Below are 1,139,575 nucleotides of genomic sequence, written 5' to 3' on the forward strand. Positions count from 1 at the left end.
TATCGTTTTCAAAAGTATGTAGACACCCAGGAGTCCCACTTAACTGATGGGGCTGGGTGGTGAAAACTTGTGAGGTTGGCACCTTGTTACGACTTTTACTTCCTCTAAATGATCAAGTTTGGCCATCTTTCCGGCAACGGCGGCTGAGCGCCGCGCACCAGTCCGAAGGCCTCACTAAATCATTCAATCGGTAGTAGCGACGGGCGGTGTGTACAAAGGGCAGGGACGTAATCAACGCGAGCTTATGACTCGCGCTTACTGGGAATTCCTCGTTCATGGGAAAAAATTGCAAGCCCCAATCCCTAGCACGAAGGAGGTTCAGCGGGTTACCCGGGCCTTTCGGCCAGGGAGGACACGCTGATTCCTTCAGTGTAGCGCGCGTGCGGCCCAGAACATCTAAGGGCATCACAGACCTGTTATTGCTCAATCTCGTGCGGCTAGGAGCCGCCTGTCCCTGGCATCTTGGTGGCATAAGAGTGAGAGATGCAAGAGGCAGGAGGGACGCTTTATGTGCCAACCTCACAAGTTTTCACCACCCAGCCCCATCAGTTAAGTGGGACTCCTGGGTGTCTACATTCTTGTAAAAACGATAGTACCTAGTGTTTTGACATAATAAGCCATCGCGATCATTTATATCGGTTAACAGCCCTCATCATAATATCTTTGCCCGTGAAATTAGAATAGTAGTGATGGCAACGACTTTGGTAAACATATTTAAATACGCGGTGTGTGGCAAGCATCACGAATTCAAACAGGGCCGGAACTAGGGCGGGGCAAATGGGGGCGGGGGCACGTGCCCCGGGCGGCAGATTTCAGGGGGAGGCAAAATATGAAAAGTGAATTTTAAATTTTTACGCAGTTGCATTTGAGTTAAAATACAAATAAATCATGAGTGCATAGCAGTGTATTAATATAAGTGTTATTAAAAGCGGATCAGGCGCCAAAATGATCTTTGCCTCCCCTGACGAAACTCTTAGTTCCGGCAAACAAATACTGATTAAGAGACCCAATTATGCATAGGAATTATTCTCGGGCTATGCACCGCTTTATTGGCCACATTTCCGCCAACTTTAAGGAAAATGACTTGATTTAAATCTCCGTAGGTACTCAAACATTTTTTTCATCCAGTACTTTCACAAATAATGCATGAGCACTCAAAACCCATATCTCCCAATGAACACTCAATATACAGGCGTTATTTTTAGAGTTTCCTGATTTCTTTTAAAAATTTACTTGCATAAAGATAATTGTTACAATTTCGCAACAGTGTATAACAGCTCAAAGATTTTAACTGGCAGTTACAGCATTTTTGGCCTTGATTGAGGGACCATTACATCTTCCCATGGTGAAATACCAATTCATAACATATTTCCTCTTCACGAAAAAAATAAATGTGAGCTATAAATTTGAGGGACAGAAAAATAATTGAGAGATTTAGGCTTTAAAATCGGAGAAGCTTAGTTTTTTGGGCAGTTTGCGATAACCAAGTAAGTCTTAGTTCTCTACTATATTATAACTATTGTACATCTCAGTAGTAGCAAACATAAAAAGCTGTTGAGCAATCGAGTGTATGAACTACTATATGGCCACACACGTAAACAAGGGAGAGTTTTTGGGGGTTCAAGTCCCCCCCTCCTCCCCAAATTTTTTTCCAAATGGTGAATGCCCGCAATAGTCTTCATACCCATTGAAGACAACTAGCCATGGGGTACTTATCCCCTTCCTTTCTCTGTCAACTTATTTTATTTGTGGATTGAGATCAGGGTCAGACATCCGAAATTTGCCCAAAATCTATAATGTTAAAATATTACAGTTGGTGCTCCTAAACTTTAGAAATTACTTAAGAAAACAATTTTTTATAAAAATAAGACAGATTTTGAAAAAAAATACCAATGGAGCCAAGGACATCATAACTAAAGCTTTTCCAGTACATATAAGATAACTGTGCATTTTCATTTTGGTACTATGCAAACGAAAATTGTGGTTCATTCAATGAAATTTATGGTTTTCCAACGTATGGACAATGTCCATTGGACATTGACAAAACATTTCCAGGACATTTATACATATACACCAAGGATGAAGTTCAACAAGAAAAAATATTTGGCTTAGCCGGGACCTGAACCTGGATTTCCTGAATGCCGTTCAGGCATGTAATCCAGTAACACCACCAAGCCATCTTCCCAGAGCGAACTTCGGCAATCCCAATACCACACAAGGAACCCCTGAAGTAAATTCCTGACTATGTGGGTGTACGTGACTCGTGCAAGTCAAAATACCAGTTGATCGAACAAGGAAGGACTATCAGATAAGGGTGAATAAGCATAGAAGGTGCTTCCAAATGTGGGATTTATGACACTTCAGTGGTGGCCATGAAACACCAGGTTACATGGGTGCTGTAAAATTACTCCTAGTGTTACCCATGGATTATTCATTGCTAATTCTATCTATAAACCCAGATTAAAATGGCCATCAAAATCAGTAACAATTGTAATAAAGTACTGCAGTGGCGTAGCCAGGGGTGGGCCCGGACTCCCCCGAAATATAAAAATACAATTATTGTCCTTCATAAAAGAAAACAAAATATTGAAAAATCAGAAATTTACAAAATGTTTCTTTAGCAAATTGAGTTTTTTCGATTATGAAAAGTCTTTAAATTAGTTTAAAACTCATGACTTATTGCCCGGTTTTTAAAAAATTTTCCTCCCTGATTTTGGACCCCCACCCTGGTTTTGGATCCCCCCCGAATAAAATTCCTGGCTACACCACTGAAGTACTGTATTTTATTTGCAAAATATAGAAACCCTTCCGCAACTGCATGGCATAAGCAGAGAGCTAAATCAAAGCTTTATGCATTTTCCTGGAAACATATGTAGACCATAAGTGGCATAACTATGGGGGGATGATGAGGGGATACATCCCCTTCCCCCCCAAGGCCTCAGGGAAATAAAAATGATATTTAAAATTATTGTCTAGTTTTGACATATAATAACTGCATCTGCTTATAGTTCAATTTTTAGTGCCAAAATGATGTAGTAAAATGTATTTCCAGACATGTCATTTTTCTAAAAATTTACCAGATTTCGCCACCCCAGGCCATCTCTTCCCCCCCTTCCCCTAGGCATATTCCTGGTTACACTACTGTAGACCATTAACGAGTTCACTGATAAATTATTTCTAAACTTAGCGCCTATTTCACACACTTTCAGCACATTCCACAGGACAGCCGTTTCTGAGCGTTTAAAATCCAAAACTTACTGGGAAATGAAATACTGTACTCGTCAGCAACTTCTCCATAATATTGAAACTACTTTGAACTACACTGACGTCCCTCATCAATCCTTGCGTTCACCTAGACACATACATCTTCTGACCACCTTTGTACAATGCCTTTATATTTACGCATCCTGATTGCTAATGATGTATGGCCCGTGATGCTGCCAGTGCAACACTTTTAATTTAATGCAATGCAGCTTGCCATTTCGAGGTATTAGTAACGAAACAGTTTCCAAATAATAGAACCAGGGTTTTGGCCCTCATCAACAGGAGTAGCATCCCCAATGCTGTTAGAGAAGGACCCTCACCACCACGACAACAATGAAAGGAAAACTGAAGTCCATGGCCAGAGTTGAATCAAATGAGTTTAGCAATACTAGACTGACTCTGACATATTGCGTGATTAACTTATGTTCATATTTAAAATTCAGTTCATTCGCTCAACTAGAGCATGCTCAAAATCATCAGTGAGTTACCCATCTGCAAAAATGCTAATGTGTCCCCTTTTTGGAGCCTTTTGCACATTTTTGAGACAGGAGTGGGTTTTATGGAAGAGCCGAGATTGCTTGTACTGGTGATGGTTGCTGGGAGACACACCATATCCATTAAGCTCAATAACATTTCGGAAGGGAGGTAATTGGCAACTGGATTCAAGTTTTGTGGATGGAACAGGTTTTACTTTATAGATATCTCCACAGCACAAACGCTCAACAATTGCCCACCAAATCAAATCTGCTGATCTAGTACTACTAGGGCCACTAGACGAGCCGATTTGATTCGGTGGGAGATTGTTGAGCGCTTGTGCAGTGGAGTTACCGTTATAGATGAGTCACCCGAGAAATGATCAATTAATGTAATAAGTAGGACTTTTCTCCAGCTGTAATGGTAATATTTGGTATCTCTCATACCTTATACTTAATTCCAAAGAGAGGTATAGCTCAGACTATGAAAATTACATCGCCCCTGAAAACAATTACGCATTTATGATCTCACTTCTTCATTGAAATGTAACTTAGAAAGTCATGTTAGCTGTGCTTTATAAATGAGACTAATGGTCTGCACAAACCTCTCGGCTCCTCTATCAAAACGGGTCTTGTGCCCTGTGGCACCATCTCAGGTCATCACGGAATCCAAAAATGCAAACATTATGAACAATCGTTTAATAACCAATTTCCATAATACAATATGGGATTGAAATGACTTACACATTTTACATCAACAATAAAATAAAATGCTTCATACAAATGAAGAAAATGTATAAATATAAATAAATTTTTAAAATTCTTAAAAAGTTCATAGATTGAAGAGTAAGTGCAATTACATTGCCATTTAAATGTAATTGATCGTCAATTCTGCGCATGTACAAATAAATACCAATGACCTTACTGGGATCAATGAAAATAAAATTGATGATTTTTAAAAAGTACCTAACTGAGTTTCCTTTCGTTACAAGTATAAAATGCTCAAGTTACAGATATAGAGAAGAGCTGGTGATGAGTACTAAAGGATTGGTTCGAACAAAGGTGACCGTTTTATAATACGTGCATTCCAGAATATCTTCAACAATGAAATCAATGTAATTATCAAAAGTAAATGCATTCCGTGCATATCTAATAGTCAGTAATGATACATTAATATATATGTCACGAGATACAAATTTAAACCTGAACCAACAAATATAATTGACGTCCCTTGCTTTTTCTAACATATATCCGTACCAGGGCATTGAATTTCAAATAACCAAAGTGCAAAATATGATCTCCTCTCTTTCCCTCACAAATAACATACTACACAATTACATAATGGCAAATATATCTGTGCAAAGTTCATACTTACAAAGGGTAGGTACTTGAACACACAATGCACCAGTGGCAGTGAATCAACTCAAATGTATCTCTCGTTAAAAATTCTTTTTTGGGTTAAGGTATGTACACATTTAGTATTAGTCTTTTACAAAATACTCAAAGGTTATTTAGAAGTATTGAAAATGGTGAAAATATATAGGGGCAACAAGGCTTCATGATAATTGCTTCCATTTTACTACAAAAAAATTACGAACACTAAAACAACTGTAGATTTTGTGATGCAGGTGAAAACACCATAGCCACTGCCATTTCGTCACGAGTCTATAATATCATTCAATGATTTGGTTCACACAATAACATCTTCATCTTGACTTTCGCCTAGGCCTTAGAGTATTTTGCGATGGAATCTCGTGGCTGCCAAACCACATGATATCTGAGGCATTAGTTCACAATTCACTTCGATTCATTCATTTATACATATCTGTTTCAATTCTCAATCACTGGATAACAAGAGTTTTATACACAGAATTATTTACATATAGCAGATTAAAATTAACCCAAGTAGGTATATATTTATATATACACAGCCATTATAAATTTACACACTTTCAAAATGATACCAATAAAATGACAGATAATCTGCAAAATGTCGACAATTATTTGCAAAACTGTCCTTTGCGATTTCTGGCAACATAAGTTTGCAGAGTGTTTTTTTAAAGCCATTGATAGGGTGCACATTAAATATTTCAATAGGGCAGTAATATTGCAACAGTGGTGTCAAATGTGTTTTCTCAAAGCAATTCATTGAGTCGTAGTCACTTGAAGCTACTTGTCTTTGAAAAAAAATGCTCAAATCTTTGAACAAACGATGACTGAATTCAAAGAAAAATATTCCAATCAACAAAATAGATTATTTGGGGGAAGATATCAGTTGTTGTTACAGCAAAATGCAAAGGATATCCATGATTAACTTTTTGGAGCCATATCAAACGTTAATGGAGATGATTTGCCAAAAATTCAGGCACATACCCCATTTAACAATCACAAATTTTGAAGCAATACTGTTTTATATTCATGAATCAACCCAAAAGAAAAGACTACCAGATTGATTTTCACAACACCTAGAGATTTCAACGTTGGCTCTTTCCCCTTCCCTGAGAACTACCGGGAAGAACTGCAATAAACATTTTCCATGAAAGACAATAATCTTTGAAACATCCCATTACTTAAATGCCATAATTATTTCAACTTTAAAATTTAAGCTTTTTTGCGCCTTTCAAGCACAGCTCAGTGTTTTTTTTTCATTTAACGTTTTACATACAAGAGATCAAATTTTGTAATTCAATACAAATAAGCTCCAGAGACACTTATTAAACCATTCATCCACCCATCTGCGTTTAAATGCAATTGTCTTTATCTTTCAGATAGCTCATGCATGCAAACATTGTATAGGTACTACTACTGAAATTCCTTTAGATAAACAAATGAGTTTTGCACATACACACACATTAAACAAGGTACTTTCTAATTACCATTTCATGGTAACAAGCAAATGTCAGTCTTGGTTGAGAAGAGTTGAATTCTTATAGATTAATATCAATACATATAACGTGGATTCAATCAATAATTTTTTGAAGAAACATGTTAACAAAGAAAGTGGGAAACAGTAAAAAAAAAGGTACAAAGTACTCAAACACTCTTAAAAAGGAGAGTTTCGATTTCCTCACCATAGGTATAGTATTTCTGGGAAATAGAAGCAATAATTTGGAGCATTTTACCTATTGCTCATGGGCAATAACAACATACAAAGTACAATGATACCTAACAATAGGAAAAATAATTTCAGTAGAACTTCAATTAATGTTTTTTCAAAGATTAACACATTTTGGTCCTCTTTAGATATAACTGTTCTCAAATTCTGATATAATATTATATGTATCTTATACCCTTGAGATGAATGTGACAGTTTTAAAGCATGATACTACAAGTTCAACAGTTCTTATCTAGCACATATTTATTTTAGGGGGTGCCCAAGTCTAATGCGAATCCCACGGTAATTTGTCGAAACTGAGAGAGAGAGAAAATGTCACATAGACCACATAATTGAGAGATTTACACAAAATATGCCTCTATGAACAAAAAGGGCTTTTATACAAATGGCCATATGCTAACTATAAATTGTTGTGTTCAGTACGTCGCACACATGATACTTGTAAAAGCTCAAAAAATTTCAGGAGCACAGTGGTAAGAGAGCTTACACTCCTACAGTGTATCACCCTGCCTGGTTACATTCCTCGTACATACTTATTTCATCGTTCGATTTGAGTGAAATCAAATTGTAAATAGAAAATTGCATTTTGGGAGCTGACCACTCAATTGACAAAACTTTTGGGAAAGCTTGAAAAAAAATTGAAATACTGATTAGCTGAGCCAGTCAGTTACACGTATTGTAACTATAATATGAGCGATTATTTTTGAATTTCACAACCATGGCACAGAGCTTGAAGATTCGGAAAAAATGCTCCTATAGGATTTTTCAAAAAATCACCACACCGTTCCTTAATTTCACCAGTCTCCTAAATAATTCACAGAGTTCAGCTTCCACATCATAATTCTACCCAAGAAAACTGTTATTTAATACGGTCGTTGACATGAATAACAGTTGTCAGGCATGTAAGATGACAGCAGTTTATAAATCAAGGTTGGAAGCTTTTAAAATATGGCATTATGAAAGAATGATGAAGATCAAATGGATAGATTGTGTGGGTGATGCAGAAGTTCTGAGAATGATAGGAGGGAAGTATTTTTAAAACCTTAGATAGGTAGAAGGTAGAAAAATTTAATTGGCCACATCATGAGATGAAATCTAATGAAAATTATTGATGAAAGAGATGTGGAAAGGAAGAACATCAAATATAGACCACAGATGAGATATACACACCAAGTGATGAAGAGAGAAAAGCAGAATTAATATGTTGGTGTTAAAAGATTGGCCGATTGGAGAGCTACATCAAACCAATCTTAGGATTACCGACGACTGGTGACGACGATAATGAACAGTGGGGTAGCTTACGGGTAATCTGAGATATGGACGGGACGGATCCAGGATTTCTTTCTGGGGGGGGGGGGGGGGTTGGCACAAGCAAGGACATATCCAGGATTTTGTTCTGGGGGGGGGGAACAAGGATACCTCGTCATACAAAACAAGAGCAATGATAATGAGACCATATTAAAAATCTTGCATATTTTTTAAGGGTCTCGGGGGGTAGAGGCGGGGGGCACGTGCCCCATGCTCCCCCCCCCCCTATATCCGCCTATGGATATGGAGAATATGTTAGGTGACCTAAGGGAAACTTTTATTGCATGCAGGAGCAAAATAATCCATATTGTGCAGGTAGCCGAGAAATATCGAGTGTAGATCGTCAGTTAGGGTGATTAAAAAAATCATTCTTTGCCAACATTTAGGAATTCAATGAATTTCATCTTCAGAGCTTAGGACGTGATACATGGGTACACGGGCAGTCTGCCCAGTTCGGCTGACCAGCAATCGCCAAGAGCCTATGCATGTGGCCTACAGAGGATAAGACGGGATGTGAAGAGGCTGACTCAACATTTATGATAAATTATCGCTGATGGTGTTATCAGCTCATTAATATTAACTGGAACATTAATATAATTATAAGTTGTCCATCTTACGCATGTGCTGGAATATGTAATAAGATTCCCATTGCTCTGCTGCTTGTAAATGAGAGAATCTTCTAAGTATCGACACAATTTAGGTCTTCTGATCTCAACATCAGTGCCAATGACTCTAAACTAGACCATCATCAAGTGGACCCATAATTAATATGACACACTTTGTCATTGGCTTTGGTGAAAGAAAATATTAAATACCTGCCAGAGAACGCAACATTATTGAAAGGAGTTTTTTCAGCTAATATATTTAAGTGGCATATTCTGTTCAGTTTACATAAAAAGGAAAAAATATGCATAGCAAAATAATATGAATCTAGTTCACAAACACCCTAAATAGATAGTAAGTAACAGCAACAAGAAATTGTGAATGAAAAATTATTTTTTAAACCCATCAAAATGAAATGCAGGATATAAAATTTTCAAAATAAGAAGTTAAAAATAAAAATAAAATGCATCAAAAAATTGGCATGCAATCATTGCATATACTGAAAAATGCCACACGCTGATCAAAATAATAAGGCTAGCCCAAGCAAAAGAAATAAGCAAGTATGGAAACAATTCAAAATAGCAATATTATTGCCAAAAACAAAAAAAAAACTCTTTTGAGAATACTGAAGACTGAAAAAAAACAATCAGGGAAGAGAAATTGTTGTTCCCATAGGAAATATGTATCAAAAATTGAGCAAATAACCTCCATATTGGAAACAAGGAATTAACTCCATTTGGCACAAAATACCATCACGGCCAAATTGAACCTAACACTCCAAAGATAACAAAGCTGTATGCTAAACAAGACGAAAATAAACAATTTTTCTCCTGGGCGCAGCTAGGCTTCCTAGGGTGTTGTCCTCAGCATTGATTCATCTTCATGATGACACAGATCAGTAGGTACCTCAATGCCAACACTCACGACCAGCCACAGCAAAAGAGAGCCATCTTTAGCACTCTTTAGTGACATGCTTCTACAATTTGTGACAGAGATTCAATTAAGAAGGAAAAATACCACATCATCAGGACATCCAAGAAAAATGACTTTTCCCTCAGCAATAATGACAACATGGTTGCAAAGGAAGAGAAGAAGCACAAGGAACAGACCCTAAAAAGGACCATTGAGGAAATGGAGAGAGAGATATAGAAGAGAGGAAAAGCTTCTTTTATGCATTAATGCCCTATGAAACTGGGACATTGGAATAAAATCGCAAGGATTCTTGCGATAAAAGCATGGTGACATGCCTTAACTGTGTAACGAAGACCTCATATGCAAGGACAAGGACTCTGTGCCCATGGAAATACAGAGTGGAATATACAAAGTCAAGTACTCTTACGGAGACTCACGGATTGGCCTAACATCAAGAGACATGATGGAATACCAAGGGGCCACCGAGAAAAGATGGTTTCACCAATCTGCCATTGCCAGTTCTCCAAACATGTAACCAGTAGAGTACCTTAATAATAATAAATGCTACATATTGCCATGGGTATGAATGAAGATATACAGCCAGCAGGAGGCCATGGAGGGACAGCTGTATATTTTTAGCCTATAGAATCTTTGAATGAGTGTTTAGAGTACACTTCAGGCACAATACAAGGTATTTTTTCTAGAACAGAAGAGATCAAATCACAATTAATATTCCAAAGAATTTTGAGGAAGTAAAGATTAGTGGTGATCATTTTAGGATTTGTAGTTTAACAAATAAAAATATATGGTCACTGGCCATTGAAGGAAGTAGCCTCAGAAGTGGCTCAATTGACATTACTATACAGAGAAATAGGTTTGGTTCACGGGATAATGGGTCAGTTACAGGCAACATTGAATGTGCAGTCATTCAAGACAAATACAACGCTGCTGTGAGCTCAATTGGTACTTGCAAATAAGGCTGCTGAGATCAGGCAATGAAATGAATTATGCACTTACTTTTAGGATATATGTACATCCTCTTCTATAACATTTTTTTGCCATTAAATCTGTCTCGTACAGAGGCAGAAGGATTTCCAATGTATCTATTCATAAAAATCTTACTGACAACATTGGTATGAGCTAACAAATTTCTATTTTTAACGAATGAATGTCAGACGAATGAAAGTAAACTAGATGCATTGAATATGCAAGCATAGGAGAGCTGAAATACTGGCACTGGTGTGCATCTATTTCTGGATTTAGATTATGGGGACGTCCAAGTATTACATAAGAAGTATATATGGGTGACAAGTTTGCTTACTTTTGCTGAGAATTATGTCTGGGTGAGTTTTACCCTTACCCATCCAAACCAGCCTTCTGGTTGAATCACTGATTAGTGAGTGATACAGAAAAAAATCATAATTATATATCCTCCGTGAATTCAATATGTTTATCAGTTGGAACTCAAATTATGTACGCATCTGCCACACCGACGAAATTCCTACAAGAACCTAATTTGTCTGTAACCAAGGGACTACCTGAACGGCAACAATGGTGGATACAAGTATACACGGATAAATAGAAAAATATTGGCAATGCTAATCAGGACTGCATTCAGCAGCTGTAGATTTTGAAGTCCGAGCATTGGCACAAAATAACTTGTTATCTAAGGCTCAGAAAACTGACCATACAACATGTAATTACACATCAAAGGTCTGAGCCTAACTATAAGTGGATTTTGAAAAAAACATGTAATTGAAGTTCTTCTGCTTACAAGTTTACATATCACTGGATTTACTTCAAAGCACGATATATAAATACATTATAAAAAGAGCTACCATGAATACTAGTGACTGAACATAAAACACCAAACAAAAATCAATAGCTCAAAAACTGAAAAACCAGCAACAAAACATAAAAACACTTGAATGGTACAAAAACTGTTTCAGTAATAAAACATATCAAAGGATATTTTCGTTGAAATAACCAGCAAATTAAAGTGATTTGTTTCCACAAAAAACTTCAAAGAATTTTTTTGGAAGGGGGACGGTGAGATCAGTTTTAAGAATTTGAAAGTTATATCCACGAGAAGGATGATTTAAGCTGCCGTCACAGATGTGAAATTCTCCAAACACACCCCAAAACCAAAATCCTAAAAGTGCCCGAGGGATGCCCAAGGAAAGAAACTGGAGGGATCAGAGAGATCTGGAGGCCACAGTGTTTGTTGGATTCCCATCCAGACAGTTCAGGTTCAAATCCCGGCGGGGGCAAAGATTTTTCAGAAACTGCCCGATCCCTACTTGAGAGGAGGTCACTTCAAGTACAGCATACTGCCCATCACTTGGGACGTTAACCTCCTCGGCCCTGGGGTATTGTATACAATACGTACAGGGGTAGATACAGGATTTAATTTTGGGGGGGGGGGGGAGGAGACAGGGGTCTGGCACCTATCTTCTCATACTTGACGTTAAAAACAAGATAAAACAATTACTGTATGAAATATTCTCTCTATTTAATATGAAAGCCATTGATATAAAATTAAATGATTGAGGCTCCATACTAAACGAAACAAAAATAATGTAATGGTTACCATGTAAAAAATTTTGTCTATTTTTTAAGCATCTGGGGGGGGGGGACATGTGCCACATAAATCACTAATGTTATTTGTTAACATCTAATTAACCAGAAAACATGACATTCAGACCAAAAATAACGGTAGATATGTCCTGGGAGTGAGGAGGTTAAGCTGTGGTCCCCATGGTGCCTTTCGTTAAAGAGCAGGCGCTTATGCTGACGCCGGGTTTCTCTCCACCCTTACTTTCCGAACCCTTCCCTCGTGGCAAAAATGACCTCATCCGTTGGTGACCTCCTCCAAATGCCATACCATAGCTAAGAAACTGGTCCCCACATCCAGAATAAGTGAATTTCGCAGGCCTGTGACTCAGTCAGAGGTGAGCTCAATCTAAACCAAGCTTACAAATTTAATCACAGAGTCAGTGAGTCTTTCAACATCCAGACGGCAACTTCATTTCATTTTCATAAATTTTCATCGACTCTAGGAACAGCTTTTGAAGTAGGAGGGCCTCACAACAAAAATTTTCATAAGAATGGAAAACAATTGATGCAACCAGTGTTTCACAGCTCATGTTTGAAATAATCAGGTTTCAATGTATTTCATGGGATAGTTGACTTTGCTTTCGGCCAAAGATAGAGATTGGTGATTTAGTGTTCATAATTTCCGGTAAATTACCTTCGGGAATTGGCATTATGCAGAAATTTGGCACGATTTTAAGGTAATATTAAATTCCGAGCAATTCATTTCAATATTGGACTTTGTAGGAATGGTCGGGAAATTATACTAAAAGAAAACTAGCAGTTTTTCTTTTAACACTGCGTAAGCCTATGTGTTGGAATTGGAAACAATATGAATATAAAATAGTAAGGCAGGAACACTCATTTTACCTTTTGGAGGACTTTATTTTTGGCCTTCAGTTACCTACAGCCTTTCAGTATGGCCCGCAAGGTGATAGTTGAAAAAGAGAAATACTCCAGTGCAATATGGCAGAAATGATTCCGCAAAAAATATTCTACGCATGAGTTAAATATTCCAAAATTTATACCAAACCACTGGGCAATATTTTGATTGATGTCAAGGAAACAAGACGGCACTCTTCCACAAATTCATTAATTTGTACAAAGCGTTTCAGCCATTAGGCCTTTGTCAAGTACTTTGTGATACAATAATGTTTATGAGCTACTTACCTAATACTGCTAGGTGTGGGGTGGTATACAGAAGGATTGATTACGGAAGAGGCAAGCTGATTGATTATTGGGAGGCGTGCTTGGGAAATTGCATGGAAAGGAATGACTCGTGAATTTTCACTCACTCACTAGAGACCTGGCGCCTTTTTGCGCAATTCCTAATTTCTCCACAATGTCCAGTCTTTGACCTCTCCTCTCCATGTGAACATGTCGTAGTGCAGTGTACTTGGTAATGGTGTAATGGCTGAAACTCATAATAAGCACTAATTCATTTGTGGAAAAGTGCCATATTGTTTCCTTGAGATCATGATGTCTTTCCACTATGTCAGACCTGCCGCTGTTACTCTTATTATTTTGGTTCCTCAACAGATCATTGAATGAAACACCAGCAATATAAAACACTGGCCGCATCACATTACGACATAGAGACAAGACCAATTCCAATAGCCAGTCCATTTTCTTAAAACAATATAGCTATCAGGTCCTTGACAACAATCAGCTAGCAATACAATACGTGGCTCTTTGACAGAGAGAAATACCAAATGAAATACCGAGCTTCATATGAGCATTCAGTGAATGCATGCATAAACCTATTTCAAATTCACACAGCAGAAGGATTGATACCATTTTTAATGAGTATTTTTCTTGCCACCAAATGAGACTCATTGACAAAAAATTAAGAGAAGTTTCACTCTGCTCGTAGTTTATTCGTGGTAACGAACATGGAAGGCTGCTAGACCCAGAAGGAAAAATGACCAATATTGAAGAGGTCAACACCAAACTATTAAATCTCTCATTAATAAGATGAAAATTAATTCATTTGTACTTCAGAATATAGTTAAAAGTGGAGCAATTATATCTATAACAGTTGAATTTGGCAAAACCTTAAGAGAAAACTGGAAGAAAATTGGAAAAAAATCACTTCGTATCTTCCTAAATGTGCCTTTTTTGACAAAGGAATTGCACGTGAAATCTAAATAATATTTTTAATACACATGACAATTCATGATTCAAGAACCGATTTGAAGATTATATTAAAAATATTTAAATTTTTTAACACTTATATTTTTTCCCACCGACCATATTAAATCTTTTAAAATCGCGTTCACACAAAACATTACAAAATTTTCAGAAATCATTTTTCAGCGGGAACCAATTTCCTAAACACTGAATTTTCCCGGTCTGTGAGAAAAGAAGTACTCAAATGATATCATCGATGCCTTTCAGTGGTGGCTGCTTCCGTTGCAAGGATCTCTTCAAACACTTCTAACTTCATTGATATCCTACCGTTGGAAGGCTTTAGGAATATAAAATAGAAACAAATTAAATTCATTACTCAAGTTGAAATGGGCACTCAGAAACTGATGAAAATATGTATACATAACAATATAAAGCTAACAAGGGAATATGTAGTGAAGAAATGAGGACATTTAATTTAATACAATGAGATGAAAAATGAAACCTGCAACCTTTTCAAGCAATGAATATTTATAACCAGTAGCATAGCCAGGATTTTAAAATGGAGGGGGGGGGGGTTTACTGGAGATTATGGAAAACACCACAGGGCAAAGGGGGTCAGAGAGGGAGAAATTTGGGGATTTTTGATGTTGAAAACGTGATTTTTAGGACTCAAAACCAGTAATTTTTACTGAGGCCATCCTACTCATTTTTGGTGCCTTTTTTTTTTTGTTGCAACCCAGAAAATCCCCACCCTCTTTGGCTATGCCACCATTTATAACTCAAACACACAATTATAAAAACAAAAGGGAAGCTCAAACACTCACTCACTTACCTTGCAGATTTGCTTTGCAGGAGGATTCCTCACAAGCCTGCCAAGCGTGACCTTGAGACCAACTACACCAACGTTTGTTCCTTGGAGCAAGGCTGCGATGTGAGTGAGTGAGTGAATATGTTCGCATTTTTATTTCTACTTCTTGTCAACTTTGATACATTCCATCCCCCCCCCTTTTTCACCCTTCAATCCCTTCACTTGTATACTACATATACAGGGTGGAGAAATTTATTCCCATATTCAAGGGCGGAAACAGAATTTTTTCTGGGGGGGCACCAGGGCCTGACAAGCAAACAGTCTTTTTGTGTTTGGGATTAAACACAACAAGCAACAATTAATACACGAAATATAATCTTAAATTTAATATAAAAGTTATTAATATGTATGTATTTATAACATTTATATTAAAGTGTAAAATTATTTAATATGTATATATTAAAACTCTCATCTACCTTTCGAGCATCTGGAGGGAGCATGTGCCCCTGTGCCCCTCCCCTCTGAATCCACCTATGCCCATATTAATGAAACAGCTCATGCTGACCTTTGCATCAGTTTTTTCAACAATTACAACAATTACATTAAACATTGAATGAGGGTTCAAGGGGGACCATCATTCAATGTTTAAATTCAATGTTTAAATTTAAAAGGATGCAACCCACCCGTACCCAGGAATTCAACTGGCACGCCCGATCACCCAGGGCAGCGAATGGAATGGTAGGGAAGAAAGGAGGGAGGTGCTGCTAGTTGTGAAAATGAGGAAAACATCAACAACCAAGTCAGTGTATTTTCCTCTAGTGCCGTATGGAGATTAATTGTTCGAGCTTCCACTTCAAGGGCATCACAAGCTAGATTGGGAGCTCTCAGCCATGCCTACGATTGTTCACTTAGCCATAACGGGCCCGTCACCCAATTCGCGTCCTCGATCAATTGACGAGGAAGGGCTCCTATCGATGCTGTGATCGAGCCCGTTGACGCCTCCTGGGAGAGGAGAGGGATGGAAGGGAGGGGGGATAGGGAAAAACCTGTGCCGCCATGAAGGATGACGGGGCCCACTTCTCGTGAAACCGTAACTAAATTTACACAAACAACCACTGTCCTGGATAGGGGTGACCTCCCCCGGTGGGACTCTAAACTGTAACCTCTTGTTTTACAGGCGAGGACTTTGCCCCACCGCCACCGAGGCCAGCACATTTTTCCCTTGTTCGTTCTATCAGGTGAAAGGCATTTAAAACTGAATTACAGCACTCGAACTATCATACCACGAAATTTTAACCCTGGATAGCTGATGCCAGAATGAACCAAAATAGCCAATTATGTTTAGGTCAAAAATAACAGTTTTTTAACTACAGAAACTTTGTGCCAAGCACACCGATTGTCCGTGAGTTAATCTTGTTACTGTGCGACTGCTGAGCTAGCGAGCTGCCTTGGATACTTCACTATCTCCAGTAGGCAAAGCATTCGGGGCCATGAATTGTCCAGGACACACGGTCAATCAGAGTGCTTGGTGCAAAGTTTCTGTTCTCAAAAAATGCTCTTAATTCTCAACCTAAATATCATTAGTAAAATTTGCTCTTACTGGTATAAGCTATCCTGAGTTAAAATTCCCAGACACAATTTTCCCCCACCCTATCCTTCTGGAAGCCTTCTGGAATAAAATTCTGTTTGACTTTGATGGGATCACAAAAACATCACAAGGTCGTAGTCTGAAAAAAATCAGAGGGGATTCAGATACAGCAGCTACATAGGTGCAAAGAAGAATCAATTCCTCACTAGATTCCTCACTCCCTTAAAAAACCAACAAAAATCAATCTGGAAAAATTGAGGCCACCCAAAACTGATACAGTGGAATAGCCCATGAGTTTTTATCCCTATGGCTACCACCCGCGGAAGTTTCAATGAAGAAATAAACCCTTTGTCCAATGTTTCAACCATAAGAGCTCACCTACCTCATTTATACAATTTCCTACAATTATGGCTGCAGGGGATTTTATATTCCAGTCATTTCATAGGCCCTAAAGGTCACAAACTCATTCCAGAAAATATGAAAACTCTAGTGTGGTCTGCTTTGAATTTATGAAACGTTGAAGATGAAAAGCCAAGTCTCAACACTACACATGTGAGCTACATAAGCATTGAGTTACTGATAGCATATTTCACTACAAACATAATTACTTGAGAACAAAGAATCAAATAAGAAAGCTTACCTTTAAAAAGTCCTCAGCAGTGCTGACTGGTTGAACAATTTTCCACTGGATCTGCCAAACAGCTGTATTGTCACAAAATATTTTGGCTTGCCTTTCATTATTATCGTTTCGTTTACAAAGCTCATCTTCATATTTTTTTAATCTTTCGTAAAAAAAATCAAATTTCTTGAGACCTAATAAATGTATACAAATAGCATAAAATAGCCCATCCCCACAAAAACTCCACCGGCGATGGATATTTCCAGAGAATGGGACACGTTGAAATGTTCCTTGGTGTTATATTTACATTTGATCCATTGATAATGCGTGTTTTCCGAAGCACTCCATTCCTAGCCATGATCACTCGGGGTTGAAAGCACAACAAAGGGCACAACGGGGACAACAGGGGTCCCCATTGTTTCTCGGAGGCATTCTGAAGTACAGAATGACAACCAGATTCGGTGGGAACGAATTGAGTCGAAAAGAACAATTCGTCAGTGAAGTCTTTTTTTTTTTAGGCAGGGAGAGAGAGAGAATCATTAATATCCATATAGAGCGACATTGTTTGATGAAAAATACTGAGGAAACTTTGAGGAAACTAATTGGTAGTACGAGGAAGTGATGAGACAGAGAGGCAGAAGATGATGAGAGAAATGGGGAGACGACAGACTCTGACGAGAGCGCTCCGAATTTTTTGTGCTTATTTTTTTCATAATCGCCTTTTTTTCCCTTTTGCAGCTCCTCTCTTTTGCGTAAGTTACTTGTTTTTTGCTTAAAAATCTCAGTCTTTTTAGGTCACTTGTGAAAAAGGTTTTTTTTTTTCAATCGCCCCCTTTTTCGGGGCACAATTCAGCATACTGGTGGTTGAAAAAAAGATTTTTTTCTTCTTCTTCCCGTTTTTCTCCTCATAATATCATATACATCATTTATATCCTTGGCTTGTAAGTCAACGTGACGTGGTATGTTTGCACATCCATGTCCGAGTCTCTCTCCGACACATTCCCACTGTTCCTCATCACCGTCCCACCCCCCTCTTCCCCCTCCCCTCCCCCCGCCATCCCCCCCCCCACCCCTTCCCCCCCTCCACGGATCTCCCCGCTGCCGTGGCAACTCCCTTGCCCCGTCATGTCCATGCTGTCCCTTGCGCCCACAATGTCGCTCGCCGACGTACTGCCCTTCCCGCTCACCATTCCACTCACTGCACAAATCCCCTCCACCGATCCGCCGCTCAGCATGCCTCCTGCGTTGTCGCCACCGCGCCCACCGCCCTTGGCACCGTTCTCCTTGTTGCGGCACCGACTCGAATTGCGGTGCACCAGGCGCCTCTCTCCACCCCTGCTCGACGAGCGCCTCACGATGCCCGGCTTCACCGATTCTGCACTGGCGCTCAGGCCTGCCCCCACTTGGAGAAAGAGTGAGTGCGTTCTCGTGAAAGCTTACGACAACTGCGGGATATTACAGTGATTAAGGAGGGAGGTGATTCTGTAGGGTGATAAGCGTGGAATACAAAGGGCCAACTACCTTCAAGGAAAGTACTGTCGCTGCAGTGGAGGAGCATCACAATATACCGTGAAACCTATATCAAGCGACCATCAACTGAAAACTGGTTGATTTATGAGGGACTGTCTGTAGAAAAGAGCAGGGTGAATCACAAAAAAAAAAGACTTATTTTCAGGGAAAACCCATTGAAAAGAAAATTGTGGACTTCACTCTAAACGATGACCACAAAATAATTTGAAACCCATAGGTCAACTGTTGAACCTTGCTCTATGGTCTTTTAAGTGGAGGAGGAGTATTGAAGATCTATTTGATGGTTACATTTGATAGATTTGCAGAGTTACCGACCTTCAGCACAAAATGTTGCCATATCCGTGAATTTTTAGCCACAAATTAACTGTTTAGGGCTCTAATTTATTTTTTTAAAAACTATTTACCCTCTGATTACTTTCTAATTATTTTACTTAGAGCATGTGAGTGAGGGACTTAAGACAACCTGATCGCAGCATGGCTTCATGACAGAGGAGGGTGAACAACAAGCTGTTTGCATCTCCTACCTACACATTGCAATTGGAGCAAAATTCATGTATCCGAGTGAAGAATGGTCTTTGAAAAGGGATATTGAATGCCATAAATCAGTGGACAACACCATTGGTTCAGTGAAATACTGGTGTTTAAAAGGGGTGGTCACTTCATAGGAGAAATCTCGACTTGTAATTAACATTGGCACCAAGGCACTTACAATGCTTATTTAAATAATGGGAAAATATGTAACTGAGCAGTCATTATGTAGTCCACCATGGGACTTATAAATGTCACAAATTCAGGTAAATAATGATTGTTATAATTATAAACACATTTCAAGTTTTTTTCAATAACACATGTGTTCACAGTACTGGTGAAAACAATTCGAAACGTATGTTTCTGTGCTCCATAATGTACTAATAATTCATTGATACAGTGCAGTACTGCACTCTGTTTTCACGCAAAGACAAAGTGCCAATCGCTGCTCTTACTTTGTGCTTTCCGCTGAGGTAGGTGAAAGTGAAGTATTGCCGTGCTCTGAGGCATTGAAAGTTAAGTACCTCCTGTTTACAGGTGCAGGATATAAGTGACAGTAGTGACTTGGATGCAAAGTGTATTTTCAACTCTTACAAGAAATTATAACCACTAAAGACTTGGTGAAACAGTAAGCAGGCTGCTCACATTGGTTGTTGGGCAACCCCAGTCCAACATGGTAGACTGCAGACACCCACAAATGTCAAACAACAGGAGTAGAGATTTTCAATTATTAGTTAAATGAAACAATGCCATATTTCCACTGAATTTATTCAATCACAATGCATTTCGTTGTTACAACAATATTATTAAGACCCAATAAATCACAGTTGCAAAAACAAAATGTGTAATGTTTGAATAAATCCTTTGGAAAAATATGTATTTCTATGTTTCATTTAACTAATATTAAGAACTTCCATCGTATTGTGCTGCATATCATACAAGATATTATCAATTTTCATACACCCTTAAGGAACTCACAAACCTTCCTGGTAATTTTTTTCTAAAACTCAATAAGGCATGAAGTGAACCACAGATATGTATAATCTGCAGCAAAGGGCAGAGCAGAGAAGATTTGTTTGATATCGAATGATGAAACAGCTGATAAACACACTTATGCATATTTGCAATAATCCGAAATGAGTGATTCCAATTTTTTTAAATTTTATTTTCTTCACTACATGGCCGCTAGTAAAATCTCTGAAGTTAGATGATACATCAAGAATTTTAAAAAATACAGTAAAAATAATTTTAAAAATGGTGAAGAAAAGATATTATCACGACTAACAAGCAACTCCCTATTAACCCACACTACACTGATTGAAGTTGCAGTGAACTAGTGATAAAATATAAACAACAAATAGTAATTTCCACACTTATAATATACCTATATATCCACTACCGAACATGCTTTCGACACTATGTATATGTCGTTTCCAAGGATATAGAGTGTCAAAACCATGGTCGGCAGTGGAGTTTTATATTAAAGAGTAGAAATTACCATTTGTATTATTTATCATGGATATATGTATCGCAATTCCACCACGTCAAGCCTGAAACGATTCCATGCGTGAACCAGTGACCTAAAATACCATTTCCAAATATGTACCACGAAAACATCGCTAAAAGAATTCGGTAGGTGGAAGCAAAAGGCAAGTTACAATGAATAAGAAATTCTTCCTCGTTCAGTAATTCTCTCACATTTTAAAAGGAAAAAAATTTATAGTTGCAACACAATGAGCAACAACAATGGAGCACGCGAGGCCCATGCACAAGGCCATGGAGTAGATAAGTGGTAACACCTTCTAAATGAATTTGTGACGTTGACATCTGTGAAATGGTTAAAACCATTGATATTTCCAGGAATGGCTTCAGAGGCAGGTGACAGATCAAAAAATGGAATAATATTGGTCTATTTCCCTAACATTGCCAAATTCAAGAGCAAAAAAAATTAACATGTAATGATTTTCTGCCCACCTTAGACTCGATGACACTTAACTTCATTTGCCTATGAATTCTGTCCAACGAATACCCATGCAAAGATTACAAAGTGCGCATCCCATGCTCTGTTTCACCAAGCCTCGAGGTTACTCACTAACCTTCCATGGCAATTTTTCCAAGATTCAATATGGCATCAAATGAACCATCATTATAATCAGCTGCTAAGAGGGAATCATAACCTTGTCTGTAGAAATTAATTATATAATACATGGTAACAAAATATACAACAATCCATACTGCTAAGACTTCCATGTGTGTACCACAGACATCTTACCTAATAACAATAAGGAATAGGTAAATGTTTTTTGGCGATAACATATGTTTTCCCAATACATATTTTCCAAAGCAAAAGAAAAACATGCATTGTCTGAAACAAAATTTTTGACTCTTCAAGCACCCAGTTGTACCAAATGGTACTAGGCTACGTCTCCAGAAGTAGTAAGTCATGAGCATAAAATTAGGATCTAATGGATTAGAAACTGTTGCATATTAATATGTATTAGAAAAAACACAAAATTCAGGGAAAATTTATTTCACGGGCATTACCAGATTTTAAATCTTCACAATGAATCACAATTGTGAACTCCACACTAACTTTAACATTAACAGACCAGAGTTTCGGCATATCAGAGTCATTTCACCCAGAAGATGGCCCTGAGCTGCCAAACCCAGGTTGGTTAGCATTAAAATAAGTGTGGAGTTTACCATACTGTTTTATTATGAAAACTAATTACTTCCATAAAGTATCACCAGGGACCTTCCTTATATTCAGGGTAATTTTTAGGGATATATTCAGGATAATTAAGTTTTGAGCCCACAAAGGACTTTCGACTCACGCCTTGATATCTGAGGAATTTAGACTCACCAATGTTGCCCGAGGATGAGCGGTTGTTTGAGCCCCTGAGCACATGGATGGAGGTGGGGTCGCTGTCAATATCGATGGGGACGACCGCCATGCTGCCCATCACCATTGGGTGGTCCTGGTGCTGCGAGAACCCCAAGTGGTGTTGCTGACAGAAGCTGGGCGAGTGCAGGTGGTGATTGGCATTCTGGTGCAGCAAGTAATGCGGGTAGTAATGCTGCAGGTGCGGAGGCTGCTGCTGTCGATGCTCCTGAAGCGCAGGGGACAGGAACCACTCCGAGCGCGTCCTCATCCGCGCTGTCTGTCGCTCGTGAACCTTTGCAATGAAGCCACGGAGGGAGGGAGTCTATTAAGCCACAATCTCATGGTATTCCAACTACGGTTCCCGTAAGTTCGAGATTTTGCGGACAATCCACAATTTTATTCTAGCAGATGAAGGCGTCCCGGACGAAGAGAAAGAATTCTGCATAAGCAGTGAGTGCTAAAAAAATGTTTTTATTATAAACTTGAGTTTTACTGCAAATTGTCGTTCGAGTATTTCATCATAAGCTGCACTGCTTTTCACTGAGTCAGAGAAAATTCCTTCCTTCCATTCAATGCTAGGAGAAGTATGTATAAGATACAAAGCTTAGAGCAAAATAGATCTCAATTGTTGAAAGAAAATAAATTCCCCAAGGTCGTACTCTTTGCTTAAAGCAAGGCAAAGAGTACGGCCTTGGGGAATTTATTTTCTTTCAACTGTTAAACAGCCGTAGATCGTTCAATCACCAATAGTTCTCAACTATAGTAACATAATTGTGTATATTTCAGTAATTTGTTTTGAATGTAATAATGTTTCCATTAAAAGAAATTAAATGCAAACTACATAGCACTTATTTTCTTCATCAGTAACAGTCCAATCCTGACAGTGTGCTCACTTTTGCTCACTGAAAAAGGGAGCACTTCGACATCATGGGACTTACCAGAGTGATGTCACGAGACTGAACAGTTGCGATTATAGTGAGCATAGAATTACTACACTCACTTCTGATCACCACAGAGTAGAAGAGAGTAAAACAAGTGAGAGCCATGATGCACACTGTTGCATTCTGTACACCCTCACCGCATGATCATGACGTCATGATCAGCTGACCGCAGAGCAGAGTGCAGCTGAATGCACCCATTAGTGATGATTCTTTTTCCCACGGCATGAAACCTTGAGTATGCCCTTCATTTTGGTTCTGGGGCTTTGTCAACCCTAATTCGATTAATCAACATTAACCATATCAATTGATTGAAAATTACAGGCAATTAACCACTTAAGGTTTAACCTCATGAATGGTTTCAATAAATTTTGTATTATTTTCAAACAAATTGCAAAATTAAACTACCTGTGGAAAATTGACAGTAAATTTTACTTCATTAAAATGCCATTGGAGAAACATTGCCGACAACGTGAGCACAAGCGGGGATGGATTACAAAAGTCATTTCCACATTTATTACAATCATTCAGGCATTCCATCAATAGAAAAGAAAAGGAAGAGTCATCTCAGAAAGAATTCATTCAAGTACATACAACATAAGCATTCAGTAGAGGAAGGGGGGTTATGAGTCGTCTCACTTTGGCTGAAAATTGTGCACATAAATAGTACAATGAGGTAGACTAATGCAAATACTTGAGAAGCTACAAGTACCATCTGTGGGCAGCCAAGCCTTCAATAACACTGAATTATTCTGTTCAAGAAATAGTTTCCGACAAATTGTTTTCCCTCAACTATCTTTCAGCTCATTTAAAAATTATTCCATTTCATAGTAATACATCATCTCCACATCACCTACATTCATAGGAAACATAAACAAAAAGTCATCTTCAAGGTATAAACAATGGTTAAGCTTGTTTGTTATTGAATAAAGACCAATCATGGGAAATTAAACATTAGTCCAACTAATACTAGCATGTAACGATTAGCTTCCCATTAGTTTGGCTATTTTTGGACAAAAACATCATTGAAAATGCACCAAATTTAAAAAGATGGGAATTATTACACCTAGGTACATCCCAAATTCTTAATCAATCGGCACACAGCATTCAGCACATGCTTTGCCAAATAATTCATAAGTCTCAAAGCATATTAATGGATAACATACAAGAGTATCACATGCATTTGCATACCAAGATTAAAGTTTGCTCCAAAAACTCGCATCCAAGGGAAAAGGGTGAGATAACTTGACGCTAAATAATACAATTCAGCAGACGTTTCTTTTTCCTAAAGCCCTAATCACATGATCATTCTTCCATCCCTCAGAATAATAGCTCAAGTGATAGCTTTCCAGAGCCCTAAAAAGGGGTCACTAGACCCATCATTTCCTGAATCACATGGTCATTCTGCCGTCCCTTTTGTCCATAGTATTCCAAGTTATTCCATCAAAAGCCAAACCTGGCGTTACAATCACTTTTAGTAGCCATGTGCTCTGATTGGCTGAAAGGCAGTGCCAGTAACGGTTTCAGCGATGGAAAAAGAGACATGTCGAGCAATGGAGAAAAGGATTGGATTTTCATTCCTGAAGCCATTGCGGAGAATGATCATTTGAAACTAACATTTTAATGGTTGGGATTAATTAAAAATTAATCAGAGGGATTATCTATAATTAATCCCAGGAGAAATACTAATGAAACATTGCTGTTAATTCAGCTGTTGTTACTTCACCCATATCCCTTGATGCGACGGACTTATACTTTTCATTACTAGTTGGATATAGCAAGTTAGTGAGAAAAATGCAACCAATTAGAAAAAGCTCGGCATTATTTTTAAACCAACATCCAAACAGAAGAACAAAAAAATAATTTGCATCAATTACATTAACTTCTTTTAGTAGCAATGAAGCAATTTAGCCATTTTGACAATCCATCGGTCTTAGACTTAAAACATTCACATACCATTCCAGCAACATAAAATGTTAGCCTACATTGTGTCCAAGCTCACCTGAGGCAGGTAAGAGAGACTTTTGGTGCTTTCAGCGTAACGATTGACGGCTCGAAGTTCCTCCAGCGTCATGCGGTGGCTGTTGGCACTAGTGGAGGACGATCGACTTGAACCCTGATGTGGGGCGAGGACGAACCATCAATGCAAGGGTGCCATCAAGGACACACAGGGTGGAGGGGAGGGGGGAAGAAAGGGTGACCAGACCTCGTGCCACAATTCAAGGGCCTTGGAGGAAACACGGGGTTCTTCCTAAAAGATTCCAAAATCCCTGACTATTCCTCACACAAACATCCTCATTTCTACTCTTTACTTTTTCCAACTTTCCTCTTCATCACTACATAACATTTTTGGTCATACAATCAAGACCAACTTCACCATGATTCAAGTTCGCCCGGGAAATGTAAAAATCACAGTTTTTGTGGGTTATTTGGAGGAGCTCGCATCGCAACCAAATTTTCTACAAGCGAAACATAGTGTAGCCGACAAGGTGAGACAATGAAAGTTGAGTCTGTGGTTTGAATGTCGCATTTTTTGTTTTGTACATAAGGCGAATTGAAATTGTTATTTTATAGTTATTTCAGCCAACTCCTCCCAGTCTCATTGACTTACATAAGTAAAGGTCATGAAAACAGCAAATTGATTGTCATTGGCCCCCCCCCCTTGCCATTGTCAGGTGATCAGCCTAGCATACAAGAAAAATATTTTAATTGAGTCAAATATGCATTAAAAAATAATTGTTAAATATCTTTTGCAATATTCATGATTATAAAAGTTTAAAAAATTACTTTGTTGGGGCTTGAAGCACAGCAGGGTTTTGAGTGCATAAAGCTAACCACTTTCCAAAAGCACTTTGTTATTCAAATCTACCGCGAGGGACGGATCCAGTATTCCTTTCTGGGGGGGACACCAGGAAGGCCGTATCCAGGATTTTGTTCTGGGGGGCACAAGGATAGTATCTCGTAATAAAAAACGAAAGCAATGATAATGGGACCGTATTAAAAAAATTGCATATTTTTAAGGGTCTGAGGGGGGGCCCCTTCCCCCCCCCCTGGATCCGGGTATGTCTACCACAATCTACTAGTACAATTAAATTGGTGAATGAACCCCACACATTGAGCATCAGAATGTTTCACTGAAACTGCTTTGGGTATTCTCTTTGGTCATAGATCAGTTATTCCACCATTTAACTTATGCACATACGTAGAAGGGCAGGCAGTCTTTTTGACTTCTGCTGATGAGGGGTACTTGAAATCCTGTACTTAAGATGAAATTTACGAAAATCAGGCAATTAAGTTATATAAGTTTAAGCATTGACGTCTTCAAGAAGAAAAGATAAACATATTGCAACCTTATTCCCTATTTGCATGACTATCATAGGAAACTACATCACACGATGACCTTGAAGTGAAAATGCTTGCATGAATGCAGGCAATGACTCGGCACAGGGACACTTATTTTCCGGTGATTGCATAGACCTGTCACAAATATGTGCATCTTTGGGGAGTCTGGTCACCCTGATACATTGTCTTCAGTTGTGGAAATAAATACCAGAGCTGGGAAACTCATAGAGGTAAAAGCATAATAACAGAATGCTGAAGAAACTCATAAAATAACTTGAAATCAATAATAATGGGAAATACTAATGGGAAAAAAATGTGCACTAGACATGTCCCACTTCATGGTGCGATTGATTTACGATGCATTCGAAATATGATCTGATGTAATCACATGTGAACTTTTTAACCCTTTCGCGCCAGACGTCGGGTGGAGCCGATGGGCATTTTTATATGCAGAACACCTGACGTCGGGTATAGCTGTTGCGGATTTTTCAATGCAGACGACCGGATGTCGGCTCTGGCCGACGCGAGGGAAAGGAAGTGACCGCTGAGGTAGCAATTGTCCGATGCATTCAGGTCCGGCCTGAGACCCAGCTTAGCGAGTCCTTAGGGTCAGTCCTAGGCAATAAAGCCCGACCCTCCCACTCATTTATGACCATCCTCACCGCAGGAATCCATTGCATAGTAGCTACGTTTTCAATAGTTTTTTTAATGATATGTTTTATTGCATACTACTACGTTTTTATACTTTGAAATGAATTCTTCTTTTTGTTCTGCGCCCAAGCAATTTTTAAACGGAATTTTAGCATTAAAATAACGGACTTCCGGACTTATAGTCTCATTACCTTTTAATTACTAACTTTGTTGTTTTTAACACTAGAAAACGTTTAAATTCCACCATGCTTAAAAAAATGTTAGTAATTCTTTTAGAAGAGTAAATAATTAAAAATCAACTACAGTGTTTGGTTGAAAAAAAACACTGGTAATGCAATAAGTTGACTGTGGATTCGTGCTGTGATAGGGTTAGAAGGTCTTGACCAGTGGGCGGGGTAAAGGACGGGTGCCCCGTTGAGCTGGGCCCCAAATCTGGGGGACGAAAATACCCAGGCAACTCACCTCCAAAAAGGAGCTCCTCACGGAGAGGTTTAAAATATTCTTATGCTACTCGTAGCACGAAAACGTTTTTCTATAGTAGGTGCCGGCTGGAAAGGGTTAAAATTTCAATTTCCACGAATTTTGTTTCCTCACACAAAATATGTCACCAACTATTTTATTCTATGCCTCATTTGTAATCTAAACACATTTCTGAAATAGCCTCTCCTTGTTAATATTGATGCACACCATAGTTTTGGTTTTGAACACGTAGTCTTTTATCTGTAAAATAAAACGCGTGGGGCCTATGGCCACGGTTTATTTCCTTCTTCTTTTAGCTTGAATAAAAACATGGGCTTTCAGATAATTTTTTAATTTATAGCAGTAAATTCTCCTTTTTAGTTTATTAAAAAAAACATGTTTTCTTTCAATTATTTTTTATCCATTTTTTCATTATTTTCTCAATTTTACTGCATAAAAGCGAGGCGTATAAGGCCACAAAAACGTATGCATGTATAAAATAGTGCAAAGGTAACTTGTAAAAAAATATTATGAAGTACAGGGAAAAAGTGTCGACCCCACCACAATTCAAAACTGAAATCTCAGGATCATTAATCAGATGAGTTATCCATCAAGCCATAGAGAACCTTCTTGAGTAGTAGAAATTTTAGAAGAATTAAACCTTTAAAATTTATGCCGCAGCTAAGTGATCAAAAAAATGATAATGATTGAAAATGGTGGCTCGTACTGTCACTGAAGAACTTGAAATATGGTTAAAGAATGCATTAGCATTTTGCTCTGATCTGTACTGAAAACTTTAAACCGATAGCTAATCAGAAAGTCGGTTACATTTGAGTAGCAAGATTTTGTCCAGAAGGACAGCAAAAAAAAAAAAAAAAACAGACAAGAACGTGAATTTATAAAAACATGGTAAAATGGGAATAAAACAGGATTATTTAAATGTCTCCATGACATATCCACAGCTCTGAAGGGCAAGAATATCTATAATGTTGCAGAAAGCAATCAAGCCTGGCTTGGCAATTTATGTGACATATGTATATTAAAAAAATGTGAGTATATATGCAGGTGACAGATTATAAGTTTAGTGACTAAGAAGCACATGACCAATGAGTCAATGATTAATCACCATAGTTGAACTAGGACAATCAATAACTGATCGGAATTTTCAATCTTCTCGGAGAGACAGAGTTTTCAGAGTATATATAAGGAAAATTTTTCATCAAACTTAACAACAAGCATCATTCAAACTTACTGATACAGTGCTCCAACTTTTAAAAACAGATATATGTACATATTTCCAACTGTACAGCTTAAAACTGAGAAGAGAGAGTTCCAAGTTAAGTTATTAATGGTCTTTTAATTAAAATACTAATTAGAATGTAATTTTAGTTGGCAAAAAAATCATTCTAAAATAGAATGCAATACCTATATTAAAAGCAGACCCAAACCAATAAGTTAAAAAGCTTTTCTTAGTGTATTTTGATTACATGCTGTGATTCCTTATCCAAAAATCTCACATTCAAAAATGAAAAAACCTGTATCTAAATTGTTATTAGCTAAACAACGAAGCAGGAGTGTATGTAGTATGAATGTATGAGGTTAAATACCATAACTTGGAATTCTAATGAAACACATGGGTACATACATGACTGAATGACTATAATGAGGAGATAAAATCAATTAATCAGTATTGAAGTTATTAGTTAGTCAATCACTTTTATTCCTTAACCATCTTACTATAACAAAACCTTGCATCATAAAAAATATCACAATAAATGTATATGTACTTAAAATTATTATGTAATATTCGTGAAAACCATCATAAAATAATTAATGTAACTTTATTTTTATTTACATGACCGGGACCGACAGGTACAATGTGGGAAATAAGCATCCTAATAAGGTTAGTGCCATCACAATCATTGTGCAAGAAAATTGGTTTTCTTACTGACAGCATGTTATTCTTCAGCTACATTCAGGCGAAACAAACAATATATATTATTTATTTATTCAGTTATTCCGTTATTTTAGAGTGCTTCCCGGACTCAATGAGAGCTTTCTTTACCGGTTGGCAATCTTTTTAGTGGCGATAACATGGTGACACTCGTATAATTAATGCTCCATGTAAGGCCTGGTTTCGAAGCCCACACATCAGTGGCTGTGTGATCACGGATACAGCAAAGTGGTTTGCACGAATGCTTCAAAACCACTGCTCGACATTAGAAACTACACTGTCAGGCACCACGCCACATAGTAGAGTCTGGCGATAACATGATTGTACTCGTATTATTAATGCTCCATGTAGGGCCTTGTTTCAAAAACCACACATCCGTGGCTTTGTAATCTTGGATATAGAAAAGTGGTCTGCATGAATGCTTCAAAACCATGCTCGACGTCGGAAACTAGATTGTCAGGCACCACGCCACGCAGTCGCGTCTCGCACAAGTGGCCCGGGTTGCAACTGCTGTCGGATGTGTATCCGTGATCACAGAGCGCGGTCGCTCACTGCGAGGCTTGGAAAACAGGAACACAGTGCTCCCGTGAATGCAGCTAGCGTGCGGTCGCTTCCATTTCACACAGAGGGGATTCTAACGGAAATAATAAGCCTGGTGTATCGTTAGCATTAAAGCAGTAATTCCGATTATTTTGCGTCTGATTTTTTTTTTGTAAAGATCGCGGAAAAAAATGAGCAAGAGTGAAAATCATGCACGGATAATCCGCAACCCGGATAAACCACAGCCTAATAATCTGGAGTCTGCTGTACTTGCAGCTTTCCTGCCCTGATTGCGACCTGCAGAGGTCACCTGAATGGTACGCATAAGATAGTCTTTGTTCGATGCCTCTGAAATGCTCAGTTTAATTCTACCGCCAAAACTTCCCCACACACTTCCTCTTCCCTTGTTTTTTCTTCATAGTACCTTCCTTTGCACTCAGCTGTGGTCAAATAATTCATAAGGACTCATGGACATACAAAGTCTCCGACTTATATGGTGAAAAAGGAAAGACAATGCGGCACGTTTGAATTTCCCTTGTTAGAATTTGGTCTTAACATAGTAAAATGCCATCAGAAAGGAAACAGATTTTCTCACCATAACAGTGGCACAAACTTTGATGGGATACTTTTTTCTTCGACAATATTTCCTACCCTAATATGAACAAAAATATGTATTCAACTGATTAGTGACATGCATTCAAAACAGTAAGTGAATTAAGTCTTATGAAGCAAAAAAACTGGCAAGTGGACAAGAGTGAAGTGAATCAAATGCATGCCAATCTGCTACAGAGTCAGCATGGGAGAAAGGCAAATGAATTTACATTAAATTCCACTGGATACCCTACATTCATTCAAATGCCTCGAGTATTTTTCCTGACATTGCATTTTGATAATTTAAACATGCAATTTTAATACCTCTGAGTTGGGAAATATTGTAAGATAAATTAGAGTGAATTGATGAAATATGAATGGGTCGGAAGCCTAAGGGTATAAGTGATTTTTTCTCAACAGAGTTAAGTAAAGTTAATTTTTAGAATAAATACACAAAAACCTGGTTGCCAAGGGAAACGAGTGAGTCTCTGTTCTGTGCTGACATCGAGTGGAAAATCAAATGCACTACTAAACATCTAATTGATCTCGTTTGTTTCCTACCTACCTATACCTAATTTCTGTGCCTAACTCTGCATAGAAAAGAGAAATCACTTATACCCCTTGTCTTCCAACCCACTTATATAAGCAATGAAAATCGGGGCCTCAGATCACAAGAGGCAAAGTGAAAATTAATCTCATTTAAAATTAAATCACGGAGATTGAGTGATAGTTATGCTAAAGTAGCAAATGCAAGTTGACACTACTTAAAAATACAAGTTGACACTAATCCTAAAATGAATGTACTAATTTGAATTAATGCTCATTTAAAGTTAAATGTACTCTCTCTATACTATCCATTAGGATTCACTAAATTACTTTAAAAATGACCCATTCCAATGTTTTGGATGCTAACAACAACCATAGCATCTTTTAATTTACATTCCGCATGGATGATAACTTATTCAACTACACAGGTGAGTGGGAAACAAGGTCTATAGAGCAAGAAGAGTTCTCTTCCATGATTGCAGGTGCTCAGAAGGAAATGGAAGATGGTAAGGGTATTATAAGTAACTGAGCACTCACGTAAGTAAGCAACACAGTCAAACTACCAATAAACTGAATTTGCTCTCTGAGAGAAATGCTGGTTCTATTGCATTGGAGAATAGACAATCTATGTTTCTCTCAAAAGTACTACACATACACAATGATTGCCATGCGGGAAAATAATTCTCTTGGACCCACAGACTTCTGCCTTTTCACATGACAGTAATGCTTGATTACTCACACATCTTCACTTTGGGGATGACACCTTCACAGCTAAAAAAAAACTATTTAGTGACAAGTTTTTTAAGCCATTCCCTCTGATTTTCCAATATATAATTCCATTGGCAGAGTGTCGAGAAAGCAAAATGGCACTACCACTTGGGATATTGGTATCAAACCAAGGGATTAATTTGCAATTCTCACATCAAATTATCATACAACATATTTGCCCAATTTTTTTGATACATTATGTCATTAGTGGTGGCGTTAAGCTCTTAATTGTTTCTTTTACCTCATTATAGCATCATGCACCGTAAAATAACCTCACAGTCTATGCATCAAGTAGTGAATCCATGAGATATATTTATCTAATGGCCTTGCATACAGAATATCCCTGGCTGCTGTGTGCTAACGCAACAGGAAAGATGCTTGGGCTTACTGTTTCAATATTTGGGCAGGCTTCAGGTGCATTTTGAAACAAGTGAGTGGTACCTCAAGGGAATGTTATGTGACCTCTAACAAGCAAGGTAGGTACAAGTTAGAGTAAGAAGGGAGGGTAGTTAATTGCCCTAATAATGAAAGGAAAAGTTTGAGCCTTAAAGAAAAGAAGGGCCTGAAAGAACAGGGAAGAGGAGATGGTTGAGTGCACCAGAATATTTTTCCTGCAGTCGCAACAAAAAAAGTCTTTTGACTGCGTAAAAAGTTACTTGTATACACATTTCTGGGTTTGAAATCACATATAGTTTGAAAATCTTTGTTCAAGGCTCTATAGATGGAAACTTTCTTCTGCAACATGTATGTTACAAATGAAGAAACAGAGTGGATGTCAAACTCACCTTGAAGAGTCCGTTCTCTTCCAAACTGATGGACAGCCGAGTGTAGCTCTCGAGCAGGTTGTTCTCGGGAATGATGCCTAAGGACGTGGTGGCCTCACCAGGGATACTACTGACGCCTCCCGTGCTGCTACCGCCCGACAGCGTTGGATCCGTCGGCATATGAAGCAGAGCCGGCGTCGATTGGCTCTCTTCTTGGTGGGACATTGCTGCATGGGAAGAATTTGTACGTTCATGGCACAATCAGAACATAAATACTTAATGTTTCTAAGAGTTTTCAACTTAAAAATTAGACTCAAAGTGATAAGAATCCCCAGTATCAGTGGTGGATCTATGGGGGGAGGGGGGCTAAGGGGGCCATAGCCCCCCTCTTGGGTATCCAATTAACACTAGATAGAATGGCAATTTTTTTCCCGACTCCCACTACTGCTGGAATTTTTTAACCCCCACTTGTCCCTACCATGGATATACCACTGCCCTGTATAATATAAAAGCTGTCCCTGTTCAAAATTCCTATGTGATGGTCATAGGGTATTGGTATTCATAAACAATGACCGTTAATGGGATGTGATGGATTTTTACAGGCACATAGCGAGAGCCATGAAATGCTTTTAAGCCTAGAGTGCCACAACAAATGAAATACCAAAGTACATATTTTTATTCTCACTTAAATTCGATTACCAAACTGAAATATTTCATTTAAAGGCAACTAAATGAATATTTTTGAAGTGGTCAACCTTTTATTTCCCCACATCCAATTCCCAATAAATCCGAAGACAGGATATCCAAATGTCATTTAAAGTTGGACAGAAAGAAATCTCTGAAACTGGTTTTTTGAATATCTCAAACAATCATTAAAGGGGAGGAGAACATATGTTATCCTGCAGCCCAAGGGCTTGTGTCCGATGGATCACAAAATGACTGAATATGTTCGAAGACAGGATATCCATGTGGCACTTAAGGTAGGATGGAAAATAAGTCCGAAACTGGTTTTTAGGCTGTCTCAAGCAATCATCCTCAGGGATGAGAACCGGTCGCCCATGGCTGCGCTATGTTCAGTTATGGCGTAAAAAAATTCTTCCCCATTCTGCCATTCTCTTGTAAGTTAAAATTACTAAACACATAACTTACCACCCACTTTTTTTTTAGAGTTGGTAACTTTATGTAGAGTTACTCACTAGGGGAGAACATTTCATTTAGGGAAGGAATTGTCCAGAGGAAAGTAAACTAAATCAATTAGGAAAATCAACAAACCCCAGGAGGCAAATGCACAAGGTCAAGAAGCAGCTGATAAGAGGGGGACAACATGCAATGAGCGCATGACATCAATTAATCTGCTAAATGGTCAAGGCAATCGGTTTCTGGTTGCAATTAGCTCCTGACATAAGCTATGCATCAAAAAATGGCAAAATTCAGGTCACCTTGTTTTCCACTCACAATCACTATTAAAAATAAAATTAAATTTCTGAACAAGCCAATTGAGAACTAACCAATCAGGAGTCTGATAATTTTCTATGGAAATTGGGCAAATGGATAAACTGTCTGCAAAAAAAAAGCAAGTTTTTCTGTCTTTCATGGAGAAATACTCCGAGAGTTAGACAGAGAGTTGTTTTATCAATTATTTCATCGACATTAAATAACATGGTAACAATTAAACTCTCTGTAAATTTTGTAAATAACAAAATTTTAACATTAAAACTTAAGAGACTTATAACGGCACAGAAACTTCACACCTGATATGATGATGAACCCTGACAGAGATGGGTAGAGTACAAAAAAAAAACAACTCGGTTACAAGTACCAGTTACAATTTCAAAAAGTTACTAGTTACAAATTTTCCTAAAACATTTTTAAAACTGCCTCAGAGGTTCATACAGGAGTATATATTGAATATTTTCTCAAAGCACATTGCCTTTGGTTGGTACTTCGGTAGATTCACACGCAGAGGAATATGAAAGTTCACACAAAGCTGAAGGCAGATGGCAGTTAGCACAGTCATAATGGCAAAGTAATAACTACTTTCAGTAAGAAAATGAGTAGATAACACGCCATAGCTACAGTTTTTCAAATGCAATGATTAAAATTAAAAGATACCTGAACTGTAATTGCTACCAGCAACTCGGGTCACTTTTACTCGGGTATCTCCGAACACTGCACACTCGACTTCTAAAATATCCAATATTGCTTTCATACCATTGATTTTGCAAAGTGTACTATGTATTGTATAATGGAATAAGCTTCCCTTCAGTTTACGAGAACTTCTCTAAATATATGAATAGAATAAACATAAAAATTTAAATATCAAGCCATGAAAAGCCAAAAACAAAAACATTAAAAATGAGTGCATAGCAGCATGTAAAAAGTATGCATATTTTGATCATCCACACCAAAAACTGTTTTCCACGGACATCGCTCCTTGTGAGCAATCTCAACTACTTCATCCAAATGATCCCTTGTGCTTGTTTTTAGATGTACATCTATCATAGATTTCCTTTAGCATTTCATTTAAGCATAATGCTGTTAGAGCATCAAGCATTCCTTTACCATGAAGTGTGAGAGAAGAAAAAGCAACACAATGGACCCAAGGGCAAACATACATTTATTTGACTTTTGTAATTTTGTTTTTCAACCAAAGGATTGGAATCCTATAAAGCATGCTGTTATTCGTGATGGTTCGTCATCCCTGAAGATGAAAACCCCAGAGTAGCATAATTAAACCAGAGAAAAAGCAGTGAATTAATTTGTTTGCTTGTACGGGGACGTTCAAGTATCACGCAAGCACTCCTTGGGGGAGAGAGAGTTACATAAGTTTACTTAATTTTCCTGTAAAGAGTGAGGGGGTGCACTGAATAGTAGAGGCCTTCACGTTGTAGAAATCCATCTTACTGATTTGTGAATGAAAAACTTTGCTGTTTCTACAATTTGGAACTAGTCAGGAAAATAAAGTTCCAAATTGCAGAAACAGCAAAGTTTTTCATTCACAAATCAGTGAGAGTGAGGGGGGTTCATAGCATATCCTCCGTAAGACAAGAAGGAAACTCTTCCCGTTTAGCATAAAAAAGGAGAAATGATGAAGTAGAGTATATTGTGCAGTGCAGAGAATGCCCAGGTAATACATCGAAAAAGGTGAACTAAAAATTATTTGTTCTCATGGATTCCTGGCTTCTACCATATTGTTTCATATCTGATGACAGTAATTTCGTGGAGTTGCAAAATGTAGAGCATGCCAAAGTGATTTAAGTGGCAATAGTTTTTCAGCCAGGTTTACTCTGATTGGATGAAGTTGCTGTTTTTGGGCTTTAGGGTGGTGGAGGGGGGGTTCTGTTTAGAGAGTCTTTAAAGTCTTTCTTTGACAACAGATAACGGGAGTCACCGAGGACTGAACATCTAAGAGTCACCACGAAAAAAAGACTTCCATATGCATGCTCAGCATTTGCTGAGCATGCATAAACTGCACCCAGACTAGTCAAAATGCTAAAAAACTTAAAGAGAATGGGTACATAACCACTCCACCACATGAGGAAGATGCTATCACCTAAGTTCATAAATTGAGCATCAAACTCCACTTCTGACTTATGATGCTGGTAGGATAGCCAGCAAAACTGTCATCATCAGATATGAAACTATGCTATGAAGACCTAGAAATCATGACAGAGGCCTTTGATATAAATTTTATTATTATTAAATATTACTTTAGAACTTTTACAGTAGATACACTATTTTAGAATATTCATTGCTGACATTGCTAAAAGAAACGCTCCACAATTTTTAAGAAATGTAGTTTTCTTTGCTCAAGCAAATGAAAAAAATCAGGAAATCAATTCAGTAACCAAGGGAGTGATGGAGGGGGAAGGTGCTTGGCAAATGCTTAATTTTGCTTACAAATAGGGAGGGGAGGTCAAAAATATCCAAAATGAGGCGTAGTAAGTAATACTTGAACGCTCCCTGAATGCCATAATCTCAGATAAGAGTTTCCAAGCATTTTTATCACTAAAAAATGAATTTCAGAGCTGATGTTCCTCTCGCCATATTTCAAAACAGTGTCCTCCCTTGGAACCACCTTTCACTTACGACCCTAGGTTACTGCCAAGGCAGAAATTCAAAGAACCAATGTCCCTTAAACTATGCAACAAAATGATCAATGGATTCTTATCATTATGGATTAATCCTTCAATTTTGTAGGCATATTTAATTATGGTTTTGCTAGTGTTGTCTCTGTGGCAGTGCCAGTTGCCATGAATATAATGTCCTTGGTAATTATGCAGGGACGGAAAACAAACCGGTAGTATAAGAAAGGGAGACTTATGCTTTGAAATAAGTTTCCCCGGCTAATGGACAACAGGAAAATAAATAAATTCCTAGGAATTGCAAGGATTCGTTGGATTTTTTTGCATTGTGAATGCGCTGCGGAGAGCAGGGAGCTCTCTCTCTATCGGAGAAGGGATAAAGCGGGTAGCGCTCCCCGTGGTGAGGGTGCCCAGTCCTCGAAAGATGCCTCTGTGCTCTCTGCCACTAGGTTGGGCCGAGTTCAAGCAACCGCGGAAAGGACGGCAATAAAATCCTAAGGAAAGGCTGCCAGTGGTAAGAAAATCTGGTCAAACGTAGAAAAACGTTTTTCCCGCACTCACCATGGAGACCGTATTAAAAACGTTCCCGCAGCCCAAGGGTTGAAGAATAGATATTATATAAATATTATAAATAGGAATTCTATTTATATAATATATTATAAATTACATAAATATTATATAAATAGAATTCCCCATAATAGTATTTTTTCAAGGAAAATGTACTCTAAATCCTTCAAAATCATCTGAAATAATGCCAATTAAATAAAAAAATGATTCAAACCCTAAGATTAGTTTGGATAGGAAAGGGTAGGGGACAAGTCCTTTCCCTCTGGCCAATTTTTGAGGATTTTGGACTAGGGTGCCCCAAGACCTTTCAATCACGACTAATCCCCAGACGAGCGTTATTTGGCTTTTCATCTGACCACAGGGACTGGACCGAAGCCATTGGACACCACTCAACACGAGGACATACACAATGTGCAAGGTCTTCCTTGAGAAAGCTTATTCGACATAATTTCAAAAGAAAAAAACTCAACTGACATATGGTATTATTCCATTCTAAGATGCCTGGGGTTCAGGAATAGGCCTGCATAATAAAAACAAATATTTAAAAAATGATATCTATATTCTCTTAAACTTGATTTTGTGGTCTAGAACAATTCTGAAAAATATTTTTCTTAAAAAAACAAATTAGTAATAGAAATATAGTTAGCGAGCCTCTTTGCCATCAATGCAGAATATAAACCTCATCTTGTGCTCTTTTGGTAAAATACATTATATTTCACCCTAAATCAGTAAATGTAAAACATAATTAAATTACATTATTGGATTTAAGTAAAACATGATGGGGGGCCATGCTATGTTAAATAATCCTTGGTTGAATACAGTTGATTTGAAAAGAGACTCCAGACAATTTTCCATAGGCCTATTTCATGGGACAAGCAACATTTCTGACAGCAGATTAGCAGCGTTATACAACTTAACATTAATTTAAATGTATGTGATTACCTTAGTACGGTTGGGCGTTTTGTGTCATAAAACTAAAGATCATACAATTGAGAATGACTTCCTATAGAAATACATGTATTTATGCAAGGCAAAGCCACATTCGTCACGCAACTGATGGATGTTCAGCTGAGGTTCCATGACATGATGTCTACTCGTATATGTAACACTAGAACAACGTAGTGAACCATTTTTGCATTGGCGTACAGTCCTTCTTGGCAAAATTTCATTTATTTCCTAAAAACATTTCCACGGCAGATACCCGACTTCACTAAAACTTAAGGTCTTTTCAGTGGATGAAAAGTCACGGAAAGTCAAATTCATTAAAAGAAATTGGTGAATAGAGCAAGGGAAAAAATTTCATTGGCTCACTCCATCATTCTAGAGTTAAACAAGTTGAACAATGCCAAGCCCTGGATGGTGGAAACTCACCCACGCTGGATTCAAATCCACGACTTATAAATTGGCAAGCAAGGATTACCCAGCTGCCACTGAGGCCACCAAAATAAGTACTATGTAAGGGTGTGTTCATGTAGAATGCTAGTTGCCAGTGCAGATAAGTGCGAGTAAAAGTTTGTTGTTTCGTATGTGTCTGTTCACAGACAAAGCTTGTTCCGACTTGCCGGCACCAGCTGTAAGCGCCTCCTGGGAAGCCAGAATGTTTGAAACATTATTTTCAGCATCTAAAATGCCGGCAGACTCTGACTGTATAGGAGTAAAGTGCGGTGTGGTTCGTGACTCACTTGAAGAAGACATCTCGACTTGTTTCCAGCTTTTTACATGAAAGACCACAATAATTGTCTGCACTTGTAAATGCCGGAAACAAGCTGCTGGTTTTCAGTCGCTTGTAACCAGCATTTTATGTGAACGCACCCTAAGGGGAGGGGAGAATTTAACGCATGGCGTTGGAAGCTTTGAGAGCCTCCTGCTCTACCCACTAGACTAAGGTTTCACTTTAATGTATGAACCCTCCCCTGAATAATGTGTGAGATGTTCAAGCTACTGCACCTCTGTCTTGGGTGAGCTCTACCTTCACCCATCCAAATCAACCCACAGTTTGAAGGATATAATGGTTTCCTATTATTTTTTTATTGCCTAAATCAAAAGATCATTACTCCTGGAGTACGTATTTTACGCTTTCAGATTTTTAAATGACGATATCTATTTTTAGTGATGCAATGAAAAGTGAAAATTTTCAAGCACGCGAAAACGCGACAGCTAAGTATGAATGCTGGGACAATCACGTGTGACGCCATTCTGATTCCGGCTGCCGAGGTGCGAGGCTATGAGTGCCGCCACGATGCAGGCTGCTAGCAGGTAGCGCTTGGCTTAAATAAGGATTATTAATATCCTATCAAATGAAGGAAACTTTCCGACCATAGGTAGTTTTAATGGGTAATTATTAAGAGATGTTTCCCTGAGCTCTGTGCCTCATGCATTGGTAGTCTCAGATAATGTAAAACTCCTATCTACTCGTATAGCATCTAGGTCCCTGTGACATCACATGGAGTGGCATCGCATGGGTGCTAACGCTAGTGCTAGCCTTTTTCAAATGCGGTTAAAATTGACCATTGCCATTCGTCTAAACTGGGATTTCTAAAACCAAATAATTTTATATATTATGGAATACAGTAATGATGGGTAACAAATCGCAATCAATGCCTTTCGTTTTCTTTGATGAAGTAAACTACCCTATTGTTTGTGTGACGGAAAAACCATGATGAAGAATTTCCAAGCATTTCTAAGTGTTCAGTCACAGAGTCCAAAAGTGGAGGAACTGCAAGCATATTCAAACGAAACATTTTTGCTCTCTAAGTGCAGGATTTAAGTAAGCATTCAAAGAACATCTTACCACAAGCCAGAGGAAAGATGAAACAAAAAAATCAAAAATGCTCCAAATCCTTAATCTAGGCATATGAGTAGACCATGCAAAACAGTACACCATAGAAAATGAGCCTTTTGACTACCAGTGGAATCAAAATGACGTGCCCCCATCATTTAAACATATGCATCCAAGTCTGTTGCCACGACACTATCATAATGTGCAATATATTTTAAATGCAATTTATTGTCCAAGTTAACTTATTTTTGTACATATAATTAATTCAAGGATACAGATGCAAAATTCCTATGTCAACCTCTGCATATTTTACAGTTAGCAGTCAACTTCGTCCACTTAGAAACTCATTATAGCCAGAATCGCAAAATATAGAGCTGTAATACTTCTTAGAGAGCTGAAAATATAAATCACGATACAAATAATATGGAAATAAGAATTATGCTTTCAGCATAAATAATAAAAAAATTTAAAATATTCACTAGTTTAACATTTTTATCAATACCAAAAATTAAAAGTTATGGAACATGACGAATTTATTTATTCATAATTATTCTAATATTCATTAATATAAGTTTATAATTATTTAAGGGTGTAACTAATTTTCCATTGATAATGCAATAAATGATCTCTCTTTCATTATTTACATACAATGTCATTTATATTACGAAGCAATGATCAATTTTCAGATCATTGGAAAACAGCAAACTTTTTCATTTTCCCTTAATTTGATTTTTTGATATTAGTAAAATGTAATATGTAACTAGATGTTTTGACATTTTTGATTATTTATTATAAAATTATACATTATTTGTTATACGATTATATATTATTTGCTATAATTATCATAAAAACAACTCAATGCATTACTCTGGTTATGATCTTATTTGTATATTTATTTTTTCAGGTTTTGGTGTTATGTGAATGTTCTAGGCTTTGGACTTGTTGCTTCAAATGACTTTCAAGGTTGAAGAAATTGAGAAAATGGCTAATTTAGGGTTCTCAGACTTCGTAATTTGATTGTTGCATCAGTAACATTGGATCAATCATACATTTGAAAACATATTGACCATGACAACTAATTTCACTCCAATGAAGTGCACATTTTGATAGAATTGAGACAGCGTATAACAAGTTAGGAATGTTTTAAGCACTTAAAGCACATAATTTTGACAGTGACCATAAATGTATATAAAATAATACCTTCACAACATTCTACTTAACTATGGAAAGGTGCAAAATTAAAGATTCAAAGTTGAAAAGAAAAATCATGAAAAAATTCAATTAGAAAATCTACCATGAGATGATATAAAAAAATGGGATTTCTCATGGTATGGAATTAAGTTATCAATTGTCAAAATTTCTTTCAATGGTCCAAGGTGGGATAAGAGAAACACAACCACATTTGGCACAGTAGGTATTCAACATTAAACTCTAGTGTGATCTTACCTTCAAGGTTAAAATTGAGCCCCCACCTCTCACATTGATAGAGTAACCAAGTCTTTTCAGCTTCCAAAGAAAGTTCACCTGTTTCATAGTTTTTGGCAATTGGAGAGAGGTTGGAAGAGATGGGCAATAATATGTGGTAAAGAAAGGTTCAGAATTGGTAAGGATGGGATGGAAAAACGTCATTGAATCAGCAAGATTTTTGTTTCTTTCTGGGCCATAGCTTACAACAACAAGACATTACTTTTTGTTCTGGAAAACTCAAAGCTTTCTTTAACAATGGAAATCCAACGGAACCATGATCTTGAAACTAAGAAAGCAAATGAACTAGAGTGAAATTATAAAAAAAACATTGAAATTGAGCAAGAAATGAATTCAAAATGGAAGATCAGAAAGACCACTGCCAGAAATTCAAGGTTTTGGGTGAGAAACAAGAGAAATCATAATAAATCAACACAATACTTATAGTTTTTTGCATAATATATTTGCAGGAATGAATTGATAATAACTCACTAAAATGATCAGAATGATGAAATAGTGCATGTAAAAAAATAATACAGATCTATAATAGGAAACATTTAAAAAATGAAATATGCAGTTCAGCTGCCAAAAATATCCCTTTCAAAATATTTTAGGAGCTTTGAGGAATTTCAAGATTTCCAGTTCCTGTACACCACTAACCGATAGGGGAAGGGGCATCTCGAAGGGAGACGCCCTTCCCAAAGCACTCCTTATCCATACGCGGACAACATTGAAAGTTTCTCTTCACAGTTTTAAATTTAAAATAGCACTACATGAAATAATTAAAACCATGTGATGGTAATGTGGGGATTATACAAAAGCTGTGAAGTAATAACTTATTCAATAAAAAGGGTAAATAAACATGCACTTGAGTTCAAGCCACCTGGACCATGCTAAAACAGGTAAAAAGTCTCACACTAGAATATTAGTAGAATTAAATGAAATGAAAATCATAATGTGCACGAAGATATAAATATCTGCAGGCATGAATGTGCTGAACGCACGGACCAAACAAAGTAGCACAATGTTTCGTCTTTCAAATGAAAAATAAATGAACAGTCTCGGTTTTTTGTACTCATTAATAACAGTGGTGGGTTAGTTGGGAATTAGGATGTCATGAGTCCTTCACAAGGGGTTGTAGTGCCACTCAAATAAATCTCCTTAGGGCTCCCACCCCTCAAATAAGTAGACTGACATGCCAATCATATATCTACATCCACAACCCTGAAAAATATCAAGATCTCCCAACACCACCGACCACTCATTAGAGAGCTTCATTTCCAGCACAGCTACAAAATATGGTGCGACACTAAATCATTCTCTATAGAGCAGTCCATGTCTAATAAGTATGCTAAAAGCATTTCCATAAATAACTTCACTGCAGTGAGTGCACCAAATGGAATGCAAAAATGCGATCATTGTCTCAGCCAGGGTTAGAAGTAGGGCACTCAGCCAAACGGAAACAGCAAAACAAAAACAATTTGTGCCATATGACTCGACAAGGGTTCTCAGCCATCCAGATAATTCTTCACCATTACAGCATGAGAGAATGGAATCATTCATACAAATGCATTTTCTGTTACAGCGATAATTCATTCAATTCTCGAATACTCTTTCTCTCTTGTGAACACCAGCATAATTACAGCATGGGGAACACAATAAAAAAGGCACAACAGCAACCATTATGTGGGAAAACAGGTCTTTTTAGGTATCATGCACTGCGCGACGGCTAGCTCTTACGCAGCCGTCGCTAGAGCCCCATCTGTGGCAGATGAGTACGATGCGAAACTGCTCCATGCCAGGGAGGGTGTCCCAAGGGTTGGGGGGAATGTAAGGGACCACCGAGCCCCCAGCCAGGGGGACCACATCGCCCTTACGTGAGACGACCGTGTCTGGGGGGTAGCGGAAGCTGAAGATCCAATCCTCCTCCACTTTGAGGATTCTGCCCGTGATGCGTGCGTAGAACTCATAGTTCTCCCGACCAAACAAGTTGCTCACCCCAAAGTTGTCGATCAGGAATTTCATTATCCTCGTCGCAACCTGAAGAAGAAAAAAAGCACAACATTCTCAGTTTCATGAACATGAACTAACGTCTACACATTTCAAGAACAAAAAAAAGAGGAGAAAACAGCACAAACAGATTATGAGATAAAAAAGATTCCACTATAGACAAGATGTTACCGAAGAATTTACAGAGCTTCCAAAGAGATTAAGATTCGAACTTTCATGAGAGACGAAGTATCCAGCCAATGGATGCCAGAACGCTAGGGATGAGTCGGATCAACTCTTACATTCATGGTTACACCACCTCAAGCTCAGAAGCAGAACCTAGGCCAAAAAGAATCTGTACCAAATTTTAACCCAAGACTAATGTAAAATAATCAATAAAAAAAAGGTGGAGTGATATGCTATGGAACCAATCACTTGTCAGAATACTGCATATTTGCATTAATTATTTTGGGTAGTTTTCATAATTAGTATAATGAAAATCATTATCAGCTTTTGGAAATAAATCTATAGAAATGAAACACTTGATAAAGAACCAGGACCAAGAACTGATGCCAGAAACCAAACCAGAATCAGAAGGCAGAAGGACCTCAGAACAATCATTTGAAACACATACCAACAGTACCTATGAATTGAAATAAATTTAAAACAGATGATCAACATAAACATCAATGAAACTCCTTAGTTCAAGGTCATTTAATAAAATAATGAAGAGTTTCAACTATCCCAAATCAAGAGTCATAAATACACACTTTTTGAATAATTATAATAAAAGGTTAAATTTAAGTGTAATCATGCATCAGATAACTTCCTCCTATAGAGGTAAGTGACTGAATGTGAAACTCACAAAGGTATTTCCACAGAATGATGAATATGTAATGCAAAAACAAGCACAAGGAGCTAAATGTCCCATGAAATAGATAAAAGAATAAGCAGCCTCCAGGAGAAACAAGGATAGAAAACCCACGAATAAGGTAGAAAGTCAAACCTCTTCACAAGAAAACACTTCATTGCATTACAGTTGCACACTTTCAGGTATTATTCATTGATTAGAGATTGGGACATTTCAGAACATGAAAAAAGTGTCCGAAGAATAACAGAAGACCACCAAGGAGTAATGAAGAAAGATCGCGAGTTTCAAAAATGATGTTTGAACACATGAAAATGTTAATGGTATAACAAGAAGGGACAGCCACAATTACAACCATAGTCTAGCTTCCTGAAAGTTTCCAAAAAATCAATGAAATCATAGAAATGAGAAGAATCAGAGGCAGATTGAAATTGAAACGATTGTCATGCTTTCAGGTAGAACCTCTATTACAGTAAGTACCTTCAATAACATGCCCTAACAGTATTCCCTCAAAACAGCTACGAAAACCATAGGTGGAAACAAAATAATTTCAGTACAGAAAATGCTTCAATAAGCATCTGAATGCAAAAGGGATTTTAAGATGAAATAGGAATGAGAAAATATTTTATGGTTCCATAGTCACACCAATACAAAATAACCTTCGCAGTATTACAGTACATACTATATGCACTTACTGACCTCTGATAGCAATATCACTTCAGTGATCTCTAGTTTAAGATTCATTAAATTAAAAATACATACACACTGCCTATGTTTAAGAATTTTATTTCTTTCAAGGTCATGGTATGGATACCAATTCACCTGATTCTGAAATGGTTTTACCAGATTCAGAAGAATATTCAAACCCCAATGAGGGGAGAAATTAAACTCCAAAAGTTCATAGGTAGGAAGTATTTTTTAAATTAATAGGACATTAACTAGAGACAAAGTGATCTTGGTTTAATTGGTATAAGAACAGGTCTACTACTAGCAAAATCCATTTTCGTTGATCTGGGTGAACTCTTTGGGGCACAATATACATAGTAATTACATATTCATCACATAGTCAAGGTAGTACACCACACATTGTACAGTAAATTTAACTAGTATGTAATCACTCAATTCTTGCGCTAAAGAACAGTTACTTACAACAGAGTTTGAAAAGCCTCAACCTAGCAAGAACGTATCTCTCAACACACCATTCAAATCAATTCATTATCAGAAATTCTTGCGTTAGCCAACAAGCCTGAACGATACACAAAGGACTTTATAAGTAAAAAAATGTTATAGCTAAGTAGAGAAAATAATTCAGCAAATTAAAAATGCGTCCAAAGATAAGCATTACTCAAAAGTTCACTTAATGCGAATATTAGAGATTTATTTACAAAATTCTAGCTATGTATTAATTAGGAAAAAATAAAATGATTTGAAAGAGTAGAACTTCAGTTTCAATGGCAATCTTGAGGTAAACTAAAAAATAAATAAATAAGTGGTTACATTTCTTATAATAAGAATTACAAGTAAGATATAAATTAGAAGTATTGGTAAACGGTAACTCTATTACTTCCCAAGTATGGCTGTGTACACCCCAAAATTACACAAAAAAAGCCTGCCTACTCATTCAAAATTTCTTCTGTGGAGTAGACTTGTGCCATTTTGGTATTCTTGGCTTAAATTATTCCACAAATACATTGAATAATGTCCATTCATGAATAAAATCACCATATTCACAGTTTGGGTTAAGCACAGTAAACCAATTTATGGAAACTTTAAGTACAACAACTACCACATAAGAACATTAATATTAATATAAGAACATTAACAACAACAAGAACATAATACAAAATCAATGCATGCAACATGCAATCAAAAACGTTCTCAATGGTTAGGGGCTCCTCAGGCATGCAAATAAGTACCTATATAAATACTTCCTTAAGTTATTCATGCAATGCAGAACACAATGAGTAACATAAATGTTGGATGTTACCACACAGCCCACCGCATTCTAAATATTAGCTCCCAAGCATAAAAAAAACGTACTTTGAAGAGAACAGAAGAATATAAATTACGTATGAACACCATCACAGAGATAGTATAGAGCTTTGTCTGGTGGATTGGACATAATAGTTACAGTTCTACAGATGACAAAAGCCGTTAATTAACAGACATATGAACCCAAGGATTGCTCGGCAACCTTAGAAATTTCAGCAAGCCTCCAGGAAATAGTATTCTCACTACATACAAAGATTTTTCATTCTCCATAATAATAAACTGAATGCAAGGCAAACAAAAAAATATCGAAAAGAAAAAAAAAAAGAGGGGGATAAAGCTGTGCTGACATCACTTTGAGATTGACAAAGACAGGGCAGATCTCACTGCTTGTATTTTCTTTTACAAATGAACGTCTAAGGAGTGGTACTTACACTGACTTCAGCCTGATTTGGGGGATGTTGCCGGGTTGGGGAGGGGGGGAGGTTGAGAGGGGGTGGGAGGAGGGTGAGGGAGAGAAAAAATGGTTGCCTCGTAAAAATGCGATCGAACGTTAAAATAACTGGATTTTTTTAATGCAGCCCGAATCACACAATAGCTTTCTTTTCTATCTCTTCTCAGGGATATCTCCAATGATAGCTCAAATGATCCCATTACAATGACCATTTGACGAGTTTAACTATGTCAATTGATTAATACCACAAAAGACTTCGTGATATCATCCTGAATGCCCATTTCTCCATCTCTGACGAGATCATTCAGCCTGCTCAACAGTAAGCAGCCACAAAGAAGGAATCAAACACCCCTTTAAAAGATATTAAAACACTAGAGTGATAGATAATCTCATTTTCACAGTTCTAGAGGGCTCATCATAATACAAATTCCCTCAAAAGGACAGAACAAATTATTGTGTGATTCAGACTCAACTAATAATTGTGTTAAGATTAACTCTGCAAAGACATTTCACAATAAAATATGTACAAGTTACCTCCACTGATTTTTCACGAGCATTTGTCCTATTCATGCTAGTGGTAAAAAATTTATCGTACAATCCAAAATGCAAGTTTCTAGTATCCACCAGAGTGGCTAGAAGTAATGTTTTAAACTTCAATTAACCACAGGTCACGCAAGAGTGAGATTTACAAAAAAGTTTCCATGAAGATACAGAAAAAAGAAAATGTTTTTAAGAAATAATTATGGAAAATTTTAAGAATTCAAGTTACCAATTACCTAGTGACTTCTCAATAGAACTGAATGTCCAATACCTTCAGCTTAAAGTTGCCTTACTAGAAAGTATACTTAAATATTAACCTGTAATGTGTGCACAGTAAACACAACACCCATGTTATTAAATATGTACAAATTACGGAGATTTAAATAACTCCATTACCACTGGGATAGGTGCTCAGACCATAACTAAATCAAAAGTTACTGGCAATTTTCAATAATAAGTTTAAAATTATTTTACGACCAAGCTCAATATATTTTTTATCACCTTCAGGTAATCCGACTGAAGATAATACAAAATGTATTGAAACTGCATGCATATGAAGTAAAATTGAAGTAAATGTGGAAATTTTCAAGTAACTTTTAATTCACAAATACATTAGAACTCCACCAGATTAAGCCTGAAACAAGTCTCTTTAGGTGTTCAGATCCATTACTTTGAAGCACTTAAGTTATTTTTAAAAATTACAAAAGGAAATATGTATAAATATTTTAATAAACCCCATAAGTTTGACACTTGAAAAAATTATTTTCTACTGAACAAAACTCAGAAAGTGAAAATATGAACTTAAACTTGAATCTTATTAGGAAAATCAAGATGTCATGGAAAGGCTGAGTCTGTTTTCTTCAATTGAAGACGTTATTGCAAAAACTAGATAATAACCAAAGGTGAAGTTTCGAGAATGATGAGAAAAAAATGGTTCTTGCACTTAGAGAGATGAACATAAGATTTCAATGTTGCTTGATGAACTTATTTCGAACTTAATGTAGAAAACGTCTGCCAGTAAAGTGGAGGAGAGGCTTCATTTGTTTGTGGAAATTTCATTTCTGCAAAAATTGGTCATTATCTGGTTCTTGCAATCTGTCTTCATTGCAGCACGAATCAAATATGTACCAATCATGAATACTGATTTTGCGCCTCTATCACACAATGATTGAAATTTATTTTTTATGCTATGAATGCAACTTAGTGTGATCTATCATTAAGTCTGGAATAAAAAAGCAAGATGCATCATCTTTTTTTCTAAATCATCTTGGCGAATAATTATTCTGGATAACAGAAATATTGCATTGTGCTGACAAATAGAGTACTGGGGGACAAAAGCAAGACTTGCAGATGCCAAAATATTAAAGGCTCACAAACAAGAAAAAACGTTCCGATTGCTCAAAAGTTTGTGCTGTGCAAATTCAATACGGCATAGGCTTTTGTGGGGCTTCAATAAAATGCTGATAATCTTTAAGGTTTCCACCCGGTACATGTTAACAAATGTACAACAGTTTCACTTAGTACCCTCAGAGCAGCAGTGCAGTTCCTGACCAGATCCTCGCAGGACCACACAGGAGGATATGCCACCAATCGAGGCTCTCTCAGAGAGAACACGGATTCATAAAAAAGAAGACAATGTACGTGATTCAGGCAAATCAACCTGAAGACGATTTTCGGTGAAATTACCCATTGCCTTCACATCAACATTGTGGAATTTGGGAGCCCAAAAGATGATGAACCCTTCATTGCACACAGAGAGCCAGGGGTTTGCTCCGAGGGGTGCTTGGCTAGAGGGTAGGTTGCCTCTACTGGTAACTTTTCGGACAATAAAGTGGTTTCATATTATTTTTTTATTGCCTAAATCAAAATGTTATATTACTCCTGGAGTACACACTTATTTCACACTTTTAGATTTTGAAATGACAATATCAATTTTCACGATTACATGAAAATAAAAAATTTTCTAGCGCACGAAAACGCGACGGATAAGTATGAATGCTGGGAAAACCCCGCGTGCTGTCATTCTGGTTCCCGCTGCCGCCATGTGAGGTGATCTTGGGGTGAGCTTTGAGCGCTGATACAACGCAGGATGCTAGCAGGTAGCAGAGTACCTGCTAGTAGGTATCGCTTGGCTTAAATAAGGATTATTAATACCTTATCAAACGAAGGAAGCTTTCCGACCATAGGCAGTTTTAATAGGTGATTATTAAGAGACGCTTCCCTGAGCTCTGTGCCTCATGCATGCATTGGTAATCTCAGACGATGTAAAACTCCAATCTACTAGTTTAGAAACTAGGTCCCTGTGACATCACGTGGAGTGGCATTGCATGGGCGCCAATCTGGCCTTTTTCAAATGCGGTTAAAATATACCATTGCCATTCATCTAAACTGGGATTTCTATACCCAAATAATTTGTATATTATGAATACACTAATGGTGGGTAATGAATCACAATCAATGCCATTTGTTTTCTTTGATGAAGGAAACTACCCTATTCCTACACATCTAAATACATATGTATCATAAATTTCATTGAATATGCTATACATTTCCTTTGATTAATGCTAACAGTCATTGTTGGTTTTTACTGACATGGCTGTAGTTATGTTGGCTTGCTCTATAGATGCTTGTTTCCAAAATCTGCCCGTTTTTTTTTGCAAAATATAGGTGATAGAGGCCTAGAAACAAATGCAAAACCCAAACCTTCCCCCTTCCGTCCCCCAGGCGGTCTGACTTCATGTTTGGAAGCAAATGAATGAAGGTGGTAGCCAGTAGCTGTACAACACCCATAGTTTGCATTTCTAGCATTTGAATGGGTCCATAATTACGGTAAGGCAGGAAAATAGCTTGGGGTCCAATCGCGTTGTAGCAAAAACCATTTTTAGTGAATTCATGTCACGTGAGAGATACCTGCGGTTGTTAAGCACTCTCCTTAGCTTATGAATGAAAAAAATAATCAAACGGTTGCAATTTAAAATTTTTCCACAGGTCATGCACATGCGGTTGCCGCAAGTTGCCAAAAATTGTCTTGAACTCTTAGATATGACTGCAAAAACCTTACGCTAAATTTTTTAGAAACCTAAAAATGACTTGCTTGTACTATGTAATTATTTTGGAAAACCTCTTAACAAAGACCTCACAGCTCTGTTTACTACCAAATCCCTCAAATATGTACACACTTGATATACAACCAAATTCGTACAATACAGTTATCACATGATTTTTACATTCAGTATTTACAGAGAAAAGAAAATATATCAAATCGGGAATAGGATATTCATTTGGAACGTAAAAAAGGCAAATTGCTTCCTATGTGTGTAAATGATCCAACTTTTACCAGATATATAAATGAAGCGTTATATATGTAAGACCTGCATTGGTTGGACACAGTGAAAATTAACGCAGTGAAAAACTAAATGAATACTTCCATCAGGATTGCATACATCATTGTGACTTTAACCACGTAGAGTATTACTATTAATATTAAGTGGATGTACTTTTTGCCCTTACTCTCACACATATGTTTCACATGATGTTGAAGTTTGGTCAATTAAATTATGTGCTTAGTTCTGTGCTACCAATTCATATTTGATTGATGTTCTTGTTTATCAAACAACAATCAATGGTCCAGACCAAAAGCATAAGGGACCAGGGAAACATTATCCTAACTCACTACCTCAAGCTAGCACAAAATCTACTTGACCTGTTCACAAGGCCGAGAATTCTATTGAGCAAATTACTTCTTGGATCAGGAGGCCTGGAATGCTTTCAACTGTCCTTGAATACACTTTGACATCTGCACGCTTCAAAACAGTCGAGCCAGACAGAGATGTCTCATGACAGAAGAAATGCAGTGGAGAAGTGTTGCAAATGCACATGTTGCCCGACAAATCACAGTCCTCCATTTGCAACCCACACCCTCGCCTTACTATTTGCCATAAACACATAAATTGCCAGAAACAGCATGATTTACCCTTTCTTTAGTTATCATCTCTCTTAAGATTGTATCGAACTCTTCCATTGCTTCAGTCCTTACGTTCATCTCTGAGACCTTGGGCGTTCTAATTTCTGATATCATAAGCTTTAATTGGTTGATGTCCGAATAAACAACAGCAGTTTCACAGGCACTACTACTAGCGATTTCAGGTCTAAGATGCCAGTCTGCGATCTTGGCCCTCCTTATGTACCGACTATTTCCCACCAGTTCTTGTTGCCACTCTCCGATTGGTCTGTTTAAGTAGCCTCCTCCAACCAGTGTGGTAGGTGGCATCTATCATCTCCATTTAGTGTCCATCTGGGAAAACTCAATCCATGGGGTCCGGGCGTGAGGGTAGGACATGAAATCTGACGAGGCCAGGATTATAGTCAAAGGAGACAGATATTACTCCAAACTCAACAGCCAATTAATTGAGATTTCCCGGAATGGTGAAGTCAACGGATTGTGCGAAAAATCCACAGAGGAAAAATCATTCACCTTGACCGGGATTCGAACCCGGATCCCTCGATTAATGGACGAGTGCTTTAGCCAGTTAAGCTACCGAGGCGTCATTCTCCCCTGTGGAAATTTATATATTGTATAGTCCACAAATTTCCACAGGGGAGAATGACGCCTCGGTAGCTTGACTGGCTAAAGCACTCAGCTGGCTATCGAGGGATCCGGGTTCGAATCCCGGTCAAGGCGAATGATTTTTCCTCTGTGGATTTTTCGCACAATTTGTGCATTGCGGGTGACTCCGTAAAAGTTATCACCGTGGCTAGTCCTGGTAGACTTAAATAAAGCAGTCAACAGAGGTGATGGACACCATCAAGAATGTGGAAGGTGGAAGAAAGAAGGTTGGAAGAGACTACTTAAAACAGACCAATGGGAGTGTCACCACAATAACTGGCAGGAAAGACCTGGTATGCATAAAGAGGACCAATACTGGACTAGTACCTTTGACATTAAGACTCTGGAATTAGTGCCAGCAAAACTGCAATCTTTTGATAAACGGCATCCGATGTGGTAGCAATAAAACAATGGAGAATTTGGAATCATATCACCGTGGAATAGTTCATTCTCACCTCGCATCACCAGTCATGTGAACTCTTGCAATCTTGACTATAATCACTGACAGCAAAACAATGGAATGCTGATGCACCCACCATAATTGCAGCCTAGAGATTGTGCATCTGGCCATCTTGAGAAGAACTTCAAGAATTGTGCTCCATTAAAACATATTGGAAATCACACAAATTTAAAATTTTTATCACCGCTCATATAATTCAGAGGAGAATTGCACTTGCAAGATAGATTACTTGGATACCAATCGACAGTTTTTCTCCACCATACTTTCAATTGAATTTGCACATTTTCCATTGAAAGTACATGGGAGTCTGACATGCTTGGAGGGCCCACATGAGCTTCAGCCTGGCTGCAATTGCTGCCGTGCGCAGAGACCAACATTGCATTGCTTTCAGTCCAGTGACTATAATTTGTGATTGAGGCTTCAGATCCACAATAAATCCACCATTTTGAATGGAGTCCCTAACCCAAACATTAAGAGTGATAGAGATGAAAATGAAAGAGAGAGAGGAAGAGAGAAAGAAAACTAGACGATGGACGAGGCGCTCACCTTGAAGCGCAGCACGTCCTCCATGCGCGCCGTCGTCCGCCCCCAGCCGCCCCCTCCTCCGCCCCCCACGCAGGACGTCCCCCCCGCCACCGCCTCCCCCACCCCCTGCTCCCCCCCCACTCCCCTCGCCCCCACTCACGCACGAGTGGAAGAACGAGGGCGCCACCGAGACACCCAGAGCCTCCGACGTCATCCCGGTGTGAGCCCGCTCCGCATTCGTCGCGATCACCCGAAAGGTCCCAAACAGAAGAACAAGAAGGCGTTGCGTGTGGATTGGCAGTGAGGTGATAAGCCTACAACAGCAAGAGAAACATGGTGGTCAGCCACAGTACACCCGAATTCCTTAACCCGTCAGCGCCCAAAGTTTTTTTTAAATCACACAAACTTCATTTTTATAAAATATGATACATCTGAGCTCAACACAGTGAACACAATTCACACTGACTGAATAATAGAGGAAACCTTCTACTAAGTTTGTGCACTGAAATGTACGCTAAAATTCACATATTATATGCATTGCAAAAGTATTGGTTCGGCACTGCACTGGGTACCATATGTTACCCGAGGACGTTGATGGGTTAGTTTTTGTCAAAACTTGGCAGGGATGTACAAAATAATACACAAAACAAAGTGAAACCTCTGGAAATGGAATCGGAAGGAACCAAAATTATGATTCTACTAGATAAGAGGGGTCACACTAAAGAGATTACACAGACTGGCATTTTTTAAACACATAGATGACCGAGTTTGGGGAAACAAAAGTCATTATGCATCACTGGAAATGGCACTACCCAATACTCAACCAAAAAATTAATTTTTGATGTGCAAACATTGTTGGGCATTTAACGATTTACCTAACATTTTTTAAGCACTCAAATAACATAATAAATAAATACACGGAGGAACTTCAGTACTGAGGAAGTTATTAAGCTCAAAATTGCTGGTTGCTTCAATTTAACACATTTCTAAAAAAATGATCGTACCAACGCAAAAATGCAAAGTATCAAAATTATATGACATAATAATTTTAAATATTCAAGATTTGGAATTAAAAATAACAATTAGCTCAAAATAATAACCTCATTGCGGGTCAATACACTTAGCCTAGCATAAAGGTACAAGAGAAGAAACAAAATACAGTTCAACCTCTTTCAATTGGAGCAGAAGACACCAAAATGTTGGGACTTCCATTTAAAGCATGGCAAATAAACCCATTCAACCCCAAAAGTTGATAATGACCATTCTGCCTATTATCCCAAGCTGTCGAAAATGATCTTTAGTATATTTCTCAGTTACACTCACAATTTCTCTTCCTACGTACATAAAAGCAACCTTTAATATAACTCTGCTTATCAACTACTGAGGCTATGCTCATATACTTCAGATAAGTCACTAAAGTTTAGCACAGAAAGTATGAGGGTTCTGGGTGAACCCTTCGAGGGTACAACACACCGGGGCCGGGAACCAAGCCAGTAAAAGTTTAGCACAGTGGACGATGAACTAATGGAGGCATTTTCTGCATGAACATGTCAAGACAAGTTCAGTTCCTAAAATGGCCACATGTAGGGATTTGGCCACATGTAGGGATTTTTACGGTGCATGCAAGCTGGGATAGGTTAAAGCAAGGGCTGATGATGCATTAAGGGTTGCTTTGCTGTACAGGGTCGACTCGGAATACAGCCCTAGAACTAGCTTATTCTACTTTAAGGAATTAAGAATTGACATTCAATGCACTACTATATTGATGAAAGCATTCCGTGACTAATTACCTGTGTATCTGGTCCCTCTGTTCAACAATGTCCATCACCGTGGCGCCACCCTCATTACCTTCGAGGCAGCCCTCCCCAGGCACAACCGTTGAAGCCCCTATCACATCAAAAAGCCTGCGTTCACCCTCCCATCCAAATATGCCACCTGGGAGCTTCCGAAGGAACTTCTTCAGGACAGAGGCGATGGTGTACGGGGAGAAGTTGTCTATGTTCACCAATCTGCCATTCTGAAGAAAGTGAACCAACTTCTTCATGTTGCCTTGGTGGCCTGGTGCTCGGAACACATCTTTCTTGAATGGAGCTTCTTTGTTCAGCTTCAGAATGAGCACCTGGAATGCAAACAGGCGGAAATACATCAAAACACAGATCACAATGGGTCATCATAGTTTTAATTTTTTATGAGTGAGGCGACAGCTATGTTTGTTTTTCGCCTCTCAGAGACACATATGTATAAATAAAACATATTAAAAGGTATCTCCAGGTGATAGCTTGTATTTTAAGATACTTTTCTATTCCTCTAAGGTATATTCCGAATAGTTTTGTCATAAGGCCAGTTTATTTCAGTAACAATATAATTATCCAACACATTCAATGATATTGCCAAGGACTTCTGTGAGATTCCCTCTTCACCATGAATAAACAACCAACTCATGAAATAAAAATCTGCCTGTGGACTAGAGGAGGAGTATATAACATTACGAAAAATACACGGATTTTCTCTGATATAAAAATTGCCACTGAGAAATTTCTGCTTTGGTAAAAGTATCAAATTTAAGATATAGGAACACGCTGAGAATCTTGTCAACATTTTCCTGTGTCTTTAACATTAGGGCAGTCAACTCTTCCGTATTTTCTATCTTTAAATGATCTACTGATTTGACACCTCAACCAGATCACCACTCTTAATCCTCAATATTATCCCTTGGCAGTGCTTCAACCATCGACTCATACGATATGGAGTGTTGAACTCAACCCAGAGTAGTCTACAAGCATGTAAATATCATCATGCATTCAGCAGGCACGTGGCCAAAAATTACCAACGACGAGTGCTTGGGTGGTATGTGGGTTGCTTGTGGAGGTAATTTTTTACAAATTACATGCATCAGAAAAACATTAATTTCATTAAATAAGCTATAAAATTCGTTCGCATAATGTTGAAATTTGTATTTATCATTGGTTTTTACCAAAATCTGATGTAGCTATTATGGCTTGGTCTTCATATGCCTTCGTTTCCAAAATTCGCCTGATAATTAAAAAAAAATTAAACCTTAACTAAAAAACCTAAGGCACTGGCAGTAGCAGTTATTGATATCAGATTTTTATAAAATAACTTATGTCCCTGTAAGGGGGTGTAGGGCAGGCAGTCGCCACAAGAGAAACATTAATGGGAGGGAGGGCTGGTGGAGCATAAATGAGCGGGAAAGTTAACGCGAAACTTTGGAACGCGTCGAGCCGTAGGCATTTTTTCAGGTGATTTTGCATCCGTGTTTTGCTAATTCTAACCGCGAATCGTGGACGAAGACACAAAGGAATGAAAAATAAAATAATATGGAACTGATAAGTAAACTCCGGCAAGAAATTGATGCGGTTAAGAAACATCTTAGTTCAATTTTAATAAATTTTGTGCGGCAAGAAAAAGGATAGAGGGCGTCCAGATAAGACGCTAATTTTTCCTATCATCGCCCCAAAGCTGTGAATCTAAGTTTGTAATTAATCTGGATTATTATTTACTCCTATTTATTCTAAAACACGGCCACAATAAGTCAAGAAAAAATGACAGGTGGAGTGATACTCGTCCTTCCTCTTATTCGTCGAGAAGACCAAAGGGCGGCACTCCCACAGTTAACATCGCCACTGCGTCACGAGGAAGCATTTTTACACCAGGACACACTCACGATGTCAAGGGTCAGAGGCGGAATTTCGGGAGGAAGTGAGGGCGAAAGCATGGCTTAATATGGCCGCCTTGCGCAACACCAATACCACGAAGTCGACTTCGGGCTGAGTCACGAATATAACAATGGAAGATTTAGCTCTCGTCGGCTCTTATAATTTTTGTCACCTACCGCGCATTTAAATGGGTTAGCAAAACTTGCCACTCGCATCGCTGAGCATAAATGAGTCCAACGTTTCAAAACAGATATGATGCGAATCGGTGGAAAATTATAGCTTAGGTGGAGATTTGTTTTTAAGCCGTTGGATATTCAAGAGTGGGGTTTTTACTGACTCTGGATTGAAATTACTTCGTAACTGTCGGGAAGTATTTAATGGAACATTGAAAAAATTGCATAGATGAGTTCTAAAACACGGCCACAATAAGTCAAGAAAAATCAAACAGGTGGAATGACACACGTACTTCTTCTTATTCGTCAAGGAGACTAAGAAAGGTATGATGGGACTCGGTTGAAAATCTCCGTGAGCAGTGCATGGCGCCATAGGGGATTTGCTCGGCGCCATTACCTGCCGACCCGCGCGCCCACGAATATTACAAAAGAGAATCCTCAAGTCGGCCTCAAAAAATACTTTGTCGCCCACCGCGCATTTAAATGGGTTCACAAAATTCGCCACTCGCGTCGCTGACGGACAAATTGATCTGATTTTCAAGGGGAAATATGGAATAATTAAGGGCACAAACCGAAATTTATATACGCGATGATGTGATCTATCAATTTCATTACTTTTCCATGATGTTTCTCGCGATTATAAACGTTGTAGTGCAAAATATTGAAAAAAAAGAGGATCGCATTGCACTCATCACCGCGCCGCGAACATTTTTGAAAACCGATTAAAATATGACCGAAGTGGAGACAGAAATCAGCCTTATATGGGGATGGAATTGGGTCTCCTCTATGCAGTCCCTTTGTGCGCACCAAAGGGGAACGGACTACGGGGGTGGATGGAGGGGGACAGGAGAGGGGGTGAGGAAGGAATCCTACGCGCGCAATACGCGCGGAAGTAGGGGAGCGTGGCGGGGCAGGGTTGAGTGCTCAATTCACAAAGACCTTCCGGTTGGGCCACGCAGGGAAATTAAATGCTCCGAGCAGCGTTACCTCTCGCTCCGCAGTGCAAAAACTTACTTTTACAAAATGTTATCATTTCGTATATCTTAGTGAATGCTTATAGTAGTTGTGTTTGGATTTTTTTTAATAATAGTATTTTAGCAAAGTTCTTTGATTGCCAACTTAAAAAGAAAGTCTGCCGACGAATTCTGCCAGGTGATTTCCCAAATACTTGCATTCAGCCTTTCAACTGTGACGATTGTATTAATTTTCCACACTGAGAGAATAGGTTTGGATGCTACACCCTAAACGCTTTTGGGCGGGGAGGTTTGGATGCGCCATTAAGAATCATGCGACGTCAGAATTAACTCTTTGGATGTGAGAACCAAAGACAAAGAATGTCACACCAAACACGTCCAAGAACTTTCAGGGTTCAAGGCGAACCCTGATGAGGGTACAACGCACCGGGGCCCGGAACCAAGCCAGGGGCTTATACGCCAGGAATCCCGGGGAGGGGGAGGAGAGAGGAAGGAAAAAGGATGGAGACGCCGTCGCGATCGGAGCCCGCCGGCGCCTCCAGGGAAGGGAAAGGGTTGGAAGGGAGGGAGAGAGGGATAAAACACTCCAGTGCTATGGAAGCAAAGGAGGCCCAATCTAGCGAAACCAAGCAAAGCTATTTCCCTGCCACCATCCCGGAAGGATTTTCCTATGAGGAAGAAAAATCCCAGATAGGGACAGTGGGAAACCAAACACGTCCAGTAAACGTCCCTTGGATGGGAGAACCAAAGTTATGGTTAGTGCACTCTACCGGTTTAGGTGCGAAATCTAAATCTATTGTTACGTGCCGGTGCACCATGCTAGTTCCAAATTGTTGATTTTTCTATTTAAGTTGCTCAAAAATTTATATTTCTTGTCCTTGAGGGGTGCAGCCCCAGGACAATTAATAAATTTCAGCCATTCACACAAGTTTTTGCGATACTATAGCCTGAATTTTTTTTTCGTCCCTTCAGCAACGATATCTCCAATAATGGTGGAAAAAATTGTTCCCACGCAATGATTCTCCACTATAGCTCTAGAGATGACAATCCCAAACTTTTTCCTATCACATCACTCAGCGCGTCCCTTTTTCGGTCGCAGAAACCATCGCTGGCACCGACTTTCAGCCAATGTAACGTCATTCTCGGCTTATGACTTAATGACAGTTGTAATTAATGAAAGCAATGGAGCGGAAGAAGCGATGGAAAATGGGCAGGTGGGAATGACTGCGTGAATCGGGAAATGATTGGTCGATAGATCACTATTTTGGTCCCACAAAACCTATAACACTGGAGCTATAAAATTATCGTTAATTCATACTTAAGATTGTCCACTGAAGCCCTCCATTCCTGCCTATCTTTCCCCGAGGCTCTCCTTCCCCGTATCTTTCATCATCGGTCCCACGCACTTGTTCGTTGGCTTCCTCTCAGTTTGGGCTACTCAACGTTTGATGCTTTTCGAGTGAGGTTGGCACCGCCAAAATATATAATCATCCCACTATTATTATCAACAACGTATTATAACGGCGAAGGCAGCTTTGAATGGAATACGACTAATTAAATTTAACAACAACACCTGCCTGCTCCACTTGGACCTACCAACTTGTAATTCGTATTAAGGGACAAACGAAATTCTCCCTCTTTTCCTCTTTCATATTCCTCCTCGCCCCTTACGAAACAACTCTCTGCTTCACATTCCGCGATTCCGTCTCTCCATCTCTCAACGCTCTCTGTTCCACCGAATCCCCTCCTTGTTTAACTCCCTAGCTTCAAAATCCCTTCCCTGGACCTATTTTCCTCTGACACTAGTTACAAAGCTACCTTAAAATGCCATCTGAATAATTCACCTATGTCTAATCAATAGTGCCCCTTCTTATGTTTGATAATTTTGTTTTCTGTTAGTTTTTATTTTTGTGTGCTATTGATTGTTATCTTTTAGTTATTATTTATTTAATGAACAGCCAATGTAAAAGCCTTTGTGTCGTTTTTGGTGATGAAATAAATAAATAAATTACATTCGATTTCGTATCAATAAATCCTTTTCTTCCTCTCCTCATCCTCTCTCGATTACCTGAATGTAATTATGCATCCGGTTGTTATTATTATTATTACGCCGTTATACGCGTGAACACGAGTTTGCGTGAACCATTGAGTCAATAACTTCGGTCTGATCTTCTCCTACATAAAACTTCTTCTCCTCAACATAGGATTAGGACAATTCAAAGGGAAACTCCCCGTCACTGTATCTTGAAATCCCATTCTCCTGCGCCTCCGCTTTACCTTACAGTCTTCCCTTTAACATTCTCTGCCTGATCAGTGTTCGTTCCATACATACCTTCATCTACATCTACATAATACCCTGCGAGCCACCTCTAGGGTGTTTGGCAGGGGGTGATCAATCACCAGCATGCAGCATGCATTTGGACTCCCACATGCACACCACACCGTCCAAAAAACGTCCCGTATAATAACAAACTATACTACTATATGCTGTTAGAAATAGAATATAGAATAGAAATTCAGAAACATGCTTTAAGTTTTACATAGGTTAGTAGGCTACACTACAAGTCATGCAATCTATTTACGAGTTCTATTGCTGCCGTTATAATCTCTTATTGATCGTGGAAAAAATGACATTCGGAATCTGTCTGTTCTGCAATCTATCTCTCTTATTTTATTTATATGATCTGATCTTCCGTAGTACGTTGGCGTCCGCAAGATATGGTTAACTTCGTCAGAAAAGACACTGCTCTTGAATTTATCTAAAAGGTTTAGTCTATTTTTCAATCTACGGTCCGACAGAGATTCCCATCCGAGTTTATCTAAGAGGTCAGTTACACTAACAAGACTATCGTAACGACCTTTCACATACCTGGCAGCTCTTCTTTGCACGCGTTCTAACTCTGTTATTAACCCTTTTTCATGAGGGTCCCAAACACTGGCAGCGTATTCCAGATGTGGCCTAACGAGGGAAAAGTAGCTAATTTCTCTCACTTTGTCGCAATTATTCTGTAATTCCAAATGAAAATGGCCAAATACGATTTTCTAATGAACCTTTCAATGATTCATTCACGCGAGCCATTACTAGCGCGCAATGGGCGGTCACTAATGGACTTCCAAACAATGCCGGTATTTCGGTACAATCTGCGACGAAAACAGAATCTGAGCAAAAATTAGGAAATAGGGAATAACACCATCCACGCCGTCCTTATTTGTCTGTTTTCCCTCGGAATCCCGATTTTATAAAAATTTTCGGATTCCCGACTATTCTCGTCTATGAGACACCTTGCAATATAACAAGGTTAGTGATACAAATCAGTAGGGCAAGAGGGTGGCCGCGACAAATCCACGCCTTTCCCTCACCGAGGAAGACGCGCCACAGAAGCGAACATTTCCGGAGGCGAGGAGGGCTCTCGTCCGCTGATCGAAGCCGCGGTGGTGTTCGCGGGAGATGAACCTCGTCCCCCTTCGCATGTGGTGCACGACCTCAAAGCGGCGGCGAAGCAGACCTGCGCGCAGCGAAACACTGAGCGCAGGTGTGCAGAAAAATACGCTTGCAACAAATTTGAAATCAGCCCCTAACGAACGCTTTGAGGCTCCAACAGTAAATATTAACGCGTACTCGATGCCATCCATCATTCTTCTAACAAATTATAACAGCCAAATCCCGCACACAAGACATAGAATTTGAGTTGAAGTGGTTCTTAGCAGCATCGATGTCTTTTCCTGAGTTTAATTCTCAATTCCATATTATTTATTGTTCGTCGCCCATACTTGGGACAAAAGGGGACGTTTTATAATTTCAGGTTGGCTACCACTAAGTAAACGGTGTGATTGGTGAGAACGGTATCAATTGGTGCATAATAATACTGTCTTCAAAGAGTAGTGTTGATATTAGTAAAATTAAGCATTGCAACATTTCCACAGTTTTATTTTGACACTTCACGTTTCGTTGTTACAAACAACATTATCAAGTTTTTGCATTTCTTCGGGGTTTTCTTCCTCGTCTGGTTTCTGCCTCGCATATATACCGCAGGCTGGATGGGAGCTGCTCTGTGATTGGCTGCCTGACTGAGCGCTTCTCTCTTACCAACAGCCGTCACCTTCGACCTGAAGACGCTGGCAGTGTAGCCAGCGGAACTGTTGTCTATAAACAAGCTGACGCCGAAAAAAACCCTGAAGAAATGCAGTGATCAGACCATCGCCGCGGAAACCTACGTTCTAACAACATTATAAAGTGTCTGTCTGTCAAATCCAAAGGACAAGACAGAAATATTTTTAAAAAGTGGGGTGCACTAAGTCTCATGTGGCTCGCGCAGTACGGCTTACGCGGGGCAAAAACTAACTGGCCGTAGTTTCACCATAAGGGTAAAGGAACATGAACGATATTTCAATAAAGGGGACGATCGGTCAATGGTAGCCAAACATCAAATGGAAACAGGTCATAATTGTAATTTCGACGTAGAAATTCTCCACTTAGAAACAAAATGTTCATGTGTTTTTTACAGCTAAGTTTTGTTGCTGTTAAATGTAATAAAAACCCTACTACAGTGTCCCAAGTTAGGGTAATTTAGTTTTAACATGGTAGAGACACTAGAAAACGAAGGTGTGCCAAGTAAGGGGAGGTATCCCTAACCGCTACAAAACAAAATAAAAATTAATAAAAAAGAATGGTAGTTAACAATTCCTTAATTTCACAGTGCTAAGGCTCAACGGTTTTGTTTCCATTCCGAGACATCTTCTCCCACGATTCGCGTCAAAGGGACTGCATAGAGGAGGCCCCAGTTTGTCCCGAGGAATCTTGATTCATCTTGCCACTTTAGACGCATTTTAATCGGTCTTCAAAAATGTCCAAAGCGCGGCGACGAGGCGGTAGCGATCCATTCATTCCTATTATTTTCTATAAACTTTTTGCACCCGCGATGAGTAGCATTCGAAAGCAATGGAATTGATAGCTAATATAATCTCGAATTCAAATTTCGTGTAACAGCCCTAATTATGTTATACCATTTCCCGTGCAATTCGATTCGGTCCACCGTCAGCGATATTTTAAAACCGGTTAAAATGCGCGGAGGAAGATAGTGCATCTAGAGGCGACTGGAGGATCCAGCATTGTAATATTCGCGAGTTTGACTCGTCAATTCGGTGATTGAGAGGAGAACTGCGTCGAACAAATCTCAGGACCGCAACGCATAACGGTGATGGGCATAGGCGGATCCAGGGGGGGGCACGTGCCCCCCCCAGACCCTCAAAAATACGCAAGATTTTTAATACGGTACCATTATCATTGCGTTCGTTTTGTATTACGAGGTATCCTTGTGCCCCACCCAGAACAAAATCCTGGATACGGCCTTGCTTGTGCCCCTCCCAGAAAAAAATCCTGGATCCGCCCCTGGTGATGGGCCTGTTAAGCTTCCTTGTGGGACTCCATGCGTCTGTTTTCCAAGTCATTATTTCTTGTAGGTTAGTTATGTTCTCCCCAAAGTTTTTGAAACAACAAGTCTTTAATTCAGAATTATGCCGTTTCTGTGAATATATCTGCTTTTGATATGGCCTATACTGTTTTTTTTTTAATATTTCGATTCAATAAATTACTGTGAAACTGTCGTTAGAAACTGTTTGCAAATAAACATAGAATAAGTCTCTGACATTTACCTCATGATGGAGATGGATGGAGATTCACTGAAACGCTAGCGGAATTCTGAATTAAAGAATTATTATTTCCCGATCAACAATACAAGGAACAAAACTAAATTAATAAAAAATGTTGGCAATATCTCATTGCATTCCCTTCAGGGTCCTGGTTTTCGTCAAATGTCCTTGGCCCACCCCTGCAGAAAGCACGGGTAGTGCTGAGTGCACAGCTGGGCGTCGCGTCGTATCACGGGCGCGTGGGTTAGAGGCGTTCGAGGGCCCCTGATGGGGGAAGAGCCTTTCATATGGGGGGAGGAGACATCATTGTGCACGCTACCCGCAGCGACGCCACGGAATACGACGACGCGTGGGGTTGGAGAGAACAACCCCAATGACGACGGCGGCGGCCGAGGCTACAGCGTCCGACACGATGGACCAGCCCGCGAAGAAAGAGGAATCGACTTGACAACTATATCGTCGTTGCGAAGGCTAATGCGGAGAGCAGTAGATACTGCCACTGATTCCGGGTTTCCAACGCGTTGTGTGATATCTGATGACGATAGTTACGGTCCAGCATCTTCTGGCCCGAAGATTCTAAATCTACATAATACCCAGCGAGCCACCTCTAGGGTGTTTGGCAGAGGGTGATCAATCACCAGCATGCAAGAGGATGCCCACACGCAGATTCTGGCGAGAATGCAGGCGAAACTGCAGTCAACAGAGATCAAACAACGGATTACAAAGCCCGAAAACTATGCCAATTCCGTCGAATTTACATTAAAGAAGTACCGCATACCCACCACTAGATTTGTCTTTTCTTGGTGACGATTTACTCGCTTTGAACTTGGTTGACATCTTGAAACTTTGAGGGTGTATACAGAACATCCCTTGTCAGCATTTTCCAGTAGCAGCTGCCTCGGTAGGGGTGACTAGGTGGAGTTATTAAGACTTGCGTTTGGATTTCGAACCCAGAGCTATGAAAAGATACGAATGAAGATCTTTAAAAACTGTCTCCACGATTTCGTGAATTGTGCGGAATGAGGAAAGATTTCTTCTGCCTGCTTCGTAGCCATAAGTTCAAAAGCAAACCAAGGAGAACAGAAAGGGCGGAATTTCTCATGCTTTAAATATTTCGCAACATATTGCTCTCTTCCTGACCACTTCAAAGATATCACGGGGCATTTCCACTTAAGCGTAGTTTAATAAAGTTAATATTCAAGGTCAGAGTTCCATAAATTTAATTTAATCTACATTTACATTCTACCCCGCAATCGGCCTCAATAGCACCTTAGCTCGGTCTTAGGACACCAGCCGTTAACAGATCATAAGGAAAAGTAGAGCGCGACCTGAGTTCCGCCTACAATTTATTGAAGTCCCTCGTTATTATCTTGGGGAAAACGAATTATTAAATCTATTCGTTCAACAAAATATCTCTCTTAATTTATCGTTTTTGTCGGTCCTACTCAAATACAACGAGCTTCTCACATGTTCTCCGCGTCGCTCTGAAAGATGCCTGTTCATAAGCTTTTTATTTCTCAGGCAATCTATTCATAATAAAACCGATTAATAAAAAATGCTTTTCTTAAAAATAGCATAAGATGGTGGAATCAAACGAGAAGTTGGTAATTTCGTACTTATGACTAAAAAAATTAAAATGGTAATTTCACCTTTGCTAATTACAAGTCTGCAATTGCGTCACGACTGTACATGGAATACTATTAGCAGACACTACTTCGGGTTTAAAACGCATTTAAATGTAAAACGCTAGGGCCACCACATCCTACGAGAGTAAACTTAGCGCTCACAGCCTTACTTTTTTGACCAATGTGAGATTTTTGAAAAGGGATCGTGAAAACTGAAACCTTTGCAGTATTTCGATGGCTTAAAATAGACGACCATTATCCACACCCTACCTTATTCATGGAGGATTTTTATATTCAAGGAAGAAAAAAATGTTTCCCGCGCAAAGCAACGAGGAGAGGCCATTTTATTTATACCTTCACCCACATTTTTCCTAAAAAAGAAACAAAGGTTTCATAATAGCATCATCGAGATTGAACCTGCCTGAAATAAAAGGCTATTTTGGTGAAAGAATAAGGTTTAGTCAGCCGCTTAGCATTTTTATTTTCATATTATTTCGAGGAGAGTGCTAGTTACCCACACAATCACTACACTCGAGCCAAATGCTTCGAGAGAAGGGGCGAGTATGAAAAATTAACAAGGTGAACTTTCTTCTTTTCTCGACCGCGACTTGATCACGTAGCTACTAAAGATAGGGAGCCCACTGGTCCATGAGGAACTAACTAGGGGATATCGACCAAAAGCAGTCAAGCCAATACTGCACCATTCAAATTCCAATATTTCCCGAGAAAATTATTGCGATTTTTAAGAGAAATAATCCTTTCACGTGAAGTATTTTCTCCGTCATCACTGATTATTATTTTAACATTCAATTATTGCGATAAATTTTTGTTTCTCTATTACTAACCGGTAGTCATATTTTCGTGGTAGCAAGTTCTTATCTTTAGCACTCTCCTAGTTTCTGTTCTGACCCTTAAGGCTAGGTTAAGAGCTGCATTCCTGGCGTGGAATCACCACGTGCCACACCAAACCCTGGCGGTGGCTTGCATGGTACCTCGATGATATATATCGTGGATCGATATTAAGATCGGGTGACAAGATCGATGTTATCAATGGCAGCTCGACTTTACGAAGTACAGTATAGTACTCTCTCTTGCTGAGCATCTCCATGGCTGCGACTTTTCCTTCCGTCTACCTCATATCGCGCGCACCCCACCTCACCTTTTTGTCGCTTCGGTGCGTCGCTCTTCTTCACGCTGTGCCTGCCACAGGTCGAGTTTCCACCAGTGCCTCCTTTTAAAGGGGGTGGGCTCGATGCCTCTACGTCACAACCAACTCCTCCTCCGCTTCTACCGTGCGAACACACTCAAGGATGTGCATTCAGGATGGTGACGTTCACAACATATACTTTTCTCTTATCCTACAGTACACTCTTCGATAACACTTTCAGCCCAAAGGTAAAATTTTTAAAATTGTACGGTTCCGAAAAATTTTTAGTAGCGTAGTCGACCGTCATCTATAGATGACCCTCGGTCTCAGAGTGTAGTGGCCTAATGTTGATCAGACTCGCCCAATCACGAATGTAACAACAGAGAATACTCCAATCGACCTCTAGATGTGCTGTCCTACTCCGCACACTAAAGTGGGTTAATAATAGGTATCACTTTCACAGCCGACGGGAAAAGCCATCCTAATTTAATGGAGAAATAATAATAATTTTAACATTTAAAAAATAATACAATTTGCAACAAAAATGTCTACGTTAATATCGGAAGAAGGTGGTCGTATGCTCTTTTCTTAAGTCTTTTGTATTAAGTTTTGGTCGCGTGATAATATTTCGGGAAAAACAATCAAGAGTTATAATAGTTTCCAGAAAAAATACTTCAGCTATGCCAATGACTTACTGGTTCCACGCCTATCAATTCATATTCAAATATTATTGATTTCCCAGAACTAAAATATTTGAAGGACACAAAACCATGCAAGGCCAGAGCGGAAGAACTCGGAGAAAGTCGAATCTTTTCCATGGATACGACGCAGGAGTGAATCATGGGCCACGCGATTGGGCGTCATTTGAATAATTTCTTCCGACAAAATAACACGCTTCGCGCAGAACATAATGGCCCCGTAAAACAAAAAAATAACGGGCTCAGGACAGACCCTTGAGGAAGACATAATCACGGGCGTCATGGCGACCGAAAACAATGCGCGCGCGCCCAACTACAGTTCCGATTTTCCGGAATCGGGGAGTCGTCACAGCGTAGACAACGAGATCAAGCAAGCAAAGGCCGGAACACCACCTCCCCCACTTCTATTTAGACTGCCTACGTGAAGCGCGCTTTCAATCGCAGAGTTCAATAACGTTATACTTTCGTACCTTGCCGCGGGCTACATTTTATGTGCCGATGCAATCTCATTTGAAATACATATACACTAAGGAAACAATTTTTATTATTCAAGACGGATTTTTACGCAATTATTACAGTGCAATAGTAAAATGTTTCGTCCCTTACTACAGCATTCTTACGGCAGAGTTCGAGAAACAAAAAATCACAAACATTCGAACGGCTCATTCTATGGGCCACTTCTCTATCATTAAAAAAATCATTCATTATTGTATCCTAGCGAAAAAAATAACCAGATTAATGGTACATAGAGAATATTCCTATCAACGTGTTTCATAGAAGGACTGTCTCACATATAGGATAAAATCGCATAGAACGCTTCATGGGCCTTAAGCAGCAATTACTTGATAATCACAATAATTATTAATTAGATATGTTCCGTACCAACCAAATATCAGCTGCCTAAATAACTTAATGCAAGAAAAGTTTCAATGTACTCCCATTGGGACGTAAACAAAAACACGCATATTAATTAATCAATAGATGACAATCGAAATTCGGGTGTTCAGGCCTCTACATCTCAGGGGTTAAGGTCATGCAGTGCAAGTGCCGTCACGTGGCGCCTTGAGTAGTCCTACCAAGACCGTGGAGAACAATAGGGGGAGGGGTTACCCCTGCTACCCCCTCATCCCCCCTCCGGATTTTTATTTCGAGTAGAGAGGGAGGCGTCCACAATGCGGGTTGGCGAAAGGACGAGGCGGTTTCTTCTGCCTGCCCGTCATATACAATTTCAGGAGAAGAAAAAAACCGCTGTTACCACACGGAGGGACACTGCAGTTATCATAAAGGGACTGAATGAAGCAGGAACTACCTCGGATGTCCATAGGCGAAATCCTGGCCAAAACCCCAAAATGGAACTAACGTTCAAAAATAACAAGATAAGTTCAATGAACTGAGAAATTATGATCGTAAAGAATCACTATGGATTAAATGCCGATTATTAATCCCTATAGCATTTTTAACAAAAGTTTGAAAAAATAGATTTTATAAAGTAAATACATAGCTCCAACAAATATAGACATTTCATTCCAAACAATTGTTCGCTGGGAGTTCTCATCAAAATTTGTCGGGGAGACCGCTCATTTGGACTATCGGACGAAGAAAACTTTCCGACCTTAGCCAGTTTTCATAGGTGATTATTAAGAGACGTTTCCCTGAGCTCTGTGCCTCATGCATGCATTGGTAATCTCAGTCGCAAGCAACGAATCGCAATCAATGCCTTTCGTTTTCTTTGATGAAGGAAACTACCCTATTGCAAAATGACAGCTTCTGGCCTATTACGCCAGTAGAAAACTACGGTCACTCAATATGGCGGAGGGTTATTTCCACTCGTCTTCACCCTCCCTCACAGATAAGCATTGGCAGCGCCATCTCTAGTACTTTAATAACTCTATGGTTAAAACGGCCGAGGAGACAAAAGAGTGAAGAAGGTGATCCTCTCGATAGGGCCACTTCTCCACTTCAGCCACGGTCATTGATAGGCCTTCGATATTTCGTATCATAGCCGCGACAGTATGCAATCCATTCAAATAACCGCAAGGTTCGACCCAGTAAGAATGACTGTGCGCAGTGGTCAAGTTGGAAATATATACACGAGGACATGGGCACGCGGACGAAATAATGCGTATACATTACATTTAAATTTGACTGGTTGTGGTGAGGTTGGCTCACCGGTACGGTATACTCCGACGCGCCTTCGGCGCGACCATTTCATGTGTCTTTCCAATACCAACTCCTATCCTTGATCTGAATTCAAACTGGCCGCAAGTTTCACGTTCTTTTGGCATCTCTCAAAAATTATTTTCAAATTAATATATTTTATCAAATTATTTTTCATTAATTTTATTTTCTTCCTGGAAGTTCCATATTTTATGTTCATATTTATGTAACATGCTACCCGCAAAACGGTGACCATCGTCAATACTGCATATTTCAGCAAAAGGATGTAATAACGAGATGGCGACGGAAAAAATCAATAAGTTTTACAAGTTTAAAGTATACCGGGACTAGCCGCGGTGATAACTTTTACGGGATTCACCCGCAATGCACAACCGTGCGAAAGATACATTACACGATACATTACACGATACATTACAGATACATTTCGCACGATTGTGCATTGCGGGTGAATCCCGTAAAAGTTATCACCGCGGCTAGTCCCGGTATACTTTAAACTATTCTAGAGCGAACACCTCTTTGTGTTCTATGTCCGGGCCTGCTCTAGTGCTCTCGTGCGCACGATTTGGACTGCTTGTGGCATCATATGCTCAGAAGGCCAGTAACATCTTGTCCGGTAGTGTCCGAAAATATCCACAGGGAAGAATGACGCCTCGGTAGCTTAACTGGCTAAAGCACTCGACCGGAAATCGGGGGATACGGGTTCGAATACCGGTCAAGGCGAATGAAGTTTTACAAGCCTACATCAGGTGCTTTGTGGAGGCCACTTAATGCACAGTAGTCCGTCCGTCGGTTGGGACGTTAAGCCGAAGTCCCTTTGTCGCCTTTCGTTCAGAGCATGCCAAATCCGACGCCGGGTTTCTCTCCTCCCTTCCTGACCTAACTACCATCAGGGCCAAATCACCGAAGCCTTCCGTCTCCTCCTCCAAATACTATGCCATAGAGTAAAGAGGTTAGATGAATACTTGACTGTAGAACACACAGATTCAGAAAGTTGTTTTTTTCCGCGATAGATAAGAGACTACAACGGCAGTGTTAGGACTTACTAATGGTCTAGTTGACTTTTAGCGTAGCTAACTTATGTATTCTTTAATGCATGTTTCTGAATTTCCACATAAAATCTAAAAAGTATGTCTTGCATGTTCTAGCTTCATAGGTAGAATACCTTAATGAGTAGTTGGCAAGTTTTGCCTTTGCATGAATTTGGCAGAATGATTTGGTAGTTTGCGTAAAATTTTTATGACCATGTGATATGCATGCGGGAATCCTCTTGCGTGCTGGTGTTTGATCATCCCCTATTATTAAAAATATAATACATATATAGGAATATTATACAATGTTAAGAGTGAAAAGACCATGGTCATAGACAAAGCATTTGGCAATGTTATCCAAAGCCTTATCAATCGACACAACAGCCATAAGGCATTTTGGAAAGGAAAATTATCAGACAGAGTGTCACCTAAAACACACTACCCTAGAGGTGACTCGCAGGGTATTATGTTGACGTAGATGTAGAATGAAGAGGTCGGATGAGAATGGGCGGCGGGTGTGGAAACAATTTAAAGCCTATTATACGTATGTCTATGGAATCTGTTAGGAAGTCGATATCGTACAAAAATATTTCTAGTTGTGACCGCACTCAGCCAGAAGGAGCCGGACGGCGAGAGAGAGATAGAAAGAGGGCAACCCTTGGCGAAAAAACTGTTGAAATTTCAACAGTTAATTCCGACCACAGTTCAATCCAATAGTAACTGTCAAATCCAACAGTAACTGTTGGATTCAACAGTAAATTGGGACAACTGTTAAAACTAACAGTAAGTGTTAAAACTAACAGTAACTGTTAAGACTAACAATAACTGTTGACTCTAACAGTAACAGATAAATCCAACAGTTATTGATGAATTCAGCACTAAGGGAAGGTGCACCTAATATGTTTTCGCGTCGCACCGGATCCAATGAAAACACTTTCTCGCTTCGTTTTGATTAACTTCATAGGTTTGAGATAAGCAGCCATTCCCCCGACGACCAGCGACGCAGTAGTTTGTTATCAGCGACATCCGCTTGGGCATCTTACAGCAGAGCAACGAGTGGGAAAGAGAAATATTTACACCACGCCATGTGCGCTCGCTCCCAACCCGGATCTCATGATACGCGATCCTGACGACCAATCGTCATTGCCACGCGACGAATTAATATGACGCTCAAAAACAACTCAGGGGTGACAACGGCTCCTAGACTGATACAATTGATGACGTCACCCCCTACGACTAATTGCATACTCTATTTTTCCCATTTCCATATTCTTGGTCATACCGAAAAAAAACGACATTCTGAATCACTCTGCTCTACAATCTATATCTATTATTTTATTTATATAATCTTATCTACCGTAGCATCTACATCAACATAATACCATGCGAGCCACATCTAGGATGTTTGGCAGGGGGTGATCAATCACCAGCATGCAGAATGCAATTGGACTCCCACATGCACACCACACGGTCCAAAAAACGTCACGTATTATACTAAATAAATTTTACTACCATATGCTGTTAGAAATAATAATAAAATTAAGAAACATGCATTAAGTTTTACATAGGTTAGTAGGCTACACCACAGGTCATCTAATCTATTTATGAGTTTTATCGCTGCCGTTATAATCTCTATTTGATCGTGGAAAAAAGACATTCTGAATCTGTCTGTTCTACAGTCTATCTCTCTTATTTTATTTATATGATCTGATATTCCGAATTATGTTGGCGTCCGTAAGATATGGCTAACTTCGTTAGAAAAGACACTGCTCTTGAATTATCTAAAAGGTTTTGTCTATTTAGTATGTTGGCGATCTTATCACAGATATATAATCAAATCTTACGGTTTTTATGTGGAAAAGCATTCGCAGTCATGAGTTGACCAGAACATCCGGCAACAGGGAAAATTCTCGGCAAATCGGAGCGCTAGGCTCAAAGTTCCGTAGTTTTAAAAATGATGCATTTTCGAAATGAACATCATTATTAATGTTGTTTATACTGGCATCAGCTATCCAGGGTTAATATTTCTAGACAATTTTTCTCTACCCTGTATTTTGGTGTTAAGGGTTCAAGCCTACAACGTAATTTTTCCCGCGTAAATGGAGACTCATTCCTTTTCCGATATCCACAACATTCTCCCACGCATGCATTTTGGTAGGGGAGTGGACTGTTACGGTTACGGAGGCTGCGAATGGAGCACGAGATGTTCGATTTCTCGCCGGAGGAACCACTTTCTCGCTCACGCCCGTTATGTGTCACGGGGCATCCAAACTAGCCCTCATTCACTCATCAGATTGGAAAGTGATTACACGCTTTCAAACGTCTGGGTCCATTCACGGGCCGCTACTCGAAATTAAACACTTGATTTCCACTTGATAGCATCTCGTGCGGCAAGTAATGAAAAAGACGAATGGACGCAACCCAGCTCTGGCAAATCGCCGCTGGAAAACAGCAGCGGATTACCGAAACCGAGTTTTAAATGTGATCGCAAGAAATACCGATACAAAATCGCGAACGTAAGCCTGGTTTAAACGAACAAGTTGAATGCTATAATAGCAGCTCAATAACGATGATAGCCTGCTCTTATCGAAACTTAAGTGCGCTTTGTGAAGGCGTGGTAGGGAAAAAAACCAAACAAATGAAGGGTGCGAATTTTTGAAGAAAATTAATGAGAAAAATTTATCCCATGAAAAATAGTGACTCCAAAGTACATATTTCACGAACGTGACATCAGATAGTAGAGTCCCGTTTGCACTGTAACTCCTCCTTGAAGATATGCCCTTTTCCTCATAATTAGTGACCATTTGGACCCCTGTGCAAAATTAATTCCAACTGCCAAGTAGTAGACCATTCATTAATTGTAGCGGGGTCCCTTTCTAACGGACTCACCTTCAATTTTTCAGAACACAACAACATCATCCGAAGATACTAAGCTTGCTATTGTAAAGAAGGTACCAACGAAAAAGGTATTATAACATTATAACATTTCCTTGGAGTAAATTTTACAGTATTTACATTAAATCCATACAAAACAACTCTCTGATCGAGATTGAGAATAAAAACATCGGTTTTTCACGTTGTCATCGCATTGTCCAATAACTCTTTTAATATATCCTAATTTATGATTTGACTGCCCGAAAAAATCCTAAATTTGCTTTCCCTTTGTAACTACTAAATTCTACACGAACTTTACATTTAATTACTTTTCTCCATTATTTTAAAATGTTTCCTTGGCAAAGTCTTTTTCCAAAAATTCATTATTACGAATTAGTTACGATTTAGCTCTTATATACGTCTACATAACACCCTGCGAGCCACCTCAAGAGTGATTGGCAGGGGAGATCGGAGCGGATTTTTTTGGAAATCAGAGACTTAAATTGTAGAAGGTTGTAGAAGTGTAGGTAGACTATGTGTGCGTTAAAAACCCAGGAAAGAAAGGCGTTGCACATATTGACGCGCTCTCAGTGCGAGGCTGTGAGAGCTGCTGCTGCAGCAACTCTGTGTCCTCATTAGCGAAAGTGCGGCTGTGTTTCGCGCGCTATAATCGAACCGCGTCCCTCGCGGGAAAGTGACGACCTCGATGCAGGTGGGGAGAGCACTCACTTCCTCAACCCCCCTTCATCAGCCTATCGCATCCCACGATCGCATATATATATTCGCAGCATATCATGACAATTAGTATGCACTCTTTATATGATTCCACAGAATTTCTTACTTCGAGTGAATGTACAACCGAGTTCACAACTAGGGCATAACACACATGCCCTTGTTTATGCTGAAGTTTGTACGCGTGACCAAAAAAATAAATTAAGGTAAATTGGGCGAATAAAATTTTCGTTATTCGCGAATGAATGCAGTAAATGAAGTCAAATCAATCAGATTACAAAAAATGGCGCAACGGAAATCTCAAATAACTGAAATGATAACGAGTAAAAAGTAAAGATTCAATGGAATCAACCGATTCTGGCGTGACTTAGTGGAACGAGGAGGTATCTCATAATACCCTGCGAGCCACCTCTAGGGTGTTTGGCAGGGGGTGACCAATCACCAACATGCAGCATGCAAGAGGACCATGTTCATGGTAGAACAAAAAACAGTACAGTTCCACCAACTTTATGTTTCTGTCGACTAGTTCCGAAGGCTATAGAGAAATTTTCAAGACAAACAACTGTGGAGAATGTCGCTATAGCTGTCGAAACTAGTCGACGGCAACATAAAGTTTGTGGAACTCTACTGCGTTTTCTGGTCTACTATGAATAAAGATTCAATCTTTCACGTTGTGCGAATTATTGTTTTCGTATGTAACTCCATAGAACTCGCCGTCTACGACGAGGTAACTTATTAAGCATGCATAATTTTTCTCATTCAAATCGATTAAAGACAACAGCGACGTTATACCTAAGTCTCTGGAATTCTTAGAGGGAAAATTAAAAAAAATAGTTAATTTCAATGCTAGCAAAAAAAATTGCCGGACGAAAAAAAAATCCGCGTGGGCGATACGCGTGGGAAAAATGAGGGTCTCTCATGATCAAAATTCAGTCCAGCTGGCATTTTGTACGACGATGTAGTTTGTCGCCGAGGTAACCACCGAAGAGGATAAATATCAAGTTAAGTAAAGTAACTCTTTAATAGAAATCCTAAAAATGCATAGAAAATTATTCATGCGAATAAGTTCCTTAAAAGGCCAGATACATATAAAAGGAATATTAAGGGTATTTAAATGGACTCTCAAGGACATCGACATAATACCCTGCGAGCCACATCTGGGATATTTGGCAGGGGGCAGGACGACTTTTTGCATGCTTTTTTTCTTCCATTTGTATCTTATTTTTTTGTTCTCACTGCCATTTCTTATGACCATGTAGTGTGCATGCGATGATCCTATTCTGATGATTGGTCAACGCCTGCCAAACACCCAATAGGTGTATATGATTAAACACCCAAAAGGTGACTCGCAGTGTATTTGGTAGATGCACCTGAAGCAAGGACTAAAATATGCAGAGAGAAGGAACCCTACAAAAGAATAATTTGGAACCGAGATGTAGATACCCTCATTGAGACACAACAACAGCACCCAGTGTTCGTATAGGAACTTGCGATAAACTCGGCCTTTTTACAGGAACGGAGGCAATTTTTCACATAATTATTTCGTTTTCTCTCATATTTTCTAGTCCCTATCTTACACAATGATTATAATTTTTTTGTTGGTTTGGTACAAAAAATAAATAATCACTCTCTCATATGAATGCACGATGAAGCATACATTCTACGTTCTGACTCACTCATTAATTCCCATAAATGCGACAAAATATTTACTGTACGAAATCTTCTCAAACTAAGACGCGAGACGAGTACTGAGAAATTTGGAAAATGCTCGACGGGAAATGCCATAAAATAGTTAAGCTTGGGATGCACTCAAACACACGGATTTTGAACGACGACCTCTTTGTAACCGCAATCTCCTCGAGCTATAAGCTTCACTCTGGTGTGGTCGGTAGGTAAGTATGACTAATGTTTTGCATGCCGATGGTGAAAGAAAAGAATGGAAAAAGGGGGGATGAGGGAGGATATTAAGTGAGGCATTTAGGTGATCTCCTCTGGGAAGCGAAGGTGAGGTCTATGCGGAACGACAGGAGGCCAATGGGTACGAGAGTGGTGTAATTAAGGAGAACCCTAGGTCCCCTTCTCCTACTGCACTTCCGTGTGAAACACGATGCCTACGAAGAGAGTGAGTCCACGAACATGGGTTCACCACACGACAGGGGTTTTAACACAGAACCTGCAGTGAACCAAATCCTACCACGATAGTTTGCGCACAAATCTCAGCACAATTACGGCCTATGCAGAGAAGTTTCTCTGCCAGCTTGTACAATCTTGCTAATCAATCAAGTGCGAGATGAAACTTATTTTATTTGAAAGATACCTCTCAAAACGACATATATATTCCACCATCAATGTAACTTTTTCGCATGCTAGGACAATTATAACCACCATATAAACCCGTGATATAATGGACATTTTTGAGTTGGCCGCCCCGCTATCAGTTGAAACGACGTGCAATTAGAAGATAATCCTTTTGAGAAGATGACGCACGCGTCGTTTATCGGGCCTAACTCTTTAAAAACACATTTCACGAAACTTTGCAATTTGAACGAGAGAAGAAAGCGAGGGTGTGGACGCTATGGGCGATGGAGACCCATTGACACAGGATCCGTAATTTGAAGAAGAGGGATGGGTGGCGTTAAGTAGGGTCAGGATGTGTGTGGAGAGATAAAAAGCCATCAAAAAGCATTCGAGAGGAGTCATTTGCACTCGCACAGAGGAATAGATCAGGGAATACACCCAGGGGGAAATCCCACCCTGATCGCTTCCATTAACCACCCGCCGCGCGGTCGAGGCACACGCATCTTAACCCTAATTAACGTTTCTTTAAGTCTTTTCTAATTACGCATCGTAGTCAATGGCTCCTCCCAAGCAGCTAGGGCCTTTCCACATAATTACAGAGCTTGGAGTCAAAAAGTCAAATGTTTAGTCTCAGAAAAAGCTTACCCTTATAACATCGCAATAATATATGATTATGTAGATGGGTATTTCCATGTGAGAGTACCTTTGAATCGTGGCCCAGGGTTTCAAGGAGCAATGGGTGGTGGGAGCTCACAATGACAGCATGAAAGTATATGTGCAAGTTATGGCTCCCTTATACATAAACTGAAATTAATGAGAACTAAAAATATGGAAATACCAAGTATACACATTTGGACAACGTGATTTTACGAGAAAAAGATACGGTTACTTTTTGAGAAAATATTAAGGATAAGAAATACTAATGCGCACAGGATATTTAGAAGAAGTCGATCCATCGCACAAATAAACGATCTCAAATATGATTGTTGTAGCAATGATTACTTCGTTTGGAGGATCGTCATCACCATAAGTCAAAATTCCACAGATTGGTTTGACGCAGCTCTCCACACCGCTCTCCTATCTGCTAGCCTTCTCACACGGGCATATTTCTTCTCATTTACATCCTTTATTACCTGTCCTACGTAACACATTCGGAACCATCCATTGCCCTTCTTCCCTTCCACCTGTCATTCGACAACTGTTTCTACCAGGCAATCATGTTTCATCATTTGACCATTTCACTGTCGTCCCTTCTTCTTCATAGTTTTTAGAAGACTACTGTACTCCCTCACTCTTCTTTTGACTTTCTCATTACTTACCCCGTCGATCCATTTCATCTGCATCATTATTCGCTAGCACCATATTTCGAATACTGACGATAGACCTACACAAAATCGGGTGTCTTGCTTTTTCTGTGACAGACAGTAGCTAGGGTCTTTGGTTTACAGTCCGTGAGTTGAAGGGTCATTGAGGAGGGAGGCCAGAGGGGAACATGGCGAGAGACGACGAGAAAGAAAGAGAGAAAGGGCCTGAAGAGAGAATGAGGGGATGTTGAAGCCTCGCCGCGCCACACGGCACCCCGGCTGCTGCATGTGGAGATCGATCACCGCACCCCGCGCTCGCTTAAAGCGTGCCTCGACGAGTCACGGCGTGCCCTCGTTTCGAACACCACACTCACCTACATCTACTAATTACTCTCATTATCACCTTCAAGGTGCTTGGCAGGGGTTGAATAATAGCGAGGTAGCAATGTTCAAAAGAAAAATATTAGGCGAATATTTAGAAGACAACCCAAAGGCTTTCCGGTTAAATGTAGTCAAAAGGTGTGTTCATGCACTGCAAACAAATACAAAAGCGAAACTGCATTATCTTGAACTATTGTTAACAGCAAAACAAGAGTTTCTTTTTGGCTTATGATTTTCCGGAAAGTCTCGGGTTTTCCACCAGGTGTTATGAGTAGGTACAAGCTCCCAACATTTCCACGGATAAATCATCTTGCCCCTCAAGAAAATGGCAAACTTGACCGTCGAAGCGTTAGAAGCATATTATTAACCACATCAACGCACACGAAGGAAACCCAAGAAACTTTCCCGCACTGCTTTAATTCTTGTACAAGCATATTTTAGTCCACACTACCCATGGAATTTCGTTAGAGAGAGAGAATATAACGAACGCGATGGTCGCCGAGTGACCCATCCCAACTCCACCCAAACGTTCCCCCCCCCCCCCCCTCCGCCGAGAGGCGGTGAATGGGATCGGCCCCATTCAATCCCCAAGGAGGGGGTGAGGGAGTGGGGGAGGAGAGAGGGGAGGGCCTTCCCCTTATCGCTCGACATCCATCTCATTCTGCAACTCGTCTCTTAAAAAGTGGCACGTAGCCAGGGGAGGGGGCGACTTTTCACTCTTCCACGCCGACCCCCCCCCCTTTCCAAGGATTTTTTTCTTTTCGGCGACTGCCCGCTATGCATCCGCTGAAGAGACCACTATTCTAAGGGAACCTACTCTCTGACACTCCATTTCTCGATATTAGTTACACCTATCTATCGTCTGTCACCGAATCACTTACATCTATATCTACATAATACCCTGCGAGCCAACTCTGGGGTGTTTGGCAGGGGGTGACCAATCACCAACATGCAGCATTCAAGAGGACCGCCACATGCACACCGCACGGCCATAGAAATATTACGCATACTAGCAAAATAAAATTTTGAAGAAGAAAAAATAAAATCTCCTTTTAAAACATGAAAACATTTGAATTCAATTGATTCGGCTTTTACTTTCTGAAAATCCATGTTGAAATGAAAATACACAGCCTTGGTAACTTTTCACTGGAGAAGAATTTGGGTATTTATTTGATTGTTAGTATTGTAAACAGTGTACTTGAGAATGACGCCTAAGCGTCGAAACGCGTCGTACCAATAAATAATTCTCCAGTGAAAAGTTACTAAGGTTGTGTATTTTCACTTCATGAAAACATTTAGTTACAAATTCACGGAAAGAAATTAGAGTAACGGAACAAACTTACTTCTCACTTTCATCTACATCTACGAGGTACAGTGCAAACCAACGCCAAGGTGTGTGACACGGGGTGATGCAGTACTATACCCTTAATCGCACAAGCGCTCGTTTGCCGGACAAGGGCAAACCATTCAGGTCAACGACACGTGCACTTTCACCACCCCCGTTGGGACCAACGATATTTTATAGAGTGAGTGATCAGTACTAAAACGTGGTGGTGGTTATGATGCGTTCGAGACGAAGAAAAGGACGGAATTAAGGCGGGCGTCACAAATGGTTGGACTCTACTCTTCAGTCGCCCTTTCAGGTTGGAGGAGGAATTGATCGTCTAAGGAAATGTCGCAGTTTGCAATTAAAAAGAGAAAAGAAATTCGGAGATTCTACGGACGGAGAGAGAGAGGAGGTAGATAGGGCACGATTCCAAGAGGATGGAGTTCATTGATGGGAGCACGACTCCCTCTCTCCACCAATGACAGGACACAGCCACCGCCACAAAGACCACCCCCATCCCGACAACGGATTTCAAACACCTCCCCGACGCTACATCAGTATTTTTTGGTGACGAATTAAACGCCATGATTTTGAACTACCTAAATTATAATTATTGTGAGAAGGGATATGTTTGGTTTCCAGAAAGGGAAAACTGTCCCATTCCTGTTCAGTTTGTATTTTTCGTTCTCACTGAATTTTAACCATATTTTTTTCGTCTTATCATTGAGTATGTATATTTAATATCATTATTATATACGGGTACGAATATTAGGCGAGTTAGGATGGGAAGCTTTGTAGGAGCGCGGAGAAAAATATAGGCTTATTTGACTTATATAATTCGGAGGGGACTTTTTATCAGGCGACTTGAAAGACATCCTTCGTTTACCGTCGTACTATAGTAGACCTGATCAGGAGAATAAAATACAGAAAATTGACCGTAAAACAGATAAATTTAAAATTTAAATATTTCCAAGTAATATTAAGGAGCGCAACAGGACGACTCATTGCATGTTTTCCAGTGTTTTACCCTTGCATCGATTTACTTTAGAAATTACTAACCGTGGGACAATATTGCCTTTGAATGAATTTGGACGAATATTTTTTTACAAGGTCCTGCATCTGCATCAATCTGCATCAACATGAGAGATAGATTGTAGAACAGACAGATTCAGAATGTCATTTTTTCCACGATCAATAAGAGATTATAACGGCAGCGATAGAACTCATAAATATATTGCATGACTTGTGATGTAGACAACTAACCTCTGTAAAACTTAATGCATGTTTCTTAATTTTATTATTATTTCTAACAGCATATAGTAGTATAATTTGTTAGTATGCGTGACGTTTTTTGGACGGTGTGGTGTGCATGTGGGAGTCCAATTGCATTCTGCATGCTGGTGATTGATCACCCCCTGCCAAACACCCTAGAGGTGGCTCGCAGGGTATTATGTAGATGTAGAATACCCTGCGAGCCACCTCTAGGGTGTTTGGCAGGGGGTGATCGATCATCCCCCCAAAAACCCCATAAGTGGCCCGCTCATGGTGTTATGTATATGTTTTGAATATTCATCATTAAAACTTTCACGGGTGGTCGTCATGGTGATTAAAAACTATCTATGCTGATGGTATTTCGCCGTGTCGTTGCGGCGTACCAACCCAAGGCAGTAGAGACGAGAGAAAATAACTTCCCATGGTCTGTGCACACAAGAGGATGATCTATAGAGACACACAATGGGGGTCTGGTTGTCGCGTTCACGGCCGGGTGCGACGAATAACTGTCGGACATAATCAGAATAAATATTACGCGGCAAAAGACATCCGCCTGCGGGTAATAAGGCGGTCGCCGACGGACTCTGTCCCCCGTGGAACAATGGACACAAAAACGCAACATCAATTCCGACAGGAAAGACATTTGATGAGACGACATTCCTAATATGGTGACGACATCACCAAGATTTGGGTCCAGCTACTCCGGCTCAATCGATGTCCGGGAAAAATACTTGTAGAAAAGCGCAGGCGAAGAGGGCAATCTACAAAAAGGCGGCTTTACTCATAGCTGAGAATGCAGAGAAGAACTCGATCAGAAAAGTGCCTGCAGCCAAAGATGTAGTGAAAAGAACGGCAACGAAATATTTTAGCGAACTTGAAGACAATGGCAACGAAGCGATAAAGGAAATCATATCCTTTAAAGACACTTACAAAGACAGGTTTCGCATACCGGAGGATATATTAAACATGTACATAATAAAAGATGACGAACGCAAGGATGTAATAAGTAAAGACACGGATGAAAAGAAGTCAGAAGACAAGTAAATATCCATAAATAAATTCAATATCCAAGTAAATCAAGACCACACGCCTGCTGAGAATGCATAAAGGAAAAAATTCATCAGATGCTGCTTATGGGGTATATTTCTGTATGGAAGTGAGGCGTGTACGTTGACAGCAGCAGAGAAGTCAAGTTTGGAAGCGTTCTTTCACATAAACAAACAGTAAGCACTTTCTACGTAGTAAGTACTTCAGTAAGGACTTTCTACATTTTCAAGTAAGGACATTCTACAATCCGACATTTTAAACATCCCCTCCCCGCTCAGTACTCCCTCCATCCATACCGTGTCTCCTGCCTACCTCATCTATAAGCTGTCTCTCCTCACCCACCATGTCCAACACTTCGTCGTTCCTACTCCTCTCCGTGCACTTCACCTTCTCCATTCTTCTCCACATCCACATCTCTGTCCACCTTTTTTATTACGGGTGTAGTCGTAACATCCCCCGCCATACGCTTATAGAGGTGGCTTGCGGGGTGGTATGTAGTACGTTTGAGAAATGTTACAAAAAGTCACATCCCCGTACACTTACATACGAACGGCCAAAAAAATAATTTTTTCAGTATAAAACAGTACTGGGGTTGATGAACACCTGGTGTTGCGCACTGGTACTTCGCACCTAATTTACTTCAATAAATATTGTGGAGTAATTATCCCAGAATTGCTAACAGGTTGATGCGCCAACATGACGCTCGGTGGCATTGCGGTAGGGACGTTCAAAGGAGAACTACCGATCTCAGCCAATCACCACGGGAGAAAACATGGGTTTAGCAACCATGGAGACCTTCTTAACATTCCACAGCATTCCGCAGATGCTTCAAATGGCGCTCCAAGCGCGCCATTCCGCTTCGGCGAATGAAAGGCCACACCGAGATTTTATGTCATTCGACCGACGAGTGAGGATCACTCGTGACGCGGACACAGAACACGTCGAGGGGATGAGCAAAGCTTGGTTGGCGCGTCGAAGATGACAGAGCTCGAAAACGGTAGGAGACTTGGTAAAAGGATTTAAATGGAGGTCCTTCTTAACCCTTAACCAGTGACGTGAATAATTTGTTACACTACCAGTGGCGTGTGGTCTGGAAGACCGCAATAAATGAAATATTCATATGTTGCGACGGCATTTTTGTGGCTAACGTTTCTGTTTCTTTATCTTCTAAAGTACTCTAAACTTTATATTTTATGCGTTACCAATACGAACCAATTTTTCGGTGAAAAAAGTAATTTAAAAGAGGATCCAAAAACTGATATAAAAAACAATTGTATTATAATTATAGTTTTTAGGCGTCAATATCTCGCCATAATTCAAAATAAGGCCTTAAATATCAAAGAAAGATGGCTAACTAATAGGAAACAATTGAATTTATCTCATTTATTCCTTTTCTTGATGCATTTAGCAGGCGTGACGGGAGGTCTCTCAGACCTCTAATCGAATTTATTTGTAAATTTACGGAATTAAATTATAAAAACGTTTAATTTTAATAGTGTTATATCCTTCATATACAAAAATTTGAAGCCAGCGATGATTTTAGATATTTAAATACAGCCAATTTGAAAATATTTATAATTTTAAATACGCAGAGGACTCTCAGACCGCACGTCACCGGTTAAGTGTTAATATGCCCAGACGCGCTGTTTTTTTTAAAGCCATGGCCTCTATGGCGTTTGGCAGGGGGTGACCAATTACCAGCAAGAAAGAGCACTCCGACATGTACACAACACTGCCATATAAATATTATGCATGTTAACAAAATATTCGTCCACATTCATGCAAAGGCAAAATGTACCAATCGTTAGTAATTCCTGAAGTAAATCCATGCGACGTTAGAGTGAGTCGAAAAGGAAAGAGTAAGTGGAAAACATGAAATGAGTCGACGCTACTAATTCTTATAATTGAGACACCGTTGCTTTCATTAATAGTACGAGGAAAGAATAACATTTTACACCAGTTCTTCAGTCTATTTCCTATATTTTCTTCTCGTGATCACGTCTACCAAATACATACAGTGTAACTGACCTCTTAGATAAAGTCGGATGGGAATCTCTGTCGGACCGTAGATTGAAAAATAGACTAAACCTTTTAGATAAATTCAAGAGCAGTGTCTTTTCTGACGAAGTTAACCATATCTTGCGGACGCCTACGTACTACGGAAGATCAGATCATATAAATAAAATAAGAGAGAGAGATTGCAGAACAGACAGATTCCGAATGTCATTTTTTCCACGATCAATAAGAGATTATAACGGCAGCAATAGAACTCGTAAATAGATTGCATGACTTGTAGTGTAGCCTACTAACCTATGTAAAACTTAAAGCATGTTTCTGAATTTCTATTCTATATTCTATTTCTAACAGCATATAGTAGTATAGTTTGTTATTATACGGGACGTTTTTTGGACGGTGTGGTGTGCATGTGGGAGTCGAAATGCATGCTGCATGCTGGTGATTGATCACCCCCTGCCGAACACCCTAGAGGTGGCTCGCAGGGTATTATGTAGATGTAGATGTACATCTACTCTTAAGATTGAAAATTTGCGATGTCTCAAGGCCGTTTTACACGTTACACGGAATTGCGCAGGTTAGAGCTGCATTAATTTCCAAAATGGCGTGGAATTGCGCGAATGCAAGAACGAAATTAGAACGGGCTATTTTGCCGTCTCGCATCCACGCATTCTCGCATGTGTTATAGCAATTCGCCGCTTTACACGACGCAATCTTGAATGCGCCTTCGCACTTACGTCAGATTGCGCAATTCCGTGTACCGTGTAAAACGGCCTTCAAAGATTACAGGCATCCCTCACTTCCTTTGAAGCGGATTGAGATGTAGCGTATCGCGTGCCAGCGACAGTGTGCGAACGAAGTCGCTGGGGAGTGAAGGAGACGCGAAATTATGTAACGGGAACCGAATGAGGGGTTCGGTTGTGGGGGGAGGGACAATCGTCAGGAGGCATAAATACATCGGATTGTAGGGGGGAAGGTGACCATGGAAATCAGCGGAAATATGAGACGACCGTGGACACGCCACATAGAGTTCAAGGCGACTTCCACACGAAACAGATCGGAGAGTCATGCAGCAGCTCGCCATTGAAACTAAACGATACATTTAATAACTTCTATATAAACTATTATCAATAAATATAAATTCAGCAATTAAGGAAAAATTAGATGCATTAATTAATTGATTAAAATTCGATGGATGGATAGAATTAGAAAAAAATGACAACGACACTGCGCATTCCTAAGTTTCACGTCAACTTTCTCTTTCATTAAATATCGACCCGAATTCCACCCTAATTTCCAATCTAATTCAACCAGGATGTCCACAATTTTTTTCTACGAACGATGCAATTGACATATGGAGTATTGGTATTCCATAATATTATTGTATTCACACAATAAATGATTCTCCAAATGCAAAGGGATTATCCGCTAGAGTTATCAACCACCGAGCTTACACATGCGTCGATAGAAGTCGCACTCGCGTCGCTGACTGACAAAGCGATCCGAATTTCACGAAGAAATCAAGTAATTATTATGTGGCAATAAGCAAAATTTAAACCCATGTTGATATATTGTAACAAATTAATGACTTTACAAAGCTATTCCTTACGATTTTACATATTATCGAGTACATATGGAGAATAAATTGATCGTTAAGACCTCATCACCGTCCTGAAAACTTATTAGGAAACCGATTAAAATACGCTGAAAATGACAACATACATCAAGCATCACCGGTTGGGACTGGTGCGTCCCTTGATCTCCGTTTTCGAATCAATTTCCCTGATTTTAGTTTAAGATTAGTCGTTACGATAGTCTTGTCTAATAGACAGCCATCTAAAAACAACTCTAATGGGAATCTCTGTCAGACTGGAGAAAGAAAACTAAACCTATCATGGAAATTCAAGAGCAGTTTATTTTCCGACGAAGTTAATCATATTTAACGAACCCCAGCACTACGATAGATCGGATTATAAAAATAAAATAAGAGGGGTAAACTGCAGATCAGACAGATTCATAATGCCACATTTTCCGCGATGGATGAGAATTCCGAGTTCGATCGATAACGGCAGTGTTAGGACTTACTGATACGTTGGTTGACTTTTAGCGTAGCCGACTAACTTATGTAATCCTTAATGAAAGTTTCTGAATTTTCATAGTAATTCTAACAACATGTTTTGCATGTTCTAGCTTCATAGGCAGATTTCCTTCATGAGTAGATGGCAAGTTTTGCCTTTGCATGAACGTGGAAGTATAATTTGAAAGTATGCGTAACGTTTTTTGGACCCTGTAGTGTGCATGTGGGGATCCTTTTGATTGCCCCTTGCCAAACACTCTTTGAGGTGGCTCGCGTGGTATTGTGCAGATGTAAATTTTGTGTACATCATCCAATCTACCGCAATACCAACGTAGTTATAGCCACGTTCGACCATATATCGCACTTTTTGCGACCATTACCGACATCCACCACCATTTGTTTATCGCAGCGAGGCAAGGTCGTTCAGACGGACGGCAGATGCACTGAATTCAACGATAGACCTGATTCCGGGTATTACACGTCTCGTTATGAGAAAGAGACGAATTCACACCATTATCAGATTCATCCACCTGCCAAGGAGTAACGGAGAGAACATTAAATTGAGCTGCGTCCCACATCACTCTCGGAACTCTCGCAATAAACGTTAAATTGACGCCATTAAAGCAATTTTAAATATCTGAGACATTAACCATCACTTTAGTCGCCGCTAGAATTAAATTCAGAATTTTTACCCGATAACTGGCTCGGTTTTTTTTGTTTCGGCAATAAATACCTCCATAAAATCAAAACAGCGATTGGGGTAACTTAAATAATAACAACACGTTTGGAAACGGGCTGTGTGTGCTCGCGACCTCGGGAAAAAAAAGGATGTTTACAACTCGGAACTTCACGAAGATATTTTTCTCCTCCTCAAAAGATCCTGATGAGTAAAGGGTGAGTCGTCGGCAGATGAGGCAAATTTATGATTGCAGAAGATTTACGATTATAGAGGATCGCATTCAGGTCAGAGGCATTTCAAGAATAGAATAGAGGCCAGAGTAATACTTTGATGACGATTAAGTAGCCTCAAGAATATATTGGGTAAAGGAAGTCTAAGCCTGGTTGCTACGGTTTATATCTTTCGTTGAAAAGAAAAAAAAATGGAGAAATTGGGACGTAAAATTACATTGATCAGAAGAAAAAGTAGCGTGTTTTCAAATAGTTTGTCACGAATTACTTAAAAACTATGTATAATGTAAAAAATATGCAATAAACTAAAATATAGCTTAGAAAAACAAAAAAGACAACCGTTTTTAAACGGAATGACCAAAGTGGGATATAAAGCGAGGTACATTTTGGAACTTTTTCTTTTGATGATTACTAGAATCGATGTATTCGAAGCCAAAACCACGGAGAAATGATGGTCTTTACGGGCACAGGTTTTTAATCGTAGATATCTAGAAAAGTATTGATCCACCAAAATAGCTGCATTCGAATTTTTTTACACATAATTTGGTCCTTCATCAATTTCCGAAAAAGAAGTCCACTCCCAATGCGTCAATCGTCTATCTAATCTAATCTATCTAATCTACATAATACCCTGCGAGCCACCTCTAGGGTGTTTGGCAGGGAGTGATCAATCACCAGCATGCATTTATTCGCATTATTGTAGGCAATTTCTCTTCCTATGAACAAAATTTCAAGCCAATTGTTTTTATTGTTTCAAGTAATTCTGAGGTTAGAGTTTGTTTTCAGTTTCAATGCCTGGACCGAGATAACCTGTTCATAAGTTCCGCTCGCCATTTACGACGCGGAAGCTGCTATCGCACAAGAATGGAGACGAGGGTAACTAAGAGGAGCAGCCAATGGACAAAATCGCCGGAACGCATTGCAATAAATGACGGCAATTAAACGAGGCACCCTGAAGAAATAACGGCACTCGACAAAATCAGTCACCGATCCCGGTGAAAAGACACACAGACATTGCCAAAGCTATAACGACTTAAGGCAGAGTTACAGATAAAATTAGCTATGAAGACCTTAAGTAGCAGTTAAGTTATCGGAGAACGAAAATAGGTTCCAACCAATGGGAAGAGACCTCAACTGTAATACAAGGAGACAGGCCACGATTATGGAGGCAGAATCATTCCCTGACGACGAGGAACGTGTCGGACATCGAAAAGTAGGAGAAAATAGACGTTATTACCCGGCTGAAAACCCGAGAATTCCATTGCTAATGTTTTTTTTTCAAAGGAAGGCATTTTGGGGAACCTCAGTGTACATAGAATCACAGTCATGGGTGGTCGGATTACTGTCCTAACATGCACTCTTCATGCCCTATAAGGATATACAGGTCTTAAACCCTTTGCGAGGCTAATGACGAGTCTAGCTCGTCATGAACTTTCGACGCCAAATCGCTCAATGACGAGTGTATCTCGTCATCGGATTTTCATAATTCTAGCACTATTTAGAGGAACAATATAATTATTTTGAAAGCTTAAAAATGTTAAAAAATACATAGTATACATAAATAATTAATATTTCATGAAACATGATGCATTGGAAGGATTAAAATGATTTTATTCGAGTAGCGATACCTGTGTTCTCCTTGTTTAATAATAGCATTTTATTTCACGGTTTTACGCTCATTACAAATTACAAAATATCATTTCATTACCTACCATTCAAAAGAGAACCACAGAAAAAATAAATAGAGAATAGGAGCACGATATTCGGAAAATTAATCGAATTGGAAGGGGTTAAATATCCAAGAGGGGTCCCTCGGTTCACTTTCCTCCAATATTTATTGGCGCATTTGATTCTCTACGGAAGAAATCGTCGTCACCCGCAGTGACAGGTGTTGCCGATTAGACGCTGCTAAAGTAATCATGCTTTCATTTCTTGTCTCAACTTCCCAGGAAGTTTCATTACCGCCACTCTTACCACTATCTCTCTTACGACTTCCTTGAAATAATGTTTGGGCCTCGGAGCGTCAACATCATTGTCCTCCGCGCCCTTCCTCGCCCAGATAACAACGGCCTCCGATGGAATCCTAAATTTTCTTCTAATCTAGAGTAAATAAAACGGATGACAAGGAAGCGGCCGCATGTGATCTCTGAAAAACTGTTGTCACACAACGTATGAGCATGATGTATAGATATATCATCTGTGCTTTCGTCATCATCCGATTTCATGCATTTCCAGTCGAAAGTTACATTCTATCATTTCGTAACGTTTATGTTTCCGACAACGAAAATTTTTCCGAGATAGCCCTTTCTATCACGAAATATTTGTTAAACTAGGTTTGTTTTAACTTTAGGCTTAAGTTTAGCATTATATATGTGGTTTAGTATTACAAAAACCATGTTATTATTATTATTTTAAAATATTATAATGTTTTTCACATTGATGATTGATTTTTCATTGTTAGAGGGTTGCTGAAATGGACGTATCTTTAATGATAATATAATCAAACGGATATTTTGTGGAAATATATTTGCTGTTGAAAACTGAATAAGCAATCGGGAGTAATACGCTTACCTAGAGGATTAAAAATATAGGTACATCTTTACCTAGCGCATATTATTTTTCTAGGAAGTGTGTTCCCATTTTTCTACCGCAAAAATGAAATCATTTTATCGTTGTCTACCTGACAAATATGTGGGTCGTTCGCAATTGTGGGCATCTTCTCAACCTGCAAAATTCCGACGGGAGAATTTCCACGCATGGTGTTCTCTACACAATGGAGCATCGAAGATGACGTTCGTGAAGACAGCCATCATTTTCATTATCAACTCAAGCATTTAGCTTGGGTAGAGCATTAAAAAAAAATTAAATGGGTGCTCAACATGGGTTGCTAACACACCGCACATTTACCTGGGATTGCAAATTTCGCCACTCGCGTCGGTGACGGGCAGAGCAATAAAAATAGCCCGGAGAAATAAGCATTAACTATGGCATTTTTTTTTTTTCAAAATTTACATTCGCGATCACGTGATCTTTTGAAATCATAACTTTACTACTATCGCGACTGTGAATATATGATTGAGGCAGTGGCGCAGCGAGAGAGGGGGGAGGTTTGGGGGATAAAACCCCCCCAGATCTCAGAGAAATTTTTAAGTTTAACCCATTTTACTTAATTGGATTGATATTACTAATAGAATAGTGTAAGGATTAATAAAATATCCCCCAGAAAGCCGTAAAACTCACCATTTTGAACCATTTATCTTAAAATTCAAGAATTATTAATCTCGCACCTACCGCTTATTCTGGTGGCTATTCCATACCCGCACAAACCCCGGTATTAGTTGCACCTATACCCTCCAGCCTTAATTCCGAGCTGCGCCCCTGGATTAAGGCTCCTCTCATTCAAACTCATGTAGGCCACCATGGAAAGTGCTACACACCATCTGTGATATCCATAAAAAGTATACGATGTAGACCTCTTAAGAATGATTAACACTTGGGCCACTTTTAATTTTCCCAGAATAAAAAAAATGAAATTACGGCAATTAAAAGAATAACGAAAATAATCATTCTGGCGAGATACTGGAAAATAGTCCATTTTCAAATCTCAATAATTAGGCCTATAATAAGACTAGATTTAACTTACAATTAGATCTAGTAAATGGCAATAATAAAATGAGATATTGAGAATATACTACGGATTACTCTCGTCGATTTCTCAAAATCCTTGGGCGGGCTGATCGTGTGGGTGCCTTTGACGGTGGCACATATGAGCCACACCCTCTGCTCAACACATTTCGAGGATGTTGGCTGTAAATCACTCACGCTCTTTCGAAGCGGTCTAACCTCAACTATCACTCCGCTAACTGAATTAAGCGTATGACATTAATGGCACTGATCACAACGGCATTCACGACACTGACGACATATTCTCCTGAGCTAAGTGCTTAGTTTCGATAGAAAAAATCTGTCAATTACCCTTCATTAAATAACTTTAAAAGGGCATCTTTCTGCGTTTAAACATTGTCTACATACATATCCGTAAATCACCGAGACCATGGTGGACACTAAGATGAGTATTGTGCAATAAAATTTATTAAAAATCGTGAAAGGTGAATCGCGAAAAATCCCACAATATTTATAACAAAATTTAATTTATTATGTCAATTTCTCGAAGCCTGAATGGATCTTTGGGAGTCATTTTAAGAGGCGATATAACGCCGTGTAAAACAATTACTTCTGCTTCCGTCTAAATCAAGTATTACATTTAAAAGTAATCAAAGTAAAAGGGTTGTCTACCCAAGGGGGGAGACAATCGGTGGTAGAGTTAAAATATGAAAAACATAAAATGTGAAAACTGAACTGAAAAGAGAGCGATATAGGATACCTATCCCAAAGTATCTTGATGATTATAATTTTGAGAGCGTTGACGAGTACGAAAAGAATGATAGACGGGCACTCTGCAGGGGTCTAGCGGGTTCTTTCAATTTACAGTTCACCCATTTGCAGGGTCCAATAGTGGTTGGTGCCGAAAGGTCCCCGAGTTTTCCCAGGCTGTCCGGGACTTCAGCCGTGGGCCCCCCGGCATTACCATTATGATTTTTGAGTTGTTTTACCCACGCAGATAGAATTTCATGAAAAAAGAAAGCCACGGTCCATCGGTCACGCATGCGATGACAGCTTTAACGTGACACTTCATCACTGCTTCATCGGTCTTAATCTCAAAGATTGTTAATTATAATTTAATGCAAGACACGAAAGGAAAAAAATGGCAATTAAAACAGTTGAAATGCCATACTCACCAATAACGGCCCAGGAATGTCATTTTTGCACACTTCATCCAAGGGAACACCGAACTTCACCCTGTGAGCGAAAAAAAAGAGGGAATATGATAAGATATGTGTAATAACACTACATATGCCAGACAAAAGAACAGAATTAAAACGTCTCCTAAACGAAGAACGGCAACAAGTCAAGCGAGGATGAAATTACAATATAACAAACATTAAAATAGTATCCGTATATGTGACAACGCGAAGGCATTCGACTGTGGGTTACGTCCCAGCCAGAACTCTGTACACAGGTACTTACTAGTCAATTTTTCTAAATAATACCCAAAATTTCTTCTTCGACGCCAGTAGGTTAGTTTTTTCCACGACAATGAGATCGCTTAATATTACCATTAATTCTTACCGCATCCGATTTTTGTTTAGTGGGACGTAGCTAGAGAAATGCTTTAATTAATTAGTAATAATGCCATTAACTATGTAAAGGATCATGCGTAATGCGTACTTGTACTTCACAGAGCGAAGCAAATTCAGTCGAAAAATAAACTTATTAGTCTATATTTTGGTCCGTAGGTGATTTAATACCTTTAAATATTTGTCATTTCTGTCTAGCAACCAATGCGACCTACCAACAAGTATTCGGAGCGTATTCTGTTCGTAAGACAGAAATTATTCTGAAGTTTCACCCTTTATTATATTTATCGGCATAATTCTCTGTAAGGTCATACCGCTTCCAGAAAATTACGTGCAATAGAAAGATCGCAGATTATGTTTGTTGATATAGTTTTGCAGAAGAATGGTAGATGCTGATGACGCGGTGAGATTTCATTGTTTTTATATGAAGACGAATGATGAAATAGATGAAAATCTGCGAAGCCAGTTTTTCGTCGATTGCATAACTTGTATTTATTCCCATTTTTTATTCTCCATAAACTCGCCATAAATTTCACGAATATTCTAAACGTGTCATCGCCTCTTGCCACCCTCTGCATTGGAACCAAACCAGTTTAGTTCCATTCATGGCACACTATGAGGGAGGCGACCAGCCTACTTCACCTCCCACCGATATGTGGATCTACCAATACCATACTCCTGCAATGGGTGGAAATGAACCAAATTAAAGAAATCAGATTCTACACGTCAGGAAGTTTAAACAGAAGAAAAAAAAACTTTTTATAGTTAAAACAGACAGGCGACAAATGAAAAGTTAATTAGGTATTATTGGACACATTATGCGACAATTTCAAGGGTAAAGTAAATATCTAAACACTGTTTCTGTTGACTAGAGTTTTTTATGACCGAGCAGTTTGCAGAGGGTATCCTGTAGCATTCTGGTGATTGGTCACCCCCTGCCAAACACCCAGGAGTCGGCTCGCAGGGTATTATGAACATGTGGATAAAATAAATATTTCGCGCTGGTATTGGTAGCTGATAAACTCTAGTACTCTTTCATTGTTCCCGGAAAATATGAATTCCGCATCTCCCTATTCTAGAATAAACTCCATAAAAGATTGCCGATAGCCCAATTTTACGTCGCAGGTCGAGTCACGTGACCAATTGGAATATCTAATATCTCATGTAATCCGACCATATGGCGAACGATGCGATAAGACGACCTTTCAGATGGGACTCATTGAGACTCATAAACCAGGCAAATCCGTATTGCTTCAGTTAATCGCGGCAGGATAGGAAAAAAAAACCTTTATCTTATCATTGATGTTATCTGCCAGCGACATCGGAAATAGCTCGCAGGAGGTTGGCAATCAAAAAGACGCATCCTGAACGTCTAGCGAATGCAACAATATTTTAAGAGGGTCGCCACACTTTAAATAAGGTGGTTTCCTATTATTTTTTATTGCCTACATTGAAAGATTATTACTCCTGTAGTACGCATTTCACGCTCTTACATTTTCGAATGACGATACCTATTTTTCGCGATTAAACGAAAACAGAAAATTTTCAAGCGCGCGAAAACGCGACGGCTAAGTAGGAATGATGGGAAAACTCCGTGTGACGTATTTCTGGTTCCCGCTGCCGCCCTGTGAGGTGACCTTGAGGCGAGGCTTAAGCGCTGATACGATGCAGGCTGCTAGCAGGTAGCAGAGTACCCTGCTAGAAGGTAGCGCTTGGCTTAAATATGGATTGTTACTACCTTATCAAACGAAGAAAACTTTCCGACCCTAGACAATTTTAATATGTGATTATTAAGAGATGTTTCCCTGAGCTGTGTGCCTCATGCATGCATTTGCTATTTCAAACGATGTAAAACTCCTATCCTCTCGTGTAGAAACTAGATCCCTGTGACGTCACGTGGAGTGGAATCGCATGGGCGCCAATCTGGCCTTTTTCAAATGCAGTTAAAATTGGCCGTTGCCATTCGTCTAAACTGGGATTTCTAAAACCAAATAATTTGTATATTATGAATATACTAATGGTGGGTAACGAATCGCAATCAATGCATTTCGTTTTCTTTGATGAAGGAAACTACCCTATTGGTCGTTTCCGGCGATACTTTTCGGAATATGCTGGACATTTTGAATGGATAACTTTAACTTTGGTTTTATTTTTTTGGTGACAAGACTGGACCATCACAACTAGCCGTTCATAGGCAACTAGTCATCGTGAGCAGAAGATGAAGTGAACCGTCGACACAATGGTTGTGATTTAATACAAAATTTGAGGAAAAACAAAGTTTAAGTTATTCACTAAATAAATCAATAGACTTACTTTTGGCGCACGTTATCAACACAAAATGTAGCCATCTTCGTTGAAACACATCGAGGTTTAAAATTCAAATAAAAGTAAAAGGAACGATGATAATTCACAGTTTTTAAGAAAACTAAAATTTTGGCAACTCCTTCTAGGAATCGCTTATTGGGCGCAGGTCACGCGCAGAGGACGACGACACGCGGTCAGACCAGAAACGACGAGAGTGTTAAGAACACGAAACCTGCTACAATGCAGATAAAACTACTAGTTAGTAATAGGAAAAATGAAAACTTAGAGTGGTCAGTGATGTCATACGGCGCGTTTGGAGACTGCAGACTGTTGAAATTATTGAGTCCTTCGTCCTTCGATAATCTAACGTAAAAATTAGGCCAAGTAACATGCCGAATAGACAGTTTTCTTCCACAACGACGACTTTTACCGATCATTTGAACATCCCGTGATTCAAGATTCATTTACCAATATATTTTAAAATAAGTTATCACATTATTTCACTATTACCTCCAATGGTTTGCAGTTCGTGTCTTACTCGTAATTATTACCATAGATTAGCTAAGCGTATTATTTAACTTTCACAACAAAATTTTCGTTATTATTACGTTATTATATTTAATTATAATTAAAAATTGTAATTAAACATTGACTCACACATTAGGCCAGAATTATAACTATATTCAAAAGCAAGTCGCGGATTCTAAAATTTATTTTTCAAAATCTATAGATTGTAAAGTTTTAAAAACACAGATATCACATAAATATTTGTAGTCTTGTTCGAAAGCAAAAAAAACCATGCAACTTCATTTTGAATTCATTGGATGAGGAAGAAAGCGATCTCATTAAACAATCTCCGACGGAGGAGACAACTAGCAGTCATCGCAGAGTTAAAAAAATTAGTATAGAAATTCCAATAATACCTATAGTGCAGTAGTCAATGGATATCGTTTTCCTACGTCATCAATTGAACTTGAAATCAAGTTTACTTTATCATTGGCGCTTTCGAAAACGCCCTTATGATGAAATTTAGACGAAAATATTTTCTACTGCGACTTTACAGGGTGTCTTTATGTTTTTTATTTATGAAAACCAGAGGATTTGCGCGAAGCATAGTTTTTTTTGCTATTTGAGCGTTAAGTTCGCAGCGGTGGGAAAAAGCGGCTCAGTGGTGGCGAATTATAACCTTCGTGGAAGAGCACCCGTGCAGCGGAGCAAACACGCCAATTCGCACGCTCCCAAGGCGAGGGAGGGCTTTCACGCGGAGAGGCGATGCAGGCGAACGACGGGGGAAAGAAAGACAAGCGAAGGAAATTCACACGACGACGGAACTTTCCCGGCTTTCCTCGTAACAAACAGGAGAAGGAAACTCTTTTCACTTTCGAAATTCGCGCTCATTATCGCGTTTCGTAAAACACACTGAAGAAGATCATGATTTCCAAATGGACCGTTTCTTCTAAATGCAGCAACCACTACCCATTGCAAAATACCGTTACCTGAGTTTGAAAAGACTATACATCAAACACACCTTTGCTTATAAAAAAAATACACCATGTTAAATTTCTTTTACTCTTGCGTTTACTGATTTCTAGTAAACTATTTCAGCATTAATAAATATTTCGTAATGCGCTCGGAAACGGAATTTCAGCGATGCTTCTAGTCGGCGCACAGATCCATCGCGATTACGGCTTCGTAGCAACAAAACTGATCGAGATAACAGAACATTCTTTTTAATACATAGTTGCTAAGGGCTTTTCATAAGTCATAGTTATTTCGTTCACTAGTGTATTTTAGCCATTGTTGCAAATGTTAAAACTCGCAATCACCCATGCCTTGCACCCGACGAAATCGCCGTTTAAACCCCATACAATTACATGCGTATTCACACATCATGCATTAAAACAGATTCTCAAAAGTCGTCACTCGTCTCCTCGATAAGTATGATCATAGAGTATGTATATTCTTTCTCTATGGTATGATTACCTCTTATTACATTGTATTTCATAACCCCACAAAATTGGTCAAAGGAATACAAATCAATATTCAAGCTCGCATGTAAACGAAGCATTCCGTCGTCTGCGACTTTCGAAATGACTGCATGTGGTCGGAAATATTGTTAGAATCCATATGTGTCTACCATCGATAGTCCCACCATTGCGCATAGCTTCCGCGCCGAAAATTCGCCGAATTCACCCACAGAGTAAAGCAGCCGTTTCACGCGATCACGTGAATGAATTCGAATGATCATCATCGCGTAAAACGGCCTCAAGGTACAACTGGAAGGGCTATTTGCTGCCATCGCAAGCCCTCGACTGGGCTTTGTGATGCCTTTTGTCGAACGGTACTTAGCAAGGAAGGGCCTCGTGCCACAATGAGGAAACTTTGAGCGAAAACTTTTGGACATCGTCCCGATAAGAAGCATCGTCCTCAAGAGACGCCAAGGTCGCGAGATCCTCCACCACCCCCTTCCCCGTCTCGCGAAAGTGGCGCCGCACCGCGAGCACAGGTGAGACCTACAGCCAGTGTGAGGGAGTAACAAGGGGGTGCTTTTGTTACGTCTCCGAGCAACACATCCCCTAACCAAACTCACCAACACGTACCATACTCCACCCTAAAAAGGAGAACGTCACCGGAACTCATGCACGAGGAGGTGAGCGAAAAGACATCACACCTCGCGCACCCTCGGCAACCACGGATCCCACACCAAGGAGCTAAAGGCAAGACATTCCGAGACGATAAGGGGCAATAGAAATTAAGGAGGAACCTTGGAAAACGGAGTCTAGGGAGACGAATGGCTTTCAGGAGTATAATCAACAGATTTAGGCGTTACTTGGTGGAACGATGAGATATTCATGGTTAAATAAAAAAAAAAATGGCTTTCAGGAGGACTAATCGTGACGATGGTTAAAATCCGAAGATTCAAGCGTGATGGAGTGGAATTTTTCAGTATTCAAATGAATACTAAATATACTAGTTTCTCGGGTTTTCCACCGGTTGATGTCGTCCATGCCTCCCAGCAGCGACTTTCTGATCATCCTCAGGGTATCTTCCGAATGATTTCATTCAATTCATTCGGAAGATCCCCTTCGGAAGATTCGGAGGATGATCAGCAAGTAGCTGCTCGAAACGTTGGGAGACTTGGACGACATCAACCGGTGGAAAACCCGAGACTCTTTTCTGCACTAAATATACTAGCATTTAATAATTTCCATGATTATTAATGATCGCGGAAAATTGCAAGTATTTATTTCAATATTACTATAGAAACTATCACACGGATAAGATTGGGGAAATACACTGCAGAACCGATACCTTTAAGATGGTGCTTTTCCCGCGTGCATAGGGAGGCCACTATACGTGCGATAGCTAGGAAAAATAGGCTCTGCAAGTATAGTTAAAAACATATTTCATTTGAAAATAATGAATATCATAATCAATTTTCGGCATGCCATAAATCGAGCATGAATCACTTACTACGCTAACTTTACATTTTTCTATCAACTACTAATAGTTTTTTTTGCACGGTAGCTTGATCAAGTCCGAAGCAATCACCTTAATTCTGGTCTGACCGTGTGTCGTTGGCCCGGCGAACGAGTCGATTCTGATTAAAGCCGTGTCCCAGCTCGTTAGCCACTGGGGAACATGTATTTGGGCAGCCAATCAAAAGGGAGCATGAGCTAGAGCAAGTATATAGTTCAATCCCATAAGTCCTTTAATAACTCTAAGAGCATGAATTGGGTCATCCTTACGCAGGTTGGGGCATCCCATCTGCTGGGCACTAGGCCAATTCTAAACAAAAAATCGGAATGATTCGGGAGAAAAACTTTTAATCATGATTTTAGCACCTTAGGCAACCTTTTTGTTAAAGTAATAGTAAAGTATAGGTATCTTTTAAATTCATTGATTTAGTTCAATATTAATAATTGTCAATTAACAAATATTTCTGACAAGTAGTTAGTAGCTATGTTTCGAAAGTGTAGGGTATATTCCTCTTACTTCTTCCTGAAGATAGCGGAAAATTGCAAGTACTTATTTCAATATTACTATAGAAACTATGACAGGGATAAGGTTGGGGAAACACATTGCAGAATCGATACGTTTAAGATGCTGCTTTCTCCGCGTACACAGGGAGGCCACTATACGAGCGATGGCTAGGTAAAATACTTAATAACATATTGCATTTGAAAATAATGAATGTCAGCATGAATTCTTGACATGCCATAAATCGTGCATGAATCACTTACTACGCTAACTTCCCGCTTTGAACCATGGGAGAATGTGGAAAAAGGATGCACTCGTCGATGCCCAAATCTGGCGGCCAAGTTGGCAGCCCAAGTTTCCTCCCTTATGCTGGCTAACGAATTGGGACATCCTTCCAAGACGGCGTCATGCCCAAATCCTGGGATTGGGCTAGCCGACTGGCGAATTGGGACACGGCAATTCTTGCACTCATTGTTGTCACTATATTCTGAAATACAGTGAGGTTCTAATAACATGCTTTTGATGTCACTTGAACTAGTACCCGTTCTTAATTGCTACCCATGGGAATATGCAACTATATTACCTGCAGCCATTACACATACAGCTACTAACAATAGGAATCTAAGAAGTATCGGCTGAATGGAATCGCCCGTTCGTGCGTTTGAGAACATCTCGTCTCCCGTGCCTCCGTGACACGTTAATTGCGGGACGATTAAGTCACCCCGTACCCGTGACTCCCCTGACCAATTCCCAACGCTCAAGAGAGGAACCTCAGCAGCAATTACGGTCAGAGGGCGTAGCTCCATCATTATCATTCAATTACAACCCACCCCACTGCCACTCGAGATGACGTCAACCTCCGCCCCACGCTCCATTGTTGCTCTATTACGAAATACTCCTCCGTCTAATCTTACGTCACATTGCACTGAGGAGGAACCTGCATTATGTAGGCATCCCCGGATTCATTCAACAGTATCTGCAGCTGATTCTGTTCGTTTGGGAAATTAGGGGGCAACCGCTTACTCCACCCATCCAATCCACAAATTGGGGCTCCGAACAAGAAGAATAAATACGATTTTTTCGAAAAATCGAAGAGGAAAGTTAACGACGATGTTTAGACAAAAGACAATCACCTTCCACTAGCGATTTCGTCACACGTAATAAATAATTTCTACATCTCCACAATAATAAATCTACATTTACACAATGCCCTGCGAGCAACCTCTCGGGTGTTTGGCAGAGGGTGATCAAACCACCAGCATGCAAATTATTTGACCAAATTCAACAAAAGGAAAAACTTGCGAAAGGTTAGTAATTCCTTTAGTGAACCCATGCAAGGTTAGAACAATGGAAAAATATCAATATTAGTCATGCTATCGAGTGATAACATTACTTTTATTGATCGGGACACCGTTGCCATCCCTGACAGTTCGGGGAAAGAATAACATTTCATATCCCTCTATTATGCAGTCTATTTCATTTATTTTCTTTTCGTGATCACGTCTAGCATACGACGAATATCCCAGCCTGCCTCGCTCTTTGAAGTTCACGATAAGGCCTATCCCCCTTTATTTCATCAAAGAATCCCTCCATACGCTTGCCCAACGTTCTTCCCTCAAGCTCCGTATCTGACAGTAACTCCCGTGATGGATAAAATACCTCAAAAATCAACAATTTAAGGAGGGAAAAATAATATTGTTGCGAAAAAGATTGTAACATTTTTGAGGCTGGTAGAAAAATAGGTACTAAGGGAATTGAGACACGAATTTGAATAGAAATGGCTAGAATGATAACGTAAATTTATTTAAAATGCGAGGGAAAAATATATGTTTGAAATTCTGAGAAATTACCCCGAATTTAAGATTTTTTTGTCATTCGATTGATAGTTTGCTATAAAAAAGTTTACAAAATTCATTTTCTCAATTTGAAAACATGGGGGCTGCCTTACTAATTAATCCACACATTATGACATTCAAAATGAAGAACTAGTCTTCGCTTATCCCCGACGCTAGATAAATTAAAAAAAATGATAATTTACGTACAGCAATTTTAATTAAGCTTCAATGAAACATTCAGATATTAGCTTTACAACGAATAATGTATACTGCCTTTGCAGAAGGGCTGAGGTATTTTCTTAAAACTCGGGAAGAGCAAATTCAAAATCGTGATGTAAAATAAACCGGTTCCATTTTACCGGATTAATGGGTCCGAGTATTTGTTTCCAGTCAACGCAGCCAAGGCTTAGGGGAGACGTAGGCGCACCCAAGTTCATATCGGGGAGATTTCATCGTGACGTTTAGAAAGCGTAACCAAGGCAGTGAGATAATAATCTTTTGTTTTCGCGTCGCTGCGAACGCACGGCAGAGAAATCTGAGGTTTGAGAAATTATAATAGCGTGCCCTAAAAGGACGTATACTTCTCGCTAGACTGTTTTTTGTTCACGGATTAATCGCGATTGATCAGCTCCACGACTAGCCTGAATCTGACTAGGTGAAATAGTCTATAATCAATAACTTGTTATATTTGACAATACCATTTATCAGCACGAGTATTTTGGTAGGCTATAACTCATGCATGAATCACTTACTGCGCTAACATTACGTGTTTCTATTACTAACAAACAGTATTATTTAAACATTACTAAAATGAAGACGCAGAAACGGTAGATCTGGAGTGGACTACAAAGGACAGTTGTTGAAAAACCACGGATACCTAAGTACAGAGAGGAGTACGGAGACGCCCAAGATCAGATAGAGTGGAATTCTCTTACATACCCATCATATGATTTTAACCAGAGAAGACTTTCCAAGTGCATCGCACTTTCAAAAAGTTAAAAGAAAAAATAACGATGTTAAGTCCGTTTGGAGTGAGAAAACATCAACAAATGGCCATCAAGATAATCTATCCGATTAAGAAATTTATTATTCCAGTTTTTCATCAACCACATAATCTCAACAATGCAGCAGATTAAATCGATAGGCAAAATATAACGTTAAGTTATTTAGATAAATATTTCTTACACCGCCTAAGAAAAATCTCGGAAGGTTGAAATCAACGAATGGGCCTGTTTCAAAAAAAGATCTGGATCACTACAATGCGAGCGCTAATGAATAGGAAGAAGTATGGCAATAAAAAAATTGGAAACAAATCGGCCCTCGCGCCTCTAAGGAAACTTGAAATGAGGTATAATGTCCTTGTGCAGGGGATTAATCCACCACGCTTAAAAGGCACACACAAACAGTTTATCAGCAACCTTGGGTTTCTATTTCCACTGCATATGCCATGCAATTAAGGTATTTTTTGTGAGGATCTTAATGCACAACAAGAACGCGAGGAAGCGATTTTGCGATGCTGCAGGGACGAAGGATGAAAGACTTTCCCGCCAGCCACCATTTCGAAATACTTCCACAGAACACTTCGTGCGACAAAAAAACAAAACAGTAACGGCACATGGAAGTGAGATGGCTGAGAAAGAAGTGTTCCGCAACACGAGACGGCGGGAATGATAGAAAGAAAAAAACAAAACACAACTCGAAGGGATGATGATCTCGCGGCGAGGGACAAAAAATTAACTCTCAGAAGAGAAAGACGTGAGATTTTGATCCGTTATTGCCGAGGTGTAAGTTGAGGAGGCAACCTTGAATTAACGGACGAGAGAACGTAATGAGAAACAGGACTTTCAACACATGTAAACAATAAGAGATTCACGAAGGATCTTCGATTTTTCCCGGCTAATTAAATGTTACATTGTTTCTAGGGATTTGCATCGGGTTATGCTTCGCATTCTTTTATATGCGTATTCTCCCTGCTCGGACAGGATCCACATGGTTGCAAAGTAATACTTTACTGCCATCCAAAATGGAGGTTCAGGAATTATGCTATAGGCTAGAGTATCGGAATATTAACCCGTATTGTATAGCATTTCTAATTCATTTATATTACCGGTTTTCTAGGTCGTGGTTCGAAACGTTTATGTTTCTAAAAAGCAACACGCGGTGCGGAGCCCGTGACATATTTCTACAACAATAGGTTCGTCTAACAATCGCGCGCCTAGAGACGTCGTTTGAAGGGACCCCTCCCTCACGCTCTCCTCTCGCGGCGAGGCCATGATGTCAGTGCTTGCTGTTTTGTTTTGTTATTTTTGCACTTCAGTAGCTTCAAATTCCGATTCAAAAGTCTGCCAGGCTGTTTTTGGATTCATGCTTAAATTCAATAAAATAAATATAGTAAGAGGATACACACAAGGCTAACATTAGCCGAAATAAAAAATATGAAAATTTTTACCTCTGTATTATGCAGATACCGATATCTTTTTAGTTACAAGCTAATGTAAGAAAGTGTTGACTCCTGTTACCGTGATGATTTCAAGACGACACCCCAAGTCCTCTACAAGAATTAAGCTAAGGGGGAAGGCATAATACCATCGGTTGAGCGGGGAGTCAAGCTGTCTCGTAATTGGATTAAATTGTCGAATGAGTATGAATGAATATCGCCGTAATCCGACGCCGAATTAAGTAGAACCGTAGTAACATTTGCCAATATCTCAGATTTCAAACCTTCCCCGTAGTATTTTATTGTTGAGATATCGACTCATGAAGGCAGCGGCCTCCCATTATTTACCTGAAGATACCAAAGATATGATAGGGGAGTATAAACTGAGTATTTCTTCACCAAAAAAGTAGGGATACGACTGGTCGACATACGTCTTCAACTATCCTTCCGTAAAATTTCCTCATAAAGGCTTAGACCGAGAACTCCATGACATATAATGGAAAGCCGCCCGATTCGCCAATAGCTACCACGGGCGAAAACAGTTCGTTGCACTGATGACAAACGAATACGACTGGGAGCCGCAAGAGATTCGCAGGCTACCTGCTAGGCTTCGACTGATTAAGAAATTATGAAAAGATATCTTTCAGAGGGAAGCAGAAAACATCATCTTAGAACTTCACTATGTCCGAGAGAAACGATAATTAATTGCGATATCCTACCCCATGGATAGGTATGCGAATTCGTTTTTCCTCCGATAACAATAAAGGCCTTTAATAAAAGCAACAGGTGGGACTCAGTGCGCACATTTCTGTTTCTTTTGTTACGTTAACGGCTGGTGTCCAAACACCCTCCGTCACACGCCTTCTGAAGCTGCTTAAAGGTAGTTGTATTCCATCGACCCGTGATACAATACAAAAGAGCTTCAGCCACAAACCTTGGCAAGGGATTGAGAGAATGCTGATTGTGCTAATGCACCGTGAGAGGCGTGATTCTCATATAATTACTCAATAGATTACTCAGAAGAGATTAAGAAACACACCACAGCCACAATAAGAAACGGCATGGTATTTTTGATCACATAACACGGCAAGTGGATTTTTTCCTAGGAGAGGAGAGGGCTTAAACGATTTTGACTGCACACGTGCGATTAAATAATGGAGTCACGTCACGCAATAATTGCAAACGCGCATGAATCGAGACAATGACCGCAAACGGATAACGTCTACCACTGCAACACACGATTGCATGAATGAGATGATAGATCAAATGTGTAAGGCACGGATGAGTTAGACCCCGTGCGAAACTCTGTAGGGCAGGTGGCAGCTAAACGAGTTAACATTCTTGCAAATAAAATATCAATAACAGTTAGTATAATGACACCAGCAGATGACACCGTTGATGGTCAAGGATAAACATAGCTAGTATAATCGTAAGTGAAATATTTTTTGCAGGTACCTACCACATAAAATATTTATTCGCGACACAACACGACGTTATTACATCATAATTAAGCATAACAATTAGCACTTGACAATGACGTAAAGGCGTTTCAAATGCGTCGTGTGGTGTCGTTACATAAAATTTTAAGTGGAACCTGCAAAATGCATTTCATTCAAGATGGTATGCTTCCGTCATATATAACCTACAAAATACAAGTACAATACAAGTTCTAGCGCACACCCCGTAAATAGACACTGATAGATATTTCGACCTCGAAACAATTTATTTCTATGGAAAAAATCCTGTTTAGCAGTTAAGTTTTTTCATTTGTTTCATTTTTCATTTCATCTGTTCAAAATTACTCACAACTATAAAGAAAAAATTAATCTTATTTCGGGCATTTATTCTTATTTTCATACATTTATTGAAATCGGCACATAAATCCAGATGATATGAGACAATGACGACAGTGATGATATAAATTTAAGGCAAGCATTGCACGAGTCTTCATCACACGAAGCAGGCGCAAGAAGCAAAAGAGCTCGCGGAAGAAGCCACAAAGCACAACCACGATTCCTAAGAACAGATTTCCCCTGCCAATGACAAAGCCACTTCTCGCGATTCAGCATACACGCGATCCCATTTGCAGGGGAAAAAAGACTAGCGCACCGCGAAGAGACGCTAATCACCGCCAAGGCGAACTTATTCTCGGGAGAAACAGGCATCGTAGGAGGAGAAGAACCTTCGAGGAAGCAGAGGCACAACAAGTCGCGAGGATGAGACAGCAGCGGTGTTTGTGATCTATGCCTTCCGAGCACAAGAAAAAAGGATCGGCCACAAAAAATAATGCTCACACCGCCAAACATGGCGAGCAATTAAAAGAATCAAAAGGGATTCCGGATGATCTGGAGAGGATTCTCAAGGCTCTTCCCAGAAAACTGAAGGGGTAGCTACAGATTATAGAACTAAACTATGCTATTGGTATGGTGTCTGAAAGGCGGCGAACGACAGATTAATTCATTAGCGCCATAGTGGATGAGTACGGAGGGAAGGATAGAGAAATTCCCGTCGTCCGCATTAGCCTGTTCTTAAAGCCGTTTTACACCGGGCACGTGATTGCGCAGGTTAGAACTGCATTAATTTCTCATTATAGCGAAAAATTGCATGAATGCTCCGACGAAATTAGATCAGGGGCTATTTTGCCACCTCACGTCCATGTATTCTCGCATAAGTTCAAGCAATTCACAGCTTTACACGACGCAATTTTGACTGCGCCTTCATGCAAACGTCATATAGTTCAATTACGTGCCCCGAGTAAAACTGTCTTTACCGAAAGGCGCCAAGGGGACCAAGGATTATCGTCCCTTCCGACGGACGGAGTAGTGTACATGAAATGACCTTCACAAAGCACTCAAGTATATATCGGGAAGTTTCTAAACCGCCGGAATTTGAACCCGGACTCAATAGATGGTAAGCTAACTCTAACAACCACACTAACCCGATCCCCTAAGTAAGTAATTTTCTTGAAAATTTTTACACATCCCACTATTATTACCACCCCTGTAATGGCTCTCGAAGTTTAATGATCGTGGAAACAACAGAATTCTCAAATGGGGTCGTGCACTCCGATCCAAAATCGCCCAATCATTCGAAGAGATCGGTGAACGGGATGTTTATAAAATAAAATGGACGAAGTTGACACAATTTAGTGATTTTTAGAAAATGGTGAATTTCTATATTTCGTAAAATAAAATAAATTACTTCGTTCTATTCCACACTTTATTTTAAATAGCAACACGAAATGTTATCATCGGGATAGCACAAGATGCAGTAACACCTGATGATAGCATAAGATGCAGAAACACCTGGTGATAGAATAAGATGCAGAAACCCGGGTCGTGCTATTTAAAATAAAGTGTGGAATAGAACAAAGTAATTTATTTTATTTTATGATGAAGCAGTTCCACAAAGTAACGCCTGAGACCGTCTTATATTTATATTTCGCCTCCCATTTAACTTTTAAAAAATTTCTTGGCGATTAGAGAAAATAAATCAAGAATAAAGAAATTTTCAATTTTACAGATTTATTGTTGTCCTAATAATAAACATTCGACATCTGACGGTCCCGAGGAGGCAAGACGCGACGCGAAGTAAAAGGGGCATTACTAGTAGTGTTAAGGCCGATTTCCTCCCTTACTCGGAGAAAAGCAATCGACAATCGTAAACAGTCAACTACCACTTGCTTGCTAACAATAGCCATACTAAGAGGATGCAGCATAGAACAAGCAGGAGAGGCCATTTTTAAATTTTATAACTTGATTGGAAATCAACTTAGAAAAATAAAAGTGGTTAATTTGTTAATCACTCATAAGTATAGGTCTGCAACACACATTCAAGTATCCTCGATAATTACACCGCACCTTCTGCATGAATTTCAATGGTATCACATACATTTCCGACAAGTTATGATTTAGTATTTGTTTTGAGTCGTGGGTTAAAAAACTTTGGGGCATTTCCGTGGGACTTTTCATGGACCTTCCTTGAGTGAACGCCGCGTAATTCACGGCGGCGGCTGCATGTGACTTCGTCCGATCTAGGCGAGAAACGAACCCGGAACTGATGGAAAAAAAACTCGGGCTTTCACTGCGAACGAAGCGACATAATCCCAGCATTGCGGAGAATCGGTTTTCGGAGAAAACAGGAATGGAAGGAGCGAGAGTTTCCATCGGAGCCAAGGAGATCACGTCTTCGAAGCGACCCGGAACACAGCTCCACATCCACGATGGCGAAGAAGAAGATGAGGTATGTGCGCGTACGTAATTCAATGCTGCCGAGGATGGAAAGGGGGAGAGTATAGCGAGCACTGCAGAAGAATTAAAGAGATGGGGAAGGCAAGGAATTAATGGATTTATGCAGTCGGCGAGTCTTTAAGATTTTTCCACCTCGCAGGCATCTAGAGTTCGAAGCAAAAATAGGCGAGAAGTAACGGCAAAGTAATCAGAGGTAAGACGCTCCGCGAAGGATACGTGGCAATTAGTGTTAATGCTGATTTCCTCCCTCACTCAGAGAAAAACAACCGACAATCGTAAATCGTCAAGTACCACTTGCTTCCTAGCAATAAACATAATAAGAGGACTAATACCGCCCACTCTCTCCCTCTTGATCGGTATCTTTCATTCACCATTAACTCGTACTAAACTTAAGCTATCTACCTGTTAGGAACTTAGAAATGTCTGCCATCTATTCACAAATAATTTAACTTATTTCACAATCGGTTTGAATACATTTTGTATTACGTTTGGGCGACTTCTTCTCTAAACACTTCGTCTAAATTCTCTGGAGCAGAACAAGTAGGAGAGGAGGCAGAGGAGAATGATGAGATTGGGACAACGAGGAGGAGTGAGGTTCGAGAATGGAGGACCAATCTACCTCCACATAATATGTATCGCAAGCCGCCTCACTGGGCGAGGTGTGCTAGAATACCACCCATTAGCGAATAGAAAGGGTATGCTCTAAGAAATAACCCCTAGAATTGATGAGTCCTTTATTGTTCGAGGAAAACGAATTCCCATATAAGTATCCGTTTGGCAAAGCATCTCTCTTAATTTATCGCTTCTGTCGGACCTGGAAATAGAATGGTATTCTAATATTATGTACTCCACGTTGCTCTGAAATATATGCATTCTCAATTGCTCAAGCAATCTAAGCCTAACGCGAAGCCTCCGAGTCGCTTGCGTCCCCCAGTCTATTTTGTTTGGAATCTGTGTAACGCTTTCTGTACGGCCGTAGCAGCTTTTGACGAATCGCGCACATTTACTTATTGTTAGTATATTAACGTTGCAGTCTTTCTGCGCATGAGAATGTCTCGACCTCATGTCGGGGAAGAAGAAGAGCGAGGGTATGTATACGATAATGGAAACACCAAGAAAGGGTTCAAAACGGACACAAATGAATAAAACACCCTAAGGAAATTCCGGCTGTTGGGACAAGATGTGACTAAGCTGCCCTGAAAAGTCCAACGAGAAGACACCTGCAGATAATTTATACTGGATTGAAACCGATGGTGAAGTCAAATTTAAGCATTTGTGGAAAACTGCTAGCAACCTATAATTTACTACTAACCTATCCCCTTGCAATTTCCAAAATGCTTAAGGAAAACCTTCGTCAATATTTGCCTGCATCACTAACTTATAAATTATCACATTATTTTCTCAGGGGCAAAAACATTTCCTCACGAGAGATGAGACAAATCAGCTTATAGTTCGTACATTTTGTAATTTTATCTTTCGCTCACTTTTTTCTGTAAATCAACCGTTTTACTTCTTCTTGCAAATGAAATATTGGCTGGTATTATGTACAACGGCATTTGCGATTCAATTAATATGCTACCAACGCCATAAGGGAAGTTAATCCTGACATGCACTGTGAATCGCCATTTATTGGCTCGATATGTGGTATGACGCATCTGAATTAATCCTTCTCGCAAGCGAATAAATATCCAGCAGAAGCAATTCCTGTGAGCCACCTCACCCACGTAAGCAAAGCGCAGATTGGCACATCAAAGCATGACTTATTGCAGGGTCAAAAATAATAATAACCAGCTGGTAAAAGCATGTCCAGATGGCAAAAATAATCAAGCAACACCCAGGACTAACTGATGGGCTCTTGCAGAATAATATTATCTCTCCAAATTACAAATATCATCTATTTGCAGTAGTGGAAACAGAAAACTAAATTTCGGAATGAGACCGAATGATACTCGGTGATAAAACCCTAAAAGAGACGGGATACACTATTAATCATTTTAGCCGAGTAATCATAAAGCCGAACCGTAATGTCCAATGAGAGAGCAAAAAGCTAAGTAGAGACATTTAGCAGAGAGCTAATACAAATGGAAATAAAGCTATGTAAACTTTCACCCGTTATTAATTCCTGCACAGTTATCAATATCACATGCGTTTACAAAATACATTGAAAAGCTTGAAATTACAATACGTATACATTGAAGTTCAGGTAAAAAGCGGAGTTGCTCGAAACATCCGGCATAGTGAGGTGATTCCTTAGCCAATAAAAATCGGACCAATGTACCAATGGGTGAACCTTACTTCCGTGCTTAACCCTAATCCATCTATTTAGATTTGGTATAGAGAAGCAGAGAAAGTATACGAATCGAAAACTATTTTTATCCCAAGATCCAAAAATTTGGGGGTAATATAAAATGAAAATATTAAAAAAATATATAAATCACTGGCAAACAAAACCACTGCACTTCGGAAATAGGAAAGAGTTACAATGATGATGACTATTCCCAAAATGTCCTCGTCATTAGGATTTTTGAACAGAAACAAGTTGCACTGTCTAATTTGTCCTGTTTGAGGATAACTAAGACGTCGGACCATTTTAAAATAAATTCTTCAGTCACATTAGTTTATTTTTGTGTGAATTTAAAAAAAATATACACCCTAATTTGATGTTTTCATCCATTTATAAAACCTCTACGTAGTCTAAAAGTACGTCTGGTGCCCCGTTGGATACCCTACTTCCAAATTTATAGCTATTGTATAAATTACTTTATATTTTTTGAAAAAGAAATTTTCTTTATAATCATTAAACTTTTTAGGCGTCCTGCGGGAAGCAGTTAAACCAACTTACTTGAATGATAACAAGAATAACTGGATTGACCTAATAAATTTGTGCGATTAATCAATGCCTACCTCTACTGAATACTTTCTGAACATGATATATTGTGTGGTTGAATGGCAAAACATTATATTGAGAGAGATCAAGGGAGTCATGGGGCCAGCATGAAATAATAAACACCCTGCACATGAACCGGGAGAACTCTTTCTGAACAACGAAGTTCATTTTTAAACAGTTCCCCCAAACGGAGTGAAAAAGTCCCTCACAGCAATCGCCATTTGCAGGGATCGTAAATGCTGACCAACCGATCGCCATATACATTTCCCTCAGTCTCCGAGGGTATTTTAGTTTCTTAGAAGAAACAAGTCCCCCTATACAACAGCTGTCTACACCTTAAAGGAGCGATTCTACCGTAATTAAAAGGTTTCCAACGAGACACCATAAAAGTTTACGATTAACACACATTCATCCGAAGCCATATGACTAAGAGTTTTCCAAGATTTTCTGGTTAAACGATAGCGTATCAATTTTTTTTCCATTCAAAATAATGGTAATTGGGTACTGAGTCATTCGTGTCAATTTACTATATAAAAACAATACTATCGCCATTGCAAGAAAAGAAATCGTTTATTAATATATAATAATAATTTAAAATTTTAATAACTATTTTTACAGAATAACTATTATCATTACTGTATGGTAATAATTATTAACACTACCGACTTTTAAAACAGTATGCATAAAATGCTCTCAAAAAGAACTCCTAATACGAGTATATCTCTATATATATATAGTATATCTCTATCTCGATATACTCTCGTATATCCGTCCATCCATCACGTTCTATTTAGTCGTGACACTAATTTTCACAGGACACAGCTCTATACTTTACCCCATAAACCCATTAAGTTGAAGAAATTAAATTTTCTTTCCACATGGATAACTGGAATAATGTGATTAAATATATAATATTTTCACGGAAAAACCCAGGGATTTACACATATATCACTTTACGATCCTGAGCGATGTAATATTGCCATAACTACAGCAAAATAAAATCTTAATGATACCATCAAACAGCTTCACTGGCTTAAATGTCATCAGTATATACATCCACGTGAAGTTATTCCCGTCGTACTAAAATATAAATATGCGGAGACTACTTCTTAGGTCTAACACATATGATACGTAAAAAATGGCATGGTATTCGGAGGACGTAACCAAGAGTTAAGGTCATACGCGCCATGAAGGAAGAGGTAGGGGATGAAGAGTGAAGAAAAACCAGGCGCCGGCAGAAGCCTAATCTGAACGAGGACACCAAAGGATAAACGTCCCATACGACGGACGAAGCGCTGCACTTTGAGTGATCATTAATTCAGGGGAAATTATTGCAATGCATTATTTTACCAACAGCGGTATTTTGTTTTATTATTAACATAATACCAACTCTTCAAAGCTAAACATTGAAATTTTCAGCGTAGGAAGATTTTTGACAAAATTTGCCTTCATCTAGGATATCAAATATTTGCACCCAAGAAAATACCTAGATGACATATTCAAAATACAAGCACAGGTGGACCAAATGTGTCTAAACTTTTCAACCCCTGAAAATTTTACGATATACGCGTAAGGTTTATTCAAGAGTCATCAAAAATGCCACGACGAGCGGTGATTATGAGCTCTCGTCGAAAAAGTCACACTTTCAATATTACACGAAAAAACTATAAGAATGAATAGCTTCGTCGAATTGACCCCATAATGCCTTAACAAAACTTAAGTTAACAAGAAATTGTTGGATCAAAACGAAAAAAACACTAATTTATAGCGCCAATGATTCCCTTGATATTTTTCCATTTTTTACAATGTATAGCGGTTCAACTAATACTAAGAACCGTATCAATACATCCAGATAAATAATGTCTTGCATCGTGCCCAGCAAGGATTCGACATTTTCTTCGCGACTATTATATGACCCTCGTCAGTCTCTCATTCTACTTTTGTTGTGAGCAGTGAGTGACCTCAGAGATCATGTTACGATTGGTCCCTGAGGGATGAGGAGGAGACCGCGACGCGGGCATTCGAGACGCAATGAAATCACAAGTGGATCAAAACGATGAGCCAGACACATTCACCCAGAAATTTTCATCGGCAGTTGCAGTGCGTCGGTTGCTTACAGTAGTCATTTTCATCCATTCCCAAGCGACGGAAAGCACAAAAAATTAATCAAATGAACTATAAATTCCGTTTGAAGAATAATGGCATTCATTTTCATTGTTGAATATTACCCAAACGGCCGTAGTTATTGTTTGCCGTAGTTATAGTAGAATTTGTTTCTGAAATCCACCTGTTAGTTCGTTTCTAACTTTCGGGCATTAAGGTGGCAGCAATTAATATTATTCGATTTTCAGAAAATTTCGGAAATAGGGCCCTAATCTCTGTCCAAAACTTTCTGCGTTTCTGAAAATCCGAAGGTCAGTTCCTTTCAGTTAGTTTTCATGTCTAAGGGGATGAACGACGGGCAGTCTCGACAAAGAGAAAAAAAATCGGTGGAAGGGGCGGGGTAATGACATCATTAGCTGATTTGAAAGGAAACGGATTAACGTAAGCACTAGGGACGCTTTTTGATGGGGCTTGAAGGGTACCCATAGCGGCGATTTATGGGGAGTGATGGATTTATTAACAAATATTTACAATATCATATTAACAATCGAGGGGAATAACATTGAAAAGTTACGAATTTGATAGGGTTAAGTTGCAATATCAGTGGCCTTTTCACAGGTAGTCCCGAGATGGGTGTAGCCCGCCCACTCACCCAACCCTTTCCTCGAGTCTCCTCGCTTTTCAGAGAGGGCTCAATCCAGAAAACTGATCGCTCTCACTACAATTTTAGATTTTGCAGCATGATTGTTTGCAACGTACGCACGCCAATCGACGATAAAGTACGTAGTCCAACCCTATTTCTTCGATCAAAATTAACTCTTTTCCGAACTTGGATAAATATGCGGCTTTGGACCGTCTTTTTTTTCGACTAATTTTTTACCTTATCCAAAATTCCCACACCGCGGCAAAGAGAGTTTAGCGATCTATTGGTTTCTAATATTGATGACAGATAATTTGCACTCACCGGGAATAGCATTGAAAAGTTGAGTACTACTTTACGTCACCATGAAATCATACTACAGCCTTCATAAAAGCTTACGCAAAGCGTAATCTGGCACACTCTCCTATCGCTGAGAGTTCAAGGCATTGACGAGTATAAAACAATTCTAATTATTCGAAACATTCGAGTCATCCCTGAAGCCATATCGTAACCCTTAAATGCGTAAAATTAGTCCTTGAATGGACAAAGGACAATTTGGGCACAAGAAGACTTCCAATTTCCAGCAGCGTCAACAAACCAATCCAATTTTCACTTGACGGTGCCAGTCCGTCCTTCCTGAAACGCTTGGCTTGATTCCGGCGACCACACCACTAACAAACTGAAGCCGCCTCCCATATGAACGATAAAAAAGTCCCGCATTTATCCTTCACTGTTCAACAACAAGGTGTTCAGTCCCGAGTAGTTTAGTCCGTCTTCTAAGAGACGGATCGTTACAGTCATTCGAGTTCGAACCTGGGATTTATGGCAGGTAAACAGAAAAAATGGCAATTAATGCAGCACTTGACGAAAAATTAGCTTAACAGCTTATCAGGGCGTTTACAGAAAACTTTAACGCGTACTGAACAGCATCTACCATCGTTCTTTAGAATTAAAAGCAAAATGCCGCTGACAGGATATTGAAATTGAGTTGCTTCTTAGCTCCTTAGATCTTGAAATCCGTTACTTTTCATCCAGAGGTATCATCTATCGTGATTCACGGTGACAGCAAACAAAACACGGATTAACGGCAAGCTTATGACAAAATTACTACGAAACTGCGTGTTCCATACTTTCACTATCCTCTTAATTAAAAAGGGGAAAATCCTAAACTAATTTTCCCATAACTTTAACCAGGTTCCACGTCAATTTTTTCTATGCGATACAATGACGCAAGAGTACAGAACACTCACCTCATGTCCCACATTCAAGATTCATTTTGTGCTATTTTTTCCATAAACCGACATTAAGGAGTTATTTAAATACAATATTGTTCTAAAATTATATATTTACATTCATTTTGATGCTTCTTTATTCATATGAACAAAAAAAACTTCACATTAACTTGAATTCCTCATTAAAATCAAATGAAAGCAAAAATATCGTGTTAAAATAATTTTAAGCTCAATACGCATCACGTTAATTTGCATCTACATTTTGTGGGAGGAGAGAAGACATAATTAATACAAACAATATTAAGTCACTCAAAGCAATGTTATCGGAACTTGACACCATTTCTTCGTGTCGTTCCGTGTATTTCCATTCCACGGTGAAGGATTAATACTTGCAGATTTTATGAGCCATTTCTCTATTTGGGGTCAAGACTGCATGGACTCATGTTGAAAAACGGGGTAAAAACGATAGTTTTACGTCCAAATTTCCTGAAAGCCAAGGCAAAAATGAACCATGTCCCGTCGTGACTTCACTAATCATTATTACCTTGAGATACATAGAATTATGTAATAGGGTCGTTTCCTTCATCAAAGAAACGAAATGCATTGATTGCTATTCGCTACCCACCTACCTACCCAGGGTTCTCATAATATACATTTTATTTGGTTTAAGAAATCCCAGTTTAGGCGAATGGCAATGGTCAATTTTAACCTCATTTGAAAAAGCCAGATTGGCGCCCATGCGATTCCAATCCACGAGACGTCACAGGGACCTAGTTTCTATACGAGTAGATAGGAGTTTTACATCGTCTGAGATTACTAATGCATGTATGTGGCAGAGAGCTCAGGGAAACAGGGTACAGGGTACTCTGCTACCTGCTAGCAGCCTGCGTCGTATCAGCGCTCAAGCCTCGCCTCAAGGTCACCTCATAGGGCGGCAGCGGGAACCAGAAATACGTCACACGGACTTCTCCCATCATTCCTACTTATCCGTCGCGTTTTCGCGCGCTTGAAAATTTTCACTTTTCGTTTAATTTCGAAAAATAGATATCGTCGTTGGAAAATCTAAGAGCGTGAAATACGTACTCCAGGAGTAATAATCTTTCGATTTAGGCAATAAAAAAATAATAGGAAACCACCCAATTGCACTTGGACCAACACTGAGTATAGAAATAGATGATTTTCCGCCACTAAGCATGCCGAAAAGGTCGTGACCCCCTTACGCAAAACATTTGATGCACGAAAGTAATTTTCCTCCATTCATACCGCAGTGATTCTTCGTCAAATGGACAGACGAGTCCTGTGATTGAGGGCACATTCGATTCTGCTCAATCTACGCCAAGCGTAAAATTGATTGGACCTACGGTCTTTTAATGATTACCTCCCCTTGTTCGAAAGGAGTACACTCAAAGGGTTACACAAGTGCATCGCAGCGGACGCTGGAGAACTAAAGACAACAGCTTAAATGGACTGAAAGTCTTACGTCACTACATTAGGTTGCATTATCCTCATTGGAATTACAACAGTTGCTATGAGAAGAAATTCTTGAATATAGAATAGTTATTTGAAAGGTACTTCAAGGCATTTTCATCACTAGTGAAAGTTGCAGTAGGTAGCTCACCGAATTTTAAATCCGAGTCGGGAGTAACTGTCCATAGATTTAAGAGTTCATTTCTCATTTAGTTGCACAAAATATGATTACAAGCCAAAATAACCAAGGGAAAAATGACGCTCAACGGAGTTTTCATAATTTGAAATCTAATTTTCAGATTCGATATTAGCTCATAGTTTGAAATAAAATAAAAACACTATGTTCCATTCCACACTTTATTTTAAATAGTACGACTCGGGTTTCTGCATATCACGCTATCACCTGATGATAGCATAATATGCAGAAACCCGGGAAGCATTATTTAAAATGAAGTATGGAATAGAACAAAATATTTCTATTTTATGATGAAGCAGTTCCACAAGTGACGCCGAAAACCGTGTATTATATATAGATAGTATGAGTTCAGAAATAACACATTCCATGTCCACAGATACCATTTCAGTCCAATGCAATGGTATGAATTCCGCTGTCGATATTGGATAATTGTCTAAACTATCACTCAATCCATATTGATAGGTCAAAAAGGTTAACTTGGGAAAATAAACGGATAAAAAAGGGATATGTGACGTCTCGACTTCAGTAGGCTACCATGCAGCTCTGTTCTTCGAAATGGGTTACACGATCGGCGAGGGCCCCAGGAAAGCGTCCCAAACTTCAATGCATTTCTACGTGATCATTGGCAGCATTAACAGAACCAACAGAAGTCGACCAAATCCAACTATTATGCTCTACGGACATTGACTGCGAAGGGAGTACGAATTGATTGCGGACGTGGTCAATCTTAATTGGAAATAATGGCGAATGCGATGTAATTCAGCGTGGAGCGAATCATTCGATTCGATTATTATGGACATGTAGTGATTGACTACGAGTTCACGGAATAGGCATGACAAATAGCAGCTATAGCCATATTAGAACACACATATATTATCTTTGAGGTAGCATTGGCACGCAAAAATGAAATTATATTTTCTCATTAACTGAGAGGAGATGAAAAAACTTCTCTTTCGCAACCGCCGTTTGTTTTCTTCCTGTTACGCTTACAAAATACGTGAAATTAGTCAAGAATTTACGGGACGGAATGGTACTTTCTCTGTGTTGTCTTCTTTGCACGAATGCTTTCCACACAAGCACAGTTTCCAAGGAGAACTTTATCCATCATTTACTTAACTTCTTCTTCACAAAACACAGCAAAATAATGCTTACCTCTTCATTGATTAATTCTAGCGTTACTCAAAGATTTTACGAAACAGGAGAGGAACTTCTAAAATACTAGTGAAGGATCATGAATTGGACTTACCTGGAAAGAGAAAGAAAATATAATAATTAGTAACATTACAATACTAAATTAATATGAGTTTAATAATTATGATTTACACAAATTGGCCAACGAGAAAATTGTATGGACATAAGAGATTTCGTAACCTGATAAAATCATAAAAGCTACGAAATATATACGAACACACGCAGAATGTATTGATAAACATGTGCAATTTACGAAACGAAAAAACCTACTTTAAGTCTTTATCGACCATCATGAGCGCTAAAAAAATTTAATTCTGCATAATCTACTTCTTCAAATGATAGACGCTAAATATGATATAGAAAAATAAAACAATTACATATAAAAATGCATAAAAAATTACTCAAATATTACGTCTACGACGTGCGTTAAGAAAATAACGGTACATAATAAATGTCGCGGGTGAGGAGAGCCCGAATGTCATTTTTTAAAAATTATTTCGGTATAAATACCTTTTAAACATGATAAAATTTTCAAATGCATTAATCGTTTAATGCGTCTGCGGCAGCCGTTATGTTAAGAAGTGTTTTATAATCCTGGCGATTTCCGTTTGTTAAAGAAGTGGATCAAAGAATTATTGCTAATCAAAGAATGATGAGTAGAGTAAGTGCTACAAATCGTGCGAAATGTTAAAAAAGGCTATGAGCATAACGAGAATTAACGAGTGGCATTAAAGTTTCCAAAAACGCCGTGATATACGAAGAAGATGACAAACGACCCAGACGCCGATAGCACATCAAAGAGCGATGAAAACGTGGAAAAAGTGAAATAGTCGGTTATCAGTACCTAATCCAACAATCTTAATACACAATTACAATTTCTAGTTCTTCCCTCCCGTCATTTTCTGAAAACACCGCGTATGTAACAGCACAAATAAAACTTCTAAGGGAAGGTTTGGAGCTTCATCTATAATTTCATTCCTCCATAAAACGAACGCAGAGTAAAATACATAGTGAGGAGGAGGGGACACGTAGCCATGGGGAGGCGCGCGGAACTTTCATTCATGGATTCCATCCCACTCATCCCTACCCCACGACACGAAATCGTACAAGCGCCTCTCTCCTTCCCCTAACAACATCCCCTCCCCTCCAACGCCTAGCCACCTCTAGCCTAGGATCCCCTCCGCGGAGACTACCTGTTGATGACGACGAGCGCGTATGAATGGTGCAATTCGGATGCGTCTTTGGCTGAGGCAGGAAAAAAGAAAATCGCCCCCCCCCCCCACACTTAGGAGAAAGGACATCGGAGGAGCATGAGGGCAGACACTTTTTCCTTAGGGAAACTTCGAAGGGAATTCCGGAGCAGCATAAGTTAGAACGTTAAAACAATGAAGAATTCTCCAGTAGGCAATAAATGTGCGGTCACCTGCGGTTTACGAAAAGCACCACAAGCCAGGCTGTCAGGCAGAGCGATTGGAATTTCAAAGGTAAATAAGCTAAAATTAGCGCTGGTAACAGAAATTTTTATAAAATATGCTTATAGACATCACATTCGTAGCATTGACACGCTACTTCTAGCGGTTGTAATCATATTCTTACGTATATATCTTACAAAGATAATGTGAACAAAAGTATAGTTCAGTGCTCATCGTCGATGTTCGGAACATTTGAGAACCGATCAAATGAGCCTAAATTGGTCGCATAAATGAAATTTCTACGTGAAGGACAGGGACCTCCACAATGTGTAGTGCACTTGACCGTACGCCAGAGAAGAACGCGGTGGGTGGGGCACTTTAGAAGGAAGAGTGACTACGATGAAGGAAAGGTCCTCCGAGAAAAGCCAATAAAGAAGTACTAAGAGTAGATGAATAAGGACAGAAGGCGGACAGGATCGGGGAAGAAGTAGGTATCCACCAAGCGCGTTTGGGGAATGTTCTCTGCGGAGAATATGAAAGAGGCGAGGCTTTAACTCATCTGGCAACACCTCTAATACGAGTCGAGCTTATGGGATGCGTTGAAGAGATATTTCATCCAAAAAGTTAATAATAATGCGACACCAACAAAGAAACTGACAAAGAAGAGAAAATAGCGTTATTCACACGGATGACATTGGGAACCCCTGGAGACTCAAAAGGTAAGTAGTAGCCTTAGATTGCTGGCAAATTTAAGAACTGTTCATAGGTCATCTGAGAACCGCACAGAACATATCTCCATATTCCAGAAAAAGCAATTAAAGAGATACATTTTATCCAGTTTTAAACTATAGATATTAATATTCCCCAGGCGCAAAAAAGAAAAATAGTATATGCTAGGCCGTAGACTAGGTACCATCAATGCACGTTAGATACACGATATCAGCCAGCCCTATATATTCCTGGAAATATTATTTATGAAAAGCCAACACCCTGCCCATTTACTTACATCCATAGAGCTCATCTGGAGTGAATTCACAATGACAGGTCTTGACTCCATCGTAGATACAATGTTGAATAATGGCTTATGATAGGCAAAATCGAATTATATATCAAAACACACATTTCTATAATTTATAATTACTACAACATGTCACTTATTTCCTATGGATTTGAAAATTAGTTCTATTTAACGCGCATCGCACAAGAAAAAGGAAGAAACTCGAGGAAATAATGGTCTTTGTGATGGCCTATTAATGTCCCAGCCTGCCAGAACGAAAGTCGCGGGTTCGAGTACCAACCAGGTACAGAATGCCTCTCCTAGGCACACGTGACCGTACTTGTAATTTGATTAACAACTATTTATCGAAGAATTAAACACTTCTCTTCTATATTTTCCCTGATCACAATGATATTTTGTGATATTTGGGGTCTATGAATGTATTTAAAATAATTATACGCGACCTCAGAGAGATAAACAGAGAGAGCACTGCTATAAACACCCTTATGAATACCTGGAAATACCTTAAGATTAATTGTAAAATTTGAGTTTCAAAAACTCCCGACTTCGTTAACTTTCAACAAACAAAATCACTGCCGTTCACTTAACACCCTACGAAGCCTACAGAAAAGCCAGTCAAAAATGCCTCAAATAATTATTCCACAAATACTCACAGAACCGTAAGATCACCAAATATCGTAAAATTGCATAATAATTTAACAGCGCACCTTCTAAGGTTTAATTGGTTATTGCGAAGTGTATTCCTATGGATCCGGTTCTAGGCAACGATGGTGTACAACACGACAGGGAAAATAATTAAGTATGACTGGCGGATTCTGCGGATTGCATTCCACAGCTTCAATTGAGGGGCAACAACCCCACACTCAGGAGCACACAACGCGACCGCGGCTGAGAAACATTTCAAATCTCATACCATTTAACCGTTTTTTTTAAAGCCGCCAAGGTCGGAGACAAAACGACTGGCATTGGCAGAGGAGCTACGACAGCGCACGAGGAGATAACACATGAATGTATCAGCCGAAAGCGGAAACGCTTTCCGAAGAAGGGATAAGGACTACGGCTGGAAGAAGAGACACACCGCGTGGCTTTCTAGGAAACGCACAATTCACACGCCGCAAAGGAGGTTCTATGATTTAACATCTTTTCCCATCGTCTGACCTCTGCTACTTTGCGATTTTGCGTTAGTCTAACCTTTCAAGGACTAACACTGATTGTAAGTTTTGTGAGAGATTGTTGCCATGATTGATTGCCAGTGTACGGAAAACATTTCTAGACGCAAAAAAATTATTAAAAGATGTCACCCCGAATGATTTTTTTGGCGCAGTTCAGCGTTTACGTTGTTGTGTCGAATATTTAAGGGATAATTCGGTTGGCGTCGTTTTCACGATTCAATTCCAGTGACGCGAAGTTTAACCCTAATCTACTAGTACATCAAAGGGGCTGGAGTCGACTAATTCTTTAAAAGTAAACCGTTTGCTGTCGTCCCCTAGCTCATAATACCACCCCCATATAGTTAATAAACTATTTTTCCCATAGGCTGCCTATTTTAAAACTTTAAAATTAGTCTACCTACAGGATCACAAAAAAGTATTAACATAATGCATCACGTTTTTAAATTATGCAGAAAAAAAGAACAATAAGTCCCACTAAAGCAAAAAACGACGCAACGCTTCACACTAAAAAACCATCACGAAATTGAAAGAATAATAAAATTCTGCCACACTTCCCCATCGTAACTTTCCCAGCAGGTAGTCGGGCTAGATGGTCTGCGAACAACGATAAAGTACTCAAGATAAGTGAACGCTTCACGGCAAGGAAAAACACGGAAATCGACGAAAACGTTATCGTCGCGTGAAGTTACGTCCCTGTCAAGGTGTGCACTCGAAAGCAGACAAGCAAAAGATACGTGGACGAGAAGGGCCCGCATTCAAAGACGTGCATGCATTCGAACAGGAAAAGGCTTTCCTTTCCGGAAATGACTATCTCTGTAAGAATAAAAGCGAGTTTAGAAGAAGGGGAGTAGGAAGGTGGAAAGAAAGGACAGGCTGGCCCCCATTGCGACAGTGGACAATCCACATATTACACAGGCGAATTCAAAAGGATTGCAACAATTTAGGCGGCGCCACTTTCGTCGCAGACGGAAAGTGATGTTTCCGCATTTCCTATTGTCTGGTAACGAAAGCACTATTACCTCACCCGATTAATTAATGGCGTCATCAGGAAGTCATGTCCCAAAGAAGGTAAATTGAGTCTCATTGACTTAAAAAAAAAGGACAAGGATAAAAATATTGAAAATGATAATTACATACCATTTTAAGGAAAAAAGGCATCTTAAAGCAGCCGTTTCATGAAACAATACACCTATGTATTTAAAGTCTGCACGAAACAAAAAATTAGCTTCACGCCAATTGTGCTTTCACGCAAAAAAATAAACACGTAACTTAACAGTATTCTGAAAAATCCTACAGCAAACAGCTGCACAAAAAAAATATTGAGTTGATTCATAACTATCTCAGTGTCAATTCAGGGAACATGTTATTATAATAGCAAAACGGAATGGTCGACAACTTTTTTCAATTATTATTTTAAACTTACGAGAAAATTTGTAATACGTATATTTTTATCGTCGTAAAGTACCTCTCGCTTTCAAAGATCGAATTATTACATTTAATTCGGAAGCAAATGCGCTACCCCGTCGGAATTTTCCATCGATACAGACATTTATTCATTATTCAAAACAGTGATCGATATACCATCACCAATACGCCCCTAAATGCTAAAATCCGTCATTATTTCGCGAGGCCAGAGAAAATCGATTATTTTTCAGCTGAAGCTGATTCGTTGGCGGCGGGTCATGAGCAGGCGACTCGACCCTCGACTAAAATTCAAAATTTATCTCACGGCATCAGCGGCGATTCGCGTGTGGCTTCGCTTTCCCGTGGTCACGTGACCGTGCCATTGCCCTCGCCACATATCTTAACTCCGTCGAAAAATGTAGCTCGGAGGGAAATAATATAAAGTCAAAGAGACTGAAACAAAATTCCAGAGATGAATATCTTTCCAACATTCTTCCGCATAATCATTGTGGCCACGAAAACCAATGCTTGCCAGATGCCTAGGGTCGAAAGCATTTGCGAAAGAAAGCCATACCCTGCGCCTGTAGATAACAACTTCAGAACACTGCTCATTCACGCAAACCGTCATAATTATTTTCACAGCATTTGTTTATGGCTTCCATACGGCAGTTCGCACCATTAAATTGATTCGAGAATATAGCAGTGAAACTATAGCCAACAGATGTCTATTGTACGGCTTTGGATAAGTCGAATTTAATTATGTTACTTGACGACAATGCCAATAGCCAATAACGCCTGCGTACAGGAACTTCTCGCAAATTGATATGTACGGTTAATTTACCGCTATGTCCTTTTTTTTTAATAAACCTACATATATGCCAACGTCTTGAAAGTTTCAGGATATGCAGAGCTGACAAAATTCGCTACGCCACTTTCTCATATATGATAGCTGTACGTCAGAGAATATATCCAGGTTAAAATATCATAATTTAGAAACATGCTCGACCTCTTATAAAGAGCAGAAGGCGGCATTCCAGTCCACTTCAAAGACTTAAGGATAAGGAGAGAAATAACAGCGGCTGACGTCCTACAAACCACATCCCGCGCCTTGTCCGCATGCGTCACTTGCAAGAATGGCAATTTTGAAATTAACACGTGCGATGGAAGATAGGAGCACGGGATGATGTGCTCCGGAGAGAGAAATTGCATCACGGATAAAATAACAAAAACGAGAGAAAAGAATGAGAAGATAGCGGTACCCGTAAACAAGGAAATAGTTACTTCCCTCATTTGCCGACAATTTGATCCCATGGCAACAACCACTTTAAATGCTTATGACTATTGTCCGTTCAAATTTGTCACTTACATGGTATTCATATCCACCCATGCCTATCATTTTTCAAATTAAATGTTTAAATGCCAATGTGATCATTAAAACGCAGAGTAGGGAGACGAACCAAGAAATATTAATTGTTTAAGTTAATATCCGTAAAAAGTAACTAGCTAAAGTTCCATTCCTGAAAAATTAATTGAGTTAACATAGTAACTTTTACGTCGAAATGTATTCATTCAATAAGTTTAAAAAAAGATGCTAAAACAACCTTTAAAATTATTTTTTCGCGATTCCGATAAAGTTAGAATTCTACACAAAGTTAAAAAACGTAAGATTTCTGAAGCAGCCCCTACATCCGCAGAGAGCATTTTGCGCATATCCTTTGGCTGAATATATCTGAATAAAAAAGCAATCGATGGTGGACAACTAGGATGTCTCACTAACGTGAGTCGTCTCTCGCACGATGGACAGGGAAGTTGGAAACTTAGCCCGTGGAAAAATCACAACATTCCTTGGTTTACAATGAAGGTGATTTTTGTGGTGAAGGCGAGGTGAATGCCTCAATTATATGCGATTTTTCCGCTTGGCGAACGGTGGTAGCCCGACGAACTATAACATCTTATTTTCGATAAAGGGAATCGGGTATACAATTCAGATGAAGAAATTCACGTCTTCCTGAGTTGGCTTAAAAATTATTTTTGACCGGCAAATTATTTTTGGCCGGCATGCAGGGATAAAGACCCTTACTCGACTCTCGGGAGGTATATACTCGTAGTTGTTGGTAGTGAGGTCGTGGCTCAGCCGCACTGCGGCGTTGATGCTAGACTTTGAATACCTATTCTTACCACCCGCGATCCGAAAATTTTCGGTATGGGACAGAGCATTCGTCTTGCGTACACATTACGCAAAGCAGGCGAACGTTTCCGCGATACAACAGACCTTAATGGCCCAATGCCGGAATCTGCAGAAGACGTACAAGTGGTAATCGACAGCGACGGGGAGACCGCGTTAGCCAATGCGCGAGTAATTGAGGGTTCCTGACAGCAGCCACCAGAAACGAGGACACGGCAATTCGCCCAACAAATTAATGAGCACATTAATTGCTAATTAGAAAACGCACTCCGATGAGGGAAAGCAACAATCAAAACGTCAAGAGAGGGGCATGTAGGAAAATGATTCAAATCGCAAACATGAATCAATATGGCCAAAACGTCGTAATTTTAAGAATGTCCGTACAAAAAATAAACCTCAAAATAGCTAATTAAAATAATAATATAAACTTAGCACTCATTGGAATGGTAATTTGATATAACTCCTAGATTTATCCTGATGACCAAGATTTTTACAACCGATCAGGAAAAAACCTGATTGTTATGACTGTTAATAGGTACTGGTTAAATTTTTTTTAAAGTTACATTAATTAATTCACCCTGATGACGATGGAGTAAAATATTGGCAGTATAGAACGATTTAAACCAGCAGGAATCCCGAAAAGATCTCAAGCATTGAATTCGTCAGAAAGAATCACATAACAATACATTGGAAAACATTACAGTCGTCTTCATACCTGATCACTCGAGGAATTGCGTAAAAAACTATTATTATTATCTATGCATCACACAAATGAACAACGTCGAAACAAACAACAGAGCCAATACACTATGAACAACATAATCCTTGAAAACAAAATGCCTGGTCAGAGGATGCATAACTGCCGCTGAACCAATCGAATCTCGCCTATATTCGGAATGAATCATGTATTGGTTAAAAAATTACGCCATAACCAAGACGATTATTACGACGACGATTCGTCTATTAATCTTGAATTTGAATGGAAAACTTTGAATCAAAACAAAATCCAAACGTCTCGACGCCTTCGATTCACCTAGGAGCCATTAGAGATGAACAAAACGTTGTTGGGCGGCCACGATCTCACTCCGTAGCAATCTAGATCAATCAAATCTTCCTCAATGCAGTTAGTTCCCTTGTATATTCATCAGCGACGTGAAAAGAAAAAGAAGGCATAAGCCCTCAAAAGCCAGCAAAATGCTATAAAGAGACCATTGACGTGTTACACGGAACACCGAGGAGGGGAGTAAATTCAATATGCATTTATTAGATTGCAGCGGCAAGGCGGGGAGAAAAAAAATAACGCCAGGCGCTCGCACAAAATAGGCTCAAGCACATTTCAATTGTGATCCTCGCTTGCTTTTTTTCCCGCGACTCTCAGCAGAGGCGATTGAAGGCCCCGCTATTTACTGCCGAGGAAGGTCAGTGATCACGTGATGCCACACCGAAACAACGCAAACGCCGTCACCGCGAAAACCAGCAATCCTCACTACGCATTTTGTAGTTAATCACTGTGTATTCCACACACTTTATACGGTACCCTTGGACAGATTTCAGCTCTCCCAAGGCACCTTCCAGTGGAAATACAACCTAATCCAGCGGTTCCCAAACTGGGGGTCGCGACCCCCAGGGGGGTCGCGGGCCGTTCGGAAAGGGGTCGCGAGATGTGCGAATAATAAAGTGAACTATGTACTTAAACTTAGACAACCATTTTTAGGGGGTCGCGGCTAAAACGTATGGGCCAAAATGGGTCGCAGAAAGAAAAAGTTTGGGAACCGCTGACCTAATCTAATACATCCTCGTCACCCTTCCCCTCCACAACTCTCCTTCCTCTCTTCTCTGCCTTCCACCCCTCACATAAAGATTTATTAATGAAACAAAATCGTTAGCTTTCCCGTCGAATAAGTGGAAGCATTATTCTAGGGTTCAGATTCTCCATGACCGACGTTTCAATGCATGACTCGGACATCGTTCTCAGGGGAGGTGATTGAGGACGACCTGTATTATCTCAACCGGTGAAGAAACTGAGAGAAAAGCTCCTTCAGAGGTATATTTATAACTCGTCTTGAAATAAAAAGCTGTACGTCCTCTGGAAAATGACACAGGAGTTCAGAAATCGGTTAGGGTGTACTAAATAAATTGTGCAGAAACGCTAAAGCAATCGGCTTATTTAATTAATTGTGAGCAAATTCCATAAATACAGCACGCATACAATTGAAGATGTAAGTATTTTGTGATTCTTAACTAGTTATTTAAAATTTCACTGGACAAATTCCAACTTTTCCTCTTCAAGGTGTTCCTCTTCCTCTCAATGGCATTCTCCGGCTGATGGAACGAGATGGCCAAGTTTGTAGAATAAATGACACAAAAACAGCAACAAACCAAACACACCTTGGACAACTAGACCGGCTTACAAACGTCAATCACAACAAAACGAGAAGAAAGATGAACTGCCAAAACGGCGACGGGTAACGATGAAGAGGTTTAATCCTCTCCCAAAACGAATGACCTCTACAGACATCCAATTATGCGACCGGCTGGAAAAAAATACCTCACGCCAGATGGCCACACGCGAATCTCCTTCAAAGGCAGCGATTAACACCTCCAGCCGAAATCTTTCAGCCGCAACTCCACGTCCCCTACCTCTTAATCAACGCTTATCTCTTTTAAGTTCTTAAAATATTCTCATAAAGCGCAACAAATTGAAATAAAACACACATGAAGTGGAAATCGCAATTGAGATAATCTACACCTCAAATTAAATGTTAAAAAATCTGATGCACATTTAGTTGGAAAAGATAATCTGAGTTAATCAATCGCATAAATTCCTCGCAATTAGGCCATATACAGAGGGATAGAGAATTATTATAATCAATGACAATGCCATTATGCCGTCCACAAAGTTACGTTCGTCTCAATGGGTTTGCAATCGTTAGCGCCAACTCTCAGTCTATACGCAGTATGATAGGAATGGATACAACTTAAGAATTAAATTGTCAGTTGTCCAGATAAAAACGCTGAAGCATTCAAAGTTTTCAAAATAAATAACTATTAAAGACATTACAATAGATTACTCATTTATTATAGTTAATAGGGAGTTTTTATTTATTTCCCAACATCGTTTAACTATAATATCAAGAAAAAATTATGTCCACCGCCTAGTTGAGATAACCTATGAAAGGAACCGTTAAAAATATATTTAACTAGGGCACGCAATAGTTACATTACATAAAAGTTAACCATTAACTAATATTCGTGAAATCTTAAGTCAATTGCCTAAAAACTAACTTCAGAAAATTTTTCTCGTCAATTTTTAATGAATGTCGATCCTTCCAAATAGGGCAAGTAGTTATACCAACAGATAAAGGGGAAATAAAATAATCGAAGGAACCAATAGAGCGTGGTAGTTGTGCAAGAATGCAATGAATGAGCCCATATAAATAAATTCTAAAAAAAGTGAGGTTCAGATGATCGCCGCCGCCGTCCAAGTTTTGGAATGATCCCTCAGACAAAAATACATGAGACCACTCTAAGACAATGTCCGGGATACATTGAACGAATGCCTACTCCGCGACATTATGTCGTGCATATCAGAGAGCCGACCATGGTAAAGGAGTCGCCAAAAACCAGTGGTTGGTGAAGGGGGGAATGGGATAATTCAAAGTAACGTATCAGTCAAATGAGTCAGGTTACTTACACTGCGACAACCCGTCGTAAGCGACGTTTTGACGTTGATTGGAGTCTCAGACAAAGAAACTCGACACCACGCGAAGACATTGGCCCGGAGGGGACATACAACGTTTTTTGACCTCGCAGCCACAAATATAAGAAGAGGGAGAAATCAACAAATTTTTTACCTACAGCTATAATCAGTTACTGTTCAATAAAAATAACCTCCAACATTAGAAATTTACTTTCTCCCAATATAAACTTTAACCTACTAATTCTTGGTAATTCTGCCACCTCTGATCCATTAAACGGCAAAAAACAGCCCATTCGACGGAGCAAAACACAAAAGTCGCTCCTGACCTTAATAATTCAACACTCACACAGAAGCGACTATGATAGAAATGGCGTTATGTTGGAAATTATGAACTCTCCTGGTGATAACGCAGGGGCGTTGAAACGCGTCAAAATAAAAGTGCCATTAAGGACAGTACAATAGCTTTTTTAATCATAACATTTCAAAGAAGTTCAACTCCTCTCCGCTAACTTAAAATCAACCATAAACTAAAAATTCTTGGAGACCTCAACGGTCGAGCAGCACTATTAGCACGAGGCGAAAATCATTCCAAATTAACTTATACGAAAAGTAATAAACAATGATAGAGAAAAAAAGGATATTGATGAAGGTAACAATAATTTATACCGGAAAGCTTTCAGTAACCATTCACCCCCAAACGAACAGTTACCCAAATACGCGTAAAATAACTGATATCGGCGTATAACAAGGCAAGTCATTCGCAAGGTAGTGATGTACATGCATTGATTGGCACAGCAATAACTCACCTTACCAACCGTAGTAACGACTGACACCCAATTCTGATATCACCGAGAGGATGGTTCGTGTGAACCAGAGCTCTCCAGTCGTTGAAAAATGCGACTTTCTTTCCACATCCCACGTGTAATTGGAAGAGCACCTTTAAATATTTGTGATTAAATAATTCCTAGAATATATAATGCAAAAAGTTGTTAGCCAATGTTTCGGTTTATTTTAACAAATATGAGCAAAACTAAGCCCTGATGAAGGTTTTAAAATAAAACGAAACATTGGCTAACAACTTTTTGCATTATATATGGCCTACACTCCAGGAATCATTTAATCATTAAATATGAGAGGTCAAAATGATGGTCAACAGAAAATGAAGATCTAACTATTTAAGAATTTGAAAAAAAAAGAACACGTTGGTGAAGTGGTTTCTTAACCGCATTTCAAACCACGTCAGTAGAAATGAGCTGCTCTTCCTCAGCAAAACCCCTGTGAAGATTGTACTCATCAGTCAAACAGGTAAAAATTGCAAAACCACGTGAAATAATAAGCTGTATTACTTTCGAATGTATATAGACCAGTTTAGGGGAAAAAATAAGAAATTATCCATATACTCGACATTCCATAAACCGTCCGACAATGTCGGCGTTCATAGAATCAATTCGCGTGAAAACTAGCGAAATTAACAGGAAAATAACGGCAAGGATAGTTTGACTTTGGATGAATGGTAAAAACAGGTGTGAAACTAGAGAACGCGCAATTCCGTAGCCATTTATGTTCATGCCGTCTTCATCCGTGTTCTGCTAGATGAAAATCAACACGTAAGTATACTATATGGAATGGAAAATTTACTTCGAAAAAGACATTGGCGCGGCCAGCAACAATTCAAATCACTTTCAGTACATTGTGTGCGGCGTTTCCCTTTTTGTTATTACTGCAAAAGAATTAAGGCCAGCGTGCGGGTTCATTTCCTTAAGCATCCCTCAGCTGTGGGCTTATTTAATTTCGAAGGTTTTAATGTATTTCTACAGTTGATTTATTATCAATGAACCGGCCTTAATGCTCGCCGCCTTCGAAGTTATTGACGCGCACGGAAACCAGAATATGTCAACGACGCCTCCCTTCATATCGACGAGAAACAATTAAATGGAGCTCCACTGATAAACAACACCACCGCAACGACATCGAGATTATTGCCATGCCGACCTAGATAAGACACGAAACACAAAGAGAAGAAAAAATCGATCCAGAGAGGTTGAAAAAGGCAAGGAAACATTCTTACATCGATAAACACATTCCCCAATGGAACACACAGCAAAAAAGCGTGTCCTCATATTTCTGAATTAATCGATCGTACGGTACTACTATAAAGAAGCCCCAGCAGTAGGGCCTAAAGATAGTAGTGAAAGTTGAAGCAAAATCGAAAGAAAAACATATTATATATTATTATATTGTATTACTTATACTCATCATATTAATTCGAAAATTCATTAAACAAAGACGTAAGGTGCATAGTCGGGGTGCGTAGATTTCTCGCCAGTTCATGGACCTTGATCACTTGACCGTTTCTTCACGGATAGCCCAACAAGTTATTAGCTTCGACAACGTAAACATATACACTTCAGTACTTATACTACACTTAAGGATGCACATGGGACTAAGAGAATCCTGACGAATTGATGGGGCTTACGGCACTACATGCAGATAAAAGGCCCGCTGAAGCTACATAGTTGTTGCCACTAAAAGGCACAATATTTACTACGACATACACACAATAGTAAGGAGAGCTACTGAAAACTTTAAAAGGTGATGTATTAATTATCAAGAATGTAAATGACGTACATTAGCCCTAGATATTGCACATTTTAACGTGAAATTCGCATCTCTCAGGCGCCAGAGACGCACAACGCGACTATAGCACACCCGATTCTCAATGTGCAGTAATCTAATAGAGCCTGACTAGTGAAACATCTAATGTACCTGGTACATCCGTGATGACATCCCCGATTAAAATACCTCCGCCTACCATACGCAACAGACACAACTCATTACTAAGGTGGCAACCACCACTGCTTGCAATCTGATTTCACTGGCGCTCAGTCTCACGGTTAGTTATCAACCAGCAAGAAAGTCAAGGAGGGAATTCGTTCGGAGCGCGACCCAGATATGACGGCCGATAGTTTCCTTCCATTCGTTGTCTCACAACACGGCCTTATGGTCAACAAACAGAAATTAACACCACCTCCTAAACAGCCAAGGCTACTTAGACAAAAGAAAAATAAGCACGGTACACTAAACAAACAGATGCCGGAGGTATTAATGGCGACCATTGGCCACTGCACACGTAAATGGAGTAGAACTTGAATTATTGGAATTTAAAAGGCAATCCCGGAGCACAAGGAATGCAAACAGTAATAATAAATGTTAGCTATTCCGTTACAGCATTGGAGCTGTTTTGTGGAGGTTAATTACATGTGGAAATTAACCATGATATTATAGAAGACTGATTTTTTTCTTTCATATTGCTAAACCTTAACAACTAGTACATGGGAAACAACTCGATGCATGCATCCCTTAATTAATCTAAGCTCGGCACCTACAATTACGAGGTAACGTCAACCCCTCATCAATGGAACGTTTTAAGTTCAAATGCAAAACTTCACGGGGACGATATGGTTGAGCTGGGGAACTAAAAAAGTAAGAGATAAAAAATAATCTGAGGGAACTTTGATCTAATAAAAAATATTCGAAGACAAGGCATCCACTGAGAAACTACTGCATCACATCGTAAACACAAAGGTCGATTACTAGCAACAAAATAAGTTTTTTTAAGCTAAAAAAAGTAATTCTACAATCCCTATCCTATTCGAACAAAAGTATGAAATTAAAAAAGCTACACTATTAAAATGTATCAATCTAACTAGGATAGTAATGACAATGCACCTCGTGGCTAATAGCCGTCAAACCATTCACCCAGGTGGTGCGCGGATGAATGAGGACAGCCACGTACTATTTGACGATACACCACCCTGGAAGCACGTTGCGACACCGTCAGCAGCCTCGTCGCCCTGAGTTTACAAGAGGAGCTCGCACAATAAGAGAACGCTTCGTGAGCACACGCACCAAGGGACCTACTTACGCGTGTCTTTGTCCTGTGTACTTGGCCTGTGTTAGGCGACCGAGCGCGTCTCTAATTTAGGCTAGGATGAGTGCTGGTATGGAATCAACCCCCGAAGCACACCCTAGTGGTGGCTTGCGCGGTAACTAGTTCTTACAAATGAATTGTAGTATTTTTCTTCGTGAAATTCACATAGCTCCCCCGCCATAGTCACAAGTGGCGGCCTCTGTTAATTCAACTTACTGCGCTATGTGTGAAAAGAAAATTCAGTGGCCGCACGAGGGAATCCTCGATTATAATATTCGTGACCCTCCCACGATGTGTCCCCACGCCTCTATTAGAAGAGAACCACGCAACGGTTTTTCCCACATAATCAACCCTCTTACCACTTACATGGAAATAAATTTCCATGGCATTTATAAGACGAACAATGTCACTTTCCCTCGCAAATTCACAGAAGAAGAGTGTTTTTTCAGAGAGCACATCGTAAACACTGAATGAATTAATGTCCTCTAACTACCCAAGAGTTCACTGGAAATTGAACGTTTTAAAACCAGCATTCGCATCCGTTTTTCATCCACTTAAGCAAAGCGACTGAACAAAAGACAAGGATTCTCACGGTAAAAATGCGTGCAGCAAATTAATGTAAGAGACTCAAAAAATTCCCGGGAATTCAAGGAGAAAGAACTGGTATGATAATTCATTTGAACTAACAAAAGAAAGTATGAATTCATAGAATAAAAATCATCCATCAAATGAATTGAAAAATTCATAAAGCGAGGTAACACGAGTAGAAATCTATTTTTCCATGATACTGGGTTAATATCTACCACACACAAACTCAACCCTCACCCTCAGTCATTTCAATCCTGTTGGTTCCTTTAAGGGATTATTCACTATTCAGTAACACCCCTTAAAACATGCCCCCATCCAACTTAACTCATCCCAGCGTAGTTGTTACCAATATGCAATTCCAACCGAATGAAGATGGGGGACGAGCAAAAAATATCACCATTGTATTGATATTAGATTTATTCTTGAAAATAACGAGGAAGAACAGAAAAAATGCAAATATTTAGGAACTAATAAGAGAAAAAAATACAACAGCTAGAGATGACGTTTCCGAAAAGTAATCGGTTGTAGCTGACAGCAACTGAAAAGAAAGACAATAAATTTGGGTATCGAGTACTAGATGACTGCCAACTCCTATTTAATTAAATAAGTCAATTACCTTCTTTACTTCCTGGATCACTTCGAGTAAACGAAAGCCATATACTCAACCCTGCACGGCCTGGTTACACGATACATTAACACGTACGAGTTAATGTCGGTTGAATGTCGGCATGAATGATTTTTGTGGACCGGAACGGGACATTAAGAATGCATGAACCAAATTAGAACAGGTTCTAATTTCTGTGCATGCATTTGCACAAGTTGGGTGGTGCATTTTGGCGTCCATTCTCGCGTTGATATAGTTAGACATTAACCCGTGCATGTCAATGCACCGTGTAAAGAGGCCTTTAGGCATCAGTGAAATTCATTCATTGACTGAATCTCATGCAACGCACCGCCCAACAAATATTTAATCATAGTTGACCATAAAGGCATAACGGGGGAAATTACGCCAAAGAAGGTTTCCACTATTTATATCCACAACAATTAGCAATAGGCCGATTGAAAGTTACCATTATAAGAAAGCTTGCAGCGAGAGTTATGGAAGCTGTTTTGAAGGCGTTCTGCTTTAAAAATATTTTCTCCTTCCCTAAAAAACCACGACAAAAAGAGATAACAGACCACAACGGCGAGATTAATATCTATGCCGCACCGTATGCAGGTGGCGAGGCTACTTTGAACTCAATTCTTCAGCACACAAAAAGGTAAGGACTCATTTCAGACGACCATTAATCGACCTCTTACCGAAGAATTTTTTAAACTATGCCCAGCAGTACCTATTAAACAAATGAAAATAGATCTTCCGAGTGGCAAAGAAATCGAAGTCATCAACATTGGAGCTTCAATCAATTTGCAATATGCGGGGAAAACAAAATCTTGGCGTCGTAGAGTCGCTCTACGTGCCTATGTAATCAATACGTTACTGATATATAATTGGTAATTAGGTCAGTAAATGCATATACTTACTTCGTATCGGTTGATAATTATACAGGCCGAAATGAGTGTATTAAGCAGACAATTTAATAAAGCTTTGGCATACGGATTACAACAACACTAACAATGACGACATTGTTACCGTGACTCAACAGCAGACGGGTTCCAACAATGAATTATCAATTAGTGAGCTATTTGTTTTAGTGTTCTTCTGATGGCCACGAAATAAATACCTTCTACTACTAAGTAAAAACTTCCATTCGCGGTACAATAAATGACTGATTATCATATAGTGATGCTTTTTGAGGAATTCATCATAGTTCTTCATCCAGGGATAACATCTTTTTCGCTGCTCTCCGTCACGAGACTGCTACGCTCGAATTTTCAGAGATGAGAGAGGGAATGAGCTTGGTGCGCATTTGTAAAAGCAAAAGCGTAAATGCAGAGCTTTGAAGGGAAGGAGGTTGAGAGGGAGATATTAGAGAAAAGGAATGTCTGAGAAGGAAGTCGAGAGAGTTAAATAAAACGGAAATTTTAAAGGATATCGAATGCACAACCCCCATTCTACTGAAGAGCGCGATTACGCTGGGGGCAGGTGGGCAGGCAATTTTCCTTCACAAACTTGGTTTGCGAAAAATAGTATATTTGAATTCCGCTTGTCTCGTTTCCAAGAGTGAATATACCGTCGGTAAGAAAACCAATTGTCTAGCAGGTAGAGAGTGGGGGCACACATTTCTTTGGGATAAGTTACCCCCAATAGTACGTAGTTAGTTACGCTTGTCTATGGGTCATGCAATGACTATTGTCCTGATAAACCTCTTTTATTACAGTATTCGAGTGTTCGTGAGAGCCGACTACGGTCACAAGGGTATAGTGTTTCGATACCTCCACCGCATAAATGCTCAACAATCGCCCTCCGAATAGAATCCGCTCATCTAGATAGCCCTTATAGTACTAGATGAGCGGATTTGATTCGATGGGCGATTGTTGAGCGTTTATCGATACCTTTTTTTTTTCTTTTTTATATGAGTGTATCAAACAACTTTACTTGACATTTTTCATGAACTTTTCGCTTTGATGAGCCATTTTATTGTAAATTGTGTTTATGCTCCAAGGGTTTTTTCCCAGAGCATAATATATATCTATTCTATTCTATACCTCCACTGCAAAAACACTCAACAAACGCCAGCCGAATCAAATCCCCTCACTTAATAGCCCTAGTAGTTCTAAATGAGCGGATTTGATTCGGTGGGCGATTGTTGAGCGCTTGTGCAGTGGAGGTATCGGTTTGTTCCCGCACCCACATACAACAATGATGGGGATTTGAATGCTCACCACCACCCAAACAATAGAGGCGGCTCGTTGGGAATAAATTTGACAAAGATAAATGCAGGACTACACACGTAACGTACAACTCACCTGGCTATCTTCCACTTTGCGTCGCTCCTACAATTGCAACCCATGTTCCCTCGAGCGCACCGTCATTCACTAACAAACAACAGACCGGTGTCCGGGGATGGACCAAGCTCTGGCCTGCGACAAACAGCCTTCAAGTCGCAGGATTAAACGACGAAGGCTATCGGGGTGCAATAAGACTTTAGCATTAATCACTCGAGGAGCAAGTCTTCACGCACGCCGCCAGTCTTCAGCGGCATCACGCGTGCACAGGGGGACCCGCGTAAACACAACGCGACACGGCAGACGTTTTTCCCGATGGACGCGTTCGGGCGGCGAAACGAAAACAAAACAAAACGACGATGCGGCGGCGACTTCCAAGACCGGAGGTTAAAGTTTTCACTCGGATTTGTAAACACACGCAAGATGGGAATTCGAGCACAGAGACGTAAGCGGGACACCCTCTCAGAACGAATGAGGGATGAAGCCGGGGATGCCGAAGACGAACGCCGAGGGCTCTCGCAGCGGGAACGACGCGTCCAACAACTCGTGCTCACTACCACAGACTGCCACAGACTAACGGGAGGAGTAAGAACTTCCCTCCCCTTCACAATTTCCCCTCCGGCAATCTTCCCCCTCCCCTCCACTACCCGCACAGCCGTCGAGTACTCTCTCGTGGCCTCCCTCCCCCTCCAGTGCTCATGTTAGAGCAGGGATCGGGGGTGACGGCGCGCCGTCTAGGGGCTTCCGTGTAACTGAACAACAGCCACCGACCCTCACATAACCATCGCATCATACCCTGCTTCGATGGTGTCGGGCAGGGGGTGGCAAATCACCAGCATGCATACAAAATCAACTTATTTGGGCGTTATTTGGTGGAACGATGAAATTTTCATAGTGAAACAAAAACCAAGTACTGTTCCAAGAGCTTTTTTTGTCGCTGTCAACTAGTTTCAACGTCTATAGCTTCATTATTAGGACAAACAGTTTTTCGTAATTTTCCGCTATTGTGAGGGCATGTTCACATAAACTTACCTTGACTTAATGATGGAGACGAAAACCCATAAAGATTGTCTGATGGTTAACCACAACAAGGCTTAACACGACTGAGGATAGCTCTGTATAGCAAGGCTCCGTTTGTCTTGATAATGACGCTATAGACGTTGAAACTAGTTGACAGCATGGAACAGTACTTGGTTTTTGTTTCACCATGACCACCAGCATGCAGTCCCATTCACAACAATTCAAACTTGACGTATTAAGAAATAACAATTAATTGAATTTCTTGATTGATATGTGGCACGACGTGGTGGAAGTTATTTATAACAATTAATTACGGCATTGCAACTTTAACATGTTGTAAGAAAATTGATTGTTTGAGGCGTAACTTGGTGAAAGCGATTCATAATTAAATTAAAAAAGAAGAACTTGGTAAGAATAAAGAATAATGTTGTAAGAACAAAACGTGTCGTGCGAAAATAAAATCAAAGGAAATATTACGTCATATTAAGCTTAGAATTATTAAAACTTAGAACAAACCTTTCATCAACCGCGATAACTATTTCATAGATTATTATATTCAAAATTTCTTGATATATAAAAAAACATTTTCTTAAACCCAATTACCTTTAAGAGAAATTTGTAATTTCCTCTATTATAAATGGCTATCCTTAGTCGAGTTAAGCCTTGATATGCTTAACCAGCAGACACTATGCGAGTTTTCATCTCCATCATTAAGTCAAGGTAAGCTTATGTGAACATCCATTCACAAATGCGGAAAATTACGCTGATTTAGTACTTTTTGAGTACGCTGAATCGTACTTTAAGGCTGGGTTATACGGAAAGAACTATAGTCCGAGACGTTGATCAACACAACTTAACTTGACAAATTAAAAAAACATCGACTCCAGGGGCGGTGTGGCCAGGTCGGCTGGTAGGCGATAGCCGAGGGCCCCGAGCTTAGGGGCCCCCCACAACGATCGCGTATAACGTGAAGCGTGTATAAAAGGGGTAACAAAAAATACTCAAAATAGTTGAACCAAAGTTTTTTTTCGGAATAATTAAATTCTACGTTTTCATTAACTGATTTACTTACAACATAATGAGTGTAAAATATTAATTAAAAATAAAATAAAGGTGTCAAAATAAAAGAGAATATGATGCTTTTTTTGAAAGGATTATTCAAAATGGCTACTAATTAGGTTTTTTATAATTTAAGTGCAGTTTAAAGGAACAAATTCACTCAATAAATAATAGAACCATAACACATTATCAAATTTTATCATCATCATAGGTGGGCAATGTTAAGATTGGTTTGACGCAACTCTCCATTCCTCTCTCCTATCCGCTAGTATTTCCATTGAGACGTATTTCTTTTCCAAATTTGATAACCTGTCCTATGTAACTCATTAGGGGCCGTCCCTAGCCCTTCTCCTACTCAGTTAGCGCTTTTCGCCCACGATATTTTAGTCTCCGGGGAAGACAACATTCCAGTAGACGCGATTTTTCTTGATTTCAAAAAGGCATTTCATAAAGTACCCCATGGAAAGTTAATAATAAAACTGAAATCTTATGGTCTACACGAAGATGTCATTTCCTGGATAAGAGAATTTTTGAGCGACCGCGTCCATTGAGTAGTATTAGACGGTGCAGCCTCCAATGAGGTTAGAGTCACTTCTGGCGTTCCTCAGGGTAGTGTCATAGGCCCACTCCTATTCCTTCTTTATATAACCGACATTGGCGAAGTAGTACACAGTAAGTTACGATTATTTGCAGACGACGCTGTAGTTTACTGAGAAATCCGTTCCAGCAAAGATATAGATGAACTAACGAATGACCTTGCTGCTATCCAAGTTTGGTGCGATGCTTGGCAGTTAGAATTAAATTTGAAAAAAATGCGTCGTAATGAATTTCTGGAAGAAGAACAACTCCCTACAACGTAGCTGTATAATTCGGGGTACCCAATTAGAGACTGTTGAATCCGTGAAATATCTAGGAGTTAGACTCAATAATGATCTATCGTGGAATAAACATATTCGAGAAATAACCGGTCAAGCTAATCGTAAAATGGGTTTTGTTAAAAGAATATTAGGAAAGTGCGACGACAAAGTGAGAGAAATTAGCTACTTTTCCCTCGTTAGACCACATTTGGAATACGATGCCAGTGTTTGGGACTCTTATGAAAAAGGCTTAATAACAGAGTTAGAACGCGTGCAAAGAAGAGCTGCCAGGTATGTGAAAGGTCGTTACGATAGTCTTGTTAGTGTAATTGACCTCTTAGATAAACTCGGATGGGAATCTCTGTCCGACCGTAGATTGAAAAATAGACTAAACCTTTTAGATAAATTCAAGAGCAGAGTATTTTCTGACGAAGTTAACCATATCTTACGGACGCCAACTTACTACGGAAGATCAGATCATATAAATAAAATAAGAGAGATAGATCGTAGAGCAGACAGATTCCGAATGTCATTTTTTCCACGATCAATAAGAGATTATAACGGCAGCAATAGAACTCGTAAATAGATTGCATGACTTGTAGTGTAGCCTACTAACCTATTTAAAAATTGATGCATGTTTCTTAATTCAATTATTATTTCTAACAGCATATATTAGTATAGTTTGTTAGTATACGGGACGTTTTTTGGACAGTGTGGTGTGCATGTGGGAGTCCAAATGCATGCTGCATGCTGGTGATTGATCACCCCCTACCAAACACCCTAGAGGTGGCTCGCAGGGTATTATGTAGATGTAGATTAAACCTGTCCTACGATTGTCTTCATCAGGCTATCATGCCTCATAACGTGGCCTTCTAAGTTGTCCCGTCCTATGCTTGAAGTTTTTTTTTTGAAGAATAGGTCTCTGGACAAAATTTTAATATCCCTTCAAATACTAACTAAAAATCGTAAAATATAGTAAAATAATCATAAAGGCCACTTTAACGCACTTATTTCACATATTTTCTTAAGAATTTACAAAAGAAATGACCGAAACAGTTCCAAAATCACACCCACTTCAAAACGTAATTCCATTGGCCAGCCGTAAAGTGACGTCAGCTCATGCAATCGTGTGGGAAATCCAGTGGCGTTGCGCATTGTCACCAAATTTCTCGGTTTATTTAACGACTTTAAGTGAGTTTTTATTTCTTATATATCTTTCGGAGGTTTTATCGTAAAAAGCAAACGCCACGGAACCTGGTTTCACCAAGGCTGACACCGGAAACTTGCCGAAAATTACAACGGCAGCAATGTTTACTTACATAAGCAACAGAAATTGCTACATGCATGCCGAAAGCCGGGGAGTGAAGATGCATAGCTATGGAAATATAATATCACCGGCTCTTGTAAAATACATACTAAATGTGTTTATGAAATTTAACAATGAAATTACATTTATTAGGGTCGGACGAGAAGATTACGCTGACGACGTCATTGGCAGTTTAAACCACAGTGTCTAAACATATGTTTAGGCTGCCATTGGTTGCGTGCAAATTACGAACAATCAAAACGAATGTATCGTTCGAGCCCGTGTGTGCCCCGAGCACAACCTATTATGTGGAGGCACGAGTTTTTGAGGAGGACGGTGAGGTGGAAGTTAACAGCCTTTCTTGCAATGATTGCATAGCTAGTTCTGAGAGCAGTTCAAGTATTACGTAAGTAGGGCTGAGCAAAATTGAAGTGCACAATACCTGTGACTTGGGAGTTTGAAATTTAAAACAGTATTTGAAATACTTTTTGAAAAAAAAAAACATTTGTAAACTTATTTCAGTTCCAAAAAATGTCCTCAAAAAGCAAACCACGGCATCACCTTATTCATTAATCTCCAGAATTTTCCCTACATAGTGAGCAACTGACTTTTTGCTGCTGAATCTATCCAGAATCCAATCTCCACTTTGAATGTTAGTCAGGACCGTCGCGAGGGCGGGGCAACCAGGGCATTTTGCCCTGGGCGCAGCAAGTTGGGGGCGCACCGTGTTCGCCGACGAAAAAAAAATTTAAATATCCTTGTATGTTTTACTTTCATAATCGATAAAATATCCTTATTACGAAAAAATGTTTTCAATTATATTTTCAACTCTCCCGATTGCAGATATATCAATGTTAAGGGGGGGGGGGGGGCGCACGATCCTAGTTCGCCCCGGGCGCCAGATCAGCTAGCGAAGGGCCTGATGTTAGTCACCGATTTTGTTAAGCTTTTTCGACTCATGCTATCTTGATTCAGGCATTAATACCATGTCGTCTACATCCTCCTCGTCAGAAAACATGATATCCAATGCCCTATCATAATCAATCAACAAACTGAAGTAAGCTATCTTTATCAGATAATCCTTCAAAATAAGAGTTAATGAGAAGGCTCTAATTAAAAGACCTTGTTTTATAAACTTCGGTGTTTTGAAGAAAGTTTAACGCAAGAATTGCCAGACAGAAACTAAAAGTTTAACGCAAGAACTGTTAGACAAAAGCTAAAAATTCAATCCATACTTCAACCTCGTATCCTGGGGTAAGTGCGGCAGGGGGTCGCACTTACTCCAGGCAACGGGGTCGCACTTGCCCCGGAAGGTAGGAATGAATAATGGTTACGACGGGGAAAGTGCGACCCCCCATCTAAACTAAATATAATGACCCGAGTTCCTAAATTTAATGTAAAGCAAGGAAAACTAATCCATGAAGAAGAGAAAATAAGATATAGTTCTTACCTAACACCTCCGATGCGTTGATTCAGAGGGAACTGCGGTATAGCCTCTCCTCACAACCAACTAAGACTACGAGATGAACGGACGGGTATATTTCCTAAGCATGTGGAACGAGAAATTAAGGGATAAGTATTACAAAGTCGTTGGTTCTGGTTTCATAACAATGTGTGGAATATGTTGCACGACCGCCACCTGCTTCGAGAACGGAAATACGATTTACCTGAAGGGGGGTCGCACTTACCCCGCAGTCGCACTTACCCCACCTCACCTTATGGAAACTAAGAGATCTTAAAAAAATATTTAACCTGTTTTTGCTCGTAAGGATAGTTACAAATAGTACACGAGAAAGGTATGTTTTAAAAATATATATTTTATTTTTTAAAGTGAAACTTCTCAAATGTTGCTCTGTATGGTAGCATTAGTCTCCTTGAGGAATACAAATTTTTCAAAAAGTGTCGGACAGAGATCCCCTCGAAGTGGATAAAGCCAGCAAGTGAAAAAACTTTCCACTGGTGAAAATGAGTAGGTATAGGATTGTGTCAAATCTGATAAACAATGCGTTAATATTCGAGTTCATTTTTTTCATTCATTCACATTCGTCGGCACTTTCTCATCCGAACCAATCTTCGTTCTAAGTCTTGGGTGACCGTATGAAAATATTTAGTTGGAGCATTTCTAGTCGTATTTCTGCACTTAGGCACAATGCAGTACTTCAAGCTATACGCTGCGACATATCGAGGAATAACTACGACACGAAAAATACGGCGTAATAACCACAATATCTCCACTGTAAACTTCAATAATGTGCACGGTCAAGGTGGTGAAGAACAACACTATTGCATGAGCTGACGTCATTCAAGATGGCGGCGGTGCGAATTACGTTTTTCCTTGATGGCTTGTAAGACGTATTTTAAATGCTCATTATAAAAAAATAGATGACTTTACAGCCATATTGTTATAACTTTTAGCTTAATAATTACACCTACTTTTCAGAAACGTCTTTACCTACATAGGTGTTCAGAGACCTATTCTCTTTTCTCCCACTCCTCTTCCCACTTCCTCATTACTTACTCGGTCAATCCATCATATCTTCATCATCCCTTCTGACTTCTCTGATGCTGCTAACGCCCGAGCCGTGCTCTTTTGCTGAAATATGCTCCATATGTAGCTCCACAGGTAGCACTATTTAGCGTGAATTGTTTCCATACTTCTTTCTTTGTATAGTAAGGTATTAGTTAATTCCCCTATACGAGAATTCATCAGTAATTCAAAAATCACGGATGTGGAGAGTTCTATTGGCAGTTCTTTTATTATGTTGGTACACATGACTCTGAATTACGATAATATTTGTAGCTGCATTAATTTTTTACTATCACTGCGGCAGCCACTAATTTTTGACGTGTTTTCACGAGCTCAGCGATTTTCCTCTGTCAGAAGAAATGGAGTAAAAGAATTATTGCCAGGAAAGGAATAATCAGCAAATAAAGTGTAAAAAATTGTGCGAAATGTTACGTTGGTGATTCTGCTAAAAGTACAACGAGAATTTATTTATAAGTTTTTTTTTAAAGGCATAATAGTTTTATAAGCGTTTCCACGATGGCCGTGACGACGTTGAAGATGACGATGCCCAAGCACATCAACGGCCAATGCAAACGCGGAATAAGTGAAAGACATGGCTATGGACATCTAAAAAACAGTGGCGTAACTATGGGTGGGGGAGGATGAGGGGCTATATCCCCCCCAGTCTCGGATAAACCAAAAAATTATTTAAATTTCTTGTCTGGATTATATATATACTAACTACGTCTGCTTAAAGTTAAATTGTAAGAGCCAAAATGATGTAAAATTCATTTTCTGACATGTTATTTTTCAAAATTTTTCCTAAAATACCCGTTTCCGAGGGGGGTTGCCCCCACTAACCCTTCTCATCCCCCCTAAAGCCCCCTTATCCCCCCTAAGCATATTCCAAGTTACGCCACTGCTAAACAATGAATATCAAATGGGGACTATCAGGAAGGTAACAATAGTAATGTAGAAAAATGAATATATCTTAACAAAAAAAAACTAAAATTCCCGTTATTTTCTGAACAAACCTCGATACTGCTATAAACTACCCAGATTTTTTGGTACGGTGTTGACTGCTTCGCTGTAATCTAAAGGGAATGGGACCATAGAGTCGAAGAAGCGGCGCGGCGTGCGTAGCAAGCGGGTGGCGTAGTCTGGGCGTGAATCACACACATTGGGGCAGTCCGTCAACGGCCTTGGGGCGACGAGGACTCACTCACTTTGGGAAAGGAAAACATTGGCCCTCGTGGAAGGAGAGGAGGGGCGGAAAACCTCAATCGAGGCGAGGAATACGCTGCGAGAGATATGGCGAAAGACAAGTCTCGTCGAGTCGGTCCCTCAAAGGGAGACCCGCTTCAACCATGCGAGGCGATGCCAGCGAAAATAATATAGAGGGATTTTGAAGAGTGGGTGTCACGATCAACGGACGTCATTGTCATACAATTAAATTGAATCAAATATTATTTCTGTATAAAATCGTTTCAGTCTTAATTTTGTGTAATAATTCCATGATAAAACACAAATGGTAATTTCCACACTATTTTATTTAACACTTAACGACCGACCATGGTTTCGACACTTTGTGTCATTTTTAATCATAAATATTATTTCACTCTTCTGTAGATATTGATGTTATACAACGACAAACGTTAGTAATAGATAATTCCAGAAAATAGATAACTATTACATCAGTATTTTAGATAAAAAATGCTTAGAAAATTCAAGATAACAAAAAATATTATCCGAAAAAAATAAATTATTTTTGGATAAAATCACAATTACGCCATTAAATTATAACATGGCTCCTTAATACCTTCAATCATTTAGTAAATTTGAACACGCAATTTATGTTCTCATTCCATCAATAAAAATGTCTACCAGTCGAGAATAATAAGACAAATAAGACCAGTGGAGTTGGATATGGCACATCATCCATCTTTGGATATGCTTTCAGTTCTGGCTGTAGTACTCAGACAACTTCTACAAGAAGATACATTCATAATCGAGCGACTATATATTTGAAAAACAGGCGAAAATAACTGATACTATCCATTAATAGCCATCATGAATTGAGTGTGCTCTGTGTATTATTTCATTATGATGTTTAAAAGGCACGGGGTCGGTCCACAATTTGAGGTTATCCCCAAAGCTATTTATCAGATCGAAAAGGAAGGGGTGTCATTCTAAAGAGGGAATAAGTGCAGATGGAATGGGCATATTTAAAATTTTCGCTACACGATGGGAAAGAATTGAAAAATAAGAGTGAAATCTGGGTGTTTTCCCCATATTTTAACGAGGGAAGGAGTTGCTATGTAAATTTTCTCGCGTTGCTATTTAAATTTGTTTACAATTTCTGCAATAGGTGAATTGAATTCTGCGAAGAGGACATAACATCAAAAAGCGGATACATATTTTATCAATTATTCATTCCATTAGTGCAATAATTATAACATAATACTATAAGGTATGTATAATTTTATTATTTCAATTTCAAAACTTCACGTGAGCAGAAAGAACTCCACGAAGCGAAAGAAGTTTCAGAAAGCTAATTTAATAAGCGTACTACTTTTCACATTGTCAAACTACACAGTCTCTATTCCTAATTCTATGTAAAACGGACAATGTAATAGATGCCTTGATAGCAAACGTTTAATGGACCGATGAGATGATCAAATAAGTTATCCTATTAAGGCAATTGAGTGAGATTAAATGAAGTGATTTCGGACCGCCTCCGGTACATACTAGAGCTATATCAGCGAAGATAGAACCTACGGAGTGGCATATGACAATGAACGTCCCCATATAACAGAATGGATTATTTAATTCCTTGCGGAGTTCCGCCTCACAAGTTAGAGGTACAATGGTATTATCTAACAAGCAATACTCAAGTCTAAGTTGAAATCGGTTCATTGGTCAGGAGCGTTAAGTACATTTACTAATACATCTATAAAGGTTAAGGGTTGCGCTTCAATGAATTGGCAACCCGCAGGGATGATCTTATAATGCCAAAAGTAGATCGTTGGTAGATACTTAAACTCCCCCGAAGCGATTTCACCACAGAAGAAACGAACACAGAGGGCGCTGAAAGCGGTAATCACTCGATGTGCAATTTACCACGTTCTAAGTAACGAATGGTGGTCGCGAAGCATACGGAAATTTAAAAAAATAAGATATTTATGCTGGCGGTGTCTAATGTCAGATTGCTAGAATTTTTAATATTCGGTGATATTGGCTGCTCTACTGGGAAATTGATGAGGCGTAGAAAGATAAGAAAATAACACTAAGAAGAAATAAAAGTACAGTTTTTTCAGGTTCCCGAAAAATCCAGTTAGGTTGTGTATCTCGTACATACTAGCTATTCTTAATACGTAGACGGAGACATTCATTTTTCTTCGATGTTTTTTGGTGGTGGATGGCAATCATAATATCAGATGCGTTATAATTTGCTTGGGCTAAAGATTCAAGATATACAAATGAGTGATTCGTCGCCGTACATGGTGCGGATACGAACGAGATGTGTTCGGAAAATAACGGGTACTAGCTTTTTCAATTTCTCAAGAGGTTGGACAGTGAGATTGTCAAAATTATTTTAACATGTTGGCAAACATGCCCCTGAAGTATGACAACATTTTTAGCCGCATTCACTATTTACTTATCCTGTGGCAGCCGCTGAGGTTAGGCGTTTTTTAATGAGCTCAACGATTTTCGGTTCACAATTCATAGCTATTTCGAGAATTTAAGGTCAAAAAAATAATGCTACGATGCCCCAGCCTCCTTATTGGCCATAAATGGCTCCATGTGAACTTTCCCTATTTCCCAAAATAAATAGATCCTTAAAGGCCTGTCTTCTTTCAAGCATAGATGAGATTAAAAGAAATTGCTGACATGGCTGAATGCTATCCCTAAGATTGAGTACGAGAAGTGTTTTGAGTATTGGAAGAAGCACACGCACAAGTGCATAATATGTAATGGGGACCATTTTGATGGCTAAAAGGCAATGTAGACGAATAAATGAATTGTTTTGAAATTGAAATTCCCGGTATTTTCTGAACACACATAGCACGCAGAAATGGTTTCGTTACCAGCATTTGAAAGCGTTTTCTTACTTGAGAATAGCTACCCTGAATTATGACTGGATTCACAGGCAAGTACAGATAATTAAGAGAAATAAAGTCTTCGATTAAATCTTACTGAGAACTCTCACACTGAAAATTACTCCGGCGTACCCTCAGGGAACCATCTTGTGCCATGACAGGCAATGATAAGAGAGAAATGAACGAAGTCAAGCTACAAGTAAAATCTGAAGACCTTGTCGGATTGCTTTCTCGACTGGGGCAGCCAGCGAAGTCCGCGGTTGTCGAACACGCAGCGCTGGGCCACACAATCGACCTTAAGGAAGCAAAATTTGCTGCCAAAGTAAAAGGTTTTAAACAGAGACTCGTCAGAGAAGCCATAGAAATATCTAAAGAGGAGAAGTACAATTTCAAGAGGGACACAGGCCTTAAAATTAGCCGTACTTGGCAACCCGTAATCAGCAAAAACAATCAACAACCTACAACTCCAACCTCCCGCTCCCCTCCCCCCACCACCTGAGACGGATACATATATATGAATTTAAATTCGCACCTCTTCAGAATCCCTTGAGAAAGCGACCAGAATAGGTCGGGAAACGTTGGGGCCACCCAAAAATTGACGCGTCGACATAGCCCAAAAGGTTTTTATTCAACATGAGAGTATCCACGAAAGTTTTCACGAATAATTACCATCCATCTACATAAAACCCCACGAACCACCTATAGGGTGTTTGGAAGGGGATCACTATTCAGCAGCATGCAAGAAAATCCCCACATGCACACCAAACGGTCATAAATATATTACGCATAACAACAAAAAAATTCGAACATATTCATACAAAGGCAAAACTAGCCAACGATTAGTAATTCCTACAGGAAATCCTAGCAATATTAGAAAGATGGAAGAAATAAAAACATGTAGGTCTTAGCGAGTGACGAAATTTATTTTATTAATCGAGACATCTTTGCAACCATTGATAGTATGATAAAAGAATGACACTTTAAATCTTTCTATTTTGCTGTCAATTTCAATTATTTTCTTCACGTGATCACGTTCATCATAGAACTATGGCAAATGATATGTTTCACGTCGTCTGAGAAATATTTTCTACGAATAAAATTAGTAAATTTGGCCTTCTCTACGTTCCTGCAAATATTCTCATCCTAACTCGCCTAATTTATTGTAAACGCTGCACTTTTCATCGCAACCACTCATCACGAATCTGGCCGCCCTGCGCTGTACTCTATCGATTTCAGCAAGGAGGATCGCAGAGCATTATGAAGACGTAGTAGAAGTATAAAGACAGTCAATCTCTAAGCAATCACACGATACGATTCGAAGGTGAAGTGCAACACAAATACTTTCTTTATGGGGCCTATCACTTCTTCCGCAAATCACACCTCAGCCGTAAACCATCGAGTTTCTTATCAATTTCGCCTACTATATACTTTCAGTGGACACATGAAGAAGACAGTGGTCTACTGTGTCATTTATTTGCTTTACTCCCATCAAAATATGTTCGCTCAAGAGATAAAACGTTACTGATCCAATATTTAGCCTGAAAACGTAAATGGAAAAGAAATACCGTAACAGGACGGTATAAATTTGAACACGCAGTGAAGCGATCGCAATGGTTCCCAGAAAAGGAGACGATATGGTGTCTGCTAAGGCGAAGGAAAACGTATACAATATACCTACATCTATATAATACCCTGCGAGCCACCTCTAGGGTGTTTGGCAGGGATGATCAAACACCAGCATGAGCATGCAATTGGACTCCCACATTATTACCACACAGTCCAAAACACGTCACGCATGCTAACAAATTATACTACCATATGCCGTTAGAAATAATAATAAAATTAAGAAACATGCATTAAGTTTTACATAGGTTAGTGGGCTACACCACAAGCCATCTAATTTATTTATGAGTTCTATCGCTGCCGTTATGATCTCTTATTGATCGTGGGAAAAAAAGACATTTTGATTCTGTCTGTTCTACAGGCTATGTCTCTTATTTTATTTATATGATCTGATCTTCCGAAGTATGTTGGCGTCCGTAAGATATGGCTAACTTCGTTAGAAAAGACACTGCTCTTGAATTTATCTAAAAGGTTTAGTCTATTTTTCAATCTACGGTCTGACAGAGATTCCATCCGAGTTTATCTAAGAGGTCAGTTACACTAACAAGACTATGGTAAAGACCTTTCACATACCTGGCAGCTCTTCTTTGCACACTCTTTGCACGCACGCATCTACATCTACGTATTACCCAATAAGCCACCCCTAGGGTGTTTGGCAGGGGGTGATCAAGCACAAGCATGCAACTGGACTTCCACATGCACACCACAATGGAGCTCTTTAGATGCGTAGACACAATTCGCAACATTTGTTAAAACTCAATTACAAACACTTTGATGCCGGTGACATGCTACAGTATTATTTGCACCCAAAAATTAATCAATAAAATAATTGTCGATCGTGCGAGTGATGTGGAAGTTCTCAGAGGATTAAGAGAGTAGCCTTTTGAAAATCATGGGTAGATGACGGTATAATTTAATCCATGAGACCCGATTGTACAACGAACACTATCGTCGAAGGGCAGGTGGGAGGCAGAGGAAGACAAATGATGAGATACTTAGGTCACTTGATGAATGATGTAAAGCATAAAAATCATATAAGTTATAAAATATTAGCCGATGCGAGAGTTGAGTGTAGGGCTGAGACCAATCCCAAAATTCACTCTTCATACAATACATTCGCGGGTGGCCGTCAAGGTAATTAAAACTCCTTGAATGTCGCGATAATGTTTAGATTGATGACTGTTGATGATGATGAAGTGACACTCGCCTCATTTGAAATTGTATTCACAACAATGATAGGCTAACGAGTTGACTATTACGGAGGCTTCCGCGGTGAGTTAATTGGCGATTGTTTTTCGGGTTCATTCCGCGTTGACTCATATTTTGCGGACGACAGTTTCGGGCACGTTCCAGCTCCCGTCTTCGGGTCCAACAATATGAGTCAACGCGGAATGAACCCAAAAAACAATCACCAGCTAACAAGTTGGTATTCGCATAAAAAATAAAGACATCAGAAAATTAATACAAGGGATTTATTGAAGTGTTGTGAAGAGATAACTGAAGAAAAATTAATAATCCGCTGGCGACGCGATGCCAAGTTTCAGGTACCTACATCGAGAAACGTCATTTTATAATTTTTTCAGCTGTTTTTCTATTTCAGCTCACTAATCAACCAGGAAATGCATATCTAACTCGAGCCAAGTGCAATGGCAAACTCACGAGACACTCGAGAACGATTGCGGCAACAAAAAGCAAAAATGCATCGCAAGTGTTTGCAAAAAAAATCACACACAAAATGCTGACCGCGACGCACGACTCATCGGAAATATTAGTGAAAAAAAATGAAAACAGTTGAAACGGCTTGACCGAGGTCAGAGACGATCCGGGGTCATATTTCACATGATCAGCACTTAGTCATTCACATACAATTCGCATTGACTGCTGAAGGACGAAGAAAGTGCGTCATTCGTTTGGCAGTGCGCGGAAAAGTGATTGATTGGGCGCTTTCGGAATGCCAGGTGGCGTCTCAAAGCTCACACGGCGACGACGAAAGAATTTGCCCTCTCTTTTCGCTGAAGTTTTGGCGATTTTTGTGCGACTCGGCAGCTTAATGACGAACACAGGGTTTATATTACTATGGGAGGCTCCACTAGAGAGCAGTTGCCGCGTCACTGTGAAACCGGTCTCCCCGCATTAATTCGCATTTCTAACTTCATTCGATAGTGGCGCAAGGATCGGTAGCTGTCGATACATTCCATTCCCTTCATAACTCCATGTGAATTTATAGGTACTTTTTTCATAATTTCTTTCTACTTTTTCTATTACAGAAGCAATTATTTTCATGGTTTTCATTGAAATTTTCACTTATTTTGGGCGAGGAATTTTTTTGTGCGAGCATGCGGCACGTGATGTTTTCCCAATTTTTCTCACGGTAGCTTCCTTCGAATTATTTTATTTCCATGTGCAACACGACGCACTTGTAAGATACACATGTAATTGGATCCTTTTATATTGCAATACAGTATTGTGGACTTTTACAATTCACGACTAGTTTTCGAATCGTTGGTAAAGAATCGTTGAAATCTTGAGAGAGCGAGCCAGGGAGGGAATGGGTTCTTCCTCCGGAGTTGGTGACGGTCTAACATCTTCTTAGCGAGCGGTCACTCGTCTGAATGCAAGCCATCTGAAACAAGAGGCTTCAGGGAAGCGTCTGGTTGGTTAATTTTGCTTTTACATCTTTCAATAAGAGAATTATCAATTTTAATCATCAAGGAATATAGCTTTTCTGGTTTTGTTTTTTTTCTACTCCGCATGGTGTCAAAAGTTCAACTTTCGACATCCGATTCGAAAACTAGACGTGAATGGTAAGAATGAGCCCACAATATAATACTGCAGCATAAAAGGAAACTATATACATGTGTATCTTAAAAAAGCGTCGCGTTGCGACACGAAAATGAAATAATTGAAAGGAAGCTTCCGCGGGAAGAAATTGGTAAATTCAGATGTCGCAAGTGTACAAAAACATTTCCTCGCACAGAATTAAGATTTTCAGTGAAAATCATGAAAATAATTGTGAAGAGCAGGTTTCTTCAAAAGAAAAAGTTAAAAGGAAAGTATGAAAAAAATTAACAGCGACGGGAATCGATCATTGAACTCCAGAATGGTGTTCCAGGACCGTATCCACTGGACCACAGTTGCAAGAACTTTTCAGAAGTTTTGAAGGGGCCAGCTTTCACTTGTTAATTCTTAACAGGGTTTTTTTAACTATTAGATACGTAATTGAGCTTGAGTATTAGCAATAAACGATTACATTCACCTCGTAGCGTATCGCTTACGGGCTAGTACATTGTTGATGTGTGCCCTAGCGACTGGAGCGCCGCTGTTTAATGCGACCGGTGGGAATCAATGGAACCGTGGGAGTGGAATATCGTGTGTACAGTGTTTACTATGACAAGTCTCACCGCCGAAAAGAAACTGCTGTGCATTTTAAGAGAGCATGGATTACGATTGACATAAATCAACAGATACATTTATAACTAATGATTTTGGAAAATACCATTGATGTGCCGCAATAATGTAGATAGCCAATACAACGGGTGGCGTTACTTTGTGCAGATCCGCTGGGCAACATGGACCGTAACGCGAGGATGGCCGAAGGCCGGCACTAGCAAGTATGACGTAGAGCGACTGAAGAGAGCTGTTGACGTCATAAAGAAGGAGGAAAAGAGAGACGTTGACGTCATAAAACGCGTCGTACGATTTAAATAACTGTGGAAAAGTGAAAATACCTTTCACTTCAACTGTAACTCAAACATGAAAATAGTGGATAAGTGCAGCTAGTTTCTTTTCAATACGCCGAACTTCAACAATACCACGCCTCACTCGGTTTAACTTATTTCAGATGGAGGCAAAGTTTGGCCAGGGTCGTATTTTGTTGAGTGCTGGGCATTAACATAAATAACAATTTAAAATAGGGTGGTTTCCTATTATTTTTTAATGCCTAAATCGAAAGATTATTACTCCTGGAGTGCGCAGTTCACACTCTTTAAGATTTTCGAATGACGAAATCTATTTTTCGCGATTAAACGAAAAGTGAAAAATTTCAAGCGCGCGAAAACGCGACGGCTAAGTAGGAATGATGGGAAAAGTCCGTGTGACGTATTTCTGGTTCCAGCTGTCGGCGTGTGAGGTGATTTTGGGGCGAGGCTTGAGCGCTGATACGACGCAGGCTGCCAGCAGGTAGCGCTTGGCTTAAATAAGAATTATTATTCCCCTATCAAACGCAGGAAACTTTCCGAACTTAGGTACTTTTAATGTGTGATTATTAAGAGAGCTTTCCCTGAGCTCTGTGCCTTACGCATGCGTTAGTAATCTCATACAGTGTAAAACTCCTATCTACTCGTATAGAAACTAGGTCCCTGTGACGTCACGTGGAGTGGAATCGCATGGCCGCCAATCTGGCCTTTTTCAAATGAGGTTAAAATTGACCATTGCCATTCGTCTAAACTGGGATTTCTAAAACCAAATGATTTGTATATTATGAATACACTAATGGTGGGTAACTAATCGCAATCAATGCCTTTCGTTTTCTTTGATGAAGGTAACTACCCTATTCCAGAAGTTTTTATAGACAACCTGATATGAAGAAAGGCGTGACGAATTCTACCGGGTTTTAGTGAAGGGGGCATAAATGGACATGTGATGACGCCCCCGATCGCACTGGGCTTCTCGCCCATATGCATCGAGTGGGGGCTATCACAGAGGATCCCATATTCCCTCCAGACCGGAAGTTATTGAGTGTTCTTTATCATCGGGTCTCCTTCAACGAGCATTCTTTCTCAATGAGCAATGGTAAAGGAATGAGCTCGCCGTATATTTTTTTGAGGGTACTCGCCCTGGGCCGCCAATTGCAAAATGAACGAACAATTCATGCCTCTATGTTGAACCGCTGAATTAAATCTCTTAAAAATCAATTAAAAACTCTTGAGCTCCAATGACAGGTAAAAACTGTGTGGAAATATAATCCACTTTGTGCTTTCCACAACGAATATTAACCCGGTAGCGCCTGAATTAAAAAGTTTTTTGGATTTTCGTGCTGACCATGTGCTTAAATTTCAATGAAATTCCGAGTCATAAGGCGCGAATTGTATTCTTTTACCACTAATAGTTACGCTTAGCGGTACTATGTGGTGCCACCAGAATATTTTGCATCATAACATCCCAAATATTAGGCTCACATCAAATAACCATACTTTATATGAGATTTACATGTTATAAAAATCATAGTTTCATAATAAAACCTTTGTATTAACAGTACATAAGGCGTAAGTAAAGAATATCGAAATGCTCGGTCTAAAAATTCCGTTTTTTTTGGGCTAGTTGATAATTCACAAATTTCATACCCCTCTAAATGCGTTAATTACGGCTTTAAAATAGCAAATTTATCGGATAAATATTATTAAAAACATTATTATCAATTTAAAACTCTCAAAAACCCTAATAAATTACGATAAATGACGAAAAAGTTACGTTTAGCACTGCACTACTAGCTGGTACCATTTGGTACCGCTAGGCGTTAACGGGTTAATAAATTTCGGCCATGATTGCGATACAGTTACATCATAATCAAGGATGCCTTAACCTTGAGATTACTTTGACAATGATTTAAATAACTTGAAACCATGGTAGTCAACATTTCCATACGTACTGCACGTGTATTGAGACTTTTTACGCAGTAAATCACACGGGTGCGGAGATAATTACACCTAGGATCAATTTTGCAATGAAAAAATCATTTGGCCCAGCCGAGATTCGTACCCGGATGTCCCGATTCTCCGTCAGGTACACCACCAGTAACATCATCAAGCCTTCCATTTTATTTCATTTTTTTCATTTTATTCTCAAACCACCGAATACAGCTCATATTGGCCATTTTATATCAGGGTATGCAACAAATTTAACAAGTAAACGTACACGAACAACCATGCCCTGGACAGTAGAAACCTAACCAGGCGGGACACGAACCCGCGACCTCTTGTTTGGCAGGCGACCCCGCCGCCACTGAGGCCGGCAAATCTAGGGTATGCCAAATTATGTTTTCATCATGAAATTACCCTTATAATACATCTCCGCCTCAAAGATGAAAATTTTAAAATAGGGTGGTTTCCTATTATTTTTGAATGCCTAAATCGAAAGAGTATTACTCCTGGAGTACGTATATCCTGATTTTAGATTTTTAAATGACGATATCTATTTTTCGCGATTAAATGAAATGTGAAAATTTTTAAGCGCGCGAAAACGCGACGGATAAGTATGAATGCCGGGAAAACTCCGTGTGACGTCGTTCTGGTACCCGCTGCCGCAAGTGAGGTGACCTTGGGGGGAGGATTTGAGCGCTGATACGACGCAGGTTGCTAGCAGGTAGCAGAGTACCATGCTAGCTGGTAGCGCTTGGCTTAAATAAGGATTATTAATACCCTATCAAACGAAGAAAACTTTCCGACCTTAGCCAGTTTTAATAGGTGATCATTAAGACATGTTTCCCTGAGCTCTGTGCCTCATGCATGCATTGTTGATCTCAGACGATGTAAAACTCCTATCTACTCGTATAGAAACTAGGTCCCTGTGACGTCAGGTGAAGTGGCACCGCATGGGTGCCAATCTGGCCTTTTTCAAATGAGGATAAAATTGACCATTGCCATTCGTCTAAATCGGTATTTCTAAAACCAAATAATTTGAATATTATGAATACACTAATGGTGGGTAACGAATCGCAATCAATGCCTTTCGTTTTCTTTGATGAAGGAAACTACCCTATTGAGAAACACTTGATAACTTTATAAATGGAGATAAAGCGAAGACGGACAAGTGTCTACGATGTGTACCGTGAATATTTCAAGAATCACTACCTTTTACGACAAATAGGCAAGAAAATTCATCTATATTTTCTCACGCAAAAAATGGAACTCATTATTCATCAGAATAAAATCAGTAAGATCTGTCAAATTATTCAACGATATGTGAAACTATTTTGATCAATCTTTAGTCTCATTATTACTATTTTTATCCTCTGTATTGCCGGTAACTATTTCATTTAAAATTTTTACGCGATGTGTATCGTACCCCTTAAAATTAATTATTCCTATTAAATTATTCTGTATAAGGCTACGACCAACCAATTTAATCTATGTTTGAATGTTCAGCTTTATCCAAGGGATGGAGTTGTTCCAGACTAAATAAAGATTATTTTAATTATTAATATTAATTTTTAACAAAGCTATGCGTCGCGAAAAAAATACCGGTCAGGCGGAAGTGATGCCTCCTCTTAAATGCGTCTCCTAAGCTACTTTCGGGCGGAAAGAGACTTGCATGCATATCGTTTGAGGGGAAATGGAATGCTTTGTGTAATATGCGACGCGAAGCCATTGTTCACATGACGCTGAATACGTCACACACACATACATATACGGGAGCGAGTCTTCAGCCGTGACGTCAGCCAGGCAGCCAGCCACCTGGCGGATCCGAGTGCGCGCAAAGAGACGAAATGGTATTCGCCGCCGTCTTTTGTCTATGAGAAGCGAGGCGTCGCCATCCGTCTTTACACTCGTCCGGCTGGTTGGATATAATATACCATGAAGGGTCGACCCCTTAAGTGGGGCTCCGCAAGTACTACAGTGAAACACCCCCTGCGTTAGTTGCTCATGTAGCAGGGGAGAACTGGAACAAATGCAGTGGGGTAATGGAAGGGTGGACTATATCGCATGGATACTCATTGCGTTCGCTCAGCACGGCAATTTACGATTTAAGGAGATTTAGATGCTAGGATAAAAAATAAATGAATAGCAAATAATCTCTGAAACCTAAGACTTGCTGAATTTAAGTATACCGGGACTAGCCACGGTGATAACTTTACGGTAGTCACCCGCATAGTCCGGTTTAGTCCACAAATTTCCACAGGGAAGAATGACGCCTCGGTAGCTTAACTGGCTAAAGCGCTCGGCCGGAAATCGAGGGATCCGGGTTCGAATCCCGGTCAAGGCGAATGATTTTTTTTCCTGTGGATTTTTCGCACTAAGACTTGCTGGTTAAAACTATAATAGAGGACGTCTCTCTGAGTTTCACCTCGTGGGATTTGTTGGTGACGAAAGTATCGCCGGGGTCCAACCGGGTTTTTTCGTTGACTGTCATATGGCAGAGAATAAGGACCCAAGGTGGGTCCTCTTGAGAGTTGCAACGCACCGGGGCCGGGAACACGGGCGTCTCTGACTTATACGCCCGCGCTCCCGGTGTGGGGTTTGGATGGGAAGGAAAGAGGGGCCGCCGCGATAGAAGCCGCTATAGAAGCGGAAAGGGCCCATAATAAAGAAGCAGGAGTAATTATGTTCCGTTTCCACTCCATCTCGCCTGAAACCTCAGATTATATACGGAAAGGGCCCACTAAATATCATATTGTCAATATCAATGTGATAGGGCAGTGGAAACGAGACTCCAGGGCGGGCTCGCAAGGATGCACTCCTGGGGCAGGGACTATAAGCGCGAGCTTTTCTCTTCTGCACCCAGAAGGGAAAGGACGGGAAGGAACAAGGAAGGAGGCGCCGCCGCGATGGGAGCCCGACGGCGCCTCCTGGGAGTGGATAGGGAAGTAAGGGAAGGGACGAGGAATCCCGCACCGTCACAAAGGCGGGCGGGTCCTACTACTAACGAAACCAAGCTTACGCAATTAATATTCTACCGATCCTAGTGGATTTTCCTATGAGGAAGAAAAATCCATCGATCGAATCGGTAGATAATGTGACAGGGCAGTTCGTTTCTTTCTCGTATGACCCTTTACCACGAGCTGTGTAGAGGGCAGCCGTCCTCTCGGTTCATTTAGTTAGGTATCTTACGCCGAACAATATGAAAGGAGATAGAACCAACCGACCACTCATCTACCAGCGCGAAGGAACTGGCGCCAACATGAAAGTCCACGGAAAACCCTCATCCCGACACTCGACCTGAAGACGCCGGCAGGAATACCGGCGAAACTATCTTCATCAATAGATCTCAAGCGGTGAAACTAAGAAGCCATGGGGACATCTGCAAATCAACGCCCCGGCAAACTTCATGTCAAAGGACGATTTGTGCCACCGTAAAAATACATAATAACGTGCACAATTCCAATCCATGACATTTCGCCATCAGCACCACCAGAGGGCCGGCTACATCAGCATTACAAATGACACCAAGATAGCATCTAAAGACACCACAGCGGGCACTTCATCTCTCCAGCAGCTCAATGGTTTAATAAAATCATAAAGGATCGGAGACATAAGAAAAAGCAGCTGTATCTTCGGGGAGATTATAATGTTGGGAAATCAACTTTTATTGAAAGTCTGTTAGGTCGTGACATGTTGACATACGTTTATTATCCAGACGTTAGTAAATTTGCGTACCAAGGCCTTTCGCACGGTGGTCTAAGTGGGGTTTTGTCCTTTACCCTTACGCCTCGGACGAATGCGTAACTGCAAGACATCCCTAAAAGAAAAAAGATCTACTAGTAGGGAGTAGGGAGTTTATTCCCAAAACACGCTTGGTGAATCCTTGATCCTTCAGCGCTTTGTCACAAATATATACTATCATCATCAACAGTCATCAATCCGATAATTGGTTTGACTCTTCACAACATTCCCCTGTTATCTAATTATTTAACTCCTACTAACTCAAATAATCATTAACCATCTTTCTCAATAACTTCCACTGTAGATCAGGAATTACATTGTGAAGCTTAAAAGGGGAGGAAAATATGGAGGGTGTAAAATAGCTGAATCACATTAAAGATAGTGGAGGGCTAATATTCACTAGGCATTGACGCCGAAGGAAGTCGTTGCACGTAAGGATATGAACGTCATAAGCTTACTCCATTGTTCGATCAATCGAAAGATTCCACGAAATATTCGGCTATCGATCAGGCCCTGGCGATTAATTGACGTGGGGGTCACGCTGAGATCAATACAATGCAATGAAGATAGCGTCGCCAAGCTTAGCATTTCCCATCCGGCCAAATCCTTCACCGGGACTTAAAAAGGGTGCTCCACCACCCACTGACGCCAGAATTCCTATGCATGATTACTTGTTCTCTATAATTAAAAATAAAATAATCAAGTTACATCGAATAGTTTTTGTCACGAACCAATGAGCTTTTCTCCTAGTTTTACTCACATTACGTTCTTCGCTGATTATAACTCTAACATTAAATAACTCAATAATTGAATACATCTTCGAAATTGTAAAAGATTCGAAATTGCACATTCTTAGTTCTGAGAAGATTAAAACATAAGCAAAATTACTGGCTTATAAGGTGTACACAAAACATAGTAGCACTTTAAAAATCATTTATCTCACACTCAAAATTTTTAAAAATTACTTTTTGTAGTACATGAGAAGCATCCTTATTTCGAGCATTGCCGCAATGGCCGACTTGACGAAGTAATTAGCGATTGCCAGGCTATTCCATGGTTGGATTGGTCGCGAATATTAAAATACAATTGCCTTCAAAGTGCATCGCATATATCGACGTTTGCATCACAATAGTCGATTGTAAAGACTGTGCCATTGATCGTGTATCATTTCCGATCTCTAATTTTACGCTTTTAAAATCGCGCGATTTTGATAAAATTCGGCACACACACACACGCATGAGAAGAGGTTTCATGTTTCGCTTAGTTAGGACAAAATGTTAAAATTTTGACCCTGCGAGCCCTAGATGTGCGTCGAACAGCAAAATCAAACTTTTTAATGCTTTTAAAAATAAAGTTAAAAATGCAGGAATATTTTGTAACGCTGTCATTTCGTAAGTTTCTGAGCATAGGAAAAAACGATGTAATTACTTTTATTTGCAAAAAATCTACTTGTGGCCCTTATTAAGTCCCTCTTAACATTAAAACCCGATAAGGTAAAATTTGATTTCTAGTTTGGACCCAAATTACGGGATCAAAATGTCAAAATTGTAAAAATTTTGTTCGCACTCAAAAAATATGCAACTTGCCATCGCGTGTATTAACAAAATTAAAAAAAAATTCTGCCATGATAAAACAAAGTCCTATGGGATGCACAACAACAAATCCAATCAAAATTTGCTACAATTGTCCATAAATCGTAAGATTCGTGCTTAGGCGGTATCGAGAATTCTAGTTTCGTTCCTGGATTTCTAGCTCATTTAGGTATCTGAAATTCTAGTTTAGTCCAACTGGCACGCATTCTTTCCATAGAACCATAATTTCAAATTAAACCTTTAATTTCACCAACTGAACACAATGTCAATTTTTACCTATGCTCACAAATATGCTTGATTCACTCACAGATTTCACAGAGGGAATCCAAAAACACCAGTTATGAATCATGGTGGGACTTACCTGGAAAGAGAAAGAAAGAAAGAAAGAAACATAATTAGAAAACAGCATGGTAAGTGACATATGATTGATATAAAATGATCTTTGCGCGAATTACATAGAGAGGAAGGATTTCTTCACACATAAAAATTCAACATATACATTTATGAATGCATGAAGGCCACAAAATATATATTACAGCACTTCGCATCAATCAAGAATTAGAAAGTTTTAGCGCTTATGATACCATTTGGAATTTATTGTACTTGTATTAAAAAAATTGAGCATCTTAAGACACTACAACAATTTCTCCACCATTACTGATTAATGGAAAGCATTACATTGATATAATTTCCAACAAGTTTGGTTTCATGGTTTTTATGGAGCTGCATTTACAGTTGGCAATGTAAGGCTAAACATACCTTCTGTAATCGATATACGACGTATATTTTCTAATATTTTACACGATTTATGCAAGACGCTTATGTCCACTTCACACAACCTCGATCTTAGCCGAAATCCGTACCGTGGTAGCCCTAAACCACTACCTGAACGCGCGTTGCTTACCGAAATATTAGTACTTAGTGACTCTGCCAGGTAAGGCTTAATCCCGGTTAGCGCCAGTCCCGCGGAAAAAAACCATAAAAGGATCTAAGAAGAGAGGGACGATATGATAATTTCGAGTCATTGAGAGCGAAAATGGATCTGCGAAGAATCTTCAGCGAGGAGTTGGATCTTCTCCTTGAGTAGTACAAAGCCTTTGAAAGGTGTGTTTATTTGCATGGTAGTGGATTTTTTTTTTCATAATATAACGAAATTTCGGAATACGGGAAACTTCGGGGGAGTATTGGATTACCACGGTCGCGTGAACAAAAGTTGGTTGGTAACATGGTACTGACTGTGGTCGTAAACAGGGCTTTGGCCAGGTAGGCCGGTCGGCAATCACTCATGGACATCTCGTCTATCGTGCATGATATGTACCTACTATGAAAAAAGACTCACATTACTCGAACAAAAGGTTTTATGCTATTATAAAATAATAAGTTTTCGTTAGTAGCCTTAAATAAACCATACTGAGAGCGCAATTTTAAATAAAAGTATAAAATAAAGGAGTAAGGAGATAAAAGAGAAACTGATGCTTTTATGAAAGGGTTATTACTTAGAAGTTATTTTTTTAGATTTCAGTGCAGTTTAAAGGAACCAATTCACGAAATAGATGATAGAACCTTAAAACATAATTAGGTTTTACAAACTGTGAAATTCTCACTTTTCATAGTATTTTCTTAAGAAATTGCTATTTTTGATCAACTTTAATTTAATTTTTATGAGCCAAAATTGCGTACACATTCATTCACAGGCATGCAATTTCCTAACATTTTCCAGGGGGGGGGGAGGGGGGGACAGAGTAGGACAATAAAATAAAAGACTCAGATTACTTGAACCAAAACCTTGAATCCATCATGGCCCCCAGTCGAGGGCCCTCAATCACCCCAAGCCACCCCTGGTCGTACAAAACGGGAATGTAACGGAACTGAATAGTGCGCTATTGAACTGAAAACATTAACTACCAACTCCCGGTGCGTCCTACTTTACATCTACATAATACCCCGCAAGCCGCCTAAAAGGCGTGTGGCAGGGGGTGTTAGGACACCAGCCATTTACAGCTTTAAAAAATGAAGTGCTCTAACGAAGTTGGGACTAGCGTTTATTAAAGTCCTTTATGGTTCGGGGAAAAAACGAATTCCCACATCTATCCGTTCGGAAAAACATCTCTCTTAATTTATCGCTTCTATCGGACCTGGAAATATAGTGTGGCTCTAATATTATGTTCTCTGTGTCGCTCTTAAAGATATCTATTCTCACGAAATAGATAATAGAATCCCTTGAGAAAGCGACCAGCATCGGTCGGGAAACGTTGGGGCCACCCAAAGCATTGACGCGGCGACATAGCCCAAAAGTTTTTAAATCATAATATCTATTCTCAATTGTTCAAGCAATCTAAGCCTAGCGCGCAGCCTCCGCGTCGCCAGCGGCTCCCAGCCTAATTCGCTTAACATCTTGGTAACAATGTCTGTACGCCCGTAGCAATTTTTGACGATACGCGCAGCCTTCCTTTGTATTTTATCCAGTTCGCGGATTAAGTCTATCTGCACCGGATCCCATACGCTCGCTGCATATTCAAGGTGAGGTCGGACGAGAGCGAAATATTTTTAACTTAAGATCTTTCACTAAGCATTTGCGAAACTCGCAAAATAAATTGCCAGTAAAATTCAGCTCAAAGAATATAGAAACGAGTCTTTGACTCTTTAGAAACGTCCACGTCCAATCATTTCATGACTTTGTGACATTTATCAATGGTCACTTTCTTCTTATCACTTTTAATAATATTCGATAGCGGCGTGTGAAGATAACAAGTACTCAAAGGTAACGGCGGGGACCAGGAAATGGCACCTCTAGGGATTTCCTTGGTAGCCTCAGAGCGTTTTCATCAGCTTTGTCTAATCCTCATGACGTCAATATCCGCAACATAACTTCGTTTTTTTTCCTACCACTCATTACTGCGATAAGAAATCAATCAACATAAAATCGACAATTTCCTTTAACTTACACTTTACAATTTTAAAGTAATAGATCCCTCTCTATTCTTACCAACTCAAACAAGAACATTCTACGTCATTCCACTTTGGTGAAGAAGTTGTTCCAGAAAATTCATTAAAAAAAACATTTCCATGAGGGATGCGTTGGCGGAATGTTTCATAACGACAAATAGATTCTTCGGGTTGCCTACCTCATAGAGGTGTGTTGTTGGGTTTTCAGGAGTACTTCGCTCGGATATAATTCCTTATGGCTCCTGGATTATTCGTCTTCACCTGATCAGAAAGTAAGTTAGAGGGGGCGGAATACGCTTCTATGTCGCATGCTGAATTTCTGGGCAAGGGAAAAATGGTAACGGCGGCAAATATTCCCGCATTGTCAAAAAATGAACCACATCCGGTAATCAGTCCATAACTTAAAGAAATCAAAATGTATTGGAAAAGTAACTAGAAAAAAATTATCCACCATTAAAACGTAAACTTTGCTGTAATTTTCATCTTTGTAACATTTCAGATATTCCTTCCTGGTGCCTAAAATAGTTTTCTAACAGATTTTACAGTGAAAAAATGATTGCAACTCTGTTTTAATTATGTAACGAGGAACCATCTGACAGGACAATTTTAGAGGCTTAAGCGAACCAAATTGATTTTACTATGCTCTTGATTTTCCATGATAGTGAAGCAGCAAAATGTTAGTGTTATCCATTGCGCAGGTTGTTGGCAATTTTTTTGCAATAAAGTGTACAGTCCTGGACACAAAATCTTGTCACTAAGGAGCAGTATATTTGCCAAGTCCCAAATTGACGCCGAATTGCCCTTGCTGCTGAACCACGCCTCCGCATCAGAGAACAACAAACCCTATGAGAGAGAGGGAGCGCCTTTTCTTCGAATTGTCCTAAGAACTTTTACGCACTGTCATTCAATTAACACTTTGCGTGCCATGGGCGTAATATTACGTCCTGCTAATCCTTCTTAGGATTGCCGTGGACGTAATATTAAGTCTATCTATTTTATTGACTTTGTTTGCGCGATGCTGTAACATTTCGACCATGGTACTTTTCCAGTTTACTGCTTAGTGGTTCTGTTATTTCAAAAATCAACTACTCGATGGAAAAAGAGTTCTTTTAATGTCTTGAGGACGAAAAGTCCTCTGTAGCAACCGGCACCCTTATCTCAGCCTACTTTGTGTGTAAATTCTTTGGAGGACCCGTTGAAGAACCATTCGTTGAGGGTGCAGTGACCCTTTTTGTCATCCAGGATTTTGAATGATGTGCTTGGAACAATGCTTTTGTATGATTTTCATGGTTTAAATAGTTTAAATTGAGCGTAATAAAAAAATATTATGCATTTTATGGCGGTATATCATTTGCTGCAACTTTTTTATTTAAAAAAACAGTAGGTTTTCATTATTAAAATATGTGTTTAAAAATTAGTAATAAATGTTATTCAACGCATTCATAAAGAAGAACAAAGTCCATTTTTATTGAAATACACATCGTTATAAATATAACTTTTAATGAAAAAAAATTGCGAATTTATTAAAAATGGCTGGATTTCTCAGTAGGGCTTTAAAATTAGCGGGCGGCACTCAAAGTGTTTAAAGCCATGCGCTTTCAACGGGCGTGCGTGGCATTGCGGAAAATGATTGCGTGAAACAGTCCATTTTCCAGCATCATTGGAGCGATCGCTGAAGGTATCGCTCGGAAGGGCCTTGAGAATGGAAAAGGGGAGGGGCGGTTAGGAAAACAGAGAGAGAGGGTGTGATATTAGAGGGGGGATGAGGAGGGTGGAAGCCGGAGAAAGGTGGTGAGAGGTGAGAGGGGAGAGAGAGGAAATGAGAAAGGGGCGGAAATGGAAAGAAAGAGTGCGTTGGCCACGAATATTACAAAAGAGGATACTCCTGTCGCCCACTAGATACGTTGTCACCCTACGAGCACTTCAATGGGTTCACAAAAGTCGCCACTAGCGTCGCTGAATGGCAAAACGATCCGGATTTCACGGAGAAATAAGCATTATAATCAGAGATGTTGACCAAATATTATACTCCTAATACATCAAATCCATAACTTTTCAAAGTAATTCCTCGCAGTTTCAAATACTATTCTGCAAAATATTGGAAAAAATTGGATCGCTCAGCAACTCACCGCAGGTCTAAGGACATGTTTGGAAACCGATTAAAAAGCAACCGAAGTGACAACAGAAATCGACATAAAATGGAATGGAATAGGTCCGCCTCCAAGAAGTTCCCATAATGGTGGCAGTGGAGAAGGAAAGGATTAGAAAACATCGGGGCTCACACGCGGGGAAGACATTCACTATTATGAGATTTGGTTAATTTGGTTAGTGGGTGAGGATAGACAGGGGGATGAATGGAAAAAGTACGCATGTGCGTTTCAGGAAATTCTGATCACACTCACAGATCTGAAAAAAAGTTTGCGAAAAAGGACTTTGATGCACCCATTCTGTTGGCCGAACCGGTTTTTTTTCTAAATCCGTTTTTCCCAATGAACCGTTTTTATTTTTTATCGACCAATTTTGCTCCCACTGAACCTTTCTTTGGCGAGATTCCATGCTGAGCAAATTTGATTCCAAAGAGAATATTTCTGTCAAGCGATAATTTGTGAGTAACTTTCGCTAGGTTATCCGAAGGAGGAGTTCCTTGTCCCCATCACTGGATTTGCGATGCAACCGCGAATATTATCACAATTATGGTGGTTTCTGTAGTCGGCCTCCTAATGTGTCGTCACCCCGCGCATTTACTGATCGCGTCAAAATGATATGCCGCTGTACTTTGCAACTTTATGTCTGGGCTTGTGAGCATGCTAAAATAATGAATAATACATCATTTTCAATGAATTTTATTTTTAATTCCAATGTATTATTTGTTTTATGATAAATTCAAACATTTAGACACACCAGAGAAATATGTGACTCGGCGCAACGTAAAATTAGCCGTTTTGTCAACTTCATGAACTTTGTAACTCAACCTAGGGAAAACTACTACGTCTACAGTATTCATCTTCCACAAAAAGTTGCAAAAATTTGTGCAAATCAAGAAAATGGCTTTTTCGTATTTTTAGAACGTATATTTTGTCGAAATGTTTAAACATTATTACATTTTTAGTAAATGGGTTTAAACAAGTCACCACTCACGTTGCTGACGGACAGAGGAATCTGAATCCAAAACAGAGAAATCCGAATTTCGCAGGCTATGATTACGGCTGTTAACCGACACTTACATTCGCGACTATATGGTTTATCGAATTCATAACTTTTCAATTCCATTCGTGCGATTTAAACTTTGAATATTAAAATTTTAGAATAAGTGAATCGCTCTGAACCCATAACCGCGCTGTGGGCATTTTTGAAAACCTATTAAAAAGCGCCACAAAATGGTAACAAAAATCAAGATTCAGCGGGACGCACCGGTGTCTCCTTCATGTAGTCCCCTTAGATCAGGGGTTCCCAAATTGGGGGGCGCGCCCCCCTGGGGGGGCGTTGAGAAAGTCCAGGGGGGCGTGACACCCAAATGAAATAAATAAAAAAAATACAAAAATAATTTCCTCAGATCTTTGAAATAAAGTCTTCCTATGTTTTCATAATTGTTTTTGTAAAGTTTCAATAAAGTTGTAAACTTTGTCAAAGAAGGTTACAGTACTGGTTAAAGTACTTAAAAGTTTACGCCAGTGTTTTAGAGAAAGCTGTTCGGATGTACTTGCCTATTTCAACAACATACATCTGCGAAAAAGCAATTACAACTCTTGTGGCGATCAAAACCAAGTACCGCAACAAACTTGATGTCGAAAGTGACCTATGCTGTGCTTTGTCTGAAACTCAACCCAAGATCTGTCAACTTATCAACATGCAAGCGCACCCATCTCACTAAATTACATTTTATGTTTTGTTTTTGTAAGTAGGTAGGTCTATTGTTTCACCTTCCTTAAATTGAAAATGTATCTGTGTTACAATGTTAAATTTTGTATCAGTAATTATATTCGTTTTTCATGTAATACTTGTTTTAATTTTCATCATACGTACAATTATTGAATCTTTCCATTCTGCGTTACTGCATTCAACAGTGAACAAAAAAATCTACCTACTCACCGTATCAAGTAGGCACATACTTGTACGAGTACAAGTACTTGTACAAGTAGGAGTTGGTATGTACGGCACCGTGGAAATAGTGTATTGCAAAATGGAAAGCTGATCTGTGTAGCGCGGGGGGGGGGGGGGGCGTGGTACAAAAAAAGTTTGGGAACCCCTGCCTTAGATGAAGCATTAGTGGTCACTGAAGTAATCACAATGCAAAGGTAAAGCGCGGTTTTTTCGCTTATGCAGCCACGGTTATAATTAATATTTCCAACGTCACGGATTTCGACCCGGAAACCTTCAGCGGGGGTGTCAGAGAGTGTGTGTCTGGGCACATTAGTCACACCACCGCACGTCCGAATCGATTTCAAAAGAGCGCATTCTAAAAATTAGACCGGAAGACCGTCGGCTCGCGGTGTTTGATGAAGGGTGGCGCAATGGGACAGTCGCATCGGGAGCGCGTCAAAACGATGTCCGACTCAGCCGGAATGGAATCCTCTTCGAGAGGCATTTCACGAATCGGTCACAAATCTAGAGCGTAATTAAAGTTGTCCTGACCGACTCTTCGACTCACTAAACTCAACGCACAGCGAAAACTACTCAAAATATACAGCCATGGAATTTTCAGGATGCATTTCTTGTGACATGTAAATGGACACAAAGTGAGCCCATACGCAAGACACAAGAATGTAAGGATATTTGAAAAAAAAGTTTTTGACTGGTTTTACTCCATCATTGTTGACTTTTTGATTCCCATAAGAAACGCACTGAATCCCGTGCAGACCGTTTTTCGTTTACTGTACATCTAAGACATAGGTTGAAAAGATTTATCACTGCGCGGATAAAGAATGATGCAACTTGATGTAGCTTATCGAATTTGACCCACTCACCTGATGTAAACAAAAGCAACCATATTTTTTCGTAAGGGGACCCTCCTGTTAACTCACCCCCACTAGGTATACCCAACCGGCATTTAAATTCATCTCCAACTGGCTGAATTTATGACGGCCAAATGATCTAACTGCTTGCTGCTACCATGATCATTTAACGAGGCAACTACTTTGTGTGAGTAAACAATTTGCAGTGTGCGTTCATTTGCCAAATTAAAGGAATACCACAGCAAAACCACCGAAAATGATGAAGCAGCCACTTGAAGAGCTAATTATTTGAAAACATTGTGGTATACCCAATACATTTCCCGAGCCAACACGTAAAATGGCATTTGATTACTTATATCTTAAGGCCTTTGAGAATTTAAGCGCTTTCTAACATTTCTGTTGACTAGCTTAAGTTACCCATTGTAATTCAACGGAAGATATGGACTAAAATATGGCATACTAAAGCAGTGACGGAGGGAAATTTAAGATTGAAGTCGTTAGCGACAAACTATGATAAACATTGGAATTAACCACCCAATCAAAAGGCGGCGTGGTGGTAAATTTAGTGATAATTGAAACAGCAGTAGTGTTTTTCCACACATTTTTTATTCTTTCTCGACCGGTTTCAATGCTTACGCATCATTATCAAGAGCTGTCTCTTGATAATGATGCGTAAGCATGGAAACCGGTCGAGAAAGAATAAAAAATATGAGGAAAAACACTACTGCTGTTTCAATTATCACTATCTTCATGGACTTCCACAAAGTCACCTCGTCAACAATCAGTTTGAGTGGTATATTTAGTTCTTAAAAATATTTAAGTCAGGCATTCAACCTATAGATTTAAAATAGCGATGACATGAGTACAATTCCAAATATAGTAATCGCTAATAAGCAAGACTTAAATGCATGTTTACCATAGGTTGCTCTAACTACGTCGTTGAAAGGGAAGAAAATGGAACAATTTGGATAAAAAATACAATAATCAGAAGAAAACAAGTTATCTAGAAAAATTGAACCAAAGAATTGATTACAGCACTTCTTTTCCTTAAAGTAATACATATTTTCACCCAATATCTTGAACGTACGCAACTTTAAAAAAAATCAAAAGAAAAAATCCTTACACGGAAATAAATACTTTCCTTACGGGCGTAAAAAACTTATTGTTAATGAATAAAAACTTTCCCAATGACTGCTACCCGAAAAAATTCAAACTTAGAGCCTCATGTAGTATTCATGATGAAAGTAAATTATATGCGTTAAACAATGAGTGAGTGAGTGAATAAGTCAAGAAATTTTGCTTTATATGTATGAGAGATATCTGCATGCAAGTAATGGTCAGTCAAACAATGCACACGCAATAAAAAAGCTCCCAACGGGGTGTGCATCATAATTATTGGAACGTCCTCCAGAATTCGAGGCGCGAGACTCGGCGGAGAAATTTTGAAAACATTCTGGCGAAAACAAAAGGAGAAAACAGTTGTAGCGCATTATAATATTCTTGATCGACTGCAATTATAATGCACCGGAGGAGATGGAATATCACACGGGATTGCGCGCAGAGATTCAGAACGCGAAAAGCACACGGACTTTCTCTGTCCGAAACAGGCCGAGATGAGTGAAAAGCGTAATTCAGTGAAAAATAAAATACCACCTTCTAGGCTCCTCTCCTCATTGGATTGCACCTGAGAAAGTCTACGCCAGCAAGGGATTCCCATCGACTGCACGAGGGACCTCCCACAAAAGCGGCCGCAACGAAAACAAATGCAAGCTAATCCGCGCACTCCACATCGCGTCCTAACCGAATACGACCAGCGAATATAAGAAAAGAGGATTCTTAAGTCGTACACTGGATGTGCTGTTGCCCTGAATCACGTCCACAGCGATTCTGATTTCATGGAGAAATGAGCCTTCATTAAGGATGTTGACCGAAATTTATTCATTTATTATCAACTTCCCCGTAAACAGAACATGGCAGCCTCTTACGACGAGGGTTTCCAATATTAACAAAGTACAGCATCCATGCCCTGGATAGGAATCACCTACCTAGGCGGGATTCGAACCCACGACCTACCGTTTGGCAGGCGAGGACTATACCCCACCGCCACCGAGGCCGGCACCATTAATATTCGCAACGGCGTGATCTACATATCTCATCAAATTTCAATGCAATTTCAAGTGAGTGCAAATACACTATTGCAAACATTGAGTGTAAAAATGGATCGCTTGATCATCAATAGATTACGCTCATTACTAAGCCGCGGACATCTTGGAAATCCGATTAAAATACGCGGTAAGATACTTAAACGAAGCCAATGCGGGATTAACTTCGTCAACGTAATCCCCTAAATATAACCACACACCTTCCCGCCGTTTAGAGCGAAAAGTACCAATACACAGGAAATAAAATCGGGGCTCACGGTCGCGAGTGACTAAGTATTAGTTTCGAGGGGACTACATCTACATTCTACCCCGCAAGCCGCCTCAGTAGACGTGTAGCGGGGGAGTTACCATACCAACAGTTAACAAATAAATAGGAAATGCTCTAACGCATTTCCGACTTTATTTTTTATACATTCATTATACATGTATTTATTAAATTCCTTCACTGTTCGGGGGAAAAACGGATTCTCACACCTATCCGTTCGGCTAAATATGTCCCTTAATTTAGCGTTTCTGTCGGACCCAAAAATATACGTATTAGGTTTCTAATATGATTTTCTCCGTGTCGCTCTTAAAGGTATCCACTCTCAATTGTTCAAGCAATCTACGCCTAGGGCGCAACCTTAGAGTCTCTAGCGGCTCCCAGCCTAATCCGTTTATAACATCAGTATAACGCTCTCTACGCCCGCAGCAGTTTTTGACGAATCGCGCAACTAACCTTCGCATCATATTAAGTAAGTCTTCCTGCGCCGGATCACATGTGCTCGTTGCACATTCAAACATACACCAAGACTTCCCCATTCATTCAGATCGATTTCTTCGGTTTTTATTCGTCGCTTTTTAATCGGTAGTCGAAAATGTCCATAACGCAGCAATGAGTGCAGAGCGATCTATTCTTTACCAATACTAACAATATAAATAGCATTTGCAATTTCGAGGAATAGCAAGGCAATTCCATTTGTTACGGAATTACCTTTAGAGAAAACTATGCCATAGGATATTTCGATAAAATTGTAAAATACAAAAAATGTCAAATTCTAACTAAGCATGATCAAAAAACATTTATGAATGTGAATTTTCATATATAGAAAAAAAATAAAATATCTAAATACATTCTAAATATGCCCAAAATTAATATGTGACGGAATTAATTCCAGGTCAACCGGGCCCTAAGTGTAATATTTCAAACATCTTCAAAACTCTGTGAATCGAAGTATAATTAGAAAAATTTTAATAAGGTTCTGAATAATGTTTCAAGCACATATTTCATAAAATAGAATCATTCAGCCGTATATTTATCAAGATAAAATATCATCATCATCATCACTGGTCAACAATCCTAGGATTGAAGTAAAATCTGATGCTTTCCCGGCGAATATGTTCAAAAAAGGCTATTCGGGCTTCCAGCCGGGTGGTCTCCCGCTGGTGGTTCCACTCACCATTAGCCCTGAGGATGGAACCCGACTCGTGTTCCGAAACGTCGGCAGAATGGAGGGAGACCACCCGGCTGGAAGCCCGAATAGCCTTTTTTGAATCCTAGGATTGGTTTGACGCAGCTCTCCACTCAGTTCTCCTATCAGCTAATCTTTTCACACCTACGTATTTCTTCTCTTTCACATCTCTCTTTACTTGTTCCATATATTTTGTTCGGGGTCTTCCTTTTCCATTCTTGCCTTCCACTTGCCTTCATCAGGCCATCATGTCTCAAGATGTGGCCTATAAGGTTGTTCCGTCTTCTTATTAAGGTTTTCATGAGGCTTCTCTTCTCTCCTACCCTTCTTAGGACTTCCTCGTTACCAAATAAAATATCTATAGCCTAAATATTAATTTGAGATATAAAGTTGACATTTTCATGGAAATGCCCAGCACTTATAAATTATGACTTTGATAGGTTGCATCATCAGGTATATATTTTGGCTAAAATCCCAATTTATGGTTTAAGTTTTTCTTCGTGAAATTAGGATATATTTGCCAGTCAGCGACGCGAGTGGCGAGTTTAGCGAGCCCATTTCAATTCACTATGGGAGGCAACAAATTTAGTGAGCGACTCAAGGGACCTCTTTGGTAATATATCGCGGTTTGTGTGTTCATTGAGTGGGGAGGCACTCTCCAAAGAAGAGGAAGCGTGAGAGATATTCGGTGACCGTGAAACGACGCGTCCCCTCGCTCATCTCATTCCCTCTCCCCTCCGTTTATTCCCACACTCACGCATCACCGCCAAGCACCCGTGGAATGGCAGCATTCTCCCCGCCAGGGACAGAACAAACCCACCGCGGTGACACTGCATAAATAATAGCAATGAAATATACGTTGGGAGCACTTGCTTATAGCGAGATTCCAGCACCCATACGCAGTCGTGGTTTAAATGATAGCAGCGACCAAAAACGTGGAAGGGATACGTTTGGTGTATTATTAATTGAACGATGTGTATCCGCTTTTCGAAAATTATGTTTGTTATACTGATTTTTTGAGAGTGTTTGGTCTCCATACTCTGCAAAATAGAAGAATCATAAACGATCTGCTGTTTATGCATGATGTAATCAATAAGGGCATATGCTATGAGTTACTGAAGGAAATAAAAATAATAGTTCCAAATGTTAATAGCCGGTTTAAAAGAACATTTTACATAACAAAGGTTAAAACAAATTATTCTTCCTATACGCCAATACGAAGGATTTGTGTACTATATAACAAAAATTGCAACGATCTAGATCTAGATCTATAGAAAGAAATACTGCTTTGTAAAAGGTGTTAAGAATATGTTTCGCGACTGTGATAGTATTTAGTTAATATCTTTCAGCGTTTCTTATCATGATTGTCACTATTTTGTGGCTGTGACTAATTTATTTTCAATTTTTTGTAGTTATATTCTTGCATTGTTCGCCCTATAATTATGTATATGTTGGGCGAACATAAAACAATAAATAAATAAATAAAAACAATTGAGGATGTGTATTTGATCAGTGATAGATCCTAAGATTATATAGAGTTAGGGATATTCATTCAAACAACGAGGAATGTGATTAATAATCAAAAAGCAAACATAGTTGACAAAACGATACAATTACGCGGAATTATCATAAAAGTGAATATATATTCATTTGATAAGTCAGGTGCCAAGATTAAAAGCTAATCGCAATGAAAAAGTAGTCATGTAAAGATGGCTATGTAATAATGCAAACTTGCTTTGGCAACAACTGCATATAACTGCAACTACACTACATATAATAATAGCATACTTATGACGAAATCTTCTCGTTTTCTCAATAAAAAAAATGAAAACTCATCGACGTTGACATAACACCTGATGTAAACAATAGCCGACTTTTTTTTTAAGGGTTCCCTTCGGTACCTCACCTCACATCATCCAATCAGCATCTAAGGCCTTTACTGATTGGCAGACTTTATAACGGCCGAATGATTTCATATAGCCGTCAGACTTTTCAGTCCTAATTATCACGATAAATTCTGCACTTGATGCAGATAGCAGATTGCCGGGTCGTCAGGCTTCTGCAGCCGCGAAGAATTTACATAATTCGTCGTAATGATAATGAGCTGCCTCAAATGTCGTGTGGTGGTAGGAAATGGGAAACCAGCGGTAAAGCAAATTAAAACGGTAAAGTTCTCGGGATCGCCACCGGGTCAAGAACTGCATCGAAACGTCGGCAATAGAGTGGTTTCCTATTATTTTTTAATTCCCTAAATCGAAAGATTATTACTCCTGGAGTACGTATTTCACGCTTTCCCATTTTTAAACGACGATATATATTTTTCGCGATTAAATGAAAAGTGAAAATTTTCAAGCGCGCGAAAACGCGACGGGTAAGTATGTTTGCCGGGAAAACTCCGTGTGACGTCGTTCTGGTTCCCGCTGCCGCAAGTGAGGTGACCTTGGGGCGAGGCTTTGAGCGCTGATACGACGCACGATGCTAGCAGGTAGCGCTTGGCTTAAATAAGGATTATTAATACCTTATCAAACGAAGAAAACTTTCCGACCTGAGCCAGTTTTAATAGGTGACTATTAAGACATGTTTCCCTGATCTCTGTGCCTCATGCATGCATTGGTAATCTCAGACGATGTAGAACTCCTATATACTCGTATAGAAATTAGGTCCCTGTAACGTCACGTGGAGTGGTATCGCATGGGCGCCTATTTGGCCTTTTTCAAATTAGGATAAAATTGACCCTTGCCATTCGTCTAAACCGGTATTTCTAAAACCAAATAATTTGTATATTATGAATACACTAATGGTGGGTAACGAATCGCAATCAATGCCTTTCGTTTTCTTTGATGAAGGAAACTACCCCATTATGCAGTTCCTGACCCGGTGGCGATCCCGAGAACTCTTCACTAAGATGGTGGAACTTTGACCACGCCAAAAACTCGGAAACAGCGCCTCCAGATATTCCGAACTCCTTGCTCAGCCGCAAATATTTCTCACATGGAATCGGAGAGATGAAGAACAAAGACTCAGTCGAGGACCACTCGGATGGAGAGCACAGAGACGTCCCGCTGCGTTCCCTTCGTTCGGCCGTTTAACTCGCAAGTCGCCTCCTCGCCTGAGAGATCCACTCGCATCGCTCCAGTGACGTCGCGACGCGTCGTCGCCTCGCTTCCGTTAGCGTTCGTCACGTCCGGGCGTGCAGTTATAACGGTCAGGTGACAAAAAAATCACGGAAGAGTCACCGGCGCACGGTCAGGGAGGCGTCAGGATCAGCTATGGCTCTTTTGAGGCGAAAGTGTTTCACCACCGTTCGGTCGTTCACTAACACAACCGTAATCACAACTAAATCAAAGAAAGATATTAACGAAGAGTCGCTATCACTCGGAGGGAAGGTTAAAATGACAATGTGATTCTACCTTAACACGTAGGCCTTATCGCAATAGCTTGCATTGCGCTCAACACACTCGGGCGTGATATTGTGGAAGTTTGACACATTGGGTGCTTTCCATTCATTGACACACGTCGACTTGCGTCGCGGTTTTCGTGTTCCATTCGGTGTGTGTCGCCGACTGTTGTGACACAAGTCAACAAACGGTAACGCACAGGAATAGGAGAGTTATAAACAAATGCCGCGAGCCGACACAAGTCGACTCATGAGTCGCATGAATGGAAAGCACCCATTGTAATAAAAGGTAGTTGCACTTTTCCATGCGGACGAATCGTTTCTGTCTTGTACCAGAAGATGGCTCTGTAAACCGAAACGCGTCGTACGCATTACATTATTGTGGAAAACAATACCACAGCACCGAAGTCATTTGAAAGACAAAAAAAATCAACAATACGGATCCATTAACTGCAAAATTGGCTTGGGCACCCTTTGCATCTTATGCATCGAATCTTTATTGGTATGCCATTCTTTTTGCCACCCCTATGATTGCGACCTCGCTGGGTAAACGGTTGAATTTTCGAAAATATAAGTGTTATTTTCGGTTTTCTCGCGTCCGGAAACCTATGAATTGACATCTTGGTCAGTGAAATTAAGACTTTTTCTATCTCGATTTTTTTACAATGAAACCCCATAAGGCTAAGTCAAAGTTTTAGTTTGGACCCACATTTTGAGGTCAAATGGTCAAAATTGTAAACTTTTGCTTGCACTCAACAAAAATTATAACCGTTCCCCATAAGTACGCTAATTTTCATGAATATTTCTAGAGGCGAAGTTACTAAAATTAGAGGTCAAAAATGACACACAACCTGTGGAACAGCCTGTATTTATGTCCAAATCTACATTCATCACATACATAACGCGCCACAGGGCCTGAAGTGGGCCGCCGAGCTGTGGAACGTGAAACTATTCGTAAACATACCAGCATCGTATCTTCTTTACGTAAGCGAAGTCTGGACGATGATGGAAGCAGAAAAATCAAGGGTAGCCCCACGCTTCTCCACCCTCGGTGTAACGTCAGCTGCGTCAATAGGGTGGGTTCCTATTACTTTTTTATTGCCTAAATCGAAAGATTATCACTTCCGGAAGTACGTATTTCACGCTTTTAGATTTTTAAACGACGATACATATATTTTTCGCGATTAAAGGAAAAGTGAAAAATTTCAAGCGCGCGAAAACGCGACGGCTAAGTATGAATGCCGGGAAAAACTCCGCGTGACGTTCTGCTTCCCGCTGCCGCAAGTGAGATGACCTTGGGGCGAGGCGCTGAGCGCTGATACGACGCAGGATGCTAGCAGGTAGCTGAGTACCATCCTAGCTGGTAGCACTTGGCTTAAACAAGGATTATTATTACCTTATCAAACGAAGAAAACTTTCCGACCTTAGCCAGTTTTAATAGGTGATTATTAAGAGACGTTTCCCTGACCTCTGTGCCTCATGCATGCATTGGTAACCTCAGACGATTTAAAACTCCTATCTACTCGTATAGAAACTAGGTCCCTGTGACGTCACGTGAAGTGGAATAGCATGGGCGCCAATCTGGCCTTTTTCAAATGATGATAAAATTGACCCTTGCCATTCGTCTAAACCGGTGTTTCTAAAACCAAATACTTTGTACATTATGAATACACTAATGGTGGGTAACGAATCGCAAGCAATGCCTTTCGTTTTCTTTGATGAAGGAAACTACCCTATTATAAGGACAACGGCCCCTTCGAAACACACGGAGACGAATAACACGGGAGCGCTCAAAATTCATTGAGAGCAGTTGACCACGAGAATTGCGAGCCGTCGGCGCAACCCTTCCACCAGCGACGGACTAATTTCCAAAAATACAGTTTTCTCCAAACAATCCACGTATGGGTTGCACTGAGAGGAGGATATAGGAGGAAAAAACTAAAACAATCGTGGTCGCAAGTATAAGTATTATTTTCCATTAGATTCATAATTTAGAAGCTTAATAAACCAGCATGGCAATGGTCACTTGGCGGAACTCAGCAGAAGTACCTACTTTTTATCTACCTATTAAACGAAAAAAATAATAGCTAAAAGCAGCCTCAGCTATTTTTTAAATGTATTTCTGGTATATAAAAAATAAATTATTTGAAAAAAATTGAAAAGCAAGAACTGTTAATTGAAACGGTATAATATTTTTTCAACACAGCAACGCATTTAAACTAGTGCAAGTAGGTACTTTTTAGATAAAATCGAGAGTGGTTGCTATTCGCGAAATTTGTGCGACTTTGACATAATATATGTTGTTAGTGCACGGGCACAGGAACAAAAAACCGGGAAATTTTTGCATGAATTATTAATTAAATGTTATGCGAAGTTTCAACTTCCTAGCTGAACATTTCAGAGGTTTTTTGGCCATAGTTTTTTTATTCCAGCACAATGCACGCCGTGAACTATCAGTGGACTGTAACTCGGGCGTCACTGAGATTCGGATTGGCAAACAACGGCGCACGACATGCTCTCAGTCGTCACGGGTCATCACGGAGAATGGCTTCCGACCTGTGACTCATCCACATTGTCTGTTTTAACTTTCCGCCGCATTTCAAAGGGACACTCACTTCCTGGAAGGACGAACGGCAGCCGTGACTCGCTCGGTTGGGCAACCCCAATTCGACGGGCCGCAATTTAACTGTCCGTGCGACGCCCCCATCCCCCCTCACAAAAAAAAACAAAACAACAGCGTCACTCACCTACATTCCACGGCGGACGGAACGGAATCGCAGCGACCGAAACAGAGGACTCGACTTAATATGCAAGTTCATCCTTTCATTCATACAATTGGAACTGTTACACACCATACGGTCGCAAAGAAATTCCAATGTCACTCACATTGCATTGGAAGAATAACTTAAGAAGACGCATCACTGCGATTTGCCCAGCTCGATTTCCTCAAGTGTGAATGGAGTACATTACCATTGGAGCATGCTGCTACGGTGAGGGACCTTTACGAGCTACGACACATCGCTGAAATCCTTGAGTTCAGAGCGCAGGATAGCCAGACTCGTGATGAGTGGTTATGAAAAAAAGTTCAGCGTTTCCCGTATGTTAGATGAGTTAGGATGGATATTTTAACATGAGGATAGAGCAAAACATGGGCTTAATTAACTAAATAAATTCGGAGAAGAGTTTTTCTCGAACTAGGAAAATATCCTTCGCTTACCGTCGAACAACGGTAGACGAGATAACGATACAAAAATAAAGGAAATAGACTGCAAAACAGAGTGATTAAAATGCCATTTTTTCCACGTACTATTAAAGATAGCAACGGCATCTTGATCGATAAAATTAATGGTGTCACTCACCAGGGCGACTCATTGCATGATTTTATTTTTCTATTTTTCTAGCCTTGCATGGATATCTTTTAGGAATTACCAACCGTAGCGTTAGCAAGTTTTGCCTTTGCATGACTTTGGACGTATTTTTTGCTATTATGTGTATTCTTTATGAACTCGTGGTCTGCAAGTGGGGATCCTGTTGCATGCTTCATGGTGGTAATCGGTCACCCCCTGCCAAACACCATATAGGTGGTCCGCAGGCTATTATGTTAACGTACATTACTCATTTTAAAAACTTTTTCGTTTTGACATTATCAGGGTAACTAGAATATATGCCCTTTTCATCGTAAACTGTACCTACCTCAAATATAGAAATTTACATCCGCGAAAATTGTGGCGAAAACTGTAATTATTAGAGATGTAGGTAAATTTTGACAAATTTATTCTATAGACTGAAAAATTCAAGACTTTACTGTACGTTTTCACTATGATAAAATTAAGAAAAAAAGACAAAATGCCACCGCATAAGTAGAGATAGTTTTTTTACACGTCGATATGCGTGACCTAAACTTCCACAATTATTCATAATTATCATCCATAGCTATGGATAATTATTAGCCATAATTAGCTACGGAACGCTGTCAGTCGGAATGAATCGGAGACTCTTAGTAAACATTGCTTCGTCTATAAAAACCACGACTTAGAAGAATTGAATAAATAAAAGATCGTAGCACTTTTCCACAAGAATATTTAATGCGTACAACGCGTTTCGGCTCACTGAGCCATCATCTGATACAAGACCACCACAATACAAGTCTTGTACCAGATGATGGCTCAGTGAGCCGAAACGCGTTGTACGCATTAAATATTCTTGTGGAAAAGTGCAACGATATTTTATTTATTTAAATATAATAATAATAATATTAATTTATTACTCCTATATTTTTTTATTACACCTTTATACAAAAAAAACAAGACAAGGAGCTTAAGGTGGTCTCCAAGGTCATAGGACCAGAATTGAGCCAACGTCAAATAACGAAATGTATGCCAATAAACATAAAATGCAGTAATGATACATGAGTGTTTTCGATAAATATCACCGAAATAAATTTTCAACTATTTCTTGAGAGAAGAGCCAGTCTTCAGCAAGTCTTAGCATTACATTTGAGGTTTTATGTCTAACTTCCACCAATTGAAGCCTGAATCTGTTGAACTTAGAATTGAGTGTTCTAAAGGAGTCACAGAAAACAAAATGGATAACGAAAACGAATCCAAGCATTACATCATGCGGTCATTTACCTCGTCAGCAAACTTTTGTGCGTATCTCATTTTTTTTAAACAATGAATACATAGCAAACTTCAGCAGCTACAAACTAGTTACACAACTACATATTACACTGAAGAGACACAATTGCATGAATCCCATCCAATTTCTCAGCTGAAACCAATATCAAACTAAATGTCACGAACTCTTAAAATAACAAATGTGTTTATGAACGTGTTCATCCGTATGGTTTTCCACGGCCAAGAGTGCACCTGGCCACTGAAGCGAAATGCTGAATATTTGAAACCATAAATATCAACACCGCCTTTGTCCACTTGGCAGGGATGAACAGTTTTTTGTGCGTTTTGCCTCGATTATTTGTCCATTGCGAGTAACATACCGCGATAAATCTAATCATCGGTTGGGGTAGTCGCGATGGTTTTCGTAACTTAGAAGTTCACAAAAAAATTCGCTTATACCATAACTTCGGAGAATAAATTTGTGCAGTTTTGGAATTCTTGGCTTAAATAGTGACCACGTATGCAGCGCTTTCCCGAATGCGTTCGTTTGAGGATTCACAAAAGTCGCAGTGCAGGGAGTAGAGCGATCAGAATTTCACGGGAAATAAGATATAATTAGAGATGTTAAACGAAATTTACATTCGAGAAGACGTTACATCGAATTGCTAACTCATCATTGCTTGCGGCCTGCAATTGCACCTGGCGGCCGCAAATACTCCATTAGATAATATTGAGAATAATTGGATTTCTCTACGCACACAATACGCTTAAAGCAGCAACAAAAGTTACGGATCAGCGGGTCGCATTACGTAATCCCCTTGCTTAAAACAATTCAGTGCCACTCCATTCTTCGGACAGCACTTTGACAAAGGGACAGCTAACATCCCTGCAAGTGGTATTCCGGTCATCCACGCATCCGTTCTTCGACCGCGTGACCGTCTCAGAACATGGAAGAACTTGAAGAAGCTGAATCAGAAGTCTGACCATAGGACAATTTCCCACTCCTCTGGGCTGGGAAGGGCAAGACGGAAGATCTAACACCGGCCGGCATCCTCCCATTGGCCGATCCAAGGGCATACGGCCCTTGGTACGAAGGAGAACCAGAAGAAAACCCCTAGTCCAGTAGTGCTGAGCAGAAAATATCCAGAACAAGCTTAGACAGTGATACCACGTCTCTCTGAAATGGGCCAACTCTTCGCTCGACAAGAGACTGAACTAGTCGACTTCAATGTCATCTTGGGGATCTGGACAGCAGCGCCTCAACAGAAATCTTTCCGCCTGAGCAGAGAGAAGAGGATAGCGATCAAGTAGCAAATAACCGAGGATCTCCTCACCCTTCCAACTAGGAGGAAAGGCGATCTGAGATACAAGGATGGCCATGGGGGCCGGTTGCCTTTTTTCTTTCTTTCCGTTGAATCAAGGGGAATTCATGGAGGAGGCCCCAGTCCTTCACGTTGAAGCTTGATTCCTTTCCCACTAAGGGCGTACTTACTTAAATCGGTTTCAAAAATGTTCGCAGTACAGCGATGAGGTGAGAGCGATCCATTTTTCCCAATATTTATTAAATAAAAATCTGGAGTAAGAGCATTGAAAAGTTATGAATTGCATTCGTTACGTCGCCACGAACACAAAGTTCGATGAAAAACCCTAACTTCAGCTTATTTCTCCATGATGAAGTTCGGATCGCTGTCTATCAGAGACGCGAGTGGTGTCTTTTGCAAACCTAATTAAACATGCTGAGGTTAAAACACGTTTACAGGCCGATTAGAGAATCCTTTAATGTAATGTTGACATTTTCTTGCGTCATTTTGTAGAACTAAGAACTCACATTGGATAACTTTAAACTTTGAATTCATACTCGGGGGACATAAAGATGACGTCCTGACGTCGAACTCATGGTCGTAGAGAAATGAATTTTCCGTGGAAAATACAATGTTAAAATACTATTCAAGATATGCCCAGCGGGATAGCGATCAAGAGGCAAACAACCGAATATTGCCCCCCCCCCTTCCGATTGTGCAACAAGGAAGGAGGCGAGCTGCTCGGGACAAGCAAGGATGTCCTCGACGGCCAAGAGTCTTTTTACCTATCTTTCCGTAGAATGTTGGTGGCATGAATGTTACAATAAAGCGTTCTCCAGTCGGCTTCTTAGATGAGTTGTAACACAATGCACACTTAGTGGGCTTACGTAAGTCGCTACTCGCGTCGCTCACGGGTAGAGCGACTCGAATTTCACGATGAAATAACCTATAATTAACATAACGAAAGTACTTGTCTGATGCCACACTTCAATATTTCACACGATCCAGGTTTCTGCACATAATGCCATTTTCGAGAATGCCTTGAAATGGGATTATGTGCCGAAACTAAAGTCAGAAGAAATAAAGAAGAGTGACCAGCGTTTTCATTGTGTTATATATAAAAGATGTCCACCGAATTACGCAGGAAGCTGTATCTTTTAACCTATAATTAGGCTGCAAACCGAAATTCATGTTGATGAATTCATAATATTCAAATTCTATTCTTCACACGTGGAAGCATTATCCGTAGTAAATATTCAGAATACTTGGATTGTCGACGGATAGGTATGGGAACTCGTTTTTCGCCACACGATAAAATTCTTTAAGAAATGCAAGGGAGACGTAAGTTAAAGCATTTCCTATTTATGTTTAAAGGCTGATGTCTTCACACTCCCTGGCAGATACCCATTGCGGCGGCTTTCGGGGTAGTATGTAGATGAAGTGTGTCACTAAAGCCACCACACGCTGACGCTAAAGCGATTCGAATTTCGGGAAATAAGCTATGATTGGGGCTGCTAAACGAGATTTAGATAGGGATGACATAACGATGGCTAAGTTCTAACAACACGTATCTGAAATTCGGCCGGTTTGAGACGGGTCTCTTAAACAAAGTGTAATAACATTTAAAAAAATAAAATAAAAGCAAAGAACAACTCTTTATTTGAAAATGAATGCTTCTTTTTCAGTTTTATGAACATTTGGTTTTAAATTTCAGCGTGCAAGTAAGAGAAATTAATCGTTTTTATGCTCTCCTGAAAAGTTGCAATTTCTGAGATACATGTTATTAGAACTTAGCCATTGATAATGTATTGAGTTCCAAACTTTTCAATGCTACACCAACCGGCCGCAAATACTCTACTTCAAATATTGGAAATAACTAGATTGCGCTGCACTCTTCGCCTATGGACATTTTTGAAAACCGATTAAATTGCGCCAGAAGTGGCAGGAACATCAATCAAACTTAAACGCAAGAGGTTGTAAATAAACTGGAAGGGGCATAACTGGTTCCGAGCGTGGAGCGAAGTGTGGCAGGAATGGGAGTGCTTGGGTAGAATCGGTAGCCACGCCTACTTTGACCAAAATATTTATAATCCCATAAGTGTCAATGCTAACTATTTGGTGAAATATTCGGCCATAATGTTACGTTAAAATAAACTATCGCAAACTGACACAGTAAACCTTTTTTCTATCATTATGGGAAGGCTCCGTGAAAATATGCCTCGAGTATCTTTCCCAAGGAAAAATTATCGTCAATCACCACGGTTCCGCTGTGCAATTTTAGGCGACAATAACATTATACAAGTGTAAAACATCCATTCACCTGCAACTCTACTGGTAATTAATAAGAGTACAGCCAATGGAAATCTTAAGATAGCGGACCGGTCGCAATAATAGTATGAAAGTATGTTCACGACGATATATTATCACGATATGACTATGTGGACAGTTTAATAGGCACAGTAGTATGACGAATGATCGGAAAAATCCTCCGACAACGAAGAAGTAATTGCTGCATTTTCATTTTATAAGTCAGAGGCGATATAAGGAATAGGATACTTGATTATATAAGTACACTGTTTGACACTAAGTCCGAAAATGGTCAAACCAAGATGGCGGAATTCTGACCGCGCTTAAAACTCGAATACAACGACTCCAGTGTATTTACAACCTCCTTGGTTAAACGTGACGGACGGACTAATGCATGTAGTTCCCTTGACCACGCCCCCTTCTGACTGACAGTGAGTGACATGGGAGGGGAGGTACTCGAGACAAGCAAGGATGGACACGGGGGCCGAGCGTCGCCTTTTTTCTTTCTTTCTTTGCGCAGAATGCTGGGCGGAATTAAAATCACGGAGGGCGCGAGACCTTTCCGCACCAGTGAACACGGAAGACCGCCCAACTGGTCCGCTGATTGCGCCGCCGATGGAGTTGACGTGATGGACTGGAGGCTGCTACCGCGGTGAACCGCAAACAAAAAAATCAGCTCTCTTTTAACACGGGCAATGCCGTCCATGACTCAATTACCACAACCTGATTCTAACCCTGAAGTCATTATTGAAGTAATTTACTCAGAGAATGCGACTGAGGATCAGTGACACGTATCTTCTAGTAATTACCAGAAGAAGAAACACCATTTTTTTACATTTTACACAATTATGAGAAAACGACTGATGGAGATGTTATTTTTTCATTCCATATTTTCCTTCCTCACACCGAATCATTAAAAAAACGCGATTTCGAGTCTCAGGGAGCGAACCTATTTTATAAATATCTTCTTATTCTTCGTTAAAACTTTCGCGGGTACTCGTCATGTTGGATAAAAACTTTTAGGCTATGTCGCCGAGTCAATGGACCATCCCAGAATTGACGCGGCGACATAGCCCAAAAGTTTATATTCGACATATCTTCTTATTTTTTGAGATGATAATAATAATAAATTATTTAACTATTTTAACTAATTTAACTAACACGTAACCCCAATTAAAAGTGTTACACTAATGTCAAGTACAGAGTACATAAAAGTAGTGATATAATAAAATAAAAAAATTAAAAAAATAATATACTATAAATAAGGAATCCCAACGCTCGCACTAGATGAGTCGAATCCCAACTCACGATCAGATAGAATAGGGTGGTTACCTGTTAATTTGGGGAATGCTGGGAAAAGCCCGTGTGACGTATTTCTGATTCCTGCTGCCGCCGTGTGAGGTGACCTCGGGGCGAGGCTTTGAGTGCAGCTACGATGCAGGCTGCAAGCAGGTAGCAGAGTACCCAGCTAGCAGGCAGCGCTTGGCATAAATAAGGATTATTATTACCCTATCAAACGAAGGAAACTTTCCGAGCTTAGGCAATCTTAATAGGTGATTATGAAGAGATGTTTCCCTGAGCTCTGTGCCTCATGTATGCATTGGTAATCTCAGACGAAGTAAAACTCCTGACTACTCGTATAGCATCTAGGTCCCTATGACGTCACGTGGAGTGGCATCGCATGGGCGCCAATCTCGCCCTTTTCAAAAGAGGTTAAAATTGACCATTAACATCCATCTAAACTGGGATTTCTAAAACCAAATAATTTGTATATTATGAATACACTAATGGTGAGTAACGAATCGCAATCAATGCCTTTCGTTTTTTATGAAGGAAACAGCCCTATTGCCATGTTCCCATAAGCCAGCAGCCGCCGCCTCAAGTTCATGAAATGTAATATCTCTCGTAACAATATTTCCACGTGTTATCTCACCAAGTACACTAGTGTTTGATAAGAGGGAGATTACGAGTAACAAGAGGTTAGGTAAATGATGTTTTTGTAGATGAAAATCCTAGATAACGATTTATTTTTCACCGTAGCCGCTCGCCATCAATATATTTGAGGTCACATTGGAACAAATTTAGCGAAGAATAACCATCTTTGATTTTAAAAAAATGAACGACACCGGCCCCCTAATGTAGTCAGTACAATTCAAAGAAAAAGCACGCTAACTTAATATTCAGATATTTCTCTTCCATTAGCTGCTTCTTCAAAGATTTTGAATCATTATAAACCACAAAAATATTTTTTTAAATTGGCGAAGCCTGTTTTCATGCATCTTGCTGCGTCGTCGTGCGGTCATTGTCGCTGGCAGCCGCGGCGTGTCGGGCAGACTGATTGGGGCCAGCGACGAATGCGGAGAAGACTAGAGAGGAGATCGCCCGAGAAGGCTCTCTCGCGGAGACAGACAAGGATATCGAGGCCACCGATGATGCGATTGCTCTCTCTCTCTCCCTCTCTAGTAAGGAGCTAAACATTCATTGGCGGGGATGAAGCGGAGATGTAGGGGAGACACCGAGCCACGTTCAAACTCGGAGTACACAAGCTCACACACACAGATCACTGCTCAAAAACCATGAGGTCGCACCATTAAGTCAAACTATTCTCATGCTGTTTCCCGTTGGACCTTTTTCCAACTTTTACAGCGTCATATTCAAAAGTGTTTCAGTTTGAGGAGAAGATTTACATTTTTCAGCCAAGATGTTTCGTTGCATTTATCGGGGTTTTTAAGTAGGTCACAACTTAAAATACTTGTTGACATACATACATTAAATTGCGTAATCATTCGAAAGAGAGAAAAATCCTTGCTAATTTTTCATAATAATCATAACTATAAGCATTATAATTATCATTCAGGTTTGTAACGAAAAGAAAAAGTGGCGATGGAAACGTATACAGACTATGACGCCAAAACATTTTTTCATAGCAAACATCATTACGTAATTTCATCGAGCGTATAGGTTAAAATTTTCAAATTCACGAAATATTTTGATAAAATCCTAGTTGTGAATGAATGTCAACACAATCAAAACGCTGTTTTGCAAATGTTTTACAGAAAAATACGTAACTTATTCACGTTCAAACAATTTTTAGCCCCCATCAAGCGTTTGATTACATAGTACCCAGATGTTTTCGTCTGAAGATTTTCACAGCTTCTTTTATCAATGTTGGTGGTGGTTCTCGGGTATTGCTGTGTAGATAACATTTTCACCTAACGTTTCACTCCTACTGGGAGCGTTATCAAGAGAATGGCATTCATTCTCTTGATAACGCTCCCAGGAGGAGGAGTGAAAATGTTATCTACACAGCAGTACCCGAGAACCACCACCAACATAGATACCCAGATGTTTAATAATAAATTTTTATCGTTTAAAAATGGCATATAATACTTTGCTTCTATTCCATAAACAAAACCCAAATAATTAAAAATGTGTAAATTTTCCCAATGCAAGGGGGAAAGATCACACACATGACTTGGGCTGACTAATAATTCGGGGGTTCTGATAACATACGCGAAAAAATAAAATAAGCCAGAAGATAGCCAAAACAATTGCTCCGAAATGCTGCGTACTTCAACGTGTTTTTAAAAAAGTTTTTGAGATAAAATACAAAAAGTAAAAACCTAAACCACTGTAAAAGTGCCCCGGTTTCCCTAGCTAAGGAGAGAAGGCGATGATGCAGGGATCAATAAATCTTCCCTTGACGACGAGAAAAGGAAGACCACGAGGGCAATGGTAACGGAGATCGTAAAAAGAAGGTGGTCCGCCAGATGAACTCAACTCACCCCACACATTCACAAACAATCCGGTGAATTTGACTGCATAGAAATTTTAAAGTATCGCATACTTGGCAACGCCTCGTGCATTCCCTTGTCTCGTGATGCTACATGCACAGAACTGTGGTCCGTAATATTATCTTCAAAAGGTACCTATCGAAGAGAATTGTCGACATTTAATTCATCCAAACTTCCATTTCCTCAATTATAAAGAGAGCAAAATGTACCCGACTTATTACCCTCACCTTGGCCGAGGGGATCTTTCGCAGAAAGACTCAATCGGTAAACTCAATTACATACATAAGGACAGCCGCGCGATACGTCAAAAAATGACACGATAAAAAAGAAATCGTTTCAAAAATTTTACTGGAATTAGGCTGGAAGCCGCTAGACACACGGAGGCTACGTGCTAGGCTAAGATTGCTCGAGCAATTCAGAACACATTTATTTCAGAGCGATACAGCGAACATCATCTCGGTACCTGTATGTACCTAGGTCCAATAGAAACGACGAATTGAGAAAGATTTTTGCAGAGCGGATAGGCATAGGAACTGGTATTTCCCAGCAACGATCAAAGACTAAAAGAAAGATAAATGGTACTCACATCTCATATACCGTATTATTTCCTGATATTAGAGCTGATTTATAGTTAAGAGAGCTATGATTAACTGACTCGTTTACAATAATCGCGAGAAGGGCAATGAGCGCCTGACAATCGGAAAAAAATAATACGCGTCTTCTATAATGCCACAAGGTTCGGTGGAAAACCTTGAACACTCATCGAAATCACAAGCATAAATTAAAACCGACAAAAAATTGATCGTTTGCTCCCGTTGAATGATTAAGTTCCGAACACGAAGCGCAAGGGATGAGGCTGCCCGACCGGAAGTCCGCTTGCCAAGTTCGTCCAACGGACGAGATGCCGTAAAAGGTGGCGAACTCTCTCATCGAGGCAGAGGGAGGCGGGGGAGGGAGGGACGGGACAGGACTGACTGAGTGAGTGAGACAGAAATCAGATCAGTGGGACGACGACCTTTATCGAAGAGAGGCACTTTTCTGTCTAAAAAAGACGACAATGCGAGAGAAAAAAACTACGATGACATCAGTGGCAGCAATGATTGAGTAATGGAAAGAGGGAGGATTATTAAGGCGCAATCTGGAAAAACCATATCCTCAAAACAGAAAGAAACGTACGGGAAAATGATTAAAAACACAGCAGTGATGTTGGTAGGAGAGTAGCCTAACCATGGGCGTACCCAGCGAGGGGCAGGGGGGGAAGGGGCAGCTACAATCAAAAATCGCAAAAGTCTTTAATCAAAATCAGTACTGAATTGAAACGAAAGTATTCAACAAATTTTATCAAAACCCACGAAAAATGATGTATATATTATTATAAGATACGTAACAAAAAAAAACTATTTTTTCAAGGATATCATCTCATTAATCCCATGGCTTGCCCCCCCCCCCCCCCAGTTATGATCCTGGGCACGCCCTTGAGCCTCACATTAATGACGTGGATTCAAAATAAAAACAGTGTAATATTGTCAATAATACTTATTTCAAAACGGAGTCATGTACACCGCATCAGACATTTTTAGACGAATACTATTCAGATTATTTTTGGAATCCAGCGATGGTTTTAGGGAACATAAGAGTGCTTGCTCGACTAATCAATTTTTGAATCACACGGTTATTCCCACCGTCACTTTTTCTATCCTTTATTCCGTCACTTTCCGTATCTTCTACTGTAGTTCAACTTAAAAGCAGAGTGGCGTTACAACAACTGAATGCGTCTGTGCGTTCTGATTGGCTGAAAATCGGTACCGGCGATGTTTTCAGCGAGGGAAACAGAGAAGTGCCGAGTGATGAAAAAGGGATTGAAATCCCATCCCTGGAGCCATCTTGGAGAAGGATCGCGCAAAACTGTCATTTTTCCGCCATCATTCGATCGAAGGAAAGGAAAAAATGATGCTGTGAATCAGTGAATCAGGCTTAAAGTAGCTGATACGTCTCGGCATTTATCAAGGCATTCTATACTTCTCAGAATCAGATTCGCCTAAGAACGTTTTTAAATCTCTAGTGGCCTTGCCTCGGGGGTCGGGTAGAATCTCGAGAAATTTGGGGAGAAATGAAGAATGCCTAGGTAAGACTTAGCAGATTGTATTCTTACGTCAAATTTGCCCTTTCAAGGCACAGAGGCCAGAGGTAATGCCCGAAGTTCGACCAGAGTGGAAAATTAAATTGCACGAAGCGACGGGACCGACTTTTGAAAGAGACAGTGCCTAATTGAATGAAAAATTTTCTTAGTTATCCAATGATGACCCGTCCACGAAGATTTGAGAGTTTTCAACCGTTCTCCCTATCTGAAATAGATTCCCAACGAAAATCAGACAACTTCCCTCAAGGAGCGAAATACCTACTCATCAGCTAGCACGCAAGATCCAACACGTAGGAACTTAATTAAAGCAACGTGAGCCAAATGGTATGTATCCTAAGCCTAGTAATGCAGGGTGCATAATACCTACTTTATTACTATACCTAGATTTGTAAAGGAAATGGAGAACTAAATACACCAGCGAAATAGATTCAATGGTAAGAGATTCTATCCATTTTCAGGTGAGTCACCAAGTAATTTCAATTTTCATCACAAAGTGTGCAGGTGATCACGAAGTTCTCTAAGAGACGTGAAGGAAGGAGAAAGGAGAGATAAAGACAAGGAATCCGACTCCCGACTCGTGAAAAAAAACTAACTGCGGCGCGGACAGCCGCAAATCAAACGTAGTTCCACACTTTCCACCCAGTTCGTATGGGATCAACAGGTGCTCCACTTGGAGAACTTGGTGGCCGCTTAGGAGCAGGCAGCGATATCTGCACGAGGCTACGCCGCTATGGTCACGAGACGAATAACTTAGGATATATACAACATATTATCTTTATATCTTTTTAAACATCTTCACATGTATATCACCAAATAGCCGTCACTTGCCCTCAATCATTCATACCTTATCTCCTAAGGTAAAAAAAGGTCAGTAATTCTTAATTCATTATATCTTTTATCCCTCAAGTCACGAGCCAGAAAAATGAGGTTTGGTACTCCTTTACAACTGGCTTTTCTGATGTTTAATATGATGGCTCCGCCTTCATGGTTTGGTTGCAATTTGAGAATTTCGGCGGTTGGTGCGGCAGGAAAAATGCATACGTTTATCTGAGAGCATAATCTATTTGTTAATGATGTCAGCCACAACAAGGGTTATTCTTCATGGCTACCAAAAATAACTTTCGTAAGTACATATATAATCCAGGTTCCATTTTGAATGAATTCTTTAGAGTGACATCATTATGATGTTTATGACTACCGTATTTTCACTTAAAGTTAAATGGCTTATTCTAAGTTAGTGAGAGCTTCATTGAATTATACAACACCAGCAGTTTTCTTTAACCAGTTTATTCTAAAATAAAATTGTCGACAGTTGCTTCAATCATGAAATCTCAGTAAGCGTATATGCCCCACCTCTCATTATTAATCCATAATTTATTCATCACTACCCGTTGAGTCTCGACAGGTACATTTCGCAAGTAAAACACAAGTCCCTATTGGTTTTCCAGAAGGGTGGCCAGCCTGGTTTTTAACAGATAGCACGGTTTGCAAGCGAAGGTATGTTGAGGACTGGAGCGGTGCGGAGAGAAGGGGAGAGATGGCGGGGGAGTAGATGGATAGAGTGATAGAGAGAGAGAGGAAGTTGGGCAATAGGTAGGGTGGGTGGGGTAGGGGTGGAGGGAGGGGGTGTGGAGATGGCTGGCGATCGAACGACGGATGGATGGTAGTGATGACAAGAGACGAGAGCAGTTACGTCTCCATCGATAGCAGACTCTCCATTGACGTCCACGACGGCCACGAGGCGGCGATAAAGACCACCACTGAGGACCTCCGCATTCCACAACCTCCCTCAATCTACAGTCCTACCTCACCCTATCTCCGAGGTACAGATGAAACTCAAGACTCAAGTTGAGTTTGAGTATATTTTAACCTTAATTATTTAAAGATATTAAACTTCCCGCAGTATAGGTCAAAGAACTCTTCTTTCTTAGACCTTTATTTCGAGACGTTAATCATCATGAAATTAAAAGTTACGAACTGAAATTATATTTTTAAAGGTAAGGCTTTAACAAATCCCAATAGAGAGTTTGTAGTTATGTTCAACGGTGAATTTAACGAAATAACAAATATACCTAAAGTCTATCCAATCGTAGGCTCCCGCTCATCAAGAACTAGCACTACTAGAGTACAACATTACGCGTAGAAGTATTGTTAGGAGAGATAATTCACTCCGAAAACGAGAGGCGACAGCGGAGGACGCCTTGCGAATCAATTTGAGTCGGTGCACAACTTATGAACAGCGGAAAGCAAATTTTAAAATTCACAACCAGGATGAACCACTAAATTAAAATTATAAATGGTCTCATAGAAAACTTTTCTCGCGTATTATTATCTTTTTCGCCACTGCTAGGTTACGGTACTTTCCATCTAATTGTAAGAGAAGAAGAGAATTTAATCATTACACAAAGTGAGAGGAGTGTTCAACAATACAGGGATTTTCGTTTGAATGACACGGGCCTCTATTATTTCCTTGAAGTGCTAGAAAATTTGTGAACGTGTGAATCGTGATTAACGCTACCGCCACCAAGTCATGAAACAAGAGAGATAATGAAAAGATTGAATCTGAAGGCGCGCAATAACAGTAGAAGGATTAATTACCGGCTAATTAATTTATGACGCGGACTCGTAACAGTTACAAGACGGCCCCGCACAATTTAATGCGAAGCTCGAACAAGGCGGATCGACCGCCGTCGCGCGCGCACTCATTATCGCGAAATCTCACAGGGATGAAAAAAAAGAAATAACGAGATGACGATCAATCACTGCCTTGGCGACGATACCCCACCTCATTCAAAAAAATAACCCACTCCTGTTTCTTGCCTTTTCCTTCCCTTCGGAGTTACAACATCTTCTAAGAGGACGTTTACACCACCTGTTCGACCGATCTTCTCTCGTGACGGATTACTCGCTTTAAACTTCAAATTTTATTTGCTATTACTCGCTCCTGTGTAATATAATAATTATTACTCGTTATCATCTTCAAATTTCAAAGGTGTATAAAGCACACACTTTTGTAAGGCACGGGTTCGACTATCCAACCGGTACAATCTTGACATAGCCGCCGACGTTAAGGAAATCGAGTCGCTTGCCATCTTCACGGCTGATCATCAGGACATCATAATGCCGACGTTCATTAAACCACCTCGGTTTACTAAACGTCGGCAGTCATGTCAACATTAACGCGGTGGGAAACCCGTGAAGCCTCCCAAGGATCGCCACGAGAGAATACTTTTAGGAGACCGCTGACAACATTCGCCTCTACCTCAAATTGCCCTTTTACCCTCTGATTATTTTCTCGGCTGTTATTTCTATTATTTGAGACGCAGGAATGGAACAGCGTATAATCTGCTTACCCTAAATTTTAAAGATTTTATCCCACGCAAGCAATCCGTCACCAAAACAGACCGATCGAGAGGGTAGTAACAAATATTACTACCCACATATCACGTTTCACGAACCTATGGCGTAAAAAAAAGTCAGCTCGCAAAATTCATAAGCAGTTTTATTTTCAATCGTGAAAACATTTCGAAAGGCAGGGTTGGATAAATTTAACACCAGCAGGCCGTATCATATACGTGGCTTGGTACACTGGACACCAATTAACTTAAACTTTTGCACATTGATTTCCTGCTAAAGGCTGGGCAAAAATCATTCTTTAAAATCATTTTTATTTTTCCAAATGAAATGTAAGATAATTCGTCAACGACAAATGTTTCTTATAACTCCATAAATGAGTTTCACTGTTTTTACTATAACTCCGAAGCTCCCAAATTAGTCACGCCTCAAATTTTCATTTCGAATCTTTCAGGCTTTGGATACACCTCAACCCTTCACGACTGCACGAACACCTTAATGCGTTCAATAAACCTTAAAAAATTAAGAGAACTGTCCGTTTTACAACATTTTTCTTAACTTACTTTCGTGTCTTTCTGTTTGTTACGTTGGAATTTTGTAACTCTATTTTAACACACTCAACGACTAGCTAGAGCATTGAAACTTCATATCTAGCTCAGAACTGGATGACAATGAAATTTACTTACTCTTTTACCACGATCGGAACAGTATTTCGCGTAATATTTAGGAATAAAAATTAAATCTGGAGTTCCAAAAATGGTCACCAAAATGCAGGCGGAGCAGTCACGCAGGAAAAATATCTCTCCTTATTTCTGCTCCATCCATTAGAACCGTCCGTGGTGTACGGGTAACGGTGGGGGGCTACCGGAGAAATGTAACCTTACATGCGCCCAAAGTTTTTCGTTTTGGTCGTAATGATTTTCATAGAGTATGTCGAGTATCAATTCATATCGAGACTCAGATATGGGCAGAGAAATTTATTTTCTCCTTTTTAGTTGGCGAGAAAAAACGTTGTTTTTAATTTTTTAAATTTATAATATTATTAATACTCTAGGATGCTTTTAGCCTTACTATGGCTGATAACCTTCCTTTAGTAGAAGCGCAAACGACGACTCGACGATGAAGTACGCGGTAATCATAAAATAACGGTGCAATTTTGAACATGGTTTAAGTGAAAACAAACCTACTAGCAGTTAATGTTTTTAATTTGCAAATATGCCGCCTCGGTTTATTTTTAAAATATTAATAAATTTCAATATATAAGCCCTTATTCCCTCGACAAGAAAGAAACCCGGCGTCGACAGTAGTCTACTCCTAACTAAAGGCGCCAAGAGGACCACGGCTTAACGTCCCATCGGATGAATTATTGAAACAGCACGATTCTTTTACGGTAACCCCGTACTTTCGAAAGCGCAATCCAGCGGAATTCGTCAACTTCGACACGATAAACCCAGGTTAATTTGTAATACTCGTTTGATTGATATTCAGGGACATTGGCAGGGAGTGATTCAGAGGCTCGCATCGAGTTGGTGGCGCGGGAGGAGGTATCGATGGCCCGATTCCTTTTCGGCGCGTTTTAATTAAGCAAGAAGCAAAGCGCTTTGGAAGAACAGCCATATATGGCTACGGTTCGACTTGCCCGTTCGCGGCGCCGTTTTCTTTTTTTTCCCTTCTTCTCATTCTCTCCCCTTCCTTCGAGCCTTGAGCCCAAAGACCGTGGAAAATTTAATTTTGCACGGTTGCAAAACATAAAGGGTAGCCCGTTGGTCGATCGAGACACGAGTAAGGGAGACAGGCGGATATTTGGGCCACCACAGCTACTCAAGCGCGGCGAATTTTAAATAAATGACTCATGTAATCCGATGAAGCGACCGAAGAAAAATAAAAATGTCCACGTCCAACTCACTTTTTATCCTCGCATTAAAAGTGTTGTGAAATGCAATTTGAGAATCGTGAAAATAATTTTCCATCATAAGCCACATATGTTGACGCTGCCAATTAAAACAGCTGTTATTTCTCCCAAATATATTACTTGTATATTTCTCCCAAACAGATATATCGTTTGAATACCTTTCGAAAGATAGCCATCTAGATTAATATGAGCTGACTAAGCGACAATATGAACTACGCCACCACAAAAAATACAAATTCTATGAGGGCACTTCATCAGATCACGTAGAGGATATTTCGGCAAATAGACAATGCCATTGACTTCATTAAGCAGTGCGACCTCATATCGGCCATGATTAAGTTAATTAAATAGCTAATGGAGAGTATTTTTATACTATTTATTGCGTACACGTATTAAAACAAAAATGTTTAAAAATAGCTCATTCAGGAGAAAAAAAAGAGAAAGGACTTCTTTTGAGTATGTCTTCCTCAATAAATTGCAGTTGGTGTTCCGAAAACAGGAAAAAAAGAAGACGAAGAACACTCCTGAAATTTTCTTATTAAGGAGAGAACGATAATCCGTTTACTGATTGAGAAAATAAACGATTTTTTAATATAAAAAATATATTTAGTAGGCCCTAAGAAGAAGACGGGACATCATAGTCGGCCACCTAATTAGACATGGTGGCAAGATGACGACAATCTTAGGAGGAGAGGTTAAAGGGAAGAGGGGCAAGGGATGGCCCCGAATGAATAACATGGGACAGGTGGAGAATGATGTTAAAGGGAAGAAATTCATCGTTATGAAGAGTTTATAAGACTGGCATGGAGAGCTGCGTTGAACCAATCTTACGGTTAATGATTAAAGGAAACGATTTATGATTAATGTTGACTTATGATGACGAGGCCTTCATGATAGCAATAATTCCAAAACGTAATAAGATAATGGGAGCAAGTTTCAAAAGTAGAAGAGATGGCGAAAAGATAAAATAAAGATAATCTATCGAGCAAATTTGATTCCATAGGGGAACCACCGCAGGATACGGTTCCCACTATGAGATAAAATGAATTAGTAAGTTTTTTTTCGCGACTTTCGCAGGAACTAATGTGCATATAAATTTTCTAGTCAGCAGGAAGGCATAACGCCCTTACCTGCCTAATAACCAAATACTTTTAGGATACTATGAAAAGGTTTACGAATAACACTTGTTAAAATTCAAGAGGTATGTATGTATGAAAAAAGTATGTTTTTGATCGAATAAAAATTTCTCATTGAAGGTAGTCAGCATAATGTGATTTTTCATTGGAAGAGAAAAGGATTTCCAATTTTTTTACATCTTAAATTGAGAAAATTATAAAACAAATTATAGGAAGATTCATTCATCCAAAATAAAACTAACCAAACAATTTTGCGAGGCATTTAAATTAATTTTGAAGAGAGACTATTGATAAGGTTTTTTAACAACTCGCATTTCCACTTACTACGAGATATAACTGCCCACACACGACTTCCACAGAAGTAGTTAATCACGGCCGCGGGAAAGAAGGATTGAGACGTCATTAAAAGACTGGGAGAATGGAGGGATATAATGAATGGGAATAACACTGTGAGAGAGAAAGAGAGAGACAGAGCCTCAGGCATTTGGGAAGGAAAGAGAAAAAAATAAGACCGAGCGCATAACTCTCTCTCACAAATGGCGATGGGGTTAATACGGCTGCCAACCAACGGGAGTACACGTAAGGGAGGAGACCCCAGATCGTTCCGTGGTAGCTTCATGAGAACAGACAAACACTTTTCTGTCATTACGTTCCCTAAAACTAAGTGCTTTCGTGGTGCACGATGAGGATGAATTCTTCACGGGATTCCTACCAAGTGAGCTGCTCAGTCAAGAGCCGACGTCTCAATGGACAACTCCACCATCGTCCTCAGCAGTGGCGTAACTAGAAATATGCTTTGGTGGGGGCGATGAGAGGGCTTTGGGGGTGGGATGAGAGGGGTTAGTGGGGGCTACCCCCTCAGGAATCGAGTAGTTAAGGTAAATTTTGAAAAAATGGCATGCCTGAATAAGCATTTTACACCACTTTGGCACATAAAATTCAACTTTAAGCAGATGCAGTTATTATGCATCAAATCCAGACAGGATACTTAAATATTTCTTTGATTTCTCCGAGGGTTGGGGGGGGGGGACATCCCCTCATTCCCCCCCATAGTTACGCCACTGTTCCTCAGGAAGTTGAGTGCATACGAGTAGTGGGACAAATTTTGTCGCCCTGAGGACGATGGCAGAATTAATTAACATTACGTTAGCTTTTCAAAGTTAAATTACTTTCCTGTTATAATGAATTATTCCACAAAGTATCGGGCCTTGTAACCACTCCTTGTTTTGACGGACTGAAAAGAGCGACCTCAAGATCAAAATACACTTGATGTGGGGGAGGCGGCACGGGGGAGTTCATCGACCGAGAATGGCGAGCGTGCGCCACTTTGAAAGAGGAGTCGCCGTTCGGCGTAGTACGCACTCCGCACGAGTCAAGTCACGAGCGGCAAATGAACGGCACACAGTCCCTTCCCTGGACGATGGGTGGGAGGGGGCGTGGCCCCTCCCAACTGCCCCCATACGAAGAGAGACGCACACCAGTCTGTCTCGGCCCCCGACGACGCATCCTAATTGAGTCACGCCACTCGTGAATCATACCAAAAAAGCATTTAAGACGAAGCACATCTCCCTCTTCACCGATAACGTTCTCTATTTTTTTTGGATGCGGATTGTTCTGGGGTCATAATGACAGAAAAACGGTGGTATGGTGCACAGATTTTTATTTGCAGGCACGTGCTTCGACGAACTGTCATTTTTCAAGGCAGGGTGCAACCATGAAGGTGACACAGTTTGACGAAAGCTGGATAGTTAAAAAAAACAGTCTGTGGACCATACAAACGTTCTCTTCCATCATGTTACCCGTCAAACGGTAGCACATAATATCGCCAACTACTCTGAAGGACGAATTAGTCGCTTAAAACTTAAGCTATTCACTTTAAAATTTTACATTTGCAAAGGAAATGTAAAATTTTAAAGTGAATTTAAAGGAAAGGGAGTTTAAAGGAAAAGGTAGAGAAGAATCATTTGGGATACAGGGATTCAAGGTGTGGAAAAATAGACACTTAGGAAGGAGGACGAGAGAAAACTGGGGGTGTTCAAAGTGGAGAAAAATGGAGAAGGTGAAGTGGGTGGAGAGGAGCAGGAACGACGAAGTACTAGACATGGTGGGTGATGAGGGGCAGCTTCTACATGAGATAAGGAGGAAAGAGAAGGTATAGATGGAGTGAGTAATAAGCGGGGATGTTGAAAAGAGTGTTGGATGGAATAATGCTTGGTAGGCGGGGAGGAAGAGAAAAGGATTCACGGATACAATAGGACAAGGCCCTCTTGTGAACTGAAGAGGTGGGTCCACGATGGGACGGAAGATGGTCGGTATAGCTCGCAAATGCTCCGTGGCCTTGCTCGTTTACACTTAGGCTATCTTCTTGAAAATTACAGAACTTAAGAAAGTGGGCTCTTATCAAGATTTATCCGATTCAAACTTATATTTTTCCCTAATGACAATTTATCGAATATAAAATTTGATATTAGGCGATAGTCAATACTTTACAGAGTGACACACTTAATTTCCAAGAGATAAAGACGATCTTGATGTTTTCCCGGTAGGCTTCCGCCGGAGTGAGGCTCACCATTTCAACACACGTTTCGACGAAACACTTATCCGTCATCCACAGGGCTGTTTGCTGAACGAATGAGTGAATGGGATCCTTATTAGCATTACATTCACCCCGTGAAGTGATCCATAGGAACGTCGGCAGAAATGGAATTACGCCAATAAGTACTAAAGAGGCCATATAACCTCCTTCCATCGACTGCTCGTATTTTGTCTTTCTTGACCACGGATTATTCGCTTAAAACTTAAGCTGTCAACTTCAATCAGAAATAGATGATTAAAGGCGGGCATATAGAAAAAAGTGAAAGCACGAAATTTTTCTTCAAATAGAAATTTTTTAAAATAAATTATCCGTACGGAGCACTTAGCGAGATATTCCAGCACCCATGGCGGCGTTCGAAAAAAATTGCGCATAATCTGGCGAGATTAACGTGAAGATTAGCGTGAAACTGTGAAACGCAAATTGTTGTACTCATTTCTTGCGCGCGGATTGCGCTTTCTCGTTTTGTCAGCTATAAACGCGAATGGTGGAAAAAGAAACCTCGGAATGAAAACACATATGAAATTGAGAAATAAACTCCAGAAAAGAAATCGATGCAGCAAAGAAATACATATATTGCAATATCTCGACAGCGGCAGTTTGCTGTATAGTTCTGAAGAAGAATGATAGATAGAACTAATTAAAATTGGACATTGCAATATTTCCACAAAGTTTTATTTTTGACACTACGCGTTTCGTTGCTACAAACAACATTATCAACATTATTAAAGCGACAGCCAGGGCCTTTTTATCCTCTGTTTCTACAATATCGGGCACAATTTCTAGGGTTTTGAGGAGGTATAACATCGAAACCATCCATCGGCCTATGTCAAGTTTAAGAGACCGCCTCTTTTGTGTAAAAGATCCAATTGGCCTTATGACTCCTGGAGTTCATAAAATCCCTAGTGAGTGTGGTGATGTCTACGTGGTGGAGGTTGGGCGAACAATATCTACTCGACTCAAAGAGCACAAATGGCATTTCCGATTTGGTCAACCGGAAAAATCAGCCATAGTCGAGCATAGCCTGGATGAGGACCATAAAATAAGGTGGGATGACACAGAGTTTTATGGCGATCAAATCAATTTTGGGATCGTTCAACTAAAGATGAGACGCTACAGAGATAAGACTGGAAAATAAAAATGTCAACAGAGACACCGGATATTCGATCAGCGGCTCTTGGAATAGAACTCTTAAAATAATTATGATTCCCAGAGCTAAGTCTACGCTGGTCCACAGTCCTCCGCGAAAACAATCGGGACTCGACCAATCCGGCCCCTCCTAATGCTGAGCTTCAAATGTCACTTCAAAATTTCTGTCAGTAGCCGTGAGAATGGGTAGCGAGTCGGTACCCGAAACGTCGGCGCTCTTACAAAATCTTACCCGCGCGAAATCCCGAGAAAAGTTTAAATATTATATTAAGAATTTCCACCACATCGTGCCTAACAGACAAGATATCGATGGCTAAGTTCTAACAACACGTATCTCAAAAATTGCAACTTTTCAGGAGAGCAAAAAACGATTAATTTTATTTACTTGCACACTGAAATTAATACCCAAAAGTTCATAAAACTGAAATAGAAGCATTAATTTGCAAATAAAGAGTTGTTCTTTGCTTGTATTTAATTTTTAATGTTATTACACTTTGTTTAAGATACCTGTCTCAAACCGGTCGAATTTGAGATACGTGTTGTTAGAACTTAGCCATCCATACGCTGGGTTTAAATTTATCTCAACATTTTCAAAAATCCTGCCTTAAACCTGGACAAAGGCTAGAAGGCATGTTTTTCCACCAACACTGTTCGGAAAGAGCCCTCAGCCGTCCTCGCTAAGCAATTTGTCGACAACGTCCAATCCCTCGGAATAATACCAACTGCCATGGACTGATTAACCGAGGCACCGACTCGGGCTTTAATTGATAATCTCCAGCAAATTATATAAATAATCCCTCACTCAAATACGGGTTCCCGCCTCTTCATATCCACACCCAAAACGCTCAATCCATAGGATTCGAACTGAAGGAAACCCATTCTAATGACCCAACGATGCATTCACCCAATGGGACCACATGGAGGGGCAAGGCGTCCGACCTATCGACGCTTAATTATGCGGTCAATTTGATCGCTTTCTAATAGGTTTTTTTTAAGTCCTCAGCAGGCCGACGAGCGAAGGAGAATCCATTTACTCTCAATATTTCTGTATAATACTCATGATGCATCACAGCATCGCGAATACGAATTCCGGAAGAGAGCTAATTCTAGTTTCAGTCCCCGTGAAATACGGATTTTTGTCGCGTCAGCGTCAGATGGAATAGCACAACACAGCGGGTGATAATACATGAACTTGATGCTTACGAATATTCGCAACAAAAAAACGCTCAGGGTAGCGACGAAAAGAAGCAAATGAAGGACGTAACTGAATAAATTTGAACGGCCAAATGACAGCCAAAACATTCGATTACTGCAAATTATCAGGATTGCTGTAATACGAATATTTTTTAAAATTTTAATGGCTCCGAGAGAGGGGGGAGTTTTATCCCCTTCACCCCCACAGTTTGGCCTCTGGACTAGAGTATCCCCGACTGTAATATATGTAAATGTCGGTATAGGCATGTAGATGTTTTAACACAGCCACCTTCACACTCGCATAGAAATATAGGCGCATGAATTTAAAATCGCTGACCACGCTGTTCGTACCCTTAGCGAAAAAAATGTAGAAATTTTCAGCATTTAATTGATACCACTGTTGAATCCAACAGTAACAGCTGAATTCATCAATAGCTGTTGGATATATCACTTACTGTTAGAGTTAACAGTTACTGTTAGTTTTAACAGTGGTCCCAATTAACTGTTGAAAATTTCAAGTGTTTTCTTGCTAAGGGTATGGACAGCTCACATTCTACCAATCGTCTCCACACTAGCAGTCGCATGCGTACACAGCACGGAGCACCACACGATATGATGAACACTTACGGCTGTATCCTCCGGCAGCATTTGCACCTCCTGTCGGTCAAATCCCACAGAGATCGAAACAAGAACATCTTGAAAAGGGGACGACAATATCCATCCACTCCTGTTGAAGGTTTTCACAGTCCGCGCGATCCAGAAATCCGTGAACGTGGATAAAAAAACATGAACAAACATATATCCAGACGGAGAGATGAAGAACGCGAGTGCAGAAACCCGGTGGAGATGTCGACCGCCACTCCGCGAGAAAGACACTGCCCGCGGAAGCACCGAGGAGCTGGAGGAGGAAGCGCCACTAAGGGGGTGGTGGCTCTTATGAGGACGAACACACACCCCCACCCCTCTCCTTCCCCCACAACAATGCGTGCATTCCTTGGAGAGAGTGCAGTTCGGAGAGGGGGACGACTTCCGATGCCTCCCCTACACGCCCAAACGGGGCACACTGGCTATCCATAGTGCAGCCACTACAGGCTCGAAGGCTCCGCGCTAGGCACTATGTTCTTGCATAAACCACCCGAGTTTGAAGCGATGCATCTCAGTACCTAACCAATCGGTTGCACTGAAATAAGCCTTGCTTGACTCGGCGTAAATATGGAATTGAAATCTTTTAAAGGGCGTCTGGTTGTTCGCAACAAACAAAAAACAGCGTTGATCAACTTTACATAGCCATTGCATGATCTAAGGTTTTCCCGGCGTATCAGTTGCAGAAAAGTTTCTTGGGTTTTCCACCGGTTGATGTCGTCCATGTCTCCCGACGTTTCGATTAGCGACTTGCTGGTCATCCTCAGGGGATCTTCCGAAGATCTTCATTCGGAAGATCCCCTGAGGATGATCAGCAAGTCGCTGATCGAAACGTCGGGAGACATGGACGACATCAACCGGTGGAAAACCCGAGAAACTTTTTTACATAGCCATTGATTGAGAAAAAATAAAGTTCTCTCATAATAGTCCGGCAGCAAGGAAGATAGTTACGGCAACCAAGAGAAATATAAGCTATAGGAAGCCCGCTATATCATGATATCATGATTGATACGCGGTTTGTGCTGTAACTAGGAGAGCATGCCAATTATAGGTCTCCATCACAATAAGTTAAATTGGAAATAAATTGGAAGTGAAAGTGCCATTATTTGAACGATTCCTCAATATTATCAGAAATTTATCCTCACACGAAAATATTTTTATCTTGCATTTCATGAAAACGTTATCTCCAACTTAAATGCTACTTTCACAATAACTTCTCCATTTAGTGACGAGGTTTCAAGCAGCGATGGAAAGGATTCATATTAATTTCTGACCCAGAGAAAAATACTATTATTATAACAATAGTATTAGAGCCAAAAACGGTACTGCTGAAGAATAGATATCTTTCAGAGCGGCAGGGGAAGAATCACCTTAGAGCCCCTCGAAATTTTTCAGCTCGACAGATACGAAAATAAAGAGACATTTCACGCAACGGGTAGGTATGGAAATTCGTTTTCCCCGATAGCAATAAAGGACTTCAATAAATTCTACGCGGAACTCATTCAGCGCGTCTCCTTTTTTGTAAACTGCTGGTGTACTAACACCCACACGCCTGTTAAGGCGGCATACGGGATAGTAGGTATGCATGTGTTGTTACCTGGAGACCACGTCTTCCGCCATTCAACGCCTCGATGTAATAAGTTGTAGGAAGCAAAAGGGATGTGGTATACCCCCTAGAGGAATTCGTGCATTCCCAAGAGAGAATGCAGTTAGAATATGGGAGGAAGGGTGAACTCCTCGCTACTTCCGATGCCTTCCCTCCACGCCCGAGCTTTGCGCATGGGAGTCACTCGCATTCGGAAGGAAAACAAGACCCAACAAGTTCTCCGACTTTGCATTCACGATCCGAAACTACGGTAGGGTATTTGGAGGGGTTACCATATCGTATTTGGCGATTTGGGCAACCGACGACTGAGGTCATATGCGCCATGAGGGGGGGGGGGATGATGAGAGAGAAACCCGGCGTCGTCATTAGCCTGCTCTTAACGAAAGGCTCCAAGGGGGACCACGGCTTAACGTCCCATACGAAGGACGAAGTGACCTCCACATAACACTCAAGCAGGGATCAGGCAGACTCCAGCAGAGATCAGGCAAATTTCTGCCAACACCGGGACTCGAAACCGGCCATCTAATGGAGTGAGAAGCCACCACACCAATAGGGTTAACACCAACTTTGCATTTTCGATTTTCCTGGCCTTTTGCTGGTTTTCGGTTCCGAATTAATATTTCTCTAAATTTTTATAAATACAAAGCACTGCATATCAGTATTATGCCGAAAAAATGCAGCAAGGTCCATCGAAGAGTAAAATTTATTCACTTACGGAGTGTAAAATACTCCAAAAAATGTGAAATATAAGTCGCCATTGCTTGAAAATATGATATTACTAGCTGACCCGACAGACTTCGTCCTGTCAAAAAATTTGTAATTTGGCAGTGTTTTGTTCCTACCTTTTTTATATTCTTTGCAAAAAATTATCCTGAACAGAACCGTCACCCTGGTAATAATTCGGTGTGAATTATTGGGATTATGCCTGAACGCCTCTAAGGCAGAATCCCCTCTAGCCGATGAGGCAACGGTGATTTGAGGAGACCCGAGAGCCGGCAGGCTCGAGACACTTTTCTTGCTCTTAGTCGACGCGCCTCGCTTAGGGGTGCGTCGGCATCCGAGCCCACTTGCCGATCGGGGAAACCGGGGCTCCCGGGGCGTATCCAGCGCCGACGGGATGCCTCCCCCAAGCGGTCGAACGTGGGTGACCGACTGAGGACGGCGTCGGGTCTCGGAATTGTCTGTAGACGACTTTGGTACCGAGCGGGGTGTTGTACTCGGTAGAGCAGCTGCCACGCTGCGATCTCTTGAGACTCAGCCCTAGCTTGGGGGATTCGTCTTGCTTTACTCGGCGAGACCCCCGCTTTCGAAAATTTTTCAAAGTCCCTCCGTCGTCTCGGGTCCGGCTTCGGACTTTGAAAAATTTCGTCCGAATTCCGTCGTCCCAGGTCCGGACTTTGGACTTGGAAATTTTTCGGCACTTATTGTTAGATTTTTTTCGAAAATCGTCAAAAAATTTTTCTTCCCTTCGAGCGCCTGCAGATACGTAGGTCTATTCCGTAGTATGATCGTACTGGTGCCGTAGCCTGATCCCGCCGTGGGTTGATCTTTTTTCGAGATCCGAAATTCCGTCGTCCCAGGTCCCGACTCTGGACTTAGAAATTTTTCGGCACTTTCCGTCGTCCCAGGTCCCAGGTGTGAAAAAGAAAAGGGCTGTTTTTAGGGTTTTCCCGGCGATTATTCGATTTTTTTCTCGCCGTAAGAACCATCCTTGGACTTCAACGAACATTTTAAAAAAAGAATTGGCCAAATTGGTCCAGGCGTTGTTGAGTTATGCGCTTACCAACACATTTTGCGATTCATTTTTATATATAAGACTCGCACGCTCCGCGCGCTCGTTAAGGGGCTCCGCCCCTTAAAAACCCCGGTTCCGGCTTCGCCGTCTACATTTGTGGTCGCTCGAAGACTTATAAAGTTCGAATACTCTCACCTCAGCTAGGAGCCGGCTTCGCCGGCCAGGGGGTAGGGAGGCGCCCCACTCATTCCTCGAAACGGCATCGCCGTTCCTCGCTGGAGGGCGGCTTCGCCGCCCAGGGGTTGAGTGTGAGTTGAGATGGGTGGAGTCTACAGCGGCTGCGCCGCTTGAACATCGGGACGGCTTCGCCGCCCGAGGGTTACTGAAGCTCCCCCTCGCCTACGCCAGTCACTTCTCGGAACGGCTTCGCCGTTCCTCGTTGTGGGGCGGCTTCGCCGTTCCTCGTTGTGGGGCGGCTTCGCCGCCTTAGGGTCGAGGAGCCCCCCCGCGGCTGCTCCGCTTAGTCTTCATTAATGCTCTTCTCCACCGAGAGGGGTGCCCAGGGGGATTCGGGGGTTTTAATGTGTTATGCATGCGGTCACTAATCGTCCACAGTGAACACGTAGCGATGATTGTAAAGGATAGTGCAATGCGGAGTAATAGTGGCGACAAGTACCCATAAAAGAAGACTTAATGGCAAGTTTTTCATTTTTTGCGGGGGTTCCAACGGAATACCGGGGGGTTCATACTTGTGTTAAACCATTGGTCACAAATCGTTCTCATAAATTCCGTGCCGATAAGTCCTAGGGGTCCGGAACAGTGGTCTGACGATTCTTTTACCTGGAGAGGCGATTTATTAGACATTTTTTGGGAGGTTTCACGGGGTTATCGGGGGTTTTAATAAGTGGTTGGGGCACCGGTTAAATTGTGACGAAAACTACTCGGAAAGGCGACTCGGCGGAAAAGCGAAAGGTTTCTGGTATTTTTTTCCCGTATGGTTTACGGTTGCTCGCCCTCACCAAATATTCCGGATTTAGAGCTCAGAGGGGACGGGTAGTGTGGCGTAATGTTTGCGAGAAGTACCCAAATAGGAGACTAAATGACACATTTTACGATTGGGAGGGATTTCAGGGGGATACCGGGGGTTTAAATGTGTGTACTCCTGGCAGTCACCATCCATTTACATAAATTCCGTGGGGATGAGTCGTTGGGGGCGGTGGAATAGTCACGAAAAGTACCCAAAAAGTAGACATATGCAAAATTTTAATTTTTGGGGGGGTGTATGAGGGTTTACCGGGGGTTTATAGGTTTTTACTGCCAGCGGTGATCAATCGTCCACATCAATTCCGTAGCGATGAGTGGTAAGGATTGGAAAAGCGGCGGAATTATGAGGAAAAGTACCCGAAAAGGTTACTTATGTGCAAATTTTAATTTTTTAGGGGGTTTCGGGGGGTTTAAAGATGACGATACTATATGGTCACATTCATTTACTGTCATATCTAACAGAAGTGTGCCCTATGACATCCATATTTCGAGAGTAATACAATAAAGAGCAAACCAGTCCCCAAAAAAAGTGAGTAGTGCCCGCCATTTTTATTTTTTTAAGGTTAAACACATTGAATCATTTATTAAAAGTTCATGTTTTCTGAAAGACAATAAATAAGTGTATGTAACTACAAAGTTTGAAAGAAATCGGTCAGGTTAAAATTGACATAATCTTGTGTTAATCTTTTAGAAATCGTAATTTTCGGTGATTTTCGGAATATTTTAATTTTTTTCTGAGTAACCAAGGACGACGAGAGAAAATTGTTACCTACATTTCGTAGACGATGTTATGAGCATATATAATAATCATTTTTGTTATCATACACTTGAAATTAAGTCGAGGGGAGCGGAAGGGATGAAATTATTTTCGAAAAACCAATTTATGGACGCCATTTTGGCTACAAGTTTCTTTAACAGAAACTAAAAACATTACAGAATTACGTGCCCACGTTTATTAGCTTTCAAAAACTGCATTAACCATGCATGTGGCACGTACGGTTCGCGAGCAGTAAAATTAAAACCGAAAGACGGTCCCCGGAAAAAGCGCGATTTCGGCCATTTTGTCGACCTAGCGACGACACGTGGCGGAAACTTCCGGTTTTCGGATTTTTCCTCCGGATCATTTCGGGTTCCCCGAACGTGTGCCAAATTTCAGCTCTCCAGCACTTCTAGAAGTGGTCGGGAATTTGTATCCATGAGTGAGTCAGTCACCACAAGGGCTGTATATAGATAGGATTTAAAATCACAGAAATCATGAGACGACGTATACAATAGACCTCCTATTATTGCACCATTCTGGTAAAAGTTTAAACTTACTCCCGCAAATTAGCCCTCCAGGTCTTCCTCCCAAATTTTTGTGCGATGCGTCTTCGCCTTCCCATTCATTATTTTTCAACGCAAACAAAACACGAGGTCCTTCCTTCGCTCCCTTAACGCAGCAATGCTCCGCGAGTACAACTACCTTTTTCACCTTTATGCTGAAATCCTGTAACTTTTTCTGACCCTAATCTAATTTTTCCTGACAGGCATGAACCCTGACCAACTCGAAACCTCATCCATCGTTACGTTAAGGATAGCAGCGGTGTCTCCATTAATAAAAGTACTGTCGTCACTCGCAAGGGCGTCCAATTGCTTGTTTTTTATTTGCACATCGTTCCACCGTCATAGATTTTTAATAAGAATTACTAACCGCAGCCTTAGCATGAATGTGGACGTATATTTTGCTATTATACGTAATACATTTATGTTCGTGTGATGTACATGTGGGGATCCTCCTGAATGCTTAAGATTGATTGATCACCCCCTGCCAACCCCCCTCAGATTATATAGGTCCACTGAAAACTACGGGTATAGCGTCGCATAAAAAAGGGGGGGAATCCTGGGGAAGGCGGGGGAGGGGCGTGGGTACGAAATTGGGATCGGGGGGTGGGGGCCACGGCGAAAGACGGACGGGGTAGTAGTTAGCGAGGCGCGACCCGTGACCTTACCCGGAAGCGACTCCGCCCACGGCGAAAGGGGGGAGGGGAAGGGAGGATCATCACAAACAAACACACGTAGAAGGCAAACGCCCATTCAATCGCCTTGCATTCGTTATTCGCGTTCATCCACTGCCAGACCCGAAATCGCAATTCATTTAGAGAATTCCATCAATGCGGGAAGGGACATATACGTGACCGCAAAATATGATCCACCTGAACTTGAGGATATGAGCTCTAAGGCCTTGACGCGCTAGGATACGATATTTCTCCACTACCCGTAAGGTTTTTAACAAGCCGTTCTGCACCGACCAAAATTTTACCCCAAACCAAGGCAGTAAATTTGGTCGTTGCAAAACGACGAGCTCAAAATGTTACGGGTTATTGGAACGATTCCGTATTTTAAAACCAACCTGTTTATTGAAGACGGTATTTAGACGAAGTAGAACACATGAAACATGTATACCGCTTCCAGAAACAGACTAGCACGTAATGAAAATTGCATTAGATATCTAACATTGCAGTTGGCATTCTTCTCTGACTAAATAAAAAATGTAACCACATCGTCTTCGAATTGAATTTACCTATACAGGCCACAAACCATCGACAGGTACTCCTGCACAGGAGTTATCACTTACAGAGCATGTAATTTATTGTTTGATCGGTAGTAAAAAATGTCGTGCCTTCAGTCATAGGTTGCCGGCCAACATAAATTTATTTTACAAGCTCAATTATCGACGCCATCTCATAGTTAAAAAAATAAATAAACACCAGTTGTCAATACGTCATACAAATAGTTGTCTAAACCTGATCACCTTTCCGCCGGCCATGGACCTGCAATCAACGGCAATTGGATTAGCCAATGGAAGCGATAGTGTTGGCATTGAAAGAATATCAGTTAGAGGGGCTACGGCATAAAAGGCGTTCTGATTTTTTTTAAATTGACTGGTAGGCATAAAATGAGAATGGTTATAGCAAAATGGAGCGTTGGCACCTACCAGAATACTTGATGAGTTATACCATAGAGTAAGTATATTCTTACTCTATAGTTATACGCCAAATATTCTGGATAATCTGATGGCGCAGCAGACGTAAGAAATACCTCGAACAAATATGAATAGAAATGCCCACGTTTTCTTGGCAATATTTTTAGTAAAACGACAACTTGAAACTTATGGACAAACTGGGAGATGGAATCAGTCATTTTTGGGAGTCTACGGGCATTGCGGAATTCAGGTAAGCTAAATAACTGGTTGAGGTGAAGAAGGGAAAATTAATTTATTCGTGTTAAATTTGAAAAATTGTAAATTTCACAGATGATTGCAGTAACAACCAGTTTCGTTGCTGTGCGACATAGATTCAAATACGGTAGTCGCACAGCGGTGGAAAGTGGTTGTTACTAAAATCATATGTGAAATTTACAAAGTATTTTATTTCACATGAAACAATTTCACCAAATCACGCCTCAGATTATCACTTGTATTTATTTGTAAAAGATTCCGGTTCTTTGTGGATAGTACCAGTATTTGCAAAATCTTGTTAAGCGTAGACTACCACTGGCCAAATAATGCTGGTCCAAAGCCTATTTTACACCTGAAGGAGAATGAAGTAGAAGAGGAGAGAAAAGAAATACTTAGACGGAAGGTTATTGAGCAAACATTTTGTCAGACAGAAATTTCAAAAGTATTTATTTTGAAACCTGCAATCAAGGGGTAGATTCTCCAAGAGCTGATTGGATTATGAGACTCAAATGTACAAGAGAAAGCACATCTCCTTAATGAGAATGGAATCTGTTTCCGTCACACAGGAAGGAATTTGGTAGAGGGGTCCCGTTTGGAAGAATGGCGAATGGAGAAATTCGACCTCGCAATGGTTAATCACCGTCTTATAGATTTCACTCCAAGGGGTAATGCACTCCCTTCCCTCAATCCAATCAGCACTCATCGGAATTCCACCGCGGAATAATTAGCCAATTAATCACGAACAAAATACATTCACTGGATATTCTTCGGGAAAGGGCCTTACAATGCCTCACACGACAAAATAACAGAAAATAGTTTACAGTCAACAAATTTTTATTAACCTACCCAGATTTAAAGGAAATAAGTGATTTTAATGGTAGAAGTGCATGTGGTGCGAGCCAGTTTAAAGAATTTTTGGAGGTGATAAACCTGAGGAGGGGTTATAAGGATTATTGCACAACTTTGTCAGCGACAAATAATTAAATTGATCGGCCTGAAATAGAGTAAACACGGAAGTAGGGGTAAGGAGTGGGAGGAGTAAAAAAGATCATTCACTACACATAAATTTTTGTTTCGACGCACCATTGATATGTCAAAATACTTCAAAAAGTCCATCTTTTTCCCTTGACGTTAAAATTGCCCGTAAGTCTAAGATATGCCTAGCGAACGCTCGGGTATGATCAACTAACAATATCGCTATCCTTAAACTATCACCCTATGGTCTTAAGTTTCCTACAATACCCCACCTCTCGTAAATGTATTACTTCTTTCACAGTCTCCTCAATTTCAACCATGTCCGACCCATATCTTATGTATTCTCCAGGAAATCGTGCTTCTGTTGCTCACCAATTGGATCGTTTACCATTTTTTCATATTATTGATTGCGAGAGAGTTTGAATAATAAAGAGAGACTTTTCATTTTTCGACTTCTCCCCTGCTTCTTGGGATAAACTCTTCAAATACCTTAACCCTTTCACAGTTAAATTGACGAAGTGACGATATCATTCTCAGCCCCCATTTCTCGTGGACCTTGTGCAAGGACCTCGAGTGGTCCATTGTTGTTTACTTTCTTAAGAGTGATTTCTTCCCACCATAAAAGGTTCTCCATGTATGAATAAATGAACTTGAAAGCTAATGACGCCAACAACTCATGAAAAGCAAACTAACATTATTCCGGGGGGGGGGGGGCTTATATAAACCCTTGGGAAGGCGAATATGTGCGGGAGGGAGGAGAGGGAGGAAACAGCTACTCGCGAGAGATGAGTGTTACGCGGAATACAACACAAGATAAAGCAAAGCCGAAGGAATGAAACGAAGTGAAAATGAAGAAGAAAGGTCGCTGATGGCACAACACACGACGGAATCACGAGCACATCGGCATAATGCTCACAGAAATTGAAAGGTCGTTGAAGGGCTAGTCACGTGGCCTCGGCCTGCGATGACAGATCGCCTAAGAAGGAATGAGGCACATACTTTAAATCATCCGAGGGAAATTGAACTTGGGTTACATGGCGGCATGTAAACGTCGCGAACACCTCAAAACACGTCTTTAGATACTAAATTAAAACGGTTGATCACATCCATGCATGCACTAACCTTGCTCTCGTATTTCGATAATCTATCATTGCCAAAACCTAGTAATGACTCACTCTTCACATAAAAATGACCACATTCACGAAAAGTTAGCATTAAGAGGAGAATGCCCGAGAAGGAGAGACCAGAGGAACAGATCTGATGCAGAAAAATATTATTTTTGATCGCATTGTCTTGGCTGCGAAACCGGGATTTAGCGGATCCGGGCGAGGTGGCCGAGTAAGGACAACACGCAGAGCGACCCTTGCCCTACTGTCCCCCTTTTCCCGAAAAACCCTAACGAAAGGGGTCGCTTGCCGGGAGCGACGAATATAATTCAAGATGAAGGGGTAGGCACTCAAAACCAGAATTCCGAGATCGCAGGACACCCCACGGCTCTAGTGAGGGAACGGCCGCGCGAACCGTAACAATAAAAATCAACACATTCGCCCATAAAGCACAACAATCGTGAAACCATTGGAGACAAATGGCTCAGATACGTGGACTGAGGGCTACGAATAACATATTCAATCTTCCCTAAACTTGTTTATGGAGATCTGGTATCAGAGGAAAGGAATCGCTCACCAGAGTGTCAAACAAATAAACACCGCGAGACCCATACAGTGGCACGGGGAGAAGCAGGAGACCCGTTATCCGTTCATTTAGAGTGCTCGTCGTCATCAACTTATCTGCAAAAGGGTTACGGGATTTTTCGTCGGGAAAATATTGGCATATTTATTTCTCACAATCGGCATTAAAATTATGTTGGAAAGCGAGCCCACTGCTCGGATGGAGGCTCTCAAAAGGTAAAACGTACGCAGCACAGAAATCGAGCGCGAATGCATAAACAGGGGATTAAATTGCTCCAACCACTAACATTGATTCAGTTCATTAATGGGCTCTAAGGCATCAAGGGCCCCCACTCCCTATCATAGAAGTTCATTGGTTCATTATTGCGAAAATTTACGCAGCGCTGTAATGAGACTAGAGCGATCCATTTATTGCCAATATTTATACTATTATATTTGCAATCGTGAGGAAGCAGCACTGAAAAGTTAAGCTTTTGATGGATCATATAACCAAGATTACTTATATGTTTTTTATAACAGCCCTAATGATAGCTTTCATTTACTGCCCGCTAAAAATAAAAAATAAATCGCCAAATAAAATGTTAAGACTTGCCAAAGACTGGCTTTTCTAACAAGAAATAATTGAACATTTAGTTTGATGTAATTTCTTTAAAAAAATCATGTATTATTTACTGCGTTATTATCTTCTTTTATTGACATGCACTTTTCTTGTTTGATGGTGGCTCAATCCTGGTCCTACGACCTTGGATACCACCTAAAGCTCCTTCTCTTTGTTATCTCTGTTATTCAGCTTTGAAACCAAAATGTAGGAGTACATAAATTATTATTATTATTGTTATTATATTGTTTATTCGTGAAATTCGGATCGATCTGAAAGTCAGCGACGCGAGCGGTGACTTTAGTCAACTCATTTAAACGCGCGATGGCTGAAAACACATGGTGTCAACGAGGACAAAATATAATCTGCTACAATATGGTCCATGTTATCACACACACACAAACTCTAACGCATCATCACGTATCGTGTAGGGAGGGCTGATTTTGTTCGACATGGAATGAGGGTGCGTCCTTGGCGGGTCGGTGACCTCCTCTCTCTCTGGAGCACAACACAAGTGTCCCTTCCTCATCCCTCCCCGCCCTGCTCGCGATCAATTACTCTCGGGGGAGGAGAGCGCGAGTCGAAAGAGGCGGATGTGCTTCGATTCGCCTCCACTGCGATGTGCAACACGGACGGCGAACAATCAAACACCCCTCGCTCACACCACTCTCGCGGCTGATATTACGAAAACTTATTACTCGGGCAGCAATGATCGGCAACCCTAAAGGTCGTTTTACACAGGGCACGGAATTGCGCAGGTTAGAACTGCATTAATTTCTAAAATGGCGTGGAATTGCGCGAATGCATGAACGAAATTAGAACGGGCTATTTTGCCGTCTCGCATTTGTTCTAGCAATTCACCGCTTTACACGACGCAATTTTGATTGCGCCTTCGCACGTACGTCAGATTGCGCAATTCCGTGTAACGTGTAAAACGGCCATAAGAAATTGGAGTGTTTCATAATTGTCCACAACGCATGTAAAAACCAAATAGCTTTTAATATAAGACACGGTCTCCGGCGTTACTTTGTAAAACTGCTTCATCATAAAATAAAAATACTTTACTTTAATAAAATAGCTATCACCTGATGATAGCATGATATGCAAAAACCCGAGTCGTACTATTTAAAATAAAGTGTGGAATAGAACAAAGTATTTTTATTTTATGATCAAATAGCTCTTATTAAATCTGGACCAAGTTGCGAAGAAGCAAGAGTCACGACATGATTGAAACAGGGGTATTATCTGTCCCCCATATTTATGAATAAGTTCATCCATGAAATAAAGGAAGAATCGTCCGGAGAGAAAATCCCTGGTAAGAAAATTAGCATGCTGCGATCTTCCGATGACATAGCAGTCATAAAAGAGACCAGAAAATATTCTATTCACTACGGAAAATATAAATGCAAGATATAAGCCGAGATTCAATGCAGAGAAAACAATAGTATTGGATAGAAGAGAGAAGACGAACCTGAAAATAGGAAACCATTTACTAGAGGAGATGAAGGAGTTCTACTGCTTGGAATGCCGAGTGACCAAAGATGGATGAAGCAAGAAGGAAATAGTCAGTAGAATAGTCCAAGCGAAGAAAGCATTTCTAAGAAAAAGAGGAGTCTTCTTACAGATGAAAATTTAAGTGTTGATGCTGGGGATAAAATTTTTAGGACCATACTTCTTCCCGTCGGTGAGGCATGGACGACGTCAGCAACGAAGAAATAAAGGTTGGAAGTTATAGCAAAGTGGTGTTCAAGAAGGATAGCGAAGATCAAACGGATAGTTCGTTAGAGTAAAGAGGAAGTTCTGAGAGGAGTATGAGAGTAAACCGTGGGTAGAAGAGGGGAAACTCAGATCGCGCACATCATGAGACGGGACGGATTAATGAAAATTACCGATGGAGGGAAGGGTGGAAAGGCTGATCAGAAGAGGAAGGCCACGAACGAGACGCATGCATAAGATGGTTAAGGATGGAAAACGGAAGAATTATGCAGGCATCACAAGGTTAGCCGAGAGGAGAATTGAGTGAAGAGCTGGACCAAACCTATCTTCGGATTGATGACTGCTGATGATGATTAACCAAAACATTTTACCATTTCACAAACAAGAAAGAAGGGATTTTCTAGTAAAGAAAAGCCGTATCGTTTGAGAAATTGTAGGCCTGCCCCACAACATCAGTTCCTAATTTTTGGTCAAGTTTTCCGAATAATTACGTGGGAACGAGATAGAATACTTCTGTCGCCACAATTGGGGTTGCCTGAGGGTGGTATCAGGATGTTGAAAAATCCAAAATTAGTCAACCCGAAGGTTGAATAAGAAAGGTCAGGGTAGAGCTCGTCCCAGACTAAGCCAGGGGCATTTGAATATCACATATTCAGGGTAGGTGGGCTAGAACGTTTACCTGAGCCACCTCTTACTCCTAGGAATTAATTTTGGGGTGTCCCAGGGGTTCGCTCGGGATACAAACCCGTGAACCCTTCAGCGGCAGCCAAGAGTTTGTTCCTCCACGAAAGGCTGCCACGCTTCCCACTTCACTATATAGTAATACCATAGACACAGTTTTTAAATTTGGATACTCTTAAACAGAAAGGCCACTAAATTCTTAAAGGTTACGGGTGTTCGATAAAAAAGAAATAGCACTAATTTTAAACCATAAGGAACACTTAGCGTGAGATTCTACTACTCTCGTCAAAACTCATGCGTCAATGGTGGCAATCGTGGAAAAAATTAGCGTGGATCATGATGAAATTGGGTTCGGTCGACTTCGATTTGACGGGAAAATTAGCGTGAAAATTTGGAACGCGCAGTATCATAGTCATTTTTTCAAGCGCTTTTCACACGTGTTTTGTCAAATTAAACGGTAAAACATGGTAGAAGGTATCTCGGGATGAAAATTAAAATAAATATAAAATGGAATTGAGAAGTAAAACATGAGAAAGATACATTTGCGGCTGGGAAACAACTCAATTCAATTTCAATACCGCGAGTGGGGAAGTTTGCTTTTAGCTCTGCATAGATAACACTCCTCAAATCAGTTCTTTCCTTATAAGAGTCTCGGCTTCCGGGCGTTCCTCCGCGTTGAGTTGTCCATAGGTGACGACAATTTCTCCACCCATCCTGCTGGCGTCTTCAGGTCAGACGTGACTTCTGTCCTGAAGACGCCAGCAGGATGGCTGGCGAAACTGTCGTCACCTATGGACAACTCAACGCGGAGGAACGCCCGGAAGCCGAGACCTTTAAGAAGAAACGCCGCGGAAACCTCAGATCAAACAGTTCCTTCCTTTTCAAGAACACCTCCTTTGCCGATGCAATTCTCCTCCTTATTTCCTCACTGCCGCTTTCCGTTTTTCTCTAATATGCTGCCCAAATAGTTAAATTTTTCAACTAACTCAGGTTTTTGCTTCCCTAATTTTATCTCGAGTCTCACTTTCCTAGCTCGCGATGCTTTACAAAACCGCATAACCTTGGTCTTCTCGTGATTAATCCTGATGCCACAATCCCAGCAACGCTTGTCTTACGCATCCGCTTATAAAGCCTGCAGCCCTCTCCTTGATGGCTAATCAACGCTTGATCATCCGCGAACCTCACTGAACGCCTAATTAACCAAATTAGGACTAAGGACCAACCCACAACCACCTAAACTATGACCTCCTCTCGTGGGCGGGGACGCCCTAGAAAAACACTCCCAGCACTGGGAGTGATGTTCCCGTGCGTAGCAAGGCAAGGGTATGGACCACGCTACCGTATGCTTCCATGATCCTCCAGCACGAGATCGCGACGACAATTTCGCAAAATAAATAATTCGCGAATGGGGCGGCGAGCCAAATACGTTACTGTAGGCTTATACATTGTCACTGCATTCATAAAATCCTTTAAATATTTTAACCACTGAATATGTGACGGACTTTTCGCGATAATTGTACATTTTACTGCAATTTCGCGAATAGATTTTCGTCAGAAAATATAGCACATCGCGACATTTTTTGCCGTGCGTTTTTTATCTAGGTCACACCAATAATTACATCCTAAACGTCACCTTTCAGAAAAGATACAGTGAAACGTCAATATTTGGCGACTATTTTCACGCGGAAAAAAACAAAAGCTGAAGCATGTTAGAGGGCGCGTCCGGGGTGTATCAGCGGTAAAAATCGACAACGCCCACAGCTGATGGCTGGCGATCGCACGCTTCATTTATGTATGTATATATATAATATGTATGCACATATCAACCTATTTTTCTTAAGCAAATACTTATCACGACAAAGATAGCGAAAATTCAGGGCGATTCTAGTCTATTCGTTGTAGTAAAAGTAGACCATTCAGTGCCGTTCGTAAATAATAGACAAATTGATTCAAGTATGTCTCAGGTCCCCTTTCCCGTTATTATCAATTTATAAAAGGAATTTATCAAATATACTCAAATCATTCGGTTTTCATCCGCTAGTTTAACACTTATTTACAGAGAAAAATGAACTATTTCACCAACCAGTATTGAATATCAATCTGGATCAGCAATAATAAATAATCTTCGACGACTTTGAACGACGAAATGGCACGGCGAATGTCAGTTGTGGCTGAAATATTTCCCACAGCAACAAAAGAAGTATAGCTAACAACAGGGGCGGATCCAGGATTTCTTTCTGGAGGGGGCACAAGCAAAACCGTATCCAGGATTTTGTTCTGGGGGGGGCACAAGGATATTTCATAATACAAAACGATCGCAATGATAATGGGACCGTATTAAAAATCTTGCATATTTATAAGCCTGTTCACACGGTACATTAACACGTACGGGTTAATGTCTGAATGTATGAATGCGAAAATGAACGCCAAAATGCACCCAACTTGTGCGAATGCATGCACAGAAAATAAAACCTGTTCTTGTTTGGTTCATGCATTCGTACATGTTCCGTTCCGGTCCACCAAAATTTCACTCAAACATTCACGCAAACGTACATTAACTCGTACGTGTTAATGTATCGTGTAAACAGGCCTTTAGGGTCTGGGGGGGGAAACGTGCCCCCGTGCCCCCCCCTGGATCCGCCTATGGCTAACAATATAGAATAAAAGCAAAGGCTACCATAGCCATAGTGCACTGCTAACAACTATGACATATTCACATAAAAAATTGTCAGCAGCATAGACGGACGCGAACGATGACAAATATCTTCGTTCACACCTACCTGGTACCTATCGGTTCATGAAATTCCATGAAAAAAAGTTGTTCAACAAAGAACGATTCCCTCATTTAAGAACCAATTACACATTATTACAGCGGTATATAGAGAATAAGACATATATCGACCACTAAGTATCAACCGGATGGCAAAATTTTCCTCGTTTACAATTACTGCACTCGTTAACATAGAAATTTCGATACCCATATTGGAGTGACAGCAACACAGTATGTCGCCGTAACGATTGTTTGAGCGCATACGAATATATATCGCGACCAGAAGATAAGAACCATTCCAAAAACAATAGTAAAGGAGTACTCACTTCTCGAGCCTACGAGGGTAGGGTACAGACGGATGGCCACACGAAGTTACCACATTCCCAAATGTGGCAGCTCGACGGTGCATTCTCTCAGTCCAGCTGGTCATTTCATCAAATTATCCCTAAACACAGGCGTACGCCTTCTTGGCAGCTCCTAACATCCTGCATGAACGGAAAAATATCACCATAAGATTGATAGGCAAGCAGCTTGGACAGCACACTGTGAAGGCTTGTTTAGATTTATGTAAATAAAGATTTGAAAAAAAATTCCAATTGAAAATAATTTAAATAAGCGGCAGCATATGCTGACCTGAATTAGGAGAGAGGAAAAGGCGGGCAGATACATTCTTGTTGAAATATATCCATCACAACAAAACATTTTGATGAAAACAGAAAGCTAAACAACCATAGAGACAGATGAAAATTGCGAATACACATACCTTTGCGATCAGCCATCCTACTAAGCACGCTCCATATGGCCACTATCTTAACATTAGGAACACCAAATACAGCGATAAAGACTCCAAAAAATATATACCACTAATCATCTCAAAATTGAAAATAACCACACCTTCCTCTTCATCTTTCAAAAAATCAATATGGCTTCCGATTTTAGTGCCATCTGCAAGTGGAATGGAGAATCACGAATAGCGACAGGAAAAGTGAGAAACAAAAGACATTCGAAATGATTGTTGTGCTTTTGAATTTGAAATATTTTTTCTTTCCAAACTTCCTTCTCTTTTCAAACTTACCTCAAATATTTCTATTTTTATCATCGATTCCAAATTTTCCAATCGCAGTGGACTCCTCCTACCGAAATCTACTGTAATTTTGTATTTTTACGGTATAATTTGAAATTCATGTTTTATTTTCTTATAAACCTCCAGATATCTTGCACAATTAGGACCACCACAATACTTGGGGCACACATGGACACCCTTTTGTGGTGAGTGAAGCATGTTATAGCGCTCAGTATGGGACTAGTAAATTTTTGAAGAACCTTAAACACGCCGTAAACTGAAAATTATAATAATAATAATACTTTTATGTTTAAACAGGAAGAAATTCAGTAAAGAATTTAGAGCTGCTTGATGAAATTGTTAGTGTAGCAATGAAATTCATAATGAAAGTACTTGTGGAAGCGTGTGATACTGAAGTCTTGCTAATTTATTCCCTAAGTTTCTTTTTTGCATCCTGCTTAATTAATATATGGTATGTCTCCGGCTGATTATTTACAGTTCTGAGCCATCTTCTTTGGATTCAATGACACATGGAAAATGTTGTGCCATTATTTGACACCTATGTTTCCCATTCATATTTTTAGGTCATCAAGATATTTCATTGATGAGCTGTTGAATTGTCATTGCAATGAATAAAAGGGGGCGAGTGAATCAAAGGAAGCAAGTTATTCCTATCTTGGTTCTTCACACCCTAAATGGGTTTTTGATATATAGTGCCTATTCAGCACTTGAGTTTGTGTAGAACTGTCGTATATGATTGAAATTAGCATGCGTTACAGGTATTTAAAGTCATGAATATGATGAAAGGATACCCAAGAAAAGAAATATAATTTGTTTTGGGATTCTATTTCATTTTGTTTTGGATGTTACACAAGATTACATTTCAATGAGGGTCTTTTGATCATTACAAATTTCCTTCCTTAACATCTTCATTGTAAGGACCACGCACTATTACTCTCTTTGATTCATTTCAACTACCCTGCTTATCAAAACGTTTTGATTTTGCGGTATAAAACATTACACTTCCTTAGGTGCTGCACAGTTGTGTAATTTTTCTGTTCAATTTATACTAGTACCTAGCTTTCAATTCTTTGCACACACATTGCACCCAGTACATCAATTTCGTTATCCCACATAAAATCACTAAATTTATGCCACATTGTGCGTTAAATCTCTTAAATTACAGTGCCTCCTTCCCACCCAGCATTATTTATCACCACTGGTAAGATATTTAACAAAAATGTGATGAAAATGATCCATTAATTGTATACATTGAGCCTCATTTTATTGACAGTTATTGGAAATTGGATATAAATCAGTTTACCATTGCCAAGGAACATTCAGTTAGACATTAAAGCTACAAATGACAAGTGTGGATCTTGTTCCAATATGTTTATGGCTTATACTGTCTTGATTCAGGTTTACTAACAACCATGTGCAGTATATGACAAACTTAAATCTCTTTACGAATTTGAAAAATACAATATTATTTTTCTTTATAATATCTTCCATTTTGACATAAAATGTTCATAATATATATTTATATGTATATATATACACTCGTTACATATATTTCATTTACAAAATTCCTCATCTCCAAGACTTGTCCTCAAAGCAAATAAAAACTTATCTACGATTCATTATCAGGTGAAATGTTCTCGGATGGAACAATGAGATCGTGTGTGCATTTCTACACTGAACACTGGGTTACAAACATAAACAAACTGCCAAATTTGCAGTCATGGAACAAAGGTACTTATAAACACAACATGAATCACACAATAAATCACATGAGTATTAACCATTTTTGACTTACAATGGAACCGTCAAATGGTTTGAGTCTTTTTCTTTTAAAAATACTCATCACTTTTTCAGTCATTGAGATAATCAGGACTTGTTTATAGTAACTTGATAAATTCATTTGGCATCAGATAATGCTTGATAAAAAGCATGCGGACACATAGAAGGTATCATTATGTCTCTCTCTCTCTCAGTTATGATTTAAGTACCGCTATTTCTCACAATCAGTACATTGAATTCAATCTTTACTTTGTACACATATTCAAAATGAACTGATAAACTCTCAAGTTTGCTTTTGAGATGTAAATACCCTCATTTCATGCCTTATGAGCTGTAAACTATGCCTAACAACAATTCTCTCATCAAACGTGTGAGATGCCAAGACAGTACATAGTTTACCGAAACTGTGATATTCACACTGATCATGATTGAAATTTTTCCTTATTTAGGGGGTGAATCTCATCCGGCTTTGAGGCTGATGCTGTCCAATCTCTGTGGGGGCGTTGGAGGGGGCAGGGGTTGCGGTACGATGATGGGTGGAGTGGCTGCCCTCTCCAGGATCACGGACGGACCCATCAAGGGCACGTCCTTGTGGTGAGAAGGTTGCCTCTCTTCTGGCAGCTCATACACTCGCTCCTATGAACACAATTATTATGAGGATAACTTGACCATTATTATTGGTAATCAAGGATAGCAATCAGACTGAAATTGATGTGTTTCGTTCCACCCTGTGACTTAAGTTATCCTTCAGTGGTACCAATTCAAATCAGGTGAAAGGAAACCATAGTTCATTGTAATTTGCACTTTCGTGAGTGATTCCTTCACTTATTGAAAAGTTCTCTCTCAAGGAATAAATGAAACTGAACTTCAATGATGCCACCGACTCATGAAAAGTGAGCAGCAAATTGGATGTTTTCTTTTTTTTCTATTTTTTTACTTACAAGAGAATGGCTGAATGAGGAACTTCTGCATTTTATCACAACTTAACATTTCCTTCCATCTACCATAGTCCTTGAATGAATTATGATTTCCACTCTGAGTGAACAACCCTTTTGTGTTATTGTTTAGAGGATCATTAATAAAACACACCCTTAAACTCTCATAACTCATTTGAATTCCAAAAACTTCAAATTGATTAGTGAAACCTAAAGTCTGAGAGAATCTCGCCAGCATGGGCTGCACTGATAATCTTTTGATGTGAAATCATCCTTGTCATTACTGTAGTGGACACTGACCATCTGAGACCATAGCATCAATGAGTGAAGTGACATTGGAGATATTCATTTAGGAGGCTTTTTGTGTACTGGTCCCCATTCATCAGCTGCTGAATTCCGTTCTTTACTTTTTGTTCAGTAACTCTCCAGATCAGTGTTAACATGTTACATGCATCCTGTTTTTGTGATGGAGTGCTTCACTGAACAAAAAGCAAACACAATGCAATTCAGCTACCAATGAATGGAGATGAGTATATGGCATTTAAAAATCGGGTGAGCGAATAATTTTAAAAGCTTTTTTTTATATTGCTAACTTATTGTACTTCCCTGAATCTAGTCCCCGTTTTCTCCAAAATCTCTGGAGGAAATTTATGTTAGGGACTGTATTTGAGTGAAAGTGACTAATTTTTATTCCAAATTGAATGCTCAAAAACTGGGTGGGGGACAAACACTTTAAGAAATATGGTATTGGACTCTAGTGCTAAAAATTAACTGATTAATATTATTTTTGAATAGTTACCATTTTCATAATTCATGAAAAAAATGAGGTATGAGGTTATTATATTTTCATGGGATTACAATCTGAAATGCTACATATGGGGCATGCTTCTCTATGGTAGCGAGGCATGGACATTGACAACAGCAGAGAAGTCAAGAATGGAAACATTTGAAATGTGGTGCTAGCGAAGAATGATGAAGTTAAATGGTTTGATGGAAGCATGCTGGGTTCATAACCTGATGAAAATAATTACAGTATTTCTCCGAATATAGTCCCCCCCCTAATTTTGAGGCTTCAGTTTCGGGAAAAGTAAAAAAAATGAGTTTGAATATAGTCCCCCCCTTTACTTTTACCACAGGCATTTTCGGAAAAAAGGGGGGACTATATTCAGACATATACGGTAATCAGGAGGACGATTGTTAGAGATTAACAAGGAATGATAAGTGAGAATGACCACACGTGTTGAAAAACATGGCGAAACTGAGGTTTAATATATATCTTCACAATCGGTCTCCCGAGTAATTAATTACAACAGGTTATGGGTCCAGGACGACATCCATGAAACGCCGCTGTTTTTAGATATTTTTTTTTTGTGGTTATCAGTGTGGTAGCAAACATGTTCAAATCTCAAGTAACATCGCAGGCCTATGGTTTCGAGAAACTCGTTAGTTGGGAGATTAAGGGAGAGTGTTGTCATTGTTGTTTTTGAATTGATGGTAATCTCCCAACTATCGAGTTTCTATACTCACTTGTTTTTTGTGTTATACCGGAAGTTGTATTCTAAAATAAATTGCAGTTTTTGCCATGTTTTGACACGAGATGGTCGTTATCATTGATCACTCCTTATTTATCCCTTGTAATCGATCTCCTGAGTAATTAATTACAACAGTCATCAACAGGTGAAACATATTTTCTGTTTGCACCAGATCAAACCTCTGCTGATGATGCCACCATTAGCCATTGGATGTGATAGAAAATGGAAGCTCACCTGAGATCTGTCATATTTCAGCTTCTTCCACAAGAAAGGCTTCTTGTCGGCAGCCACGTCCACATTGGAAGCGTTGTAATTGGGATTGGAGAAAGTGAACACGCTCGAGCATCCCCCACTCCTCCCCTCCTCGCCCCCCTCCGCACTCTCATGGTCGCCATAAAGAAACTTCTTCTGAGTCCTCGTTCGTTTCTTCTGGCGACTCACATATATTATTGACAGCCCAATAAGGCAGGATACCACAACAACAGCCAGCGTAACCACTGATAGAATTTCTAGCTGAAATGACAAAATTGAAATGCATCATTCAAAATGATACTCAGATTTCTTTATTTATCGTAACTTGCTTGCCAACAATTAGGATTTTTTGAACACACCCACTATATTGATGAGCACAGTGCAATTTCGTTAACCTGACACACATGCAACTGTGACATGGATTATCAAAAATGCCACATTACAAGAAATGTTCTGGGAAAAAACATAATTCACCAAAACTCTTTATAAAATATTAACTTATGAATTGAATGTTGCTTTCACGGTAAAGTGGCATGTAGAAAGAGCAATTGTTTGGCAGATAAGGAACTCTAAACAAAGTGCACAGTCTTGTATTCACCGAAGGAACCCTTACAGAGAGAAATGATAATAAGATTAAGTTTTTTTTTTAATTGTTCAGAACATAATATAAGATAATAATTCCAAATTGTTTTCTTCTACATTGAAGACTATTCAGGTTTAGGTAATCCATTACACTGTCATAATCTCCTTTCTTTTTTGAAATAGAAAACTTGATTCATGCAAACCTTAAAAATTTCTGTCGGACCCTCTCCACGGATGATTCATATTTCCCATAGATTCCACACCTTTGAACAGTACTCTAAGATTGATCTGACATGAGACATATATAATAACCTTAGACAGTGGATGTTTTTAAAATGGCCCACTCTCCTCTACATATTCAACACCACTACTAGACACAGAGAACAGGTGTATATACAGCAGACTCCTGATTATCCGGCTGCGGTTTATCCAGGTTGCGGATTATCCGTGCATGATATTCACTCTCGCTTAATTTTTTCCGCGATCTTTATTCAAAAATAAAACCAGACGCAAAATCATCGGAATTACTGCATTAATGCTAGGATACACCGCACTTATCATTTCCATAAGAATTCCCTTCGTAAAACGGGAGCGATCGCGCACTGGCTGCAGTCACGGGAGCACCATGTTCGTGTTTTCCAAGCCTCGCATTCAGCAACCGCGCTCCGTGATCACAGATACACATCCGACAGCAGTTGCAACCCGGGCCACTTGTGCGAGACGGGACTGCGTGGCGTGGTGCCTGACAATCTAGTTTCCGACGTCGAGCATGGTTTTGAAGCATTCATGCAGACCACTTTTCTGTATCCAAGATTACAAAGCCACGGATGTGTGGTTTTTGAAACCAGGCCCTACATGGAGCATTAATAATACGAGTACAATCATGTTATCGCCGCTAAAAAGATCACAAACTGGCGAAGAAAGCTCTTATTGAGTCCGGGAAGCACTCTAAAATAGCAGAATAACGACATAAATAATAATGTATTGTTTGTCTTATTTAAATTATGAACATTACGGGACATTTAAGTGAAAGTTTGGGTTATCCGTGTTTTCCGATTATTCGTGCCGTCCCTCCCAATCATTAGCCCGGATAATTGGGAGTCTACTGTATGCATATAGTATTTACTCAGTGTGTGCCTACCTAAATTTTAGTCTGTGACAATGTGGTAAAGTCTGTGTATGTACAGTCGAAAACTATGTGCAAACGTGGCAAAAAACACTAATGCGTAATAGTAATCTGTTGTACACAGTTTTTATATAGTTTGTAAATAGAAATTTTTGCAAGGGTTGGTCCAGGGTGTACCTTCTCCCAAGGAACCCATCCGAAATGTACCCTCTCTCCAAATAAGTCCTCCCTTTCCAATGGGGAACTTATATGATTTTTTTAAATTTCACAGGCGGACAGAAAATTATTTTCTGAATTAAACAAAGAAAACCACACGTAAATCGTAACGAGTTTTCCTTCGCGAGTTATTCAGTGATAAATATAACAAATTTTAAAGCACGCCAAAAACTCCCTCTCCCCCCAAGCCACTACCGACGCAGCTTTGATGACGGCATAGGTGCCGAAACATCATTGAAATCTACAAAAATCTCAATAGTCAATCAAAATCAAGATGTATATCTGTGGGTGGAAAATCAGTTTTGTTTTCTACTTGCTTTTTCTTCAATCTAAATAAAGGGCATGCAGCATTTGACATAGTATATATCATGGATACGGCTGCTTACCGCATTTGAGGAAGAATGTTTTCCGTGGTTGGATGCCTCATCTCCATGATGCTCCTCCATGTCCTCATCATACTCTTCATCATCATCATTGTAGTCATCATCTTCTCCATCAATCATCTCAGGCCTCTTCAATGGCACTTGGAATCGAGGCTCTAGAAGTAAATGAAAAAGAATTAAAATTGCTCTCTTAAATTAACCCCATCCTTTAAATGATGGAGGAACTCCTTTTCCAAATTTATTCATCATTATGTTTCAAGCACACATAAGCAAAGCTCATTTAAATAAATTCATGCTATTCCACATGCACATCTTATGTTGTGATATGAGCAGTTGCTTGATACTATTTAAAATGTCAATATCTGTCGCAAAGAAGTGACCATTTTTAAAAATTTTGACATTGTCTTGTGATAATAAGTTGGCTGTATTTCTGCGAACAACTGTAGGTTACAAAAGATGGACGGAGTGGACTTGAGTAATCGTACTGTAAAGTATTTTTATGGAGAAGAAATGTGTGGTGAATGAGCATGTCCTAAGTAAAGATAATTGCAGACATTTTACCAAGCTGCTTACAGGACCACGACATCAATTTAAAAAAATTAACTTTTAAATTAATTAATATAGTAGTTGGTCATGTTTCTCAGCATACATAAAAGAATCATATATTCATCATTATCTTTGTACTAAACAGCCTATTCACCATAATGGGATGAGTACTGCATAACTTGAAGTTAAAACCTTGCATTTCCTTTCATAGTGGGAGAGAGGAGTCAAAGGTGGTATAAATCTAAGATTAAATTTTCAGTTTATAATTTTCTTCTTACACTGTTTGGCCTGTGACTATAGCATTCATTATCATTACTTGGCAAAGTTATGCACATGGGAATGTACTCGTTCAAACGGCCCGGGCTTTTTGAACTACATCCTATAGTTGCAGAGTATGTGTCAAAAAGTAATGATTACTTTAAGAAAGCAATGTGAAGATTACAAGAAATAGTTGCATTTATTAAGAAAATAGATAAGGTTATTCAGTGGTAGTTCGATCCAACTTATCTTAGTTTCATTGTAATAAATTATTTAAAATTGTAAAATCAGCTTAACGATTGTAATCCCCCCTTCCATCGCCCTTCCCCTCGGAGAGTGGAAGGGCGATGGAAGAGATGTTAAACGGAAAATTAATGAATGAAAATGGAAGAAAATGAGAGAAAAAATGATGAATAAAACAAGGTGGTGATGAAAAACTTTTAAACCTTTTAAAAAAACCGCCCTTATAATAATAATAATAATAAACAGTGGTCAGCAAACTGACTAAAAACTTAAAGGTCACTGGCTCGAGGTCTCATTAAGTAAATTTTTTCCTTCAGTAATCATGAATATTTCAAAATATATTTCAGCACTCGTTTTTTACGTGTATATGTCTAATTTAAAATATTGTTTATTTATGCAAGCTGATCACTTAACAATGGCAGAAGGGCAGTAGCAATTGTTAGCCTGATTATAATATTTTAAATACATAATATAATTGCAATGAAACTAGGAGTTGGACCAAATAGCTGCTAAATAATCATTTGCATCTATGTACTTTTGACACCAAACAAATATACAATTATCAAATCACGGCAGTGACGTCATGGCAAAATTATCAGTGCCGGAATGCACTTCCCTTGACTTTTTTCGAAGTGAAATACATATTACTCTGTTTTTTGTTTTATTACAAGTTATTATTTACATTTTATTTCTGCATTTTTTGTTTTGGTTATGAATGTATAAATTAGTAATTTTGAGGCGACCAAATTGTTAAAAGTGTTATTTGACTATTATGTCTTTTGTTAACCCATGCCGGAGCGGCGATCCGGTGCGTAGAGGGCACTGTGACACCTCTGAATGACAGGTTAAACTTTCCCCAAGTCAATCACTCCCAAATCAGCTTCTGACTTGCGTACTTAAGAAGGGAGACTTGAAAAGCATTCATTCAAAATCATCCTCATGTTATGAGTTATGTATTAGTTAGTGCATTCTTACCCACGGAGCAAACTTCTTCTGTTTCCATTTCATCTGGACAAGCACAGACGTAGTCCTTGCCTCGGAAGAAACACAGGTGGGAGCACCCTCCATTCTCGTGAGCGCATGGGTTCCAGCCTGTTTGACGGTTTGCTGCCACTGCCCTTATCTCCATCACTCCATCTAGATCCGTCCGAATCGCAACTCGATTCTCCCCCGTGATTTTGTCTGCTCGTTCCACTGATTTTCGATACCAGTCAGTCCAGTAGATATGAGGGCCATACTAAGTAAGGGGAGAAGAAAATGCCTTAATTTCACATTTTCCTTAGTTTATGTGACAAATGCTAAGCTTACTTTTGCTTCGAAACCATTCACTAATATTAATAAAAGCAAAAAGAGCCTCAGAAAATATCATAAATTAGCATCAAGGTTAGGTTTCATGCTTAAATGAGAAATAAAACCCGATTGGCAAAATTTTCCTCTACAACTGATGTTAGAGAGAGCTGTTTATTAAAAATAGGTAGTCAACCCGTAGCACATTCCTCCGCTGTCAATTCCTTGGAATATATCTATACAAATGCAAACCTAACAGGTGGAGGAACTAAACATCAAATTCCATTCAAGCTGCTACTTTTTTAGACAATTGAGACAAACGAATATCATTGATGTCCCATTAAAATTATGTAGGTATATGGACTACTCCATTTTAGGGTGTAGATCAGAGTTACATGCATTGTAGACTGATTTACCAAGGCTTGGAAGGAAAAACTCATTAAGAAAATCAATTTTGGTCTGCAAATTGAAGAATATTTTTGGTGGAGATGAAAATGTGGAGAAAATTCATGAAAATTAGGGATTTTTAGTGCTAGAAGGAAGTGAATTCGGCTAATAATTATTTCTTTCTCAAGTATGTGGAAGGATTCCATAGTAATTAACCAGAAATATACATCTAAATCCTACCCTGCAAGCCACCTCAATAGGTATGTGGCAGAGGTTGTTAGGGCACCAGCTAGTAGCGGATACAGAAAAAACTCAAGGGGGGGGCGCAAAATATATCTTGAGTTGTCTTCACTTTTATCGTAATAAAAAATGATCAAGTCACAGGCAGAGTATAAGAAAATTTTTTTATAAAGAGATTATACACATGTAAAAGGCAATGCTGTCTTTTGATATTAAAAAGTTTCAATTGTGGTTTGGCAATGTTCGGCAATATGGGAGGACCCGCAAGGGGGGGGGGGTGTGCCCCCCCATCTGTATCCGCCACTGGCACCAGCCAAAATTGACTCTCATGAATTGATTACTTTGGGAAAGTATTTACAATAGGGTGGTTTCCTATTATTTTTTTATTGCCTAAATCGAAAGATTATTACTCCTGGAGAACGTATTTCGCGCTTTTAGATTTTTAAATGACGATATCTATTTTTCGCGATTAAATGAAAAGTGAAAAATTTCAAGCGCGCAAAAACGCGACGCGTAAGTAGGAAAGTCCGTGCGCCGCATTTCTGGTTCCCCCTCTCTCCTTGTGAAGTGACCTTGATCGAGGCTCTGAGCGCTGATAGGACGCAGGATGCTAGCGGATAGCTGAGTACCTTCCTGTCTGGTAGCGCGTGGCTTAAAAAAGGTTTATTAATACCTTATCAAGCGAAGAAAACTTTCCGACCTTAGCCAGTTTTAATAGGTGATTATTAAGACATGTTTCCCTGAGCTCTGTGCCTCATGCATGCATTGGTAACCTCAGACGATGTATAACTCCTATCCTCTCGTGTAGAAACTAGGTCCCTGTGACGTCACGCGGAGCGGAATCGCATGGGCGCCAATCTGGCCTTTTTCAAATGAGGATAAAATTTGACCCTTGCCATTCGTCTAAACCGGTATTTCAAAAACCAAATAATTTGTGTATTATGAATACACTAATGGTGGGCAACGAATCGCAATCAATGCCTATCGTTTTCTTTGATGAAGGAAACTACCCTATTGGACATATTTTCTTTACAGTGACTGAACTGAAAAATCTTATTATTTTGTGAGACAGTTGTTGGCTATAATTAGTACATGGGCCTTGTGATTACCTGCGTCAGTCCAAATGGATGAGTTGCTTCAGGAACAAGTTTCTTACGGTTCTGCCCACGGAGATCCGAGGTTTCAATTCGGTCCTTGAGAGCATCGACCCAAAAGAGACGCTTTGCCGTGTAGTCGAGGGCCAAGCCGTTTGGAAAGCCAAGGTCATTGGAGACCACAAGGCGGCGAGATGACCCATCCAATGATGCCCTTTCAATCTTGGGATTTTCTCCCCATTCCGTCCAGTAAAGGTAGCTATAGAAATGGATGAATAAAGAATCACATAAACAAGTTGCTCTTCTTTTGAAGCATTAACTTACTGAAGGTATTCAAAATAATTTTTTATGAGAATGGTTATTCTAAATACACTTCTTGATGTTCTATTTCTCAGAGAAGGTGGATCAAGATACTACTCGGACCTAGAGAGGTTGCATTCCTATTTCATAAGTTGACAATACATATATGAATGTTACTAGGGAATTGTATAATTCATTCAATGAGTTCTTAATTCCTTATTGCATCCTTACTGCAGGTTACTTATGTTGTTACATACATGGGTCAGATCAGCATCTTTCTAGGTTGCATATCTGCCTCCTAAGTCCACACCACAAAGAAAATAGCTTGGTTCTTTGCAGAACGTAACATCTAAACTGGTAAGATGACAGGTAACTAAGTAAAAGTAATCTGCCACATGCACAGTATGTTGTGACTCATTTTTTAATTTTTCTTGGATCCTGGATTTCAATCTCTTAAAATATGGTATGGAGTGTAGAATATGGTTTTTAAAATAATGGTTCATTTGCCCTATACATATTTAGTGATCCTGAAGACACCAAAATTCAATATTCAACAATTACCATATATGTCTGAATATAGTCCCCCCTTTTTTTCCAAAAATGCCTGTGGTAAAAGTAAAGGGGGGACTATATTCAAACGCATTTTTTTTAATTTTTCCCAAAACTGAAGCCTCAAAATTAGGGAGGGGACTATATTCGGAGAAATACGGTAATTTCTCAAGTCGTCAAAATAACATTCTCTCTTTGAGAAAAACGAAATTCACTCCATTTTTATTTCCCAGCAACTGTTTTCCATGAATGTAAAATTTTAATAAATAATACTTACCGATTAAAAATTTATTATTTAATCTTAATACACAGAGCAAATATTTGTAAATATGTTTTGAATTATTTTAAGAAATTTGAAATATTCCAACATAATGCCAAAAATGAAATTCTCATATTTCCTCGCAAAAAGGAAAAACATGGAGTTGAGGCTGCACTTGCTTGCCCTGCCTATAGCCCGGCTGCCGAGAGTTGTCCGATGACTTTTAGAAGGGTCTAGTCCGGGGTGGGGGGCAAAGTTGCCAGGTAAGAAAGGGAAACTGTTGTAATTAATTACTCGGGAGACCGATTGTAAGGGATTAATAATCGTTAGATATCTCGTGTCAAAACATGGCGAAGAACTGCAATTTATTTTAAAATACAACTTCCGGTATAATAAAAAAAACAAGTGAGTATAGAAACTCGATATTTGGGAGATTACCATCAATTCAAAAACAACAATGACAACAGAAACGGCCACCTGACATGTAAACAAAAGGGTTCCGTGAAGAAATGAGCCAGAAGGGACGACGAGTGTGAAGGACCCAAAGGAAGCAGGGATGCCGACTTCCAAAAAATATTGGGGGTGCCAAACCGGGGATCTTGCCCTGAGAAATTTTATAAGTAGTGAGTTTTCGAGAGGAAAAATCATTTGCCCAAACCGGGATTTGAATCCAGATCCCTTGATTTGCGGCCAAGTTACTAATTACTCTGCTTTTTGAAGAAATGTTTATTTCTTTCCAATAAAATATTCATAGTGATTTTATGCCTTCGGATTTTTTTTTTTAATGTTTCGATGATATTCCGTTTCAAACCAGCGAGTTGAGCGAATTTAGTCCTATAAATCAACTTCTTTCTTCAATTGTACTATCTTGAAAACTGCTGCCCATTCTGCTTTTGAGACGTCAAGATGGGTCAGCTATCTTAGCTTTAGAGAACGAGATACATAAAACAATAAATATTTATTAAAATTGCTTGAAAAATTATCATAGAGTAGCGCATTGTAAATATTATGGAAACTTTGGAAGGAGGACAAGAAAAGACTGGAGGCATTCGAGATGTGGATGTGGCAAATAATAGAGAAGGTAAATTGGACGGAGAGGAGGAAGAACGATGAAGTGCTGGACATGGTGGGTGCGGAGAGGCAGATTGTAGATGAGATACGGAGGAGACAGAAGGTATTGATGGGGCGAGTACTTAGCAGGGAGGGGATGTTGAAAACAATGTTAGAGGGTAGAATCAGAGATGCCGACTTACAAAAAATATTGGGGGGGCCAAACCGAGGATCTTGCCCTGAGAAATTTTATAAGTAGTGAGTTTTAAGTTTTTTAAGCATTTTAGAAGAGTCATATGATCAACATTAGAACCGTGATAACTCGAGTCTTGGTATCTGGATATTCAGGGGATAATCAACAAGCCTGACACATTTTTTCCTCACACCCATAACGAATTTTTGAGGGGGCTCGGGCCCCCTCAGACCCCATGGAGTCGGCGCCACTGAAAGGAAGAATCACTTGTTTTGGTGATTCGAAGAATGGGCTTGTTTTGGTGGCTCAGGCTTTCTTCAGTACTTCATATGCATGTGACAAGGTCGTATGACTAGGCAAGGGTGTGAGGTGGGTTTAGGGGACAGCGATTGGTTGCAAACAATGCTGGTGCAAGGTTCTCCTCCCCTACTTTTGAACTTCTATCGGACAACTCTCGCTGGCTGGACTGTAGCTAATTTTTCTCGAACAGAAATTACTCAGAGTCCATCAGTGATTTTGATGGCTCCTTTCACCAAAGGTTATGCATGTGTATGAGAATTTCATCATTGATCAAATGCATTGCTCTGTACTCACCCCCTCTTTGGATAAAGCGCGATGGAGCGTGGCTCGTCCAGACCTTGCTCCACCACCACTTTACGACATGTCCCATCCAAGCGGGCCACTTCCAGCACTTTCCTCCCCGTATCCGTCCAGTATATGTTGTCAGCAATCCAATCCACTGCCAGACCATCCGGTGTCGTGAGGTTGGTGGAAACCAGGACACTTGTCTGCGACATGTTTTCCATATCCACACTCCTGAAATGATAATACTCGGTGAGGCATGCTTACTGAAAGTAAATCCAGGATATAACCGTAGAGATGGGTAAAGTTCCAAAAAAATGTGACTGGGCTCAGTTACAACTACAGCTATAAATTTTTAATCAAATAAATTTATCAGTTACAATTTCAAAAAGTAAATATTTAGTCGCAGTTAATTTTCAGAATTTTTTGGCCCCCCCCAATCTCCTCAGTAATTTCTGGAAAAATTTAAAAAATGACAATCTTTAATGTGACTCTCCAGTTAAAGTTTTTATTTCACCAACTTGAAAAACAATGTTTAAAAATAATTTATGAATATCTAAAAGGTAGTTGTTAATGCACATCATACCTTAGATCAGTGGCATAACTATGGGGGGGGGGTTAGGGGATTGTATCCCCCCCCCAAAGCCTCAGAGAAATCGAAAAAAATTTCAAAGATCTTGTCTGGATTTGATTTATACATAAAAACTGTGCCTGCTTAAAGTTAAATTTTAAGTGCCAAAATGATTTAAAATGTATTTTCAGGCATGTTATTTTCCAATATATTTTCTGAACTTCCCGTTTCCTGGGGGAGTAGCCCCCACTTAACCCCCCTCATCCCTGCCTAAATCCCCCCTAACCCCCCAAAGCATATTGCTAGTTACGCCACTGCCTTAGATGCAATATTGCTGAGAGGTGTTGCATACCCTCAAGGCACCAGGTAGATTAATGAACTGCCCCCCTCTTCCCCACGAAAGCAACACCCTTATTCCACCCCTGACCTCTAGCATAAGACATAGCTTTAAGAAATATGGATACACACACACCTGATTATATCGAGGTGAACGTCTGTGTAATATATACGCTGGTGTTTCCAGTGGAAGTCCACTGCAATGGCGTTCCGGACTCCTGGTATGGGCAGAGTGACATCCCACAGCTCTGGAGTGTCGAATGATATCCTGGCCAGCGTGCGCCTTGTGGCAAAGAGCAGAAATGACGAAGGAGGCACTGAGCACGTGTGGTGATTCTCCTCGGACAGCAGCGTTCCCGTGGGGCAGGCACACGAGTATCCATTCGGACTGCGCAGGCAAAGGTGGGAACAGCCTCCATTGTGCCCTTCGCAAAGGTTCTCTGGATATGGAGGCTGAAATGGATATAAAAATTGCATGTTCACACACTATTCAAGCATACCAATCATTCAAGTCATTAATTACGTTGGATAGTTCAACACCATCCATGTCTTCATTCATTGGTATTACGTGAAAACCACAGGAGTCCAAATAACTATTAATGAAACATGATAAAAGATACTACTTTGTACTTCCCACACAGCTTTTTAATGCATTGCGGACAGGTCAGGAGTTTTCTCTTGTTTCATACAGCATCCGTTACAGAGAGATAATGAGTTTACTTGTGTTTTCTACATTCCAACATTATATGTCTCCTGTAATGAAATATTGTTACAACTTGGTCCACTATGTTTACATCAGTAGACTATGTATTAAACTCGATTGCCTTTTTATTTTCTTCAGTTATTGGGGTAGTAAAAAGTAATTATAGTTCACTGCATGTAAAAGAGAAGAAATACGCTATAAAAAGGTTAGCGGATAGGAGAGAGAAATGGAGAGCTGCGTCAAACCAATCTTAGGATTGTTGACTTATCATAATGATAATGAGTTCACTGCAAAAAAACCAAACTTTTGAAAAATATACCAGGACACGGGGTTAATTTAGAAAAATAAATCACCTTGTCTATACTGTGTTAGCTACGCCCATCGATTTCAACGACAATGTGCCATTTTCAAGGGGGGTGAGCTAACTAACAGAAGCATTTCGTGCAAGGCTTTTAACCCTTTTACTGCCAGCCCATTTCGGGTGGGATGTGCGAAGACTGCCAAGGCTATTTTCCGGAATTTGCAACATTTCAGATTTTAAAATTTTTCAGCTACATACTTAATTTTATTTAATACATCTAGATTTTTTCCCAATACTTAAGATATATATTTATATCTTATAACCACAGATAGATTATGGGGGTTTACTTAATTAAATTACAGCCGTTGAAAAGGCCACAATCACGAAATAAAAAATTCAAATAAGTTGGGCTAAATTGGCCCCTGGCAGTTTTTGCTCAACCAGCGAGGGCCGATATATTGGCTCAGTGGCAGTATAAAGTTTAAACTTCTATGAGGATTGGGGGGAAGGGGATCAAGCCAAGTGAGCAAGAGCATTAAAGATAGGAGAATGGTGTGAGGAAAGAGGTGAGGCATGGATGGAGTTGGATTTCATGGTACCAAAGACGGCAATATGGGGACATACGGCAAATTATTTATCGAAATTTCCAATTTCAATGCTAATTTTGATAGCTGTCAAAATTCCAGGCATACATTTTCAACACAGCATGATAGGATTAAAAAAATGCCACAAAATTTTGTCTTCTTAGCTTCGATGCTCAAAAGAGGGGTGCGCCTCTTACACACACTTATACCTTAATTCATTTGCCAAAACTATTTTCATTCATGGTCTCCTGCTGTTAAAGTGAAAGCATCTTATAAAAGCAAAATGCAAACAATATTGGCGGCACCAAATATCGTATGTCTTTTGTTTCATATCCTTTGCATAGCAGTAGATGGCATTGTTCATTTTGCATGACACACCCAAAATTTCCCCCAAAAACTTCCAAATACATAATCTGAAAATAGAAGTCGTCACCTGCTCATCAAAAACTGGCCTCACTGGAGTACAATATTGCATTAGAGAGTATTTTTATAAGAGAAGTTTCATTTTTAAAACATGAGGCAATGGTGGTGGAGATCTTGGCAACTCAATTTGAGTTGGGACTCAAGTAAGGTCTCGTAATACCAACATGGCAACTAGGTTGAGTTTGAATTAGGATCAAGACTTAAGTACAGTTCTAAGTATGAGGCTAAAACAATGTGAAAATCCTTACCGGGGGAGTGTGATCTTTCAGAAACTCTTCCATTGAGTCTACTATTATTTGGTGGTTTTCTCCGCTGTGCTTATTGGCTCGGTGGATTTCCTTGTTCTCCTTATCCATCCAGTAAACATAGTTCCCCACAATAATCATCCCAAATGGATGAGGATCTTCTCCTTTGATGATGATGCTCCTTTTACATGATTTACTTGTCGAACCCTTAGCTGCCAGCTCACAGCTCTCAATGGTTTTTTCATGACGATCATTCCAATACAGCCTCCTTGATGCTCGATCAACAATCAGGCTACTCGGTATGCCAAGCCCTTCAGAAATTAGGGTCACCCTGAAAGAGATTTTGATTACAGACCTTTGACTAATTAAGTTTTTTGACGGATGAACAGAATAACATCTATGGCTAAAACAATAATTTTTCTCCTTCCATGTTTTTGATTTTCTAGGCTGGGAAAATATTATCAATAACTCTTGTAATTTCCTATAAAAAATGCTTTAAGGTAGGAACTTGACCTGAGGTGAGGCAAATTCTGACACACTTTATGCTATGGTTGCAAATTAAAGTACGGAGCTGATGAAGAGACATATTAATTACGTCTGCAATGGAAATTTGCTGAGTTGGGTTGCCTTTTATGTAATTAGGACTGGTAAATTTTTAAATCAATTTTACTGTTAAAGTTGCTGTTTACATAATTAATCTGATATCTGCTAAATTCAATCATTTTAAATCTTGGATGCTACAACAGCAATAATCATGACTTTAAAGAATTTAAGAATAATGAAATCACAGAGTCATGACACCAGCCCAATCAATCAGCAAGGTTTATTGGGAAAATTAGATAATCACTATCATAGTGAGCCAATATACCATTATGCAGAATCATGAGATTTAATTTCATTTCATGATAGATTCATCCAACTTTCTCTATAGAGACACTTGGTGTATTAAGAGGGATTATCTCTAAGTCATATGATTTTTCAAGGCAAATTTCACTCCAGGTGCAAATAATTGATTTATCTACCCGAAGCATGAGAAAATGCAACTTAAATCGTGGGATTTTGAGCCAATGAGCGTGAGCATCCTAGTGGCTGAAGAGCAATTCTCCTTGTTGCGCGATCCCACATTATAAAGAACACCAACACACCCAAAGAGTTAAACACACCGATTCCTCCCATCCATGTCCGCTTGCTCGATTCTCGGGTGCTCTCCCCAGTCGGCCCAAAACATGAGTCCTTCGTCGTAGAAGAGGCAAATGGACTGCGGGCTCTCCAATCCGGACCACACGAGGACCTTCCTGTTGCGACCATCCAGCTCAGCCACTTCGATGCTGTTTCGACCAGCGTCCGTCCAGTACAACTGCAGCAAGAAGATTAGGGTTAGAGCTAAGCAAAATGCAAAGTGAACATACTTTGCAACTATCAGGAGGGAAAAAAAAAACAATTCAATCAGGTCTTACTTCGTTTATCTTTCCTATCTTGACAGTAAAATGAGAATACTTGTCCAGTAACAATAGTAATATAATTAAAATGCAGAAAAATTAGAAATAAATTACATACGTGTAGGGATCACTTACAATTAGCATGAGATTTCATTTCATCATCATACATAAAAAATTATTGAGGAACCGAGTAAAATTAGTACAAAAATTTTGCATGTGAATTGATCTACATATTTTGAATTAACAGGAAAAATCAGTGTGAAATTTTAGGAATGCACAGATTTCTACTCACAAGTTTTACGTGCTTCATGTAATTTTTTCCCTAGTTTTGTCAATTTAATCTGTGAATAATGGAAGAAGACGTCCTGGGATGGAGAACAACATGAACATACCTAGGCAAATTTACTGGAGGGCACGTGCTACTAGAATTCAAAGAACTGCCCTTATTGATAAAGTATTGCCAATTTGAAAACCAAGGGACCAAAGATACAAATTAGCAAAATATACATATATGTAAAGGATTTTCTTTGACTCATGTTAATAAGAATTACTTTTGTGGTTATGAATTAGGTTCTTTGTTACAAATTCTTTGCGAGTGAAATAAAAAATGAAGCATGAATTAGATCAACAAAGAAAGCAATAATAAAAACATGGAATTAAAAATATTTAAGAAAAATGGCACTGTCAAAATCATTAATAAACTTGATGGTTGCATCAAAATACAAGCAAAATCCATTCATGTAGGAATTATTTAGGCGATTAATGAATTTTCTGCCTGATATGTTACTACTCAAAAGTAGAGAGCACTTTTTATGAAGCTTCCTGTTTGGTTTACAGTCAACTACTTTATCAGATACTTAAGTATCTTAATCAGTAATGTGATACAAGACATTGGAGAGTATATTTTAAAAGCATTGTTTAATACAGTTCAAGAGTAACTTACTTTTCTTCCCACAGAATCTATTGCAATTCCATCCGCCGACTCCAATCCATCAAATATTACAGTCTCCATGTGATTTCCATCTCTGGTAGCCTTGATGATCACATCTTCAGCTGTATCGGTCCAATAGATTTCTCCTATTGAATAATGTTAATAAATTGTCATAGGAATTTTTAAGAACCAGGGATGCCATGAAATATCATCTACATATTTTGGTGTTAATCAATTGGTTTAAATATTTGTACTCCATGTTGTCGACCGATGCCATTTAGGTGAAACCCTTATCACAGTTTTACAATGCACACCAACAGTTTGCGTCAGCTGCTGCTTACCCTGAAAAGTCTCCTGCAGTGGAGATAAATCTCTTGCTGTATATTTTTAAGCTGTGTTTTAGCTATACCCAAAAGCACATTTCTGGATTTTGCAGCTCTCATTAATACCACATTTATCATACAATAATGTTGGAATAGCCAGAGGGATACCAATATGGATTTACCTGCAGTATTATTCCTTTGATTAATGTCTATGGTGAATGCCCAAGCATTCAAAGTTCTGGCTCTCACCTCCAAACTGTGGCGTTATGCACAATTAAACCACAGACTTTCTGGAAAATTTTCCCGTGGCAATTGTCATGGGAGTGCTTGTTAATGTATGCATACCTGTCTTTTCATCGATATCTGCAGCCACAGCATTTCTGAGTGGAGGCAGAGGCAATACAACATCCACAACGTACGGAACATCGAGGGAGAGTTGATGGATTTCCACACGGCGTGCATGAAGCAGGTAGTTTCTGGGCCCCAAGGCACAGGTCATCTTATTTTCCTGAAAGGAAAACAAAGAGAACTTCTGGTAATCCTTCGATTCTGAGTTTAGATTCGGTGGGAATGCACATGTATTGATGGCATCTTTGGAGGAAATGTGGATGATTTTGTGAAATTCATAAAGAGTATTATTGTATCATTAATAGATATTGTGAAACAAATCATAGAAATGATTTCAATTGTGAAAAATATGAAAATAATTTTGAAAGAATTTAATTTTACTGACCTGCATTAGAGCAACAAAATACATATTCATATAATTTGAGAAACTTTGAGAATGGTATAAAGGATTAGTCACATTACCACATAATAGGTGAAATAACTGATTTTGTAGGTGTATAAATGTCTCCCAATTTAAGATGCAGATTATAAATAATCCGCCAAAGAAATACCCAACAAATAAAGTGGTGCCACAAATGCTAAGATCAACAATTTAGCCTCCTCTCTCATGGACTATCATTCATTGGTATGTATTACTGTAACGACAAAAATTCAAAACAGTTCAGTGTTTGAATGTTAAATGGTAAGATAATGCAATCTAGTGAATCGATCGACTATTTTCTGATTTCATAACCTGCCAATGGCAATTCAGAAAAATTGTATGTCAGAAAGATAATTATTTATTCACTTATTGCGTTGTGAGGAAATTATAGCTCAATGTTGTTTTCTCCTACTTGCTCAGAATCAAATAATACATGTTTAAGATTAAATTAGCAATGAATATTTTACTGAAATCAATTGCCAAATCAATGTCCAGCTTCTCTGCTACATATTATACTTGGTGTGATTGACTCATCTTGCTTATAGTTATAAGATTTTCTTTTACCATGAGCTGAATTCCAGTTGGGCAGGCACAAGAGTGTCCATGAGGCAAGGGAGCCAGGAGACAGAGATGTGAGCATCCTCCATTGTTGCCTTGACAGAGCGACGGAACTTGCTGTCTCCCTCGGTGGAATATCCTCAAGTCCATCAGCCCCTTGATGCCAGACCTAATCAAGTTTAAGGTAGGTTATACATTAGATGCAATAAGGATGTTATTAATGTACAAGAGCACATAGATTTTTTTTCTCTAAGAAATAACCCAGACGGCACAGGAATTTTACGTATCTGAATACGAAGGTGGACCATCAAGATATACATAAGTGGATACAAGAAATCGCAATTAGGAAGTTACTAAAAAAGTTTTGTTTCTTATTTCCTTTAATGAAGAAAAAAGATACAAGAGGACTGGCAAATTCATATGCATCTATAAAAGTGTATCTCATCAATAAAACTGTATTCGGTCTGGGACTATTTTCTTTCACGGGTGGTGCCATTTCCTCCTAAAGAAGGCACACACAAAGAAATAAAAGATATTCTTATTCATGTAGGTATACGCATTGGAGGTGAAAAAATGTATGAAGTTAGTCTGAGGATGGAATATTGCATTCCCAATACTTTTGAGAACATAGGGACCCCCAGAATGCAATAGCGTCATGCCACTGATGAATGTTATTCATACTCATCACTTAAATCATGCCACTTGACGTTTCAATGCCTCATTCTCCTCCCAGTAAATGGCTACCAACATACGCAGTGACAAACAGAGCTATGATCCTTTTCAAGTATCTTTGCGACTGGCCCAGTTAAGCAAGCTCGAAATTTTTCGAGCAGCACTTTTAGGCCTGAATTTCAGTCGCAAATATATTTGAAATCAACTCTTGTGCAGAACAGCATTAGTTAATCATTGAGTAGTGGTACGTGGAATACATATATAACCACTACCTCGTTAACACTCCCAATTTGTTCAATGAAAAGTTAGCAGTAATTGAAGCAGTGCTATTTGAGCCATCAAGTTCCATACAGTCTAATGTCATGGAGTACAATTTGCCCATGAGATGTTTCTTTCACAACTTTCATGCTGAAGAAATTTTATTATCACAAGAAATGGCCGACTATCCAAAACTCAGCCCACCACTCATGATCAGAGAAAACCCATCTGTGTGCTATATTGTGGAAGATGCAGTGTGCTACAGGACTCCAATCCCTGATGTCGATCCAGAATGGAGTTGGACAAGTAAAGTTGCATACTGGCCTCACTCCTAACTCCCAGGTTGCTAAGGCCCAGAAATTAGTAGTGAAGAGTCGTAGAAGAGCAACTGCTCTGGGAAGGCCTCTTAATAAACGGCCTCCAGCATGATCCCAAGCAGCAGTGGGCCCAAATGGTGGCTCTCTCATGTTCCTCCACATACCCTCCACCTGCTCACATTGATGGAGTGTAGCACAACCACAACAAGGCAATGGCTAGAAGATGAATCTTGGCTTGAAGCCCTGGTGGGTCACATGGCATAGACTGAAGTACAGTCAAACCTCTTTCGAAAGAACCTCTGCCAAGCAGTGGTGCTGACTCCATGGGGCATGAGGGGGCCGGAGCCCCCTCAAAATTCGTTATGGCTGTGAGGAAAAAATGTGTCAGGCTAGTCTATTTTCCCTGGAGTGTCCAGATATCGAGATTCGAGTTATCATGGTTCTAATGTTGATCATATGACTCTTCTAAAATGCTTAAAAAAACTTAAAACTCACTGCTTATAAAATTTCCCGGGGCAAGATCCCTGGTTTGGGCCCCCCCAATATTTTTTGTAAGTCGGCATCCCTGCTGCCAAGCACATGTCCTCCCAACAACAAAAAATAAATTGCTGCTTTTCCTCCCTTATAAACAATCCATTTTCATCCTCCAAAAAACGAGCATCTTTACTGCAAAAAATTCTGTTGAATGAAAGAAATTCTTAGTTCTGAGTTGATTTTCTACCTCTTCAGAACAAAGTAATGAAATATACAGATGTATATTAGCCCTCTTTATCGGTAACGTGATTTGCAACAGAGGGAGGTAGTAATGCTAGCAGAAGAATTCTATTGAAGCTTACGTCATTTGAGGGTCTACATATTTCATTTCATTGCCACCGCAAGGCCCTAATATTTTCTGGAACTGGGATAGGTTCATGTTTGCTGAGGCATAGTCTGCAGTTTAGAGTCAGAAGTAGTCCACATTTCACCTATCAAATCTCTCTCTCCCTTCAAAACCTCATCCTACCATTCCCCTCCCCTCCTTGACTACCAATTGCTTACATTCACCCCACTGGGGAACTTATACCACTGAGGAGATTGTGGAGGAGGAGGTGTTCCCCACCAAGAATGGTATTTCCCCAACTATGCTTGGTTGATGATTCTCTGTTCTCGAGTTTCCTGTCAACCCTGGGTGCTGCAGGGAAAATTGGACTCTTTAGGCTGACTAGTCAACTCCCAGCTTGTGTCTGGGGCTGCCTGTTACCTCATTCGCTCCGCCTGGAGTTCGAATTCAGCCACGTCTTCCCCTAAACTACCTCCCCTCCTCTGCTGGAGTGATTTCCTCTCCATCCACCACTGCGAGATAGCCTAGGTGCGAGTTGGTGCTCTCTTGAATTGGTTATTGTCAGAGTAACATCACTCGAGCTTTGACAGAGATGTTCTACATAGTTTTTGGTGCTGATACACTCCGTTCAACTTATTTTATTGCATGTTCAGTGGCGCTGACTCCATGGGGCCTGAGGGGGCCTGAGCCCTCTCAAAAATTCGTTATGGGTGTGAGGAAAAAATGTGTCAGGCTTGTCGATTTTCCCCGGAATATCCAGATATCGAGTTTTGAGTTATCAGGGTTCCAATGTTGATCATATGACTCTTCTAAAATGCTTAAAAAACTTTAAAACTCACTACTTATAAAATTTCTCAGGGCCAGATCCCCGGTTTGGGCCCTCCCAATATTTTTTGTAAGTCGGCATCCCTGTGCATGTTTAAGGTTTGTTTTGGGGAATAGCTTTTGTTATATGTTATTACTGAAAGACTTATTGAAATTGAAAAACCTATTGTATTTGAAATACTAGTTCAATGAAGTTTTTATGTACCTATGTAATAATTGTTCTCTCATTCATTATATACTTTACTTGTCTTTGTGGAATTTTTCCCTCACTTGATCAGCGGCAGATGAAAAGTGTCAGGGCTTATGTTAAAAATTGGGAAGATTTTAACAATATAACACCGCAGCTAAATGAAAGTTTTAATTGTTTTATATGGCAAATTTTAGTGCCTTAAAATTATATTATTATAGAAAGCAGTTCCAGTGATTTCAGACCCAAAAATCACATAAAAACTGATGTGTCCTAATGCAAAGATGTCCCAAAGGGCATAGCCGAATAAGAGGGTGAAAAGTCCCCCCTCCAGGATTTTTCCCGGACTTGGGGCATAGGATTTGGGATCAAAAAGGACTAAGTTCCTCACACTTCCAGCCCCCTAGAGGCCCACCAGGGCCGGCTATCTTGAAAATTCGATTTCCACTGTTTTTTTAAAATAGGTATCTCGGGGTAGAAATCATATTTTTCAATGCAATTTGCGGCATTTGAGGGCTCTCTAAATGGAGCAGATGCCCAACTTTTTTCACAACTCTTTAGTCGCATAAGGAGAAATGGCGTCGATTTGAAAATTTCAAACGCTAGTATCCATAAAATATTTTTGAGAGGGCCACAAAGAAAAAATGTGTTTTGAAGGTGTATTTAAATACTTTTCGGCTAATGTAATGCAAAAATAATATATAGGTGGTGGAAAACCGCGAAAAAAAATGCAATTTTGACCATTTTTTGCTGTTTTTTACATGACCTGTGCTCCCATAACACCCGTTTAAAATAATGTTCCCCAGAATAATCCTAAATCAGGATTTTAGTAAACATTTCATTTAATTTCAACATTTAACGAATGCATATTTTATTATTTTATTTATAAAGGTAACTTATATACTCACAAAAGTTATTTCATAACGTGACAAAGAAAGTTAATTGTTTTATTTAAAAGGTTAATGGAACATATACATGTATTTTCATTGTATCTTGTTATGATAGTACATAATTATTTCATTGATTTTATAAACTTGTTTTTCCTAAAAATAAATCTATTTGATTTTGAAATAAAATTTAACAAAATAAAAGTTATTATAAAAAATCTGGCAGAAATTTTTTTTATCTGAGAGAACACCAGTTAAATTACTACTTAAAGTCAATTCTTTTCTTAGTTAGCGTTTTTTGTGCACTAGGAATGGTCATACTCTTAAAAAAAATGTTTTTGCTGCCCTAAGAAGTTTGTTATAAAGAGGTTTGACTGTTTACATGTGTGACTTTCTGGTGGGTCCCACCACAGCCTGGACAGGAGATTCAGCTGTGCAGCAAACATGCTAATGGGCACGTCAATTAGGATTTAGGGTAGAAGAGCGAAGTGAACGTCCTAGGATGAGGTGGGGATTTCCCACCCCACATCGTCCTGAATTAACTATCCTCTCAGCCCATGGTGAATGAAGACTCAGCGACCCCAACAGGAGCCAGCGGAGGAGGTCATCCCCCATTCAAGACCAAGAGCAGGAGAGCCGATATGTAAAACTGTCATCCCACATTACGTCCCCCCCCAAGTTAAGAAGAATCTTGAAGAAATCCCCTTTATCCCTAATCAAGAATAGAAGAAAGCCCCTTTATCCGTGGAAAAGACCTGTCATCCAGTAATATTTGTCCCTTGCATTTTTTAAAATCTCATTTGCCCTCCCGTTTTCCCCATGAATGAGTGTATGTTTTAGTATTAATGTATTTTGTATAGTGTTTAAGATTAATGTTGGCTACGTCACTTCATTTTTTTGTATTCACACCAAAGACTGATTAGAAGTGAAGATTCTTGTTCCATTTTATTTTATTTCTCCAACTGTAATTTATTTTGGGTAAAAGCTGATTGATTTTGGTTCTTTTCTCTGGCCAGTAGTGTGCTTAAAGTAAAGATGATTGGTCAATAATTTCATGTAAATCTCTGTATTTATCTTTGTTGTTTTTTTTATCACACAAATTTTCTGTCATACTAATAATCTGTGCAGTAAGCTATCGTTATTTCATGCACGCCAGCCACCGGCAAAGAGCCCCACCCACAACACGTCTTCCCCCCTCTCCCTCACCAACCCACATCCCACGACTACTTGTCCAACCCCCGACCCTCCAGCAAACCCTCCCCAACAACCCCCAACCATGTCATCACACAATATACATAATGACCAGAAACGAGGATGTTTTCCGATACTTAAAAAATCCACCTGGACACCGGGCAAACATCTAAAAAGGGGGACATGTTTGGATTGTTCATCTGGTCACCCTAGGCATACAAATCCCAGGATACATATTATTATTTCTGAGTGTGCTTTTTTGCCATAACTGGGCACGTTCTCAATCCCTCTGGGTCTTAATCTCTCCGAGACTTAATCCCTCCGAGACTTCATCACGAGGAGACGATTCGCAAGCGCATGAGTCCCAATCTTGCGAAGCGCTCGAGTCCGTCGCGCCAGCTTGATTCTCGCGTGCCGCTGATTCTCGCATCTAGAGAAGTCCTCCTCAATTTATAGTGAATTTATCAACGGTGTCGGCCTCTTTATGCCATGTGTGAACTTCCATTACTCTCTGCCACCACCTCTCTAATTGTAAGGTGAAACGTCAGAGTGAAACCTGTTTTCCCCTCTTCTGCCTTCACCTCCCCTCTCATGCCTGCTTCGAGCGCGGTGGCTCTGCTGTAAGCCGGCCGGCTCGCTCTCTCTACTTCGGACACTGAACAAGGAAGGATCTCTTCGTGCCCGGCATTTTCCCAACTTCAAGACTTCAGATAACCTCAGGCAACTCGGTATTATATGTATTGTGTACCTACAGCTTAACTTGCATATTAAATGTATTTATACTGTTGGAAATCAACACTATTGTTTCGTTATTTTTCACTCCTAACCGCCTATTTCTCATCAATTCATTTCTCGCAACATGTATGCATTGCAGCTTTTGTACTTACTTCATAACAGTTCTGTTCCTCCCCGTGAACTTGTCTGCTGAGTGGATGCTTGACGTGTCCCAGTCAGTCCAATATATTTTATTTTCAAATATTGACAAACCAAATGGATGGGGTAACTCTCCACCTGCAATAAAAAGCAATTGTAAACCACCAAATAATAATACAATTGTCGTCCAGGGATCCAAAAGTAATCATCAAATGCCATCAGTTGTCATAATATGTACATTTTAACAAAACTACACCAGTCTTCAATATATTACACCCATGACCACTTGCACTCAATCACCTGTCCGTCAATGATGGTGCTGCCACTGGAGTAGCAATGATTAGTTATGTGATAGAAATTTTATTTAAGTTTTTTTAATCCTTTAGAGGGACAAATTCTTTTTGGCATTAACTAAGGATGAGTCGGTTCCTAAATTTTTTCGGTTCTCGGTACCGGTTCTCCCCCATCGGTTCTCAGTTCTCAATACTCGGTTCCAAGGATGAACTCTTATAATCTGATTAAAAGCAAATTTAAATGAACAACCACAAGAAGTGAATGAAAATAATTTCACTAAAGATGTAAATCAGCAGAAAAACTCTGTAAAAAAAACTTAAGATCGTCTCCATAATTTATTTGCCCAGTAAAAGTTTTAAATAGCATGTTGTACAAGAATGCACGATCGACTAAAATGTCACATTACATCAGGCAACCACTGGTTCTTTCTCCAGATTTTAATTTTAAAAATTCAAAATTTTTCCCCTATCTATTCTTTTTTGGCAGAAATATTTCCTGTAGTGCTGTACAGGCTTTAAATAATTACAGTAAAGTGGTAGATGTTGATTTTGAAGGGCCGCGCAAAATATGCTAGGAGCACAGTTTACTTATGTACTGCATAGATAGTATAGCAGCAGGATCAATAGTGAAGCTCCCCCAACGTCTGGCAACATCATCTGTTAATTTGTTGCATCTTGTGAGTCGGTTCAAATATATTCTGTATTCTGTGATGTTGCTTAAATTGTTGCTTTGATTAACAACTTATTCTGATGCTTCACTGTCACAGTTCTTATAACCTCAACAATAAACTGCTCAACATGCCGGTGCAGCGACACCATGGATAAACTGAGCAGCCGTGAGCTAACGCAAAATTGTAATACAGTGTTGCATTCTGCAGGATAGCCACTCTTTTTGATGCCTTGCTTAGGTTATCAACTTACGAACAAGCTCTTGCAATGTATCTTGCTCATTTGTCGAAGAATTACTGCATGTGTACATAATTCAATCGAATGACCACTTCCAGACGAAATGATTTTCTGCCGACCGCTGTTCATGGCATGGCACACGGGTTGCAGAGAACCGTCTCGTCTGAAAGCCGCCTGAATTTCACGTGAACGGCGGCCGGCAAAAAGTCATATCGTCTGAAAGCGGCCTCAATGTAGCATTTGTGTGTTTCACGCCGTAGACATAGCATCGCTGGGCCAGATTGAAATGGGTGCCATGCCATCAACGGTATGAATTGACTCATTTGACATAGAGAACTATGGTAAGTTGAAAGAACAGCGCAGAACTGTGGACGGCGGCAGGCAAAAAGTCAGCTTGTTTGAAAGCGGCCGTGGCTACGGAAATGTTATAATATTGGTGAGAACGACAAACTGACGAATCCTTAAATGCGCGTGTTGGCGAGCAACTCTCAAAAGAAAAAATCGAGAACGCCATGCAATCGGAAAGTAATACATACATATATGCGTTTTTTCATCTTTTTTTTCACTTTTTGGCTTTGAATACGCTGCAAACCATTTTGGCTTTGAGCGCCAAATTCAAATCCTCGCCACCGCACTGAGCCGGTTGCAAAGTACCAACTTGATGCGATCGGCTCTCGATACCGGTTCCATTGCCAAGAACCGGCCGTACCGAGAACCAGAAACCGGAACCGACCCATCTCTAGCATTACCCCTTTATTGCAGCACGCCGATGTATCGGCTCTTACGTAGTCCATTATTTAATTTGCTATCACTTATTACATTGATACATATAACCTGTTTCAGTAAACTTAAAAATATATATGTTGTCCATATTAACCTATTATTATGTCGATATTAAATCATCTACCGATTCGATCGATAGATTTTTCTTCCTCATAGGAAAATCTACTAGAATTGGTAGAATATCAATAGCGTATTGCTTGGTTTCGCTGATGGTAGGATCTGCCCGCCTTTGTGACGGTGCAGGATTCCTCGTCCCTTCCTTCCTTCCCCGTCCTTTCCCTAGAGGCGTCGTCGGGCTCTCATCGCGGCGATGCCTCCAATCCTTTATTCCTGTCTGTCCTCCCCCTCTCGAGAGGCACGGGCGTATAAGTCTCTGACTTGGTTCCCGGTCCTCGAGTTGTATCCCCGCGGGGCCCGCCCTGGGACCCCCGAACCCACTGTCCATATTAACCAGTTTAGCCTCATCAATTAAACAAAAACCGCACATGGATATGTAATAAAATAGCTTTGTATTGTTTTTTTTTCCTAGTTGCTACATTTAATGAAAGTGCTCTCCGCATTTCTCGCCAGTACCCTAGGAAGAAGGATATATAGCCTTAAGAGGGTTAATTCTGATGCCAGTTTTAAGCTCAAGTATGTATTGGCAGAACAAAGAATCAAAGAACTAAACTGACCTATTTTTAAATACTCATTGATGTTTTACCTATTAATGTTTTTCTTTGGCTTCCATCCAAGGAAACATATTCCAGGGATTTAGTTCCTCCATCTACCCAATACAGAAGTCCCCTGTCGTGATCAACAGCCAAACCATTGGGCCATGTCAGATTTCTGGTCACAATTGCGTTGCGACGGGATCCATCCATTCCAGCACTTTCAATCTTGGGAACAGCTCCCCAGTCACTCCAGTACATGTACCCACCTGAAAGAATGAGAGTTTCATGCACATATATGTGTATCAGTTTTGTTCTCAACGGAATGAATTACACCTTAGCACAGCAGATTGTATGTAGAAATTCCGAATCCCTTTTGTTAGATATTCAGCATCACACTCAAGATGTGAACATTTATAATTATCTTCTATTGTCTTCCAAAATTTATGCTCACTGCTCATCTGTTTGTAGAGTTATGAGAACTAAATGCTCTCAGAAAAAAATATTACTTTTCAATGGTAGAGGTATGATTATCCACCATTTGGTTAACTGTTGATTGGATTATCCTCCTATCACTTCCCTCATTTGTCCTCTTTAACACTCCCCTCTGCTAGCCCTCATATTTTCTCTCTCTTTCTTACCCTCCTCGACCTCAAAACTGAATTTTGAATTGTTCAAGTTCAAGTGGTTGAAAATTTTAACAGAGCAACTATTACATTAATGAAGTACATTTTTCAACATCAGGACTTATTTTTTGGCAATAAAATAGTCCATAATAACAATATACAAGAGGGAAAACTTGAATAACATACCTATTCACTGATTGTAAGCTGTTGAAACCTCTCCCTATCACATGGGAGTAAAAATACACAACCGTATTATGGGCAAAGCAAGTATTGCTGTGTACCAACTACGGAGACAATATTAAAAATTAAGTCTACGATACTTTAAAAAAAGTTATTTGAATTATTTGCTAAATGAGTTTTAAAATGACATGACTCATTATTTGATTGCTGCATATATGCTGTTGAATGATTGTGCTAATACATATGTACTTACATATATGCTTTTAAAATTTCACTAGTGCTCTACTTTCGTATGACAAGACATCAATTTACATGTAGCAGTACATGCTGCTGTAAGCTGAAAATGTTATTCATCAATAAATTATTATTTTCAATTACATAATTTCACAGCATTTTAATGTTACAGATATAAGAGGTGTAAAGATGGCATGATTTTTAAACCCAATTAAAATTTCCTTGGAAATAATGGTGAATATATAAACAGGCTCTATTAATTCACTGTTTGGGTTTTCTCTCACTTTACAAAACATAATCAAATCTTTACTGCATTCCTAATCAGAAATTCTTAGCTGAAACTAATGTTTTTAAAATAAAATTTATTTACCATTGCTTAGCCTTCGAATTTTTGTTTTAGGTAATTTAGTAGGTACAGCCAATGATTGGAGGATCTGTGGTTCAAACCAAAGGTGAAGCCTTTGAATACCCTCAGACAAAAATACTCTAAGAGCATTTTGGCCTAGGTAAACGCATGGGGGTAAACAAACTGGCCCCCCTACCCTGAATGTGTGAAATGCACATACCTGTGGTTTAGTCTGGGATGAGCTCTATCCTTACATATCCAAATCAACCTTTGTGTTGCAAGTGAGTGAGTGATGTTACATATGATGTTATTGCATATTTATGTACCAAGGAGACCATTATGTAATATGATTCTCTCACTTAAAAGCAGAAATATGTTCCCGAAAGGTGTTGTGTTAAGCAATTGCATGCACCCAAAATTTCATGTGTCTCTAAATTAAGGCCATTTATTGACATAATTCTTACTACTGGATTTAAAGGCCTTGATTTCTTGTCTTCATGACAATAATGCTATCTTCATGAATTCCTTAAATCATAAAATTATATAACTACATTGATAGATGAAAATAGAAACTGAATACATATAGTAAAGACATGCCTGGAATAAATTTTTGCTCATACCTATTGGGTCGACCACAATGTCTCTCGGCTTGTCCAAGCCCTGCCAAATCAGCAACGACCTCATTGAGCCGTTCAAGTTTGAGACTTCGATGCGATTAGCACCAGCATCAGTCCAGTACAATTTGTCGGTCACCCAGTCCACGGCCAAGCCAGCAGGAGATTCTGTCGGGAGAGAAAAAACAAAATGTTAATTTCTCACATTATGTATGTATGTATATGAAATACAGAACACTTTTGCATTGTATGTAAAAGCAAGATGGAAATTGTCAATGAAGAGCATAAGCCCAAGCGAAGGAATTCATCAAAAGGATGGGTATCCCAACTGCTGGGAATAAAAGCATTCAAACAAGGAAGAAATTAATTAGGACTTAGATTTGGAGCTTGCTTCTCCATGGTAGTGGGACATAGACCGTTTAGTAGTGACTTTTGGGTTTTTTCTCAATGACAGTGGCTAAATAAGCACGTCCTCAGTCTTCTGTGCCATAATGTGGATGTGAGATATCAACAATTAGTTTGGTAAACCCAGTTTTAAGATTTGCCTTGGAAGATGATGGCTTGGTGGTCTAACAGGCAGTATGCCCGACCCTCATTCAGGGGATCCAGGATCAAATCCCAATTAGGCCAACTGATTTTTTCAAAGTAAATTTCACCTTAGGTGTAAATTTACTTTGAAAAAATCAGATAAAAAATTGGATAAGGATGATAAATAAATTTTATTCACTTACAATCTAATATGTAGTATGAATATGGAATTGCATGAAAATAATGGTAATCATACGAATTGAAGAAGCATAGCTGAGAAATGAGAGGAGTCCACCAAATATATTAGATGAAAAACATAGATTAAAAACAGCCAAAAAATCACAGCTGCTGTATAAACTTGTGTAAGAGATGCACCCCTATTTTGAGTTAGAAAAGAAAAAATGTTTTTGCCGCATTTTTAAAAATCATATCGGGTAGTGTTGCGTGTTGCAGACATATGCCTGAATTTTCAATAGTGATCAAAATTTCCACTTTCAATACAAAAGATTTACGTGGCATTTTTCAGCAAAATTTACACCTTTGGCGCTCAGAGATAAGTAGGTATTCACTTGTAGTCTTAACCTTATGATGGTTACTAGGGATGGTTGCATCAGATACCTGGGATAAAAATATCAATGGATAATGCCCTTCACCTTATACTTCGGATCCAAATTCATTGAAGAAATTGAATCTAAATCCAAAATTTTAAATCAATGCTTTCATGAATGCAACATCCCATAAGAGGGAGTGGAAAGAGTTCCAATCCTCTCTTTGCATGTGCCGTTGCACTGCGATGCTTGTCCTACCCACGAACTATTTTCTTAACAGCTCTCTTAGGAGTATTGCAATAGAATTTCAGCCCTGGAAAATTTTAAGGCAAAACACGACAGGCACATAAGCGTGAATTTTCCCAAGAGATTGAACAACAATATGGGGAATCTCAGTGCCGTAAGATAATAACCACTAACACGCACACCAGAGGGTATATAAAAAAACCCATGCAATCTTTTCCAAGTTCACCTCCAAGGTATCATCGCAATGGCTTGATGCTTACAAGTATAATTACGAGTAAGAAATGCAAACAGGAGCATTTTAAAAATATGTCAATAAGGGAGAAACTCCCCTGCCTCTCGGTTGTTTTTGACCTTGGTTTTTAGATGACTGACTCACGCTGAAAACCAAGGCCACTCAGTTCCCCTTGGACTTTAGGCCAGGGAAGGGGAGCGGTGAATATAAGAAGTTTGTGTAAGAGACACACCCCCATTTTGGCTGTAATTTCAGGAAAAAGGTGCGTCTCTTACACGGGGTTATACTGTAACTAAACCCATTGCAGTAAAACCAAACAATGACTGAAACTTTCAGCATTGGGCAAGCAACATTTATAACTAATTTGATAAAAAATATGATTTCTCAATGCATGGAGTATAAAAAAATACTAGTGTAGGCCACTGCATACTATTGCACCACCCGAAGCAAATATGTGTATATGTGGCAGACAATTATTATTGTAGTTGGGTTTCAGCTTGCATTACTTACTGATCACAGTATAATCAAGTGAAGAAATATCTGAGATGTATAAAAACAGAGAGAGGAGGATTGCTAAGTCCTCAATAGATGAGAAACAGACCTAAATTTGTGCCAATGACAACCCTTTGATCTCGCTCGTGGAGAGATGCCCTTCCGATGATATCCTCCTCCACATCGCTCCAGAAGACGGTGTCGGATGGGGCATGCCACGCTATCGCCACAGCCGACCGTATTCCGTCAATGGGCAGCACATTGTCCACCATCGGGCCTCCACCTTCCTTTGGACCTTTTGTCTCCTTGTTGCCGTCTTTGTCCAGTTGAATGAGCCTCAAATCCTTGCTCCTCGAAAACAGCAGCAAGCGATTTGGGTTTTTATCACAAGTGTGCCTGCAAATGGGGAAGGAGAAAAAGATTTATCATAACAACTCAAAGCTATTGACATTTATTTCCATGGGAATAAATTCCGTTGAACCACAAATGGAACAATGGACCTATGGCTTCATGGGTCACTGTGCAGATCATTTTGCAAACTACTGTCCCTGCAAAAAGCCATTATATGTATCTGAGTTTGAAGTGTTATATCTTGGTAACTATTTCACTGGTTGTAATTGAATAACAGGAAACGAAAGGAAATGTAGGAAACGAAAGGAAATGTATTTCTATGTTTTATAAATATCATCATAAACTCATCATTACACTAGCAATGTTTTTATCTGGCTACGCATGAAAGAAGTATGGTTTTGTCACTCAGAAAATGATAGCTTCACTTTGGCCACTATTATTTTCACAACTTCTCCATGTGTTTCCATGAGAGTCAATGAAAGTCTGATAAAAAATTTGTTCATGCAAGCATGAGTTTATGATGATTTCGAGGTAAAAAGAAATAAATCATCACTTATTTCCTGTTTAATTAATTGGACCCATATCTAGTAGTTACCAAGATACAGCACTTCAAAGTCGTGTCTCTCATCTTTTTACAAGGGCAATAGGTTCCTCTTATTCTGATGGTAATTTTAGAGTTCGCTTTGATGGCCAGAAATCACACACCCACACTTGGGCAATGCAAGGCTTTTATTTCAAAGTGAGTGACACAATGAATTGAATACAACAATGCCAATAAAAAGTCGGCATGACAGAAATGACGCACTCAATCAGCTGGCACGCACTGAGGGGGAGGAAGGTTTGGGGTCTTCAGCCGCCTGAAAATTTTTATCCTCGTCCCGACTACCCACATTACATTTGCTGAGTAGACCACTAGCCCAGGGATAATTATTCACTGACACTACAACTTTTAATATACAGTACACTCCCGATTATCCGGGCTCCTGATGGGGAGAGACGGCACGAATAATTGGAAAACACAGATAATCCAAACTTTCTCTTAAATGTTTTGTAATGTTCATAATTTACGTAAAACAAACAATATATTATTATTTATACAATTATTCTGTTATTTAATAGTGCTTCCCGGACTCAATGAGAGCTTTCTTCGCTAGTTCGCAATCTTTTTAGCGGCGATAACTTGGTTGTACTCGTATTATTAATGCTCCATGTAAGGCCTGGTTTTGAAAACCACATATCTGTGGCTGTGTGAACACGGATACAGAAAAGTAGTTTGCACGAATGCTTCAAAACCACTGCTTGGCATTGGAAACTACACAGTCAGGTACTACGCCACGTAGTCGCATCTCGCGCAAGTGGCCCGGGTTGCAACTGCTGCGGGACGTGTATCCGTGATCACGGAGCGCAGTCGCGCACTGCGAGGCTTGGAAAACAGGAACACGGTGCTCCTGTGAATGCAACTAGCGCATGATTGCTTCCATTTTACAAAGGGTATTCTAATGCAAATAATAAGCCTGGTGTATCCTAGAATTATTGCCATGATTTCGATTATTTTTTGACAGATTTTTTTTTAAAAGCTCGCAGAAAAAATTGAGTGAGCGTGAAAATCATGTACGGATAATCCGCAACCCGGATAAACCGCAGCCGGATAATCAGGAGTCTGCTGTAGTTCAATTCCATAATTTCTGTCCTTGAAGAACATTAAATTTTACTTTTATGCAAATTAGATAGCATTATGCATATATACCTAATTTACTGAAATTCATGGTATTGCCTTGGGTACTAATTGACAAGAGAAAATCAGTATAGGCATCTTCCATACCCCCTGAGATCCCTACCCCCCCTGAAGCAAATTTCTGACTGTGTGTGTGATGAGTAGGCACGCTCTAGATTTGCCTTGGCCTGACTGCCCACGCATGCTCCTTGACCATGTTGCCTCGAGACCCTTGGGTCAGTGGCGCAGCAAGGGGGGGATTTTCGGGGTAAAAAACCCCCCCCAGAGCTCAGAGGAATTTTAAAGTTTAATCCATTTTACTTAATATGATTGATATTACTAATAGAATAGTGTAAGGATTAATAAAATATCCCTCAGAAAGCCGTAAAACTCACCATTTGAACCGTTTATCTTAAAATTCCGCAATTTATTAATTTCGCACCTATCACTTATTCTGGTGGTTATTCCATACTATTTTATTAGTATTACTATGGTATTAGTTGTACCTAAACCCCCCCCAGCCTCAATACCTAGCTGCGTCCCTGCCTTGGGTAACCACTTTGTCCCAGAATTTTTGTCACAGCTGAGGGAACTTGAGATCTGAGATGTAACATCCCTTCATTCATGACAAAACACTGGGCATACCAATGGGAGGAAACATACAGTTTATCTGCCATGCGCAAGAGCCACCAAATTCAAGCAACCATATCGTCATGAATGGTCAAAGGGTTGCAAACTTCCAGGATACAACCGGTCAGAACTACTGAAGAGTTTGTGAATGAATCAAATAAATAGTACAATAAGGATGTTCCTTAATAAATGTTTTAAAAAATATTACACATCATGCGAAAAAAATAGAAGATTTTAGAGCTGAGACTAGTACTAGAATCGGTTTTATCTGAATTAATTTTAACACATAATTGATCACATTTAAATAAGAATTCACAAAAAAACTGTTTGGGCTCAATAAATTTCTGGAAAATATAATATATGCACAATCAGCATACTATTTGGAAGTTAAGCACTAATTACTAAGAAAGAAGTCCAAATTAGAGGCCAAAATTCAAGTGCAAAAGTTTTAATGATCATAAATTCGTGTATTCAGTTTCAATATACGTACATAGTAAAGAGCTTAAAATTTTGACAGTAGCCACATCAACTAGCATTTTATGTATATTCATATCCTGAAGGTGCATAAGTCAAAAACTTTGCCTCCAAAAGTAAGCAAATCTACTTGTCTTCAAAAGTCCAGAAGGGTAAAAACAATGTTAAAAAAAACTACATAACAGCTAAGTTGCAATTTATATTCTACAAATCAAAAATAAATGTAACAGATTACATCATATGCCAAAGAAGCAATGATACGTGAGCTAATAAAACCCTTTGTAAAAAGCTGTTGTTTTCCTCCTAATATTTGAAATTTGTTTATATGTGGTATTGTCCAATAATCACCCACTGTAACTGGGGAGTGAATACTTATCACTTTGGGCTTCAGTGGCCTACCCCACATATGTGATCAAATGGGAAGAATCGAGGGAAGCTAATTTGATAATTCAAGATGAAGGGTCCAGAAAAAAACACAAGTTATAAATGTGATATATACAAGTTATATATGTACATATTTCTTAAAACTGATTGAAGAAAATCCTGGAAGTATCATGCGTACATCATTTTTATATCTAAAAGATAACAATTTCAATTTTTCCATATTTCCGGTGCAACCGCGTCGGTTTGTTGGTGATGACAACAGTTTCGCTGGCACTGCTGCCAGCGTCTTCAGGTCGAAGATGATGCCGGTCCACGATTTTCGTCCTCCTTATATAGGGGGTCAGTCCCGCCAGTTGTGGCTGCCGCTCTCCTATTGGTCCGCCTAATGAGCCTCCTCCAATGGGCATCCAGATGGTAGCCGTCGTCTCTGTTAAAATTGTCCGTCCGGGCTATCTCAATGGATTCGCGGATGAGTCTGGGAAAATATCTGCCTTCTTTCACTATTATCTTGGCGTCGTCAAACTTAATGTCATGTCCAGGGGTCCAGGCGTGCTCATTTTATTTCATTTCATTTTCGTGCTCATAACAATTTCATTTCACCAATTTCACTTTAACGTCTACATCCGTTAGGTGCTTTCATTTCACTATCACTACAGATGTGAAAATTTGCTCACTCAGCATTCGATGAAAAAATGATGCTAAAAATTAGCGTGTTTATCCTTATTCGATATCACCGTTAATAGTGGCGAACAGTCATGCCAATAAAATATCAACAACTGTAAAGTAATAACAACTGGTCAAAAGATGGCCATTTTATATTTTTCATAGCAGTGTATTAAGCATTTTTTAGATATTGATGACAAAATGATTTCTTCCTTCAGGTATTATCACGGGGCTGTAGTAGCCAGGGGGAGGGCTTTGGGGGCTTCAGACCACCTGAAATCTTTTCCCTTAGTGGTGACTGCCAGTGATACACCCTCTAAGGAAAAAAATAGCCCAAGCTCTCCAACTTTCTTGCAACTTCTGAAAGTTTAGGGCTGATATCAGGGCCTCAGATTAAAAAGTTGCTCAAAATTGGATAATGTTAAGTACAGTCGCCAGAGTCCTGTAGTTTAAAATAAGTAAAAAAATTGGGCAGATTTAATGAAAAAAATGCCTTTGTAAATTAGACCATAATAACTATAGCTCTTTCAGTCAAAACCAGTGATGACTTAAAATTTCTGAACTATGCAAACAAAATTTATAGCTTAATTTATTCTTTTCCAATGTTTGGGTATTGGCAACAAATTACCAATGTGGGCAACCTACTATGCTACTAGGGAACTTTTGCCTGCCCAGGGAAATAACTTACCCATCAGGTAGAAGCCTGAGGGTCTCAGGACAGACACAACGATATGACGTCCTGTTTGGAAGACAAAGGTGTGAGCATCCACCGCTGTTGTTTCCACAGCGGCTGGTGTATAACGGCTGCCTCTGAGGGTGAAAGCTGAAAAGTTGATGAAAAAAATGCTGCCTCAGACTCTATGATATTGAAAAAAACATTTCTCAGTCCCAAATAAGTACAATTAACCGGTCAGAAGACAATTTTCTGGAGCAGATACACAATAATAGTGAAGAATTACAGCCCAGAGCAGGTATCAGCAATTTCTTACTTACAATTTGGTGTAACAATACAATGGAAGTAAATATGCTGTAGTGTTTTCATGAAATAGTTTTATGAATGAATGGGTTTATTGTATATGGTTATGTGATTATATTTATTGAATTTAAACAATTTTCTTCTCAATAAGCACTGGCATAGCCATCCAGTCTTAATAATCTTGCAAATTGACTGGTTTAAACAATTTTTTTTGAAGATTCGATTAGTTTATGATTGATTTTTGTTGGTATTTACTAAAGCAAGTAAATTTCAGTACTAGCCAAAAGTGGCTGCTATGCTAGGATCATTTTCATATCAGTTACCATCAATGATGAATTCCTACAATGTTGATACCTACCAGTTAATTCTATTTTACTCTAGTTAAAATGAACATAACCTGGACTAGAAATTACTAGGCAAAAGGCTATCTTAAGGATTTTTCCACATGATTATGTGCATAGGTGGATTTAGGGAGAGGGGCACGTGCCCCCTCCCCCCCAGACTCTTATAAACTAGACAAGATTTTCAATGTGGTTATCATTACTCTAGTTTCATTTTGTGTACCATGGAACCTTAATCATTTAATTTAATATTAATAAATTCCATATCAAAATAAAGAGAATATTTTCTAAAGTAACTGCTGTACTTTGCCTTTAATATCAAACATGAGAAGACCTGTCAGACCCTTGTGCCCCCCCAGAATAAAATCCTGGATCTACCCAAAATTATTTGCCATGCCCCCAATAATTGTTGAGTATCCAAATTTCCTACAAATCCTTTAATGTTAGTTGGTGCTACTTTGCTGTAATGCTACTCTTTTTTGGTGCATCAAAATATTATCCCTGATTTACCAGCATTATGTCTGTACTTGACTTTTATGTCTCATTTCATTTTTGAAGTAGACCCACAATATTTAACAATAAAATTAGTCATATTTAAGTATACTGGAACTAGCCACAGTGATAACTTTCATGGAGTCACCCGCAATGCACAATTGTGCAAAAAATCCACAGAGGAAAAATCATTCATCAAGAATGATTTTTCCTCTGTGGATTTTTCGCACATTTTGTGCATTGCGGGTGACTCCGTAAAAAGTTATCACCGTGGCTAGTCCCGGTATACTTAAATTAGTCTAGAGCGAACACCTCTTCGTGTTCAAAGTTCGGGCTTTGCTCTCCGGCTGTGGCACGTACCATGCGCACGACCTGGACTGCTAGTCACATAATATGCTCGGCAGTCCATACCACCTTGTCTGGTATAGTCCACAAATTTCCATAGGGGAGAATGATGCCTCGGTAGCTTAACTGGCTAAAGCACTCGGCCGGAAATCGAGGGATCCGGGTTCGAATCCCGGGCAAGGCGAATGATTTTTCCTCTGTGGTTTTTTTGCACAATAATATTAGTCTCTTATCTGAATAATGATTAAGTAAGTGTTCTATGGAATATAATAATAATAATAATAATAATAAAAAATAATTTTTGATAGTAAATATGCCATTCATTTTTCTGCAATTCTAGCAATTCTACTTTCCGTTTACCTTGATCATTCTACATTATTTTGGTTTTCAAGGCTACTTTTACGATTTTTGGAGATCAAATACGGTTGCCATAGCACCTACTTTAGACATGTCTGTGGGCTCAACAAGAATATCATATCAGAGTTATTAATATGTAACAACCAAAATATTTGGGAAGCAAGATAGCTAAATGGGATTGGGCACTTGAAAGCTAATAAAAGATGAGTTCACATCTCAGGGGAAGCCTTTGAATGCTCAAATAAAAATTCCTTGTAGTGTACCAAAAAGTTGGCCCAGGGAAAGGAACAGGGTCCCATGCCCTGAATGTGCAAAATTCAAATGCCTGTGGATAAGTCAGGGATGAGGTAGGTACACTCACACATATCCACCATCAACCTTTGGGTTTTATCACTGAGTGAGTAAACCAAAAAGTCATCTTCCTAAAATTGAATCAAGATTGATACCAAAAATTTTCATATTAATTTCCTTGAGAAAAAATTCCCCTGGCCAGGGAGTCAAACCATGGACCTATAGTTTTCTGGGCTACTGAGTGGACCACTATGCTATCTAGAATCTAGATTCTTTAATGTCCATGGCAATTTTACCAATGTTCAATGGTGCTAGGTGTTACCTACATCAATAATGGCAACTCAAAGGAATATAGGCTTCACAGAAGCAAGAATCGAAAGGTGAACCCCATACTAGGGCTAAACAACTCTCTTAACCCAGTATTTTACATGATTTTTATGCAAAATATAAAAAGGAATTATTTATGCAAAAAATTAAAACAAGGAATTCACAAGGGTACTCAAGATTGAAAAAATATCTAAATTGGAGAATAGATTGAGTGAAATATTTTTTCTATTACCTTTGAATTCCCATGGGGAAATGCAGTCCAGAATGTACGGTCTTGAATCCACTTCCTGTCACCTTGTTGGCCATTGAAATACTTTTGGTGTGCCAGTCCGTCCAGTATATTGCATCTTCAAAGATTGTCAATGAAAATGGATGGGGCAAACTTTTGCTAATTATCTGGAAAATAAGAAATTTATTAACTATATTTTAAAGTATACCGGGACTAGCCGCGGTGATAACTTTTACGGGAGTCACCTGCAATGCACAATCGTGCGAAAGATCCACAGAGAAAAAATCATTCGCCTTGACCGGGATTCGAACCCGGATCCCCCGATTTCCGGTCGAGTGCTTTAGCCAGTTAAGCTACCAAGGCGTCATTCTTCCCTGTGGATATTTTCATACACTACCGGACAAGATGTTGCTGGACTGCTGAGCATATGATGCCACAAGCAGTCCAAATCGTGCGCACAGCGCCACAGCCGGAGAGCAGGCCCGGACATAGAACACAAAGAACACATCCCCCCATCCATGATGATAAATCAGTCAGAAATAGTAGCTAATACTGATTTCCTACCAGGGCTGCTGACTTATAAAAATATTGGGGGAGCCCATACTGGGAGTGTTGCCCTGGGAAATTCGAAAAATAGAGAGTTTTTAAGTTTTTTTAAAGCATTTTAGAAGAGTCATATGATCAGCATAAGAACCCTGAAAACTCGACTCTCGATAACTCGACACTCCCGGAAAATTGACAGGTCTGACATCTTTTCTTCATCCCAATAATAAATTTTTGGGGGGGACTCAAGCCCCCTTCAGGCCCCATGGAGTCAGTGCCACTGTTTCCTACTTGAAACTCCTGTAGAACACTTTATTAAATGAAAATGAGAAAAAAATCAAAAGCAGAACCACAGGAAGAAATTTTGATGGCCCTTATAACTCTGGTACTTCCGACTCATAACGCAAAGCAAACAGAACAAAGCTGAACCCAACGGCAGTTATGACGTCACTCACCCATTCCCCAAATTGGCATGTGGAAAGCTGCAATTGAATCTATGCCATGATTCATATTATCAAGAGTTTTCCTTTATTCCACAAAAATACAACTCGATACGTCAGACTTCCACCGGATACAGTCCAAAAACACACTCTATACTGCATGCATCAAGGCTTTCTCCTCAAATACATACCTTTCTCCTTCCTGTTCCATCGAAATTTGCTGACTCAATCACATGATGTTTGGCATCTGCCCAGTAAATTCGATCCACAGTGTAATCGACAGCTAATCCATTTGGCCAGAAGAGAGATTCAGTCACAACACTTCTTCTGTCACTTCCATCCATTTCAGCCCTCTCTATCTTGGGATTCGGTCCTACGGGCAGGAGAGAAAATTTATTTAATTGCCTCAGAAAACACATTACTGTGCTAGTTTTGAGTTTGAGGACAAAATGATTCAGCCAGTAATGTCCAAATTTCACTGAGAAATGAGCCATTATTAGGGCTGTTAACTGAAATTTATATTCACAATGATATCACTTATCAAATTCATAACTTTTTAATGATATACATCACGATTGCAAATATGCAATTGTAAATTTTGAGAATAAATGGATTGTTCTGCACTCGTTGCCTTGCAGCAGATATTTTTGAAAATGAATTAAGAAGAGTGTGAAATGGCAATACATGTAAAAGAAGCTTCTACAGCAACAACTGGAGATTCCTTTCTGTGTAATCTCTTCTATGTAATAAAATCCAATCAATGAAAATATCAAGTGAAGGCTATTATTAAAGTACCTATGCAAACATTTGATTTAATTTTTTTTACCATAAATAAGCTACCTTCAGATTTTTTGATAAGGGAACTCTTAAAAAATACATAGATTAGTTTTCTGTGTAAGCTACAGGTATAATCAATAAATATGTATAGAGCACAATTGGTAAATTGGCCCCCTGAAATGTTTCAGTAATAGCTACCTACCCCTCACAAATGACTCCCTATGCCCCCAAAATTTTTCTGTTTATGCCCTTGGTTTACCATCTTACAATTTGGTTCAGTAAACTCCTGATGATTCCAGTCTAATGATGGGGAGAGGCAGAATATGTTATCGGAAATCTCAGATAAACACTTTTGCTTTTATTTCTCATAATTTTTATACAGTAGATTCCGGTTAATTGGGACATATCGGGACTTGTGCACTTTGCCCCAATTAAGCGGCTGCCCTAATTAGGCAAACTCTCTTGTACATGGGTATGAACAAACGTTGAAATGATATAAAGAAGACTAAAGAATGTTTATAATGCAACATAAGTTTATTAAACTATTCATTTGATTAATAAATCAGCGAGTTCAGTTAATTTATTATCATGTTAAAGAATTATAACATTTTTGTTAAAAATATTTTTCACAGCCTCGGGCAACACTGAATGAATGTCTTTTACTAAGTCCTATCAAAGAAAAGTCCTATCCTCTTGCAGATAGTATAACAACAAGAGCTTCCAAAATAGGGCAAGAATAGGAGCATTTGTGAAAAATAAGAGTAAATCAAAGGAGGAAAAAAAAAATAGTATTCTGAAAACAAAAAAATTTTAATTTCGTCGCGAGTATAGAGTCTATGTTGCCAACTCATGGCCCAATAAAGCGGCATGCTGTCCCAATTAAGCGGAGAATACTCTGGGATATTCCTCTATTGGGTTCTGTTCTTCAAGATTTGTCCCAACTAAGTGGCTGCCCCAAGTAACCGGTGGACCCATTAAATGGAAGCTACTGTAATATGTAATGCAAACAATATGTGTATCACCTCTAATACAAATAGTCTGTTATTTTAGATTGTTTCAAGGGCTCAGAGCTTTCTTCTACCAGCCATGGATCTTTTTGGTGATGATAATGTCATTGCACTTGCGTTCACACTGCTCCATATCCTGCAGAAAACTGTCTATGCAGGTGAGCACCCTGGCCGTGACTCATGGCTTGGCTCATTTTTGTCTCTGTACTCCCATGCAGTAGCTGATTAGTTGCTGACTGAGTCTACTCCTTTGTGTCAGAAAAAAATAATCATCACATTGCGAAAGCTAGAGTGAAAATGAGTTCTCCGGACAATTCATGCCTAAGTGCGACAAAAATTCCTGTTTCCTAGGGCTGTACTCAGCAACATGCAATGCTGCATCAATAGTCGAAACTACTTGTATGCCATTTGCAATATGAAAATATGTATATTTAAATATCATGATGACATTTCCTTAATCTACGATTGGCTATCCATCGAGGAAATCTTCTAAAATTAATAAAGTGCCTTCTCCATCACTAACTGTTTCTTGCAATACTAAAGCACATGTTCAAGTAAACTCTACACATTCCTTGCTGGCAGCTACAGAAAATAAATCTGCAATACAGATGGAGTTCTAGTGAAAATAATGAGCCTCCTGTTTTCTTGCATTAAAATATGATAATCCTGGTGTCGCTGCGAGTGACTTAATTTTTTAAAGATTGTGGAAAACACTGTGGGAGGGTAAACTTACCCACAGACAATCTGCAACATGGATATGTAATAAGTGCAGGCATAATCCCAGTTTACTGCAGTGGTGAACAGTAAATAATTGAATCTATCTAAAGTAGGATGTTTTATTATACTATAATTGATTACTTTAAAAATTTTCTTCTAAAATTATGCACCAAATACATAACTTCTTTTGAGAGTGGCACAACTAGCCATGGAGAATATATAAAATTGGCAATCCTGATAAAATTACATAACATGGCATCCTTACCCCAATCTGTCCAAAATATCAAGGCTTGGCCAGGATGTAAAGCAATGGCTCGGGGCTTGTCAAGGTCAGTGGATGCCACAACATATCGAATGGTGCCGTCCAACCTCGATACTTCCACTCTCCTCATGTTGGAGTCTGTCCAGAAGAGCAGTCCATGAATCCAATCGATCGCCACACCACCAGGGCTGTCCAATCCCCAACGGATCACATCTTGAAAGAAAATTTTAAAAATTGGTGAGTACATTTGTACTTATTATGTAATTGGAATGTGGTCATTTTTTATGAGCTTGTGTTGTCATTTGTCACAAGAATTCAGAAGATGGAAGGAAAGGCAAGTTATGATGGGAATGATTATTTACTCATCTATCCATTCTCGCCACGTGTAAAATAAAAAAGTGAGAGTTTCTGTCCATTTTTCATGCATTGGTCATTAAAGTTATGGTTAATTTCCTCATTCACCAAGAAGCTTTTGTTGAGAGAAGGAATTGCATGTATCTCTATAGTATAGTACATAGAAGGAATGAAACACACTTTATAGAGAGACCAAGCGTATTGCTAACCATTTGAGATGATTATCAAAAAATGAATTATGTAATATCAAAGTGAATTACTGTGGAAAATGGATATTTCATACTTAAATAATTTGAAATAATCTTGTTTCTAATACCTTCACTGGGTCTGGGAAACAGTGGGGCAAGGTCAATTCCATGTTAACTTATTGAAAAAAGTAGCATTATCAACTGGACCTTGTCCAATTTCTTTCAAATTCGGTGAAATTGATGAACCTTGTTAGTTATGAAAAAAATATCAAATTATTATGAAAATTAACAAGAAAGTTTCAAAAATCGAGTATGGTGTTATTTGTGAAATTTGAGCATGTACATTGAGGATACAGATCTATTAGCAGTGGCGCCGACTCCATGGGGCCTGAGGGGGCTCGAGCCCCCTCAAAAATTTGTTATGGGTGAGAGGAAAAAATGAGTCAGGCTTGCCGATTTTCCCCGGAGTGCCCAGATATCGATATTCGAATTATCAGGGGTCTAATGTTTATCATATGACTCTTCTTAAATGCTTAAAAAACTTAAAACTCACTACTTATAAAATTTCCCGGGGCATGATCCCCGGTTTGGGCCCCCCCAATATTTTTTATAAGTCGGCGTCCCTGTCTATTAGGATGTCAACAACTCTATACGTAATATAGCTACAGAACTTATAAGAACTCATTTCAAAAAGAGAATACATGCATGAATAAAATAATAAATTACGTCTCAAAATCATCGGTTAGCATGATTTTTTCAAACCAATTCCATTGACTCTAGACTTTGAACTTTAATATCTCGTAACACCAAAACTTCAATTTAACTGAAATTATATATTTTATTCCTCAATTTTTTGCTATAGCCTCTGGAAATGTTAGAAAGAAAAAAGTTATGTCTTCAAAAAAAAAAAAAAATAATAATAATTCACAAACAATTTACTTTAGTAATGAAAAGCCATGAGCAGCACAAATATGTAAAATATTAGAAGTAAGTGAGAAATATGCATATTAGTTCTGAAAGGATTAAGTAGAGTCGATTCCCTACCTTTTTCCCGAATCGTTTTTTCCGACGACCTTTTCCCCGAATTTTTTTTCCGAGTCCATTTTTCCCGAATAACCTTTTTCCCGAAAGCTTTTTTCCCAAAACCCTTTTCTCCGAAACATTTTTTACCGAACACCTTATTTCCCGATTGTATAAAAAACAAGCTATTTATAGTAAAATTCAACAATTGTAAGGGACTCCAAGTCCCTTACAATGACCCAACAGATAGAACCCTCAAAACGACAGTTCATATGATGGCAGCTTTAACGTTTGTTCCAGTTGAAGACGTTGAAACAACTTTCGAGCTACAAAAGCAGGTTATGCAACAACAAATAATGCATCTGAAGGTTGGAATAACCGCTTTAGGTTACTAGTCGGGAAAAACCACCCGGAAGCCAAAAGAGAAATGGTACGACATGCACGAGAGGCTGAAATCGGTTGTAGAAGAATATGAAGATTTCAAGAACGATAGGAATTTTCTTTAATTTCTTAAAGCTATCGCGAACAATATAATTTTCTAAAAAAATGATGTATCTTGTGTATGAATATATTTGGTTATGAAAAATATGAACTCATTTTTATACAATCGGGAAATAAGGTGTTCGGTAAAAAATGTTTCGGAGAAAAGGGTTTCAGGAAAAAAGCTTTCGGGAAAGAGGACGCGTTACGATTCGGGAAAAAAGACTTTCGGGAAAAAGGTCGTAGGAAAAAACGATTCGGGAAAACGGTCGGGTACCAGTAGAGTCTTTTATTTGAGTGTAGGAGTTTGATATGAAGGAAAACATCTCACCCACGGATCCCGTTCCATTAATGTTCGCCCTCTTGATCACATCAAGGGAGACATCGGACCAGTAGAGCAGTCCCTGCTCATAGTGATAATCCAATGCAATAGCATTCTGTAGTCCTTTGAGAATGGCTGTGTATTTAATGTTATTCAGGCTTACCTACAGGAAAAGAATCAATTTTAGGCATTTGGTTCTTGAAATTTATACAGGGTGGAGGAAAATTATGTGATAAAATTTTAACCCGGGATAGTTCATGCCAGTACAAACCAAAATGAATAATAACGTTGAATATTACATTTACATTCTGAAACTTTTCTTTAAAAAATAATATGCAATTTTTATTTTATATTTCAGATAAGAACATGTTAAACAGATGACTATAAAATAATGAACATGCATTATCACCATAATGTAAACACATTGCTATATTTTTTTATAAATTACTTTAAAAGAGTATTCATGTTGTTTCTATACTGATACAAAATGGTGTATGTATTACTGATGCCCATTTTTATAAGTTTTTTAATTTTATTTAATTGGGGTCTTATCCGTACATGCATGCATGTATGCATGGTGCAAAAAATATCAATCAATCAATAGGTCTGAGATTTAATTTTGATAGGCTAGTGGCTTCTAGATATTCATCTATTATTTTAAAATTTGTTTGTGAAGCTGGTGAAAAAAGTTTTAATTAAAGAGCCACCTTAAAACTTACCATCTTTTCAATTTTTCCAGAAATTATTGTAGGTAAAGTGACCTCTCCCTTCATCCATGAGGGGAAATTGGATATAAATATGTCAAATTCGCAAAGTGACCAAATCTATTCAGATAAGGTTGCCACTTATGTACATACAGATTTATTGAAGTCAAGACTTATGTAACTCCGGGACTACCAGCATATGTGTAAGGTAACTTAAGGTCCAAAAATAATAAGCAATAAGTTTTCAGAGTTGTATTCTGGGCCATATTTGTGAGTAAACAACGATCATGGAAAACCAAGCATTGGACAACGGGGAGATTTAAAATTCACACCAAATAGTGACAACTCAAGTTTATGCTTCTGGTGGTCCCAATGTGGGCTCCACCAATGTGACCCCATTTTAGCAAAACATACTGACCTGCCGGATATCAATTCTATTAGCAAAAATTAGCATTGGTGGAGGTCCAAGTGCTTTGCATGATTTTCCATCTGGACGCAGGACGTAGCCATCAGCGCAAGAGCATGAGAAGGAGCCCTGGGAATTCTGGCAGATCTGACTGCAGGCCAATCCAAGCCACTCGCCAAACACCTCCTCATCATCCTCCAGGGGCGGAGAGCATTCGTCTATGTCCAGGCAGCTGGAAGAAATAGATGACACTCTGATAAATAGAGGTATGGGAGCGGGTGATTTCGATACGCCTTGTTCTAATGTAAAAAAAAACTGCTGGAATACATAATTCTCCATGACAATGCTAGGGTGACCCCAAAGTTTGCGGACTGATGGTGGTCACTTTTTCAAGGTAATCTAGCAAGGCAGGGCTATATTTTCATTCATATTTGTATGTTGTCTCCACTTAAGGAAAATGAATTCAGTTGTAAAGGTGTCTGGAAGAGAATTGCATTAACAAATGAGGTGTTCATGAACAGGAAGGAGCTTATGAGAGCAGTGGTGCTGCTAAGAATTTAGGCTAGGGGGGGTTTTAAGTTTAACAAATACTGGGGGGTAGGCAGGGTCAGGGTAGTCAGGGTAGGCAGGAGGTGTGGGGGCCCTTCCCCAGAAAACTTTTAAGATAAATGGTTCAAAACGGTGAGTTTTACGGCTTTCTGAGGATTATTTTATTAATCCTTTCACTATTCTTTTAAGTAATATTAATCCAATTACGTAAAATGGATTAAACTTAAAAATTACTCTGAGCTCTGGGGTGGAGGGGTGTTTATCCCCCAAAATCCTCCCTCGCTTTGCCACTGTGTGAGAGGATCGATATGAAAAAGTTTAAAGAAAAGGCTAGTAAAGAGTAGGGTACAAAGTGTAGTGCTTTAGAGTGCAGACACTTAGGAAGGAGGATGAGAAAAGACTAGAGGCATTCAGGAAATGGGTGTGGACAAGAATGGAGAAGGTGAAGTGGACAGAGAGGAGGAAGGATGAAGTGCTGGACAAGGTGGGTAAGGAGAGGCAGATTTTAGATGGGGTGAGATTTTAGATGGGGAGGCAGGCTAAGATGATCAACATAAGGGTACATGTAAACCAATCGTGTTGGGTCAAATACTTTAATAGTATGTTGTCTTCGTAAGGTGGAATAGAAAGGGGAGGGGAGGAAAATGGGGGGAGGGGTCGATTGGTCCTGGGCATTGAGTTATAAAAAATTTACACCTGAGAAAATCCCAAGGTAAATTTTACTGATTTAAGATTGAGGAAAATGTTGTAAGGGGTCATTTATATACCCGGAAAAATTCAAGATGATAGTGTATGTTGCAAGTGAGAGAGATACATATGTATTACCAAAATAGATTTGATTGAGCATTGTTCTCTTTGGGGGCTGATGTGTGACTAGACAAGGTCAAAGATGAAGAAGGATGTGACTTACGTGTACCCGTTGGGTGCTAGTCTGTATCCAGGGTTGCAGGCACATGCATCTTTCCCATCTGCATTTGTGATGCACAACTGAGTGCATCGAGTTCCTTTCTTGCACTCTTTTTTCACCGGGCACCTCTTCTCATCTGCAAACCAAATTGAATTCAATCAACTCAAATGAAATTTATAATTAATGGTCTCCTGCATGACTCCATGGAACCTATTCATTATGTAAATAGTAAGACTGACTTTGTTGTTAGACACAAACAACTTTACTGAATAACTAGGTTTTGTAGACTTCATCGTTCAGCAAAAATGAAGATACAGTAGAACCTCGGTTATACGACCCTCAGTTATACGATGACCTCACTTATACGCCGATTTTTTTTGGTCCGGTGAATAACCCCATATGAACCCATGTATTTCCAACCTCAGTTATGAAACTCTTCACCTATACGACGACCTCGGTTATGAATCGTATTTTTCCAGTCCAATGTGATAAAATACCTCACTTGTACGACTTGTCAGAGAACTGATCTACGAGAAGATTGCGGTAGGCGCGCCGATTTTAGTCACAGGAGCGGGGGTAGTATGCGCTCATTACATAGATATGTCAATGAAGAATAATAAGTTTTAATTATGAGCGATGCTGTTTATTAGATATTAATTTTAACTGCAGTAGATGATCGTTAATCCGGAATATCTATCTCTAACGGAAGATTGTGTAGAATTTTCCAAGGTTATGCTTCCCGTCGCCCAGCGAAATAACACCTAAATGAGCCGTTAAAAATCCTCGCGTATCAAAATTTTGGCTTCCAAGGTCATCCAAAAAAGATTATCGAATTTGTAGTATGGACGTAAGCCGTTGGTGATTCAACACGATGGCGAAAACAGCATGCGTGGACTCATTCCGCGGGCTAATCCCTCATCCGCGGGAGGAATTGAGCCGGAGGAAAGTTGCTTACGCGGCGCGCAGATCAAAACTGACCCAACTAGTATCTGCGGGTTTAAATGAAATATAGTTTGACCTTGACTGCCTGGTGGCAAGCGTTTATTTTGTAACTGAACGAGAGTTAGTACGAAAGCCCTCGGAGAATAACTCGCGTCGTCAGTAGTAACGTAATCATTAAAGTCAAATTCAAAACGCGAGAGATAAGGCAGTTCCTTTCGGAATGACTTATAAGCATTATATCGAAGTACAAAAACAGTCTGGTGTTGTTTTCAGATATGGGGAAGCAAAATATTACGTGAAGATGAGTCACACGGCTTGTGAGTCGAAGTTCCCGGCGCTGAATTCGCGGAAGAATGCCGGCAGAGAAGCTATACCCGGTAGATTCAATCTATTATTACTAAAATGTCATGGGAAAATTCTTTTTTAGTGCGTAAACATTATTGAGAGGGGAGATTTTTCCGGGCTCTTAATCTATTTTTGTCCATTCATCACTGACAGCAGTTGCGCGATTATTTCAAATGCTCACTTAAAAGTTTTCTAAGCACCGGAAAAGTTAACTTAGTCACGGAATATCCGGGGTACCAGTGGCGTAACTAGGAATATGCTTTGGGGGTGACGGTAGTACCTGGGGGGCGGCTTCACCCCCCACCCCTCGGAGGCAATGGGGATTCCCGTAAAATTTAAAAAAATGGCATGCCTGTAAATATGTTCTACATCATTTTGGCACATAAAATAACTTTAAGTAGATGCAGTTGCTGTTTATCAAAGCTAGACTTGTGTTTAAATTTTTTTTTAATTTCTCTGAGGCTTTGGAGTGGGATCCATCCCCTCATCCCCCAACCATAATTACGCCACTGCCAGGTGCTCCATATTATCTATGGCATGGTATTTAGAGGGAGAAAACTGACAGCTGGGATCATTTGCGCCATGAGGTAAGAGAGGGAGTATAGAAACCCTGTGTTGGAATTAGCCAGGTTGTAACGATAGGCTAAACCAGGGCTTAATGTCCCATCTGCCAGACAGTGTGTTGCACTGGAAGTTCCGTCCACACTACTCTCAAGCAGGGATAGAGCCATCTCTGAAAACTTTCTGCCTCTGCCATTAACCCGGGTCCATAGGGTGTGAAGCCTTCGTGATGCATTAGTGAAATTTTGCTCCCTATACCATTTTTTCGAACTGACGGCGGCTGGGTGGAAAATAGAAACTAGCCAATGAGAAGCGCTGCCCCTTCCACCCCTCCATCCCCTTCCCTTTTCCCCTCCACTCCCCTCCATCCGGCCGACCGGCGTTGCCATCCTTGGGAATAACGGTACTTTTGGGGGCGGCAGAACGAGTGCTGTGCGATCTCCAAAGATTCGGCTTGGCAACACTGCTAGCTGGAGAGCGATGTGCACTGCTCGGAGTTCAGAGAGAGACTGTGGGCTCTTCCACACTTTCTCCTGACGCTCTTCTGTGATTGGCTAGAAGAGTGGGTGGGTTTCGAGCACGCTCAAGGTCAGCCGCCGTCAGTTCAGAAAAATGGTATAATTACGGGGTTAATTTGGATGACTTTCCTCAGGTATTTCATTTCTTCAATCTCCAATCTGGGGTTTGCCTATAGGTGGTAAAATGAATTTCCTGAAAACCGCTTTTTATGAGTCAACTTTTTTAAAAAATTGGCTTCTCTGTGAACATTTAGTGTCATCATTCCGAAATCTCTCCAGTGTGATAGCCTTGCAGCTTAGTACCAGAAATGCTAGTTGTTCAACCGTCGGTAAAGTTGTTCAGGAATGTAAAATTATATTTCTCTTAAAGTAACACATCATCTCGGGTGTTACTTTTGAGAAAATAAGATCATTAGGCTTCAATTTCTTGCCTCCAAATGAGTAATTGCATCCTGGAGACAAACCAGCCTCTATAGGAAAGGATTTCATGCTAAATACCAAAAAACCTCACAAATGAAACTTCCTCACTTATGAGACTTTTTTTGGTTTTCCGCTGAAAGTTTCATAAGTGAGGTTCTACTGTATATATTGTCTCAATATGGCTTTTTTTGTGGAGTAATAAAGCCAGCCTTATCATTTACAAATGACATTAAATATGGATAGGTAATGTTCTAATTGTTCAATCATCCAATAATTCAAATAATGAAATATTTGCACAATATTATATCCAGAGAAAAATTTTATAAGATCACATCTGAAGCATGGACCATAATTATTCTCAGTTCTGCACATTTTATTTCGCTCAATTCTTGATACAATATTTTAGAGAAAACATTAGTTTTAAGTTGATTATGAATGCATGAAATAATTTTGTGAGAATATCATAAAAAGGCATTTGAATGAATATGCTTTCAAATACGAAATTGGGAGTTCCTCATTATGGCCATTTTCTGATATACAGATAAACTTACACGTCTTCAAATTTTAAAGTAATTGCCCATTTTTTATTCAAGTTTCGTGATTTATGTTGGAAAATAATACTAATAATGAAAAAACTTCCTTCCTTCACTGGGGATCCCATCTTATCTGCAGGTCTAATTGATTCATATCAATTCAAATGAAATTTAATATGGATGGAACACATTCAAATTGTCAAATCATCCAATACCCTTTCCAACCTGAGGATATGGGTTCAAATCCTATAGGTGCTGGAAAATTTTCAGAGACTGCCCGATTCTTACTTGAGTGCTTTTAAACGAGAGGCTTTTGTGATATGCTCGTTTGCCGAAATTGAAGGAGGTACAACATTACCTTCACCTGCTGGGCAGTCCTTCTGTCCATCACAGACCCTTCTTCTCGGAAGACACAGCAATCCTCCCTTCATCTTGGGAGCTTTCTTGATCAACGATTTCCCATTTCCATTGGGGCTGAGTGAGTTGCTCGTTTCGTTCGCTTCGTGAAGTAAATTTTCAGTGCACGTAAACTGGTGTGAGGGGCAGGTTGCAAACACGCAGGCAGATGGCGCTTCATCCTCACCTCCATCGCAATCTCGGACACCATCACACAGCCAAGATTTCTGCAACAATTATACATTTTCACTGAGAAGACAGTCTGATGGAAAGATATTGCAGGATTCCAGTAGGGCTGACATTATTTAATGCATCAATATCCTCCATCCAAAAGAAATCCACTGGCTGACAGTAACACTTAAGTGAGTTCCTGAACACATCTCCAGAATTTGAAAAAGTGGTAAATTAGAGCTAATATTATTTGTCAGTTCATAGACCGAAGGGAAACCAGGTAGGCAGTCTTTTACAAATTATATCATCAAATATCAGATTATATTAGATTATCCAATGTAGTGTTTATGAAAATAGTGCAATTATAACATCAAAGGAAACCATGTATATAAACCACAAGAATTTATTCTTATGCCTTCCACAGCCTTTTGAAACAAAAGTTGTGCCAAGACAGCAGGAGTAAATCAACTTGAGGCTTTGTCATAAAAAATACAAATTATATGAAGCACTTTGTACAGATCATAAAAAAGATGTAGAATACAAAAATCTTTTGTAAGAAAAAAACACAAATACAAATACACGAAAGCCCCTATTCTATCCCTATTCTATCATGAAAGCCCCTACCTATTCTTTTTGTTTCTTTCCCTGCATTAAATTAATAGAATATTGTAATCTCTTTACATTTCATAATTAAAGATATTTTCTTCTGTGCTTTGGTAAACCAACCACTTTTTTACTGGATTAAAAATAAATGTTTACTTGATGTGGAAAATTATTTTAATGGCAATAAATTAAAATATTTGTAGCACAAAAACTTAAAAGGTTTGTTGAATAAATTTCTTGCTTTTAACTACTTAATGCTGTCTTCCTGTTGGGAATATTCTTTTCGTTTCTTTTCCTTATCATTGAAGCAAGAATAATACCAACTCTATGATTGCTAAGAAAAGATAAAGGTTTCTGGAGAGTGAGGTAACTAGCTTCAGATTTTCTTTTCATTAAAGGAAGTTAAAATAAGTGAGAAAGTGGACTTCATGGCCTCAGAAACACAATAGAATATAATTGATGTGATATAAGTCCAATTGATGTGATTCAAGCATCTAAATGAGAATTTCTTTAATTTACTTCAATACTATTACAGCAAAAGTAAAACTCTAATGATGCAGATAGGATTATAGTAATAAAATATGATATCAACAATATCAATGTAACCTCTATCATTATGGTTTTTGCTGAAAATCCTGCCATGTCTAGTTTTCCTACATTCCATTGCTGATGTCTGCAGGTACCTGATACAGAGCCTGGGGGAAAACTGCATCAACTACATTATGTGTAGATCTCTAACAATGCCCCAGAAGAGAGAGGTATTTTTCGCAGGAATGAAATTTTCATTTTTTGATGAATAAAAAGACGTTTTTTGACAATGTAACATTGAACAGTGAGAAATTATGAACTCCAGGCATTATGGACTTCTAATAGAGACAAAAGAAAAAAGCTGTATGCTGCCCTATTCACTGGATAAATATAAAATCAATTATTGCGTGTACAGTGAAACCTTTTACTAATGGACATTAATGGTTCTAGCAAATGTGTCCATGAGTGAGAGTTGTCCGTAAGCTGTAGGTGACCCAAAGATAAACCCTTTTTTGCCATTAATTTTACCGCACAAATATTGCTTTATAGGATTAAAAGGCAGCTGAAAGATGTACTGCAATTTTAGATATCACCTTTGAATAATTAAAAATAAATTGGAAATTTATTTATTTATTTATGTCACACCAAAAACAGCACTAAGGCCTTTACATTGGGCTTATAAACAAAATAAATTATATAAATATAATAATGAACATGTAAAAAAAATAATAATATCATAAGTAACAATCATTTTCAGCTTATACAACAGATACAAAAGGTCAGTGTCAGAAAGATAGACTTTTCACTTGGTTATTGAAATTAGAGCGGGAGGCGAAGATGTCAAGAGAGGAAGAAGTATTGGAGACTGAATTGAAAATAGAAGGTAGGCGGGAAAAGAGGGATCGTTGAGATATTGCCAGACGGAAGTTGGGCTGGTGTAGAAGTTCAGTATTGCGGGTTTTGCGAGCAGGAATGCGTAGTGAAAAGAAGGATAGGAGATCACTGGATCTGAAGGACCCATTTAAGATGCGGTAAAGAAATTTGATGTCTAATGTCAATCTGCGGTGGTTGGGGTGTAATAATCCAAGTGAAAGAAGTATTTCGGCACGTGAAGAGAATCTGAGGTGAGGTATACGGTGTCGAACTATTGCTAAGAAGAAATTGAGTGGACGGTTGATTAATTTTAGTGTGGTGGGAGAAGCAGTTGACCAAATGGGGGAGCAATATTCGAGGATGGGTTGCACACATCCAATGAATACTGATTTTAATGCACTCGGTTCGGATATCTCGCTCATGCGATATAGGGTCCCAACCACTGCCGTAGCCTTGTTAACAACGGTTTTTATATGTTCGTAAAAGGTTAACTTTTGGTCAAAAGTGACGCCTAAATCGGAGTGGGATAAGACAGAGGGAATGGGTTGATTATTTAGTGTATAAGTGGAGGTGATAGTGCTCTTCTTCAGCGAGAAAGACATCGCAGTAGATTTTCCAGGAATTGTGAAATAACATACAGTGCAACCTCGATGTAACGACACCCCACGGTGCACTAATAAAAACTCGCTATAGCGAATTGTCGCTTTAGCGGAGGTGGAGCAAATAATAGCCAATATACCTGTTACGAACAGATATACAGGAACAGGAGTGGTGCGGCGACAGATAAACATCTACCCGATAAACGTAAGCATAAATCCAGACGAAAGGCGATGTTTTTTTGCATCACTAAATTTCCTTACTCAAATAACGACTAACTATTCAAACAATTTATAAGCGCCGCACTGAATAAAAATTATGCAAAGCATTGTTTCGTCAATCATTATATTTATCGAACGACAGTTTACCACATAAATTTGAGACTGAGCACTCCATTAACTTCATTTCTAACAGATCGCTAGCAATTACAGAGGTAAAGGAGTCTTGATGAAAGTCTTCCGGCGGTGAAACCCTCGCTATGGCGAGAGCCAACACCGAAAGGGTCTCGTAAAAACGAATTTTTTAACGCGCTTATTATAGGGTCAATTGACGGTGCATCGGCTATCTCTCGTAATAGCGGGGGTGTCGCTATAGCCCGTACTCGCTTTAACGAGGTTCCACTGTATTTACCCACATACCGTATATGTCCGAATATAGTCCCCCCTTTTTTTCCAAAAATGCCTAAGGTAAAAGTAAAGGGAGGGGACTATATTCAAACGTATTTCTTTTAACTTTTCCCGAAACTGAAGCCTCAAAATTAGGGGAGGACTATATTCAGAGGGGGACTATATTTGGAGAAATACGGTAAATACATTATCTATTTAAAAATTCTCAAAGCATTAATACATTTTTGCATAAATTATGGTCTAAAAAAGCATAGCTCATTGAGGCATAAAGAAATCATTTGTTTTGGTTCGTTCATTTATTTTCATGGTTAAGTATTAAATAAAATCTAATTGTACATCAATAGGCTTCATACTGCCTCACTTTTGCCTCTTGCAACGATTGAGAGATTAATAAATGCTATTTTTTAAGGGAGAAAAATACCGATTTGTGAGATGGGTGAGAAAATCCAAGGCGATGGTATCCATATATGAGGAGAATTGTGGCGAAAAAGGTGTCCTTGAACAGAGGTTTCCCTGTGCATAGTATTGTGTCCACCACAACAAGTGTGCTTACCAGTATGCATACTCCTCCTGCTCCGCCTCTGCCGCCCGTCGTGCACATGTATTCGTGGGGTCCGCACGCCCTCGGAGGGGGCCTGGTCCTCTGCTTCGACTCCCCCCCCTCCTCACCCTCACCAGGAGTGCCACACTCCTGCACCGATTCGTCCTCCCCACCAGCACAGTCCTTCTCACCATCACACACCCAGCGCTCAGGCACGCAACTGCCCGAAGCTCCCGGACACCTGGAAAAAGAGCAAGCAAGATGTTTACAAGTGGTACGGACAACACGTCGAGCATTTTGGTTCGATTTCGACAGAAATTAACAGAGTCAATGTATATAACGAGAGTTGGCATACCTGATTACATTAAAAAATACATATGACCTCATAGTGACGCACACTTATGCCTGATATGCGTGAAGAACACCAGAGCAATTTTGGTTTACTTGTACAATTTTATTTGGAATTTTATAAAAATTCTCATATGAATGTTTTGAAGCTATTTTTTGAAATTTTACACATTTGATGGTTACCACTTTGATAAAAATGTTCAACTATTTTGTGAAATCTTCTGAACAACTCGGATAAAATATTTAATTTTGAAATCAATTAAAAAACAGCAGGCTGATAGATCTTTCTGTAGAATTTCTTGCATAAAAGCTTTGAACCACTAGATTGATAGGCTGACACTTTGAACGATGATAGATGCAGTTATCAATGACTCATCGAACGATTCATTTGAGGTACCAAAAGCTCTCTGAATGTGGTCATATTCATTCCGAAATACAAAATAACCTCCCAGACATAGAATTACAGCAATACTTTACCCTAGCATGGCATATATGTACTGTTTATGTGAAATTTAAATAGGAATTATACTATTAAAATAATCATGGTCTCAGAGGAGGCATTAAAAACCAGGTTAAAATTTGTGTACGGCCAATGATATTTTCATTTTGTTTGATTTTTCAAATGTTTAACTGGTTGCTTGCTATGCTTGTTAACACAGAGTGGCGATAGAGAATAAAACAAGCTTTTAGAGTAATTCGTTGCATCAGGCATCCATGGAATCGACTTAACATAATGAAAAGTGTTTTTAAGTAAATAAAAGATTGTAGCTCTTTTCCACAATTTTTTTTTTACTGCGTACAACAAGTTTTGGCTCATTGAGCCATCATCTGGTACAAGACACTGCAAAACAAAAGAATGAAAAGTAAATGACTTTATCATTCTACATAAATTTGAGACTGTATGAACTAGGTTTGGTTGTGGCACATAATCATCTGGTGCATTTGCATTGAATACACAGAACTCTAAGCTGAAGAACACATCAAAGGCACATTTTGTGTCTTTAGTGCAAATTTACTAGATGATGACATACCAGGAGGAAACGTAGGATGTACAGTATTAAATTTATATGGAATTATAAAGTAATTTTTTACATTTCATTTCGTTTTTAGAAGTTCATACTTTGATGGATTTAATTATAGGTCTCATATAATGATAGATATGTTTTTATTGCTGGGAAAAAGACCACACACTTAGGGGCTGTCTGATCAGGTCAGGTGGTTGTCGAGGGCCCTGAGTTTAGGAGGCCCCTCACAATGCTCTCACCTATCGCTAAGCGTGCATAAAAGGCATGGTAAAAAAGACTCAGATTAATCGAATCCAAGTTTTTTTTACAATTATTAAATTCTACGTCTTCATTAGTTGCTTTATGTACAACGCACTCTGTGTAGAAATATTATAGAAAATAAATAAAATGATGGCTTTTAAAGATAAAAGAGAACGCGATGCTTTTTTGAAAGGGTTGAGAGGTTATTTCTAGATTTAAGTGCAATTTCAAGGAAAAAATTCAATAAATAGATAATGAAACCATAATGCGTCATTAAATTTTATAGCCTGTACAATTCTCAATTTATACAGTATTTTTTCGTTAGAAGTAATTTATTTTTATTAACTTTTATCTAGTTTTAAAGAGCCAGCATAGCGTCAAAATCCATTTCCACCAATTTCCTAAAATGTAAGGAGGGCCCCATCAGGATCCCCAGCCGAGGGCTCACTCTCACTGCTAATAGTTTACGTAAGGTGGAATGTGGTTTGTTGAAAAACAAAACACGAGAGAGAGGGAGACGCACGTACCTGAGTTCCCTGGGTGGGCACGTGATGTGTTCGTCGGTAGGAGGGGGCGTGGTCTTCGCGGAAGCGGCGCTCCTGCCCTGTCCGTGGAGGCCCTCCCCGCCCCCTCTTCCCCGCTCCCCACCCCCCCGGCCCCCGCGACAATCCTCCTCGTCGCTCCCGTCCCCGCAATCGCTGTCGCCATCGCAACGGTACTCGCGTTTGATGCAGCGAGGCACGGAGTGCGGAGACAAACAGGCGAAGTCCGAATCGGCGCACGGCGTCGGCCCAGAGCCACCTGTGGGAGAGGAAAGGAATTAGTCACTGCAACCACGACTATTACATTGGAGGATTCTCAAGTCCGCCGCTAGAATTTTTGTCGCTCCGCGCGCTTTAAAATCATATTTCAAAATCGCCACTGGCGGCGCTACCAGTCATCTATATCCACTTTTCACGGCAGTAACATGTAACTGAGCCAATAAATCATATACACTACACATTAACGCATGTGAGACAATTTTCAGCTAAAAAAGACCATTTCCACTACGGTTAATGTCGAAAGTCACACTAAAAGAGATACAGCTGGCTAGTGGCGCCGCCAAATAAAATGGGCGCGAAAAGGCAACAGATGTAACACTACCGGCCATGTGCTTGAGCCTCCTTTAATGGAGTTTCCTTTTATATTTCAATACATAAGAATTACAATATTCTCTAGTCGGCCTCTAGCTTTGCTGTCAACCACCGCGCATTAAAATGGGTTTACTTAAGTCGCCACTCGCGTCGCTGACGGTCATAGCGATCCAAATTTCACGAGGAAATTAACTATAATTAGGGCTGTAAACCGATATTCATATTCGCAGTGGTGTAATATTTCGAATTCATAACTGCTTCATGCTATTCCTCAGGACTAAATATATTATTTCAAATGTTACTATTAAATCGATCGCTCTTAACTCATCGCCGCTATGCGGATATTTTTGAAAACCGATTAAAATGCGTCTAAAGTGGCAACAAAAATCAAGCTTCAACGAGACGGACTGGGCCCTCCATGTAATCCCTTTGCTTTATTCAATGCAAACGCTTCTGTCCGTTATATTTCAGGTAACATGGTGACAGAAAATCTTTTATTTTATTCCACATAATTTTATTATAAACTGACCAATGTTTCGAAAACTTAAGTTCAATTTTGCCATATACTTCCAAGTTTGTTTCGTCTCCATAGGGACTGGATGATCACATGATTAGCACTGGAGACAACTCCAATCTGGTTAAAAGCCCGAGAGAGTGTTTCAGAGACGACGACTTAAAGACGACGCCTGCCCCCTCTCTTTGGCAAAAGATTAATTGCGTAAAATATATGCTACTGTCTTGAAATTTCCCACGAGACACACTTTTAACACTGTCTTGTACTCTCAAGTGTGACGGAATCACACATGGGAATATAATTAAAAGGAAAACCATAACATTTTCAAATTTGAGACACAGGCAAATGAATCAATCGTCGCTGGCTCAAATTGGTCAAATTTCGTCAACCTTGTGGCTAGAACCCTTAGCATCATTGGAGTTGTAGCCTTGAAAATGACACAGAAATTGTAGTAACCGGTTGGATGGAATGAACGTTGTTTGGAAAACCAATAAGTCGTTATTACTCCTATAAAATACAGAAAAGTGTTGACACAACTGTTTACTATAAATGTTCTGAAAATTTCAAGACGATATCTATATTGTGAGTTTTAAGAGAGTAATTCGTCACCAAAAATAATCGATGGGTTTCCAGTCGAGGGAAAGGGAAATGTCTTCTCAGTATTTAACATAGGGTCTCCAAAGCGATGCTTGTAAGTACTTCCTGGCGTCTTCTATGTTCTCCCTCTTTCATTCTCAAATGCGTGAATTCTTCTATAACTTATTCACCCACACTAGTGTTTCCCTCAGAAAAACCGGGTCAGGCCTCAACCATCTCCACACACCCCAAGCCCGTACCAACCAACACCTGAATTCCTTCCAGATTTCCTACTGCATCCGAGTTTTGGCATTAAGTACCCCATTATTAAAATACTTTTCTACCCTGGAATATTTTAAGAGGAAAGTGTATGAATATTTCAAACCCTAACACTGTTGTTTGAGTTGCAAGAATCATTGAGTCGATTCATATGATTTTAGTAAAATTGAATAAAAGGGTAGTTTCCTTCATCAAAGAAAACAAAAGGCATTGATTGAGATTTGATACCCACCGTTAGTGTATTCATAATATACAAATTATTTGGCTTCAGAAATCCCAGTTTCGACGAATGTCAATTTTAACCACACTTGAAAAAGGCCAGATTGGCGCCCATGCGATGCCACTCCACATGACGTCACAGGGACCTAGTTTCTATACTAGTAGATTGTACTTTAACATGGTCTGAGATTACCAATGCATGCATGAGGCTCAGAGCTCAGGGAAACATCTCTTAATAATCACCAATTAAAACTGTCTATGTTCGAAAAGTTTCCTTCGTTTGATAAGATACTAATAATCCTTATTTAAGCCAAGCACTACCTGCTAGCAGTCTGCATGGCAGCAGCGCACATATTTTCGCCCCAAGGTCAACTCACAAGACGGCACCGGGAACCAGAATGACGTAACACTGGCTTTTCCCAGCATTCATGCTGAGCCGTCGCGTTTTCGTGCGCTTGAAAATTTTCATGCATATCGTCATTTTAAAATCTAAAAGCGTGAAATGCGTACTCCAGGAGTAATAATCTTTCGATTTAGGAGTTAAAAAATAATAGGAAACCACCCTATTGGCGATGAAGTGAGAGAACTATGCCATCAACACGAATTGCCCGAATGTGCTGAATGTTGGAGGCGCTCACCTTCAGCCGGGGGCTCGACGCATTTCTCTTCGTCCGATCCGTCGATGCAGTCCTCCTTCATGTCGCAGCGCCAGGACATCGGGATGCAGCTGCTGTCAGAGCACTTGAACTGGTGAGGGTCGCAGGAGCTAATGTCACATGCAAGAGAGAGAGAAAGAGACGAGTTAAACGAGTTAAAAGCTATACGAGTTAAAGTTAAAATGAAATTTTTGAAGAGTACTTGTAAATATTATCTTTGTACATTATTTTAACATTGTATGTTATCAGTCTGATTTCTGTTATTTTGTGTCTATTTTTAGTGACTGTGTTTTTAAACATTCGTATGGAATATTTCTATGTATAAAGGTAATTAATGCATATTTTTCATTTGCTTTTATGTTTCAATCCTTTACAATGTTCTTAAGGCAACATACGTTAAGGATAAACGTACTTTGACTTATAAGTTATCGCATATTCTTTTGTTTTGGCCGCACCAGCCAGCTGTCAGTTTCTAATTTAAGAGGTGGAAACCCTAACACTGGTCCTTACCACAGGGGGGCCTATATTCCACCTTGTAAAAACTAAGCTGTAAAAATTTCATGTACCATAATGTGGAATAAAAATATATTATTATTATTAATATTATTTTGCACGAGTCCACTTAATTATCTACTCAGTTTACTCGATGCAAAGTGAGGGAAAGAAAATCCGTCGAAAGAAATTTGGTACATCGAGAATAAATCAAATTAATGCTTATGGTTTTATGATCCATGATATTTTTCAATTTAATTTGAAAATGATATGGTTCTAATGTGAATATATGGTAATTTACTGAGATATTTCTTTTTAGAGATTCATCACCATCAATTTATCTAATCTTAATCAGAGAGATGTGCCGCTGATTGGAATTGGCGTTGATAAGTCGATGATTAAAACAATTAAAACTATCGCTGAGTCAAATTTATACATGCTGAGATTTGATGAGCATTTTATAGATTTTAGGAAATATGCGAGATGCTTAGTTGTACTTTACGACGGAGATGTCTCCAAATGAATTCAAGGGAAGACATTCCCCGGAGGAATCGACTTGTTGGCAATGACAACTTGCATTCACACGCGTATAAAATGTCAGAGAAGATCGGGAAATAAGTCAGAGGCCAGCAGGAGAACACTTTACCCTTCAATCAGATGGTTAGCCTGGCCAATTACACCGTTTCTTTCCTCGCTAAGGATTTGCTGAAGCCAGAACCACAGGATAATTTTTGTGCGTTCCATGTGGTCGTTCCAGGGATAGGTTTTCAGTGATCGCTCGACATTTGAATTATCATTACATCTATCGCTAAAAGGGATGGGAAATTGATCACGTGATTCAGGTTTAACGTTAGCTATCCGTAAGAGGAAAATTCAACGATCGCAGCGATTATCGATAATTTGTTTGCAAATTCGTGTTATCGACATCTACTTATAGTAAAAACAAACGCCCATATCTGTATTGTTGGGAAACGACGGCCAGTTTACATTTGGTCTTGTATCTAACGAGGTAGAGAAGATGAAAAAAAGTCGTCTATGGAGGCGTTGGCAGCATTAAAAAACGTAACGTATCGCAAATAAAATTTCGAGAAATATTCTACATAAAAGAGTTGCATATTATATGAATATCACAAAAGTAAAGAAAGGAATGAAAGGAATGCGAAGCATTCATCGAGTGAACCGGGAGAGCACATCTCTCGGTGCACAATTCGGTCGAACGATCCATTTCATTGAAGCATGGCCAAATCAGCGAAACGATGGAAAATTAACCGTTGAAAAGCCAGGATACGTTATTGATATCCATGTATAATTTCTACGTAGACTTCCACGATGAAAGGTGCTCTAATAATAGTAATCCGGATCGTATGGAAGGGGCAAACTCTATTTATGTAATTGCCTAGCTGAATGAAGGTGGGGAGACAGTTACCTCGTCTCAATAAAAAATTATTGCGCAGAGTTCACTATAAGCAGAGACGTAAAGTTTCTCAAGGGCCTCGGACAACGGCGACGTGGTCAACGGGCTCCAAAAGTCGAATTCCCCCCTTAAAAAAGTGAGATGAAATATTTAGATGAGCGTTATTTAATGAATCAATCAAAATAAATCGATGCTAATTAAAGTTATTAAAGCAACATCGTTTGCGCGCTAAAAGTAATAATCCGTATCCTTCAGATACGTTTGTTGTTTAATTGCCATCCACGCTGGGCATTAAGTTATTAGCAATAGTAAGTATCAGCAAATGTCAATAAAATGAACAATAAGTATAAGTACAATGGGAATGAACAGCTGGAAAGCGTGGATTCAAGCTAAATTTACTTTTGAAAAATAAGGTTTTCTTCTTGCTATCAGTTAGTATTTTTCTACCTTACGCGCACGCGAATAACAATTAGGAACCAAATGATTGGAGGCTTCTACCACAAACTTAATTGCCATAGGTAACGTTACGATTTTCCGGAGCGCCGTATATTTAGGCTCCCCGCATATCAAATTTGGCATATTGGTTGCAGGTGTTCCAGGATGCTCCAATAGTATTTCAAATACCATATTTTGGAAATGAGGTCGTTCACTAAGACCTGAAATTGGCAATAGGGTGGTTTCCTATTATTTTTTTATTGCTTTAATCGAAAGATTGTTACTCCTGGAGTACGTATTTCACACTTTTAGATTTTTAAATGACAACATGTGCGAAAACGCGACGCTTAAGTATGAATGCCGTGAGATATCTCCGTACGTCGTATTTCTGGTTCCCCCTCCCGCCCGGTGAGGTGACCTTGAGGCGAGGCTTAGCGCTGATACGTCGCAGGATGCTAGCGGATAGCTGAGTACCTTGCTGAATGGTAGCGCTTGGCTTAAAAAAGGTTTTTTAATACCTTATCAAACGAAGAAAACTTTCCGAACTTAGCCAGTTTTAATAGGTGATTATTAAGACATGTTTCCCTGAGCTCTGTGCCTCATGCATGCATTGGTAACCTCAGACGATGTATAACTCCTATCCTCTCGTGTAGAAACTAGGTCCCTGTGACGTCATGCGGAGTGGAATCGCATGGGCGCCAATTTGGCCTTTTTCAAATGAGGATAAAATTTGACCCTTGCCATTCGTCTAAACCGGTATTTCAAAAACCAAATAATTTGTGTATTATGAATACACCAATGGTGGGTAACGAATCGCAATCAATGCCTTTCGTTTTCTTTGATGAAGGAAACTACCCTATTTGACAAGATAATTCAGAATAAGAATGGGAAATATAAGTTATGACGAAAATAAAGTCTCCCTCATTATCTCGTCTTCCTGGAACTTTAAAAATATAATAAAATATAAAAAAATGAAAAAAATGAAATAAAAAATATGGAAAAGTATCCGCCCACTTTTCATGAGTTAATGTCATCATTTAAGTTCTAGTTCATTTAGTCCTTCCTTAACGGAAAGAATCGCACATTAGAGTGTTTATTACAACGAATAACGCGAGTCGCATGCACGAGGTCCGGTAGAAACGAAGAGCCACTCGGCAAGAGTCAGTGACGTCATGGATTATTCAGTGGAAGGTTGATATTTCGCCGCTAGTAGGACGAAAAGTAGACGACAGATCGATGACCGGAAAAACACGGGTCTCTTTATTTTTCAAACTGTAACGCAATCGACAGCAGTAAAATAATAGAGTAGGAGCCCATTCCAGCTAGCAGGAATACAGTGTCGTTTCGGCTCCTGGCAATGTAAACACTCGTTTGCTTAATTAAGACTTTTAGCAGTCATTTAAAGCCGTAAGCCCTTTGTTTCTTGCTTATTTTAGCAATCAAACGGTATAATTTATCATCTAAACATTCTGATGCATTTTTATCACCTTAGAAAATAATTTCTGGAGGTTGCTGTGCTAAGTACTTGAGCCAAATAGGTACATTGTTTAGACTTCATGGGATGAGTCATCGTAATAATCCAGCATGTGAGTGAGTTACATAACGTCCAATAAATATTTTCTATTTTTTGACCTCAATTTAAAAAAAATTACTCAATGGATAATTGAAACAAAAATTTGCACGAGTCCACTTAATTATCTTCCCAGTTTACTCGTTGCAAACCCATGGAAGGAGAATTCGCCGAAAGAAATTTGGCGCATCGAAAATAAATAAAATTGATGATTATCGTTTTATGATCTATGATATTTTTAACTTTACTTTGAAAATAATATGGTTCTAAAGTGAAGATATGGTAATTTACTGAGATATTACTTTTTAGAGATTCATCACAATCCATTTATCTACAGTCTTTTTCAGTTAGATGTGCCACTGATTGGAATCAGCGTTGATAAGTCGATGATTTAAACAATAAAACTATCGCCAAGTCAAAATATTACATGCTGAGAATTTGATGAGTATTTTATAGAAAATGCGAGATGCTTAGTTGTATTTTACGACGGAGACGTCTCCAAATTAATTCAAGAGAAGGAATTCCCCGGAGGAATCGATCCAATTCTGAAATCGGCCAAGGTCGCCCTGATGTTCACCGCACTAACCACGTTAGCTATCGCACAACTCATCCTCCTTCGCGGATTGCATATGTCTTCGGATGACAGCCTCTCTCTCTCCCACGCTACCAGAAATTTTAAAGCCACGAAAGGCCGCGGAGCATTGTGAAATGAAGGAAAGAGAACTCCTCCTATCTCAACGGTGATCTATTAGATTACACCTTCCGGCCCAGTGTCATTTAATTCTGGCCCAAGAGTGGGCAAAAGCGAATCATTTTCCCCTCGGAACTAATGCACTAATGTTCTTTCTCAGGTTTATGACACTTTTTATAGTATTACTTAATCTAGATGTATACACTACCCCGCCGGCCGTATTAGTCGTGTTGCGTGGGTTACTTGGACAACAGCCGTTATCTAAACAAGAAAATATAGTAACGAAATTCTGCCTAGCATTTATTTGTTTTCTCGGAAATTACACTATTACTTATACCACTTCTTTTTTAGAAGGCGCGACCCGGGTTTCGATGAATTATCATCATCCTCAGGCGAAAATTATGATTTGTTTATCTTATTATTGCTACCTAGTTACTTGATGAATTTTAAAACGGACGCCAGAATAGGGGAAAAGGATGGGTCAATATATTCATTTATCAGAGTACTGTCCTGACTTTTAATAATTTTTAAAATTTCTCACTGCTCTCTCGAGTCCAATTCACGGCGGTCATTGCATAATTTTAAAACATTCATTTTAAAATCGCTCCTATGGCAGTTGCATATTTAGTGCTTAGCAAAATGAGTGAATTTTGTTAACATTTATTTATTACAATACTTAATTGCTAGGAGGAAAACGAGCGTACCATTCTAAAAAAATATGGAACTTTTCTTTTAAAATATTTGTGTCTGATAAATTTTAAACTATTATCCTTCCAAGTAATATGTATTTTTTGTATTGTGGCTATAACAAGGTTCATTTACATCTACATCCTATCTCGTAAGCCGACTCAATAGATGTGCGGTAGGGGGTGCTTGGGCATAAGCCGTAAATAAATAAATAGGAAATGAATTTGTGCTTAGCATTTATTGAAGTCCCTCATTGGCATTGGAAAATAACGAATACAGTCCTATCTCTCTCAATTTATCGCTTCAGTCGTACTTAAAAATATAATGAGGTTCTAACATAATGTTATCTGAGTCGCTCTAAAATATTCTATTTTCAATTGCTCAAGCAATCTAAGCCTAGCGCGTATCCTCTGAACCTTTTGAAAATTCAAGCTTAGTAATTTTCAAACTAACGCTTTCTATGTTAGTTTTTGATGAATCGCGCAGCTTTCTTTTCCCGCATTAAGCCTTCATGCGTCGCGACGCATCGGATACCATGCGTTCGCGGATTCAAGGTGTGAAAAGTTTGAAGCAGCACATCCCTTGTTTTTCCGACCGAAAATCTTCCCACGATACCCTTGACGAATGCTAGCTTCTTTAGAGCTCCTCCATAAATATATCTTACATATGTTTTCCACGATAGGTTCGAAGTTATCGTAACTTCCAGATATTTTACTTTATTTGTCGCCTTGTAGAATATATTCCATCATACTACCAACTTTAAAATTTAGTCTCCTGCCTGATTTATACTATGTGGCTAATAATGTTCGAATACACTTAGTAACTAGTAAAATTAATGCAATTATCTGCCCGTAAAAGAAAACGGATTACAATATCCAATTATTTTTTTCGTGCTCATCGGAAAACATTTTACCTTACAATTTGTCTTGAGACTTACGGATACTGCGGTTTCTTTGTTAATGGGGAAAAAGGACAGTTTCCCAGCAAGATCTATCATGTCTGAATCCATAAACGTATGAAAACCCAAGTATTGTTTTATTTTTAAAAATATGTGGCATTACTTTAACTTTATTAATGTTTCCAGTAAAAATAAGCTTTCGTTTACCATGGGTACTATACAACTGCAATAATATATCCATCGCTGTATTGATGGTCTATTCACCAAGTATTCAGAATTTCACCTGGGATTATGTGGTTCATAAGGGCTTATGTAGCAAATATTAAACCAATAATTCTGGAAATTTCTATTGCATTAAACATGAAAAGGAATTTATTACGTGAATCAATGAAACGTATATAAATATTAAAGAAATTCTTCGGTTGTGTTCGGTTTACGTGGAGTATTTTATAAATCACATTTTTAAAGTTTCAGCTCGCTTCTCCAATTAATATTGAATTTTATTTGCTTCCATTCTGACGTTAATCCTTTTTTTTCTCCCTCTTCATAACCTTACTCAACATCCCCGACCACGTATTAATCGAAACTGTATAGCGATAAAACCTTTAGTCACCTATAGTATCTAAGAATATATGTACCTTATTAAGTGCCTTTTGATCTTTATACCACATTCAAGAGAGAACGAGCCTTTATCTGTCAGTGAGAAGCAATTGGCTGGCTTTTTAATCGATCTTTTATTCGTACCAATTAATTTAAGGACAAAGGTGACCGTTCAAAGTGGTTTCTCGCCATAAAAGCGCCTTCTCTTAGTTATCAAATGAGAAAGAGAAAAGTTGAAAAAATTATATAATCGCTTGGAGGCAAAACGTTCAAGCTCACTCACGTGAGATGAAAAACATAATTCCTTTTTCTGTTCAGATAAGTGAGAGGAGTTGGCAAAAGAGCAAGACATGCTCTCCCCCCTTTTTCCCCCCTCCCCGATATTTTTTTTCATTCCCATGGCGACGTCCCTTCCTCACCTCACATCTTAATTACAGCGCTTTTCTACGGATGTAGGTCACCATGGGAACGGTGATCTTTAATTTATCTCCCCTTCCTTTTCGCTCGCGCGCCACCTATAGATGGCACTGAAGAGCAAGGCATGCACGTGGTGAAATGGGAGAGGGGAGCCCCATTCAACCCCGCTCTCTCTCTCTCTCGGGCCCATCTGAATTGGCGGTGGATGGGGTTTGGTAGAATGAGGCGGTCTAATGGGGCAGGTTTATAGGAGAGGCACGGATCCCCATTTGGCGTCACCTGCTGCACCTCACTCCGGTATTTCTCGGAGGCCGCGTTCCATTTATATGTTGCTCCAAGGGTGCATTCTGATCTTTGCTCGAAAAAAATTGATGGATATTTTAATTTGTCCGTCGCAAACTGTTGTTTTGTGATCTTTTCAGCTCTCCCAAACTGCCCGTTTCCTTTCATTAACTCTAAAGAAATTACTGATAAATCCTGCTAGCCCTAAAAAATCAAAGACAGAATCTTTTTTATATTGAAACATGTGAATTATCATTTTTGGCCGCTTTAGGTTCCCGTGTGGTCTTCATACTGATTTCTCTGTTTAATGCACCATTTTTCTATTCTATTTGAGGCAGTGGTAACAGCTAGCTATAAAGCTCTTCGATATTTTTGTACCAAAGATCTTAACTCCAGAAATCCCCGAATAAGAAAGCGAAAGAAGATCTATAATCGGTCGTAAATCGTATTCTAATGCGGATAATATACCATTTTTCGCAAATTTGTCTTATCTCACATTTTATCCCATATTTTACTTTTATATGAGATCCGGAGGTGACTACAGGTTATGAAGGAGTGAATACGTAGAGAGTAGGCATTAAAACGCAGTGTCAAACAGAAGAATTTAAGATAAGCAAGGAAGGGAAATATAATTTATGCACAAAATGAAAGACATGCCTTTTTGCGAATTGAGCAGGGATGTAAAAGTTGAAAATGGAGATAGGTCACAATAACTCGCAAAAGACTTCATGCTAACGGGCCTCAGCCGTTAGAGTACTATAATTATAAAAGTTTCCTATAGCAAAATATGAATACTCAATTTTCGTCAGAGGCTGCTGGTAAACGTTGAAATTATGATCCTCAGAAACGTAAATTACGTGAGCGCTCAGTATATGTTTCAGACTCCAGTTTCCGCAGTGTACCTATGATTTATAGTTTACTATTATTTTAGCACGAAAGCTTGTCTCAAGCTACAGAATAAGGTTATTTGGTATGCATATGTGCAGCATTAAATATATGGGCCTTTCCATGAAAATGTCGACATTATATCTCAAATTAATATTTAGGCTATAGATATTTTATCTTGATAAATCTACGGCTGAATGATTTTATTTTATGAAATATGTATTTGAAACATTATTCAGAGCCTTATTAAAAATTTTCAAATTATACTTCGATTCACAGAGTTCTGAAGATGTTTGAATTATTACACTTGGGAGGTTTACCTGGAAGTAATTCCGTCACATGCTAATTTTGGGCATATTTAGAATGTATTTCGATAATTTATTTTGTTTATATACATGAAAATTGACGTTCATAAATATTTTTTGACCATGCATAGTTAGAATTTGACATTTTTTTGTTTTTTTACAATTTTATCGAAATATCCTGTGGCATAGTTTTCTCTAAAGGTAAATCCGTTACAAATGGAATTGCCCATATATGATTTTATAATGATATACCCTACTGCTCCCATCAAACCTTTTAGAGCTAAGTTTCAAGTATTTTTGGAATAGGCTTTCACTAAGGAGCAAAACTTTCAGGAAACGTCCTGTACTGAGTTTTGATATTTTTAATCAAAAGACTTTAAGCTTTGTTGAATATGATTTTACCACCTCCGATTATTTCCTCTTACTCCCGTATGGAAAAGCTCAAATATCTTCTCTTTAGCTCCGTAAGATATGCTTAGGAGCGTTCCAATTCTCCTTTCCAAGGCATGGCGGCATTTATTGCTTCTGCGGTTCGTCTGAGGCCAATAAAACGATAGTCATATTTGAGTGGCGTTCAGCGCTTCGGAAAATCCAATAAATCTGGGAGTCTTAATGTCAAGCGAAGCGACGAATAAGGCCTTCCGAGATGCGGACTATAATTGCGAAAAGTGATAATCAGATTTCATGTTTCCGCTCCGCTGGATTTGGAGGTTACGGTCGCTTTTAAGCACAGGCAATTTAAAATGCAACCTTTGACTAGTGTGATGATGTAATGATGATTTACAATGTCGAAATGGATGAAATGGATTACTTAGAATGCCAAAATATCTTTCATTTTTTTAATTTAATAAAATTTGAAGTAAAGTTAAGGTTTTTCACGCTTCGACCAATGAAAGCTGTCTAATTACAGCTACATAACTGAAATGTATCAATGACAATATCAATCACGAACGTATATTTCACAGAATACCTCTGAGTGTGACGTGGCATCAAAAAATATCTAAGGAAAATCAGAATTTTGATCAATTTTATTTCGACAGAATGTATCGGCACGGTACTTAGAGGAGGCAAGCGAGAGGTGAGGTGATTTGCTCCATGAGGAAAGGTTATGGAGACGAGAGTGGAAGAAAACCTGGCGTCTACATTGATCTGCGAAAGGCGCCCAACGGTAAAACGGCTTAACGTCCCGTCCGATGAACGGAATGCTGTTCTCGAAGTGCCCTCCACAAGGCACTAAAACAGGGACCGGGCAGTCTCTAAAAAATCTCCGCTACCGCCGGAATTTGAACTTAGACCTGCTATGTAAGAAGTCAACACTCTAGCCACAACACAGTCCCCGATCCCCCTTGAAATTTAACGGAAGGATTTCTCCTTAAGGCTCGAGAATATTAATTTCTACATTGCAGCATTCAAACACTGAAGGAAAACGCTGATTATAATCAGTCATTCCCTTCATTAATAATTATGATAATCACCAATAAATATGAATATTAAAATAATACTTGCAACAGCTGAAACCTGTGTTTATTACAGTCTTCAAAGTTGAATCATCAAAAATTTTATTCCATTCATATATTTATTGACACTCGCATATTACAGTGGAAAAGTAGTGTTGATTTAAAATGTGTTCAGGCTGAATATATATTGCTCAAAAAGTGTAGTCTTTTTTTATAAAAAAAATCATATCGAAGAAAAAAAATCGCAATAGTTGCATTTACCTTAATGCTGTGATCAAGGACACATTATTTCAATTTTCAATTGTTTCCTAGTAATGTTACTGTTAACAATTCTTTTACTTATTACATAAAAATGAAAGCTATAATAAAATAATTGATGCATAATTCAACACATATTTATGTACTTCAACTAAAACTGTACATTTTGCTAATGTTCGTGAACAAAGAAATATTCAATGGCAGATTTCACGAAAGCTGCCGAAAAACCGACGCGGTTTGTTGGGATTGAAATCCTACGAAGCTTTTTCATCGTTTTTTTCACCCTTGTATTACTTCAGAAAACATTTCTCTCCGAGTAACTATTCGCAATGGTCCTTCCTTGTTTGTTCCGTACTATTATATTTCAGGAGTCTTTATTCTGTGCGAACTTACCATTAGTGTTTCAATTACAACATTTATACGTTGAAATCAGTAATATCCTATTATTGACTATAAAAACATTTGGGAATTTGTTTTATTCTCATGTAAAATAGAGACTACCTTGGGCTTAAAAATATGTAAGGGGTTGATACTGAAATGGTTTTCTTTTTTCTTTTTGATTTACCATTTTATTTGAGGACATTATGCGAGCCATGCAAACGGTTCTTTTAAGACAAACTGAATCATTAAAAAATTAGTAATTTTCCACCAAAGAACTTCATTAGCTACGTGCATTATAATGGAACAATTGTGGTTTTCGTGTCGAAAGTAGGGCGCCCCCTGATTACAGCGTAGGCGCCACCACCGGAAGTCGAGGAGAAACGAGAAATTTTTCAAACTGTGAGATTTCCCAATGAAGGAGTAATTTGCTAACGCAGCCAAGTGAGGAAATTATTCGCGCGATTAAAATCCTGATGTAATTCATTCAATTATCTCCAAACTTAAGAAACTCGCTCTTGTTTTTTTCCTCCATCTTCGAGTAAATTTGATAATTGATAACTTCACTGCAAAGACGCTCAACAATCGCCTACCAAATCAAATTCGCTCATCTATTACAGTGGGGGCTCCTAGATGAGCGGATTTGATTCAGTGAGCGGTTGTAGAGCGTTTGTGCAGTGGTGGTATAGCAATGGAATTTATTAATGAGAGCATAAGAACATAAATAAATATGTAGCTGAAATTCATGTAATTTTAATGTCATTAGCAGCATAAGTATTTACGTTATCATTCCCAGAAACAATTATTGTGTAAAAAATCGATCTTAAGTATGTAAAATCTAAGTATGAAGCTATATACAGGCATTATGAATACTTTTTTTTCTTCAATGGATGTTTGTCCTCCCATAAAAGACCTAGAGAGCAAATTATTTCCCACTTATGTACATTTCAAATGCATCATTAGTTTTAGACAATAAATGTATGATTATACCTTCACGTGAATGGAGAACCAAATGCACTTTTATCTTCGCTGAATGTGGTGAAAATGTTTTCCTCAAGCCTCAAGCTGAAATCCTTCGGTCAAATTCCTTTGAAATATAATAGATAAGAATGCTGAATTCCCTCAATACTCCGTAGCCACGTCACGTCGTGTGCAGAGCAATCCCATCAAATATCTGAACGAAGAGTTGATACGTCCCTAACTTTACTTTATAGTTACTATATCAAAGTATTTTTTTTATTTAATTAAAAAAAAAAATTTTAAAGAAAGGGAACCACATACAGCATACAGGCTCCATTTTATAATGGCCAGGTGACAGTACATAATTTACAGGACGAAAGAGCAATATAACAATTAGAAAAAAGTAATTACATTTTAAAAAACAAAAGGAAAACAAGAATCTAAAGGTACTGTAGCCTGCTTTGGTGGGAGATAGAGGATGAGGCTTATGAAGGATTTCAATGGAAGTGCAAAGGGGCCGATTTGTGGAGGGAGTGAGTTCAACACAGGAGTAATGCGGTGGGAAAACGAACCTTTAGTAAGTGAAAGTCTAGGAATGGCCATGTGGATTAGGGGATGAGAACGAGTAGGGCGGGGTGGAACTTTAAAATATACGTCGCTGAAACTAATCAACTTAAATTTAATTTAAGAAACAAGTTTACAAAACTTCAAGCGAAGTTCTTATTACTAAGTACTAAAACTCCAGAGTATCAGTAGAAATATTTGAAATTGAAGAGAGATACAACAAAAATAATAAAGTTAACAAACCAGCAAATTTTCCGTAACGACTCCATCGCTGCTGGCTCAACGTTTTGGAATTTCGTCACGTTGATGGAAACAATAACTACGTAGTAATTTTCAGTGATATGGAAAATTATCTAGTCGCTAATAGCCCGGTCAAATTAGCCCAAAAAAAAGGGGGTACCCTTGAATAAATTGCCAACAAGCTGAAAATTTCCAGGAACGTTAGGAATACCACGCTAAAGAAATCCTGAAAAGTCCCCATCGATCCCGTGTGTGCAAAAATTTTTATTCAAGGTCAAAGGTCACAAAAATGTTTTTTTTTGGATTTTTCGGCCAAACGGTTAGTTTTACGATAAAAATTGCTCAGTTCAAAATTGTAGAGCAGTTAATTTTCTACAAAATTGTTACCATACTTAATTCTATAAGATTCATCATTTCTGAGATAGAGCCATTCGAAATTACCCGTAACTGTATTCTCAGTAATATCCATATCTATATTATTGCGCTCTCTGAACATTATTGGACGCGTAACACGCGTATTGCTCGAATGGCTCTATCTCAGAAATGATGAATCTCAGAGAAAAAAGTATGGTGACAATTTTGTAGAAAATTAACTGCTCTACAATTTTAAACTGAGCAATTTTTATCGTAAAACCAACCGTTTGGCCGTCCAAAAAACCCATTTTTGTGACCTTTGACCTTGAATAAAAATTTTTGCACACACGGGATCGATGGGGACTTTTCAGGATTTCTTTAGAGTGGTATCCCTAACGCTCCTGGAAATTTTCAGCTTGTTGGCAATTTATGCAAGGGTCAATGTCTATTTTGACCGGATTTCTATTTTTTAATACATCATCTATACGAATTCTGGGAATAGTGAGACTGAATTAAGAGTTTGAGAAAAAGTTAACACAGCTCTTTCAATAAGTGATCCAAGAATATACTTCACTGAGGCAAAAATATATAGGCAGGTTGGAATAAATATGCCGGGTTTTTCTGGCAGAGAATAAAGTCTTTCGGCATTAAAAAAGAAACTCGTACGGATGGAATTGAAAAGGAGAGAATTCGTAGCCATTCCTGGGATCTATTTGTCACTCTTTTACGATTTTATTTCGGTGACCGGTCATTTTTTTTCCAGGCGACGGCTGGCGATTTAAAAAGAAATAAAAATGAATGGAAGACAAGATTGAACGGTGGAGAGAACCAGGCATTCAACGCTCGGGTGGACGGAAATATGCGTCAAGAGAAAGTTGAAAAGAAAACATTAAAATTCACGCGACGATGGAGGGGTGAAAAGAGAGCTCAAGGGACTTTTGTTGTACGCAACTGAGTGGTGAGTAGAGAAGGTGATAAGGACGTCGCGTCATTTTGACCGAACGGCTAGCGGGGACACGCGATCATTTCGAGGAGAGATTGAAATATGAAGAGGAGTTGACAGAGAGGAGTGGTGAGCGTTGTTTTGAATGACGTGAAGGGCTTTTAAGTCTGGGATGCTTAGCGTTTATGGGCGACTGCGAAAACGCGGGGATATATATTACATTATTAAACGCGCTAATCCCAACACCCGTGTTATGTAAACGAGGAGAGAAATCCTGCTGTTAGATTAACGCGACACCTCAACTTAAGCACTTGATCCGAGCCATACAAGCATGGATATAATATCAACGTCTATGTTGAAAACACACCATTAAAAAGGATATCACGTAATTTTTGCTGAATGTTTCTGTGTAGAGCAACTTCATCTGCGTGAAAGAGGAAAGAAACATTATTCAATTAAATTCGAAATAAGGAAGCATATTTACATCTTCCTTACGCATATATTATAAGTCAGTAATCGCCAGAGAGATTTGTATAAAAATAGGCATTCAGCACTAAACCATGCTTAAATAGAAATGGTATTACATTTCAAACTAGGTCGTAAATAATTAATCAATGCTAAGTAATGCATGTTATTTCGATATACTAGTCTCTTTTACTTTCCCAATAAAATGCGTCAATAAGAATGGGATATCATGTGATTCGCTTAAAACAAAAGAGGACTAGTTATTTTTATGAACTAAAGCTCTCGAATCTCAAGCTCAAGAAATGGCATTACCAAAATAGCCGCCCCGTCTCTTTTATACTATTCACTATTATTGATCAATGGTCGCCAAGGGGATGTACGGTCGTTGATTTATTTTAGCGAAAAATGTGACAATTTTTCTGTTAAAAACATGGTTTTCAGCTGCATACAAAGCGTACAAAGGTAATCTATCGGAAGAAAGATCTTCCAAATTCCGATTAAATACTCCTGGCCCCAAGCAATGAGCCAGAAATTTATTATTATTAACGACCACCTTTTCCCTTTCCAATCCGACACCCGGACATTCCGCTATTACACCCCGAAAAATCCCCCTCACGTCAACCCTCGCCCCATTCCCAACCCTCCATCACATCACCCTCTTGCTTTCCTTTGCCTTACTCACACCCCAACCAACCGTAACCACCACCCGACCTGCTATATACCCTGCTATATACCAATATGTTTTTGTGCAATTAGCCTTGAAAATGATACAGTGGATTGAAAGTAGTTGACGATCAAAGATAAATTTGTAGAAAGCAAAGTTTTTTATTTCTCCCAACGTGAAATTTCTCGTACCACGAAGCCTGTATGGCGAGAATATTCGCTTTCGTTCGCTCCACTCATTTTCCGCCCATCGCGGTAGTGTAGTAAGGCGCCTGGAGGCAAGAGCACAGGAGGACGCACCGTTTGGGACCTTCCCGCACTGACGGATGGGATTTGTGAGACGAGAGATGAGGACGAGAATCGTTGGCGTGATTCCTCTCCTGACTAAAATCCTAAATACAAGGCTGCAAAGCCAATTATTGAGTGTAAGAATGGCAAAATGTGGTAACCGCCGCGCTCATTCTATACGTAGAAGTAGGACCTCTTACATGAAAAGTGCTTGCGCATCGTAGAACAAAACACTGGCGCACTTTAAGCCGTAAATTGTGTATCTTCCTTAACCTTATATCAGTTTAATTCACCATTTTCGAATTCCTAACTCCTGAGGAAAAAGCTATATATTTTGTTCAGCGGCTGCATCATCTTAAGCGTCCGTTGAAGTCCCTCGATAATCCTCAGCACAGAAAATTATCTAAATAACAACGCAAAACATTTTCGGAGAAAGGAAAACTGTGAAGCCACAACCGGTTGAGATCCTCAAAACTGCCCTAAAGCCAGGCATGTCGGTGATGTAAAATACGAGTTATATAATATCGTACTTCTATGTTTTAGCGTAAGTTACGGTGAAATAAGGAAGAATTGCCACGATAAAAAATTCTCCCGGACCGGGAATCGAACCACGGGCCACAATTCATTTGGCTTTTCGAGCCACTGCGCAGATTACTACGATATCCAGTTTCCTGATTCTCCACGGCTTTAGTGCCGATTTGAGGCGCCACGTAGAATTTGGTCCTCTGACCAATTTCCGGTGTTTCTTTGAGAATAAATTTTTATCCCCCAGAAAAGGTGAAAACCAACCCCAGGGTGGAAATGTCAATCTGCATCATGCCACTGACGTTTCCACCTCACCCATTCTCCACCTATATACAGCATGAATCGGTTTGGCTTCAAAGAGCTAGGAGCTGATATTCGGCATCAACGTCTGGATTATGATAATGTTTCGCGTCACCGTCACAGTGGTATCGTTCATCCCTCATATCGATCGCTAATCCCGACTCATCCCCAACTCAAAGGGCGGAGGCGGACGTGGTGACGGGCAGGTTCGATTTCGAAGGGCCGCGGACGAAAGGGCCAACTTCACGGTCGTCGCTCCTTGATTCCTCGCCTCCGAGTGAAATATGCACGAGGCACCGGAATTGGATCCGCGCGCCGAATTCTCAAACACACCCCGCGCCGAAGAGTGTGTGTGTGTGTTGTGTACACATTTAGGAGAGCGGCCGCGGGCACTTCGGCGGGAAGCAGAGAATGAAACGGAATAATTCATTTAGATCCACGACGCGAGAGAACCGGGGATACATTTATAGTTACGGCGATACCAGTGTTCCCCAAACATCCTGATTAAAACTCCCTCTTGCGATATTCAGGAGACTTCATTCATCTTCGAATATCTGCATCCTAGTAGTAACACTTTTGTTTTTAGGGTGCGTCGACAGCGTTCACCATTTTGAAATTTCTGAATAAGTTTTGCCCAGAATAAATTAAACGAGATTATTATGAAATTGGAATTTTCTCAAACAAACTCCGGCATGGGTATACGAGGACTGTTCGAAAGGCAATGACCAGCATGTAAAAACTCTTCTCGGGTTACCGCACGGGTAAGATTATGTAAGAGCGCCGACGTTTCGGGTACCGACTCGTTACCCATTCTCACGGCTTGCCATTCTCCCATTCAGTAGCCGTGAGAATGGGTAACGAGTCGGTACGCGAAACGTCGGCGCTGTTACATAATCTTACCCACGCGGTATCCCGAGAAGAGTTTATACATGTTGTTCGCCGGGAAAGTGTAAAATCTTACATAATGATCAGCATGTCTCCACAGATTTGAGCGGAAAATTGAGTTCAGAGAACATCCAGAAGTCGCGAGGAGCCATATTTAGACTTAAATGTTCGATGGGAAGCAGTTGCCATGCTTGGAGCAAAATCCACTACACAGCGATCGACGTGCTTTAGGCGAATGGTTAGTGAGCACATATTTAACATACGTAACGTGAAGAGCCTTGTATGCTTATTTACAACACCGGTCGACTCGGTATTGTTGGCGAAGCAAACAGGGTACACTATGGTATTCAGTGCTGACTCTTATTTTTCCCTCAGGGTCCTTGCTATCAATAATTTTTGAACAGTCCTAGTATGTTAAAGATAAATAAATGAATTTAGCACTTTAATTAGTTTGCATTATTTCGGCGACCATGCCTCTCCATAACACAATTGCCACACAACAAAAACGCCTCAGTTGGCTTTAGCCATTGATTGATTTCTAGTCTGTAGCCATACAGCTCGCCATCTATTTTCCGGCTCCTTTATAGTCAACTCGAATTCTCCACTAGTAAAACGGTGCGCATGCGCAGAGAAAGTCACGTGACTTGATTGGAAGGAATAATTGATCTTATGAACAGTATGCAGCGATATGTGATCTGATAGCAATTTTAAAATTGATAGACTCCGGTTTTTGTGTCCTCACAATCACAAACATAAATATTAGTTCCAAAGCCATCGCAGGAATTTGTGAATTAATTTATTGAGGATATTATTTTCAGCTCATTTAAAAAATATTCTGAATAACCGCAACTCTCTCTGATGTTGAAATTCTCGGAAAACGATGGAAACATATTCAAGCTTTTTAACTAAAATCTCTTCCAAAATTATTGGCACACACTGTAACCATGAATAAAAATGAAAAAATACTACAAAGAAACTGCGATAGAAAGAGCAACATTTTCCTCATCATACCCTGGGACGCTTTTTTCTACGCAGAGAAAAATAGAAAAGTACTTCCGCTATTATCTAACTTAGGAATGATATTAAATAATCGTTAAATCATGAAATACTTCAATTTATTAATTTTTACGAACAACTGATGACCGACTTGAAAATGCTGATCGTGTAAAATTAATGAAGTTAAGGAGTACTTAGTCCATATGGGAGAAAGAATGGTATTTGGACCGCACCTACGCTAAGAACTCATACACCAGCTTGGATGAAATACTTTCAGCTACCTTGCTTTGCATCACACGACACTTTCACAAGTCCATGAATAATTGCTACAAGAGTAGATTAAAAATACCTTCGAAGCATTTTTTTTTACTTGCAAATGTATAAATTTTGAGATCTATTTGTGGAAATCAAGGATTACAGCAAACTGTAAGACTGGGTAATTCACATTTAGAAGGGCCAATTTTCGTCCAACCGATCATTTGTGTTGATGGATTACTCAGTTAAAACCTACGCCAATATTATATTGGAACAGTTAGAGAGCATCATGGTCAAAATTTTGCCTGCATCTCAAATTTGAAACTTTTACCCCTGAATTTTCTCAAATAAAAATATTTTATATTTGATATCAGATAAATGTTGATATTTTTTTATATTTTATAGATCTTCATTGACTTTTTGTAACCAAATTTTTCCATTTACCTTCAAAACGAACAAATGTTGATGCATTTTGACGGTAAGGTTTGACTTTGTTTGAACTATGGTTGCTCTGAATTTAATTATATTCTGACAAAATATAGGCCGATATTTCGATCCTTGAGGCATTTAGTACCCATGGAACGATCATAAAGTCACGATATGGACCGTTCGCGAGAAGGTGTTCTCACATCGAGACAATTTCATTTCTAATGGCTGAATACGACCAAAAAGGTATTCGTTTCAGAGATATCTGAGCCGCGATCACACGACCTTCCAGTTGCGGTAACAAGTAGTTACAGAATGACATTTGTGTCTATATAATCTGAGCATTGCAGGGTGATAGAGTAACTTATCCAAATCTACATACTATCCCGCAAGCCGCGTCGATAGATGTGTGGTTAGTACACTAGCCGTTTAACAAATAAAAAGGAAATGATATGACGAAGTTTCACCTACTATTTATTAAAGTAATCTACGCCAATCCTACGCGCATCCTCTGAGTCTCCAGCGGCTTCCAACCTTATTCGTTTAACATCCGTATAACGATCTGTACCCCCGTAACCGTTTTGGACGAATTGCACGGCTTTCCTTTGTATTTTATCAAGTTCTCGGATTAAATCTTTCTGCACTGGATCCAATATGCTCGCTGCACATTTTAGGTTTGGCCGGACGAATGTGAAATAGCATATCCCCCTTACTTCTTCATCCCGCGTTATTTGGAAGTATAGCGTGACCTAGACGGAGCGATGGGTCCATTGAAAGCACGTCTAAAAAAAATAAAATGATATTTTTGTTCAAACTATTGGAATCACCCCATTTTTCCGTTTCGATGTCCAATATTGGAAAGCGGGATTTCGTAATATCAGAAGAGCTGCTTTCATCTGAGAGAAAAAATTACGCAGTCAGTGGTATAAAACTTGAAAGCAAACAAGGAAAGTCTCTCTGCACCATGGTGAACGGCCCATACAATATCTAGACTTGCAATTACGGAGCCCCATGGCATCGATAATGTAACCCCTTTGACTGAGATGGTTTATTACCATAAAAAATGATATTTTATTTTTTTCTTTCACTATCCTGTGTAAGAATTTCAAGGAGAATTCTTGTTTTTTCATTTTTCATCTACATACTCTCGTCTCTCTACATGTCTGATACTTATAAATCATTACTTTTTTTTAGCTCCTGACCTCTTTTCCCGGCAGTCGTTGTCAACTCGACAGCATCCATGCTCAAACGTTTCCGAGCGCGCGGAGTAACGGCACAGATGAAAATGTGAGGGTGAGAAGCGAAAGTTCTCAAATAAAATGGTGCACGAAGAGAATGATTTCCGAAAATAGCTGGTCTACGCGGAAAACCTAATCCATGCGCATGACTATAAAGTGGAAAAAAGTGTACCTTGATTTGTTGCAAAAGTGGAAATTTTGTGTTTTCAAGATGCAACTTCACCAATTTCATCAAATTGAAATTTAAAAAAAATACTTGTGTAATAGACGGTACACACCGCATTCGAAGACCCGCCGCTATAGGTAATATATATTTTGCACAAGTTTAAGGAGGACATCGATATCGACCAGCGAAGAAATATGCAAGAAGATCCTCACGAAAAAATAAAAATGAAACCACGACTTGCGTCGAATTCAAGGTATTTGTCTTGCAATCAAAAGTAGCACAAGAATGCCCTCCTTGAGTTTACGACTGCCCCATTTGCTTTCCCTCGCAAGGCGTTGAGGTCGTTCCTATTTGATAATCTTCTTCCACACCCAACAAATGTGAGGGTGTGACACAAGGTTCAGTGTTGGCACCACTTTTTCTTCTTCAAACTCCCGACTCGCTCGCACGAGGGAGCTTCGTCTCGCCAGTCAGCCTCCAAGACTTCCCGTTACAAGGCCCAAGCAAACGCTCGCACGGTTTGCTTGCCGACGACAGCGGAGCGAACACATCCCTCCCTTCCGCACATATCCTTTATTCCTTGGCGCGCAAATCCCATTCCACGGCTCACTCCCACATCCGTCTTTCCTCCCTTCCATTCCCTCCTATCGCTTTCCCCGTCCATCCTTTGCCGCCGAAATTTCACTTTCCATCCTCCGACACTCAACACATCTTACTAAAGCGGACATTTCTCGTGGATCATGAGTCGGAAGCCTTCACGATCTCGCACGTACGATATGCTATCTGGCATTTGGAGACGGCGACAGACAGCTGAGGTCATACTCGCCACCAGGAAAGGGTAGAGGAGAACGGATTGAGAGAAACTCGGCGTTGGCATTAGCCAGCACCTGATGAAAGGCATCAAGAGCCTTTTTGCTTCCTCCATTTTCTCCATTTTCATCTCAACAATCTCCCCTCCCGCTAGCTCTCGCATCAAAACGTCAACAAACATTGAAGAATCCGACTATAACAGGATAATTTTAATAAAAAAAATGATAGATAATATCAGAACATTTAACATTATATTTAAAACACTAGACGATACAACTGCAAGGTTGAACTTAACGCCTAAATGTATCGTATGGGATTGGAGAAGGCGACTTGCAGCTGAAGTCATGTGCGTCACGGAGGAAGGGTGGAGAAATACCCGGCCTCGGCATTGGCCTGCTCTTCACGAAAGGCGCCAAGGGGATCACGGGTTCAAGGGGACAGCATAGAGGATGCCCAATTCCATCCCACAGAAGGTTGATTTCTGTTGCCACTTCGGTCGCATTTTAATCTGTTTATAAATTTCCACGGCGCGATGATGAGTGCAATGCGATCGATTTTTTCCCAATATTTTGCGGCACAATGCTTGCAATTGCAAGGAATAGGACTAAAAAGTTAGGGATTTGATAAATAACATCTTCATGGATGTAAATTTCGGTTGACACCCCTAACTATACCTTATTTCCCCGTGAAACTTGGATCAATTTGTCCGTCAGCGACGTGAGTGGCGACTTTTGTAAACCCATTTAAATTCGCGGAGGGTGACAACATATTTAGAAGCTGTCTTGAGGATCCTCTTTTGCAATATTCGTGCATGGGCTAACGTCCCATTCGACGGACGGAGTGTTGCTCTTGAAGTGCCCACCAAAAATCACCCAAACAGCCATCATGTGGATAGAGTGAGTACCGAGCGGGAAGGGGATGTTGAAAACAGTTCAAAAGGAAAGAATTTTCCACAGCGCACCACGGAAACTTTTTTTCACCGGTAGAATACATCCAAAATAATATCAAAGCACAATGATTATTGGAGAAGAACTATAATATCACATGATCGATACAATTCAAGATGTAAACTGTGCGTTCAATATTGACACGAAATATTGAGACGAATATATATTTCAAACATTTCACTGCGTAGGAGGAAAGATTTTTTGACAGACACATTGTAATTAAACTTATTTCCCAATGAAACACAGATCAATGATACATTTGGATAGGTCATCTAAAAACATTTCTGAAGAAGAATATAATTATCTAAAGTACTGATGTATACCATGCATGATATGAAGTCAGGTTAATGTGAAAAATGTTCCATTTAAACCTCATTTGGTAGATTACCTACACAATGATGTGCCATCTTCAGCAATCTATCTATTCGCTGTCTCCTTCTCCGTGTTTATGCGATCAGCTTACACATGTATCTATATATATCTTCCAACTCATCCTCAAGATTTCACATTCAGATGTCAACTGTTTTCCCTCCACATCCACCCCTACTCCCCCCTCTTCCCCAAGCCGTCTTTTCCGCACGAGTTCATTTCGCTACATTTCCGCCGAGGCACCCACACCCCATCTGGTGTGAGGAACCCGAAATATCCACAGCGAAGAGCGGCAGCGAACCCTTCTGGCATTAAAGCGGACTTTTCCCTGTGAGAGTGCGACTGAAAGCTACAGATGACAATCCATTTGCCTCGGAATGTGCGAAGAGTCGTTTTTGAAAACTCCGCCAGTCCCTCTGTGCATGACGAATCGCGCCACCAACCGAATGAAAAAAAAAGTCGTTCCTCACCCTTTTTCGCGCTGTTTATTGCTTGCGAGAGCTGGCTGCACGACTCAGCTGTGCTACTTTCTCCCTTAGAAAAAAAATCATACACTAATCAATTTTTTAGCTGAATGCGTACATGGTTCATTAAATGCACATTTTACTTACGGTGGATTGAACTGCTTCGCATTGCCTCACTGAGTAAATAAATATATACTAGCCATTGAATGGTTTTATGATTCATGTTTCTTCAACGATAAGTTTAGTTTATTGGTTATTTATCATTAATTTCCAATTTATTAAATAGATTTTGAATTAGTAATTGCTAATATTTAACATTTGTAAATGTAAACATGAAAGCGATAGTGCTAATTCAGAGGGGCATTTAATGAGCTTGAACACTCATTACAGTATTAAACACTGTGTAGTTTTTGAAATGCAATGCCTAATTATTATGTTTCTTCATGTTTTATATCCACTGGCTTGGGAAATAACGCTGATCTGGCGATATTAATGAATGTAATTTTTTATGCACGAGATAGAAATTACCATTGTATAAGGGAAAATAACATAACTGTCAACAATCAACTCTCAAAAACTTGAATGCTCTGTGTTTTTTGAAATGCAATGCTTAAATTGAGTTTTTCTTCATGTTTTGCGTTGCGTGTTTCTTCATGTTCCATGATTTTACCACCTTAAATCGTTTTAAAAATCGTCAGTTATCTAATTAAATTGATTTCCAGTTCATTTGATGACAAAGGACAACGATCTCATTACGACGATTGACGAACTACCCTTAAAAGAAGAGACATCTGGCACTCATCAGACAGTTAATAAATGAGCATCAAATTTCCAAGTGCACCCTTAGTACGCAAGTCATTAATCGCTACGACCACTACATGCCCCCTACGTTGGTGTTAGTTCTTATGATGTCATCTTAGATCGTTGCTCTGCGTCAACAAGTGGGATCGAATTCAAGTGTATTAAACTATTGACGTTTTCGTAAACGCCCGAAGATGTACCTACATTTTACATGGCGGATCTTCACTTAAAGTTGTTAATTTACGATATTAAAGACACACCGTCTGAATTTAAAATAGCAAAGGCACACCGTATGCATACTCCATTTTGTAGGTCAATACTTATGAATTCAGCATTAAATACTGTTTTCATTCAATGATAAATAATCAATCTTAGCATATTTTCCCTTTGGAGCCATAAAATGTTTTGATTCATCTTAAAAAATGAAAATAAAAAGCTGAAACAATTTTCTGAGCCCTTTCACCTCAACACCAAAACTGCCATAAGAATACCTTGTGAATGAAATTGAAGTAAATGGAAGTAGAAATCGTTCTAGTGACGAAATTAACCTCAAGCATGAACCTTATCGATTACCTTTTTACATGACAATTCTTTCGTTTGCCTATTTATTGATCATTGGATTAGAATCTCAAACTTAGACAGTTATATTTAGCGTGTCTATCTAAGTTTGAGAATCAATTACAATTTCAAAAAGTAGACTAACGACCGAGCCGCAATGTAAAAAATGCAGTACATGAAGGCAAGCAAAGTTGCAAGATTTCATAAAAAAATGTGATGATTTTTCAATTTCTCCTCTTCAACTGAAGTTAGAATTTTTATGAATGATTAACGAGATTTTATTAACGAGAATAAAGAACAGGGGTATGCCCAATCAGCAATTCTCAAGAAACAGGGGAGATAACAGACAGCTGAGGTCATTTGCGCTATTAGTCTCGTCTTTTGCCACTTTCACTTCAATTTATTTTCAGAACATCGTGATCCTGTCCTCTATATATTTTTCTGTGGTTCTTTATAAAAAATTATATTTTATAGTTTTATAATCAACGTATAACAGGGAAATAAAAAGTGGTTATTATTAAACATCGAGAAAACAGCTATCGAAACTCGTACATAGTAATTTTATTACTTCAAATGCATCATATTTCCTGAAATATGAGTTCTCTATGTGCATCAAGGATGTTTAAACATTGTTAAACTTTCAAAATATTTATATTGTTCCCTTAAACAGTGCTTAAATTATGAAATTCTGAATTATTAATCGAAGTGACAAAATTATTCGCGTCATTTCAGCGCAAGGAATTAACTAAAGCCGTCAAGGTGTCAACGGCTTAACGTCCTATCTGACGGACGGATTGCTGTGCTTGAAGTGACCTCCAATAAGCTGGGACAGTCTCAGACAAATATCAACCACCGCCGGGATTAGAACTCGGACCGAGAGAGAGGGAGGTCACCACTGTTCATACCAACGCCATTCCTGGAAGCTGATGGAAAAATAGCAAATGCCGCGATGTATCCGATATAGATCGGATTTAAACGTGCTCGTTGACTGTTTGCAGCCGAAAGATAGGAGCGGAATGGGGAAAAAGGCATAAGAAATTCTGGGGAATAGAAGAAGAATCCTTGTGCGTGCAGAGACGAGAGGGCGTCGGGAGAGATTGATGTGGATGGATGGAGGAATACGTCGGAAGTCGAAGGGATGGATAGCTTGGTAGAGTTAAAAATTATGCTAAAGCTACGGAAGAAGCCAATAGAGGGAATTCTGTGCTGCTTACCGAAGAGGAAAATCGAATGTTAATAAATGGAGGAAATTTCTAAGGCAAGAAGCCAAAAGGAAGCATCTCCTCAGGACAGACTCGTTGCCAGAAACTAGCTTCGGGGGAGTTTGTGCGGAATGCGGGAAGCCTATGCTGACCTGATGCCTGATCTGAAGAGGAATTATTTATTTACAGCAATGGACATATTAGCCACCATGATTACCATAAGGAACATCGCTGGGATCAATGCATTAACGGCTAAAGTTATAATAACCCGAAATGACCCGTTTGATACCTGTATTTTCGCGTCTCTCGATCAGTCGTCCACTTCTCTCGTCTTCCGCGGCGAAATAACTACGGTCACAACCATTTTGCAGATACTTTGATGACGTCACAAACTCATCCCAAGCGAGCCACCATATCTCAGTCTCGCGCATCGGCCTCGTGTGGTTTACCGTTATTCCTGTTGTTGTGAGAGATTTTTCTTCATCAGAAAGTTCTTTCTGAACGAGTGATGGGGATAATTCGGTCAAAATTACGTCACCAACTCACGAAAAGTGGGGGCAACTTTTGTGTTTCCCTATTCAAAACTCACGACAGATCGGCTGTGTGGGAAAACATTTTTGCCGTTGCCACGTATCATTCACTTTAATATCGACCGAATTCTAGTAATGAGTTGTAATTTCGGGTTTGAGATAACGACTATTTTCTGCGGAACTGCTATACATTGATGGCGATTGACGGCATATATGTCTTCAATATCTGTTATCCATCAATGAAATGTTTCTACATTAAATTTGATGCTCGAAATGTTTTTTTCTGGGGCCTCGCGTATTATGTAAGCTTGCTTCCCGGATTGCAGCCACAGGGAATGCATGCATTCATTAAATGCTTACAATTTTTGAATTATGATTGCAATATTTAACCGTGCACATCGATTTAAAAAGGTTCATTCAGTTTCATTCCAACACCTCGTATTCATCGGTTTATTGGTTTTAGGTTTTGCAAGTTGAATAGCGCGCTGTTGTGATAAATTAGCTGCCGCTGGAAATATGCCAGCATATTCACAGCTGAATCGGCTGTACATATATACTCTGGATATTAATTAGCGCCAGCTTTGAAAAGCTTTCTCCATTTTATATCCTCCACATTTCTATCCACTCTTTCTAAGTAAAAATGAATTACAGTTGCATCGTCCAATTCAAGCGACGAATATCGAAATTCCATCGCGCCGTTATTCACCAGCCATAAAAAGGGATAACGCGGCACATCCTGAAGTTGATATATTTTGGCAATTAACAGTTCGGACAATTTTTTCCTCTTCCCAGTTTTGATGAGTTGTAATTAATATCCCTCTATTCATCAACGTGGCGTTACAGTATTCCGGTTTAATTGACTGAAAAATGGATTGATTCAGGGAATACGCTTAGCCGCGACTTTCAGTTTAATAAAATAAAAATATTTGAGATATTAATAGTTCAATAAATTGTCCCGCGGGGAAATTTTTCCGGATCATTAATCCAATTTATTTTCAAAGTTTAAACTGAATGCATTGGATGCATCTTTTATGGAAAGCGTTTCATAACGATGACAGGTTAATCAGTGGTGGCTATTACGAGTCTGCGCTCAGGCGCGATGCAGCTGTCATATATTTTCCGCAAAGTATGTCTTCTTTTTTTAAAAAAAACATTGAATGTAGGATAAATTCACCCCAAAAAATAATCACCCTTAAAAAAAATATTTGCAACTATTTTTTTCACTTTTACCATGACATTATTCTCATGTATTCATATATTTTTAAAGTTAATATATATGAATGAATACTATTTCATGAAATTTATTTTGCCGATTTGTCTTTCATTTCCGTATATATTATATTTTTCCAAACCTCTTCGATATTTCAGCAGCATGGTTATTCCTCCAACGGCTATGATATCAATTATACTTTAATTCAACAACTTTTTTATTTGAACATTGTCTCACCTCTCTTAGAATAGAAAGCATCATTAATTTAAAATTTTCAGGGCTGTTTATCTAAAGGTACGATTACATCGCGGGACAATTAAATTATTTTCTCATTTTTATATAATTGTACCCGCAATATAAACATTAATTCTCCTTTAACGTTCCTGGGATAGATATTTTGGAATTTATAACTAGATTTCAACGATTGGGTACATTTTGCAAAAAAATATCATCATATTTACCTTTTATATTTGAAATATAAAACAAATATTGTAATGGTGACTGTACGGATAAATATATTTTTATTATTATCATGTAATATTTCAAAGTCCACCTTTCTTTCCCAGGGGAAATAAAAATGCCCCATCTCCAATTAATCTCCCACAGTAAATTTATTTCCCGGCGAATCATTTTCATGCAGCCTTCTCGGGATTTCTACTGGTTTAACTCGTTGTTTACCACCAACTTTTCAACGGACGACTAGTTCGTCGTCATAAATGTGAATCAATTAGTTTGAAAGGATAATAAACTGTCTCATCAGGTTTCGTTCCACGTGTCAACAATTTTTTATCCACTCAAACTTATTCATTCACCCTGATTACAATGGACGAGTCGTCTGTTGAAAAATTGGTAATATAAAACGATTTAAACAGGTAGAAATGTTTATTTTTTATTTATGTGATTAATTTTTCACTTATAGAGTTTCTGCCAATTTACAGAGAAACAGTAACATGATATTAGTGAGTATAAGTAAGAATGTAAGCAACAAAAAAACTTAAGAATACAAAATTACAAATAACAAAATTCAACGAGAATATGAATGGGGAATGCCAGAGAATTACTTTCATGTAATCTTATTGCTTCCTAGTTAATTCCTGCAGAGATATTATTTATCGTTAATTTTTATTTGTTACACAATTTTCATAATATTCTTGGGCGCTTACCAATTCTCTGCTTCAGTATTCAAGTTTTGCATCACATGTATTTTGTTTCATCTATACATGAAAAACAACTAGGTAGAGCAGATAATTCTATTCTACCCAGTTTTTTTGCGTTTATTTGTGTCCACCAGATAAATTTTTGTCGAAATTTTGGGGTCCACTGGTATATAATCAGGTAAAATTATGTCAACAGTGCTAAATTGCCATCATTATATAATAAAGCAGCAGATTAAGTTAAATTCTCAGAGATCTTATTGAAATTTCTGCTGGCGTTCTATGTAAGAGGCTTCTTTGACTAATTTCTAATCTATTGCATCAATTCTTCTTCATATTCCCTTTGGCAACCATTCATTTAATGTCTGCTGACATTAATATAGATAGAAAATAAAAATTTGAAAAAAACCATATCCAATTAGTCTCAATATTTGCAATGTAACAGTTGCAATCAATAGGATTAGCACTGAAAATCTATGATTTTAGTTGACCACATCGTCACAAATATAAATTTCCCTTTACTATTTCCGTACTAGGCTGCAGGTTTTCGATTACTCCGCCAGAGTGTGGGCTCTTCGCCGATTTCTTCGTGGTGAACGTGGGATGGAAGACGATTCCCTCCGACCAACTGTGGTCCAGAATGGGAGCCGTATTCAAGGGCTCTAGCGACAACACGCATTTGTTTGCAAAAAAATCTCACTTCTCTATTCTAAATACATCTTCTTCTTATTAATTCAACAGTAACGCCTCAACGTGGACAAGTATGTGCATTCAGTGTCTCATTAGCCCTGTTCCCTCATTTAAACCCTTTACCTCGAAGTCATATTTCCTCTTCTTTTGCATTTAATTAACTTAATTCATCTCGGGATACCCAATTCCATACGTCACTTTCATTTTCTTAAAATCTTTCAAAAATTTTCACGAAAACTTCCCCCGTGGTAGAAAAATGAAATGTGACAGCCTACCTTCTAGAAACCTCTTTCATACCGATAATATCACCGTCTTTCTTATTATTCACAAAAAAGGCGAAGACCTGGGTATGAAAGAAAGATAATATGTGATTTATTACAGAGACCTTGTTTTGTAAGAGACATTAAGTTAAACTGCGGGAAATAAAAAGAAGAGAAATACTTCATGATTAGAGTTTCTGCTTTGTTCATTTTTGCTTTATCCCTTTGGCTACAACCTTGTCACGGTGGAAAGGCTTGCGCGTTCCTATGATCCCATAGAGCTGGCGGGATTAATCCTAAATTATTCCCGGTAGGGCCACCCATGCCAGATAGGTCGAAGGGTAAGAGCCAAACGAAAGGTAGTCCACGTGATGGTGTTACGTAAAAAACACTGTTGGGATGGAAGGGGGAAGATCTAACAACTATCTCTTCCCTGAAAACATGGAGTATAATCAAATGAGCCTCAGAAGCTCATCGAACGGGGTCCGTACAGAATGGGTGTCGTTCATGGCAGAGAGGTCGGTAAGGTCCTCGAGGTATTCAATATGTGAAACCCTTGCAGTTATATCATCAACAGCTTCATCCAAAAAAGAAGAGAAGAAAACCAAGGAGATGGATAATAAGGCAGCAAGTCCCTTTCGCGCGGCAGAGGAGGGCATTCGATGTCTAAAATAAAGGCTAAGGATGGGAGGATGCTAACCGAGCGAGACGAGGTTCAGAGTAGATGGAAGAAGTATGCGTAGGATCTGTATGGCATCGGGAATAGGCTGAAAGGATTGAATTTAGAAGAGGAAAATGCAGCGGAGGAGCATAATCTTGGGCAAGAGAAAACAGTGCGCGGGATATATGAGGAGGGACGTTGGCCGGAGGATTTTGTGAAGACGGTTTTAATTCCGCTACCGAAATAGAAGAAAGCTATGTAGTGCTAAGATTATAGGACTATTTGTCTAATATCGCACGCAGCGAAACTGGTACTGAGGATATTAAACAGACGAATATAGACAAGAAATAACGAGTATTTGGGCGAAGATAAGTTTTGTTACTGAAAAGGAAAGTCAACTCGAGATGCAATAGTGGTAATGAGGTCCCTAGTAGAGAGTAACCTAGAATACATCGACATAATACCCCGCGAGCCACCTCTAGGGTGTTTGGCAGGGGGTGATCAATCACCAGCATGCAATTGGAGACGCGAATGCGTGCATGCAGATGCGACTTGAATATAACCAGTACGTGTACGCCAGCTCTGTGGTATTTGAAAAAGAATTTGATGGAGTGGATTGGATGAAGTTAATGGAAATAATTAAGAAAATAGGCAGATTTGAGATCCTTTGGAGATATAGGCAACTCATTTGTAAACTGAGATGATATAGCAGGCGTGAGATGAGTAGGAAGCCGGAGTTGAAGGGTGTGGAATGATGTTTAAATCGGCAAGGTTCGCGGATGATCAGGCATTTAATAGCCAGTCAGCGTGAGGGTTGCAAGCTCTAGTGGATGCGTCAGAGAAGCGTTGCGAGGATTATGAGATGGGGATAAATCACAAGAATATCAAGGTAATGCGGTTTTATTTACGAAGTTTTTTTTTAATCCACCCTGAAGATCAATTGTCGCTAGTGAACTACATGGTGGACTAAAGTTTTTCTCTTTTCCGTGAAAATATCCTAATACAAGGATGCCAAGTTTGGACCATTCAATTTATGTTATTTCATGAAGTTTTTTTTGTACTAAACGTGTTCTTATTTAGTTCATTATAAAAGTATATAGAAAATTATTATAAAAAACTACTATTTTTTACTTTAAAGTTTTGTTCTTAAAAGGTATGATTTTTATGTATTTACCACCGAGGATAGAACTTATTGATTTTTTACATCGCAGTTTAATCGACATTTCAACAATTACACGCAACAATGTTATATGGGAAGGTAGTACATTTTTATTAGGAACTTCAACTTTTAACTTCACATAGGTTAGTAAAAACTCTTTAATCCTTTTTTGCGGACAAAGTTTGTTTTTGGAAATAAATAAAAACTTATTGTATTATGTTACCATAGTCACTAAAAAATACTCGCTCTTTTTTCTTCTTTCCGGCTATTCAATTATTTCGACGCAACTCAAAATTTCGAACAACAGAAGACACCGTCAGATGAGAGCTCTGCGAATGTTTTTCTTCCTCGGAGGAGGAGATTCGAATGATTAAACTACTGCCGGGCAATTTTCATCGGAGCGTTTTCTCTCTCTCTGCTTACTTGCTACTTTCTTTCCTTGCGTTTCCTCTCTCTCTCTCTCACTCAGCGGAGAGCCCTGGGGATCTCTTAATATTCCCTAAAAGCCCGTGCGAGGGGAGAGTACCTCCCTCTAACGGCTTGGTTAATTTCTCGAGTGGTGGGATGAGGAATAACTTCAGAACTGCGTCTCGAGAAGTTCTTCTCGCCCTCTTAGCAAGAGCGAGAGGGAGGGAGGAAATCTTTGGAGTGAATCATGTGATCATCGGCAGGGGGAGAGAGAGAGAGAGAGTGCGTCATTTCGAGTCTTCGGTCTCCGAAACTCCACTTAAACACGGCAGAGAAAAGAAAGTCGTCGTGCACAAAGCTTCAAGGAGATGGCATTTCGTCGCACAGAAAAATAGAATTCCTCGTTCAGGCACAAATAAAAATGGAAGAAAAGTAATAGCAGAGCTGCGTTTTTAGGGGTGCGTCGACCACAGGGTCATTTGCACCGTTCATAGTTCCTTAACATTAAGGAAGCTTATTGATTTCTATTAAGCGCTTTCAATAAAAGGGGGTCTCCTATTGTATGGAGTCACAAGAGTTTAATTATGCCTGTGTTGATGATATATTGTATTACATTAGTGATGTTATCCTGACTATTACCCAGAGCGGTTCGTTTAACTTGGTTCCCAACTAGTTTCCTACGTTCAAGAGAGTGTTTTGTGCATTCCTCCATAACGTGTCTCACAGTAAGATGGCAATAACAGCTATCACAAGGGGGAGGTTCCTTCTCTTCGGTGAAGGTGGAAGAAAACAGCTGAAATATGTTCAAATTATTGGATCGCCGTCTTCAGCTCCTTTTCTATTATAATACAGTTGAGATCGCGAGGAAAAAATAATCTCTCTAAAAAGATGCTATAATAATAATAATACGATAAAGATACGTTGCTTTTCTGAAAAATAGTTTAAAAATAGTAACTGGTAGTGAAGGCGAAAATAACCGAATTAAAGCAAGCAAGGTTCTACCGCATTTGGCCGTAAACATATGTATACTTCAAACTTTATAAAAGCTAATCCAACGCTTGCTAAATTTCAAAGTTTGGTGACTTTAATTTGCGTCCTTTTGGAAAAAAAATGCGTTGCAATGCACTAAACCTTTCACAGTTTACCGAAAATGAAAGGGCAGTGTTGAATAGGGGGAAAATATTTCTCGAAATTCGATGAATGCTCAGTTCTAGTGAGGACCTACAAATATTTCCTAATATAAAAAGAGGGGACGTGAGTGTAATAAAAAGGCGATGAAGAAAATTAGAGCAGATAAGAGATGCTTAAATACATTAATCAAGGAATTAACGGCGGGTTAACCAGCGACGTACTTATACAGAGTCACCCGCAAGCGAACAAAAAGTGCGAAAAAGTAATTTTACATAGGCAATTGTTTGACTGAGCAATGGATGATGATAATAAAATTAATCGCCATTGATGTGGTATATGACTTCGCATCCATACCCATAACTGCATGCTTCACTTGTTTCATAAAGAACTTTGAAATACGTCCGTCGTTGAATTACGAAAAATTAGGGTTTATTTCTCCGACAGTGGCTTAGGTAAGCACGATCTCCGTATCCTGCGTCACCGTGTGGACTTAAGAAGTGAACACCATGTTCGATAAACTCAGTATGAGATTCGCAGAAGATGGCTTGGTGTTGTAGCTGGTAGCATAGCTGACAGACAATCCGGATATCTGGGTTGGAATTCCGGCTGAGCTAAATATTTTTTCATCCCGAATTTCATCCTTGATTTCAACTTTGCACCCGTGCGCGTGGCTGCAAATCTACTTGTTTCATGCGGTGATTTAATTAATTACTTAAAATAAAAACGGCGCGATATTTCAAGAATTTGTACCATTGACAAAGAGATTAACATAGATAGACAAGAGAAGATATTACACGCATTAGGCTGCGTAGCGAAGGAAACTTAGACTTTATTGGGTAATTGGAAAAAAAAACGGTGCCGTTTGCAGGGGCGGATCCAGGATTTCTTACTGGGGGGGCACAAGCAAGGCCGTATCCAGTATTTTGTTCAGGGGAGGGCACAAGGACCCCTCGTAATACAAAAAGAACGCAATGATAATGGCACCGTATTAAAAATCTTGCATATTTTTTAAGGGTCTGCGGGGGCACGTGCCCCCGTGCCCCCCCTAGATTCGCCTATGGCCGTATGGAATTTTGAGGAGGCTACCGAAATCTGAAATGATTTGGTTCAAAAGGGAAGGGTAATGAAGGAAGAGTGGAGAGGAGCCCACGGTTGACTTAAACTGCCCTTTACGAAAGGCACCAAGGGGACCACGGTTTATCGTCCCATCCGACGGACGGAGTGCACTTAATCAGGGATCCGACGAATTATGAAAAATCTACTTCATCGCTGGGATTTGAACCCGGATCCACGGGTTGCGAAGCCCACACCCTAGTCACCACACCAAATCTAACCCCTTGGAAACAAGCATCCTTCAGTTCGACACAATTATATAATTTGGAACCACGGTATACTTCCAGATTCCGTAAAGACGATAAAATATGCATTATATACAGCCTTAAGTTACTGGTTGTAAGTTTGAATCATTGTGTCAAGGAAATTGGGTGATAGCATTATTAAGAGCATCCAATTTTTGATTGGACGTACTTTTTTTCAGGTAAATGGATGGAGTCCAATCATCCTCCATCATACATCTACAGGGGTTACAAACAGTACAAGAATATTAACATGGAGGTAAAAGGGTAGAAAAAACACTAAAATTTGGAGATCGAAAAGCAATTGTGATGGAAATACAAATAAAACAATAGCATACCATGCTGGGAAGCGTGGTATAACATTCAGGCATGAACAAAATAAAAAATTAGGCATGTCACACGTAAATCACATTGGGATATTAGTATAAAGTTTCAACTTACTTGCTATAAAGTAATGCTTATGAGTTATTTGGCCAGCCTTTTTCGATTCCATCCCAGTGTTGGTTGGCGACGGCCGCAACTTTGATGCCGAGCGTCAGTGGCGTAGCCAGAAATTTCGTTCGGGGGGTGGGGTCAAAAAATAGGGCGGAAATTTTTTTTGAAACACAGGGTACTAAGTAGAGGGCTGTAAACTAATTTTAACTCTTTCCATAGTCGAAAAAACTTCCTTTGTTAAATGAACATGTTGTAAATTCATGATTTTTCAATATTTTGTTTTCTTTTTTGAAGTAAAATAGTTGTGTTTTTATATTTCGGGGAGAGCAGGGGAGACGGTGAGATACGACAAAACTTACCACAGTTACATTACACATTGGACACGCATTAGGCTTCGTAGTAAAAGAAATTTTTTGAAACACAGGGTACTAAGTAGAGGGCTGTAAACTAATTTTAACTCTTTCCATAATCGAAAAAACTTCATTTGTTAAATAAATATGTTGTAAATTCATGATTTTTCAATATTTTGTTTTCTTTTTTGAAGGAAAATTGTGGTGTTTTTATATTTCGGGGATGGGAGGGGGGCCCGAACCTCCTCGCTCCATCTGGCTACGCCACTGCCGATCGTTGTGTACAAATTATGGTTCAGGGCAATCATAAATGCAACACGTTGGAAAGAGCGCTTAAAAATATCGACTCGACTCGAGAGCGACTGGAGGAGGCATAAGTGGGAAGGAACGCTGTAATTGGGCCATAAATTCGGTGCACGACTCTCGTAACTTCCGCTTGGTGGTGATAAAGTCTACATCGATCGTCAATTCTTCGTGGTACCAAAAATGTTTTCCGAGGAATAATGGATGTCGTATTTGAGGCTCGGTGTAATTAACCCCAGCAGACGGGTCTGGTTTCTGGTTGAAATCAAGCCCGCCTAAATCACGAATGCGCCGCTAATATCGACGGAAATAAATCGACGACATGAATAGACGTGTTTCATTTAATTATGCAGAATTAAAGGTCGTTGAATTGAGTTCTTCCGATGAGAGAAAAGCAAGGCGCAGCCCTCAACTCGATAGTTCAACGACTCAATTTATTTTTAGCCAATGCAAACTTCAGCGGAAGGAAACGGAACCGCTCAGACGAATTGAGGGAAAACGAACGAAATTTTTGTTCTATTTATTTCCAAGTACTAGAGATGTCAAGTTTTCCTTCACAATCCTGAATTAATATTCATGCATTACTTCGAAATAATGACTTAAAATGAAAACGGCGAGATACGTCAAAACTTACAACAGTTGCACAAGTAGCATTACACATTTTACACGCATTAGGCTTCGTAGTAAAAGAAACTTGGACTTGCTTGGGCAATTATATATTATACTATAGTATTGAGAACAAACGACACCGAATGGAATCTAGAGGAGGCGACCGACAGCTGAAATTCAAATTTTCAACAAAACAATATGAATACGGAACTATCCCAGCATTTCGGAAGAGAAACTTTGATAACAAGAGCATAAATGTCAAATGAAGCACTGCATTTTTACATTAGTATTTTAATGTAAGATCTAAGATCTTAGTATGCAGCATAAGAGAAGAAGTCAAGACCAACATTAAAATAGGGAGGCAAAAACTGATAGAGGTGGATGAATTCTGTTATTTGGGAAGCAAGATAACTAGTGACGGGAGAAGCAAGAAAGAAATTATCAGCAGAATAGCCAAGGCGAAGAGAGCATTCCACCAAAAGAGAGACCTGCTTACAGCGGGAAACTTAATTATGGAAGTAAAGAAACAATTTATAAGAACCTACATCTGGAGTATGCTCCTATACGGAAGTGAGGCATGGACAATGACCGCAGCGGAGAAAGCAAGGATGATGAAAATCAAATGGATCGACCGAGTTAGTAACGAGGAAGTCCCAAGAAGGGTAGGAGAGAAGAGAAGCCTCATGAAAACCTTAATAAGAAGACGGAACAACCTTATAGGCCATATCTTGAGACATGGTGGCCTGATGAAGACAATCGTCGAAGGACAAGTGGAAGGCAAGAATGGAAAAGGAAGACCCCGAACAAAATATATGGAACAAGTAAAGAGAGATGTGAAAGAGAAGAAATACGTAGGTGTGAAAAGATTAGCTGATAGGAGAACTGAGTGGAGAGCTGCGTCAAACCAATCCTAGGATTGTTGACCAGTGATGATGATTTTAATGTAGAAACCAGGTTTTACTAGGGTTCTATTAAGCATTACCAGGCTTATTCTGTGTCCATGATGGAAAAATTACACCGAGTGACCTCGGAAACTATAGCATAAATGATGCTTCAAAATACTGTAACGTTCACCCTGAAAATTCCACTGGGCTTGCCTTAACCGGCCGGTTCCACGGTGACTCACTCACCCATTTCCCCGTATTCCCTTCGCTGGGTGTGCGGAGTCATGGTTCAGGCAACCACCCCTCCCCTTCCCAAATAATCCTTCCCCTACCTACACACCCACCTCCCCTCCTGGATAGGTCGGTGGGCTGGCCGGGAGAGCCCAGGTAACCATGCGTCAGCCAGGAAGCGAGTCTAGGTGAGAGAGGCGAGCGAATATGCGTGTGTGAGGACAGGGAGACGGAGGACAGACAGAGAGAGAGAGTAGACAGGAGACCGGTCGACAGTGGTCGACTCAGAGAGTGTCCAGCCTATGTGTAGAGAAAGCGCCCGAAGGATATTAAGCCGTATCTCCCGACGCTCTTCGGTAAGTGGATCAGCCTCATTTTTGCAAGTGCACAGCATTGGGTGCAATTAACTGGTTTCTGGCCGGTTGCTAAGACATGGGTCGATCCTATCTCTTGTTCTCTCCAGGGCAAGTACTCTGGGGCTGTGGACACCACTCAGGTGATTTCCTGGATATACGTAGCTGAGATTCGGCTGCCTTCTGGCACAGATATGAGCCGAGATCCAGCATTCTCCTGTCTCAGAGATCCGGCAGCCTTTTGGCAGATATGAGCCGAGATCCAGCATTCTCCTGTCTCGAATCTTCAAGTTTGGTACCAGAAGAAAAGACAATATTATCATGGTATCTTGTATGTATGCTGCATTGTAATTTATTGGTATTTGTTTAAAAGGAAATTTTATGTTTGTTAAAATCTGCAATAAATTAATTGCCATGTTAAGTGTGACAATTGTGTGAAGCCTCCCTTCAGTGCTGTCCATAGGAAGGCAACTCTGGTTGCCTGGCGCCCATAAAATTGAAATTCCTATGAGGTCAGCCCACGACTCAAGAGATCGGAGCCTGCCGAGAGCTGCCGGGTATTAGCTTATGGTAGGCGGTCCCATCGGATCATAGGCCGAGGGATGGCGTGACAATACGTTCCCTGTGCAGGATAAATAAATTTCTTTAACCAAACGAAGTTTTACATTAGGAAGCGTTTGCACAAGATTGGCCACTTTTGACCCACCTCTCATGTACCTAAGCAACTATCTTGGACGGTGTTCATAATTTGCCTTGAAATTATTTTCTTCCTTCCTTAACGTCGGCGGAAGTAAAACAAATAACCTGATATAGAGCCTGAGAATAATTCCTAAATGTTATTCACCAGGGAGAACGTAAAAAATACACTTCAATTTCACTTCACGATGTCTTACTACAAATTTGAAAACGAATAAATACACCTACGGATAAGATATAATGAATTGAAAACGGTCACGATGTATTAAAATAAAATTTGTAAATGAATAAATACACCTAAAGATAATATAATAATATTATTAATTGAAAAAGGTCGTAATGTGAGTAAAATATTTTTGGAAAATTGTCTCTGAATTTTAAACAACTTACATGAAAATATGAAACCTTAATCACCAACCTTACATCTCGTTTTGAAGTAGGGAATACGTTCCATTTTCCTCCGACGCTGTTGAAAACAAAAAAATGATCCTTATGAGTACTTACTTCATTATAAGGAATAAGTGGAAAGCTGCGGGTAAAGCCATTTTCATGTTTTTTTTGAAGACCACATCTGGCATCATTTGAGAAACTTCTGCGTTGCAACTGATGTAGTTTCCCACCCCCCCACTACCCCATAAGGATTTTTAACCTCATTTCTGAAGCTCTTAGGCGAGTGCAATCGGGAGTTTTTGAAGTACCGACGACGAGAGAATGTGGAAAAGAGTGCGGAATGAAATTCATGAGCGATGGCGCTGTGCGCATTGTAGATGCCATTGAGAACTATTGGAAGGGGGGAATAGCATTGAGATAATACACTCTTGAACACACTGACAGCGCCGCCGTGGACGCGGAGCGAAACTAGCGCGGAAAGGCTTCCCGAGTGAGACAGACAAATGAAACAAGAGAGACGCTCAACCCAATTAATAAGTCACCGTTCTAGGCGCTCGCCGTTTCGCGATTTGAAATGAAATTGCGCATTGCATTCTCAGAGATTTTTTCCGCACGCGACTCCGCGAGTTGCAGACAATGGCGGAATGGAAGAATTCATTTGTGTCATAGGCTGCTTGATAAAACAGTATTTTTTCACGTGGACGACGTTTTTAATCATACGCATGAAACGTTTCAAAAACACTGCGTAAAAACACGCTGAGTCGCAGACATATTTCGAAAAGGCATCACATTGTATTATGACTGACTCGCCTTAGTCTCATGTTGTTAGTTTTTAGTGAATTTAATTCTGAATTTAAAATTTATTAAATTAAGTCTGAAGTCAGATATCTCGGAATTAAAACAAATTCAGAATGTGGTACTGAATATAGTACGAATTAAAGAAATATTTGCGACAAAGCCTAGCTTCTTTGAACGACTAGTTGGAAGGTTTTTCGGATGAAAGCAAGGGCTTACCCAGGAGAGGGGGAAAAACCGTGGTCCTTCACGTTTATACAGAAAAGGTTAAGGAAACTAAAATTTCAAGAAAATTATAACAGTGCTTTATTAGTTTTAAAAATTATTTGCGCGAAATTTATTTTTTATTTTTATTACGTTTTTCATATTAATATCACTTTTATTGAATTTAAAGAAAATTTAGGCTGGGAGCCGCTCGAGACTAGAAGGCTGCGCGTTCGGCATTGATTTCTTGAGGCATTTAGATTAAATATATATTTCAGAGCAACTCGGAGAGCAACATCTTAGAACGGCACTGTGATTTTAGGTTCAACAGAAACGATAAAACATGAACGAGATTTTGTCGGAAAAGTGAATTCGTTTTTCCCCGAGTAATAAAGCAGTTTTATAAATGTTAGGTTAACCTCAGTGCAGGGGTGCCGGCTCAGAAAAAATATTGGGGGGCCATACTGAGGGTCATGCTTCGGGAAATTTTATAAGTAGTGAGTTTTAAAGTTTTTTTTTTTAGCATTTTGGAAGAGTCATATGATCAACATTAGTACCCAGAGAACTGGACTCTCGACAACTTGACACTCCGGGGAAAATAGACAAGCCTGACACATCTTTTCCTCAACCACATATATCAAATTTTTGAGGGGACATGGGCTCCCTCTAGCCCGATAGAGTCGGCACCACAGCCTCAGTGGTCAAATAACTCTAACGTGCTGAAACCCTTTTTGCTAACGTGTGGTCCCCAAAGAGAAAAGCTGATAAGAAACTAAACCTCAAATTACACAAAAAATAGTTTTTCTAGAGGTCAGCAACTTGAACATATGAAATTATTAACTAGTGGAAGTAAGGAATCAGCTAATTCGGACTTGTATTTAGAGTAAGCTTTTTCATGCTAGCAATGTAAATTGACGATCACAGCAAGAGAGAAGCCGGGGTTGGAAGCATTTGAAATATGGTGCCAAGGAAGTATGACGAAGATGAAGGTGGTATGAGCAGTTAGATAAGTTCTCGGGTTTTATCCCAGAGTACAGGAGTTTATTACACCGAAGTCTCGAAGGCGTATTCTGCCAACGCCTTCAAAGTGAAACGAAGAGCTATGTAAAACTCATCTTTTTCAAACATCGAAATGTCGGCAGTGATGCAGTTCCTGACCCGATGTCGATCCCGAGATCTCTTCACGCGCATGACTTTAATTAGCACACGAGTAAATTAGAGCTATAAGACACGGTATCAGGCGTTACTTAGTGGAATTTCTTCATCATAGAATAAAATAATATAAAATTACTTTGTTTTATTCCACACTTTATTTTAAATAGCACGACACGGGTTTCAGCATCTAATGCTATCACCTGATGATAGCATTAGATGCTGAAACCCGGGTCGTGCTATTTAAAATCAAGTGTGGAATAAAACTTAGTAATTTTATTTTATTCTATAAATTAGAGCTGTTTGGGTATTAATGTTTTAGCGAATATAGACAAATTTCTATTGTTGCCGTAAAGAAATTTCTTTCTTGGCCCTTGCCTTGAAGGTTGCGAGGGCAGCGCATTACAAAGGCGGTCGCAGGACCAATCAGCTGATAATGAATGCGGCTCGCGGGCTCACGGCGCTGTGTATCAGGGGTAAGCAGGTGGCCGTGGTGGACGATAAATACTGTATTTCTCGGAAACCTGCCCATGTACGTAAAAATGGTATAAATTTTGGTCCTTAAGAACTATAAACCTTGTATTTTAACTTTAGAAATGATACCTACATGTCTAACGTCTATTTGAGAAAATACACAGTTTTTTTTCATTTCCTGCCCTTGAGCGAAAATTTACAAAAATCAAACTAATTTTTTTTACCACATTATTTCTACAATCCATAGCACATTATTTTAAGAAGTTGAAATCGAGAATCACAGAAAAATAAAAAAAATAGCCACAACCTTTTAGGCAGCAAAAAACAACATCACCCGATGCAAAGCAATAAAAACATTTGTACAGTACTTTACATGCACTTAAACTTTGCTACGGTGTGGACGACATGCTAATCGATAGGAGAATTTTTTCCCGCAACCATAAAAACTAAAATTTAGACTAGGAGATGTTCCCGGAAATTCGTTGGATGACTTCAACTTTCTGCGGGCCCCACTGAAATTGTTCCACTCCATTAAGGACTCCGTCGAATTTCACCGCGTGATTTTGGGAACCTTTCACACGAGAGTATCTTCATTTAAATTACTTCCACGAATAAAATACCCACGTCTTTCCTCGAGAGAAAGAGAGAGGGAAGAGTTAAAGTCGGCTGTATCCACTCCAACTTTGATACGGCTGCAAACCTTCTCCTCACAGTCTCCCAAGCTCCCTTCCATCTACCACGCCCCGACTTTCCCTTAAAATATTTCTATACTCTAACCCTTTCAAAAGTAACCAACTTGGAAATGTGCCATTACTTCTGGGAGAGTGATAAATATACATGAGACTCCCAGCAGACTTCCGCGCCACGCTTACCACGGCAAGCTGAAGGGGTGAATGGCTCGAGGGGGAGGGTGTGAGGGCGCCCAAGGGTAGAGGGGTGAGGAGGGGGAAAGAGGGGGGGAGAGGATTATCATTTCTAAGGGAGTGAAGCGGGGATACGGCTGAGGATGAGAACCATTTCTCACGCGAAGGAGAAGGTGGCGGGGCAGAGAGGAACTGAGTCGCTAAGCAACTCACGGTAAAGGGGTTTTGCTTAATTCGTCAACAAAAAATGTATGGGATAGTAAAAGAAGAAAAGAGCTCCGTTTACAGACAAAAATAGCGATAATTTTAATTCAGCACTCCAAAAAAATTATCTCAATAAGGAATTGAAATATCTACGACGCGTTTCATTGTTACAACAACATTTTTAAGTGCATGTAATTTCCAAGTGATATCAAGAAATCGCGAAAAAAAATTGAGTGGAAATATTGAAATGACTTATTTAGATAATATAATAACTTCCATCACATACAACATATCGTACAAGATTAACTAAACGAAAAATTAGCTTCGCAGCTTTGGGGCGTATATGGTAAAAAATTAACGCGTTCTAGACGCCATTCATCTGCAGAACTAATGACAGCGAAGTGCCGCACACAAGGTGTTGTAATTGAGTCAATGCTTAGCTGCATCAAGTGTCTTTCTTGTAGTTCTATTGAAATGAACTTTTTTGTTTCTTAGTTGCCTCGGTGTCTTTCTAATTGTTCACTTCTCAATTCCATATTATATTGACGTTATTATTCGTCCCTGATTCATTCTCGCATGATTGCCGCTTTGAGAAAACAAAACGCAGATGAAAATCGCATGAAGAACTATGACGCGTTAAAAAGTTCCTCGCTAATTTTCCCATCAATTCAAAATCGACCTGATTACCCAGTTTAAAAGCTTATTTATTTTCCTACGAAAGCCACCATTGAAGTGGGGGTGAGGCTACTTAATACCACGCTAAGATACGGATAATTTTTTAATAATTTTTTCTGTAACCAAATTTAACTCTAAATTCTACATAAGAAAAACGATTTTCCTTGAAAGGGAATCAAACAACGGAACTCCTGAATTAGCATTTTTCATAGGGATTTAGGAGGTGGGGGCATGTGCCCCCTCAGACGCTTAAAAAATGACACGATTTTTAATACGGCTATCATAACGTTCGTTTTGTTTTGAGTATTACGGAGGAAAATTACTGGAAGGAAAATGTTGCTGTAATTTCATATTTAATAACTTTCACATCAAAATAAAGAATATTTTTTACAGTAATTGTTGTATTTTGTTTTCAATCACAAATATGAGAAGACCTGTCAGACCCTTGTGCTCCCCAGAAAAAATCCTGGATTCACCCCTGGCATCAGTTATTCCACCACTCGAACTACCAAAGAATTTTCTTGCTCTGCGGAGTTTCGTTGGCTTTCAGAGGAAACTGAGGTTATTATGCTGCATAACTTGATACCAATGCAATTCATCATAGTGCATGCACCCATGCGCATGTTAAAGGCAAAACGCGAAAATTGCCTCCCCATCGAAAATAGGGGCAGTGTTCGGTGCGTATCTTAACTCCTATTCAGAAGGGATAGAATCATGGAGTGCTGCATCTATGGCCATTGGACGGAAGCTGCCCGTGACGTCAAAAACTTTATGGAGTAGTATAACAAGGCATTTCCTGCGAAAGAAAAATTAAAAATCTACTTTTTGTCGCCGAATGGTGGAAATTAAAAATAAACACAGAATGGGTTTAATGTTGTGTTAGGAACGAATTCAGATGCGGGAATGAATTAAATTGACGATACGAGCATATTTACAAATACCGCAGCTTCCACTCACCTCAAAAGAAGGGAAAAGGAGAACATAAAAGTTGGCCAATTTTAACGATTTACCACACTCTCAAAAATCTGAGAAAGAGAACTGAAGGTTTTTGGTTGAAACGCCATTGAAAATAGTGCACAGAATCAACAAGTGAAAGGAAGGTGCTATTTTGCACTAATCAGGCCGTAAATCGAATACTCAGCAAGTACATGGGATCCGACGCAGAAAGACTTAATCCATGAGCATAATACAATGAAAAGGAAAGCGGCTAGATTGTTTTCACAGCTGCTTCGAGCGAATAGATGCGTTACACAGCTTTTACAATAATTAGGATGGTAGACTCTAGGGACTCGGAGGCTACGAGGCAGGCTTAGATTGCTTGAGCAATTAAGAACGGATATCCTATAGAGCGACACGGAGAGTATCATCTTAGAACGTCAGAATATTTGAAGGTTACAGAGACGATAAAAGAGGAAAGATAATTTTCCGAACGAATCATCATCATCACTAGTCATCAATCCTAAGATTTTTTTGACGAATCTTTCCTCTAAATTCTCCCATCAGCCAAACTTTTCACTCCTATGTATTCTTATGTCTTCTCTCCCAAAGCCGTCTTTTCGTACTTCATATTTTTTATTCGAGGCCTGTCTATTCCATCCTTACCATCTCCTTGCACCTCGACGAATGTCTTCAACATATCATCATGTGTTAATACGTGGCCGATTGATTGTCGTCCCCTTCACAAGGTTTTCAGGAGGATTATCTTATTTTTCTCCTACTCAGGACTTCATCATTACCAACTCGGTCGATCCATTTGATCTTAATCATTCTTCTGTAGAACCACATTTCAAATGATTCCACCACTGATTTCTTCGCTGCCGTCATTGTTCATGCCTCACTTCCACACAGAAGCACACTACAAATGTAAATTCTGTAAAAGCTGTTTTCTTTGAATCCCAAGCATTAATTTCCAGCTGTAAGTAGACCTTTCATTTGATTGAACGCTCTCTTCATATGAGAAATCCTGCGATTAATTTTTTCCTGCTTTTTCATTCGCTAGTTATTCTGCTAAGCAAATAACGGAATTCGTTCATCACTTCCGAATTTTTCTTCCCTATTTTAACGGACATGGTCGAACGGGTAAGTTAAATAATTCTGCATTATAGCAAAGGACTCAATAACAGCTAAGTTAAACTCGGAAGAGAAATCACTCCAACGTGCATATTTTTGTTGGAAGCTGCTATTCTAACACCCCCGCCACACTTGAGGAGAAATACATAGCTATAGAAGAGCTGCATAATCCCGGAGTTTACCCGAAAAAACCTGGTTCGATATCGGACGAATTATTCCCTCCACAGAACATGGACCTTACCCTTGAAAATGTGAGAGAACTCCAGCCGATATGGGCTGTGGAAGAAAACGGATAAAGGCACGTGGCTGAGAAATGGGATTGAAATCGTCGACACTGCAGCTCGCGAAAAATCACGAGGTTATCCGAGGGATTGAGGCGCTCAAGAAAAGGCCGCAGGCTGAACAATTCAATCTAGAATTCGTGAGAGATTGACGCTCTTTTACCCCAGGATATATTTCCTCTCAATTCAGCAACGAACCACGGCGGAACTCACCCACTGGAGAGACGGAACAAGTGGAGTCTACGAGGCGACTGTATTAATTGGGTGAGTTCCGCCGTGGTTTTTTTTGTGGTAATTAACAATTAATAAAACTGTATGTAAATGTATATATTAAACTGTAAAAAAATGTATTAATTGTTAAACAGATTGCCCTGCACGCACTTATTTATTCATTTTTGTAGTGCTGAATTTCGTTTATTAAGATGCTGAACCATTCTATTTGAGTTAGGGTCATAATGATGAAGGAATATAAAGAAGGTATTTTTGGAATGAAGATCTTAGATGAAGATGGAAAAGTTAAAAATTGTAATTGACTTGAAAATTTATCAGAACGAGTGCATAATATTTGATTTGCAGAAGGAAAGTACGAAACATCATTAAAGAGAATCGATTTGGCTCGATGCGGTCAGAGAATAGCACGTAGTGCGTAGAGAATAGTAGAGATATGTACGAGAAACAAAAAAAAATATATTGGGCTGGCTCACCAATTTCATTTTTATTGGCGAGTGCTTGAAAAATGAAGAGAATCGTGCTTTTCTGCTTTTCGATCGGTCGCAACTTCTCGAGCTATTCTCGGTGAAACTCCGACGGCCTTTTCCAATTCAAGTTGATGACATCGACAGCATTTACCATCGATCCAAAGAGCCCTTTACCGGAAATATGATTTGATGCTTTCCTGGCGAATAGGGTTGTTTCCTATTATTTTCTTATTGCCTAAATCAAAAGATCATTACTCCTGGAGTACGCATTTTACGCTCTTAGATTTTCGAATGACGATATCTATTTTTCGCGATCAAACGAAAAGCGAAAAATTTCAAGCGCGCGAAAACGCGACGGCTAAGTAGGGATGATGGGAAAAGTCCGTGTGACGTATTTCTGGGTACCGCTGTCGACCTGTGAGGTGACCTTGAGGCGAGGCTTGAGCGCTGATACGACGCAGGCTGCTAGCAGGTAGCGCTTGGCTTAAATATGGATTATTACTACCTTATGAAACGAAGGAAACTTTCAGACCTTAGCCAGTTTTAATAGGTGATTATTAAGAGATGTTTCCCTGAGCTCTATGACTCATGCAGGCATTGGTAATCTCAGACGATGTAAAACTCCGATCCTCTCGTGTAGAAACTGTCCCTGTGACGTCACGTGGAGTGGAATCGCATGGGCGCCAATCTGGCCTTTTTCAAATGAGGTAAAAATTGACCATTGCCATTCGTCTAAACTGGGATTTCTAAAACCAAATAATTTGTATGTTATGAAAACCATAATGGTGGGTAACGAATAGCAATCAATGCATTTCATTTTCTTTGATGAAGGTAACTGCCCTATTATGTGGGTAAACTGTTCTCGAGATTCCCACCGGGTTAATTCTTTCATAATGGCCAACGTTTCAAGCTCCGTCTCGGCGCTCATCATTAGGGCTGAATATAATAATAATTTCAAGTGCCGAGACGGAGCTTGAAACGTTGGCCGTTATAAAAGAACTCGCCGCGCTGCGCTTTTATCTTTCTTTTGGTGCTTTTCCCATATTATGCGTAATCGCCTTCCTTCACTAAAAATTCCGGCTCTTTAGCTGTAGTCCAAGCATGGTTTTGCGACAGTCGCACACCTTTAAATTAAACATTCCGTGTTCTCCAGGTAGCGGCACACAGGGGAACATAAAAGACACCACTCACGTGAATTTGGTGCCCCTACCTAATCGGGAAGGGGCCAAAACAAATTCCGAAAAAAATCTGAAAATTGTGTGTTGGTGGGATGCAAACTTCACGGCGGATGTGTTGTAAGTTACCAAACGTTGTAGGAGTCGCGATTTCGATTAATTATTTTGAAGTAACCGTGAGGGTTACGGGAAAACTAGGGTAGACCGTTAGGGTGCGAAGCACCATAAACGATTTTTTTACCAGGCCCTTTACCTGTTGCAGTGGGATCTATGTGGGGGTGGAGATAATAAAAGAGTGAAGGGCTCCTTATCATTCAGCAAGAGCCTCGGCCGACGATCAACTTGGAAATGCGAAAAGTGATGAATGGGAAGAAATCACGCAAAGCTAAGCAGTAGCGGTTTGAAGTATATTCAGAGAGACTTCCTTACTAGGAGATGCAATACGGCTGAAAGTGGTCGGGTGTTGAGAAAGGGAGGCTTTTTTTGTATGCATGAAGTTTTCTTAGGTTCCCCACCGTGGTGTAAATTTATTTTCCGAAATAACCCCGAAAATAGATAGAGGATCAATTCAAGGAAATAATGCGGAGTATATTTTTTATAAATAAACAACATAAAAATACCCCAGGTTAGGCAGAATCACAGGACACAAAAAGAGATATAAAAAACGCTCACAGTACTAAATTTTCGGTGGCGCATTACCACCTTACTCAGAGTTAGGTAGGAGACTGTCGGTAAAGTTTCCAAGTAGGCTTCCGCGGAGATTATGATGGTATCCAGTTGGCGAAATATTGTCCTACAAAATGGATACACGCGGAAGAAGACCCGGAAAAATCACCAGATACCACTGTTGGTAAAGGTTGAAAGATAGCTGAGGGAAGGGGAAATAGTGGGGAGGTAGGGTCCAAAGTGGGGGGGGGGAAGAGTGTGCTAAGGCAATTAAGGGGTTATCCGTTAACATTTAAGCCGGGAGGAAGAAATGCTTTAAATAGCCATATAAATAATAATTTTTAAATTATAAATAATAGATAGCCATATCCATATAAATAGTCATATGAATAATAATTTGATAGCCAAAATAAATAAATAATTTTCGAGTTATTCACGATTGAAATCAACATTTCATGAAAAAAACCACGTTTTGAGTCGTTTTACGCGAGTAACTAAAAAAATCCCAACATTATCAAATAATGAGTGATTAAAAAAATGTAGCATAAAACAGCAACGAGGACAGTATTTCAAGGAATGATCTAAGTGGGATAGAGAAGCAAGATGGTGGAAGAGAACTTTTTCTTGGTGAATACTATAATTGATGAATTTGTCGTCAAATGACGGAAAATGATTGATTTTACGGATACAATGACCTCGACGTGTTTAATGGTGCTTGAATTTATCTTTCACACGAGCACGAATTCTATCGACTATTATTGAAATCAACTGACTATATCGAAATGTTTATGAAAAAATATGCATTAAATTATCCCAGGCATGCCTCCAGGTGAGAAGGAAGCCGAGGTGTCGGGCACAGACTCGTCGTCCATTCTCTACAATTACCCGGTGGCACGCCCGAAATTACAGGGTAGTTTCCTTCATCAAAGAAAACGAAAGGCATTGATTGCGATTGGTTACCCAACATTAGTGTATTCATAATATACAAATTATTTGGCTCTAGAAATACCGGTTTAGACGAATAGCAATGATCAATTTTATCCTCATTTGAAAAAGACCAGATTGGCGCCCATGCGATGTGACTCCACGTGACGTCACAGGGACCTAGTTTCTATACGAGTAGATAGGAGTTTAACATGGTCTGAGATTAACAATGCATGCATGAGGCACAGAGCTCAGGAAAACATCTCTTAATAATGACCTATTATAACTCTCTATGGTCGGAAAGTTTCCTTCGTTTGATAAGGTATTAATAATCGCAGTCGAGCAGTCGTTGTGAACGGAAGTGTCTGAGCACAGCTCGCTGTTATACACTGTTCGCTCGTTTCTTCTCGTCGTAAAATGCCATCTCAGTGTGATTCCTGCGGAAATGTAATAAAACGTGGCCAGACGTCGGTTCTCTGCAATGAGTGTAACAAGAGTTTTCATGCAGTGTGCCAATCAGTGTCGAAGGATGTATTGAAGTTGCTCGAGGATGGCCGACAACAGCGGAGGATTTGTCACAATTGCGATCCTGAGGCTCTGAGGAATCGTCCAGATTGCGTGGCGAATGAAGCTACACAACAGATGGCATCTTGCAGCACTTCAGAGGATTCATCAGTGATCCTGCTACGTGAACTGTTGGAGAAGATATCGGTGATGCAGAATGAGCAGAGTGAGTTAAAACAATTAATTAATTCGTGGAATAGCGTCATTCATGATCACACGAAGACGCTAAGTGAGCAAACAAAAGCTATAGAAGCAGTCCAATGTAACCTTAGTAAAGTGAGTGATGGATTAGATAAATTATTTGGGGAAAACGTTGCCTTGAGTAAACGAGTTTGTGACCTTGAGGACAAGTTGAATACTTTGGAGCAAGAGTCACTCAGGAATACTATCGAAATACATGGTGTTCCGATGTCAAATGACGATGCTCCTTCAGCAATCGTGTGTAAAACAGGTCTTGCCTTGGGTATTAAACTCGATGGGAGTGATATTGAAGCTGCGTATAGGGTAGGGAAGAAGCATTCCACCCGGTCTAAGCATCCGCCGCTAGTTGTACGTTTTGCCCAGTCAAGCATAGCGGAAGAATTTGTTCGATCCAGGAGGGTGAAGAGAAATCTTTCACTCTCGGACCTTCACCTGAACACAGGGAATGTTAACGCGGCTAGCCCAATTTTTGTAAATGAAGCTTTAACACAAACAAACAAAAGGTTGTATGCCCTAGCAAGAGACCTTAAAAGAAATGGTAAGGTAAAGTACTTATGGGTGCGCGGAGGTCGTATATTTGTTCGCAAAAGTGAAGGCGGGGATAGAAAAAGCATTCGAAGTGATTCTGATATAGAAACCTTACAATGAGGAAGCGATCCTTGTTTACCAGGGACGGAAGATCGGAATGGAACAATTTTTGCATTAAATCAACAACTTTCGATCTATTATCAGAATGTGAGAGGTTTGAGAAGTAAGTTAAAAATGTTCAACATCTCGTTAGGTGATCTTGACCATGATATAATATGTATAAGTGAGACATGGTTAAATAATTACATAAGTGATTCAGAAGTATGCATGAGTGGCAGATACAAATTACATCGGAAAGACAGAAATGAGACTTTGACTGGAAAAAAACTAGGTGGTGGAGTAATGGTAATGGTGAAGGATACGTATAAGTCAATGAGGTTAATAGAATTAGAGACATGTGATGAAAATATTTGGATCAAGGTGCAGGTGAAAAATAATAAATGGGTGTATTTATGTGTTGTCTATTTCCCTCCAGATGCTATGCTTGAAGTATATACTAATTTTTTTGACAAATTGACCTATAGTGAAATTATTAATAATGAAATATTTATCCTTGGTGACTTTAATTGCCCCTCATTCATGTCATCTATTGAGACGAAAACGCCATTATGTATTGAGTTGTTGATGTTCACGAACTTATTGGGTCTGAAACAGAAGAACAATGTGGAAAACAGTTACGGAAAATTTCTTGATCTTGTTCTTACTAATGTGGCCGAGAGTAATATTGAGGTGATTCGCTGTACGTTGCCAGTGATTAAAGAAGATCACTATCACCCAGTAGTAACCGCTCATTATGTCTGTGGTATTACAAAAAAAACAAAAGATGATTTTGCCAATTCATATAACTTTAAAAGAGGTAACTACTTGAAATTATATGAGGAGCTGCGGAGTAAAGATTGGAACGCAATTTCATCTACTAGTGATGTCGATATTGGTTTGGAAATGTTTTACAGTTACCTAAATGAAGCGATTGATATATCTATTCCAAAATGTAAAATATTAAAGTACAAGTATCCTTCGTGGTACAATTACGAGGTAATTAAAAAAATAAAAAAAAAAGAAGAAAGATAGACATAGACTACTGTTCAAGAAAACTGGGTCAAGTTATCACAAATCAAAATACAATACTTTGAGAATAGAAGTTAGAGAAGATATTAATAAAGCTCTAAGTGTTCACTTGGAAAATATCAAATATGAAGTTGTCAACGGGAACTATAGTAGTTTTTGGAAATTTGTGAGAAAAAATAAGGCTAGTGGTCATATCCCTGAAGTGCTTACACTAAATGGTTGTGAATTTGCCTCACCAAGAGAAATAGTTAATGCATTTAAAGAATATTTTATGTCTGTTTATGTTACTCAAGTAGATCCCTCTAAGATAAAGTATGCTAATGAAACCCTTGCCCAAAACAATGATAATATAATCATTATTAGTATTAGCATGGATGAAGTGCTTGAAGCAATCCAAAGTTTAGATACCAAAATATCTATTGGTCCTGACAATATCCCTACGTATATTGTGAAAGGCTGTAAAGAGATCTTAGCTCAACCTTTATGTCAGTTGTTTAATAACTCTTTAAAAAGTGGAGTATTTCCCACAAAATGGAAAACTGCCAAGGTGTGTCCTATTTTTAAAAAGGGAGAACGAAACGACATAAAAAATTATAGGCCTATAAGTATATTGTCTGTTTTTTTCAAAAATATTTGAGGGTATTTTATGTAAGCGTATTAACTTTCTATTAAAAAATCGGATAAGTGATACACAACACGGCTTTATAGCTAATAGGTCAGTAACGACCAACCTAGCTATCTTAACTGATTATGTTATGAATTCCATGGATAGCGGTTCTCAGGTGGATGCAGTCTACCTAGACTTTAAAAAAGCCTTTGATACTGTACAACATAACATATTGCTAAGCAAACTGAAAAGTATTGGCATTGCAGGCTCTTTGTTAACTCTTTTGAGTTCATTTCTAAATGAAAGAAAACAATACGTAGTGTATCGAAACGTGGTGTCTGACAAATACTCTGTTGTATCTGGTGTGCCTCAAGGCTCGAACCTGGGTCCACTTCTGTTTTTGATATTTGTTAATGACTTGCCACAATGTATCCATCATTCAAGATGTCTAATGTTTGCAGATGATGTTAAAATATATAGAAAGGTGAACAACTTACAACATTGTCTCCAGATACAGTCAGATTTAAACAGTCTGGTCACCTGGTCTCATGAAAATGGTCTATTTTTTAATGTTTAATTAATGGTCTCATGAAAATGGTCTATTTTTTAATGTTGATAAGTGTTTTGTTTTATCTTTTTCACGGAGAAAAAATGTAATCAAATGCAATTACCATATGGAAGAATCCAAATTAAATAGGACTGACGAATGGAAGGATCTAGGGGTCACCTTTGATAGCAAAATGTATTTCACCACACATATATTGAATATTAGCATAACTGCATGTAAACTTTTGGGCTTTATACACCGTATGTCAAAATATTTTGACTCTGAGATGGTACTTAAGACATTGTATTACTCTTATGTAAGAAGTAAGTTGGAATATGGGTCAGTTATTTGGAATCCCTATTTAAAGAAACATATTGTACTGCTAGAGCAAGTTCAAAAGAGATTTTTAAGATTTCTATATTTTGTATTATATCATGTGTATCCGCTTTTCGAGAATTATGTCTGTTATAGTGATTTGTTAAGAGTATTTGGTCTCCATACCCTGCAAAATAGAAGAACCATAAACGACCTGCTATTTCTGCATGATGTCATTAATAAGGGTCAATGTTATGCATTGCTTAAGGAAATAAAAATAATAGTACCAAATGTTAATAGCCGGTTCAAAAGAACATTTTACATATCTAAGGTTAAAACAAATTATTGTTCCAATACGCCAATACGAAGGATCTGTGTACTATATAACAAAAACTTCAATGATTTAGACCTGTATCAAAATAAAAACTGCTTTTTAAAAGATGTTAAGAATGTGTTTCGCGACTGTGATAGTATTTAGTTAATATTTTTACCATTTGTTATCATGATTGTTACTTTTTTTGTGGCTGTGACCAATTTATTTTCTATTTTTTGTAGTTATAATCATGTATTGTTCGCCCTATAATTATGTACATGTTGGGCGAATATTAAACATAATAAATAAATAAATAAATAATTCTTATTTAAGCCAAGCGCTACCAGCTAGCAGGGTACTCTGCTACCTGCTAGCATCCTGCGTCGTATCAGCGCTCAAAGCCTCGTCCCAAGGTCACCTCACTTGCTGCAGCCGGAATCAGAACGACGTCACACGGAGTTTTCCCAGCATTCATACTTAGTTGTCGCGTTTTCGCGCGCTTGAAAACTTTACTTTTCATGTACCTAATCGCGAAAAATAGATATCGTCATTTAAAAATCTAAAAGCGCAAAATACGAACTCCGGGAGTAATAATCTTTCAATTTAGGCAATAAAAAATAACAGGAAACCACCCTATTTCCTACAGATCGTGCATCATGAATCAGAGATTAACTTTAATCAACCTAACGAGATTAGAGTCAAGATTTATTGAAGAATAGACGTCGACCGTAAACAGGAAAAAAGAACCACTTTTCTCGATTCTCTCGAGTCTAAGTCACAGCAAGGAACATCGCAATAACCAGGAAGGGGTGTTTTTTTGGTGGTTTCAGCCCCCGAAATGTTTTCCCTGTGTGATTACTACCCGCGGTACATCCCAGTTAGTCCAGGGGCACCTCCCGAAACAGTTAACTAAATGACACTGTCCTGACTTCTTTTCAACTATTAAAAGTTGTGGACTGATATTAGGGCCTCGAAATTTGCTCAAAATTGATTAATAATGAGTACAAATGTTACAGTCCTACACAGTCCACAGTAGTTTAAAATGTTTTAAAAATATTTCGGGAAAAACACCTGCGAAGACCGGGACATATGACCCGCGGCCCTTTTGTTAAAAACCGACGATGACTCTAAATTTCAGCAATACGCGAAGTAAATTTATAGTTTAATTTATGGTTATCCAATGCTGGGGAATTGACAACAATTATTTCTATAGACAACCCGCATACCACACAAGCAACCCCGTTTTAAGCCCGATGAAAATTTTGTGGCTCCACCCCTAGCAACAACATCTCTATAATAGTCTTTCATCAATATCAGAAGTCCTCAAAAGTCACTTCCATCATAGAGGCGCTGTCTGAGTTGAGATTAAACGATTAATTCATTTGTTGGTCTGAGAAATATAAAGCAAAGTTACATGAAGCTGCTGCGAAAAAGATTTTCGTCTTCCATGAATTGAGGTAAGAAATAATCGTTACAAATGATGAAAATGACTCCATACTGACTAGGATAAAAAGCACAAGCTTGAATTAAAAGAAATTGTGACGATTCCTCGCCATGGAAATTCATTGCAAGAACTCAAACCACATAGTATTCCCAGATATTTAAAAAATGTACTGCATAAAATACTCTTTCTAATAAGGATTTATTACTACATTACAGTTACATGAAGAAACTCACAAACCAATTTTAAAAAATAATCCATTTTCCAACATTTAATGGATCACTGTAGATATCATAAATTTAAGAATTATGATTAAAGCACTATTGACATGCCTAAAAATCGAAAGAAAGACGTTCACAACTGCACAAAAATATATTGAATCGATGATAATGATGCTTTTCGATTGTCAGAAACGAAATCAAGTTGACGTCACATATATGTACGTAGCGGTCTTCATAATTCAGTATTGCCTTGGAAGACAAATAAATAGGGTCCTACAATTCATCTCTGCGCTCTTAATACTTTGAAGAAGGACACACGTCTTAATATTTTAGGACCCATCGTGGGGAACGCATATAAGAAATGTTTTTCGGCGAGCCCTGAAGAAGCCATAATTCGACAAGCAAATTGAGGGAAGTTTTACGGATGAAAAAGTAAAATAGAGGTGGTATTTCACTCTCATCTGGGGACAACCTGAATATGCAGCGAGCACTAGGGATCTGACGCAGAAACTATTAAACCGTGACCTTAATAAAATACGGAGGAAAACTGCTACGGGCGTAAAGAAAGCGTTACAAATATGCAAAACGGATTAAGGTGGAAGCCGCTAGAGACTCGGAGGGTGCGCGTTAGGCGTAGATTGCTTGAGCAATTGAGAATGGATATCTTTCAGAGCGAAACAGAGAACATAATATTAGAACCCCACGATATTTCCAGCCTCGAAAAAACGATGAATCAAGAGATATAGTTCTCCGAACGAACAGGTATGGGAATTCGTTTTTCCCCTTGAAAAATAAGCGACTTTAATAAATGCCAGGTGGAACTTCATTAGAGTATTCCGTATTTATTTCATAACGGCTGGTGCCCAAACACTCCCCGCCACAGCCCTATTGAGGCGGCTTGCTGAGTGGTATCTAGATGTAGAAGTAGACTATTTTACAATCATTTAGTTTTTCCTATCTATATTTACAGATGCTTTCGATACTCACAGATTTCACCAACTCCTCACTTTTCCCAAAACCCCTTCAGCGTAGCATTAGCTCAAAAATTGATGAAAGTTCATGGGATACACTTACCTGGAAATAGAAGGAATGCAATGATTACTAATTGGAATCCATATTATTATAAATACGATTTCTACTTGCTAGTAAAAGGATATGAATACTTATGTATAGTGGCAACAAAAATCATTACACAATTCGTCAGCGAAAGTGATAATACTTCGCGAGAAAGTATTAGATGTGTAATATTTTTTACATTTCATCATATTAACCCGTTATATTTTACGTAATAACATTATTATCATTATATTAGCAAAAAATAGAAAAAAAATGACATGGAAGTAAAATTTCCAGAAAAAAATCTGGTCCGGTGAAAGAACGGAGTAATTGAAGGAGAAGAAAAATGGAGAATTGAGAGAATTCCACTTTAATTGGAACCAGGTATTCTCTGTTTATTAAGAGGCAAAAGATAGAGATGACTGACACATATATCGAGGGATTTTGGACAAATACGATGGATGGTAACGCTCAGAAGGAAAAACTGAATGTGAAAACATTTATTGGAAGGCTCAGAAGGCAAAAGGTGGAGAGGCGAAGTGAGGAAATGACTTCAGAGAAGATTGAAGAAGTTGGACACAGGCGGCGATAGAGGAAGGTGTCGGTGAGGACAAACACAAGTAAGGTTTCCAGTGCCCACAGAAGGATTTAAGTATTATTGCGTAGGTTTCCACGGCGTTGCTGGTGACGAAACAAGATTCCGGACTCTTCAGTCGCGTTGTTTCTCTATGAAATACATCATTTTCAAAATCAATCTTGCTTTCGTCTTTAGGTCGAAGGTGAGGGCCTGTATTGTTTGCCGCCTTATATGGCACTGAGCGCTGATTGCTCAGCTCTCTCTTCCTGTTTCTGATTGCTCTCTGTTTAAGGTATGGGTTTTGTGGACTTCAAAGCCTTTTCTGATCTGCCTGGGAAAATAGCGGCTCCCTGTTGTGACTACCTGAGCTAGGGAACGCAGAATCTTGCATTCATTCAGTACATATTATTAACAATAAATCATTAAACACTTTCCCAGCGAATAATATGGACGAACGTCTCCTGGAAACCTCACCGAATGAGAAAATTAAAGGCAGCTGACGTTTCTGGCTCCTAATGGTCGCCTATTCTCATGGTGACTTATTTGGGTAGCCTTGACAATGGACGCCGAGTCGGAACACGATGAAAGTTACCATCAGTGGCTGATCTAAGAGGATTACCCTCCCCCTTGGGTATCCAATTTACACTAGATTATTATTATAGTATTCTACCGATTAAGGTAGGTTTCCATGGAGTGTTCAAGAAGTGATCTGGAGGCCTCCCTTTCCTTCCAGCACTGCCTTAATTAAGAATGGTAATTTTTTTCCGACCACCACTACTGCTGGAATTCAACCCCCACGTAGCCCCCCTCCCCCCCTTGTCCATATCTTGGATCCGCTACTGGTTACCACAAAAAAGTTTTTCCAACGCCGGTATTCACATTTATGTTGAGTGCTCAGTTTATGCTCTCTTCGAGATAAGTTTGCGAATATGTTTCTCGAACAGCCATAAGTCACGTTGCTCCAAGGGCAAGGAAGAAAAACTTGCAGATTGCCCGAGGCTAGCAGATCGATAGAATTTTATAGATTAATAGGGGGAGACACCAGTCTCTATCATTGGCGAGACAATCTTTGGTGAGGAGCACTCGCCGTGAGATGATGTTCCCTTGGAGATAAGCGCACCCGAAGAAGGATGCTCTGCCTCCGTGATGACGTCATTACGAAGGATACGTGCTTGATGTAAGCGGCGCTGAAGCCATACAATGGGCCTCTCACTGATACACCTACGATAGATAAAGAGCAGATGGTGATGCATGCATCGTCTAGTCCTCAAAGTGGATGAATATCTAAAGCCACTATTCTGTGGACGGAAATTAATAAAGACGAAATTATTATAATTTTTTTCCATTTTACGTTTACCTCTGAATAAAAGAGTTCCGGAAAAATCAAAGCGAGCTAGAACCAAGTCATACTCGACTATGTCACTGCGGCGTTTAATAAACATTCTTACAACATATGTTGTCATGTCAGAGTTCGTATTTTTATATTATTTTATTCCACATTATACCATATTATATTATTATCATTTTCGATTTTTTTCACTCTCTAAGCTTGTTCGTAACAACTGGAAGTACTCACCTATCCTAAAGATAAATCAGGATCAGGCCCGGGTGTTAAGGCAGAGATTTCACCATATACTACATTACCGGATCACACCCGGCCCAGAAACCTCCTCACAATCTGGCAAGTCTATGGCAAGACAGCTTTTTGTTCGATATTAGTCAGGTGTTTTTGTATCACCAGATTTTCAGCTTATTTTTTGAACCTTATTGACGACCCTTCCCTCCGAAGGGATACGAGATAGTGGTATAAGTTATAGTGTAATATCAAAGAAAACTTATAATGTACCAAAAAGTTAATCATGAGTTTGTGAATTAGTTTGAACTGTCATATACAACAAATCATTTACCGTTACTTCATATAGGGAATGGAATAATCTTAACCTTTCAACTAATAACTCATCATCATTGGCATATTTTAAGAGGAGGCTACACAAAGCACTTTTCACTTCACAACTAGCTGGTAAATATACATGACACTGAGCAGCACCTATGACAAAGTGATATGTATCACTAAATGCTTGTATATATATGTTATATTTTATATCTTAATTGCATGTGTAATATTTGTGCATACTTTCAGTGGCGCCGACTCCATGGGGCCTGAGGGGGCCCGAGCCCCCTCAAAGATTCGTTTGGGGGGGCGGAGCCCCCTCAATAATTCAAGAAAATAATTAAGTTATGTTATGCTTTGTGAAATCACAAAAATATATTGGTAATTTTTATTTCCCATGTTTGACGATAGTTACCTTTTAAATAAATTTAACAATGTGTGTTGAAACAAATAATTATAAGGTTAAGCAGGTTAACTGAATTAGTAGTGTGAATCATGGTAGTGTTTGGGTGCTGCGACAAACTTTGAATTTAACCTCTTCCCGGGGAAAGACCTCCGATATGGGCCCCCCAATATTTTTTATAAGTCGGCGCCCCTGCATACTTTGTACCTCATTAACCATGTTGTATTTGACAAATAGCACGACTTTAGCTTTCACTCAGTAGGTTTTCGCAGGTTTTTCTTCTGTGGGCGTTTTCCTGCAGTGGGTTTTTTCGCTGAAGGATACTACACCCTTATCCTCATGCTTTTTCCCACAAACAGAAATCTTTTTTCCACAAAATTTTCGCATACAGTTGTTCATATTTTTGACATCTCACAAATATTGAATATTGTATATCCTTTGTATTGTAAACGTTTGTCTACTACTTTTTAATATGTTTGCATTGACGCTATCGATGGGTTAGGTGGAAGAGGGGACTTCTTAGTCTCAACCTCACCCGAATAAAGGAATTTTGTTATTATTTTATCATTATTAGTCACGAGTTCCATTTGCTACCTTCATTTTCCAGCGCTGACGTCTTCCCAACAGCAGATTGATTGATCTCGCCCTCTTGAGCTTCGTCAACACGGTGGACGACGGGCGATTTCCGATCTGTTTGCGTCCAAAGAATCCACTTGCGCCATTGCATTCATTTCCCTTCCAAGAATCCCTCCAACCAGCCTCCATAAAGTTCCTACCCTAGCATCTTCTTCGAAAGGCAATCCTCTCCCACCAAGAAGCCTTCAAGGAGCACCGATGCCTGTTTTTATTTGGTTTCAACCGTTTTTCCCCTCTGTTCATTATCATGGCAATATATTCCTATTCCACGAAAACCTCTCTCTTGTTCAACGTTCCTGAAGTATATATACTTCATCTGATGGATCGTGAGTCATCGCTTAGGGCGTGTTCAAAAGCACTAAAAACCACGTTTATTTGATTTTGAGTTCACTTGATGCCATGTGTCACTTCTTACGTCATCAAGTGAACTCTAAATCACTTTACCTTGATTATCAACGCTTTCAAAAACTCAAATGAGATTTTTACCCGAAGTGGAAGGTTCAAATTTTTGCCAATAAATATTTTAATTTTAAATTTTTTAGAAAGGAATGTGACGAACCAACGGCCAACCAGTAAGAGATTACAATTTAAAAAAATTAAAAAATTGCACAGATGGGAAAAAAATGATACGTTTTGAGGGGGACTTATTCTCATTCAGCATTACCAGTAGTATAAATTCAAGGGAAGCCATCAGTTTATTCTAAAAAGTAATAGTTGTCATTATCGAATTTTTTGACTTCTGAGGCGGCGAGGTAAAGTTCTCGCCCACCAAATCGAAGGTCGCGGGTTCCAGTCCCGCCTGGTACATTTCCCAGCTATCCAGGGGATGGGTGTTTGTGTAAGTTTAATCGTTAAATGTTATGAAAACCCCAATTTAAAGGCCATATAGCGCTGTTTTCGGTGGTGTGGAAATAAAAAAAAATAAATTGATAGATATAAAATATATCCAAAACTATAACCAAAGCGCAAGGCCCAAATATTGCAATGGAAATTGCCCCATTCGGCCTCTAAATGTATTGTCACCCACGGCGCATTTAAATAGGTTTCCAAAAGTCTCCACTCGCGTCGCTAACGGGCGCAGCGATCCAAATTCCAAGGAGGCATAAGCAGTGGTAACGATTTTTTGCTTAAATTTGTATTTGTGATGATATCATCTTTTGAATTCATAACTTTTCTATGCTACTTTTACTATTTTAAATATAATACAAAGCTTTGCTGTAAATTTGATTCGGCAACAATGGCCGCGGCCGACTCCCTTTACTTTTATTTGAGCTTGACGAGCTGTCAGTTACTTTGCTTGCTGTGGCCGTGGCACATCTCATTACTTGGCGGTGAATTCTTCTCGGGTTTCCATCCGGTTGAGCTCCATCTCCATCGCTGCCGACGTTTCGATAGAATCCTTTTCTATCGTCATTGTTTCTATTCTATCGAAACGTCGGCAGCGATGGAGATGGAGCTCACCCGGATGGAAACCCGAGAAGAATTCACCGCCATCATACGCCGGGAAAAAGTGAAATCTTACATCTCATTACTTTTTTGGAACCTTATTGGAGTACCTCAGTGTACTGTTGGTGCGAGTTTTTCTGCAAGTGAGTACATTTCGTTTTCGGAGTTTTATTCGACATTCACCGAAGCGTTTTTACACTGGATTAGTTACGGGTGAACTGCGAACTAAGGAAGATGTTTTAAGTGAGTTAGCTCGTTCCTCTGAGTCTGAGAATTTTGAAGTTAAGCCAGAAAGTGAAAATGAAGAAAGTAGTATCAAAATGCCGAAGCTGGGACAAGGTCAAATTAAGCGTTCCCTTTCACTCCCGGTGCATTCCAGACACGTGCCGAGCCCATAGCTTCTCCCACTCGAGTTGGATATGTTCCCATTAGCAGTTACCAAGGTCTTAACACGTGTGGTTGCAACGTGACTCCTCCCACTCCTGCATATAAATGACTCCCGAGTGATTATTACCTCATTCAACGTTAACATGACCTCCAGAACTGTTGCTGAGCTGCGAAGAGATCCCGAAGCCTCCCTGGAGGACACCAATCTCCGGGTGGAGAAGCAGTCAGATCCGGATACTTACATCGTGTACATCCCTCAACGAGGCACAGATTTTGTGCTCTCGGTACTTTTTAACGAAGTTTACTACTGCGTATTCCGACACCAGAGAAAGATATTTGAAGTGATCGGACATAAAGTGACTTTCTCCGGCTTCGAGAATGAGAATGGTGTAGTGGAGAGATTTAACATAACGAACCAGGATGACATCACCGATCCGGAAAAGCGACGCCTCGCGGACAAGCAGCACCCAATCATCTGGTTGGATGTGTACGAGTGCTACCAGCCCCGAGTCTACGCAAAAGGAGGAGTAACGAGGACTCAAAGTGATTGTATTGACGGACCAAAACCTGTTTGTTATACAGACCATAGAAAATCAAAAGTGGATTATGGTACCACAGACGCCATTAAAGGTACCCGTCTGAGAGTGATAAAGTTTATACTCAAAATTGAAGTTGATATGTATATTTATTAACAATAAATATATTAAATACTATACTATGTGTTTTTTATTTCGAAATGAAAGACCAGGGTAAATTTTAACAACAAAAGTTTATTTTCTTCAACCACACACAGATGAGTTTGTTACATTGTTCACCATATACATGGTTTCATAGTTCATTTCCCCACTCATACTTATGTTATAATCCTCTTGAAACAATTGAACAGCACGTCTGAGCGCAGACAGTTCTCTAGCACTCTCGTTTAAATAACCACATTCGATTAAATATCCCCAGATACAATCATATTGTCTCAATTGTATAGCATCGTAAATGATCAAAGTGAACATGATGATGTAAAACAATAAAATGATACATTTGACTAGAAAATCTAACATATTTTATTTCGTATACACCAATCAGCTAGCTTAAAACAATTTTTTCTGGCACATTGTAGATTACCATCCATATGAATTTCAATTAAACAACCCTCATTCGTGGTCAATTTCGTGAATGAAGGACACCCATAAAGTTCCAGATTAGCCACACAAATTCCCTTGGGAAGAAGACTTGTTAAGAAGGCAGCTTTTTGAGCACCCTTTGTGAATAGATATTTAAAATTTTTAGTATAATTGTGAAGTATACTCTCCAGTTCTGAATAATCCACATCTCCAGAGTATTCGCACAAGCCGTGATAGTTGTTTCTCAGCCAAGAAGACTCTTTTGTAAAGAGCAATCTCTGTGGTGATTTAAATAACCACGTATTACAGCATTTATTCTGGACAGCGATAATTGCCAATTCTTTGACAATAAAATGTCCATTGCTACCCGTAAATCCTTGAAATTCGACAATGGCACCCATCGTGATGTATGTCCAACTTACAAGGTTTTTACACCCAATGCCAGGGGTTGAACTTACATCAAGACTCTCTAACTTACGGAACTTTCATTCACGCCAGAGGTTAGAAAGCCTTTCACTCACACAGGCTATTCATCAGCCGAACCATACGCTATGAGTACCATCTCTAATTCAAGTCTTTCAAAATCACAATCTGTGATATTCTTTGCTAATTTTGTGGCGAGAAAATGTCTCACTTTGTCACGACTAGCTGAAAGTCTCTGGAGAAATAAATCAATCAGCTTGAAGAGTTTCACCAATGCAAACCACTCTTCTTGCTTTAAATTAAAGGTCTTTTTAATAACCAAATGAGTCTTCCCAAAGTAATTCGCGTAAGCCAAACAGGAAGTTAAAAAATGCTTTTCTCCTTTGTAAAAGAACAAATCCACATCCTTTTCACAGTTCAAGATGTTTGCCCACTCGCTTTGTGAAACAATTACACTTTTTTTTCCAACTTGATTAAATTGCACAACTGATTCAAAGTCTCTACCAGGATCGTAACCAATACACACACTCTTTGTCTTTGTTTTGTTCAAATAATACACAGTTTGAAGAAGTAAATTGTCCGATTGTCCAATAGAAGGAATAAAATTTCCAGCAGGTTTCTTTCTCTTCACCGGAGGAGACTGATGGTCTGCATCCACCGATGACTGCATGACGACTGGCGTATGGTGACGTAACCGTCCTTATTTAGAGGTTGATGTAGGAGGAGGGGTGGGGGAACAGTCATCCGGGCAAGGATCAACTTCGGTTTTGAGACGGTTATACTGGAACCACTGGGCGAGAGAATGTGCATCTCTCAATGCGCAAGTGCTGTTGCGCAATTTGTGACAAGGATTGAGGCAGGAAAAGGCAAGAAAGGAACATTTTTCGGGAGGGGGACAGTTTAACTCTTTTTCGAGAGAGATGAAAGTGCGTCCCGTCAAATCGGTCAGGAACTCACACTCTGCTTCGCTGAATGCGTAGAGAGCGGTTGCACCCTCAGTCATAGCTTCCAAGGTAGTTGAAAGTTCGGTGTGTGAAATGAATCCTTCGTTGAAGGATGTCTCATCTCGTTGTAAGGGGTCTGGGAAACGTAGCTTCTTTCCTCCAGCGATGAGCTTCCCATGTTTCTTGAAACTGCCCCAAAATAAACGATTTGAATCCACGTCGACGGCTGCAAGCTCCGTCACCCCACCTTGGCTATAAGTCACAGATACCACGATCTGCATTCTGCGGCTGTTTCTTCTCAAATAATCACCTCCTCTTCCTGCTCATCGTATTTATTCGGGAACAGCACCGCTGAGCTCTGGGATGACATTTGGCCCGCCGAACCCGCTTGAAGGTCTGATGAAACAGCTTCAGGGCTCGACAGTCGTTGAGATGAGGGATGGTGTGATGAAAGTGTGTGAGGAATTTGTGCAGTGTTTGACCTAATGATTTACTAGCGGTATAGAGGCAGCAGTATTCACCGCAAATATCCGAACGAAAGCTTTGAATTTGAACGTGATTGCGAGTGACTGAGAATGACTTTAAAAAATTACTTATATTTGAAACAAAAGGAGGTAAGCCGTAGGAATCAAAATACTCTGCATAATTGTTATGTAAATAGACTGCAACCCAGTGTGAACCCGGTAATTTAGATGGATCTAAATTTATTATGTAAACTCCATTTCGTGGTGATTTTGGTAACCTATCGGATGCGTAAACTCCGCGAAATATATTGAGTGGTCTTAGTAACCTGTTAATTTGAATTCCATCCATGACTAAAAGTTTGTGATAATGTTTCTGTTTTTATCAATTTCCACTGTTGCATCATACTCTGAGAAAAGTAAACACGTAACCGTTCTCGATAATTCGTTTTCAAATCTTGCCTCTATTCTCACCACACCTCTATCTCCTAAACTTATATAGTCCTCATTACCCGAATCATCGGGTGTTAGATCGAAGACTAGCATAAAATAACCGTGTCCAAACATATCGTAAGTGATTTGATTGCCCCGATTGTAATGCTTTATCCCACTTCCTGAGAATATTGTGTCATACGCTCGCGCCCAATACTTTTTACTTGAAAAATTGCATTGTAATCCCTCGGACGGAATTTGCACACCGTTCACAAAGAGTGAAAAATTCTCGAGCGAATAGTGAGAGAGAGCAAATGGATTCTTATTCAAACTTCCCGCATATGCTTCATTATCCACCATTGTAAAAATAATTACATTAGGTATTCGACCCACGATCGCATTGTCAAGGCTTAAAGTTCGTCCACCAGAAGGAACAGTAAAGGTTTTCAACTCGGTACGCTTGTAGTGATATTTGGCATTGTTGTTTTCCAGGATTTTATTATGTGCAACTAAAATGGATGGGTTAATATCGAAATGTTGAACGTATAAAGTTGCGTCTAAAATTTTCAATAGTCCATCATCATTCCCTCCCATAAGATGGAAAGCATGATTAGAGAGCAATAGTCTTATACCGATGTCTACTCGATCCATCATTAATTGTATCTGATTAAAAACATCTACGTGCAGTTTACCATACAACTCAACCTCTGCACTGTTCTTAAACCAACCCTTACGCCTTGTATAGCCAGAATTTGAAGTATCTGTCAAGTTAATATCGTCTCCCGTGTCCAACTCCCACCCCACATTTCGTAAATGTGTTTTGCTCGCATCTGTTCCATAATTTAACACATTTTCCAGGTAGCTTCTGTAATGGTAATTATCCTCTGATGGTGTGACCAACGTCCCATTGAAATAAACGTTACACTGCTCGAACAGAGAGTGCAGAATATTGTTCACTACTCCCGGTTGATTGGTAGCGGATTCATTGTAATCAGTCCCGTCTTTTTTGCAAAGTTTCACTTTAAGTCTAAGATATATACTATTCAAATCCTTATACGCATCCCCAGAGTCTTTGATCAGGAATTCTATAACCGATCGATTATCTAGCGAAGATATGGGTTTGTAGGACACGAGTCTTTTTGCCAAGATGTTAGTTTGCACCGGCGGATTGGGCTGAAATAAATCCAACGAAGTCAGCATATGCTCTGCCATTATCGCGAAAAAATATCTCCTCCAACAACCTTCTTTCCTCTTCGACTCCTCATCGACTGTCGCTTTTTTCTTACGCAGCTATGTTTTATTTTATTTAACCTTGGACGTTTCGCGATCCTCAACCCACCCCCAGACATGCCTTTTATCTTTTCCTCGGCCTTGCGTTTCAAGTTCTGACCTGCCTCGTTTATTCTACTGCGCAGTATCTCCTTAACCGGTTTTGTTCCAAGGTCTCCAAGAGCTGCTGCCCCAGCGCTCGCGGCCTCCTTACCAACAGTCTTAAGCCCGCTAAATAGCAAAGGTTTTGCAAATCGCCACAATCCCGCGAGGAAACTCCCGATACCTCGTCCCTTTTGCACCCTATAAGAAGCTCTATACAAGGATCCAATCTCTCCTCCCACCTGTTTTGAATAATAACTATAATATCGATCCATCACCGGCGCCATCTCGTCGTAAAATGATGTACTAACGTGAATCAATTCTTTTTTATAAAGTGTAGCACAACTATCGAGCTTTGCTCCCCACTATGAAAAGAAATTGCTTCACCGAGTTTATCTGCAAAAAGAATTTCAACACTCTCGATATTGTTTTTCTCCACGGGAAAATAATAAATCGGATTGAAAGTTTGATATTCACCAATTTTGACATTTATGATGCGGATGCATCGACTCAAAGTGTCACCCACCAACTGCGGTTTTATTATATCTGTGTAAACGTAAACATTTTTTGAGGAGGTTGCAATGCTTCTTTTTCCTCTGTTTCCTATGCCGTCTTTAGTGTAAATCTCTACCCTGGCATCATCGATGATTTCAGCTAACTCATCATCTGTCAACGTTGAATCTTTAAATGATAATCTAATAAGAACAGCCGATAATAATGATAGGTCATTTTTTATCTTTTCCTTGCCTTTTCCACTAAAGCCTGACAAAGTTCTATTGAATAAGTTAGCAAACGAATCATACGTTCCCGGAGACAACGAGTATTTTACTCCGCTCGCAAAAATTTGCGCAGACCGTGGTAATATGCGTTCATCAACTCCAACCTGGTTAATCCTTACACTCAGTTTATCAATATAACGCATTACTTCATTTGAAATGTACGTTTGTTTTCGTGTACTGGAGGTAATATATGGTTTTGAAAATGCCGCCGCAATACTGTCATAAGTACCAATGGGGATTGTAAAGTATGAATCATCTAAAAGTTTCACATTTATAACTTCTTTATCCCCTCGAACTAATCCCTCTTCACTCCGGGTCCTATTATCCTTAGGAGGCAATTCGTCTGCTACGCGAGGCGCTGGAGTAAAGTTTTCGATAACAGCTGGTGTGTCTTTGGAAACTTTTTTTACCTCAATAGAAGGAATCGAAATCTCAGCTAGACCGACATACCACTCGTTATTTTCTAAATCGATGCGATGACTCAACTTTGTACGATAATGAGCGATTGTATTTCTTGGGAAAAAATCCCTCGAGCTATCGCTGGGTAGTGTAAGATAAAATTCGTTCATATTTTACGCACGGAAGAAGCTGAAATCCACGAGTTAAAAGACGGTGGGTATCCGTCCCACTTGATAAAATACTCCAAATTAGGACCACTCCCCCGACGTCTCAATATTTTCTCGATCCTGTACTCCGTGTCAGGAGACACGTTAACTTTGACTAATTCTTCCGCATAGAAACTACCCTTTATATCCTCCCCGTTCAAATCATTCAATTTATAGGTTGGTATTAGTTTCATTCGATCAATGTTTGTAACTTGAAATATTTCCTTGGTATAATTTGGTGTGTATCCTTTGGTGAATGGAATCCTCTCTTTACTAATCCTCACATAATCACCTTTATTAAATTTTGCATCCGTCTTCTTTAAGCTTTTTCTCCGACTAGCAATGATAAATGCATTTTTAGCATTCACTTGAGAGGGAGCGATCCTAATGCTAGAATGCGTACTATGGTTATAAGAACTGATGAGTTTTGGAAGCACATCGATATATTTGTAAGTTGCGTATTTTGTAAAATATTTATACATTTTTGTCTTGAGAGTTCGATTAAAGCGTTCCACGAGGCTAGCTTTAATTTCTGGATTATTTGTAGTGTAAAACTTTACACCTTGATTCGAGAGAAAACTTTTAAACTTGCTATTAACAAATTCCCCTCCCTTATCGCTCTGAATTTTCAATGGTTTGCGCTCGCGAAATATGACCTTAAATGCTTCTATAATTTCCTCTGGTCTTTTTGACTTGAGAGGACTAGCCCACGCATAACGGGAAAATATGTCTATTACGGTTAAAATGTAACAGAACCCATTGTTGTATTTTTTCAAACTTCTCAAATCATTTAAATCACATTGCCAACACTCATCTATATAGTTTACTTCGTAACGGTTTCTAACAAACTTTTTTCTCACCGGCTTGTGACGCGTGTACGCTTCTTGAGATTCCAACCACTCGCGAATTGTTTTTATAGGGATTCCAGTCGCTTTATTTAATTTTTTATCTGTGGAAAAACCAGCAGGATGTGCGGGATTGTTGTACACGCTAGCTATTACGTCGTGTCCCACTCTGCCCCGAACATTTTTGGTACCCTTTTTCGCTTGCTTCGCCTTGGAATTGGTCTCGGAGATGTCCATCGCTCCTTTGGAGATGTTCTTTGCTCCCTTGGAGGTGTGCTTGGCTCTCTTGGAGTTGCTATTATACGCTTCATTTTTCTCGGTGGAGAATCGCTTTCGATTTGTTCCTTTATTCGTGCCCATGTCGAATCCAACTCTGAATTTGTCCTCCTAATTTCGTCTAACCGCCTTCTCATTGCATCGCTACCCTCATATAGCCGTGTTGGTGGTGAGTGTTTCACTATCGGAACGTGTACGGGAGATTTAAAGTCTGACACTGAGTCGAGATATTTATCGAGTATTCTTTTATACAAATGCCACTTGTCAATATCCTTGAGCCCTTTACTCGCTAACACAAGTTTCATTTCCTTATCCAATTTACTCAACCTAGCCTTTGCATGACTTCGATCAAAGACTTCGGGACTCACTACGAGCATTTTCTGCAAACTCATTTTCCCAGCAGGCTACCGATCACACCGCTTAAAATCGAACCCAGTAGTAATGGCAAAAAGCCACCTTTTTGTACGAGAAGTGCTCGTTTTCTTTTTACACTCGTCCTCCGTTCAGCCAACTTTCTCAGTGTGTTACGATGCTTGGATAATTTTCGTTTCAATCGCTTATCAATCTTATGATTTCCGTTTAGAGTATTGAGGCAACAATCGCAAATTGTTTTAATCAACTCCTCGTCCGAGCTATTCAATATGGCAGTACGTAATTTAGGCTTTGCAGATTTTAGGACGTGGAGCAAGTGTTTATTGTTCTTCAATCTTTTCATCGCGTTGGGGCATGTAAATGACAGTGGCCCCGTCTTGGGGAAAAATTTTGGTTCTAAAGCGGAATCTGTCGTCCGTGTCCTGACCAAGATCTAGAACCAAATAACCGAATGGTTCTTGCGTAACCTGTTTATATACCCTCTCCAATTCCCCCGATTTTTCCGGATAGACCTGCCTAGCTAAATGACCAAATTGTAACTTATCTCTGGGATTTTTGAACGCTACAATATACTTTGAATTCAATGATATGTTTCTCGATTGCTGGCTTTGATAGAAAATATTCTGCGTGATCAAAAACACCGAAATGTTAAAATGATGGCTACCTCTGGTGAATAATCTACACACATCTTTGCTGTAGGCTCCCTCACTCATTAAATCATCTATAACGTACAAAGTAGGAACACCACCAAATTCTTCGAAAGGAGGTATTTCAGAGTAAAATTCAACTGGTATTCGTATGTTAGGCTCACTTCCTGGGGCACAGCACCAAACCACTTGCTCTATTGGACTATCTATCATATAATCCAATTTTTCCAAAAACTGCGTGACAAATGTGGTTTTTCCACAACCTGACGGACCCGCGCAGATGCATGTAAAAGGATGTTTCCAGGCTAACGTCATGATTAACACTGAAATTATGATAACTAGGAAACTAGTTTTTATCAATATCAATCGTTACCAAATGCCTGATCATGTGTACGCTTTCGCGGAATTCTGTAATGACCCCAAGCAAGCGTATTCATTCCATCCTCGCAAATATATCGTTTATCATCGGATGCATTTAGTGTCACCTTATTTATTTTAACAGTGTATAACTCGTGCATTTTGCTACGGATTACGTTCATCTTTCGAAATTGCGTCGAGTTCTCTTTTAAACAATTAATATAATCACCAAATTTTAGGCATTTTTCCTTCACAGATTTCGTTATCCCCTTTGCCTTCTTTTTTTCTTTACCCGATTCCATCTTGAATGAGTACAATTTGCTTCTTAATCCAACGAAAGCCGTCATAATGAGACCATCGCATTCGTCTTTGAACTTTCCAATAATTTTTTTATTCGTCTCAGAATAACACGGATGTTCTTTTGGATAATTCGAGGTGTCGAATGCATCTAGGTATTCTAGCATATCTCTGTATACATCATCCGTTCTAATCTCATAAATGAAGCTGTCAGTGTCTGTGTAGGCGAGTGACAATTTATTTTGGTACTTGGGCAGCATGGTACGGTAATGAAAGTCGTACATTAGAGTTTTGCTGAGATCGAGAACGCAGAAACCAATGTATATTGGCTTAACCATTTTGATGGTGGCTTTCCGCATGTGAACGGCTACTAAAGACTCGTTGAAAATTGTCCTATCCAAAAATGTCGATTTATTGATTAATTTTTGAAGTCTTTTTTCGCTTGTCACTAATTGCATATTCATCCGTTTCCTTACATTCTCCATTGTCTTGCCAAATACGGCGTTATTCATGAGCTTGTAAAAGTCCTTCTCAAACTCATTTTTAGCAACTTTTCGACGATCTGTATTTAGGTCAATATAGGTCTTTAACCACGAAGACTGTTTGAACTCGATAACTCTGTGCACTTTTTTGAGTATGATGCCTAATTCTAATGCCTGTTTCAGGTTCATGTAATGAATTACATATTTACTTTTATTTTCGAGGGTGGTCAAAAGTTTTTCATGTTTACCGTTAGGTGGTGTCTTGTTTTCCGGGCAAAGAGGGAAATCTGAATGCGTATCGTGCAGCCGATGTGGGTACTCAAGATCCACTTCGAGAATATATCCTTTTTCACTGTCATCGGGAACATTTTTCACGCTAAAATCGTCAATTTCCTCCTGAGTTAACCACCGAAATTCACCGTAAGGAAGGGGTCTGGAGAGTGCCCATCCGTAGAGATTATTCGCGTCAAGATAGGTTAAAAATATCGAATCTTTACCTGGGTCATAACCTGACATGTACTTATTGTTCGATTCACAGTATCTTTTACAACACTGTGAAATTCCACCACGGATACCGTTCTCAATCATGAGTATCATATCGTAATCAGTCAAAAGCTCTAGCTCTATTTCGGTATATTTTAGCATTGCATCAAATGTCAAACCTGGTGCCGTGTAATACCACGCAGGATCTAACTTGTAGGCTCCGTAGCACACGTCACGAAAGTTCTCAAAAACATCGGCGAGAAGAGTGACGTCACTTTTCAAATACACATCACTGTAATCACCGAGTGTTTCACATCCAAACGAAGACCATACGTTCAAAGCGTGACCATAATCTTCGTCTGACACATGCTCATCGTTCAATCTGTTGTAAAACTTATCCTTGTCCGGGAGCAAGGTTTCATCGAGCTTATTCAACGAATCAGTGTAATCATAGGGATAAACCCCCTTTCGTGTAACTAGTCGCGTCTTGTCACCAAAAATTTCTGAGGTATTTTTAAATTCAGTCAGGTTCGAGACTAGAGAAGCAAGAGAAGCGGGCATAAATCGAAAGGTATCGACAAAACGAATTTTGAAATTATCCTCTATAGACTTGGAAAAAGTGATATATTTTTCTTCAGAATTTGGAATAATGAATATTTCCCTCTCATCATAGTCTAGCTCTCGTACAATGAAATGACCATCATACGCGGACAGGTTATGAATAAAAATTGGAAGAAATTGAGGCATCTTATACTGCACATTGCAAAAGGAATGAGCTGGACCTCGATACTGTCCCGTCAGGTGATCGTGATCCCTAACCCTATCCTCGTTCAACTCATTCCCACAAATGTGGCACGTCGATGCGTTTTGGAAAGCGCTCTCTTTTTCCTCTGTGAGTGGTGTTATAGGAATAGTATTTTTGTACAACTTGAAAACCTTCTGGGCTTCATCTTTTATACTTTCAATAAAAACACGTGCTGCATTAGGCCCTCGATACAATACTGGCTCCTCGCATCCGTTTGGAGTCATCATGATATAACAAAAGCTGAATGGTTCATGCTTCTGTATGATGTTAGTGAACGAAGTATTAGAACACGGTTCGCATGTGCTTACATTATTAAGTAGACATTCAAAATCGGCATATATCACGTAAGGTACACGGAAAGTGCGATTAATGTTGGTAAATTTTAAGAATTTATTGTCCTCGTCTGGTAGCACTATTTTACTTGGTGTCCCCGTTCCTCTGCATAAGTCTTTGTGAGATTCGAGATTTTCTACGTCATGGTAATAAGTTAGACACCGTTTGCAAATAAATATTTTGTGTTGGTGTTTTGTTATTTGAGAGCCTACGAGTTTTTCAAAATTCTTTATCCAGCAATAGTGAGCAGTGGTTTCATTGGTAATGTAGAGGAGGTCGCGATGATCCTCGAGCTCATAATCTACAATTTTTATAGGATACACATTGTTTTTATCATCTAGTCCAAACACATTAATTGAAATGTTATTTTCACGCTCGAATTTAGGGATATCCTTCAGATCTACTGGGTAATCAATGCAGTTCCAAGTATAGGTCTCCCGAAATTCCTCACAATCGTATTTTGAAACTCGTTCGGGATGATTGGCTACATATTTTGCCCATATAGCATACTTAAAGCAGTATTGATCATCATTTTTGACATTGATAACGGATTTCGTGTGCCTAATTTTTGTAGGTAACTCGATGAATGTAGAACCTCGAAGAGGGGTGTACTTGTTAATACGTAGCTCTAAACCTATAACTTCAGCTAGAGTCCATCCTGACCCCTTTGCTTGAAACTCTGACTTTTCTTTTAAAAGTTTAGAAAATTTCTCGTCCACAATCTCATTTAACTGATCAACAAGTAGGACACGGTGATTACTAGTTTTAAATGAAGTATCTAGCTCCTCATGTTCTCCTTTTCGAAATTTGCAAATTAATACAAGGTTGAACTTTATACTTCTGTTCGTCCTTATTTGCTCTCTAATTTTCTCAATCAATAGATTTTTTATTCCATCGAGAAAAGTTACGACGTCCTGAGCATCCCCCTCGGGAGTTATCCAAAAGGTTTTAAGCCTGGATCTAATTGCTGATTCAATTTCATTGAACCCTCTCCCTATTTGCTCGTTAATTTTCATCCGGTGTGCATTGGTATTCTCATGAGGCATAGCATCATCAATGTTATAGAAGATTTCGCAGTAAGAGCAAAATTTTCTACCATGTGCCTTATCTAATGCATCTTTCATTTCATGATAAGTTTCCATTTCATCAATACTATCGTTTTCAAAAGCTACTTTTCTGTAAATGCACGCTAACGCTTGTTCAAGATCCTCTTTAGTTGTGTATGCATTGTTTTTAAAGTTAAAAATGATGTCTCTAATGGATGACATGATTGATTTGTAATCTGTAATAATAAAAATAACAATTAATCCTTTAATGAAACCATCGAAAAATTTCTAGTGCGGTGTTTTCAAGATTAACAAATATTTCACGAGGTAGATTAATATATTCATTGTCATATAAAATTTGTCTTACTTCATATTCCAACAAATCATAGTAGTGTTGTTGATTCATTGGCATACTTATGTATCCCTCAATACGTAGTCGTTCTTTTGCTACAGAAAATATATTGTTGGTAATCGTTTTTAAACAAAGTTGAAAAAGAGAATTCATTTTAAGTTTTGGATTAATAATATGTTGTGATTGGGGGAGAAATGTGGTGGTGCTTAATTGAAATCTAAATGATTCAGCTCACGTTTTATGGTTTACTGTACCTGGAAATGTTTGAAAAATCAAAATTTTGATATATTTTCAATATCTTCATAAATTTCTAAAGGTAAATTTTGGAATTCTTTTTCGCACAGCACTATATCAACGTAGTAATTCAAAAAACGCCAAATATTCCTTTTGGAATGGTAATTTGAATCAGTGTCTTCTTTCAAAAGTTTACCCGCCATATCGTAAATTTTTTCCCTAACAGCAACCAAACAAATTTGATATAGGGTGTTCATTTTCGTGTCTTTGTATGACTGAAATAAAAAGAATTATAATCTCAATTAGAAAAATCAAAATTATGATTTTACTTTGCTAAACAATAGGTCTTTTATATTAAGGGGCTTTCTAGTAGACTTCACTCTGATATTCACCGATCCTAACCTGTTAAATATAGCAGGAATATTCAATCTAGAGCTGTCATCAACAATTACAAGAGGGTTTGTGATGCATCTTGAGCACCAGCAATTGAAATTTTGTATAAAGTCTCTAATTAGAAAATCTATACTAGTCACAATGTATCTATGATATTCCTGTGATATGTTGTAATTAGAAAATCTCATGTTATAATCATCCACATCTTTTATTGAAATCAAAAATGCACTATAACAATCAAAGCAAAGGAAATATTGAGTACCACCAGGAATTGTCACTTCATAATAACTTTTCCTAACTGTAAAAGGAGCCCTAATATTTAAGTTATCCCACAGTTCCCTATTGGTGAAATCCTGCAGGCCACGAGTCATTAATAGAATAAAATCATATTCATTTACATTTTTCCTTACGTCACGGATAATAAATAACGCAAGAGCTTCATTGGCTTTGTATTCTGTATGCTTATCGATGGGAGGAATCAAGCCAACAGTAAAAAATTCACGTTTACTTATCCCTAGCCGTGAGAGAAACTTTAAAAGATCACGTATAGGTGGAGTTATATTCTTTTTTGCAGTCATCCAAGTATTCAGAGGAGCATAGTGTGGCTGATACATAGACAATAGTGCTGTTAACGTTAAAGATTTTAAGGTAGGTACTTTAAACATGGTTAAAAAGTTGGACTTACCAAGATGTAGATGGTGATGATGTTGTAAAGAGTAGATGATGCCTTCTTTGAGGAGTTGTCTCGAAGAGTAAGTTCTCGGCCCTAATGACGAGATTGCAATGAATGTTTCCGTCTTCGTTCTGTATTTATAATGGAAAATCTCCTCCTACTCCTCAACGGATGGCTGCCAAGTGGGTTGAGAAGACTGTGCATGATGTCAGCTGCAGAGGTACTCCAACTAAGTGGAAAAAAACCTAGGTCAATCCTCACGGATAGTTGGCAAAGTTATACATTTCCTTTCACCCCAAATAAGGTAAGAAATGCACCAAGCTTGCAACTGAATGACGCCAGCAGTGTGGAAAGACACCTAGCTCGATTCTCCCCGGGAATATTGCGAAGTCGTTCCATATTTCCTTTCACCTCAAAGGAGTGTTCAGAGTAAGTTTCTGAAGGACAGCAGCAGCGTGGAAAAATCTGGCTCAATTCTCCCGGGTATATTGCAAAGTCACTGCCTATTTCCTTTCACCCCAAATAAGGTAAGAAATGCGTCAAGCTTGCGACTGAATGACGCCAGCAGTGTGGAAAACACCTAGCTCGATTCTCCCCGGGAGTATTGCGAAGTCGTTCCATATTTCCTTTCACCTCAAAGGAGTGTACAGAGTTTCTGAAGGACATCAGCAGCGTGGAAAAATCTAGCTCAATTCTCCCGGGTATATTGCAAAGTCGTTCCATATTTCCTTTCACCTCAAATAAGGTAGGGAGTGCGCTGCGCTAGCAACTAGGTGAGGTCACCAGGATGAAAAAAAAAACCCATTCGCCTAGGCATCTTGCTTAGTGCAAAGTCCTTTCGGAATAGAAAAAATCCCCTTCCCAGTCTCCGCATGTTGCATGAAGCTCTGCAAAAGCGCTCCTGTATATAAAGGCTTAGCTTTGGGACAATCTCCATCATTAAACGTCTACCAGTGAGACTGTCACCAGTGAGAATTTCAAGTTCTTTCCAGTAGTCGCTCCTGAACACTCATCCACTGAAAGTGAGTATACTCTGATACTAGCCTTTAAACTTTAGTGTAAGGTCCTAAATACCGCTACAATATATTCTTTTCCTTATTGTTTCATGTGGAATTCTAACCTAGAATGTACATCACGTTCAAGAAATTACACCCGTTCGCAGTCGTTCCCTCACCTAGCTACACTTGTCCCGCTGGATATGATATCAGTGCTGTTCAGTGGGACATAATTCCTAAGCGAGGGCGGGCTCTAATACCTTGCGGTTTCTCCCTTGAAATCCCCAAAGGATTTTACGGGAGACTCGCATCCCGCTCTAGCCTATCGGTTAAGCATGGGATAGAAGTGGGAGCGGGTGTAATTGACCCGGATTATAGAGGCGAATTAAAAGTACTCCTCTATAATCACGGTGATCAAGATTTCTTGATACGAAGAGGCATGAGAATATGCCAAATAATATTTGAAAAAATTGGAACGGACGTATCTTTTATAATAACGGAAGAAGCCCTTGGTAACACTGACCGAGGGGAGGGTGGTTTTGGTAGTTCCAATCTTCAATTATGTAAGTGCAGTTTAACTTACTTTTTTCGCAATTTATACACATATATACATATATTTATATTTATTTGAAATTATAGGATGGAAACCACCACCACCACCACCACCGCTCCTGTCAATGCTACCACCACCACCACCACCACTCCTATCAATGCTTCCACTACTTCAAGCGATGTAACTGCCAGCTCCTCCTCTTCGTTTTCTTTGGTAAACTTATTTTTCGTTATGTTTCTTTATTAATCAAAGGTGCATTTATATCTAAATTTTAATTTATGTATTTATTTATAATTTATATTTATTCTTACAGGATAAACTGCGCGACAGGCTGCGCCGCGCGCAAGAAGATCGCGATTATTTGAAGAAAGAGGAGTTGGAGGAGGGACATTTGTATCGGGTGGAGCGTTTGGAGAAGGTGACCACCCGGTACGGTGAGGGTTTGGTGGGGACTATTGTGTTTAGGGGGAGGAATAGGCAAATATTCCTCCCCCAAATATTTAAAATGAGTGGAGCGGAGGTGATGATGTATAATTATTCGGATGATAAATTTGAAATTTATCGTAAAAATAAATTAATTAAAATAAAATAAATTAAAATATGCTTTCGATTTGTTTATTTATTCCTTAGCTTTAAGGTACATCAAACCTGAATAGATCTTTTCTCCTATTTGTTCAAATAAGGGAATAATAGACCATGGCAGGAATTATCTCCAGAGTATAGGGACCACACCCTTGGAGTGAGGTGATTTCTTTTACACGCAAAAGATTAGTGGTCACTTACTAATCAACATTCAAATTTAAACTATGGTCCTATTTGTTCAAATAAGGGAGTTATAGACCATCGCAGGAAGTATCTCCAGAGTATAGGGGCCACGCCCTTGGAGTGAGGTGATTTCTTTTACACGCAAAAGATTAGTGGTCACCTACTCATCAACATTCAAATTTAAACTATGGTCCTATTTGTTCAAATAAGGGAATTATAGATCATCGCAGGAAGTATCTCCAGAGTATAGGGGCCACGCCCTTGGAGTGAGGTGATTTCTTTTACACGCAAAAGATTAGTGGTCACCTACTCATCAACATTCAAATTTAAACTATGGTCCTATTTGTTCAAATAAGGGAGTTATAGACCATCGCAGGAAGTTTCTCCAGAGTGTAGGGGCCACGCCCTTGGAGTGAGGTGATTTCTTTTACACGCAAAGGTTGAGTGGTCACTTACTCATCAACATTCAAATTTAAACTATGGTCCTATTTGTTCAAATAAGGGAGTTATAGACCATCGCAGGAAGTTTCTCCAGAGTGTAGGGGCCACGCCCTTGGAGTGAGGTGATTTCTTTTACACACAAAAGTTGAGTTGTCACTTACTCATCAACATTCGAATTTAAACTATGGTCCTATTTGTTCAAATAAGGGAGTTATTAAAGATTTTCTTACAAAGATACCTGCTACTAACCTATATTCTCCTAATACCATCATTCATATATTGGCCCACCGAATCTAAACTATTTGCTCTATCAAAATTTTTCAAACGGAATTATTCCTTTACTAATCTCCCCGAATTTTAGAGGAGAAAACGAGAGTACTAGGACCAGGATTTCTACCATACCCTTAGTATCCTAGGATACTTAAAAAATTTCATCCTGTTTTTTGACCGGGAGTCGAAGGGGGGTATTGAGCATAACATGCTCATGAATTTTCTCGGTTCCAGAAGCAATAGAAAAAATAGAAAAAAATCCGAAAAACTCAGTTTTACGGATCATATTTACCTTAAAGCGGCAAACTCCTTCGGTGTCCGGGTCTCTGATGATTCTTCTGGAATTCATGCAGAATTCATACAGAATTCAAGCAGAATTCACTTCTTGAAGACCTACGCGTTGTTTACTGTTGGGTCGATGGGCTCAGACTAGTTCTGAGCCCGCTGACGATTTTCTCAGAGACTTCACGGCCTTATATACTGCTTTGAAGGTACCGTGGAAGGGGCAAATCTAGGCGTAACCTACCCATCCCACTTAGATCGCTTGGAAACGCCTTTCACTTATAGCCTTGCCTCATCCCATAGACAATATGTGCAGTTTTTGAGGAGGGTTCTGAAAATGAGTATTTACCGCTGTGGTGACGAATTTTTGGAAATGCTAAAGTATTCTAGATTGAATTTGATGATGATAGGAATTTGAATGGTGATCATAGCATAAATATTAACAAAGTTATTGCGATTTTTAATAATCAACAATTGTTTATAAGACAAGATACTATTTATCTCCATAACTATGACTTGTATCGAAAAAGTGCAAGAGACCTTTTTTACTGATAATTACTTGCTCTTTTACTTAAAAGGATTTATTTTCAAAAAATGTTCAATAGCAAAGTAGTTAGAGGTATTATTTCAGTTATTTACTATGCCGAGACGGGGAAATACGATTCACGTTACCTCCACGGATGAGGAGATCTTGCTAACTGCCAATGGGAACATATCCAACTCGAGTGGGAGAAGCTATGGGCTCGGCACGTGTCTGGAATGCACCGGGAGTGAAAGGGAACGCTTAATTTGACCTTGTCCCAGCTTCGGCATTTTGATACTACTGAAGAACACATTTTGGAAGAAGATGATGTCGATATTGAGAATAAATGCATCGCTATGCACTCAATCCCGCGGACGTCTTTGAAAGCTGATAGAAGTGCACACACAATAGCTGCAGAAATCAACCTTCTACGGGACGGGACTCCACTGTGCAAATCAGGAAGGAAAAGAAACTTCGCCCCACTCCTACACTCAAGCCATCTCACACCTCCACCCCCTTGGCGATATAAAACATCGACGCACAGCAATGTGCAATAGGGTGGTTTCCTATTATTTTTTTATTGCCTAAATCAAAATATTATTACTCTTGGAGTACGCATTTCACGCTTTTAGATTTTTAAATGACGATATCAATTTTTCGCGATTAATGGAAAAGAGAAAATTTTCAAGCGCGCGAAAACGCGACGGCTAAGTATGAATGCTGGGAAAATCCCGTGTTACGCCATTCTGGTTCCCGCTTCCGCCGTGTGAGGTGACCTTAGGGCGAGGATATTTTGCGCCACTGCGATGCTGGCTGCTAGCAGGTAGCGGAGAACCCTGCTAGCAGGTAGTGCTTGGCTTAAATAATGATTATTAATACCTTACCAAACGAAGGAAACTTAACCGACCACAGGCAGTTTTAATAGGTGATTATTAAGAGATGTTTCCCTGAAGTCTGTGCCTCATGCATGCATTGGTAATCTCAGACGATGTAAAACTTCTATCTTCTCGTATGGAAACTAGTTCCCTGTGATGTCACGTGGAGTGGCATCGCATGGGCGCTAATTCGGTATTTTTCAAATGAGGTTAAAATTGACGATTACCATTCGTCTAAACTGGGAATTATAAAACAAAGCAATTTGTATATTATGAATACACTAATGGTGGGTAACGAATCGCAATCAATGCCTTTGGTTTTCTTTGGTGAAGGAAACAACCCTATAGCCATTGCCCTGAAAAAGTCTCCAGCAGTGTAGAAAAAACTGTCGCCCGTTATGTTGGACCAGGGTAGGGCAAAAGAAGACGTCCACTGGCTCCAAGCAGCTTGAGGGGGGTTGCAATCACGTGCATGTTCAACAGAGTGATGTGGTCCCTCTCCCAGGAGCGCGAACGATAAAGCGGTCCATTTCCAACCGCCCCTGGCGCACTCAACCGAAATCGCCTCAAGGGGGCGTTATCTCACATCCTCTACATCTACATACTGCCCCGCAAGCTACCTCTATAAGCGTATGGCGGGGTATGTTACGACTACACCCGTAATAAAAAAAGGTGGGCAGAGATGTGGGTGTGGAGAAGAATGGAGAAGGTGAAGTGGACGGAGAGGAGGAGGAACGACGAAGTGCTGTAGATGGTGGGTGAGGAGAGACAGCTTAGAGATGAGATACGGAGGAGACAGAAGGTATGAATAAAGCGAGTACTTAGCGAGGAGAGGATGTTGAAAACAGTGTTAGAGGGTGGAACGTTATATATATACGAAGGATAGGAAGAAAAAGAATAGGATTTTTAGATAGAATGAAAGGGAGTAGGCCCTATTGTGAAATGAAGGAGGTTCATTAGGAGAGGGGAGGCTGCCAGAACACTTCTAAGTACCTACTCCATGGGAACCTACCCTTATCTGTAGAATTAGTTATTGACAAGTTCGTAATCGGGGAGAATACGGGGGTTTAAGCTACCCACAGAAATTTATTTTTCTTGTGGCGACTAGCCGAGATATTTTTGCTGAGGAGACCGCTAGTCCATGGTTGCATATCTTCTGAAACTCCGTTTTTAGATACATAACATTGCATTTCATAATGTCTGTCAGTACCCAGCAAGGAAAAACTGATTTCCATCAGATTTGACACTGATTTCCAACAGGTTTGACGCACTGATTTCCTTCTCCTTTGAATCTGTTTTGAAAATTGAAACAGCTGAAAATCAGTTGGAAGACAGTGGGAAATCAGTTGTGAGGGTCCAACATGGCGGCTATTTTCCTACTCATTTCCATGAATGTGGTTTGACTCTGGTTTCCGCTGTTCAACAGATTTGAATCCGGTTTCCCCGTTTTAGCTATTTCGAATCTGTTTTCTACCTTCATACCTATCTGAATCTTGTTTGCGACTCGATTCTCACCTCCTATGACCTGCTGATGCATAAGTTAACTTCGGATACATGAGTTAACCGCTGATACCCGAAGCGGAAATAATTATTTCCGCCAATTCCAAGTTTCGCAGAGCTGCACTCAACCAACGTTTCTAACTTCACATACTACATCATGCAACATCTCTATCATCAATCCTGATGTAGACTCAGCTGAAAAAAGTTTACAAAATACAGCCTAACAAAATGAACTTCATGTAAGTCTCCCACCACAACAAAATAACACAGGCTCTATTAACGTATTTATTAAGAATGCACAAACCCTGTTAGAAGTACATATTCAATTGAAAATACATAGTCATCTAATTTGGTAAAATTCTGCGGCAGAATACACTTAAAATCTCAATTTCATGCGTTAGAAATAATTTAGGGAAACAGAATTTACAGATGAAATCTCATTTGAAGGAGAGTTAGACAAACTAGTTGTGCTTTTTGTAATTGTTTATAAGTTCTTGAAAAGTCATCGAAAGGCAAAAGTTTTGCCAAGAGTAACAGAACAGTCACTGCACCAGAACAACAACAACTTACATCAGATTCCACAATCTTGAATTATCAAAGAGCACAAATTTTTCCGTGATTAACAGAAAAATCACAACACTAGAAAATATTTCAGATGCCTTTATGAAAGAAAGACTTCTTTACGTGACTTATGAAAATAATTCTGGTTCAGTATTAAGCCAACGATATCTGTATGTTACACTACAGAAACTTGCCATTAATGTTTAAATACATGAACACGGTCGTTTCACTTAGCACAAACAAACCAGCAAGATACACAATACTCTGAAAATCCTGGTAGGTTTTCTTCGGCGACGTAACGCAAGTACATATTATACATATTGCATACAAAAATATTAGTAATCGCTCAAAATCTGTTGACACAAGATAAATTATTCAATGAAAACACTAAAGATCGAAATCACATCAGGCCTCCACTGTCGCTTGAAGACTGAAGAGATGCACGAATGGCTTAATTCAACGCTGCGGGAATTTAGCTCTGGTTAAATAATACTGATATGATTATTTTTTCTCCACGCCCTATTACTTTAGCACAAACAGAACCACAAGCACGTAAACAGAACGGAATCGTCGTATCGTCGTTGCTACTTTGGTTTGCTATCTTTTGTAGTTAGGTGGCAGCACTATGCCCGCTATATTTTTTTAAAGGCGAAGTCGCAAAGTGAGGTTTAAACGTGCTTAAGCCGTATTAGCCACTTAAATTGCATGGCCGGTGAGCTCCAGCAGGTGAAATGATGCACAATACAAAATGTGGATGATGTACAGTAAATTTTTTTCATCACCCGTGAATTTTTGCAAGACGGCAAGATAATACTTCCTCTACGTCATTATTTTATTTCTGACCATGATTTTGAACTAATTATACTCATTGATACCTCAGAAGAAGTAATTTTCCAATCAACGCAGTCGTAAAGCCTGTGTGAGATAGGTTTTTATAAGACACTCATTTCAAGAGAATTTCAAATTCATTCTACAATTCAACTCTGTTGGAAATCACTTGTGGAAAACACTTTCAAGCCAATAAATAAGGAAAAGAGTTTCAAATGACATTCAAGTCAGTGTCAATACAGTCCATGTGGAAGACGGCTGGAAACCAGTTACAATGGAAATGAGATTCAAATCACTTCCTTCCATTCCCTGTCCGCTGGAAACCAGTGGAAATCAGAGTCAAGACAGAGTCAAATCAGATTTTAAGGATTCAGATCAGATTCAAATGAGGTTCAAAACTGTTGGAAATTGGTTTTTCTTTCCTGGGTAACCAACGATGAAGTTAACTCTCAGAATTTTTGTAAACGCAACATATAGCTGATTTACGGACATACACGGTTTTCCTATGCTTGCGAATTGACAACAAATAACAGAGTACGCAACCCGCATGTGCACACCTCGGAGTATATTTTTTCTACGTGCCTGGGCGTTGGAGTGATTTGACGACCGAGTAAAATACAAGGTTCCATTTATGATAGATTTTATTATTAGATTAAATTGTTTGGAATTTTATTTTTTAATGTAATAAATTGATTGCTTTCCACTCATCTTCCTGCTGCGGTCATTTTTTATAACCGATTAAAATGCAAGAGGCAAAAACATAAATCAAGCTTCCACGGAACTCCTCCTCAAGTTTTGAGTAGGGCAGAACTTTCTGCCCAACTGCACGCCTCCACTATTGGTCGTTCCTCACCAAGAGAGGGAGCTCTCGTTGCAAGTGCGCATATACCTCCTCACACACCCTTGTTGGTGAGATAAGGAGGGGATCAGAATAAAAGACTGGAGCGTTCCTGTGCTAGCGAGTGACGGAGACAACCCTGGGGCGGTGGTCCCTTATCCCGGCACCCCTAAGGAACCCCAAGTACCCTTTTCCACAGCCAGCCACGGCCGAGGCGCTTCCCTTCGCCTTTATCGCGAGGAGGACATTTATCCTCTCTCCAGAGACATCTATCGGACGCAAGACCGAGGTTTCTTTTCAAGTGAACTGCTCGAGGGAGAAAATCTATCTACATCTACATGCTATCCCAGAAGACGTTTCAACAGGCGGGCGGTGAAGGACGTTGGGATACCCGCCGTAACTTTAGAATGGGGAACTTGCATGGGCCGTCGATTGCTCCAAAAACTATTTTGAATAAGTGAAATGGATACATTTGCTCTCAAAAATACCTAAAGTTTCTCCATTCATCATCAAAAGAAATAAAAAAATTGTCTTTAAAATCGAGAGAAATTTCTCTGAGCCGACCACTGCGCGAAGACACCCGAGAGTTGCCGAGGCCAGGCGTGACGTCATAGGTGCCTAAACAACCGTAGGGAGTAGGAAAATACGCTGAGCGCATGCTGTAAAATTTGTTTTGAGGGAGTATTTAGCCGCTCATCGTCACTTTATTTTGTTCTGTTATTCTTGGGCAAGTTTTCCTATTGCTATTATGCCACGATTATTGCTTGGGTTATTAATAATGCAACATCGGGATGATGAAGTACAAGCGTTTCACTTCGTATGTTTTAGTTATCAGGAAAATGGATAATAACTTGCTGCTCGTTGGAATAGTACACCTGGAATTCATCTACATCTACATAATACCCCGCAAGCCGCCTCAATGGCGTGTGGCAGGGGATGTTAGGACACCAGCCTTTTTTTAGGACAACCAAAATTAATGCCACGACCCCCATGGAATTTGTTATGACAAATTATTGCGCTACGTCGGCGGCAAATCGATGTGTAAAAGAAACTTGTAATACCGGAGGATAACGATCGTCAGCTTACGAGCTGTGCTGTTGAATTTTGCAACGCCGTATTAGCGGAGAAGGTAGTCCTATCCGTCCTACGGTACGAATTCACAGCAAAACAGTCTGCACACAATTCACATGTGAGATCGCGAATCGGTTCCACTGCCAGCACACACACACACACAAGCTACAACCTATTTCAATAATATAGGTAAATCCATAAACAATATACTAGCGTATACCATTAAAATATAGTGGGAAATAGGCAAATACTCTTATCAAAAACTGGAAGTCACTCCCATTTTTATATTTATCACGTACAACTTACAATAACAGAGCTCGTTATGATGAAAATAACTCTTTATTTACTGATTTAAAGCCTTAAATTAGCCCACGCAAGTGACACAGGTGACTTTCCTCACTACCATTCGTTGAAATAATAGAATAACAAACTTCACATACAATTTTTATCTTTATAACTTCATCGTGAAATGTCATATCTACGGTGAACTACGGAGATGAACACACCACTGACAATTTTTATACTACTGTTAGACATTTATCGATAGCGTAATAGCACTTTTTACAATTCAATCACGATGGAACACTGATAACTCTTGGCCGGTATTTTTTAACGTTTTCAAACTTTGTGCTTTGCAATCACTGGCACTATGATTATTAGCAGTAGCTTAACGGGAGATGTCACGATGAAAATAACACTATTTTGGCACAAAAGATGTTCCTACAAATCTCCAATTAGCGAGCAAAAGTTGCATTGACTGGAATTCACCTCGTAATACAAGCACAGGCAGTCCTAAACGACGAATTTTCCGGTACCTACGAATAAATGGATGAAATTATTGTATATATAATCATAGCGGACAAAACATCAAAATTGTTCTAATTACATACTTAAATGAAAGAGATGCCGTCGATAACATCAACTTACAATCAACGTATCTATCTCCAACGGCCGTGGCTCAGACTCCAACAACGATGTTAATAAGGTAATTTAAATTTTTGGTTTAACTGCTCCAGTTTTATTTATATGTCCTTACTCAGATTATAAAAAATATATTAATGTTATAAAAAATACAAAATATGAGGGCTTCCGAGTCTCGTCGGATATTTTGCTTTAAATTGACAATAATCAACACGTCTCACAGACGAAGCTCTCATAACTGCTGGAAACTACTACAAACAATCACAACAAGTGCTTCGTGTGATGTTTAGGCACCTTTGACGTCATCGATGTTTCGTCGGCAGTGGGTTGGGGGGTGAGGGAGTTTTTGGCGCGCTTTAAAATTCGTTATATTTATCATTGAATATCTCGTGAAGGAAAACTGAGATTTACATGCGGTTTTCTTTGTTGAATTCAGAAAATAATTTTCTGTCCGTCTGTGAAATAAAAAAAATTCATGCAAGTTCCCCATTGAATTATCTTGAGGGAATTATAGAAAGCACTAATAATTAAGTTAACTTGAATTCGAGTTCACTTAACCTCACCATTTGCGAGGTGAATAGAAACACCATGTTTTTTTTCTTTAAAATCAAATGCAATTTAAAAAATTAAATACTATAAACAAATAGGTCTAACAGAGACCTGTGTTTGGGCAAAAAATTGTTTATATGGAACAACTACAAACATGCAAAATTTCAAACCAAAGTTGAAAATTGTTTCTATTCACCCCGTTTTACTGGTACTACTTTTCTCGAATCGAAAACGATAGGATTTTATAGTGATAAAATGTAGAAATCAATGTTTATGAATATATCGTCAGCGGTAAACGCTGATTGGACCACGTGGGCAAAGAATATGCTGATAACAACTTGAATTTATTCAATTTATTACTGACTCGCAGGTCACCCGGCGTTGCTCGGCAAGGGTATCCAGAGAAGGAATAGTATCCAAAGAAGTGGGTAATCAGGAACTTGGAATTCATGGTCACATAGGAGGATTTTATAAAAGAATGGGTTTATGTATATGAAGAAATGGCTTGGCTCTCAGTGATTTGAGGATGATGAAGAGCTCACTCACTGGAAGGCTCAAGGTACATGTGGGCGATTATTTTGCGGAAGGGATTTCAAATTTCTTTTATAGGTATGACAAGTGCCTAAATGTCCATAGAAATTATGTTGAAAAGTAATTATTATTATTGTTCTTTTTTCCTCTTCTATTCTTGACCTTGTTTAATACATTTAATAATATTTCTTGGAGTTTTAGGTCAATGTAAAACAAGTTATAGCCAACGTTTCGATTTATTTAAAATCATCCTCAGGGCTATGAAAGAGAAAACATGAACAATATAAAATACAAAGATGACAACGATATACAATATTTATACATAAAAATTTTACGATCGCGTTTTTTATACAGTAATATAATTTAAAGTATACACATATATATACACACATATATATAAGAACAGAATAGAATACACAAAAAATTTTGACATACCTCTTAACTTTGTACATATTTATTGATGTTTTGTTACTAAGGTATTTGCCACACCTAGTTACCATTAATTTTGATTTTTTTCAATTAAGTGAAGCCATAGTGTTAAGATGTATATAATAAATTTTGTAAATCTACTTAAGCGTTTAATTATTAAAATAATAGGGTTACTTTCTGAACAGCCCTTGCAGATTCACACCTCCCTTCCTATCTGTCCCCATCCCCTTCCTAACTTATGGCCCAAACTCTTTCTTCCTTGAAAAGGAAAAATGGCAACCCCGCAAGAGACATACCCAATTATCACTACAAAGGAATTGATATGCACTTTTTTTAGATGTACCTAGAACATTAAAACCTAAGTATCAAGTACAAAATACACGTAATTACTACATATAAGTGGACATAACACGGGATATTTTCACGTTGGATTATGGGTATTTATGGATATTTTGTACACATAAATGAATGCATAAATGTTTTTCTCTTTGAACTTGAACATATGTGTGCCTAATATATTAGAATAAGCAACCGTTTTAAGAACTTTATTTGGCATTTTCTAAAGTCATCGAGCAAACCAAGGGGTGGCATTTTGTCCTTTAATATGTGCCCCAATTTAAATGTATTCAATATAAAGAAACCCCTATTGTATATTTATTTAATTTAGTAGCCTGAATCTAAATATCATATGAAGACTATAAAAAGCAACCAACGGGTATAGAAAAGGGTCATGAATTAATAAATGTATACGCATATATAAAATGAAACTAATATTATTCTTCGACGAATTCGTCGACTCTTCCCTTACTAACAATTCAGGGAGAAAGTAACGGTCGCTGTTAACTTGGAAAGTGGCCGATAGTATATTAATGCTTAAAAATTATTGCGTGTAAAATCAAACGTTTCGCGATATTCCAGAAACAGGCAAATTGATTCGTTGCTTTCAGTACGGCGGTGTTCGCAAGAAATATTCCTCGTTTCATATCACGGGAAGGGTTCTACTCAAATAGATAGATACTTGATGCCTAAGTTTTAATCTTCTCTCAGAGAAAAATCTACATATTCAGGGAATATTTCCATGTTGATTACTGTCACTTTATATTCAGTAAAGTTTCTCCGAAAAAGTAAAAAGAATCGTGTCGTATCATTTATTTTGATAACACTATTTCTACTTCGTTGATGTTAAATGCTTAGCGATATTTAGGCACAAACTCCTGTAATGCAAGATTCACTTTCTTCACCAAGAGGAGAAAAATGTTAATGAAGACAAGGTTAAAAACACTTTACAAATGAAAAGGAGAAATATTTTTTATTTCGAATGAAAAAAACATGACAATAACATGGAGAGTACAACAGAGTCAAATCTCAATTTTTGCACCAATAACCAACCTCTCTTAGAGCAATATAAAAACAAAGCATCGTGAGAGTTAACAAACGGGTTCACGCCGTGAAAGAAAGGCAAAGATTAAAAGCCTAACCGAGAAAAGAGCGAAGATAAACTTGGCGGAACAAAATAATGACGCAATTAGCGTCAGGAAGACAGGAAAAAAAAATTAAAAGAGGAAACGTTTTTGTTCCTCTCTACGAAAACGTTTGAGAGTGCGAAGATTTTTATACACGCCCTTTCTCGCGAGGCAAATGATATAAACGAACGACCTCAAATCGAGTCGACTAACCTGTGTTTCACTTTGCGCCATCTCTCCTTCTTCTGTCTTTTTTTTTCCTCATTTCCCCCCCTATTTTTTAACCCACAAAATCCCATTGGAAGGCGTCAAAGGACACGGATGCGAAAAATAGCAGTGGGTGATTTACGAGGAAGGACGAGATACGCAGAGTTCGCGGAGGAGAGAGAAAAAAAGAAGAGAATCTCAAAGGAAAGGATACGAAGGAAGTGAGTGAGAGCAGGAGGGAGAAAAAATACGTAAAAAACGGTCTGGAGGGTGGGGGAGGGGGGGTGAATTGATGTCAATCGCTTTAGAGGGAGAAAAAAAAGAAGAAGATCGGGGAGCGTGCGTTTCGATGGAGAAGGATTTGGGTGGTCGTCGTAGCAGAAGAGGAAGCAGCTCAGGGAGAGAGAAGAGGGGGTAAAGCTCATTTTAGAGATGTTAGACGGGCAAAGGAGGGGTGTTTCTCCTCTAAGGAGGGTGGGATGGGGTTTAAGGACATCTTAGAGAGGATGGGAGGGATACGAAACACGGTGAATGAGTTTGAAGAGGTACAGAGATGAAAGAACAGCGGAGTTTAAAACAGGAGAATGTCCAATCCAATAGACTATAATGTCAGCACCATCATCGGCGAAGACTCAATCGGGTGCAAGCAGTCATGTATATTACAACTACATCTACATACTAGCCAGCAAGCCGCCTAAAAAAACCATGTGGCAGGGGATGTTTTTATGGGTACGTTCTTTGCATCATGTTGTTTTGCAACCATTTCATACTCTTGGATTTATTAGAATATTAGGCCTTTGTTAGCATTTCACACACTTTATTAGACTTTGTTTGCTGGTTATTATGTCCAATCATTCTTTGATCTATTTTTTCTAACAAACGAAAAGCTCTAAGCTCATAAAAATGCGTCTAACTTTAGCGGGAGCTACAGACAAACTAAAAAATGAATACATCTTAAAAAAAAGTTAACATACATCAGGATCATATATGCGAGCATAGTAAAAAGACTTCGTTGAAAATTGGACTCTCGAAAACAGAGAAATTATAAAAAAAATCCATTTACTTTCTGAACACATCTTGTATAATCGACTAAATGAGAGGTGGCCCAGGTAAAGTTATTTGCCTAAATATGTGATATTCACAAGCATTTGGCTAAAGGCCTGTTAACACGAAGCATTAAATTGTACCCGTTAATGTCTAGATGCATAAAGTCGTAAATACACGCAAAAATTCATTGAGTTACTAACAATCAACTTGTGCCGTTGCTTACACAGAAATTAGAACCTCTTATTATTGGGTCGTACTTGTTCCGTTCCATTAAAATCCTTCATGCCATTACGCATTAACTCGTACAGGCTAATGTACCGTGTAATCAGGCCTTAAATGATTTATTTGACTAACACATTATACACATCGAACGGTTTCAAGGGTGATTATTTGCAAATTTTCAATGATGAAAATAATTTTATCTTGAGAAATTCACTTCATGAATTTTAATCACAACCAGATCCGGGATTCAGTGCTTCGTGTCGCCTTAAGGTGGTGTTGCAAGGTTTCAACAGACCATATCGATGGCTAAGTTCTAACAACACGTACCTTAAAAATGGCAACTTTTCTGAAGAGCAAAAAAAGATTTATTTTTTTGTTGTATATAATTGTAATTGAAATTAAAAATCAAAAATACACAAAACTGTAAAAGAAGCATACATTTACAAACAAAAGGGTCGCTTTTTGCTTGAATTTAATTTCTTATTAAGAGTATAAGCAGTCTTAACTCAGAACGGGCAAATTTTGAGATACGTGTTGTCAGAACTTAGCCATCGATATATAGTGGATTGAAGCTATGAAAATCAGCTGGAGATGAGACGGAGAACCGAAACCCGGGTTGTGTTACAACGAAAATTCAGAAACTTAAATCTTCGCAGGTCTGCCTTATTTTCTGAGACGGTAAAGTTGTAATATTATGGCGGCGGAAAACCAATTTTCCTAAGAGATGCACAGATCCCGAGGGATGGCGAGAGGGGGACGGGGGGCGGAGAAAGAGGGGTTGAACACAGGTGGCTTTGGTGGTAGTGGTGGTGGTGGTGTTATTGGGTTCGAGGCCATGGTGAATGGAAGTGGGCGGTGCGTTGGAGTGTTCCATTTAGCCGCCAGAGGGGAGCACGGTCGGTTCGATCCGCAAAAGGGGGGAGGAACTGCGTGGGAGGATGGCTCAAGGCCACATCCCTTACTACTGCAATGGGTGGAGTGGGAGGGGAGGTGGTGGGGGTGTACGTATTGGAGTCCCCCCCTCTTCAAATGCAAGGAGCAGTGGCTTCGAGTTGGAAGCCGAGGCTTCGGAAACGTGCCGATTCTCTTGAGACTCCACTGTCCCCAAAGCGCAGCATGAAACGAGTTAATTTGTACGCAGTCACGCGCACTGTCCCAAATCTAAACCGAGGATGCAATTAGCCATGAAAAAATCAACGGTGATCACTATGAAATGGTAATGTCAGTGTTAGCCCATCGACAATTAACACTTGGGGGAACCATTGTTATTGAAAAGCAAGAGAATCAGCAATGTAATGGAAACAAAAGTTGCTCAACAATAGAATAGCAATTAAAATCAGTAAAAATAACTCAACAATCGCATCGCACTTGGTATTACAATCGGCGAAATGGCTCTACAATGGAATACAAACCTTGACAGCGTATAGGCTCCTCCTGACCCACTACATCTCAACCAACCTACCCCAGCACTTATGATGATATACCGTAACTACGATGGGTAAGTAATAATGATAACAGATATTAGATTTGAAGTTTGGGAAGTAACGGAAGTATCGTTACCAATCCGTAAGTTACAAATTCGTCAAAAACTGCTACGAGCGAACGGAGAATGTTAAACAACTTTTAGTCTAGTTAGGATAGGAGCCGCTAGAGACTCAAAGACGCTTCGCGCTAGGCTAAGACTGCTTGAGCAATTGATAATATGTATTTTGCAGAGTGACAAAGAGAGTATCATCTTGAAACATCAATATATTTCTACGTAGACCCGACATAAAAGATAAATTAATGGAAATATTTTTCCAAACGCATAGGTTTAGGAATTCGTTTTTGACCAGAACAGTAAAGGACTTTTATAAATGCTAGATGGCACTCAGATCGCCCATTTTCTTTATTCCCTAATTTTTATTTATTATTTTTTAATTTTAACTGCTGGTGTTATAGCACCCCCTGCCGCTCGCCTATGCAGGCGGCATGCGGGGTAGTATTTTGATGAATTCTGAGTCTCATGAGCACACCCTGGTGGAACAAGATGTGAAAAGTTCAGAAGGGTGGAACGATTCGAGGTCTGAATGGGGCAGGAGAAAAAAAAAGACAAGCGACACCATTCAAATGAATTTTAAACGAGCCGCCTTTGTTACCATGACATCCGTAATGAGAAAAAATCTAATTCTCCGAAAAGGAAGTTGATGAATTTATGATCGCCTTGAGTCAGTTCGTATTCAAGGGGCATTTCCCCCTCCGCAGAAGGAACCTTCAGCCTCAACACTTCTACTCGGACTTGGGAGGCCGCAGATTTTTTGAGAAAAAATCTCAGCATAGCAACTTAGCCAAGTACTTTTCCTATTTTGAGTCAAAACACAGTTACCATTGTATCTCTTCCTTTCCGTCTACCTCAAGTGTACTCAAAGCACTTGTAATATTTATCTTTAGTGAATCATTCTGTTTCCCGTCAATTTGTACGAAACGAGTTTGACCACGACCATGGTATAAATACCAGATTTAGAAATACCACCACATGACGTCCCAAAATTGTTGACACGCCCTCAAAACTCTTTACATAGGCACTCTCTCAATAAGCAAACTCAACGATTTTATCGAACCTTCACGCAAAAGCACGCACGCATGAGAAAGAAAAAAAAATATCCGCAAAGCATCTTACCACCATGCAATATTCCTCCAAGGTGGCCTTCTCGACCCGACTATCGGGATATCCCGGGTCGAATTCTGGCATATACAAATTGTTTATTCAAGGCGTTTCTGTTCAATCTTGTTACATGTTTGCTCCCATACGCTTGATTCCGAACATGGTCACTTTTATGTGCAGTGCTTTGGAAGGATTTAACTCTAAAAAAAACTTTTAAAATACCATATCATTGGGCGACCTTAACGTTTTTATTAGTAAACGATCCTCATACTGATATATTTTATCTTTTTCGGAAGGAAAAGCTGCAAGTACAACTCTTTCAATATATCTTGTAATTGCAGTGAAGTTTTCGCCGGGAAAAAAAACAAAAATTTGATGCATGTATATTTGTGACCAATATCACTTTTGTATACGTTTAGTTTATTTTCTGTTTTTAAGTTCATTTGTTGTTTGTTTTGTTTATTTGTGGGCATATTTGTTTTTATTTTTATTTTTTTTATTTCTGTCTTTGAGACGATGCTATGATGATAAAAGATAAATAATGGATTGTTAATGAGAGAGCCATCTTGAAGTGGATGTAAAAAATAGGATTGAGAATAAAACCGAGTGTCAAGTGATATTTACATTGAATTTAATCGCTGTGATACGTTAAATTACATTATATCTTGTAATTCAATCCTTTAAGTTAGTTATTTGTCTCCATTGCAAATGTTTACTCTAACAGCTTATTGACCTACCACGCAGCTATGAGAAATGAAACACTAAAAAAATGGCATTTATGAATTATCTTCAAAGCATAGGTTGGAACAATGGAAATGATATTTTACTTAGTTACTAATTTCCATGATAAAGTTACATTTGTTCCGCATTCGACGTTCCGTTGTAATTTGAGGATTAGGAACTGATTGCAGGTTAAAGATGTTTGGAGTGGGACAATATAGCCAGGATAATAAGATTACGGAGCCTACTCAAGTAGATTACAAATAAAAGATAAGGAGCCAGTTCCAGCTTTATAAAATGTCGACGTAAATATTAGCTTTCCTACTTTTTTCTTAGTTATTTGCGACATCTGGTTTTTTCGAAGATAAATTTCTAGCCTAAGGATTTTGGCGATTTCTTACGTAACTGGAGAAGTTAATTCGTTATGGGATCTTGGAAACAGGGCCCATGACCCTTCATCGTAAGCTTTTCGTGGGAAAGTCGCGGTAAAGTGGACGATGAAAACAGTAAAATATCACTTAGACGCAAAGCGAGGGATTGATTTCCAAACTAACTCCTCTTTTCCGTGAAGAAAATGTTCCAAGAAATACCTGAAGGGAACTTTCAGTTCCTAGAATTCCAAGGATATTGAAAAGGATTAATGGACTAGAGAAATAGCATCTTGTTTTTTCATGAGACTTCTTACTTAGGTATCTTTACCTGACACAATGGAATTGACACACCTAGGATAGGATTCATCATTTAAAACATTATTTGGCGTGATCGGGATTCAACGATGTATTTCTCATATGGCTGAGTGTATCTTCAATATCACTAATTTTATTTTTTATTTACATCGTTTAAAAGTGACCTGGCGAAATGCAAAAGCATAGATAATACCAAAATTGCAATTTAAGGAAACTTCCATGGGTCTAATTTTAAATTTTGACTTTCAATACAGAGGTGATAAGTAATATGAAATCCCCAATAATAGGAAATGGGAATATTTATCAAAATTGATTTTTTAAATACTACCACGTCATACGTTGAGGACAATAATACATTTATTTGAAGTATATGTAATGATATATTGTATCGACATAAGAATACTAGCCACCGCAGCCGAAATTTCAAATAACAGTAGATTTCGTGCTATTAAAGTTAGACTGCTCAATGATCTTCTTTAAGTTACTTCCCCGCCCTCACATAGATGGCGCCACACCACTCGCATTTTGTTTTTCCGAAATGTGCATTTCCATCAGAGCCGCATACTCGTAATACGCATCAGAGCGAGGGAACATTCTTGGCTCCCTTGAGCTAAATCATTGCGTCGTTGTTTTCGGCGGGCAAGACGTGTTCCCCAGGGTCCGTGATGGACGGACGGGATTTTTAATTAGCGCACCACGAGAGAAGTTTCCCCCGAGTATTCAGCATGGCAGCCGTCGTAATTGGGCGATCTGGCAACAACGCTCTCGCCAGAACTTTAATAATAACGTGGGGAATGGAGTCGTGCGGCAATCACAGACTTCTATCGCATCCATACACACACTATTCAGTACATCGGAGAGCAAATTACTACATTCGTTGAGCTGTGGAATCTTCAAATGAATCATATATGATAATGCTCTTTCTAAGGGTATGATACGGGTGAAATCTTCTCGGGGTTTCCACCGGGTGACTTCCTTTTAGGCCATCGAAACGTCGGCCTACAAGGAAATGGATCACTTTACGCTCAAGAAGAGCATGGTAGATTAGCCATGTAATGGGTCAAAAGAGATGAGGAACCGCGTGGGAAACATAATGATGTAGGCGATTAAACTATCCCGTCTTCTGCCCAAGACTTCCAAAAGATTTCTCGTCTCTCTTAATCTTTTTAGAACTTCCGAAATACTCTCATGGTCCATCTATTGGATCTCCATCATTCTTATGTAAACCGTGCGTCGCAAGATTCCAACCTTGATTTCTCCGCTGTTGATATCGTCCATTGCGCATCACCATAAAGATGAAGGCTCCTAAGTCCTGATAAATTGATTCCTAACTTCCACGATGCAACGTAATTTATCACAATATAAAATAAAAACATAAATAAATAAGAAAAATAGAGGAACATAAACAAAAGATTCCGTTTAACATGACACTATCTATTAGGTTCTCTTATATTATCACTTTTACGTAATATGGGTTACGTAACTTCTCAACACTTTAAGGTTCAGAAGCTTACACCGTGAGAAAAAGTGATCAGAAAAGAATAGCGGCCTTCGAGAATTGGTGCTGAAGAGAAAATGGACGGAAAGTGTGATAAGTGAGGTCTATATAAGAATAAAGAAGAAAGGACACTATAAATAACTGTACGCAAAAGAAGAACACGGTGGTTGGCCACAGAAGTTATGTGGGATACGTAATGGATGAAAAAATATAAAAAAAAGTCCCCACAGGAAGACCAAGGCACATGGCACTTGAGACAGATTAAGAAGGATACGGTGAAGAAGAGCCTGAACGGAGGCAAAATAACTGTGATGGGAAGGATAAGGAGAAATGGAGGGATGAAGAATATATTATTATTATTTTTAGGGCATCACTACGGCGCATACGTTTCCAAGGTGTAATGCATGGCATCGTATGACAATGTATAAAAGAAACAACTACAGAATGTTAATTAGAGAATTATAATAAACTTAATACATGAATTATAAAATATTATTAAATAAATACACCAAAGGATGAAGTTCGCCATGATAAAATATTTAACTTAGCCGGGATTCGAACCCGGATCTCCCGATTGCCGGTCAGATTCCCCAAGTTCGCTTTGAGGAAATTATTAAATAGCCTGTAAAGCCGATCACTACATCCAACGCTGTGTATTTTCCACTGAACGTGTATTATATTATCATCGTGTTAATTTGCATTTCCGCACGAAAGAATTCCAACGTCCTCTGGCATTCTCTCTCTCCCTCGCGTTTATAGCATAAAGCGAGAGAGTGGCTTCTGAACACGGATGAAATGCGTCTGGCGGACGACAGATGTTAATCTGAGATAGAGCGGTTTGTAATTATAACTTTTATTCAATGATTCCGAGTTGCGGTGAATATGCAAAAGGGAGAACGACAAGACGCCAAGATCACGCCTTTGAGGTCACAATCAAGCCTCTGCAGCAGAAAGGTCAATCTCAGAGGTCAAATCTGGAGAATAGGGTAGTTTCCTTCATCAAAGAAAACGAAAGGCATTGATTTCGATTCGTTACAGACCATTACTGTGCTCATAATATACAAATTATTTGGTTTTAGAAATCCAAGTTTAGACGATTGGCAATGGTCAATTTTATCCTCATTAAAAAGGCCAGATTGGCGCCCATGGGATTCCAATCCGCGTGACGTCACAGGGACCTAGTTTCTATCCGAGTAGATAGAAATTTTACATCGCCTGAGATTACCAATGCATGCATGAGGCACAGAGCTCAGGGAAACATCTCTTCGTAATCACCTATTAAAACTGCCTAAGGTCGGAAAGTTTCCTCCGTTTGATAAGGTATTACTAATCCTTATTTAAGCCAAGCGCTACCAGCTACCAGGGTACTCTGCTACCTGCTAGCATCCTGCGTCGTATCAACGCTGAAAGCCTCACCCCAAGGTCACCTCATTTGTGGCAGCGGGAACCAGAACGACGTCACACGGGCTTTTCCCAGCATTCATACTTAGCCGTCGCGTTTTCGCGCGATTGAAAATGTTCGCATTTCATTTAATCGCGAAAAATAGATATCGTCATTTAAAAATCTAAAAGCGTGAAATACGCACTCCAGGAGTAATAATCTTTCGATTTAGGCAATAAAAAATAATAGGAAACCACCCTATTGAGGAGAAGAGGTTCTAACGAAGAAGGTGTTAATATCTATCAAAACAACCTGCTCTTTTCATGAATTTCTGTGCATAAATAAATTATAAAGTCAAATTCATCATCATCAGCTGGTTTTCTTCCTATCACTGGCAGGTGTGTCCCAAACATCAAAGTCGTCTCCACCTCACTCTTTCCAAAGCCTTCCGTTTTGTTTCCTGATAGTTTCCTCCTAACCTCACCGCGACTGTCATCTTCAGAATTTTCTTCAAAATCAAAATCCTTACTTGATCTCTGCATTCTCTTCGGGTGTTCACCGCGTCAGTTGTGTTTTGGCGACAACAGTTTCGCTGACATTGCAGTCAGCGTCTTCAGGTCGAAGGTGAGATAACTCATCTAATCAGCGCCGCGAAAATCTTCGAACCATCAAAATCCTTACGCCTATCTTGGAGGAAAAATGTAAACATATTCCAGTGGTTTATGTCTCACGCAAAGCAACCTGTCTCGACTTATTGACTCACTTCTCCAGTAATCCTCTCATCGACGCACTGCCCAAACTACTCGATTTACAACCACGAAATTTTCATGTATTTTCCTTTGTAATGTATTTTTGGGATCAAAAAATTTTGGGGTGATAAATCGTCATAAAGTACTCTTAACTTTACGCACTAAAAGAGCACAGTGGGTTAGCTATGTAATGAGATAAATGGGAGTGGAACTACATGGAAGCATTAAAAGAAGGAAAAATTGGCGTGAATGTCCCCGGAAGAATACCAAGGGACAAGTACCAATAGAACAGATGAAGAAGCATTCGGAGAAGAAGAGCTTCAGCTTCAGGGAGGTCAAAGAACTGGCATTGGAGAGATATGAAACTATGTAGAGCGTATGCAGAGGTACCTATACGAATCTTACGATTGCAATTTATACCACGAATGAACAAAATCACCTACCAGTTGAACTCAAGAGGCATCTTCTACCTTTATGGGCTTTTATCTGGCTCTCACAATTAGAGGATGAAGATGATTTATGGTGTCCACGCAAGCATTGCCAAAGGACACAGCATGTGTGTAATTACAGCGCCATAGTCCTATAGGCTAAAGTAAGGACTTTGCATGCTAGGGCGTTGACTAAATTCAATTCAGAAGACCCGGGTTTGAATCCCAGTCAAGGCAAATGCTATTTCGAATTTGAGGTATTTTTGCACTAAAAAAGCACTTGAGGATATCTCCGTAAAGGTAAACCGTTGGCTACACCGCGATCATTTCCTCAAAAATTCATTTAATCTATTGAGCTGCGAAAAATCCGGGGTTTGGGTTGGTGTGGTAGCTACAGTGTTAACCTCCAAACAAATGCGCCTGATTGCTTTGCGGAGGGCACTTCGAGTGCAACACTCCGTCCGTCGGATGGGACGTTAAGCCGTGGTCCATTAGGCGCTTTTCGTTGAGAGCAGGCTAAAGCCGACGCCGGGTTTCTCTCCACCCTTCCTTCCATAACATTTCCTCAAAGCGCAAAGGAACTAAGCTGTTGGTTTCCTCCTTAAAATATCTACCTATCTACGAACAAACATAAGCTGGCCTATAAAAGAGCTGTTTTATCCTCAAAATCTGTAGTCAGTAGTTAGAGGCATCACATAGTGAACTTGATTCAAGTTAAATAAAAGAAAACCTTTATAAATTTGTTAAATATAAAATACGTGTGAAATTTAAAACAAATTTTTATAAAAACGCAGGATCTGTACTGAAATGAACGATTCTCATGATAACAGCGCAGATTCATCCGTTACTAGGAATGCACTTAATAAATATTAAGCCACGTAAATGGGTGTTTTGATGCCACAAAAGTAAAGCTTTTCGCTAAAGTAAAGCACTCTCCTGACTCTAGAAATTCCAACTGACGGAAGAGGACCAAAGGAATTTCACTCTGCTGTGCAGCTTTCTCCGGTTGAGTTTAAACATGTTCCTGATCGTGTATGAAAGCCTCGGATAAGTGTGTATAGCCGAGAGATGCCTTTGAATTCTCGAGGGGAACTCAAGTTTCTTTTGGTGCGAGGCCCGCCATACGCAGAGTGTTCAGGTGGGTCATTTGAATGTTTCAGGAGGGCGACGGGCGGCGGCTGTTTGCAGAGCGGGAAAGGAGAGAGAAATCTAGGCGGGCCTAGGGTCGCTGTTAGTCCTCTCCTGAGGAGGGATAGGTAAAAATGGGTTTGGAAGGAAGGGGAGGATGAAAGGAAGACGTCGTTCCTTGCGACGGCGGAGATTGGGGTGGGGGAGGCTGTGTCGCTCTTTGCTTACCCTGGCCACACCCATTCAAGGAAGTGAACGGGGAAAGAAGGGACACCATATCAGACCTTTTCGTGAAGGGAATCCCTCCCCACGCACGAGAATATTCGATATAAATAGAAGGTTCAAGACCCCCTCTACAGTAAGTATCATCAGAGTTAAGGTTAAGGGAGATAAGCGCGGTCATTATATAACTGTAACGTCCCGCGACCCGTACCGAAGTTGCGGGTCGTATTTCACGTGGGTTATTGTCTAGAAGCGAACAGTCACACACGCCTATTGAAAGTCTTTACCCCAAGTTTATTCCTATTTAAAATCCCAACAAACCAATTCAATGAACAAAAATCGAGTAAGAACAAAAGTAAAAATAAGTAAGTTATGCTGGAAGTGTTCAGGAAGAGAATTCCAAAACTTTAATGCCGTCATTAGAAATTATTTTTTTAGTACGATAGATTTTACTATCAGAAATATAAATTTATGTTAACACGCCTAATTATGGTTCATTTTTCCGTGCAATTCGGATCGCTTTATCAACACACGCACGCCTATTGAAAGTCTTTACCCCAAGTTTATCCCGATTTAAAATCCCAACAAACCAATTCAATGAACAAAAATCAAGTAATGAAATGGTGTGACTAGAATAACCAAAATTTAAGATATTGCCAAATTTAAGACATTGTCTCGGGAAGGAGAGGAGCCACTGCAGCGGATATTCACGCATACATAAATTGATAGGAGGGGCGGGGTGGCAAATTGGGGCAGGATTTTTCAATTGATAACTTAAGTTGATACTTTATTTTATAATTTGGAGCTAAACACTTCGTGAAGCAAAGTGAAAAACATAAAGTTTTTCTCTACATTATGTTAATAATATGTGAAAAATAGGACATTTTAATTGTTTAAATAAAAGAGATAAAATTTATCGATAGAATAAAAACTTTCACTTCAGCGGATTCTAAAAATGTTCATTTTTATTATGTAACGATTTAAATTTAGGAATGTTAAAACATAACGCAACAGTAGCAAAAAAACTTCGGTCATTTTTTTCAAAAAATGGGAAAAAATTTTGAGATCATTCTTCATTAAATTGACAGGCGTCTCCTGCTTAAAAAAATGAGTCAAAATAAAATTATTTCAGTAATTTGGTCACTGATTATTCTATAATTTTAAAATATAATAGTTTTTTTTCCAAATTCAAAAGTGAGAAAATCATTTTTGGCCAGCTTTTTTTCGATTTCAGCCCACTGTGCGCTGGTAATGTCACGGGCGGATATTGAGACGCTTCCGTAGCACGGGCCATTCTGCCCAGGCCTGTGAACTTTTAAATATAATTTATATAATTTTTAAATTCGATTTACTGATTATTTTACAAAGCGAAAAAATCATTTTTGGTCAGCTTTTTTCGATTCCAACCCACTGTACTGTATTAAACACTTTCCATCAATGCATAGACTAAATATTGGAGTAGTACCTTGGACACGGGTTGTATGCACTAGTTAATTATTTGAATTTTAAAAGCTAAGTTTAAGAACAGAAACGATTGAAATGGAGAGCTCGAGATAACGAAAGGATTATTTGATAAGGGATTTAATCGATTAAGAAGAGCATTCAAACATCAACTAGCTAATCAAACCGGACAAAATCCTTCCTAAATACATAATATATTATTCTTCACATAAAACGGTAACTTTGAAAAGTTATGAGTTTCTATATTATAGAATTTATTATAATATGGGCAACACCCTTGGAGCAAAACAGAACATTCAATTATTGGCTAACCAAAACGGTCATTTAGTGCGTGAAAAATAAAACATAAATAACTGTTGATACAAAAATATATATAACAGTTTGATACAAAAGTAGTTTACAGGATAACAAAGAAAAAAGATGTAAATTTTACAGCATTTGTAATTTGTTAGTCGTGATTTATTTAGCGCAATAAGTTTAAGTTTGTCTGCAATGAGTAGAGCTTTGTAATATTCATTTTTGAATTCATTAATGGAGACTTTACGCTGGAAGTGTTCAGGAAGATAATTCCAAAACTTAAATGCCGCCATGAGAAATTATTTTTTTAATATGAGAGATTATACTATCAGAAATATAAATTTAAGTTAACACACCTAATTATGGTTCATTTTCCCGTTCAATTCGGATCGCTTTATCAACAGCGTCACCATTGGTGAGCATTGAACTCCTATTTTTAATGCACAGTGAGGCATGTCTAAAAAGTGGCTTACAGAAGAATCCTCTATTGCCGTAATATTCGTGGTTTTTTTTTAATGCTGTCCGCGTTCGAAGAAGCCAAAAATCGCTCGCTCATATCCTCATCTGAGTTCCCTAATTGTTCAGAGAAAGACAATGGACGAACGAAACCGCGGGAGTGTGGAGGAGTATGAGAATGTATTACGGCGACACTTCGCGAACGTGCGAATACGACACGGTCGTTAGGTTAGCGGTACGTTGGACTAATCCCCTTTTAATGAAGGCGTGCATCTCAACCGTTGAATCCTTTAGGAAGTCCTTAAAGTTCCCACGAATTCGTCAAAGAACTAGGAATCTCAGGGTAGGGGACAATGGCATCAAAGAAGGAGACCAAAAGAAATTTCTCGGATTCCAAGATTCCTCTTTTTATAAGCAAGTACTAAGTGAAAAATAGAACTCCTGGGGAAACCTGTTTGAAAGCAAAGTTTGACAAAAGACCCACGCATATCGTAAGAGTAGTCGAGCATAATATCCGACTTGATATAAAATAGTAGTGTTCTTTGCTTTAAGGGGCCCTTTCAGCGGAAAGTAATATAGGTAAGTAGACGGGAAACTTGCTGTTAAAAAGTTCGATTTAACTTTTTTATCGCAATTCAAAAGTTTCAAGTATATGAAAAAATTTGACGATTTGGCTACTTGGAGTTCCAAGCTCTAAAATTATTTTCTCGATATTCATGAAATGCTGGAGAGAATAATTCATCCCAAGTCAAAGAGGCGTTAGAATCTTTAGAACTTTCGAAATCTTTCAATCGTGTTTTTTATCATCCATCCATAATTTTCCACACATATTATAACAAGGCTAAGATTAGTATACTGTATACTCTCTAGATTATTTCCTATCCCATGCAAGTTATGTTATCACCTTTAGGCTCTTCATCTCCGCATTCTTCTACATCTGTTCTTCGCAATTGTCCCTTGATCTTTCTCTGGGAACTATTCCATCAATTTTTCCTTCCATTATGTTTGCCACGAAACTGCTTTTTTTCATTACGTTGCCAATCCACCGATTTCGACTAACGAATGACCTTGCTGCTATCCAAGTGTGCTGCGATGCATGGAAGTTAGAATAAAATTTGAAAAAAAAATGCGTCGTAATGAATTTCTGGAAGAAGAGTAACTTCCTACAACGTAGCTATTTAATTCGGGGCACCCAATTAAAGGCAGTTCAATCCGTGATATATCTAGGAGTTAGACTCAATAATGATCTATCGTGGAATAAACATATTCGTGAAATAACCGGTCAAGCTAATCGTAAAATGGGTTTTGTTAAAAGAATATTAGGAAAGTGCGTCGACAGAGTGAGAGAAATTAGCTACTTTTCCCTCGTGCGAACCCATTTAGAATACGCTGCCAGTGTTTGGGACTCTAATGATAAAGGCTTAACAACAGAGTTAGAACGTGTGCAAGGAAGAGCTGCCAGGTATGTGAAAGGTCGTTACGATAGTCTTGTTAGTGTAACTGACCTCCTATATAAACTCGGATGGGAATCTCTGTCGGACCGTAGATTGAAAAATAGACTAAACCTTTTAGATAAATTCAAGAGCAGTGTCTTTTCTAACGAAGTTAGCCATATCTCACGGACGCTAACATACTACGGAAGATCAGATCATATAAATAAAATAAGAGAGATAGACTGTAGAATAGAAAGGTTCAAAATGTATTTTTTTCCACGATCATAAAGAGATTATAACGGCCGCGATAGAATTCATAAACAGATTAGGTGACTTGTAGTGCAGCCTACTAACTTATGTAAAACTTAACGCATGTTTATTAATTATATTATTATTTCTAACAGCACATGGTAGCATAATTTGTTAGTATGCGTGACGGTTTTTGGAATGTGTGGTGTGCATTAGATGTAGATTTCTTATTTTTCGGCCTACAGTGGTTCATAGCGTCCTTTCTTCCCCTATTATTCTATATACCTCCTTATTTCCTCATTCATTCTACAACCCTCATTCATCACTTATAAATATTTGCGGCATAGGCCTGAAGAAATTAGGATTCGTCAAGCGCATTGTGCGAAGATTTTCGGATAAGAAAGTAAAAGAAAGGTGCTACTTCGCACTCGTCCGAACGCACCTGGAATATGCAGCGAGCGTATGGGATCCAGTGCAGAAAGACTTCCGCGAACTGAACAAAATACAAAGGAATGATGCGCGTTTTGTCAAAAACTTCTACGGGCGTACAGACAGCGTTACCCAGATGTTAAGCGAATTAGGCTGGGAGCCGCTTGACACTCGGAGGCTGCGCGCTAGGCTTATATTGCTTGAACAATTGAGAATGGATATCTTTAAGAGCGTCACGGAGAACATAATATTAGAGCACCACTATATTTCCAGGTCCGACATAAGTGATAAATTAAGCGAGATATTTATCCGAAAGGATAGATATGCGAATTCCTTTTTCCACCGAACCATAAAGAATTTCAATAAATGCTAGTCGTAATTTCCTTAGAGAACTTCCTTCGTATGTGTAAACGGCTGTGCCCTCACACCCCCTGTCACACGCCTTTCAGGCGGCTTGCGGGGTATTACGTAGATTTCTCACACCATACGTTCATTTATCATCAACATCTTCCTCCAGAACCAGGCTCAAAGGCCTGTATTCTTTTCTGATCACTTTTCCCAATGATCCAAGAGGCATTCTATGGTCTTTTGAACCACAAAATGATACTTCCCAAATATTGGCTATACTTCATTGAAACGCCATGAATCTTCAAGATAACATAAAAACAGCTGTACGAATAGAAATGTGGTTCATGACTGTTGGAATCCAAAGATATGCTCACTATCTTATTTATCTGTCCCTCTCGTTTTTACCGATGCGTGAATATACCTATTCATCGTTCATTTGTGTGAATTTATTTACTCTTATTTCTAATGCGTTATCGGTGTGATTCTTTGAATAGCATAACATTTATGGTTATAAGGTTCCAAAATTTAATCCCTGTTTAGGTAAAAGAATGGACCTATCATTTTAATGACATTGATACTGAAACTGGTTGTCATACAAAAACCCGTAATGCGAGATCTCAGAAGGGGATTGGTGGATTTGCAAGTACCTACTCTATTCATAAGGAGAGTTCAAACGAGGCCTTATGTGTAGCGCACTGGATAAATATATGCTAAACGAAGGGTCATGGGTTCAGATCCGGGTGGAGCCAACCGACAAGCTCCCAAAACAAAAATCAGAAAGAGGAGGCCGGATGGGAAAAAAACTATATGCGGGAAAAAAATTTACATGGAGCTTTCGAAGCATCTGTATCCAACAACAACAGTAGTCAACAGTCGATACCTCCACTGCAAAAACAAATAAACATAAACGCTCGGAGCATGAACGCTCACCTCCAATTCCTCGAATTCAGAGGTAAGCGTTTATGCTCCGGACACTGCCAGCTGAGCGGATTCGTATTGTTGGGCTACTAGATGAGCGGATTTGATTCGGTGGGCGATTATCGAGCGTTTTTGCAGTCGAGGAATCGCAGTGTCCTCTTGGATGTTGAGAATGGAGCAGATGCTACGAAAGCTCCAATGTAAATTTTTTCCCGTATGAGTATTTCTCTATTTTTAGTGATAGTGAACTCCCTAGTGAACTATTATTTTGTGCTATTTTAGCTATTGATTAAATGTCCGTTTTTCCCGACGATCAATTTTAGCGAAGATTTCTTCGGTTTTGCACCGGGTAAGATATTCATTGCCTCATGAACATGTCATTATCAAGGAACAAACTTTTTCTCTATTCCTCCATTAAATTCCCTGGGAAGGAATTGCGGTGGGGGGATTACGTCATTTAGGTAGAGTGTGGGGTGAGGGAGAGACAGAGACGACAAAGTAGACGTGAAGGCCACGCAACATGATCATGGGGAAGCCAAAACGGTTAAATGAAGGCTTCTTTTAGTTTAAAGAAAATTCCATCGCAAAATGTAGCCGAGTTATTTCATATGGCTCAAAGAAACCCAACTTGGACCCTTATCAAATAAATGGTTCGCGAATTCACCTTGTGGAATAGCGACGTGATAGAATGAAAAATAAAATTTTTTATATTCCACACATTATATATTTTAAAAACTACCGCTTTCGACCTTTTCAGGTCATTATTGTGACAGAAACATGTTCTGTTGATAATGTTCTCTTGATAATGATCTGAAATGGTCGAAAACGATCAAATAAATACTGTGTTGAATATTAAGAATAATAATTTATTTTTGATTCTTTATTGGACCCTTTTTCAAATTTCGTAGTAGTACAACCACAAAAAATCGCTAAAATGATTAAAATATTTGCTAAAACAGGATTTACCGTATTGGATCATGTGTTTTTGGGACTCAACAGACGCTAGATATCTGCGAAATACGACGGATTTACGAATTTCTGGGTCATTACGCTAAGGGTGCGCTAGCTGCACGGGCTCAGTATCTCATTTGTTTACCCTCCCTCGCTTAGACCATTTAAGTAAGTAGACGTGCCATTCGGGCGGAACGCTGTGGCCAACATCGCACGGCGGGGAAGTGAGTGGGATGAGGGAGCGTGACGTCACGGTTGGGACTGCAGACGATATTCCGTATGCGCGCTTGAGATATTTTAACGCTCATTCGCTGCAAAGTCGCTGAAAAGTGACGATATTGGGCACGCAAAATGATTATACACTTAATAAATATATTTTTACGATGAACTAAGGCATTTTATAGCCTTGACTGTGCGCAAAAAGCTAAATAAATCAAGATAAAGCTAGAAGCGATCGTATTAAATAAATTGATTAAGAATGTCATATGTAAACATGGGCGTACCCAGCAAAGGCCAGGGGGAGCAGCTGTCCCCCTAGAAGCAAAAATCGCAAAAGTCTTTAAGCAAAATCAGTACTGAATTGGAACGAAAGTATTCAACAAATTTTCTTCAAACCAACGATAAATGATATGTATTAATATAAGTTAAGTAACTGAAATAAAACTATATTTTCAAGGAAATGATCTCATAAACTAATAAAGCGCTGTTATAATGTTCTTACAATGTTGGTTTCATTCATCTTTTCCATGCTAAAATGTCTCAACTTGGCTTCCCCCCCCTCCTAGAACATAGCTTCCCCCCCTAGACCATGGTCATAGAGTTTATGACCATGGCTTTCCTCCCTCTAGATGATGCCTTTTCACCCCCTCTAGGTAAAAAGAAGGGGTCCTGGCAAGTATCACGTAATTTTTTCCGCAAAAACCAGTTTATTGCGATCTCGTTAATCTTAAATAAAAATAATTAAACAAATCGTTTTATTTATAAGCCCAGTACAATGAAGCCTAGATTAATGTATCAACACTGAAAATACGCATTTTGAAAAATCCTACGTGAGATTAAAAAGAAGGCGTGGAGCAAAATCCCACGATATTTCACAAAGGGTGAAGGGAGGGGTCCATAAAAAGGCAAAATTATTTTCGAAATATTCCTTATTACTAGTAGATTAACCTAACGGTGACATTCCTAGAAAATGAATATTAAGACTGTCCCAACGGTCGTGTGTCATTTTTGACCCGTAATTTTAGTAACTTTGCATCGAGCAATATTCATAAAAATTGGCACACTTATGGGGAAAGGTCCTAAGTTTTGTTGAATTTAAGGAAAATTTTTACAATTTTGACCTTTTGACCGCACAATGTGGGTCCAAACCAAAAATTTTAATTTGCCTCATGTGGTTTTAATGTAAAAAATCGAGATTGAAAAATGTCTAAACTTCATTGACCAAAAATGTCAATTCTTGGGTTTTCGGACACAAGAAACTCGAAAAAAAAAAACACTTTAATTTACGAAAATTCAACCGTTGACCCAGTAAGGTCACCGTCAAGGTCATAAGGGTGGCAAAAAGAATAGCATGCCAACAAAGGTGTCGATCCATGGATTTTATAGGGCACCCAAGTCATTGGTATTGTCCAAATACCCGTATTATTCACTAATTGACCTCCAAGGTTAATACGGAGGTCAAAGGCCGTAGAGGTAAACGTCCGGCCATCGTGACACCCAGGTTTCGAACCATATGTTTTCAAGGGTGCCAAAGTCGATTTTTCAGTTAATATATCCGTATTGTTGATTTGTTGACCACCGAGGTCTCAATGGGGGTCAAAGGTCATAGAGTTAAATGTCTGGCCATCATAACAACCAACGTGTGAAACCATAGGTTTTGAAGGGTCCCAAAGTCGGTTACGCAGTTCATTCATCCGTACAACAATTTATTTTGACCTCCGAAAGTCATAATGGGGGTCAAAGGTCATAGAGATTTTAGTCGACCGCTTTGACTTTCTGACCGCTTTTGTATCAGATATTTTAAACTTCATTCGCTACTTCGATTACCAAAATTTTATCTCCCTCAATAAATTCAATAGCATTTTAAAAAAGGTGATTGTTTGTTTTTAAACTCTAGCTAAATTTGAGGATTCTTTTTCAAAACTCTCTTCTACAATTCTAGGACATTAAGCCTGATATAGAAAGTAGGAATTCATGGTGTGGTATAATTTAAAAATTCTATCTACAGCTGACGAAAGAGGTAACTAGCGCGTTTTACAGTAACCAAGTATTTTCTTATACATGCGACTACCGCAGTTTCACAAAATTCTTTCAGCATTTGAAGACGCACAGTGTAATGTAGAAATAAAAATATATTTAAATGACAATATTTTCCACATCTGCGGGCAACAAAACAGCAGCTGTTTGAACGGCCTTACGTATCATGTGCGCTGCAAAACCGATTTGATAACTTGTGATGTACAGACCTTAGATCTGAAGGAATGACTATAAAAAATCGAATGGAAATACATCCTTCTGCTAACACTAGTTTCTTTTCTTCGTTTTCATAAATTGTTTTTACTTAAAATTTCTGTATTTTGGAGGAAGATAGAGCAGTATTTAAATATCTTTTATGGTCTTGCGTCTCCAAGTGCTTCGAAATATCATACTGCCGTGAAAAATAGAAATTTATCCGTTACATTTCACACATTTGACAGAGTAATCGCGTCTGGATTTTTTTAATAAAATGAGATTCACTTCTTAGATGATCTTTGAATCCACATCCTCTTTTCTTACGTATTGTGATAAGAATATAAAAAATTAAATTATGTCGTAAATTGTTTAAAAAAATTTAATTGAAAACTCTGTAAGTACATAAGTACAAAATTACATAAAAATATTTAATAAGTTATTCAATATATTAAATATAATCGATTGTTATAAAGCAAATTTATTTTTAAAATTATTTTAATCCAATCCTCTCTTTCTTTCTAATTATAAATATGTTAATAGGTATTATTTATTCCCAGAATTTTCCGTAGCGTACGTAAATCGTAGGTGTCACTTGCAAAGCCGGCGCTAGACCTTTTTCCACCATCGCAAAATATATATAACACGAGAGCTGTCTGCTAAGTAAAAAATTATGCATTTATGAAATAACTAAATTACTTACCTAAATAATATGAATGCTGATTTGTTGACATCCCTTTTTAGTAGCTCAATTTGCATCGCATAATTGACCGTTTAAAAATTACTATATGCGAAGGCGTTGCCGCGTTACTTCGTGGATGACCGGCAAATTCTTTACACCATGACCCTTTTCCTCTCTAAAATTCCCCCCGTTTACAACTTTTGTACAAGATTTCATGTTTTTATAACGATGTTCCGAATGATGCTAGATCGCTAACGAGATAAGAAAAAAATCTGCGGAAGTTTACAAAGGGCTTTGTCTTCATTTTACTGCCACAATATTTTTTCGTCGCTGCCAATGCCGAAAAATGCCAATGTTCATTAATTGTAAGTTCACCAATCCAACCATGGCTGAGAGAATACTTCTCGTGCATAACGCAATAAATATTAGTAATTTTCATTGAAAAATCGCGAAGAAAATGGTCAGAATACCGCAGTGATACAGTGAATCCCCATTCGTAGCCATGCGCTACGACGATGAGCGTCCCAACCGTTACGTCACGCCGCTTTAAAAGTGGGTGGGGAAGGAAGGGAGCGGAGGGGAGATGTTGGCCACACGGCGAGACATGGGTAGGGGTGGGGAATGGCGGGTCTAGTTCTTATATGGTCTAAGCTCCCTCGTCACGTGATCCCATGTGCATTCACGGATGAACACCAGATGTCGTCGCAGTGATTCTCCCCACGGCCGCAAACTCGGTGCAGCGCGCGGCAGCACAATCGTGGGTGTTGTCTTCCTTACAGGTGTGGACGCGACCTGAATACTCGAAATTTCTATTTACTCGTCCTTGCGGGAGCGGGACTAATTGCGCGTCAATCAAATCAATAGCGTATCTGTCTACAAGGGACCAATGGCAAGCAGATCGTCTCGTCTGGTCCAAGTCGTTTAATTGGACGATATTCCACACAGTGAAATGCTGATTCATGCGAACTGATCCGCATTACTTCACACCGGCTGCTCTGCAACTCAGAATCCAAGCAATATAACAGACACATGTGGCATCCACACTAATAAACCGCTCAAATGTTACTGAAATATATGCAGAGCACGGATTCGTGATTAATTAGTTCAAACAATCACCGTACACGTGCATCTACATGTGCAGACAACCACGCACGCTTATTTTGGGCATTTATTATTATTATTTGCAAAAAATAAAAAAATTTGGATGTAACATATTTTAAAACTATTTAGACCATATTTAAATAAATAAAAGATTTTAGCACTTAAAAAAAAATGTTTTACTGCGTACAACGCGTTTGGGCTCACGGAGCCATCATGATCATCGCCTTGTGCCAAATGATGGCTCTGTGAGCCGGAACGCGTTGCTCGTAGTAAAACAATTTGTGGAAAAGTGCTACCATCTTTTATTTATTTAAATATGTCTAACTTCCACTAATTGAAGCCTGAATCTGTTGACCTTATTTAGACCATTTGTTTCCTTAACTTCTTTGGAGTAAAATATAAAACTTGCCTTAATCTGGCTATTCTCAGCAGAAATTATTATTGCTCATAATCTGATGTATAATTTAGGTTCACGTGGAGCCTTTCTTTATTCTCTCTCGTGACCTCATTTGGAGTTAGCCGCAGGTGTATGGAATCCGTATGAAAAAGGAATGGTTTCATACACATAGGCGAGCAGCAAGATTAAAAAAAACTACGATAAACATAGCAGTGAAACTGAATTAATAAGGATTGAATGATAGGGTAGTGTAGCCGTTCGAAGGGAACAATTTAGATTAAATCTTTTGCGGAAATTGAGATTAAAATACTTTTGTCCTGATGTTAAAGGTACCTATATTGAGAGAACCTATTAATAATGGTTGATATGAACATATACAACAGTTTATGTTCATATGTTGATATGAACATATACAACAGTTTAAAGACAACGTTTCTCCTCGTAGAATAATTGATCACAATCCTCGCGATAGATTAGCTCTATGATAGCCTTACTTCGACTAGGTAAAATAGGCTTTGCATATATAGTAAATAACGTATTATATTTGAAAAATCTCACTACCTACATGAATTCCTTGGTATGTTATAACTGATGCATGAATCACTTGCTACGCTAGGTTTTCATTTTTCTATTTCCTGTGCAATCACCCCATGCCATACACCCTGGTGGTGGCATGCCTCGTAGGTGTAGATGAATCGTCCCACCTCCTCAATTTGCACTTCTCTCTTCAGTTCCCAGAAAAGTCCATTCCATTCCATATGCTCCCTGAATTTTCAAGGTGTGGCCAGTCGAGAGCGAAATAACACCTCTCTCCAAAGCACGCTTGACGAATTCTAGCTTCTTCAGAGCTCTGCCACAAATAATTTGTCGGGTCGACCGTAAGTATTGCGATGAAATTGACAAAAAAGCTATGTGATAAATTCCAGAGATGATACAGAGGTACTGCTGTTCAGTTTAATCTTCAGGGTGATGTCCCATTGAGTGCAAGCCGAGTTTCATAAAAGCTGTGTTAATGAATGCGAGAATTGTATCAGAAAAAGTGTTTACAGGGGCACAATTCAATTTTTAGGCACTGCGGTAACTTTCTGCTCTAATGAAATAAGATTTGATCTTCATACTTAGGAGAATATATAATCCTTTAGTTTGTTGTCTACTTAAAACTGCATAGTAATATAGCAGCAAAATGACAAGGTCCTATGCTATTTATTTGACTCACTTATGCAGCAATATACTATTGCATTATTAACTAACTATAATCTAAGTATGTCTGGCAGGTTATTTTTAACAAATTTTACCGGATTCATTTTGATCATTTGATACTACGTTCACTGTCCACCATCATTAAATCTCTCTAGGTATATTCTCCTCATATAGCAAATAGTTCAGAAAAATATAGTGTGCGATGCTTATAAAATAAAAATTAAATAACTTATTTAAAAAAATCGGGTGTTTTTGAGCCCATAAGAGAGAAGTGTTAACTTCTCTGGCGATATTTTGACAAATATAAAATATATTATGGAAAGTGTTTTTAATCTCTCTTTCTCTATGTACAGACACATTTTAATTAGCGTTGGGTTACATTTTAAGGTATCGGAAAATATCGATATTTTCACGGTGAATGTCGGAAGTTTTGCTTTTGATATACCCATTGTTCGATACTCCGATGTTTGATATTTTAACCCGATATCGACATGCAACTCGGCATAGTAATTCCCAAGTAGCGATAATTTCGTCCTGCTATTTTTACGCGCCGAATTATCAGCATTGGCTTTGCGCGTTGGGCTCTCTTCCACGCTCTGCTACAGCAATATCGATATTGTACATACATGCCACTTTTTTCTCTATGCAGCCAAAGTGTCCTTTAATAGCAACCATTGACGTGGAATACGTTTTCGCGCATTTGAGCCCACCCTTGACAACCGATAAACAAATAATTCACTTCAAGATAATTCTGAGGCCATTATATTTTATAAGGAATTTTTTATTTATTTTAACACGTTAAGTCTTATTTTTTCACTCCCCGTAGAATTTCAAAGGGTACTCACGCTAGCATTCAATAAGTAGTTTCAAGTTTCTACGATTAAAAGGACCGTGTGATATTAATTAATAATGCGTCTCCTTTCATTGAGGAACGAACACCCTTCTGAGAGTAGAAGATAGAGAAAGAGTGGAGAAAGGAGGGTGGGAAATGAGGAACGGCGGAAAAAATTGACCCCGGCACCCCCTCCACAACCCCCGGCACCCCCTCCGAAATGCTTCCCGCCCAACTTTTTCACCAACCCTCCTCCCACACACTACATCACTCGCACCCTGGTCGACCCTGCTCTTTTACCCTTTTTCCCCACGCTTCCCAAAAAACCACCCCCTTCCTTCATCCCTCCCTCCCACTCTAGTCCTTTACCCAGGGCGACGGCACCGCCAGGGTCCAGAGGGAGGGAGCTATATTCTGCCTAGGGCGGAAAAAAACCCTTATTGCAAATTCTCCATTTCACGCTCAAATAAAGAAGACGTGGTCACACAAAAAAAATAAATATTTTCTCAACAGCAACAAGCATATTAAAAATGGCAAAATGTTTTCTATTTCATGAAAAATAGCATATGACCTTTTATCAAAAATTTAAATTTAGAGTTGTAAACAAATAACTAATTCCTGATACTCGAAGTAATATTTTCAACTAAAAGTTACATAAATCAATCATTATTCAAATGGGATTGTTTGAAGGCATAGTTGTTAGTTATTTGAATACATTTTTTTTGCTGAATACAATGTTATAAAACTAACGTTTCTAGTGGCTGTTACTCATAATAAAATATTCGATTGAAAGGTTCATAACATCAACCTTTTTTAAAATGAGTTGGTTAAAAATAGAAACGGTTGCGACAACAAGGTTGCCTAATGAAGGTGACTAGTGATAAAGTGTTTAACGAAGAATTTGAATTTTAAAAACCTTTCCAAAGCCAAGCCATTACCATTCACTAATAACAGATTAAGATATATTTTCCACTTTTTAATTCACCTTAAGCAATACTGCTGTTGCTTTTAGCGATTTTAAAAAGTTATTTGCGTCCGCACGCGACGGAACACCTGAGAGATGTTCTCTATTTTTCGAAGCAAACTTTCGAATTTTGGGCCTTAGTTTCCCAACTCAAAGTGTTTTTCGCGGCTCAGAAAATTGTCATTGGTTGCCTGTTTGTAGGAAAGCATTTTAGATAATTGAAAAAGAAGATCTCTGTTGAATTTTACTTCTGCCGAAAAATATAATCTATTTTTATAATATCAACAATGCATTTTGCGGAAAACATGGCAACGTCTAGGGGGAAGATGTGGCAACATCCGTACTATAGGATCCCAAAAGAAAGGGCCCCAGAAGGAAGGGCTCTTTTTCACCTCCTCCAAACCCTCTCCCCGTCTCCTCGCAACCCTCAATCTTCCCGCTCCAACTTTTTCCGTCACTTGCAACCCCCTCCCATTCCTCAACCCCCACCCCAGTCCGTTCATTTCCCTTTGACCTGCCACCGCTAACTCCTCTCCCATTTCTCACCCCCCAAAACCATAAAAAACCACCTACCTACTCTAGAAACTCCTTATCCTCTCATTCTTACCCTCCTTACATCCCTCTTTCCCTCCATTCTTCTCCGCTTTTTCTTTCATCCCTCTCTTCCCTACCTCGATGAACGCATGGGATATACTGTGCCCTGCTTCAAAATTAAAGCAAATTAAGAGTTTGAAAGCACTGCTTGAAACGAGTGACACTGTACGTAGCCACATGTACAGGTGCAACATTTTTCATTCTCTTAAAAATGCTGTAAATCTAATTCATTGAAAAGGACTTTGTGTGATACGAGACGGAAATTGAGCTAGGAGTCAACAAAACTGCATCCTTCCGCCGCGTAATTTAAAAAAATAATTTTTAAAATTCAGTTTTAACGCATGAAATAGCTTAGATAGTATGAAAAGTTATGAATTCAACCACTTAACGTAAAATTATACACCCTCTCCGTTGATACTACGCAAAAGCTTTTAAATTTGATAATTACACCAAAGCTGAAATTCACCAAAAAAGTCATTGAAACAGAATCTTGAGGATATAAACAGATCAAACGGTACCTGAAGTGCCATTGGACTGCGATGGTCTTTCAAAGCTATAAATGAATTCAAAATTACGACTTAGCGCTGGAAATGTAATATCATAACGCAAAAAACGATAAATATTATAACAAGATGCATGAAACAGAAAGACTGCTTATATATCAATGAAAAATAAATAATCTACATCTAAATAAAACGTAAAAATACGTAAAAATATTTTTTTGTTCTAAAATATTGTAATATCAGGGTTTTTCTCTTTTATCTTTTCTTGCCCAATAAGTCAGAATATGTGTTGGTTATATAGTGAATAGGGTGTTAAGAATTTGTAAAGGGAATGTTTTTAATGTATAACATATATTTTAATATTTGAGATATGTATTTTTGATGTATTGTAATGTGTTTATAAACATCGTATTAAAGATTTCACATTAAAAAAAAAAATTTGCATAAATCTACTGCTGAAAACTAATAAATAATGTTTAAAAAGACTATACCAATATAAAATATTGAAATATAATATATTCTTGATGGGAATAATTTCTTTTTATTATCGTAGGGCATGAAAATATTGTCGTAAAATCCCGAAGTACACATATGTGTGCCATACTGTAAAACAATTGTTAATAAATATTTCTTTCTTAAAAAAAAAAAAAAAAAAAAAAATACTATCCCGCCAATGTGGGGTGTGGCGGGGGCTGTCAGGACCTCAGCCGTTAACAAATGTAGCGGCGTAAATATAGAGAGGTTCTAATATGATCCTCTCCATGACGTTCTGATGGGTATCTACTATTAATATTAAACGAGCGTGATGCGCCCGCTCCCAGCGGCCTTCTCCCGCTGTTTATAATTTTAAAATGTAGAAAAAAAGGTAGGGTCTTATGTACAAATTTAATTGGAATGTTCATGTACAAATTGAGGTCAGAGGACCTCTTTAAACGCAACATTGGAAGTAATTACACTTTCCTCTGTTAAACGCACATGATGAATCATACTTACGTATCAACAGGAGACTTGAATGTGGAATCAGCCGCATTTGGATAAAAGTTATTTAAAGAATGCGAGATATTGTTGCAAATATGAGTTTGTGCGGCGTTAACGTCAGGAATATTTACTGGTTTTTTTAATAGTTTTTTTTTAAATATTTAAAAACCAAATTTAGGAAACAATAGCAATATTTAGGAAGTAAGATATGCCGTCGCATGTGCTCTGATAAATTCTGTGCATTTTGGTACCTCATTTGTAGAGTTTGGTTGCGTATAAGCTGAGAAAAAGGTATCTATACAGTAGAAATAATATAGAAGATTATACAATCATGATAGTGAGGTATGAAGAACGTCAGCAGCGGATAGATACAATGGTTTATGCATTCTAAATGTGGTGCTACAGTATAATGATGAGGATCAAATGGGTCGAGCCGGTAAACAACGAGGAAGTCCTAATAAAAGTAGGAAGCAGAGAAGAGAAGCATTATGAAAACTTAGATAAGAAGGCGGAACTCGTTAACGCCTAGCGGTACCAAATGGTACCAGCTGGTAGCGCAGTGCTAAACCTAACTTTTTCGTCATTTATCGTAATTTATTAGGGTTATTGAGAGTTTTAAATTGATAAGAATATTTTTAATAACTGAAATTATATTGGCCCAAAAGAAAAGATAAAAAATGGACTGTATTATGATTATAAGAATAGGAGAGAGAGAGAACGCCCGATGTCCACCTACCTTCCGCTGCTCTGCCTTCTCCCCTCTCCCCCGATGAGTTCGGCTCGCGGTCCGCGTCGCACCACGCACAACACCGTACTGCCGCGTATTGCCTTGCCCACACGACAATACAACTCAACAATCAGTTCCTGGGAGGTCTTGTGTTATAGGCCGACACCTAGCGGCCTCTCTCTCGATTATTATCAAACAATAACATTTATCCGATAATTTTGCTATTTTAAAGCCGTAATTAACGCATTTAGAGCCGTTTGAAATTTGTGAATTATTATCACCTAGCCCAAAAAAAACGGAATTTTTAGACCAAGCATTTCGATTTTCTTTACTTACGCTTTATGTACTGTTAATACAAAGTTTTTATTATGAAACTATGACTTTTTTTATAACATGTATATCTCGTATAAAGTATGGTTATTTCATGTGAGCCTAATATTTGGGATGTTATGATGCAAAATATTTTGGTGGCACCACGTAGTACCGCTAGGCGTAACTATTAGTGCTAAAAGAATAAAATTTGCACCTTATGACTCGGAATTTCATTGACATTTAAGTACATGATCAGCACAAAAATTCAAAAAACTTTTTAATTCAGGCGTTACCGGGTTAATCGGCCATATCTTAAGTTCTTCCAGTCGGGCGATTCGTTTAGTCCCATCATCCCCCTTTGCCTCTTCTAGTTCACCCTCCTTCGGCCACTTCAACTGCTTTCATTCATTCCCATTCTCCGCCTCTGCACAAACATTTGTGGAGACATTTCGGGGGAACATTATTTCAGGGGGTATGGAGGTGGGCAGGAAATGTCTACTTGAAACCTTCGTCTCGGATTTTTCATATTTCGGGGCTGATGCTGGGTCAGACTAGGGGTTGAGGCAGAACAGGGGGCTTTGGCGAAAACGAAATCGCAAATTTTTCCTTTATGCACGGCGAATGATTACATTCGCAATATCATTCGGCATGATCATTTGCATGATATTTCACTGTATATAGTGGCCTTAACAACAGGTTTAACCGGGACATAAAAAATTATAACGAATTCCAATATTTTCTAATTTTAATACCCCCATTCAGTACAACTTCACTTAATATGCCTGCCTCGGTGGCGTCGGGGTAAAGTCTTTGCCTGCCACACAAGAGGTCGCGGGTTCGAGTCCCGCCTGGGTAGGATAAGTTACCCATATCCAGGGAATGAATTTTTGTGTTATACTGTATGTTAAGTAAAAAAATGACGCAATGTAAAATGCAGCTGTTTTCGGTAGTAAAAATATAATTGGAAAATAAATCACTAAGGGGTTGTATAATGAATATGGAAAAGGTAGCTATTGGTTCATAAGAAATTAAGTGGCTTAATTTCAGTCGGAATGGTGGTCAGTTGAAAAAAGAGCAAGCATCTGTTGGAAGCAGCCATTAGCAAGGAAAATAATAATTTACATCAACAGGAATTTCAACTCTTCTAAGTTCTCTAAAATCTATTTCTCGTCTGCAACGCGGCCTGAGCTTTGATTACTGTAATAGTTATAGTAGCCACATATAGAAACATATATGACAGAAATTATATAGCCACACATCTTGGTGAAATTGCAACCAATTATGCCAAGTGACGCTGTTGTGAACGCTGATTTTAGAATTCACAACAGTATGACATGAACATAATATACAATTTTTTTAATGAACAACCCTGTGCAAAAATAAGCCTGGGCCGTCATCCCCTATGTCGCAGGGACCACAGAAAGGATTCCCCGGGCCCTGAAAAAGTACGGCGTCACTACGAGGTTCAATTGCACGAAGATAATTGGTGACTTGCTGCCCACAGCCAAAGGTATAATCCAGCATGACCTTCATGAAGGTGTGTACCAGGTGACTTGCTCTTGCGGGAAAACATTTATTGGTGAGACTTGTCGTTCACTGAAGGTACGAACACAAGAGCAACGAAAGGCCACGAAGAATAGGCAATTCCAGCTGTCGGCCATATCGGAGCATGCCTGGACACCGGGACATGACATTAAATTTGACGAAGCAAGGATAATAGTAAAAGAAGGCAGATATTATCCCAGACTTATCCGAGAAGCAATTGAAATAGCCCGGACGGTCACTTTTAATAGGGACGATGGGTATCACTTGGATGCCAATTGGAGGAGACTACTCAAAAGGACCAATGAAAGAGCAGCAGCCACAACTGGCGGTAATGAGCTTCTATATTAGGAGGACAAAAAATGTGTTGTCTGTTTATTTATTTATTCAGAGTATATTTTATTGTTAAGTAACCACTGTAATCTACCTTGGCACGTTGGTGACTATTTTGTTGAGTTTATTATATACATATTCTATTTTGAGCCGTGGTGGTCTGACGGTGGTTTTACAGATTTCCCACCTCCTTAGGGCGAATGCCGGGCAACACCACTCCCGTACCAGTGACAAATCCCCAGTAATGCTGAAGAGGCGGAAGCCTATAACAGCTTCACGAGCTGTTGTTATGTTGTTGTTGTTGTTTAAAATTTTATGAAACTGTTAATAATTGCTCGTGAAATAAACAATTTTTGACTTGACTTAAGGACCGGTATCTTCGACCTGAAGACGCTAGCAGCAGTGCTAGCGAAACTGTTGTCATCAACAAACAACCAGACGCGGTAGCGGAAGAATGGAGATTTTGAAGCCCTTAGGATGGTTTAAAAATAAACCGAAACGTCGGCAAAACACTTTTGCATCATTTGGTCTTAACTCCAAGAACTTTTGATCATTAATATACAATTAATATTATATAAAAATTCGAACTAATTCGATTGTTTCGAACTTCATTTGTCATTTGGATATTTTGATCTTCGGACATTTGAGGGGGGCTTGGTATTTCTATGATTGATTGATCCACTCGACTTTTACATTCAGAAGAGTTTTAAAATGTCGGCACACGAGAGCAACACTAGGTTACCATGGTAGTGCGAACGCACGTTAGTCAATAGCGAGGTCGTATGAACGGGACACCAGCAAATAGAGTTGCGCCACATTCGCTATCGTTGAAAATTCAGCTTTATCTCTCGCTTTATATTATTCCTAGGTCTCGTAACGACGACGAAAAATTTAGCACAGTAACGCGCGTAAATGTTTAACGGTAGGCTAAAGTAATTTTGTTAATTTACAAACCAAAACTTTTACAAAATGAAGCTTCATGTGTCGCGACCATAATACTCCCTCTAGCTGACTTATGATCATTATAGGATGGGTTACCGATGCATTTTTACCCGTTTATCGAGTGTGTTATGGGTTATCGAGTCGCTAAGAAACATTTTGGGAAAGGTTGGCGAGAGATAAAATTGAGAGCCGGCTTCAGGAGAGAACGCTGAATTTCATAGACAGCCTCAGCAATTCATGTAAGCTCATGCTGAGGAGGATCCAAGATAAAAGACGGGAATCGGAGGACCAATCATAGTTAAAGAAAGATTTCGGCTTTCCCGGCGAATAGACTTAGTGAAAAGTTCTTGGGATCGCCACCGGATCGCCATAAATGCCGACGTTTCGATGCCCTACTCAGCCATCGTCCTCAGGGCAGGAGTTCACTCACAGCCCTGAGGAAGATGGCCAAGTCGGGCATCGAAACGTCGGCAGTTATGCAGTTCCTGACCCGGTGGCGATCCCAAGAACTTTTCACCAATCATAGGTCATCTGAGCCAACATTTTTCTGCAAAAATAACGGAAAATTCCACGACACTATGTAAATGGACGATGTACGACTATGGAATTATATATGGCTACGTGGATGGATGGTTCCTGAGGACGATGGACGACAATATTTGCTATCGAAAAGTCGGCAATAATATACATCCTCACCAGGCTGAAAACAGTTCTCCACCGCCATGAAGGCACAACTTTACAAGCAACGCTCCGGAATCCATAAGCCCTGAAGAGATCTACGTCACAGGAAAAGAAGCGTCGCATATTTTAACAAAGTATGCGGGTAACACCCGGAGAAAAGATGAACAGAAAAGTTTTCACAATTTTGCCGAGCAAGGGAAAAGGAATTTTGGCAACAAGACAAATGCCCTTTTCATGAAGGAAAATATCCGGATTTTACATTCGTGGAAAAAAGAGAGGTTTGCGGAGTGAAGCGAGGATGTATGTATCCACGCATGTAGTGTGGTGAGATGGTGTGTGGAGGAAAAGAGAAGCAGGAAAGAAAGGACAAGGGGTCTTTAATTGGATTAATGGGAGGTGCGTTAGCCTTTCCTACATTTTCAGGCATATTTCAATTATTTCGCTGCGGTGTTGGAATCCCGGCAAAACACAGGCCGTCGCAGGGTATTACTCCGAATGAGACCCTTGTCCGACGAAAATAATAAAAAGCGAAGCCTTCATCATCCCCTGTTATTTTTTGTGTTAATTTATTTTTTCGTAAGAAGGCGACTCGCTCCGTATTATGAAACGAAGGACATTTCTGGCACCCTTTCTCTCTTCTCCGCGTGCGCGTTTGCGAAATGAGACACACAGAGTTCGCAGCTGGAGAAGAGAGAAAATTTTGAATGCCAACGAATTGTGTTCCAGCTTTTTTTTCCCGGAGCTATAAAGAGGAGATTTAGCGGGACGCTGCATAATCCTCCTCCTCGCCCGCTCTCCGTAGAAAACGCAATGTCCACTCAGGACCAATTAATCTCAGATAATGATTGGCCGCAGCAGTGTTAACCCGCATCCTCACAATAAACTTTGCGCCCACGATTGTGAAATATTCAGGCATGTTACTGCTAAGGTTATCTTTAGTAATCTAGTGAAATATTCTGGTGGTGCATCAATTTGTTTCTTCAGAATGAACCGTAGCCATATACGAGGGAGGTTTTTTTTCAACCTTGGATCGCTCGGCAAAAACAAAATACAAGCGACAGGCAGGTACTGCGCTGGTAGGGCGATTGCTCGTCCTCCGCACCACACGCTCAAGACATTTCTGACCGCAAGTTGTTCGTTTAACATTAGTGGAAATCTCATTAACTAATCTACCTCATTTGATTCTCCCGCCAATTGTGCTCTGCGGAGAGACAGCCGGAAAACTCGCCGAATGGCTTCAGCATTGACATGTCTTGATCTGCAGAGTTTCTCGGGTTTTCCACCGGTTGATGTCGTCCATGTCTCCCGACGTTTCGATCCGCGACTTGCTGATCATCCTCAGGGGATCTTCCGAATCGGATCGAATCCCATTGGGATCCCCTGAGGATGATCAGCAAGTCGCGGATCAAAACGTCGGGAGACATGGACGACATCAACCGGTGGAAAACCCGAGAAACTTTTCTGCAACTGATACGCCGGGAAAACCGAAGATCATACATGTCTTGACCTTATTGCCGATAAGAGAGAATTTTTCTTTGATGCCGTGTGGCTAGAGTATGAAACAGCGCGAAACATTACTTACATTCCCAATCAAACCAAAAAAGAGACATGCTGACTTCTGGAAGTGTTCCGATCCAAGACAACGCCCGTCGCTGATGCAGCTCAAATGCTCAATGGCATATTTTCGATCACCCGCCGTGCAATGCTGGCCTAGTGCCGGGGGCTTTCATCTTTACGCTGAAATGAAGACGTGGCTAGATGGCAAGCGTTTTCAAAACGGGCGATGAGCTTCAGGACAAACGCATTATTCATTGGAAGTCACTGGCGGCAACATTCTATAAATAAGGTATAGTATAGTTTGTCCACAGATGGGGATCGGGTTGGTGTGGTTGCTAGAGTGTTGGCTTCCCACCCGGTGGGCCCGGGAACAAATCCCGGCAGCGGCAGAGAATTTTCAGACTGCCCGATCCCTGCTTGAATGTTGTGTGTAGGACATTTCAAGCGCAACACTCCGTCTGTCGGATGAGACGATAAGCCGTGGTCCCCTCGGCGCCTTTCGTTAAGAGTAGGCTAATGCCGACGCTAGGTTTCTCTCCACCCTTCCTTACCTACCCTTCCCTTACGGGGCAAATTACCTCAGCTGTCGGTCGCCTCCTTTAAATACCATACCATACTTTGTCCACAGGCACGACCAATACCTCAATTTCCGAGGCGATTATGTCGGAAGGACACCGCAAGTGTGCTCAACATTTAGCAGTGAAATAATTTACAAACAATCACCTCGTCTTTTGATAACACAGGCCAACAAAAAAAAACTTTTTTTTTGGTGCCGGGAGTTTTTGAGCTGATATTAACAATATTAGAGGTGCTGAATCCAAATATGATATCCGTTTTTATGTAACAGCTCTACTTTTTTAGATACGGCGCATTTTATGGTTATATTCTTTCAAATTTTTGATATATTTCAGAAAATATTTTTCAAATTTAAATCAATCTATGAATAAACTAATTCATAATCACTCTGCAGTATTTACTTTGAAAATCACCTTTATACCTTTGAGAAAGGGGTTGGGGAGGATTTGGCGTGTTTGAAGAAGGGGGAGACAGGCGTACAGAGCGGAGGCAGTGGGAAAAGATACAACTAACGGATGTGGGAAACCCATAGTGGAAAAGGACCCTAGTCATAACTGTAGAATAACGACACGTGGGAAGAATCACAGATAAGTGGAGAAGAGTAAAAAAGGGGGTATAGGGTAAAGAGAGAGTGTGTCTTTGAAAATGGAGAGGCGGGAGTAAGTAAGCAGTAAGGGGATTTCCGAAAACAAATGGTCAAATTCTCAAAGTTTTTGTAAAGCAGCCTCTAAAAATGAGCTAAAAATCGAAGAAGCTGTGTCAATCATTGTGATGTGTTTTGTTACATTTGTGGGGAATATACTTTAAAAGAAAATAGGAAAAACATTACAGACTTTGTGAAACGTGCATACCTAGGATATTTTGGTGTTCAGCTTGGTAACCAAGGTAAAAAGTAGGCACCGCATGTTGTGTGTAAAACATGCACAGAACATCAGCGGTATTGAACTACAGGAAAAAGGAAAAGTTTAAAGTTTGGTGTGACAATGGTTTGGAGAGAACCTACAAACCATATTGACGACTGTTATTTTTGCATGGTAAATGCTTTGGGAATTAATCGAAACAATCGCCACAAATGGAAATATACAGATTTGCCTTCAGCTAGACACCCAGTACCCCATTCAGAAGAAATCCCGATCCTAATATTTCAGACATTACGAGATGTATGTGAGGATAAATATGAGCCATGTGAACACATTCCTGATTCTATTGACGATAGTGACAGTGACTACGAGGCAGTATCAACAAATCCTCAACTATTTAATCAAGATGAACTAAGCGACCTTGTTAGAGAATTGAACTTACCGAAGGAAGCATCTGAACTACTAGCTTCAAGGATGCATGAAAAGAATTTAATGGAACAAGGTACAAAAATTAATTTTTATCCCACAATTGAAAAGGATCTGCTACCCCTCTTTACTCAAGAAGACAATCTTACATTTTGTTTAGACGTTAGAGGTCTTCTGAAAGGAATGGGACTACCGCAATATGAAGCTAGTGATTCGCGTTTGTTCATTGATAGCTCCAAGCGTATTTTAAAATGTGTTCTTCACAATGTTAACAAGTTTGGCTCAATACCAATCGCTTATTCCACTGAAATGAAAGAAGAATATGATACAATGGTATTGGCCTTACAGAAGATAAAATACTAGGGACATCGCTAGGTGATTTGTGTAGATTTAAAATTGGTGAACTTTCTTCTTGGGCAGCAATTTAGCAACACAAAATATCCTTGTTTCTGGTGCCTCTGTGCTAGCAGGGACAGACAAACCACTGGATTAAGAAGGAGTGGTCAAAGAGAGAAAACTTAATTATTGGGTAAAAACATTATTGCTGAGTCTTTGGTGAACGGGAGAAAATCACCTTACCGCCCCTTCACGTTAAACTAGGCTTAATGAAGCAATTTGTAAAGGTTCTTGACAAGGATGGACCATGCTTCGGCTACTTTAGAATAAAAATGCCGCAGATAAGTATAGAAAAACTTAAAGCTGGTAGTTTTGATGGGCCACAAATCAGACAACTTACAAAGGATCCTGCTTTTGTCAAGCCATTGAATGAGATTGAAAAAAACAGTTGGCTTTCATTTGTTTAGGTAATAAAATTTTTTCTGGGAAATCACAAGCGAGATAAATTATATTGAGCTGGTAAACAATATGCTCTCCAACTTTAAACCACTTGGATGTAATATTAGCATAAAAGTTCACTATACACAGTCACTTAGACTGTTTTCCTGAAAATATAGGCGACACAAGTGAAAAACAAGGCGAATGATTTCACCAGGAAATCAAAACAATGTAAAATCGCTACCAAGGAAGATGTAATAAACATATGATTGCAGATTACTGCTGGTGCTTAAAACGAGACTGTTTTAACAAAGTGCACGCAAGAAAATCGCGCAAAAGGAGCTTCCATAGTCTTGAGTGACGTTTTTACGTCTTTTTTTTCTGTAAATTGTTTTATTTCAGTAAAAATGTTACTATTTGTATTCAATTGTATTGTAAAACTATTGTAATTGTAGGTAATTTAACATTCCTATAAATAAATCAAGTCTTTATATATTGTGGGTTTTATCATTTATGTAATATCATCATATTGAACATTTTTTTACGTAAATAACAACATATCTGTATCTGGAAAACTAGAGCTGATAGGAAAAAACTAATATCATATTTGGATTCAGCACCCCAATTATACTTAGAATCGGCTTTAAAACCTCCGGCACCAAAACCACTGTTGACCTGTGTAATGATTCATCGCTGGTTGAAAAAAAACAGCCCTCGTAGTTTCATTGGTGTGGTATTTGGAGGAGGCGACCGACAGCTGAGGCTATTTGCACCATGAGGGAACGGTAGGTAAGGAAGGGTGGAGAGAAACCCGGCGTCGGCATCAGCCTGCTCTTATCGAAAGGCTCCAAGGGGACCACGGCTTAACGTCCCATTCGATGGACGGAGTATTGCGCTTGAAATGTCCTCCTCACAACATTCAAGCAGGGATCGAGCAGTCTCTGAAAATTCTCTGCCACCGCCGGGACTTGAACCCGAGCCCACGGGGTGGGAAGCAAACATTCTGGCCACCGCAATAACCCGATCGCCTAGATACATTGGATGATAATGGGGTCAGAATCAATGTTGTTCGATTTCTACGAGTAACCTTGATGGAAAGGATGCATATTTAGTGGGAGAAAATATTTGGACGGAGGAAAGTTTAAAATAATTATAAAGTGCCATTTTATTTTTACTTTTATGATACTATAATGTAATTTACAGAGAGTAGGCGTCCATATGGACTTTCCGTTTCGCACCGGTCTGTTTCACCAGTGTGCATATTCCGACCGTCATTACGAAAAGTTCTCACAACGGGATTAAGTTATTGCAAGCTTCAGCAACATATTTTGACAATTTGGCAGCAATAAGGAGTGCAGATTTTCTTCAAGGGTTTTCTTTTTATATGGTCAGAATGGTAAGAGGTTGCCACATGGCTATGGTGGGCGGATATGGGTTAAAATAAAAACTTGAGGGAATCTTCAACTATTGTTGCCTCATGTTGATGTAGCTCTACCGAGTTTTACTCCACGTCGGACCATGTTTATTCAAGAGGAAATAGCAAACGTTTTCTTCAGGTCACTGAAGGAACAATGCATCCTGTTTTTCACCCGATTTCTGTGCTAACCGTCGGTCAATTTGCTCCTAAGTGGCTATTTAAAATTACCCCTTTCCTCAAAACACGTGTCCATGACTAGGGGAGGGAACTTGAACGACAGTTAGGATATGTATAGGACGGAAAATTTTAAACATTGCGTCTTGAGTGCCATGAAAAAGCAGGTTGCCATATCGGTGAAGCTGCCGTCCCGAAGAAATATTTAACGACGCAAAGGAAAGCCCGAAAGAGCTACATCTTCATTTATGTCAACCCTTGGAAGCCGTCCGTAGGATTTTCCGTCTCATTGCTATTATTCGTTAGAAATGGTCGAAGGAATCAACAATGGACAGAGGATTGTTTATCCCTGAATGTATAAAATAGGTATTAAGATAATAGCTCGAATATTGTTTTGCTCGCAGACAAGAAGAACAATTCATTTATTTATGGTTTTCAAACCTTCGGAGGAGTCGCAAGTAAACAATATAAAATTTTCCAGCACTTTAAATCGAAGTGATGGACAGCTAAAAATGTATCGTATTTACCAAATTTACACAATCAATCTTCCATTTTAGAAGCATAAAATATTCAGGATGCCCGATTTTGGTGATAAAGTTAGCATGTTTCATCTGAATCATATCATCTTTATTTGAAAATGTTCATTAAAATTACCAAAGTGATAAAGTTTTGTTCTCGAACATGGATTGAAAATGATAAAAAAACTTGATTATGCTCTAAAATGCAGTCAGAGAAATAGTAGTTGCACGTAATAACTTAAAAATATGTATACCTCCTGTAATATGGAGCTCTGAGTTGAGAATGACTATTCTCAAATAATTCGATTAAAATTTTTGTGTCAAAAAAGATTGAAACTTACCCGAGAAGATACTTTGATGAAAGAAATTGGAAAATAAGCGTCGGTATTGGCCTAAAATTTGTCATTGCTTAAATACTATCTCTGGATTTAGAATTTAAAAATGTTTCTTATAAGGTTCAATGGATCTCATTCGATATAGAATTATATTTTTGGCACTACACGCGATTATTGATATCAATTTTTTACTTGCGCATCGCATTCACGATGGAATCACCGCGGGACTAAACAGCATCCATTGCATCGCCTAAAATCTACCCTCGTCTATTCGTAGATCGCAGATAATTCTTTTTATCATCAAACGAAGTAAAAATGATTATCATGCAATCGGCAATTCAATAGTGATAAGAGGAATTCCTAATTGTGGATCGGAATCATATTTTAAATAATCAGATATATTAATGTTCAATTCAAGTTTTACATTTATAATTTTACTCCGAATTTGGTCAATGCGCATAGATGTTCCAAATTTAATGACCACGGATATTCACTTTTTAAATATAGCACTTCGAATCACAGGCTCTTAATTAAAATGGGGAAAGTTGCAATGATTCCATTTTACTGGGCTAACTAACAGCCTTTTTCCTGTCAAATTTGAATACAAGCCACCCTTTTCCATTGGAATCCTCTGCCTCTTCACACGACCTTTGCCGCTGAGGTCGAATTAGATTCCCAAGTCATTGAACCTGCGTGATATTACATAATGATGCTTTTGTGATGTCAATTATTGTCCTCCAATCCTCCACGGAGAATAAATGAAAACGGTAACGCTTACGACGTCACAAAGGCATTACCATCACCATGGAAACGGGAAACCATCGCGAAACCTAAAACAATGCATTAATTCGCTGCTAAGCCTCCCGGCCGTTAAGTAATGAATGTAGTCTGGATGAAGGTGGGAATTAGTTAGCAGCGGGGAAAATTTTTGCGCCGAAAGCAGGACAATGATTCAACAATCCCGGATATTGGCCTCGAATTGCAATTTAAAAGTTCTCTCGTTCATAATCACAAAAAAGATGAAAAAGCGAAAGAAGCGCGATATTTCGCACGCGTGTGACCACACCTTGAACCAATGGCGAACTCATGGGATTCAGTGCCGAAAGACTTTTTCCGTTAACTCAATAAAACTTCTAAGGGGGAACAGAAAACGTTACCCAGATATTACACGAATTAGGTTTGGAGGTACGAAAGACACGGAGACGAGGTGCTAGGCTTGTATTGACTGAGCCACTAAGGAATAGACACTTTTCCGAGCGACACGGAGAACGTCATTTTTAGAACCTCACTATATTTCCAGGCATATTTAAATGAAAGGTTGTTAAACTTTTCTACAGTCGCTTTATGCATACTTACGACGCGTTTCAGCTCATAGAGCCATCATCTGGTACAAGACATTGTAGTATGAGAGAACACCACACTTATTTTTATGTGGAAAGCTATTATTCCTTTGGGCATAATTAAAGGTATTATTCATCATATTTGACGAGGGGTATTATTTGAGTAAAGGTATACATTTTCCTCAAAGGAATTAATGTGATATTCTCATGTACCACAGTGTTCTGAACTAGATGATGGCACTGTGGGCCGAAACGCATTACATTATTGTAGAAAAGTGCAAATACGTTTTATTTAAATATGTAGAACTTCCACTATATCACGCCTAAATCGGTTGAACTTATATTTCTATGCCTTACAGGTACGATAAAATAAAAGAGATGTTTTGTCGAAATTATAGGCAAATGATTTTGTTTTTCTCCGTACAACAAAGGACAATAAATATTAGGTGGGACTTGGTATGCGTATTTCCTTATCTTTTATTTTTTTGCTAACCGCTGGTGACCTAACACTCCCCACCACACGCCAATTACTGCGGCTTGCAAGAAAGTACGCAAATGTATAGATTAAATTTTATTTTTACTTGCTCAGTATCACTGCGGGATAGCTCGTGAGGTGGAATATATTTAGATTGTACGGTTACCCTTGTGTTGAGAGCACAATTGCTTTAGCTGATATCTTGATACAAGTTTACATTTCTCGACATTTCCTTTTTTCAATCACTTCCACAACCAGGATGGTAAAACCTGTTATTTCCTTATCGAAGTCATCACATATCTAGACAAATCTTTAAAGTGCAATGTACTAGAGAACCCCTAAGCAAATCATAAAACTGTGCGTGATAGGGTGACTCGCTATTGCATATCGTTACCTTTTCGGTTTTGTTTTTACAATTAAAATAACATACATGAGTGTTCAAAGACCTAGCTTTTATCATTTAAGTATTTTACCTATCAAGGTAGTATTTAAGATTACGGAGTACCTACTAAGTATTCTGGCAGTCTCCTCTCCATTCAAGGACCGCACTCTTACGTTCACAATAAGGCCCTTTAATTCTCTCTGAAAATCCTATTCTGTTCCTTCCTCTCCTTCGTTTACCCAACATACTACCCTCTAACACTGTTTACAACATCCCCTCACCGCCAAGTACTTTCCATACCTACTTCATGTATCCTCCGTATCTTATCTAAAAGTTGCCTCTCCTTACCCACCATGTACAGCACTTCGCCGTTCCTCCTCCTCTCCGTCCACTTCACCTTCTACATTCTCTCTCATTCTCTCCTCCTCTTTCCTAATAGGGTGGTTTCCTATAATTTTTTTATTGCCTAAATCGAAAGATTATTACTCCTGGAGTACGTATTTCACCCTTTTAGATTTTTGAATGACGATATCTATTTTTCGCGATTAAATGAAAAGTGAAAATTTTCAAGCGCGCGAAAACGCGACGGCTAAGTATGAATGCTTGGAAAATTCCGTGTTCTGGTTCCCGAGACGTCTTTCTGGTTCCCGCTGCCGCAAGTGAGATGACCTTGGGGCGAGGCTTTGAGCGCTGATACGACGCAGAAAGCTAGCAGGTAGCAGAGTACCCTGCTAGCTGGTAGCGCTTGGCTTAATGCAATAAGTGTATTGCAGTATGGATCTTCAATAGAAAAACGTATGGAAACCAAAGAAATCGTGTATCCCATGCATATGAAGTGCCCCGTCATCTAGTACCTCTATTTACTCGCCGGAGAATTGCTTGTGTTCCAAAGGACAAAAATAAAAGGAATAAGTGGTTGATGATCAACAGAATGGAGTAAAATACATTATCTATATTGTCAATGGGATATTCTCAACGTACACTCTTAAATCAGGGTTACCGTAGAGTTTTATCGAGTCGCCAGTTTTTCTCGGATGACCACCAAATTAAGGATGTATCACTTATTTCACTTTGTAAACAATCCTATAAATTTACCTACTATTCTGCCCATTGTAGGATCAAATTATAAGGAAATTGGCTGTTTACGAGAATAAATATTGATTACGATTAAACCACGGGGAAAAATAAGGAATGGAATGGGCGGCCGGCCTCTCGTCACAAGGAGCCCCTAACAAGGAATATTCTCAAAGTGTCTTTCGCCGATATCGTTCAAATTTGGCGGGATAGTAATGTTCCATAATAAAAGCACTTTTTCAAAATTTCTCGTGTCCTCAAGCCTTGTTACATTATAAACAGGACATAATAAAGGCAGTTGAGTTTTTGACCTGAAAGCGAGTGTGTCGTGATTTCTCTCCATCCTTCTCCTGTGAATCGGCGCACGCTACAGGAATATACGAGAAATATGAGGCTTTTGGCAAGGTAAATTCAATATTTATTACTGTGATGCCCATAACGTTCGCTGCAAGTCAATGCAAAACCTAAAATGTTGACTCATTTTTGCAGTCGGTCTCGGATCAAAAACAGGAAATCGAGTAAGTACAGCTTAAATAGTGCCTGAAACTTATTTCTTTGTCTATCAAATGCTTTTTTTTTATTAGGTTTTTACGATCATTTGGATCTCAATCTTGGACCATTCTCGCGGTTCATACATTCTGCGCCTTTTCATCTGATCCTTCCTTTTACCCATCCGCTTTTCTCTTTTCCATCCTTTCGCTACCCATATCCACACAGTGAAACATCCAAGACAAGCAAGACGTCAAAATCCAAATAATTATCGGAGCCGTACGTAAACAGAGAAGTCGCCAATACAAGCCAGATAAACTGAATGTGTCGTTTTCGTAGTCAGCCACCGGGTGACTCTGAGTTCAAATTGTATGATTGTCTGAACGAAATTATAACACATTCTAATTTCTCTTCAGAAATTCATACATTCGTACATTTTTGCGTCGTTACACGGTGCATTCTCGCGTTCATTCTGAGATTCAGACATTCTCACATTTTCTTGTACATTCTAATGTACCGTGTAACCAGGCCTTTAGAGACTAGACGGAAAAATTGGTAAAAACCAGGGATGACGAAATCGTTCTTTTAATGTCATAAAATACTTTTCCATAAAGAAAACTTGATGTAAGCCTCAATAGAAGTTCCTTAAAATTTCCTCTCTCCTTTTCATATTTGCATTTTGGCAGTGTCCTAGATGGAACAAAATATTTCTCCGGCCCTTTCCCTCTGAAGATTTCTTCATGCTAGCATTCTATACTCACCTCTTTAATATTTAGCGTTCACCAAGGGTTCATTGAAAGGATGATACTTTTCCTGAGAAGAAAATTAACAAAGTTTTGGGAAAGTCTCCGGAATGGTTATTGCGAAAATTCAATTTGAGTCAAGTCTTAGGAAACTTTTCGAAAATCCTTTAATGTAGAGTACAAAAATCGCCTACCATATTATAATGATTTCCTGAAAATATCCGGTCCTAAAAATCCTTTCCTGCGAAAGATGATAGCATTTTTGATCCACTTTTCCAACATTATATCTTGAATGACTTCGCAGTTGAAACTTCATAACATTATACAGCAGAATTACTCGTTTTTTTTAGCTATTTACTCATAAAAACTGAAGATCAACTTATTTTTAGTCAAAATTAAGGTAAAGGCATAGTTTCTGTATGCCAAATATGCCTAGTATTAAAATTATCAAAATATCCTAAATATCGATGCACTGGTTGATGAGCATATTCTAACAGTGATTACTGAGATGTTTAGATAATCATTTCGCATATAAAGTGAGCCAATTTACGATAACTGAGGTTATTTTTGCGAAGGTAAGGAGGTTGTCACGCCCCTGCGAAGTAGAAACGCATCCACATGAATTTAACTCATAAATATTGTTTCCGAGAAAATTCAGAGACAATTTTTCCACGCATGAAATACAGGGAAGTGATGAGAATAGTTTATATTAGATGTGCCCCGGAAATTTTAAGATTAACGCAAAAGTTTTGAAAGTATAAAACGCCACATAAAAACGTTCAAACGGGAGGGATTTCGTGATTGAGATATGAAATTTAAAAAAAAATCCTCCCAGGGCATCTGGGTAATACAGTAGATTCCGGTTAATTGGGACACATCGGGACAGTCGCCCTTTGCCCCAATTAAGCGGCTGCCCCAATGAGGCGAACTATCCCGTTTATTTATTTATTTATTTATTTATCACATCCCCCGTAAACAGCACATAACGGCCTTCTACAACGAGGGTTCCCAATATTAACAAAGTACTACACAAACATCCATGCCCTGGTTAGGGATCACCTACCCAGGTGGGATTCGAACCCACGACCTACGGTTTGGCAGGCGAGGACTTTACCCCACCGCCACCGAGGCCGGCAAAACAAACGTTGAAATGGTAGAAAGAAGACTAAATAATGATTATAGAGCAAACAATGTTTATAAAACTATCAATATACGTAATAATAACTCTTATAGAATAGTTAAATAATTAAAACGATTAAGAATTCTGTAAATCTTAGTTGAAAATATTTGTCACAGCCTCAGACGACGCTGGATGAATGCCTTTTACTAAACGATTAAAGAAAAACTCACGGGTAATTAGTTAAAAATATGTGGTTCCTAAATATTTCATTTACTTATAAACATACGAGTACTTACTGTTCAAATGGTATCTCCTCGTCCGAGGAATTTGTCTAATAAATTCGTACAAAATCGAATAAATTCGAACAAAGTCGGCACTGACATACAATGACAACATTGGGCTACCTTCGTCGCCGTTTTGCATAAAGAAGAGCTGTAAACCCTCAATGAACCTCCGTGCATTCTGAGATGGCTTCGCTCAGGTGTGATTTCCACTCCATCACTATCCTCACTTTTAGCTTGCATGTAATTTTGCAGTCGATATTATCGAACTCTTCATTACTTGTCATTTGGTGCAGTTTCGAGTTGAATTCACTTTCAGATTATGCTAGAATGTTGAAAACAGCTTTGGAATGTTTGAAACTGCAATGAAAAAAATTTTTGAATGTTTGACAGGTGACATCTTGCCAGCTTTCAGCCGAAAAAATTATAGCCTGCAGAATGTTCACCTTTGAACTTACTTCGTAGGCGGTGGATGACGATGTCAGATTATCTTCTCTAGATTCTAGAATACAATCTACTAATTTCCCACGGAAAAGTGTTTTCAAATTATCAATGATCCATTATCCATTAGTTGCACCAAGGAGTCCCGTTTCATCGGTGCTGTAAGTGTCATCAGCACAAAAATTCTCGTGTAACCTGGGAATTTAGTTCAATTTCCACTCCTCTGCACTCACAACTTCTAATGGCAATAGCTCAGTTGTATAGCGGAAAGGGGTGAGAGGGGATAGACCACATGTGTCAGTTGAATTCTGTGCAAGATGTTGGAAACAGAAAGCTCTTGGTAAGCAACATTGTTCATCTCGACCAGTCTCCTCTGCTCAATATCAGCCTGTAATCTCTAGAAATCGGCCTGTACCCGATCGTATACCCTCATCACGGATGTCGCTACTTCTTTCTCACTATCCCGGGCTCATTCTATCATCCGCATGGTTGGGAAACAGAATCCGAATCCTCTAACGGATATTATAACTTCAAGAGCGTTAATAATAAAGCAAGAATAGGTACCCTTTGTGAGAAATAAGACTAAATTAAAGGAGGAGACTTTAAAAAACCGTATTCTGATACGAAAAAAATTAATTTCGTCGCGAATATATAGTGAAAGTCGCCAACTCATGGCCCAATAAAGCGGCATGCTGTCCCGTTTAAGCGGAGAAAACTGTAGGATATTCTGCCAATGGGTTCTATTCTTCAAGATTTGCCCCAATAAAGCGGCTGCCCCAATTAACCGGTGGACCCATTAACCGGAATCTACTGTATACGGAATATCACTGATATTTTGGGTAAATTTCACCTTCTTCCCGATGCTCTACCGTAGGTCATTATGTAAGGCTCGCAGTGGGTTGGAAGGTTTTCTGAGTGAAGGAGATGCAGGGAAATCATATATCTCTCAGAACTTAAGTTTTTAAAAAGGGTTATCACACTTAGCCATAATGTATTTTTGATCTTTTGAAGGTAGAGATAAAAAGAGTATATAAATGGTTGAGAATCGTGACTGGTGCAAGTGAGCCCAAATTTTTGCGGAGAATTCTATGATTTGACAGCATTCACGAATGAAAGAGAAAAAGATTTCCCAAGCGAAAACGCTTACTTTTACCGGTTTTGCATGGGAAATTTTTCCATAAATTTTGGGCCTCTAGCTGGCGGGAGTATTTTAGTATGGGCGGAGAAGTTGCAGTCTGAGATCCTACTGCAATCACGTGGTGGATGCTGCTTCAGTGTTTAATTGCCTAGCAACCAGAGTGTGGGATGAAAATAAGCTTGCTGCTGAGCAGAAAAATTATCCTTCTTCTTCCTTCCAGGAGTAGCCTACTAAGCCTGTTCCGGCTCCACATTGCCATCTTTTCCTTGGTTTTCCTATACTTCTCTTGCCAAAAGGTTGTTATTCCATTGCTTGTTTTGGAATTCTTTCACTTGGCATTCGAAGTAAATGTTCTTTCCATCTACGTTTGTAGTCTTTTATTTTCTCATTGACTGCCTGGACACCTAGTTCATCTCTTATTTGGGTGTTTCTTATTTTATCCAATATTGTGCAGCCTTTTACTGACCTTAAGAATTTCATTTCCGATGATTCTATCTGCCTTGATTCATTCTTTTTTGGTACCCAACATTCCGATCCGTAGAGTACAGTAGGGATTGCCATCACTTTATAAAATTTTATTTGTGTTTCTTTTCTTGTTTTGTTTTTTAGAGTTCTTCTAATTGTGCCACATATTCTCTGGAAAGTGTTGACCTTATTTATAATATCTTTTTCCTCGTCGTATGTTATATCGCATCCTAAGTACTGGAAGTGCGACACGCTCCGAGACTTGATCCTCAATAACAATTTTTGATCGTTTTCGGGTTGCTTCCTAAAAATGCCATAGTCTTTGTTTTAATTAAAAAATTATACATGGGAAATAAATATGCTGATAAACTTCGCGAAAGTAATTACTAGCCAAACTCCAGGCATATAATACTGGTACAATGTATTTATAAAATTGTCAGAAATGCTACCGTGGACCACGATTTTACGCTAGTATTGTAACCGGGGAGTATAGGTAGCAGCAAAGTGATTTTTTCCGCAATGGACTATTTATACGAAATATAAATCGAAATGCAATAGCATAGCTATGCGTTGAATTCCATAGTTAAATATTAATCAACAAAAAGAGAATTTTAATTCAAGAGAATGGATATTGAATTGAAAAAGGTGATTAGCATTATTTCAGTGATATTAACTGACGAAACAAGATAATCTGTATTCACCATGAATAATATAATATATGAGCATTAACTTTCACCATGGAAAATACAGATTAGTATACATGAAAATAATACGTTTTTTAATCGGCGTTTTTCCGCTCCTGGGAAAAGGCAGGACCTTGTTTTAACCCGGATTATATTTTGTTTCTCGACCACTTTTGAAAGCCCTTTGAATATGCTATCGTTTCAGTTTTATTTTTATTACATCACACGGATAAATCTGAGTTTTTTCACCAATTTAATTTTTTAAAGGCCTTTTGGTAAAAAACTAGGTCGAGTACCTAGCCGTCATTGTTGATCGCGGCGGCCTATTTGGAAGAGCCGCACTCGAGTGGATTAGCATGGAAGACTTTGAAACGGAGAGAAGCCTCAATGCTGGATTACCTTTTTTGCTTTAGAAAAAAAAAGATCCATCAGAATATTTGGATGACGTTAAAAATACTCCATCCTTTGCAAAGTACAAATAGGCACTTATTTCTAAAGATAAAAAAAAAATCACATCAAATAAACGTTTCACACCATGGCGTTGAAATTCACTCATCATTACTTATTTTAGAATTATATATCATGAATCTGCTGAAGACTTGGGGTAGAAGAGAGTTTTGGACTCAAATAATGACCTATTTCATAGGCTTGTAGAACTTACAGGCATCTTTTACAAGAGCATGGGACGAATGGAAGTTATTCGGAACTCATTATAATTTTCCTCTGAAATCTTTGGAAACTCTGGAACTCCGATTATTATTGCATTAACTTCTTGTACAGTCGTTGCTATTGTTCGCTGTGGTTGCTGGCTGATGTCATCTGAAACTAACCGTCCGCGACGAATAAGCCGTAGAGAATGCGTGCCAGGGAGACTATACAATTTGCAGATCACGAGATCAACATCCACTGCTATGACAAACACAAGTAACGAATACTATGCATGTGACTAATTCTTGAATCGCAGGGAGTTAATTATCTAACTTAATAATCTAAGTTACTAACAATTTAGCGATCGCTGAACTAAGTTAGCGCAGAAATTAGCCACTGCCTGTTATTGCTGCATTATTTTGTTTTGCCTGCTGGTTGCCACTCACCAAAGGTTGCTGTTAATGAGTGACTGTCACCATATTTCCGAATGATTACTTGTTTTAACATGGGAAATTCCTGCACGTGACGTGGGCATATCATCACACGACCTTCTCTTACTCCCATCCGCCCTTGAGACCGATTCGTCCTTGACCTGCCTCGTGGTCGCTACATTTTCTGGACACCATATTTTGTTGAAGTGGATCTGCTGTAACTCTAGACGTGATTATCAGACTGTAATACTTCGAAAGGAAATATCATTTTTACCCGCACTACTTCCTATCTGCACAGTGAGCTTTCTTTTGTTCACAAAATTCGTCCTCTTAGAAATACAGATATGCTTAGAGTCCTTTGAGACTGAAATTGAAGAAGAAAGAGCAGATATGCAGACCTAAGAGGAAATATTTACAAGATGGCGCACGATGGCTCTGCTGTAACCGAAAGAAGAGGGCAACAATTGAACCCCAACATCCGTATTCAGGACATATGTCATTTTGTGGAACACAATATTTTTTTTATTATTCTTCTATTTTTAACGATATTCATATTAATTTTGACCAAATTTTCTTGCTTGCAAATGGAACTAACCTTAAATTTTAGTTTAGTTTTTATTGCAAAGAGGGACTTAGAGTACATTTTGTCTTTTTTTGGAGCATATGGATTTTAATTATTTTTTCTGTGTGACATTTATTTTGATTTTGACAAATTTTTCTTACTTAGCGATGGAACTGACCTTAAAATTTAGTTAACATTAAGCTTATATATAACTCTCATATATCTTAGCCATTGTTAACCCGTGGCTACGAAAAAACCAGCAATATTTCCTAGGAGTTTATTCCGATTGCTATAAATAGCAATCACTTAACACAGTTAACGTAGATATTAGAGAGTCTAGCATGGGAAGAGTTAATATGCCATAGAAACAATAGATTCCGTGATCAACATACATGGCAATGAAACGCAATCCATTGATTGTGATTCTTGGCTGCATGGTTCAGTGGCGACCAAAACCCCATCATATCTACATCTTTTCACTTACGGCTCTGAAGCGAAATGCAAGTTGTGAAGCCCACGTAACCGGAGCGAAGAGAGGCGACAACTCTGATTTCCTAGTTATACTCACCTGCAAAGAAATAGATTCAAACTTCAGTAAAAGTAAAATAAAATTCACTGCCACCAATATGCACTTATAATTACAGTAATTTAAACAATCGATTGCATTACAAGTGCAAATTCAATTGAAGGATGGAGAGGTGATCGTGAGCAAGCGAATACACGTATTGCGTATTCACGACTGGTATTTGTTTATTAAAACTTATATATAACCATGATAATCAACGTCTTTGAGCTCATGAATGTATTAATGTTGATTATTAGTCTTTAACTGAAGGCATGGAATACCTCAATTCCGATCAAGTAACCAATGACATGCGGTGTCAGTCATTGCTTGTCTGCTGGAGCATCTGCTGACTGGTGAATTGGTAAAATTTTCGATATGGCCAGCGAAGGTTGTTAGCTTCAATGCTATGTCTAAGGAAACAATACGTGTAAGTCTGGTTGGAAAAGGTTGAAACATGTTTGTGATGTTCCCAGATGGTCTCCGAATGTGCACGCGAACCGAATGCCAGTTAGGCATAACTATAGTCGATAGAAGGTTATTTCAGTCGCTATTAATTCATTAGAGCACAAAATTAATTAATTTATTTATTGGAAGCCATCTCTTATAATGTTAATGAAATCAATCACAATCTTCCCGGACAGAGTCAATAAGCCACGAGAATTAAAGCGCTTAAACAGCTACATTCACACAATTTCCATAGCTTCGAATTTCGGTCGACAGGTGTCAGTCACTTCGTTCGGATTTGCGAACATATTTGGCGATCACACGTGCACCAAGAATGGAACATAGTCGACTGGTTTCACAGGAAGTGCGTAACGATACCACGACATCGCTTGCATCGCAATCCCAAGCGTTCGGTATTTCATGCATCGCGGAGTCCATTGAGAATGGCATGATGGCGCCGCTGCGCACACATGAATCAGGGCGTGGGGTGGGGCGGAGGTGGTGCCATCTCTCGTGCGTTGGCGGAAGGAGGAAGAAGAATGGGATTGGGCGGGCTGTTTAGTGAATGGGACGAAGGGGTGGTACGGAGACAGAGAGGGTGGTGGTGAGTGGTTTGCGGGGGATGAAGGGGTGGAGAACTGGGGCAAAAGGGAGGAAGAAGCGACTAGCAGCTCCATAGCATCATCCCTTATTCCACTTCAAGGCCTTTCCCAGCCACTCACACGAAGCCACTCAGATGGATTTCATTATTATTTAAGATATTACACTGGTAGAGTGAAAGCCATATAAACATTTTTTGAATCACCTTGGCCTGATTCCATCACACACATCTTCCATTCGCTAGAAAGTCTATAATCTTCCACTCTATCTTGAAGTCCTTTTCTCTTCCTCCCACATCCTAGCTTCTTCTGAAATTCTACCCTTCAACACATATTTGAGATTCATATTAACGCTTAGTATTCGCTCTAATGTTGTACTTTTAGTATGGAGGAGGAAGGAACTGAAAATTACGGGGGACAGGGCCCACCCTTGTCGCACTCCTCTTTTATTATCTGCTACTCCACTGCTACGCCCAGATTTCATCATAACTACTTGTTTTTTTGCTCACAATTGTGGATAATTTCCCGAACATAACTCTAATTAATTTCATAATTACAAGCATTGCGGTTCAAACCTCGTCGTAAAAGGCCTTTCAAAGGAAACAAATGTGTTGGATATGAGTTTGTCCTTCTCCGCTATCTCCACAATTTGAAAGTATCGTTCATCATCAAAGAATAGGGTGGTTTCCTATTATTTTTTATTGCCTAAATCGAAAGACTATTACTCCTGGAGTACGTATTTCACGCTTTTAGATTTTTTAATTAAAATATCTATTTTTCGAGATTAAATGAAATGCGAAAATTTTCAATCGCGCGAAAACGCGACGGCTAAGTATGAATGTCGGGAAAACTCCGTGTGACGTCGTTCTGGTTCCCGCTGCCGCAAGTGAGATGACCTTGGGGCGAGGCTTTGAGCGCTGATACGATGCAGAATGCTAGCAGGTAGCAGAGTACCATGCTAACTGATAGCGCTTGGCTTAAATAAGGATTATTAATACCTTATCAAACGAAGAAAACTTTCCGACCTTAGCCAGTTTTAATAGGTGATTATTAAGACATGTTTCCCTGAGCTCTGTGCCTCATGCATGCATTGGTAATCTCAGACGATGTAAAACTCCTATCTTCTCGTATAGAAACTTGGTCCCTGTGATGTCACGTGGAGTGGCGTAGCATGGGCGCCAATCTGGCCTTTTTCAAATGAGGATAAAATTTGACCCTTGCCATTCGTCTAAACCGGTATTTCTAAAACCAAATAATTTGTATATTATGAATACACAAAAGGTGGGTAACGAATCAATGCCTTTCGTTTTCTTTGATGAAGGAAACTACCCTATTCAAACGGTTAAGGTTGGTTTACACGAATAATTTTTGCAGATAATCCTAGCCTGTCTTCCCTCCCTACTTGGACCTCCCTCTAAAACCCACAATAAACCCGACTCCCTTTAATTACATCAAAAAATCCTATTCTTTTCTTTTTTATCCCTCTTTTACCCAAAATTCTACCCTCTAAAATTGTTTGCAACATCCCCTCCCCGCTCGGCACTCCCTCCATCCATACATTCTGTCTCTTCCGTATCTCATCTAAAATCTGCCTCTCCTCACCCATCATGTCCAGCACTTCGTCGTTCCTCGTTCTCTCCGTCTACTTCACCATCTCCATTCTTCTCCAAAACTACATCTTGAACGCCTCCAGTCTTCTCTCGTCCTTAGTGTCCACATGTCCGCACCTTAAAGCGCTACACTCCAGATCAGACTCTTATATATCCTTTTCTATGAACTCTTTCATAACAATCCTCTCATCAGCACTTTCTTATTCATGAACGATTCTTTTGCTACTTCATTTCTGTTCCTGATGTCATTGCGGTATAATTGTGCAGATTTAAGTGATTCAGCAACGTTAACAATTATAATAATTAAAACATATACCTAATTGAGGATTCCCAATCTTATGTTATATCTGATCATTCTTAGTTATACCTATTTTCGCTACCCCCGTTCGTTTAAGTCCATTTCGTACCTTCCCACCGTAGGCATGCCCTATCGCTTAAAAAATAATTCGTTATTTTTTCTCGCTCTGCCGGTCCCATATTTTCCCCCTAACCCCCTCGCTATATCCATCACGGTCTGTTTATTTCACTCCGGCTGAGAGAAAATGGAATCTCCAGAGAAGAAGGCGCTTAAGCATTATGAAGGCGCGGTGGCCGGGCGAAACAGCGGCGCTGTACTCGCTGCTCACATAATTCGTTTTCCTCCCTCCCTCCCCCTTTCTCTTCGTGTTCTCTCTCTCTCTCCAAAATCCTCCCCCTGCCCCCATTTTTATCTCCCTACTCCCCCAAAACCTCCTATTCACCCCGGAGACTCGATATACAAGTAGGTGGGCAAAAAATTGAGTAGTCAGAGCAATTCAACTATTTGGGCAGCACATTACAGGAAAACGGATACAGCGGTAAGGAAATTAGGAAGAGAATCCCTAGTAGGACCAAAAGGATTATATCTGTATATTTTTAAGATTTCGAAATGCATAGGCATACAGATTTGCAAATCTGTATATTATATATATTTTATACACGTCTGATGATCCATGGCCCTATGATGTATACCAGAATCTTTAAAATATACAAATAATATCCTTACGGCGTAACCAGGGATCATCAGACATGTAAAAGATATGTATTATATACAGATTTACGACGAGTTATACGTATTTAATCTATATAAAATCCATATTATGGCAGCAGATATAATACGCATAATATCTAGATATTATCTGCGTTGTAGAGGACATTTGCATGTATTTAATACAGATATAATATGTATACAGTGTATGCTATGATACGTATTAAATCTAGTTCTAAGCCTTTTGGTGCCACTAGGGATGGCGTTAGCAAAGGAGACGTTCATGAATAGGAAGGAGCGGATGACAGGATCGTTATGAACAATTTTAAAGAAAAGGCTAGTGAATACTTCGATATGGAGTGCATCGATTTACAGTGCGGAAACATGGTCACTAAGAAAGGAGGACGTGAGGCATCCAGATGTGGGTGTGGCGAAGAATGGAGAAGGTGAAGTTGACGGAGAGAGGAAGGGAAGACGAAGTGCTGGATATGGTGGGTGAGGAGAGGCAGCTTTTAGATGAGATGCGGAGGAGACAAACGGTATGGATGGAGCGAGTACTTAACGGGAAGGGGATGTTGAAATCCATGCTTTATTTCATATTTCGTAGCCTTCGTGAATTTCTTACGTCAGAGGTACCGAAATTTTGCGAGTGGCAATTTAAGCACTGCTTATTCTAGCAATTATCACATCCATAGTTGTAAGAAAACGTAAAAAAATATGCATACGTAATGCACGAAGCATAAGTATGTGTAACATTTCCATGTTGTGTACATCACAGTCATGTAAAGAACAATCGTTTTTACTTAAATCAGAGATTTCCCTATTCGCGAAAGTTCGGTGCTCACTAAACAAATTCATGCGACCATTTAACTCATAAATAGAGATACGTGTTATAGCACTTTAATTTTCATTTTATAGCCCTTTTAATAACAGTTTATAGCATTTTTTATTTTCATAATGTATGGTCAGTAGTTGACGACAAAATGCGATGAAACTCATTTATTTGAAAAAGTACGGAATAGTTTAAATAATTATGGGGTAGAACAATAATAAGGAATAAAATATATAGTAAATAATTAAAAAATGACATTATTAGAAACCTCTCTGCATCCACGATGCTAACGAGTGTCCAGATTGAGTAGCGTGCAGCATTTCCGAACTCAGTTTTTTCTTGGCATATGGCAGGAAATATTTATTTTATTTATATATTCTTTACGAATAGAATAAAATAAAATAAAATAAAATGAAATAATGAGTGAATAGATTTAAATGTAAATAACGTCAAAAATGTAATAAGTTTTCAGCGCATGTGCACATAAATGAAGTGGTGAAATGGTTGATGGAAAACTTTTTCAGTCAGCAGAGGGTTTTTAAAAACTGGTTTAATAATGGAGCCGTGGCCGAAGCACGCTGAAAAAATGACTAGAACAAACTCAATTCGATCTCAGCCGTTATTTCCTTGACCACAGTCAATCAACAGCGCTGTGGGCTGTGACACGTGGAAGAAGAGAAGCGACCCGTGGAAATGTGAAGGGGCGCGAAAATAAAATGGCGAGGCGCTATCTCCAGGGCAACGGTCGATCAATATTGATACATAAACATCGCTCCCGTAATTCGTTTTCCCTCCGACATCCTCCGAGTGGATAAAGGTGGAGGAAATACGAGAAAATTGAATGGCGAAGGGAGGTAAACTCACGTGACATAAACATAGCCTCGTATTGTGTGCCTCTGCGCTTCAATACAAACTTTGATGGCGTCCATGTTATGGGACGGAAGACATTTTATGGGAATGGACGTGCGAACATTTAACCCGATTGATTTTCACTTGATTTTTTCCATCAATTTGGTCGTGATAATGATTATTTACGGGGCTTAGTACTCTGCCATGTCTGCAGTGCAATGTTTGCATGTTGTAAATGAGATGTGCATTAATATTAATTCTCAAATATTTGGTATGGCTTACTATCTTTATCTAAATGTAGTATTGTAGTCATAACATTGTGTACACTTATAATAAAGATTACTTTTTCAATGCTGCAATCACTTCGAGTAAATAGAACATAATTAGTTTTGTGGCAAGATTCACACAATTGGGTGAAAGGTAACATTTCAACTTATTTAAGTCAGTCTGAATTTGTTAATGAAGAACCTTTACATTTGAGGTTGAATGACATGGGGCTGTGTAATCTGCGAAAGACATTAACCTTCCATTAGAGTTACCAATACACAATTTATTAGCATAAAGAAGGAATAAAATTGGCCCCAATACTGAGCCCTGTGGAACCCCACAGGAAAGTTATGTCGCTTTTCCAATACAGATTTTAATACGAATACACTGTAGCTAAGGTTGCTGCTGAACCTGGCAAATAGAACACCTTTAATCCCATCATCTCCTAATCTACTCAGGAATATTTTTCAAAAGCTTGTTGATAGAATCACCCATATTGTTTTCCACTTCTTTAAATTCTCACGATAATTATTCAAAGAGCATATGAATATCACTATAAATCTTCACATAATTCACAATTTTATGACATTCCACATCTTTGACATCGGCTTGTCGACTCCGTTTAAAAAAATATATTTGGCAATCATTGCACTTCACCACTGCACCAGTTTTTATCACTTGTCACAATGACTTCGATATCGTCCTTTAAAGGAGGTTTCTCTATAATAGCTGCTTTTACACTTACAAAATGAAATAAAGTGTTGTCTTGAGTTGACTTGAGCCCTCAAACACGGAGAAATGGTAGAGGTTATAACAATAACACTAGTGATTCACTTGGAGCAAACCAGCAAATTTACATATGGTTAGCTCTGCTAGTTTAGTTCCGACGGATAAGAATCACCGTGAAAGCAAAATTCGCTCTGCATTCCTACTTCACAGCCTTGACTGTTCCGGAGCAGCATGGGGCACCTACGCTCTCGACAAGTGTGAGTGATTGGCAGTCATGAAATGGTGAGTCATTTCTCAAAGTTCACACCCGTTACTTAGATACAGAGACTTAAACACGACCTCATTTCCAAAAACAACGCCCGTTATCATGTTTCGTCAAGAATATTTAAGCTGACCTGAAAATGGAGTAATGGAAGGGTAGTCATAACATGGAAAGAATATTACAATTTTTAAGCAGAATACTTAGTCTGTAACACGGCAAAACATCAGGCTTTTGTCAATGTTTGAGTGCTGCTACGTCACAAAAAATTCGGAAACTTTCCTCAGGAAAAGTTTTGCATAAAGTAGAGTAAGTAATCCGAATTAGGAAAATCTTGCATATTTCATCATAGTTTTGACTTAAGATATTTCTAGACTATTATGCGATGTAAGTTTGCGGAGCGCTAACATAAATTTTCGCCAGAATTTCGTGTATACTCGAATTTGTCGAGAAGGCGCCCTTGTGTGCAATCCTTCCTCGTGCCACTTTTTCGCTGGTGCAAAACGATATTCATTTGTTTTACACGAGGCCGCCGAACGAATCCAATTTCCTCAGTTGCTTCCCTCACCCCAAAGATTTCGCTCACATAATTTGCTTTCCTTTTCAGCGCAGACTCCGTCGAAGAAAAGAAGTGGAGAGAAAATCTGGCGAAAGTCTCGGGGAAATAAGACAGCAAAATTGAGAGAGATTGAGCGCTCGGAAACGGGTGAAACAAATGAAATGTAAGAACTCGTCACCCGCTGCTGTGCCCTCTGGTATTTCCTCTCACGATTCGTGTTTCCGGCGTGCGCTTTTACCGTTTTTAGCACTTCTTTTGTCCTCAATTCCCCCTCCCCCCTCACCCGTTTTCTTTCACTCGGTCTCTTAGCCCGTGGAGTGTCGTTTCCATGACTACTCTTCCTCCACGGAGATGTCGACGCCCTCTCAATGAGCAGCGGAGAAGCTGCGTTCCACGAAGCGGCACCATCATCCCATAATGTGAGAATCGACCTACATCTTGAAGTATAAGTGAGCTGATACTTCAAGATTTAGGGCGTCTGTGCTTTTATAACAGGCAAAACAGTTAGTGAAAGGATACAGATGCTAGTATTTTCCCAGATGACCTTAAAACTGACTTCCACTTGATATAGATACATTCTACATTCTTTTCGGGTTTTACGCTAGGATTAATTCTCCATAGTTGCCTACGTTTCGATATACTACTTACCTAACGTCCTCAGGGTGGAGAAAGATGGCGTTCTTAAGTTAGTCAAATATATCTATCTGCATTTAGCACGCTGGTTGCCGATTAGCTCCCGTTTTTCCCTTTAAAATAGGTAATCCGATTAAAATCTGACTGCTATGGAGATTTAAACCCAGTTTGTAACCCGAGTTGAACTTATTTATGTCATCTGCCGAGAAAAGCTGGAACTACATAATTGGTTTTTGTTTGCATTCAATTACGCAAATATTTTTGAAGATTTTATTTGACCATTTATTATTATATTTGAGTAAGAAGAGGGAATTTTCGTGCCAATATAAAAGAACTTTTTTTTATAGATTACGGTTTCTGAATATATCTGAAAAGATAAACACCCATAAAAACGGTTTTTCGAATGTCTAAGGCAATCAAGAACGGTAGGAATGGCAGATGTTAACCTGCGGATGGCTAGGCTAACATGAGCGAGAAATCCACTCTATCATTATAAAATCAAATTTGTATTTCCTCACTCCTTAAAAGTGAATCAAATATAGCATTGGAGATCGCATTTTTCACTGAAAATCGAAACATTTTACCTCAAGTGACGACAACAGTGTAGAACCTGAGAAGAATTCGTGGATATTATTTGCAGGAAATTTTTAAATGGTTTAAGTTTTATTCAGTTCTTTTTGTGATCGATACTCCTACTTATTCAGACTACATTTAAAATTGCTTTCAATCGAAATATTCTGTCGTTTCGTTTTGAGTGCAAAGAAAGTAGTATCCAAGAATTTGTTGCACAGAAACTCAGCTGATACTTTTGGTGAAAGAGGTCGATAAATTCTTATATCCATGGGATTAAACACAAGATGCGACGCGGAGTGCTGTAGTCAAACAGCTGGCGTTATCTCAACGATTTTTAACCATCGCTAGCCAACCGCAGTTAGGCCTCTGGCCGTAGTTAGCGCTGGCTGCCGTTTCCGCTGCAAAGTTCAACCCAGGGGATGAAAACCACTTCACTCTACCCTAAACTCGACTTACGACTGCCAGGAACTGCTCTTTTGGTTCATCTTTAGGATTCCAACTCGATCCACCCGCTCGCATTCCAAACTCCATCCACCGATCACTCCATCGAACCGTTTTATTTATCACGTAACACTTTCAGCATACATGTAAAAATATAACGTTTGTGACATAAAAAATTATAGGCCTATAAGTATATTGTCTGTTTTTTCAAAAGTATTTGAGGGTATCTTATGTAAGCGTATTAACTTTCTCATAAAAAATCGGATAAGTGATACAAAACTCGGCTTTATAGCTAATAGGTCAGTAACGACCAACCTAGCTATATTAACTGATTATCTTATGAATTCCATAGATAGCGGTTCTCAGGTGGATGCAGTCTACCTAGACTTTAAAAAAGCCTTCGATACTGCAAAACATAACATATTACTAAGCAAACTGCAAAGTATTGGCATTACGGGTTCTTTGATAAGTCTTTTGAGTTCATTTCTATATGAAAGAAAACGATACATAGTATATCGAAACGTGGTGTCTGACAAATATTCTGTTATATCTGGTGTGCCTCAAGGCTCGAACCTGGGTCCACTTCTGTTTTTGATCTTTGTTAATGACTTGCCACAATGTATCCATCATTCACACCCGTTCCCACCCCCTTCCTCAAACATGTCAAATCCTCTCCTACCTTTCTCAAGGGTATAAAAGGGATTTTCAAATGTTTTGAATAGTCTTGTACCAGATGATGGCTCAGTGAGCCGAAACGCGTTGTACGCGTTAAAAATTCTTGTGGAAAAGTGCTACGATCTTTTATTTACTTAAATATGTCTAACTTCCACCAATTGAAGCCTGAATCTGTTGAACTTAAGATGTCTAATGTTTGCAGATGATGTTAAAATATATAGAAAGGTGAACAACCTACAACATTGTCTCCAGATACAGTCAGATTTAAACAGTCTGGTCACTTGGTCTCATGAAAATGGTTTATTTTTCAATGTTGATAATTTTTTTGTTTTATCTTTTTCACGGAGAAAAAAATGTAATTAAATACAATTACCATATGGAAGAATGCAAATTGAATATAACTAATGAATTGAAGGATCTAGGGGTCACCTTTGATAGCAAAATGTATTTCACCACACATGTATATTATATATATTAGCATAATTGCATGTAAACTGTAGGGCTTTATATACCGTATGTCAAAATATTTTGACTCTGAGATGGCACTTAAGACATAGTATTACTCTTATGTAAGAAGTAAATTGGAATATGGGTCAGCTATTTGGATTCCCTATTTAAATAAACATATTGTATTGCTAGAGCAGGTTCAAAAGAGATTTTTAAGATTTCTATATTTTGTATTATATCATTTGTATCTGCTTTTCGAAAATTATGTTTGTTATAGTGATTTGTTAAGAGTGTTTGGTTTCCATACCCTGCAAAATAGAAGAATCATAAACGATCTACTGTTTCTGCATGATGTCATCAATAAGGGCCTATGTTATGAGTTACTGAAGGAAATAAAAATAATAGTTCCAAATGTTAATAGCCGGTTTAAAAGAACTTTTTACATATCAAAGGTTAAAACAAATTATTGCTCTAATACGCCAATACGAAGGATTTGTGTACTATATAACAAAAGTTTCAACGATCTAGACATGTATAAAAAGAAATGATGCATTGTAAAAGATGTTAAGAATATGTTTCGGGACTGTGATAGTATTTAGTTAATATTTTTCAGCATTTTAACCATGATTATTACTATTTTGTGGCTGTGAACAATTTATTTTCAATTTTTGTAGTTATATTCTGGTATTGTTCGCCCTATAATTATGTGTATGTTGAGCGAAAATTTTACATAATAAATAAATAAAACATAATTAATAAACATGCTTCTGTTATGTTAATTCGTATTTCATTTTACCGTAAATTTCCGCTAATGCTCTGCGGGAAAACTGTTTAAATCAAATCGATTGTCGACGAGGTCCCTTTTTTGATTTACTAAAAACAAGCAACCGTAGTATTTTTGTTTTAAATTGCTGTGGAAAAATACTGCTACGGCTGTTGGGTACTTGTTACTATTTAAAACGAGCGTGCTGCGCCCGCTCCCAGTGGGCTTCCCCCGCTCTTTTCAATGCAGGTCCGCGGAGGGATAGGCGCGTTTCTAATTTTATAATGTAGAAAAAAAGGCAGGGTCTTATGTGTAAATTTAATTGGAATGTTGATGTACAAATTGAGGTCAGTGGACGTCTTTAAACACAACATTGGAAGTAATTACACTATCCTCTGTTAAACGCACATGATGGCTCATACTTACGTATCAACAGTAGACTTGAATGTGGAATCAGCCGCATTTTGATAAAAGTTATTTAAAGAATGCGAGATATTGTTGCAAATGAACAAATGTATAAGTTTGTGCGCCGTTAACATCAAGAATATTTACAGGTTTTTGTTTTTTTTGTTTTGTTTTTTTTTTAATTATTTTAAAACCAATTTTAGGAGAGATAGCAATATTTAGGAAGTAAGATATGCCGTCGCATGTTCTATGATAAATTCTGTGCATTTTGGTACCTCATTTGTAGAGTTTGGTTGCGTATATGTTGAGAAAAAGGTATTTATTTAGTAGAAATAACAAAGAAGATAGACGATTAAGTAAAGTTATAAAAGATTAGTGAAGCAGAATTGGAGAATTTCTTTCGAGACCGTTTTTCAAGTTGCGTTCGTAGCTCCTCCTCTGGGTGCGGGCGAAGGATTTCCGTGTCTTGTGGAATACCCTTGGAACTGCGCCTTACCCTCCCGATGACCCTTAAACCCGGCCGAAATGGTATCACGCATAAAAAGGGACGGCGTCCATATATGGGGTCGTTGACGGTGACCCCATCTGGTTGCGGAACTCGAGAACGACTGGAAGCACTCGAAGTGGATCTGAACAGAGAATATACTACTATATTGCTAGAGGACAGTAAGTTCCCTTGACATTCAGCATGGGGTGAAATTAATGGATCTATGCGTTACAGATTTAAAAAAAATGGCATTAAAATATTCTGGAATAAACATCATATATAATGTTTAAATTGATTTAAAAATTGAAGGCAAGAGTGCAAGAACTGGATTGTTACCACAGGTGAAGTTCTTAGAAAATTAGTTTTTGCACTCAGAAAGTAGAACGTAAGATTTTACAGTGCCTGCTGAACTTATTTGGCACTTATAGATGAAAATAACAATATATGCTGGTAAATGAAAGAATGGGCTTCATGTGTTTGTAGAAATCTCATTCTTGCAAAAATTGGTCACTATCTGAATCTTACACTATAGTCTTCAATTGTCTTTAGTGCCCGTTTACGCCTGGTTGTAAAGGTTAGATTTTACAATGAAAAATTACTAGCATACAGTTATTTATTTGGGCTGCTAAAATTTGATTAGTACCATACATTTCTACACAATAATTATCATAGCTATCAATAAAGCTCTACTGATGGATCAAAAAGAGTTGTATATTATTTTATCCAATACATTATTACGTCTATCAAAACAAGTTGATTACATTATTCAAATTATTTAAGTTATAATGATCCAATAACCCCATGATACTAGTACAGTCTGTAATGTGTCTTAAAGTGAAAAAGAAGTTGTTCATAAAGTAAGCCGTGCGAATATACATATATTATTTTTTAAGTTTCTCGAGCACCTCTATAAGAATACCTACTGCAGGAAGTGAAGAATCCTCTACTGTTTTATGTCTACACTTTAGCCATAAATATTACTCATACTTTCTCTGGGGGATAAATATATGAAATAAATTTGAATTGTGACATAAAATGAGTACAGAAGTGAGGAAAGAATTCATCGGATTGTTTTAAATTACTGTGAAAAAATACTGCTACGGCTGTTTGCTTCTTATTACTTTTTAAAATGGATGATAAAGTAAAGTTTTAAAGGAAGAGAGAAGCAGAAAGAGAAAATTTCTTAATATGGAGCATGTTTCTCTATGGAAGCGAGGCTTGGACGTTGACAGCAGCAGAGAAGTCAAAGAGTGGAAGCATTCGAAATTTGATGCTACGGAAGAATGATAAAGATAAAATGGATCGACTGTGTAAGTAACGAGGAAGTGCTAAGATTAGTGGGAGAAAAGAGAAGCTTCCTAAAAATCTTAAGCAGAAGACGGGACATCTTTGTTGGTCACGTAATGAGCAATGATGGCCTGATGAAAACAATCGCAGTAGGACATGTGGAAGGGAAGAAGGGCAAAGGACGGCCCCGAATGAGTTGCGTGTGCCAGATTATAAAGGACGTAAATGAGAAGAAATGCGTCGCTATGAAAAGGCTACCGGATAGGAGAGAGAAATGGAGAGCTGCGTCAAACCAATCTTAGGATTTTTGACTCTTGTTGATGACGTAAAATGAGGCGTACTAAAAGATATAAATGGTAAACTTTATTTAAAAAATGTGCCGTTAGAACACCTTTGGAACCGAATTTACCGTATAAATGAAAGTGGGGTAGGTAGTGTTCTGATCTTTACATCTCGGCGGATCCGTTCCAATCAAGCCCATAAAGGTCAGAAGACTGAAGACTGGGGCGATAAAGTTAGGGAGGAATTTCTTTCCACACTCTTCCAGGAAAAGTCAAGGGAGGGTCAGGCGAACCCACTTTAGTATTAAGAGTATCTGGGACGGGGAGAGATGGCGAGAGAGTAATATTGGAAATCTTATCCACATCTTCCCACGACAAGGGTTCAAATTGTATTCTCAGGGTGACGAAGAGGAAACTAGGCACTATGAATTTTTTTTATTCGGCAGGAAATCCAATTTTACCACTCGCGAAAGGAAGTGGAAATAATTTTCCCAGTAATTCTTCAGCCGTGGCGACAGCATTAGTGGTTCCAGTGAATGTGATACTAGTGGTTCCAGTGAATGTGATACGTCCACTAAGGATTTCCAGGTCTTATTTCGCATCTATCCAAACCTCTAGCCCCTCGGCCAATGCCCCGTGCACCATCAAAAACTGCGAATACAGAAGAGAAAGCATTTCGCGGCGGGCATTCGGGCTCGGAGTTGCAAGGGATTCGGAGGCTACGTTCTCGCCTCAAGGTAGTCAGCGTGTAAAAGTTTAAACAAAATTTGATGAAACTTTAGTCACATATTCTTTGAAACACACACATTCAATGGTCCAAAGAAAAAAAGATTCCCATGTGTCGTTTTTCAGATATTTGACAGAAAATATTAGGATAATTTAACATGGGCTCTCACGGAGAAATACAGTTTTTTCGAACCAGTAAAGCTATTTGTCACAAGACGTCGTCGCGATGGCATTCATTAAAAGCAAAATTTTGCCACAAATCTAAATGTGTACGGGAAAGAATGAATTCATGATAAAATAAGAACCGACATCTCAAAACGGTAACCACTACACCAACTTCGCCTAAATTATGCAAATATATTTAGTTAACCAGCTGTTAAATACTTCATAAATATCTTCTGTTTATAAATAAATATGTTTAGTTACTAATTTCCACTTAGAATGTAAATATTTAGTCACGGCTTGTCGTCAACAGTTCAGCGTGCAAAGGTTCGAAGCGGTGTTGACTAGCACTTATTAAGTTGACCACAGTAAATGCCATTTAAAAAAATAACGTTTTGACGTTTACATTTGTGCTGAGTTGCAAAATTGCACTCACAATTCATTCCTAATCATGGTTTATTTTGTTTGTTATTTTTTACTACTCTTTTGCGTAAATAATTATTATAATAGGTAAACCGAGTATATTACCTACATTCAGCCGATACCGATCTAACTACTTTAAGCCCCGTTTACCACAAACTTACTCGACTAAAATTGGCGTTACTATGGAGTAGAACACCTAAGAGAAGCGCGGATGGTTCTCAACGGCGTAGCATGATTTGGTCACTAGCTGAAAAAATATTTCTTGGAAGTGGCCAGTAGCATGGACAATATACCTGTAAATGTCTATCGATAGCCATATGAAGTCTTAGTTCACATACTTCACATATTTCGCGATTGATAGTTGGTCTGATCTTCGATTGGTGGCATCAGGGGGATAAGTCATATCGAGTTATAAGTTATGACCAGTTAAGTTGCTGTAAATAGGGCTTAAGATTTCTTTGGCAGTTAAGAACGGATATATTTAAAATATTCTGGGTTTGGTTATATTGAAATTCTAGAATAATTTCAATTGATGCGCCTCTTTTATTTAACTATCCTCATCATCTGATCCATACAGTAATTACTTCGACAAGTAACTATCTGGAATTTAATCCGCATCCAGCTACGAAGGAACACGGATAATGAAAATAGCAAGACATGGATGTGCTCTGTCCCCAGTAACATTCAATATCGTCCTCCACTGGAAGAGTAAACATAACATTGTGCGCACCACCAGCACATCTGAAGTGAATGGAGAGGAGAGAATATATTTTCTTTCCATTCGGGTAATTAAATCCTATATTTTTCTTCACCAGCACTCCCAAATAGGTTCCGGAGGACTCCCCACGTTTTCACGGTTGTTTTCTCCAGCCTTTTCACATCGCACATTTAATTATAACCGACTTACTGTTTTTCTCCGGACAGCAGAAAGTCAAAGTGCCTCCGAAACTGTTCCTTACCGAGTAACAACTAACAGGTTTGACGGGCCGGAAAACGGCAATGAGTCTATATGGGGAGTTAAAAAATCAACGAAAGGGACACAGCGGTCGTTCCCATGGCGACAGGAGTGATCCTTTCTCTCTTTCACTGTTTTCATATTTGTCTTCCATATATTTCTCTCTCCCCGCTATGCGTCCTCTCCTTTATGCCAACGCTGGGAGTAAGGAGAAGATTGAATTATCCAAGGGGGTGGCGGGCATTTGGGGGATGGAGGGGGCGGAATGGAGGGGGTGGGTCTGTGGTTTTGGGTCGGATTGGACCCGATAACTTAAGGAAAACATTTCTTGCCCAGAGATCGACTCCGCTGGACAAAACAAACCGCAGTTGATTATGGAAAGACCTCTTCCTACCCTTGCTTCCAGTACAACACGCTGCGGTTGACGGAAAAATCTCTCTCTCCTCAGTGGATGATAAAATTTTACTCATTCAAAATCTGCGCCAAGCTTACGCTTTATAGTATTTCAGAAACAACAGATATATATCTGCCACGTTTGACATTTATTATGAAATTGAATAACAGCAACATCTTGTCCTGCATAAAGCAATGATTCCAGACTCAGTGACTAATGCAGTCACCCATCAAAGCACAATTATAATAGGGTAGTTTCCTTCATCAAAGAAAACGATTGATTGCGATTCCTTACCCATCATTAGTGTATTCATAATATACAAATTATTGGTTTCAGAAATCCCACTTTAGACAAATGGCAATGATCAATTTTAACCTCATTTGAAAAAGGCCAGATTGGCGCCCATGCGATTACACTCCACGTGACGTCACAGGGACCAAGTTTCTACTCGAGTATATAGGAGTTTTACATCGCCTGAGATTACCAATGCATACATGAGGCACAGAGCTCAGGGAAACATCACTTTATTATCACCAATTAAAATTGCCTAAGGTCGGAAAGTTTCCTTCGTATGATAGGGTAATAATAATCCTTATTTAAGCCAAGCGCTACCTGATACGAGGGTACTCTGCTACCTGCTAGCAGCCTGCGTCGTATCAGCGCTCAAGCCTCGCCTCAAGGTCACCTCACAGGGAGGCAGCGGGAACCAGAACGACGTCACACGGACTTTTACCATCGTTCCTACTTAGCCGTCGCGTTTCCGCGCGCTTGAAAATTTTCACTTTTCGTTTAATCGCGAAAAATAGATATCGTCATTTAAAAATCTACAAGCGTGAAATACATACTCCAGGAGTGATAATCTTTCGATTTAGGCAATAAAAAAGCATTAGGAAACCACCCTTTTATTGAAGATGCAGCCAGGGAACTTTTTAAAATTTGACCCATTTATCATAGGCATACTAAGAAAAGATATTTTGCGATAAAATGTTTTGGGTTTTTTTTTGCCTCATATTACAAAACTTTGTTACTCCCATAAAGAAAGCATCGAATCGAATAAATTTTTTATTTAATGTTTTAATAAACTTATACTCGAAGTATTTGGCGGGAATTAATAGCATTGCGTGGTAAAGCGAATACCGTATTGAATTAATTTATTCTCTCATTTCTCAATTTATTAAAAAATGCTTGGCTCTTCATTTAATTCTGATTATTGCAGTTTTAGGTCGAATTCCATATTTATTACATACAAGATTTGACCCCCAGTGACTTTTTCTCATTTCTCAACTTGAAGCAATGGGCTGGTGGACATAGGTTTACGGATAAGGAGTAGGTGTCATAGCCCAAAATAATGCCTATTTTGAGGAGATTCCGAAATTATACTTTTTGAACGGCTTAAAATGCTTAGCTATAAAATAAATACCAATAAAAATTGATTGAGCTGAAAGTTGACAAAGTTGAAAAATATAAAAAAACTGATGCAAAACAATTTTTTTCTTACGTTTTTCTAAAGGCTTAGTGAACGACCCTCGTTCATTCACAATATACTGATGGTCGTCAAGGGGACAGTAAGCCGAAAACGCTCAAATATCAGCTTTTTATGAATGTTTTTTCAAAATTCACCGTAAATCAAGTGGAAAATGGAATTAGATTGCATAAATAAAAAAAGTGTATTTATTTTTCTTTCCAATGGCATATATTTCAACTATATGCGATCATTATTACTAATTGAAATCAGTAAAAGAAAAAAGGCCTGCATGCATCAAAAAGGAAATTTACATGAATTTCTCATAGAAATAAGTCAGAGCCCATATTAGAGCCTCATGGGCCCTCCGGAAAAATATTTTCACAGTTAAAATCTTCCCTGAACTTTCGCGAACACTTTAAAACCATAATGAGCGAAATCGTTCCAGTCGTTCTCGAGAATTAGCGAGACTAACGCAGAGCAATTCATTTTTATTAAATAGAGAAGATATAAAACATGAATTAATGTAGCAATCATTCGTGAACATATATGCAAAAGTGAAACTGTTAATTTTTCGCGATTAAATGAAAAGTGAAAATTTTCATGCGCGCGAAAACGCGATGGCTAAGGATGAATGCCGGGAAAACTCCGCGTGACTCCCAACTTGCGGAGTACCCTGCTAGCAGGTAGCGCTTGGCTTAAGTAAGGATTATTAATACCTTATCAAACGAAGAAAACTTTCCGACCTTAGCGAGTTTTAGTAAGTGATTATTGAGACATGTTTCCCTGAGCTCTGTCCTCATGCATGCATTGGTAATCTCAGGCGATGTAAAACTCCTATCTACTCGTATGGAAACAAGGTCCCTGTGGCGTCACGTGGAGTGGCATCGAATGGGCGCCAATCTGGCCTTTTTCAAATGAGGATAAAAATTGCCCATTGACATTCGTCTAAACCGGTATTTCTAAAACGAAATAATTTGTATATTATGGATACACTAATGGTGGGTAACGAATCGCAATCACTGCATTTCGTTTTCTTTGATGAAGGAAACTACCCTATTGGCCGCGAGTTTGCCCTGTTGCCGGATGCTCTGGACAGCTCATAACTTCGAATGCTTCGTCTGTTGGAGATCGCGATATAACCAAGGCACCAGGCAACAGGGAAAACTCGCGGCCAATCGGAGCACTCGTCTAAGTCTCTCTGTAGTTTAAAAACGGTGCATATTCGACCTAAACATGATTCGTAACTTTGGTTCCTACATGCATGGATGGAGGAAACTACCCTATTTAATGGCACCGCAGCTGTATTCGGTTATGTTTCTTTGATAAATTGTTGAGAAACAGATTTACTGCACGGGGATTCGAAGAATTACCGTAACCCATGGTAACACCGTAATGTATGCATAATCGGTGACTTAGTCCGTGAACTTGATAAAATACAAGTTAAGAGGTGCTACTCCTCAAAAAGTGCTAAGGGCCGAGCAGGAAGAGTTACTCAGCTTTTTCACGAATTAAGCTGGGAGCCGCTAGAGACCCAAAGGCTATGCGGTAGGCTTATATTGCTAGAGAAATTTAACATAGATACTAATCAGAGCAACCAGGAGAACATCACAACATTTCTAGGTCCGAGAGAAACAATGGATTAAGAATAGGAATTAGTTTTTCCTCCGATAACAATTAAGGACTTCAATAAATGCTGTGTGAGACTCAGTACATTCATCTCGATTTATTTCTGTAAAGGGGTGGTATTCTAACATCCCCCGCCATAAGCCTATTGAGGCAGCTCGCGGGGTAGTGCATATGTAGATGTAGATGCGTCCGACGGGAGGAACAAACCCTTCTAAAATCCTCCCTTCACGCCTTTACGCCACAAATATTAAGGGGGACTCCATTGCGTTCGTGTCAGCGCCTGAAATGCGCCGAAAATACCAACGGAGAGCCAAAACCTCATCAATAACACTTAGCAGCAGAAGCGAGGATAAAAAAGAAGATCACGAAGCGGAAAGATTTTCCGTCAGAAAAAAAAATCGCTTAATGCTTCAGCTCATATTACATCATTATCGCTAATAGCCAACCAGAGTCGTAGGCAATGCTGCCATCACAATTTTCTTTTTCATGATCATTATCAGTAGACGGTTTTGATGTTTTCTCAGTGAACCACCGGAATGTATCTTTCTCGGGCTTCCTTCCGGGTCGGGCTCTTCATTTCTGCCGACGTTTCAATGGAATACATTTCGTGCATCAATACACTAACATAGTACTCAGTTGCAGTGAAGTTTTCTCGGGTTTCGCACCGGGTCAAGTCCTCCATTTCTCCTTCCAACGTTTCGATGGACAACTCGCCCATCGTCTTCAGGGATTCAGGAATCCAATCAGGGATTCAGGAGTTCAGGAATCCAATTCCTTGGATTCAGGGATTCCTAGGATTCAGGGATTCCTGGGATTTAGGGATTCAGGAATCCAATTAAGGAATCCAGGGATTCAGGAATCCCTGAAGACGATGGGCGAGTTGTCTATCGAAACGTTGGAAGGAGAAATGGAGGACTTGACCCGGTGAGAAACCCGAGAAAACTTCACTACAATTGTTCGCCGGGAAATAACCAAAAATTATATAGTACTCAGTTCTTCAATCATCGCTGTGGATGATGGAAAAGTGTTCCGTCGAAACGCGGGCGAAAATCGAAAGCCTGACCCGATAGGAAGCCCGGGAAAGATTGTTTTGTTAAAAAATTTTGACCAATACTAAAAAAAGAATTCATTGCCATTTTAGTCATGAGTAGGAAGCATGGATAGATCATTTTTGGCCGTATTATCTAAAAGGCTTCAAAATATTGAGAAACAATCCAACTATGACCTGAGTCAAATCACGTTTGTAACGTAAACCATGCCATGAAAAAACAGGCTTATCAAATACTCCATTGTAAAATTCCTGATTTATCAATCTCCTCTTTTCGTTTTTGCTCTCTCCTCTTTCTTCCCACTTTTCCTCTTCCTACTTATCTTATGCTTCTTTTGTTAGTAAAATTTAGCTGAAAAGATCATTACATAAACTCTGATGCCAACAAATTGGTTGCTTTGATTTTATATCATTCTCCTTCCTTCTGTTAGAAGATCGCAGCGCTACCATGGCATTTTGGTGGCCATTTTTGAACTTATCTCAAATCTATTTTAAATTCTGAATAAAAATCGAGATACTGTTAAAATCATAATGAAAGTGTTAAAATATAGCATCGTCATCTGGTTTTGAGTTATTCTGAAAATTTTAGCTTGATAGCTCATCGGAAAGTAGATTAAAATTGAGTCGCAAGATTTGACCCGCACAAGACGACAAACAGGTTCATTAAAAGGTAATCAAATGCCATCACGGTCGGCTGAAATAGCTTGAAAAGGTATTATCTTAATTACACGGAGACAATATCATCTCAGTTTTTTGCGCCATAACTTCTATTTTTAACCTCGTTCGAGAAGTCCTGCGTGTAAGCAACACATTTGGAAAACAACGTGCTTTAGAAGTTTTTGTTTCTTAAATGCGGAGCCTCGGTCCTTAAAATGCGTCGAAAAGAGCCGAGGAGAGCAACACCTCGTCAATAACGTTTAGCAGCAGCAGCAGCAGCAGCACGAGCGAAGGAGAGAGATAAAAAAAAGAAAAGACGATCACGAAGCGGAAAAATTTCCCGCTCGAAAAAATTTCCGAGTGCGGGCTCCCGCGTGTACTCGCATTGCCCCTGAACAATGACGAAATAAAAAGAAGAACGCCCTGCGAGCCGGAAAGTCGCAGAAGCAAGAGGAAAAGATCCGGTTGAAGACAAATCGTCGCTCGTTAGAGCACACAATTCTGACGCCATGGCGCCTCCTGCTGGAAGAGAGGGGTGGGGGAGAGGGGGTTGTATTTCAAAAGGGGGGCTTCGGGTTGAGTGTACAGGAAAGGGAACACGAAGGAATTTGGAATGATTCTCACCCCGCTTGCCTCCCCCCCTCCAGCCTAGGGTCCCCGCTTGAGACTAAAGCTGAGTTTGACGTCTTTGGCAATACCATGTGGAAATCGAGAATCGATATCATGATGAAGATAAAACAGTTGTTTTTTTTCCACAGATTTAATTTCTTGACCGACAATAATTTCGGCAATATGCACTGTCATTATCAAGGTAAAAATCTCACAAATATCAACATGCTTATACAGAATATTTCAGGAATAATCTGCAATATTTCAGGTGGTGATAGGGCAGAAAATTCTAAGCATTTTTCGTTGATTAACATGGGGTTGCGACTCCTTTGTTACTGAGGTATGTCAGCGAAAACTTTGTTGGATACACTTTGCAGTAACCATGAAAACAGTTTTTCTTGGGTGTCGAGCCTTTTCGACATTTTACAAAATACTATGGATTTTGAAGAAATTTAAATATTAAAGTTGTCGAAAATGTGGGATCATTATTGTCTGAATTAATTAATCTTTGAGCTTAAACGAGAGCTTTGGGAAAGTGTAGATAGTGCAATTGCGCAAAATATCCAGTTTGAGACAGTTCCAGACGATTTTAATCACATGTTTTCGTCCAACCTTAATTATTTAACGTTCTTAAAAATTCAGAGCATTAAAAAATGTCGAAAATGCTGGAGTGCAAGGTGCATCCAAAACACTGTTTGCGTTTCCGTTACTCAGTAGCTAAGGAGTTGCGACCCCATATTTATGGACAAAACATTCTTGAAATAGTTTTCCCTACCACCTGCTGAAGTATTGCAGATTCTTCCTGAAAACCCCTGTGTATATTTTCAGCGGATCTGTAAGAGGGAGGAGAGTGGCAGGGGGTAGGGGTGAACGATGGACATCGAGAAGGAAGAGTGTGTACCATTGACGTAATCAGAGGGGAGGGAGTCATGATTTGTTCTGGGTGAGTAACATGAAAAGGAATAGGAATATATTACCAGGATACAATACGTCATTGACATTGGGAGCTGCATTAGCGCTGGCTGAGGATATTTCAAAATGTTTTAAAAAGTCGAGCTTTTTCCATGACATTTACTATGTTACAGAATAGGATTAAAAGTTCTTTGAAGGTTTTCATTGACAAGGTGCTTCGAGAAACTGTACTTCGAGAAAATCGTATTCTCTCCTAAAACCCTAATCCCAAATATCCTAGTCTACGCTGGGTCAAGGTTTCAAAGAGATTTACAATGAAACTTACAGGATGATAACGATTGATTACTAGAGCAAGGCGTTTCAGTCATGCGCTCCGCGTATCTGTCATGTTACATGATTGAAATGGAGATCTATGCCAAACCAATCCTCCGATTGTTGATTCATGATAATGATCTCAAAGAAGAAAATATTTACCTCAGTATGTTCTCTAAAATTAATTTTTTATGCTTACAATACATGAACTTTTGTTGATGAGGTTTTTCAACAAACATCTTAAAATTTTCAAGATGATGGCCCACCCAGTGATGAGGGTGGAGCTACACCCCAGACTTAAGCCACCGGCACTCGATTACGACGTATCCTATTCTCTTGAAGTTTTTAAGAAGACCTTAGCGAACATTTGAGAGTTCCATTCCATTAGGAACATTTTACGTCTGCATTCTCTCAAATACAATTTTGTATACATGAGAAAGAGGAATATGTAAATGTTTATGACATCTGAAAATTTTAAAGATGTGTTATGTTATAAATGAGTCACCAAAGAAGAGAGAATACGATCGGTTTAGAAGTGAAAGATGATAAAGAAATTCATCATCTTAAGTTTTTAATAAGCAATATATACCCGACGATAGGTTATGGAAAGCATATAGATATTCACACGTTGGGAGAAATGTATTGATTAATTTATCTCAACAATTTTTCCTTATCTCTTCGTTATCAATATGTTTTCAAAAAGATATTGCGTAGAACGTGAAAACGATTCGAATGCTCTAAGGCTAAGGGTGCCGATAGATTAAGTGGAATACCGCGGAAAACAAATGGCTGGCAAAACTCGGGGAGCGATTCCAAACCTTATTTCAGGTAGCCGGGAAATCAGGAAAATATCGGTATTTCACTAATCCAGCGGAAAAATAAGCAAGGGTTGATGGGAAAAGTAATCTAAATTCAGGAAAACACGAGCGATAGTCATTTCCTTTTTTATGCATTGTACATGTTGAAAATGATTGTTATTTATCAGATTAAATTTATTCTTGTTTATTTAAAATTATGTTCACATAATTTATTTTGTTTATAAAATCCAATTTTAAGGCCTTAGTGCTGTTTTTGGTGTTAAATAAATAAATAAATTTAGCAAAGAGCTGAAAACATTGGAACTCTCAGCAATGAGGTGAAACAAGAGAACCGGTCGAGTAGGAGTGATGAGTCTCCCGCAAGGAGACTTAATTTTGATTTCATTCCCATTCCATGGAAAACAGAACTATATTGAACAGAATTGATTTTGCATCGTGATTTTTCAGTATGTTAACCCTTAACCAGTGACGTGCAATTCTTGTTACACTACCAGTGACGTGCGGTCTGGGAGACCGCAATAAAACAAAAATTCGTAAAACGTTGAAAAGTTATTTTCATTGCTCAATTTAATGTTCCTTTGACTTCTCAACTATTATAAATTTCATATTTAATATTATGCATTCCCAATACGAACCAACTTTTTCAGTAAAAATTGTTATTTGAAACAGGATAAAAAAACTGACATAAAAACACTTGAGTTGTTATTATTCTCGTACTTTTTTAAATTAAGTACTTAATTATCCACGCTATGCAACTGAAAATGCTTTCTTACAAATTATTAATTACTATTGTTATTCATGAAAAATCACTAGGAATTTGTTTTTAACGACTTTTTGAATCATTTCCACCAGCATTACGTTCATAGCTTTTTTCAATTTAGTGACGTGAGGTCTCACAGACCGCTACCAAAATTCACTTTCTAATTTTCAGAAATAAATAACAAGAATGTTGAATTTTAAGAGTGCTATGTCCTTATTATACAAAATCATGACGCACACTAGGATTAAAGATATTTTGAAGTAGCAATTTTGAAAATATTAATAATTTTGGAAACGCAGCCGTCTCTCAGACCGCACGTCACGGGTTATGGGTTAACGACCAAACGTACACGAATATCAATGCCCTGGATAGGAGCAGCCTACTAAGGAGGGACTCGAACCCGAAACCTCTTGTTTGACAGGCGAAGTCTTTAACCCTCCGAGGCCAGCTGAGATGAGGTAAGGCGGCGGTGGGCGAACGAATTTCTTTCCCCGCGAAGCGAGTTAGCCGTTGAAGCGAGCGCCACACAGGGGGAGATTGGCGGAAGGAAAGAAGGATGGCGTGGTGCGAGAAGGGTGGGATGGAGGCTGCAAATAAATACACACACAGATAGGCGACGTCGCTCGCCTTCCACCGCAGTAACGCAATCACCACGGACGCCCAGAGGGTCTCCAGGGCGAGCGAAATGAAAAACGCGGGCAGAGGGGAGAAAAGTTTTTCAAGGAAGCGTGAGTGATAAAACTAACACAGATATATACTGGCTTAGTGATTCTACCCGAAGATTGGTTGGTATAGGTGAGGGTAGAGATCACCCCACACTAAGCCACAGAGCACCAACGGTGCAATGCTAATGAATAGTAGGAATACAGTTAAAGGGAGTATGATGCCATTCAGATCGAGACAAATCCTATACAACGTATTCGGAAACCATATCGTAAGTTACGTTAAAATATTTCTTGGAGTGTAGGCCAACGTATACTATTCAATTTACTGAAATACTTTGTACATATTTACCAATAAATATGTACAAAGTTAAGCCCTGATGATGGTTTAAAATAAACAAAAACGTTGGCTATAACTTTTTTGCATAACATACGTTGACCTACGCACCAAGAAATATTTTAACATGAATTAGACGAGGTCAAGATAAGGAAAGAAAATAATTATCGTAAGTTTATAAGTGGAACCGAATTAATAATGTCGCAACATAGAGGCAATGACTATATTCACTGAAACTGTGATTCAACCTCAGGGTCAGTTTGATTGCCGAGGGTATAACTCGTCATTCACCGCGTATTTAAATTAATACGCAAAAGTCGCCTCTTGAGCAATGCGACCCGAGTGACGAATTTTACGGAGAAATAAACTATGATTACTGCTGTTAAACGAAATTTAGATTCGAGATAATATAATCTATAAGATTCACGACTTTTAAAATACTTAATTCTAATAATTTGTACTTCTTTGCCTCATTTATGGCGTAATCACTGAATAAAACCAATTCCTTACTACATAAATATACATATTATTCTATCATTGTCTCCGGAGTTGTAGCATATATTAAATGAACAAACCATTAAAAGATATCATTCATTCTTGAATATCAACCATCATTTTTTTCGCATTTTTTTCTCTTTTCCATACGTCAAATTCATATTACGTTATCTCCCTATTCACACGTTTCCTCATTCATGTTTAACCCTGATTTTTAGGTTGTTCTGGTGTTCATATTTTATGTAGTCGGTAGGTATACTAATGCCTAATTGGAAGGGAAGAACGGCAAAGGTAGGCCTAGGATACATTCTATAAATAGAACATATCATGGAGGATGTAAAGCAGGAGAATAATCATCATCATTAGTTAAGCATCACCATTAGTGAACAATCCTAAGATTGGTTTGACGCAGCTCTCCATTCATCTCTCCTATCCGATAGCCTTTCCATGGCGACGTTCTTAGGACATAAATTCTCCTTGCCGTTCCACGAAAATCACAAAAGAGGACTTTCCAGACTGTCATTAAATGTGCTGTATTCACCTGAGGTCAGGAGAAATCAAGGTTGGCAGCTTCCGAAATGTGGTGTTGCAGAAGAATGATGAAGATCAAGTGGATAGATCTTATGAGGAACGCGGAATTTATAAGACGAATGGGTGAGGAGCCTTTTGAAAACCTTGGTGAGAAGACGGTACAGTTTAATCTTCTCATGAGACACGATGGTCTAACGAAAATTATTGTCTAGAGAATAATTGGAAGGGAAGAACGGTAAAGGTAGGCCTAGGATATTATGCATAGAACAGATCATGAACGATCTAAAGCAAGAGAGTTATCACCATCATTAGTCAACAATCCTAAGATTTTTCCTTATCCTTTTTCACCCCGACAGTGGCTTAGTAAGCACGACCCTCGCCACATGTGCCACAGTGTGGACTTGTGACGTCAACATCTTGTTCGGTAAAATCCATCCCGAAGTTCACTCTGAAAAAATAGCTTGGTGGTGGAACTGGTTAACACACCTTACCGGCAATCGCGAGATCCGGGTTCGAGTCCATGTTAAATCAACTATTTTTTCATGGCCAACTTCTTCCGTTGCTGTATTTAATTCTAAAACTGGTTTGACGCAGCTTTCCATTCCTCTCTTCCATCCGCTTAACTTTTCATAGCGACGTATTAATTGTCCTTTACACCCTTTATAACCTGTTCTATGTAACTCGTGTGAGGCCGTCCCTCACCCTTCTTCCATTCCTAGAGGAATTATGTAAATGTGAAAATACTAGCTGATATGGAAATTGAGTAGAGAGCAGGGTCATGCCAATACTCGGATTGCTAACTGATGATAATGATGATATCAAATAGTCAAAAAAATAGGTGTTTGATATCTATCGTCCCCCACCCTTCTTCCATACCCAGGCGAATTATGTAAATGTGAAAATCCTAGCTGATAGGGAAAATGAGTAGAGAGCAGGGTAATGCCAATACTCGGATTTCTAACTGATGATAATGACGATATCAAATAGCGAAATAAATTAGGTCTTTGATATCTATGGGTAAAATATTAACTAGTGATATTTTTCCCCTCGACGATGAAGAGAGATGTATTTCATTATAGCGTCTTTTTTTTGTCATGGCAGCGTTGAATTTTCACGGCTTATCGCTCCCATTTCAGTCACCTCCCTTCTGAGATATTTTTATCTCCACCTCCAGCCTCCCTCAAGCACTCGATTCGGGGCTTAATTTGCCGCCGTGGAGCTGCGAAATCTCATTTTCCCCGTTTTCGCACCTCGCCGACGCAGCGCCACCTAGCGGCGGTGAGCAAATGGCCTCCCTCCCCTAGCAACCCCATCCCACCCCCTCGCAACCTATTTGTGCCCTGCGCCGAAACCCCCCCCCCCCATTGCACCATCGCATATTGGTGATGGATGTGCTAAAGTGAATGCCTCTGAATGCTCCTAATAGTTATTATATATTTATGCTCGCAATAATGTCAATGCCTCACCATGTAAAGTTCGATTATAGTTTATAATTTGTTTCCGAAGTTGCAATAGTTAATAAAGGTGAAAAACAGTAAGTCTAATAAATCCTTCTTGAATTTACTCACATTTTGCAATCTTTCTCATAATTCGTTTATCTTATGTTATATCCCCATTTATACGTTCCCTCATTCAATGTTAATCCTAAACTTTCAAGTTGTTCTGGTGTTCGTATTTCACGTAGTAAGCAAGCATTAGTAGCTAAAAGTCAGTGGAGAAATCTTTCATCTAATACTATCTCCTAAGCTAGCTATTTCCTCATTCATGTTTATCCTTAATTTTTCTTTACTATCGACCGTCGCTCCACGAATATTACAAAAGAGGATTTTCCAGACTATCACTAAATGTGCTATCATTCACTTAAAGTCAACTTCATGCTGAAGCCAACTTTTAGTCAGATTCACAATGGAGTCTATTTTTAGTCAGTTCATACCGAAGTCAATTTTTTTCTGGAGAGATATCGTGGAACAGTATAGTCAAATGATACTCGGAGATATCGTGCTGTCTACTTATTTTAAATTCATAGCTTCGCAACACGTTTTTCAACTGGCTCGCAGTAATCATCAGGTATTACCATCACACCTATTTAATCATAATCAGGTACTTTGTAATTACCGCGAGCAAATTAAAACAGGTATTGTAGAGTTTTGAAAAGAAAATATGCGGAAAATACGATGTATTTGTGTCTATTTTATTTCAAAAATAATGTCATAAACATTTTATCTAATTATGTGTCTACGATATGTGTTATACGATATTTTTCATGGGTATCTTTTGTTTTAATAAGAATATTTTGAAAATTAAATCTAATTATGTGTATTAATTTTCAGAGAGGTATGAATCTACGTTAATGTAATCCATTTTCGGGTTGACCGCTGCGTGGAATGAATTTTCAACGCTCAACCATTCGTTCCTCCTGCAGGATACATAGTCGGGAGAGTTAATTACATTAATCCGAATTCATTGGATGGACCGTTGGAATTGCTAATGGGGATGATGGCTATTCACCTGAGCAGTGTATGGAAAAGATACCTCTCCCAAAACATACGAGTGCGGCAATCAGCACTCAGTGACAAATTTTCTGTTTTATTCTTTTTTATCCATTAAATCCATTGCATGATATATTCAAGTCATACACTTCAGTGACAAATTCCATGAAATCTATAAGCGTCCCTCTAAATCATTACTTCGGCAGAATTCATTATATTTTTTTCAAATCCAAGGTACAAAAAAGTATTTGCTTTATTACCCATCGGCATTATTTCCAACAAAAAAATGAAATATTTTGAGAAATGCTGAAAAGTCCTGTATTGAATTGCGTGAACTTGCAGTGAATGATCCCGGATAGAAAGTATTTTGTTTGGGGAAAATATTTAGCTTTGCGTAATTATTACCTTATTTCGGTTAACTTACGTTACAAATGCTATCCCATGAATTAAATTCTTTGAAAGATCATCTAGGAACTCATAAGTTGCGGATTCCGGAGAATATATTTGTGCATTTGGAGTGGTTCAATGAACATTCTCATGTTATCGGGATGAATTTATCTACCCCAAATGTACTTTGTTCCACCAGTCGGGAAAAAGATGAAAGTGGTTCCATCTCTATGGCGAGGTGAATGGTTGAATTAATTTCGATAGTAATTTCAATTACTCCCATCATGGAGAATCAAGATGAGTTTCCACCTTATTGCAGTGATAACTATCATCCTTTTCATATCCATAAAGTTTATTTAGAGATTCCCAACAATTTTTATTGCATCAAGTTGAAGTATTTATCAAATAATAACTGTTAAAAATATTTTGAAGATTATGTCAAGATACAATTTATATTGCATTTTAGGATGCTTTGACTTTGTTGAACGATATTTTTCCAATCAAAGTGAATTTTTATAACATTTCACTGAAAATGGAGCAACAAATGTATATTTAATTAATTACTTGAAGCGTATGACTGATTTTCTGACCTATACATACAAGATTTACCAATATTTAAGCTCTTGACCACGCCAGTTGGAGATTATATCCTCCTTCTGAGTTTTAATGCGATTAATTTGAAACCTGAAAGCTTTTTCAGCTTTTCAAGTGTCTCCCATCATGTAGAATGATTACTGAATACTAAAAATGGCGTTAATTTGACAAACCAGTTTCCCTGCTCACAAATTCAATGTAATTTACACTGTGAGAAAAGGTCACCCGATGACGGGGTGAGATTGTACCACTGAAACAAAAAATACTAAAGGCTTATGGAAATAAATAAAAATTTTAAATATTAATTTATTTACCTAATTCTTGCGCTGTAAAAATTATAATGGTATTAAGATAGAAGAATGCGAGGATTATTTGAACACATTCACATAATTATAACCAATAATGAGTCAAAATCAAAGCAGTTGACAGTTTTTAAATTAGTCTTACTTAAACATACATTTAATCAAGACGAGCGATATACAACAGTTTTGGATCATTAAGTAAACTTTTCAGGGTTAAATCAGGTTGGTTTCATATAAGCGGGAGAGGTATATGAATAATTAAGAAAGAAAATATGAACTAGTCTTCTTCATTGAAGTGAATATCATAGCTTGTGTCAAACTTTCTTGATGTACATGAATTTCTCTCATCCGAGAAATCTTAGCTTCCTATCGAAAGTTGGGTCTCAAAGCGGGAGAAGCCGATGTCTCTTCATTCTCAAAAACTCATCAATATTCAGCCGATGGCAGAACTTAATAGTCTCCGGAGCGAACGTCTTTGCCTCGTCGATCATCTGAAAAACAAACTTCTCATCGACGGAATTTCGATTGAGCTGTATCGAGCGCTACACATCTTCATTATCCCGATTCTAACAACTTAAAATTCTTCTTTCCCGAGGACACCAAGTACCGCGAACTTTAAATTATTCATCAGATTGATCTGACTTAAGTTTTCAAGTGGAATGGAGGAAAGGTTTTCTATTATATTTTATAAAAAAAAGGCCTAGCGTTAAATTTATTTATCCTCCTTTCCACAAATACTGCATTTCCAAATCACGGCCGGTGTTATTACATTTTTTATTGTCTTCAAGTCATACAAGAGAATGCAAAACAAAATGTTTATGAACCCATCATGAAGTGAAATGACAGCATTTTCGGATAGTTTCCATTAACTTAATTTCCCAATATGTTACAATACCACCAGATTAAGCCTAAAAAAAACTCTTAATATCCTATTCCACTGAACCTTTTCGGAACAATATATAAATCATATAAATTCCCCCAGCCTTTTTTCAGCGATTTCCTGAATCGTGAATAAATCTGTCTTTGTATTCATAAGTGATTCACACAACCCTTTAATTTAGATATGCATATTTTAATGTGTGCCGCATGGTTACTTGATGAAGGCGGCTTCTACCGACCAATCGTAATGGGTGAAAGTTATTCCTACATCAGAATCAACTTCTCTGGTGTAATCATTTAATTCGTGAATGAATTCCACCAACAAATGGTTAGATCACTAAGTATATTTGGCGCGCGGGAAAAGGCTATGACTAATCGAGAAAGGAAATTTAACAAGTTTTTCTTAGATGCTGCATTAATTTTATTTAGCCATTAAATCCTAAGTTCTTCTTAAAGTTGAACATGAAAGGAGAATCCGATGTATTTTTTCAAAAAATACAATCATCCTTCGGGTGTTGCAAAAAGTTATCATCCTTCTGAATTGGCTAATTGAAGTAAATTTATTTCGTTACTATTAGTTGAGTGGGAATTACAGGCAACATTAAGCAAACATATGGCAGATTACTGGCCTAAAAATTTCTAATTCCACCAGATAAAGTAGGAAACACCTCTCTATATCCTTACTAACTAAGCCTATTCGAACCAAGTAGTGAGTATTTGAAATTTCTTCAGCCTTTTTCTAGCTATTTCTAAACTCACGGAATCCCTCCGCCACCTTCGATTCAAATCTGTGGATGAATGCATTATTTTTTTTATTTAATCCTAATTTACTCTATAAAAATTGACTTGGTACAGGAATGCCTAATGGGGGAGTTAGTGACCACGCATAAAATTTACTACAAATCTTTAGATAAATTAATTAGTTTACAAATAAGCCATTGCAAAGTTTCAAAAAGTTAGTTAACTCATTAACAATTTGGTGCCAACAGTACCCTTTTAAATTTTACAATGAAAGTAATATTGTATCGATTGAATATTATTTTAAAGTATTTCAGGGAAAAATATGTTTTCATGTTTGTTTGCAATGATATCATTTTTCGATGCAGATTTGTCAAGAGGTCATTGAGCGACAGGTCTAATAGTTTATTCCTTAAGCTTTTTTTCTGAAATTATTTCTTTTTTGGAAACAAGAGTAATCTGTATTTTCTCAAAAGTATCTTCAGTCTCATTATTCTTTGTAAATAAGCAATGAAGCATGCCCTAATCAATGCTAGTTTGTTTCTGCTTAGGTGTCCAGTAATAGGGTGCTTTTTGCACCTGCGTGCTTTAAAAAAAATAAAATTCCGTAGTTGAATGCATTTATGCTTCGTTTAAGAAAATGTTTGGGCCTTAGTGGGTTAATGTACCCAAGTTTACGAGATTCTGCGTGGCCTGGTTATTCGATGAAGGCGGCTTTTAGCGACCTGTCTTCACGGTGACAGTTCCTTCTGTTTCTGCCACTCCGAATTCTCCGGTGTTATCATTTCATCCTAGGATGAACTCCACTCCCAGATGGCGCGGTGAACTAAATAGCACCCTGGCGCTGCTGTTGCTTTGAATGGCGTGTCGCTGTTTTAGAAAGCGTGCCTCGGAGGGCTCTCTCTTCGCGAATCGACCGGTCGCGTGTCAGCCCTCCTCAAGGTCTCGCAAAAGCGAAAGGGCTCGCGCACTCACTTCATTCAAGCCGCTCTCGTTTTTATATCTGTCACGGGTTGGGCAAGGGTAAACACGAACGGAAACTGCCCGGGGGGCTACACCCGATTATCTCCGCCTTACCACCCTCCTTCATCACAACCAGTGCAGTGAAATAAAGGAAGAAAACAGTGGGGAGAGAAATCAGTTCGTAAGATTTCCCGGCGAACTAGTTCAAAGAATTCTTCTCAGGTTTTCCACCGGTTGAGATTCTCCATGGCTCTTTGGAAGACCTCAAGGGCCATTTGGAAGGCATTCTTCTCGTGATCTCCACAGGCTGAGAATCTCCATAGAAGACCTTTAAGGCCATGGAGAATCTCAACCGGTGGTGCACCCAAGAAGAATTCCTTTAAATAGTAAGAAGAAAAAAATAGAGTTTTTGCCAAATCGAGTCCCGCCTTAAAAGGTTGCCCCTACACAGGGCATGGTTGTTTGATATCGTCCAACGTCGTTATTCGTTAGATTTTCGCGCTGTAAAGGTCTTAAATGCGCTGTTTGCTGGCCGTTGAAGAGAAAAACACTCACGGCCGTATTCACAGTTTCCTTAGTAAGCTACTAACGCCTGAGTAGCGTTCTTAGTAGTATCATACTAGCACAATGGTATTCATAGATAGTTAGTAAGGGCTACTAAACTTAGTATGCTATTATCTTAGTAGCCGGCTCTAAGTCGCCCTCCGGCCTTGTCTAAGGGAGCTACCATATATGGCGGACCGTTGTGGACCGCACAATAACCTTAGCGTTATTTTCTTTACGATTCATTTCTGCATTGTAAATTTTTTCGTTTATACTCCGACATTGAGGTGTATTTCTGCTTTTAGAATATTAATGTGTATAATACTGACGTTGCTAGTTAGTAGCTCTTAGTATCTCACTTAAAAGAATCCATGAATACCATATCTTAGTGGGCGACTTCAAAGGTCTTAGTAGCCGATTAAGTTAGTCACCCTACTAGCTTGTTTTAGCGGAAATCTATGAATACGGCCGTTAATGTTTATAATAGAGTACGTCGGTGGTGATCAAACTACAGCTGGCGTGGAAGATACGGCTCCCTTGAGTGTTCCATAAGGCCCACGTTGAGTCGACGAGAAAAATTCAGGATTACGTAGGCTTCCGCGGGTAGTTTTTTTGTGTAGATACGAGTCTTACGGGTTTGATTTCGCGTTGGTCCATATTTTCGGACGAAATTTTTGTCAGACATGTGCTTGGATGAGTTGCTAATGTAGCCTCTTTTGCCAACTTACACACCTACGCGGACTTAAACCCGGAAGACATGCATCTTAAAAAAATACAGGCTTTAAATTGACAGTCAAATAAGCAATCAAAGTTCACTAAACACACTCTCCATAATCCTTTATTTTTTAATAAAACTTAGTTACATGATAAACAAGAGTGTTGGACTTGTATTATATATGTATCATAAAGTAATAGCCTAGTAAATACAAGCGGTTTACATGGACCTGACGGTTGCAATTTCTAACAAATTAATCCTTATGCACACCACAAGGCACATACCGATGTATGAGTGAAATGAGTTCTTTCCGAATCGATATGAAGTTAATGACCAATTAGTAGAGATACGTGAAATTCGCACTTTCATTTTTACTTTATCGCAATTCGAATTGCGTAAAAAATAGCGGCAATTTTCGAAACATTTCTATGAATGTTACTGTTGAAAGTCAAAATATTGAGTTATTAAGTCGATTATTTGACCCAATACCCACAGTTCAAAAGTTCACTCTACTAAATGGCCCTACTCACTGGGCTATCAAGTCCCCTTCATCTATATTTACATACTACCGCGCAAGCTGCCTAAATAGGTGCTAGGACACCAGCCTTAAGGTAGTTTGAGCGAGATAGATCCGTAGTCACAACAGCGACTGAATCTTCTCAAAATTTACAAATATCAAGAGTTGTTAAGGTTTTTGATACAATTTTATAATTTTTTGTTGGGAAAATATTTGCTTCAGTTGCTTATTTTTCTCGGTAATGAGCAAAATATACGTATTTTAAACTCTATCTTGACTTATTACCAAAGGTACCAACCGTACTTTTAGTAATATAATAATAAGTTTCCTTAATATAGTATGGACTTAATCCCGACTTGGAGTACGATATCCTGGCATCTGAAATGTTCAAACATAAAACTATAAGAGTTACTTATATTAGAAAGCAATTTTAAAGCATTGTATCGCAAGAAATGACATATGTCTAAGAGACGTTCGACTTGGCAACAACGTCAAATTTCTTAGGTTGGTGCGACTCTCAGAGAAACAAGTGAATGGCTTGAAGCGTTACAGGAGTGCAGAGATTTCGGTGTTGAAATATACTTTAGAAAGTCGAGTATTTCTCTAACTTTTTAGTGAAATATGCCAGTTTTTCAGCCTTCTCTGCTTCAACGATGAAGCCATCCACTAGTAAAGCGGGGCGGTTTGTGCGGAAGAAGGAATTTACGAAGGGACAGAAGAGTTCTTCTCGAACGTTACGAACGAACGGCTCCTGAAGTTAATCACAATCAAGATCAGCTTACATAGCTAACATTGGTAACATATTCCCTTTCGTATTATATCTTTTGCTCTTACAATGACTTCGGGAACAACCAAAGTTGGTTCACAGGGACTGTAACTTGCCTCCTTACTGTAGCCTTCATTTTTTCTTCTATTCTGCTGGAGTGGGGCATATGCAGTGTTGAATGCTAGCAAAGAAATGTTTCTTTTTAAGACTAGCCTCTGCCCATTTCTTCAAAATTTACTGTGAATGCCTGAAGTGTATTTTTTTAACACTGATTTTAAGGAAAAAATCCCACTACTATGTTGGAAATATGAGGGAACATTATCACAAGCAAGTTAGAGTGATAAGACAGCAGAGAAATACCTCATATACAAACAAATAAAGTATATAGTAGCCAATTTAATGTCTCTTGGGAGCCCTGGCTCTCCTTTTTATGTTCTTAGCCAACACTGAGTGAAACTGAAATGTGTATTGCTGCATTTATGTAACATTGTAGAGTGCTTTTCTGTAAATATTTTGTAATTTTTGTTATGTATTAATAAGAAATATGCATACCAGAAGTGTAGTAATATATCATTTTTTTGTCTGATTCCTTCCTACAAACCCTAAGTTGGTAGCTATGTGCATATATTTCCAGAATAGGGCCTTGAGATGAAAAGCAGAATATTGAAATTGTATCCAGTTTAACTAAAGGTAAGGGGGTATTGCAGTAGGCATAAAGGTGAATGGCAAGCTTCATTTAGAATGGTGTTATGGAGATTTTAGTAGTTGAAGCTCAATATTGCGATTCTTTAGCTTTTAGTATCTCTGTAATGATGTAAGCAGAAGTCCATTTGGTGTGAATTTCTTGTTCCTAAGGGATTGTTGTAAGGAAATGGCAAGATGCACTTCCTTTTAGACTCAATATGACTATTATTGGAAGATTAATTTATACTTCGGTTACGTTCTATCTAAAGATTAGATTCATTTGATTGCTTCGTGGTTAGTAGTCAGCTCTGCATTCATGACGTGGAAATCTACAGTTACTGGAGCAAGAACTTTCCAACAGAGCAATCTTGTAATTTTGCATTACGTGGAAGAAAAGATAGGTAATTTAAAATCGATGTCGGCCAATGTTAATATATTCGGAGGGCTGGTTCTACATTCATTTTTTCGAAAGGTTTCCTCAAATTCGGTTTAGGCAACAAGATTTAGTAGGTTTTATGCATTGTGGGATGAATTCTGATTTCCAAAAGGGAGATGATTCGACAGAATTTTACCATAAACGAAATGTGTTGTTTGACTTAAGTGTAAACGCATGACTACACTCATAATATCTCGCTTTGAATCCTATCCTTTCGTTTATGTAAGGTTCGGACTGCGTTGACTTAAATATGAAAAGTACCTGTCAATAACTACCTGTTAACGTTGTTCAATAGGTTTCACGCACGGCTCATACCTAAAAGATGGTTTGAGCCACTCGATTTCACCACAAATAGCAAGTTCATTAATGCGGATGGAGAATCGTACTTGTGAAAGTAAATATGCAGACACCTTTAGTATGCGTAAAATCGGTAATATCTTTCCTCCCAAAGCATGCCAAATAATATTTACGTACACATAAGAAATCTCTTTATTCGAAGTTTACAGAAACCCAAATAGTATTAGGAATCGCGAATCTCATATTTCACTTCCCAATGTCCACCACGAAGTAATTTTTGTACTTGGAATTTACTGCGACAATATGGAAAGTCAGTACACTAAACTCTTACGCAATCAATTATATCCAGTAATGCTTATTCCTTGTATGCTGTCGTATGCGATCATGTTTGTTTACGTTTAATTCTAAAGCAGCGTTGCCAAGCCGAATCTTCCGGCATCCGGTCGTCTGCAGGAAATGCCTGTTCGACGAAAAGTTTTTCTTTTATATTTTAATTATACTACCGGTGACCTATAATTTTAATGCAACCAAAAATTCATAAATGAAGTTTACTACACTCAGTTAGTTTTTTGTCGATTTCTATAAACGGGAAATAATTCTTTTTAAATAAATTCTGTCGCCAAAGCGCATGGCTCCTATCTATGCCATGTAAATCAGCTTCTCTTTGCTCACAAATATCTCTGAATTTAGCCCGGTAAGGGGTGTATATTATGATATCACTGGAAAGATCAAGACTTTTTCTTTACAATGAGATAAAAATCATAGAATTCTATGATGATTGATTTTTCGCTCAAACTACCTTAAACAAATAAAAAGGTAGTATTCTAACGTAGTTCCACCTAGCATTTATTAAAGCCTCGGGGAAAAACGAATTCCTAAATCTATCCGTTTGGCAAAATATCTCTCTTAATTTATCGTTTCTGTCGAAGGCGTTCATACCATTCTAAAATACATTAGACAATCTTTAATATAACTTTTCCGTCTTCCTTTTTCTTGGGTGGTGTTAGAATGAGAATTTCTCAGGAAGTTCCTAACACATCGTTTCCACCTGCTTGAAATACGCAGCGCGAAGATTCTGAGCCAACTTCGTGACGGGAGCCTCTAAAAGCGCTCACCCATCGATTTGACATCGCTTTGCTTGACCCCGGAGCGCACGGGTGAGCTGACTAAGGAAAAAAATTGTGTCCATGGCGGTATTTTTCTGGGCATGACCAGCCATAATGACGTCAGCGGTGTAAAAACTCTTCAACGGCTCGAAATGCATTCCGGATGATTTCTAGGAACCGATCACAAACTAAGCGAAGTGCCAAATAAAATCAACGTATCTTCGATATTGACTTATGAAAAATACGGCAAGGCGTCTATTACTTGCCGGCATTGCAATGATAAATAGGGTAATTACAATAACTTAATAACGCTGAGATAAATGAATAAAAAATTACCAAGTACCCCAAGGCAAGAATGTGGCTATGATGCAGGATTTCCAGCATTTTGTTCTGATTCACACGATACCTATTTGTTTTTGTACAAGTAAATAGATACTCGCTAGGGTACTCTGACATGGGTAAGGTCTAGTATTGCGTGATTTAAGCTTACGACTGTTGGAAGATTTACCGTCGCCTATCCATACACATAAACCGGTTGATGCAATGAGTAAGGGAATAAAAAAAATATGCAGGATTATTCAACTATAATGTGTGTTATAGTAACGGAAGAAGACGAATTAAGGAAAAGATTTGAGTTAATTATGCTTGCTACGAAGCAAGTTAGCTAACTGGGCGTTCGTTTTGGTTTCTTTGGTGGATGATTATGAGCTGCAGCTAGCATTTGAAAAGAAAAAGAAGATAATCTTTCAATGAGAGCAAAATTTGGTACTTTCTTCGCTAACTAGTACGGTCAACCAAAACAAATAACCCGAAGGAACGCCCTGGAAAGATTAATTATTGAAGCACTCTGGGTGTCTCCACGCAGCCTGTTGATGGGCGGCTATTCTCAGTTCGCCAGAATCCTGAATAATGCCTCGTAAACGCCCCTTGTGGGATGAAAGAGGTGGCCATTGCACCGTCAGCCCGGAAGGGACATAAAGCGGTGAAGATGACCTTCCTTCGCCTTATACAAGAAGCGAACGATCCGACCCTTTTCCCTGAGGTTGTGAATCTCTGGCGAATTGTAACAATGATCCAGATTCTTTCGGCAAAAGCCAGAAACGCAGTAAAACGATTTGAGGATAAGTTTTGCATTAAAATGTGCCACCGTCGGAGAGGACGATCAGGCTGTCAAGTACTTAAGTTGCGGCAAATAACGAGAAAATGTGCTATTTGAGGAAGGAATGAGTAGTTATTTAAGATAATATACGGCTGTCATGAATTTGTTCCTATTGTAATCCACTGTACTCCCTAATTAATTCGATTCGGGACCGGTCATGATTTTCCAGTGTCCGTCGATGACTTTTAGGCGTCATCATCAATGATAGTGAAACCAAAATAATGGATTATTTTCACGCAAATTATAAAAAATAGACTTATCTTACAATTAGTATTTAATGCATCTTTTGGACAGCAATTATTCATATTCTGAAGAATTTCACTTGTTTTCATCAGAATTTCACGATTGAAAGCAATAAAACTCTTCCGAAAGAAATAACAAGAATTGTACTCATCGTACTTTGCATCGAATTTTTGAAAGAAGACAGGCAAGATCCCAATGTAATTTACACGCAATTTATTAATACGGTAGGATAATAGTCTTATAAAACGTGTTGTACAAAAATTGGTTGTTAAAAACATTATCAGCGTTCTTTGTTTTCTTCATTCTAAACTATTTTTACATTTGTTGCATAAATAAAAATGAGTTTTAATTAAAAATTAAAAATTATTATAAATTAAATTTTTGATTGATTACATTTGTTGTATCCAAGTTAGAATGAGGCTATCGGTGTCATGGAAACTTCACGTAACCCCAAAGAAAAACATAAATAACCACGCTGCGGAGATATTTTGCTCTAAAAAACCTTGGATTCTTCAGCAGAAAAACTCACCTTAACACAATGGGGGCCGAAAAACAATCCTTAGGCAGATATAAATCGGAAAAAAAGAAATAAAGTATACCAGTAAAATGTATTATAAATTCAGACACAAAAAATGTGGGTGGCGGGCTGGCAGGTAAACAACTTCAGATCAACTTTTCATCCGAGACGAGTCGCGACGCTGCGTAGTTACCACCAACCCCGATCCAACAATGTAGCAAATAGGCGTATCATCGTTTGGGCGCAGCGGGGGCGGAATTTGGATATTGTGAGCGGAGAGGGTGAAGCCATCGCGCTGATTCCTGAGACGGACGAGGCGACCATCCATCCGTCTTTCAAATTGATGCGCATATTATCCCGGCCATTTTTCTCATCAGTCCATAAGTCAGAGTATGTGAAGAAGAGAACTAATCGGATAAATCGGAATGTACAGGGTGAACGAAAATTATGTCACGAAATTTTATCCCTGGAGAGCTGATGCGAGTAGGGACCAATATTACTTCGAAGTTAAGACGTCATCATCAGGTGAACTCTACAGAGGTCTAACAATCCTGATCACATGCGCCATTATTTCTGATTCCGATCATACCGATGTACTTGCAGGTTGGAGGAATTTTTGTCACGAAACTTTAACCCAGGAGAGCTGATTCCAGTGGAGACCAAAATTACTCATGATGTTTCGGTGGAAAACGCACCATTTTTATAATACAAAAACTTTGAGTCAAGTGCTCCGATTGGCCGCGAGTTTGCCATGTTGCCAGATGCCCTGGACAACTCGCGACTTCGAATGCTTTTCCTGCCGGAGATCGCGTTGTATCCAAGATATCCGGCAACAGGGCAAACTCGCGGCCAATCGGAGCGCTCGGCTCAAAGTTTCTGTAGATTAAAAGTGGGTGCGTTTTCGACCAAAACATCATGAATTTAATCAATAGTAGTGGGCGTAACTTGGTGGAAATCCATAATCGCAGGAATAAAAGGATCACAACTTTGCTATTTCCACATGGTAATTTATTAAGACAGACCATGGTTTCGTTACAGAGTGACATTATCACCTTGATAATGCTACTCTGTAACGAAACCATGGTCGGTCTTAATAAATTACCATGTGGAAATAGCAAAGTTGTTCATCCTTCTATTCCTGCGAAAACATTATGAGCAATTTTGGTCTCCACTGGAATCAGCTCTCCTAGGTATAAGTTTCGTGACAAAATTTCCTCCAACCTGTACGTAAATGGTAATGATCGGAATCGGAAATAATGGCGCATGTTATTAAGATAGTTAGACCTCTGTAGAGTTCCCCTGATGATGACGTCTTTCGTTGGAACCATGGTCGTGTAAATGTGAGAATACGTATTTCATGTGAAAGCACTTAGTTTATTCTTTTTCATAAAATGAAGGTCATGTGATGGGTGGACATTACTTTTGATTCTTTGGTCGCTGAGTATAAGGTAAATCTAAAATTAGCATACTATATGAAGTTAATACTACGATGTTTGAGAAATTTGATAAATTCTTCGCTAACTTGTGCAATTAATAACCAGAAAGAACGCCCTGGAAAGTAAATTTGTTGAAGTGAGTGGAGGATAAGTTTTACTTTAAACGAAAGATAAGTTTTGCGTTCTGCTTTTGATGGGTAAATTGGCGGAGACCGGCGATAATGTTTGTTCGCAAAACAATTATATTTTTATACTGTATTACGTAGAGCTTCATTAAAATATGGTCAAATGGCAGCCGTAATGGCTGTCGTATAAAAAGTCGGTTGGAACTTTTAAAAAATACCGAAAAATAAATCTATTTAGATGTTATACTCCGCAAGGCGCCCCAAAAAGGTGTGTGGCGGGGGTGTGATGATCCGTATGGGAATTATTAAGGGATTTATGCGCGCGTTTGCTGAGGCGATTTGGCGTAACATGTGATCAAATCCTTCATTGCTATAAGGATAATAGCATCCCTATATTTCACTTCGCTCGGTTAATTTACCTCCCTTAAGTTACCATACGGAACGGACCTAGTGCGGATCTAAAATTAAGTTCACTTTGGAATAAATAGAGACGGACGCCTAGGAAAAAAACGAAAAGTTGAAAGCGTCTAAAACGGCTGACAAAATCGATTTGTTCATTTGGGCGGAAAAAATAGAGCATTTTTTTCATTATATCCTGAGATTGAATTCTTAAGGATTATCTAATTTGATTGCCAACGTGATTGGTTACTTTTGCGGCTCTCCTGACTCAATGGCTTGAAAGAAAATGTGATCAATCTATTTTTACTACACCAGCTACATTTATTTTTTAAAGTGGAAATCTTATTATGTAACTATTAAAGTTAAAATTAGAGAATGATTTACTTTCGGATCGCGCGTGCTTAATTGATGAATGCAGATGAGGAGCGGAAGGGAAGTCGCTTTTTGTGGTCCGCCACGCCCCGAATGAACCTGGGACATGTCAACCCCGCGGAATAAGGTGGATGGGAAAGTTTATCGAGCGGCAAGGAGGTGGTCCCCGGCCGGGAGACGAACCCCGCGCCCTAAGGAGCAGAGCAGGGTCCGGAAGGCGATAACGAAAGGGAGGCCCACGTATTCCGGTGAAGAGGGTCTGGTCGCCTGGATGAAAGGGGGTGGGGGAGGGGGGAGGAGGAGGAGGGTGGAGGGGGAGTGGAGAGATCAATACGCGGAGGGTAAGCGGCCCAGATGGGTGAGTCGACGAAAGGGAGGGGGTGAGGGGGCGAGGGTACGGCCCGAGGGGCAAGCCAAGGGTGTGAGGGGAGGGGAGGGGATGGGAGATATACACGTGACTTGGGAGACGACCATTGAGTAGGGTAAGGAAGAAGAGGGGGGGGGGTTATGTCACAAAAGTCGAGCCGGAAAAAAAATCAAATGGCCATGTACTCGAGTCACGTGACCACACCGAAATGTTTGATTACATTGTAGACACTGGCCGATCTAGCAGAGTGTAACGGGAAGATTTTCGGATGACAAAAACCGAATGAAGGGTGATATTTCGCACTCGTCCGGCCAAAGCTGCAATAATTTTATGTTTGACGAGGGTTTAAGGTGCGTTGTCACTGGTGCGGCCAGAGCGATAGTCGTTGAACGATTATCGGTGGACGATCATCGCCGAGCGATGATCGTTGCAGTGGTCATTGTCACTGATGCGATTAATAAACATTAGTTCAGTTGAGGTTTGACTGTTGCTAAGTGAAGTACTGAATGATGAGTTTAAGAAAACGGCTACTGAGTTATTTGTTAGTTGAAGATTTAGAAGATGAAGATATTTTAGAAATGTTAAGTGTACCACGACTTAACACACATAATATATTCACAAAGAGAACAGAAGAAGGTTACTTCAAAATATTAATAAACAATCATTTGCAAGCTGATGAGAGAATGTTTTCTGAGTTCTTTAGACTTTCCAAAGTTCAGTTTCAGTTTGTGTCTAGTTTAATCAATGAGGACCTTAAGAAGTTGTCTTCAAACTACATTCCATATCCAATCACAGGAGATGAGAAGTTAGCTCTTACGTTAAGGTAGGATATATTTTTTATTCTTATTTAATTTTTGTAAAGCAATGATTTTTTAGAATGATTATAAAAACCCATATATTGTAATAGGAAAAGGTTCAAGTAGAGCTTTTGTTTAAGGAGTGAGAGTAAAAAGGTTTTATGCTTCGGTTAGGTTTAAATACATCTTTGCATATAAAAACCCAGCCGCATCATGTTGGATTATTTAATTGCAAAGATTACCTAATACACCTGAAATTCAAGAATATTTCATAATGTATGGGACTAGCAAAGGAGGGAAGGTTGAACAAGGGAAAGTAAATTCATTAACTGAGATTGCTCATTTTGAAAATAACACAATTTTATTAACACAAGAATAAACAAGCAGACGCATAAGTTCTGTTCTGGTGTTCAAAATGATAAGTAAAAGTAATTTGAAGAAAAATAAGCCTGATGTGAGATATAAACTCCGATAAAATAATTATCAAATACACTTAGTCTCTTTAAATCAAATTAAGTCTCAATAAACTAACTCATGAAGTTAGTGAACATTGGAGATTTTCCACTGGGCATATTGTATGGATCCATAATTGTTGTACTCTGATCATACTGCTGGGTAGATAAAGTTTGCCCACCACACTGCTGAGTTTGGCCATATTGGGACGTTGATGACATTAAACTGGCATCAGAAGACGAAGGCGAAGAGATCATAAACATTTGGTTATTTGCAGATGTTCCCTGACGTGACGCCCACATATCGGATTCTATATTTGAAATTAAAGTTAATGTTTCCAACTTAGCTCGCTGTTGCAAGCTAGGGGGCATCTTTTGAACAGTTTTTGCAATGCTTTTAAAAAATAAAGTTATATCGTCTGTTTCTTCATCCTTCTCAAGCAGATTCTTGATCATTGTATCTCTCTCTTTGGAGCGTTTTTCGATTGCAAAACAAACTTTATCGCGGAAAGTAGTTTTCTTTGGCAGAGTAGTTTCGTTCTTAGACAAGACTTCTTTGGTGGACACTTGTTTCGGAGGCACAGGCTGAGGCGAGGATCGAGCTGCTGCATCTGTTTGCGTTTCTTGCTCAATTTCAGATACATCGAAAGGAACTGAGTCATCATTTTCGTCATAAGCACTCCCTTCGTTGTCCTCGGTGATGTTGCAGAAGCTTCTGAAAACAAATAAAAAATACTAGGTAACCTGTTGCTCGTAATAAAAGATTTAATAATGAAAACATAAACTGCTAGGCCTTTACAGTTTACAGTTGGCCCAAAGTATCTGTGCGCGTGGAAGGTACACTACTAACCAGAATAAAACATATTCTCAATACAAATATTGATATACCATCAACGTTAACCCTTAGTATATTATTTAACTTACTTTCGTTTAACATCCGCAGAATGGAGGAAAGCAAGTTGTTCTTGTAACTGCCACTTCTTCCCTTTTTTACATGGTGGGGCCTCAGAACCAGTTTTGTTGTTTTCTCGCATCTTCCTGTCATGTGTATCTTTTATATTTCTCCAACGTTTCTTGCAGTCAGCAACTGAAAAAGACAAATATTTTTATGCAAGTTTCCTTTTAGATGCATAATTTAGATAGTATGTCATAGTTACAAAATAGTTGTAATTACAAAATTACTAAGAAATTTAACGTTACTTCTTGTTTTTTCCAGATTCTTGGCTACTGGAGAGTCATATCACTCTTTAAGATTTCAGTACAGGATTTCAGTTAGTGAAATAAGCCGTATTATAAAACAAACTCTGGCTGTTTTGAAGGAGAAGCTAGTGCCACTGTTTTTACCAAACATTTCTAAAGAAGGACTGGAAGAGAAGTCTAACGAATATTATGTAAAATGGAATTTCCCAAACTGCATCGGAACCATCGACGGAAAACACGTACGAATCAGGTGTCCTATGAAGTCTTCCTCTTTGTACTACAATTACAAAGGGTTCTTTTCTATAGTATTGCTTGCAGTTGTTGATGCTAACTACAAGTTTATGTTTATTGATGTCGGCTCCTACGGGAAAGAGGGAGATAGCGGGATTTTTGAAAAATCTACCTTGGGGAAAGCGTTTTTCAATGGCACTCTACTTCCACCTCCACGAAGGCTTCCAAACAGTCAACTTTTGCTGCCACATGTGTTGATAGGAGATGACGCATTCAAGCTACATCCTAATATGATGAAACCTTACCAAAAAAGAAGATGCTCTTGCAAACAATATTAAAGGCACGTTCAATTACCGGTTGTGCCGTGCTCGCAGAACCTCTGAAAACGCCTTTGGCATTTTGAGCCAGGTATTTCGAGTTTTTTATACTCCAATCAATCTACTCCCAGAAACTGTTGACAATGTCATAGTTGTCAGTTGTTGTTTGCACAACATGATGAGGGAAGGCTATCTCTCTCGTAGTGGAAGAGCGAACTACGAACTTGACCCAACCGAGGCCCTACCGACAGAAAATTTGATCCCCCTAAGAGCTACTGGTGGTTATGCAAACGTTAAGGGTTTCACCGAGAGGAGCACTTTTGCCTCATACTTTGTGGAAGAGGGGAAAGTAAGTTGGCAAGAATCAAGTGTACACAAAACAGACAGATCCTAAACTAACATGTCTTGAGAGTTTACGCTATTGGTTTATTAACGAAACAAACATTTAAATGTTCATTTTTATGTCTTAATAAAAAGGTTTTGCTGTATTTTTGTTTCTTTACTATCACAGTTATTTCTTGTAAATTGAGTGATCACTTGGCATACCGCTTAAGGCGAGCCACTAAGGCCTACCTCCGAATTGTTAAATTCCTCTTTAGGTACTCTTGTCTAAGAAACTACTTAACCTATAGGTAAAAAAGGTATAAAAGGTATAGGTATAGGTATAAAATATCATCCAAAAATTGGTAAAAAAATCGCCCCTATTTGCTTCCCGATAGGAATAATTAAGTTTGGAGACCTCCAGATATAGAAAACGAGTATCATCAACTACAGTTATTTTTTATTGCTTTTTTAAATTTTGTAAGGCAAAAAATATGATATTTTCTGAAAGAAAGTATTCTAAAGTATAAAAAAGAGCATAATCAAACTGTGGGGGTTATTAGTTTGTTATATTAGTTAATTATGTGAAATACACTTACCTGATCTTCCAACTTCTTCAGATATAACCACCCAAACATTGTCTTTAGCCCTTTGGTCCTTATACTGGGGATTTCTCAGGTCATAAATCAAAGGGTGAGGAGAAATCGCCTCTACTAGTTTCTCGTCTTCCTCAGGTGTAAAATTTAATTTTAGAGCTGTTTTGGATGACATTGCACAAACACACTTACGCACTCAATCAAACTCGCATGTGCACCCCTCGAAAATCGGCCAACGACTGCGATTATGACTGCTCCAGCAGCAGACCCGTACGACTGCAGTCAGCGACTCTGGCGACAGTTGCGTCAGTGACAACGGCGCCATTGAAGACAATGCACAGCAGGCGCTCTACGATTATCGTCCAACGACTGTAGTTCAACGATTATCGTTCCAGCCGCACCAGTGACAACGCACCTTTAGATGGAAGATGGGACTTTTTAGTCCCAACCTCGCCCAATAAAGGCGCATTATTATACCTTGAATACGCGGAGAGTAAATGGGATCCGGCGCAGAAAGACTTATAACGTGAACTTAATATATGACACCAAAACCTGCGCGATTCGTCAAAAATTGCTACGGAAATAGAAATAGAAAATGAAATTTATTATTCCGGGACAATTTTGTTCCTTAGGAACATATATGGTTATAAATATAATAGAGTCAGACATATTATAATAATAAGTAGATTTAAATTACACATCAATTTCACAGAATGCGACTAAATATATAACAGAGTAGAACAAAAAAATACATTATAATTACCGGCAAGACAAACGTATGAACTCATAAATACATCTAATTTTATTGACTTTAGCATCAGCACAATAATAAGTTAAGTTACAATATTCAATTTACATGTAGCAATATTTCATAATATTTCTTTTTGAACTGTCTTACATTTTTAGATTTTTTTAAATCGTATGACAATTGATTCCATATTTCGCAGGAGGTGATAAAGAAAGATCCAGCGTAAATGGATGTTCTATGGTATGGTATGTAAAGTTCTTCCATATGGCGTGTCGGACGTTTATTCATTTTAGCATTATATTGTATATTTTTGTGCAAATATGTGGGAAGTTCAGTCGAAATTAACTTGTACGTAAATGTTGCATAAATGTAGAAATACATAAGGAGCCACAACGCTTTTGGACGAATTATTCTGGGAGCCTCTAGAGATTCTGAGGCAACATAATACACTTATATTCAGTGGCGTAGCCAGGAATTTTGTTCGGGTAAGGGGGTCCAAAACCAGGGGGGAAATGTATAAAAAAACAGAGCACCAAGTAGAGGGTTTTAAACTAATTTTAACACTTTATAATCGAAAAAACTTCACTTTTCAAAGAAATCTTTTGTAAATTCATAATTTTTCAATATTTGGTATTGTTTTATGTTGAAAAATTAGTTTTATTTTATGTTTGGGGGGGGGGGGCGAACCCCTCAGACCCACTCCTCGCTACGCCACTGCTTAGATTCGTGGAGCAACTATGAAAATATATCTTTCTTACTTACACAGAGAATGTCATAGTAGAACCTCACCAAATTTCCAGGCCCCATAGAAACGACAAATAAGGGAGATATTTTACCCGAACGGTTATGTAAAGAAATTCATTTTTCTTCCGAGCAATGAAGGGCTTCAATAAAAGCTAGGCGGAACTTCTTACGCAAATTACTTCTTTTGTTAACGGCTGGCTTTTTCTAACAGCCCCGCCACACGCCTTTTATGCGTGAAAATTTTAAATTTTGGACGGATTCTCTTTATGAATCCTACATTCCTTACAACTTTACAGACAGTTTGGTCTAGTTTTAGTTTCAGCACATGAAAACGTTGTTGTCCTTCCCGTCTTAATTTCCTGGATTTCAATTTCCTCACCCTGTCACGTCTTCAGTTGTTAACTGGCAAAATTCCACAAAGGGGGCAGCACTGAGTTAAGACAGTAACTTTAGACGTGTAGACGCGCGAATAGTTCCGACCGTGGTCGTTACGTGTGTAACGTAAACGGGGAATAAGCGATAGGTTAGTGGGGGGGGGGGGGCGGGCTGCGAAAGCATGTGAAGTTGAGGGCAAGTTGAGGGGCCGTGGAGGGGATGGAGAGTGTTCTCCGGGTTTCTACCTTCCTATAGCCTGTTCACTTTATGTCTGCGGGTGAGCGTTCGTGAGAGCCCGGTCACTCTCGGATGGTTTCGCTGGTAGGGGAGGGGTAGTACCGAGAGAGAGGAGGAGCGAACATAACGTTGCCAAATGTACATAGCTGCCCTACTTTGTCACTGAAAACGTGTGAGTCATGAGTGGCCACAGGCATTTTGGCCCCGGCGCCGAGACAATATACCTACTCATTTGGAAGGCATTGGGGATAATCCTTTCACAGAAGCCCATGACATTGTCTGCTACCGTTCTGAATGAGGCACCATTGGTGGAAGGCACTAAGTAAGATAAAAGGAGAACGTGTGAGGTTTGGCAACACTGCTCCAAGAGCAGATTCACGATGTTAACTCGACGGAGGTATGAGAGCGACTCACTGAGGCCACGCCTACTGTTTGCTGATTGGCAAAGGCTAAGTAACATGTTGAGAAATTTTCCCTCTCTTCATCTCCACTTGCTTTGGCCACACCAGCTCACCCGCAGAGATAAAATGAACAGAGTATAGCAGCGATCTACTGGAGAGAATACGGACAAGGGAGTAAGGGCCTTTGCACACTAGGCTCCCATTGTGGTGCCATATGGTGGCGCCACTTTGGAAGCGCGTTTGGTGGCGAGTAACCTTGAGTGGTGAGCCACTTCATCATCCACCACGCTTGCTCAGTTTACTGTTTCCTATTAATCGCGATGGATGTGGAAGAAGCTTGTGGGTTTGCTTTTATGTATTTTTTACATGCGGAATAATAGGAAAATAAACGAGAAAATACTGGATACACCAGTTTTTACGCTTTACATCTCTGTCCTAGTACACTTCACCACTCATGTCCCACAACCCTGGCATGGATTGGACTTCAAAGACAAAACGTTCCACGTCTCTTCGCTTTTTGGATGTGGCTTAATATAGGAACTAGTGATTCGTTGAGAAATCAATAAAAAAAGACATAATCATGATTAAAAAGTTAAATTTCGTCGGAAATACGTCTCATAATAAAGGACTCATTCTTTTCATATTTGGTGTGTATTACTAATCTTGAAATAATACCGAAATTAAACACTAACGGCGGAAAGTTATTGGTCATCACCGAAGAACAAATTATGTGACTCGTGCTATCAGCGTGCTTAAAAAATTGGGGATCAGGAAGTCAGGTCTCCTGTAAAGAGAGGAGCTGGAAAAAAGGAGAGGGGGGAGAGGCTCTTCGAAAGAAGCTACTTCCTCTTGCTTTCATGTCACTTGAAGCTTTTACTCGAAATCAGTGAAATTTTCTCCGGACATCGAACTCCGGTCTCCATCCATTGCTATTCCACATTCCGCATACAATTATAATTTTTCACGGGAAACTACTTCTTCACCTTTCCCATCCATACAATAAGCCATTTTAGGAAGAGAAATTTCACCCTGGCGAGAGTGTGTGAAGGCCTGCAGACGCCACCTCGTGAGTTCAGCGGGCTTCCGCAACAATGTATGTCGGGAGTGCTTGAGTGTTTCAAGCGAATCGGGGGTAAGAGAGTTTGAATGGAATTGGAGGGGACGGGGAAAGGTAAGTGGCAGTGGGAGAGGATGGAGACAATGGCTGCGATTGTTGGCGCCGCTAAGGGGTCATGTGGGGGAGGGGGAGGGGCGGAGGAGAGTGGGATGATAGGGGCGGCCAAGGATGGGAGAAAGGAAAGAAAATACAGGCAAAACATTCCAAGTCATCTTCTCAAGAGCATCTGGCTACGTGGCAAACTCGTGCCCAATAGGAGTGCTTGGCTCAAAGTTACCGTAGTTTAAACATGGTGCGTTTTCGATCTAAACATCATTTGTAGAGATACGTGAAAGTAGCACTTTCATTTTAATTTTATAGCACTTTCAATTACAGTCCATAGCATTTTGTAGCATCTATTTTTTTCTGTATTTTCATAATGAATCACGAGTAGTTGACGACAAAGTATGACGAAACATAGTTATTTGAAAAATACGGAAAAGCTTAAATAATTATGGGGTACAACAATAATAACTTAAGGAATAAGACACAAAGTAAATGATTACAATTGATATTAGAAGCCTGAATATCATTTACGCCAGTTGAAAATCAACATTGAACAAGTTTCAAAATACTCTTTTTTCTGTCTGTCAGTCACAACTAGATTGTACTGGCTGAAAAACTCTCTGCAAACCTGTCCAGATTGTGTGGTGTTCAGCATTACCTAACTCAGTTTTTTCACGGCAGATGGAAGGAAATATGTGCTTAACATTGCAGAAGCTACCAGGGATTTCTCTCAACCTCTCTATTAGCTGCCGATGAAAATACACGTAACCATTTATGAAGCAATAAGTCCCAGCCTACAGTGGCGCAGCGTGGGACAGGCTCGGCACTAAAGTAAAGAATTTTGCCATCGGAAAGGCAAATTTGCTGTTTGAATATCATAACGGCCCAGTCATCGCGCTCATGTTGCATTTATTCACGTGCATCGCATCAGTATCGCATTTATCGCATATGTGATTTTCACGTATCACTAATAATTTTTAATTCTGGCTTCTGCTTGTATCAACTATCCAGGGTTAAAATTTAGTGGTAGAATTTTTCTCCACCCTGTATGATTAAGTGACAGTATATACCTACAGAAGTAGACAGAAGTGAGTCAGGACATGAGTCTGTAGAAAAGTTTCTCTGGTTTTCCACCGGTTAATGGTTTCCATGTCTCCCGACGTTTCGAGCAGCGATTTGGTGTTCATCCTCAGGGGAATCTTCCGGAGATCCGCTGAAGATGAACAACAAGTCGCTGCTCGAAACGTCGGGAGAGATGGAAACCATCAACCGGTGGAAAAACCGAGAAACTTTTCTGTACCTGATATGCCGGGAAAACCTTAGATCATACTGAGCATCCGGTCCGGTTCGGGAAGGTATAATTATGTTTTTAATGTCCACTGGCAGTCTCTTGAAGATTTCGCGTAAATAATGGTATTTAGGCTGAACTATAATAAAAATAATATACATCTGTAAACATTTATTTATGATAACATCTTTCGGAAGGCAATTCATAAAAATTGATTGAAAAGAATCAGGAGATCCAGATGCGCTCAAACATATAAAAATCACCTCTCCAACAACACGAATCCGCTCAGCTGGCAGTAGCCGGAGCATAAACGCTCACCTCCAATTCTTCAAGCTTCAATGTTGTACTACTAAATGAGCGGATTTGATCCGGAGAGCGGTTGTTGGGCTTTTTTGTGGTGAAGGTATTGAGTTTCCTTTTCACATTTTTGATAGCGATAGTTATAGAAAAAAAAATATGAAAATGAAAGAAACCAGCATACACTTCCATTTTTCCAACGGCCCACTTCTAAAATTTGACGTGATAGACCTTATCGAAAAAAATATATACGTAATTAATGAACCTATCAGTAAGGGCACCGAATTTTTGTGAATATAAATTTTAAGAACAGTTTATTTCAACAATATTCGTACCTTTATTTGCAATAAACCGTGCAAACTAAGCCTTTCAAGTAATGGCATTTTCGTGCAATGTTTATTACATTTGTGTTAAACAAATAATTTAGCTAGATTCTTGATCAAAATTCAATAACTCTTGATTTACTTTGTGGTATTACACCATAAGGTATCCTGGATACAATTACTTATTTTCAACAGAGCGCGACCCGGGTTTCAATGAATTATCATCATCTTCAGGCGCAAATTATGATTTTCTTTCTAATCAAATCATAATTTGCGCCTGAAGATGATGATAAGTCATTGAAACCCGGGTGGCGCTCTGTTAAAAATAAGTGGTATAAGTAATTGAATCCAGGAAAACTTATTGGGCCCTTGATATTTCGCTATTCGCGAAACTACGGATAGTCTACCTATCATGTACGTATGGGCACCTCAAGAATGATAGGGAGTAGTTTGACGTCAAGGTGACAGGATGATGCTGAAACCAGGTCTGATTAGGGGAAGAAGGGGGACGATTTGGAGGCAAAGGGTGCAAATAGGATTGTGTAAATGTGTCCGGAATAATTCAGGGATCGGGTCGGTTAAGAGTGGGAGACGAAAGAGTCGCGCTTTCCACCACTGTGACGAGGGGCGTAAGCAATCGATTAATGAAAGGAGAAAGTTGAACGGGGTGGAATACGCAGTAAGCCAATACGGGTGACGAGCAGGTGCGGAACCAAGGAGGGGTGGAGTAGAAACAACCCTTATGTATCACATGAGGGCTACTATTTCAGCAACTTCCATCCAATTTACCGAAAAAACTCCACGGTTTAAAGGACTTTCCTGCACATGGGGCCTAAAGTATGGGGCCTAAGGTATGTCTAAGCAATGTCTTTTTACCAGAGACTTTAAAGAACTATAAAATGCAGGGAGGAGAAAAACTGATTCACGAAATTTTAACACAGGATAGCTGATACATGTAGGAACCAAAGTTACGAATCATGTTTGGGTCGAATACGCACCGTTTTTAAACTACAGAGAGACTTAGCCAAGCGCTCCGATTGGCCGCGAGTTTGCCCTGTTGCCTGGTGCCTATAATATATTCATTTTATGTCTCCGGGTGAGCTTTCGTGAGATCCCGAACACTCTCGGATGGCTCCGCTGATAGGAGAGGGGTAGTACCGGGAGAGAAGAAGAGCGAAAATAACGTTGCCAAATGTACATAGCCGCCCTACTTTGTCACTGGAAACGTGTGAGTCATAGGTGGCCACAGGTATTTTGGTCCCGGCGCCGAGACGGTATAGGTACCTACTCATTTGGAAGGCATTGGGGATAATCCTTTCACAGAAGCCCATGACATTGTCAGCTACCGCGCAGAACGAGGCACCGTTGGTGGAAGGCATACTAACAATTTGTCGCATGCAGGAGAACGCGTGATGTTCGGCAACACTGCTCCATGAGCAATTTCACGATATTCACTCGGCGGAGGTCTAAGAGTGACTCACTGAGGCCACGCCTACTGTTTGCTGATTGGCAAAGGCAAAATTACATGCCGAGAAACTTTCCCTCCCCTCATCTCAACTTGCTTTGGCCACACCAGCTCACCCGCACAGATAAAATGAACAGAGTGTAGAATACATCGCGATCTCCGGCAGACAAAGCATTCAAAGTCATGAGTTGTCCAGAGCATCCGGCAACAGGGCAAACTCGCGGTCAATTGTAGCGTTTGGTTAAAAGTTTAGGTAGTTTATAAATGGTGCGTTTTAAGGTGCGTAAACATCATTAGTAATTATGGTTCCTGCTGGCATCATTTATCCATGATTAAAATTTCGTGACACAATTTTTCTCCATCCTCTATGAAAAATATATTTCTTCACATTATGTCGGATTGGTTACTAACTCAGCCTAATATTGTCCATTTACTTAATATTATTGCATGGATTTTTTGCATTTATTGTGATCCTAATCAGTTGATTGTAAAATACTTTTTATTCATAATTATTCTTTTGTCGTTAGAAAAAAATAAACATAAGCCGTGTTTTCCGAGAAGACAACCTCACCACAGATTATTTTTAATAGGCTACCAAACGCTTCCAGATTTTTTTAGTAGGGATATGGTAAATTTATTGCGAGCACTGTTTCTTGGGAAGCAAAAAGGAATTATTATGATTATTATGAACTTGTTTAAAAAATACTGGTTATTAACAGGACTTTTATCTTTCCTCCAACATTGATAGCAAAATTCGCAGATTAACTTGTACACAAAATCCACTTTTATATGCACCCGAATACTTGTCCTCAGCATTTCTATTCGAGAATTATTGATGTCATTCTTGGTTACAGATTAACGCTAACCAATGTAGGTACGGTTACTTTTTCACATTTAGATACAAATTAGTTTGTGAGTGGAAAAGAATGTAGTTATACTAGCAGTAGAAATAATCACCACAATAAATGGGAAGATGAATGTGCGCAGCAAAGACTTATCGGTGAGATTTCCACGCATGAAAATCGATAGTCTACAGCTTTGTGTGGAGGCGGAAAACCCGGCCTTAATTGTAACATGATCAGAGAAGGAGTTTATGGCATAGGTGAAGAGAGGCTTTGTATCACATAATGCCTCCGCCATTGCTAATAGAATGTAAATTTCCTTTAAGTTACGGGGCCCTTATTCATATAGAGAGGGATGCTTGCAAGCGAGAGGAAGGCTCGGAGAACAAAGGGAGTTGCCGAGAGGGTATTAGAATTCCAAAGCGGTTGGATTAGTCAAGAACGGGAGGCACACTCACACCAAAAAACACATCCATCTGATGAAAGGGAACGGCGAACGCGGGTACTATTGTAATCGCATTCACATCGAGAGAGGGAGAGAGAGCTCAAATCTGGGATTTGGTCCATCTTTTGAGGCTTTTCTCTCATAAAGGGCGAGATATGAGCGGCCACACTTGTAAAAATCCAAGAAGAGAGAGGAGAGGGCTAGTGTAAAACACGCTTCGGATATTTTTTTATGCAGGTAATTTTATTTGTTACCTGCATTCTAATTATTTTTCTTCTGCTGCATACTTTGCAAATTAAATTCATTGAAAATTCAAGCCACACTTTCAACTCACGATTTTTAATAAGTTTAACCGATTCAGGCATGATTTAGCGAATGTTCGACGGATTGAAATTAAAGGCAGTCGCACTTTTCAAAAATAATGTAATACGTACGAGGGGTAGCGACACACTTAGCCATCACCAGGTACAAATCCAGGAAGTTTGGCCTGAGATGCTATGCTAGCACTCCGAATAGCCAACTAAGGCGTGATATAATGGACGTACGACATTTTGAATTTTTAATGGAAAACAATGACGATTTTTAATAAAAAAAAACAAATGTGAAAGTAACATCGAGCGTGGGGCTTCGTGTGGCTTCTTTGACATTATTTTTCTTCAATCAAACTATCAGACTAACGCATCCACGAGGAGAATGATCGTAGGCTTTCCCGGCATATAGAATTGTGTAAGGTTACACGGGATTTCCACCGGGTCAGGTTCAGGTCAATCCCTGAAGACGATGGACAACTCGCCCATCGAAACGTCGCGTCGGCCGAGATGGAGTTGGAGAACCTGACCCGGTGGAAATCCCGTGTAACCTTCCGCATCCACGAGGACTTGCAGCAGTGAGTAGAATAGCATAATCAGAGATGGCCTTCTGTAAAAATAAGAATCTACTTACAGCCGAGGATACGAACGGAGAAGTATGGAATCAATTCAGCAGTGCTACATACGGGGAATAGGATCTTTATAAGAGCGAGGATTGAGTGTCAACTGCAGCGGAGAAGGGAAGGGTAGAACCATTCGATATGTAGTGCCGCCGAAGATTGATAGAGATATAATATATCGACCGTGTGAGAAATGAGGAAGTACTAAGAAGAGTGGGTTAAAATAGAAGTCTTCTGAAAATCGTAAGAAGAAGACGGGACAAATTAGTTGATCACATTAAGAGACATGATTGAAGATGAAGACAATCGTAGAAGGACAGGTGTAAGGGAGGTAGAGAAAGGAGTGACTCCGATTGAGTTACATAGGACAGGTCATTAAGGATGTAAAAGAGAAGAGACACGTCACTATGAAATGACTAGCTGATAAAAGAGCGGAGAGTCAATCTCACGAATGTTGACCTGTGATGGTGATAAGTGACTTTCCACACAATATTTAGTGGAAAGCTACTAACTATTCCATTTGGAATACTCATATAGAATATCTACCAATTCAAGACTAACGCGCTTCTATACAACCGTATCTGACTTCTGTTACCATGTTTTTAAAATCTCCAGTCGGTCATAAGTATGCATTAGGTATCCTGAAATTAGCACAATTCTAAAAATACACAACAGCGTTCAGTTTCATACAAGGAGCTCCATGTTCAGACAGTGTTAGTGAGGAACCACAATCATCATGATATAATAACACTACTTTCTAGTTGCAAACGATTACTCTGCTGCCTAATGCATTGGGAAATCGTACGCTAGTATTTTTTTAGTATAATTATTCGAGGATACTTGGGTGAATAACTTCACATTATTACCCATATTTACAAATTATGACTTAATCTTGAATAAAATCACCCATATTCCGCACAAACCAGGGATACTGTTCCATTAGTAATATTGTTCACTTACAGATATGAAGATAAGTGGACACTAGGAGGGTTTTCGGCGATCTAGGTAAGTCAGCAAGTGCAGAAACGCATTTGATTCATATACTCACCTGTAAAAAAAGAAATGGAAGTTTAATTAGTGGCATACAAAACATCTCCGTTTGTGATACTCTTAATACAAAATTCACTTGAGACCAAATATAATTGCAAACATAATTTTGAAGTTGAAGTGGATTCGTAATTAGTTAAGAGTAGACCTTTGAATTAAGTTATGGGACGCATCACTGATATATGTCCAATTTATTTTTTTCGGTGATAAAACGAAGTGAAAATCATGCCATAAATGACAAAAATAGTACTTAAATTTTTTATCTAATGGCGTGGTTTTGAATTCTTATAAAGTGTGCTATAAGATAATATATGATAAGATCATCCTTTATTAGCTTTAGGAATATCATCTTTTGCAACACGAATAAATAAAAACAGCTGAGTGTGGTCTGGTAAAAACCAGGAAAAACAATAAAACAAAGAAATAAAATCAAGCTTTCATAATAAATCAAAACAAAACAGACGAAATTACGCATTTAATATTCTGGAGTTATAAAATAAGGGCAATAAAATACAACCATTCGTTCAGGTGAAAATTCCACAGAGAAAAAAGTTATTCGCTTTGACTGGCATTCGAACTCTATATAGCTACTTCTGGTCGAGTGCTTTAGCCAATTAAGCTACCGAGGCATCTTTTCATCGGGTGTCTTAACACCCCCTGCCACTCGCCTTTTTAGGCGGGTTACGGGGTAGCATGTAGACGTAGATCTTTCCCTTCTGTGGAAATTTGTGGACTATACCGGACAAGATGGTGTGGACTGCTGAGAAATGTGCGCATTGAGGGTGAATCCGTAAAGTTTTCGCCGTGGCTAGTCCCGGTATACCATTACCATTATCCATTCGTTTTTTTTATATTAAAAAGTCAAATTTCATAGGGATAAATCACAAAATATTTTTAAAAGTCTTTCTATTGTCTTACTATTCCTAAAATCTTGATGAATCGAATTCAATATTAGGAAAAATTTAACGTATAGGAATTACGATACATATTAATGGTCCTATGCCATGGTGAAATTAATTTATTTTTATTTCCAATGTTCCTCGCTTTGAAGATAGCGGCGATGGCTATCATTTCCGAAAATAGCTCACGTTACAGGAATGGGAGGCACATGTTTCATTTCAATCCTTTTTAAATCCGCTATTCGGGTATGCTCCAAATGCTCAAGCTATCCTTGAAACATATGATAAGAGGGTTTGAAATGTTGCATCTCGCTTATTATACAATCGATTGTAGTAAGTTAAGTGTTAAGTTGTTGTTTTTTAGTGAGTTAGGCTGAAAGAAAATTTATCAATACTTTTCCACGTATCATGAGTAACTCATCCCCACGTAATCAATTTTTTTATTCGGCTTGAAAAAAGTTTCGGTTTTTGACTCTAGGAAAACGGCAGCTTCATTTTGAAACTTATATTTTCAAGAAATTCTCCAGTTATTGGAACGAGAATCGATACAAGAAAGTACAGACTCACATAAATGCATATTCAAGAGAAAAAATGAACACTAAAAATTGTTACTGGAGAAAAATCCTCTTTATTCGTTACTTCAAGACCTACAGAGAAATTAAAAACACTGTCAGCATCGCAAGCAAGCACAGTTGACGAGCACTGAAAATAAAGTTGTTAAAAATTATTTCTTATTTCTATTAGTTGGCGTCGCTGGTCCACGCCGTTTATTGATTGAGGCCATATATTTATAAACCGATCGACCGGACCCCTATCGGCGAAATACGCATCACCTTTGTTCTTACTTTCTCTCGGTTGACTTGGCGACAGCTTCCAATTTTAAAGCCGAAAATGACAATAGCGCGCGTCATCGAAGGGATGGGTGATGGACAGCGGAGAGCCTCATCTTCTGTCTGTCCATCATCCCCCACTCCAAATGGACTGAACATCGGGGAATTGCTTCGTTAAAAAAAACAACTCATGCAAGTGACAGTTTCGATCCATAACATCCAGGATGCAGACTGCTCCATTCATTATCGAAAATTCACCTGCCGAGACTGTCAACGAAAACGACAAACTTCAATCAATAATAAAATGGTGGTAAGTCCAGAGACTGATCAATGGAATTGATAACTAAAATATTCGGAGAAGATGATTGTTTTACGCCTGTTTAAAAGTTGCTTTTTTCATTTAGATAAAATATTGGGGAAATTTATATGTTGGCCAAAACCCAACAATGAGGTCAAATACAACTCCTTGTGCTATCAAGATAATTTATAATTGTATATCGGTAAGCCAGTTAAAATAGGAATTGAAACCTTAGAAACAGACTTTTATGTTGGCCGGGGAGGAGAAAACACATTATTCTCTCCAATTATGGTTGCCAATCTAACCAAAAAACCATTTCGGAGATATTAATCCTATTTATTAATCCTTCGCACTTCTAATTCACCGTGGCAACCAATTAACAGCTTCACACACTTTTGTTTTCATTGGCAAGAATACTCAGGCAGGATTTCAATTAACTGCCTAGCCGCCATACCCGTGCCAAAACAGGCTCTACAAAAAAGACAGAAAATAAAAACAATGCACCAACGATCGAATTTTCTAGTCTAACTAAGAGAACTTAGTAGCAAAAATAACAAAATAACACCCATTTAAAATGATTGAAAACTAGGCAAAAATATATAACGAACTAACTAGAGCTAGATAATTACAACGAAATACCAGCGAAGCAATCAAAATTTAAATAAACGTATAAGATTATGTTAGCGGGAGTTATAAAGAATTAATGGTTTTCCACACGACGTTTATTCAACCAAACTGATTTCGGCACTTATCGCGTATAAATCTAATGTTTTAGGAGTGGCTGTGATATGTTTACTAGGGGTGGTTGGCTAAACGAATGAGGGAGTGTAGCTGATTGGTCATTTAAAGTCTAAGGGAGTTGAGGTGATTTGACATAGGGCATTGTTGAGGAAGAGGAACAACAATTGAGTGCGAATATTAGGAGGAGGGCAGTGGTATCGGATCATGTTGCAATGCGGGGGCGGAAGCGATCATTTTAAATAAAAAGAAACCATTTTAAAACTGAATCGTGATGAAAAATTTTCTGGGTTGATACCGATTGAATTATTACAAATTTTGTGAAATTTAATACGCCGTTAGATGTTTTGAATGTCGCTCTATGTTTACAAATATTTACATTAAGCAGGAGAAAACATTTAATCATATTAGTAATTAAAAAACACGAACGAACTAGTGAATTTTTTGGTGAAACATCATCAATATTTCTTCTTTATATTGCATGGAGAAATGCATTCTAAACTCCAAAATATCTCATTTCAGCGATCACTCCTGCCTCAAGACTAAACGAAGATCAGAGTCAGTGTCCATGTTGCTAGAACACGACACTCTGAGGTCGAATGATATTCAATGAAGGTGAAGTTCACAACTGTGTTTCATTAAAAAATGAATAACTATCCGAAATCACGCGAGGTTGAAGGTTAAAAAATATAGAAAAAGTTAAGGTTTACATGCTTTTCTCATGAACTTAAAAGGAGAAACGAACAGATTACAGTATAAAAGTATGAGATACGCCATGACAAAATCATTGGGCTCAGGTGGGATTCGTAGCCGGAGCTACAGACTGCCGATCAAGTACAGGGACACAGCTAGGAATCAAGGGTTTTAGGCGCAACTAATACTGGGGGGTCGGAGGGAATACCCGCCGGGGTAAGCGGGAGGTGTGGAGACCCACCCCAAGAGGACTTTTAGGATAAATGGTTCAAAATGGTGAATTTATAAGCTTTATGAGGGATATTTTATTTACTCTTACATGTTTATAATAACATTACTCCAGTTAAGAAATATGGATTAAAACTAAAGTATTTTATAACGATAACAATAATAATAATAATAGACAAAGATTAAATAGATATGAAGAATAATTATAGTACACTATTAAATTACTATAATAATGCTTCATATCTATTTAATCTTTATCGTTATCGTTATAAAATACTTTAGTTTTAATCCATATTTCTTAACTGGAGTAATGTTACTTATAATCATGTAAGAGCAATTAAGATAAAAGTGGGTGGTAAAAAACTTGAGCAGGTTGAGCAGTTTAACTATTTAGGCAGTACGTTAGAGGAAAACGGATACAGTAGTAAGGACATTAGGAAGAGAATTGCATTAGCAAAGGAGGCGTTCATGAACAGGAAGGAGCTTCTGAGAGGATCGTTATGTAAGAGCTTAAAGGAAAGATTAGTGAAGAGTTTGATCTGGAGTGTAGCTCTCTACGGTGCGGAAACGTGGACACCGAGGAAAGAAGACGAGAGAAGATTGGAGGCATTCGAGATGTGGGTATGGAGAAGAATGGAGAGGGTGAAATGGGCGGAGAGGAAAAGGAACGACGAAGTGCTGGATATGGTTGGCGAGGAGAGGCAGCTTTTAGATGAGGTACGAAGGAGACCGAATATATGGATGGAGATAATGCTTAGCGGGGAGGGGATGTTGAAAATGGTGTTAGAGGGTAGAATGTTAGGGAAACGAGGGAGGGGAAGGGAAAGAATAGGATTTTTAGATAGATTGAAAGGGAGTAGGCCTTACAGTAAATTGAAGAAGGTAGCGTTGGAAGGAAAGGGAGGCTCCCAGATCACTTCTTTAGTGCTCCATGGTAACCTACCTTAATAGTTAGAATACTGTAATAATAATTAAATTACTCCGGTAATATTTATTTAAGATAGCATAATTTTATTTAAAAAATTCTCTGAGCTCTGGGGGGGGGGGAGGGGTTTATCCCCAAAAAATCCCCCCTCGCTGCGCCACTAGTGAAGTATGCTACCAGTTATTCATATTCACCAAGCCGCCTGAAATATTTCCTGCCGTCAATCTCAGACTGAGTTTACCGAGCATATTGTTGATCTCTCAAGTCCACTCTGTGTCACTGGAGACGGAGGTCGTGCTCACTAAACTACTACAGTAGATTCCGTTTAATGAGTCCACCGGTTACTTGCGGCAGCCGCTTAATTGGGGCAGACCTTGAAGAACAGAACCCAATAGAGGAATATCCCAGAGCATTCTCCGCTTGTTTGGTACAGCATGCCGCTTTATTGGGACATGTGTCGGCGACATAAACTCTATACTCGCGGCGAAATAAAAATTTTTTGTTTTCATAATACTATTTTTTTATATTTTCCTCCTTTGATTTACTCTTATTTTCACAAATGTTCCAATTCTTGCCCTATTTTGAAAGCTCTTGTTTTTATGTTATCCGGGAGAGGATAGGACTCTTCTTTAATAGGACTTTGTAAAAGACATTCATTCAGCGTCGCCCGAGGCTGTGAAAAATGTTTTTAACAAAAATGTTATAATTCTTAAAAATGAAAATAAATTAACAAAACTCGCTGATTTATTAATGAAATTAATAGTTTAATAAACTTATGTTTCATTTTAAACATTCTTTAGTCTTCTTTCTACAATTTAAAAGTTTTTTATGCCCATATACGAGAGAGTTCGCCTAATTGGGGCAGCTGCTTAATTGGGGCAAAGTGTACAAGTCCCGATATGTCCCAATTAACCGGAATCTACTGCATTAGGGAATAAAGCCCTGCTTCGTCGCCAACCCGCGATGGACGTTCACTCACGTCAATAACCGCTACGAGGGCTCGTCTCCAAGTAGCTATGACGGTGAGTAAAACTCGCCCCCACCAGCCAGTTAACAAAAGACATTAAAAATTTGTCGCATTTGTTTCCGTTGCTGGTGTAATGTGGTGTTTGTGTGAGGAGGATGCGTAAAATTAGTGAAGTGATAACATAATCATGAAACAGTTGGAAAAAGAGTAATTTGTAACGAATATTAGATATTTTTATACTTGTTATGTGCCAATTTAATAACATGGTTTGATTTAATCATTTTTTTCAGTTTTGCACTTCAATTTGATGTTTTAAATTGCTAAGATATTTTGAATTAAAAAGAATTCTTTTACACATGATAAGTACCTATTTAAAAATTACTAATTAATAATGCATGATTAGAAGGAGGTTAAGACGCACGAAAGATTCATAGAAGAGTAGCAAGTTAGGGAAAGTTTACTTTGCTGAGGCACTTGGATTGTATGAAAATCAGAATTAAGCCTATTAATTACATTCAATCGTAATTAATTATAATTATTTTTTTTAATCTTACCCGCACGGAGTCTCGAGAAAAGTTTACATATTCTGTTCGCCGGGAAAGCGTAAAATCTTACACTTTGATTGTAATTTCAAGTGTCTTTGAAAAGTGTTAAATATTTCCCTTCTGCCTGGACGTTCATTCTGCTTTCAGGAGGAGCAGTTGTGAAAGGAGGAACGATTTATTCTCAGTGAAAGTGCGCTTAGAAGAAAGTCGGGAAGTGATACCCCTAAACCATGAAAACAGTTCATGGCTTTCATTGGTGGTTGATACTATGGACGTTTAGCAAAGAACGAACGTGATGGGGAATTCCATCATTTGTGTGAATTTAACCCTCGTGTGCGTGACTGCGAACAATGTTACTTGTTTCATGCACTGATTCAAGCGATGATAGCCATATCAAATGCTCATTACGAAACCCCTCCCACAAAGTGGCTGTACTCACCAATAAAGATATATTCCCAAATGTTACCGCTTTCTTTAAGGGACCGCCGATAAGACCATGACAGGGCCTCAAAAAACACATTTGCTGATCATATTGATCTCTCTAACGGGAAGCCATGTCTCCCGCATAACACGGAAGCTGCGGGGCTATCGACCATCGCCGACAAAAAAGGTCCTTATCGTGCAATCAGGGTCGGAGGGAGAGGAAAGGTGAAGGGTTTTGGGGTGGTAGCGGATGCGGGTGGGGATACAAGCGGGGTTAGGACCTGAAAGGCACTGAAAAAAAGGTTAAAGGGAGGAAGTGGGGTGGGGAATATTTGTGAGGGGCTGGGGACACTAGTGACTTTTTTTTCAACAATCAGGGGAGGAATAAAGAGGTAGGGTTCGAGCCTTAGAAGGCTAAAGAATGTTTCGCATAACTCACGCGAGGTGGATCCTGATATCCAACGTCAGAATTCCCTAAATAATTCCTTACCCACCAAAGGGCCAGCTTTACAAGAAATTAGATCGCAGAAAAAATAAAAGATAATAAATCTTTGGAAATTCATTGATCAATATCACGATCCCCTATCACCTAACCCCTATTGCAGGTGATGAGAGATGTAAGAAAAAAGAATTTTCCAAGTGTAAATAGATTCGCCGATTAGAAACGAGCAGACAGCTGCGTTTAGCCAATCATGTCGTTGGTGACTGGTGATAATGATGATGGATATAGATTAACGGTTGTGATAAAAATATTCTCAGTTCATATATGCTCGTGCCGGTGAAAGATCTTATTTCTTCGGTGCGTATTCTAGCATTGAAGAACTGGAAAGACATGTGGACTAGTTAAAATAGCATTACCGTGCAAATGAACCGGAAATAATAATTCAGCCCTCTTTGGTCAGACAAAACAGGGCGGAGTACATTGAAATTGCTTAATATAGGATTGGGCTCCCTGCCCTAACACACTACTAATGTTTTTACCGAAGAAAAAATCGCCCCACTTTCTATATACTGCGATTGTCTCCTTAGCTTCATGTATATATGCGGACGGAATGCGATTGTATATATATTGTTTATATTATGAGGGGGGATCCAAAAATAACCGGACACAATTATTAAAAAAATCAACATTTAATTTTTGCTAGTCACCTTCGAAGTACTCTCCATTTCAACTGATGAATTGGTTAAAACGTTTTTTTCACCGCACTAAACACCTTTAGTACTCGTTGTTCCCGATGCCTTGCAGGACCACCCTCGAATCTATTTTCACCTACGTAATGGGATGAAAACACATCCCTTTCATCGCCATTTTCATCCAGGGGAACAACAGGAAATCACAAGGTACGAGATATAGGCTGTAGGTTGGGTGAGAAAGCAGTGTCATGCAATTTTTTTTACAAAAAACTCAAGTCGCGGTAAGCAGCAACACGTGCCGCATTTTGATCAGAAGTCAGCAAGCGGGGGATGAATTTCGCCGCGATTCGTCTTATTGCTAATATTCAGCTTAAGTTCATTGCAATGAACTCAAAGAAAGACAAGATTGTTCAGCGCGTTCGTACATAGGTGGATCTAGGGGGAAGGGCACGGGGGCACGTGCCCCCCCCCCTTAACACTAACATGCCCGACCAAACCTTAAGTCCTATTATACCCATGTGGGTCAATTTGACCCAATATGAGGGTATTGAGAGTATTTAATTCAATATTTTATCCATGGGATAAAAAATTGAATTAAATACCCTCGAATGCAAAATTTTCGAGATACTGGATCAGAATGATCTTACTTTAAATCGAAGAGGCATAGTTAAGAAGACAGAAAACAAGATAACACCATTCCAATTAAAGAAAAAATACTGAAAAAAATAAAAAACTCCATTTGAAAAAGGTTTCATTTCCCAGGTTAAAAAAATAATACGATCAGGCGAAAATTGTGCACAGAGGTAAATCCATAAAAACAATTAAAAGTCAAGGAACGTGAGGCTATAAATTTTCATCTGAAAGGTGTGAGGTTAAAAATTTTCATCGTTTAAAAATTATCAACATGAATATTCTCTATTGGGTCAATTTGACCCGGTCGGGCATTCTAGTGTTAAAAAATATGCAAGATTTTTAATACGGTTCCATTATCATAGCGTTCGTTTTGTATTCCGAGGTGTCCTTGTGCCCCCCCCCCCCAGAAAGAAATCCTGGATCCACCCCTGCGTTCGTGAATAGCTTGCCTCTTATCCTCGTGCACAAAAGCACGATTTTTTCCACATTTTCATCAGTTCTGGACCCGGAAGGGTGGCCCGAGAGTTGAATGTCTTCGATCGACATTGTGTCGCGTTTGAATTCCGAATACCACTCGTGAACTTCAGTTCTTTTTAAGTCGTATTATTTACAAACTGTAGACAAAAGATTAACCGTGTCCGACAAGAGTTTACTGAGCACAGAACAATTTTTCAACGACGCACGCTGTTCTCGAATATCAGCCATTTAAAAATTTAAAGGGATCAAAAAACTCTTCGAATGTAAATTGTTATAGGGGCTCGCTGCATTCGTCTAAAGCCACGCCGTTTCGCGTAATGACTCAGAACTGATGAAATAACACCCATCTAGCGGGAGAAGTCCAAAACATAAGAGTTACGTGCGCAGCGATTTCCGTCCGGTCATTTCTGGGTCCAACCTCGTACAATAGGGTGGTTTCCTATTATTTTTTTATTGCCGAAACCAAAGGATTATTACTCCTGGAATACGTATTTCACGCTTTTAGATTTTGAAATGAAGATATCTATTTTTCGCATTTAAATGAAAAGTGAAAATTTTCAAGCGCGCGAAAATGCGACGGTTAAGTATGAATGCTGGGTAATTCCCGTATGACGTTGTTCTGGTTCCCGCTGCCGAAAGTGAGGTGACTTTGGGGCGAGGCTTTGAGCGCTGATACGATGCAGGATGCTAGCAGGTAGTAGAGTACCATGCTAGCCGATAGCGCTTGGCTTAAATTTGGATTATTAATACCTTATCAAACGAAGAAAACTTTCCGACCTTAGCTAGTTTTAATAAGTGATTATTAAGGCATGTTTCCCTGAGCTCTGTGACTCATGCATGCATTGGCAATCTCAGACGATGTAAAAATCCTATCTACTCGTATATAAACTAGGTCCCTGTGACGTCACGTGGAGTGGCATCGCATGGGCGCCGATCTGGCCTTTTTCGAATGAGGATTAATTTGACCCTTGCCATTCGTCTAAACCGGAATTTCTAAAACCAAATAATTTGTATATATTATGAATACACTAATGGTGGGTAACGAATCGCAATCAATGCCTTTCGTTTTCTTTGATGAAGGAAACTACCCTATTTCGGTTGGGATAAAAATACTTCCATGCGATTCAAACGAAGTTGGGTGCCTTCAGGGTTCTCAACAATGAATTACAAGTTCATCAGAGAGAGGCATATGTATCCTGTGTACTCACCTATACCCTTCCTAGGAGGGGCGAAAGTTTTTGCGCCAGGATTGTGGCGTTGAAGTGAGTGGGTAAGAGTGCATTGAATAAAAAATGATTAAAGCTACTCGAAGGGGTGTCTCTCCTTGAATGTGCATGTAGAGGGTTAAGTGGTCTTTCTGCAAAGAAACGAAGAATGGTTGGCACTTGAAGACTCATGAAGGTTCACTTGGCTCGTCGGCGCCAGCCAGTCGACGTCTAAGAGCACCAGCAGAAGGGGGGGTTGAATTGCCCGGGCGACAGCGACAATGTATTGTTCCCCATGAGCCCACCACGATGACACGTCACTTGCTCACCTACATCTGCCTACCTCCCAGCCAGCCGCCACAATAGGCGGTTGGCGGGGGGTGTTAGAATAAAACGGAAATGGGCATGCGAAGTTTCGCCTGGCATTTATTAAAATCCTTTATTTTTCAGGTGAAAACGAATTCCTATACCAATCTGTTCGGCAAAATGTCTCCCTTAATTTATCGTTTCCGTCGAACCTGGAAATGCAGAGTGGTTCTTAGATGATGTTATCTCTTATCGGTAAAATTGAATCATTATACTACCAGCGTCAAGCAATGTGATATGTATGCGTGCACCTTTCTGTAGTGTCACCTGGCATTCGGACGAAAAATCTAATCATTATTTTCATACGTGAAAGATCACTTTACGCTGCTCAGAAAAAGGAGAAACAAATGAATGTAACTGTTTTTTTTTACAACGGTTTGGTACAACACAAATTACAAGCCGGATGATCACGAATCGGATCCTGAGTCTATTTCCCTGGTTACCCCACGTTGCTGTTTAAATAAGGTGGCAACAGTTCCGTGAGCACTGCTGTTCGTGCCTTCAGGTCGAAGATAAACTTATCCAATTCATGCGCAGTTACCTTCGACCTTGAAGGTCGCGTTTATACTATGTAACATGTTACATCAAAAAGTTACATATAGAATGTTTTACGAAAAAGTTACAAATCCGTGTATCAAGTCACATGTAACATTGTGTTACAAAACAAAAAATCGTGTTATATAAAAGGTTTTTGGTTTCCCGCACGGAGTGGGAAAATGTGCCACATGTTACAGAAGGTGAGGTGCATGGTGGGAATAGCCAGTTGACGGGTGGGCTATAGTCTGTTCACTTTATGTCTGCGGGTGAGCTTTCGTGAGAGCCCGGACACTCTCGGATGGCTTCGCTGATAGGGGAGGGGTAGTACCGAGAGAGAGTAGGAGCGAACATAACGTTGCCAAATGTACATAGCCGCCCTACTTTGTCACTGAAAACATGTAAGTCAGGTGGCCACAGGTATTTTGGCCCCGGCGACGAGACATAATACCTACTCATTTAGAAGGCATTGGGGATAATCCTTTCACAGAAGCCCATGACATTGTCAGCTACCGCGCTGAATGAGACACCGTTGGTGAAAGCCATACTCAGTCACATACAAGGAGAACGCTTGAGGTTTGGCAACACTGCTCCACGAGCAGATTCACGATGTTCACACGGCGGAGGTCTGAGAGCGACTCACTGAGGCCAAGCCTACTGTTTGCTGATTGGCAAAGGCAAAATCACATGTCGAGAAACTTTCTCTTCCCTTATCTCCACTTGCTTTGGCTACACCAGCTCACCCGCCGAGATAAATTAACAGAGTATAGGACTAAATCTGTAACATGTTATTCAGTGGCACCAACTCCATGGGGCCTGAGGGGGCCCGAGCCCCCTCAAAAATTCGTTATGGGTGTGAAGAAAAAAATGTGTCAGGCTTGTCGATTTTCCCCTGAGCGTCCAGATATCGAGATTCAAGTTATCAGAGTTCTAATGTTGATCATATGACTCTTCCAAAATGCTTAAAACTCATTACTTATAAAATCACCCGGGGCAAGATCCCCGATTTGGGCGCCCCCAATATTTTTTGTCTGTCGACATCCGTGATGTTCTTTGTGCATATTTGGCTCCGCTGGACTCTTTTCATAAAAAATGTAACATAAAACAAATAATACAGGTAACTTGTTACACATAACATGTTTATATAACATGTTACATAGTGTAAACGCACATTAAGACGCGAGCAGCGGTGCTCACGAAATTGCTGCCTTCTGATGGACAGCAACGCGGGAGTAACCCGGAAGATGGACTCAGCATTTGAGCCTCGTGTAAGCCTTTGTTCCTCAAAGTACTCGGAAGCTGAAATAACCATTGTTGTAACTACCATATCACTTTATCTCCCAACGCAACGTGAGTTCTGAGTCGTGTTCAAGAAGCAGAGCCGTTCGCCCTTTGTGAGCACTTTGAATACGACAGGAGGAGAGGCAAAGTTGTTTGCCTACGACTGCGGTGACTCTCAACTCGGCCGCAAGAGGCGCTCAGAGAGCCGACGAGAGGGGAGTTTAAGAAGTGCTGGCAACCGGAGCGAGCGTTAGGCAGCGCCTCGTATCCCAAAGGGCGCCTCTGAAGACGACTCCAGCCACCAAGTAACTCACCTCACTTTAAGATGGTATTTGGTTGACAAAAAAACCACTACGACTCACTTTGCTACCTTCGCTCAACATTTATTCGGAAAATTTCCCAAAAAAGCGGTTAGGGTTTGAGTCGAAGAAGAATGAAGAATGCATGACTCACATTAGGTGGCTACTGGTATCCAATCGCGGAATTCCACAGACATTCCAAGACTAATAGCACACTAAAGTGCCACCTACACTAGAAAAAATAAATTAATATTTCATGAGTATTCTATCATAAAATATTTACACTTAATTGGGTTGTTTATAAAACTCCGATTTTATACTTTATCGCCTGTTTTCATCATCCGAAAATTCTTTCAGACAAAACTTAATCAGAGACTACAAATTATTGAGGTACAAAATGATCTTCGCTGTCGACGCACCCTTAAACACAACCTTACTACTACTACTTCGAGGAATTTACTTGGGGGTGTCCACTGGAGGAGAAAATATTACTTTTACTACCTCGGAGATAAATCAAACAAGACCCCGCCTCAAGATAAACATATTTTTCTTGCTTCATCATCGACACTTATGGTTAGACATATCGAGTTGAGATGACTGAGTGCGAAAAAAATTCTAGCGGCGGACTTGAGGATCCTCTTCAAACAAAATATCATAAAAGTAAGCAGGAAATGTCTTTGTATGCATTAGTTATACTCTCCAGCATATTAAATAGGCTTTCCCTGAAGATTCATCCTTTTTCTATCAAGTTCACTCAATGAAAATGAACAACATTAGATTCTGGCCTCGTTACCACTAAGTGCAGTTACATGGCTACGGGCCATTCCGAAGAAACGAGTTGGTACATTACTAGAATATTTCACTAGATTGCCAAAGATGACCATAGGAGCAACTTGCCTAAATATATTCACAATTGCGAACAGGTTTCATCTCGTCGGAATCGGGTTACGTAAGAATAAAACAATCACGTTAGCTCAAGCATGTAAACAACCGGTTACCATAAGATGTTTGGGCGACATTTCAACTATGTAGGGTGGATAAAAATCATGTCGCGAAATTTTAACCCTGGGTAGCTGATTTCAGTACGAACCCAAATTACCAACAATGCTGAGGTCGAAAACGCCCCACTTTTAAACAGAAACTTTGAGCAAAGCGCACCGATTGACCACGAATTTGCTCTGTTGCTAGATGCCTAGAATACATTGCGATATTCGGTAGGCAAAGCATTCCAGAGTATTGAGCTACCCAGGGCATCTGGCAACAGGGAAAACTCTGGGCCAATGGGAGCGCTTGACTAACAGATTCTGTTGTTTCAAAATGGAGCCTTTTCGACCTAAACACCATTAGAAATATTGGTTCCTTCTGGCATAACCTATCCAGGGAAAAAATTTCGTGACATAATGTTTCCCTATCCTTTATAAAATTAAAATAAGAAATGAAATAAATGTTAGGAATAACCGTATAAAGTTTGAGTTTTTTGTTTTTTGAGTTTGTTTGAGTTTTGAGCTTCTAGAATAGAAGCGTGCTAGTGAGGATTAAGTGGTGCAAACTGATGTGTCTCATCTCGTTCCCCTCTTTTGACCCTTTCCTCTGAACATGGCCACGCTCGGAATGTCGGATCCCCTTAATCCCACACCCCTCTACCCCCCCCTGCGGTCTCCGCCGCCCCCAAAGTGTACCTACGCACAAACAAGGGTCTCCTGAAATCCCTTTTCCTCAATCCCTGCTTCCCCGCAACGCAGCGTCCCTCGCCGCTTCGGCCAATCTCCGAGGACGAAGAATCACTCCCATTTTAAACTTATTTTCTTTCATAAATCATTTCAAAATATTATACTGGGAAAACAAGAGCTTGGGGAAGTGAACGAGTTTTGTTGTCAAGGAAGCTGAGTGACCAACAGTAGAAATAATCAGCAGAATAGTTGAGGAGAGGAGCGATTTCTATTTTAAGAAGATTCTACTCACAGCTGAGAATACACCCATTGTCAAAAAACGCCGATGTGAACGCCGAAGAGTGCTGTTTTCAGAGGAGTGGAAATAAAGAAATACACACTTCCGAGTTTTGATTTAAGAGTGTTTGATAAAATTCAGCAAAAGAAAGGAAACCAGGAAAAATATTACACTAGGAAAAGGAAAACTGGAAGACGTGAGCAAGATGGCCCAACAACAAGCGATGGAAATGGTCAGTAGAATGTATGATCTTAGGTTTTCCCGGTGTATCAGTTGCAGAAAAGTTTCTCGGGTTTTCTGGTCAGTAGAATATCTCAGGTGAAGAGAGCATTCCATGTTTAGAAGGATCTACTTGAACCTGAGAATGTAAACATAGAAATCTTACACCTACTAGCATACTTCGATTAACAGCAAAACAAGAAGACAACGAAAACTATTGCATTGTTTTGCTACGTTGGAAGCCAAAAAATCACCAATGGACGGAACAAGAAGAAAATTGTCACAAAATATCACAGGTAAAGAGAGAATTATACATAAAGAAGAAAATGAAAACGGCTTAGAATAGAAACATATTAGTAAAGACAAAATTCATCCTACGGTATTTAAGGAGCGTGTTTCTCTACGGGAGCAAGGCTTGGACAGCAGCAGAGAAGTCAAGAGTAGAAGCATTCGAAACGTGATGCTATCGAAGAATGGAGAAGATAATATGTATCAGCAACTTAAGTTGTGAAGTAATGTAATGTTAAGTAAGCAATGAGGAAGGGCTAAGAAGATTGAGAGAAGTGATACGCTTCATAAATACGTGAAGAAGAAGATGGGATATCTAAGTTGGCTAAATCACGAGGCACATTGGCCTCATGGATACAACTATCGAGGAACAGGAGGAGGGGCAAGGGAGGACCTGGATTTTTAAAAAGATAAGGCCTTACTCTCAATTGACCGGTCTTTTCTCGTGTCTTGCAGCTCATTCTTGAATCATCTTGAATAATTCAGAATGTGAGGAGTATGCCTTCCCAACAATTTTCCTGTATTATAGCTTAAAATATTGATTTTAATATCAAAGGAAATTTTTTTATACCAAATATGAAGATAAGTTTTGAGAATTTTGAACGGTCGGAAAAGCTAAGCAGAAAAGAAGTCTTCGAGATCTGATATTCGAGAAGAACAAATGGATTTAATGAGTAAGAGAAGAGATGTACCAAAGGATAGGAGTGGATGGGGAAGAAGTGTGGAGCAACGGTCGCCAGCGAAGAACAAATACCGGCAAATGAACTACATTATGAGACAGTGAAATTACGTGAGAAATGCATGGTCGAGGGGAGAGGTAGACGAAAAATTCCATGAGTATGACCAATGGATAAGCATTCTAGTCAAGTCAAGAAGGCCTCAATATATATAAGGATATTAGTGAACTGAAGGCAGCGATTCTTCCGGGTTTCCTTCCGCGATTATCCATTTTACTGGAAAATATATCGCCAACGTTCCAGTTGACTTTCTCGGGTCCACTGAAGTTTCGACGCAAAAATTTGGTCGTCTTTATATACTCCCTTTGGCGCTTATTTTGTGGAGGTGTGCCCTGATTGGTGGAGATCTTTGAAGACCCGTTTTCGAGTCCGCCTTCAAAGAATCAGGGCACATCTCCATAAAATAGGCGCCAAACAGGGTGTATACAAAGACGACCAAATTTCTGCGTCGACATTTCAGTGGATCCGAGAAAGCCAACTGGAACGTTGGCGAAATATTGCCCAGTAAAATGGATAAACGCGGAAGAAAACCCGGAAGGAAACCCGGAAGGAAACCCGAAAGAAACGCTGCCTACCGTCATAATCTCCAGCCCAGCGGGAAAATATTGGGGAACTGAAGGAACTGGCTTGTGAAATGAAGGGCTGCAGTGCGACAACCTTAGACTTGTAGTACTAGAATGAATGTATGCAAGTTTTTTTAAAGCCTTTACAATATTTCATATAGGTCTTAATTTTGATTCTGCTCATAACTGTAAATGATTAAGATAAATGAATTCTATAAGTGAATAAAATGAAATTGAAAGAAAGTTGTCATTTCGCACAAGTCCGGCTAAACCTTGAGTATGCAGTAAGCCTATGGGATGGTATATATATTGGTGGGACGCATAGTAAATGAGACTAGGATTAACTTTTAACTAGGAAAACAAACTCGAATGAGTGAAAGAGTTTCATTACCTCGAATGCCGACTAACCAACGATGGACGAGGCAGGAAAACAAATAGTCAGTATAATAGTACAGGCGAAGAGGATACTCTACAAAAAGAAGAATCCTCTTACAACTTAGATCACAGGCATAGAAGGAAAAAAATTCATCAGATGTTACATATGAAGCATGTTTCTCTATGGAAGCGAGGCTTGGACGTTGACAGCAGCAGAGAAGTTAAGAGAGGAAGAATTCTAAATGTGATGCTACCGAAGAATGATGAAGATAAAGTTGATCGAGTGTATAATTAATGAGGAAGTTGTAAGAGGAGTGAGAGAAAAGAGAAGTCTTTTAAAAAACCTTAAGGAGAAGACGCGACAACATAGTTGGCCACATTACGTGACATGATGGCCTGATGAAAACAATTATTTACGGACAACTGGAAGGGGAGAAGGGCAAGGTACGGCCCCGAATGAGTTACATAAGACAGGTTATAAAGGATTTAAAGGAGAATAAATACGTCGCTATGAAAAGGCCAGCGGATAGGAGAGAGGATTGGAGATCTGCGTCAAACCAATCCTAGGATTGTTGTCCTATGATGATGACGACGTGTTTTCCATGATGCGGTGGACCTTTTCTTAACTCGCAGATATTTGACTTCTTTTGACGCCTTTACATGTAGTCTTAACTTAGTCCACAAACGGGGCACAATAGGAATTATTTCATGCTTCAGATATAAGTCGTACATGATGTTAGTTCTATTCGCCACACTAGGAAATATATAATGCAGAAAAAAGAGAGCATTTGCAGCATTTTAAATTTTTGTACATCATCTAAAAAATAAAAAATAGACAGATTTTTAAATGCTCATTGTGGGAACGGATGAGAAAGGTAAACATTTCATTCAGAAATTTCCGAGAAGAAATTTGAGAAAATGGGGCAGAATTTTCCTCGGTTAGCTTTCCGAATAAGGAAGCCTTTTGACACGGAAGCCTCGTCCAATAAGCTCCAAGCACAGAAAGTGCCAGGCAAGAGAAGGAAGGAAGTCGAACGGAATGCCGGGAAGAGCACGAATCTATCCCCCACGGAAGGATGGAAGCGGGAAAGAAAGCAGAAAACTCGTCAAAGCGGCTTAATTGGATGGCGCGGATATTCAAAGCAATTATAAGTTGTGGAAACAGTGTAAATTGCGATGTGTGCACAAGAACTGGATTCTGCGAGATTTAAATTGCACCAAAATGATTTTTGTTAATGAAGGCAGAGGAGATATAAGCAGAAAATGAGATTTGCGCGGAGAAACACGGATTACCGAGAAAAATGAATCAACCAGCGATGAAATGAGTTTAAAAATAATTCCGAGAGAGTAATGAAAGAGAATGAACTCTCGTGAGCCATTCAGGGTGACCCGAGCTGGAAAAATAATCGATCGAATTGATTACAGCAAGTATTTCAGGGAATAAGTAGAGAACTCAAAAATGACCTTTTCGTTATTTACGTGACAAGCTAGTGATAACAGGAAAATAAGATTTTCAAATTTAGCTACCAAATTTTCACTGGAAAATGGCCAAGGTTAATACCACTGAGTTTGCCCACCGTTTGCGGATGTAAGGATGTCCTATAGGTATAAGGGTTAGCTGCGATAAAAACGAGATCAATTATCGAATAAACAGTCGTGGACAAAAAGCGGCGGCGTTCCGAGGTGGTATGGGTCCATCCCTGGGTAAGATAGGCCATCTAAACGATACATTAAACCTGTGAAGATACCGTGACTTGGCGATGGGAGGCCGCCAACAATTATGCCTCGCATCGCCCGGGGGAGAGGGCAGCAGCTCTTCTTCATATGAGTTAGGGTGGAGACCACGGTGGTCAGAACAGCGACACTTATTTCACCGCAGGCTTGGTAACATTTATGACTGTAGTACTGCTATTTGGAAGGCAAGGGGAAACCACCACATTATTATCCCGAGGAGTCGCAGCTACTCCACTCACTTTGAAAAGATTAACAGGAGAATTGTGTGGAGAACTGCATCAAACCAATTTTAAGATAGCTGACCAGCGATGATGACGACTGATACCTTATGGTAAAAAGAAGAGAATAAATTGCTAACTCAATCGAAAATAACCGAGCTGTTCATTCAGATACGAAATATTAATTAATTAAGTTAAATATTTCTAGATGAAAAGAAAAGAAAAATCCTCTTCAGTTATTTTGTCATTGTAATTTTAAATGAAAAAATCATGAAAGTTGGCTTCTTTCTTCATGAGTTGCTGAGGCCATTAGAGCTACGATTCATTCACTCGTTCAGGAAATACCCAATTTAACCCTTAACCAGTGACGTGCAATTCTTGTTACACTACCAGTAACGTGCGGTCTAGGAGACCGCAATAAATCAAAAATTCATAAAATATTGCTACGTCATTTTTATTGTTTTGTTTAATTTTTCTTTGAATGCTTAACTATTTTAAAACTCATATTAAAATTTTTACACTCCCAATACGAACCAATTTGTCATAAAAAATTGTGATTTGAAGCAGGATCAAAAAACTGATGCCAAAAACAATTGAGTTATAATTATTATATTTATGTATCAATATTTCGCCAGATTCAAAAAAGGCCTTAAATGTTAAAGCTGGAAGGCTAAGTAGTAAGTAGCCACGAAATTTAATCCCGCTTATTCCTTTTCTTGATGCATTCTTAGTAAGTGACGTGCGGTCTCACAGACCGCTAATCGAGTTCAATTGCAAATTTACAGAAATTAATGAAAGGAACGTTAAATTTTAAGAGTGGGATGTCCTTGTTATGCAAAAATATGAAGCTAACGAGAATTATAGATATTTTGAAATCTTAATTTTGAAAATATTCATAATTTTAGAAACGCAGCGGTCTCGCACGTCACCGGTTAAGGGTTAAGGTAAAAACCTTACCCTAGAGAGTACCTATGTATATTTGTACACATATAATACATTCTACCTCCCCATTTTTCAGCGCATTGGAAGCCGCAAGTTTATGACAGTAATCGCATCAGTGTGGGCCCAAAAGCGAATTTTTACCGACATCAAAATTGCCCAGAGAGGAAAAATTGTGCACTTTTATGCACTGAAAAATTGTGCAATCAGAGTACAACGTATAAGAATATGGGTCTCGCATATTACAGATATTTAACAAAATCGGGTACTCGTGCGAAAGATCCACAGAGAAAAAAAATCATCCGCCTTGACCGGGATTCGAACCCGAACCCCCATTTTCCGGTCGAGTGGTTTAGCCAGATAAGTAACCGAGGCGTCATTCTTCCCTGTGGATATATTTGGACACTACCGGACAAGGTGGATCTTTCGCACGATTGTGCATTGCGGGTGACTCCCGTATAAGTTATCACCATGGCTAGTCGCGGTATACTTTAAAAAAAAATCGGGTACTATTCACGCTGCCGCCCGAACCCTAGAGTTTGAACTTTTTTTGTACTATTCAGGGGGATGCAATGAGAAATGAAAACTCAAATGGCCGTATAACGTCTCCCAACTCTCAAATTTGAGTTGGAAGTGTCTTTTTTCTTTCACTTCGCTGAAGAGGGCCACTTTGTGAGCCGAAATACCTGTCCATCGTCCCCTTTCGACCGTCGACTGCGCTCTTATCAGAGCTAATTTCTCGTGGAGTGTTGATTGTTGAAGCCGTGTATGTTTTTAATAGCTCGGATGGGAATCTCTGTCAGGCCATAGACTGAAAACTAGACTAAACCTATGTAAACTCAAGAGCAGTTTTTTTTTCGGACGAAGTAAGCCATATTTAAAATACACCAACAATCTACGGTAGATCAAACAATTAAAATGAGAGCTATGGATTGCTGAACAGTTAGATCCAAATGTCGTTTTGACCACGGTCGTTAAGAGACTACAACGGCAGGGTTAGAACTCATAAATAGATTAGATGACTTGTAGGGAAGCCTAATATCTTATGTGCTCCTCAATGCCTGTTTCTTAAGTTTCTTATTATTTCTAACAACATGTTTTGCATGTTCTATCTTCATAGGCAGATTGCCTTCATGAGTATTTGGGATATTTGGCCTTTGCTTGAATGCTGAAAAATAATTTGTTAGCATGCGTAACATTTTTGACCGTATGGTGGGCATGTGGGAATCCTCTTGCATACCGGTGATTGATCACCCCCTGCCAAACACCCTTGAGGTGGCTCGCGGGGTATAGCGTTGATGCAGACTTTTTCCCGAGCGCCTACGTTAGCGCATCTGCCGACAACTAGTCATGCTTAGCAGGATCTCTGCATCCCAGGGAAGAATCCCGGGTTGTAAACCAGGAAGCCTTATTTTTGTCCCTTCATCCCTTGCGAAGGATCTTGTTTTGGTTGCTTGGATACAGGTAGGAATCTTGATACAGGATGATACAGTTGGCTTGTAGGCGAAAGTGCGTTTGTAAGTGAGTTTAGCGATTCCAGTTGAGAGGCTGTGGTTTGGTTCCTGCGGTGAACCTCTCTCCTTCACGAACACCGACGCACTGATTTATTTTTTGCAAGGTTGACGAGATTTGAGAGATTTTATACGCCCATTTGAGTTTTTCATAATGCTTCATTAAGGCTTCAGAGGTCAAATCCTAACCTTTTAATTCAAGTTAAATTCAGAGAAAAACACCCACTGAGTAGAAGCCACTATAATGTCATATCGATTGAAACCAACAGTGGATATAACTTTCAAAATTTTATATACGATATTATGAGTTTAATTATTGAAGACTTCTATGGTTTTGCGATGCGTGTATGTGATATGAATTAAATGCTAGGACAGAATGCGATACCTTGATACCTCCTCTGCACAAACGCTCAACAATCGCCCACCGAATCAAATCCGCTCATCTCGTACTATACTAGGGCTACTAGATGAGCGCATTTGATTCGGTGGGCGATTGTTGAGTGCTTGAGTTGATTGAGAGATTGTTGAGTTGAGTGTGAGTGAGTGTTGGTGCAGTGGAGGTATCGAATGCATTTTGGGACTCAGAGTAATGAATTTTTGTGAGAAACAATTTTTCACACAGTTTTCGATAATTTTATGTTAAATGTTTTGACTCCCATAAGATTGACATTGAATTTTGTGCACGCCGTTTTTATTTTGATTTCCATAAATTATTTTTACTCAAAATATTGGGAGCAAATTTATATTACTTCGCGGGGAGTTGAATGCTGCAGTAGATTTTTATTCAATTTTTCACTCTGTTTTCAAGATATTGTGTACATGAGATAGGATAAAAGGATACAATTAATGAGGAATGTGTCTTGATTAGTTGTCTTAATCAAAAGATGGAATATATCTTCATTAAAAGAGAGGCAAGATATATTCGAAGATGAGGAATGTGTTTACAATATTAGAGCAGGTAACAAATGTAGGCATAACATTGGTGGTGCGATAGTTCGTAACTATAATTTTTACCTAAGCATACTGTACAGTAAAACAGTAAACAGTAAACCACTGCTTCATTATATGTAAAGCCGTTCAGTTTTTCATTCCCGTTGATAGTCAATGGAAATCTTTTGCTAGAAGCTGTATTAGGAGCACAATGAAACAAGCGATTTAAATACAGAGCATAATTTATTAAGGCTGACATAAAACATGAAGCTATTTATAGTGATAGAACGATGTGTAAAGTCCCCATGCCTGGAAATTATTGAAAGAACGATGTAATTGACGAAAAAAATTGAATCGGGTAATAGGCAGCTGTCTGCAGTTCCAGTCAACAATCCCATGCTCAAAAGACTGCCATGCAAACAATAGGGTGGTTTCCTATTATTTTTTTATTGCCTAGATCGAAAGATTACTACTCCTGGAGTACGTATTTCACGCTCTTAGATTTTCGAATGACGATATCTATTTTTCGCCATATTAACGAAAAGTGAAAATTTTCAAGTGCGCGAAAACGCGACGGCTAAGTAGGAATGATGGGAAAAGTCCGTGTGACGTCGTTCTGGTTCCCGCTGCCGCCCTGTGAGGTGACCTTAAGGCGAGGCTTGAGCGCTGATACGACGCAGGCTGCTAGCAGGTAGCAGAGTTCCCAGCTAGCAGGTAGCGCTTGGCTTAAATAAGGATTACTACTACCTTATCAAGCGAAGGAAACTTTCCGACCTTAGACAATTTTAATAAGTGATTATTAAGAGATGTTTCCCTGAGCTCTGTGACTCATGCATGCATTGGTAATCTCAGACGATGTAAAACTCCTATACTCTCGTGTAGAAACTAGGTCCCTGTGACGTCACGTGGAGAGGAATTGTATGGGCGCCAATCTGGCCTTTTTCAAATGAGGTTTAAATTGATCATTAACATTCGTGTAAACTAAGATTTCTAAAACCAAATAATTTGTATATTATGAATACACTAATGGTGGGTAACGAATCGCAATCAATGCCTTTCGTTTTCTTTGATGAAGGAAACTACCCTATTGTTGGCAGGGCAGTAAAAAAAAGACTATTGTCCAAACGCGGAGAGTATATGACCGAGAGTACAAAAAGCGATGAACTTCCCCTCCATTAAAACGGATCTCTAATGTTTTTTTTCCGATATGAATTCAATACCTTTCCATGTCACAACCGCGATGTCGGAAAATAACAAAGAGCAACGCGTATCTGTTTCACAATAACGACGCCCACAGGGAAGAATTCTTGCAGCGATAACACAAACTTTCAGAAATCGAAACGTGACATTTAGGAAAAGGTGGAGGGAAGCCTTTTCGCTCGAAACGGAATTGAAAGGGAAAAGAAAAAAACATGAACCTGAAAACGAGACGTGTACGCAAAACAACAAAAAAATGACTCCTGGGCTTTTTGAGATTTTTCGTATGAAATCAATACTGAGTTGAATACAACCAAATTTTGAATCCATAAATTCCATTTTTCAACTTCAAACTAATATAGCGCAGACGGCATCGATTTTAATACATATATTTATCTACCTCGGTATTTGGTAAGTGTAAATAATAATAGAAAGAAGCGGATACATTTTTTCTCAGAGTCTGAATGAAATCCGACAGGTATTGCTATTAAACCTCAAACTCGCGCCAAAATTTTTTATTTATAGCCAAAATGACTGTTTATTATTATCTCAACCGTTTGTCAAGGAATAATTTTCAGGGAAAAAAAGCGATATTCAACTATAAATCGGCCTTTTTGCTAGAAAAAGTCCACTATCTTAATTTAACGTATCGCCCAAAATTATTTATCGCCAAAACCGTTTCCTAAAGTGCCTATACCATATATACCATTAGAAACATTTATTTCTCCAGAAAGTTTCATGGCTGTAACCTGAGTATTTTGGGCAGTGCGCTAATGAATGAGTGAATCAGTGAGCATGGGAAACGGTTCACTTCCACCCGTATCATCATTGTAGAGGTGGGTTAAACTGTTCATTTTTATGAACCGTTCACTTTGATCCTGTTCAGTAAAAAGAACAGTTCAAAATATCGGTTCATAGTGAACAGGTAGGGTCATTCGGTAGAAAATATTGTTTATCATACGTTTAGAGTACATAAAAGCTTAGTGTGGTATCGTAGGGCGTTTTAAACAACATTTTTGGAGATGCATCCACATTGCACAATACAGCGCACTTAAAAAATTAAAATTTCATCGTAGGCGCCAAAAACTAAGTCCAAATATCAACTTGGTAAAGGGACCGAAAAAAATGTCCCACAATCATGAGTTCAATCGTTTCCTAAGTTCATGAATCGCATTTTAAACAATATTTTTGGAGATGCATCCACATTAAAAAATTTCATCGTAGGCGCCCAAAAGTCAAAATATCAACTTGGTAAAGGGACCGAAAAAAATGTCCCACAATCATGAGTTCAATCGTTTCCTAAGTTCATGAATCGCGTTTTAAACAATATTTTTGGAGATGCATCCACATTAAAAAATTTCATCGTAGGCGCCAAAAAGTAAGTCCAAATATCAACTTGGTAAAGGGACCGAAAAAAATGTCCCACAATCATGAGTTCAATCGTTTCCTAAGTTCATGAATCACGTTTTAAACAATATTTTTGGAAATGCATCCACAGATCCACAAATGTTCAAAATACGAAATCAAAATGAACGCGATATCCCAACTGAACGCCCCGAGGAAACTAATATTTGATCTAATATTTCGAACGGTTCGAAAGAACTGATATTTTAAATATCAGTTTAAATATTAGTTGGAACGAACGGTTCGAAAGAACTTATATTTTAAATATCAGTTCAAATATTAGTTGGAACGAACGGTTCGAAAGAACTAATATTTTAAATATCAGTTCAAATATCAGTTGGAACGAACGGTTCGAAAGAACTAATATTTTAAATATCAGTTCAAATATTAGTTGGAACGAACCGTTCAGTGGCTATCGGAGGGGAATAGTAGAGAAAGAAGGGGAGGGGCTCGGTCGTCTACGACGCACTTCGGCGGCCTTGGATGGCCTCCCTCGTAACCGCCATCTGTTGTACCCACAACGCACTTGCTCGAGTAAGCTGCAGTTCAAAATGCCTCTTGATGATCATACCTACTGTACCGAGTACGCCGCAATTGTGCAGTGCCGACATGAACAGTGAACAGGGTGTTTTAGAGAACGGTTCATTTTCGAACCGGTTCATTTCAGTGAACAGTTCGTTTTGGCAGTTCGGTTCTTATTGACCCATCTCTACATCATTGTTTCTTCGAGCAATGAATGATTCATTAAACGAATCGTTCAAAGACCCTAAAACTTTCCGAATGAAGCTCTTTTCATTCGTATGTACAGAATAACCCCCCTGAAGACGAGACAGAGGAATAAACATAGAAACTGGTGAGCTTCGCGAAATCCAAACGCAACCGTTTTCTTTATTTTTTGCGTTTTTCTTTTGTTCAATCCACTCTTTCGCATGACGCATGGAGGATAATAAGAGTGTAGCCTAGGGGAGGAACGAATGAATAAGTAAGGAATGAAATCGCAGCGAAATCGACGAATGGCTAGCCGCCTTCCCCCCCCCCCCGGAAGGGACAGATCTGTATAGACAGATTTCTCGATCCAACCCTCCCCTTCCATATAACCCTTCCCCACTTAAAAATTCTGAAGTACCTCCCCCCCCTTTCCCCTTATCGCTTCAAGAGGAGTGAATTGGAGAGTGAAAAGTGACAGCCGTTCAGCGATTACTGCAAAAAAAAGTTGAGATACTCGTTTATGAGGAGTAGTGATGGGCAAAGTCGATCATTTTAGTGATTCAATCATTTTGACTCGAGTCACATAAATGATTCAATCAATTGATTCAATCATTATGATCGAAAAGACTCAAATGAATCAAGATCGAAAAGACTCAAAGGAATCAAGATCGAAAAGACTCAAAGGAATCAAGATCGAAAAGACTCAAAAGGAATCAAGATCGAAAAGACTCAATCAATGGATGTAATAAATCACTTTGAATATTCGAATAAATACTGCCTTATCAGCGAAGAGCATTGGTAACGCTGATTGCTATCCATATTATCATTTCATATACTATTTTGATTGTGAATTCCTAGATGAGTGAATTAGATTGCAAAAATGAAGGAAGTAGTGTCATGAAAATATTTGGGAAGGCAAAACTTCCACAGTTTCTTAACACTAATAGAATAATTTCTAACTATATATCTCAAAATATAACACAAAATACACCACACACTATGCATGAATCTGATCTGCAGGATAATTTTATGAACGGCACAATAAATTGTTAACAGCTTTCACTTCTACTTCTTAACGTTCTCCTACAGGAGTCATCTTAATATTTTCCTTTTACGTGTATTTGTGTAATTAATACTGATAACTGCTGGAAAACATATAAGAAAAAGATTACACAAGCATTCAGTTCTTTATAACATAGTATTTAATTTTCTCTCAACTATTTCTTCCCTGTCGAAAAGAGATCAAGCATCAATCGTTCCAAATTTTGAAATAAACCGGAAACCGGGATGATTGATATGAAACCGAAAGTCGGAGTGATTGATGATTGATGATCGACTTGTTTAACGAAATAAATCATGAGTCATTTGATTCACCTAGTGATTCAATCTTTTTGATCGAATCGTTCATGATCGACCCATCACTAATGAGGAGCCATGATAAAAATATAAACAAACAATTTCAAAACTTTAATCTATAATTCCATTACCGACCGTGGCTTCAACACTCTTATGCCAACTTCAAGACCTTGAAATTGACATAGAGAGTTGAAACTATAGTGAGTAGTGGAGTTATACATTACAGTGTGGAAATTACCATATGTTGTTTACATTTTATCGTGGATATATAGCATTTCCAATGCGTAAAATCATATCATATCGGGCATGAAGGTTTGAATCATGGTAACTATTCGAATAGTTGTAATAAAATATACTGGAATTCAAAGGACATTTACTTCTACGACTACTCAATATCCATTAAATATATCGAATATAGATCTTCAGCTGACTAATTTACTAAGAGTAATATACAACATAACAGAGCTTTAAAACAACATTGTATCACTAGGAACCATCAAAAGAGACCTTTATGAGTCAACAACTCATGACTCAACTTTAACAAATTGAACAAATCCTCAACTAAGTTGACTGATAGAGGTCTCTTTTTATGGTTGGTAGGGGTATCATGCTAACATTAAAAAAAAGTTATATTGTCATATTAATTACGCTTAGTATGAGAGATGGGAGATTCATCCTAATAAGGAGTAGCTATACAGATGTACTCATATAACAAATTCTAAACCCCGCAGATGAAATTCATTCAATTCCGAAACTCTGGCTAAGAATGATTTTTAAAATCACCCTCGCGATTTTTACTCGATATTTGTAATTATATACACTAATCCAGAGGTTGAAAAGGAAATCACTATCTTGTGCTCAATATCATCAGAAAATAATTCTTTAATCATCATATTTTTACTCGGCTTTTTGTGAAAAAATGAATGGTATTTTTACGCTTTGAAAACGTTTACTCCAATTGGAACGCTTTTTTTTGCAGAACTGTTTTATGTATTGGTATAAGGTTTCATGAGTGATGGACCGGACTATAATAAATGCATGTCCAAGAGAAAAACTTTGTGGTGCCTGTATCGAGGCTAAAATTGTCGCCAAAGAAAACTCCACTATTTTCTTAATTTCAAAACTCGGAGAAAGTTTAAAAACCCTGCTGACTTCATATGCATGCACAGGTGAAGAAATTCGCAGTTGCTATCTCAAGACAATCATTGATTTGTTTTTTGGCATTACATTCGTACTAAAAATTTTCCGTCGCCAAGGGCTTCGCTTGGGAAGAAGAGAGAGCGTTAGCTTGCAGCAAGGTCGATGCTTGTTAGTAACCCGCTCGTGTGGGAGTCAGACGGCGAACGCTAAGGGGGTTGTGAAATTCAGAGGAAGAGGCAGATATCCGTGGTTGGGGTCCACTCGAGCGGTGCCCGAAGGGCGAATTCCCATTCAAGGGTGAATAGTCGAGACCATTCCGCCACCCAAACGACAAGGCATATGACGTCATTATGCCTCCAGCTATTCGCGCATCGAATGCCCGTCAGTGGCAGCACCGTCATTGGCGGAGTATCGAAGGCCATTTGTGTTACACGCTGAAGAATAAGTTACGGGGACATACAATAATAATAAAGAAATTGTTTATTACTCCAAAAAGAAATAAAAAGTACAGAATAGAATTAATTACATAAAACGGAGTAACTTTAGGTAGCCGTTAAGGACAACCTTTTTTATGGCTACCATCATTTACATAGGGTCATGCTGACATATAAACATTTTAGGCACAGTATTTGAATTGAAGTAAGTACGTACATGTATTACATGGTATTATATCATAGAAATATATCCTCCATACTTTGCATTTTCAACAACCAAGACTGTATATTTTTCATAGTTGCCTTATTATTTTTTGCTTTCAGACATGAATCAGGTAATAAGTTATACACTTTTGGGCCTATGAACAAGAAACAACGTTTATATTGCGTAAGGTTAGGTCTTGGTAAAGTAATACGTGGTCTTCGTAGGGTGAAGGAAGGACGGTTGTATAATAATAACTCCGTATTTTCACTACTCATGAGAAATCGACGTAAAACCTTGTAAATAAAAAGATGTCTTAAGGGAAGCAAGCCTATACTACAAAATAAAGGAAAGGAACTTTCAAGACCGCTCTTTTCAAAAATTACTCTAATAAGCCTTTTTTGCAGTACAACAATGGATATTATAGAATTTTTGTAAGCTGCACCCCAACTAAATACACCGTAGTTTAGCCTGGTATTTACTAGAGCGTTATAAATGAGTTTCAAAAAATATGTTGGGCATTTGTTGCGGATGAAATAAAAATTAGATACAGTTTGCCTCATACTATTTGCAACATGTCTACATGTTGCTCTAAGGGCAAACAATCCGAACACTCATTCATGTGACAATCCTTTGACAATAACAATCACTAGCACTGTATTTACCGATGATCTTGTCATATTCATTCAATAATGTATCAGCATAAACTAGAATTGTTTAAAGATTGTTATTGAATCGATACGACCAAAATCATCTGCAATTTTAAAGCCAATGAATGCACTTATATTTTCTAAAGCTTTTTCGTGGATGTCGGCGAAAGGTATAATTAATTAAAACTCAGCGATAATTAATAGCCCCGGTAATTTAAGTCTTTCAGTTTCTAAAACACACTCATGTCGGCCTGCAGTCTTTTACTGAAGGCACAAAATCCTTCATGTCCGCACAAGTAATAACTTACATGCGGTATAAATGATACCTGATCTGCAGGAGTATCTGTGGACGGGTATGTGCTTCAGACAGGTAAAGTCACCCGGAAACCACATTATATTCAATTTTTAATATTATCAGCGAAGGACGCTATGTCTATATGCTATAATGAATGCAACATTAAGTGCACATCTGGTTCTGGTTAGGTGTATAAACACGTTGATGTCTCTGTCCAGGGGCATCAACGTGTTTATACACCTGCTAGCAGGGTACTCTGCTACCTGCTAGCAGCCTGCATCTCAGCGGCGCACACATCCTCGCCCCAAGGCCACCTCACTTTCCGGCAGCGGGAACCAGAATGACGTCACACGGGCTTTTCCCATCATTCACACTTAGCCGTCGCGTTTTCGCGCGCATAAAAATTTATACTTTTCATTTAATCGCAAAAAATAGATATCGTCATTTAAAAATCTAAAAGCGTGAAATTCTTACTCCAGGAGTAATAATCTTTCGATTTAGGCAATTAAAAAATAATAGGAAAGCACTCTATTGCATCCAGGCAGGAGTACGATGCAAACAATCATTTTTTGATGATCGGATTGATTGGTTGATTTCCAAATTGCAGTCAGAGTGGTCACTTTTCGGGAGGGAGGCCCCCCGCTCGGAGGGTCCAAGAGACGAGCCAGCGAGGGTGATCTCGTCGCGGAAAGGGTACCGGATTAGCGACCCTTCGGAGGTTGTACCACGCCCATTCTAGGAGTACCTGCTCCGTGGTCCCACCAAACGCATGTTAACCTGGATCCGCCCAAAATATATTTTTTTTAGATTAATAATTGATATTCAAGGGGAATGCCAAGGACTTCTTTTTACAACATTCTGAAACTATTACTTTGATCGGTTGAGTAGTTTCCGAGATACAGGCTGTGACATAAATGTCACATCGGGCGGATCTGTTGTCTTTTTGTGCAAGGTAATAATTCCTCAGATAAAACAAATATTTTTCGCATTTGTGCTGCACAGTTCATTTAAATGATCAAAAACACTGGAAAACATAATTATTTTGCACATACTTTTATTCATATACAGTATTGACAAGCTTTTGCTTACATTAAAAGTATATTATTGAAAATATAGCTATAATCTTCAGTGTTTCATTGTTCGCGATACATTAATTTTTCAATATAAAAACATATTAATGTATTATTAATAATTTTTCATCGTTATGTTGGTATATACCAAAAATTGTCGCAGTAGCGTGTATAGTTAATGAAAAAATTAAATACACAAAGCCAACGTCCATTATTAGTGTCCCGGGAAGGCACCTAAGTACCACTGGTTAAAGGATAGTTTTTTATTCTCAATTGACAATTCTTACCCTGAATTGAAGCCCATATCTTCGTCTTTGTAACAAAGTATAAAACACAACAATGTACCGTGCCCGAGCGATGCAAGAGCCATTACAGTGGAGCGATACAGGGTGTGACATTTTTGTTACATTGGGCGGATCCAGGTCAACCATTGTTCCTTTCCCTCTTGCACCTTTCTTGAGATCTCACCCACTTCTGCCATCTTCTTTGCCGCCTTATTCCGAATCTCATCTCTTCTTATTCTTACCATTATCCATTTCGGCACTCTTATCTCTGCCACATCAATTTTATTTTCGTGGGCTCCATAAGCAGCCCAGTTTTCACTTCCATAAGACAAAATCAGTCAAAATCAATTAATGAGAGCATATTTATTGGAAGCTATCGCATAAAATATCGATTAAATTAGTTTCAATCTTCATGGAGACCGTCAAAAAAATCACGAAAAACAAATGCACTAAAACAGCTCTATTTTCTCTAAACAGCTCAGCTGTTTGACTTGGAGACTACTAGATGAAAAGAGCGACCCTAAACGGGAACAGCTGAAGAGAAAGAAGAAGAATTAATTTTGACTGAAATAAATTTTTATCGACTACATTACGCTAACTTTAGGGAAACGAGGGACGAGAAGGAGAAGAATCGGAATTTTAGATAGATTGAAAGGGATTAGGCCTTACAGTGAATTCAAGAAGGCAGCGCTGGAAGGAAAGGGAGGCTCCCAAATCACTTCTTTAGTACTCCATAAAAAACCTACCTTAATCGGTAGAATACTACAATAATAAATTACTCTACGCGCGATCGCTTTCCCTAAGCTTCGGTTTTTGACCGCCAGGTGATGACCATAGAATTGAATTCTTCAGAGCAGCGGAAACCTCCTTATAAAGGCTGTGAGTCGCCTCTCAATTTCCCTCAACTCGTATGGCAGGTTGAAATTTCGAGAAAAATGATTTTGATCAATAAGTCACTGAAGCCATTACGAACAAACACTTTTTCGAGCAACTTGTAGAACATCATTTTATAATCTCACCGTGTTTTTAGGTATAGGAGAAACTATTAAATGAGAGAAATTTTTTTTCAAAAGCATAGGTATACGTATAATTAGAATTTATAAATTCTAATTCTATAAATACATCATATGGAGTCATTGCAGTGCGGAAGAGTGAACGTCTGCTGATCCTCGTGAAAATGAGATATATTTTCATTTCTCGTTAGAGGACTTTGCCTGGGTGATGGGCGTAGGGGAGCAGTTTCCAGGGCAACGGTAGCGAAGGGGGGGGGGAGGAGAGGGACGTTAAACTGCTTGGAGGAAGTTTTGACAGTTGACGCGCGTTTTCCTGACGGTAGCGGATATGCCGGAGATTGTTACAACCTAAACGCTGGCGGCCATTTTTTTCCAACCGAACTGATGTCAGAAATAGTCCCGAATATTCCGCGCAAAACGGTTTATTCGTGAGTGACTCCTAAGATGAGAAGCAAGGAGGATTTGACATATATAAGGTGCAAAGTGAGCTGGTAAGGGATTTTTTCACTCACTTGCTATTAATTATTTCAGGGTTTCTTTTGTCTAGGTGCTGAAATAGAGGCAAAGCCAAAGACAGCAGCTGTGGAGTGCTTCATAAAAATAGGAATTATTTTGATCGGTTATCACAACGAGCGATTGATTCTGATTAGTTCCCAACACGGTTAAAATTGACTGTCCGTAAAATTTAGTTTCAAACAAGAAATATGACGGCTCATCTCACCTTTGGAATGAAATTTTCAATCACCTCCAATTCCCTGTCGCCAACCAACCGGAATCGATCCCCAAGTTCAAGTGACAACCGATCTAGATATAAATGCGACCAGTGTCAAGAGCAATCATTGGCCTTTCAATAGATTGCGAACTTAAACAAACTGACGAGCAAATTCCCATTTATTCATATGGCATGATACATGGAGGAGGCGACCCACACCTAAAGTGAGGGAAGGCTTGGAAGGGTGGACCCGGCGTCAGTATTAGCCTGCTCTGAAAAAAGGAGCCTAGGAGACCACAGCCAAACGTCTCATACGACGAACGGAAAGCTGTAATCCGCCCACAAGGCACCCCAGCAGGGATCGCGTAGTCTGAAAAATCTCTGCCACTATCGGGATTGGAACCCAGACCTACTCACATTCCAGCAACCACATTCACCCGAACCCCTCTATTTATTCACACTAGAAAAATTAACACCGATATATTCGCAATACAATAGCCTTCCGGTTGCACGGTACATGAGTACTTGAAATACCAGGCACTGCACGAACGCTTATTTCAATGAGCTAAGAGAAATTTTTAACGATAACACTGAATATAAAGACTTTCACCATTAACCGGGCCAATTCTTAAAAAAATTAAATTTTGTTTGGTAAATGTGTATGTTACAGTAGTTACTTAACCATTCTGAGTTACAATAGTAAATTTCGATTAATTGACAAAGATTTTCAATGTATTTGTTTGAATATTAAATTTCCTGAATGACCGAGGATTTCGATGGAAATTAAAAATTTGCAACTTCTACAAGCAATGGCTATCAGTACCAAATAAATAAATAGAGCATAAAATTCTGTCGCAATAAAATGTATGATGCTCTTCCAATCTATATTTTTTCCGCGCATGAATAAGCGTTGGCGACGAACACATGACGGGAAGAGCGACTGAAAAAGACAATGAAAGATATCGGACAAGTTTTTAAGTACGAAAAATGATGGAGGTTAACAAGAAACGCTTAGCAGGTAGGAGAGCGGAATGGAGAGTTGCTTCAAAACAACCTTAGGATTTTTGACTAGTGATGATGAATCCACATTTTTCGGCGCATAAATTAGCATTATTACCATGATGTATCTAAATTTACAGCTTTTTAAGTAAGCAATATGTAAATTGAGCATGAAGATTCAAGTTTTTCGCAGAATATGATCATGGAAGAAAATTATGCGAGTGTATTCTGTAAATTTCACAAAAAGGGTGTGTTTTTCGTCATCATGTAGGACCTACTCAAAGGAGAGATAGACTTCCCTCATCGTTTTTCCATTTCGAACAAATTTCCGAACATCATTGAAAAGCCATTATAAGAGTCAAAGAGGAAACATTCTACTATCCGTTTAGAAAGCTATCAACCTCGCATAAATTTCTGTCAAGGTTAATCCTCCATACTGTCACGGAGGCAAGATTCTCTTTCACCAAGGCGATCGTTTTTCATTCTAGCTTAAGGTTTCCGCTGGATCCATCCCCACTTAGGCCTAATGGCATTGAAATTACCCCTGATTTACGAGGCGATGGTATTACAGGAAAACAACTGGTCTTAGCGTCGGGACAGACACAATATTGGAAGGCAATATTCAGGGAAAGTGCTTCGCAAATACTATCAGAGTCTATTCCAAACAGAAATAAGGTTTAAAGGGTCCCCAACGAGAAAAGGATTTAATGCCAGATTTTCAAAGATACATCCATAAAATTTCCTTCGCATTAACTTCTACCGACAATTCACAAATCTCCTTCTACTGGTATTCAAACCAGTGATCCATCGATAACAAATCAAACAGTCTACCCAACCACCTCACAGACTCCCCCGAATAATAATTAATTATGAAAATAAGATGCATCCATAAAATTTTCCTCGCATTAACTTCTCCTAAAAATAGGGTGGTTTCCTATTCTTTTTAATTGCCTAAATCGAAAGATTATTACTCCTGGAGTACGTATTTCACGCTTTTAGATTTTTAAATGACGATATCTATTTTTCGCGATTTAATGAAAAGTGAAAATTTTCAACCGCGCGAAAACGCGACGGCTAAGTATGAATGCCGCGAAAACTCCGTGTGACGTCGTTCTGATTCCCGCTGCCGCAAGTGAGGTGACCTTGGGGCGAGACTTTGAGCGCTGATACGACGCAGGATGCTAGCAGGTAGCAGAGTACCCTGCTAGCTGGTAGCGCTTGGCTTAAATAAGGGTTATTAATACCTTATCAAACGAAGAAAACTTTCCGACCTTAGCCAGTTTTAATAAGTGATTATTAAGACATGTTTCCCTGAGCTCTGTGCCTCATGCATGCATTGGTAATCTCAGATGATGTAAAACTCCTATCTAACCGTATAGAAACTAGGTCCCTGTGACGCCACGAGGAGTTGCATCGCATGGGCGCCAATCCTTTATCAAATGAGGATAAAAATTGACCATTGCCATTCGTCTAAACCGGTATTTCTAAAACCAAATAATTTGTATATTATGAATACACTAATGGTGGGTAATGAATCGCAATTAATGCCTTTTATTTTCTTTGATGAAGGAAACTACCCTATTCCCAAGTCTCTTTCTACTAGTTATCGAACCAGTGATCGTTCGATAAAAAGCCAAGCAGTCTACCCAAGCAACTAACAGACTCCCCCGCATAATAATTAACTATGAAAATAAACTTAAAAATATTCGAGCAAAAAAAATCTGAGCCCAAAAAACTTTAGGTGATACTAAGACGATTTAAACAGTTTTAGTAACTTATTCAAAGACAAACAATACGTAATAAAAATGGTTGATGAAACCAGAATCACTCATATTTGAATTTATTTCTTTTCCAGTTTTTCACATAGTCAAAATATATTTCACGATGTATTTTATCCTTGTTGTACAAATAAATATACGAATCTGGAATGTTTTGTTTAACCAATAGAAAAAGCCCATTACCTATTATTGACCTGGGAGTGAGCTGGGGTTGGCCGAAATACCATCACCTTAATTGAAAGAGGTCTTTGGCATATATCGTCCCATTAATGTGATGTAACGGATTTAAAAATATATAGTATTAGTGATTATATTATTGGTAATTTGTAATTGTAATCGATACATGGGAAATAACGAAATTTTTACTAGTAAACCAATCCAAAGCTTGGGCTTATAAACGTTACATTTTAGAAACCGAAATTGAAAACATGAATTCCACGCGCGCTGACCTTAATGCGGTTCCAGCTACATTAACCTTTTCTATAGGGATAAATGTTTGGTAGAACATATTTATTTATTCCTGAACAGCCGACTAAAAGCATTATAAATATTGTTTAATGCGATTGAATTGAATAATATTTAAAATTCTGATTTGCATTTTTGCACTCCTTGTTTGTAAAACTTGACGGCAATTGCATTAAGTGCAGGAGCAAAATTAAAAGTTATTGTTATCGTAATTGTAACGCTACCGATTACTTTTTGAAAGAGCAATTTGTAATTGTAATAAATTACAAATTTGACGTTGTGATTGTAGTTGCGCCCGGTTTCATTTAAAAAATACTTTTTTAAATACTGATTATAACAAAACTATGTTGTCCTGACAATACTGATTTTAGATAACAGCAAAGGTGGTTTTATGTATTCAAACATCCCCATAAATTTTTAGGGGATACGGTTTTAGGCGTACGCCTGACAACAGAAGCCCCCAAAAAATAGCACCCCATCTGATGAACCCCCTTTCGAAACGTATTCTGTTTAAGGTCTTCATTAGAGACGAGTGAACACATTTTTTTGCAACTTTAGCAACACACACACATGATTTTGATCTTTAATATCATACTCAGGCACCTTTACATACTAATATCCGAGTTCTGTTTAAATAAAACCTTTATGGGAGGTCAAAATAGGTGATAGGTGATTCAAATGAATGAGCCGCACAATTATACATTCGCACTACATCTACATCTACATAATACCCTGCGAGCCACCTCTAGGGTGTTTGGCAGAGGGTGATCAATCACAAGCATTCAGCATGCATTTGCACTCCCACATGCTCACCACACCGTCCAAAAAACGTCCCGTATACTAACAAACTAAAGTACTACTATATGCTGTTATAAATAATAATTGAATTAAGAAACATGCATTAATTTTTATATATGTTATTAGGCTAAATTACAAGTCATGCAATCTATTTACGAGTTCTATTGCTGCCTTTATAATCTCTTATTGATCGTGGAACAAATGACATTCGGAATCTGTCTGTTCTACAATCTATCTCTCTTATTTTATTTATATGATCTGATCTTCCGTAGTATGTTGGCGTCCGTAAGATATGGTTAACTTCGTCAGAAAAGACACTGCTCTTGAATTTATCTAAAAGGTTTAGTCTATTTTTCAATCTACGGTCTGACAGAGATTCCCATCCGAGTTTATCTAAGAGGTCAGTTACACTAACAAGACTATCGTAACGACCTTTCACATACCTGGCAGCTCTTCTTTGCACGCGTTCTAACTCTGTTACTAAGCCTTTTTCATGAGGGTCCCAAACACTGGCAGCGTATTCCAAATGTGGTCTAACGAGGGAAAAGTAGCTAATTTCTCTCACTTTGTCGCCGCACTTTCCTAATATTCTTTTAACAAAACCCATTTTACGATTAGCTTGACCGGTAATTTCTCGAATATGTTTATTCCACGATAGATCATGATTGAGTCTAACTCCTAGATATTTCACGGATTCAACAGTCTCTAATTGGGTACCCCGAATTATATAGCTAAGTTGTAGGGAGTTGTTCTTCTTCCAGAAATTCATGACGACGCATTATCACAAATTTAATTCTAACTGCCAAACATCGCACCAAGCTTGGATAGCAGCAAGGTCATTAGTTATTTCATCTACATCTTTGCTGGAACGGATTTCTCTGTAAACTACAGCGTCTGTAAATAATCGTAACTTACTCTGCACTACTTCGCCAATGTCGTTTATATAAAGAAGGAATAGGAGTGGGCCAATGACACTACCCTGAGGAACGCCAGAAGTGACTCTAACCTCTTTGGAGACTGCACCGTCTAATACTACTCTTTGGACGCGGTCGCTCAAAAATTCTCTAATCCAGGAAATGAAATCTTCGTCTAGACCGTAAGATTTCAGTTTTATTACTAACTTTCCGTGGGGTACTTTATCAAATGCCTTTTTGAAATCAAGAAAAATCGCGTCTACTGGAATGTTGTCTTCCCCGGAGACTAAAATATCGTGGGCGAAAAGCGCTAACTGAGTTTCGCACGCTTTTCGCCCTAGCAGTAATCAACATTACTCCTAAGCAAGTACGGCATGAACAACCTTTGTCTTGGGCGATACCTTGTGGAAATCGTGAGCCGATATCATGATGAAGATGAAACAGTTTTTTTTTAATTTCACAGGTTTTTTTCTTAGCCAACCAAGGTTTCGACAATATACACCATGGTAATGACAGTGTATATTATCGAAACCTATGTCGATAAAGAAATTAAATCTGAGGAAATAAATAAAAACTGTTTTAACCTAAGTAAAATGAGGAGTAAAAAAACAAAATATGCATAAATTGTAGCATAAAAAGCCTAAATTTTGTGTTTTCTTGTTGATAGAGGCGCAATTAGTATTCAGAAATTTTTTGACAAATATTTTGAAAAATTTCGTCGGCATAACAATCAATTCCTGTATACTACCAGCCTCCTTAAGCTTAACGGTTTCCTTCGGAGCGTAGAGTGCCCTCTTGATGTTTCCCAACTCCTGCTCTCACGACCTTAAAAAATGCAAGAAAAAAATATAATCTGCGGGGGCCAAAAGTGCTTAGGGTCGGAATTTCGGCGATGGCTATCAGCAAAACTCTATCTCCCTCAAGAGAGAGACACTAGTGAAAGGCGACTTGGGTGGAATATCGAGAGAGAGAGAGAGAGAGAGCGGGCTCTGGTGGGATACGCTCGCACTGAAAATAACATCTGAAGTGGATGCTTTCACTCAACACCGACCGAGCAGACTCGGCCCGAACACCGCAGGCCGGCCGGCCCTTTCGATCAGGAGGAGAACCAAAAGGGCCCAATTCGACGACGCGTGAAATTCACGCATCAACGAAGGTCGAATGGGGCACCCCACGATTCCCAGGAAGCATAGCGCCATCTCGTGAAATCCTTCAGTTCGGCATTTTAGGAGGAAATATTCGGAGCTCTCAAATAGAAGGAGGCATGATGGTCTAATTCTGGCCCCAGCCTCGGACATCAAGCAAGTCGCCTAAGGATTCACACGCAGCTGAGTTTGATAGACCTTTCACCTATTGTTTTTCACTATTACCCACACGGATAACAGCGTTGCCAAATCTGTATTCATTCCTTTCCTTCGCCATCTTGAGGAACGTTTATAAACCAAAAAGTAATGCTATGAAAAATATTAGAACTCATTTCTCACCTAAATGGATACGAAAGAGTTTATTAAGAGTTCTAGCGAAGTTGAACCTAAAAAGCCTTTGTTTAGACTTATAAAATATTTGTCAACGCTTTGATCTCCATATCATGAGATTAAGAATAAAGCGGATTTCAATCAAGAGATGGTAGCACTAGAGCGGCGACTGTCAGAACAAGGGGTTATCGAGAATAGGGGTAGCGAGAAATGAAAATAACCAGTACCTATTCAAAGTTTAATGACTTTAACACAGTGCTAAAATTAGTATTAATTCGGAAAACTGTCGCTGGACAGGTACCAGCAGCAACACAATAAGGAAATCAACACACTAATTCAACACATGACATTTTAACCGAAACCATGGAAACAACGAACGATAGCGACACACAGTTCATGATGAATCGGCTATAAAAGGTTTCCGAGATCGTAAAAGGCCATCCAAAATAAAATCGTTTACATGAATCAATAAATGAAATATTGGAATTTTGAACGAGTATGATATTTTTGCAATCGACAATCGCGTGCTAAGTTGTATTTATTTATTTCTAAATGAAGAGGGGGATGAAGCACACTGTGTTAATAAAGGAGTTCTGTTCATGAAAAACCTGCGGGGGTTGAAAAAATTCTCTCTCTTCATCATAACGGTAGAGCGTCGCAATCAGGTCCTGATTCAAATATTGCAGTACTACGTGTGAGTTTCGCCGGGATCCAGACTCCCATTCCGCCGTATTTAGCACGAGTCAACACTGGATTTTTAATTTCAGCATTTGGGTTTTATTTCCGCCAATCAGGCGTGAACCTCCCGAGGCAAAGCATCGCGCGTTCATTCGTCTGCAAAGCACTTTCCACGGATACCACTCTGAATCACGGACATTCAAATCATTCGCCATGCCCTGTCCGCTTTCCCTGACAATTCTCTTCAATTACGAAGGTTCTCGGAGAAGAATGTTTCCAACAGATGGCCTCAAATTTCCAAGCTTCGCTAAAATCTTTGACATACGGTCTCTTAAGACTGGCAATTCCATCTTTCTGATATTTCAGAGGAATTATTACAAGTCCTGGTTCATTTATAAAGGTGTTATTTTACGTGAATTGAAAATATGGTTGGTCTCCATAGACAATACTGTAGATTACTTGTAAATATTATCTGTGTACGTTATTTTAATATTTTATGTTATTAGTCTGAAGTCTGTACAGTGTATGGAATATCTCTATGTATAATGGTAATTAATGCATTTGTTTTCGTTTGTTTTTGTTTCAATTCTTCGCATACTCTCAAAGGAGCACACGTTAAAGAAAAGCCTACTTTGCCTTATTAGTTATGGCATATTCTTTAGTTTTTGGCCACACCAGCCAGCTATCAGCTTGTTAATTTAAACCTATATTCCACCTTGTAAAAACTAATGCTTAAGTAAGCTGTTAAAATTTCATGTACCATAATGTAGAATAAAATATATTATTACTATTATATTATAGTAATTTGCTGCAGTCTATAATTCTTCGCTAGTATCCTATTTTCAACTTCTTCTCAGGTGTGTATATCTACGCACTACCCCGCAAGCCACTTCTGCAGACGTGTGGCGGGGGATGTTATGGTTGTAATACGGGCATAAACCATTTGCACATAAAATGGATATGCTCCAATAGAGTTCCGCCTACCGTTTATTAAAGCAATATAAGCCTAGCGCGCAGCCTCCGAATCTCTAGAAAAAACTAATCCCGATACCTATCTATTCGTCATATAGTTTCTCTTTATTTATCGTGTCTGTCGAGCCTGGAAATGTGGTGGGGGTTGGTTAGGGTTCTAATGTGATGTTCTCCATGTCACTCTGAAAATATGTGTTCTTCTGTTCATTTATTCCGGTTGAAATTATCACAAGTTCTGGTTCATTTAATCGTTCAGAGAGAATAATTCATTAAGGGAAGGAATGGTTCACAATAGTGACTACAACAATGAAATACGCGAGGCCTTTCCATAGCAGTAAGGATTATTCGTCACCAGATTGGTCCCAGAAGATTCCCAGCGTCTCAATGGCAACGTGGGGATTATGTCACGTGATTTGTGTACGATTAGCGAATTGGTGATTTATTTCAGTGCATATGGATGCCAAAAGAATAATTCATTGGAATCGAAATGACCTCTCATGGGCGAGTAAAGTTGAAAAGTATACTCATAAGCATTGTATTTCATTTTGATATGTGTCTAATTTTCCTCATGGGCCCATTTATGGCTGAATTCCCCACGCCATGTGATCATTTTGTGATGGGTACTCGTGTTTACTGAAGAGGGTGCCCTCTACCAATCTAAGCGTGAGGTCCGTGGACGAGGCCGATAAGTAGCTGAGAAGCGGTAACACATTAATAGAGATACGTGAAAATCGCACATTCATTTTTATTTTATCGCATTTTCAATAACAGTTTATAGCATTTTGTAGCGTTTATTTTTTATTTTCATAATGATGACGATGAAATGCAATGAAACACAGTTATATGACAAAATACAGAACATTTTAAATAATTATGTTGTAGAACAATAATAAATTAAGGAATAAGACATATAGTGGCGGAGGTGCAGCTTGCCCACGCCCAAATGTAGTTCGCGGCCACGTAGAGTCCCAGCCAACTAGCAGCTGGCCAGTCGCTCACATGCTTAAGCTGTGAGTGACGGCGATGTTAAACTGCGCACGGTACAAAATCTACGAATTTTGCCGTCGAAAAGGCAAATTTGCGTAAAAATATCATGAAAGTCCAGTCATCGCATTTATCGCATTTGCGATTTTCACGCATCGCTACACATTAAGTATTCGCTTATGACGTCATCAACCTACCAGCAAAAGGGCAATAATTGACTCCGCCCAAATAGGGTAATTACATATTTTGTGATCAATTACCTCTTCACCTGCACGCTGAACCGCAAGCCGCCACGATAGGCAAGTGACTGTTAACCAGTGGGAATATTCTGTATTTCGAAACGAAAACGTCCATACATTCGGGAGTCGCTTTTTTACCTGAGGCATCAACGGTAGAAATTATCTGCCCCAGTAAAAGTGTGCCTAAAGATCTAGATGCAGAGAGCCGTTAAAGTGCGCCATAGACAGCCACGTATTGCAATTCCAAAAAAATGCCTTAAATCTGTACCGTCATCCGATTTGGCGCCCTTATTCGCAAACACAGAATAACCTCTTAAGTTAGGGAAAGCAAAAAAAATAAGGGGTGAGTTCAGAGAAATTTGAGCGTCTGAGTTCGTTTAATTTATTTAATATTTATTAAGTCCTTGCACTCCTCGCGATAAAAAAGAATTCCTACGTCTTTTGCCAAAATATATTTCTTATTTGATCGATTCTATCGGACCTCGCAACAAATATGAGCTTATCTTTATTACCCTAAAAGACATGAAGAATTGAAATTGAAAACCCGCAGCCATAACAAACCACCTTAGCGAAGACATTTGAAATCATTGCATTATTATTAATAACAGGCACTTGGTTACTTCCGCAAAATATTCGTACAATTTCTATTTGATAAATATTTTTCATATTTTTTGTATTTGTTAATGGTGTAACAGTCTAAACCGGTCATAAAATAGAAATTTTTATAAATATTTTGTCGAAGTAACAAAATGTCTGTTATTGATAATATGGAGCCCTTTGACCACGTAGAAGCTTCAAGTTTCGGTTTCATTTCAATTTAATTATTGAATAAGTTTAAGTGTATTGAAGTAGTAAACGAATAAATATTTTCTTTTTCAGCATGTTGACTTACTTCACAAAGTGGAGAAACGAAGTTTTTATTCTTTAAATTGGTACGATAGCACATGTCCACGAAGTTACGTACGCTGCTATCATCTAAACAAGTGATTGAATTCATTTGAACTGAGAGAATGGAGGATAGATGCTTATGAGTGGTCATTAATGTACTGAAGGTAGTTTAAAGTTTCCTATACTTATTCGCTGTTAAGTTTTCACTTTTGACTATTTTTGTGTACCACATTTACTTAGTACAGTTACGATGTATCCTTATCGACCCAAATTACATTTATTTTTAGCGTGAGATGCGATGGTGCGTTGTTGAATCATTAGTAATTACGGGAGGACTGCGTGGGATTACTGTAGCTCGATAATGTGGCCATCTGTCGGGCTCATCACGTACCAAATTACGGCAGATTCAGCCACACTTGAGCTCCTATTCCGTTAACCACCCAGTGTGCTCGAGTGCGCCGTAAATCCTTCATTTGTTCCATCTGTCCCACCAAGTCTGTTCCGAATTCAATGGAAACCTGACAACCCTCCCCATTTCGCTTCCGAAGTAATTACGGCAGTGCTAATTGTTTGAAACTGCAGCAGCATAGACCAGGTCAGATAAGGAAGCGAAGCTCTCACGGAATGGAAAAACAAATAATTTTCAATATTCTCTACCTTGGAACCAAGAGAGTTGAAAATTTTCGATTTTATAATAAAAATCTCAGAAGGAAAAATCCCACCTTACTATAAATAATACCACGCTGCGCTTGCAGACACAATATTAAAATCGACCCTGTAAATAATTTTCTTTCAGAATTTCAACTTTTACACCGAAATAAAACGTTTGGGGATGATTAAGAGGGTCGCATCCGTATTCCGTATATTTTATGACCATCAAAAAAGGGTCCAAAAGAGGTCCATTTATCCATACGTCTGCATTCCGCAAATGATCAGTAATTGGTTGTTCGTTGTGTAAAAATAATTATCGGGAAGTGCGAAGGCTAAGTTAGAGGAACTGGCAACTTTTCCCTCGCGGGACATACTTCAGCGTACGCACACGGTACATGGGATACTCGTGAGATAATCAATGAGCTGGAATGCGTGCAATTGTTTTTGGTTTGGTTCCTTTATGTCTAATATATGCGCCGACTAGCTAACAAACAACATTTATCCACTGCAAATAAGATGTTTTCTATCTATAGGTACCAGTCTTTCATAAGATCCGAAAGGTGTGTAAGTGTAAATATGGAATTGGACATATGTATACAACATACTTTGAGCAATTCATTCACTGAAATATGTTTTGATTCAGTTTTAAGAAGAAAAGGAAGAACGTTGTTACGTGAAATTTAGTGGTGTACAATGTAAGACGTGAGCATCCAGATCACAGGGTTACGAGGGGTGAGCATTATTATTATTACATAAATTGTTACAAGTCAACAAAAATGTCGGGTGGTAACATAAAATCAGGAAGTACATCAAGAAAAAAATATAAAATGCAAAGTACCAGCTTGGTCGATCACTCACAAAAATATGCAAAAACCAAAATACTAAGTACAAAAATATTTTTTAAAGCCCTCAAAAAACCATTTTTTACACAATAAATGTCCCCATGTACATATCACCAATTCAGCAAAAAAATATGTCCACATTTACACAGCCCTCAAAATCCATTTTTACACAATAATATACGAAGACCAAAGCAAAAAAAAAATGAAACACCAAATTAAAAAATTAAACGTTTGGAGAAGCCCTCAGAATTCAATTTTGTTTAACCTATTGATAAATATCTTGGCGTTAGTTGGGAAGGGCTCAAAAAAATATTTCCTCCGGTTAACCATTCCAATCCTCTATCCCCCGATGTTGGAAGGAAAACTTAAGTCTATTTGACAGCTGCCTTGGAGCCTAAATATTATAATTATGATCCTTCCTCGCCAGGTAACTTGGTCCTTCTAACCGCTTTGTTAGGTCCCTCCACGCATTGAATGCTACATGGACACAGGAGGCGCTGAATTTGATCCATACGTACGTAGCAGACGCAGTATAAGCTGTAAATGTTGACCATCTCTTTATTGATGCTGCTACCCATTGCGTCTCTGCCAATATGTCAGCGGGCGAAGGTACACCTCATAGCTATATTGGCCTCTCTAGTTCACCTGTCGCGTTAACTTGGTCGAGAACTCCGACATTCCGCCGTGGCTATAAGCAGCTTTTCCGTCGGATATTCGCATTAGACACGATTTTCATTGCTTTATTCGTACTGTTTATTGACTTTCTGACTTGAAACTGGAGTACTGAATTCAAAGCGGGAACAAGATAGAGTGCTTGACATATATCGATGGCTAAGTTCTAACAACACGTTTATCAAAAATAGCAACTTTTCAGGAGAGCAAAAAAAAAAACGATTTATATTTTAATTGCATATAATTTTAATTGAAATTAAAACCCGAAAATGTTTATATAAAAGTAATATTTCTGCGTTCTATTGTTTCGTAATAATGATTTCACGATTACTCAATTGCTGGGGCGATGCAATAATGATTCCATGGCTCCTATTGTTGGAGTCGCAAACGAAATATGGCAAAACTTAACTGGTAGATCCCCTTCCTTCCAGCATTTTTGGAGGAAGGGAGGGGAGGAGGGCGAGAGGGGAATTCGTTTGAATTCTGGTCTCCCATTCGACAAAGCTTTGCGATTCCTTTAAAACAGCCGTTGAGGACGCTTAACGAGATTACTCGATGGGGTGAATAAATTACTCATCCCCTTTCTCCTTCTTCTTTGTCTGATAGTGGGTGTGTACCCCGAAGCAGCGATTGTCTCTCCCTTTCAAATCGAACTCTCTCCGCAACATTGAAACTAGTGTAAGGAGAACTAAGAGAAGGAAGGCTGTTAAGAGTGAGACAAGGAACACGAATTATTCTCTTTTCCGTTAAGATGCCCGGGGGAAATATAATAATATGAATTAAAGCTGAGTAATAGAAAATATTAGCGAACATTTTAAATTCAGAAACTAATCACAGAACACGTGAAAGCGTACTCGATTGTATCTATCATTGATCTGTAGAGGTATAATAGCAGAAGTATGATAATATAAGGAAGCACATAACGTATTGAAATTTAGTTGTTTCGTTGCCTGATTGATGGCTATTCCGGAGTCCTTTTCCCAATTTCATATTGAGCCTAAGTTATTTTTCATTCCGAGATATTTTCTTCCATGGTTAACAGTTAAAATTGAAATAAACATGATTGAATAAAACGAATGAAAAAAAGATAGTGCGGAACAGACATACTGTTCAGCTTCACGGTAATTTTCTCGTTCATTCAAAATAGGACAAGCCCGCGCTCATTTTCGTGCTGATTTCACCGAGTTCCTTACTACTATTTTTTACGAAGGCCGCCATTAACGCATGGGTACCGGATATCACGCCAAATGCCTCCTAATCACTAACTGACCGTACATAGAAAACTGTTCTAAACCTAATTTAGAGGTAAAGGTATCTTATATTCAAAAGCAGTTTATTTTCTGACAAAGTCAACTAAATCTTACGAACGACAAGATACGAGAGTAGATCAGACAGTAAAAATAAGGGAGATAGGATGCACGAACTGATGTATCCATAACGCCATAATTTCCGCGATCGATAAAAGATTATAACGACAGCGTTAAAACTTATAAATAGGGTTGCTGATTGGTGGTGTAGTTCAGTGGTGCAGCGAGGGGGGTTTTGGGGGTAAATCCCTCCCCCCCAGAGCTCAGAGAAATTTTTAAGTTTAATCCATTTTACTTAATTGGATTAATATTACCTTTAGAATAATGTAAAAAAATAATAAAATATCCCCCAGAAGGGCGTAAAACTCACCATTTTGAAACATTTACCTTAAACTTTTTCTGGGGTCGGGCCCCGCCCCTCCCGCTTCCCCTGGCGGGTATTCCTTACCCCCAAACTCCCAAGTATTAGTAGCGCCTAAAACCCCACCTTGACTTAATTCCTAGCTGCGCCCCCGGTGTAGTTTACTAACTTATCTATTCCTTAATTCACACTTAATAACTTTTCTAGTATTTCTTACCGATTGTTTTGAATGTTCTAGCCTCATAGGCAGATATCATTCTTACGTAGGATATGCACCACTTCAAGAGCTTATGTGTCATATGTGGCGTGTGAATTTTAGACGAAGTAAAATTAAATACTCTGCTTCATTTCGGTGATGTTCCACCCCGTTATCACAGCAATGTAAGCCAAGCTAAGTCGTGGGGAACAAGGCTGTGGCTGTTAATTTCCTTTTTTTTCAGTGTACTGACCATGCAAAAAACATCTTAGAAGGTATTATTGTATTGCATAACATACTGGCACAAAAAAATTGCATGAACCGCAGATATTTATTTGCCACGGATTTTTGCATTTTTTCGACAAGCAAAATCTTTTTTTAGATAAGCGTGGTAACGTAGTGGGTAGGGTGCTTGATTGATGATGGTGGGTTCCCAGGTTCAAATCCCGGGGGCAAGCCTTATGGAAAACCCACAAACAAAATCCTTAAAGTGCTAAGTGGCCCAGGGAGAGGTACTGGCCCCCATTGCCCTGAAACTGAAGTTCGTACGCCTGTGCCTTAGCCCTCGACCTCCGGGTTGTATCGAAGAGTTATGTCATTCTTTAAACGATTGCTATAGTTAATAGAAAACTAATTTTTCGATAACTGAATACTGTGGACCATGAAAAGGTTATTTCTGTCACTCTGCACGTGATGCAAAAACGACAGCTAGCTTCTATTTTTCTCCTCGCGAGTGAAGCCCCTGTAACTCCAATGAAAGTTTCCTCCTGGGAACCAAACAAGCAATCAATGGACTCTGCCTGCGACCGGGGGGGCGGGGATAGGGGTGGAATGAGAGGTATGGGGTCGTGGGCACGTGTTGATCTCTTGCACTGGTATCGATGCGACGGGGGGGGGGAGTGGGGGTGGGATACCGTGTGGGATGCAACGAGGGGATGAGGAAAGGGGTCGCCCGTGTAAATACATCAATTCGCTCATCACCATGGAAACGGAATCCCTCCCCTTCCATCAGCCTCAATTCACCTCTAGACGTGGAGACAAAAATTTGTTTTACCAACCAATTCTTTAAGCGCAGCATGTAACAAGTATTTTTTTACGCAGTCACGCGCACGTATACACCGAGGGTAAATTAAAAATGAAAAAAAAAATCATTTTGATTTACAGGGGTACGAGCCTAAGTCTCATGATTGAAGGTTAGGTGTGTCACACAACCAAGCCATCTTCTTCCGAAGAGGGTTTCCGACTGCATTTACCGAACTTTAACGAAAGACGCCGACGAGGCCTCAACATCCTAAGGAAGGTGTGGTGTGTTTAATAGTAACAAGATGTCTTTATTCGGGCGAGGTTGAGACTAAGAAGTCCTCTCTTCCACATAACCCCTCGATAGCGTCAATGCAAACATATTAAACAATGGTAGATATACGTTTACAATACAAAAGATATACGTTATACACTATAAGTGAAATGTCAAAAAATATAAACAAATATACGTGACATTTTTGTGTAAAAAAGATTTAAGTTTGTGGGAAAAAACATGAGGATAAGGGTGTAATATCCTTCAGCGAAAAAACCCACTGCAGAAAAACGCTCACACAAGAAGGGGGGCGTGAAAAACCTGCGAAAACCTACTGAGTGAAAGCTAATGTCATGAAACGTGTAAAATACAACATTGTTAATGAGGTACAAAGTATACACAAATATTACACATGCAATTAAGGCATAAAATATAACATATATATGTAAAAACATTCAGAGATACATATCACTTTGCCGTAGGCGCTGCTCAGTGTCATGTATATTAACCAGCTAGCTGTGAAGTGAAAAGTGCTATGTGTAGCCTCCTCTTAAAAGATGCCCGTGATGATGAGTTCATAGTTGAAAGGATAAGATTATTCCATTCCCTACACGCAGTAACGGTAAACGATTTGTTGTAAATGACAGTTCGGTGATGAGGTATAACGAGATTGTGATTCCCTCTTGTGTAAAGTGCTTTCCACGCAGCACTCAAGCTGGAATCGTACAGTCTCTGAATAATATCTGCCACCGCTGAGATTCAAATCAAGGCCCTTGGGATGAAAAGCGTACACTTTAGCCACAACGCCAATCTAAATCCCTCTACATTTGCTCCAAAGTTCAAGTATTGGATACACCGGGGATGAAATTCAACCGGAAAAATTATTTGCGTTGTCCGGGAAAAGAACCCGGACGTCCATATCGCAGGCATGTATGGTATGCTGTCAGTTTACCCATTAATGCCCAGAGAATATTTTTTTTAGTTATTCATCTCAATTTAGAATGTTTCTCTCCATAGGTAGGGGAGTGTGTTATATCACGTAACACTTTTTCAATTTTTTTTAGATAAAGCAAAATATATTTACTTATGATTCAGTCTTACTTGAACAATTTAATCCATTAGGATTACTTAACATAAGTTTTAATTTTTAGACTTGTACCTTTACCATTAATGGATCTAATTTAAACTTCTAAAAGTGTTTATAATTGTACATCATGTTCATGTACCTAAGAACACAAGTTATATTAGTGGGAACAGTAATTAAAACGTGAAAAATGGGAATCAAGATATAGTTTTTATTAAATTTGAAAGTACATTTAAGTGTTGCATAAAGAAAATAAATGTAGCCTAGGTAAACACTGAATTTGAAAATATAACTCCTTTCAAGTAAAAATAAACTTAGGTTAAGCCCTCCAAAATTAAAAGCATTCTCTGAAGTCCAATTATGCAATGAATGTAACACAAAAAAGTAAATTTTAGAATATTAGACCATAAATTACGACTGACAACAAAAATCACAAGCATAGGAAAATGTTCCTAGGCACATCATGGGCTTGTGTTCCTTGGTACAACAGGTAGCCATATTTAATTTCCATCGATTTGACTGGTTAATACCAAATAAGTAGCTAACACTACTTACAATTATATGTCAATTTCGCCTGTGCTACGATAACCACTGTTGATGTGATAGATTTTCGGTAAAAGATTTGGATAAAAACTAAAAATATTTACCTTTCAGCGAAAAAAAAAACTTCAAACTAGCGTCTTCTTTGTAAGGATAGCCAAAATGGACTCGTAATTGACCTGTTTTGCACTCTAGTGAATCTTTCACATAATAGCTAAGTTTAAAGCCGCTAGGTCGCAGAACTTGCCGGTAGTTGCAAATGTTCCTGGGTACACTGTGTCCTAGGTGCTCCACCCTCCCTTACCTTATTTAGGAAAAAAATTAAGATAAATGATGCAAGTGGAACAGTGTTTTTTTCTGGCAACTTAAGTGTCAGAAAACAAAAACATCGTTGCAGCTAAGTTCCACAGTTCATAAATCACAAGTACAATAACCAAAAAGAAAAACTTTTTCGTGAGTAAGTTAGCTGTTAGAAGCGGGTTTTTTGAGACAGCCTTTTGTTTCCATTCACTGAAAAAGACTATTGAGAAAACATGGCAATGCCCGCGACTCTATCCCTCCATCCCCTATCCCCAGTGTCCCACCCCTTGCTGCGGCGCCGCTCGAAACATTCCGAGCTTGCACGAATGGGACAGATGCAAATATATTTGATAAGGACCATAACGCAAAAATATGAAAACGATTCACCAATACTTCATCTTTATAAAAATACCAATAAAAATGAAATAAAATATGGAAGCTAACACTATAATCTCGATAACAGCTTACTTTTTAAACATACGATATTTTAATGCCTAAACTTCGTCTTCCTGAATACCATATCTGACCAGCAGGGAAGCGATGCCTTATATTAACTCACGCACAAGCTGATCAGCAGTAATATAGCATTTCTTGTAATTGAAACAGCGAGTAAATTGTTCTATTCCAATGTCTTCTCTTAAAAAAAGGCCGTCTGTATCTTGGATGTATAGCTTATAACACCTTTAAATACAGCTTGAGCATAATAATTCATTTGGAAAATATGAAGGTGATATATAAAGTGAGTATTGATTAAAAATCACTGAGGCCCCCGCAGTGAAAAAACAAGGTCTCCTAAGGGCTAAATTATCCAAATTTTATCTGAATACCTTAGGAATTCAAAATTTGAGTGCTCAGTACGCCATGGTTTACTATACTCACGGGGAAAAAGATCCTACAACGAAAATCTCCGACCTTAAAAGCTCGGGAAGTATGTGATCTAGAATCTCCAATTTAAAATAATGTGTCGAAATTCCTTATGCCCGTCCATAACATTCCCTCAAGGGGCAAACTCGATTTGGGTAAAACAGTCTTTTTATTTTTAGATATCCGCCCAAAGGCAAATGCATATCAAAAGGCTGAATAGTTAACCAAGGGCTATTTTTGGAAATGGTTTCCTTTACTTCATGAAATAACTAGGTTTTGATAAATGCTTGATAGTTATCATAGATGGGGCTCATGAAAATGGACTGTCTATTTCTAAGGAATTCGCCCCTCAAAATACAAAGCAAAATCACCGTGAAATGCACTTAAAGTAAACGAGGAAATCGATAAAAGACACGAGATTGTATTTCACTCCATCGTTTAAGGTTTCATTTAACGTTGACACCCTTTCTTACACGGTTTGTCACTTCCACATTTTTACGCTCGCCATTGAAATTTATTGCGGGCTTTAGCTCGGTAGCGATTTGATGGCACTGGCGATTCATGTAAGGGAATTTTGCCGAAAGATAACTTCTTTTTAAGGTTTTCCTGGCGACGAAGAATATGGCGGACCGTTCATGAGTGATGTGGAAATTGTGATTTGAGTTCCAATCCATAAATCGCGATCAGCTGTTCGTTCCTCGTATCGTTCTTCTTCTTTTTCTTCTTTTGGAAGGCAATACGTGAAAGGCGACGGGCGATGGATTCAGCTTCGCGTCGTTATTCGAGCAGACGCCCATCTAGGAAGAAAAAACTATTTCCAAACTTTCTCTCAATTGTCAGGCTGCTTCATATGTAGTACATAGATGCCTGCTTCCTTCCCATTGTGCCTGCCAAACTCTCATATCCCTCTTTTTTTATATCGCTCCGAGGGCAGCGTATTGGCAATAACGTCGTCCCTAGTGTATCCTCTTAATAGTGTTCGGTCGTGTAGCTTGTTGCTTCCGAAGAGCTATAAAAACCAAGCACCAATACGACTCCCTCCCTTACACTTTTACTTCCCCCACCCCCATCCTTCACGTCCCCCTCCCTCGTTTTTCCTCGTCTTGTTATCTCACCCTCCCCACTCTGCCTCACATTCGAAACAAAACATGCCTCTCCGGCGTAGAGATATTATTTGCTATTGTTGCTAGACGTTGTGATATTTTTCAGAAAACGCAGGTCTTCAAATCAAAGCAAATCCTTCACAAATTTGAGAATTAAATTTCTGTATTATGTTCGCCAAACAAACATTGAGGAGGAAAGCATAAGCTTGAAGAGGTGAAAGAGTTTTCTTACCTAGGAAGCCGAATTAACGACCACGGACGAAGCAATAAAAAAAAGTCAGCAGAATAGCGCAGACGAAGATGGATTTTTACAAAAAGAAAAGAATCTTCTCACAGCTGAGAATACAAGCACAGAAGTCAGGAAACAGTTTATCAGAACTTACATATGAAACTTGTTTGTCATTGGAAGCGAGGCTTGGACGTTGACAGCAGCAGAGAAGTCAAGAGTGGAAGCATTCGAAATGTGGTGATGAAGATAAAATGGATCGACCGTTTAAGTAACAAGGAAGTGCTAAGAAGAGCGGGAGAAAAGAGAAGCCTCCTAAAAACCTCAACTAGAAGATGGGAAAACTTAGTTGGCCACATTTTGAGGCACGATGGCCTGATGAAGACTATCGTAGAAGGACAGGTGGAAGGGAAAAAGGGCAAGGGACGTCCACGAATGAGTTACTTAGGACAAAGGGTTATTAAGGATGTAAAAGAGAAGAAATACGTCGCTATAAAAAGCTCGGCTGTGTAGGCGGATAGGCGAGAAAGTGGATAGGCGAAAGGAATGGAGATCTCGTCCAACCAATCTTAGGATTGTTGACTAATGATGATGAAATTTCAGGAATTAAAATGGAATGACTTTTTCCGAATCGAGTTTGAATTGTCCGAGAAGGATATGGACGGCATTTTGGATATTTTTTCAGTAAGATTTTCGACGAAAAGTTACTAAATATTTCTTTCAATTTATGCATGGCCAATTTTTTTCTAAAAATACTTTATAATATTTTTTTAAAAGAGTACTGCCAAATGAGCTTTTAAATGAAAACACTCATTTGTCTGAATGAAAACAGAATTTGCGGTCAAAATAAGGTGAAAGAATGTTCTCATCATTGTAATTATAAATAAAAATGCTTATCATAAACATTGAGTAATTTATTTGAATATTTCAAAACACACGTAAAATCATATTTGTTGTTTTCTCTTTTTTTCATACTATCAATAAAACCCTCTTGGTCTGCTGGTTTTATCTCGAAAACGTATCTGGTATAGAAGCGAATGGGAGATGGGATTTGTGTAGAAAGTTTACCGTTATCATTTTCCTCAAGCAAAGGACGTTTCAAAAAACCTAGGCCAGAGCACTATCTCGATAGGTTGGTTTTAATTTTTCCTCGACTGATTTCGTTCCTAACACAAGCGTTCCTTCACGAAAAATCGTTCTCCGCAGCTGAAATGCGAACAAACACAGCCGCCAAAGGAGTTTCCTCATTGGATCCTTTGAGGAGTGAGTAATTACATTTACGCCCTCATACACCCTTCATAATCGTTTACATTTCTAAAAAAAAGACATTTAAATGGCCTCCAACTATAAGGCAAACAATTATAATGAACCGATCCGATACGGTCCGGTGAACATTTTTGGAAAGGGTGAAAGCCCTTTATGAAAAAAATGAGCATGCATAATTATCATAAATTTGCATCCCTTTAATTTTACCCTGGCCACGTGTGGGGTCATTGGGAATAAAATTTCAGGGCGTGGCTTGCGTTAATGTACGAAAGGGGGATTCATCTACATCTATAGACTAACCCGCAAGCCACCTTAATTGGCGTGTGGCGAGGGGTGTTAGGACACTATTCTTTCTAAAGAAAATGCTCTAACGAAATTATGATTAATTTATTGAAGTCCTTTATCCTTACGGGGAAAAATGAATTTCCATACTCATCCGTTAAGCAAAATATCTTTCTTAATTCATAATTTCTGTAAGACCTGGAAATGCGGTTCTAATATGATGTTCTTCGTGCCTCCCGGGATTGTGTTGATGTGGCGGCTAGGATGTTGGCTTACTATCCAGAGGGTCCAGCTTCAAATCTTGGCGGAGGCGAATATTTTTCCACCGACTGATCCCTGATTTAGAGCTTTGGGTGGGGCGGTTCAAGCACAAAGCACCACTTCTGTCGTGCAAAAGATCCACAGAGAAAAAATCATCCGCCTTGATTTTTTTCTCTGTGGATCTTTCGCACGATTGTGCATTGCGGGTGACTCCCTTAAAAATTTATCACCGCGGCTAGTCCCGGTATACTTTAAACTACTTCTGTCGGATGAGACGTTGAGCCGTTTTTGGAGCCTTCAGTCGCGAACAGGCTTACGCCGGCACTGGGTTTCCTTCCTCTCTTCCTTCCCTACCCTTCCTTAATGGCACAAATGAAGTATTGGTCCCCTTATAAAAAAACCCTATCTATGAACAAGGGGGAGGACGGGATGTAGGGATTTTCAGGAAATTGTAAATATTTGTAAAAAAAAAAGACTGAGATAAATCATGGGATAAGCATGACTCTTGAGAAAACCATCCTAGATACAGGTATATTTTCGAGTAAATCCGTGTCTATATTGTAGCTGCAATTAATACATCATTACTTTTCCCATATGTACATTGAGACTTGCACCGCAGCATATATATTTCAGGATCCTACATAATGGCTTCCAGCAAAAGGAAACGCTTTTATTTTAATTCCACTGGATATTTCGAGATATTTTTCTCATATCTGTGCTTCGTTATAAAAAAAAACTCAACATATACGTCATTTTATGTACAATTATATTATTCACACCAGGGTGTAAATTTACCATTCGCAATTTCATCGCTGATGTAAATTGAACTCGTGTGTATGACTGTGTACTAACTTATTTGCTTTATGCATTGTTTTAACAAGCTCCGTTATTGAATTGTGACCAAGAAAATTTTATTTATTCTACAATGGCTTAGTTGGCAGGACCTCAGTATCTTGCGTCACGGTATGAACAGACGTCAGTACCTAGTTCGGTAATCCCAGTGTAGGATTCATCTTGAAAGAAGATGGCTTCGTGGTGTAATTACTAAAATACCTGATCGGAACTGTGGAGATCCTACTTTGAATCCCCACTAAGCGAATGACAGCGTAGTGGTTTCTATATTCTATAACGTAAGTTTATTCAATAAAATTTGTGGCATTGCAGAGCGTTTCCATGATTAACAGAGAAGCAATACCGGCAATTAATTTTCTAACATTACTACTTAAGGTTCAAGTGCTGAGAACGCTTTTTTCTGGTTTAAAGTTATGTTAGCAATAAATTTAATTTAAAAAATTAGTGAAAAATTAAATTCACAGCTTTGGGGCATTACCATAATAGTGTCATAAGATATGAATTGATACTGCTTTGCACTTTTCCACATAAAACTTTATTTCACCTGAGTCAACATGTTTCACAGCACAGCAGCATTATCGAGACTAACAAAAAAGTTAACCATGCCAGAATAAATGGTCCAGTACCAATTTGCGCACTCACAAAAAAATGAGAAAGGTGGGGGTGGGAGGAGAAAAATACCCTATTGCTTGGTTTTTAAGGGTGGGGATGAGAGTTGAGGGTGAAAGTGTGGGGAGGGTGGGGAATTTTGAGGTGACCATTGGTCTGAGGTGAGGCAGGGGATGGGAGGGGGATGGTGACTCTCTTCTGGTGCTGGGAGGGTATTCGCCGGATTAGCTGAGGGAGGTCAAAGAGCGGGGAATGGAAGTGAAAAACACGGTCATTAGTGATATTTTCATTCCCACCAATGACCGAAACGATGCACAATAGGGTAGTTTTCCTTCATCAAAGAAAACGAGAGGCGTTGATTGCGATTCGTTACCCACCATTAGTGTATTCATAATATACAAATTATTTGGGTTTAGAAATACCGGTTTAGACGAATGGCAATGGTCAATTTTATTCTCATTTGAAAAAGGCCAGATTGGTGCCCATGCGATGCCACTCCACGTGACGTCACAGGGACCTAGTTTCTATACGAGTAGATAGGATTTTTACATCGTCTGAGATTACCAATGCATGAATGAGGCACAGAGCTCAGGGAAACATGTTATATAATAACCCATTAAAACTAGCTAAGGTCGGAAAGTTTTCTTCGTTTGATAAGGTATTAACAATCCTTATTTAAGCCAAGCGCTACCAGCTAGCAGGGTACTCAGCTACCCGCTAGCAGCTTGCGTCGTATCAGCGTTCAAGCCTCCCTCAAGGTCACCTCACAGCGCGGCAGCGGGAACGAGAAATACGTCACACGGAGAGATTTCCCGGCATTCATACTTACCAGTCGCGTTTTCGCGCGCTAGAAAATTTTCACTTTTCATTTAATCGCGAAAAATAGATATCGTCATTTAAAAGTCTAAAAGCGTGAAATACGTACTCCAGGAGTAATAATCTTTCGATTTAGGCAATTAAAAAAATAATAGGAAACCACCCTATTGTTCCAAAATGCACATTTTTTCCCCTTTTTTAACCAGTGCAGCATTTCTGGGATGAAATCAGCCTTATGTCCATTTTCTAGAAGTTGTGCCGCGAACTCGGATTTTCCTTCCCTCTTTTCTAAGTCCCTTTTCAAAATGCTTATTCCATTAAATTTATCATAATAGCGTCGACTGGACGCATCAACCATTCTCCATAAGACCCAGGTGCAAACTCCCACACACAAACACAAACACCTAACTGTCGGTTGGTTTGTCAAAAGCATCTGGTGGATTTTCCGAACTCTGCCTCCCAATTCCATATTATATCCTGTTATTTTTCAGTCCACAGTGTCTTCTTACATGAATCACAGTTAGAGTAAAACAATACGGGTAAAAACTTATAAAACACTTAAAAAAATTACAGAACACTACGATTTTCAAAATTCTCACGCTAATTCGCCCGTCAGTTTAAAATCGGCCAAACCCCGAGGTAACCCCTCCGGGTTCCGCGCCACCGTTGAAGATTAAATGAGTGAGGGTGTATGCTACGTGGTATTTCTGATTTTGCCTCGACGCACAGTGGGCTAGAATCGAAAAAAGCTGGCCAAAACCTCAAAAACATTTTTTTTGAGCTAGGAAGTTGAATCTTCACCTACATATTTTTAAATAAACTGTGCATAACTTGCCAGATTATTTCATTCCTGTGCCTTTACGTTAAAAAAAATTGAGGTGTTATTTGAACAAATTTAGCGAAAAACGACCACCCACGATTTTTCCTGAAAATTGCCAAATTTATCCTCCTGCAGTGGTTTCATGAATAGTTTTATTGACAAAAATGTTATACCATTTTAATTTAAACTTCTTTTACTTCAATTTGGAGGGTTTTTAAAGATTTTTTCTCATCATTAACCATAGATATATAACAAAATGGCGAAGCTTGTTTTCAGCCAATTTTTTACATAAACGTACAGAAAAAGTAGATACTTCCGCCGAATTCCGCCAAGTGACCTATACCACGTCGTTTTATGAAGCTTCAAAATTGTGAATCTAAAGTAAAATCTTGCAACAACTTGCAACCCCGAATTTTACATCATATTTTCGAGCGTGCGGTCGACCGTCAGGCCGGCGGCGGATGAGAGTACGTCGACGCGGAAAGCGTGTGGATGCGATATGGCCACATTCACTCTTATATCTGGATAATAGATATAAAATGGATAGAAAAGAATCACCAGAAAGAAAAATTAATAAATATTGCTACGAATGACTCTTATTGTGCAATCGCTGGGCACTGCAAGAGGTACGCTGAAAGGCTTTCTTTTTTTTACTGCATTCCATATACTACTACGGAGAATGGCGTGCTTAACGTAGGGAAACAGATTCTTTTGTTAACAAACAAGCTCTCTTTCTCATCAAGAGCTGTCTATGATCCATGGCCTCCCCTTCCCAGCCTCCCATACCTCCCAAATCGTTTTTGAGGTTTTGGCCAGCTTTTTTCGACTCTAGCCCACTGTGCGACATTTCGTGACCGACTGCTGGTCACTTCTTCAAGGGAATGGTGGTGGTTTTTTTTCTCAGCCCTGAATTTGCGTTGCTGCTTCCGTGCGTATCCATACCACAACTCCGTTTGGCGCTGCTGAATTCATATATCGAGTGGTAGGGGAGGTGGGTGTAGAGGATGAGGAGTGGAAGGGGAAGGTTGAGAAATGCTGTGGATGATCACTTATCGCTGATTCTCAATCCGGTGTCTCTGTTGAAATTCTTTTCGTTTCTCTTCATCACGATGACTTCACGATTGAGTCTACGTTTGAAACGTTTCACCTTCGCGATGACTCTATATTTTTAAAAATTGTGTCCTGTGGTTTCGTGTTCCACTACGGCCGACTTCGTTGTGTACCCCATTCGAATGGCCCAATCGGTAGAATTAATTTATTAATTTATGTAAGTAATTGCTCACATTCAGCATTCCTCCCAATTTACAGTGAATCAGTTTCAAACGTGAAATATAAACGTAAACAATTAAAACCAAGGGTACAGTTTAAAAATAGTGAAGTACAAAAGTAGAAGACAAGTGGAAATGGAAGCAGAGAAAGAGATTTATTTATTCGCTGGGGAATGGGACATGGCGAGATTTAAAAATGAATTTAAGTGCCCAAAAACCGGAACAATATTATCCGCCATTGAATCATGGGCACTGGAATATTACGCTAAGGCCTCCGTTAGGATAAGTTATTGCTAATTTCTTCCATAAAACGGCTTTTAGTTAAGGCCAAATACTTCTACTTCAGAGGGTTTGAAGACGAGTCGCCTTCATAAGCGCCAAAGAGCCCTTCCCCCAAAATGTATTTGGGGAAGGGCTAGGTAGCTTAGCGGACGGAGTGGTACTCGGCAAGCCGACCCGGGGATCATAGCCACATAATCCGGTAGATGTCTCTCCGGTTGAGGCGGTGCGTGATTTTCTGTTTACCGTAGCTATGTGGGACGCCGCAGTTCAAACCGTCTCCACACAATTTCTCCTCGTCTCTCCCGCCTCGAAGTGAGCGAATGTATCACGATAAAGGGTTTTGCAACTTACACGACCACGGCTAACCAAACAAAGCCCTAATTCCGAGTACCATGAAGTCCGACTCTCTTCCACGATTTATCTCTGAAAATGGTTTTAATTACGGGGCTATTCTGAAAGTGGAAGTAGCACTCGTAGCTCGCAGCTTCAGCTTATAATGATGTGAATGACATGTACATGTAAGTAATGATATCTACATGAATACCCTGAATAAAAATAAATCTGCGTGGTTCGTCAAAAACGTCCAAGCATTCGTTCGAGAAAAAACATACGCAAATATTTTTATAATTGAGGTGGGGGAAAATTTAGAGAGGGAACTTAATTAAAGTTGGAATTTTCAAGGTTATATCGTATGCTTTATCCTGTTCCCCTCATTTCCTATTCGTTCGTTCGTTCGTTTCGTTCACCCTATTTCATGGAAATTCTGAACCTATACCCCTTTTATATTTTTCCTAAGGTTTTCATTTACCTATTATTTTATACAATATGACATTTTATGGCAAGATTCATAGGATTTGCAGTGGTATAATTTTAGTTGTTTTTTTGGCGCATGATATTTAACTTTAAGATAATATTCATTCAATGAACAATTTTAAAATGTAACGAAAACAATCACGCTACCGGCAGTTCGCTGGCTCTTTACATTAAGGAACAATCGGATCCAATACACTAATCGCCGGCTATTTACCCGAATGGGTTAAACAAGTAATTAGCCAAGAAAATATAAAATTTGAGCGGTATAGAGGGAGTGGCGTGTGTCTTCAATAACAACAGCTAATCACAAATTCACAACGAAACGCTTCTCTGAATTGAAAACAAAACTTACGTTGGAGATTAGTTTCCACCAATCGATTTGAAAGTCTTTCCGACTACACGGCACAGTGTTGAATATTCGTTGATGCCTTAATTTTAGGCGACATTTCCATTTGAACTCGCTCGTGGAATCACATTAGTAAAGTTCAAGTGGGCGTCTCCCTCGCCGATTGGCCAGAAGTTCGAGGATCTTTGATGACGTTAAAGGTGGTGGGCGTTGGGAATATTCGGAGACGCATGTGGGGGCGATTTGTCCGTCGGCGGCAACCCCATTCCACCCCCATGTAAGGGGTGAAAGTGGGCGAGTCACGGAGTAATCGAGGCCCCAATCGTGTGGGCGACTGCTGTAGACGAGGGGATGGTCACAAAAGAAACAATCTCCACCCTCACGTACGAGAATCATTCCGATTTCCTTTCCGATCGCCACTTTCGATTTAGAATGACGCATGCCAGACATACCATGCAAGGTGAGGGCTGCTCAGTCAAAACCTTAAGAATTCCTCTCTTACTATTACAGTGAATCCTTCAGGGACAAAAAGAACAGAACATTACAAAAGTGTTGGTGGTGGTTCTCGGGTATTGCTGTGTAGAAAACATTTTCACTCAACGTTTCACTCCTCCTACTGGGAGCGTTATCAAGAGAATGGAAGGAATTTATTCTCGTCCCGAGCTTATATATGTTTTTCGCTACCCATTGTTGTGCCGGATTTGAATTTTAGGCGATAGCCGTTGGTCATTATATTGTGCTAGGAACCCTCTCCATATGCGGCTGAGGTTATACCCATCCTCCCTATTAAAGTTATTAGGCCTTTTCGCTATCTCGATGGATTCACGTATAAAACGCGGATGATATTCTTCCGTCTTCGCCAATACCCGTGTAGCGTCAAACATTATTCTATGCCCAGGGCTGGAGGCAAAATCTTCAGCGACAGCTGATGCGTCCCACTGATGTAATTTTAACGCTCTTTCGTGCTCTTTAAGCCTTTGGGAGATTGAACGCTTGCTCTGTCCCACGTAGCTTCTGCCGCAGCAGGAGGGAACCTCATACACTCCCATAGATTGAAGGGGAGGATGGCTATCCTTCGGTGAAGGTAGGATATTTTGAATCTTCTTCACGGTGCAGAAGCGAGTCTTATTGTTGCCTTTATGGAGGATTCTGGCGATTCTATCGGTGACCCCGGAGATGTATGGAATTTTAGCGTATGTAAGTGGCTTCTTCCCCTTGTGGCCGTCATCTTGAGGAGGGTGTTTTTCTTTCATTGCTCAAAAGTGATTGATAAAATATGTAAAAATAGTACTTAATAACCAAGATAAAGTATGGAAATGATTATAATAACGTGGAAACCATTGCCGGTGTTGTTTTATTTTAAAGTGTGGAAATTATCATTTGCAGTTTATATTTTATCATGTATACATCGCATTTCCACCACTTCAAGCCGAAAACGATTTCATTCATGACTTAATAACCTCAGGACTCAGCGAGATATTTAATTGGGAAAAAATACAGTATTATTATTCGAGGAAAAAATCATAATTTTCAATTTTCTTTTCAGCGCCAACTGATTGACGAGTTACTGGCTCAATTTTCAGAACTTTAAATGCATTGGTCAACTTTGCTAACACTACTTCGATGGTTTAACTGAACTTGCACGGCATCAATATTTTGGTTATGGTCTCTATTAATTGGTGTCAACGACTTTCGGTAGTGGCTGCGTATTGCGCTTTGCCACACGAGATTTCGCGGCCATAGCAGGTGGCATCATAATAATATAATTTTCTGATTCATCGCCTGATGACGCGATCTGTAATGGCCGCGAAAGCTTACGTGTCAAAGGGTAATACGCAGCTACTCCCGAAAGTCGTTGACAACAATGCATCTCGCTGCAAAATCCTGTTTCGTTGCTATTAATGATTTGTCTAAAGAGTTGGGTATTACTTTTGCAGAAATAAATAAATTTTTGTACGTTCAAAATTCCGGAAATTAATCAAAGAAAGGAAAGTATCCCGCATAGATTTTGGATCACATTCTAAAGCCAAATTTAAATTTCATCTATTCTAATTTGAACTACAAAATTAAAATTGTCATTGTGTTGTTAGCCACTGTGTTGCACAATTGAAAAAAATCACAGAAAAAATGGGCTTTTATTATTAATTACGTAACTTATCTTAATGCTTCAAATTTTCTCACTGCTGGCGATTTTTTTCTACTCACAGAATATGAAAACTCTCCTGTAGGGAATACGAGCAACCACTCTAGAAGATTCGTGGGTAACACTTACCTGAAAAGAGAAAGAAAGTGCATTTAAATTAGTCAACGACGCCGAAATAATTAGGAGAATTGAACATGTTTTTGCAGAGTGAATAAAAAATCTATTTATCTCCTGGTTGGAAAAAGGAGATGAATATTCAACTGCTTAGCAGGCAAAAATTATTCATCAAAACCACTCCAGCAATCTGATGATATACTCAATAGATAGATGAGGTTTCTAAAGGAAGAAAATCCTCGTTCCTTCCTCGCGAGTAAATTGCAATGACATTTAAAAAAATAACAATGATAATAATTGAACTTCTCATTCCACCACGCGAGTCACTCTATATTCTTGGACAATACAACAAAAGATGAATTTCGCCATAAAAAAAATATTTGACTTCATCTACATCATCTACATAATACCCCGCAAGCCGCTTAAGGGGCGTGTGGCCGTTAAGTTTAAGTAAGTGTTAGGACACCAGCCGTTTACAGCTAAAATAAATGAAGCGCTCTAACGAAGTTGGGACTAGCGTTTATTAAAGTCCTTTACGGTTCAGGGGAAAAAAGAATTCCCATATCTATCCGTTCGGCAAAACATCTCTCTTAATTTATCGCTTCTATCGGACCTGGAAATATAGCGTGGCTCTAATATTATGTTCTCTGTGTCGCTCTTAAAGATATCCATTCTCATTTGTTCTAGCAATCTAAGCCTAGCGCGCAGCCTCCGAGTCTCCAGCGGCTCCCAGCCTAATTCGCTTAACATCTGGGTAACACTGTCTGTACGCCCGTTGCAGTTTTTGACGAAACGCGCAGCCTTCCTTTGTATTTTATTCAGTTCGCGGATTAAGTCTTTCTGCACCGGATCACATACGCTCGCTGCATATTCAAGGTGCGATCGGACGAGAGCGAAATAGCACCTTTCTTTTACTTTCTCATCCGAAAATCTTCCCACAATACTCTTGACGAATCCTAATGTCTTCATGCCTATGCCGCAGATATTCTTTATATGTGTTCCCCACGTGAGGCTCGAGGTTATCGTAACTCCCAGGTACTTCACTTCGTCTGTTGCCTTTATGTTAACACCATCCACTGCACAAACATGGTTAGAGTTGGACGAATTCCGCAAGAAATGTACCGCCATGCTTAACTTAACCGACTTAACTGGGATTCGAACTCAGATCTCCCGATTGCCGGTCAGGCGTGTTAACCAGTTCCACCGCCAAGCCATTTTCTAAGAGCGAACTTCGGGATGTGTTTTACCGAACAAGAAGTTGACGTCACAATTCCACACTGTGGCAAATGTGGCGAGGGTCGTGCTTACCAAGCCACTGTTGGGGTTAAAAACCCTTATTTTGTCGCTGGTATGCGACGACGAATTTCAAAGCACTGCAGGAACAAGTGACTTTGTACGAAGACCCGTATCTCCCGATTACCGTTACATCGTTCTTGTTCGGTAAAAGCTATCCCGAAATTCGTGCTAAGAAAATGGTTTGGTGGTGGAACTGGCTAACACACTTGACCGGCAATCGAGAGATCCGAGTTCGAATCCCGGCTAAATCAATTTTTTTTTCATGGCAAACTTCATCCTTTGGTGTATTTAACTTTGTACCCGTGCGCGTGACTGCGTACAAAGTCACTTGTTCCTGCAGTGCTATTCTTGGACATTTCGATTACTAACTCGATAACCATGCGCAGGACTTCCGGCCCTAATATGGAGAAGTCAAAATAACGGCATATGCCATTCATGTCGATGATTTCAATGACAACGGGTCGGTAATTGAAAAGTCGTCGAAGGAGTTACTTACCCGGTGGGAGACCTGAGAAAAAACTCACTCAGATTTGCGTGAACTCTTCTCGGGATTTTCACCGGTTTAAATCGTGGTATATCACCATCGTTTCAACGGGCGACTCGTCAATCATCGTACAAGGGTAAATGAATAATTTGTCGGGTTAGATATACGTCATATTTCACGCAGGTCGCTTTATATTAATAACATTTTATAGGCAGTAGGTGTGAAAATGTTTGGTAGCAAAATGGAAATCAATACAATGACCTCCTTTACGTTTTGCATTCCAGGAAAAGTTTGGGCATTATAAGGCAGCTTTGCATTTTTCGACAGGAATTGTGACTTCCACCCCAACTATTGGAAAGTCGGGTATTCCGTATGAGTTTAACGATCCCCTTGGCAACAAAGTAAAACCTCAATTTAAAATATTAAATTGGATTAAAATAAAAAAGAGAAGAGGGAAAAGGAGACTTCGTTGCTTTCCACAGATTTATTTCGTCCGTACGACATGTTTCGACCATAGAGATCATTATCAGGTACAAATATTTCGAATTTTAAGCAAACATATATACTCTTGAAGGGATTGGGGGAAAGAGTGGAAGGAGTGGGCGTCAGGAGAGGGGGAAGGTATTGGGTTGGAAACCCCAAGTGAAACCCCAAACCTCCGGAGGAGTCCTCCAACGGTTGTATTCTCAATACAACCCCCACTTGGGGTTTCCATCCCAGTACCTTCCCCCTTCCTGACACCCATTCCTTCCACTCTTTCCCCCAATCCCTTCAAGATTATATATGTTTGCTTAAAATTAGAAATCTTTGTACTTGACAATGACCTCTATGGTCGAAACATGTCGTACGGACGAAATCTGTGGAAAGCAACAAAGTCTCCTTTTCATTTTCGTGCATCAATTTCCACAAAGTTGAGCCGAACACCATTGAATGTAAGAGAAGAGGGTATCAATTGCATGCTTTTCTTTGTCATTTGCTCAAAATTTATGTAGCGGTCTTACCACAGAGAGATTACTTTGATTAGCACCAGTGCAACGATTATCACAAGAAATTCAGATACACCGCTGATCGTTCCATACCGCTGAGTCACCACTTATAATTAATTGCTCCAATTCATCACGTGCAGGATAAGGAAATCTACCCCATGCATGAAAAAAGTCCCCTGAGAAAGTGATTTAAAAAATTACATGAATGCTCGAGAGAGATTATTTTTTAAAACATTTATCAGCTTATCAAATTGTACAGCATTTTCCATCGTCATCTGAATCGAAACGTATATCATATCTATAAATCTCTACCTTACTTGTTTGTGCTAAATACTTATTATTATTTACGAAATCATATGCAAAATCTCGGCGATATCAAAGTCATAATGTATTACATAAAATTGCCTGTCATTTCATAAATAAAAATCAAATGTATTCCTTCCTTGTCCATGTTGATAACGACATTAATTCTCATTTTTATGTCTGTATTCCATGTCACTAGGGATTAAGTCCTAGAACACCAAAACCTTTTTTTGTCCTTTTTCATCACAAATCGGATATTCGCCAACAATTTGCAGTGAATTACAGTTCCCGGAATGCATGACAAGTTAATCCTGAATTTATTCAGGAGGAGTTTATATTCATTTCACGAGTGGTGAAGTCAAATATTTCCCTCCCGTTGGAGTGTGGGAGCACAATTTCCTCATCAGAGACTGTGGCCCACGGGCAGATTAACTTGAAAAAAGTCAACATGCGGGTGTTTCCTTATCCACTGGTACAATGAAACATAGCAGGTTTTAACGAAGGCTATTCATATGCTGTGCCCAGAATTCCCAGCAAATAATTCATCCATTGTCTCTCCAATTACCAATTGCGAATGTATCCTATTTTACATAATCCTTCATTTTGGCCATGGACTCGTTCAAGAGTGTTATTTTACTACCGATTGCAAAAGAGTCTGAAAAAGAAAGAGACAGTTTCGACCAGTCTAACTTTCGTCCAGGATAACACGTGCTCGATTCTTAAATCCTTACCATGGGGTTGATAATCAGGGACCCGAATTCGCAGTTTATTTAAATAATTTGGCAAATGAAAAGCAATGAATACTAATGAAGAAAACAATGCTCATCATTCAGGCACTATTTCATAACTACAATATGAAAAAATGCGAAAATATACGCCCGCTTTTCATTAGTTGGTGACGTCAAACGATTTTCAGCTAATGACCGCGTCCAAAGAGGGAAAGAACGCGTAAATCGAGGAAAAGAATAGCTCGCAAGAGTGGCAATGACAACAAAGCATGAGACGGATGCTTGAGAACGAAGTGTAGCTGAGAAGCGATAATCCACTCGACACGAGCTCGTGGCGTCATCAACTTAACCTCAATAGGGTTAAGATGTATTTGCATGGTTACGACGACCTTCGGAGTCCGCCAATAAAGTGATGGAGAAAATCTATCACGCCATTCTTCCCGTTCACCAAATCTGTTGCTAGGTGACGCAGAAGACGATGTGTAGAAGCGTGGGTAATTAATTGAACGATTTAAAGAGGGCGATTAAACGGTTGAGTGAAATGTGACTTGGTGGCGTGCAGAAAGAAAGTGAAATGCGCTTGAGAAAGGAAGATCACTACTTGAAGGCTGGTCGGTATGTGCGTGATTAAGGATCAGTGAGAGAAGAGATAGTGTTGGTGCGATTGTGCTGTGTCTGCTTCGAATTAAATAAATGGCCAGAAATAAAAAAACAAAGGGGGCAATTTTAATGGTCTGTTTATAGCAAATCCAATGGGGAGAGAAATATTTGTTTCCCTTTTAAGTGATTAATTTAGAAGTTGAGTACGTAAGGGAAATTTTGTATACTGTGCTCGTTTTGAATCAATAAATTTAATTATAGGAAGTAATTTGCGCTGAAAGCCGTTATTCCTCCCAAGAGTCCTTCTTAACTTGTTCCATGTATTTTTTCCGCTCTTGCAATCTACTTGTCCCTCGACGATTGTCTTCCTCAGGTCATCCTGTCTCAACATGTGGCCTATAAGGTTATTTCGTCTTCATATCATAGTCTGCATGAGACTTCTCTCCTCTCCTACTCTTATTAGGACTTCCTCATTATTAACTCCGTCGATTTATTTGATCCTCATCATTCTTCTGTGATACCACACTTCGGAACCCTCTACATTTGATTTCTCCGCGGCTGTCAATTCCCATACCTCACTTTCGTTCACTCAGAGAATCAAGAAAAACAGCGTCAATATATGAAAATCTTGGGAATGAGGACCAGCCGTGCTTTCAGAGAATTATAAATACTCTGAATATTAAATTGAATTCCTGCTGATTTTCCACTAAATTATCCTGCGTATTTTTTCCTCACCCGAGGTTTTCCTCAACATGGCGGGTGGGCTGAAATCCCGCGTCTCCATGGTTACCCATGTCAACTGCGGTGGAAGCAAGCATCAGCAAACGCCCTCATCATGCAAGGACCTCCTCGCTGGCGTCAAAGGCGGACGGAGATGCGACTGATCTAAAGGACGGAAGCCATCGCCAAGAAATCCGGCCGAAAAGTCTTTTTCCGGTAACCTCACTTTTTTTATCGAGTCCTTTTTTCTTTGCGGGAGGCGCCTACGAATTTGAATTCCTATCCTCACTTGTCCAACGCCTAGACGCCACACTACGTCATCCGTTCCCTTTGATCCATCCAGGCCTTCAATTCTTTTTCCATCTTCTCACCAGACCTCATTCGGAGGAGGGTTTTTGACTGAAAGGAAACGCGTTGGAAAGGACGAATTCATTTACCACATTTCTCTTTGAGTGGACCAAAATAACTAGCCAAATAGCCAGTAAATGTTGCCAACCCATGGTGATAAGGATTTTTTCCCCCAAATCGATATACGTCTGCAGTGATAAATTTTGCCACAAAGTATCGATATTTCGACTTATGAAGTGAAAATTGCTGTAATTTATTTTGCTAAAGTGCAAATATTTTTACAAGGATTTAGCATTTGTGTTCACTAGCTGTTTATTCTTAATATACCCGCGAATTCTTCTTTTTTCACCCTCTTTCGTGTTTTCACGGTAATTTTAAGCATGAATCACCACAAAAAAAACTTGCCCACGCAAAATTCCGTTGGCAGGAGCGAGTGCGCATGTATTTGCGCGAAGTGAAGTATCGTGCGATTCGAAGCCGGCATCCTAGATATCTTCCATCACCTCTGGCATCCTACCTGGTATGTTAGTTTAGGTCATGGATACCGTCCTATTTTTCATTGTATCTCATAGTATCTATCATCAGATCAAATCAGACATAGTTGCCATCGACAGATTCATTTGGCTCATTTAAATAATAATATTTTTTTTTTCCTTTTTCTTGACCTTATTTAATATATAATATGGTTTTTCCTGGAGTATAGGTCATTTATATAGGTTTGATCTCATTTAAATATTTTTAACCGTTCTCGTTATTTACTCATTCATTTATTGCAGCATGTTTTATTAAACTCGCTCTCTTGTTGGCTTGTGTGGCTGTCCTGCAAGGCAAAAATCTTGAAACTCAAATTTCGGCAACTTCCTGATTAGCTAGAGCGCTAAAATTTGCAGGATAGCTCAGAACTGGATGACAATGCAATGTTCTTACACTTTCACCATAATCGGACAGTATCTCGAGTAATATTCAGAAATAAAAATTAAATATGAAGCAATTCCAAAAATAGTCAGTAGAAGTCAATGCAGTCGCTGGAGTAAGTACAGTGATCATGAAGTCTCTTCAGAACGCAAACACGTAAACTTGGGCCGTAGTCCAGACGCTGCAGTCAGCAACTCCTGAACGGGGAAGCCTGAATCGAGGTTCATTCTAATACAACTTGATTTTATAAAATGATGAATGTATTTACTATTGTATTTTTTGTTCATCTTCTCTATGACGAAAATGGATCCGATGAGCAGCAACAAAGTACGATCTTAAACAGCTATGCTCTAGAAAGAGACAATCTACGCAGGCGGACTCGAACCCGTGATCTTCGGTTTTCCAGGCGAGGATTACACTCCGGCAACACCGCGACCGGGCTATAAACGTCAACAACATTTGTTAATGAGTTATTTTTTATGCCAGAAAAATATAATAAATAAATTTACATGTAATCACACGTCAATAATTCACGGTAATCACATGATTTTTTCATTCTATATCATAGAAATAATGGTTGCATCAGCGTTCCATTTCTGTTCGGCAGAAAGTTTTCAGAGGTTACATAACAAAATAAATCAAAAAGAGCAAAGAGAAAAAATTAAATGCGATTGCCATTATTCTGTCATACCACTTGAAAAATGTGGTACTCAAAATGCTGACTTAATCGCATTCAGGGATTTTTTACAGTTCGAGTACCCCGTGAAATTAGCAAGTAAATTTGACTTCTCCTGTATTCCCCGAGTTATTACTGGATGAAGGTATTTTTTCTCATTTGACCCCAAAATACATGAAAGATAGCTGCAGATTTAAAAATAAAAACTGTTTTTCAATTAATAGCAAGAGTCCTTTACATGGCCATTATTTGTTATCACTATATTTTTTGACAATTATTTCATGATTTTTTAGCAAAATGAAATAAAGAGGCCTTACTTTAAGAGAAAAGCTGAAATAAATCAATTAAATGTACGAAGAATATGTAAAAACATCATAACAGAAGAAGAATATTATCCAAACGGCGGTTACTGGTCGCACCTGGAAGTTGTATTTTTTACAATAGGTTAAAAGTAGACAACGACAACTAGGAAATCAATTTATAACCATGCTGTAGAAAGTGTGTCCTAATAATTTGAGTAATAATCGGCGGATTAAAAGATATTTTCAGGGGTGTGGGCCCGTACGTAAAAAAGACACATTTTTCTTCGTAATTATGGTATCACAATCATCATCATCACTGGTCAAGCATCCTCAAATTGGTTGGACGGAGGCAACTGGCCAATCTTTGTAACCTATATATTTACTCTCTTTCGCACCATTCATCACCTGCCCCATACATTTCATCGTAGATAAGGAATTTGCTGTTCTTCCCTTCAATCGGTCCATCAACGATAAATTTCATGAGATAACGCCATCCGTTTAAAATTTAAATTAGCAAGAAAAACAGCAGAGAGAACTGGTAGGTAACACATTAATTACACTTGAAAAACGCTATTAGAAATTTCAAAGAATGTCCAAATATGCAGGTTTTTACAAGCTATAACTTTGGTGAAATAGATATTAGCTAGGTGACAACTCATATTAAGCGAAGGAAATGACTGGAAAACAGTTGAAGTTTTGGAATCTGTGAAGACTACCAAGATATTAAAAAAATCCGATTATATGTAAATTTAACATCTCCTATGAAAAATAAACTACCCGATAAAAACTCGACCTTCATATATTTGAGGAGGGAATGTGGAACGAAAAAGGAAAAAAAATGAAGATTTGTAGATCAAAAGATGTTTGGGAAAGACTGGCGGGAAGAGAGAAGAGAAGAATGGGATGAGAGGTGTCTGTGGTGGTGGTGGTTGGGAGATGAAAGAAAGACTTTGGAAGGGATTTTGTGCCCGGGGATAGAGGGGTTCGCAACACGGAGAAATATGTCGCAGGAAATGGGGTACATCGGAAGGTACTTTTGCGACATTGATCGATCAGTCTAATCCCCAATCGATTTATAAATAAGTTGTACACGAGCGTGATGCGCCCGCTCCCAGCGGGTTTCCTCCGCTCTTTTCAATGCAGGTCCACAGAGGGAGAGGCGCGTTTCTAATTTTAAAATATAGAAAAAAAGGCAGGGTCTTATGTACAAATTTAATTGGAGTGTTCATGTAAAAATTGAGGTCAGAGGACCTCTTTAAACACAACATTGGAAGTAATTACACTATCCTCTGTTAAATGCTCATGACGACTCATACTTACGTATCGAAAGGAGACTTGAATGTGGAATCAGCCGCATTTTGATAAATGTTATTTAAAGAATGCGAGATAATTTCATGAGAGAATGCGAATGCGAGAATGATAATTCGATGAATGAGTAAAAGGAGAGAAAAAAGGATCATTAATGTTTTGTTGCAAATAAATTAGTTAAGTAGAGAAGAAATGTGGGGTTCAATTGAACGCTTGAATAGGGTTTATTTTGGGATAGGCTTTTAGGGTTAAAAAAATGTAGGCGGACAGACCCAAGGGGAAATTGACAATGGAAAAGCAGTTCAGGGCAGTGCATGAGGGAGTTTGATGAGGGAGGAAAATGAATTTGAAGTCTGATTTTCATCTTCTTACGGCTGAAGTATGAGTTAGATAAAGAGGATAATAGCAAAGGAGCAAACGTAATGCGATAGTGGAGAACTCTGTCCCTAACAATGTTTGAAAATAACTCGATCATAGTATTGAGGTGAAGAAAAGGATTTTGGGGCTGCGAACTCTTTGGTTGTGGGAGGGAAATGCGGCTCTGGGGGTAGTAGTTACAATCCTGGACAGGTGGGCGTGGTCTCGTCAGAGAATTGCGAACGCAAGGGCGGAGGATATGGTTCTAGGGTTCAGGGTTTTTTGCTCCTGGCTGACGTGCGTGGGATCCCTTAAGACGAGAGCAAATAAGGGATCAGGGCAGGAGTAGGGGTGGGGGGTGAAAAAGGGTTTCCAGTCAAAGGGATCTTTTTTTTTCTTTGAAGGGGGTTGGAGTGATCTTTCCACCCTTTCGCGACGCTGTATCCCTGCTAATAACAGGGAAGACTGCCGCTATTTTTGTCATCGAGTGTCGGATGGCGTTCCTTTCCTCGGCATTCCACAAAGCAAGGGTCAGGAAAGGAAGCGTAACTCCAAGTCCGCCTGAATACATCGCAATAAGACTCCTCTTTCGTCAAAGTTAGCGACTTCCCTTACTCTCGTGGATGACTTTGCCTCTCTTTTTGCTTGAGAGAACCGCATGACCTTCGCACAATTTCGGTTTTTCTCGGTGAACGATTTGGAGTAATTGCTTTATAATGCAGGGGGAGATACTATTACCATTAATTGAGGCGCCGAAATATCATGACATTCACATGGCATGGTTTGGCCTAGTTGTTATTATTATTATTAAAAGAGTTCAGGGATGCCGACATGCAAAAATAATGGGGGGAGGCCAAACCGGGGATCTTGCCCCGGGAAATTTTATAAGTAGTGAGAGAAGTTTTTTTTAGTATTTTAAAAGAGTCATATGATCAAAATTAGAACTCTGATAACACGAATTTCGATATCTGGACACTCCCGGGAAAATCGAAAAGCCTGACACATTTTTCCCCACACCCATAACGAATTTTTGAGGTGGCTCGGGCCCCCTCAGGCCCCATGGAGTCGGCGCCACTGAATGAGTTATAAGTCTGCCTACTTAATTACGAAAATACTAGACAGGGACCAGTTACCATCAAAAATCTTCCAGTTGTTCCCAAAACATTTAAAAACTTCAAGGGAGTACACAGGATATTGAGTATCTTTTTTTGTGTTTTGATGGCCCAAATTTTCTGTTTTGTCTTGAAAGCGATGCTATAACGACATCGAAAATGGTGTTATGTCGACACCAGTAGGCAGATTTAAGCATTTCGTGGAATTGTACAAATTGATTTCGTCATCTTTGTAGCGACCATAAATGGTGTCATCATCGTTACCGAATGCTATCGTTGGCTTGTATATGTTTATGTTACCAAAATTAGGATTCAGATTATAACGGGAATAAAAAAGGCTCCAATAAAACGGTGTGAATAACATGGAGATAATCTCATTTAACCATCTCCTCATCTTCCATTGAAATAGTAACGCCTTATCCTTTTTTTTACAAGTTCAGGTTTAATGATGTGAAATTTCTCCATCCTTTAAGCAATCAGTTACGGAAATTTCAGCTTTAAAGGATTTTTTAAGACTCAGGGTTTTGATAATTCATGCCATCTTCAGGTTTTATCGAATATATTTCATTAGATATTGAGTAACGCGATTCAGTAAGAAGCGTAAGTTTACACTTGGCAGTATCCAGATCTGCTGCACTGCTAATTTTAACAAAACACGGTAGTCGAGGAAACAAAATTTTGGAGGGGAAACTGAAGTTAGGACACCAGGCGTTGGCGGAAAAAAAGATTTGAAAAAAGAATATGCGCCCACTAAGCCCCACATAGTATTTATCGAAGTCCTATATTGATCGGGGGAACCTGTATTCCAATAACTATCCGTTCGTCAAAATATCTCTCTTCTTTCATCGTTCCCGCCGGGCCATGAAATATATTGCGGTATAATCTAAGGTAATGTTCTCATATGAAACATGTCTCTCCTAAATTACTCAAGCAATCTAAGGCTAGCAGATAGTCTTCTAGTATCTAACGGATCCCAGCCTAATTCATCTAAAAGCTGGATAACATCTTTGTTCGGTCATCGCAGTTTCTGATGAATCGCACATCTTTCCTTTGTATCGCATTAAGTTCACGGGTTAACAATTTCAAGATTCATTGATATAACGAAAGGAAATAATCCTCCTGGTGATTTAAAGAGATGAGTCCGATTTAAGAAGATTGGACAGACGGGAGTAATATGTAGAAATGCTCCATGCGAACCTACCAAACTCCCATTTAATACCTTTAATAAGAAAACAGAACATGAAACGGAGCCCATTTACCTTGAGCGTGTAGAGAAAGCGACGAAAACTAAGTTAACATCACTTCCAGTTCACATGATGACGAGGGAAACCTTATAATTAAAAAATCCACGAGCTACCTCTGTTGAAGTTAATAGTAATTATTTTAACGAAATGTTAATTTAAATCACCAAAATTAAGTGTTGAAGATTATAAATAAGCAAAGGGTTGTCAAGGGTATGAAAAAGTTGTTGACTAGTTACCAGTGTAGTTGAATAAATAAGTTAAAAGAGACAACAACATCGTGTTTAATTAAGAAGAAATAATTGAGTTACTTTAGGCTATGGGCTCGCAAGCACTTCATCAAAAGTGAAAAATATGGATTTAGCAAAACATATCAAGCCGCTTTCGGGTGAGAGGGACTGGCCACTATGGAAAATAGATAGAAGAGTCATCTAATGGTTACTAAATATGAGCATCGAATTTCTAATTGTGTTTGGAGAAAGGGTCTCATTGTGAAATGAAGAGAGAATTCCAAGTCGGGAAGGGACACGGGTCGGGTGATTGGCAAAGTACTCCACGTAAACCTACACACTGTGACCGGTTCGATACTTCAATGATAACTCAGTGTACGAAGGTAATTAAGTGAAGCGGCCGGGTTAAAAGAGTGCCATCAAACATTTCTGGGGTAGTGAGATATTCACATTTTTAAGTTTGGTTAAAACCAAAAATCTCCGTAATTATTTAATTACCAATTGCAACACATCAGTATTAAGTATATTCATTTAAATATTAAATTATATAATAAGTTGGAGCTTGTAGCTCATATTTTTTCTTAAAACATAGCCTAGGGAGCTCATTTCGGTCAAAATTATGTTGGCATTTTTTTTTTCCAGACCCTTTTGAACTGACACATGATTGCTAGTCGTCTCCTCAGTTGAAGGCACTCCGTAGATTGTGCTATTAAATATTTGCCCTCCGTTATCAAGCTAAAATCGAAAACAAGTTAATTTAATCACAGGCACTTACGAAAACATCCATTGTTCAGTAATTGTGACGTCTCTTACGGAATTTTAAATAATCATGAAAACACTAGTAAGGAAGAAGCCTTGCATTTTAAGTGATTGTATTACACCTGGGCAAGGTTTTCTTGAGTGGAGGCAGTGACCTCGAAAGGTCGTGGCCTTTTGTTCGTTCAACGACCCAGCCAATGTTCGCATTAAGCAAAAAAAAAAAAAAAACGAGAGGACCTCGTCAGGAATAAGTCGCTCTTTCACCTCGTCCTGTCGTGGAGTTTTACGGCCTATTATACGACTTCGTCTCCCACCGCTTGCAAACTCCCCTTCCCTCGTTTCCAATGGCCCGACATCTCTCGGATAAACGGCAAAAGCTCCAACAATTCCGCACTTTTTTATTCGACGGCGTAAGTTTTTCGTACACCACATCCGCAACTTTGACGAACGCAAAACTTTTTTCACTGCCAACATCATTTAATTAGCCAGGAAGTTTTCCTCATCGTGGAATTGCCGCGATATGGCATAAACAACTTTTTCCAAGCATGCACACATATTATGACGCCGCTGATTATTCTGGTAGAGAGAGCTTTGGGGCTGCAAACTCACTGGCTTATTTATTGCCGCAGAAAATTGAACGAGGAAAAGTTTATGACCTTTTAGTAACAACGAAATCAGATTTTTATGCCATTATTACTATAAAAAGGTCGGATCACAGGCACCTTACTGCATTGGTTGAACCTTACAGCTCAATGGAGACTTGTGCCAAATTATCGAAATTTTCGAAAATCGTCGAAAAGATGTATGAAAACTTGAAATCATGATAAAGACATGGAGTTAAGAGAGTTGTTTTAGGCTTAATCTACCGGAATTATAGCATATTAGTACATTAAAAGTTATTCCAATTTTCATTACACTTTAACTTCCATTCCACTGATATCAATACATCTTGTGACTGGTGACTGACTTATTCTTAAAATCATGAAAAGTCTTCAGAACCCTTAAGATACACAGGATAGACACCATTCGTGTACCACTCTCCCATTAGGGTATTTGCCTTCATCAAAGAAAACGAAATGCATTGATTGCTATTCGTTACCCACCATTAGTCCATTCATAATATACAAATTATTTTAAAAGGTTTTTATTAATACAAAGGTTTTAGAAATCCCAAACGAATGGCAATGGTCAATTTTAACCTCATTTGAAAAAGGCCAGATTGGCGCCCATGCGATTCCTCTCCGCGTGACGTCACAGGGACCTAGTTTCTACACTAGAGTATAGGAGTTTTACATCGTCTGAAATTACCAATGCATGCATGACTCACAGAGCTCAGGGAAACATCTCTTAATAATCACACATTAAAATTGTCTAAGGTCGGAAAGTTTCCTTCGCTTGATAAGGTAGTAATAATCCTAATTTAAGCAAAGCGCTACCTGCTAGCATCCTGCGTCGTATCAGCGCTCAAGCCTCGCCTTAAGGTCACCTCACAGGGCGGCAGCGGGAACCAGAAATACGTCACACGGACTTTTCCCATCATTCCTACTTAGCCGTCGCGTTTTCAAGCGCTTGAAAATTTTCACTTTTCGTTAATATGGCGAAAAATAGATATCGTCATTCAAAAATCTAAGAGCCTGAAATGCGTACTCCAGGAGTAGTAATCTTTCTATTTAGGCAATAAAAAAAAATAATAGGAAACCACCCTATTGCAGCACCAATTTGTTGAAATCAAAGACCCTCTGAAGGTGAAGGCCGTTTACGGTATTCCCTGTTAATGTTGGGAATCCTATTTTAGAGAAATGGGATGAACTGCTGAAACAAGACTCAAAGAGAACGAGCGCTTCACCTGACTTAGACAATCAGATAAGTTTCAACTGTCGTCGCCTTCTTCGCGGTCACAATACGCTTGGAAAAAAACGGAAGTTCTCCGCCGGTCCATGGGATACTGAGGCCTCAAAGGCAAGGAAGCTATTGAAAGCTGATTGGAGGAAAAAAAGAATGAATCGCGACTCTGCTTTCTAATAAAGCCGCACTTCGATGCAAATCATGAACGACATGACAAGGACGAGGGAAAGAAGGGGCAATCAGGCGGCGTCTCCTCTAACGTCCCGAGCTATACATACAAGCATACACATACAAGCCTAATCGAAACTGTAAGTGCACGTTTCGTTAAAATACACTCAAGAGGGGAAGAAGTAGGGGAGAAAAAAGGCTGAGGGGAAAGAGGAGGGAAGGAGAAGGAGGGATGAGATGAGTGGGGTGGGTAGATTAGGGGACCTCACGTTGGTCGCGGAAGAAGGAGAAGGCGTATCGCTAATGGCGGGAATACAGTGGAACTTGGTTATAACGGCATCGGCTGTTACGCCAACTCGGGTTTAAAGTCACATTTTATACAGACCAGCCAAAATTGAACATTTATGTTGTACGAAAAACCCGTTTATATCGTCGACAAATATTGCGCCGCTCGGATACAGCGTCAAAAATTTTGCGATTCTTAGGTTGCAAAAGTGCTTCACTGCTGCACTGCTTCAACACTCAGCATGCTTCAAGACGTTTGTTGCACAACGGAGAGAATTTATATTTCTGAAAGGACCGTTCAAAAGAAGATCACAGATTTTTTTCCACAGTAGAGTAAGGTTTTTATTAGGCTATAAAATATTTAATTGTGAATATAATTTTTTTATAAACGTTTTTTATTATACATATTCCAATGTACGAGTAGATTTCAATAAACAGTGTTGTATATAGAAAAACATTTGCGTCTTTACTTTGTCCTTTTACTCAGATTAAAGGCTGCTTTTTTTATAACCTCACTCGGATATAACGTTTAAAATCTTCTGGTCCCTTTGATGACGTTATAACCAAGTTCCACTGTATCGGTTAATGGTTCGAAGCAAACACAATGTGATAAAATCACTCTTGTGCTTGCGTGATTCTGTTGCTAATTCAAAAATAGTATTATTTACTTTCGACAGTATTATTGCTATCGGCGCGAAAAAGGTAGAACGCTGAAATTTAAGCATTTGTAAGAAATTCAGCCGATGCTCCATATGGTAGCGTAACATATCGTTTGACTCATTGTTTATTTGACTACAACAATGAATCATTAAACAGTGTTTAAATGTAAACGTTTAGCTCCCACGGTTGAAAAAGTGAAGAAGAACACGTAAAAACTATGAGAACGGCGAAAGGGTCGTTTTCTTCATCTCGCAAAGGGGAAAAATATTTGGTTGGTGCACTTCGTTGTTTCTCCATTTTGGTAATGGGGCATTTCTGCGGGGCGATTTTCGTCACTGTAGTTTATATTAAGTTAGAGGAACAATCTCAAGATTTCCCTACATGGAAAGTTTGGAAATATTTTTTCCATGTAGCATGCGTAGCATAGATATTCACGTTATTTTCTACACTTTGGAAATAAAAATCTACCTTTCGGCCATTTATAAAAATCAAAGAACGTGTAAAATTTATGAGAATAAAATAAAATGGTAACCTTCCACACAATTTTATTTACTAAAGAACCGGTTTCTTGATAATGACACTACGTGTCGAAACCGGGTCGGCACTTCAGTAAATAAAATTGTGTGGAAGGTTACCATTTTCTTTTATTATCATGGATATAAAACATTTCCACCTGATATCGCCGGACCCTGTGAATTATGTGTAAAATTTAATTTAAAAAATGCATTTGTAATGTGAAGATGTCTTTCTCTCTATAAAAAAAGTGCTGAAATGATATGATGCTTATGTCTGAAGTGTGACGCTTAAAGATGCGGAAACATGGACACTTAGGATGGAGGATGAGAAGAGACTGGAGGCCTTCGAAGTACGGAGAATAAAGTGCACGGAGAGGAGGAGAAACGACGAAGTGCTGGAGATGGTGGGTGAGGAGAGGCAGCTTTTAAATGTGATGCGGAGGAGACAGAAGGCATGGGTGGAGCGAGTGCTGAGCGGGGAGGGTATGTTGAAAATGGTGTTGGAGGGTAGAATGTTAGGCAGACGTGGTTTGATTTGATTTTATTTATTTCTTTTACCGGGCCCAGATGAGGCCACAATCCGGCCCCCTCTTCCTCTGGACCAGGACTCTCTTCACAAGGTTATAGATACGGAAATGAAGGAAGGAACAGTCACCAGTAAAAGAAATTAATATGATGATAGATAATTTATATTATTATGTAGCAAGGCCACATTGTATGTTTTGCCACCTGTCGGATCACCTTCGTCCTTGACCAGTCGCGTCTCTGGTCATCCGAGAGGGCGTTAAATGAGCGGGCGAAGGTGCATATAAATGAACCCGCCGTACGCGAGGACCTATGGATTGGGACCAGAAATTTGTTTCCTCCATGTCGCGTGTTCCACGTGTGGATATCGCTGAGCAGAGCCATGCTGTTGTGGATGAAGGATGGAACACGGTGCTTCCACATTTTTCACCCGTTTTTGCGTGGGTGAGGAAGGAAGAGAAAAGAATTATTAGATAGAATGTAAGGGAGCGGATCTTACTGTGGATTAATTAGGAGGACCGTGATGAGAGGGGAGACGGTCGCAGTAATTCGCAAACGCTCCATGTACGCTCTCTCTTACCTGCAGAACACCTAGTAGCAGTATGGAGAAGGAAGGAAAGTGTCTGGACATAAGCTTCAAATAAGAGGAGCTGCCCACGAAGGCATACGCTATAATAAAGTAGAGCATTGGATTGTAAAGGGTAATCAACCAAATGCACGATGTAAATATTGTGGTCGTCGAACAACATTTATATGTGAAAAATGTAATGCTGCTTTACATCCAGAGTGCCACAAACTGTACCATATTCCTATTTAGAGTGAAATTGCTTGATAATGAACATCATTGTGTGAAAGCCATAGTGTTCAATAAAATAACATGGAAATCCCACGTATCAAATTTTTGATACCTTTATATCCCAGTGGCAAGAAATCCTGCCAGTGTAAAAAACAGTGTTACACATTTCTGATGACAGTAATTTTTGGCAGGTATGTATTTGAAGTCATTAAGGCTGTAACTGGTAAATTTCATTAAAGTCAGAGCAAAAAATAATTCTGGGCATTAATGGGTTAATGATAATAATAGTATGGAGTCATCGCTCACGTACGCAGACAACTCTTTGCATTTGGCGTTTGAGGAAAATCAAGACGCAATGCGTGAGGCCAATGAGGAGCAGCTTCGCTTCCAGGCTAATCCCCCTCCCCTCCACCCCCACCCCACCCCCCTTCCATACGGCCACGCCCACAAATTCACAATGGGAATGGGAAGAGAGCGCGTGACTCGGGGGCGAATCCGTCGCCAACGCAACCACACCCTCGCTGAATCCCTCTTCTCTTTTTTTTTCCTCTTCCTTCCGGCTTAAGAGGGTGCGTCACTGCCACTCGATCGGATTATTTCTTTGTTTGTACGGATTACCTGCTCCTAAGCTGTTGTCACCTTGAAATTTAATGAGCGGATGGAGTAGACCATGGGAGAAGCGGTGAAAGACATAGAAAAAGAAGGAATCAAGCCGAATGGAGAAGAGAAAAACACCCTATGATGCGTAGATAGCAAAACAATCATCGCAAGCAACGAGAAAATCCCTCAGGATTAGATGAACAAAATGGAAAAGAGTATTTCAGGGATATTATATGACAATAAAAAGGAAGGAAACAAAAACACTTGTATTTATGTTTGGAAGACAGAAAACCATGGCCGATATTCTTCTCTTGGGAGGCAGATTGGAGCAAAGGGAGTCATTCACCGACCTTCGGAGCACCATTACATGAGACGGTAGAAGCATGGCGAACACCAAGCTTCGAATAGCTCAAGCTAAGGCGGAGTTCATTGGAAAGATGCCGCTTTTATGATTGTAAAAATTTAAATGTGAACTCTGTCACGCTATGGCTCCGAATCTTGAACGATCGGATAAACAATCAGAAGAGAATACAGGCCTTTGATCTAATAAAGCTAAAATAAGAAAAAGAGAAACGATTATTAGTCAGGAATAATGTGGGGTAAACGAATTGACAAACGGTTCTTCCTAATTTAAATATATGAAAGATCGTAGCACTTTTCCACAAGCATTTTTAATGCGTGCAACGCGTTTCGGCTCACTGAGCCATCATCTGGAACAAGACAATTCAAAACATTTTAATATCTTTTTTATACCCTCGAGAAGGGGGTTAGGGGAGGATTTGACATCTTTGAGGAAAGGGGTGGGAACGGGCGTACAGAGTAAAGACAGTGGGAAAAGATAAAACTACGGGATGTGGAGAACCCACGTTGCTAGAGTCCTCCTTCCAACGCGTTGGAAGGAGGACTCTAGTGTCATAACTGTAAAATGACTACACGTGGGGAAGAACCATAGAAAAACGGGAGGAGGGGGGTTGAGAAGTGTGAAAAAAGACCAGATGATGGCTCAGTGAGCCGAAACGCGTTGTATGCATTAAAAATTCTTGTGGAAAAGTGCTACGATCTTTTATTTATTAAAATTAGGAAGAACCGTTTGTCAATTAGTTTCCCCACAATATTCCTGACGCATAATCGTTTCTCTTTTTTATTTTAGCTGTATTAGATCAAAGGCCTGTATACGATCTTTTATTTATTTAAATATGTATAACTTCCACCAATTGAAGCCTGGTTCTTCCTAAGTGTGTGTTTCGTGGAAAACTTGCGTCTTTATTCTGTCAAATATTTAGAAAGGATAGGAATTCATTTCTAGGATAACAGGTCTAGTTTCCACTGCGTTAAGTTTAGTATTCGCCTTTCGAAATTACTTAACCTTGTATGATTGTATAACAATCCTCTTACCTCCGAGACGAGTCTCCCGCACAGCACTAATCTGCAGGCTCTGAAAAATCTCCGCCACAGCCGGGTTTTGATCGCGGACCGACTGGGTGGGAAGCCGAAGCAAAAGCAATCACATCGACCCGATGCCAATGAGGGTTAGCTCAAATTTCTCGTAAATATGAGCGGTATAAACAGATATTAAATATAAAGGGTTTGTAGTAATAACACAGAAATGCAATAATGAACGAATTGTGCCCTATTCGGATAAGCAACTAATATTAGTATTGATGCACTAAAAGATTAAATATATTAGAATTGGTAAGACACTTTACACTATGAAAATAAATGAACTAAATTATACCTTGAAAATGACACAAAGTGTTGAAACCACGGTCGGTCGTTGAGTGTTGAATTAAATAGTGTGGAAATTACCATTTGTGTTTTTATCATGGATATAGGAAACTTCCACATAATCAAGCCTGAAAAGATTTCATAACTTATGACTTGTATTCATTTCATATATGTATCTATTTAAGTGGTATTTCCGCTCTCGTTCTAAATTTAAGCACACTTTCACTCAGAATCACTTCCTTATTCAACCGACCGCTGTGCAGGCGAATATTTCCGGGTCCATTAATTTTACGGTTCGCCATTCGGAATGGATAATTGGCCGAAGAAACTGGGGGCCATCCTCTCGGATAAACCAACAAGGTGAAGAAGCTCCCTCTAATGTACGTTTTCAGTCGGGGTGGATGGGAGGCAGCGTCTAACCAGACATGAGGGGCTGTAGCACTTCCGGAAGAATGGCCTTAACTAAAGAACCGCTCAACAGAGGGACGAGTTGATCTCGCGTTAGAAGTTATATCCAGAGAGAACGGCTAAAACCGACGAGGTGAAAGTGAATTCAAAAGATGACTTAAGGTCAAGGCCATTTCAATTGTTGACCGTGGTCAACAAAAACAACGCTAACTAATCGTAATGAGCTCAAATAATCATTCCTACTGAGAGAAAATTATTTTTTATCAAGAAAATGTATGTTATCAACTAATTGCTTCATAATTTCACATATATATATCTTACGAACGTTATTACACACACACTATGCACAGAAAAATCTTATAATAAATTACATGTTGAAGTGTGCTTACATAAAATACAAATAATAAATCTTAGCCGTCGATAAGTATTTTTAAGTGCGAGTAATATAGCTGTGTAAATTCCCTTATAAGTTGAGCCGCATATTATTTTACTGTAAAATCAAAAGTGAACCATACACACACACACATATGGATGGCCAAGTTCTAAGAACACGTATCTCAAAAATAGCAACTTTTCTGGAGAGCAAAGAAGGGATTTATTTTTTTAATTGTATGTAATTTTAATTGAAATTAAAAACCAAAAATACATAAATCTGAAACAGAAGCATACATTAGCAAAAAAAACGTTGTTTTTTGCTTGAATTTTGAGACAAGTTTTGTTAGAACTTAGCCATCGATACGTATTTTTAAGTGTGAGTAATATAGCTTTATAAATCCCTTAATGTGTTGAGCCGCATAATCTTCAACTGCTAAAATAAAAAATGAACCCTAACTTAAATGACGAATGAATACCTCGAAAAAAATTCGGAGGCGTCGTGCACTCTCTTTTTTAATTTGAACTTGCGACAAAGTAGCTGAAGGAGAAAGATTTTTCACATCCGTAACATTTTTTTCCCTTCCATCTACCAAATTCTTCTAAAGACTTAAGATTTTATAATTACGTTGATTCCGGCTAAGAAAAGTGTTCAACTCTCGCAACGAAACGCCTAGCTCAATAATATTTGAATGGTGACGGCATTAACTGGTAAAAATGACTGGCATATAAAGACATCGTTCTCAATTCATTCAGCGAAAGGAAAATTTGTAAAGGCTAAGGCCATTTCAATGTCCTCAAGACTTCACGAAAGCAAAATTTTCGAAGTCATTAATCAAACGTGAAAGGGTGTGCCGTTCTCTCCGAACGAGTTAATTTTTTTTTTTGACACGAAGGGATTTTTGATACATCGGATACTACGGAAAATTTTGAAAAGAGGGGCCATAATGTGGAAAGAAAAACGATATTCAATTTATCTTACAGAGCACGAAAATTAATATAACGCTACAAGCTGGAATGAAAGTGGACATGATTGAGCGAATATTTGACACTTCAGAAATGACTAAGCAGAGATTACACGAAATTCTTAGAAAAATCGTTTGGTAGGGGAAAGAGAGATTCCTTAAAAAATTAAAATAGCCCTTTTCGCTTAATTTTGGCGCTTAAAAAACAAATGAGCGTGATAGTGATTTACGTCAACAAATATAATAATGTTATATATTTGAATATGATATATATTATGATATTTTTTGCATATATATACTATGTATAATAAGATATATATTTACTCCTACTTTGAAAACATAATAAAACACAATGTTAACATCAGTAATATCTTCTTATCTTATAAATTACGGAGAAAAATGGTGACAAGTAACAGTCGAATTGAACTCTGTAATTTGTATCACGTTTTAGATATAGGAGCATATATATGATATAAGGAAAAAGTTCCATAAGTCGTTAAGTTTTCCCATCACGAGGACACATATATATATATATTTTTTTCCGACTGATTAAACATTCTGAGTTTCTCTGCCTCAATGAACTCGGAAATACACCTTTGATCAGAGACCGAAAAGAGTTTTACGGAGCACTTCTAACTTCAGGGAAAGCGAAGAGACACGAAGTGTAAGATCGTGGGTGAATGGTGACCTGGAGTGAGCTATAAATGCTAACGCTAAAGTGAATGTTTACCCAAGGTTCTCGGAATGATATTATTCGACCTAAAACCACTCCTTACTTCGGATTTATGCGACGCTGAATCAGTAGAAAGGAACACGGGGGCGCTGTGCGAGCACTCAAATTTCGGGAAACTTCGATCAGAACTCCAAACTCAATTCCGGCTGACTGATATTCGGAGTTCAACCGGCGCGGCGCCTTGGGATGTTTGAGCCGCTTCCGATCCAATCCTCATCGCTCGTAGTCATGGTGAACCCTTTGTTACCTCAAAACGTTTGCACAAACGCGATGAGGCCAAGGAGATGCGTGGTAATGCCAGGTAAGGGTGGATTGCCGTCATTAGGAGGGAGACCAATTAAAAAAATCCGTAAATGCACATAATAGGGTGGTTTCTTATAATTTTTTATTGCCTAAATCGAAAGGTTATTACTCCTGAAGTACGTATTCCACGCTAATAGATTTTTAAATGACGATATCTATTTTTCGCGATTAAATGAAAAGTGAAAATTTTCAAGCGCGCGAAAACGCGACGGCTAAGTATGAATGCTGGGAAAACTCCGTGTGACGTCCTTCTGGTTCCCGCTGCCGCAAGTGAGGTGACCTTGGGGCGAGGCTTTGAGCGCTGATACGACGGAGAATGCTAGCAGGTAGCAGAGTACCCTGCTAGCAGGTAGCGCTTGGCTTAAATAAGGATTATTAATACCTTATCAAACGAAGAAAAATTTCCGACCTTAGGCAGTTTTAATAGGTGATTATTAAGACATGCTGAGCTCTGTGCCTCATGCATGCATTGGTAATCTCAGACAATGTAAAACTCCTATCTACTCGTATAGAAACTAGGTCCCTGTGACGTCACGTGGAGTGGCATCGCATGGGCACCAATCTGGCCTTTTTCAAATGAGGATAAAATTGACAATTGCCATTCGTCAAAACCTATGTATCTAAAACCAAATAATTTGTATATTATGAATACGCTAATGGTGGATAACGAATCGCAATCAATGCCTTTCGTTTTCTTTGATGAAGGAAACTACCCTATTAACTATTTAAGCGATTCTGTAACAGATATGATCTCATGTGAATGGAATATTTTCACGTTTCCTCAAATCAAAGCACATATGACAGAGAAGAACCTTGTGCATAGGCAGCATCATAACTTAACGTAACGACTAGGCGATGAACAAAATAGTAAAGGCTATAAGTCTCCCAAGGAAGGCAAAGATGCAAAAACCAGTTGCGAGAAATTAAGAATGCAAGGAAGAACAGCCTCAGAAAACGAAATATAAGGATAGGGAGGATATTATTTAGTGCCTGGTCCGTTTTCTCACGACTATGCTAAAAGCCATTGCCGGGTAACGGATGGTGGGTTGATCTCTAGGTATTAAATGTTCAACTGCAAGATAAGCGAATTTAAACGAAAAATAAACAGTCATGGACCAAAACCGACGGTTTAGTGAGAGAGTATTGGTCCACCCCTAAGTTATATAGGACATTTAACTTATACATTAAGCCGGTGAAACCGTGACTTGGCGACTGGAGTCCGCCAACAAGTATGCCTCAAATCACCCGGGGGAGAGGGTAGCAGCTCTTCTTCATATAAGTGAAGGTGGAGACCACGGTGATCAGTACAGCGACAGTCATTGCATTGCTGGCGTGGCAACATATCGATGGCTAAGTCCTAACAACACGTATCTCAAAATTTGGCTTGTTTGACGCAGGTATTTAAAAAAAAGTGTAATTGCATTAAAAATAAAATTCAAGCAAAAAAACCACTCTTTGTTCGCAAATGTATGCTTATTTTTCAGTTTTATGTATTTTGGGTTTTTAATTTATATTAAAATTATGTACAATTAAAAATAAGAAATCGTTTTCATGATCTCCTGAAAGTTCCTATTTTTGAGATACGAATTGTTAGAACTTAGCTATCGATATACTTTAACGGCTGTAGTACTTTCATGTAGAGGGCAAGTCAAAGTTATTCCACCAATAATGTTAAAGATATGATAGCATTCTCTGGAGTAACACATTCCAGAGGTAAACTAGTCTCCAATTCTCATTTCCCGAAAAGGAATACCTGAGATTGTACATCCTTGATGCCAGCAATTTTTCTGATATGCGAGAGTCGATTTGAAATAAATTTCTACATTAGAGGAGTCAATAACGTTAACTTCCACCAGCTTTATAGATTACACTTTTTCATTTATTTACGGCTAGTCTATTCAGGGAGGAGAAAATTTGTATCACGAATTTTTTTCCCAGGATATCTGATGGCGGTAGGAACTAAAATTACCAATGGTGTTTAAGTCGAAAACTGAACTGGCATCAGCTATCCAGGTTTAAAATTTCGTGGCACAATTCATCTCCACCCCGTTTAACAGAAGACACTTTCCTATTTTTAGGGAACAAATGCCATTATAAAATGAATTTGGTGCCTTTAATTTCGCGGCATTATCAAGGTGAAACCTGATTAAGAGCGAAAAAAACCAATTTCATCCTGGGAGAGCCTTTTTTATAGGAATCGTTATACACCAACCGGGATGGGACATTTAATTCACTTTGCACGAAAATTAATTGAGTTTTCTTCGCCTTCCACCGCTTTGATTAAGCCAGTTCCCATTTTAGCACGAACGCTGCAACCCTTCGGCAAAGACCCTGGCCAGCAACTCCTCCTAGCGCCCCCAGTCCCCCTCCAATGTCATGAAAAGGATATCAGGGGTCGCGCAAGGAAACATCTCAAACCCCGAGGGTCTGCGCTAGTCCCCAAGGCAGCCTAGGAGTTATTGCACGCAGCTGTAGCGCCGCCGCCGCCGAGTTATTCCCCAAACTACATGGTGTCATTGTGAGATAGAATTTTATTCTTTCCTTGACAAGGTTTCCACTACGTTGTAGCCTCCCTCGAGGGTCTCCATAAAAAGGTGATGAAAGAAGAGAGATCCATTTGAGCTAGGCCCAAGATGTGTGTCGACCATCTTCATTGGTATTACTCCACACTGGATTAAGCGAAGGAATTCCCAAAGAGCATTACGGAGGGTACTTCGTGATGGCGCTGTGATAATTATTAAGGTATATTTCGCGTTTCTATAGAGTATTAATGAAATATTCAGGCAGCCTCCCCTCCCTTCATGGACTTCCCTCTCAGGTTCACAATAAAGCCTACTCTCTTCATTGTACCTAATAATGCTATTCTTTTCCTTCCCCTCCCTCGTTTACGTAACATTCAACCCTCTAACGATGTTTTCAACATCCCCTCCCGGCTCACTACTTACGAGTTCCACTTATCATTTATTCAAATCCTTTACTATTATGGCGAAAAAAATTCCTCTGTTCATCCGTTCGACAAAGTATCTCCCTTAACTTATTGTTTCCGTCTGACCTATAATTACGACGAATTTATAAAATTAATGTTCTGTGGTTCGCTCCGACAGGTACTTTTTTTTGAATAACCAACGATGAATGAAGCAAATGAGTGACTCTCAGAAAAATAGAACAAGGGAAGAGAACTTTCTATAAAAAATAGAATTTATTTTCCGCATAGAATTCATGCATAGAGGTAAGGCAGCAATTCATCCGATTACTACATATGGAGCATGTTTCTCTATGGTGAAGAGGCTTGGACGTTGACATCTGTAGAGAAGTCAACAGTGGAAGCATTCGAAATATGGTGCCATAAAAAATATGTAGATAAAATGGATTAATACATAAATTGGCAATGGCTCAGAAGAATGGGAGAAAATATTTTTTTTCCATTGAGCCAGTAATAATTTTTATTGTTTAAATATATTACAATATATTAAAAATGCATAGCTAAAAATTAAAATACATATAATACACTAAAACATTCCCTTTACAAATTCTTAACACGCTTTTCACTGTATAACCAACACATATTTTGACTTATTGGTCAAGAAAAGATAGAAGAGAAAAACCCTGATATTACAATATTTTAGAATAAAAAAATATTTTTACAATTAGGAGACCTTCTGAGCCAAAACAGGCTCATCAGCAGGTTCTCCATAATTCATTTGCAAGAAGTTAAAAACATCTAAAACAATAAAAGAAACAATAAAAAAATTTATATTGCCTTAAAATTAAAAATTAAAGTCCTCAAGTAGATAATTTAAAAGTTTACTTTTGACAGCCGAATATGTGGTTAAACCATGCATTTCTTTTGGCAATTTGTTATGGCAAACCACCATTAGTTTTAGTACCACTAAGAAGATGGGACAACTTAGTTGGCTACATCATTAGATGACATGATGAAGACTATCATCGAAGAACAGGTATGGTATGGTATTTGGAGGAGGCGACCGACAGCTGAGGTCATCTGCGCCATGAGGGAAGGGTGTGGAGGGAAGGGTGGAGAGAAACCCGGCGTCGGCGTTAGCCTGCTCTTAACGAAAGGCGCCAAGGGGACCACGGCTTAACGTCCCATCCGACGGACGGAGTGTTGCGCTTGAAATGTCCTCCACACAACATTCAAGCAGGGATCGGGCAGTCTCTGAAAATTCCCTGCCACTGACGGGATTTGAACCCGAGCCCGCCGGGTGGGAAGCCAACACTCTAGCCACCACAACAACCTGATCCCCCTCGAAGAACAGGTAGAAGGAAAGAAGGACAAGGGCCGGCCCCGAATGAGTTACATAGAACAGGTTATAAAGGATGTAAAAGAGAAGAAATACGTCGCTATGAATAGGTTAGCGGATAGAAGAGAGGAATGGAGAGCTGCGTCAAACCAATCTAAGGTTTTTCGACTTATGATGATGGAGCAATCAGTGGCGCCGACTCCATGGGGCCTGAGGGGGCCCGAGCCCCCTCAAAGATTCGTTTGGGGGGGCTGAGCCCCCTCAATAATTAAAGAAAATAATTAAGTAATATAATGCTTTGTGAAATCACAAAAATATATTGGTGATTTTTATTTCCCATGTTTGACAATAGTTACCTTTTAAAATAAATTCAACAATGTGTTAAAACAAATAATTATAAGGTTAAGCAGGTTAGCCCATTATAACCCAATGTTGCTTCAAAGCAACGTCAAAAATGTATAAATTTTCAGCTCTATTTAGGAAATATCTAAACTACGCATTATTTTGTGGTGTAAATGTTAGTGACGAAATATTGATCTGCCTCGATAATTATGATCGAGTGCAAAATTTTCATGTTTTCAGAATAAAACATCTATAAATTTGATTTCTACCTTAAGCAGCTCTGGGTTATAAAGGGTTAACTGAATCAAGTGGTGTGAATCATGGTAGTGTTTTGGTGCTGCGACACACTTTTAATTTAACCTCTTCCCGGGGCAAGACCTCCGATATGGGCCCCCCCAATATTTTTTATAAGTCGGCGCCCCTGGAAGCAATCCAAGCTTTGCACGCAGCATCGAATTCTATATAATTGGTCCCATCAATCCAAATGACGATCTTTGGGTGGAGAGCGGTGATGCTGTACCCATCTTCCTCCTTTGGGTCGTTTTCCTCGGCAGTGTAGGTGAGGTCGAGGCCATCCCATTAAGGGTGAGCAGATGAAGACATCAGTTTAAGCGCTCGCCCTCCATTTAACGACCCTAATTGAGAGATCAACCGGTGTGGGGTGAAACTGAGTCGTCCAGAGGCGTCGCTTCATGAGGCGTTTTTAATTTTTCAACCTATATACTAGCTCGCTACTCAAATACTCTTCTGAAGGGCAAGTACAGGTCATCATTAAGGATCCCATCCGCGAAATAAATGATGCGGTTCTATTCGCTAATGAGAACTAAAATTAAACTTGGATTTTTACCTCTAGCTTGCATGGGGGAGAGCGCGGTAGCCTATTTGTTAGAGCGCTCGGCTGCCGATCGATGGTTTCCCGGGTTCAAGTCTAGGCTGAATTCTTCGGACTCTCCCTGATATAACCGAGGCCCAGGGAAAGGAACAGGCCGCCTTACCCTGAATTTGTGAAATTCACATGCCTGTGGATTTTCTCGGGGTGAGCTCTACCCTCAACAATCCAAACCAACCTTCGGGATGAATCACTGAATTATACTAATAACAATTCATAAGAAACTCGAATCACGATATTTTAGTATAAATCATGCCCATAAAAACGCATAGCAGTAGATAAGCTGCCACCTGGGTAGTATGGTACCTTCTCGTATTTGGAGGAGGCGAACGACAGCTGAGGTTAGTTTTACTATGAGGGATGGGTAGTAATGAAGGGTGGAGAGAAACCCGGCGTCGGCATTAGCCCACTCTTAACGAAAGGCGTCAAGGGGACCACGGATTAACGTCCCATCCGACGGACGGATAGTTGCGCTTGAAATATCCTCGGGGATCGGGCAGTCCCTGAAAATTCTCTTTCACCGTCGGGAATTGAACCAGAGCTCACGGGATTGGATGCCGACACTCTAACCACCAAACAAAAACTGACATTTAGCGCACCCAACGTAATTCCATATTATCACTAAATCATGGCGTGATTCTAATGGTAACTGGTACCTCTAGCTCCTTTATTGTGCTAACCAAGATATATTAGATAATAATTCCAAGGTAGCAAAAGTATTCATCGTTTGCTACCATCAACTTTTAAAGGCGTTAAGCTGCCGTGTATAAAAAAGCTCCAAAGGACTTAACTTAAGAATTAACTTCACAATTATTCATTTATTTTAATACAAAACTAAACTGATTTCAGCAACAGATACTTCATTATAATTTTTCGAGGTGCAATTTTTTAAAACTCATTCTTCTACTTTAAAATTTTGTTTCTCAGTAACGGTTATTTTGCTATAAAAATACGTGACAACATTTTTCGTGTCTCTGTATTCTGATTTTCGTTGCCGGTTAATCGCGAGCACAGGGGGAGCAATAACGACAGAAAGTCATCAAGGAACACATTTAAATAACCGTTTCCTTATATTTTTCCAACATAATGAGGTGAAGAATAGAATATGCTTTCGATTAATTACAATTTCGTCTTAGAAAGGGAAGTAGCGTTCCCTTAAAAATACCGAAATAATTATTTGGATATCGAAAAATGGAGCGTTTTCACTGCAACTGAAGATTTAATTAACATAGAAAACAAAATAATGTTGTAGACTTTTAAAATATATTTTGGTTTATTCTGAGTAAAAAAGCAAAATGGTGCCCATTAGCCGGGGTAAAAATCTAGCATCGTGAATAGCGCTGTTCCCTGCAAGCGAAAGGATAGATTCCCTCATTACGCTCCGATATGATTTTGGCAGATATAAAAAATTAAATGAAAACGTATGAATCACGGTGAGTGCAGATTTTAAGAGACAAAGGAATAAAGAAAGAAGCGTGGAAAGTAAACCGATACTTCTTCAAATTTCCCAAAGTTTCACCTGCAAAAACAAAAAGCATAGTCCTTTCCTCAAAACAACAAATCTATTACAACAATAGATTTTTACAACAATTTGATCATTTTCAAACAGAGGTATCAAAAAAATCATGAAATATTTCTGCTAATTGGCTCTCCTCCCTTTAAAATTACACATTCACGTTGAAATTGATTTGGGTAATTAAGAAGCTGTTAAGAAAGGAAAAATTAGTTTCTTTTGACATATTTAACGTACCACTGTCTATCAATGATGAAAAAGAGCTCAAACAAAGACCTACGCCCCTCGGATTTTTCAGACAACAAGCACAAGCAGCCTCGTTACTGCTTCCAGTTTATCAACGATATCGATCTAGAAAATGAGGAAAACGTTTATAGGGTCATATTCTAGCGTAAGCTGGCATATATTTTGGTTTATTCTGAGTAAAAAAGCAAAATGGTGCCCATTAGCCGGGGTAAAAATCTAGCATCGTGAATAGCGCTGTTCCCTGCAAGCGAATGGATAGATTCCCTCATGAATGGGGTAGAGTATCCGATTCAAAACAAGCCCAGAATCAATTGAAATGGGAAATGCGCAACATTCATTCCGAGTATTTTTCCCCTTACGAAATTCCACGACAGACGACGACAATTAGAGGATTTTGATTCCGCTTCAGCAGAGAGAGCTCTCCAGCCTCTACTATATGGATCAGAAGAAAAGCATCAATAGCACTGGCCAATGGTAGTAGTATAAATGAGGCTATGATGTTGAAAACTGATCGTTAACGACTTCTCTCGCAATGCAGCGAAGGGACGAACATGCCTGGTAGAATTTATCTCAGAGTTACATTAATAAATTAACGTTAAGTTTAGAGTAAACATTAATTAAATAACATTGAAGTTAAGGCTTTATTTATTTACGATTTTTAACGAATTGGTATATAGAAAATGAGAATTTTCTTACTGTAAAAATAAGCAGTTTGTATTATGTGAAGCAGGAGCATAATGCATAAATATTATCTTTACTAAGAAGCGAAACATTTTTTAGCCTCACGTCAATTCCACCGATATTGCTGTAGTGTTTCAGGAGAATCAGGCTGAAATTCCTGCATTATCAGAATAGTTCACGTGCGAGTACAATATTCGCTCCGAGTGGGCCCAAGGCCATCAGCCAATCAAGTTGTCTCTTGGTTACAATTCCATTGCAATCGTAAATAACTGACACAAATTAAATTTTAATGATTTTTTTCTGAGCTTTCAAAATGTGAGTGAGGAAAAGATTGGAAAAGATGAAGCGAGCGAAGAGAAAGACGACCGTCAAAGTGCTAGACAGGGTGGGCGAGGAAAGAAATGTTCTAGATGAGATACGGAGCGGACATAGGGCATGGAGGTACCGATTACTAAGATGGGATGGGGTGCTAAAATCTGTGATAAAAGAATGCTAGGTTATCGAGAGAGGGGAAGGAAGGGAATGGGATTTATAAATGGAATGAAACGGAGAAAAAGTTGAAACTGGGAAAAAGTTGAAACCCATAATTTTTTTCATTTCAGCAAATAGCTATCATTAACTTATCATGAAATCACAATGGTTTCGCATAGGTGAGGTAATTTCAATGAATTTATATCTGATAAGGACATTGAGGAAGTTCAATAAATTCTCATGGTGCGTCTATTACGGTAAAATCAAACCTATTCTAGCGTTTGAAAGGAATGACGGAGGGGGGTTGGAGGCCGGGAAATTCTTTTTAGCTTACTCGGGCGCTTTCAAGGGCCGAGAAGCCATTTTCGGCACCAGTATCCATACAATTCTGTCCCTGTGGTGGGTACCTTAATCGGTAGAATACTATAATAAATAAAAAGGGGTTTAAGGAGGGCCAGAGCATAGAGCCAAATGGTCAAAATCGCATGTTTAATCGCATTTTTCGCGATGTTTCTCCACCTAAAAGTTAAATTTTCAATACGCCAGACGAAAGGCATTAAAAACACCTCCAGAAAACGTTTTTTAATTTTGGCCCTCTCAAGCATATTATATGAAAACATGCATTAGAATTTTCAAATGGACGCCATATCTTCTTGTCCCGCTCAAAGTTCTTGAAAACAATAAGAAATCTGCTCCATTAAATAAGATCTCAAATTCTGCAAACCGCATTAAAAAATATGCATTCTTGACCGAGATATTTAAAAAAAGAGTGAAAATCGTATTTTCGATCTAGCCGGCCCTCTAGCGGGCTGGAAATGTGGGAAGGTTTGTCCTATTTGATCCCAAATTGCATACCCTAAGTACGGGAAAAGTCCCGGAGGGGGGACTTTTCACCTTCTTATCCGGCTATGCCCTTTGGGAGGCTAGACGCATAGAGACCCGTATATCGTTTAGTGCTCCATGCAAAACCTACCTTAGAAGACACAGAGAAAGAATAAAAACGCAGTTTTCACTTTATGTTTTTGTAACCTATATCAGTTGACGTTTCCACTCTGTTATACAAAAAAACAACATTCCCAAGGTAATACAGCAACGAACTCAAATAAACCAAGTGCAATTCCAAGTAGGCATGGTATGATTTAGGCAAGGACGTTTTCAAGAATTGAGTGCTCAGCCCTGGAAATTCTGTTATCACAACCATCCCCTCGGAAGAAGGCCCATTTTTATGTGAATCACACTTAATATGAGAGAGAAGCATTTATGAGCGGATAAGAGGTTATTTTTCCAGAGACATTAAGGGATGTGGTCGAAAGCGCCAATAATCAAATACAAACTACGAGTTCACTTGGTGACGTAGGACAACGATCTCATATGAAAATTTACGGAATGCCACAAAAGGAAAGGGCATATAGCAATCATCTTCGAGTAAAAAAAATGAAAATCGAAATTCCAACAGTACCCAATGCAGTGAAGTCATTAACATGGACATTTCCGCTAGAGTCCTCCACATTATACTCTCAACACAACTCCGTCACCACGTCAAGTGGTTGCATAAGCTTCCACCACAGAGTTTATGAGACTGTTTCGTTTATATTTACCATATTTTTGGTTTACTTTTATTTAAAGTTTACATTTAATATGGCTTACACAATTCGGAAAGGTGGTGTCCCCTATTGCTCGGCACAACGCCTCTAGTGTATTATAGGGAAACGAACAGATATCATGATTTTTTTGAGGTTTATTGAACGCACGAAGATCGCCTGTAACTCATGAAGAGTTGTGATGTTTTCCGGAGCCTGTCAAAACCAAAGTGCAAAAATTTGAACAATGAGCACGTCGGAAATAAAGTGAAAACCCTGAAGTTCATTTATGGAGTTTTTATAAATATTTGTTCTAATGGCGGATTGAATTGTCCATTTATCTTGATATTCAAATATAAAATGAAGAATAAACAAACTTTCCTCGACGCCTGTCAAAAATTCTTCAACACAGTACGCCGTAAGTGCTGTACAATTCATGTGCCAAACGGGACGAAGACTCCACTTTGTCATAATAAGGTAATCTAGAGAAAAATCCACGGAGAAAAAATCATTCGCCTGGACAAGGAATTTGTTGCCTGGACCAGGCAGGCATAATTTTTGCATTGCGGGTGACTCCCGGAAAAGTTATCACCGATTTATTTTATTATGTTATAAGATGATTTTTCTTCGTCATCATGTGAATTTGAAATCGAGTTTACCTGACAGTTGGCGATTTTGAAAAAGTCCAAAGATACCAGCATAAAAACATATTGAAATAAATACAATTTTATACTCATTACATTAATTTATTGAAGTACACTTATTCAGGATGAAGATATGTATCTCGCCACATGTGCAGTAAGGCGCTTCAAGGGGCAGTGTGTGTGTGTAAACAGAGGGATTGTTTTCAAAATGAAAGGGAATTAAATTAGCACTTCTAAAGCGGAATCTCAAATGTTTTGAATTTTAAAATGGGGTTCAACGAGGAATATCCTGTTTGCTGAGGCATTTTTTTTCATTTTACGGGAAATTAAGCAGAGGATAAAATAACTGCAGTCTAGCATCAACTGAAACTAAAACCCAAACGAAGAGTTTGATCACCAATGGGATTTGGATGATTGCACTGGGAAAATGATAGCAGTAATTACGCCATGGGAGATAACTGCCTTCTCTCTTAAAAATATGGTCATTCAAATTTGTAAACAAGTCAAAACACGTGAATGCATGACTTTAAAGGTCAACAAGGAAAAAAAATTGCAACGGAAGTTTTACAATCATTTATGAGGAATAAAATTAAAGCAAAATTTATCTGGATAACTATAAATTATTACAAATATAGATGATAAAAAATTGAGGGAATGACAAAATTAATTGAAAATGGTAAGCTGGAAATATATTTTTTCGAACTTCATGAAATTTAATCCCTAAAACATAAAACTACGCACCTAATAGTCATCGATGATTCAATGAAAATGTAGTGAGCTTATCAAAACCAAACTATGTAGTTTGGACGCCTCATTGAGATTCGTAACTGTTAGAAAATGCCAAAACCTCACAGAGAAGGGAGAAAACACGATTGGATATCGAGTGTAGGACCTTTTCCGATACATGACTAAGTAGAAGCCAGGAAAATATATGCACGCTTATTAAAATATCTCTATTTAGTGCATTTCACGATAATACTAGTTGTGCTTTGGAAATTCATCACAAATTCTTAGATTGTTTACATCGCCACGGCAACAATTGAGCACAAAATGCCTAGACAGGTCATTTTGTTCCATCGCACTGTCAGACAAAAAATAATGTATGTTGAAAAATGGAATACACTTGTGATTCCAACTTGTATTTCAACCTTTCTCTCAATCAACCTTTCTCGCTAGAACAATAACCGCTAAACCCCACAAGCTAACCTAAGGAAGGCTGTCCCAATGTTCCGAATTGTTAGTTGCTTGCTCCCAATTAATGGTGCTAAAACCTGTCGGACAAATATTATTAAATATCATATTATATTATATCACATTAAATTAAATTACATAATATTATTTTATATTATATATTACTAGCTGACCTAGAAAACTCCATACCGACTAATAATCAACGAACAGTTTAGTTAAACCATTCATATATCAAGAGCAGCTGCACCGATTTTTAATAAGTTTCGACTTATTGTAACAAAATAAAAAAAAATAATAATACTACAAAACAAGTATAACATTGGCTTGCTAAAAAGACACTTTCTTTATTCTATCTACATTGGGTAAACCGGGGCAGTTATACGGAGATTTTTTCCAATAATTTTTCTAATTTAAGGAAATATTATATTTGTGGTTTAATAAGCCGTTAAGAAAGTAAAAATTGCATGCATTCAGTTGTGGGCCTATTTGTGTTTTAAACAGAAAAAAATTTCTTAGGCTTCAAGTCTGTTGCGTTATCTTGCCCCATTCTCGGAGCACGGTAACGCAACAGACTTGGAGCAACGCTAGACCGATGCGCTATGAACTAACGCTCAAAATCTCATGAATAGCCCCTAGGGGTATGCTATGACTTGTGGCGTACTAGCTATAAATCGGAATTCTGCACTGCGTAAACGTACCCAGGTCAACCCTACACATTCGGCCATTCTCTGTTGAGTCAAGTACCTTCTGATATACAACAGTTTTTGTTTCGTTACCAGGCGTAAGAACAAAAAAAGCGGGTAGTTAACCAACACGTGAACATGCCACATGTAACCATGAGAAAAACATGGGATTCCTAGATTTAGACCAGAAACACTCACCTCGTGATATGTTAATTGTCATCGCAGATGTCATGAATTGGAAATTGAATTTGTTTAAACTCAAATGGTATATCGGTTGGAATCATGGGAATCCTCGGATTGTGAACTTCTTTTGACTTTGTCTTCGTTCTTTACACGGAGATCAGGACACCTAGGTGGGTCCTCTGAGGGTTACAGCGCACCGGGGCCGGGAACCAAGTCCGAAACTTATACGCCCGCGCTCCCGGGGAGGGGTTTGGATGGGAAAGAACAAGGAAAGAGGCGCAACTTCAATAGATTTGAGTGAGTGAAGAATACCCACGATTTGAATCTGAATTACGATTAGTTTAAATCATCCACATCTTCGTTCTTAGCCACCAAAATTGCTCGCTCACAAAACAATTTATGATTTTTGTGGCTATCAATCATGTTCGGGAACACTTTGTTGACGAGCTCATCTTTCGATGACACGAAATTGCAAAAATTCCGAGGAAATGAAATCAAACTGCTCAATTCGTCTATAGGAACATCCGTTGCAAAACCGTTACCGCCATCACCGTTAGTCAACAATTGCTTGGAGATTTGTTTACTCACCCAGCAGTTACGTGTTTGTTGACGACTCAACTCGAGTTCGGCTGGAATTTAATAATTTTAGTATATTTATATTTTTTACCTATTAAGATGTTTTTATACAGTTGCAAAGCTCAGTCATTAAGCAGATAATAACAAAACAAAGCATCTAGTTTTGACCAACTTGACAGGTTTTGCAGTGTTGAACTCCTAAAAAAATGCCCCTGAGATAAAGATTAGTTTTTTTCGTGAACACTTACTATTTTTTAATTTTTATTCTATAATACGAGGTTGAGAGGAATCCAAATACCAAATATTCTCATTAAAATCGTAACAGCCGTTCTCGAGTTATAAATGGTGGTAAGTAACTCGACTTTCGACATTGTTTTATACATATTATATTAAAAATACTTTTGAATGGCACAAAATTAATTTTCCGAGTGCTAAGGACTTCCATATAATTGCGACAGAAACTGTGTGTGACAGAAAAACACTATGCAACAATTTTCAATTATATAAAAACATTTTTCGAAAATCTAACACAGGGGATCCCAAACTTTTTTGTACCACGCCCCCCCCCCCCCCGCTACACATATCAGCTTTCCATTTTGCAATACCCTATTTCCACGGTGCCGTACTTACCAACTCCTTCTTGCACAAGTACTTGTACTCGTACAAGTATTTGCCTACTTGATACGGTGAGTAGGCAGATTTTTTTGTTCACTGTTGAATGCGGTAACGCAGAATGTAAAGATTACAATTATGAAAACTTAGAAGGAATTTATTTCAAAGATCTGAGGAAATTATTTTTGTAATTATTTTATTTATTTCATTTGGGTGTCACCCCCCCCTGGACTTTCTCCACGCCCCCCCAGGGGGGCGTGCCCCCCAGTTTGGGAACCCCTGAATTCTAACAGGTCTCGGTGTATTTTGACCTAATAAATACGAACATGATTCTCAAAGCATCGTATCATTCATGGTTTTTTCACTAACCGCACCAATTTGCAGTAAATGATAATATACTCTATAGGGTATACTTTGGGAACTGTAACTTTGGAAAAGAGTGAGAGCTTCCATTAGAATATCAAGGAAACGGAACAGCGATACCAGAAAATTTTGGACAGTGAAAGCTTGGACAGTGGGAGACTTCAACTGGATGTTTCACCGTGAGCACATACAAAAGCCCCATTGAGAGATTTAGACCATGATAACAAAAAAAAGCACACGGGGTGAAAGGTGTTAGGGAATGTTATCTCCATTTTCATTCCATGTATCAGTTTGTTTTGCGCACATTTCCATGTATTGCAGGTTTAGCATTGTGAAATGTAAAAAAAATTGTAATTTCATATATATATTTAATACAGTACGGCCTAGATTTCGAACTGGCACGCCATCACCACTAGATGTCGTATCTAGGTCGAACCTAGGTCGTGACAATATTAATTTATGTGTAATTACAAAGTTTTTTACATTTCATTATTCTAAGTAGATTCCATAAATTCACGCCCAAGACAGCGAATTATTTGATTTTTACGTTTGAACTTATACTCTACTTTAATATGCCATCGCAATAGGTACAGTATATGGTATTCACCATAGCTATTACAATGTTTAGAGTATCATTTTCAAGTTTTGGGCGTAGAAATACATTGAGAATACCTACTGTAATGAAAAAAGTTTTTTCGCCGTTTCATCGTGCGATTCTTGCTAAAAATGGCGTCTCCAAGTTGGGTGGTGGATCTGAAATAGTTAAGCTAATTATGCGAAAGCAAAAAGAAATTTCAGGGGTGGATCAGCGTGGGTTTTTTTCCGGCCGGAAACTGAACGGCGGATTACGCTCCGGGAAAATGAGGGTGGATTAGGGGAGGAAATTGGGAAAAGCCCTTGAGGAAAACCCCTCGTGAGCAGAAAGAGAAGAGCGAGATCTTAAGAAGAAGAGAGAAAGATAAAAAGAGGTAAAGGCAATGAGTAGATAGACATAGATGAGCTTCTCCAGTTTCACATGTGTTCAACAACACCAATTTTCACTTCGAGGAATAAATTGTACTCAGAATTAGATATTCGTACATTTCCACTAATTGCTAACTTCAGTACAGCGTGTTTCACCGATAACCGGTGTTATCAGGTAGATTTGGTTTTCAAATGCTTACGTGGATTTAAATAGATTAAATGTACCTTAGAAGGAAACATGTTGTATTTAAACTAAAAGCTAATGTGAATACTCCAATATCAGCTATAAATATTTTCCAGCTGCATGAATTTATTAAGAAAAGATGGATTAATTTCTAAAAGTTGAAAAATGAATGCCTCATTAGAAACAAAACAATGGGGAAACAAATCAGGTTGTACACGAATTTAATGTGCATTAAGAAAAACGAATACAATTGATTCAATGGCGCTTACAGGCTTCCTACCGGCAATGAGACCACGTGAGATAGGAATGTTGACCAACAACGATAATCGCTGAAAATTGCTCTAATCATTGCATCGTATCACCAATTTGGTTGTAATAAGAGAAATTGTATAGCATTTTACACAAAATAAATATGAAACTGAAAAAAAACTTCAGGAGTGCATTATGGATTGCCAGAACATGAACCAGAATTACGGCAAGTGAAACGCAGACCACATCAACGCAATCACAATTTTCCGAGTTATTAAGGCCTTAAACTAAAGCTGAGAGTGATGTGAAAATACGGAAACTCCTGAGGCAATCTCGCTGAATGGACGAGCCGACAAAATGAGAGCGTGTTCACTCCAAAGGGGATGAGGGCGAAAGAAGAGGGAAAGCGCGGACGAAAGAGCCAGAGCGAACTGGGACGTTAAAAAAAGAGCCCACTGATATTTTTTGACAGAAAATGGAGCGCTCGAAGGAGAGAAGATGAAGAGGGAAAGAGATGGAATGAGACGCGAGAATGAGCGGAGGGAAGAGATGAGGTAAGAGGGATGGGAGGAAGAGATAAAGGTGGGTGCAGGAGAAGGGGGATGGAAGACGTTAAAGGGGTTGTAAGAGGGAGGGGACCCTCCCCAAGGCCACAGGGGGAAAGGGGCGAGGAAATTGGGGTGGGGGAGGCGCCCGGATTGGCTGGTTGCAGGCAAACAACGTTAAGAAGGCTCGATACCCCGAAGAAAAGCGTCGATTCAATGCACCGCAATTTCTCGTTTCACTAATTAACCTTGGCCAATGGTGCACGTTGCTTTTTCAGTACATGCTCTAAAATAAGGATGAATTTGTTCGGTCATTACGAGACACTCAACTAAGGCCAGAGAACAGAAAAGATTAATAATATTCTGCGGGTTTACTACATAAAAAAAAGAAATATAATTGCCGAATACGACCCATACGGATGTTTTCGTTCATTTATTTAGGTTATTATCTGATTAGATTAAAATAAATAATAAGTTGCACCAGAATAGAGTAAGTAGAGACCAATTATGCCATCAGAAAAGTTATTTATTTGTCCCGGTTATTGATAATTATCCGTAGTAGCTTGGAAAAAGAGTAGGTTCTTAAGTTACTGGAAATTTCCCATAAATATTTTAATTTCACTTTACCAGCTACAACTTATTTCGTATTATCTAATCTATTGAATGGAGAGTTGATAGAATGTAGGAGAGGAGAGGAAAATGAGAGGATAGGGAAGGAGGGATGTGAGGAGGTGGAAACGCCAGAGGGTTGAGAAGGGGAATGAAAAGGCGGATTAGGGAGTGGAAGGACAAGGATCCATCCCCAAGGTCACACGGCTCGAGCCGAAGGAAAAGCAAAATATCCACTAAAATAATGTTTTCCGACCTTCATCACATCAAATACATAAAGCTCATGGCTCAACCAGTGAATTCAGGTCCCTAAGTTTATACTTTAGAACTATATTTACATAACACTCAGGTTAGTTTTTGTGAAAACAGTATTTAAATGCTAATACTGAACAATATATTTTCCAAATTCTTGGTCAAGTTTCACAAAATAACCTATTTTTATATAAAAATACTCAAGTTCAAACGCCATTTCGTTTTAACAAAGTATGAAGTGACAATTTTTTTAACTACCTACGACGAAGAACTGATAAAAGGGCATGCGTAAAAAGTTCATGAAAATGGCATCAACTTCGCCGCCCGGTGGGATCGACTTGAGTTAACCTTAATCCAAATATATATAAAGACCTCACTTATTCTTTTTCCGACAGAAAAAGGGGCGCTAGGAGGAGAGATAGATGGAGAAGGGGGAAATATATGGAAGAAGACAGGAGAATAAAGGAGAAGAGAGGTAAGGGCTAAGGGGGATGTGTGGAGGAGAGGGATGGAAGAATCAGGTGTCGAAAGAGAGAGAGGGGAAAACCTCCCCCAAGGCCAAACTTCGGCAGGAGGGCGAAGACGTGGGAGAATTGCCCGGATTGGCTGATTGCAGGTGAACAAAATTCCAAGACGATCGATAGCCTTGGTCCTTGGTTTGATTCCCAATTGAGGGGAATTTTATCCCAAGGCACTTAATCTGATTAAATCGCTCATTCGATTGCATATTTTTTCACATTCCAGGATGAAAATCCTTAATATGTTCCTGTTTTGGTGCATGTTTAGTCGGATTCAAGAAATGAATCACTTTATCGCAAAATGCGAGTGTAATAACCATGTCCGAATGCCTCGCAGAGCATCTTTACTCTTTACTTACGTAGAAAACTTCTCGAAGCGCAACAGTATGGAATTTAAAATCTTACAACAGCTAGTCCGGAATCCTTAATTACCACGAATTGTTTCTACTGCTCTTACCATGTACTGGGTGTATTCGTTACCTTCTGTATGCATCCGCAAACACATTGGCTCTTTCATAGAAGATTCTCGTAGTTTTTTAGAACACATTTTTTTGTGAGGGTGTTTATCTGCAGTGGTTTCTTTTCCGAAAAGTTCAATTAAAATCCTAAAGGCTTTCCTACGAAGGCATTTATCTTTTGAGGCATTAAATAACAAATTTGCTCTATAAAAGTATGTTGTCATATGTCGTATTTTTGTATTTCTCTGTGGCAGCATGTTTTTTTTAATGATATTACTCGTTGTTACCTTTAACTGTATTTAAAATTTTCGCATTACCGTATTACTTTTGACGACGCAAATCGCTGTAATTCTTTAATTTTAGTCCAATTACGAGAAGTCAGATGGAAGAAAACATTCCACAGCCTCGTTGCCCCCCAATTAAGTTTTTTAAAATAATAATAATAATGATGATATTAATATTAATATTATTATTTAATATATTTTCACAGCATTTTTGCTGGTTTTGAGGCAAGGTACGGGTATCACCAAGCACTCTCATCTTTTTACTCACAATCAGTGTTGAAAAATTTTCTGACAATCCGACAAGTATTTAAAATTGCTGCTTTTTGTTTTGTAATAAACAAGTTTTTCGGCAGTCCAATAGTTTGAAGACCTTGATGGATTGAATGAGGCACTACTCCTGTGGCAGAGATAATGATTGGTATTATGTGCACTTTATCTGATTTCTACAATCTCTTTATTTCATTTTTGAGTTCTTCATACTTTTCCATTTTGTTGGTGTAGGCTGTAGTGATATTATGCGAATTAGGTACGGCAATGTCTATATCAAGTACGTTTCATCGTGAGTTTTTAGTATTATTATTAATATTATTATTATTAATATTATTATATTTTTTCTGTAATGGATGCTATTTCTTGTGGTTGAAGGCATTTTTTTATGATGGAATTTATACTACTTAACTGAGAGATATTTTGCTTGTTGTAAAGGAAAATATTATGCTGTATATTAATTGAGTGTTAACTCCATATAAATGGTTATGTTTCTTTTGTATGAATTGATTGTTTGGAAAAAACAAATCAAAGGTAAAAATACCAGTGATTTTAAATGATCTACCTGAAAGCCTTAATTGCCTATATCATTTGAGTGAATTAAAAAGGAAACTAAAAGAATATCTTAGAACAATATAGACATTAATCTTTCTGGACAAAGATTTTTTCTGCAGTGGATACTATTTATTTGTGGGTGAAGGCATTTTATTGTTATGGAAATTGTACTAATTAAATGAGAGATATTTCGCTTGCTGTAAAGGAAAACATTATGTTGCATATTAACTGAGTGTTAATTCCACATAAATGGTTGTATTACTTTTTGTTAATTTTTTCGCCTGTGGACGCACTCAATATGTACTCTTATGGATAATTTTTATGTTTACTGTCTCGATCCACCTTAATTAGTCTAACACGGCATCTGCTGACAAGCCTTGATTGGCTTAGCAGGACCGTGAGGATGAATTGCTGCTAATGTTATTAGTTTTTATATTGTTATATTGTTTAAAGCTATTGTTTAAAACTATTGCTATTATCAACATTATATACATTAGTTTTATTATGAAAAATCCCTGGCAATAAAGCTATTATTATTATTATAAAAAAATTATTAGTATTATTATTTGTATTATTATTTATTAGTTGGCACCTGCTGACAAGCCAATTTCGGCTTAGCGGGACCAGAATGTTTGTTTACATTTGAAAATTTAAACTGTTGTATAAACATTATTTCTTGTTTGTACATAGTTATAAAATGAATAAATAAATAAATTATTGAAATATTAAAAAAAAATATTATTATTATTATATTAATAATATTATTCATGTCATTTTAGAAAATTATTTCACTCAACTCAATCGAGCTATATTTAACGAGATAAAATTCACAAAAAAACTGCAATTACCTAAACTATTTTCATTTATGGTCTCCCGCTCACCAAAAAAACTATTATAACTAGAGCACAATATCGCACGAGGAATTATTTTTTAACGGATGAAATTAATTTAGAAGACGTGAGGCGATGGCAGAGGGTTTCTTGAAACTTGGAGACTCGATTTGAGTGAGGTCTCGTAATATCAACGTGGCAACTATGGCGAGTTTAAATCGGGATCAACATTTGAACAATATTCTGGAATACGGTCCCAATCCCTTTTAATATGGATTAAATTACACTCATAAGGTATTAAAAAGATTTTCATTTGCTTTTGTACTCCATGAGTTTTATTTAATACTGAGAATTTATTTGAGTCTAGTGAATGAAAATTAGTCTATCCTACGTTCAGATTTATTTCTTAATATTTAAATTAGAAAAAAAACAGGTTCATAGCAAATACCTTTCACAAAAATACACCTACATCCCGATGATATGCATTAAGAATTGAAGAGAACGATAAATAGGAAATAAAACTGATGGGGAGAGTTTTAGATAGTAAAAATTTACATTATTGTCATATTTTTGTTTTAAATAGGTTCGCTGAGCTTCGATTAAAGTTAATAAATGAACTTGAAAGCTAATAAGTAAGTCATTTTACCAGGTTATAAATAATTATCCCTGCCAACATCAGTTTAGAATTTCTTAATAAATTACACGCACGCATACATTTTAATTGAAACAAGATTATTTTGGATTCCTCAGCTGAGTTCCGCGAGAGGCCAACGCCCCCTTCCCTTTTCATCCCCCATACGTCACTCCCTCCCTCCTTCGTTGCCATCCATTTTTCACCCCGTGCGACTCCTTTCCCTCGCAAAAGACTTCTCTTCCATTCACCCCAGAGCACACTCCTTACAGAAAAAATAAGAAATAAAATCCTCACCCTCTCTCTCCTTCCGGGACCTTTACCTCGATGGCACCTCGGCCAGAGATCCATTCCCCGCTGTACCCATGGCAACGCGGGCCTGGGAAACCCTCCATCCTCACATACATATATATAGGGGATGTGGCAGGGGGACTCTCTTAAGAATCCGGAGTCGGCCAGGGAGAAGGCGCCCACGCCCAGATATGCTTAAGGAGGATCACCTCCTCGAAGAAAAATGTTGCTGGTTGCAGAAAACCACATTTACACCATTAAAACCAACGATTCCGATATTGGTTCGTGAAAAAAATCCTAATTTCGTTCTAAAAGGAGATCAAACCTCCAAAATAGCTGTTAAAATATATTTGATAGTGCATGAATGTTTTAGCTATACAAAAAATAAATTGACACGCATTAATTCTGATACTAGAGCTAATTTTTAAATATCTTTGATGCTACAGTACTTCTTTGCTGAATGTATCAGCAATGCGGAACTCTTGAACCTTTTTATATAAATAGATATTAAATGATAGGTTTTTAAAATTTAATTTACGAAAATAAACCTTTCGGTCTAAGCTTACCCTTTCCCCCAATCAAGGAAACTTAATCCGGATTCTTAAAAGGCATTCTACTCGGACCGGTAACGCATAGTTTCAAAGCCAACTGTCCATAGTTCATCCGGGTCCATGGGATTTTACTCCCACGGGACGCCGATGAATGTCAACGCCGTTTACGCAGCAGGATTGAAATATAACACCATTATAAACTAAGCTACCTTTTTCTTATGCAAAGTGAACTTCATACCGTCTATACCATTAATTATAATCATGATGAAAATTGTATTACTAATCATTTATACTTCAGCCCAAACCGACCCGGCATTCAGCACCACCGTGCCATCATCTGCGTCTGAAGATCTAGTCCGGGTAAATGAATGTAGGGTAAAAAATTAATAATTCTCCCTATAGCTGTAAAGTACTTAAATACATGCTGGGTGAAACTTCATGAGCATTTCCTATTCTTCGTTAGCGGCTGGTGTCATAGCAACCTCTTCCACACGCCTATTTTGGGGGCTCGCGTGGTATTGCGTAGATGTGAGAGTCTATACCGCTGCAATATAGATAAGATAAAGCGCAATAATCACGCTATATTGTTAACAAAGCAAATAAGAATCCTAGGCCGGTGTTTGGGGTAGATTTCAATCGGAATCCGATAGCAGTCATGGAAACAAAGCATAAATATGCAAGGTTGCTTTTCTCTGCAATTTAATGAATGTATTAACAACAAATTGACGAAATTTTATCGTGTTCTCCATAAATCAATGAAAACGTACCTACGTTGACCCTGTCACCTAGTGAAAGGATAAGTCAGCATATTTGTTTCACAAGGGGTTCCATCTCCTTTTACATAACCGGCATCTAAGGTCCTCATCAGCTGACTTTTTTTATAACAGTCAAACTTGCTTATGTAATATACTGGCAGTACTGTAGGAAAGATATTTTACCAAACGGAGAAGTATAGGTATTCTTTTTTCCCCGAAAATTAAAGGATTTAAATATAAGCTAAAAGTAATCGAGTTGGAGTAGTGGCTAGATTGCTGGCTTCCCGCTCCGTGGGCTCGCATTCAAATCCCGGTGATTTTGAGAGACTGCCCGATCTATGCTTGAGCGTTGTGCGGAGGACATTTCAAGCGCAACACTCCGTCCGGCGGATGGGACGCTAAGCCGTGGTCCCCTTGGCGCCTTACCTTAATAGCAGGCCAGTGCCGACGCCGGGTTTCTCTCCGACCTTCCTTACCTACCCTTCCCTCACGGCGAAAGTGACCTCAACTGTCAGCCACCTGCAACAAATACCGTACCATACCACAAATGCTAAGCGGAATTTTTGTTCGCGCGTTTTTGTTTGTTTGTGACTAGCTGTTCTAGCACCCCCTGTCATACACCTATTGCCGAGGCGAGCGAGGTATTATGTAGATGTGGAAGCCATCGTCACTGCGTAGTTTGAGGGGATAGGAGCGAAGGGTGCAAAGGAGGGAGGCTGTAGGAGGGGTTAAGTTATTCTTGATGGGGGATGGTGGAGAATTTTCGGTCGCCTCTGGATCGAATGGGAGTAAAGCCCATTGGAGCGTGGACACGGCGGCAGCTGCTGCTTATATATACACGCGCTCCGCCTCAGTGTTTTGTTTTCTTCTCTCTCCCTCTACGTGCTTCCCTTCCGTTTAAGCCCCTCAAGGTTGAGACGAGACAAGAAGGGATAGGTCGCGGGTTCCTCTTCTTCCTCTTATTTTCTTTCACCGATTTAAAAGCACGACCAAAATAGACGATCGACTTGCTCTAAATTTAGTACATAGCATCCCCATCGGTATTCTGGAAAATTTGCTGAGGAATACGGAACCTCTTATTGGACAAATTTAAGCCATAATTTTTCCTCAACAGCACTTTCCTTATTTTCAAGAATTTCCGCAAATCGTACATGGTTTAAAACAATATCTTTTTTCCACTATTGACGGATATTGGCGGACGGTATTGACGGATAGTGTTTTTCATACACACATGACATCTTTCGATGATTAACTGAAATTTAGCGTCTGAATAATGTGGAATTAAGGTTTTAATTGATAACAACCCGTTTTTCAGCTAACCATAGTGCCATATTAATTAGAATATTGTTTTCGGCATTCATTTCGCGAAGAGTTGGCATTCAGACGTGGAAGGAAGGAAGAAAGTCACAATATTTGAGCCGCATTAACCTATGAAAGGATCGAAATCAAAATAAAGTTGGTGATGCACGAAGAAAGAACAAAAATTACTAAAACGAGGCGTACACAAAACATGGCGTTGATAGGCAATTAGTGCACGAATTCTCGGTTTAAAAATCTTTTTAAAGTACATCGCAGTTAAAATTTCATCAATTGATTGAAATTTAGTCTACGTTTGTTTAAAATGAGACTTGCTCTAGGATGCTATAATCAGCACATGGGATTTGAGAAGGATATTTATCACGCACGTCTTGACTAACGTAAATCATAAGAATATTCCATTCTCGATTTTCATTAGTTTATAACAAATTGGTTCCCATAATGCAATTGCGTATTGTAACCTTCATTATTTTGCCATGGTTTGACGCATATTATTTTAAATATATATCTCTTTGCTGCTTGTACTAGATATTAATTTCTTTTGATTAGTAAGTGAAACGTTTTTTATGACAAGAATGTCCTTCCTTTGTGCTTCTTGTAAATGGTGGTGATATCGCTGTTACCTATCCATGAAGACGCCATTTTACCTGGAGCTATTATATGTGCTGTTAGGGCTTTTGTTTTCAGATTTAAATTGTAACCATTTCAAAGCGATTCTTTTGCTTAAATTCTAAATTTCAAGGGAATAAGTTCGCGGCGACTATAGAAGACCAAAGTTTTGCGGTTCTGCAAAGGATAGCGAGCTAGGAGTGCGATGCGCAATTGTAGGTGGGAAAAAACTTGAGCAAGGAGAGCAATGCAACTTTTTGGGCAGGAAATCGCGGGAAGGATATCAGGAAAAGAATTGCGTTAGCAAAGGAAGCGATCATGAACAGGGAGGAGCTTACGAGAGGCTCGTTATCGAAGAGTTTAAAGAAAAAGCTAGCGAAGAGTTTTACCTGGAGTATTGCGCTTTACGGTGCAGAAACGTCGAAACTTAGGAAGAGGAACGAGCAAAAAAAGGAGGCGTTCGAAATACGGGTTTGGAGAAAAATGGATAAGGTTGAGTGTACGGAGAGGAGGAGGAAAGACGAAGTGCTAGACATGGTGGGTGATGAGAGGGAGCTATCAGATGAGATACGGAGGAGACAGACGTTATGGATGGTGCGAGTACTTAGCGGGGAGGGGACAATGGGAAATTTGTTAGAGGGTAGAATGTTTGGTAAACAAGAGGGAGGAAGGAGGAGACTTGGGTGGTTTCCTATTATTTCTTTATTGCCTAAATCGAAAGATTATTACTCCAGGAGTACGCATTTCTCGCTTTTAGATTTTTAAATGACGATGTCTATTTTTCGCGATTAAATGAATAGTAAAAATTTTCAAGCACGCGAAGTATGAATGCTGGGAAAACTCCGTGTGACGTCGTTCTGGTTCCCGCTGCCGCAAGTGAGGTGACCTTGGGGCGAGGCTTTGAGCGCTGATACGACGCAGGATGCTAGCAGGTAGCAGAGTACCCGCTAGCTGGTAGCGCTTGGCTTAAATAATGATTATTAATGCCTTATCAAACGAAGGATACTTTCCGACCTTAGGCAATTTTAATTGGTGATAATAAAGTGATGACGTCACGTGGAGTGGCATCGCATGGGCGCCAATCTGGCCTTTTTCAAATGAGGGTAAAATTGACCATTGCCATTCGTCTGAACTGGGATTTCTAAAAAGAAATAATTTGTTTATTATGGATACACTAATGGTGGGTAACGAATCGCAATCAATGCCTTTCGTTTTCTTAGATGAAGGAAACTACCCTATAGGAGTTTTAGACAGAATGAAATGGAGGAGGCCTTATTGAGAAATTCTATGACGGAGGGGGAGACTGCCAGAATGTTCCTTAATTACTCCATGGAATCCTACTTTAATCGTTAGAATACTTCAATAATAATAAGTGGTGACTACCCACTATACATTTGGTTTAGAGATTGCTAACAAAATTTCGTAAGTATTTCTGGGAGTAAAATCGAGTTTGAATCCAGGGCTCGCTACTCAAGAGAAGATTGAAGGGAGCGATTGTCCCAAATGTAGCAGACAAACAAACACCTGCAATAGTGGAATGCTTTTCGAGAGTTTTTTTTCGCGTAGCCGCGTTTTTCGCTGAGGGAAAGAGAAAAGTGTAGTGCAAAGCTTTTAATCCACTTTCCTACAGTTTTCCTGATGATAGTGAATCGCCATCACCTTTTTCGGAACGGCACGAACACTTTTATGGACCTATACTTGAGCTCAGCCATATCCACTTCCATTCGCTGAAAGACATACCGGAAAAAGTCCAGAGGGTACTTTCGGTACGTTAGAAAAGAAACTGTAAACATCTGTATAGAAAATTTATTTAAAGTTTATGTACATCTAGAGTTGGTTTAACTCTAAAAATAAAATCGTCTCCTTGGTAACTCCACCCTTAACAGTTATAGCAGATATCAACAGTTGAAGGATTTATGTCGTGAATTTTTCGGTTAGGAGTAATCAATGGTAGAGCTATCAATTGAAAGTTATATGCTTAAAATATCCACAATTTTCAAGCACTAATTTTGGATTTAACATCGAAGAATGTCATGTATGAATGAAATACTCACCAACATTAATGCAAAATTCTTTTTTTTTAATTGGGCCTTATTTGCGAAAAGTTCTTAAAAATGATGAAGTTAGTTCTAAAATTGTCGTAGTTCAAATAATTTTAACGTCTCCTCAAGTACTCCACGCTTTGTGGAGATCAAAACTGAAGGCGAGATGCTGAGAAAAAATCTGATGATAGCAGTGTAGGCCCTTAAGTCAATTTAGGCCTTTAAACTTCCATTTTATGCGCTGCATGCTACGAGTGACTTTTTACGCAGGAGGCCACTGGAGCACATAAACAAACCACATTTTTACATCAACGATGAAGATTCATCTGCAGAAGTGGAAGCTATTTTTGTGCCGAGCCGTGAATTAGGCACTCAGAGGAGAATAAGGTCCATAAATCACGTCTAAAATGTTGGCAAAACTTTATTACAGTTCAGTCTTTCCCTCTCTGTTGCAGCGTATTGACTTAAATATACTACGGCTTTCACAAATTTTATCACTTGACATCCATAAATGTACAAAGCGGAATCTCTTAATCTTTAATGATCAAAAGGTTTGGCTGATCAGTCGCGGCAGAGAATCCGTGAGAGAAATTGCAATAACTCTGCTCCCATTAAAGCTCATGCTGACAACAATGGGACATCCTGGTCATCGGTGGATAGCATTACTTACGCCAACCGCGGGTTGACGATTTTTCAGGATAGGTGATACTCTTAAGAAGGCCAACATTTCGCATTCATGCGGCCGATCTCTCAGTGAATCAACCCAAAGGGTGGTTTGGATATGTAAGGGTAGAGCTCTTCCCAGACTAAGCCACAGGCGTGTGAATTTCACACATTAAGGGTAGGGGGGTCAGTTCGTTTACCTGAGCCACCCCGCGCTTAGTAGATAGTAGATAATAATCAGCTAATCCCATATCCTAAAAACCTGTGAATTAAGATTTAAAAAAATCATTCACTATCATCTTGTCATTTCCCTCCCTTAAGGAAGTTAGCCAGAAAAAAGAAACGAATGTACTTTTCACGAAAATTCCAAAATAACCTCAACTACTACATTTTTTAAATTTATAAAGATATAAAATACTATTGAAAGTATTAAATAAATGCTGCATTTCTCTCTGAGAAAAGCTGGGGGTATTTAAATCGTAAAACAGTTTAAAATCTCTTTACGCCATGCAAGCCGCCAAAAATTGCTCATTCCTTCTCCATTGTCCATTGTATTCTTGCTTTCAACAATTTAACCGGATTTCACGTGGCGTATGTTTGGAACTGATAACTAGGGATGAGTTAAAACAAGAGAAGTAACTGGATAACAACAAATTTAAGTGACGTTACACACCTTAGCACGACGATCACTTAAGCGCATTTTCCTCGTTATTATAGACTATCACAAAGAAAAAAGCACTATCAATTGATAGTTCTTAAAATTAGCAGATATTGACTCTAAAAAAACTCGTTGGATTCTAAATTCATGAACTTAAGGTTCAGATAGGTAAGCATGACGTAGTTCATTGATATAAAATTATTAAATTAAAAATCATTTTGCTCGACTTGTATGTACTTGTACTCAGCGGCTACGATGACAGTACGAATCAGTTCCGCACTGCGCTGCTGCAGGCTTCGTGAGGCGTTCAATGAACAGCAATGGTCTTCTTACTGATGATAAATAATTTCGGCAGTTGATAAAATCATTACTTTCTTGATTGAAGCTTTCGCGGCTCATGGTGATTAAAAAAGGTGACATACGGGTGTATGCCGCGTGACGTAGTGGAGATTGCCCCGACGTTTCGCGACCAACTGCTGGTCACTTCTTCAAGGGATTGACGCTGGGATTGGCTTTTGCTGCCTCTTTTATATTTCAGGTGGGAGGGGTGGGCGGAGGGTATGAGGAGTGGGGACTGGAGGGGGAAGATGACGAAATGTTGCGGATGACTGGGTTCCATGTGCTGCCATTTCTCAATCCGGTATCCCTATTATAGTTGTTCTTGTTCTTCTTTATTTTTATGGCCTCGCGGATGAGTCGGGCTTTAAAATGTTTTGCCCTCGCGATGACTCTGCGTGGGGAGTTACGCTAACTTTACTTAAATACATAAGGGAGTTTCGAGCCATCATTTCCCTTAAAACATTGTGATGTATCTCTTCAATTTCAATCGCGTTTCGTACGAGTCGTGGAAACCGATATTACTGCGCACGATGCCATTACGGTAAAATTCATGAAAACCATCGGTCAAAAAAAAAAAAGAAGACATCAATTGTAGCCGTTTTCACTCGGTGACATTCTGTTCGAAACGTATTCCAATTATCCTGACACGTTATCGCGGCTACATTCTCACACGATAGCTTATTTTTTTAAAGCCAAACCATTCATCAGGCTCGGGGCAGACAAACTGACTAACTGTCTGCGGCTGCCATTGTGTCTCAAGCACACATTTCCAACCAAGTGGCACACGGCCGTATCCCGCGGTGACGTGACGCAGTTAATTTACGCGAGTGAGGAAATATCAATCATGTTGCCATGACAAAAACGGATGCCTCGACAAAACGCTACTGCATCATAGAGGGAGACACATTTACACTGATTTAGGTTTTTCTATCTTTTTTCTTGAATATTTAAAAAAAAAAGCTAAATTCACACCCCAATAAATAAAAATTCTATGATTACTTTTTGTGTGCTTGTTTTTCATTTTTACTATTGATAGCCACTAAAAAACATATTTATCTACCCAAGTTAAAGTTTATAAACCGCGCGCAGTTTATGAGGTAGGTTTAACAGCACCTATAGCACGTTAACGCATATTAATAAATTGGGTTTGGGATACATCTTTTATAACGGATTTAAATTATGAAAACTAGTAATTGATTAGCGAGATATTTAAATAAATAAAAGTAATCTTAAAGATTACATATCTATCACTATCTTTAAAGATTAAAAATGGAGTGAATTCAGAATGGAGGAAATGAAGGTAAGCGGTTGGTGCGAGAAATTTCATGGAATCAGAATAATCAGATGACAGAGTAGGGAATGCGAGTGGGTGGATGGAGTTGGTTTTTCTGAAGTCGAAGAAAAAAAAGCAGTACATACGAGTCAGTAGTAAAGTTTATGTCATTGTGAACTAATTTTAAATCCATTTTAATTATAAGGTTCTGGAGGTTATTTAAGGAGACAGAAGGCAGTGTGTCTTACTCAAGATACTGTCATAAGATGATTTCAACCGCAATTCTGGACATAGCTTTGATAGGTCAGTGGTTACAGCTTTCGTTTAAAGTCTTGTGATATTTAGAGAAATCCAAATACCATAGAGCCTGTTCCTGTCTTTCAACCGTCAGATGTCATTTAATGATGAAAATAATTACATTTCTTTTCGTTTGGTATCGCGGGCAACTTTTGATAACGTCATAGTGTACTTAATATGTTTCCTATCGGAGGATAAACTCCGTAAATGGTATAATAAAATATATTTTCTTCCATACATATGCACACGCAGTAAATTATTTCCATTCAGGGAAGTACGGTAGCCTGTTAGGCAATAGGTCTGTAATTAGGCTAATTTCAAAGCTCTTAAATGCGGAATTGAAGAACATAAAAGCAAGAATACTCATAAACGAAAGTAAAAAATTGAAAGAATTATGTGCGCTGAAAAATTTCAAAACTATAGTGACCGTAAAATGAGTAACAATGTGGGATGAACAACACATATGAAAGTAAGCATAATATACTCAATACATATACAGATCCTTTACAATAACGTTTCAATATCATCAATAGCTATTATGCATTTTCTCTATCAGCCTTAAGTAACTACCCAAAAAAACATTTCTCTAATTTTATAGGGTGGGTAATCAAAACCCTTTATTATAAAATTATAATCAGTATGTAACCGAACCCCGCGTGTAGCCGTACCACGGACGCTGCTGCATATAATAAACACGCATAACAAATATCGGGAAAACCAAGGGGGGAAAAGGAGCGGGTAACCGACACTTTAATTTACGGCGAAACGAGAGTGAGCAGCGTTGAAAAGTGGACCACCAGTTTTTCAATTTTCCTCGCCTCGGTATTTCTGCAATTACCCGTGAGAAACGACGTCCTGGCCACCTATCAAGGGCTGTCCAGTGGAATAACAGAAACTTAGTGTGCAACAGAGAGAGAGAGAGAGAGAGAAAGGCAACGATAGAAAGAAAGACAGTCGGTTGATTAATAACGGGGAGACATTGGTTAATCAAACACCATAGCGACCTGTCAGCGGAAGACGGCGAAGTCTGGGTAACCGAGGCGACCTCTGGACGTGCAATCAACTGAGAAAAATGATCCATTAAAGCCATCCGCTAAACGTAAAAAGATAAGATTGAAATGATAAAAAACATAGATGATAAATAAAAATACATGATAAAATCTTAATAAATATAGATAATATGGCTTCAAAAAAATAAAAAATAATCACTCAAGTAAATAATGAATAAAATACTAACAGGAAAGACGTATTAAACTTAACAAAAACTTTGTTCAAACATCTCTTTCAACTTAATTGTTTATTAGTACTAAATATTGATTCGCTGATACTTGACCAGAGTATATAATCATAGAGTGGACTACGTTCAGTGGTTGTTACACGCAATAGTTATTTATTTCCATACCACCGAAGACAGCTCTAAACAGCTTTTACACCGGGATTATTAATATTTTAAGAGTTTAACGTACATAATAATACATGCCTCGAAGACTGGCTGGACTCGAACCCGGGACCTAATTTTGGCAGGCGAGGACTTTACCCCACCGCGCCGCCACCGAAATTACAACACGTAAGAAAGGAAACACAATACAGATTGGGCGTAACTACGCCATTGAATAAAAATTTATAATTATTAATTTTGCCGTAACAGGTTGAAAATTTATCACTAACATAAACGGCATTCTTCCTACCAAAAAAACAAATGTAAAAAAAATGAAACGTGTCCTCTGTATGTTAATTATCTTGGCAGCGACGTGACAACTTTCACCTTTCGCGTTTTGCGTCATCGCGCAGACTATTAAAATAGCAATTAGCTAATTAATATTCTAATAAAAACATGGGAGCAATCGAAACGTACTTTCATTTATTATGCAAGTGCTTTTAATGTGAGTTCTGAGAAAAAGTTTTAGTGAGCTACTGAAGTGTATAAATAAAAACGGTGCGGTGAATGGCTGGCGCGTCTTTTTTTTCCATTCGCAATCATAACAAAATCTTTCCACCTCATTTTTCCGTGATTACGTGTAGATTCTCATTTTCACCAGAACGTGAAATCATGGGAGTACCTATTATTCCTCCTCTGACGAGAAAAATTCAAACAAATGAACCTCGCATCACCCAAGAGTCGAACTCATCTCGCGAAACATAACATTCAGAGGTGATTCGTATCAATTCACTCACGAATAACCCGCAGCTACGAAAAATGAGTACCGATTGGATGCCGACCCTGTAATCTTGGAGGTAATTTTCCACTCAGCAAAACACAACACAATACGAGTTTACTCCGTAAACAGCGGAGAATAATATATCATAATATTGCTCTCTGCTGAAAACATTCTCCCGTCTCCGAAAAATTACATGTAAACACTCGTGATAGAAGGCCTATTATGGAAGGGTGATGGGAATACGATTGGGTACACTGGGTAAAAAAGATATGAAAGCACGTGGGCCTACATGATTGTTCGTACAATGCACGGCGAATTTTCGAAAATATGTACAAAATTGTAGAGAGAATAGAATCTGACGATGAAAAACGATCCTATTTTTAAACACATATGGATGCGGTAATTGTAACATTTAAAAGCCAAAATTTTACAACTACATTCAACCTGGTATTGATAAAGATAACGGCAATGTATTTTCGTTTTATTCACACTATTTATGTGTTGGAAAATATGAATTCATACATTTGGTGATGTATGTATTCCCTATGTATTTGTGATACTGGGTGTATCGATACCTTTGATCAATACTATCGATTGTTAATTGTCGGTGCGGTCTGGTTGGTAACCAGTAAATAAGTTGGTGTTCTTGGAGATATATGTAATGCAATCCTAAACCACACTTAAAAAGAGACAAATATGAATGCCTTCTGAAACACTATAACATAACTTTCTACTGAAGAAATGTCTCTATAAATTTGAGTAATTATTTATATGCATATTTCTGTGTAAATATGTTTTTTATTGTTCTCATTACATCTTTTGAAATGTGGCGCGTTATATACTCATCTTCCTCGTAATGTCTCTGGAAAAAATAAAGAAATCGATATAAAAATATGCCTTTTCGTAGGAGGCTGGAATAAAATATTGAACGAGAAATTAACGGTCTCAATAACACAATTGAATTCATTTATAGAGATAAAAGACTTTGTTAAAAGATTTTATTAAAAGATGTTATTAAAGGATGAGAAGACCAGACATAGCTTCACATTTTTTCCTAAATTTCTTTACACCATAATTTGAACCTATTTCGAATATTTTCGTTGGAGTGACAATGAATATACACGTGGTAATTTTATCATATTATTCACGCTTCAATATAATTTTAGGATACAAAATATTCAATCCATAGATTACATTACCCAATCAGCGTAACCTTCATTCAGAGTTTACGCGATGATATTGCGCTGGAGACTCGGAGGCTGCGCACTAGGCTTAGATTGCTTGAACAATTGAGAATGGATATCTTTAAGAGAGACACGGAGAACATGATATTAGAGCCACACTATATTTCCAGGTACGATAGAAGCGATAAATTAAGAGAGATGTTTTGCCGAACGGATAGATATGGGAATTCGTTTTTCCCCCGAACCATAAAGGTCTTTAATAAATGCTAGTCCTAATTTCCTTAGAGCACTTCCTTTTTTGTAAAAACGGATAGTGTCCTAACACCCTCTGCCACACATATTTTAGACGGGGTATTGTGTAAATATCCTGGGCATACACATGTAGGTGATGGATGACAGAAGCTGATTGGGATGTATTGAACGCTTGCGTTCTTCAGCAATAGATCCCATGTTCACGGAGTCATTTTTTTCATTATCCCATATTATTCGAGGATATGACGGCGCAGCCTCAAATGCAAGCCTTTGTTAGTTTCCCACGCATCGACAGAGGGCAGCACGGGAACGTACAGGAATGCGAGGCCCCACGCGCATTAGATGAGGCATGCACTTCAATTTGTTCTTGCGCAGAAATTCAAATCAATTTGTACGCAGCGCCGATCTCTGCTCTAGTTGCTAAGCTACGCATATTCTGTGAAACGCAAACAGACAGTAGAACGCTTCCTCACTTACAGCAAACTGCGTCAAAAATCTGGGCCAAATTTCAAGTCTTAAGTCCAGAGGAGATATCGTTAATTTATTGTTAAATATTAAAAATAAACGAAATAGTCATTGCGCGGAAACACGCGTTTTCCGATACGTGACGTCAACTTGCACGCATAAAACGGAATTCGCTCATTGACATTTGTTTGTGAATTACTGTATCTCGGTATTTAGTGATTCTCATTCCTCTTGGGAATTGTCGAAAAGAATTTCATTTTTGACAATTCGATCAAATCTTCTTGGAGTAAAGGAAAAGTTAGCCCGACAAAATTATTTTTGATAAGAAAAAATTACATCACAAAATGATTTTCAACTCAAAAAGACTTTAAGAATGTACGGTTTTATACCTTGATACTCTGGTGCCAGCATTAACAACCCGAGACAATTCTTCGTAAGCGTGCCAATCAATCCCTTATTGTGAAGAAAGTGTATGATATGGATTTGAATACGATGCCTCTACATTACCGCATTTGTGCTGCTGTGAAGATCATTTCAACTTAAGGACAGGACAATTTAAACTTATCATGTAAGTTGTGTGCAAGGTGATTCAACGATTCTAAGAATTAATGGCTGGGCGCAATGGCATCAGTTTTAACAATTCAAATACAATGCAAATAAAACGTTAAAATAAAAATTAACTAGGCTCTAAACGATCCGGATTTTTTCATTAAGATCTTTTAAAACCATGCACAACCTACTGCTATTAATTTTACGGAAGTACGCTATAACCTACGGTCTCGGACATCAAGAAGAGTAATTTTTTAAGTCACATTTTTGTGAATAAATAAGATTTAAATCTTAATGCACATCTAAAAGGATATTTTTCTGGGGAATGGCGTCAAATACTCTGTTAAATAAAATTGTAAAGAACCAAAAGAGAATATTGAAGTTAATTGATACAGAAGGTTTGAACTATTCTTGTACTTCTGACCTAAAATCACTGTGTCCTAAATATAATATATTAACTGCGAATTAAATGCTGAATTGGCTCATTATTATAGAGAACTATTTCAAAAATGAGCACAAAATTAAATGTAATAATACACATTCTATGGACAAACGCAACAGTCCTTTGTTGAAAACTTATCTTTATAATAACATGTACGGTAAAAGGTTGCTGAAGTATGTTGTACCTCATACCTTTAGTTGTATGCCAAATGCTTTATGTAATCTCAAATCTTTGGCCAACATTAAAAGAAAAGTGAAAGATTGGTTAATAAGTGATATTGTAAACTTGTAATTTCTTTATTTTAATCTGAAATGTACAAAATATTATTAAATTATCATAGTTTTGTTTAAAAGCCCCTAAAGTTGAAGCTGAAACTTGTAGTATAAATGCTATGCTCTTAATGTGCCACATGTTGTATCGAATAACTGGAACCTTCTGACAAACCATATGGCTCAGAAGGACCAAGTTTGTATATGAAAATGAAGGCAATTATTATTTCTCAAATGCCCTGAAATACTTTCCGAGAATTTAATGTAATTTATCAACAATTCTATGAAAAAATTGGTGGTTCGAGGCGTAACTTCGTGAAAGCGGTTCATTATGAAGAATTAAAAAGAAGAACTGTTGTGCTTTCACCTGATGTAGGCGTGTTACGTTGAAACCATGATCGTGTAAATGTGAGATTAAAATAGATCATGTGAAAACACTGAGTTCCTCCTTTTTCATTCTTCATATTCTACGAACTTTGGAATTAAGGGTATCACAAACATCAACGATAAATCTCAAATATCCATAGGTGAAAATAAAAATAACCAGGTGAGTTTTACTCCTCTTTAAATTGCGCAATAAAGTGGCTTGTTTGGTAGAACGTATGGCAAATGAGTGAATGGTCCCGGTTTTACATCCAGGATGGAGCTCGTGGGCAACTTCAGCAAAACTCCTGCTGTTCACGAAAGCATAAGGAGAAGAACTGGCCCTTATAGCATGAATGCGGGAGCTAAACACGCATGTTAGTCTAGGATATGCTCTACAGTCACCTATCAAAACTAGCCATCGGGGTTGAAGTACTGTGCGAGTAATTTCCCTTCAAGGCCAAACAGAATGAAAAAAATACATGGAAATTTTTTCCATCGCCGTCAGCTATGACTAAGAAAAAAATCCTATGCAAGAGGAGATTAGGCACTACTGTGGAGGATAAATTTCCATGCCGCTAGTTTTTGAGGAAAAAATGAAGAAAAACCGCATGCCATGCGGATTCTTCCTCTGCCACCGTCAAATATACTACACGACGCGACGGTTCCGCTGTTTCAGAAAAAATTCACCGCAATAATTTTTACCTTCGCGACGAAGCTTACTTGGATCGTTGAGGGACCAAAATACATGAAAGAGTAAAAAAAAACACCATTGGCCAACTAGAAAGGTAGGTAAACTTTTTATTCCCGGTGTCCCACTCCAAATGAAACACGAAACGAAAATAATAAACATTAAAGAAAAAACAAAATTTGTAAGCTCCGTGCTCGCAGAAACTTTAAATTGTGGCAGTGACCAATGATGTTCTACTCTGGCAATCGATACTTTTTTTACCCTTTTTTCGTTACCCAACCGAAAAAATTAGGGAAAAGTCCGCCGGGTCCTTCTTTATGCGGCTATTTTTTACCCGCAGAAAGAAAACTCCGGAACTCGCCGTCGCGTCGGCTCGAACAATGGCTTACAGCGGATCCCCACGTTGCCCTGCTAATTTCCTCTCAAACCATTCTGCGCCTCACAACAATCTCGTATTTTCTTTCCTTCCGTCTCTCTCATCTTTTTTACTTAGCCACTTTCTTCACGCGCTACGAACAAACCGACACAAATAAAACAGAAAACTGTTTCCTTTTCTAACCACTCGTGTCTAACCGAAGAGTTACAAAATTCACAGTCATTATCGGAAAAATAAATTGGTGTAAGTTTCTAAGCATTTAAATAATGGTGGGCATTTATTACTTTAGCTAGCTTATACTACTTTCGGTCGTGAAATATATATAAATGTTTTTATCTCCCATGTGAAATAAATATATATTTTTAAAATATATATAAATAAAGCCGTAATTTTTAATACCCGTAATGGTTAAATAGCTCTTGGAGTATAGATCCAGCATATATGATGCAAAAACGTAAATGTTGTAAAGTAGATGTTGTTTATCAATAAATATGTGCAAAGCTAAGCCCTGATGATAGTTTAAAATAAACTGAAACGTTGACTACAACATTTTTGCATCATATATACTGGACCTATACTCCAAGAACTATTTAACTATCAATTAAAGAAGGTCGAGATAAGAAGAAAAAAATACCCGTAATGATTCAACTAAATAGAACCGTATTTTTTCGTTTATAGTTCATTCACATACTTCTCTTGCCTATGTGGTAAACACATTATTTTATAAATTTTAACAGCGGACCTTATCACAATAACTAAATAATTTCTAAATCAGTTTCTTAAGGAAACGTAAAAAGTCATAAGTAAATGCACGTCAATTCTCGGTTGAAAACTGCAGCGAAGCAAAAACATCTTCCATCCTCAAATCTCCATTGTCTCCCATGTTGCGGCGGTCGCCTCTTTTTGCAGCCAAAGCACACGAGCAAGACCCACGTATATCCCTGTTCCTGCCTGGGCTCACCTCACCCATCTGCCCCATATATATCCCAAACAGGGCGGGATGTAGGTCACGGATCATAAATCACAGCGCTGACGCTGCTCCTGGATTTCATCGGTTCAATTACACCACGACAAGATTATTGGCCCTCCTTCTTTTTTTCCATTTTTTTCATCGGGGATAGAGGGGTGGGGGGGAAGGATTATTTTGTAAGGAAGCGAGAGGGATGGAATGCTGGGAAATATTTGAACATGGCGAGCCCCAACAGTGTACGTTCCTGGAAAACGCGGTCAAGTACAAACAATGTCCGAGGTTTGATGTTTTGGCCGCAAGGGGGAGCACGACAAGGGGTCGCGGTATTTTTTTAAGGGCCGGCAACGGAACGCAATTCTGGGCCACTGGGTGGTAGTACTGCTGAATTCGCCCCTGCGCAAGAGTTTTTCATCATTCACCTCGTTTGTCGCCCCCTGTCCACGATGCCAGTTTTCCATTCTGCGCTTCAGGGAAACCAACTTAGTTCAAAAACATTTGATACTCAAAGGACATAGAAAGAGAGGCATTTCCACCGCTGCAAAACATGTCGCAGCAAAAAAAGGACTCGAAAAAAATCACAAAAAACCCGGCTCATTACCTGCATTGCATCCAAGTTAATATTAGTTAATTTTCCCCTGCCAAACACCCTAGAGGTGGCTCGCAGGGTATTATGTAGATGTAGATTAGATAATTTGAGAATTGCATCTGAGTTAGCTCTTCAGGTGACGAATTGCTTGTTAAAATACTAGACTATCATCTTGAAATAAACATTATTCAACGAAGCTTATTTCTCAAATATAAAAAACACGAGAATTACCGAAGAAAAATGTAAACATTCTTGAGCTAGAGTTGTTGTGATAATGTTCAGTGGTGAAAGTTAGAATACGTTTATGTAAACTCTCGCCACTCATTATCTCCCGCTTCTCAAACATAACGGGAGTATAATAACACACTTATCAGTATTTTTCAAATTTGAATGCAGAAAAATATTGAACACAGTGTTCTCTATAATCCCTGAAAACTTCCAGATGATCTAAAAATTTAATGCGAGTAATCAGTTAGTATCGAATATGTCGGGATATAATCAGTCAGAATCGGATAAATTGAGAATCCCATCTTAGGTGGGCGACCATCACAAACGAACATTCAAACGTAAAAATTTTAATGCGGTGACGTAAAATTCGAGTGATTTTTATGGTTAGAAAATGTCGAATCCTAATCGAAGAGGGACTGAGACGTTTGCATACTTATCGGCGAAAGTTGGCCACGAAAAGAAAAACCATTGACAATCTCTTCCTTTGCCTCCTCTGAAAACTAAAGTAACATGCTTTCCTGTTTATTTTTCCTAGAAACATTTTAGCTCTGATATATAATATATCGCTAGAGTTATGACAATCTCTATCGAAGACAGCAGATTTTCAAAGTCCCTACTACATATTGTACGATACAAAACAGGGGAGAAGCCTTAAAAACCATTGAAAAGAGCTTTAATCCAATTGTGTTTCAATGATATCTGGAAAAATTCACAGCAGTCTGAGGCAGTATAACATCAAAACTATACATATAATTAAGAAGTCGACTGCAGGCGAAGGATTGTATCGAACACCAAGAGTTTACCAGATGCCATGTGAGTGCGGAAAAATACATAACATCTACATCTACATAATACCCCGCAAGCCACCTAAAAGGCGTGTGGCACGGGGTGTTGGTACACTAGCCGTATACACATAAAAAATGAAGTGCTCTGACGAAGTTGGGACTAGCGTTTATTAAAGTCTTTTATGTCTCGGGGGAAAAAACGAATTCCTATACCTATCCGTTCGGCAAAACATCTCTCTTAATATATCGCTTCTATCGGACCTGGAAATATAGTGTGGCTCTATTATTATGATCTCTGTGTCGCTCTTAAAGATATCCATTCTCAATTGTTCAAGCAATCTAAACCTAGCGAGCAGCCTCAGAGTCTCCAGCGGCTCCTAGCGTAATTCGCTTAACATCTGCGTAACGCTGTCTGTACGCCCGTAGCGGTTTTTGACGAACCGCGCAGCCTTCCTTTGTATTTTATTCAGTTTGCGGATCAAGTCTTTCTGTACCGGTTCCCATACGTTCGCTGCATATTCAAGGTGCGGTCGGACCCAGTGCCAAGTAGCACCTTTCTTTTACTTTCTCATCCGAAAATTTTCCCACAATACGCTTGACGAATCCTAATCTCTTCAGGGCTACCTATGCCGCAAATATTCCTAATATGTGTTCCCTTATAAGTGGGGGAGAAGAGGCTAAAAGGGCATGCATAGTATTTTTGATTAGCGCAACCACAGACATCGGAAAAGGCAGGACATGGCATTAATGAAGATAATTCTATTGAATGGGGAGATGCCGAAATTCTTTGCCACTCACAGCGTCAATGGTGCTGTATGTTCAAGGAAGCTATCGATATCCACCTTGATCAAAAAAATTCAATCGTGACGTTGGTTTTCATCCGAGAAATGCTAGGAAAAATACAGCAATTAACATAAAATACATAAGGGAAGAGCAGGATACATTGCTAAGGCAAATTGTGAACATCAGCCTATCAGATGACACCTAAACTTCATTGTTGAGCGCGAACAACGGTAAATTTAATTAAGTTTGGAATCTCATACTGTTAGATAAACATTTGTTGAATATAGGACTCAAATCGTTTTCCGAAATGCCGAAAGAAATGAAGTCTACTAACGTTGTGCAGAGCTAGAGGAAATATCCTACAAAATAGACTCCTTCACTAATATTTCATCATTGCGGATTGTTATAGTGTTTGAAAAAGAAGTATTTCGATATGTTTTCTTTTCAGCCCTATTAAATCCTTCACATACTTCTAGAACTAATTGCACAAAGAAAAATCAACAGTCTTAACCCATTTGCAGATAAGTTAATGACGACACATTCTGATGTCGAGCGCGTCATCGCATCTCAGCTACTCCTCGGCGTGGTCCATGGGTCTCGCGTGGTTCGTGGATGAAACTCATCCCCTATGAAAAAATTGTATAAAACTGTTTCAAATTTTTATACATTCTTATACATTACCATGGCAATGTATAAAAATTTGAAACAGTTTTATACAATTTTTTCATAGGGGATGTGAGCGACTTTTTCCCTCCATGATCGCTTCCCGCTGAGCGAGTTTATGACCCAAACTCATGACAAGTAGGCGACTCGAGTTTGAACGTATATAAAAAAAACATACCTTTTAATATATTTTCATGGCATTGATACCGATACTTTTCTTGTTATATTACGTGTTCTTTATCATGGCTGAAAATTTTTGATCCTACTGGTAGAATATAGATGTTAGTGCATACACTAAAAAAGTACTGGTTTTTTAAAAGAATTTCTGAGTAAACCTCAACTTTAAACATTGGTCAATGAGGCTGCAAATTAAAATTGATTAGCAATTCTACTTTGATTAGAAATGACTGTATCCTTCTGCTGACACAATTAGGAGAAATGATTGTTACCTCCCTTAAATTACTTCTCTGTTAGGTATGCATTTACTTTGATGCGCAAATCGAGGGATAATGTATTTTTATGCCGCATGATGTGAATATAAATAATTCGTGCGGAAGAAATAGTAGCCGTAAAGAGCCATAGATGGAGAAGAAAAAGGCAGAACGGAATTTTCAGGCATGTTAGCCACAGAAATAACATATAATCTGGAGAAGTGAACTGCACATGAAAATTTACCGAGCAAACCTGCAAATTGAAGTTAAGGACCAGAACTTTCATGAGTTTTATACCCCTACGCATATTTCCTGAGTAATTTTCGCAATCTAGAGATTATTTAGAGACGTTTGTGGAGTGCATCTGAGGTAGTGGGGACTCCGAAGCTCTTGCGGATCAAAATGGGGACGAAATGAATAATTCAGGAGCCGTAAACGCACGGAGCTCACGGCATACGTTCTCCGTGGCTAAATGGTCACGGCGCGGACCGTACGGAGGACGATATCAAGGGCTGCACGAGGAAAGTTAAAAGGGAGTCAGAGATGAAAGCACTGCTGGGGACGCGAAGCGAAGGACTCATTACGAGGCGGTACAGGCGTCTGTTAGGATTCGCCGGCTTTTGTTTTTTGGCCATGGGAACCGCAGCGGCGAGTTTCGCGACGTGAAAGAGAAGACATAGATACATTTATTTGAGTACTAGGACAACACGTCCCTTGTAACATTAGTAAAATGTGAAATAAAAAGACAAACAACAACCTCGAAATCAACAGCCTCATTTTAAGTGAAAAGATATACAAATTGCAAAAAAATAGTGCTTAAAATAATGCGCACGATACAGAATTCACTTCAATAAAATATGTTGTTCCCTGAGAAAATAATTGTAAATATATTTTACACGCCCTTCAATTTTCTGCCGATATCATGCTAACTATCCAACGAAATATTAAGAATAAAAGTGAAAAACCTAAGCGGTTACGAAGCATTTATCAGGGCAATAATCACAGTTCAGTCTTTACTTATTCAGGAAGCTCAGTGAACAAATGACGCCCTTGGTATTCGTAAAAGTATTCACGGATCTTCGAAATCCAAATGTGATATACAAATGTAGTAAGTGGTATATGAGCATGCCAAGGGAAAATAAAATCCCTTAAATAGCGTCGTAAGTCCTCATCCGGAAGCCCATTAAAAGTCCATAATTATAAGGTGAAAATAGAAAAAAAACTAATTTAACTTAGTTAAATGAATGGGGTTGGGCTGTAACAGTGAATACTTAAATTATAAGACAGAAAAAAACCTTTAGTTCTATCTCTCACCGTGAGGTGGCATCGCATTATGGACTGGTTTACAGTAATATTCTATTGATGCCTATAAGAAGCAGACGGCGACAAGTGTATAAATTATATGCTATCGTCGCAAACAAAGTTTAAACGATTAAAAGTCCAACGATTTGATCGATGGATTTTTCTCTTATATGGGAAAATCCTCTAAAATTGTTAAATTAAACATAAATGGCTGATGCCGGGTTTCGGTAGTGAGTGGGCCTTTTCTTCTTCTATAGCGGTAAGGTGTTTTACCCCGTCCCATCCCTTCCAACCCTTGCCCTACCCTAGAGGCGTCGACAGGCTCCTATCGCGGCGGCGCTTCTTTCCTTGTTCCTTCCTCTCCTCCCCCTCCCCGGGTGATCGGGCGTATCAGTTGAATTACTTGATCCCGGCCCCGGTGGTTGTATCCTCGAAGGGATCTAGCGATTTGATCGATGGATTTTTCTTCCTTATAGGAAAATCCTCTAAAATCGCTGGCACATTAATGGCTTTGCCTGGTTTCGCTATTTAGTTGGGCCCTTTTCACTTCTATAGCGTTAAGGTGTTTTTTCCCATCCCGTCCCTTCCTTCCCTATCCTACCCCAGAGGCGTCGTCGGGCTCCTATCGCGGCGGCGCCTCTTTCCTTTTTCCTTCCCATCCAAACCCCTCCCCGGGTGATCGAGCGAATCAGCTCAATTGCTGGGTCCCGGCCCCGGTGCGTTGTATCCTCGTAGGGCTCCCCTTGGGCCCTCATTCTCTGTCTCAAACAATCCTATTCATGCACACGAATAGTACCCGAAGACAAAACTATCACTCAGCTATTACTAAATGGATGCAACTGTGATTTGTCTTCACCATTTTATTTTTAAAAGAATTACTCATAATCATCAGCCAGCAATCCCAAAATAGATTTAGCGCAGCTCGCCACTCAGTTCTCCAATTAGATCGTCTTTAAAACCAACAATTTCTTCTTTTTCCGATTCTACATCATTCATTCTAGTGATGAGCGGCAGTGGCGCAGCGAGGGGGGGGGTTTCGGGGGATAAACCCCCCCCCCCAGATCTCAGAGAATTTTTAAAAAGTTTAATACATTTTACCTAATTGGATTGATATTACTAATAGAATAGTGTAAGGATGAATAAAACATCCCTCAGAAAGCCGTAAAACTCACTATTTTGAACCATATATCTTTAAAATTCCTCAATTTATTAATTTCAACCTACCGCTTATCCTGGTGGGCATACTATACCCCCACACACACCCCGGTATTAGTTGCACGTAAACCCCTCCCAGCCTTAATTCCTAGCTGCGCCCCTGATGAGAGGAGCTGTGAGATTCCAATCACTTCGATACCTGTGACTGCTACTCATCAGTAACGGTGATTCTTAACTGTAATTGCGATCATCGACGAGAATCACTCTTAAAAATCAGCGGTGATTTGTGGCGCTGCAATTTCTGCTTCCTTGTCCGATACCAATGAATTAGCTCTCCGCAAAAGGAACTGATAAACTTAAATTGGAAATTTTAAAATTAGCCAAAATATTTTTTTGAGGGAATAGTTCTGATTCTGAGTTCATATGATGATAATTAAGTAAATTTAATATGGTAAAGGAATTGATAAGTAGCAATTATTAAAATCCCGTCGGTATTTTTTTAAACATATTTTATATTCCATCCATCATAATTGAAACCTTTAGATTTATATTTCGTAGAGAAGGTCTTATTCACCATAAAAGATTAATAGGATATCCTTTATTACACTGTTGGCAGCAGTGGTAGCAGCCGGAGCTATCTTCACCTTATTCACATTTGCAGTGATTTCGAGTATTTAGTGATTAAGTCACCGGCAGTTACCGGCTTCTTCTCTTCGATCACAGGTAGCGATATATCGCTTATCACTTGGTAGCAGCCTGAACTATCTTCACCGAATCCAGTGATCCAATCACAGTGATTTTGAGTATTAAATCACCGACAGTGACTGCTACTTTTCAGTAACGGTGATTCAATCACAGTTATCGACATATCGCTCATCAATAATCCACTCAATGCTTCTTATCCATGATCCATCTCAACCATTCTTCCCTTCCATCCATCTATCAGCGATAATTTTAATTATTTCATCGGGTCCCATGATGTTTCCGGTAAAATTCTCCCATCTTCTGCTCAAGATTTTTGTAAAGACTTCTCTCCTGGTCTTTTTAAGACGTCCACACTAACCACACGATCTATCCGTTTTATCTCATTCATTCTCCCATAGCACTACATTTTGAAAGCTTCCAGCATTGTGTTCTCCGTTGTTGTCATAGTCGATGCTTCACTGCCGTGTCACAGCATGGTCCAAATTTCATGCCAATGAATTGCCCCAAAGGCTATATTTTCATCTGTGAAGAAACAACTCTTTTCCTGGAATTCCCTCTTTGCTTGGGCTATCATATTATTTCCATTGACGAGCATATTTCTACTTGTCACCAGGAAAACATCATCTTTTGCTGCCCACAGAAATGACGAGGAAAAATCGGGAGCTTTTGTTCATGCATGAATGCGTCGCCATCGAGATTTCATTTTTTTCTGTCTATTTGTGCCTTTTTTTCCAGCTCGTGGGGACGGATTCCAAAATAAAATTGGCCAAGATTTTTCCGTGGTTCAATGGGTGTGTAGAGATGAAAACAGATCTTTCTTAGAAATACGTGTGTTTATGTTTTTTCTCAATAACATTTCCTTCCTTTCTGAGCATGAATTTCCTTTACTTATAAAAAATTCAAAGGGATTTTCCTTTTCCTTTCTACGAATGCGTTCCCGCATTTTCCAATGTACCACAAACTAGCAATCCTCCTATTATTGCCGTCGTTTCCTGCATGTACAATGCACATGCTACACCGGGAACAGTCTCTACAGAAGTGGGGGTTTTTAGGATACCATCTGTTCATAAAAAAAAGTACAGAAGTTGCGCCTCGGAGTGTTTTCAGTGCAGAGTCTCAATAAGCATTTCATACACTCTGTTATTCAATGTGGGAGAAACAAATTCCCACAACCATCTGTATGGCAAAATATCTTTTTTATTTAATCGCTTGCGTCCGATCTAGAAACGGAGTGAGATTCTAAGATAAATTACTCCCTGTTGCACTGAAAGATTCTTCATCGTGGGAATTACATAAGCCTATCACGTGGCCCCAGAGTCTTAAGCAGCGAATTATTTTGCCCGTTTTCATCGTTTGCGGTATTTTGATAAAAATTTGTATCCATTTCAAAGAAATTAGTACCCGCATTCCCTTAATTTTTACCCTTTTGTTTATGGGTGATGTGGTAATAATAGTTCCCTCAATTTGACAATTGAGGTGGCTTTCGGGGTAGCAGGTAGTTGAAAATTGTTATTATTTTTAAATTTTGATAACATGGGCGTACTAAAAAAGTTAGTGTGGAACTTACTAAGCAAATTTTCAATTCATATTTCGTGGCTCCACAAATCAGAGCCGTAAACGTTAAACGCTTATCATCCCCCATTTGATCTTACCATCGTCCGAATTGAAGCTGACTTTAACATTCTCCAAAGGGGGATAAGGGTTTAACCTCAAAATCAGGGTGACTTCCGGCCCTGCGGCAGTGGGAGTGAAGGGAAGGACCCTTCGATCTTGGACCTATCTTTCACTCTAGCAACTGTATAGGGTCCGTGCGATTTGCGAATACGTGACTTAGGAGAAAGGAGAAATGGGTAATGATAGATAAGTAAGCTCATTAAACTCCCTTTCTAACTGTCCTGGATTCCTTTCACTAATTTATTTGAGAGCCACATTAGATCTATACGTTTAGATTCCTTATTCCAGTCCCGAGATTATCTCTTGTCAAGATCTCACTTCTTCCCTATTTAATACTTTGCCTGACGACATTCATCCCCCTCTTATCTTCAAAGAATCACCATTGCACTCCCAATGATCCATTTCCAATTAAACAACTGAGCATCTTCCGCTTCTTCAGATTTTTCCCTTCTTTGCGTTCGTCATCTAGTACGCAAAGGATAATTGTTTATTAAAATTTTTTATCGATTATTACTGGAGTGTTTCCATTTTGTTTTATCTGTTAATTTTTTACTCCGTCGATTTAAAAGGACAGACTTTATGTGTTCGGGCTTTCAATAATAATTATACAAATTTCTGCTATGCTAACATTTTATGAAATATTGTAGACGATAACTCATTTAAAACCACTCATGCTGCGGATACACGGACGAGACACGAACCCGCGACCTTCGAGCTAGCAGCTACTTATACTTATTTCCTTATATACTTATTTCCTTATATTATATTATTATACTTATTTCTATACTTATTTATACTTATTTCCTATATTAATACTTATTTTCACCGCCACCGAGGCCGAAAAAAATGTACATCGATATGTTATTGATAATCACATAACATCGATATATTATCGGTACAATATCGGTACTGATATAATATCGATAATTAAATAGTATCGATATAATATGTATATAATATCAATTACAGCATAGTATGTATATGATATAATTGTTTACCGGCCTCAGGGACAGCGGGGATATCCTTGCATGACAAACCGAAGGTCGCGGGTTCGAGTCCAACCTGGATATCCAGGCCAAGGGTGATTTATAATGTATTCAGTTTACTTGTCTGTAAATTTCTTATATTAATTGCTTGCAATTGAAGCACCTGTAAGATATAAAGAAATCATTATTATTACATGAAGGGAATAGGAGTCAAGGGGTGGAGATTGAATTCCGCTTGGGACTGCGGGAGTCCCCGGTGTAGCCGGCCCTGCGGCACTGAGAGTGAAGGGAACCCCTTGATCTCCAATCCATCTATCTTTCACTCTTGCTGCTAGGGATTTGTGAATACGTGATATAGGATGTAGGGTGAAGTCGAAAGGGAGTTGGAGAAGCCCTCGGAGGCGGTATCCGATATCAAAGATAGGGCGAAACCCCTTTTGGGGCGAATGGAATATCCTGTAAGGGTTTTCACAATCTCTGATCGTTTGATTCGATGGACGTGCCCAAAGAACATTTCCCATCTCTTCTATTACGTATCTACCAATTCGACGACCACATCACAAAATCTATTCCAAGCTGTCGGATGAAATCTTTGGAGAAATCATAATTTTCGTGGTGTTAAAAAATCCATAAAATAATTACCAACTCCTTTTTTTAGCATAATATGTCTTCTCTGGCTTCTTTGTCATGAAAGAATTCCTTTCTTTGTGATAATTCCGATGTATCCTATATTTTACTCACCCTTCATCGGGGATATTTTATTTGATAAAATCATTTAGTTACAGTGAGAAAAGTATGTCTTTTGAAGAGAGCAACACAAAAGCTTTTTTATTTTTTGCATTACGCGAGACATCTAATTTTTTATCAGTAAATCAATGAGATCTACAGATTCGGGCTTCAATTGGAGGAAGTTAGACATATTTAAATGAAAAAAATAGAACTTTTCCACAACATTTTTTACTGCGTACAATGGAGAGATTACGGCATTACGGCTCACGGAGCCATCATATGGTACAAGACACTGCAAGGTTTATCATGAAAAATCAAAAAGAAACCCCAGAGAAAGTCGAAGGAATACGCCGAAACGTTTGAATTATTCTGCGTTTAAAAATTATTTCCCGACCAGAGACTCCGGAGAAGGCGAAAACAAACGTTGTACAAAAAGGTATATCTACATTGAAACTCTTCAAGACAATGGACTGTAACTTACTACTTACTTTTTATAAAAAAAGTTTATGCTATTTCAAATGCGCTCAAATTTTTTTCGCCTCCATTTTTGTTATTAATTTTCAGTATCCTTAACATTTTACAATGGAAATAGAATCGACTTTCAAACATAAAAATACGTATTGAATTATACCGGTTTCACCTGTTGTACCATCGCTAGGTACAACGCCATCTGCGTACTGGTTTATACAGGGTGGAGACGAATTGTGTCACGAAATTTTTACCCTGGATAGCTTATGCCAATAGGAACCAATATCACAAATTATGTATTGGTCAGAGACGCACCATTTTTGAACCACAGAGACTTTGAGCCAAGAGCTCCGATTGGCCGCTAGTTTGCACAGTTGCCGGTTGCCTTGGATATATCGCAATCTCCTGCAGGAAAAGCATTCCAAGTCATGAGTTATCCAGAGCATCCGGCAACAGGGCAAACTCGCTTTCCAAGGTTAATGTTTCGTGACAATATTTTCCCACCTTGCACTTGTATAAAAAAACATATACCCATGTGATAACGTTGTTTTACCAAATTTGATGACATATTCTCATTGTCCAACAATATTTGCAATGCATGATTTTGAACACCACATTGAGCAAGAATTTAAGATTCTTTTCACATGATTTTCCGTAAGAGGTGGCTTTAAATTAAAATTTAATAACACATTAAATTTGAATATATTGTCTATACCCTTGTGCCATAACGTTTTGGTTAAATAATATTTACCTTGCTCGATCATCTTTGATAAGGGCACTTTGTTAGGGATGAAATTTGATGCAAAAATCTAGCGGCAACGTACATTTTCACATTTAGGTTGCTTTTTGCGAATTGTAATCAGTCAAACGTCTTGTATAGTTGTCATAAGAGAACGTAGAGGGAGTAGAACAAGGCTTCGTGCAATTGCACTCACGTTAGCCGTAGAATCAACATGCAATCCTCAGAAGTTAACTGCGCGTTGCAAAATTTAAGCTAGCACGCAAAAGTGAAGGTGAGGACCAAAAATTTCATAATATTTATGCCACTACGCATCTCCTGTGGGATAATTTTCGCATTTAACAGAATATTAGAAGACGGAACAACCTTATAGGCCATATCTTGAGACATGATGGCCTGATGAAGACAATCATCGAAGGACAAGTGGAAGGCAAGAATGGAAAAGGAAGACCTCGAAGAAAATATATGGAACAAGTAAAGAGAGATGTGAAAGAGAAGAAATACGTAGGTGTGAAAAGATTAGCTGATAGGAGAACTGAGTGGAGAGCTGCGTCAAACCAATCCTAGGATTGTTGACCAGTGATGATGATGATGATGAACAGAATATTTATATAGTATTTGCATGTTTGTTATCAGAGAGACCGTAGCGCTTAGGGATGGAATTGAGAACGAAATAAACTGCTTGCGAGCTATGAACACTTCTCCCTGAAGATTTATCTCCTTCCTCCTCTTCTTGTCATTAAAATTTTACGATTATAATTGGTGTGGCGGGTAGTACGCCTAACGAATAGATAGGCGGGAGTAGACGGCGGTGTTCGGTAAATGTATTTTCAGCGTGAGACACATAGCAGAGGTCATTTTCGCCATGAGGAAAGGGTTGATAAAAACCCGTTATCGGAATCAGCCAGATCTATAGTGAAAGGCGCCGAGGGGACCTCGGATTATTTGTCAATCTAACGGATGAAGTGTTGAACATGAGTTTTCTCTCAACTAAACTAGGGGTCGGGCAGTCTCTGAAAAACCTCTGCCACCACCGGGTTTTAATCCCGGAACAACGGATTAGGAAGCTGACACTCTTGCCATCAAACCCACTGCATAAACATCTTTTTAAGCGGCACGGAGAACATTTTGTTAGAAACTCATTATGCTTCCTGGTCTGACAGGAACGATCTTCTATATTTTTTCTACTGTATGGATACCTTTTTCTCAACTTATACGCAACCAAACTCTACAAATGAGGTACCAAAATGCACAGAATTTATCAGAGAACATGCGATTGCATATCTTACTTCCTAAATATTGCTATTGTTTCCTAAAATTGGTTTTTAAATAAAAAAAACAAAAAGAAACAAAAACCGATGAATATTCCTGACGTTAAGGGCGCACAAACTGATATATTTGTTCATTTTCATAAATATCTCGCATTCTTTAAATAACTTTTATTAAAACGCGGCTGATTCAACATTCAAGTCTCCTGTTGATACGTAAGTATGAGTCATCATGTGCGTTTAACAGAGGATAGTGTAATTACTTCCAATGTTGTGTTTAAAGAGGTCCTCTGACCTCAATTTGTACATGAACATTCCAATTAAATTTGTACATAAGACCCTGCCTTTTTTTCTACATTTTAAAATTAGAGACGCGCCTATCCCTCTGTAGACCTTCATTGAAAAGAGCGGGGGAAGCCCGCTGGGAGCGGGCGCATCACGCTCGTAAATGAAAAAAGGTTTAGCCGAACGCATTGGTATGGGAATTCTTTTTCCCCAAAAATTGCAAAGGACTTCAATGAATAAATAGGTGTGACTCAGGAAATGAAGTCTTTCACAAGGAGGACCTAAATTTTTTGCATTCTCTTACAGGTATAAAGATGGTCTCCTAACACCTACCGCTACACGCTTATAGAGGTAGCTTACAGGGAAGTATTTAGATCCCAGTAGACGGATTTTCTCCTTAGGTTGAGAGATAGAGGGGTGTGAGGGTGATTGGACCCTTCCACGGGATAATTACCTTGACGCAATTAGCGTCTCGACGTGGGTCGCTATCTCCATGGCGATACCCCAAATGAGCGCTCCTCTCAAGGGACTCAGCATCAAATCGACCGAAGCGTTGCTCTGCACTTCTCCACTATTCTATTTTCGGTCAAAAACACTTAAGATTCGAGTCTAATTGTTAAAAAAGTCCAAAGAGCCGATTAATGCATGTTGGTTGTTTCTAGGGACAAGAGCGTACCAAGGATCATAACTTGGGGGAGGGGGCAAGCGATGGTCTAGGGGAGGCAAGCCAAGTTTTAATATTTTAGCATGGAAGAAAGTGAATGAAACCAGCATTTTAAGAAAATTATTACGCGCTTTATTATTTTATGAGATTATTTCCTTGAAAAAAACAGTTTTATTTTAGTTACCATATCTTTTACTAATACATATCACTTTACGTGGGTTTAAAGAAAATTTGTTGAATACTCATCGTTTCAGTTCAGTACTGATTTTGCTCAAAGACTTTTACGATTTTTGCTTTGGTCCTCGCTGGGTACGCCCATGCCTAGTGACAGAAACACAGTTTCAGTCCGTTTGAGCACTTAAAGCCCCAAAACGGGCACTGAAATGCTTACCTTAGCTGATACTATTTGTGAAGATATTCAAAATAATTGCCATGGAAATAAATTCCCTCGGACCGGGAATCGTACCACAGACCTAAGACTTTCCGGGCCGTCATTCCAATTTATTCCCGTCAGCCAACATGTTTCACTGCGCAGCTGAATTATGCATCGGCAGTGAAAAATATGTTAACTAGATTAAGCTATTAATATAATGGGAGGAGTTTTGAAAATTTTAATCTAAAAATTTTTCAACCGGTTAGCAACAAAAGTTTGAGGCAAAATTTAGCCTGGGTTGACCGAACAAGATGTTTACATTTCTAGTTTACGCTGCGGCGTAGGAGACGGAGGTCGTAGGTGCTAACTTTGCCGCTATTCGAGAGAACAACCCTTCATAGCTGATATTCTGCGGAGGATGTTCTCCAAAGCACCGAAGCGTGACGCTACAAGTGCCTTCGTATGCATTCACGTGCACGAGAAACTCGCCATGAAAAATTCAAATTCGCCCGAGGTGTAAAAAACTTTGAACCCGTGCGCGTGACTGTGTCGAAAGTCACCTTTTATACAAAAAAGTCATGCTTACTCTTTAATGTGAAGAAATTAGGGTAATTTTAGAGCTTGACATGAGCAAGGGAGCGAATGTTAATTAGTAATTTTAATTCACATGCACAGAAAAATAATCTTCGCTCCGCAATCAGGAGTATATGTTGAGGATGCCTTACAGAATTGTTGAAGCATGACTGCGCCCGACCGCATCCAGTCCGTTTGGAAGTTAAGACTTTAGAGAAATATTGGTTTTAATATCTTATTCATCTACTTCATTCAGTGGCGCTCGTTTTCAGTGAATTTCAATTGTTGGAACACCCATAGGCGCAATGGTACGAAGACATTTCCAATGTGATGAAGAGATGAAAATGAAGAGTACACGAGTGGTTACGGATGCCATGAAAAGATTTCTTCCAACGTGGTATCTATGCACTTCCTAAGCGAAGGAAACATTATAATGAATAGCCGATATATTTTATGCAAAGAGTTTTTCCCAGTTGTATAAAAAAATCACTATACTTTTGAGGTTTTCATATGAATATATTCACACTCGCATTAAGTTGCGCCACTAGGGTATCAATTCACATTTGCGACGTGAATAGAACAAGCAAAAGAAAAATCTCGTTGCTTCGAGTATGATGATTAATTTCCATTCCATATATAAATACCCTATAATCTGATTTGACTGTCTTTTTTCTTCTAATTCCCATGATGTTCGTCCATAATTATAAATATGTTAAAATAACCATTAATTTAGGCGTACAGAAATATATTCCATTACTTTATGAGGTGTTTTGAGAATGCTAGGGTCGCATTCCACACCGTCACTGGAGTCTCGATCCGAATTCAAACTCAACTTGGTTGCTACGTTGGTATTTCGAGAACTTCAGCTCGATCAGATTATACTCTTTTGTTGACAAGTTGAGTCCACTTTGAACGTAGGTTTTCGCAGCGAAAGCGCAACACGCAGCTGCACTCGGAAGCCACTAGCAACGATGCCCCTCGCTGCGAAGACCTACGTTCAAAGTTGATTCCACACTCACATTGAGTGGCCAAGTTCCAAGGTATCTTCCGCCATCGTCTCACGGTTTTGAAATGTATTGACCCGAATGAAAATATTCTCCCACATGCATGCTGTTCCACATGCATTAAGGTGTGCTGCGATTTGCTGACTACATAGCAGTCATAGACGAGACAGAAAATGATTCGAACAAGATTGATAAATATGGAAAGGAAAATGGTGAAAATAAGCTCAAAGTAAAAAAGGCATATATATTTGTATGCAGCAGAAGAGAGGAGGCTAGGACGAACATTAAGCCAGGAAAACAGAAGCTTGAAGAGGTAAAAGCCAAACTACCAACAACGGACGAAGCAAGAAGGAAAAAATCAGGAGAATAGCGAAGACAAAGAGGGTTTTCTACAAAAAGGAGAATCGTTTTACAGTTTATAATGCAAGCACATAAGTAAGGAAACAAGTAATCAGGTGCTACATATCGAGCCTGTTTCTCTAAGGATGAGAGGCTTGGGCGTTGGCAGTGGCAGAGAAGTCAAGAGTAAAAGCATTCGAAATGCGGTGCTACCGAAGAATTATGAACATAACATTATGAGACATGATGGCCTGATGAAAACAATTGTAGAAGGACAGGTGGATGGGGAGAAGGGCAGCGGACGGTGCCGAATGTGTTACATAGGACAGGTTATAAAGGATGTAAATGAGAAGAAATATGGCCGTGTGAAAAGGCTATTGGATAGGAGAGAGGAATGGAGAGCTGCGTCAAACCAATATTAGGATTGTTGACCATTAATAATTATGTGGTATTGTTCTCCAGCAATGCTATTTTTTATGATCTCGAGACCGTGCGTAGCAAGAATTATTTAGATAAAGGATATTTTATGTAAATTTTACTTCTAAATGTTACCAAAATTACACAATTCGAAGTGAGTTGAGCTGAAGTAAGTTTCTGAGGTAGAGTGTACGGGTACCGAGGTAGAGTGAGGACTCAAGATGGAGTTCTGGAATATGGCTCTAAGTAAAGAAACGACGCATCCGGGATTTCATTTGTTAGTCCGCTGTGTGGATTAAAACGTGCAATAGTCACCATTTCCAAAGGGTTGGCCGTACGATGACGACCTGATGTATAAGGACAAGTTGGAGACAGCAAACCTGGATTGAACTCAGTCTGTCTCCAGTCCTGCACTATCTAGCACGCTCTTTACGAACTTAAAACGGATTAGCACCCATAAGGTAATCCGAAAATACGAACACAAGCGAAACACCGTGCGATTCCAATGAGGTGAGGTCCAACTTAGCCACACCTGACAAACTTCCGTCACAGTCTTGGGGAAAACCTGGAACACGTGATAGCAGGAGTGGGTTTAATTCGATGGAATTTTGAATGGAATGCATGGAACTTTGGACGAATTCTAGCCAATGGGATGAGGTGCTTCGGAGATGACAGCCCAAAGTAATTCAATGACGATGCATCTCCAATGGCTGTGGTCAAATTCACTCGAGATGAAAGGAGCCGAGATGGCACAGAATTTTCTCCTGCTGTGAATCGGCTTATGAAATCCTTTTTTATAATATACTAGAGACTGAACCACTTTTAAAGGTAGTAATGTTCAATCTGAAGTGCTGGAAATAATAATTCTTTGCTTCAGTATTACGCAAACGTTTCAGTGAATTAATTCACCTTCATGTGGGCTAATTATTGTTTTTTATATAAGACTCGTCAAATTGCTGCTAACAGTCTGTCTATTATTAATTCAATATGTTGATAACTTTATTCACACACTTAATTTGGCGCATCTATATTGGTTTCAACACTCAAGGGTCATTTATTTTTAGGTATTTAATAGCAGTGTTGAGACCGATAGTCAATTTCCTTTTGATGAGACGGCAGTGTTGGAGCTTGTCGAGATGTACCAAAAATAGCGTGTGAAATGTATAAAGTTGTCAGTTTATTTGATACACTACGAGGAAGTTCCATAGATTCAGCTTGCACAAAATGAAGATACATGAATAATCTGCCATTTTAAGCAGCTTGGAAATTAAGATATGGCCATAAGAACAGTTTTTAATGATATTTTTACACTCATAACATTTTTCACAGTAATTTAACGAGTCTTACATATAAAAAAATAAGAATTATTATTCCATATGAAAGTGAATGAATTCATTGCGACGTTGGAAAAATTCTGAAAAAAGGCATTATTATATCAGGACCACCAAAAAGAATATTACTAAGTTAAAAAGTGATTAAGCATACCATGAAATATAATATAAAATTATTTTCTAAGCCGATTCACCGCAGGAGAAAATTCTAGAGTTGTCGGAGAGTGAAGAATTATCATTTCCCAACAAACACTCGGAGTAAATGTTACTAAAATCCTTACGACTCTAAATATCAATATAAATGGTACGTTATCCATTGGTTAAAGTAGGGTTAAATTAAGCATTTTACGAATCACTCCATCTGTTCTCCCGAACAGATTGAACTATTCTCTCTCTGCGTATATAAATGAGCCCTGTACGTTGATATTGTCGTCTGGGGATTCAATTGATTCATTGGGAAAATAAGTCCGAGTCTCTTGATTTTTCCTGCAGCACTAAAGATCGGCGGGATTGGATTGAAACAAGTGAAGCGTACTCACGTTGTCATGGTGCAGTTCATCTCGTCGGAGGCGTCTTGGCAATCGTTGTCTCCATCGCACTGCCAGTCGTGTTGGATGCACTGGCCGTTCTTGCAGATAAAGTCGTCCTCCGTGCAGTTGACCGCCGCAGCGTCTGCCGGCAGATAAATGAAAAAATCCCTTGGATAAATAGAAGGAGATTTTTAACTTGTACTTATTTTGAACTCGAAGGAAATAACAACTACCTCGTAGAACAATTTAAACAGAATCCAGATTTTGATACCGTCACCAACACTAGCTAATGAAATACAATGGTGCATAAATTTCTTGACCAGCAATTTCTCTTGTTGAAGTTGTATTTCAGCTGTTTTTTATTATTTATAATTAGCAATGGTATACTCCTTTTAATTAGTTTAACTATTTTGTATACATTTCTATACAGCTATGGCATAGTTGCTATACAATTCCTGAACATAAGGCCTCTGTATCTGTGTCATCTAAATGAATGAAATACAATTTGGTACTTCGAATATACGTTTTCTACATATAATATCCGAAGATTCATCAATATTTTTCTAAGCTTCCATCAAAAATTTCTACTTAAAAAGTCATTATCAAGGTATAACATGAAATCTTGTAGAGCAATAGCATTTCATTTAAAGTTTAGACTATTCAATTATTGTGTGCAGAGACCACTGTAGAAAGTTGCTCCAGGCTTAATCTGATAGAATTTTGGCATGTTATTAAATTAAAAATTATTGGAAATTTTCTTAAAATACTTCAATCACACGTCATTGCCAGTTACAATACATACTGTTGACATGGAGATAACGCAAAATATATTCAAATGGGTCGAGGAGTAAAATTCAACTATTTGCGATAAATTCCCATTAACTCTTAATGAGCTTGATTTAAGTAGGAGTTAGACACGGCAGCGTGACTGGACTCCATATATTTCAAATAAGGGAGATAGTAAAAGAAACGAATTTATGAACTTGACCCCACGACCTGCACTGGCGGAGTTGATAGCGCAACTTCACTTTTGCATAATCATATAGTACCACGGATATTACAATAGAGAAGTTTCCTTCATCAAAGAAAACGAAAGGCATTGGTTGCAATATTAGTGTATTAATAAAATACAAATTATTTGGCTATAGAAATCCCAGTTTAGACGAATGTTAATTGTCAAATTTAACCTCATTTGAAAAAGGCCCGATTGGCGGCGATGCGATGCCACTCCACGTGACGCCACAAGGACTTAGATGCTATACGAGTAGATAGGAGTTTTAAATTGTCTGAGATTACCAATGTATACATGTGGCACAGAGCTCAGGTATAAATCTCTTAATAATCACCTATTAAAATTGCCTATGGACGGAAAGTTTCCTTCGCTTGATAGGATAATAATAATCCTTATTTAAGCCAAGCGCTACCTGCGGGCAGGGTACCCTGCTACCTGGTAGCAGCCTGCATCACAGCGGCGCTCATAGCCTCGTACCAAGGTGGCCTCACACAGCGGCAGCTAGAACCAGAATGACGTCACATGGGCTTTTCCCAGCATTCATACTTGGCCGTCGCGTTTTCGCGCGCTTGAAAATTTTCACTTTTCGTTTAATCGCGAAAAATAGATATATCCTCATTTTTAAATTTTCAAAATTCAAAATTTAAAAGCGTGAAATACATACTCCATGAGTAATAATCTTTCGATTTAGACAATGAAAAATAAATAGAAAACCACCCTTTTATGGAAGAGTCTCCTCTAAACATGCTGTCACACACCGCGCATTTCAAAGAACTTACAAAAGCCATCATTCCTGAATGCAATAGTTAGGCGATGAATTTCACGAGGAATTAAGCTATAAGACGGGCTTTTAACCCAAAATGTATTTGCGCAATGTAAAGTACTGGATTCATAGCATCAAATTCATTCCTTAAGAATGCAACAACTATTTTTAAATTATGAGATGAAATGGATTAATCAGAGCTCATAGACGCGACGTGGACATTTTTGAAAACCCATTAACAAGTGCTCGATGTGGTAACGTAATTTTAGCTTGGGTATATGGTACGAACTGCGGATTTCTCTCTGTATTCCCTTCGGTATATAGCCACAATATTCGGGTCGTGTGTCCAACAAGAAATTATTACATTTTTCTCAGAATTTTTTCACATTCCCAACTCAAGTTTCTACTGACATGGTCATTACCTAAGTATTATTGTAGGCATTTTGCAGCAATTTTTTAATATAGTAGAGTATTTGGTTGTTAGTAATATGTATCCTTCCCAGGTTTCGGCAGTACACACTGTCATTATCAAGGTGAATATACACAAATTTACGAGCTTATATATATACCTTAGGGAGGGGGTTAAGACAGGGAGGAGGTGGTGATGGTGGGAGGGGAAAAGCTAACGAGGAATAGTTTCCTCAAGGTCAGTGGGTTTACTTGCCGAGTCCAGCAGAACTGATAATAAAGGGGAGGAGTGGGAGGGGTACAAAAGGTCGTTTACCACCCGTACCTTTTTGTTTCGACATTCTCTTAAAATTTCTAACTGCTCAAGAAAATCCAGCTTTTTACCTTTACAAAGATTGTGGAGAACCTTGACATTGAAATCACTGCTATGGTTGCAGTCTAACAAATGTTTAGCAAAATTAGAGGTTGAATTGCCTCTTACCCAACACTTCATATGTTCATTTGCCCTAGTTTTTATGGCACGTCCGGTCTGACCAATATACACAGAATTACAATCAGGCATTTTGAAATACAATTTATACACACTGCTTTGGTCCTTGTCAATAAATTTTGGTTTTGAATTAAATAAAAAATTGCCAACAGTTGTCATATTATAAAATGATAATCTTACTTTATCTTTCGGGAACATACCAGTCACCCGATAAGATAGGGGTCCAAGGAATGGTATTTTCCCCCAAGATGTTACAGGTCTATCACTATTAGGAGATGTTGAGGGTAAGGTTGTGACGGTCTTCATTGCGAGCTTTTTAAGTTTCCTATTAAGGATTTTGTCAATTGTAATAGATTTATACCCGTTTTGAACAGCAATTAACTTTATAGTGGATAGTTCTTTGTTTAAATTTTCATTTGACATGGGAATGGCGACCAAGTGGTGTATTAAGGACTGAAATGCCGACATTTTATGCGTGTGATGATGGCACGAATCGTTGGGTACGACAACATCACTGTAAGTTGGCTTCCTAAAAATTGAAAATTCATGTGTACCGGAGTTAATATCTATGGTCAAGTCTAAAAAATTCAACGTTTGCCCCCAATTTCCATAGAGAAATGAATGGAATCGTGAAGGCTATTCAAGAGGTCTAAAAATATGTCTAGTTGTCGGAAACTACCTGTCCACAAGCCTTAATAATGACAGTGTGTACTGCCGAAACCTGGGTCGGTATTAAAAACTCTTGTGGAACATACAAAAGTGTATCTTCAATATGTTTCCTGTCAACAAGTTCCACCAAATATCGCCTTCCAACCTTAAGCTGATATGTATCCTTGTTCAAGTTATTCTTCATAAAAAGCATTTTATAGCCTTACTTATGAATCCATTAAGTCTGAAGATTAGATTAAGTTGGGGTTAGGCAAGGTTGCATGACTGTATTCACGAAATTTCATTTGAGGGAAATAGTAAAAGTAACACTTCAGAGAACTTGACCTCACGGCCTACATTTGCAGAGCTCAGAACTCCACCCCATCGCTATTTTGGTGATTCCAAAGTCCCATTTGGCTGGAGTTCAACAGCTAGGCACAATATAGCACTCAGTTATAGAGCAAGAGTAGGTATACGGTACCAAAGCAGGGATTAGATTACGTTCCTGTGGAATATGCAGCCATTACCTGATTTCACACTCTCTAAAAAACTTTTCAACTCCCAAGTTTATGATTATAACTAGAAGAGATTTAAAAAAATCAAAAATACGAATGCCCAATTATCTACAACAATGAAACATTCACAACATGCAATAGTAAAGGTATTATTAGGCGTTTTTTCCAAAGATATGGAACGCAATAACTCATTCAATATAGGATGTCAATGTGTCGCAGTATTTTAATTATCAATTTATATCGTTCTCAATCCATTCAGGAATCTTTTTCTGTTGAAAATAATTTATCCACGAGTTCAGTATATCACTGATTAAAATGAGCCCAAGAATAATGAAAATTGAAATTACCGTAACGAAATTGTGAAAAATTAAATTAAGTACGAAAAAATCGCAGTAATCAAAAGTTATGGAATTGGATCAAATTAATATTGAAACGAGGCGAGAACAAAATGCATGCAGCATCTTCTGGCGATAAGACGAAATGTATTAAAACCAGCTGTGTTGCTTGAAGTCTTGTGGAAAATCACCAGTCAATTAAATTGATATAATGCCTCTGTTGTTTTATACTTTTTGACCGAAAATAAATATCAATTTTATTTACAGTAATAACTTGATATTTATAATAAATTAATATTTTTGGCCGCCAGGGGTCAGATTCGAATGCCGACCACTTTTCTCGTCAATCTTCAACGTCTGGCGGTCGTCCATGTCTTTCAAGCTTTTTCTCCCACTTCTCAACCGACATACATATATCGCTCATCGATTCCACATTCAAGGAGCGACTTTATTTTCATCCGCATCCATTCATCCACATTCAATAAGCATTCATTGGAGGGCATTACGCTTCTCGATAAGCATTTCAATTTCATATTTTTCCTCCATCTTACAATGAGACTTCGCTTCAATTCGTTCTATGGAGCGACTCAAAAAACTTGATTTTCATCCTGCATTTCGCTGCTTCTCCAACGGACGCCGATCAAAAGAATATACGTCTCTTTTGATATGCTTTCCTTGATGAGAAATGTCGCATTGAATCTGCATTGATGCTCAGGGGCGGACGGTCGTCGAACCCCGCCGGGGACCCGAAAGGTCTTTTGGACCTTTCACTGCCTGAGGGCTCAGTCGATGGTAAAAAATGCACCAAGTGTCTACCTTGCGGAAATTTAACTGCTCCTAAAATACCTTTTTTCTCCTTATATGTCCCTGTAATACAAAACAGGTCCTGTATGGTCCTTTCACAGACCTTGTTAACCTATTTGGAGTGGGAAAATTAGCGAGTTACTATGAGCTCTAGAGCTACACTAGATATAAGAATTCTCAGTTACTCCCGGTAGCGGCAACTACGCCAGTGGGTATGAGCCAGAGGAAAGGTAGTCCACGTGATGGAGTCACGTAAATAACACTGTTGGAATGGAAGTGGGAAACACTACCAAATATCTCTTCCCTGAAAACAATGATCCGAACGGGACCAGTTCGCAAAGGGCGGGTGTCGTTCACGGCAGCGAGTTCGGTAAGGTCCCCCAAGTCATCAAAATACGATACCATTGCAGAGACTTATCCTAAGTATTAGGAAGGGGAATCTGCCGGAATGCATCGAAAATAACTCCATGCTAACCTACCGTAATGGGTAGAAAACTTAAAAATAATACACGTGCTATAAATTTGTGCTGACTGTTTCGCGCGTGATGCTTTCGTGTAGTGCTTTGAAAGCGAGTATTCCAGAAAGTAGAAAATAATTGATTTCATATTGCGTTGAAACTTTGAGAAAATTTGAGCCCACAGGTTTTAAGAGAGCTATATGACTGCAAACGTTTAAGACAGGCATAAACAAAATTGTGTACCGGTTTACTCAGAGGGAGGCCAATAGTTTCAACATTAGGATGACGGGTTTTTCACACTGCCTAGAGGGACGGGCATGAGTAATTTTGACCCGATGAGTTTTTCAACCCCATGCACAATTCTGCCATCAATGTGTACAATTCTGCGGCATTTTTTTGCAGACTCAATGAGTTCATGAGAGAGGGAAAATGTCAATAATATTTCTGTTTCATATGCATTATTTAGTTGAACGCATGAAATATAAGCCTTTCCTTCCATATTTGTCACCGAAGTAACTTGTTCCTGCAGAGTCTTGCTGTCTTTTTTGTGAATTGATTTCTTATTTCTGCTTGTTATATTACTCGTTCATTCTCTAATTTATGTGCTGTTTAATTTATGTAACCTGGACAGTGTACGCGATAACATGGCAACACTGCTGTATGTGGTTCTCTATATTTAAAATAAAAGAAATGTTATAAACATTGTGATTTGGATGACCCGCAAGGCAGGATGAGACAAAATATCGAAGGATAACATACCATAATGGAACAACAAAAAAATTTTCAAATATTTATATCTATGTATTCTGAATGTTCTCCTATCCATTTAAATACTCAGGATGAGAAGGAGAAGAAAATAAAGAGAAAACCTCAATGATAAGTAATGGTACAGAAACAGTCATGTGTTAAAGTGACCCACAGGCGTCCTAGGATCCACATTCATTTGAAAACTTCCTACGTGCACTTACGAAATTTCTTTTGATGCTGGCGTGGTTAGTGTAGGCCTCCGCAATGTACGAAATTTTAGAGGAATAAGAGCGAAAATGAGAAGCTTAATTTGATTTAGATCAGAAAATACATGTCCAAATGGTAAATTCCGTCCTTCTAGTTTTTAAATTGCTTAATTATGAACTAGGCTTTTTCGTTCAAAAATTAAAATTGGCTAATCAAAATGTATTATTCTCTTACTACCTCTATATGGTAGAGAGGGGTTCGTGGCCGTTGGGTCCCTCGGGTAACCAGTCCGGTCCTCGCCGTTTCCATCGTTCGCGTCAAGCGCTTGCTTATTCAATGCACACAATCTCCCAGACAACCTATTCACCGAGTAACCTAGGAAATGGAGCTCATGATTTTTTCCTTAAATAAAAGCCCGAGAAATTCATTCCTCAATTTTCTAGCTTAAGCTTTTTTTAAGCTAGCTTAAATTTCAAAGCGAGCTAAAAAGTGTGCTCTGGTATTACTTTTTTTTAACTCATCAAATTTTGATTGCACAAACACACAGGGATTGAAAGACGCGTTTTTAATTTTTCTTCGAGATGAAGTAGGTGAATTTGCATTCAATGCGCTGAACAGGAGATGATAAAATAAGGACACTTTATTGCCACATATATTCAGACGTTGAAACTTTCGGCCCTTGCAGCCGCTTCGATTAAATGAATTTCAAAGGGATATAATAATAATGACGATCTGTACCTCTCTCGCATTTTGCGTCGATTAATTTCGAGCTTCGAGTCTATTATATTCGTCTAGGATGGCTGAAGACTGTGCCACGAAAAGTTGCTCGTCGTGGTTGCGGTAGCATTTAAAAATCCCTATCCAGTTGAAATCACCATTCAAAATTGGATAAGAAACGAGTCACAATTACAATGTCCCTGTTTTATATTTTGGAAATTCTTCAGAAAGTTAGTGGAGATATTTTCAACCATTTTGCACGATTATATGCGCTCCTCCATAAATTTAACTCCTTGGGAGGACTAAATAGTATTTAACTTCCCATTTTCAGGGAAGGACAATATCGATATCAGTTGCGCGCTTTGCGGACTCAAAATTGACGTAATGTTTGTGAACCTAAAATTGCTCTGGCTCCTTGATAATTTATGCTGAGACGATAGCGTCGTAGATACTGAGAAACTTCGATTTGGATTTCTTCATTAAGTACGAGGGTTGCCAAGGAAGTAATGCACAACAATTACTTTCTCAGCCGACAACAATGGTGCGGATTCGAAACAGCATATCGATGGCTAAGTTCTAACAACACCTATCTCCAAAATAGCAAATTTTCAGGAGAGCAAAAAATCGATTAATATTTTTGATTGTTCACTATAATTAAAAACCAAAAGTTCATAAAACTGAAAAAGAAACATTCATTTGCAAACAAAGAGTTGTTTTCCACTTGTACTTAATTTTGTAGTGTTATTACACTTTGTTTAAGATACCTATCCCAAACCGGCTGAATTTGAGATACGAGTTGTTAGAACTTAGCCATCCATATATGAATTATCTGAAGTTTCATGGGTGTCCGCTCGAAATTCCTGCCTTTAAAAACGGATAGCATAGCCGCAGGACCGTTTCAAGGTGGGGTCTGCAAGTGGTATACGTTTCAAGCAGCGTGCCGTCATTGAATTTCTCGCTGCAGAGAATAAAACTGTTGGCAATATTCACAAACGTTTGAGAAGTCCATGGAGTATTTGCTATCAACAGGAGTAGAGTTAGTCGCTCGACTCGGGGGATGAGGACATCATAAAGCCGTTCGGCGATCCTCCAAGATTTGCAATGGTCGGGGACTGGAACAAGGATTGGTATCGGAAGGGCAAACACGGCCTTATTTCTCGCTGGAGGACGGCCATCGAACGGAACGGAGATTACATTGAAAAATAGGCTGTGTTGTTCAAACATCATATATTCACATGTGTAATTCTCATTAGATTCAATTAATAAATGTTGAAGAAAAAATATGGTCCATTACTTTCTGGGCATCCCTCGTGTATACGTGATTGACGATACAATTTTATATTATTGTACCTTTATGTGCACGAAAGTGTTCGAAAGACACCGTAATATGACAAATGAAGACATTTTTTAAATTAACTGACGTGAAATAACAGTGAGTTACAGTTCATCAGTACTATTATGTGCCTCAGAAATTTACTTAATCAAGGCGACCGCAACGACTGAAAGTGTCAATATCTGTGGCACTAAAGTAGCCTTATTTCATCGTCTCCCTTTTAGCATGTTATACGCGAATTACCCCACTTTATCTCAAAGTCGAATTACAAACGCGTCTACCAATTCTACGCCATAGCATTCAAAATGTTATGAGTAAAAAATAAATAAAACTGTAAAATGTGCAAAGCAAGAAAGAAATAGTCAGTAGAATAGGCGGAGAGGGCTTTCAACAAAAAGAAGAATCTTCTCACAGCTGAGAGTACAAGCATAGAAGTAAGGAAAAAATTCATCAGATGCTACTTATAGAGTATGTTTCTCTGCAGAAACAGTTTATCAGAACTTATGTATGAAACAGGTTTCTCTATGGATGCGAGGCTTGGACGTTGACAGCAGCAGAGAAGTCGAGAGTGGAAGCATTCAAAATGTGGTGCTACCGAAGAATGATGAAGATAAAATGAATCGACCGTGTTAAGTAACGAAAGAAACAGTCACTAAGTGGACCAAGGAAGGAAGTGCTGAGAAGAGTGGGAGAAAATAGAAGCCTCCTAAAAACCTCAAGCAGAAGACGGGACAACTTAGTTGGCCACATTTTGAGACACGATGGCCTGATGAAGATATTCTTTGAAGGACAAGTGGAAGGGAAGAAGGGTAAGGGACGGCCCAGAATGAGTTATATAGGACAGATTACAAGGGACGTAAAAGTTAATTTATTCGTCGCTATGAAAAGGTTAGCGGATAGGAGACCTGCGTCAAACCAATCTTAGATAGTTGACTTATGACGATGATGATTGTGCAAGCAGATTGATCCGTGAATTGTGACGACATTTTTTGGCCTGGAAATACACTTTCGGATAAAATCAGCGAAATACGGAGATTTTCACTTGGGCGGTTGAACATTAATATCAAAGGTAGAAAATTAAAGCAAAATTTTACAGAGTATTTAGCTGGATATGCTCATTGTATGAACGCAATATTCACATCGCACTTGTACGTTATCCCCAGCAGTTAGAGTGAAAAGTGCTGGTTTATTCCTTGCATATAATCTCCAAGATAACTCCTTTCAAGGAGTATCCTAGAAAACGGAGTTTATTTTTTTCTCTAATGAAAGGGCTTGAAATTCGTTTCTAAAATCTCTTGCTTGAATTTTAAATCAAGCTAAAAAAACTCTGTTTTGGAATGGAAGGACGCATAGGGTAAACAGATGAAGAATGATGGCTTTTTGCGGCATATAATCCGTGCGCATATTGCGGCTATATTTAAAGCTTTAATTTATCTTGAATTATTCATGCGGCAAGGGAGTCTAATGGCCGTCGTCGGGCTCAAATATGCATCTCAGTCACCCGCAGGCTACCGTAACGTGAGGGGGTAAAAATCAACAAGTTAACTGGCATAAAAAAGAAAAAACTGTTGAGAACGAGGACGAAAATAAATGAGGCATTCGCATTTGAGAGTATAAACGCCTTCTGAGGATATTTTTATCGTGGTATCGAAAGTATGAGTACATCAATTTTGTCACGCTTGGGCAATTTAAAATGAAATCCATCTACTCACTTTTTTCATGCTCCTTAAGGTAATTATTTAAAGGAGACTATATCTTTTTAACTAGGATCGTAATTATTGAGAGCGTGGTTGCTTATTAGGTGAAGCGTTTGGCTTTTGGCCCAATGATTTCGTGTTCAAACCTCGCCTGAGGCTTTCACAAACTCCCAAAGATAAATCGAGCTGAGCAAGGAAAAGGAACAGGCTCCAATCCCATGAGCGTCTAATCTTCACTTGCCCATGTCATTGTACAAGGGAGTAAGGTCTACCTTTTAGGATGTATCCCTAAGAAAGGGTGTGCGATGTCTTTAAAGAATGAAACGCCGCATAATCATGTGCTAGACTCACCCTCATAACAATGCTGAACTATTAACTATGGAGTGTGTTTAAAGAGCCTATATCTTGAGCTAATGTATATCTGTAATCTACTCTGATGGCCAAGTGGAGTTGATAGGTCAATCGTAATATTAAAAAGAAAAACAAGTCAAACACTTCAAAATTCTCCAAAATTGACAGTGTAGTTTCTCATTTGTAATTGGAAACGTAAGGTTTTGAATTGGAGAAGTTTTCAAGATATGTGCTGTGTAAATGCGAGAAAATAAATAATTTCACGAAAACGGCGAACGCTTTCAAAGCAGTCGATGTTTTAAAAATCTTCAGACTCCATTGCTTTCCAAATATGAACTTAAGTTGATATAGATGTATACCTGTGCCATAATTTTAGGATTGTATTCGAATTGCGTCGTTATGTTTTTGTATCTCCATGTATTTCTAACGTGCCGCGTGAATAATGGTGGGATTTTCATTAATTTCTATGGGAATATACCCCCCTGAACTAGAAATCGAACCACAGACCTTAGGCTTAGAGGTTCACTGCACAGACCTTTAAGCCACCCAGGCTCCTTCACTCCATAAATTGCCAAGAACATTAGTAAATTGCCATGAGAATCTTACAAATATGATGGCATGGTGCTTTGAGGGTGCAACCAACAGCTGAATAGGGTGTTCGGAGGAAAGGGTGGAGAGAAACACGGCGCCGGCATCAGCCTCTGTTAAGCGCCAATGCATTTTAATTCCCGCTCGAACAGAGTGAAAAGTGAACATTAGGGCGGATCGGAAAAAGTGATTTTTTTTCAAATCCATCTAGCCCAATGAAAAAAAGTTGTGAAACCGAACAGAAATAAGGCCTGAAAAATTTGAAACGTCTACGTGAACCCCTGACCCTCGCTCAAATGCGATTTAGGGGGGGAGGGTCAAAATTAGAAAAATATAATATTTTATGTTCATTCCCTATAGATTTTGCCAAGTTACTGCTCTTCTAGGGAAAACATTTCGTGCTTTTTAACGTATCTACCACCGTTTAGCCACAAAATGCCTAATTTCAGTCCGCGTACGTGAAGATTATTCCAACGCCCACGCAGCGTCGCGGATAAAAGAGTGGCAGGCCGATTCCGTCCCCTCCACAAATTGATTGGCACTGATTGGCGAAAATCGAATAAAATTAGGCATTTTGTGGCTAAATGGTGGTAGATACGTTAAAATGCACGAAATTGTTGCCCTAGAAGAGCAGGAACTCGGCAAAATCTATAGGGCATGACCATTAAATATTATAATTTTCGAATTTTGACCCTCCCCCTCTAAATTGCATTTGAGCGAGGGTCATGGGTTCTTCTAGAGGTCTCAAAATTTTCAGGCCTTATTTTTTATCGGTCCACACCTTTTTTTCATCGGGCCAGTTGGATTTAAAAAAAAATCGATTTTTCCGATCCGCCCTAGACTGACAAGATAAGCATTGTAAACACAAAAAAATTGAACGACGCAAAGTTAGGCCTGGGTGTACTATTAAAATAAAGCTGTTATAATTCACTATCAATGAAACTGAACTATTTACTTAATTGAATAATTTACGGAAGTCTCATTATAATAAATTCCACCGATTCAGGCTTTCTTCAGTGGAAGTTCGATATTCTCAAATAAAATGTAATTGCAATTTTAAAAATAATTGAAGAACAGGGATTTTAAATTTTATTTATAAGAAGCAAAATTATAAACTAAATATTTGATCATACTATATTTCAAACAAATAGAATTTCTGTAATGAGAATAGGTATTTTTTGTTATTTTTAGGGGTTTCATTCCTCATCCCTCCTCTAGTTACGCCACTGTGTGTGGAAGGGTGGTAGTTTTACGTCGTGGAGTCGGGGAGAGGGACAGTGTAAGAGTCGGAGTGGAAAGGTCGATCGCAGACCTGTTTATTTCTATGCTCCCTCCGCCGCCAGATCACGCGAACTATTTTTATCTCCGCTTCCAAGGGGCGTGTCGTGACCAGAATATTTACGCGTTCGCGGTGATTGTGGTCCTATGCTAGCAACGGGAAGGAACACCACGCCATGGTGGTGCTTATTGTGCATTTGTTCATTCATTTACATAGAGACAGGAAAGGACGAATAGCATTCGCGGCCGTTCAAACACGCGACATGACGTATGCGAATAAAGTGACGACAAGCAAAATGGAATGAAAGTTGAAAAAAGGAACTATTTTCGCAACTCTCCCGCTGAGGTCATCTGGTCGAGCGGTAGGTTTGAAATAACGCTATGAAACAAGTTGCAAGGCCACAGGCATTTGTTTCGAAAATGCAAGTGTTCATTAATCTATTTTAACCTAAATGCGACAAAGATAACCACAACATCGCCCTATTTTTTACCTAACAGTCAATCTAACTTTACACGTTTTAATGCATCGCCAAGTTTTGCAATTGCAATATTTTAATGATTAATTTGGACTCTGCAGACAGTATATCTCATTTTTTGGTTAACTCTTGATGAAAATAACACATCATTGTTAATTTCAATAATAAGATCCCCTGTTCTTTATTCGCGATGAAACTACTTGAACTCATTGTACCACAGGTTCTACAGGTTGTGTGAAAGAGTTATTTGACGGTGGGAAGATGGACATAAGGAGTCATTATGATTTATGTAGCCCAAATAATATTGGAGAAGGTTCCTATTTAATATTCCTAAAATTTTACAGTACTTACTTTAAAATTTCTACATAGGAACATCTGGAAATTAAAGCCGGTTTAAAGAGAATATTAAAAACATATTTAAACTCAGCAGTGTACAAAAATCAACTTTATAGACAGTAACGGAAAACTTAGCGCTGACTGGAAACTTTCTTTCATTCTCCTCAATTCATTCCCTTCAACAAACTGCAAACTGACCCACAAAGGGTATTAAAACATTGCCTTAATTGGTTTATTAGCTGTTTTGGGAGTTTAATACTCAATTACATGTTATATCTTTGTTTATATTAATTCTGAGATGACTTCTCCCGTGATTCACGATTTGATAAAACAAAACGCGGATGAAAAGCGCACAAAACGCTCAAACAAATGATTATAACACTGCGCGTTCCAGAGTTTAACATTAATTATCCCGCTAATTCAAAATCGACCAAACGCCACGCCAATACCACTATGATCTGCGCTAATTTTTTCTATGGACGCCGCTATTAATTTGTTGGTGTTGGAATCTCACGCAAAGTCCCTAGTGATAATTAATGCACCAAATCTGCGAAGCTAATTTTTCTTACACTGCCTAGTTCAAATTTACTTCTAATACTTTTTTTAAATTCTTTAATTTCCAGATGTTACTCTTTAGAGATTTTCAAACGCTATGCAATCTTTAGGGATATTAAATAGGGATTTTCTCCAACATTATTTGGGCAACTTAAAACCATAATAACTTCTTCATATCCTTCTACACACCGTCACCGTCGTAAAACTGCTACACGCAATCCGTGGTACTTATAGTCCATTAATTTCTAGTAGTATCACCCCGAACAGGAATGCGAGACCTTATTATTAAAATTAGTATTTTTTCGTCTATTTATTTTCAGCAAGAGATAACAAAAAAATTGAGAAATACCGTCGGGAGAGTCTACAGAGCTCATTCATTTATTATAATTATTTTAATGCATAAAATGTGAAAAATTCGTGCTCAAATTTAAATGGTGTTTAGGTAAAAATTAGGGTGGTTTTTTGGTTAAGTAATTACTAGTTTTTCTATAAACCGACATTTAGGCCATGGACTCTATAGTCCTAAGGAAATTTTGACGGAAAATTCTTTTCCCGCACGAACGTGGAAATAAATGCACGGAGGGATGTAGTATCTTTTTCTCGTTCACAGGGTGGAATGCGGCCGACTTTTATTCCGACGGAAATGCAAACCCGTCGCACGAGGAGTAAAAAAAAAGAAAACAGTGCCTGCCTTGCGATTCTCGTCTCTAAAACGGGCTATGTTCCTTTCCCTTCTACGATGTGCGTGTGTCTATCTCCCTTCACAGATATACATAAGTACATAGATACCACCAATGCCTGTTCTACACCCTCGGATCACCTCATCCTGCTTAGCTCAGCCAATCGCTCAGCGCGAACCCATTCTTAACGAGAGGCTTAAGTTGACCCCTCGCCATCTGATGACAATAACTGAAAGCCTTAGAACACTTGGGAATCGGTGAGCACTGAAGCATTTTATGGGAAATGTCGGGAAAAGTTCTAGCAAAGCAGATAATTACCGGATTTATTTTGGCGGATCAGTGAATTCCCGAGTTGATATCTGAGTTACTTATACGGAAGGAGATGAATTTACAGTAATTAAGATGATTTTTCGTCGGCTAGGACGATAATACATTGCTTCCTCAGGTTTTGTTGTAGGTTAAGTAGAGAATTTTGAAGTTTTTATATCGAAAAAAATCCAAAATATATATTTGTTACATTATGACTCCGTTAATTAAATATTACGACTGTTTTGGGTAATCAATGGAATGGTTATGAATGTGACCGCGAGAAGATGGCAAGAACGCTGATGAGAAGGCGACGACGGTAAAGGCTTTCAAATTTCTTGTTCACTGGGAACATATTATAATATTCCAGTAAGGACGTTGGTCTCATCCACAATCCCATTTCGAGCACGCTCCGCTACCTTTGTCTTTTATGAGCTCAGTGAGAAGAACCACACTCAGAAGAATACCAAACGCATCCAAATGCACGTGCCATGTGAGAGAGAGTTGACGACAATAGCACAGCGTTTAACTTAAGCTGGGGGTCCCGGGCGAGATGATCCGACCCCCTCGGCTGAGCCGTGGGTACGTTTCTACGCGGCAAGATCAGCCGCCAGGACGGCTGATCCTAGGCGCTGATCCGAGCGTGTAGAACAGGCACAAGAGTGGTGCCACCAAGCGGCTCGTCACGCAAACTACATGAGCATCTCTACGCGAAAGTGCTGAGGTACACCAGTACGTTAGGGTAGGGCTATTTTTTTTGGCTTTCGTGAGATTTTAGATTTCAACTACTTGTAATATGGTATGGAGTATTAAATCGATACGCTAAAAAATCGAGCCAATTGAAGACATGAGTGTAAGCAACAGATAATCACCAGAGGTGAATTCATGGTTAAAAAAGTGACGTTTCTTGCACACAGAGAGTAGAAAGTAATTTTTCCAAAATTTCTTCTGAACTCATTTAAAACTTAAGGCTGAAAATAACAATGTCTGCTGGTAAAGGGGAGAAGGGACTCCATGAGTTTGTGGACATCTCATTTTTTTCAAAAATTGGTGCTTATCTGGTTACTGCGTTCAATCTTCAAGTTTTTAATATTCAGAACTTGCTTTATAGAAATAAATACAATGATAATTAATTTTTCCAAACCAATAAAAGAATTCTTGAGAAAAAAGGTTGCATAGATCAAAATCGATCGGTAACCAAAGATTGTGTTACATGAGTAACCATATACAAACATTGCAGAAATGGTATGTGTCAAAATTCTATTTATTTTTGCTAATTTACTACTGAATTTGATTTTTATTTTACTCTGAATTATTGCAAAACACTCTAATAATATTATATTTTGTTTATTCATCAGAATTACATCCATTCTCATTTCAAGGGTTGACGAAGAAAAATAAATTTACCGAAGCGTTGGCAAAAATTACATTTTACTTTTTTCAACACATGACCTTCCTCCAAGAAACACATTTACGATTAGGTGAGATTTCAAGAAAGGAAGAAATAAAAACTCATTTTATATAATCATTTTTTTGCATTCTAATTTCGTCCCATTTAAATTTATGATAAATTTTGGTGAACAGTGTTATTTTTTCGGATATCATTTACGCTTACAAACAAATCTGTAGAAACTCGCCTTCACCAGAATATTTGTTAGTTTCAACTATAAGTTTTGAATAAGCTCAGTAGACATTGTTGAAAACTTACTTTCTACACTCTGTGTGCGAGAAACATTACTTATTTCTAGAGATACGTGAAAATCTCACTCTCATTTTTTATTTATCGCATTTTCAATAACTGTTTATCGCATTTTGTAGCGTCTATTTTTTATTTTCATAATGAGGTAGATGACGATCAAATGTAGTGAAACAGTTGTATGACAAAAGACAGAATATTATAAATAATTATTTTGTAGAACAATAATTAATTAAGGAATAAGACATGTAGTTGCGGAGGTGTAGCTTGCCCGCGCCCACTTGTAGTTCGCGGCCACGTAAAGTCCCAGCCAATTAGCAGCTGGCCAGTCGCTTGCATGCTTTAAGCGGTGAGTGTCGGCGGAGCATTTAAACTGCGCTCGGCACAAAATGTACGAATTTTGGCGTCGAAAAGGCAAATTTGCGTAAAAATATCATGAAAGTCCAGTCATTGCATCTATATCGCATTTATTTGCGCACATCGCATCTATATCGAATTTGCGATTTTCATTTGCATCTCTACTTATTTCTCATTTCTATCGAAACTTCACCTTTGGTGTTACTTTCTGTCTCGTGCACAACACGGACAGACTCGGTGGCGAGGGAGGCAGGTCGAGAGAGGGCACCAGTCACGTGATGTGCGCCATGCGACGAATCGGAGCGGAGAGAATCCTGCGTTTTCAGTTCACCGCGACGACATCTCCGAGCGTGGAGAGAGGTTCGATCAAATAAAAGAAGATCGCTTCTCGTTACGATTCCCGTTCGCTCGCTTGAGGTTACCGAGTGCGCCGCCGTGAAGTTATCTCTCTAGTAGGAAAGAAGAGAGAGAGAGAGATAGTCTGGGGTAAAAAGGGAGGCCATTTTGAGTGTTCGTGCGGTCAGGTCGTTGAGGAAATAGGGATCGTTCGCTTCTTTCCTTCGTGTCTCCCATCATGCCTCCCGCTTATTTCTGATTCGACGGAGAAGAGAGTTTGAGTTCGGCGAGGATCAAATCAAAAGTGTCTCTTCAAAATCAAAGGGCGAGCTAGAATACGAGGTGTGTTCATAAAAAAAACGGGAATTTTAGTTCTTTCAAAAATGTATTCATAATTACATCTTAATTACTATTGTCACCATCCTAATAGTCCCCACTAGATATTAGTCTCATATTAGATTAGCTATTAATTGCAATTTCTTACACTTTTTCTACATTTTCTTGGGATTTTGATGTGCTGGGGCGTTCGTCACCTTCAACGTCTTCACGGCCACCTTGGAAACGCTTACATCATTCGTGAAATCTTGTTTTATTCACAGCAGACTCGTCAAAGTCGAGTTAAACCTCGTCATTAGTCTTTGCTTTGCGATCACTCTTTTATCCATTTCTTTTAGCTAACGAAAATCTTTGAGGTCATAAAAACACGTCTAACCTTAGCCGCTGCCACAGACAAACTAAAAAATGAATACAGCTGAAAATTTTATCTCACTTCAGGGATACCAACGTCAAAAAAAAAACTTTTGGCAGTCAGACTCTCTTAAAGAGCAAAATTTAAATATTCCCCTAATTTTTTTGACACTCCTCGTATGCCACCCATCTCGTTTACTCACGTAGTTCTTTCCTGATTTCGACGTTTTTTCGTTCGTTTCTCTTGTTTTTCTAAAAATGTTATGTCGTTTCGAATTAAATATATTTTTCTCACGCCAAAATTGTGTCTCTATTATTCCCTATTTTGGCAATGCATAACATTCACTATCAATAAGAATGCTTTGGTGCTTCACCGGCGAATCAACTACGTAAAGTTATATCGTTTAATCCAACCGGGTTAGAGATCCCATTGTGTACGACGTTTCCTACCCTTCAGTTTCTCCTATTTTATATTTCAGGGTACTTTGGAGCGTTGGATTTAATGTCTCATCCAGTTGGAAACCCGAATGAACGTTATACTTCCCCGACCAAACAAACTAAAAAAAATTAAACAACGCGTTCATGCCCACGTCCTTTTTTTACGGATACAAAAATACTGCATGAGAAATAACCTCAATCTGAGACAGCAACTGTGTCTGTGGTACGCCTCACTTGAGAATCCTTAATGCCAATCGTTTCCAGCAATTTCACGGCGATCAGGTTCATTTAGAGCAGAATGTCAAAGAGATGGTCGGCGCAAGGGGAAAACGGAATCTGGCTATTCTCTCACCGTCGAAGCAGAGTTGATGAACAGATTGAAATTCAGGACTCCAACCTCTTCTTAATGAATTCCTTTGGAGTGAATTAAATCCGGTCCGCCAGGTGGCAGCAGTGGAGTGAGGTCCAAGGACTCCGTGGAGTCAGTCGTCCAAATTCGGATCTTAATGAGATTTCGTGAGCAGAGGAGTGATTCTTCGGCTGAGGAGACGGGAGAGAATTCACGACTGAACAATACGTGAATGAAGACAGCCTCCCTTCCTGTTGCACAGGACAAAGTATTAATTGCTCACTCACTCATTCCACTTTCGGTGAAATCCATTGCCATTCCAACTAACAATGCCATTGTCCTTCACATTATTTGATTAAAATTAGCTCGTTAGTGAATAAAATCCAGAGTTGTTGGATCTATTTTGTGGAATATTTTAAAATTCTTGTGCAAACATTTTTTATGATTGGGTAATTCCATGGTGTCGGACGTGGAATTCGTACATATATTTTCACGTTTTTGTGCATTTTAATATACGTATTTCATTTAAAAAGTTTATCTTTTGAGCAATTACGTAACAAATAACTCTGTTTACGTGCTTTGAAATACATAAAAATTTAAATATATCTTTAATTTACTTAAATAATAACATATGTTTTTAGTGTCGGAGGAATAGCGCTCAATGTAAATGGATGGGTAAAAATATTAACATGACTATAGTGAAATCGATTCAGCAAAAAGAAAAGTATATGCATAATGACGTCAGGGAGTGGTGGTTTGAAATAATTTTTCTGGATATTATAATTTTTCAGAAAATAATGCGGAGGTACCTTTTTAAACGCGTCGGGCGTTTCAAAGCAAATAAAAACGTAGAAAACTACAGAATGTTTTCGAAACGGACAAATTTCGCGAGTACTTCAAATTCATTCTCAAATGCTGATGTTAATGGATACAATTCTTGCTTGACTTCTTAAGTTATTGCTCCCGAAAATTTCGTTCCAAAGGAGGCATTAACAGTGAAAGAAAATGTACAAATCTCACTTTGCTTGACATAAGTTAAAGTTCATCAACTAATGCCTTCCCTAATTTTTGCAAGTGTAAATATTCACGCGAAGAGTTCTTGAGGCAACAAGGAAAACTCGTGTCCAATCGGAGCGCTTGGCTCAAAGTAGCTGTAGCAGAAAAATGGGACATTAATGACCAAAACATCCTGAGTAATTTTGTTTCCTACAGGGATTAGCTACGCAGGGTTAAAAGTTCGAGACAGTTTTTCGCCATCCTGTATATTTTGACCCACTTATTCATGCTTCATTCCCACAAAAGTCTTGTTCTAACTTCCCAACGACTTGGGAGTGAAGAAGTCAGAGAATTATTCTAGAGGTTAACCCCGACGAACTGAAATATTCATCCCCGCAAAGTGTGCCTGCATCTGGCGTAGCAATCAGTTCTATTTATCGGCTTGCGTGTGATCGCTTCATCGCTGATTATCCGTTTCGGATATCAGATTTCGATTTATTGTTCTCGACAGCGGGAGAAAATGTAAAAAACCAGTTCGATAAACGGATGGAGAACATACAAGTCTAGAGAACACAGAGGCTGAAGCGCCGCGACTCTTGAGCGGATCCTAGACGAACGAACGAAATCGGTACGAGCAAAGGAGTCCCGGTCCGTCCCGCTGAAGCCACGAATATTACATCAGAGGAATAACCAGAATTCTCACTGGCATGGAAAAATAGTAACGCGTCTATTGGTTTCTCCCCTGCACTCTAGATGGATTGCCAATGGCAAACAAAGCAACTTGTTCTGTGCGGTACCCCCTTCCACTATCTGTCGAATGCTCACCGAATTCTCGCTTCGGGTTCGCCGTCTGACCTACGTGTATCGATAACCGGGAACATTTCAGACTGGATGATCGATGGAAACCCGCAGCGAGAAGTTGGCGGGGCTAATTAACAGATATTGTAAGGGGGTACTGCTCCGTGCGAACTAATATTACATTAGAGGATTCTCAAATTCGCCGCTAGAATAGGGTGGTTTCCTATGATTTTTTTATTCCCTAAATCGAAAGATTACTACTCCTGGAGTACGTATTTCACGCTTTTAGATTATTAAATGACGATATCTATTTTTCGCGATTAATTGAAAAGTGAACATTTTCAATCGCGCGAAAACGCGACCGCTAAGTATGAATGCTGGGAAAAGCCCATGTGACGTCATTCTGGCTCTAGCTGCCGCTGTGTGAGGCCACCTTGGTGCGAGGCTATGAGCGCCGCTGTGATGCAGGCTTCTACCAGGGAGCAGGGTAACCTGTTCGCAGGTAGCGCTTGGCTTAAATAAAGATTGTTATTATCCTATCAAGCGAAGGAAACTTTCCGACCATAGGCAATTTTAATAGGTGATTATTAAGAGATGCATACCTGAGCTCTGTGCCTCATGCATGCATTGGTAATCTCAGACAATGTAAAACTCCTATCTACTCGTATAGAAACTAGGTCCCTGTGACGTCACGTGGAGTGGAATCGCATGGGCGCCAATCTGGCCTTTTTCAAACGCGGTTAAAAGTGACCATTGCCTTTCGTCAAAACCGGGATTTGTAAAACCAAATAATTTGTATATTATGAATACACTAATAGTGGGTAAGGAATCGCAATCAATGCCTTTCGTTTTCTTTGATGAAGGAAACTACCCTATTGCTGCCGCTCAGCGCACATTAAGATAAGATGGTGGTTAAGTAGTTGTTGGAGTATAGGTCCAATGTATATGATGAAAAAAAGTTGTATCCAACGTTTCAGTTTGTTTTAAACTATCATCAGGGCTATTAATGAAAACATGAGAACAATATAAAATACAATGATATACAATTTTTTACATAAATAAATGTTACAATAGTTTTTTACAATAATATAATTTTTTAAACATATAAATAAGAAGAGAATAGACAAAAAATTTTGACATACCTAGGTACCTTAGCTTTGCACATATTTATTGATATTACGTTACTAAGCTATTACCAAACCTAGTTTCCATTAATTTTGATTAATTAAGTAAAAATAAATTCTGCTAAGGTTTTCAATGTCTGTTTTTTTATTACAATTGTTTATTGATTTAGATACGTGAACCATTTCTTTGAAAAGTCTTATTCTCAAATTAACCTCAAGATCTAAAATTACGGCGTTGCCAAAATCAAAAACATGGCCATAACTTATGCTGTGGCTTGCAAGAGCACACAGTGATATACCTCCTTTTACGGATGACTTAGGTATGTTGTGAAATCCTATCTTTTAAATATTGTGATGTTTGTTCTGTATAGCAAGTGTTACAATCGAGACATGAAATTTTATATATTATATTACTTTCCAGATTTTTAGGGGCTTCTGATTTTATTTTTGTGTATAGAAGCTTGTTTAGAGTGCTATGATTTTTGTGTGCAATTTTATAATTTATTTTATTGAATACCTTCGTAATAACTTCGTAATATTCTTGCATCATATACATTGGTCCCATACTCCAAGAACTATTTCACCATTAATTAAAGAAGGTCAAGCTAAGAAGAAAAAAAAATTGATTAAGATAAGATTATAAAACCGCCACTCGCGAGGGCTGCCAGTCAATGATAACAGCTTTTTACGAGGAAATACACGGCAGTTATACGTAACTGAGTCAATAAATCATAAAAACCAAATATTTAACGCATACGAGATGATTATCAACTAAAAGAGACAAATTCCACGACGGTTAATGGCGACAGTCACACTGAAAGAGATACAGCTGACTAGTGGCGCCGCCGGACAAAATGGGCGCGAAACGGCAACATATACAACGCTAAACCGCCATTTTATTGGGCCTCCTTAAATGGTGTCCCCTTGGTTTAAGAAACTGTATTTTGGCTACCCATTTCAATCGGTTTTCAAAAAAGCATTGATTAATTATGAACTAGATAAACAAAAACATCCACGAATATAAATATCGGTTAAAAGCTCCAATTACTTATAGCTTATTTGTCCGTGGAATTGGATTGTTCCGATCTGATCGGAAGCCTACACAAGGATCACAGTTACGAGGAGAATATTTGAAAACGCACAAAGCATTTTTCTAGCACCACACGCCCAAATGAGAGACATTTTCTTATCACTAATCCGTATCATAAGAAAATCATACCTCAGCTAATACACTTACGCAGAATGTATTCGAGTAATCGGTTGTAAAGTAAATTGAATAAGGTTGTTTTCTCGGCTTTACTACTAGGTGAGACTGTTCATTTTCTCCAAAGTTTCCTGGTGCAGCTCCTTCCTCGTCATTAGGTAATGATGCTGATGCCGTTACCGTGCCCTGGAATTATACATTCATCGCAGTTGTGGTCTCTTCCCATTGGCTGACGCCGATTTTCGTCCTCCTATGACTTCAAAGTTTTCAGTACTGGCCCATAAGTGATGCTCAGCGCATTCCCGGTGTCTTCAATGAAATGCCCGCTTTCTAATCGTATTTCCATTGCATGCTTAGAAATTCTGTCCCAACAATATCCAAGAGGATGAGGAAGACCTGGCTTCATGATGTGTAGGATAATTTGAAGGCAATGGGAGTTACGAGAAGGAAGGAGAAAGCAAGAAGAATAACTTAATGGAGGCATTCGTGTCCAGAAAATAACGGGATTTTAGTTTTTTGGAAAAAAATTCATTTTCCCGTTGATATTTATAATGTTGTCACCTTTACAAAGGAAAAAATTAGATATTATGTAACCACATGTGCCAGCACTTCTTCCAATCCTCGAAATACGCCTCAAACTCGATCTTTGGGATAGCCTTAGGTCTCTCACTGATTTCTTGTATAAAGACAGCCCTTTAAAAGTTCTTTTTATTTCTGGTAATAGGAAAAATTCACACAAAGCCATGTCTGGAGAATATGGAGGCTAAAGAATTGCTATAGCAATGCTTTCGACCAAAATATCACCAACAATCAAGGAAACGTGAGCCAAAAATGGCCGAGCTCGTAGAAAAGCGTCTAACCTTAACGGCTGCCACAGACAAAGTAAACAATGAATACAGCTCAATATTTTATCATACCTCAGAGGAAACTTTTCCAACACAATAAAAAAATTGACAAACGGAATCTCCGCAATACAAGCCCACGAAATTTAAAAATTCCCTTTATTTTCTGAGTAAACCCCGTAATAGAGGAAAACAAGGTCCACACGTGGATTTAGAGCCACAGATGGTGATGAATATGAGTTGTACGGCCTGGTTAATCAATATATTAACCAGTACCTACGAGTAGTATCTAAATACGTGAACCATTGTTGTGGGCCGGAACGGAACATGAGCGCATTTAATTACAGCAGGATCTATTCTCTATTGGCACAATATGGGTGGTTACACGCAGAATTTAGGCCTTTATTCTCGCATTTTGACTCGGATGTGTTTACGCACAGCGTAAACAAGCCTTCAGGTAAGTAATACAGGGTACGGCAACAGAACTTCCTTTTCTAAAATGCGCGCCACACAGCCGGTTGATATGGTAGTGGAGCGCTAATGGTCTTGTTCGAGAGGCGTGACTATAAAGTGTTGCTCCCATAAAGTTCAGCAGCATCATACGTTGGAACATTTAGCGGTGTGTTTGGCCGTTGAGGATTATTTTTCGAGTGAGCGATTTGTAGTGGCAGACACGCTCTCCCGGTTGCCCCCTCAAGATTTTTTCATCGTTTTTTCAAGTCCATTGTTTATGCGAATCTTCCGAGATCCAGCAACCTTTGAAGACTAACATCCAGGAAGAAATTGCCAACAGAGTAGAGCTGTGCGAGAGTCTCGTCTCGGCGGTCGAGACGAGAATTTCATTTCTCGGCATTGTCGGGACGAGACTCTCGGCGCGGCGAGAGTCTCGCCTGGGTCGAGAGTCTTGACGAGAGTCGAGAAGTCTCGCCCCTTCGAGATTTCAAGACACCCATCGAGACTCCCGGGCAAGGCGAGAATTTCCGATGAATACCGCAATCAGTCGATGATAGAGTTTACTAAGGTATCCCTTACGACTTTTGTGGATTTATTCTCGTTATATAAATATTTTATTTAATGATTTACCCTCTGCATCCAATTTTTTAAAGAGTGTGCACGATGCTAATAGAGTTCCCAACGAGGGATTTGGAAAAGAATATTTCCTTTTCCTGACCTCAATATGTAATATAAAATTTGAATCTTGGAGTGTAGGTTTTTTAATTGAAATTTAAATTTTGCCGACGTTTCCGTTTATTTTGCAAACCATTATCAGGGCTTAAAATAGAATTGAGCATAGAATTTTGATACATAGGCATGTTATAGGGTTACATCAATGTTTCTTATTATAGTAATATAATAAAAAAGAAGCATTCATTTGTAAATTAACAAAAAAGAAGAGATCAGAGTCTAATTCTACAGAATTTTATACATATTTTTGCAATGTTTATTTATGGTAACCAAGGTTCATGGTTACCTGTCAATTTTGGTTAATTAAATAATAAAATATGCTTAAGTTGTCAATGTTGATCTTATATTACAACTATTTTTGGTTTTGGAAATATATAAGATGTCTTGAAATAATCTTTTTGTTAAATTATTTTCAATGTCTAAAATAGAAATAGTTTTATTTTTTTCGAGGAGCCGGGAGTCTCGCCGGGTGACGAGAAATCTCGATGGGGCGAGACTTCTCGACTCTCGATCCAGGCGATCGCCGCGCCGAGAGTCTCGTCCCGACAATGCTGAGAAATGAAATTCTCGTCTCGACCGCCGAGACTCTCAGGTGGTTGAGTCTCGCACAGACCTAAAACAGAGCAGGGGCGCAGCCAGGGATTAAGGCTAGGGGGGGTTTCAGGCGCTACTAATACTGGGGGCTTGGGGGTATTGCATACCCGCCAGGGTAAGCGGGAGTTGCGGAGGCCTTCCGCCGGAAAAAAATAAGATAAATGGTTCAAAATGGTGATTTTTACGGCCTTCTGACGGATATTTTATTAATCCTCACACTATTCTATAAGCAATATTAATCCAATTAAGTAAAATAGATTTAACTTAAAAATTTCTGTGAGCTCTGGGGGGGGGGGTTTATCCCCCAAAACACCCCCCTCGCAGCGCCACTGCAACAGAGAGTATGCTATGATGGTAAGAGTCAAGAGAAATGCCAGAAATGGGTTTTCTAAGTGTATGAAGGATGGGGGGAAATATTCCAAACTGTGTAAAAGAGAACTTTAAATACATGCCTAAATTATGAGAAACGGGAAAATTTTCTAATTCATACAATGGGTTTTATCAATTATGGAAAAAAGAAGTTATATTTTCACACCCTGTATAATATACTTAACTCACTAAAAGAGAAAAATAAACTTGCATCACCATTCTCCCGGCTGTATTTTTATGTTTGCAAGCGATATTTTCTCAAATTAGCTATTAATTTTCTCAATTTTTTCAGTGAGTTGCTATAATTTTTTAAAAGGGATAATTTCATAAGGATAGGGATACTTGTCCCGTTGAATGAAACCAATCTATCAATTTTCACCTGCGAAGAGACCCTCAAGAGAAAATATTTTCTCATGTGGCAGGGAATATATCTCGAGTTCCAGACTGGTCGACATTATCCAGATTATCCACATCATTATGAAGGCAACAACATTAATGTAGACAATTAAGTTAGTATAAAAAACTGAAATTTCCGTTATTTTCTAAAAACATCTTGCAATGCGCCTGGGAAAAAAGAGGTCGGTTGAAAAGATATGCATTTATTCATCGGTATTCGAAGCGGCAATATTCGCGAGGGAGAGTAAGATGAAGAAAAGGAGTCATGAGGGGTACGCCGAGACATCGAGGCGATATTCTGTCGTACACGGGATGTGATCGAGTAGATACAATTAACGCCATTCACCATTTTTGGCTGTCATTCTTTGGTTCCCTTCTTCCTATCAGCCGAATCCGTTAATAGCCATCGCTGGCGTTACAAATGCCACCTGAACAATTCACCGCTCTCTAACTTAAAATTCCCTCTCTTAAGTCAAAATATTATATATAAACATGTACACAATGTAAAAGCAATTCTGAGGTTCTCGGTGAAATAAAAAAAAATAACAATAGAAAAAAAAGTAATTTTTGACAAAAAAAAGTTTTTATCGCGAACTGAGAAGAATAAAAGTATATATCTGTTCAATCAGTTTTTCAATGAACTTCGATGTAAACAAATTTGTTGCTATGACTCCATTGTTCTCGTTCCTTTAAATTATCGTAGCGCTGCCATCGGATTTTGGTGGCCAATTTTTAACTACTGCCATATTTAATTTTAAATTCTGAATAACAATCGAGATACGGTTAAAATCACGATAAAAGTGTCAGAATGTGTCCTTGCTATGTGATCCTGTGTTATTTCGAAAATTTCAGCTTGATAACTAATGGGGAAGTGGGTTAAAAATGAGTTGCAAGATTTGACTCCATTATTCTCGTTCCTTAAAATTATCGTAGCGCTGCCATCGGATTTTGGTGGCCAATTTTTTAACTACTCTCCATATTTAATTTTAAACTCTGAATAACACTCGAGATACAGTTAAAATGCCGATAAAAGTGTCAGAATGTTCCATTTCCATGTGGTTCTGAGTTAATTCGAAAATTTCAGCTTGATATCTAATCGGAAAGTGCATTAAATTTGAGTAGTAAGATTTGACGCGGACAACATGACAAACAGCAAAGTGGGTTTATGTCAGCCTTAATAATAAGTATAAATACGTGCGGGTGAAGAGGTCGTTCGGTAAAAGCGACAATCATCGCGAGGGAGTGGATGGTGGTTTCAATACCTGGGTCTCCGCACTTGTCCTCGTCCCAACCGTCGCCGCAGTCGTTTTCTCCGTCGCAGATCCACCAGCTGTAGATGCACTTCCCGGACGGACACTGAGGGAGGTTGCGGCAGTCCTCCAGCGCTGACAGTCCGCTGTTCTCCTCGGGCCAAGTGTCCGTCGTACAGTCCGCTTCGTCCTCGGCGTTGCCCTCGCAGTCCACGTACGAGTCGCAGCGCCACACGTCCGGGACGCAGAAACACGACGAGCGGCACAGGAACTCCCCGGGGTCGCAGGAGCACATGACCTCCCCTCTCCTCTCGCCCTCCTCCCCCTCCTCCTCGTAGTCCTCGCCCTCGTCAGAGGGGTGGAGCATGTGGTGGAGGTCCGAGTCCGCCTCCTCGCTCATCACGGACCTCCTCGTCTTCTTCTTCTTCGAACCCGGGTCCCCGGAGAAGGGGGAGGACACGCGGACGATGTCCGCCGGGCGCCCCTTCCTCCCGTCCTCTGTCGTTCTGTCCGCGTCCCGTTTGCGTCTCCTCATCGCTGCTGGCAACGGAGACTTCTTCTTCTTCACGGGCGCCATTGTCGTCGACGTAGCTGGGAAAGGAAAATAAATAATAGTTGCATAAACGAATGAACTTCTGACATTGTACAAGGTTTTGAAAAACAGGGAAAATTAATAAAGGCCGATTTATTATTGAAATGTAAACATAAAAGAAATTTATTAACGTAAGAATAAAATTCTTTGTTCTATTCTACACTTTATTTTAATTAGTACGACCCGGGTTTCTGCATCTCTTGGTCGTTCTAATTAAAATAAAGTGTGGAATAGAACAAAGAAATAAATAGAGGAAAGACTAGAATATTTTTATTTTTATTTTATGATAAAGCAGTTCCACAAAGTAACGCCCGAGACCGTGCCTTATAATAAAAGAAATTATCCATAAGGAGCACTTAGTGTAAGATTTCAGTACCCTTAAGTATATAGCAGAGTCCATCGAAAAAAAATGGCACGAAACTTGGTGGAATTAGTGCGAAAATCAGCGTGGACTTCGCTCGATTTTGAATAAACAGGAAAATTAACGTCAAACTTTAGAACACGTCGTGTAGTATTAAGGCCATTTTATACGGGGCACGTACTTGCGCAATCTGACGTGTGTACGAAGGCGCAGACAAAATTGCGTCGAGTAAAGCGGTGAATTGCTAGAACACATGCGGGAATTCGTGGACGTGAGATGGCAAAATAGCCCATGCTGTAATTTCGCTCATGCATTCGCGCAATTCCACGCCATTTTAGAAATTGATGCAGTTCTAACCCAGGCAATTCCGTCCCCCGTGAAAAACAACCTTAAACTTTCTCATATGCTTGAAAAATAATTCGATGGACAGAAGGGAAAATAGGTGGCAACGAAAAAATATTCTCCATTCATCCATTTTCTCGTAGGTTAAATAAAGAAAATACGCGAAGTTTCCCCCCAATTACCATGAGTTGGTGACGTCGTTTGAGTATCTAAAAATCGATTAAATTTTGGGGAGAACCACTCATTGAAGGTATGAATCGCATTCAAGAGTGTAAAGAACAAAGGACCACGCGAGGCCGAAGCGCGAGTTCGAGGAGTAAATAAAAGCGATTACCTACACGTCATAAGTCAGTGATATCATCAACTTGTCTGCGAAGATGCTTAAGCTGACGATTTTTCGTCGTGAATGGCTCGAGACGCTGATGACGGTTCAAAAACGAGACTAAAAAACGAGAACGACCGTTACCACACCAAACTGCCAAATATTCTAGCCAAAATTGCCCCAGTATCATTCGCACATCCATCCACATCCACATCTACATTCATGGAAGGCCTCACGACGTTTTGCTTCAAAAAGACTTTCGAATTTGCAAGCTAATAGGATAGTCAGTCGAATAGCCCAAGAAAAGTGGGCATTCCTCTAGAAGAGAAGTTAACTTTAAATAGATTAACCAGTACTTACATGCCAAGTATGCTTCTTTATGGTATTGAGGCATAGAATATGGCAGCAGCTGATAAATTAAGACTCGGAGCTATCGAAATGCGGTGTTATAGAAGAATGATGAAGATTAACAGATATACTACGTAAGTTACGCCAGAGTTCTAACAATAAGACGAATCAGAGAGCGGAGATGACTTTTCAAAATATTCGGAAGTGAAAGGGACGATTTATTCGGCAACATCGTCATAGCGACGGTATTTGACCGCGTGAATAATTTCTGAGTCGCCACAGAAATTTGATTGTCACAGGGATTATGTGGGAAAGGTATTTCGTGAATTCCAGTGTGAAAGATGAAGGAAGGAATGCAGGCGATTCCACTTAAAGTAATAATAGCGGTATCCTGGCGACGATCAACGGGGAAGGGATTGCATCTCCAAGGTGACAAGGTTTCCTATGGAAGGTGATGGGCCGAATCGAGAAGCGACAATGCTTCAGCTTCTCCATTCAATGCAGAGCTTTCGCATCGGAGAGTAGCAGTAATATACTACAGGGAATTAACGCATTTAAGAACTGATTCGCCATAGCAATCTACTTTTATGAGTTAACCTAAATTTAAATATAGAACGACGCTAATATTTGAAGTGAACGACAAAATTCCGTGTCAAATCTGCGTAAAAAAGTAAACAGGAGAAATTGGCAGACCCTCACGGAGTAAAAACCCTCACGGAAGAGTATTGAAGAGCCATACAAGCGAGGAAGATGGAGAAGTCCGTGCCCCCGACAGCCGGAGATGCTGCGCTGGACCAATCTGTCTCGTATCGGGCTCCTTAACGCAGAATGCGTGGCCAGAGTGAAAGTTTTTAAATGGAAAAAAATAAAGGAAGCATTGCAAATTTAAAATGAAGGCAAAAATACTTTCAACAGGGACAGCTACCTCAAAACAAATCGTTCATGGCAACCAGTTCTCTAAAAACCAACCGATCTAACCGACCAACGAATTGCATCTTCTTTAGTTCATCCTATTCCACCTCTTCATCTACATCTACATAATACCCCGTAAGTCGCCTAAAAGGCGTGTAGCAGAAGGTGTTAGGACACCAGCCATAAAAACATAAAAAATGAAGTGCTCTAACAAAGTTGAGGCTAGCGTTTATTAAAGTCCTTTATGGTTCGGGGAAAAAACGAATTCCCATATCTATCCCTTCGGCAAAACATCTCTCTTAATTTATCGCTTCTATCGGACCTGAAAATATAGTGTGGCTCTAATATTATTTTCTCTATGTCGCTCTTAAAGATATCCATTCGCAATTGTTCAAGCAATCTAAGCCTAACGCGCAGCCTTCGAGTCTCAAGTGGCTAAATACGCTTGACGAATCCTAATTTCTTCAGGGCTATGCCGCAAATATTCCTTATGTGTGTTCCCCACGAGGAGTCTGAGGTTATCTTAACTCCCAGATACTTCACTTCACTGTTGCAGATACACTCTACCAGCCCTTTGACTACGGTAGTGACCACCACTGTGACCTAACAAGAATGATGCCAATAAATGACTTTACCCTAATTAAGGTAGTTCCATTGCTTTACTCAGTCCCATGTATCAAGGAACCGACATTTTCACGGAGAAATTCAGACTTTTTCTGCCTCCGTATTGTTAAAACTTTAACCCCACGCGGCGACATCAAAATTTGCGTTTGGACACTCATTGGCCAGTAGGTCAAAATTATAAAACTTGTTTTACTTTAAACAAAACAAAACCTTTCCTGATATACGTTCCAAATTTTATCAAAATTGCGCAAATTAAGGTGTCTATAATAAGAGATCAAAAATTAAAATATCACTTCGCAAATTTCTTTACTATGAATTCATCCTTTTTTTAAGCTAAATGCCTTCTCATAGCGATTAGATGAATGAAATGAATATTTTTCAAACACTAATTAGCATATCGGCACATATTTAGTAAATAATAACTACAGAAAACAGGATATTACGTTGGAACGAGTTTTTCAAAGAGTATTTTGCAAATGAATACGTATTTGTGAAACTATCTGCAGACATTATTTTCGTTAAGTTTTAGCTTTTAATTAAGCAGTTGTAATAGAATCGCCTGGAGCCAAGAAAAACACAAGTTTACCTTTTTTTAGTGCAAAAAGGGCAGATTTATCATTACCTCTCTTTTCTTTATTTCTAAAAAATAATTTGTCATTCCCTAGTATTATCATAGTTATTTGTTATTCCTAGTGCCACTCATAGGAATATTGCAAGAATTCTTCTGGAGTTCTCCATAGATATGCCCTGATGGCCTAAGTTGACAATCGAAACGTCGGCAATAGAAAACATAATTCGGTTTTCCATAGCCGACGTTTCGATTGTCGACTTAAGCCATCAGGGCATATGAGTGCTCTGCCCTGATGGCGCGAGTCGAGCATCAATATGTTGACTATGGATAAACTTAATACCCGGTGGAATACTCGAGACGAAATCATGAAAATAGTTTAGAGGTAAAGCTTACGATTTTATTTTATTTAAACCATCATTGTTTCGCTTGTTTTATTTCCTCATATTCTCTTATATCTTTGGCTCCCTTACTGTTACATAGCCATTAACATCAATTTTGTTTCGGAAGGCTTCACATGGGAAACTAAAATTTGTGCAAAAAAATTCAAAGGCGGAGTGGGTAAATTCCAACCAATTGTATGTCTCTCAGGAGTGAAATAAAATATGATTAAAAATAGAAAAAGAGGGATATTTTTTTAACGACGCAAAATTCTGTTCAAAATTATCGAGCCTGATCTCGGCTTTTTATCGAAAAGCTGATCAATTTCAAGGCCCTGCCTCATAACCTGGTAAGGGCTCCAGTAGCGATCATAAATCTATATTTTAAAAGGGGGCTCCCGTATATCTTTCTCTCAGATCTCAACGCACAGAAGAAAGGAGTGCCACAAAGTATAGCACTTGCCACAAAGTGGCAGCTTTATCTTCAAAATACAGCGTCATGAAAAAGAGCCAGGTGCGATATAAAAACGGACAAGAAGGGTAACGTATTGTGCGGCAGCTCCACAAACATTCTAGATTGCTGTGTCTGCGCTCGTGTACCGTCATTCAGGGTGGAGGAGAATATTGCGAAACATCAGAACTCGTTATAGGAAAAAAAACCTCGTCACATTTTCATCCGAAGATCACAAGGATAGATCGTGCGAGTAATGAGGAAGATCTTAGAAGAGTATGAGAAATGATAAGAATATGATATTTCTTTTGAAAACCTTGTGTAGAAGGTGGAACAATTAAATTGGCTACTTCATTAGAGAAAATGGAATTAATCTAATCTTTGCTCTAAAGAAAATGTTACACAGGCGGCAAGAATTCAAATTAAAGTGCGCTAAAAACAATTAAAATCAAATTAAGAAGCAAACTAAATTACAAATTAAACAGAAACAAAAAGAAAACAAGCCGGTGCCATGGCCACATCCTAAGTATTTAGTAAGTTAATTTTGCTATTTTTCATTAAATTAGGAGATGACAAGGCAGTAAAATTTTTAACTGATTAATTTATTATTTTTTGCAGGGAGAGAAAATGAAAGCGATGAAAGGCGGTAGAATAGAGAGCGATTAATTACCGATAGACTAAGTTTTGGCATGTGGAGTAGGAAGTTCGCACGGGTGTGGCGGGATGGTTCTCTTTATACTGATGAAGGAAAAAAATATCAGGAATGTCAACCTAGGAATTAAGGGTGCTTGCAAATGAATTTAACATCCGATTGAAGTCGGAGACATCATTTTCTTTGAACAAGCGACCAGCAGCGGGTATCAAAATGACGGCATAAATCCCTATGTAATGCATCACGTGAAAAACCCCCGGGTGCCAATTACGTCCGAAAATTAATTTTTTTTCATATTTTTTATGAAAACCTGAGTTCGAGTTAAACAACAACTCGTTTCAACGATTTTTTAAAATTTTAACTGCCTGGCCCAAAAATATTTATTCCGCATCGCTGTGAAAATAAATGACGGGCGATACAAAAATTTGAACGTAGTTGGTGAGATTGAGAATTTTCGAAGACAAATATTTTATGCGAAATATTTTTTATCTCACACCATGTACTCTAACATAAAAATTTATACTTCAATTGAAATAGTGCAATAATAGCGAGTAGTTTTAGGGATTTGCAGTCACCTGTCAGTCGATTTTATTTACTTCACGATCATCGTCACACAGAATGCAATGCTAAAATATTCCTATGACACCATTTTGCAAGGCATTTACGCAAGTATTTATTTTTAACTTTTTGCTTCTTGAAAGAAAAATGTAAGAATTTTACTGACTGTCGTCGCCGATAAGCTTAAGCTTTGTGATGCGCGGCTCCGAATACCTACTTTGTTTCGAAACACAATAGAATTGTAAGCTAAAGCATATTCGACGAAATAAATTTTTCAAATTTTACCCGAGTTGACACATCGTGTATGAAGTTCATTCGGGATGTCATTATTTTCGAATAATGCAATCATCAGAAAGACATCTCTCAGTTTTAAACGGCCGTGGAACGTTCATTTAATTACATAAGTCATCTACGGCTTAAGTGGCTGTCAAAACATGCGGATTGTAACGAATGGTCATTTCTCATTAAATTGAATATCACTCATCACAAAATTTGGTGGATAAATTAATTATTCTGTGTTATTAAAAATCCATTATAGATAGAGCTGATGTTTTCATTCAACTTAATAATTGCCTCTATTAAGGAATGTTACATTTTTTATGTCACATTGGTTGCATAATAAAATGAAATTACTATAATGTTTTGTGCTTTCAAATTTATATAATATCCAAAACAGCCATTTCCATTTTGCCTTACAAAAATAGCCGAAATTACTCATTCCATTCAAAATTCATAGTGACACCCCGAGAACCCACTTCACTCCGTCTGTGATTTACACACAGTATAGATCTTTCAGTATATAGATATTTCACTAAGTAGCTCTCTGCTAGCTTCTTCACAAAACTAGCAGAGAGAGCTACTTAGTGAAATTCTCGCTGTTCAGGTTCTGCTCTTTCTCAACCTTGGCTGAATTTCTTGCTGAAAATAGCTCCACGGGTACGTTATTCATCATTATGATTGATGTTAATTTAAAATAATTTACCTTATTATAACTTTTTGTGGAATTATTTACTACCATATGATGACTTAGTGGCTAAAAAATAAAATTCAATCAAAATAAATATTACTTTATCTGCGATTCAGCCCCCAAAATGAAATTTTAGAAACGTAGGTCAAAAATGAGTTGTGTTGTGCGTAAAACTTCAAATTTCATTTTTATTTATTCATAGTTTATAGTTTATAAAAATGAAATAAGCTTCAAATTTCATTTTTATAAGCTATAAACATGTATCCACTCTTTAATATTATCCATTATCCCATGTTTTCATAACATCCGTCTTTATAACCGATTGATTCTGAAATCAGCCTGATTTTTCGCAAAATTTTAAACTTTAGAGCTCGGGCGACAGTGGGTAATATGATTCGATTTGAAAAAAAAATTGTGTGTGAGATCCTTATATCATTTCGCAACTTTCCCGCACAGGGCAAATTTGGTCAGGAAAAAAAACTTTTTTCCGGCCCACCCTACTATACTACACACACAGATATGCTAACACTCTTCTCCTATTCAAAATGGATAATTTTCCAAATGTCGTAATATTTAGTGGGCCAATTAGGATGCATATCTATAATTAAAAAGGTTTATTTTATATCTTGTTAGTGCGTGATGAGGTCATTGTCAAAATGGGTAATTACCCTAATTCTGAGTGCTTGTGTGAGCCCTTGAAACCTACGCAGAAAATTTTTCCATAGAGTGAATCTGCGCGTTGGGTGGTTTAATGAGCTTCTGGCCGCGGTTTTTGCAGCTACTCTTTTCTAGGTCCCTGAGTCTTAATTTTAGTCTAGGAAAGAGAAAATGTCGATTCTTTTGAAAAATTTGCAATAAATTTAAATTCAGTACTTTCAGAAAAATTAGCTTCACAAACTTCGGGCGTTTACGGAAATATTAGCATGGAAAGTACGATATCTACCGTTCATCAAAATAATTACTGGTAAAATGTTGCACATACGGTAATGAAATTGAGTTCCCACCCCTCGGTGTCTCTCCCGGACTCAACTTCTCAATCACAAGTTATTTTTCATCCCGAAATGTCTTCTTCCACAATTAACTATTAGAGTAGACAAAACACGAATAAAAAGCGCACGAAAAAATTGCAAATACACTGCGCGTGACAAAGTTTCACGCTAATTTTTCCCCAAATCAAAATCGACCCGACCCAGCACTCATTTTAAGTGGCGTTAGGGTTAAGTCCTCGCCCGTTAACCCGGAAACCGTTGGTTCGAGTCCCACCTGGGTAATTTCATCTAGAGCAAGGGTGCTCGTGTTTGTGCAGCGGTTAATTATTGTGATCCTCGATTCAAAGACCATTCTTGCAATTTACAGTTTCCGTGAGAATAAATAAATATTCCCTTTAAAATTTAGCCAGGTTAGCCCTTACTTTCTCTACGAACGCCAACATTTACATACTGGTACTGGAATATCACACTAAGTGAATCCTAAGGGCAAGTTATTATTCCAGGAATATCCGCGGCAATCCATCAATGGACATTTATGGAGCAACCGTCAAGTATACTCCAGTTCGAAAAACCACGCAGGATGAATCATTTTCCTTGGCCTGGATTCGACCTCGGATCTCCGAAGACCATTCTCTATTCTTCAACGCGGTCCACAATTGCTGATGCGCTAAACAATGATTAGCTACGATGACTCCACTTTTTAGTTATGATATGGAAATGTAAAGGACTGTGGTTATTCTTTCAACAAACTCCCCATAGCTGCTAAGGCTAATTTTTCGTGGACTTCTTTATTGAAATTCATTGCTAATCTTTCTACGAGCCGGTCTTGAGTGGAATAATAATTAATTTTAATTGTGGCACGATCATTCGTAATACACACGCATTAATCTTACCTTTCTCGTCGCACTTGTGCTCATCCCAGCCATCTCCGCAGTCGTCGAAGCCGTCGCAGATCCACGATCGGTGTATGCACTGCCCCGAGGGACAGCGGGACAGGTGCTGGCAGTCGTCGCCAGGGGCGGCCGCCTTGGCCGCCAGGGCCTTCCGCCGACCGGGCGCAGGGGTGGCCCCGTGCGGGATGGAAGGCCTCCTGCCCCAGGGGCAATGGGCCTCGTCCTCGGCGCTCTCAACGCAGTCCACGTCGTCGTCACAGCGCCACGAGGCGGGGATGCACTGGCAGGTGGAGCGGCAGAGGAACTGGGAGGGGCCGCAGGAGCAGTGCGGCCCGCCGGCCTCGTCTTCGTCCTCGTCGTCCTCGTCGTCCTCCTCGCCGTCTTTGGGGATCACCTCGTTGGAGATGATGGGGGATCTGGCGGGCGGTGGCCAAGCGGATCCCCCTTCGCCGCGCCTCCCGCTCCTCAGCGCTCGACTGCGGCGATCCGCATTGGGCGGAGAAATCTCGGGGGACCCAGGGGGCAACCCTGAGGGAGAACTCCCTCCCGGAGACATTCCGCTGCTGGAAGTGCCCTCCGTCGATTCCTGACCTCCAGACTGGACGGCTGAAAGGAAAAAAGGAGAGGATTATCATTAATAGGGCTGCGAACAGAGGCGTAGCCAGGGGGGTCCGGACCTCCCCCCCCCCCCCCCGAAATATTAAAACACAATTATTGTCATTCATAAAATAAAACAAAATATTGAAAAATAAGGAATTTACGAAATTTTTCTTTCACAAATTAAGTTTTTTCGTTTATTAAAAGTGTTAAAATTAGTTTTAAACCCATTACTTAGTGCCCGGTTTTTCAAAAGTTTTCCCCCCTGGTTTTGGACCCCCCCGACCCCGAACGAAATTCCTGGCTACGCCACTGGCTGGGAATCAATCCGGGAAGAGAGACTCGATACAAATTATGAGAAAAACCACAGATAGACATAAGTAAATGGAGAAAAAGTAAAACCACCCGCAGAGGAAAACGCTATAATTTTTCTAATAGCAAAGAGAAATTGTACGCTCAAATGTATGTTAGGTTGGCAACCACATTAGGTTGCATATTTTTGTTGGGCTGGCCACCAGGCATATATGTTGCAGGAGAGACGGTCTGTTGCATACTGTAAACGCCCAATGTAATGGCATCACTCACTCGATCAGCCTTTCAATCCAAGGGCTCAATCAGGCTTTCAATCCAATTTCAATTCAATCCAATTCTAGTTTTGGATAGGGTATAGATCACCCCAGAGTAAACCTTAGGCGTAAGGCGCTCAGGATAGGACGGACTCGTACTTTCCCAGGCCACCTAGCCCTTACGGTAAAATTTTCTACACACTTGGTGAATTAATAAAGACACCAGTCACCAATTTAGCACCTATGCAGTGAGAATTCTGTTCAGAGAAGATAGTTCAGTGAGTAGATGACTGTAAAAAAAAGGCTTCTAAATTCCTCACATCAACATAAAATCAATGAATTTAATTGTTTCTGATGTGTAAATGATATTGTTTTTAAGGATGGGCACCATAAGAAAATTTGACATATTTTTTAACTTACATGAACTATATATGAGCATTAATTTTATAATGTAACTAGGGAGCCGAAGCATTAACATTTTAGTTGACGATTAGAGTTGTAAATGGATGTCGTTGGTTTTTGATTGTCCCTAAACCAACATTTATGGACAGTTATTCCGAGTGATTCCCAACATCAGCAAAGCCGTAAACTGGCTTCTTTTCGCTCGCTTATTCATTAATACATGTATATTTCCATGTCTCAGTAATGCCAAAACAAGGAGCTTTCAATGATTTATATAATACCTTCAAGGAATGATTATGACAAGAAGTGCATTAAAAATTGAAATATGATTTGATGCTTTCCCTGCGAATAATTAAAACTGTAATAATTAATAAATGGGTAAACTATTCTCAAGATTTCCTCCGGGTTAATTTTTTTCATTATGGCCAACGTTCCAAGCTCCGACTCGGGGCTCATCCTCAGGACTAAATCCGAGTCGGAGCTTGAAACGTTGGCCATTATGGAAAAATTAACCCGGTGGGAATCCCGAGAAGAGTTTACCCACTGTATTAAAAATTGTTAAAAAAAATCAGAGCGATTCAATTGCTTACACTTCTCACCCCGAAGGGAGATAAAAAAGAAATAGTTGTCCCTCCAATTATTGCCTAAGGCTTAAAATGAGCTTAAGCCTTAATCATACGATATTTTTTTTCTTTTCCTCACAGTGGTAGCCCCTGCTAAACGTTATCATGGACTAAAAGAGTGATCGCTCGAATTTCCCCTCTCCTCTTCCACCCTTAACCCCACAACCGCCCCCTTCCTCTCTAGCTATATATTTCAGCGGTGTCTATTGTTTTTACATCGCTCGACCATTGTTGAAGTGAAGCTTAAATCCTTAGTTGCGTTGAGAAGGGAATCTTGGATTCCGAAACCAGTACGCTTCTCCCGTAGAGATGATAGTTCCATCGCTCGTTTTCAAGCAATTCTTCCGGAGTATAACCCACGGAGTAAGTGTTGTGTGTGTGCGATTGATTGTGTATGTGATTTCTTAACTGAAGCAGCCTTAGCGAGGCCCTCCCAAAAACTCTCACGAAGGTTCCTTCGGAGTCGAGCGAGTGAATGGGTGTGATTTTATTCAACGGAAGCAGCCTTTAAGAGGCCCCCCAAAATCCTCGCGAAGGTTTCTTCGTTGTTGAACGAGTGTTTGTGAAGGGTTTCCGGTGAAGAGGCTGGGGTTGGTCACTGCTGTGAATCTTTCCGTTCCAGCATATCAACACAGTGTTTTGTTTATACCTGCGACGAGGTCCCCTGGTACGGCCTTTGGTGGTTTTTATCATTTCCCAGTTTTCGTTCGAGTTTTCCGAATCACGCGGTAAAATTCCCACCGTCCCCCTTTCCATTGCCTATTCCGTCACTTTCCGTATTTACTACTGTCATTCCATCGAAAGTCAAACGTGGTGTTAGAATCACTGTCAGCCGCCGCGGCCGTTGGATCCGATTGGCTTAAGGAGTTTACAAACTTGCTTGCATTGACAGTGATGTTTGTCACGCGGGAATAAAATTTAAATACAAAGTCGAAGCACACGAGTTTTTCCTCAACAGCGGAGGAATTTCTAAGTTTGCATAACTTCTCTATGAGTACGGCATTTTAGTGATTTCCATATCAAAATTTCACAATTCAATGACAAGGGTGCTATATTGTATTTTTTAGGACAATTTGAAATTGTCAATTACCCCAGTGCTTTATCAATTACTCTTATCTCTCCTCTCCTTGAGATAAAGCAACCCCATGCTTCTAATATTGACGTTATCAGCAACTCCAACCCATCCCCATACTATCCATTTAACTGTTAAAATTCCATCCAATTCAGATATTGCTACCCAGTAGATGGCACTAAATGTGATAGCCCGGGTCGATGATTTTAATAACCTTTTGAGGAGTAAAGCCAAGGTATTTTAATTATTAACGAATTAAGTAAAAAATGAGGATAATATTTGGCAATATTTAGTTTAAAATTGTTCGAGTTATTTATCGACGGGAGCTTGAAATCCTCTCGCGAGGGAATGGATTACAAAATAAACAGGTAATGTCCCTGGACGCGTTGAAAGAGAGTGGAACTCACTCCACAAGTGCACCTAAATTATAGATGTTTAGTGGCGTGCAGGTAATAATGGCCCGTTTGAAATCCCTACTCCGTTGCCCGGGGATGGAAAAGCCCTCGCGTGTGGCAGACCAGCGCAGCTCATAAATTTAACGAGGCGCTTTAATTCCGACCCGGGAGAAAGGGGAGAGAGAAAGTGCTCCCTGTGGAGGGAGGGAGGTTGAGTCGGAACGCGTGTTCTCGTGTCCAGAATGGCAGGACGAAAACGCGCGTTTAACTCTCCTTCGTTGAGAGGGATGCCTGTTGACTGCTGCATAAAAAAAATTAGATAGGATCGTATTATTTCCCGACGAAATAGTTGTGGGAGTTCTTCTCGGGTTCTCCACCGGTTCAGGTTTTCCAAGGCCGACGTTTCGATGCTCGACTCACGCATATTCATTAAGGCCGATGAGCGTTGAACTGAGGTTTCTAAACACCTAATATTCCCTTACACAGATGTCAGGCACCATGCGGGAATGGAGAAGGTGAAGTGGACGGAGAGGAGGAGGAGCTACGAAGTGCTGGGAGGGGGTGGGTGAGGACAGGCAGCTTTTAGATGAGACACGGAGGAAACAGAAGGTATGGATGGAGCGAGTATTTAGCGGGGAGGGGATGTTGAAACACAATGTTAGAGGGTAGAATGTTGGGTAAACGTGGGAGAAGAAGGATAAGAATATGATTTTTAGATAGAGAGAAAGGTAAATTAAAGGTAAATTAATAAGGTAAAAAAGGTAAATTAATGGTAAAGTGAATAGGGTCATCAAATTTGGGAAGTGGGACATCCAAAATACTTCTTCAATATATTTGAATTAATCTTCTTAAATAGATTATTCTGTCTTCCACAATACTTCATAGAAACCTACCTAAATCGGTAGAAAACTTCAATCACAATTGAATTGCAGTCGCTTCTTTTATGTTTATATCCTTAAATTTGGAGGATTTTGAGCCGAAAACGTGCTTTATATCTCTCCTTCGACGAGACATAAATAGGAAGCATGTTGACTATCGCATAAAAGAAACGCTGAGAAACGAAAGGAGCGCTGATTTTATGAGACTGAATCCACTATGGAAAATATAAATGGTGGACGCAGGTTGGCTCATTCGTCTTGACTCACAGACTAGGCGCTCGAGTGCGCTAAGAATCGAAGAGAAATTTGGCAACACTGACACCCTCCTTCTACAGAAGTATCACAAATGTCCAATAGTAATTGGCTGTGTGACATCCAATTATCCGTTTTGGATCGGTTGCAGTAAATTTTAGCAGTTTTTTCGAAGAGCTGATATGCACTAGTATTCGGCAGTATAGCCGTCGAATAGTAAAAATTTTAAATCTTTTGATTTGGCTATTCCATTAGAACACAATACATCATAGTAACTGCAGGTGAGTTCATGTGTACTCTTAAATATGACGATAGGGAAGCTTGGCTCACTGCAAACAGTAGGCCATACGGGAGAACGTGTCTCCTACATAATTTTAATTAATATTAATGAGTGTACTAGCAATTTTATGCAGCAAAAAGATTATGTATAATTTTTCTACACTATAAATCATTCCTACGCCCAATTAATACCATAAATTGTTTTGAGGGAGGAATCTTTGGAAAGGGAGGGGTTCATTATATTTTAGAAGGAGAGATTTCATTTTATTAGAGCTGGTCTACAGTGAGACATATGCAGACATGGGCCGTCACGCAAAAGACGTAAGCCGCAATAAATTACTAGTATCGGATGAGAGACGTAAGCCGTAAGGAGAAATTCCAAATTAAGGCGCAGACGTAAACAGTTGAGTTCCGATATTATGTCTGGAACTCGAGACTTGTGTTTTCATCGCGTTTTTTCACATAATAACAATGAGCTGCATTTTGTAAAATATGTTCTTTCATTTTCTCAATGCACGTCTTATACGCGCATAATTATGTATTACCTAATTTTTCTGTGTACATAGTTCAGAATGTCGATAATTTTTCTTTATTTTTGTTTGCTAGTTAAAATCAAAAACAAAATTCACTAATATAAAATGCAATATTTCACTCTAAGTAGCGTAAACATAATATTAACTCGGCCATATGTTTATTTACGTGATATACGCCGTGCCTTTCCCGGTTATTTTTAATTTTTTGTGCATATGAATGTAGTCAACTGAATTACTTATCACCTACTTCCAGTTTAGCGAGAAGCTGCACGAACATCAATTAAAACGGGTTCTGATTGGCTATCCTGAAGTCTCTAGTAAGACTCAAGGATGAACAATCATCATCATTCTTTCGGGCTTATGCCTCATTGTAGAACAGTCCTTAGAATTAAAAGCAAAGGGATGTAATTAAACTACTGTTTTTTATACTAACTGCGCTATATAACCACCGCAACATTCATGTAGTGAATAAAGGAGTGTTTCTTATCTCGAAAACACAGCGACAGTCTCCCGGGAGAAAGGTATTCTGAGATATGAAGTAAAACACTTTGCACTTTCCACACAAAAATTTATTAAACTACTGTCGACATGTTTCGCTGCACTATAGCATTATCAAGAAAGGTATTCGTTGCACTGAGAGATGAGGAGGCGAAGAACACACATTGCCCAAATTTTTCGACCTTGAACTCTCTCCACTGCCTTATTCGCCCTCCGTCTCCTCCGCATTTCATCTAGAGGAATTATTTTGCTCTCCTCTCCAACCTGCACTACAAGATTTCTGATCCCACACATCCACTTCACCTTCTCCATCCTTCTCCACACCTATATTTCTAACGCTACCAGTATTTTCTCGTCCTTATTTCTAAACTTCCACGTCTCCGCACCGTAAAGCGCTACACTAAGAATTAGGCTAGTCGCTATCCTTTGATTAAAATATCGAGTCAACTTGCAAAAATTAAACTGAAAAACTGCGTTAGGGAGTACTTCAAAAATTTTCTGAGCATTCGTCATGAAACAATCACGAATGCGTCAAATTGCTACGGGCTCCGAATTTACGCGAGTTTATTTCGGCTACATTCGTACGCTCAGTTTTAATGAAGCATACAAGATATGCCAACATAGTAAGATTAAAATTTCCCGGCAGTCCGCCACTCCACGTGACGTCACAGGGACCTAGTTTCTATACGAGTAGATAGGAGTTTTACATCGTCTGAGATTACCAATGCATGCATGAGGCACAGAGCTCAGAGAAACATGTCTTCATAATCACCTATTAACACTGCCTAAGGTCGGAAAGTTTTCTTCGCTTTATAGGGTATTAATAATCCTTATTTAAGCCAAGCGCTACCTGCTAGCAGGGTACTCCAATACCTGCTAGCACCCTGCATCGTATCAGCGCTCAAAGCCTAGCCCCAAGGTCTCCTCACCCGGCGACAGCGGGAACCACAATGACGTCACACGGAGTTTTCCCAACATTCACACTTAGCCGTCGCGTTTTCGCGCTCTTGAAAATTTTCACTTTTAATTTAATCGCTAAAAATAGATATCGTCATTAAAATATCTAAACGCGTGAAATACGTACTCCAGGAGTAATAATCTTTCGATTAGGAAACCACCCTATTCGTGATAATTCGGATCCTCCACTCATTGGTAAGTGAGCTTCATAGTGTAAGCACCGCTACATTTACGCGCAAAATATAAGGTTGTTTATGTTCCCTAGAGCAAGAAGGTGACGAGGTCTTAAGGGAGAAAGGTGCTCGATGCGTTGAGAGAGGGAGAAAGCGGCGCACACAGTCCGCCCAATTTATTCGGCCTTCAACGCCCTCCCCTGCAACCCCCATCCTATCCTATGCATCGCGTGATTCTTATATACGAGCGAGCGGAGAGAGGAGGAGCACAATACGTAGAGCGGTGGTTCCCAAGCCTTTCTCTTCCTGAGGGCTGCATATTTCGTCGGCCACATCACATGCAAAATGTACGCATGAATACATATTTTACGAACTTATCATCCATAATTTTAACACAGATGCCCTAAAATAATTTCAAGCTAACATGTAGTCGAGCAAGCAAACGAATGAAGAGAGTTGTTGCAGGCTTAACCTAGAGGAATTCAGCATAAGTGAAAACGTAACTACATGCATAAACATTCTAAAATCTTCAAGTATATTCTAAGTACAGTAGATTCGGGTTAATTGGGACATATCGGTACTTGTGCACTTTGCCCCAACTAAGCGGCTGCCCCAATTAGGCGAACTATCCTTATTTGGGCATAAACAAGCGTTAAAATAATAGAAAGAAGACTAAAGAATGTTTAAAAAGAATGTTAATCAAATTAATAGTTTAATGAACATATGTTGCATTTTCAGCGAGTTAAGTTAATTTATTGTGATTTTTAAGAATTATAGCAATTTAGCTAAAAATATTTTCACAGCCTCGGGCGACGCTGAATGAATGTCTGTTACTTAGTCCTATCCTCTTGCGGATAGTATAACAACAAGAGCTTTCAAAATAGAGCAAGAATAGGAAAATTTGGGAAAATAAAAGTAAATCAAAGGACGAAAATATAAAAAAATAGTATTCTGAAAACGCTCTCGCCGACTCAAGGCCCAATAAAGCGGCACGCTGTACCAAAGAAGCGGAGAATACTCTGGGATATTCCTCTATTGGGTTCAGTTCTTCAAGATCTGCCCAAATTAAGCGGCTGCCCCAAGTAACCGGTGGACCCATTAAACGGAATCTACTGTATTTGAGAAAATTTCCATAAACTTTTAATTTGCTTTTATGGAAACAAAGGGACAAACTAAGATGCCCCATTCTCGTTATTTTACACCCATTTAATTGGAGATTAAGCATTCGAGATGTGGGTATGGAGAAGAACGGAGAAGGTGAAATGGATGAAGAGGAAAAGGAACGACGAAGTGCTGGATATGGTTGGCGAGGAGAGGCAGCTTTTAGATGAGATACGGAGGAGACAGACGGTATGGATGGGAGGAGTACTTAGCGGGGATGGGATGTTGAAAATGGTGTCAGAGGGTAGAATGTTAGGGAAACGAGGGAACGGAAGAAAAAGAATAGGATTTTTAGATGGATTGAAAGGGAGTAGGCCTTACAGTGAATTGAAGAAGGCAGTGCTGGAAGGAAAGGGAGGCTCCCAGATCACTTCTTTAGTATACCATGTAAACCTACCTTAATCGGTAGAGTACTATAATAATAATTGGAGATTGTAACTTTCCAAAAACAAGTTTATAAATTAGTTTAGCACTCATATCATGTAAGACCTTACAACAATGATATGCCGTTTTCAAAATTCACCTTAGGAAAGAACACCTTAATTTCCCAGCACATTTTTTACGGGTAACAACACCTGCCACAAGCCTAATAAGAAGGATTTCCTGCACATTTGGCTTCTGATTTGTGCGATTTTTTTTGTCTTTTATGTAGAATGAAGAATCTGGTATATGGCATCTGACATGGAAGCATGAACCGAATATTTATTATATTTTCAAAAGGTTATATGACCTAATCCTCAAGAATACAAAAGAGAGTTGATGATTTTTCCAACAGATTGGTGATGAATAAGTTTCCACCCTTTTCAGTCCGTGGTTCAATAAAAAAATGTTGAAGAACAGCGCTCCATCGCTCCATCAAAAACTCATGAAGAACATCGCATTTGGTCTGAACAGCACAATACTTGACCCTATACATGCCTAAGTATAGTGTGGTTCAGAATAAGTAAGCTGGAAATCCTGCATCATCGCCACTATATTAGCTAGTGTGCTTGTTACCTTCATAAGAGTGGTCCTCTATTATTATTAGTCATAACAGAGCAAAGTTTCCGCAGAACATTTAAGTTTGTTCCCTCTGAACATTATATTTTGACCGACAATTTTTTATAATAAATAAAGATAACAAAATTTATCCTTAATTAATCCACATCCATGAATATCGTATAATTACTTTGGTATCGTATAATGGTATTGTATTTAAAATTGACAACATTTACAGAATAACTTGAAGGGGTAAAAAGTTGCCAAACAATGATTCCAAGATGACCGCAAACATATAGATACCTTAAATTAATACTTCCGAGCAGTTATGAAAAAAATCTCGGCAAAAGAGTATGCAGTCGATGTAAGCCGAGGCCAATTTTTGAAATAACACAGCTTTTCAATGATTACGATTTATTGGTTGATATTGGAAAAGGTAGTACAATGAAAGCACGATAAATATTTAAATTTTAATTTTAATAATTCCCTTTATCTGTGAGAGCTATTTCGGGTCCAATTCAACCTTTCAAAATCACCGGACACCTTATAATATTTTCTAGGAGTACTTGCTATTATTACATTATCCATGGTTAATTTAAAACAAATAATTCAATTTCTAATTCATAAACGGTAATTTTTACTAATCTTACTCCAGGTAAACTTAATTGAAAAAAAAATTGGTTTTCTGTATAAAAAAAAACATCACATGACCAATTTTAGAAATAATTGCGTGCATAACAGCCTCATTTTCAGCCGTGACTGTAATAATTAACGTGAACCTGTTTATGGAGGAGATTAATAATAGGAAGAAAACTTCTTTGTGTGTGAGGTTTGCCCTGCGAAGGGGAATGTGAAGGTAATCCGATCAATAAAGAGAAAGTACGCATGAAAACTGTGCAGGAAGGTCAACTTGAACGCAGCAATCAAAACCGAAGGAAAATTAATTCGCAGAAGCAGGCTTTCAAATTGAGGCGAATATCTCTTAAGCTCCTTTTCCTGAGCTTAGATTATAAAAACGCAAATTAATTAATGTGATCACTTGAGCGCTGTCGGAAGGGAGTTCAAGGAAAGCAAAAAGCCTCTCATAATTATCCTTCACACCAAACAGATCTGCGAATTTTTAGAAATGAATATGTCTTACTCCTTGTATTTGAATAGTGAAGGTTTATCATACATTATGTTTTAAGACTATAAGAATACCTTTCCTTCCGTTCACGAAGTAAGTTTTCAAAAACAGCTGGAATGAAAGTAATACCATATATAAATTCTCAAGCCCGAAAAGGAGTAGCTAACAAATGATAGGTAAATACACCAAAGGATGAAGTTCGTCATAAAAAAATATTTGACTTAGCCGGGATTCAAATCCGGATCTCCCGATTGCCGGTCAGATGTGTTAGCCAATTACACCACCAATTAATTTTTTCAAAGCGAACTTCGGAATGGGTTTTACAAAACAAGATGTTGACGTGACAAGTCCACACTGTGGCACATGTGGTGGCTAAGTTAAATTTTTTTTCATGCCGAAGTGCATCCTTTGGTGTGTTTAACATTGCACCCGTGCGCGTGAATGCGTACAAATTCACTTGTTTCTGCAGTGCTTTGAAATGATAGATACTATGATGCAAGTCGACACACCTTTAAATTCAAGGTCAAAAGGCCATATTCTTTATCCTGACTCAATATTGAGTGCTCCATCTTCCTTAGTCGTTCAAATCTCGGACTCAAGTTGAGTTAGAGTTAGAATACGTACTTTAAAAACTAACTAAATCTGCTCACTTGAGTTGTGCTTACATTCAGAGGTAAAAATTGGATTGTTAAAAATAATAAATTTACCTAAACTCTAATCACTCATAGTTTCATGCTATTCAAACAAAAGCTATATTGGAGCTCAATATCACACGCCGACGTATTTTTACGAAACATATCTAACTTCTATCGAAACACTTCTAAAACGTGAGGCGACGGCAGCAGATATGTTCTCGAACACTGTGACTCAGTTTGACCTGAGTTTTAGCTTATCAACTGCGGAATACGGTTTGAGCGATCGGTGGGACTCAGCTGAGTTGTAATAAAACCAACGTGGCAACAGACTCGTGTTTGAGTCAAAGGATCATAACTAGAGGAACGTTCTGGAATACGGCCCATTGATTTCATCATAGGCGTACATAATCAGGTAAAATATATGGGGTGGCATCATAGATATACTGTTATAGGCAGGCTAAAGGGAAAGAAATTGATAAAAATGAGATAACGATTTCTGGAAGGGAAAGCCTTGGAAGTTTTTGCGTGAGAAAAATTAAGAAGTAGGCCGGGAATATTGAGGTGGAGTGGAGTAAGCGGGAAGTTTAATTAATATTCAATTATTCTACCGTTAAAAGTACGTTTTCATGGAGCATTCTGCTGATTACCCCGTTGTTTCTTCCCTCTCAATATGTACTACATCCCTCTTCAATTCACAATAAGTCCCACTCCTTCTCATTCGATCGATGAATCCTATTCTCTGCCATCCTCTCCCTCGTTTACCCAACATTCTTCCCTCCAATACCGTTTTCAATCATCACCTCCCCACCCAGTACTCCATCCATTCATTACTTCTGTCTCCAGCTTATTTCATCTAGAAGCCGCCTCTCCTCACCTACCACGTCCAGCACTTCGTTGTTCCTCCTCCTCACCTTCTACTTAGTTTTCTCCATTCTTCTCCAAGCCCACATTTCGAACTCTTCTATTCTCTTCTCTTCCTCCTTCCTATACTTCCACGTTTCCGCACCGCTAAGCGCTACACTCTAGATCAGACTCTGTGCTAGCCTTTCTTTAAGCTCCTACATAAAAATCGTCTCATAGGCTCCTCTCTATTCATGAACGCCTCCTTTGCTAACGCAATTCTATTTCGGATATATATACTGCGGAATCGGCTTTCCTGCATTGTGCTGCCCAAACAGTTGATTTCTCTACTTGCCCAAGTTTTTGTGTCCAGTTACTTTTTTTAGCCTCACATTCCCAGCTCACTATGCTTCACAAAAACGCATAGTTCTGGTATTTTAATAGAAGTTTAAAGCGAGGTGAATTCGAGGGAAAAAATTACAACTAAAAAATTTAGGGGTGCAATTTGTATTTTTCACAATGCTCTAAAAAGTCGATTTCGTCTCCATTGACCACACAATGAAAATTCTTAGGTTCAAAATTACACCAATAGTTCTTTTCTCGCAACAATTGCGGTGGATTATCCATATCTCTTTATCAATCCATAACTAATTAATTTTCAAAATGAACTTAACATTACAAGTATCAAAATCCAACTATTAAACTACACAATTTATAAATTGTCGTGTACTTTATGTTAAAAGGCAGTCCGTGTACTGTCACTTATAAAGTGGCACTTTTCAGTTTCAGAGGGTGTCAAGTTTTAAGGCATTGTAAGAGACGTCGTTCTTTATGCAAATGGATGAATTCCTTTAGTTTTTAATCCCGCAAACGGTGGCATGGATTTTTCCTGTCCTGCGTTAAGCTATTTACAAGAATAAGGTGATTTATTGCTACTTGTAACGGAGTCGAGGATGCATGGAGATATGTGGGGGCGTAATAAATTTTCCCCTGAATCCTGACAGCCCTTTCTCAAGGACCCAAAAAGGCACTCTCCTTTCATCATGGTCAACTCCTCAAGGGGTCTCCAGAGCATCAGAAAAGACGACGGTGGTACACTCAGCCGCTAGCGCAGTCATCAGTTCATGAAAAATAGTTATGGGCTACAAAAAAGTGATGAAAAAATATGAAATTCATTTTTTAAAATGTAAACCATACATAAAGCTCTTAATTTGCTGTATTTGCTCAGGGAAAGTGTGTTGGTGTAAATTTATGAAGGAAAAATGAATAGCACATTCTTGAGATTTAAACAATCATGGAGCCATGAATTATCTCGTTAACTCCTACGAAAAAATCTTTGAATGTACTAGATATAAAACACTTTTACGATTAATATTTTTTTAAACTCTTCTGGTTCTAGAAGCTATTGAGATAGGGACTCGCACCATATGGTACCACCTGGTGCTTGTGATCAAAATTTGTCGTAGAAGAATAATAATACATTGAGGTTACTTCTCTGAAGGTGTGCACGAAACATTCGGCATTTGAGAGATAATGCTGTGATAATAAATTGAAAGGTCAATACCAAAAATTCCTAGTTCATTAGTATTGATTTAATACATAAAAAATCTTTACTTTTTCGTTTTTGAAGGCAACAATTACGGCTGCAAAAAAAATTTTCCTGAAACATTTAAATAGATTTTATTTTAATTCGTGCTAAACTCCCTAAAACTATTAGACATATCGACAAGCATACTGCATTTAAGTTGGAGAATACTCTATCGACTTAAAGGACAAGTATGCGCGTTTAGTTTATTAATGCTCATCTGAGAAATGCTATAAATTGCACTAAAAAGGGGCAGAGATGTAATAGTAGGCAAACGCAACGCAAAGATCGCAATAATAATCTAGGCTCTCGTGATAAACCATTTTTATTCACACATTCTATTCGGAATGAAGCATTTCCACGAGAGTACAAAGAAAATTATATAATACAGTAAAACCTGTCTTAAGCGGAATCTCTCGGGCCCTTTACTTTTTTCCGTTTAAGACAGTTTTCCGCTTAACTCAGGGTCTGACAATTCAAAAAAGACCTCGAAAGTCATATCACGTCCATTGCATGCGTTGCCTAAAAGGTTGGTTTGACTCGAATTCTACACGTAGACGAAATTATAATGAAATAATAAAAGAACAGCATCGCATTATTTTTAAATTGTTTATTTGAAGTAATCACTCATTTTTGTCTGTCTTTCCTTTTTTCCTGTAGAATACAGTTTTCTACATTGCCAATGGCCCCATGTAAGATGTTATACAACTCAGTGTTACCTTTGGTGAGACTGCATTCTTCTAATTCTTTTAATGAGACCAGCATTTCTCTATACGACTTTTTATTTCCTTCACAGAATTGGGAAACGTAACTGTATCTCGTTGAAATATTCCATATTTTTTAGTATTCGAGGTCACGTATTTTTTCATTCATATTTGTGAGGAAAGGACATAAATATCGTTGTATCTATAAATAGTAAGTATAAACACTGATAATTAAAAGTAATGCAAGAGGTTATGGGCCATATTCCAGAACGTCACTCACTCCGAGTGATCACTCGTACTCATTCGAGTGACCACTCATTCTCAGAAAGAGTGTGATTGTTGATCGGTATTCCAAGAACACACTCACACTCCACTCATTTGAGGGTCAGTATCGATACAAGTAACTGGGGATTGCCAGTTACTATGACGTATTTACACCAAAAAAATGACGAGCGATAATAATCAGCGGCAATTCTGATTGTAAATAAAAATGTCCAACAGGGCTAGGTTTTCGTCATTTCTTTGGTTTTCAAATATAAATCAACGTTAGAAAATAACAAAATTGATACGCAAACATCAGCAGCCAAAAAAAAAAGCTGGATGAAGCTAGTAGAGGAATTTAATGCGCACAGTTGCGTTCATGGGGTATGTTTGTAAATGCTTTTATAATCGATTCCAATAGCCGAGACGAAAAGAAAAAATATAAATTAAGTCTTGGGAGATGTAATTATGAAAAGCGTATGGATGAACTACGTTACGATCAGTTTAACATTATTATATTGATGAATAATGCATACTGAACACTCACTTAAGTTAATATGCAAGTGATGGGGTGTAAATAATGATATATGAAACATTCGTTTTCCTTAATTCCAATTCTTATTGTATGGTCCTAAATGCATTATAACAAGAATGTCCATTGGATTGATTTTCGTTTTTGCCTTAGCGTGATGTCTGCCAGCCAAAATAAAAGCATGGGAGAATATAAAAGCTCGAAGGAAGGCCACCTTAGCAAAGTAGACGCAGGAGAGAATGGGCACTTGTGGAGGGCCTTACTCCAATCCCCCGACTACTGATCCCTTGCTGGAGATTGCAGTGCCATGCATTTCATACCACATCCCAAATACAGGGGATAGTGATAATATAGTTGATATAGGTACATAGGTGGATGTACTCATTCGAGTGGGGGCTCACGCCCCCCACCAGGCCCTTAAAAAATAAGGAAGATTTTAATACGGTCCCATTATCATTGCGTTCATTTTGCTTTGTGAGATATCCTTGTGCCCCCCTCCTCAGAACAAAATCCTGAATACAGCCTTAGTTGTGACCCCCTCCCCCAGAAAGAAATCCTAGATCCGCCCCTGTTGATGTACATAATGATAGTAGTAGTGAGATGCAATACTCAAATTGCATTATCATATTTTTAGTCTTAAAGTTCTTTTCTCAAAAGTTGTTAATTATTTTATTTGATTAATATTTTGCATTGCATTCACTTGTGTGCTGACTTTCATACAATGGCTGGCATCAAAAAAGAAGGAGCTCCATCCCTTTAAAATACCACAACTACCATTCTCAATTCATCAACATCGTCTATAGCTAACAAAATACTGAAACACCTTCATCGGTACTCTTACCAGCATCACTGCCACCCTGCACTCTACTTCAGCCACTAGCCAAAGAACCTTTCAGAACTAGTCAGAACATGATTTACCACCTTCCACGACCGGTAATACCTCAGCCAAAAAAATGTATTATATAAAAACAATATCTGATATTTTAAAATAAATTGTCTCTCTTAAGGAATGTTCATTTTGCCTCCAGTTATAATTTTATACTCTTTTAAATTTGTTTATGCATGTTATTTCAATTCAATACCGATGATTATACTCAGTATGTTGATTGCAAAATCTAGTTTAAATAAATAGAAATAACTAGATTTTCCAAACTACTTATTGAATCAGAAATCTTGTCTATGATTTACAAAAATGCACAGCCAGCCCCTCCAATTATGGAGATCAAACTAACTGCACTCTTGTGAGCATAATACTCATGTTCTATTTAAAGTGATAATTATAGTTAACCAAGCAGTTTAAATGTTAAAAGCACAGAAAAGAAATAAGCCATGCAGAAAATTAGCATTATTGACGATAGGCATGATCATTATTGATTGTCAAAAGACTCATGGGTAATTTGAGTTAGCTGAGTAAATATTAATTCAACAACCATGAGCTATGGCTAAGATTTGAGGCATATACAAACCCATGTCTTACAAATCTAAGTACATATCATACATTCTTTAGCTACCATAATGCTTGAAGTGCACTTTTGCTCATGCTAGTACAGTCACACATGTAATCCAACAAAATGGACCAATAAATTGCTAACCATGTACTATTTTTGTTCATCCTAGCCACACCTATACCATCTTCCTCAACGTTAATCCTTTATAATCTCTTTGACGTTTAACCAGGGCAGCAGACGACTCTGCTTAGTATCAGCTATCTATGCTCAATAAGGAGGACAAAATATATTGATGCAGTCATATTTAATAGAGCAATCATTAGTACAATGGAAGAAACATGGTTAACTGAATTCTTTACATAATTTTTTTTTCTAAATTGGAGATAGTGAACCATCAGGGTGGATGTTAAAATGGCTATTATTCACTATAAAATATTTCTTCAAAGGAACCAATAAACAAAATATACATAATTGTGCTATAAAATGTTGATCAACTGCATAGATTAATGACTCGGGGCCTATATCATCTATTAAAATTATGCGATCAGCTTAAGTTTAATCGAGGATTGAAGAAATATTTTTCCAAAGGTCACTGACAATCACATGTACTTCAGTCCGCAATTTTCAAAAAGAATTTCATGGATATGGCAATCCTCAATTAGCAACCCAGGTCCATTCACATTTCTTTTGTAGATGAGTGATTACCTCAACAGCTTTGAAAAGTGAAAACATTGTATTATATACATTGTTATCAATGGGCCATAAGGTACCATTTCTTATAAAATAATCTAAGCAAATCTTCACAGCTTCTGGCACAATAATCTAACCATAATAAGATCAATTAATGAGCTAATACCCTACTATCCATATTTAAAAAAAAAATTGCAAAAATAGGTCATATATTTTCTTTCAGTAATATAACTTGATAAAGTGAGTGGCTTTATATTCCAATTCTGACTCATTTCTGGCTTTCCTATGTTTTTCTCTGTTAAAATCCCTGAACACTTAAAAATTAAACAAAATCATAGGTGTATTACTACTCTCAATGCTTACTAGCAGGAAGTTTTACAAATCATTTTAGACTGGTGAGTGTAACACACACATAAATTGGAGCATATATTTTCAAATTCATATGAACTATAGGGAGCGTCATAGGCAGCGATGTAGGTTTCAAATAATCAAAAAAGGTGTGAAAGAGAAAATGGTACTCTAAATGCTTTCCTGAACATTTAGTACATACTTAGGAAAATGTGAAATTTGTGTAAATGTCAATTGTACTCTCAATAACCAACTGGCATACCTACCCAGTGGATGAGAGGGTGGGTGAGCTGCATGCTATAACCTGGTTATATTATATCACAATAGATTCAAGTCTACTGAATAAGTGAAAATATCCTGTGTATTTAAATAGGTACCCTTTCAAAAAACTAACCTTAACAAACTTTGATCTTTTTGGTAGAATAATTCTGAATAAATCACCACAAACAACCTAGGACAAGACATGTGAAGTGAAATAAAAATTCTTCTAGATTTTTAACGCCATATGCACCACCAAACATAATGTGGTATCCAGCAATTAATAATTTTACCAACGTTAAAAACAACAAATGGCTACAAATCGTAGAAACACTAATGTCTGAATTGCTACTGGCACTGGCAGTTAAAGAATGCTAAGGTGTGGGGTCGAAGCTATGGCGATGATGAAAACTCTGACCATTTTTTTAGGAAATCTAAATCATGCGCGGACTTCTGTCGTTGAACATTTACATATGGTTATTAAGATCCCTAATTCGCCTACTTTCAAGAGGAAGAGCTTCGTTACCATTAACTTGCAAATAATCGTCGAAATCGTGGAGATCCAACCAACTTTTTACCCATCCAACTTTCGTTCACATATACCCAATGGACATTGAAAATTAATAAGGTTTCCTCGTTGTATGCTACGATACACAAATTGTATACATTTATGATCCAATAGGAGCAAGGAACAAGGAAAAGAAACACTATCCTGTAACATCAAAATTCTTCTCTTCACATCGATGATTTATCTCAATTTATAAACAAATTCATGAGTATTATAAAACGATAATTCCTATCAGAAAAGGAATGCATATTCGAAGGTCCACTGACAAATGCTACACACAGTATGTTACAATAGCAGTAATCATAATCACTACATTTTGAAACCTTGATGGCATGAAAGAAAGTAACGTGAAACCTAAAACTAGTCCAAAACTTGAAAATATTAGCCACAAGTACACAAAAACTTAGTAACTATTGCTTCATTGCACAAAAATATATTCAGTAACACACGATCACATTACCACAAACACTGTTGATTAAGCTGCAATCAGTCCTTCTGTATGCACTTATATTACTTGAAATAGTGAATTGAGAACTCAAAATTTGTCGACAAGCTAACTTCCTATGACAGAAACGCCAATTTGGAACGAATTCATATTACCTGCTCATTTCACACTGACAAAGTTTAGTTCATGATTACCTGTAACATTTTAACACATTCCTTAAAGCTGAAAGTCTTTGAGGATACTTTATGTAAACGTATTTTAAGATAAATGTGATTCCTGGCTGTTCGACGATCTGTTTACTCAAGAACCCTACATAAGGACGGTAATGTCCTATCTGAAAGATGTTATCAATGGCTGCGCAAGTAATTCAAGTTCCTACTTTGGCCGCTGTGGCGTCGCCAACCGCATTCGAGGCATGTAGCAGACGCTACAATAGGGAAACAATGTTATTTTTCAATTTTGTTTAACCAAATTACGGCGAACAATGATGAGTTTTACCAATTTTTCTGATAGGATGAGTTAGATAATACTCATATCTCTATTGGATGGGATGGAATAAACCCAGATGTCTGTGATAGTACAGCGAAGTGAAATTATATTCGCACCGGTGCCATCCGTAAGAAACTGTTTTAACTGTCTGAAAAGGTCGAAAATCCGCCAATGAATCTCAGGTGCACGATATAATCAAGGAAGGAAATCGATAAATGAATGAATATACAAGAAATTTGCAGCATGCAAGTCTGTTAGCCATCTATCTTGACAGTCTATTTCGAGAAAAGCTCAGGTGATAGTGCAGCCTACCGACACATTTGAAACATGGCGGATCTTTGTTTACAATTTTTCGGTACTAGCTGATGACTTTAAACCATTATCTCGGACGCTATACAGTCATGGAAGCGCTCACATTTTAGGTTTTACAGTAAATGATTGATTTAACCCTCGAAATATAATATTTACGCTGTGGGAGCAGTGATTAACTTTACTAATTGCTAATTTTACACTCACATTACACTACGTCATATGAATGCATTACGAATTTATATTTATTCCTTCATTTCACGATTGAAACAAATTGCTTCGATATCACTCATTAAAAAAGAGGTAAACACGGTCCATAGGTATCCACGATTGAATAAGTAAATGGTTCTGAAATCAAAGTATACTTAAACAACTGCTCCGCTATGCAAGATCGATGCATTAATGCAATTGTTGTTGACAAATTTTCATGCATTCAGTTCACTTTCTACGTAACTTCAATAATTGCTGTGACCGGCAGAACATAGAATTAAAACGACAAAACCTTAAACTTTCTTACCGTCATTGCACTAAAAATACCTTAGCGGGCATTCTTTCACGTACACAGACAGCATCGCCCATTGAAAATACAACACTCTCGCCCTCACTGATGCCGATATCGTGCGCACGGATTTTGTATCAAGCAATACTATTTCTTTCACCACAGGTACTAACCGAACACCTAAAACGACTTGAAAAGATTTTCTTCATTTTAAGATCACCGAATACGTACCTTGCATTCCAACGGAATAAACGGGCAATAAACAGAATGATTGCTCGAGACAAAAAGAAATTTAATGAATTACTCATCTTGAAACAGCATACATTGCAGTAGAACAAGGCAAAGTCTTCATACTTGCAGCGATATATCACAATTTTACCCTGATCCAGTCTATTCAGTAATTCAGAGTCTTATCCTTGCAAAGGCAGTTGAAGTAACATACGAATAATATCAAAAGGCAAACATTTACACTTCAACAATCGTTTCTTACAACACTGAAATTATAATCAGCAGAGAATTGTATCACACGAACTCACAATCACAACACTCGATCATTTTTTCTCTACGAATTACCTTTTAATCGTCCCACATGTGATTTCAAGCAACAGAAATGTTATCTTACAACATAAAAACTTCTGCGGAAGTCGTAGATTCGTAGCGAAGCACACTAAAGCAATCGATGTAAACAAGTCACGCTAAAAGATACACACCAACACAATAAAATCAATACTGTCACTACTAACCACAAAATAAAATAATTATACGCCTAAATAATTAATTATGTGATGTCTTCAGGGCGAAAGTGTAGGTCACATATTTAAAAACACATTTGCAAACACGGTAAGTGCTAAAGCGCAATCCTTCCTTGGAATAGCCTTCATCCATTTCTCAAGCTCGGACTCCATCTGCAAAAGTATCGTAATACCCTTTTAAATTTCGGTATTTATTAAAATAATGAGAATAATGAGACTTAACGCACAAAATTAGGAGCAAAATGACTTCAAATTTTCATGCAACCGCAATGGCGGACGACAATGACTCACGCGTACTTACTTTGTCTTTAAACAACCTCCTGATCTTCACACTCTGAAGTTTATTATTCACATTCGCAGATGAATTTCCGCAAAAGAATCCTGGCTACCAAAAATTACGTAAACCCATTTCTTCCTGTGTAATCTTCGATTTTAGAAGAGACGCTCACTTATCTCCCATAAGAGGTAATGGCAAAATGGCTGTGACGCTGCCTCTAATTGTTGGTCGTCGCTGCCATCGGCGGGATTAGGAACCATATTAACTTGCGACACGAATTTTGGACAAATGACGATCGAAGCGCACGAAGACAATCGTCCTTATACAGGGTTCTTGTGTTTACTTGACGAAAACAATAGCAAAACTTTAATAGAAGACTCGCGGCAGTGAAGAGCGGTAAATTTGAACCTCGACGCGAGAAGTTAATTGAAAATATGTTTCTTCGGGGAATATTAATGATGCATTACATGTCATGCAGGGGGTCAAAATACTTTTATATTACTTTAATATCATCATAATTTATTAACAGAGGTTTATATGGTAATTGTAAGTTGATTTAAAAATCGCAACCCAAGCCGAATCAAAACCAGTCAGTAAGGTCTCCGTAATGTTTCCGATTTATTTCGAATATGAGCCGATAACATAAGTAAAATGGTATCAAAATTTGGATTAGTATTTCCGGATTATATATTTACTATATCACATAGATTTCCATTCATAAAATCGGTAATTATTATCTGATTATAAATTATGCCAAATCACGGACCCGTGGACACCATGGGGTATCGGAAGGAACGTTAGTTGAACTTAATTAAAACGGCTGACGCCTCTAAACTAAATTATATTTGTTTAATCATGCTTTATTTAAATCACTGGAATGAAATTTTGTTGGTGGATATCGTTTTACTCCCAATATTCCGCTTTAAATATGCGAGGTGCTAACGGCAGATATCTTGAATTTTGCTCACTCCATTTGAGTGATCACTCGGAGTGTCCAACACAGGTCACTCGTTTCCGAGGGCAGTCCGAGGGAGCAACGTCACTCGAGTGACATCTTGGAATACCAAAGTAGCGACCGAGTGCAGTTGGAGTGACGAGTGAGGGAAATCAACACTCGAGTGACGTTCTGGAATATGGCCCTATGATATGGTTCAGGGTTTCAACAGCGTACATTTATCAGGGACGGATAGTGGGTATCTTATTTTGTGTAAGGTTATCTCCACCTTGAAGATTTTGTTGCCAGGCTAATTCTAACTTAGGGCTTCTTGTTAATAAACAAGATGAACTCTTATTGCTCTCAGAGCAGGAAGCTTCACCGACAAAGTTTCTTTTTCCTCTTAATTTCCGCCCACAAGACAGAATTGCTGGTTCATTTATGTGGGCAAATAAAGAGGGAGAGGAAATGCAGTTAAAACCCACTGCATTCCACGAAAGTTAATACGTAGCAGGAGGTAAGGGAAATAGTTCCCTTTACACCGCGTGCACCCCAACATGAGTCACGAGTGAGTCTGTGCCCTGCAAACATACATGTCTCTATACCGTATATTCCGATTCCAGTAGTGATAACAATCTTCCAAATTACAATATTATATTTTGGGCAAGATTTTTAGGATTTCATAATGGCCAATAATAATTTGGGCTCTCGTGAAAAACCATTTTTATTCACACATTCGATTTTAAAGGAGGCATTTCAACGAGAGTTTCTAGAAAATTACACAATAAAAAATAGATTTATAATGATGAATTTAGATAAAAAATATTAGAATGTTACCCCATTCTAATATTAGTCTTGTTTCTCTTCTCCTGCATTCTAGTGTCTTAGCTATCTTTGTGCTTATTTCCAGATGACATCTATCCATTATGTTACTCACATTTTCCGATTCTGTTATGACATTGAATCACCGGCAAATAGTAACATGCAAACTTTATCTCCATGGGAATTAAATCCTGACGCCTTGATTTAATCAATGGCTTTCTCGTGCAAAGGTAGAAAATTCTGGCATACAAAGCACAGCCTACTTTGACACATGGCGCTCCTAATTGCACACATATAACCCTTGAGTGCATGGTAACCGCAGCCTTATAGCGCTATAATAAACAGCGTGAATGATATCTCCCAGATATCATTCATGTTTTTTTTTTTCATTTTTGGCCGGCCAAAGGGCAAAGTGGAAGGTACGACGGAGCATGAGGAATTACGGATAGCAATCGCCAACGTGAGCGACGCAGATAATTTCATTGCGGGCTCGGACGGAGAGAGAAATTTCTTTCAACTGGAAAGGGAGCTCTCTCTACCTCTCACCACGTGGTCACACGCTTTAATAAGCGCTCGGCATAATGTCATTACCGTTGGGGAGAAGTCGTTACCAAGGAAGATTGTGACGAGATGAGAGGTAGCATTGCTGATGCATCTGCGGACTCAGGTATAATGACACCGTAAGGTGATAAAAATGAGTTATACCCTTTGGTGTGCCGCAAAAAAAGCGCTCCAACACCCACATGTCCGCGATCTTTCAGCATTTTAATAAAATTCTATCTCTCATACATAAATAGAACTGTAAATTGGTATAAAATCTTGTGTATGGTGGCGTGGAATGAACTTTTAATGCTCAACGTTCCAATACTCCTGCTGGGAACATAACCAAGAAGCTACATGAAATTTGCATGTTTTTGTGCTGACGAACCGTTGAAAGTTGCTGTCTTGCTGTCTTTATTTGAAAAATAAATTTTAAAATATTCTTAATATATAAAATCGAATATAAAACACAACATGTGTCTAGAATTGGATAAATCATATTTTGGGAAATGATTCCACATTCTGCTCAAGTGATCACCATTTAGTGATCAGTCTTATAAAAATTTAGTATCTGCGTTTTGCTGAAAAGATAAATTTTCCAAAATATGAGAGCTGCAATCAGCCATTAGCGCGTTTTCTATTTTTTACATTCGATTTTTAAATATTGAGTTCTGATATTTATTGTTTTTTCAGGTCAAGGATAATAACGGTCCGAATTCCTGTGGTCTGTTCACATAAAAACGGATGAATCTCATTCAGTCTCATGAAAATGTTTCCAGTAGGAGGAACCAAAGGTTGAGCATTTAGAATTCCACGCGGCAGAAAACCCGAAAACGAATTACACGATTGCATCCAATCACCAAGAAAATCTAAAAACTTTTGACCCTATCACACGGTAGACAAGGCTACATGAAATATTTTATGCATTGCATCGGCCTGTACCCCTTCAAACCTAAACTTCCCTCTTTATAGCACAATAAGATAAATCAATTTTCATTATTTTCTAAAAATAATTAATAATAGCTTATATGAAGTATTTTACGAACAATCTTGGAATGTATATTCTCTCAAAATAGAAAATTCTTCTTTAATTCAAATTACAACCTACTTCTCTCATGCAGTCTACAAATATCGTTCACATATACAATAATGCCTACTCCCTTTCATTCTATCTAAAAATCCTATTTTTTCCTTCCTATCCCTCGTTTACCTAACATTCTACCCTCTAGCACTGTCTTCAACACCCCCTCCCCGCTCAGCACTCCCTCCATCGAAACCTACTGTCTCCTCACTGACCAGAAACTTCCTCTACTCGCCATATCGATTGACTATCGGCAATAAATTACTCAATTGGAAAAGTCGCCACAGCAGCGTTTGATGAGTGGGATTCGTATACATTAGAGTACCAGCTTGTAAATTCGATAGCCATGTCGGAAGAATGAAACTGGAGAGTTAATTACACCAAATATCATTGCCTCCTAAGTTTTAACTTGCATCAAAACCTTCAGAGGAAAAATACTTTTAAAAAATTGAATCGGTTTCTATCCTTGAAGAATTCATATTTTAAAAGGCTTTACTAAAAATTGAGGAAATATTGTCTTCATTCGAGAAGGGAAGAACTTTTCCAAAGTTTCAAAACTTTAGCAATTGGCTTCCATTAAAATAATTTTTCAAATGGAATTACTTTTTACTCATATAGGTCTTCTACAGAGTGCACGAGTAACAGTTTCGTAAAAGGAAAACTGGCTTCTCTTGCTATTTTGCTGAACTCCGATAACCGTAGCTCTAAAATAACAAATAAGATAACTTGCGTAAAACTACAAGATTAGGAAGGAGATAAGCTCTTTAACTTACAAATTGGAAAAAAATCATCAGAAACCGTAAGATTCCAATTTATGAAAATTAATTATTGTGCAAATTTCTCGAAGAAGTTTAATTTGAATGAAGTAAAAAATCTTTCAAGACATAATATTTACAATGAAATACTTGTGGGAGCTAGATTGGCGAATTGAAAAAATATATCTAATACTTTCATTTAATGACAGCTGAGAAAATATTCAGAGTCAAAAAGGTATTTACTGTAGATTCTTTCGAAATTTGGGGTGATAATAATATTCCCTGACGTCTCCCCTGTTTTCTTGAAAGTTGAACACTTTGCCAATCCAAACCAACTTAGAGGACCGACGAGTGAGTCGGTGAGTTAAGTAGACAGCGCCCTCCAAGCAACAAAAGCATCCTTAATTTATTATTCACTCGAACGACTGAGCTGTAATTGCAATGAAACAGATTTAAACGAAGGAGAACCTTTAAAAAAATTCACGAGCATAAAAGGCAAACGGAGGCATTCCTCAAGGCAGTTGCTGTTGGCAATTTCCAGATCTCCAGAAGCAACGGTGACTTTTTTGTGAAAGAACTCAAATGGCTCCATTCAAGAATGGCGAAAGGATTTTGTGAAAGAAGGGTTCCCCAGTTAAAGGAGCCGGGAAGCCTAGTCGGAGAAAGAAAGCACTACGCTACTCCGGTCCCCTTCCGCAGGGGTGAGAGTCACTTCCAGTGATTTCACTCATGCCATTCGACTCATATCAATGAACCGTTCTTTCAAACCGTTCAAAATGAGCACATTTATTTATACGCGCTTGTGGCTTGAATACGCAGCGAGTATATGGAATCCAGCGCAGAAAGGCTCAATTCGTGAACTTAATGAAATGCACTGAATATGAGGTGATTAGCTATACGGTCTTGACAGGTACATGTTAAATAAGATGCTCCAAAAGCCGTAACAAGTTACACCTATCCGTTTTTCACTGACCCGGCATTTGCTGCGATGGTCTGCGAAATGGAAAGGACTGCCTGGACCATACACAGCCTCTCAACCGGTAAGCCTTTGCACTCACTCACTCACTCACACACACACACGCCAAGCTGAAACTGCCGGGAGAATAAGCTCAAGAAGAGAGGGTAAAGATGTATAACAGGGAAGTGAGAAGCGTACTCTCACAGTTTTACACCGACCCGGAATTTGCTGCAATGGTTTGCGAAGATGGAAAAGGACAGCAGGGACCATAAACAGCCTCTCAACCGGCCAGCGTTGGCACTCACTCACTCACACACAATCACACGTAGACATCAAAACACACAGGCTACCGGGATAAAAAGCTCACGAAGAGCGGGTCAAGATGTGCAATAGCAAAGTGAATGATACAATTTTATTGAAATTCAATTGGAAACAATGCAATTCGTCTAAAAGTGCTATGAGTGAACAGTAGGAGTTATACAAATTTTTAAAGAAATGAGGTGGGAGACACTAGGAACTCGGAAGCTACGTGAAACACTTGGATGGACGATTAGTAATGGATATTTTTCAGATCAACACGGAGAACGGTACTATATTTTCAGGTGCCACAGAAAAAATTAATTAAGATTTAATTTTCATGACGGGTAAGTATGGGAATTCGTTTTTCCCCCGATAGCTATGAAGAGCTTGAATACATGCTAGGGAGGAAATTCCTTCTGGCATTTTTTTATTATTGTAATCGGCTGCTGTACACACCCCTGTTGAGGTGACTTGCCAGGTTTAATGTAGATGTGGTTTGGTACGGATCCTTAACGATTTGATTCAAAGTCTTTAACCGGTATAGTGGCCTTATATTAGGCACGATCATTTCTCGGTTTTCCCGCGCGAATAGTCAGAACGGCAGAAGTATCATCCCCTCTACCGGAGACCCCTTCAGCGCAAATAACCTCGCTCAAACTCGTGTTTCTATATACATGATTGTGGGAATGGATTTTGAATCTTTTTTATCAGTCTTTTCTTCTTCTCGTTATTGCTGGAATCCACGAGGCATTTTCGACCATTTGTCCATTATCTCCATTAAAACTGTTTTTATTGTTCTTTATCGCTAGGGATTTGGTAAAAATTCTCGTTTTGAAATATTTCTCCCCCACGAGGAGAGTGGGTTTCTCCATGTCTATGTCGTTTCCTAGGGCTCGAGGCAGAACACGCGGGAATTTCATACAATTGACGCGAGGAAAAGCAAAAATAATTCAGCCTAAGACTTGAATCGTATAATCATCTGAATTAATATGAAAATATTTGCACCATTTACATACTGAGAAAACAATACTGCAATTACCATTTAATGTAACTTAGGCTGAATAAAGCAATTTATTTTATTTTAGATAATAATAAGACTTCATTGCTTTCGAACCATACTCGTCCTCCACGCCATGGCTATCGCTAACCATCCAATTCCGCAAATAAATACGATCCAAACTTTGACGGTGGTACGACTGATTCAATTGTTGAGGCGAACGTTGAAGAACGCTAGGTCTTTAATTCTATATACATCATTAGATTGTTTAGATTTCCAAAAGCCATGAGTAATATGTTCCGGAAGGTTATAATGGCAGTGCAGACGGAAAATGGGAAATAAGTATCATAACCTTGAAAATTTTCAGGTTCATATAAAAGACCATTGTCAATATTATATCCAATACTTCTCAACGTAGAAATTTAGCACCTGAGAAAACACTCGGCTCAAATTTTGGAAATTGCGATAGAGGAAAACGTTTAAAAAGGCATAATTCTAATGCTCTAAATATTTCAAAATGGTAGCCTATATTTTCAGCAGCCAATATGCTACAAAAAAAAACGAGAAAGAGGATATGTCATGATACCCCAAAAAATCTTAAAATTCTAATATTAGTAATTAGTTCGGGCCTACTTTGTGGACGCTTGCGTGGTTAGAGCATTAGTTTGTTGATCGAAGGGCTACGGGTTCAAATCCCGAAGAAAGCCTCCGAGAACCGCTAAATAAAAAATCCTCCTTATGTCAAGTGTCTCGGGGAAAGGAACTGGTCATTCTGCCCGGAGTGTATATTACTCATACTCCTGTGGCTACGTCTGAGGTGAGCTCCACCCTCATCTATCCAAACCAACTTTCGCGTTGAATCACTGATCAAACTATGGCGAAATAATCAATGAAAAAATTAGACGTAGTAGATGGCCATATTTTTAAAAATCCAGATAGGTGATGATTGTCATTAATTTTTTCAAACAAAAAACCAAGTTATTTTTATTATAAATATTGAAATACCAAATTCAATTCCTGATGAGAAAGGATAAGAAAGAGGGATTTTATCCATCCTTAAGGTTTATTCTTTCTAATCGATTACGAAGAATGAATCGATCACTCGCGAACGAATCAGATTTAACCCCTCCATTCTTGGAGCATCCCTTGCCCCTTAACGAGCTCTCATTCTTTTTTCCGGAACCTTAGGAGGAAATACGATAAAAAAAACGCGTTCATCCTTTCTTGGATCGCTGCCAAGCAGACCAACAGGGTTCATGAGTCATCGCTAGCCGTTCCGCCTATCTTCCTAAGCCATAACCGTTGGAATCGAGAGTATTTGGAGAGTGCTGCCCCCGCTTGGGAGGATTCACAACTAACTGTCCTGCTCCCATGCTGTTTCGTCAACTGGAAGTTTTTAACGAACCATTCAGCGTTATCCGCAGAAAGAACGTGTTTTTTTTTAACTAGGCCATCAGGCCTTGACACTCGACAGTGATTATCATCCAAGGGGACGCTACAAACTGTGTGACCCGTTATTCTCCTGTTCTGTATCGTGTAGAGTAATCCACAATTACGGTCAGGATGGAGTAAAGCTAGATTGGTAACGTTGAAAACTGCTGAGTAATTTTGCACTAATAGACGTGACCCCATCCTTTTCTCCTTTAGTTTTCAAGTCCAAAGCTACACTAACTTATTAGAAGTCAAGCTCCTTGAGCACAGCGCGTCATATTTTTGCTGTGAGATGCTGACGAACTATCGTGGAGACGGTCAATACGGCACGTGACTGATCACAACTGGACCAATCACGAGCGGTTTTTTCAGCTATAGAAGCCACTACAAACACAGCACAAATGATGCTAGAAGCTTCTGCATGCATTAAAACCTTGACTAAAAGCAAAAATAAGGTGTTGTAAAATGCTCATTTTTCTCGACTAGACATTCCATTTTAACGAAATGAAAAGTGAGTGAAATTTATCTCAAGCAAAATTGATCCCGGTGGCACAAAATGTCTCTGTTAGGAATTACTTAAAACATTTAGGTAAAAAAGTTAAGACACGCGGAATGCTACAATGTAAAAAAGGGAGGGAAACAGTGAGCAAAATTAATACATGAATGATCACTATCGAAAGCCTAACGACTACTACCCATGCATCTACATCTACATCTACATAATACCCCGCAAGCCGCCTAAAAGGCGTGTGGCAGGGGGTGTTAGGACACCAGCCGTTTACAGCTATTTAAAAAAAATAAAAAAATAAAAAAGAAGTGCTCTAACGAGGTTGGGACAAGCGTTTATTAAAGTCCTTTATTGTTCGGGGGAAAAACGAATTCTTATATCTATCCGTTCGGCTAAAAATCTCTCTTAATTTATCGCTTCTGTCGGACCTGGAAATATAGTGTGGCTCTAAGATTATGTTCTCTGTGTCGCTCTTAAAGATATCCATTCTTAATTGTTCAAGCAATCTAAGCCTAGCGCGCAGCCTCCGAGTCTCCAACGGCTCCCAGCCTAATTCGCTTAACATCTGGGTAACACTGTCTGTACGCCCGTAGCGGTTTTTGACGAAACGCGCAGCCTTCCTTTGTATCTTATTCAGCTCGCGGATTAAGTCTTTCTGCACTGGATCCCATACACTCGCTGCATATTCAAGGTGCGGTCGGACGAGAGCGAAATAGCACCTTTCTTTTACTTTCTCATCCGAAAATCTTCCCACAATACGCTTGACGAATCCTAATTTCTTCAGGGCTATACCGCAAATATTCTTTATATGAGTTCCCCACGTGAGGTTCGAGGTTATCGTAACTCCCAGGTACTTCACTTCGTCTGTTGCCTTTATGTTAATGCCATCCACTGCATAAACATTGTTAGTGTTGGACGAATTCCGCAAAAAATGTACCGCCATGCATTTGCTCAGATTAAGTTCGAGTCCCCACTCTTGACTCCACAAATGAACGTTGTTTAAGTCCGATGATAGATTTCCATAGTCAGAGTGATCACTAATTTCGCGATAGATGACAGCGTCGTCAGCAAATAAACGTATTTTACTGCTAATGCGGGAGCACAGATCAGATTCCGGACAGATGCATCGGGTTTGGATGTTGATAAAAAAACATCAAATATGTCGACTTGAGATATTCGCTGGTATATTTCGATATAGTGGGATAATACTACGTCAGGAACTAAGTTCATGCCGTTTTTTTTACATTGTATCATTCCGCAAGTCTTACATTTATTAGCTAAATGCTTTAAGTAATTCCTCAGAGAGACAGTTTGTTCCACCGGGATCAATTTTGTTTGAGATAAATTTCTCTCGCTTTTCATTTCGTTAACATGGAATGTCTAGTTGAGAAAAATGAGCATTTACGACACCTTATTTTTGCTTTTAGTAAAGTATCTTAGGCTGAAGAAGCTTCTAGCATCATTTATGCTCTGTGCTTGGAGTGGCTACTATAGCTGAAAAAAATCACTCGTAGTTGGTGCAGTTCAAAAAAGGAAGATTTGACCTCAAAGACGCACTTCATTCTGGCCGTTGAGTTCGATGAAGACAATGCAAAAACACGGCGCGAATTTAGAGACCAACCTAATTAACAAAATATTCCTATGCGATTCATACGTATGTCGCTAAACTAAAATTTTTCGCTCGGATTTTAACCTGAGATCCTTCGAACATCATCAAAATGATTTACCATCCACATTTCCCCGGACTTAATGCATTTATCTTTTTTGCGCTGATCCCATATTTGAACAGAAAAATAGGATAAACATGGCATTTATTTTTTTTCAAAAATAAAGGGAATATTTATTTTTTATTTTTGAAGGAGGCAATTGTGAAAATATACGGCAAATTCTCATCTGTGGCTTGGTAAAAGGCCTCCGAGATGATTCGAAATGTTCGATGGAACCCGAAAATGGTTTTACGAAAGTCAATTAAGCACTTGGGAAAATATTTAAAGCCCCAATCGTCGTCGCTTGATTAGCTGGGCATTTGGGAACCAATCAACTCGCACCCTGTTGATTGAAGGGAGGTAATTGGATGAATTTTATCCCGCGTTTTTCCTCCACTGACAAGTGACATTGGACAATATTTTTGATCTCAACGCAACACTACCACTTGTGAGTAAATAAATATCCCATTTATAGAGATATTCATGTTATTAACTGACACGGGATAAAGTATTTAATGCTATATCATTTGGTATCACGCTTAGTAGGCATGAAAATTACACATAAAAATGTTGCCTAACTTAAATAGGGTACAAAGGCACATATCATTCCACCACACCATCCCACCCATATCATCCACAATAAACTGAGAATCAGACTAGCTCACACAATTTTTATGCAACTTTCAGTATAATAGACTTCGTATGTCCACGTAATTTACCGACGACTATAGCGATGTTTAAACAATGTTTTTGTATTAGCATATTCGTCAAAGACTTCGCAGCCTTATACTCATATGTCCAACTACAATCCTAACTACCTTATCTCTTTTTCATCCCTCCGTTTCACTTTTACCGTATTCTATTCCCATGACATTAATGAAAATTTTCAACTCCGAAAATTATAAATTAATCATAATATGCATACTAATTACCAAGCTCATTTGACATCTTATCGTTATTGTACGTAATGGTTATTATATTCAGCGTGATTATTTGGAGGGATATTTTATCTTTTTAACATGCTGAAACGGTTTTTTTTATGATGGAAATTTCTTTTTGTTGTAAACAAGTCAGCTGATACATATACATCATCTCCCGTTTACTGATGCGGCCAAGTTATCATGCGGCCACGTTATCATGCGTCCTGGTTCCATCCTGTACTATACGCAACCCGCGCAAACACTTGTGTTGTAGGTGTTGCCTATGGATACATCAACGCTCGAAAGAAATGTGTTCTGAGTTTGAACTTCAAACCTACTCCATCCGATTCTTTCCAAAGTTAGCGAATTTAGTGACCCTTGAGAGTAATAATAAATGATAGTTTATTAAAATTATTGATAAAAAAGTTACAGAATACCAAAGTAAGTAAATTAGTTGGAATCTAACCATGTCAATCAACATGTGAACGGCAAAAAAATTGAATACAGCCATCGTGTGAAATGTTGCTACACCATTTACTCCTACATTTTTAAGAGGAGAATAAATGACCTTAAAATCACCCTAACAAAAGTTCGCAACTAGTCATTCTCACAGTTGCACTGAAATAAATTAGGTCTATCTTATCGTGTCAAGACTACCTTTAGCGATGTTTTGGAGATTATATTAAGAAAATGTTTTCCTTCATATCCTCTAAAATAATAAACTCAGCGGAAACTTTGCAAAATATACGCACGGGCGTGTGACGTCAACAACGACGGTGGTTTTGTTGTTGGTTTAGGCACTTTGTAATTGGTTTCGTTTCGCCATGAAGCCAAAGTCACCGTCTGGGACAGTTTAATAACTTGGACCTTTTACAATAGAAAACAAAGTTATTAAAATTATTGCACTGGGTTTCTAAGGGTGCAAAAAATCGCGAAATATTTTAAAATAAACAACAATCAGTGCAATCTATGGATTTTGGTGGCGAATTCAGGATTTTACCGAATTTCATGATATCAACCACTTTAATAGGCATAACTCTCATTTCATATTCATCTAAGAAAGTATTTCCAGGGGAATTTTAATGATGACCACGCTTTTTCGACTGTGCTTAACTTTTGTACATCCTTCTTCACGAAAATTTATGAGAAAGAAAATGAGAAATACTAGATGCGATGGAAATTTAGAGTCGAATGAAGGTAGTGGAAACGTGCCATACGTGATGAACGGAAAATGAAACCTTCCCCGGATCCAAACGGGAGAAAAGAAGGCCAGGGTCGGCTTAAAAAAAAAAAAAGATAATGGTGAATTTTCTTGAAAAAGAGAAATGACTTGGCTCCCGGTGAATACGGTTGCTGAAGGAAGGAAAGGAAAGGACAAACAAGAGCATAATGAGAAAATAAAAATGGCTCGTAGGAGGGAGGAGAGTTTCCTTGGAGGAAAGCAAACACCGTGAACTTGACGATCCCACGGGGGTTCATTCAATATTAAACGACGCAAGAGGGCGGGAGTCGAGAAGACGAGGGATTAGTCGAGGAAAGGGAGGAACATCGGAGACGACGAGGCCACCTACGGAAGAACAGTGAATTGCCACGATGACTCGCGAAATGGCGGACTTTACGGAATAGGGTATTCATTTATTTATTCACACAGATCGGTGCGAATTGACTATGGTCATATGCTACAATAAGTGTACACTGTATGAAAGGAAAAATATCATGAAACAAAATTCACTAACTCTTGATTTACTTTGTGGTATTCCATTATATTTTTTCCTGGATATCACACAATTACTTATAACACTTATTTTTTACAGTCCAAACCAACCTTCTTTTGAAATTTTTACATGCATGTTTTTGAAGTTAATGATTTAATCAATTGCTAATCTTCAGGCACAAATCAAGATGATGTTAATTCATTGAAACCCGGGTCGCGCTCTGATAAAAAATAAGTGGTATAAGTAACTGCCTGATATCCAGGAAAAATTATCATGAAACAAATATGTGACCCATCATGAAGGATGATCGTAAATATTGATATTAATATCTCCGTTAAATTTGCTAATCAAAGACTATACTTGCATCTTTCATATTCAGTTTTGAATACCTGTATTGGAATTATTTCTTCTTTTGCTCCATAAATACCTATAGACACAGTATTAATGTAAATAATGATCTGATTAACCTCAAATTATACACGTCGTTGTCGTCTCTTTGACTGATTGACCTCTCCTGTAACTAATCAACAACTTTTAACCCTTGACAACCCTTTTGATTATTTCTTTTAATTTAAATTAGCAATTGATTAATTCATTAACATAACAACCTGCATGTAAATAAGTTCACGAGAAGGTTGTTTTGGATACGTGAGGGCAGAGCTCACCCATAACTAAGCCACCGTCGTGTGTAAATATTAAAAATCAGAATATTGGGGCCCATTCCTTCCCCTGGGCCAACTCTCTCTTCGAGGATTTTATTTGGATGTTTCCAAAAGTAAATTTTGGATTCATCCTATATTTGAACCCCATAAACTTCAATCAGTAGCCAATTGCTCTACCCGGATGGCTACCACGCTCACTAAGTCACAAGATAAGGGTAAAAAAATATCTCCCGGAAAATTGTTCCATTAAATATTTGTCCTGTTTATAAATAATGATTCTTTGACACCAGTTTTTTTGGGATCATTGTTTCACATTGCCACGTGGTATTTTTGTAGAAGAAAGATGGCTCTTTGAGGAATGAATAAGACGTCTCCAAGAAGTAAATACCCAAGAAGAGAGAGGAGAAGATTTTCACGAACAATAGGAGGCAACGTGGAGTTCTGCGACGACGATGAGAAGGGAAACAAAGATTGGCCGGTCTTGAAATAAGAAGGCCAAGGACGAAAAAGGATGGGAAGTTGCGTGAGTAAGGTGGAAGGCTGCCACCGTTGCCGGATAATAAGAAGCCCTCGCGGGGGTCACAAGGTGAAGCGAGTCCTGGACGCAGCACTGGGACGCTGAAGACTCGGCAAGTACTGCGTGGCCAAGCCTACAGTTAACTTGTGATTGTTCCTTCTACTTTCATGTGCGAGATATTCTGTAGAACGGTTAGGCATGGGAATTCGCTTATACCCAATGCAATAAAAGACTCAATAGAAGTAAATGCCAGGCGGAATTTCTTTAGTGGATTTCATTTGTACTCGCTAACGACTGGTGTCCTAACACCCCCTTCCACACGCCTTGAGGCGGATTGCGGGGTAGTATGTAGATGTACGAAAATAACGGGAATTTTAAGTTTTAAAAAATTCTGTATTTGTCTAAATTAATGTCGTCACCTACCTAATAGTCCCCATAAGTAATTCATTTTATCAGATATTCATTACAATTTCTTTCAACGTTATCATTGGGCGTTCGCCATCTTCAACGTCTTCACGGCCATATTGGAAACGCTTTTAAGACTCGCAAATTCTAGTTTTACCCATGGTAGATTCACCTTTTTTTTAACATTTCACAAACTTTGTTAAGGCCGCTCTATACACGGCGAATGATTTCATTCGCATGAGCATTCAGCATGATCATGCGCATGATCATTCACCGTGCATGACGGAACATTTCGCGAATGAACCTTCATGCGCATGATCATTCAGTGAAAATTAGTACATGTTCTATTTTGCTCGCATGATCACGTGATCATTCAGCATGATCCTTCTCATGATCATTCACCGTGTATAGCGGCCTTTTCACTATATTTGCTGACCATTCTTGGCTTTTCAAAAATGCATTTCTTATAACAAATTAAAATCGCAAAGATCATAAAAACACGTCTAACATTAGCGGCTGCCTCAGAGATAGCAGAAATGAATGCAGCCACAAATTTTATCATTCTTAAAGGGCATGCGTACCAATTTTTACAAATCAACAATTGGTCTATGCAAATCGGTGAAATATAAAAAATCTCATTATTATTTTCTGAACACCCCTCATAAATATAAACCGTACAAAAATTGAAATCGCGACTTTTTCCCTTACAGTGTTTCCTCCGGACCCATTCCTATCGCAGCGGAGCGCATATGTTTTGGCGTTAGCCAAGTGAGATCTTACTATGCTCGTTGGGAAATGCAGTAATACAAAGTCGTAAAAACTTGAGCGACAACGGCGGGTCGCTTTAATTTATCCAGACGTAAAATGGATGTCCAACAGGCTGCGAACATAACTACCGGCCATTATGGGAGAAAACCCGAGTTTTAGAGCTCGTACTATAGATGCTGCTGCGGAGTACTCAAGTAAGTCATATTCTACGATATTGACCATTGAATGCTATTCTATGAAGTTTTTTCCAGACAGTGAGAAGGTGTGGTAAAGCTGGTGGCTGGTACGTTGAAAACAGGTTAGCTTTTACGGATGCGGTCATGAAACAATACGAAAAAAATCGTAATTGAGTAAATAAGCGCGATACCTTTTTCCCCCTTATTTTTCTCGAGAAGAAAACGGTTTTTCATACCACCTTGTCCGGTATAGTCCACCAATTTCCACAGGGGAGAATGACGCCTCGGTAGCTTAACTGGCTAAAGCACTCGGCCGGAAATCGAGGGATCCGGGTTCGAATCCCGGTCAAGGCGAATGATTTTTCCTCTGTGGATTTTTCGCACTAAACGAATGTATTTCATTAAAATGCATTTATTCAAATAATGAGATATTTCTTTTGATGAGAGATTTGCTTTCGGTACGGCTCTTATGCTCAAAACTAGTGAACATAACTTATTTCAATGCTCTCTTCCTTTCTTGCATTACTTCAGCCATAAGTTCCGTAACCAAAGGTATCAAGGTCTTTTTTTAAATTCGTAGTCTCCAGCTCATCCGCTTTATCGACCTTAAACAAATTCATGAGATATTTCTTACTTGCAACTGACATCGAGTGAACGGAGAAGGGGTAAATTCACATTGATTGGCATGGGAAAAATTCTCCTGTGCCTAGAAAGGAACCTACAACTATTTCCATGATAAAAAAACAAAACTTAATTTCCACACCCCTAAATTCAACACTCAACGACCGACCATGGTTTCAACACATTGTGTCATTTTCAAGATGATAGAAGCAACACTCTCTCAGTAGTTAGTAGTAGTACTCCCAAGGCAAAGGAAGGAGGTGGGGGCATATGGAATGGGTGTGAGGGGGGCGGGTGGGGGACCAGTTTTGGTGAACAAATGAATGAAGGCCGATACCAGAAAACATACAACGCATGGCACAATATGTTGAAACCATGATCGGTCGTTGAGTGCTGAAACAAAAAGTGTGGAAATTACCATTTGTGTTTTCATCACGGATATAGCAAACTGCCATAAAATCAAGCCTGAAACGATTTTACACCACCAACTACTGGCTCCCTGGGCCACTGCCAAGACTACTACTCTGTCCAGGGTCTTTGATTCCCACGACAATATTATCGAGGTCCATGATTCTAGATGCAAAGCCTTTGTGGTCCATATAAGATTGCAGTGTAAGGGAGAATAGACTTGCAAGAACCCACAACCAGATCAAACTTACCCTCACGGGCGATTTCTAGGCATGGCTAAGGTTCAGATTTAAGCATAACTTTGTGGGAGTCCATCATGATAAAAAAATATACTTAGTACGTTTCCGCAATAACCTTTAGCTTGATCGGGAAGTTAAAAGTTAATGTGGAATACTGGTATATCAATGAGGTTGAGGATTTTATTCCTAAGAAAAATAGCGTGAAGGGGAATTATCATTTCCGATCGTCAAAAACCGTGTTTTTTTCATGCAAAACCAAAAAAGAACCTTGATAATGCAGGGATGAATTTCTGACGTTGTTATGGACACTCGGAAACGAATTCCTTTATTTTCAGATCATATCAGTGCAACCGATCAGTTAGTTACCATTTCAAACTCAGGTATCTCGTTTTTTTTGTAAATTGAGATAAAAGGAAGCTACATTTTTCATAATAATTATGTCGTGGAGAACAAATAATTGTGCAACAGTAAAATTACCTATTATTTCAACATTTTGAACTTCCACTATATCACGCCTGAATCGGTTGAACTTATGGAAGTATAGTCGATCGATCACCTTTCTGCCCCAATAACACAAATACATGCAGCATAAAAGGCCAATGAGAAGGCAAAAAAGACTAAGAACGACACTTGATCAGATACACTTGATCAATAGGAAACGTGCTTGCTTCGCATCACGTTTATTCACGGTGAGGAAAGAGACGAGTGGGGGGCATTATAATCTTTTTGCCCCAGGTGGGACTCCCCCGAGTAAGACGTCTCTCGTATTCTCCGTTTCCTTAATCCCAAGAAGAGCAACCGTTTGCGCCGACGGCGATGGATCCAGAAATAGACTTCCAGGGCTACTCCCACCCCTATTGTGGTCGACTCACCCCTTTCTTCCCACCTCCACTCCCCCTGAGCACAACCCTGAGCAAATCCATTCATTTGTATTCCACAGCCTTCCCAGCACCCAAATGGCCCCGACGTAGCGCTCACATACACACACTCACGGGGGTGCAAGGCCAATCAACCCTCATCTCGTATCATCCCTCCTCTAGCCAACATTAGGGCTGGTATACATCGACCGCAAAACATCGAGAGGCCGATGTTTCAAATTCTAAAATTTGTTGAGCTTAGAAGGACAGATCAACTGACATTACATTGCCGGAGAACTTCCAAAAATGTGCGTGAGTCTGCGTTTGAAGCGTGTTACCATACCAGCTTCATTCAACGCATCGAGAGGGCCTCAAGTGCATTAAACTCAATACTATTGAATTCCATTCATTTTTTCATTCATTGAATTTCATCAGTTTAAACTCAATAATATTTAATGAAATTCAATAGCTTTGAGTTTAATGCTCTTGAATATCGATGTTTCAGATATGATTACTTTGACAGAATCTTACAGCAACAGCTCCAGCACGGCTCGCAGCTATAACAGAGCATGACAATACGCTTCGCGATGGCATACGAAGAGAAAGAAAAGAAGTGCCAGTAGCAAATGAGAGTTAATTTCATCTCCCCTTCATTTAGAGTATGTAAAGTTAAATTTTGGCTTACGATATACCCCTAATGAGAATTTATAACAAAATAAAAATACAACGATAGAATATTGCCTGGTGGCAGCATTAGATGTATACACATGAATAACAAATGTACTTATCTAATACAAAGTTTATAAACAGAAAAGACACTTATGGTAAAATAACAATACATTAATTCAAATAATAATGCCACGAAGAATTTAAAATTGTCCCAGTAAACCAATTCCAAACATTCCATAAAATACATTAATTATAATAACGTACAACTAAAAAATGAACATTGACCCAATTAACCCAATTCCACACTCTCCCTATTAAACAACTATGTAACTAACCAATAAGTGATGAACACTTATTCCTAAATACCCTTACATGCCTGCGTGGTTGAATTAACTTTCAGCTGTTGCCATCTACCCATTCAGCCAACTTCTCCTGCATGGGTGATAGTTAAGTTCTTTCAACTTCCCTAATAGATCATATAAAGGCCAATCACAGCCTCAATCGACTTTTTATCTTTTCGTATTGCTTTGCAGTAACTTTTACCTTTCACCAATCGAGATTATTAATCGACTACTTTATGATTCAGCTTCAAAGCGTAAACTATGCTTTAGGCATCGAAAGGTTTTACAAATGTTTACCTGGATGGTGTACCCAAACACAGGAAACTCAACAGTCCATCCCGTTGAAGCTTGTTTAATGTTTTTACTCTGGGCGCATTTCAATCGATTTTCAAAAGTGTCTGCAATGAGTTCAGAGCGATTCAGTTATTCTCAATACAGCAGACTCCCGATTATCCGGCTGCGGTATATCCGTGGTGCGGATTATCCGTGCATGATTTTCACTCCCGCTCAATATTTTCCGCGATCCCTATAGAAAAATAAAATCGAACGCAAAATCATCGGAATTACTGCATTAATGCTAAGATACACCGGGGTTATTATTTCCATTAGAATCCCCTTCGTAAAACGGAAGCGATCGCGCGCTAGCTGTATTCACGGGAGCACCGTATTCCTGTTTTCCAGGCCTCTCAGCGCCCGACTGCGTGATCACGGATACACGTCCCGCAGCAGTTGCAAACCGGGCAACTTGTGCGAGACGTGACTACGTAGCGTGGTGCTTGACAGTGTAGTTTCCGACGACTTTTGTACCACTTTTCCGTGTCCTTGATCACACAGCCACGGATGTGTGGTTTTCGAAGCAAGGAGGAAACATGGAGCATTAATAATACGAATACAACCATGTTATCGCCGCTAAAAAGATCGCGAACTGACGAAGAAACCTCTCAACGAGTCCGGGAAGAGCTTTAAAATAGAACAGAATAACTGAATAAATAATAATATATTGTTTTTTATACGTATATTATAAACATTACAAGACACTAAAGTGAAAGTTTGGGTTATCCGTGATTTCCGATTATTCGTTCCGTCTCTCCCCATCATTAGCCCGGATAACCGGAAGTGTACTGTATTTCAAAAGAGCATTTTTAATACAAGGAATGTCATTGAAAAAGGTATAATTCGATAGATTATATCACCACGTATAATGATTTTGGTTAACAACCTTAATTACAGCTTATTCCTGCGTGAAATACGGACCGCTCTGGCTGAGAACGAATCGAATCCGAGCGGCGACTTCATTAACACTAGATTGCCGGGAAATTGGCACACCCCAAGAATGCCGGGAGGGTATTATTGTGACACCCATGTTCTTATAACCGTGTGATGTTGCAGATAATTTTTTTCTTAGTCGCTAGTGTTAAAGCGTCATCTTCATTGTAATATTTGTTTTCGGTTCCTTAATACTTTCAACAAAATAATGTTTTTTTAAAGATACTTTCCACTGAAGTAAATAAATACTATGCAAAAAATTCTGTTCTCTGGGACTGCGGCAAATAATTTTTGCATCTGGTTTCCGTCTTCGAATGTGGAAATTTAATTTTTAAGTTAAAATTTGAAAACAGTAAAATTAATTACGACTGTTTAACTACAAAATTGTATAAAAGGAAACACAAAAACTTCGTAAAAAACAAAAAAAATCGAATAATTTTTTGTGCAGACTTCCAAAAAGCCACCCAAAAATGACACCCTCCGACATTGAAGGTAAATTTGAATATTTAACCCTCATATGGATTTACAAATTTAGTTACGTCGTTGGATTCTCGGCGCCGCAGCGGCGCTGCGTGTTCTTTCGCTAATATCTCTCAAACTTAGCCTGTATTGGCATGTTTTATGATTGATAACCCTAGTGACAACTATTTTCTGTATTTATGTCCGTGTTTTGCTAAATTTAACCAATTATTGCGGAAATTGTAGCTAAAAATCATAAACACTGTATTCTTTTCCATCTGTCGCCGTAACGCTCTCTGTTTCTGTTCCCTATTTTGGTTATTTTCGAATTAAAATTTTAACTTTTTATGCAATGTTTTTTGTAGTAATTTTTCTGATAGGCAGTGCTGGATAAACTCCGCTTTTCAATGTGTATAATGTTTTATTTTGTACGAATGTAACACTAAAAATGAGGCCCAAATAAAGGTCGTATGTGTCCATGTCAAATTTTTCTTGCTTCACTTCGTCCACCCACGTGATATATATTTGTTGTGTGTAGTGAAGGCTAAGTTCTTAAATATTATTAATTGAAAGGTTTCAGGTGAAGTGAAATGAGACTAGTTTTTCTTTCATGATTATTATGGAATTCCGACGATCAAGACAAATGTTACGGATATTCTTGGAGTTTATGTCCTGCAATTTATAAAAACTAACTGAGATGAGTTTTGAAATATAAATAATATGGGATAAACAACGCGGTAAAGAATCGAGCACCGCTTTGGTGTCGGGGCTTGAATATCCAGCAAGTTTTGCCTCCGGCGAAACCCATTCCCTAACCGAGGACGTTTACTCAGACGTAGACAGGTAAAAGTGATGCGGGGGAGTGCGGTTTAACTTCTGGATTGGTGGGAAATCCAAAATAATTACTTCTAAGAAGTTTGGGAAGGAATTTAGGGAAGGAGATAAGGAAGAAGGAGCAGGCGTCTATTGTCTTTGGTCCGGCTCTGCGTGAGGGACCTATGGAAGAGGATGGATGTTCTGGGCTGAAAAAAATACCCTCATGCTGCTGGACTCCCCTACCTTTTCTTTCCTTAGCGGTGCACTGACCCAAACATTGAGACCATTCATACTTTCCCACTAAGCTTCCTTATTCGTCATTCATTGCCTACTTCCTTTCCCCCACAAAAGTGATTGAACTCTCCCCACCCTTAACGACCCACCTGAGACCTTCTTGGAATGAAGGTAGGGCCACCCCGGGGAGTTTTGACAAGGCCTGTATTCCCTGTCCCTCATGCAGCGATGGAAGGATAACGAAAGAATAGAGTATTGAGTCTAATTGTCTCCTAGCACTCTCAACCTTTTTAACGATAGGGATTTTCCACGCTTAACTGGCCTAACGATCCTGGTATTCCCTGATTCTTGGTAGTCGACACACCACCATATATCTCCCTCCACCCCTTCACCTCAAAACGAACTGCCTGGCAATACCCACCTTCCTCCTCCTCACTCACCCCTTCACGTTAGTGAAAACCCTACGGCTAAAATGTCTGTGCATTTGAGTACACAAAGGAACGAGAAATATATTTACAAATTTTCACTTTGTGGTAAACCGTCTATGAACTTGTTCATCATGAAAACATTTTTACCTTGTAAATACTTCACAAATATCTCCTAAAATATTGGGAAAAAGTAAATTATTGGAAATGTCAGTACCATACTCAAGTATTGGGATATTTAATCATGCAATTTATTTCCTAATAAAATTGGCTCAACTGAATACATGTATAATTTATTTGCATACATTACAAACAAATTTAGAATGGTCTTTGCATACATTTCTTTCACATGAGCTGCAAGTCTGGTATATCTGTCTTTTCACCACGCATAGGTGACACTGTGAGCGTTTACATACTTTAGCGTTGCTTACATTTTGAAAATTCACTGAGTCCTGTTGAAAATCCACTATGCAGCGCTTCAAATTATTTGAATTTACATTTTGCAGTCGTCTCAAAATATGAGGACGAACTAATCCCTCTGCTAACGTTTCCAAATACATTCTTCTTCTTTCTAATTTCTTTTTATTCCAGTTCGGATAAATAGTAGTAAATATAATGAAGGCAGCAATACCACTTACATTTAAAAGATTCATAAAAAAAGCAAATGGCCACCGATTCGTTTTCCTTTGGCATGTATATGAATGTGCCATTTGATCCATCAAGTCTGTGCCACCTTTCGTTGCATTATAGTGCAGCACTATATCTGGTTTTCTGTGACATTCATCACTGATGCTGCCATCATGATGCATTGATGAAAGCAGTATCACAGATTTTCCTCTCTTGGGGACATACGAAACCAATGTCAGGCTTTTTGTGAACCCAAATATGGAAGAAAGCTCAGGACGAGATCGATTTGGCCAAAAGTTAGATGGTATGTAGGGCTTATTTTTTCTCAGTGTTCCCACTAGTGTTAGACCACTGTTTTTCAAGTTCAGTGCCAGGTCCAAGCTCGTGAAGAAATTGTCACAGGTCACGTTTCGATTTGAGCCAAAATAAGGGGCACAGAGCTTTTCCACTACACGTTCCCCTAGGTTAGGCGCTGCTCTCACTCCATTCTCCTTTCCTAGGTAAGGTAAACCCCCCAAAGGGTAGCCTGTTGCCGAATCGTTAATCCAAAAAATCTTCATTCCATATTTATCAGGTTTTGATGGAATGTATTGTCGGAAAGAACAACGCCCACGAAAGCCAACCAGCTGCTCATCAACAGTGACTGAGAGTCCGGGTACAAAATAACGTTGAAATTTTTTATTCACTTCATCCCAGATGAAGCGAATCGCTGCAAGTTTATCTTTTACTCTTCTATCAGCGCGCGTGGTTTTATCATCAAAGCGTATGTACCGAAGCAATTGCTTGAAGCGATTTTCCGACATAGTTGCACGAAAAATCATGGCACCATACAATTTATTCCATAGGCGACTTACATTTACTTTTGACGATTTTAGGTGTCCAGTCGCCAATAAAAGTCCAAAAAAAGCATACATTTCTGTATCGTCTGTAGGTTTCCAAGTTTTTTTCAATTTTTTTTCCAAATGCACTCGAGTTGCTTCCTGATTTGTGCAAGTGACAATTTCATGGATAATGTTTTTGTCGATATACAAACGGAATGCATCAATTGGGTCCTCAATAATGGCTCCCTCTGGAAGGATGACTTTGTTGATGGGACACCTCACTATGTTATGCGAAGGTCTCCTACCTAACAACTGGGGTTTGCAATACCACAACGTTTTGTCTTTACCTTGAGGGTGGAGATCATCCGATTCCGAGGCATTCTCACTTTCTTCGTCCTCGCCATCACAGCATTGAACTACGTCGTCAACATCTGAGTTCTCACTCAAGTTGTCTTCTTCACTCCCAGATTCTATGTCACTCTCATTATCACTTAACAGCTGGGTTGAATCTTCGTCACTGCATTCTGCCGCACGTCTAATTTCATCATCAGATAAGAATTGCCGAGACATTTCCAGGAGCTGTTGGTGGAAAGGAGTTGACATATTGAAACTCATATTTACTGACAATTACATTTAAAATTACGATCACAATAAATACGAGTAAATATAGGCATTGAATTACTTACCTTTCATTCAAGGTTGAAAAGAAGAGAAGCAACTAAATTTATATCAGCTCACTGTCAAACCTGAAAATTAATGTATAATCCTGAGAATGCGAAAAGGAATTCTTTTCCATCAAACAATTACACTCAGTTAGCTACTTACCTTTATTTCACTCAAGAAGTAAACAGTAACATCCTGGTAAATAATATTAACGCCGGAAATTTTGTGTGGACTATCTCAGCCGCAAAGATCTTGGAATGAGAAGCACAAGACGTGTAACAGAATCCGTACGATGTGATCTTCACGGTGGTCGGTGGAACTTCTGAATCGCCTGACAAGCTACAGCTACTCATTCAACGAGAAGAATTTCCACACGAAGGTAAAGAGGCATTATTGTACGAATTCGGGGAACACATTGTGTTAAAATTTTCTAAGAATTGCCTCTTGGTGGAATTCTATGCATGGTGACCCTGGTATTTCCCCAAAGGCCTCCAATATCACCTCAGGTACGCGGCCGCGGAGGAGGGACGCGGAGTGGAGAAGGTAACCGAGCAAAAATTGTCCGAGAACATGGAAAAAATACCCTTATGGTATGTAAGAATTCTTGCAAAAAGATGAATGTTTGCCAATAAAGAGGGAAACATGATTATTTTTTAAAGGCAAAGTTAAAATGGTACACTAATGTTAACCCTTCATTAAACATATAAATTTTGTTTGTAAAGTTTAAATAATTAAATATTATGATTATAAATAGATTATAGCATTTCATACAAAACACAAAAACTTTGAAATGAGCATTGAGAGTGATATCCCCGACGTAGCGACGAGGAAATTCTCGGCGCCGCAGCGGCGCCGAGAATCCAACGACGTAACTTTTTTCAGTAGACGCCAATAAAATGAAAACTAGCAACACAGTACAAACGAAACTTCATTTCTAGACTAAGAATGAAGAAAAAATAGACTACTGAAAGTTTCAAAATTATCCATTGGAATGGAAACTTTTTACAGCATTTTTAAAACCCCGAGCGCCGCTAAGGCGCAGAGAATCCATATGAGGGTTAAGAAGGAAAAAAGAGGGGGATATCCCCATCACAGTTGTCTTATTAAGCCCTAAAAATGATTAAAAGTCACGAAATATTTTATTCTACAACACTCTTTAAAGGCCAGCTTTGAAAAAAATGTTCGCGTAGGGTGTCAAAATGGCACTCTTCGGCATTTTAGTGTTAAACCCATTTAAATACATGGTGAGTGGAGACGCATTTTGTGGTGGACTGGAGAATCTTCTATTGTAGCATTCGTGGGTGCACAGATCCCGAATATATCCTCACCTGCCCCCGTACGAAAGAGATCACATTCCCCCTACCCCTTCTTGTCAGCCAATGCCCACCGGTGTGGTGGAAGACGAATTATAAGGTCCCCATGGGAGAAAAAAAAGACCGCCTGCCCGACGCTCTTTTCAGAAAAGAATATTACGCGATATTTTCATCCGTACGTAAGGCGATAAGGACGCCACGAATGGAAAGATCACAATCTGGATTCTGTATTCCGGGCCCAGAATGAATATCCCATCACAAAAGTGGCAACGTCGCGCTACTCCTATGACGTGACATGCTTGCCAGATTTACGTATCAGCTAGGTGGATGCATAGTAACACGTCTATATTTGTCCTGCAGGCTTTAAATTCTTTCCACCGAAATAAATAATAATGGGGTCCTCAAATTCATTTTTCCAGCTACTCCTGAATAGCTAATTCCTATATAACACTTCATTACATTGTAACCGAACAATAAATTCCGTAACCTTTAAGAAATACTATCTCACAACATTTTTATGCGTTCATAAGAAGTTGAGGACGCCGCGAAATGGAAGGTTCTAATCCTCACCCTATACTCACGTCGCGTCGGACGAAGAAAGCCGCCAGACTGCCGCTCTTTTCAGCAAATAATATTACGCGACATATTCTTCCGTTAGAAAGGCAATAAGGACGTTGCTAAAAATGGGAAGGTCCCAATCGTCACCCTATTTTCCGCGTGCAGAATGAATAGCCCATCATACTGTAAAAGTGGCAACGTTGAGCTGCCATGACGTGACAGGATTGCCATATTTAGACTGCAGCTCCTTCTCTGGGTCTTTTATATAAGAGTATTAAAAATACGTATCATTCCCGCTAGACTGGCATTTTACGGCCACGTGTAACTCACTGATAACTTATTTGATTGTCTTGAAATCCTGCAGGGTATCTTTAAGGCAGATCTAAATCAACATTTTCCTGTGGATCATATTCCCTAAATTTACCTCAGTATATTCTTGGATGCATGCATGCATTTAATAACCAAGACAGAGAAAAATTTTGGCAAAATGTGGTTCTAAACTCTCTGAAAATTTTAATATGATAGCGTAAGTTTTTAATGAGAAATAAATCAACAAAAAACAAGAAACACAACCAACAGAATGGAAGATAACCGTCTTCTATAGACTCATTATAACCTTAATTGTAATCTAGACGCATTAGACGAATAATAAAATTGGCCGCGGATGATTCACCTATTTAATGAAAGTTTTTCTGGAAAATACTGGCAGCCCAGTGGCGGCTGAGAAGCCCGCAGATTTTAAATGGGATTGAAGTCTTAAGACTAAGAAAAGGTTTGTATAACTTACCTGCTTCGTTTATTTTCTTGCGTTTATTTACGTTCATTTATGAAATACCTCCACCGTGATTCAAAGTTTTCCCACAAAAATAATTAATAATGCAGCCTTGAAATTTATTGTTATAGGTATTCCTCGCAAGTTAACGCTATGATATCACTTCATCAAACTATAACTTTACATTCATTTCCGTTGTCTTGCGATTCATGTGTATATTATCTCTAATAATTCCTTTCGCAACCACCAAATTTAAATGATAACCGTGAAAAATGCAGAAACCGAGCGATAGATTTTCAATTTCATTTTCAAACCCATAACCAACTTCGTCATTCGTGATTATGTACAGCCCAGGCGAGGATATAGTGTCATTTAGAAGACTTAAGGTTGGTTAAGAAGTCCTTTTTCCACCGCAGGTATGTATTTATGTAGTCTTTTTAACACTGGAAAAACACTCATGTTACATTTCATAAAAAATATTTAATTAAGTATTTAATAACTATTGAAGCAATAATTGTATTCTCCATGAGGTGGAATTTTGATCATTGCATCGCTTTGATTCAATGTGTCATCGTGGAGAGGATTGAAGTTAGAGGAGAAAGGTTTTTGGTTAATTGAATGAAAAAATCGTAGTTTGAAATACATTTCGAGCGATAATAATAAATTACGTAACTATGTACAATGTGTAAATATAGCAATGAATTTGAACTTTTCAAAAATGAGGATCATGTCATGTCTAAGGCGACAACATATATCTAAGTCTAGGGAAGCAGAAGAAGTTAGACCACTCGAGGTTAGAAAATTAGCCGTTAGCTCTAGCGTCACCATAAATATTACACATTAGAACATACGAGAAAATTTCATCGAAAATTTATCAATTACAGCTAAAATTTATTTCTCTAAAAGATTAATTGTGACTCATGGACAGGTTTCAAAATGCCCACGTAGCCTGGGAAGAAATTTTCCACATTTACGTACTACGGGGCTCGGGAAAAAAACGACTTTCTACACTTGCACGTTCTCTGATTTCACAGGTTATAAAGAGCCCAGAAAAATGGTGAGGTATACGATGAATGATATATTTATTTAACAGCACGTGCGGTTTTCAATGTATTCTATCTTTGTAGCACTTGTAGATTTAAGAAAAATAAAAAAAAAACTCCAAATTTTCCTAGATTGTGTGGGGGTTGTAAATCAACGAGGGAAGCCCCATTTGTTCTTCAAGCTCCACCATCCCCTGAAAACAAGGAAAACGGAGGAACAAATGAGAGGGGGCTTTGCGAACCACTTTTCCATTCTCCTCACGTGCTTGAGCAGTTGGCCGAGGTGAAATAAAAGAAGAGGCCACCTCGAATGCCATTTAAAACCTCAACGGCCCAAGGGGGCGGGGTGAGTCTCGCCTCACTCCACTCATCAAACCCTGTTAAAGTTTCAGCGGGATAGCACGAACTGGAGCCGAGCGAGTTTACAAAACTAAAGAAGGCTGCCTATGAATATCGCAGCTCATGAACCTTGTCACTAGTACGACTTCAAGGAGTAATATCTTCAATGCATAAAGCTCTGCTCACGAAACAAGATAAGGCTGTTTTAAAAGAAGAATGAAAAACAAATAAACATAAGTGTTAATGTAAAAAAACGCCTTCACAGCTTCGGAGTGTTTTCATAGAAAAAACTAGCGCCATCTGTCATTCTTCTGCAGAAATATAAGAGCAAATTACCGCACACAAGATGTTGAAATTGAGTTGAGTGGCTTCTCATTTGCGACGGTATCTTTTTTAAAGTTTAATTTTCAATTGCATATTATATGCACGTTATTTTTCATTCGTGTTTTCTTCTACGTTTCACGGCTAAAAATATATCAAACCACGAAAGCAAAGTGCACGAAAAAAATGACAACGACACAGCGCATTCTAAATTTTCAAGCTAATTTTCGGCAACGTTTCTTGTCTTAGGAACTTAAGCATTAAATTTTCAGAGTTCCTACAGTGTCCTAGGAAATTAAAAAAGCCAAACATTTTCTCACTAAATACAAATGAAACAAGATTGTAGAAATTGTGACGGTTAGACGCTAATTACTGGTTTGGAAATAGGTTTCACGTACATGCAATTATTCTTTATGAACAGGGTACCTACTTAAGCAATGAGATAAAGACGCAGGCAGGGCGTTCATTCCAGTCATGGTTTGTACCGGTTGAGCAAATATAATTGTTCCATAAACAGAAGTATGTTTTTGTTGTCGTAATTGCCACCGCAGGGCGTAGTTTTATTCCGATATTCAATTTTTTGTGTGTGAGCGTGGTGTGCGTGCGACCAGTCGTCGTAAATCTCGCAGTCAGTTGTGAGAGTCAGTGTGTGGAACTCATAGTGAGAATGTTTGGTGCCTCAGCTACCCCAGCCCCTCCCCCTTCCCCCAAGTGTGCTCAAGTGTCGGCGGAACTGCAGACAAGGAGGCTTACTGACTGAAGACTGACTGATAAGTGAAATTCCCCCCATTATTATTCACTATTTTCATGATATTGTTAAAGTTATTAATATATATTTTTTGAATGTTTAAAAAGGCGTAGAATTTTTCTGGTCCTTCGGGTTATAGTTGTATGACCATCGTTCCTCTTTCATCCCGTGACAATAATAGGTTGAACAAAAACAACAGCTGTTTATATCTCTGATGCTTTCCCGGGGAATATATTAAAAAAAGGCTATCCGGGCTTCCAGCCGGGTGGTCTTCCTACATTCTGCCGACGTTTCAGGACACGAGTCGGGTTCCATCCTCAGGGCTAATGGTGAGTGGATGAAGTTTGCCAGCTTATTTGCTTTTCAGTCGGTTGTGAGGTCTAACGTGATTGGCCGGGAGGCAGCCAATCTTATTTTCTTGAGTGCCGGTTTCCATACATTACTTAATGAATACCCGGTGTCACGGTTGAGGGTGTTAGTTGTCAGCCGGATCTCGATGAATTCCTTTACCAGTCTTTTCCAGAAATCAGTCTCGCGGGATAGAATTTTCACATGGTCCCACTTCACCCTATGATCGGATTCAATGGCGTGTTCTACAACCGCGGATTTTTCCGGATGGCAGAGCCTAAGGTGTCTCTTATGCTCTTTGATCCTGGTATTGATAGTTCTTCCCGTTTCCCCAACGTACACCTGCCCACACTCGCAAGGAATTCGGTAGACCCCTGGAGTTTCAAAACCACAAGGATCCTTTGCTTTAACAAGTAGATCTCTTAGTTTGGAGCATAGTTGGAAAACGGTGTCAATACTGTGTTTTTGGAGGATCTTTGAAATTTTCCCGGACACCGTAGACACATAGGGAATTTTGGCTATAGCGATGAGCTTTGGTCTTTCTTCATCCTTTAAAGAGCCTTGCTTTTTAATGTTCCTTTTTAGGGCCGAGTGTATCTCCTCATTACTGTAGCCATTTTGCTTGAAGGTGGTCTTCAGATGTCTTATCTCTGGTGAATCAGCCCGGATGGAACCCGACTCGTGTTCCGAAACGTCGGAAGAATGGAGGGAGACCACCCGGCTGGACCCCGAATAGCCTTTTTTTTATATCTCCTTCCGTCAGGCACAATATTGGAATTGCTGAATTCAGACGCAATATGCCTGACAGACACAGATGTGAAAAAAACATTATTAACCCTTAGCATGGCTCAGTGGTACACCTTTTAAGTTTAAAGTTCCATTATTAGTGTAGTCGAACACTTACATGATGTGTTTCGTGCTATTCATAGACCCGTTTACATGGCATTGTATGACCCCGGACCGATTCAGCAACGTGCTCTTTAGGGTATCGTATAATATTATATGTAATGTATTTTAGCATTCATTCACTAGAATTCATAAGATCAGCGTTTATCATTTTGTTATCTCATTTATCTAATTATGCTTTTATTTTGCTTTACTTTGCCATTATTTTGCTTAATTTTGCTGAATAATCTGCCACAGATATGTCGGCATAGATACGAAAAGTGAATGGCTACATCAGTACAGGGCTACATTAAGTATGTCAAAACAAAAGAGCTGCTATAATCTCCAAGAGTTTATGCCGCCTCGTGGCACGGAGAAATGAAAAAAACACTCGCGCTTCGCCTGTCAGATCCATTGCGCGCGACGGAAGGTTTAAATGAATTTCCATAAAGTGAACTCGTCAACATACGATCTGACTCAAGGATGAGTCACACATATAATGAGAAGAGATTGTAGGGGAAGTGGTTCAGCAATCTCCTTCATCCGATACATTATTCCTACAAATCCCATTGACCTATTAGCTGTAGTTTTAATGAGATCTGCAAATGTTAGACGCCGGTCAAAATAGAAATCTAGATCAGATAAAGAAGCAACGGATGGAACGAGGTGATTATGAATACTATTGGCTATTGACTATTGGCTGGGGATGAAATTTAATGCATGATGAATTTATGAAGAAGAATTTATGTCATATTCAGGCGGTGAAATTGATCGACCGGGTTAGTAATGAGGAAATCCTAAGAAGATTAGGAGGGAAGAGAAGCCTCATGAAAACCTTAATGAGAAGACGGAATAACCTTACAGGCCACATCAAGAGACTTGATGGCCTGATTAAGACAATCGTCGAGGGGCAAGGGGATGGAAAGAACGGAAAAGGAAGTCCTCAAATGAAATTCATAGAACAGGTAAAGAAAGATGTGAAAGAGAAGAAATACGTTGTCGTGAAGAGATTAGCGGACAGGAGAATTAAATGGAGAGCTGCGTCAGACCAATCTTAGGATTGTAGACCAGTGATGATGACGAAATGGATTTATTTGAGCATTCTGGCACGAAGCGACATATTAAAGTGCTAATTAGATACCTTAAATAACAGGATCAAGAGTGCAATGCATCAACGTCAAAAGTAATTTTTAAGCACCTGATTCTACACTAAGCAGGCAGAAGTGAGCTCCCGGGTCAATTAAAATGACGTCACTGGCACTTTGTTTGTTGCCGTAGTGTGGTCGGGATAATTAATAGCCTCGGTCAATCATTTGGTTGTAGATTCAAAATTGAGACAATCCAGTGCAATATGTTTAGGTAACAGGATATGAAAATCAGTTACAAATATGCGAAGGTAACCAACCAATCACCGTCTGTGACGTAAAAATCTCACTCTCATGTTTTCGAAAGGGAATGGTTAAGGGGATGATAAAAATCAATCACTCAATATTTTCAACAAACTTCATGTCTTTCAAGCCTTATAGCTTTGCAAACATCATCCCATTGGACCTAGACCACTTTATCATTGTCAGAGGGTAGACCGCAAGATTGATTGTCTTCCAATATGTTCAATGCAACATCCACTCCACAATCCCAAGACGGTGTTCCTATTTTATTATTATGGCCAACACAGGAACCCCTTCAAACTTCTCTCGGGGAATCTTTCACAGCTTTGAAGGTTAACGCTGAATTTTCTTCGAGTTTCGAGTTGACACAATATTTTGGCCCATCAGTCAATTAGTAGCTGATACAAGTGATTTAAGCACACTTCGCAAATTGCAGTTGCCTAACCTGAGTCAATAGGAGATTTTATTTACCTAATGGGCATAGGGTAGTTTCCTTCACCAAAGAAAACGAAATGCATTGATTGCGATTCCTTACCCACCATTTGTGTATTCATAATATACAAATTATTTGGTCACAGAAATTCCAGTTTAGACAAATGGCAACGGTCAATTTTAACCTCATTTGAAAAAAGCCAGATTGGCGCCCATGCGATTCCACTCCACGTGACGTCACATGGACCTAGTTTCTATACGAGTAGATAGGAGTTTTACATCGCCTGAGATTACCAATGCATGCATGAGGCACAGAGCTCAGGGAAACATCTCTTAATAATCACCTATTAAAACTGCCTAAGGTAGTAAAGTTTCCTTCGTTTAATAGGGAAATAATAATCCTTATTTAAGCCAAGCGCTACCTGCTAGCAGGGTACTCAGCTACCTGCTAGCAGCCTGCGTCGTATCAGCGCTCAAGCCTCACCCCAAGGTCACCTCACAGGGCGGCAGCGGGAACCAGAACGACGTCACACGGGGTTTTCCCAGCATTCATACTTAGCCTTCGCGTTTTCACGCGCTTGAAAATTTTCACTTTTCGTTTAATCGCGGAAAATAGATATCGTCATTCGAAAATCTAAGAGCGTGAAATGCGCACTCCAGGAGTAATAACCTTTCGATCTAGGCAATAAAAAAATAATAGGAAACCACCCTTTTTTATACCATATTTTCTGAGCGGAAAAATTCTAACGATCTGCAACAGATAGCAAAATACAAAAAATTAGTCCAGTGGTTCAGTCAAGAAGTAGTACTGCTGCAGTCTCAGAATGTGCTACCACTCTTAGGAAAATATTTTATTGGAGAACTCTTGTACAAAATGCAAGATCGGCGAAGCCAATTCTAAAAGAGTCCTACTGCTACCTAGGCTGAAGCAGTCTTCACTGCTGCGCATGTATTCCAACCTTCACTTAAAGGTGCAAAAAATCCACAGAGGAAAAATCATTCGCCTTGACCGGGATTCGAACCCGGAACCCTCGATTTCCGCACAATTTGTGCAATGCGGGTGACTCCGTAAAAGTTATCACCGTGGCTAGTATCGGTACACTTAAATAAGTCTAGAGCGAACACCTCTCGCGTTCAAAGTTCGGGCTTTGCTCCCCGGCTATGGCGCCATGCGCACCACCTGGACTGCAAGTCGCATAATATGCTCAGTAGTCCATACCACCTTGTCCGGTAGTGTCCACAAATTTCCACAGAGGAGAATGACGCCTCGGTAGCTTAACTGGCAAAAGCACTCGGCCGGACCTAGGACCTAGAACTACAACCATATCAAAAGGACTCAGCATCCACATCAAACGTACCAAACCTCATTTCTATGGCTCAAAACTTGAGGGAGAATAAAAACCAAATAGATATAGCTGACTGACACGCAACAAAAGTTTGATAAATTTAGCCCTAAAATACACTAAACTATTGTGCCACTTTATCATCCATTTTGAAAAACAAAAAAAAAGACAGGATGCACGGACCATTTCGTCTCACGGTGGCACCATTTTCATTTTTTTTTTACTTTTTCAGCAGGTTGAATGTTTATCTTAGGGTGCACTCTTAAGATGCCGTACACAGCGCATGCAAATAAACCGTAAATCTTTCCAGTTACTTGTAAATATTACACAAGCCAGCAAAAACATTTTGTTTGAAAACTTTTTTATTTAAATAGCTTATTTTTATAGATTTTTATGTGCCGAATCCCAAACTGGCCTTAGTTTTTTTTCTATCACCCATAGTTTCCAAGCAATATGTATTTTAATATTTAGCCTAATACCCCTATAAGGTATATAGGGAAATCAATGAAACACTGTGCTATATCATAAAATTGTTTGCATTTACTACAGCGTGATAATACACGGTTCACTTGTCAACTGGAATTGGTCTACATTTTCTTTCCCTTTTTTCCTTGAAGCTTCTTGTGTAGCTATTTCTGCGATGAATGGCTTGCTGAACATCTCGGTGAAGTACCAACAGTAATCCCCCATTATCTTCGTTCATTAGACCTACTTTTCCAATATTATTATAACTATAAAAGAAGCTATCAAATTCTAAAAATATTGCTTGATTTCATAAATTTAACTGTAAAATGTGAATAAATGGTGGGTGATACAACTTTAAAACCATCATATTTGGATTCAGCAACTTAAAAAACATAAGAATAAGGTATTTCAGTAAAAACAAGTTTTTTCATTGTTGGCCTGTGTTATCCATTGCTCTCAATGTGTCATTCCAGAACAAATTAGTACGAAGAGACTGCTGAGCGTATTCAACGGCACATATTACCCGCAGTGGCCTCAAAAACTCAGTATCCTACGTAGTTCGTACAAATAATCTTTTTACGACATACTTCATGGGTATTAAGGAATGAATACTGAAAAGGTTACGTATTTAAATCTAGAAATAGGGGGTAAACTTGTCTTTTCCATTCAACAGACTTGGGAACGTATCGGAGAATGAGCGCGAGCTGTTTCGTAATATGTATACTTCAGAAAGGAAACTTTCTCATAAATTTTGGTAGTTACAAAACACTTTTAAATTAAATAACACATCTGATTTAAAGAATGGCGAGGAAAAATCCTGGTGACAAAAAATAGGGCAAAAAACGAACTTGGTTATTTGTAGCGTCAACTAAATATTTAGGAACTATTCAGTGGAATGGAGTCGGCTGTGGCGACATTAATATAGCAACCCAATAAATAATTATCTTAGAGATTTTTATCTCTGTTTTAGAAACTCGTAATATTCATTTAAGTATCACAGTTACTGTTGGAAATCAAACTTACTACAAACAAAATTGTAACTATCTAAAAAATGCAGTTTTTTTATGACTCAATACAAGTACATGAAATATTGCCGACTCGTTGCATATTAAAGGTTTGTATTAATGAAAATAGGCATATTCAATCGTATTATTCTTCAAATTAAACTAATAATCAACCAAGATTATAAAAAATTGAATCTAAAATTCGATGCTCGGAATGACGCGTCTGGTCCTTCTAGACAGCCAAATAAATCCGGTCCTGCGACTGGTAAGTCGTGCCATGGGCATTTTAGAATGATCATTACTCAAAAACAGTTAAAAATCCTTTTTCCTTGAATCTGGATTTTAAATACAAATAGTGAAGTTTTGAAAAAGATTGTAATATTATCTGGTCCAGCAATAAGTATCCCAGACGAGGTGGAGGTAAAAATAAAACCTTTTCCACAGTTCACCTCGCGCTCTTGTTAAAGCCGCATATTACCGGAGGGTATTTCTTTTTTGAAAAACTGGTGGAACCAGTCCAAATATCCGTTTCCATAGTTTCGACGCGTTTTCCGTGACGTCACGGGGAAGCGTAAAAATGGAGGACGGGGAGAGGGAGAGGGGCTGAAAGGGAGCGTCAAATGGGGAGAGAATAGCGGGCGGGCGGGCGGGCGGCATTCGATCGAGCGAGGAAGAGAATGGCGGTTAAAGGATTAATGCAGAGAGAAGGGGAGAGACTGTTCGCAAAACTGAACACGGAGGGGTCGGCTGTTGCGGAATTATCCGAGGGGAATCGCTGGAGGGAGGATCGCACTTGATGTGCGGTTGGAGGGAAGACAAAAGAACAGAGGGATGCGAATCCACGCGGCAAGTCCAACGGCGATACAAGCATCGACTCTCGTTCGATACTTATCCATCGCAACTCGATATACTACATCTACACAATACCCTGCGAGCCACCTCTAGGGTGTTTGACAAGGGGTATTCAATCGCCAGCATGCAAGAGGATTTCCATATGCACTCGTCACGATCATAAAAATGCTACGCATACTAACAAACTATGCTTCCTATATTCATGGAAAGGCAAAACTAGCCAGCTACTCCTAAAGACAATCCTTCCACGAAGCTAGAACATGAAAAAACATGCTGTTAGAAATACTAGCAAAATTTTAAAGATGTATTAAGGTGCATGAATGCCTTACTCCACTCCCCCTCATTAATGTAGGTGATGCATGGAACGCACTATACCCTTTGATAAGAGTATCGGCTCATATGCAACATTTTCCCAGTTTAACTCTAAAACCTTTATTCCTGCTTTTCAAAGTAAACCGTGCCATGCACTATGTCCTGCGATGCAAGAATCAATACCTACGCGTTGACTGTCCAATTAAAACTCTAAAATGTATGCTTCTGCTTATCATTAGTAGAAATCCCACCTAGTGCCGAGGTATAATGCTCAGGCTTTTATCCGCGTGCCCACAAATTTTCAAGTATAAGGCGTTCTCATATATTACGCTCTGGACACGCGCAGATCCTTCGCGACTGAAATAAATACTCACGTAACCCTTAAATTTCACATTTTTTCAATATGATACAACTAAAATTCAAAGTAATTACGGAAGGGTGTAGTTGATGATAATTATCTTTTTTCTCCATCACCTTGTGTAAAATTAGCATCAAATAAATCTGTAAAGTCCAAGAAATTTAATTTATCCTCAAAAATATGGGGTATTACGCCAATATCAGTGATAAAATTCGGAGCAGAAACATAGATAAATAAAAATATTGGAGTTAAATCCCTTTAAAGGGGATGATTAGTAGTATTCAGGATAGAGATTTTGGTTATCGACTGCAAGGTGCACATTTTTGCAAATATTTGGAATAGAAAGATAGGCTTCCGACGAAAGTATTTGAGGAATAAACGTGTAGAGGATTACTTATGATAATGATATAAGTCAGGAAGAATGGCTGTAGTATCTTAGAAGTCTCAAGGATCGTTTGATTTCCAAATCACTGCAGGAACAAGTGACTTTGTACGCAGTCACGCACACGGGTGCAAAGTTAAATATACGGATGAAGTTCGCCATAAAAACATATTTGACTTAGCCAGGATTCGAACCCGGATGTGTGTTTACCAGTTCCACCACCAAGCCATTTTCTCAGAGCGTACTTCGGGATGGGTTTTACCGAACAAGATGTTGACGTCACAAGTTTTCACCCCAACAGTGGCTTAGTAAGCACGACCCTCGCCACATGTGCCACAGTGTGGACTTGTGACGTCAACATCTTGTTAGTTAAAACCCATCCCGGAGTTCGCTATGAGAAAATGGCTTGGTGGTGGAACTGGTTAACACGCATGACCGGCAATCGAGAGATCCGGCTTCGAATCCAGGCTAAGTTAAATATTGTTTCATGGCGAACTTCATCCGTTGGTGTATTTATCGTTTGATCTGATGGAGTAGGAGTTTGGTGAGGCGGAAAAAGGCTGTGAAGTTCAAGTAAAGGCGGACAATAGCTACCTCCCCCTTCATCTATCCCTTCGACAATACACTAGGAATCGTAACATTTTACACTTTCCCGGCGAACAACATGTATAAACTCTTCTCGGGATTCCACGCGGGTAGGATTATGTAAGAGCGCCGACGTTTCGGGTACCGACTCGTTACCCATTCTCACGGCTACTGAGTGAATATTTGAAGCATTATTAGAATATTTATTTTTTCTATATTCTTTCTGTAGCCGTGAGAATGGTTAACGAGTCGGTACCCGAATCGTCGGCGCTCTTACAAAATCTTACCCGCGCGGTATCCCGAGAAGAGCTTATACAACTAGGAAGCGATTGACAGGTTGACGTCGAAGAAGAATAAAGTTTCCTAATGGGAAGGTTTAAGGAGTGCAATATAGGATGACCTGTATAAGGAGACAAATAGGAGACAATTAGAAGTCAATGGAGTGTAAATTTGTCTTCACACGATCACCTTTCAAGAATACAATTGTTTAACCTCCCACTTAGATCCCCAAGTTTATTTTATGGTTACCACGACGGGCATCCAAAAATCAAGTTAACCACATATCAACTTCACTTGATGACTAAGGACAACCTTCTCAAGTGACAATTTACGAACAGCCTCCAATGTAAGAGCCATCTAGCGGTCATTGACATGTTAACTACCCCGGTATTGCGGATACTATAGGAATTTCGATACTCATTCATAAAACTCGCCAATGAACGCTATATGTCCCCTCCGGAAAAGGTAGTTCGTAAACTGATACAATAGATCGTTGTTCTTCGCCATCAAGTGAACTCGAAATCCAGTTAAATTGAGAATTGGCTCTTTCGATACGGCCCGAAATAACTGTGAGCCTTATAACTCTGAAATTTTGACTACCCTGACAAATCACGACTCATTTTATTTGTTTGGGGTATCCAAGATATCTCAAGATACCATATTGTCTTCCGCTACCTTTAAGGTGATGAAAATCAACTTTGGACTGCTTATAATAAAATAAATTCTTCATAATGTAGGCACAAGTAAATGTCATAGGTATTAAACTGTATACGTGCCCAACATTTGATTAAAGGCGAGAATTAAATACTCCCGCCGTCTCTATCGCCAGGTTTACAACATAAAGTTAGCTAAGCTAACTTAGAAGTAGTCCTTGTCGGGCGCTAGATATAACTAAGGGTGATTGGAACACGAGGCTTCACTTTCATATATACTACTGAAAATTATAGGAACAATGAATCATAACAGTAAGAGAATCTTTTGAAAAAAACCCACTCGGGACCAATATTAACGCGTATTTAAAATGATATGTAAAACAACCCGAAAAGCCTGCTGATCACTAACAAATATCAATGGTTCTTTTTCCGGCCCAGGAGTTTATAAAATTCATAGAGTTCATAAAAGGCAGCAAAAAAGGTTTTCATGATGCGATTTTTTTTCATGATAAGTGTCCATTTTATGACTGTGAGTCGATGTTCAAAATTTCATATTCACGTGCTAAAACCAAGCACATGAATGAGTCTGAGATTATAATTACACATCAGTCTCTGATACCACTGGATGAAAGCCCCGCCCCTTTCTCCACTACGGGTGGAAATTTACTCTGCAATATTAACGGGCTCGGTGATGCTACTCGGCCATAATTCCTGGAATGCACCTTTTTCAATATTCTCACGTTGTAAACCTTGAATTACAATACAAATGACTTATACGTCTGAACACTTTTTAATTAATACATGTACCTCATGACCCGTCTTATCAGTTACTGAATTAATGGCTGAGACTCCTTGTCTTTGAATTCCTATCTCAGAGTCCTCCTTTTCTCATTGGTACACATCTCACTTCATCCTTAAACCCCTTCTCCTCTTATTGCGCATCGCTTTCCTACAGGACGGCTTTGTGATGGCAATAGCGATGTTTACGCTTTACTCAAAGCCGGTCCTAGTCATCTTTCTAGCGTAAGCGAGCAATATTCAAGTTTCATTTCCACCCCTCAAAAATAATCTGAGTGGTGGTAGGGATTCTCTCTGAATACATTTTGAAATAAATACAAATATTTCAGGCTTAAGGATCGAGATTCAAATATCAGCATGAACTTTCAACGAGCTTGTTCTTATATACAGAACGTGATATTTTTAGAGCTTAAAAAAACAATAATATATGTAAATTCATGGTTAATAATTTTGATAAATAAATATAACACAAATAAACAGAGTAAATCAACCCTGAACGTTTGATTTCCGTGTTTGATTAGCACTAAACATTGGACTGAGCGCTAAGGTTTTGCTTGGCGCCCTAGGTGGCCGCTTAAACCGGCCCTAGATATATTTTTTGTTACCCCAACCCTTAATTTGTATTTGCGATGAATATAGAGAGGCAAATATGGCGGAAATGTTGCCGAATCGCCCCCTCGAGACGAAATTAATATAATAACATAGCGATGTATTCGTTATGTAACAATAGCTTGTTGGTATACAGTATACCTTACCGTCAGTAGGGCGACCTTGGTTTGAATCCCCTCCAAGCCAAAAATGTATTTTCATGGCGAGTTCATTCTTCGTGGAAATTTCTATTCCTTCCTTCCGCGGCGTGCGAACAAAATTTCGTCTTCGTTGGGCACAGGAAATTGAGTTTACCCTTCTGTTCGCGGAGAGCGGGCTTCAAGGCGACTGGGGAATAGCTTTGAGAACGTCATGTGGGGACCCTTTATCTCGTTTGCGCGCCTTATCCAAGGCTTCCGCAAAAATTGTGCCCTGATCCACTCTTTATTCCACATCCTTCCAATTTTAATTTCCGCTCTCTTGCGTTCCCACGCAACACTCTCATGCAACCGACCCCTCTTCATCGTCGCCATGACGTGTGATGCTGTGGTGTTTCACTTTCACTCCTGTCTCTTCCTATCTGGAATCGAATTGTGAGCTCATCCTGGAAATATTGTCAACCCGCTTCGATGTTACCGATGAAGTTCGCTCCAACTTGGAAAATATTAGGTGTGCTCAGAAAAAAATGGGAATTTTTGTTTTTGTTAATATCTCTAATTCGTCTACATAAATCATACCACCTTCAAAATAATCCCTTTTAGATATTTTTATGCAAATTGGATGTTCATAAGCATCTCTTTCACTTTTTCTACGATTTCATCTGTGGTTGATTTGCAAGGTGGAGACCATGCTGGTCGGTACAGCGACACACCTTTCACTACGGGCGTGGTAACATTTACTTTAACGGCTGTAGTACTGCGATGTGGAAGGCAAGGGGAAACCACCTCATTATCATCCCGAGCAGTCGCAGCTACTCCACTCAATTTATGTAATGACATGATTAAATGGATCGACCGAGTTAGTAACGAGGAAGTCCTAAGAAGAGTAGGAGAGAGGAGAAGCCTCATGAAAACCTTAACAAGAAGACGGAACAACCTTATAGGCCACATCTTGAGACATGATGGCCTGATGAAGACAATCGTCGAGGGACAAGTGGAAGGCAAGAACGGAAAAGGAAGGCCTAGAACAAAATATATGGAACAAATAAAGAAGGATGTGAAAGAGAAGAAATACGTAGGTGTGAAAAGATTAGCTGATAGGAGAACTGAGTGGAGAGCTTCGTCAAACCAATCCTAGGATTGTTGACCAGTGATGATGATGATGATGTGCAAGACCGTTCTCGACCAATCATATAACTCCTGCCTCGGTTGATACAGTCGCCATCCGTATAAAAGGAGGACGATTTTCAAGATTCGACATGCGCTGATGACGATGGACAACTGGTTCATCGAAACGTCGGCCGAGATGGAGCTGGAGAACCTGACCCAGTGGAAATCCCGAGTAACCTTCAACAATTCTATACGCCGGGAAAACCTGCGTTCATTCTTCACTAAATACCTTCCTCGGCTACTCTAACATTCAGAGGAGTTTTAAGTCGCTTTTCCTACGAAACAATTTTATCTCATTTCCACAGTCAAAATTATCTAGATATTTCTTGATTATAAACTTTGCCAGTAAAATGAAGTATATTGGGTATTTTATGGATAACCTTAACGAAAAAATCCTCGCACGGAGATTTTTTTACAGAAAATGGTGATAAGGATAGCTAAACTCTATGGACTCAGAGGAACGATCATAACTGATCCTTCAACTATCCAATAATATATTAATACCGAGGCTTTCATAAGTTTAGCAAGGCCCACAAATCTTTTGAAAACACTTAATTTAAATCCATGCATTGCATTGCATACAAAAAGCAACTATCTCTCTTTGAGAAAATAAATATGTGAGGGTTAATTACCATGGTTACGAGAAACAGTGGCTAAAAAAAAGAGATTAATCCGCTTTTACAATTCAATTGTTTTTAATTTATTTTTCATTATCTTTGTGTGTAAACTCAAAAAATATACAAAATACGAAACGCATTAAAATCGCCCGTGAAATGAAATTAATAATTTGTTAGAAAATGTGTGTAACTTTAAATATTATAGCAAAATGTTAAACAATGTAAGAAAATGGGGCTGCAGAAAATTCGGTGTTTTACTTTCGTCTATGGTCTACAGGTTTAATGATAAATTACGTTGATTAGGATTAAATTTAATGACGTGTTGAAACAGCGAATCGAATCTCTGGAGCCATCTGCGTTCGGTGGGGATTTGATTCCTATCGTGACCAACAGTGCATGTTCTAGGATGAAATGCACGGTTTACCGTTAATTAGGGTAAGTGCAGTAGTGGAGTAATGTGATTGAATCCAATGAGATCAAAGAGGCATCAGGATGAATTGCGGAATACTGCTACGGCTATAATCGAAACGGGATTAGTTTACGCAAGTGCTTAACAACGAGATGAGATACGATAACCGTAAAAACATGCCGTGCACTGAAGTATTATGAGTAAAAAAATATTTGGTCAACCATTTTTCAAACCTAAGTAAATAAGCAGGCCGCATTAAAAATATTAATGCATCTTTAAAAAGTAACAAAATGAAAAAAAAATCATAATACCTCACACAAGCACTTCAGCAATTTTTCTAAGATTTAATTTATTTCTAACGAGTAAAATAGCAACTGCTACAATGCTAATATAGTTATTATCTAATGAATATGGATATTTTTAAAATAATTATTTATTTGAATTTGAAATGTTATGGAACTTATCACGTATACAAACATTTGTAGTTATTCTGCAGCCAAATATTTGCACTATAATAAATACCATTTCGACGATACAAAAAAAGATGACTGAACAGAGTTAAACTATGATTAATCAGAAATTGAAATCACTAAAACTAAATAAATTCAAAGCAAGCTGTTTTGTAATCATACGACCTTGTTTTTGGCGTAGAATGTCCTTATCACATTCCTTCGTGTTTTTTTAAGTGTTGGAGACATTCGGGTCCAAGCAATGGTAGTATGTATAAATTATACCCTATTGCCAGGTCTTTGCTTTCAATGACATACGGGAGGTTACTCTGCATATCGATGGCTAAGTTCTAACAGCATATATTTAAAAATAGAACCTATTCAGGAGAGCGAATAAAGAATTTATTTCTATTATTGAAATTAATAACCAAAAACACATAAAGCTGAAAAAGAAGCATACATTTGTAAACAAAGATTTGTTTTTTGTTTGAATTTTATTTTTTATTTGCAGTATTAGCAATATTAACTCAGACCGGCCAAATTCAGAGATAGGTGTTGTTAAAACTTAGCCATCGATATCCAAATTTAGTCTCACAATCGGAAACGTCACACGTTAAGCCAATTACGGGCATTGTTGGGAAGTTCAGTAAGTGACCGAATATGGCGCGCGAGTAACGGCTTACTGAAAAGTCTCACTTCCACGGGAACGGTTCATTTCCCTCGCATCTTAGATGTTGATCTTGAACATCATATGCTCGTTGAAAGATTCATTTGGAGATCCAACAGCCCTCCGAATCACGTCATTTTCATTTGGAAATACAGAATAGCACCCGTGGACTTAAATGGTTAATGCGACGGTCCACCGAAGCGCACTCATAATTGCAGGAATTTCAGTTCACGATGCGGTTCACGATCTCGCACTCTCTCGAGCGAGTTGACATTATAATCCTTAAGAAGACACGCGTCCCGTAAAATTTGCTGACTTTGCCTCGTGAGATTAAATGCATGCGCGAATTCTTTCTGCAAATATTCATGCATTCCAGCAATTCTATTCTGAGAAAAAGAATCACCATGCCGCGACGTGACTCGGTTTTGGCCATCCTGAGGTTTTTTCTACGTGAAGAGTCGTACGTGCATGCTTTTTCAAATATGTTCTCATCCCCTCTTCGCTCTCTCTCTCTCAGGCCCATTTGACCGCCTCGTTTTACCCTCGTTGAACTCAGTCTCGCACAGGGTTACAAGAGCAGAACGACTGGATTCCTACGGAGAATGGATGGGTCGCGAATCACGTTCAAGCTTGAGCTATCTGGCATCGCAGCAGCAAGATGGAAGGGGTCATGAGAGACGAAACCCACGCTATGGGAGAGAATGAAGCGAATACATATGTATGCACCACACTTCATCTAGTCTTTTTCCCGCAATGTGATGAATGTGATTTGTCAATAGCACAGTTCACGATGATTTTGTAACCAAACAAACTGAGAAATTCAAAAAAGAGTTTATAGATTTTTAATAGAAGAAATAAGATAATCAGAGGGCTGCACTTTCATGAAAATGGGAAGAAAGAGTACCAGAGGAGTTGAAATTTTTAAATCTTTTCGTGCTGCTGGCTAAAGCTTTCCGGTGATAGACGAGTTTTATCGAATAGTCAATTTTTTTCGGATTCAAACCAAATTTATGATTTATGATTGAGTATTTCGCTTTCTAAAAAAATACTAGATATTGGACGAAAGCGCTGCGAATTCAATTAAATTAATGGTATATTTGAACTTGTCTTAATATGGGTGTTGACTCAGTGTGTTTTATAGTAAGAAGAACTTTCATCATTGAAGACCTATACTCTAGCACACTGAATCAACGATAAATGCAGAGTTCAAGAGAGAAAATAGAAGAAAAAATTCAAATTAATAAGGGTATGTTACATCTTTTACTAGGGATTCCATTACAGACAGAAACAGACGATGGAATGAAAAAGCGTTTCACGACATGAAAGGAAATAAAAGCAAATGTGCGCATTCGGGTACCGTCAGAGGGAAATAAATTATCTCAAAAAGAAAAAATGATTTTTCGATCATACACTTCAAACGACGAGAAAATAGTGTTCACTGAACAAAAACCACGTCCAGACAAACACACCCCAGCATAATACGATCAAATCCCACATTAAAAGTTCGGCATCCATTCACTCGGATTTTAGGTAACAAATTATTGAATAAAATACTATAATATCACTCATCACAGATATGTTACTGTTGTGATTAGTATTCATTTTAATAAGACATGGGACATTGTTTAAATCTTCCGCTTCGAGCCGCTTTTTGATTCGGTCGGCTGTCGTCATCTGTCACGGGCGCTGATAGCCTATTACTTCAACAATATTAGTACCATATACGCAATAATTTAACTATCGTCGTAGTGCTTTCGTTCCTATCCTATAATTTTTAATAAGTGCAAAATCCTAAATTTAGCAAAAATCCAACAAAGAGTCGCCATTCCATAAAGCTCGCCTGTCACCCGCTTTCCTCCCAAAAAAAAGAGCAAAAATTTTACTGAGAAAAACTCTACGCTACATTGTCTCGCGAGAGTATTCCAACTGTCGTTTTAACAATGGCGTCAAGCCTCCATTTCCAGCCATTTTTGTCGATTTTCCGTCCAGGGTGAGGACCATTCGCGCGCACAAAGGAAACAAAGGAAAGAAGAGCACGCGCACGAGGCAATCACACGTGATCAAGAGCCTGCTTGCTGCCTCCCCCTGCCCCCTCCCCCCCCCTTATAGAGCGTCCAGCGGAATTACAGAAGTTAGTTGCAAAGGGAGGCGTTGGGAGATGGAAAACGATGCGTGGAAACCTCGGGACGATTCAAAGAATGTTTTTCTCTCTCCCCTTTCATATATTTGCAATGAATAATTAAGTGACACGGAGGACCTCACCATATTTCTAGGTCCGTCCGCAACTGGAATTTTTCCGCATCAATAGATAATTCGTATATCCCCGAACTGTAATATACTTAAATAAATATTTGGTGGGACTCCGAACGCGCTTTACTTATCTTTATATTTTTTTTGCTACGGCTGGTGTCCCCACAACCCTACCACATGACTTTAGAGGGTGGAGAAATGTTGTGTCACGAAATTTTAAGCGTGGATGCCAGTACGAACCGAAATTACCAATGATATTTACGTCCTCACTTAATGGCAGCGCCGAATCGCGAACATAGAAAATGTACCGCTGAGCCAATCTCAACTCCTGATAACAATAGACAAATAAAATGACTTAAGCATATGTTCTGTTGTCGTCTGTCGTATTGTTTGCGAGAAAATGAAAATAGGGCCTAAATAATTAACAGGATTTTGAATATTGCAATTCATAAAAGAGAGCATTGATTATTGCTGTTATTATTTTATTTTTTAGCAAATGTTTTTTTTCATTTTGAATTTTTGTGATTATTTTTCTTTTTTTTATATTTATTTGGAAAACGCAACATTTTTAAACTACAGAAACTTTGAGCTACGCAATCCAAATGCCCGTTGGCAAATACGGACAATACGTTAGCAAATCTTTTATAGCGCAACTAATGGATTAATTGATCGAAATTGATCGATTTCGTGCCTTCAGTTAAAGGCTGCCAGCCTACGTGATTTGTAAAGGCTCCAAGATTTTAAAAGAAAGATTTTTAAATTCATAGTGAGTATTTGTTTTAATATTATGTATGCAAGTGCTCGTCAGTTCATAATTTGCATGACGTTTTGGCAACATGGCCAACTGAATCGGGAACAGAAATGTTCTTTGCAAAGTCACAGTGGTGTCCTGGGTTTATTCTATTTTTATCGGCCATAGTCGCCTTATTAATTTGGATAACTACCTTGACTCACACCCCAAGCAGTAGGGAGATTTGGCGCCACTTTCTGCATTTAATTGCTAAATTATACTTGACAAAATGTTTTGTACATTGTGTTCATTTCCTGTACGTCTCCCATTATCCGGCGTTTTCGATAAGTACGCTATCCCACGGCTGCATACGAGTGGATTACCTAGATCACAATGTGGTAAATTTTTGAAATATTTATCCTAAATCCAATCAAAATAGTAATTACAATCTCCGAAAAGGTTTTTCGGTTGCATTGGCAACCATCATCGAGGAAGGGACGTGACAAAGCTCTCACTATATCCTAGGTAAGAATGATGCCCGCTCTCCTCCCCAATGATGGTTGTCTAGCCAACCGATAAATCAGTTTCGAAGACTTTAATTCCTATTTTACTTGGCTTGAGGACATACGCATCCAAATTTCATTCTAACCAATTAGCAGCTCCAACAAAATTTTTAAAATAGCTTTTCGTATTGATTGGAGCAATGTCTACATGCCGGATCACCTGGGTACAGAAGCAACATAGGGTGGAATGCTTACCCACACACAACAGAACAGTGCAATCGTAGATTATGAGCGTACCAGGCTTCACCTTGTGGAAATATTTAACGTCCATATTTACGCAAATGTAATTCTCCACACCATATACCTAAAAGCACTAAACCGACCGATAATTATTTCACTTCGATATGGAAGCAAGGGTAGGGCAATTAATTTTGGTGATCTTTCACCCCCTGCCAAACACCTTTGGTTAGGGCATTGTGCGGAATAAGATGTATTCGATAGACCCGCCCAACAGGGGACATGCACATTACTGGGGTTGTGGACACCCAGGGAAAAAGGGATTGGGGAAACATTCAAAGTGGGGGCGGACCCCTCTTCCCCGCCCCTCCTAACAACCCGCTTCCCCGCCTATCCCTACTCGTGTGTTGCCCTGGGAGATCGATAGGGAGGGCAGCCGCTGGGGGCGGAAGGAAGGGGGTGGGGGGATGAGGAAGACGAAAATAATACGGCAGTTTGCGGAGTCCAAGTGCATCATGGGAGATCTCAAAGCAAACTGTGCTGTATCTCAAGCCCACTCTCGTTGGACATTCTAAGAATTAACAACCACGCCGATGGTTCTATGAGGTATAACACATCAATCACAAATCCCACCCAGTAAAAAGTGCGATATTTCCACCATTTTGGTTTACATAAAAGGTTTCAAGATCTCAATGTTTACATTTCTCAAAATCATACATTATTGCCACCGTGCCTAAAAAAATTGAAAGAAATATACGAAAGAAATAATTGTTTAATATTTTTAAAATTGGAATTTTCTGACAAATTTAAATAATTTTTTTTTTTAATTTCAGTAACTTAGCCATTCTTAGGTATTTTCGGCGCAGCTTTTCACTAAATTCTTCTATCAGCTAGTCTTTACATATCAACTTCTCTTTCACATTCTTCTTACTAATGTATCCATGTATATGTATACATAGTATCTAGGTAGGCAGTGCTCCAATCAACACAAAAAAATTATTTTTAGGCTAGTGCGAAAATCCATGCCAAGCGTTCATAGGTATTATAATTCTTGTCAGATGTAATATTACTTATCGGCCGAACCGCAAGTAAACCACGAACCCCAAATGCGAATGATATGCTTATGGCCCTTCGTATCCACTCAAAATTGGTGGCAGCTTCCAATTTTCAGGTTTTAGGTGTCGCAGAAATACACCATGATCAACAATGGTTTAACTATCAAATTTAGAGAAATTATACTGATTCTGCATTCACACGCATATAAAAAGAAATCTAAATTTTGGAAATATTTTTTTCAGTCCAGCATTATTTAGGGGTTCAAGTTCAAAATTTTTACGGTATTTGTGTTTTTTTAACGTAATATTGAGTACAAATTCAATCACAAAATGGTGACATAATTCTGTCATAGAAATTTCGTATAATTATGGTAGCACGTAGTCTAATAATAGCAAAAAAAAGTTTTTTTGTAGATCGTCTGAATTTGAAACTGAAGATTTCTCATGAATGGCTGTTAAAATTATTTGTATCAGAAAATTCAATTACAGTGGGTATCTTCTTGAACCTTGTCCTTAGCCAAATAGTGGTCTCATTAAAGGAAGTGCTTAGCTAAATTTAAAATATCATTGTGATATACATTTGGGGCATGCTATCTCATGGTAGTGAGACACAGAGAAGTCAAGGGCAAAAGCCTTCAGAGTGTGGCGTTACAGAGGAATAATGAAGATAATACGGATCAATCGAGTGAACGACGCGCTAGTAATAAGAAGAGCGGGAGAAAGCGGAAGTATTTTGAAAACCTTTGAACCAACGCAGTGTAACTTTCACGGCCATCAAATGGGGCATGGTGGAGTGATACGGGCGATCGTGGAAAGAAAAGTGGAAGGTAATAACGGCGGAGTACCTCCGACGAGATTCATAGGGCAGATGGCAAAGGATATAAAAGAAGCAGCGCGCAAGCGCTAAAGATTAGCTGATATGAGAAATGAATGTTGAACTGCGGTAAGCCAACCTTTGAACTGTTCAATGAGGTTAGAGATCAGATCAGAGCTAAGCTATTGGCTATGAGGTTCTGAACGGCCACGTGTTTCAAAACTATTACTTCACTCTAAATTTCACATACGATTAAGGTTTGCATTCAGAACATAATCCTAATTTTTAGAGAAGTGGGTTCAAAATTCAGTGCGCTACAACTGAATATATTGCAGCATCTAGGGCATGCCTGGCAAGCAGGCGGGAGCACTGCTGGTTATATTCATTAATGAAGGTAATTTTAGCGATGGAATCTTCTTCCATGGATGAGACTATGCGATAGATGGGAGGGTTTGTCGAGAAAAAGGGAAAGAGAGAAACGACGGGATGGTTCTTTGTTGGAAAAACAATGCCCCTCGTCGGCTCAGAAAGGGAGCGCGATAGAATGGGGTGGTGGTGTGCCAAATGGAGCGGAAAGCCCCATTCGACTCGCTTGAGGCGGGAGCTGCAGACAGAAGAAACGAGGTGCGCGCAACAGCGCCTCGAAAACGCGCCTGGCCGCCCACGAATGCGACAGCCCATTACGGGGAGGGAGGCCTCTCCGTCAGTCTGGTTACATACGTAGGCAGGGGTGTGGGCTTCGCCAGGCGTCTCTAGTTCCCCCCCCCCCCCACCCCCCGAGTGGGGGTCGCCACTGTTTACCGCAAAGGATTGTGGGAAATACAAATGGAGATGTCAGATGAACGACGGACGAATGCGAGAATGTTACTGGCGCTTCAGAGACGGATGTGGGAGGATTACGGTGAAATGTATAAGGAGAGCGAAAGTCATTTTACGTGAAATATCAACTTAAACTGATATAGACTGATAGGCTAAATGAAAACAGAAAAGTTTCACCTGGAGAACGTGCAAAAGCTTGATGTCTTAAGGGGAAATTCAGGCTCATTTGGGATTTAACATTTGACATACTCGTTTTTCACTTCCATAATTCGAAAATGAAATTGTAACTAGGTCTTTTTCAACAAATTTTAACTTCCTAGGAACTTGATTTTTCTAGATTCCACAGTACGTATTACTTTATTACTACGTATTACACAGTACGTTTCACTTTTCAAGATTTTGATTTTTTATTAGCTTCATTTCATGGACTAACTCATATCCAGCCACAAAGACGATTACAAATCCCTCTTTAACGTCTCGTCCACACACATAATTAAAAACTTGACATTATCCTTTGCGAGGTGAATATACATGAACTTTCTCTCTCTACTGACACATATTGCGCCTGATCATAGGCAAAACATGTTGCTGCACTTATTGCAATTTCTTATCATCATCATAAGTCAAGAACTAAGATTTTTTGACGCTGTTAACCTTTTCACAGCAACATAATCAATCTCTTTTATATCCTCGATAACCGGCCCTATGTAACTCTTTTGGGGCCGTCCCTTGTCCTTCTTCGCTTCCACATGTCCTTCTAAGATTGTTTTCATCAGGCCACAATTTCTCGTGGTGTAGGCAACTAATCATTCCCGTACGCTCCTTTGGGTCTTCATGAGAATTCTTTTCTTCCTCTCTTTTTAGCACTACCTCATTACTCACATGGTCGATGCATTTTATCTTCATCAATCTTTCGAAATACCATATTTCAAATTCTTCCACGCTAGACATCTCTGCCGCTGTCCACACCAAAGCATCGCTCTCACACAAAAACATACCTACTCCATAATTAGCATCCTATGAATTGCTCCCTTTCTTCTACTCTTAAATAAATAGATTCTATTTTCTAGCTGTAAATATGTATATCTATTTTACGTGGAATTCCCTATTTGCCTGTGGTATTCTACTTACTATTGCTTTCTTGATAGGTCCATCGCTAGCCACTCAGCTTTCCACGTGACAGGCCAAGTTCTATACATACCTCATGACAGTGGCGCAGCGAGGGGGGGGGGTTTGGGCGATAACCCCCCACCCCCAGAGCCCAGAGAAATGTTTAAGTTTAATCCATTTTACTTAATTGAATTGTGATTACTAATAGAATGGTTTAATGCTTAATACAACATCCCTCAGAAAGCCGTAAAACTCACCATTTTGAACCATTTATCTTAAAGTTCCGCAATTTACTAATCTCGCACCTTCCGCTTATCCTGGTGGGTATTCCATACCCCCACGCACCCCGGTATTAGTTACACCTTAACCCCCCAGCCTTAATTCCTAGCCGCGCCCCTGCCTCAAGTATAATACGCCAAGACCGTGCTGAAATGAAGATGCTGGTGGTATTACTGGCGATAATGTGGTAATGCAGACATCAGTGTGCGGATCCAGACAGGGACTAGGGGGGACGTTACCCTTTCCCCTTTGGGTATACAATTTACACTAGATATAATGGTTATTTAGTCGAGACCTCCGCTATTACTGGGAGGTTACCCCTCCTCAGACCCCCCACTGAACCCACCCACGCCCTTCTCCCGGATGACTGTCAGGCATCAAACAACGTGGTGCAAGTCAAAACAACGTGATTTTATGTCCTTGGAGAATCATCCTGCCCGAACAAAAGGCCTATACCCCGCCTACACATCTTATAGGACCTTAAGGAAGACTTATATTCACAATTAGCAATAAATCATGCATATAGATCACGAGACTGCCGTACCCCTACGTCAATGGAGACTTACTTAGAAAACATTATCGCGAAACCAATCAGCAATCAGCACGAAAATGAGCCTTATGTTTGATCAAATTTCGAATTGGCAGGAATTATAGCGTGGAATTTTGGAACTCGCAGAGGCTTCGTTTTTGTTTTCATGTGCTTTTGTCAGATACCTTGTGATAGCACGCCATAAAAATGAATATAATTTACTGACGTAAGTCTTGTCTAAGGTAGCAATAAAAAACCTTTTCCTTGAAAATGGATAGAGAAGAAGAATCTTTTATAATTGACGGTAGGAAATTCAAGATGTTACAGCTAGATGTGAGAAAATATTTGATAAGTGTTTTTCCGAGGTGTAGGACGCAAGAGGTGGGATGGGTCACTTATAGTGGTTCTAGAATCAGAAGATGAATTTGTTTTAAACGTGAAAAAAAGAAAACGGTTGATGTTTTTCTAACGAATGATAAATGGCTCCGAGTAAGCGATATTTTTTCTCGCCTAAAAGCTGTGAAGATGCTTATTCTTTCAGCGCTGAATTCAAATATGATTCCTACTTTTTCCATAAAGCGGGCTTCAAAATTTACATAGATTGAGTTTATGACGTGAATAAATCATTAAAAAACTGAATAATCCGCAGACATGTTCCACAGCTGAGCGAGTAGACACAAATTTCCTGTTTCCTTGGAGATTTTCGCACCTGAAGATGACTTAATAGACTCGCTACCGTTATTTCCCGTTGATACAGCAGTAGCGGTAGTCAACAATCTTGCTTAATTTAAATCATGGAACTTCGTCAAAGCTCTTCCCATATCGATTACACAAACAGCAAAGTTTCACGGCAGTGTTGGCGGTGGGACTTCCCGCCCTATGATCACGTATCCCGTTTCTTAAGCTCCACAATGCTGTTTCAGTTAAGGCCTTCTCTCTAACTCGGTCGCTTCGTCTTTGTCTCTCCCCTTTTGCAATCTCCTCCTCGGCATCATAAACTGCGTCCCTCCCATAACCCACACGACGGTGACGAAGACAACGTGATCAGACTGAGATTCGGCCGCTGGTTTCAGATATATTGACCACCGCTCCGAGTAATCCAACTTGGACGTCCTCTCCTCAGGATAAAGAAACCCCTAACCCCGAGGAAACGCCTTCCTGCATCCCCAGCTTCCTACGTGCACTGGCGAGCGATCAACGTTAAAGGAAGCTCAACTTCGCGCAAAAAAACTGTTTGGCATGAATAAAAATGAGCGGTAACTTTCGCGAAGGAAGAAAGAAATGAACGAAAAAAAAGGGTTTATAGACTAATGACTTATAACATTGCATCACTCTACGATGATCATATACGATATTTTTAGCCCAAAACCGTATGGTGATCTCGTAATATCATAGAAAAACTTGAGGGGAATAGAACCCAAGAGATTGGGGATAGACAGGCTAGAGAGGAAGGGTGGAACAATATTTAAACAGGAAAAGTCAAATCAGTCGAAAAGTCAGTTATCCACGTTGACAGTAGAAGGATAAATGCACCACGGATAATGAAGAAAACGATACGAGAAAAGTAGGAGAGAAAGAAGTGGAAAAACGTGGACACAGGTCAGAGAAAAAGGATGTATAGGCAAATAAATAATCTATTGAGACGAAAAACCAATAGGGCGAGGGAGGCTTGGTGAAAAATACTGTAGAACTTTCAGAAGGAAGAAATGGTATGCGTTTTGTACGTGAAGGTTAAGTCGCCATCGAGGTGGCAATAGAGGGAAAGCCATGTCAAAAATTAGGGTTAAATATGAAAGTGTGAAAACCGGGCGAGATCAGAAGAGATGGAGGAAGTATGTGGAGGATGTGTGTGACAGCAGTAAAAGACCGGAAATTTTTAAATTAGATGAGGAAAGTCCTTCGTAGGAATATAATCTTCGGCCTGGGATCTCAGAAATGTATGGAGCCCTCCGTGATGTGAAGATTAGGAAAGCGCTGACTTGGAAAATATTCCGTTGAAGCTGCTGAAGAATATAGAAAAGAATGCTAGGAAAAGTTCTTTAGAACCACTTCGCAAGATCTATGAGGGATTTTGGCGGAGGAATTCCTAAAGATGGTTCTAATTCCGCTACCGAAAAAGAAGAATGCTGTAGAATGCAGAAACTATAGGTGTATTGGGCTAATATTGCTCGTGGCGACAGTGGTATTAAGGATTTTGAACTGACTATTGGAGACGATGGCAAACGACTATTCGAGTCTATATAGAGAATATAGAGACTATAGAGAATATAGAGACTATTGAGTTTATACGACTAAGCGAAACCATGATTTAATGTTTCTATAGAAAGGAAAGAATTTCCTTTCATTATAATTATTAGTATTCAACCGATTAAGGTAGGTTTTCATGGAGTATTCAAGAAGTGAGCTGGGAGCCTCCCTTTTCTTCCAGCACTACCTTCTTTAATTCACTGTAAGGCCTACTCTCTTTCAATCTATCTAAAAATCCTATTCTTTTCCTTCCCCTCCCTCGTTTCCCTAGCATTCTACCCTCTAACACCATTTTCAACATCCCCTCCCCGCTAAGCACTAACTCCATCCATACCTTCTGTCTCCTCCGTATCTCATCTAATAGCTGCCTCTCCTCGCCAACCAAATCCAGCACTTCGTCATTCCTTTTCCTCTCCGTCCATTTCACCCTCTCCATTCTTCTCCATACCCACATCTCGAATGCCTCCAATCTACTCTCGTCTTCTTTCCTCAGTGTCCACGTTTCCGCACCGTAGAGAGCTACACTCCAGATCAAACTCTTCACTAACCTTTTCTTTAAACTAAACTTTTCTTCTTCACTAAACTTTTCTTTAATTCGTTTAAAGAATTTCCTAAGAGGAAGGAATTTCCTACGATTTTCGGTGGATGAGGAGGGACGATCAGTTTTGTAAGAAAGAAGTCAACTAGTAATGGCAATGAGGTCACCAGTGGAGAGGAACGTAGAATATAATCAGTATGTGTATGCCTGCTTCTAGGATTAAAAAAAAGCATTGGATGAAGTGGATAAAGTTAATAGACGTTCTTAACCCTTCAGATCCACAAAGATTGCAGCCTTTACGTTGCATAACAAAATATGTTTCCAGGCTTACATTAATGCGTAGATTTCAAAACCATTTATTTCAAAGCGGTATTTCAAATGGTTTCTGAGGTACAGTCTGGGACGTGAAATAATATCACCTCTCGCTCCCTTGTGATCCACAGGGACACATCTCGATGACTAAGTTCTAACAACACGTATCTCAAATTCCGCCGGTTACGGGACAGTTATATTAAACGAAGTGTAATAACATTAAAAAATAAAATACCAGCAAAGAGCAACAATTTATTTTCACATGAATGCTTCTTTTTCAGTTTAATGAACTTTTGGTTTTCAATTTCAGCGTGCAAGTAAAAGAAATTAATCATTTTTTCGCTCTCCTGAAAATTTGCTATTTTTGAGATACGTGTTGTTAGAACTTAGCCATCGATATGTCGCATGACATAAAAACACTAATTTTGTGAAAATTAAAGCACAAATGCGGGTTTTTTTTTAAAGCTAACCCCACAGGCTAGGTACGCATAGAGGATGAACCGAAAGTCCTGTTATTACTGGCCGTCAAAATTGATTTGTTACTAACTATAAAATTGCCGCTTCCTATATTTAGAGAGAGACAGATAAATCCCTAGAAACATTTATTACAGAACATTAATACTGTACAATATGAGATGGAGAGAGAAATGGATAGTGTGTGGACTATTTTTTATTTATTCACGGGTATAATTTTCTAGGAAAACCTTTTCACTTTGCGTCGCAAAGGAAGAGCATTATCTGTCGTCGCGATGGATGGGATAAAGGCTCCGTAAGACCCGTGCTCTGAAAAATGATTTCCGTAACGTGCCGTTTAACGACACAGATAGAAGCTGTTTTACGACGCATTTTTTACCACTGAGATTTTCGGTATGTTTCTCAAGCATTCATCTTCCACGAGAGATCTTACTACCTCGAATTTTGCCACCTCTCTCTAATTCTGTTTATCATTCCATTTGCCGTTGTTTTTTTATTCTTTTATTTGGCGCACATGGATAAACTCATATTTATCCCCGGCCTTATCTCAGTATTACAGCTCTCTTTATAGTAGTGTATTCGTTAGCTTGCATTGTATAAATCAAGGCATTCTCGCGGGTATCTCTCTAAACCCTCTATGTCATAAAATGCACGAGTACCAGGCCCAAGGTATGCTAAAGACCCTTGAAACTAACACGATTCTTATTCTATTGATGGTCTCCATGTATTATTTTTTTTCAAAGGTAAAGGTTCAAATGTATAAATTCGCATCCGGCTCGATTCTGTGGAATTTCTTAATATCCATGATAAAAAGAGGAACACAACGGTAATTTCCACACTTTTAATATTACAACTCAGCACCGACCATGGTTTCAACACATAAGAGTACCTTACCTTGATAATGACACTTATGTGTTGAAACCATGGTCAGTGCTGAGTTGTAATATTAAAAGTATGGAAATTACCATTGTGTTCTTCTTTTTATCATGGAAAGGTTCAAATGTTGGAGATTTTCCATCAACAAGCAGGCTTTTCCTCTATGGTATCAACGTCCGTAACAAACGGTGAGGTAATTCTAGGAAGTTATAGATAATATGAGATCCACTGCTTTATTTATCACGCCGGCTAAACTTTAAAACATTATAAGTACTTCAGATCGAGAAAATAGAGGATGAGAATTTTGCTTTCGCGTTGGGTACATGTAGGTAAAGGTATTTGTATTTTCAAAACTAAAAGCGTAGTTCTTCACAGCGCAGACACATAGTCACTAAGGAAGGAGGACGAGAGAAGACTGAAGGCATTCGAGATGTGGGTGTGGAGGAGAATGGAGAAGGTATAATGGACGGAGAGGAGGAGGAACGACGAGGCAATGAAATGGAGGGTGAGGAGAGGCAGCTTCTAGATAAGACACAGTGGAGACAGAAGGCATGGATAAAGGGAGATTTAGTGGAGAGGGTATGTCAAAAAAACTGTACTGGAAAATATATCGGAGGATAAAATTTTAGGTAAGCAAAGGAGAGGAAGAAAGAAAGTTTATAAAGGTATAGAATAAAAAGGAGTTGGCCGTATTATGAATTGAAGAGAGAAGTCTATTAAGGGAGGGGATAATGCCAAAATACTTCGTAAATACCCCAAAAAATTCTAACTAAATCGGTAGAATACTTTAATAAAAGTACAGATGCAATGTATGTAATTTTGGCGATAACTCGCTATCCACAAGGGACATTTGGTTTGACTAGCAAATTATGTTGAAAAATATCAATAATGTACTATATTATGCTTTAATTTTGAAAAAGATTAGAGTTTCTCGGACATTCACTCATTATCTAAAGATAAAATTTTATCACATTAATTTGTTCAAATATTCGGAGATATAGTTTGAAATTTTGTGGAGGTCCTCTACCGATTTCCGGTGATAAGATATGACTGTCGAATGACTAAAGTATGATTAAAATGGAAGGGATTTATTTAATGAATTTTGGTGAATACATGTCTTTAATTCACTCTCCGTGTAATTCTGATATAATTAGTGCTTAAGGCGTAGATGTGCTTTTTTACTCTTTTGCATTCGGTTAGAGCTCCAAGCTGCTCAAACATTCGGAATCAAAATTTTTCTCTCTATGGAAAAGGTACTGCGCCATTAAATAGTTTACGCCTTGTCTATTAACGGCGGAATATATTATGACATCGTCATTGTATTTGAGAAATTTCATAATTTCCTTCGTATTGCATCCGAAGAATTTGAAAGAGATGTTTGAAAGTGTAAACAACACACGGAACGATAATGTATTACAAAAGGTAATGCTGTCGGCTGAAAAATAATCCATTGGGCAGGATATTTGACAAATTGCCTCCGTTAATACTTAGAAATAAGCTTATTAACAATTTTTACACTAGAGCATTAAAAGCGCTATTTCATTGGCAACGCTTTGTGTTTTAAATAATCGCAAAGTGTTTTGTCCCTACAGCATATCCTGGCAATAAAAAATTCCCATGGAGTTCCAACTGGCATGACTTCACAATTTTTAAGGGGTTGGACATTTACAGCGTTTAAGATTATCGTGTCAATGCCCAGGTTTTATGAAGCATCTACAGCCATCAAAAAACCGCAAGAGAAGCAATGACTCAATCATAATTTTCCTTCGCAACCAATGGATGCATGTTTTTACTCACAGATTTTATTAACTTTTCGGAGGAGAAAATTTGTAGCCACTGGTGAGGCACCACAAATTGAACTTACCTGAAAATAGAAAGAAAGCATCGCAATTAGTCAATCACTTCGGACGTGTCTTTAGGGAAATATGATTTGTAAATGATGATAACTGTAATATCTACTTGTATGCTTACAATCTAATGAGTAGATAATTGGGGATTGTCATGAGAAAATACTCCATTTTATGGCATAAGCTATTGGAAAAGATATCCGGCACAACTGATTCCACGAAATTGAATAGGAAAAATAAAACCAAATCAGTCCGTCCTTAAAATTTAAAAAATTGTAAACTGGAATACACCCGTTCAGAAAAAATGTGTTCTTCCTCTAGATTTTCACTTATCTGTGTACAGACGAATTATCCCCACTTAATTCCGCTGTATGAAATTTAGTTAATACTCAAGGTGATATGACAGATGGAACGAGAAACGAGGGCGGGCTTGCGGAGTTACACTCCCGGGGCTGGGTCTATAAGCTCTTCGTTTTCACTCCTGCTCCCCGGAAAGAGGAAGGACAAGGAAGGAGAAGGATGAGGAATGGCGCGGACGCGATAGGAGCCCGACGACGCCTCCACATGGAGAGGTTAGGTAATGGAGGGGATGAGGAATCCCAAACCGTCATAGGGACGGTGGGGGTGGGGCCCACTACTTGCGAAACCATAACTTCCTGTTTCCATCTAAAGGAGAGAATTCCCCATGAGGAAGGAAATTCCTACGATTTTTGGTTGATATGGTGATAGGATGCCTATATGGTGGAAGTCAGTTACGGCTGTGGCGATGATCAAAATGGTATCACAAAAATTGACTGTCAGCGTGGGCCACTGCATCGAGAACCCTTCAGTGCCACATTTAGCGCCAGCAAAATGTATCCATTGCATTTCTATGAATTCTGATATTCTATTTAGGAAATTAGAATTCATATTGGTCCTGTAAAGCGTGTAACAGGTTCCTAAAACCTCGCAGTCCAATGATTGAACCTTTTACCTCCGATTTATTACTATCATAGCTATTGTTTTGAAGTTTCTTTCTTGGTTAGCTAAAGCGTCGACTAACATTCCGCCCTGGGATCGGTGGTTGCCTCTCCTTCTTGGTGGTGAAAACCTTTTCTCTTTATAAACCCGATCGATACAGAACCAAATTTCAAGCATAAAATTTATTACAAAGTTTTTTATCAAGACATTTTTTGCAAAAAAAAAATTCCAACAACATTTAAGGTAAAAAAATGTTGATTTAAATGATCGCTATATGATATTATATTGGATAAAAAAGAATTCGGCCCCTGAGAAGGGGTGGCATACACCCTGAGGGTGAAATAGGTGTCAATCGGCAGTATGCCACCAACTTTTGACACATTTTCTGAGTACGAAAATTCAAGTCATTATTTAGCGTAAAAGAATTCGGTAGTTGTAAGTGATTTTCAACTTAAAGATTGGATTACTCAAAATCTCCCATATTTCATGCAATATCCTACATGAATTCCTAATGTATGCAAAATATTTTAGTATATTTTGCCTCCAATCTCCCACAAGAAATAGATATCCAAAACCAGGTCAAGGGCATGGCATTTATCAGTCCAAGAAACTATTTCGACTATTGATGTCATGAAGTATTCTGAATTGTTATTTTCAAATGGTAAAGAGATGTTGATAAAATTTATTTATAAATCATTCTTTTTCTTATTGTTCACCGTACAAAATACATAAGAAAGCTGTGCTATTAATCAAAATCTGGTAAGAGGGAAATGAAATCATTACACAGCTTATATACGAATTAAGCTGGGAGCCACTAGATACTAGGACGTTACATGCTAGGTTTACATGGCTTGAGAAATAGAGAATAGCTCGGAGCAACACGGAGAACAGCCTTTTAGAACCTCACTTCATTTTTAGATCTGACAGACGATTATTAAGTGAGATATTTTGGCGAAGAGAGATTTATATATACCCTCCGAACAATAGAGGACTTAAATATGTGCTAGGTGGGACTCAGTAATCAAATCACTTCAACGCAAACAATCTTTTCTTATTGATTTTTCAACAGCTGGTGACCTAATTTACCCCAACGCACGCCATCTGAAAAGGTTTAGATGCATGTGTAGATGTCTGTTACAGGCACTGAGAGAATTCTAGGATATTATAGAGACGCTGCTTCTTTAATTACGCTGGCTGAACTTTCAAAGATTATGAGTAGTTCATAGCGCGACGAGTAGGCGACGTGGAGACAGATGCATTTGTGATAGGTGTGGGCAAAGGCACGAGGACGGAATGAATCCCTTTCGAGTCATTAATAATTCCCATTACACATTTCTTCCCCAGTACACCGACCGCGCGCGCATTTAATCCCTAAGTAAGCTCCCGGGTGCCATGAAAACGTTGTCATGGAAACGGAAGACTAATCCCCAAGAAGCTAATCACGTCGAAAGATCTCTGGCAAGTCCCTCAACACGCGTCGCTGAAATGAAACGGGAGAATGGTACACGATTCAAACAAAAGAAGGCGGGGATGCGAGGTTTCTCCCTCTTTTTTTTCCTTTTAAGGGTAAAGCATATTCAAAGTTATTATTATTGCGATAGAGCACAACATTAACTACTGTCTACGTAAAAAAATAGCCACCATATCAGGGAAACAAATATATTGAGAGTTTATTGATAATTTGTGAGTAAATATAAAGTTACCAGCAATTTTCCTCATACACTCAATGTTACATCACCAACGGTTTCCATCTATTTTGAATTATATTCAAGCAGCATGAAGATAATTGAAAATGTGCTAAAACCGGTCATGAAGGGAAATTAGTGTGTTTGTGGAGAATCGCCAGTAACATTTAATTCGCTATTTTTTTATAATTTCACCAGACTGAGCCTGAAATAGCTGTAAATAGCTGCTCTCTATCCGAAAACACTGCATTATCTCAATCAATGCATTCAAGTGGCATAAAAGATTCATTTCGGGTTACCCCTGTTGGTTCTTCGAAATGGATAAAACTCATATTTTTAAAACAACTTCGTTTTTGACTTATTAATTAGAAATTTTTTTTTAAGAAAAACATTGGAAAGATATTATTTATCCCATTAGGACCCATAGGACTTTTTGACCGATCGTATGTGTGCTGGTGATAACTCAAGCTCTTATGTTAAAAATTTTCAGCATAGAAAGCAACATTTCTTTGCGACGTAAGTATAAAGTACTCACATCCTAAAAAATACGAAATTAAACCCTTCATATTTCTGACAAAGGTAAATGCTTCCGAGATATTTCTGCGGCAACCTACCATCAAGATATGAGTGTCATTCGTCTAAAGAATGCAAAATCAATTATAAGAAATATATTAATTTATCACAAGTTAAATAAAGATTCTGTGTTAATATAAACAAAAAAAGTATAATAATTAGAAATGTAACTAATATAAATTTAATACAACTGAAAGCATAAAAAATATAACATCAGTAATGCGCGTGTGGGACAATCGTTGATTGGCTGATTTAGCCGAAATCATCGCAAGACTAGCAGCGTCGAGTTATTTAAAATTTGCTTATTTTGATTTGAAATCAATTTTTTCTCTGAATTTAATACCCACGAAGAAGGATAGGAACGAATATTTTATTAAATGCCCGAATCTACTAAATATAATCTGAAATTTTAATCATAATACAGTTAGTTTTAAGGGAGCAGTAGATCACTCAAAAACACCGGCCGAGGGTGAGTGATGCATCCTCTTAAACTACCTAAGAATTCTCAGAAACCTTTAATTGGCAATGTCCTTTGTCAAAGTGACCAGCAGGAGATTCACTTTATTCGAGCTTGAACCATTGATAACATATACTTTTCCTTTGTCATTTAAAGCCTGTGTAGTCTACCAGATGTACTGTTTTGACATTATCAGCAACACTAGAAGAGGATTTGACTAATTTGGTGACGAGTTTCCCCAACGTCCTTACCCTATTCATGAAAAGGGGTATTTTTGGTATGGAATTCAATCCATGAACTCTATTGGCGACATTTAAGCGAATAAAATAGTATCCGATTTCCAAATTGGAAAATTCATTTAAGCATGAAACAATCATCTCAGTCGAATGCATTCTTCTGTCACAATAATTAAAATTTACATTACCCATAGAGAGCATCTTAGATATACAGATAAGCCTCAAAAATTAGATTTTGAAGTAAGGCAAGTTTAAATTGATATAAGTGCCATCGATTTGATGATATAAATGGAGAGACGATGTGACACATTGCCTTAAAATATGTTTCACAAGATTCCAAAACTTACCCCCACAAATGCAGATGTTGACATGGTCAAGCCAAAACCTTTATCACAAGAACTTATTTACGTGGGAATCTTTTTAATTCAAGTTTATAAGTTATGACGGGTAACAAAAATTATGAATCAAGCATTTTTCTTCTGATATCAAGTATTCTCGAAGCCGAGTTTGTAGACTTTGGTATCTTATACATTGAAACATGATGAAGTATTACATATCAGAACATAGGTATTGGAAACTGGTCAATAGGATATAACATTTCGAGTAAATAATTCCTATTTTTTCGAACAATATAGCGGTGTTATTCCTAGCTTCAAATTATTCCTGGTGAATCCTCAAGACAGCTCTGATTTTTGATAACATAGTTTAGTTAAAAATTATACATCTCATGAATGCCTTAACAAAGATTTGAAATTATTCCTAGAGTTGGAATAGCGAAATTTTTCTTCGGCTTATTTTATTACTTTTATGTTCACATCGAAAAAAATGGTTACTTGTTGTAGTACTTCAAACCAATCTCTCTCAACCGACCCTGTATCTGCTGTTCAAAACCAGTCATAGGCCTGACCTATAAAATGGCAATGAGCTGCCGAAACCCAGTTGGTTGACATTGAATTAAGTCCGGGGTACTACTTCAGCGTTTCATTGTTATATATAAAAAATGCTTCCAATATGTCTCGCCTGAATCGATTTCTTATAAAAATACTCGAGGTTTTTCTTACAGTTTGAAAAAATAATGGCAATTTCCAAACTTACTCAACTCCATCTTTACCTTTGACCGAGTTTTATAGCCCTGATATTATCTCCTCTCTGTCTTTGAATCTCACCATCCCTCTACTTCCCATCGTTTATTTTTTCGCTGCCGTTTTTTTCCGAAATTCCTCGCGAGATAAATCTTGGGTGGGCGCTTCTGTCTGCTTCATTTCTGGGTCAGAGGTCCGCTCCTTTGGCACACACATACATATTCCTGGAATCGTTCCCGCCCCCGTCCGTCTGTCCGTCGCTGCGTATTCCACGGCGTTCAACTCAAGTCGTCTGTAATCACCCGGACGGATACACGGATGAGCGAGCAGCGGAATGAAAGGAAGGTGCTGCCATCTCACGGAACAACGGGGTAACCTTAATTTACCACGAGACAATGGAGGACTACTTCCAGGAACGCCATTATGCAGTTTTCGTCACGAAACGAAGCAAACCTCATGAGAAATATTATCGTGAAAATCGTCCTTTAGATTGTTCTCTTATCCCGCCTAGCTCGGAATTGGTTTCACCCGTATTCTGTATGAAGAATTCAAGCCGCATTAGAGACAAATAACAAGTTTTCTTGCTTTTTGTACGTTAAAAATGGCGTCCCGCAAGGTTCGGTCCTCGGACCACCTCTTTTCTCCATTTATAGGAAAACGCCACATTTTTATTTTCGCGAACAAAACTCAAGAGTTTGTAGGGACACTAGTGAAAACAAAGGTGCTAAAGGCGCATACCGCCATTATTGAAATTGAAATTTTCCAGATCACGTGATCCCCATCCCTCCACCTAAATTCTGCGAATCTGAGGAGATTGCTGATTGGCTGGATCAATCGAAAGCATTGTTTTACCTGTACGGTATATTAAATAAAAAATATTGATAACGTTGCTTATTTCACTCGGCTTCATTCGCCTCCAAATTACCTCCCGTGTCACTATCAAGAGGAAATACTCTTCAAAAGAGGATATACCGTACGTTCTCTTCTCAATGACACGAAGAGTCAAAACTGGTCAAGGTTGTGCCAAATAGAGGTGGGTGGAATAGAGAAAGCCATTCATCATAGAGAGAATCATTATAGTCAAAATGTTTATTAATCATGAGCGGGTTCCACAAAGTTTGCTCGCAAGAAATTGAATATATTATTTATTTTATAACCTAGAGATTATTTGTTCGAATTTTTTACACTTGTTTGTTTATTTCGATTGAAAAAAATTCCACAAAAGTTGACAGGAAGAATGATTGGTATGAGGATATTATTTATTGGCTGGACCGGCGCCTCTCATCCTATATCTTGATCCCCCTCAAGCAACTTATCTAATGAAGACGATTATTGATGCTATTAGTCATAAATCTCAACAATAGAGGAAATTGAAAAACATTTCTAATATAAATACCTAGATTATAAATAATACTGATTTATCCTTCTCATAGGCTGTCAGAATAACAAATGAAAAAATATTTTTAAATCTTTAACTTATCTGGTTATTTTGTTTTGAAGGGTAATTACAAATTCAAAAGCTGTAATGGATTATTCCTATATCAAGAGTCCTTGTATTGAATTTGAAGCGTATGAAAATGTATTGGATGTCCCATGTAAGAAAACTACTGATGAGGAATTCACCATAGTTCATTTGAACATAAGGTCGATTAAAAAAAATTGGGATTCTTTCCTTGTTTTACTTGAAAAGCTATGTATAAAAAAAGAAGTTGCTGGGGTCATTTTAACAGAAGTGAACATCACAACTGATGAAACTTTCTTATACAAAATAAATGGTTTTAATGTCTACTCCTCACTAAGGGAAGGTAGAAGAGGTGGAGGTATTCTACTGTACATAAAACAAGATTTTAAGTTCACTGATGAAAACTTTAAGATGATAAATTCGGAATCAATTATAGGGACCCTAAATATAAAAGGTAAAACTATAAAAATAATGGCTATATATAGGCCTCCTGATCAAAATGTTTTGCATTTCCTACAGGAGCTAGAAAACATTGTCAATATGTCCAAAAACAAGAAGTCCATCATCATAGGTGACATAAACATAAATCTTAAAAATAAGCACTGTGCAAATACTGTAAAATATAAAGAACTTCTTTTGTCACATGGGTACCTGTCATTAATTAATGCATATACAAGGGAAGAGATCAAAGACGGTCATCTGGTTCAATCATTTATAGATCATATACATTTTAATGGACATTCTAACTTAGTTAACAGTTTTATGATAAGACATCGACTTTCAGATCACTACTTAATCGGTGTGTCCTTCATAGACCAAAAGAAAAAAACAAGTCTGGGTCAGTCAGCTGATTGTAAAAATTATAGACATAGGGAAATAAAATATATTGACAATAGTAGGGTGGACCTACAAATAAATGATTATAAATGGAGCACTGTAGTGGAGGAGAACAACCCAAATATTATGTTTGCAAAACTAAGTCTGATATTCAATGACATTTATGAAAAATCAAAGGTAACCTTCAAGCCTATAGGGCGAAGGAAAGAAAATAAATGGATGAATGAAACTATCTACAAATTAATGTTAGAAAGAGATAAGGCCTTTAAAAAATGGAAAAATAGCCCCAGAAATAATTTTCTCAAAGAAAATTATAAAACCATAAGAAATAAAACTGTGAAACATATTAGGAAAGCAAATATTGATCACTTGAATACAAAGGTATCAAATATACAAGATAATAGGACACTTGGGAATGAAATTAATAGAATGACAGGTAGGAATATTAGCAGATGTAATGATGATACAATATTTAGCCACTTAGTTAATGATTTTAATGAGCAAGAAATATGTAATAAGTTTTTGAAACAATTTTTAATAAGAAGTGAAGAGACTAAATGTACTTGTGGACATAAATTTTATGATGACATTCATTTCCATAACTTATGTAGTATTTATTTACCGGAACCCACAGAAGATATCATTAAAAAAATTATAAAAGAGCTTAAAAATAAGGGATCTGGTCAAGATAGAATCAGAATCAGAGATATCAAGGCAAACCCTATACTTCTTCCTATTATAACTACTCTTGTAAAAAGAAGCATTACCCAAGGTATAGTGCCTGATGGGCTAAAAATTGCATTGGTTAGACCTATTTATAAAGGTGGATCCTACAAAGATTTTGCGAATTACAGACCTATCTCCCTACTACCAACTATCAATAAGATTATGGAGAAATACGTGGCACAGTATCTAACAAATTTCTTGAAAAAACATAAAATAATCTCAGACTACCAATATGGATTTGTGGAAGGTAGAGGAGCTAAAGATGCACTTGAAAATTTTGCCGACATAATAAATACCAACCTTGATAAGAATAATAAAGTAGTAGTCACATATGTGGATTATAAAAAAGCTTTTGACTCTGTCAATTTGCCCACATTGCTGCATATACTGCAGGATATTGGAATTAGAGGGTATATCCTGAAATGGTTTAGAAGCTATCTCCTGCAGAGGAGTATCAGGGTGAAATTTAAAAACTGTATTGGAAACCAAGGAAATGTAGAATATGGTGTACCTCAAGGATCTATTTTAGGACCAATCCTTTTTACTGTGTATATTAATAGTATATTTAAATGTATTTTAAATTGTAATATTTTACTTTATGCTGATGATGTTGTATTGATATCTGCTCATAGAGATTTAAATACTGCCATTGCCTACATGCAAAATGATGTAAATAACTTAACAAAATGGTCACATGACCATGACCTCTCCATCAACATGAAGAAGTCCAAAGTTATGTCCATAGCCAATAATGTAGCTAACGTTCAACAGATTCACATAACAATACATGATTATAAATGCCTGCATACTGAAATAACCAAGTCTGTGTGTAAATGCAACAAATTAGAACAAGTAACACAATATACGTATCTCGGTATCATAATAGATCAGACATTCAAATTTAGGGAACACTGTGAGAAGATATGTAGTAAATTACGAAAGGTTAGTTATCAAATGTATCATATTAGAGATTTTTTGCATATTAAAGTTAAAAAGATGTTGTATTTCGCAACTGCTGAATCAATATTAAGATATGGCGTTACTATTTGGGGTAAAACCTGTAGGGTACATAAATTAAAACTATACAGTACACAAAACCGGATCATCAAAGCGATTGCATACCACAAAAAAAATGATAATAATTTGTCAGCTAACTCAGACTCTCACGATACAAATAATTTCTATAAAACACTAAGAATACTACCACTCGAAAAACTTCTAACCTATATTTTAGTAATAGATAATTATTTTTCCAATAAATACAAAACACTGAAAGACAATTTTCATAAAATGGAAAAGAGGAATCTATACCAATATAAAATCCCCAAATGCTTCAATCAATACGGTGAAAACAAAATGGTGGTTAGTGTTCCTAAATTGTTTAACAAATTACCTAAAGAAATGCATGGTTTAACCACATATTCGGATGTCAAAAGTAAACTTTTAAATTATCTACTTGAGGACTTTAATTTTTAATTTTAAGACATAAAAGTTTTTTATCGTTTCTTTCATTGTTTTAGATGTTTTTAACTTCTTGTAAATGAATTATGGAGAACCTGCTGATGAGCCTGTTTTGGCTCAGAAGGTCTCCTAATTGTAAAAAATTTTTTTTGTTCTAAAATATTGTAATATCAGGGTTTTTCTCTTTTATCTTTTCTTGCCCAATAAGTCAGAATATGTGTTGGTTGTATAGTGAAAAGCGTGTTAAGAATTTGTAAAGGGAATGTTTTTAATGTATTACATATATTTTAATATTTGAGATATGTATTTTTGATGTATTGTAATGTGTTTATAAACAAAAAAATAAATTAAAAAAAAAATTAAAAAAAATGCAGATCACGAGTGTGAAATCTATTAATTTGTACTTATTTTACTATGTTTTTTATGTATTCTACTTCTTCTATTTTTTAAACATTTAATAAAGGGGTAGAAACGTTGGATTCAGCTAATTGTTAGTGCGCAGCCAACAAGAGAGCTATTTTGTTTACATTTGCTCTGAAACATAAATGCGTGGACGCTTTCACATGTAGTAATCTGAATCTAATTGTTTTGTTATCCACGAATGTAAAAAATATTGATTGAAGAATCCTTTAAAACAGAAGTATACGTAAGGTGTATGATAATCTAAAGACCAAACAACAGCAAAATAGAGGACCATCACTCTACTATTTATGGGGTTATGAAAAAATTGATTCAGCCATTTATGTAAAAATGCGGTAGTTGAAAAAGAGGCGCTATAGTCAACTTAAACAGCAGGAAAAAAATTAGCGTGTAAATATTAAATGATGATTGGTGGACCTGCATCCTGATTTGCAGTGGTCTTTCAAGGTGACCTTTGTATTTTTTCTACTTTGCACCTTTTTGGTGAATGTGGGCAATGGAAAAATTAGCCAGTAAGGTTTTGGCAGTCTGTTTTCCAAAAATAAATACATATATTCGGAATGAAAAGGAGAGCAACTTGGAATTTTATTTAATTTTTTGTTCCGCAAGTGACAGCAATCTCCTTTCAATTTTTGTTCTTGCTTTGGTAATATTAGGAAAAAATCCCAAATTACAACAACAAACTGAAAATAGACGCACATTAAACGCACCAAACCTATATTTCCATAGCTTAAAACTTAATGTGAAATAGAAAAGAACAAAATGAATACAGGCTGACTAACCGCCAAGGCACTAAATAAATACCTTCAAAGAAGCCTTTAGACAAAATATTGTTTCAGAGGTAACTGGCTATTTGTTGATAATTAACAAAACGATAACAAAAGGATCGATTCACGAAAATTTCTGGGATTAAGATCCAAAGTAGCTGCCAGAATTTACCTCGCTCAAAAATTTTTTTAGCTTGTACCCAGTTTCAATCCGCCATGAAGCAATACGCAACCAGGTCAGCTTCCCTAATGATTTTTAATTTTCGACCTGCATGCAGATACACAGAGCTGAATTTCCAGTTAACTCGAGGGGTATCTAAAAAAGGTAACAGGCTCTACAATTTACTAGAGAGTGACGGGCACAAAGGAAGACATCAAAGCAACTTAATAGTAGACGTACAAACGACAAAATTATATCATCCCGTAATTCGCATAGCTACGTCAACGTTTCTCCGGAAAAAACGCTGATATTTACCATTTCAATGCGGCACGTGCTTATGAAACCGAACATCTTTTTGGCTCAAGGGTCGTTCTTTCCGAAGGACGGAAACTGTTTCCCTTAGCTCCACCACATCTTTATAATACAACGAAAGAGACGACTTTGCTGGGACAAGTCCACGAAAGATTGACTTCAAATCATTATTTCAAAAGGTATTCTACCGGCAAAGGGAGGCTTATATGGATCATTTCACAAAGGGATCGTACTGCCCACACCGAACTTCCTTAATCAATTCGCAGAAAGGCTAATTTCCTCCCTTACTACGTATCCTATTATCCATCTCGTTCTATCTTCCCTATTTGTAATTTTTAATGCTCTTGGGAAACAATATCTAAAAATATGCACTGGAGGATGAAGTTTCTCAATGAAAAAATATTTCACTTAGCCGGGATTCGAACCCTAATCTCCCAATTGCCGGTTAGGTGTGTCAGCGAGTTGCACCACCAAGCCATTTTCTCAGATCAAACTTCGGTGTGTGTTTTACTGAACAAGATGTTGACGTCACAAGTCCACACTGTGGCACATGTGGCGAGGGTCGTGCTTAAGCCACTGTCGGGGTGAAAAACCCCTATTTTGTCGCCGGGCGACGACGACGAATTTCAAAGCACGGCAGAAACAAGTGACTTTGTACGCAGTCACGCTCACGGTTGTAAAGCTATATACATCAAAGGACGAAGTTCGCCATGAAAAAATCTTTGACTTAGCCGGGATTCGAACCCGGATCTGCCGATCTTGTTCGGTAAAACCGTCCCGAAGTTCGCTCTGAGAAAATGGCTTGGTAGTGTAAGGCCCCTGGACTGTACAGTAGGGCGGATCGCAAAAATCGATTTTTTTCAAATCCATCTGGCCCAATGAAAAAAAGTTGTGGGACCGATCAAAAATAAGGCCTGAAAAATTTGAGACCTGTACGTGAACCCCTGACCCTCGCTCAAATGCAATTTAGGGGGGGAGGGTCAAAATTCGAAAAATATGGTATTTTATGGTCATTCCCTATAGATTTTGCCGAGTTACTGTTCTTAAAGGACAAAAATTCCGTGCATTTTGACGTATCTGCCACCGTTCAGCCGCAAAATGCCTAATTTGAGTCCGCGTCCGCGAAGAAAATATTCCAACGCCCACGCAGCGTCGCGGATACCAGAGCCGCAGGCCGATCCCTTCCCCTCCACGCTCGCTTCTCCCCCTCCCACGCCTCTAACACAGCAAAATTCATCCCGCGCATGATGCTACGAGGTCGTTTATCTTTGATAATTTAAATCAGAAGATGGTAGAAGGTAAAAAGCGATGCGTAGTGAGACGACTAGTCCCTTATTTGGCGCCTCGTCGGCGTTAAACAAATAGATGTTACCAACTTTCAGAGAAGTGATGAAATATTTTTAGACCTGCGCACGCAGGAAAGGAGACTACGGTCTATGAAGACGCCTCTCGAGTGGTTATGAAGGTGTGCGAACTATGGCTACGCGCTTCTCTTCCATTATGAATGTGACTAAATGGATTTAGCGGCACCACAGGAAGTACTAAAACTTACGGAAAATCGTAATAGGCCAAAAGTAGGGTTTTGATGAAGCATAAGACTCAAACAATTTTAAAGGAACATTTTAAATTATGCGATATTTTTGCGTGTAAGTGCATGGAGGAGCATATATATAAGGACAGTAACTCGGCAAAATCTATAGGGAATGACCATAAAATACCATATTTTTCGAATTTTGACCCTCCCCCCCTAAATTGCGTTTGAGCGAGGGTCAGAGGTTCACGTACAGGTCTCAAATTTTTCAGGCCTTATTTTTGATCGGTCCCACAACTTTTTTTCATTGGGCCAGATGGATTTGAAAAAAATCGATTTTTGCGATCCGCCCTACGTGTACAGTCCAGGCCTTGAGGCCAAACTAAACGTGTATGGGGGCCTAACTGGCTAACACACCTGACCGGCAATCGGGAGATCCAGATTCGAATTCCGTATAAGTCAAATATTTTTTCGCGGCGAACTCCATCTTTTGGTGTATATAACTTTGCACCCTTGCGCACGAATGCGTACAAAGTCACTTGTTTCTGCAGTGCTTTGAATACCAATTAAGATCCTTTGGGTTTAACACAGGGTGAGGTTTTCCATCTCTCATTCCTGCGTTTCAACAAGTAACTGGATCATTGTCTTCAGGAGCCCAGGAACAATAGTCTGAACGTAGAGATGGATCACCTCATCCGGTGTTAAACCTAAGACATCTTCACCGATAATGTTAGTCGGGAAAGCAACAGACATTTCTAATGGGATTAATCGATAGAACTAGTGGGACCAGGCCTCACTGCAAATTGAAGTTCAGCATGGGTAGAGCGTTCCCTTTGTAATATGGTCCAAACAAGCTTCCCCTTAGAATATCTTTTGTAATATGGCCCATATCACCTTCCCGGGAGAATATCTTTTGAAATAATAATTTTACGTAAATTTTTCGTGTAATCGTTCCAGCAAAAACACCTCCTTTGGTGTCTCGTGTAGATACGGTGGAGCTTCCAATGGGAAACGACTTCAGCCCGCTGGAAAGAACGATCGTTGAGTCAAACAGGTCTTCGGTTTCATAAGCGCGTGCCCCATTACATAGTGCTTATCATCGGATCAGCGTTCTTTGAAACCTGAGACATCTTCACCTGCACTGATACATTTCTCTTTCCTCCCCTTCCCTATTAACTGAAGTCATCGACTAGAACTCACTCAACCCACACCCTCTCTCTGTTCCCTCTCTATGCCACGTTTAGAATTTTTCTCTCATCGCCCGCAGCACTTCGTCGTTCCTCCTCCTCTCCGTCCACTTCACCTTCTCCTTTCTTCGCCACACCCACATCTCGAACGCTTTCAGTCTTTTCCCGACCTCCTTAATAAGTTTACATGTTTCCAAACCGCAATGCGCTACGCTCCAGACCGGACTCTTCACTCATCTTTTCTTTAAGCTCTTCAATTGCGATCCTCCGGATACTTTTCCGCGGCAATAGATGTGCATTTCACCGTCGATCACGGCTTGAAATAAACCACATACACCGCCAAGCGTGGCGTTAGCACTGGAATGTGGTTCAACTTCGCGTTGCGGCTTCACGTCAGCCCTTATTCTCATGAGTTGCAATCCTTAATGGACCGCATGAGCTTATCATATAGCACCGAGAACCTCCGTAATATTGAAATTGAGGAGACTGGGTAGCGTAGAGGTCAGCGCAGTGGCCCGGAAAGCTAAAGGTCTGTGGTTCGATTCCCGCTTCAGAGGGAATTCTGATTTCCGGTGGGTTTCCGATAGCAACTAATGTGAATGACATAATGTTTAAAAACACTGCCGGCATTCTTTTGCCTTCGGATAGAAGTAGTTCGGCTGGAAAAGCAAATGTAGGTTCAAGTTACATTTATCACGTACAAATTAAGTACCGAGCATAAATTTTCATCCTTTACATTGCTCATCATTGGATTGTGCGTGAACTACACATCGTATATTACTTTTTCTATTAAAAGCAGAAATAAAAATTCAATACCATATTTGGCCAAATAAAATGCCGGATAGAAAAAAAATAAGCAAAGAAGATGGAAGGGTCTCCATTAATTCAACAGGCTGTCGACGGCAAAGCAAGCAGATGTGGTTTGGGAAAAGAGTAAGGTGAATCACAGGCCCATACGTATATATCCTCCGAAGTACTTTTAGAAACGCAGACGGCGAGGAAAACGTAACAGATGGATTTTTACGACACACATTCGTTAGCTTCCCCATCGTCTTGAGACGGTCGGAAGATGAGTGCTAAAAATTCAACGACCGAAGACCTATTTCTTCCAATAACCTGCTCAACACGGTATTATGTCCACCACAATCGGGATATTTTATATCCTTCTCAAACCAACGAAAATATATTTTCCCATTCTGCATGATCGAAACTATCTTGTTGATTGCGTCGCAAATATTGGAAAGCGAAACTTTGGAAAGCAATAACAGAGGCCTTATAATGGCAATATAGATACAAGACGTCTGTCGACTATAACTCCTGAATATATTAGAAAAGTTGTTGCTCCAATTCACTTTATATTCAATTTTTCAGCTCATCATATGCTGAGGAAAGTCATTGATCTATTTACACACCTGCTGGAAAATATATCATGCAATCCCGCTAAAGGAAGCCCTCTATTTATTTGAATAATGGCGGCGATGCAGTCTCTGTTACAGAGGGTTGTATCAGGTTCAATCATGTGGAATTCAAACACATTGAAAACTTTAAAGTTACAGGAAATTTCAACAGTGAAATCAAAGTACTAGTGGACTATTTCTAGCATATTTTGATCCACAAATACCCTCCCTATGTTGAAGAGGGCATCCGTGAATTTTTAAATATCATTTTATCAGCATAGCAATTGAAGAACTTTTAATTCTCACATGAAGGTTGAATACCTGCCATATTATCTCAGTGCCATACTATCTCAGTAATCCAACACTAGTCTAGAGGTACACGGAAAATGTTATACAATGATACAAAAATTGTAAAATAAAGGTCCGAAGGTCAAATATACAGGCGAGAAGACAAAACACAATAAGTCAGCGTAAGGATATAATCATTTCTGGCTCAACTTAGCGGAATATTATAATGTTAAAGGGAAAAACTAGTACAACGTAATTTTAGACTCGATATTTATTTCATCCAACCCGTTTCGACACTTACTAATGATACTCATGGGAAAAATTCCAAGGGAATGAAATGAATGTTTCAGAGTGAACCAGAGCGCCTCACTATATTTCCAGGTCCGACAGAAAACAAAAATTAAGATAGATAAATGTCGAAAGGATGTACATATATAGGAATTCGCTATTTTCCCGAACAATAAAGGACTTTTATAAATGCTGGGCGAAACTTCGTTCGATCTTTTCCTCTATCAGTTAACGGTCGGTGTAGCAGCACTCCCCGTAACATGTGCAATGAGGCGGCGACTTGGGGGTAGTATGCAGATGTAATTTTTTCCAGCATCTATGATGGAGCGAGATCGTTAAATATTTTTTATCGTTAAACTGACGGGAATTGTGGGAAGGATTGAGGTTTTTTCGAAGGAAGTATGAAGGATGCTGAATGAGTATTAAATGATTGAATTCGCAGTGGTTGCATGAGATGAGGGCTAATTATAGGGGAAGATGACAAGAGAGGAAGGACAGGTTGGTTGGTTTGGGGTGAGGAGAATTGAAGGGATAAATAAGTTCCACATAATAACCCTCCCCTCACTCTTTTGCAGGCCGTTGCGCTGACTTTATTCCGCTATGGTCCCGTTCTTCGCCTTGTCATCCTAATGGCTCCTAATTAACGAAGTTTCTTTGTACCATAAGTTAATTACATGCTCCATTCGTCAAACCACTAAAGTTGGATATGGAATTTCTCATTAATCTTAATTTCGCCGTTGACTTCCACTTTAATTTGAGTAAAACCTTTAGGTAAGTATGGTATTTGGAGGAGGCGACCGACACCTGAGGTCATTTGCGTCATGAGAGTAGGGTAAGGGAAGGAAGGGTGGAGAGAAACCCGGCGTCGACATCACCCTGCTCTCAAAGAAAGGCACCAAGGGGACCACGATTTTACGTTCCATCCGACGGACGCAGTACTTCGTATAAAGTGCCCTCTATCAGCCAAGCAGGTACGCAGGGATTGGGCAGTGTCTAAAAAATCTCCGACACCGTCGGGATTGGAACTCGAAACCATACGGCAGAAAGCCAACAAGCTATGTACCACACCTACCCAAAACTCCTGATGAGGCGTTTTTCAGTTAAGAGGTCGGTAAAAAAATAAAATATTAATACAAAAATGGTGAAATAAAATCATCATCATCACTGGTCAACAATCCTAAGATTAGTTTGACGCAGCTCTCCACTCAGTTCTCCTATCAGCTAATCTTTTCACACCTACGTATTTATTCTCTTTCACATCCTTCTTTACTTGCTCCATATATTTCAATCTGGTTCTTCTTTTTCCGTTCTTGCCTTCCACTTGTCCCTCGACGATTGTCTTCATCAAGCCATCATGTTTCAAGATGTGGCCTATAAGATTGTTCCGTCTTCTTGTTTAGGTTTTCATGAGGCTTCTCTTCTCTCATACCCTTCTTAGGACTTCCTCGTTACTAACTCGGTCGATCCATTTGATCTTCATCATTCTTCTGTAGCACCACATTTCGAAGGCCTCTATCTTTTCTTTCTCCGCTGCGGTCATTGTCCATGCCTCACTTACATATGGGAGCATACTCCAAATGCAGGTTCTTATAAATTGTTTCCTTACTTCCATATTTAAGTCTCCCGCTGTAAGCAGGTTTTTCTTTTGGTGGAATGCTATCTTTGCCTGGGCTATTCTTGTGATTATGTCTTTCTTGCTTCTCCCGTCAATAGTTATCTTGATTCCAAGTAACCGAATTCATCCACCTCTATCAGTTTTTGCTTCCCTAAAAATAAAGGTCATAATATGCACATTCAAATACATACCTACTTACAGAAATTATTACCGTTTTCTCTGGAGCTATTCACATGATCGATTGTTTGCAAATTATTGAAAAATAAGCTCCTAAAATCGTTACCTCAGCATCGAACTATCATTACCTCAGCATCTAAGGCTAATAAACAAGAATTTAAATACGTGATATTCAACCTATCACTTCAAGTGTAAAATTTGAATTTGGCAATTTTATAAATTTCAATGCTTCAATTAATGTGTAGGGCCATTAATTTATAATAGATGATGAGGATTCAAACTAATCACTCGGCTGCATCTAGGCCAGTGTCCAATATAGCTCTGAGCTCTGCACTGATTGCATTTTCTTCTGTATGCAAACGCAAGTAAGTTAATAACGCAATCATTAATTTCCACGCACCACCAATTTTCTTCGTTTCGAATTACCAATCAAATGTGAACTTAAGGCTCATTATGATGGCAGTGCACGGTAATTACCAGAAATCAATTTTGTAAATAAAGAACCCACTCTGCCGAACTGATGCGCGTATTCGCAATATGTATCGATTCTTATTCCGACACTTTCTCATTTCGATATCGATTAAGATTATTCCAAAAAGCACGAATTTTACAAAAGAGGATCCTCAAATCGGACCCTAAATAAGTTGTCACCCACCGCGCATTTAAATCGGTTTACAAAAGTCGCCACTCGCGTCGCTGACGGACAAATTGATCCGAGTTTCACGGGGAAATAAAGTATTGTTAGGGAAATTTACCAGAATTAATAGGGCGCTTTCCATCCATGCGACTCACGCGTCGACTAGCGGTAACTGTTTATAACTCTCCAATTCCTGCATGTAATCTTTTGTTGACTTGTGTCACAACAGTCGCCGACACACAGAATGGAACACGAAAACCGCGACGCAAGTCGACTTGTGTCGACGTGTGTCGATGGATGGAAAGCACCCAAACACATGATGATGTGATATATCAAGTTCATCAGTTTTCAATGTCATTTCTTGCATTTAAAACATTATTCTGTAAAATAATAGAAAAAAGGGCACCTATTGATGCATGTCTTTATGAACAATATCACTTTTGTATCAGTTTAGTTTATTTTCTGTTTTTAAGTTCATTTGTTGTTTGTTTTGTTTATTTGTGAGTATGTTTGTTTTTATTTTGATTTCTTTCATTTCTTTGTTTGAGACGATGCTATGGTGATGAAAGATAAATAATGAATTGTTAAGGAGAGAGCCATCTTGAAGTGGATGTAAAATAGGATTGAGAATAAAACAGAGTGTCCAGTGATATTTACATTGAATTAAATCGCTGCGATACGCTACTATCACCGCGCCGCGGGCATTTTTGAAAACGGATTAAAATGCAACGGAAGTGGCAACAGAAATCAACCAGCCATGGGATTGAATTGGGTCTCCTCTATGCATTCCTCATTCCAAAATAGCATTTATTAATTAGACGCTCGTACCGTCGATCGCATTTTGTCTTCGTTGACGTATCACTCATTAGAAATTCGCCGTTTCCATCATCTTGTAATTTTCAATATCAGCAGAGTTCCTAGATCTATTTGAAAATTTGCTTGTATCTTAATGATAAAAAATACATCCGAGAAAAAAATTGAGGTGCAGGATATTATTTCCTAGAATCTACTTTTATTAGTCTGAAAATTGAAGAGAGCGATCCGAATGTTATGTGGATATAATCAATTGTTGGGAATATTAGTTAAATAAGACATTGAAATATTTCCGCTGAATTTGTTTTCGTACGACGCGTTCCTTTGTTACAACAAAATTTTAAATTAAACCTTGGTTGCAACAAAGAAAAAGGATAATTGTAAATGTTGTTGTAATAGCGAAACCCGTCGTGCGGAAATTCACTAGAAATATTGGAATTTCTAATTTCACAAATAATAATTACTTCCACCACATATTACAAAATTACTAAAGTTGTTAACCGAAATAATTTTGATGTAAAATATCGAATCCGTAGCTTTAAATGCCAACATTCCTCTTAAGAGAAAATATTATATTTTTTACATAAAAAATGAATGCATCGCTCATATACTTAGACACATTGCTCAATGGTTCCATTTGTTTCAAATTGTATACACCTCATAGCATGAAGACTTTTACCTACACTTTTGACAAATATTTAACTATTAATTGCATTACTGGTAAAGCCACATTCTCGTCTTCACAGCTCAATTAATTTAAACGTATGGCTCTCGCTAAAAGGTCAAGCCTCACATATGCCAATCATGACGCATTTTTTTGATAGTTAGACTTGCGCGAACACGGCGACTTTCAAACCCAGTTCTAGAACACTTTCATTTCTCCATTTCAGTTCCGCTGCTCATTTGATAATTTATCCATCACCATTTAAACCGTGGAAAAGCGAGCCTCGCAACGAGATTATGTAAAAGTACTCCAATTCACTCAAGTAAGTGTATTTACAAGCGAATGCAGCGCAATCCTTTCCGAAAAGGATTCGTATATTGCGCAGCCCATTCACTTTGAACTGCGAAAAATAATATTTTTTAAAATTTCGCAGACGATTTAATTTTTCATTCGAGAGTAGAGCGAGGAGTCTTTTGTTGCTCGCTCCAGTAGCGGAAAGCATTTAATGAGTTTATTTAATGAATATCCTCTCTAATTAGTGAGTCGGGTCAACAATGGCATTCCCTTTTTCAGCCGGGTGCTATTCAACGTTCCGGTTTATATTTTTTACGAAAAAATAAATATATTACAATTCGCAATCAACTTGAAAACAAGTTCAAGTCAAAAATTAACTACTGCACACACAATGACCATTCAAAAATGAACATTCAGTAAAGGATTGCGTTCATCACGAGCTGTTTTGCAAATTGAATATGAGAAAATTCAGTTTCATAAGGTAGTCGTTGATTGAGAGAGCTAAAAATAAAAATTCAGGAATTTGATTCCTGGAAGTTTAGGACCCTACTCGATTAAATTGAGTGACATTTAGGACTTAAGCACCCATCAATTGCATCCCGGACACGCCATTATTACCGAAACAAAGCAATCAGAGAAACAAAAAGAGTAACCCTGAATTTGATACCGCATGGTTATACCTAGCGGTCTTTCTTCACGCCGTATTTACTAAAAATCTATGTTGATAAAATCTTCTCGGGTAAGGCTGTTTAAGGCCAACGTTTCGATGAGAAACTCCCACATCATCATCACGGCTAAGATTGACTGTCGAGTTTGGTCCACGCTGCGTTTTTACACTGAGCCAACCAAAGTATGGTTGGGACCCATTGTTGTCCAGCCGACTAAAAATTGGCTCAGGGGGATTGGAATTTGAATGGTGTCTGGGATTGTTGTATTTTATCAGCCTAAAAATCCTTTACCCATCTTATGATTAATGGCATCAAATATTAAAAATGGCAACAGCAATATATCTCGAGGATAATTAGCTAAACGGAGGTTTTGGGCATTTAATTTCGTGGTGGCCTTTCCTCACACCGGCCGTGCAGAACATCAGCTAAATATGGAGACCGTTCTTATGTAAAATATAACGATTTGGACGCAGTCGTCGTTACGATAACATCGCACCTCCGTGGGGAACACATATAGGGAATATTTGAGGAATAGCCCCGAAGAAACTAGGATTCGTCAAGCGTAATGAGAATGGATACCTTTAAGAGCGACACAGAGAACATATACTAGAGCCCCACTATATTTCCAGGTCCGACAGAAGCGATAAATTAAGAGAGATGTTTTGCCGAACGGATAGATATGGGAATTCGTTTTTCCCCCGAACCATAAAGGACTTCAATAAATGATAGTCGAGGTTTCGTAGGAGCATTTCCTACTTATGTGCAAATGGCTGTTGTCCTAACACCACCTGCCACACGCCTTTTAGGCGGCTTGCGGGGTAGCATGTAGGTTCAGATGAATTGAAATCCCTCAGCCTATTTGAATCAGCTGATCAACAATCGGTCTCAACGGTCTTTTAGTTAGCTTAGTGTAAAAACCCGGAGTGAATCAGTGTTAGCCTTGATGACGATGAGGTAGTTTCTCGTCGAAACGTTGATGTTGACCAACACCCCACGAAACACCCTAACCCGGTGCCAAACCCGAGAAGATTTTATGCATAGCATTCGCCGGGAAAGCGTATGATCTTTCACAAATCCACATTTTTCGTTTTCACCTCTTTTCATACAAATGAATCTCCGCAGATAACCTTCGTGCAAAATGCAAGACGCAGTACCCCCAGCTCTTGTAACTGAACGAGAAATCGGAAAATTTTGGTGCCACGCTTTTCCGCCTTCATATTTATGCAAATATAGAAAATTTCGAAACGTCTGTGGAACATGTATCCCTTTTTTTCGCATGAGAGAGATTTTCAAACTAGAAATTATCAAGATAAAACAAAGCTTACCATTCATCTTTTCTCTAATATTTGCTGAGGATACTAAGGGTACGCTGTTTTCTCTGCTGAATATAAACCCTAGAGCCATAGAAATTAGTTATGGATGAGGATGGCTTTAAGGAAATGAGCTGAAACAATGACTACTGATACTACCATTGCCCAAAACACTACATACCAATTAAGGCTTGCTGCTTCAATAGGCGTGTAGCGAGCGTGTAACGATACCGGAAACAAAAATAAAGAAAATTCGATGCGCGTTGGAGTGATTTGAAGATTGAGTTACACATAACATTTGCTGAAGTCTTTCATTATTCGGAGGAAAAAGGGATTCCCATTGCTATCCGTTACGCAAAATACCCCTCTCATATAACTACTCTTTTTGCACCGTACCGAATATGGTGAGGTTGTAAGAGGTTGTTCTCCAAGTCACCATAAAATATGCTTGTTACTAATTAATATGTGTCGTAAAACACAATAGGGTGGTTTCCTATTATTTTTTTACTGCCTAAATTGAAAGATTATATCTCCTGGAATACATATTTCACGCTTTTAGATTTTTAAATGACGATATCTATTTTTCGAAATTAAATGAAAAGTGAAAATTTTCAAGCGCGCGAAAACGCGACGGCTAAGTATGAAAGCTTGGAAAATCCCGTGTGATGTATTTCTAGTTCCCGCTGCCGTCATGTGAGGTGACCTTGGGGCGAGGCTTTGAGAGCCGCTACGATGCAGGCTGCTTGCAGGTAGCAGAGTATCCAGCTAGCAGGTAGCGCTTGGCTTAAATAAGGATTATTATTATTTTCCTATCAAACGAAAGAAACTTTACGACCTTAGGCAATTTTAATTGGTGATTATTATGAGATGCTTCCCTGAGCTCTGTGCCTCATGCATGCATTGGTAATCTCAGACGATGTGTCTCCTATCTACACGTATATAACTCCTATCTACTCGTTTAGAACCTAGGCCCCTGTGACGTCTCGTGGAGTGGCATCGCATGGGCGCCAATCTGGCCTTCTTCAAATGCGGTTAAAATTGACCATTGCCTTTCGTCCAAACTGGGATTTCTAAGACCAAATAATTTGTATATTATGAATACACTAATGGTGGGTAACGAATCGCAATCAATGCCTTCCGTTTTCTTTGATGAAAGAAACCCTACCCTATTGCTCCCTTTTAAGTTCCCGCGAGCAATCAAAAGCGTCCCTCAATCAATTGAACTGATTCCTATCTTTCAACATCCCGAAAACGCAATCGAAACTGTTGACCTTCTTCTCCTCCCCCTTCCCAATTAAATCCTCTTTCCACCATGTTGACTCTAATCAATCGCCGCTCCAAAGGTTTTCGTTGTCTGAAAAATTGTTTTCTCAAAACCTCAGCAAAATCTTTTCTCGAATTGATTCACCTGGCACTTCGGCAAACTTTCTCCCAACTCCCCTTCACACACCTCCAAAGAAGCACGGTTAATCTCCACAGTCTTAGGCTCAACTATGTGGAATTTCATTCTGACAAATGAAAAGAACAAACTATGTATTTATCCACCAATTTATTCTTACGGTACGACTACTTTCGACGAAGCGTTTCGACCTGATGATGACGCCGCTGCGTCGAAAGAAGTTGTACCGCGATAATGAATCGGTGAATAAATACATAGCTTGTTCTTTTCATTTGTTAGAGACACGGTTGTTGCCACGCCTTAACTTAAATTCTCTATCTTAAACCTGGCCACAATCTTGATGTCCCTGACGTTTTGTGAAATAAGGTTTCTAACTTTAATTAATGGCCCCCAGATGATGACGTGCCAATTTGAAACTTCGCACATCAATAAATTTATGTGTAAACATAAAGTTATTTAACTATCTTCACTCCATGTTATACCAGTGTCATGTTTTTCCTAGATATCTTCTCCCATGATTCACGATTTTAATAAAACATCATGGGTGAGAAGCGCACGAAACACTTAAATAAAAACTACGACACCGCACTCCAAACTATTACGTAAATATTCCCGCTTATTCAAAATATACCAAGCCCCACAATAATTTTCGTGCTGATTTCTCCAGATAATATCCGCACTTATTTTTTTCATTAACGCCATAGTTAACGTGTGGGTATCGCATGATTAATTGCTAATTTTTAAAGCACAAAATGGCCTTTAAAGATGGAAATCCGAAAGACAGCGGTGGTTCTTTTGATTCGGGCGTTATTATTTCCCTGACTCATTGCAAATCCCGTGACTTTTCTGACCCTAACTTTGACTGAGAAAGACTGATTTTCCTGGCCTCTAGCAATGACCTAGCTGGTTCTCCTCTTTAAACGTCCAAGGCAATTAGACGGAGGTGCTCATCGTCAAAACTGTTTCCCAGCGCTGAGATCAGAGGAGCTTTTCCTTTCAACATTTTTCCACGCGACTGCACTGTATTCTTTCGTATTCTTTCTTTCTCCTCCTTTAAACCTCATCATCTGTGATTCCTTCATGAGGAAGTGGACGCGCCGGAATCATTTTTCTCACTTCATTTTTCTTCTCATCTAAGCCATCGACTTTACTAACATTCCGGCGGAGCGCATTCCTCTAAGATTTCCATTTGAAATGAAAAAAAAATTCAGCCTTCCTGGATCATTAAAACCTGAAACAATACCAGGAGAATTTTTGTCGAAAAAAATGGGGCGTTATTAAAGAAAGGAATCCTGACTACCTTTAATTAGTCGTCGTGTCTTGGAATGATTAATGAAAGCTCTCATTTTTTAGGAGAAAAAGAAATAGATTCACACATCACACTTCGCAGAGTTATTTCTCCCATTTCCCAATAAATTCTCATATGAATGTATCCAAGTCTGACGCTTGAGCCCTTCTATTAAAAATCTCGAAAGAATTCTTTCTGGAATGGGACGCAACTAAGAGAAGATTTTTCGCTGTTTTTCACTTCATATCCCCACAACCACCTTCTATCTACATCAACCTAAATCCCGTCTTTTTCTCTACAAGAGATTATTCTTTTACAGACTTATTACATTTTTGAATAAAATTTCGTCTGCCCACCCTTTCCTGGATCTCTCTGCGTCCTTCGGATAATTCAAGAGCCAACTTCGTGAAGCCTCCTTCTACCAAATTAACTTTTTGCTCTTTTTTATTTTTTTGTTGATATTCATTAGAGTGGCAGATAAAAAGTTATATATTAAATATTAAAAGATAATTCGATTTCTTTTTTCTTTCTCTTGCCACAATTTTTTGATATTTATTAATTTGTATTGTTTACAACACCCATACCAAAAATACCATACCAAATTTAAGCCATTAGAGCATAAGTATTCCAGAATTCCACCGTTAATAAAATAAATATGATTTAATAATTATAATAAACATCTCTAAAATAGTGAATTATGGTGCACATAGAAGACCAGACATTATCAGATTTAATACGAGATCTGGCCCACCATGTATGGCTAGCATAGATCGGACGGTCAGTTTTCAGCGATGATGACAAAAATAAAACGGTCCGGAAAAATTTTAGAAAAAGTAGGAAATAAAAGGATCAATCTATAGAACAAAAACGTGAGAGAAATTATCAACATATTTGGCTATGTAATTCAATAAAAAGTGATTTATTAACATCGTACGCGTGAGTGAAAATTCTTTCAATGCCATTCTCACATAAATGCTTCTCAACACGATAAATTCACGTAAGCAACCAAGATATTAGCGCAGCGGTGAATACAGGCATCCATTTGAGCGCGCTATAGTATCAAAATGTAACGTATGCCAACTAGAGCTCAGGAAAAAATAAAATACGCACGTCCGATATATCGGACGCTATGCACTAATGGGAGAAATGACACATATTTCCAAAAACAAAAACAGTTGTAATGAAAGATAAAACTTCGACAATTTAATTAACATTAATTTTTATTTGATAAATCCAAATTGATGATAACTGTAATATGAAGTACCTTGGTTGCACTTGGAAGCTTGAGCTCTGGTATTAAAAATCTCGAAAGAGACCTTTCTGGAATGGAATCATTTGGTCAAAGAGAAGGTTTTTCGAGTAAAGAAATCGTTACAAAAAGAGTAGTCAAGATGATTGTCTCTTATTCTTTTTAATTTATGTGCAAACGAATTGTTTTTATTTTATTATTGCAATAATCTTTAATGCCTTCATGTATCAATTTAATCTAATCATATTATTCATAGATTCCTTATATAACTAAACGTTAGCGTATGATTGTTCATATCATTCTAAGACCTATACTCGTGGACGTAATCAAAATTAAAATTTGAGTTCAAGAAAAAGAAATCGATTTATTCATTTTTAACCACGATAACACCTACGATATGGATGCTGAAGTTACTCTAAGTAAAAGTAGTCTAGCCAAATATCGAGGATTTGACAAATTGAAACGGGTCATCGCCAATACAGCCAATGATGATTCAATGATGGAAAATTGTCCACTCGGCTTCAAAATGCGCTGTCATCCAATGCGCACTTGGGTTTAACAAAGACGCGTCTCGCGTTGCTCACGGCTTAGTCAACCGAATTTCGCGAGAAATATGATATAATTAGTCCTATATCTGCGTTCGTACCGATTTCATACCACTTCAATGCCATTCCTCACGATTGAAAATACTTTACCGAAATTATTGAGCATACGGGCTTGAAAATTAATTGGTCGTTCTTCGCTCAGCGCCACGGTGAGGACACTACTGACACTCCCATTTCCAAATGAATTTATCAAGGCTGACGCGTGTGCCCTGACACAAAAAAGCATACATTTAAACTTTTCTGGAATGCAACGCATCTATGTGATGATAATTTCTCGTTGGCGATACAGGGATTTAATTTAAATCACAATTACTCTCCCATAATATGGATGCGAAGTGCATGGATGACCCATTCAGTGTAAATAGTTTAGTTATCGTAGATCTGACGACATGAAAAGGCCAATTACAAATTCCACGAATGCAACAATCGATAATTCTCCAAGAAAATACGAGTTTTGCGACCCCCATCGCACATTTAAAGCAAAGTGAAATAGTCGAATATCGCGTCGCTGAAGGCAACAGCGTTCCAAATTTCACACGTTAATAAGTAATTATTATCCATAAATTAGGAGTGTACACTAAAATTTTCGTTCATTATGATATAATCCATCGAACTCATAGCATTTCATTATCATGTTTCATGAGTGCCCGCGGCAGAGCAATTCGAATGTCATTATTACGGAGAAAAAGCTTTAATTTGGGCCAATAACTGAAACTCATGTTTGTGATGACATAACGAATTCAAATCTATTCAACCTATTCTACGCGCGTGCACATATTGACTATAAATTGACTCTCCACTGATTGACGGGGTGCAGATATTTTTCACAACGCTAAAGTGCTGTATCTCTCTTTGCCCTATATGCTCATATTGTATGACGTCGGGGTCCTTTAAAAAAATCATAGATCGTAGAAGATTATTTGGAATCCAGCGTATCAATGAGAACATGATTTTTACTGCGTAATTGCATTGGCAAAGGAGAAAATAACTGATGAACAAGAAAGAACTAATGAGAGGACCGTAATGCCAAAGTTAAAAAAGAACGCTTATAGAGAGTATGATATGTCGCAAAGCGCCTTAACAAGTACCGCGAAACTTAAGATGATTTTTTTCCAGTGAGCAAAAGTGAGAATATTTCATTTTAGTTTTATTTAAAAGACCGCCTCTAAAATATGTAGGTGGAAATCTGTACAGCCGGAAATGAAAAGAGATTTAATTTCCATCGGCTACTCCTCGTTCCACATAGTTTTTACTCAGCACTAGTTTGATGAAAGAGTGAAAGCAGCTGTGTTATAACTAAAACGAAATGCGTTCACGCCAAGTGATAAGCAATCGTTTTTCCGAGACAAAAGTAGTTTTTCTGCCTCTGAATAAACCTACTGTAGCGGGATACTGTGTGAAGTAACATCTCTGTCTTTGTAAGTGACTCAGTTTGAGCCTAACCATTTTCCCATACACTAAGAATTATGTCCCACAAGATACGGATTAACGAAATAATAAAAATGAAAAGGCTAAAAATCGGCTGATGGGGGATAATTCTATCCATAGGATTCGCGGAATGGTTAGTCGTAATCTTGTAGTTCTTAAAAATATTTATTACTTCATTGATTTCGACTACCCAGGATCTGTCTTGTACTAATAGTATACACACTTGATGTGTATTAAACTTCGCATCGATTCTATGTATGTTATTCACATTAGCGAATATTTATCCTCCGGCTGAGACCACATTCGTCCTTACAAAATTTTCGTCTGTTGCCTGCTCAAAACCACTAATCCTTGCATGTTTCTATCGCTCTCCCATTTAGAATAGTCCATTCCAGCGACCACAGGGGAAGTGCGTGTTGTCGTCCTCGGAACGGTAACCATGGCGACGGAAGAGGGTGAGTGGGAGAGATATGGAGGGAGTGGGTGGCGTGTGGATTTGCCGTCCCTCCATCGCAGCTTTCGTATTTTCGGATCACGATGTCTTTTTTTCCCTCCATCCCTCCAACTAGATTCACCTCCAACCATATCCAAACCAACCCTCCGTAATCGCCTGTCGCTCTCTCATCTCAAGATGCTCAACCCTGCTCAGAACGATAGCTTCAACCCACACTAAGGATGGTCGCTGCGAGGAAGGGAACAGATCGATTGTTGACGAGTTCACTTTGCGGAAATTCATTGCGATAAGATACAAAACAGATGCAGTAATTTCCCACGCTGTTTCATTCGCTAAACCGGTTTCAACATTTACACGTCATTATCACTGTCTAAATAAAGAGCTGCCAGCCTTGTATTATAATATTTATAACCGGGAGGTGAACGTGGGGGTACTTTGAAATTTTACCCCACTTATCACCGGTGTGGAAAATTACTACAGCTGTTTGAGAAAGGATGTGTGTCATTTTCCTGAGAATTTCAATACACGCTCTTTCAATTCCACTTGATCGTCTTATGACAGCAAAATATTGGTTCAATATTATCATTTGTAAGTTGAAATTTGAAAAAAAAATCCTGCCTTCTTAAGAAAACTAATCACTTTCGCTCGTAAGATCTTTTTTCTTGGCTTGAAATTTGCGTAATATCAACGATGCATGGTGACGTTTTGATGACGGTGTTAAAAAAAACGCAGGTGATGAGAGGAATATATGAAGATTATTATGAAAATATATATTTTGAAGATTTTAAAGAATAGGCTTGTGTAGAGTTGGATCAGGAAGAGTAGCGAAAAACGGACATTTAAGAAGTGGGATGAGAAGAAACCGGAGACGTTCCATGTGGGTGTAGAGAAGAATGGAGAAAGTGAATTGGACGGTAAGGAGGAGGAACGAATACGTGCTGAACATGGTGGGTGAGGAGAGGCAGCTTGTAGATGAGATAGGGAAGAGACAGAAGGTATGAATGGAACGAGTGCTTAGCGAAGAGGAGATGTTGAAAACAGTGTTAGAGGGAAGAATGTTAGGTAAACGAGGCACAAGAAGGAAAAGAAGAGGATTTTATACTTAGATATAGAAAGTAAGGAAATAGGCCTTATGATGAATCGAAGCGGGAAGCCCAAGTATGTAAAACCTTCCTTAACCGGTAAAATACATAAAAAATTATATCAATTGCGGTGGATGATCCTTGGATATTTAATATATTCTCATAAGATGTATTCAATCCAGGAAGTTATCTGTGCATTCAAGATACACATTGTTGAGAAAAATATTGATTTCAAACATTTTCATTGGATGGAGGGAGGCAATTGGAAATATTTAATGATATTGGAAAAAAATTACTTTTAAATGTGCCTGCGGGTCAAATATAAGATATGAGGTGTTGAGAAGCCAAGGGGTACAAGTGATTTTCTTTTCTCAGCAGAGTTAGGTAAATTTAATTGTTAGAATAAATACACAAAAATTGGTTGCCAAGGGATACGATTGAGTCGCTGTTCTGTGCTGATATCGAGTGGAAAATAAAATGCACCTTATCAAACATCTATTTCATCTCGTTTGTTTTCAACACCTAATTTCTGTACCTAACAGTGTATAGAAAAAAGAAATCACTTGCACCCCTTGGCTTCCAAACCACTCATATAAGATTGGAAATACTTTTCATAATAATGAGGCGTAGTTAAGTACAACAATGAGATGTATCAATCCTGAATGCGTAAGTGTAGAAATCCGACCATGTCAGTGGGTATTGAAAAATTGTGTCTGGTGGGATGAAGGGGGTGGAGACGGCTTTTTTTGGGGGGGGTGAAATGGGGGGTTGAAGGGGTGTTGGAGGGTGGGGAGGGTTGGAAGCTGAAGCCAACTTCATTACTCATCATTAAGAGGGTGGAAGGGATACCCTGGGCAAGGCAGCCGTGCACGCACAGCAAGGGGATGAGACCGCAAGCCCCGACCTGACACAAATGGTTAAAGGGTTATTGAGGGACGGAAGAGGGGAGGACGTTGGGGTGATCGAACTTTTCCAGGGACCATGATGTGCGGTCCAGTGACTCTTGACGGGTTGCGGAAGTAGGATAAATCTGGCAACAATGTAGATTCCCACTACTCTTACATGTACAGTGGTTTGAGCTATGATGGGGCTACCCCACTAGCACATCAGCGTAACCAATTAACTCACGTTTAGAGACATATTATTAAAATAATATACCTAGCTGAAATGACTAAAATTTATCGAAATAAATTTCTTGGGCTAATAAGAGACAGTGGTAGAGGCCATGTGAGCAGCTCCAGTCACACGAAATACGAATGACGAATTTTAACCTGATTTACCGGTTAGCCAGCGTCCAATAATCCGAATTTAAATCATAATCGAGGTTGGCGGTAACCGAATCAGATGACAAAATGATACCCAAGATGAGGAGCTATAAAATTACAAAAGTATTCAGTAACCATGGGTGACCACATTGGAAAAAACTGAAATTAACAAAAAACTAGTAATTGTATCAGTAACAAAGATTTTCGGTATCTTGTGACCAAGAAATGTAAACAAATATATTTAATCAATTAAAATTTATTGGTAACCATGAGCTGTTTTAGCTTAGTTTCCATCAATAAACAAATCCAATTCACTGCAAAAAAAGGTATGCCAAAATTTTAGTCACTTATTTATAATTATTTTGAATTATTTTTTATTTTATTGTTGTAGAAAACAAAGTAATTACTTTTTATGTCTTTATGTATCAAAGGTATTTACTCATATTCATTCACAGCCCTGACGGAGGTGTCGAAATATACCGAAGCATTATCAATAATTTGCATTTAAAATTGTTAAAAACCTATTCTCCAAGATACTAATCATTGTAAATATATGTGTCTTTCCTCGACTACGTAATACTACTTGATAAAAATAATTCAAAACGCATAAATAATCCGACATTTTCATAAAATAAAAGTACATCGAGAACATAATAAAAAGTTCGCTGTTGGACAAACTGATTTTATTATGATTATTATTATTCACAAACCTACGTATACAGCTCTCATAGGCCATTTTAAATCGGGGTATTCAACAAATTCAACAATGAAACGTACACGAATAACCATGCCCTGGATATGGGAAACTTACCCAGGCGGGACTCGAACCCGCGTCCTCATGTTTGACAGGCGAGGAATTTACCCCACCGCCACCGAGGCCGGCAGATTGACTGATTTAATTCCTATTCGTCATCAATACCACCGCCCTTCGCTTGCTGCGGAACGAAGAATGAATTCCGAGAACACTCCCTCCGCTATTGCCTGTACCACTCAGCTTCCCCGTTGCCCTGGGAGAGGGCAGCAGAATAGCCGTTCGCCCGAGGCGACTTCCCTGCCTCTTTGAAGCGAGCCAATGATATAATGGTATGGAGTGCAGAGTAGCGGCTGATTCTGTTATCGACGTGTTCACCTCTGTAGCTTGTTCCGACCACTCCCCCCTTGTCGCTACTGCTTGTAATTGTAGACTACCCGCCTCACTATCCTCCCGGTCAAGTTCGCAAAAAGTATCCCGGCGGCTGGAAATGCCTTGCTCTAGTTCTTGCTGCTACGTTTGTGGCCACGGCTTCACTACTGCGAGTACGAGGTTAGTCTTGCACCATCATCATTACTGGTCGAAAATCCTAAGGTCATCTCTCCTCTCTGTTTTTTTCTCTCAGCTTATCTTCTCACACCAAATTAGTATTTCGAATCCTAAATTGCCTTTTCCATGTGGGTCATTACACCCAAAATCGACCATCAAAAAATTTGCTAAGCTCGAGGTAACCGATTTCGACCAAGTTTTTAAAATATTCTTTATTTGGTTACGAAATAAAACCCAAAGCCTTTCCTTAATGCATGCAGCGTTTTGCAGGATATTACGTACATTGTTGTAAAACTTGAATATTAAGATAATCATAGCGCCTTCGCATTAGACGTCATGTCTCCCCAGAAATAAAATGGAAAGAAAAGCATGTAATGGCTTACTTTAAAGCTTCTGAATTAAGAAAGAATATTAAAGGATGATTATATGAAATTCGTGCAGTTTAAGGACGTTTATAGAAAATTAAAATTTTCGAGTCGATTTTGTCAATATAATTTCTTATTTGCTTCATTTTTTTAATGTATTGCCCCATCTGACTGCAACTACTTCATTCTTGTTTCATCCTTCTAATACTCATGGGAGTCATTGACCCTTTATTTTACTCGGAAGTAGATATGTGCTTTTGAATCTCTCCTGACGGATCTCTGTATGATTTGCTGTTTTCATTCCATAAATCTGGATCTATTCCTTCCGGATCCAGTTATTCAATTTTAATCCTTATTCTCTAACGAGAAATTATGCCCTGCCGTAACTCATGTGGAGTTAATTGTGTTGTTTATGGCTCTGAAGGATAAGAACTTCACTTGACTCCCACCAGCCTTTCTAATGCCGCGAAATTAACTTCTGTTTGTGTTTTTTTTATAGCTTTGGATTCCACGAGGGTTAAGAAATGTGGTATGAACCGAGAATCATTGTCATCATGGCAACTAACATTGTAACTATTGCCCAATGTTAAAAGGGTGAAGTACTGCATGTATTACATGAAGTAATCCAGTTACTTGACAAAGGACTTGCTATTACTAAAATGCTAACTATATACGATTTTGTATATAATTCCGTATTCTCGAATTTTAACGTAATATATTTTTCGAAAATGACACTAATTGGAGCATAAACTCTTTACAGATATATCGCGAGTTTTCCGATCTTCGCGAACCACCTGGTGGTGGCATTTTCTCGTCATATTTTGCATACGTACCGTAGTGTAGACCAGGAGGGATGAAACATCCTAAATTCGCTCTGAAAAAACTTGTTCGGCTTATCGTTGCCTCTTCAACGATCGTCCGCTAGATGGAGTAAATGACAACTTTCATTCTCGACAGAATTCAAGGGGGAAAATTCGTAATTTTCCTATGGGGTGTTGCAAATTACCTCTTGGGTATCTGAAAATAGGTGTAAAAATAACTAGGGTATGGAAGTCGCTGTTGAAATTGCTTCTGTAACAAGGCTAGGGATGAAAAAGTAGATGGCATTCCTTTCGCCCGTGAACATGGGAAATAAATTCGGAATAATACAAAGTAAAATGGATATTAATTACAAAAAACTATTTTTTAGCGCGAACTAAAAGGAATACAGAATTTTTCCTATGAGCCTGACAAGAGTCTAATTATTTGCTTCATATACAGCGTGGAGCGCAACGATATAAAACAATTTATCAGGTGCTACATGGGAGCATTTTTCTGAATGGGAGCCAGGCTTGGACCATGACAGGTGTAGATGAGTCGAGAGTGGAATCATTCGAAATGCGGTGCTACCGAAGAAGATGAAGAAATAATGGATCGAACTTAAAAGGAAATAAGGAAGTGTTAAGCAGAGCGGGAGAAAAGGTCAATCTTCTAAAAATCTTAATGACAAGATGGAGTAACTTAGCTGGCCACATTTTAAGGCATGATAGGCCGATGAAGACTGTCGTAGAAGGACAAGTAGAAGGGAAGAAAGGCAATTGACGGCCCCGAATGATTTACATAGGACAGGTTATATAAGATTCAAAAGAGAAGAGATACATCGCTATGAAAATGCTGGCGGATAGGAGAGAGGAATGGAGAGCTGCGTCAAACCAACCTCAGGATTGGTGAAATGAGATTTGATTCTTTCCCGGTGAATAATGTAGATAAACGTTTCTCGGGATTCCCACCGGGTTGAACCGTCATTTTAGTCGACGTTTCGAGCCTGACTCGGGGCTCATCCTGAGGGCTTCTGACTGTTTTTTTAAGAAGGACAATCGGCAAAAAACGACTTTTATATCGATGAAAGTTGCTACATCCGTTAATATGCTGTTATAAGTTAAAGTTGTGTTTTGCTTTCCTCAAAAAATATGGAAGGCGTAGTAGTGATCGCCCAAATTCTCACGTCTGGATCAAGGCCTGAATGGAATAGGGGGATGGGGGATGGAGGGAAGTGATGGAGGGGCGAGAGAGTGAGGGCTCAGGAATATTGCAGAAGAGGAGGAATTATTCATTCGCGGCTTTTCTCGCTTCGACCTCGCGAAAAAAGTGAACGCAAATTCTGATCGGAGGAGAGAGAAACCGTATTATGATACCGATCGATGCTCTGAAATGTCTCACCCAATGGGGGAAGAGTTAAAATATTCAGGGGCGTGTGCAGCAATCCTGCGGGTGGAAACCGATGTACCTAACCATCAACTAAAAGATAACCATATCACGTAATGGACAAATCCCTCAAAAGTGGCGCCGGTGAACGAGGCAATGTGGCTTTCGCGAGAGGGAATTTTCATAGAGCAGGACGCCAATCAAATAAGGAACGTTATTATTATACCAAGTAGGGAAGAATAACGCCCTTTTGCATCGAATACGTATTTGGGACGGTTAAGGCTATTCTTGTAAGCGATTCGCTGAGACGCTATACCGTCGAAATGTTTGAAGCCTGGAAGCAACATTTTATTATCATTATAGAAAATACTACTATAACAGTTCATTTTGCCAACTCATTTCCATAACTTACCGCATTATTAAGACCAGAAGAGGAAAAATTAAATTTTTTTCGGAGACTGCAATACATTTCCAAAAATGAATCTCCTTGTACATCTTCGTACTACGCAATGAGTGAACTCGATAGACCTGTGGCGGGAAGTATTAGGACACCAGCCGTTTGGAGTAAAGGAAATAGGATATGTGTCGTATGCTTTTTCCCACCGTTTTTTAATAAATTAACCCCAGTACATCTGTCATCAAATTAAAAATTCAAATTTAAAAAATAAAATGAATTTCTAGGTAACAAATACAAATTTATATTAAATATACTGTAATATAGATATCAATATATCGATGGCTAAGTTCTAACAACACGTATCCCAAAATTTGGCCGGTCTGGGTTAATATACTGATAATACTGTCAATAAAAAAGTAAAATTCAAGCAAAAAACAACTCTTTGTTTGCAAATGTATGCTTCTTTTCCGGTTTTCTGCATTTTTTTTGTTTTTTATTTAATTAAAATTATAAAAAATCAATAAAATAAATCGTTTTTTGCTCCCCTGAAAAGTTGTTATTTTTGAGATACGTGTAGTTAGAACTTAACCATCGATATGCATACTGACTAGAATTAAATGCCTTTTTATAATCCATTCGTGCAGCAGATCATCTCCCTTATTTTATCGTTTTCGTTGGACCGAAAAATATGGTATTGTGATGATATATTCTGCGTTTGGCTCTGAAAGATATCTGTTATTAATACCTCGAGCAATCTAAGCCAAAAATGTAGCCTTCTAGTCTCTAGCGGCCCGCATCCGAATTCGCGTAAAAGCTAAATCGTGATTGTAACCAGCCACAACGAAATCTTAAAAAAAAAGTTAAATTCATTATTCTCGCTTTTACCGTCTGGTATTCCCTCAAAGGTTTGTACCCTAAAAATTTTTAATGATGCCTTTCTTCATTAAAAAACATAGCGAATATAGGGTTCCAGTGAATAATCACTATCATCCGGCATAAATTGGAGTCTGTATATCTGCTTCAACCTACCTTGGCCACTCTACCTTTCTACTTCGATAGGCTATCGACCAAATTTTTTTCGCGGACGAGAGTAAAACGAAACGGTGACATGCCAAGGTGCAGTATCTGGGAAACAGGGCACACCCTTCACCAAATACCGCTATTAGGCTTTTAGAGCAAATTCCAAAAGCTGCTAGTAAAATGTGAGGACCGCGTAGAGTGACTGGACCAATGCGATGGATATTCATTGAAATGAAGCCATTGTAATGGTATCCACGAGAGGCAGATATCAAGAAAATTCTTCATGATGAGAAAAGAACATACCAGTGCTTACAAAAGCAGCGAAGAGGATGAAATAAATATGACTAAGCACCTAATATGTTGACAGCCACAGGAGTAATTTTTAAAGGAATATATTAATACAATCATGTGACGACCGCAGCGAATTTTACTCAAGAGAGCAGTTGGAAATTTGAAATTTTGAATTATCAAGACAATAATCTCATTGAGGTCATACCAACTTAAGGCTGGACTGCGATATCTGGTGGAACTTGGTGACAGGAAATATAATAAAGATACACTGCTGTATGCTCCACAGAAGTTTTAATAACCGACCAGGGTTTCGACAATACTCTATGTCATTACCAAGAGAATAATCTCATTAAGGTCATGCGTTCAACCTTCCTATTTTCCTCTATTCTGGCCTCCGTTTAAAATTTTACCAACCCTTCTGTTACGTAATTACGGACACAATAACAGGATCATCGGATCTCAATGGATGTGTAATTATACACTGAATCCTGGGAAACTTTATTTGAATAAAAATCGGTATTCGTGTAAGTTACAAGTCGATCAATGGCAAGCATTCCCTGGGTGTTGGGTATCGCAACGAGGCGTTGAATTTGTGTTGTGCGGCGCAGGAGTTGATTTCGTGGAGGGTGATCCACGGACTGTCAGAACTGTGAGAGGCACTTTGATGTCTTCGCGTCGACCTCTCAGGCTAATTGAAGGCGAGGGCGCCGCTAAGGAGGAAAACGGAGTGCCCACGCAATACTCAGGGAGAGAGAGAGAAATAGCAATTACTCTCACGCCATTAGTCGGAATAATTTTGACCCGAGGGCCTTTCAATTGACTCCCACTGCTATCACAAGAAAGCAAAAATAACGCAGCAGCCCTACACAAAACGTTTAATTAGAAATTCAAATGCGCGACCGCTAAAACATAAATTAACATCTGTAAAAAAAAGTAATTTTCAATTGAGCCATTGGTTTCGGAGTTTGCAAAAAGTTTGCGTTGTTTACCACCGCATCTTTACCTGCAGTGGTATAAACAATATTATTTCTGTAAAAAGGAGTAAATTAGCTTCCTTTAATCAACACTAAAACACATGGGAACGAAAAATTTGGGTATATATTAAGTATAAATTTGGTCAACGAGATCTATCGCGCAGAAAAGGTTTGCTTGTTTCAGAAAAAAAATTGCACAAGATAAATTATAGGGCAGAAGATTTTAAATTTATGCAAACCAATGCACAAATATGCGGCCACTATAACGGTTTATTTATATTGAAATTTCTTACTTCGCTTGGAAGACAGAGCCTCTCAAACACGGTTTTCTTGCCATCCTTTTTCACAGAATAGGTGAAATACAAGCTGGTCCCAATATCACAAAGAAAATCATTACTGCAGCACTTATATGACGAATTTAGAGTAAACGACAATATTTTTTGGAAACATGTTGTAGATGATATTGTGACAGAAAAACGTTTGTATGACCAACGGCATTTAATACTAACTCATCGAGTTTTTGACAACTTATGCAGTTTTCAAGGTTTCTGGAAGCAAAAATTGTGTAAATTCTCCTTGAAATTTCTCGAGTCCTATGATAATAAATAAAAATTCTTTTCTTCCATAATATTACCTATTTCACGCTCTATCACCCGGTACATTATAACAAATACTCCAGTTTTTATTTGGATTACTCACCGATTTTTGCACGGTATTGACAAAACGCAAAATATGCGTTAGAATACTCCCAAAAAATTTATGCTGATACTGCGCCTTAACGTACGCCACGGTTCATTTTAATATTTCACTCAATACAAAAGCAGGGATGAATTTTTGCAGCCATAACGAGAGACTATTTTTAACCTTGAATTTGAAGGAAAAGGTACTTTAAACTGGCGTTTTCGCTCAGTTTGCCACAGCATGTGTATTCTTGAAGTTTCGGCGTCAAAAATAAATGACAAATATGACGTTGTACCTGAAAATTTAAGGTTTTTACTGTCGTATGTAGGTATAGTAAGGAATAGATAACTTCAATTTTGGATAATAAGCTACATTATTTAATAGCTTTTCGTTATTCCTGATGTATCACTACTCTTTGCTTAGTATCATCGAAATACTTCAAACATGCGTTTAAATATTCCATGTTACACACATAAACTATAATAGAAACTTAGAAACCTCTCAGAAACACTGCATTCATAATTATAATATCTACATACGTAATTATGCATTCCAGTGTTTCTAAGAAGATTTACAACGAAACAGAGGATCAATTGCAAAAAATACTTATCGAGCGTCATACTTCCCTTTCAAGTAGTGTGCTCCCTTAAGGCGGTATTTCGACGACAGCGCAATCCGAAACAAATGCTTATCTCGTACACAGTAACAAAATTTCTAACCACAATAGACGACACACGCGGGTTTTAAAAGCAAAATTAGGATGCTTATAATGTTGGTATTATATTCCTAAAATCTTTAAGCCCACAGTCGTAAACAGTCGAAGCAAAATGGAATATAATCAGTGTGATCGCACAAGAGGGCATTCCTCTAAACAGCTGAGAATAGGAAACAGTGTATCAGAACTTAAACAATTAAAAGGTTTGTTAATTTTCCGCACAATTTATTTCAGACGACCGGTTTCGTCGCAGAGGCGGCATCCTCAGGCACAGAAATCGTTATTTTTATAGTTACTTAGTTGTTTACATGGTTGCTATTACGCGTTGGTAGGGGAGGGTTGCGTTGGGGTTGGAGCGTTATTCAACTTCAGGGGAATTTCCAAGAGGGGTGTTGACAAAATGATGGTTGACAAAAACATTCTCATTTGCTAAGCAAATAGCAACCAAATAAACAACAAAATAACTATAAAAATAACGATTTCTGCACCTGAAGATGTCGCCTCTGCAACGAAACCGGTCGTCTTAATTAAATTGTGTAAAAAGTACCATACCTTTTTATTGTTTAAAATGGATTTGCACAAAGATGAGCCATATACAATCGAGTTTATCAGAACTTACATTTATAGCAAGCTTCATTACGATAGGTAGGCATGGACGATGACACCAGCGCAGAAATTAGTGTTGGAATCGTTCGAAATGTGGTGTTATAGAAGAATGATGAAGATAGAAAGTCTGTTCTGAAAGAAAGTCTGCACTGAAAGTTCATATGAAAGTCTATACTGAAAGAAAGAAGCTCGTGCAATTTGGTTGCGAAGTAGAAAAAAAAAATCTAAAGAACTAGCACCCATTTCTGAGCCGACCACACAAGAGGTAAATCATTTTCACAATTTAAAATATAATATTGAACTTGCGGAGACCATACAACCGCAGTGGGTATGACGAAGCAGTTCTTCACCCATATGAGACACGGATGGTAAATCTATCTCCACTAAATCCATCGTCATTAGTGTTCATTGACAGCTCCGTTAAGATTTAAAGATGCTTGCGATGAACTTCGGGGTGATAAACCCCGCCGCTATCAATGAGTTTCATGATGGATTCCTTTGGGAAGAATAGTTCGATAGCCAGAGAAGAACCAGATGCTTATAAGCTCACAACACCCACAGTAAAGTATGCGAAGTAATAAGTAGAGGAAATAAACGATTTTAATTTCTCCTGGTGAATACTATTGATCAATTTTTGTCAGGTTCTAAGCCACGTTAACTCTGTCGTATAAGCCGTCCATTTCGTCCTACCCTTCCCTTAGACAACATTTTTCTTCGCCCGACCAAGAGAGAGTCAATATTTTTCATCCCCGATTGGGGGCGCGCATTTACTGGCGGTGGGCACCAACCCCCCCAGAACAGACATATCTACCCCTTCTTCCCCCTCGTCCACCCCGTACAGCCACAGCTCCCCCTTTAATAAACTCTTGTGCTGTCGTTCCTTTGATGTGCCTGTTACAGAATCCACAATAACATCCGGTCGGAGTATAAAAAGACTTTGACGGGAGGCAAACACTTTCGTGGTTATCCACCGCTACTTCGATTCGATTTCAATGTGTATCATTTCAAGGTGTACCATTGGCGCAGTTTCAACAATTATTCCGTTTCTCGATTTGAATTTTTCCTGGTGAATATTATTTAATAAACATTTTCGGGCTCTACGCCATGTAATTGGCTCCATTTCCGCCAACGCGACGTTTCGGCAAACGACTTGCTTCCCATTTTCAAGGCGTATTTATCTCACAGTGCCAACCGGTGTGGAGTCTGACAAGGTGAGCGAAAATAATAAAAGTAGCGTTAATTGAGATTCTCAAAGTGAAATGCAGGTGTCAAAGTGATGCCTGATTACGGGAGAAGGCAGCGTTATCCGCAACAAGATGGCTGCTCTGCGCTGTAGCTGTGATTTGTAATGCGTTTTATGAATAATGAAGTTTTGAAGCCAATTTAAATTCATCGCAGAATGATAGTGCAGTACAATGATTCGTATACTACTTCACTACCCTGCAATACGCTTCATTTCTCTTCGTCCAACCGAGTGTGAGTCAACATTTTTCAACCCCTGTTGGGGGCGCGCTGGCGGTGGGCACCAACCCCCCAGAACAGAGACTATTTTATTTTAACCCAATTTGATATTTTTTCCTGGATAAATTCTATGCCAGCAACAGGCTTTCAAAAACGGCGTTTGTTGTTTTAGAGAAGGAAAATTTTCAAAGTATAGCACGCAGTATGTTCGTTATTGGAGGTTATTTGGGAAAAATTATAAATTATCTGCCGTCCGCGTCCGTTATAAGTGTCCGCTATTTCGAGTTGTTATTTATTCAGAGTTTAATGTTCTGCTGCCGGAACCATAAAAATTGTCCTTTAATGGGAGGTGCCTTGTATATAAATAATAGAAGCTCTGCAGATCTTTTGGACCCGAAGACGAGAGCTGGAATGTGCCCGAAACTGTCGTCCACCAAAAATGAGTTTCGGTACTAACCCGAAAAACAATTATCAATTTAATCACCACGGAAGCCTCCGTGACAAATGGGCTAATATACTTAAAAAATTATGGAACCATCGCGATATATAAATAAAAGAGGCATGGGAAATTGCTTTATATTTTTAATTTTTCTTATTCTGATGGAACTAAACCGCCGTTTACCCTCATAATCTGAAACTCGTGGCCCTTAAAAAGTCTTCTTTGCCCAACAAAAGAAAAGTATGGTATCGACCTTTTACTAAAACCTCTTATGCAACAGAAAATGCCGTCCAATTCAATTGAATAAACTCAACAAAAAATACACAAATTCTTATACTTACATATATATAATATACTAATATGATAGAGCAAATCTTTCGATTTCGAAATGGAAAAATTGGCATTTCAATACCTTTACATACCTGCGGAGTTTATTGATAAGGTGTTGAACTTCGCAATTCGCATAAAAATGTCAACATGAAAAGATCGTGCGCTACAAACGGGAATAAAACTTCTCCATTGTAATCCCTCTGATTTGAAATTCACCACACCGATTCAAACGCGGCTCCCGCGGCCAGAAAAGGCCTTCTATTGAATGCATTTAGCATTTTAAAAATTCGTTTTCATACATTCATTGCTTTCAACTGGCGAGGCAAACGAATGAGCCAACATTCTATTCAATAATGCCTAAAATCACCTCCTTGTTCCCAATAAATTACAGAAAAAAACATTTTCTACGCTAATTTATCGACCTACTCAACTACTTTTTTTTAAATGCGATGTGACCCGTTTATAGGCGTGATGTATCCGGTAACATGGAAAGATGCCATTGATTCTGACACTTGCATGGGAAATAAATGAGCATCATAAATGACTCGTGCATTCAATAGAAAGACGGACCTGCCTGTGTCGAATCGTAAGTACAAACGAATGAAAAGAGTCGATGCGAGATACACGATTCATGCGATTTGCGATCTCGACTTTTTTGCTACTCCCTCCGCACTAAATAGTAATGACGTTAGCCATAGCATGAAATTCATAGAGTGTCTGTAATCTTGTTTGCCTTTCATGAAATCGATTAGAATTTGTCCCGATAAAAGTATGTTTGAGACTAAAATGAGAAACTTTAAAGATCAATGAATTTTTACATGTTACAATCAGGAACAACTTTGGTAAATCATTTTTCTATATTTTACCTCAAAGACGATGATTTTTCTGAATATCTGAATAAGAATTACTGTTTCTATGACTCCTTTGTCTTTACCATGCTATTAAATTGTCCCTTTTTCGTACAAGTAAAGATCAAAAACGGCTTTCCCGCAGACTGTTGAGCACGGAATGTCTTTGGTTTCCGTGATGCTTTTGTGCCCTTCCCTGCTGGATCTTTTTGATTATGGACGGCCCCTTTTGAACATGCTGGACCATTATATTCCGGCCACGCCTTGAAATAGGGTAGTTTCCTTCATCAAAGAAAACGAAAGGCATTGATTGCGATTCCTTACCCACCATTGGTGCATTCATAAAATACAAATTATTTGGTTTTAGAATCCCCAGTTTAGACGAATGTTAATCGTCAATTTTAACCTCATTTGAAAAAGGCCAGATTGGCGCCCATGCGATGCCACTCCACGTGACGTCACAGGGACCTAGTTTCTATACAAGTAGATAAGAGTTTTACATCGTCTGAGATTACCAATGCATGCATGAGGCACAGACTTCACGGAAACATGTCTTAATAATCACCTATGAAAACTGCCTAAGGTCGGAAAGTTTCCTTCGTTTGATAAGGTATTATTAATCCTTATTTAAGCCAAGCGCTACCTGCTAGCAGGGTACTTTGCTACCTGCTAGCAGCCTGCATCGTATCAGCGCTCAAAAACTCGCCCCAAGGTCACCTCACACGACAGCGAGAACCAGAACGACGTCACACGGGGTTTTCCCAGCATTCATACTTAGCTGTCGCGTTTTCGCGCGCTTGAAAATTTTCACTTTTCATTTAATCGCTAAAAATAGATATCGTCATTTAAAAATCTAAAAGCGTGAAATACGCACTCCAGGAGTAATAATCTTTTGATTTAGCCAATAAAAAAATAACAGTAAACCACCCTATTGCAGCCAGAATATGGGGTCCGGCGCAGAAAGACTAAATCCGTGAGCTTTATAAAATACTAAGGATATCAGCGCTTTTGAACATACTGGGTCCGTTCAATAACTATCGGAACTGGTTCCAAAAATAAAAATTCATTGCAGTTATCATAAGAATTAATAATACTCAAAATATATTCCTTTTGCATCGATATACTTAGTTCGCGGCGTCCGCCATTCGTCAAAAGCCCCCTGGAAGTCGGTTTCCAGAATACTGTTCAGAGTCTTTGTCGTAGTTGCTTAAGAACCACCTCAATGGAGTCGAACCCATATCCTTTGAGCTCCCTTTTTATTCGCGGAAACAAGAAAAATTCAGGGGGAATCAGGCTAGGACTGTAGGGGGTGATCAAACGTTAACTCGCCGAATTTCGCCCGCAGCCTCCGCAGAACAATCGCGCTCTGGCTCGGCGCATTCTCATGGTGAAGTTTCCATTATTGGCAATGGCTGATCGCACGCTTCCCGCTAGTCTTAGATAGCTTGAGCGATTGAAAATAGATATCTTTCGGGGCGACACGGAGAATATGATAATAGAAACTCACTATATTTCCAGGTCCGATAGAAAGGATACATTAAGAGATACGTTTTGCAAAATGGATTTGTATGGGAATTCCTTTTGCCCCGAACAGGAAAGGACTTTGATAATTTCTTGGCAGAACTTTGCAGGAGTATTTCCTTTTATTTGTCAACTGCTGCTGCTCTAATACCCCCACCACACGCCTTTGGAGGCAGATTGCAGGGCACTGAAGATGTATACGAATCATTGTACTGCAATGTCATTCTGCGATGAATTTGTATTGGCTTCAAAATTTCATTATTCATAAAACGCATTACAAATCGCAGCTACAGGGCAGAGCAGCCATCTCATTGTGGATAACGCTGACTTCTCCCGTGATGAGGCATCACTTTGGCACCTGCGTTTCACTTTGCGAATTTCAATCAACGCTACTTTGATTATTATTTTCGCTCGCCGTGTCAAACTCCACATCGGTTGACACTGTGAGATAAATACGCCTTGAAAATGGTAAGCAAGTCGTTTACCGAAACGTCGCGTCGGCGGAAATGAAGCCAATAACATGGTGTAGAACCCGAAAAAAATCTTAAATAATATTCACCATGAAAAGTTCAAATCGAGAAACGGAATAATTGTTAAAACTGCGCCAATGGTACACCTCGAAATGATACACATTGAAATCGAATCGAAGTAGCGGTGGATAACCACGAAAGTGTTTTCCTCCCGTCAAAGTCTTTTTATTCTCCGTCCGGATGTTCTTGTGGATTCTGTAACAGGCACATCAAAGGAACGACAGCACAAGAGTTTATTGAAGGGGGAGCAGTGGCTGTAAGGGGTGGACGAGGGGGGAGAAGGGGTAGATATGTCTCTGTTCTGAGGGGGTTGGTGCCCACCGCCAGCAAATGCGCGCCCCCAATCGGGGATGAAAAATATTGACTCACTCTCGGTCGGACCAAGAGAAATGTTGGCTGAGGGAGGGTGAGGACGAAATGGAGCGAGCAAAGGAAATCTATACAAATAAATAAATATAATACCACTCTTCTATTTGTTTTTTTCTTTGCTCGCGGTACATCGGAAAACAGAGAATCAATATATGCAATGGATGAGTTACGTCTCCGTGACCTATTCAGCAGACAGGTTTTCGGGGTTACTACCGCGTAGATTCATCTCTGCAGAGGACAGTTTCGCCGGCATTGCAGCAGGCTTCTTCAGGTCAATGAAGTGGAGATCCGTGGTATCGCCCGTCTCTTATACACCCCGTCGGAGGCTGGTGTCTTCTCATTGGCTGGTTCATGAGGCCCGGGTGGCTTGTCATTGGTCCACATCTCCCGGCTCTTTCCTGTCTCTCCGGGTTTACTCTTGAGGACTCTTTTCTATGTGATAGGGAGCTGGTATCCGTCCTCTCTATTGAGGTTATGTGTCTTCATAACCTATATAGCTTCCCTAATGATCCGAGGGACAAATTTGCTGACCCCTCAAGGTGCGGCTCCAAGAACACCAAAGAGCCACGAGGAACCAACAACTGCGCCTCTCGGCCATAGCTGAGCACTCATGGAGTGGGCCGAATCACAATCCCGACTATGACAAAGCAAAAGTCATTGCCAATGAAAAGAGATACTTCCCTCGGATCATATAGCTCGGATAGCTGAATTCCTTGCCCCAGGTACATAAGCAATGAGGTTTAATTGTAGGCAAGCCAACAGATTTAGGCTTTAATTGGTGGAAGTTAGAAATATTTAAATAAATTAAAGGTCGTAGCACTTTTCATCAAAGTGTTTTACTGCGTACAACGCGTTTCGGCTCACTGAGCCGTCATCTGGTACAAGACCTTCACTGGTACGAATACTGAGCCATCATCTCGCACAAGGTCTTGTACAAGATGATGGCTCAGTGAGCCGAAACGCGTTGTACGCAGTAAAATATTTTGTGGAATAGTGCCCCGATCTTTAATTTATTTAAATACATAGGCAAGCCGTTCATTCCAGCAATGGTTTTTCAGACGGTCCTCAGAACACCACAACGCGGATGGGGAAGCAAGCAGAAAAGAATCACCGCGAAGAGAAATGATAAACGGTGACAAAAACCCAAATTTTTAATCCATTCGTTGTAACTTTTTGTGCACCTGACTACAAAGACGGATTTAGGGTTTCCAGGAACGACAGCCACCGCGAAAATTCTCAGAAAGATCCATCATGTGACGGGAATGAAACATTTCACCTAACACTGAAAGATTAATTATCCTCAATCCGTATTAGTAAGCTGTGGCTCAAAATGGCTACGAACCTGGTTTTTAACTTTGCTTTTCAATTAGATCACGGATGCATATAAGCAGGTACGCCCCCTAGTAAGCCATTTTTGGTCACATATTTTTGGTGTTATTCCATCCTCGAAATCTAGGAGACGAATAAGAAAAATGAGCATGAAACAATTTTTCTTGAATTACATTGATTTATGAGAAAGGATTTTTTTCTCTAATTTTTATGAAAAAAATTCTAGATTGGACTCGTGTCCGTGATTTCTCCATTTACAAGCACTGAGGCCAATTTTCAAAGGGTTTGTGACACGGGTGTATATCAAGTTTTCTAAATTTATATACTTAAGCTGTCATCACTAAGAGGAGAATTTAAGAAAAAGATTGCGGTCGAAAATTTCGAAATCACATTTTCGAGGAAGAACAAACACTGCGAAGTCGTCTTTTTTGGGAGACGTATCGTAGAACAGCGTAGTGAAAAATCTATAAAAAGATATATCGTGCTGTCAACTTATTCTAACTTCAGATCACTACAATACTTGTTTCAAATAGCTCGCAGTCATGATCAGATACAGAGACATTTCTTTGTCGGACATATACATATCTTCCAAAAGGACAGGGAGGGGAAGGATCAGAGGGAAGATTAGGTGGGGGTGAGGAAGCGCAGGAACATTGTTAGGAAAGAATACATCGTACGGGCAAATAAAAATAAAATGCCGTACCTGCGCCATGTCACAAGGAATAAATGGAAATATAAAATATCTCTCTAGCACATGATGACTGCGAGTCAGTTGAAAAACATTTTTGTTATCGTTTTGAAATTAAAGTACGTAGAGAGTGCGATAACTAAAAGTATCATTTCGCCATACAGTACGTCTCATACGACTTATCCCGTTTATATTTACTCAGGAATTCGCGTGTTTCCACTTGCGAGCCTTGTGCGCAAAAAGAAAAATAAAAGAAAGCAGTAGTAGGTACATTCCGTCGCCGCCGCAGTCACCTGTTTGCGAACCCATGGGAAGCAGTCCCTCGGATGGCGCGTATAAATTCAGTGAGACGTCAGAGTGAGTGCGTCTTCCCCTCTTGAGGGAAAACACGGCGATCGTATATCAACGTTTTGATGCTCGTTGGAATGAGCAATGAGCCACCACCCTCCCCTCCGTCTCACTCCCCACCCACCCCCTTCAAAAGCGCATGCGGTGGCGTGGCGAACTAACGGTGCCGAATTTGACATTTTGCATGGAACTATGGGCGTACCCACCGAGAGCAAGGGGGCAGCTGCCCCCCCTCTAGAAGCAAATATCGCAAAATTCTTTAAGAAAAATCAATACTGAATTGAAACGAAAGTATTCCTCAAATTTTCTTTAAACCAACGAAAAATGATATGTATTAGCAGATATAAGATATGTAACTAAAATAAAACTATTTTTTTCAAGGAAATAATCTCATAAACTAATGTCACAACTTGGCTTGCCCCCACCCCCTAGACCATGGCTTGCCCCCCCCCTCCTAGTTATGATCCTGGGTACGCCCTTGCATGGAACACATATGAATAAATGATTCAAACTTTCGCGGATTATAAATTAACACCATTTTTTCGGTAAATACCGTTGAAGCCTCATTGCAGGAATAATCATTAAATTGAGAATAGTAAAATAAATACATGCTGGCACGAAGTTTCCCGCGGTTATGGTTTGATCTCAGCATTTTTTATCGGGTTTTCCTCCGCATCAGTTGGCTTGAGGACAACATTTTCGCTGGCTTTTCCGCCAACACCTTCAGGTCAAAGGTGCAGTAAATTTTGTCCACAATCCAAGTGACGTGGATTAGAACCAAGAGAATTGAAGAGAACCTATATCCTGCCTGAGATATGTTGATCGCCCCGACATCGTTAAACATGCTGCTGAAGGACATCAGTTTGACATAGAAACTTTAGATATTTTTAGATTTAAAATATTTCAGCAAAAGAGAGCAGGGCTTGATTCTCAGCGAAACATGGCGATTCTTGATTACAAAATGTAAACCCCTTAGGAACCATCCCCCGTAACCAAAAAAATCACACATTCGTTAAACTCTGAAGATGCCTCCAGCACTAGAGCGGAAACGTCAATAATGGTATTACTTGTTGTGCGAAAAATCCACAGAGGAAAAATCATTCGCCTTGACCGGAATTCGAACCCGGATCCCTCGATTTCCGAAGAAAAAAAATACTTGTAATTAACCCGAAAAACGAGGTCATAATTAATAGATAATTCACCATTAATTATTTCCTTCTATCCAGTGTATGTATAAGAGGGAAGGTATTTGGAGTGGGTGACTAATGGCTACTGTCATTTGCCACTCGAGGACAAGTTAGGGTACGAACGGTGGAGATAAACCCTTCGTTGGCATAAGCCTACTCTTCGCGATAACAGCCTTGGGAACCACTGCTAATCGTCCCATCCGACGCACGGAGTGTTGTACTTGAAATGCCCTCCACTAATAAGTACCCGAGCAGGGACTTTTGCAGTCTCTGAGAAATATCCACCACTGCCGTGATTTGAACCCGAGTCCACAGGTTGGGAGGCCAAAACTCTACCCGCCAAACCAACCTGATCCCCATCGAAAAATGTACAATACAATTCAAATTGATAGACGTAGAAAGAAAGGGGTACGAAGAGTAGGTGGCGTGTTCAGAAAATAACGGGGAATTTATTTTATAGAAAAAAATATTTTTCTATTTGACTAAACAAATAATAACCTCGGAAAGCATAAACTTGAAGAGATGAAAGAGTTTCCTTACCTTGGAGTCCGAATTACCAACGATGGACGAAGCAGGAAAGAAATAGTCAGGAGAATAGCGTAGGCAAAGAGGGGTTTCTTCAAAAAGAAGAAGCTTCTGACAGCTGAGAGTACAAGCATATAAGTATGGAAAGAATTCATCAGATGCTACATATGGAGTAGGTTTCTCTATGGAAGCGAGGCTTGGACGTTGACAGCAGCAGAGAAGTCAAGAGTGGAAGCATTCGAGACGTGGTGCTACCGAAGAATGATGAAGATAAAATGGATCGACCGTGTAAGTAACGAGGAAGTGCTAAGAAGAGTGGGAGGAAGGAGAAGTCTTCTAAAAACCTTAATGAGAAGACTTAGTCGGACACATTATGAGACATGATGGCCTGATGAAGATAATCGTAGAAGGACAAGTGGAAGGGAAGAAGGGCAAGGGACGGCCCCGAATGAGTTACATTTGACAGGTTGTAAAGGGTGTAAAAGAGAAGAAATACATCGCTATGAAAAGGCTAGCGGATAGGAGAAAGGAATGGAGAGCTGCGTCAAAGTACCATAGGTGTGTTGACTTATGTTGATGAGATTAATGATGTCGCCCTCAAAATGGCCTCATTAAATATTCACTATATATTTTATGCTCATAACCATTTCTTCACTTTTTCCACATTTTCATCGTATTTGGATGTACTGGGGCGTTCGCCATCTTCAACGTCTTTACGGTCACCTTGGAAACGCTTAAAACACTCGTAAATTCTTGTTCCACTCATAACGGATTCATCATAGGCTTTTTTTTACATTGTATGCACTTTTTTCACTTTATTTTCTGATCATTCTTTGATCCGTTTCTTTAACAAGCGAAAATCGCCGATCTCATAAAAAACAGGTATACCCTAAGTAAAGTAAATACCATCAGACGAAGTAAAAAATGAATACAACTGAAAATTTTATCACACTTCAGGGTCATTTATACCAACGTCATAAAAAAATTTCACAATCGGACTGTCCAAGACAACGACATTAGAAATTCCCGTTATTTTCTGAATACACCTCGTAGCGAAAATGTAGGAGAATAACGGAGATGTGGAAGGCGGCAGCAGGCGAAGGCGAGGCTATTATGGAGGGCCCCTATTCCGGTCAGGTTGCGTTGGGAGGGATGAGAAGGAAGGTGGTGCTGGGGTTCGAGCGAATGAATGCTTTATGGACGTTCGGAGCTATATGATGACAGCTCAAGGAAATCCAGGCAGAGTAATCCTTATTGTATGGATGGGAAATTTTCTTCTTGGGAAGTCCTTCCAGTTCCGCTCCTTGTTGCAAGGATTAGCACATGGCATTCTCCAGTAAATCCCTTCTATACCCATTATATGTATCACGTGACGTGGGGAATTTGCACATCAATGAGCCCCGGAGGAAGAATTAAATACGTACAATATATTAAAATATTACTAACTATAATCACCTATGAAAGGTCACTGAACTTCCCCTCTATGTTTTTCTCGGCGCCGAAATGCATAAGTAGCATTAGTAAAGCATCATTAATAACCATAAATTCACCATTTTACAAATCGTATGCAAGTCACGTGACTCAATACCGCGTTTCCATGGAGACGCTCGAGGTTAGTGTAATACTTCGAAGCCTGTCGCGAGACCGGCAGTGAAATCAACATCAATTTCCATGAGAAACATTCCCCTCGACCGGGAATCAAACCACGTACTTTCGGGTTACGGCGCATACCACAACGCCATCCAGGTTTCTGATTTCCCATGGCAACTGTAAGCATGGAAATTCAAAGGCCCACGGTTCGATTCCATGTCCAGGAAAATTTTCTCTCATAACTCGTTCATTTATATGCTCGAGGTATGTTTAGACCAAGGTAGTGACGTCAGTCGTCCTGTACTTTCAACCTTACCGAAATTGCCGCTCTGCCAGCATGCAATAAAAATCACGAGAAGGAAGATAGTCGACTGCTCCTTGAGAAGGTGCAGATGAATGGAAATAAGCCAGAATACTATAGTAATGGAGAATTTTACTCCAGTCGGCCTCTAAATCTTTTGTCACCCCCCGCGCATTTTTAATGAGCTTACAAAAGTCGCCACTCGCGTCGCTTATCAAATTAAAATGTGCACAGACATGGCAGCATAATTCAAGGTTCTACGGGACGGACTGGTGCCTTTATCCTAGTAGCACCAAAAGGATTATATCTGTATGTTTTTAAGATTTCGAAATACATCGGTATACGGATTGGCAAATCTATATATTATGCATATTTTATACATGTCTGATGATCCATGATCCTTGATGTATACCAGAATCTTTAAAATATACAAATAATATCCTAATGGCGTAACCAGGAATCATCAGGCATGTAATATATATGTATTATATACAGATTTACGACGAGTTTTACGTATTTAATCTATATAAAATCCATATTATGGCAGCAGATATAATAAGTATAATATGTAGATATTATCTGCATGGTAGAGGACATTTGCATGTATTTTATACAGATATAATATGTATACAGTGTATACTATGATACGTATTAAATCTAGATATAATCCTTTTGGTGCCATATATGTAGTTCCTTGATCATATTAATCTTCAAGCCTTTTCGAACAGTCGAAAGACTGGACATACCTCAACAGAAAACGATAGACAAAGGCAAAAGACACTTCAGCGTCATGTTTGAAAAATTAAGCAAATATAATGCACAAATTTCTGCATTTTTCCCTGATTTTATTGCAAGAATCGGCCTTCGGTGAACGAGCCCTCCCTTCGGATGGCTTCACCCGATCATTTTTCAAATATTTAAGATATTAAGCGTGAATCACGCGATCATTTTTCGCGTAAAAGTTCCGGGATGACGGCAATGACAGCTCTAATGACTCAATGACGCACGGACGTGGAATTCACATAAAAATGGATAATTAACTCCAAGAGAACAGTAACAATATGAGAAAAACTAGGGGGTAAAAACACACACAATTATATACCGGATAGGGAAAGTGTATTGATACATAAAAAGTATATAGGGAACACGGGATAAAACGGGGTCCGGGGCAGAGTGGAGTTCGGGGAGTTTTGCGTCTAGGGAGTACTGTCAACTATCAAAAAGAATTGGAAATAGATTAACCAATTATAATTAATCTTCTGCAGCCATGTTGGTTTAGTTAATATAGTGTTAACACGTGAACTGTGAAATTTGTGAATTTTAGCTGCAGTTTTCCGACTTCGGAAGATTTCGCAGCGATGGTAAGTCATCGTAACAGCCTGCATCTGGAGTATGCTCCTATACAGATGTGAGGCATGGACAATGACCGCAGCGGAAAAATCAAGGATAGAGGCCTTAGAAATGTGGTGCTACAGAAGAATGATGAAAATCAAATGGATCGATCGAGTGAGTAACGAGGAAGTCCTAAGAAGGGTAGGAGAGAAGAGAAGCCTCATGAAAACCTTAATAAGAAGACGGAACAACCTTATAGGCCACATCTTGAGACATGATGGCCTGACGAAGACAATCGTCGAAGGACAGGTGGAAGGCAAGAATGGAAAAGGAAGACCCCGAACAAAATATATGGAACAAGTAAAGAGAGATGTGAAAGAGAAGAAATACGTAGGTGTGAAAAGATTAGCTGATAGGAGAACTGAGTGGAGAGCTGCGTCAAACCAATCCTAGGATTGTTGACCAATGATGATGATGATGATGATGGTAAGTCATATTTATGTAGGTATTTAAATTACAGCCATTTTTTATATGTATTTGTAATACGTCAAATTTTCTTTACTTTCGCATAATTGAACATCTGAATGAACGTTATTTTCGGTTTTCAGTTCCTAGGTAAGCGGAAATATGCTCTTGGGGCACAACGGGTGGGGCGGAACGGCGATGAAAGAAAAAATGGAAAAAAGAATGATGGGATGAAGAGACAACTCTTTGTTATTAATGCGGCGATTTTCATTCAAAATCACTTGAAATCGGGGTCGCTTGTTCCATTTGTAAGAAATGGGCTCACAGCTTGTGTGCAGGAGTGGATAGCGAAGAAGATGATTCTGTACTTGTGAGTGAACGTTGTGATTAGGATTCAAAAGCCGCACCTAAAAATTCATTCAAATTAAAAGGAAAGGCCACAGAAGTTGAGTTTTTCTTTTGTTTTACATGCTTCATTTGTTTTTACAATTCATTTTCACGCTACCCCATTCCGCCCCAGACCTGGGGCAGAACGGGACAAAGGACATAATTTTTTGCTTTTGGGGAAAAAATATATGATTAAGATTTTTCTCCACTGTATTATTATTTTTTGTATTCAACACTTTTTAAAAGGCCTATTAACAAGGTGAGGTGATTTTATTAAACCGTTCTTTGCTTATTTTTCGATTTTCTAAACTCGATACCCCATTTAAACTCGGATGGGAATCTCTGTCGGACCGTAGATTGAAAAATATACTAAACCTTTTAGATAAATTCAAGAGCAGTGTCTTTTCTGACGAATTTAACCATATCTTACGGACGCCAACATACTACGGAAGATCAGATCATATAAATAAAATAAGAGAGATAGATTGTAGAACAGACAGATTCCGAATGTCATTTTTTCCACAATCAAGAAGAGATTATAATAGCAGCAATAGAACTCGCAAATAGATTGCATGACTTGTAGTGCAGTCTACTAACCTATGTAAAAATTAATGCATGTTTCTTAATTCAATTATTATTTCTAACAGCATATAGTAGTATAGTTTGTTAGTATACGGGACGTTTTTTGGACGGTGTGGTGTGCATGTGGGAGTCCAATGCCTGCTGCATGCTGGTGATTGATCACCCCCTGCCAAACACCCTAGAGGTGGCTCGCAGGGTATTATGTAGATGTAGATGTGCCCTGGGCTCCCCTATTATAAACGCGTAAGCACTGTAGGAGACAAACTTTCCCAACCAATGAAGTGGCACCACTAATGCCATTTTAGACTAAATTTGACTCCTAATGTTGTTGTGTGTTATTCTAAGGCTATGTCCATGAAGACTGAAAGGCTTTACGATGCATATTACAAGAGATGGATGGAGCGAGGAAGAGTCAGCAGGGTAGCCGAGGCAAAGGGAGCATTCCACCAAAATAAATATTTACTTACAGCGGTAAATTTAAGCATTAGAGTAAAGAGACAATTTATCCGAACTTACATTTTGAGGGCGATTCTCAACGGTAAAGAGACATGGACAATGACAGAAGCGTAGAAATCAAGGGCGGAGGCTTTCCAAATGTGGAGAATGTGAAAGAGAAAAAAATACGTTGGTGCGATAAGATTATCTGATGGGAAAATTGAAAGGAGAGCACCGCCAAACAAAATTTGGATTTTTGAATAGTGATGATCATAATCATCACCAAGGATTTTGGGGATTTTTTATAGAATTTGAGAAGAGAAAGGAGAAAATTTAAATCGAAACTTGAAGCTTGTACATGGTGGAAGGGCTCCATATTATCAATAACAGACACTTCGTTACTTCCACAATATATATTTTTTTTAATTTTACGACTGGTTTCGGCTGTTATATCATTGCCAAGAACAGAAAAATCTTGGTGATAATGGTGTAACAGCCGAAACCGGTCGAAAATTTTATATGTACAAATAAAATCTAGAGAAAAGCGCACAACGCGATAATGTGTATAACCGATTGAAAAGAGCGGAAAAAATTGACCATGAAAAACACACAAACACATACAAAAGAGACACTCACAATACCTGACAGACGTTTCAGCGGGATGACCCGCTATCTTCGGTGCCGAAGGTGAATATATATATATATAGTGGAAGTAACAAAGTGTCCGTTATTGAATATTGAGAAAATTAAAATTGATATATTGCTACAGGCATAATTGTAAGTAAGTGGATTGACGTCTTACTTGGCACCGTCTGTGTCACCTGTGTCCGATTGAAAAGTAAGGAAATTCATTATTTAACATGATACCTCGCTTCATGTGTTTGTGATCTCAGAATAACATTCAACTTTAGATAAAGTCAAACTTAAGGACTTCAAAATATAACCAATAACTTCAGGCTTTACTTTTTGAAACCTCTCCATATTGGACCTGACGATGTAACCAAGTTACGAAACTCGGGTCGTGCCCATAATTAAATGACAGTGAACCATACAAAGTTTTTATTTCTTCATTTCCATTAACGACTTCAAATAGCAACAGTAGCGCCAATCCGTTTCTTGTGAAACTTACAGCACGTGCACAATCCGCCGAAATTCCAAGGATAAATCCACAGCGCGCTGCCATGGAAACACGAAGATAAATAAGAGAGGAGTCACTGTGAGGCGAGAGCTTGGAACGAAAATAAAAGCGATAACAAAAGAATGAGGATCGCGCGCGCCACGAAAGCCGCGATAAGTTAGCGTTGCTCTTTAAAAGAGGAGAGATGAAGAAGCATTCCCTTCTCCTGTCGTGGTGTGAGGGACGCCCTAGAATGGAATGTCCCCACGAAACGGGCGGCGGCGCGACCCGAGGTCCTTCCTCTCGTATCATCCTTCCATTCCACAGATTTCTTTCGGGATAAAGACGGACCTGGGACTCTGGACCACGCAGGAAAGACGGAGATCACTGCTTTGCAACTGGCGCAACCATTTCCATTCGCAATTGAAAACAATGAATTCAGCACCTCTGGATAAAAGAGAATATTTCAGCTCTTGAAGAAAGCGAGTAAAAAAAAACTGAGCAACCAGCGAATGAATGCGTTTTAAAAATTCACTCGAATGAAAAATGGTGGCGAAGTAGGTATGATGTACAACCATTGAGGCCAGTTAGGTTCTTAAGAAATCATCAGGGATGTTACCATGGTTTCCGGGTTTCGTCCGCGTTTTTTGATGCCAGGTGACAGTTCGACGGCAATAACCGCAGCATCTTCAGGTCAGAAGCGTAGGTTGATACAAGATGAACCTGCATTTATACGCCTAAATGGTGGTACCATTACTTAGGTGTACCACTTATTAGAATTATTCGGACAAAACAGGCTCATCTTGTATTAATTTCCACTTTAGACCTGAAAACGCTGGTGTTATTACATTCTGGTGACTGTCATCTGACATCAAGCAACGCGAAGGAAACCCGAAAACCATAACAGGATTAAGTAAAACCACCCAATAAGCTCTATGAATCACTTTCCAGCGCATTAAAAAAACCTAACATCATAAGGTTTAAGGCGATAGAATAACGAAAACAAACTAAAGAGTAATAACTCAAGTATTACCTCAAAAACCTATTACCTCCTAATAAAATTACACCCCCATTGATTTACGCTTAGGAAAAAATATGTACCTTTAGAAAAACGGTAAAACTCAATTGAATCTCATCGCGGTTTAATGTGTTACACTAAAAAACAAAAGATAATCAGGGACTGATCTCAAGGCTTCTGCCTGGTTGATGTCTCCATGGCCTCCAACGTTTCGCCGTCCAACTAGGACATCAATTCAATTTCAAGAAAAAGGGTCACTTGCCTCTCATGACATATTTCCCAGAAAACGGTGCGGGTACCAGGAGCCGAAAAGTTGGCAAGAGGTTGTGGCTTATACGCGGATAAAAACCCGATTACCATTTGCCGGGAAGGCACTAAGTCATATTTCACCACAATATACACGTTTTTTTTTTTTCTCTTTGGTCACTACTCTCTGAGGGTGGTCGTACCTCAGTATTCATCGTCATTTATATAGAACACAAAAATCATAATTTTAGCCAAATTTGATGGTCTTACGTTCACATTCTGAGCAGAATGACAGATTAGGAGCAAACCGATAAAAGCTGCTTTCAAAACAAGTGAAAATATTCTGAGGGAAATAATTACACTGTGTAAAAAACAGTTCAAAGCGGAGCTTCCCCTTCCAGATAAATTGGATGGAGTAGAGCAACAATAACATATTACGATTATGGATTATAGCTAGCTTATCTTTTGAACACGCATCCAGCAATCGCATGGCACATCACGCATAAATTATATACCTTTTTGTATCTCATAACAAAAAAATAAGCATCCATATTGGGGGTTACCAATGAATGACTAATTAATAACGATATTTCCACGAACTTGGAGCCAATTAACAGCAATTTCGTGGTAAAAAATATATATTCAATAGCATAAATTAATCCAAATCACGCTAGATCCATCTCCATCAAATTTTAATGGTGTCATATAAAATGGAAACTGCGCGTTAATTGAGGTGCATTTGGTCTCAAAAATATTTTTGGAACAAAAACCTATGATGATTCATTCAAAATTTGGATTAATTAACGATTATCGATAGTAATACATGGAAATATGATGATATTGCCAGCTTCAAAAGAAATTTGGATATTTTAAAGGAATCCATTAGCTCATTTTGGCACCCGAAAAGCATTATTCGAAATGAAAACGCTAATGAGATGTATTTAATCCTTTGTACATAAATAGAGTCATTTCAAATCCGTAGCTCAAAAAAATCACTGCGACATATAAATAAATATAAATATACACACATAAATATTCAATTAATTACCAAAGACAGCTATTTTAATGAAATTATTACCATATATATAATTATATTAATAATAATAATTTTATTGGCCCTGTGATCAGTATCGTTACAAGTATAGGACGAGTCAATTTAAGGTTGTACATACATTTGATAAAAAATTCTTAATTACTCTAAATTCTAAATAGTACACTAATATTATAAATAAACAGCCCCATGTTGCACATATGAATTAATAACGCAAGAATCAACTGCATATAAATTCATTTACACCATAATGACACTCTGTTATTAATAATAAATTGACCCTTTTTTTAAATTTCTCCAATTTTTCTACGGATTTTATATCTTCCGGAAGTTTATTGTAGCATTTCACGGCCATTTTGTATGGGCCCTCAAGGTGTAGTTTAGTATGACTTTGTGTCGTGTGGATATTAGTTTTACACATTATGTTGTAATTGTGTACATTGCAGTTCCTACTGAAAAGATGAATGTGCTTTTTTACAAATATAACAAGTTGTTTTAAGTATAAGCATGGCAGTGGTAAGATGCCTAATATTTTTAAAAAGCTTTTTACAATCATCCCTGCTCTTGGCACCTGTCATGAACCTAATTACCCTTTTCTGTAATAATAGAGCATCTCTAGCATGACTACTATTTCCCCAGAAAATTAAACCATAGGATATTCTTGGTTGAAATAAAGCATAGTATGCAGTTTTTAATATATCCTCACTAATCTTACTCCAAAGCTATCTGATGAGATAGCAGGTAGAAGTCAGTTTTGTTATCAGAATATTAACATGATTATTCCATGTAAGCTGGCTATGTGAAGACCCAAAAATTTAACTGAATTCACCTGTTTCATTGCTTTGTCATTTATTCTTACTAGCATACTTTCTGTTTGGGACCTTTTGGAGTTTGTGTAATTTATCATAACCGAGTTGTCTACATTTATTTTCAGAGCGTTAGTTTCACACCATAGAAATTTTTTAATAAAAGCGAATTGTCATACAAGTCAATTTTTTTCCATGCACTTTTCCGATAATTATTTGGGGAAATTTTTTTAAGAGGTGACACGCTAAAATTGAATGATAGGATTAGTTTCTAATACAGTAGAGTATATGTGGGAACAGTGGCGGATCCAGTGTAGGAACAGTGGGAGGGCTAAGTGGGGGTAATTTCCCAGCGGTAGTTTGAAAAAAAATACCATTCTATCTAGTGTAAAATGGATACCCAAGGAGCGGGCTACAGCCCCCCATAGATCCGCCACTGTGTGGGAGTGAATTAGACTTAAAATGCCATTTTTAAAGTGACAAGTCCTTGCTGCACAATAAATAAGTTTCGAAACAGGTTTGGTGAATCAATGTTGTGTGGAAAATTACCAAGTCGTTATTGCACCCATCATCAGGGCGTAATCGCGTAAAGTAGAGCCAGAAACTGTTAGATGAGCAGGTATTTGAGGAACATCATTTGCACGGATATTACAGTCAATAGGATACCACGTAGGGCCGTTCATTGTGTTTTGGCCCTCCTCGAATCTATATAGGTACACAAATACACCACTCGTGCCACCGACGGCGGGGTGATCTAAATTTCATGGGGGAATAACATGGTTGAGAAATAGCGGTCAATTCAGACAGATTCGCCCATAAAAATAAAACACCCAATTATTCTCAACATAAACATGAAAAACACGGCTATTTAATAACTCCAGGTTGATTAATAGAATAAAATTGAAGAAAAAAAAATAAAAATGAGGAGGGAATGCTAATTTACGTTTCCGCGTATTCACCGTCACACTGATCGGGTGTGGTAGATTGATTTTTGTGGACGACGAATTGAATAAACTCGAAGCTACGGCAGATGAAGAACGAAAAGCTTCCCAAACTCTAACGTTTCCAGATCCCTTCGCAGTGATAGTTCAGAATTTCCCATTTGATATTTTGAAAATCACATTGCCTAGTAAGTTACGCGGAAATCTTGTTTGATGAAATACAGAACTATGAATCTTTTCACGTCGAAGGATATGTTTCACGCTGTCTGAGAAAAAGTCCTCTCCGATTTTACTCACAAAGTAAACCTTCAGTAAAACTTAAGCCTGTACTTTGCTCTGCGCTCCTATCAGGATTACCATTCTATCCATTATATTTAATATGTCATTAAAATTTCCGAAACGGATTGAATGGGGGAAATCGATTATATTGAGGAAAATGTCCCGTTGATACTGTTCTAGGAGCAGTTGGGCCGCCCCAGAGGGTCACGGGTCTAACATAAGAATGTCTTCTTTTTTTATTCATTGACCCAGCGAAGTCGACATCATGTTTTAAACTAAACGGCTGCATTTATCGTTGCCCTAGGCTGCACGACGTCATAACGAAACACACCTTTTTCTTCCCAAAACCCTTTTCCATTGCCTTTAGGTCGTTCGTCTTCTGATTCGACACAAAACCTTTCGATTGTTGAAAGTTGGCCTAAATTTTCTTCGTTTTCTACGTAATTTTTTGCGCACCCATTGTTATTATCGTTGCTTTGATGTGGGCTTGTCATATTCAATCTATATCTCATCTCCAGACAAGATTATTAAAAATGTCTTCTCTTATATCGGCATAAAGGTCAAGTCGTGTCAATGCTGGCAACACTCAGTGAGCTTCGTGATTGTTGTTCAGTATTTTGCACGTGGCGCGTGAAAGAATTGAAGCAGTGTTGTTTATGCGACTGATACTAAGCGCAGACTGACGGCTGGATAAAAGAGCTTGTGGAAAGAATGACACGAAGTTTCCCAATGCGCACATTACCCGATTGTCGTTAGCGTAGCGTTTTGTGCAAAACGTCGGATGGCAGGAAAGACCGAGTTGGTAATATCAGAGAGGGATTTTCAGATGGCTTTAACATTAAAGAGGACAAAAAGCTCCTAATTATACGGAGGGTTGAGAAACATATTGGTATACGTCAATTTTTGTTGATTTGAAATATCCATAGCAACAGACTTCAAAATAATCTATCTACCAAAAAACATGTTGTAATGACGTAGTTACACTTGGGACCGCCAGGTAGCAGCACATACTGGGAGCCCTCAGCATAGTTACTACGGTTTCTACTCTGCGAATCATAGTGACAATAGGACTCCATTACTAATGAATAGACATACGTGAGAATCGCACTTTCATTTTTATTTCATCACACTTTCAATAACAGTTTATCGCATTTTGTAGCGTCCATTTTTTATTTTCATAATGAGGTAGATGACGATAAAATGTAGCGAAACACAGTTATATGACAAAATACAGAATATTTTAAATAATTTTGTTGTAGAACAATAATAAATTAAAGAATGAGACATATAGTGGCGGAGGTATAGCTTGCCCGCGCCCACTTGTAGTTCGCGGCCACGTAGAGTCCCAGCCAACTAGCAGCTGGCCAGTCGCTCACATGCTTTAAGTGGTGAGTGTCGGCGGAGCATTTAAACTGCGCTCGGCACAAAATGTACGAATTTTGGCGTCGAAAAGGCAAATTTGAGTAAAAATATCATAAAAGTCCAGTCATCGCATCTATGTCGCATTTATTTGCGCACATCGCATTTGCGATTTTCACGCATCTCTACTAATGAAATATTCGTGCATAGTGAAGTGAGTCTGACTCACACAGCGGCTGGCATTGATTGCTGAATCACAACATTGCAGAATGACATCCAATAGTGAAGAACTGTTAAATATATTGATAATCCCGTTGGAATGACGACACCGATGAAGATAAGCATAATAATACTGAGAACAATGACAAACGCAATGGTTTTATTATTGCGAGACTTTTATTTTCGACCAACACCAATATGTTCCCCTCCATATAAAACTAGAGGGATATTTCGAGTGGATCGAAATAGGGCTTTATCTTTTATTTATTTTTTATTTTATTTTCAAACCACCAGATATAGCTCTTATTGAGCATTTTATACCGGGGTATTCAACAAATGGAATAATTAAACGTACACAAACAACCATGCCCTGGACGGGGGAAACCGACCCAGGTGGGACTCGAACCCGCGACCCCTTGTTTGGCAGGCAAGGACGTTACCCCACCGCCACCGAGGCCGGTAACTTCGACCCCTAACTGCTCTAATTGTTAGTAAATACGGCCCACGAGCCAAAAATCTTGGATGCCGCAGCATGAAGCGACCACGAATGAAAAATTCAAAATATTTACTCCCAACTCTCAGGCTTCATCTTCTCGCACTCAAAGACTGCAAGGAGATGAAGCCTAAGCTAGTATAAACACCAACGCATGATCACGGAGAAAGCCTGACCATAGTGTGCCAAATAAGCACGCGGGTTGAAATCACGGCGCAGCCCTACATGAAAGGCTACGGGGTGGATGACCGCCATTGGTGAAACAGTTCTCATCCACACGCTATAGAAGAAGAAGCACGAAGATTATGTGTGCTCTGCTGTGGCGACGCGGCGGTCGGTGAGCAAACTACGCCGAGCCATGTTTGCGCCAATGTTCGAAAAATATTTATTCATAACACCAAGGGGTCAACACCTTCCTTTGCCATCATACTTTGCAGATAGTGTGAAAGGAACTCTTCCGGAATGACGAGGAAATCTGCGGTTTTACTATAAAGACAGAAGAAATATCTGGTGTGCGCTTCATCCGTACGTTATACCAGCTACATAAAATATGCACAAAGGAAAGCTGCGCGAGTCACCAAAACTATCATGAGAGAACAGAGAGCGTAACATACTGCTTTCATGGGCGTTAAACACTACCCAGACGGCACAGAATCCTCCGTATCTAATTCGTATGCAAATAGTATCCATTGACTACCGCTCCGTCGCTTTTTGTCAATTGATACTATCTGCATACGAATTAGATACGGAGGATTCTGTGCCGTCTGGGTAGAAGGCTGAGTGATACGCTTAGTTTTCTGGAGCAAACGAAAGTACATCCTGTACTTCATGCTGATAATGACAATGCTATATCGTCAATTTCTTGAACTATGGTGGTCTTATTTTTTTTCTAATTTAATAAATATGAAGTCAACGTTTTTTCTGCTAAATTCCTGGTATAATGATTTTCTACATTTTTTAATTTCATTTGTTTAATTATTTCTGAACTCTAAATTTACGAGAGACGTAATGAAAACCTTTTTTTTTTTATATCGCTAAATTTTATGAAATGTCTATTCAAGTCTGTATGAACGAGAAATAAAGTTCGGAAATGTTGGCCTTATATGTGATTTTGTTGAATAAATAAAAAGAAATCCATGCTTCAGAAAAGAGCCTACAAATATGAAACATAATCAAGAATATAGTAAAACAAAATACAATTACACTTTTCTACAACTATTTTAATGCGTACGATGCGTTAAAATAATTGGGCAAAAGTGAAATTGTGGTTTTATTTTTCCATGTCGAACCTCACCTATATCTCGCCCTAACCGGTGGAATTAATTTTCAAGAAAGTTACTCATTCTATTGTGTAGTCCAACATTTTAAATCAGAAAACAGTATCTGTTAATGCTGCAACCAGGAATTAATGGGACACCGTCCTGATAGCTTCAGAGAATTAGGTAAGCAAACACATCCGTCAAAGGTTGGAATGAGGGATGAGAGGAGACAAAGACATCCGTAGAATCCACCTGCGCCACAAAGCAAGCGTTGCCTTTGTGGGAACGCGAGATGGCGTTGAATTGCCGGGATGATGGCTTCCTGCAGCATTGGTGGGGGATTTGGCTCCCTTATCGCGTGATATATATTCTCTCGACGACGACTCCGGAGAGAACTGCGGCCTGGGCGTCAACTGGGGCCAGAAATGTGAGCCCCGCGTCACGCTGCAACAATCAATATGAAACCTCGTGGTTTTTGCCAAAGACGCCATTGCCTCAATGCGACGTTGCCCCCTCTCACTTCACTCCCCCGCTCTGCTGCTGCTCGCAACAATGAGAACTGCTCGTAGAAATGTGCAACAATGGATCTCATCGTCCTTAAAAATCCGAAACCCGTTCCAGCCTTTAACGATTGAGGGCGAAAAGAGCATATATATCGCTAACAAAAAGCTAAATATGCTTTCAAATGATCTTATAATGTTCAATCAATTAAATAAACGATCTTTTATTTACAAGGAAATGATATGGTAACGCCAAACTAATTGATTCGTAAAAAGTCATAAACATTTGCCTCCCGACAAAAGTCCATAAAAAAGTTCGCTACTTCAAGGAAAATGAGCTATTTTTAGTCCGTTAAAATTCATGGATAACGTTTATAAGTACTCAATACATTTTGATCAGCAATCATAAGATATAATTGTTATACTAATGAGCATCATCACTCAGCGAAATACTCTTTTATTAAGAAATCCAGATGAGAAATACCGATTAACTAATTTGTAGAAAAGGTAAAAACTGCTTAACCTCCGATAATAGTCGATTTAAAGTTTTCCTTATTAAAAGGAGGAAAGCTATTTTGTAAGTCTTAAAAAGTGAGCTATTACAATACAGGTACTTAATGATGGATAATTGCAACAGCGATCGTATGGTATGAAGTGAAGCACTTAGAGAACAAAATACAATCGAAATAGATTATACACTATCTTACTACATTAACTATTATAATAAAGATCCGGTTATATTGCTCTAAAATCATCAAGACAATAAAACTGGCAGTAAGGCAAAAACAAGAAATAATGTATCCAGTATTGCCTTAATTTATCTCTGGAATATGATTGAATCATAAAAAATTCGAAGCTTTCTCTAGACCATTTACAATGCAATAAAAAGATACGTTAATGTAACGGGATAAAATGGTGATGAATCCCTTTTTTGGATTCATTGAGCGAAATATCGAAAAGACAATCTCACTTAAACTGCTGGAACTTACGCAACCTCTTATATTTGGACATAAATTTCACAAAAGCATTCATAAACTTTCACTGAATTGATGAAATTCACTTATGATAATCGATGCTATTTGAAAGCTGTCAGGAAAAATGCAATAATACAAAAAATCAAAGCCCAAAGCACTCAGAAATGCTAAGTCATGTAGAGGAGAGTGCTGTACCTCGGAAAACTTTTTCAATTTTTTTATACGAAGAAAAATATATATACTTAAGATTAATTATAATAGCCACAATTCATTCTATCAGGATTATTTGACTTAAATTTTAAGTTTTTGACTTCTACCTTTACCATTAATGGATCTAATGTAGAATTCTTAAAGTGTTTATAATTGTTTCTGGTACAACATATTCATATGCTTAGGAACACTATCTATCGTACCAAGGAAGACAAGTTAGATTGGTGGTAACAGTAATTAAAACGTGAGGAATGGAAATCGATATGTATTTTTTTTTATTAAATTTGAAATTACACCAGAGTGTTACAGAAAGAAAATTAATGGAGCTTAGGTAAAAACTCAATTTTAAAATATAACTTCTTTTCAATGTGGTTGGCGTAACATGGTGAAACTCCTTCATGATGCACAAAGGTTAAGAAAAGACTTAGCTGTTTCACAAAATGAAATATATTTATACATTTTATTTTGTGAAACAGCTAAGTCTTTTCTTAACTCTTTTCAAGTAAAATTAAACTTAAGTTAAACCCTCCTAAATTAATGGCATTCTCTATGATCAAATTACGTAATGTATGTAACCCAAAAAAGAAAATTATAGGATATTAGACCATGAATTACGGCTGACTACAAAAATCACGAACATAGGAAGATGTTCCTACGTATATTATGGGCTTGTGATCCTTGGTACAACAGGTAGCCATTTTTAATGTCGGCCGATTTGTTTGGTTAATACTACGTCTAAAATACCAAATAAGTAGCTAATACTACTCGCAATTATGTCAATTTCACCTCTTCTACGATAACCACTGTTGATGTGATCGATTTTTGGTAAAAGACTTCGATGTACAACTGAATATGTTTACTTTTCAGCGACAAAAAATTCAAAGCAGCGTCTTCTTTGTAAGCATGTCCCAAATGGACTCATAATTGACATTTTCTGCACTCTAGCGAATCTTTCACATAATAGCTTAGTTCAAAGCCGCTAGCTCGCAGAAATTTCCGGTAGTTTCAAATGTTCCTAGATACACTACCCTCCCCTGTATGGTTAGCATGTAATACTCAACTCACATTTAAATTCATCCTTCAAATTTAAATTTTCAGATAGGAAAAGAAATGCCTTGATTCAGCCGAGATACGAATTTTCTCAGTATTTCTAACAGCATGTTTTGTGTGTTAATGCTTTATTGGCATAGAGCTTCATGAGAAGTTGGAATTTTTTGCCTTGAGTACACGAATGTGGAAGAATGCGTCATTAATGTGCGTAATATTTTTATGACCATGCTGTGTGCATGTGGGAATCCTCTTGTATATTGCATTCTGGTGATCAATCAACCCATACCAACACCCTAAAGGTGGCTTTCAGGGTATCATGTGAATTTAGATGCAGATGTGAGTGTTCACTGGACGGATGGGAGGCACGATGAAGTTCTATGATAAAGCATAGTGGGCAATGAAAGACAACTTTTAGATGAGATATGGAGGAGACAGAGGGTTTAGACGGAGCGTGTACATAGCGGGGAGCAGATGTTAATAACAAGTTTAGAGGGAAGAATTTCCTGTTAGCATAGGAGCGTATGGAATAAAAAAGAATAATAGATAGAATGAAAGGGAGTAGGCCTTATTGTGAATTGAAAGGCCTAGGAAGACAACCGGGGTAACTAGCAATATGCTTTATGAAACCCTAGCTAAACAGGTAGCATAATTAACCACAATCGTGCGTATTTTGCAAAGCAAGAGGTCTTTGAAGAGCCTCATGGGAAATTCTGAACAAAAGACTGTATAATTAGTTGTTAATCTAGATTGAACCAAGAGTCCTAACACGGGATAACGCGTGTCCTTTATTCGAAGCGGCCTTGATGCTTTGAAAACGTAACCATCTGATCCTTTCACCTGGAAGCCGGCCGCTCTTGTTCCACCACGAATAAATCTGACGAATGGTGTGGAAACGAAATCTCAAAGTCTTTGATGTACCTCTCTACACAATGAATATAACCGTAACTAAAACAAACATTTCAAGTCAACATCAACATTAATGGCTTTAGACGCAAGGGTTTACGGCACGATGTTTTAAGACTATTTATCGCCAATGCTATGAATCCAAATATTAAAATAACTGCGGATCATCTAAGTTTATCCATCACGAAATGCAGAATTTATCACGAGTTCTACAACAATTATTTAACAAAGTAGGTGCCTCTAGAGCAAGAAATTCTTTTCTGACTAGCCACCGGATCTCTTTCATCGTCCTAGCGGAAAATTGAGTTTTTTTCTCTCTCGACCTCTATGTTTAACGTTGATTCAGTGTCTTCGATTGAAGGTCTTTAAGAATTTTAAATGCAAATTTTTGCCGATGTTTCGAGTTTTTTACACACCTTCATCAGGGCTGTGAATTAAGATGAGTACATAAATATGATACATAAGAGCATAAAAGGATATTAAAATGTTATTTACAATAACAGAATACAAAATAAAAATAATTCAGCCGTAAATTAATGAAAAAAGAGACTAGAATTTTGAAATCGTCAAACATATCCAATTTATTTCTTATCTTATTTAAAAGAAACATTTTAATAACCTTTATGACCATTTATATCTAATTTCTCTGTATCAAATGTGAACTCATATTCGTTCTTACCCCTGATGAAGGTATGTGTATAAATATAACAAAATTATTACATATTGTTAGAAAATTTGCGTTTAAATTATTCAACACCTGCAACCCTTGGCATTTCCATTGGACTAAAACCTTGTCGCGGTGGAAAGGCTTGCGCGTTCCTAAGACGCCTAGAGCTGCGCCAGCAGAATTAATTCGAAATTATTCTCCTTATCCTTTTATGTCCTTTTAATGCAAAACCGATCTCTAGAGCTGCACTGGAGGTAATAATTCTGTTACTCCCAGTAGTGGTAACTACGCCAGAGGGTATGATCCAGAGGAAAGGTAGTCCACGTGATGGTGTCACGTAAAAAACACAGTTTGAATGGAAGTGGGAAACCATACCGAGCATCTCTTCCCTGAAAATATGGAGTTTGAGCCTCGGATGGAATCGCAGGTCCCAGCTCTTAAGGGTGGGTCCCGCGATTTAAGATAATATAACGCAGTAATAACCAAATACCAATTAAAATTTTCGTCAATTCGTACAGTATTATCAAGGTAGAGTTCGAGAAACTAATCGATTATTTATGTTCGAAAAGCTGATTTCAAGGCCAATTTTCTTTCATTTCTAAAGATAAATGCATTAATGTAATTAATCTTGGCGAAAAATAATTAGAAAATGGAACATAAAAACATTTCTATATACTTTTTTATGTAAAATACGAGCTAATTTATTGGATAAAATCAATTAGAACATTTAATGAGTCATCGGTAGCGATTAGTTGATAACTATGAAAATTATTCTATAGAAATATATGATATTACCCAAATATTTCAGCCCAAAGAAAGTTACACAAGAAAAAGTTCATTGCTCCCTCGTAAGGGCTTACACAAAAACAGCCCTACTATTTCAAACAGATGACAATCGAAATTCAGATGTTCCGACCGAACATCTCGGAGACTGCGGTCCTTTAGGATCATTAATCACAACCTTCGCGGACACCGTCAAAAAGAATCACGCAAGCCACATGCGCCTAAACAGCTTAACTCGCGGGAATACCTTTCCAAAGCTTCGATTTTTGGCCGCCAGGTGTCATATAATCCGTTTGAATTCGCGAATCACTTGTAATGACATTTCTTCAATCATGTCAGTTCAATGCAGGGGTGTATATAAACGGTCAAGGGGACCCTCCCCCTGGAGAATTATTTAGAATCCATGCCGTCTACCGCCCGCAGCTGAAAGCTAGCCACTGCTTCCCATTCACCTCTTAGTGCTATCGGGCTTTGTTTTTATCTTTTATTTCTCATTATCGTTATAAGCAAAATATTAAAAGGGTGCTTACTGAACATAATTTAACCTGACATTCCATTGATTTTGACCCCATAAAAATATATTCCTCGCAAGCCACTGCGTTTGTTTCTTTGCCTGCTTGTTACTCCATATACTATGTATGCATATTTACTCCATATAAAGAAATATTTATCTGCGTGTCGTCACGGTGATGGTGTCATATGGTTTGATTAATGCACATTGGAGAATGCTTAGTGAAATACAAAAAATTGCGGGTTTTTTGTGGACTTTAAGAATCAACTAATACAAGTGTCATCGAAAATACTTGGTAGGCCCTGGTTTAAAGAAAATAAGATCAATTTTCGTGAATGGAATCTCAGTTTACGGCTTTATCCGAGAAAATTTTCAGAGTTGAATAAAACTATATCTATCGGGAATTATTTCGAGACTAAGAATAAGATAGAAGAAGAATCGAGCAAAAAATATTTTTGCAGTACTCACACTCCATGCAAAAACCAAAGCGAAGTCATGGCTGTATATTTCCTTACCTGAAACAAAGAAAGAGAAAAGAATTAACAGATACAATAATTGTCGCATTAAAATAAAGAGTGATATGAGTAATATTTGGTGCGTAAGAGACCACATAGTCGTGGATATATGAGTGATACAGGGAAGACACAACGTAAAACGTGGAAGAGACTACGTAATACGTGACATCTGAGTTTATTTTATGAGTGATTCTTCTCTTGTTTTTTATGTTGCACTTTTTATTTAACCAATGGTTTACAAATCCAAAGTAAAAATTCTTCATCATTGTTTTTGGTTTTGATGAATCAGATGTTACATATGGAGTAGGTTTCTCTATGGAGGCGAGGCTTGGACGTTGACAGCAGCAGAGAAGTCAAGAGTGGAAGCATTCGAAATGTGGTGCTACCGAAGAATGATGATGATAAAACGGATCGACCGTGTAAGTAACGAGGAAGTGCTAAGAAGAGTGGGAGAAAAGAGAAGTCTCCTAAAAACCTTAAGCAGAAGACGGGACAACTTAGTTGGCCCCATTATGAGACATGGTGGTCTGATGAAAACAATCGTAGAGGGACAGGTGGAAGGGAAGAAGGGCAAGGGACGGCCCCGTATGAATTACATAGGACGGGTTATAAAGGATGCAAAAGAGAAGAAATACGTCGTTAGGAGAAGGCTAAGAGAGAGGAGAGAGAAATGGAGAGCTGCGTCAAACCAATCTTAGCATTGTTGACTATTAACGATGATAAAAAACCATGGATTGTAATAAATTATCCCCCTCCTTCTCCCACCCTCCCATTTACCCGCAGTCTCTCCCTCTCTCTTTCATCCACTACTCGCTGTTTCTCCTCCAGGACAAATACTGCACATTAAGAGTGACCGGTGATTTCCCACACATACTTTAATTTAACTTAACGACCACCTTTGTAATATATTGAGGTGTATTTATGGAAAATTACCACTATATTTTAATTTGCTTAAGATTGAAGTCATCAAAACGAAACACCCCGCCATGAGTCCACATTGAAAAAAGACGTTCTCGCAGCTTCTATTCACTGAAGATTGCTCGCTCGCTCAAGATGTTTAGAATATGCGCGCTCATCAATGGTTATTCTAAGCATCGATTTAACGCAGGATTAGTAAAAAAAAAACTAATTTTGGTTGACGAAAAAGATGGCTGTTTCGAAAGACTTGGCCCTGATACTACCAATTTATATAATAAAATTAAATTACTTTGTTTTATTCCACACTTTATTTTAAATAGCACGACCCGGGTTTCAGCATCTAATGCTATCACCAGGTGATGCAGTTGCAGATGCAATTTTATTTTATTTTATTATATGATGAAGAAATTCCACAAATTAACGCTTGAGACCGTGTCTTATACTAACAATTTATGTGCTCTCTTCAAGACATCCTGATATTCTCCGCAGTCTAATATTTTATAGCAATGAAGGATTCTCCTGTGGATCTCAATATGTACTGTAAACCAACGTGCACACAAATGACTTCACTTAATAGCGTCGCTAAAAGGATGAACGGATCCGAATTTCACGGGGATATTAAATTTAATTAATTCATCGCAATTTATATTTGTGATTATAAACTCAGGGAAAAGTTTTAAGAGGTGAGACTAATTCATTTAATGAGTTTTTTTTATAGATACCGCTAAAAATTATAGTTTTCTCCAAAGAAAACCTATTCAGTATCAGCACTCATCTGAATTTACGTTTTAAACGCTTCGAAAGTTCCCCGGAAGTGAACAACCGTAACATCCCAAAGAGCAGCATTGCCTGCTTCCAGGGTCCCATGTTGGCGTCATTTGTGGGCGGTTTTCACTCAATTAAAAAAATATTTACGTAAAATTAAAAAGAAGTCTGCTGGGGCAAGATCGTGGCTTTATGGAGGTTGGGGAATTGTTAAGATTCCATTTTTTGCCTGGTGCTCAGTAACCACGAACCCTGAAAGCTGTCAATGCGGCTTGATTGGTTGTTTACTTCGAGGCAGCGTGCGAAGCGTTGGAAACGTTAATGCAGAAATATGTTGACGCAGAAGGGAAATACTTTGGAGGATAGAAGAATTTCACAGCAATATCTCTAATAAATTTAAAGTACGCGCCATGTACATCAAATGTATAACTTTTAAATGCTTTTCCTTGCGGTCGCAATTATTATATTGTAAATGTAATAAATTCTAAGCACAGCATGAAACAGTAGCGGATACAGAATAAACTCAAGGGGGTGGCTCAAAAGATACTTGGGTTACCGTTACTTTTATCGTAATAAAAAATAATCAAGTCACGAGCAAAGGTTTTAACTAAAGCGATTATGTAAAAATACAAGACAATGCCATCTAATGATATAAAAAAGTTACAATTGTGGTTCTGCTATATTTACGGCAATACGGGCGGTCCCACAAGGGAGGGGCGCGCCCCCTGCGCCCCTCATCTGTATCCGCCACTGGCATGAAACTATGTAAAAATGTTATACACTTTGAAAGGCAACAAATATCAAGCTTCTACGATTTTGAGTGAAATCTCCTCCATGCAGTCAGTCCCATTTTGTCCACCATCGAATATCTGCATTCAACACTAAACTGACGTCATGCGCATGGATGGTTTTAAATCGTAACTTTTTCGTTTCGTGGCTTCACTGGTACAAAAACGCGCGGGTTAACACGCGAAGAATAATGATAGTAATAACCTCATTTATTGCTCTAGGAGTTTTAACTCCTTTGGAACATAGACATTATTAAAGTGGTGAGCAGTACAATCAACAAAGTAATAACCAATCTGAAAAAACAAATAAAGGAAGTGGCAATATGCATTGCTACCAATTGACATATGCAGTGTTTTCATTTTACAACGAACTGGAATAAGAATAATTTCTTTTTCTAACAGAAAACGAGCGTTAAACATACCAAGAGACAAATAACACAACTTTATAAAAGGAAATTAAGCTTGAAAAATGAAAAAAAGAACTAAATTACTACTTCTCACACAACAATAGGTATTAATTATATCTGTGAGCTGATAAATGATTATTAAATTACATGATCCGTGTTCATGGGTCGCCAGAAAGTAGGTGGGCGACAATCCTTTTCTTAAATATTTTCTTTGATGCAGTCTCTTTAACCTGTTTCGGCAAATCGTTCCACAGCTTTGAGGCAACAACAGTAAATGATTTCTGCACTGTAGCTGTGCGAATAGCACCCAACATGGAATATCAACATCGGCGCAGTTGTCCATTTGAAGATTAATGGAGGCGCGGACAACGGCATCAGCCAACCAAGCGACAGAGGGATTATCTCACGCCTCGCAGCAGAACAACATTGCGCTCTCAGACCTTCATTTTTTTAGCGAGGAGCTCATATCAAACGACCGCAAACGACCATTGACACTGCAATGAGAGATGGACCGTGAATCAAACACGGGCTATATCCTTCGACACTCTGTCTGCCTACCCAAGTTACCCCGCTATGAGCCTATCCTAGGTCATTCAGGCCTCATGCATCATTCTAGTTTTAACAGATGAATTTGATAATTAAAAAATGAAAAAAGAAGACAAGAAATTGCAAAAAAGAAAAAGATGTACACTACTTTCAATATGACAAAAAATAATATCACATAGAGCAATAAAAACGTTTGCAGAACGATAAATAAAAGTTTACATTGAGTAAACAAAATAAAATATTCCACTGATTTCATTAAATCAGATATTTCATTTCCATTACGATTTCGGTAAATCAAATTGATAGATGTTTAGGATTTAGAAACAAACACTGGATTGCACCTTTCCTAAATATGAGCAAAAATGAAAGATATTTTGTTAATTTGCTTGCAGGGTGATTATAAGCTCACCGGTGCAGCTATTGGACTCCGCGCTATTGAGCTCCGCCGTGACCATATTAAACGAGAGACAAAGAGAGGTACCAGGGGTATCTCATATTGGTCAATTTTCATGATATTTGGAAACCACTGCATTGTCCAGAATAATCTTTTAGTTCAACTGAATTAGGCAATACGTGGTAGAACGATGTGATAAATGAATAAAAGAAATATTTCGTAATTTCCCCTTTTTTTTAATTGCGAAAATTCACAATTCATTTCGACGCATAGCGTCATGCATAAAGTCGATTCATCGCTACATGCACAGATAAAATTCAAGTAATTGTTCAATATGGATTCTGCATGATCCGATTGGATTGATTCGAAAAGAGACATCATATTTTCATCAGAATTCTGTTCTGTTATATCCATAACACGATTAAAAGAAATCTCTTCCGTCTTCACGCAAAATTCTGACCTGCTTTCCGACGAAAATCTCATTTCCACGTTAAAAAAAATACAGCCACGCGTTCCGTTCAAATTGGAGCGTAACCTAGATACGACGTAATCATGAGGGGGATAAACGAATCACGGAACAAGGTTCAATATTGCATAACTAAGGGATCGCCACGTGGAAATATATTGTTAATCTACCAAGCACGCGCATTGCAAGGCAGAATTTTAATTGTCATCAAATGAAACTCGATAATCCACAAAATCCCAAATCCACTTTACTTTCCGTCTCGCGATCAATGTAAATTAGTTACAGGGACGCATCGGGACTAAGTTATGAAGAGTACACTCTTAATCAGTCAGCCACTTCGCTCGCATAATATCAGTTTTAAAATTTCCGCAGCGTACAGGGAGAAATTTTCTGAAAACTAGGAGGACAAAATTAATAATTCGGAGACAAATGCACTTACAACGCTGAAGTAAGGAAGTGCACTAATGTTTTTTTATTTCCTAATTGGAAAGTTTAAACTAAAAAATAGATATTAGTTTAGTCGCTTTTATTTCCTGCTTATGGGGTATGCACTTCAAAACGTTTTGAAAGTCGGAAAATTTCATGTTGCGCTGAAACACAGTATAAGATCCAATCACATCCAATAACTGAAAGTATTATGGTTAAAGAATTATGCCCTTATTTAACCAAGCTACTATAACTGAATATTGCGGCAATATCTACGAAATTACATAGCATAAGGAGTTGATACAAAACCACTCACCACTTAGTCTTAACGCCTCGCATATCAGGAACGTTGAACCTGTCCTACTTTTTCAAAAATTCAGGGACCATAAATATATCAACATTTGGTAAATTGTTGGAATTTGCCCCCTCCCAACCAAGATTAACTTAACCCATCCTGGACAGCGAACCACAGCAACAACCAGCCAGCACGGAAATACGGCTGATATCCCATGATTCTATTTGCGAAGGGCGAACGTTTCGGCCGGCTTGAATACGCACGCAACGAATAAGTCTTGCAGCAAACGTCTGAAATAGGTCTATTAGTTTGACTCAGTTCTTACAAAAAATGTGTCGGCATGATAAACGGTATTGCGCCAAAATATACCCAGTGAAAAATAAATACCATCATCTATTTATTAAAGATTCAATGTGCTATTTGCATTATTCTCTCCAAACTTAATGAAGTCACGCACTCAAAAGAGAATCAGTCAAATATATATTCTGAAGATATTTTATGACAGCAAAAAACGGATATCCTCAAATTCAATAATTTTTCCATGCAAGAATAGTGGCAGAACTAACGGCATAGAAGCTGCCTTCTGCTACTGTCTTGTGACATCACGGCAAATTTTCAACATGGACACCCGTTTTAGTGGCCTTTGAATTTGTCCATATTTCGGACGGTTAGGTCGAATCAAGTATACACTACTAGGATTTAAACAGTGACTATTACAACATTTTGATATTCTGAACTCAAATTAACAAACGTTTTGGTGCATTTCAAACACTAGTGTACTTCCCTAATTGGCAAGTTACTTATACTGACGTATAAAAGGTATTTTAGCTGTATTTTAGTTTCATTGAACTTTTATGGATAAATGAGAAATGGATTTAATAAAATCTATTCCGATTTACCATGTACCATATAGGGAGTGATGGACATTAGGGTGGGCCGAGAAAAGGTTTTTTCCTGATCAGATTTTCCCTATGAGAGAAAGTTGCGAAATGATATAAGGATGTCGCACGAAAAAGTTTTTTCAAATCGGATAATATTAACTACCGCCGCCCGAGCTGTAAAGTTTAAAATTTTGCGAAAAATCAGGCTGATTGCAAACTCAAACGGTTATTACGACTAATTTTATGCAAATATGGGATAATGGATAATATTAAAGGGTGGATACATGTTTATTGTTTTAAAAAATGAAATTTGAAGTTTATTTGACAAAATCTATTGTTCAAACAATGTCAATGAATAAATAACAATAGTAGGCTATGGACCACCCGCACAACACAACTCATTTTTACCTTAGTAGAGCATCGTTTCGAAATTTACATTTTGGGGGCTAAATTGCATGTAAAATAATATTTATTTCGATAGAATTTAATATTTTAGCAAATAACTCATCATATGGTCGTAAATAATCCCTCAAAAAGTAATAATAAGGTAAATTATTTTAAATTAACATCAATCGAATGACGAATAACGTACCCGTGGAGCTATTTTCAACAAGAAATTCAGCCAAGGCTGACAAAAAGCAGAACCTGAACACCAAGCATTTCACTAAGTAGCTCTCTGCTAGTTTCGTAAAGAAACTTCCCAGAACTCACCACGAGGAAGAGGCTACCATCGAGTTCCACCCGTGTCCCCCCCAGCCAACCTTCCGAAGGACACGATTGTGAAAGCATATCAATTACTCTGACAAAATTATTTTGTGATTTATTTTCGAATTTCGGCTGAATTTCTATGTCTCTTATGCACGATAGTGCCCATCCATGCCTGCGTTCAGTACTGCACTCGGATTTTGATGCCACCGTGATCATTTGTACCATCCTTTTAACTGCGTGCGTGTGGCAGGGAAAAGCAGGTACTTCTAAAACAGCTTTTTCCGTAACAAGGCCTTCCGAGTCTTTGATTGTCCCGATATGTACTAGGGGCGCGGATGCAAGTGATGCAGAGGCACAGTTTGATATACAGAATCGTTCACAGGCTGAGGCAAATCTTGACAATTTCAAATATTTACACTAGCCTTTTTCCATGAAATCCTTCGGACATTATCTGGTGGAGAGTTAAGAAGTGAGGGGAGAGGGTTGTAAAAAACGTCAGAACGTCTAATATGAGAAATTCTGGGTATAGGCAAGTGGAGAGAAGAATGGACGTTTTTAAAATAAATGCACATTGCTTGAATCAAGGGGACAGCATAGTGGAGGCCCAATCCCATCCCATGGAAGACATTTCTGTTGCCACGTCGGTCGAATTTTAATCGGCTTTCAAATATGTCCGCGGCGTGGTGATGAGTCCAATGCAAACAATTTTTTTGCCAATATTTTTTCAAAATGGTCTCTGCAAATGCAAGGCTTTAAATTGAAGAGTTATGAATTGGATATATCACATCGCCATGTACATAAATTACGGTTAATACTCCTAATTTTACCTTGGGTGCTTTCCATTCATCGCCACACGTCGACACAAGTCGACTTGCGTCGCTTTCGTGTTCCATTCTGTGTGTCGCCGACTGTTGTGATATAAGTCGACAAACGATTACGCTTAGGAATTGGAGTGTTATAAACAGTAACCGTGAGTCGACACTAGTCGTCGCGTGAGTCGCATGAATGGAAAGTCCATCCTCCTTCCTTTATTTCCTCGTAAGACTCGAGTCAATTTGTATGCCAGCGACGCCAGTGGCGACTTTTGTAAACCCATTTAAATACTCGGTGGATGACACTGTATTCGAGTTTTAACCCATAACCAGTGACGTGAAATATTTGATACACTACCAGCGACGTGCGGTCTGGGAGACCGCAATAAAACAAAAATTCATAGAACGTTGCACAGTCATTTTTATTGCTTATTTTCATGTTTTCTTGACTTCTCAACTACAGTAGATTCCGGTGAATTGGGACATATCGGGACTTGTGCACTTTGCCCCACTTAAGCCGCTGCCCCAATTAGGCGAACTATCCTGTATATGGGCATAATAAAACGTTGAAATGATAGAAATAAGATTAAAGAATGTTTATAATGCAACATAAGTTTATTAAACTATTAATTTGATTAATAAATCAGCGAGTTTAGTTATTTATTATCATTTTTAAGAATTATAACAATTTAGTTAAAAATATTTTTCACAGCCTCGGGCCACGCTGAATGAATGTCAATTACTAAGTCCTATTAAAGAAAATTCCTATCCTCTTTCGGATAATATAACAACATCAGCTTTCAAAATAGGGCAAGAATAGGAACATTTGTGAAAAATAAGTGTTAATCAAAGGAGAAAAAAATAATATTCTGAAAACAAAAAAGTTAAATTCGTCGCGAGTATAGAGTCTATGTCGCTGACTCATGGCCCAATAAAGCGGCATGCTGTCCCAATTAAGCGGAGAATACTCTGGGATATTCCTCTAGTGGGTTCTGTTCTTCAAGGTCTGCCCAAAATAAGCGGCTGTCTCAAGTAGCCGGTGGACCCATTAAACGGAATCTACTGTATTATAAAACTTATATTTAATATTATGCATTCTCAATTCGAACCAAATTTTTCAGTAAAAATTGTTATTTGAAACAGGATCAAAAAACTGACATAAAAACACTTGAGTTATTATTTTTACTATGGTACTTTTAATTAAAAACTTAATTATCCACGTTATACAACTTAAAATTCTTCCTTACAAATTACTCATTATTATTATTATTCTTGAAAAGTCACTAGGAATTGTTTTAATAAATTTTTGAATCATTTCCACCAGCATTATGTTTATCGGTTTTTCCAATTTAGTGACATGGGGTCTCACAGACCGCTAATCTTATTCAGTTAAAAATTTTAAGAAATAAATAATAAGAACGTTGAATTTTAAGAGTGTTATGTCCTTACTATACAAAATTAAGACGCTCCCGAGGATTATAGATATTTTGAAATAGCAATTTTGAAAATATTCATAATTTTAGAAACGCAGCGGTCTCTCAGACCGCACGTCACCGGTTAAGGGTTAAGCATGGTCAGAATACCGCCATCTTGGTTTCACCATTTTCGGACTTAGCCTCAAACAGTGCACGTATATAATAAAGTATTCTATTCCTTATGTCGCCTCTGATTTATAAAATGGAAATGCAAAAATTACTTCTTGATAGTCATAGGAGTTTTCATACTACACATATCGTTCTTCATACTACTGTGTATTTGAACTGTCCATATAGTCATATAGTGGTGATAATATATCGATCTTCGTGAACATACCTTCATACTATTATTGCGACCGGTCCGCTATCAAAAGATTTCCATTGACTGTAATCTTATTAATTACCAGTAGAAGTGCAGGAATGGATAGGCTAAGCCGAACCGTGGTGAATGACAGTAATCTTTCCTTGGGAAAAGATATTCGAGTCATATTTTCACGAAGCCTTCCCATAAAGATAGAAAAAAGGTTTCCTGTGTTCGTTTATGATAGTATATTTTAGAGAAACAACTATCATGGCCGAATATTTCACCAAAGAGTTAGAATTGACTCTTATGAGATTGTGAATGTTTTGGTCGAAGTGGGCGTGGCTACCGATCCTACCCAAGCACCCCCATTCCTGCACTCTGTACTCAACGCTCGGAACCAGTTATGCCCCTACAGTATATTTACAGCCTTCTTTGTGACAACACATTTAGAGGCCGACGTAAGGACCTTCTCTTGTAAATTTCGTAGGCTGAGTACATATTTCGAGTGGAGAATCCTCTGCTGAAATATCCAAGAGCTATCGATAAATAATTGAAGGACCTATGCCACCCTATATTTTCATTTCGCAAAGAATAGGGTAGTTTCCTTCATCAAAGGAAACGAAAGGCGTTGATTGCGATTCGTTACCCACCATTAGCGTATTCATAATATACAACGTATTTGGTTTTAGAAATACCGATTTAGACGAATGGCAATGGTAAATTTTTATCCTCATTTGAAAAAGGCCAGATTGGCGCCCATGCGATGCCACTCCACGTGACGTCACAGGGACCTAGTTTCTATACGAGTAGATAGGAGTTTTACATTACCAATGCATGCATGAGGTACAGAGCTCAGGGAAATATGTCTTAATAATCACTTATTAAAACTGGCCAAGGTCGGAAAGTTTTCTTCGTTTGATAAGGTATTAATAATCCTTATTTAAGCCAAGCGCTACCAGCTAGCAAGGCACTCAGCTACCTGCTAGCAGCCTGCGTCGTATCAGCGCTCAAAGCCTCGCCCCAAGATCACCTCACTTGCGGCAGCGGGAACCAGAACGACGTCACACGGAGTTTTCCCGGCATTCACACTTAGCCGTCGCGTTTTCGCGCGCTTGAAAATTTTCACTTTTCACTTGATCGCGAAAAATAGATATCGTCATTTAAAAAATCTAAATGAGTGAAATACGTACTCCAGGAGTAATAATCTTTCGATTTAGGCAATAAAAAAATAATAGGAAACCACCCTATAGTCTTCATGTACACTTTCCATATATTCCACCTCTATTCTGTTTTCAGCGTCATTTGGAGAGGGAGATTCGTACTTTTTGACAATTCTTTAGATCGCTAAATTCAATTCGATCCAACGAGGAAAACCATTCCCAATCGTTTCGCACCAATAACGGAAACACGAGTGAAAAAAAATGGAACCATGCGAACGAATTGAATAGAAATTGAAGCGCGAAAACAATCGATGGCTTTTCGACTCGTTCGGAATTTCAAACTCGTTATCCTCCCGTTGCGTTCATAACCTTTTATTTTCACTCAGCACATAGTTTTTGCCCATTTGAAAAAAATAAAGAAATGACAAATGAATTTCGATATCGGCAAAAATAAAACTAGAATGGCTGCTGAAATATGGCAACGTGCCTTTCTTTTTCGAGCTCGCTTATTTTTTTTCTTCCCCTCTGCGTCAATCCATCGCATAACAATCGATATATCGCATCCTGTCGTTTCCATGGGAAAGAATGCTGCATAAACATGTGGGACACTTATTTATTTGATGCACACGTTATCTCAACTATGGCATAATGCGTCAAGAGCTTAGAGGCGGGGAACATTTTTATCGTCCCTTCTAAAAAAGATCAACACGGTTAAAAAAAAAAACAAGGATATGATCTAAACGTCTGATACTTTATAAAGTAGAGCGTTGTGAAAAACAGTACCAGTCAAAATCTGTCGATGAAAAAGACAGCAGAGTAATGTTTTGCTTGCTTTGCGCTTCATTGGAAAAAAATAAAATTATAAAATAAAATTGAACAAAAATACTTTTTTCTATTCCACACTTTATTTTAAATAGTACTACCCGGGTTTCTGCATATCATGCTATAATCAGGATGCATTTTTTAAAAATAGTACGACCCGGGTTTCTGCGTTAAGCTCGTACTATTTAAAATAAATTGTGGAATAGAACAAAGTATTTTTATTTTATTTTATAATGAAGCAGTTCCACAAAGTAACGCCAGAGACCGTGTCTTATATTAAAAGAAAATTACTCGTTCGCGAATCTAATGATCACCATCGGCGTAATCAGTGCAAATGGAGATCGGCGAAGGTGGCAATGCGATATTTAAGAATGAAAGAAAAAATTGGTTCCTAGGTGACGCTTGGGCAAATACCCCAGTAGCACCAAAAGCATTATATCTAGATTTAATACGTATCATAGTATACACTGTATGCATATTATATCTGTATTAAATAATGCAAATGTCCTCTACCACGCAGATAATATCTATATATTATACGTATTATATATGCTGCCTTAATATGAATTTTATATAGATTAAATACGTATAACTCGTCGTAAATCTGCATATAATACATATCTTTTACATGCCTGATGATCCCTGGTTACGCCATAAGGATATTATTTGTATATTTTAAAGATGATGGTATACATCAAGGACCATGGATCATCAGGCATGTATAAAATATGTATAAATACAGATTTGAAAATCTGTATACCTATGTATTTCGAAATCTTAAAAATATACAGATATAAGCCTTTTGGTGGTACTAGGGTAGGTATAAGCGTGGGAAGAAATCAAATACAGGAGAGTATATACTGCGCAAGTATGAAAATATATTATCACATATAAGAGCGGGAAGGAGATCTGCTTGGAACCAATCTGAGGACCGTTGACTTCTGAAGATGAGCAGTGATTTCGACAGAGTTCCTGAAGTCTTGGTCCCTGAGGAATTCGTGAATTTAAGAAGGCTCTCGGGAGAAGTGTACACCCGAGGAAGAGAGAATATGACGTGAAAAAAGGAGCGAATAAGTTCCCCGAAGGACGGGAAAGAGAAGGAAGTTGTAGGGAAGAGATTCTGAAGGAGGAGGAGGAAGAATTGATGGATGTAGCGGAATTGGGAAAGGAAAGGTCCTTTTTGAGAGAGAGAGGGAAGATGGGTGCAGGAATAAAGGAGATATATTCCTCGGAAGAAGATACATTAAGATGTATTCACAGCAAAATGGAGGAACGTGAAAATATCGAGGAGATTGGAAGTTTCTTAATATGATGGAACTTGAATGCTCAAGAGGATGGGAAAAATTGATTTATTACGGGTACAAACCCATAAAGCCTGTGATTTACTCCGGTGTATATAGACTTATATGGGAAAGTTATGAATAAGATAAAAGTTTAAAAAATGAATGTATCTTTTGACTGCAAAATTTAATAGGTATTTTATTGATGGTTGGTCAATATGAGTGTACAATGTACATTAATTCCTCGCTAACGTTTTGACGTTTATTTTTTCATCCTCATTTCACTCACTGATGATTAAAATTCAATATCAAATGAGTGGGTTGGAAGCCATGGGGTACAAGTGATTTTTTTATAAACAGAGTTAGGTACAGAAATTAGGTATAGAAAACAAACGAGATGAATTAGATACTTAGTAGTGCATTTGATTTTCCACTGGATGTCAGCACAGAACAGAGACTCACTCGTATCCCTTGGCAACCAAGTTTTTGCGGATTTATTCTAACAATTAACTTTACCGAACTCTGTTGAGAAAAAAATCACTTGTACCCCTTGGCTTACAAACCACTCAAATATAATGTATTATTGCTCATTTAAGAGCCTACCCTTAAAATACTTACATTAGGTCCCATATCTAATGAATTTGAGAACGACGAGGATATGTTGAAACTCGTTGCGCATTGCGTGTTGTGAAACTCATTACACAAAAAAGTTGTGAAAGATTACCATGTACATACATTAAATGATGGTGGAATCTCATAAAGTATCGGCCAACGTTTTTATGCCATTTCGGGCCTCTTTTTACGACATGATGAAAAATATTCACGGCATTTGCGTCACTTTTAATGACCCAATCGTATTTTCATTCGGCCTTTCGAGCGCTGTTAATCCACGTCCATGTATGTCCCACGTGTTTTTAGCTGCTACCGATTCGTGGGGCAATTAACTATCTTCCCTGTAGTCATTACGTGACAAAATCGAGCTTTCGAGTAATTCAGAGGGTCACAGAAATAGATTTCTACCGTTCTAAACCCACGAGATGAAGATAGCTAAATGAATCATTGCAAGATTTCCACAGGATTCAAATATCTGGGCAGCATATTACAGGAAGACGGACACAGCTGTAAGAATATCAGGAAGAGAATTGTTATGTAAGAGTTTAAAGAAAAGACCAGTGAAATCCTGTGGAAATATTGCAATGTTTCATTTAACTAATATTAAGAACTCCCACCACATCGTGCCGCAAATCATTCGTTGATGACTTAATGCCGTGAAAAGATGGCCTTTTTGCGAAAACATAGATAGTTAACTAAACAAAATGCACGGTGGTACTGACCATTTAGGCGCCTCCAGCTTAAAACTGAAACGCATACATTATTCCCCAGATATTTATATATCTAGAATGACAAGGGGATATTGGAAGTGACGGCTTACTACATGAATTAGTCGAGGAGTATTACTTATTACATTTAATAATTTGTCATCTTGTTTCGGTGAAATGAATTTTTTTTAACGGCATTTCCGTCGTCTAGAAGGAATTCATAACGTTTTCGTCCGACGTACGACCTTTCGAATGGTATTTATACCCTCCTAACCCATATATGCCCCACTTTTTTCTCCCTAGAACAATTAATTTTCTTCTCTCTGTGCAGAATCTGGATTCCAGTCCCCTCTTCTCCACGTGAAAACGCCCCAAGGCACCTACCAACAACACCCTTTTCATAACCCACACATAATATATCCTCCCGGTCCGTCCTCACGCGACGAATCGTCCTCATATTTTTTCCCTCGGAAGAATTCTCACTTCCGTGGAACTCTGGAACGGCGCCGACTGATTCCTCACACGCCTCTGCCCCTTTAACTTTTTTGCTGGCACTCTTCCCCGACCCCTCCCTGCCTCCCTGCCTCCCTCTCCATTTTGAGCGCCTTTCATTGGAATTTTACGACGCAGTCCGTTGCAATTCCTTCCGTCCACTCAATGCACCTCTACTCACGTATATTCGAGAATCCCAAGGAGGTTGGAGGGGGCACCACCAAGGAGGTTGGAAGGAAGTGGAGAGGGCATACCCGTAAGGTCTCTGGGTAAAAGTTGAAGCTGGAATGGGGGTGCATGGGAAGGATTAGGCCACGCCCACTCGGCACAAAACATTCTCTGTGCCCATAAGCTTAAGCATAGATATCGTTGAAAGTATAGCATATATTGACCGGTATTTATGATGAAAAGCCATCGCAGAAACTCTGAGAATACTGATTATACCTATTACCCCATTGACACACCCGAAAGCTGAACAGCCAACCATTGCAACTCTTCGCTTTTTCCTCAGAAAATTAGGAAATATAATTCGTAGTTAGCAATGTGATTCAAACGGGAAAACTCGGCACAACCGATTCGTGAGTTTCGAGACAACTCACAAAAAGAGGGCAAGCAATTTGGGGGGAATGGGAGGTCAAGTTTAAAGAAAATGGGAAAAAACTTAAGCAGGTAGAGTAATTCAACTATATGGGCAGCACATTAAAGGAACACGGATACATTAAGTAAGGATATCAGGAAGATAATTGCGTTCGAAAATAGGTGTTCGTGAACAGGAAGGAACTTATGAGAGGATCGTTTTGTTAAAGTTTAAAGAAAAGGCTGGTGAAGAGTCCGACCAGAAGCGCAGTACTCGATGGTGCTGAAAAAACGTGAAAATTTCGTCACGTGCCATAAATGAAACAGTTTCTCACTTAAAACTGAACTCGATAATAACTGAAAAGCGTCGAAATGCGTCGTTTAGCGTAGGGAATGAAAAGGAACATGAAAAATCCATTTTATATACGACGAATTTTTGCTGCTTAAAATAAAAGGGATGCAGTTTTTTTTAAACTGCTCTTGAGTTTCCGGAGAGAGTCAGATAACAAATTTTCTGGCCTCCACAAGGTCCGCGAGGCTCGCAAAAATAATATTTATTTTTCTTATCGATGAAACCTTCCCAAAGTAATCGATTACGATTGACAATATGAACACGATTCGAAAACGTATTGGCGCAACTGTGGGGGGGATGAGGGAATAAATCCCACTCCAAAGCCTCGGAGAAATAAAAGAAATCATATAAAACAATGTTTTAGTTTTGACGTATAATAAAAACATCTACTTAAAGTTATATTTTAAGTGCGAAAATGATGTAAAATGTATTTCCAGTCGTATCATTTTTCGAAAATTTTCCCGATAGTTGCTTGGGGGGGGGGGTCGCCCTCAGGTACCCCCAAAAGATATTCCTAGTTACGCCACTGCGTAGACGGGAGTCCCTTTCACAAAAACAGATCTCGCCCTAAATGCTATCTTCACAACATTTTTATCTACTTAGAAATTTCTTCTGAAGCAAAATCCTCTCTTTAAAGGCATAACTGGTCAACTAACGCTGACGCCTACGTGAATTTTGAGGTAACTAATCACTTCATTCGCTCCTTTCGAGTCATTGAAAGAGTGAGAGAAATGAGGAAATGGAGCTTTCTTTTCTGCTTATCGGATTCCATTACTCGAATGCCTTAGGAGCAGTCGTCATGGAGATGGACAGCGTGGAGTACTATTTCATGGGAGGACTCAGGGATAAAGAATGTGAGGCTTGGCATAAAAAAGTAGATGGCCACACATCTCACCGGATGAAGCCGTCCAAATATTTGGACGACATATATGAGGGAAACGGACTCAGCAGTGAAGACATAAGGATGATATTTGTGTTAGCTGAGAAAGCACTCATCCATAGTAAAGAGTTTATGAGAGGATCGTTATGTAGAAGTTTTCAGATATCGCTAGTTAAAAGTATGATCTGGAGTATAGCATTTGATGGAATGTGGCCGTGTAGGAAGGACAAGAATAGAATAGCTTTCTTTAACTTGTTACCATGCTGTTTATACGAGGGTTGCCCAGAAAGTAATGCACCATATTTTTTTCTTCTTATTATGAAAATTACACACACGACAGAATTATGTTTCTACTACAAACCCTATTTTTTCACGTAACCTCCGTCCTAAAACTATGGCCTTCCTCCAGCGCGAAACAAGAACGTGTATACCCTGTTGGTAACAATCCTTGTTCTGATCACGGAACCATTTCTTCACCAACTGAATCACACCCTCGTCGTCTTTCTTCCACGAATGGCATCCTGTAAGTATCCAAACAAATGGAAGTCCGAGGGAGACAGAGCAGGGCTGTAGGATTTATGGGCTAGTTCTGTCCAACCCTATTTTGCCATTCGTTCTGCAATCATCAAACGTGTGAAGGACCGAGGGTCGTGTTGAATAAGAAAATATTTTCGGTTGGTATGGCACCGAAGTCGCTGGGAGGGCGTCTTGAGGTTTGTTGATGTGACGACATATGCTTCCGAATTGATGGCTCCCCCTTTTGGCATCAATGGCATGGTGATGGCAACATTAGCTCACTACAACATGTCAGGTGAGACAGCCGTGGATGGTCTCCTCGACCGCTGCAAATCTTGTAGCACCACCGAACAGGGGCGAATCCAGGATTTCTTTTTGGGGGGGCACAAGCAAGGCCGGGTTGAGGATTTTGTTCTGTGGAGGGGGGCACAAGGATACTCCGTAATACAAAACGAACGCAATGATAACAGAACCGTATTAAAAACCTTATTTTTTAAGGATCTGGGGGGGCACGTGCCCCCGTGCCCCCCTAGATCCGCCTATGCCGCCGAACCACCTTTTAATGCCCTCGTTTGCTGAGACCAGCGACTATCAGTACTACTGTTGACAGAAGATGCTACGTAGGCTTTGCACAAATGTTTGTGAATATTCTCCACAGTTTTATTCTCTTACAGACACCATTTTGAAACGGTCCCGCAGCTTAGCTATCTGTCGAAAAAGTCAGACATTTTGCATACGCCCCCATGAAACATTAGGTATAGCATGTGAGAAGTTTCAAACACGCAAAATTGTTTTCGGCTGAGAAAAAAATATGGTGCATTACTTCCTGGTTACCCCCATACATTACTTATTAATATTTGAGGACTAAAACAAAGTTAATTACATGAATTCTTCTACGGTTCGGCACCAGGAGGGCTGTTTAAGGTCAACGTTAATGCGGGAGTTTCTCATTGAAACTTTGGCCGTTAACAGCCTTCGCATAAACAGCTATTTATAAACAGCCAAATGGAAGAATTGTTTTTATTTCCAATGTCAGTCACTGACTATGATGCGGGAGTTTCTCATCGAAACATTGATCTTAAACAGCTTTGCGCGGTGACATGCCCGAGAAGATTTCATATTTATATAGCATTCGCCGGGCAAGCCTACGATCCTTAAGCAAAGTCCTATTCATTACGAACTGTCCAACTTGTGCGGTGATGACGATGCCTTAACTTTTGACGAAAGGAACCAAGCAGGTACACACGAGAGGAGGAAAGTTCAGAGAGAGGTCAAAGGCGTGGCTACCATGGGAGGCATGTGGCGAAATGAAAAAGGAAGAGAGAAGGAACTTATTTTTTACTCGTTTTCCGTCTGCTTCCGACGATTCCTTCCCTACTGACATTTTTTGCCCGATTTGAGGAGAAAACGCCCTCTTCTTGGATTCTGAGCATGGAAAATGTACACACAGTGAGAGTTTTTTTTTCCCATCGTAGCGGCACGTAAGTAAAGACGCCTTCCTTATTCCTAGTACCTCACACGTAACCTCTACGGCTGAGGAAGGGGTTATGGGAGCCAAAAAATATTGCAGCAGGTTGCAGTAAAACGGAAATTTTTGGACACAGCCTCCCAAGAAGTGGCGAATTAAGGGCGTGGCATGACGACCAGACTTGATAACAGGAAGCAGTACGTGGAAATGTTCGCGTGGGCAGAGGCACTCTATGGCGAAAAAGCTAAGATAATAGTCACAGCTTCTATTGGAGTCCTGGTCATTGACTTCTATTGAAGTTCCATTCTTTGCCAAATTTTTATTTGCGTATCACGTTTGTTTATCTGTTGCTATGCTGCTTAACCCATTAGTGCACAGCGTCCGATATATAGGACGCGCGTAATTATTTTTTTTCTGGGCTCTAATTGACTTGCGCTACATTTTGATACTATATTAAGTTCAAATGGATGTCTTTGTTCACCACCCCGCTAATATTTTAGTTGACTCCTTGAATTTATCGACTTGAGAAGCATTTATGTGCGACATGGCATTGAAAGAATTTTCAGTCACCCGCACGGGGTAAGTAAATTATTTTTTACTGCAGTATCTTGTTCAGTATGTTGATAACTTTTATCTCATTTTTCTTCTTAAGGTTGATCTTTTTTATTTTCTATATTATCAAGTTTTTCCGTACTATTTTGAATCTATAATCAACACTGAAAACTGACCGTCCGATACATCGGAAGGGCTGCATTATTTAAACTATTGATTTAAAAAATTTAAAAATTGCAGAAATAAGTTAAAATGAACCCTATTAACCAGAATAATTACTTTTGAAACGAATATTTGACAAAAATTACTTTACGAACTAATGAGTTAAAATATATGTTTAACTGTTGCTATCCTGTTTATGCATTCTTTATAATTAACGGAAAGATTGCTTTTATTTCCTCTGCTCATAAGACATTAAGCCCTGAAGCAGATAAATAAATTTATCGACACGTTCGCAAAGAATTGAACTTATTGGTCGATTACAAGTCATGGTTTAAGCAAACATGTTGAGAAAAACATTTTGTCGTCCTCAGTGTTAGTTGAGTACAGTTCTTACCTTACAAACTGACACTTTGGCTTGCCTGACATACTCGCAATTTGGCAATTTTTGCCTTATCGTGCATGTGGAAGTGCAGACTATAAGTATGCATATCATTTTCATGTCCGAGTGGCGTGCATTTGGGAATACTTTTGCATTCTGGTGATTGATCACCCCCTGCCAAACACCCTAGAGGTTGCTCGTAGGGTATCATGTAGATGTAGATGACCTGAAGGTCGCTGCATCGATTCCCACCTGACTAATTTACGCGTAAGCAATGCATGAATGTCTGTGGTCATCCATTGTAACTTGTAATAGCTCTCCCTAGTAAAAACCAAATAGTGCTGTTTCCGAGGTGATGAATACAAATAAATAAATTAAATAAAAAACTACGCCAGGTTGATCGGATGTGAATTCTCGTCTCATCGCTATGCGGTTGTTATCCTTCGATTTTCATTCTTGTTTAAACAAGAGCGCAGCTCGAAAGTGCTAAATCACCGTAGCCGTCAATAGAACACAGTAAAACAACCAAATCAACACTGAAGAGAGAGATATTTGGCGTCTCCCCAGATGAAATATCAGTGATCCATGAAGGAGCTAGTAAGCGGAGGTCGGGTGCTCCCAGAGGAGTCACGCCAGACAAGGAGTTGAGGCGAAAGGATCACGTGGAGATCAAACGCGAAGCCATCGGGGAGTTCTCTCGGGGTGAGGCCAGGTCACTGACAGCAGTCCCCGCGGGATTAAGGAAAGGGTGGGGCGGGGTGGGAAGTCTCCTTTCAGTGCCATCTGTGGAGATGGACTCGCATCAAATTCACAAAGGCCGCCACAAGCGAATACACAAATATAGGTAGAAATAGAAGATGAAACGCAGAGGAGACAGGAGTACAAACGCACGACGTAGACCAGTGGCGTAATTATCGGGGGGGGGGGGGGAGGGAGATAGAACCCCCCCCCCCCTCCGAGTCCTCAGAGAAATAAAAAGATATTTTAAACCATTGTCTATTTTGTCATATAATTACTTAATTTATTCAAAGTGAAATTTTAAATGCCAAAATGATGTAAAATTTATTTCCAGGCATGTTATTTTTCAAATATTTTCCTGGACCCTCTGTGACTTGGAGGGGGGGGCCTCACCTCCATACCCTCCCTTCCCCCCCCCCCCCCCAAGGCATATTCCTAGTTACGCCACTGACGTAGACGGTGACGTGAAGGCGGAATAAAGGCCGATGACACATGGTGAAAATATCACCTCCACTGGATATCGCAACACGCATCTGGTGCCTTGTACCTCTCGGTGAATTCTTTCAAGGTGTTTTACAACGGATTAGATGTTTGACAAACATGGACTACCTCTCCTGATCAAAAAACCCGATAAAATTCACCCTAGCCCTCCGCTGGAAAAGCCTGAAATATATCATCAAAGAAAATCACTGCTAAGGAGATACGTTGGCGCCTTCGCAACATGCAAAAATATACATTCCGCGGCAATAATTTATGGTTAAAGTTTCGCCGCAAAAAGCGCACTCATTGAGGCGAAAACGTAAAATCAAAGGAGGTAAGCTCTCGCATTCACAATCCTGAACAAATAATTTTGTGTCGCAGAAAAAGTTTTCGAATGAAGCACAGCATCCATTAAGTTCATAAAACATAATAAATTCACATGCACATACACATGAAAGCATAGAATCCAATCCTCAGATTCTCCACAGCACTTTTTACAACTATTTGAGCCGACAGCAGCGCCATTTTATGTAATTGGTGTGGTTTGACATTAAGTGCAGAAATTTAATGAAATTTAAATGCTATAAACTCAAGATGGCGATGTCTCAATTAAACTTTTTTTCGTGATTATTAAGAGAGCCAACCTCTCGTTTATTATGTATAACAAAATGACGCAGGCATTCTGGCAGAAATAAAACATTTCCTATGCTTAAGCAATAGGTTACAACCAAAAAACAGAACGGAAGGCTTGGCCACTCGGTATACCGTAAGCCAACGCACACAGATCAGTACCTGAATGCCAACTCCCACCTCCACCCTCAGCAGAATAGAGCCACCTTTAGCACTCTTCACCAACGAGCCTTTTCGATTTGCGACGGAGACTCCATTGAGAACGAGAAACGCCTCATCATCAATGCCTTCAGGAAAAATGACTTCTCCGTCAACACTATTGACAACATGGTCGCGAAGGATGAGAAGAAGTGCAAACAACTGGTCCAAAAAAGGACCGTCGGGAAAACGGAGCGGGATGCAGAAGAGAAGAAAATCTCCAATTATGCCTTAATTCCCTATGTAGCCGGGACATCGGAAAAAATCACTAGAATTCTGGGGAAACATAATATAGTGACACGTTTTAACTGTGTCACGAAGACATCCAACCTCCTATGCAAGGCCAAGGATCGCGTGCCCATGAATACCCAAAGCGGAATATACGAAGTTAAGGCTGCCGGGTACATCAGGCACTTCTGAGATGTGGACTCTTCCCCCCACTCCTCAAAAACTCGGCCTCGTGGCTAACGAGCCTAGCCGACTAGCGAGTGGCCTTGGAGTAGAGGGAGGGTACATAGGGGGCAGTGTTTAGGGAAGGGAGGGGAGGCGGTGTGGAGGGGATGGGGTTTAGATGACTGAAATTTTGGGAACCCTCTCGCCAACTTGGGACTTGGGTTTGTGACTGTTGAACACCTAGGTAGCCGAGTGTCACCGCGCTTAGTCTCTCCGCCGCATGGAAGTAGATGTATCTCAAGGCATCACGGCGGTCTTCGAGATTGGGAAATGGATATTATTTACGGAAGTGTAGAGCACAGAGATTAGTGAGATTTCGTCTCCAAAAATCCGGAAGTATTCAAATATAAAAAAATTGATTTGGTTACTAATTAAAGCAATCTCCTGTAGTAGCGATATAATTCGGCAAGTAAGAATTGAAAGGTACAATTTTATTATTCCTTGACATTTTCAGAATATCGTTTGTTCTTCATGGTATTTCAACCCGTCAAAATATCTTAGAGATTTCGTTTTCAATGAAAAACTTAACTCCCGATACATAAAAAATTAATTTCCCACTTTTTCCAATTTAAATAACGAGATCGCGCGTGGTTTTGAAAAGTTGGTCATGTTTGGGCCACTGTATCATCACTAAAGCGTCGTATTTATGTAAAATGGCATATAAGTATATATTTGGTAATGGTTTATGAGTATTTACGCTAAGTTTCATGCCTCTATCCTCAAAAAGGTGATTTTGGACTTCATTCCAGCCTTTTCCGATGTCGGATCGGTGTGCGCCGGGTCGGAAGACGATCGGCCGCCGCGGCTGGCGTAAATGTATTCGGCGCCCACGTCGACAACTATAGAGTGTACAGCAAGCTAAAACTACCAAGCCAAGGCATTAGAATGATTTATCGGCTTTGAAAACTGCATTACTACATGAGTTTCATGCTAGCGCTTCCTGTCGGCAGATTGCTGGACGTACTAGCCTCGAAAGCCCTGTAACCGTAACTGACTCGACATTTGTAATGCTACTCGAAACACTGGAGTTGAGTACCAACTACTCGACTCGACTCAATCTTTCGAGTACTCGCAAATCCCTAGAAGATAATGTGTTTTGTTGTTACGACAACGCGGCGCGAAAAGTCAAATGACTATTGGAAACGCGGTCATATTTAAATTTGTGGTTTGAAGTACTACTGGAATCGGAATCGATTTTTCACATTGGCAAGTACTCATTTTCGATTCCGATTCTTGACCGAGAATCGAAGAATCGAGGAATCGAACCGACCCATCACTAATTATTACTAAAGTAACCTACCGATCAAGGTAGGTTTGTAATGACTATTTACGAAACATTCTGGCTGTACTTCCTCCTTTCATGGATTTCCTCTTCAATTCACTATGAAATTCCTTTCCATCAAATCTCTTATTTCCTTCCTATCTCTCGTTTACCCGACATTCTTTCCTGTAACACAGTTTTTTCTCCTACTTTACTGTGTCCTACACTTCGTCGTTCTTCCTCTTCTCCGTACGCTTCACTTTCTCCGTTCTTGTCCACCTACTTTTATCTTTTGTCTCTAGCGTAGTTCGTGAATCTTTACGAACCGTATAAATAATAAATTAACCAATTTATTTCTATTTATCCGTGGAATCATCATTAAAAGTACATTCAACATTTCAAATAAATAAGGATAAAGTAGGAATCCCATTTAGGCCTTGCCTGTAGGATACCTCAACACAAATGACAATACGAATTGAAAAAATTAGTAATCTGAGACCAGATACGAAACAAAATAAATGCTTGAACAAATATAATTTTTTTATTAAATCTCAACCTGTAGTGCAAAAAAATAGTTTGAGCATTAAACGCACTATTAGCAAATTATTTTATTTGGACTTTTACATTAAGTTACCATTTATTTAATATTTTCAAAAAAAATATGTCAAATTATTTGATCCTCTTATACTTTCTGACCATCAAGAAAATAATTTTGTCTTACGTAGATAAATGAGCGTTTGAACGGTAAAATTTGGCGTCGGCAAAATATAAAATTTGTAGATCTGAAGTTTAATAAATTGGTTTCAGGTTCTTTAGGTTTATATCCACTTATGGGGTGGAAAATTTTGAATTCTTTGAAAAGGTAATGATGACGTAAATGGAGAACTGTAAATCTATAAATATAGGGAAAGACGGTTCAAATTATATTTTATAGCAATCATTCTATTGCTTTTTGGAGAACATCCGATTGCTCAGATTTTAATACCCCTCCCCAGCAGGTTATCAAGTGGTTTAATTATGATTGCACTAACAAATTATGAATAGTTTTAATAAATTGTGGGTAACAGTTATTGCGAAGGGAGTAAAACGTCGCGTGGATAAATTTCAATTTCCTAGAAATTTGGTTAACTTAATTATGACTTTTAGTCTTCTTGTGAGTAATCCTCATGCCATATTCATCGCATCTCTTGTCCAATGCATCCACTATAGCCTTCAGCCCTCTCGCTGACTGGCTAATCAACGCCTGATCGTCCGTGAACCTTACTGATTTTACATCTTTTCTCCCACTTCTACTCCAATTCCCAACTCATCCCACGCTTTTCTTACCATCACCTCAGCATATACTCTAGAATGCAATGGAGATAGTGAACAGTCTTGCCTTACTACTTGGCCAAAGCTTGCCCTCCCAGTTTCTCTGTCCGCTACCTTCACTTGCGCAGCTGGGCCATATGAAGATTACAAATGAGTCGACTATCCCTCCAATTGACGCCTATTTTCTTGAAAATATCCATAATTTTGTCCAGTCCACTCTATGAAATACTTTATCAAAATCCACGAAGAAGGCAAACACAACCTGATTATAGTCTAGGTTCCTCTTCACCAGCGACCTCATTACCGCAATTGCCTTTTCACTTACCTTTTCTGAATCCAATCTGATCTTCGCCCAAGCAATCGATAGTCCTTTTCTCTATTCTTCTTTTTAATATCCTCAGTACCACTTTAGCCTTATTGCCCAATGTCGCAAAATCCTCCCGCCAAGACCCATCCTCATACATCTTGCGTACTAGTTCGAATAACCTTCTCATACCATTCTAACGTAGATTATTCTGCAGCTTACATGGGATATTATCCACCCCCACCACTTTCCTAGGTTTCATATCAGGGAGAGCTCCCTCGATTTCTGTCTTAGAAGCGGCCTCTTCCTCGGCCCAAGATTATGCTACACCACTGCCCCTTCTACATGTTAAACCTTTCCTGCCTGTTTCCGCTGTCATGCAGATCCTCCTCTCTCCCCATCCATCTACTCTGAACCTCGATTTGCTCAATTAGCATCCTTCCATTTTTAGCATTAATTTTTGACATGGCTTGTCCTCTTTTGCCGCCAGATAGCAACTTAACCTTGATGTACAACGCGTCTACCTCTCGTTACTTCTGAATCTTTTCCATTTCCTCTCAATGTCTCTCCTTGTTTTCCACCAATTCTGTCTTACTTCTTGGTTTCTCACCGTAATAGATGATTAATTTTACTTAGAATTCTCCCTGTACTGTGTCTACAGTCTTCCACTTCCTTATTACCGCCATATCTTTTTTAGTTTCCTTCGTTATCCAAGTTTTCTTTGCCATTCGAATCTCCAGAAGTTAGTAATCTCTCCTCATATTCCCATTAAAGTTTTAACATTGTATTTCCTCACCTTCATTTTTTCACAAGTCTTTTGAATATTACGTTTCGTTTCGTTCACCTTAGGGAGAATGTGCTAGATTTTTTATTTACATAAAATAAGTTCTGTAAATTGCTTCCAGTTTATTCGGGGGTTAGGAGGAGGCAGGATTTCGTGGGAGAGTGGTATGGTAAATGTTATTGGACAGTGGTCCGAGGCAGCATTATCAATGGTGCTCGGCGCGATGGTGGTGGGAAGGTTATCGGTTAGGACTAAGTCTAGGATGTCCGGAAGATGTGGGAAAGGGGGGAAGTGAGTCGGTGAATCAGGAGCGGAAATTTGAATTGTGTGGGAAGCAGCTATTTTCTTCAGGAGCTCACCGTGCAGGTTGGTGGTACGGCAGCCCCAGTCGGTATTTTTGCCATTGAGGTCTCCGCCCAGATGCAAGGATGTTGGGCAAGTTTTTCGATAGTTTTGATGTCACTGACAAGATGCATAAAGTTGTTCATCTTATATACACCCCGTTTTCCGCCTTTTTTGTGGAGGTGTGCCTTGATTGGTCGCGATCTTTGAAGACCCGTTTCCTCGCGCTGGAGAGAGTGTAGCCGTCTTCAAGGTTGATGTTCTTTGTTGTGGTGGCGATTTCAATTGCCTCCCTGATTATTCTCGGGTAGTAGCGGCCTTCTTTGTTCTTCATCAACACTTCAATGGACCTGAGGAAACCTACTGGAACCTTGGCGAAATATCGTCCTAAAAATGGATAAACGCGGAAGAATACCCGGAAAAATCACCAAATATCACGAACAGTTCAAGATAAGCCCATAATAGCTACTCTGTTTTAGGACTTGCGTGATTTGAACTTGTATCGTCTCGGAGGAAGCGTCCAGTGCAACCATATATTCCAATGACTTCTGTCCCAGATTAAAATCATCTTCGGGCAGTTCCAATCCAAGGGAAATATAAGATTATTCCGATAAAAGAAATAAGCATTTGCCAAGGTGATTTCATTCTAATTTAACCAGAGGTCCTTCACTCGATACCCATTATTTGAAACTAATGCCTATTTTTTCGGTTTATAAGGCTTAGTTGATAATGATGAAACTGCGAGCGAACTAGTAGTAAAAACCAAGGGTCTAAGGATTGACGAGAGACGAATAGGACAGTGGGAAGATGAGAATCAAATTATCGCATTTTTATGCTGCAAAATATCCAAATATGCGGTGTTGCGTGGATTGCGATGACGCGAGTGCGGAATCCTTTCCTCACTCGTGCATCCTGTTACCTCTTTAAAAAATTATGGATCCCTGAATCAATTAAATAGGGTGCGATATGATATTCTGTTTAAGTTTAAAATAATGAGAGACACAAAACTAGTCCTAAAATATTTTATCTATTTTTAAGTTTCCAAAAAACGACACTCATTCCACAGAAAAATTAGACCATTACCCTGTATGTAGGAATTACGAATTCGAAAATGCTGCATTATCTTTTGCATTATAACTTACTCATCTAAGTTTCCGTCTCAATTGATCAAATAGACAAAAAAGAAGCCAAGAAAAATTCTATTTTAGGGACCGTAGAGTGCAAGCGTGGGTTGTAAGAGACCGATGTCTTAAATATTTTCCTGGCAATTGACAAATGCATTCACCGCAGAATTAGCATTTTCTATTACAATTACCAATTTAGAATTAGCAAGTTTTTCTATGAATTAAGCAAACATGTTTCCATGCATCATGCATAGTACAAGTTGTCCATGAGTTCTTGACTTGCACGTTATAAAAAACTTCAATTACAAAAAATTGAAAATTTCGGTGATAGAACACACGGATGTAAATCTGCACGCTGGTACACGGTGCGTAATCTATGACGTGACTCGAGCTATCAAGAATTATATTTGTTACATAATTTTAGGCATTTAAACTAATGAATTTCTTAAAAATAAACATTCGAGACTCATAAATATAAAGCTAATCTTTCATTTTTAGCAGAATTAATGTAATTGATCTTATTTTTCGTATAAAATTATGGCAAGGAAGATTGCACCGATGAGAGGAAACTTTTAATCTCGAAATGAACTGATGTATCAGCGTAAAATGCAGTACTGAAGCGGATATAAACTGACCAGGGTCATTTGTAGCAATCCTCCTCGCTGAGAATAAACCGGCATTACCGATAGCAAATGTACGAAGTATATCTCCTCGCATGCAATGTGGGAAATGCATCTTGGTTGTATTGATACGTTTTTTTTGTAATTACATCGGGACAAAAGATTCAGGGAAAAATCATCATGGTAAGACAGTATTTTGGCAATAGGGTCATGTACTGTTAAATAGTACGTGGCGTTCTGCGCTCCTACCGTGAAACAATTCATGTCCTTGAGCGTGTTGTTGGACAAGATCAAAATTCGGCTCCGAAGCACGCATCTCACATACAAGAGCGACCCTCACGCGGCAAAGAGCAATGACACAAAGTTCTCTCCCGCCATACCCGGCAGCTCGGCAGCTGCCGGCGAACTGAAGGAAAGAGACTCCATGCAAGCGTTGTCCCCTTCCACTGCCACGATGAGACTCGCTCAGTGGCTGACGGCGATGTGAACGGGAGAATGTCGCCGCCGTGGAGAGCGCAAAAATAGCGTGCAAAGGTTCGCATAGATTGATTTAGTGCCGCTTCTATGAGGACTACATTAAAATGGTATGGATTAATATGAAGATAAAGGATTATAGTTTATAAAGACTGTAAAAAAATTTGGGTTCCGTCATTATACACGCCGTAGCAGGCAGCCAATTTTACCGAATTTCGTGTTTTTCCGTGGTCAATATTGCAGCGTGAAAAACGAGAAATGAAAAATGACGATAATCTTTTTAAATATCAATCTTTCTTCTTCGTAAATATGCATTCAAATGTTATGTGCATAGAATAACAGAGGCGTCAGACGAATCTGCCCAGACGTCTGCAGCGTAGTTTTTGGACTAGGTATCCGGGAGCCTTAAGTGCTCTTGCGGAGACTCATATATTGGCCAAACATCAAGAGCCATGAAATGCAGAATGCAAGAACACCTAAGGGCCACCAAAAATAGACAGTTTCTGTTATCCGCCATCGCCGAGCACGTGTGGGAAGGACCAACACACAATGTGGACTTTCTGAAAATGCAAAAATCATCGCTAGAGAAAATAATTACATTCCCCGACTCATAGGAGAGGCTATCGAAATAGCGAAAACATCCACATTCAACAGGGAGGACAGCTATTCGCTCTCAAACACCTGGAAGAGACTCTTACCCAAACGGACCAATCAGAATGCACCTAGCCCAAACCAGGGCCTATATACGACGGGCAAAAACCTGCATCACACACTTCAAACCTGAAGACGCCACCTGCAATGCCGGCGAAACTGTCGTCATGAAGATGAAACGACGCGGAGGTCAACCCGAAAACCTTGCAACGCAGGTTACATGAGAGTCTATTCATCAATCTTTATTTTCAAATGTAATTTCCAGATTAGGGAAATCTATTATTTATGAATATCGGTGGATGAAGTACATTAGGAGAACACATTTTGAAATTTTCGTGAAAATAACATTAATTTCATTCCCCCCACCAATAAAATGGCAGAGTGATTCCCGTTAATAGGGATTAATTTTGAAATAATCTATTGAAATTAAAGTAGGCTAGATACTAAAATTGATACAAAAGCATTATTTGGTTTGCTCTCTCTTTGAAAAAGCCGCTTATTCGTTGAAATTGATTGGAATACTTATAAAGCTGTGAGGGAAGTAAGATATATACTCATTTACTGTTTTCTCACTCGGAATTTCACGAAGTACCGCCCTCACCCATCACTATTACATATCTAACAAAAGGAAATGTAATCCGATTATTTTCTTGATCGAAATTTTTCGCAATAAATTAATAGGCAAATGAATGTTAAAAACTTGTTCCCTATACACCACGAAATTTTCAAGAAAAAAGCGTAAATTTAAAACAACGGATACGTCACGAGAAAAGAATAATTTCGCGCAGTTTAAATCGGGAGTGAATTGCCGTCTTATCGCAGTGCAGTCGCCATAATTTATTTTGCATTTTCGTTGGAATCGAAGATCACTATTCGGAGCATAGAAAGGGCGAAAAGTGTCGAATGCTGAGTACCTAAGGCAATCAACACTGAGTGCAAGGGAATTTAAATACTACTTTGCTTATTGCATTCTGAGCTCACTTACTCCCGCCTTAGTACCAAATTCAGCGCCAGGCCAATAGAGGCGCTCATGCCGAATCCCATCCAAGAAGATTTGAATGCGTATTCGAGAAGATTAGGCAACATCCTCTTGCCGGGTAAGCTTGTTGCCGTAAAATTAAAGACTACGATGAGAAATCCAGTGAAGGCAAGTGGATTAGGGTTATGGCCTATGGAGTTACCGTAACACATTAACAAATGGTAAAGTTGATTGAGAAAGAAGAGGGTGGGTTTTTTCAGCCTTAATTCGGTGGAATTATAACGTATTAATAAATTATAAGTCACTAGCAATTTTCCAAAAATACTTTCATTTACATTCACGGCCATTTTAAATACATTACTAATACTTAACATTCAGGATCAAACTTTTTAATTCACTTGTAAAACCATTTTACTTATATATCATTATTTTGATTTTACACTTTCAATTTACTAATGAAAGAACACGCCTCAAGTTATATACAAACTGTCGAATACGGCTTCGGATAAAATATCACGAGTATTAAGATCATATGTAAATTTAACGAATAAAAAGAGAGTCTAGCCTTTTCAATAAATTGGGATATTATTCCACTACATCTCGCCTACTTAAGTTACTTCTATCATACTTTTAGCTAGCAGCCATCAACAGACATCAAACATCGACTGTATATGCATTGGGAGACACCCTAAGGACCATTATCTATCCATAGAAGGCAGAACGCATCTCAATAGTAACACCATTAGGGATGAAAAGAATACGATTGATCAGAATACTCAGTAATATCAATCGAGATGAATTTTTCCATCAAGATTTCTTCATCAAGAAAATACCAATTAAGATTTCTAAATGGCTACATAATTTATTCTCTTTGACGAACCATTCTGTCTGAGGTTTATCCATGACCATAATGAGGAACTAAGCAAACAAAAACGTGCATTGGATTCTGGAGCACGCTTTACCCCACAAAAAGCTTGCATGCCGGTATTGTATGTCTGAGCAACAGAAACCAACCGTTTGAATACTGTTGTCGTCGTTGCAAGGGAAGTTGTTTTTATTGGGATGAATTCATCACTGATTTAATGTGTGCACTGGATATAAATAATTACATGCGATGAAATTAACCTGAACAAAAGTTGCCTATTCAATGTTGATTTTTCAAAATGCTCTCACCTTGCGTATGTCATTTGATGGAATGCATTCATAATTGAGCGGGAGTGTGCTATGGATCCATACAAAATTACAGGTTCATTAATATTCATGTCTGAAAGAGTAAAACTAAATTAATATTTAACGAAGGTGTTCATAAAAAAGATCCTCTGTAACATTAGTAAGTAGTCTCCACCTGGGGTCAAATTTGACCCCACTCAGGAAAAATAATCCCATCCATGAATAACTGAAAATTTTAATATCAAAATGATATGAATTTAAAGACGAAACGAGCGGGAAGGCATATCTGTAACATGGCAAGATTCTCTCAATTGAGTCAAAAATTGTGGGCGTTTTATCAACCTTGGGGTCAAAAAAGACCTCAGGTGGAGTCGGAGGGTTAAAATGCATTTTATCAGCATTTGCTTGAGCATGCATTCATAATTCCGCTTGGAAACTTCCGCTATTTCCATTTCTTCCATGTCAGGGAGGCTATAAAGCGGGTAAACGGCAATGAAAAGGTTGGTTAAACATGGCAATTAAAGTAGATTTTATCCGCTTTTATTTTAGCATCCATTTATAACTCCCCACAAAGACAGCCGAAATTTCTAGCCATGCCATGTCATGGAGGCTATTAGGATGTAGACAGGATTATCAAACGCGACAGAACCTCTACATAGTTACCCGCCTCCGCGAGTCGCTTGGCTAGGTGAGTAGGTGTTGAGATTCTTTGTATCTGCCCCTGCAAGAAGCCGTTTGACGGAAACTTGCCTCGTGGATAGCTTACTGTCCGTAAAAAAAGTAAGACACCCGAGTTTGAGAATCTCTAGCGTCTAAACGAAGCAATCAATTTCAATGCAACAAAAATAGTATGAAAGAGAATGTATTTCTACGTTGGATCATTTACTTTAAAAAATCTTCTTCTGCATAGTATTTCATGTACTTAATTTTTTCTCAAAAAAGTACCCGATTTTTAAGCGTAAAATCAAGTTTCCCAGCTTTGAGCGCTTGGTATTCCCGTTACAACTAAATACCATTTTAGAAGAAATAAATTCTCTTTCATATACTTTTTGTTTCGTTGAAATTGATTACCTCGTTTGAACGATAGCGCCCCTCGAACTCGGGGCCTAGCTTTTTTTACAGACAGTAAATACTCACTACTCACCATCAACAAGGCTACCCAGCTATAGCGCGGCTTTGCATTGTAAAATTTACACTTGCTGGCTCACCGCGTCGGCGACGCGAATTTATGCACAATGAACACACACAGGTAATCCTTCTTCCCCACCTCATACAGCAGAGCGTGGTTGCTTCCGTCTCGCCCCGCCGTCCCCAGGGACAACAATGGCCATCGTCACCCAATCCATCCCCCACCCCTATCCCTCAGACGCCACTGACCCTTTTTCCCACAAAAACCCTCCCCACCCGCCCCTCTTCACGCCCTACCCACCCCGCAATTGCTCAGTTGCCGCAGGAAACCAATCGCCCACGGATCGAATCCCAATGGCTTCACTCACACTCACCCTCCACTCACAAACACCCTTTGGCCTCTTCTCGGCCAAAACAAGGGACACGGACGATTCTCATCTCCGTGGGAATTTAGTGGACATAGAAAAAGGATACGGAGGATATATATATAACCGTGTTAAAATTTTCACTTCATAGCCGAAAACAAACTTCAGTTCACTGAAAAAACGCGGTTTATGCAAGTCTTTAATATTTTGCTTTTGCTACGGGGCAGATAGCCGACCTCGGCGGCGATAGGGTGATGTCATCCATTGCCAAAAAAAACGGTCGCGGGTTTGAGTCCCGCCTGGGCAGATGGTACCAATGCAGGGGATGGATGTTCAAGCATGTGTAATTATAAAACTATAGGGTAGTTTCCTTCATCATAGAAAACGAAAGGCATTGATTGCGATTACATACTCACTATTAGTGTATTCGTAATATACAAATTATTTGGATTTAGATATACCGGTTTAGACGAATGGCAAGGGTCAATTTTATCCTCTTTTGAAAAAGGCCAGATTGGCGCTCATGCGATGCCACTCCACGTGACGTCACAGGGACCTAGTTTCTATACGAGTAGATAGGAGTTTTACATCGTCTGAGATTACCAATGCATGAATCAGGCAGAGAGCTCAGGGAAACATGTCTTAATAATAACCTATTAAAACTGGCTAAGGTCGGAAAGTTTCCTTCGTTTGATAAGGTATTAATAATCCTTATTTAAGGCAAGGGCTACCAGCTAGCAGGGTACTCTGCTACCTGCTAGCATCCTGCGTCGTATCAGCGCTCAGAGCCTCGCCCCAAGGTCACCTCACTTGCGGCAGCGGGAACCAGAACGACGTCACACTGAGTTTTCCCGGCATTCATACTTAGCCGTCGCGTTTTCGCGCGCTTGAAAATTTTCACTTTTCACTTAATCGCGACAAATAGATATCGTCATTTAAAAATCTAAATGAGTGAAATACGTACTCCAGGAGTAATAATCTTTCGATTTCGGCAATAAAAAAATAATAGGAAACCACCCTATTGAATGAACCCCGGATGTAAATGGCATTAATTGCTGCTTTCAGTGGTATGGAAAAAAATATGTGAATACCAATCTCACAGAGGGCAGGAATGGAAAAAATCTGGCCAATACCTCAAAGACCTTTCTTTAGTAGGAAGTTGGTTTTTCGCATGTACCTGAAAGTTCACAAATAAATTGTACGCAATTTATTAGTTCCATCAAAAGAAAAGGATTTTTAGATAGTACTAAAAGGGGGCAGGCCTTATTCTGAATTGTAGAGGAAAGTGCTTGAAGGAAGGGGATTTTCTCAAAATGCTTCTTAAGTATTCCATGGAAACCTACCTTAATCGGTAGAATACTCTTATAATAATTAGTTCCTTCGCCCGCACGCTAACAATATATATACGAGGTCAAAGTTGAACGAATTTCGCAAGTATCGACCACCTAAGGTTTTTACTGAAAATTACCAAACTTAACCTCTCGCCGCTGTTAAATAAATTACTGTTCGGAAAAAAATTATCACATATTTCTAATTTACAGTTCTTCCTTTTCCAATTGGAGGTATTTCAAAGGTTATAGTTTATTATTATTCATAGGTACAAAACAAAATGATGGAATTAGGCAATCACATTCCTTATGCGAGTAGAAAAGTAGATACTTTCGCTGAGTTTCGCCATGTGGTCTAATACTACCATGCCCGACCAAACCGTACACCCTATGCCCATGTGGGTCAATTTGACCTAATATGACTAGAGTTACTTATTTAACTCAAAACGTGTAATTTCTTCCTAGATTTTTTATTCATATTGTTTAAAAAGGGATTGGGAAGAAAGGAGGAGATTAAATTTGACAAAAAACAAAAAAATATTATTTTTCAACAGTTCCTATGGAATTATGGGAAACTAATTTCCACAAATTTGTGACAATCGATCTCTTTTTCTTTCAAGGATTTGGGAGCTAAAATGAATTTTAATGGAATCATGTTTAAAACAAAAATTTACAATTACATTTATTATACAAAAATCCGTAGTGGTTTATTTGTTTAATGCATCCGTTATTTTCCCATGGATAAAAAATTGAATTACATACCTTCGATTGCAAAATTTTCGAGATACTGGATCAGAATGATGCTGTTACTTAAAATCGAAGAGGGATAGTTAAGAAGACAGAGAACAATATAACACTATTCCAATAAAAAAATACTGAACAAAATAAAAAACCTCCCATTTGAAAAAGGTTTCAATTTCCAGGTTGGAAAAATAATACTATCGGGCCAAAATTGTTCACAGAGGTAAATACATAAACATAATCAAAAGTCAAGGAATTTGAGGCTAAAAATTTTCATCGAAAATGTGTGAGGCTAAAATTTTTCATCGTTTAAAAATTATCAACATGAATATTTGGTCAGTTTGACCCAGTCGGTCATTCTAGTGCTAAATCGCGCCATTCTACTAAGCTTCTAGGCTGTGAATCTGAAGTAAAACCATGTCCATACCGGTACGACCCCGATTTCTTTCGCTTCAAAAAGCACCCCTTCCCCTCCTTCCGCTCAATTTCATCGCCTCCCTTTAACACCTTCCCTCAGCAGCGCTGGTCCAGGCCACCTTTCAATCTCCTCTTCTCCCTCACCTCAAAGTGTTTGTCGAGAGAGAGGCACTCTGACGACAGTCTCACAGGAGAACCAAGAGCAAACACAGCTGACCGCCAGATTCTCACCTCAATCCCAGGTCCCTTTAGTGCCCTCTAGCCGAAATGCGACATTTTTTTACCTCCAAGACACTTTCTCGACGATAGCGTCACCATACCATGTACCCCATCTAAGAGTTTATCCAAGGTGGCACTGGTTTATCCCGGATTCGGCTTTCATTTATACTCCATAAAAATAAACTTTAGAAGTATAATATAGGATTAATATGGGATTATAAAGTTAATTCATACACCATAAGAATCTACATTTTCATTGGCAGGTCATTTACCTTAGTCACGTAACGTTTATGCCGTCAGGGCCCATAACCTAGAGGTCCGCGGATCGTAAACCCGCTCCCCTAATATTTTACTTTAGTGGAAATGATAACTGTAGGAATACTCTTTTCCCCCGAACAATAAAGGACCTAAATGAATGCTTGTTAAGACTTCTTTCGTGCATCTCCGTTACTTCTTTTCATTTTTGTTACAGCTGCTCACCTCATATCCCCCGACAAATATAGATGAAGACGGCTTATGGGCTAGTAATAAATATAGATGTTTGTAAATGTGTAATGTTTGAAAAAAGATTACAGTTCCTACACCATAAATAAACTATATAACTCTATAAAAGTGTGGATTACGCCCCATAAATGTAGTTTATTTTCCTTTCAAATAATTCGGGAAATATCCAACCGAGTAGTAAAATTACAATTTTGTAAAGGAAAATCGTTTTACTGATGGGAGCGTTATCGTAAATAGTCAAAATTCTGTGCCCCTATTGAGTATGTCGTATAAAGTATCATATCGTAAGAGCCCAAGCGCGCATGGCATTTCTCAAAAAGAGGATTGGCCTTACAGATGGGAATGTAACGCCGATATTTGGAACCAATTTATAAAAACTCAAATTTGGAGTCCATTTTTTATGGCAGTGAGGCATTGACGAAGACAGCAGCGGAAAAATAAAGTTTGGAAGCTTTTGCAATGTGCTTTTACAGATAAATGATGAAAATTAAATGGATAGATCGTGTGAATGTGGAATTTCTAAAAGGCGTTCTCTTCTGAAAACGGGACAGTTCAATCGGTTTTATAATGAGATGGCCTGGCGTAATGAAAGAAATCATAGAAGGACAGGTGGCAAGTAAGAACTACAGACGTAGGCTTCGGATAATAAACATGGAACATGTGATTAATGATGTAAAGAAAAAGAAATACATAGGCATTAAAATATTAGCTGGCAGGAGATATCAGTGGAAGCCTGCGTCACACCATTCTTCGGATTGCTGTCTGCTGTGCATGATGAAAGCGTATAATATGTAGCACAAATGAAGACGGTATTCTTGGAACAAAATCGGCCACCAATCTCCGAGAACATGTATGATGGGAGAGAAAGAAATATTGTAGCATGTGAAAGAATCCGCAAAGAGCAGTTGTGAGCAGTGTGAAACCAGTTGCTCTCTGTGGACTGTTAGAAAAGATGGCCATAAGAGACTTGAGGGAGGTCGCCTTAATAGTCACCTTGGGCGATAATATACCCTTACGAGGAGGGAAAAAGAGTAATCGCGAATGAAAGAACATCTACATAATACCCCGCAAGCCGCCTACAGGGCGTGTGGCAGGGGGTGTAGGACACCAGCCATATACACATAAAAAATTAAATTCTCTAACGAAGTTGGGACTAGCGTTTATTAAAGTCCTTTATGGTTCGGGGAAAAACGAATTCCCATATCTATCCGTTCGGCAAAATATCTCTCTTAATTTATCGCTTCTGTCGGACCTGGAAATATAGTGTGGCTCTAATATTATGTTCTCCGTGTCGCTCTTAAAGATATCCATTCTCAATTGTTCAAGCAATCTAAGCCTAGCGCGCAGCCTCCGAGTCTCAAGCGGCTCCCAGCCTAATTTGCTTAACATCTGGGTAACGCTGTCTGGACGCCCATAGCGGTTTTTGACGAACCGCGCAGCATTCCTTTGTATTTCGTTCAGTTCGCGGATTAAGTCTTTCTGCATCGGATCCCATACGCTCGCTGCATATTCGAGGTGCGGTCGGATGAGTGTGAAAAAGCACCTTTCTTTTACTTCCTCATTCGAAAATTTTCCCACAATACGTTTGAGAACATTCTGGCCTGACGCGTCTTCAATGGCAGGAGGTAAAGGGCGCCATTTCTTCGTCGGCAACGGCAACTAACCCGTTGTTCCGTTCCAGGGGTCCCCATTCCCTTTGCCCCCCCCCCCTCATTCAGGTCGTCGTTTTTTGTCGCCCCTTGGCTACCTGGAGGAGTCGTTGGCGCGACGACCCTAAAGGTAAGGAAGGGAAGGACAAATATACATCGGACGGCACTTGAGCGGCAGTAAGCGGGACCGGCGCCAAGATCGAGAATAAGCCCCTGTGGCGCCATGGCGTCAACTGGTTTCGGTGGTCGAGGAGTGAGTGTGTGTTTGCAGAGCACTGCACTGCACCTTTAGGGCCAACGTGAGCCAAGGGGGCGAAAGCGACCGCCGTGAATCAACAGTGTAGTATGGGATGAAAATGCAGCAGATAGAAGACAATGTGTCCCTCAAGAGAGTATCGTGAGTGACCTGGTTCTCTTTGATTGTTCCCTTTGATTGTTTCTTTGATTTGAAGAATGGCGCTAGGCTTAGATTGCTTGAACAATTGAGAATGGATATCTTTGAGAGCGACACAGAAAACATAATATTAGAGCCACACTATATTTCCAGGTCCCATAGAAGCGATAAATTAAGAGAGATGTTTTGCCGAACGGATCGATATGGGAATTCTTTTTTCCCCCGAACCATAAACGGCTTTAATAAACGCTAGTCCCAACATCGTTAGAGCACGTCATTTTTTTTTAGCTGTAAGCGGCTGGTGTCCTAACACCCCCTGCCACACGCCTTTTAGGCGGCTTGCGGGGTTTTATGTGGATGTAGATGTAGATGAACCAAGGGGACTGAATAGAGGAGTCACCAGTCCGTCGCGTAGAAGCTTATTATCAATGTTGCAACTTAGAGCGCATTTTTATCGGTTTCCAAAGATGTTCTGCTGTTCGACTGAGTTCGCAGGGCGGAGATTAGTCAAGAGTCCATTTATTTTAATTACTATTTACAAGGTGGACACAAATTGTGACACAAAATTGTAACCCTGAACAGCTGATGCCAGTATGAACCAAGTTTACTGATGATTTTTAGGTCGAAAATGCTTTTTTTTTAACTACATAGACGTTGAGCAAAGCGCTCCGATTGACCCCGATTATACCCCGTTGCCGGATGCTCTGGAATGACTTGGAATGCCTTTCCTGCCAGAGATCGCGATGCATCCTAGGCTTTCAGCCATAGGGTAAACTCGCGGCCAATCGGAGCTCTTGGATCAAAGGTTCTGTAGTTTAAAATTGATGCATTTTCGACCAAAACACCATCGGTAACTATGGCTTCTACAGACAGCCATTCTGGGTTGAAATTTAGTTAACTTTTCCAGACCTTGTATAATATTTACTATTGCCTAACGATCTTAGATCTCAGAATGCTCAACTCTGGCCGGAGAAAATTTATTTATTTGTCAAATTTAATAAAAATTAAAATAGGACAAACTCACAACAAACAATTTATAGGTTTATTTTTATAGTGCTGATTGTGTCTCAGAGTCGTAGCATAAGAGACTACACATAAGATGCCCCAGTCCGTGCCGTTGAAGCACGATGTATGAGCGCATTTTAATCGGTTTTATAAAATGTCCGAAGCATGGCAATGGATGCAGAGTGATTCAATAATTTCCAACGATTGCAATTTAGCATTTGTCCTCGCGATTAATTGCATTCAAAATGTATGCATTTAACAGACCATGTCATCATGAATATTAATCTCGGTTAATTGTGAGCGTTGCAGCCCAGTGGGTTGAGATCTAGACTGCCGACCGCGCGGTTCCTGGTTCAGATCGCAGATAAAGCCTTCCGTCATCGCAAATTAAAATCCTTCAAATACGAGGTAGCCTAGGAACTATCCCCTTTGCCCTGAATGAGTGACACTCATACGGCTGTGAAGATGGGCCCCCCTACAGGTATCTGGCCGCCCTAAGCTGTACTCCTTTAATTTCAGGTATCAGACCGATTTGAGAAGGGTCCAACACACTACAGGCATACTAGAGTCAGGCAGCGGCGGCACGTGGTTGGTATGGGAAGAGTAAATCATGGGGTCACAGGTTTTGTTAGGTGTATCTTGAACAGGTCAATGAACCAAAACTCTCATGACGTCACCTACTCATGAAAACAAGTATATTTCGCGTTTTATTATTTTTAACCCTAAAGAGAATGGGGAGGATTTTCCCTCTTATCTTTCCCTTTCATCTTTCGCATTATTTTCATTCGATTCCCTTTGTAGGATCTGAGCGAACGCCCACAATTTTACATGATGCATTATTGGATACACGAGCTACGTGAACAGACAATGAGTTGAGATTTGTCTGCTAAGTGATGAAAACAGATAGGAGAAAAATTGGATGTAGATAGGGAATTGCACGTTCCGTGAGGGCGGAGATCGTGTAATTGCAACGAGGAGTGTAAACAGCCGGAGCGCGCGCCGTCTTCCAAATGAACACGGCCGTGTGTACTAGGAGGAATAGCAAGTGTAAACGTCACGATAATGAGGGATGTTCATCATGTTTGCCGGGAGTTTGATTGGATTCGGCCCATGGAGGAAAGATCGAAAAGACTGGACGACCGGTGGTCTCACTGTCAAACACAGCACCAAATTCTGAAAATGTACAACTCGGTAAGTAAAAAACTCCAGTTATGCATATTGATTATGCAATTTTAGATCGATTATGGCATGAGAAAGCGGTGAGAAGAGTGAAGGAAAAGATAAATCTTCTAAAAATCATAACGAGAAGTTAAGACAACTTAGTTGGATACATTATGAGGCATGATGGCCTGATGAAAACAATCGTAGAAGAACAGCTGCATGGGGGAAAGAGCAATTGAATGCCCTGAATGAGTTACATAGGACTGGTTATAATGGATCTAAAAGGGAAGAACTTAAGCATATACAACAATATGTGATACTGCTCAACGGATATTAAAATTAACCTTCATCGGGTTTTCGAAATTTCTCTATCTAATAAGTTAATAACTCATCAATTAAGCTAGGTTCGGCATGGTAAACAAACGATTGCATGAATCACTCGGTCCCACGAACTAATTCAAGAGTGAGCTGATGAGGTGGACAATGTTTGACAATGGACAATTCAGAAATGACCATGATAATGGAGGTGTGAGATTCAATCAACACGGCTGCCAAATAGAGCTCACGAGGCCATGCAATTAATTCACTCTTAGTTCAATATCAACCCGAGGACCCACCTGGTGCTGATTTACAGTAGAGTTGTCACTAATAGGAAAACATCTCCTCTATTCGGCAGCAAAAGGATACCAAAATTGAAAACATATTGTCTCAGACCCAAAGTCGCGTGCATCAGTGCTCACAAAACTCATTACACCTGGAAAATATGATGCCGGAGATAATCTGGAAATATGGAGTCATAGATATTGCTCGGAATACTTTTTTGACATATAGCGCACGCTTTCCGCAGTTAAGATCAAAATCAAAACTCCTTCAATTCATAAAAACATAATCACTTTAAGTATTTAATAATACATATCTTACAGAATTGAGGAGCGCATAGAAATTCTACCGGATTCTGCCAATGGCACGGACTACCACTGGTCGCACATCCCTACGCATCCCCACTTAGCATCCTCAGCAGTCAACGAAATGCTCAGTGTTACGGAAGGGACACGAAAATGAGCGGAATTAAGAATCGATCACGGCATCAGCAGCAGCAGAGCGAAAATTTTCCGCCGTTGGTCCGTTTGGCCTCCGATTGGCGGCGCTTCGGTCGCTCCCCGTTCCCCCTACCCAATCCCTCACTCCTCGTTAGTGCCACTCGTGATACATCCGTCGTTCTAATTGCAAAGGGGATGAAGCGAAAGCAGGAATCGACCATCATCGCATCGCCCCAGGAGTACCACAGGGCTAGGTACTGAGACCGCTAAAATTTTTTTCTGCATATATTCCTTGCTTTTGCTCTCTATTCGCATCCGCTATCACCAAAAAACATAACGTATTGCAAACATAATCCGCAAGCGTATGATTTATAATAATGATACAATAATCACTGGCTCAACTTTATGGAATGTAATCATATTAATGGTAGTAATAACGACTTATTAATTTTCCACTCAACGTATATTTATCCTAACCGGTTTCGACACTTAGTTGATCATCCTCAAGGGTACAGCTTCCTTGCTGCTCTACCCTTGTACCCTTCAGAATGACATAATAAGTGCAATTAGAGGATACCGCATGGCCAATAATTTATCTTCAACAAGCTATCGCACGGATTGTCTCTAAATTAGAATATCGTCAACTCCCATCAATTTAATTCAGTCCATGGCAATCAGTACATCATCCCATCACATTTTTTTTATTTATGCGTAACTTCTGGGTCATAATTGTTGATAATTTAACATGTGCAAATACATTTTCTATTCTCCTTTGCATAAAATAATAACATACTGAATAAGAAAAAAAAAACGAATCCATTCCTTAACTGAATTCACGGGTAATGTGCCCATAATACAGCATCCATTAAGGGGTATATCATCACGATACAATTCATATTCCATGGATATGATTCTCAGAGATCGAAAAATATCAGTTAATTAACTTTGGCTAGGTGCAACTATAATTTTCAATGCAATCTAAGGTTGAATTGGTGCAGTTATTACGTGGTTTTGCTAATTTATTCTCAGAAATTAATAATATTTGGACTTATAATTAACATTTTTTATTATTTTTACAGCAAAGGTTCGTGGAATGTTATCTCGTAGTCAAAACTAAACTGGTGATTAAATAATGATATTATTATTTAGAGACAATCTATACGATAGCTTGGTGAAGTAAAATTCTGGCCATGCGATGTCCTCTAATTTTCGATATGAGGGAAAAATGTGATGTTAAAATACTAACTGACGGAAAGCTAATAGTTCCAATAAATATGAAAGCTTGGAGAACGCCATTTCAACTAGATATTACATGTAAAATGCAGATGTGGGGCAATAAGAGTAATTTAAAATATGTATTTTGTATGATGGTGCAAAGAAATGACTTTTGAAGAAACAACGTTAATTACTAAATCACAAGGAGGCTTGCTTGCAATGGAGTACCGATTTGGCAAATGCAATACATAAGGAAAGCGTAAAGCGAAAGAATAAAAATGTGCTCCTCGCAAAGCCAACGAAGTTTAATATCAAATAGAGAGAGACATTAATTTGAGCAAGAAAGAAAATTCAATTATCTAGTACTTGGAAAGAAAAACGGACGCTATGTCAAAAGTATTTAATTAACAAATCCCGTCATATACTAAGGCATTTCTACACGGCACGGTTTTCATCGAAAGAATCTTAAAGAAACTGTGAGGAATGCACTAAAGGAACGGATTCACGTATGAATACTGAGCTAGTAAAGAGAAGATCAATTATTTTCATTACTATTTATTCACGTCATTAGAGGACCAATAATTTGAAAATTTACATAGGATGAAATTGTAATTCCACGAACTTATCACGATAAGATATTTGGAGGCGACAGACCGCTAGGGTGATTTGTGCCATGAGGGAAGGATAGGGTAGGAAGAAGGGTGGAGAGAAACTCGGCGTCGCTAAGCCTGTTCTAAAAGAAAGGCGCCAAGGGGACCACGGATTAACGTTCCTAATGATGGACGGAGTGCTAGCGTGATGGACCCATATGAATTATGGCTGATAGCTAAAATCAATAGAGTAATTCGCAGGGCGGCCAGGTTCGTGATGACTAACTACGATTAAGACTGCAGAGTTTATAAAATTATAGGCGGGTTAGGATGCGAATATGTAGAGGGGCGTGTAGCTTCTCAGATTTTACTAAGTAAATACAGAGAAGATTATTTCTCGAACGACGTGAAAAATATCCTTCTCTTTCCGCCGTATTACGGTAAACAAGATCATGAAAAAATGATAAAGGAAAGAGATTGCAAAACAGAGATATTAAAAATGTCATTCTTTCATCGCAGTGCCAACGATAGCAACGGTAATATGACTTGCTGCTTTCCCGGCGAATGATGTGGGTAAACTCTTCTCGGGATTCCCACCGGGTTAATTTATCCATATTAGCCAACGTTTCAACCTTCGACTCGGTGCTCATCCTGAGGGTAAAAAACAAATAAAACAACATTCAGTCCTGCGGATGAGACCCGAGTCAGAGCTTGAAACGTTGGCCGTTATGGATAAATCAACCGTGTTGGAATTCCGAGAAGATTATTCCCATGATAGCAGCCGTATCTCGATTATTATTATTATTATTTATTAATTATTATCATTAATTATTATTATATATAATTGGGTCACTCGCTCGGTCGACTAATTGCATGTTTTTATTTTTCCATCTATCAAATCTTGCATTGATTCGCTGTGTGAATAGGGTGGTTTCCTATTATTTTTTTATTGCCTGAATCGAAAGATTATTACTCCTGGAGCACGTATTTCACGCTTTTAGATTTTTAAATGACGATATCTATTTTTCGCGATTAAATGAAAAGTAAAAATTTTCAAGCGCGCGAAAACGCGACGGCTAAGTAGGAATGCTGGGAAAACTCCGTGTGACGTCGTTCTGGTTCCCGCTGCCGCAACTGAGGCGACCTTGGGGTGAGGCTTTGAGCGCTGATACGACGCAGGATGCTAGCAGGTATCAGAGTACCATGCTAGCTTGTAGCGCTTGGCTTAAATAAGGATTATTAATACCTTATCAAACGAAGAAAACTTTCCGACCTTAGCCAGTTTTAATAGGTGATTATTAAGGCATGTTTCCCCGAGCTCTGTGCGTCATGCATGCATTGGTAATCTCAGAAGATGTAAAACTCCTATCTACTCGTATAGAATTTAGGTCCCTGTGACGTCACGTGGAGTGGAATCGCATGGGCGCCAATCTGGTCTTTTTCAAATGAGGATAAAATTGACCATTGCCATTCGTCTAAACCGGTATTTCTAAAACCAAATAATTTGTATGTCATGAATGCACTAATGGTGGGTAACGAACCGCAATCAATGCCTTTCGTATTCTTTGATGAAAACTACCCTATTACTAACCATTAGCAAGTTTCGCCTTTGCATGAATGTGGACTTATATTTTGTTACTATGCGTAATATTTTTTGACCGCGTGTATGTTGGGATTCACCTATATGCTGCTGATTGATCACCCCCTTCGAAACACCCGTGAGGTGGCTCGCTGGGTTGCATGCAGATGTAGAAGTAAAAAGGTGAAGCTGGGTTGCTTATAACTCCTTCGTTGAAAATGTCGTCATCAGTGACGTCACGGCAAAATTAGCAGTGCACGGAAGTGACGTAAATATTAACCTGTGTCTACAGATCACTTCTCTATTACATCACTTCAGCCTCGCATTGTCGTGAAGATTTCTTTTCCGCGTTGAAAAGGACCTCGTGGAGGCCGAAATATCGCTATTCGCATATCACTATCCTATCATACATCTTGACCCGCTCTTCTTGAGCTTTTTCTCCCGATAGTTTTAGCCTATGTGTTTTGGTGATTACTTGTGATTGTGTGTGTGAGTGAGTTCCAAGGCTGGCCTGTTGAGAGGCTGTTTATGGTCCCTGTAGCTCTTTTCCATCTTTGCAAACCATTGCAGCAAATTCCAGGTCGGTGTAAAACTGTGAGAGTACGCTTCTCACTTCCTTGTTATACATCTTTCCCCCCTCTTCTTGAGCTTATTCTCCCGGCAGTTTCAGCTTGGCGCGTGCGTGTGAGTGAGTGAGTGCAAAGCCTTACTGGTTGAGAGGCTGTGTTTCATCCCCACATGTCCTTTTTCATTTCGCAAACCATTGCAGCAAATTCCGGGTCAATGTAAAACTGATAAGTGTAACTTGTTACGACTAATGGAGCATTAAATTAACATTTATATTACTCTGTGTATTTTTCATTACAAGTCATTATTTAAATTTTATGACTACATTTTTTGTTACGGCTTTGGATGTATAAATTAGAAATTTTGAGGCAGCAAAATTGATAAAAGTGTCATTTGACAATTAAGTATTTTGTTAACCATTGCCGGAACGGCGCTCCGTCGCGTTCCGGCACCGTGACACCACTGGTCGTCATATCCTTGGAATAGAATGAAATCACAGAATCAAAAGTTGCGGAAGTGTACAAAGCTATACCAACCACCATTCAAGAGCATCGTGAAAACGGCAGTGTCGTCAAAAGGAATGATGCGGTGAATGGGAAGAGCGAGTTCGCCAATGAATGGCTGACGGTACTGAGAAAGGCACCCGATAGGCGGCACTGAAATAGCTTTCACTTCAATGAGCCAGCCGAGACGAAAAAGCGACGAAATGCGACTCCCGAACTCGATGAGACATAAGGCGACGTACGAAGCGGACAGAAGGAGTCACTACGAAAATTGGTCCTTTGAAGTACGTAGCTGTGTCCTTGCATCGCAGGCTGATGAAAGACGAAGTTTGAAGGTACAGAAATGAATAAACAGACGAAATGTGATGGAGATGTAAAAACAAATGGTTGCCGCAAACTCCAAATTTGTAGCCACAAAAGAACGGTTTGAAAACATTACCTAAAAACATTTCGGGTCATTAAGACTGTTTAAACCATCCCCACGTTCTCATTATTTGGTATTTGTTGGCATTACATTAAATTAGCTTATAATCTACATCTAAATATTCTGCGATCCACTTCTAGGGTGTTTGGTAGGGGGTGACTTAAAACCATTCCCCAAATGCACATCACACGCTTATTTTATTCATGTCCACATTACCGAAAACCTCACTTTTCCGCCTTAAAATCAGTGTTTTCATCACATGTAACAATTAAACGTTCAAGAGTATCCATGCCCAGGGTAGGGGCAACAAGAATATAATATTAAGTCCTTCAATATTAATATTAATTATAACCCTATTAATATTAATTTTCAATTGACCCATTGGTTTCTAATTTAGCAGAGATTTGCGTTGTTTACAGCAAATCGATCAATTGTAGTGGTATATAGGATTTTTTTTTCTGCAAACTCTTAATACTAGATCTGACTTTCTTAAATAAAAATTCCAAGTTATTGGAACAAAAACTACGGGAATACCAATAGCTCAAATTTGGGCAACTTGATTTTGTGCTCATAAAACGGGTACCTACTTTTTTGATATAACATTAAGTAAAGGAAATACTTTGGAACCGAAGATTTTTAAAAGCAAATTCTCGAGCGTAGAAATAAATTTTATTTCGTATGATTTTTGTTGCATTGAAATTGATTGCTTTGTTTAGACAATAGAGCTCCTAAAAACTCTGGCGTCCTACTTTTTTTACGAACAGTAAACATTTTAATGATCAAAAATTCCTGATGTATAGGTCATGTAATGCAAAAAGTTTCTGGCCAACGTTCCGGTTTATTTCAAAACCTTCATCAGGGCTATTTATGAAAATTTGAGAGTACAATAAAATACAATAATATACTATATTGATACATGAATAAAGGTTACAAAACAGTTGTTTACAATAATATAATTATAAAAATGAGAAGGAAATACACAAACATTTTGACATACCTAAGTTTTGCACGTATTTGTTTATTGATAGTGGGTAACTAAGCTATTACCAAACTTAGTTGCCATAAATTTCGATTAATTAAATAAATTATATTTAGTATAGAGTATACAGTATAGTATTTAGTATAATGTATATTTATTATTTAGTAAGTATATTTAGCGTATATTTTCTTCAATGCTCCCGTAAAGAGAATCATCCTAACTCACCCAACGTATTGGGAACTCTGCACTCTTTATAGTAACAACTCATCGCAATTTTTGCCGTTCTGCGCTGTACACTAATAGATTTCAGCCATACGTCCCACTCCAAAAGGGTCCCACACCACTGCCGCATATTCCAAGTGAGGCCCTCCTGAAGTCAGGTAGCTTACCTCTTTCACCTTTCTACCGCATTCATCACGAATTCTTTGTACAAATCCTAATTTTCGGTCAGCTTTCCCGCATACTTCGCACTATGTGCTTACTCCACGAGTGATCCCGAGTATTGGCGACCCCCAAGTATTTTACGATCTCGTCACTTGATAATTGAATCCCGTTAGCGGTGTAATTCCTTCTTGAAAAGGCATCCTTTTCAAAAAAAATATCACAATACATTTCTCGAATGTAATTCCAACTCCCAATTACTTCACCATTCATTTATGGCAGCGAGGTTCTTTTTTAATGCCAACTTTACAATAACGGCATTAGTTTGATTTTGCGGCTAAAATAAATCATGCACTTACAGTAAACAGGAGACATTTGTTGTCCGAGGCCAGAAAGAATAAGACTCACCTGAAAATAAATGAAATACAACATTAGGCGTGGAATATTCAAATCTTTTTAGCAAGAAAGTATAAAATTTAGGCAAGCAATTAGAAGCATTCTAAATTCAAACGATCGCCAGATTCCACAAATCAACAACCATGCTGCACCTTTCTTCATTGCAATGAAGGGACACCTATTGATGGATGAAATGGCAATTGTTTACGAGTTACCATAGTACGAACTGCTGCAAGCAATGCATATTTCGATAACTTTGTCCATTGCACACAGTTCTGTTTGATACCTACAACTCCTTACGGCATCACCAGTTCCATGCTTATATTACCAAGAAGAAATACCTCTGCAGAAAAGTTTCTCGGGTTTTCCACCGGTTATTATCTTCCATGTCTCTCGGCGTTTCGAGGACCGACTTGCTGTTTATCCTCAGGGGATTTTCATTCAGAAGATTCCCTGAGGATGAACAGCAAATTGCTGCTCGAAACGTCGGGAGACATGGAAGACATCAACCGGTGGAAATCCCCGAGAAACTTTTCTGCAGCTAATACGCCGGGAAAACTTAATATAATACAAGAAATTCCTCTACCTGTCATCATCCAAGGGACAACTGTGCTCCACACACAAGAGTGTTGAATTTGGTCAAAGTGTTGTCGAATGAAATTGTGTGGAATAAACAAGACATTCAATGTATTGATTTGGACGGATCGATTTTTCAAGGAGGAAGTGTGTGGTATGAGATTGTCAGTGGAGCGAAGTGGATGAGTGAGGGAGGGGTAGCCGAGGAGGGTGCGTGGGTGTTGGTCGCCCATGGATGTGGGCGTCGCGACGCGTCCCAGGGCGTGGTGTGAGGTGCGGAAAGGAAGGGTGCAGAGGCACAGATATCATGGCTTGTCTAACGGACGATTTTTAACCCCGGCTTACACACTGAGGTTGAACCTTAAGATAAGCACTCATATAAGCTTATTTCGTAGCGTCTTCAATAATTTCACAACAAGCAAATCAACGCCTTCACCTCGACTCTACCGACAACAAATTCCGTCCATCTGTATTTTAAGAGGTGGATAATGAAAATAATTCAGATCCATCAATCCAATGAAATATCCATCTTCATGTAACCAAGAACAAATGCCACCTATCTGTATTACAAGAAGTGGTTTAAGAAAACAACCCAGATCCAAAGAAATCTCCAGGCAGTGATCACATTCCATCTCGCGTATCTTAGGAACAGCAACAGGAATAGTACCTTACTTAAAGACAGTTTTTGAAATAGATATTGATAGATATTGTAATAAAGGGAACGTCGCGCCTATATATAAGGATGGGGATAGAAAAAATCCTATTAATTACAGGCCCATCTCACATACTTCCACTTATGGAAACATTTTGGAACATACTGCAGTCAGTTCGATATAGGACATCTATGTAGATAGTGAAAATCAGTTTGCAAAAGAACAGCACGGATTTAAAAAAGGGAGGTCTTCTGAAACCCATCTAAATCTCTTGAGTGATGATATCTTTGCCTCGTGCGATATATATGTTCAAGTCGAACATATATTATATTTTTAACCTTCAGAAAGTCATTCGATAAAGTTCCGAATTCAATATTGTTTCGAAAATTGGAAGCACACGATAGATATAAGCACGCAATAGGTTGGATCAAGAATATCCTTAAACGATCACGAACAGAGGGTTGTTTTGGATGGAGTTAGCTCGGATGATATACAAGATACCACAGGTGTACCCCAAGGAAGTGTTAAAGGTCCCCTTTTGTTCCTTCTTTACATTAATGACATTACCACCACGGTCAAGAATGAAATCCACCACATAGAATTAGATGTACTTGTGCACAGATTGAATGGTCATTGCGAACAGGTTGTTACGATTGTACTCATTTAGTTTACATTTACCCTTCCTGGGGTAATCCTGGTAAAATTGCGAGAGATTAAATAGATATTGGAACTCGTTGACATGACGACTGCCAGGACCACTGAGAGCTCGTTCACCTTTGTAAGCGAGCCGTTTAAATATACGCCCCCTTCCCTCTTATTAGCATCCCCACTCCTTTACCTCCCCCCCCCTCTCACTCTCTCTCCCTTTGGCTGAAATTCGATTAAGGCCCTGCGTCACGAAGCGTGGGAGACCCCTCCCTCCCTCCCCCACATTCCCCAGAATTTATTTTTTCCTGCTCCACGCACTGACACCAACGCGATGTTAACTCTTTTTTTATTTCTTTCGTATCCCTAAATTATTTCCATTTTCCATGAAAGAAGGAAGAGTCAACCACCGGCGGATCTAACATGAAAAACCAACCGGACAGCCTTTCTGTATTCTCAGTATTTCGCAGTTGTAATTTCTTTCATTTTCCCACCTTCATGTCTTCACGAAGCGTGTTGGAGCTCATTAGAACCTTCTATGTTCATTATATTTGAGATATATATTTTTTCTGAGCTGCTTATCATAGCATTTAAGTTCGGCGTAGAGCCCAGGGTTAAAAATCGTCAATTGAGCAAGCCATGACCTCTGTGCTCCTGCACCCAACCAAGCTTCCCACAATATGGAACGGCGCTTGTGATCGTGGAGGTAATTTGACTTTCTCCACTGCAGTATGTTATTCTACGGTCCTGTAGCACGGAGATAGAAATTGGCTTCGGGGAGAGCTATTACGGTGAGCGGTTTGCCTACACTGACGATCCGTTTTCAAATTGCACGCGTAGTAAATCCATATGCTTCCTTAAATAGGCTATAAATTTGAAGCTGACAGGTGAAATTCATCTTATGTCACTACAGAAAATGCCGTCATCATTATGGTTTGGTCTCCGTAGCAATTCAAAGCCGGAATATACCTAATTTTATTTTCTTGTAATTTTGAACTTTAGGCCTATGGGAGCATACGTTAATACCGTCTGATTTTGAAAATAAATCTGTGTTTGTTTTGGTTACTCTCTTATTCGATTTATATATATTCCATGCAATACTTCAATGTGTTTTTGGAGGAAAAAAAAATAATAATTGAAGAAAACAAAAAGATAAAATGATTAAAAAAAGAGAGATAATTAAAACAATTGAAAAGATCCAAAAAATATATATATATAATAATTACAAAACGATTAAAAATGAAAAAATAAGTAATTGTAAATTACCAAAATAATCTCCAAAAAATAAAATAAAATGTATACTTTACAAGTTCTATTCCTTTTGTGTAAAATCAACTGTTTAGTATGTAAGCTTCTGTTAACGCAAACCCACACTACCCCAAACAGCATAAACATATGCGCAAAAATCCCATTGAATTGTAAACTGGCTGGTTGTGGTAAACATGGTTTACCGGTACAGCGTTGAACGCGCCTTCGGCACGACAGATTATGTGACTACAGTATGAAGAAATTCTTTAAAAAAATTTTTTCTTCAAGGTCAAAACATCATTAGCTCAACATATATTTACACTTCTACATTGTGGATAAATGAAAGTTACAGGGTTCATGGTGAGAGGATATACGCCACTGGGCTAGTCGTCTCCAGAGCGGATGTACACTTCTCATTAATTGATGCGCCGAAGGCGCTTTCCTGCTGTACCGGTGAATTACTTCACCCTAACCAGCCAGATTACAAATGATTATATGTGGTGCGCAATTGTCTATGTTGTGAGGGTAGTGTGTTGTTTGTGTGAGCAGAAACTTATAACTAATGAGGATTTTTACATATACATATTTTGGATTGGATACATAGATTCATTTTGGACCATATATTTATAGATTTTCTTTACATTGATATGAGTTAGTTTTAACAGCTATATTATAATTTTGATGATGAATATGGGAGCCACTTCTCCTGGCTGTGTGCCCACCAGTAGAGATGTCTGGGGGGGGGAGACCCACCAGAAGGAAAGTTCGATGGGGACTCCATCAAATGGGATTTTCAGGAATCAAAAAAGGCGATTTCATTCCAAGTATTTGATGAGGAAGGCAGTGTTTGAAAAGATAATTGCGCACATGTAGTGCATATGTAAATGTTTTTCATAGTATAGAATTTGCATCGAGTTTTTATGAGTAATTCTTGCAGTCTCTCCTCCCTTCATGGGCTTCCCTCTCTATAGTAAGGTCTACTACCTTTTCTTTTATCTAAAACTCCTATTTTATTCCTTCCTCTCCCTTGTTTACCCGACATTCTACCCTCTAACAGTGTTTTCAAAACCCCTTCCCGCTAAGTACTCGCTCTATCCATGCATTCTATCTTATCTGTATATCATCTAGAGGCTGCCTCTCATCACGCACTATGTCCAGCACTTCGTCTTTCCTCCTCCTTTCCGTCCACTTCACTTTCTCCATTTTCTCCAGACCCTCATCTAAAATGCCTCCAGTCTTCTCTTGTCATCTTACCTAAGTGTCCACGTTTCGGAACCTTACGGTACTTTCTGTACCTTACAGCATTTCAACATCCCCTTCCCACTAAGGATCCCGCTCCATCCATACCTTCAGTCTCCGCCGTATTTTATGGAGATGCTGCCTATTCTTACCCACCAGCACTTTTTCTTTCTTCTTTCACTACGTCCACTTCACCTTCTCCATTCTTCTCTCGACCCAAATCTCGAACGTCTCCTGTCTTCTTTCTTCCTCCTTCCTAAGTTTCCATGTTTCCGCACCATATAGCGCTGCACTTCAGATCTGACTCTTCCCTAAAATTTTCTTTAAACTCTTAATTAAGTTCCCCTCATATAATGCGATCTAAAAAACTGTGATGTGAGATAAAAAATTCGAAGATCAAACTGACGGATCCTTTTGACTTATTTGGAAGTTTTAAGAGGACTAGGAGAGAAGTCTTTTGAAGACTTAACAACTTAAAAAAAACTTATAATGAGACTCGATGGTCTAATGAAAGCAATCGTTGGAGGACAAGTGGACGGGAAGAAAGTCTCGGGAAAAAGCCTCGCATGAGATACATGTTGCAGATGATGAAGGATGTAAACCAACAATCAAAATGCTGATCGATTAGAGAATTGAGTGGAAAACTGCAGCGAACCATTCGTAAGATTTTCGACCACTGATGACGATGGAGGTCATAATGGGAGGCCATAAATAGACATGATTAAATTTGGTTTGGGCGAAGTTTAAAACTGAGCGAGGAAGAAGGATAATAGGATATACTGCTGTAGAATGAAAAGGCAGTGGTCCGGAAAGCCAAAGGTCCGTGATTCGATTCCCGGTCCAGGGGAATTTTTTCTTACGGGAATTCATGTATACGAGCGTGATGCGCCCGCTCCCAGCGGGCTTTCCCCGCTCTTTTCAATGCAGGTCCACAGAGGTATAGGCGCGTTTCTAATTTTAAAATGTAGAAAAAAAGGTCGAGTCTTATGTACAAATTTAATTGGAATGTTCATGTACAAATTGAGGTCAGAGGACCTCTTTAAACACAACAATGGAAGTAATTACACTATCCTCTGTTAAACGCACATGATGACTCATACTTACGTATCAACAGGAGACTTGAATGTGGAATCAGCCGCATTTTGATAAAAGTTATTTAAAGAATGCGAGATATTGTTGCAAATGAACAAATGTATCAGTTTGTGCGCCGTTAACGTCAGGAATATTTACCGGTTTTGTTTTTTTTGTTTTAATTATTTAAAAACTAATTTTAGGAAACAATAGCAATATTTAGGAAGTAAGATATGCCGTCGCATGTTCTCTGATAAATTCTGTGCATTTTGGTACCTCATTTGTAGAGCTTGGTTGCGTATAAGTTGAGAAAAAGGTATATATACAGTAGGAATAATGTAGAAGATATCACCGCTTTTCACACGGCAGGTTCAGAAATATTACTCATACCGCTATATGCGGCTTTAGAGCAGGTTTGAGGCTCTCAGCCGGTTGCGGCTTCATCGAAGTCCTTTCTCCCTCGCGTTGCCATCTTTGATGAACCACGAGGGCCTAACATCCAGAACAAAGAGCCTCGGTACAATTGCCATGGGAATCAAAGGACTTGGACTGCGTAGTAGTCCGCGCAGTGGCCCGAAAAGCCAAAGGTCCGCGGTTCGATTCCCAATCCAGGGGAATTTTTTCTTACGGGAATTCGTGTATACATATATCACCGCCCTTCATTCGACAGGCTTTGAAATTTTACACAAGAGAATAGGATTTGTTGATAGGATGTTAAGGGAGTTGGTCTTATCGTGAGTTGAAGAGGGAGGTCGATGATCTATGTGTAAACGGCGAAAGTAATTCGCAATTATTCGATGCAATCCTGCCTTAACCGCTTTAATACCTTAAGAATAATAATAATAAAATTCCACCAGTCCAGTTGAATATTTAAATTGAAATCAGAATTACGAGCATGTGTTGAGAGAGCGAAGGGATTGCCTAAGTGGTATTCTATCCTAGGATTTAGAGGCTAACTTCATTTCTAACCGCGATCATAATTATTCAAAATTAGCGACGCTTCAATTTTCGCGCAGGCTTGGAGATTCGGGTTCGAATCGAGATTTTTTTCACAGAATAAAAAGGAGTTGACTTCACTGTGAATTGAAGAGACCAAGTTGGAAGGGGAGTCAAGTCCGAGTGTTCGTATAATAATCCTTGTCACTCCACCTTAACTGGTAGAATAATTTAATTTCAATACATATAAGGTAAATATCATCTTAATCACCGATCAATTATCCTAAGATCGTGTATGATCTTAGGTTTTCCCGGCGTATCAGTTGCAGAAAAGTTTCTCGTGTTTTCCACCGGTTGATGTCGTCCATGTCTCCCGACGTTTCGATCCGCGACTTGCTGATCATCCTCAGGGGATCTTCCGAATGCCGTTCTTCAAAATGTTTCCGTATATATACACTCCCTCCGAGTTCAGGTGTAACCTGATTGGTTCACGCTTGTGGAGGTTTTCCCGCCATTTTTGTCGTATATAATGGACTTCATTATTGGTCTCCAACAATCAGGTTACACCTGAACTCGGAGGGAGTGTATATATACGGAAAAATTTTGAAGAACGGCATTCGGAAGATCCCCTGAGGATGATCAGCAAGTCGCGGATCGAAACGTCGGGAGACATGGACGACATCAACCGGTGGAAAACCCGAGAAACTTTTCTGCATCCTAAGATTGGTTTGACGCAGCTCTCCACTCGATTCCCCTTTCAGCTAATCTTTTCCCACCTACTTATTTCTTCTCTTTTGCATCTTTCTTTACCTGTTCCATATGTTTTGTTAGAGGCCTCCCTTTCCGTTCTTACTATCTTCTAGTCCCTCGACGATTGTCTTCACCAGGCCATCATGACTCAAGATATGGCCGATTAGGTTGTTCCCTCTTCTTATCAGGGTTCTTATTAGACTTCTCTTCTCTCCTTCTCTTCTTAGAACTTTCTCATTACTTCCTCAGTTGATTCATAAAGTACTCGTGTGAAGTGTCGAGGAGATACCGGCCATGACTTTTCATCTAGCCTAGTGAATGTTTTGACCTAATATTGGGTGAGGGTGCCCCCGGGATGGATCTTCCCCTGGTTCCGAGTAGCAGCATCCTAGTAGACGGATGTGCCTGCGAAAAACTTATCTCTTTTTTTATTTCATCCCTCTCGCACGCCGCGGCGCCGAGAGTGACGTCAAATGGTTCATCCCCTCCCCCACATCCCAACGGAGAGCAACTTAAGGAAATTAATTTTACAAACCAAACAGCTTCGTTCAAACTTCAGGTTGATTTTCACGTTTGCTCCCTTCTCCTAGGGGATGAAACTTTTCAGAAGCATTCTCCGGGAGGAGATCTGAGATTGAATGACGCCTTAATAGGGTAAAAAGCTTCTTGGTTTCAACCGAAACGTGGGAGGGAAAAATCGTCGTCCACTTAGGTAAATTGTGTTTAAAAAAACACGATTAATCGAATCAGAATTTTAAATGAACAGCATTTTTTTCAAACCTATCTCGAGCGATTTGTTACAGTTAAAGCCCACCGCACGGTAACCTGAGGAGGCAATTTCGTGGCATGAAATCGATTTTGACAAACTGATGATTTTAGGTGTCACTTGCATTAACATGAAAATATGTTTTATTCAATGTGAACCTGATGAATTTGCTCCTTTTTTATTGCCTTTATGCAAATGGATATCAGGGGGATTAGCGCCAGCCCTCGAAAGTCGTTTTTAAAACTAAAAATCGGGATAAGATTGTAAAACTTAACAGCTATACATCTTTGATTTACTAATTGACTCAGGTATTTCACAGAGTGACTAGTAATGGCAAGCTTTCTTAAAACGGTGCTGAATCAATCACTCTTTTTTTTCAAACACTTGGGCGTTAAAAAAAAGTGGAAAATATCTCACGTTCATAATACATGAAAAAGATACAGAAAGGCTCTCTCTGTGAGAGAAAGTAATTTTTTATGATTTTCAGTGTCTTTTTTTGTAGCTATGGGCTTTCTAGATTTGAGGCGCGGTCATCAGTGCTCACGAGAAATTGCTCATTCCTGCTTGACTCATGAGTACTCTAAACAGATGAACACGCTTCTTTAGCAAATGATAGGTAAGTAATAGTGGGATAAATCATTTTGTAGATGCACATATACAAATAATTAGAAGTGACAAATCAGTTGGCTTTTAAAGCTGCAGATTGAACTCTCAAAGATGAGCAGGGCGGAGTAAAAACAAGTGAAACCATGAATAAATCTGAAATATTTTACGACTATCATTGAAAACGGAAGAAGCAACGGTTGCGCAAGATTAGTTTGCCTGCAAACACCCTTACTCAATGTCATTCTACGACTCGTACTTCTCTCCAGACGTCACACATATTTCAGCGCTAACCATGAATTTATTCTTCCTTCTTCGCCCACGAAAGATCTCCAGATTTTGCCGAACTAAAGAACGTTAATGGAATGAGATTTCATGATGTCTGCATCCAACATCTCCTGTACCTAGTGTTCATGATTTTTTCAAACGATAAAAGGGAGGGGGAAAAATTCCTAGTAGCCATGATTGATGATATGAATCAAAGAAGAAGTGACGTTTTCGGTGAAATTTTTAGGTAAACCTCACCGTAATCTTATTCCCAGGAGTAAAATACCCAAGAAAATAAACCACCAATCCAGAATTAGACTGGGAGCCCCTAGAGACTCGGATGCTCGCGCGGGGCTTTGATCGCTTAAGCTATGGAGAATAGATATATTTCAGAGAGGAGAACATCATTTAACATTGCACCATACTTCCAGGTCCGACATAAACCATAAATCAATAGGGATACGGATATATATACCGGAATTAGCTTTTTCTCGTGACAATGAAGGACTTTAGTGAATGCTAGGCTATGTCCTAACCACACCCCCTCTACTGATATTGAGGCTGATTTTCCGGTAGTATTTAAATGTAGATTTTATTTTCACCGTTCTTTTTAATCAAAGGATTCGTACCTGAAGTACTTATCCCTATTGTGTCGATTCTCCGGATTACCATTACACGGCCATTAACATCAATTAGGTTGAAAATAGACTCAATCGGCTAGCACACCACAGTTTACGTTCAAGAGGCACCAGGAAAAATAGGTACAGAATGGAAGATTTGGAGGGATTGAGAATAACACTGATAAATAGTGAGATGTCGGAATCATTTTATCAATAAAAGGATAGCAATAAACACCAAAGTTTGACGGCGTGGCACGTGATTTGGCTGAGGCGACCGATAGCCCAGGTAATTTTCGCTTTGAGGGAAGGGAGGAGAGAAACTCGGAGTGGTTATTAGCCTGCTTTCAATGAAAAGTGGTTACTAGTAGTGAACCAAGGCTTAACGTCTCATCCGATGGAAGATTGCTGTCATTGAAGTACCCTCCACAAAGCATTCAACCAGGATTCAGGTAGTATCCGATGAATCTATGCCACCACCGCGATTTGAAACCATGCCCACAGTGTGGGAAGACCACACTGTGCCAACACAGAGTCAACACAACAACCCGATCCCCCTTCCCTAAAAACTTAACGATTTGAAGTTCAAGAGAGATGGTAAAGGTCACATAATTGAAATATATAAATTATATCTCTTCTTTTGACATAGTGAATGGCTAAATAGAATTTTACAAGGACTTAGACGTGGCAGCATGTGCTAAGGGCATGTAGGGGACAATGTTGACTACAATGTAACACGGAAATTATCCAAGAAGTGTGATAATATCAACATTATGTCCTCAACAGAAAAGTATAATAAATGTCAAGATACTAAACCGAGCCACATGTGATGAGGTTATTAAATTTTGAATTGGCAGAGTAGTATTTATGAGTGAATTTTTAAAATTTTAAAGGATTCAGGATGGACTCATATGAATTTAAAACATTGATAGAGATTATATAATTATCAGAGCCCTCTCAACACAAGCTTCGGAAGTGCGATATCACGCCGATGAAAAAGATTAGAAGAAATAAATTTTTCACAAAAACACATCACACAATGAATTGATTGATATAAATGTTGCTAACGAGAATCTAAATTGAAGGTATCGGACGAATTAAAAAAAATCAAAAGTACTATCACAAGCTTTCAAATGCCTATCGTAAACGCTCCGACTTATCCCAAATAGCGGAATCTGAGAGACAAGTGAAACGATTGGTGTTTACATGATTGCGATATAGACTGTAAGGATATGTTTATCATACCCTGTAGGCGTAGTTTGTGAGCTGTATTATAATTATGGGTTCAAATATTGTTGAGATAAACTGTACTTAAAATTGCTATCCGACAAAAATCGGTGTCTCAAATCATTACTCCTAATAAATCTAGTTAAATGTTGAAAATGTATCAAAGAAGCCGCAAGATTATTATACACGAAACAGATTATGAGAAACATGTCATTATGTCAGTAAAAAAAATATATCATATAAATATTTGCTATAAAATCTCTTCATTATTTTGACTAACGTTGCCTTGTCGTAATCTCCTAAAACTTTTACAATGTTTTAGAGTCAAGGTCACGCATTTTTTTCTGTTTCAAATCTGGCAAAAATGTAATTTTTGAAAAGCAGTAAGACCTATAATGAACAAAATCGCATTTGCAAATAGATTCACGTTTTCTAAGTGTCCTTTTATTAGCTATGCGTATTAGTCATGCATACAGGATTGATTCCATTTGCCTTCGAACGAGTTAGGTATAATTTATTCCGACGAAAAATTCGATTAAGTAGAGGTCCCACCTCCTTGGGGAAGACGTCTTCTTTTTGCCGTAGGTGTCGTCGTCGTGGCAGCCAGCACTGCTCCAATAATGTCCTCCCACGATCTCGGAGAACCCGAGACCCCAGACGAGATGTTATTGAGCTTCAACCCCCGCCCCTCCTCCCAAGGCAAACTCATTTAACTTTTCACGTGCGGGCTTCCTCCCTTCCTATGTTTTCATTTCGATTCAAAGAGGTTTGAGTCCTGAAGGAGAGCATGTCGTACTCACTCCACGGTCCGTTTTCCTCTCCGATGAAAGGGTTTGCGAGTAGTGTAAATGGAACCAAGAGAAACCTTTTTGGGGGCATCTACGTACTCTGCACAACACCAAATGATGTACTGCCCTCAGAACATTTTCCAGGATGTCTATTCTCTTTCGTTCCCTTACAAAGATATCAGGAACAGAGGAAATGGATAATTAAATAGAAGGCATTCGAATAGGTCTATGCGAATAATTCGTACGACGCTATAATACAATTATTGCTTAACAACACGAATTCGGATGTTTTAGTAATCTTTTTACTAATGCGTATACTAATTTTACCAACAGAATAAAACTCTGATATTTCTCCCGTGTATAGATACTGATCAATAGTGCTCGGAATGTAATATAGCTCGAAGCTCCAAATAAAACTTTTATGGCACAAAAAAACCATTATTATAGCAATTTTCAAAAATTTATTCCTGTTTTACACTTACCGACAAATAATTGAATACTCAACATTCCTTGAACAAAATCAAAATACCCGAGTCTGACGAGCTGTATCTCGGTTACTTATCAACCGATTGCAATGAAATAAAATAAAAATCGAAGAAACTTTATTTCTGCGTTTACACAGCATCATCAAAAAATCATCCCTACATGAGCAATTGCTTTATCCGACTTTGGATGACAATATTTACGGTTTGATGACGCTCAGAAAATAATAGCAGTCTTGGATTCTTCAGTCTTTATTATTATTCGCATCAGCTGTGCCATTGAAGAATTTCTCGAGATGACAGCAAATATCCGCTTTTTCCTAAGAATTTATCGGAAACCAAAAATATCCGGCGCAAATGTTATGTTATGGTAAAGCGAACGTCGAGAGCCTGTAGCTACATATCCCCAGATGTTGTGAAATCCGGCAAAAAAAATTCAAATCCGGCCACTTAGATCAAATGAAGTTTTCTGCCACATTTCTGTCGCGTTTTTTGATATTTAATGACGACAGTTTTTCCGGAAATCCCACCGACATCGACCGGTGTTTTTAATATTTTTTGTTATAAATAATAACGATGAACTGCTAAATATTTTCGAGGGATCTCCAAGGTAACTGTCGTCATCAGACCTTAGAGTACGCGATGAAAACCCGGCAACTGTGATAGCATCTACTGCTCATCGCGGAATTCTTTGCAATAACGACTGGAATATTGAATTAAAAGCTCTCTACGGTATAAATCAAACACAAGACACTAAATAATTCGGCTTATCACGCTTGGCCATCCTCCCTTTTCTCCATTTTCATGTTGGTACAAAGAGGTGTGATTTAAAGAGGAGAGCACGAACGAAGTTCTTTTCCCTCTCTTGCATTCAAAGATTCGCGAGCCGCATAAATGCGAGTGGAATCCTTTATGAAGACATCTCAGCACCCGCAGAATGTATATTGTCCTCAGTAACAAACATTTCCCAGATTGAATGCTCTCTTTCGTTCCCATCAAACGAACAGAGAAGATGGAGAAGCAGGCTCTCCTCGAATTACATTGATGCGTCGCTGATTGAAAATGCATACAATGTCATTGAAACAGAGTTGCAAAAGAACGAAAAAATTAAATTACAGTATTTGAACCTGGAACCTTCGATGACCAGGAAAGTGCTCTACCCATTAGGCTATTACATAAAATATAATGTTAACCTAACAATCCTTGCCGCCTTAATACGTTGAGGAACAAGATACTTTTTGAGTTCTTTCTCCGAATCGACTCCGTCAGGAGAAAGGGCGAATTGCGTTGTAAAAATGTAACTACAGAAATATTTTCAATTTAAATAGATAGTCTATTTTTATAAAGGTAAGTCAAAGGTCCGCGCATTTTAATTTATTTAAACCAGTATTCCTTTTATTTTTTTAATAAATTGCATGATTTTCAGTTGCTATTAATGACGATCAATAATTGCTTCATAGGAACACGGTGGGCTCACAAAAATAAACAATAAGATATTATAAGTAATTATTTCTGTTATCACCAGGAAATTTTCCCACTTTTAACCGATTTCACAGCATTTATAAAAATAAAACATACTTCAGAAGCAAGCTTCTCCATGAGTTCAGTTTAAAATGCCCTTAAATATTAAGATTTACATCACTCGGAGACTGAAGCGTGTATGCTATTCGTAATGCGTTCAAGTAAAGAACCAGAATGGTGAGTAAGTGATGGCTGGTAATATTAATATGTAAACATTAAAAGCATCCACACTTCATTCCTCGGATAATTAAAAGCTTATTTTTTTACTTTTCAGTGCATTTGTACTTATTTTTTACCAAAAAAATGCATATTTTAATGCTTTTTTAATTTCATCTTTATACTTAAATTTAAGTGGTGAATCATGTAATCAATTAAACCAACGCCATTACAGAAATTCTGCTGAAAAAATTATAACTACTGAAATCTGTTGAGAAAATGTAAAAAAATTACCACATGGAAAATCAGTTGATTAATTAGAGCACAATGGAACGTAATTTCAAATGTCTGATGACTGAATATTGTATTGCCATCAGAATCAAGCAAAAGTACATAATGTCAAGCCGATCCGACAATGAGAAGCAGATAAAAATCAATGACCGTCAACTGGGGTTCTTCGCAGTTGACTTGGGCCCAGTGTTGTAAAAAGGTTCATAGTTCTTTATATTACCATTTGCATTGAACTATTGACTTAGTTCTTGCATCAGTCGACAGATATCAAAAATGGCTTTGCTCCTGAATCAAGTTCGATGTAAAGGGGCCCGAATAAATTAAATGCACAGGTTCAAATCAAGGAAAGCCTGAAAACATATGTATAAGAGATATTTTGTGAGGGGTATCACATTTCCAACGTATAGTTTGGAGCTAGATTTATATTTTATTAGATTACGACTATGGTACCCCAATACAAGGTAACTTTGGCCCCAATTTATAGAAAATCCTCGTTTTAAATATAATTAGAGGATAAGAAAAAGCCTTAAATTGAAGGCACATGATCTATGAATAATTTTAGCCACTTTATTTACGCTGATTATTGATTTTAAAGTTAGATAAGCTTGTTTGTCTCCAATAAATCATGAAAAGTTACCCCAGTTGGCGGCACAATAGATGAAGCAGACAAACAGATGAAGCAAGTTTAGAAAAAGCGTGTGATGAAAGTAGAGGGTTACCTCACAATACCCTGCAGTCTGGAGATGTAGAGGGGCGAAACTTTTGACTTATCCTCAGAATCGATTCCGCTCAGAGAAAATACGATTGCTAGCATACGCCCTCGTCACGGAAGGGAGTTCCTTCGGATTGATAATAAATTCAACGCATATCTCCCATCAATAAATACGTATTCCTTATCTCACCCCGTAAACTTCGCTTAATCTGCTTTCCTCCCCCATTGATAAATCCCCCAAATTCATTCGCAAAACATGACCCATCTCGCCCTCAAAGAAAACCAACTTATTTGCACAATCCTTTCATAACTCTGCCGGCCTGAAAGTTTTCTAAAGCACTCGGCTTCTATTGAGTTGAATTCAATTCAGAAGAACCATTCAGCTTAAAGCTTTATGCTAGTCTGAAGGGCCTCGAGGGTGCGTTGTTCAATACTCATATTCCATCAAGATCCGCTCACCAAAGAACATCTACATCTCATTCCAAATACGGCGTTGCGGAAGAAAGATAGAGCTCCTATGGATAAGTGTGGAGGCTTTCGCGGAGTGGAGAAGATTCAACGGAGAGTTCACGTGATATGAACCGCATGAGTCCATCTTCGTAGACAACAGTTTCACCGCCATTGCATAATTTTCTCAGTAGGTTATCAAATTTGGAACAATTTTCCAAAATAAAGTTAAGATTGATTACCATACGTGCCGACATGATTTGGTCTACGAAAGGAGTTCAAAATCTGAATCCAGAATTCCTGAAACACGTGGACAAGCTAAAAATTGGGGTGGGGGGAGAAAAAGGAGCTTTTCGCGTTCCCCCCTCCACTCACAAAATTTCGGCATTGCCAATTCAGCGGAGGCAATGGGCGTCAATTTGATCACTTTTCTTAAAATCCTTATTTCTCATCGTAGAACCTCGATCAAAAGACGCATTTAATCGCTCAACGGCAATGAGTATGATAGGTGTCATTGTTTACCTCCAAGTACTGGCATTAGTAAAGAAAAAAATGTACTACGAAAGGCCATATCGGCAGCGGTTACCTCATACTGTGACGCCCGTCTCCCGGGGACCCGGATTATCTCTGAGAGCCCGAGAAAGGGTTCGAAAAAGGGTCGCCCTTCCGTCCAGTAGACCTGGCCATTTCTTGGCCCCAGAAAAGTACCACTAACCTTTATTGCGCTTCTACGTTTTACACTAAACCAAGCCAGGTTATACTTTATTGGCTTGCGGCGATGTATGGAGTAAAGACCGTTGATTTCCAAGGCACTGCAATGAAGCAAAATTCAAGGGGGCCTTCTCAAGATGGCCAGATGCGCAATTTCTTGGTTTCACTTGGAAATGAAAGGGGCAGTAGCATTCCATTTTTTATAGAGTTCAGCGCCAAAAATTGGTAAGCGAGCCCATTCCTATTAACGACGGTCGGTGGAGTATACATAAACAAAGATAAATTTTAGAATTTTATCGAAATTGCCATTAACGACGCTTAACGGCAGTGTATTTTAAATGCCTTTCGCAACATATAAACTGCAGTTACCCCTCACTTCACGTCCGTGACAACGCAGATAACAGCATCGGATAGAATCTCAAACCGTGTCGACCCGCACCCGGATAATTAATTATTCGCGTAATTACAACACTTACTCACACCGTTGATAGCTTTATACTCGCTCATCCGTTAAAAACATTCATCCATTATTCTTTCGCGATATCGCAAGAATGGTGTTTGAAAAATGGTGTATAACGCCCAGTGCAGGAAAACATTGTTTCGTGGAAAACTGAGAATTTATTGCCCAATGAATTTCTTTTTGGGCGTGATTAAGCTAGCTTTACAAAAGCGTTCCCAAAACTTCGGTAAATTATGAAGGCGCGATACTAGTCTTCCTCTTTCAAGGAGCGCATTATCAATCGCTAATGGCCTTTAATGGTGAAAATTAATCTTCAGCGATGTATGCTTTATCTTAATCCTGTTGAGGAAACTTAGCTTTCTCGAGGATTCATGCCGGTAAAAAAGCCATCGCCTTCCACTTAGCAACTATATCGTTCATTTTTATCGCTATCAAAACTCATTATCAGTCCTATACAGCATAGTGTTTGTATTTCAAAGGAAAATTGGCTAATACTACGAGAATGGTAATCAGCGAATAGATCAACCAACGGTCGAAGGGTGCTACTTTGACATTGAATACTCTGAAGCAGGTAGGTAGCTACTAAGCCTCGCGTATTATAGGTGTAAACCGCTGTTGACTTGTAACTTCAAAGAAAATAATACCATGGGGAAAAATTACACCCACCAAATCCGTGCCGCTACCATCACTCTGCGGGAAAATAGGTGTACTGACGCTTGAAGCACTATCAGAAAGAGGGATACAATTGTTCTGTACAACTGGATTGCATTTTGAGTATGTAAATGATTTGATGAAGACAATTCACAAATAAGTCGACCAGGGAAACATTTAATACATATTGAGCAGAACTTGCAGGTTATAAAAACGATGGATTACACAGGCCAACAATGAAAAAACTTGTTTACTGAAAATACCTTATTCTTATGTTTTTAAAGTTGCTGAATCCAAATATGATGGTTTTAAAGTCCTATCACCCACCATTTATTCACATTTTACAGTTAAATTTATGAAATCACGCAATATTCTCAGAATTTAGCAGCTTTTTATAGTTCAATAAAATTGAAAAGGTATGTCTAATGAACGAAGATAATGGGGGATTACTGTTGGTACTTCACCGAGAAGTTCACCAAGTGATTCATCGCAGAAAAAGCTACACAAGAAGCTTCAAGGAAAAAACGGAAAGAAAATGTAGACCAATTCCATTAGACAAGTGAACCCTGTATTATCACGCTGTAGTAAATACAAACAATTTTATCACGATGTAGTGAACAGTAAATACAAACAATTTTATGATGTAACACAGTGTTTCATTGATTTCCTTGTATACCGTATAGGGTCATTAGACTAAATATTAAATACATATTGCTTGGAAACTATGGGTGATACAAAAATACTAAGGCCAGGTTTGGATTCGGCACATAAAAATCTATAACGATCAGCTATTAAAATAAAAAAAGTTTTCAAACAAAATTTTTTGTTGGCCTGTGTTACATATTTGACATCGGAACAGAGGATAGAATGAAAGGTGTAGAAATAGCACCTGTAGGAACTCTTGAGGAAATAATAGACATGCCGAGAATTATTACCGCAAAATATCTTAGGCGTTTTCCACCGAAATTAACGCAAAGGTGAAATTACTAAAGTAATGGGGGTGAAGGGTGAGGGAAAATAAGCAGTCATTACAGGTAGAGAACTGCTTGGATATATTGAACAAAATTTCAGACAAAGCATAAGAGTTTATAAACTGCATTAAAACCTCGGCGGTATTGTCATGCGTAAAAAAAATCCGTCCTAAGTTCTTGATTTTTTTCCAAAAGCGAAGAATCAAATTCTGCTCTTTAATCAGATTTTTACCTCTGTCTCTCTGCAATTTTCGATTTCTTTCCGACGAAATCAAAAATTCACATTTTTTGTTCTCATTACTGTCTACCATTGTCTCTCAACTGCCTTGTGCCTGGAGTGCATTTGATCATGTTCATTGCTGGTAAGTATTCGAGTAAAAGTACTTGGATTACTTGTAACGATTACTTTTACAGCAATTTTTATTTGTAACGATTAATTTTCACGAAATTTATTTTCATATGTTAGTTACTCCTTAGGGTGAAAGAGGAATCTTTACTTATGAGGTAATCGTTACTTTCTCGCTATCGGCGATAACTTTACTGATTTCACTGATTTACCTAGAATTACAGATAACTTCGAGTCCGTGATAACTAAAGTTTGTTTGTAGATTTATGGTTTTTTGGGAATATCCCGCGTCAGGTTATTAAAATGGCCGACGTTTCTTCTCCTATGCCGGAGACCTCGTCAGGGCAAATGACCGTGTTGTCGTTATTTCGCATCAATTTATAGGTGGTGGGTGGTGGTAGGGAGTTTTCAAACGGTTGAAAAGGGATGTCTTCTTGATGCGTAGGCGGTCGAATCGCTTGCTTTGTTGGCGAATTTTCTCCCCATACAGGCGTTTCGTCAAATTACTAAAGGTTTCGCGGTCCATGTTTGCAGATTTATGGTTTTTTTGTTTGTTTTTTTGTTTTGTTTTTATGGTTTGGATTTATGGTTTAAACCATAAATCTACAAACATGGACCGCGAAACCTTTAGTAATTTGACGAAACGCCTGTATGGGGAGAAACTTCGCCAACAAAGCAAGAGATTCGACCGCCTACGCATCAAGAAGACATCCCTTTTCAACCGTTTGAAAACTCCCTACCACCACCCACCACCTATAAATTGATGCGAAATAACGACAACACGGTCATTTGCCCTGATGAGGTCTCCGGCATAGGAGAAGAAACGTCGGCCATTTTAATAACCTGACGCGGGATATTCCCAAAAAACCATAAATCTACAAACATGGACCGCGAAACCTTTAGTAATTTGATAAAGTTTGTTTGTTTATTTTCAGCCACTCTTATGTTGTATACTACTTATGATGGGTACAAAATATGACAACCATCGTGTTGTTACACCATTTATAATTATATTTATCGCAAGTGAAAATGCAATCAGAAATTTCTATGAATCATTTATTCCACATTTTACTGCACTATTCGACAGAGGCCAGGTGGTCTCTAGAGCGGACAACCTTACAAGAAGTAATGGGGAACATGCAGGAAATTTGATCATCATGCTAGTAAGTCTCACTGAATAGACAATTTTCTCACGAGACCAAATATATAAGCCAAAACACTCCTAGTATTCCACAATCCTCATTAAATTCTAATTAAAAGTGCTCGAACATCGCTTAAAGACACCTGACCTGAAACGCCTTCTGACGTCATCGGACGGTACACCATTCACTTCGCTAAGAGGGTAGAGCGGTGGAGCTATGAATGAAAGAAATCGAAGTCAAAATTGCAATTATTTTCGCCACATTTGCGTTTAAGCCCCTGTATAGACCGATTTTCTATCCACTTCCTCATTCATCAGTGGATACCGTGCCGTGACGTCGCGTTTTCAAGTAGCTGACGAAGATTAATTTTTAAAGACTCATAACTCAGCTAAAAAATATTATTCATCCTCCAGATTTTCGGTGAGTACATTTGAGGGAAAGACATTCCCATTATAGTACTTTTAAAAAAGTGTGCATGTACCCCATTGTAATTGTACCTAGCTGTAATTTTACTGATTACTTTGCGTACGGATGGCGAGAATTCTCGTCATTTTTTTCCCGAACGTTCCGGACGGATGACGAAGATTCTTGTCATTTAGGCGCGTCAACCTAAACAATTTTAAAGCGTACAATACGTATTCGTTAGTACGTTTTCAGTTGTTGTTCGTTATTCATAGGGAATTGATACATCATAACGTTTGATTGGGTAAAGTTATATTCTAAACATTATCTTACCCCGGTGCGCAATGCGTTAAAATAAGTAATTTGTACTCATAATTGATAAATTTTTGTGCGAAAACTATAAAGCTCAGTCTCTTTTTCTCAGCGCTTTTACATCTACATAATACCCTGCGAGTCACCTCTAGGGTGTATGGCATGGGGAAAACTGATCGTGTTCTGCGTTCACACAATCTATCCTTCGTTTTCTCATGCGTTTTATCGATCCGGTCCCATGATTTCCCCATTCTCATCCATCGCCATCCACGGAAAAGTTGGACGTAGCATCGACAATGGACCCTTCAGCGTTGCCTAGGAACCCAGTTGGGCTCCGTTGGCGCAGCCTCAGAGGTAACTCGGCAAAAGCTGCGGTTCCCAGCATCCCGTCGGCCATTATAAGGAAAAAGGAGAAAGCTAAGCCGCAACGAGGAAAAACGAGAAAGACAAGTACACAGGAAGCCGGAAACTTGACCGTAATTGGGCTCCGAAGACGAGAGGAAACTTATTAAGGAAAGGAGAGAGGAAGGAGATTCTGAGGAGGAAGTTACATGCGTGGAGACAGTGTTTTTTTTTCTTGTGAGCACCTTGAGGACTTGAGAAAATAAAAAAAGGGGTAAAGAGGTTCGTATTACAGATATTAATGGTAAGATCATTCTTGGAGTATAGGCCAAATGTACATGATACAAAAAAGTTGTTAGCCAACGTTTCAGCTTATTTCAAACTATCATCAGGGCTATGAATGAAAAAATGGGAACAATGTAAAATACAATGATATACAATATTTTACATGTATAAATGTTACGAAAGATTTTTTTACAATAATATTATTTAAAAAATATATAAGAAGAGAATGCACAAAAATTTTGGCAAAAAAAATGTACCTGTAATTTATATTTTATGTCAAATTGTTTTGTGTATTCCCTTCTTATATATTTTTTATTATATTATTGTAAAAAAAAAACTCTTTCGTAACATTTATACATGTAAAAATATTTTTTTATCATGGTATTCTATATTGTTCTCGTGTTTTCATTCATAGCCCTGATGATGGTTTTAAATAAACTAAAACGTTGGCAAACAACTTTTTGCATCATGTACATTTGACCCATACTCCAAGAATTATTTTATCAATAATTTATGAGGTCAAGATGAGAGGTAAAAAAATAATTAAAGAGGTTGCAAAGCGACTAAAACTTAACGCTGGAATCATAGCATCATTTTCTCCCTCCCTATTGAGTGATAGCTTTTCAGGGGACAGAAAAAGCTATCGCTCGAACCATCAATGTCTGCATCACGCGGAAATTGCCGCCGTCACTTTTTCTGGCGCTTTTCCTATTCCATTGCTCTCAGTATTTGTGAAAGAGTCAATCCATTGAAAAAAAGAAACATGACGTTACAATCGTTACAAACGAGGCAAACGTTACGAATGAGTTAATGAATGAAAAACGTTTTCACAGAACCTTACTATTTCTCACATTGTCACCCTCATTGTCACATCTGTTTGTTATTATTGTTGCTATTAACCGAGAGACAATGAACTCAAAACAATGGATTGTTATTCGCTATCCAGGGTACATTTGAAGCCAGGCTGAAGCTCGTCCGGGCCTTACAAGCATGAGCGACTTCCATCTGTTACGCTAAATGGGAAATTGCATAAAATTCTATTGAAAGAACGGTGAACTATGAGGAGAAAAAGGCTTTCGTAATGGAGCCAAGTAATTCATCTTCCTAGTTACAACAATCAACAACATGTAGCGTAAACAACGAATTACATGATCAGTGAAAAAGTTTAAAGTTTAAGGAATTCCTTGTATTTATAAGGTGCGCAACTCTAGAGGTACTTTCCAAGATGGCCAGATGCGCAACTTCTTATCTTAACTTGGGCAGGGTATATCAGCATTCAATTTTTTAGAGTCCAGTTGACGAAAGGCGGTGCATAAAAATGACTTCCACATGTACCTCAAATATAAATCATGTAAATCAAGCGAGTGCTTTTGTACCCAAACAAGCAGTAGGCATGTTTCACATAAAGTCGTTACAAGATCCTTCCTCAATCCTCCATAACTCACTCCGTTCAATACGAAATAAAGCAATAGACAGTCTGAGGCATCCACTCCGCATTTCGCAACTTAAGGAGCTCGATCCCTTTAAGAGCCAATTACGCCTTCTGCTGCTCCTAAATGCTTCTCCCGACCCTTCCATCCAGGAATTAAGGGCCCGTTAAGGGCTTCCCAATTCGATAGAACGCAGTTGTTGCTCAGTGTAGCGTGGAAGAGGGCGAGACCTTCCGATTGACAGCAGTAATAACGGTTCCCTAGAGCGTTCTCCCATTGGCTACTCGCCCATGAAGTTGATCCTAGACCGAACAAGAGATTTGATTCGTAGGAAACAATTTGGAGAAGATAGAGTTCACTATTATAGTCTATTTGCGCCCGAAGAACTTCTCGGAATCACCGGAGCGTATGCTCGTCCACTGCTGTGTCCTTTTCGATGCAAACAATAATAATGTCATTGCTTTTCCATAATTCCCGATGAAGAGCGCTACTACACAGTTCATTATTAAGGCATTCTACCGATTATGGTATGTTTCCATGGAGAATTTAAGAAGATTCTGGCAGTCTCCTCTCCATTCATGGACCTCTCCCTTCAACTCACAATAAGACCTACACCAATTAATCCTATCAAAAAATCCTATTCTTTTCCTTCCTCTCCCTCGTTTTCCTAAAATTCTACCCTCTAACACTGTTTTCAACATCCCATCCCCGCTAAGTACTCCCTCCTTCCATCTCCTCCGTATCTCATCTAAAAGCTGCCTCTCCTCACCCACCACGTCCAGCACTTCGTCGTTCCTCCTCCTCTACGACCACTTCACCTTCTCCACTCTTTTCCAGACCCGAAAATCGAAGGCACCTAGTCTTCTCTCGTCCTTCCTCCCTAAGTGTCCATGTTACCGCACCGTAAAAAAGCGCTTTTCTCCTGATCAGACTCTTCAGTCGCCTTCTCTTCAAACTCTTATACATCGGTCACCTCTTTCCTTTCGATGAACGCCTCCTTTGAGGACGTAATTCTCTTCCTGATGTCCTTCCTGTTGTATCCGTTCTCCTCCATTGAGCTGCTGCCCAAATAGCTGAATTGCAAAGAATCCTCACTAAAAATATTCAATTAAAACACTATCTCGTCAAATAAATGTACCTAATAATTTTCGGTGTACTCCGTCATTCTTTTCAGATGTTTTTTTGAGATTATCTTCATGATTGTTGCTGCTCACTTTTACATCAATTTACACCGCGAGTAACTTAGGAAAATCAAGGCCTCAAAATCAATCAAACATAGTTTACTGCTGAAGTGAAAACTCCTCCCCCTCCTTTTCCAAACTCTACACCCACAAGAGCGTTTAGAAATACCCGCCACTTGAAAATTCACTCCGGCTCTAGAAGAACTGCATCCATTGAAGACTGAGAATGGTCACAAATTGTTTTATCAGTCTGTTGTATATCTTTGTATATATATATTCATTTTTATTATATTATATTTGTACCCCATGTACTTATTTTTATTCCCGGCTACATAATGCGCATTCAGAATTCCCACTCTAACCACATTATAAAATTCACGGTTTTTTCCAGGTTTTCACGGTCTAAATTGCGTCAAATTCACGGTCTATTGACACGCCATTTTAGGAAGAAATATTGATCACATAAAAATCACAGGCCGCACGTTAACTAAAAATATAGCAAACGCGATAAACGCCGGGAATGCAAAACGCAGCAATGAAAGTGCTCTTATGACGTCGCCTATCGTTAGCAAAATTTAGGGCCAGCTAAAGGTTGTGAGTGAGAAAATGGAAGGTGACAGGGAAGTGAAGAGGTGTCTGATTTCTTGCCAGGGTTAATGATCACTTTGGTTAAAGGTCGTCCAATCACAGCCACAGGTCTGTGTGTCGTCATGACACACGGACCAATATTTGCGCTTCGAATATACGTGTGCAGATGAATGCGTGGACAGTACCTGCGAGTGACGGACCTATTTTTCTTTTGATCCGTAAATCGTAGATCTAAAATCAAGATTGAGAGATTTTTTTAAGGCTTAGTGACGAAATTCACGACTTTTTCCAGGTTTTTTTTCACGGTAGACGAAATTCACGGCTTATTCACGGTTGAGTAAGAACCCTGGCATTATTTTGAGGTGTCCTATATTTGCTTCTGCAAATCGTTGGGCAAACAAAATTTTAAAAATAATCACAAGCGACGGCCATGTGATTTCGGCCAATATCGGTCCCTTGCTTAACCGCAACGAACGATTTTTCGACTCCACCCCGACCCCTTCCGTAGACGTTCCCAGTGTGGAGAGATGTCTCGAGTTTTGGCTCGACATCTCTTCCTCCCCTTCACGCCTCCTCGGTGTGTTAAGGCCGTTTTACACGGGGCACGTACTTGCGCAATCTGACGTGTGTACGAAGGCGCAGTCAAAATTGCATCTTGTGAAGCGGTGAATTGCTAGAACGCATGCGAGAATGCGTGGACGTGAGATGGCAAAATAGCCCCTGTTCTAAGGGTGATTTCCATTCATGCGACTCACACGTCGACTAGTGCCGACTCACGGTAACTGTTTATAACTCTCCAATTTCTGCGCGTAATCGTTTGTTGACATTGTGTCACAACAGTCGGCGACACGCATAGAATGGAACACGAAAACAGCGTCGCAGGTCGACTTGTGTCGACGTATGTCGACGAATGGGAAGCACCCTAATTTTGTTCATGCATTCGCGCAATTCCACGCCATTTTAGAAATTAATGCAGCTCTAACTTGCGCAATTCCGTGCCCCGTGTAAAACGGCCTTTAGAGTGGTCAAAAGCGGTTAGTGATCGCTCTTCCAGCGGTTAAGAGTATGAAGGAGGGATGAGCGAAGTCGCAAGAAAGTGAATGATTGCCACTGGAGAAGTTGTCATCCTCCGTTGATCCCCGGTGCATCGGAATGGACGAGTGATCAGAAAGGGTTCGTTTCGCCACGCCTACTGGCATGTAAGTACTAGCAACCTCTTTTTTTACTTTAAGTTTTGTGAGGATTGCATTCGTGATTGATAAATCGTTTTGCGTAGCCAGGATTCGAACTCGGGTCTCCCGATTGCCAATCAAGCATGCTCTGACCAGTTACACTACGTTTCACAGTGGTTGCCTATCTCAGGTGGCGTGTGTTGTAACCATTCCATTGTAAATGAAAGATATGTTGCAAGTTCCAATCAAAAACTGTTCTCACTTTACAAAATTCACTGACTCTTTATCAACTTTGCGGAATTCCATTATAAGTTTTCCTCGATTTCACACAATTACTTGTGCCACTTCTTTCTTCAAGTTTTCACTTTCCTTCACGACGCATTACAATATATTTTCAAGGGTATATTCCACAATTGAAAACGATGCAGTGTAGTGAATGAAGTTTTTATGTGAAAACTAAAAAATCCCTCCCATTTATTAGAAATGATGTTTCGAGGACATTGTTGTGGGTCAATGGGGGAGGGGGAATGGGGTGGAGGAGATAAGCGGAGGGGTCACTGGCGTTGGGGGTCAATCGCTATGAGACCCGTGTGCCTGATGTCTTCCACGTTGATTATGACGAGAGAAAAAAAGAAAGCGGCCACCCTTTTGACGAGGGTAATCTGATGCCCTTAAAATAAACAAAGAGCTTGCAAACATGTGCTAATAAGCGTGCCTTAATGAAACCCTTTTGATCTTTTGTCTTCCCTTCACGATACACAACAGTGAGCAGAGGAGAATGGCACGTTTATCAGAAGCAATAGGGTGGTTTCCTATTATTTTTTATTGCCTAAATCAAAAGATTATTACTCTTGGAATACATATTTCACGCTTTTAGATTTCTAAATGACGATACCTATTTTTAGGATACGCGAAAACGCGACGGCTAAGTATGAATGCTGGAAAAACCCCGCGTGACGTCGTTCTGGTTCCCGCTGCCGCCCTGTGAGGTGACCTTGGGGCGAGGCTTTGAGCGATGATGCGACGCTGGATGCTAGCAGGTAGCAGAGTACCCTGCTAGCTGGTAGCGCTTGGCTTAAATAATGATTATTAATACCTTATCAAACGAAGGAAACTTTCCGACCATGGGCAGTTTTAATTGGTGATTATTAAGAGACGTTCCCCTGAGCTCTGTGCCTCATGCATGCATTGGTAACCTCAGACGATGTAAAACTCGTATCTACTCGTATAGAAACTACGTCACTGTGACGTCACGTGGAGTGGCATCGCATGGGCGCCAATCTGGACTTTTTCAAATGAGGATAAAAATTGACCATTGCCATTCGTCTACACCGGTGTTTCTAAAGCCAAATAATTTGTATATTATGAATACACTAATGGTGGGTAACGAATCGCAATCAATGCATTTCGTTTTCTTTTATGAAGGAAACTACCCTATTGCTCACTTCCTTTGATTACGCCTTTCCCTGCTACTTTCTCTACACTCGAACATTTATCACTAACTAAATTGTTAGAAATACGAAAGTAATTGGTTATACTATGCTACAGGATCAATTTGTATTATTATTCCTAATATAAAAACATAGCTACATATTAAAATAGATTCCTCAATATTTGAGAAACACTGTTAAGGCAGTAGAGAGGTTGAATAAAATGTTTGTATTCGTTTTATCTCAATGGATTTCAATATTTTTGCTAATTTATTTAATGAAAAACAAATTTGGGAATTTAATTGTCCTGATGCAATCACTCAAGTTCATTGAATTTTTTATTGTGTCTGCTTGTTTTAACTCTTGAGAATTGTGTTTCATTTGATTAATATTTGAGCATTGTTTTTCCTGTCTTCACCAGACATGTACCAGCCGTTACTTTAAATATTCATTCCCCTATAGATTGTTAATCCTGAGTCAAATATAAGATACTTACCTAAACCCACCTGGCTATCCAATGAAACATATCTTAAAATCGCATCCGGTATGTCACAAGAATTAAAAAGTAAATCGCGAATCTACATTTTTTCATCTATTTATTTGTTAACATACAGATATGGTTAGATACAGTTCTGGCCTCCCAAATACTGCCCGCTTTTATCCGAGCTTTGCAACGGTGACACCTAATGCTCCGATCCGTATCAAACGATATTAACGAACAAGTAGGTGCAAAATAATATTGATTGAAGTACCAAAGCATGTATTATCATTAGGAATATTTGTCGACATTTAAGCTGGTGATAGGAGAGAGCTTATGATAGGATCATAATGAAGAATTTGCAGAAATGGGTAATGAAGATTCTGAAATGGAGAGTAGCCTTTTAACGTGCGGAAACGTGAACACTAATAAATGAGGTAGAGAAAAAGCTGAAGGTGCTGGAGATGTGGGTGTGGAAAAGAATGGAGATGGTGAAGTGGACGGAGAGGAGGAGGAACAAAGAAGTGCTGGACATGGTGGGTGAGGAGAAGCAGCTTTTAGATGAGATACGGAGGAGACAGAAGGTGTGGATGGAGCGAGTACTTAGCGGGGAGAGGATGTTGAAAACAGTGTTAGAGGGAAGAATGTTAGGTAAACGAGGGAGAGGAAGGAATAGAATAGGATTTGTAGATAGAATGAAAGTGAGTAGTTGTGAATTATTGTGAATTATAGAGGGAAGTCTACGATGGTAGGGAAGACATACAAACCTAGCGTAATTGGATATAAAAAGATAATAAATAAATTGCTGAGGTGGAAGAATAATTTTGAAGCATAGAAATATGTACCTTGCTTCATTAATTTCAACTCAAAATTTTCAACTGACAACCAGAAGGAAAGTAACAGCATTTGTGATTTCAGAAGCAGTGCTAATGAAGTCTACGATCAATAATTAAGGTCGGTGGAAAGACGTATATCGATGGCTAAATTCTAACAACACGATTCTCAAAATCGTCCGCAAGCGTACGAGACAGGTATCTTAAAGCAAATGTAATAACATTTTAAAAATTAAAATACAAGCAAAAAACAACTCTTTGTTAGCAAATGAATGCTTCTTTTTCAGTTTTATGGACTTTTGGTTTTTAGTTTCATTGTACAAGCAAAAATATAATTGTTTTTTTTTGCTCTCCTGCAAAGTTGCTTTTTTTGAGATACGTGTTGTTAGAACTTAGCCATGGATATGCTGACTTGTATATTTCATGCAAGTGTTTCGTAAATTACATTTTAGTTGTTTGTTTTTCACCCTTACTGTCTTATTTAAGTATTTTTCATAATCTGAAAAATCACAGAGCGTCTTGTGGACGTATAAGTTCGGGAAATACGATAAGTGTTCAATGATCCTGCTTGTGACAGTGAAATGACACATATACGACAGATTATTGAGAAACATGTAATCCCTTAAGTAAAAAGTTGGAGTGACAGGAAGCGTGGAGTATTTTTAGACATTAGCGATTAATAATTACTGTTCGAAGAATCATTTGTAAGCTGATTTACTTACCAATATTTTATGTAAGATGTTTGTTTTCTTCCCAATAAGTAATATTCATGAAATAAGTTCTTTTATGCATTCTTCCATTTTATTCGAGTCTTTATAAAAGTATCAGTGGCAGCCGTGATGTATTGTAAAGACATCTTAATGTCAGGGAAATAAAATGGTACTATTCTAAAAATGTATTAATTCGCATAGCACGTTTCAGCCTTTTAGTCATCATCAAGTACACTTTACGACTCAGTGTACTTGAAAATCGACCGAATACTCAGTTTCAGTGTACTTTATAATGGCCAAACGGCTGAAAATTGCTGAGCGGATTAATACTCATGTGGAATAGTACCATCCTGTTAAATTGAGATGAATTATTTTGCTTAAAATCTAACCAGAAAAATCACAGAGCGTCTCATGTAGGTACGTCTTGTAGACCGAGTAATAATAATCCTTCCACCTCTTCATAGTGTTATGACCTAAATACGACTTTAATTAGAGGATTCTTGGGTGGGCTACAAATCCCAAATGTAAAAAATGGGATGTATTCTAAGGACCTTCCCTCCATCCTGAAACGGCCTTAACGGTAGGACTCGAAAGGACGGATATAGAGGAGAGGAAAGGGAAATATTGGAGTGGTCCTCCAAGGCTCCTTGAAAGGTGTGAAGGGCTCCTTCTAGGAGGCTGAAGACCACTCCATTTCCGGGCAGACGTTATTCGACGTTTTTAATTGACTCAGCGTAAAAGTTTTGGGATTAATTTCGTCTCGGGCTCACAAGACATCGCCCTCGGAGCAATTATCGTATCTTAATTGGAATTTTTCCACGAAAGAGTTTTCCAGAGAGATAGGACTAAATAGCTTAATCTTTTTCTCAATCCACACAGCGGCCATGTAACGCGGTCGCGGCGAAACCGACCCCCGTTGCGTAGCAACGGTTCTTAGCACTCTTTCGCTATGTTATTACTCCACGCCTCTGAGTGAAACCACCTAACTTGGAGCTCGCTCACACCTCAGAAAAATTACTTCGCAGAGGGCGACAAATGGCAAAAGAAAAAAAAATAATGGGAAATTGCGGAAAATGGCCGGAGAGTGGCGAGCCACAGCGTTCAAGAAATGGGATAAAATCCACGAAAAGTATGAAAATGCTATATTAGTACATCAGGCAATCGGAGCTGGAAGATTCTAGAAGCAGTATTCATTTATACGCTTTGAAAAATCGTATTCCATTCAAGTTTAATGTATAATGAAGCACTTTTTTTAAACTATGCAGTGACCTCTAGGGAATGCTGGCGAGGAAGTAATAATTCTTCACATAAGAATCACGCGTGCGTTTCGTTGAATTAATAATCCTTCATGCGGGCAAATAACAATAAAACAAAATAAAAAACACAGGTGATGTGTCAACCACCAGAGCTTCTACGTTTTTGATATACAAGAAACACTAAAAAGAAACTAAAAAACAGTTTTTACATATATTCTTGACGTAGGTACATAAAATATTAAATGTAAATAAACTTTTTCGTAACTATGTTTTTTCATTTCAAATTCATTTAATTCCATGTATCAAAATATGTCGTAAGAAATGGTTTGAAATTGAAAAAAATATGAATACCTAGCAACACAACAATCAAGTATTAAAGTTCAGCTAACTATTCACATGCTGGAATAAATTTAAAATACATACTTATAAATGAATGGAAGAAAATAGAAACTGTAAGTTAATAAAATTCACTGACACACCTCAGAGGATACAACATAGTAATCCATATATTACAGTGTTAATGCCTAACCATCATCGATGAAGAATTTTAATAGATAAAAAAGTTATAAAATGCACTACTATTTCTCTCCAAGGAAAGCTTCATGTGGTATTAATCCAAACGCTAGACTCTCTTAGCCATCTGTAGGCTTACTGACTATTTCAGAGACAGAACGAGGAACAGAAAGGAGACACGTTTCGAACAATTGGTTCAACGGAGAGAGATGGTATGTACAAAATCAGTTTCTATCTTAAAAAAAAACTCGTCCCTTCACATTAGCGTTGCAGTAATAGTGCCATAGATATGAATCCCGTTTAAAAGTCTTTTCATCCCAATTAACTGGATAAATCTCCACACAAATCTTCAAATTGTTCAGTTCTAGGATATTTGTCCCAAACAAGCGGCTTCCCCAAATATCCGGACTGAAAATTCCCGCAATCTTATTATAAGTATTTCATTAGCAAACTTTTGATTTCTTCCTTAATAAAGGCCGTTTTGGAAGAACAAATATCAATATATTTCCCCCAGGGATGAATAGCAGTGAGATCATAATCTACATCTACGTAATACCCTGCGAGCCACCTCTGGGGTGTTTGGCAGGGGGTGATGAATCACTAGCATGTGGTATCCAAGACAATCTTCACATTCACACCACATAGTCATCAAAATGATCGCATCATCGCATAATAAAAAATATAGGAGCGCTTTCTTTCAAGTTTAAACAATTGGAAAAATAAAAACATGCAAGCTTCATCTAAATATATTATACAAGACATACATCTATGAAATACAAGGTTCCAGTTCGCATACGCCAACAGCTGCATTAATTGAAAAAATTATCGGAGAAAATTGTGAAATTAGCACGAATATTAGCGTTAGGCTTGGTTGACTTGAAATTAACGGAGAATTCAAAGTGTCATTATTGTCAAGCGCAATCTCGTAGTCATCTCTCAATCAATCTCTCGCGTGCGATTCGATGCGATTTTCACCCGTGATTTTTTTATTCAACCCGCGCATCATGGATGAAGATATCTTTCGACGAAAAATAAAAAAGATACGAAATTGAGAAGTAGACTTCGATGAAGACACGGAGGCAGCTAACAGACCACTCAACTCAAATTCAATAAAAGTGCGCGCAGCTGTTTGTGGTTATTTCTTCAAATGAATGATAGATGGCATTCAGTACGCGTTATTTTTATATTAACGCCCCGGAGCCATCAAGCTAACCTGAAGTTAGAGGTTTCCATGGCGGTCTAAACGGGTACTTGTATGAGAAAAATAATAAAATAAAATATACACTATGGGTTAGGGTACTTATAAAGCGTACGTAGAAAATGTATATGGCTTTTCTCATATAAAAGATGAAAAATCAAATAAGAAAATACTCTTAAAGATCGAAAAAATAAAAATAAATCTGGTATTTTAAAGAGAAAATTGTGATAGTGTTCTAAAAATTGTTTTTGTCCAACCGGAGATTTTCTGACTTCAGCAGTCGAATGTTCTTTTAATTTTAGTGTGCCTTGCACGCGCTCTTTAGAAGTCTGTCCTTATCTTCTCTTTCACTTACACTGGAACAGTTACACTTGCCCCTTAACACTTGATGTACCATTGTCTCCTTTGTGCGTTAATACCCGCGGTTGACCACGCTGATGAAGTGGTTTAATTACACACCGGAGGCTGGCTATGTGCCTGGGTACATAAAAATTGTATTCAGGTTTCTCCACTCCCGCGGTTCCATTGACTCCCACCGGTCGTCGTAAATAGTGGCGCTCGAGTCGCTAGGATACATGTAAACATACCCGCAAGAGATAAGCTTCGCAGCGAATGTAATCGTTTATTGCTAAAAACTTATGCTCATTATACATTCAATTAAGCACAATTAATTAATATCAAGCTCAATTCTATAACTAATATTTTAAACAAAAAACGCATTTAAACATCTTCAAGTGAAATGTATTCCCTTCAGAACGACGTCTACACACCTATCCCTATGGTCAGGTAGATACAGTGCTCGATTTCCAAGTCGATGTTCTAAAATAGGTCTACGGTATTTTTTCAACAATTTCCTTCTGCTATTTCTTTTACAGAAGCCTGCTATTCATGATTCTTTTCATGATTTTTATCATCATCACTGGTCAACAATCCTAAGATTGGCTTAACGACGGCGTTTGTGAGGCGGTATGGGTCTATCCATGGGTAAGATAGGCCATTTAATGATACATTAAACCTGAGAAGATGCCGTGTCTTGGCAATGGGAGGCCGGCAACAATTATGCCTGCCATCACCCGGGGGAGAGGGTAGCAGCTCTTCTTCATATGAGTGAAGGTGGAGACGGTACAGCGACACACATTTCACTACGGGCGTGGAAGCATTTACTTTAACGGCTGTAGTACTGCGATATAGAAGGCAAGGGGAAAGCAAAACATTATCATTCCGAGGAGTAGCAGTTACTCCACTCAATGACGTGATTTCATGTTCATTACTAATATAAACTTTATGCCCGAGCACGGGTTCATAACCTCGGAAGAAACTCACCGTCGTTGACAGTTTCTCTCATAGAAAAGTTTCTCGGGTTTTCCACCGGTTGATGTTTTCCATATCTCCCGACGTTTCAAGCAGCGATTTTCTGTTCATGATGCTTGCTGATGCTCAGGGGATCTTCCGAAATTCGGAAGATCCCCTGAGCATCAGCAAGCATCATGAACAGCAAGTCGCTGCTCGGAGCGTCGGGAGATATGGAAAGCATCAACCGGTTGAAAACCCGAGAAACTTTTCTGCCGCCGATACGCCGGGAAAACCTAAGATCATACAGTTTCTCTTATACTTTGTGTCGCATTAAAATCGGTTGCTTGGTTTGGACGATAGAGATCCCCAAACTCGAGTATCTTGAAGTACAAATGCATTTTTCTCTGCGGTTTAAAATTCGTTTTGGGAGCGGAGAGAAACAGGACGGGGTCTCACTCATGCCCTGCTGCGTCTGCCCCCCCGTCTTCAACACCTCTCTGGGGACTGTCCCTACACTCCATTAAGAGGCGCGTCGCCCAACCCCCGTGTCTCACCAGCCCAGGGTTTAGTTTCGTGCGGTGGGACAAGAGAGAGGGGTAATAAAGGTGGCGTGTGAGAAGGAGGAATTCCTTTGTCCCTCGACAACTGTCACTCTCTCTGTCCCACAGTCTCCGCTGCGGTTGAAATGAGGACCCGACTGGATTTTCGAAGACAAGGGAAGAGAGATAAAGCGAACATTTCCCCCGTCAACGTAAATGGCACAATCGTGTCAAAACCTTTTCCTCTCCCTCCCTAAATCACTTCTTAGATGCGCCAACACGTCTTGCCCACCTGCTATGTCGATGAATGACGGACGCCTACACCCTTCCTCCCCGACAGACACACCACTTTAGTGTCAAAAGGGCTTGGAGCTCACTAAGGAGGGACAGGGTAAGGTAGTTATGGTAGGTTACTAAGGTATGGGCCGCTAAAGGGTTCCCCAAATTTCAAACTTGGAGCTCACAACAGGCCGATTCATTCGGAAAAAAATTATCAATTGATTTAAATTAAGTACCTGAGGAATACATTAAATCGTTTTAGGCTTGACGTGGAGGAAATGCGATTTATCCATAGTAAAATATAAAAAACAAATCGTAATTTCCACACTGTTATATAAAATTTCACTGCCGATAATGGTTTCTAAACTCTATGAAAATGAATTAAAATCTGATGCTTTACCGGCGAATATATTCGAAAAAGACTATTCGAGCTTCCTGCCACCACTAACAATATGATATATTTAATCATAGTTAATAAGTTTATCTTATTGAGTATGATACAAGAGTATTCATGGTAAGGAAGTCATCAAGTCCAGTAAAAATCTATAAATTTCTATATTGAAGTCATATAATATTATATATTTATTAAATATATAATAATATATAACTGTATATTTTATTAATATTGGAGGGAGACCACCCGGCTGGAAGCCCGAATAGCCTTTTTCGTCTATGATAATGATTTTGCGTCGAAACCTTGGTCGGTAGTGGATTTATATGTATGTTAAAGTGCTGACTGGTTATTAGATTCTACTTCAAGTCATCGACCATCAACGTATTTTTTTTAATTCAAGGGTTACATTTTTAACTTCAACTTCTGTAAATCCTTATGTATCACCAGTATTCCCAGTCAAGATGATTTCTTTGGTTTTAGAAATGTATACATTTTTACTGGACTCGATGACTTCCTTACAATTAATACTCTTGTATCATAATTAATCAGATGAACTTATTACATATGATATTATGTAAGTAACTTAATGTAAGGGTTTTAACCGAATGAAAACACTCTCCACACTTCTTAATTTCTACCGATCCATGTTTCGGCACGTAACGCCAATTTAAAGGTTGCCAATTATGTGCCGAAATCTGGGTTAGTAGGAATAAAGAAGAATGGAAGTAGACAAATTTTGTTAAATGTCAAAGATGTCCTCTGAATCACTGTAAAAACCGGAAAACTGTATATTTTATCCAAAATAAGGAATTGTCGAGTTCAGTAAAAATTAATATTGAGAATTATATAAGCACTCATTAAACGCCATCTTTATTTGTTCTGAACAAACGTACCTTCATCATGAATTTTCAATTCCATTGTTATATCGAGGTAAGTTGCCGTGAACACGGCTTAAAGCTACCAAAGCTGAAAGCTAAATGTCAAAGCTTTCCTCTGAATTACTGTTAAAACCGGAAAACTGTATATTTTATCCAACATAAGAAATTGTCTAGTTCAGTAAAAATTAATATTGATAAAATATAAGCATTCGTTTAACTACATTTTTATTTGTTTTGAACAAACGTACTTTCATAATTTAATTTTCAACCCTCACCCCCCCCCCCCTCTCGCTATTCCATTCCGTGTTTAACCCTCACCACCGCTCTTTCAACCAGTCCTTTTCCTTTCCGATAGATGCCCTCACTGTCGCTTGTGTACTTTGTGTATAAATGTATGATGTATGCAAGATCAGTCACCTGACGATGTAACCAAGTTACGAAACCCGGGTAGTGCCCATAATTAAATAACAGTGAACCTTACAAAGTTTTATTTCCTTACTTCCAATATGGAGAGGTTTCACAAAGTAAAGCCTGAAGTTATTAGTTATATTTCAATTCCATGGTTGCATCGAGGTAAGTTGCCGAGGGCTTAAGAACAACCAAAAAACCGCTAGGCATTGAGTAAAAGGCCCAAGGGCCCGTTAAGAGTCGTCACTCGCCCACCGTTCCTTCCGGACTCGACTGGACAACGCCCTACTCAGCCAGACTCTTGTCTTAAAGACCTCCCCTCCCCTCCTTAACGATGAGTTAGGAGGGGCGCTAATGGGGGCGGGAGGAGGGGAAGGAAGGAAGGAGTGAGCGGAGAGGAGTAGGCCCTCGGACGAAGGAAAGAAGACAAACAAAGCAACCGCGAGCACTCACCGTCTCGAGGAGGAGAGAACTCTTTCTCGGAGGAGGTGGGTGTAGCCGTCGGTGCGGTCCACGGAAGGAGAGGGGGGTCAGTCGGAAATCTCGTTAGGGTCGCAGCAGAAGGGGAAGTGCCGAAGAGAGGAAAAAAAAGTCTTCCACGGATATAAACACCTTCCTGCACACTCAGCGTCTCCCAAATGAAACAAAAGCATACTAGAGTGGATTGGCCAGTTTTTTTGGGGAAAAAATGTAACCACAGAGGGTGAAATTTGCTATAAAAAATCATTTATTTAACGTATAAAAATCGTTTCATGCTTGACGTGATGGAAATGCAATAAATCCATGATAAAAAATATACAATTTCTACACGGAAATAAATAACTCCGCTACCGGCCATGGTTTTGACGCTTTATATCATTTTCAAGAGCTTGAATTTTCGACCTAAAAAATGAGGTGGAATGTCGAAACCATGGTCGGTAGTGGATTTTTATATTCATGTGAGGAAATTTTATTTGTAGTTTATATTTTATCATTTATTTAGGTCGGGATTCGAACCCGGGCCTCCCGGGATTTTGGTTGTAGGACGCTCAGATAAGTCGTTGGCTACTGAATTATGAGAGGGCTCACTAACAAAGAACAAATTATTAGGCAAATGCAATTAATAAGGAAAGCATATTGTAATAGAAAAAATGTGTTCTTCGCAAAGCTAAAGCATGTCAATATTAAAATCAATTGAATATAAATTAAATCGAAACTTGAAGCAGGCACGTGGTGGAAGGGCTCCTTATTAATAATGAAGGACACTTTGTTTCTTCCACAAGCTTCCAAATGGTGTAAAACACTTCCTTCATTATTATCAATTCAATATATATTGAGTTGATCGAGAAAGTAAGTTATGTTATCTGATACTCGGGAGGAAAACGGACGCTTCTTTCTATGTTTAAACGCATGTTTTTCCTAACACCCCCGTTAAACGCCTATTGAGGCAGTTTGTGGGGTAGTCTGTAGATGTATGTAGTATGTTGGTGTACATGAACCTTTCTACCGATCTCTGTAAGAGTTCCATTAGTGTATTATTTCAAGAAGAACGTTTCTACACACTCTTATTTATTAGAATTAGCCTATCAACCACCCGCGGAAGCCTGTGTAATCATTGGTTTTGAAGAAACTATTTCAGAGACCTATATTAAGGGTTCTGAGGGCCATATTGAAGGAATTAGATGGCGTAAAAACCTTCTGCTACCAATAATACTGGAACAGTCATCTGGAAATTCTGAAAAACTAATATATGCTATTTGCACTACCTAAATTTTACCTATTGAAATATGCCTGAAAACTTCCAGCATTGAGAAGGGAATATTTTCCATTTTTAACTCCAAGTTAAAATATGGGATAAACTGTTGGGGTGGCACCTACTAATCTAAACTAAATTCAGTTATTCTGGCTCATAAAAAAATTAGAAACGCAATGCGCACTGGCAAAAGGGAACGAAAGTGATTCAAATAGATGTAATAGGAAGACATTTGATCATATGATATCTAAGATATTGAAGAATTATATGATTTGATAGTTGAAAGCTAAAAATTCCCACATATGATGAGAAATAACAGCAGCAATCAACAAACAGCCACACATTCATTGTTATATCTTTATAGATATTAAACCTGCATTAAGGAATCGAGAGACAAAAAACAGGAGGGAGTTCTTGGAAAGAGCTAAACAACTCGCAGCTGGTAGGTAGCCTTGTGAAAGATCAAACGAAGAGATGAAAGTGGGAGAAGTGGTCGAGGGTTATGAGGAAGATTTTCATTGGGAGGAAAACAGATAAGACAGTCCGTAAAGGCATAAAACGCGAGTAATATTAGCACTAAGGAAGTGACCGCTAGACTGGACAAAAGAGAGAAAATTCATGATTGCTAAATAAAGAAACGGGAGGAGAGTCCCAAGATAAAACTACGAGTGGGCGATGGAAGATAAGAGGACAGCGAAGCAGCGACTTTACCATCGAAAGAGGAAAAACTACGGGAAAAAAATGACCCCCCCCCCTCAAAAGGCTGCCAAATTGAGGAATACATCCAAATAAATATCATTCGTGGTCGCAAGACGATTTTTTCCGATTTCCACTGAAAGGAAAGTCATGTTCAGGTGTCGCGGTCAAGAATTGACATATTAGAAAATTAAACTTTATTCGCCATTCCCACAAATATTATCTATCCACACCGGAACGTATGAATTGTATTACACAATGTATGGAAACCGGTGTTTACCGGTACATTTCAATTTAATAGAATGAAGAATAAGGATAATACTACAATTCCACCGGATTTAGCCTTAAAACAAGTATATTTGAATTAGTAATGATTAACAGAATTTTTTTCAAAGTGGAATGCTAAGCGTTATACTTTGTTTCACTTTTGAAGTATTACATTTTAAAACTACCAAATCGGAAACACTGTCTCAATTATTACAAGTCAACAATCCGAATGTAGGCTTCTTGCAGCTCTCTGTTTCTCTCTCCTGTCTTCTAACCTTTTCATAGTAACGTATTTCTTCTCTTGTCCATCTTTTTCAATCTGTTCCATATAACTCACTCGGGGTGTTCCTTTGACATTCTACCCGTCCACCTGTCTCTCCGCTATTGCTTTCGTTAGGCCATCATGTCTCATAATGTGACCGAGTTACAAAGCACTGCAGGAACAAGTGACTTTGTACGCAGTCACGCGCACGGGTGCAAAGTCATATACACCAACAGATGAAGTTCGCCATAAAAAATATTTGACTTAGCCGGGATCCGAACCCGGATCTCCCGATTGCCGGTCAGGCGTGCTACCAGTTACACCTCCAAGCCATTTTCTCAGAGCGAACTTCGAGATGGGTTTTACCGAACAAGATGTTGACGTCACAAGTCCACACCGTGGCTCATGTGGCGAGGTCGTGCTTACTAAGCCACTGTCGGGGTGAAAAACCCTTATTTTGTGCAGTTATTATTCCTGCAGTGCTTTGAAATTCGTCGTCGCACACCAGCGACAAAATAAGGGTTTTTCACCCCGACAGTGGCTTAGTAATCACGACCCTCGCCACATTTGCCACAGTGAGGACTTGTGACGTCAACTTCTTGTTTTCTTTGCTCCTAATCTTCTTAGCACTTCCTCATTACTTATTGTTAGTCGGTCGTTCCATTTTACCTTTATTCTTCGTTAGCGCCGCAAGTCTTATTCTTACATTCCAACAAAATCCTTCTTTTTCCAAAGTATCATCTCCCTAAGATCCTTATTCCTTTTTCCGCTCGCTTTCTTACTTAATACTAATTTTTAACGATTTTGCGTTGACCGATATCATGGAGAATTACTGGCGATGATGAATTAGAGCTTAAGTCTACACTGATTGTGGGCATAGATCGAACGATGGAGAGATGCGATTAGCTGATCTGTGTGTGCTTCCATAGAACTATCAATCTTTTCGCTTGGATTTTCTTTTTATTCGAAATCACCCTCTCTTGAGTTTCGCGGGACGCTTGGCAGTTATCGAAAGATACGCTCCCCCTCCAAATCACCGCTGTCGAGATGAAGGGACCGCCTCTCTCTTTTTGGGGGGGGGGGGAACAATGCGACCGGAAATTCCCACTCAAGGCTCAATTCCTATTCTGAAGAAGAAGAAGAACCACAGCTCCCTCCCGCCGCACGCTCTCCGAAGAGAAAATCCCCTCGTTTAAGAAAGAAGGCTCTGCGGTTTGAATGGAGCACTTTCGTCAGAGGCAGCAAATCCTACAATATAACCCAAAAAAAATCTTATTATTATTTTATTATTTTCCTTATCTTGACCTCGTTTAATCCGTGCTAAAATATTTCTAGGAGTGTAGGCCAACGTTTGTTATGCAAAAAAGTTATAGCCAACGCTTCTGTTTAATTTCAACTATCATAAGGGCTTAGCTTTGAACATATTTATTTATTCAATAAATATGTACAAAGTTAAGCCCTGATGATGGTTTAAAATAAACATAAACGTGGCTATATCTTTTTTGCATAACATACGCTGACCTACACTCCAAGAAATATTTTAACAAAAAATATAATACTACAATTTACAAGCCTAGACTTTTTATCCGAATGTTTAGGTTGAACATGTATACAGATAGATTGGAAAGCAAGCACGGCATCAATTCTACGCAATGATACAAAGTGGCACAAAGATACCTTGGCTACAAAGTGGCGCAAAGATACAAAGATTCCTAGGCTACCAAGGGGCTACAAGAAGGATATCGCAGGCGGTAGAAATTTAGAATTAGCAAACGCGTAAGAAATGGATGGACCTTCAAGTTTTCAGCATTAACAGCTTCAGTTCTGGTCAATTACGAAAAATTCGGGGATAATGGTGAAATATTAAATTAAGAATGGATTATCGGTTTTTCGCGAATCACTTTTTATGGAAGATAGGAAAAGGATAGATAATAGGAAATGCTAAAAAGAGTGGGAGAGAAGAAAAGTCTCCTGAAAACCTTAAACGCTTCAGTGCCAGTACATCATACATTATACACCCGGTGGTTAATCGTTCCCTGATCTATAAGTGTGTCTCCAGGTGTTAAGCAATGCTTGTATCGTATTCTACACATTTTGCGCTTGAACATATGCAGCTGTTTTCCATCTCTCTCTTGAATATCAAACGTGGTTGATGACGAAAGATTCCAGTTTTGGTGTTATTCTATTGGCATTGAGAAGGGTGAGTACCATTTATTGATGCTATATTCCTTGATTTCAATAGCATGGCCGTATGTAAAATCAATAGTATGTATGTATGCAATTTTCCTCTTTAGGCATAAAACCCTTTCCATGTAATTTTTGTATTATTTTTATGTATCGTAGGTGATACATTGGGCCACTATCACCACGAAGTGTACTCCAATATATGTAAAGGGCTTATAACCTTTTTATGCATTCGTTTTATGTGTAATCTTCATAAGATGCATAAAATAAGGGAGGAATAGTTGTTTTGGACCTTTCCGATACTTTGACATTGGGGTCTTGTATCTATGCAGGTCGTTATTTTACTTCTTTGTCCCTACTTGATACTCATTCAAGCATCTGGAACAATTACGTTGAACATGATTCCAAGAATTGAGAAAAGACAAGGAGACAAATTAGGAAGGAAGAGGTTCTTCCAATCAAGTTCTATGACTGGATTAGAAAGTGGCTATCTTGAAATGGTACGATACCAGTACAGTACATCTACAATCCACCAACTAAGATGTAGGGGCAACAGAAAACTGCAGGCTCTAAAGCGGTCATAGCGGTCAAACGGTAAAAAGGAGAATGGAGCCTCCATTCAGGTTCCGAGACCACAATTATTGAAAATGTATAGCAATAAAATGGTAGGTGCCAACGTTTTAGATAGAATTATTGGAAAATAAGCCAGGAGAAACCGCACAAAAAAGTGGAACTGCGAGAACTATGCATCATTTTCTATTTAGTTTATTTCGTTGCAACCCATCGAGTAGTTGCCGGGATAAAACACTCGAAACTTAGGTCCTTTTTGAAAGGATACTCATTGTGAGCTAGGACGGCAACAGTGATGGTAGCAAGGATACCAGCCAGGAAGTAAGGTTTTCCATATGCTAACTCTGAACCACACAGCATCGCAATAGAAATTAAAATGTTACAATAAAGATTGGAATAAATCAACCACTCCAAAGTGTTTAGTGTACTCTTTATGTTGGCAGCTGTTTTTCATCCTTTCCTTATTCCTTTCGACCGACCGAGGAAGTTCGACAAAATCGGAAGAGAGAGTAGGATGAGGGTGGAACGAAGCAATGATTCCGGGAACTTCCTTCTGCACTGCGGTCAATCATGGCTCCAACATCCAACGTGGCACCAACGAAGAAGGAAAAAAAATATCTCCCTCTTTCCCCAAGCCGATACTATTCATCCCTCCACTGGCTGTATAAATAAAAAGTACCCGGGATTATATAAATGTACAAACTGAAGGTACCTTTTGAAATTTAACTACGTTGCAAAGAATAAATATTTGGTTAGACAATTACTACATTATTAGTTTACTGTAGTTTATGGTTTGAATTTTCGTGTATGCACATTAATTCTTGCTTGCTACGGTTAATTTCTACCGTAAAAAATGGAGAATGATTATTTTTTTAATAAAAATAAAAATTAATAGGAGATGAAGCCTAGAAAAATACGGCAGATGCATTCAACTGAGTATGGTATTTTTTAATTATTTAATTTCTTTGCCACATTATCAATTTCTCACTCGCCAAGCCACACGTTTAATACGCAGCCAGCAAATGGGATCAAGCGCAGAGAAATGAATCTGTTATAATGAATTAATTTATAAAATACAAAGGAAAAATGCGTGATTCGTTAACTCTAGTACCAGCAAACATAGAGAAAAACACAGCATTTAGGTGAATTAGGCTGGGAGGCGCCATAGACTCGTAGGCAACGTAAAATGCTTAGATTTTTTCAACAATGGAGATATGTGAGGGATCTTACAGGGGGATACGGAGAACATCATGTTAGAAACTCACTGTTATTCTAGGTCTGATAGGAACGATAAATTTAGAAAGATATTCTGCCGAACGGATAAATACAGGAATTCGCTTTTCCTCGAAAATTATAGTATTTTTTAATAAATACAAGTCGGAACTTAGCCCGCGCATTTCTTATTTTGCTAACGACAACGCCTGCCGTACGCTATTGAAGCCGCTTGAGGGGTACTTCGTAGATATGAAATATTATTATTATAGTATTCTACCGATTAAGGTAGGTTTCCACGGAGTACTAAAGAAGTGATCAGTGAGCCTCCCTTTCCTTACAGCACTGCCTTCTTCAATTTACAATAAGGCTTCCTCTCTTTCAATCTATCTAAAAATCCTATTCTTTTCCTTCCCCTCCCTCGTTTCCCTAACATTCTACCCTCTAACACCATTTTTAAATCCCTTCCTCGCTACCTAAGTATTCGCTCCATCCATACCTTCTGTCTCCTCCGTATCTCATCTAAAAGCTGCCTCTCCTCGCCAACCATATCCAGCACTTCGTCGTTCCTTTTCCTCTCCGTCCATTTCACCCTCTCCATTCTTCTCCATACCCACATCTCGAATGCCTCCAATCTTCTCTCGTCTTCTTTCCTCAGTGTCCACGTTTCCGCACCCTAGAGAGCTACTCTCCAAATCAAACTCTTCACCAATATTTTCCTTAAACTCTTACATAACGATCCTCTCAGAAGCTCCTTCCTGTTCATGAACGCCTCCTTTGCTAGTACAACTCGCTTCCTGTTGTCCTTGTTACTTTGTTTGTTTTCCTCTAATGTGCTGCCCGAATATTTGAATTGCTCAACCTGCTCAATTTTTTCACCACCCACCTTTGTCTTGAGTCTCACATTCCTCGCTCGCGATGCTTTACAAAACCGCATTACCTTAGTTTTCTTGGGATTAATCCTCATCCCATACTCCTCGCAACGCTCGTCTAGCGCATCCACTAGGGCCTGCAGTCCCCTCACTGACTGGCTAATCAGCGCCTCATCATCCGCGAACCCGACCGATTTAAACATCTCCTCATCTCATCGAAGATCACGTCCTCCATGTGAAATATAAAAAAATTAATAAATATAATCATTTCATTTTTATTTCGCCCCCCACCCCTTCTGAATTCGTCCAGCCTATAATTGATGACGTCGAATCGCAAGCATTTGGGAATAAACACGCCGAGTTTGAAAGAAGAGAGTTGGGACGGATTGAAAAGATTAAAGCAATGAAGGGTTGATGAACTAGTTCGGGGGTGAATCTGAGCAGGACGATGAGGGTGGAAAAGAAACAGAGAAAAGGCGAGTCGAGTCGGGGGAAGGAGTCGCGGGCGATTAAGGGTCACTCATTATGCTGCCCTCCATCACTGCCCCATTCAGGGCCGGCAGAGATTAACTACGCCAGGCGGGCGGACAGGGGCGCCGTCGAGGAGAATCCCGAGGCGAATAAGAAGGACCTCTGCTGGTAAGGGAGGGAAAGAATAATATTGCCACCCCCGCAGAGCCTGCTTATCTCCAGTGAGGGGAACGCAACCTAATTTTTCCATATTTCACCCTCTCGCCTGCAAAAGGGACCCAAATGATTAACTCAGCGGGGAGACGCGAGCCGTTTCAGCTGTCACAGCGATGACTCAGTGCTTTGAAAATGTTCCTCTTTATATCTTAGCGGTTTTTTATTGTGTGCGTGCGTATAAATTGTGCGAAGAATCCATAGAGGAAAAAATCATTCGCCTTGACCGGGATTCGAACCCGGATCCCTCGACTTCCGGCCGAGTGCTTTAGCCTGTTAAGCTACCGAGGCGTCAATCTCCCCTGTGGAAATTTGTGGACTATGCCGGACTAGGTGGTAATAATAATAATAAAATGCCTTTATTCGGGCGAGGTTGAAACTAAGAAGTCCCCTCTTCCACTTAACCCCTCGATAGCGTCAATGCAAACATATTAAAAAGTAGTAGACAAACGTTACAATACAAAGGATATACAATATTTGTGAAATCTCAAAAATATGAACAACTGTATGCGAAAATTTTGTGGAAAAAAGATTTCTGTCTGTGGGAAAAAACATGAGGATAAGGGTGTAGTATCCTTCAGCGAAAAAACCCACTGCAGGAAAACACCCACACAAGAAGGGGGACGTGAAAAGCCTGCGAAAATTTACAGAGTGAAAGCTAAAGTCGGGTTATTCGTAAAATACAACATAGTCAATGAGGTACAAAGTGTACAAAGGTGGTATGGACTGCTGAGCATATTATGCGACTAGCAGTCCAGGCATGGCGCCACAGCCGGAGAGCATAGCCCGAACTTTGAACACGAAGAGGTGTTCGCTCTAATGTGCTCAGCAGTCCATACCACCGAGTCCGGCCACAAATATATATATATATATATATATATATATATATATATATATATATAGTATATATATAGTATTATCCACAAATTTCCACAGGGGAGAATGACGCTTCAGTAGCTCAACTGGCTAAAGCACTCGGCCGGAAATCGAGGGATCCGGGTTCGGATCCCGGTCAAGGCGAATGATTTCTCCTCTGTGGATTTTTCGCACAATTTGTGCATTGCGGGTGACTCCGTAAAAGTTGTCACCGAGGCTAGTCCCGGTATACTTAATTCTTTACGTATATTTAAAAATTGTATGACCTTGGTGACAGCACCACTTTTTGAATATGAAACATTATTTCGGGATTTGAATAGAAACGTTTATACCACCCCTGCCCATTTACATTTATTAATCTAATTTTGTTCTAATGTATAAGGAGATTTATGTTGGAATTGATGAGGCATGATGCTTGAGTTTGCAGCCGATCAGGCTCTCCAATATTGCCAAGGAGGCTGTACATTAGAGTCAATAATGCATATCATGGTGGCAATAATGAACCCTCGGCGACCTCATAATTTCTTCGCAGAAATAAAATAAGGGCTTTATTTCCGAAAAGATATTTTCCATACGTGAAGTGAAGCACGGCGATGCCACATTCCAACATTTTCCAACCCAATGGGAAACAGAAAAAAATCCGATACCCGCAATGGTATCTGCGCATGCGCAAGTCTGAAACTGTCAACTGTAAGGGCCGTTTCATGCGGAGAACAATCAATTGCACAATCTCACGTGTGTACGAAGGTGCAGTCAAAATTTCGTCGTGTAAGGCAGTGAATTGCTAAGTATAACGCACGCGAGATTGCAGAGACTTGAGATGGCAAAATAGCTCCGGCTTTGATTTCGTCCATGCATTCGCGCAATTGTACTCTATGATGAGAAATTATTGCAGTTCTAACCAGCGCAATTCCGTGCCCAGGGTGAAACGGCCTGATAGAATGAATCACAGGATCAATTCTTTACATCCCTTCCGAACGATAGCTATAGCGATCCCTCAAATGATAGCTGAAAATATGACCGTTTCACGCAACCATTTTCTGTGATGGCTCCAGGGATGGGAATCCTGTCCCTATTTCCATGATCCATTCCATCGCTGGTTACTTCTTTCAGCCAATCAGAGCGCACTGTCGCTAACGCCGCGATAGGCTCTCGATTATTGGCAGATGTAAATAAGATACCTCCACTGCAAAAACGCTCACACGTTACAGTTCCACATTGACACCAACCGGAAACTAGGCATTAGCGCTAATCCTAGAATTCCCTTGAGGGTTTAACAATCGCATTGGCGACCCTTGATTTAAGCCAGTAGACATTCGCCTAGATGGATGTACACGCCAGTCAGAGGATTGATTAAGGCTCTTCCATTCTCCAGTAAAAATAAAATGAAGCGTGAAATTAGTTCCCAGAGTCCCCGCAGTGGTGACACCACCTCCCTCTTAGAAAAGCAAATGAGGGTCGAGACCCGCCCCTCGACTCATCGCTACCAACACCACCTCGCACGAAAATTAATTCAAGTCGCTACTCCACGAAGGAATTCCTAAGGGAAGAAGGGGAACACTTCCATAAACCACAATATTTCCTGCTTTCGCTCTTAAAAATGCCAAAAAATGTCCATTATTGGGCATCCAACATTTTTCCATGCATGATTTACCGATTAATTATATTCCATAGAACGTCACTGAACTTATCCTAAGTTTTTTAAGGTCTCCTATGATGCTTAACCAAAAAAGAAATTTTTCAAAATAAAAAATATATAACTATTTATCTTCATAAAGACAACCACTGATATTAAAAGGAAAAAAATCTCTTGCCTGATTACCTATTTTGTAGCAAATATTGAGGCCTACTTTACCTGGTAGATGGCTTCTTAAGATAATAATCATACCACAACGGGGTTTTAAAAAAGAAGAAGAATTAAAAACTGATTACCACCATATAAAAACATTAATGGCGACGTGCGAATATACCAACAAATAAGTTAAATTAGTCAACAAACATCAGCACATCACCAAGGACTTCAATTGAAGGTTCGCAAAATCACGAGGGACTAATGTCATTTTATCACAATCACTCCGTAGAGTTATTAAGCTGCGATTTCTCGGAAAATAACCTATAAAGATGTTTAATTGAATAAATCTCAGGTGTTCATAAAAATAATGCGTAAAAACAAAGATGCTTTTTTCAATAGATGTGTAATTCCTCGAGATATTTTTTTTAATTGTGACATTTGCAGAACCTGTACCACGTGAAATTCCTTTTATTTTTAACTCCAACATTTGGGGTTACTTGTCTTTAACATACAATAACGAATATTAATGAAAAAAATGATGACGGAATATATGCCAATGGGGAATTCATTTTTTGAAATTAGGTTTATTAAATCTTTCATTTAAAATTTTTGATTGGATTTTTTAAATCTCCTAGATGTAAAAAAAGTCGCTCAAGAGCTTCATTTTTACCTTTAATAGATGACACCGGCTCACTTACTTTTATAATTGACAATTTCAGCACCCAGAAAGTATTTCACTCACCCGAAAAGAAATAGTGCAACAATTAAGCGCATTGAAAATTTTGATAGACACTGTTGTGCATAATATTTAAGCAGCTGCAATTTTATACCCGCTCGTAGCAATTAAAATACATAGAAGTTCAATTGATTTTGAAGTAATGACGTTCTAAAGAAAGTATTAAAAATGAGTCTGTGGGGTGTAATGGCCTTCTACGTCGACGAAATGCCACAATCGATCGTAGCGTGCGTAGTAATAAACGATCGTGTTTGGTATGTAAACGTAACTCAATATTAATTCGAGGATATCTCATTTGATTCCATGCTTTTTTTATTCCGATCTGAAATAGCAATATTACATGCTTACCGAACTTGATCATTTTCACCACAAATCATTATGCTTGCGCCCAAATCTACTAGTTCAGATGGAGTTACTATTTCATTGCACTTTTATACCCAGTTTATTTATATTTTTTTATTTTGTTGGGGTTTTTATTTTTGTAGGTTTTCTTAAAAAAATTACCGTGAAATTAATATAAAAGAAATATGCGTATAAAGAAAATATATAAATCGCACGAAATAAAATATATAAATATAATGTATTAAATTTCGTGCGAGAATTCCCCACAGAAAAAAATCATTCGCCTTGACATTGATTCGAACCCACATCCTGGCATTTCCAGACGAGAGCTTTAGCCAGTTATGTCACCGAGGAGTTAAACACGTGCATGGAGAACTAAATATTTCCTTTTGTTACTGTATACAATGCGTACATAAAATATGAAATCAGAGAAACTAAACGCTGATTTCCGTGCTAATTTCACCAGATCATGCGCTAATGTTTTTCTATGAACGCCGTCGGCCATCTTGTTTTCCTATATTGATTTATGGGCACTAGAATTTAATGCCAAGTGCTCCATGCGGTTAATTTATTGGATATGATATCTCTAGAGCAGCCTTAAAGATGAGACGGCACAGTATTACGGGCGATGTGTGTTGAGTGTGGCGGCGGATATTTTTTTATTTTGTATCGGATTTTGGGCTCAAGGGAAGAGATCGTGGCTGAGATATAAATACGGGAGGAGAAATTAGGGGTGGTTGGGGAGATTCTATCTGCATGTGGCCAGATGAGCCCAAAGGATAACTGAAATCGATAGGTACGCCACTACGCGGTGGTGAGCACAGTTAAAGCGACACTTGATAACAGGATTGGTCGATTTTTGCCCACCAATCTCACTCAGCGAAATCAATTCAGTGAATTGTGGAACGCTGTTCTCCACTCACGGGATCAGCTCAAGAGCCCACTGGATTCGGAGATGTATGGTGGAACAACAAAATGAACTCAAATTCAACACTATACTCTGTTCATTTTATCTCTGCGGGTGAGTTGGTGTGGCGAAAGCAAGTGGAGATGAGGGGAGGGAAAGTTTCTCGACATGTGACTTCGCCTTTGCCAATCAGCAAATAGCAGGCGTGGCCTCAGTGAGTCGCTCTCAGACCGCCGAGTGAACATCGTGAATCTGCTCGTGGAGCAGTGTTGCCATACCTCACGCGTTCTTCTTGTATGTGGCTAAATATGCCTTCCACTAACGTTGCCTCATTCATCGCAGTACCAGACAATGTCATGGGCTTCTGTGAAAGGATTATCCCCAATGCCTTCCAAATGAGTAGGTATATTGTCTCGGCGCCCGCGCCGCACAGTGGGCTGAAATCGAAAAAAGCTGGACAAAACCTCGAAAATGGTATTTTTGAGTATGGAAGTTGAAACTTTGCACAGTTGTTGCCAACACATTAGTGCATTTTTAAGGCAAAATGTTTTTCATAGGTTAATTTTTTATATAAAATACATAGCCTTAAATTTGAACAAATCTGGCGCAAATTGCCCGCTTGGAATTTTTTTCAAAATTCAGCATATTTAAACTAATGTCACACCTTTAGTAGTAATTCAATAGCAACAAAAATTTATAAAATTGTTAAACGGTTTGTTACCATTGATCATCATCAACTTTCACGACTAAGTTGTTGTATTTGTCACCAATACGATACAAAATGGCGGACCCTGTTTTTCGTCGAATTTTTGTGTTTATGTATGATTTTAAAAAAAGGATCACCGAGTTACCTCGAGATATTTACACCACACATACAACAAAGTATATAAATTATGATAACCGGAAGGACAGCTGCGACCACCCGCGACGCCGAAATTTAGATCGATTTTTCGAACGTGCGGCATCGCCAGGAGCTGGCTGCTGGCCGCGGGAATTGCAAATTTACAAATTCGAATTTAACAGCTTTTTACCTATAAAATACTGGTTCTCTACACAACAATTTTAACACTTTAAAATACATTATCGTTGAACTCGAAATTTTAGTGTTTTCCCATTTAAAAGAAAGGTTTTTCGCCCATTTTAGGAGGACCCGGACTGGCTTATGCAGAGTCGAAAATAAAACATTTTGTTCTTTCCCCTCCTTTTTATGATTGAACGCTAATAACAAGGTATACAAGACGTTGACATCATGATAACTCTGCGCGCCAAAACGCGTTGTAAGTAACATTACATAATAGAAACGAGAGGTACACAAATATTTTATTTCGATTCAAAGAAACACGTGACGACTGACTGTAATATGTATTAAATGGGAAAGTATAAAAACTTCGGAATCAATTATACCGATTTATGAAGTGCCCCCTGGTCATTATGGTTTCTGTCTCTTGATGCGTTTTTTTTAACCGTAATGTATTTTCTTTGCACTAAATATTCCCCGAACCCTTTCATTCGGCAAATCACATCGCGTAAAACGTCAATTGCATGAAGGGATAAACGCAAAAGCGAACCTGTTCCAGTTTTGTTCCAAGAAATATATAATCTCACCCTAATTCACTTGAATAAAATATTTAAACATGTGAAGCGGCCTTCACCTCCTATTAACCTCCTATTTTTGCCCACTCATGAAATGGTAAGCGAGTTTCTTGGAGAGCAGGTCTTGTGATGAAAAAAAATTAAAGTTTATTTCCGAAATCTCGGCAAAAATATTGCACTTCAATTTTTTCAAAACAAGACCTAGACCCCAAGAAACTCATTTCGTAAACAAATCAAATTTATATTTACGATGAAGTACTTTTTTGCATACGCAAGAACAATTTCTCATAAAACTACAGAGAATCTCATTTATTTTGTCATCCATTAATGTTCATTTTATGACGAGTTCTGCGAAGAAACAAGGAAAAGCAGCTCAAATACAGAAAATCCATCCCTCGATAAAGAGATGGATTTTCAGGCAGGAGGAGGAAGCGGATTAGTGCCGCTCCTCAGGATCAAGTTCCGCGGATGCCATAATGGGGGCGCATTCAGAGCAGCAAACATTTCTCTCTTGATCTTCCGACGTCTACAGCCACGACCGCACCACAAACACACACAAAAAATAAAACGAAACGAGACAAATCTCTTCGGCTGCCGTTTGCTCTTGATACACCCGACGACTTATATTTAAGTTATGCCCGCGACGAGTGAAAGAAAAAGAAAAAACAGGAGATATGGAGAGGACTTCAATGGAGTTCCCGTGATTCCCGAATGCACTGAGTGCGACCTTGGATTTTCGAACGTTCTTATTCGCTATCGTCGTGAATGGCGTCCAATTCCAAAAAAGATTTCTAAGACCGCATAGCGCACGTGAAGGGATGAAATATCATTCTGGTCGGAACGCGCAAAACTTGTCTGCCCCGCCATTTTCCTCTTCAAGTCCGCGATGAAGGAAATGCATCCGATAAGCAGGAAAATGCCGATGAGGAAATCGGATACCTGCGTCAAACCAATATTAGGATTTTCGACCAGTGATGATGGGTGAAATTTCCCGTCACGACGGCTTAAAATACATTTTGCGTTGAAGCAAGCAGCAAAGGAGGATTTTCAGGGGCTTCAGCACCTCCGAAATTTGTTCCCTAGAAGCGACTACCCGCGATACACCTGCTGAATAGCCCACTACCTAAAGGGCATCCGTCCTCTGACATTTCATATCTCGATATAGTCTAATTTCATGATAAAAATTAATTTTTTGCTTCCTGGAGAGAAGATAAATTAGACCGAATTGTTTCATCAATACATCGGTCTAATATAACGTCATTAAATTCACAGTATTGAAGTATTTTATAGACACCTTTGGACTAAGATACAACGTATTGATCAACCTTCACGGCACGGTTAAAACGGTACAGTATTGCGAAATCATTTTAATAGCACAATTGATTATTTATAGAATCTGAAAGAAACATTGTGGAACATATAAGCACTTCGTATTTGAAGTGAACAAGCTACCGAAAGAAATGGGAACTGGAATTGCGAATTGCAGCCACTGAATACGGGAAAGTTCTATGAGGAAGATTAATTAACCGGGCGCGATAGTAAAATCTAGGTATAGTATCATCGTATGTTTATGCAGGTACTAAACAGGGAGGAAATAATACGGAAAATAGGTAATTCATTTAATATTGCCTTGAATTTTCGCCACGAACAGATACTTAGAAATGTTATTTTTACCAAACAAGATAGAAATGAACGGTTCCTCAAAACGAACAACTTACACCACATCTGAAAGGGCATCTGTCCTCTGAAACTTTGTTTTTAGATATAGTATAACGTCATAACTGCTAATGACTAACGATGCATACTACTTTCACCGCTTTGCAAACGAAATGTATGGCTGAATTTAATGAGTATGGATTCCCGATGCGTTCCAATTGGCAACAATGCATGACTGTAATTAACTCGCATGCCTAAAATCATCCCCCCGAAACAAATTTCTACCTATAAGCCTGTCATCAGGCGATGCCTTCTAAAATCATTTCGCTTTTAATAACTTGGAGGGGACAGAAGTTGGGGAGCCACGCCAAATTCTCTCTGTCCATAAATGGATGTCCCCACCCTTCAGGCTGTCCACAGCACGTTTCATGATTAGTCATTTCAGGGAAACATTTGTCCACAGTTTAGTCACAGTGTGGAAAGAAGGGTTGATTATGAGGATGGAATAAGGTGTTGAAGAAGGGAAATGTTTTGGAAATGCTTTATGCTTTTAAGTATGTCGGAAGGACTCGGTTAAAAAAAAACGTTGGCTAAAAAAATTATGGTAACTTATTAATCAAATCGAAGGGTTACGTGGGTTTTCAACATTTAGCCGATTGTAAAATTGAGTGAAAACTGTGTGAAATAAATATTCCATTTGGGTAAAGATTTCCTAGGTGTCACACCGGGTTTTATTCTTCATTTTTCCCCTCCCAATTCTTCAACCAAACAATCACCCATCGCCTTTAGGAATCAAGTTCACCTGGATTCTATCTTCATTCCAGGAATACCTAGATATCTTCACCCGTGTTTTTCGCCGGAAAAGCTCAGGACTAGCTTCTAGCCTCAGGCGTAACCTCTTGTAACTCTTCACACAGATATGTATCTTATAGTGGTTCTGCTTTTAAGATGATGATGAGAAAAAATGTAATGTTTGCCACTGAAGAACGATGCAGATTCATAAGAAAAGTTAAGTAAGAAGCGATACTGCCTCTAATTTTGCTATTGGTGATTAATCATCTTTTGTACCATTCTATTTGTCATGTATACTGCTAAATCTCTTCAACTTCAAAACAAACACTTGAGCTCATTGTCTCTTGAGAATGCTGCCCGATACTCGTTTTAACCCGTTCCCAATAGCTAACCACCCCCTTCCGTATCCAACAAATTTCTATGAAGTAACTTGCACGATGTGTAGAGCTAACTTAAAAATGACATAGCTAGTCAAAACTTGGATTGAAAAATAAAAATCTGCGGAACATATAAACATTTTTTCGCCGGAATGCTATCCCTTAAACGGTTCCTTAAAATATCCCCATCTACTCTCTACTAGGCAAAACATCATTCAAAAAAATAATATTCCCACAATTATAGCTAGAACAAAGTATTTGCTTTGAAAAGTCGTGGAAGAAGTACTTTAAGCCGATAGGAACTTGTTGCACTACGCAAACTGCGTTCTCCACATATCCGCGGTGATTACAATAAAATGGAAATTCTGTCTTTCGTAAATCCCACAAAATTACTCTGCAGTCCGAGGGCTCGTGAAATCACGGTGGCCGGAAGGTCAAATTTCCATTACAACGAGATTTCTCAGTCAATGACAAACTGCTAACACACCGACCACCACGGCAGTTTCCAATGTAAAGTGAGGAAAGGAAAATAAAGAGATACAACGAAATATTAGCACATTTTAATGCAAGCAAAGTCAGATATTTATGCCGAAAAATGGAAGTAAAGGAGGCGTTTAGCCACAATGAAGTATAACAGTCCTCAAGAGAATGCTATTTTCAGCATTTCCCACAACAGTAATCCTGCTCCTTGAACATTTCCTTCAACGATTATTAGAAAAAAATATTTCATCTTTGATATGGTAAAAAAACAAGTATGAATATGACGTTTTTTAGAACTAATTCAGTGATTCTCTTGATATCTATTTCTAGCTATGGCGATTAATAGTTATGTAGAATCAGCTTATACCTTTTCTTAGATGTTTACAATAAAATCTAAGATTTTATGTTACCTTTTTCGTAAAAATCGCTCCATATTTCATGCTCTCCAGAAATTAAGCCATTTTGTCACTGGAAAAAGTTTTTTCAATCGACAAATATATTCCCATCGACTCCTACACCCTCCGCGGCCAAAATTATTTCTTCGGAAGAACTCCCTCGCTCGTCGCGTGACCTATTTCAATTCATCTAAAAAGAATCCGATGGACTGGAGACAAACGAGAAAGACACGCAAATCGCAGCGCTATATCGTCCAAGCTCCAATCCCCCCCACGGACACGATAATAATAATAAAAGAATCTGCCGGTGAGTGATGACGCAGCCCACTCACAACAAGGAAACAGGAAAAAAACTATTTATCGTAGGTCAGGCTAAATATTGCTTTTGCCAGTTTGAAATCCGGACACGAAAATCAGGGAGACAGGACGACTAGAAATTCCAAATATTTACACCGAAAGAGGGAAAAATAAATTACATTTCAAACCTAAGGAAACCAAAGTCAACCGAAAAGGGAATTACTGCTGCTATTTTGAAGTTCTTGTGGCGAAAATAAAGAAAGATTTCGCTTGGAGGCCAAAAACTACCAGTGCACGGTAAAAAAATGTAAAACGATACTGCGATGTAATTTTTATCAAACACATATGACGATCATCTGACTTAAAAAGCCAATGACCGTCTAAATTTGAAGGGCTAAAAATGTATCGACAACTTCCACAGAAAATATTGAAAAAGTTCTGGAACACGAAAAGAAAAAAAAGATAGCAGGTAGGTTGATCCTGAAAATCGAAGAAACGTATATTCATTTCAACGGAAACACAGGGTAGCGGTATAGTTTCACATATGTTTCGGCGTTTGCGACAAATCTAAAAAGAGAATTATCACAGCAAAAAAACACATAAGTCAGAGCCAGATTTATTGGATACATAAAACAACGCAATAAATATTTTTGACCCAGACGACATCTGCAGTCCGCGGTACCATCAACAATGTTTCACTAATCAGTACACTTACATCTGAACGCACTGTTAAATAACTGTTACTATTCTCTGGCGATGAAAGGCTATTAAAAATTTAAAAAACACATGATCATGAATATCTTATTAAAGGCTCCTTTTTTGACAGAAATATGAAAAAATTAAAATGAGCTCGGAGCACACAATTTTTTTTCGCAAAACGGCCTCAAGACGGTATTCAGTTCAGGTGGTTTAGTTTGGGTGGATATAGAGTCATGCAGAAATTTCCTGAAAATCTGAGAACCAAAGGGGAAAACGTTTGTTAAATTAAGGTAGAACGATTTCATAGCTTTATTTATGTTTCAAGTCCGGAGGTGGAGCAGAAAAGAGCATTTTCCCACGACAAGCAATATTTACTCAAACTGTGGCGACATTTTTCGATATCCCATTTCCCGATAAAGTATCCATACATGACTGAAATATCGGATGATGACAAAAATAATACTAAAGAGTAAATATCGTACAATAATTCGAACATATCGTACATTTGATGTATGACACATATATTTTCGAACCATTTCAATTTAATGTAATCCCTCATTACTTTATCCAATTTTCAGAGGTGATTTTCAAGATTGATATCACAATAAATAAAATAGGTTTTATTTATAATCAATAAGACAATAAAAAGAAAAAAACTGAAAATTTAAAATCACCTATTCATAATGAATTCGAGTGGTCAAGCTCTTTTGTCCCCCAGTCCAAATAATGACTTTAGAAACATTTGATAGGTACCTGTTTAAATTTTCGAAGAAATATTTCTCACTTGTATCAGTTGCAGACGTTCTCCTTGTAATCTGCGAAATCTTCCATGATGAAGGACTGGGTTGACGCCGTGATCACAGACAAGCCAGAATAGAACACAGGCAGCGGTTGTCCACATTCTATCTTCTGCTCTAGCAGATGTCCATACGACACAAAAGAAAAAGCTTACGTTGCCCAATCAACATCACATCAGCAAATGAAGGGGAATGGAAAACAACAGACCACTTCTTCTGGGTCCAACCGAGACTAGAGCAAATACCAATGACATGCGTAGTTTTCCGCGGCGTTGTCTAGATGATGTCTCCATGCTTCTGGGTTTCACCGCGTGGATTTTCTTTGCGACGACAGTTTCTCCGGTATTCCAACCGGCGTCTTCAGGTCCGGATCCAATTTTTGGTGACTTATATAGTGCATTATTGGCGCCAATTTTTGGTGCTGGATGCTGATTGGTCCACCTTCTTTTTTCTCGTATGACCCTCTTCCGCGAGTTGTGGAGAGGGTAGCCGGTGTCCGGGTTCACTCCATGCATGCTCCGCAATGGCGGAGAGCTGAAATTGTTTATTTCTTGTGGCTCTTCTGTGTTCCTGTGCGCACTTTCATTGATCTAAACGTCTCTCCTATGTAGTCATTGCCACATGAACATGGCACCTTATAGACACCTTCTTGAATGTCATGCGGCAAAACGTCTCTTGGAAAATTGGCGCCAATAATGCACTATATAAGTCACCAAAAATTGAATCCCGACATCGACCTGAAGACGCCGCGCCGGTTGGCATACCGGAGAAACTGTCGTCGCAAAGAAAATCCACGCGGTGAAACCCAGAAGCATGGAGACATCACCAAAGACATGTTCAGAGCATTCCAGAGGATTCTCAATAACATATAAACTAGATCTACATACATAATTTTACTATTCAGCGATTCAGAAATATTTCGAGCATACCATGATAACGTGGTAGGCCACTCAGCGGAATTATTTTGTACTTCCGAAAAAGAGCTCAACTTCGAATGATGCCACAGTTTTATCAAGACACGGGCATTGTTTCAAAGTTCATTAAGTGACCGCCCAAGGCTTGCGAGTAATGGCTCACTTACGCGGAAGTGATTCATTTCAATCGGATGATTGTTGCCTCATGCAATGGATGATTGATTGAACGGTTCATTTGAAGATCCAACCATTCTCTGAATGCGGTCATTTTCTTTCACCCAGCAATTCTCTCGTTAGAGGAAAACAAAAAACCGACCTTTTCCGCTGCATTTAATGAGATGAAAATATAAAAAAAGAGAGAGTTGCCGCCTCCTTTTAATGAGCTGGTGACATCACTAGAATCCGGTTCATTGACTCGTTCTGGGAGAACTTCTCAATGAGGAAATGAATGGCTCAAAAGAACGTTAACGACAACGAACCACACGAGGCCGATGCGCAGGACCAGGGAGCAACGTAGAGGTGACCCGCTCGACGGGAGTTAGTGACGTCATCAACTATTCTGCTGTTAAGGCCGTCGATATTGCGCCGCAAATATCTCGAGAAGTTGATGACGCGTGGCGACGGATGGAAAAATACGGGTCTCTTAATTTTTCTAACTCTTTCGTAATTGATAATTACAGAAATTGGTAAAATAATCCGTTGAAAAACAGCGTTTCCTAACTAGAATATTTTTACTATGAAAATAGACCACCTAGGATTCGGTAAAGAACGTACTTTACTTTCCCAAGTTCGCCTCTATACCCACGTGTCCCTCAAAAGGAAAGTTTTCGTGAGTGCAGTCTAGGAGTATATTCTTTTTTATTTTAAGAGCTTCCAAACTTAAAAGAGCACCTTTTACTCCTAATGGAAACAACAGAAGGAGTTTTAGTTGAGACGTCTCCGAAAAAGAGCCGCTCGGTATTTTGCTCAACTCTCGCAATGCCATTTTTAGGTCAAGGCAGACGGACAATTTGCGTAGAAGACGGAAATGTTGTTGTGTTGGTCGTTTTGAGTGCAAACGATATAAAAAAAGACCGTTCTTATGGAAGAAATTGTAAGTCCCGGGGAAATGGAGTTCGAAAGGAATGCTTTCTTTTCATTTTCTAAAAAAAAAATTTTTCCCTTCGGAATAAAAATTTTTTGCACTTAAACCGCTTGCTGTTGCCTAAAGTTACTTGTGAAGCGTTAATTGAAATACATCTTAAGTTTATCAGATATTAACACAATACGTTGATATTCGTTTTAACCGTCAACAATTAAAAGAAGAGGCCAGTGCAGTAAAAACGTTTTTTAGCAGAAATATCTGACTTGTTGGTATCGAGGAGAATGGATGAGGACAAATAGACGGAGAAAAGACAAAGTAGAAAAGGAGATGGAGGAGAAAAGACGAAGTGCTGGACATGGTGGGTGAGGACAGGCAGCTTCTAGATGAGATACAGAAGGTATGGATGGAGCGAGTACTAAGCGAGAAAGGGTATGTTGAAAATAGTGGTAGAGGGGAGAATGTTAGGTTAACGAGGGAGAGGAAGGAAGCAGGATTGATTCATGTAGAATGAAAGTGGTTAGGCCTTAAGATTTATTGAAAAATAGAAAATTCTCTTACGATTAGCCACCTATTAGTCATGAAAGGCTTTTATTGTTCTGGGAAAAACGAATTCCTATACCTATACGTTCTGCAAAACATCTCTCTTAATTTATCGTTTCCATCAGACCTGAAAATATGGTAAGGTTCTGATATGCTGTTCTCCATATCGCTCTTAAATATATTCATTCTCGATTGCTCAAGATATCTAAAGCTAGATCACAGCCTCCGAGTCTCTATAGGATCCTCGCCTGATTCATTTCACATCTGTTAAACGCTTTCTTTACACCCGAAGCAGTTTTTGACGAATCGAACTTTTTTCCTGAAACATTTTATGAATTTTACGGATTAATTCTTTCTCCGCCTTCTTTACTGAGTGCAAAATAGCACCTCTCTTTAAATTTTTTATCCGAAAATCTTCCCAGAATACGTTAGATGAATCATAGCTTATTCAGGACTGTACCACAAATATTTCTTATATGCGTTCACCACGATAGGTTCAAAGCTTTTGTGACCCCTAGAAACTTCACTTCATGTGTCGCTTTAAACTGTTGTGGAGACTAATGTATTCGTCTCAGGGTTTGAAATTTAAATACAATATGTAAAAACTCAAGTGTGTATTACAGTAGGAATTTCAGTATTGTGAGAGCGATATCTTGTAAGTTATACTCGATCATTTCCTTTTAAAATGCGAATTCAGACAGTAAAACACGAATAAACTGTTGTGGAGACTAATGTATTCGTCTCAGGGGTTTGAAATTTGGATATAATATGCAAAATGTCATGTGTGTATTACAGTAGGAATTTCAGTGCTGTAAGAGCGATATCTTAGGAGTTATAGTCGATCATTTCCTTTGAGAAATGCGAATTCAGACAGTAAAACACGGTTAATGTTGACCACCCACAACATGTACATGAAGTTAGCGGGACGACCCACGCAAGAAATATACCGCCGTGTATTTACTTGGATAAAGTTATAGTCCCCACTCTTGCTCTATACACGAACGTTACTAAGATCCGAGGATGTCATTTCAAAGCCAGTGTTTTCACTAATTTCGAATGAGCGTCAGGTGGCAGGACTGGAGAATCCTCTATTATTGCAGTATTCGAGCCTAAAACTAGCAGAGGAAGATCTTTCCCGACGTGTGAAACGACTGAATAACAGAACACCTGACGCTCAAAAGGAGAACATTGAAAAAATACTACCGTACCTGTAACTGCAACGCAAGCATGTCGAAAAAGAAGGAATTGTATTACTCATGTTTCACGGCAGCCATTGCACGGTCCAAAGAGCAAAAGATTCCTTCCCACACCAGTTTCAAGAAGGTAAGGGCTAGGAATTTCTTTAGCGGAGGAAGTTCATACTCGAGCTGTGCCGTTCATGATAAAATCGTTCAAAATGGAAGATTTAATTGGATTTAGCCTCATGAATTGAATCATGATTCCCTTTTAAGGTGGTTCAAATAGGCCACGAATCAAGAGCCAGTTTAGTAAGCTGTGATTACTTGCGTTACTAGGGAATCTTGAGATGCAGTTGTTAGCTAAATATGTCTCGTATCATAACCCGTTGTTGATGAATTATTTATAACCCGCGGCTTCAAAATGGAGAATATCCGGGTAGTCTGAGAGCCGTGGCCAGGAAATTACTATTGGGACTAGAGGTTTATCTTTGTTTGCCATCTTTGAAAGGCGGGTTGAATGCTGGAAATGAAAATTGGTTGCCTAATGGAATAAATATTTCTTGCTTCGAGATAATTTTGACTTATTTATTTATCTTCATCGACCCGAAAACAGCTCGTTTAAGGCCTTTCACATTGAGGTATATAGCGCGTTAGAACGACTACCACGTACAAACATGTCCTGTGTAGGGAAAACATATCCAGGCGGGACTCGGAAGTATATATTTTACAATGATCGAAGTAAAATATACTGCTTTCCTGGAGCGTTCATCTATGACGAAATCCAAATTCAATGGGATCCACTACACATGCGTCAAGGATCACAAAATAATCATGAATCTCTATGACATCGTTCATTATGAACGAATCATCGTCTCGAGTCGACTCACGGGAACCGAATCCTCGAAATGAACCGGCACCCCCACCTCCTACTTCATTCTCGAGAGCTGCTTAAAACAACGTGTAGTGCGCTATTTCTTAGTGTGTATATGCAAGCGATCCCTTCTATAGTCGAGATAAAACAAGAAGGCAAGCTCCAAAGTCAGCACGTGTGGAACGAGGCGATATTTACTCTTGCACCTGAGCACACATTCGGAGGAAGGGAGTTTCTGCCTGCAACGAAGAGATTACTCAGGCGAAGCGGAAAAAAAAACAAACGCCTCAAGGAAAGAACTGGAATTTCTGGATGACTACTGTCCTTGCGAACATTCTAGATAACCCAAGCATAAAACCGTACACTGTGTGATAATAAAGCGAAAGGAATTTTGTTTTTAACACATATTTGTTGATTTTTTTCACAGGTAGAGTAAAAATGATGAAAATTTCTAAGTATCGTTTCATTGATTTGCGCTCTGTTGTTGTCAATAGCCAATAGTCAATAGGTTTTTAAAATCATAATAATTCTTATCGTTGAAAATTGGTGAAAATTATATACAAGTGTGACATAAAACGACACAATTATTTGTATAACCATTGAAAGGATGTTTTTTTCTTGCGAACATAATATTAATGGTAGAATTCCGTTTAAAAGTTTTACAAAAACATAATAGATTCGTTACCGATTGTATTAATATCGTTGCTGCAGCAATAACCATAGAAATAAACAATAGTTGACCGCGACGGCGTGCTGTTTAGGGAACCCCTAGCGAGAAATGGAGAATATATTTCGGCCCAGTGCCTGAGAAAAAAGTTCGACATCCCTCTGGGCCCCCCTTCCCAAGTTAGGGAAATATCTACCCGAGAGGATCCTATCGTAGTGATAGTTCCGTAATGACAAAAAATAACTTATTGCATTCGTGAGGGAAGTAGCATTCCCTAACATGCGGACCCATCGCAAAAGGGTAAATAATTATAATTATCGAAATAGTACCCTTGGGCCTCGATACACCGATCCTTCCGACGCGACGGTTCAGAGAAAATTTTCAGCTCGTTTCCAGGAATAGCTTTTAGCGCATCCGTTACACTTTTTTTGTCATGAAGAGAACTTCATATACGTAAGCCCTCTTGAAGAAGGCCCTGAGTCTCGGCGAAGATCGTTTTGAGTTTTATACAAAACTCGATTGAAAAGCGTTGTTCTTCGCTCAGCTTCTGATACACAACCGGGAGCAAATATTACTTTCAAGTCACAAGAGATGCTGGCTCGACCGCTCGTCGACAGCGAACAGCAATGCGTCGTGATCGAAAAAGAAAGGTTTGACGAACATTTTCCTCCACAACATGTACTTTTAAGACACATTGTAGCCGCAGAGCGGCAAAAGTTCGGTTACTTTCAGATCACATCCTGTAATAGACGCTGTTTCAACCTACGACACCTCAGCAAAAACACCATACAAGCGACAGGCGAGTACTGCACGGATAAGGCAACGGCGCATCCTCCGCACCACACGCTCAAGTCATTTATGACCGTAAGTGGTCACTTTTAGGATAGTGGCAATCTCATTAACTACACCGCCTCAATTGATTCTCTCGCCATGTGTGCAGTGCGGAAAGACAGCCATAAAACTCGACGAATGACTTCAGCATTGACATGTCTTGACCCTTATACCGATAAAAGAGAATTATTTTCATATACTGTGGCTAGAGTGTGAAAAAGTATGAAATATTTCGTCCATTCTCAATAAAAACAAATGAAGATACATGCTGACTTCTGGAAGTGCTCCGATCCATGACAACGCCCGTCACCTAAGCGCTGATGCTCATCCAACTGCTCCTTGAAGAATTTCAATGGGAAATTTTCATCACCCACCGTACAATGCCGACATAGCTTACGCTGAAATTAAGATATGGCTTGGAGGGAAGCGTTTTCAAACAGGCGAAGAGCTTCAGGACAAAGGCTAAGTTCATTGGAGGTCTTTGGCGGCAATAATCTATGAAGAAGATATAGTAAAGCTTTTCCACAGGCACGACCGATTCCTCAATCGGCGAGGCGATCATGTCGAAAGGACACTACAATTGTAAAAAAAAGATTTACCAATAAAATAATTTTTAATCAATCATTTCGTCTTCCGTTCATGGCCCAAACGGAGGTTGAAAAAACCGCCCTCGGATATTAAGAGAGAGACAACATAGTCATTAGTTTGGAACGTAGGCTTTCGACGCGTTTCATTGATGTCGACGACTTTCGGGGGCAGTAACGTAGTTATTTTCCACACTACTTTTACTGAAACTCTACCGGTTGACGTCACTTTCAAGAGAAAAAATAAACTATTGAAAATGACGTGAGACACATCCATGACGGTTGAGTTTTCGTTCTGAAATGAGAAAGCTGGACAAAAATGCATACTAAACGTTTGTTAAATACCGACCATGGTTTCAAAATATTTTTTTTTATTATCAAGGAAAATATAGCTCATAAGTTTCAGGTAGAAAGGGCGGAGAAAAATTGTAACACGAAATTTGAACCCTGCATAGCTGATACCAGTAGGAACAAAAATTACGTTTTATATTCAGGTCAACAACGCACCATTATAAACTACAGTAACTATGACCCAAGCGCTTCCATTGGCCGCGAGTTTGCGCAGTTGCCGGATGCTCTGGACGACTCATGACTTGGAATGCTTTGCCTGCCGGAGACCGTGATGTATCCATGGCATCCGGCAACAGTGCACACTCTCGGCCACTCGGAGCGCTTGGCTTAAAGTTTCTGTAGTTAAAAATGGCGCTATTTAGTCCTAAACATCAGTGGTTATTTAGTTCCTACTGGCATCAGCTCTTCCGGGCTAAAATTTTGCGACAAAATTTTTCTTCGCCCTCTATACACTATCAGAGAGGACAAGGGTGGAGGCAAACAGCGAGGAAAGATTAAATAGGGCGAAAAGGAATTATTATAACGGAGAGATCAAGAAGGGGGAAGATTAAATATAAAGATAAAACATGACGTGCACAGTTGACGTAAAGGAGTGATCAAGAGATAACAGAACCGGGGAGGGAGAATTAGAGAGGGAAAGAAGGAATTTTTGCAGGAGAAAAAAGAGGGATAAAGTTCGTTACTTATCGTTGCCGGTAAATTACACGGAAATAATGTTCCAAATAATACAGTAGCGTAGCCAGAATTTTAAAATCTACATCTACATAATACCCCGCAAGCCGCCTAAAAGGCGTGTGGCAGGGGGTGTTAGGACATCAGCCGTTTACAGCTAAAAAAAAAAAAATTAAGTGCTCAAACGAAGTTGGGACTAGCGTTTATTAAAGTCCTTTATGGTTCGGGGGAAAAACGAATTCGCATATCTATCCGTTCGGCAAAACATCTCTCTTAATTTATCACTTCTATCGGACCTGGAAATATAGTTTGGCTCTAATATTATGTTCACTGTGTCGCTCTTAAAGATATCCATTCTCAATTGTTCAAGCAATCTAAGCCTAGCGCGCAGCCTACGAGTCTCCAACGGCTCCCAGCCTAACTCGCTTAACATCTGGGTAACACTGTCTGTACCCCCGTAGCAGTTTTTGACGAAACGCGCAGCCTTCCTTTGAATTTTATTCAGTTCGCGGATTAAGTCTTTCTGCACCGGATCCCATGTGCTCGCTGCATATTCAAGGTGCGGTCGGACGAGAGCGAAATAGCACCTTTCCTTTACTTTCTCATCCGAAAATCTTCCCACAATACGCTTGACGAATCCTAATTTCTTCAGGGCTGTGCCGCAAATATTCTTTATATGTGTTCCCCACGTGAGGTTCGAGGTTATCGTAACTCCCAGGTACTTCACTTCGCCTGTTGCCTTTACATTAATGCCATCCACTGCATAAACGTGGTTAGAGTTGAACGAATTCCGCAAGAAATATACCGCCATGCATTTGCTCAGATTAAGTTTGAGTCCCCACTCTTGGCTCCACAAATGAACGTTGTTTAAGTCAGATGATAGAATTTTATAATCAGAGTGATCACTAATTTCGCGATAGATGACAGCGTCGTCAGCAAATAAACGTATTTTACTGCTAATGCGGGAGCAGAGATCATTAATGTATATTATGAACAACAGGGGGCCGATTACGCTTCCTTGTGGAACACCTGATGTAACGTTTACAACATCGGAGCTAATTCCGTCAAGAACAACTTTTTGTTTACGATCTCTGAGAAAGTCGCGTATCCAGTTTAAAACTGTTTCGTTTAATCCGCATGACTGTAATTTGTATAAAAGTTTGTTGTGAGGTACAGTGTCGAAAGCTTTCTTAAAATCTAGAAACAGTGCGTCAACTTGTCTTTTCGATTCACCAGATTTTATAACGTCGTGAAGAAAGGGCGCGAGCTGTGTTTCGCATGATCTACCTTTTCGGAATCCGTGCTGACAGTCATGGCGGAAGTTACGTCTGTCCAAGAAAGTCATGATATTGCTAACGACGATATGCTCAAGTATCTTGCCTATAATCGATGTTAATGAAATCGGACGGTAGTTGCCTGGGTCATGTCTGTTTCCCTTTTTGAATATGGGTGTAACGCTTGCAATTTTCCAGTCTGGCGGTAACTTCCCTTCGGAGAGTTACTTCTAGAATATGATCTCTAAATAAGGTGCGATCTGTGGAGCCAACTCCCTGAGGACACGCGCGGGTATTCCCTCCGGACCCGGAGATTTACTATTCTTAATCGATTGTAGTTGTTTAGTTATCCCATCACGTTGTATAGATATTTCTTCCATCGATTCCTCAGTATATGGGATGTCTAAATTGAACTGAGTATCGTCAGTAGTGTATACACTTTCGAAGTGGAAATCGGGGGGGGGGGGGTTACGGAGATTTCGGGGCCCTGCCGGCGTGTATGGAAAACACTCCAGGGCACGGGAGATCAGGGGACTTTTAATGCTGAAAACGTGATTTTTAGGACTCAAAAACACTGTATTGATATCAGGAGCACGAACAAGAAGCTCAACATGAACGAACATGTACGAGCAAGCTGCCTCAATAGGCGCAGAGCGGGGGGTTTAAGTACAACAGCCGTAAGTAAAACAATAAGAAAAGAGAATGCGTTGGAATAATTTGACAACTGAATCCTACCCAGCAGTTATAAAAGTCATTCATTGTTCAGGGTAGAAAAGAATTCCAATACCAATCCGTTAGGCAATTTATCTCGACCGTTTCGGTCGGACCTAAACATATTGTTAGGTTCCAAGATAATGTCCTCCATGTCGCATTGAAGGATATCTCTTCGTAATAGCTAATTCAATTGAAGTTTAGCACTTACCCTCCGCGTCTCCAGCGGTTCCCAGCCAAATTCGTGTCAGATTTAAACAGAGCAAAGCTCTATCGTCGGAATTAGCCAATGATCAACCTTCCCAGACGCGGAAAAGGGGAGGGGGTGTGGATCACATGATCTGGGATTGTCCAATCGCAACAATGGTCGCACGCGTAGCAACCGAATGTCGCTCTTGTTTATGTTTACCCTAGCAACAATGAGTGTTCAGAGTAATAGGCGTGGCAATCGGAAGGAAGGAGTAGACGATGGCATGTTGTATGGTGCAGGGGTGAGGCAGGCGGGTTACAGGTGCGCTCCGCTCCCGACCGCACCCAACATTTACCCTGGCCAAACGGGGGAGGGTTGCAGAGGAGAAGGGGTGGGAACACCCTGCCTCCCCTCCGCGACGTACCCTAGCGCAACACAGCTCGGGGAAGCATCCAGGGTCGCGTTCGGATTTATCGAAAATAACGTCGATTAATTTGAAGCCTTCTTCACGAGTAACTTTGATCATGTAACGTAATTCAATAGCTTTGAATGAAAACAATTGAAGCACCAACGGTGCGTTCCTTTGGCACCACGATGGTTCATCAAGAAGTTCATCAGTATTATAAGTAATAAAAGAAAATACAGATGGCACTTTTCCACAGGTTTAATTAATGTACGACGCGTTTCAACCGTTCGGTCATTATCAAGTACAATGACGATTGGTATGTCACGGAGCTGTATTTATACAGAACGGAGCTGTATTCGTACAGATGGGTGGCAGGTGGAAGGGGAAGTTTAGGAGAGGTATGCGTCATTGCGTGGTACGCTTTGGGAAAGGTGTGGTCAGGAGTGGGGAACGTCCAAAAAATATTTGTTCGTTCATAAAGTAACTGGCTCCTTCTTGCACAATTTCCAGTTTTTTCAAAGTGTCCAGCGTACTTTTTACTTTTCCAAAGTGTACTTTAAATAAACCTGTGGAAAAGTGCCATCTCTAGTTTTTTTTCAATACTTATAGGATGTCATTCCACTATATTTCGCCTGCTTCTGTTACTTTCATTCGAGAAGTCCATTGGTGTTATAGACCAAAACACTGTATGGAATATGTATTATCGATACCTCCACTGCACAAACGCTCAACAATCACCCACCGAATCAAATCCGCTCATCTAGCAGCCCTAGTAGTACTGGATGAGGGGATTTGATTCGGTGGGCGATTGTTTAGTAATAGCCCTAGTAGTACTGGATGAGCGGATTTGATTCGGTGGGCGATTGTTGAGCGTTTTTGCAGTGGAGGTATCGTTATGTAAACATAACTTATCAACAATCGAATGATCAAAGATGCTTCTCTCCACTCAATTCTCCTTTCAGCTAATGCACATAGGTGCGAATTTCTTCCGCGCGATTTTCTGCTTCTGAACGTGTGGACAATATCCTTAAAAAGGAAACCCCAAGATCTCGTGATTAAATACTGACACTATCAATCACTGCTTATTTGACCAAATGATATCTTATAAGTATCGATACTGGATCCAGACTCAAACTCTACCTCCATTCTACACTCTAAACTGGAATTGACGAAGAATAGAAAATCACAATCCAAGAATTGCCTTAAATCAAATTCGTTATGTGTGAAATTGTTCAACAGATAAAATAGTTCCTGTGCCAGGAATTATTTCACTCGCCAAATTAATTTCGTCGTTAAGTATGCCTATTCCTTATACGAAATTTTGAGCTAAAATTTCGTATTATGAATGTGTCGACAATGTTTAAGAGAGTAGGTGGAGGATATTTATAATAAAACTTTCGATGAACAAAATATCGTAGAGGTCGACAGGTATTTTTGTATTAAAATACATTCCGATAAAAAATTGTCTCCAGAGTAATTTTCCGTTACTCTACCACGACTGTGATGCAACATAGTTTTCATTATTATCGAATTTCGTCCATCTCAACGAGTTATTGCTCCATAAAATATTGGAAATAGTTTTAGTGAGAATAAATAACGAGAACCTTGGAGAAACCGAATATTTGTATACCCCTACATGATTTTGCGCAGGTTTATACTCACATGTTTTAGAGTGCTCCACAGTGGAAGTAATTCTCAACCTCAGGCGAAAGCACACGAATTTCACTTACCTGAAAATAAAGAGGAAACGTGTTAATTATCAAATGGCATTGAAAGTGACGTTAGCAAAAAATAACGAATTTGATTAGCAACCATATAGTTGCTGTACTATGTATATCAGTTGACCTTTGGGAAGAATTGTCAAGAATAGGATCGATTTTTTTTAGATGTGGATGTGGAGGAGGCCACAGAAAGTGAAATGCATGGATTAAGCAGTGAGTAATGAGGTGGTGTTGGAAATAGTTAGGTAAAAGTTAAACTCAGTGTTTTCGATTAGATGTGGCCGAGTCGTTCTATCATAAGCGGAAGAGATTTTGAACGTTTACCTTGAAAACCTTGCTCGTTCCACTAAGCGAAGCGTTTTTCAACATTATTTTGTTAGTGCCTAGACACTCGCAAGGGATGTGTGCATTGAATGAAGTTTTTCAGTGGACACTGAAAAATCTATTGCATCCGATTATTGAAAATTAGGGATAACTAATTCTGGGAATTGGACCTCGGAGAGGAGAGGGTTATTTGAATTGATCAGCCGAGGGAAAAGTGCAAGGAGAAGAAGAGAGATGAAAATGACAGACGTAGCGAGGATAAATAGAATATAGAAGAAGGGAATAGGGAAGGAGGAAAAGAGGAATTTTCCCTTCTGAAAAATCAAAAGGGTTTCAATGATTGGTTTGAGCTAAACAAGCTAAGATTTACCCATGATATTTCATAAATATCTTAATGGTGGAGAAATACTTAAAAAAACACCAAAATCTAACATATAGCATCTATATAAGCATATAGATGCTAGAGTATAGCATCTACCTAAGTTTAAAGCGAGGGCCTTCACCAATATCAGAGAGAACATAGGTAAAGTTCATCTCATGAGATACCTGGAGCAGACGCAACCTATAAGGCAAATGTGCGTGGGTTGATATTGCTGTTGTCATAGGCAAAGAGAGACCCAAAGGTCAAAGCCTCGAGATTAACCCTTGAAATGGGACCGACGCTGAAATATCAATCTGAATCTTATTGCTTGCATTTCAGTTCCCTATAGCACAGTATTTGACGACAAATTCATTCCTTCGAACAACCTATAGACAAGCAACTTAAGGGTGGGTGGAGATATTTGGTAGAACTCCGTATGCAGGGAACCTATCGTACCGTAGGGTACCTACCGTATCGGCAATACCTGGAAACCCGTTCTGAATAAAACATCATAAGAGAGGGAAAGTCCGCGGAGACGAAAATCCGAAATTAACGCCATCTAGCGTCACAGAGCCAGCCAATCATGATGCAGCTGAGCAAATTTCCTCGTTATATCAGTTAGAGAACATAATAGCACAAAAGTCATAAGAGGAAATACCTTATTTTATAAAATACATATAGCGGCGATGAAGGAACTGGCTTCATACTTTTTAGTTATATTTCAAGGTATATAAAACTAAATTTATTGTAACAATAAGACTTGGCAGCCATAAACAAATAGAACGACATTCACCAGTTCTGTGGATGAGCCCCGAGCCGGAGCTTGGAACGTTGGCTAATATGGATACATTAACCCGGTGGGAATCCCGAGAAGAATTTACCACAATAATCATGGATGCACTAATAATTCATGTTTCACAATTTTTTAATGGTCTGACCAGGTTTCTTCACTATACACTATGTCATTCTCAAAGGTGAAACTACAAATTTTATTTACATTGTTTAAGTACAAATAACTCGGAGCTTTAGGCGGCCTGGATGCCTATCGAAACTGCCTTCCGCAAATAATTACACGCCATTGCTGGCGTTGTTGCAAAAAAAAACTGAAAATTTCCGTCCTGTTAAGCATTATTATCTACTCATAAGGAAAACATCCTGGAACACTAAAAATTAGTGTATCTGTGATTGTGCTTCCAACTCTAGATGACTGCTTTATGTACTCAAAGTCTCTTTCTTTCCATCATTCCATTTAAATTGAAAATCGCTGGAAAAGATGGAATCAAATGGTAATGTCGTGTGCTAAATATTTATGAGTATTCAGGTAGAATGCACCAAAATCTACACAATTCCCCGCGAGCCATCTCAAGGGTGTTTGGCAGGGGGTGAGTGTACACCAACATGAAGTACACAATACTAACTCTTATTATTCATCGAAAATAAAAAGGCCGTAAAACATGCACATGGCAGCTGGCGGTGTAGGCCTCACCGATCATGCATTGCTCCATGCAAGTTGACACCAACCATACAAATAAGTATGAAGTGAATATTTATACATGCATCTTCATTGAACTAGATAGATGTCGAATAGGAAAAAAGGACAAACATACTTAAACCAGAAAAGGGAAAAAACATGTATTTTGGTCGATCCAGCGAGTGCAGTGATTAATTACATTGATGGCACATCTTTTATTTTTCCCTGATAGTCCCATGAAAGAACCTCATCATAATTATCTCTGTTCTGCAGTCTTTTCTCTTCATTCATTTCATCTTCTTCTCAGATTCTCTTTTACTATTAACCGACCGTAAGTGAAGTATACCTCTCATGTCCTCTCTCTGAATCTGCTTCGTAGGCTCAGCCTATATTTTGTTATTCGATATAGTAACGAATTCCAGCCTAGCTCAAATAGAAGTGCCCTCACGATGCTTTGCGTACCGTAACCACCCATTACAAATCTAGCTGCCCTGCGCTGTACCCTATTGATTTCTGCATTCAATCCTGTATCGGATGGGTCCTTGCTGCATATTCCCGATGAATCCTAACGAAAGACATATAGATCTTTAGTGCAACCAATAATGGTTGATATTTATCCATATTTTGAGCGTTGAGTATCTATATCTCTTCACTTATCTTGAGAGACCAAAACAACAAGGAGCCATGCGTAGATTCCACAACGTGCTCTATGACGTACAGACGCAAGGTAGCGTATGAAGCACAAGCTGTTAGCTATTGCCGAGTTGGTGGCAATTAAGCTAATATTTTACGCTTCCCTCTCCCACGGCCGAGATGCATTTATTATTAGCAAAACATACAAGTAAATAAAAAACGATGTAGGCCATGTTATTAGTATTCAATCTAAATTTTCTAAGTACTTGCATTGCAGAAATTCTACATCACGCGAGAGTACCAATCAATTTTTAAATGCGCCATTCATTTCGAAGTTGGAAGAGATTTGCGTTGTCTACAACAACTTATTTTATTATAATTGCATTAAAAATTCTTTTTCTGCAGATTGCTAGGGACAATTCTTGTTTCAATCTATAAAAACTATTACTAATGAGAACGAAAACTGCGGGAATGCCAAGCGCTGTAAGCTGGGCAACTTGATTGCACGCGCAAAAAACGGGTAGTCACACATTGGCGATTAAAAAAGGTACAAGTCAACAAATTGCTTGCAGAAATTGATTCAATTGAGTTAATAACTTCGCGAACGGCGCCTTTGTACAACTAGTTAAATGATCCGTGATTGACAACATATACAGTGGTCCTCGAATTCCTCCCTACGTCTTATATTTCCAATTTTTTTAAAGCTTGCTCCATTTTTGAGTAAGGTCGCCACTAACTTTAGAAAATAATGGTGGATTTAAAAAAAAAGCCACCAAATAAAGAAAAATATAGAAAATAGATATAATATAGAAAAGGTAAAAATATGTTAAATAGTAAAAAAACGGAAAAGCACAATATATTTCCAATTTTTTTAAAGCTTGCTCCATTTTTTAGTAAGGTCGCCACTAACTTTAGAAAAAAATGGTGGATTTTAAATAAAAAGCCACCAAATAAAGAAAAATATAGAAAATAGATAAAATATAGAAAAGGTAAAAATATGTTAAACAGTAAAAAAAAAACGGAAAAGCACAAAGAAACGCAAAAAAGAAAAAAAGCGCATAGATAAGCGCAAAGTAAAAAAGAAAACGATAATCAATGTCAACTATGTTATTTTGTTGTGGGAGCCGATAATTGGCCACTTTCTGGCCAGTTATATTCGGTCCGTATGCAAGGTCTACGACGGAAATATCATTATCATCATATGCCTTGTGCGACAGCAGAGTACTCAATTCGCGCTCGAAGTTTTAGACTTTTTGCTAGCAAAACTGGTGTGAGTGAAGAGGAGTGGCTAGGATTTTGAACCCATAGCAGGGATTACTCAAGTCGTCGAAATCTCGTCTCTGTGGAAACCAAACCTTCCCATGATTCATTACGATCACGTTGTCCCTTTGTAGTCCAGCGACCCCTTTCCGCACTCATGCTATTACCCTAAACCGGGAAATGGCGCAGTTCGCCCACGCGACTTGACCCTGGCCCCATTTAACTGAATCCCTCCCTACCGACAGAATCCCAGGCAGCAGTGTCAAATGGGGCAGTGGAAGGGGAGGGGATCTTGGCCTTGACAATGAGGGGGAGGCAGCGCGGATGGAGGGGGAGGATACAAGGAGAATTAATAAATCAAACGCTATTTTCACGAAAAGGACCATGAAATCGATGATCTACCGGTTCATATTCATGGATGCGCGAATGTTTCAATTATAGGGATCTGCAGTCTGACTCCAAATGTGTCGTCGCCTGCAGCGCAATAAAATAGGTTTACAGAATTCGCCACTGGAGTCGCTGACGGACACAGCGATCAGAATTCCACCGGGAGTCAGCTATCGTTAGGGCTATTAGGTGGCACATTATACTTACAATAAATATTATATACAAATTTATCGCTCTCAACTCGTGGCAGGCAGAGAGATCCACATTCGACAGGAAATCACCTATAATTTGCCGGCCTCGGTGGCGGCGGCGTAACGCTATCGCCTGCCAAACAAGAGGTCGCGGGTTCGAGTCCTGCCTGGGTAGGTTTCTTCGGTCCAGGGCATGGTCGTTTGTGTACGTTTACTTGTTACATTTGTTGAACACCCCGGTGTAAAATGGCCAATAAGAGCTGTATCCGGTGGTTTGAAAATAAAATAAAATAAATAATTACGTATTTCAGCTAGAATATATATTCGTGACGTTGTGATCTATCGAATTTGTAACTTTCCAATGCCATTACTAAACGTTTTAAACATTATACAGTCAGGGGCGCTGACTTATAAAAAATATTTGGGGAGCTTGGGGGTCTTGCCCCGGGAAGAGGTTAATTTCGATGTGTGTCACAGCACCGGAACACTATCATGATTCAGACCATTTGTTTTCAGTTAACCTGCTTACTACCTTTTAAGGATTTGTTTTAACACATTATTGAATGTATTTTAAAAGGTAACTATCGTCAGACATGGGAAATAAAAAATACCAATATATTTTTGTGATTTCACAAGGCATAATATCACTTAATTATTTTCTTGAATTAATGAGGAGGCTCCGGCCCCCCAAACGAATCTTTGAGGGGGCTCGGGCCCCCTCAGGCCCCATGGAGTCGGTGCCACTGTATACAGTAAACATAGGAAATAAATTTATCGTTCTCATCTCATCAGCGCGCTGCGTACATTTTTGAAAACCAATCTAAAGGCGCCCGAATTGGGAACACAATTCAAGTTGCAAAGTGGCCTCCTGCATTGCATGTAGTCCCTTCGTCAGAAGCGTTCAACGAATAATCGGCACAGATTCGTGCTGACTAAACGAAAACATATTAATATTTCAGCATTTATTTTGAGGAAACTAACTCAATCCCTACTCCTATATCATAATTAGTCCTACACATTAAAAAATGATCATTAGTACGCATATAATTATTTTTGGATATAAAGGTGTGGGTAACGATCACCCTCAGCTATGATAAAGGTGTTAGAATTTCACACGCTCAGGGTTGGTGGGCCAAAAACTTCGGGTGAAACCACGTTAAGGATTTAAGTTAGTAATGTCGAAAGTCTTACCACGGGAAAAGAACCCGAAACACTTCAATTAGCAGCATTATTATGTTATCACCGTTCAATGCTGATAAATTTTTGACTCTAGAATTTATATAAAAAAATTAGTATCTACAAGCACCAATATACGAATACTGCGTCTTATTTTTTATCTTCTTTTCTATCTATGACGAAGTTAATTTAATTTAATTGAAAATTTATGCAACTGATGTTGTAATAGGAATTACTTAATTGAATAAGTCGTTATCCTTAAATGTATCCGGTTCAGATATTCTCATTTCCAAGTAGCGAAGAAAATAGTAAAAAGAAATTAATTAGGATTCAAAATTGGAACTCACCTACGGAAAAATACCATGCCATTCTAATTCTGTGTTTCTGTGCGTGGTTGGTTTTTGTTGACCTCTTTAAAAGTTTGGAATGGAGAGCTGATTATACAGCCCCGAAACCCCACAATCAGGACTACTCCACAAATCCCATATATTTGGAGATAATAGTTTTTAGTGGTGAACAAATTATGCGTGATGAAAACAAGGCGAGAGACCAAGCAGTTTTAGGAATGCATCCTCAAATGACGAATTATAAATAAGTTTCAAGATGAGTCAAACTTCCCACTCGACTGGATGATTCTGGTGACTGATAATAGGGCTGAAACTCTTTGCCGGCCTCGGTGGCGGCGGGGTAACGTTCTCGCCTGCCAAACAAGAGGTCGCGGATTCGAATCCCGCCTGGGTACGTTTCCCCGGTCCAGGGCATGGTCGTTTGTTTACATTTACTTGTTACATTTGTTGAACACCCCGGTGTAAAATGGCCAATGAGAGCTGTATCCGGTGGTTTGAGAATAAAATAAAAAATAAAATAAAAAAATAGGGTGGTTTCCTATTTTTTTATTGCCTAAATCGAAAGATTATTACTCCTGGAGTACGTATTTCACGCTCTTAGATTTTTAAATGACGATACCTATTTTTCGCGTTTAAATGAAAAGTGAAAATTTTCTAGCGCGCGAAAAGGCGACGACTAAAAATGAATGCTGGGAAAACCCCGTGTGACGTCATCCTGGTCCCCGCTGTCGCCGTGTGAGTTGTACTTGGGGCGAGGCTTTGAGCGCTGATAGGATGCAGGCTGCTCGCAGGTAGCGCTTGGCTTAGATAAGAATTATTAATACCTTATCAAACGAAGAAAACTTTCCGACCATAGGCAGTTTTAATATGTAATTATTAAGAGACGTTTCCCTGAGCTCTGTGACTCATGCATGCATTGGTAATCTCAGACGTTGTAAAACTCTTATCTACTCGTATAGATACTAGGTCCCTCTGACGTCACGTGCAGTGGCATCGCATGGGTGCCAATCTGGACTTTTTCAAATGCGGTTAAAATTGAACATTGCCATTCGTCTGAACTGGGATTTCTAAAACCAAATAATTTGTATATTATGAATACACTAACGATGGCTAACGAATCGCAATCAATGCATTTCGTTTTCTTTGATGAAGGAAACTACCCTTTTCTCTTGACACGAATGCCATATTTTTGAAATTTTCAGAGTATATAGAGTAAACGCCTTTATTTCAAATGTGAAAAATTGCCACCATTTTTGAATTTCAAAGTTAATTTCCACATGCCGCGAAAACAGCTCACAATGGTCTCTACATCGAGGATCCTAGTAATTAACATCTGAACGAATGCCCGTGCCCTGAATAAAGGTAACTTACTCAGGCGGGACTCGAACCCGCGACCAACGCATTATCAGGCGAGGACTTTACCCCGACGCCACTCAGGCCGTTGGTTCTGATTTCAATTTAAAAAATGCATCCAAAGATTTAGAATGGTGGATTCTATCATCATCGTAATAAGTCACCATTCCTAACATTGATTTATCGTAGCTCTCCATTTTAATCTCATATTCAATAGACTATTCACAGTGACGTAATTATTCTCTTTTACATCCTTAACAAAATAGTCCTATGGACTTTCGTTTGCCTCTCTTCCCACCCACATATCCCCACTCCAGATTGCCTTCGTTAGCAATAAAAATTTCAGGAAGATAACGTAAATTTTAAGAAGACGATAAAAAAAAACAAGCCAGGTACAATGCGCGACCGGTCAGCCGGGTTAAGCGATGCGTCCTCTTAAAGCAGGATGAAGAGGTTTTTTTATGGGGTGGGAGGAATTAGGCCGCTGCCGGAGCAAACAGCCTCCCTCCAGGCTAACAACATTCACTAGCCACCCTCCCCCCCCCTTCCACCACGTTTACAAGCGCCTCCCCCACCCCCGCCCTTCCTTCCCCACCCACCCCTCGCGCCGTATTGATTCTCGGGCCGTTGGGATAAAATCGCTCCTATTGTAAGTCTCTCCACCATGGCCATCGCCCTCCCCGCTCTATTTTCCATCTCGAAATTCTGCCTCAAAATAAATTCATTACTATAAAAGTGTTCTACCGACTCAGGTATGGAGTACTTCAGAATTATTCTGGGAGTCTCCCCTCCCTTCATGGATTTCCCACATCAATTCATAATATGGCCGACGAACTTTCATTCTAAGTGCAAACCCTATTATCTTCTTTCCTCACCCTCGTTTACCCAACATTCTTCCCTCTAACACTGTTTTCAACGTCCCCTCCCCGCTTAGTACTCCCTCCATCTATATCTTCTCTCTCCTCCGTGTTTCATCTAAAAGCTGCATCTCCTCGCCAACCATATCCAGCACTTCGTCGTTACTTTTACTTTCCGTCCACTTCACCTTCTCCATTCTTATTCACACGTTTCTGTCCCAAGTGCCCATGTTTCTGTACCGAAAAACGCTACACATCCGATCAGACTCTTCACAAAACTTTTATTCAAACTCTTACAAAACAATCCTCTCATAAGCTAATTTCCTCTTCATGGACCCATCCTTCGTTAAATCAACTCTCTTCCTAATGTTCTTGCTGCTGCATCCGTTTACCTCTAACGTGCTGCCCAAATAGTTGAATTGCTCTTCCTAATCAAGTTTTCCCCACCATCTTGAGTCTCACGATCCTCGCTCACGATGCTTTATAAAAACGCATCACCTCGGTCTCCTTGTGATTAATCCTCATCCCATACTCCGTTACTACAAAATTTATTATTATAGTATTCTACCGATTAATACAGGTTTCCATAGAGGTATCTCTGAAAGTATGCTGGCAGCCTCCCCTTCCCAGTCGAAACGGAAGCGTTCCAGGAAGTGTCCGGGAAGTGTTGCGGGAGTGTTCAGGAAGCGTTTAACGGTATGTGGACGCTTCCCGGCAGCTTCCCGAACACTTCCTCAACACTACCTGACTGTCGGCCCTTCGCTTGCCGAACGCTTCCTCGCCACTTCGTGGTTGAAACACTTCCCGGACGCTTCCTCAACACTTCCCGTCTCCCGAAACTTCGGCTTCGTGGACGCTTCCTCGCCACTCCCGGGTTGAAACGCTTCCCGAACACTTCCTCAACACTCCCCGTCTCTCGACACTTCGGCTTCGCTATTTTGGTCATAGGACTTCCTCAAACGATTGCTAATTTGTAATTAATAAAGTATGATTGAAAGGGTAAATAGCAGTTGAAGTTGCATTTGAGAGAATTCGCAAACAACCCACGTGAAACGGGAGCATCGATGAAGTATTGCGGGAGTGGAAGTAGCGGTTGAGTGCTGTGTGGGATATTAAGGAGCATTTTAAATGTTATCTCGGTAGTACACTAAAAACAGCTACGGCTATACACAGTGCAATTCATGGTAGTGAAGAGGATGGTCGTGCCGCCGTAGATTTCCTAAGTCCCACCGCCGCCAGCGAGGGTCGCAGCTGGTATAATCCCTTAGAATTACCTCACCACTATCTGAGAGCGGTAGACAGGTGGTTACCGTGCCCGACTCGAATCCGTAGGTCTAAGGTTCGATTCTTGTACGCGGCATTTTTTTTCATAAATTGTTTCTACCTTCCATTAAAAATAAAAACCTGCTGTTCATTATTATTACCATGATTTACATTAAAAATTTTATTTTTTCATATGGAAATCTTTTTTTGCAATGTGGCAGCGTCAGGTGTCGGATGGACACTTCCTGAACACTTCCCGAACACTTCCGAAACGCTTCCGGAAGCGTTCCAAGTGGGTCATAATCTGCTTCCCGGACACTTCCGCGACACCTCCTCAACGCTACCTCAACACTCGCCCGCCACTTCCCGAACACTCCGTCCGACGCTTCCCCAACACTTCCTCAACGCTTCCGTTTCGCCTGGGTTCCTTCATGCGATTCCCTCTTCAATTAAAAATAGTGTAGTTTCCTTCACCAAAGAAAACGAAATTCATTGATAGCGATTTGTTACCCACCATTAGTGCATTCATAATATACAAATTATTTGGTCTTAGAAATATCGGTTTAAACAAATGGCAATGGTCAATTTTAACCCCATTCGAAAAAGGCCATATTGGCGCCCATGCGATTACACTACACGTGACGTCACAGGGACCTAGTTTCTACACGAGTAGAGAGGAGTTTTACATCGTCTGAGATTGCCAATGCATGCACGAGTCACAGAGCTCAGGGAAACATATCTTAATAATCACTTATTAAAATTGTCTAAGGTCGGAAAGTTTCCTTCGTTTGATAAGGTATTAATAATCCTTATTTAAGCCAAGCGCTACCAGCTAGCAGGGTACTCTGCTACCTGCCAGCATCCTGCATCGTATCAGCGCTCAAAGCCTCGCTCCAAGGTCACTTCACTTGCGGCAGCGGGAACCAGAACGACGTCACACGGAGTTTTCCCAGCATTCATACTTAGCCGTCGCGTTTTCGCGCGCTTGAAAATTTTCACTTTTCGTTTAATCGCGAAAAATAGATATCGTCATTCGAAAATCTAAGAGCGTGAAATACGTACCCCATGAGTAATAATCTTTAGATTCAGGCAATAAAAAAATAATATGAAACCACCCTATTAAGAACTTCTCTATATCCTAACAACCATCATCTTAGTTACAAGATTTCACGCTGATTAAAATTGACCGTTGGTCGAGCTCAGTAATTAAATATAGGTGTCATCTGATTGGCAGAAATTACCACATTTGCCCTTCAATTATTTTCTGTTCTCTCCTTATGCCTTATGCTAGAAAAATTGAACAATAAACACTACTCGAATATGGGAAGCAAGTTGTTATCCAAAACGTTGCGAATTGTTTTCATGCTTTCTTCTTGGCATCCCAACTAAAGTCTACTTTACACTCTGGCAGAAATTTCCCTACTTATATATTTCGTAAACAAATGATAATATCTACATTACGTCAAACTTCACGTGAGAAACAGCTACGAGTAGTTGAAAATTTCGAATACGCGTGTTTTTGAAAATTAAGTTGTGTTTGGGTACCTGTATTTCAATAAAGTGTCTTATTTACATAAAATGGCATAAAATCCCATAATTGGTAATCTTCTAACGGTATTTAGATTTAGATTTATAAAGATATTTATTGCTCAGGGACTTATGTCCTTTACGAACAAAAGCAATTTACTTGTAAAAAAAATCACAGAGTAGATTTAAACCTAGAATAAATTATACATAAAATCATTAAATAACTCACTTAATAGTTGTGTCATATTAACAGGACAATATAACAAAAGACTTCCATTATATAAAGACCAAAAAAAGAAAATAAAGAAAAACATACCTCACATAATGTTCCAGTGACAAATCACGGAGAGCAGAAGAAACAATGTGGAGGAAGTTTTAGGAAAAGCATGAAGTTACATGATGAAAAAAAATTACGGATAGTTTCTCGTCTCCAAACCAAAAAAAGCCATTTTGGATTTTTGTCCGACTTTTTCCGATTTAGGACCATTGTACGTCGGCGGAAATGAAGCCAATAACTTGGTGCAGAACCCGAAAAGACTTCCTAAATCCTATTCAAAAGGAAAAACTGAAATTGTAAACGAGGGTGTAAGTGTTGAACGAGTGATGCGAGGTGAAAGAAGAGCGATAAAATGGGAGTGACCCCTTAATGCAGCGAGGCGTCGACGAACGGAATGAAATGGCGATTTCCACGAGCAATGAAACTCCAAAACGTACGACCTTTTAATGCACCGATTAATGGGTCTTTTCTTCATCGATTGATCGCCATGAAACAAAGTGGCCGTGAAATACTCCTATCCACGAGTTCACTTTCGAGCGAAGCTTTCATGGGGTGATTATGCCAACAGCTACCAACTGCTGGTGCTGGGACACCGGCAGTTAAAAAAAAGGACATACGCTTACGAAGTTCCGCGTAGCAGTGGCGTAGCGAGGGGGGTGCTTTGGGGGTTAAACCCCCCCCCCCCCAGAGCTCGGAGAAATATTTAAGTTTAATCGATTCTACTGAATTCGATTGATATTACTAATAGAATAGTTTAAGGATTAATAAAATATCCCCCAGAAAGCCGTAAAACTCACCATTTTGAACCGTTTATCTTAAAATTCCGCAATTTATTAATCTAGCACCTACCGCTTATCCTGGTGGTTATTCCATACCTCCGCACACCCAAGTATTAGTTGCACCTAAACCCCCCCCCCCCCCCCAGCCTTGATTCCTGGCTGCGCCCCTGCCGCGTAGTATTTACTGAAGTCCTTTATTGTTATCGGGGGAAAAACGAATTCTTATGGCTATCAGGTCGGCACAATATCTCTCTTAATTTATCGTTTTTGCCGGACCTGGAAATGCAGTGAGCTTCTAAGATGATGCATTCTCCGCGTCGCTGTGAAAGATATCACTTCTAAGTAGCTCAAGCGATCTAATCCCAGCCCCTACAGTCCGTCTCTTCAACTGCTCCCAGCCTAATTCGACAAAATGTTGTGTAACGTTTTCTGTTCGCTCGTGGTAGTTTTTCTACGGATCGTACAACTTTCCTTTATATTTTTAATGTCTATGTTCCCGTCTCATTCCTGACGATTGCGAAATAGCACATCTCTTCAAATATTTCTATTGCACATGGGAAATTGGACTAAAATCAAGCTAAGGGGAGACGTGTCTCGCTTGTAGGGCAAGAATAAGGGAATAAGTACGGCCAATAATTGATGAGAAGGCCTCAAAAACTTTCAGAAGCCCTTTTTGCCACTGACTGACTGCTATGGAGGTATGCATTAGCTGCCGCAGTGCACTCTAGTGTAGCATAATGACCTTTGTACACAATTGTTAACGGATTATACATTTGAACAGTTTTGATAGAAAAAAATAGTAGAATTTTTCTTTTTTACACATATACTTTTAAAATTATAATTCTCAAATAACTTTTGCCTCTAAGTTTTCCAAATATACACGCCGACTTCGTGGTAGCAGTAGTCGTTTTTTAGTTAGCTTTTTTTATGATAGGCTAAAGCCATATTTGGTTCATTGAGAGCGGATATCGGCGAATGAAGTCTCTCCACTCAAATGGGAGCAGGTGGCTGTCCTTTCAATCGAAGTTTCTTGGCCTCTTGGATGCGTTGTGATTGTTTTGCTTTTTTCCTGCGTCAATATACGTAAATCAGATTAAGTATAGGAGCCAATTTAGAGTATTCCAGATGGTGTTTCTTACGATGGTAAACACTAGAAGCAACGTGCAAATGATCCTTTGTAGTTACCTCTAATAACATTGGCTCTATGAATACTTATCACCATGACTTCACTAAAACCTCTGACTCACTCGTACTCTAATCCTAATTTCAGAGAAAGGAGTACACAGAGTACTCGCTGGCATAGGAAAATAGTAACTACCCTACTGCGCTCTAGACGGAGTAAACCAACTTTCTCGGTGCATTACAACCTTGTCGATTGCACCCACCAACTTCTGGCTTCTAGTTTCCCTTGCTCACCCAATCTGGGAGGATGACAGTACATTGACTATGAAAACAAGTGAAATTTTCAGGTCTATTCTTGTTTTCCGGTGGCTTAACATCCAAGGAGTACCTATAATAACACTTCAGGCCGCTTCATAGAGACATAAAGCAATAAAGAAACACTCATCACAAGATTCCAGTACCCACAACATCAATGGAAATACTTATTTTAGAACCTGTCTATAATAACGGAAAAATTTGGATGAAATTTTGGAAGGCGCAGTGTCGTAGTCAGTTTTTTTCATTCTCTTCTAATCCGTGTTTTGTTAGCACTGACAATGAATAATGGAGAAATATATCTCGTGATGAAAAAAAATAACATGGATATAATTTGGAGTTGAGAAGCTGAACTCCGAATACGACAGCGGTGCTGCTAAGAAGAAACTCATGTCAAATTCAATGCCTTGTTCTCCGCAGTTTGCTCTTTTAGTTCTGTAGAGGAATGATAGACGTCATCCAGTACGCGATCATTTTTTTTATTTACGCCCCGAAGCCGCGAAGTTAAATTTAAATATATATATTGTTGATTTATTTCGGTAGTCGGTGTTTTAGATCGCCCGCCCACCGCAGCATTCAGTGTGTGGGGAGGAACTCTTTTGGCCGCGTGGGTGGCCGCCGGAATAGAGGCAGAGGACAAGCCAATGGAGGAGACGGATCACATTGCGTCACAATTGCTGCAACGCCCACATCGACGTGACTTGAGCCAGGGGGCTGCCCACCACCCAACAATGATGTCGAATTGGAGCAATTGTTTTCGAAAAAACTAAATCTCGAGTTTCCTGTAGACGTGTCTTATGATATACAACAAAATCAAAGAGAATTTTGTTTTTCAAAAAGCTTTTCATCACTGGACCAAGATTTCGCCTCACATTACGTGCTACCATGGTACCAATTGACATTTAAAGACCTGAGTGCAAGAACTAGATAATGACCAATTTTTTGCAAAAAAGATACTTCCAATTATTACGGAGGCTTCCGTGGTGATTACATTGATGATTATTTTTCGGGTTAATTCGGCGTCGACTCGTTTTTTGGCGGACGACAGTTTCGGGCGCGTTCCAGCGTTTTGGACCCGAAGACGGGATAACATACCAACATATTCCTTCTCTTTCACATCCTCCTTCAACTGTTACATAGTTTATTTTATCCAGGGTCTTCCTTTTTCGTTGTTTATTACATCGCTGTCTTACTAGGAGTTTACTTCTCAGTCCTATGTTCTTTTTGGACCCAAAGACGGGAGATGGAATGCGTCCGAAAATGTCGTCCGCAAAAAAATGAGTCGACGCGTAATTAACCCGAAAAACAATCATCGATATTACCAATTATTAAGCTTTAAACTTCTGTCAATAACTAAAAAAATTAGAATTTATAAAGTCATAATACTTCCAGTTCTCTTTTATAGGGTGTAGCTTTGGACCCTAAAAAAACATGCCCAGAAGAAGTTAATAAAATTTGGAAATAAAATATTGAGAGTGATTTATGGACCAACATTTGAAGAAGGGGTTTGAAGAATACTGAAATACAGAGAGCTCAAAAAACTGTACACAATATCAGATAATGTGCCTGTGATAAGAAGGAGGAGATTTACTGTCTGTAAAAAAAGCAAGACACCCGAGTTTGAAGAGCTCTATCGTCTAAACGAAACAGTCAATTCCAATGCAACAAAAAGCAAAAAAAAAGGAAATTTATGTCTACGCTGGGTCATTTACCACCAAAATTCTTCGGCTCCATATTATTCTCTGTATTTTATTTTTTCCCAAAACAGTACCCGTTTTTTGCGCGTAAAATCAAGTTGCCCAACTTTGAGCGCCTGGTATTTCCGTAATTTTCGTTTCAATAACTTGCAATTTTGATACAAAGAAGCCACATCTATTATTAGCAGTTTGCCGAAAACAAATTGCTCATAGCACTAAAATTGAATGATTTGTAGTAAACAACGCAAATCCCTGCTAACTTCGAAATCAATGGCTCAATTAGTAGTAGATGGCTTGGTGATGTAAGAAGAAGAGAGGAGGATGCATTGACAAGAATAAGGATGCGGAGAGGTCAATCAGAAGTAAGAACTCACTGTGAGAAGATTTTCGGTTGAAAAGTAAAAGAGTGGTGTTTTGTTCTCGTCCGGCCACACCTTGAATATGCAGTGGGCAAAATGTATCCGGCACAGAAATACTTAATCCGTGAACTTAAGAAGATACAAAGGAAAGCTCCGCGATTCATCAAAAACTGCTGCGCAAGTACAGAAAGCGTTACACAAACGCTAAAACAGGGGCGCAGCTAGGAATTAAGGCTGGGGGGGGGGGGGTGGTTAAGGTGCAACTACTACCGGAGTGTGTGGGGGTATGGAATACCCATCAGGATAAGCGGTAGGTGCGAGATTAATAAATTGCGGAATTTTAAGATAAATGGTTCAAAATGGTGATTTTTGCGGCTTTCTGAGGGATATTTTATTAATCCTTACACTGTTCTATTAGTAATATCAATCCAATTAAGTAAAATGGATTAAACTTAAAAATTTCTCTGAGCTCTGGGGGCGGGGGGGTTTATCCCCCAAACCCCCCCTTTCTGCGCCACTGCGCTAAACGAATCATGCTGGAAACTGTTAAGGGCTCGGAAGCTGCACGCTAGGCTTAGATAGAATGACTGGTGATGATACTATACTTTTACCACTCGATAAAGCTATACTTTTACCAAAAATAATGCACAATGAAGTACATACATTGTCATATCCCTCCGGCATGAAGCTAGGAATATAGGAAGATTGGACCTCTAATACCATTGGCATCATTGAACATCTCCTATAAATTTTATATTAATACGAAAACTTTTGGTTGGTGGAGTTAATATTAAAGCAGTACTTTTTATAATAACATTTTTTCCCAAAGGGGAAGGCCAAAACTAAGATGGATGGCCAAGTGGTTGAAGAACTAAGAAGGGGAGAGGTTGACGTGGCGGAAGACAGGGGGTCTGGGGACAACTTGTCATCGAAGGCAAAAAACGACTTGGATTCCCACGGCCACATTGCTATTTTCAGCACTAAGTTCAGCAGACATTGCTGAAAACTTACGTTCAGCTCTTACGAGTGCGAAAATCATTATTAGAGACACGTGAAAATCGCACTTTCATTTTTTATTTTATCGCACTATTAACAAAAGTTTATCGCATTTTGTAGCGTCTATTTTTTATTTACATAATGAGGTAGATGACGATGAAATGTAGTGAAACACAGTTATATGACAAAATACACAATATTTTAAATAATTATGTTGTAGAACAATGCAAAATTCAGGAATAAGACGTATAGTGGCGGAGGTGTAGCTTGCCCGCGCCCACTTGTAGTTCGCGGTCACGTAGATTCCCAGCCAACTAGCAGCTGCCCAGTCGTTCACATGCTTTAAGCGGTGAGGAGTGTCGGCGGAGCATTTAAACTGCGCTCGGCACAATATGTACGAATTTTGCCGTCGAAAAGGCAAATTTGCGTAAAAATATCATAAAAGTCCAGTCATCGCATCTATGTCGCATTTGCGATTTTCACGCATCTCTAATCATTATTTATTTTCATTTATCTGTCAAAACTTCCAGCTTTAATCATTACCTGATCCTTGCGCTCATGTCTTCAATTTTTTTCTCATTTTCTTGAGTTCCATGATATCCCTTACATTAACACTTTGAGACCGAACGTCATCTATAGACCGGATAGCGCGGACTCCGCCCAGATCCGAGCGTCATCAATAAATGACGGCCGACTACGCTACTAAAAAGTTTTCGTACCTGGGAAAAGTTGAAATTTCTACCTTCGGGCTGAAAGTGTTAATCAGAGGGGCAGACTTCACTCTTCAATACAATCCCAAACTACTCAAAATACAGCCATTACAATTTTACGGCACACTGCTTGGGAAATGCAGCGACGTCCTCAACGAGGATTTGTAAGATAAATAATTTTTGGAGTGGCATTTATAACATTGACGTTAACTGTTTGACTCCCATAAGAAATGCAATGAATTAAGTGCAGACTCTTTTTCATTTTAATTGCTTTCACCTGAGCTACTGGGTGGAAACGTAAATCATTTCGCGGAAAAAGTAATGCTGCATTTAAGTCTTTCATTCAATTTTTCGATTCATTTCATTCTTTTCTGAATATTGTGTTTTTAGATCCACATTAATCAATTTTTCATCCATATCAAAAACAGGAAATAACTGAGTCGACCAAGCATGAGCGTTCATCCAAAAAATAAATAGAAAGCTATTGAAATAATTTAAAATAATATTTATTTAGGCAAAGCTCCAATCTCATTAATAGACATTAACAATATTAAATACAGTTGATTTCACTCCCAGCACAATTTCAACGGGCTACTATTACATAAAAAGAAGCCCCTCCAAACTTCCGGTATATTTTTTAATCATCGCCAGCTCTTAATAGGGATATCACCTCAGTTGTTCTCATATCACATATTAAAATTTCGATGGACATGTCATTAAACCATAACGCATTTTGAGGTGCTTTTGTGGGTAATGATATAGTTTTTCCCGCATTATAATTTTTATTTGTAATTAACAGCTAAAATGTATATCCTGACTCACAATAACCCTACCAATCCTTCTTTATTGTTTAAAAATAAACGGAAAAGTTATGAAGGCTTCTTTACATGCGAAAATTTCATTACACTCACCAAATTATGAAAAATTGATAGGATTCCAGCATCAAATTTTGATCATACCAAATGACTAAAAAGTCTCAAACCCAAGGTCGAACAATTTACCCCAGAGGAACATAAAACGAGCCTTTTCTGTAATAATGTTATCTAAAATTAATATTATTGTCATAAAGTAAACATCCTTCTAGCAAAAAACAGAAAAACATGGGTCATAACATAAATATAACAATTGAAAAGAGACACCTTAGCACAAAACCTTTTGCCAAAACAGCAAAATTATGCTTGTGAAGTCATTGTTATATAGTGAAGTCCACATCCGTTAATTTAATGAAATTGGTGACTTAGCTTACTTAGCTTAAATTACTGGAAAACATGTTATTTTACGAATACTTTCACAGACTCATTGCCCTTGAGCAAAGATATAGTCGCCAACTTTTACTGATATCATCGAGTAATTGACGGATGAGGGTGATTTAAAAACATATTATTCGAAAAAAAGCAGTCATTGAGTGAAAATATGCACATGAAATTAAACTGCATAAAATTCACAAAAACATGGTCCAATTATATATTCTTGAATAACTTTGAATATGGGGGAGTTAAGGTCGTGCATATTTATTTTGGAGAGATGCAACAGAATAATTGCACAATATATTTATATAAACTCCCATAAGTTACTGAATACAGTCAATAGACGAAGTTGGAATTGATGGAAACTGAAAAAATGAACAACTCTTCAGCAGAGATTATTTCTTGCGCGAAATCATTAACCCCTTTCACAAGGCAGGAACATTTTTTCACAATTCGCTATTTTCTGAAATTCGGTCCTCATAAAAGGTAACCATATTTCTTCATATTCTGTTCCATAAGATATTCTTGCATTGTTGATTGTGCAGGGTGAATTTGTTTTGGAAAATCACATCATCACTCTAAACACAATTGAATCCGTGGAACATTCGTAGCCAGTTAACTATATATACTAAGCATAAATCCATAAGCTACGCTGCTCCGGAGCCAAACTGGCCAATTATTCAATGAGGGTACCTGGAGACTGCACGAATCAAAAAGTAGAGTAACAAGCACGACATCATTTTAATTCTTAACATGACATAAATCACGAATATATCAAATGAAACTTTTTCGTTATTTTCACTTTTTTTATTATTTCTGAATTTAAAGATGCGTTTCGACGTGTATTATCGTCATCATCATCCATGGGGAAAATGCCGGGCCAATACCACTCCTGTTCCAGTGATTCATTCCCAGTAACGCTGAAGAGGCGCAAGACTATAGCAGCTTCACGAGCTTTTGCTATTGTTATTTTAAATTCTATGTATCTATTTTTCTCGTGAATAAACGTATTTTGAACTGATTGGACTGAGATAACCAATCTACGAACTACCTCGTCGCCTCGTCAGCGAAGTCGCCTCAATCGGCGTGTGGCGGGGATGCAAAGACAGCAACCTTTAAAAAGAATTTCTCATACGAAGTTCCGCCTATATTTATTGAAGTCCTTTACATACGTGGGAAAAATGAATGCCTTTACCTTACTGTCGACAAAATATCTTAGTTAATCGTTTCTGATGGACCTGTACCTCATTGTGAGGCTCAACTATAATGGGCGCTTTCCATTCATGCGACTCACGCGTCCACTAGTGCCGACTCGCGGTAACTGTTTATAACTCTCCAATTCCTAAGCATAATCGTTTGTTGACTTGTATCACAACAGTCGGCGACACACACAGAATGGAACACGAAAACTCGACACGAGTCGACGTATGTCGACGAATGGAAAGCACCAAATTCCGTATAAACCGTGTCACTCTAACATATATTTTTTCTCCATTTCTCAAGCAATCTACTAAAAAAAAGTAGACGAGCTGGTAGCACTAGCACGTACTCTCTAGCGGCTCCCGGCTGTATATTCGTGTAAAATCTGTGTAATGCCTTCTGTACGCCCATAGCAATTTTTTAAAAAATCGCGCAGGTTTAACTTCCTATAACTTAATTAAAGCTACGGTCTTTCTGCGCCGGATTCCATACTCTCGCTGCATTTTCTAGAAGTGGCCATACGCGTGCAAAATAGCAGCTCACTCTTACTTCTTCACACGAAAATCTTCCCTTTCCGCCCATTCGCTGTAATGAGCCAGCACGAAAGATGATCACCAGGGAGGTATGGAGGTATGTCGCCGATAATACCTACCATTGATTTACTTCTCCACGAAATGGATCGTACCGCATGTCCCTGAGTGAGTGTGTCTGTGGCCTAGTACAGCGGCCGACCACTGCCACGTGCGTGGCGTGGGTGTAGTCGACGCGACGTCGGTTACATCTCCATGGAGACAAAAAGAGACAAAAAAAGTGTTACACGTGTCCGCCTACGTTGAGCAATGGAGAGGGAAGCACTGCATTGATTGTCTTCCACGGAAAGAAGTTTATTCGGCGAGGAGCAGATGGAATTAGGGTCTGAAAAAAGGCGATTACGTGGGGCCCAATACCTGTGCGACAAAGCGTCGCTGAAAAACCTACATCGCAATTTCTTTGCCTAACCTTGGCTGTGGAGCACTTACAATTTTCAGTACATATATTCAAAGGTGAGGAGAAAAAATTGTGCGGCTATAATGAGACATGGCGAAATTCACTTCTGAAGTCGTGTAAAAATACAATTAAAACTTATGCTTTTCCTCATCTCCACAAAATCTCTACATGCAGTAATGAAAGAGATTTTGCACGTTCCACTTGAAAATGATTTCCACAACACGACGCGACAGGTGGCGACGTTTTCACGTAATTTGCACCCATGAAAGTTTACGAAGAACTTTCAAATTTAATGTAATGAGTAATTTTTTTCGTGGAACCTGAAAAGTATTTTTTCACTTATGACTTAATGGATCCGCTGCATCTCACTTTAAAAATAATACCTTTTCTAGTCACGTATTTTCTACCCAAAAATTAAATATATTATGGAATAAGGTTCCTAATTCAGTAAACAGTATGAATTATTTCATTTAAAACTATGGCGCACCATTTTTTTTAATTGCTTACGAATATTGCGAAATTATTCAGTGGTGTTGGCACAGAGTTATTTATATCACTCAAAATATGCGTTAGTACATTCTATATCTTTCAAATACTGACATGTAAATGCAGTGCGGCCAAACAGTTTTCATACACCTTCAGGGGAACAATCGCTGATATTTCATGTCTATCACTAAGCTTCCCAGCGTGGTAATCTGACCCCTTCATCAAGTCATGTAATAAGAGGCGAAGTAAGATAATAAGGTAACAACGGCCCACAGTCCCGTTGAAAACAGCCTGATACTACCGTGTAGATATTGAAAAAATATCCATTCCCACCACTTGTAAGCTCTCAATGTGGCCACGGGACCGTCCAGGAGAAAATGTTTGAGAAAGTGCAGAAACGATTTCTGAGTTGGGTAAGTACATGAGAGTAGTATGGGACTAATTAAATGATAGAGTGTAAGACCTTTCCAGCAATGGATAATTATATGTCAACTCACAGGTCACTACAAATATATAGTAAGCAAAGACTGAAAGAAGGAAGGTGTGAAAAATTATTTAATGCATCTATACTTAAGGTGAAATTGTAAAAAAGGTGACTGGCTTGCAATCGATTGAGACGATCGATTCCTATGTTTCCAAAGAGTACTAAAAAAACAACAGACTGCTTTTGAGGTAAGGGTACAACACTAAATTTGATGACCGCACTCACCTATCAAGTGAATGTCCAACATATACAACGGACATTCCAGAGAATTGGATATATTTGGTCCAAGGTCTGAGTATTTCCAGGGTGAAAGGGCATGTTGGAAGTGAGTCAAAATGTGAGCGAGAGCAAATTTGAAATTTTTCATATGTTATCACTCTAAGTTTTTCCTGTTACTGATTTATATTTTCGGAGAAACTAAAAAAACAAATAAACATTTTTCCGAGTGTATATGTATGAAAATTCGCTTTTCCCCAGAACAATAAAGGATTTAAATAATAGTTAGATTTAGCGAGAGGATTTCGTTTTTTCGTTCATGGCTGCTAGGAGTGCAGGATAATTCACAGTAATAGCGGCTATAATATAGAATTCCGTAACACCTAGCATCAGGAAACTAAAATCCACAAGATCATTCAAAAATAAAATATTCAACCCACTCCCCAAAAAGATTTGACAGTGCCCAGTGTAAAAATCCCTGCTGTAAATATTGTAGCCCGGTCAAAATAGACATTGAAACTTGCATAAATCCCAACAAGATGAAAATTTACATGATAGCTAGGAATACCACTCTTATGAAATCCTGAAAATTCCCCATCGAACCCGTGTGTACAAAAAAATTTTTAATCAAGGTCAGAGGTCACAAAAATGTTTTTTTTACATTTTTTTGGCAAAACGGTTAGTTTTACGATAAAACTGCTCAAACCAATTTTTTTAGGTTAGGAAATTGTCTACAAAAGTCTCATTATATTTTTTCCTCTAAAATTTACCATTTCTGAGAAAAAGCCATTCGAAGTTAGCTGGAGCAATCCAATTATGTTCGGAGAGTGCAACAATATAGTCATGCATATTACGGAGAATATACAGCACCAGCTGCCTTTCGAATGGCTTTTTATCAGAAATGATAAATCTTAGAGATAAAATTTCAATGGCAATTTTGTAGATAATTTTCTGGCTTACAATTAATCTGAACGGAAAACTAACCGTTTGGCCAAAAAATGTAAAAAAAAACTTATTTTTGTGACCTTTGACCGTGAATAAAATTGTTTTCACGCATGGGGATCGATGGGGACTTTTCAGGATTTCATAAGAAAGGTATTAATAACGTACCTGTCAATTTTCAGCTTGTAGGTAATTTATGCAAGGGTACCCCTATTTTTTTGTGCTAAATTGACCGGGCTATTGAGAAGGACGTCCACCTACTACACCCCTAGTCAAACCAGGAATTTTATTTTTTTATCTTTGTGATTTCTCGTGCTTCGTTGGTCAGCCAGATTTCGACTACGAGTGTTTAACGTATAAACGAAGGCAGAAGGATGCAATCCAGAAGATTTTACTCCTGCAATTCTGAGGAGGAAGGATCGTCCCAATAGACTTCTTGTGGACGAGACGATAAGCGATTATAGGCGAAACACGGACTAGAGGTGTTTTTTTTCCTTTTTTAGTGGTAAGGAGGCCTTCTGAAGGAAAATTAACATGGCGAAAGATAGAGAACACGGAAGTTTCATAATTTTTGTGCGTCAAAAGATTAAGAAAAAGAATAAAGAAACTAAATAAACTATAAGCAGTGATAAAAAAAATTGATTCTATCGCTGCATTACCCTAAATTGTCACACACACCATTTAACACTTAATTAACACTTCTGCTATCAGTGCAACGTTGGTCAATCCAAGATTTTATCTTCTTACAGGCCCTATCATGGGCCATCTCCTAATAATGTCCATATCGAAAGGTTTCCTTTCACAGGTATAAAGCAGCCAAAAGAACAGGTAAGTTTTAGTGAAGAGTTCTCGGGATCGCCACCGGGTCAGGACTTCCATAACTGCCGACGTTTCGATGTCCGACTCAGTCATCGTCCTCAGGGCTGTGAGTGTCGAGTGAGAATTTTAACTTGCTTATATACAGTCACTCTGGTGGTCAGGAGGCTGCTGATTGGCTGTCGTCAGCGGCACGCTCTGATTGGCTGGCGTGATGGTTTTGCCTAGCCTTTTTGATAGTCTTGAGCACAGGTTTCCAAGTACATCTCAATGCATATCCGGAAAAACTGTTAACGGTATTCTTGGCCAGTCTAATTTCAATAGACTCTTTGATGAGTCGATCCCAAACAAAAAGGAAAAATACGAAAATCATTCATGATCCCAAAGAAAAACAATTTGAAAAGATATGAAAATAGGAAAAATCTCAACTAACAGTGAGGAAAAAGTAACAATTCGATTGAAAGCATGAATATTTTTAAATAAAATTATAAGAAGTTGCTTGTATGCAGAGCACAAAAAAAATTACAGAACATCCTCCTCAATAATTACTGCACTTTGAATTTACTCTTGGAACAGTCACATCTTTTTATGGAGAAGGTCGAGAAATGTATGATGCTGTGTGTTTTAATTTCATGGTGGTAGATGGTGAGAAATTCTATATTGCTGCCGACATTACCGTGATAAATTTGTTAAGTAAGGTAAGTTTTCCTTCCTTTTTCTTCCCCTACGCTGCTTGCGGGATAGTATGTAAATGTAGATAAACATTTTCACATGAGTAGTACTAAGAGTTTAAAGTAATTCTTATATGCTAGGAAAAAAAATGAATTCGACCAGCGGTGTGAGAGTTATATATGTGTCCTGGTTATCCGTTGCGGAAGATTGGCTGCAATAGCAACATAGCATCCGCTCGAGAAGCCACAAATAGCCTCATTTAAGGCATTCCGCCATCCCAGATATTCAAAAGACTAATCACTCACGACTCAAGAGCCAAAAGGTGCGCACGCCGCTTCGGCCAAAGGGAAATTAATCCGCGAGTGAGTTGCACAGGGCCCCGCGTTAATGGATTTTTGAGCCGCCAGGGAGCCGCGAGAAAGGCCAACGTTCGTATCGTTCATTTTCTCCTCTCGTGTCGCAGCTTTTCATCCGAGGGTGCACTTGCAAAAGAGAGTAAATCATACGAACCCCGGCGAGGCAGTCCCGAATCCCGCGAAGCCATGTCAAAATCCCATTAGAATCCACGACCGGGCGAAATAATTTCATGCTAGCAGTCCCCTCTCCTTAGAGGCAAGAGCTGTAGTCTGTAGTCTCGCTTGATAAAAAAATAAAAAATGGAAGCACCTCGAATGGTGCAGGAAACACTTTGAAATTACGTACGTACATAGTCCCCAGAATCATACAGGGGTGAGAAATGTTCAATTAAATTAAATTCACTAATCGCAAATGGAAAGGACTGTGCTGTACTCCACCAATTTATTTTCGGGTACTTACTGTAGTCTCACTTGATAAAATAAAATGTAGAAACCTCGAATGGTGCAGGAAACACTTTGAAAGTATGTCTCCATCGTCATAACCCTCTGCATTGTACAGAGGTGAGAAATGTTCAGTTAAAATTCTATTCACTTATCGTAAATGCAAAGAACTTAGTTATATAAAAAATAAATGTACACAAAATTGCATTCAAAAGTTACTTTACAAGAGAGTCATGTGAAAATAAAAACAAATTAAAAAGAAAATACAAAAATCATTCATGATCACAAAGAAAAACAATTAGAAGAGATAAGAAAATAGGGAAAATCTCGTGTAACAGCGAGGAAAAAGTAACAAATTCAATTGAAAACATGATTTTTTAAAAATATAACTATAAGAAGTTACTTGTATGTAGAGTAAAAAAATAATTACAGAACATTCTTCTCGGTAATTACTGCACTTTGTATTTACACTCGGAACTGTCCGATCTTTTTATGGAGAAGGTCGAGAAATTAATGATTCTGTGGGTTTTAGTTTTATGATGCTAGATGGTGAGGAATTCCATGTTGCTGCCGATATTACAGTGAAAACTTGTTGAAATATTCGTATGCATACCTCAATCCATCTCCCAGATTGCTCCAAAGAGGGTTTTTCCGTAACTTATGTTGACAAAAGTGCTTGGCTCCACACCACTGATTTAATTAGGAACAACACGTAATTCTGGCCAACATTGTTCAACATACATGTTGAGGACATGATACGTAGATCTTTTAATGGGAGAGAGGAAGGAGTCCGCATTGCAGGAAGGAAGATAAGACTCATAATATTCGCACATGATATGGTAATATTAAAATATGATATACAATCACTTCAAATGTTAATTAAGGTATAGAAAGAAGGAATATGAGATGAAGATAAATGTAAGAAAGACAAAACTGATAGTAGTGGTGAACTGTGACAGTTATACGCCTGAGAAAATATAATATGATGATGATACTGCAATTCTGCGTGTACTTCTACTGCATTAAAAATCATATTTTTATTCGCCTATTTCAGAATGGGAAAGCTGCATGACATTTTCTTCACCGTTGTACTAGATGATTGCCAAAGTAATTTTCACCAGAAATCCACAAAAACCATCACATTTTTTAATAAAAACCAAATCAATCATAAAAGAAAAGCATCAAATACAATGAAATCCGACTGCAAAAGAGAAGTTTCCTCTGCTTGCTCGTGACGTTTCCCCATTTTGAAATTCCATTCGTTTTTTTCCCACGAGCGCTGAAACCACCGAAGTGTTTCCTTCCCAGTTATCTCAACCGCAGAAGCGAGAAGTTCGTAAAGGTTTGCCAGTTGTCATTTTCATATTTTTTACGATATGTCTACCATAAAAATGCGTTTGAGTTGTCACCTAAAACGAACCGCGACTCCAATGACTTCACCAAGTCATGGAAAAATGGTACCTAGACTACTCGCACATTATTTAACATGAGAGAATACATATGTTTTTGTATTCTTGCAATCGCGATGGATAACATTGTTTACCATAGCTTGCATATCACAAAAAATACATATGTTGGTTGACAGCCTTTTCAAGCAGCAAACAATATCCCAACAACATTCAGACAACATTTTCGGCGTCAACATATTACATCCGTGCAATATCCATGATAATCCAAATAAATTTGCATGGATACCGGTCAAATATTCAAATGATCCGCCGAAAAACGTCTCAGGGATGTCCATGTAGATCCACATAACAACATCTCTTATATATCTTCACAACATCTAATGAGTAGATAATGGGTTTGCTTATTAAGGTTTTTGGTAATCCCCTGACATGCAAACTTTCAATTCTATCAAAACATATGCCACCTATGGATACAGTTCGGAATCAGAAATTTTTAACACCACGGATATTACAACTTGGATATCTGATCGACCTTATTCTTACAACTCGTCGAGGATGTTACAAATAGGATGTCTATTTAACGTTGTCAAAATATCATCATAAAATAACAGCATTTTTTGGACCTCATTTAGATGGATATCGTCTGCTGCTTGGGTTGGTAACAGTATATTTTTGGGTTTAATTTGTTTCGCTCTGACCTTCAGCGACGAGAACGGAGACTTTTGTAAACTCACTTAAATGCGCGTTGGTAACAACACGTCTATAGTTCGACTGGATAATGCTTCCTTCAGTGTTACTCGCGATATCTTCCTTGATGGCATCACCTCGAACTCTTCACCGACCACGCTCGATAGCAACCAATGTCTCTTTCCTTATTTATCTCCACCAGAGCTATCCACCCATAAAGGCGGACGCGAGGGATAACACTCTCCCTGCCACTTGCAGCTGATTGAATCCAACAATAAAATACACGTAAAATGTGCTGAAGGCGATCCTTACCTATGAAACTAAAATGTTAAATCATCCTTCCACCAAACAAGTTCATGCAATTCGCATCGAATCGCCACTCTCCAATATTTAGTCAACGCATCCATAGAACGTTTCTGGAATCCACGAACTTTACAATAATGGAGGATTTTCCACTCGGTTGCTAAATGTGTTGCCAACCAAAGAGCATTAAATTGGATTAACCAAAGTCGGCACTCGCGTTGCTGATTGCGTAGCGATCCAAATTTCATGAATAAATAGGCTGTAAATAGGAATATTAAATGAAATTTATAACGACGGTGATGCTAGCTATCAAATTCTGTCCTTTTCGGCGCTATTCCTCGCAAATTTTGGGTATAAATGGATCTCTATTACGAGCAAAAGCTCGCAGGTTCGAAATTTATGCTTGAAAAATGAAGGTAATCCTCCAATTCTGCTCTAGCTTAATCTGTATCTTGCGTATAGCCATTACATGTGACCTGAAAGAAGGAGTTTTGCAGTACATAGCTGATATTCCCCTTTCAGAATCCGTAAGTATCGTGCTTGACATTCATCAAGCTTCATTTCTTGGCACAACAAGATTTAATTGAATGAATTTTACAAATTGAGTATAATTTACAGGTAGCAATATTTCGGGATTTTAATGTTTTGTCATATTTTGATTGCTCGCAAAAAAAACTTTGATTTTTTTTAAGTTCCGAAATCAAATTCGTAATCATAAATTTAAAAAACGTAAAAGTACCGTACTTTGGTTTCGATAGGTTTCCGAGCAGTATTTTCTTGACCACAGTGCAGACAAGGGCGCTGTCAATGCAGTATCTTGGCCCACTGCCCCCTCTCGCGGTCGAAAGGAAAAACACTCTCTCCCTGCTGCTAGCAACTGAATAACTCGAGGAAAAAAAAGCAAAACGCATACTGGAAGCAATCCGGCCGTTCTCATTCCGCCGCAGGACGGAATTTTTCCTTTCGCCATGCGGAAATGGACTGCATTCGGTACCTTTTGAGTGCGGCGTCCTTGGAAGCGAATATGCAGAAGGCATCATCCATTCCCTTGGCAGCTCGTAGACTCGCCGGCGCGCCACTAATACACGACTGGTGGACACAGAGCATCATGGCCCACTGATCATCTCAACCCTCACTTCATCCCCCGCGTGCAGTACGGAAAAGCAAAGCCATTTCCCTTTCACGTCTTCTCTACCGCTGCACACGGACATAAATAAATAGATATGGGAATTCGTTTTTCCCCCGAACCATAAAGGACTTTAATAAACGCTAGTACCAACCTCGTTAGAGTACTTCTTTTTTTTTTAGCCTTAAACGGCTGGTGTCCTAACACCCCCTGCCACACGCCTTTTAGGCGGCTTGCGGGGTATTATATAGATGTAGATGTAGATGTAGATGAAATGATCCCAACGCTCAGAAAACGGTACCTGCCGAATATTATTTCCTTTCCGTCACAGGCTATTGCACACTATAATGAGCATTTAACCTATCTCAGACTTTGATGTAAAGATACTACAGGCAAATAATGAACGTGAAAGACAACGGTGCTTGTCCAAAAAATCTACAGAGGAAAAACCATTCGCCTTGACCGGGATTCGAAACCGGATCCCTCGGAAAATATGAGTCAACGCGGAATGAACCCGAAAAACAATCACCATTTTTTTAAATCATCAAAATTTAAGAATACCATTGGGAACGGTAATATTTATCACCAAAAGTGTAGTTGATAACCGTGATTTCTGCAGTAGACACCCGAAAAATACGTGAATCATATCCATTAAGTAGGCGGGTTTCCACAAAATACACCAGAAAGTTTCAAACGTGATTCGGTAGGGTCAAATATTGCGTGATAACGGTGATTTTTATGTTTTTTATAAAGTACATAATTTTCTGATGAAAATATGCAAAAAAAATTCATGCGCACTTGCAAATTTCAAAAATAAATCTATTATGATAACCGTAGAGTTTCCCGCTATATCGTAGCACATCAGCCCATTTGACCTTATCCAACTTCATCAGCCCCACTTCTCATATAACTCAGCCGTCAAAAAAGAAAAGCAGTCTTCAATTTTATAAACTACGATTAAGATTCCCTCAGAAGCCAAACTTTAAGCTACAAGCTCTGGAGCGCTAAATTGAACATAAAACGTACAGCCATTAGCATTATCTTGTAAGCCACAATGGGGTGTCTCATAAAATTAAAAAGGTGCTTTTTTTTACATATCTAGATAAGTAATTTAAATTTATTAACGTATGCGAAATATGACTTCATAATTCTCAATATTCTTGTTGCTAGTGAGCTTCAAAGTTCAAAAAATTAATAAATTCTTTTGCGCTGCAAGAACGACCTGTGACGTCAGAATGCGAGTAAGTAGACTCGCTCCATGGTAATAACTAAACAGTAACGACGATAACAAATATGTACGATGATACTGATTAATAACTTTAAGGGTGTGTGAAAACAGTTGTGACTAGTTTAATAGTTTTACGGTGCGTGTACTGCGCAATGGTTGACTCCGACTTCGAAAAGACGCATTCTGGGAACACTCTGAAGGTAGATAAATTTAGTAATTTCCTAATACAGTGGAAATCGCGGTAGATAAGGATGATGAAAAAGTAATAAGCGCTATTGGTCAAGACTGTGCTACATATTCCAGCATGCATACATTCTTTAAACCTGTCGATTATTCAGGATAAATATTTCATGATGATCAAATTAACACATAAAAAAATAAATTGTACAGAGATATACACAGGTTTTTCTAAAACTGGGACAAATAGTCTACTCTCTACTGGCACCACGTAAAGGTATTGTTTACTGGACTCTGACGTCACGATCAGCCAACATGGCGATGGGTCGTTTGGAGCGCAAGATTCAAAGACAATTTTCAAATTGGAATTTTACGAATAATACAGAGGTTAGAGAAGAACTGCTTTCACTGTAGTTTTCAGCACGAAGGATATTTTTTTATCGCATAGTCATCCATTTTCGGTGGAATTCCCCATTCGGTGTCTACGAGTCTCCGCCACACGCCTTGAGTCTCGGGATGCGAGATAGCTCTTCAGGCACTGGAGGTTAAAAAAGAGATTATTGACAACCGGAGTAACATGAAAATAAAGAAGAAAAGACAGAAGTAATGGTAGCAAGCAATCACGGAACAATAGTAGAGATGGCCGCAGAAGGAGAAATATTAGAGACGGTAGTGGATACCTGGACACTTGGTAAAGCCTGAATCACACGATCATTTCTTTTTTCGTCGCGAAAGTGATCACTATCGCGATCACTAGGCGAAATGATCGTCGCCGGCAATTGTTTTTCGCGTTCGCGATCGCGATGAGGATTCCCATCGCTATTTTTCATCACTAGTCCGGTCGCTTTTTCCGTCGCTAAAACCGTCACTAAAACCGCTAAAACCCCATATCAGCCAATCGGAACGCGTGCCCGTACGGAGCGATTGCAGCGCAACGTTTGACAATTGTGGGAACGACATAGATAAACAAACACGCTGTATATTTTCGTGATGCGGGTCCTATGACAACGAGCTGTGATATCGGAAATTATGCGAAAAGCGACGGCGGGAGTGACCGTGTGATTCAGAAAAATGATCACCAAAGCAATCGCTTTTCGCGACGGGAAAAGTGATCGCGATAGTGATTACTTTCGCGACGAAAAAAAATGATCGTGTGATTCAGGCTTTAAGACAGATCAGAGAATAATAGAGGTATTTGAAGTATGTTGCTACATGAAAATACTGAGGAGGCAAGGATCAAGAACGAGGCGCTTAAGGATAGAAGAAACACGGTTTCCACTGAGAATCCTAAATAAGAAAAAGAACGCCTTTGGGAAGGAAACCATACTAGCAAGTACTGTAGTGAGAATAATAGCAGAATAAGACTCGAGTACACCTACATAGTGCCCCCAAAGCCGCATAAAATGGCTTGTGTCAGGGGGTGTTGAGACACCAGCCGTCTATATACAAAAACCAAATCCTCAAGCAAAATTACGACTAGCATTTACTGTAGTCCATTGTGGTTCGGGGGAAAAACGAATTCCCATTTCTATCCGCTCGGCAAAACGTCTCTCTTAATTTATCGCCTCTGTTGGACCTGGAAATATACCTAGTGGAGCTCTGAAGCTATGTTCTCCGACTCGCTTTAAATGAAATCTATTCTCAATTGTTCAAACAATCTACGCCTTGCGCGCAGCCTCCGAGTTTCTTGCGGCTCCCAGCCAAATTCGCTTAATATCTAGGTAACGATTTCTGCATCCCCATAACAGTTTTTGATGAATCGCGTAGCTTTCGATTGTATTTTATTCAATTGACGGGTTAAGTCTTTCAGCACCGGATCCCATACGCTCGATTCGTATTCAGGGTGTGTGATGCTGCGTATTCAAGGATAATGGGAAGGATAGAGAATGCATCAACCCATAGAGTGGAGGTCTGTTGCAGACCAATCATAGAATTGTAGTAGAGAAGAAAGCGGGGTTATATGTATTTGTATCGCAGTTCGTGCTGTGTGGAAATACTAATTCACTGCCACACAAACAAGAAGTGGTTGGCACGGAGACGGCCAGAACGATAAGGTAAGGAACGGCGGAAGTAGCAAGGGTTTTGACGCGAGGGTCAATTTACGTGGTCAACCTCTCTCGATGACCCTCTCAGACGCTCTCCAGTCGAAACGGTAGAGCAGCCAGACAGCAGTTAATTCCCCCGTGGCAACTGCAGACTCGCTCTCAAGCTTCCGGGACCCTCGCTGCTTACCCAACGGAAAGGGCCCTCGGACCTGGACGGTGCCATTTCTTTATGCCCCTAACGATGAAGCACTGAATCTCATGGAGGGATGTGCATTGGGCCGGCCCTTATTTTTCAGAAAATATTTTCCCTCTATTTCTTCGAGCAATATCGCGGAGTTTTGCAGTATATCTCTTTATGTACCTGCGGATAAAAGGGATGAAAATTCAGAATAAGAGAAGGGGTAGTTAATTTTTCGAGTGATGAATGATTCCACCAAGAGGCGGGTGAAACTACGCCATCATTTCAATTCAATCTCTAAGTAGAAGAGAATTTTCAAAATTTAGTACAAAGCGTCAATTTGGACCGTAGCATAATCCGTAACTTGTGTAAGGCACTTTCATTGCCAATTAATAACGATTTTCAGGCGTAAATTAGTGATACTCTGAAAGAATGCTTTATTTTTGTTCATATTCATTTACTTGTACTTTTATGCCTGCACTGGTATTGTGAAAAAAAACAGATCGAACTTGAGAGGAATTGTAGTCACTTAAACTTAAACATTTTTTAAGTAAAAATTAATTTTTCTGGGGGAGTGATAAGGAGGCACGTGTTTAGCCTCGGAAATAAGTGGTACGGGCCGAACTTTGGTAGCTCTTCGGAGGCTGGATCAGATTGAAAGGGACCCTTCCTCATAAATGATTAAGAGATACGCCAGAAAAAAACGAAATTTCTTCGGTTCCGAAGACACTTACTTTACATTCTTCATGGGAGCGAGGTTTTTTTCATCATCATCATTCATCAACATTAGCCAGGAGTCCTAAGATTGGTTTGACGCAGCTCTCCATTTCTCTCTCCTATCCGCTAGCCGTTTCATAGTGATGTATTTCTTCTCTTTTACATCCTTTATAACCTGTCCTATGTAACCCATTCGGGGCCGTCCCTTGCCATTCTTTCCTTCCACCTGTCCTTCTGCAATTGTCTTCATCAGACCATCATGTCTCACATCAAAGTACACACCCTTGCCTCACCCCTTTTCTTATTCTTGCTTCTGCACAGTTGGGTCCACATTTGATCACAGCCATCGGTTTTTTATACAAACTATCAACAATTTTAAGATAATTGTAGATTCCGATTTATTTCAGAATTCTAAGCATTGGACTCCATTCCACGTTATCAAATGCCTTTTCTAAATCGACAAATGCTATGGAAATTGGTTTGTTTTTCTCTATTCTCTTCTTTATGAGGAGCTTAAGAGCCAAAATTGCTTCTCTTGTGCCCTTGCTTTTCCTAAATCCGAATTGATCCTCATCCAGGAAATCTTGTAAACCTGTACCACTACAGTATCGAACGGCTTAGTCTCTAACTTTACCATAACTATCCTTTCATTGTACGGTAGGAAGCATTTCACATGCATTCCGGCGCTCTATCTGATCATTTTCTTAACCCCAAAATTACCATTTAGAGATCCTGTATGCATGTATAATCCTAAAGTTTCCACTCTATACTCGTGTCTCCCTCCTCAGGCCACTTCAATTTTATGATTCCTTTGCACGCCGATATTCAATCTTTGCATTTTCACCTTAAGGTGCAAAGACGGCTTTCTGCAAAAAGAAGAATCTTCTTACAGCTGAGAAAACAAGTATAGTAGTAAGAAAAAAATTCATCATATGCTACTTCTGGAGTATGCTTCTCTATGGAAGCGATTCTTGGACGTTGACAGCAGCAGAGAAGCCAAGAGTGTAAGCATTCGAAACGTGGTGGTGCCGAAGAATGATGAAGATAAAATGTATTGACAGTGTAAGCAACGAGGAAGTGCTAAGAAGAGTTGAAGAAAAGAGAAGACTCTTTAAAACCTTAAAGAGAAAATGGAACGACTTTGTTGGTCTTATTATGAGAAATGACGGCCTGATGAAAACATTTGCAGGAGGAAAGGTGGAAGGGAAGTTTTATTTTGAAGTGATACCTAGATAAATCTGCGGAGATCCGAGAAAATATTGGTATCCTCTGAGGACTAAGTGTTTTCATTCTGTGAAGTGCTGTCAATCTGTTCTTATTTGTCCCTTCGTATCGATATTCCATTAGTCTTCTTTTTAGTCCTTTGATACCAATTATAAATTCGCGATAAAATATGAATTACCTTTGCGAAAAACTGCCTGAAACTGGTGAGATCGCACTACTATAGGCCACATTTACAGACCTTCCTAGCCTCTAGCTAGCCGTGTGAATGCATGTCCTGACAATAGTTCACGTAGTTCCGAACGTTGCCACTTTACGATGGTTAGGCGCTGGGACACCGGAAGAGGAAGCGACAAGAGAAGGACGAAAAGTTCGTGGAGCTCCCTTCCCTGTCCCTCTGAAGGGAGTACATTTCACTTGTAAATATTTAACTTTTTTTAACAATTAGGCATGAAATTGAGCTTCATATTAATTGACTGAACTTGATTTTTAGGAATAAGCGATTATATTCAACGCGTAGCGTATCTCATGCGTGCTAATGCGTATGCTGACTTGTATCCTAGCGATTGGAGCGCCGCTATTTACTGCGACCGGTGGGAATCAATTGAACCATGGGAGTGGAGAATCCTGTGTAGAGTATTCATTCATGTGTAGAACACTTCGTCCAAAGTCCTGCGAAAAAAGACTTCCTCATCACAAACTTGGTCGGTCCGTTTGATCCTCTCCATTCTTGTCATTTCGAAGGCCTAAATCCTTGCTTTCTTTGACATTTTCCATGCCTCACTTCCATATAGAAGCATACTCCAAAAGTAAGTACTGATTAATTGTTTCCGTACGTCTATGTAACAGGCCTATTCACATTACGATTGTCGGAGCGACCGTCCCAACGATAGTTGGCCGAACTAGCCGTGTTAATGCATGTCCTGACAATAGTTTACGTAGTTCCGAACGTTGCCACTTAAGGATGGTTAGGCGCTGGGACCCCGGAAGAGGAAGCGACAAGAAAAAGAAGAAAAGTTCGTGGAGCTCCCTTCGCTCTTTTTTTCATGGATTTGTCCTAGGAAGGAAGAATATGGGCGGAAGAAAAATTATTCGTTAAATACACGTTGAACACATTAATATCTTGACCCTGCATACCTCAACGGCTGCGCTAACCGTCAATTTATCGTTCAATTAAGATGTAGGCACTAGAGAACCATCGTCGTGTGAATGCATGAAAGTTCCGACGATTGTTATCTGAACGAGGCAATACTAATTTCAAACAGATGACAATCGAAATTCGGATGTTCCGGCGTGTACATCTCGGAGGCTTCGACCAAGCAGTCCTCTTAACAACTCGAACGATCCCTCAAATCAATATGACGAACGCCTTCCGTGAAACTGAGGGGAGGGGGGTTCTAAAAATATAAATGGAAGACAAGAGAGACAGAAGGAAATGAAGAGGGCAGGTGTAATATAATCGCTGAATCCCATCGAAGGAAAAACCAAAAGGACTACACAGCCGCAAATAGTCCCGCTGAAGCTTTACCCGTGCTGAGTTTGATAGTTTTAAACTGAATAGTTTTTTCAGTGAATCTAGGCGCAATTACTCGCATTTAAATTAGCCAACAAAAGTATTGATGATGCTGTGTTGATACAGGCATTTAAAACATTTTTCACCCACCCATAGTTTCATTTGTATTTACTTTAAGTTTTTGGCGAACAATGCCGGGTTTTCCCAATGTTGACAACGTTCCTCATTATCATTTCCTTTTTAAATCAGGCTAAGGATCTAGAATAGAAAATCAAGAAGGGGATTGGAAAAATCAGAATATGTAAGAGAATGCATCGTTGTATACACTAGTCCAGAAATTACCATACTCGACTCGAATAGATACTCGCGAGTAGTTTTCAACTCGACTCGAGATCAAAAAGAGCAACTATCCCTAATGACAATACATTTCTCTTCTTTCTCTCGACAACAAGGAAATTAAGATCTCCTTTATGTGGGTATCTGGACATACGGGTATACCTGGCAACGAGTGCGCAGATAAGGCAGCGAAATACGAACCAGATTTAGCCGAAATAAAATGGGACATGGTGACTGCAGAGGACCTCAACTCAATGTTTCGAAGGGTCATAGTCAACAAGTGGCCAAATTCGTGGGGTAAGACCGATAAAAATGAGCTCCGAGCTAAAAAAAAGCGGTAGTATCAGCATGACCCTCTTCCATCCGGAGTAACCGGAGAGAAGAAGTCGTAATCACACGCCTGAGGATAGGGCACGCTGCCCTCACACACTCATTCCTCTTCACTGAAGAGAGGAACCCACCTTGGTGTGAAGAATGCGATTCACATTTGAATTTGAAACACATCATCACGGTGTGCGATGAATATCGATTCCCTCGAGACAAGCACACAGTTAGCGGCATCTTAAATCATATCCTCGGTGATTCTTCGGAGGGTTTGTCACGAGCAATAGGGTGGTTTCCTATTATTTTTTATTACCTAAATCGAAAGATTATTACTCCTGGAGTACGTATTTCACGCTTTTAGATTTTTAAATGACGATATCTATTTTTCGCGATCAAATAGAAAGTGAAATTTTTCAAACGCGCGAAAACGCGACGGCTAAGTATGAATGCCGGGAAAACTCCGTGTAACGTCGTTCCGGTTCCCGCTGTCGCCGTGTGAGGTGACCTTGGAGCGAGGCTTTGAGCGCTGATACGACGCAGGATGCTAGCAGGTAGCAGAGTACCAAGCTAGCTGGTAGCGCTTGGCTTAAATAAGGATTATTTATATACCTTATCAAACGAAGGAAACTTTCTGACCTTAGACAATTTTAATAAGTGATTATTGAGAGATGTTTCCCTGAGCTCTGTGCCTCATGCATGCATTGGTAACCTCAGACGATGTAAAACTCCTATCTAATCGTATAGAAATTAGGTCCCTGTGACGTCACGTGGAGTGGCATTGCATGGGCGCCAATCTGGCCTTTTTCAAATGAGGATAAAATTGACCATTGCCATTCGTCTGAACTGGGATTTCTAAAACCAAATAATTAGTATATTATGAATACACTAATGGTGGGTAGCGAATCGCAATCAATGCATTTCGTTTTCTTTGATTAAGGAAACTACCCTATTGCCTTTTTGAACGATATCAACGTTTTTAACAAACTGTAAAGTGATTTAAACAGAGCCATGCAATTTTTTTTATTTTAAATATTAATGCCCTTCATAATGTGTCATTAAACTCTTGAAATTTGTTGAAAATAAGGACGGTTGTGGTGCAAAATGACCTTTGCTGTCGACGCACCCCAAAAATAAAAAACTAACTAACTAACCAACAACACATTTGGAGGCCATCTTGAGGATCCTCTTCTGTAATATTCGTGTCAGCGAGGCTATTATTGGGTAGACGGAATTATCGAACACGGTGGAACCGTTCGCTATCCGCCTCCGCGAGTCGCCTGGCGAGATGAGTCGGTGTTGAGATTCATTGCTGCCGCCCCTGCAAGAAGCCGTTTGACGAAAACTCGCCTCCAGGGTAGCTTACTTACTCACTACGCACCACCCCGAGGCTACCCACATGCAGCGCGTTATCAGCAAGGAGGCAAAATACATCCCACCTCAAGAATATAGCAAACTCAAATGGGCCTGGGGTGCCGTTCATAGGAAGTATGTCTTACAAGGTCGCAAGGTAAGGTATTCCGCGAGATAAGCATAGCCTTAAAGCCATTCACTTTGACGAACATTTTCTACAGAAATAAAGACACCTGTGAGAGGACGAAGAAGTCGGGTTTGTATGTGACGCGTGCGGCGCAGTGTACACAGGATAAACAAGGAGGAATGTCCGCCCTAGATGGCTGAAAAAGCTTTATAATATAACAACCCAACATCGAAACGCCTGCTAGAGCAGTATCACCAGTGTTTTTGATTGAAATTGAAAAAAAATACAAATGGATTGTTTGATGCTGATGCGTAGTTTTCCGCGGCGTTGTCTAGATGATGTCTCCATGCTTCTGGGTTTCACCGCGTGGATTTTCTTTGCGACGACAGTTTCTCCGGTATTCCAACCGGCGTCTTCAGGTCGATGTCGGGATCCAATTTTTTGTGACTTATATCGTGCATTCTTTGCGCCAATTTTTCATGCTGGAGGCTGATTGGTCCACCCTCTTTTTTTCTCGTATGACCCTCTTCCACGAGTTGTGGAGAGGGTAGCCGTCTTCTCTATTCATGTTTTCAGGATGAATCATACCACATATATATGAAATGGATACGCGACTTTCTGAGTGATCGTTAGCAGAAACTAATTCTTGACGGAATTATCTCTGATGTAGTTAAAATGGCATCGGGTGTCCCACAAGGTAAGATTATCGGCCCCTTTTTTCCACTATATATACATATTTTAATACCTGCCACCAAAACAGCATTACAATACGGTTATTTTCTGGCAACGCAGCCATCTATCGCGAAATTAGCGATTACTCTTACCTTGAAATTCTATCATTGGATTTAAACAAGTTCATGGGTGGAGCTAAGAGTGAAGACAAGAACGTAATTCGTGCAAATGCAAGGCGGTTTATTAATTGCGTAGGTTGACCGACTATCCCCATGTATGCACATGTTGCAGATGGTGTCGGCATAAAGGCAACAGATGAAGCCAAATATCTGAGAATTAATATGACTTCAGACATATCATGGGAAATTGCTCGGATGACAAAGTGAAAGAAGGTGGTATTTCACACCTGCACCTGGAATAAGCAGCGTGCACATGGGATCAAGCTCAGAAAGAGAAAACAAAACCGTAAATTTAATTAAATAAAAAGGATAAGTGCACGAGAAGTGAAAAAACTGCGACGAGCGAATAGAAAGCGAATAAGTCTGGGAGCCGCCGCAAGACACTTAGGGGCAGGGCGTAGATTACTTTAGCTATCAAGTACCTTTCAGAGCGATACGGAGAACATACTATTAGAAACTCACAATTTTTCTAGGTCCACCACATACGATAAAACAAGAGAGATATTATTATAAAGGAACAGGTATTCATAACGGACTTTAAAAGATGCTAGTTAGGACTCGGGAGTCAAACATTTCCAGTGCCCTAAGCCTTTCTTTTGTTAACGGCTGCTGTTTTACCCCAACCTTACCAAACGCTTATTGAGGCGGCTTGCGTGATAGTGCGCAGATGTAAATTGCTAGCTAATGGATGAGTATCAAGGTGGACTGAACATTTTCTTTTTTTTCGGGATCATATTTTCCGTGGGTGGAAATGTTTAGTACTGATATCAACCGCTCAGATCCTATTGGTTACATCGGATAATATAAATAACTTCCGCCCGAGCTCTAAAGATTAAAATTTCACGAAAATGCAGGCGAAAGCTACAGGCAAATGCTTATGGATAAGAGTTCCTATAAATTGAGGAAATTAGGGCAATAAGCAATAAAATAAGAGAGTATAATTTGCTAGTACAAGTTTCAACCTTGTGATTACGAAATTTTAGGTTTGCTTAAAGAAATTTTTGTTTTTATGATACGTGAGAGTAATCAACAAATTCCGAACGCATTCCCAACTATATTGAACCCCGAAAAAATCGGAAGCCCAATCGTAATTAGTTTCAAACGTATATATGTATCGCAGAGAGACGTGATCGGAATAAACTTTCAAATTTCAACGTCCGCACTATGCACTGAAGAAAATTTCATGAAAAAACTCAGAAAATGGTTTTTTTACGACAAAACTAACAAGTGGAGATATGCGGGCTTCTATTAATATTTCTGGTCGTGGATGAAGGATTGCACGACGAAATTAAGCGTTTTTATAGGACAATGGAACATACTCTTTTTTTCGATTATTTTGCCATTTTTGCGCAATTTGTGTTTTTTACAGAACCTTGAAAATTTATTCGCGGGAAATTATTGGAATTAACTAAAAAATACTTTCGTGCGATCATTTTTCATGACTTTAGGAGGATTCCATGATGATTATATTAACAAGAGAGTGTATCGATGAACTGAAATCTTCATTCCGCGACGTAGCACCATGATGAAGCTCCGTGAAAAAGAGGAATGACAATTCTAGGAGAGGCTGAAGTTCACTCAAAGATGAATTGCGGGAATGTCGTCCAAAATCGGGGGTTGTGATACAAAACATCGATTGAAATGATAAACCAAGATCTTCTTGCGTCAGGCCCTGAAATTGGGGGTGTCGTGAAAACAGCGCACAGCTAAGCCTTTTGGAGTTACAATTGGAGTCAAGCCCCATCCTTTTAGAAATAAGGGATTTTACACACAGAAAAGAATAGGTGTATTGCTTGTGGTTACGCCTCTGGACATTTAAACAATTAGTAATTCATTGTTGAATTAATTAGTTTCTGATTTACATCACACTTTATCCAGGCTTTGTACTGGCTAAATGATTATGTACCTACTAGATTGTTTTAATCATTTAGGCGTGTTTAAAATCGGCATGAGTTAATTCGTTAATTTTAACTTTTTTTAATATATTTACAGTTTTATCAGTATAATTATGCTTATTCAAAACCAGCAAAAGTGTAACTTTGTCAATGGTGACTTTATATGTGAGAAATATTGTACTTGAGCTATTGTACTGCTTGATGGCTCACCTCCATGCAGTTCCAAGTATTCATTTCCTGTTAACGTTACCCTTACCCTAAACTGTCACATTGGCCCCTGTGTACTTTCTTCGAACATATCTATTTTTTCGCATAATCGAGATCTTTGGTCATTATTATGACAAGCATTGTATTTTTTATGACATGCATATGTAAGATTTTCTTTTATCATTTGGCCATAAAAAAAATTTGTTCACGCTAGATCCTGAATAATTTCACAATCGCTAAAAAGCTAATCGTTTAATAATTTCACTTGAGGCTTTGTGGAAGGAAATGTAGGAGACATACGGTCTAGGTACAAAATACGGTTTGCATAATAGGCACATATATATGACGTATCATGAATCTATCATTCCGACCCCGAAACACGATAACAATCGGTTGTAATTGTCATGCAAATCCATCAAAAGTCATTCGAGCTAAAGTAAAATGGTAGCTTGTTTTGTTTCTTCAGTACTACTGGACACACTGCGATAGCGGCGTCATAGCGACGCAGGACGGTCAATTTTAAGTAGTACAGGACACTCTTCTTGAGAGAAGTCTACGGATAAATATGGAAAAAGTCAAAGAAAGAAAAGGCGTTTCGTTTTTTATCATGCCAATGAAAGCTCTCACACATCAGGTCTAAACAAAAGAATTTTTGACCAGTCAAAACATCGACTTGATGAGAAATCCATCGGATTACCCTCAATTAGCACCCAATGATTTTATAATACTCCTAAAAATCATAAATAAATTACGTATTCAACGGTTTCCCACGTCTGAAAAAGCGGGAGCTATATTAAAAACGCATGTTTTGCAGTTAACTCAATCGGAATGGAAATTTCGCCTCTAAAATCCGTTTATACGCATGCAAAAGTGAGTTGGTAGTCAAGGAAAATATTGTGAAGAACAATAAAACCAATTCCGAACATATTTATATTGTATTTTTCACTTTTAGGCCAAAAATATGAGTAGCAACCCGAAGATGTTAATTGAAGTATCCGCATGTCTTCATCCGAGATTTGATCAAAACAAAATCATTTCAAGTGTGACGTTGCCCCGGGAATGGAACTAGCCCCCCTGCATGCACGAAAATCACGCGCCAATGGCTTAGCTCGGGGTGAACTCTACCCCCACCTAACAAAACGAGCCGTTTGGCTTGAATCACTCACTAAGATTAGAGTTGGTATTACTAGATAGTTTTATTCCTCCAAAATGAAGAGAAAGATACTTTCTTATTTAGATAACGCTTCAAATAGGGGCTATATCGCATCGGTGGCGTTAGGGAAAAGTCCTCGCCTGCTAAACCGAAAGTTTGCGGGTTCGAGTCCCGCCTGGGTAAGTTGCCTCTAATCAGGGTATGGAATCACTGGTTCTTGTGCAAATTCCCTAGGTGCCTCATGCAGGGTCTTGTTCGTTTCATTGTTAATAATGTTTAATTAGTCTTTGGAACCCCGATGTAAAGGTCAAATAGCGTTGTGTTCGTTGGTGTGGCAATGAATAAAAACAATATCACCGTGATTTCGACTCTAACTGTAGCTGTATTTTTGGAAAAATTCAGTGCTACCTTAATTGGAGTAATTAGAGAGCTAGTTCCATGCTCCATTCCCTTTTTGGGTCTGCTGCCGCGTAGCTGTTGCTTCTCAGAGAGCACGGGCGGAGAAACGTTTTATGGAAAACATTTCTAAAAATTGAAATATTCATAAAAGAATCCACACTTCTATTAAAAAAAAAAATAAACCACCTTGTCCCAAGGTCCCATTTTTTATGTTTTTCATATGAAGAAATAAATTTTATAAATCAAAAACTTGGCTCACATTCGCTTTGCATTTGACACTGGAGTGATTATTTTTATATTAATTGTCATACATTTGACATTTTAGTTGCAGTACTGTACTGAATATTTGCAGAAAAATAATTTGACTCGAGGTGTTGAAATCGTTTTCGTACCACGTTTATGGTTCTGAAATTTAAGTCTTAAAACTGTAAAATTTAAACGACGGACCTTGGGCCAAAATAGGGTGGATAATTTTCTTCCTTTTATTGTTAATTTAAACGTAGTTTTTAAAATATTTAAAAAATTCTATTTCAATATTATCGTACGAAAGTGAAGCCTCTAAGGCTACCCAATCTTCAGCATAAAAAATTGAAAAATAGTAAAGTATAACATCATGGAAGGCGCGCAAAGCCAACTTTTGAAAAGAAAACATTTTAAAATATAATGAAATGGCCCTGCCAGGAAATGATCCTGGATTCTACTTCTCCGTTAGACGCATTATCCATTGCGCCATAGGAACCCATAATTAATAACAAAGAATTTAATCGTTGGAATATACGTTGAATCTGAGCGATTATTACAAATGTTAAATGTCGAAAATTATGACTGAGACTGCCTCTGGAGATCTAGGATTAACATAAGAATGCATTGGCATCTGGTTTAAGATTGCAAGTTTCTTTTAATTTGACATCTAATCGGGAAGTTGGTTAAGCTTGAGTCGTAAGATTTTGACCGGAGGAAAAAAAAAGAAAATAAAGTGACTAGATGAAAACGTGGGAACAACGAATTCGCGGTGGCGGCATTCCCGAGGGATGCTTGATATATTTCACCTCTGTTGCAATGCACAGTGAAACCCCTGTTGACGAACATCTCCGACTGAAGTACAATATTCAGTATCCAGCAGTAGGACATGCATCAGTGTAAGGATATTATATGCTGACACTGCCACTTACGGACACGGACAACTTTTTGGGATAAATTCTCCCTATATACGGATACCATTGCCATAGGAATTCTCTCCCATATCTAAACAATGGTACGTTTTTCCCTTAAAAAATATTATGGGATTTTTTTAATCGCTCAATCGTCGCAAGAAGCAAAAGCGAAGCAATAAGAAGCCTATTGATGCACATTTAATTTTTTAAGACTTAATTTGAAAATAAATGGGAAAATCAAAACCAATGATGACATTACAACTCAGTGAGCTATGGTTTTTACTATATTCATACAAAAATTCATTAAAGCTCCATGAATTTTCAAACACATAGTTGATATGAGGGTAGATGCTTTACTACATTTCTCAATTTCCAATTCGACTACGTAGGTTTCCAACTTGTTTTTTATTATTCAGAAGTGATATGTCAGGATAGGTAGGGATGTCTTTCAGCTGATAAATAGGATGCCTTTCAGCTGCCTAAAATGCAATATTTGCGAGGTAAAATACAGCGTAAAAAGGAGCAAATCTTTCGGGTCACTTCCTACTTGCAGACACCTCTCACTTCCACACACATTTTCCACAACCGTTATTGTCCGTTAAGCAGGAGGTTTTACTGTAACTATACGAATGTAGTATAGAGTTAAAAAGACCACAGCAACATTCGTGGCGATTTAATACCTGCTCTAGAGACAGGATCCTAACCTATAGTCTTTCGTGCGAAAGAATTGTTGTTTATTTGTTCACTCGATCAATGCCACCCATTGGCGTAGCCAGGAATTTCGTTCGGGGGGGCGTCCAAAACCAGGGGGGAAATTTTTTGAAAAACAGAATACTAAGTAATGTGTTTTTAACTAATTTTAACACTTTTCATAATCGAAAAAAACTTCATTTGTTAAAGAAAAATTTTCCTAATTCATGATATTTTAACATAATGTTTTTTTATGAAAGAAAACAATTGTTTTTTTATATTTCGGGGGGGGGGGGGTCCGGACCCCTCAAACCCCCCCTGGCTACGCCACTGATGTCACCGAATAATAGGCACAACATAATGCCTCGCATGCCCCTAGTTTGTGATGAATGTGATCTGAGCCTAAATATTGTCGTGTGTAGCGTAGTGGTGACAGCCAACTTAGGTTTAGAGCAGCAGAGTCTCGGTTGGAGTGGAGTGGGACTCACCAGTGCAGCAGAAGACGGCCAGCAGGAGGACGAAGGCGGCGGCGCAGCACGGGCCGGACCTCGAGGGCGGAGTCGGGGACTTCATCTTCGGTGGCGGGGGATGGCGACGGGATGCCGTTCAGCGACGATCAGCAGTCCCTCCACTCATGAATGAAACAACCCGACGGAGCGATGCGTTGCGCAGGCCACTCCCTGTCATCCCACGGGCGGCGCTTTCCAGGGGAGACACCTCGCTCAGACACACTATTAAGTACTACCCCCACCACCAACGATATGTTTGCTCGCAATATGGGGCTCAACACCACTCTTTCAATATTTTTGTCAGCGGAGTGACCTCTCTGCGAACGGCAGCGGTCGTCTAATACCGCGAGGGAGAGAAGATGACGATTCGCCCGCTGCTGGGAGCCTCTCGACACAACCGTACCTCCCCCTGTGCACTCACTACCTGACTTCCCGCCCCTTGCTCGCTCTCGCCCGGGGCAACCACACTCTGGAGAGAGAGAAGTTCGCGCTTTCGTCGGGCGAGGCGCTGGCAGGAACGCGTTGCCAACGGCACCTAAATGCACGAGGTCGAACTATTTCCAGGTCTTCGTTCCCCATTATGAGGCGGCGCGCGAGAATTCGATTCGTGGGGAGCCGACGTTCATCATTTTACCACGTTTTTAGGTCACTTCCTCCTCTGTAATCTTCCGGGTTTCCTCCCACGTTAATCTATTTTTCTGGACAATATTCCGCCAACGTTCCAGCTGGCTTTCTCGAGTCCACTGAAGTTTTAGAAGGCCAAATTCTGCATCGGCACCTCTGTGGACCTGAGAAAACCAACTGGAAAGTTCTCGAAATATTGTCCAGAAAAAAGGATGAACGGGGAAGGAAACCCGGAAGAATCACTGCCTAAAGTCAAAAGCTCCGCGGACAAGGACTAATATAGACACTATCTCGTCTGTCTGTTTGCTTCCTCGACCGAGCAAACTCTCGCATCTTACTTTTAACCCTCTTCTCGATAAGCTATCAAATTGAAATTTTCAGTGCAGATCAGAACCGCATGACAATGCAGTCTTATACTATTCCTAGGTCTTTAGAGGCAGTGGTAGTCAAAATTTTGGACAGTTTACATTTTAAGTGATCGCTCAGTTGCAGCGTAAATTTAAGGATTAATTTCATCGCCACTCTATAAGGTGTAATGAGGTGCAGCGAATAATTCGTCTGACTTCGAATCAGAAGACTTAAAGTTCGAAACCTGGCACCATTGTTTCTTCTACCAAACATTTTTTAACAAATTGGCTCCGCGCGTCTTCTATAGTGGCATTGATATTTCGCAATTTATAATGCAGAAATTTTTAGGAGCCTAATATGCCTCACTCTACGTATATAATAAAATGGAGAAAATAACAAAACCAAAGATATTCCATGTAAAAAAACACGTCTTTTTGAACAAAAAAGAAGGAAATATTATAATAAATCAAAGAGTTTATTTAAAAACTCACGTTTAAGTGGAGTGAATAAGAAGAAAATAAACCACCGTGAATTGGCTCATGGGCTTAAAATTTTTCAGATGAAAGACTAAGTGTTCCAATTCAAAAACACGGTGTGAATCAATTTTAGCCTCTGAAAACAAATATTTTTAAAGAAAATATTCATCATATCATAATACTACCATTGAAGTCTAAAATATATGTTGCTCAATTTATATCACTCCACAGTCAAATATAATGCATTATTTGGTTTTGAACATGTCGTATTTTATCTGTAAAATTTAAGCGAGGCACCCTGAGCCAAGAAAGGGTGCTTTATTTTCTTTTAGTTCGAATAAAAACGTGGTTTTTCAATTAGGAATTTTATTTATTGTAATGATTAGTAATTAATGAGTGCTCGGCCGTCATAATCGAAAAGTAATAATTTTGTGAATAAATAGAATAAACCTTGAGAATAAATATCCCAAGGAAATACATTTCGATGACCAAAAGAAAGTGTCGCATACCAGGCGGCCGAAAATCGAAGCTTTGTGAAGGCGTTCGCGTGAGTAAATCAGTTAGAACGCAGGTGGCTTTCGTGATTCTTTGACGGTCTCGGCGAAGTTTGCGAAAAAGATTATCAGCATTTTTTTAGATGCCTCCCAATTTTGACCGAAGCCTTTTTATTTTTTACTAAATTTTCGCCTAAATAGCATTACTCTAACACTTTTGGGGTCCATCTGGGGACACCAAAAATCCGCAGAATATGCAAGTCCCCGAACCAGACTCACACGTAATGCTTCATTACACTTATATCATTGATGCAGACAAGATGGAATGCCTAACAACTCATGAGGTTTCCGATTGACCATACCTGTCTGGAGCAGACAGCCGTCCACAAATACTCCCGCAAACGAGCTATCATTTACACCTCATATAATTAATGACACGATCGGAATATAACGCATACGCGCCTCCCGTCAAAGGCTGCAGAGCAGCATCAATTTATTTTACAACCTCTAAGACTTCAATAATAGAGGACATCGTTATATTTTAGTAAAACCAATATGACAGTCTTCAACACGTACTATACACACGGCCGTTTACACCATTCACATCTCTGTCGGCGATAGTGCTGCTGCTATCGGTATTCGTGTCCAAATTAATTTCATCAAACGAGAATACTTCATACTTATTAAAAAATACATCTTTCTAAATGTATTCCAAGCTGATTCGATTTTCAAAAGTTTTTTAGTGGCTATAAGAGGAATATTATTTTTATTATTCTGGCCTCATTTCTCTGAAACATAAATACTTAAAAGATACGGCATGGGTGTAACAGATCACATTGAAACATTGAAGAAAATTATTAGCAAAAAATAAATGGAAAAAGCGCAGTACTTCAAAATTTTAATGATTAAGGCTGATCCTGCATATGATTACAAAAAATAGGATATACAAAGGTAAACAAATCATTATTGCTGATAGTGCAACACACTTAAATCATGGAAATAACCTAAACAATCAACCTAAATCAAGCATAAAAGCATGTTTTAGTTTATATTCTCATTTGTATGCATAACTGGAAATATCACTTTATTTTACATATAATATAACACCGCCAATGCACATCACAGAAGAACGTTTATGAGAGCATAGAGAATCAATACATCACTGAATCTACATTGGAATAAGTCTCCATTGAGAGTGAAAAATGAATATATTAGATACATTCAAATAAGTTGTGTTCTTTAAAAAAAGGTAGTAACTCTCATTCACCTGATAATAGTTATGAGAAAATATTTGAAAAAAAAAACAAATTTAATGCCAAAAATTGGTGCATGCATAAAACGGGAAACTCTAATAAAAGTAAACGATACATTATCATAAAGCATGTTTCAAGAAAAATAACTAAAATAAGGAAATAACACGAGGAAAACTATATAAACGGAACAACATAAGAAGAGCAAAAATTGGATAAAATTCTGTCAGCGTACAACTCATAAGTACATAGAACCATAGAGTAAGTATATACTTACTCTATGATAGAACATCCACAGAATTTCAGATGGCACTAGGATACCACACTGCTTTGGCCAGATGCCAGAATTCAATCAGAAGTTAACATTTATAATTCAATCACATTATCAATTAAATGGCATAAAGGAGACTTTCCTCTGTTACTCCCCCTCCCCACGTAGAGGGAGCAGTTAGGATTTGAGGGGGAGGGAGGGTGGGGTGGGATCGATAGTAAAGGAAGGGACGAATAGAGTTAGTACAACTACTACTACAGCAATCACACAAATCACTCACTCAAATTAATCAGCATTTACACACCTGCGATAAACCCCATGATAATCTAAAGTGGGTACATCATCATCATCGATCGCAACTGTCGCCTGACGTCGAAAACAATACGGAACTAAGTTCCTAGCTATGATACCTCTAGCTAAAATAAGTACTTGCTACAATATAATTCCTAGTACACAAGCTACGCATTTTGACGACTTAAAAATCTATTTTGCTACTCTCCTGCCTATCTCCCCCGTAAAGCTGTAAAAAATAATACATTACAGTAAAGGAATTACAATGAAGCACATAGCAATAAAAAAGCACACTCAAATAGCCCACAGTCCACCGATGAAAACAACACGACTCCAGGCCTTTTGCTTCTTCAATTTCTTGAGTCTTTGAAGACACTTCAATGCACCTCTTCTCCAAGACAACGCGTCATTATGCAGAAACACCTGTTGCAATAAAAAGCACCACTAGTAATAACAATACGACACGACTAACTACCGTATCGAGGTGTTCATCTCTGTATTAAAAATTAAATTTGAAATAATAACAACTATCGAGATACTTATAAAGGATGAGGTACTTCAAATAAAAACCTTTCCCAGGGCATGCAGAATGATGGATTTGAAGATTAATGGAATATATTGGTTCCTAATTTAAGTAAAAACGAATTTGCGAGTGTAATAAGTTAAGGAAAAATGAATTGCTGCATTATTTATTACACGGAATCCTGTATGAACATGCTATGTGATAACATTGTGTTTTAATGTATTGTAGTTCTAGCGAATATGGTAGTGTAGCACTACATCGTTGCGTTTGTGATTGCATAGGCATTACGCATGGGGGTAGAACTGTTTTCACATACATGTCACACGAAAACATTAGTTGCAAAAAATTATTCGTGAAATTAGAGCATTTACAAATTGTATAAATAAGAATGGAACTGAGAATATTAACTTGATTGTGAGGTCTAAAGAGAAATAAGAGCGAATAGTATCGTAAAATATAAATGAACGATTAGAATAATTAAAATGAACCTATTTGGAAACAACAATCAAAAAGCTTCCTTCAAGATCCATTTAATCAATTATACATATAGTGGCGTTTCCATTCACTGGCTGACTCATTGTTTAATCGAAAAATATAATTTCATCAAAGAATATTACTAGGAGGAGACCCACCTTCTCGTGAGTGGAGAACGAACTTGTCAATGCTAGGCGATTATATTAAAAATAATACCTTACTATTATTGGCTCGTAAAATTTGGTATAGAATAGGAAATGCAATACGAAAATTAGCAACAAAACGCAATTCTTATTACTAAGTCAACATTACATGCTGCTAATAAGTGGCTGACTTCTTTATGTAGGAACGGGATAATATGTTTTATTTTCATGTTAAGGGTCAAAAAATGTGTATTAGCTGAAAAGGAAACAAATGAAATCCATTCCTACCATTAATTAGAGGCGTCCAATCCATTCCAGATCAGTTCTGTCTTCTCTTAGATATAAATTCAATTCCGGGAATAGGTTACAGCTGTGGAGAAAAAAATTGCGTATTTTAACAGAAACTCAGCATTTAAAACGCAAAAAGACGGAAAAGAGTAATTAAAATTCAAATGAATGTGGCAGTTATTTAAAACATTACATTAGATATTACCAAGAGAATAAAATAGGTATTTAAGATAAATCGTAAAATGGACAAAATAAAGTTTACATATATATACGTCGAAACTAACTCGAAGAAATTCAGGCGATAATTTGTGAATTAGGGATGAAACATTTAATGGCATAAACTATCAATTGTGTGAGGGAATGTGTGTTGAAGGGCGTGAAACAGTATACTAATACAGTATAGTAAAATTATAAAAAAGTATATTATCTAATAATGTTAAAATATTGCCTGATAGGAGAATTAAGTGGGTAGATGTGTCAAAACAAGCTTCAGAGTGTTGACCGTTGACGATGAGGTAACTTATCCTTTTCAACTTAACCAAGTCCGAAGTCATCTCTTTTGGTGAGAAATTGCATATCGATGGCTAAGTTCTAACAACACGTATCTCAAAAATAGCAACTTTTCAGGGGAGCAAAAAAACTATTAATTTCTTTCACTTGCACACTGAAATTAAAGACCAAAAGTTCATAAAACTGAAAAAGAAGCATTCATTTGCAAATAAAAAGTTGTTCTTTGCTTGTATTTTATTTTTTTAAATGTTATTAACTTTGTTTAAGATACCTGACTCAAACCGGCCGAATTTAAGATACGTGTTGTTAGAACATCCAATTCGTCGATTGAATTTCTTTCTTCTGCCCTGCAAACACCCCATGCCAACTCTCGCCCCACCCTTTCTTTTAAGTTCAACTCTCTCGCATGAATTTCTGCGACTCTTCAATGCTATTCCTCGCAATAACAAATATTGTAATGAAAAATATTGGAAAAAGTGGATCGCATTGCACTCATCACCGCGCCACGGACATTATTGAAAACCGATTAAAATGCGACCGAAGTAGTGACAGAAATCAGCCTTCTACGGGATGGAATTGAGCCTCATCAATGCGCTCTCCTTGGTTGGTACTTTCGCCGAGTTACGCGTGTTTGAATACGTCTGTTCACACGAAGTTCTTGGCGTACGCCAATAGGTGCAGTCACAATCAGAAAGCAGTGATAACTTTCAGAAAGCAATTTGTAGATTACTGGTAATAGTTAATTTTTTCAAATTTAACTATTACAATATAATATACCTTATCAATGGTTACCGGTATTATTCAGTTACCGGTATCTCTGGTTATACCTTAAGATGCCCGTGGAGGTTAAATTAAAGGCTACAACAAAATTGTCTTCCCAACGACCTCAAAGGCGAAATGTAATGAAAAATAAAATGCCAAATGAAGTGCTTTTAATCCAATTATGATTACCAATGTTTTCTTCCCTTTCTATCTCATCAAAATTATGCGTCCCATTATTAAAGAGCGGTTTCCGGGTGGCAGTTTAATATCTTAACGAAATCAATTGATTGCAATTTCCAGGACTTAAACTTGAAGGACTTTTAAAAATGCCTTTAGAAACAAAAATAAATACGTGGAATAACTCACCAATCAGGTATCACTAAAAGAGAGTTTTTGAGGGACAAATAAGGATTGGTTACAGGAAACTATAAAGTAATCACGAGTAGGAGCTTCGTTTTGAAAATTCAAGTTCTCCCGTAATCAGTAAAGAAGCAGCAGTGTAGCTTGCATGAAATACACTGTTCCACGTCTACTGTTAGCAATTCATATATACATTCACAGCGATAAAATTCATCAATTTGACCTTCGTAAAAAAAAGTATCTAAGCTATCGGAGTAGGTACTGGAAGCAAGCTACCGATTTGCCGTAAGGATCATATTCCATGTATTCAAACCGTTACCTTTGATATTCTAAGAAACACGATGAAGTTAAAACTAATCACAGGTTACTCACCGATTTCAAATGTCGACAATACATATTGGAATGTAATTTTCATAATTTGCACATACTACACTCGGAAACAAATACATACGTACATAGTCAAGGGGGGTGAAACAAGTTGAATAATCGAGTATTCGTCACATAAAATCGCTTAGGCAACAAAAAAGTACGGCATTTCGTCCATTGCTGATACATTTTCACAAGAGAAATTATTTCAATTCAAAATTATCAGGGTTGAAAGTAAAAACAGGACGACTTTAATCGAAGAGGCGGTTTTCCTATCACTAGCATTCTTAAAAAAACTACTCCTGGAGCCAATTTTAACTTACTGTTAGAGGAACATCACTCAAATGGTATTATTATTTGGAACGTGAAAACGGCAGGCGTTATAAAAATTGTTTACTCAAAACAATAGTCACTAATAAATATCCACGACTACTCAATGAAGTTGAATATATAGTATTTGCGAATTATACTCCACTTCGTATAATTCAAAGTGCACTGAAAATAATTCGAAAACGCTTCACCAAAAGGATAGTTTAGGTACTCACCTCTTCACCCAAAGAGAGGTTGCCGCAAAGTGAAGTCCAGAGACACTCCGTCAGCCACATGACGAATACCTATGACGTCACGATAATTTCGAACCACTTTCTATTTAAGGCAACTAAAAATCGCTGAAGATCGTTGATGCTAGGTTATTTGAAGTTTTATAGAATAAAATACATCAATAATTACGGTAATATCCTATATTTAAAAAAAACTATTATGCGCGGAAAAAATGTTTATTAATAAGGTGGCGCTGTTTAACAAAAATGGCGGGAATTTCTTTACCGACCAATGGGAACAATTCACGTGAATCAATATCCCAGAATTTTCTAGTAATCTCCGAAGGTCAGTGGGTACGATTGCAGAACACGTCATCGCTTTACCATCCGTCAGACTATCGACAGTCTGCATTCAACGGTGGTTTCTAATCCAGCTCCTCCCCTTCCCACTTCTAACGAAGAAAAAACAACACACCCCAGTTCCTCACCAACCCTCCTGTTGATAGAAAAATATTCATGCAAGTTTGAAATTTATAGAATTAATCTTCTGGACTGTTTCAACCGTTTCTTCGTTCGTTGAAGTCACCGTCTCATTACGTGGAAACGAGGATGGAGAGAAATTGCTACAAGCCCTCAACAGAAATGCAAAGAATTGCAGCGGTATTGACTGAGGCAAGTGAGGGCAGGACTAATACTTTTATCTAATCACAATTATACTTACACATTAACATGTCACATATATAGCATACCATGTAAAATTATTGCATACGAGAGTCAGTAGCGGACGTAGGCAGTGAATAGATATAGCGGAGTTCATGGGCGATGAGAACACTACTAAACCCATTTCGCGCTTATTACATAAGTGAGAAGTATAATTGTGTTCTTATTAGCGCATAAAAAATGTTCCCATTCATTATCAACTTCACTGCCATTAATTTATCAAATTTGTTGACGATTTAATATGAAAACCTGAAAATTGAATGAAAGCCAAATTCGTAGCTTCTATTCAATTCAAGGATTGTTTTCATCGCTTAGGAATAATACCGGTCAATTCTTCGGATCTACGTGTTATTTTGGTGGTAAAGATTATGCTCCCAGCTCTATACCAGCTGCGTATGCGTTATTTGATATTCTCATAATTCCTACCTCAGGACCAATCGCAGATAACCTATCAAATTACACACGAATTATTTTTTATGTTGTTAATTTGTCAAGCATAAGCAATGAAGCCTATTCAGTGCCAAAAACAGATCTTTGATTGGCAAAAAAGTTCTCGAATCTTCGAAAGGGTGTGTCTCATTAAATTCTATCAAAACTGTGATCATCATATTCCACTATAGTTAAGATATCGCTAACGCTTTCTAAGCCTTTTTGCATTTCCATCTTTTATCTTCGTTTGATATCTTCGACAGCCATGCTCAACTCAAGCCATGTCCGGGTGGAGTAACCTGATGCCGTCATCATTAGACAAAAGGATAGAAATAATACTGGAGCAACTGAAAATATAATTTTCCTGCCAAACCTACTACTTCAAGTGAAATATAAGGAGCAACTGATGGAATTGATTTATTTCGAGTCAAAATTCTTGGTCTTCATCGTCGAAGACTCTATTGAGGTAAGCCACATCGTTACCATGTCATCATTTGAATAAATCAGTTTGCCACTGCAAAAATTTCATTACCGTTGATTTAGTTGACTCCATTTTTCATTTATAGCATAAAAACTGGCATCTTTTGTTGGTTTATACATGTTTTAAAAAAATACAAACTTTGGTTAAATTTTCCCCAGAATATAACCATTGTTAGGTAAATTACTTGAGCACTTTAGAGCCATGAGCCACTTAAGATACGCCTAAGAGAGGTTCACATTTAAAGCGGTAAATTTAGTAGAGTCCGTAAACGATCAACGAAGCTCTATTTTCGACATTAAAATGCTTGAAAACCGAAAGAAAAAGCAGTCTTGAAATTATTCAATAGATTTCAGATTCAGCACTCGCCAAGTTCATACCTTGGTAACCCCTTCTAGTGTGATTTTCAATTTCTAACTGTTGACTAAACAAGTTCATGGATTTTAATAAACGCGTTGCATGAGAATGTTTATGAATGTTTCATCGGTAAATCAGACTGGGCCTGCGGGGTTTAGTAATCGGTGAAGTGTCATTCAATAATATTGGCCATAGTCCACTCCAAAATACTTATTCACCAACGCTTCACATTGAACACAAAACTGACAATGATTTTTTTATGAACCCTTGATACTTTCACTTCACTGTATAGCTAGATGAACACTCACTCCTCCCGTTGAGTAATACAGATGGAAGCTTCACATTATTACCATGAGACATTCATACTGCTTCCATGATGACGATGAACCGATGATAATCCTCCAAGGGTTTAGCCAAAGGCTTTAAGATAGCGTTGAAAGCTTGATTTTAGGCTTGTACTTTCATTCAATAGATTAATTCAATTATTCACTCCACATTTCGTGAACTCGTGCCTGGTTTCACCATACTGTAACTAGCGATAGTTCATGTAAATTTCTGATACATTTTTTTTGAATGAAACATATGCGAATGCGAACCAAATTCATGTATTCATACATTAACTTGTGCGTGGTAATATATCGCCAAACTACTCGTAGAACTTGCTACTGCAGCCAGATTTTGATAATAGATGCAAAAAATGAAAAGCCTAAACCAAGAATGCGAGTACAAGAGCACAATTAATTTTGATGTAATTGAAATGTATAAATAGCTTGAAAATCACAGGATATTTACTATCAAAGGACTTACCAGCACTCTTCAGCGACGAATGATCCACCTCTCAACACAAACCGAACTGCTGTGAGACTCAAACTTCTATAAGACAGATTGAGGGCTGAGGAGAAAAACCTTAAGTGACGCACTGCTTTTTACATAAAGCCCTAAGAGGTAATTGAGGGCGGGGAATTACTAAGAATATCAGGGGGGGGTTGCCTGGCACAAATATCCCAAGGCAGAGTCAAAACTGTTAGCCTTGATTTTGAGTCCGAGTGTATCACGAGGGCGGTTCAGTTTTGCTCGTAGTTGGGAGGGGTTGGTGGTTAGTGGGTAATGAGAAGGGGGAAGGGACCCAGGGCGACACCCTCAACACAAAAAAGCCTTCTACGTTCCCCTCATGACGTAACATACTACGTAATATACAGATAAAGGTTTGCTTTACGTCAAATAGTTTCATAGTGAGCTGTTTGCTAATTTTACTGCATTAAGGCAATGCATTTTCAAGTACGAGTTAACACGTAAATTCAGGAACAAAATTAACATGTTCTATTTTCTGTTCATTCGCCTGCACGGTGGTTTCACGGAGCATTCTTAAACTTCATGCATTTACACATATCCTTTCACGTCTTTATGTTTCCAGTAGCCAATCATAATCACCAAGGAGGCTTTATTAATCATTTCACAAAAAAATTTGATTAATGTTTTTCATGATAAATCCCATTACGACTTTTGAATCAATACTTGAAGGTGCAATTATAAAGGGCCATGTGCTTAACTCGCATCCAGATGTCAATTAATTATTGTGACATAAACGGCTATATCCAGAGGTGCAATACATTACTTATAATTTCCTATCACCACATAATACTTAACATTACTGCATAATGTTTATATTTGAGTGGGCGTCGGAGGAATGGCAGTGGGTGACGAGGTTTGTAGTCTTCTGATCCCCCGGCTCACATCTCATTAAATCACCGCGCCGAAGGCGCGTTCAAGTTTGCTGTACCGGTGACCATGTCACCACAACCAGCCAGTTTACAATTGAATAGATATTTAGCGCCATTGAATATGTTGTGAGTGTAGTGTTGTGTTTGCGTTAGCGGAAACTTATATCTAGGCAGTATTTTTGACAGGAACAAATTACTACATTTAAGAAGAATTTTGAACATTTTTACAATCATTTTTTTTTGTACTTGCTTTTATAATATTTTGAATATATATATATTTTTTTGTAAGTTTTTGATAGCTATTATTCTTTTTATTGATTGGCACCGGCTCAGTATAAATGGTTCAGAATATACTGTACTGTGGCTTATATTTCACACCTGAATATTTTAAATTTGTATTCAGTGTGTTGTATCTTCTTTTCTATTTTCGTGCTTGGAGTTAAAATTCTGCGCCAGAATATTTTTAATTTATATTATTTTTGTGCACTCTTTTTCATTTGCGAGGGCTGGTTTTGTTGTCAGCCTCCGATGAGATATGAATAGAACGCAAAGTGATTGATTGAAAACCATTTCATGGCTTGCGATCGAGGCATTGGCAGTGTATCAGGACATTAGGGAGGATCGCAAAAATCGATTTTTTTCAAATCCATCTGTCCCAATGAAAAACAGTTGTGGGACCGATCAAAAATAAGGCCTGAAAATTTTGAGACCTGTACGTGAACCCCCGACCCTCGCTCAAATGCAATTTAGGGGGGAAGGGTCGGAATTCAAAAAATATAGTATTTTATGGTCATTCCCTATAGATTTCGCCGAGTTACTGTCCTTTAGGGTAAATATTCCGTGCATTTTGACGTATCTGCCGTTGAGTCGACATCGTCAATTCTTGTATGGGAAAATAGTATTAAAAATGTTCTTCATCAATTCATCCGAAGAAAATTAAACTGGCGAGAAATTAGCCGATTTGTATCTCTACTTTCCTCGTGAAATAAACATTAAGGACTATAACCTCAAATTGGAACTTCTTCGGGGAAAATGCGTCTGCCAACTGTGATAGAGGTATATGCAAGAACCAAGCAACAGCAATGCTCGTTCCCGCAACTTTAGCTGACGCAAAAGTCATAACTTCGTAAGATACATCAAAGCTAGTGTACCAGAATTACTTACGTATACAGAAAAAGATGCTAATTCCTGTAAATAAGAAAAGAGGGGTGTCATCAAAGGGTTCCATTTTATTGGAATGAAAGACTATACTCTTGTCTGATGAAAAAAGGCAAGAGGACTTATCAATACAAGTTTAGAGGGGAATGTGTGGTGTTAGTTGAAGAAACAGGGTCCCACTTTTGGAGGTTTGCCTCCCCCGTCGGAGGATTAGCAAATGTTATAAAATCTGCGATTATCGATTCCTTTCCGAGTGAAAATTAGATACACAGAATTAAAAAGGATTTGATTATGATGGTACCAAGCGAATACCGCCCAAAAAGGAGGCATCATCCCTTTGCTACAAGCATAATTCCAACATCCCTTGCAGTGTGGGTAAACTCTTCTCGGGATTCCCACCGGGTTAATTTTTCCATAATGGCCAACATTTCAAGCTCCGACTGGGGGCTCATCCTAAGGGATAAATTTTGTTGAACCCCGAAAAGAGTTTACCCACATCATTCGCCGGGAAAGCATCAAATCGTATTTCATCCCTTACAGTGGTCTTTTTACTAATTGCACTATGTTGACTTGGATTTGCGACATAAACGTTGGGAGGGTAATCTAGGGACCCAATTTTCGTTTCTGCAAGGATGCGTTTGGCGACCAATCCGAGATTTTTTTAATTGCTGGATTTTAATATCGACATAAAGGCTGATGATATATTGGAGAGAGACTCCGGTTCCTTTGGCTATATCTGAGCTTAGCGCTGTGGAATTTAAAAATCTATTGATGAAAGTTCAAATTTAAATTTCAATATTCCTTTTATTATACATACGGACGAGGGATTCGCGAAAGAATTTACCAAAACTTTGTTGACAGCAGCAAAAGACAAGGAATGACACTAACATAAGAAATACAGACTGGAAAGCAGGTAATTGAGTAATTCCTTCGTGATTGATCCTCACTGGACGATGCTGATACATCAAATATTAGTAAGACTAACGAAGAAAGACTTGGTGTGAATTTTGTTGCATCTGGGGCGTTCGAGAGGAGAGCGGGGAGGGTACGCCGGCGGCCTTCACCCTTATTCATCAATTTAGTCACAGCTGTCGGACAATACCGGAATAGAAATGCATAAAGGCCTGGTTCCACGGTACATTAGAATGTACAAGATTTTGTACATATTTCTGAATGGTTTTCTGAACAGATTCTTGTACATTCTCATGGACAAGATCCACGAGTAGGTGGTTACACGGTACATTTTTTTCGGACATTTTTTCGTACATTTTAAATGCGCAACAAATTATTTCAACTTCAAATATAAACCAATTGGGAACATGCAAACTTTTTTTAAAAGTACTAGCACAATAAGATACTTACCTCAAATGTACTTGCCGAAAATTTCGCGGATGAATAATGTTTTATAGCTGAGATATGAGTCATTAAAAATAATCTTCATCGACTGTTTGAAAACACGTGACGGATCATGCGCACGTTACATCACGGCAAGGTATCCACTGATGACAGGCCTAGGAATTGGATAGAAAAACTGTCTATGTGGGGCCTCAAAGGCATATTTAGCGAATATAATTGCTGTTTTAACGTCAAACTTCGGATTGTGAATATTTTGGGTTGCCAAGGCGTTGTTGAAATAAATAAAGGCGATTGTTTGGGGAGCTTTGGAAAGATTAAATCCAAATAAGTTGATTGCAGATTGTGATCTACGTTACACACCTACATCATTTGCTTAATGCAGTAAGTGTATTGCAGCATGGACCTTCAATAGAAAAACGTGTGAAAACCATATAAATCGTGTATCCCATAAAACCGTATAAAGTGCTCCGTCCTCTAGTACCTCTATTTACTCGCCGGAGAAGTTTTTTGCTTTTGTTCGAAAGGACAAAAATAAAAGGAATAAGTGGTTAATGATTCACAGAATGGAGTCAAATACATTATCTATATTGTCAACGGGATATCCTCAACGTAAGTACACTCTTAAATCATGGTGACCGCAGGATTTTATCAAGTTACTTATTTCATTTTGTAAACAAATCTATAAATGTACCTGTCATTCTACCGATTGTAGGATCAAATTATAAGGAAAGTGGCTGTTTACGAGAATAAATACTGATTACGATTAAACCACGGAGAAAAATAAGGAATGTAAGGGGCGGCCGGCCTCTCGTCGAAAGGAGCCCCTAACAAGGAATATTCACGAAGTGTCTTTCGCCGATATCGTTCAAATTTTATGGATAGTAGTGTTCCATAATAAAAGCACATTTTAAAATTTTCTCGTGCCCTTAAGCCTTGTGATATAAAAAACTGGACATAATAAAGGCAGATGAATTTTAGACTTGAAAGCGAGTGTGTCGTAATTTCCTCCATCCTTCTCCTGTGAATCGGCGCACGCTACAGGAATGTACGAGAAATATGAGGCTTTTGGCAAGGTAAATTCAATATTTATTACTGCGATGCCCATAGCGTTCAAGCAAGATCATATCAAATCCAAATAACTATCGGGGCCGTACGTAAACAAAGAAGTCGCCTATACAAGCCACATGAAATGAATGTGTCGTTTTCGTAGTCTGCCACCAGGTGACTCTGAGTTCAGATTGTATGATTGTCTGAACGAAATTAGAGCAGGCGTTCAAAAATTCATACATTCTTACATTTTGCGTAGTTACACGGTACATTTTCGCGTTCATTCTGAGATTCAGACATTCTCACATTTTCTTGTACATTCTCATGTACCGTGTAACCAGGCCTTAACCTAAGTTCCCAAACCTTCATAGCCACTCGAGCGGCGTCTTCATAGACCGTAGTCTCCTTTCCTGCGTGCGCAGGTCTAAAATTATTTCATCACTTCTCTAAAAGTTGGTAACATCGATTTGTTTAACGCCGACGAGGCGCCAAATAAGGGACAAGTCGTCTCACTACGAATCGCTTTTTACCTTCTACCATCTTCTGATTTATATTATCAAAGATAAACGACCTCCTAGCAGCATGCGCGGGATGAATTTTGCTGTATTAGAGGCGTGGGAGGGGGAGAAGCGAGCGTGGAGGGGAAGGGATCGGCCTGCGGCTCTGGTATCCGCGACGCTGCGTGGGCGTTGGAATATTTCCTTCGCGGACGCGGACTCAAATTAGGCATTTTGTGGCTAAACGGTGGCAGATACGTCAAAATGCACGAAATTTTTGTACTAAAAGGGCAGTAACTCGGCAAAATCTATAGGGAATGACCATAAAATATTGTTTTTTTTGTAATTTTGACCCTTCCCCCCCCCCCTAAATTGCATTTGAGCGAGGGTCAGAGGTTCACCTAGAGGTCTCAAATTTTTCAGGCCTTATTTTTGATCGGTCCCACAACTTTTTTTCATTGGGCCAGATGGATTTGAAAAAAATCGATTTTTGCGATCCGCCCTACTGGACATGCTTTAAAATGCCTTCTTCATCGTACGTTGCTGCAAATGGCCTTCAATGAATTCAATTCATATCCCATGCAATTCATCGCTTGATTGAAAACGCTTCCCTTCTAACCACAGTCTCACTCCAGCGAAATGATGGTAGCCAAAAAGCGCTAGTTTAGGATTGCACGGAGGGTGATCCAAAATGTCCCATTGAAATTGCTCAAGGAGCAGTTTGCTTACACCAGCGCTGAGAGGACGGGCTTTGCCAAGGATCAGGGCACTTCGAGAAGATTCTCGGCTTCCGGGAGTTCCTCCGCGTTGATTTGTCCATAGGTGACCACAGTTTCTCCAGCCATCCTGCTGGCCAAACTGACTCGATACAACACTTCCAGAAGTCAGCATGTCTCTTCTTTTGTCACTTTCATTTAGCCATAAATATTGTCTAATGTGAGCATTGATATATTTAAGCAGTAAGCGTAGAATTGTATCAAATATGACATTTGGTGCGAAAGGGCCTGGACGCACATAAATTGAGTATCTACATTTAACGAGACCACATACCGATAAATAATCAAAGAAAAAGAAATAAAACGACAACATTTTACTTGTGCGACAAATAATTTTATTAGGATTTCAGCAGAAAACATACTTAAATACAGCGACAATATTACAATTTAAGATGTTATCGGCATGCCGGAAATAAAACATTGAGCTGTACGTTGCTTCCAGCACCGAATACATAACAATCAACATTGATGTTTTCCAAAACTTTTTGAAAGACTTGTTACGTTGATTGGATACTTAATTTCTCCTGAATATGCATGAACTACCCCAGTCATTCTCGCACATATTCATGGTCCAATAATAAGCGATTTTTAATTTTTTTGGAGCCTGTCGTCATCATTTTCTGGCACGAAATTCCACATTTAGAAATTATTCAAGCGATTTAGACACGAGTAGAGCGGTGTGAACAATACTCTCCTCCACTTTCATCATCATCTTGTAATTCCACATTTACAAAGCTCCTAAAAGAGATGGGAATGCAGTTATTTCAAACTCATGCCGTCCGTGGGCTACCACCAATTTTAAAAACTTCAAAATGGAGTGACCAATTTCATACGAAAGAGAATTGGCTATTAAAATTTAAAACAGAATAGTTATATCAAAACTGTACGCATTAGAACTACTTGGGTCCATAGACATTTACGGGTTTGTAATTATTATTGCTTATGGCACTCATGACCACACAAAAAAGTGAGGACTTAATTGATATGAACTTCCCTAATGTAGTCGTACTTTGATAAAATTTAAAGGAATAAAAATATGCATTTCTGCCTTAAATTAGTGAATGCAAGAAGAATTCCTCAGTGCTTTCATCATACATGTACCACAGATTTCCGCTTCACGGACATCTTAAGGTATAACCAGAGATAGGGAGTAACTGAGTAATTCAGTTACCGGTGAGCATTACATTTAAGGTATATTTCATTGTAATAGTTAAATTTGAAAAAATTAACTATTACTATTAATCTACAAATTGCTCTCTGAAAGTCTGCGCTGATTTCTGATTATGACTGCACCTATTGGCGTACGCCAAGAACTTCGTGTGAACAGACGTATTCAAACACGCGTAACTCGGCGAAAGTACCAACCAAGGAGAGCGCATTGATGAGACTCAATTCCATCCCGTAGAAGGCTGATTTCTGTCACTACTTCGGTCGCATTTTAATCGGTTTTCAATAATGTCCGTGGCGCGGTGATGAGTGCAATGCGATCCACTTTTTTCCAATATTTTTCATTACAATATTTATTATTGCGAGGAATAGCATTGAAGAGTCGCAGAAATTCATGCGAGAGAGTTGAACTTAAAAGAAAGGTTGGGGCGAGAGTTGGCATGGGGTGTTTGCAGGGCAGAAGAAAGAAATTCAATCGACGAATTGGATCAAACATCCCATCCACCCTGGCCTTATAGGTTGGACAAATATGAACTATTTCCCACTCACGTGAGTGAGGTTGCTGGAGGGCTGGGTCCGGGTTCGAATCCCGGCGGTGGCAGAGATTTTTCATTCAGAGTTCACAGGACTAGTGCTGTGTGGAGGGCACTTCAAGTACAGCACTCCGTCCGTCAGATGGGACGTTAATCCGTGATCCTTTGTTGCCGTGAAGCCGCGCCTTTCGTTAAGAGCAGGCTAATGCTGACGCCGGGTTTCTCTCCACTTATCCCTCATGTTGCTAATGGCACCGTTCACCTCCTCCAAAGAATATACGAAACCATACACATACAATTTCTCATCAAAAGAGATAAGTTCGGACTGGGTCATGTTGAAAAGGATAAGGTACCTCATCGCCAACGGTCAACAATCTGAAGTTTCTTTTGACACACCTCCCCATTTAATTCTCCTATCAGGTAATATTTTAACATTATTCGATAGTATACTTTTTTATTATTTTACTATACCTACTATATTAGTATACTGTTTCACGCCCTTCAACACACATTCCCTCACACAATTGATAGTTTATGCCTTTAAATGTTTCATCCCTAATTCACAAATTATCGCCTGAATTTCTTCGAGTTATTTTCAACGTTTTATACCAAAACTTTAATAAAACAGTGGACGCCATTTGTATGCTTCTACTGTAATTCACTCACTCGCTCAATGATTCAACAAGGTTGGTTTGGATAAGTGAAGGAAGAGCTCACACAGAACTAAGCCCCAAGCGTGTAAATTTCTCGCATATAAAGGGTAGATTCCGGATTTTAGAGTGGGGTGTCCCAAGGCCTATACCTGGGATATGAAGGCCTATACATGGGTATGATATCGCGGTAGTATGAGCTGACTATAGTTGCTGTGACGAGGAATAAATTGAGAAGAGGTCGCCTCAGTCCTCTCCATCCTTCGATCGCGGTGGTAGTGGTGGTGGTGGTATTTGGAGGAGGCGACCAACAGCTGAGGTCATTTGCGCCATGAGGGAAGGGTAGGTGAGGAAGGGTGGAGAGAAACCCGGCGTCGGCATTAGCCTGCTCTTAACGAAAGGCGCCAAGGGGACCACGGCTTAACGTCTCATCCGACGGACGGAGTGTTGCGCTTGAAATGTCCTCCACACAACATTCAAGGAGGGATCGGGCAGTCTCTGAGAATTCTCTGCCACTGCCGGGATTTGAACCCGGTCCCACCGGGTGGGAAGCCAAAACTCTAGCATCCACACCAACCCGATCCCCTCCTTTGATCGCAATTCGTCTTTTTGGTGAAGTATAACTCGTTTAAAACTTGAAACTATCATCTTGAAATTTACAGAGCATAAAAAATAGACCATTGCTAATACCCTCCTGTTTGGAAAATATAAAAAATATTAAGAGTAAATACTGAAATGCAGTTTTCATATTTGTGATGCAATCAAATGTGAACCCCGGTCTACTCTTAAAGGCCTTGTAAATATGCGGACAATGTCATCACTTTTAAGTGAGTTAAGGCCAGTTTGTAAAAAAATGCCAATTAATATGAATTAAGAATAACGTAAAAGTAGCTTCACAGCTTCGGGGCGTTCATAAAAAATATCAGCATGCACTGGACGCCTTCTGTCATTCTTCTGCAGAAACATTACAGCAAACTACCGGAAATAAGGTTCATATTAAAATTGAGTTGAGCGGTTTTTTAATCGCATCAATATATTAGGAGTTTATTTCTCAATTCCATAATACGGCCAAGTCATTTTTCCCTCCGAGATGCCTTCTTCAACGATTCAAGGTTAGCACTAACAAAACACGGTTGCGAAGCGCATTAAAAAATTTAATTCGACAGTGCAAGTTCCAAAGTTTCACGCTCACTTTCGCGTTAATCACGCTAATTACAAATCGAACAAAAACGCATCGCTAATGTTTTCCACGAACGCCGTCATTGACGTATGGGCGCTGGAATCTCACGCTAAGCGAACGGATAATTTCTCTCTAATTTTTTTCATTGACGCGGTCACAATATGCCACCAAAAAAGGCCGATAGAACAGAAGGTAGGTATGCATAGTCCCCTTAGGGAGATTGCACCGATAAACAAAGTATAAATCAAAACCACACACGGAAAACAATTTTGAGGGGTGGGAAGGTGGTACGCGTTAGAATGCATCCCCGAAGCATTTCGGGGGGGAGGGTATGAACCCCTTGTAGTAAGGCTGGGCCTAATACAGGGGAGACCAGCGTTAAATAACAAAACTGAGAGAGTTTTAATTTGACATACAGGCAAAAGTGAACCAAAATTTGCTCTATATCGACCGCTCTTAGCCGCAAAATTGTATCTCAAAAAATTATTCCATTCAGACGCGCCTTGAATTTCTAGTCCAGAAAATCGTATTTAATATTTATTTATTATTTGTTTAATATTTATTTAATTTTTTTTAAATAAATATTAAACAAATAATAAATAATAAATAAATAATTTAATTAATTTATTTAAATAAATAAATTAATTAAATTATTTATTATTTTGTTTAAAATTTGAGCCATATATTAGTAACTAAAATTTCGTCCATAAAACCGTATGTATGCAAGTCCACAAAGCTGCACCTCGAAAAATTAGTCCAGATGGCCGTATCTCTACCAATTATTTAATTTTCGTTCTGTGCACTCGATTTCCATTCATTTTTTATTATAACTATCGAGGTTTCAAGGAGTTGGCTTAACATTCCAAATTCGCCTGTTTGAGTGCCCTCGTGAGCTTTGAGATATAAAGTGTTGTATTATAATTTCGCGAATAGCCAGAAAGTGTTCGATTTGCAATTTTAACTTACTCACTGGATATAATAAAATAATAAGTAGAAGCGAGATGTCGTACCTAGGACATTGTTGCAGCAGTCTACTTTAACAAGTAAAGATGATTCCAGACTTTCAGCGCTGGTAAAGGTACTGAGAAAAAGTAATTGGGAGGAAGAGGTAAAAGAGGAAGTAATTGGGCTCAATTACAGTCACTTCGTACAAAAAGTAATCAATTTCGACTTCAAATTACTGATTTTAAATGTAATCAGCAAAATTACAATAAAATTACTTCTTGTGAGGTTGTTCACTCGAGAGAGCACCTGGGAACTGTCGAATATTGTAGTAAATATGTGGAAAAATTGAGTCGTAGAAATCGTTAAAGTTGCGATACATACAATCTCTCATAAGGTCTCTTGGATATTTCACTTTTACTGATACCACTAGTTTTTTTACATAACGCGACCCGGATTTCGATGAGTAATCATCATCTTCAGGCGTAGATTATGATGCATTTATCTTATTATTTTTACCGAATGGAGGAAGAGATGAATTTTAAAACGGACGCCAGAATAGGGGAAAAGGATGGGTAAATTTCGTTTATCAGATTGCTGTCCTGACTTTCAATAATTTTTAAAATTTCCAACGAGCGAGTAACGATTCCTCTTTCACCGTGAGGAGTAAATTACATATTCTAAAAAGTCATCGTTTCAAGTAATCCGATTACTTCCTCTCGATTACTAACCAACACTGAAGACATTATCTCCCAAACACTTCGAGGGGGGTTGAGGCCCCCGCTAGCCGTAGCTTTGGAGGGTGGGCATCAGAGGACTAATTTCCTGGATGTGTGGGAGCATTCAATTTTCGATATTTATAGGTATTCTCAATTTTGGAGAGTGTCGACAGTGCCAAGGCGCGTTGACGTCGAGTTCCTTCCGCGATGGGGCCCCCAAACACTCCCTCCCTCCCTGCTCCGTGTGGTACTTCACGCCAAAGCACTATTCCGTTCCCTACTCATCAAGTTCGAAGCCAGAAATTCGCCAAGGGTAGGGCATGGGTGGAGTTCGGGTGGCCTACGCTGTTAATTTGCAGTCGAGTCGCACGAGTCATATATCCATAAATTTCGTTAATATTATTCGGAAACTTAAATTCACTGTTTTTGACTCTTTAAATAACCACATTCATTATGTCTTGATCTCCACAGTCTTCAAACACTAAAATCCGCCTGATTTTATTTTGAATTCTAAACTTATGACTCTGCAGGCATTCATGCAATTCTCGATTCTCGTATTAGTACGATAATTATTCGTAATGCAAATCTTGCTAGAAACCTCTGAAGAGATTTCTTTAAAAAATATCGTCTTTTCATTTTCAAACCTAGGTACTTTCAAAAAATATGTATTTTTTGGTTTGTGGGTAATACACGGTTGTAGGGTTCTAGGTCAGAGGATACATACCCCTGGGCTACTCATGAGCAGATATATTGCGGGCAGTCGCCACATAGGAGAATTTTCCGGGGGAGGGAGAGCTGAATCTCCCAAAACTCTGACTTCGTGTCTCTGCTCCTCGCTCGTCGGAAGAAGGGATGCGGAACAAATACAACGAGAACTCATCTCCGGAGAGTCGTTACTTCCGCCATATATTTCCGCACGTTCGAGTCCGGCCGGTTGGATCTCTCTCTATATTGCCTCTCGTCCTCACCCGCACCCAATATTCACTCGGAAATCTCGACGACCCCCACCTGGCCCATTAATTCACTCCAAACGGGAAAGCACCTCTGCATCAGGACGCTTATTACCCAAGGCCTTCGCCCGGGTACCTATTAAGCGGGAAACCCTTACGAACGGCCGGTGCGGCACGGCAAAGGAACGGGAACGACAATTCCCAACCGTAAAATCCGTCCACCCCGAACGGAGACAGTTGGTAGCTGCCGTGCGAATCAGTCGTATCCCTTTCCGTGTTTCTTTTTTATCGAGAAAATGAAGAGGGGAAATTGAAGAGAAGCTTATACCCTGAGATGAATGAAAGAAGATTATAATTTCCTCCGTGACATTTCCAATCGAAGCTGTAAGCGGAGCAGATATTGAGAGAGGTGTTTCAGTTCTACACATAACACCCCCCCCCCCCAAATCTATGCTGCATTTCCTTTGCATCATGTCTCACTACATACTACCCGGCAAGCCGCCTAAAAAGGCGAGTGGCAAGGGGTGCTAGGACATCAACCTTCAACAAACAAAAACGATATGCTCTAACAAGATCACGATTAGCATTCTTTAAAGTCCTTTATGGCTTGGGGAAAAAACGGGGAAACATTAGATTCAGCCAGGGACGCAGCTAGTAATTAAGGCTGGGGGGATTTAGGTGCAACTAATACCGGGGTGTGTGGAGGTATGGAATAACCATTAGGATAAGTGGTAGCTGCGAGTTTTAAGCTAAATGGTTCAAAATGGTGAGTTTTACGGCTTTCTAAGGGATATTTTATTAATCCCTATACTATTCTATTAGTAATATCAATGCAATCAAGTAAAACGGATTAATCTTATAAATTTCTCTGAGCTCTGGGGGGGGGGGATTTAACCCCTAAACCCCCCCTCGCTGCGCCACTGGATTCAGCAGCTGATATACATAGTGATTCCTTCCGCGAATAAACTTCCCAGAGGCGTAGGGTACATTCAATTTGTCTCACTGACGGCCGGAGAGAGGCGTTGCGACAGTAGTAAGGTTAATTGTGGGGTTATCACGGCGAACCCGGATTGACGTCACGATATTCGACGAACATGGTCGAGCGTACTGACCATCAAAGCGGCCTTTCGACCCCAGGCGCTATTTCCACTTTTATCTCCGATTAGTGCCGATCGGATCACGGACTATCGTTTCCATAAGTATGTGTGCACCTGTGCTTCACTCACCCGACGAATGAATGGGGCGAAATTCTGAGGGAAAAAGATTCTCGAGGGTTGGCAAACTATGCCCAAGAACTTCGGCGCTCGCTGGAAGAGCTTCAAGCCACCGGAAACACATGATAACGGCTTGCGACGGGTCTAGAATACCTGGAGTCAAACAGGAGGGCAAGGTGCCCCACCGAAAGGTAGACGCGAGGAACTTCGCACCGACCGGAGTTTCATCATTCGTGGTCCCAGACACAATGACGCGACAGCTCTCCCTGTCTCCCCATAGCAGAGATGCAAAAATCGTTTGAGATTCGGGAGGAATGGTACGACTCAGGTTCGAGACCAAATATTGTAGAATTATTCATACATTTTTATAATTCTTCCATGAGTGCGTGAGAATGAATGATTGTAGAACCTCGCACAAGCACACTTTCCCGGATTTTCAGTCACCCTGTACATCTCTATCAATTAAGATGGGGGCACTCGTAAGTTCCATTCTCCTAATCAACAAAATTTAGACAGGTGTCATAATTGTAATTGCCTCGTGTTTTTAATTTACTGGCTAAGTAAAAAGATTAACGTATCGTAACCCCATTATTTATAAGCTTAAACAAACAAACTGACAGTGTTTGGCGTTATCATTACATTTTTGGCGAAATAACTTGGCGTTGACATTAGGATCGCCATATCTTCTTTCGGTGAAAAACCAATCCATGGCATATTTGTGTCTTACGAAAACATTGAAATCCTATAAAAGATAATTTCCCTTGTTAGATTCAAAGCGAAATTACGAGGAAGCCAACCTTATTTGACGTCGCGAGTGACCGACGAATCATTCACTTGGGTGAGTCCATTGCGCAAATGGTCTATCATCGGTCAATACAGACTAATATCGTTCATAAAATAGGTCAGTCACAATAGTGACGGGCTTCGGTTGCGAATGATTCACGACCGAAATACCGACATCGATCGAGAGTGACCGAGGAGTGAAATTGATCGCGAACGGCTAAACAGATAATTCGATTTTTCATCAGTCGATAACACAAACCATCTCAATCGTGCATATCGGCTGTTCAGTGCCGATTCATCACTAATTAACACTTAAGCTAGACCTACGGCAAACATAGGATTCAATTGTAATCGAGCCTATAAATTAATTTATGATATATAGATTACTTAATGCATACCAAACTACAAAACATTCACAGTGAGACAAAATATGATCTATTCGGCCACGTCATTGAGACCCCAAATTTTCAGAGGGTCTTAATATTAAACCGATGAATTCGTAGAAAAAAAATCAAAGACGTAAAATACGTTCATTGTACCAGAATCTCTGTAAATCTAATTGTACCAGAAAAATTTCAATAGATTTCAGTGGGGATGCAAAAAATATTCTCTGACAGGCATAAATATTGTGTAAAAGTCACTCTCAAAAGTCTCTCCCCACGGCCAGCGCGAGAAGCTACGTTTTCCGCTGAGCTCAAACTTCGATGGGAATTGCCTGTGCCTTCTGGGCCTTGAAAGGGCCAGTTTGACTAACTCTCACCGACCGCGTAAGTCCTACCGAACAGGGCCGGCCCTAGCAGGAGCGGAGCTAGGGGCGAACCTTCATTGCGGGGCCCTTCACTTAAAATATTAAACTCTATACCCCATCTACAAACTCGAGCATTTTGAATCCCTATCACTCTTTGGTTAAGTATGTGTTCCCCTCCCAAATTCAGACTTCGTAATTACGCCGTTATGATACCATCACGCAATTGAGTTCAAAATAGTATAATACAAATAAAATTTATAATTATATTTTTGGGTTAGGAACTTCGGAACTGTTGACTTTGTCAATGTCAGTATCACTTTGATCTTCTTCATTTTCGTACTCATGCTCAAGTGTTTTTTTTGAAGATGAAGGTTGAAGATATTTTTCGAAAGCACCTTTTTGTGCATTATTATTCCTTACTTAAAATTACTGCATTATTATTCCTTTTTCATGATATTATTTTTTGTCTAGCACGGACTTAACAATACAGTAATAGTTGAAATTACGTTTTCAAAACTATCGTATATTTTAATTTTTTCACGAACGCGGGGCCCCCCAAAGCGCGGGACCCGGGGCGGTCGCCCCGGTCGCCCAGCCCTAAGGTCGGCCCTGCTACCGAAGCATTCTTCACTATTCCGAAATTCTTCGTGACTTCTCCGACTCCCGGTGCAAGAACACAAGGCGAAGCATAAGTTCTGTCGCGCGATTCTCACCCTCATAATATTCTGAGATAGATGGTCTGAGAAGTCTGGCTTGTAATCAAATATACCGAGACGTATCTGCGCCGCAACGCACGTATAAGGAAGAAACGAAAATCGGAATTAACGTCTGAAAGAATATTCTAAAAGTTGCCTACAAAATAACCTTCTATTATATGCCTTAAAAATATAATTACCAAACACTATCGATGCATATTGCTCTATTTTTAAGTATTTTAGACACTCCGATAGGCGCATTCATTATCCCTAAGCATTTTCTTGGGACACATATTACCCTACATTTTCTACGACCCTCATCACACGAGAAATTAAAAAAAATACTTATGTGCGCTAAATTATTATGCTTACTTCGGTATGATATTTATTCCAGTCGTTACCAACATTTTCCTAAGAAAATATTTAAATAATGCTCAATATATTCCAGGTATCAGTAAGTAATTAACCCACATCTTCTTGTTGAACGAAAGTCCGAATGCCTTAATAGTTATCATAAATATATTTTCGATATTCAAAAAACCATCGGAAGCAATACTTACGTGACTTGTTTGCTTACGTGACTTAAAATTATACCGTGTTGGGTACCTGATGAATACATTTCTGCGCAATTAATACCATCTATATTTATCAGCTACAAAATATACTGCTTGGGATGTAGCGCTTTACGGTTCGGAAACTTAGACGACGACGAAAGAGTCACGCTGATGTTGCTCACACTATTTTTCTTAAAAAACACACTGGACAATAATAATACGTACTAGTATTCCTCAGAAAGAAAAAAGGACAACACTTCCTAAGACGCAATGTGTTCTAAAAGCCTGCCATTTTATTCAGTGCCCATGAATATCTCGCCACTTCTTTCAGTGAAAAATAATATTTATCTTAAAAGCAATCCTATTGCGCATCTGAAAAATATAATGCATAAGTTATCTTCTTTCATGAAAAAATTGGCTTACCGATCGTTTTTTTCCAGGTAAAAAATTAAAATACTGAATATAGAAAATTCTTAACTGCTATTTCACTGGAAATCATAGAAAAATGACTGAAAACCTTTCGCCGACGACACGGGTGAACGCGAGCATGGATGGTAAGAGTGACCCAAACGACAATATTAACATTGGCGTATATATTTTTCGCAAGACGATGTGGAGATAAAAATATGGGATTAGTATGAGCGAAATGCACCGAAACTTTTACTTGTACTATATGTGCTGCATTATAAATTTACCAAACGACTCATATGTTCCTTTTTCTTCCTCGCGCGATGGGTTACTCGCCGGAAAAACCAGCATTCTTCTCCGGTTTCTTCAATGGTGGAATAGAGTGGTTTCCTATTTTTTTTATTGCCTAAATTGAAAGATTATTACTCCTGGAGTATGCATTTCACACTTTTAGATTTTTAAATGACGATATCTATTTTTCGCGATTTAATGAAAAGTGAAAATTTTCAAGCGCGCGAAAACGCGACGGCTAAGTATGAATGCTAGGAAAAACTCCGTGTGACGTCGTTCTGGTTCCTGCTGCCGCAAGTGAGGTGACCTTGGGGCGAGGCTTTGAGCACTGATACGACGCAGGATGCTAGCAGGTAGCAGAGTACCAAGCTAGCTGGTAGCGCTTGGCTTAACCCTTTGAGTGCGGATGGCATAGCATTGATGCCCAGCGTAGGTCCTGCCAACGGGCGGGTGGCATCACATTGATGCCACGCCGGCCTATGTCCTTCAATCGCTCCCTACGCTCCTCCGCTCTGTTTTATCTACTCTCATGACGGTTTCTCGCACACAAAATGGATTAGGCTACCTGCATATGCCTTCCGTTTTTGAAAAATAGTTTATATTTTTTGAGTAAATTTTTTTTACATTTATGGAGTACTTTTTTATTTGTAAGATTTTTCGCCATTACAAAATAATTTAAATGTGATATTTTCTTTACTTTTCTGAATATTTGTACTAAGTGTTGCCACATTTGAAGGTTATTTTTTTCGTTTTAGTCCCATTAAAATTTTTCAAACAATATTTCCTTTCATCTCATTGACGAAAAATATTTTCGTATTTCAAATTACGGTCACTATACCTACACACGCTAAACACAGTTGAATAATCTGATGCTGTTTTTATTAATGTTTAAACTTAATATTTACATAATGCCGTTATAACTCCTAACATCCTTCCATAATATATTTGCCACTCATTTTCTGAACGATCCTTTCAATAGGGGTCTGATTATATTGGCTACGGAAGAAGAAATAGAGTTTTCGACTTTTTCTCATTTTTTTCGTATGAGTTTGTTAAAGTTACTAGGTGGGAATAATCACGACCACCAATTTGTTATTCACGGGAAATAATGAAGGTTATAGGGAAACTTTTATATTTTTTCCATTTTGAAGGAGAAATTAGAATTGGGGAAATCCTTGGGGAAAAAATGATCGAATTTCGGGGCTCAAATAAAAAAGTCGTTTTCCGTCACCGCGGAATAGACTACAAGTCGCTCTGTGTCGCCTGTTATCTCTATTTTTAGAAGTATTTTTGCTATTCTTATTAGAAATCCATGCAACTATTCTGTTGTGTGCATGTCGTAGAAAAGGTCAGCTCTTCCTTCTCAGTTTTTGCGACTCTCGTTATTAGTACAGTCTCTCCTTCGGACATCTTTCGATTGCGTGCATTTTCACTCCTCTATAGAGATTTTTTTTCTAATATGTATGACCTTTTTCCATTGGACATTTTGGTATTTTACATATATTTAGCCACTTACGTGGAATCTGGGAGACATCTTCATTTTTAACTTTATTCCTATTTTCAAACCCTAAAGACCGTTTATGTATCAGCCTTTGGTCAACTAGGCTTTGAATATCTCTTCGCAATAAAACTACCTCTGGCACAATTTACTCAAGTGTATGCATGGAACACTGCATTGGGTCTTCTCCGTGAAGGTTTTTTTTTAACTTTGAAGCAATTTACATATTTTACTTCGACCAAATAGAGCTATTATAATCAGAAAAGAAAGTCAGCAAAATTTCTATGCGCAAAGAAACTATTATTTTTGGATTATTATACGTTGCCGTTTTATCTGGAGCATTCACGTTTAGATATTTCTTGTACGTCGGTTCTAAACTTTAACGCTTACATCTCTTTCTGACTGCAAAAGAGCAACCTCATCAGTCTTGTGCATTTTGTAAGTGTAATGTATTTTATTGTAGTATATTTTATAGGTGTTAACTGAAGTTTACGTTGAGGATGCAAGTATGTGGAGCTGGAGGAAATATTGTCGTCTGAAAGGCTTTGGTCCATATTGCCAATGCCTCTCAACATGCAGTTCTTCAAGGATAACCGAGCATAGGAATCTTACTCGTGGGGTATGGGAGACATTTTTGGTCCGATAAACCTAATGTATGATTGTATGAAGTATTGTAAGATGGCCATCCATTCCAGATTATTGGAAAAGGTAGGAAAATATCTTCGATTTTTCTCTCCTTCACAGCACTTTTTCCCGAGACCGATTTCAACTAATTTTCCGTTGCATGCAGTTTGGCAGGAACCCTGGAGTAGATGATCCGATACCAAGAGACCCCTTGCATAAAATTCGACCCTTTTTGAAATTATTCACTCAAAGAATGAAAGAAATTTATTACACGTTTAAAGAACTCTGCTTCATTAGTCCATGTTGCTTTGGCGTCACAAACGCAGCATAACATTATATATGCTTTCTGAGCCTAATGGCCTCGTGCAAGATGCTATAATTTACACTGGGGCGAAGGATCCTGATGTTGGAGGCAGGGGACATGCATACAAAGTCGTGCGAAAATTAATCGATTGATTTCTCCTCAGTGGGCACAGTTTATACAGTCGCGTAGCCACGATTTTGAAATGGGGTTTTTTTGCCGGAGGTTTGAGGGCCCTTCTGGAGGGTGCGGGGGCCATTTTACCCGTTTTTGGCACCTGAAAGGAGGTTGTTACCCATAACCCCCCCTCCCGTGGCTACTCTACTGAGTTTATACATGGAAAATTATAATCATCATAAAAATTATAATAATCTGTTCAAATATCTGTTGAGTTACGCAAAAAGACACACCACTGAAACTCTACGTACAAACAGAAGAAATAATCCTCCTCACGTCCTTAGAACGACTTAAGTGGCGAATCAGTATAACTCTGATGGTGTATGATGTGCAAATGTTCCAGGGCTGTGTTTGAACCCTTTTTTCAAAGACTTTCACAATTATTAGTTAATATTTTCAGCATTAACGCAAAAGAAAATGGCAAAAGATAAAATTACTTTCATATGTTTGCATCCAAATCTAAGTTACTAGTAAATTTAAAAATTTAGATGTGAAAATTAAAATTCGAAAACTTTTATTTACCCAAAATTTGATGCATGGATAGTGGATGACATCTGAAAAATTATTTATCTTATTTTATAATTCAATTCCACCATCATTTCAGAAATTATTTCAAGCTTCTTAGTTGCTATGTAAAATTATGTTGTCCGTCGTTTCTAATGTTTGTGTAACGGGTTGCATAAATATCCGGAGCATTTATCACATGGGTGCGGATGGCATCACTGTGATGCCATTAACAAATTGTTTAATAAATTGTCAAATTAATATAAAAATCCCTTTTTTATTGAAATTGTTTTCATATATTCGAAAAACAAAGTGAATGCAGTGAAAAAAAATTCTCCGCCAATGTGAAACAACTCTGAGAAAATGTTACGCAATGAAAGGGTTAAATAAGGATTATTTATACCTTACCAAACGAAGAAAACTTTCCGACCTTAGCCAGTTTTAATAGGTGATTATTAAGACATGTTTCCCTGAGCTCTGTGCCTCATGCATGCATTGGTAATCTCAGACCATGTAAAACTCCTATCTACTTGTATAGAAACTAGGTCCCTGTGACGTCACGTGGAGTGGCATCGCATGGGCACCTATCTGGCCTTTTTCAAATGCGGATAAAATTGACCATTGCCATTCGTCTGAACTGGGATTTCTAAAACCAAATAAATTGTAAATTATTAATACACTATTGGTGAGTAACCAATCGCAATCAATGCCTTTCGTTTTCTTTGATGAAGGAAACTTCCCTATTGTTTGTATGTGGAAGGGGGAGGGTTCACGAGGCCTTCCAGCCTACGAAATCTTGCTTGGGGCTCTTGGAGAGGGTTAAAGTAGTCAAATTTGCACCATTTGCACAACCCGATCACGTCAAATCGATCCCCAGTGGGCAAGGAATGCGCAAGCAATACGGGAAGCACGACTTCGGAGAATAACGGAGACGGCTTCGCCAGGTATGTGGACTGACTTATGAAAGTGACTGTCCATTAGGGTTACAAAAAATGAACTACAATCTCCTGACCGTAACAAGGAAAAATAAATTCACCCACTCAGTGATTCGACGCAAAGGTTGGTTCGGTAAGGGTAGTTTTCACCTCGAAGTAAGCCACAGCTGAGTGAATTTTGCACATTCAGGGTGGGGGCAAGTTCCTTTCCATATGCCACCTCATGCTTAGATTATTTCGGGAAGATTATTATTATTATAGAAGATTATTTCAGGATCCATCATTAAAACACAAATGGTAATTTCCACAGTATTCAATTTAACACTTAACGACCGACCATGGTTTCGACACTGACAATTAGTGTCATTTTCAAGGTAGACTTGACAATAAAAATGGCACAAAGTGTTGAAACCATGGTCAGTCGTTAAGAGTTAAATTAAATTCTGTGGAAATTACCATTTGTATTTTAATCGTGGATATAGCAGTATTCCACAAAATTAACCCTGAAACGATTTTATTATTTCGGGAATATCCAAAGGCTACCTGGGATTCGTACCTAGGACCCCTAGACCAGTAGCCAAGCTCTCTAGCCACTAGGCTACCATGCTCCCCTAAATATGTAAGTTTCTTATTTAGTCAGTAAGTAATTTCTTTCCCTCGCTGTAAAATCCATAAATTACTCATTTCAACGCAATTTTTCCATGATTTCATCCTCATTTTAAGGATGGTTGATTGTGCAGCCACCAGGAGGGAGCATAAAAGTCTAGTCGGTAAAGCACTTGGGCATTGATCAGGAGGTCCTCAGTTAAAAATCCTAGTCGAAGCCTCCAAACAACCTCAAATAAAAATCCTCCAAGTGCAAGGTGGCTCAATGGAAAGGACCTTGCTGTTTAGGGTGAATGAGGGAACTTAAAAACGCTTTTGCACTTATTACTACCCACTTGAAGAATCCAAGCACTCATGAGATCATTGTAATAATTATAATACATAATGATGATGCGATAGAGAATCTTACCCTCCAGACGCAATATTTGCATGCACATGGATTTTGGGTCCAGGAGAAGTTGATTTTCTGCTCGGGCTCCCCTTCTCCCTTGCTCCCACTTCGCTCTCCTTTGGACTGCACTTCGATCTCTCTGGATGTTTGCCACTCTCTCCTGATGTCCTTTTATCCTGCAAAGATCGTTGGTCATTCCATTATAATGATCTATGTTTTTCGCCATTCATTTCTGCAGCAGGAACACGTGCATAATGTGGTAATTCACTCAGAACAGAAATTTCAATCAATCAAAAGAATACTGAAGAAAATGGGAAAGAAAGATAAGTTACAACAAAAATAATCTTCCCTACTCATCCTTTCTCTCATAAATATGGAATTTCAAGCATGTCATACGTTCAGGGTGTTTCTTCAGGCTTGACATGAATTTCCAGTACATTTTAAATACCCAACCTGTCATGCAAAAGGCGGTGAATTTCATATTACTTGCCATGGTAAAAAATTCCTCTGGACTGGGAATTGAACCACAGACCTTAGACTTTTGGTGCTACTGTACAGACCACCATGCTTTGCGGTTTCCGTAATTCCCGAGGGAAAATTACAGAGGATATCATACTTTGTGTTATGACAAGATGTGAACCTTGTCATATTACAGTTTATCTCAAATATCAATGTGACTGAGAGGAAGAACCACTTGAGTTACCGAAAACCAACCAAAATGTGATAGGCAAAGTCTAGCCTTGGGGAAATTCAGTCCCTCTCTCATCTCCGTGGTCTACTCTTTGTAAGGAAGTTACATAGCTGTGTTGCCAGGTGTGAAGTCAGTATTTGACACAGTCTTTCATTTCCACGCACGGACAAACTTTTGAGAAAACATGGCAACACCTGTGTCTCTTTCTCTCCCCATCCCACATCCCTATTGTTGCAGTTACCACCTGCCGCTGCAGTGCCGCACAAAACATTACAAATTTGCATGACTGTCTGGTCGCAAAGATATTTGAAAAGAATTATAAACGCCCATTACCCCTGACAACAGCACAACTAGCCCTATGCATCAGTGTGGAGGGGGAGTCGTCGACAAGCAGAGGTGGGTTTAGTAACAGAAAATTATAATGGAGATCAGTTACAGCTATTTTTGAAAAATTTTCTTCAATCAAAAGCAGCAATTACAGGTTTAAAATGGAACTAGTTACAGTTACAAGAACAATTACCATTATGTTCAGAAATATTTTTTTAAATGTCACGCGAGGTCTATGCACCACAATTGGATTAATGTTGTCAGATAATTAAAAATATGTACTTATCTTTGTACAGCGAATAATGCATTTAACTTATAATTTGCAGCATTAAATGAAGAGTAGAGAAAAATATGAGCCATTTTAAAATAGACTATGGGTGGAGTTGGGAAAAATCATGCATTTACTAACATAATGAGAGGGCAGAGTTGAAAACTGTATAAACCACGTAAGGTAATAATTGAATATCTCCAATGGTTACATTTAGTTCATTACCTCTAATCCATTGGGCTGTGACTGCAGCACTCATTATTGTGGCTCAACAATGTTACTTTCATGGGTATACACTTACCATGCCCCTATGAAAAAATTGTATAAACCTGTTTCAAAATTTTATACAATTTATACAATTGCCATGGCAATGTATAAGATTGTATAAAATTTTGAAACAGGTTTATACAATTTTTTCATAGGGGTGGTGCCAGCTTTTCTGAATACATGCCAGGGTACGGTATGTACCAATGAGTAACGATTACTTTCAGAAGGCAATGAGTACATACAGTAAAACCCCGTATTTGCGTTATCGGAATTTACGTTTTCCCGCAAATTGCAAGTTTTTTTCTGGGTCCCGTCATATTTCCTATCTCTCCAATGTAAATAGAACCCGGTATTTACGCCGTGTTTTTTTCGTTTTCCCGCCATGTGCATCACGACGCACAGTGGTCCCAAATCGAAAAAAGCTGGCCAAAATTAATTACGCCGTTGTTATTATGTATATATTTGACCTAAAGGTTTATCCTTATTGTTTTTGACCCACTTATTCTGAATTTTAACTATTTTTTATGTATTTGCAATAATTTTATTGTTATTTCACATTTTGTTTAAACAATTAATTTTTTTTATATTGGAATTTGAGATTATACTGGTGATAGTAAATTAAAATTATACATATCATAAAACTGAATTAGTCATTTGAAACATATATAAATGCATATAAAATGACTGCATTGTTTATTTTTGGACAAATTTTGAACAACTGATTTTGAATGAACCAAGAGAACATTTTCTACTTTCTCATATGTTTGATCGTATTTGATACGAAAAATAAGTTAATATTAATTGGAAATTTATATTATAAGTATAATATTAATATTATTGTACTGCATTAATTGTTTAAAAATTATAATATCTAATTCTAATTAAGTAGACAATTTTATAGTTCCTTGTAACGTGCCAATGGATTTGGAAGCAATTTTAAACGGGGTTCCTTATTTCACAAGTTTCAACGGAGGCATTATTACAATCATTGAAATGTTATAAACAATATTTCATAACTCCTATCACTCAAGTTAAACGCCAAATTTATTGATACGCTTGCAATAAGCTCTTTACGCAGTGAGGCATCAATTTAACGAGCACATGATTTGGTACGAAAAATTAAATGAGATTTTCCATTAATTGGGCTTTTTAACTATCAAAAATAAGTTAACATTTCTCCTTATCTTTCTCAGTCATTGTTACGAAAATTTAAATACATTCATGATCACTATCCGACAAATCCTCATCACAGTCGTCATCCACTCAATTCTTCCAGGATTAATAAACTCTTTACCTCGACTGGTAATTGAAGTAATTTCCTTCTTTGAGCCTTAGAAATACTTGATATCATTGCATTTGGAGTTAGGAGTAATCTTTTAAACAGGTCTTCATTCGTTGCTATCCAGGAAAATTTCCTTGCATGGTGCTCCCTGAATCTTCTTATGTCCTTATTCCTCGCCTCCATTGCCTCCTCGGACATGTGGACAATAGGAAGGGCAGCTTCTTTAGATGTCCGTCGGAGGAGCAAGTACTGATGTTTCGTGAAATTACCAGAAACGATCATGGAAAGGGCTTCTTCGTGGGAGATTTTACTTTGCCTCACATCCTTGGCTCTCCATTTTGATAACACTCGCCGCGCTCTTGAGAGAGTGGTTGTTGTCACCTCATTTATTATTTTCGCCACGAACTCATCACCTTTGCTTCGATTACTCATGGATAATCTACTGGCGATGTGCTAGCTCTAAGATCCTCCGTTTTCCTTCTCTAGGCCCTTTCACTGGACTTCTCAAATTGTTTTTTTTTTTTTGGTCGACCAATTTCAATAAACCTGATGAACCTTCAAAAGTAGCAATTTTGACTAACATATTGAATTAAGTAGAATGATTATCACTCTAAATTCATCACAAATTCCACATTAAATTCTTACTGGATGTAATGGGCTGACGTTTAAATAAAGGCGGAGGAAATTTCAACTTCTCATTTAGGCAGTCAGCGAACTTTCTTCTAAAAAACCTGTCATTTCTTTTTCTTTCCTTCCACCGGCGAAGATAATTTGAGAGAAAAAACACTTCTCCGCAATTTTTTTAGGATAACTTTTGAATTAACGTCCTCATCTAACTCTAACTTGTTGCTGCAGGAATCCAATAAGTATTGGTTTTTAAACGATACAGACCCTTTTCCACTTTCAAGAAATTTTTCATGCATCTCAAGACGCGTGAAAATTTTCAGAGTTATCGAACTAAAACACTATGGGCACTCTTCTTCAACCTGAGAAAATTTGAGTAAAACTGAGTTTTGGCGAGAAAATTTCGGGCAAGCGATGTCTAGAAGTAATTTGGGGGTTCCACAGTGCGAGGTTCACGATGCTATTATCTCCATTTTCTAGGAAATATCACATTTGAAAGGTGAAAAGGCTTACTCCGTTCATCCCCGGTGGCCAAAGTGCAATTCATAACAAGTGTACAGAGAGCGGTGGTTGTGTTTTCCCGATGGGCGCAATCAATAGCCTAGGCCTTTTCGGCAGTCGTTTGCCCTGCATGCGGTTGAGGAGGCCGCTAAGGAGGCGACAGAGGGACAATGTGCCGCGTGAGGGCGAAAACTAATCCGTCTAACGGAAGGAAAGGGTGGAGTAGCATTTGAGGGATTATTTTTTGTTTTGAATGCATTCAAGTTTTTGTGGATTACTATAAGCACAGCTGCGAACTTTCGTTCCATAAATATATCCTTCCGCTCGAGTCCTTAAGCAATTTTTAGGAGAGCATGGGCACGCGTAAATAAAAGGTAAGGTCAAGTGGAAACTATTAATGATAAAACGTTCTACGTATGACAAGAGATGTTTATTCATAGGGTAAATATTTTTTGTAGAAATAAAATATCCAACAATGTTGAATTACACCCATAAATACTGGATTTCCTCGAGCCCTACCACGCGCCAGCCAGGCCGCCGCCCGCGTCAGCGCATTGCATCATTATAGTTAAATCAATGCTGAGGTCGGAGTAGCAGCTAGTAGCAAAAATTTTCTTCACTACTGCGTTGCATATACTTTCCCCTTTGTATTGGTGCAAAAGACACCGTGCATTCACGTGCTTCTCTAAACGATATTGTACATTTTATTTGAAAATTCGGGTAAAAAACACTAAAAGTTATAAAATATATATAAAATAGGAAACATAGTAAAATCCGAATAAAGTTTATGCCCCACTATGTAATAATATTTATATTTGTAGTTAAAAATGTTTTTTGGCCAAATATATCGCGTAAAGGTTGTCCTGCATGACGCTGAACTTCATCAAAATCGACCGATTTCACGCAACTGTGATTTTTACGGTGAATGCTACATGTTTGACGGATCACTGCAGCCGCTCTGATGAACAAAAATACTAACTTACTAGTGTACTTTGTAGACCATATCCTGTAGAATCCGAATATAAGGTCCAAAAATTCCTTGAAAAAATTCGAAAAAACGACTTTTGGCCAGCTTTTTTCGATTTGGGACCACTGTGCGACGCACAGTGGTCCGGATCGCGAAAAAGTTGGACAAAAATCAGATTTTGGTTGGATGTCTTTAAAAATTGCTCTCTATATGTTTTTTGGCGAGCTATTTTTATTTCTGCAGTTATTTTTACGAAAAAACTTTTATTTCATGCGATATCGTGGAACTTTGACTTATTAACGGGCTAATTATAACGCTGATTGCATAGATAAACGGTAATCATGATAAAATATGAAAATAAATGATAATTAGTTGTATAGAATGAGTTAATGATCTTTCAAAGTACTCAATAAACAAAAAAACGGCTAAAAGTAGGGTTGTTGGGTGCATTGACTAACGTTAAAAAGGTGCGATTTCCAGATTTCGTGAGATTCTTCTGTATGGACTAAAAGTAATTATTAAATAAGTATCAAAATAGTATTTATGTAACTCTTTTATTCTCATAAAAGCATGGATAATTCCTCAGAAATTTACAATTATGTATTAGTCAGCATCAGATTCTTCTGAATCCCACCCCTCCTCCTCTTCGCATTCGCTCGAAGAATTTTGAGATTCTTGCAGGACCAAGAGATCACGAACCTCCTGCGGAAGATCTTTAAGGCCCCGGCAGATCTTTAAGGATCTTTAAGATTTTGATTGCGAACTAGCTCGCCATCTTCTCTCGTAGGAATAAAAAAATTTCATGTTTAAAAAATTATTAAGCTCGAGTTTTGCCTCCTCAACTCCGTGTAATCTGAAACAACTCTCCAGATATGCATTTAAATTCCTTTTTCGAGCATCCATGGTTTTCTCTTTTTTCTCCAGCATTTTTTCGTGCAGTTTTCGCCGCGTAAATGCCCATGACATTGTTGACAGTCAACAATATAAAACACAGGTTTACAAAAAGCTAAACAACAGTCTTCTTTCTAAAAAGGTTAAATATCAAATAGAAGGGAAAATATGGAAAATTAGAGCGCTGCCTCGTCTCAGACCAATTAAAAAAAAAAACGAAAACAAGAAACGGAAATAAATTAAACATAGTATACCTGCTCAATAATCCTTATTTATGTGGTTGTCAGGAACTAATAAATAACTTAATCACAATTTTTTAGTTATCACAACACTATAACTTCTTTTCGAGATCACTGTAAATCACAAAAACTGTAGCCAAAATAGGACTTCGCAATTAGTGATGGGTGTGTTCACATCGACAGAAAAGTTGAAACTGAAGGGTACCAAAATGTTTCGACCGAAATTTGGATGGGGTTAAAAAGAGGAGTAATCTTTACCCATGGAAATGTGGGTATTCCCCAGGATAACTGGTTGGGGTAAGGTTGGACCCCGTAAAGAAAATGTGAAATGTTTGGATTTTGTGCGAAAATGCATACTAGCGGCGGACCTGCAATAAAACCCGTCCAAAAGGAAGCGGGTGGAGGGTAAAGACCTCATCTATTAACACGTGCAGCTTCACTTACAGGTCAGACAGCCCCTAGAAAAGCAATAACCTCAAGTTGGGTGGTGCGCCAAGTGGCAAAATAGCAAGATGACAAAAGATGGCAAAATGTCCCGACTAAAGACCCCTTCCCACTTCCCTGAGGTCCGACACGTGTTCGGGTAACGGGTCTCCTTCGGATTGAAAGAAAGGGAGACGGTTGTGGGTTTTCCCGGTAGCAGTGCATGTAGCCTGTCGTATTTACTTAAATCTATTACTAAATCGCGCTTGAAGTCGTTCTGAGAAGCGATCGGAAAAAATATTTTATCTCCTCTCCCAGCGTCCCAACTGCGCTTAACCTAATTCAAATTGTTCCGAAATTATTCTATTGGTCCACATACAGATAAAATTTGGATGATTACAAAGTATAAAATATGTTTTAAAATGCTAAAAATGCTTATTTTTGTGATTCTGGCCCATGAAACATTGGGAGACACAATTTACCATGTGCCTACACTGCGCTGATGCTAGCGTGTCGACGTTCACGTCTACTACGGCTAGGCATATAAATCGTTGTCATTCGCAAACTCGCACAGATTTGCAGCTGATTTCTTTACTAATATCTTTATGATACTGTATTTTACTGTCACAAATAGCCGAATCCGCGCAAATCGACGTCACTTTTTTTATAACTCAACATTTATGCGATTTTTTCCGAAAAAATTACTCCCCTTCAAATAATTCTACAGCAATCATCAACATCTCTAAAAGGTTGAAATATATATTTTATAACAGTAAAATGTCTATATTACTATAGTGCAAAGTTATTTTACGAATATAATTGGCGGCGTAAAGCCAAAAATAAATCTAAAATGCGTAATTTTCGAAAAAACGGAAAAATCAAGTTTCCTTAGAAATAGTGCCACTTTGACGCAATATATCTAAGCTAGCAATTTTTTTTATAAAAAAGTAAGCATGAAAGGTGATACCCCAGACATATTACTGCATAACTTGTATAGTCTAAGCGAGTTTGAAGAAAGTCGAAAAAATGATTTTTGTCCACCTTTTTCCGAATCCGGACCACTGTGCGACGTGCCGACTAAAAAAAATTTTTTGCGTAGTAAAATATATAATCGCGCATATCAGCCCTTAAAACTGTCTTTTGGATTCCTTTCGCGCATTTTTATTTAAAAATCTAAGAAAGAAAGACGTAATGAGAACTATTTTCGGGAAGAATTTGAATGTGGCGGGACAGAACGCCACTAACGTCGGAAAGTTGAACTACGTCATCTCGTTTTCTGTCAGCGGCTCAGCGGCGAAAATATTCACGATATGAAAGTAGGTGTATTGAGCAATCGAGCTATGTATTAATTATAAAGCAAGAACTCCTGAAGGAATGTAGACAATAATCATGTAGTCGATAATTTTATACGAGAGTTTGAAAGGAAACCAGACGTGATAAATGCCGGAACTATATAACTTGACCGACAACTGGGATCATTTGCGCTGACTTCATTCAACAGTTGCGTAGCAATTATGGGTTAATTAAATACTTAAAAAACTTACTTAAACTTGAATTATCCCATTCAAATAGCAGTGAATCGCAAACTATTGTAACTTTCAAAAATTCTGAAGTCCCATGACAGTTTGTACTACGCACTTGATCGCCGAGGAGTATAGGTCAGATACTCGGCTCGTGTGTTGCCGAGTTACCCTCAATTCGTAGGGGAAATACAATTGATCCTGCTTGAAAATGGAAATTCGAGGTGAAAAACGGACATTTTTAATTGAGGAGAAAATGAAAATTATAGAGATAGTTGATTCCCACACCGGAACCCGCATCGATTCAAACGCTGGCGACTCGAATGTTGGTACTGGCAATCCGTTCGGATTTCCAGTCTCAACATTCAATACCATGGTGAAAAATCGCGATGCCATTGTAAAATATGCAAACCAGTGCGGACATTTATCAAAAAAGAGAATATATGTGAAGAATTCCAGGTACGAATAAATAGAACGAATGCTAAAAGAGTAGTTTTTAGGTGCAAGATCATCAAATGTCCCAGCAAATGGTGTCATCTAAAGGCCTGTTTACATAGTACATTAACCCGTACAAGTTAATGTCTAAATTATGAACACGAAAATGCACCGTGTATTCACCCAACTTGTGCGTATATGCACAAACAGAAAATAGAACCTGTTCAAATTTGGTTCATGCATTCACAGTCGGATTTAGGGGCAGGGGTTATCATCGGAGGATAGATGGGGGGGGGGGGGGGGCATGTGCCCTCCCAGACACTTAAAAATATGCAAGATTTTTAATATGGTCCGGTTATCATTGCGTTCTTTTATTTGTATAACGTGGTATCATTGTGCGCCCCCCCCCCCCACTCCAGAACAAAATCCTGGATACGGCATTGCTTGTGCCCCCCAGAAAGAAATCCTGGATCCGCCCCTGATGGTCATCATTATGTTCGCTTTGTTTAGTGTATTACTCAAGGAGGCTCAATCATTTAATTCAATGAGAATAACTTTGATATAAAAATAAAGAGAATATCTTGTTTTTAATCTCAATTAAGACAAGATCTTTTGCCTGTCAGGCCCTCTGTGCCCCTCCCAGAAAAAAATCCTGGATCTGCCCCTGCCTACATTCGTACATGTCCCGTTCCACAAAAATCATTCATGCAAGCAGAAATTAACTCGTACGTGTTAATGTATCGTGTAAACAGGCCCACGAGAAAAAGTATTTCCCCACAAGATTGGGAATCAAAGATTCCTCGGCATCTATAATGGTTGGTTGGACAGATTCAAAAATAGGTACAGTCTTGTATATAAGTGGTGAAAGCAAAGATGTTAACATAGAGACAGCAACTCAGTGGAAAGAATCTGAATATATTAGAGTTCTGGAAGGTTACAGCCCAAAAGATGTTTTCAGTGCAGACAAAACAGGATTATTTTTTAATTTTTGCTGCCAGCAAAAACACTGTGCTTCAGAGGGAAACATTGTTATGGAATAATGCTTAGTGAAGAATTAAAAAATTAACATTTCCAAAGCCAGTATATGAATAAAAGTGAAAATTCTCTATTTCCCACTATTTGCATTTTCCCGCAATTTACACTTTTTTTCTTGGGTCCCTAGAAAAGTGTAAATAAGGGGTTTTACTGTATACTACAAGTAACAGTTATATTGTTTGAAATGTAATGATAATAAGTAGAGATGCGTGAAAATCGCAAATGCGATAAATGCGATATAGATGCGATGTGCGCAAATAAATGCGATATAGATGCGATGACTGGACTTTTATGATATTTTTACATAAATTTGCCTCTACAACAGCAAAATTCGTGCATTTTGTGCCGAGCGCAGTTTAAATGCTCCGCCGACACTCACCGCATAAAGCATGTGAGCGACTGGCCAGCTGCTAGTTGGCTGGGACTCGACGTGGCCGCGAACTACAAGAGGGCGCGGCCAAGCTAAACCTCCGCCATGATATGTCTTATTCCTTAATTTATTATTGTTCTACAACATAATTATTTAAAATATTCTGTATTTTGTCATACAACTGTGTTTCACTGCATTTTATCGTCATCTACCTCATTATGAAAATAAAAAAATAGACGCTACAAAATGCGATAAACTGTTATTGAAAGTGCGTTAAAATAAAAATTAAAGTGCGTATCTCTAATTATAAGTAAAAAGTCAATGAAATGTAATCATTACCTCAGGTAATTTTACTCAGTTAGTTTAAAATATCTGATCGGTCCTGTGAATGTCAGTGAATTTCATGAAAAAATTCCTCTGACTGGGAATTGAACCACAGACCTTTGGCTTTTCATGCCACTGCACAGACCACTATGACTCAGCAACTTTGACAACAACAGACCATAACAAACATCCATGGGGGCCACCTGTGCACACAGGTCAGATCACCAAGGGTTTCGCACACGAGGACTTAAATCCACCGTCACTGAGGCTGGTTGATTGGGGATTAAGGAATCTGGAAAGCGTAGTGATTTGCACAGAGGCACAAAAAGGTATAATCCATGATTCCGGTTCCGGTTCCTGATCCATGGGAATTTTTTACTGTGGCAAGTATTATGAATTTCACTCATAAGTTTAAAATAAGAAAATATGAGTGTTTCCCCACTTTTTATAAGTTGATAATGTCAATTGAGTTCAGGTAAATTTACTCGTTCAGAGAGAACCTTTCCTAGTGGGATGAAATTGCTCTCAAGAGCACAAACAGAAACAAACCACATGAGACAGATGCAAAAAGTTGAGGAGACTTGCTCAGACTTGTTAACCAGAGCAACACAACTTCGTGATGCCATCATTTCTTCCACAAAAGGGCTGAGTCCGTTGATAATGTCGTGAGCCGACTAGTTACTATTGGTCTTAAACCAAATCCCATATTATTTTTCCAACCTTCAGCCACTATCGGCGTCACGTTTTCCTCACACTCTCTTAATTAATCCGGCTGTCCGAAATACGGACCGCCCGTTCCCACGAATAAAGGGACCACCTGCTGTTCCATGTTATTTCCGCCTTGCCATTTCTCCGTCGTAACACTTATTTTTAAAAGCTAACTTTTGTAATGAATAGCTCGAGAAGTAGGAGACAGATTGAAAAATGGAAAAATATGGATCTCTTTTTTCAGGCATACCACAATGGGCAATAATAAAAATGTTGAATAAAAACTTTTGGGCTTTGTCGTCACGTGGGGCCAAGAATTGACGTGGCGACATAGCCCAAAAGTTTTTATTCAACACGACGAGTACCCGCGAAAGTTTTAACGAAGTATAATAAAAATATTCAATGACCCCATTGTACATCTAGACCACTATTATTCCCGAAGGGTATGCTCACCGTTGAATGAACAATCAGCTTACGAACAGAATGGACACAATCATTTTTACATCTCATGCGTGGTGGAGCACTGGATGCTTTGATAGTTGTATGGGTGTGTTGTCTCGATTCATGATTCATTTGTTGAAGGCAATTTTCAGACCTTTTTGACAGCTCTGGTGGGGTCTTACATTTGTGTGCTTTTCTTTCCATCATTCCCACATTCCTTCCTTCCCTGAAATTCAACAGTTAACGAGGGCATTAGAACAATATTTATAGTTATCACATTTCTCTATAATCCTGCCACATGGGGTAACCTATGTGTTGCGCACAAAATTATATTTTATGATTTATCTCTTACATTTTACAATGAGTATATGAAGAGTAAAGTTGAGTTCAAATATCAGTTATAGCAACAAAGAAATTGGAGTTCACCTTTCCAGACATATTACGAGGGTGGTTTGAAAAGTTCTCGGAATCACCACGAGTTGTAAGCGCTAATGCTACTAATTTTTCACGTGATATCCATAGGACAGTTCGCTGTAAACACATGCCACATCAATGCGTGTGGAAAAGAACTGTGGTGGTGACATGACTTTCTTGCTGTTCCCGCATAGTGATTTGCAAAGATGGAAAAAAAATCAAGGTTCGTGCAGTGACCAAGTACTTCGTAAAAATAGGTATGAAAGCAAAGGACATTCATGCCAACTTCCAGAAAACACTAGGGGACTCTGTTCCTTCATAGTCAACTGTTACCAAGAGGACAAATGAATTTAAATTTAGTCGGGAGAGCTTAGATGATGGTCCGCACAAAGGTCGGCCAAGAAGTGTCACCACTACAGGAATCATTGCAAAAGTGCACAAAATAGTAATGGAGGCTCACCAATTGAAAGTGGGTGAAATTGTTCTTGCCTGCCAGATGTCATATAAAAGAGTATATTATATTTTAACTGAAAAATCAGAAATGAAAAAATTATCTGCTACATGAGTGCCATGACTCTTGACGCTGGATCAAAAACACATGGGAATGGACATATCGGAACAATGTTTGACCCGTTTTAGGGAAAAGGAACAAGTTTTTTTGGACCGGTTTGTGACCAAAGATTAAACTTGGGTCCATTGCTATTCCCCAGAGACAAAAACACAGCCAAAACTGTGGAAACATGATGATTATCCACCACCAAAGAAAGGAAAGACAATTCTTTCGATTGGAAAGGTCATGGCATCAGTGTTCTGGGATGTGAAGGGGATTCTGTTTATAGATTGTCTCCCCATTAGGCAAACAATTACTATAGAATACTATGCTAACCTCTTGGACTAATTGCAATAAAATATACATGAAAAAAGGCCAGGAAGAAAGTCATCTTCCATCAACAAAATGCGTGCCTGTACACATGTACTGTCGCCATAGCAGAATAACACGAACTATGGTATTAATTGTGGCCACTTCCGCTTTATTCACCTGATGGGCCTCCATCAGACTTCCATCTCTTCCCAAAATTGAAATTTTTCATGGTGGACTCAGTGGATAAAATGATTCACTTCAAATGAAGAACTAATAGCCGCAGTTGACAACTATTTTGCAGGCCTACAGAAATCTCATCTTCTAGATGGGATCAAGGCACTAGAATATCGTTGGAAAAAATGTAGTAATATACAAGGAGACTATATTGAAAAATAAAATAAGTTTCAGTGATGTATGAACATTTTTTCTATTCCATTCCGTGAACTTTTCAAACCACCCTCGTATTTATAGACTTTTAGAAAGCTTTTACCAAGGTATCTCAACCAATACTTTTACACAAATTACATTCCTGCGGGCTAAACAAAACAGTGGTAAACTAGATATATGACTTCCAGAGTGATCACAAGCAAAGAGTACCTAGTTATTGACGGAATAAGCTCTGATGCAGTGAAAGTGACATCAAGTGTCCCATTAGGTAGAGTAATTGCTCCCCCTTTTTTTCATTTTATACATAAATGCCTTCTGCTCCAAAAGTAGTAATAAAATATATTTATTTACTGGCAATGCTGTCATCTATCAAAAAATTAGTGATCACTCTGACTTTGAAAGTCCTTTTCATTTATTTAACCCTTTCACTGCTATAAACATTCTGGGTACATTCACACGGCAAGCTGCTGCAAACATACCTTTTCTTCCTCCCTATACTGTGCTGCGTGTTTTCACTGCATGTGTCACAGGTAAGTTTCCGGAGAGTGAGCAGCAGCAAAAGGGTTAAACACCAGATCATGTGCAGAGCCAAGAGTGAAGACTAGAACTTCATCTAAGCAAATGCAAATATGTAGATATATTTCAGAACAATATGGAGAGCGTCATATTAGACTGCCACTGTATTTTAAGGGTAAATATTTCCTTTTTATTTCTTAATGGCAAGTGCCTTAGCACCCTCTGCCACACTTCATCAGCTCTACAGGCATAGAGGAGGCTTGAGGGGTAATCTGTACTTATAGATGTACATACATACCTAGATACTGCAAAGCTCAAGTTTTGAGTAAAAAGTACTTGCAGTATCCTGCCTATCAGCAGGTGCAGCTTTGAATCACATGCGCAAGGAACTGCCAGTGGAGGTGGATGTAATTAGGGATCATGAGTACAAATTAATCACTACTCAGTACTGTATACTAATATGTATCAGTTGTAATTAATACCGGGAAGTAATCATTCAGCTCACTTTTAACGACAAGTACAGGACCCCCAAGTCATCATAACATCTGGCTACATTGAATGTTTAAACTTTTCCCCACTAAAGACGAAAATATTCGGCAGGACGTTTCTTGACCTGGGAGATGAAAGCCGCAAATTTTTGTCGGAGATTTTCCTACGCAGGAGAACTAATGCTTAATATATACGTTTCCTAGTTCTCCCCCTTTTATGACGGTGCGATGTCTTTGTTTTGGGACCCAACACTGTGGAGCTTAGGTTTTACCCTCAAAATAAGGGAGCAGGTACCCGAACCCATCCTCTTATATTAACCCCCTTAGCGGTAAGGGACTGCTGTCATACAATTGTTTATCCATTCATTTTGCAAAATAAATATTTGTTCCTTTCTCAAAATATATAAACTAAGAATTTAATATTTTGTCTTTTGAGCAGTGTTTACAATTTTTAAACGAAATTCTACGATAAATATTAACTTTTATCTCGATTTCAGTATAAACATCAACATGGAAATTGTTGCTGCATTAAATGCGTAAATATTGACCGAAGAGTTTCGTTCAAAATTTGACAATTCTCAGACTTAAACTAGAAATTCAACTCAAAGTCTGCAATTTACGTGGAAGCAACAATCATCCATCTGGCTTATTCATGTAAATGAAACATGATTGACCACTAACCGATGCCGCTGTTAGGGTCATAAACCCCAAAAGGAGGGAGCCCAACTACCCTCGGAGTCCGAGATAATGCAAGGTCCTCGCTGGGAAGGGTCGAAAAAGGTTGGTGCTGAGGGTGTGTGATTATCCACGACACCCTTCTTACCAAATGTCCTGCAAAAATGCTCTGTATTGTAACCCCTCGTGATGACGTATCGCCCGTCTTCCCTCTATTAATCGGGTGATCGGTGACCAGCCTTCAGGGCACATTCAGGGAAAGGGGAATTGGAGGGCAAAAGGGGAGGGCAGAGGTGTAGCGGGGATATCCCATGCACCTCGAGCGAGGGAATGGGGTTTGGGAAAGGGAAGGAGGGGAAAATTTAGGGGTGACGAGACCTGAGATAGTAGCGTTCGGATAAAGAAAGCCGTTCAACTGCGTAGTTCACTCAACATAAATTTAATAAGTTTTTAAATTTGATAATTTACAAATACAATCAAGTCGATAACAAAAGGAACAATTAACTTCTTTTCCTTGGATTTCAATGAAATATAACGCATAATTCACTAGGCTGCAGCCTCTCAAATATCCACAACAGAAAAATTTAAGTCCTTAACCTAGACCAAAAAAAAATCACATTACACGTTTTTCACATTCATAACCCATACGAAAACCACAAGAAAAGGGAACAAATAAAAAGAAACAAAAAAGAAAAAGGGGGGGGAATGGAAATATAAAACAACAAAATAAATGTTGCACTGAAGTTCACACTGTAATAGGGGGTAGTACTGTCATCTTCTCTACTTGTGCGAGGGAACTTTATAAACGTTTTTAGTGAATTCTCTTCTTGACTTGGTGGGGTGGGACTTTTCTTCTGCTCATTGGAGGGGGGGGGGGGGGGGGGGAACGGGATTTCGTGGCTTATTCTCTTACAATTTGTTGAATTTTTGGGGCTCTCGATCTGTTGATGGTAGCGATTCCATTCCGCGGCGTAGACTGCCCTGCATCCTCCCCGGCAGGTTCACGGTTGGGAGATGACATCTTGGCAACAGTTGGGCGATCCTTTTCTTGGTACCAACGAGTCTACCGTACAAACTCCTACTCGTATCTAGCACCCTCTTTCTCTCTCTCAGGATCTGTCCACCCACTTCGTCTCTCATGCCATCTCCCACACTCCGCCTACTCTTAGGAGCGTTTTGCTTACGTGGAAAAGCCAAAAAAATAAGAAGCCCTTCTTCTTAGGTACACCACGTTATATAGTCTTTGAGGGGAGGGATCACCAGGGGGGGGGGTCAGGGGAAAAAAAAAAGAAAAAGGAATGATGCACATGGGGATGGACGGTCACTTCACTAAGGACACGGGGGGGGGGGGGGGGGGGGGGGGAAACCACGTTCTTCTTCTTCTTGACCTTCTGTTTGGCACACTTAAGGAGGGAAGGGGAGAGAATTTCACATTTTTGTGGGGAAGAAAAATGGGGAAACATCAAATGGGGACCCAAATGACTCATGTCACACACTCAAAACCCTCTTACACTCACTCACACATACAGACGAACATATCTCTAACCAAAAAAACGGCCTTCCTTTACCGTCGCACTCCCATCTCCCACGTCCGAATGTAATCGGGCATACGGCACCGGTTACAGTATGGAGGGGACAGGAGAATATCTCAGTGCTCAGTACAGCAGTCATGTTAAGGCGAGAACTCCACCGTTTCGAAACGGTTAAAAATATAGCTCTTACTCCATGTGTCTATTGTTTCGTAATTTGCTATCGGATGCCAATAAAAATCTAATACCTCTGCAGTGAAGGTCCATTCTCTGCAGAGCCCTCCACTTTGCCACAGATATCTCCCTCCTCCTCTATTGGCAAAATTCTCTTTGAACGGGAACTTGAGCATGAATTTGGATACCTGAAAGAAACATTTTGTGAAAAAAGTACCTTTAACAGAAAGGGTACCATAATAAAAACTATTATAAGAGCAAAATCAAGTACAGAGAAAAGCACTTGACTTCAGACAAAAGGAGTCCTGGGAATTTATTCTGATTCTTCCATCACTATAAGTTAACTACACCTATATTCAGTACCATATATCTTTGTTATGGAGGAGATGAAGCAAAAGAAAGTGCCCTTCTTTCAAGCCTGGACATTGTCAGTGTGCCCCACAGATAGAGGAAGGAAAATACTGAGAATAAGATGTGGAAAGGACTCGAGACTGCCAAATGTGCATACTCTCATCCTACCAAAGGTATATCATCCCCTCTCATCACGGAAAATGTGAACCACTGGTAACTTATGTTCGTTAATGAAACAAGGTAGGCATGAGGTAGACTGAGTATGACTAGACTTCTATGATATACATACATTAAATTTTCCTTTTCGATGGCAAAATTCGTAAATTTAGTGCCAAGCGGTGTTGAAATGCTCTGCCGACACTTGCTGCTTATTGGCTGGGACTCAAACTAGACAATTGGGGGCAATGACGTCATTCCTCCCTGTGGACATTTGTGGATGCCTTGATAGCTTAACTGGCCAAAGCACTCCACCAGAAATTGGGGTATCTGGGCTCGAATCCCGGATCATTTCTCCTCTGTGGATTTTTCACATAATTTGTGCATTGAGGGTGACTCCCGTAAAAGTTATCACCGTGGCTAGTCCTGGTATACTTAAACCATTGCAAGAGGATTATCCAATCGGACATTAAACATGCTCTCACCCAACGCATATTCAAATGGGTTTCGAAAAGCTGCCACTCAAAGGATGGCAGAGAGAACCACATTTCACAGGAGAAAAAACTATAAATCAGGGATGCTACAGGTATTTACATACAATGAAGAAATAGGAAATAAGTTCATAACTTTTCAATACCATTTCTTTAAAGTACAAATAATCTAAAGCAGGGGTCTCCAATTTACTCCATGAGGGCCACATTCCAAGTTCCGAATCGCCCATGGGCCGGATAGCAGATTTGCCGATGACTGAAGTGTTCGATACCAACTACCGAAGTATCCGGTGGTATATTTCTTATTTACGAACAGTTGAAGGTGACTTTGACGTGCTGTACAGCGCTGCAATGCTCCCAGCGGCATCTCACAGAGTTAACCAAGCGAGAATCGCACGCCACTTGAAACGAGTGCGCGGGCCGGATGAAAGCCCTCTGAGGGCCGTATTTTGAAGACCCCTGGTCTAAAGTAAAAAAAATTTGGGAAAAAGCAGGTCCCTTTGCACTCAACAACATGCTGCAGGCATAATTAAAACCTGATTAAAAAGCACCCAAAGTAGTAACATGAATACAGCTTCAACAGGTTAGACTGGGGCTTCCTCGATGTAGTTCATTTCAAAGTAACTTAAAATGACTTCCTTACTCACAGCTGCTTTTTAACCTCTTGTACTGATTTGCACAGCCTTAACAATTCACTTTGGAGCTCTTGCTTTTTTGATTCATGTGGGAGTGGTCGGTTGCCTTTGCAGGACAGAACTTGGTCAATGGACTCCAAAACTTCTAACAAGTTCAAATTCGAACACTTCAGCATGTTCACTTCTTTTTGAAGATGACGCACTTCACATTCCATCTGGTCAGTGTGAAATATGCATTGCTATCATTAATAATGGCGTAAAATATGGAGTTGTATCACAGTGAAGAAAACTATCACTTGCATTCTTGGTTAGAGTGTCCCTTAAAATGCCATTTTGGAATATTCAATTACAACCTCGCATGAAATTTTCCTTTTAGCATCAAAAGATTATCTGTAAAACTTTATATGAAATAATTGAAATTTACTCATGTCACAAGCTTTTGAAAAGTTTTTCACATAGTGACTGAAATTATGGAAATAGTGGATGTTAGCCAAATTAGCAGTTTGATAAAAATTTGGAAAATCCTTTGGATAACTCAATTTTTGGGGATATTCAGTCAATTGCTATATTTAGTGTTGATAGCCAAGATTTTACGCTTGGAATATGACAAAATGGCGTATGTTTCATATTTTCAAACACATTTTTCCGATTATGGAAAAGGGAGAATGAATGTATTTCTTTGGCGATACTATCTGCTCATATGAACAGTAACAGAATATATAATATTGGGCACTCAATATGGTGAATAGCATTGCATTAATAGTTCACTGTTCCCACGATACTGTGATTACTAACAATAAGGGCATTCCAAAGAAATGTTAGCAAATAGACAAATCACTTCTATATGGTTGCAATCATCGGATTGGTTAGGAATACTCTTCCAACTTGCCTGGTCCTGACTAAACTAGTCTCTATAAAATTTTATTTTCTTAGTTCTTTCCCTTAAAGTTCAATATAGATCACTTGAGGTCCATCTGTCAGGTTTTTATCAGCCACAATAGTTTCACAAAGCTCTCATGCCTAAATATATGACCAATCTAAGATTTTCCTTAACTATGTAGTCAGTAATTAAATTAAGGATACTTATTACTACCACCAATAGAAAAGTACCACATGCAAATAAAGATAACTCTTGGTAAACTCAAATGTTCAAAAATTAGTGAATAAACCAAAAACCAGAGGTTAAAAAAAAATTCTCAATAATCATCAAGAAGACAAAGCTACAAATTGAAAGAAAAAAAGCAATTCAAGAATGAGGAAAAACCCATATTTTAACTTTGACAGTGTATAATCAAAAAACAAAGCAAAAATCCATTCCTCCAAGGGAAGAGTTACAAGCAAGGACAAATTATTTAGTGAATGTATGAATTTTTAAGTTTCTTTCTCCGTTGTAAGGTTTAAAAATCATTTACATGAGTGATTTCCTTTTTAAAACACACATTTTAAGTACGACCATAATTTTTTCATGGTATTTAAATGGAATTTAAATAAAAAAATAATAAAATAAAAATTGTTTCTGTCACCTTCCTTGAGAATGGAGAAAAATGTGGGGAAGATTCTATTTAAAAGTATTATAGTTCATTTATACAGCTCCACAAATTTTCAAAACTCTTGGATTAATGCATATTTTACAATAAACTCAAATTTACATCAGTAAAAACTCTTTATTGCTCACAATATTATCGGAACAGTAAACAAGTAATGCAATGACATCCACCTCATTGAATGTACAATCTTATATATTTTGTTGAAGTCCAATAAAGCAGCAGCTATCACCAAAGACATTAAGTATTCTCCCTACTCCATAATAAGAATTTCTTGGAGACAGTGCAAAGTAAATTTTTTTGTCATTTTTCATTCTCCAATTTTAGGCCATGCATACGAAACATGAAAGCTGGCAATATTCTCCTCAGTTATTTACGAGTTTTAGACGGTATTATTTTTCAAATTTTTACCCAGACATGTCAATTTGGACTACAGCTCTTGATTTCCTAATTTTTACCCCCTGCGTGACAATGTTCAAAGAGTTTATGACATGAGTAAATTTTAATAGGGTCATCTCAAATTTTACAGATAAGTTTTTACTGTTATAAGGAAAATTCTATACAAGGTGGCGATCAAAAATTCCATAATTTCACATTTCCGGGGCATCCTATTCTTGAAATCAGCTAAATACGAAGAGAGAAAATTTACATTTGTTCCATGTCTAGGAGATTTTTGGTGAGTGCATTTATTTTGTGTCGTCTTTTCCATTTGCAATTTAGCACACATGTCACGAGCTGATGTAAGTTGAGCTTCAAATTCAACTCTCTTCTTCTGTTCCAGATCTTTGCATCTCCCAAGTTCATCAATTTTCTGATTCAAGCAACAAATCTACACAGTGCATAAAGAGGTCATTGAAAAATGAGAACATGTTGGCATTGGATATTGTGCAAGTGCAGTTATTCCTTTTTTATCGTTAAGTCATCGAGATATGATTGATTTGCCTTTAAAGGCACAAAAACATTTCATTACTAATAGAAATTATTAATCACCTGTTTTTCATACTCTTCCACCACAGATTTTGTATTCTTTAATTCATTCTCCAGTCTTCTGATTTCAGAATCTGAGATGTTTTTCTGTGAACACATGTCCATGACATTCGCCAGTAACTTTTTGTTTTCATTTTTGGATGAGGAAAGTTCTTCTTGTAAAGCTGAAAACCTCTTCATGAGTTTATCTATCATCGCCACCTAAGTAATTTCCAAAACAGCATTAATGGCTTTTAGAAAACATCCTGCAGTCGTGGATTATCTCCTCCTCAACTATTTCTATTGTACCTTGTCATAAAGTTCTCGCTTCATCTGATCATAATCATTCTCTTGTGCCATTATTTCTGTCCACAATCTCACATTCTCCTTCTCCAGTTTCTCCATTTCATGCTCAATCCTACCACACCCCTTCCTCATTGCTATCACCTGAGATTCCAGGGCACTGTCAGCATTAAACAGAACTTGATTCAGATTCAAAAAAAGAGTAACTCCATTCTTCATTCGCTCTAACTTGGTACATCATGATCAAAATTAAGTACACAAATCAATTCTGAATGCAGCCATTATTTCATGATGCGACTCATAAAATATACTTTCTTGCCACAATATTTAGAAACTGCTTTTCCAGTAGAAATATGCCACGTGGAGAGACGACAACCACTGATCTCATAACCAAAGGAAAATGGCCAAGTCATAAGTGGTATGGGAATATATAATCAATCAACAGCTAAAATATTTCTTATAATACTGGCAAAAAGGAAGGGTTATGAATGAAAAATATGTAAGTGGACAATACTCTCTATATTCACTAAGAATAGTTCACAAAGGTCAATGCCAATTCCCTTCACTAACCTCAGTAAAAAATTCTTGCTTGAATAATTGCTGCAAGAATCGTAATTTATGGTCAATACATAGTTCATTTCAGTTATCATGATCAACCTATGAACACAAAAGTTACTTTTTCGAAGGGATGAGTTGCAATCAACTACCTGTTGAAAGTGTCCAAAATCAGCAGTGAATTGTTTCAGTTTTTTAACACTTGTCTTTAGTCGCATAAACGTAACTGAGTTCCAATAAAGGAGTTGTTGTGGAATCCTAGCAGGATTGTCGCTTTTATTCACGTTGGTTTTGTTGATGAGAGGCAGAATGGAGAAATATTAACACAACCAGACTTAACCAAATGACACATTATTTATTGCACTGCAATGCTAAGATTGCTATACTCCTGCACTCCATTCCCACTTATTCCAAACCAATTACTTTAAGTTCTATGATACTATATGTCCTTGTACACTTCAAATTTAATTTAGGATAAATTATATGGTAGACTAAATTGGAAATGAAATTTATTAGTGATTGATTGAATATTTTAATTAAAATTTTGAAAAATTCCTATTGTACGCGTATAACATGGATACAATAAAATTTAAAATCACTGGATTGTTATATATAAAAATGACATGTATTTCAAGGACAGTTACAATGAAAAGTTTACATTTTTCATTGATTTATAAATTACGTTAAAATGCAATTGAATTCAATTTTAATGTCATTTAAGAAAATTCACCAGGAAAAAAGAATAACTAAGAATGTGTAAAAATGATTCCTGAGCACATCCATGTATGTCCCACATTTATTTTCTTTTCATGCACACTTCCAAAATAAAATCATCTTGGGACCACTTACATAATACTTATGGGTTGACTACCATAAGTCTTTACTAACTTAAATTTTGGGAGTTTTACTTACATGTTCTTCTCTCTTTGCTGTGAATTGCATTTTTGTAATTGATCTACTTCATTTTTCTTTCTCCTACACTCTAGCCCTAAGTTGTTTAAGTCCTCTGTCTTTTCATCAACTTTCTTCCTGTTAAAATAAAATCAAGCAATGAAGTTTTAAAATTACAGACATGGAAGAATATTCATAAAAACTGTGAGGTATTAAATGTTTAAATATTTTTCCATTAATCAAACACAATGCATTCTTCAGTACAGTCAAATGTGGTTTCAGTAGCAAGTAGCAAGTTAATAAAAGAGCAGTAGCAAGTTATTAGCTAGGGTTCAATTTTTTCCCCCCTTCAGGCTCCCACCTTTAAACCATCACCTGCCAACTGGACTCTGTAGGGGAGGGTGGGGCACAGTGAAACATGGGGCAGGGTGAAACAATTCAAATTTCCCTCCTCCTGACAATTCTATGAATTAGTGCTCTCTGTGTTATATTAAGGAACTAACACCACAACAGCTGCTGCAGTCTCATGGCTTGTGCTCTTCTAGTCTCCTGTTGATGGATCAAAACCTATTTTAAGGTGAGAAAAGTAAATAATTCCAAAGAATTATTTCACACTGACAAACTTTTCCTTTTCATGGGAAATCTTAACTTATCATTGTATTTACTGTTACCATTTCTTAAGTTTTGGAGACCACCAAACATATTTCTATATCTTCATTTGTTTTCATGCAGTAAGTTTATTTATTCAAGATGGCCTGGTGGGGCACACTGAAACAAGATAAATGGGGCACAGTGAAACATGTTTCACTGTGCCCCATGTCTCATTTAGGAAGAACTATTTGACTTGAAATATGCAGTGTGGATTACTATAGTAATTATTATTGTTATTCTGATGGAATTTCATTATTTTCAGAATAAAGATTCCAAAAATGAGGAATAGAATAAGAAAGAGCCATATTGGATCCTTCACAGATGGTGAAATGCGCGCTGCAGTTCATCTTGTTCTGCATGAAAACTATTCAATCAGGAAAGCAGCCAAAGAATGTAATGTCAATTATGTAACACTCAGTCGGTATGTTTATTTGTTTTTTGCATGTGAACATCTTGTAACATTGAAAGTTTTCTGAAAATTTTTTTAAATTTCAAATAAACAGTAAACGTAAACTGACATTCAAATTTTCCAAATAATAATTTTGAAAAGATTCTTTTCAGGTATGTGAGTAAGCAAAAAAAGGCTAGTGATGAAGGGACTGGTGAACATGTTCGCATGACACCAAAATATCAATCCAGATTGATTTTTACAGCTGAACAAGAAAAGTGCTTGGCTGACTATTTGATAACATGCTCAAAACTCTGTTATGGTCAGTCGACTCGTAACACTCGAGAGCTAGCTTATGAAATGGCAGTGGTGAACTCTATACAAGTGCCAAAAAACTGGCATGATGACTCTGCTGCAGGTTTAGACTGGCTACGATTGTTCTTGAAGCGAAATCCAAATTTAAGCATTCGGCAGCCTGAAAACTGTTCTCTTTCTCGTTGCACATCATTTAATGCACACACAGTGAAAACATTTTTTGACAATCTTGGTGCAGCCTTAAGACGTTCAGAATGTTTTGGTGATGGTTCCAGAATATGGAATCTAGATGAAACTGGTACCTCAACAGTCGTAAATAAGTCTGCCAAGGTGATTGCAGAAAAGGGATCCAAAGGGGTAAATAATGTAACAGCAGGTGAAAGGGGAACTCTAGTTACTACATGCTGTTTTGTGAGTGCATCCGGAAACACCATACCCCCTGCATTTGTTTTCCCAAGGGTCAAGTTCAGTGATCATATGTTGATCAATGCCCCTCCTGGCTCTCTTGGACTGACATCGAAAAGTGGTTGGATGACAGCAGAAATATTTCCTGAAGTTATTAAGCACTTCATCAAACATACAAAAACAAGTAAAGAAGACCCTACACTGCTAATAATGGATAATCACCAAAGCCATATTAGTATACAAGTAATAGATTTGGCAAAAGAGTATGGCATAATGATTGTGACTCTTCCACCTCATTGCAGTGCCAAATTACAGCCCTTGGATGTTTCCTGTTATGCTCCATTTAAGACCTATTATGCCGCAGCAGTTGATTCCTGGAACAAAAGCAATCCAGGTAAAGCTCTTTCCATCTACCATATTGCAGGATGCGTCAATTTTGCCCATCAAAAGGCTATGACTCCAGCTACTATTATTAATGGATTCAAAAAAACTGGAATATATCCATATAATAGGCACATTTTCACCGAGGCAGATTTCTTGAGTAGTTCTGTAACAGACCAGCCTTCTCCTGAAACTGAAGAGTGTGACTTATTGAGCCAAGAATTAAGAGCAACTGCAAGTACTTCCAGTTTAAACAATGGTCAAGGTGAAGATAAAAGAACTTTTCAAAGTCCTGCTCAGTTCAAGGGCTATCCTAAAGCCGCTCCAAGGAAAAATTCAACCAGGAAAAGAGAACCAGGCAAAAGTATGATCATAACAGACACACCAGAAAAAATCCGTATGATGGAAAAGAAAAATACAGCTATAGGAAAAAAAACTTCTGAGGCAACTAAATCATGCAGAAGTTTATTTAATGCCAATGTTGCCATTGATAACTGTGAGGGGCCCCATCAAAATTCAGACACCACGTCAGAGGGAGGACTTTCAAACCCCTTGGAAGGTAATGAGGATATTTTAGAAGGTTTTGGAAATAAAGTAGGTACAGTAAAAGTTGGTGATTATGTTTTGATTGAGTTTTCATCGAAGAAAAAATTCTACTATGTAGGTAGAATAATTAAAGAAGCAAGAAAACACAATGGCGCTGAAGTTACATATTTACGAAAAAGTTCCAAAGTGCCAAATTCATTTTTTTTCCCACATATTGAAGATATAGCATCTGTCAGCATGAAAGACATTAAATTAGTTTTACCACCTCCTTCTTATCGCAAAGGAACTGCAAGAATGAAAAGGTTTATTTCATTTAAAATTTCATTTGCCAATTTAGATGTTCGTTAAGCTTCTAATTATCACTGACTAAGGTGCAGTTTGTTTCATGTTTTTTAATCCATTACTGTATTCATGCATTGTGAGTTTCATTCTAGTGAAAATATTGCCAAAGGTAAAAATAAATGGTATTATAAAATCTGAAAAAATGTGTTTCACTGTGCCCCATAAGTAAAAAAGGCCCTGTTTCACTGTGCCCCACACATGGGGCACAGTGAAACAATTGACATATCACTACAAAAATTGATGTAAATCCATTGCTTTTTTAAATAATTCCATTTTTTAAAGTAGGAATAGTGAAGAAAATGACAAGCACCATTTATATATTTTCATTGTTATTTTATTTTCAAAAGCAATGTTTTTATAGGCAAAATAATAATTTTTGTTTCACTGTGCCCCACCCTCCCCTACTCAGAGGTTTTGTGTACATTTTTATTTACATATTTTTATTAATGATCTTCCTCAGCAGTTTACCCGGAGTCATACAGTTATGTATGCAGATGATACAACTAATCTGTTGACTGCTAGCAATACTTCAGATCTAACAGAATATGCTAAAACTACAACTCAGGAGATGTTGGAATGGTGTCACCTGAACAATATTGCACTAAATAAAGCCAAAAATTGTTACATCTGCTTCCATATTAAGAACCCTCACCAAGCTGAAGATTTGCCCTTCAATCATCTGCTTACCTTTTCAACAACAATAAAATGCCTTGGCATTCACCTCTCAGATACACTTGACTGGTCATCACATGTTTCTGAACTGAATAAAAAACTTTCTGTGGGTCTTTTTATGATAAGAAAGCTTGCACCCATAGTGTCCAAAAACACACTCAAAGCCCTGTACAATGCCAAAGTACACTCTCATTTATCCTACGGCATTTTGTTTTGGGGAAATTCCTCTCTTTTGTCAAGAACCTTTTCTCTCCAGAAGAAAGCTGTTAAAGCTATCTATAGAGTCCCCATTCGCACCCCAGGCAGACCACTTTTTGTAAGTTCCAGCATCTTAACTCTCCCCTCAATTTATATCCTTACCTGTGCCATGTTTGTTCGAAACAATCCTCATCTTTTTCCTGTTAACGCCAACCTACACAATCGCAACACACGCTCCAAAAACAACATACACACCCTTCAATACTCCTACAGAGTCTGTTTAACCCTTTCGCACCAAATGCCACACCTGTGCGGCGAGGATTTTCTTCCATAATCAACGAATGCCACACCTGTGCGGTGTTAATTTTCCTAACTTAAGCAACGAATGCCGCGCCTGTGCGGCACAGGTCGAAAAAAGTGACCGTGGCAGACACAATAGACCCACGGACGCGGTCGCCCCTCATGATCCGCCTTAGCAAGAGGCCAGTCCCTTCTTCGGCCGCTCAGGTCGACCCTTTCCTGTCCTCTCCACGTGGTCAACTACTGTTATTTGCAGTGTGTTTTCCAAAAAAATATTTGTTGCTATCTTTTGAAATCCAATGCTAGAAATGAATTCATCTTTTATTGATGACCACATGGAAATTTCAAACAAAATTCTAACGCTAATATCAATGGAGTTATATAGCAACTAGAAAATGTACTAAATTGGTCTATATAAATGTGAGCATTTCATTTAAAATTTCTACACGATCAGAAAAAAACACGAAATTCATTTTGAATGTAAAAAAATCGATGCGAACAACAAATATTTGCATATATTTTGCATTATTATTTTAGCCAGTTGACCGCGGACTCGTGCTAGGAAGGGGCTTTTAATCCTTCTAGGGTCTGGGACGGAGGCCGAGGAAAGGGATCGGTGCCCCACTGAGTTGGGTCCTAAAATGGTTAGGGAGGGAACCACTGCCTTCAGTCGACGCGAAAAAGCTTCGTTCAGGGGAGTAAAGAAAACTTTCAAGAGACTCGTATTGAGGAAGAATTTCCCTCAACGAAGGTCCGGCGCGAAAGGGTTAAAAGGTCCATACCACTCCATTGCCACTGTGTACAATAAGATTCCTATCACCATCCGTTCCATTTCCTCATCAATCCAATTCAAAGCCAAACTGAAAATGATGTTAATTGAAAATAGCTACCACAATCTAAATGAGTTTTTAACCGGTGTTGGGTATTAACCTATGACCTCCCACTGGTAGCTGTGTGTTTGTATAGCTCGTTTGTATCGTATTTTATTATATGCTAGTATTTTATGCTGTATTATCTTGACGAAACTCATGGATGTATTATCCCAATGAAGTTAATAAATATTATTATTACAATTTATAATTAACAGAATAACAACTAGCACCTAAATGCTTACTTCTGAAGGCACTAAATACAGTAGTAATACACAAAGCAAAAGTAAACAAAGCTACTAGCAGAGGCCCACAGTGAATGCCAGCAAGGTTTACTAACGCCACACAATGAGGAAGAAAGTAATCGTTTATTTCAATTCGAGATCTGAAATACATACTAATTTTAAACTGCAATTTTGCCATGAGTATGAAATGTGTAGAGAGAGGTATAAATTTTGATGTGGAGTTTTTATGCCACAAATATTGGGTCTCTGTTGTTTCCAAAAATTGTTTTCAAATATTCCATGCCAGTACTATATTTCTCTTCTCCATCTCAGAGAATCAGTGGATATCATCATTACAAATTATTTAGTACTTGCTTTAAATATTTGTTCAAGCACTGCTCTTTTCCAAGCTCTTCTTTCACAGCTTCAAGGCACTCCATGAGCTTAGATATGCTTTCCTCTTGCCCTTGAACCTTGCTACACAATGAAGATTGATATTTATACAGATTGTCACATTCCAGCTGCAGTTTCTTTATCTTCTCTTCTTCTTTGGCCAAGGATTTTTCATATTGACACTTTTCCTGCATTTGAACATCAGTTGCTGTCTGAAATAATGATGAAAGTAAAGACAATATTAAAGTGGCATTGAACACATTGGCCCTCATCAAAGAGGCATGCATATTAAATGCAAAATAAAAATTATTACACAAATAACAAAATTAAAAGAAAAATATACAGTGGAACCTCGTTAAAGCGAGTACGGGCTATAGCGACACCCCCGCTATAACGAGAGATAGCCGATGCACCGTCAATTGACCCTATAATAAGCCTGTTAAAAATTCGTTTTTACGAGACCCTTTCGGTGTTGGCTCTCGCCATAGCGAGGGTTTCACCGCTGGAAGACTTTCATCAAGACTCCTTAACCTCTGTAATTGCTAGCGATCTGTTAGAAATGAAGTTAATGGAGTGCTCAGTCTTAAATTTATGTGGTAAACTGTCGTTCGATAAATATAATGATTGACGAAACAATGCTTTGCACGATTTTTATTCAGTGCGGTGCTTATAAATTGTTTGAATAGTCAGTCGTTATTTGAGTAAGGAAATTTAGTGATGCAAAAAAACATCGCCTTTCGTCTGGATTTATGCTTACGTTTATCGGATAGATGTTTATCTGTCGCCGCACCACTCCTGTTCCTGTATATCTGTTCGCAACAGGTATATTGGCTATTATTTGCTCCACCTCCGGTAAAGCGACAATTCGCTATAGCGAGTGTTTATTAGTGTACCGTGGGGTGTCGTTATATCGAGGTTGCACTGTAGCTAAGTGAAGAAGGTACAGCCAGTTCAATAGGACAAAGCAATAAATATAAATGCATTAGGATACAAGGAACTTGTATTGACCTTTAATAATAAGTGGATTCAGTATTGTAGTATTATAGGTATATAGGGTCCAAAACACTGGAAAGGTTACACTGGTCCCTATACCGTATATGTCTGAATATAGTCCCCCCCTTTTTTTCCAAAAATGCCAGTGGTAAAAGTAAAGGGGGGGGGAATATATTCAATTGCATTTTTTTAACTTTTCCCGAAACTGAAGGCTCAAAATTAGGGGGGGGGGGACTATATTCAAAGAAATACGGTACATACTCTTTGCGTTGTCATTTTTCCCTGACTGTGTATTTTGCGCACAATTCTTGCCACTAAAGAGGTAGTACATACACTCACAAGCAGCTGGCCCCTTACTAGCTACATAAGCTGGGCCAAATTTTGCTGTGGTCGATCGGTCGGTACAATCTTGGTGAGCAAAATACCAAAGGGTGAGAAAATACAAAGCTCTGAAAACCTTTCACGCCAAAATTAAAATTTGCCACGAAAAAAATCATAGTAATGATGGTGTGCCTGACCAGCAATTGGGAGATCAGGTTGGAATCCTGGTGAAGCCAAATGATTTTATTCGTGGCAAATTTCATCTTTGTTGTTCATCTGAACCCATGTGCAAGACTGTGCATAAAGTTATTTCTTTCATGCATTATGACCAGAGATGGGTCGGTTATGACGCCTGGTTCTCAGTACTGCTGGCTCTTGGCCTGTGGAACCAGTATCGAGAAATGATCGCATGAAGTCGGTAATATGGAACCGACTTGGAACAGTGGTGAGGATTTGTATTTGGCACCCAAAGCCGAAATGGTCTGCAACGTATTCAAGGCCATAGCCAGTGTCTAGCATGAGATTCTCTCAGTTTTCATTCATAACTTAAAATACCGTATTGTAAGAGAGCATAATTGGCAATTCTTTAAAACTCTATTATATGTTCAATCTACTTTTCGTTGATGTAATCGTTGAAATATAGCTATGTCATCAGATGGCAATGAAGGCTACCACACACCTGAGCTACCGCAGTGCACGGCTAAATGATAATGTAGTGTTTGGTGTATCCATATGCACCAGAGTGACCTGCTGGCACCACCACAACCTGTGCAGCAGTTGGCCACCACAGTGGTGCCTGAACACTTTTTCAGTTTTGCTGCAAGCCGTGGCAGCTGATGCCAACTAAGTTTCAACTTTCTCACGGGTTGTTTGATAAAACTGAACTATGCAAATACAAAACAGTCAAATTATTTTTTTATTAACATTGGCAATTGGCATTAACTTTGCTTCTGCAATCATTGCGCATTTTTTAAAATCATCAGATGACAAATACATTAATTAATCCTAATGATTACTCTGAAAGTAATTCATAATCGTAATTATTTGATTTGCCGTGACCCGCAACAAAAAAGATTTTTAAAATGCATATGGAACTTTCCGATCGTATGGCATCCAACTTTTTTTTCTTTTGAGAGTTGTTCACTTTCATTAAAGGGTTTGCCATTTTATCACTCTTGCCAACATGTCCACCGCACAGTGCCATGCTGACAGAGCGCCCATTTCAATCCAGCCCAGTGATGTGCTGTCTACAGCATGAAATACACACTATGCTACATTGAGACCACTTTCAGACAAAGCAACTTTTTGCCAGCCGCAGCTCACCTGAAATTCAGGTGGCTTTCAGACAAGACAACTCTCTCTGCCATGCCGTGAACGGCGGGCAGCCGAAAATTGTTTCGTCTGAAAGCGGTCTTAGGTGCGTGTACAGCGGTGGATGTATCAACCACACAGGCCAAGTCATGGCCACTAAGTTTATCCATGGTGTCGCTGTACCGGCGTGTTGAGCAGTTTAATGTTGAGGTTATAAAAACTGTGACAGTGAGGCATGCGAAGAAGCTGTCAATTAAAGTAACAATTTAAGCTACATCACAGAATATATTTTTAACTGACTCACGAGTTACAAAAAATTAAGATGATGTCATCAGAAGTTGGGAGAGTTTCACTTGTGATCGTGATGCTATGCTGACTACCAATGCAGTATGTAAACCATGCAAACTGCACTCCAAGCATATTTCGACCTTACCTTCAAAATCAACATCGACCACCACTGTTTCATTGAATGCCTGTTCAATACTGCAGGCAATATTTCTGCCAAAAAATAAGAATAGATAAGACCCATGTAACGTGACATACTGGTCGATCATGCATTTTTTAACAACATGTTATTTCAACTTTTTTACGTGGCAAATAAAATTATGGAGACAATCTTAAGTTTTTTTACTGAGCTTTCCTGATTATTTTACATCTTTAGAGAAATTATTTTCATTCCCTTCTTTTGGATGTTCATTTAAATTTGCCATTAATGCAGATAATAAGACTTCATCCTTGGAATCGAGCATTGAGAACCGAAGGGGGAGAACCGGATCGGTACCGAGAACCAAAAAAAATTTAAGAACCGACCCATCCTTAATTCTGACGACACTTATGAAAGTACGGAGAAGACAAAAATTGGATAATTTTCATAACAGAAAGCCAGCAAATGCTTATAATCACCAGCATGGTAAATATTGATTTTGTGAGAAGATGAAAATTAACACTTGACTAGCCTCAATAAAGTACCACCCTAAAATAACACCAAAACTTATCACCCGGGATAATCAGAGGCAACTACCTACAAATCACCACTCATCATAGAAGGCAAATAGTACAGAGTAGCAGGGGCCCAGCTAGGAACTGAGGCTGGGGAGGGTTTAGGTGCAACTAATACCGGGGTGTGTGGGGGTATGGAATACCCACCAGGAAAAGCGGCAGGTGTGAGAACAATAAATTGTGGAATTTTAAGATAAATGGTTCAAAATGGTGAGTTTTACGGCTTTCTGAGGGATATTTAATTAATCCTTATTAGTAATATCAATTCAATTAAGTAAAATGGATTAAACTTAAAAATTTCTCTGAGCACTGGGGGAGGGGGGTTTATCCCCCAAAACCCCCCCTCACTGTGCCACTGCAGAGTAGAAGCATTCATTTCAATTGGGTCATTCACTCAAATCAAAATTTGCCAATCATAAAAAAAAATTGGTGGATGGAAGTGATAGATAAGTTATGCGAAAAATATCTTCCTTATTCAGCCACTCTTTTTTTATTTAAAATTGAAAAAAGAAATCATATAATGAGTGACATTATTACAGGTTGAGTTAATTGACTTGGTGAATCACTCACGGAAGTGCAAACAGCAATAAACCACACGTGGCTTATGTGTGATGTTGAGGAGAAGTTAAGAAGCAGTGAAATGCATGGCAAGAGTCCATGACATCATCAATTTATTGGCAAAAGGGTAAAGTTTGTCAAATTCCACATAGAATAGGTCAAGAAAAAGATGAGCGATAGAAAAAAAAAAACAAATACGGGTCTCATTATTTTTCAATCTCCATCACAATCCAAAATTTACAAAAGTTAGTGAACCAGCTGATGGTGGATATATCACTCCAATCCACAATGCAATACATTAACACCAATATCATTATGGTAACAATAATGAATATCAATAACAAGGTACAATATATTACTTCAAGGATTTAAAAACCATTGATTTACAGGCACCAAGGAAGTGTCACCAGTTACATGACTTAGCATGGCACCATAATTTAAAAACACCTCCTTCTAATAAAGTGAAAGAAAGAGGAAAAAGATGACATGAAAAAATAATTGTAATTGATGTACAAGATCACGGAGTTCTCAACTGCCCGTACAGTACACCACCACCGACACTGAAATGTCTTGGTGGTAGCCTAACTTGCCGGCAACGTCCAGAAATGGATATCACTCTGGCATCCAAATCAACTAATAGTAAAGATACTACCGGCTTAAGACTAACCTCATAAATCTCAATTGATAATAAATTACTTCAAAATTGTTATCATCATGGAATCCTACAGAAATCCATCACCTCTTGAAAAATCAATTCTCATGCTAAGATTCTATTTTTTTTTTTTTTTTTAAGCATTTTGAAATCTGAAATTTAGAATCTTTACTCTTAGAGAGCCAAACTACAAATGGTAATTCTCTTTGTCTCCTGAGGCCAATCTGTAATGCGAATGGGTGTATGTTTGTGTTTTCTTGTAACAATTTTTTTCTTTCCTTTTTTCATAATCTTTTAAGTTCTTCAAATTTTAGGAAGCACTTCTTTGCCTTTTCCAACCAAATCCTTTTCTACATCCATTTCTTTCCCACTGAAGAGTACATACAGTTTTGGGGAATTCTTTAATTCAACTAACATGCAGTCATGGAATTTTCATTCATTGATATCGAAAAAAATTTACTCACCTCAAGACGTTTCCTTAAAGAAAGAATTTCTGCTTGCAGTCGTTCCACATCACATTGTGCAATGTCCCTCTCTCTTTTCAATCGAGCCATTACAACCTGCACCAATAAAAATAAATTAATATAATTATAACATTCCAGCAAAAAGCATTAGAATTCCGTGAGTTTCAAGCGATCAAGGAAACCTCACCTCAGGCGAAGCCAGGCAATAAGGTGGGGGTGACCTTGAATGGGCATAATCTCCCTGACATTTATTCTCCTTCATGTTGGCATCTATTTCCTTTGATACAAAGAAAAATACTGCTAGCAATCATTTAAGACTTAAACTTGTGGAAATTTGTTACACTTATAATGAGAGATACTTTCATTTTAAATTCATTCTTTTAATTTCTAAACCAACCCAGTTTTTAACATGGCAGTGCCCCAATAATCATACTCTAGACTTAAAATCTGGGTCAGTTAAGAAATAAAGTGAGTGTTTAAAACTAAATCACTTTTAATTATGAAAAAATCTCTGATAAGCTATTTAGTCTTACACTTCGTCATTTCAGTCCACATTTAATTATTTTAACCAAAAATAACATTTTTATGAATAAGAACAGGATTACATAGAAGGGAGGTACCCCAGAGATATCCCTTGCCAAGAAACACATGTGTCTCTTTCGACATTTTTTGTGTTGGCAATACAAAGAGCCCTCTTCAAATGTTAACAGAATGGCAACATTGACATCTTACAATTATCATACAGGGTGCCATGGCCAATGAGGGTGCAATGGCATCACCCACAGCTCCAGTGGGATACTCAAACTAGGCATTCATTCATCTCACAGCAATGATTGAATTTGAATGTTCTCCAAGGAATGATGCAAGAAAACAATTATTCAAGGAATAACCAAAGATTGATCAGTTGTGTACCTCTATGGAGTCATCTGAACTTAAAGGGCCAAAATTGCACAGAAGAAAACTCATTTGCATTGACTGTGATTCAAACGTGTATGTCTCCGATTTGTACCACGTGTTCTATCAAACAATATCTGCGGTGAATGCCCTAGGGATATTAATTCCGGCTTTTGTCTTAGCACTGTGAAGTATTGTGCACAAATATGCTGCCCTGTGGCACTGCATATCTGGCAGCATAAACCATTTTGTTCTCAAAAGCTAACAAACTCCTCAGGGAAAGCAGATTCCTTGGTAATTCAAAGGTAGAGCAGCTGGCACCAAGTTTAACGATCCAGGTTCGAATCCTGATTAGAAAAATGATATTTCTTCTTTGGGATTTCAACACTTTACGAGAAGGTGAGGCAAATATTGCTGAGGTGTAATGAGGGGGCTAAGAAGATAAGGCCCTCAAGAAAAGTCCAGACATTTAAAAGGCATTAGCAGAGGTGGCTGAGGCACAATGGCTTCATAACTTCCTTCCACTTACTCCTCTTTTTTACAAATCAAGAGTACTTTGCATTACTTTAGGTTATGTCAAGCATAATGCACAAGTCAACAGCAGTGCCTTTTAACAATAAATGTCACTCAATCAGGTTATGAATAAAAAACAACTATTTCAAAGACGAAAGTTGTCAGACAGTAATTTTAACTCCACAATTCGAATGCTATAGGTACTTTGGACTCTGCCAACAGACTTTTACAAATTACAGTTGGAACTAGCCGATTGAGTATAAGAGTTAACTGGCAGAAAAAAGCTCAGAGACCCCTCCTTCTCACACAGAGTTCAATTTTTCATCTGAAGGTGCACATTATAACTGTGGCACTGGAATTTAAAAAATACTGACCAAGTATACACATGACATCAAAGTTCAGCAGTTACATGTGAAAATATTATTATCTGGGCATCTTGAAAGCAGAATAAGTTTACACTTGATACCATCATTTTCATATCCCTATAGCCATGGCTTCTGACAGACTGCTCAAAAAAAGAAGTAAAATTCTGGCGAAAAATAATGACATAATTTAATGACCGAACCTGCATAAACTGAAAACAATGAATCCAGTGGTAAAAAGTCCTTGCTAGAATTAATCATCAATGACAGTTATTTGCATGGCAAATTAGATCAATATTTTAATTTTATCCTACATTAAGAGCCACTTAATTCACAGCGCTAAGAATAAAATCACAGTATACACTCCAGCAGGTGGAATATGTATCTAAATTTAGCTGTATCTTACATAGTGTTTATGATAGCCAGGACCTACACTCACCAATATTGAAGACTCCAAAAATAATTATTATGCACCAGTAAATGATTTGCTACACAAGCATGTACTACTTAAATAAGGTCATTTTTCATAAAAGACCATCAGGAATAAACTTCATCAGTTGGCAAATCCTCTTGGTCACATTACAATACAAACATCACCATGTCTGCAACTATGGCATAATAACATATATTTTCCCTCAAAGTAATAATGAAATTTTGATTCTCAGATTAGCATCATTCCTGATGGCTTATTTAAACCACTGGAAATATCAGAAAATTGATGACTCAGATAAAGCTCAAGACAGCTGAATATGCTCAATTGAGGGACACATGATAAATATTGATATTATAGTTGCTATGGATTGCTGAATAAATAAACAGTAAACATGTAAACAAAAGCCTTCTCAATTTTAAATGAACTATTATCAATATGATTCTCTAATGATAAAAAATATAAGCATAACTAATTAAACACAAAAAATCACAAACACCTCAATATTACATAAGTGCAGAACTGTCAATACTTAATAATTATAACCATTTCAACAGCAAACCTTTGATTTGGCTACACTACTACTATCTTGGAAAGGCAGAGAGGAGCATCTACATAGGTGTAATATTAGAAGATTGGTCAATCTTGTTTATTGCAGTCTATTCAATTATATTTACAAAATGTTTTGGTAGATAGTAGTACACAGTAGTATTATTTTGTAAAGAGTGCATTGATGGCTAAGGTCATTAAACTTTTTGCTACAAATGACGAAAATATGAGGCAGGACGTTTCTTGACCTGGGAGACAAAAGCCTCAAATTTTCATCAGAGATATTCCTACACAGGAGAACGAATGCCCAATATATACGTTTCCTAGCTCTCCCCCTTTTATGATGTTCGGATGTGCGATGTCTTTATTTCAGGACCCAACACTGCAGGGTTTAGGCTTTACCCTCGAAATCCGGGAGCAGGTACCCGGACCCTCGTCTTATATTAACCCCCTTAACGGTAAGGGACCGCTGTCATACAATTGTTTATCCATTCATTTTGCGAAATAAATACTTGTTCCTTTCTCAAAAAATGTAAATTAAGAATTGAATTTTTTGTCTTTAGAGCAGCATTTACAATTTTTAAACGAAATTCTATGATAAATATAAACTTATATCTTGATTTCAGTATAAACATCAACATGGAAATTGTTGCTGCATTAAATGCGTTAATATTGACTGAAGATTTTTGTTCAAAATTTAACAATTCTCAGACTTAAACTAGAAATTCAATTCGAAGTCTGCAATTTACGTGCAAGCAACTTTTTAGCTAATTCATATAAACAAAGCATGACTGGCCATGATTCAATGCCGGTGGTAGAGTTATAAACCCTGAAAGCTAACTAAGTCCAACTACCATCGGAGTCCGAGATAATGCAGATTCCCCGCTGGGAAGGGTCGAAAAAGTTTGGTTCTGAGAGTGTGTCCACGGGACCCTTCTCAATGAATGTCCTGCAAAAATGCTCCATACAGAGGGAATGGAAGAGTCTCTTTGGGCTCAGTACAGCAGTCGTGCTAAGGAGAGAACGCCATCGTCTCAACTCAAGGGTTGAGCACCACCACAGTCAAGGAATAAAACAGGTGACATTACCAATTTACTTAAGGTGACATTTATTTTATTTTTCTCTCATTTGCCTTTTATCCACATCTGGATGCATTATATTAAAGTTATAGAGTCTTTCAGTAAATGTATCACTTTATCAACCTTATTGGCATCAACACAGAGTACTTCAGGAAGAGTTTCTTCAATTCTCGGCTTATCCCTGGAGGCATAGGCACCCACTGCAATCTTCTAGGACATGTTTGACGGTGAGAGGGACATTGCATTCATCTAGACATAGTGGTTGTGCCCTCTTCAGTATGGAGAGGTGTGCATGAGTAAGCGACCAATCCTCTAATATTTGGCAATTTCCTCTCTCCTTTCCAATCTGGTTGATGAACCCTACATTATGATCGCTAAGATAACAAATAAATTAACTAATTTAATTATATTTAATTAAAATCTATTTAATGCTGCAAAAATTTTGAAGAACAAATTCTATGTAGTCCTGAGAGTTTCTGAATAGACCTTCCCTCCACGGGTTTTATTCATCAGGGTACTATGCATTACCAACATCCTTGCTATCTTCAGCAGATCCTTGCAGTGCTAAAAATTCTCTATCCCTTGTACTGGCTGGGTTTATTCAATAAGATTCAAGTCTACATTAAAAGAACCAACCTCTTCACTTATTTGGCTGCAGTCATCACTGACATCATCCATTAGTTCTTCCTCAGAACTTGATTTTGAGTCTTCACATTTGTCTTCAGCATTTCTCCCAACAAGCTGCAGTGTCAGATGTGATAGAGGAGATTCACTATGAATCTTGATGATTCTTGAATGGCTATAAAAATGAGAAGATAGCAAATATATATTTTGTAAGCTTTGGGTTTATTCTAATGCTGGAAATGCTAGACGCAACTGCATACACAAAAAAATGACTGAGGATATTTAAATAGGTTGCTAACCACAAAAACAAATTACAACTAGATTCATACCAATCCCATATTGAAAAATCAAATCAAAGATGCGAATTTAAGGATAATTTTACATGGCCAAAAATCACACAACATGAGAGTGATGAATAACATTGTATACCTGCAATGAAAGAAAGACTAAGTGCCAACTCAAGCAGTGGCGGTCTTCCCCCATAACTTCTGGAAAAAGTTAAAATACGGTTATCTATAAGGAGGCTTTCCAATGAAAGTTTTTATCTCACCATATTAGCAAAGAATAGGGTAGTTTCCTTCATCAAAGAAAACGAAATGCATTGATTGCGATTTCTTACCCACCATTACTGTACTCATAATATACAAATTATTTGGTTTTAGAAATCCCAGTTTAGACAAATGGCAATGGTCAATTTTAACCTCATTTGGAAAAGGCCAGATTGGCACCCATGGGATTCCACTCCACCTGACGTCACAGGGACCTCGTTTCTATACAAGTAGATAGGAGTTTTACATGGTCCGAGATTACCAATGAATGCATGAGGCACAGAGCTCAGGGAAACATCTCATAATAATCACAAATTAAAAATACCTAAGTTCGGAAAGTTTCCTTCATTTGATAGGGGAATAATAATCCTTATTTAAGCCAATTGCAGAGCCTGCTTGCAGGGTACTCAGCTACCTGCTAATAGCCTGCGTCGTATCAGTGCTCAAGCCTCGCCCCAAGGTCACCTCACACGCCAACAGCTGGAACCAGAAATACTTCACACGGACTTTTCCCATCATTCCTACTTAGCCGTCGCGTTTTCGTGTGCTTGAAATTTTTCACTTTCCATTTAATTGCGAAAAATACATATCGCCATTCAAAAATCTAAGAGCATGAAATGCGCACTCCAGGAGTAATAATCTTTCGATTTAGGCAATAAAAAAATAATAGGAAACCACCCTATTATAAAAACATTGATGGATACTTAAAAGCCACTTGCCAACACTTAAAAGGCCTCAGAAGCATTAATGCCGCTAGGCACTGCTTACCATCAAGGAACAGCAGAAACTAATGAACCTCACCATTACCCCAAATAACAACCTTAATCAACTCCCGAGTTCACGAAGGAATTTAATCTAAAGAATAAGCAAAAAGAACGTAATATCATACACATGGAATATTAATAATAATTATTGAAAATTGCTTATTGAAGGACCTGAACACATATTAAAAATTTCTTCTTATTATTATTACAATATTTACGTACAATCTTATTTAAAGGTTGGGTAATAAGAGGAACTGTGAATGAAGAGCAGAATGATCAAACTCTGTTTCAGCTCCAACTCATAAAAACCTGCAGATCCATGCAGCAGTATGGTTGGCTAATGAGTTGGATAGCAAAGCTAAGTTGCAAATGACATGTGTGGGCACTAAGTGGGGGCCGAGATCATGACAATGAAATGAACTCCATCCTTACTTAGCCAGAAGATGAAGAAGTTTATGGGGGTTATTGAATTAGAGATGGTCAGTTCATATCCCAAACACTTTCTATGATCAATAATTACTCGAAAAGAAAATCATTGCTACACAAGGCAAGAATTCAGCAGCATTTGTTTAGCCTAGGAAATGTTTCATATCAATGGTGCAGTGCCATTTATCCAATGATAAATTAACATTGTGACCACAATGGGTCTTACATGTGCCTTAGCAATGGGCTGTTTTGACAATTTTTGAGCCGGTGATAATATAATAAATATTTTTGTCTTTAATTGGATGAAAGATAACTATTGTGGAATTGTCAGTGCATGTTAACATTCAAATTAAGTAGATAAATAATGACTTTAGAAGACAAAAATCTTCTTCATAAATATTAAACATTCTTCATAAACTTTAATCTGATGTCAGGGGAGCCCACTTTGCCTCTGACATCAGGTCATGTACTGTTTCCATTAAAAAGATGATTTTTCCCAGTCACATATAATTACAGAGATAATATAAGAGGCATCATAAAAACCGCCAACATTGTCGAACCATTTTTTTAATAAAATTACACTTCCAAAAACCGTCCAATTTCAAATGGGTTATCCTAGAAAAGTATAACCAATAGGGGCTCCAAAAAATTGCAAATCATAGCAGCAAAAGAGAAATTAGGGAAATTTTCCACCATTACATAATTATGTAAATTTGATTTTGAGTTCACTTGATGACAATGGAAAATAATCTCAAATGACAATTTACTTCCAATGGAAAAGACATCTATAGCGGTCATCACCAAGTTTAAAAAACTGAGCATCGAATTACCATTTGTACCTGAAGTATCGAAGTCATTTACATGGCAATGTCTCTTCAGTTGGAAGTACTACATACATAAATTGTCACACGAGATTATTATCCAGCGTCATCAGTTGAAATTTCAAATCAACATACATATTTTTTTCCAAGGCAGAGAAAAATCTTCTTTGTTCCAAAACTTTATTTTTATTACAGAAATGTTTGTTGTACATAGGTTAGCTATGTAAAAAGTTAAATCGTATTTAATTAGGTAGTTCAAGGAAAATGAGGGCCATAATTTTGTCTCACTGTACAGAGGTGTTTTGGTGTGCAAAAATTTCTTATGAAGAGGTTTTCATGAAATTATAATGCCTGAAAAAATAGCAAACAACGTTTTCCAATACACATTTTCACAGAGGTATGAATGTGTGTATTACCTTCCACGGGAACTGCCATGATCCTTTGAGTTATTGTCATCAAATGAGCAACACGTACACTCAGAATTGTTGGCATCTTTATGGCAATTGGTACGATTATGACGACCTCTGCATTTTGGAGATTTCTGCTGACTTTTACCCTTGCAGATTTTAGTGCCCTTTGTCTGAGGTTTGACCTTTTTTTGATGTCCTTGGCACTCTTCAAGCTCTGCTTCTAAACACATTATCCTTCGCTTCTGATTCTCTAAGGTCTGCGACATTTTTTCCATTTTCTGACAAAGTTCCTCCTCTTGGAAAGAACATGGATACAACATCAAAGATTTTATTAAAATATCTTGAATAAGTATTTCACTTTGATCAAGAAATGATTATTAACATATTGCGTTCCGGTATTTAAATATAGAAGAGCGACAATCAGGGGTGGATCCAGGATTTCATTCTGGGGGGGCACAAGCAAGGCTGTGCCCAGGGTTTTGTTCTGAGGGGGGCACAAGGATACCTCATAATACAAAACAAACTTAATGATAATGGCACCGTATTAAAAGTCTTGCATATTTTTTAAGGGTCTGGGGGGGCACGTGCCCCCGTGCCCCCCCCCCCCCCCCCATCCGCCTGTGGCAACAATCATGGGAAGATGAGTTAAGATTGAAAATACATATGTGCCAATTTGGGTGAACTGCCTATGGTTTAAATATGGTAAAATAAGCTAACGCTTAAAATATAACTTTACCTACCATTACGATAAGCGCATTCACAATAAGTAATGAACAACAACTGAAGAATTGCCATCAAGGATGGCAACGCGAGGGAGAAAGGACTTCCAAGGAGCCACAACCGGTTGAGAGCTTCAAACCTGCACTAAAGCCGTGCAAAGCGGTATGTGTAATATTTCTAATCCTGCCGCGTGAACGGCGGTGAAATATACAAGGTTTGCCATGAGAAAAAATTTCCCATGGACCAGGAATCGAACCACGGGCCTTTGGCTTTCCGGGCCACTGCCAAGACCACTACACTATCCAGGTTCTTCAATTCCCATGGCAATTATGTCGAGGCTCATGGCACTGGGTGTTAGCCAAAGGTCCGTGGTACGATTCCCGGTCCAGGGGAATTTTTTCTCATGTCAATTCTTGTATATTTCACCCCCGTTCACACAGCAGGATTAGAAATATTACACATACCGCTTTAAACAGCTTTAGTGCAGGTTTGAGGCTCTCAACCGGTTGTGGCTTCTTGGAAGTCCTTCCTCCCTCGCGTTGCCATCCTTGATGGACCGCAAGGGTCCACCTCATTCTACAAGGATTTTTGTTTGGGGGTGACAGAAAGCTCCCCCATGAATCAAACCCAAGCTACATTTATGGTTATTATTAGTGGTCGCTAACTCATATTAGGGAAAAAATACGAGACTTCTTCCAAAATTATCTGGTTATGACAAGATAATGTCATATGTATTTCATTACAAATACCTTTGCAGGTGAGGGGTCCGGGATAAAGTAATTTGGATTATGCTCAGAGAATTTCTCGATTTTCCCACTGAAGCAATCAATTGACTACAGACGTGACCTTAAGTCCATTTCAGCCACTCTGAGTCCTCCATTGAGTCCATTCTATGACAGTGACATAAACAATTGAGACGTTTCGGTGACTTTGCTCACCATGGATGCTGTAAAGTATGCCTACAACAACTAAAAAACTTGTCCTATCATTTGTAAATTGTTCTCGGGCAAGGCACTGGGTGTGATGCATCATTAGTCACGACAATGAGTTGCACCGGTGAATACATTGGGGTCCGTGAGAGTGGTTTTATTTTTTACTAAAACTCGATTTAAAACTACATGATTTCAGAAATGGTCGTAGTCCCCCATAAAATTTGGCTGTACTTAAATGTAACTAAATTTAAAACAAAGAGTCTCTGATGTTGCAGACATGTTAAACATAAGCTGATTTTGTACAATTATCTAGGGGTGTCCCGGCACCCCTCCAGGTCAGCAATATCTCGAGACATGATGGTCAGATAAAGAAAATCCATGAGGGACAAGTGGATACCCAGAATGGAGAAGGAAGACTGTGAATAAAATACATATGTGGAACAGGTAAGGAAGAATGTGAAAGGCAAGAAATACAAAGGTGTGAAAAGATTGGCCAAATGGGGAAGTGAGAGGAGAGATACACCAAACCAATTTTAGGATTGTTGACCGATGAGGATAAATTTGTAACCAATAGGGTAGTTTCCTTCATCAAAGAAAACGAAAGGCATGATTGCGATTCGTTACCCACCATTAGTGCATTCGTAATATACAAATTAATTGGTTTTAGAAATATCGGTTTAGACGAATGGCAAGGGTCAATTTTATCCTCATTTCAAAAAGGCCGGATTGGCGCCCATGCGATGCCACTCCACGTGACGTCACAGGGACCTAGTTTCTATACGAGTAGATAGGAGTTATACATCGTCTGAGATTACCAATGCATGTATGAGGCACAGAGCTCAGGGAATCATGTCTTAATAATCACCTATCAAAACTGCCTAAGGTCGGAAAGTTTTCTTCGTTTGATAATATATTAATAATCCTTGTTTAAGCCAAGCGCTACCAGCTAGCAGGGTACTCTGCTACCTGCTAGCATCCTGCGTCGTATCAGCGCTCAAAGCCTCGCCCCAAGGTCACCTCACTTGCGGCATGGGCAGCGGGTACCAGAACGACGTCACACGGAGTTTTCCCGGCATTCATACTCATGATTTACATACAACTCACCCGTCACGTTTTCGCGCGCTTGAAAATTTTCACTTTTCATTTAATCGCGAAAAATAGATATCATCATCGCATGAAATAAGTACTCCAGGAGTAATAATCTATCGATTTAGGCAATAAAAAAATAAAAGGAAACCACCCTATTAAAGACTATGTAATCAGGTTGGATGTATGTGTCCTATAAAAGATTAGCATGTGGTTGTCCCATCCTCACCATTATTCCTCAGCTCAACGAGCATCCGGTCCTTTTGCTGCAACGCTTCCAAAAATGCCTCTTTAGCCTCTTTCCTTTTCTGCACCAGTTCACAATTTTTTCTCTTCAGCATTTGATTTTCTTTGATCAAGGTGTTAACTTTTGCATCCATTTTCTGCAACTTGCAAATGTTATCATCCAACTCTGCCTAAGGCATTCAAATGAGAATTTCATGATGTAGGTAAGTAAGATGAGATTATCTGAATGCAGAGTTCAATTTTGACATTAAAATTGAAAGCAAGGTAATAAATGAATATATTCCCCTCAATATCTAGCTTCAGACAACATACATGCATTTGAGCAATGAGAATTCCATTTATGCATCAATTTTTAGCTGTGTACTTAATGAAAAATATTTACCAAGGGATGATTTACATACAGCTCATTGTGAATTGAAAACAGGCCCAATATCATGGATGGCAACATTATTGGGTGTCAGTGGCATGAAAAAATTACCTGCATAATAGTATTAGTGGCACAGCAAAATAAATTGCATATTATATGCATGATCCTTTAGCTGCTAATTAAGAGGCAAGTATGAAATTTGGTGCAATTGTTCCTTGGTCAAATCAAAGCAACTTTGTCCTCACCCAGAACCAAAACTGGTGCCTATAATCTTTCAAACTGGCACAGATTTTGCAAGCACATTATAAATAATGACATTCTGTGTGTGAGATGTCAAGTATGATGTTTTTTTTTGCACTGATAAAGATGTTCGAAAGGTCAAAAATCCAAAATTTCCAAAGGTTATGGAAAATTTTCATTCTTTCCATGAATAATTGCCTCATAAAAATAGAGGAAAATGAAAACTTTGCACAATCCTAATGGATGGCTATTTCTTTTGCAGTTACTTTAGCAAGGGCCTTACACTCTGTCTGAAAAGATATCTGGAGAATACATACTCTTTTTGAAGCACTACAGTTTGTAATTACCAGATTTTTCCACATTGTTTTTCTCCAGTTTTTTTTTAATGTTTGCAGTAAACTTTTTTATATTAATTTCTGTGTTTTATTTTTTCTGTGTCTAATGATTGAATATTGGAAATAATTCTCTAATACTTTTTGCAACAAATTCATTGTGAATTTAAACAGTTTGCTCTTACCTGAACATGTATTTTGAATTTAAAATTTGAATAGTAAGTTGAGCCCTGGGGGGTCGTGGGGGAGGAGTGGGACCCCTGGCCTCATTGACCCCATTTTAAATAAAACAATACAATTGCTGATTTTCTGCAAGTATGTACATATATAAATAGATTAAACGAACCTGAGCCTTTGATATTTTGTCAGCACTATCCTTAAGTGTTGAATTGCACTCTTCTTCGACACACAGCGCCAATCGATCCACAGCCTTAAGTTCTTTCATCAGTTCCTGGTTGCGCTGAGCCAGCTTCACAGCCCTTGTCATTGCTTCATGTTGTTTGGCAAGAGCATCTGTAATTAGCAATAGCTTACCCATTCTCTACTGAGTGATGTAATAACAGTTTACTAATGAGTAATACGAGGGTGATCCAAATGAAAACCCTACAAGTCCAATATATTTTTATTGTCCCAACTAGGAACTACTTTTGCATATCATTTTTCTCCATTGTCTCCCTCATATTAAATATAAGCTTTAATGTATTCTAAAAGTTCCCAGATACCACATTGGAAGATATCTTTTCATGTCTCTAGCAACTAGTACACCTTTTGGTTTGGTTGTTGCTTCATTGTGGAAAATGCTGGCCCTGAACTGCTTCATTGAGAGCACAGAACTCATCAGTCTCTTGGAGGAAAGAGAAAAAGAGACATTGAAATGTTTTTGAAAAAAAATATTATATATATATGTATTAGCATTGTTGCATCTTCGGATTTCGTGAATCAAGACATGCTGTAGTAGAGTAGTTTCAAAAAGCTTTAAATCAATTTTTGATGAAATTTTAGGGATCAAAAAACATTTGAATAATGCCACAAGAGAATCTCAAAAGTCATTTACAAATTTCTTCAAATAAACATAGCAATGTAAAGTTTATAGATAATTACAAAAAAATAAGTAGGTAATCATTGATTCCCAGCTCTATCCTCCCCTACTCCCTTTTTTTGTACTTCTGTGAACAAGAGAGGTCGTTCCAGAACATTTGTCGTGAGAAACCTCTGTAGCCGAGAACAAAATGCCCAACCCTTGAACTCTCACTTATCAAGGTTCGACTGAACATGTGTATGTATATGCAAACTCACCATCGACCTGCCTCTTCAAACATTTCATATGTTTTTCCATCTCCTTCCTCTCCTCACACCATCTTGTATTCTTGGGCATTCTGGCTTATATCCTCCACTTTTCATAAGCATCCAGCCTGAGAATTATAACATGCAGTTCCAATAATACTGTTTGTCTGAATGCTAAACAATCAACAAACCTGATGCATTTTAAAGTGAAACTGGCAGTTCATTCAAAGCCTTCATTTTCAAAATACAACCACAAGACCAAGAATATAAAAGGTAGAAAGTGTTTGCCAGAGCCCGCCCAACAGCTTCCGTCATTTGCACCCAAGTGAACGGTAAGGAGAGAAGGAAACCAGGTGTTGGGAGGTATGGTATTTGCCCAAGGTTAGCTACATCTCGAGATCATTCGCACCTAAAGGTAAGGGTGGAATAGCCATTGCCTGCTCTCAAGAAAAGGAAATAAGAGGACCAGGTCTTCAAGTCCCATCTGATGGACAAACTGCAGTACCAGAAGTGCTCTCCAAAGACCACTCCAGCAGAAATCTCTCGAAAATGCTTGCTGCCTCCATGCTTTGAACTGGGGCCCGCAGATTGGGAAGCCAACACTCTTGCAACCACAACCACCCAATACTCAACAATGTGCCCAAGCAACAAATAAATCTCTGTCTTCTCTTACTTGTTGGCATTCCATTTCACAAATTTATTTGGAATTGAAACTTTTACTATGGCACGATAAAAGATCCATACAAATGACCTAGGATTCAATGATTCCCGTCATCAACAGGCACTCTTACGGCAATGCAACTCTCTTGAATCCATAGTATTCTCAGTTAGGGGAGAGGAAAGGCAAGAAATGATGGGAGGGAGTCATTGGTGACATAAAGGGCCCTGGGGATTGATAACTAGTGGAAGCGTTGGCTGGGGGAAGGACAGATGGAGTCCTTTGAGTACGAGGAATTACCACGTTGGGTTGTGCCAATGGGAAGAGAAAGGACCCAGAGTAGCTCTGAGTTTGCACTAAAAGCCTGGAGACGTAGTACATCAACCCATAAAGGGATGGATTAAGCATCAAATTAGGGGGGGGGGGAGCATGGCCTGGGTCTGCAGAGAATGGAAAGAGAGTATGGGAGAGCAGTGGCGGATACACATGGGGGCGTGCCCCCCCTGCTTCCTTGAGGGGCCACTCACATTGCCTAGCATTGAAGAACCACAATTGTAAATTTCCTAATATCTTAAGATGGCATTTTCTTGCATTTGTGTATAATCAGTTTAAGCAAAACTTTCTAAATACATGCATGAGACTAATTTCTCATTAAAATAAAAATAAAGGCAGCTCAAGACATATTTTGCACCCCCTCTTTGAGTTTAATACTCTGCACCTGCAACCGTGGGACTGAGGGGTATTATTCCGTGTAAATTTTTTTAAAGACACAGAACATATAACTCAAAGCTCTCTCACGTTTGGGACTCATAGACATGAATTTGCATATGTACACTCCTTTTACTCCTTTACGAAGTTTCAAAAACTATTCAATAGAAAGTTTAAAAATTATATAAACTTTAGGGGGTCACGACCCCTGAAACCCCCCCATAAATACGCCACTGAACGCGTGTGAGTTAGCAGGTAAATGTATATGAACGCCGAAAGACACAGAATAATCATCCAACTTTAGGGAAAGCAAGTACAGAAAATAGAACTTGGTAGTAATTTGGTTAGTGCATTCGTACATTTTCGTTCCGGTACACCAAAATCGTTCATGCATTTACACATTATTTTTTATGGGTTAATGTACCCAGAGTAACCCAGGCCTCTAAAAGCGGCGAAGTGTAAAAATATACCCTAGATGGAAATCGCGGAGTCCGCCGCTTTACCTTAAGGCTACACGGCAAACGAATCTAAACAAACCTCCTTCACAGCCATCAACCCCCAAAATTACCATTACTTGCCTGTCATGCGGTGCTAAATAAGGATGAAACGGAGGTAAGAACCTTCTTTTTCCTGGTAGGCATATATAGATTGGCCGAGAGTTTTGTTCTTATTGAGAAGCCAATATTCATCAAATTTGTCCCAGAAAAGTTATGAGAAAGCATTGAAACACGGTTACAAGATAATGCAACTGAGAGAGTTCATCCGTGGGAAGCTATGCCAAAACAACACACAGAAAATAACTAGGGAGTGAGTGAAGAAAAATAAATAAACAATCACTCATTTCGATACTCATTTGGTTATTTTCTTGCGCTAAAGCGGTGCGTTTTGTTTCTACGCCAGCAATCTTGGGCTATTGTTGCGCAAATACGTACAGTTAATTCATAGAAGTCTAGGCGACATTCAGTGCGAATAATTACGTACGTGAAATTTATTAGGTTTAAAATTGATGTGTCCCTGCTATACGCAAATTAAAATAACGCGCGCTGAGCATGCGAGTCATCGGATGGGAAATATACTTGCTTCTTGTAAAGCTCTTTCCTACCTCAGCCAATAGGGCCAAGCCAAGAAGGATATCAGATGAAGTGAAGCTAGCCTGATGGTGATAGCACAGTTGTAGGGCAGTACCTAGGGATTTGAGGTCTGCACGATACCCCGAGTGTCGAACTGTGGACCTGCCCTACAGGCGGATTTAGGGGGCACATGCCCCCCTTCACCCCGGCGCTTAAAAAATATAGAAAATCTTTAATACGGTTATCATTACGTTCCTTTTGTTTAGTGTATTACGGAGCCTCGAACATTTAGTTTCATATTAGTAACTTTTACATGAAAGTAAAGAGAATATTACGCGCAGTAATTGTTTTTACCTTGTTTTTAATCTCAAGTTTGAGAAGATGGTTTGCCTGTCAGACCGTAGTGCCCCCCCAGAAAAAATAATGGATCCGCCCCTGCCTGGACCTTAGGGTAGGGTGTAAGGGGGCAGTCAGAAAGCACGTTTTGGGAAGGAGGGATTTGGGAACTTCCTGCGGAGCGTGATAGCTTAGTGAGCAGAGCGATTGGCTGTTGATTGATAATTCTTGGGTTTTCATCCCTGGTGAAACCCTCGGGCCACTCAGAAAAATCCTTTAGGTGCGAGGTGGCCAACTGAAAGGAGCTGGCCCAGGGACGCCGACTTGCAAAAAATATTGGGGGGCCCAAACCGGGGATCTTGCCCCGGGATATTTTTTTAAGTAGTGAGTTTTAAGTTTATTAAGCATTTTAGAAGAGTCATATGATCAACATTAGAACCCTGATAACTCAAATCTCGATATCTGGGGACACTACAGGGAATATCATTCAATACACATTTTTTTCTTCACACCCATAACGAATTTTTGAGGGGGCTCAGGCCCCATGGAGTCGGCGCCACTGAGCTGGCCTCCCCCCACCCTGTGTGCGAGATTTTCAGATGGCCGAGGCTAAGCTCTACCCTCACCAAATTTAGACCCGGACACAGAAAAATCCGAAAGCCAATTGAAGTTGGCAGGAAAGATATCACCGACAGTGGCGTAGCGAGGGAGAGTTTTGGGGAAAACTCCCCCCCTTCCCCCCAGGGCTGAGAAAAATTTTTTATAAACACAGTTAATGTGGCAAATTTTGTAAATAATATTAGGGGGACGGGTGACTCACGAACAAAATATCAAACTATTCACGCAGCCGTAAAACTCACCATTTATCTTAAAATTCTATGGGGGAGGGTCCTTGCACCACCCGCTTACCCTGGCGGATATTCCAGGCGGGTATTCCCCCCACACCCTTCACTATCTGTTGCGCCTAAAACCCCCCCTAGCCTTAATTCCTAGCGGCGCCCTTGATCACCCATAAACCTATTCTAATCACGAAAGTGATGCTCCACCTATTCCACATCGTTCCAATTTTCTCAGAAGGAAGCAGTGGCGCAGCGAGGGGGGGGGGTTTGGGGGATAAACCCCCCCCCCCAGAGCTCAGAGAAATTTTAAGTTAAATCCATTTTACTTAAATGGATTGATGTTACAAATAGAATAGGTTAAGGATTAATAAAATATCCCTCAGAAAGCCGTAAAACTCACCATTTTCAACCAATTACCTTAAAATTCCGAAGCAATTTATTCATCTCGCACCTACCGCTTATCCTGGTGGGTATTCCATACCCCCACACACCCCGGTATTAGTTGCACCTAAACCCCCGCCAGCCTTGATTCCTAGCTCCGCCCCTGGAAGGAAGTGAATATCCATTGTATCTAATTCAGTTATTCTTGCTCTGCAGCTTTTCCAATTAGGGGTTCTTAACTAGTCACTAGATTCCCGGGGCATCCATACCATGGAAGAAGGTTCCAGTGCGTACCTTTGAGTGAAACGCTTCTCCCTTAAATCATTCTCGACACAATCTTCTCTTAGGTCTTCCACTCCTTCTCTTCTTCTCTTATAATTACAAATTTCGACATATATTCCCCACATCCTTCTTAAAATATGACCAAACAGTGGCGCTGACTACATGGGGCCTGAGGGGGCCCAATCCCCCTCAAAAATTCGTTATGGGTGAGAGGAAAAAATGTGTCAGGCTTGTCGATTTTCCCCTGAGTGTCCAGATATCGAGATCCGAGTTATCAGAGTTCTAATGTTGATCATATGACTCTTCTAAAATGCATAAAAAACTTAAAACGCACTGCTTATAAAATTTCCCGGGGCAAGATCCCCGGTTTGGGCCCCCCTAATATTTTTTGTAAGTCGGCATCCCTCTGACCGAACCATTGCATCCTTCCATCTTGCACCTTCCTTGAGATCTCAACGACTCCTGCCCTTACTGTCTTACTACAAATCCTCTTCAAAATATCTCTTACTGCTAATTCCCTTACTCCTAAATCTCTCCTTGATTTTCCCATCATCCGTCTTAACATTCTCATCTCAGCCACATTATCTTTTTGTGGGCTTTATTAACAGGCCAGGTTTCTCTTCCTTATGTTAGTCCTTGCCGCACACCGGTTTTAAGAACTTTTTCCCTGATCATTCTCCCTATATCCTAGCTGGGATCACACAACACCCCTGATACTTTATTTTCCAGTTTCTCCACCCTGCTTGGATTCCGTGGTTTGCTCTTATTTCCAGCCCACCATCCTCAGATAGATAGGAGTCAAGGTATTTAAATTCCCCCACTCTGTTCAACTTCTCATGTTATATCTCCACATCCCCGACGTTGCCTTTTCCTCCAAATCACATTTACTCCAGTCTTCAACCAGCTAATCTCAGGCCTTTCACCTTCAATCGCTGCCCTCCGTTTTTCCACTTTTTCCTGGACTTTTCCTCTCTGGTGAATGTCGAATGCTTTTCTGAATTCGATAAATGCAACTGAAGTCGACACGTCCTGATCGCGCCGAAGGCGCAATTATTTGCTGTACCGGTGAGCCTTGGCTCACCCCAACCAGCCAATTAACAATTTGTAATTTAAAAATAGCGCACGTGTTCTGTGGTGGGTGTGATGTGTTGTTTGTGAGAAATAGAAACTTATAACTAATATTTACAGCATTAGAATTGGCTTCTTGATAGCCATCACATCGTAATTATATTTTTTAATTATTTTTTTTAATATTAATTATTTTTTTCTATCATTTTATAATATATATTATTTTTTTATTTCCCAATTTTGTTGGTCTTTTTTTATTTTTTAAGGCATTTTATATTTTTTAATTTTTATTAATCTTTGCTGCTAGTATTAGCAAAGAGATTTTCTCTTTTTTGTTATTATTATTTTTTTCATCATTATTAACATTTTTAATTTAAAAAAATTTTAGTCAAACAAATATAAACATTTAACTGAATGTAAGAATATTGAAACCTATAATTAGAAGGAGGTTAAGACATAGTAAAGACTCATAGAAGAGTAATTTGATGAGGCAGTGTATGTGTCCTTGGAATATGAGGATCATAATTCCAGATGTCTGAAAGTAATCTATTATTGGTGCCCTTCAGCCTGGACTTAAAATTTTTTACAAGATGGGAAATGAACTCGTTTATGGTAGGCAGTTTGTGCGCAGTTAGGATATCTGATATTCTGACAAGGCGGCTAGATTGAAGGACATGGCGAACTGATTTGTTTTGAAAAATTTCTAATTTCCTACGAATTTATCTATTTTTTGCAAAAATTTCACATGCGTATAGTTCTACCGGTCGGATAATGCTCTTGTATAGGCGTATTCGAGAGCTGTGGGATAGTGGAGAGGTAGGGGTGGAGAGACCGGAGATTGCTTGACGAACAGCAATTGCTTTATTGGTACAGTATGTTAGATGGGGAATAAAAGTTAGCTTACTGTCGAGAATCACCCCAAGGAATTTGTACGTGATTGCTCTTGGTATTGCTTGTTTGTTGAAATGTGGCCGTGTGCGTGAGTTGTGTTTTTTGCGGTATGAAAAGTGAACGTGTGTGCTTTTTGTTGCATTTATGTGAATTTTCCATGTGAGTGTCCATTTGTGTGTGAGTTTTAAAGGTGTGTTTAATTTAATAATGTTGGAGTCTCCCTTCAGTGATGTAGCCGCGATAGCAGTATCGTCGGCATACATGTGTAATGTGGTTTTAGGTGTAGAAGGCATGTCATTTACAAAAAGTGTGAATAATAACGGACTTAGCAATGAGCCCTGCGGAACGCCTGCCTCCATGGGTCTAAGTGATGATAATATTGGTCCTTCGGCGACCCGAAACTGTCTATTACTTAATTAGCAACTGAAGCGGATAAGCTCCTATTTATACTTTTGCGAACATCTTCAATGAACTTCACAAGAAGCATTTTAGTACTCTGGTGTATTATGATATCCAAATTGACGTTTTGAGATGATATGAACTTTGCCAAGAAAGTTTTGTTCTTTTGTGACTTTGGTATCCATATTGATGTTTCATGACGATATTAAATTTTCCTAGAAAGCTTATAAGTCATTCCACAAAATATTTTCAATGATTTTGTCAAAGGAAGGAAGAATAAAAATGGGAATGTGCAAGGGCGTACTCAAAAACAAAACTTAGGGGGCGAGGGGCAAGCCATGGTTGTTCAAGCTGTGGGTAAGATTTAAGCATGGAAAAGGTGAATGAAATCAACATTTTAATGAAACTTTAACAGCTCTTTATTAATTTTCAAAATAATTTGCTTGAAAAAATATCACTTTCCGATTTATACATTATACATTTATACATAATATACATTTGCGATTTTTGGTTCAAGGGGGGGGGCAGCTGCCCCCTCCTGCCCCACGCTGGGTACTCCCATGGGACGGTGAGTATTTGTATAATATACTTACCTTGTTAAAATATAGAACTGATTGCAGAAAATGTTTCATTGTTCTGTAATTTGCCTTGATTAACATTGAGATTAATCCATTGGGATATTTCGACAATCATGTCGCGCTTACAACTCAGATCGACCATTCTCATATTACTACGCTCTGAACATTTATTTTTTTTAATTTCGTAAAATATTTTGAACATCAACTGAAGCTGTAGGCAACAACAACTTATACGGGTTAGTTCTTGTAGCACAAGAGTTTAGGACGGGTTGTGAGCAATTAGCAGATAATTTAGGCTAAAAGATATCCCTAGCAAAGACTATACGCTTAAATATAACAAATTGTAATGTACGCCGCGTCGTATGTCATTCCATGCAATCAGGGAGCAGTCGGGGCCCGCACGGCGCAGTAAAAACCTCGATTTTATTTTGTTTAATGCAAACGGTCATAGTTTATTTCTTTGGGTGGATGCTCTTAAAAGTTTGATGTAATTTTAATGTAAATATCTCGAGGTAACTCGGTGATCCTTTTTTTATAATCCCAAATGAACACAAAATTTCGACGTAGAACAGGGCCCGCCAATTTGTATCGCATCGACTATAAATATCGCTGACAGTAAATAAATTAAGCTATATGAAATGTAAAATAAATGTGGCACTAATATATTTCAATAGCTTTTATATAATTCACTTCCTTTAGAAGATTCGATTCCCAACATCTGTCGAGCACGATATTCCACGTGGCCAGCAGCGAGCTCCGGACTGTGCCTCATGTTCAAAAATCGATTTAAATTTCGGCGTCGCAGGTGGTCGCAATTCTCCTTATGGTATCATACTCTACAGTAATAGTATATTAATATCTATTAAATATTTGAGTTACTATTGAATTACTACAAAAGCTGTGGCATTGGTATTAACATCTTGAATTGCGAAAAAATTCAATGCAGGCATTTTTGCTCAATTTGTTCAAATTTGCTCGAATCCCTGACTCAAATTAACCATTTTTGAGATTTGTCCAGCTTTTTTCGATTTCAGCCCACTATGCGCCGTATCTAGGATCTCTGTTCCAATTTCGTAATTATTCCTTTACCTCAATATAAACGTGCATCCAATAATTCAAAAACAAAATTTATGAGAAATTGTCATAAAAGTTCTCAGACTGCCAGAGTAAATTTTATGTATCTTGGCTCCTGTTCATCATGCTTGTTTATGCGAGAAGAGTTTTATCCTGAGATATATGTATAATAATTTAGATAATATCTTAATGTTACGGGCACCGACTTGTGGTGCAATGTTGGCGCTCACCGATGTAGCTCGAGCTTAAATCTGATTTTTATCAGATATTGATGGTCTAATCTGCAGATAATAAAGGCATTTGCTTTCATCTGGCGAAAGCTCAGAGATGCTGCAATGTTGTTTACACCATTAAAAAAATAAAATTTACAAATACATAATATTTTATTTAGAAAAATGTCAACAAAGCTTCAGTAACAAATTTGCGAGTTTTTTTTAGGATCGTCATGGAATAATAAAATGATGATGATTGGCGGATTTCAGTGTCTAGAACGAGACCCAGATGACTTGGATGGATGGACTTCTTTATGAATGAGATCTAGGAGGGAGTCGTAGAGGAGTGTCTTCACGTCCTTCGCCCAAAGGAAGTCCAGATGATTGAATTGTGGAAGTGGGACCCTGTGCTTCCCCAGTGCATTGGGAAGCTGGTGATACAACTGGTCCACATCCTGCGAAGAGAGAGAAGATTTAGGATGCATTCACTGAATCAGGGGCGCAGCCAGGAATTAAGGCTGGTGGGGTTTAGGTGCAACTAATACTGGGGATATGGGGGTTTGGAATACCCACCAGGATAAGCAGTAGGTGCGAGATTAACAAATTGTGGCATTTTAAGATATAAGGTTCAAAATGGTGAGTTTTATGGCTTTCTGAGGGATATTTTATTAATCCTTACACTATTCTATTAGTAATATCAATGCAATAAGTAAAATGGATTAAATTTAAATATTTCTCTGAGATCTGGGGGGGGATTTAACCCCCAAAACCCCCCCTCGCTGTGCCACTGCACTGAATAACTATCGGTTACAAAAAGCTGTGAAGCTAGATTTTCGCAGAGTGCTTAATTCTTTTGCTATTTTTTTCTATGGCCCCGCTTTTTAAGATTTGGCATTCAGGACTGGACACTTCCCCTGCCATAGCCGTCGATGCGAGATTGAGAACTGAACTCCGGAAAATATCGATGCGGCCAAGAAACAGTTAACACAACTTCAATTTACACCTTTTGTTCATCAGTTTCACTTTTTTGAAGCTGGCAGTTAGATGGCAGTGGGTATCAAGCAATCCGAGGCTACTGTGATTTTTGTATTGCATGGCGGATATTTGTAGCTGGCTGAGGAATAAAGAAATATATCTTAGTGATATTTAAATAAAAGGTTTTGCTTTGTCTATAGATGCTCTACGGGGTATGGATCTGCAAAGAAAAAGGAAAAACTTTCCGGAAATAAGAGTAAAAGTTTGGTCAAGACTAATGTACGCACATCGTGTTATTGGACGCTTACCACATGGTGACACGTTATCTCCGTTATTGGTACATCACTGTATCCATTGATTGAATTTAATTCATGGCGACATAATTTTACCGTAACTATCTATTTGATGTGAAGATCATTGATTTTAACTACCTAGTTAAAGAAGAAGTAATGCATTTTAACCTACATGCGATTAACATTATTATCCATCTGACATAGATATACTTTACGCCTTTGTTGGTCCTATTCATCTTCTGGTAGAAGTTAAATATTACTGAACTCCGCAAGTTTACATAGAATTCATCTGCTAGAAGCCTTACGTGGACAGTCGGCGCAGCGCCGAGGCCAGCTTCAGCAAAGGTATCACGGCGATGGCGGAGTCTACCATCCTTTAATTTTTAATATTCATGGTCGTAACCATCACAATGATGCTGTGACTATCGACATCGATAGCAGAACTACATTTTTTCGAGCGGCGATTCTCGTTCCATTACATCCCGTATCGAACCTCGTCAATCTTTCGTCAAAAAATATCCAATACATTTTCAGGATCTCAGTTTCAAATTTGGACACCCAATATAAAAATCCTCGTGGAGTGAGATTTGCTCACTAGTAGCCTGTTCTCAAACTCCCTATCATTTACACTGGAGAGGAGTGAGACAAGGATGTGCTTTGTCACCTGTAATTTTTAACGTTTACATCGAGAAAGCTATTACGGAAATCTAAGAAAAAGCCTCGGGAGTGAATTTCTCGGGTGAAAAAAATAGCATGCTACGACTTGTCGATCAAACAGCTGTCATAGCTGCGTCGGAGAAGGATTTGAAGGAGATTCTGGTAAATATGAGTGAGATTATGGGCAGATATCAGGTAAAAATAAGCACAGCCAAGGCTAAGATAAGTAATGGTATCCTGTAGAAGAGAAGAAATGAAGACCATTATTGGAGTCTACCACCCTATAATTTTTAATGTTGATGAGTTTGACCAATAAATACTCACGTCTACGTTAGCGAGCCAATCGTTATCCGAGTAGTGGAGGGAGACGGGCGGCTGTATCGCACTCACGTTGTACTCAGGAGGAGTTGCTTTGCCGTAACGCTTCATGTTTCCGTCCAAACCATAGTCGTACTTTTGGAATTTGCCTGCAAAACAAGAGGAAATAATAATACAAAATAAAAATACATTTTATAAAAAGCAACGCTTTAATCGCGAAATGAAAAGAATAGAATTACATTTTTGGTCAGTCAATTTCTCAATGAACTTTGATATAAACGATTTTTTTGTGATAACTAAAATTCTCGTTCCTTTAAATGATCGCAGCACTGCCATCTGATTTTGGCGGCAATTTTTCGAACTAATCTCCATAATACTTAATTTTAAATTCTGTACAACAATCGAGATACTGTTAAAATCACGAGATAAGAGTCAGAATGTTGCATTTCAATGTGATTCTGGGTCATTTCGAAAATTTCAGCTTGATATCTAATCGTAAAATGTATTAAAATTGAGTAGTAAGATTTGACCGGGACAAAATGGAAAAAAAACTAAGCGAGTTACAAAAACATTTTGAAAACTAGGCATTAGAATTGGGGAAGCTTGAAGTAGATCAAGCACAGTAAAATAATCATAGGGTAATCAATTTGAGGTACTTCCCATTCCAGGCACAAAGCCAGACATTTATTACGTGGGGAGGTCGGGGCTGCTATAGTGCAATACAAGTGAGCCACGTCATTTAAACAGACCACTCAGTTAATAAATTTACACAAAGTAGTTGAAATACTCAATCATGAGCGCAAAAGGTTAGAGCTAAGTGTTTCGATTCATTATAAGGATTCGGATCAAGAAATTTGATTCATGACAATGATTCGATTCCTCAAATTAGGGATGAGACGATTCCAAATTTTGATTCTCGATTCCAACGATTCTCGGGCACGGAATCGGAATCGAGAATCCATCGCCCAAAGTCTATTTTGATTCCATCGATTCCAGGAAGATAAATATTTTGAAAATAGACTATAAACTTGGGCCATGAGCCATCGTGGACTGGAGTCATTATGAAAAACACTTGAGCCATTGTGCAATATATATTATTAAGTTAACAATTTATGTCTGATACAGTTAACATTTTTATTATTTAAATAAAGCTGAGGATATATTACTACAATACTAATTCCCCAGATTAAAGAAATATACTTTTAATTATATTAGCTATTTTATTTCACTCAATGCATACAATCACTATAATCGGTATCGTTGCAACTTATTCCTAAAACTTTAGCATTTGCGGAAAAGATCTATAAAATATCTTCATGTGGGTTGTTCCACTCCGTTATTCCTTCCTTTAAGCAGGAAGGAATCTTTCAAAATGTCCATTTTCTACTCCTTAAACTTAATTTTGAATTTGTGATCGTGCTTTCCTATGTAGCAGGGTGAGTCCAGCTTTAACCTATTTTCTTCCAACTCCGCTTTTTTATAAAGGCTTTATAGATCCAACAATCACCATTAGCATCCTTCTTGTTTACGTTTCCCGGCTGTCAAATGGATTGACAGGTAAGGAAAGAAAGAGATAAGAACATATGATGGAAAAAGGACGAGGACAACGGTGCTGTGGTTGATGGCTTTTTCTCAGAAACGGTAAATCTTAGAGAAAAAAGAAGCATCAATTTTGTAGATAAATTTCTGATCTACAATTTTTGTCTGAGCAATTTTTATCATTAAACTAACCGTTTGGCCAAAAATGCAAAAAAAATCATTTTTGTGACCTTCGACCTTGAATAAAATTTTTTGCACACACGGGATCGATGGGGACTTTTCAGTGTTTCATCAGAGTGGTATCCTTAAGGTTCATGCAAATTTTCAGCTTGTTGGCAATTTATGCAAGGGTACCCCTATTTTTTGGGCTAATTTGACCGGGCTATTAGGTCGAAAAGGCACAATTTTTTTACTACAGAAACTTCGGATCCAAGAGCTCCGATTGTCCGCGAGTGAACAGGCTACAGGGTAAACTCGCATAAATCGGAAAGTTTTTCCGCAAGTTTCTGTAGTTTAAAAATGGTGCGTTTTCAACTTGAATATTACAGGTAATTTTTGGTTCCTGTTGGCAGCAGCTGTCCAGGGCTAAAATTTGGTGAGACAATTTTTCTGCATCCAGGATAATTATTATCTCACTATTTGCCTAGCTCTCATCTGATTAAAACCTGTTCTTCTCCCGTTAGATGGTTGAAAAAGACAATCGAAAAAGCGGCATTGGTGATGTTTTTAATTCAAATTTTAATCGTTATTTGGATTTTTTTTTATATTTTGAAAAATTCGAGTGGCTCTACTTTAGTTATTTATTGTGAACTATCTACGCCTAGATCATCAATCTTAACCTATCCCTCAACTGATTGTCCTTCTCCCCGTATATGATGGCAAAAGACAAGTGAAACAAGGTCCATCCGTCTGTGAGTCCATGACTTTTCTCCCGCAAACCTCGAGAGCAGTGGTGTAGCCAGGAATTTCGTTCGGGGGGGGGGGGTGTCCAAAACCAGGGGGTAAATTTTTATAAATGCAGGGTACTAAGGAATGGGTTTTACCCTAATTTTAACACTTTTCATTATCGAAAAAACTTCATTTTTCAAAGAATTATTTTTTGAATTCATGATTGTTCAATTTTTAGTCTAATTTTTATGGTGTAAATATTTTAAAAAAATATAATTCGGGGGTTCCGGGCCCCCGGACCCCGCCTATCGCCGTCATTAGGGCGACGCGGGCCACTAGTAACGAAACCATAATTAATTTTTTTTAAAGGAACGATTTTCCAATGGAGAAAAAAAATCATACGATTTTCCGTAGATCGATCGCCAAAGACAATCGAAAAAAAGTCGAGTTGGCAAATATTATTTCCTTCCAACTTTGATTGGCACGAGAAAATTCTGTCCTAGCACTTGTTCACTTTAGCCAATCGACTATGAGTGAATAACTGCTGGAGTGCGCCTTACCGGATCGTATTTCCTGTGCGTAGTGAATGAGCGTCTTGGTGGAGGCCCCTGCGGGAGTGTGGCCCAGCACGATCGGAAGAAGAGTCTGAAAAGAAAGGGAGCGAAACGTCTAGATAAACCTCAATGGCATGCTCATTGGGTGGGAGGGACCACGTCAGTCAATCTGATAATTTGAAAGAAAAAGTAGGAAAACATAATTTAATTTATAAGATCTATGGGATGAATCGATTTTGTACTTCGGTTCTCGGTTGCAACTATTCATGAGCTTAGAACCGGAAGTCAAAAAGCCAACCCGATAAGAAACTGTGCCGAAACAGTTTGAGGAAAATTTTAAAACTTTACTCCAGCATTATTTACGACGGCTGTTCCAAAAATAATGATAAAAACGTCTACAGAAAAAAATGTTTATGCAACCTGCCAAATTCATATGCACTTTCTCGAAGTATCCTCCCTCAGTAGGGTAGTTTCCTTCATCAAAGAAAACGAAGGCATTGATTGCGATTCCTTACCCACAATTAGTGTATTCATAATATACAAATTATTTTGTTTTAGAAATCCCAGTTTAGACGAATGTTAATGTTCAATTTTAACCTTGCTGCTAGCAGAGTACTCAGCTACCTGCTAGCAGCCTGCGTCATATCAGCGCTCAAGCCTCGCTTCAAGGTCACCTCACACGGCGATAGATGGAACCAGAAATACGTCACACGAGCTTTTCCCATCATTCCTACTTAGCCGTCGCGTTTTCGCGCGCTTGAAATTTTTCTTTCTTCGTTTAATCGCGAAAAATAGATATCGTCATTTAAAATCTAAGTGCGTGATGTGCGTACTCCAGGAGTAATAATCTTTCGATTTAGGCAATAAAAAAATAATAGGAAACCACCCTGTTCTAATAAACTTTTTCCATCGTTCCCGACCCTTCTTGAATACGAGCGCCACGCCATATTTCCCTAACTCCTTGCAGCGCGCATCCACAGAATTTAAAGGCCGCTTTACACGGGGCACGGATTTGCGCAGGTTAGAGCTGCATTTATTTCTAAACTGGCGTGGAATTGCGCGAAAACATGAACGAAATTAGAATAGGGACTATTTTGCCGTCTCGCATCCACGCATTCTCGCATGTGTTCTAGCAATTCACCGCTTTACACGACGCAATTTTGATTGCGCCTTCGCACGTACGTCAGATTGCGCAATTACATATACCGTGTAAATGGCCTTAAGACCTCGTGATTGTTATTGAATCTACGTTCCCAACTCTGAAACTTGAGTCCATAAAACAGCCATTAGTCTGAAGAAGCCAAATCTTGATTGTCCGGTGGATGGTACACTGTAGCGATGCCTCGAGCGTCCAAGAAATCCGCTGGAGTGCGAACGACTTGCGTTTAGCGAATATATATTAAAGACACGTTACATTAAGCGCCACGAATGTTCAATCACTACACCTGTCAGCATGAAACTAAGAGCGAGTAGTTGGCAAAGCGGATAGGATACACGATAGTATTCAGTGCTGCCAACCTTCGCGACACTTTTTCCCTCGGGGTCCGGTTATCATTGCTATTTGTACAGCCATCGTAATTTCATAATTGAAATAGAATTATTTTACGGAACTTATCAGTTGTGATAAGACTTAATGCATTATTGTATGTAATTAATATGGAAACCTGAAAAAATAATAAACAGCTTTTGAAAAGTAATCAATGAAAATTAAACACTTGATTAAGAGGCGGAAGCAACAATAAAAGTAGAACAGACGATCCCATACTTAATAGAAACAGTACGTAACTAAATTCAAGTCAATCATTTCATTTCTTTTTCTTACTCTGTGACGATACGACTCCATATGCTGCCTTTGTGTAGACAACATCCACAACATATTAAACTCCACGAACCTTCCTCCACTCAGTAATTTTGGATTGGCTTCGTAAAATACAGGACAGAGGTCTTTGAGAAGGGTGGTCGCTTGATTGGAATTGTCGCTAAGAAAGGCAGTGGCGGATACAGATGAGGGGCGCAGGGGGCGCGCGCCCCCCACTTGCAGACTCGCCCGTATTGCCAAATATTGCAGAACCACAATTATAACTTTTTTACATCATAAGATGACATTTTCTTTCACATGTGTGCAATAAATTTAATTAAAATTTTCTTAAACTCTGCATGCGACTTGAATATTTTTTATTAGGATAAAAGAGAAGGTAACTCAAGATATTTTTTGGGCCCCCCTCGAGTTTTTTCTGTATCCGCTACAATTAAATTCATACTTACGACCCCATGCCACAGAAATGTAGCCCAATGCAGGAGAAGATAGAATAAATATTTGGGCAGCACTTACGGCGTACTTTAAATGTCTAAACTCACCATGTTGAATTGCGAGTCGTCGAATCCTGTGATGGCGAATATCGAGTTTTCGCAGATCTTCTCCTCCGTGGTGAAGAGTTCGCATCCGTACCTCGACAGGAATCTGATGATCTTATTCTGCGGCAGGAACTCGGTAGCTCCCAAGAAGTGGACGATGAACTGATGGTGAAAACATTTATATATATGACAACTATTTCATTGCAATCTTATAGTATGCTAAAAAATATTTCTCAATAGACAACTGGGACGTTCTTGAAGATACTGGGACATATTGAAGATGCAACTACAAATAAAACCGCGCCTGGGGAGAGATGTGATTTAATTTGTGACGGAAAAGGGGGGTCGAAGCCTCTCCTTCCTTTGACAAAATTAACTTAACACTCGTTGAGATTCAAAAATAGATACTTGAAAATAAGGACCAGATAATAACCAAAGGTGCAGAAGTTTCGAAAAAAATGTCATCAAAATAATGGTTCTTCCACTTAGAGGATAGAAATTAAGTTTTCAACAACGCCTGCCGAATTTATTTGAAACTCATTGTTGAAAATAACAATGTCCGCTGGTAAAATGGAGGAGTGGCTTCAAATATTCGCGAAAATCTCATTTTTAGGGAAATTGATCTTTATATGGTCTAGCACTCAGGTCTTCAATTTTGTTATGGCATTCATGAAAGTATTAGCCAAACGTTTTATGATATAAAATTGATAAAGCAATTAGTTTTGGTTTTAGGATTGCTCAAAAGTCACAATTGCGCGGTAAATACCGAAAAAAAGGGTGGTTAGGGCGTTTCCGGAAGCGCCTCCGATCAATTGTTTAACGCCAATTAGATTTCAATTTATGACGTAAGACAACGATCTCATTAAACAATTGACGAACTGCCTCCAAATGAGGAGGCATCTAGTGAACAATGACTTCGGTACCTCCTATGGGTACTATTAAAATAATGATAATTCTTTTTTACTTGTCGATGACCGGTAGATGTCTCCTGCGTTGAAGGTACATAGTTCGTAAATTCCGTTTGTTGTCCTTAGTCATCAAGTGAACTCGACTTCAAGTTAACTGGATTATTGGAGCTTTTGGAAAATGCCCCTAAGTTCTCTTTCATTGCAATTTAATTTGCAATATTTTGGAGACCCTAATTAATATACATTTCCGACATAAGTAAGCCATTTGAATTGGAACAATTTTTGGAACTGGAATTTTAAAAAAAATGGCTTGCCAATGATGGTGGTAGTTGTGATACCACTTTATTTATCCCAGTAATCATATCTGGCCTGGACAAATCATCTTTTCATTAGCAGTAACCTGATGTCAGAGGCAAAGTGGGCTCCAGTGACGTCAAGCTAAAATCTATTAAATATCTTCAGATATCAATAGTTATCGTCGTTCTTCGTCATCAAGTGAACTCGAATTCAAGGTATTATAAACTTGATTATTGGCGATCACGAAAACTTACTGCGAGGTCTCCACTAATAATGGGTCTACGAGGTGTGTTCAGAACATAATGGGATCTAATTTTCTAAATTTCTCGGTAGTTTGGAGAGTCCGATTGTTAATTTTTTATTATGTTGGTATTCATGCCCTTGAAGTGTGATAAAATTTTCAGCTGTATTCATTGAATTCTTTTTCTGTGGCAGCCGCTAAGTATAGGCGTGATTTCATGAGCTCCACGATTTTCGGCTGACACTTCATTGCTTGTTTGTTAAATTTTGACCAAAAAGCAACACTGTAACGAAGGCCCAGCCTCTAATATTCGCCGGACGTAGCGTTGTGTGACTTATTACTATTTCCAAAAATAAAAATAACTATAAAGGGCCGTCGTTTTACAGGCATAGGTTACATGGAAAGAAATCACTGACAAAGCTAAAGGCCATACCAAAGAGATAGTTCGATAATTGTTTCGAGAACTGGAAGAAGCGCTAGAACAAGTTCATAGAGTCTAAATGGGACTATTTTGAAGACAACAACATAAAAGTAGACGAATAAATATTATTTAAAAAAAACTACAATTCCTGTCATTTTCTGAACACACCTCGAATGTGCTCGAAATTTCTCGGTACGGAATCGGTCCTTCTCCGTGGATAACTTACTTCGAGGTCATCGGCGAATGGGGCGAGCAGTCTAATGGGGCTCTTCACCCTTCCCATGTACATGACGGGAGCCAGACTGAACATGGCGCGGATCTTGGGCCCGAATTCAGGTCTGGTGGCCATCATCACGTAGAACATCGTCGTCCCCATGGAGTGGCCCACATAGACAAGATCGCGCTGCTCAGTAGTCTCCAAGACGTAGTCTATTTCCGCCGGCAGATCGTGGTAGCCCATTTCGTGGAAACTGCGGACGAAGAACAGAATAAATGAAATTAAAAAATGTTTTGTGTGGTAGGATTCTCGATCGAGTGAAAAAGAGGTGCTATTTCGCACTCTTCAGTCCACAAACTGAATAGGGTAGTTTCCTTCATCAAAGAAAACGAAAGGCATTGATTTCGATTCGTTACCCACCATTAGTGTATTCATTATATACAAATTATTTGTTTAAAGAAATCCCAGTTTACTTTAGACGAATGTTAATGGTCAATTTTAACCTCATTTGAAAAAGGCCAGATTGGCGCCCATACGATTCCACTCCACGTGACGTCACAGGGACCTAGTTTGTATACGAGTAGAGAGGAGTTTTACATCGTCTGAGATTACCAATGCAAGCATGAGGTACAGAGCTCAGGGAAACATCTCTTAATAATCACCTATTAAAACTGCCTATAGTCGAAAAGTTTCCTTCGTTTGATAGGGTATCAATAATCCCTTGTTTAAGCCAAGCGCTACCTGTTAGCAGGGTACTCTGCTACCTGCTAGGAGCCTGCATCGCAGCGGCGCACAGATCCTCGCGTTAAGGTCACCTCACTTGCGGCAGCGGGAATCAGAACGACGTCACACGGGAGTTTTCCCGGCATTCATACTTAGCCGTCGTGTTTTCGCGCATTTGAAAATTTTCACTTTTCGCTAATCGCGAAAAATAGATATCGTCATTTAAAATTCTAAGAGCGTGAAATACATACTCCAAGAGTAATAATCTTTCGATTTAGGCAATAAAAAAATAATAGGAAACCACCCTATTCGCAGAGAGCATATTGGTTCCGGTAGGGAGAGATTTAATCCTTGAATCCAATTAAATACAAAAGGAAAGTGAGAGGTTCTTCGAAAACTGCTATGAACAAAGCGCTACACAGCTTTAAAACAAATCAGGCTGGGACACGCTAGAGTCTCGGAGATACGTTTTAGGCTTATGTTCCCAGGGCAATTAAGATATGACGTCGGGATCCCTTAAATAATATAAACTTCCTTGAAATCTTAATTTGGCATTGGCCTCTTTATTACACGTCTACTCTATTAAACTTTTGTTTTTTAAAATCCCCCTCTTTTTATCAATAACACATAGCAACGTCCCTTCGAAGAAGCAATTTACAGTGAAAATTTCGCACTCTTCAGTCCACAAATGAATTCTATTTCAATTCTAGAATCTAAAACATCAACCTCGAAAAACATACGTTAACATATAAATTAATACAATCAAGACCCCAAGTAACGACAGAAATATGAAGTAAATTTAAATAAAATAAATAAAAATGGAGTTGGACAAGGCATACGTTCAAAAATAAAAACAGAATCTTTCAAAGCGACACGAAGAAAATTATTTGAGAACCTCACTTTATTTGTAGGTACGGCACATAAGATACAATAAGGAAATATTTTGCCGAACGAATAGGAATACGTTTTTCACCCAAATAATAAAGGACTCACATAAATGCTAAGAGGGACATGAAGTAAATCACTCGAATTCATAATTTCTTTCTTTTTTTTAATTGCTAATGTCCTAACATCCACTACCATACGCCTATTGAAGCAGCTTGTGGAATGCAGATGTGCACATGTAGACCAATACAGCGTCTCACCTGAAATCCCAGAACTGCGGTTGGCTGGAGTCGAGCGACACGTGACTTCGGGAGTAGGTGTTGCCTCGGACATTACCCAGCCACACATCGTATCCAGCATCCGCAAGCAGGTATGCTGAAAATCACAAAAACTTCATAAGCATCACAAAATTTAGTAAATAGTAATTTACCGCGAAAATATTCAATACGAGGTATATCCAGAAAGTAAGTGCTAGCCGTTTTGAGAAAATATAGAGCAAACAATTTTTTTAGGATCAAAATTTTACTGGTAAATGGTAAATGAAAGAGCATATCATTATCTATCTTCCTATATAATTTTCGTATGAAGATTTTCACAGCTTCTTTTATAAATGTTGGTGGTTGTTTTCGGGAATTGCTGCGTGGGTAACATTTTCTTACTCGACGTTTCGCTCCTCCTACTTGGAGCGTTTTCAAGAGAATGGGAGGGAAACCGTTCTCGTCCCGAGCTTATATAGGTTTCGTTAACCCATTGTTGACCCGATTTTGAATTTTCACGGAAGGCGATAGCCGTTGGTCATTAGATTGAACCAAGAACCCTCTCCATATGCGGCTGAGGTTATATCCATCTCCTCCCTATAGAAGTTTTTTGGCCTTTTCGCTATCTCGACGGATTCACGAATAAGACGCGGATGATATTCTTCCGTCTTCGCCAATACCCGTGCAGCGTTAAACATTATTTTATGCCCAGGCCTGGAGTCGTAATGTTCAGTGACCGCAGATGCGTCCCACTGATGTAGTTTCAACGCTCTTTCATTCTCTTTAAGCCTTTGGGAGATAGAAAGCTTGCTCTGTCCCACGTAGCTTCTGCCGCAGCAGCAGGGAACCTCATACACTCCCATGGATTGATGGGGAGGATGGCTATCCTTCGGTGAAGGTAGGATATTTTGAATTTTCTACACCGTGCAGAAGCGAGTCTTGATGTTGCCTTTTTGAAGGATTCTAGCGATTCAATCGGTGACCCCGGAGATGCATGGAAGTTTAGCGTATGCTAATGGCTTCTTCCCTTTTTGGTGGGGGAAGTGGGTTCTCGAACCCACTTTCTCCAATATTTAGTATTTACAGGTGAGAGAAATTGAAGCTCAGAATTTCATCAAGAAGTTCCCCAATATGATAGATAACATCATGAGGAATACCAATTTTGGTAAACAGCTTCGATTTTAGCTTCTTTATACATGATTAGAGATATGTGAAAATCGCTCTTTCATTTTTATTTTATCGCACTTTCAATAACAGTTTATCGCATTTTGTAGTCTATTTTCTATTTTCATCATGAGGTAGATGACGATGAAATGTAGTGAAACGCAGTTATATGACAAAATACAGAATATTTTAAATAATTATGTTGTAGAACAATAATAAATCAAGGGATAAAACATATAGTGGCGGAGGCGTAGCTTGCCCGCGCCCACTTGTAGTTCGCGGCCTCGTAGAGTCCCAGCACACTAGCAGCTGGCCAGTCGCTCACATGCTTTAAGTAGTGAGTGTCATCGGAGCATTTAAACTGCGTTCGTCACAAAATATACGAATTTTTCCGTCGAAAAGGCAAATTTGCGTAGAAATATCTTAAAAGTCCAGTCATCGCATCTATTTCGCATTTATTTGCGCGCATCGCATTTATATCGCATTTATCGCATTTGCGATTTTCACGCATCTCTATCCATGACATTCGGATCGCTTTGCCCGTAAGTGACACGATTGGTTACTTTTGTAAACCCATTTAATTACGCAGTAATTGAAAAAACATTTGGAGGCCAACTTGAGGATCCTTTTATCTATTATTCGTGTTCCATCGTCTTACCAGCCACGAATTTATATTAGTATAATGGGGATCATCTTGGTATTTTCAGGGTGAACAAAATACACCTTGTATAGAATTTTCCTGTGTCCCAAACATAAAAAATGGAATCTAAGTATAAACTAATACGCAAAAATTTCAAATAAGTTCTAAGCGAGTTAATCGTCACCAACTCGAAGCTTCGGGTTAAATCACTGAGAATACGTGAAACGCATCAAGTTAGTATGAGTCAATATAGTTTCCCAACAAATATAGTGGCGCCACTTGTGCTTGTGGGCCAATTATAATTTCCTCAACTGCAGTCATTCCAAGTCCATACGAATGAAGGTATTAAACGAGATCACTGACGTCTACGGCTAAAGGAAAATAAAGTAAAAAAATAGAAGTGAAAGAAAGTACGAAAGAATGCGTTCTCAATACCCTGTAATTAGAGTGAATAGTAAACAAATGTCCTTCTATTCCCTACGTTACCATACTACGCAAACAAATTAATTGAAAGCCCGTAGTGAAATTGTGAAAAGTGAGTTGGAGAGAGAGAGAGAGCATTTTGGTAGAAAACAAAAGCTTCATTTTTTATAAGATTTGCGAAATCGATTGACTATATTCAATGATCTCACTGTTAACATTCTTGCGCGTTATATCCATCGTCGCAAGAAGAACTTAGAAAAATGGAACACGTGATACGCAGCTGATATCTCAACGATAGTGATTGTGGCGCCACTTAATTTTTGGCATAAATTTTCGACCCAAAGTACTCCAGTTTTTAAGAGATTTTTTTCGCAAATAACATCGTAACAATTTTACTACATTCGATCAATGAACACACTCACTTCTGACAGAGTTAAAATTTCGATTAAAGTAAAAAGAATTTCGCGGAACGTACATCTGTGGTCGCATACGGTTCGCTGACTCGTGACCTAAGAATGATAAATCACAAGATACACAAGTCCAACGGTACTAGCGAGTTCAAGGATTTCCAGCATCGTGCAATTCTTATCTCACCTTCCGTAAATTCTGCATAATCGCAAGCATCGTAGATGGCGTGCAGCATGAGGACGATTTTTTTCGTCGGAAATTATCTTTCCCATCCATCTGAGAATTTTTTTTCCATTAAATGCGATTCAGGGTCTGAAAAATCTGGTGAAATTAACGGAAAATTTAGCCAGAGGTTTGGTCGACTTTGAATTAATGGGAAAATTAGCGTAAAAATTTGGATCGTAGTAGTTACTTTTATTCATTTTCGATCCGTATTTTTGGTATAATCCCCTTTCCTAAGTTCCAAATCGTGGACATTGCAAGACACATATATTCGGATCAGGGCGGTCTGGCCAGGTCGGATGGTCGGCGATCGCCGAGGGCCCTGAGGTCAGGGGGACCCCCCACAACGCTACCGTCTATCTTAAGGCGTGTATAAATAAGTAGATTACTTGAACTAAAGTTTTTTTTCCAACTATAAAATTCTAAGTTTTCATTCGCTGCTTTATTTACAGCATGCTGAGATTAAAGTTTTGTATAAAAAATAAAATAAAGGTGTCAGAAGATGAAATAAAATCTAAAACTTTTTTGAAATGGTTATTTTAGAGTTTTTTTTATATTTCAGTGCAATTTCCAGGAATAAATCCGCTACATAAATAATAGAAACATAATAAATTACTTAATTTTATAAGGTGAGGAATTCTCACTTTCCAGGTTATTTTTGTACGAAATTTCTTTAATTTAATTTAAAATAGTATTTATGAGCCAGAATAGCTTTAAAATACATTTCCGGGCATGCAATTTCTTAGAAGGACCCCCGATACTCCCGGAAAGGGGGGCCTCCTCATGAGCCCCAGCCGAGGGCCCCCAATCAACCAACCCCCCCCCCTGATTCGGGAGTCTTTGGATTCCCCTTACCGAGCCCCTTGCCGACGCCGGCGAATATCCAGTCGGCAGAGCTTCCGAGGAGACCGTGCTGAAGGAAGACGACGGGTTTCTTGCCTCCGGCCGTCCTCCGCCTCGGAGACTTGGGCGAGTAGGGCACTCGGTGCATCGTCAGCAGATATCCGTCGTCCGTCCTCACCACGTGCGACTCCGCAGGGTAACCGTACTTGGCCAAGATGTTCGGCTGAAAACAAAACCAAAACATTCAGGATACTTCAATCAACCAGTTCCCCATTCCTCACGGAAAAAAAGTTTAGTTAGTACTATCGAATTCTGATGAAATTTATCAAACTTTTCGGTTCATATGGCACATTGAAAATTTCAGTAAAAATTACCAAACCAGTTTGATAAATTCTATCAAACTGGTTTGGTAATTCACAAATAAATAGAATAGAAATAAATAAATAGAATATTTAAAGCAGAAATAAACAGAAAAATGAACGTAAACAAAATTAAAACGTTATCGCGATTACAAATAATGAAAAAAATCATTACTACCAACCTATCTTTTATGTAAGGCCCGTTTAAGAATCTTTCAACTGCAAATGGTATTGGTATAAACAAAAGAGGAACGACAGACCGTTCGATTGATTACGAAACACAGAAAATTTAAAAGAAAGAAGAGATATAAAAAGAATATTTAAAATTATTGTTTAGTTTTGACATTTAATAACTGCGTCTGCAGTGCGAAAATGATGTGAAATGCATATTATTTTTCAAAAATTTTCCCCAACGGGGGTGGGGGATTGCCACTCCAGGCTATCCCCCCCCCCCCCCCCCCCAAATCATAGTCCTAGTTACGCCACTGATTCGTTCTATGAACGCTGTAATTGACGCACTTGTGCTTGATATGGATACTTTAATGCTAAGATTTTCCGATAAACAGGTCTTTAAGTAGACGTGTGGAGAATATTATGACGAACTGAACTCAAGAAGGAGGTTTCAAAATACATTTCTTTATGATAAGCACACACTGATTGATTCTCCGATACTTTTTTAACAGTACCGCAGCGTATTTATGGCAATAAAATACGATTACAATCGCAAGTTAAAATGTTTCTCATATATCCACAGTCCCCCTGGCCACAATCTCAATGTCAAACCTCCTTTAACCGTGGGTGATGGCAAATCGCAAGGTAGGCGCTGGGACAACATGAGCTTATCTTTCATGTTAGCTTCTCGGAGTTAATAAGGATTTGATATTTTCCTGGAGTTCTGAGTCCTTATGTCGGTAGAAAAGTATTCCATCGAAACGTCGGCGGAGATAGTGAGCCTGACCCGGACGGAAGCCCGTAAAAAAATTCATCGATGCATTGAGTTGGATTAGTTTAAATATTACAGTAAAGTAAACACAATTCTATTGGAAGAACAATTGGGAAAAAATTAATATAATGAAATAATGACACAGAAAAATGTCAAAAAACGAATAGGTAAATATTATGCAATAGAAATATGAAATTCACGAACGAATACAAATACGATGGTTCCCGGCATAACTTTTTGGAATCTATATTTCATTTATAACCCACGTGAACAATTTTGTGCAATTCCACCGGATTATTTTCTTTCACCACCATATTTTCGTCTTACAGCCTACATCGTCAGGTTACGAAACCTATGTCGTGAAATAAAATAATCCTATGGAAGTGTACAGAGTTATTCCTGTTGGTTGGTTGGTTCAGAAAGTCCAAAATATAATAATAATTGTGCATCGATAAATGTTGAAATAAATGACGGTCAAAGAGAGCCGACCTTCCGTTTTCTTTTTTCAAGATAGCGAAGGTGTTATCGGCTCGATCGGGGTGTGTTATGACATTATTGCTTCTACCCCGCTGCCATGACGACGCGACGTGACTCAGGCAGACTGTTTTCATTCCAGAGACGACCTTTTAACCTTCCCTATCACCACAGCTTCCTTCCTACAGTCCTCGCGCCACTCGTCATGGGCTTACAAAACGATTATCGCACGCAGCGTCACTACATAGACACGATAGACACTCTCCGTGACGCTGCGGTCGCTCGCGTGCGCGCCAATTCCCCCCTGCCCCCACCGCCAACAATAACAAACGACACACGATATATCACGCCGGTCCGCACAGCGGTCCATAATGCAGAAAAGTGCACCAGGGTACACTATCGAAACCAAAGTACTGCGATTATAAGTTTTTGAGGTCGCTGATTCCGAATTGGTACACGGAAATAGGAAAAAATGAATTTATCGTGAGGACTAAAAGCTGAAATTGAGTTTTTTTTTGGAATCCCGAAATCTTGTGCTCTGTGGGTGGGGTGTGCTTTACACTGTTGGAATTATGCCGAGCGGCTTACATCCCGAACGGTTGATTCCGATTGGTTGCCATGCGATCGAAATTATTGTGTTTAAAAATTTGCGTTATAAATGTCCACTCTGGCGACGGAATACGATGGCTCACATTGTCATAGGAGTGAAAATTTTCAAACAAAACAACTTTCGACTGCATTGCAATCAATCGGAATCGACCTTTTGGAATAAAAATCGATCGAAATAATTCAAAATACTGCTTATCACACCCTCACTGTGGGGGTTATTCTGAATTTCCGCATTTGGGCTCACATTCGGACTGCGCCAGAGATTTCGTCAAATTCTGGCATTGTTGAGGATAATATGCATTGGTTAGTTGGTTATAAGTATCATTGTTATCATTGGTTAATTTTGACATTGTTAGTCCAATAAAATTTATTGTTAAGAATTCCAATAAGTGACCTACGGCGCGCGAGTAACGGCTCACTCATAAGTCCAGTTCCCACACCAGTGGGAACGGTTCATTCGTGTCGTATATCGTCATTGCCTCGAGCAATGAATGACTCATTGGACGATTCATGAGTTAATCTTAGAAGCCCATTCATTCAGTTGAAGGAGAAGAGTGCCTTATCGCTTTTCATTACCACAGTATATGACGGCGAAAAAACGAACTTCGGACGCGGATGCATTGACTCATGAGATCGGAGTTGATGAAGACGAAGGTGACCACAGACCGATAAAATGAAGCTAAAATAATACCATTATGGCGATGACATCAGTCTACGCAAGCACATGTCTCAGCATAAAAAAACGCTCACGATAACAAAAAAGATGATGGAGTGGCTGAATTCAAGCGATATAAGAAGGAAGTAACTCAGATCTGGAAATACGCAAGAATAAAATATTTCGGAGTCGAGAAGATATTTCAAAACGGAAATGCTTTCGAAATGTGGTGAATGGTGAATATCAAATGGATCGACCGAGTGAAATAGAGGACGTGCTTGTAAGTGTCAAAATCTCAAGGAATTGAACGTCACTACAATCAAATCCCAATTCCCGATCACGCGAAAAATGTAATTTCGGATAATTCAGTGCTTAATATCTCAGTTAACAACGTATCAATTTTAAAATTCTTTTCCTACAAAAGGTTTCTCAGCGTAAGTTAGCATTTAAAGAAGCGTTTAATTGAATTTAAAAACATTTTAAATGCCCATTTGACAATTCGTCTTGCATGCAGCGCGAAAACATGTCATTGCGCGAAGACTCGTTTTCAAGTTTCACGGCGCTATATCACTGTAACATATTCAACATATTAACAGGAATCTTAGGAAAAGAAGTAAAAAAACTTTATATTGAAAGAAACTACAAACACACGCGTAATGAATCAGGGCATTGATATTATATGAAAGGGAAGTCATGCACAATATTTTACAGGTAGTTTATGTTCGCAAAGTCTTCAGTAATAGTATTTAACTCTAGAAGCGCGGAAGGAGTGTAAATGATCCTTTTGACAGTATTAATTACTAAACCCTTATCCACTATCTCCCGGCGAAAATTTTATTTAAGCTCTCTGTAGGGAAAATTGAATAATTTTTCTCGCCTTGTAATGCTGGTTGTTTTTGTTCCTCATTGCCCAACCAAACGTCTCCTTTAATGACTTGTGAATAAAAAAATGTTCCAATGACGCTAAGCGTGCTCTCATTTTTACCAAAAATATACCGCGATCTTAATCAACACAGTGAGGAAAAGTCATTCAAGGAAAAAAAGCTAATATTTTCGTTTTCATACCCTATGTAATACGCAGATGTATGAAGCAATTGTAGGCCCAAAGCCTAAAGCTTATAACTTAAAAATATATGAGCGAAAACTACTTGTAAAAGAGATAAATAATAAGGGGTTAAAATGACCCCAGCCGCGCTAAACGCTATGTGAAAACGTCCACACTTCTGGTGTTAAAGACGAGAAAAAATGAAGACGACCATGCGATTTGTTTCGCAGTACATCAGAATGAGAGGCGATGTGTTTATCGTTCTATGAATGACGTAACACAGGCGAAGAGGGCATTCTGTACAAAGAAGAATCTACGTTCTTGAAACAGAAAAATAAAGACGACCACGCAATTATTTTCACGGCGCAGAATCGAAATTAGACGGGACGGGAGTAACATGTCTTAACCTTTTGATTCCAATATATAAGGAGCGCCACAGTAATTATCTACTTATTGATGTTAATCATCGCTAAGCAAAGAATTAAATATGGAATTGACAATGAAATATTCCAGTTATTTTATAGCAATTCCATTCGCTAATAATGCTGACAGCGTTAATGCTTGGACTTACTTTCGTAATTAACGACAGTTATTTTTTCGGCGGAGTGGTAACCCGGATTATGTCCACGATTTATTTCCAGGGATTATGGCACCCTACCTTTAAATACATTTAAAACGTTTGTGGCACGATTTAATTGACGCAAAGTGGTCCAGAATGATCAAAAGTGCGGCACGGCGTGAAACCAATCGGAACTAAAGAAAAGGACATATTTGGTTTTAGAGGTCGCCGATGCCATATACGGCCTCGGAAATTTAAAAAAATAAATAAATATTTTGAGAACACCAAAAAATCTGAAATCGTATTCAAGTATTTCCAAAATTTTGTAGCCGGGAAAGTCTTCCCAGTTTTGAAGATTTGTTCAATGAATTATTTTTGTGCCAAAACATTTTTTTCTCGCAAGGCAAAGTACACCATAAGCAGGAGCTATGCTAGAGTTTGCCTTCATTTTTCTAACATTATTTCCGAAAACTTCTGAAATTCATGAACATTGGAGATTTACCTAAATTAGTTCTCTTTGCAAAGTAAGATGAAGGAAAAATTGTTCGGCAACTTTTCCCAACTGATTAAATTTCTCTTTCAGTCCTGTACGCTATTCTTTTTTTCGTAAAAAGTTATGCACAAGAAAATTACGCTTATTTTAACATTAAATTTTAAAGTTGATGCGTAGTTTTCCACGGCGTTGTCTAGAAGATGTCTCCATGCTTCTGGGTTTCACCGCGTGGATTTTCTTTGCGACGACAGTTTCTCCGGTATTCCAACCGGCGTCTTCAGGTCGATGTCGGGATTCAATTTTTGGTGACTTATATAGTGCACTCTTGGGGCCAATTTTAAATGCTGGAGGCTGATTGGTCCCCCTGCTTTTTTCTCGTATGACCCTCTTGACGAAGCAACAGTTGTTGCAAAAGAAAATAGATATTATCCCAGGCTAGTAAAGGAGGCTTTCGAAATATTCAAGACACCTGAAAACATGAAAGGAAAAGACCGCAACCCTCTCCACAACTCGTGAAAGAGGGTCATACGAGAAAAAAGGAGGAGGACCAATCAGCCTCCAGCATGAAACATTGGCGCCAAGAATGCACTATAAAAGTCACCAAAAATTGAATCCCGACATCGACCTGAAGACGCCGGTTGGAATACCGGAGAAACTGCGTCGCAAAGAAAATCCACGCGGTGAAACCGAGAAGAATGGAGACATCATTAAATTTTAAATGTGACTTATTTTTATATTTCCAGATAACCAAACTCAAATAGAATTAATTGCAGTGGTGATATAGCCTTCTGAAGAGGAGACTTATTTATCAAAGCACTGTGAAAACATTCCCGAGTGCGCTCACTTTCAGACTGGCCTATTCCCACCATTGAATTCCCACGGACTCGTCACTATCACTACTAGAAGTAACACGGATTTTCCCAAAACCTCTTTCCCATCAAATTGTTGGAAGGTAAGTTCATTTTTGGGCCTTATTTTCGGCGTCTTATTTTGCCTCATTTTCGGCACCTCAGCACCACTGTACAACTTTCAGACTAGAGACCAGGCAAGTCGTTCTTTTCAAAGATTCGATCTTTATTAATCAAGTCACCAGAGTGATGAATCACTTCGTTCTCGTGATTCTCAATGAATCGAAAGTGAAATGGTTCCAGTGATTGAGGTGGAGTGCCTGGAGTGACGGGAGGTAGGGATCTCGGCGAATGAGGACGTGTGCCTCATTGCACCCACTCTGGATGCAAGGGAGCAGAGGATGCAGTCGGTGGTGCGGGTACCCATCATCCCAAGTTCAACGCCCACCAACTTCCCTCTCAACGCCATCGATATCATACAACTCAGAAGCTGAAACACGATACAAACTCCCGTAGGGGTCAGTAAACCGAGGATTGGTTTTGAAGCACATCCCAACACAACTTACACAGTCGGGCACGCAGCCGGGTGGAGGAAAGGGGAGCGCCACCAGTAGAAAAGCCCAAGCTTAAGAGCCCTGAGCATATGATTCAGCCTCAATTTCCCTTGAGAGCACATGTGTTCAAAACTCTTATTTGAAGATTGAGCGGGCTACTGAGGTTATTTACCGCTATAGTATAGTTCGTTTTTTCTATTGAACATAAAAATCGTTATAATTTTGTAAAAATACCGATTATTAACCTCTTTCGGAGGGATACCGTAGCCGTATGCTGTGCTGAATTGTTCCACCAGTTATGGCAGTTCGAAGACGGAATATTCTTTAAGCCGGTGTCCCACGGTCAAATTTGCATCAAAATTTTTGCATCAAAATTTTTGGTCAAAACATTTTGATGCAAAATCTCGGTGGATCTCTCTCCCGGATCTCGATGGATTCCTTTACCAGTCTTTCCCAGAATTTAGTCTCACGGCATAGATTTTCACGCGGTGCCACTTCACCCTATGGTTGTATTCAATGGCGTGTTCTTCAACCGCGGATTTTTCCGGTTGGCATATCCTTAGGTGCCTCTTATGTTCTTTGATCCTGGTATTAATGGTTCTCCCCGTTTCCAAAACGTACACCTGCCCACACTCGCAAGGAATTCGGTAGACCCCTGGAGTTTCAAAACCACAAGGATCCTTGGCTTAAACAAAAAGGTCTCTGAGTTTAGAGCATGATCGGAAGACGGTTTCAACACCGTGTTTTTGGAGGATCCTTGAAATTTTCCCGGACACCGTAGACAGGGAAGTATGGCTGTAAGGATGGGTTTCGGTCTTTCTTCTTCTTTTGAAGAGCCTTACGGCCGTATTCACCGTTTCCTTAGTAAGCTACTAACGCCCAAGTGGCGTTTTAAGTAGTAGCATACTAGAAAAATGGTATTCATAGATCGTTAGTAAAGGCTACTAAGCTTAGTATGCTACTATCTTAGTAGCCGGTTCTTAGTCGCCCACCTTCCTTGTCTAAGGGAGCTACTAATTTTGGCGGATAGTTGTAGATGATCGAACTCCGGTTTTATTGGTACACTTTTATGGATTTTTTTTACAGAGGTTGTTATGGCCATGCAGCGATGTGAGGAATCTATTCATCTCCATCTACATAATTCCCCTCGAGCCACCTCAAAGATGTTTGGCAGGGGGTGATCAATCACCAGCATGCAATTGGACCTTCACATGCACACCACACGGTACAAAAACGTCACGCATACAAACAAATTATTATACCACATTCATGCAAAGGCAAAACTTGCGAACTACTCATTAAGGTTATCTGCCAATAAACATACAAGACCATAGAAACATATAGCAATGCTGACCTCTAATTGCAAGTATTTTAAAGACTCGGCATTTGATATTTGAATCCCGTTAGCAGTCTCTCTCCTTCTTGAAGATATATCCTTATCCCAAAAATTCATCATCATTCACTTTTCAAGCTTTAATTCTAACTCTCAGTTACTTCACCATTGACTTATAGCAGCGAGGTAAATTTCCAATGCACGCGATTCAAGATAATTTCAAAGGCTATTTCACCCTTCATTCTAACGTGACACGTTATTCGAAAGGGCGCCCTCACGATGCATGTATTATTAATATCTGCACGAAGACTCCGGTGTCAAGTTCACCAAAACCCCTTGACCTTGGCGTCACTTTTGGCGTTGAATTTCAATGTAGACACGCATGTCCCATTCCATTCACGGGCCCTCATTAATAGGCAGCGGGCAGAACCTTCGTCACTGACAAGTCATCCTTCCATTGTGTGCGGTGTTTGGGAGGAGTTCATTCACGCGCCCGACAGACTTCCTCTCCTAACGGTGAGCGTAGTAGGTGTGTAAACGTGTTCGACATAATTCCTTCGCCTGCCGCATGCCTGGCCCGCCTTACGCAGCGGCGTAACTATGGGGGGATGAGGGGATAGACCCCCCTACAAAGCCTCAGAGAAATTTAAAAAAAATTTTAAACTATTGTCTTGTTTTGACTTATGATAACTGCATCTGCTTAAAGTAAAAATTTAAGTGCCAAAATAATGTAAAATGTATTTCCGGGCAAGTCATTTTTCAAAAATTTTCCCGGACCTCCACGTTCTTTGGTGGAGGGGGGGGGGGGGGTCGGTACCCCAGGCCATCCCATTCCTCCTTCAAAGCATTCTTTTAGCTACGCCATTGACAGGACGTATCACTCGGTATCACTTACGCTCGACCAGTCGCTTTCCAAAAAAGACATCTTAGAATGAATAAAACATGGATATATGTAATACTTAGAGATGCGTGAAAATCTCAAATGCGATGTGCGCAAATAAATGGGACATAGATGCGATGACTGGACTTAAATGATATTTTTTGGAAATTTGCCTTTTCGACGGCAAGATTCGTACATTTTGTGAGGAGCGTATTTTAAATTCTCCGCTGACACTCACCGCTTAAAGCATGTGAGCGACAGGCCAGCTGCTAGTTGGCTGGGACTCTATGTGGCCATGAACTACAAGTGGGAGCGGGCAAGCTACACCTCCGCCACTATATGTCTTATTCCTTAATGTATCATTGTTCTACAACGTAATAGGGTAGTTTCCTTCATCAAAGAAAACGAAAGGCATTGATTGCGATTCGTTACCCACCATTAGTGTATGCATAATACACAAATTATTTGGTTTTTGAAATACCGGTTTAGACGAATGGCAAGAGTCAAATTTTATCCTCATTTGAAAAAGGCCAGATTGGCGCCCATGCGATTCCACTCCACGTGACGTCACAGGGACCTAGTTTCTACACGAGAGGATAGGAGTTATACATCGTCTGAGGTTACCAATGCATGCATGAGGCACAGAGCTCAGGGATAAATGTCTTAATAATCACCTATTAAAACTGGCTAAGGTCGGAAAGTTTTCTTTGTTTGATAAGGTATCAATAAACCTTTTTTAAGCCAAGCGCTACCAGCCAGCAAGGTACTCAGCTACCCACTAGCATCCTGCGTCCTATCAGCGCTCAGATCCTCGATCAAGGTCACCTCACAAGGCGGGAGGGGGAACCAGAAATGCGTCCACGGACTTTTTCCCATCATTCCTACTTACGCGTTGCGTTTTTGCGCGCTTGAAATTTTTCACTTTTCATTTAATCGCGAAAAATAGATATCGCCATTTAAAAATCTAAAAGCGTGAAATACGTACTCCAGGAGTAATAATCTTTCGATTTAGGCAATAAAAAAATAATAGGAAACCACCCTATTATTTAAAATATTCTGTATTTTGTCATATAACTGTGTTTCACTACATTTGATCGTCATCTACCTCATTATGAAAATAAAAAATAGACGCTACAAAATGCGATAAACTGTTATTGAAAGTGCGATAAAAAAATGAAAGTGCGATTTTCACGTATCCCTAGTAATACTGAATTGAGAAGTCAACTCTAGGAAAAAAATCGATGTTGTTAAGTAAAAAACTCAAATCAATTTCAAATTTCTATGCAGTTCGTTAGGCAGTTTGCTATTAGTAATGCAGAGGAATGATATAGGGCTTCGGGCATTATCTAACATCAGCGTGGTGTTCGTTCGACTTTGAATCTCATGGAAATTTAGTGTAGACATTTGGAACATGCAGTGTAGTAGTTAATTTTTTCATGCGGTTTACACCTGTGTTTCGTTAACACAAACCAAAGGGACTGCATTGAGGAGTCCCAATTCCATCCCATTGAAGATTGATTTATGTAGTCACTGCGGTTGCATTTTAAATGGCTTTCGAAAATGTCCGCGACGCGGTGATAAGTGCAATGCGATCCATTTTTTTTTTAATATTTTACATTATAATGTTCGTAATAGGGTGGTTTCCTATTATTTTTTACTGCATAAATCGAAACATTATTACTCCTTGAGTACGTATTACACGCATCTACATTTTTAAATGACGATATCTATTTTTCGCGATTAAATGAAAAGTGAAAATTTTCAAGCACGCGAAAACGTGACGGCTACGTATGAATGCTGGGGAAAGCCCGTGTGACATCATTCTGCTTCCAGCTAACGCCGTGTGAGGCCTCCTTGGTGCGAGGTTATGAGCGCCGCTTATACGAGTCAGGCTGCTAGCAGGTAGCAGAGTATCCTGCTGGTAGCGCTTGGCTTAAATAAGGATTATCAATACCTTATCAAACGAAGAAAACTTTCCGACCTTAGCCAGTTTTAACAGGTGATTATTTAGAGATGTTTCCCTCAGCTCTGTGCCTCATGCATGCATTGGTAATCTCAGAAGATGTAAAACTCTTATCTACTCGTATAGAAACTAGGTCTCTGTGACGTCACGTGGAGTGGCATCGCATGGGCGCCAATCTGGCCTTTTTCAAATGAGCTTAAAATTGACCACTGCCATTCGTCTAAACCGGTATTTCTAAAACCAAATAATTTGTATATTATGAATACACTAATGGTGGGAATGGAATCGCAATCAATGCCTTTCGTTTTCTTTGATGAAGGAAACCACCCTATTGCGAGGAATAACATTGAAAAGTAATGAATTTAATAAATCACACAATCATGAAAGTAAACTTCGGTTTATATACCTAATTATAGCTTATTTCCCCGTGAATTTCGGATAATTTGTCCGCCAGCAACGCGAGTGGCGACTTTTGTAAACCTATTTAAATGCGCGGTGAATGGCAAAACACATTTAGAGGAATAATTGAGGATCCCCTTATGCAATATTAGTGACAAAAATATTAAATCTGCAAAGAAAACATCTCATAATAATAAAATGATATGCAAATAGTATGGTATTGATAAGTGCACTCCGGTAAAAACACCGAGACAATTAAGGAATCACTCCACTCAATTTCAACGAAGTGCGTATCTACCGCAGCTGCATCTTATCCATGTGACCGTTTCTGCCATAGTAATTGGACTCCCATCTTGAATATCAGGCATATTTTTAACGGTGAAAAAATTAAATCATACCTTAAACTGGTCGGTTGAAAATTTATCTTCCGATCCTATTTAATGATTTAACCTGAGGCACGACGATTATTCAACCGCGCGAAAATGAGTTCGATTTCCGCGTTAATTTTAAGTCGACTAACTTCAGATTGCAATATTGAAGAGCAGTGTCTTTTCTAACGAAGTTAGCCATATCTTACGGACGCCAACATACTACGGAAGATCAGACCATATAAATAAAATTAGAGAGATAGACTGTAAAACAGACAGATTCCACGATCAATAAGAGATTATAACGGCAGCGATTGAACTGATAAATAGTTAGATGACTTGTAGTGTATCCCACTAACTTATGTAAAACTTAATGCATGAACTTCATCCAAGGTGTCATCTACATCTACGTCTACAAAATACCCGGGGAACCACCTCTAGGGTGTTTGGCAGGGGGTGATTAATCACCAGCATGCAGCATGCAATTGGATTCCCAGATAAACCCTATAATATAATAATATAATATAAAACCTTAAAATTTCTAACAGCATATGGCAGTATAATTTGTTAGTATGCGTGACATTTTTGGACTATGTGGTGTGCATGTGGGAATCCAATTCCATGCTACATGCTGGTGATTAATCACCCCCTGTCAAACACCCTAGAGGTGGCTCGCATGGTATTATGTAGACGTAGATGACACCGAGGATGAAGTTCCACATGAAAAAATATTTGGCTTAGCTGGTATTCGAACCCGGATCACCCGACTGCCGGTCAAGCTTACTAGCAAATAACACCACCAAGCCAACTTCTCAAAGCGAATTTCATGCAATGCTTCTCGCAAGAACTTTAGAAAATTGAATTTTGACCAGATTTCACCTTGGCCGAGACGTTTGGCATGTATAAAAAAACTACCTGGTTTTACTCCAAGGAATGCCGCCTAATTAATTATGTGGCGCCCATGGGTTCTTCCTCTTCGTGACGTCCTTTTCGCTTTCAACCATGGCCCGTGCTTTGACTCGAGGGGACAGTGAGAGAAAGAGAAGGTTAAGTCGCTCTTCTGAAGTTACTGGCCTTGAAAATTGCAAGAAGACCTTGCTTTACCTCCGATTGGCCCGCACGCAGCATGCACAGTGGATGAAAAGCGTTCAATATCTAGGCTTAACATTAGACACGAGTGGGGACAAACAAAATTCGGACGAATCTAACGATGGGATACGTAACGCGAAATTTAACGCGTTTTTCATGCGAATGCCGGAATTTCATTTTTATCGCAAATTTCAACTATTCAAACGCGATTTTCATCTTCTTCCATTCTTCTGTTAATTCTTTCGCCACTGATGTTATTTCGAAACGTACGCAAGCATGTTTTTCCGTTAAACTGATGATCTGGATAGTTTTCTTTTCAATTTTTCAATAATATGCTGTGAAAGGAATAGAAAATTTAGTACACATAGAAATTGACGATTGCTGGCAAATTTTGGTGTTTTGCCAAAGAGAATGTTCGACGCAGGCAATTTCCTCGCAAATGGAATACATATGTTTCGAGGCTCAAATTTCTTTGCATTTAAAAATACATCCGTAAATGATTAAAGATTAAAATTTAAAGAGGACTGGTAAACTCATCTGATGGATTTATAATGACTTATGAGAAATTATCAGCATATACTCCAAAAAAAATACACGCGAATGAGTTTTTGAAAGTGCCTTTCTAGTCGAAAGGATGACAACGAGGTGGTAGTTTATGGAAAATAATTGTAGACGGTAAAAGTAACTAACACAAAGTAAGTAATACAAGTTTAATAAAAGATGCCTTTCTTGTGCGATAATGCCTACGGTATTTTTCCAAATACGTAGTTCCTTTCATCACCTTTGGTGGCGCTCCAGTTCTCATCCCAGGAAATATTAACAACACAGCGTGTTTAAAGCTCCTTGTCGTCGACGGATGTTGAAATCGACGGTTAAGCAATTTTCTCTCGCAGTATCATATTCAACGGGCTTACTTAGCCGAAGTGGTAAAAAGACCGCAAAAACTTGCGAAGCGGAATTTCGACGAGATGGTCTTATAGTGCTGATGACAAAACATAACTTGTAATACTTTTTCTAAAGTCTCGTGAGAAGTGAAGGAGTGCTTCACAAAACGCATTATATGAGATCAACAAAAGTACAATGATGAAAAAATTTATCTTTTTCATATACTAATTTCATTATTTCATGGTTAATGCAAGCATAATAGGTTTCTAGGAATAGTGATAAAATGAAATAGTGTAATCTCTGTAAATGATGCGTTAGGACTCATTCCTCTTTACTTCACTTAAATTAGGTGGCTTGTGATTAACCCCTAGTTCATTTTTATTCCTTGATAAGTATATGGCATGCATTTTGTATACAACGCAGATTTTTTGCTTAAATTTACTCGAGTCAATGCATAATTCAGAGCTCATATGTGGATCAAAACGAAGATGGCACCTCATTAATATTTTTTATGTTATCATTGAATCACGTTTATGGGAAAAAAACACTTTTGGTCGTGAAACAACAACGCCCCCTTTAGCTCGCCTACCGACGTGAGACGCTATGGCCTCATGAAGGCAAATTATCGGGGGATATGTGGATAGTAAGTACAGAAACGGACGACAGCGAACAAAATATATTGATCGGGTAAAGAAGAATGTGAAAAAGCAGGAATACCTAGGTGTACAAAGATTTGCTGATAAGAAAATTGAGTGGAGAGATACGTCAAACAAATATTAGGAGTATTGACCAGTGAGGATGACGAACATTTGACAAGACATTGGACTTGAACAATCACCTTCTTTGACTGAAAGGTAAGTTTATTGGGTGAAGGACAAGCTTAATACTTACCGTGCTGACCTAAATTCCTTTCCTTTATTTTGTAGTATAGGTTTTCTTCCCTTGAGACATCTTTTTATTTACAAGGTTTTACGTCGAATTTTCATGAGAAGTGGAAATACGGGGTTATTATTATACAACCGTCCTTCCTTCACCCTACGAAGATCACGTATTAGTTTACCAAGCCCTAATCTTACGCAGCATAAACGTTGTTTCTTGTTTATACGCCCAAAAGTGTATAAATTATTACCTGATTCATGTCTGAAAGCAAAAACTAATAACGCAATTATGAAAAAATATACAGTCTTGGTTGTTTAGAATGCAAAGTATGGAGGATATTTCTCTTTGATATAATACCATGTAATACATACTTACTTCAATTCAAATGCTGTGCCTAAAATGTTTCTATGTCAGCATGACCCTATGTAAATGATGGTAGCCTTAGAACACGTTGTCCATAATGGCTACCTAAAGTTACTCTTTTTAAGTAATGAATTCTATTCTGTACTTTTCATTTTTTGGATTAATGAAACAATTTATTTATTTATTATTTATTTATTTAAATACTGTATATCTGTGCCCAATTACTGGTAATTTTTAATACGCTTGTGTTATTTCTCAACAACCAACCTTTGATGCGAGGAATAGGTGTTTGGCATCATTTTCAATAATGACTTTTTCTTTTGTCTTTTCCATTTGTTTATTTAGAGATTGGATTTAAAAGTTTACCACATTTAAAAAAAAATGGCAAACTACGATTTTTCAAAAGACGGATGGCGTAATATTACGCCAATAGCACGCAAAGTGTTAAGGCCAAGATGAAGACAATGTCCTAAATGCAATCCATTCCACTTTATCCCCCGCCCCCGCGGCGTAATTGCGTGGATTACCAACACAAGGCAGGATGGAAAAATAAGAGAGTTTAGGATGGTAGTGGAATTTTTGAAGGATGAGACCGTCAGCTGACCCGTCAACTGTCAGAAATCCGGCGTCGGCATTAGCCTGCTCTTAAAGAAAGGCGCCAAGGGGATCACGGCTTAACGTTCTATCCGACGGACGGACTGTTGTGCTTGAAATGTCCATCACACATCATTCAAGCAGATATCCGGCAGTCTCTGAAAACTCCCTGCCACCGCCGGAATTCGAACCCGAGCCCACGGGATGGGAAGCCAACACTCTAGCTACCCGACCAACCCGATTTCCTATTTGAAGAGAAGACACCAAAATCAATATCCACGATTAGACAAGGATAAGGCAACCGTAAGGCATATAAGATTAGCAAGGTGACGCCGGTAAAAGAGTTTATTTAGAAAGAGACTGTTAGATAATATCAAGGAGTGTGTGACAACGGAAATGAATCCATACGACAACTCAAGGGCATACCCAGCGAGGGGCAGCTGCCCCCACATTGAAGGAAAAATCGCAAATGTCCTTAAGGAAAATAATATTTTTTCAAAGCGAATAATTTAAAAAAACTAATAAAGAGCTGCTAAAGTTTCCTTAAAATGTTGATTTCATTCACCTTTTCCATGTTTGAATCTTACCTACAGCTTGAACAACCATGGCTAGCCCCCCTGTTACTTTTGATCCTGGGTACGCCCTTGCGACAACTAACCAAATTTGAGGACACGAGTGGGGACAGATTAAAGAGACTAAAATAAAAAAGAAATTATTTTAACGGAAGCAAGGACGTTCCTCTTGAAACGAGGAGCGTAAGACGCGGCAGAAAAAGTCAGCCTCTAATGAGCCAAGATCACGTAGCAACAGGGGGTGGTAGGTAGCCCTTTCATTATGTACCACCTCGTGTATGTGTATGTGGATGAGCTGCTTCAGAAATGCTCTTCACATTTGACGCAGTTAGTCTTAACATCAAGGCGGACCACTGATCTCTAAACATTTATCAGGGAATACAAACACAAGGCAGGATGGAAAATAAGAGAGTTTAGAGAGGGAGTGGAATTTGGAGAAGGCGACTGTCAACTGCCAGAAACCCGGCGCCGGCGTTAGTCTGATCTTAAAGAAAGGCGCCAAGGGGATCTCGGCTAAACGTCCTATCCGACAGACGGAGTGTTGCGCTTGAAAAATTGGACCCCAGCCGTGAACATAAAAAGAAGAAAACAAAAAAAAGGAGATGCGCGTTCGAAGTTATGTCCAGAATTTATTAAATAGGGTAGTTTCCTTCATCAAAGAAAACGAAAGGCATTGGTTGCGATTCGTTACCCACCATTAGTGTATTTATAATATACAAATTGTTTGATTTTAGAAATCCCATTTAGACAAATGGAAATGGTCAATTTTAACTGCATTTGAAAAAGGCCAGATTGGCGGCCATGCGATGCCACTCCACGTGACGTCACAGGGATCTAGTTTCGATACGAGTAGATAGGAGTTTTACATCGTCTGAGATTACCAATGCATGCATGAGGCGCAGAGCTCAGGGGAACATGTCTTAATAATCACTTATTAACACTGGCTAAGGTCGGAAAGTTTTCTTCATTTGATAAGGTATTAATAATCCTTATTTAAGCCAAGCGCTACCTGCTAGCGAGGCACTCTACTACCTGCTAGCAGCCTGCATCGTAGCGGCGCTCATAACCTCGCACAAAGTAGGCCTCACATGGCGTTATATGGAACCAGAATGACGTCACACGGGCTTTCCCCAGTATTCATACGTAGCAGTCACGTTTTCGCGCCATTGAAAATTTTCACTTTTCACTTAATCGCGAAAAATAGATATCGTCATTTAAAAATCTAAAACCATGAAATGTGTACTCCAGGAGTAATAATATTTCGATTTAGGCAATAAAAAATAATAGGAAACCTCCCTATTCTGGGGAAAAAAGAGTTCCCATACCTATCAGTACGGAAAAATGTCTCCATTTATTCATCGTATCTATCGGACTTAGTAAGGATCTAACAGTAAGATGTTTGTTTCTCTGAAAGATATCACTGTTCTTAATAGCTCATGCAATCTAAGCCCCTGAGTTTAAAGCGGCCCCCAACCTAATTTGTTTAAAAGCTGCTGAACACTATCTGTTCGCTCGTAGAAGTTTTTTTTTGCGAATAGGGAACCTTACGTTTGTATTTTATTTGCTTGCCATATTAAATTCTGCTTCCCCACCAATCTATAAAGCGTCATGTGACTCGTCAGGACCGATTATGGATGAAAATGTATCATTGCAAATGTCTCCGCGACAAATCGAAATACTGAAACAATTGAACAATATACAAATATAGGCACATAAGATACATCTAATTAAAAAAGCTTTCATTTAATGTACACATGAATTATACGAATGTTTGAAAATTTTTAAACGCCAGGTCCACGGCTATTGAGGCGGCTTGCGTCGTGGTATGTAGATGCTGTACACAAGTATAAAGCGAGTGCAGCCCCCTATAGTTCCCCCCCAATCAAAACGTGTGCCAAAGGATGCGCCTCTCTCCCCAATAACGTTTCGCTTTTATTTTCGCCTTCCCTTTATTTTTTTGGGTGTCGGGAGTCTGCTTTGACACGGCCGACGACGGATTGGTTGGGCTGTGCTGTGCGTGCTCTGACCCGACCCAAGGCCTTTCCCCTCTCATCTGCCTGCACAACGCCAAGTAAGTACCTAGATAGGCTGCTGCTGCTGCATCCTCGTCGGCAAAGCGATTGACTGATACTGACTACGGCGGACGCCATTGACAGCGCGGAGGGATGCCGACGATTATTATTGACGCGATGCCAATTGATGATGCTCCCAATAGGCGGCGGGGCGACTCGTATCTCTCCTCACATCAAATACGAGCCGCGATTCATTCATTTCGCGCTTCAAATGTTTCGGGTCTCATTGATTGCCATCACCATGGAGAAGAAGCGTAGGCGCGCCGCGGCGCAGGTCGACTGTAAACAAAAGGCACGATCCACAATGACAGATGAGGGCTATACGATAACTATCCGATATCAATCACAATTGCACACTCTTTCGAGACTCATACGTTCGTAAAAAGATGGGAGGGTAATATTAGACAGGATGAAATAAACATTTTCCTGATTAAATCATTCCATAATAATGTAATGCAATAAAAAAAAAGTTTCCCTCCACTTTGCAAGCGCTCATCACGTCATTAAATGGTTACAGAAAAATTAGCCTTAATAATGAAATTCACACTTATAAAAAAATTAGCTTCAGAGAATTGGGGTGTGTGTTGAAAAAAATTCAGGCGTACTCATCGCCACCTATCATTCTTCTGCATAATTAACAGCAAACAACTGTTCGAACCCTATTGAAAGTATGAGTTTCTTATACCTGGCCACATCGATTTTAATTCTGGAGAATTCGGTAATACATCCATGTTGTTTTTCATTTTAAGATACCTTATTTCATGATTCACTATTTAAATTTAAAACTGGATTAGGATTATAAACTCGGAAAAGCCAAGTTACTAGCCGAAATTCAAGAAAATATTTTTTATGACTATTGCTGTGAACAAAATCGACTAAGTATTACCAACACTAAACGTAGCGATCCTTTCTGCTTCAGAGTATATTTTCATACACGAGGAACGAGAAAATTCAAAACTCTTTCTCTCTTTATTTCCCTCTCCTCCGTTAACAGCGAGGCTGTGACGATTTTGAGGTGACGGTCACGCGAGGGCAGAGTTTTTTACCAATCTGAAAAAAGTGCCTAACTTCAATAAGAAGTTTTCACTTCAAAAATGGGTATAAGCGCTCATTTCTGAGCAGACGGCCTCATAGCGCAAAGCAGAATGCGGAAAATATTATAGAATAGAGTCGACAACTAAATGTGAACTCAGCCACCGGACTGTTGAATGGGTTAGCAATAGTCGCCACTCGGATTGCTAACAGGCATAGCGATCCGAATTCCACGCCGATTTTTGCTATAATTAGGGCTACTGAACAACATTCATAGCCGTGATGATTTCATCTATTAAAATTCATACACAGTGGAACTTGGTTATGACGGCATCGGCTGTAACGTCAACTCGGGTTAAACGTCACATTTTATACAGACCAGCCAAAATTGAACATTTTATGTTGTACGAAAACCCGTTTATATCGTCAACAAATATTGCGACGCTCGGGTATAGCGTCAAAAATTTTGCGATTCTTAGGTCGCAAAAGTGGTAGTGTAATTGTATTATGTCCCAAAGTTCATAGAAACCATGTGTAGAAACATCAAAAGCAAAAGCAGGTCACAAGCTGGACGTTGAGCTGGCGACGACGGAAATATTTAATTGTGAATATAATTTTTTTATTAACGTTTTTTTATTATACATATTCCAATGTACGAGTAGATTTCAATAAACAGTGCTGTATATAGCAGAACATTTGCGTCTTTACTTTGTCCTTTCACTCAGATTAAAGGCTGCTTTTTTTATAACGTCACTCGGATATAACGTTAAAAATCTTCTGGTCCCTTTGATGACGTTATAACTGAGTTACACTGTATTTTCAATTCTCGCGAGCACAAATATCTACTGTATTGCAAATAATGAAAATAAAATGGATCGCACTGCAGCCATCGCCGTCCTGCGGACATATTTGGAAACCGATTAAAATACGCTCTGGGAGGCAACGTAAATCAACCATCTATGGGTCATCCTCTATTTAGTCTGCGCTCTTGCGCTCGACGCCAACAGTTGAAATGGGAAGTGCGCACACTTTCTCGTTTCCCGCGGAATGAAATGCACTCTCGCTACGACCTCGTCGACTCGCAGCCGTGCACATATCTAGGTGGTCGTGAAATTATGCACACATCGGTGCATTGCGCTCAACGACGAGTTTCATAACGTTCGATTTTAATCGTTAATCCCATAATTATACCTGGGGGAGCGTAGCAGCTTAGAAGGAAGAGTATTTGGCAGCCGATCGAGGGGTCCTGGGTTCAAATCCCTGGTGAAGTCTTCGGACTCCCTCATACAAAAATACACGAGGTGCGAGGGAAAGAATCTGGCCCCCATCCCTACCCTGAATGTGTGTGAAATCCACGCGCCTGTGGCTTAGTTCGAGGTGAGCTCTGCCTTCACCTAACCAAATCAACCTTCGGGTCGAATCACTGATTGTGAGTGAGAGAATTTTACCTGAAGACCCCGTAGAATTTTCCCCGCGTATGTGAGTACTAAATGTTTCTAGGGCTTCCGCTCGGGTTAAAAACGATGATGGAGTTTTTGACCAATGCGGAAACCCGAGAAACATTCAGTGTTGAGTTATTTCCCCATGAAATTCGGATCTCTCTACTGTCAGCGTCGCGATTGGCAACATTCCATTGTTGTAATACTCGTGGTTCATGCTCTTCGGTGGTTCCTGGTGGCACTCATGGTGATTGCTGTGGAGACGTGGTCGGTGGCCTTAGTTTACACTCATTAATTCATTCGGATGTCGGTGGCGGCGTGGAGGTCGTTCGCGTGGCCTCCGCAGGTGCGAATGTCCATTTCGGGCGGACGACCTCTGAAGGGAAAGATGTCTCCACAAATACGAGGTTCAATGCCACATTACTACATCACATTGCAGAATCCATTTCCATAATTTTCGTGCAAATGCTTCCGCTGCAACATTACGAGCGCTTTTTTTGCAGACGGATCATAAGCGCGCCCTTACTTTGATTTATCCAATGCAAAGTCACCACTCATTTAGGTACAAAGCTCTTCAGTAAATGTATTACGCAATGCAATTTTTTAGCTCAACGTAAAGTTGTTGCAGAGCATATATAGCTCTCGACCCGTCGTTTTTCGTCTTTTTCACTTGCGTCATGAAGCCTACGCATTCACTAGAGCAGCGTCATTTATGAATAAAACGCTCAAAATGACCAATTCATTGTAATGAACCGAATAAAATGAATCATTGTTTCTCTGGTAAAATCGTTTAAAATGTACAATGAATCCAAATCCGATTGAGTGGGTTGCGGTTGGTTGTCCCTGTCATAAAGTCTCAGTAGTATTTTTACAAACGGAACCTTAAGTAAAAGCTGATTTTTGTAAGAATATTGGAAATGCAGGTTTTTGATGCTGCGAACTGATTCTGACTTAGTCCGGTATGCATTCATTCCACTTTGACTGAAGTAAAACATACTTAATGATTCTAAACGTTCATCTAATTGTAAGATGAAATCAAATATCACTAAGAACCACTGCACATGGGCCATGGATTTGGTTCAAATCAAAGAATTGTGCATTTACATAATTTACTAAGAATGATTTGAAGAATCGAATCATGGTCATGAATCATATGACGGTAACCGAATCCTCAAAATGAACCGGAACTCCCACCTCTTAAGCTCACAAAAACTTGATTTTATCTGGTGTAACCATGGAAACATAATATGAGCGTCAGCTGGATCGGAACAAATTACAACTGACGGATCTCGACTTAGGATGGTCCATCATTCATGTCCAAATATCTCCAGAAATTAATCAGTGGCAATGACTATAGCCTCGTACATCGAGAGGCAATATAACAATCGTAAGTCCTTTTAAACTGATTTCCCAATATTGATGCGTGGTTCGTGCTGCAATTATGAAAATATTTCATCGATGGTTTTGATTCACAATAGGTCTAACTACGCAAAGTCAAATTGTTGAGAACGGTGATTTACTTGTTCAAAAATTTGGCTATACTTTTGGAAATTTTTGCAGAACAAAAATTAATCCATACCATTACTTCTAAGTGATTCAGACGTGAAAAAAAACCTCCAAGTATAAACAAAGATAAATATTCCACATTTGGGATGCATACTAATTTTGGTAATTATCTCGCCTGATTAAGAAAAATAAAAGTGCTAGTTTTACGCAAGTAATACGCCGGTAATCAGACCAGTTGAGTGTGATTGATGCGTCCTCTAAAATATCCCGATTACAGGGCATACTATACATAATCCAAATATATTAGGTAGGCCTATTTTTTCCGAGCCAAAGACACTAACCTAAGGCGACGTATATCCAGAATCACTAACAATATCTTTCGATTCACACTGAATTTTTATCTCACATAATTATCCTTTCTTTCTGTTTGTTGCACTTCCCTACCCGGTAAATTATCAACAAAGCGAAGTCAGCACTGAACTTGAAACATTTGAATGCTGGTATCTAAGTACGGAAGCCAGACTTAAGAACGTTCGGGCCCGCCAAAGATGGGCGACTCCCATTTGCTATATTAAATGGGAAAACACTCATACTTAATTCAGCCAGTAAGGATGGCGCATTGAGGGGTGAACAAGCTGTCGTATGGGATTAAAATAATTCATCTTCAGATTCGAAATCTCATACAATTACATGAGCAGAGAAAAAAACACATTAAATTTTCGTGATTTCCCATGTAGTAAAATGGAGCACAATTCTAAAGACAGGCAATTTCTTGGCTACATCTGTGGAGAACGTAACAGCATCCCATAGTGAAGAGTTCAGTAGAAAGTAATAATTCGAACAGCAGTGGTAATTTTCCGCACTTTTTTCCACAACGGAAAAATCAGTCTGACAATGGGTTCAGTAGAAGCAGGCTCAGCCGATAGACATTCTCTGTAGTGTTGGCGTCCTATAAACAACACCTTTGGACGCAATAATCGATACCTCCACTGCAAAAACGCTCAACAATCGCCCGCCGAATCAAATCCGCTCATCTAGTAGAACAACAATACGAATCCGCTCAGCTGGCAGTGTCCGGAGCATAAACACTCACCTCCAAGCTTGGAGAATAGGAGATGAGCGGTTATGCTCCGGACACTGCCAGCAGAGCGGATTCATATTGTTGGGCGGATTTGATTTGGTGGGCGATCACTGAGCGTTTTTGCGGTGGAGGTATCGTAATGAAGGACAGGCTCGAACTTAAATTTCTTTTCATAAGCAAGGAAATTATGAAAAGTTCGTTTTCCATATTCATTCATAATCAGTTCATAGCACGAAAGTAGCAATAGATGATTCTTCAGTGAGCCTGGAGATGTATTGTCAGCCACCGCGTACTTAAAATTCTTGAGCAATCAAGAAAAGATATTCATAGCAACACGGAGAGGATCATCTCATAGCCACAATAGGTCCGACAGGAACGATAAAATATGGGAAGATATCGAAGGAAGGGATTGATATTTTTTTCGAAGTTAAAGGAATTAATTTCTTCCCGACAACAATGAAGAACTTCAATAAATAATAGGTGAGACTCAGTAGGTGCAATTCTTTTATTTACAACGTTTGGTGCTCTTTCAATCCGGGCCATAAGCTTATTGGGGTAGCTTGAGGGGTAGGGTCTATATTTTTATGTGCTGCGAGGATGAATGACCGTGGCGTTCGGAAAATTGTAGGGTGGCCGCGAGGGAAGGAGTTTTCACGAGGATTGTTTCTCTCCCGGCCGAGGAATATTATACGGCTTCCCTTGGAGCGATTCCTCCCCTCAAACGGAAACCTGAAAACCCAATAACAGCCAATGGAGGCAATTTACTCATTCCGAGACCGGAGTTGAAAGACATTTCGGGAAATATAAATCCTCCCTTTGTTTCGCTTCAAACAGAGGAACATCGCAGGAATGAGATAGTTCAACATTTTTTTCCAGCTGTCCATTGTGATTGAATGTAAAAAGTTTTTATTTGAACTATGAGTTGCATAGGATAGGTTATAAATAGAATAAATGCGTCACTATGAAAAGGATAGCGGACAGGAGAGAGGAATGGAGAGGAATGGTTTGTCGAATCATCACGATGAAAAAGGAAATATTACAATGGCTTTAAAAAATATTGAAAAAAAAACCTCGTTTTTTACTCCAGCAAAATAGAAATCACCCTGCCTTTTTAATAATAATACTGGTTAACAAGTATTAGTAAATTCCACGGCATCGTGCCGAACACAAGACCTTGGGCCTAGTTTTAAGTTTACCGATGGAAGACCACATGTTCGGAACCAGAAACGTTTTGCTCATCAATTTCAACATTTGCGTATTATAGTCCTACCTGATGGTTAAGTGTTGAGACATAAGCTTTGAAATTGATGCCTTCATCGTTTTTGTTTCTGAAAATGTAGTCTTTTCTTAGTAAAATTAAAACGTGAGACCTCAGTCCAAGGCAGGATGGTTCATATTCTTTTTATTAGTTAAGATATAAACATTGATTCTAAATATTTTTAAAATTATTGTAATATTATCTCCTTTCTTTTTAATAAAAATTGGTAAGGTTATTACGCGGTTATTTAAATTGTTGTTTTAATCTTTTTTATTTTTTTCTTAATTTTCTATTATAAAAGTGATGCTTTTATGGCTTCCAAGAACATTTATATAGAAAAGTGCGAAATAGCAAAGCCTAAAACGATTAAAGACGCGAGGAGTCAACTTGTAAAAAAATAAAAAATGTAAGGAAAAATTAACTTAAAAATTAATTAAAGAAATTTCAGGATTCGAACTTATGAACTTCCTTCACAGAATTCCTTCTTTAACTATAAAACTTATTTTCTAAAAATTTATGCTTCAGATGAGCACTAAAAACAAATTTTAAACGTCGATAATGACGGCTCCTACTTTACTGTCTTTGAGGGACCAGAAATATCGTAAGAATACATTGCCAACCGATAGTGATCTATAATGAAAATTTTAATTCTATGGCAAATTGGAATGCGGGTTAAATGGAAGTAGATAAATATTTCGCCCTGAAGGACAAACAAACAGATAAGAAATTGGTTTAAAAAAGTTTGGTAAAATGAGGTAGAATATAGGTGCTCCTAGGGGGTGCGATTAACACTGTTCGAAATATTTCCGAATGATTTTCATTCCGAACGGTTGATTCCGATTGGGTTACTACGCTATCGAAATTTGTCGGGTCCGCAAAAGTGGCAAGCAAACCCACATGGTCTAGTTGCCTCCTGAAATGGGATGGAGAAATTTTCGGGAGCCCGCTTAGAAATGTTTGACTCACTGTGGGCAGATAGGCGTCTGGGTTGTCCATGGCGGGAGCTCCCATGGCCCTCTCTCGCACGGGAAGTTCTCTGGCGATGCAAGCACAAGCCAAAGACACGAGCAGCAGCACCATGAAGAAGAGGAGAGGCAGAAAACGTGCGACCGCCATCATACCACCTTCTCGGCGAGCTATGAATGAATCTGTAAACACTGAATCAACCAACACTTATCCCACGGCGGGAGCGCGCGCCAAACACTATCAACAATCAGACAGACGTCGGTCGCGAGGCACAACAAGCGACAAGTTGACTGACGCTTGGCGAAGCACTCACTGCTCAGCCGCTGAGGGGACGCTCATGAGGAGGAGAGGGGAAAGAGGGGAGGGGAAGTAGGGGAGGACAGAGGGGGAGAGAGGATTTTCCTTCTCATTGAGGAAGCCGACGCGTAACCCCCCCCCCCACCCGCTCCACCAACACCGCTATCTCTCGTTTTTTCTCTCTCCCGACTCCCGCCCTCGGAAAAAAACGTAATGAAAGAGGAGTTCATGCAATGGGGAGCATGAAGCCACAATCACACGATCATTTTTCCACGTACAAAATTTAAGGGATGGCGTCAATGACAGCTAAAATGTTGACTCTCGAACGTCATCATTTTCAGTGATCAGATGATAGGGATCACCTTCCCTAATCCCATCAATTGTTTCCGTCGCGTTTTACATCATTGAACATAAACGTGAAATATTAGGGGTATTCAAAAGAAAATAACGGGAATTTTAGTTGAAATATAGTAGCTGCAAAATAATACAATCCACACAATAATAATATGATAATTGTGGAAAAGTTCAAATACCTTTCATTTCAATATGTCGAACTTCCACTATATCACTCCTGAATCGGTTGAACTTATTCGGGTTAATTTTAAATTTTTGAAAAAAAATTCATTTATTTGTCTACATAAATGCTGTCGCCTTCAAAATAGTTCCCATTCATTGGATTAGATGTTCACAACCATTTATACCACCTTTTCATCGGTTCTTGATGTGCTGGGGTGTTCATGATCTTCAACGTCCTCACAGCCATCTTGGAAACTCAAATACCACTCATAAATTCTTGGTTTATTCATAGCAGACTCACCATAGACCTTTTTTTTAACGTTTCACACACTTTATTTGTAGATCATTCTATGCTTTGCAATCTTTCTTTGAACCATTTCATTAAACAAACGAAATCACAGAGCTCATAAAAACATGTATTAACTCAGCGGCTGCCACAGACAAAGTAAGTAAACAATGGATTCAGCAATTTTTTTATTATAATTCAGAGTAAATGCGATCGAGCATAATAAAAAAATGACAATCGGACTCGACAAACCCACGAAATTTAAATACTACCGTTATCTTTCTAATCAGCCTACGAAAGGAAACTAATTTAGCGGCGAAGCTAATGAGCTCTATAGTAACGGGCACAGTAAAATTCATCGACGTCTGAAATAAGCGTGTAATATAGAAAGCTATGTAAAATATATGTAGCTTAAGCATGAATCACAGGATCATTCACTTTCTTCGCGAAAAGTGATCACTAAAGCGATCGGACAATAGGGTGGTTTTTTTATTATTTTTTATTGCCGGAATCGAAAGTTTATTACTCCTAGAGTACGCATTTCACGCTCTTAGATTTTCGAATGACGATATCTATTTTTCGCGATTAAACGAAAAGTGAAAATTTTCAAGCGCGCGAAAACGCGACGACTAAGTAGAAATGATGGGAAAAGTCCATGTGAGGTATTCCTGGTTCCCGCTGCCGCCCTGTGAGGTGACCTTGAAGCGAGGCTTGAGCGCTGATACGACGCAGGCTGCTAGCAGGTAGCGCTTGGCTTAAATATGGATTATTACTACCTTATCAAACGAAGGAAACTTTCCGACCTTAGACAATTTTAATAAGTGATTATTAAGACATGTTTCCCTGAGCTCTGTGACTCATGCATGTATTGGTAATCTCAGACGATGTAAAACTCCTATCCTCTCGTGTAGAAACTAGGTCCCTATGACGTCACGTGGAGTGGAATCGCATGGCCGCCAATCTGGCCTTTTTCAAATGAGGTTAAAATTTGAACATTGCCCATCGTTTAAACTGTGATTTCTAAAACCAAATAATTTGTATATTATGAAAACCCTAATGGTGGGTAGCGAATAGCAATCAATGCATTTCGTTTTCTTTGATGAAGGAAACTACCCTATTCGCGACCGGAAAAGTGATCGCTCTAGTGATCATTTTTCTGAATCACCCGATCCCTACCGCCGCGCCGTCTCCTTTGGCATCACTTCCGATATCACAGCTCGTTGCCATAGGACCCGCATCACGAAAAATATATAACGTGTTTGTTTATCTTTGTCGTTCCCACGGTTGTCAAACGTTGCGCTGCAATCGCTCCATTCGGGGCATGCGTTCTGATTGGCTGATATAGGGTTTTAGTGACGGTTTCAGCGACAGAAGAAGCAACCAGACGAGATGACCAGATGAGTGAAAAAATTGATGGGAATCCTCATCATTGGAGTGATCGCGAAAAACAATTGCCGGCGACGATCATTTGCGAGTGATCACTCAAGTGATCGCGATAGTGATCACTCGGAAATGACGGATAAAATGATCGTGCGATTCAGGCTTTAACCAATCACTTTCCCTGACACTGAATATCATAGCTGCACTTATCGCTGTTCTTGTAGTTGAAAAATGATCTTGCAATTCTGGCTCAATAGAGGCGCCACCAAACTTTTCCGTCAAATCATGTTTTTTGTTGGCACTTCAGGAGCCTTTTAATCTGCTTTCAGAAATGTCCGCTCGCGGAGCGATGAGTGAAAAGCGATCCATTCATTTTCCACTTTTACTATATAACATATGCAATCGGGATTACAGGGATGGCAAACGAAACTAAACGAAACGGTTTAGTTTCGACCCGGAGGGAAACGAAATTACGAGGCCAGGGTTTAGTTTCGTTCCTGCACGAAATTAAAATCACCAAGGAGTTTAGTTGCGACCCGAGACGAAACTTTATTCCCAGAAATGAAACTAAATGAATCGAAACTCCGCTACTCATAGTTAAGTTTCCATCCCAAAGTTGATTGGAGGGGGATACGAGAGAACAGTTTCGGTCCCTCACATTTGACATACTTGTAGAGAGGAAAAAATGTTCTGCTAAAAATCGAATGGCCAGTTTCCGTTTACCGTTAAGCCGTTAGTGGTAAATAAACTGACCACGTAAGGTCACAGTCAACGTCATAAGGACGGCAAAAAGAATAGCATACCAAAAAAGGTGTCGATTCTTGGGTTTTAAACGGTGCCCAAGTCAACGGTATTCTCCTAATACTCGTATTATCCACGAATTGCCCTTCAAGATAAATACGGAGGTCAAAGGTCATAGAGTTAACCGCCTGGCCATCATGACAACCAACATGTCGAACCATAGGTTTTAAAGGGTGCCCAAGTCATTTTTGCAGTTCATGGATCCGTATTCTTATTTGTTGACCTTCGGAGGTCATAATGGGGGTCAAAGGTCGTAGAGTTACTTTTTTACTAAAGTTACTTTGACGTAACACCATATTATCTTTGATTGAAACCCTAGTATGTGGGAACGAAATAATAATATTTATGAAAAAGAAATATGTCGCTCTAGTTACAACATTGAGACTCTTGTTAGTCTCGACTCGATGTGGTATAAAAAGAATATAAATAATATTTCATTTAATAATGTAAACATGAATGAATCAGATATGTTATGCAAACCAAATATATACTTACTAGCAAAAAGCTTATCGCATTTGCTGTAGTAAAACACTTACACAATGCTTTATTAATTACTGGAAACCGAATTATAATCCACCTATCATTTATAAGAAATGAATACATTAACATCTAATTTCAACAATCAACGCAAAATGATCAATAACTCCGGTGCTAGCTTGTATTATTAGTACCACGATCCTTGCGTACGAATGACCATTTCGCGTTCAGTGTTGTATTTGTGGTCAAGATATGAGTGCACTAGTGCCCCATGCTGCAAGAGGCGGAAGGCCGAGCCTCGCCTTCATTCAAAGCTACTTTTCATTTGATGAAGAAACCGGCTGCTCTACCTGTACTATTGAAGACGACAAAGGAATGCAATGTGGCCAAACATTTAAGGTAAGTTGATATTTTCCATGCATTAATAGAAATGAGAACTATAGTAATTATAGAATAAAACGGCATGAGATTGTTCGCCTATTACATTAATACTGTTTTCTTTTGCAGGGAAAGGCATCGTGTAAATTGGAGAAGCATGTGCATACTAAACATCCTGCATCAAATACATTATGTGCAATTATTGAAGCTAGGATAGAAATGGAGAAGGAAAGGATTCATAAAAGTAAGTTGGCAGCGTTAGTTGTTCCGAATAAATTCTAAATGAAAGCTAAGTGAATTTGGCTTTATTTTTCAATGATTTATAAAAATTATGTTATTAGACATAGCAATATTTAGATTATAATATAATAATAAGACATAGCAATATTTAGATTATAATATAATAATAAGACATTGCAATATGAGCGTTTCTACGTAACTGTCATAACAGCGTTCAAAAATTCAATTTGAGATAAATGGACCGTTCAAAGTCCTGAAATGGTGTAAATATTTCAAATTTTAATAATCCGCACTTTTTTATCCCCATACTCCAACCATTTTTTACGAAAACGCCGCGGAATTGAGCTCTTGTTTAAATAAGCAAATGATTCCGTTTACAGAGCCATTCTATTACTGAAGATTTCGCAACGAAGATACGATTTTTCCATGAAAATTTCCAGTTAACCATCCTCCCCAATCATAACTGTTACTTACCTATCCATTTCATCAATACTTGAAAGTCACATGTTCCTGCAGAGGAATGTAATGCAACAGTGCGTCGTTTTGGTGTCAGTCAGTGACGATTGACATCCATTTTTTTCCGCTGACCGAAAACGAAGGATGCGGGAGATAAATAGTTTCGTATCCTAATCAAGTCCATCACAAGGATGAAAGATCAGAATAAAAAAATTCTCTGGTATTCACCTTTTTTGCTCCTGAGCGCCGTCACTGACTGACATTTTAAGCTTTGGTAGTGCTCAGGTTTCAAATTTTGGTGCGTGCGCTTCATTGGCCCCGACTGGTACACTAAATTTGTGGCATAATATGTTCCTCGAGTAATAATGCCATATAAGTTTTATTGTTTTCAGTAAATTATTTGTTTACACAGCGGAGTATTTTATTTTTTTGCCAATTGTTGCCTTCGACATGCCGCTTGCACCGTCACCTTCATTGTCGTCGCGTCGCTTCGGTACGTTTGTTGTGAAAGCGGGACATAGGAGCAGAATGATTGTTGAGATCTGAAATCCTTAATTGTACCATCTGTCAGGATTGATTCAGATGGCAAAGACGGGAGCTGAAAGACAGGGCGAGCATCGTGAAAGGAAAAAGCGAATCGGGGAATGCGAGGAATTAAAAAGGAAGAATAGAGAGCGGCAATGAAATCGTAACAGATCATGGCAAGGGTGGAGTTGATTTAGTTGAGGGCAAAGGCAGAAACATGACCTGGGAAGCTTTTAAGTCAGGTTCTCCTGTGATAAATGCAGTGCAAGTGTGCAATTAAAACAGCAAGAAAATAAAATTTGCAGAGATCCCTGTACACGGCATTTCTCCCTCCAATGAAATGCTGGAATAACAGTGGCACGGAATTTAACCCATACAACATACACTCTTTGTTCACCATGTGGAGTTAGTTGCTATAAATATAATTAAGATGTCCCTTAGATAATAGATCATAGTGCTAGGCGTACTCACTATTTTAAGCGAGACCAAAGAAATGGAAGCAAAAGTACTGGATATAATACATACTATGTGCTTACGTTTCAATGAGGTAGCCAAGAATTTCGTTCGGAGGAGGGGTCCGATATAGGGGGAAAATTTTTTAAAACAGGGTATAAGTTAGGGGTTTTTAAACTAATGTTAACACTTTTTCTGAAGGAATATAAATGTGTTTTTTATATTTCGGGGGGCGGGGTCCGGACCCCCTGGACGTACCCCCTGGGCATACCTCCTGGCTATACCACTCTAAGGTTTTTAATATGAATTTCTGGGTACAATATGTATATTTTCCAATGCTCTTTCCATGAAATAGAAAAGTTAACAAGCGTCAAATCACATGTGCCAGTCAGTGACAATTCCCGTCAGTCAGTGACGCTCCATTTTTATGACCAAAGAGAGGAAACCATTACTTACACAAAGTCACGATTTTGCATACGTTTAAACAACACCTAGAACTAATTTACGTATTTCGTGGATTTTCTTTATCATGAATAATTTCAGAGCAATCACAAGAAACGTGACGATGTCAAAAAACGGAGTTTCATTTTTGTCAGTCAGTGACGACGACTTTGAAGTTTAAAATCTCCGGTTCTACAGGGGTCACAGGGTGGTACCAAAGCCAGTGTATGCTTTCACTAACTTATTTTTGGAGGAATCCTCCAGAAAGTTCCAACATTGATTTGTATTGAGTCGAAGGGGAAATATATGAACAAAAAAATTGGGTGTAACGGTCAGTTAGTGACGCGTAGAAGCGTTTTTTTATTGCCTATATCGGAAGATTATTACTCCTGGAGTACGTATTTCACGCTTTTAGATTTTTAAATGACGATATCTATTTTGCGCGATTAAATGAAAAGTGAAAATTTTCAAGCGCGCGAAAACGCGACGGGTAAGGAAATCTCTCCGTGTGACGTATTTCTGGTTCCCCCTCCCGCCTTGTGAGGTGACCTTGACCGATGCTCTGAGCGCTGATAGGACGCAGGATGCTAAAGGGTAGCTGAGTACCTTGCTGTCTGGTAGCGCTTGGCTTGAAAAAGGTTTATTAATACCTTATCAAACGAAGAAAACTTTCCGACCTTAGCCAGTTTTAATAGGTGATTATTAAGACATGTTTCCCTGAGCTCTGTGCCTCATGCATGCATTGGTAATCTCAGACGATGTATAACTCCTATCTTCTCCTATAGAAACTAGGTCCCTGTGACGTCACATGGAGTGGCATCGCATGGGCGGCAATCTGGCCCTTTTCAAATGAGGATAAAAATAGACCATTGCCATTCGTCTAAACCGGTATTTCTAAAACGAAATAATTTGTATATTATGAATACAGTAATTGTGGGTAACAAATCGCAATCAATGCCTTTCGGTTTCTTTGAGGAAGGAAACTACCCTATTGTTGAAACAACGACATGCATCATGCTTAAATAAATTTAGTGGAAATACTGCAATACCTTATTTAAATTATATTAAATTCTTCCACCACATCTTATAACATATGTTACAAGACATAATATAAAATAATTTCAATTAACTGTGAATTCGTCAAGGCTGTGTTTATAAGCTGACATTATTCTTTGTTTCTAAGCTTGGAACAAAATATGAACAGAATAACGAGGACAGATAAATATGAACACGGAAATGAGGTCTGCCGTTATGCCAAATTGCGTCATGGATGAAAATTACATTCGTGGGAGGCCTCATTGTTCCTCAATTATTCTCATTCAACGAGTAAAGGTTAACTTTTTCAATAACTCATTTCTTTTTCAGGGTATTCCCATGAACACAATGAGCAGGAGAGGCAGATCAACACTCCTGGACCTTCCAGAACAACTTTTTCGGCCGTGAGAAAGCGCAAGGCAGACACAATCAAGATCAAGATGTCAAAGACTCGACTCTTCGAAGCCTGTAGAGAGCTCACGACAAAAAATGGGCGTCCATTTAGTGTTGTAGAGGATAGTGGGATGAGGATGATAATTGATCCCATAATAAATGCACTAAGGGAACAACCTGGAGAAATCAACTTATGCGTCAACCGAAAGAATATTCGGGATACTGTTCAAGAAGAGGCCGCTGCGATGCGGGAACAGATTAAGGCAGATGTAATTGGTAGGCTAATTTGTTTAAAATAGACTGTGCCACAGGTTAGAGAGATCTGTCATAGGAATAAACATTCAATACATAATGGAAGGGAAAATAATCCTTCGCAATCTTTGTGTCAAACAGCTTTAATGTGCACATACGGCTGAAAACTTGAAGACCGAAATAAAAAATGTACCTACTGCATTCTTATGGGATTTCGTTAAAGCAAATATATTCTATGAAAACGGACAATGCATCAAATATGGTCAAAACAGCTTCCCTGTGGAGAGAAGATTTTATGGAGAGCTGTTCCAGCGAAGAAGAAGAACCTACCGAAAGTGATGAAGATGGTGAAGAACTGGACGGACAAAAAGTCAATTTAGCTTTAGGAGTCGATGGAAATGATGAATATTAAGGTATTGGCACTGATTCCTCGCATAATGCGTCTTCATCCTTATTGCTGTGGCCTAAAACAATCGATTTTTTCATTTGTGAACTTCAACTTCCACAAAGTTGAGCCTGACACCATTGAACGTATCGATGATGTACTACACTCTCTTAACCCGGTAACGCCTGAATTAAAAAGTTTCTGCGATTTTTGTGGTAATCATATGTTTTAATACGAATGAAATTCTGAGTCATTCAGTGCAAATTTTATTCTTTTATCTCTAATAGTTACCGAGATACAGCCTGGTACCATATGGTACCGCTAGGCGTTTAAGGGGTCAAAAAATCGAAAATTGAAAAACTTTTCGGAAATCACATTTTTAAGCCAAAAACGTTATATATTTATTATTTTCCCGAAAATACATTCATTTTCATCCAAAATTACGCTCAAATATCGATAATATTCAATTAATTATTAAATATTATTGTACATAAAATAGGAGTTATATATAATTGACGTAGAAATCAAGAAAAACATGATTTTAGTGTTTCACTCAGTCGTTGCCGCACATGGAAATGAACAAAGCAGTCACTGCATTGCATTTCTAGCATTCTGTTCTTATTCTACTGGTTCAGTTTTCAGTAGCACACTATCCCCGCTTGGGCTTGGAGTTTATTTGTTGGTTGTGCCCGTCGAACCTATCAGGGGCATTGGAAAGAAGATAGGCCGCTGTCAGTTGAATGCAATCTTTGAAACATGAATCAATTACAAATCTATTTCTTTAGCCAAGTACCCCATTCCAGTCGCACTTCTAGTAAATTGAGCACGTCCTTGATATTTTAGGGGATCCTTGTATCCAGCTGTGATTATACTACTGGCCATCGGAACTCAAGCTGAGTTATGTTTTTCACGATTTCCGCATCAGCACCCATGCGTTAGGCGTCATTGCATCCAGAATCCAAGTAAAAATGGGCCACGAACATTTTGTCGCCCCCACACTATCGTTCCCAATTCCTTTTTCGTAGGCTTTCACATTCCTGAGTTTTACGAAGTAGCTATCTGAGCTATTGATGCACCAAATTTTCTAGCCAAACCTAATTAGCCTCCCCCGCATGAATTGCTAACAGCCATGTCTTCCAAAAGAGAACATTATCGACTCTTTGAAACTCGAGGACTGCTTTTCTCTGAAATATCCGCCGAATATTTCTTTTGCCATGCCCATAAAAGGGCGCATTTTCCATATCTTATATGATTTATCCATAGCGGTGTAATCACCGCAATGAATAAACCTACGAAGTTGTAGAAATCTGTTACGTCTCATTGTGTAATAAACAAGATTATTTCTGGCGTTTAGTGCTGCCTCACAATAGTGCCTTTTACTGGGAGTCGTTTTATGCCCACTTATAAAAAGAATTGCAACAAATATTTTCAGTACCTCATGTATTATATTTGTGTCATAACAGTTGCAGAATTGTTCACACCTATTCGACTCTAACACTTAGTGTGTAAGGACATTTTCGTAAAAGAACAGTTCAAATATTCCAGTTGGGGATACCTCATGAAACAGTGAGTTGGTAATCAGGATTACGAGAAATCCTTTCGTTCTTTACGATATCTTCATCATCAAAAACGCGTCCTTCCTCCCTATTTTTATACCTTTTGGGTGCTTTACGGCTCTATTCAGTTTCACTGCACTTTTGAAAAATGTTCAGACATTTCTTGAGATAAACTGAGCTGACTGTCCACCTTTTCGAACAACAACTTCAAATTCGAGCAAAATTGGCGTCCACTCGATATTCCATTTTCCTAAGTCAGAAGGAAGGTATTCATCCTCTCTTTGCAGCAGCACATGCTATATTATAGGCAGTATGTGTAAGTTATTTCGGTTTTACAAGCACATGAAAGTGTGAAAAGTATCGGAGTGTGATTGTGATACGTTAGACAAAAATTTGAATTCCGCTGCTCTTGACGAAGTGATGCCTGTCGCGTGGTCGTCTCTCGCCGCCAGCCGTCATTGAATTTTCCCCGTAGCAAGCCCCCTTATTCCCCATCATATCCCCTTCCTCATTGAGTACACAAATACTCTTCCTATTCATGTTTTTCTAAATAGGATTCAGGTATGCAATTATACCTCCCACTCCTTGAGCCCTCGTGAGGGTACGAGATTATGAAAAAATGCGGACAATTTAGGGCCTTATGTACTTGGATGACGTCCTTATAACAAAAAAATTAATTTATGTACACATTTAATATGCTGTTATAACATTAAAATGACGCAAAATTTATAATATCAATGATGAAAAATAAATAATTGTGAAATAAATAACTGTTAGATAACGAAAACAACAGAAATATTCGTATTTACGCTTTCCGCCAAAACATGGTAGTGCAAGCGCCTAGCGGTACCATATGGTACCACCAAAATGTTTTGCATCATAACATCCCAAATATTAGGCTTACATACAAAAACAATGCTTAATATGAAATGTACATGTTATAACAATCATAATTACGTAAAAACATCTTCATATTATGAGTACATAAGACGCAAGTAAAGAATATCGAAATGCTTGCACTAAAAATTCCGTTTTTTTCGCATAGCTGAAAATTCTCAATTTTCAAACGGCTCTAAATACGTTAATTTCAGCTTTAAAAAAGCAAACTTTTCGGGAAAATGTAAATAAAAACATTCTTATTATGTTTAAGCTCTCAAAAACCCAAATAAATTACAATAAGTGACTAAAATGTTACGTTTAGCATTGCGCTACCGGCTGGTACCATATGGTACCGCTAGGCGTTAACGGGTTAAAGAATGTGGCATTATGGGCCAACGGTGTGCGGCCCATACCCTTGAGCTGGCAGTAGGTGACGCTCTGAAAAGTCACAAGGGAATAATAATTAAAGCACAAACTATGTGCAAATCACTAAGATCTCCCTCGTCGTCTGAATTTCTCCGTGGCCTAGGGCTCGCAAAACCAATAATTAACTTAGAAACTCGTTGGCATTTTACTGCTGACATGTTCGAGTCCCTATTGCACCTGAAAAATGTAAGTGTAGAGGCAATGAATAAATGCCGTAGAAAAGTTTTCTTATCGGAGGCGGAATGGAATGAATTGTCCAACATGAGTTCTGCCTTAATTCCATGTAGGATAGCCATTAAGAAAGTACAGGCCGAACAATTGACAGTGGGTGACTTTCTTGAAGCGCGGCTAAGATGTAAGCTGACTATAGCGGGAATGACCTCAATACAACTAGCACAAGGTATTTTTGACGCGATGAAACGCAGAGAAAAGACTTTATTTCACCAAGAGACAGTTATTGAAGCGATTTATATGGATCCTAGGTATCAAGTACTGTTGTCAGGGGACGAGAAGGGAAGGGCCATAGAGTTCCTAGCTTCATTGTGGTCGCGTCTACAGGAGTTGGCGGGCATAAAAGAAGCTCGGAGAGAACCAGCAGTTTCTGACGAAGAATTGGTTGTAGATAATGACGAAGATCCACTTGAAAGCCTTCTGAAAACTAAAGAGAGAATCCAGAAGCAAAAATCACCAGGGTACAACCGTGGAATTTCCATTAAAACATTATTGGAAGAGTTCTCTGGGGTCCCGAGAATAAGTAAAAGTCAGAACATTTTACAGTATTGGGAATAACAAAAGTCAAAGAAACCTGAGTTGTATGATTTGGCTAACGTAGCATTAGCCCTTCCGATGACGCAAGTTAGTGTTGAACGGATTTTCTCAAATTTAAAATTCGTTCTCAGCGTTCTGCGCGGTACACTATGTCCTCAAGTGGTAGAAGACGTTTTGCTTCTCAGATGCAATAAGTTATTCAAAGATAGTTAAATATGAACCTATTTTTCACTACGCTTCACGAAAATATTTGTTATTTTAATTTTTTTAGATAAATCTTTAAGCGTTTGTACCATTAATCAAGTTTCATACCTTTCTGCCATTTAAAGAATTTATTGTTTAAAAATTTTGGCGAGTTGGCATACAAATATTAAAAATTCTAATTTTAAAAAGTTTGTTTTCTTTAATGCGGATTAGCATCTCCAAACTTGTACTTCAGTTGAATGCTATTTCTTTGTAATACAATGTACTTTGTAATAATATGCATATGTATACAAAAAATTACTCATATACATATAATAGGGTTTCAATCAAAGATAATATGGTGATACGTCATCGTACTCTAAAAATTTAAATCTAGTTTCTAAAAAAATGGAATTAGGGGACATAGTAATTTAGCACAATTTCTTTATCATCACATACAGACACTATTTGTAAAAAATGACATCTATATCAGTTACTGCTGATTTAAAATTAAAGATCATACCCGCTGGGACAATTTGCCAATAATGGTGGTATGCTACCGTCTAATTTGTATACAAATTGGTAGGCAAACTTCTGTTTCGCCACCCCTTGGACACCTGTCATGACACCACCTCGTCTGGTATAACCGGATCGGTTCACAGTTGTTTTTTTGTTAATAGAAATAGTTTTATCATTTACCTTGACTATGAAACTTGACTATTGAATTTTCTCCGAGAAATTCTCTCCCTAAATACATTATCATGAAAACCAAGTATTGCTTAGTAATGTTTAGAACCATTTGGAACCATTTATGCGGTAAAAAAATGTTTCCATCACTGCTGGGCATTTGCGTGGCTTCAATAAAAATAGAAGAAATAAATATTTCTCACGCATTAAAACAACCCAAATTACTGAAAAAATATATTTTCCGGCAAAGCCGTCAATATAATCGCATAAAAAATAAATGAATTCATCGAAATTCAATTGAAATAGGGTTTTAAGAATGTTATTTGCATTGCAGAACAGTTTTTTAAAAAAACCCAGACCGGACAAAATGCACATGATTGAAGAAAAGGCATTAACAAAAAATAAATGGAAAAAGCACAGTACTTCATTTCTTTAATGATTAAAGCTGATTCTCTACATACCAACAAAGAGTATATTGCTATAATATAGCACACAGGACGAATTATAAAGAGACTCCGCAATCAACTAAAAATCAAGTATTATTGTCAAGAAATCTATGCATTTGATGTTCATTACTTGAAATGTCACATTATTTTAAACGCATGATCACATGTATATCATTATCAACGCACATAATTGAAGAAAGTGTTTGAGAGCAGTGAAAATTAACGTATCACTGAAACCTCCATTGGCATAATATTCCATTGGTAGTGAAAAATAAATATAGAAGATACACTTACAATTATTTTAATTCTTAAAAAAATATTTCCATTTAAAAAAAAAGCAGTAACACTCAATCACCAGATGATAGTTAAGAGAAAATATTTTATTTAATCAAATTTAATTCCAGAAATTGGCGAATACATAAAAACCTGCAAAATATAATTAAAAACCACACGATAATTGAATCAGTAAGGTTATCATAAAACATTTCAAACAAAAGAACAAAGGATACACTGGGGAAAACCACATAAACGGAAAAAATTACAAAAGAAAAAAATTGGGTAAATCCATCACTCCTTGAAACCTATCCTGCAAAGTATTTAGAACATTCACAGAATTTGAGAGGACACTAGGATACCACACTGCTTTAGCCAGAGGAAAGTCACTTTCATCACTCATTCACATCACCAGTTGAGTTTCGTGGACTTTCCTCTGTTACTCCCCCTCCCCACGTAGAGGGAGCAGGTTGGATTTGAGGGGGAGGGAGGGTGGGGAAGGATTTTTAGTAAAGGAAGGGAAGTTAGTGTTAGCATTACTACTAACACTACTATTATTACTACTACTACTACTACTACAAGCACTCACTCATACCAAGCACACATTCACACACCTACGATCCACCCCATGATAAAGTACCCATCCATCGCAGCGGCCCCACGAGGTCGAAAACGATACGGACCTAAATTCCTTATCCTAACTAAGATACCTAAGTACTACGTCAGTACTATCTAATTTCCTGCGCATAAAGCAACGCATGTCGAAGACGATTTCCTACTCTCCTGCCTACATCCCCCTTAACGCTGAAAAAAAAAACACATTACAATAAATAAATTACAATAAAGCACACAGCAATAAAAAAGCACACACAAATAGTCCAAGTACACTGATGAAAGCAACACGACTCCACGCCCTTTTCTTCAATTTCTTCAATCTTCGTCTCAAGTGACAGTTGGATGCACCGCTTTTCCAGGACAACGCTGCATAATGCAGAACCACCTGTTGAAATAAGAGGCATCACATGTACTAACGATGCAAATAACTACCAAATCGCGGTTTTCCCCTCCCTGTTGAAAATTAAATTTGAAATAAGAACTAAAGGAAGACAGGCTTAGTAAGAACTGGAGACTTTTCAAACTCCTATACAAATGCATGCAAAAGGACATATTTAGGGTGTATATAATAAAATCATTCCTAATTAAGTAAAAATACTTCAACGACTGTAATAAGTTCTAGCAAAGGCAAAACTGCATAAATTATCACATTGATTACTTTAGAAAGATACACATTCATAATCTTGCAGTAACTATGTGTAGTAGTGTAGCACTGCTCATTCCGTTTACGGTTACATGACCATTATGTCCCATTAATGGGTTTGTTATCTATAGAATCATTTAATTTATTTTCTAGTAATTATTTAAACTATTTTCACATTAATATCATACTAAAATATTGATTCTAACAAATTATTCACAAAATTAGAGCATATATAAATAGTAGGTAAATTTCTTATTTCTTAAAACACATGTATTAGTTTTTTAAAGGAAATAAATTAAATCCATTCTTACCATTAAGTGATTGCATCCAATCCGTTCAAATGTCTCCATAATCCAGAGCAATTCTGTCTTCTCCCAAATTGATATTCAATTCTGGGAATGAGTCTTAGCTAGAAAGAGAAAAATTTCGAATGTTAACTGAAATTCAGTATTGAAAACCAAAAAATACTGAAAAAATGAAGTACTTAAATGTCAAATGAATGTGGCAGATGTTTAAAAAAATGATTCTAACTATAAGCAAGAGAATAAGAAAGGCAATTAAGATAAATCGTAAAATAGACAAAAATAAGTTGACAGAGTAATTGTATACATATATTGAGAGTAATGGGCACTCACTGCCCATTGAACTGAAATTGTGGAGAAAATATTTCTAATGTCGTTCCATGAAATTTAAAATTTTACTCAGGAATTAATTTAAAACTGGAAATATAAAATATGAAAAAATGAAACAATGTTAGCCCAAAAGCAAACGTTTGTCAAAAAAATCCTCATTTCCTCAATTGATTTTATCATATAAATAACTATTCAAATAATTTCAAAGTGAGATCTCGAATGTATGAATTCGAATGGAAGCGGAATGTAATCTTACTGTAATGAGATGGCGCCATGTTCTTCGCGAAATAGGCGAGCATACTGCATGTCCTCTTCTGCAGTTGTCTTCTGCTCTTCAAAACCTGGGGAGAGGTAGGATTAGTAGGCACATACAAAAATAAAAAACCCTCGCCCTTAAAAAGCCTAGCCTTACGTTACGCAATTTTTTTTGGCCCTAATCAAAGCTAACACTCGCACTGTCCTAGTGATGCGGTCCTCTTCAACCGTCGTCTTTCTTCTAATCTTCAAATCCAGAGATGACTTTCTTCATGCTGTCCTCTTCTACCGATGTCTTCTGCTCTTCAAAACCTGTGGAGAGGTTGGATTAGTAGCACATACAAAAAATGAAATAACCCTTGCACTCCTAGCCTTACGTTACGCAATTTTCTTTGGCCCTAATGACCCAAATCAAAGCTAACACTCGCACTGTCCTAGTGATGCGGTCCTCATCAACCGTCGTCTTCTTTCTTCTAATCTTCCAGTGAAGAGATGACTTCGCTGTCCTCTTCTGCTCTTCAAAACCTGGGGAGAGGTAGGATTAGTAGCACAAACAAGAAATAAAATAACCCTTGCACTCCTAGCCTTACGTTACGCAATTTTCTTTGGCCCTAATGGCCCAAATCAAAGCTAACACTCGCACTGTCCTAGTGATGCGGTCCTCTTCAACCGTCCGTCGTCTTCTTTCTTCTAATCTTCAAGTGAAGAGATGACTTCGCCGTCCTCTTCTGCTCTTCAAAACCTGGGGAGAGGTAGGATTAGTAGCACATACAAAAATAAAATACCCTTGCACTAAAAATCCCCAAAGCCTAGTATACACTCCACGACAACATACAGGGGGTATCTTTGCACTCAATCCAAGTGAAAGTCCCATTCCTGTACGCTGCAATGGATTAGCGTGAATACCAAACCTCGGGTCAAAAGGCTAAAAATAACGCACGCATGCTAATCGCCTATCCTTACGTTACGCAAATCAGTCGGCCCGAATGGCCCAAATCAAAGCTAACACGCGCATTCGCACACGCACACACGCACTTCAACCGTTGTCTTCTGTCTTCTTTTCTTCAAATCCAGCGATGAATCGAATCTGTGGAGAGGTAGGATTAGTAGCATATACAAAAATATACATATCACTGCCCTCCCCAAAACAAAAAAATACCATCACACACACACGCACACACACACCCCTACCTAAGTTTTCTTTTTGAGATCTCATAATCTAAATAAACCATTCTAAAGGTTTATAAGGCCTTGTATTTCAGTATTCATTTGGGGAATTTGAGATTTCTTTAGCGCTTATTTCATATTCATTTTCTCTACCTTGTTCTTGGCCAATGATCATTGTGAATGTTATTATTCACTTGAATTTTGGTACCACTCATCATATCCTCTCGTTAGTTGCAACCACATAACCCTGTATTCATTCTTTACTCTCCTAGTCAATTTCGACGATTTTCTTTCTGTTCCTTCATATCTTGATTCGTTCCATGTGTCATTTGTGTGTAAATGCGAATGCATGAGTAAAAGACGCATCGACGTAAACCCAGAGAATCGCACAAAAATATCCCTCATCAAACTAAAATTCCTAGCGATGAAGAGCCTTTCACTTCATCCACCCTCCTTCCCGCATTGAAGCCTTATTTCTTCTCTTCTTTCTTTTGTAGCCGATGAATTGAACTTCTCCATTTGGTGATTCCACTTTTCCTTGCTTCGAAGACATTTTTTCCAAACTCTTTGATTCTGCAAAAAAGAGAAAAGGGATTCCAAGTTAGTTCATTGAGTACATGTCAAGAATGGTGGAGATAATAACATGAGCAAAGTGGAAATTAAATAAAAGCCAATTCATAGGAAAAATACAAGCTTTATAAAAGCACTACTTCCTTTTAATATTCCCATGCATTGATCTCTTTTCTGACCAACTACAGCTAACTCAATTTCATGTGACTCATAGAGATCCAGAAAATTTTTAATATTAAGTAGTCAATCACACATCCAAAATTAGCTATTAAAAATTCCACCATATTCAATATTTGCTGATCTAATGGGAACAAAATGTTCAAAATTTTCAATCCGATGATAGGAAAATAATAAGTCGCACTTCAAGGTTAAGCACCGAAGGAAGTTCTCTTGTTTCATTTATTAATTTATCCATTCATCACGTCAACTATATAACCAACGCCTTAGGCTTTAAAGTCATATGTTCCATGAATAAAGTTAAAACATATGCATAAAATGACATGTTACCACTTTTATAAAAGCGATATGATGAAAGTCAAATGGATTGACCGAGTTAGTAACGAGGAAGTCATAAGAAGGGCAGGAGAGAAGAGAAGCCTCATGAAAACCTTAATAAGAAGACGGAACAACCTTATAGGCCACATCTTGAGACATGATGGCCTGATGAAGACAATCGTCGAAGGACAAGTGGAAAAGGAAGACCCCGAACAAAATATATGGAACAAGTTAAGAGAGATGTGAAAGAGAAGAAATACGTAGGTGTGAAAAGATTAGCTGATAGGAGAACTGAGTGGAGAGCTGCGTCAAACCAATCCTAGGATTGTTGACCAGTGATGATGATGATGATGTACACTACATATTAATAAACATCGAACTTCCGCCTTAATTTCAAACTTGCGAAATCAATATCGATAACTTAGTTTTCTTTTTGAGAACCAACCATTCTAAATGTTTATAAAGCCTTTTATTTCAATAAACATTTAAAGACTTTGGGATTTCGTAAGCGGAATCATCATTTTCTCAACCTTGTTCTTGGCCAATGATATTTGTGAATTTTTGCTTGCAAAATGGAATTACCTTTCGGAAAAATCATCGCTGGATTTGAAGAAAAGAAGACAGAAGACAACGGTTGAAGTGCGTGTGTGCGTGTGCGAATGCGCGTGTTAGCTTTGATTTGGGCCATTCGGGCCGACTGATTTGCGTAACGTAAGGATAGGCGATTAGCATGCGTGCGTTATTTTTAGCCTTTTGACCCGAGGTTTGGTATTCACGCTAATCCATTGCAGCGTACAGGAATGGGACTTTCACTTGGATTGAGTGCAAAGATACCCCCTGTATGTTGTCGTGGAGTGTATACTAGGCTTTGGGGATTTTTAGTGCAAGGGTATTTTATTTTTGTATGTGCTACTAATCCTACCTCTCCCCAGGTTTTGAAGAGCAGAAGAGGACGGCGAAGTCATCTCTTCACTTGAAGATTAGAAGAAAGAAGACGACGGACGGTTGAAGAGGACCGCATCACTAGGACAGTGCGAGTGTTAGCTTTGATTTGGGCCATTAGGGCCAAAGAAAATTGCGTAACGTAAGGCTAGGAGTGCAAGGGTTATTTTATTTCTTGTGTGTGCTACTAATCCTGCCTCTCCCCAGGTTTTGAAGAGCAGAAGAGGACACCGAAGTCATCTCTTCACTGGAAGATTAGAAGAAAGAAGACGACGGTTGAAGAGGACCGCATCACTAGGACAGTGCGAGTGTTAGCTTTGATTTGGGTCATTAGGGCCAAAGAAAATTGCGTAACGTAAGGCTAGGAGTGCAAGGGTTATTTCATTTTTTGTATGTGCTGTGACGTTACGTCGTAAAATCTGGTTGATTTTTCACGTAAGTCCAGACAAGGGAAATACTCCAACCGTCGGTCACATGCTGGATCAGGGAAAGACTCCACAAACAAGAAAAACAGCTCACAAGAAAAAGGTAGCCAAAAATAATTTACGAGTTATTACCGTACGATATCTATTCAAAGTAGAGTATTCAAAAAATCAGAAGTATTACAGAAAACAATGATAGTAATTCATGATCCCAAAGGAAAACATTACCAGCTAAATACCAGCAGAAAATTGCTCTAAATATGCCATGGCTCACAAGACATGTGACTCCCAGCAGGTCACGACCAGAAAGAGGCTCTCCTATTCAGGAAAAGCCAGGATTTGAGGGGAGGGATTCTTCCAGGGAGTGGAGGGGTAGGCAGGCGAATTCAACTACGGCGCCACTCTGCATAGAACGGCCGCTCCACAAAATCAGCCTTCCCTGGTTTTGAGACAACCGCACAGCACCCAGAATTTTCCCCTCAACTTCTGGGTTGGAGACATCAGAGGAATCAGTTCATTGGAACACATGGAGGGGAGGGAGATACTGGGGTGAGGTGTTGGAGGGAGAGAGAGTTGTGATAGGACAATGGTAAAACTTCTCACTCCAAGTGCAATACTAAGGCCTTAGCACTGAGTTCCCCTTGCTTGCCAAGGAGTAAGTATTCCTCCGCAGTAGTCCTATATAAGTCTTGGATTGCAGGTAGGCTGGGTTCGGTGCTGGGTTCGGTGCTGGCTTTCGGATGCTGCTTTCCGGAGGCAGCATTTTCCGGAGACAGGATTTTGCGAGACAGGATTTTGCGAGACAGGATTTTGCGAGACAGGGTTTTGCGAGACAGGGTTTTGCGACAGGCGTTTTGCGCGAAAAATCCTTTGCGCGAAAAAACCTTAGCGCGAAAAGTTCTTGGCGGGAGAAGTTCTGCGGATAAGTTCGGAGGAAGTTCGAGGAAGTTCGAGGAAGTTCGAAGAATTTCTGGGGGGGAGGGGTACCAGAAATTTTTGGGGGGGGGAACACTAAAAAATGCCACATCCTCTGTGGGAAAATGACCACAAAAATTGCTTGAACTTGTGGACAAAGACACGTCCACCAAGAACTGATTAATGCCAGGAAAACTTATCGAGGCATCACAGGTCCACTGGTTTTCACTGGATGAACCCCCACTGTTTAACCCCCCATGAATTTGACAAAAAACCATTATTCAGTTGTTAGAATTGAACTGAATATTGAAAAAAGTTTATTGATTGAGACAATAGTTTTCAAGAAATATCACTCAAAAATAGTTTTAACAAGAACATACATTTTATCACTCTGTAAATGATAACTTCAAGAGTGATGTTTGGAATTCAACAGAATTCTTGAGTAACATGACATAATTACAAGAGTGAGACAAGAAATAATGCTGAATGATATAGAGTAAATTATTTAGTATTACATAGCAAGAAAATAAAATTAATAATCAATATGTCATAATGTGATGCTTGTTTCGGTGTACAGTGAATCAAAATTACAAATAATTATCATCAGCGACTAGAAGGAACTGAGAAGATTATTTTTGGTATAACACCAGGATATCTTTACCAAACTCAAATGTTCCTTCTCTCATCAGAGATATTTTGTGGTTTTTAAAACCAAGTAAGGCAATACAATAACCAACCACTTAGTAAATGGGCAAGATTGGGTTGGTAAAGCAGTTGGGTTCATGAGAACCCTGGGTTGTCCCATTAGTTGGGTTCAACCACCTTATCAAAAATCAACGATTGACAAAAATGGGTTTTAACTTCTACCCTAAATTCATATTGCAACCCAAGAGAAAGTTAGGGTCGACCAACAAAATATATACCCCATATTAAATAATCATTAAGTACAAGTTTATTCAAAAATACGGTTATTCACTAAATAATTATTAGTTATCAAAATAGCAGCAAAAATATTCAGCATAATAAGTGTCTCACTTAATTGATATACTTTGGCATTAATAATTCTCTCTTTAAACCCTCCATGTTTGTAAATATTATCAGTCCATAATTAATTATCAATAAAGAATCCTCCAAAATTCAACAAGATTTACATAAATGACAATAGATTGCACTAATTTCCTCGATTTTCCAATAATTATTAACAATTTACAAGGCATATGGTATTCATGTCAGCTATTGATCAAGTACTGACTAAATTGAATCAAGATGTGTATATATATCTCTCAGTATTAATTAAACAAGTCAAAAAAAAGAATCATAGGCGATGCTAACAAAATGACAACTGCATATTGCATCAACAAAAGAAATCACTCTAAATTTCACTCTTCAATTAACAATAGAAATAGCTTGAAAAGCTACGTGCTGTTTGCGACAAAATGAAAGTTCATACTTGTCGGGCGATGAAGGTCGCAACTCAACGCCAAAGCCACACTAAAACACAGTAGGCAGTCTTAAGATCAGCTGATCAATTCAATCACTCAGCCATCGATAGAATATCGAACACTGCGAAATCACGACACTTATCACTGTCAAGAATTGTGAGAATGTCCATAAAGTCTTGGTGGAGGAAAGGTGACACAAAACACAATTGAATCTTAATAACTGGGGCCACCTCCACAGCTTATCTGGAAACGAGCCATCTCGGGGATTTCCCCCCAAGTTATTCTCCCGTCCTCTCCCTCCAAGCACCCATAATTCCTCCACCTTACCCCATCTCACAATCACAGTAGACCAACACTAAATTACATGAGTGAATTAAGCAGATGAGAATAAGCAAGTACAATACAATATTTCAGAACAATTTCAATTACAAGCATAGAAATAGACTTATTATTCATTATTCAAAACAATATTATTAGGAATCAAGAGAAATTCAACACCGAAATCAAGCATCAAATAGTATTTGAGAAAGCAAACATTAGCATTCATTGAGAAAAATAAAAAAAAATCAATGATATTTCTCTCCTTTTAATTACTGGAATTAGCAATGCCACCATGATATGCCTTTAAATGAGAAACATGACAAATTTTCTCTTTCCCAGGAGAAACTTCCAGAATAACTGTTACAGGAGAGAGATACTTTTTAAGGACGAAAGGTCCGTTCCACAGAGGTTCCAGTTTTGCCATTTTCTGTTCACCTTTAGAACTGACAGGATGGTTTTTGCAGAGAACAAGATCTCCCACACAGAAAGTGATTTGGGAGTGAGATTTATTATAGGATTCTTTATACCTATTTCTGGCCTTTTTTAAATTAGCAATAACATGATTCAGGCAGGCTTGCCTGTCATTTACTTTGAGATCATTCTCGAATAAAGATTTTGGAATGTCCCACTGATTAATTAAAGGATGCTTAAGTTCTCTGCCGAAAATTATTTTGGCAGGAGAAAATCCACTGCTCTCATGTGAGGCAGTGTTCAGGGCAAAATTTAAGTCAGCCAGCATAGTGTCCCACATACGGTGAGCATTATTGCACAAAATAGCAAGTGCAGATTTTAGATTTCTATGCAATCTCTCTACCTGATTAGAACAGGGATAGTATGGAGAAACAAAAATTTGCTTAACCCCCAGTTGCAAACACATCTCCTTAACGGCATGAGATTTAAAAACTTGTGCATTATCAGACACCAAATATTTAGGAAAACCGAATTTCGGGAATACTCTTTGAGTGAGTATTGAAACAACCGAACCAGCCGTAGCCTTACGAACTGGCTCAAGAAAACAGAATTTAGAAAAACCATCAATAAGAGAAAGTATATATTGGTGTCCACCTTTAGTCAAAGGTAAAGGTCCCACAAAATCAATATAAAGTCTTTCCCAAACTTCAGAAGGATTGTGCGACGATAGCATGCCAGGAGGTGGAGCATTTCTGGGTTTACAAGTTTGACACAGATGGCATTTTCTGACCATGTCATAAACCTCTCTTTTCATATCCTTCCACCAAAAGTGTCTGCTAATCTTATCATAAGTTTTAGCCATGCCCAAGTGAGCAGACATACTAGAGCAGTGAAAATATTGAAAAATCATAGGCCTCAAGACCGTAGGCAAAACAGCTCTTCCTCGCTTAATTTTAGAATTATTAACGCTTAATTACAATTTTATGGCATATTGAAAAGAGGTGGTAGTTGTAATATTGGTGTGATCGCGATTATACTTGCGGATACGTCATTACTATAGCACATCGTGTGAAATTATTGCATAGGAGAATGAGAAGCAGAGATAGGCAGTGAACAGACATTGAGGAGTTCATGAACGATCAAAAATAAGTAATCCCATTATGCGATTAGTATATAATCGAGAAGTACAATTGTGAGAGGTATGGCTAAAAGAGGTTTATAGCGGCTAAGTGAAGGAGAGTCCGTAAGCGAGTGCATAAAAATGATCCCCTTCACCACTCACTTGATTGCCATCGATGTACCAAATTTATTTACGATTTTAATATGAAGACCTTAAAACATTGAGCATCCAAGATTCCATTCAATTAAATGAAAATTGGTGGGCGAAAAACTTAAGGGCGATACCGGCTAGTTCTTGGTATCTGCATATTATTTCGGCGGTAAATATCCTATGAAACAGTAATATTCTATACATTTCCCGTCTTTATGTCAGCTGCGTATTTCTTATTTGATATTCTCATAATTGCTGCCCTAAGTTCAATCGCGGTTAAACTTTAAAGTTACTGGCAAAAATTATTTATCTTTTTAATTGGTCAAGAATAAACGGTGAAGCCTAGTCAATGACAAAATAGAGCTTTCAATACCAACAAAGAACTCCTATTTTCGAAATAATGTGTGTTATCGCGATTATACTTGCGCATACGTCATTACTATTCCATAACTTGCACTGGAGCCTATTCGTCAGGAGTTATATAGGACAAGTTATAAAGGATGTAAAAGAGAAGAAATATGTAGCTTTGAATATGAAAAGATTAGCGGATAGGAGAGATAAATGGAGAGCTGCGTCAAACCAATCTTAGGATTGTTGACTAATGATGATTATTAATTTCAGACAACTTTGTGATCATCTTCATCCACAATTCCACAGATATCGCTTAAGCTTTTTAAGGCTTCTTGCATTTGTTGATAATAATGGTGTTAGTCAGTGGCTGGCACACCTTTCTTGTCCTGAAAATAGTGTCATTAGCCTGAATATTTAAGCAATTAGTCTTCCATTTGAACGAATTTGAATTTTGAATTAGAATAACTCTACAATGAAAAATAAAAAAGAACATAGTAGTACTTATTTTTTTCTGATCATTCGCAGACTCGTTTCCCTGATATCCATCTTCAACTGAAGCTGTGCCCGTGTGGAGTACCCTGATTCAGTCATCATTACACAAAAGGGATTGCTAAAAGGTTCATTGTGTACAACACTAGAGCCTATGTAACCAAATGAATATAATTTACCTGGGGAAGCTGCTACCTCAAGGAAAATATAAGGAGCAACTAATGTAATTGATTTCTTTCCATGACGGCATACAACATTCTTGATCTTCATCGTGTAATCTTACTCGAGGTAAGTCATTATGCATTCATTTCATCATTTGAATCAATGTTTGTCACGACTAAAATTAGTTACCGTTGATTTAGTTGGCATTATTATTCAATAGTGGTATAAAAACTGTCATATTGAGTAAGTTAAAAATGTTTTAAATAATTACAAATTTATAGTTTAATTCTGCCCAAAATATAACCATTGTAGTTACCATTAATTGTGCACTTTAGGCGCCACTAAGAGGTATGCCCAAGAGAGGCTCTGAGGTTATAGCGGTTAAGTGAAGGAGAGTCCGTAAGAGATCAACGAAGCCCCCTTTTCCGACATTGAAATGCTTGCCTACTGCAATAAAAATCAGTCTGGAAATGATTCAAAAAATGTCAGCTTCAGCTCACGCCAAGTTCATACCTTGTTCACCCCCAATGTAGTCATTTTTAATTACTAACTTAACGGGTTCATGGATTTTAATCAATGCGTTCTTGCATGACAATGTTTATGGATGTTTCACCGGTAATTTAGACTAGGCATGCGAGGTTTCCTTATCAGTATTGCGTAATTCAATAATTCGTAGTCAACTAAAATTGAAGAGACTTCGTCCGCCTCTTTGGCGTGAGTGTAGCTGACAAAACATTCACCGAATAATTGAATGTTTGAATAATTGAATTTACGAAAATCACAATGCGTTTTAGAAATACACCAGGACAGTTTTCTCAGGTTTTATTTCAGCTTCCAAACGGTTTCAAAATTTCCAATTTCCGTGGACCACGCGAAGAAGCAAAAAAATTGGGGAGGGGTTTATCTTTGACAAACAAATGAAATAAGTAAATAGGGTAGAATTACTGATTTAGCATACATGTTTGTGTTGCGACAGAGATTTTTAGGGTATGCAAAGGATCTTTTGAAGTTATACACCCTGAACAATGAGAAAGATTAGCTTTAGATTTTAGCAAGCAATATGTTGAGAGAAATGTATAACCACGAATATAACCATTATTTAGAAGATCTCTTCGGTCGAGCGGTAGTGGTATGTTATTTTAAGTCATGTTATTCATGGTAGAGATCGGTAGACCATCTTAAGACTGAGGCAATTATCCAGCTATCACCATTGGGGATGAAATGCGTGAATGATGCGGTCAAATAGGGTCATGCCCGCTGCGATCACGGCTTCACGTAGGTTTGCATGCTAATGTGTCGAGGGCGCAGAGGGAATGGGGGAAGAAGCTTATCTACTTCCCCCAGCCAAATAAGTTTCTCAATCTAACCCACTTTGCCCATGTGGTGATCCAGCTGTTCTTTTGTATTACACCCTATTCTCACTCAATACATGCTTCCTTAGGAATTTGATCTGCACATAACTTGCACTTTTAGACGCTTTGATGGAGTTTTAACTGTTAGGAATGACGCTTGAGTGCTGAACTTCATAAGATGTAAAATTTATGTAATAGAACATTGCGAAGTTTATTATTCATCATATTAAATCATAATTCAACTAAATCGAGCCTGTGAAAATTGGTGGTAGTGTAACACGATAGTAAAAGTGCAATGATTGTATTTAAAACCTATAGAACTAATCTGGAATCTTCTTTCATTCTATTCCGCTATATTACAAAAAAACACTTGAATCAGCATTCAAAAAAAATCGTGCATTTTTCATAGACGCCACATTTTTTTGAAGAATTTTCCTTCTCCTCATAGAAAGTGAGTCCTAAAACCAGATTGAAATAATTTTCTGCAAAAAAGCTTAAACTTCATATTGAACCACACTGAAAGAGGAGATGTCTCCCTACCTTTTATTTGCTGTCAGGTCCATCGGCGGCAGAGCTTAGCTTTACATCGTCGACTCCCAACATTATTTATATTCACCAACACTTCACATAGAAGACACAACTGACAATAAACCTTTGACACCTTCACTTCACTGTATAGCTGAGTGAACACTTGTTCCTGCTCTTGAGTAACACAGCAGGTAACTTCACATTATTTCCATGAGATATGCATATTGTTAGTAGTATGATCGATGATAATACTCGAAGGGTTGACCCAAAGGCTTGAAAGAGATCGTTGAAAGCTTGATTTTTGGCTTGTATTTTCATTCAATGAATTAATTAAAATTGTTCACTCCAACTTTCGTAAACTCCAAAAAAAAAACAAGAAATAGCCCTTAATCCATAACACAAAAATTTTTTATTGATGACACTATACCTCAATTTATATGACAATAAGGAATTGCGACAACGGAAAAAATGCTATGCATACCAATTTAAGCCATTATTGAGGGCCTGGTATCATGATACTGTAACTAGTACAAGTTCATGCACCTTTCTCAAAAGTTTTAATTGAACGAAACATATGCGAATTAGTGGACCAAATTCATGAATTCAGGCATAAACTTGTACGTAGAAATGTATCGCGTAACTAAACCTTGCTGTTGCAGCCGGATGTTTGTGATAGTTACAAAACATGATAAGTCTATGCCAAAAATCCGGGTACAAAAACTTCATTAATTTGGACCAAATCCTCTTGCCAAAGAATGCTGCCTTCTTGCACATATATTATCAAAAATATGACTAAATAAGTAATAATAGCATGGAGCAATAGGTTATTAGCGAACATAGCACCTACCAGTACTCTTCAGGGATAGATCATCCACCTCTCAGCACTAACCGAACTGCTGTGAGACCCAAACTTCACTATGGCAGAATGACGGCTAATCGGCAAAAACCTTTGGTGACGCACTGCTTCTTACTTACTGCCCACCAACAACAAAAGATGATGGAAGGCGGGGAACTGCTAAGGGTATTAGGGGAGGTTGCCTGGCACGAATAGTCCATGGCACAGTCAAAATTGTTGGCCTGGACTTTAAGTCGGAGTGCATTACGCAGGCGGTCTGGAGAGATTCGATTTGCGCGTCGTTGGGTGGAGCTGGTGGTTAGGGGGAGGTACTTAAAGATCGTCGGCGAAGGTGAGGGTGGGGGGAACTCAGGGTGCAATCCCCCACACAAAAATGGGCAGTAAATACCTCTCGTGACGTCACATACCCACGTAGTCTTCCTAGTTTACTAATAAAAGTTTGCTTTACGGCAAATGGTTGCAGAGTTCTCTGAGCTCATTTGAGCCCTTTTCTTATTTTAAAAGAGCAAGTTACATTTACAAGTTTTGTGCCCGGTAAACGAGCGCGTATCTGATTAAGGTTCGGATGATAATTTTACAAGGTAATTTTACGAAGGTAAAGACTTGAAGTACTTTCCCAGCAGCCTTATAACGATTGATCTTTCTAGGAAAAAATGCCGCATGTTATCGATTAAAATACCCTTGCGTACATTAATTCTCCAAATGTATGTCCTATTGAAGGGTAAATCATGATCTCGGAGGAGCAGAGCCACTTTTAATTCGAATACATATTTATCCATGACAAATTATGAACTTCGCTTAATTTGTAACGTACTTGCACCGTATTCGCTAATTTTCGTCAAGGACTTGAATGCTTTAAGCTATTTAAATATTGTTGTCTGACTATTTTTCATGACTTCAAAAAAATGTCTTTGCGATTTGATTTATCACAATCTTTAAAATGATTCATTTGATTCAATTTATATATTTATAAATATCCATTATATATACATAAATATCCATATATCCATATAATAATTTAATTTATTTCCGATGGATTGTAGATTTCAAAAAGGCATTGAATAAATATATGAATCACTTGAGATTTTTTTATATTTTGCCTTCATAAATAACAGGCTTATGTTCAGGAATTCATTACTACGACGTTAAAACATATAGCTTTAAAACGACGTGGTACAAATGGGTATAAATTCATTCCACTTTAATGCAACAAACGTTTCCTTGGGTCCAAGGTTTTGATGAAAATTTATTTGAAAATTGAAAAAAGAAGAATCTCATTTCTTCTTTTCTCATCTTCATTCCTTCATCTCATCTCAAGAAACCCACCTCAAACTAAATACCCCTATAGTCTTCCCAAAAATATGTGGTCTTTATGCACATTTCAATTTATTTCACTTTTTATTTTGATAAACGTGCCTTGATGCATATAATTTCCATTATTTCACCACCAAATCGTTAATCATCACTCTTGAATTTACGAATTTTTAAGATTTGTATACATTAAAAAAATATTTAATTAACATCTTCCTCAGAATGGTATACGCTGACCCGAGATATAACTCTTACGGTAGCTCCTTTGTTAAATTGTAAAGATTTTTAAAATTTTATTATAGGTCAACCATGTGGACAACAACATGCTAGCTATTCCAAGCTCATGGAGGGAAAAATCCTCCGTGATATGAACACCTGAAGAGTTATAGCTCACATGAATCAAGAAAAGAAATTAAAGCAAGAGCTAATATTTCCTGAAGAATGGAAGCCAGAAGATTAGAAGAAATCGAACATCAAGATAGTTGTTTTTTAATTTTGTGCACTTTTGTCGAAATTATTGTACATGGTATGTCACTTTGTTATTACTGTCATGTATTTTTTCCAGCCCTAGTTTAGATTTGTAGCAGGAGAGTAGGGATTTATATTGCGTTTTACCGTCAATTAGAAATAACTCAGATTAGGCAGGTATTCGTATGTCGTGGCCACGAGTTCGTATTATGGCGTTAGATTAATTCAGGCGTACATGTTGGGGTATATAGGTAGGCAGGGCTGCATGAATGGATGAATATGTATTGATGAATGAGTGAATGGTGGTAGTAGTAGTAGTATTTTTGATTGCTAATCATTTTGTTTATAATTTCTTATTCTTGTTAATTTGGCATGTGGTGTACAAAGTAGTGTAGTGCATGCCTCACTCAAATCCAAACTGTTCCGTCATCGTTGGGAGGGGGTGTAACAGGGATAAGTCATGCATTTTCAACAGTATGAATGACTATATGTGAGGTTTTTTGATGACATGCGAATGTGACTTTTCTCTGGCTAAAACAGTATGTCCAGGTTATTTTTGTAAATGAATATGTGAAACTATTAAGTAAAGTATTTCATATGATACTGCGATCTCTATTACATTCTATGAGACAGACTTTTTTTATCTTGTGCATTTTTTCTGATATTACTTAACGGGATCTTTTTGTTCATTTGTTAATAATGCCATGTATTTTTTCCAGCAGTATTTAAGATTTGGGGCAGGAGAGTAGGAATTTTACACTGCATCTTACCATCGAAATAATTTAGATTAGGCAGATCTTCATATATCATGGTCACGGTTCGTACAGTTATTTATATCTGATCTTGATTGCATTTCGTATTATTGTAAATTTGCTATGTTTATATCCATAATAATGCGTAATTGTGGCTATTACAGAATTTAATTGTCTTTTTACTTCAATTTTATTCATTCTTTTTCTTGTTGCAAAAAGAAATTGTACCATTTAATTAGTCTATTTGCATTATTGATTTTGCTATTTCGTGCCTTGAGGTGATTTTAAATGCATATTAAATTATATGCCAAAAATGGCTATCCAATACTCAATGCGAGTGAAGGAAATTGCGTTACTTTTTGTATACATCTGATTATACTATATCCAAAATGCTATAAAAAATAAAGTGTTATCTTCGTGAATTTCATAAAAGTTAAACTTTCTACATTGAATGTTTGTGAAAATTAAAGTACTGGTACAAATCCAGTAAAATGGAATGACATCAAATTATTGGAAAAATTTTACAACCGTCATGCTATTGAACAATAAACCCGAGTTAAATAAAAATATTCAGAAAGCATCCTGCGAGGTGATTGAGCCTATAATAAGTGCAAAATATTGTCATCAATAAAATCAGTGATTTTTTACTAATACCATAAATTACCCAAACGCATTATACCCCATTCCACCTCTACTTCACCCCTACCTCATCCCCATTCCCCCCACCTCTCCCCTCCATCCCATCCCCACAACACCATCTCCCAATCTCTGATTCCTCACTACCTTCCCCTCCTCCTTCCCCGCCCCCAATATCTCTCATCTTCGCCCCCACTCTCTGATACCCATCTTCCCCCCTCTCTCCCTATATCTTCCCCCCACTACCATGAGCGTACCCGTAATCAAAACTAGGGGGAGGGGTAAAACTAGCTATCGTCGTTCAAGTTGTAACTTTTTGGCACATAAGAGGAAAATGACACCAAAATTTTAAGGAAATTATGACAGCATTTTATCATATAAGGGATTGAACGAACTACGGCCGTTAAACAGTTGAAAGAAAATTAATTTCCCAAGACCGTACTCTTTGATGGGCGGATGGGAGAGGTAATAATGTTAACACGGGGAGTGATGGACAAAATAAGAAACTAACGGAAATACAAACTTGAAACTAACACACGCACAAGCACTCACTTACTCAGGTTTGTGAAAAACACGCTACCGACAGTGACCCACCCACAACAATAGAAAAGAACAAATAATAAAATAAATAAAACACGCTCTCATTCACGCACCTCGCGGGTTTGCTCCGAGGAACAACTGGCCGCGTAGGACACACGCACTCACTCACTCAGGTTTGTGAAGCTCTCGCTTACGACAGTGACCCACTCACACAAAAGAAAAAGACAAATGAAAAAATAAATAAAACACGCTCTCACTCACGCACCTCGCGGGTTTGCTCCGAGGAACAACTGGCCGCGTAGGACACACGCACTCACTCACTCAGGTTTGTGAAGCTCTCGCTTACGACAGTGACCCACTCACACAAAAGAAAAAGACAAATGAAAAAATAAATAAAACACGCTCTCACTCACGCACCTCGCGGGTTTGCTCCGAGGAACAACTGGCCGCGTAGGACACACGCACTCACTCACTCAGGTTTGTGAAGCTCTCGCTTACGACTGTGACCCACTCATACAAAAGAAAAAGACAGATGAAAAAATAAATAAAACACGCTCTCACTCATGCACCTCGCGGGTTTGCTCCGAGGAACAACTGGCCGCGTAGGACACACGCACTCACTCACTCAGGTTTGTGAAGCTCTCGCTTACGACAGTGACCCACTCATACAAAAGAAAAAGACAGATGAAAAAATAAATAAAACACGCTCTCACTCATGCACCTCGCGGGTTTGCTCCGAGGAACAACTGGCCGCGTAGGACACACGCACTCACTCACTCAGGTTTGTGAAGCTCTCGCTTACGACAGTGACCCACTCATACAAAAGGAAAAGACAAATGAAAAAATAAATAAAACACGCTCTCACTCACGCACCTCGCGGGTTTGCTCCGAGGAACAACTGGCCGCGTAGGACACACGCACTCACTCTCTCAGGTTTGTGAAGCTCTCGCTTACGACAGTGACCCACTCATACAATGGAAAAAGACAAATGATAAATAAATAAAACACGCTCACATTCACGCACCTCGCGGGTTTGCTCCAAGGAACAACTGGCCGCGTAGGACACACGCACTCACTCTCTCAGGTTTGTGAAGCTCTCGCTTACGACAGTGACCCACTCATACAATGGAAAAAGACAAATGATAAATAAATAAAACACGCTCACATTCACGCACCTCGCGGGTTTGCTCCAAGGAACAACTGGCCGCGTAGGACAAACGCACTCACTCACTCAGGTTTGTGAAGCTCTCGCTTACGACAGTGACCCACTCATACAAAAGAAAAAGACAAATGAAAAAATAAATAAAACACGCTCTCACTCACGCACCTCGCGGGTTTGCTCCGAGGAACAACTGGCCGCGTAGGACACACGCACTCACTCACTCAGGTTTGTGAAGCTCTCGCTTACGACAGTGACCCACTCATACAAAAGAAAAAGACAAATGAAAAAATAAATAAAACACGCTCTCACTCACGCACCTCGCGGGTTTGCTCCGAGGAACAACTGGCCGCGTAGGACACACGCACTCACTCACTCAGGTTTGTGAAGCTCTCGCTTACGACAGTGACCCACTCACACAAAAGGAAAAGACAAATGAAAAAATAAATAAAACACGCTCTCACTCACGCACCTCGCGGGTTTGCTCCGAGGAACAACTGGCCGCGTAGGACACACGCACTCACTCTCTCAGGTTTGTGAAGCTCTCGCTTACGACAGTGACCCACTCATACAATGGAAAAAGACAAATGATAAATAAATAAAACACGCTCACATTCACGCACCTCGCGGGTTTGCTCCAAGGAACAACTGGCCGCGTAGGACACACGCACTCACTCTCTCAGGTTTGTGAAGCTCTCGCTTACGACAGTGACCCACTCATACAATGGAAAAAGACAAATGATAAATAAATAAAACACGCTCACATTCACGCACCTCGCGGGTTTGCTCCAAGGAACAACTGGCCGCGTAGGACACACGCACTCACTCACTCAGGTTTGTGAAGCTCTCGCTTACGACAGTGACCCACTCATACAAAAGAAAAAGACAAATAAAAAAATAAATAAAACACGCTCTCACTCACGCACCTCGCGGGTTTGCTCCGAGGAACAACTGGCCGCGTAGGACACACGCACTCACTCACTCAGGTTTGTGAAGCTCTCGCTTACGACAGTGACCCACTCATACAAAAGAAAATGACAAATGAAAAAATAAATAAAACACGCTCTCACTCATGCACCTCGCGGGTTTGCTCCGAGGAACAACTGGCCGCGTAGGACACACGCACTCACTCACTCAGGTTTGTGAAGCTCTCGCTTACGACAGTGACCCACTCATACAAAAGGAAAAGACAAATGAAAAAATAAATAAAACACGCTCTCACTCACGCAACTCGCGGGTTTGCTCCGAGGAACAACTGGCCGCGTAGGACACACGCACTCACTCACTCAGGTTTGTGAAGCTCTCGCTTACGACAGTGACCCACTCATACAATGGAAAAAGACAAATGATAAATAAATAAAACACGCTCACATTCACGCACCTCGCGGGTTTGCTCCAAGGAACAACTGGCCGCGTAGGACACACGCACTCACTCACTCAGGTTTGTGAAGCTCTCGCTTACGACAGTGACCGCCACACACACGGGAAATGGGAAGGTAAAGGGTAAAAGTGCCCAAGAAGTATCTCCTGACACCAGGTGTTTCTCCTGCCAAGCAGGCCTCCTCAAAGAAGAATGTTCAAAACTATTGCAATTTTGAGCGTAGTAATGCTCGTTGATGGAGAGGTTGATGAAATTGGTCGAACGTCAGGGGTTGGGGGAGGTAAGTAGCCAATACTGAGGAGGGTCAAAAATTGCGGAGGTGGGGGAAGGAGTGGGGGTAAGGAAGTCGTTGGGATAAGGAAAAAAGGGGGGAAATGGAAAATTACGGAGCGGTTGGAAGAAAGCCGTTATTAGATGTTTTGTGTTTTGAAATCAGGGAAAAAAGACAAGATGTTGCTGGACCTTGGTCACTGTTCATGGTTTTGCCTTGGTGTTTTTGTATGTGTATAGATTCATAAAAGTCTAATAAATGGTCAGGGGCGTGTTTTATAAGGCTGATGTCATTAATGGTGATAGAATGAGAATTGGAGGCCATATGATGTGCTACGGATGATAAACTTACAAAACCGTACACTAAACTTCCAAAAAACCCTATCAACCGCCTGATCCAGGACACTAAGGCTACGTTGTCAGCTTGTAATAATCTCATCAGTAAATCTCTCAAGTTCAAACTTTATGTCTCCAATCCCCGCCTACCACGTCTATATGGGCTCCCCAAAATCCACAAAAAGGAGTGTCCAATGAGACCTATTGTATCAGCCATTAACTCTCCCACATACAACTTATCGAAATGGCATACCAAGGTGTTCACACAACTTCAATTTCATAGTAATTCCAACTTGAAAAACACGTATGATTTCATCTCAAAAATCCAAAACACGACCTTAAAAAGATCCGAAATATTAGTTTCCTTTGATGTAGAATCTCTCTTCCCAAGTGTGCCCATACCAGATACATTGAATTTCCTAAAACAATGGTTAACATCCAAAGGCCTCACAGATGACATAATCAACGAATACATCAGTCTCACCAACCTTGTAATGAGTCAAAACTACTTCATTTACAACCAGACTTGTTACAAACAAGATTTCGGCACAACAATGGGTAATTCTCTATCCCCCTTCCTGGGTAACGTTTTCATGTCCTTCTTTGAAGAACACTGCCGGGAAAAATTCTCCTACTTCCCGAGGATATGGTATAGGTACGTTGATGACATCTTTGCAGTATTTGACTCTGAAGCTTGCCCTATCGAACACTTCCTAGGGCAGCTCAACGATCAGTACCCTTCCATAAACTTCACGTGTGAGGTTGAAAAGAATCGCTCTCTCCCATTCTTAGACATTGAAATATTCCGAAACAAAGAAAACAAAGTCTCTTTCAGCATTTACCGTAAACCCACTCACACTAACAACTACATCCACAACACCTCCTTCGACCACAGCAGTCACAAACACGCAGCCTTCCACTCCCTTATTCACCGTTTACTCAACGTACCGATGAACAAAACAAATTTTCAAAAGGAACTCGAATACATTAAACACACCGCCAAATCGAATGGCTATTCGGAACGGCTCATCGATAAGATACTCAAGAAACAGAAACACAAGAAACGTATACAAGACAGCACGACACTAATCTCATCTAAAGACCAAAAATACGTAAAACTGCCATTTGACCCCACGTCCACTAAAGGACTCGGAGGTGTTTTCAGAAAACACAACATTAAACCGTGTTATGTGTCGAACAATAAACACAGAACCCTCCTTGGAAACCCTAAAGACCCGATTGAACCGCTACAGAAGTCCGGAATATACAAAGTCACCTGTCCCGAGTGCAATATAGCCTATATAGGGCAGACACGTAGGAACTTAAACACCCGCTTCAAATAGCACATTGCGTGCTTTAGACTCGGCCACTTCAATAAATCATCCGTAGCACATCATATGGCCTCCAATTCTCATTCTATCACCATTAATGACATCAGCCTTATAAAACACGCCCCTGACCATTTATTAGACTTTTATGAATCTATACACATACAAAAACACCAAGGCAAAACCATGAACAGTGACCAAGGTCCAGCAACATCTTGCCTTTTTTCCCTGATTTCAAAACACAAAACATCTAATAACGGCTTTCTTCCAACCGCTCCGTAATTTTCCATTTCCCCCCTTTTTTCCTTATCCCAACGACTTCCTTACCCCCACTCCTTCCCCCACCTCCGCAATTCTTGACCCTCCTCAGTATTGGCTACTTACCTCCCCCAACCCCTGACGTTCGACCAATTTCATCAACCTCTCCATCAACGAGCATTACTACGCTCAAAATTGCAATAGTTTTGAACATTCTCCTTTGAGGAGGCCTGCTTGGCAGGAGAAACACCTGGTGTCAGGAGATACTTCTTGGGCACTTTTACCCTTTACCTTCCCATTTCCCGTGTGTGTGGCGGTCACTGTCGTAAGCGAGAGCTTCACAAACCTGAGTGAGTGAGTGCGTGTGTCCTACGCGGCCAGTTGTTCCTCGGAGCAAACCCGCGAGGTGCGTGAGTGTGAGCGTGTATTATTTATTTTTTCATTTGTCTTTTTCTTTTGTATGAGTGGGTCACTGTCGTAAGCGAGAGCTTCACAAACCTGAGTGAGTGAGTGCGTGTGTCCTACGCGGCCAGTTGTTCCTCGGAGCAAACCCGCGAGGTGCGTGAATGTGAGCGTGTTTTATTTATTTTTTCATTTGTCTTTTCCTTTTGTATGAGTGGGTCACTGTCGTAAGCGAGAGCTTCACAAACCTGAGTGAGTGAGTGCGTGTGTCCTACGCGGCCAGTTGTTCCTCGGAGCAAACCCGCGAGGTGCGTGAGTGAGAGCGTGTTTTATTTATTTTTTCATTTGTCTTTTTCTTTTGTGTGAGTGGGTCACTGTCGTAAGCGAGAGCTTCACAAACCTGAGTGAGTGAGTGCGTGTGTCCTACGCGGCCAGTTGTTCCTCGGAGCAAACCCGCGAGGTGCGTGAGTGAGAGCGTGTTTTATTTATTTTTTCATTTGTCTTTTTCTTTTGTGTGAGTGGGTCACTGTCGTAAGCGAGAGCTTCACAAACCTGAGTGAGTGAGTGCGTGTGTCCTACGCGGCCAGTTGTTCCTCGGAGCAAACCCGCGAGGTGCGTGAATGAGAGCGTGTTTTATTTGTTTATTATTTGTCCTTTTCTATTGTGTGAGTGGGTCACTGTCGTAAGCGAGAGCTTCACAAACCTGAGTGAGTGAGTGCGTGTGTCCTACGCGGCCAGTTGTTCCTCGGAGCAAACCCGCGAGGTGCGTGAGTGTGAGCGTGTATTATTTATTTTTTCATTTGTCTTTTTCTTTTGTATGAGTGGGTCACTGTCGTAAGCGAGAGCTTCACAAACCTGAGTGAGTGAGTGCGTGTGTCCTACGCGGCCAGTTGTTCCTCGGAGCAAACCCGCGAGGTGCGTGAATGTGAGCGTGTTTTATTTATTTTATTATTTGTCCTTTTCTATTGTTGTGGGTGGGTCACTGTCGGTAGCGTGTTTTTCACAAACCTGAGTAAGTGAGTGCTTGTGCGTGTGTTAGTTTCAAGTTTGTATTTCCGTTAGTGTCTTATTTTGTCCATCACTCCCCGTGTTAACATTATTACCTCTCCCATCCGCCCATCAAAGAGTACGGTCTTGGGAAATTAATTTTCTTTCAGCATTTTATCAGTTTTTATAATTATTTGCTTGAAAATATTAATTTTATTTTAGTTCCATGTCCTATACCAATGTCATTTTTCTTCAAAAGGAAAATCTGTTCATAACTTTTTCTATTGAAATAAGTTTATTTTTGCTTCTGGAGAGGGGGGACAGTTGTCCCCCTGCCTCCGGCTGGGTAAGCTCATGGTCACGGACCCTTGCGAACGGATCATTGCTTTTCCTCGGTCTCTCGCGCATCTGTATCACACGTCTCGTTCTAATTCACTTACTAGCGAGCGACTCATTCCCTCAGGTTTCTCTTAAAGGGTTCATGAGCCTAAACTTCAATGACGCCAGAAACTTACGAAAGGTAGGCGGCTACTTTTCCTTTTTTATTTTTAGGCTATGATAAAATTTATACCAATGGTGATATTACATCGGCCGTCATTTCTAGCCGAATAACTTTAAAGCCAAAGCAGTTCTTAGCGGCAATTTTTACCCTAGACAGGCACTGAGCCAAAAATTTACTTCGGGGGTGGTTTGGTGTGGTATGCACATAGCATAAACTGGCAATCTGTTATCAATTCCCACGCATCAAAAAACAATGTATTTCACCAATTAGCTATAAATTTCGTTTGCGTAGAGCTCATTTTATAGTCATCGTTGGTTTTCCGAAGCTGACGTGGCTATTATGATTTTGTCTTCATATAGGCGCGTGTTACCGAATCTGCCTGATTTTCCTGAAATTTTTTCAACTTTTGAGCAAGAGACGTCAATGTTTCTCTTCAAGGTGATTAGGGGCAGACAGAGGCCCTTGGGCCGGTGGCCAGATATATCGCGGACAAAGGTGCCCAAGCAAATTGCGGATAGGGACCACCAACTAGGTTTAAAAACTTTCCCATCCGTGCGTGTATCTGCCATTATCCGCGTATGTAATGTGCAGCTTTTGTGAAGAAAAATCTGATTGAGGAAGGGTCTTCTTTATTCGTCACTTACCTTTCCCAAACCATATTCCGATTTTCTTTTTCAAATTAACTCTTATTGTTAGCGTCTGCGTTAACGACAAAATTCGAGCTGCATCCACACAAACGTTTTCTGCGCTCGCCGAGAAGAACCCGCCGTCCAGCGACTTTGCTCTTGACTCTCATGACAAGATCTCGGGAGAAGCGAGGAAGTATTATCCACGACTTCCCCTCGGGCGCAGTACGTCATGATCTATCGCTATCAGCAAGCACAACTTGAGGAAAATGGGCGCTGTTGCGTCGCAGTATTCACCTCGCACTTCTGTGAGTCTTTGCCCGGATCCCATTTGACTGTGATAGTTGATAGTGCCTCGCAGCAAGCGCTCCCCCTTCCCACCGATGCGTGCCGGCTGTGGACGATTGCGTGGGATGGGGGTTGGCGGGGAATACTTCGCCTGACGTATCTAATCCTCCCTCCCCTCCACTTCCCCCTCCTACACCTTTCGAAGTTCCACTGCCTTTACTCCAATTTGGCCGCTATTCCTCCCTTGGTCACTTGAGGAGTGGTATCTTCGATAATAACCCCACTCACCGAAACCTTACTCACCTCCCCATCCCACCCACGCTTTCCTTAACCCAGAGTATGAATAAATATCTATTCTATTCTATTAAAAAAAAAACCTACTTCTCCCTCCCCGCACACCCCCAATCCTCCAAGGCAGTGGCTTAACTATGATGGGGGGATGAGGGGGATAGATCCCCCTCAAAGCCTCAGAGAAATTAAAAAAAATATTTTTAACTATCGTCTAGTATTGACATACAATTACTGCATTCACTCAAAGTGAAATTTTAAATGCCAAAATGATGTATAATGTACTTCCAAGCACGTAATTTTTCAAAAGTTTTCCCGGACCCCCTGTTGCTCGGAGGGGGGGGGGGCTCACGGCCAGACCCTCCCATCCCCCCAAAGCATATTCCTAGTTATGCTACTGCTCCCAGGGCCTCCGATAACACTGTAATGGCGGTATGTTCTCTTGCAGTGCTGATGCAATCGTCTTGAGGATTGACAACCACGAGGTACTCGGTAACTGTGAGGAATGTTATGGGGTGTTTGGAGCAGTGGCGGATACAGAAAAAACTCAAGGGGGGGGCGCAACATATCTTGAGTTGTCTTTACTTCTATCGTAATAAGAGATGATCAAGTCATAGGCAAAGTATAAGAAAATTTTATTTAAAGTGATTATAAACATGTAAAAGACAATGCCATCTTATGATATAACAAAGTTACAATTGTGGTTTTGCAATGTTCGGCAATACAGCCGGACCCGCAAGGGGGGGGGGGCGCGCGCCCCCCATCTGTATCCGCCACTGGTTTGGAGGAGGCGATGGACGGCTAAGGTCATGTGCATCATGAGGGAATGATGGGTGACGGGAAACCCAGCGTTGGCATTAGCTTGCTTTTTGCGAAAAGCACCAAGGGGACAATGGCTTAACGTCCCAAACGACAGACGGAGTGCTGCACTTTAAAGTGCCCTCCACAAAGCATCCCAGGTGGGCAGTCTCCGTAAAATATCTGGCACTTTCAGCATTTCAATCCGGACCCACAGGGTGAGAAGTCAGCACACTAGCCACCGCAACAGCCCAATCTCCTCAACACACAGCAATTAATGTAACATCACCATTATAAATTCGCATTAAAAGTAAGTTATTTAACCAATTAACAATCTCCATCAGCAATGTCATCATTGATAGTAGCTAATTTGTGATGAGCACTTGTAATTGTTTTCTGACGACCGGTTCCAACTGTGTAAACTTACGTAACATTCGCAAGAGACCCTTAATGAATCACGTACAATTTAGTCATCCTTTTAGGGTTGGTGTGACATAAGCTCCATACTCCGTGGGTCCGGGTATATATCGTGGCCGTGGCAAAGAATTTTCAGAGGTCACCCGATCATTGCTTGTTCGTTGTGTAGAGGATACTTCAAGCACCCCACTTCGTCCTTCGGATGCGCCGTGGTTCCCTTTCCTGCATTTCGTCAAGAGTAGGCTTATCTTGGCGTCGGGTTTCTCTCAAAGGCGGATACATATGGGGGTAGTGGGGGTGTGCGCCCCCCCCTTGCCAAACATTGCAGAACCACACAATACCTATTAAATTTTTTATGTCATAATATGGCATTGTGTCATATATGTGTAAAATCAGTTCAAATAAAACTTTCTTAAACTTTGCACGTAACTTGATTACTTTTCATTACGATAAAAATATAGTTAGCTCAAAATATCTTTTGCCCCCACCCTTGCGTGTTTTCTCTATCCACTACTGGTTTCTCTCCAATCTACCTCTCCAATCATTCGGACACGGCGCAAACGGCCTTAGCTGCCGGTCTCCATCTCCTGATACAACACCATGCCATGCGAGCAGGAAATGATTTTAAAGCGAAAGTGTGAATTTCACTCACACATTAAGGGTGGGGGGTGCCTCGATACTAATTTCTGGGGACTCAAATATCTTCGCCGCTGGCAGTGCTAATGAAATTGTAGCAACCCTCAAGCATTGGTTTGGCCGCAATGCAGAGGGCAGCCTCAATGACAAGAGACCTCTCGGGACACTTATTAGCAGAAATTTGGTCAAATATAGTTCAATTGATTTCGGCACTTTGAGTATCCGATCTCAACCCCTCGCACAAACAAGGCCCAATAGTCCTCGGAAAAAACTTCATGTGAGTGGTCGATACAAGTAATAGGCTAATTTAATGTTTTGTTCACTCATTTTCAACGAAGACAATCGCGCATCGGCTTGGTGTGGTGGCTACAGTGTTGGCATCCTACCCAGTGGGGTCGGATGGTACGTTAAGCGGAATGGTGCCTTTCATTGAGAGCAGGCTACTACCGATGCCAGGTTTCTCTCCACCCTTCCTTCCCTACCCTTCGCTCATGGCGCAAATAACCTCAACTATCGGTCGCCTCCTTTAAATATCTAGGCACGATACGAAGATAACCTATTGCATTTCATATTTAAATATACATGAATATAAATACACACAAGGGCGTACCCAGGATCAATACACGGGGGGGGGGGGGGCAAGCCATGGTTGTTCAAGTTGTAACATTTTAGCATGGATAAGGTGAATGAAACCAACATTTTAATAAAATTATAACAGAGCTTTATTAGTTTTTAAAGTTATTTTTATTTTAGTTGCATGTCTTACTGTAAAATCATTTTTCGTAGGTTTAATGAAAATTGTTCGAAACTTTCTTTTCAATCTACTCCTGATTTTCACTAAAGAAATTTGCGATTTTTACTTCTAGGGGGGGGGATTATTTTTAGTAGTGTGTGCTTCTTTCCCTGCTTTTCCTGACCAATTGGCAACAGCTGTAATCAAAACTAAGCAAATTTGTTGTATCTGGCTGCTGTCCTACCTTCCCTCAACACCTGTGTGAGGGGTATCGAACGGGAACCTACGAACACCCCACAACTCAATTCTAATCACTAACTCAATTGAAAATCCAAAAATTCTGGAATGGCTATCGAAGTATTCACATATAAGGTAGTGAGGATTTGTCATTTGCCAATCGTATTCGCCAAGACTACATAACCATTCATATACCTTCAGGGGCGCAGCTAGGAATTAAGGCTAAGGAGGGTTTCAGGCACAACTAATACTGGTGGGCTTGGGAAATGTCATACTCGCCAGTGTAAGCTGGAGGTGCGGAGGCCCTCTGCCGGCGCGTCCATGATGTTCGGCGTGATTGATTAGGTACACTGGACGGCAAAAAATAATTTTTTCTCGAGCCCTGGTACCATTCCCGCTGCTTCTTCAGTAAAATGACCTCCTAAATCCGAATATGACATCCGTTTTTCTCCATCACCCTCCATTTTCGGGGGGCAGCCCCCCCTCTGATTTTCATCACTTTTGCAATAATTTGTAGGAATGAAAAGGATTATTTTAACATTTATATTTCTTACTAGGTTTTTGAGTGGTGAAAAGTTCTAAAAAATTATAATTAATGATAAGGATGTAGATTTGGGGGGATTAGTTTCCGTTAATTATTAAAAAAAACGCATTTAAAATTATCAACCTTTCCTTTTTTCCCAATTTTTTCACTTATTTTCTTCATATTTCAGCTCCCATTTCATTTTTCCCTACCCGAAATATCCCAGAGTGATGGAAAAATATATCAACAGCTTATATAGGCAATAATAAAAATATTTAAGAACACGGGATAGAAAAAATAATGAAAATGTGTGCCAACAGTTCAGAAGATACGCTAAGAAGATACTGGCGCTCTCAATACCACCCGCGCATCAAGAAAGAGAAAAATAACTTAGTATTTTGAAGAACGATCAATAGCATAAGTAATTTGGTATTTGATTTACCTTTATATTCTGAGGTAGAAGTTTCTCATGCAAAAACCAGCAGCAGGACTAATATACACACCAAATTGCCCGAATTCAACTTACCTGAAAATCTCCTATCAAATTATGTGTTATCTTCATGGAACCGTCCGCAATGTTAATATGAAACTGCTTCAAAATATTCTATGAAAAGGCCTAGATGTGAATGAAAGAAATGCATTTTAATGATATGTTACACCCCATGGCCTAATACGCCGACAGAAATTTGACAGAAAAAGTTCTAACTCACGTTTCAGAATCCAAGCCAAGCTCGATTTTCCTTATGATTCAGGTGTTTCATAAACGTCGAATCTTGGAAAGGTTTCCTAATTTTACCACGAATTTCTTCCTTCGTTTTAGACTCACCAAAACGAGGACTTTTAGTTAAAAATTGAAATTCATCTACAATCTTGCCGATTGCTTTCACAAAATATTTCATCCGTCGTAGTTTGATGTGCGAAGGTGGCAAGTGAATATTTTCCTTCGGAACCAGGGAAACATGAGAGAAATTTTTATGACCATGAGTGAAGCTTTGAAGCAGGGGCCAGTTCCGTAAGATGTAATGTTTTTCTCGGGCGCGGCTGCTGTTTTTACAAAGGAAGCAGCAGTACTTCGTGAAGCCTGATTGCAGTCCCGTGAGTGTCCACTGCTGCTAATCTTAGCACCCACGAGCCGAAAAAGTTTTCGTCCCGCATTGACTACGGATTGGCAAGCAGATGATCCACGCCGTCACTGCAAGTAACGGAAAACACTCGGAGCTTCTAGCGAGGACCTTCTTCCTTGCCGGCCAAAAAAAGTTTTGACGGAGGAAGACGTTTTGACTCGCAATTTTTATGCCTTGTTAGTGCCCCGGGACGAGGCGATGAATGGGGCTGATGTTTCGAAAACAACTGTTAGGTTGATGGGAGGGCAGAGAGTAATTTGGAGGGTGAGGTTGAAGAAAAAAGCTCGGGGAACAAGTATTGGCGTCAGATTATTATTTCTTTAAATATGGTAGCCCTCGGTATTTAAAGGATCTTTTTCTCCCCAGTTGCAAACACACTAATGTTGTTACAAGACAAGACCCCTGTTTTTTGTATGCCCCACAGTTCCGCACAGCTACAGTTCAGAAGTCATTTACTTACTGCTGTTGCCTCAAAGCTGTGGAACGATTTGCCGAAACATGTAAAAGACAGTGCATCACAGGAAATATTTAAGAAAAGGATTGTCACCCACCTACTTTCTTGCTACCCATGAGCACTGATCGTGTAATTTAATAATCATTTGTCTACTCATTGATGTGATTAATACCTATTGTTGTGTTAGAAGTAGTAATCTAGTTCTTGTTTCATTTGCTAAGCTAAATTTCCTTCTTTAAGGTTATGTTATTTATTACTTGTTACGTTTAATGTTCGTTTTTCTGTTAGAAAGAGAAATTATTCTTTTCCTAATTTACTATGTTAATTCCAGTTTACTATGCTAATTGTAATGCTCGCCACTTTAAAAATTTCTGTTCCAAAGGAGTTAAAACTCCTAGAGCAATAAATGAGTTAATTATTATTAATTGTTATTATATGGCGGAGGGAGGAGGCACCGCCAGCCCCCCCACCCCCAAACTCATTTCCTCGCCTCCGCCCAAAAGTCGACAAACAACCATTCAAACTCGTGGGCAATGCAATTGAAATTCTCGTTTTCCTCACATTCACATGACACATTGTAAACGTTATGTCAGGGAATTGAATTCATAAGATTTTTCCGCATTACCTTCCACACCTCATGCGATTCTTAAAATGGCAAGAAAATTTTTTTCCACCGATTTAATGCGACTTCTAAATTTTAGGGGCTCTGAAAAGTAACTCATTACTCTTACGTGCTATTTTGACATTGGTCCCCTAACATTATCGTTATTCGCCTCTTTAAAGATAGAAAGCGATGAGGCATTCAAAGCATTCTTCTCGAATTTACACCTGATATTCTCATTTACGTCGAAAAGGCTGAAAAAAGGGCATCGATATGCGGAACGTCCGCAGTAATTTTGAACCTCGATCGGCGGAATAGCAGAATTCACTCACAATACTCATAAAATCTGGCTCGAATATTGGAATAACTTGGCAATTTGAGGGAACGAGTGCAAAAAATGATTTTAGAAAAACTTTGCATTATATGGGCTTTATCACCAATTTCATGTTTTCGAGAGAGCAGGTCAAAGCGATATTTTTCCTAAATTTCCACTTCTCTTTGTATAAGCGGAGGCTTTGAAGTCTGTCATCGTATGATTGATTGCGCATTCCCAGAAATATATTTTCATTGCAGTGCTAGGTTAATAATTCCTTAGTCCTCATCATGATTAGACATAGTGTACAGCTCGTTAGCTATAATTCCCGACACAGATTCCTTCAACTTCGCCTCTGATATGAATAGCTAAGCTGACTAAGAATATTCGTCTCACGACATGTACTTCATTCTCCAAATTTAATTGTTTGGGTGAATTTGCGAGGAAACCTTCCAAAATTAAATGAAAAAGGTGAAATTTTAACAGCAAGTTTAGATGTACTCTTGGGGAAAAAAGTATCTCAACCAAAGAACTAACGAGCCAACGAGAAGAGGGAAATTCAAATACGGTATTTTTTCAGCCACCAAAGTTGTGACGGGTGAACTTGCCTGCCTCGCACCGAGGCTCGAACGTATTTCGTACTGCTCAGCTGAATGTTGGCGCATTCGATATGCTGAGGAATTGTGCCTTTCTTTTACCCGCTATCTCCCTCCAACCCTTCTTTCCTTCTTCGCACCTACTCTGGCACTCGTTCTAAAATTCACATAGAGCCCATATCCACTCCCTCATTTTCTCGTCTCTGAATATCTACGGCACAAATATTCGCCAGAAGTAATCTGCAATACAGCAATGGCGTGGAGCGATCGTGAGAATTAGGAATTACTCTAAATACCTAAATAATCATCGCTGTAAAAGGTTTTAGTATGACAACTGCGATTGATGGTAATATATCCTCAATGCACATGCACATGATTGCTGAAAATTTAAATGACGACACACAATTTTGCAAGGTAAATTCCATAAATCGAAAAAATTAATATTTTATTTTTTTCCTAGCCATTGGCCAATACCCAAAAACAATTTTATTCTCCGCAGTTTGATACATCACTTTCTTTTCAATTGCTTTGAAAACCATTTTTGTAAAATTAAAACATTTCATGATATTTATTGTTGTCAAATTACTTTAGACAATATTTAAGGATCAAATAAAAAATCTACAATATGTATATTAATGTGGAAAAACTCAAGGCTCAAAAAACATACCCCAATGACTTCACACTTCACTTTAGAAAGAATCTCTACTTTTATTAAATTCGAAATCTCAGCAACACTTCCATGTATTATTTTTCATCATCAACATCACCGGCTGTACACCTAGGTCTCCCTCTTCTCTGATTTTTTAATGCCTAATTACCCTCCCAGTTGCGTTTCTCCCAGTAATACACGGTATTTCTATTTTTATTCATCTTTCACTATGGTTCCGCTACTATTAAGCCTGCCTCCGACAAGCCGACTACTTTTCCCCCTCTCGCCAGCTGACAAAGGCATCTCAAATCAAGATAGGAGCATATCCTTCTCGATCAAAGGAAAAACGCGTTCTGGCCATGTGCTCGTCAGTCCTTCCAGAAAAGCGAATACTTCTTCAAAGTCAACTGCATTCAAATACGAAGCCTATAGAATCTGCTCGTTGGCTGTCTTGTTTACCTCAAGAGAAAGCTTGCTATGACCCGCAGTGTTTTATGTCGTTTCGTTGAGATAAGCGAAGGAAATTTAAGAGGATTGTTCCCAATGTGCGCACATGATGCCGTCGAATATGCGTCTCTATTCTCCGGAGTTCATTGCGAGTCGTGCTCTGGGTTGCGGGAGACTCAGTGGTCGGTCGCGCATTTGGACAACGAAGAAAGGAAATGGTTTGCCTTGTTTGAATTCCTCTCACTGAACAAAGAATAGCAACCCACTGGGAAGGAAACCCACGATCCCACGGAGCGATAGTAGCGGCACAACCTTTGTTGGGCTACTTTTTCCCCCATAGTACATGTTTATGCATTATTACCAGTACTCTTGCAAAACTAGTCTATTTTCGGACAGCTGAATGCAACTTTAAATTTTTCGAAACCAACCCATCATGCTACAAAAAAGCATATGATAAAACGCCAGTCTTCCGTGTTAAGGACAGATGTCGCATTAGTTCGCGGTTATTAACTCATAAACAAATTTCAAATGCTTCCTGCCATAAATATTATTGTCCATTTCCTATTATAATTCGTTACTAACGCCCAATAAAAAACAAAACCCAGCCATGAACTTTGTTTCATGAATTTTTCAAACTGACTCAAGAAGATCCAGTGCTAATAGGTCAGTACGCGACGGCTACTGAGGAATTCCTGCATTACAGCAAGCACAAACATGCAGTACCATTTTCTTGGTACATTGGCTATCTCGCAATTCTTGCAATGATTTCATTAACTACAAGCCTCGTGGAGTTCGCCACCAGGCACAGAAGAATGAAAAAAAAATAATTGTGGGTATAATACAAAAGAACTTCGGAAATGAAAAAGAAGCCGAATTTGGAGCACGTTTTTAATACGCGAACTTGAATAAAACTCCATATGTCCATGAAAATCCTCACAGATTTGAATCACGCAGCGCTGCTGGTTTGGATATAAGAGAGTGTAAACCACAGACCGAGCCACAGCGCATGAATTTCACATTTCCGTGTAGGAGAGGAGTTTCTTTCCCTCGGCCAACTATTACTTCGGTTATTTTAAAGTTTTCCGACGTCTTTACCCGAGATTTGAACGTGGGACTCTTCGACCATAATTCAAGCGCTCTCCCCACTGCTACCACGCTCTACAAATAAAAACGATACACAACTAATACTAGCAATGAATCTAAAAGTTAACGATGAAAGGTATTGGTGTAGAATGGGTACGGTAACTACGATGTTTCGCTCCATATCAACTATTTTTTTCCACGAAATGAAACCGAAGCAGTTTAAACATTTTATTTTATAGTATTTTTTCGGAGCAGCAAAGATTCTATCAGCGGAAATAAAACACATACAAACAAGGCACTACCTACAGAAAGGTACCCACATGGTAAATTACGGAATGAATTTATTTGTTCACGGCCTTTTTCTCCACTCCCCCGTCTCTTATACGGGAGGCTAAGCATTTTCTTTGGACATTCCAGCTATCCACGATCGTTGAGGAAGTCGAAAATATTTAGCACGACGCAACTAATAGTCACGCACAAATGGCTTTATGTATTCTGGGGAAAAATGACTTGTGCGCATGACAGGACGGCCTCGGAAAATTCGCGAATCAATTCCCTCTGGCGCGAGGACCAAGACGCATGAGCTGCACTTCATCGTAAAAATCGCTGGTCAAAACGTCTTTCTATTCTTCCCACTTCCAGAAGCCACTTCTTTTCCTTTGCAGCACGGGATGGAATAGTTTTTTTTCGGCTGATAGGCGAAGGGGAGGGTGAGGGAGCCGGTCACATTCTCATCCTGGGGCATTAAGTCATGAAAGCAGCCTGTCAAAACATCTTCCGCCGCGGGCGTCAGAACTCTTTTCGACCGATAAGGAAGTAGGCTCCCGCTCGGAGTCAGGGGCGAAGCCAGGACGATTGTTAACGTGTGGGGGGGGGGGGGGGGGGGGGGAGGGGGACACGACCCGGGGGGACCAGGGAGTGGGACCCACCAATTAGAAATATGTGAACATTTTTTTCTCCAGAATTCACATTTTATGCTATTTTGGCATTTAAAACTACTCAGTTGATTGATTTTTCGGGAAGCTGTTTCGCTAAAACATATTGGTGGAGTGGAAAAACTTTGTTTATAGGTTAATGTTTTTCTGCTTAAATTAATTGGATTCTGGGGGTCACGTACCCCTTGTTTCCCCCCTGGCCACACCTTTGCTCAGGGTGCTCGTTGTTCTCAGTAGCTGGGGCGAGGTTCATAAGTTCGGGACTCAGTGGCGCAGCGAAGGGGGGCTTTTGGGTTAAACCCCCCCAGATTTTTTTTGGAAAATTTGTGTTATTCAGTTTTGTAACCTGTAAAATTCTCACTTTTTACTACATTTTTTTCTGACGAAATTGCTATTTTTATTAACTATTATCTATTTTTTAAGAGCCAGAATAGCTTCAAAATCCATTTCCAGGCATGCAATTTTTATAAAATTTTCCGGGGCTCAAGCATGAGCCCGAGGGCCCCCATTCACCCCAGACCGCCCCTGAATGTAACCCAAACAATTAGAAAGAAGCGAGTGAAACAACAAAATGACTAGGGTCTTATATACTTGTGAATACTCTTCCTCTTCATGGTTTTAAACATATTCACTGTCTTATTTAGAGGAATAAATTCGCCGATAAAAAATTTCACCAAATATAGAAGCGAAACCAGCCAGGAGGTTCGTTAGGCATTCGATCTTAGTTTCACGATTTTTTTCTCGAAGCTAATAGCAATATCATGCTAAAGTTATCATCTCGTATTGATATTACAAGAATTTTTTTTCGTTCGAATCGATAAATATCTTCAATCAGAATATCTACATCACACTTTGGACAAAAAATTCCAAAACTATGATAATTTTTTTCGGATAGTCCCTTCCGATACCCTCCTTCAATTTTGATTTGGGTTAGTGAAAATTCAACTCCTGCGTTGGAGAAGGTTTTTGGTTTCAAGTTTTGACTTAAATTCTCTTTGAAATTTTGATCACTTCTGTTAGTCTCTGGCGATACTTGACTTCATTTCTACTTCGGTTCTTGGACGTTCGTCTCTAGAGTTCCGACGGTTTTCGGAGTCCTGCGTATTCGTACGATAAGGAAAGCAGCCATGCATGACGTAGGTATTGCCTATCCACCTTGCGACTCACCCTCTGCAAATCTTCCACTGCACACATAAATCCATTAAACCAGAGCTACCCTGAATTCGATGGGTTCCTGTCCTGGGTTCTCCCAATACCTCCCGCAATTCCCCCCCCCCTCTATACCTCACCCCATTGCCAACGGGCCTATAAAAAGCCACGACTCGTACTGAAGGATCCTTACTCGAAACCTGGACGTTGTGGTGAGAAGTTTCGTTCATTGAGTTGGTGGCTGCGTTCGGTGTTGAAGCTAGTGCTCTGCTGGAGGACTCTGAGGACAAGCCTGGCCTATTTTAGGTTCAATCTGAGTAAGTTTTTCATTTTACCGTAATGGTAAATTAGCTGTTTAATTCGTACAAGAATCTGGCTAGTTATTTTTTATTTATACTAGTTAATTCACTTAATCAGAACATTTACTCCGTTATCGACTGACCGTAATAACAAGACGAGATATTACCTGTTGCCACGAAAGTGTTGCGGAGATTGAGGCTCTCTTCTTCATGTGGTTCGATTTACCATTACATTTAGTAAAGGGGTAGAATTAACTTACTATTTCTTCTTTCTCTTAAAGCTTAGGGGGGTGGTGGTTAGTTTTTCATTTAGATTGTATTTAAAGTACGAAATCAACGACGTAGGGTCATAAGCAAATTAAATAATAATCAGTGTCTTGACAAGGCAATGGGGCGTTATTATTGAATCTCTAGTTAAATGTCGACGAAATTGATTAGAGTCGTAAAATTATTAGACATATTTTAATTCTAAGTCGCTTCTCAATATCATTAATTATTTGCTTGACATTTTTTCTTCCTATCTTGAAAGTTTGATTTTTTTCTTAGTATGTATATGTATTCTAATGGATAATTTCGATCCGTTTCAGGGCAGTCATCGGAAATCCGCGCTCCAAGTTTTCTGAGGCGTTCCCTCTCTTACATATAATGCTGTTCATTCTATTTATGCAACAAGCAAGTCTTCTCTCACGTTTTAGCTAAGGCGATATCATTACTCCTTTCTTTCCTTCTTACTTTTTCATAGGCATACATCAGCCCTGGAGCTGCTTTCCTTAAAATTCTCTAATCGGCTAATATTTGCACATTTACGTATTGTTTTATTTGTTTTTACATCCATGATAAATTGTCCCGCTCACTCTTTTTCTCCTGCGAAAGTTGTCTTCGTTGACCTATCTCTCACTACGTGACCGATTACCTTGACCTGTCTACTTCTTAGTGTCTTAAGAAGATTTTTCTGCCACTCCCTGCAATCTGTCATTGTCCATTTCAATCAAATCGAAACTTCTATTAAACTTCTTGGTGAACTTTGTGCTTCGTAGAAATAGCATCTTTTCTATTTTTTTATTCTTCGTAGGAATTAAAATAAAAGGTGGCCTTGCGCAATCAAACACTAAAGAAAGATATTCTCCTTCTTTCTAAACTCACGATTCTTTATTTGTTTCTCTTCCGATCATCTAGCAAGATTCTGCGCTTTATCAGGCTGATACTTCTTTGTCCACGTTTTCTAGTGGTTCTATTGAACATTTTTTTTCTTCAAAAACTCATGAACTTCACTTCACTTCCACGTTGTCTTTGAGTATAAATTTTTCACAAAGCAATCCTTCATAATTCTCTCAAATTAGTTGCTGCAATCAAAATTTTCATATCGGCCTTTGACGCACCTGATCTCAGCTGTTCGCGCTATTACTCTGTGATCCTCATTCACGTCTTCCTTTCCGATGGCCGTTGCGAGCGGTGGACGTCCAAGGGATCAACCTGATCAACCTCTCCGGAAATCTACTGCCTCTACCATCCAACCCCACCGATTTAAAAAAACTCTCTGCTCATCTCCGATCCACCGCTTGAAGAACATCCGACAGCATCGAGGAGCAGCCAGCAATGAAGACGGTGCTAGTGAAGTGATCAGTGCTCTAAATATTCATGGTCAGTTGTGTGATTTTAAGTGTCAATTTGCGTGTGCAACGGGGGAGCGTCGATGGAAAGCAGAGTTCTTCCGCCGATGGACCTTGCAGATGAGATAAGGTAAGGGAGCGACTCCTCTTCCAGGGCACCTAGATATTGTGTAGGGTGTCTAGGTTCTCTCTCGAGACATGGCCCATTCGCGGTAGGGCCCTCCGATGGGGCTTTTAAAGAACCGTACTCCTGCTCACTGCTCCAAGTTTAAAGCTTGCCTATCTGGAAATGCACTCCCAATAAAGAATTTCTTTCCTCGTCCATTTCATATTTAAATAATGGTTTCTTGCGTATAGTCAGGTGACTTTTTTTTTCAGGAGACTACTGTTGCTGTTAGTATCGTACCTTGTGCCTTTCTGAAAATATCCCTTTAAGTAAGCTAATTTTAACTCACTAATTTAGTAGGTTTGGCTAGGGTTTTCTTTTTCAGGTGACCCATGCACTAATTACCGCCGTAAAATGTGCCCCCTATTTTTTTCGTAAGGTATTTAATTAGCGGGTTCTCCTTGGTTACCCAGGATAATGTCGAGGTTAATATTCATTAAGAGTAGGAGGTTAAAGAAATTCTTTTTGGCAAGTAGTAGTCCGGTGTGGGGAAACTCTTTTCTTGGAGCAAGCAAAGTACACCCTTAGAGAAGTGGTGGGAGCAATTAATGGACATTAGCTGATGGTTTAGGTAGGAATTTTAAAGTTGTTAGGCTCTTAAGGTCACTTGCACGACATTAAGCTCTCCTCATGACGCCCTACCCTGAATATAAGTGGATTTTTTCAGAGTATCTGATAAGGTTTCTTTTCTGTTTGTGGAGGTATAAAAATAATGTAAAATGTTTGTTGTCATCTCATTGTAACAGCACCTGGCTGGACTCGGAATATCTGTAAATTTTTATGTATCACACCTGATTGTAAACGACCTTTTTTTTTAAAATGTGAATTGTAATAAATGTTTGTGAAACCAGTTCCAGATTCGAAAATACAAGGCGTTCTTATTTTATTTCTGAAGGCAGCCCTCGTCTGTTTTGAAGACGGGGCTGTAACATGGCACAGTAGGACGTCTCTCGCTGTCATTCGTATGGATGTGCAGAATTCGAGACGTGATAGGGCCGGCCATTCGGCCTTCGTCTTATTTTCCTGTCAGTGACGAAGGCCGAGAATTGGGTCCCAGCGAGCTAGCATGATACCTCTTTGGGTGGCACCAGGAAACTCATGCACTCTTTACATTCATTTCTTCTCTCTCTCCACTATTTCTTTTTCTTCTTTCGCTATCTGTGTTGATTTTTCAGGAATCCATCGTTATGTCGACGTGATTAGCCTAAGTAGTAACTACTAGTTTATTAATGTGTTCAATATTTAACTGTTGAGTGTGGTCGTCATAAGACTTCGTATCTGGGATTAAATTTTATGGCGATGGGGTTCCTTCATTTCAAAGCGTGCGTAGCAATTTTATTGCAACATTTTTATCTTGCGGAATCAGCTTTTATGCTTAACTAATGCAATCTTGTAATTTTTTCACCCAATTCCAATTGTTGCATCAGCTTGAAATTTTGCACGCTTGTCTGCTAACAATGAATGTTCAATAATCTGATACTTGATATTTTTTTGCATAGTCATCTAATTACTGTACAAAAATATTTTAGCTTGTCTCAATAAATCGCATTAGTAATAATTACTTTGGCAAAAATTTCTTTGATAGCTCTAGTTTAATAATTACAAGATTCGCCACTAAATAGTAGAAAATAAAGGTAAAATAAAGGTATAAAGAAAAAAGATTTCCAGAAAAGGTACAAGTTCACTGAAAAAAAAGTAAAAAAAAATATTTCCATCACTCTGGGAGTAAGTATTAAATTGCTAGTGAAATTATAAATGAATAAACTCGGAATAAAATGGTGTTGGTGCTATATGAAGTTCCAACCTTAATATTACATGCCGATCCATATACTCACCTATCAGGCTCTTCTTCACTAGTTTTTACTTAAATTAATCAGTCCTTGGACTTCATTCTTAGTGGAGAAAACCTCATTTTTTTTTACTTTTACGGTTTTGGGAAAAAATCATATTTTAAGTCTAGTTTCTGATTTAGTTTTGCTTTTCAACCAACACTTAGCGTATCAGCTGCCAACATTTCATATTCACTATAAAAGACATTCATATATTTTAGGGGTGCCTGCTATCACTGGCTTGAGGATACTCGGGTATATACAAATTCATAAGTAATATAAGAATGAGTTTCAGATTTTACTTAGTATTTATATTTAAAATGATAGGATAATGTCTGAAAAATGGCACTGAACAGCTGGAACCTGGGTTGATCAATAATAAATAGTGTGGAATTCATTGTTGCTTCATTATTATAAATGCATGCATTTTTTCTTTAAAGATTCACTAGTACTTTACATTGATCCCCAAGGTAAACTATGCCAGCAACATTAACGCACGTAACAGCATAGAGGTGCATATTATCACGCTGTAAGTCTTAATTCACTTGCTGGGAATTTGTCGTCACTCACAGTTTTTGAGTAAGATCCGTAGCCATGTAGCTGAAGTGTGGTGACGTGGTGTGAATCTAATGCTGTTAAATTTCTACAGGTACTTTAATGGAAAGGATGAATATTCCAGGAAATAATATTTTTGGATGAAGGGTAGATAAAATAATCTAAACGGTGTAATTTCCAGTTTACCTATAAGATACCAGCATGTAATTTACAGACATCAGGCGTCCATTTAAAATTTAAATTTTGCACTAGTTCCTTTCCGCCAGTGGGCTTATTTCAATCGGCTTCAGGAATATTAATAATAATTGGACAAAGTTATTCGAAGTTTCAACAACATGTTCAACAACAACACAATCCAGACAAAAATATTTCGAATAGGAGGGTTTTCTTGAAGACCCTTGTACGCTCAAAATGGTAGGATGGTGTTAATAGGGCATGCAAAAATGTAGAAGCGTGTGTGGACATCTTTCCTGTCTGGATTGGTGACGCCGCTAATTACGCAATCCCTCAGTGATTCAACATTAAGGCTGGTTATACTAGTTAGGTGAGGGTGGAGCTCATGCTAGGCTAAGCCACAGGGAGGAAGTTCACACATTCACATCAGAGGGGAAAGATCCTTCCTCTGGATCACCTCCCACTTAAAAGATCACATCTGGCAGTGCCATAACGTTTCACTAACGATTTTGGTGTTGTATGGAGCCTTTATTGGAAGCGGTAAGTAGCATATGTCGTGCTCATCTGGCTGAATTGGGTAGATGCAGCTCTCCTGAGGCATCCCACCTAATTAAAGGTAAACATTTGTTTTCTCTTTTATAATAGTCTCCCCCTTAGGAGTCTTATCACAGGAATATTTTCGTAAGTGTTACATTCAAAGATTAGATTGCAGTAAGTGAAGCTTAAAATAACTACCCTTTCAGAAAATATTTAACCTGATCTGGGTTTTTACTGCATAGCAAACATTAGAAATAATTTTATATAATAAATATATTAAGATAGTAAAATGGCTAGCCATAAAATTATGGTGGTAAAGAATTGTAGGATAAAAATTTACAGAAATACAAACAAAATTCAAATGTTAGTAAAAAAGCCAAGGTAGTTAGCGCAACACTAGGTTACATTAAGCTGGGGTATTCATATCCACAGGCGAAGGTAATAGACCTCGTAGTCCTCCAGATTACTAAAAAGAAACTAGTAGTGTATATTTTAACCCTTAACCGGTGACGTGCGGTCCGAGAGACCGCTGCGTTTCTAAAATTATAAATATTTTCAAAATTAATACTTCAAAATATCAATTATCCTCATGAGTGTCTTAATGTTGCAAAATAAGGACATAGTAAAATTAAAATTTAACGTTCTTATTATTTCTTTCTCAAAATTTGCAACTGAATTTGAGTAGAGGTCTTTGAGACCTCACGTCACTAAATTGGAAAAACCAATAAACCTGGTGGAAATAATTCAAAAAGTTGTTAAAAACAATCCCTACATATTTTTCAAGGATAATTATAATTAATAATTTGTAAGAAATAATTTCTCGTTGCATAATGTGGATTTTTTAAGCACTTAATTTAAAAAAGCACCATAATAAGTGTTTTTATATCAATTTTTTCGATCCTGTTTCAAATAAGTTTTCACTGAAAAAGTTGGTTCGTATTGGGAACGCATAATATTAAATAGAAGTTTTAAAACAGTTGAGAAATCAAAGAAACATTAAACTAACTAAAAATGACTTTGCAATGTTCTATGAATTTTTGTTTTATTGCGGTCTACTAGACCGCACATCAATGGTAGGTGTAACAAGAATTGCTCGTCACTGGTTAAGGGTTAAATCCATCCCAATAATTATCAATTCCCTAAAATTCAAAGTCATGTGCCTCCTGTGTGTAGCCATGACTTAGAGATTGTTTTGTTATCCTGCTTTAGTTATCTAATACTTGCCAATTGGGGGCCAAAAATTTTGAGTTAAATTAGCCAAAAAGAGTTTAAAAAAAAGCCCATGAGGAATAAGTTTTGACAGGTTTTTAAAAATATTTATGGTGAGGTGCCTCCTGTCCTCGAGGTCTTCTTTAATTTTTTTTCTGCTTATAAAAGTTTTTGATGCTCTAAAAAAGGTTGCATAAAATGAAAAAATTTCTTCAGTTTTATTTAGAGGAAAATTTATTGTTCATGAGCGAAACATCGTAATCACTAGTTTCATTCTATAACAATAATTTCGCTGCTAACTTTAGATTACTTATTAGTCGCTTTAATATTTTTTTATTTGAAGAGTGTAGTGGTGGTGGATGAAGCACATGGTTTATAATCGATGGGTCCTAAGTTTAAGTCTCACGCAAAGTCTTAGGACACCCAAAAAAAAGAGGAAAGAGTGGCTAACGGAAAGAAACTGCTTTCCTCATTAAAATGCAAAAATTATGTGGTCATCCTTAGTCTGTGGTGCTATAATATAGGAAATAAAAATATATGTATATAGCGAGAATCATTTGAATTTTGTCTAAAATTAAATTACATCCACCAATGCAGTGCTCAATCCATAATATAAAATATTAACATTTTACCATAAATTTTTAAGAAAACATTAGTTGATGGATTAGTTTAGCTAATTTTCAAGTGTATAAACCCATGGCAATAATTGCAAAAATGAAGTACTGTATCGTTATAAATTCACCTGCAATGAATTTAGCGGTGAGAGAAACAGCAATGAATATGGCTGAAGAGAGGATTCTTTAAGTGGAAGCCATCCATAAATGACAAATTTTATTTAAAAAAAGGAAAATTAAATTCTTCTTTACACAATACACTCATTGTTGACTAACCTGAAACATTATGTACTGCTCACTGCTTAAACGCATACAATCAATCCCAACATTAGTTAAGTTAACCTGGGCCACAGGTTAAAAGAAAAAGAGCAGTCATTCACTTAACACGTTGTGTATGGATGGTGAGAATTCTCATCATTTTTTTTCCAGACTGTTCCGGACGGATGACGAAGATTCTAGCCATTTAGGTGAGTCAACCTAAACAATTTTAAAGAGTAAAATACGTATTTGCTAGTACGTTTTCAGTTGTTGTTTGTTATTAGTAATGAATTGATGCATCATAATGTTTGACTGGGTATAGTTATATTCTAAACATTAGCTTTTTAACCATATTTTAACCAAAGGCATATTTCCAACTTAACATCTCCACCCAGAATCGACGTTCCAAGGAATTTAAATACCCCAGTATGCAACGTGTTAAAGAAAGCCAATGCAGAGGTGGTGCTTTTAAACTTCATTCCCCCCTAAATTTGCCAATGAAATCACCTAAGGTTCTTGGATCTCTTGAAGGACTTCTTGAAATGCCACTGGACAAGTGACCCAAGAGAATGTCTTCATGTCATTTGAATACTTATCCTGAATGTCGGGCAACCCAACTATCATTTACGCCCTCATAATTAAAAACTGGGAGTATTTGAGCAAGTCGTCCAAAAAAAAAACAATGGTAACCAGACACAGGCAAAGTACATCAAATTCCTGGTGGCTGGTGAAATGATCAACAGGTAATTTATACTTAAATTAAGCAGGATGATGAGAAGTGTTTTTGAAATTTTGGGGAAAAAAAAGTGGAAAATATTAACAGATTTGGAAAAAAAACAATTTGTAATGCCCATTCCGGTATTACGATTTGCTCCTAGATAGACGAAGGACTCCTAGCTATCAAATTTTAGTTTTAATGAGAGAGATTTTATCAGAGGCATTAATCCTACTTACAACTAACTATTATCTAAACATTTTTTTGCATGTGTTAAAGGCACTAATAAGTATGGGACAGACTAATGATTGACAAGTAATGTCTACCATTTGCTCAACAAGTTCTTAGTTTTTTTTATCAAAAAAATTTTCTTAGCACCATTGTAACATTTCAAGTGCCCTTAGGAATTGTCTCCCCACTCCAAAGGCTAGATGTGAAGAATAAATATTGAATGCGGAAAAGAAGGAAGAGTAGGATAAAAAATGTTCATTTAACACCCAGATCCCAATAGTACACTAAAAGGAACTTAGAGCAATATCAAAAATTAAAGTAATATTTCCTAACATATTTGAAATAATTCCAAAAAAAAAACAACTCTCTGGGCCCTTGTTGAGAGTAGCCTAATTTTTTTATCATAATCTTTTTCAACTCATCGC

General features: G+C 39.0%; 6 protein-coding genes, 1 long non-coding RNA gene and 1 other non-coding gene across 12 annotated transcripts; 2 read left to right on the forward strand and 6 right to left on the reverse strand.

Annotated features, from left to right (window-relative positions):
- Positions 1-18,491: 18,491 nt before the first annotated feature.
- LOC124162565 lies at positions 18,492-216,090 on the reverse strand (the record flags this gene model as incomplete). Its single annotated transcript, XM_046539141.1, has 12 exons — positions 215,916-216,090; positions 215,479-215,637; positions 91,416-91,476; positions 55,024-55,352; positions 53,375-53,547; positions 53,255-53,307; positions 43,680-43,842; positions 41,785-41,862; positions 32,929-33,134; positions 25,295-25,408; positions 22,334-22,646; positions 18,492-18,814 (listed from the first exon to the last, which is right to left on the reverse strand). Coding segments are annotated over exons 2-12 (1,917 nt in total), but the record flags the coding sequence as incomplete, so codon positions are not given.
- Positions 216,091-217,045: 955 nt separating this feature from the next.
- LOC124162566 (low-density lipoprotein receptor-related protein 4-like) lies at positions 217,046-954,839 on the reverse strand. Its single transcript, XM_046539142.1, has 31 exons — positions 954,406-954,839; positions 647,415-648,020; positions 638,468-639,046; positions 611,140-611,272; positions 278,797-278,924; positions 275,965-276,238; positions 273,837-274,065; positions 269,848-270,112; positions 266,174-266,306; positions 264,727-264,946; positions 263,614-263,767; positions 261,244-261,453; positions 258,669-258,850; positions 257,498-257,661; positions 254,825-254,959; positions 250,030-250,316; positions 247,881-248,042; positions 245,928-246,143; positions 243,257-243,380; positions 237,219-237,381; positions 236,231-236,393; positions 235,575-235,708; positions 234,356-234,549; positions 233,196-233,523; positions 231,073-231,389; positions 230,042-230,263; positions 227,112-227,355; positions 225,064-225,325; positions 223,045-223,196; positions 220,717-220,995; positions 217,046-218,651 (listed from the first exon to the last, which is right to left on the reverse strand). Exons 1-31 carry the CDS (start codon positions 954,488-954,490, stop codon positions 218,475-218,477), a joined length of 6,921 nt encoding a protein of 2,306 aa, XP_046395098.1. The 5' UTR covers positions 954,491-954,839; the 3' UTR covers positions 217,046-218,474.
- Positions 257,785-257,857, reverse strand: Trnas-gga. Its single transcript has one exon. It is a non-coding gene; the product is annotated as a tRNA-Ser (tRNA).
- Positions 353,442-355,134, forward strand: LOC124162931. Its single transcript, XR_006865710.1, has 3 exons — positions 353,442-354,539; positions 354,616-354,742; positions 354,843-355,134. It is a non-coding gene; the product is annotated as an uncharacterized LOC124162931 (long non-coding RNA).
- LOC124162930 lies at positions 458,890-460,617 on the reverse strand. Its single transcript, XM_046539677.1, has 2 exons — positions 459,806-460,617; positions 458,890-459,596 (listed from the first exon to the last, which is right to left on the reverse strand). The coding sequence occupies exons 1-2, from the start codon at positions 459,913-459,915 to the stop codon at positions 458,957-458,959; spliced, it is 750 nt and encodes a 249-aa protein (XP_046395633.1). The 5' UTR covers positions 459,916-460,617; the 3' UTR covers positions 458,890-458,956.
- A 16,157-nt stretch (positions 954,840-970,996) lies between the features above and the next one.
- On the reverse strand, positions 970,997-1,034,610 carry LOC124162190 (myosin-13-like). 4 transcript variants are annotated; one of them, XM_046538627.1, is made up of 18 exons: positions 1,034,358-1,034,610; positions 1,032,426-1,032,541; positions 1,031,476-1,031,642; positions 1,030,174-1,030,360; positions 1,027,213-1,027,501; positions 1,024,250-1,024,412; positions 1,019,974-1,020,063; positions 1,019,787-1,019,882; positions 1,014,471-1,014,700; positions 1,008,826-1,008,942; positions 1,007,365-1,007,518; positions 1,007,080-1,007,277; positions 1,006,739-1,006,918; positions 1,004,558-1,004,760; positions 1,002,987-1,003,100; positions 997,880-998,093; positions 986,573-986,730; positions 970,997-971,419 (listed from the first exon to the last, which is right to left on the reverse strand). In XM_046538627.1, the coding sequence occupies exons 2-18, from the start codon at positions 1,032,502-1,032,504 to the stop codon at positions 971,344-971,346; spliced, it is 2,715 nt and encodes a 904-aa protein (XP_046394583.1). In that variant the 5' UTR covers positions 1,032,505-1,032,541; positions 1,034,358-1,034,610; the 3' UTR covers positions 970,997-971,343. The 4 variants fall into 4 exon arrangements, with proteins under 4 accessions (XP_046394583.1, XP_046394584.1, XP_046394582.1 ...); XM_046538628.1 differs by having other exon boundaries at positions 970,997-971,422; positions 1,031,476-1,031,618; positions 1,034,358-1,034,609; XM_046538626.1 differs by having other exon boundaries at positions 970,997-971,422; positions 1,034,358-1,034,609.
- Positions 1,009,204-1,011,957, forward strand: LOC124162191. 2 transcript variants are annotated; one of them, XM_046538630.1, is made up of 3 exons: positions 1,009,204-1,009,381; positions 1,009,718-1,009,876; positions 1,010,017-1,011,957. In XM_046538630.1, the coding sequence occupies exons 2-3, from the start codon at positions 1,009,734-1,009,736 to the stop codon at positions 1,011,836-1,011,838; spliced, it is 1,965 nt and encodes a 654-aa protein (XP_046394586.1). In that variant the 5' UTR covers positions 1,009,204-1,009,381; positions 1,009,718-1,009,733; the 3' UTR covers positions 1,011,839-1,011,957. The 2 variants fall into 2 exon arrangements, with proteins under 2 accessions (XP_046394586.1, XP_046394587.1); XM_046538631.1 differs by lacking the exon at positions 1,009,204-1,009,381 and having other exon boundaries at positions 1,009,786-1,009,876; positions 1,010,006-1,011,957.
- Positions 1,034,611-1,041,061: 6,451 nt separating the features above from the next.
- LOC124162398 (lipase 3-like) lies at positions 1,041,062-1,081,671 on the reverse strand. The gene is made up of 8 exons (XM_046538922.1): positions 1,081,356-1,081,671; positions 1,056,150-1,056,360; positions 1,052,441-1,052,555; positions 1,050,582-1,050,825; positions 1,048,492-1,048,650; positions 1,046,140-1,046,224; positions 1,043,159-1,043,301; positions 1,041,062-1,041,364 (listed from the first exon to the last, which is right to left on the reverse strand). Exons 1-8 carry the CDS (start codon positions 1,081,506-1,081,508, stop codon positions 1,041,176-1,041,178), a joined length of 1,299 nt encoding a protein of 432 aa, XP_046394878.1. The 5' UTR covers positions 1,081,509-1,081,671; the 3' UTR covers positions 1,041,062-1,041,175.
- Positions 1,081,672-1,139,575: the final 57,904 nt, after the last annotated feature.

Source organism: Ischnura elegans, chromosome 7, assembly GCF_921293095.1.
Source record: "Ischnura elegans chromosome 7, ioIscEleg1.1, whole genome shotgun sequence".
NCBI lineage: Eukaryota > Metazoa > Arthropoda > Insecta > Odonata > Coenagrionidae > Ischnura > Ischnura elegans.

Coding starts and splice junctions, on each gene's coding strand:
- LOC124162930 (XM_046539677.1), bottom strand. CDS start 459,915: ATGCGAGAAAACAACAAAACTGGTTCTGAGGCCCCACCATGTAAAAAA. Junction 459,597..459,805: donor TCTGCGGATGTTAAACGAAA/GTAAGTTAAATA, acceptor ATTTGTTTTCAG/AAGCTTCTGCAACATCACCG.
- LOC124162566 (XM_046539142.1), bottom strand. CDS start 954,490: ATGAAGTCCCCGACTCCGCCCTCGAGGTCCGGCCCGTGCTGCGCCGCC. Junction 278,925..611,139: donor ATGAACTGCACCATGACAAC/GTGAGTACGCTT, acceptor ATGTGACATTAG/CTCCTGCGACCCTCACCAGT. Junction 248,043..250,029: donor TGTCATTGGCACAAATTTAG/GTCTGTTTCTCA, acceptor CTCTCCCGACAG/AATCTCCTGCTGGCTTGGCC.
- LOC124162191 (XM_046538630.1), top strand. CDS start 1,009,734: ATGAGGAATAGAATAAGAAAGAGCCATATTGGATCCTTCACAGATGGT. Junction 1,009,877..1,010,016: donor AATTATGTAACACTCAGTCG/GTATGTTTATTT, acceptor GATTCTTTTCAG/GTATGTGAGTAAGCAAAAAA.
- LOC124162190 (XM_046538626.1), bottom strand. CDS start 1,032,504: ATGCCCAAGAATACAAGATGGTGTGAGGAGAGGAAGGAGATGGAAAAA. Junction 1,007,519..1,008,825: donor CAGCAAAGAGAGAAGAACAT/GTAAGTAAAACT, acceptor TAATGCTGACAG/TGCCCTGGAATCTCAGGTGA. Junction 1,006,919..1,007,079: donor TGGAAGAGTATGAAAAACAG/GTGATTAATAAT, acceptor TGCACTGTGTAG/ATTTGTTGCTTGAATCAGAA.
- LOC124162398 (XM_046538922.1), bottom strand. CDS start 1,081,508: ATGATGGCGGTCGCACGTTTTCTGCCTCTCCTCTTCTTCATGGTGCTG. Junction 1,052,556..1,056,149: donor CGGCGTCGGCAAGGGGCTCG/GTAAGGGGAATC, acceptor TGTGATTTTCAG/CATACCTGCTTGCGGATGCT. Junction 1,050,826..1,052,440: donor CCGCAGTTCTGGGATTTCAG/GTGAGACGCTGT, acceptor CTTCGTCCGCAG/TTTCCACGAAATGGGCTACC.